Source organism: Pleurodeles waltl, chromosome 11, assembly GCF_031143425.1.
Source record: "Pleurodeles waltl isolate 20211129_DDA chromosome 11, aPleWal1.hap1.20221129, whole genome shotgun sequence".
Taxonomy (NCBI): Eukaryota; Metazoa; Chordata; class Amphibia; order Caudata; family Salamandridae; genus Pleurodeles; species Pleurodeles waltl.
In genome coordinates, this window is record NC_090450.1 from 924444035 (window position 1) to 925359450 (window position 915416).

At 44.4% G+C, this 915416-nt stretch overlaps 1 protein-coding gene across 8 annotated transcripts; it reads right to left on the reverse strand.

Annotated features, from left to right (window-relative positions):
- Positions 1 to 58231: 58231 nt before the first annotated feature.
- On the reverse strand, positions 58232 to 891165 carry PITPNM2 (phosphatidylinositol transfer protein membrane associated 2). 8 transcript variants are annotated; one of them, XM_069214969.1, is made up of 28 exons: positions 890631 to 890761; positions 749597 to 749702; positions 557247 to 557423; positions 408862 to 409076; positions 400115 to 400236; positions 384634 to 384867; positions 356980 to 357306; positions 335190 to 335285; positions 331030 to 331134; positions 316020 to 316090; positions 301955 to 302044; positions 283641 to 283885; positions 274291 to 274480; positions 265864 to 265983; positions 245790 to 246001; positions 182299 to 182474; positions 170666 to 170836; positions 166890 to 167039; positions 140797 to 140961; positions 127617 to 127817; positions 126134 to 126282; positions 124433 to 124549; positions 98361 to 98477; positions 96104 to 96252; positions 84745 to 84894; positions 84461 to 84644; positions 80606 to 80734; positions 58232 to 61940 (listed from the first exon to the last, which is right to left on the reverse strand). In XM_069214969.1, the coding sequence occupies exons 3-28, from the start codon at positions 557322 to 557324 to the stop codon at positions 61596 to 61598; spliced, it is 4308 nt and encodes a 1435-aa protein (XP_069071070.1). In that variant the 5' UTR covers positions 557325 to 557423; positions 749597 to 749702; positions 890631 to 890761; the 3' UTR covers positions 58232 to 61595. The 8 variants fall into 8 exon arrangements, with proteins under 8 accessions (XP_069071070.1, XP_069071072.1, XP_069071073.1 ...); XM_069214971.1 differs by lacking the exon at positions 301955 to 302044 and having other exon boundaries at positions 890631 to 891165; XM_069214972.1 differs by lacking the exon at positions 166890 to 167039.
- Positions 891166 to 915416: the final 24251 nt, after the last annotated feature.

Genomic DNA, 915416 nt, shown 5'->3' on the forward strand with positions numbered 1-915416 from the left:
TTTTCGCTCCGGGTTTCGGGACGGAAAGATAGTCAAAACTTCGGAAAACTACGTCGGTATTGTTGCGTTCGGGATCGGGTTAGATAGAATCGACACCGAATCGAATCGTGAAGAGCTCCGGTAGCCCTTCGGGGTAAGTTCGATCCCCCGTCGGGGCCTGGTCGGCCCGACCGCGTGTAACATCGAGGCTGATGGGAACGGACCCCATTCCGATTCTGTCCTAAATGCCACAACAAATACCCATATACAGACCAACATTTGGTCTGTAACCTGTGCCTGTCGCCCGAGCACAGGGAAGAAACTTGTGAGGCCTGTCGTGCGTTCCGATCCCGAAAAACGCTCCGTGACCGGCGAGCCAGAAGATTACAGATGGCGTCCACGCCGACAGGACACCGAGAGTTCGAGGAACAAGGAGAAGAAGAGGAAGCCTTCTCTATCCATGAATCGGACTCGGAGGAATTCGACGTCCAAGAAACAGTGAGTAAGACGTCGAAGCCAGCACACAAGAAAACAGACAAGGCCCAGGGGACGCCACTGCCAACAGGCCATGGCTCAACCCATAAAATCGGTGACCGCCCATCGGCACCGAAAAAGGCCGAACTAGTGCCGAGATCGTCCGACTCGGGTCGAGACACAGGCACGCAGCATTCTCGGGACCGAGAAAGTGCTGCCGACAAAGATCGACGCCGAGACAGCGGAGCCGAAGCTGCTCGACGCAGAGACAGCGGCACTGAGGAGGATCGGCGCCGAGAAGTTTCGACTCCAAAAAAGAGGAAAGTCGCCTCGGAGCCGAAAACGAGTAAGGACATAGTTTCGGTGCCGAAAGGACCGGCAACCGAGCCAACTACCAGCTCATATTCAGAGGAGCAGTCACTGTCCTCTCAATTGTGCAAACATAGATTCGAGGAAGAGTTACAGTCCACTGAAGTAGACCACACTCAAAAGCGGATCTTCATACAGAGTGGAACAGGGAAGATCAGCACCCTTCCCCCTATTAGGAGAAAAAGGAGACTTGAGTTCCAAACACAGGAACGAGCACCACAAACAAAAGTGGTGAAGAAGGTAACTCCGCCACCCTCTCCTCCACCTGTAACTCACATATCACCGGCACAGACTCCGTCCCACTCACCGGCTCACACCACCATGAGCCAAGATGACCAGGACGCTTGGGATCTATACGACGCCCCAGTGTCAGACAACAGTCCGGAGGCGTATCCTACCAAGCCCTCACCACCAGAGGACAGCACAGCGTATTCACAAGTGGTAGCTAGGGTAGCAGAGTTCCATAACGTGTCGCTACAATCGGAACCTGTCGAGGATGACTTCCTTTTCAACACCCTCTCCTCCACCCATAGCACCTACCAGAGCCTGCCTATGCTCCCAGGAATGCTACGGCACGCAAAGCAAATCTTCAAAGACCTGTCAAGAGTAGGGCAATAACACCAAGGGTGGAAAAAAAATATAAAGCACCGCCCACAGACCCTGCTTTCATCACCTCACAGCTGCCACCAGATTCGGTTGTAGTAGGGGCAGCTCGCAAGAGAGCCAACTCTCACACATCAGGCGATGCACCACCTCCGGATAAAGAAAGCCGCAAGTTCGACGCAGCCGGAAAAAGGGTCGCAGTACAAGCTGCAAACCAGTGGCGCATCGCTAACTCTCAAGCGCTCCTAGCGCGATATGACAGGGCCCATTGGGACGAGATGCAGCACCTCATCGAGCATCTACCCAAAGATTTACAAACAAGGGCGAAACAGGTGGTTGAGGAGGGACAAAACATCTCCTATAACCAAATAGGCTCCTCTATGGATGCAGCGGACACAGCTGCAAGAACAATTAACACAGCAGTAACCATAAGAAGGCACGCGTGGTTACGAACATCTGGCTTTAAACCGGAGATACAGCAAGCGGTGCTCAATATGCCATTCAATGAGCAACAATTGTTCGGACCTGAAGTGGACACGGCAATTGAGAAGCTAAAAAAGGACACTGACACTGCCAAGGCCATGGGCGCACTCTATTCCCCGCAGGGCAGAGGCACTTTCGGCACCTTCCGCAAAACAACCTTCAGAGGGGGGTTTCGGGGTCAAGCCACACAAGCCAGTGCCTCACATTCCACACCATCTACCTACCAGGGACAGTACCAAAGGGGAGGCTTTCGGGGCCAGTACAGAGGAGGACAATTCCCTAGAAACAGGGGAAAATTTCAAAGCCCAAAAACACCTGCAACCAAACAGTGACTCACAGGTCACTCATCCCCTCCACACAACACCAGTGGGGGGAAGAATAAGTCCGTATTACCAATCTTGGGTGAAAATAACAACAGACACTTGGGTCTTAGCAATTATCCAACATGGTTATTGCATAGAATTTCTCCAAATCCCTCCAAATATACCACCAAAAACACAGAATATCTCAAAACAGCATTCAGACCTTCTGGAAATAGAAGTTCAAGCATTACTGCAAAAGAACGCAATAGAACTGGTACCAGGTACACAAATAAACACAGGAGTTTACTCACTGTACTTTCTAATAACAAAAAAGGACAAAACACTGAGACCAATCCTAGATCTCAGAACACTAAACACCTACATCAAATCAGAACACTTTCACATGGTCACGCTACAAGAAGTGTTACCATTGCTAAAGCAACAAGACTACATGACAACCTTAGATCTCAAAGACGCGTATTTCCACATCCCGGTACATCCCTCGCACAGGAAATACCTAAGGTTCGTATTCAAAGGAATACATTACCAATTCAAAGTATTGCCGTTCGGTATAACAACCGCACCAAGAGTCTTTACAAAATGCCTAGCAGTAGTAGCTGCACACATCAGAAGGCAGCAAATACACGTATTCCTGTATCTAGACGATTGGCTAATCAAGACCAACTCACTGACAAAGTGTTCACACCACACAGATCAGGTCATACAAACCCTCTACAAACTCGGTTTCTCTGTCAACTATGCAAAATCACACATTCTGCCGTGCAAAGTACAGCAATACCTAGGAGCAACAATAGACACAACAAAGGGAATAGCCACTCCAAGTCCACAAAGGGTTCAAAATTTCCTAAAAGTTATACAAACCATGTATCCAACACAAAAAATACAGGCAAAGATGGTATTACAACTCCTAGGCATGATGTCCTCATGCATAGTCATTGTCCCGAACGCAAGACTGCACATGAGGCCCTTACAACAGTGCCTAGCATCACAATGGTCACAAGCACAGGGTCACCTTCTAGATCTGGTGTTGATAGACCGCCAAACATACATCTCGCTTCTATGGTGGAACAGTATAAATTTAAACAAAGGGCGGCCTTTCCAAGACCCAGTGCCACAATACGTGATAACAACAGATGCTTCCATGACAGGGTGGGGAGCACACCTCAATCAACACAGCATCCAAGGACAATGGGACGTACATCAAACAAAGCTGCATATAAATCACCTCGAACTGCTAGCAGTTTTCCTAGCGTTAAAAGCATTCCAACCCATCATAACCCACAAGTACATTCTTGTCAAAACAGACAACATGACGACAATGTATTATCTAAACAAACAGGGGGGGACACACTCGACACAGCTGTGCCTCCTGGCACAAAAAATATGGCAATGGGCAATTCACAACCACATTCGCCTAATAGCACAGTTTATTCCAGGGATCCAGAATCAACTTGCAGACAATCTCTCTCGAGATCACCAACAGGTCCACGAATGGGAAATTCACCCCCAAATTCTAACCACTTACTTCAAAATTTGGGGAACACCTCAAATAGACTTATTTGCAACAAAGGAGAACGCAAAATGCCAAAACTTCGCATCCAGATACCCACACAGGCAGTCTCAAGGCAATGCCCTATGGATGAACTGGTCAGGGATATTTGCGTACGCTTTTCCCCCTCTCCCTCTCCTTCCATATCTAGTAAACAAATTGAGTCAAAACAAACTCAAACTCATACTGATAGCACCAACATGGGCAAGGCAACCTTGGTACACAACACTGCTAGACCTATCAGTAGTACCCCACGTCAAGTTACCCAACAGGCCAGATCTGTTAACACAACACAAACAACAGATCAGGCATCCAAACCCAGCATCGCTGAATCTAGCAATCTGGCTCCTGAAATCCTAGAATTCAGACACTTAAACCTCACCCAAGAATGTATGGAAGTCATAAAGCAAGCTAGACGACCATCCACTAGACACTGCTATGCAAGCAAATGGAAAAGGTTTGTCTGCTACTGCCATAATAATCAAATTCAACCATTACACGCATCTCCAAAGGATGTAGTGGGTTACTTACTACACTTACAAAAATCGAACCTGGCCTTTTCTTCCATTAAAATACACCTCGCAGCAATATCTGCATACCTGCAGATTACCCATTCAACTTCACTATTTAGGATACCTGTCATTAAAGCGTTTATGGAAGGCCTCAAAAGAATTATACCACCAAGGACACCACCCGTTCCTTCATGGAACCTCAACATCGTCTTAACAAGACTCATGGGTCCACCTTTTGAACCCATGCATTCTTGCGAAATACAATTCCTAACCTGGAAGGTTGCATTTCTCATCGCCATCACATCTCTAAGGAGAGTAAGTGAAATTCAGGCGTTTACAATACAAGAACCTTTTATCCAAATACACAGAAATAAGGTAGTCCTAAGAACCAATCCTAAATTTCTACCAAAAGTTATTTCACCGTTCCACTTAAATCAAACGGTAGAACTACCAGTGTTCTTCCCACAGCCAGACTCGGTAGCTGAAAGGGCACTACATACATTAGACATCAGAAGAGCACTAATGTACTACATTGACAGAACAAAAGAAATCAGAAAAACAAAACAACTGTTTATTGCATTCCAAAAACCTCATACAGGAAACCCAATATCAAAACAGGGGATAGCCAGATGGATAGTTAAGTGCATCCAAATCTGCTACCTTAAAGCAAAAAGGGAGCTGCCCATTACACCAAGGGCACACTCAACCCGAAAGAAAGGCGCTAGCATGGCCTTCCTAGGGAATATTCCAATGCACGAGATATGTAAGGCAGCCACATGGTCTACGCCTCACACATTTACTAAGCACTACTGTGTAGACGTGCTATCCGCACAACAAGCCACAGTAGGTCAAGCCGTACTAAGAACTTTATTTCAGACTACTTCCACTCCTACAGGCTGAGCCACCGCTTTTGGGGAGATAACTGCTTACTAGTCTATGCACAACATGTGTATCTGCAGCTACACATGCCATCGAACTGAAAATGTCACTTACCCAGTGTACATCTGTTCGTGGCATTAGTCGCTGCAGATTCACATGTGCCCACCCGCCTCCCCGGGAGCCTGTAGCCGTTTGGAAGTTATCTTCAACTTTGTACATTTGTAAATATATTATTTAAACCTTAATTGGTACATACTTATTCACTCCATTGCATGGGCACTATTACTAACACACACAACTCCTACCTCACCCTCTGCGGGGAAAACAATCGAAGATGAAGTCGACGCCCATGCGCAATGGAAGCAAAAGAGGAGGAGTCCCTCGGTCTCGTGACTCGAAAGACTTCTTCGAAGAAAAACAACTTGTAACACTCTGACCCAACACCAGATGGCGGGCTAAGCACAACATGTGAATCTGCAGCGACTAATGCCACGAACAGATGTACACTGGGTAAGTGACATTTTCATTCTCAATCTAAAAAAAACTACCGCCCTTGCCCTCTGCCTGCATCTAACCTGCCTTTTAAAAAAAAGAAACCTAAACATTATGTTAATAAAAAAAAAATACTTACCTGTGTGGTAAAGTCCTGTGTATTGTTAAAGGTACAAATAGTTGCCTGTGCGGTACTTACATGCGTGGCAAAAGGTCATGAGAGGTAAACCATCCTTGGTAAAGGCAGTTTCCCCTTATTGCCACTCCCCGGTCCACTTGTGGCCCATGTTTATTGGATAGTCTTTGAAACAGTTCTCCTGATGTTCTTAACTAGTTGTCTTTGTAGTAGTTTCAGAGGTTGGCAAACTCCACTTCTTCCCAGGCTTGGGTGCCCTCAGTACATTGAGAGAAATCCTAACTCTTTTTTCATATCCATATGAAATTAAAAGCTCTTTTGAGACTGATTGAAAAGTCATGTTTACAGTCCTACTGACAATGCCTAAATGATTCATAAAATGTATATGTTATGCTGCCTAGGTAGATTTCCCTTGATTCCTTCTATAAGTGGGGTGATGTTGGCAGTAAACAATATGTATTTGGATTGTTCTTCTATAATGTTCAGTGGGACCTACACCAATCTGCTGCTTAGGTCTGTCATTCATAGTTTTTTATCTATATTCAACAGGCCTGTGGAAAGTGATCATGCCTCAAAGTCCCTTCCAGGTTCTGGGAGGAACACCACATCGTCACCGACATTAGGTTTGTTGTTTCTCTGATCCCACTGGAGGGGAACAGTCGTGTTAGTGTCAGAGTCCGGTGGGTGGTGAAATATTTATAGAATTCCCCTGATTAACCCATCAGATCCAGGTTAAACGTATGATTTGAATTTCTAAGTAGAGGAAAAGACCTCCACAATTGGTGCTGTGAGCTCTTCCCTCTCTATGTCTAATATTGTAGGAGTGTGCAACCCCTCTAGCAAACTATCTTGGATGTTTTCACGCTTGTGCCCTCTGAAATATAAGGCATGCACAGAAGTCTCTAAGTAATTCAGCTTTTTCCCCTAACTCCAAAAAGATTATTCCAAAAGTCTCTCTTAAAGCATTGACATTTGCCTCTAGTCTGTTTGTCGTTCAAGACATTTGCCAATAAAGTGTGTACTTTATTTCCCATTTCATATATTTTCATTTTAGTGCCCAAAGTGCAAAGTTTGCTTGGGTTGCATCAGTGAACTAACTACCTCGTCTCACACATTTTCCCTAAAGGGAACAAACACTTCTGCCCGTCATGTCTCCTGCGGATTGCTCAGACAAAATTCAGGAAGCCAGGCTTCCCTCATCCCATATCCCAAAACCACCCTGCTAAGAAGAAACACTCACCTCGGTATTCCTGGTATTCCACTCACTACACCAGTAATCTGCTGAGACAGAAACGGTTATGTGTTAGAGGGGATGCAATTAAGGGTAGCTCAATATGAAAACTCCTCCCATCAAAACAGGAATTTTCCAATAGTGTAGATGTGTCTACGGGGAACCGATCCTACTACGTGAACTAGGATAACCTATCACAACTGTTACCAGAGAAGAGAAAATAAAGAATTCAAACAAAAATACCTCCTTATGAAAAACACATTTCACAGTTTTCTCCTGGTGGCACCTCCATCACGGACTGCAAAACCTTAAAGTCCTCAGTTGCAGACTCAGGAGCCGATTTAGAGTTTGGCAGACAGAATTTACTCTGTCACAATGGCAGACGGAATTACCTCCGCCATCCAGAAGTACTATACCCCGCCAAATTTAGGGATTTGCGTCAGCCCCACAGACATCTCTGCATGTACAGAAACCACCATCAAAGAAATTCCTTTCGATTTAGGAAAAGTATGACCAATGGCACTTTCAGTCATAACAGCTGGCCGTCAAAGGCTCCAAAAGACATTTGCTTCGCAAAAGCAAACTCCCAAAGTGAAAGTTTGTTTTTGAATGGCACCAAGCTAATGTGTCCACAGCCTGGGAGGTTCCTTACAGGGAGTGGCTGTCATTTTTTTTTTTTTTTTGCTGTCCTTCACTGCCACTTTTTTCTTTCAGTGACATTATATCGTCCACCCAAAATAAGGCAGATGGTGTAATGGCCGTCCTCTAAGACCTCTCCTTTGAACTTCCGTTGGAGGGAGGAAGTATTCTGTTGACAGAGCCAATGAGGGCTCTGCTAGCTGTATATCTCTAAATGAGGTGGGCAGACCAATGGTTTGGCTGGCAAGGTGCTTTGTCGCATTTGTGATTGAGTACCATATCCGCCAAACTCTAAATTGTGCCCTCAGTACCTGTAGATGATTGCAAGCGATCATTCTTCCATCTTGATGTCCTTGTCACGCATCAGTCACTTGTGTTTTCACTGTCTGTAAAGTCTGTTAAATATTCTGGAGTTGTCACAGGGTTGTCATTGGTCTCTCGGCTCCAACAGGATGGGACCCCCATGTTAAGTCCTTATACTTTTCTGATAATCTCCCTCTCCTTCAAGATTTCTGTCTCTGCCAACAGCTCTTTCCATATTTGGAGACAGTAATTGTGTCCTATGGTGTTGCTGCCGCTCCTTCTCCTTCCCCTTCTAACTTCAGGGCCTCCAGGCCTTCTTTCAATTTGGTGATATGTAGTTGTCACTATAAGTTTGGAACTGGATTTGACTTGGAAACTTTCAGTGAAATCTGATGTTTGTTCTCATTAATTCTCCTATGACAGGGCAGGGTTTTCCTTCCTGACAAAGTTGACTGGACTAGATCCTGCAACAGTTTTTCATTGCCTTGGAACACCACTGGGATTTTGTGTCACCCCTTTTTGACTAGTTGTTTTTTCTGCTGGTACAGTGTCTTTTTTGCTACTATATGCCTTTGTCTTTTATCTTCATTTTGCTGCTGCATGCCAAGCCTGGATAGCCTTTGAATTTGCACTTCTCCTTCTTTGAGATTCAGCAACCCATCAAAAAAAGAGTTTGATCTAGTCCTTTATGTTGTCCCCTTCCATTTCATCTTCCCTGTTGCAAATCCTTATGTTGTCCCACCTTACATAGTGCTCTAAAACTTCATTACCTGTAATGCAATGAGGTGGTCATACATCATCTTTTTCCCCCTTTCTGTCTGTTAGCTATGGAGGTTTTTGTAGCCATATCTAAAACTAGCAATCACTGTCCCACTAGGTCACAGCTAGTCTAAGAGTTGTCATGATGACATCTGTTAGATTCTCTAAATTTCCAGCAGTTCCTGTTTTATATCTGTTTCAATATTTTCTTAAGGTCAGGAGAAGGGTTTGAACATCATCTTTGGTAAAATGAGGGTCTCCCTGCTGATGAAATGCCATCTCTGTGGTACCGGCAACTGATGTCTGTGATTTTTGCCTACAGTCAGGTTTAGAGTCTGGGTCAAGTAGATGCCAATATCCTGGTAGCCCGCATTTGCTTTAACTCATGTTTCCACTAACCTGTAGATATGAATGTTGCAGGAATGACATGGAACCCACCAATCCCCTTTCCTGCTAACAGGGCTGAATATGTCCAAGACTGCACTTAGCTCTGATGGCAAAGATGAGGAAGAGGGGATAGAGGTATGAGAGAAGTCACATCCTCAGTTTGTACAGCTCATCTGGTTATATGTTTCTCAGATCTTCTGCAGTCTCATGGGTGACTGTCTTTTTATGCAAAACAAAACACAAGACAACTGTTATTCTGTGTTCCGACATCAACTTAAAATATGCACCGTTTTTTCATTGACATGGATCCTATGAATGGTAACATTTGTATAGGAGTGGGAAGGACACAAAAATTCCTTTGTTAGTTGATGAGTTATTGTAAATGTATCAATGGCACAATACCTTTATCTTGTTGGAACCAAACTAATTACCATGGGACTGTTCTTGTTCTGATGTCCTATAGCGAGGGTTAATGCTGCACAACTCGATACTCTTATCAGAATCAAAGGTGTACACTGGATCTGCTTGTAACACAGCAGAGGCCCAAGAGAGAGTTGGTGCAGCACTACTTTGAGTGTGCAGGTGCAGTGGACAGTACAGGGGCCTCTCATGCAGCACAGACGACATCTTGAGTGGCAGTGCCTTGAGCAAGAGGTGGAATGGCCAGCCAGTAATGCCAAGGCCAGAGGTGGCTGGGAATGAGGGGTGAGCATATGCAACCAGCCATAACAGGTTCATTCAAGCCTCATAGGACCTGGGGAACCATACATCCCTGACACAATGGGCTAGAAAATCATATAGAACCAATGTGCCTTTCTCACTTCTCATCTGTGTGTCTTGGGTAATTGTCAGATAAGTATCCTTCACTCAATTGCCAATAAATAGTAAAAAGCTGAGCCCATGGTCTCTTGCCACAGCTGACACATCTTATTTTCTGCCTTTCATTCATTTCAGTGCACTTATTCCTCGTTACTTGAAGTGTGAGATGCCCAGGAGATCAGTGTTCTCTATAAGGGCAACACCTTTACGTTCACCTGCCCCCTATGGTGCACTGTTCGATTTCCCAGTACCCTTTCCCATTGTTATAGCCTCCACGGACTTTTATCCCACAGGCCAAGGGTGCCGCTTTCCTGTCTCTTGCTGTTCCTCCCAACTCAACCTATGGTCTTTCTCCCTGCTTTCGCCCCGCATACCTCAGGTCTACAGCACGCTGAGTCATCAACACCTTCTTTCCATAAAACCTCCCAATCAGTGTCCTGTATTTGGCATGGGTGGTTTATCCTAGGCTATAGATTTGAAGAGGCTGGACCAGGAGAGCAATGCATCTTCACTCGCTCAGAGTATTTTTTCCCGGGCTTTCGAGGTTCCCGAGTTCTCATCCATCTCCGCATGATCTTTATTTTGTCAGCTGAGTTATTTTGGAGAGCATCTTACTGTTATTTAGGGTGTCTACCCCATGGCAATTGAGGATTTCTGTGACTTACTGCCACCATCTTCTCAGTTCATCAAGATCATCATCTACAATATTTGAATGTGGCAATATTAACATGTAGTTCTATTAATAGCCACCCTTGGAGATTTCTAGATAGATTATGATGCCAGCTAGAGGATAGTTTGTTTCTCTTTGTTAAATCTCATCCTCATCGCATGAATCAGTACTAATGAGGAAGAATGCACAGCTTCAGACAATTAGGGGTTTCTTAATGGGAGTGGTGATGATTTTACTGTCAGGGTGTCAGAAACGGATGCATTAGTGTGAACTTGTATTTCAATATTGAATCAATGTGATTTGGTATATTAAATGATGCACATTTGTATTACCACCATCTTTAACCCAAGCTACTTTTTTTGAATGTCAAACCAATGATAAAAAATTAATTGAGTAATGTTCAGCCGTCTGCTGGGATGAGCTGCTTAAATATATGCACCAAACAAGTACTGATTCAATTATAATATTTCTTATTTATAAACTACATTACACCCTTGAAAGCAAGGCGCCAACTTTAATATCGCTAAGATACAGTGTTCCATAGTTTATTTACTCCTTTTGAGTTTCAATATTTATTTTGTACGAGGTTTCTCAGAAGGCCAGCAAAACAAATGCAATGTTTTTATAAGACATTATTACAAAATATTTCTGTCTAAAAGAAGCATCCATTTTCCTCAAAATCCATTCTTAAAACATTAAAAAAATATTTTGAAAGATTTTTGCACGGATATTTGAGAATTTGCTAAATCCAAGTAATTTTTCGTTTTCTAATGTTATTGTCTAAAGACATGTTGTAGAAAAGAGATTTAAAAAATGGAGAAGCAGATAATATGTACTCAAGATCTTTAACCATGTATAAGTGCGTTTTACATATTCTCTGTTCAAACACACCTTAAACAAGCTCCCAGAGTTATTTCTAGTAGAAGCCCTCAAGCACAAGTTGAGGAAGAATCTTTGGATATTACAGTTAACCAATAGCTGTAAATATGGTTGCGCAGTCCCAGTATAGGAAGATGGCCTAAATTCTGGAGATGATTTTTGAGCCAATGAGATATATTAGAATAATAACTGAACGTAAATTGCACACTTTAATCCCTTTTGAATGTGTTTTTAAAGGACTTAAAGATTTCCTTGTTAGAACCTAATTTTAATAGAGTGCTGGTAAAATTAAAATTAAATGCATACCTAGCTTGCTCATCATCACATAGTTATCTTGCTATTCCCATTGTAAAAGTTCATGGGCGTGCTCTTGTTAAGTGATACCACATTTCTTCATAACACCCATGCATGGATGCTAAACAGTCCGAATCCTAAAAGTATGAACTGAATGGACAAACCATTTCTCATGCCCAATGGGGTTTAATGTCTCATTTAATCTTGAATAATAATATTGCCCTGTATCATATACATTCAGCCTCATATATTTTTTTTAAAGCTTCAGTAAAAGTTTGCCAAAACCTTTTTGAATCGGTAAATGAGTTTAGTAAATTCAAAATTGTTTGTATGCCTTTGCAAAACTTCCGATTTAGGAAAAGGAATTGGTTTAAAAATAACAACACAATTCAGCACTGTAGGAAATTGTAAGGTTTCATTGTTGCTCTGTATGTTGATTTGTATTCAAATTCTTAGCAATAACCAGTCTTAGATGTGTATTCAGTAGCAATATTCAGCTGAACATGTACCACAGACCATTTAAAATTAATTGTTTTCATTTCTTTAGAAGGGATACATTGGGTTTCAACACATTTACAAATGATGAACAGCAAAATAAAACCATCTACTTAATCTTTTCTGTAGACTAACATAATGACACCATCCGTGTGCAATAATATTAAGTGGAACGTTTGCTATTAAAGAAGGATGTGTTCATGCTTCACTTACATATTTTGGTAAATCTGATCAATATATTGAAAATAAAACCCTTGATGCACCCCATTAACCATATCTGTCCTGGACTACAAGTCACAATCTGTGCTGTAAGTGTGGACACCCACTTTTCAATGTGTACCAAAATTAATTTAAGATCTCCTAACGCCTTCAGTTGCATACATTTATTCCACAAGGTAGCCTCCTACTCTGTCGGGCCGTCAGAGGAAGTATTCCATCACCAGTGCTTTGTCAACAGAATATTTATATCTGCCTCTCTCTAAATGAGCCGGATGGGCCAAGAGTTTGGCTGGCAGGGCTGTCAGTCACGTTTGTGACAAGTACCATGTTTGCCAAAATCTGAATCTTGCCCATAATCATTATGAAATGGAGTGAGTATTCATGTCCAAAATTGTGGCTATGAGTGTTTGATCCTTTCACACTTTGTATTAAGATAATTACATGTATAGTTGTGGGTTATCTATCCAAGATTATCAGAGTTGGCAAATTGTGTGATTTGTAAATCACTACATGAGTTCATTGGAGTGGTAAAGATCTAATAGGAAGATTATCAAAAAATGCTTTGAAACTGGGATACCCAGAGACTTTTTTGTGCAGTGGTTACTAAGTTGATTTCTCTCCAGAAATCTTTTGGATTCAGGGCTTGCATTGTCTGTTTTAGAGTGCACCGCAATTCACTCAAAAGCCTACAATTTTCACGTAGCCTGAACTTTGCTTATTTATTTTTTATTAATCAGAATGGTATTTTTTGTGTCAGTTGAAAACTTTAATATTTGTAGTCATGTCAAGTGGCTAATTTGTCTGCACATTAGCGGTTTTAGTAGGATCCCTCTTTCTCCTACTTGTCTACATATTATCATATTCGCCACCTATAACACAATTCTGTACCTGCTGCGTAAATGTGTGATACCCGTCTATAATATTGTCTACCTTTATTTTTCTGCAACAACTATAACCTGGCCTGCCAAACACTCTACATTATCACAAATTAGTCTTGTTTTTAATGTAGATTAGAGCTATTGTTAGTTTCACATATTTCACCTTTACTGGAATTCCAGTTGGATAGGGACTCATATACAGGTTTATTTTGGTTCAGAATATAAAAAGATTCACAATGGTGTTATCCACAGCATTGAGTGTCTGGGTTTTTCTACATCTGATTTAGGGATTTTACCTCACAATGTTATAACATTAGTAAATTGGACCCAGATAATCGAATACACCATTGCTGGTGATACAACTATTATGTCTATCATTTAAAATGTACATCTAGATCTAGACTTCAACAATTATAGTGATAGAATTGTTCCTTTTTTCTGATGTGTAATTTTATAACACAGACTCTGAAGTTTGCTACACACTTGCTTCATGTTTATCTTTAAATAAGCAAGTAGCACACTGACTTATTTTTGTTTAAAAATAGCGAATTAAAATATTTTCCTCTCTGTACCATAACCAAAAAAGAAATCTGTTAAAAGATTGTAATTAGTTCTGCATTGTGGAATAAACAATTAAGACTTAGAATATTTTCCTACTTCCATCAGGCATGCAAATTTTAAATCCCTGTCTAGATTTAGATGTTGGGATTTCCAGATAAAGTGCAAGTGTAATAGGATGGTTGATCATTATGTGCTCTTTACTGGTCATTTTGTTCATTGCTGGCTACCTAAGAATAGGGTAGTGTATATCTTTAAAAGATCCAGTTCTCTAGGCATTATGAAAACAACTTAAAGACGGGGCAGTTTGTTTATCTTAAGTCTTCCAATTTCTTGTCATTATTTTTTACATGAGAAAAACATACTGTTTTCTCCTAAGGCCTCAACCTACATGTGTGAAATAATGTAGTATTTAAGATTGCCTACTTCTTCTTTTCTGGCAAGATGGATTTGTTAAATGCTTATCTCTTACATCTTCAGTGGCCTGCAGGGCAGGTGTTTGAGCTCCTCCGTGGCCACCTCAACCGTCTAACCCTGTCAGGTCAGTAAATTAGGTTTTTACTGTTTTTAATTGCCATTGCTGTAAATAACTGATAATACTATTAACGAGTTCAATGGTATTGATGTTTTATATGTCAACCACCTAAAGATTAAAGGTTAGGCTGGCACTCCTTTGATTTAACTTTGTGGCCTACTTGGCACGTTGAATACCCGTGTTTAACATGTAGATCGGTTAGGGATATTGTCATGCAAACAGGACCTAACTACCATCATTTTACTTCAGTGCCCTCAAGTTTAAAAATGGACATATGAATCTTTGAGGGGATTTTTGACTTCATGATCAGGCACCTCCTGATGATTGTCTCGTATGACGTGAATCAAAAATTGAGGGGTAATAATTACCAAATATCCTTGATTGCCACTATACCGTAAATTAGGCTCTTTTAAATTATATATTTATTGTGTTGTGTATAAGTGTAACACAAAGATGAGACCTAAAACTGTGAGAAATTGCTTAGTTATGTATCAGAAGCTAAATACAATGTGTGCGTACACACACATTCAAAAGCACACACTTAGACGCCAGCCCTCCCAATCAGAATCATTGCGGAATACATGACCAAGTGGTTGACGGTCAACCAGTTGGCAAATGGCAAAGGCCTGGAAAGATGCATCTCCTCCAATATCGTTGAGCTTGAGGGCTTAATTAAATTTACCCACACATGTTGAGCAGTTAACACATTGGAGAAACTCAGTTGTTTACTTATACATGAGGTGCAGTAGCAACTGTTAATTATCTACTCCGAAATTATGAGCTTAAAGCAAAGGTTCTTAGACATAAAACATATAGTTTTATAGCTAAAACATTCTCCCCACTCCCTAATTGATATGTAGTTTATGATTAAATGTATTGAACCAGCAAAAGCAGTATTTTTAAATTATGGAAACATTTTTGGGACCTCAAAGGACTGAATTTGCAAGAACGTGAATTTACATCACTGAGAGGATGTGAGTTGGGACAGAGTAGAATAATTTGCGCAGGTTGGCCGAGCTGTTGTTTGTAAAGGTTTTCACAGTCAGCGGAATGCAAAGGTATTTTTCACCTGACTCACTCAGTGTTCAAGCTTCTTTTTCGGCATAAAGGGTGGTAATGTTGTCTTTTGGATTAGTATATATAGTATTTAATTTTCCAGTAGTATTTTATATTTAGTATCTGCTATGAAATGTTATGAATATTATTTAGGAATTCATTGTTTCACTTACTTTGCTAACTAATGTTTACTTGGTACATTGAAATGCTATTTAAAATAAATCCATTTGTGACTCCTGAAAGGAAACAGCATAGATTTCGATTCTGGGTGACTTGTCAGTAAGGGAATATTACTTTTAAGTGATTTTCCAATCTAAATAATTTAGCATCTTTTTTCTAATTTGAATGTAGATGAATCACAGTTTATAATACTTGTTCAAACATAAAACAACAATTTACAGGGTGCTGATGCATTGCCCAAATATAATTTATCTGAAACATAAAAAGCTAATCACACACATATTGGAGACTTATATTTTTATTAAAGTGTATGGTGATATTGCTATAATGACTGAAAGAATGCTCTAGCACATACAGCATGAGCTTGCAAAAAATATTGAATTTTATCTTCAGGTGTACTAACACACAGGTCACAAGAAGTGGTTGCAAACTGTGTATCAATCTTTTTGCAGCCTGTCACCCGTTTTGCAATGTAGTCTGTATCCTTATAGGCTGTGCCACAAATTATCCTATTATCGGGGTTTGCAAAATGACTTGCTTAATAAATAAAAATGAGGCAAGTTGCTATTTCTAACCCCCCTGTGATTTGTTACAAACACATGGATGATGGCAGCGTGCAAGGAACCGCAGATTACTTTCCCGGGGTCGGATTCATAGAGCTAAACTTACACTCTTGTGTAAGTTTAGGATTTTTTGCAATTCACAAAGAAATTCTACGAGTAGTATCTTTTTAACTGCAGAGTTCTTGTAGGTAGCCCTTCTCCTATATCATTCTACCACCCAACTCAATATTTGTACAGTGCCCAAAGGCTCCTCAGTCTCTCATTATTCATCAGTTATATCTGTCCTCTCGTACTCCTCATTAGATCATTTGACTGTATGGCTTCTTCCTATGCCAACAATGCTTTTTTTATCATTTGCCTAGACTGTTGCGCTACCAATTCTACAACCAGGTGTACTGCCTGCCTACTTCTGTCTACTAAAATTGCTGAGAAAGGCTCTTCCGTATTTATCCAACTAACTATCTTTGTGCTCATGTGGTGCCATCCTCTATTTGAGCAAGGCTTGATTATTGTAACATTCTTTGCCTGGGCCTCATCTTTAGCTAAATCTTAAACAATCCAGAATCGGGTAGTGTGTATCATCTATAAACTGTGGAACGTTGACCTCCTTACTCATACTCTTGGCTTCTTGTTTTTTTTGTCAGCCTGGCTATTTTAACCCCTTCTGTAGCCCATGTCACCTCTTGTTTGATCCGTAGCGCCATGATGCCCTTTTTAAGTCACATTTATGGTTCATTAATCCTGCACATAGGCATAGAATCCTACACATAGGCATAAACATAGGCTTGAATTAAAATCCACAAGACTTTTTACACATTAGAATAATTACCGTGGTCTCAAACTTTGTGATTGATGTCATAAATACTGTTCATCCTTCCTTGTGTGAAACACTCTTTCATTAGTGGATGTTCTCTTCGACTTCTGAGCCCCCGCCTTTGGAACAAATTTCGCCCTCACATCAAAAGCATTTCCTCTTATATTGCCTTTAGGAAAACATTGGGCATGGTACAGTTTACGTAGTTTCTACCCAAATTCTTCCTTTGAAGTGAGTGTATCTCTGTATGTAATGTTTCATAGCAGGAAGAGGACTGTGTTGGTAAATAAGTGCTTTATAAATTATGAATAAAAAAATGTGTGTTTAGACAATGCGGCACATATATTTAAACAAAACTTTGTCCATTAAGCCCATAGTTGCATCATTTTTCCTTATGAGCCTGAGCTGTTTTTCCTTGCTCAGTGAGCCTTTACTTTAACTTCCAGAGTTTTGTTTACTAACGACGAACAAATGTGAATTGTTAGAACAACCCACCTATCTTTGGACCCATTAACTACCACAGGCGGTACTACCTGAGATGTACGATCTGCAAAAATTTGCTTAGATTCTTGAATGTAGTGTGTTAGAGCAGTCTTGACCAAATTAGTTGGGATTTGACAAAATCAAACGAAATTGCAGTGTTTGGCTGGCATGACAAGACATTGAGAAAACCATATTTCATACAAATTGGGCATGAGTTCTCATCACTGCTTTATCTTTTACATACAAATTATAGTTGTTCTACTGATACCAAGAATGCTGTGTTTAGGGTTAGGGGTTCTAAAATGATATTACTTGTAGGTTTAAAGGGTGCCTTTATTACCCCTGCTCAAATTAATTCCAAATTCCACTTTGGTGATGGTACCCTGTGTGGTGGATACATTCACATTCTTGAATCATTCCCTATTTTCGAGGTGGGAGTTCCATGCGAACATCACAACAGCAGCATGCAACTTAACATGCATGAAAAGTCTTAGAACAGCTTTATTAGCACATTCATGTCACCTGAGGTTAGAATGCCCTGAGCCTGACCCATCCAAGAGGCCATCTCACCACAGATTTCAAGCCCCAGTCTGAAAACGTAATCATGATGATGTTGAAGAGAGCCTCTGTACTGAGAGGAGGGAGGTAAGGATGTAAATATATTGACAATACCAAAGCTGAAGAATTCAAATTACAGTCCGGAAACTTTTTTACTATCCCTGAATTTGATCTTTCAAAGATTAAACATGCTTGTATTTATTTATATAGAAAGTAGAGTGAGAAATATAGAATTAATATTGTGGGAAAAGGAAAAAAACTAGCAGAGCTCACATCATGTGAAGAGGTGGCAAAGAACTGCTTTTCCCACTGCAGTATGTCTCGTACCACAACCAAGCTGTAATGCTGTGAGAAGGTGTAATGATTCCCCAGTGTGACTTCATAGCAGATATCTGTAAGAGGCCCTCCAATATAGATCACTGTTGAAGCAGCCATTCTCCTCTTAGAATGTTGTGACTGTCCCTTGTCCTTTTGTGTGACATTCAGTGATTGCTGCTGCTACCTACCTGGAAATTTCTTATGTAGACAGCAGATATCCCCTGCTTAGGGTTGAATATGCATGTGGTAACTGATCTGATTTCCTAAAGTTTTTCATCTATTCTAGGCAGACCTTAAGGTATTTTTATATGTCAGAGAGTTCTCCTGCCCCTCCGCCACGACGAACACCATCAAGCCCTCTGCAACAACCTATCGGACTACTTCCACTAAGATCGCCAACATCTACAGCAACTCCAAACTCTACCACCCCCACATCTCAACCGACACCTCTGTCCCCCAGATATCGGAATGGAGGTAGCTCTCTACAGAAGACACCATCGCCATTATGACCTCCATCCACTCTGGATCTCCTATGGACCCTTGCCCACACCACCTATACAACCTATGAAAAGAAGTAATCAGAACAGTCCTCACGGAAATCCTCAACATCTCCACAGCCACTGTCCCCAATGACTTGTAACACACTGATGTCAAGCCACTTCTGAAGAAGCCACAAGCCGACCCCCAACAAACTAAAATATTACTGCCCAATCTTGTTCTCCCATTCCCCACTAAAGTACTGGAAAAAGCCATCAACTGCCAGGTCATGGACTACCTAGTACACAACAACCTACTTGACACAACCCAATCCGGTTTCCGATCGAATCACAGCACCAAGACCGCCTTGATCGCAGCAACAGACAACATTAGACACCTCGACCTTGGGGGAGCTGCGGCCCTCATCCTCCTTGACCTGTCTGTGGCTTTCAACACTGTCTTCCATCACACCCTGATCACCAGACTCCACAACATCGGTATCCGAGACAACGTGCTCAACTGGATCTCATTATTCCTCACTGGGCGAACACAGGGGGTCCTCCTCCCATCCTTCATCTCTGCCGCCAAAGATGAATCTGTGGCGCCCCCCACAGCTCCTTCTTCAGACCCACCCTCTTTAACACCAACATGATGCCACTAGCCAACATCACCTGTACCCACGGACTCAACATCGTCTAATACGCCGATGACACCCAACTCGACATCTCCCTCACGGACGACGCCACCCCCACACGAACCAGCTTCCAAAACACCATGACAGACATTGCCACATGGACGAAGTCAAACTGCCTGAAGCTAAACTGAGACAAAACAGAGATCCTCTTATTCAGAAACAAACCCTCCCCCTGGGACGACACTTGGTGACCCACCAGCCTCACCCCTCAGCCCGTGCCCACCAGCCACGCACGCAACCTCAGGATCATCCTAGACACCCATCTGTCCATGAAGCAACAGATCAACGCTGTCTCCTCTGCATGCTTCAACATCCTTCACATACTCGCAAGATCTTCTGCTGGTTTCCCATCTCCACCAGAAAAACAGTCACCCAGGCCCTCACCTTTAGCTGCCTCGACTGCGGCAGCGCACTATACGTCGGAACCACCAAACAGCTACTAAACTGCCTTCAGACAGCATCACTCCCCACCTCAGGTCCCTCCACTGGCTCCCCATACAGCAAAGATGCCTCTTCAAGCTCCTGATGCACACCTACAAGGCCCTCCATGACTCCGGACCGATCTTCATCAACAGCTGCCTCATGTTCCACTGACCAACCAGAGAGCTCCGCTCGGCCACCCTCACCCTGGCACACATCCTGTGCATCCGCCGCACGTTTCGCTCTTTCTGCCACCTCACTGCCAAGTCCTGGAACAACCTCCCTCTTCACCTTTGCACTTCCCCCTCCCTAAAGAACTTCAGAGAGAAGCTCAAGACCTGGCTTTTTGACTACCACCACCAACCGGACAAGCCCCACAGCACCAAGCCAGCGCCTGGGGACCAACGGGGTGACAAGCTTGCGCTCTACAAGACTTTGGCCATACTGGTCTCGAGGCACAGCAAAACCAGTGGTTCCCTCTGGCAAAGGCTAGTATCAGTCTTAGGCAACCAAACTACACTCCAACATCTCTCCCAGGTCCAGCACTCTCGAGTGCAACTTTTGAGTGTCGGGACTTGGTCTCACAGGCTGCATATTGGCAGTCAGTGGTGATCAGGTGATTATGCCTATTGACTAGCCAGGATGGGCTTTAGGGCTTTTATGGCCCTAGCGCTTTAACAGGAAGTCAGCCAGCTGACTCTTGGAGTTCCTCTTCTTTCTGGGTCTCGGGAGCGAATTTTCAGCAAGCCGGGCACCACAGGTGCACTCCTGTCTTTCTTAGCCCAAAGATCAGCTGTTGCAGTCCAGCCATTGGTGCAGCCTCTCTTGACCGGTCCAAGAAACACCAAGGCAATTCTTAGTTGGTCCTCTCTCCAGACCTAATATGATCTGAGGTCTGGGTGCCATATTTATTTCCAGAAAGTGTATGGAGGTGGCAGTTATTAGCCAAGGGGCTACCAGATCCCTCCCCATGTGGTGATGACTTCCTGCAGTGTGCGGCATGTAGCTATCCCAGAGTGCAATATTTTGCCTACTCCCAAGATGGCTGAACCCCTCTCTAGGTGTGGGGAGCTTGGAAGCCCACCCTACAGGTACGGCTGTCTGAGGGCTACACGGCCATGGAAAAAACAGTTTGGCAACTGCTCTCCCCTCTCCGTCTTTGCCACCAGCCCATCATCAGCTACTTCCCTTTTGAAGCACACCTTTTGGGCTCACACTCTGTGGGGCTTCTGCCAGGGAGAGATAACACCTCTTCCAGCAGCATACTTCAGTTGTTCCTGCTTTTGGGAGCTGTTCACACTTCTTTCCAAGAGGGCAGAAGGTTGTCTTGTGGCCAGCCTCTGTGAATGGGCACAGGAAGACTTGAGTAGCAGAGTGGCAACTTTCTAAAAGTTGCCTTTCTAATACAGTTACTGTAAATTTGACTTGGGGATCAAGCCATGTTTAATGCAATGTTTAATGTGATACCTTGAACTACCAATGTTAGTAGTTCCATTCAGGAGTTAGCACACTGAGGCTGCTAGCCTTTTCACAGTAAAAACGGCAGTTCAGGAGTTTCACTGATAGGACCTGTCAAAATACATGTGCCACTCATTGATGTGTGGCACCCGGCCTGCAGACTCATTAGGCCTGCTGTGGGGGTGACTTCCATATCCTAGAAAGGGAGGTTTAGGCTTTGCCATTAGTTTAAATGACAGCTCAACAATTTTTCCAGTACAAGCTCGAGTACCACGTGTCCAATAACATTTTGCCTCTTGATCATTATAAATATAGTATTTACACTGACAGCTCAGCTGAACCAGCTGTAGGTACCAAACATCAATACCCTGCGGCTTGTGCAGCTGTTTATGGAGTGATGAAGGATGGAGAATTCCACCCTCAACAAACTTTTATGCACTCCCTTGGAGATTGCAATGCACAGCTAGCCGAACTAAAAGCTTTGATTCTGGCACTGGAACATATGGATCCTAAATTCATCACTCCTACAGTGCACAATTCATATTACTGTGTCCAGTCTTTTAATGAGAATTTGCACTACTGGCACCTAAATGGATTCAGAGATTCTAAGGGAAATACTATTGAGCATAAAGTGCTTTGGGGACAGGTGGTAGAACTTAAAGACAGGCTGCCATGGCCTCATGTTTTACATACATTGGGTTATCAACGTGTTGGAATACATATTGTAGGGAATTCATTGGCTGATGAAGCTGCCAAATCTGCAATCATCACTGCAACTGTTGCTGCGATTACTTGTTATCATATGAGGGTGGATGTGAAAATACTGGCTGCCGGGAATGCTTCGGCTAACAACACACCCTTACCAAAAGAATATCCAGGAAAATATTCCTACCAGTTAAGTGCCCAAAACATTGTTTAGGTCACTATTCCAGGAGTGGGTGATCGGGTGATCCCCAACTAAGAACGCAGGCTAGAATTAATTAAAGCAGCACATGAGGGCATAGCATCTGCCCATGCTGGTGTGGTGGCTACAGTTTCATTGCTACAAAAACACTATTGGTGACATGGTTATTTGCCTTAAACGATCAGCAGCTTTTCAATGATTTTTGGACTGTTTCATTGATGTGGTATTCATGGTAGTAGTCACTCCAGGCCATCGCCGACAGGCTACTTATTGGCATTGACAGGCCAGCTGTAAACAGAGGCTTTGTTGATGTTTGCTTCTTCCTGTCTGCAGTTTCATTGATGATCTGTCGTTGTCGTTGACAGATGTGGACAACTATGAGAAGAGCCTCTTCTTTTCCATCAGCAAAGAAGCCGCCAATGATGGAATCAGCATTGCTTTCTTTACCTGTGGAGATGTAGGTGGTGGCATAGATAGAGAAGATTTTCTCCTTGATGCTTCACGCTTGGCTATCTTGAAGGTGCCTTTTTTGGAGCTCTGGGGGCTTCAAGTGGTGCTAATGTGCCTCCTGCACCGTAGGGGTTGCTATACACTACTTTGTACCCAAAAGAGCAGGTTTACGCAGCCTTTGATTTTTGTAGCCACCTCATGACTCTTCTCTAATGGTCACTGAGGGGTGTGGCTGAGAATGTTATGCAACTTTTACAGTTCTTTGGTTTGTGATCTGGAACCAGGCAGTAAATGCACATCTAATGTGGATAAACAGAAACTACTTTCATTTGCATCAAGTTGCATGTTTCGAAGAGGCTCAGTTTAGATGATTTTTCTGTGTCAGAAATTGTTTAAGGGCCTAATCCTAAGGAAATGGTGGAAGACCTAAACACACTCTAGATGGGGAAAGGTTAAAGTCAAGGTTTTTTAATTGAAATAGTAGTCTTAACTGCCTGAAGAGAGAGCAAAGCTCTGAGGCTCTCTTTCCACACAACATGTGGTAGAAATCTGAGGTCAGAGGGCCTCCAGGAAGGTTACATCTCCAGGCACGCTCACCTCTGCTTAAGTTCTGCACTTTTTAAATGATATGATGTTAAAACTGGGGTTTCTGGTTGTCAGAGTATGCACCCTCTACAAGCAGGAACCACCACTATAGTGAGGGTAAGCTATATACACACTTAGAGATAACCTGTGCTCACCATCTGGTAGCTTTGCACAGAGCAGCCAGGCGTAACCCAAGAGGCAATGTGTAACATTTTTGTGCAACACACACCCACACACACACACACTGAAAACCAAACACCACAAAAAGTGCTCTACCCATGGTTAGAAAAACAGATTATATTTTATGAGTAAAACAAGACCAAATCACCAAATATCCAATAAATAGAAGCAGAGGAATTAATTTGTAAAGAATAAGCAAAAAATAGTGCTTAGAAGTCAGTAGTGCTAAAAGGTTACTGGAGATCGTGCTAGACCAGCATAAATTGGTGGGACAACTGCGATGGAGGGCAGGCTGGCTACAAATCCAACGCAGGGTCTGCTGAGAAAGTACCTTGGATGGAAGAAGTGTTGACGTCAAGGACTTGATGCATGTAGCAGAAGAGGAGACGCATTGCTGTCGACAGAGGAGATGCAGGCAATGCTTTGGTTCCGAGCTGCGCAGCATCGAGGCTGCAGCGAAGATCAGGCAGTGTTAGGCATTGAGGTGGTGCATTGTCATCTAACTGCTAGGTTGGATTGTAGCTTCGACACTGAGCCACGCAAGGTCAAAGATGTTGAAATCTGGGGACAATGCATCCCGCAGTTGGCAATGCAGTGTCCATGACTCGGGCAGCAGCTGCAATGTTTCAAGAGGAAATGCACTAGTTCCGATATGCGCAACATTGGTGATGCGTTGATTTTCATGACTTGTAGCACAGATACTCTCTTCGAACGGCCCAGGACTAGATTGGCACCACTTGGAGTAGCAGGACTCACAGCAGACAGAGTCCTGTTAAAGATTGATGGCCCGGAAACTGCAGGAAAATAGGGGGCAAGCCAACAAGCCCTGGGAGCCACTCTGGGTTCAGATGAGATGAGTCCAGTCCTTCCTCAGCATGGCAGACATCAGCAGGTAGCAGGGTAATTCATTAAAGCAGAGAGCGGACCTTCTTGAAAGGCAGTCCAGCTGAGTGGCACTCCTTGTAGCACAGCAGTCCTCACTCCTGGCAGAATTCTTAACAGGTCCAGTAGTGAACCCATTTGATAGGGGCAGAGACCCAGTTGGTATACCCAAATGTGCCTTTGAAGTGGGTGTGACTTCAAAGAAAGGTCCTTGAAGTGTACAGAGGGGCTTTCATCCTCCGCCCTGGCTCCGGCCTATCAGTAGGGTATAAGCAGCCCTTTGTGGGAAGACTGGAGCTCCCTGTTCAAGTGTAAGTGTCAGCTCCCCTCCACCCTTTCTTCCCAGGAAGAACCATCAGAATGCAGATGAGTGCTCAGACAAATGTATTGGAGGGCAGACTGCAGGCACACAGATCTGTAAGAGCATTGGCATGCTCACGTTCTAAAAGTGGCATTTCTAAAATAATAATGTAAAATCTGACTTTACCAATGAAGAGGATTTATCATTAACATTACAATGATATGAAACACAATGCAGCTACTCCTTTCTGATCAGGAATTACAGCCTGAAAGTATATTAAGGAATTTCCAGTTCTGGTCTATGAGAGGAGAAGGCCTCACAGTAGTGAAAAATGACTTTGGGAGTTTTACACTGCCAGAACATGTAAAACCTAAACGTACATGCCCTACCTTTTAGTTACATAGCACCCTGCCCTATGGGCTACCTAGGGCCTGTCCGACGGACCACCTATATGTAATAAAAGGGGAGTTTAAGGCTTGGCAAGGGCTTTTAAATGCCAAATTGAAGTGGCAGTGAAACTGCACCCACAGGCTCTACAGTGGCAGACCTGAGACATGTTTAAAGGGCTACTTAAGTGAGTGGCACAATCAGTGCTGAAGGTCCACTAGTAGCATTTAATTTACCGGCCCTTGGTATATGATATACCAATTTACAAAGGACTTACAGGTAAATTAAGGCCAGATTTATACTTTTTGACGCTAAACTGCACAAACGCAGTTTTGCGTCAAAAAGCTTAGCGCTGGCTAGTGCCATTTTTTAGCACCATCTGAGCGTCAAATTTATACCATGACACAAGCCGGCGCTAAAAAATGGTTAGAGTCAAATTTTGTTACATTAACCATTGCGCCTTGTCGTAAGGCAAAATTATGTTAAGGCCGCAAAAATGACTCTAACCTGTTTTTGTCGCAAAACGGATATCACCATTTTTAACCGCATTAGAGTCAACTTCAGATGCTAATGGAGAAAACATTACAAAGGAGAGGCAAAATGGACCCAGAAAGCCAGGAGAGACCCCAGGGTGACCCCATTCAACCAGTAACCAGCCAGGAGTACACACACAACTCCCAGGGGAAGAAGGAGAAAAAGAGAAAGTGTAGAGGAGCATGAAATAATTGTGAGAGAGGTGACGGAGCACCAACAACAATCAACTCTTCATCACCTCCAAATTGCCAATTGGTAGTAGAGAGGCAATCTGGCAGCAGATAGTTGACAAGATCAACAGTGTGGCAGAGGTAAGGAGAACCGTAACTGAGTGCAAGAAACACTGGTATGATTGCAAGCTAAGGCCAAAAGAGAAAGTGGCAAGGAACAGGAAGGCAGCACTGCAAACTGGAGGTGATAGTCCATTACCACAAAAGGACCTGGACGAGATGGAGGAGATGGTTGCAACAGTCATCCCAGAGGAACTGGTCACTGGAATTGCAGGACAGGACAGCTCAGACTACCAGGAAACACCACAAAAGCAGGGTAATTTGCAGGGGGGGGGAGAATTAATGCTGAATTTCCAAGTGCAAGAAGGGGGAGGCACATAGGACACACTCAATGCATGTCAAAGGAGCACAGAGGGACACGTTGTACATGAAGCAAGTTGCACCATTTAAACGTAAACAACACATGTACATACACCTTGGTTGTGCCACGCACCATGACACATACACAACCTGGACATATATCAATTACCAGGGCTAAATACCTACATGTACCTATGCAGCATATAGGATGGAAGGCATGTCTGTGCCTTGGGTCGTGTCATCACAACATCCTTTGCATATAGTCAAACAAACCCTACCAACACGACCAAGACATCAGAGACTAGGAAGTCAGTCAATAAAATTCCTGAGGTTACATCATGGTGGTGTCCCTTGCAGTAACACCTTGCAACTGCCTTGTATCATTGCCAAAACACGTGTGCTGCATCCTACAGCACACAATTCATTGAAACCTTTCCCAACAGTACCCAGACATGTGCCCGTAGCACCACCACCCGCACATTAACAACACATCCACATAAGGCAGCCACCACTCCATCATGCGGTAAGCATGCCCCTCTGGGTGCAGGGAAAAGTAATCTAGGCATGCCCTGGGGGAATTGCAGGGTGGTCCTGTATCACTGGAAACATGCCACTACGCAGAGCAACTAAACTGGTGTAGTGAAGCCACACATATTGACGCTGATCAGAACTGTGCCACTACAGAAAATATGTACTACAGATTGCAAACTGTAGGTCACAACAAATACAGGCTGAGCACACAACTACTGTGACACACATAGGAATGGGGAAAAAAACACACACATACAGCACATGGTCTATGACTGTGAACATAATGGTGTACAATTTCACATTGACAGGCGGGGGTGGTGCATGGGCAAGTCTGGTGTTGGTAAGAATGCCAGGGCAGTGTACCCTTTGCAGTTTGCAATATGAGTCACACATTGGGCTGGCGGGTGGAAATCTGTCTGCTCATGGTAGCTCTGTGGGGCACTTACAACAACATTGGTGATTGATCAAATAGTCATTGCCAGTCTTGGTGTTCATTGGGTGTGATAGGACACGCTGCTCTTAGCCCTGCAAATCAAGCAGTGAAAAGGGCAAAGGGGCAGGGCATGGGTCCCCCTGCACTGCCATGCCAGGTGCCTGGGCTGTGCAGGGGCACACTGCACCACATCACTACCAACCTTTGCATGGAGGTTTCACCGCCATGCAAAGGCTGATGGAAAAGCAGAGCATACCTGGAGGGTAGCGCTGATCATAATACTGGTCTGGTGTCACAAGACAGGTTGCAGTGCCAGTCTGTAAGCTGCCGGCAACCTGCCAGTGCCAGGCCATTTGCCCATGGGCCATTCCCCATATACAACATATGCCACAACCACCTGCGCTGTTGGGGGTGGTCATATAAACAATGGCAGTCAGGTGGTCATAGGACAGCCGGACTTGTAATGAGGGTCCATATATGCACCAGTATGACTACCTGCAAAATCACCATCAAACTAGCTTGAGGCCCTGACCTAAGTTCAACTCCGGTTAACTGGCTATGTCCATAAACTAATAAATAAAGTAGTACACTGTTCCAAATTAAAGTAGGGAAGGACTCTATTAGCCAGGAGTGAGAACCCTCAAGCATCACATTGGATGTCTGGTTTCATCATTGGGAACACTCCTCGTTAGGCCGGTATTGCAATGCCTAACGGGCTCCCAAACGGGAGCTCTTAACCGTATTGCGGGTATATGATGAGTAGTTGATTTCAAATGCTCATGCAATTATGGAGAGACAAGAGTAAAATTGGTTATCCATCCTAGAACAATGATCATGTATTTTAATCAGAATGAATTAGATGGAGACCAAAATTAAAAACCAGGAGAGAGACAATGTGTGAGTGTGATGTTCACGTGCTCTCAACAATTAAAGTAAGGGGAACAGACCTGTTGTGGTTCCTCTTAGCACTGGGTCTACATGTTTCGCGTCCATTGGCCCACTCGGGTCCATTGACGCTTCATCAGGACCGGAAAAATAAAGACTTCTCCAAAAGAAAAATATGCGAAAATATACGTCCTAATTGGGACAGATAAATACAGCAGTCACTTACTTCAATGCTTGCTATGTCAAAAATAGGTCGCCCTACAAGAATAATAATAACATTATAAAAACCGTACAGAATTATATGTAATACACACAACATTGTGAACGATGTGATTACATGCACCATTCGTGTGAGAAGTGAAAAAATTATTTATGATGAGCTTACCATCCCCGATTTTAGGATAAAGCTCCTAGAGATCGCTAGTCAGTAGCTGGAACTAACAATCTAAGAGTAGGTAGTCATAAAAACGAAAATTATGTTATCAGAGTTGAACATACATATCTCACAACAGAAATAAACAGTGGACATCCACAATTTCTTTTATAATGAATGTATTGTAACATTGGAATTATATGCGTAAAGAACCTCAATTATATAATGTCGCATTAAGTTTGTTGCGAGATCCCTATCGTATCACAAGGGAAGTTTTTGGTTAAAAGGAGCTATATGTTTAAAGCCTGTTTAGACAAAGTCAATCCTATGTCAGTAATCCCTCATTAGCGGTTGCTCGGCGCCGGTCAAGAAACCAAGTTTACAGTGAAAGCGTTTCGTTAAAAATGCACGGAGCCGCTAGATCAATGATGTAATCTACATCGTAACATCATAGGAAAAAGCACTTACGATTCGATGTTAGCTCGTAGGTTGTTGCACCTACCCGACCGACCGCGTCCCAGCAACTGGGTACCGCGTTCGGACGCGTCAGTTATACGCGCGTATAGTGCTGCCATAAAAACTGAAGAAGGACTGACCGATATCTATTCTGTAGATATCGAAAACGGACTGTAACACTCCCGTCCGGATGAAAACCCGACTTTTTTTGTTTGTAGTCTTTAAGGTGTACACTATGGTGATAGTCTGTTACTTGTCATTCAAAAAATTGATGTTGATAAACAGAATAAATATTGTCATGAACCACCACTGGATGTCCAGGCTTAAAATAACTGGAATTGTGGTTATAGAATTAGACAACCAAATTAGATAGATCACTACTAGTAATCCCGGCAAAAATTAACTGGAATTCTTATTAAAAAAATTTAAAAAAAAATTTAGAAAATGTTTTCATATATCATGGACCAGTCAAGGAACTACAGATGATTAAAGGGAAACCAATTGGTTATGATTAAAGTGTAGTCCAAGGAATTTCGTCGTTCAGTCCCCGGACTGATGTCCCTAGTTTAAAGATCCAACGTTGTTCCAATCTAAACAGAAATTTGGAATCGTTAGGTCTGACTATGGGAGCTTCTAGTACCACCCACCACAAGTCATCTGGATTATGTGGGGTTTCTACGAAGTGCGTAGATAATTTAGTAGTTAATCTGCGACATCTGATGTTGCTTCTGTGTTCATTAATGCGTGCTTTGACAGGTCGTGTTGTCATCCCGATATAGCGAAGGCTACAAGGACATGTGATCATGTATATACAATTCTTGGAATTGCAGTTTGTATGTTTTTTCAAGTGCCACTTTCCAATAGGCTCAAGATCTAATGTCTGAGTCCGTCTAGTTAGTACACATACATTACAATGACCACAAGGGTAATGTCCTTCAATTGGAGGGAGGTCCCACAATGTTTTTTGTGTTGGATTATCATGTAAATGATGTGGACGTGTGTGTACCACCATGTCTTTGATGTTAGAAGTACGTTTGAAAGCAAATAATGGTTTTGATAAAGATAATCCTCCACTTTCCAAAATCGACCATCTTTTATTAATTAATTTTTTTATATCATTGGATAATGGAGTGAAGGTGGAGACACAGGTGATCCGTGTCTGGGGGTCTTTTCTTTTGGTGCTAAGAGCCATTCTCTCTGGTTGTTTTTGGCTCTTTTCCGTGCCAAATTCACAATCTTTGGTGGGTAGTGTCGCTCACAGAGTTTAGCTTGTAGGGTCTCCGCATGTTGGATAAAGTCAAGTAGAGAACTACAATTCCTCCTTAGACGTAAAAACTGACCTACTGGTAAGTTATCTCTGAGTGCTTTTGGATGGTGGCTTTCATACAGCAACAAGCTATTCCGATCTGTAGGCTTGTGGTATGTGCTAGTGGATAAAAAGCCATTCTCATTGACTGAAATCATCAAATCCAAAAACGGTAAATGGGTTGATGATACTGTAGCCGTGAATTTCAAAAAGGGATCAAGTGAGTTGACCCAAGTGGTAAAATCAGCAGCTGCAGATAGAGGTCCCTTCCATATAATCAAAATATCGTCTATGTACCGTTTCCATAACTGTATGTCATTAAAAAACGGGTTAGATGATGCCAAAATATATTTCTTTTCAAAGTCGAACATGTATAAACACGCCAGACTGGGAGCAAATGTACTACCCATTGATGTTCCTTGTATTTGATGGAAAAACTGTTCTTCAAACTCAAAGTAATTCTCTGTCAAGGCCAGTGTCGCACATTGCATAATAAAGGATATAGGTGTGGATGTGGGTGGGGAATCGTTCAAAAGAGCAGATTCCACCACCTGTAAAGTAGCCTCTTGAGGGATATTTGTATATAGGGCTTCCACATCCAAGGTGATCATACCTTGTATATTTCCAGACTGATTTATAGCGTCAATCAAATTCAGGACATCTTTTGTATCCTGTAGATAGGTGGAAGAATTTTTTACCAAAGGCTGTAGAAAATGATCGCAAAAAATGGATAGGGGTTCAAGAACCGAGCCTATACCTGACACTATTGGTCGTCCTGGAGGGGGATGAACACCCTTATGAATTTTTGGCAAACAATAAAAATAAGGGGTTCTGGGGTTCTTGGTATCAAGAAATTCAGCTTCCTTAAAGGAAATTCATGAATTACTCTTAGCTTCCTCCAGGAGGCACCTAATTTGAGTTTGTAGTCTGCTTGTGGGATCCTTAGTGATCCTAGTATAATGAGTAGTATCACTAAGAAGACGGTAACATTCGCGTCTATAATCAGCAGTATCCATAATCACAATCGCACCCCCTTTATCAGCTTGTTTTATCACAATGTCAGGGTCCGATGCTAAATGTTGTAGAGCTTGTTTTTCTCTTTTAGGAATATTAACAAAAGGTTGTTTTGGACGTAAATGGGACAAATCAGTTAAGACAGCTTTTTCAAATGTCAGTACTTCACTCGGCATCATAACTGATGCTGGTACAAAAGTAGAAGGTCTTTTTAGACCCGAGTCAGATCAGGATGTTTCAGCTGGTTTATCTTTAAAAAGTACATGGAGACGGATCTTCCGAAAAAACTGTGCCAGTTCTGTGTGCAGGCGGAAGAAATCCTCATTGGGAGTTGGTACGAAACCAAGACCCCTGTTTAGGACGTTAGATTCATCTACTGAGAGTTCCTTATTAGACAGATTGACGACTAAGTTCTCTGTATGGGATTCTTGGTTTGGCTCCTCGTCACCATTTGTGGTTCGGCTGTGGACCACTGTACTTGTCTGCCCCTTCCCCTTCCTCTTCTTCTGCCTCTTCCTCTGCCCCGGCCTAAAAAAGGACCAAAAGGCATCACAGGGCGAGGCTGAAAAAACGGATAAGGGGGTTGCCAAGGCATGGGATGATTTATAGGGTAGGGTGGATAATTATAAAAAGGCTGTGGTATGTTTTCATCGGTACTCCAGCCATCTGATGATGAGCCACTGCTGAATTTTCGTGGTTTCTTAAAAGAAAAAGTAGAATCATCAGAGGATCGGGACTGAGTATCAAGTTCGTAGTCTTCCTTAATATAAGGATATACTTTTTCCCTGCTGAACTTTGTTATATCCTTCTGAAGTTTGGATATCTTCTGCTGAGTTAGGAATTCTTTTGTTGTATTCAACTCAGCAGTTATTTCAGCAAGGCGTCTTTTGAATGTCGTCAAGGTAACCGTAGTTTTTAAGGTGTTTTCAATTATGTTGATTTGAACTGTTATTGAGTCAGCAATACGTTTGGAAGTATTGATGATAAGTACCAGCCAATCTCTGGTACACTTCCAAGCGATCTGAGCCCAATCTTTTCGGAAGGCCAGATCTTGTAGAAAAATCCTGGGTATGTTGGAAACTAATAACCCATTAGGAGCTATATTGGCACGTAGATACTCAGTCATGATGGTTCCATGCATCACTGTTTTTATAAGTTCTTTTTTCAAGGAGGATAGTTTGTTCCAATCTTCCTTTAGACTACCGGAAGAAGTTGCTCCATCATTTTCGAGGATGGACGGTGCCTGCAATATAGCTGACACCATATCATCATCATAACTCAAACCTTGGAAGTCTTCCATAATAGGGAAACAATACCAGGCTGAGATACAAAACACAATCTAATTCCTATTTAGAAACTATTTTAAGGGTCCCACAGCAAAGCTGCTGTACATTACCGATAATCATAGAAAGAGGGACCAGGAGTTTTTTATGGTCCAGTGTACAATCTCCCTAACGAAGTAATAAATAAAGTAGTACACTGTTCCAAATTAAAGTAGGGAAGGACTCTATTAGCCAGGAGTGAGAACCCTCAAGCATCACATTGGATGTCTGGTTTCATCATTGGGAACACTCCTCGTTAGGCCGGTATTGCAATGCCTAACGGGCTCCCAAACGGGAGCTCTTAACCGTATTGCGGGTATATGATGAGTAGTTGATTTCAAATGCTCATGCAATTATGGAGAGACGAGAGTAAAATTGGTTATCCATCCTGTTCTAGGATGTGGAAGCCCTATATACAAATATCCCTCAAGAGGCTACTTTACAGGTGGTGGAATCTGCTCTTTTGAACGATTCCCCACCCACATCCACACCTATATCCTTTATTATGCAATGTGCGACACTGGCCTTGACAGAGAATTACTTTGAGTTTGAAGAACAGTTTTTCCATCAAATACAAGGAACATCAATGGGTAGTACATTTGCTCCCAGTCTGGCGTGTTTATACATGTTCGACTATGAAAAGAAATATATTTTGGCATCATCCAACCCGTTTTTTAATGACGTACAGTTATGGAAACGGTACATAGACAATATTTTGATTATATGGAAGGGACCTCTATCTGCAGCTGCTGAGTTTACCACTTGGGTCAACTCACTTTATCCCTTTTTGAAATTCACGGCTACAGTATCATCAACCCATTTACCGTTTTTGGATTTGATGATTTCAGTCAATGAGAATGGCTTTTTATCCACTAGCACATACCACAAGCCTACAGATCGGAATAGCTTGTTGCTGTATGAAAGCCACCATCCAAAAGCACTCAGAGATAACTTACCAGTAGGTCAGTTTTTACGTCTAAGGAGGAATTGTAGTTCTCTACTTGACTTTAACCAACATGCGGAGACCCTACAAGCTAAACTCTGTGAGCGACACTACCCACCAAAGATTGTGAATTTGGCACGGAAAAGAGCCAAAAACAACCAGAGAGAATGGCTCTTAGCACCAAAAGAAAAGACCCCCCAGACACGGATCACCTGTGTCTCCACCTTCACTCCATTATCCAATGATATAAAAAAATTAATTAATAAAAGATGGTCGATTTTGGAAAGTGGAGGATTATCTTTATCAAAACCATTATTTGCTTTCAAACGTACTTCTAACATCAAAGACATGGTGGTACACACACGTCCACATCATTTACATGATAATCCAACACAAAAAACATTGTGGGACCTCCCTCCAATTGAAGGACATTACCCTTGTGGTCATTGTAATGTATGTGTACTAACTAGACGGACTCAGACATTAGATCTTGAGCCTATTGGAAAGTGGCACTTGAAAAAACATACAAACTGCAATTCCAAGAATTGTATATACATGATCACATGTCCTTGTAGCCTTCGCTATATCGGGATGACAACACGACCTGTCAAAGTACGCATTAATGAACACAGAAGCAACATCAAATGTCGCAGATTAACTACTAAATTATCTACGCACTTCGTAGAAACCCCACATAATCCAGATGACTTGTGGTGGGTGGTACTAGAAGCTCCCATAGTCAGACCTAACGATTCCAAATTTCTGTTTAGATTGGAACAACGTTGGATCTTTAAACTAGGGACATCAGTCCGGGGACTGAACGACGAAATTCCTTGGACTACACTTTAATCATAACCAATTGGTTTCCCTTTAATCATCTGTAGTTCCTTGACTGGTCCATGATATATGAAAACATTTTCTCAAATTTTTTTTAATTTTTTTTTAATAAGAATTCCAGTTAATTTTTGCCGGGATTACTAGTAGTGATCTATCTAATTTGGTTGTCTAATTCTATAACCACAATTCCAGTTATTTTAAGCCTGGACATCCAGTGGTGGTTCATGACAATATTTATTCTGTTTATCAACATCAATTTTTTGAATGACAAGTAACAGACTATCACCATAGTGTACACCTTAAAGACTACAAACAAAAAAGTCGGGTTTTCATCCGGACGGGAGTGTTACAGTCCGTTTTCGATATCTACAGAATAGATATCGGTCAGTCCTTCTTCAGTTTTTATGGCAGCACTATACGCGCGTATAACTGACGCGTCCGAACGCGGTACCCAGTTGCTGGGACGCGGTCGGTCGGGTAGGTGCAACAACCTACGAGCTAACATCGAATCGTAAGTGCTTTTTCCTATGATGTTACGATGTAGATTACATCATTGATCTAGCGGCTCCGTGCATTTTTAACGAAACGCTTTCACTGTAAACTTGGTTTCTTGACCGGCGCCGAGCAACCGCTAATGAGGGATTACTGACATAGGATTGACTTTGTCTAAACAGGCTTTAAACATATAGCTCCTTTTAACCAAAAACTTCCCTTGTGATACGATAGGGATCTCGCAACAAACTTAATGCGACATTATATAATTGAGGTTCTTTACGCATATAATTCCAATGTTACAATACATTCATTATAAAAGAAATTGTGGATGTCCACTGTTTATTTCTGTTGTGAGATATGTATGTTCAACTCTGATAACATAATTTTCGTTTTTATGACTACCTACACTTAGATTGTTAGTTCCAGCTACTGACTAGCGATCTCTAGGAGCTTTATCCTAAAATCGGGGATGGTAAGCTCATCATAAATAATTTTTTCACTTCTCACACGAATGGTGCATGTAATCACATCGTTCACAATGTTGTGTGTATTACATATAATTCTGTACGGTTTTTATAATGTTATTATTATTCTTGTAGGGCGACCTATTTTTGACATAGCAAGCATTGAAGTAAGTGACTGCTGTATTTATCTGTCCCAATTAGGACGTATATTTTCGCATATTTTTCTTTTGGAGAAGTCTTTATTTTTCCGGTCCTGATGAAGCGTCAATGGACCCGAGTGGGCCAATGGACGCGAAACATGTAGACCCAGTGCTAAGAGGAACCACAACAGGTCTGTTCCCCTTACTTTAATTGTTGAGAGCACGTGAACATCACACTCACACATTGTCTCTCTCCTGGTTTTTAATTTTGGTCTCCATCTAATTCATTCTGATTAAAATACATGATCATTGTTCTAGGATGGATAACCAATTTTACTCTCGACTCTCCATAATTGCATGAGCATTTGAAATCAACTACTCATCATATACCCGCAATACGGTTAAGAGCTCCCGTTTGGGAGCCCGTTAGGCATTGCAATACCGGCCTAACGAGGAGTGTTCCCAATGATGAAACCAGATATCCAATGTGATGCTTGAGGGTTGTCACTCCTGGCTAATAGAGTCCTTCCCTACTTTAATTTGGAACAGTGTACTACTTTATTTATTACTTCGTTAGGGAGATTGTACACTGGACCATAAAAAACTCCCGGTCCCTCTTTCTATGATTATCGGATATGTCCATAAACTAATCTACCATCAGGCACTGTCATGTAGCAAATGATGTACACAGCAACAAATGATACCCAGGCTGGCCATCACTGGGTCCAGCCCTGTGCCTGTGTCAGTATACCTGCACTGCCACAATGCAGCATCTCTTGCATCATAGTGCAAGGATAGCTGCATTAAGGGGGAGATCATAGTTGTATAGTAAGGAGCACCTTCCAGCACAGACAAAAGGTGAAATGGAAATCTGCGAGGTCCATGTGTGCTGTGCAATGTAGTACACATACACATACATCAACATGAGGAGCTACCAAAGGAAACAACAGCATAGTGTCTTGGCAATGCCATCTTTGGGGTGGTGTAAGGTTTCAGTACCGCCCGGGTGTATGTGCAACATGTAAGACTGGGACAGGGGCATATTGCGATGTGTGTTGCTGTGCCTTGATCACTGCAACACCCATTGTAAGGCCCTACCATGCAAATGGATGCATAGGGAGGGCTGACAATAACAAGATGGTGTCAAGCCAGCACAGGGATTTACTTCACACCTAGTAGATATGATGCAGCCAATTGCGCCACCTGAGCTTCCCCTCATGTGACACTCAGGTGGGGCAAAGGACTGATAGACTGCAACCATGATGTACAGGAAACATGTTTGGGAAGTAAGATGACAATAAGCCTCCAATAGCAAGTCAGTGACGTGACATGTCAACTGCCATAACACAGAAAGATTGATTTTACACCATCTCATTGCAGAGGATGATGGCTCTCCTGCTGATCTGCCTGTCCTGGAGTACCCCAATGACCTGGATGACCAGTTGACAACCATCAGCCAGGAGACCCTCCAAGAATTCCTGGTATCCCTCCAAACACCACCTCCAGTTGCAAGGAGGACAAATAATGTAGCAGCCATCCCAGATGCCCCACCCAACACCCCAATAGTTCAACCTGCCAGCAGCGACAAGCTGAGGACTCCGAGGACCCAGGGACCAGCTTTGAGAGGACAGTGGTAGGGAGTCTAGCAGGAGCTGGCCAAGCATGTGTGGGTGGGGATGGAGACCAGCAGCCAGCCTAGAGGGAATGCACATGTGCTTCGTTACGGCCAATGAACACACTGTAGCCAAATGAGGCACACACTCCCCACTCCATGGAGTCCAGCAGTGTCTGAGGGACATAGCTGCTGCCATGAGGGAGAGGCCACAACAACTGCCCTCCCAACTGGCAGCAGTGTGATTGAGAACAAGCTGGACTCCATGCACCAGGAAGTGGCATCCCTCAGGGCAGACATGGCCGCCTACCATCGGGTTGTTGCTGCTCTCCTGACAAATCAGCAGCTCCTCCTTGCTGCAGGATGCATATGTTGTTCCACAAATGGCAGCTGCCAGGAATTGGGATTCCACATCTTCAACCACTGAAGTGTGTGTGGCCCCCTCTACCACCATCAACGGCAGAGGAGACACCACACACATCGGAGGATGAAGATGTGGAACTGATCATCTTCACTTGTAAGAGTTCAAGTGTTCTCCTTTGTCCTGTGCCTGAGATCGTGCCAGTGTTAGCACAGTTGGATATGTGCCCTCTTCCTCTACACACTGTTGACCTGTCTGCTATGGACTATCACTGTCTCTCACTTACTGTTAGAAATGTTTTTTTTGGTTGGCAGTCCGGTTACCCTCTGTCCAAGCAAGAACCCTCACTCTAGTCCGGGTAAGTCACACACAATCCAAAATTAGCCTGTGCACACCCTCTGGTAGCTTGGCATGAGCAGTCAGGCTTAACTTAGAAGGCAATGTGTAAAGCATTTGTGCAATAAATCATACAATACCATAATATAACACCACAAAAATACACCACACAGTGTTTAGAAAAATATATAATATTTATCTGGGTATTTGCAGGTCAAAACGATCAAAGATGCAATATGAATTTGTAAAGATATCACTGAAAAGTGATATAAAGTGTCTTAAGTCTTTGAAAAGCAAACAAAGTCTCTTTCAAGCACAAAGTACCTGGTTTCTGGTGGAAAATCTCCGCAAAGGGCCGCAGAAGAAGAGATAGGAGGAAAAATAGTGTGTGCATCGATTTCGCCCCAGCACACACGGACTTGCGTCGTTATTTTTCACGCGGGGAAGTCATGCGTCGTTTTCCGACGCGCGGACAGTCTTTTTCTATGGGTCGCGGGGATTACCAGATGTCCCAGGTCTGTGCGTGGATTCTCCTGCTTGTTTTCCGGCTGCGTGTCATTCCGCGGTGCTGTGCGTCGAAGTTTCGCTCTCACGGCAGGTGTCGCGTCGATTTCTCCTCTGGAAGACGGGCGGCGTTGTCCTTGCGAGGCCGTGCGTCGAAATTCCGGTCGTCCCGAAGGCGTCGCGTCGATCAGCGTCGGTGTGCGGCGGTTTTTCTCGCCGCGGAACAAGCTGTGCGTCACAAATTTTGGCGCGCGAAGCGTCCAAGTCAAAGAGAGAAGTCTTTTTGGACCTGAGACTTCAGGGAACAGGAGGCAAGCTCTATCCAAGCCCTTGGAGAGCACTTTTACAGCCAGACAAGAGTTCAGCAAGGCAGCAGGCCAACAGCAAGGCAGCAGTCCTTTGTAGAAAAGCAGACAGGTGAGTCCTTTGAGCAGCCAGGCAGTTCAGCAAAGCAGCAGGCCAGCAGCAAGGCAGCAGTCCTTTGTAGAAAAGCAGACAGGTGAGTCCTTTGAGCAGCCAGGCAGTTCTTCTTGGCAGGATGTAGTTTCTGGTTCAGGTTTCTTCTCCAGCACGTGTCTGATGAGGTAGGGCAGAGGCCCTGTTTTATACTAAGTTGTGCCTTTGAAGTGGGGGTGACTTCAAAGAGTGTCTAAGAAATGCACCAAGCCCCCTTTCAGTTCAATCCTGTCTGCCAGAGTCCCAGTAGGGGGTGTGGCAGTCCTTTGTGTGAGGGCAGGCCCTCCACCCTCCCAGCCCAGGAAGACCCATTCAAAATGCAGATGTATGCAAGTGAGGCTGAGTATCCTGTGTTTGGGGTGTGTCTGAGTGAATGCACAAGGAGCTGTCAACTAAACCTAGCCAGATGTGGATTGAAGGGCACAGAAAGATTTAAGTGCAAAAAAATGCTCACTTTCTAAAAGTGGCATTTCTAAAATAGTAATATTAAATCTGACTTCACCAGTCAGCAGGATTTTATATTACCATTCTGGCCATACTAAATATGACCTTCCTGCTCCTTTCAGATCAGCAGCTGCGACTTCAACAGTGTATGAGGGCAGCCCCAATGTTAGCCTATGAAGGGAGCAGGCCTCACAGTAGTGTAAAAACGAATTTAGGAGTTTTACACTACCAGGACATATAACTACACTTGTACATGTCCTGCCTTTTACCCACACAGCACCCTGCTCTAGGGGTTACCTAGGGCACACAGTAGGGGTGACTTATATGTAGAAAAAGGGGAATTCTAGGCTTGGCAAGTACTTTTAAATGCCAAGTCGAAGTGGCAGTGAAACTGCACACACAGGCCTTGCAATGGCAGGCCTGAGACAAGGTTAAGGGGCTACTGAAGTGGGTGGCACAACCAGAGCTGCAGGCCCACTAGCAGCATTTAATCTACAGGCCCTAAGCACATATAGTGCACTCTACTAGGGACTTATAAGTAAATTAAATAGCCAATCCTGGATAAACCAATCAATAGTACAATTTACACAGAGAGCATATGCACTTTAGCACTGGTTAGCAGTGGTAAAGTGCCCAGAAAAAATAGGAGGAAGGAGGCAAAAAGTTTGGGGATGTCCCTGTCAAAAAGCCAGATCCAACACTTACCAATTGGCAATTCTAGTTCCTCTGCACTTAACAGCACTTGCCCAAGCATGTCCCATTACATGTCCCTCAACCCTGGACTTGTGTTGTGTCACAATTGTATGGATTTCACAAATGGTGTCACTGACCTGGACATTGTAAATATCATACTATGACACTTTTAAATAAACATCTTCTACACAACAGCATGTCTTTGTGTATTGTGATACATCTACTACGCTTATTAATCATGATGTGCGTATCCATGTCATTAGTCACAGAATATCAAGCGTGCAGGACTGTGGGGGCACGTAGCTACACACAAGCTTCCTAACATGACAAATGTTAATGCTGGTCTCATCCCTTACAAGCAATTCACTGAGTATGTCACAAAGGAAGAACACGTGTATGCTTCACTCACTACATACGTCAGGAATGGCCGTAAAACAGTTCTAGGGAATTGTCGTCAGCTGAGAGTACCAGCAGAACACATTGGTGTGATACAGAGGTACCTAATCTCATTAGTGATTGGCACCAGGCAGTTTTGCTTGATAGAGTTCCAATTTAGGCTGTTGTCAGATGTGCCACAGTTCCCGACATTCCTACACAGGACCCCAACACTGACAGCTGATGTACCACACCGACCTGTCAATACAAAGTAAACATAGTCACCTTGAGTGGTGGATACACTGGATGGCAGATGCATGGACAAGTCAATGAGTTGTTGCTGCCAATGTGACAGCCCAGTTGTCAATAGGTGATGCACATGTCAAAAGAGGTACTCTGAGTCAGGACGGAATCCCTAGGCCAACACACAATTTGCACTGTGCACTCATGGGAAGACCCTGAGACACAAGCATTTTACACAAAATGTATAGGAGTATAAAAAAAAAAATTATTAAAATTTCAACTAACATTAATCAAACCTACCCTATTCTAAACTAACCTATTCTAACTATACTTATCAAACAACTAAAGCTATCTACCCTATGCTAACACATTTAACACCACACTCTAAACATTGCCCCCCCTCCATCCCCTTATGTTACAAGGCACATGCAGGACAACATAAACTAATACTACACATACACTAACTAATTCTAAACAAATATATATATATATATATATTATTACATTTTATTATAGAAAACACATATATACCCAAACATGACCCCCCCCCACCCACCATTTAACACATAATAAGTATAAAAACAACCCCACAAATCCACTTACCCTATATCTACATACCTACACTAACCTAACACTAACCCCCTAAAACCCACAATAAAATATATTAGAAAGTCAGAAGGGAGGGGACAGAACATGGATGTGGCAGATCAGAGCACAGTCGTATTTTGGCCTCCTTTAGTTTTTTCTTGATGTATTTTAACATCTTGGTGTTGGCGGCCACTGCTCCCTCCAAGCTGTCCAAACATTTTAGTATGAGGGACACATCGTTTTGCAGATCCTGCAGCAATTGTATGTCCATGGCAGCAGGTGGTGTGGGCTGTTGCACTGATGTTGATGCAGTTGCAGCCAAGGATGTGGGTGTGGTGCCAGCTTTGTCCCCCTGCACTGCTAAAGAGCTAGGTGTCCGCTGAGCCTTCTTGGGCAGTGTGGGGACCCCTTGTGGAAATGCCCGCCATTCCCCTGTTGCCTTTTCTGCACATAGCAGTGAGCCATTCATCTGAAACCAGGCTCCACTGCCGGTACGGCATGGCGGTACCTCACTTCCCTCTTCTGAAATGCACGTAGCTCATCATTGGTCATGTTGGAAGCTGTTAAAAGGAGACAGGGAACCATCAGTGTCAGCATTGTGTGGAGTCTGTACAGATTAGCAGTTTACACTGCTACATCTAATTACACATGCACTCCAACTCACAATCCAGAAAAGACAATGGCCCTGATAAATGTAATGTCAATGCTGCTTTAGCATCAGACTCTTGACGCTAAAGTGGCTCAACCCTATAAAATGTACCAAACTTTTGGAAGTGTACATAAAAAGGAATAATGCAAAAGCAGCGCTAACTTTACATAGATCAGGCCCAAGCTTCCTCATCATCTGTGTCTATTTCCAACCATACATCACCAGTAACCTGGACATGTCATTGGGAGGATGGGATGCTGTTGGTAACCATAAGCAGGCAGAGCTGATAGGCACACATGCAATCCTGATCAATATGACTGTCACCTATCCTGTGAGCATCACATTTACCTACAAATGTGGTATTCCTCTCCCCCTGAGCCTAAGGGTGGATGGCCATGCAATCCATCATCTCAACTGTCCTGGTCACCCACCAAGGCCTGCCCACTCATACATGGAGTCAAGGAGTGGACCATATGTTAGGATAGTTGACAACTAGGAAGCTGGTATCCATAGGTCTATCACATCTACATTCATGTGTACAGGTGTAGACACCCCTCATTACCAGATCTGCCACTACTATTCCTTTCACACCCATTTCCATGCCAGCACATGTTTGGCCTTGACCTGCATGCAAGTCAATTACATTCCACATAAGTGTAACATACATAAAGTGCAAAAGATGGAGCGTCATGCCGGGGGACAATTGCCAGCCCAGTCCTCCATCTTCTTGACAATACAGGGATGCACCAAAATGGATTCAATATGGTGTATCCCTGTGTTGTGAGAATGATGGAGTGCGCCACTGCCAGTTTTCTCTCAACGTTTCATTCTTAGTCACATATGACCCTACATGTAGCTTGTCACCACCTTGTGTACACAATGCTGGGCCTTGTGCACCACGAGCCTCCCAAGATGTGACCCTCTGGTGGTGCTTGGGGTTCCTTTAAATGGGCCATAATGTCACCATCCAGCCTACTTTGATATCTGATCATTGGACAGCACATCGCATCTGGCATTGAATTCAACACACATGACTCACTCACACCAAACCCTGGATTACTTCACAGGACACACATTATCATACTTACTAGACACATCTGGGTCCTCAAATCGCCCCACTTCGCCAGTGGTGTAGGGGGCTGGACCACCTGTGAGACATGAATGGTAAACCATGCTTAGTGTCAAATCATTGTCACTGCCAGTGGGCAACAAATTTCAGTGTGAACTAGTTGAGAGGAGTGAGCTAGTTGTCCTAGTGGAAAACAGTGCAACAGACATACTACTTTGATCACACAATTACACCGACACTCAGGTGAGTTAGAGCCACACATCTGAACACTAGCACTGGGCCAGTGCTACACCCTGAAAAATCCATATGTGGCATTGTCATGCAGCTGTCTGTGGGCACGGCACCTCCATTGCCAAATGGGACTGTTTGATCATGTATTTTCCATCTGAGGGCCATGCTATGGTTGTAGCAGTGGCAGGATCCTTGTAACACCCATGGCATTTCTGCCTCCCACAGATGTAGGTAACAACTAAGGCATCATCATAGCTCTCAAACATGCTAATACACTGGGAGTGTGTGGCTATTGCAAGGTGTTGGGGATTTGCATTACACAACATGCAATGAACAGAGTTAAATGTGTGTGCCATCACAAGACAGACACACTTATGGAATTGCCATGGCTGTGGACTTGTGCAGTTGCTTTGTCTACCTGCACATTGACTCCAATGTGACACGTATGTATTGCAAATACTGGTTGGCCTGCCACTGTTGCCATTGCACACCATTGTCAGTCCAGTGAGGGAGAAGTAAATGGGCATAGGCAAAGCATTCAACACAGACACACTTGCTCTGTGGTCAGAGGACGCATCTGGAGTTGCAGGCTAGTGAGTGGTGTGGCAGAGATGGAGCTGATGCAGTGCAGCCTCATACTGTCAGTGAGGAGCTGTAGGCTAGTAGACCAGACTCTGCACATGTGTGTGATATGGGGGCGGTAGAGGCAGTCTGTGACAGAGCATGAACTGGAACATGGAACTGCCAGTAGTCTCTTCCCAATCATGTTGACTCCCTTATATGGCCTTGCCCAGTGACAGAAAGGGGCCAATAGGACAACACTGGCTCAGCACCTGGGACTTGAATAATGAAAAGTGTGCCTTATTCACCAACAGATATGCAACGCTAAATTACAAATTATGGGGGTCATTATGAACACAGAGGGAAACCCCACCATGTTCACGCTGGTGGTCTTTTCACAGACCGCCAGCCCCCTTGAAACCCCTCCGGCCGTATAATAGACATTCTGCTGGGCCGGGACATTGCAGACGCTTCCATATGGAGCTGTTGTCAATGCCGCTGTGCGGCGGGTGCAGCAGCACCCGTCGCACAGGTCACTGCCGTAAATCTCTAGAAGACGGCACAACATGTTATAAGGGGGAGTTGTGTAAAAATAACTACCCTGGCGCTTTGCAGGACTTATAACTCAGGTACTCAAGCTTGTCCTGCAAGGCACCCAGAGGCCCTTTGTGTTAGCAATGCAGCTCAATTGTAAGTGCAATTATCATGTGTTGATTAATTCATGATTGATGTGGGGAAGTTGTCTAATGGTATCAAATGCCCCATAATCATTGCCCCTAAGGCGGATAAACCCCTTTTGCTAACTTAATGGCTGGGGCAGGGAGTCACGTACGTGAAATGTTCACAAAGTTGCACTATGCATGCATTGCGCCAATTTGTTGACACAATCTAGGGAAATATGGTAGGCTGGCGGTGCCTTAGCGTTTCATACATGACACTATGCTGGTCATGTGCCTTTGTGATGGTTGTGCAGGACTCATCAGACATCTGACCTGCATTGGCATCATTGTTGGACATGTGAACTGCAGGCCTAGACTGGCGCAGATACTCTTCAGTCTGGTTGCATACAACTTGTCCACAAGCAGTGCATGCAGCACTCCAACTCATCTACTAATGTCCTTCAAGAGCAGTGAACAGTCAAAAGTATGTCAATGGGGGACTCACCAACAGGTCCACAGATCTCGATACCAAGGTGATCGATCAGATCCTGCTCCCTGACCACCAGATCTGCCCAGCGATGCTTTAGCTTGGTCTCATTCCTGCCGGTCCTGTAAATTCACTTCAGGTGGTGGAGCACCTTGCCCCACCGCAGCCGCCTGGCCTCGGTCCGGTATCCGAGGATCACCCGGCCACCCATGTCAAGCATCATTGGCAGGTAGTGGGATACCAGCCACACAAATCCACCAAGCTCATCATCTGACATTCTGGTCATCCTCCCCCTTCCAGACATGTTAAATAATGGTCAGAGTTGACCCCAAATTCTAAGAAGGAAAAATGGACGGAAACTTGACCCCACTAACTTATCCTAACTATCCCAAATGACACACTACCCCAGACATACTCCCCACAGTTTAAATACAAATCTAGACAAAACCACAACTACTGGGATAAAATACACACAAATACAACAGTACACGACAGAAGGGACACCACAAAATTCAAAACACAACCAACACTCAACCACCAGCTCCAAAACACAACCACACAGTCACAAAGGCACAGACTATAAAGAGAAAGTGAAACTACACTCACTGTACCATGCTTGTAGACAGGATTTCCTATTACATCACTTCCTGTTCCCGTGCCTCTCGTTTTTCTGTTATGCATGTTTTAATTTGACATTTGCGTAGGTTTTTTTAGACGCATAATGTATGTGCGTCGTTTACATTGATGCATGACGGTTATGCGTCGATTTCACAGAAGACTGCATTAAGAGGAGTGTGAAAGTACAATTTACGCTAAGGGCCCATGTGTCATTTTCTTTGCATTTGCGGATGTTTTAGACGCATTTGCGTCATATTTCTTTACTCATTTCCTGTTTGCGTGTTTTTTTGCATTGTCCTTAGATGGACCCAGCATCAATATACATATGACATGGACTGTGCTGCAGTGTGGCATATTGGGTATGGCCACATGTGTTAGTCCATGCAACAATGTGGTAAGGGTGTGTGTGATTGGTCTGTTCCACCAATGTGTGTGTTACGGAGTCAACAGCATGCAGATTTCTGCACGTCGTGCATATATATATGCTTGTGTGACAACAGTGTATCTACATATGTTTGGCATTCAGTACAAATCAGTACTTCTGATTTTAGATTGTGTATTGGTATGTGATGTTGTCATACAGAGCATACTATTTGAAGCTGCATACGCAGGTCAGGAAATGTGATCTGACATCTGCCTCTGTATTTGGATTCAGAGTTTATGGAGAGCTGTGTGAAGACAGCATATTTGCCTGACATGTGTACCTCTTTGGTACATAGTGTGTGTGACACACTGCCTACATTCTACCCAGATTATGGTAGGATCTCATATTTTGGATTTCACTCATTGCATTTACCATTGGTTGTTGCTTTCTGCATAGTGGGCCTTCAGCCCTAGCTGCAAATGTTCTCATCCATACTAATGTGCATACCACAGATGTGTCTGTGCAATGAGTAAGGTCATGTTTACCCTGTGTCAAGCTTGTGCCCCATGGCAGTGGCTGGACAGATTACCTTGGATAGACAGCACAAGCTCAACCTCTTCCATTGGTTAATATCCCTGGGCAAGTCATGACCACCATAGTTACCTATTATGTTCCCCCCTAGTCACACATGTTCCATGCAGCCATTGACACTCTCACACTGGGTTGTGACAGTGTTCAGTTCCAACATGACTTAATTTCTATTTTTCAACATCCCCAACCCTCAGGTGTGGGCCCCTTACATACATCCTATTGGGACATGATGTAGTTGGGTGCGATGAGCTATTGATTAGCAATTTGGCAACGTGCGTGTACAATATATGTTGTGGTCAATGGATTGTGTCCTTCAGGTGTCACATACCAGAGATCAGGCTGTAAGTGATGTGGGTGATGGTGGCAGTACAATGTTATACATCACATATGATGTAACGGCATCACTTGTCAGATCGGTAACTGTTACATACCCCCTGAGGTAAGACTCACATTCCTATGGTATATGTAGTGGAGATTGAATAGATCAAAGCAGGTTTGGTTGTATATGTGAAGTGTTTATTTACAGATTTGACATAGTGATTTCAGTGATTGTTATGTGCAAAAGTTGTCAACAATTTGCTGTCTGCGGCGTAGCCCAGCAGCTGTGTTGTGCTTTTCCCCCTCAATATCGTCAGCACCATCCTCCTCAGGCAGGTCAGCAACCTGGTCATACATTCACACGTTCATTCGCACACATATGCTGTGCAGGATAGCACATGTGAGGATCATTTTAAACACAATGGGTGGGGCGTAAAGGAGGCTGCCTCCTGTCAGGTCCAGGCATCTGAATCTAGATTTCAGGATGCCAAATGTCCTTTCCAACACATTGCATATCTGACGGTGTCCCTCATTGTAGGCACGCTCTGCTGCTGTGTTTGGATTTGCAAATGGGGTCATCACCCACGGCTGGATGCTATAACCCTAATCCACTGCAAAGGATGAAAGAAGTAAGTTGTTGTTAAAGCTTGCCACAGGTTTCGTATGTAGCATGGCAGTTGTCAGTTGGAGTTGGTTGTGACTCAGACATGTTTGTGGTATGGTGTGAGTTCCTGGCCTTGTGCTAAGTTTTCCTAGAACTGTGTTGTTGGACATGACAGTCTTGGGAATTGGCTCAAGGACCTGGGACGTATAATCAGGAGTCCTAACTGATGCTCAGTATGTATGTACCATGTGTTGTGTAGTGCCTCTTTGTAGCACAATGCTATCACTAGAGGGGACATGACATATCCTTGCAACACAATGGGGTCAGATGTGGTGACAACATGGTAGTGCCCTACAAAGCCTGGTCATCCCATCCATTTTGACATGCGTCAGTACAGATCAAGTGCAACACTTAGGCCCATTTTAATGAGTAAGTGACAGTGCACAACTCAGCTCCAAAATTGGCAGCGCTGTGCTGCATCATTTTCACTATGCAGGAATGCACCATGTGTAATATGTAACAAGGCAACCCTTTGTTGTCCCCTGCGCCTAATATGCAACCATGCTCCAACACTGCCATCCTTGCACCAGGGTGCCTGGCTGGCTGCCCTGTGGAGGTGGATTTCTGTGTGCAGGAACACCTTCCTATACATATACTATTTTCATGGGCAATTAGCTTTTTCTGTATGTGCAGCAGTATGCAGCATGCATAGGTGTCAAATACCAGTCCATTTCCTTATTGCATCCTGCAAACGCTACCCCTGGGGCGGTGTTTGATGGCACTGCCTCAGGTTTTAGGTGACACATCTGAGTCAGCGTCATCATGCTGTGTATCTTGTGGTGGCACACCTACGGCAACACACATTGCATGCCCCTTCCACGCAAAGTGCAACGTGGGAGGGGGCCCTATTTCCAATGTGGCTTCAAGTTACAAAAGAGTGGTCATCCCCCAACTTGTACAGACAGTGCAGGCCATGACAATGGTACTAGGAGCTCTCACATATGTCCCTTAGTGATCTTGAGTGGCAGCTGATGTTTGTGCCACCCCATCAGGTGTCCAAAGATATGTTTCCCATTGTTTCTGGATAATCTACATTACTACCAGTGTCTCTCATATCTTCCAATACATGAATCATCACTTATACTGTCAACACATGCACAGTGCAGGCTATCAGATGGAGCTCAATTACTTTGCAAATGTTTCCCTTAGCACGGTACATGTAAGGTCAGTAATGTCCTAAATACTGCTACAGAGTCCTACTATAGCATCCATGATCTGCACTGTCTAACAGTGACTCTGCCTCATGGTGGTCCATTTATTGTTTACGGTACAGCTATGATGGTGTTGTGGGTCAGTAAGTGGTGCATGTGAGGTGGCACTACAGTAGGTGTAGTGCCACTTCTTACAAATCTGGCACATGGTATGTGATGGCCGTTTTATTGTGTTCCTATGTGTGCGACCCAGTGCATCAGGCAGATGTATATACACGCTACAGGTGAGTCAGGTATGTGTTGGTGAGATGTAGTTGGATTTGGCACCAGTTGTCTATCATTGGATGTTTGTTGTGGCAGAGACTTGCATGGTATGAATTAAGGGGTCTGTGCCTATGTGTGACTTTTGTTACATGCGCCATTGACATTGCTGTGCTATTCCTTTTTTGGTATAATGTGTGTGTGTGTGATGCGTATGTAATGGCCAACCTTTGGGCACTTGTAGTGGTTTGTGGACATCTTCTGTTACCAAAGGGTACATATCTCCACCTGTCCTTCATGTGGTGTGCCTGTCAAGTTGTGGGTGTGTTACGTACATGTTGATGTATGTGCATATGTCATATCTGTGTAACCCTGATCATGTGTTTTTAGAGTGGTGTATATCTTGTGTGCCCCCGAGGGCTGGTGTGTTGTGTGTATATTGCTAGGTTTGTTGACTTACCCACATGTAGGCCATTGCTATATTGGCCATCCTGGAAGTGTTTGTTGATCCTGCTGTGCCTGAATGTGTAGGCATCCTGGACAGTACCAGGATACTTGGCTAAAATGTTTGTAAATAGTCCACGGTGGTGCACTATGGCCTGCACATTTATGGAATGCGTATGCTTCTGGTTTCTGTATAAAGGTTTTGTTTCTGCAGGTGTGACAAGTCGAACATGGGTGCAGTCCATTGCACCCAGCACATGCGGAAAGCCAGCAAATTGGTAAAATCCCTGTTTTATCTCCTGCTGCATTTGATATGTGTTAGGGAAGCAGATGTGGCAGGTGTCAGAGAAATGATTGCGTCTAACACTTTTGGAAGTAAGACCGAGAAAGATGGCTGTGACACACCACCAGTGCACCCGTTTATCTGGAATGAGCCACTTGCCAGCATATGCAGGACAGCTAGCAGCTTTGTTACAGGTGGTATATTATGTGGGATCTGCAGGCTGTCTGTGATCTGTGGCTCAATGTGGTGTAGCAGGCGTAGTATGGCTTGCCGGTTGAGTCGGTATGTCCTGGTAAGGTCTTGTTCCCTGAGTCCTAGGAAGGTTGTCATGTTCCTGAATATCCTCTCCTGCCTTCTGCATTGTCTTTGTGGGTGGAGTAGTGGTGTTTGTGGTTGCTGCAGTAGTGGTGGTGGTTGCTGTTGTGGTTGTTGTCCTCTGCGTCGTTTCCCGAGTTGGAGCAGTATCACTTCCATCTTGTCCTATGGGTTGCCTATGTTGCTTTTGTATGTTTTCCTTACGTAGTGGTGTGTGGGCCTCATTTTAACGCCTGGTCTCACCCAGGTGTTAAACTTTGACGCAAATCGGGCTTAACGTAATTTTTTGGGTCCCCCTCCTACCTGTGCATCATTTTTGCACGGGAGGATAATTATGGTACAGGGGGCTTGGAGTAATTTTTTTGACGAGAACGCCTCCCTTGCATCTCATTGACGCAAGGTGGTTTCACGCATTCAAAAAATTACGTTAACTCCAATATTTTGACGCTATATGGGTCTAGCGTCAAAATATAAATATGAAGTTAACTTTGCGCTGAATTAGCGTAAAACAAAAATGACACTATTTCAGCACAAACCAAGTATAAATATGGGCCTAAATATGCAAATTGTGCATACACCAATACCATGTTTAGGGGAGAAACACATGGACTTTAGCACTGGTCAGCAGTGGTAAAGTACTCTGAGTCCTAAGGCCAACAAAAAGATACAGCAAAAATGTGAGGGAAAAAGTTGGGGGGAAAACCACCCTAAGGCTGACAGGTTTCACACATGACTAAAAGGGCACTGTGTGTTTCATACTGCTGCTGTAAACCTGAGATTCCCATTTCAATGATGGGATAAGTATTAAAGCATGTGAATCTATGGAAGATCATATGCTGGACAATTAGCAGAAAAATGTATACAAACACCTTACTGATATAGCATTCCCTGTGATAGAATGTGCTGACTTTTGGTGAAGGGGAAGAGAAGCACACAAGAACATGCACTCTGTAAGTGCTTACATAAAAAGAAAAAAATAGGAATTCCCTAACGTCGAGCACAGCCACCAGGCAAACACACAGAGAAGCGGTGCTTCATTGGAGGGACAAACACAAGGTTGAAAAGCTTGGCCTCAAATAAGAAGCAGGCAAATGAATGACCAGGAAAACTAACCAATTGTAAGCAGTGGACGGGCTCCAAGCCCCTCTACGTTCATGGTAGGCCACAATATACCGTGCAACAGGCAGCGCATGCGATGTCTAGCAGGCTTCACCTAAAAAGTGTCCGGCTCTTTATCTAATTGTACTCCATCTGTTTCAGCTTTTGACTGCTGGATACACTGAAATGTTATCAGGTTGAGGTGACCTGCGTGGGCACAGGTCATGTGGCGAATCTACTGTAGGTTTACCGTATTATATCCTTGTCTTATTGAGTACTGTGCAATTTATCCTCACTATTACTAGGTGGTTGTGTGATGAGAACTTCATTGTGTTGTCTTCTTTTGCTGAGGAGTAGGTGTGTTTTGGCCTTGTAATCCCCACTAGGCTTGGAGTTTTATAAGAAGCAATAATTAAATAAAGCCTTTTTTTCAGCTTTGAAAACGCTTGATGACTTGGTAGACTCAATGGGTTTCAAAGGTTCTTCCGGTTTTCAAAGTTGATGACCCGATGCCTCCTTTCGACTGTGACCACCAGCAGAAGACAAGTTGATGCGTTTCAGAGCATCCTAGCCAGTGTTCATTAATTTGAATCTTGAAGAATGGATCTTCTTGGCATCCTCCTCAAGTGATACACGTTTTGAAATTGCAAAAGTGCCCTTGATAGCCTTTTCCCATTGAGGTTTTTCAGTATCCTATCTTTGTCAGCATATGCCTTTCCTTTTAGCTCCAGAAAGTGTTCTTGCTTGAGGGACTGTAGGGTTTTGTTTTTCTTAGTAAAATCTTTCTTAGAGCCGATTTTGAAGCATCAACACTATAAGTGGAGTGTTCATTGACCTTGGAATCACTATTATGTTACCCCTGAGCCTCCTGTTACAGAGACCTACTCATCTTCTGATCAACTCATATCCTGCACGGATGGTTTTTCTGGTGTTGATGTATGACATCCACATCTTTGCCTGGTGTGGCAAACTAATCTTGTCTCTGCGTCCTAGAGTCTTTGGTTGATAAAATGAAGATCAGTAACAGCCTTCTGGGCCCTTGGCAGACATAAGATACACACTGCATGCTCATCGTAAGGGAAATTTTCTGTGGCAATTTGGACAGAATTAAAATAGTGTGCTCTGCACAGTCTGTTCCAAAAGAGACCTAGGTAAATATAATCTGCAGCAAACATTCTCTGACTCTAAAAAAAAGACCACTGTAAAAACCTGTTCTCCTCAACCTCTTGTTGCCATTCCCAATTGCAGTCACCTTGTTCGGTTTCCATTGCAGCTCAATGTCTCTTGTGAAAATGTTAATGTCCTTGACAGACAAAAAAACACTCTCAAACCCGCAGACAGAAGAAAATAATCTAAAGTACAAGTCACTTACCTTTGGTAACAAAATATCTGGTAGAGACATATTCTAGTTGCAGATTCCTTACTGTAGAATTTCCCCCTGGTGTCAGACTGGATCCGGAGAGTTTTCTTCGAGCAATACCCTTGCGCGTCGGTCGACTCCGCAGGTCGTCGTTGACGTCATAGTCACCGTGATGATGTCGGGAGTAGTACATAGACGCCGCCCCAGCACAGTGATGTCAGATTCTTTTAACTTAACGACTTTCCACGCCAAAGCGCAGAGCCGCTAAGAACACGGAGATTGGTGCACCAGAGCGAAGGACCTGAAGGGGGAATCCCTGTCCCTAAAAATCAGTTCACAAGCGGGGAGAATGGGTGGTCGGTAAGGAATCTGCAACTAGAATATGTCTCTACCAGATTTTTTGTTACCGAAGATAAGTAACTTATACATCTGATAGAGACTTCTAGTTGCACGTTCCTCACTTTAGAATATATACCCAAGCAATGCCATCCTCTGAGGTGGGCTGCGAACCAAGATCATACTAGAAAGTCCTGCAGGACTGAACAACCAAAGTAGCCGTCTCAATGGACCTGACTGTCCAGGCAGTAGTGTTTAGCAAACATGTGCAGGGATGCCCACGTAGCTGCCTGGCAGATATCCAGGACAGGAACTCCGCATGCTAATGTAGTGGAAGCAGCATTCGCTCTGGTGGAATGAGCGACTAAGCCCTCAGGGTGTTGCTTCTTGGCTAAAGCGTAGCACATCTTGATGCAAAGAAGTACCCATCGAGAGGTGGTATGTTTTTGCACCGCCTTCTCTTTCTTCGCACCCACATACCTGACAAAGAGTTGATCGTCCACCCGGAAATCTTTAGTACGATTAAGATAGAACGCCAACACTCTTTTTGGGTCCAGGCGGTTGAGTCTTTCCTCCTCATAGGAAGGATGTAGGGGTGCATAAAAAGTAGGCAGTGTGATGGACTGGCCTACATGAAAAGGCGTAACAACCTTGGGACGTACGGAAGCCTTAGTGCACACCACTTTTTCAAGGTGCACAGAAAAGAATGGAGGTTTGGACGAAAGGGCCTGAAGCTCACTCCCCCTGCGAGCAGAAGTGATGGCAACAAGAAAGACAGTCTTGAAAGTGAGGAGCCGTAAGGGGCAATTGTGCAGCAGCTCAAAGGGAATACACATTAAATAAGAAAGGACAAGATTGAGGTCCCACTGAGGCATGATAAATGGAGTAAGAGAAAATAAATGGGTGAGACCTTTTAGGAATCTACTCACAATAGGAGATTTAAAGAGTGAGGTCTGATCAGGTAACCTAAGAAAGGCTGAAATGGCAGATAAATACCCTTTAAGGGTGCCCAAAGCAGAGCCATGCTGGGCCAAAGAAAGAATGAACAAAAGAACCTCAGACAGAGGGGCAGAGAGGGGATCAACAGATTTGTTGGTGCACCATGCCTCAAATTTATGCCAATGACAGGCGTATACCATTTTGGTGGAGGGACGCCTGGCTGCCAAGATAACATCACAGACTTCGGGTGGAATATCAAAAGTTGTCAACTATCGCTGCTCAATCTCCATGCGTGAAGGCGGAGATTGGACGGGTTTGGGTGGAGAACCGTCCCTTGCTGCTGCAACAGAAGATCCACCCGAACAGGCAGTCTGGGTGGAGGATTGATGGCCATACTCATTTTCTCTGGATACCATGCTCTCCGTGCCCAGTCTGGAGCCACCAAGATGACGAGGGCCCGGTCGTTCCTGATCTTAATGAGAACTCTGGGCAGAAGTGGTATAGGTGGAAAGGCGTAAAGGAGGCCGGAGTTCCACTCGAGACGAAAAGAGTCTCAGAGCGAGTGCCACCTTGGAAACTCCTCAGATCTAACCAAGGCTTGCCCCACTGCTGAAAGAGACCTTGCGCCGCCTCCGGATGGAGACGCTATTCGTGATCGGCTGTGCATCAATGGCTGAGTTCATCCGCTCTGGCGTTGAGAGAACCCGCCAGATGTTGAACTACCAGGGTAATGCCCTGATGTTCCAGCCATGTCCAGAGGCGTAGTGCCTCCTGACAAAGGGTCCAGGGCCCTACTCTGCCCTGTTTGTCGCAGTACCACATGGCCGTAGTATTGTCTGTGAACACCTGCACTACTTTCCCTTTCAGAGAGAGAAGAAATGCTTTCAACGCAAGCCTGATCGCCTGGGGCTCCAGAAGGTTTATATGGAGACCAGAGGCCTCTGATCTCCGCCTCTCCCATGTGGCCGCCCCAACTCAGAAGCAACGCATCTGTCACTATAGATAGATCTGGTTGGGGAAGGGAGAGGGATCTGCCATGGACCCAATGCGGATTCGAAAGCCACCACTGCAGGTCTTTTGCAGTCCCCTTCGAGATCTGGGCCATGCCGGAGAGATTCTACTGATGCTGTGCCCACTGGAACTCCAAGTCCCACTGCAGAGCCCACATATGCCATCTGGAATGTGTCACTAGCAGAATGCAGGAGGCCATGAGGCCCAGCAGCCTCAGAGTCAGTCTCACCAAAATCCAAGACAGAGGATAAAAGATCGGAATCATAGCCTGAATATCTTGGACTCGCTTTTCGGGAGGATAAGCCCGAAACTGCCCTGTGTCCAGAACAGCTCCGATGAAAGGGAGCGTCTGAGCGGGAGTCAGGTGTGACTTTGGCACATTGATAGTAAACCCCAGCGTGTGCAGGAGGCTCACTGTAGTCTAAAGGCGGGAGGAGACTTTCTGGGGCGAGTCCGCATTCAATAGCCAGTCGTCGAGGTAGGGAAAGACTGAGACCCCTAACCTGCGCAGATGAGCTGCAACCACCGCCATCCCTTTTGTGAACACCTGAAGGGCGCTGGTAAGGCCGAAGGGGAGCTCGGTAAACTGGTAGTGCTCGTGACCTACCACGAATCGTAGGGAACATCTGTGGCGATGTGGATGTGGAAATAAGCATCCTACAAGACTAACACTACCTTCCAGTCTCCTGGGTCCAATGCAGATAGAACCTGAGCCAGGGTGAGCATTTTGAATTTCTCCTTCTTGAGGAAGTAGTTGAGGTCCCAAAGGTCTAGGATAGGACGTAAGCCTTTGTCTTTTTTCTGCACCAGAAAGTAGTGGGAATAACAATCACAACCTACTTCTGGCACAGGGACCTACTTTATAGCTCCCTTGGCCAAGAGAGCTGCGACTTCCTGGCGGAGAAGTGCCAAATGATCCTCCGGAGTGATGGATGCATGGCCGGTAGAGCAGATTCGAAATGGAGGGAATAGCCCTTTCAAACTATTTGCAAAACCGAGCTGTCTGTAGTGATGGATTCCCAGTGAGGCAGGTGATGGCGAATCCTGCCGCCAACTGGATTGGAGTGAGGGGATGGACTAGGAGGGTTTGGAGGCTGCAGCAGGGGTGGACTGGGCAGACCTCTGGTTCCCTGTCCCATGTCCACATGGGATTCCGCGTCCCCGGCCTCGCAGCGGCTGAACAGCATGGGTGGCACGGTGGCTGGGTAGGGGACAAGACAGGGAGCCCCTTACGTGGCCGAGGGCGAGGGGCAGAGGAAAGACCAATAGATGGAGCCATAGCATGGGAATCCTTGTATCTCTCCAAGGCCAAGTCCGCCTTGTCTCCAAAGAGACAGCAGCCATCAAAGGGCATGTCTATGAGAGACTGTTGGACAACCCCCGAAAAAAAGAGAAGTACGCAATCAGGCGTGGCGTCTCAAGGCCACCGTCGTAGCAACTGATCTGCCCAGAGAGTCGGTCGTGTCCAGCCCACATCAGATCGTGAACTTTGCCACATCTCTCCCATCGTTGACAGCTTAGGAGACGATAACACAGGCCTCCTCCGGTATCTGCGGCAGAACTTGTGCAACTGTATCCCACAGAGATTGGGTATAGCGGCCCAAAAGGCCTGCGGTGTTCACGGACAGCAGCACGAGACTGGAGAAAGAAAACATCTTCCCAAATTGTTCCAGCCTTTTTGAGTCCCTATCCAGGGGTGTGGAAGGGAATGCGCCTGAGGAAGAGAAAGCATGAATGAGAAGACTCAGGCGTGGGGTGTTGGGACAGGAATTTAGGGTCATTTGGGGTGGGTCAATGGCGGCGTGCAATAGTCCTATTCACAGGCGCCCCTGTGTTGGGATTGGACCAAGTACCCAAAAGGACATCGGTGAGGGCTTCACTGAATGGCAAGAGGGGCTCAGATGTGGAAGCCCCTGGTTGAAGCAACACCGTCAGGAGATTGGACCAGACCTCTACAGTAGGTAGCTCAAGGCCAAGGACCTCAGCTGCCCTACTGACCACCATAGAGTAAGTCGCTCCCTCTGCCGTAGCCATGGTTGGAGGATACAGCATGCCAGCGTCTGGAGAAGTGTCCAGTCCACTGGCCTCGCCCAGTTCCTGTGCCCAGTCCAAAGATGGGTCATCCTGGTATTCATAAGGGTCCAGGGACCCCTCCAATCCTTCCCAGAATTCATACCCATAAGGAAAAGGGTCCAAATCCGACCTGGGGTGAGTAGGCCCCATCGAGGACAGAGACGGAGTCAGCAGACGCCACTCCGACTCCAAGTCGTCGGGGATAAGGATCGGGTCGACGTCCATAGTGAGCACTACCGACGTCGGGAGTGTCAGCAATCGAACCGGCACCGGGAAAGGTCTCAGTGGTACGACCGGTGTCGGTGCGGATCCGCGCGCGGATCCGGAGGGGACCTCAGTGGCCGGAGCCGAAGCTGCCGGCGCGGAACCCATAGGCCCCTCGACCAAACCCCTTGGGTCTGAAGGCACCGTATCGGGGTCAGTCTGCCAAAAATGAGGCGGATGGGGTCGCTCCAGATTCAAGAAATTCAGGGAAGCGCGGAGCGGACCCAGAAGCAGGCTCCGATGACGGAGGCCTTGAGCGTCGATGCTCCTCCTGCGTCGCATCAGCCGAGCGACAGGGCGAAGTCAAAGGGCGACGGGACTGCTTCAACTTCTTCTTACCTGTGCCCAAATATTTGGAGGAAGACGAATGGTGGTGGCTCCGCGAACGGTCTCAAGACCTTCCTCTCAAGCGAGACCCCGACCTACGCGGAGTTGAGCGCTGGGCCGCCATAAGCTTGAGAGAACGCTCTCTCAAGACCTTCGGGTGCATGGCCCGGCACTCGGACCACGACTTCGGTTCATGGCTGCACTCCAGGCACCACAAACAAACCCGATTTGGATCCGTCACCGAAGTCATGCGGTGACAATGCTCGCACGGCTTGAAACCGGTCTTCGGGGACTTCCTTGATGCACCAAAAAACTCACAGAATCTCGACAAAAGAGTTAAAGTCGGTCAAAAAAGAGACCAGGGTAGCTCTCTCCAGATCAGCGTGTGGCGCAGAAAGAAAAGAACTGACGTCACTGCGCTGAGGCGGCATCTATGTACTAGTCCTGACGTCATCACGGTGACTACGATGCCAATGACGCCCGTGGAGTCGACCGATCACCTACAGATGCGCAAGGGTATTGCTTGAAGAAAAATCTCCAGATCCAGTCTACCGCCTGGGAGAAATTCTAAGGTAAGGAATCTGCAACTAGAAGTCTCTAGCAGATTTGTAATTCATGTATTAGGACATTGTTGGCTTACTCAACATCACAGTGTGCTGTACTGACTCCACCTATGGCAGATGCTCAAAATTAAAGTTTTACATTAATGATCCACTTCCAGATTCAACCAACAGATGCTGGAATAATGCACAGCATGTACATCTAGAACAGGATCACCTAGCAAACCATAATTTTTATTTTCTCACATGCAGCCATTTGTATAACCTGAAAAAGTTTTATTCTTCATTTCTTTTTTTAAATCAATACTTTACAAACCGCCTTACACAAAAATATATAAAGAAACGCAGAACAAACAAAAAACAATCTGTGCAGTAAGCCTGCCATTGAACTGAGGAAGATTTTGCTGCCGCCAGATTAGCCAAAGATTCCTTTTGCTACTCATCTGTTACAACACTTGATTAACCATTGAAAGAAAACACACCAAGAGGAGACTTCCCAATTCTTTAATCTGTGTAACGTACAATGATACTGTACACAAAGCACACCCAGGCATTAAGACAATGCACTAACAGCAAGAAGGAGAAGCTCTAGGTATGGTTTGTTACATACAAGCAAAAGAGATCTTAACAGTATCGTACACACGTAAAAGTAATGCAAGAAATCAAAATCAGGAAGCTGCAATCTTATGTGTCAAAGTCCTTGGTGTGCTGGCCTTTCCCACGTTTGTTATACTCATCATCTGAGTATACTTTTATTTTTTTCAACTGTGTCCTTAAGTTACCACTCTTTATAAATAAAATATAACATCATTGAATATAAAATTGACAGTCAACGTTATCAATTTATCCAGCGATTTCATTCGAGAGTAGGAAAAAATATAAGGCTTCTAGAACTAATAGGAAAATGCAGCAAAGGTGAAAACACCATATCTACATGGGCTATGAACTGCAAGTTTAGTGCTTAGTGGGAATGCTGTAGTTTTAGAAGATGTGAGTCAGTGGTATACAACGAATACCATTTTGGTATCTTAAAAGAAACCTTTCCCCCGTAGAATGAATATTTTGCTGAGGCCATGTGACAATAAAGGGATTTGTAAGTGAAAGGGAGATGTTTTATTTGAGATGATTTTCATCAAATTTGGAATACTTGTGCTCAAATTCTGAACTAGCAGTTGAGATGACACGATAAACGTCTTTCATCAAACATGCAACCCTCGAAATACCATTAAACTAGCATTGCAAATGGAAACATTTCTATTGCTGTTGTTCAATAAAAGAAACATTTGTACATCAAAAAGCAATATAAATATAAAACCATTGGTTTGGGAAGTAAATTATAGCATAAGTGCATGGACTGGTCTTACAGTAAAAACTTCAGGCCTTGGTTTCACTGTAGCACTTCCACCCACACTGTAGAAAACAAATCTGCATAAACTCATATTATTGCGATCATGAAAAAATTAAATTCTGCTCCAGAAACCTTGGTTTCTCGATTATAATGAGAGACAGACAATGGACCTGAAAAATTCAAGAAGCTGCACAGAGATCTTTAAACCAAAAATGTTCACACGGGTGTGGATTGTCATTCTTAAATGCTTTCTTATAAACAAGGAACTGAATATAATATTGCGCGTTTGCATTTACATGTACATTGAACTTGGTCCATGAAAAAAAAAAACTTTGTACATAATGCCTGAACTGAAAAAAACTACGTGTATAAATATTAATGCAATCGGAAAGTTGTTTCTTTCAGATAATTTCTCTACATAAATAAATAACTTTCACTTTGTACATAACCAACTTCTCTGAACATTTACATTATCTTTTGTTTTACACTATCTACACATAATATTGTGTTAACATCCCTCATTGGAAAATGTACACACTTCCACTTCTTTTCCAGAAATTGCCTAGGTGTTTCTGTCAGGTTCACAACCATGAAAGGCCATACCCAAATTTGTTAGTGGGTTTGTGGATTTTTTATTTATTTGAAATTTAACATGGTTGACTTGCTTACTGAGGATGGCAAAACGATACTACACCCTTAACCTAACAACATACATAAAGAAATTCACATTATAGCCAGCAGCATCAGATGCACATTCAAGACAATTCTGCGCTATGAGAAAGGGAAGTATTTTTTTCATGTGTAAAAATCGATCTAGGTACTAGAGTATTGTAGCTAAAAGTAATTTAATATTGTAGCAGTTTGTCAAGTTTAAAAGTCAGGAGATGCATGGTGTACTTAGTCTCCATTAATGCTGGCTTTTGGAATAAGCCAGCACTTACAGCCACCGTGTTTTAAGACCACGTCAACATAGTATAAATGTGATTTTTCATGAGATTGTTGTTTTTTCATAAAGTTGTCTTCTCAGTCTGAAATGCACCCTGTTTACTTTTCTGGGATGACACGGTGAAGTAATGAGTTGCTCTTAGGCAGATTTCACAGTGCTGGGTATCTGAGTGCAGAAATGCTACACTCTGGATGGAGATAATGATTTATTAAAGCAACGTAGCCTCATCAAAAATCTCATTATAAATAGGATTATCAAGTAGAAAGCGTTATAAATGTGATATACTACAGTGGACGGTAAAGCTGCATTTTTGTTTCGCTCTGCCTATGTGTTGGGAGTAAAAAAAAAATCTCATCTCTCCTGTCTCAGATCCCCACCATGAGAGTTTTTAAAGGAGCCTTGCCATCTAGCTTGTGAGAAGGAAATTAAGATATGGCCTTTTCCAATGCGGTGTATGTTTTTGGCATGCTCCCTTTCATCCGTCTTGGTATTTAAAAGAATAACTGCACACAAGTATACCTCAGCAACATACTGTTGTCATGCACTACGGACAAATCATGTGTAGCTACATGAGATGGTAACAAGTCTCCATTCTAAAAAAAAAATATCAGTGCAAAAAACAATGAGGTTTTAAAGTTGAGGAACTACAGTTAAAAAAGCAAGTTTAACTCTTGTGACAGCTGCTACAGGGGGCTTTTTGACCCTTGAAACTATGAACCAGGATATTAAGGTTTGGACCTAGCCTTCTTCAGTTCCCATCATGAGAAATGGAGTGGTTCCTAATGCTCAATGATTGACCTGTCTGATAGTGTCCTAAAGGATGTGCAATGTGGTGTGCGCTACTGGCCAGAAACTAAAACTTGTTAAATTATCCAACAAAATGCATACAAATAGTTCTCTGCTTGTATGCACATTTCATCTGCGGTTGCTAAATCACCAATGGTCAGCAGAAGGGGAAAAAGAGGATCTTTAGTTGCAGATTATGAGAACCGATAACCATGCATTGTACGAGAAGCTCTGTTTGCTAGTGGTGTCCTTCTACCTGTAGAACAGGTTTTCACTGTGAAGAAAGGAAAAGGGTTATACCACAGTAACTGCGACTGGATGCAGAACAGGCTAAGTGAAAGATCCAAACCTTCTAACATTTACCCACATTCTGTGCAATATTCAGCTTGACACGTCCTTTTATCAATGGCTAAGTAGAGGAAGGAGGCACGTATTTACAGTTGTAGTCGCTCAACCTGGATAAGAAAGGACATTGGGCAGAATATGTTCTTAGCATAAAGCTGGTGTAGCACACAACTTCATTTCCCCTTTCTGAACCACCAACCCCAATCCTCATAGTAAAATGGAATTCTAGGTCCTACACGCCAACGATTGTTCCACGCCATCACATCCGCTATATTGAATGGCCGCACATCTTGTAGGTCATTAGACTGACTCTGTTCTTTCAGATCTGTTGATGTTTTGTAGCACCATAATCACCTCTGTCCTGCAACGTCCACCCTGCCATTCTGTTCTGTGTTGCTACAGCCAGCTTGTTCAAACTTTTGGTAAGTTACTTCTGACTTAAAACGCCAGATTCTAGTTTGGCAGCAGTGACTGCAGCACTCCGCCCCCAACATCCTGCAGCAATGCTCATGCTTCTTTGGCTGCGCTCCTTCTCTCGCTCCCTATCGCTCTCGGATTGGCTCTGCGTTCTTTCGGGTTTATGGTTTGTACTCCCTGCTGGCTGCGAGGAGATGGTGCGTAGCAAGTGGTTCCTCTTTCTTAAGAAGTCAGTCTGCCCCGGAAGGCAAAAGCTTCCCTTTCGAAGTGCCATTCTGGTGGAATTCTTAGCTGGTCTAGAGCGATGGTTATACTCCAGTTGGGCAAGATGTGCGGCATACCCTTCAGTAATAAACTAAGGACAAAAAATATTAACAACATAGTTATGATTCTGTTTATACACTGCACAACTAACATACTGTAAACTACATGCATTCAGTTCAATTACTTTCCCTTACTACCAGCTTGGAACCTATTCCACGATTAACTCAAAACAACCAGAGGACTTTGCCAGTCTCCAAAATTTATTGTAATGTTTATTATTGCTAGAGACTGGGATCCTGAGTGTCCCTCTCACTTAGAGGCTTGGTGCCACAGTCCTTCAGTATATGGAGGGAACCACAGAACGTGGAATGTGCTTTTGTTGACTTAAATTTGTACGAACTCTCTAACTCTCCAACAGTGGTAACTGAAATAAACAAATTCCAGTATCATCTTCAATGTACTTTCATATAGTCACCACAAGCCAGAATCTGGAACTGTAGTTCTCAAATGTTGCACAATCTTTAGAATAATCTGTTATATTGTTGGTTTAAATGTTCAAGTAAATAGATCCTTCTTAAACTCCTTTGTTGGTTTAAATGTTCAAGTAAATAGATCCTTCTTAAACTCCGCTGCCTTGCAATAGTAGCCTACTGGGATTGGTATTCTTGCGGTCTGGAGCTTGCAGTGCAATAGGATTTAAACTGCAACTAAATAATAGCCAACAAGTATGAAACACGTCTGGGGTGGTTTGTGTTCCCCCACGGAGGGATGAGACTATCAATTTAGGTTGGACTTTCCCCTATGGTACTCATTATGTGTGATGGCACAGTGGTCATAAAGCAATGGTCTGGAATGTGGCCAGAGTATTTACCAGTTACAGCGATTAACTGAAGCAATCCCACTCATCACTTCCTGTTCTTCCCAGTAAGTAACCCTAAATGGGATGGGTGTGTGCAGACATAGGTCCTGTAGCTTACTGTGCCTTATGGACAAAAGTTGTACCTCAGTGATGAGAACCATGAGTCACAACACTTGCTAGTTTGATGCATTGCTACAATATGTTTTTGTCTCAATCCTCAAGATATGATACTGGAGGCCTTGCTTTTTTGTACTTTCTCAAACTTTCCTTTCCAAACAAAATCTGTGAATGTTATAAATATGGGCCTTAGTGGCTAGATTGATATTTTTTTGCACTGCATTTGCATCATTTTGTGACGAAAAAACAGCACAAACTTGCAAAATACAGCTATATTTTGAAGTTTGCGCCGCTTTTGTGTCAAAAAATGACACAAATGCAGCGCAAAAAAGTATAAATATGGGCCTTAGTGCCTCACTTGCTAATTCAAAGCATTGCAACTACAGGTATTTGTTTGGAAGGGACATGACCAGCTGAACTCGCTTTCCACGCTATGCCAGGTCTGAATGTACATTGGATACAGAATGCACTGAAAGCACTTAAACTGAAACAACCACAGGAAACAAACAAGCATCAAATCACTTCCATTTATCCTGTAAGCTCTGTGGATGCCTGAAAAAGAATAGTCTGTGAGGTTAATCTCCCCCCCCAAAAAACAAGAGGCATTTAATTCTGGGAATGGCATGTACACTAATTTGGAGCTTTGACCTAAAATAGCAGGTCCTACCTGGAAATATTGTTGATATAAAATATACAAGCTGGGGTAAAGTAGTAGATTATTTCAAGAAAATTAGAAAAGTAAACTGTTAAACAAATGGTGTGCTTCTCAAACATCCGACACGGATAAGGCATGATTAATAAATACCAATAGAAACACACCTTACTACACTGAAGGAGGAGGGAGCTTACCGAAGACCAATACTGACTGCCATGTTGAAACTGATATGGAATTACATGTTATTGCATTACCATTATGTGGAATTGCAGAATCTCACTGTGAAAATGCTGAATCCAATTGTGAAAAAAATAAAATGAAAAAAGTGAACATGAAGAAATATTAAAATATAGATCTGTTTGTTAAAAGGATTAATGAGGAAAGTCCATTAAACATTGAAAGGAAAATGCCACCCTGTAGGCATCTGTTCATAGCATTTAGCACTGTAAATTCTGCTGTCATCTAGTGTTGGGCTGGTCTTAGCTATGTAATACATAAGCGCTCTTTGACATCTAATATGTGAAGAGTTAATTCTGCTACTGATTCTGGATGTGGGAAGAACACTGGGAGTTCTATGGTCTGAGTGAGGTGGAGGCTAGAAACCAACTTGGGTAGGAATTTGGAGTTTGCCCTGAGGACCACCCTAATGTGATGTACTTGGAAAAAAAAGTTCAAGTTAAGAGCCTGTATCACACTAACAAGCATGAGAATTGTGATGTTTAACTGAAAAGCCACCTCCAGGAAAGAAACTGTAAGGGACAGGAGTGTAGTGGTTCAAAAGGAGGACCCATTAGTCTAGAGAAAACAATGTTGAGATTCGACACAGAAGCAGGTGGCGCTTGTGGTGGAATAATAATTTTAAGCCCATCCATAAAGGCTTTGATAACAGGCACCCTGAAAAGTGAAGTGTGTTCTCTGTTTTGGAGATCAGCAGTGGTAGCATCCAAATGGAGTATGATAGGCCTGACTTCTGCAAGTGAAGCAGGCAACAAACAATGTCTTGGACTGTTGGTTTGAGAGGATCAATGTGTTTAGGGAGAGAGTAATGCACAAACTGTTTGCCGCATAGCAGGCTCTGGTTGTGGGCCTGCGTGCTTTTTTAAGAACGGTCATGCATTCTGCAGGCAGACTGAATGAAGTACTCAAATTCTAGGACTTCAAGAGCCCAATTGCAAGATTGAGTTGTTTGGGGTAGGCATGCCTGAGAGTGCCTTGGCTTTGGGAGAGAAGATCCATCCAGTTCGGCAGCTTCTTATGAGGCACTAGAGAGAAGTGGAGAAGGATGGTGAACCAAGGCTGGTCGTGGCTACTAAGATGCCAGTGAGGGGTGTTTGCCAAAGCTTCCAAACTGCGAATGGAAGAGGTGGGAAAACAGGTGAATATTCCTGACCAGTTCATCGATAGTGCATTGCCCATGGATTGTGGATGTGGAGCCTGGATGCAAATGATTGGTATTTTCCTTTTTCATCGGTGACAATCAGGTCTACGTGGGGGGAACTCTCAATGGTTGCAGAAAAGAAGTAGGACTTGGAAGTAGAGTTCCCACTCATGGTCTGCCAAGTTGTTGTCCACCCCGGCTATGTACTGTATGAGGATATGGACTCCATGATCTATCACCCATCGCCAAATGCTCTGAGTTAGAGCAGACAACTGCAAGGACTGTGTGCCGCCCTGTTTCTGTAAGTAAAAAATGGCAGTTGTGTTGTTCATCCTGAGTAGAACTGCCCTGTACTGAATGAGTGGAAGGAACACCTTGAGGGTTAGCTGGATTGATAACAACTCCAGGTGGCTTTCCACACACCTGGTATGGTCAGACCTTGCAAATGAGCATCGCAACCAGTAAGTGAGGCATTTGTGGTATTGGCTGCGTGCGGAACCGTGTCTAGAAAGCGCCTTCCCTGCAACAGGTTGCTGGCATTCCACCAGTGCTGAGAGAGATGAGTGTGACCCCAGATCAACATTAGATCCTCCCACTGACCCTCTGCCTGTGAGCTTTGTGCTGCTAGGTACTTCTGAAGTGGATGCGTGTGAGGCAATGGGAACTCAAGAAGCCATCATACTCATGACCTTCCTGACCATTACCTGGTGATCTGGCAAAAAAAAAAAATTGCAGCATTTGGAATGCTTGTACCCTTGCTGGGCTACAGTATGCTTTCCCTAGAGTCAAGTATGGCCCAGAGGAAAGGCTGTAGGGCTGGAGGTGGGATTTGGTTGCATTGATGGTGAAGCCAAGGCTATGCAAGAGATATATGGTGATTTGGGTGTGCGCTATTCATTGCTGCTCCGTGGCGCTCCTGATCAGTCAATCGTACAGGTAAGGAAGAGTTAGACAGTGCTCCTTCTGAAGTAAGTAGCTACCACTGTAGGATGCTTAGTAAACACCCTGGGAGCTGTGGTTACTTGAAAAAACCAGCTCAATGAATTAATGATGCTGCACACTTACCACAAAGCGTAGGAACTTTCAATGCACAGGGTCGATGGGTATGTAGAAGTAGGCGTTCTTAGGTTCAAGGCCGGTTAGTAAGTCGCCATGCTGTAGAATAGGAATAACATCCTGGATTATCACCATGTGGAAGTGTCTGACAGGATGTACTTGATAAGCATCAAGACATCAAGGAAGGGCCTTAGAGACTCATCCTCATTGGCAATCAAGAAGTATAACCCGTTGCTGCGGTATTGGGGCGGCATGGGCTTTATGGCCCCTTTGCTGAGTAGTATATGCATCTCCTCTTGGAGTAGAGGCTGATGTTCCGAGGAGAGTTTGTGTCTGCGGGGGCAGGGGTAAAGTTGAATAGTGGGGAAGGAATGTTTGGGGTCTATATGTGAGCTTTAGACCGTACCGCTCATCTGAGGTGATCTTTTCCCAACAGGGCAGAAACACCTTCAATCTCCCCTCAAAAGGCATTAGATTAACAAGGGTAAGGGAATCACTGCTTGGCAAGTGTGGCTCCTTTGGGAGCAGTGCCTTTTCCCCTGTCCCATTGCTGCCCTTCTAACCTCCCCTGTAATAATCCTGGGAGGGTGTTTGTTGCTGCTGCTGTCTGGGGAAGAATGTGGATGTTTTGGGGTTGGGGGGGTTGCCCCTCCCTCCTGATATTGTGTGTTGCAAAAGGAGACTTAAATTGATGCTGTCTGCGGGACTCCAATGGACTTGGCTGTCTCTGTCCTTCATAATTTTCTCTAACATTTCATCAACGCGTGTTCCAAAGAGGTGTTCGCCATCGAAAGGCAAGTTGAGGAGATGTTGTTGCACCTCCAATTTGAAACCAGACTTGTGCAGCCTGGTGCACCTGCGAAGGAGGACACTAGTATTGACGTTTCAAGCAGCAGTGTCTGCTTCATCCAAAGTGCTTTTGATGTTGGAAATTATTTTCCCTTCTGCCACCAACTCCTGACCTTGTTTCTTATATTGGTCTGGGAGATGCTGGAACAGGTCCTCCATCTCTTCCCAGTGGGCCCGGTCTTACCAAGAGAGAAGGCCCACTGAAATGGTGATATGCCAGTGCGTGACAGACTGGGCAGCCACACCACTTCAATCTTTTTGCTGTTTGTCAGAAGGGGGAGCATCTCATGTGCCCTGTGAATTAGCATGCTTCCATGCTGTATGTATGACCAGTGAGCCAGGTGGTAGTTGGCCCCTAATATATTGTGGGTCAGAGGAGAAAGCTTTATATTTCTTGCCCACCCTCAGAGTGATTACACACACCTTCAGTGGTTCCTTAAAGATGTCTTGAGGGGGTCTAAACATGCCCTTAAGCATTGGCAGATATTGCACCTTTGTATGGAGGAGAGGGTCTCCATAACAAAGTCCTCCTCCTCAGGCTGCTTGTGCATCTCCACCTTGTGAAACTTGGCTGCACGGTGGCCAAACCTCATAGTTGGAAATTGTCATCTGGTGAAGGCTTGGCTGGATAGAGGTCCAGATCAGTGTCAGTGGGGGCTCCACATTATAGTCATCCCAGGGGTCATCATGGGGATGTGTGCCATATGGCAGGTCACAGGGGCCATATGGAGACCTTGGATTTTCCCCCCACACCCAGAAAGAAGAGAACCCTGATGTGAATGGGGCATATGATCCACAGGCAGTAGTGGAGAGGTGGGTCTAGTGGTTAGTGGTACAGGAGGATGAGGAGGAATAGGTGGAGGAGACAGTGCAGGAGGTCGAGAGGTGTTTTTATCATGGCTTCGATGCTTCTTGGGCATTGTCTCCGAAGGTGAGTTTAAGGCCTCTTCAAAAGTCAGTTTCCTTTTGGGAGGAACAGGCTCCTTAGGTCTGTCTGGAAGCATGGCTAGGATCCTACTGGTGCCAGGCTGGATGTGGCTAAGCCACTGCCTGGCATAGAACTCCTCGTTGATCTACAGGAGAATCGAGTAGTTTAGTTGAAAGCGGAGGAGGAGGCAGACGTAAATGTCAGTGATTTTGGAGCCAAACGTTTTCGATGCACCAAGCTGGATTTCAGATCAGAGGCCTTCAGGCTCCCATGCGGGTCTCGAGAATGTGTTTGTGGCCAGAGCCGATGCAGCGGTCAAGGTGGTCGGGCAAGGCTTGGAGGAGGACTCGGGTACCAAAGTGTGTGTGGGCATCAAGTCCGATCCCTCTACTCGGTGCTGACCATGGCATTGCGGCAATGCAGATCGGAGCCTCATGAGTGGCCTGGGAGCTCGAAGCTCTAACCTCCCTGGAGTGCGAGTGATCGTGAGGAGCAGTCTGTGGGAAGGTAGTACTCACTGTGACCATTTCTTTTGGGCACTGTGCCAGTGGGGGGCTCAACCTCCTTGACATCGGAACCAGAACTCTAAACCAATGACAGCTCCTCTATCTCAGCACTGGAAGCTTCCAGCTGCTGGTTGCCCTCGATGTCTCGGTTCCCGAAGAGGTCGGAGGTGGTGTCCTGTTGATGGTGTGCCATTGAAGCTGATGCGCTATAACTGGCTTGGTGGTTTTGGAGCGTTTTTTTTGCGGAAGGGAGACATGTTGCGCAGGAGTCTTCCTGACAATCGGGGGACAAGCAGAGGTTACAGAGTTGATGGAGGTCTATTTTGAATTACACCATGGTAAAAACCGAAATGGAGTTCTTTCTATCACTGGGATATTCTCGTGCGTCGAGGAGGTGATGAGGCCTAATGGGCCAGGACCCAAATGGGGCAAAGAAATTGTCCAAACAGCGGAACCTAGTCAAAGAGGTTACTCAGGTGAAACCGGACACACAATTGTTATCTCTTCCGGCGAAACACCATGTAGTGTTGAACCAGCGCTCAAAGGGATAGGTCTGAACCCAACGGCAGAAAAAACAACAATCTAACAATGGTGCCGATGCCCATGCACATGCACATTTCCAGCATTAGGTAGGGTCATCATAACTTGTGACACGAAAAGACTACTTCGAAGAAAAATAACTTGCACACGTGTGAGTGCAACTCTGGGCGGGGAGAGGGGGAAAGCAGCATATAAGGTATGCGCAACATGGGGGCTGCGTGAAGAGCACACAAGCAGGGGAGAAAGTAGCACATGAGTGAGAGACAGCAACAAGGAGAGCAGTGGAGGAATGAAGCACACGGATGAGAGAATAGCATGCAGCACATGGAGGTGCAGATGAAACATACTAGGGAGACAGCTGGAAAACACATGCACTTTCATGAAGATTTTAAGGAAAAAGAAAAAAGTAGCTCCCTAAATTTGAACAGTGTAAAAATACAACTAAAGAGGACATGCTGCAGAGGAGGGCCAAGCACAAGATGGACAAGGCAAGCCATTGTATAAGAAGCAAGCAAATGAGAGTGACAATAAAGCCAACCAATGGTAAACAATGGGCAGGCATTAAGCCCACTGTAACTTCTTAGTAAGTAGACAATAGGGGCCTCATTTACAAGAGGGCTGCACTGCCGGAGCGTCACTTTATATGATGCTCTGGTGGCGCAGGCTTCTCAATCATATCTATGAGGCGAGGCAATGTCACCCTGCGTGCCTTTGCATGGCCTCAAAGATATGGTGTAAGGCAAGGCAGTGCAAAGCTCTGCCTGCCTTACTCTATGTCAAGGAGGCATTCCATGGGTGTTGCGTGCGTTTTCCCACACAGCACCCATGGGTTTTCACCCATTCCCAGATTTACAAGGATCTGTAAACCTGAGAATGCGTCAAAACTGTGCGCCTCCCCCAAGGAGGCGTAACAAAAGAGACCTAACTTTATTTTGCCTTGTTTGTTCTTCTTTCTGTCTCTGCAGCACACATAGAAAGAGAAAAACGCCTCCATTGATTGTTTTTGTGGAGGAAGGTGTCCCTTTCTGCACAAAAACAATCGCGCCAGCAATGGAGACACCCTTGCACCATGGTGCAAGGGTGCCTGCATTGGTGCTCAGCACCAATTTGTATGCCGACGCAGGCAGAAAGGACCGGAATGCTCCTTATTTCATTAATACAGCATTCGTGCCCTTTCGTTTTGATGCAGGGCAGCACAGCAAGAGGCCTTGCGGCGCTGCCCTGCTCCAAAATGTTGTAAATGAGGCCCTAGGTGTTTTTCAACTAGCCAGCTGTGCACTTAGATAGGCTCGACATAAAAAAGGGTGCAGATAGACTTCCACAGAAGAAATTCAAGTAAAGCAAGAAAAAAAAACACAGGAGCAGATTTAAGATCCCCTATCGCCTCCTTGAGCCGCATTAGTGTCATTTTTTTATGCTAATGTGGCCCAACAAGGCCAAAATCACTGCGCCAAATTTACAAGGTGGCGTAATGCATGCATTGTACCACTTGGTAACCCTTGCGCCTTTGGCACTTTTAACGCCTGCGCAGAGCAGGCTCCGGACTAAAGTCAAACCTTTGATGCTAGTTCCCTAACTAACACCATTGTGATATGGTGCTCACATGGTGGCATTAGGAGGGCCCTAAGGGCTGCAAGAAAAGTGGCGCTACACTGGGTGCTGCACCACTTTTCTTAAATCTGGCCCATAATGTGTAAGTGTAAATCATGGGTAGGAAAGATAACGCACTAAAATTTTATAAAGATAGAAAGAAAATTGTGTCTCCACAGAGAAGTATTTTCCCAAAAGATATAATAAAGGTAATGGCAAACGTTCTATTCTACCTACCCTAGGCATTGTAGGTAAGAAACATACGGCTGGAAAGTACAAATCGTAGGGCCAGATTTACAAGAAACTGGTGCAGTGCTGTGCTGTGCCAGAATTAGCAGTGCCATGCTGCACCAGTTTTTAAATGCAGGGATGCTCTGTATTTACAAGAATACAGCGCACTCCTGCGTTTCCCCGTGCACCGGCACTAAATTAAGCAGCCTGCGCCAATGCAGGCATCCTTGCACCATAATGCAATGGTGTTTGTGTTGAGGGGTGTGATTGTTTATGTGCAGGAAGGTGTCCCTTCTTCCACATAAACAATCATCCATGACATTTTGCTTCTTCGATGTATGCTGCAGAATGCATCACACATTGAAAAAGCAAAAAACGAGGAGGAATACTTTTATGCACCTTGTGCCATGCTGACGCTAAACCTGGGGTAGCGTTAGATTTTGGAGCTGCCTATGTTTTATGAATTCTTGTAAATCTGGGGCAGCATTAAGAGCAATGGGTGTTGCGATGGAACACCTACTGCAACACCCACTGCACACCCCTCTGACTCAGAAAACTGCATTGGAGGGGCCCATATTACAAGGAGGCGTAAAGCCACAAAAAGTGGCGTACACCTCCTTATAAATATGGAGAAGTGGTTTGCGCCACCAGAGCGTCGAAAAAAGTGATCTTCTAGTGGCACTAGGGCCTTGTGAATCTGAAAACAATGAAAATCGAAGATGGGATGAATTGGGAGTATCTGTTAACTCTGAACCCCAGTAATACTAGGGGATCATACAATGATTCCCTATAGCCAAGTATGGAATGGGGAATAACATGTAGGAAGTGTTTTTCCACATGAATTCCCAACATATGAACTGGTAATTCAAGGCTTTTTACGTGGATGTAGCCTTCCAACTATGACCAGGTGGATTTGCTCTCATTCAAATTTGCAGATTTCTACCAAAAGGATTACTGGATGCGGTAACAGTGTATACGTACCTACATAATACCTTCAACTGCTCTGTCAATTTACGTTGTTGAAGCTTACCTTTGATCCTCTTTTGAAATTTAATTAATAAACTTTCTAGGAATGCATACATTGTTACTGTAAAACATTCCTACATCGCTCATAACATGAGGGCTCCTTGACTGTATTAAAAATAAGATTAAGTGCGTTTAAAAAATGTTTTAATTTAAACCAGAAGTATCCAAAATAGGGCTACATTAGCCAGATACATCCATGATTTTAAGGGTAGCCAGATTATGCAAATGAATTCCATTCAAATTAATTGTACGAAATTTGTTTTGTGTCAACAGCCTGAAAAATGTGGTGTTTAAAGTCCTCACAGACCTAGGCTCCACATACCTTGTTGTATTGTTCTGCCTTGAACAATTTCACAAAAAGCCAATAATGCCTCCATGTTAACAAGAAGACAAGGAATTGTTGGGTTCTCCCACTGACCAAAGATTATTAGATGTGTTTCATTAAGAAACTGGTGCTTACCCGGGGTACCCATGGCGTCAAGCAGATGGCTTTCCCTTGGACAAATGTGTAAACACTACAAAACCAATACTAAAGTTAAGGAACAATCCGCAAACTTCCCAAACTAATTTAGTTAAAAGGAGAATTTAATAATTACAGCAAGATCAAAATTAAAAGAACTACCTTAAATAATTAAGAGATCGGATTTTTTTAAAGAAAATATAAAACAGTAATAAGAACTTCTGATGGATACAACTACCTGTGGATTCCTCACCTCATGAATACTCCCATGGCGCCAGCATTCTACGGAAATCTTCTTACTAGTCTCTGCACGTCGACGAGGACGTCACTGTCTCGCACGCGACGCCGTCTGACGTCATACAGGCAATAAGAGGTCCTCGACGACGTGCGGACGTCAGTTCCCTTTTTTCCGTGCATTCGAAACAGTTATCTTCGAGGGAGCAACTGTTACTCTTGCGGTTACAGTGTATATCTTGCTGCGTACTCTTTCTCTGTGGAAATAATGTCGCAGAGAAAGTCTGGATTTAAGCCTTGTCGTGAGTGTGGAGGCAAGATGTCGGTGACGGATCCTCATTCCGATTGCCTTTGGTGTTTGAGCTCCGACCACGACGTCTCGACTTGTGATTCGTGTCAGCACATGAATCCGAAGGCCATTAAAGAACGCGAGGCGAAGCTGTTTATGGCCAAGTCAAAGGAGAAGCATCACAAGAAAAAGTCTTCTCCAAGACATCGGCGTCATCGAGACTCCCGGCGCCGTAGAGAATCTCGGCGTCATTCAAGGGAGGCTCGTTCCAGGTCTCCGGATCGGCGCCGGAGGACATGGGAGGTCAGCCCCACGGTGACGCCGCATCCTTCGACGCCGTTGCTCTCTCCGACGTCTCCAACTTCGCCTGGACAGGCGTCGGTGATTGAGGTATTGGAGCCTCAGGTGTTTTCTCCGGCGCAGACGCCGAGGCCGGCGTCGGGGTCGCCTCCGAGTCAGGCACCCCAGTATCCGGCTTTTCCCACCCCTGGAGCCGATAGTTCCGCATTCTTGAATGCGATGTATGCCATCTTCCAACAGATGGCTCCAGGGGGTGCTCCGGCTGGGCCTTTGGCCTTTTCTTTGGGTGATCCTGCGCCTCTTCGGCCGGCACCCTTTATGCCCTTTCTCCCGTTTGGGAACGTGGGCTCGGCGCCAGTGTCGGCGCCGGTGGCCGCTCCGATGGCTTCGGAGGGATTGGCCCCAGGGATTTCCATCCCGTCGACGTCGAGATTTCGGCCTGTGACTCCGGTGGGTCCATCCGTTTCATCTGCTCTTCAGTCGGCGCCGAAGTTACCTGTGGCGCCGGATGCGGCGTCGGTGGCTTCGGAAGATCGGCGCCGATCTCCGACTTCGGCGGAGGTGTTGTCGACTCCGCGGATTGAGCAACGACTGCATTCAAGGAGGCGTGCTCTCCGGGTACTAGAGGAGCAGGAGTACCAACGAGCCCTAGAGGAAGGAGAGCTAGAGGACTCGGGTGATGGGCTGCGTGGACTGGAGTCGGCCAGTGGGCTGGACACTTCCCCTGAGTGGGACCTTTCGTCCCCGGGGGAATATACCGAGGAAGCTGCTTCCTTTCATACAGTGGTACGGAAGGCAGCTAGTTTTTTGGACCTGCCTTTGCCGGTGGTGGAGGCGAAACAAAACCTTTTGACAGAGGTGTTGCATCCGGCCTCAGCCGCGGCGGAGCCTCTATTACCTTTTAATGACGCTCTGCTGGATCCGGTTTTAGAGGTGTGGAAGAAGCCGGCATCTTCCCCAGCAGTTCACAGAGCCGTGGCCAGGAGGTATCGGACGGCTCCAACTGATCCTGGTTTCCTATCTAGGCACCCTACGCCGGAGAGCTTGGTTGTGCAGGCCTCCTGTTCGTCCAAATCAGCGCCTGGTTCTTTCCCGACGGTGCCTGGGGACAGAGACTCAAAAAAGCTAGAGGCGCAGTCGAAGAAGATTTTTTCGTCCTGCAGTCTGGCGTTAAAAGCCACTAATGCGACCTGTATCCTGGGGAGGTATATTCATGCTCTGATGGATGACATCTCCTCTTCGTTTACAGAGCTTCCCCAGGGTCTTTTGGATCTTGTCTCTGATGCCCAGGCTGCTGCGACCCAAATTATCCAGACGGGACTGGATACCACCGACTCGGTAGCCAGAGCAATGGGCACAACTGTGGTGGAAAGGAGACAGGCCTGGCTACGTAACTCGGGCTTTTCGGCAGATGTACAGTCCACATTGTTGGATCTCCCGTTTGATGGGGACAAACTGTTTGGGGCTAAGGCTGATTCGGCCTTGGAACGTTTTAAGGAAAGCAGGGCCACGGCTAAGTCGTTGGGACTCCAAGCTCCTTCTTCCACGGCCTCTTCCAGATTCTTCAGGAGGTTTCGTGGATTTGGGCGTGGCTCTTCCTCCTCTTCCTTTCGGGGAAGATATCAGCAACCTGCCTCTTCCCACCCCTATAGATCTTTTAGGGGGAGGGGTAGGGTCCGCACCAGGGGAGCCTCTCAGCAGCACTCTGCCTCTTCCTCATCCTCTGGCGGGGTGCAGCAGGGGAAGCAGCCTTAGGCTTCCACCATTTCCCACTCACTCCTCTCCTGTAGGGGGAAGATTACAGCATTTTCTCACCAAATGGGAGACTGTTACGTCGGACACTTGGGTTCTCAGTGTTGTGGGAAAAGGCTACACCCTTCCCTTTCGGGAGTTTCCGCCCCTCATCCCGCCCCGCCCTTCGTATTGTTCACAAGAACACCTCCTGTTGTTAGAACAGGAGGTGGAAGTCCTCCTTTTAAAGGGCGCGGTGGAGTTGGTCCCGGAGCAGGAAAGGGGTCAAGGAGTTTACTCAAGGTATTTCCTGATTCCCAAGAAGGATGGTCGTTTGAGACCAATTCTGGACCTGAGGATCTTGAATTGGTTCCTCAAGCAGGAAAAGTTCAAGATGCTGACCCTAGCACAGGTGCTTTTGGCGTTGAACATGGAAGACTGGATGGTGTCTGTCGACTTGCAGGATGCTTACTTTCATATCCCGATACTCAAGTCACACAGGAAGTATCTCCGGTTTGTGGTGGGATCGCAACACTACCAGTTTGCGGTCCTTCCGTTTGGTCTTACTTCAGCACCTCGAGTCTTCACGAAGGTGATGTCGGTGGTTGCGGCAGAGCTCAGAAGGAAGGGGATAGCAGTATTCCCTTACTTGGACGATTGGTTGATCAAAGCCAAGTCCCCGGAGCTTGTGTTGCGTCATCTGCAGTCAACAACCCAGTTGTTGTTCGACCTGGGCTTTTCGGTGAACGAGCCCAAATCTCACCTGGAGCCCTCTCAGCGCCTCCTGTTCATAGGGGCAGTACTGGATACGACATTGGGTCGGGCCTTTCCTCCGCCTCAGCGGATTCAAGATATTCAGGATTTGGTTCCAATGTTTCGAAACGGAGCGGTAGTTCCAGTCCTCAAGGTCCTTCGTCTGCTCGGTCTTTTTGCCTCCTGCATTCTGTTGGTCACGCATGCTCGCTGGCACATGAGGGCTCTTCAGTGGTGCCTCCGAAGGCAGTGGTCTCAACACAGAGGGGATCTAGAGGGTACTGTCAAGATCTCCAGAGATGCTGCTGTGGATTTGAAGTGGTGGATTGCAAGCAACAATCTTTCGCAAGGAAAACCGTTCCAGCAGTCGCCACCAGTGGCCACAGTCATAACGGATGCTTCCACTCTAGGGTGGGGAGCTCATCTGGGGGATCTGGAGATCAAAGGTCTTTGGTCTCCAGAGGAACAGATTTTTCACATCAATCTGTTAGAGTTACGGGCTGTACGTCTGGCTCTCAAGGCCTTCCTCCCTTCCCTTCGTGGTCAGTCGGTACAGGTCCTAACGGACAATACTACCACGATGTGGTACATAAACAAGCAGGGAGGAGTGGGGTCGTACCTTCTCTGCAGAGAAGCTCTTCGACTATGGTCCTGGGCAAAGGACCATCGGATTTGCTTGATAGCAAACCATCTGGCCGGAGTCTTGAACGTGCGTGCGGACAGTCTCAGTCGCCACTTCTCGGCAGACCACGAGTGGCGTCTCCATCCAGATCAAGTCCGTTTAATCTTCCAGAAGTGGGGGTTTCCTCGGGTAGATCTGTTCGCCACTCGAGAGAACGCGCATTGTCCGTTGTTCTGCAGCCTTCAGTATCCGATGCAGGAAGCATTGGGGGACGCGTTTCAAATGACCTGGTGCGGCCAGTTGCTTTACGCGTTTCCTCCCATACCCTTGATTCCTCGAGTATTGAGGAAGATTCGCCAAGACCGGGCTCTAGTAATCGTAATAGCTCCGGATTGGCCAAGGAGGGTGTGGTACTCCGACCTTCTCCAACTCTCAACGTGCCCGCCGCTCCGTCTCCCTTTCAGGGCAGACCTCCTCTCGCAGTCGCAGGGGCAGGTTCTACACCCCAACCTCCAGAGTCTGCACCTACATGCCTGGAGATTGAACGGGGCAACCTGAGTTCCTTCTCTCTCCCGCCTGAGGTAGTGGATGTTATATTAGCGGCCAGGCGACACTCCACTAAATCTATCTACGCTAATAGGTGGTCTAAATTTGTTGCGTGGTGTGGAGAGAGGCAGATTGATCCTTTACAAGCTCATCTATCGGACGTTTTGTCTTTTGCTCTATCTCTGGCGCAGAAAGGTTGTGCAGTGGCTACCATTAAAGGTTATTTATCGGCCTTGTCAGCCTTCATATGTCTTCCAGACCAACCATCTTTATTTAAATCCCCTATTGTTATCAGATTCTTGAAAGGTCTTCTAAATCAATATCCTCCAAAGCCATTCGTTATGCCGCAATGGGATTTGTCCTTAGTCCTGACTTTCCTTATGGGGTCCCCTTTTGAACCTATGCATTCTTGCCCCTTAAGGTATTTGTTTTTAAAAACAGTCTTCCTGATAGCTATAACATCAGCAAGGAGAGTGAGTGAGTTGCAGGCCTTATCAGTAAAACCCCCTTATACAACTTTTTATGGGGATAAGGTGGTGTTGAGGACCAAGGCTGCTTTCCTCCCGAAGGTTGTTTCACCCTTCCATTTGGCTCAGGCAATTACTTTGTCCACGTTCTATCCTCCGCCTCATCCTTCCAAAGAGGAAGAAAGACTGCACCGTCTGGATCCAAAGAGAGCGTTGAGCTTCTTTATCAATAGAACAAAGGATTTCAGGCTGGAGGATCAGCTGTTTATTGGATACGTGGGCAAGAGGAGAGGAAAGGCAGTCCACAAGAGAACACTATCCAGGTGGGTTGTTCTTTGCATTAAAATATGTTACTCTTTGGCAAAGAAGGATCCTCCTGAGGGCATTAGAGCTCATTCCACCAGAGCTAAGTCGGCCACTTCGGCCTTAGCCAGAGGTGTTCCTGTGGTCGACATCTGCAAGGCCGCAACTTGGTCGTCCCTTCACACTTTTGCAAAACATTACTGTTTAGATTCTGAGGTTAGAAGGGACGGCCATTTTGCACGGTCAGTGCTGCAGGATTTCTTGGTTTGACCATTTAGGCACCCACCGCCGGGCGTGGTACTGCTTTGGGACTCTATTCATGAGGTGAGGAATCCACAGGTAGTTGTATCCATCAGAAGAACGAGTTACTTACCTTCGGTAACGACTTTTCTGGTGGATACATTAGCTACCTGTGGATTCCTCACGGTCCCACCCGCCTCCCCGTTGCCTTTATGGTCTTGCCAAGTAATCCTTGAGTGCGCTCCTCTTGATCTTTGAGGGTGCAATAGATGTATATATATAATATTTTTATATATATATATATATGGGTATATGTGTATATATCTTTATGTATATACTTGGTGTGTGTATATATTTTTAAAAGAAAGAGTTTTATATATATATATATATATATATATATATATATATATATATATATATATATATATGTACATAAAAAAGATTTACAGTTATTCATACAATGTGGTGTATTTTTACAATATAATGGATGTTGCTTTGTTCTTTCATTGCATTGCCTGGTTGTTCTCATGCACGTAAAAAATGATTGGTACTGACGTCCGCACGTCGTCGAGGACCTCTTATTGCCTGTATGACGTCAGACGGCGTCGCGTGCGAGACAGTGACGTCCTCGTCGACGTGCAGAGACTAGTAAGAAGATTTCCGTAGAATGCTGGCGCCATGGGAGTATTCATGAGGTGAGGAATCCACAGGTAGCTAATGTATCCACCAGAAAAGTCGTTACCGAAGGTAAGTAACTCGTTCATTGGAAGTATAAAAGTGAAGGTTTGCCTATGTGATTACCTTCAGAGGCCACCTGAGGCCACTTCTGCATCAAATACAAAAAGCAGCTACCAGCACTGTTCATCTATGGAGGCCAGGAATAATGGGCAGAGCGGATACACTCAAACCACTCAGTTTCAGTCTTCCGGCCAATCTCCTGTGAGAATTCCGGCTACAGAGTCACCGGGAAGACATACCTGACAGCCAAAGTACAATCCCTCTGAAGCCTCATTTCCCTGTTTCTTTTTCTCTGAATGGGAATACGAAAGGAGTAGATTTGCTTCATTAGGGCTACACCCAAAAGTTTCACTTTTTGCACATTGTAGATACTTTCTTCCTGGTAGGTTCTAGAGCTCACAGAATGTATGAGGCAGCTTCCGGGGGACCAGGTATCAGACAGCTCAGAGAGATGGATTCAATCACTCACTCCAACTAGGGCTCAAGCACAGTTCAGACCACTGGTTAGCTGGTTCTTAATAGCAAATATCCTTACTGTTCTTGATATCCCTAGGAGCTACAAGAAGGCAGCTGGTTGGACCCTCAAAAAGCACTTCCAAAACCTACCTGCAGAGCAGACACATACAGCAGTTTCTCCTCTTATAATCTACGCCATGTTAATGTGTTCTGAGGTGCTGCCTTCTTACTAGTGGTCGGCTAGCACAGCAAGGTCTATTGTTCCCTCCCTGAAAAGTACCTCTGGAGAAGGGAGAACCGTACAGAATGAATTACTGTGAAGGATTCCAGACAGAGAAAAACACGTTTTAATAAAACTGTTCTAGTTCAGCACTGAATTACTGTTTTGATAAACAGAATGGTGTGTGGATTATTTCTGTAACTGATTCCTAAATCAACGTCTAAGAAATGTACTTATCACAATGATGCTCTTATCCTAGGAAAAAGCTATCACGTCGTATTCAGTGAAATACATCTTTGTAGCATCTTTTTCAGCTTGTTACTACAGGGACCTCTGATCTATAAATAATAGTCAGCCTTACTTTTGTACATGATTCACCACTACTTGTAGGCGACTTAACTCATGTCAAAGGTAAACATGTCAAAAACAGTTTCCTTTGACCTGTGTTTGCTGCCGCTTTGTTCACAGCAGATTGGCGTTGAGCTGGACGCCTGGTGCTCCTCCAGCACTACATTTCTGTTTTTTTTAGTTAAAAGTTCATATACCACTTCCGATTGGCCAATCTTTCATCATATTTAAGGATCAGAGCATGTTCACGAGGAACTTTAGCAGTTTCCCTAGTGCCCACAGTCAAACTACGTCAATAACTTCAATCCTATAAAAAGAAAACATTTGGGTAGACCACTCAAAAAGGTGAATTTTCTACATATGTATATCATAAAATGACCCTGCTGAGTGCTTTGTACATTTTGCTTGGTTGCGGCATGCATGCTGTGTGCCTTCCTTCTGCAAAAGGTTCATTAATGCTATTGAACTTGCAGTGATAAAGACAGAAGGACACGCCTGATGAGCTTATTTCACTTGGTGTAGAAATGCATTGCACTAAAGAATTTAAGAATGTCAGAATAAAATGCACGTATTTTTCCTCTAACACAGAACGTTAAGGGGCATATTTACAAGCCCCTTGCCCCGCCTTTGCGTCACTTTTTTGACGCTAGGGCCGATTGGGGACCGATGCACCACTTCCTCATAAATATGCCCCTAAGTTTGCTAGTGCCCCTTACAATGGTTAGTAAATCTCAGGCTGAGGACCAGTAACACGCCCTTAGGGGCATATTTACATGACCCTTGCGCTGCCATAGTGTTGTTTTTTTGCTAAGGTGGCCTTTCCCCCGCGCCAGATTTACAAAGTGGTGCCATGCATGCATTGACACTTTGCATCTCTTTGCGCCACATTATACCTGCCCCAGGCATAATGTATGCCAGGGGGGCATTCCGACGGACGGAGGCCCGAAAACATGGCGCGGTGAAATTTACTAGATTTCACTGCACCAATTTTTCCTTCATTTTTAACGCCTGCTCAAGGCAGGCGTTAAAATGACGCACCCATTGAAATCAATGGGTCTCTCCCTGAGCTTTGCTGCACTAGTGTCAACATTTTTTACGCTAGTGCAGCAAAGCACCACAACAGCGTAAAGAATTTGGACACTTGTGGTAACAACCGCCATGGTGTGCCATACTGGAAATACGGCGCAACCATGTTAGGTGAGGCAAGGGTGATGCAAGAGAAGTGGCGCATAAAGACCAATGCGCCACTCTCTCATAAATATGCCCCTTCGTTTCGAGCACCCAAGCACAACATAAAGGATAGTTAAAGGTTACCTGACACTGATGCTGTAATTTCTTGGTTGGGCGACCAACAATATAAATTTGTGCAGGCGGCAGACCGATGGTGCTGTATACCGAAATATCCTTGGTAGAGCCATACGCTGCATGAACTTTCATGTGCAACTGTGGAAAGGTATAAAATAAAAATCAGGTAAAGTTTTTGTTTTCACAAACTGGAAGCTATATGTTTTTTGCCACTACAGCTTTAATGAACCTGTAAGGTTTTTGTATCCTACAATAATTCACAAGGGCAGACCCATACCAGAGTTTGAGACTATCCACATGGGATACATTATCTTAGAAAACAAACCGGAATTATTTACAAAGTCTGTGATTATCCTTTAAATCGGACATGAAACTGCCCATGGTGTCCAACAGTGAACTTCGCTTCTATACAGTAACATCCTTGGTTTGGGCTAGAAGTCGCATTGCTGATACACCTTAGTTAGTTAAATGAGAAATTAACATGCATGAAAGGCAAAAGGAAAATAAATACTGTGTATTTCTACTACATCCGGTGTCTAAAGAAAGATATATGTCAATCTGCCCTACTAGGAAGGCTGTAAAATGCAGATTTTGATCTTCATAATATAATATTGATACATACGAGCTTGAACGGCCTCATGGATAATTGCTACTATAGGCAAAATAGGTGCACAAACATATCTATACAGTCCAGTGTACACTACAGATTAGGCACAAGGGTATCCACTGTACATCCACATGGTTCAGATAAATTCTAGATTTTTTGAAAATTTCTATACAGTAATCCAAGTCGACCTCAGTTATATAGTCAGTGGTTAGAATGACAAAATACAATGAATATTGTCTCCATGACCCTTCATGGTTCCCCAGGTTTGGTGCCTCATAAAAAGCAAATAAATGCAGTCATATTCCTATCACGGAAACCAACTACGGAAACTTTAAGATTTTTTGAGCAATTAAATATATTGGAACACAAAACACAATATTTGTCATCTATAAGGTTATGCAGTGGTGCAAACTTATTTTAAATTTTAGTGCTTGGGCTTTCATTTTAATTTCCATGAAGGAACAGATTGGATATTTTGATATTCTTCAAATATCAGCGGTGGACTGTCTTATAGAAACCATTCTATGATGAGGAGTTGACAGCTGTGGGTGGGAACGTGGACTGGGATGTTAACAGACAGCCAGTCCACTGCACAGATGTTTCTTCACATATTTTCATAACATATATTTGCAGTTTGAGGCATACGGAAATAAAAAGCTTTTTCCATTAATCACACATTTTCGGCCACAGCCGGGATTAGAACCCAGGCCTCCACCTATCAAATGTAAATTTAGCCACCAGTACATCGGGCTTGGGTTTTTAATTTGTCATACACCTCTGCTATGCAGGGGCTGGTAGCTTAATAGGCTAATGCATGCACTGCAGAGATCTGTATTGGACCGCACTGTCACAGGTTCATCCCCAAAGAGGTCCACTCTGTCTTTCATCCTTCTTAGGGTGACAAAATAAGTATGCTCACGTTTTCCACCAATGGACAGCGACTTCCATCAATGGTGCCAAAGGACTTGTTTGGATAAAACAAATTCCCGGGCTCTGTTTAGGTCAGTTAACTTTCATCGTACCATGCAGGGTGCAGAGTGAATGGGGAAAAAGAGAGTGCTTAGGGCAGGACTCCCGTCCCCAATGTTATCACTATTTCGGATGCAACACGAACAGATGACTGATTCTGCCCTGCTTGCCATGCAGATGTGATCTTGCCATGTGTCCTATCACTGGCCCGACTAAATCTGACATAAACTCGCGAGTCACACGGAGGCACATCTTTGAGGTGAGTCACTCTTAACCAGCCATACTAATCCTTCAGAGGTGGCCCTGGCACATAACCAGCTGCTGCCAGTGCCAACGCTGACATGTGACGGACCATGCTCCAGGTCTGCCCTTCTTTCGGAGATGATGCTGACCGGTGACTGCATTGCTGCCGAGTCCTCCCTTGTGACCTGACACCTTCAACCGGCAGCACGTCTGGACTTCCAGTTTTGCTTAGTTTCTGTCATACGTGTACACTCCCAGGTGTAGCATGTGAAGTACTGGCTGCTAAGAACCTAGAACTTGACATAGGGCCTGTGCACATATACGTGATGCCCAGCCCTACCAACCCTTTGGAGGCAGTTTAGCAGAAGCTAAATATTAGCAACACGGGTGAGAGAAGCATTACCTAAGGAAATGCACGAATTACTAACATTACACACAAAACACTAATGTAATTTAATCTAATGTGAGTTGGATCTGTAGAGAGGTGCATGTCTCCCGTGAGGGTATCCAGGCGCTTAATACATAGCATTTATCCAGGCGCTGGATACACAGCATTTCATGCTGTTCCATCCATGGAGTGATTTGATTCTGTCTCAAACGAATCAATGTCCTTGAGAGTTGGGTTAAGTAAAGACTTCAAACAAAGTCAACATTTCATAATTCTCCTCGTCGTTATGAGTGGCTGGGAGATACTTTCTACCTCATAGAGCCATCGACGGTACCATGTCATAGTGACAGTACATAAAACACATATATTACCGTGTATGATCTGGAATATTTCAGAAATTACAATCCTTGTTATCGGCATGTACATTGCTTGTACAAAAACAATGTAAGATAAGGTAGTACATTTCAAAGATCTTGGGCATGTATATTTGGCTCCTGGCACTCTTTGGTTCTTTTTAGGGGTTTCATCCGCTGGCGATGGTGGGCCGGTGTTAAAGGATGGAGGAAGAACAATGCTAAGTTAACTTGAGCTGAATAAAAAATGTATTCATCGACCTTCTTCGACAGAAGATCTGACACAGACTCCTGTTCCACACCCACTAATGCTGCACAGACCCAAGTGAAGATCTAAAGGTGGACATCTAACATGGTGGCATCTGTTTGCAAGTACACTGCCACCAATCACAGGTTCCAGAGGGATAGTCTTATGAAAGGACAGCCCTGGGTTGGATGAATATGACTGCGATTCCAAAAGACTACTCCAGGCCCACTTGTTCAGGGTTAACAATGTAAAATGTCCAAACTATACCCAAAGCTTCTAACCGGTCAAATTGAATGAGTCACTCATTCTTTTTTTCAACTAGGCATCCTTGACAACAGCTGATATTTTTCACATTTGCTCCTAAAAGGTCCTATTTTCAATGTGTCCATATATCTTCAAGATTGGACTACAGCAATGCTGCCCTTAGATCGCTGAAATTTTATACTGGTAGAATGCACCTAGTCCAAAGCAAGGCTACCTCACAATTTGTGATAGCTGAGATGCCTTGATCATGCCCGTCCTGCACTCGCATCCCTCCCTTGGCATGCAGTTCAATAGTGGATCGTGAACCAGATACACCCGGTTCACAGAGTACTCTAGAGAGCAAGGCTCCGGTTTCTACCATCTTGCATGCTTGCTCAAAGGCTTTCTCCCAGGGTTCTATGTTGCCATAAAGTCTTCCTTTCAGGGAGATCCATCTCTGTACAAACCACAAGAACCCTACAAAAACAATCTGTTGTACATAAGAATAATTCAGAGAAGCTTCATGGTATAACATCGGATGTCCACCACAAATACATAAGCTAGACAAAGGTAATCACTGTTCTTTAGCTGGACACACCATACTGCAGAGTTTCAGTTCAGAGACTGACACGTGCAGCACCACTAAACACAGCATTTGGGAGCTACAGAGGAGAAGAAATGAACAGAGGAGTACAAGTGGGTTAAGGATAAAAAATGGTCATCAAGGGAGCATCAGTGGAAATCAATAAAACAATGTGGGATTTCTCTGCTGTTTTTCCCTAAAATAAAAACTCTAATAGAACAAAGTACTTACATCTGTGATCAGACCTTTGAGGAAGTTGGCCTTATGCCGCAATGGGTCATGAACAAGGCCATCACAGAAGGAGACTATCCCATGGGGAAAGTTATGCTGTGCTAGCCACGCCACTACCCGCTGCTTCTGCATGTCGGGGCGACCTGTTACGTAGATTATGAGGTAGCCTAGGTCTTGCCAGTGCCTGCAAAAGAAATACGATGATGCAATTGACTGTTTGGCCCCAAATCTATAAATACAGATTTACTTTAAGTGTGGATTTATGTGTTTTTGTGCCCACTCACCTTACTACGTCAACTGCTCCAGCTCGAACTTTGGGGTCGCTCCCCATGATGGACACACTGGCCGCGAACGAGCCATCGATGCTAAACACTACAAATTCACTGCCTTTTGGGAGGACTGTCATGTAGCTGTCTGCATAGGTATGGTCCCCCCTGGAAAAAGGAAAGGTAAACCGGTTGAAGGAATGATACAGCGTAAGCCTACTAACAGCACAGCAATGCATTTACATTTTTCAGATTTCTTTCAAGCCAACTCTGTACAAGTAACACTTTGTCGACGCAGTGACCACAACAAACGTGTAAATGTAGTAGTGGGCTGACAGAGTGAATAGTGGCATCCGAACTAGATCAATAAAACACCTCACTCATGTTCACTAGTCAGAATTAGCTTTCCTTAAGTTTCTATAATCCTTCTTGCATTCCTTCTGATATGCAGCTATGAGCTTTGTAAGCCTGAGTCAAGGGTTCAGGCACACAGTGTTCCACAAATCTTTAACAAGCGCTTGGCAATTCAACAGACCAACTGGTGCAAATCGCTTTATCAGTCAATTTGAATACTGTCCATACAAATATATTTATGAACTGGTTCGTCAGTGCAAACACAAGTGCGAATTGCCTAGTCACCGGTGAAAAACTGCCCAGTCATCGATACAATGCATGAAAACCGGTCTCTCAGTGAGATGCACGGAAGTGGCAAAAAATACAAACTTCCATGCATATCTTTTCCACCAAAAGCTGTATGAGTGGACTACCATTCTAATTATTATTCTATTTATTATTATTACTATTATTACATTTGAAGAACTTCAATAACGATATAGTATGTTGTAGATTCACCCACACTGGGGTTTGATACCAGAAGGAATTGGAGGTTGGGGGGGGGGGGGGGGTGAGAGGGTCTTTGCTATGTCTTCTGCCAAAACACTGGTTGTTCTGTGAAGATTCCTTGTGGTTCTGTGGAATCATATAGAAAAGTGGTGGAACTGATAAGCTTCCAATGATGGAGTCTTAGCTGGCTCTGCCCTTGGAGTCCCATAGTGGCAGGCCAGCTGCAGCAAGGCCGTCAGATGAATGGCGTCAGAATGCCCAAGCTTATTGTTTTTTTTTATGCACAGCAAGGTAGTGCTAAACACGAACAACGAACTGAGCCCAGAATATCCCAGATGTCAGGACACTGGTTTTCATTGTTTTTAGATAAACCTCCTCCTCCCCCAGTGAGGGACTTTGTCTGTGAAGAAAGACGAGCATGCTGCCTAGGAATGGTGGGCTGGTCTGCAGTCGATATTTTAGCTGAAAGTTCTCCCAGATCATTGGCCTGGGCACTGTTGGTATGCAACCTTGAGTATGGCAAGGGGGTGGGCTGTGTTGGCGGAGGCAGTGCCCCATCACCACCATGGCCCACCCACTGACCGCTAAATGGGGTCCTTTGTCTTGTCCTCCTGGATGGATAGAGATCGTCAGTGGCTCCATGCACTTGCTGCCATGCAGGTTTATGCTGTGAACAGCAGGTATGCACGCCAGTTTAGCCAATGGTTTTGACAATATGGCTTGAAGGGAGAACTTGTAGGTGCATCATACTCGCTTGTATACATTTTTGGCTGGCTGGTGTCCGCCGAGGGAGTTGTTACAGACCAGTTGTCTAGAGTTTTGGGGACCTGGTGTGACCGCTCTGGAAGATGTAACAATGTATCTGCTAAAGGGCAACGTACGAAGCACATTTGATAAAGATGGGTGAGGAGGGAGGTAACATAAACAAACTGCACAATATGCACTCATGGTTACATCTGCATCTGCATTATAGTGTGTGCATGAGCCCACATGCAGGCTTGCATTTGCCTATAACGTGCTGAATGACAGACATGGAACAGTCCAGAGAGAAGGCAGTTGTCGCCTACCTATGCTTTACTTCACCTGAATCTATAGAGGTAGAATTTAGATCCCTTTTGGAACGGATGACTGAATCTTCATGTCTCACTGTCACCACGCTACTATAGCAGGTATGATTTGCAAAGGTATAGGCACATCAAGTTCCAAGTATGTCTAAGTATGTCTAATTTACAAACGTAAATCTTCAGTACCAGTGTGATCGAGCATCTCATCTTTCTGAAGTCCACTAAATGCTAAACAAATGTTTAACACAGAAGGGTAACTTGTTATTAATCCTTTTAAGTGGCCACTCTTTTGCTAATCACTGGGAGTGCTTTGACTCTTACAGGGTCAAGCAGGCTTCCACAGGGTGATTCAGGTGTGTGTTACCTTGTGTTAGGTGCCAGATGCATTTTCAAGGAGGTGTATTTGAAGCCAGATCAAACCAGTAGCAAGAGGTAAACCCAGGCGCGGCTCCTCTGCTAGGACGGAGGAGCATTGCGTGGCTGGGTGCTCCCAGCCAATCGTAACCCTTCTCTGAGCAGCGTCAGGACTGGCTGCAGGGCAGGCTGTGAGCCTGTGCCTGCAGGCTATCAGCAGAGAAGAGGAGCAGCGCGGTCGTGAAGGCGGCATAGGTATGTTTTTTTTTCTTTTTTTTTCTTCTTTTTTATGAATCCCCCGACCCCACCAGTGCAACGCCCGCCCCTTTTTAGTACCGCGAGCTGCTTCTGGGTAAACCTTGTTGTAGGTGACTAATGAACTTTCATGGAGGCGTATAAGAGGCCAGATCGAGTCAGTAGCAAGAGGGTAAAGTAAAAACTTGATATGGGTGTGCCGAAAAGGAATGAAAACCAAAATCATATTCCAGACTGTCCTCAATCATCATAATCAAAACAAAACGGTTAAGACTAAATCATTCTAGAAACATACTTATAGATACTATACATGCTTTATTATAACTAAACAAGAGGGGTTTTCTTGATAACAAAATCTACCCTAGCTGTGCTAGGGTGCAACAAACTTATTAAACTAGGAGGGAAAACGGGCATTGTTAATCTTGGTGTTTTGTGTGTTCTCTCAGCTCTGCATATTTATTTACAATTAAAATTAGACCTTCAAAATATTGTTTTTTAGGACTTCTTGAAACTTATCGCCAACCTAGGTGGAATACATACTCCAATTTACCCGTGACTAGTGGAAGGGTCTCACTTTCTGGCCATCATGCCTCTACATCTTATAAGCTCTTCTCACTTAATACGTCCTATCATATCTTAGAAGTGCAAAAGAATGATTCTCAGCTTGCCATGGGCCTACACCTATTTTCAGAAAATGAGTGAGGCCACCTCTCTATAACTATTCAAGATCACTATTACATTGCAGATAATTGTCAATCCACTGGGGTAACTGGTCACCAGAAACATTATTTAAGTTAAAGCTTTTATGTCAGGCAAGTGTGGGAAATATGAATTTAAAGGTGACATGTATCATGTGATGGATGAATATAGGTCTGTTTTCCCTACATGGTCTTGGATCCAATCAAACTTAACACATTACTGATACCTACATACATATACTTAGAAAGGATACAACCACCAACTCCTTAACCTGACCGCCTATTACTATATATCACAAAAATAATCTCACATGTTGAGAGAAATAAGTTACTTACCTTTAAATACAGTTCACCCGGGTATCTTTTATATTCCCATGTTTGAATCATTCAATCAATCCCATGGAGACGTGCTTGAGGCCAGATTGAACCAGTTGCAAAAGGCAAGGTAAAACTTGTTATGGTTGTGCTGACATGGGATGCAAACCAAAATCCTGACACCAGAAACATTTTCATTTGGCCTGATTAGTCTCAACAGTGAGAGAGGCCCTGGCTTGCATTAAGATATATCAGCAGTACTGTAGAAGATCTATGTGTTCAGGGATGTTGGATCATAGTGCAGGACTTGTCTTGTCTCTCGAAAGAAGATTGTGAAGTTTCCCTAGAGGGATGTGTGGAGCTTCTGAGAGATGAAGTGGATATGAGTACCAATATGGGTAAGGTGAGGTTGGGAAAATAAGGCTAATCGAGCAAAGTTCTCTCTTAATTTTGCTGAGAACCCTCTGTATGAGAGTGGAGGTCTGGCATTTGACTCCACCCCTACATGTCATAATGTAAAGTGTTGCCCTCGAATCCTACACTGAAGTGCATTCACAGTAGAACTAGAGATTCATATATCCTGTGTGCCTTAACCTTATTAAATAAAATGTATTTGTTAGAGATGTAATAAAACCATCCTCATGTTATTGAAATGTATTTACTTTAGAAACGAGTAAGGTTTTATGTAAACATGTGCACTAATTATTTCACAATTGAATTAAAATATAGTTCCTAGTTGCATTTACACGCATGCATTTCATAAACTGCATTGCATTTACTTAAACTGTAATATGAAGCTAGTTTGAACTTATGTACTGACATTTTCATTTATTGTCGTTGCATGTGCACAAATGGCATTTATTTAAATGTGCACTATTGGTCTATGCATTTACCTTGAGTAGGCCTGAATGTCTTTCGAATTTAAAAACTGTTTTGCATTTCTGCTTGCGTGTCTTTTTCTTTGCAGGAACGTTCACATGAAATGTTAGTTTAGAAATAGATGTAACACTGTTGTGATCTGATAGACACTATTAAGCAATGTTGCAGGTGCTCAAGGGCAATGTCTTTCTCAGGACTACTGTGGGAGAATCCATGGATGTTGCAACTTACAATGTGAGAATGGAAAGGACAAAGGAGCCCCTGATGGTGTGAATGAGGGTTGTTGCTTAGAAGGATTTGTGTGATATTAACTAATGCTGACACCGGTTGTTAGGCACTCAGTTTCCCTTGGACTTTAAGAGGGACCGAGCTCTATACTTTACCCTTCTTACTATCTCTTTGCTAAATGTGGCTTAGACCAACACTTATTTTCTGGTTCTAAGAAGATTCTTGACCGAGCTTCTGAAATGCTGACAACTTCCCTATAGGCATGAGCATATTTTCTTCCTTTTCTAGAAATGTTTTGACTTTTTGAGATTTTTCCCTAGACTTCGAAATTTTGATTGATTTAGGTCCCAAGCTAGATGACTTCAGACTTTACTCATGTTCAGGAGAGAAGATAGAAGACTCTTCTCTGAACGCTAGCTTCTATTGCTAATTTTCAGTATTGCTGTAACTGAACTTCTTGTATGCCTTATGCTGATGCACCTCAACGTTTTCAGGAGATTTTGTTTTCCTGTTGTAATCCTGTATCTTTACAGTACGTTTTTGAGATTGATTTATAATAACACTACTGTTAACTTGTATTACAATTCATTAAATTAATTCCTGATTCCTGATCTTATTGTGTAGCAAAGTGTGTTACACTGTTAATTGGAAATTGTTGGACTAATCCTAATTCCCTACATCTTTCAAGTCAATTTAAAAAGGTCCATGGGATGATCGATTTTAGGAGAGTAGCCCAACGCTCCAGCAAGAGGAAACTAAGTAAATGTGTACGCACAGATCTTGTACCATGATATCTAAAACACATTTCCGTTGGTCTCTAATGCAACTCCTAACTTGTGAAGTACTGACATTACTTGTTTGATGGAACCACAAACATAACCCAATTGAGGAAACTGTTGGATGTTGATCAAACTTCCATTCATGAGAGATGTTATTGGCCCTGTTGAGAGCATCCACTAAAGTTTTCTCAATCCTTTAGATGTATTTCATTCTCCGTGCAATCCCTTTCTTTATTGTCCAGTCCCAGTCCTAAACAACTAGTAAATTTTCCAACCTTAGGAGGAAAAATTGGAATTGCTTTTGAGCCACTAGAGCTACAGGACATTTATATGAATGAAGGTTCTTCTCCAAGATCATCCAAAGACCTTTTGCTTCCAGCCAATCAGTCTGGGTTCATGGCAAAATGAGGTATCTGAGGTTTAAAGTGTACATTTTTTGTGAGATTGGTATGTTCCAACCACTATAATGGAGTAGTTTTGGCACCGAGATCTTTTGAAAGATCTGATTATTTGGACACACTGTGCATCTAGTTCCTCTGAAGTGGGCACTTGCGCAGTTTGCAGGGAGAAATCAGCAGAATGCAAGATCACATCATGCCCAGCAACGACTTGAACAGTTAAACAACTTTTGGATCTGCCCAATGAGAGACTGAATATGCACAATTCTTTCCTCAAATGGGAATGCTTTACCTAACCTGAAGTATAGGATAGTATCAAAGAAATGGATTGAGGGTCGAGGTTGAGACTTGAAAGCGCTGATGGAAAGATCACAGTGGGTGAATAGTTTCATACGTTCCTTCGTGGATGATTTTTGCCTCTTGAAATATTTTGATCAGCTAGTTGTCTAAGTACTGAAATATTTGATGCCCTTGACGATGTGGGACTGCTGAGACTGGGGCCCTGAAATTTGGACCCAAGTAGGAGTCAGGAATACTCACAAAGGGGAGAACCTTTAACTAACATTAGAACCCTGCTACCTCGAATCTCTAAAATCTGCAATGTTTAGGGTGGATGGGAATATGAAAGTAGGAGGCCTGCGAATCTGGGGAAGTCATAAATTCCTACTTCTGCAGTTATTTAACATTTCCTGCAAGATTCACATCCTTAATGATTGCTTCTTTAGATATTTGTTGAGCTGCCAAGATCCAGAAAGGGATGCCATTAACATGTTTTTTTTTCTCTACCAGTAAAAACCTGAAGTAAAACCCCTTTTGTCGCTGGAATTGGGGTGGGCTCTGGGGCCTCTTTATGAAGCACAGACATGATCTCTGCCAGCATGATTTCCAGGTGATGGTTAGTAACCTTCTTCTGTGGAAAATGTGGGTTCTGGACAAGTTCAACAGAATGACTATTGTTTATCAGATCCACAGCACATCTGCCATATGTTACATCTTGCCATTACACACAGAAGGCAGAAAGCCTTCCACTAAAGGCCCCAGCAGGACATAAGGTGAAGACAAGGTAACTTGGGCTACCACAGAGTCACTGATGCTGTAAGGGGTTCTGCTACTTGCACTGGCCGGAGGACCTCCTCCTAGATGACTGCTTTTTATACAGAGATTAAAGTGTTGGGGGGGGAGGCGGGCTGGAAAACAAGCTCACCCATCGTACTGTGGCTGAGTTGACTGCTATTGTGGACAGTGATATGGAAAATATCTACCTCTGTTAGAAGGAACAACTCTGCCTCCGACCCTTTGAAAAGGGTGCTGACAATACTGAAGCACTCACAAGGAATATGTAGTATCTCTTTGATTTGAATGCCAGGCTTCCAAACAGATGGTCGCTATGCCTTCCAAAGAGATGGCTTATATTTAAAGTCAAGTCCAAGATTCTTTGCTGAAATTCAGGTCTGCATGAGGCACAATGCAGTCACCCCTGTGTTCGAAGAACAACAGCAACTGCCAGAAACTAGTGCTGGTCACATCCGTGGCCTAATCCTTTATGGCCGCAGAAGACTTCATACCTTCCCATAAAATACTGACTACTACTTCCTTTTTCCCCTCCGGCAGCAAATAAACACATGGAGCCATATCCGCCCATACATCATACCTATCGACAATAACTAATGAGTTTGCAGTCTTAACCAATGTCCCCACCAACGTGGAAATCCTTTTATGAAATTATCCATCTTCCTGCCTTCCCAGTCTTTAGGAATCAGAGCTGATTGGCTTGCATCGTTATTGGATTGTGTTTAGAATGTCCATGGAGACATGCAAAATATATCGAAGGACTAAACCCTAAAGGCAAAATTAGGAGCAACGGTTCAGTGAGGCTCTCTTCTAGTCATGAATCCAGTTTCTTCAACATAAATGATTTCATAGACACCTTTCTGAATGTAAAACAATTAAATTCTCCTTGTTTGGTATCACAATAACCAATAGTGAAAGGCGCTGTGCTCAAGTGAATGTGCAGTGATATGTATACAATGATACACATATGTACAATTAAGGGTGCCTCTTCATCTTAATATGAGTATACAAGATTAATGTATGTTTTGATCCTTGTCAATGTAATTTGTCTAAGGGCAACCCCTAAGAAAATGTTGACATTTCGACCCATATCTGAAGTTTCTCATCAGTATGAAGAAAGCACCCTCAATCGTGTCAACTTCGAGTGAGTGTCCAATGCCTAGATCAGACAAGGTGGAGCAGGAGAGCTCCAAACTTTACTCCAGCTTCTATTTCATACTTATATAATTTTCTATTAAGGACCCTGTCTTGGCAGAATGGCTTAATGATGTCAACATGTGGCCCCAAGATGTGCAGTGATGTACAGTCATGTGTCTGAACCCCAGCAAGGACACCTTGGCCTGCCATCCTTCTGAGGTCAGTAAATATAGTACTGTTAAAATCGAAGTGGTAACACCAGTGCCCTTACCATGCAGAGCAAAGAACCTCTGTTTCTGTGTCAAAAGTGTTTAAAGCACATAGGTTTAACCCAGAAATGTTCCCAGTCAGAGCATGAACTGCAGAAAACACAGCTTAGAAACTGTGAGTGGTGATTACTTCTTTCTGTTTCGGGGAAATGTTTAGAAAGTCGGAGTTAAATGTGTGATATGAAGTGCTAACTAAAACACAAGTTACTTGTATTGCTGTTTGTGGCTTGTTTGATATTCTGGTGGCTGCTGTGTTGCGAAATATAATTTATACATTTGTGTAGGCGGCTCTATCACATGCCAACAATACAATGTGTGCAGCAGAAAAGCACAACATCAAGTCTTTGTGAGTCAGAGCTTGCCATGCCAGGAGTTTCAGATATTAGGCCTACTGCATCCCTGCAGTGTCAGTCATAGCCTAATGATGCCAACCTGGCACCGAGAAGAGACATGGAATCCTTGTTCATGGCTGCCCTAAGACAAAACAATCTAAGGGCCTCATTACAAGGTTGGCGGTCCAAGGACCGCCAGCCTCGCGGTGACAGTCGGACTGCTGCAACTGTGGCAGACCGACTGCCACATTACGACTCTGGCCGTGGGACTGCCAGGGGACTGCCGTCCCCATCGGGAACATGGTTCCTGATAGTCAGACGGCAGTCTGAATTGTTCTCAGCCAGGGTGCCGCCGAGTTCAGCGCCTCTTGGCTGATTACAACTCTACCTAGCGCCATCCTTTCAATGCGGTCTGACCACCATGGCAAGGCTGGCGGTAAGCCAGTGCTAGGGGCCCCCCTGCCCAGCACCATCAGACTGCGTACTGCCTGCTTTGGTTTCCGCCGGTCAGCCCAGTGGAAACCTTGTAATGGGGCTGGTAGGGAGACCACCGCAAGTCTGGCATTCAGCTTGTCCGACCGCCAGACTTGTAATGGGGCCCTAAGTGCTAAAAATAAAACATTCATGCTTCTCCCATTCCAGATCTGCTAATCTGATGACTAAATAAATCTAGTCCCACTAAACCGTGTCAGGCAATATTTGAAAGGTCTTTTGTAGTGTAACGTTTCGTGACACAAACTTGAAATTCGTGCACACGGTATAATGCTTTCTACTTGGATCACTCAGGCATCCTCTGTAAAACTATGGCAGAGTAAGGTAATCTCTACAATCATACTAATGCCGTGGGTAAAATCTCCCAGCACATATTACATTTGTGTCACTTTTGGAGAAATAAAATTGGGCATAACCAGACAGTTTTACACCTATTTGGACTGACATTTCCTTCCTTTAGGTCTATGGATCGGGCCCATCCTACAGCTGGTGTTATCACTGTGACCTAAAGCAGAGCAGGCCTAACTACAGCACAATCCTTTATCAGCACTTGTGCAAAAATGTACACAGACATTCAGTTTGCTTGTTATCTGCACCAGCGCTGAGGCCCAACTGAGGTCTCAAGTGTTTCTGAATTGTACATGCTAACAAAGTCATGATACAAAATAATTATACAAAATTATTTTACTAAATATAACAGTGAGGGGATCTTAAGTTATGAAATGGAAGAGCCATACAGTATTTAGTGCTGCTGTCCACATATAACAGCCCAGAGAGGAAGAACAGACACATTTAAAGTAAATTAGTTCTTCGGCACATAAGTGGAGTCATCTTGCTGGACAATGGAACCAGGGGGTGATTAATCCAGGGGGCACCGAGTGAGTGGGATTGGATGTTGACAGGCGATGGGCTGAATCAGGAAAATCGCTTATTGCCTAGCAACCAAGAACCTGATGTTCATGGCGACTATAATAGTTTCATATTAAGCCAGTAACACACGAGCAGTGTATAAATACAGACAGATATGTATCCGAGTTCTGACTGAGCAGACATTACTTCACAGCAGTCTTACAGCTGGGGCATTTTGTTCAGCGAATTATACCTTCTCAAAGAAATTCAACAATGCCACACAATGGCCTATTTTTGCAAGGCTCTCTGCCACTTGCATCCGAGGCAGAAGAGACCCCCCCCCCTTCAAGCTCGTTATTTCAAGAGCTAACTAGGGGAGCTGGGGAAACCAACAGGTTGGCACAACACTAAGATGTCTTTCATAATAAGGACCCCAGTTGGAATCCCGCTAAAATCAACTGTTAAGAGTTTATTAGATTATTTTCTCGCTGCAAGGATTTAAACGCTCCAGCTGCTTTCCCGCTAGGTAGTGACCACCCAGATGCCGAATATTTGACATCTGCTCTTAGAGCATTTTTTTTGTAAAATAAGGCCACCAATCAGAGATAATGCAAAATATGTTGGTGCATTTGACAGCCCACATAGAGTAGCAGTTGTACTGTGGACAACATTCCAGGAACCACTTGCAAATTAGAATGGGGGTGAAAGTCCAGATCGCAAATGTGCTAAACAGTGCAACTTTGCAAACTGGGCAATGTTGGCAAAGTTTCTAGAAATGGCTAAAATCCTCTGAAAGTAGATTTTTCAGAACAAAATTCCTCCACAACCTTCTCTTCGCAGGATTCTTTTACCCCAAAAGTTTTTTTTGAGGAAGAATTCTAAAGCTAAAACGTTTTTTGCAGGAAAAGCTGCTTGCTGGTAAAGTTGTTAAAATATATAAACGTCTCGTAAATACTGTTCAACTCCTCATTGTAAACAGATCTGGACAGCCCTAATTAAAGTTTAATGATAATTCATCGCAGGAACAACAGAGATGCCAAGTCTGGGGCAAAGTAGCTGGATCAGTTTATATTCTTGTTAATCCACTACCAATCATACAAACATTACAACAATATATTTTCTATATTTAAATTCTAATAAAACAAAATAAAAATAGACAATGAACAAAAATTGTTGTGTGTGTGTATGCCACTCTATGGTTATTGCACTACATTTGAAATAATTAGTCACAAAATGAAAATGTCACTTACCCAGTGTACATCTGTTCGTGGCATCAGTCGTCGGTCCCGTGACTCGAAAGACTTCTTCGAACAAAAACAACTTGTAACACTCCGGCCCAACACCAGATGGCGAGCTATTGCAGAACATGCGTATCTACAGCGACAGATGCCATCGAACAAATAAATTACACTACCTGACCACCATTTTTATGGGATACACCCCGATCCCCAGACGCTTGTCCTCTGGAATGACGTAGGAGATCCTACCACTGCTGTTGCTTATCTCTGTGTCAAAGTAGACCCACTCCCCGGCTGGAGGCTGGGTCATGACATGAATGTCCACCTACAACAGAATAACCATTTCAAGAAAAAAACAGTTGTTATATGGTAGACTAGCGGAAACTGAGGCTTTTGTTCCTAGCACACTATTCAATCTGCGATGCAAGCAGCATCATTATACTTGATTTTGAATGCCTCAATTGCTTCAGCCAACAGAAGTCCTAAATAAAGAGGTATAGAGGTAATAATTGTGAGCGCACAGGAAGATAATGGTGCAGCTAGTCTTAGTCTTTATCAGATGTCAAGAAGTATGTTTCAAATTAATACTGAAACTCCCCTGGCTGCTTCTGAACTACAACCTGTCTGATCTCCACCCAATACCTTTTTAATTTTAGGGGTAGGGATGTGGTGTAGTGGTTATGTCGGTGGAAGGCAGAACAATGATCACAAAAATATTGTGGCACATGATAGGGTTGTCAAAATATTTATAAATAAAATATCAAGTTTCCATTCATATAATGTAAAGTACAAGAATATGGACTACAACAATATAATGGACCACAATATTTACATTACATTGGTAGGTGTATGTATTTAAAAGTAAATATAATACATTTAACATGTATCTAACATATAAACACAATTAGTTAACTTTACAAATATTGTATTCTTAAAAACATATACAACGAAAGTAATTTTAATAATCATTCAAATATTAACAACCAAATGAAATTGTGTTATTCATCTTCAATTTAACAAAGGTTGGGTAAAGTGCAGACATCAGAATTACTATTCTAACTCCAGTCCAACACACATTGGCGAAAGTACACATTTGGAGGTGTTATGATTTATTATTGTAACTCCAGTCTGACAGACACCGGGATAAGTGTAAACACTGGGTGGTGGGGTCAAATTAACTTCCCCTTCACATTAACTTAATCCTCACCGGATGTGTACATACATTATGGGGATCAGATGTATTATACTAATTCCCGTCTAACAAACAACTGAAGTGGAGGTGACATCACATATCCAATAAACACAATGGGGCATATTCATAATGCCCCAGGCCACCTTGTGCTACATTAACGTCATTATTTTTTACGCTAATGTGGCCCAACTAGGCCAAAATCTACAGTATTTACAAAGTGGCGTAATACATGCATTGCGCCTCTCTGTAACTCTTTGCACTACATTATCCCTGCACCAGGCATAATGTATGCAAAGGGGCTGTTCCCCCACTAGGGGAGGCGGAAAAATGGCGTAAGGAAATCTGATATTTCCTTGCACCATTTTTTACTGCACTTTTAACGCCTGCTTTAAAGCAGGCGTTAAAAGGGGGCTTCCATTCTTTAGAATGAGGCCCTATGTACTCTGCAGGAGTAGCACCAATATTTTGGTGCTACTCCTGCAGAGTACATCAATAGCATCATGAGAAATGACGCTATTGCCCCCTACCCTGCTCCATGGTGCGCCATATTTTAAATACCGCGCACAAATGGTGGTGGGAGGGGGGTGCTAAGGGGCGCTACGGAAAGTGGCGCTGCACTCGGTGCAGCCCCACTTCCCATAAATCTGCCCCAATGTTCTTATGGGAAGTGAAATCAGCCAGACATTGGGAAGTGAAACAGACACTGACTGTTCCTTGTAGGTACATTTTTAAAGGGTGGGCTACAGAGGTTTATAAAAAGCAGTTGGTACATACCCAAATAACTATCTGCTACTAAAGTAGAGCCTAAAGGCAGGCTTACTTTTAAGATATCAGTTGTCAGTTTTTTCACCATAGAGCTTTCAAAGTTATTTGTAGCAGTGGCAAGTAGCAATCTGAGAAGCAGTTTATTCCTAAGAATGTCACTTTTACCCCTTTCAAGTGGAATCACTCCAGACCCATAGAAATTCTCCCCAACACTACTTTCAAATGTTACAGCCACCATCTTAGTGAAAGCTAAGGACATTATTTTCAAACTCCCTCTGTGTTGTTGGCTGGCACTTCCATGTTGTGGAGTGAGCTCTTACATGGATGCAGAGCAATAGAGCAGCGCCCAGGAAGGATTTTGAGCAATTTATCATCTTTAGTAGGGTGTAATGTGAAGAAAATAGCACAGAGGACTTTATAAGTGCTGATGCGTGGGGAAATCATTTTATGTATGGAGTGCTATAAAGGAACCACACCTTTTCCCCAGTGAGGGTGACCATGTCCAGTGGGCCGTACATGAACCGCCCGGAGAGCATCTGCGGGCCGTCTTCATTCGCGACAGCATCATTGATCCTGTGGTTAGCCGCAACATTCTGGAAGAAAAACAACACACACCTGTTATGTTTCAATAACCACCTTGTTTGCAGCCTCCAGCATTGACATTTACAGGATATGAAATACAAGAGTGCGATATTGATTAATCAATACCACTGATGTTTATACCAAGCTATCTGGTCAGACTGACTCACATGAATTTTCTGTTTCTATGGGGACCGAAAGTAGAGGAAGTCGCTTATCTTTTGGTGAATGAGCAGTAGTCTAGAGTGACTTACATAAGACAGTGTTACAGTGCTAATGATTATGAGAAAATGCCTAGCAAATTCTAAGTGTAATAAGGATATTAAACGGTGGTATGTGTGACAGTAACAGGTGTTGCCATATCAGGGATATGATATCACCCAGCCCTGTTTCCTCCTCTGTGGTACAGCATATAATTTTGGATCTTTTTATTTATGAGATATCCAAGCACATTCTAAACTTGGCACTATATGGTGAATATGCTGACGTGTGAGGTTAAACCCGATAGTAGAACATGAAGTACCAGAATGCAAAGAAACCCCACTACTGAGTAAGGTACCCACATTGCTTATATGGGACAATTGGGGGCATCAGTAGTAACAGCAGTAGCAGCATTGCTAGAATCACTGTTTGGAGTACTAGTTGCAGCAGCAAGATTGTTATCTGTAGTACCACTAGCCTTTGACTCAGTGGCAGTGTAGAGAAGATGTGTGAGTGAACAGGCAAGGGGTGGTGTTCAACGCCAGAGAAGTACCCCAAATGTGAAAAAGATAGGAGCAGGTCGCGACTGTCTCATAATATCTGTTCCTTTTTTAAAACTGCAAGTTCTGCCAAATAAAGTACTGCATCCTCACTCTGATGTGCCTGAACAATATATTAAAATTTACTACAGTCCTACTAAACAGTGCTTGCACTGTCTTATTGAAAGTACTACAGACCTGCTGAGTTGGCACGGTCCCATTAAAAGTAGAACTGCTCTATGTGGCATGCAGGTCCTGTCCCAATAAAAGCTTCACTGCTCTGCTGGGAGATGCATGGTACTGTCCCATTAAACGTGTAGCTGTTTCGCTGTGGCACGCAGGCACTAAAACGTGCGTACTGTGACATTAAAATGATCACATCTCTGCTGAAAGGTTCATGCGTGGTGTCAGTTCTCATCTTTTGTCCTGCCCTTCGAGGCCGGGACGAACCAGACGAAGTGAAGAACAGCATAAACCCCCGCTCAACAGCCTCCCCTCACAAGCGGGAGCTGGGTAAATGGTGAGGAATCTGCAAGTAGAGTATCCACCAGAAAGATCTTTCCTAACTTATGTAACTCTATGTTCTGATGGATTCTAGTACTTTGAGGCTGGGTTGTGAAAATAAATGCGGCCAATGGGTCTAAATCACAAGTAGCCAACTCAGCTAGTGATAGAACAGCAAGTGCAATCTAGAGAATACAACTGAATACCTAAAGGACAGGTAGCGTCCCAATACCAGCAACGCCGAAAAAGGCAGATACAGAATTTGAGGACACTCTACTACCTGGCAGTAGATGACACCCGTAACATAGAGGCACAACAGACAGAAACAGAGACCCATGCAGACTGGCAGACAATAGGTTGGTCATGCTAACAAGAAGCAACTGAAGCAAAAACCACCAAAGGGCAGGAAAAGAAACGTAGTCCAGACCTGGAGCAGATGGTATTGACACACAAAACCACACAACAAGAAAGAAGAAGAGGAACCAGCTAATATACATACTCTATTATGCCTCAGCTGAAGTAACCTTCACATTTAGAACAAAAATTGTGCACGCTCTGAAGGTACAACGCACCATATCTCCACGAGGGAAGTTGATGTCATGCAGGCATAAAACCGTTAGAGGGGCTTTCCTTAAGCCTGAAGGCACCGCCCAAAAACAACATGCAACAGAACCAACCAGAAGTGCATCCGGTACATGCAGAACTGAGAGTCAGACTCAACACTGTTCTACCTAATGTTACGGCAAAACACTGCTACTGCATTCAAATACAGCTCCCCAAGCATGCCACTGACCAGTCGGCATTTGCACAGTGCACTTCTCTACCACATGCAGTGGAGACGCAAGCACCAGAGCCGCAGTTAAAGGGCTGTACAACAGAAATCACCCAACTAGATGCAGGCCTTGGCTATGAACAGGAGGCCCTCAAACAAGTCCCAAAGGAAGTCATCGCTATTGAATATCAAGACAACCAACATAGGGATACTATCAAAAGGGGCAGAGCTGTACCTCTCAAAAAGGAACCAAGTAAAAGGAGCAAGCCAGCACATGTTCCTCATGCCAGGTCAAGCAGGAAGGGCCCATGGCACACGCACTAAAACCAGGTGTCAGAAAGCAGATCTGGGGGTGCCACTTAAGGGCCCATGTGCGTGGAAGGACAGTGTCAAGTCTGCTCATGTCAGTTTTGCCTTCAAAAGAAGGTCAGCGGTCATGGCAGGGTGCTGCCAGTGGCATAACCAAGGCCCCCGCTGCCCCAGCAGAACAGGGTGGTCCCCAGAACTCCAGGGGCCCAACCACTGTGCACAGGTGGCAGGCCCCTGACTGGGTCCAGGTGGAAGGGGGCCTCCTACAGGTACTTTGCAGGGGAGCCCCCTTACATTTTGTTACGCCACTGGGTGCTTGAGCTGTCTGGACTGTAAGAACGTGGAGGATGAAGTGTGCAACATTGCAGTGCATATGAACTATGAGTCCCTGTACACTGAATTCTCGTGTATTCAAGTGAGATTGTAGCCATCTTGGGTTATTGGATACAACTTTCTTCGTGGGTCAGAGTCCTTGTTATGCATTTGTGCTACAGTGTGGTTGAAGCCATGCCCTCGCCCCCCTGAATACCAGATTCCCGTTATAAATAACCTTTGCCTACTGAGAATTGGTTATATCAACCAACAAACATTAACTTAAGCTGAAACTAAGGTTTCATTCAAGGAGTTACAGCAAATATTCCAAAATTTAACTTGACCTGAACTTGATGAAAACAACAACTTAAACTTGATTTGAGCCTTTGGTACTCAGGGGATGATTAAGAGTTAGGCGGACGGAAACACCTGTCCACCAAACTCCCGACGGGGTGGTCACAGCTGTGCTGGCGACCTCCCCGCCTGCCCCATTACAACTTTACCACTGGGCTGACCGGCTGAATCTCTGGTTCCCACCGGGCAGCCCAGTGGGAAAGGTGCGGCAGCATTGTCACCGGCTCACAATAGAGCTGGCGGCAATGCCACCGCACTCGGGGAGCACCGGCACCCTCGAAATGTGTACTGTCCGCACTGCAGACAGTTCGCATTTTGAGGGTGCTGGGCAGAGGGACCCCGGCACTGCCTATGCCCCGGCCATTAGCAGTGCAGGGGCCCTTCCGTGGCCCCTGCACTTGTTCCCCTCCAGCCCTTGAAAAGGCTGGCGGAGAACAAGGTTGTAACTAGCAGGGAGGCACTGAGTTCAGCGCTGCCGTGGCTGATTACAAAGTGCACCGCCGTCAGCCTGTCGGGATCGGAGATCCTGGCGGGGAGGGCAGTCACCAACATCCTGATGTGGCGGTCGGACTGCCACAGCCGCAGCGGTCTGACATCCACCTGGTGGTCTTCGGACCGCTAGCCTCGTAATCAGGCCCGTAATCTTCTATTTAGTCAAGTAAATATTTTTAATTCAAGTTTTTGTTAAAAACGAACCTGAACTATTCCAATGAATGCTTAGTGGATCACTTTATATATTTATTCACAAATATAATGAATTACTTATTAGAGTTTCTATAAGGTTACCTTTCAGTTTATTTACGCATCTTAAATAGAAATTATGATTAATCTCCACAAGAGTGTGTGCTGTAGTGTTCTTAAGGTTGTTATAATAGGCACAGAGAGACATATACAAGTGTTATTGTTGAGATACTTAGGCCCATATTTATGAAAAATAGTGTACAACTGTGCTAACGCAGTTGTGCGTCATTTTTCTTAACACGAGCTAACACCATTCCCTAAAGCCATCCGTGTGCCATATTTATGTAATGATGCACGATGGCACAAAGGAATTGCTAGCGTCCCAAAAAAAAACGCTAGCCGGGGGAAGGGGATGACGTTAGGGGAATGGTGCTAGTGGGACAGAAATGACATTAGGCTGGTTAGCAGCAAAATATCTGCAGCTAATCAGCCTAGCGTCATTTTCGGACACACATGCAGCCAAAATGACTCCTGTCTAAGTTTAGACAGGAGTCATGCCCCCCCACCCCAATGCCCACCACAGAGGACCGGTATCCCCTGGGCAAGCCCAAAATACCCAGTGCCAGGCAGAGGTCCCCGGTTAAGGGGACCCCAATGACACAAAATATAGCATATACTCACCTAAACTTACCTGGGATGGGTTCCCCCCTCCTGTAGTGTCCCTGTGGTGTGGGTGGTGGTGTTGCTGGAGCTTGGGGTGGGCATCTGTGTGCCCATTCCATGGTGTTCCACCATGGAAATGGGCCTATCTGCACCTTAACGCCTGGTCAGAGCCAGGCATTAAATAATGGCGCTAAGCGGGCTTAGCACCATTATTAAGGCCCGCCTCCGCCCTGTGTGTTGTTTCTGTGCCAGGAGATAAATATAGCGCTAGGAGGTTAGCGTTGTGTTCAGGACAGGAACGCCGACCTTGCATCTCATTGACTCAAGGTGGTTTTGCGCATCCTAAACATGGCGCTAACTCCAATATGTTGATGCTAGACAGGTCTAGCGTCGAAGTATAAATTTGGAGTTAGGTTAGCGCTGTTTTAGCATCAAACTAAATGGCACTAAAGCAACGCTAACCATCCATAAATATGGCCCTTAGGGCCTGATTTAAGAGTTCCTAGTGCCACCTTAGTGCTGCCATAGCCTCATTTATTTTTACACCAAGGTGGCGCTAAAGTGGCTTTTTAACACGCACCATATTTACAAAGTGACGCAATGAATGATTTGCACCACTTTGTAAACCCTTACGCCGCATTATGCCCACATCAGGCATAATGTATGGAAGGGGCGGTGGTCCCCCTTTAGGGTCGACCGAAAAAATGGCACAAGGAAATATAAGTGATTTCCTTGCCCTGCGCCGTATTTTAAATGCAGAGCACACATGGTGGCGGTAGGGGGGCGCAATAAAAAAGTGGTGCTGCACTGGATGTAGCACCACTTCTCTTAAATCAGCCCCTTATTGTTTGTATGTTTACTTTTCAGGAATTACCAGTTCCATATCGAACTAAAGAGAATTGATTACAGTGAGATGGAGTTCAGGTATAGCCATTTGCTCTGGTAGTTACATTTAGCCCTCTGTATAATAAGGCACTTAAGATACCTCTTTGCCTTCTATGAATGTTCTACATTCCACAAACCTCACTGACCTGCCGGGAGGCAGGCTAAAAGACCAGGTAAAAGTGGTGGTGTCATGTGCCTCTGTTATTTTTTTCTTATCCCACTCCCCTTTCCCTGCCTCTACCACTGGCCCGTATATTGCCATATATATGGTCACTGGTGGGTATGGTTGAGAGGTAAAAAAGTGAATTGCTGCTGATGGAACCTGCCCACAAGGTTAATACACCCAGACACTAGGGCATGATCCCCAAGAAAAATAAGAAAAAAATAGACAAAAACACTGCAGTGAACACCAGAAGAGAACTTTAATAACACACGATTGTGAAAGCATCACACTGGTGCAGATGGGAAGATGACAACCAGCAGGAAGGCCTCTGAGTCATGTCAAGAACCCCTAGCTTTAAGGAATGTGCATGGTTCATGCATGCATTTAACAAAGTAGCAATGTCTTTATAGGGTAGCCCAAGAACCAAAGTCAGTTTGCCCTTGCTGCCTCTAAAGTCTCTGTACAGCAGTAACCAACTACTTAAGCTAAGCAAGAAGATGGCACTGTCAGTGCATCTACTGGACCTTCTCTGCATCCACTTGAAAAGACAGAAATCATTATAAGGTAAGTCCAACAGGTCCACCTGTGCAGCCCGTGGGAAACTGGACGGACTCAATCAAGCACCACCACATAGGGGCACAACACAGCCCCTGGATCTCGACTGATTTCACTGTGGAAGGGCCAGGTCTAAGAAGCAGTTAAGGAGCTTTAAAACCATCACAAAGCACCTCAGCAAAACAGCCACTGACACAATCTGTATGGAGTGGATTAATCATCTGTGCCATCTCCCAAAGAGCCTGGGAGAAGACGGCCAACAAGCAAGCAGCATTAGAAGAGAGTAGGGCCCTACTACATAATGAGAACACTTTCTTGCCCATTGCATAAAATTGCTTCCATACAACATCCAGCAGGATGGATGAAGGCAAAGATACGGAGATACCATCATTAGGATCCAAAGAGCTTGCCATACAACACTGTCAGACTGAGGATTAGAATTGAAAAAGTCAGGGTCGCCATAAACCAAGCGATAACGCCATGCACCTTAACCAGTGTTGGTTGGAGTGTAGGGTGGTTGATTCCAAATTCAGTTACTGTGCTAAATCTGTGCCTCATCAAAGGGCCAATGAGGATTGGCAGCCCAAAGAAATTCAGTCAACATGTTAGTTTTATTCATTGTCATGGGTAGTGGAAATTCATTAGAAAATAGGAAATCTGGGTCACTAGGAGCAAAGTGATAAGACTTACAACTTAGCCACTGATGGCTGGAGTGGGAGATGGTTGGTTCCAAATACACCAACTGGCCTCCTTCAGCACCTCAATAAAGGGAAGCAGGGGCTCTGATGAAGGAGCAGTCTAAACAATTTAAATCAACATGGTGGTGTTAACTTCTGTCCTAGGTAGTAGATCATTCAAAATCTTTAAACAGAGTATCATTAAAGGAAAAATCTAATAAAAATGAAGTTTTGAGGCCCACTCATGCTCAACCTCAGACTGGTAATGAGATTGGCGGTCAGACGAGCCAGTCACCAAACTTGCAGAGATGAGACCACCGTTAACTCGGCGGCCTCTTCCCTCAGTCATATTACGTTGTTCCTACCGGGCTGTCTGGCAGGAATATCGTATTACAACGTTCCAACTGGTCAGCCCAGTGGGAACAGTGCTAGGGTATTGGTCTCGGCTTGAGGACAATACCGTAGTACAACAGCACCTTCGGAATACACACTGCCTGCAAAGCAGGAAGTGCGCATTCCGAGGGTGCTGGACAGGGGGTCCCTGCACTGCCCACGACGTGGTCAGTTACAACGCCCTGAAAAGGCTGGCAGAAAGAGGATTTATGATCAGCCAGGGGCCGTGGCTGACCACGAGTCAAGTCAGTCAGCGGTCCCCTGGTGGTCCAACTGCCAGGGTCGTAATGTGGCAGTCAGACAACCTGGAGTACGTCGGTCCGACGGCCACTGTGAGACTGGCAGTCTCAAGACCGCTAGCCTCGTAATGAGACCCTCCATTCCCAGTCACAGGCGTCATAAAAGGCACTATGGGGCTACTTATACTCAGTTTGCGCCGAATTTGCATCATTTTCTTAATGCATATTCGGCGCAAACTCAACTCCATATTTATATTTTGATGCTAGACACGTCTAGCGTCAAAATATAGGAGTTGGCACCATTTTTTGGATGCGTGAACCTACCTTGCGTCAATAAGATGCAAGGTAGGCGTTCCCATAAAAAAAAATGGCACTATCCCCATAGCGCCATATTTATTCCCAAGGTGCAAAAATGAGGCATGGGTGGGATGCGGCCCCAAATAATGGCGCTAAGCTTGCTTAGCGCCATTATTTAACTCCTGGGTCAGACCTGTGGACTCATTTCCATGGTCAAACACATTAGAATGGGCCCACAGGTGCCCACTCCAAGCTCCAGGAACACCTCCACCCACATCAGAGGGACACAACAGGATGGGGGACCTCATCCCAGGTAAGTAGGGTAAGTATAGTGAAGTATTAGGGGATTTGTTTCTTAAAGTGCAATTGGGGGCCCTAACAAGGCACTGGGGGCAATGGCCATGCCCAGGGGACACTGGTTCCCTGTCCCGGCCACTGGGGTGGTGGACATGACTCCTGTCTTTTCTAAGACAGGAGTCATGTATTAGGATGGTTGTGCACCTGGAAATGACACAAAGTTGGTTAGCTGCATTTTTTTGTTGTTGCTGCTAACCAGCCTAATGTCATTTTTTGGTGCTCAACCTCCTTACCCCATACCTCCACCCCCACCTAGCTAGCGTAATTTTTGATGACGCTAGCCCAATCTTAGCGCCATATGGCGCCCGGCTGGAACTGTGGAATGGCGCAAGCTGGCGCTAATATTTTTGCTGCAGTTTTGTGGCAAGAAGTTTAAATATGCCCCTTTAGCTATCTGCTAAGACTCAAATTAATATAAGGCACAAAATGCTTTCACCGGTGATTCATGATCACGCACACGTTACCTAAAGACATATGTAGGTAGTAGAGGACTCCTGTTGGGATGGGAATGTCTCCTGCATGGTGTACAGTTGTGACCCTTACCCTGTGTGGCCAACTGTGAGTATCCAGTATCCTTGTTTTCAGATTTTGGCCCCAGTCTCAAACTAATCTAGTGTGTGCTTCAAGTCCTAGGCCTGCCCTTGCCTTACGATGGTCCTGGTCCTGTCCTGCACCTAGAATGCACCAAATGGACCCTCTCAAGTGACTAAGACCAATTGGCTGTGTTACGGGTTCACATCCTGTAGCATGGTGGTGGCAGCATACTATATTTGTAGTGGGTATATTAAGACAAGGCCTTTTTACCAATGTTATGAGGATGGGAGCCTGCTGACCGTTTCACCTATGGTTCTGTTGGTAATGGTGAATGCAGAATCCTAGAGTCGAGATCCTGTGTGCTTGGATGCATGCAAGTGGAGTTTGATGTCCATTACTTGAGTGTTTGAGTAAACAAGAAGGACAAAGGTCTGTGGGCTCCATTTTGGAAGTCCCTGGCTTTTTCATGCGCAGAAGATAGTGATGAGGTTGCTTTCCCAGAGAGTAGAAGTGTATTGCTGACATTCCTTAGACTAAAGGGAGGGAACCTAGACACTGAAGGGGGGAAAGATGAGACAGGCTTCCTTTTAGAAATTTGATTAGATGATTTCTGATAGAGAGTGCTGTTGATTAGTCTTAGTGTTACGGCCATTTGGTAGATGTAAGGGGTGGGACTGCAGATTCTGTTGTCAGAATGCTAAAGGTCCTTTAGAAAGAAAGCAGCCTTTTGTATCTCTTCCTCATCACTATCAAATGGCGTTGTTTACAGTGAGGTGCTGACTGCTCACATCTCTGTTCCTCTTTTGTGGGTGCCCCAACCCTGAAGACAACCATGCTGTGAAGAACATCACTCAAGACAAAGGGTGGTGCTGGAAGATAGCCTGGAAAGGATACCTGAAAGGGGAATCAATCCAACCAATTTCTGAACAGACAAAGAATACACATCCCTGTTTGTCACCTCTTTATAAAGGTGGGAGCCGCTGACACACTTTTGGTTCCAAATCAAATCAAATCATTAGCATTTGTAAAGCGCGCTACTCACCCGTGCGGGTCTCAAGGCGCTAGGGGGGAAAGGGGGGGTTATCGCTGCTCGAACAGCCAAGTCTTTAGGAGTCTCCGGAAAGCGGAGTGGTCCTGGGTGGTCCTGAGGCTGGTGGGGAGGGAGTTCCAGGTCTTGGCCGCCAGGAAGGAGAAAGATCTCCCACCCGCCGTGGAGCGGCGGGTGCGAGGGACGGCAGCAAGTGCGAGGCCAGCGGAGCGGAGGGGGCGGGTGGGGACGTAGAAGCTGAGGCGTCTGTTGAGGTATTCCGGTCCCTTGTTGTGGAGGGCTTTGTGTGCGTGGGTGAGAAGACGGAAGGTGATCCTTTTGCTGACTGGGAGCCAATGCAGGTGTCTCAGGTGTGCGGAGATGTGGCTGTTGCGGGGTACGTCGAGGATGAGGCGGGCCGAGGCGTTTTGGATGCGTTGCAGGCGGTTTTGGAGTTTGGCGGTGGTCCCGGCGTAGAGGGTGTTGCCGTAGTCCAGGCGACTCGTGACAAGGGCGTGGGTCACGGTTTTTCTGGTGTCGGCGGGGATCCAGCGGAAGATCTTGCGGAGCATGCGGAGAGTGAGGAAGCAGGCGGAGGACACGGCGTTGACTTGCTTGGTCATGGTGAGAAGAGGGTCCAAGATGAAGCCGAGGTTGCGGGCGTGGTCTGCGGGGGTCGGTGCGGTGCCGAGGGCCGTGGGCCACCAGGAGTCGTCCCAGGCGGACGGGGTGTTGCCGAGGATGAGGACTTCCGTTTTTTCAGAGTTCAGCTTTAGGCGGCTGAGCCTCATCCAATCTGCGACGTCCTTCATACCCTCTTGTAGGTTGGTCTTGGCGCTGGCGGGGTCCTTGGTGAGGGAGAGTACAAGTTGGGTGTCGTCGGCGTAGGAGGTGATGATGATGTCGTGCTTGCGTACGATGTCGGCGAGGGGGCTCATGTAGACATTGAAGAGTGTCGGGCTGAGCGATGAGCCTTGAGGTACGCCGCAGATGATCTTGGTGGGTTCTGAGCGAAACGGAGGGAGGTAAACTCTTTGGGAGCGGTTAGCGAGGAAGGAGGCGATCCAGTCCAGGGCCTGGCCTTGGATCCCGGTGGAGCGTAGGCGGGTGATTAGGGTGCGGTGACAGACGGTGTCAAAGGCAGCCGAGAGGTCGAGGAGAATGAGGGCGACTGTTTCACCGTTGTCCATCAGGGTTCTGATGTCGTCTGTGACTGAGATGAGGGCGGTTTCCGTGCTGTGGTTGGTTCGGAATCCGGTTTGTGAAGGGTCGAGCAGGTTGTTGTCTTCCAGGAAGGTGGTCAGCTGTTTGTTGACGGTCTTTTCTATTACCTTGGCTGGGAAAGGTAGAAGAGAGATGGGGCGGAAGTTTTTCAGGTCGCTTGGGTCAGCCGTAGGTTTCTTTAGTAGGGCGTTGACTTCACCGTGCTTCCAGCATTCGGGGAAGGTAGCAGAAGAAAAAGAAGAGTTGATGACGGTCTGGAGGTGCGGGGCGATGATGTCGTCGGCTTTGTTAAAGATGAAGTGCGGGCAGGGGTCCGAAGGGGCGCCGGAGTGGATAGAGTTCATGATGGATTTGGTTTCTTCCGTGTTGATGTGGGTCCAGTTGTTGAGGGTGATGTCCGGGGAAGCGGGTTCAGTGGTGTATGGTTGGGTCTGGTGTCCGAAGCTGTCGTGGAGGTCGCTGATCTTGCGATGGAAGAAAGTGGCGAGGGATTCGCACAAATCCTGTGAGGGCGTGACGGCGTTGGCGCTGGCGCTGGGGTTGGAGAACTCTTTGACGATGCTGAAGAGTTCTCTGCTGTTGTGGCTGTTTTTGTCTAGTCTGTCGGTGAAAAAGTTCCTTTTGGCAGTGCGGATCAGGTGGTGGTGTTCGCGTGTAGCGTTCTTGAGGGCGGTCATGTTGTCAGCGGTGTGGTCCTTGCGCCAGGCCTTCTCAAGGGCACGACAAGTTTTCTTTGATTCTTTGAGGGTGTCAGAGAACCAGAGAGGTTTTTTGGTGTTGGTCTGTCGATGCGTGCGTTTGAGGGGAGCAAGGTTGTCAGCGCAGTTGGAGATCCAGTTTGTGAGGTTGAGAGCTGCGTCGTTGGGGTCGGTGGTGAGGGTGGGTTGGTTGGCGGCAAGAGCGGAGAAGAGTTGCTCTTCAGGGATCTTGTTCCACTGTCGACGAGGGATGGGTTCAGTGCGGAGGTGGGAGGTCTCGCGTCGGAATGTGAAGTGGACGCAGCTGTGGTCGGTCCAGTGCAGGGCAGAGGTGTGGCTGAAGAAGACGTGTTTGCTGGCGGAGAAGATAGGGTCGAGCGTGTGTCCGGCGATGTGGGTGGCGGTGTTCACCAGTTGTTTGAGGCCGAGGTTGGCGAGGTTGTCGAGCAGGGTGGTGGTGTTGGGGTCGTTGTTTTGTTCCAGATGGAAGTTGAGGTCGCCTAGGAGGATGTAGTCCGGTGAGGCGAGGGCGTGCGGGGAGATGAAGTCGGCGATGGCGTCGCTGAAAGAGGCGCGAGGTCCGGGAGGACGGTAGACGAGGGATCCTCTGAGGGTGGTCCTTGGGTCGGTGCGAATCTGAAAATGCAGGTGTTCAGCGGCGAGGGGGGGGTCTTCGGTGGAGGTGGTGACGCTGATGGAGTCTTTGAAGATGATGGCGACACCTCCTCCTACTTGGTTGGTGCGGTCTTTTCTGGAGATCTTGTAGCCTTCGGGGATGGCGGGTAGCGATGTCTGGAGCAGAGGAGGCGTTCATCCATGTCTCCGTGATGAAGGCGACGTCCGGGGCTGTGGAGTCCAGGAGGTCCCAAAGTTCAACGGCGTGCTTGTGGACGGAACGAGCGTTGACCAGGATGCACTTGAGGTGGTTGATGGCGCGTGGGCTTGTGGTCGTGGTAGTTGCGTGGTGGAAGATGCGTTTGCAGGAGTTGCAGGCGAAGGGTCCATGGGTGCGTTTGGGGTGAGCTAGGAAGCAGGTTTTGGAGCGCCCTGGGTTGAGGGCGTGGAGGGTGGTGGGGTCGTAGCGGATCAGCGGGGCTTGGGGGAGCTGGGGACCAGGGGTCGTGGCGCTGGGCGCGGGCCAGACGCGGACGGGCGCAGACGGGCTTGCCTCTGGCGCGCCTCCGGCACGCCAGCGGTGTGCCCGCTGCGCGCGCCCGCTGCACAGTCGCGCAGCGGCCGCCATAAGAGGTAGGAGGGGGGGGGGAGGGGTCAGCTGGGGGCGAATGGGAGCTGGGGGGCGGGGGCGTGCAGGAGGTCGCGGCGGGAAAGCGCGAGGGAGGGGGGGGGACAGGTAGAGTGAGAGGAGCTGGGGGAGGGGGTTTAGGGTGGAGGAGGGTGAGTGTTAGGAGGTTTGGAGATTAGGGAGAGAGATAGGAGTAGGGTTGTGAAGATAGGGGAGGGGGGGTTGTAGAGGTGGGTGAGGGAGAGAGGTAGAGTGAGAGGATAGGGAGATAGGTAGTAGAGGGGGTGGCGGGAGGGGGGGGAGAGATAGAGAAATAGATAGAGAAAATAGATAGAGAAGTCGATAGATAGGGAAATAGATAGATAGACAGATAGGTAGGTAGGAGGAGGTGGAGAGTGGGGGAGTTAGATAGTGAGATAGGGAGCTAGAGAGATAGGAAGATAGGAGGAGTGAGGGAGGTAGATAGCGAACGGGTTAGCTAGGGGTGAGAGAGGGGGAGGCGAGTGAGGGAGGGGGATGAGGAAGGAGCAGGAGGGCAGGCTCGGGGGAAGAAGACGGAGGATGTAGAAGAGCCGAAGACAGGAGAACAGAAGACAGGAGAACAGAAGACAGAAGAACAGAAGACAGAAGAACAGAAGACCGGAAGAGCAGAAGACAGAAGAACAGAAGACAGAAGAACAGAAGATCGGAAGAGCAGAAGAACAGAGAAGAACAGAGAAGAACAGAGAAGAACAGAGAAGAACAGAGAAGAACACAGAAGAACAGAGAAGAACACAGAAGAACACAGAAGAACACAGAAGAACCGAGAAGAAGAACACAGAAGCACAGAGAAGAACAGAGAAGAAGAACACAGAATACACATCCCTGTTTGTCACCTCTTTATAAAGGTGGGAGCCGCTGACACACTTTTGGTTCCAGTTCCAAGTTCTCTCTGACTAAGGAGGGTGTGCTTCACAGAGTATTATGAGGGCTATGGTGCAAACAGCAACCCGGCTGGTGTCTGCCTTACAGCCAGCTCCGCAGAGGTGGGGGGCGATACCTGGAGACCGATCTGGAGGGTAAACTGCCTGAATTGTGCTTGGAACCCAAGTAGTTCCGCCTGAGTAAAAAGTGCCATTTCTTGCTCTTTTGACGTTCATATGAAGCACCAAGGCATAAGATCATAGTCCCAAGTCTGCGGAAAGCAAACACTGGATCATATAAGGAGAGCTTGCGCTTTTTGTAGAGGCTGGGTAATGAAGAGGTGTGTTGGGCAACGTTGAATTTTATAAAACAATTGTTGGCCCTGGGAAAGAGATATGAATTGGTACCCTTGGGTTAATAGTCTAAGGACTGATTATTGCAGTGCTGCGGTTTTGAATGTTTTCTTTTAATCCTTTTATCTTTTTATCATTTTAATTCTGCAGTTACACATATGATGTTCTAATGTTGGAAATGTGTAATTGATCATTTTTCTTCATGTATACTTTTATGGATTTTCAAAAAAAGTCTGAATAAAGGTTTTTTATGATGATGATGATGAGTAAGAAGTGAAGGTGTGAGTCAGCCCTGAAGGAGCTGACCACTGGAACGAGCTTGAGGCAACTGACCCTGGTGAATGGTCTGTCCAGCAAAGACTATCACACAAAGCGTTGCAACCTGGGGGTTAAATTAACTATTTCCACTGCAACATTGGAGAAAGCATTGGATTCTGGAGGGTTCAGAATTAGGTTTCCCCATGATACTTAGCAAAATTGGGGAAAGTGTTGTAATCTGGTGTTGGGGGTGGAGTGAGGAGGAGGGTACCAGAGTAACTATTGCCACTCCCAATGAAGAAACATTGAGAAAAGTGTTGCACTCAAGACAGGTAAAATGTACTATTTCTAGTCCCAAAAAAAACCCCCACAAATAAAAAATAAAAAGTATTTAAATGTAAATTAAATAACAATAATATTTCAGTAATGATCAAAATAACTCATTTATAAACTTTAAATTAAAAAAGTGTTAAAAGTGTAATATATACACAATACACAATAAATTCAGAATCTTTATTTTTCTAACAAAATGTACAATTAAAATTGATGAATTTAATACAAATAATATGAATTCTTAAATAAAATGTTTTCACAATACTTCAATGATTTAAAAAATAAACATTAAAATAAATGTATACATTTTAAAACACTATGGGGGTCATTCCAAGTTTGGCCAAACTTCCCCCATCAAAAGACTGCTCCGCGGTCAGAAGACCGCGGGGGCCATTTCGACTTTCCCGCTGGGCCGGCTGGCGCCCGCCAAGGGAGCGCCCGCCGGCCCAGCGGGAAAGGCCCTGCAACACAGGAGCCGGCGGTGTTGCAGGGGTGCGACGGGTGCAGTTGCACCCGTCGCGATTTTCACTGTCTGCTAAGCAGACAGTGAAAATCATGCTGGGGCCCTGTTAGGGGGCCCCTGCACTGCCCATGCAGTGCCAGTGGCATGGGCAGTGCAGGGGCCCCCAGGTGCCCCCGACACCCGTTCCCGCCATCCTGTTCCTGGCGGTAAAAACCGCCAGAAACAGGATGGCGGGAAGGGGGTCAAAATCTCCATGGCGGCGCTGCAAGCAGCGCCGCCATGGAGATTCAGCCCAGCCAGGGGTAATCCGGCGGGAAAACGCCGGATCCCCTTTTCTGACCACGGCTTTACCACAAAACCCAAGAACCTTAAAAATAATAAATATTTTGTTAAATAAATAAATATTGTACTAATTTATAAAATGTAAACAAAATAAAATATTAAAACATTATTTTAAAACACATCCCACCCAATGCCTCTATAAATCCCTATATCCTTAAAAATACATAACAATAAATTTAAAAAAAAGTAAAAGTAATTTGAAACATAAAACAAAATATTATTTTTACGAAAATATAATAAATAAAAAAAAAAAAAAAACTCACACACCCCTATGAAACCCAGCAACCCAAAGAAATACAAAAAATAAAGTAATATGTTTTTAAATACCTAATTTAAAAATTAGAATAAAATATTACATTTTCAATAATTATTTTTAAATACTCCCCGTCCAACACATCTACACATTTTGACATCCTAGAAAAATAACATTGAACCGAAACCATATATTAAAAAAAAAAAAGAAAACAAATTCTAACTAAATTAGAATATACATATCATTTACAACACTTCCAACCCAAATTTATTTTTTACAATTGTTATTAAAATATTGTAACAAAAAATAATAAAAAAGACAATTAAAAAAAATCCCAAAGAACATTTTAGAGACATGCTGAAGGGGCCCCACTATAGCCCCCAACTCTGCCTTTCCATCAGCCTTTTCATGGCAGGGATTCCGCCATGAAAAGGCTGGTGGAAAGGAAAGTCGTCATCAGCACAGCAGTGGCTGACTATGACTTCGACCTCCACCAACCCGTCGGGATCCTTTATCCTGGTGGAGGAGGCAGTCTCCTGGTGGTCCAACTGCCAGGATCATAATCTGGCAGTTAGACCGCCCGGATTGTGGCGGTCCACCCGGAACAGCGAATTTAGCTCTCCTAGGACCGCCAAACTTGTAATGAGGCTCTTAGATCTTTGGAACCAAGCAAATTTGGCTGCCTTCCAGGAAAAACAGTAAACAGGCCCATCAAAAGGCTTTCTCCTATCATCAGGAGACCAGTGGCATTATCTTTTCTTCTAAAAGGCCATATGGTCCCACAAGTGCACCGCAGATTTTTTACCTGAATTTCCACGAGATCTTGACTCTATTGGAAACAATTTAATTAGGCGTGAAGGGGATTGAGCGACTAAAGAATGTGTCATCTTTCATTTGACTAGAGCTAATAGGTCACAAGCTAAAACTGCAAAACACAAAAACGAATAAATAAATAAAAACATGCACTACATTGGAAGCAGGTGATGATGACCTGAGTACGGAGGAACAAACTATTTGACACTGTCTTGTGAATGATCAAACTTGTTCTACTTCTCTCCATTGTGCGTGTTACCCATGCTACTTGTTCGCAATCCTATTATGGTCAATATTTACAGGACTTCTGAATTTTCAATATGGAAATGGGATTAAATCATCATCCCCAATACTTCCTGTGGCCACTCATTTACAACCACTTTTATATTTTGCACTGGTAAACGTCAAATCTACTGGAGTTCTGTTTTCCCTTTTGTGACCTTGCACAATTTGCTGAAGTACAAATAGCATTTCTCTGTACAAATTGCTTACTGCTTTGTCAACATTAAATAACCTTTTGAATTAGACGGAATATGAATAGGCAGGTTTAACAAAGGGCACTGTACTGTGACTGGTCAACATAAATAGCTGGCTTGTTTGAGGCTTCCTGAAGGGTGACATAGAACACTTTTGGAAGAAAAAATATTTAATCTGAGATCAAAATTCAAAGGCCCTTCTCATTTACAAATGCCTTGGAAGATGGATGACAAATTGGATGAAGGCTTGGAAGAAACAGCTGACCAAAGAGAGGAATCCAAGAGTTGATGGCTGATGCAAGGCTTGAAGACAATGAACAGGGGAAGCAATGGTAAACTTTAGCAACATAACATCTTGTAAATGAAACAAAAACACTTCCTGAACAAACTTACAATGTTGTCCTTGATAACATGGAGCATTCCCAGCCCCTTGAAATACACCATTATGGCTCGCCTTTTAAAGAAACCATTTGCTGGCACTAAAATCTTGAGGAAATAATCTCCAATCTTTAACCTATGCTACTCCAGTGAAATAATGGAAAGGGAGGCAATGGGACAGTTTCAAGATAGAAGAGACTGTACCATCTTGTTTACAATCATCAGTCAGAATGCAAGTCACTGAGAGACACTGAGGCCCATATTTATACTTTTTGACGCAAAACTGCGCTAACGCAGTTTTGCGTCAAAAAAATTAGCGCCGGTTAACACCATTCTGAAGCACCGTGCGGGCGCCGTATTTATTGAATGACGTTAGCCGGCGTTAGCCGCCGGCGCCGTCTGGTGTGCGTTAAAAAAAAACGACGTACACCAGGCAGCGCCGGCGTAGGGGAAAATGGAGCTTGGGCGTCAAGAAATGGGGCAAGTCAGGTTGAGGCAATTTTTGCGCCTCAACCCGATTTGCGCCATTTTTTTTTCACTCCCAAACCCCATAGAAATGACTCCTGTCTTAGCAAAGACAGGAGTCATGCCCCCTTGCCCAATGGCCATGCCCAGGGGACTCCTGTCCCCTGGGCATGGTCATTGGGCATAGTGGCATGTAGGGGGGCACAAATCAGGCCCCCCTATGCCACAAAAAAAAATAAAAAAAATACTTACCTGAACTTACCTTAATGTCCCTGGGATGGGTCCCTCCAGCCTTGGGTGTCCTCCTGGGGTGGGCAAGGGTGACAGGGGGTGTCCCTGGGGGCATGGCAGGGCACCTCTGGGCTCCTTCAGAGCCCACAGGTCCCTTAACGCCTGCCTTTTGCAGGCGCTAAAAAACGGCGCAAAAGCGGCCGTACGTCATTTTTTTTGACCCGCCTACTCCCGGGTGTGATTTTTGCCCAGGAGTATAAATCCGACGCACATGCCTCGGAGTCGATTTTTTAGACGGGAACGCCTACCTTGCATCTCATTAACGCAAAGTAGGTGTCCACGCTAAAAAATGACGCTAACTCCATGGACTTTGGCGCTAGACGCGTCTAATGCCAAAGTATAAATATGGAGTTAGTTTTGCGTCGAAATTGCGTCAAAAAAACGATGCAATTCCGGCGCAAACGGAGTATAAATATGCCCCTGAATATTTCCTAACTAGCATGAGAGACGAGGACCTCATCTTAATGGATAAAGGAGATCCTTGACTTCTCTGACACTATACAATATCCCATAGGATAATGCTGTTAAAACTGAAAGACTGGGCAGGAGTGTTTGCACCACCCCTGATGTGGATTTGAGTCTTCCTCCACAACTACATCCAAAAACATTCCGACTGGATCAGTGGAATTATTTTAAGCATTGTGTTGAACGGCAAGTTACAGAACTCATCCTTACCCTGCCTCCTGATAAACATCTATATACATGCTCTGAAGATGCTTGAAATGTTGCAGGTTAATTTCCAAATTTCAAACAACCTGCAAATCTACTTCCAAATTGAAAACAAGGACCAGAAAAAAACAAAATCTTGTCATGACTGAAAACATTTCATGGAATTCGATGGTCTCTTTTCCATGAATGAAGCAAAGACTGGTTTCCTCAATTAGCTTCCAAACCTGGGAAAGCCTCCATCCTCATTGCTGATAGCGAGGCACTTGGGAGTTATATTGCACTATGAGCACGTATTCGCTGTGCAAGTCAACAAAGTGATCAAGGTTGTCAACCTGCAATTCTCCCATTGTGCCAAAGTGACATCAGAATGGAACTGTCAAGAGCCTCAGGTTACTTCTTTGGCTATGGCTCTACAGAAGGCCCATAAAGAAACTCATCATCAGGTTGCAGAGGTTACAAAGCAGGCTGACAAAAGGTGCTTGAACCTACTAAGTGAAAATACAAACAAACAACATTTCAACCCCTTTACTGGCTCCTGGTGGATGTAAGACTTTCAACCACAGTTCATTTGATGGTACATAAAACATATTGGGCCAAAAGTCCAGGATAGCTGCAGAAAATGGCTCCTGACAATTAATCTGTTATATGTGCAAACATCTTTGATCAGCCGATGCACCCTGCAAACATCTTTGATCAGTCAATGCACCTTCAAGTTAACACACTACAAAGCAAAGCATACATGTACTGAGTGACCTAGGAATTCCTTGTAAGCAAGCCTAAATGGAACACATACAACTGAGAAAATATCCCTAAAGTGAATTACTTAATATTGCCTTTATCTGTTCTGCACACAGGTTAGGGAATCAAAGGAAGTCTCTTGGCTGTCTTTACCCCACTACCACAATTGCCTTATCAAAAAAGCAAACATGGTCAAAACCAATAGATGAATAGGCTGCTGTTCAGCATGGCTAAAAGTTAGTGTTGTAGAGTGGTGAGTTAAGTAGAGTATTGTAGAGCAGAGTGGAGGGTTGAGGAGTTGCATAGAGTGGATTGTAGTAGAGAGGAGTGTTGTTGTCCAGTGGGGAGTCGAATGGAGTGTCCTGGAGTAGAGTGGAATGTTGTGGAGTAGAGTGGTGAAGAATGGCGAGTCACAGAGTGGTCATAGAGAGTAGAAAAGTGGAGTGGGACAGAGTGCAGTGTTGCGGCACAGAGTGGAATAGAGTGAAGCGTTGTGGAGTGTCGCGGAGTAGAGTAGTGTGTCATAGAATGGAGTGTTGCGGAGTAGGGCAGAGTAGTGTGTTGTGGAGGGGCATAGATTTGAGTAGTTTGTTATAGAGTGAATGGCGTAGAGTGGAATATGCATGATGTGGTAGTGCACTGCCATTACAGACAACACATTTTCATTTGAAGTGACCATTGTATTTGCACAGACATACAGTTTTACCGCTAAAACTATACAGTTCACAAACAATGTGTGTAAATGGCATCACCTAGTGTATTGATTAGTTTTGATCGTTTTGCAATATTTGTTTTCTCCTCACTTCATAATTACAATATAAATTGCTTCTTTTGTGCTTTCCTAATTCTGATATATTCTGAAATAGTTGCACAATTCATTTCCAGACATTTCAATTTTGGTGTGTGCTACAAAAAAGCCTTTCCCCAACATTGTTAGATAAATCCTCTAAGTCAGAGAAACGCAAGTAAACACCAACATACCATGGAAGACAAAGCCTGACATTCGACCTCTGTCTTTGAATGCACAGCAAATGTGACAACATAAGAACAACATTTAAGGTCTGTGTACAGAAGGCGAATACTCGTGGAAGACTACAGTCTCCACGCGAGGGACAAAGACATGCTGGGCTGCCTAAAACAAATAAAGCCAGTAAATAGAAAGCAAGCAAATGTGAGTTACAAACTACAAAGCCAATGGTAAGCAAAGGGTGGAATGCATTGTTAGGTCAGCTTTCAGAATGTCACCAAGTCGTCTTTAGCAACCAGACACATGTGCTGCGATGCTTGGATTGTTCCTCTTCTTTACCATGTTTTCAATGCTGATTACCTTTCTTTGTTTCATCTATCTAATTATCCCAGCTGACTTTTTGTATTCTAGATTGCGATTGTGTCAATAAATGTATTGAGAACTTATCTTGTATCTTCTTCTCACACCGTGGTATGCATGAGGAAAAGTAGGAAAGGGGTACAATCTGTTTCCATGACTTTCCTTGGAAGTTGGAGTGTAATGTTCAAGTTGCCATAATCACCTTTTGCCCCGGTGGGTATGCCTGCAGCTACTAACTGTGTGCATAGTCTCCTATACTTTGCCGTTCTGCTGTCCTAAACATGTAGACTATTACCAAAGAAGGAACTGTATAACATGGTGCCACCAATTTATCAAGGTCAGGTTCTTATTTAATGGCTCTCCTGAGTAGTTTTCCCTTGTATGCCTATGGTGCCCTATTTACCTTTACACATAGATGTCTGCGGTGTTAGGGAACTATCCTCCTCAGCTGTATAAGTAGCACCTATATTTGTCTCTAGGTTGTTCAAGCTTGAACATTTACATCTTAATGGGCTACCTAATGAGCGTGGAGATGTTACATTCGTTGTTGAGGCACACAAAGCATACAGATCAGAAACATTTAATTAATGGGTCAGTTTCCTGCAGTTGATGCAAACTCAAATACATTTCACACATACATGGCAGCTAACACGTCAAAGCAATATATGGCATACCACTATTTATAAATACCTCTAACATATCAGGAACATCAAAACTGGTTCCAGGGTGGTCTACCACACGTTAGATTGGGTCCCCTGAGTAACGAAGGTGCCACATGGCCGGTTCTAGCTGCCAACACTCCACATCCAGATATTCAAAATTTACAGGCAGCAGGTCTGAGCCCACTTTATAATACAGTAAGTCTATATAGACACTTAACACAATTCGTAATGTGAACATTAAATACTGCCCCAGCAATTGCTGCTCCAGCTGTCCAACCGGGGATTAACCAGTGACTATTAATGCTATTATGGGTAAAGCACCCACCAAATGGGAGGAAATTCAGTTTTGGATTGCTTAAAAAACAAATCAGCTGGAAGCAGTGTTTCCCCATACGGGGCTCCAAGTAAAACACAATTCTCACAATGTACTTGCCACTTGAGATAGTACCCTCAACTGACGATTGTGCTACTTGGGGCACAGTTTCTGCTGCAATATATACCATAACTCATGTTACACCATGTCTTGCGGTTTTACCAGAGGTGTTAAAACAAATTCAAAATGAATACGGGGCTACCCCTGCCCTGGACTTGGGGATGAAATTTATTGGCTTTGCCACAGTATTCTCAATTATTTAAGAAATATGAAAGGGAAAGCAGTGGCATTGTCTGTACTCCAGCAGCTCTCACAGGTTCCTTTAATAGATCAGAAATATGAGCTACCAAAAATAATTGCCGAAACCTATACATGTATATGCCGGAATAATCTGGGGGCAGAACAAATAAGCCACTGTTTAAAAGTAATTCTGAAAAGAAATATTAAGCAAGCACAGGCGTCTTTTAAAAAACACTAGGACAAATAAAAATGTAATAACAACAAAGAAAATTACGGGGAGATTCTCCTCAGCCAGAGATCTCTGGAAAGCACTACAACCTGTGTAAACATGACATTATGAAACAGCCTGACTGGTATCAGCATACTGATACACACCCTTCTTGTTCTTTTCAGGACTCAGAGCGCCGAACGTGAGCGTACGTGAAACTGAAAAAGGACTCACATTGTTCATCACAGTAATAAAGAAAGAGAAACATCCTCAACAAAAACCCCAATTCAAAAAGAAGGCTGCTGAAATTTCAGAAAAATATGCCACACATACTGGGAATACTGCTGTGGATCAGGACGTGGGTGGTGACTCTGCTTGACAGTGCAGCAGTGGTCACAATAGTTTGCAAGAATCTTCAAGAGTTTCTGGCTGTGAGAACAAGTAATGACTATTTAGAAGCCGAAACCTCAGACAGGGGAGTCGCCCCTCCAGATCAAGTACAGAAATTGGAAATTCAAATTGAGCAGGACATAATGTGCACAATTAAAGTACATTTCTGGGAAAGTTTAACATTAAGCTATGACATTCTCTGGGCAGAAAAAAGATTACCCACCAGAATTTGTTAGAACCCTCCCACAAGGGGAAGATGTGATTCTACCATCGCTTTCAGTCCTTGTTCCAGACCAAGTAAAGCAAGCTTATGCTTTTGCAGAAGCCCTGGCATTATACCTCAACTATGTAGGCTGGGTTAGGGATTATCCCTATCACATAATACCCATAAGGTCCAGCTCATAAGTGCAACCACAATACCCCATAAATCATGAAGTAAAAGCTTCTGTAAGGGTGATTCTCTCACAGCTTAAGTACCAGGGAGTAGTTGAACCATGCGTACCACCTATGAACAACCCTTTGTTCCCCGTAGGTAAGTCGGACCGCTCATATAGAATGGTTTTAGTTTACAGGCATTTAAATAGTCACACATTGACTTTTGCAATACAAAGCACAGTAAAGCACTAATGAACGTAATTGTCCACAAAAATTACAAAACAAGTTTGGATATCTCCAGTGGGTTTTTCTGCAAAATATAGCACATAAAAGCAGTGATCTGACCGCTTTCTCCACGCTTGGCTCTCAGCGCTGATTTTGCTGACTTCCCCAGGGGTATAAGAACAGGCCAGGGCTGTACCCTGTCTGTGTGACAGCAATATTACATGATATTGATCCAGAGTCATTGTCCTATGTAGATGACACATACCTGATGGATGATGACTTAAAGACACAATTAGCCAGAGTAGATTGCATTGTTTTGGGGGTTTGCAGAATGTGGTTACAAATTACATTTTAAGAAAACAAAAATTGATTTTCTCATGGGCCTGTTTTTGGGATAGGAGCAATCAAAAGAAGGGAAAAGTCTGGCACCATACTTCTTCGATAAGTGGGCACAATTGCAACCACCAAATGCCATTACAAATTATGATCCCTGCTAGACCATATATACATGATTATGCACAACACATAAAACCACTTTATGATTTAATTTGTCCAGATTCCTCCCATAAACATTTAACACCAGAACACACACAAATACTCAGATCACTACAGACCGACATGCTTGACACTCAAACACACGTGAAAACAAAAAAACCTTGGTTATCCGGACAATTCCAGCTGCCATTGACTTTATTTATGTCACATTCAAAGAAGGTGACACAGTGCTGATTGCATATAAATCGTATTTATATTCCAATGCTGAAATGCATTTTGCATTCACTGAAAAAATACTGACTGCAGTTCAAATTGCTGTCATTAAGGAAAGTTATGGCTCAGGAGAAGCGCATCACTGTCATAATCCCGGTACCTGCCTTAGAGGCAGTTAAAAAGGCTAGCGCTACAAATGCAAAAGCCATCCATCCTAGTTAGATACAATGGGCCACTTCTTTGACTGCCATGGATGTAGACTATGCTTTTGACCCAACGTTGCAAAATCAAGAATTTCTCAATATGCACTGGAGTACCTCATGTCCACTAACATTATGCCTCTTGATCAGTATAAATACATTATTTACACTGGTGGTTCAGCTGAACCTGCTGTAGGTAGAAAACATCAATACTTCGTAGCTTGCGCAGCTGTTTATGGAGTCATGAGGGTTGGAGAATTCCACCCTCAATAGACCTTTACACACTCCTTAGGGGATTGCAGTGCACAACCAGCTGAACTAAAAGCACTGACTTTAGTGCTGGAATATACAGATCCTAAATTCCAGAGACTTCTTGTATGTGATTAGTACTACTGTGTCCAGTCTTTCAATGAAAATCTGGTGCCTTGATGGATTCAGAGACTCTAAAGGAAACACAATCAAGCACAAAATGCTCTGGCGGAAGGTGGCGGAGTTTAAAGACAAACTGCCACAGGCTCATTTAATACACACATTGGACTATCAACGTGTTGGAATACTTGTAGGGAATTAATTGGCTGATGAAGCAGTTGTTACTGCAATAGTAACTGCGATTACTTGTTCCCACACGAGGATGGATGATGAAATACCTGCTGCCGTGAATGCCTCAGCTGGTGGCACCCCCTTACCCAAAGCATATCCAGCAAAATATTCCTACCACTTAAGTGCCCAAAACATTCCTTATGTAACAATTTCAGGGGTGGGTGATTGTGCTATTCCCAACCAAGACTGTAGGCTACAATTAATTCAAGCAGCTCATGAGGTGTTGCTTCTGCCATGCTGATGTGGCGTCTACTGTTACATTATTACAAAAACGCTATTGATGGCATGGTCTGTACAAGCAGACAAAGCAATATGTCCTTAGTTGTGACATTTGCCACCAAATTAAAGGCTCCACCATAAAGCGCCTACCACAGACACCCCTCTTAGTCTCAAACAAGCCTATGCAATGTGTGTACCCGGACCACTGTGGTCCTTTAAATTCAGATGATGCATAGAAATACATTCTACTTGCTCCAAATTCCTCTGGATGTGGCCACAATTATCGGGTGATGCTTGCACTGTTATTAAAGAATTGCAAGTCTTTATTGGCACATATGCAATTGCTGCGTTCCACTCGGATCAGGGCCCTGCTTTTGCCTCAAAAGCTTACAGGGATACCATGGGAACCCTGGGTGTAGCAGTGCATTTTTCTTTCCTCCATCATTCCGAGGGAAATTGGATAGTGGAAAATAAAAACCAAGGCTTTCAGCAATCCTTAACAGCTAGAGTATTAGCTTCAGGTCATAGTTGGGTCCAATACCTATATGCGGTCCAGTGAGCATTAAATAATCTGCCTAGAATATCTCAGGGTGGCAGTACCCCATATGAAGTCCTCTTCGGCATTCCAATGTTTGTCCAAGACCTTAATGCTCCTGGCGCAGTGATGGCTGAAACTCTTTTTGACATACATGAACGTGTCACTGTTGTGCAGAAATTAAATTTCCTAGATGAACGTTCTACTACACGTGCTGCCACTTTGGGAATGAGGGATTCACCAACATCTACAGGCTGGATTCCAAAAGTTGGGGTAATAGTTTGCAAGAAGATTGCAGTGAAAAATGTGGCGTATCACACCGTGTACCGGTGCCAGTTCTGGCAGCTACAATCTGTGTGGCCTCAGTCTCCCTTACTTTGGCATTCTGCCCTTTTACCAAAATAGGAACTGCATAACAGTATAATGCTGCAGCTGCATGATTGGAAAATAAATATTTTCATATAAAACACTGCTACAATGAAAATACTTGCTGACAAAAAGGTTACATTTTATCATATCACTGTATGAATGAAGAATGTAATTACCCTCAGTTTAACGTGTGTCCTCTTCCGTAGCCATTTCTCCCTTGGTTTTGATGGACTGAACACTGAGACTTCTTTTCCAACTAGCTCCAGTATACTTGAACTCTCGTGTCTCATTACCTAAGCAAAGTAGGCAAGAAGTGACATTCAAAGAGTGAGTACAACACTGCCATAACCCTTATTAACTTTTTTATCTTTAGTGTACCTGACTTTATGTAAAATTGCTTTGCGGTATCAAAGACAGTCTTATGCGTATTGATCAACAAATTTAACATGAGTGAAGAAATACATGGAAAGGCCATCTGTTGCAAATGCCATGCATTCTGGACACAGTTGATGAACAAACAAAGAAAGTAATTGTATTTCTAAAGATGTACAATGGACACATAGGGCCAGAGTCACAAAAAGCCTTTGCAGTCGTGGCTGAGGCTCTGCAATGCAGTTTCTCATTGCGGAGACTCCCTCATAAGTGTGGAGATCCCGCCACAACTGTGAAGCCTCCGCCATGACTGCAGAGGCTCTTTGTGAATCGGGCCCATAGGTTTTATTAATGAAGAATAGCATGAGCTAACAAAAAATTATTCACAGAATGATCATAATTGCAAAGAGCTACATAGACACTGCAAACCAAATTGTACTGTGGGTTTTATGCTTCTGGGCGGATTAGGTTTTACTGTTCGCATCCACCCCTTTTTTGACTTGTAGCTTAGTTTTGTGTAGTGAAGCCAGTGCTGCAGATTCTGGCTGTTGAGGGAAAGGCAGGCCACCCTTAAGCAGCAAACAACAGTATGTCTAAGAGAAGGTCACACAACAAGGGGCAGCTGCACTAGCACCAGGCAAAACATGTATGGTGGTGCAAGAACCATATGACAAGAAGTCACAATTCAGATCACATTCCCTGCCTCTGAGCCAAAAAAGGCCCCACGGGTCCCACTGCTGTGACCATGGCACTCTAATCTTCTTCTAAGCACACTGATTCTTCACCGGTGTTCATACTGCGACAGGTGCCATATGTTAATGCAGCAGAATCACACTTTGCACTCTAGTTGCTTTTCCATCTCACTAACGAAGAAGGATCATTGACAACAATTCCAGTAGTCATGTCCTTGCTGTTTGTATTTCTGTTACTTTTCCTTGACCACTCCTCTGCTGTTGCTTTCTTACATAGGACACGTGGGTAACTGGGCTATCACTGCACCATCCCACGCAACTACAAACCCACATGTATGTGAAACAGCAGAGTATTGCTGGTGGCAGCCTAGTTTGCTTCTCCATTAACGCTTTGCAAGGTCAAGGTAGCTGCCATATGCTGTGCAATTTTCCATGCAATTTTCTCAAGTAACAACTCTGCATGCCAAAATACAATGAGCATGCTTTTGAGAATCAGGATCATATGTTTGGTTGTAGTATGTGATGTGTTTTCACAGTATGTCTATTGTACGCAAAGAAAAATGTCAGAAATGGACAATGTGTTCTTAAAGATGTTATAAGGGATTAGCCAGATCCTTCACTACCCCATGTATGTGAGGTCTCGAAAGCGCTTAAAGATCAATGTCTGCAGCTGGACTTCAGGTTATGTATTTGATTCTGATTATCAAACACTTCATGGAAGAAACAAGACAAAGACCATACTAAGAAGTTGTCTGCAACCTTGTTTAAGTATCTTAAAACAATAAGTATAATAAACATACAGGGTCGCGGTACCTGTCGTAACAAGAAGGAGACTACATCCGTTGACTCCCAGTAGCTGGCATGGAAGAGATGTGGTAAGGCAATGGTGGGGAAGGCAGTGAGAGCATCTGGGCAGTACAGGGCATAATCGATTCTTTTCGCACCCCACCATCGGGCAGCAACTATCAGAGCAAAATACTTTGTTAGGCAAATCGTACATTAGCAATGTTACTCTCTGTCTATTGACTGGATTCTAAATCAGTTTTTGAAGAAGATTTTCTAGATCGTGCTACTTTTGATTTTAAATTTGCATGAAATAAATTTTCCAACTAGCCAAATGACTTAAAAACTAACAAAACTGATTTAATAAACCTGAAGGTGACAGGCAGTCTAACTCCATGGTCCACGTACTGTAGGTCACGACAGAAAGTGTGACTAATCCGTGTTGAACGTGTCCCAGTTTAGGCGTGGCTACAGACCAAGTGCTACAAAAAGAGTAAAAGCTAAACCGAAACTGACAAAATAATGGGGACAAATCGCATGCAAAACATTTCTCATATCTCTATGTACATTTTGAGATCATTACTTCACAAAATAGAGAACTACTGACATAAGAAATAAAATGGCTTGTTACGTACGATCGAAATTAAAATACAAACAGTGTTAGTTTTAGTCAGCTTTATGTTCCATTGCCAGAAGCTGTAGGATGACTGAAATTCTGAGGAAAAAGGGATTAAAAATGAGTAAATATTAGTATGAGAAGGAATATGAAAACAGTCCCTTATGCACGTGAAAGCTGGGATTTGGAACAGAGAATTTTGAAAATTGTCTGGCTCCTTTTTTTTTGTCAGAATCTAATTTGCATTCAAAGAGTGACAATTCACACAATTACCAATTGCCATTTGGTCTAGGAAATTGAGTGAATTTATTAAAAATAATCGATTAAGCATGCATTATGAAAATCAGCTCAATTGATTCTACCTTTTAAGGAAGAAGACGGGGAAATGGTAGGGGAACTTAAGGTGAAACACCAAACTTTAGTGTGTCTGTGTGGGGCTTGTTTGAGCTTAGGTTGTTGCGTTGAAACAGACCTGAAGGGAAGACAATCAGTTTAGCTTCCAAGCCCCCTCTCACCGGCTTAGCCATGAAGTAAAATCCCAGCTTTGTGTGGCTCATGCAATCATCCACCCTGGTTAATTTCAGGCTGTTAGCAGGAAGCCCCAGACCGAGATACAGTGGATACAGCAGGCAACAGATGTCCTTTTCCCCCACAGAGGATACTTCAGCAGACGGGGCAAAGAAAACAAGCTTGCCTTAAACCGCTTTACTCTTAATGAGTAGAGAATTATACACAAAGCAAAAACAAGAATTTAATGAGCTCCAGTGCAGGATCTGCCGGACATAGCGGAAGCAATGAGAGGAAGATGGCAGAAGCCAGGCTTGTTGCTGGAGAAGGTTATTGGTGCTGAGCGATGTGGCTGATGCCTTGTTAATCAGAGGCGTATCTCAGCAATACCTTTCTTAATGTCCAGGTCTGCTTCTAGCACCAGCCTCCCCTGGCTAGGAGCTGCCTCGAACCGCCTCTTTTTGTAATTCTCGGTTAGGTCTGGCCTATGCTTTTTAGGTGCTGATCTTTTGGGGAGAGATTTGTTATGTGGGAGAGCGAGTTGGGATAGCAGGCTTAGCCTTTTTGAGTGATTGGAATGCATTTGTTTTTCTAAGGAACAAAGCAGACACACCACATTAGGAGAACAAACATGCAAATAAAAATCTGACAAATCTTTAAACATCAAAAAGGAAATAAGGTTATGGAGAAATGACTAAAACACAAGCAAAAACATCACACTTGGAATGATTATTTTGTACTGTAACTATGTTATCACTTTGCACAAGTCATGCTTTAATATCCATGTGAAGGAGGAATATGAAAAAAGCACAATCCTTGACAACATAACAACAATGCCAGGCTAAGACATGCTAAAACAGCCCTTTTGAAGTAGATTTTTGAAATTATTTAGAAGAATATATACTTGGAGGGAATCCCTGATCTAAGAGAAGCAGGGCACCAAAGCAACAAGGAAAATAAAGGCCTGTTCCAATTATTTTTTGCTGTAGTATATATTCCATTACCAACGCAAAACGTTTCCAAACCTAAATACATTTACTTTGGCAGGATAAAATGCTCTAATATGGATGTTCTCTTGTAGTAGATTTTAGGATTAAAGACATAAACATAGGAATTTCCCACTGAGGTGCAGAAAAGGAAACTGTCCACTAGAAAAGTGGTAAACACGTTTTAACACACCCATAACACCAACATTTAGTGTGTCGTCAAAAACTTTCCCCATACATACATATATATATATATATATATATCTCTCCCAGTGTTTGTCGCCACTGGGTAGTTATAGTTTAGTTAGAATTTCCATACAAAATGCATTTTTGTGTTGCTAATATGTTTGGCACTGTTTACCAAATCTTTACGACCCTTTCCAAAAAAGGGCTCTTTTTGGCTAGTTTGTGCATGAAAAATTGTGGGGTGATTCAGTTTGGCAGGAACCTAGATCTTGGTTCAGAAAGCACTCTTTTCGTGATTTGGTGTAAATCCGTTCAGCAGTTTTTGAGATGAGGTTTAAAAATATTTGAATATCTGGAGAGTGAGAGCTTTCTGATTAGCCCAGGAACCTTTTTTTCCCCTTAAGCCAATTTACACCGGCGGGAGTCAGACTCCCACGGGAGCAAGCGCTCTGACTGGCTGCCAGCAACATGAGGACAATGTTGCTGGCAGCCATTACAGGACTCGGGGACCAAGTGCCCTGTCCTGAAGTGCTTCTTAAAAAAATATATAAGGGCACGGGTAGGGATACCATGGCCCCCTAGGTCCCATGGGGTGGAAGTGGGGGACCCAGAGTGACCCCAGGTGGCAAAATAAAAAAATAAAAAAATAAAAAGCAGGACTCCAGTGGGATTGCGTAAAAAAAAAATGCAGCTGCCATTTTGATATATATATATATATATATGTATATATATATACATGTATATTTAAGTGGTGGGGGAGCACAGCCTCTCTCCCTGATTTTTGGCTCTCAGGGATCCCATCTCCCAGGACCCAATGCATTTTTTAAGGAGAGAGGGCGCACGCAGTCCCCCCGAACCATTTTCGGCCCCGGAAGCCCCATCGCCCGGAGCCGATTTAATGATTTAGGGGCAGGGGCACACACCCCCCCCTTCCCCAAGCCATATTCAGTCCCGGGGACCCCATCCCATGAGGATCAATGCATTTACTACAGGGAGGCCGTTACCTGCCTGAGCCTTTAATGGCCTTTTTTTCAATAGAATAGTGTCCCTGAGGGTTGGGTCCCCAGGGCCTATGGCTTCCTGGGTTCCTGGGGCCTAACAAGACTCGGGGGGGGGGGTCCCCCGGGCATAATAAGACTCCGGAGGGGGGCCTTGCAGACCCTCCCCTTTTTTATTATATTTGACCCCAGGGGACAGAGTCCCCAGGATCTATTATGGCACAGTGAGGGGGGCCACACAACCTCCTCCTTTTTTTTTTTAATTGTAATTGGCTCAGGGTGATGGGGCATTGGGCCTATTAGGGCTCAAGGAGAGGGGGCACATGACCGCCCTTTCCTTTTAAATTGTATTTGGCCCCAGGGGATGGGGTCCTCGCACCTGTTAGAGCTCGGGAGGGGGTCTGCATTCCCCTATCCTCTTAATATATATGTTTTAGCCTCCGGAGATGTGGTCTTCAGGGCCCGAAGGGCAACCCTACACCGCACACACCATAGGATGTGCATGGCATGGGGTTGGCAGCCTGCTGGGGGTTTAAATACAGGGCCTGGCGGCAGGCCAAGCCCTGTGGTCAACTCCCCGCTGTGCAAGGCCAAATGCTGTGTGCAGTGTGGGGTTGGCAACCTGCTGTGGATTTGGCCACAGGGCCTGGCAGCATGGGAAGCCCCATAGCCAACCCCCTCCTGCACACAGCCTTTGCCACGCTCACTGGATAATATCATCAGTGATGTCATCAATGATATCACTTGAGATGTCATAGTGATGTCTTAAATAATGTCACAGAACATGTCATGAATAATGTACTATGTGACGTCATAAGCCGTGCATGGCTCAGGAACAAGTTATAGATAGCTCTGCTAACTACAACTGATGAATTTCTGTGATTATTTTAGTTCAAAATGTTAACTTTACTGACATAAACTATATTGTCACATTAACCGTTGTTTTTTCAGCAAATTTCTAATGTTTTATATATATATATCTATATATGGAAAATGTCACTTACCCAGTGTACATCTGTTCGTGGCATGAGTCGCTGCAGATTCACATGCTGTGCACATCCCGCCATCTGGTGTTGGGCTCGGAGTGTTACAAGTTGTTTTTCTTTGAAGAAGTCTTTTCGAGTCACAAGATCGAGGGACTCCTCCCATTTCGGCTCCATTGCGCATGGGCGTCGACTCCATCTTAGATTGTTTTCACCGCATAGGGTGAGGTAGGAGTTGTGTATGCTAGTGATAGTGCCCATGCAATGGAGTGAATACGTATGTACATAATGTAGTTTAAAGTAATATATTTATAAATTAACAAATGTTCAAGATCAACTTCTAAACGGCTACAGGCTCCCGGGGAGGCGGGTGGGCGCATGTGAATCTGCAGCGACTCATGCCACGAACAGATGTACACTGGGTAAGTGACATTTTCCGTTCGATGGCATGTGTAGCTGCAGATACACATGCTGTGCATAGACTAATAAGCAGTTACCTCCCCAAAAGCGGTGGTTCAGCCTGTAGGAGTTGAAGTTGTTTGAAACAGTGTTCGTAGTACTGCTTGACCTACTGTGGCTTGTTGTGGCGTTAACACATCTACACAGTAGTGTTTGGTAAATGTATGAGGCGTAGACCATGTAGCTGCCTTACATATTTCGGTCATTGGAATATTTCCTAGAAAGGCCATGGTAGCGCCTTTCTTTCTAGTTGAGTGTGCCTTTGGTGTAATAGGCAGTTCTCTTTTTGCTTTAAGATAACAGGTTTGAATGCACTTAACTATCCATCTAGCAATGCCTTGTTTAGAAATTGGATTTCCTGTATGAGGTTTTTGGAAAGCAATAAATATTTGTTTTGTTTTTCGAATTAGTTTTGTTCTGTCAATGTAATACATTGACGCTCTTTTGATGTCTAACGTATGTAGTGCTCTTTCAGCTACAGAATCTGGCTGTGGGAAGAACACTGGTAATTCTACTGTTTGATTCAAGTGGAACGGTGATATGACTTTTGGTAAAAATTTAGGATTTGTCCGTAGAACTACTTTATGCTTGTGTATTTGTATAAATGGTTCTTGTATGGTAAATGCTTGAATCTCACTTACTCTTCTTAGAGATGTGATGGCAATTAAAAATGCAACTTTCCATGTTAAGTATTGCATTTGGCAAGAGTGCATTGGCTCAAAAGGTGGACCCATGAGTCGCGTTAAGACAATGTTGAGGTTCCATGAAGGAACTGGTGGTGTTCTTGGTGGTATAATTCTCTTTAGGCCTTCCATAAACGCTTTTGACTGGTATCCTAAACAGTGAAGTTGAGTGCGTAATTTGCAGGTAAGCTGAAATTGCGGTAAGATGTATTTTAATGGAAGAAAAAGCTAGCTTTGACTTTTGCAAATGTAATAAGTATTTTACGATATCTTTGGCAGATGCGTGTAAGGGTTGAATTTGATTATTATGGCAGTAATAAACAAATCTTTTCCACTTATTTGCATAGCAATGTCTAGCTTGTTTTATGACCTCCATACATTCTAGTGTAAGGTCGAAGTGTCCGAACTCAAGGACTTCAGGAGCCAAATTGCTAGATTCAACGATGCTGGATTTGGGTGTCTGATCTGTTGTCTGTGTTGCGTTAACAGATCTGGTCTGTTTGGTAGTTTGACATGAGGCACTACTGAGAGGTCTAGTAGTGTTGTGTACCAAGGTTGTCTTGCCCATGTTGGTGCTATTAGTATGAGCTTGAGTTTGTTTTGACTCAACTTGTTTACTAGATATGGAAGGAGTGGGAGAGGGGGAAAAGCGTAAGCAAATATCCCTGACCAACTCATCCATAACGCATTGCCCTGAGACTGATGTTGTGGGTACCTGGATGCGAAGTTTTGGCATTTCGCGTTTTCCTTTGTTGCAAATAGATCTATTTGTGGTGTTCCACAACTTTGGAAGTAAGTGTTCAGTATTTGGGGGTGAATTTCCCATTCGTGGATCTGTTGGTGATCCCGAGAGGGATTGTCTGCTAACTGATTCTGAATTCCTGGAATAAATTGTGCTATTAGGCGAATGTGGTTGTGATTCGCCCAATGCCATATTATCTGTGCCAGGAGACACAACTGTGTTGAGTGTGTCCCTCCCTGTTTGTTTAGGTAATACATCGTTGTCATGTTGTCTGTTTTGACAAGAATGTGTTTGTGTGTTATTATGGGTTGAAATGCTTTCAGCGCTAGAAATACTGCCAATAGTTCTAAGTGATTTATGTGAAACTGTTTTTGCTGACTGTCCCATTGTCCTTGGATGCTGTGTTGATTGAGGTGTGCTCCCCACCCTATCATGGAGGCATCTGTTGTTATCACATATTGTGGCACTGGGTCTTGGAAAGGCCGCCCTTGGTCTAAATTTATACTGTTCCACCATTGAAGCGAGGTGTATGTTTGGCGGTCTACCAACACCAGATCCAGAAGTTGACCCTGTGCCTGTGACCGTTGTGATGCTAGGCACTGTTGTAAGGGCCGCATGCATTTGGGACAATGGCTATGCATGAGGACATCATGCCTAGGAGTTTCATCACCATTTTTACTTGTATCTTTTGATTTGGATACATGGCATGTATTACATTGTGAAATGCCTGAACCCTTTGTGGACTTGGAGTGGCAATCCCTTTTGTTGTGTTGATTGTTGCCCCTAAGTATTGCTGTGTTTGACACGGCAGAAGGTGTGAATGTATGTAGTTGATTGAGAACCCTAGTTTGTGGAGGGTTTCTATGACATACTTTGTGTGTTGTGAACACCGTTGTAGCGTGTTGGTTTTGATTAACCAATCGTCTAGGTACGGGAACACATGTATTTTCTGCCTTCTGATATGTGCAGCTACGACTGCCAGGCATTTTGTAAAAACTCTTGGCGCAGTTGTTATTCCGAATGGCAACACCTTGAATTGGTAATGTACCCCTTGGAATACAAACCTTAAGTACTTTCTGTGTGAAGGATGTATCGGTATATGGAAATATGCATCTTTTAGGTCGAGTATTGTCATAAAATCTTGTTGTTTGAGCAGTGGAATTACGTCCTGTAATGTCACCATGTGAAAGTGATCTGATTTGATGTAGGTATTTAATGTTCTGAGATCTAATATAGGTCTCAGAGTTTTGTCTTTTTTGGGTATAAGAAAGTACAGAGAGTAAACTCCTGTTCCTTTCTGTTGGTTTGGTACTAATTCTATTGCTTCTTTCTGTAGCAATGCTTGAACTTCTAGTCCTAGAAGATCTATATGCTGTTTTGACATATTGTGTGTTTTCGGTGGAATGTTTGGAGGGAATTTGAGAAATTCTATGCAATAACCATGCTGGATAATTGCCAGTACCCAAGTGTCTGTTGTTATCTCCTCCCAATGTTTGTAAAATGTGCTTAGTCTCCCCCCACAGGTGTTATGTGTTGGGGATGTGTGACTTGGAAATCACTGTTTGTTTTGAGGAGTTTTGGGGCTCTGGAACTTACCTCTATTCTTTTGGAATTGTCCCCCTCTATATTGCCCCCGAAAACTTCCCCGCTGATATTGGCTTTGATAAGTGGGCCTTGCTTGTGAGGTTGTGGTCTCTGTAGGTTGACCTCGAAACCCTCCCCTAAATTGTGTTTTACGAAAAGTGCCTCTGCTCTGTGGGGAGTAGAGTGCGCCCATGGCTTTTGCCGTATCAGTATCCTTTTTGAGTTTTTCAATAGCAGTGTCGACTTCCGACCCAAACAACTGCTGTTCATTAAAAGGCATATTCAGCACGGCTTGTTGTATTTCCGGCTTGAATCCTGACGTACGCAACCATGCGTGTCTCCTTATCGTTATTGCAGTATTTACTGTCCTTGCAGCCGTATCTGCTGCATCCATTGCTGACCGTATCTGATTATTGGAGACACTTTGTCCTTCCTCTACCACTTGTTGTGCCCTTTTCTGGAACTCTTTGGGTAAGTGTTCTATGAAATGCTGCATTTCGTCCCAATGAGCTCTATCGTATCTTGCCAAAAGTGCTTGTGAGTTGGCAATGCGCCATTGGTTTGCTGCTTGTGCTGCAACCCTTTTACCCACAGCATCGAATGTGCGACTTTCCTTGTCTGGCGGTGGTGCGTCTCCCGAGGTATGAGAGTTTGCCCTCTTGCGAGCTGCCCCGACAACCACAGAGTCTGGTGTCAATTGCTGCGTAATATAAATAGGGTCTGTTGGCGGTGGCTTGTACTTTTTCTCCACCCTTGGGGTTATGGCTCTGCCTTTTACAGGATCCTGAAATATTTGTTTGGGATGTTTTAGCATTCCAGGGAGCATAGGTAAGCTTTGGTATTGGCTATGAGTGGAGGATAGTGTATTAAACAAAAAGTCATCCTCAATTGGATCAGCATGCAAGGTGACATTATGAAAAGCTGCTGCCCTTGAGACCACCTGCGTGTAGGATGTATTGTCTTCAGGTGGTGACGGCCTCGCAGGGTAACAGTCTGGGCTATTATCTGATACAGGAGCATCATAAAGGTCCCATGCGTCGGGATCATCTTGACTCATTGCAGTATGAGTCGGGGATTGCATCAGTGGTGGAGTGGCTACCGGTGATGTGTGCACTGATGGTGGTGGAGATGGTGGTGGACTTGTTTGTCTTGCCACCTTTGCCTGTGGCTGCTTGTCCTTTTCTTGAAAGGCAAGTCTTCTTTTCATCTTAATTGGGGGAAGAGTGCTTATCTTCCCTTTGTCTTTTTGAATGTGGAGCCTTCTTTGAGTGTAGTCTGGCTCTACTGATTCAAGTTCTTCTCCGAACTTATGTCCTTGCATCTGGGAGGACAATCCTTGTTCTTCTGTGTAAGAACCTGTTTTCGGTTCCGAGGCTGGCTGTTTCGGAATCGAAACCTTTTCGGTCGCCTTTTTGGGCTCCGAGGAAACCTTTTTTATTTTCGGCGTCGTGGGGTCTCGGTGCCGACCCATTTCGGTGCCACTGTCTCGGTGCCGAATCTGTTCGAAGCCGCTGTTTTGGGCCAGAGATTGCTGTGTGGCTGTATCTCGACCGGAGTCGGATGACTTCGCCACCAGCGTGCCCTTTATCGGTGCCGATGATCGGTCACCTATTTTTCGGGTTAAGTCATGGCCTGTTGGCGGTGGCGTCCCCTGGGCTTTTGTTGTCTTCTCGTGAGTTTTATGTTTCGACGTCTTACTCACGGTTTTTGGCGTTTCTTCGGGATCGAGCTCGTCTGAGTCTGATTCCTGGATGGAGAAGGTTTCTTCTTCGTCCTCGAAACGCCCTTGTCCTGTCGGCGCCGACGCCATCTGCAGTCTTCTTGCTCTTCGGTCTCTTAGTGTCTTCCTCGACCGAAACGCTCGACAGGCTTCACATGTATCCTCCTTGTGCTCTGGAGACAAACACAAGTTACAGACCAGATGCTGATCTGTATACGGATACTTGTTATGACATTTTGGGCAGAAGCGGAATGGGGTCCGTTCCATCAGCCTTGAAGAGACACGTGGCCGGGCCGACCAGGCCCCGACGGGGGATCGAAACCCCGAAGGGCCACCGGAGCTCTTCAAAAATCGGTGTCGATCTGTTGTAACTAACCCGATACCAAACGCAAACAATACCGACGATTTTTACGAGATTCTAACTAACTTTCCGACCCGAAACACGGAGCGAAAAGGAACACGTCCGAACCCGATTGGCGGAAAAAAACCAATCTAAGATGGAGTCGACGCCCATGCGCAATGGAGCTGAAATGGGAGGAGTCCCTCGATCTCGTGACTCGAAAAGACTTCTTCGAAGAAAAACAACTTGTAACACTCCGAGCCCAACACCAGATGGCGGGATGTGCACAGCATGTGAATCTGCAGCTACACATGCCATCAAACACACATATATATATATATATATATATATATATATATATATATATATATATATATATATATATACTATAAATTGCCAAAATCAATCTTCGCCACCCTGCCTCTGTCCACCTTGCTCTGACAGTCTGCAAGAGTTTCTAGGGGAAAGCTGTAGTTCTCCCTTTGACTCCAAAAACACTTCTAAAACTTTTGTGAATACGCAAAAAGTCATAAATATACACAAACCTTAGGAGGAAGTCTACAATAAAAAGATTTCTTTCTGTTATGATTCAAAATTTTTACTGGCCAACACAATCTGTTACCACAGGTACACTGAATCCCACTTCTCAAGAGCATAATAATCACCCTCCTCAAAATCTCACCATAACAGACTCATACCCGTAGCACATCACCCTACATATGCCTGTATTAATCCATAGCGGACATACTCTGTGAAAAATAACACCAAAGGGAAAGACGTCCATCGGATGGGGAAAGAGTGGTGACAAAGGAAGTAGAGAAAAAATGGGCAATGGGAAGAACAGAAGGGGAGACCATCATCTGGATATTCATACTATTATACAGTGGGTGTGTACCCTGAAAATCGACCCTAAAATATAGATGGGAGACAACAGTGAGGACAGAATATTTAGAGAAAACTTTTTGACTGATGGCTAAGTTTAAAATTTCTATACCTACCTCCACATATATGCACATACCCAGTACATATATTTTAATGGTATGTAGATGTGGAGTTAAGAATAGTAAATCTATTTGTCTCTATATGCACTTACCTTTCAATATTCTGTCCTCAATATTCTTGTCCCACAATATTCTGGGTGGTGATATTCAGTAGTACAATATATAAAGCACTGATCTGGAAACCGTCTCCTACCCCTTGCTACACTTTCTGCTGCACCTTTCAGAAGTTACAAGAAAATTTAACAGTGCAATGAAATCTCAATCCATACAGGCCACAAGCGGGTCGATGTCACACAGTGAAGTCAGATTGATACCTCAAGATTGTCAAAGAAGGGCTGTCCTACCTTCAGTCTAGGGAAAACGTGATTTGTCACCATGCCAAGCTTTCAACTTCACTGGGCTCCACACTCACGGTTTGATTTCCATATCACATAAATCCTTATAAAGGACCTGCAACAGCTGTCATCTACATTGAATTTGCTCACTATACTCAGGAAAAGCACTAAAGAGATTATTTCAGAATGGCAACCTTCCCCAAGACCTTGAGAGATTCTTTCAGAGTGGCTACCTTCCCCAAGTCAGTGCCCCGGAAGTCCGGATCTCACAGAACAGTAACCTTGCCCACACATCCTTGATGGAGGCAGGGAACACCTTCTTTACCTGATCTACTCCACCATTTTACAGAAGCAACTGATGTTTGTAGACAAAAGAACACACTCTCTCTGTGATAGATATCTCATGCAGCACTAGGGGAAACCCCTAGGCTCGGATGTTGGACCCTCTTCATGTGTTTTCTACCATTTCCAGCTGGCTTTCCAGAAAGATTACGACAGATGCCACTGAAACCTTGAAATCACTATGTTCCTGCAGCTGTTGCTCCAGATCCCCAATGTTATTCTCCAGTTGTGAGACTCTGGCATCCATTGTTTTTACTGCTGACTCGGTTACCTAAAGCCTCAACTCCATCACTCCCAGTCAGTTTTCTAAGCAATTAGCTAGCCTAACCTGGCCACCCCTATCACCAAAGGTCCCATTCTGTTCTACTGAAACTGCTTGGTTTTTAGTACATCTCTCTTCGTTGTAACCCACTCGCTGAGTCGATTTATGTAAAATCCATAAAACATCAAATCAAAATAAAATTCTGCTGATAATCCTCCTGGATGATTATGGACAAATTTGTTGAAATAATATAGCTAAATGTTACCTGGGCAGTACCCGAGTGTTTAACATGTTGACAACAGCCCGGGGTCATACACATTTAAAAAAAAAAGCTGCAATGACATATCCACTTAATGATAGTGAGGTTGAGGCATTGACCACCTGAAACAAAATATTATTGTCCAAATAACTGGTATGTTCTCAATTGTTAACAACATCTGGATGGCAGTACATTGGCGTTCATTCAGTGTGCTAGAATGAGCTAAAGGCTTAAAATTACCTTGTTAAACCTATGCTGTGGTCTAAACCTAGGGGCACTGAAGATCACCATACAAGGCTAGGTGTCCCGCCAACACCTCCTACAAAATGCACTATTCCGGCCTCACAGATGGGCTGCACTGGTCCTGCCCTCGTAGATGAGATCACAAATCACTTCAGTGATGGCATGTCTGTCCCTTTTACCATTTTCTATGCCTGCTATGTATAGGGATATAAGGCATGTATTGCACGGTCTTGGCGACAGGTACACACAAGGGCATAGGGGACACAAGCATGTGACGCACACAGGATAGGGCATTCAGCCACACCCTACACCTTCTACATGGAGGTCACTATCTTGCATGTTGGGGGGAAATCGCATGGCATGATGCCACTCCTGTGCTCACTACAATGATGTATTTGGCATGCCATATAGGATATCACATCATTTTATGTGTGAGGTGATAACAAGAGCAAGAGTTGTAAGAATTTTGATTCTACAGACAACTATTACTATTCAGTGCTTTTTAAGGTATTTATTTACAAGTATACAATTTCTTTAAATGGAGATTATTTCTGAGAATTCCCATTTTTTTACAACTAGGCTAGTGTGTCATTTTCGTACATAACCGGAGTTTTTTCAGTGAATGTGTTTAGTTTTGTAAAGATATACATAGTGCATAATCAGAGTTTTTCCCTGATTTTTGGGGTTTTGTAAATATATATACTTTCATCACATATTTGTAGAATATGTTCCGTGGCCTACAGCCATGCCCTACAGGCAGTGCCATTGTCAGAAATGACCATACCATGCATTCATGAGTAAAAACACATTGGTCTTCACCCCTGCCCTGTGCGCATTACTTTTGTCTGCGGTGCCTTAAGGCCATGTCGTTTGAGCCCTCCACACAGGTACCTTGGCCATGCTATATGTGCAATACAGCGGGGCATGCTCTATGGCCATGTCTAAGGGCACTGTGAAAAAGGGATGAACTAAGGCCCACGGTTAGAAGGGAATGACCCACACCCTTATGTAGTGGCCAGCTCCTTATACAGTAGCCAGACACACAGGTGCTGGGCTGACTGTTTGATGTTATAGAAAATAACTGTTGGTAAATCAATATTAGTCAGAGTGTCAGATTCAGATTCAATTTGCATTTTCAATAACGCATGCAGCCTCACTTCTCACACGACTTGAAGTTGTGTTTGGCTTCAGGTACCAAAGACAGTCACTATGTAGATATGAGATAAAATTATATCTGCTGCAGGAATGGCACCATTTAAAGCCTGATTTTTTTAGGGAAGACAGCCCTGAAACACTGCTTGGTAAAACAATTTGGAAAATGTTGAGGAGGGCTACTCTGGATCAGCGTTGAAGGATGGGAACAAAGAACTAACATCTGTGTGCCAGGGTGGTTGTGATGTTATACCCAGGGCAGATCCTGGAGCTGAGGGACCACCAAGCAGCACGGGAGAGCTACTTCAACTTTCCAGACCAAGTCCGGCACGTGGAGGAGATTCAAGGGTGAGGAATCTGCAGGCAGAGGTATCCACCAGAAAAAAACTTGTATTTATGTGGCAATGTTTGCACATGACACTGTGTAAGGGGCCTGGCTCCTTATTCTTTAATGTGAGACCTCTATGGACTACGCTCTTTGTATGTGTGTATATATATATAAAATATTTGGCCTCTGGGGCCTACGATCATAAGGTCACGTATTACTACACCCTGCTATCAAACAAATAATAAACATATGCCTCAAAAGTCATAGATTACACAACCCACAATATGATGATGGTAACATATGGAAGTAATCCTTATCCCTGTGTTAGTTTTTAGGAAACCATTTCCTTAGTTCGCTTCAGTGGGCTTTCTCCTTTAACGACCGTGTACAATGTGGTCTACTTATTCAAGAGGTAGAGTTGAAGAAACTCAAAACTCTATTTAACATAACTGAGGATCAATGCTTTGGGAAGGAGGACAAAGCTTTGGCTCACTCTACTATTGTCATGATAAAGGAACAAAACGCCTCAATTAAGACAAGAATTACACTTCCCTTGACTCATTAAAATATATTTTATATTTGGAATACAGGACTTTGAAGCATTTATGATTCAACCCGTGGGATCACTGAAAGGTGTTTGTTGAGCCAACTAATGACCTAGTCAAAGTGAAACAAGATGGACACCAAACATTAAAGATAAACAAGGAACACTTTGCAAGGGAGGTGGGGGTTCTGAAAAGAACTAGGAGGCAATGGTGGACATATAGGCGGGATAACTTTCCTCGACCCTTTACACAAAGTCCTAGCCTGGTTTATACAAATACATATATGCACACAAACAGGCACATACAAAATAATCAAGAGATGGATGAGTTATTCTTTTTCTTTTTGCTTTGTATGATGGCATGAATCTGGTGCGTGGCACTGGTCCCTGCAGCGAGTGACATGGAGGCTGTTAATCACTTACTGTTAGCTATGTTGGAAGCAGTATAACTGTCTGCCATTCCTGAGACCTGGCTGGCAATGCTGATCTCACTTGCCCTCCGGAATCCCCTGAAGTTGGGGGCAGTGATAGGGGAGGAGGGGGACGAGTTTTCCACGAAGAGTGCACCATGCGACTGAACAACATCCGCTATGAAGCCGAAACAGGGAAATCAAAAAATTAGACCAACAGGCAAGACAAAATGAAAGACAAATCTCAAGGAGAGAACGGAACAAGACTGCAGGCAAGCTCAGATGGAATGCTTTCAAACAGACTGACAGAAATGTATTTCATCTGAGTTCTTTTCAAATAAAACAGTTACATAAAATAACATTTTTTCATTCCTCTGGGATGGAAAAACGATGAGCAAAATTATAAACTGATTTGTTTTTTTAATGAAAAGAATACGTGCTGTGTATATACAAATATGAGCACACACATATCTATATATACCTAACAAAAACAGCAGGGTGAGTAAGAAAAACTATAGGAATTTGGGTATTTTTCTCATACGCGGAGTAGGAAAAAAGCTTATAAAACAAAAAAGCAAAATCCCAATTTAGAAAGAAATTGGAAGTCAAACAATAATAATAAGTCGCTTTGGTGATCATCTTTACTTACAAAATAATGGAATCTTTCCTCTCCATTGCTCTGATGCCCCCAATGTGAAATGACTAATTTAAGATCTAGAAAATGGTAGCAACAACCAGTGGGCTGCAATCTTGTCTGTTTCTACTGAAAGGTCACCCTGGCCTTTTCTTCCCTAAGGCCACAAACTATTTGGCAATGGTTACTATGGGATCCTTTGGTGCTCACTGAGCAGGATATAGAAGGGGAGAGTAGTTGGCATTAAGGGGATGAAAAACTATTTTTGGACCTAAAGTGGTGATGCTGCACTGTTAGCAGGTGCTGCTTCTTTTTTTCTATTTTCATCTCACATGACTGCAACCCTTAAGAACGTTTCTCCTAGCAGGGCATTTTTACAGTAGTGCTTATGTAAAAAAATTAATTAAAGAAGAATGAATTTGCCAGTTTTAATATATTAATTATGCATGGCTCTCGATGAACACCACTGTCATAATACCAGATTCTTAATCTGGTTATTCACTGAGATGACATAGCAACAGTGGGACAAGTTGTTCCCCCTTTTTCTATCTCATAAAACAATTAGAGGCTTCTCTCAGAGGGCTCTTTAAGAGCCTGTCGGTGCAGAGGCAGGTCTCTGCTCTTGTGGAAAGGAAACAGAAAAGCTCAGAGCAGTGGAAGAAAAAGCAGGGTGGAAGGGAGGAGGCCAGGATTTTTTTTCTACATTTGGAAGAGGGAGGAGAGGTCATTTGTATCCTTCCCCCTTACTCCTCTGTCCTGCACAGCAGGGGAAAGAAGGTGTAGATCAATTTGGGGGCCGAGCATAAAATATGTATAGGTGGCCAAAAAGTGAATAATTGAGGTGTTTGCTGTAGTTGTCTATTTGATGTCACTTCTAAACCAAGACCTACTATTTTGTATCAGTCGCTAACCATGTGCCAGTCCACTGCCATGTTAGAATTCAGAAATGTTTCCACTGCAGCTAACTGGTGTTACATGGATGACTTCTGTTCTACAGACAGCTATCCGCGACCAGGATTCTGCACTTGGATTAAATCCTTGCTGGCTGATATCAACCCAGGATTCCTAGCAAGTTCCTTAGTAAAAACCTATTGGAACATCAACCAGCATATCATTTTGCCTACTTCCCCTACTAGCTGACTGTGGAAATCAGAGTTCTAATAAAGAACTAAAGTCTTCATCTAACACACAGAATGTACCTGACATGGGTGGCAGGAAGCTCGATAAGAGACCTTTAAATCCATCCAGTTTACTGTGTAGAAGGGGGAATATGTGAGTATGTGTATCTTATCTCTCCTGCCATGGCCCCTTTAAATAAATTAAACGGACCGCTAAAATATCCCTTTCTATTTGTTTGAATGATATATTAAAGTGTTTCAAGTCTTTGAAAATTGTGTATTTTAATACAGTTTTCACTGTTTTAAAGTAATGGCATCACTTTTCTGTATGTTTTACAATGGTACTTATTTTAAAGATGTGTTTGTATCAATTAATCTTGAGCATTGGAACATTGGTGTTTGTTAGGTATCCTGTGAAAAATATTTTATACAATATATATACAATAAGATATATTTATATACACACACACATATGTATGTACATGTGTGTATGTATGTATATATACACACAAACACATATTTTATAGAATATATTTAGTAGAATATATATACGTGTATATATATGCATATGTATATAAATATATACACACACACATACATACATATATGTATATATAAAAAAAATTGTCATTTCCTTATATATAATTAATAAAGAATGATTTTGAAGCCAGTGCATAATTATACAGGGAGATGCAACTTCTGACAAAAAGAAAAATGATCTGCCTAAACAGTAACTCATTTAGGGGGGGTGAAGGGTCTCACTACCAATAGGATAAATCTATTCATTTTAAATATCAGCCCTATCTGCGAACAGCTTCCTGCACTTTAAAAAAATCTACTCCCATACCCTTAAATGGAAGTTTAAAAAACCTATGTCTGCAATAATTAAATAGTTCTTAAGCGACAAAGGTAGACTAGGGAAACACATATGGGAAGGGGATGCTGGACGTAGGTAGAGAGCTCTCTCGTTAACTACAGTATTTTTAAATCTTTACACACATATTATGCCATAAATGACTAAAGCCCATGCTTCCCGTAAGATCTTTACCCAGTTTTGAATCTGCAATAAAATCTGGATGCTCATTTATTTCGACCCACTCTTTAGGAAAGGCTTTAGGATCAACAGCTCATACTCATGCTAAACAGTGTTTAGGAGTACCTCATTCGTGTTTTTAATATAGAACGTTAGCTCTCTTGCTCGTTAGAACTCTGTGGTGAAGTTGTAGTAAAACTTTGGGAACCCAAATGACAGGCTGCTGTTGGAAGTACGTTTAACTCAGCATGTCAGACTTGTTGTATGTGGATGAGGAAGATATTTGGGACTGTATAGAAACTGTGTCCTAGTTTCAACTTCTGTATCAGTTTGCACAGTTTATCGTATCCCACCACAGATTCATCACACCATCAACAAATGATTTATATCATGAGTACAACAGTTATCAGCTTTTGTATATGCTCATTTTAATGAACGTCAAAACCAGGCATTAACTACAAAGCATTTCTATGGAATAAAAATGGCGGAGCCTTATCACCCAAAAATATCCAACAAGTATGCTTCCTCAAACCTTCCACTTAAAATATCCCCATGAAAAAGACACTGCCAAAGTATATTCCACCCCCAAATCTGAAGTGTACAATTCACAAGAGCAGTAATATCGAAGGGGGAGGACTCTCCCAGGTAAGTATGGCCCTTGGCTTAGCGTTGGGCCCTCAACCTATCCTTTGGCCCTTTGACTCCACTCCAGTTGATAATAGGTCAAAATGAGCTCTTTCTTGGATTATAGTGCCTAAGTATTACTGTCAACACTTTATTGGTCAGCAGAAAAAAGTATAACCACTAGCATTTTTAAACCTGTGATATTATAACATCAACAAAAGCTGTCACAATAAGAACAAGCATTTTGCAATGCAACGGGTCTCGAGTTTGCTCCTGTTAGAGCGGATAGCGTTGTAAACTCCTAACCCGACTTTTCACCTATCGGCAAAAGTGCATTTATGTACGTAACCCGAAAAAGTGCAATTAACTATGTAAAGCGCTCGACTTCTGCCAAGCGAAATCGCGCTAGTAAATTAGAGAAAAAGTAGTCGACGAGCCGGACAGAAAACAGTGAGCCTTGCATGTTTTCTGTACTTGGTCGGTGCGCTCGAGGAGGGCTAGCCACCGGAAAAGGCATGACGCATGCATGCCTTCGACTAATGAAAGCAAGCAGATTTTATTAGGCAAGCCCACGAACCAATGAAAAACACTGATGTGACATCCACAGGGCTCAGAGCCCTTTTCTAAACACTAAAGCGTCTCGCTGCGATACGCATGTGCGAGCGCATGCAATGCAGGCTTGACCCTAAAAAGCATAGGTGGCATGTTTTTGTTATGGTTCAGTTTGGAAATGCAAGCCAGATATTAGCTTTTGTTGATTTAGCATGTATGATTGCAATTGGTTTCCAGAATTGACATCTTGTTTTACAGACTGTGTCCCATATTTAAACTTTTTGGTGCAAAACTGCACTAACGCAGTTTTGCACCAAAAAGTTTAGTCCCGGCTTGTGCCATTCCTAAGCTCCAGCTTGGGCTAGCGTCAACTTAAATGACGCCAGCTGGGTTGGGATGGCGGAAGAGGTGATGGAGTTTGAGCATCACAAAAATACACTAGGCTGGTTAGAGGCAAAAAAAATGCCTCAAACCAGCCTAGCGCCATTTCCTGACGCACAACCATCCATAACACATGACTCCTGTCTTATAAAAGACAGGAGTCATGCCCACCACCCCAATGGCCAGCACAGGGGACCAGTGTCCCCTGTGCATGGCCACTGGACCCAGAGCCATGTAAGGGCAACGTGTTAGGGACCCCAATGGCACTTTAAAATAAAAACGAAAAAATACTTACCTATACTTACCTTGGATGGGGTCCCCTCATCCTCTGGTGTGGGTGGGGGAGTTCCTGGGGCTTGGGGAGGACACCTGTGGACCCATTCCATGGTGTTTAACCATGGAAATGCGTCTACAGGTCCCCTAACGCCTGGTCTGACCCAGTCGTTAAATAATGGTGCAAAGCATGCTTTGCACCATTATTTAGCCCCTCATCCCACCCATACGTCATTTTAGCACGAGGTGATAAATATGGGGCTAGGGGGATAGCACAATTTTTTAGATGGGAGCGCCTACCTCGAATCTCATTGACGCAAGGTAGGTGCACGCATCCAAAAATTGGTGCAAACTCTAATATTTTGACGCTAGATTTGTCTACCGTCAAAATATAAATATGGAATTAAGTTTGCGCCGAATTTGCATCAAAATTATGATGCAAATTTGGTGCAAACATAGTATAAATATACCCCTGTGTTTCCTACACAAGGGATTTCCTATATAGATCCAGGAAGGCTTGATTCATTCCAGAGTTTCAGGCTATCCTCTTAAATGGCTTTAAACACTATGTGGCAGATTTAATAGCCCCTTGCGCCACATTAGCGTCTTTTTTATTACGCTAATGTGGCGCAACAAGGCCAAAATCGCCGTGCCAGATTTACAAAGTGGCACAATGCATGCATTGCGCCACTTTGTAACCCTTTGCCCTTTGCCTAAGCCCTTTGCCTAAGCCAGGCATAATGTATGCAAAGGTGGTGTTCCCCCGTTAGGGGGGCTGAAAAAATGGCACAAAGAAATCTGAAAGATTTCTTTGCGCCATTTGTTTCGGCACTTTCAATGCCTGTTCAGAGGCGTTAAAAGGAAGCACACCATTGTTTACAATAGGCCTCAATGGGTTTTGCAGGATTAGCGTCAACATTTTTTACGCTAATCCTGCAAAGCTCCAAACTAGCGTAAACAATTCAGACGCTAGTTCCCTAACTACTGCCATAGTGCGCTGTATGTTAAATATGGCACACACATGGTGGTGTTAGGGGGCGCAAATGGGTGCAAGAAATGTGGTCCTGACTTTTCTTAAATCAGGGCCTATGAATCTAAATGGAACTCAATACACAGCCTACTGTTGTTTTTGAAACTGTGGTATGGATCTGGCAGTCCTGACCAACGTAGGACATCCCTGGCCTATTTCAACTTCTTGCATGATAGGTTCTGGTGTGATGCCTCTCTGAGGTATGTGACTGGTGAAATTACATCAGTGAGAACATTTTTGGAAAAGTACTATCATTAAACGAAAGCTCTTTGCCTCAAACTTTCTACTAAAGGGTGATCGTCAAGAAAAGAGCCTCTGGCTGTATAAGTATGTTATGTGTTGATTTTTATAGAATACAAACCAAGCTGCAAAGCAACAGAGGGCTGAACATAAGGTAGGAGCCCTAGGATACGATCCATGTTTGTTTACATGGGTCCTCCTACAGAACATTCTGTTGATCCAAGTACATAAGCGGCCTCTGGCCACATGTGTTTCGTGTACGAATCCTTCTCTTGGAGAGAAGAGAATTCCAACGCTTCACAACTATGTTGCTCGGTGAGGACTGGACTTGAGGGTAAGAGACAGAACACACTCAGGTACAAAAATAAGGGCCTCATTTACAAGGGCACTGCGTCACCGGAATGTCACTTTTTCTGACGCTGTGGTGGCACAATGCTCTGCCCCATATTTACAAAGTGGCGTTAAGCAACTTTTTGTGGCTTAACGCAGCCTTGCAAATACACCCCCTTTACACACATCACTTTACATGAAAGGGACGTGCAGTGGATGTTGCTGTGAGCCTTCCACAGCAACACCCACTGCATTTTGATGTTGTCCCAAATTTACGAGAAATCGTAAACCTGAGGCAGCGCCAAAAATTAACGCCACCCCAGGGGTGGCGTTAGAGTGGCACAACGAGGAGAAATACTTTTATTTCTCCATGTTTTTGCTTTTTCTATATGTTTGCTGCATCCTAAAGCACACATATAAAGAGGAAAACAACATTAATGATTGTTTATGTGCAGGAAGGTGTCCTGGCCATAAACAATCATTTAATCATGACGATTTGTTACTTCTATGTGTGCTGCATTATGAAGCACACATAGAAGTAACAAATCGCCACTAATAATTATTTATGTGCAGGAAGGGACACCTTCCAGCACATAAACAATAATTCCCTGCAACGCAGGCATCCTTGCACTATGGTGCAAGGGTGCCTGCGTTGGTGGCAGGCAGCTAATGTTAGCGCCAGCGCTAGGGAAAACACAGGGGTGTGCCGTATTGTAGTAAATACGGAGCGTTTCTGAAATAACATAGTGCTGCAAAACTTGCCGCAGCGCTGCGTCACTTTTTTGTAAATGAGGCTGTAAATGTATTTAATTACAAGACTACATGCTAGGACATACAGGCGCTAACCACCATGAACATAAACGTTTCCAGTTCAGCCTCCTCCAAAAACTGCCTCTCACTACCACCATTTCTACCCCTTTTGCCACATTCCAGCTTGCAAAGTCGAGTTCAAATTCTATGCTTGAAGAGGGAAGCCCCGTTTGTGTATCTTGAGCTGTGACTGTATTTTTGCTGCCTGTTTTCCTTACATTTAGACTTCCCCTTACTGGTTCTGCAGAGCTGCTCCTTTCTACTTTAGTTCTTGGGCAAGATGCCTCACTTGCTGGGGAAGTCATAGTCTTTCTCTACTCCGCAAGGGTAAGTCAAATTCCTGATGTCTGCTGTGTTTAAGTGTGTAGGTGCTAGAGGGTCCTCGCTTACTCTGTGCTCTCCTTAAGAGGAAAGCCAACACTGCATGTCTCTCCCCCGGCTGAAACAAGGGCCTAGGCAGATACAACACAACCCCCTCCTTACTAATAAAAAAACTAAATTCTGTTGTGTCCCTTCTTGACAAACCAGACACAGAACGAGACAACACATCTCCAGCTTTAAAAGAAAACTCAACAGTGCATGTGTCTCTCCCTGATAAAAACAAACACATACAAAGATATAACACATCTACCTCATTAGGAGAAAACTGAACACTGCTTGTCTTTCCCATGGAGGATGCACTGACAGAGAGAGGTACAATACATCTCCCTCCTTAACAGGAAAGCCAACAGGACATGCCTTGCCCCTGACCAAAACAAAAACATGGGAATGTACAACACATCTCGCTCCTTGGAGAAAACTCAGAACTTCATGTGTCTCCCTGTGACATACACGTCCAACTTTAAGACAAAAGTCGCTAGTGCATGTCTCTCCCCTTAATAATAACTAATGCATAGGAAGATACAACACATCTTCCTCCTTAAGAGAAAACCTCAAGAGTGCATGTCTCTCACCTTAACTAAGCAACAACCTGGGACAATGCAACACATCTCCACTCTTATGAAAAACTGAGCAGTGTATATCCCTCTCCTTAGTTAAATGTATCAGACGATACAGCAGATAGCTCCACTACGCCACAGAGAGAGAGGGTTCTGGGCAAGAAAAACTTTTAAAAACAGGTTAAACAGAAAAGGACCTCAGAACTACAAAACTGGAAAGCTTTCCCCCCCCTAGGGTAACCAATAAATTCCCTGAGAATTACTTTACTAAAGATTCTGAACAAGCTCAACAAACCCAGGATTTCATAGTCAAACCTGCTTAGAGCCTAAACTCAATGGATTACCAGACTTGGCACAATGGAGCATAAACACTGCACAATTTGAACAAAGACCTCAAAGTAGGAGCACATGGGCTCATTCAATAGAAGTGAGCACTTGCAGGCTTGAGCACTAAGAAACATCCAGTCTTGCACATATAAATAAAGTGCAAATATTCTGCACAAAAGCACAGGGCTGCCTAAAACCAAACAACCCATTAAATAAACTGTAGTACAGTGCAAAAAAGCCACCACAACTAAGACAAATAGGAATGCCACCTGAATAAAGGGATCTAACACCCACGCTAAAAGCAACTCACACCTCTACCAAACGTGTGCAGCACAGCTGCCAGTTGGCAACACTGCTCAACCATTCCTTGTGCAAGTGGAATTCCCTTATGAATAGGTGCTCCTGCTCAACATCCACCGTTCCCTTAAGTCTTTGCATCAAATCGGTCCGCTGATGGATTCTGCTCTTCAAGGCAAGAGGGACTCTCTTGCGTACTCAGTGAATATTCCTTTCATAAAAGGTACACAGAGCATATTCCTCCCTCATGGATCACGAGTCTACTGCATTAGTTCTTTCTGCTGATGTCTCCTTAAGTTCTCTGCTTCAAAATTCTTCAGATGAATCATTTCTCTTACAAACAGTGAACTGACAGTGTGAGAACTTTCTGCTCACAAGTTCTCTCTCTTGTCGACAGAGGGCTCCCTGCCTAGGAATCTCTTGCCAGACTGATTCATTTCTAACAAGGAATCTGCCTCACTATTTAGGTGTTTTGTGACAGCTCAGGTAAGCAAGAATGAGAAAAGGCAAAGGGCTGCATCCTCAGAGAGTGCTTGGAGAAAGAACTTCTCTTCTGGTTTTAAAACACAAATATTGAGGGAATGCTCTCAAAAGCCTCATTCAAATATCTATATATCCAAACAACTAAAGGATCTGCTGATGGGGGGAGAGTAGACTGGGTGTGAGAGACCACAGAGTGTAAGAGAAAAAAAGTGAGTATGGGCTACGAGAGACCACACATCAAGGAGGAAACAGAAGGGACGGGACAAGATGGAAAGAGGGAGTAGAGAAAGGAAGAGCTAGAGAACGACAGTGTGAAAAAAAGTGTGTATGTGACAGAGATAGCAGTCCCAGGGAAGCTTTATCCTCCATCCCTAAAGAATGGGTCTAGTTGTTCAACCAACTCTCCTGTCCACTCATCCCCATAAAGTGCTTCCGTCACAGGTTATGTTATGGAAGTCTTCTCACATCGCATCGGAGAGAAGGTAGAAAATGACGTTAAATCTTCTGGTCAACACAGACGTTTCGAGGGCACTTTGGCTGTGATGGCAGTGAAGCTCCAGGGTTGTGTGACTGGGGCAGTATGCATTGCCAGAATTCAAATGATAGAGTTTGTAGTTAGGAAACAGAACATTAGATGTATGTGTGAGCATGGGTGCCAGTATCCCACTCCTAGGTAACCAGAGGCTATGCAATTATGGCACATTGCCTATATTATTCAGAGGTTGGTTGCACCCACCCAAGAAATGCCTCTGTATGTTCTACGCTGTTCTGAGAGAAATTGCCTCAACATGGTCTTGCAAAGATGCTGTGTACTTGCAATGCAAAACTCTGATATTTTCATATGCCTGTGAAATATTAAAATTCATAGAAAACATGACTCAGAGGTCACAGATCTAGGATATATTTAGACTCCAACATGTTTTTCCATTCGCTGCCTGCATAAATCAGTCTATCGTGTGTAAAATGAAAAGGCCAAACCTCACATGAATTACAGATACCAGTGCTTATTCAGGTGGGCAGGGAGGAGGCGTTGACATCATATCACTAGAATAATAATGTGGCATGCTCTAAATTGAACCTGTTTTTGAGAATATCAGCAGGTCCTCACCACATGGCCACTGATGGGCAAGACACAAAGGGGGAATATCAATGGAGGAGAGAAAGGGTGCACAAATGTCATGACGAAAGGAAGTTATTGCAAATTGAATAATGTCCATTGGAAGAAGATAGGGTGAGTACTGGCAGCATGATGAGTTACGTACTAGAGCAATAAACAGTGTCAGCATATAGAGGTCTAATTCAGCTGCCCTCTCCTCTGCCAGTAGACGTGAGCATGTGTAATGGGAGACCAAGAGAGTACATGACCAGTGGCGTAACAAAGTCCCCTGCAGCCTCCATGGTGCAGTGGGCCCGAGCTCCAGGGCGCTCTCTCATCACAGCACATTAGCCTGAGAGTTCCTGAGTGAGCCTGAAGGGGAGCCCCTCCAGTTATGTTATGCCAGTGTACATGACAGTGCACAAGAAAGGTGGTGTGTGTGTGTGGGGGTGTGGCAGTAATAGATGTATTTGTCAACAAAAGAAGCCATATTCCAATGGGTCTTTTGCTTCACAGTAAAATACACAACTGTTTTCAACTTTATTTATCTGGTATTTAGGTTACTCATTTGGTCAGTTCGGTGAAACAAATCCTACACATGTTTTTTTCGATAATTGTGCTCACAGTTGAAAAGGACTGGCACTTTGAAGCAAAGTCTGCAAAATCCAGCACAGGAAGACGCCTCATGCTGCAGAAGCAAATATTGCAGTTTTACTGAGGAACATTTCTTACAGCGGAAAACACATGCAGTGTCTGTGACACTGTGGGATGAAGCACTTTTAGCATCAGGTTTCACAATAGGTCTGCAGATTCTGATCCGAGATTATGTACCGATAAAGAAGTCCTACCGATTGTTACCCATGCTGGCGCATGGTCTTTTGCTAATGCGGATAAATGGGGCAAACAGAGTAGGGAAGGACAAGGGTCTAGAGGGCATTGTTGGCACAAAATTACTATATTTTCCCAATTCTTACACTATAAGCGCATATTGAAAGTTCACAAGATGACTTCACAAGAATTTCCTCACCATTTAAACCAGGGGGAGATGCAGTATCCATACTTTTCTGACCTCTAGATAAGAAAATGAGGACAGAAGTTCTGATTTAGAGTTTGGGAGACAGGTTTCTCTGTCACCAATGCAATGGAATACCCTGACCACCAAACTCTCAGTCTACCCACATCATTTAGAGATAGGCAGACTGTACGATTTCTGTCGATGGAACCCCTCTTGGCTCTATCGATGGACAGCTTCTGCCGATGGAAAAGGGGCTGTCAGAGGAAGGGTATTACATTGCCCACCCTATATAGGGTAAAAAGTGGAATGCCTTTTTTTCAGCACTGGGTAAAACCTGACAGAGAGGGACAGAAAAAAATCAAATAAAGACCATCACTCCATGGGATAAAACACCAGGGTACGGGGGCCATTAGCTTTTTGTTTTTCAGAAATAACACCTGCCTTTAGGAGTTTGTTTCTGAAAAACAAAAAAAGCCTTTAAAGTGTGGTGAACCACAGTCAAAACTGACAGAGCCCATTCACCAAGTGTTTTGTATCCTTAAGGGAACCTTTCAAATTACAAGGATAACAGCTTGGTTGGCGTTATCTCTAAAATTGGTGGTAATGTTGTCCGCCGCCTTGATGGAGAGAGAATTGTCTGTCAAAGACTAAATTATGTTCTGAGTCTTTCTTCAAGACTGAAGAAGCATGTGAAAGACCACCGTGACTTTGGCCGCTAAAGTACTGAAGCATGAATTAGAACGTTTTGTTGCATATACACAGACAAACCACAATTAACAACAATTCCTCCTAGGTCACCCTTGAACGGCCCTGGTTTGTGTTTATTACTGGTTTTTGTTCAGGCTGTGAAACATCTAGCTTTACCCATAAGCTGCAGAAATGTGTCCCAATGACAATATAACATTAAGGACAAACAGACGCCTTGCAGATTTGTAAAATCAACTGATAGCCATAAAATCAGCTGAAGTGCACACTATTTTGCAAGCCTCTTCCAAAGACCCAGGACACAAAGAAAGGCTGAGAGGGGAAAGAATTGTTATTTCCTGGCGCTTAGGCCCCAAACACTTTCCTAAAGTTGGAGTTTGATAATTTATCTCTAAATAGAATGAGCTAGTGTGAGTTGTTATTTTAGAACAATGCATGTTGAAAAATCGGATGAACTTAAGGACTCATTTATTGTTATGTGTATGGACAATGTCTACTCAAACTGCAGATTGATAATATTTCACAACAACAACTAATGGCCTGATTTAGATGTCGGCAGATGGGTTACCCCATCACAACGGTGGCGGATAGCTCGTACGCCAAAATATAAATCACATAGGATACAATGGGATTTATATTTCGGCGGACGGGCTATCCACCATTGGTGTGACGAAGTAACCTGTCCACCAAAATCTAAATCAGGACCTAGGTGTGTACTCATTTTGTAGGTTAACTAAAAGCAACTACCAACAGCACACACAGACTAGTACGGTCAGAATGCTGCTGTAGCAATGGTTCGCCTCCTCCACCATGTGGGCAAAAAAGACAAGGATGAGTGGCTCAACGTGGTGAATCTGGGAGAGGGAGGATACCGCTACGTATCACGATTCCTGAAACATGAAGCAATGTAGTGGACACCGCTGCAGTTTCAGACAATGTATAGGCGTGCTCTCCCCTTCTTTGGTCGAGATCAGCAATGACGACTGATGGATGGGTACAAAAAAGGGAGGCGGTGCTGTAAAATGAAAAACAGTATGCATAGATAATCCAAAAGCACATCATGAGGCATACATTTATTAGTACTTGAGAATGTAGCAGTGCTTCTTAGTAAACAATGCAGGCATGCAGTCTGGCAACTGGTACACAAGCACAAAAGCAGATCACCATGTCTTCCCAAGCGCAAAGTGGCTGAGGAACCAATGCAAGCATAATGAACTTGAAACTGTTTGTGCACAGTATGCGGAGAGTAGAGTATGAATGTGCACTGACACAGGCTTGCTGTTCTAACTAATTACGTCCATCTTCAAATATGCCTATTGTGAGTGATGTGGATTGTAAGAAAGGCCCAATTCAAAAACAATACTGCTTCTGGCAGGCCTTTGTACACTCCTTGTTTCCTTAGGTGAGAGTGTGGTACCAGAATATGGCTGTATGAATATCAACTTATATCCTGTATTAAATCAGCAAAAACATTGCTCCACTGGGGCGGGGGAAGGAAATGGCCAAGAAGGGTTAAAAGGGAAGGGATGAAGAAGGAGGGTAGGTAATAAGCATCAATGGAACTCAGGAAAAAAAGATAAAAAGAAGGAAAAACAAAAGAATGAAAGAAAAAAGAAGAAAGGTAGAGAGGCAGGATGGGTTCAAAAAGGAAAACTGGAAGAAATGAAGACGAGAGGAGAGAAAACAAGAAAAAGGAAGAATAATGGAGAAAAGAGATGAGGGTAGGATGAAAGGTGGTTAGTAGAAAAGAAAGAAAGACAGGCAGGACAGTTTTGAAGGAAGGCTAATCACTGTGGAAATCAGGTGAGTGTGAAAGGAAAGCAGAACTGTGTGGCAGGACAGTGCAGGAGGCAGAAAGGACATTATGAATTGAAGGCAGGATGGCACAGGTGGCCAGTCATGGGCATTTAGAAGGCAGTGTGGAAGGAAGACAGGACAGTGTGGAAGTCAGGACACTGGAACAAAGCTCGTACAGCGGAAGGCAGACAAGACAGTGTGGTCGGTAGGACAGTGTGTAAGAAAGGCGGGCCAGTGTGGATAAGACAGTCTATGGAAGGCAGGACTGTGTCAATAGAAAGCAAGATAGCGTGGGAGGCAGGCGGTGCAGTGTGGAAGACAGATAGGACAGTGTGGATGGCAGGCAGGAAAGTGAGGGAGACATACTAACAAGAAGGGAAGGAAGGTGTGATCAGAAGAAAAGAAATGATGGAGGAAAAGAAGGAAGGAACATTATATAAACAGAGCAATAAATAGGAAAACATTAAACTACGCTTAAAAGTAGACAAAATGAAAATGTCACTTACCCAGTGTACATCTGTTCGTGGCATCAGTCGCAGTAGATTCGCATGTTCTGCAATAGCTCGCCATCTGGTGTTGGGCCGGAGTGTTACAAGTTGTTTTTCTTCGAAGAAGTCTTTCGAGTCACGGGACCGAGTGACTCCTCCTTTTGTCTCCATTGCGCATGGGCGTCGACTCCATCTTCGATTGTTTTTCCCCGCAGAGGGTGAGGTAGGAGTTGAATTGTAGTAATAGTGCCCATGCAATGGAGTGACTAAGTATGCACTTATTTAAGGTTGAGATGATACATATATAAATAATTGAAGGTAACTTCCAAACTGCTACAGGCTCCCGGGGAGGCGGGTGGGCACATGCGAATCTACTGCGACTGATGCCACGAACAGATGTACACTGGGTAAGTGACATTTTCAGTTCGATGGCATCTGTCGCTGTAGATACGCATGTTCTGCAATAGACTAGTAAGCAGTTATTTCCCCAAAAGCGGTGGATCAGCCTGTAGGAGTGGAAGTAGTCTGAAATAATGTCCTTAATACAGCTTGACCTACTGTGGCTTGTTGTGCGGATAACACGTCTACACAGTAGTGCTTGGTGAATGTGTGAGGCGTAGACCATGTGGCTGCCTTACATATTTCTTGCATTGGGATGTTTCCTAGAAAGGCCATGGTAGCACCTTTCTTTCTGGTTGAGTGTGCCTTTGGTGTAATGGGCAGCTGTCGTTTAGCTTTAAGGTAGCAGATTTGGATGCATTTAACTATCCATCTGGCTATACCTTGTTTTGAAATTGGGTTTCCTGCATGAGGTTTTTGAAATGCAATAAAGAGTTGTTTAGTCTTTCTGATGTTCTTTGTTCTGTCAATGTAATACATTAATGCTCTTTTGACATCTAATGTATGTAGTGCCCTTTCGGCTACGGTATCTGGCTGTGGAAAGAACACCGGAAGTTCCACTGTTTGATTTAGATGGAACGGTGAAATAACCTTTGGCAAAAATTTAGGATTGGTCCTTAGGACGACTTTATTTTTGTGTAGTTGTATAAAAGGTTCCTGTATAGTAAACGCCTGAATCTCGCTTACTCTTCTCAGGGAAGTAATGGCGATGAGAAATGCCACCTTCCAGGTTAGGAACTGTATGTCGCAGGAGTGCATGGGTTCAAATGGTGGACCCATAAGTCTAGTTAGGACAACATTTAGGTTCCATGAAGGAACAGGTAGTGTTCTTGGTGGTATAATTCTCCTAAGGCCCTCCATGAATGCTTTAATGACTGGTATTTTATATAGGGAAGTTGAATAGGTAGTCTGCAGGTATGCAGATATTGCTGCAAGGTGAATCTTAATGGAAGAGAAAGCTAGGTTAGATTTTTGTAAGTGAAGCAAGTAACCCACTACATGTTCTGGAGTTGTGTGTAATGGTTGTATTTGATTAATATGGCAGTAGCAAACAAACCTCTTCCATTTACTTGCATAGCAGTGCCTGGTGGATGGCCTTCTTGCTTGTTTTATGACTTCCATACATTCTTGGGTAAGTTGTAAGTGCCCGAATTCTAGGATTTCAGGAGCCAGATTGCTAGATTCAGCGATGCTGGATCTGGGTGTCTGATCTTTTGGTTGTGCTGTGTCAACAGATCTGGCCTGTTGGGCAATTTGATGCAGGGTACCACTGATAGGTCTAGCAGCGTTGTGTACCAGGGTTGCCTTGCCCAAGTTGGTGCTATCAATATGAGTTTGAGTTTGCTTTGACTGAGTTTGTTTACCAGGTAAGGAAGGAGAGGGAGAGGAGGAAAAGCGTAAGCAAATATCCCTGACCAGTTCATCCATAGGGCATTGCCTTGGGATTGTTTGTGTGGGTATCTGGATGCGAAGTTTTGGCATTTTGCGTTCTCCCTTGTCGCAAACAAGTCTATCTGAGGTGTTCCCCAGAGTTTGAAATAAGTGTTCAGTATTTGGGGGTGAATTTCCCATTCGTGGACCTGTTGGTGATCTCGAGAGAGATTGTCTGCGAGTTGATTTTGTATCCCTGGTATAAACTGTGCAATTAGGCGAATTTGGTTGTGAATTGCCCAATGCCAAATTTTTTGTGCTAACAGGCTTAACTGCGTGGAGTGCGTCCCTCCCTGCTTGTTTAGATAATACATTGTTGTTATGTTGTCTGTTTTGACGAGAATGTATTTGTGAACTATTATTGGTTGGAAAGCTTTTAGTGCTTGAAAAACTGCAAGAAGTTCTAGGTGATTGATATGCAGTTTTGTTTGATGTACGTTCCATTGTCCTTGTATGCTGTGTTGATCGAGGTGTGCTCCCCACCCTGTCATGGAAGCATCTGTTGTTATTACGTATTGTGGCACTGGGTCTTGGAAAGGCCGCCCCTTGTTTAAATTTATGTTGTTCCACCACAGAAGCGAGAGGTAAGTTTGGCGGTCTATTAACACCAGATCTAGAAGGTGACCCTGTGCTTGAGACCACTGTGATGCTAGGCATTGTTGTAAGGGCCTCATGTGCAGTCTTGCGTTTGGGACAATGGCTATGCATGATGACATCATGCCTAGGAGTTGTAATACCATCTTTGCTTGTATTTTTTGTGTTGGATACATGCGTTGTATGATGGTGTTGAAATTTTGAATTCTTTGTGGACTTGGAGTGGCTACTCCTTTTGATGTGTCTATTATGGCTCCCAGGTATTGTTGTACCTTGCGTGGCAGAATTTTTGATTTTGTGAAATTGACGGTGAACCCTAGTTTGAAGAGGGTTTGTATGATATGATTTGTGTGATTTGAGCACTCTATTAACGAATGGGCCTTGATTAGCCAGTCGTCTAGATATGGGAACACATGTATTTGCTGCCTTCTGATGTGTGCAGCGACTACCGCTAGACATTTGGTAAAGACTCTTGGTGCGGTTGTTAATCCGAAAGGCAGTACCTTGAATTGGTAATGTATTCCTTTGAATACAAACCTTAGGTATTTCCTGTGCGATGGGTGTATTGGTATATGGAAATAAGCATCCTTGAGGTCTAAAGTTGCCATGTAGTCGTGCAGCTTTAGCAATGGCAATACTTCTTGTAGTGTGACCATGTGGAAGTGGTCTGATTTGATGAAAGTGTTGACTACTCTGAGGTCTAGGATTGGTCTCAGTGTTTTGTCCTTCTTTGGTATCAGAAAGTACAGTGAGTAAACTCCTGTGTTTATTTGTGTGTTTGGCACTAATTCGATTGCATTCTTTTGCAATAGTGCCTGCACTTCTATCTCTAGGAGATTGGAATGGTGTGTTGTTAAATTTTGTGCTTTTGGTGGTATGTTTGGAGGGAACTGTAGAAATTCTATGCAGTAACCATGTTGGATAATTGCTAGAACCCAAGTGTCTGTAGTGATTTTCTCCCATGCTGTGTAATAATGACCTATTCGTCCCCCCACTGGTGTTGTGTGGAGGGGGTGAGTGACATGTGAGTCACTGTTTAGTAGTAGGGGTTTTGGGGCTTTGGAATCTTCCTCTATTTCTAGGGAATTGCCCTCCTCTATATTGTCCCCGAAAACCTCCTCTATACTGTCCTTGGTAACTGGACGGTGTGGCTTGTGAGGTGCTGGCTTGTGTGCTTTGACCCCGAAACCCCCCTCGAAAGGGCGTTTTACGGAATGAGCTGTAATTCCCTCTGCTCTGCGGGGAGTAGAGTGCGCCCATGGCTTTGGCAGTGTCCGTATCTTTTTTGAGTTTCTCAATCGCTGTGTCCACTTCTGGACCGAACAGTTCTTTTTCATTAAAAGGCATATTGAGAACTGCTTGTTGAATCTCTGGTTTAAATCCAGACGTTCGGAGCCATGCATGCCTTCTGATAGTTACAGATGTATTAATTGTCCGTGCAGCTGTATCTGCAGCGTCCATGGAGGAGCGGATCTGGTTGTTGGAGATGGCCTGTCCCTCCTCAACCACTTGTTTTGCCCTATTTTGGAAGTCTTTGGGCAGATGTTCAATGAGATGTTGCATCTCGTCCCAGTGGGCTCTGTCATAGCGCGCAAGTAGTGCCTGGGAGTTCGCGATGCGCCACTGGTTTGCAGCTTGTGCTGCGACTCGTTTACCAGCTGCATCAAACTTGCGGCTTTCTTTATCTGGGGGTGGTGCATCTCCAGATGTGTGAGAGTTGGCCCTTTTCCTAGCTGCTCCTACAACAACAGAGTCTGGTGGCAGCTGTGTTGTGATGAAAGCCGGGTCCGTAGGAGGCGGCTTATACTTTTTTTCCACCCTTGGTGTGATTGCCCTACTTTTGACCGGGTCCTTAAATATGTCTTTTGCGTGCTGGAGCATACCAGGGAGCATAGGCAGGCTTTGGTAGGAGCTGTGGGTGGAGGAGAGTGTGTTGAACAAGAAATCATCCTCGACCTGTTCTGAGTGGAGGCTTACGTTGTGAAATTGTGCTGCTCTAGCCACCACCTGAGAGTACGCGGTGCTGTCTTCTGGTGGAGATGGTTTTGTAGGGTATGCCTCTGGGCTGTTATCTGACACTGGGGCGTCGTATAGGTCCCATGCGTCCTGGTCTTGGTCACCCTGGCTCATGGTGGTGTGAGCTGGGGAGTGTGATGGCGTTTGTGCTGGTGAAACGTTAATCACGGGCGGAGGAGAGGGTGGTGGTGTAACTCTTTTCACCACTTTTGGTTGTGGTGCTTGTTCCGTCTGGAACTCCAACCTTCTCTTTCTCCTAATGGGGGGAAGGGTGCTTATTTTTCCTGTCCCCTGCTGAATGAAGATACGCTTTTGCGTATGGTCCGCATCAGTTGCTTGTAGCTCTTCCTCAAACCTATGCTTCTGCATTTGGGAGGTTAGCGAGTGCTCTTCTGTATAAGAGCCTGAAGCTGGGTCGCTTGCAGTTTGTTTCGGCGTGGAAACTTTGTCTGCGTGTTTTTTCGGCTCCGAGGTGACTTTTTTTCTTTTCGGGGCCGAAACCTCTCGGCGTCGATCTGTTTCGGTGCCGCTGTCTCGGCGTCGAGCCGTGTCCACACCGGCATCTCGGTGTCGAGGCTTGTCTCCAGCACTTTCTCGGTCCCGAGAAGGCTGCGTGCCGGTGTCTCGACCGGAGTCGGACGATCTCGGCACCGTTTGGGCCTTTTTCGGTGCCGACGGTCGGTCACCGATTTTATGGGTTGAGCCATGGCCTGGTGGCAGTGGCGTCCCCTGGGCCTTGTAAATGTTTCTTTGTGTGGTTTTCGACGTCTTACTCACGGTTTGTGTATCGTCGAATCCTTCGGAGTCTGAGTCTTGGATCGAGAAGGTACCTTCCTCTTCCTGTTCCTCGAACTCCCGTCGGGCTGTCGGTGCGGACGCCATTTGAAGTCTTCTGGCTCGACGGTCTCGGAGTGTTTTTCGGGACCGGAACGCACGACAGGCCTCGCAGGTGTCTTCGCTGTGCTCAGGTGACAGGCACAGGTTGCAGACCAAGTGTTGGTCTGTGTAGGGGTATTTATTGTGGCATTTGGGGCAGAAACGGAAAGGGGTCCGTTCCATCGGCGTTCCTCAGCACGCGGTCGGGCCGACTAGGCCCCGACGGAGGATCGAAAAACTACCCCGAAGGGCACCGGAGCTCTTCGATCTTCGATGCGGTGTTGAATGTAAGTACGCCGATCCCGAACGCAACAATACCGACGAAAATCTTCCGAAATTAACTATTTTTTCTGTTCCGAAACTCGGAGCGACAGGAACACGTCCGAACCCGATGGCGGAAAAAAAACAATCGAAGATGGAGTCGACGCCCATGCGCAATGGAGACAAAAGGAGGAGTCACTCGGTCCCGTGACTCGAAAGACTTCTTCGAAGAAAAACAACTTGTAACACTCCGGCCCAACACCAGATGGCGAGCTATTGCAGAACATGCGTATCTACAGCGACAGATGCCATCGAACATACAGTTATAAAAAAGAGCAAAATATAAAGTGGCAGAACAAATGGAGTGCAACGTATTGTCAAAAGAGAAAATCAGTAAGGACTGTAGGGAAAAAGTGAAAATTAGGTCAATGTGCATGTTAGGACTACACCCTCAATCTTGTTGAACAAGTTACTTACCTTCGGTAATGAATGATCTGGTAGACCCATATTCTAGTTGCAGATTCCTTACCTTATAATTTCCCCAGGTGTCAGAGTGGCTCTGGAGATTTTTCTTCAAGCAGTACCCTTGTGTGCTGTCAGGTGGCGTCGGTCAACTCCACGTGCATCGTTGACGTCATGTTTGCCGTGATGATGTCACGGTCCTTTATAGGCACCACCCGGTGCGCTGGCGTCAGTTTCTCTTCACAACTTTCCACGCCAGTAGCGCAGAGCCATGAAGAACACTGATATTGCTGTGCCAGAGCTAGGGCCCTGAAAAGGGAGTCCCTCTCCCTAGAAAACAGTTTGCAAAGTGGGGAGGATGGGTGGGTCAGTAAGGAATATGCAACTAGAATGTCTCTACCAGACAATTTGTTACCAAAGGTAAGTAACTTGTTCATCTGATAGAAACTTCTAGTTGCAGATTCCTTACCTTATAGATATCCATGCAATACCATCCTCGGAGGTAGGCTGCAAACCAAGATCAGACTAAAAAGTCCTGAAGGACCGAATGGCCAAAGTAGCCGTCTCTGCGGACCTGACTGTCCAGGCAGTAATGCTTTGTGCAGACGCCCACGTTGCTGCCTGGCAGATGTCTAGGACCTGAACGCCGCGTGCCAACTGTGTTTGCAGCAGTTGCTCTGGTAGAATGAGCATGCAAACCCTCAGGGGGTTGCTGCTTTGCCAAAGCGTAGCACATCTTGATGGAGAGGACAACCCTTTGAGAGATGGTCCGCTTCTGTACCAATTGTCCTTTCTTCTTACCCACATAACCTAAAAAGAGTTGATCGTCCACCAAAAAATATTTTGTATGTTTGAGGTAGAATGCAAACCTTCTTTTTGGATCCAGACAGTGGAATCTCTCCTCTTCATGAGAAGGATGTTAGAAGGTCTAAAAAGTAGGCAAAGTGATAGATTGGCCAATATGAAAGGGTGTGACCACTTTAGGGAGGAAGGAGGCCCTTGTCCGAAGCACACTTTGTCAAGATGGACAGATAGAAATGGTGGCTTCGAAGAAAGAGCGTGGAGCTCACTCACTCTGTGAGCAGAGGTGATGGCGATAAGGAAAGCGGTTTTCAGTGTGAGAAGCTGCAAAGGACAATTATGTAGTGACTAAAAAGGAGCACACATAAGGTATGTAAGTACCAGGATCAAATCCCACTGGGGCATCATGAACTGGCTTGGTGGTAGCATGTGGGTGAGTCGCTTAAGAAACCTCCCAACAATAGGAGATTTGAACAAGGAGGGTTAATCTGGCAGTCTTAGGAAGGTAGAGATGGCAGATAGGTAGCCTTGAAGGATGCCCAAAGCAGAGCTGTGCTGGGCAAAAGAGAGGATGAACAATAGAACCTCAGACAGAGGTGCAGAAAGGAGATCAACAGATTTAGGAGTACACCATGCCACAAATGTTTTCCAATGACAGGCGTATACCGTTTTGGTGGAGGGACGCCTGGCTAGCAAGATAACATTGCAGACTTTGGATGGAAGGTCGAAAGGTGTCAACTCCACATGGAGGTGGAGATTGGGCAGGTTTAGTTGGAGAGCCATTCAATGCTGCTGCATCAGAAGATCCTCCCATATGGGCAGTCTGACTGGAGGATCGATGGCCAAGCTTGGTATATTATACCCCTCGTACCCAGTCCAGAGCCATAAGGATTACTTGGGCTGGGTCATTCTTGATGTTCTTCAGAACTCTGGGCAGAAATGGTATTGGCGGGAAGGCGTAAAGGAGGCTGGGGTTCCACTCAAGATGAAAATCATTGCCAAGCGAGTGCCGCCTTGGAAACGCCAAAGCGCAAAACAGCTAACATTGCGTGTCCTCTGCAGAGGCAAACAGATCTAACCAAGACTCTCCCCACTTCTGAAACAGACCTTGATCCACCTCCGGATGGAGACGCCATTTGTGATCGACCATGCATTAACAGCTGAGTTTGTCTGCTCTGACGTTCAGAGAGCCCGCCAGATGTCGAACCACCAGGGATATGCCCTGGCATTCCAGCCTTCTCCAGAGGTGCAGAGCCTCTTGACAAAGGGTCCACGAGCTTACTCCGCCCTGTTTGTTGCAGTACCACATTGCAGTGATGTGTCTGTGAACACCTGCACCACTTTCCCTTAGAGAGAGGGAAGGAATGCTTTCAAAGCAAGCCTGATTGCCGTGCGCTCCAGAAAGTTGATGTAGAGCCTGGACTCCACCGGAGACTAGAGTCCTCTGATCTTCACCTCCCCCATGTGGCCGCCCCATCCCAGGAGTGACGCATCTGTCACTACTGTGAGATCTGCTTGGGGATGGGAGAGGGATCTGCCTCTAACCCAATCTCAATTTGAAAGCCACCACTGCAGATCTTGCCCAGTTCCCTCCGAGGTCTGGACTATGTCTGAGAGATTTCCCTGATGCTGCGCCCACTGGAACTTGAGGTCCCACTGCAGAGCTCTCATATGCCATGAGACCCAGCAGCCTTAAAGTCATTCTCACTGAAACCCAGGATAGAGGCAGAAACATCAGTATCATAGCCTGAATATCCTGGACTCGCTTTTCGGGAGGATAGGCCAGAAACTGCCCTGTGTCCAGAACCTCTCCAATGAAAGGGATCAGGAGCATCTAAGAGGGAGTCAGGTGTGACTTTGGCACGTTTATAGTGAACCCCAGCGAACGCAGGAGGTTCGCCTTAGTCTGAAGGTAGAAGATGACAGCCTGGGGTGAGCTTGCCTTCAACAGCCAGTCATCGAGGTAGGGGAAGCCCGAAACCCCTAGCCGGCGCAGATGAGCTGATACCACAACCATCACTTTTGTGAACACCTGAGGGGCGCTGGTAAGGCCTAAGGGGAGCACAGTAAATTAAAAGTGCTTGTGACCTATCACAAACTGCAAGTAACGTCTGTGGGCAGGCAGGACAGGAATGCAGAAGTAGGCATCTTGCAAGTCCAATGCTTCCATCCTGGGTCCATGGTCCAAGGCAGATAGGACATGAGCTACAGTGAGCATTTTGAACTTCTCCTTTCTGATGAAGAGATTGAGGACCCAGAGATCTAGAATAGGGCGGAGACCCTTGTATTTTTGGACACCAGGAAGTAGTGGGAATAACAACCACAAGCTACTTCTGGCACAGTGACCCTCTCTATGGCTCCCTTGGTTAAGACAGCCACAACTTCCTTGTGGAGAAGTGCTAAGTGATCCTCCGGTAGTTGATCATAAGATGGTGGCATGGCCAGAGGGTTAGTCTCCAAGGGAGGGAGTAGCCCCTTCGGACTATTTGCAAAACCCACCTGTCCATCATGATTGATTCCCAGTGGGGCAAGTGATGGCGAATCCTGCCTCCAACTGGTCTGGGGATGGAGTGACGGACTAGGAAGGTTTTGAGGCTGCAGTGGGGCGGTGGTGGACTCGGCGGAACGCTGGCTCCTTGATCCACGAGCACGTGAGATCATGTGTCCGCTGCCACACAGAGGATGACAAAGAGGGAATGGATGCAGTTGGGTGCCCCTTCCGTAGCCACGAAATGGGCGAAAAGCAGACTGTGGGGGTCAAGGAGCAGCTGTGAGGCATTCAAGCTCTAAGTCAGCTTTGTCTCCGAAGAGACAGTGCCATCGAAGGGCATGTCCATGACTGATTGCTGGACATCCCCCGAAAAGCCAGATGTCCTCAACCAGGCGTGGCGCCATGGGGCCATTGTTGACGCAACCGATCTGCCCAGTGAGTTGATTGAATCCAGCCCACAAAGTATTGTGAACTTGGCTGCATCCCTCCCATCAGCAATGGCTTGGGAGACAATGGCCCAGGCCTCCTGCAGGACCTGCGGCAGCAGCTGCATGACCGTATCTCATTGGGTATGGGAATAGCGTCTCAAAAGGCATGCAGTGTTCACAGACCGCAATGCCAAACTAGAGGAAGAGAACATTTTCTTCCCAAGTTGATCCAGTCTCTTGGATTCCCTATCCTAGGGTGCGGATGGGAATGCGCCCGATGAAGAAGCCTGTTTGGCAAGACTCTCAGGCGTAGAGTGTTGGGTTAGGAATTTAGTGTCATTCGGCGCAGGTCGATGGCGGCGGGCGATTGTCCTGTTCACAGGAGCCTCTGTGTTGGGACTGGACCAGGTACCTAGTAGCAGATCATTGAGTGGGTCATTAAAAGGTAAAAGGGGTTCTGAGTTGGAAATCCCAGGCTGAAGCACCTCAGTCAGGAGATTAGTCCTGACTGCCACAGAAGGTAGCTCAAGGACGAGGACCTCAACTGTCCTTCTCACCACCACAGAATACAACGCTCCCTCTTCCATAGCCACGGTAGGGTAAGCATGCCAGCGTCAAGAGAGGTACCCAGACCACTAATTTTGCCCAATTCCTGTGCCCAGTCCATTTCAGGGTCTTCCAGTTGGAATTCTAAATGGTTGAGTGTCCCCTCCACACTTACCCATATTCGTACCTATAAGGGTCAGGATCTAACCTGGGGAATGTAAGCCCTGTCAAAGGCGTAACTGGTGTTGAGCGACATCAGTCTGGCTCCGGGGCGGAGTCAGGTATAAGTATGGGGCCGACGTCGATCGTGGGCCCGACTGACGTCAGAAGCATCAATGTCTTTGCTGGCGCCGGGGATGGTTGCATCAGCACAGATCAGACAACGGATCCTGAGGGGCACTGTGGAGCTGGGGCCAAATCTGCCAGCGTGGAACCAGAGGGGGCCTCCTCAGACCCTGCTGGGCCCAAAGGGGTTGCAGGGGGATTGGTGTGCTCAAAAATGAGACGCACAGCTTTCATAGAACTCTCTGAGTTGGGCAGGGATGGCTCTGGCTCCCAGAAACTCAGTGAGACGCAGAGCCAACCCAGAAGCAGGTTCCAAGGACAGAGGCCTAGAGCACTGGGGCAAAGCCAAAAGTTTGCTCTTCTTTGACAACTTCTTCTTGTGACCCGAATGTCCTGAAGACTTCGAGTGGGACGAAGAAGAGTGGTGGAGGCCCCATGAGCGGTCTTGTGACCTTCCTCTTGATCGATATCAGGAGCGACGAAGAGTCGAGCGCCAGGCCGCCATGAGCTTTAGGGACAGCTCCCTCAAAGCTTTTGGGTTCATGGCCCGGTACTCGGAGCATGACTTCGGGTCATGGTCGCACTCCAGGCACCACAAACCCACGAGGTGCAGATCCATCACCGTCATCATGCGGTGACAGGAGTCACGTGGCTTGACACCAGTCTAACGCAAAACCCTTCACACATCAGAAAGTGTAAAAAAAAAAAAAAAAAAACCTCGACAAAACGGTTGAAGTCAGTCAAAAAATGACCGAGAGTAGCTCTTCTCCGTATCTGCGTGTAGGTTGGCGCGGAAAGAAAAGAACTGACGTCAGTGTGGCGGGCTGGTGCCTATATACGACCATAACATCATTACAGCCAACGTGACGCAAACTACCCACACGAAGTCGACCGACGCCACCTGAAGGCGCGCAAGGGAAATGCTCGAAGAAAAATCTGCGGATCCAGTCTGACGCCTGGGGAAATTCAAAGGTAAGAAATCTCCAAATAGAAGTCTCTGTCAGATGCAGTCTTCATGCTAGGAGAATGTTATCGCTCTTGTGTCAAAAGTAATAAGAAAACGCACGTGCATGAATGCTGGAGTGACTGTGTGTATGTGTATTCATGTGTGTATGTATGTGTGTGTGTTTGTAGCTGAAAGCACGTGCACAAAGGTGAAAACACTATGCCCTACAGGGCTCACAAAGACAGAAATAAGGGAATCGGAAGAGAGAGTGTGATTCAAATGTCATGCACGGTCATGACAAGAAAATTATCAATAACACTGCAATGGAATATTCCAGATCCATGCAAGCAGGGGTCAAGGCACATAAAGCAAGATGAAATAGAGGCACAGATTACACACACTCAGCAAACGCAGCCGTTCTACTGGAAACATCTTGCCAGTTAAGGACAGGAACGGGGATACTGGTTTCCATGACGCTATCCTGGCGCGTGAGAGCAACCAGGGGGCTGCTTTCCATGATGAGGGTAGGGTTGCCTTGGACAGTCTCAACTAGACGTGAGCAAGGGAGGAAACAAAAGGACAAAACAACAGACATGTAGCAACACAATGCAACTGACATACATTTACATTTCACAACCCCATACCCACAGCTCTAGGATTAAAATAATACACACTTTCTTGAAAATGAAGAGCTGCACTTGTGTTTCCAGAGTTAACGGAGGACCCACAACCTTCTATAAACAATCATATCATCAAAACTTTAATAATTGCTTACAATCTGCACTGAACTTTCTAGTAGAATCCAGTACAGCATGGGGCAAGGTGATAGACCACGATACAGGAAGGATGTTGCCCTCAGTGAAAGAAATAAGTCCCCCAATCCTTTATTAAGCTGTCCCTGAGAAAGACCCATATAAGTAATGTACTGACCCATCAATCAAATACACGTTCCATCAAAAGGTATCACAAAGGTCTCCAACAATCAAAATAAAAACCTTCCATTCTTAATACACATAGGATCCTATTTTGAGTTTGGAAGAAGTGTTACTCCATCACAAACGTGGCAGATGTACGGTCCGCCTTCTTACAAGTGCATTATAGCCTAGTGAATACAACACGTTTTAAAAAGGTTGTAGTTCCCCCTTAAATCAATATTTTTATGAAAACATATTCAATGTTTGAAGTGGAATAACACAGAACAGAGAAGCACAGGTTGGTGAAACTTTTCACAAAACAGTTCAGTATACTCTGGCCTTGACAATATGCAAATTTATGAGACTATATAAACATTTTGGAAATACTTGCATATGCACACAGACAAGGAAGATAGGAAAATCTTACATCCAATTCTCTAGCTACAAAGTCACATACTGCATGTATATGTACACCACCAACCATCACTAATTTTCTCTTGGTGGTTGCATGTGGCCATAGGCGCCGCACTTAAGGCTTGTAAAGTTTCTATCCTGACACTACAATAGCTTTGCCTCACCACAAATTAATTCTAACGTTGCCATTTTCACCAGTGACTTTAGTTCATCTCTTACCTCAGGTTTGTGGGATATTATGAAAATATGCAGCAGGAGCAGAATATAGAATAGAGTGATGTGCTGGAGAGCTAAACTATAGACCATGTATACTAACTCATTGATAAATCCAGCTGATTAGTCAGGATCTCCGCAATGAATCGCAAGATAAAATGTGCTCACCCTGGGGAGTCCGTCATTGGTTACACTGAAACCCCGAATTGGAGCAGTCCGGACAAACAACACATGCTTAGGCTCTACATACTTGTAGTCTTGCACGACAAAATAATGGCACCCTCTGTAAAATTGTTAGAAGGCCCCCTAACCTCTCATTTTGCTAGCTCCCTCAAGACATAGAGAGGGCTTGGGCCATGCAAGAGGTCACTATAGGGTTGTGAGTCCTGAAGAACTCCTATGGGTGCAAGGGTTAAAGTACACCCCTTTAAAGTTGCATTTCAAGATATGATTTTTTTAAATGTCCACATTTAAATGTAAATCGTTTATGTAGCCCCATCAATTAAACATACACATTTCACCCTTATGATACTCACTGATTCCAGCGCTAACTAAGAATGTAGGGTTATCACTGAGCCATTCATCTTTCATGCAGACTTCAGAACATCTATTTACATGAGCCACAAAGAATACCCTTACCAAATCAAACTATATAGGAAAGGCACCACTATTTTGCTGTGGGGAAAAAACACTACAACATAAAATGGCCTGCAAGGAATTTTGGGCATTACTCAAGAACCCACTTATTTTTGCATGGCGAGCACACTGTGACAAGGTGAAGCACACACTAGTAGTTTACAAGTGCAATGATGCGTCTCTCTCATGCCCATCCCCTTTGTGGCAACTAGGGAATGGGCATGAGAGACACATCATTGCATCGGGGCAGTAGCCGAAGCAAGCACTTGGGATCGGTGCTCATAATGAATGCGCTACTGGAGGCATAATGAATGTTCCTCTATCCGCTATCAGGCTTCTTCGCTTTATCAATTTTTAGAAACAGATTGCCCAAGACTTATTCACTAGAGGACCTCACAAAAGAGGACATGCCAGACGAAGCCTTGAAGGCCTTCCTACACACGTCTCTCCACTAAAAGTGACAAAGAGTCATGGGGTGTTAGTGAATTCCTTGATGCAGTCTTAAGAGTCACTAATTATAATTTTACTATTATTACTAAGAATTTCACATTTAGACCAGGCAATTTCCTCTGACGCACAAGGACTGACGGCAACCAGGGGCAGGTAGGGAGAACTTCTGGTCGGTATGGAAACCTGAAGTAATTTTAAGCTTAACGCACAGGTATGGAGGACTCTTTCTGGGAATCATCATGCTTTATTCTGAACTAGACAGAAACAGGAGGTCCATCTAAAGGTGATGCTCACTAGGAAGACAGTTTTTGTAAGGTTAATAATGATAATCCAAAGTATACGCTTGGCCCAGGCACCAATTTGCCAACATAACTAACGCAATATTCATATTCTATAAGAATATAGTAGTTATCATCATCTGGGAAGCAAATTCACACCCCTAATGTAATGTGTCTTGACTTGAATAGCCAAAGAAAACAGCTAATAAGTAGCTTTCGTAACAGCCGCAAAGTCTGTCACACAGCTCCTAATGGTGTCAACCATCATGACTGCACAAGCCTAGGTGAAGTGTTATTGGTACAACAGAATGATTAGGGCAACTGAGATGATTTATTATTGTCTCCCTGATGCCAAGATACATAACGTGAGCCACCAAATGTATCTCCTCAGAAAATGTCATCCCGTTTAAGCTCTAAAACTCAACACCTTTTCACATATGTCCTATTTTTGGTATTATGTTGATGGATGCATTTAAATGTGTTCCTCGTCCCATTTATATAGTGTACTATAATGTGTTCTTCTATACTGACAGCTGATGGAACCGAATAGTTTTAGAATTGTGCTGGATGATTTTGTTTGCATGTCACCAAGATGAGAGCATAATAAATATTTGTAGTAATACGTCTTTCACTCTTTAGTATCAGATAACGTGACTCTTGCAAGTGCTGGTGTTCCCTAGTGATTTTACAAATTCCACTAAATTTCCATCTACATGCATCCTTAGTGAATTTCTCTTTCATCTACATCACTAGGACCCTTTTACTCCTCTATAGATCTCCTTTCGAGTCTTGAATTTCCTTTTGACTTCTGATTTTTCTTTACTCACATTGCTCATCAAGAGAGGAACAATGACTTGAGGAAAGAAAGGCACATTGTTGTCAAAACAGGAGCAATAATTTAATAGTATTAATTCATAATTAAAGTGTATAACACAATTCCTGGTGCACTACTTCGGCCATGAGAAAAGGGGTAGCTCACAGAACTCACCACTGCCGGAGCAGAACTGGACGAGAGTGTCTAACACAGTGGTTCCCAACCTTTTGACTTCTGTGGACCCACACTTTATGATTACTGGAACCCGGTGACCCCCACTAACTCATTATTGGAGTCCAGGGACCCCCAACTAAGTCATTACTGAAAGCTGGGGGACCTAATCTGTTAATATTGTTTTATTTTCTAACCAGTTGCGGACCCCCTGAGGAGGCTTCGCAGACCCCCATTGGTCCCCGGGCCACAGGTTGCGAACCACTGGTCTAAGAGATGTCTTACCCAAAAGAGCTGAGGTGCCGTCACCTAACGGGAATCGCTGGTATCGTGGTACATTAAAGGGGGGCAACAAGTGAAACTTCTTTTCCAGCAGAGGTTCCACTCGCGACGCAGAAGGGTCTGCTGGGTGGAACAAATTGTACACCTGCTGGCATGCAGGCCTCAGCTGAAAGACTAGAAAGGAAGAAGATGGTTTAGTTACAAATCAGTCATTGAAAAGAATGTATACAGGTAATACAAGATAATACACTGTGTCTAACTTTGGTAGGCCAAGGGTATTGCGTATATTTCTTGCCCTCCATCTCGTATTAGAATGTCTTTAAAGTTGAACAATGGGAGTGCTAAGTTTGTCATCCTTCTACCTACTCCTATACAGATGCTATTCCCTTAGGCTGACTGCTTCCAGTGAGAGAAATAGCTAAGATGCTTGTTGTGGCCTTCCAGACTGTGCATGGTCATAAACTCAGGTATTTCTGAACAAGGACCAACCCCTTAAACTGAACTACCATATTGATAAGTAAATGCTTCATTTGTCATGCATCAATCAATGCTGAAATAACAATGTAATCAAGGCCACGCTTTTTTAAATATTCTGAGTTGCATTCATAGATTGGTAAAAACAAAACTCATTAAAGTGCTGACAGCGCAGTGCTCATCGTGGTGCAAGTATTTACATACAACTGAAAAAATCACATAAATGTCAGAGATTATAAAAACTGTTAAGTTACAGGACAACTTCATCATTTCCAGACATGTCCCAACGTGAATCTCTATTGCACAAGAAGAATGGCCTTGTTTACATTGCTATTTCAGCATTGATTGATGCGCCCCAAATGAGGGATTTAGCCATTTAGATACAATTACTATTTGGTAACATTTGATTGAATCCCAGAGGCATGTTGTGCATTTACTTAAGGGTCATAAACTGAGCATGGATAGCCAAGCGACACGGTGGCCTCAACACTAATCTTAAAATGTATCAATATCAAATGCACCTAAGGTGAACATTAAACAAGGGTGATTTGTTATTCTACCTTCAGCTCTAGCATATTTGAGGGCTACAGACAGATCGGTATTTTAATGGTAAAGTCAAGTAGAATTGAGACGAACAACTTACTTACCTTTGGTAATGCTCTTTCTGAGAGAAATTCTATTAAACCTCTGATTCAGCACCTTTTGTATATTTGCATACTTCCTCAGGCGCCAGACTGAATTCGGAAACCCTTGATATGTATTTCTGCGTGCCGGTATGTGGTGACGTCACTAGCTCCAGAAATTAGGTTTGGAACCAATATGGGTATCACTTCCATGCTTTTGAAGCAGTCCACATGCCCAGACGCGAAGCCCCAACAGTAAATTGGCATCGACCAGTGTGTAGATTCTTAAAATTGGGATCGTTTTAGTGGCACAGTCTGAGTCACAGGACGTGCCAGAAGGGAGGGTCGATGAGGAATCTGTGGTTAGAGTCAGAAAGAGTGTTCTGGAAGGTAAGTAAGTTGTTCTTCTAATAGAGACTTCGAACCTTAGAGTCCTCACCTGCTGAAGAGACACCAAAGCAATACCTACTCGGCGATGGGCCTGCAAATCTGCTAAACCAGCAAGTACTTTGCCCCTCTCGGCAAATCTTGCTGTTCAGACAGTAGTGCTTTGTAAACATGTGGAGAGAGGACCAGGTAGCCCCCTGGCATATGTCCAGACAGGAGCTCTATGTCGCAATGGAGTGTTAGAAGTCTTGGCTCTGGTGGAGTGAACCCCTACCCCTTCCAGAGACTACTTCTTGGATAGTGCATAGCAGACCTTTACGCGAGCATGATCCAACAAGAGATGGTCCTTTTCGGAACAGCTTTTCCTTTCTTTGCTCCTATGAACCACACAAAGAACTGATTGTCAACTCGGCGTTCTCTGGTATGATCACTGGAAAAGCTCAGTGCTTGTTTGGGGTCTAGACTATTGAGTATCTCCTCCTCCCTAGAGCGGTGAGTGGAGTACCAGGTTTTCTGGGAGGAAGTGGCATACGGCAGGCTCACCCACCTGCTTCGCTAATGACAAGGGAATGTGGAACACTGTCTTGAGGTTGAGAAGTTCCAAAGGACAGCTGTGTAAAGGTTCAAAGGGAGTACACATCAAATATGTGATGAGCACGTAAGATCGCACTGCAACATAACAAAGGGAGAAGTAGGAAACAAGTGTTGGAGTCCTCTCAAAAAACGAATCACAACAAAGATAGCTGGTCCAGCAAAGTCAGAAAAAGTAAAAAGTACCCTCTGACTATGCCCAAAGCAAAGCTTTGCCCGGCGAAGATGAGAACAAACAACAAAATATCAGGCAACTTAGCCTGCAGGCATACACCATCAGATTACAAATCTGTCCCAATGACAAGTGTATACAGTTTTTGATGAGGCACACGTGCTGCCAACATGCCATTAGCCACCTCCGGAGGAAGGTCAAAGATGTTCAGTTACCACCGCTCAATCTCCAAGCATGAAAGTGGAGATTGCGAAAGGCTGGGTGTAAAACCCTGCCCTGTGGCTCTGATAGCAGATCCTCCCTGAAGGAAAGACTGATTAGAGACAGTTGCTCTTGCCCTGGAGTTCTGAATACCATGCTCTCCATGGCCAACGTAGCAGAATGCATCTCAGAGAGAGTGAGAGAGAGCACGAGAGAGACGCCTTGGAAACTGCAACACCAGAACTGCTGACATTGAGCATTCTTGGGAGTGGTGACGAGATCGAACCAAGGTTTTCTCCATACATGAAAGGGACACTCCCCCCCCCCCCCCACCATCCGTCACGCGGTGCCAAGCTGAGTTTATTGAGTGGCAGCTCCAGACCATGTGGTAAAAGTCTGCTGCCGGAGTAGCGCATCTGGGGCATGACAGGTTTGTATTCGGGTATATTCTTTGGATACGGGCCGGGGATAGGTATGAGTGGTGAATATAATTGAATTGGGTGTATCGCAATCGAGGATTGCGAGATATTGACTTGATCGTTGTGAGAGCCGCGACCCAAGTTTTTTGTGGTAATGGAGAAGGGAGGACGGAATCTCAGCGTGCTTTAGCAAGCGGCAGGGCAGAGCAGACTTCAGCTAGCAGTTCTTTATATAATTTAGTTATGATGCCTTTTGTGCTACCTATGGTAAGGACAGAGGTAAGTAATTGGGATTCGGGTGGTTCGTTGTTGCCAGAACCCCAGAGGTTATTGAGTAGCCTTTTAATGGCGCTATACATCAAGAAGGCACCAGTGTGCATAACCCCAGCGGCCACTAGCTCTGCGAAGGTGCGTATTGTGGAGTTAGAGTAGTAATTGCCCACATTCAGTGTACTTATGTCCTGTGTATCATGGTGTGTTGAGAGTATTTGGGTGCCCGGCAGCTGAAACAGCGGTAACAGAGGGGAATAAGGAGGTATGGGGGTCTTGCTTTGAACGTATCTGCGCCAGCAGAAACGAGCTGCCTCCAACAATATGGGTTTTGAGGATAGGCAGTTAGGGCCGGATAAGAGCGAGGACAGTATCATTTGTGGGGCTGTGTATGCTTGCAGCATTGTGCATTCGGGAGGAGATGTTTCCCTGAGCCATGTGGATAACCACAATAGCTGGGCAGCTGCATAATATCTTTCGAAGTTAGGCATGCCCAGTCCGCCCGCTTCTTGCGGATATTGTGTTATAGCTAACGCTACTCTGCGTCTGTCTTTGCCCCAGAGCAGGTCGGTTAATAATGAGTGCAGTTTACTAAAAAACGAGCGTAATGGAAGGGCAGTGAAATAATATAAGAACCTGGGGAGGATGAGCATTTTGGCTATTGCTACCCGGCCCATGGGGGATAGAGGAAGTGAGCTCCAAAACGACAATGAGCTGCGGGTAGAACTGAGTGCTCTATCAATATTGCCCTCTTTCAAATCAGCAATGGAGAGATAAATTTGTATCCCAAGATATTTAAAGGTAGTGTGTGATCATGGCAGTTGATATTGCGGTAATACCATGTGAAGGTCGATTGGTATGGGGGTAAGGGGGAAAATACTCGACTTGGACCAGTTGCCACGTAGACCAGAGGCGAGAGTGAAGGAGTCGAGCACTAGCAACACATTTGCCATGGAGGTGGTGTGATTACATAGGTATATCAGGGCATCATCTGCATATAAGGATATAATATGGTGTGTATTAGATTCAGTGATGCCCCATATGTGTGCATAGCTATGTAGCTTAATTGCTAATGGTTCCATGGCTATGGCAAATAATAAAGGGGTTAATGGACAACCTTGTCTGGTGCCTCTGCCTATGGGGAATGCTTCAGAAATAGCACGTCCATTTTTAACTCAGGCTGTGGGTTTGGAGTAGAGCGTTTTGATCCAACTGATGAAACCGGGACCAAATCCAAACACTTTGAGTGTGCGTAGAAGATCATTCCAGCTCAGAGTATCAAACGCTTTTTCAATATCTAGGGAGAGGGCCACCGCTTCTAATTCTGTATTGCTGTGCATTATGTGGAGTAGTCTTCTAATATTTAAAAAGGTGCTTCTCCCTGGAATAAAGCCGGACTGATCAGAGTGTATTAAGCTTGATAAGTAAGGGAGTAGCCTGTTTGCCAATATTTTCCCTAATAGTTTGCAGTCTGTGTTGAGGAGAGAGAGCGTTCTGTATGATTTAACGTCGAGAGGATCACGGCCCGCCTTCGGAAGTACGACTATTAGAGCTTCGCGCATGGAGTCTGGCAGTTGTAATTCATTACGCGCTTCGTTAAATACCTCTATGAGTGGCTGTAGGAGGTGAGTAGCATGGGAGTTATAATACTCTACCGGTAGGCCATCTGAGCCAGGCGTTTTACTATGTGCCATTTGTGCCAGAGCTGAGCGCAGTTTTTCTATAGTAATGGGACCGTCTAAAGTGGCTGCATTGTCAGTGATATGTTGGTTTTGGGAGACGAGTGATAGTATGTCAATTAATTGCTACTCCGATGGGGGGGAAGGAGGCGTATATAGGGTGCGGTAGTATGTGGAGAAGGCTTCGTTAATTCCTGCTTGGGTGTTGATAATGACGTCGGAGTTCAGGCGTATCGCACCAATGAGTGATGATTCTGAGGGTTAACGGGTCAGCCACGCTAACAGCCTGCCTGATCTATCACCCTCAGCGTGTTGTCGTGTCATGTAGGGTCTGTAGTCGTGCTTACATAGTCTGGTGTCTACTTCTCTATGGGCAGCTCTCAGCAAGTGCAGAGCAGCTAGTGTAGACTCGTTACTGGAGACCTCAACCTCCAGACCTTGTAGTTCTTTGGTGAGTGTCCTTCTTACCCCCACTGTGGCCGCGAGGCATTGTCCGCGTATTACCGCCTTATGGGCATCCCACTCTGTAGCGCAAGATGAGGCTGTATTTTTATTCAGTGAGAGGTAATCAGCCAGTCGCTTGGACATTTCTGCGTGGAAGGGGGGGTCTGAGAGAGCGTCTGTCTGCAGTTGCCATGTTGGTATGCGAGTGTGCATGTGGCCCCAGGTCATTATTGCACAGAGCGGGTTATGGTCTGATATGGTGCGTGCTAGGTATTCAGTCGTACACACTTTTTGAATTACGGCTGCGGATACAAAAATCATGTCTATTCTGGTGTGTAGCTTATGTACAGAGGAGTAATAAGAGTATTTGCGGTGGGTGGGGTGGCCCACCCTCCAGATGTCATTCAAACCGTTATTGGAGGCCCAGCTTGCCAGTGCCTGCGAGGCGCGATTGGATGAAGCCGAGGCGAGTGGGGGAATGAGAGGTCTATTTGGGTATCCAGGACGCTGTTAAAGTCGCCCCTTCATATACACTGTAGTGAGGGGTCACTAAGATTGCCAGTGGAGAGCATACTCAGGAAATCGCGTTGATTTGAATTTGGGGAGTATAACGCTACTAGCGCTAAGGGGGACCAGTTAAGGACGCCTTCTAGTATCACGTGTCTACCGTTGGGGTCGCATTGTGTGCGAGATGTGGTAAATGGGACCCCAGGAGCAATCCAGATCGCCACCCCACGAGCGAAGGACAAGGAAGTGGTGCTGTGCAATTGTCCTTTCCATTTTGAGCGTGTGCTTTCCAACGTGGATTTAGAGAGGTGAGTCTCTTGTAGTAGGGCTATGTGTACCTATGTCTTTTAAGAAATGTGAGAATCCTTTGCCGCTTACTCTGTGTTGCCATACCTTTGATATTCCATGTGAGTATCTTATATTTCAAGATACCTTGCTGAGTTTGGGAAGCCATACGGCAATTTTAGATTTGATAAAACCGGAAAAGTGTGTGTCCTCCGTCCCCATTGTGGAAATATTGTGACGGTTACCCTCCACGGCTAGCCAGTTAATATCCTTAGTGATTTGAAATGTAAACCTATTAATATGGTAAATGTGACATGCACCTCTATTGCTATGTTTACGATTAATTAGCGTGTGACAAAACCAACAACCAAAAAAAAAGCACTCAAAAACAATGTATAACAACAACTGAAATAATGAAACATCAAGAAAGATTCCAGCGATTGCCGGGTTGAAAGAACAGTCCATATGGAGCAGGGGGGTGCCGAAGGACATTGAATCAAAGTCATGGAGTTACCCTGCCCGGGTTGCTAATGGTGCAAAGAACGCCGCCCAAGACCACAGGCGGGCAGCGCGCTACAACAAAGGATCCGTGGTGTCGCCAAGCCATTTCTGGACAGCTGGAGGAGGGAGGCCATATTATTGTATATAAGGAGCAGAAGTAGGTGGTGCTTAATTGGCTTAGCAAATATCATCTGCTGTGCGTGGCGTGAGAGTAGGACCCCTTGTAGATTCTGCCGAGTCAGAGTTTACGTTGTGATCTGGTTCCCCGTCAGTTTGAATGGACAGGACTGTCGGCGACGTGTTAACAAATCTGGATGTGGCCTGCAGGAAAAGGGAACGTTCAGTTTGTGACTGTTCAGGTGAGGGTTTAATGCCTTGTTTTTTGCGTTGCCTACGCCTTGTCTTGGGAGAAGACCAATTTTCACCCGGAGTGTTTATATCAATCGGGTCGGCGAGGCCCTTGGCATGCAGCCAGGTCCAGGCATCTTCCGGTGTAGTAAAGAAAAGTACACGAGTCATCTTGTACCCAGAGTCTGGCTTGGAACATCAGCGCGTATTTGATGTTATGTTTGCGAAGGCATACTTTAACACGATAGAAAGAGCTCCGCTTCCTCTGAACCTCTGCCGTGAAGTCAGGGTAGGCTGTAATCACAGCGTTTTCGAAGCGTACCGGGCCAGATTTGCGAAATAATTGCAGGATGAGGTCTCTATCACGGTAGTTGAGGAGTCTTGCAATCAACAGGCGAGGCTGTGCACCAGGTGCAGGGGGTCTGCCGGGGACCCTGTGGTCCCGTTCGACGGAGAAGAACTTCGGGATATTGTCTTTAAGAATTGTGTCCGTGAGCCATTGTTCTATGAATAATTCTGTGCTGGGGCCTTCGACACGCTCAGGAAACCCCACCAAGCGAATGTTGTTGCGCCGGGACCTGCCCTCTGCATCTTCAGCTCTGAGTTTTAAGAAGTCCACCTCTGTTGTTAAATGAGACAATTGTGATTTGAGATCTTTCACAGTCCGGGGGAGGGTTGCAGTGTCTTTTTCTAGTTTGGCCATCCTGTCAGCCAATGCGTGTTGATCAGTACGGAGTATGTTGAGGTCTTCTGTCACCGAGCCAATTTTGGCTTCTAGGGTGGATTTGGTGTCTAGAATGGCCTGCAATATCTTTTCAAACTGTGACGTGTGTGATTGTAAGGTAAGTTCCAACTTCTGCAAAGCCAGTTGCATGGTGGCGTGGGCCTCAGAGGAGGGGGGGGTGTTGGGGTCCATTCTACCCGGAGGTGCACGTGGGCTTTTTGGTTTGACCATTTGACCAGTGCGATTCTCAGTGGTCACTAACGAGGTGGGACCGGATGAAGGCAATGTGGGCAGAACGAACACAGAAGCCAGATGCGGCATAGTAAAGTCTTGGTTCCACAGGGCTATAAATAACTATTGAAGGCCAGGAGTGATATACTAGCGTCAGTAAAGTGGTGCCCAAGGTTTGGAAGACCGCTCCCCCGCCTCCGGGGCAAATGTACAGGTTCGTGATAGAGAAGTGAGCGGATTGGATCCTGGTGATTTAGCAAAATATTTTAGCGCTTTGTCGTATGCCTGCCACACCGCTTGACTCCAAACAGCAAAGGAAGCAAGCGTGTTACACCACTACCATCGCATAAAACGGCGAAGTCCAATAGCCACACAGGGGCAGCGGAGCAGCAGCTGAGCGAGAAGTGACATACGCAGCCGGGTCAAGAGGCGCACTTCAGCACAGCCCAGCGTGGGCTCCGAGATCAAACAAAGCGATGGAGGGTCAATGCAGGATGATAGATAATGGCTTAGTGTATTGGCAGCCACCTGCGCGGCTTGGGGGTGGTGGCGCTAATGGAAAGTTATATATAGGGCCTGGAGGGGTGGGGGCGGTACCTCGTGTGTCTTGTTGGGGCCATCAGCTGCTCAGTGTAGGTTGGTCCAGGGGGAGGTGGTCAACACATTTGCGCACTGCGACTCGATAAATGTCGCCGAAAGGTTCACCTTGCTTTTCACTTTGCTTCACCTTCCCTCTGCGCGCTTGACTTTCGGCTTCATTTCTTCTGCTACACCACTCCTGGGGTGTAGCTTAAACAAATGCTAGCCGAGGTCACAGGCCTGTGGAGTCCTTGGTGATAATTGAGGCCCAGGTGCTGATCAGTGTGTTTGCTGCATGTCTGTTGCTGGGCCACTTTGCTGAAAGGCCTCCTCCAGGCAGGCCACAGCAGCCCCAAGCCTCGGGGCACAGCAAGGCGTCAGGCGCGCCCCCTCCCAGCAAGCGAGGGAGCCGGGGTGCGGTCACCGGCGTCAAGAACCCCGCTCGAGGGCCAATAAACATACAAGCCCACTCCGGCAGGCATCGGCAGATGAGGCGCAGCGTCGCGGCGGGCCAGCCCCGCCCGGCGCCGCTGCACCGAAATGCGGCCAGAAGCGAGCGCACTCCTCCGGCGCTGGTCGAGGGGCCGGATCTCCTGCGACACGGCCTCTGGGTTGGCCGCAGATCCCTCCTCCGGCGCCTGATCCAGGGGGCGGTCAGCGGGCTCGCACAGTGAGTGCGCAGGCTGCCGCCGCGGACACTGCAACCCGGCGGGCCGCCCGCCGCCTCCAAAGCGGCCGCGAACCTTGATGTGCAGCTACGGCTGCCAGCACGGGTCCCAGGCAGCTGGATGGGCGACCTGACACCTTAAAAAGGAGGTGCAGGCGCCGCTGCAGGATGTTTACGCGGGCCGGGGATCGGAGCTGCAGTTTATGCTGCCGCTCCGGTCGCCATGTTGGCCACGCCCCCATCTATGGATCTTAATGATCCTAAAAGGTACTGCTCAAAGGTTTGCAGACCCAGTTTGACACCTGGGGAAATACTCAAAAGGTGAGGAGGAGTAAGCAGTTAGAAGTCTATTAGAATAATGCATGTTGATATTATAGTGCTGAGATTATGATTCTATATGTAGTGAGGTGATGGAGCCGCATGAGGAAGAAAGCAGCAAATACTGATACCTAGTCTATAGGCCTGATTATGAGTTGAGGAGTTATTTATCGTACTTGATAAATAACCTTACCGCAAGGTATAATATTTATCTGGTGCAATAAATGACACCTATTATAAGTTTATGGGAATAATTTGCATATTGTAGTGTTTAACGCATCAAAATGTGCATGATACAGTAAATACTGTATGTTTTCCTCTGTTAAATTTGGGCCTGTTTGACCTGCTGAAATTTAACAAATGGTGGAATATTTAACATATTCCGAAATTATTGGATGCGTTAAATAAAACCAAACTTGTAATTCCGTCACATGCATAAACAGGGGTTTACACAAGGGACGGAATTTAACCAGCCACTCATACTTAGGCCCTATGACTTGTGCTTTGTCCTGCAGTACACTCTACTGCATGGGATAAAAACACTATCTAGACTCATGGAAGAGCACTGTAAGGTGTGAACATGTTTAATAGCTGATATTCTTTGTTCATTGCCATAGAGAGTGCAGACAGTTCATTTAAAAAACACAAGAAGTTTCCTGAAAAGAATACATACGGGTTCTTATCTCAAGTTGGGGCTTGAGACATTTCAGTGTCTCCGGCCTTGAGTTTGCAAGGATCAGCCTCTGTTTTCATCCTCCTGAACGACCAATGCTGGATCAAGTTAGCAGCTGATGCGTGAAGGTTTCTGGATTACTACATCCTCTCTAGAGAAGTATGTGTCATGGAGGACAAGATGCGTAGGTCTTTGGGTATGCTTTGAGTATGGCTGGGTCCTAACTGAGGTGGCATGGTGTGCAAAATAACAGTGGACGTGGATGCGGCCCGAGTGATTACCAGTAGCTGATATTAATTCAAGGTTTCCATCCATCACTTTTTTGTATACTTTACCGAAAAAGGATGGTCACACAGAAACATGTCAAAGGAACGCACAGAAAATACCAGCACTAGCTTCCTCTTGTGAGTTACTAAAATTATCATAAACTGAACTGACAGAATGCAATGGGAAACTTTTGCTGAGATGCCAGCTCTGTGCTTCCTCCCTCATACAATTATAGGTTTTGACTTGTCTTTCACACTACTTAACAGGATCAACATATACAAACGAATCTGTGATGATCACATTCCAAAGGAGCAGCCAAGCTTGAGCTGCTAGGCCACCATCCCGCAGAAAGTCAGCCATGAGATTCATTCCTTATGGAATATATAGCCACATCAGAGACCATACAATGGCTTCCTCAAGGAGATAACCTTGAGATACACTTTGGACACTACAGCGTTGATCAATAAACAGTAGAAAAAAGTCATCTGATCAACCAAAGCAGGTAGGTAAGCAAACTGGTCATGACAAGTCCATCTATTGTTCAATTCCCGGAATGGTGTAGTATGTGCCTTCCAAATCCTATTGCGACACTACTGTTTCAACGGTTGGAAATATCTCAATACACTACTGATCCTCAGTTCAGCTGCAATTTAGTCATGAAGCTTAAACCCTTGTTTTGGGATCATTTTTATGGACGGCAGATACCTTTCCCACTGGCTGCATTTCTGAGACCTACAGGAAGAGGACGGACAGGGGAAGGCATAAGGAGGGATAGAGACTATCAGAAGAAGCTTTGAGTAAGAAATTGGAGGCAAGGAAATGTGAGTCATCAGTTGATCAAGTAGCTGATCCAGGGATAAGCAAAATAAAGAATGGTTCTGGTCATCAACGAAGCAAAAGGATAAGAAAGTGAGTCACAATGTTCACCTATTCCAAGTTTGTTTAATAGTGTCCCAGGAGGAATTTAGCTAGTACAGAGGTGCATACTATCCACAGTCCGACAAAAGTATTACTAAGGGGAACCATTTTAAACTCAATGCTTATCAAATCTGGCACAGTGTAAGCTATAATAGACCAGTGGTGGACATACATAGTATATGTAGTCTACCTCACATCCTTGCCTACAGGTACCTTAATATATCCCACCAAGAGGTTAAAGCTGCTTTACAGGGGAACACTCTGATGGTAAAAAAGGAATTAAAGGTTAGAAGTTGCTGCAACTGCAAATTGTCTTGCACAATCACATTCTGAATAAAACCATTTGGAGAAGACTTACTATCCAAAGCCGGAATCACTGTTTTTCGCAGAGCAAGAACTAGACCCAGAGGCGATCCACACAGGAAGAAATCCGAAATCTCAAATTCAAACTTCCCCACACTTCCTCCATCCAGCATGGTCGAACTGCTGGACCTCCTTGATCCTGGATCATTTCTCAGCACGCTAGAATGTAAACTAAAACAAAACAAACATTTGAACAGTTAGAATTTGGTTCACAGTGTTGACAGGAAAAGATATCTGTTTACAACAGGTTTTGTCAAGGCTCAGTCTATATTTTTAATGAGAAATGCAGAGTCAAAGTTGTTTTATGAGAGGCTGGAGGATTGGTTAGGACAGAGAAAATGACCGCTTTCTCTGATATGAGGAATTCAAAGGATTTAATTTAATTTTAAGAATATAAACACCAAGGGCTATGGTAATTATCATTTGGCCTTAAAACACCAAATTCTGTTGGCCACCGACCCCAGAGTGTCAACCACAAAAATGGCTGCCTCAATGCAGCACAGAGCCATATTACCATCAGTTGCTCCAAATTAAGTACTTCTTGTAGATCAACAAATCCCCATATACTGAGTTTGATTCTGACCACAGGCAGCCACTGGCATGTGTGGTTAAGTTTGCCATCAACTACACTTGCCAGATTCTGGCTATAGGCAGCCAGTGGAGTATGTAAAGGAATGTGTGTCATGGACCGACCTAAAAACTGACTTTGGGCCTGATTTTGATGTTGGCGGTAACAGTAACATTGACTTTTTGACTGGAAACGGGCCCGGCGCCACAACAGCGGTCCACCGGCCGTATTTAGATGTTGGCGGTCCCATAGATGAAAGATCGCATTCAAACCACCGTCTCCGCCAAGAAACACCACCTGCATCAATGGTGGGATAGGGAAAAGGGGATGCTGGTGGGACTGCTGCCAGGCTTCCCACCATACAGATTAAGATGTGCCTTACTACCAAGCAAAAAGTGGCAGTCCGACCTCCACTCCTTAGTCGGAGGATTGGAGGGGAAAGGGGCAGAAAACTCACCTTTTTTCCCAACCTCTTCTTCGACTGGTCCTGACTGGACAAAACCTCCCATTGTTGCTGCCACTGACCCATAGCAAAAACACAACCCTTTCCCCCAACAAACTATAAGGTAGGGATGCCACATTGCCAGTGTAAATTGGGTGAGCACTGCACAGGAGGTGGGGACCACTGGAGACATATAGATGTCACAGTAATTTTTTTATCACTGTGACATGCATATGTCGGGGACACAAGTGAGACAGACACAGATGGGGACACCTGGGTACACAACGCATAACACACACATGCATAACTGTCATTATGGTGCCAGTATTCATTGGCAAATGAATGCTGGCACCACAACGGTACATTCACACCTGCCAACTGTGTCCATGTGTGCACTTTGCCAGTGGACCTGTACCTGTCATGCTGTGCTGCGAGTTGTGTGTGTCAGTACGTGTCAGTATGTGTATGCGATGCGAATGGCTGGTTGAGGTGGGGGAAGTGGGTGTGTGTGAGTGTGTTTGTATAGCTGAGTGTATAGCTGTGTTGTTTGTTGTGGTCGTGTCGTGTGTGGGTGCAGTGTCAATGGTGGGTGTATGCTGTGTCATGGATGAATGCCAGTGTGTGTTTTTAGCATGTACGAGTTGTGTTGTGTCGGGATGAGAATGGTCAATTGTGTGCATGTGTTCTGTTGTATGGTGCGGGGGTACACCTAGGTCTAAGGGAGAGTGTGTGTGTGTCACACTTACATCTCTTCCATAGCCCCTGCCATTGAACGAAGTCCATAGAATCCATACACCACCTCCCACCATCAGTGAACCGCCGCCATTCAGACTGCCAGAAGAACTGTAAAATCTAAATACGGCATGCAGAAGACTGTCGCAGTGAAGGTATTTTCTGGTCCGTGCCCGACACGGCTTGGTGGTCCGACCATCAACATCTAAATCACGCCCTTAGTGACTAGCAAACCAGATTGTGTTTGAGTGCCACCTAACAAATTCCTTAAATAAATAAAAGACTATACAATCTACATGTACATGAGCAGTCTGGGATTGGAGACAAGGAATTGGTGATCGCAGACTGATGCGTTCAATAGGTTTATCCTTAAACATTATTCATGGCTTGCTACAGGGTGCTGAATACAAATTATTACTGTATATTCTCTGTCATGGCTGGCATACAGAAAAGGAGCACCCTGTGTGTCATAAAAGTGGTACATTGAGATAATGGTTGCGACTCTAAAGTTTTCACTGTACAGCCAATACACAATCCCATGGAGACATTTTAACAAATACTGAAGTAAGCATAACACACCAGCATCACTAAGTACAGACTAGTCCTGGTTGTCGGTGATGCTACAGGGATTAGGTGCAGGCTGCAGGGCACTCCCACATCTCATGAAGGTATATGCTGCGTGCAGAAACTGTTATGTTCTTCATAATAGTTTCTAAAAAGGTCAACGTTATTGTTAACATGTAAAATGTCCTGCGTTCATGTCCACAGTTGAAATGTGCAAATCTTGAACAGCAGCTGAGATGGAACAGTGCGAACAGGAATGGCACTTCACTTAGGAAAATCGAATGTACATATTCTCAATCAATATATTTTATGATCCTTTTACAATATTATTCCTTAAAATTTAAGAACTGGTAGTTCATTAATTCTGGCTTATTTTCATATGGTGTGTATATATATATATATATATATATATATATATATATATATATATATATATATATATGTGTATGTGTGTGTGTGTGTGTGTGTACCTGAGTTCTCCAGTCACGCAGGCTGTACAGCTGGGAACACTACACTTTAGGAATAAATATGAATGCGGATTCATTAGTATAATTGCTTCGAATGATGTTTTAGGCGGCCAAATGTATGTGTGCTATTATATCATATGGTATGTGAGTGTGTATCTCCAGATGTGCAGAGTGTAATATGGTACTTGTTCTAATTGTTCAGTATGGGGAAGGGACAGGCATCACGACAAGACAAGCAAAGCCTCGAATGGGCCATGATGTCCTCCACTGCCTCAACAATGGTTATAATAAGAACATTACTCTGCCCATCTGCAATTACAGTTTGTGCCATGATGTTCTTCCATGTGCATTAGTTATAAACACAGTTGTTTACGTAAATATAGATCACAAAATCATTGATCAGCCCATAGTATAAAAAGCAATGATGCAGGGTATAATCTAGGTCCAAAAGACCGAGAGGATGTGTCTCTGCTATGACAAAATATGGAATTTTCCTCCAGACTGCAAATTCAAAGAAAGTACTATGCTAACACTATCACGTCATGATACCCTTCCCCTTCCTCAACACTGGTGAGAAAGGGCATATTATACTCTGCACATCTGTATATATGGCTCATGCCACGTTTTAGCAAAATATATTTAACCAAAACCAGGATGCAAGGGGTTACATCCGTTCAGCAAGGTAAAATCACACTCAAGAGATATGGTAACTATTAGGACAGTTGTTTCCCTGTGTAAAGTAATTGTTCTAAGCGTTCTGCAAGGCAGTAAAAAGTGTTTTTCTCTTGTCAATTTCCTGTAGTGTGTAATAAACTCACATTTGACCGTTTCACTGTAGTAATCAATATGTGAATATTAGTACAGGTGCTTTAAATAAGGTATTACTGGGCCACATTAATTTTCACTGCCATGGTGCGCACGCGAGCACACACACCCACACACACACTTAAAATATATGTTGTAAAAAGTAGCAGGAAAATGAAATTCCATTTTGGCTAGCCAGAAAGATCAAGCACCTGGGGGCGTTTCATCCACACTTAACTCCACAGGATAAATAATGTCTAATGAATATGTGCCTTCCTCAGACTATTGCAAACCCCGCCATGGGGTGTATATTTGCGATCCTGTACACTATAACGCATGGCAAATCAAAAGTGATGAGGCTCTGTTGACCATACACCAAAGATATGCTGCTACTCTACAAGCTCAAACTAAAAAGAAGTAGAATTACAGAAGATAATCTCTCAAATTTATGTCTCAGTGGGAAGAGACCACCAGGGTACAAAGGCACAGAAGTCCCAATTAAAACCAAAGCCTGAGAATGGAACGACCTATGGGAAAAGAAACAGGATGCAAATCCATCCCAAGGAGAAGTGCGAAAACACATGGGTGGGTTCAGGAAATAGAAATAATACCATCATAAAAATGAAGCCCAGGGAAGGTAAAACTTCAGAGACAGACGCGAATTAGGCCTTCAGAGTGGTATCAGTCCTCTGAGGAACAGTATTCTCATTCTTCACAGGGTAGTGGAGATAAAAGCCTAGACTCTAAAGGACCCTATATTTCCCCAGGATCTGGCAAAGGACAGAGCTATCAGTAGGGGAGAGGAGACAGAAGGGGATCCGGTCCGGGACTAAAACAGCACTTATAAAAAACAGAAAGCAGCTGTGACCAGAAGACAGCATGCCTTACAGAAAGTGGGTCTGGCTCAGGAGCAAGGAGTGGGCAGTGACTGTCCCAGACAGTGCAGCAGACATCACAATAGCCGACCTCATGCTCAGAGCACTCATGATCATGGAGACAACTAATTACTTTGTTCAGGTAGAAACACCAGACGGGCATTTGGTTAAACCAGAATTGATCTACTAAACAAGTATTCAAATTGAGGGGGGGCTTCAAGAGGATAAACTTCATGGTTTTCTGTACTCAACTGACAGACTCTTATGAAATTATAATGGCTGAGGGGGACTGAGCTCTTCAAGTTATAATTGATGTTCCTACTTGAGAGAAAGTTATAATGGAAGCATTCTCTTCACTTGAGCCAACATTGTAAAACATATGCTGGACAAAATGCACACATACTGGATAAATTATTTAACTGACATGCAAAAAATACTACATTTGTATTTAAATCTAGTCGCCCCAAGTATAGCCCCAGAGTCCAACTATCTAACCTCATTACATGTGGCACAGTATTGATTTATGAGAATGCCTCAAGGGTATAAAAATAGTACAGAGGATTTCTCAGCCTACATCAATGAACTGTTGAAAGAGGATTTGAATGTAGTCTCTTATGCAGATGTCATTACTAAATATAATGATATTTGCGGAGACAGGTTATCTTCACAAAAAAACAAAATATGCTATTTGAATGTAATTGTCCTGGGATATGAACTGTCCAGTGAAGGAAAAGGACTCGCATCAGAATTCTTGAAGAAATGTGAGACACTGGAACACCTCAAACACTCTCAAAACGTTGCAAGAATTAGCAGGCTTTGTGAGTTTCAAATGAACACATCTCCCACAATATGCAGAGAGAGTAAAAGCATAATACCAGCTGTTCACCCCTAAATTTAAAAGAAAAGACCTGAGAGAAGAACACACATCTTCAGGGATTTGCAAAAAGAGTTGATTTCAAATGTACATTTACAGACATGAAATAATGCATTCAATGTCATAATAAGCATTTTTCCAGTCAGGCAGGATTCGTGTATATAATATACAACGAGGAGTAGACTACAGAAACTGCATACTAATGACATCTATATTCCACAGCAAGGAGCTTTCATTATGATACAGAAATGTTCTCACACACTTTATTGAAAAAAAAGACCCACCACGCACATGAAGATATTAATTATTGTGACACCCATATTGTCACTGGAGGCAGATACAAAAGTAGGCATACTGAATTCTAGAGCAGTACATGTGAGGTGGGTGCAATGGGCTGCAAGCTAGTGCGTGTGTGATGATCAATCTGAATATGACCGATCATTAAAAACTCAAGAATTCCTTAAATATTGCAGGCAGTTCCACACACCCTGTCTGTAAAGGCACAAGGCAAATATCACAAAGTTTTTTATACTGGCAGGTCGTAACGACCTGTAGTAGGCCCAAAACAGTGGAAATGCACTACCTGACCAGCAGAAGAGAGACTTTTCGATGATCCTGAATTTAAAATTAAGCATATACATGTGAAGCTCCTGGGTGACTCAACGCCACAAACAACTGAATTGAATGCACTCCACATGGCACTGTGGAAAGACAATGCTTCAGTGCTACCATTGAGCACGTTTGACTCCTCGTTTTGTATACAGGTGTACAATGTAGATTTAGAACATTTTAAATCAAGTGGTTTCAATGACTCACGAGGGACGGTGGAACGAGCAAAGCTGCTCTGGGTACTGATAGCACTCTTCAGAAGGCAGCGTTGACTGGTGGATGTTCTGCACACATCGGCCTGCCAAAGTGAGGGAATCCACTCAAATGTCAATTCAGCCGCTCATCAGGCTGTGCCGGTGCAGTAGGTAGCAGCAGTAACAGAGTTCCAGAATGAGTTTGACCGAGAAAAACTTTCAGCAACACAATCATCACACAAAAAGGCAGTCCTATTTTCAGGCTTTCCTGCAAAGTACAACTACAGGGAGTGCAGAATTATTAGGCAAATGAGTATTTTGACCACATCATCCTCTTTATGCATGTTGTCTTACTCCAAGCTGTATAGGCTCGAAAGCCTACTACCAATTAAGCATATTAGGTGATGTGCATCTCTGTAATGAGAAGGGGTGTGGTCTAATGACATCAACACCCTATATCAGGTGTGCATAATTATTAGGCAACTTCCTTTCCTTTGGCAAAATGGGTCAAAAGAAGGACTTGACAGGCTCAGAAAAGTAAAAAATAGTGAGATATCTTGCAGAGGGATGCAGCACTCTTAAAATTGCAAAGCTTCTGAAGCGTGATCATCGAACAATCAAGCGTTTCATTCAAAATAGTCAACAGGGTCGCAAGAAGCGTGTGGAAAAACCAAGGCGCAAAATAACTGCCCATGAACTGAGAAAAGTCAAGCGTGCAGCTGCCACGATGCCACTTGCCACCAGTTTGGCCATATTTCAGAGCTGCAACATCACTGGAGTGCCCAAAAGCACAAGGTGTGCAATACTCAGAGACATGGCCAAGGTAAGAAAGGCTGAAAGACGACCACCACTGAACAAGACACACAAGCTGAAACGTCAAGACTGGGCCAAGAAATATCTCAAGACTGATTTTTCTAAGGTTTTATGGACTGATGAAATGAGAGTGAGTCTTGATGGGCCAGATGGATGGGCCCGTGGCTGGATTGGTAAAGGGCAGAGAGCTCCAGTCCGACTCAGACGCCAGCAAGGTGGAGGTGGAGTACTGGTTTGGGCTGGTATCATCAAAGATGAGCTTGTGGGGCCTTTTCGGGTTGAGGATGGAGTCAAGCTCAACTCCCAGTCCTTCTGCCAGTTCCTGGAAGACACCTTCTTCAAGCAGTGGTACAGGAAGAAGTCTGCATCCTTCAAGTAAAACATGATTTTCATGCAGGACAATGCTCCATCACACGCGTCCAAGTACTCCACAGCGTGGCTGGCAAGAAAGGGTATAAAAGAAGGAAATCTAATGACATGGCCTCCTTGTTCACCTGATCTGAAACCCATTGAGAACCTGTGGTCCATCATCAAATGTGAGATTTACAAGGAGGGAAAACAGTACACCTCTCTGAACAGTGTCTGGGAGGCTGTGGTTGCTGCTGCACGCAATGTTGATGGTGAACAGATCAAAACACTGACAGAATCCATGGATGGCAGGCTTTTGAGTGTCCTTGCAAAGAAAGGTGGCTATATTGGTCACTGATTTGTTTTTGTTTTGTTTTTGAATGTCAGAAATGTATATTTGTGAATGTTGAGATGTTATATTGGTTTCACTGGTAATGATAAATAATTGAAATGGGTATATATTTTTTTTTGTTAAGTTGCCTAATAATTATGCACAGTGATAGTCACCTGCACACACAGATATCCCCCTAACATAGCTAAAACTAAAAACAAACTAAAAACTACTTCCAAAAATATTCAGTTTTGATATTAATGAGTTTTTTGGGTTCATTGAGAACATGGTTGTTGTTCAATAATAAAATTAATCCTCAAAAATTCAACTTGCCTAATAATTCTGCACTCCCTGTACTTCCTGGGGCAGGATGGAGTAGTTCCTAATGAATTTGCTAGATTAAGTTTAAAACTGCACGTGAGTGGATGTGTTTGGTGCATTGGTGGGGTCTCAACAACCGTGCGTATTACTGCAAGAGCCATATTGGTTGCGTTAGTGTCGATATCAACTAGGCAGGACATGCTACACCGCAAAATCTGTCAAAGGCTAAAACCCTTCATCATAGTAGGGCCATCACAAACTTCCATGTGAAAGTGACGAACCCTTTACAAACAGCTGATCTTAATCACATTGGTTAACATAAGACAATGAATACATATTAATATATATTGGTAGCACTCGATTCCCATTGTTGTTTTATATGGTACGGCCTAAGAGCCAAGTCATGGCTTGCGTAGTTGCAAGTTTTGTACTTAGTAGCAATGGGTGAACTGCATACTTTCGCTGAGATCAAGACCTAGCTTTTACCTCTAAGGTATTAGCAGAAGGGCTTACTGAGAAGGGGTAGACCTTCAGTACTCACATAATTTTGTAGGCCTAGTTGAAATGAGACCGTCACAGTGTGCTTACACGACCACTGGGTGTGAAGGTGCACCCAGCTAAACAACCTGTATAGCACACAAAGAGCTTTGTGTAATATGCCAAGACATGTACTGATGGCCTGAACATCTTATGAGATGGTGTTCAGGATTAAAATGTAGTTACTTGATGTGCTGGGAGGCTGGAATCTGCATGTTTAACCATGCCTTGACCTGTTACACGATTTGCAGCTTAGCCATTTGGGTTATGCACAAGAGGCTTCTCCCCCAATCAACATTGTCTGCTGTAATTTGTTGGCTTCTCAAGATAGGAGAACTTGTGGCAGAGAAGCTAGGACAAAAAGAAACAATGAATCCTGCCTACAGAGAGCAAGTGCCAGCTGCAGCAACAAAAGGAAAGTGAATGGTGGAGCTAGCACCGCTGCTCAGGGAGAAAAAGACGTATCCATCGACTTTGTAAATCCGTATCATGTCACCTATTAAGTACCAGGAACTGTCCAACCGATAAGAGTGTTGCACTGCGTGCTGTAGTCAAAACATCCACCTAAAGAGCAGTTCTGTGCGAGCACACACCAACAAGTACTAAGCACAATAATCTTTGAAAATGCAGTTACAACACCACCTCCATTTTGGATATATTTTGCAAATGGTCTCCAAAATGTGCCTAGGACATATGTGAAGGTGCATTACAGTCCATTGGAATGACCTGGGTTCCCAGATCCTAGAATCAGCAGAGAGAGCACGTGTGCCGCACACCTCTCTCACCAGGGCCCTCTGCCGGTGACTGCGAACACTACAAGGAACTTGCTTTTTGAAGGGCAGGCTGCTTTAGTGTAAGATGCTGATCCTTATCTCACCACGGTTTACCACCAAGACTTGCGCTGCTACAATTGATGCTAATTGGGCTTCACTCATTTTAAATGCTAACAAGATAGTGTTCCCGCGTAATCAGTGAGAACACTGCGCTAAACTGATGTGAGACAGCGAGCCTGAACGTGCCCTAAAATTCCCTTATGTTAACCCAACTTAGTAAAAAATAAAAATAAATATAAGGCACTGAAGAAAGAACAAAATGTGAGAGGGAATTTGTAATCTAGGTACTAGGGTGTTTATGCCAAATACATATGTGGGCAGTATCACAAATAAGGTGAAATTGAGGATACTTCAGGACTTCATGGCCATAAAAATAAAGACTTGGCTTATCCAATAGCAAAGCATTTCCTGGAATGCTGGCAATGCTGATGAACTATTGTGCTATGTAACTAAGAGCCAGATGTAAAAAAATCTTTTGCATCTTTTAACAGTCTGAATCGGTATTTCAGAATGTTAAGTAATGAAAAACGGTCTTTTCTTATGTACACAGGCCCTTAAGGTATCACAAATTGCGAACTGATCAATGATTTCCATCACACATGCTACAACTATGCAGATGACACACAAATACTACTTAAATTAGAAGACCCCAAAAACATTGAAAACTCACAAATCTTCAGTTGCCTCAGAGCCGTTGATCAGTGGATGACCTGGAGCCATCTCAAACTAAATACCTCCAAAACAGAAATACTCATATGTGGTGCCTGGAAAAATTATGACCCTCTGTGCGTCTGACCTGACGATCTCGGACCACCTCCTCAATTATCCAAGGAAGTTAAAAACCTAGGAATCACTATGGATTCCAAGCGAACTATGAATGCCCAAGTAGACAAATTAGCACACACAAGCTTCATCACCTTAAAGACTTTACGACGCATCTTCTCCCACCTCGGATTTCCACACAAGGTGCAAGCTACTATCTCACTTGTACTATCCAAACTGGATTATGCCAATAGCCTCTACCATGGATCATCTCTATCTGTTATGAAAAATCTACAACGTATCCAGAATTCCGCAGCCAGGCTACTACTACATATAAAGCCGCAAGCCCACATCTCCCCTGCCTTGAGAGCACTACACTGGTTACCCGTTGCCAGAAGAAGCACTTTCAAGCTGCTTTGTATCACCCACAAAGCTATACATGGAACAGGACCGCTTTTTATCAGAAAGAAAATTACCAAATACATCCAACAAAGAACCCTCCGCTCAAGACTGGCACCACGCCTTAGAACACCACCATACAAGAAAAAGACTGTAGGTGGTACATCCTTCTCCGTCCAAGCAGCCAAACTATGGATTTCATTAACCCCAACTATAAGAGCCACAGATAACTTTCTTGTCTTCAGAAAACTACCCAAGAGTTGGCTCTTTCCTTCATAACCACCTTTTTCAAACAACTATGAACTGCATATGCCTATGTGGATAAATATTTTTTCAGATTATATGTATATTTCTATTTATTTATAGTTTCTTTGGAAAATATGTATTGCTACTGTCATAACAATAAAATACACACACACTCTTTAAACCTGTCTGACTAAGTATTTTTTTACCCATGATTCTAATTATGTATTGTATGTGCATATGTGTGTGTATTCATGTGTGTGTGTGTGTGTGTGTGTATATATATATATATATATATATGTGTATGCATGTGTATATGTTGTTTCTGTGCTTGGCATGTTCGTGGATCATTGCATGGCTCCTGGTTTTGGGTTGTTATACTAGATATCTATGAATTCCTGCTCTCATCTTATCACACTTATCTACTCATCACTCTTATGTCATGTCTCTATCAAACTATCCTCCATTCTCACTCTGACTCTTCCCAAATCCCTTCTACCACTTTCATCTCCTAAATATCTCTGCCTAAGCTCTTCCCTCCACCTCCACATCTAACTCACCAAACCTCACTCTACCTCTGTGACCTCCCACACAACCCTACTAAATTCTCCTGCATTCATCTCACCCTGCTACTATGCTCTCCCTAACCCTTCCACATACTCTTCCCCCTCTGCCCCCCTTTATTCATCCCAAGCCTTTTGGGTTGAGTAAATGAAGGATATACTCCCAATTAACACTTCTGGATTTCTTTCCTCCTCCACCCCTCCATTACTCCAGTCAATCTAACTAACAAACTCTCATATCCGCGGCTCTAATTAACTCATAATAATACTAAAACTGTACTCATTATTAAACGATACTAATCCATCACTAATTCTTGTTGGGTTCCGGAGTAGCGTGCTACTCATCGAAAAGCGCTTCGACGCCTCGTCAGGGGTAGTAAGCGCTATATAAATACAATTACAATACAATACAATTTCTACCATGTAGAAATCGCAATTCGCGATTCCCAGAATAGGAAATGCTAATAGAGATTTCCTATTTGCATTTCCCATCCTGATGTATCATGCCTTATCAAAATACGATTTGGGCACATTGGAGATGCAATTACCATCGACTTGAAGTCGGTGATAAGCAGGTGCAATTCGAAAAAAAGCACCCCATGGTGCATTTTTAAAAAACTGCAATAGAGCACACACATGCCCCTTAGACATATGTGTGCTCTACAGGTGCACCCCTATTTTGGGGGTGCACCAAGGGGGGCCTTTTTCCCATTGCTATCCCTGGTTTTGCATTTCCTAAATAAGAAACACTATTTAGGAAATGCAAAACCGGCCAACTGATTAAAATGCAATGGGAGTTCTTAATACCGATTTCCTAATAGCGAAATCGGTATCTCTGTACATAGCCTTTTGCATTTCTTAAATAGCAATTTCTATGAAGTTGCTATTTAAAAAATGCAAAATTGCATTTTTGTACATCTGGCCCAAGCTGTGTTAAAAAAAAACCGAAAAAGGGCGAGATTAATGGACTGGACAGACCTGCCTTTCTTAAACAAAAGTTGTACAATTCATACAATGTCCCAATTACATTTTATTTAGATAAACTATATACTTCTACAATACTACAGTAGAGCAAATTGACTTGAGAAAAACACTGTTTGCTAGCACACAGACTGTGCCTTATAATTATTGTATAAAGGTAATCTAATAGTCATAAGACCGTTCAATGTGTTTTTACTTCACTGCAATAGTTTCACACCTTGCATGCTGCTTTTGCTTAAATATCTTTAAAAAACAAATAGGCATGACAAGAAGCCATGGAAATAACCATATATGCAGATGTGCAGTGTAGTATGCTATTTATTACCACTGTTTGCCAAGGGGCATCGCGGTCCATTGAAGGCTTTGCCTCTCGTGAGTTATAACCCCTCGCCACAATCAACAATGGTAATGAATAGCACATTACACTGTACATTGTACATGTACATATGAATATAATTACCTCTTTAGTTAATAACAATAAAAAGAAAAACAATGCGCAGAAATGTGAGTAGGTGGGCTATAAGCGACTACAGTATAATTATGGCTGTGGGAAGCATCTCTTACTGTAACATGACACCTTTTTGGTGGTTGTCGTCTGATTCTGTGTTTATGACCCACAGCAAAGTTTTTTTTTTGCAGTTTTATGTAGCGCAAACTCAACCCGAAGGTATTGGAAGGCTTCACATGAGCGCTAGCTAGATTACAAAAGGACACGTTCATTTTTGGAAGGCGTGGGGAGAGTAAGGGCCTGATTTAGACTTCAGCGGACAGGTTACTCTGTCACCACAGTGACAGATCTCCCGTCCGCCAAAATATAAATCCCATTATTTCCTATGGGATTTATATTTTGGCGGATGGGATATTCGTCACTGTTGTGACGGAGTAACCTGTTTGCTGTAACCTAATCAGGCCCTAAGGGCCAGATGTACCATCACGGCCAATTGCGATTCGGTAATAGCGATTTTTAAGAAATCGCTATTACCGACTCGCAAAGGGCCATGTATCACATTTGCGAATCAGTAATAGCGATTTCTTAAAAATCGCAAATGCTATTACCGAATCGCAAATTGCAATACCGGCCCCATTCGTAGATATCGGCCTGTTGGCCCATAGCTGCGAATTTTTAGCATTTACAAAATGACCCAGAAATCGCAATTTTGGAAATGCAAAAGGCCAGGGTGCAGGGGGCCTAAGGCCCCCTCACCTGCACCCCAATTTTTTTTTGGGGGGGGAACATGTAAGGTACACACATGCCAAAAGGGCATGTGTGCTTTACATGTTCAATTTAAAAATGCAGTCTTATTGCATTTTTAAATTTTGCACCAGGTTACCACCTGGTTGCATTTAATGGTATTTTGCAAGTGCAAATTTTTTTCCAGCATAGCCTTGCGACCTGGAAATTGCGAATCACAAATTGCAACTCGCAATTTCCAGGTCGCAACGCAAGAAATCACAATTTTAGCGATTTATTTGTGGTCTGCGAATGCATTTCATGCATCGCAGACCACTGTTTTGCACTCGCAAACGGCTGTTTGCGAGTGCAAAACTTTTTAATACATCTGGCCCCTAAGTGATTTGCCCAGAATCACAGGATGCTGAGCCATCGCCGAGACTCAAATCTGGTTCCCCAGCTCCAAAGCCGGCAGCTATGGCTGTTACGCCACATCCTCTCTGGTTGTTCTCGACTATGTTACTTTGAAGTCTGTGAATGGTGGCCACTAAGACACTATCTCACCACTGCCCATGGATCTTTCCAGTAAACGGTGCCAGACTATGAAACAACCAGAAAATACTGGTGAGCTGCAGACTGACTCCTCATATTTCACAAAACATGAAGCTCCATATTTAGTTACCCTTTACCTCAGAGCTCTCCAGAGAGTAGCTTGCGAACTACTGGTAGCTCCCCAGCTACCTGCGAGTAGCTCCCATATGTGCAGTCCAACCTAGTAAATTAAAAGCTTTTGTTTGGTTGAATTAGATTTGTTTCTAAAATTGAAAAGGATGTATTTAAAAGTAAAATGTTGGCATTTTCACAACTGATAAGCTGTTTGGGGAATTGATGCTACAATGGGAAGTCTTATGATTTGTGTTTCTTGCTAGGTGCCAGACTGCACCATCTATGACTGCTGTGGCATGCAGAGGCATTCAAAATCAAAACTTACAAATAAAGCTTTTACTTTACATTTTTGCATTACTGCTTGTGACTTTCCCTGGTGCACTGATGCGATCACTACTTGTAATCCTACATGCAATAGCTGCTAATGGGATCTTGTCTAAAGTGGTCACATTTATAAAACTGATAATTTGTGTTAGTAGCGCAGGATGATTTTTGATTAACATAAACAGCTCTTAATAAAGAAAAGGCTGGAGATCTCTACTTTAACACATGCACCTAGATGCTCTTGGAACAATCCTTGTTTTGAAAACTGAAATAAGAGGTTCAGCATTTAGTTTCTACATTGTTGGGTAACTTGTGTGGTATTCCACCGTACTTGGGCCCATATTTATACTTTTTTAGTGCCGCATTTGCGTCATTTTTTGACGCAAAAGCGTAGTTGTATTTTGTAAGTTTGCGCCGCTTCGCATCAAAAATTTATTTTTTTACCAACAGTGATAAAGTGCAAAAATGAGTACAGCGCATATTGTTGGCTGCTACTTTTACTATGCATTTATTGATATGTTCTGAACCCCCAATTTATCATTTTTGTGTTTTTTATGTTCTGTAGCATTAGAGAATGTAGGGAGTTTAGGGTGGTACAAGCATAGGTGCTCACGCAATTGAGTAGTTGCACTTAACTACTACAAATGATTCTTACAATTAAGACCAATTACGGCCTGTTTCTAATGAATGCCTAATAATGCAAACTGTAAGTCACCACAATTTTAGTTTCACAAACTTCTCTCTTTCTCCAGACTCTACTCATAAAACCCTCTGATGTGCGGATCAACTCTGCTATTCCTGGTGAAATAATAAATGGAGATAATGATCCGCATCAGGGGACCAAACAATGACACTTCTATGAGACAGATTGACAGCCCATTAATTTCTCTTCTAATGTGAAATATTTTCATTTTTCTGTCTTATAAAATGTAGATTTCAAAATGGCAGGGGCCAGGGGAGCAATTTACTTGACTTTTTAACTGTGATTTAATTGACAGAACACGATTCTCGAGAACTTGTCAATGTCATAATAATATTGGAATAGATTCCCCCTCCCCCAAACATAAAGGCCACTAATCAAATCCCAGGAAGCAAATTATACTGTCCCCAGGGCTCACAAAGTACATCCTAGCCACATACCATTTTTCCATCCCTGCATTTCATAACTACAAGAAGACATTTTGTGGCCAGCGTTTTAGTCTGGATAATGAAAGTGCTGCGGCTGCTGCAATCAGCAGCGCAGTTTTCTAGCGCATTCCTCAAAGAGGCGTGCGCTACCACACTAACGCGCCGGCCCAAATGTGTCTTATTGTGCTGCTCTCGGAACATACTTGATTTGTGCAGTCACATTTCTTTTTCTTTTGTTGGATGACCAATAGGAGAACAGGTGTAATAAAGAAAAATGAACAAGAAAAAAATTACAAAGATCACAATTTGCTCTATTCAACACCGGCCAGATTAATTATGTAAATTATACATGCATTTTGGATACAAAATGTGATGATTGCAAACTGAAATACAGTATCACGTTGTCCTAACAAATTTGTACGATACTGTTATTGAAAATATCAAGCACGTGGTCTCTTGGTCTTTTTATTCGGTAGTAATGAGACTCGTTGGTGATATTCAGAAGCCAGTACCCGCAGCACGTTAGACGCCCAGCGACTGACCCTGGTATCACTGTTACTGTTGATATGGATACCATGTGTTTCTACATCATTATGCCGCAACCAAACTGCAAACGCAATCCCTAGAATGCACTGATACGATAAGGAAAAGTCTTGGACTAGAAAGAAGTTGACATGCAACCATGTGGTAACCCTACTTCAGTAACCCATGCCGAGATGAAATAAACTTCCTGTTCTGTTTCGCCAAATTAACTCTCAGACACCTCCAAGATGATGGATAGTTATTTTCACAAATCACATACCACTGCTTCATTTTCGTGATCTATACTTTCTGCATGCTACAGATCCTATAAATGTGTACCTGTAATTTGAAAAAGCTATTGTTTTCATCCTTATAGTTTTTGTCTTAGAAGAGTATGGAAATGCGATCCAGTTTTATTTTCAAAAGAATTCAAATGTTATCACAATATTATGTTCTTCATATATAAAGTCTGAACTGAATCAATACATTGTGGCTTCGTATGCAAACATAGGGGGTTATTACAACTTTGGAGGAGGTGTTAATCCGTCCCAAAAGTGACGGTAAAGTGACGGATATACCACCAGCCGTATTACGAGTTCCATAGGATATAATGGACTCGTAATACGGCTGGTGGTATATCCGTCACTTTACCGTCACTTTTGGGACGGATTAACACCTCCTCCAAAGTTGTAATAACCCCCTTAGTCTCATTCACATATACTTTACACGTATACCATTGATAAAATAATCAATGAAAACATTTAGCCACACACACATTAGTCATCAGCATATAAACGCCGTTCATCACAAAACAATCCCGTAAAATCAAGGTGCAAAATTACAAAATCATTAGGCATACATAGTTTGCATTTATCGGAGGGTGACTATCATCAGAACTTAGCAACATTTATTTAATCAATGTGTAAGGCTAAGAGACTCTTGCACCCAATTACAAGTGTATGAGGACTGCTATTCAGCAATAATCTCATACCAAACACTATAAAGTCCTTCAACCAAACAGATCCGCTGGTGAGCTGTTCATGCATGAAGAGCCTTGTGCAAATAAATTCCCATTTGCTAAATGTATGAAGAATATCATCAGACACAGGCTTACTGAGTCAGTGTCAAAGAACTTCACCCAGACACAACCACATTTGGTCAATGCATGAAGAGACTGTTTTCCCTGCATGGACCTACTGGTCACCGGCTGAAGAATACAGTCTAATTACAGTTCAATTGAGTCAAAGCAAATACTTATCCACTCATAGGCCCTCATTACGAGTCTGGCGGTGGCGGAGCCGCCACGGTCGGACCACAGACACCGCCAGACTTCTGCAAGCGGCAGCCTGGTGGTCCCGGTGATTTTCATCCTCTAGTGCGGTGCTGCTTGCAGCGCCGCCCTGGGGATTAAGAGTCCCCATCCACCAGCCTTTCCATGGTGGTTTACACCGCCATGGAAAGGCTGGCAGAAAGGGGAACTCTGGGCGTCCCTGCAAAGCCCATGCACTTGGCATGGGCAGTGCAGGGGCCCCCATGGCAAGCCCTGTCACGCATTCCATTGCCCGAATTACGGGCAGTGCAATGTGTGACGGGTGCTGCTGCACCTGCCGCACCGCAACATTGTCACCAGCTCCATTAGGATCGGTGTCAATTGTTAAGGCCCTGTTCACTGCCAGGCCGGCCCTGCAGTGAAGTCCTATTAGGGTTGGCAGGGTTCAGGCTGCACAGGTGGTCTGAAGGCAGGAAGAGTTTGGCAGGCGGTCTCCGTTACCCACCAAACTCTTAATGAGGGCCATAGTCTCCTTGTTCCAATCCATGAACTTAATCCAAACACTGCCTCATATGGTCAACGTATAAAAACATCATGTATACACAACCTTGCTATGGCAATCAATGAGAAGCATGATCCAAACATTGTTTAATAAGGTCTAAAATGAAAGAACTTTGTTCAAACAGACTTGAGAGGTCAACAAATGATGAACATCTAAACACTGCATCACTGGTTAAATAACTAAAGAAACACACCCAAACGTAGCCTATTCCATCGATGCATGAAGAGACTCCTACAACACAGCCTCATTATGTAACTATTTGAAGAGCTTCATTCAAACAAAAGCCCAGTTGGTTAACACATAGGCAACTTCATTCAAAAGACTCCACTGGGGCACTCCATGAAGAGCTTTGTGCAAACAGAGCCCCAGTGGACCAATGAGTGACGAACAACATCCAGACGCAGTCTCATTGGGTTTACAGCTGAAGAACATCAAGCACTTTTCCACTTGTTCAGTGTCCGAAGAACCTCACCCAAATGCAGGCCAGTCCCCCAATGCATGAAGACTCCCTTACAAAACATCCCCACTGGGTCAATGAGGAAAGAATACTAACCTAACACCGTGTCAGCCAGTAAATGAGTGAACTACAGCCCACGAACATAGCCCCATGGCAACCAGTGTGAAAAAACATCAGCCCAAATACAGTTCCATTGAGTCAATAGATGTAAAATATGACACAAACAGAGTCACACTGGTTAACAGCATGAAGAACATCCACTCAATGCAACTCCATTCAGTTGATACAGGAAGAACCTTTTCCAAGCACAGCTTCATCTGTTCAATGAAAGAAGAACCTCATCTAGATACAGTCGCAATGAATAAAGAACCTCATCCAGGCACAGTCTCAATGAATAAAGCAAATTGTGAATACAGAGTGAATACATGAAGAGCTTGCACCAACCACAGCCTTGTGTATTTAAGGTCCTACACACAAATGGAAACAAGTACAAAAACACTAGGAGGGCACTGTCAACCAAAACTCATTCTAAATTCTTGAGGATTACTTCCTAAAACTGTTTCAAAACTATTGGTATGTACAGACCTTTATTGAAACACAGTGCCAACAAGTTAAGATCATGAAGACATGCAAATCAATGCACAAGACCATGATCTTGAAAATGCTGCAAAATATTGTAATAGGCATGAGCATATTTAATACTTAGGTTCCTCTAAATCAATACAAAAGTGTCTTCATTGTAACTCAGTCCTTATCAAATCCCATAGGATATTTAAAAACATATGAACCACCAGTACCCATACATCCCAAGCCCAAGAGAAGACAGCATTTATGCAAACACAGTTCCCACTGCACCAATGTCTGTGGACACCAGCAAACACAGATTCTTTTGAAAAGTGCTTGAAAGTCCTTTAGCATTCCATTTACAAAGACAGAAATGTATACATGTTATAGTTACCGATCCAAAAATGATTATGCATTTTAGTACTCATTCTGAAAAAAACAAATATGTGTCATTGCATAGGAGTAACCCTTCTGTCGCTGGCTGAATGTGATCACTGTTATTTTACCTGCCCTGTTGAAGGAAAGGACTACACCCTGACAATGAGTTTCACAGTTACAATTAGGTTTGATGAGCAGGTGTCTGAAGAAAGATGTTGCCAAAACTGTTAGAAAAAGCCCAAAGGCAGAACAAAACACTACACACCACATTTAGAATTCAAAGATCCTGTAAACAGGCACCTGAGTCTTGAGTAATCCACGGAAAGTCAGTAGAGACCACCAGAAGAGAAAGGACTCACAAGAAGTTGGCACAAACAACACTGAACAGAAAAACAACTGAAAGCACCACAAAGTTGGAGCATCAGAAAGGGACAAAATCCAAAACAAGCAGTGATGAACTGGTTGAAAAAATTGATCTTCGACTGCATTGCCATGCAAAGTATTGATGTTCGCTCCTCCCCTTACATTGAGTGACAAAAAGTTGAAAGAGGAAATTTGAGGGCCTTATTAGGTTGGGCATAAGTCAGGGCTTTCAGGTCAAGAAGCAGCCATCTTGAAATCAGATCTGTGTTTATATTGTTTTTTTACAATTATATTCTTTTGTTAATTTTGTTTTTATCCTAAATGAATTTCAGTGTCTTTCGTTATGTTATCTGCTATTGTGTTTTATTTATTAAATGATTTTATTTACCATGGAGGAAGGACACCACTGCCCTACCTAATTAGTTATATTTTATTTCAGTTCTTATTTATTTTATTGTGCATTTTTTTTTTTTTAATTGGGCGGGGGAGAGCGGGAATACCCCCATGACACTTCCCCTTAACCCTGTAAACAAACCACTCCCTTTTCTATCTCTGTTTCCATAATTTGTGTCCCAATGTATAATTTTCATTGTAACTATATCACCCTCTTCCAAGTGAAAGACATTCCTTGCATCCTCTCCAGCAAGTACGTCTACGAGTTTTGCTGAATTTGACAGCAAACTTGATGCTGGGCTTTTTGTACATCCTGTGGAGGTGTGATCAAAGAAGGTGTATGTTGCTCTTCTGCCCACAAGCCACACCAGGGACAAGCACTTGCATTTATTTTTAGCAACACTGAAAGTTCTGCAGGCCAGGACATATTTGTCACGGAGGAAGGAGCAGATGGCAAGGAATATGTAAAGACAGATGGACGGGGAGATGGAGGGTGCAGAGGAAAGATACATGCCACACTAATAAGCCATGTTCATGCAGCTCTGTCTGTGTTTAAACGCTGCCATATACCGGCGACTGCAAAGCAATACTTCACAGGAAACGGATGATCCTGCGCCCTCGAGTAACCTCCTGAGACTGGGAAAGAGCATTGATGTATCTTATGCCCATTAGATGGGAATTTATGATTCAACACAAATAATAGCCACAGATGGCTAGTATCTACCAAATGGCAACCACAAATGTGTATAAGCTCTAACACTGCTGAAAATAAACACTGCACCAATAGAGAGGCAGTTAGGGAGTTTTTGGGGGGTCCAATTTCATAAGCTTTTCTCTGGGACTAGATGTGCTGTGCTCCCATATAGTCAGGAGTAAGTCACTTAGAGAATAAACCAGGCGAACCAGATCCTAGATGACTACTGTCCACACAAGACTGTCATAAAAAACATTTTAGTATCTGCTGAATATAAACATCCTTTGCAGGAAATGGCACAGTGCAGGTTAGGGCAACATGGCAAAATGTACGAGACTGTAGTAGTCCCTGCAAGCTGTCCAACTAAAATAATGTAAAGCGGCGGTACTGCTCCTTCCCTTACAAACGCAAACATGTAGTCAAGTAGCACACCAACGCCATATTTGTCTATACAATACATTTTCTGTAAGTGAATAAAGCTTCCACACTATGGGGGTCATTCCGACCCTGGCGGTCCAAGACCGCCAGGGCCGGGGACCACGGAAGCACCGCCAACAGGCTGGCGGTGCTTCCCAGCCCATTCTGACCGCGGCGGTAAAGCCGCGGTCAGAAAAGGGAATCCGGCGGTTTCCCGCCGGATTTCCCCTGCATGGGCTGAATCTCCATGGTGGCGCTGCAAGCAGCGCCGCCATGAAGATTTCGATCCCCTTCCCGCCACCCTGTTTCTGGCGGTTTTTACCGCCAGGAACAGGATGGCGGGAACGGGTGTCGTGGGGCCCCTGGGGGCCCCTGCACTGCCCATGCCACTGGCATGGGCAGTGCAGGGGCCCCCTAACAGGGCCCCATAAAGATTTTCACTGTCTGCATTGCAGACAGTGAAAATCGTGACAGGTGCAACTGCACCCGTCGCACCCCTGCAACTCCGCCGGCTCCATTCGGAGCCGGCTTCATTGTTGCAGGGCCTTTCCCGCTGGGCCGGCGGGCGCTCCTTTGCCGGGCGCCCGCCGGCCCAGCGGGAAAGCCAGAATGGCCGCCGCGGTCTTTTGACCGCGGAGCGGTCTTTCGGCGGCCTGATTTTGGCAGGCGGCGACCGCCGCCCGCCAAAGTCAGAATGAGGGCCTATGTTGGGTGAGGAACTTTGGCCCATTGAAGTGAAGGTACCTTTTATTTGATCAAGCCCCGTGATAAATATCACTATAACAGATATCTGCATAGGCTTTTGGACCACAAAGAGCCCATCCTCAGTGACAAATACATTGAAATACCATCACAAAGGAAAGAAGGGAGAGGAAGACGTGTAAGGGTGATGTAAGTTGTTTCCATAAATGTTCACATATGATTGGGAATGCCAAAGTGTTTGTGGAAGTAATTAACAGTTCTTACAAATTAATCTATAGGGATTCTATATTTAACTGTGTTTTATGATAGTAACAGACAAATCCCTACTGACTTCAAAAATTAGCGATTGCATAGCTCCCTATCCATAAGTGGTAAAGTCTTTGATCATCAAATGCCTAAAGGATGGGCAGAATCCTGAATAATACAAAAGACAGCTTCACATGTCTACACGCAATACGTCATGAAGCCCTAATCCAATTTATGACCGTCATTTCTGTAGGTAAAGTTTTCATTTATCTGACCTGAAGGGTAATCTCTTTAGAGTCCGCCTCAAAGGCAAGTATCTGTCATCTTTGTACAGTTTATCTGATCCTAGCTTTTCCATTGTTGCAATGTTACTAAACACTTCTTGCGTATGAAGTGTACCACTATATGTGGCTAACCCAGCGCCATATAGGTACCTGTAATGAGTATATAAGCTTTTTTTACAGTTTGATCAGGCCACTGCACTAGGTCTTCCATGGGAGAAGTGAAATCTGCTGTAGGTGTGTTGTCGGGTTTATCTAGTGTGGAACTGTGACCGATAATCCTTGCTTTTTCTCAGCCAACAATTTCCCAGAAGGTAATTTCTTGCACGATCTTTTGATCTGCAGGTGAAAGATTTTTAACTTCGACAATTACATTTACAATCTTTAATGGAAGCCTAGCTACAAACTTTTACAGGTTCTGAATTTCTCGCTATCACGTGGGCTGGTATGTCTGTTACCCATGGCACGGTTGTTACTCATATATTGTCAGCAGGATGGTGTAAGAGGTTAGGAGTTTATCTCCATGCTAGTATGGGCTCGCCAAGAAATATTACGGTATATCCAGATTACTGCTTTCTTTAACCGTGTGTTACAAAATCTTTTCAATTTTCAATCCGGCTACTACTGTGCAGTGTAATGACTGGCGTCTGCATCACAGAAGATCTTTTCTGGGTTTTCAATTACTGTCTTTCGTCTGGCAGAGTGGCCTTGTTAGATGGAATTTCTGGGGAGGGAAGACAGATGATGATCTTTTATGTTTGCCTCAGAACAGATTATAAAATGGCCTGGTTTAAATTCACATATTTATTGTCTACGTGAAAGATAAACTGTTCTGTCTGCAAATACCATTGTCTCTTTGTGATACTCTTGCAAAAGAAGTTCTAACATTAATAAACACAGTTATGTCTAGGAAGTTGATCCTAACTGTTAAAAGCTTAAGAGAGCTCCCTGGAAGGGAGGATACTGTTGAAATCTGTTTGGAATAGCTCAAGTTAGTCAGGCACAGAAGTCCAGATAGTGAATATGTATCACTTTTACAAAAGAAATTTGGCAGTGATTCCTGTTACTTTTTAGTTAAAGTATTATCCAAGTCATACATGAGAAGTGTTGCATATTGTGGAGCTACTGGTCCTCCCATGTATCACCTCAAGGCCTACAGAGTGTATTTGCACGTACAAGGGATGTTGTGCGTGAGCATGGACTCAATGAGTTGGGTGACTGTGGTATCTGGACTAGCCTCTCTTTTTGCTCTTTTTGAGGGAATATTTGCTACTTAGCAATATCATCGTTGGAGGAGAGTATAGCAAACATAATTGAAAGGATGTCTTCATATGTCCTTTTACTTCTAGTTTGCTGAAGAACTCCATAGTTTTGTTGATTGAAGCTTTTGATATATGTATTCAGTAGATTTAAAGTGGTTTTGAAAGGTCAGAGATTTGTTATGAGGGATTGGACACCAGAAATTAATTGGTAGACCATAGCATTCTGGTTTGTTAATGTTGGGGAGTATGTGCCCCGCCATAAGAGGCCAGGGATCAAGTTGTGGAAACACTGGGCCTGGTTTAAAGGGGTGGAAAATCTGCTTGGCAAAATCATGTGCAGATCGGGCTGCATGGGAGAGCATAGCCCCCTGCCAGCCCTCAGCGTCACTTGCTCCCTGACACCCTCCCCACACTCGCCTCTTGCCTCCCACTCAACAAAGACTTGTCCACCTTCCTTTCACTAGCTGCTGAGGGCAGGTGGTAATTGAGAGCATATTTATTCCCCAAATAGGGACTCTGTGTAGAAATATGGCTTGGCAATTTGAAGTTTGCATGTTACTCCCCATTCTGGAGACAACAACTCAGAATAGCTGGATTTAGGTGTGGGTATACTAGTCAGAATCCTTATTTCTGGCCACAGAGTATCTCCATACCTAAATCTGACCACTTGTAATTTAAATGCTGGCACTGAACGTTGCTAGGAAAGGTTCAGTGCATCCCTGTAATATACATCAGCATCATCAAAATTTTACATCAGACATGTTGTATCTAATGTGTGAAACTGCCCTTGTCCAATGAAAGGGACATACAAAGATCAAGCATTAGCTAATGGGTAATTCTGATGAATCTAAAATCCAGTTAAATACTATAAGTAATGAGCCATCCTGCGAAGGCACAGTTTATGTCACACCTTGGGACTCGGCTGTAGAAGAACATTTAAAACTAGTTAGGCTGGTGAGGGTCACATTCATTTTTATGGTACCAGGCTAGCTTGTACCCTCAGAATGAGGGAGTCTCTGCAGGGCACACCTGAACAAAAAAGGATAGCAAGCCTTACCAAAAGAAATTAAAGCTCACTTCCACCTTGGCTTAAAGTCAACATCCAACTGCATGATTCTGAGGCTAGTTTCCTAGAAAGGTGAAAGCAAGTTGAAGTACTTCATTAAAAAAAAAAAAACATTATTCCCCTTTATAGTGCATTGTCTGGGCCAACTAAGCTATGTCTGAAGGACACCAGAAGGGAGATTGTGTAACTGGCTGGTGGAGGAGGGATCCCTTTCCATCGGCCTGTACCTTTTGGATAGAACCCGAGCTTCAATACAGAGCATCAAAAACCTTAATGTGATCTACCATGCTTTGTATCCTTCACCCCAAGTTAAATGTGGTGATTTGAAAACAAGATGAAGTTACACTGCACTACAAAGTGCTCCTACCCTTCAGATGGAGAGCTCAGTGGAACTAACAAGATTTATTTTTGTGTCTCCTCTGGGCTAGGGCGTTGGGACTGACAGCCAAAGAAGCCCATCCTGCGACTCCAAGAAATGTAAAACATGGCTGCAAGACTGACCATAATCGTAATAATGCAACCACCAGAAATCTGCCGTAAAAGCACTACATTGGTTCTTCGTGTATGCTTGAATTAAATTCATCCTGCTTAGTACCATGCAGATGGCCTTCTGAAAGAGGCTAGCTCTGCAATAAATGTTCATGAGGAACTTCAAATCAGTCATTATATCTTACCCTTTCTTCTGCCAGAAGGTCAACCAACAAAGACACAGAGCTGCAATTCTAATCCCGACTCACTCACTTGACCAAACGGTGCCTCAGCAAATCACTTTCTTGGCCTATACTGCAGGAAGCTTATATATTAAAATTCAAAACATTTCGATAGTGAGCAGCCTTTGCCCTCCACTGACCTTTTATAAAAGCTGGACATTATTATCACCATCGTGTAGAATTTATAGGCTTTTAATGCTGATGCTGCAAAGAGCAGTGTGCCTGAAAGTTTCTGTGGTGGGACTCGCCGGATTTATATTCCAGTACATTGCTCCTAAGGGTGTGCTTCTCCTTCAACTGACTAGGACAGGTTACCTGTGGCTTATTCCAAAGATTAATTAAACTGCATCTTCCTTCTCCCACAATTACAAGCCAGGTAGGAAATGGATTGGAGGAGACAATGCCTCTCAGTTGTGGATGTAATCCTGCACATTACAAAATACTCTATCCCTGTTTTTTGGCTCTGCTAACTAGGCCTGGGTGAAATTTTAATTTACGCTGGAGTAATCATAGTCAATTCAGTAATTTTCTGTTACTCTTTTGCAAAATTACATAAAATTACACAATTACGACCATTTGCATTAATATGAGTGATTTGGCACAAAAATCCTATCAGTGGAGCACAGGAACAACTAACCTAGCAAGAGCGAGCAGCTGCTGCTGTTTGCGTTCTGTTGCATTGTAAGCTATTTTCTTTGCACAAGATGCATTTTGAGGTCCATTTTGGATGCAAGGGTGCATACTGCGCTAAGAAAATAGTGCTAAACGATGGGTCACGTTACTCGCATAATTCTGTGTAATTTGCATGATTACACTACAGCAGATGAAGTGATTATGTCCCCCTCTACTGCTAACATCTGGAAATGTACCGCCTCATATAAATAGGATCTGAAGCCTGCTCATGAATTCCAAAAAAGGTGCAAGGAAAAATCAAGGGATGGTGGGTGTCCCTAAATGACATCCAAAAGGAGGACAGCAGGCAAGTCAACATTTAGCAAGTGTAATGTGTGCAGTTTGAAACTGCACGACTCTCTCCAGCCAAACCCCATGACTATTAAAAAAAAGCAGTGACTGCGTACTCTGAAACTCTTTGAGGTGTGAATCCTTGCACCATCGGCCGAGGACACTGCTGTTTTATGAATTTGGTGGGGAAGAAACTAGAGCTAAATGCTGTGATTAAGTTTGGGGGAAATCCTACACCAAGTGCACATTTAGAGAGGGAGAGCAAGAAAGTGAGCGGCTGTTCACTCTGTTATTTAAGTTCTATTGCATTTTTTTTAGCACACTATGTATCCTTGTTGGGGCATTTTTACAGTATAAAAATGGTGCGAAATGCAAAATTACGTTGGTCGTGGAATTCCGCATAATCCCTCAGACTTTTTAGTTTTGTTCCCCATGATTACGCTACACAGAATTACACAAGTTATGCCCACCCCTACAACTAATGGCCAACTTGGAATCCTGTTTCAGGTGCAAACCGATGTTTGCACCTGAATGGAATTACTCCTGTAGTTGTAATCAGAGCATAAGTGGAGAAATAAAGAGAATACACTAATGACACCCGCTATCCCACCAATTTTAAGCCCAGAGTTTACGTCTGCGGTGTCTCATTACTCTGCATCTCAGGTGGCATCGTCAGCCTCCTGAAGTCCTGCTTCATAGATGGAGTATATGGGCGTTCCTACAGTAAGGCGACACTGGGCAGCCGCGAAGGACAGCTCCCAGAGGAGAGCAGCGGATTGCTCCTAGGGCCCCACCCACTTGCGCCAGACCAAAGACCTCCTTACCTTCAGGAAACTTCTCAAGACTTGGCTGTTCGAGCAGTAGCAGCATCTCCCCCATCTCACCCCCCACCTCCTCCTCAGCGCCTGGAGGCCCTCACGGGTGAGTAGTGCGCTTTACAAATTCCTGATTGATTCATTGATTGATTGATTGATTTAAGGGTATGAAATGTGGTTTCACTGCCAGCAAAGAGGGAAGAATAGGTCACTGAATAGGTCCTGAACAGATGTGGACTGATCAAGAAAATGAAGACGTACCAACCAGCCAAAGCCACTGAAAGGCCGGGAGGGCTGGGACGCCCAGGGCAGTGCTCTTCAAGAGACACCGGCCTATTGCTGGATTTCTCCAAATGGCTGTGGACCAGTCTGCTCTGTTCTAAAAAAAATCCGAGTTCCCAAAAAAAAGCACTGAGCAGCATCTGCTCTGCTCCTTGAAAAATAAACAGTGGTTTTGGAACAAGGGCTGACCTCGGCCAGTGGAAAACAGCAACATCTGCAGAGCGAAAGAACTGCCAATTAGCTGTCTAAGGGAACAAATTGGCTTCTATGGCCTCCTATGACTGTCCTCTCTAAACACGGCTGAGTGCAAAGTGGCTCCACTGTGGCTGCGATAAACAATTTACGAGTACTCTTTTTTAATGGAGTCATAAAACTATTGCACCAGCCCCTATCAGTTCTTGCCCTTTCAGAGGCCAGGGCACTTGAGAAGCCATGAAGTGGGGTTTTCGGTGGGTAAGCACGTCATTATAATTACGAGAAAAATTATGAGTCATAGTTTTCAGTTTTTATTTTTTTTATAGATACAGACAGAAAAACGTGTTTTCCTGTCTGTATTTATTTTTAAATATGTAAAAATTTGGAAAAATAGGTTTTCCTTTAGACTATTCTCACTACTGTCAATCATGAGGCAGGGTCAATAGTTGTGCAGATTGACAGGAAGGGGGGTTAAAAAAAAAAAAGAAAAAAATATCCCCTAATGAAGGTTGAAAAACTAGCAGTACAGCTGTTTAAGTTATTCTACAATGCAAATAGTTTCCGATGAGTGTATTGTACAGCGAATGGCTAAAACCAATTAAACATGCAAACATGAGACGATATCTCAGTTAAATAAATGTGAGAATAGACGCAATGCCGCTTATTTTTTTCACACTAAGCACAAAATAAATATAAATAAATACAGATTAAATGAGCAGAAAATAAATACAGCCAGAAATGTCAAAAAATAAACACAAAAAAAAGGAGCTCTGAATATTATCGAAGGACAGAAGAGTTTTGGCACCCACTTGTGTGGAACTAGACAGTTTGAGCCTGGCTCCAACACCGGCAGCGTCTCCTATCGGAAACATACAGTTTTAAACAGTGAATGGCAGCAGAGTGGATAAAACTTGGGCCCTCATCACGACCCTCGCGGTCCTAAGACCGCCAGGGTGGCTGTGGCGGTGTCACTGCCGACGGGCTAGCGGTGAATACCGCCAAATTATGAGTATGGCGGTTTGGCCGAAGCCAAACCGCAGAGCCTCCACCCATCCCGCCACATTACCGCGTTCCGCCGGGCTGGAGGTGAGCACCTCCAGCACGGCGGAAGGCGTGATACCGCTAGTGGTATCACGAGGTGGGAGACCGTGAGCATTTTCTGCCGGTCGCACCGCCAGAAAAAGCTGGCAGTCTTGCACCCTTGTGACAGGAATCGCATTACTTTCACCAGGATACACTCAGACACACGTCCACATACATGCACACATGCACTCTCATACTCCCGCACACAAACACACCCCACTCATCCACGCACTTGCGTCATACACCCCCACTCACACTAACATGCATACGCAAACACCACACTCACGCACGCATTCACTCCCCCCATGACATTCACACATGCACTCACACGCCGACACACACACACACACACACACACACACACACACACACACACACACACACACACACACACACACACACACACACACACACACACACACACACACACACACACACACACCCTCCCCTGTCAGACAATCCACTTAACTCGTCCGTCAAGGAGGTCATCCGGGAGTGGACGGGTCCTGGTGCTTCCACTGCCGGCAGCGCCTCGCCATCTAGACACCGCCACACCATATTACGGGTTGTAATACGGTATGTGGTCTCTTTTTGGCGTGGCGGTACCGCCTCTATACCGCCGACCGCCAGCATGACTAGCCTCGGAATTCCACCCGATTTCGGGCAGAATTCAGGAATCAGTCGTATTAGGGCGGTATTTCGGCGCCGGCAGCTTCGGCAGTCTTTGGAAAAAACGTCAAAGTCATTAAATTTCAAGAGACATACATTGTTTTCAATGGAGTAAATCACTGAGCCAATACAATTTTTCCCCTATGTAATAACCAATGGAATAAATTAGGCGTGCTCACGCTCAAGGTTTTGCATCTCAGCAAAACACAGAGCAAACGGGTTTTGTGCATTTCTGCAATGTCTATAATAATGGTGCAAAAACCTTTTTTGTCAACTTTTCAAATGTTAAAAATAAAACGGAGGCAAAATCTGTTTCTATCATTGTTAATTATATAAATAGGAAAAAAACATTGCACATGTTATTTATTGATGAGCTTCATAAAGCCGGACACATAACCTCTCGACTACTTCTGGAAACTGCAGGTGTGCACAGAAGTCAACTCATCTGTTTAAATCAACAAAGGTGCCACTTAAAACAAACTCGTATGGGACATTATTTCCTTTCTTGTAAGGCATCCCCAGGTTTCATATGTCCCTGTTTTTGTTTATGCTCCACAACTCAGCACCCAAGCTACCTGCAATAGGTAAGGCACGCAAAAGCGAGAACAGACATCTGAAGAAACTTTCAGAATAATTTAGACCTGGGTGTGAATGTACAAGAACCTAAAAGTACTGTCAGGCCATAAGAACTGCAATACAGCAATAATCATATTTTTCTTAAAATAACATACCAAATTATCACGTATAAATTTATAAATGTAACCTTTGCTTGGACCTACTGGGCTGCAAAGGTAATGTAGTGAATCAATTTTTGCTGTTTATCTCAAAGGGATTGGAATAAATGTGGTTTTCTCAAAGTTTAGTCAGTATCACATTACATATAATTTTAAAGCAGGACAATCACTGAATCGAACTACTTTTGCATTTTTACTGTTAAATAAGTAAGGGACACATCAAATACACTTTGCTCCACTTTTCAATTGCTCATTTTTAATAAGCAAACCCAGCAATACCTTAACATTTTATACATTACCTGAACATCTAATGCGCTCAGAGTGATATACATATTCGTGTACATGGGATAACCCCTGTTACAGTGGGGGAATACAGACACACATAAAAGGTGTCACGTCTGATCAAACCTTTCTATTTTACTTTTACAGGTATTAATCATACTTTCTCTAGACTTTCACAATGACCTCTAACCATGTCTAACTCAATGGTCTTTTAACACACTCTCAGTTTAGAATAATTTTTCTCTCCAAACACGCCACATTTGTAGGATTAGGAATCGGCAAAGTTACAAACTTCATGAAGTGTGCTTCAGAACTGGTCTGCAATATTTGCAATGTTGCAAAGTTTAAACAGTGGAGAAAACTGAGCAAAAAACGTTTTTGTGTTGAGGAACCTCAGCAAAAACTCACCTGTAGTGAGATACGTCTCTTGTAAGAAAAAAAAGGGTTTGAACTGAAAAAGTTCTGAAAGTTTGTAAAACGTTGCCACATTCATGAAATAAAAAATGTGCACACTTTGCAGGCATTATATTTCACCCACTTCTACGTATGTAAAATATATCACGGAGTTTCTAAGGGGATCGTAAAATGCACAGCTGCCTTTCCGTCTTCAATGCACATTCAAGCTCTGAATCTATTCTTTCTGAAACCTACTTCAAGTAGTTACTAATCATTGGACAGGAACACATCATGTGCATTACACTTCCTTTTCCAGCCGTGCAGTTCCAAGCGGTCTTCTGTGGCCAGGAGAACCTGAAAACAGTTTCTTGTTACACCAAGTGAATTCTCAAACTACCAGTATAGCTGTTAAAACTTAACACTATATTATTCTGATATTTTACGGCTATGCAATATTACCCCTAGATATTCACATGAAACTTGCGTTGATTTTCTCGACACTTGTAATTTTTGTTATGCACTGAAAAGCCCAATAAATGGAAAGATGAGACGAAGACTGAGGCAAATTCAGTTTGCTCCATTTCTTATTACAGCAGGAACAAACAGATATGCTCATTTGTGTGCGAAAGTGAAAGATTTCTTTGAGTTACATGACCTATAGAAAAATATAATTGCTCCGTGGCTTTAAGAAGAAGCTTCAAAAACAAGGCACAATGGATTGTGCCTTCTTTGCTCCACCGCAAAGTTTGTATAACATGACGCTCTGTTCAATCCTTGCTACCTCTGATATCTTCTGTGCAGGGGTGGCCCCTCCACGTGAGAGGAGGTGTGTCGCCCGCTACAAAAATGCCCCAGAACTGGAAAATAAGATGGTAAGAAACTTTCTTTATTAGCATTTTATTTCTCAGTACCCCGTCCTGAACCGAGTGTCAGGACGCGGCAGGGCAATTGCCAAGTGTGCATGTCCCTTTGGCCGACCGTCTTGCGACGGCCAGCCTGACATGTGCACTTTAAACATCTCTAACCCATCAGAGAAAGCACAGACCTCCAGCCGTCTTGTGAGCGCTGACAGAGCCCTCACCCACCAACCCTGATGCTGCTTTTATACTGGTTACCAGCATGAAAGCAGCGTCAGGATTTGTTAGTGCTGTATCCTGGTACCTGTGGCCGCATTGGAGCTGCGACGATGAGCGGAGAAGAGGACGCCATGAGGAGAGGAAGATGCCTGCAGTAAGTGACCTTTTTTAAAAAAAAACTATTATCATTGATTCCCCTCCTAACTACAAGCCAGCCACCACTGCTTCTGCGGTTGTTCCAGTATCACATGTAGCATCTGTTGAATTCTCAAATAATATCCTGCAAGAGGAACTTGTGGCCAGAGTTGTGTATATACAATAAAACTGATTTGCAGTCTAACTTGAAGATATGATGAAAATGGTTAAGCACCACAGTTCAGCGTGTATGATGCAGAAATCCTGAGTCACATTAAGTCACATTAAGTCAGAATCAGTGTTTGTGACCAGATCTCTGTACCTGTGTCACTGGAGTGCAGACCTACTGGCCACTCATGTAAAGTTCAGCTTTTATGTGCTAACTCACCTTTTTAGCACTTACACCCCAAGTGTAAGCCATGTGTGTGAGTGTATGTGGCCTGTCTGGTACACACTCTGTGTGTGAGTGAACCAGAATAATGGAGACCTGCAGATTCTAATTTGGAAGCCCCTGGCCTGTCCCCGGGCACCAGATACAGATGAGGTTGTTTTCACCGGCACTCAAAGGTGTATTCCTGGCAATCCTGAAGCTGGAGGGAGGAGACATAGACACTGAAGAAAGAGGAGAGATGACTCCTTTAGAAATTCGATTAGGTCCTTTTGCTGCTAATTTATCTTCCTGAGCACTCTCATTTGGTAGATGGTGGAGGTGAAGGGTGGGACTGGCCAGATTTGTTGTTCAGGGCAAGAAGGGTATGTTAGGTGAGAACAGCCTTTTGATTCTTTCCTGAACACTGTTCCTGTTGCCGGTGCAGAAAGTTCACACACCTTTGTGCCTCTGTTGTGAGTACTCCAGTCTGGAGACTGTGCTGCTGTAAGGCACATCACCCAACATAAAGGATATGTCTGGAGAATAGCCTCAAAAGAAAAAACACCCTGAATCAGTTCTGGAAGTGCAGACAAAGAACCCAAATCCCCTGTCTGCTTTCAGTGTATAAAAGCAGGAGCCACTGACCCACTTGTTCAACTTCCAGGTTCCCTTTGACCAGGAAGGGGGTTGTTCAGGAGGGTACTTCTATGGACTGCTGTGCAACCAGAGCTGGTGTCTGTCTGACTGCCAGCATTCCAGAGGCGAGGGATATCAACGAGTGTCTTTTCTAGATGGAAGAAGCTGTTCCCCTGACCAGAAGTGCCCTGGAAGCAATCTGCCTCCTGAGAGAGGGACGGTGCCCGCCAACTGTGCCGAAGGTGCGACTATCCAAGCATACCAAGAGGCAGCTTCACCCCAGTGGTGTGAGGGCCCATTCGAACAGGAAAACAGCAGGGTGATCTGCATCGTCTAGGGAACATGAGCAAATTTTCTCCAAACAAGTGATTCTAGTCGGGAACCACAGTAGGAATGGCCTGTACCACTGCATCAACAGTGTGCTAGAGAGGACCGTGCCGGTGCAACAACAAACTGTGCCAGAGTGGACCGTGCTGCTGCATGAACATACTATGCCTGTGGCTGGGTTGCCCTGCCTCACAAACTGCACTGAGGTAGACTGTGACCTCTGACCTAGTGGCCCAAGGCCCCAGCTCACCAGAAGCAAGCTTGTCATCAGCCAGAGGCCTGCATCTATGCAAGAGGCCTGCCCGCCTGCACAGACTCTGGTTGGCGGCCACCACTGCTGCCTGCTGCAGTCGCTGCCCGAGTGCCAGAGAACTTCCAACTGGCACATCTCCTCCCAGAAGCGAGAGTGATCCAACTGCATTCTACAAGCCCTCAGTGGCAGCACAAGAAGGACTGAGCAACTCTGCTGTGGAGAGACGTAACACTGATGAGCAAACTGAGACCCAAACCTAGTAAAATGGTGTAATCAGCACCTGTGGCTTAATACCCCCCAGACAGAACTCAAACCCAGAAAGGGGGGAACCTGCCTAACCTACACAGGAGGGACACCCCCGGAAGAAAGTGAGAGAAAGGGGTAAACCCAGGACCGCAGATGCAGTTGCCCCAGCACCAGTGAAACACTTGCATCAGTAGCCTCTGGTGAAGTATCGTGTTTTCTGGGCGTATTAGTGTAGTTTTCGAATAAAAAAGAAAACAGTGGGATGGACAGTCTGTTTTGGCGCTGCTGGGTGGTTGTTGAATTCTGAGCACGAGCACACCCACAGTATCTCCTTGAGAAGCAAGAGGTTTCTTGCCATTACGACCACTGCCAGCCAAGTGTTGAAGGGCTTGTACTTTGCCCAGTTTTGCAAAGCCATTTCCCTTGACTAAAGCTTAGTTCATTTTGCGTAACCCATGGCCTCACAAATGGGGTCTGAGAATAAAAATCAATTTTTAGAATATATTATGAATAATCAATCAGAATTTAAAGTAGGAATAGCATATGCACATGAGATACTGCGCAACAATGAGAAGCTACAAAATTTGCAATTAGGGAAGCCGCCACGTGAATAATACATAAAGGCCATAGCTGCAATGCCCCTGGCACCAACGTAACATCATTAGTAATATGTAATGTGTCTCCTCAGTCTTGCATGATATATCCCTATACTATCTGTTTTATTGAAAATGTCACTTACCCAGTGTACATCTGTTCGTGGCATTAGTCGCTGCAGATTCACATGTGTGGCACAGTCCGCTGCCTGGTGTTGGGCTCGGAGTATTACAAGTTGTTTTTCTTCGAAGAAGTCTTTTTGGTCACGGGACCGAAGGACTCCTCCCTCTTCGGCTCCATTGCGCATGGGCGTCGACTCCATCTTAGATTGTTTTCCCCGCAGAGGGTGAGGATGGAGTTGTTTGGTATAAATAGTGCCCATGCAATGGAGTGAATATGTATGTACGTTAAGAGTTTCTAATAATTATTTACAAATGTTCAGATGTTTAAGATTTATGATCTACTTCTAAACGGCTACAGGCTTCCCGGGGAGGTGGGAGGGTACATGTGAATCTGCAGCGACTAATGCCACGAACAGATGTACACTGGGTAAGTGACATTTTCAGTTCGATGGCATATGTTGCTGCAGATACACATGTGTGGCATAGATTATAAAGCAGTTACCTCCCCTAAAAGCGGTGGTTTAGCCTGTAGGAGTTGAAGTAGTTTGGAATAATGTTCTTAGTACAGCTTGGCCCACTGTAGCTTGTTGTGCATTTAGTACGTCTACACAGTAGTGTTTAGTAAACGTGTGAGGCGTAGACCAGGTTGCAGCCTTACATATTTCGCTCATAGGAATATTTCCTAGAAAGGCCATTGTAGCACCTTTCTTTCTGGTTGAGTGTGCCTTTGGTGTAATAGGCAATTCTCTTTTGGCTTTAAGATAGCATGTTTGAATGCATCTGACTATCCATCTAGCAAAGCCTTGTTTAGAGATTGGATTTCCTGTGTGGTTTTTGAAAAGCTATGAACAGTTGTTTTGTTTTTCTGATTAGCTTTGTTCTGTCAATGTAATACATTAGTGCTCTTTTGATGTCTAATGTATGTAGTGCCCTTTCAGCCACAGAATTTGGTTGTGGGAAGAACACTGGCAATTCTACTGTTTGATTTAAATGGAATGGTGAGATTACTTTTGGCAGAAATTTTGGATTTGTTCTTAGAACTATTTTATTGTTGTGTATTTGAATAAATGGTTCTTGTATGGTAAATGCCTGTATTTCACTTACTCTTCTGAGGGATGTGATTGCAATGAGAAATGCGACCTTCCAGGTTAGATATTGCATTTCACAGGAATGCATGGGTTCGAAAGGTGGACCCATGAGTCTTGTTAAGACGATGTTAAGATTCCATGAAGGAACTGGTGGTGTTCTTGGTGGTATAATTCTTTTTAGCCCTTCCATGAATGCTTTAATAACTGGTATTCTAAATAGAGACGATGAATGAGTAGTTTGTAGGTAAGCAGATATTGCTGCGAGGTGTATTTTTATAGATGAAAAAGCGAGATTTGCTTTTTGCAAGTGTAGTAAGTATCCTACTATGTCTTTAGTAGAGGCATGTAATGGTTGTATTTGATTGGAATGGCAGTAGTAAACAAATCTTTTCCACTTAGATGCATAGCAGTGTCTAGTGGAAGGTTTTCTAGCTTGTTTTATGACCTCCATGCATTCTTGTGTGAGGTCTAAGTGTCCGAATTCTAGGACTTCAGGAGCCAAATTGCCAGATTCAATGATGCTGGGTTTGGATGCCTGATCTGTTGTTTGTGTTGTGTTAACAGATCTGGCCTGTTGGGTAGTTTGACATGCGGTACTAGTGAAAGGTCTAGTAGAGTTGTATACCAAGGTTGTCTTGCCCATGTGGGTGCTATCAGTATGAGTTTGAGTTGGTTTTGACTCAACTTGTTTACTAGATATGGAAGGAGAGGGAGAGGGGGAAAAGCGTACGCAAATATCCCTGACCAACTCATCCATAGAGCATTGCCTTGTGATTCGCGGTGTGGGTACCTGGATGCGAAGTTTTGGCATTTTGAGTTTTCTTTTGTTGCGAACAAATCTATCTGGGGTGTTCCCCAAATTTGAAAGTACTTGTTCAGAACTTAGGGGTGAATTTCCCATTCGTGGACTTGTTGGTGGTCTCGCGAAAGGTTGTCTGCTAGTTGGTTTTGTATTCCTGGAATAAATTGTGCTATTAGGCGAATGTTGTTGTGAATCGCCCACTGCCAAATTCTTTGTGTTAGGAGGCACAATTGTGTTGAGTGTGTTCCTCCTTGTTTGTTTAAATAATACATTGTTGTCATGTTGTCTGTTTTGACAAGAATGTATTTGTGTGTTATTATGGGTTGGAAGGCTTTTAACGCTAGAAATACTGCTAACAGTTCTAGGTAATTGATATGAAATTTTGTTTCGTGTATATCCCATTGTCCTTGAATGCTGTGGTGATTGAGGTGTGCTCCCCACCCTGTCATGGAAGCGTCTGTTGTTATAACGTATTGAGGCACTGGGTCCTGAAATGTCCGCCCTTTGTTTAAATTTTTGCTGTTCCACCATAGAAGCGAGAGGTATGTTTGGCGGTTTACCAACACCAGATTTTGAAGTTGACCCTGTGCCTGTGACCATTGTGATGCTAGACACTGTTGTAAGGGTCGCATGTGTAGTCTTGCGTTTGGGACAATGGCTATGCATGATGACATCATGCCTAGAAGTTTTAGCACATGTTTTGCTTGTATCTTTTGGTTTGGAAACATAGCACTTATTACCTTGTGGAATGCCTGCACTCTTTGTGGACTTGGAGTGGCAATTCCTTTTGATGTGTTGATGGTTGCTCCTAGATATTGTTGTGTTTGACACGGTTCTAGGTGTGATTTTGTATAGTTGATGGAAAACCCCAGTTTGTGAAGGGTTTGTATGACAAATGTGGTGTCGTTTGCGCATTTTTTTACTGTGTTGGTCTTGATTAGCCAATCGTCTAGGTAAGGGAACACATGTATCTGTTGTCTCCTGATGTGTGCTGCTACTACTGCTAGACATTTTGTGAACACTCTTGGTGCAGTTGTTATTCCGAATGGCAACACCTTGAATTGGTAATGTATTCCTTTGAATACGAACCGTAGGTACTTTCTGTGAGAAGGGTGTATTGGTATATGAAAGTACGCATCCTTTAGGTCTAATGTGGTCATGTAATCTTGCTGTTTGAGCAGTGGAATGATGTCTTGTAGTGTGACCATGTGAAAATGGTCCGATATGATGTAGGTATTTAGTGTCCTGAGATCTAATATTGGTCTTAATGTTTTGTCTTTTTTTGGAATTAGAAAGTACAGGGAGTAAACTCCTGTGTTTTTTTGTTGTACTGGTACTAACTCTATTGCATCCTTTTGCAGTAGTGCTTGAACTTCTAGTCCTAAAAGTTCTAAATGTTGTGGTGACATTTTGCATGTTTTGGGGGGGATGTTTGGTGGGAAGTTGTGGAATTCTATGCAATAGCCATGTTGGATTATTGCTAATACCCAATTGTCTGTTGTAATCTGTTGCCAAGATTGGTAGAATTGGCTTAGTCTTCCCCCCACTGGTGTTGAGTGAAGGGGTTGCGTGACTTGAAAGTCACTGTTTAGGTGGAGGTGTTTTTGGAGTCTGGAATCTTCCCCTACTCCTTGGGAATTGACCCCCCCGATATCCCCTGAAACCTCCCCTTTGGAAGGAACCCTGATATGGTGTGGTTCTTGTTTGTTGGCTGGTGGTGTCTGTGGGTTGGCCACGAAACCCCCCTTTAAATGGAGTTTTTCTGAAAGAGCCTCTGCTCTGCGGGGAGTAGAGTGCGCCCATGGCCTTGGCCGTGTCTGTGTCCTTTTTAAGTTTTTCAATGGCTGTATCCACTTCAGAGCCAAAAAGTTGTTTCTCGTTGAAGGGCATATTAAGGACAGCCTGCTGGATTTCAGGTTTGAAGCCTGAAGTGCGTAGCCAAGCGTGTCTCCTTATGGTGACAGCAGTGTTGACTGTTCTCGCTGCAGTATCGGCTGCGTCTAGTGAAGAGCGGATTTGATTGTTTGAGATCGTTTGTCCCTCTTCCACTATTTGCTGCGCCCTTTTTTGGTATTCCTGGGGGAGATGGTCTACGAGAAGTTGCATCTCGTCCCAGTGTGCTCGGTCATATCTGGCCAGCAGCGCTTGTGAATTTGCGATGCGCCACTGGTTGGCTGCCTGTGATGCTACTCTTTTCCCTGCCGCATAAAATTTTCGGCTTTCTTTGTCCGGAGGTGGGGCGTCGCCAGATGTATGTGAATTTGCTCTCTTGCGAGCTGCCCCTACTACCACGGAGTCAGGTGGTAACTGCGAAGTAATAAACGCTGGGTCTGTGGGTGGTGGTTTGTATTTCTTATCCACCCTTGGGGTGATGGCTCTTGATTTTACGGGCTCTTCAAAAATTTGTTTTGCGTGCCGTAACATCCCTGGTAGCATTGGGAGACATTGATATTGGCTGTATGTAGCCGAGAGGGTGTTAAATAAAAAATCATCCTCTATAGGATCGGAATGCAGTTGGACATTGTGGAATTCTGCTGCCCTAGCCACCAGTTGCGAGTATGAGGTATTGTCCTCTGGCGGTGACGGCTTTGTGGGGTATGACTCGGGATCATTGTCCGGCACTGGGGTGTCATACAGGTCCCAAGCGTCTTGATCCTGATCGTCATGACTTATGGTAGTTTGCGCTGGTGAGTGCATTTGTGGCGGTGTTTGTGCCGGCGATGCCTGTGGTGGAGAGGGCGGAGGCGTGACTTTTTTAACCACTTTGGCTTGTGGTTGTGCGTCATCCTTTGGAAGTTCGATCCTTCTTTTCCTCATGATTGGGGGAAGGGTTGATATCTTCCCTGTGTCGTGCTGGATGTACAGTCTCTTTTGTGTGTAGTCCGATTCTACACTTTGGAGCTCTTGTCCAAATCTGTGCATTTGGCCACTTATTCCTTGTTCCTCTGAGTAGGATGAAGGTGTGGTATTTTTCGGCGCCGAGAGAGAATCTTTTTTCGGTTTCGGCACCGACAGAATTTTTGTTCCTTTCGGCATGGATTCTCGGTGCCGATGTTTTTCGGTGCCGGTATCTTGTTTTTGTCTCTCGGAGCCGCTTTCTCGGCTCCGAGGTTGCTCCATGGCGGTCCCTCGACCGGAGTCGGGTGTCTTCGCTATGGGCGTGCCCTTTTTCGGCGCCTTCGACGGGTCGCCTGTTTTATGGGTCGAGCCATGGCCTGTTGGCAGTGGCGTCCCCTGGGCTTTCGGTTTGTCGATGGATTTACTTTTCGACGTCTTACTCACGGTTTGTTGCTGTTGTTCGACGTCGGAGTCTCCGGATTCTGATTCCGGAACCGAGAATGTTTCCTCTTCCTCGTCGAAACGTTGTTTTGTCGACGTGGACGCCATTTGTTGACGCCTGGCTCTTCGGTCCCGGAGTGTTTTTCTGGACCGGAAGGCTCGACAGGCTTCACAGGTATCCTCCTTGTGCTCGGGGGACAAGCACAAGTTACAGACCAAGTGCTGATCTGTATAAGGATACTTACTGTGACATTTTGGGCAGAAACGAAACAGGGTCCGTTCCATCGGCTTCGATGTCGCACGCGGTCGGGCCGACCAGGCCCCGATGGGGGATCGAAACTACCCCAAAGTCTTCCGATGATCGGTGTCGATGTACCTAACTATCCCGATACCGAACGGAACAATACCGACGCTTTCTTCCGAGATTCTGACTAACTTTCCGAACCGAAACACAGAGCGAAAAGGAATACGTCCGAACCCGACAGCGGAAAAAAACAATCTAAGATGGAGTCGACGCCCATGCGCAATGGAGCCGAAGAGGGAGGAGTCCTTCGGTCCCGTGACCAAAAAGACTTCTTCGAAGAAAAACAACTTGTAATACTCCGAGCCCAACACCAGGCAGCGGACTGTGCCACACATGTGTATCTGCAGCAACATATGCCATCGAACATATATTTTCGACATTCAACTATTTTTCTCCGATCATAAGCTTATGAGCTCTGAAAATACACACATTTTAGTTTTCAACGCACAGTTTTCAGCGTTGGTATGCATATATTAATTCAGTGAAGTAAAATCTTCCAATATAGGCTGGGCTGGGCTGCTCATAGGAGAGCTACTTACAGGGGGCTGGAGAGCTACCAGTAGCTCACAAGCTACTTGCTGGATAAACTTGGCATAACACATATATTTGACAACAGAAACAATGCGATATAGAAAGGTGATCTTCAAATGAACGCATAATATACTTAATTTACAGATACATTTTCCAAAATATTTGTATCAAGAAACAGGCACAACGAAAGTCAAGAAAACTACATAGGAAGTGGAATAAATAAAAGGTGATGCAAACTAAACACATTCTATAAAAACAGAGAGGTTAAGACAAAATGAATCATATTGAAAATGTCACTTACCCAGTGTACATCTGTTCGTGGCATTAGTCGCTGCAGATTCACATGTGTGGCACAGTCCGCTGCCTGGTGTTGGGCTCGGAGTATTACAAGTTGTTTTTCTTCGAAGAAGTCTTTTTGGTCACGGGACCGAAGGACTCCTCCCTCTTCGGCTCCATTGCGCATGGGCGTCGACTCCATCTTAGATTGTTTTCCCCGCAGAGGGTGAGGATGGAGTTGTTTGGTATAAATAATGCCCATGCAATGGAGTGAATATGTATGTACGTTAAGAGTTTCTAATAATTATTTACAAATGTTCAGATGTTTAAGATTTATGATCTACTTCTAAACGGCTACAGGCTTCCCGGGGAGGTGGGAGGGTACATGTGAATCTGCAGCGACTAATGCCACGAACAGATGTACACTGGGTAAGTGACATTTTCAGTTCGATGGCATATGTTGCTGCAGATACACATGTGTGGCATAGATTATAAAGCAGTTACCTCCCCTAAAAGCGGTGGTTTAGCCTGTAGGAGTTGAAGTAGTTTGGAATAATGTTCTTAGTACAGCTTGGCCCACTGTAGCTTGTTGTGCATTTAGTACGTCTACACAGTAGTGTTTAGTAAACGTGTGAGGCGTAGACCAGGTTGCAGCCTTACATATTTCGCTCATAGGAATGTTTCCTAGAAAGGCCATTGTAGCACCTTTCTTTCTGGTTGAGTGTGCCTTTGGTGTAATAGGCAATTCTCTTTTGGCTTTAAGATAGCATGTTTGAATGCATCTGACTATCCATCTAGCAATGCCTTGTTTAGAGATTGGATTTCCTATGTGTGGTTTTTGAAAAGCTATGAACAGTTGTTTTGTTTTTCTGATTAGCTTTGTTCTGTCAATGTAATACATTAGTGCTCTTTTGATGTCTAATGTATGTAGTGCCCTTTCAGCCACAGAATTTGGTTGTGGGAAGAACACTGGCAATTCCACTGTTTGATTTAAATGGAATGGTGAGATTACTTTTGGCAGAAATTTTGGATTTGTTCTTAGAACTATTTTATTGTTGTGTATTTGAATAAATGGTTCTTGTATGGTAAATGCCTGTATTTCACTTACTATTCTGAGGGATGTGATTGCAATGAGAAATGCGACCTTCCAGGTTAGATATTGCATTTCACAGGAATGCATGGGTTCGAAAGGTGGACCCATGAGTCTTGTTAAGACGATGTTAAGATTCCATGAAGGAACTGGTGGTGTTCTTGGTGGTATAATTCTTTTTAGCCCTTCCATGAATGCTTTAATAACTGGTATTCTAAATAGAGACGATGAATGAGTAGTTTGTAGGTAAGCAGATATTGCTGCGAGGTGTATTTTTATAGATGAAAAAGCGAGATTTGCTTTTTGCAAATGTAGTAAGTATCCTACTATGTCTTTAGTAGAGGCATGTAATGGTTGTATTTGATTGGAATGGCAGTAGTAAACAAATCTTCTCCACTTAGATGCATAGCAGTGTCTAGTGGAAGGTTTTCTAGCTTGTTTTATGACCTCCATGCATTCTTGTGTGAGGTCTAAGTGTCCGAATTCTAGGACTTCAGGAGCCAAATTGCCAGATTCAATGATGCTGGGTTTGGATGCCTGATCTGTTGTTTGTGTTGTGTTAACAGATCTGGCCTGTTGGGTAGTTTGACATGCGGTACTAGTGAAAGGTCTAGTAGAGTTGTATACCAAGGTTGTCTTGCCCATGTGGGTGCTATCAGTATGAGTTTGAGTTGGTTTTGACTCAACTTGTTTACTAGATATGGAAGGAGAGGGAGAGGGGGAAAAGCGTACGCAAATATCCCTGACCAACTCATCCATAGAGCATTGCCTTGTGATTCGCGGTGTGGGTACCTGGATGCGAAGTTTTGGCATTTTGAGTTTTCTTTTGTTGCGAACAAATCTATCTGGGGTGTTCCCCAAATTTTAAAGTACTTGTTCAGAACTTGGGGGTGAATTTCCCATTCGTGGACTTGTTGGTGGTCTCGCGAAAGGTTGTCTGCTAGTTGGTTTTGTATTCCTGGAATAAATTGTGCTATTAGGCGAATGTTGTTGTGAATCGCCCACTGCCAAATTCTTTGTGTTAGGAGGCACAATTGTGTTGAGTGTGTTCCTCCTTGTTTGTTTAAATAATACATTGTTGTCATGTTGTCTGTTTTGACAAGAATGTATTTGTGTGTTATTATGGGTTGGAAGGCTTTTAACGCTAGAAATACTGCTAACAGTTCTAGGTAATTGATATGAAATTTTGTTTCGTGTATATCCCATTGTCCTTGAATGCTGTGGTGATTGAGGTGTGCTCCCCACCCTGTCATGGAAGCGTCTGTTGTTATAACGTATTGAGGCACTGGGTCCTGAAATGTCCGCCCTTTGTTTAAATTTTTGCTGTTCCACCATAGAAGCGAGAGGTATGTTTGGCGGTTTACCAACACCAGATTTTGAAGTTGACCCTGTGCCTGTGACCATTGTGATGCTAGACACTGTTGTAAGGGTCGCATGTGTAGTCTTGCGTTTGGGACAATGGCTATGCATGATGACATCATGCCTAGAAGTTTTAGCACATGTTTTGCTTGTATCTTTTGGTTTGGAAACATAGCACTTATTACCTTGTGGAATGCCTGCACTCTTTGTGGACTTGGAGTGGCAATTCCTTTTGATGTGTTGATGGTTGCTCCTAGATATTGTTGTGTTTGACACGGTTCTAGGTGTGATTTTGTATAGTTGATGGAAAACCCCAGTTTGTGAAGGGTTTGTATGACAAATGTGGTGTCGTTTGCGCATTTTTTTACTGTGTTGGTCTTGATTAGCCAATCGTCTAGGTAAGGGAACACATGTATCTGTTGTCTCCTGATGTGTGCTGCTACTACTGCTAGACATTTTGTGAACACTCTTGGTGCAGTTGTTATTCCGAATGGCAACACCTTGAATTGGTAATGTATTCCTTTGAATACAAACCGTAGGTACTTTCTGTGAGAAGGGTGTATTGGTATATGAAAGTACGCATCCTTTAGGTCTAATGTGGTCATGTAATCTTGCTGTTTGAGCAGTGGAATGATGTCTTGTAGTGTGACCATGTGAAAATGGTCCGATATGATGTAGGTATTTAGTGTCCTGAGATCTAATATTGGTCTTAATGTTTTGTCTTTTTTTGGAATTAGAAAGTACAGGGAGTAAACTCCTGTGTTTTTTTGTTGTACTGGTACTAACTCTATTGCATCCTTTAGCAGTAGTGCTTGAACTTCTAGTCCTAAAAGTTCTAAATGTTGTGGTGACATTTTGCGTGTTTTGGGGGGGATGTTTGGTGGGAAGTTGTGGAATTCTATGCAATAGCCATGTTGGATTATTGCTAATACCCAATTGTCTGTTGTAATCTGTTGCCAAGATTGGTAGAATTGGCTTAGTCTTCCCCCCACTGGTGTTGAGTGAAGGGGTTGCGTGACTTGAAAGTCACTGTTTAGGTGGAGGTGTTTTTGGAGTCTGGAATCTTCCCCTACTCCTTGGGAATTGACCCCCCCGATATCCCCTGAAACCTCCCCTTTGGAAGGAACCCTGATATGGTGTGGTTCTTGTTTGTTGGCTGGTGGTGTCTGTGGGTTGGCCACGAAACCCCCCTTTAAATGGAGTTTTTCTGAAAGAGCCTCTGCTCTGCGGGGAGTAGAGTGCGCCCATGGCCTTGGCCGTGTCTGTGTCCTTTTTAAGTTTTTCAATGGCTGTATCCACTTCAGAGCCAAAAAGTTGTTTCTCGTTGAAGGGCATATTAAGGACAGCCTGCTGGATTTCAGGTTTGAAGCCTGAAGTGCGTAGCCAAGCGTGTCTCCTTATGGTGACAGCAGTGTTGACTGTTCTCGCTGCAGTATCGGCTGCGTCTAGTGAAGAGCGGATTTGATTGTTTGAGATCGTTTGTCCCTCTTCCACTATTTGCTGCGCCCTTTTTTGGTATTCCTGGGGGAGATGGTCTACGAGAAGTTGCATCTCGTCCCAGTGTGCTCGGTCATATCTGGCCAGCAGCGCTTGTGAATTTGCGATGCGCCACTGGTTGGCTGCCTGTGATGCTACTCTTTTCCCTGCCGCATCAAATTTTCGGCTTTCTTTGTCCGGAGGTGGGGCGTCGCCAGATGTATGTGAATTTGCTCTCTTGCGAGCTGCCCCTACTACCACGGAGTCAGGTGGTAACTGCGAAGTAATAAACGCTGGGTCTGTGGGTGGTGGTTTGTATTTCTTATCCACCCTTGGGGTGATGGCTCTTGATTTTACGGGCTCTTCAAAAATTTGTTTTGCGTGCCGTAACATCCCTGGTAGCATTGGGAGACATTGATATTGGCTGTGTGTAGCCGAGAGGGTGTTAAATAAAAAATCATCCTCTATAGGATCGGAATGCAGTTGGACATTGTGGAATTCTGCTGCCCTAGCCACCAGTTGCGAGTATGAGGTACTGTCCTCTGGCGGTGACGGCTTTGTGGGGTATGACTCGGGATCATTGTCCGGCACTGGGGTGTCATACAGGTCCCAAGCGTCTTGATCCTGATCGTCATGACTTATGGTAGTTTGCGCTGGTGAGTGCATTTGTGGCGGTGTTTGTGCCGGCGATGCCTGTGGTGGAGAGGGCGGAGGCGTGACTTTTTTAACCACTTTGGCTTGTGGTTGTGCGTCATCCTTTGGAAGTTCGATCCTTTTTTTCCTCATGAATGGGGGAAGGGTTGATATCTTCCCTGTGTCGTGCTGGATGTACAGTCTCTTTTGTGTGTAGTCCGATTCTACACTTTGGAGCTCTTGTCCAAATCTGTGCATTTGGCCACTTATTCCTTGTTCCTCTGAGTAGGATGAAGGTGTGGTATTTTTCGGCGCCGAGAGAGAATCTTTTTTCGGTTTCGGCACCGACAGAATTTTTGTTCCTTTCGGCATGGATTCTCGGTGCCGATGTTTTTCGGTGCCGGTATCTTGTTTTTGTCTCTCGGAGCCGCTTTCTCGGCTCCGAGGTTGCTCCATGGCGGTCCCTCGACCGGAGTCGGGTGTCTTCGCTATGGGCGTGCCCTTTTTCGGCGCCTTCGACGGGTCGCCTGTTTTATGGGTCGAGCCATGGCCTGTTGGCAGTGGCGTCCCCTGGGCTTTCGGTTTGTCGATGGATTTACTTTTCGACGTCTTACTCACGGTTTGTTGCTGTTGTTCGACGTCGGAGTCTCCGGATTCTGATTCCGGAACCGAGAATGTTTCCTCTTCCTCGTCGAAACGTTGTTTTGTCGACGTGGACGCCATTTGTTGACGCCTGGCTCTTCGGTCCCGGAGTGTTTTTCTGGACCGGAAGGCTCGACAGGCTTCACAGGTATCCTCCTTGTGCTCGGGGGACAAGCACAAGTTACAGACCAAGTGCTGATCTGTATAAGGATACTTACTGTGACATTTTGGGCAGAAACTAAACGGGGTCCGTTCCATCGGCTTCGATGTCGCACGCGGTCGGGCCGACCAGGCCCCGATGGGGGATCGAAACTACCCCAAAGTCTTCCGATGATCGGTGTCGATGTACCTAACTATCCCGATACCGAACGGAACAATACCGACGCTTTCTTCCGAGATTCTGACTAACTTTCCGAACCGAAACACGGAGCGAAAAGGAATACGTCCGAACCCGACAGCGGAAAAAAACAATCTAAGATGGAGTCGACGCACATGCGCAATGGAGCCGAAGAGGGAGGAGTCCTTCGGTCCCGTGACCAAAAAGACTTCTTCGAAGAAAAACAACTTGTAATACTCCGAGCCCAACACCAGGCAGCGGACTGTGCCACACATGTGTATCTGCAGCAACATATGCCATCGAACTTATAATTTCCATTTGTCATCGCAGCAGGCGAAAGGGGAAGGAAGAATTTCCAAAGGTAGAGAGTGGAGGTAAAAGGTAAGGCGATTTATGCAAACCGTTCAGCTGGAAAAGTTTGAGAGGTCATCATATTGTGAGCAGTGGGGGCAAATAAATTAAAGTGTCCAGACTTTTTTATGTATTTATCACAGTGGGTACTTGGAGAGATCTAGACCTACAGTTGGAGTCACAGAGTTGAACAGAAGACAATAACAGACAATATACATGTCAATAATGCAACAGAGGCAGTTAAGTAAAGTAATTACATTTAGGATAAATGTAGTTAGTCAAGTATGGTATGTGATCATGGCCCTGGAGTTCCTCTGGAGTCAGTATTTATGTATAGGTAGGGGAGCCTAGAGTGATAGAATGCACCATGGGACCATTTATGTGGTTTTTAGAACATCAGTGCTATTAAGCTGGTGATCCTTAAGAATTTTTTTTTAATTCACTTATGGAGCCAGCAAGATCACTTTGTGTTGTGGGAGATTTCCAGATCTTAGGGGCATTACCTCAGAAAGAGAACATCTAGGTGATTTTAGCTTAGATTCTGGATTTTCGAGGGAAGGAGAGATTTACTTCTTAAGACTCTGCTCCCAGTAGAGACAGTGAGGGTTTGCATAAAGTCTTTGGAGGTGGTCGTTTGTAAAACCATATGAAGCACGCCGCCTTACACATGCTGCAACTATGACTGCCTCCTGAAGGGTCACTGCCTGAAAGTGTTCATTCTGGTCCATATTTCACTGGAGACTAGTACAATGAAATTGGCTCATGCTTTTAATTCAAGGAAAATAAACATATTTGGGGTTTATCAGTACACACTCTTCGAATCGTCACAATGCAATCTCAGTACAGTCACACCATCACAGTTGCATTCATCCCGAATGCACCGGTACAATGCATTCAATTATGTGGGATGCAAAGTCAGTGTGTAGTCCCCACACAGAGCAGTTCAGATGTTGCCACTTAGTCCACAGCTGTAGCTGACAGAAGATACACTGCAAACATATATTTTTGGGGTCTTGATGCCACTTGCAGCTCCTCAGCATTTATATGTCTAACTAGTCCCTGCAGTATGCTATATCAATCAACCATTGATCGAATTTCAGGGCCGCTTTTGCCCCCCAATGCAGTGCCACCCTCCTTTTTGCCAACAATAAAGCTATAGCAACTAGTTTGTGATTAGATGGTTGCAGACCTTTGACAAAACCCAAAAGACAGACATGTGGAGTGCAGTCCACTGTCTCCAGTATCACATCAGACAGTGCCTGGGGGACTGTTGTCCAAAAGTGATTAATGAGGTCACAGGACCATGCTAAATGTATACAATATGCATAAAAAATGCAACAGCAGACACACTGGGCACCAGTATGCAGACCATATTTATGTAACTGAAGTGGATATAGCTGTTGTAGATATTTGAAGTGCATAATTCCCAAATTGCAGTTAGCTATAAGTCGACATGTAAGTGTACAGCAAACCCTCCAGTCTTCTTGAGACATCAGTGGATCTAACCCAGTATTCCACCTATCCAGCTGTTTGAACTGGTTGGTGGGGTCATCAGCCTGTGCGGCAGTGCATAACTTTGTTGTTGGTCTTTTATGCGAGTTCCAGGTAAGCAGTGTCTGCAACGCCTCTAACGTGGGTGGTGCCTCTGGAAAGCGAGGGTATAGAGCTCTCAACGCTTCCTGGAGTCGGTGGTAGATAAATACTAGCAACGGGGTGTTTTGTTGTGTTTGTGCAACAGCCTCCAGTGAAATGAACCTACCCTCTCGGTAGACATCCCCCATCGTGACCAGCCCAGCCTCTGATAGCATGGAGAGCGCTCTAGGTTCCTGGGTGCCTGAGATGGCCGGGTGGTGTATTAATGGTAGGTCAGATGCATACAATGGAGACTTCCGCGCTCTTGCGCTCAGTTCTAGCCAGGACCTAGTGGTGCTATATATTGTGTTTATTTCCAATCTAGAGATATCATTACGTACATGGGGCGAGACGGCCTTAAGGGTTACTGGATGTGGGTGGTTGTTTTCTATCGCTAGGAGTGGGAGATATGTAACAGGGAAGTACCAGTTGTGTGCAAATTGTGAGTGTGCACATAAATAATAGAGGTACAAATCTGGAGCGCCCAAGCCCCTCGCCAATAGGATTTAGTAAGTGTTTCCCAGCTACATCTGAGTTGGTTTCTTGCCCAGGTTAACTTTATCAAACAAGAACGGAGTGTTCGAAAAAAAGCTTTCAGTAGAATGACACGGATATTAATGAATAAATATAAGAACCATGGCAGTATGACCATCTTCATGATGGCTACTCTGTCAGCCAGGGACAGTGGGAGTCTTATTCAATGGGCCATCTGATCCTCTAATTTTGAGATGACGTTTCCATAGTTCTGGCGGATAATGATTTCAGGGTCTCTATGTATCCACACTCCTCCGTCCACCACTCAAGGGGGAAGTCTAGCGCGTGTGGCTCAGTGTTCTGTCTGAGAGGTAAAATGGTTGATCTCTCTCAATTTATGGTCAGTCCTAAGTACCTCTTGTACCGAATATATTTGCGAACAAGGTGTGCTAGTTGTGTATCTGGGTTTCAGACGTATAGAACCATGTCGTCCACGTAAACTGAAATGACAAGGGGGCGGCGTCAGAATCCCAGTGCTGCTCCAGAATGCCTCTGTCATATCCTGCATTCTAGGGGTTCTAACACAAAGGCGAATAACATTAGTGAAAAGGGGCAGCCCTGTCGCATGCCTCTACAGATCTTGATTTGGTTTGATACACTGCCGTTGGTGCACATCTGTGCTGTTGGGTCTGTGTATAACAGGCGTATCCACAATGTGAATGCCAGAGTCATGCCCAGTCGATGTAGTACTCAGAACATCTATTCCCACTGTATAGAGTTAAATGCTTTTGTGGCATATAAGAGTACAGCTGCTGCCTTGAGAGTGGGTCTAAGTGTACAATACTGCAAACACTGTGCGAAGGTTATGCGAGGAGGACCTGCCTGGGACAAATCCCGACGAGACTGGGTGTACCAATGCGGGAGGAGCGATGGAGCCGAGTAGCAATGATTTTAACTAGTATTTAAGATCTCCTCCCCACAGCAGCACTTTAAGTTCTAAAGTGTAAAGGAGGCTACTCAGGCATGTATATAATTCGGGCTCGTCTATATTAGGCCCGTAAGTATTGACAATAGTAACTGCTGTGCCACACAAATTCCCCTGTATTATTACGTAGGGTCCCTGGTCATCGTTTTCAGAGTGCATGATTGCAAATTGGAGATCTCTTTTAATTAAAAGGAGAACGCCCCTTGAGTATGACGAATAAGATGAGGCCACTTGGAATGCAGCCCATCTAGTTCCCACATGCAAGTCAGCAGACCGCGTGAGATGCGTTTCTTGCATTAATACTATCTGCACCTGGTGCCGATCCACATAAATAAGCACCTCCCTTCGTTTTTTGGAATTATTGAGCCCTGGAAAGTTCAATGTTAGCAGCCTGATGCGGCTCTGTGTGGACTTCATATTATCAAAATGTGTACTTGTATCATGTTACGTGGTGATGAGGTTCAGACAGTACGTGACACATGAGCATTCCTCATTATGCTGTAGTATATCAATTGCATACACACACAAAAAATACCCCCCACCCACTTCAGCGTCCCAATCATGCCAAAGCCATCCCATGTATAACCATAAAACAAACAAATTAACTAAAGAGACGCAAACAGTCATCCTAAATAACACAGTAGTCTGGTATAATAACATTTGGGGTGTACCCCTGCGGGGCAGGTATTGGTCCTAAGTCCCACCCGATGGAAGGGGTCATGTACTGACCTGTGAAAATTGGGGATGATCACTGCAGATTCAGTTGCAGTGGAGGCACTGGGATAAGTCGATATTCCATAATCGTGGGGTTGCAGTAGGGCATCTATATATCTATCTCAATAGCTGCGCCTGCAGTTCACGTGTCATGGTCAGGACACTACACGGAAGTCCATATGTACTCTACAAGAGATATCAGTAGGAGTCACTCTCTAGTCCCAGTACCACTTCTGCGTTTTTCCAGAAGCATATTAGCCACACAATATCACGTATGCACAGTTTGCCTCTGTTAGCAGTCGTGTTCATTAGGGATCTGGGGTCGATGAAGGAGATCTTGGCGGGGTTTTCTGGAAGCATTGTATAGATTTAATAAGTCCATGGCTGCTCTCGGCATGGTGAAGACTTTCTGTTTCCCGCCATTCTCAACTCAGAGGTGGGCAGGATACAGCATAGGGTAGGGTAGGTTAGCAGCTTGCAGTTTTTCCCCCACCTGGATGTACTCCCGTCATGCGGCCTGCACCACAATGGTGAAATTCGGGAAGAAGGCTACATCCTAACCTTGGTATTTTATATTCTTTTTCTCCCTAGACAGGCAGAGGATGGTCTCAGGAGTTGAATAACTTGGCTATAATGGGCCTTGGAGATGTTCCAGGCAATGGTTGCACCATCAGCGATCTGTGCGCCCTTTCCACTATCAATACTGCCGACAGCTGCTCTGCCCCAAAAATATCTTCCAACATGGCTTCCACATAGTTTTCAAGGTGGCCCGTATTCGTGAATTCCTTAAAGTACAGGGGTTTTTCCGCTGTGAGCGTGCAACTAGATCTTCGTTTTTTGCTTGGATCACTTTTTCCATACCTGAGCATTTGTCACCCATTGACCGTGACTCATCCTCTTTAGTTGATGTTCGCCATTCTGCTTCAGCAATGCACGTTGCCTGCTTATCAAATTTTGGTGCCATATGATCCATCCTCAAAGTCAATGTATCTATCTTCCCATCAATAGACTGTAGACTTTGCTGCATGGCCAATAGGCCAGTTTCAAGAGGTGTGGTTTCTTGTGGTTGTGACTTCTGCTCTGAGTGCAAAAGTGCAGGGTTCTGTGATCTAGGGGCAGGTTTAGCTTCAAACGTGAGACGGGACTGTTTCTTATATATTTTCCCCATTTTACCCAGTATTTCATCTCTATTCTGTGCCTGGAGGCGGAGGGGGGTTTTGTCGGCGTGTAAGAATGGTGCAATAAGTTCTTCACCAGTGTCCGGAAAGCCAGCGTGGCCCAGAAAGATCTGTCAAACCTTGTCTCCGCACCTCATCAGGCTGTCTGCTGACAAGCACCACTGAATTGGTCAGTGTACTCGCTGCCGATACCTATGTAGGTCACATAAGGAATGTTCACCGCTCGCTATTCACTACAATCAATGGGGGAGGATTATGTACGTTCTAGGGGGCGTGCTTATGTTAGATCACTGCAGCAGTTAATAGGGTTCACACAGGTCTGCTGAGCAAGATTCAAGCCACCTTGCGCATCTACAGTGCAATCTAGTTATCGCCAGGGGCAACTGTTCTCTTGCGCTATGGGTCCCTCTTCGCTCCTAATCCATCCCAGGCACTCCATTTCGCTACTGACGAGAAGATTCAAGTAGCGCGGTGTAGTCAAAAGTGTTCAATAAGGCCTCAGCAGCATCCAGTCGTATCATTTCGTCCCTCGCCAGGCATCCCTCACTCGTGCTAGGCACTGCAGCCCTCTGGGTCGTCAGTTGGCAGGTCGAGCGCAAAACGCTTTGACCTGTTGTTAGTATTGTGGGCTTTTAACCACGCCCCTGTCACGCCCATCAATTTCACTCGTTTGTGGGCTTGCCTTTCAAAAATCACTTGATGTCATTGTTAAATGCTTTACGTTTGTCCCGCCTTGAGGCTGTTTTTGTTACACCTTGCAGACTGCCCTTGTTACATGGATTATTGAACGACTGCTGTTATACTTCGGTGTGGGCCAACTATTTCTTTTGTCTCTCCCCTTCGTGCTGCATGGTGGCCATGGCGCTCACAGCATGAACAGACACAACAGCGCGAACTCGATCGGCGGAATTGAAGCGCAGGTCACATTGATCCCATTTGTCTAATCAGAGTCATTTCTTGTGACTCTCCCCTCAAAACACTTGAAATTGGTGAATGCTTCACGTTAAACAGAAATCCTCAAAGTGAAAGCGGCATTCCCGGAACAGATTATGCAGAAACAAAAGATTAAATGAAATGTCAACTATACGGACACATTTTTATTTCATTGTTTTCCAATAAAATGTACATCAGAAGATTCATCTAAAGAAAAACATGATAAGGAGGTCATAATATTTTTATAATTAACACTTGATTATCAATGTGACACGTTAGTTTTTACCTTAATAATGTAATTGGGTTATATGTACCACTGGTATTGTATGCTCAAAAGAAGTCCCGCTTTAAGATAAGCTTGGCTATGCTAAATAAAGAAATTAAAAGCAGGAGAACTCTAAAAATAAAGTGTTTTCACTTTTAGTGCTATAGTTTTGTGCATGCGTGCTTTTATATAAATCAAGATTCATTAAAATACATTTAAAAAGGGTAAACAAGTAATCATTATTGTGGGGGTAACCTTTGCCTATGAGCCATTGCGATTTTAATGATGGAAAGGGAAACAGAGAGGAAAAGGAGAATTATTTCCACTGTACAACTGGCACTGGAAAGCCGGTAACTCAGTTCTGGAAACGGATGTCTGCGGCGCCAGTGTCCAATAAACTGTGGAAATGCAGCTCCTATTTAGGAAACTGAAAAACAACCCCGGGCTCTGCTCCCCGAGAAGTGGCTTATGGACTCGGTGCTCACCGTGGTCGCCGCTCAGAGCTCCGCAGTCCCGGCTGCTTTACTTAGTCTGGGGGTGCAGACCTGCCAGAGCCCCGCCGAGGCCCAGAAATGTGTCCCGGCCGCACGCCGGTGCCGTAAACAGCGGCAAAAGTGCCCTTTTATTACCCAATAAGTGCTCTGCTAGAAGGCAAACGAGTACTTAGAGATACTGGCTGAACATAGCTAGCTTTGGACATCACCGCCTTGTAAAAAGGCTACTGCTTAAATATTGACATTTCAGCTGAAAACTAAGGTACACAGCTGACAAATGCTGCTGTGTAACCAGCAACTTTATAATGCACCTTGTTTTATAGTCCACTTATTGGGTGTATTACACATTGACATCTGACTTGCCCCTCCATGAACATCTTCAGCCCTGATCTGAAAGGGCACTCAACTTGGCTTAATGTATTCCACTGTCTGTGGAGGTCCAGCCACACTCAGCTGAAGATTCTCGCCCTTGCTATCCCGTAATTCTAAATACTGAAAAAATAAGTTACTTATCTTCGGTAAGGCTTTTTTCTGGCGACTAGTCTACCTGCAGATTCCTCACCTTTTGAATCTCTCTTGGTGCCACACTGCATGCAGAAGCTCTTCCAACAGCCTCTACGCACCGGTGGATGACGGCATCAGTCTACGCTATGACTCCGGCCCATCCCCGACATGTGGACACAGAGTCACACAAAGGCCCCACCTCTGCACACTCATGTGAGCTTACTCTTTTTTTAATACCCTCAGATGCGAAGAATGGTTGAGAAGGTTGAAATGAAGACCAGCAGTTAGCAACTTTGACATGGTATCTTGTTAAACTCATAATCAATCCATTCCACCAAATGAGGACAAGGATGGAATGTGAGGAATATCCTTGTCGGTCGAGTATCCACCAGAAGGAGAGTTATAAAAGTTTATGTAACTTATTCTTCTTATGGCTACTTCTACCTACAGATTCTGCATGTTTTGAATAAGAACCAAAGCAATGGTCCCTCAGGGGAGCTCTGTGAGTGGGCATACACAGGAAGTCCGATAGGACTGAAAGAGCAAACTGTCGCTCTCTGTGGACCTGAAGATTGATGCAGTCTAGGCTGCTGGGAAAATGGATGGCTGCCGACATAGTAGCTTGGCAGATACCTGGAGCTACAGCCGTATTCATGGGCTCTGCTGTAGTGCAATGGCCGTAAGGGCCTCAGGGGGATTTTACCAAAACATAACAGATTCATGCAGAGAACAATCCATCTGAATAAGGTTTACTTTTGAAATGCTTTTCCTTCTCTGCACAGGTGAAGCCAATGAATATTTGATTCCTCACATACAGCTCCTTAGTCCTATCACTATAGAAACTAATGGAAACTATAGGTCCAAATTTTGTGAGTATCCTCCTGGTTGGACGGATGAGGTGGAGTGAAGGAAGTGGGAAGCATAATGCACTGTCAAACATGGAAGGGTGACGTCACTTTCATACGAAAGGATGCATGTGCCCAAAAAAGACAGTTTGCCAGAAAAGAAGGTAGCATGTAGAGGTTGAACTGAAAGGGTCCAAAGTTCGCTCACACAACACATAGAAGTGATTGCAACAGGGAGTATGGTCTTTAAAGTAAGAGATACACTCATTACACACTGCCTAATGGCAGCTTGATTGCCAGTAGTCCAATTTTTAAAGTTCGAATCAAATACTCTCGAGTGATTGTACATTTGGGCAGCAACTCGTAGCTACAGTCCACAGTGGAATGAGTACGTTTGAGGAAGTATCGACTCCATTTAATACATTTGTTAAGAGGTGATGGATCTACAGGAAAGGAGCTGACCACAAATGCTATCTACAGTGATTTGATTGAATTTGCGTAGCATGAATAGAATCCATACAATCTTGTATCAATTCTTAAGATTAGTTCTACTCAAGTTGTGTTTATTTTCTGACCTCACATACTAGTAATAGCAGCTAATGATGAGTGTGTGTGCATCTATAATTGGATATAGATGCATATATGTAACTGAATATAGACAACAAACCTGTTGTGACAACATGTCCTCAATGTGCCAAACAATGCACAAATGAAGTTGTTAAACAACAAAATCTGCTGAGAGTGCAGCTCTGAAGTGACTCGAAAGGCACACACGTCAGGGAGGTCAAGACCAACTTGAGGTCCTACCGCAGCGTGATACAGGGAACAGAGGAAATACATGGCACAGCCCTGTTAGCAAAGACATCACAATAGGCGATTTGAATAATGAGGGCACGTTAGGCAAATGATTAAAGGCCTAAAGGGAGGATATGTAACTTATAACAGAGCCCATGGCAAATCATTGGTGGGCCACGGACAACCCAAATAAATTAACATCACACAATCTCACCTACAAAGAATGAACACACTCCTCTCTACACCAGGCAACAAAACGAGTCCAATGGGCATTGGTCAAAGGCAGCTACTACTTCGGCCAGAAGGTCGAAGCCACTAAGAAGGTTCCACTCAGTCTCCACACATAAAGGTGTAGATTGTGCAAGCTCTGAAGGAGTACCTTGCCTTGTAGCTGTGACAGAGATCTACTGAAGGGGAAGCTGATATGGAAGGAAATGCTCAGAGTCAGAAATTCAGAGTATCAGACCCTCTGAACCCAAGCTAGGCCACCAGAATTACCTGTACTCAGTCCGATAAGACTTTTCTCAGACAGACCATCCCAGATTAGAGGAGGAGTGGAAGTGTGTACAAAAGGCTGATGGGAAAACTCTAGAGTGCAAAATGCAGGAAATTAAGTGTTTTTATAGTCGTCAAAAGGTCCCCCAAGGGTGTACTCCACTGGGGGGAAATGTCTTGAGCTACCTCTGGGACTAGATGTCATTTGTGGTCAGCAAGATGAGACCAGCTGAGTTCTTTTGCCCGGATATTGAGAACCCCATTAGGTTATTCACCGTTGGCAAGATCCCATTAAACATTAACCAGCACAAATATGACCTTAATACTTCTAAAATGAGAGCTCGTAAGCTCACGTGATACTACCTTTTCCAGTCTAACATGATGGCCATGTTGTCTGTGAGCATCTGGATTGACCTGACTCAGACTGGTAATAACTACACATTGAGCTGCAGCAAGGTTATATGGTGACACTGCCCTGACAGTCGAATGGCTCAGGATCTTCATTTTGTGTAGAGAACTGGTTCTTAACCAGGGGCCAAGAACACCACAGGGGTCCGCAACAGGTAATCAGAGGGTCCTTGTCAGGTCATAAAACAAAATACTATTAGCAAAGTACATGAACACAAAAAAGCAAAAAAATGCATTTTAAAATGCTCTGTAAATGTTAAGGAATTGGAAACTGGAGGCTACAAATTATGTGTGTTGCCTTATTTTGATTAGTGGGAGTAGCACAAGTGCATCAGATGGAAGCTGAAATGGATGATTGATTACCTCAATTGAAGAACTGGCATGAAAAGGAACTTAGCAAGGCTAAGATTTGGTCTTTGCGCTGCAAGTGACAGCAGATAACAGTGGAGGTATGGACATGAATCGCAGAACTGCAGTTTCTTCTTATATTGGAAGAAATCACTTGCACGCCATCTGCTGCTGTCAGGGGTTCTTTTTTGGGCGCTCAAAACTTCTAGCTCCTTCTTTAAGATGACTGAACATAGGATCGACAGCATTAGCCATAAATGAGTGTTTGAATCCAACAAATATACAAACGGCAAGAATAAGAATGACTTGGCTAAAGTCAAAGCTATGAATTAATGCGACTAGCAAGTATGGAAACGATATGCACTCTATCACTTTACCTGTATGAATTGAAAACCGTACAGTGAACATCTGAAATTATTTGAACTGGTATGCGCTGACAAGACAAAAGCATTTGTTAGAAGCAAAATAGGTAAAGTGATGTGCTAAAATCTAGCTTATTGTTTCGCCTTTTTGGAAGTAAAACTACATTTTGTATAGATCCAAGGACCACATACTTTAAAATTTTTAATCCCTGCATATATTTTTGTTTCTAAATTAAATTTAATATTTCTTTGCTGTATACTTTTTTCTCTATTTTTGTGTATTGTGTTGATATACAAATCAAAGAAATTGCTTAGTTGGGGATCCCCGACCTACAACAGAGAGTTAGTGTTGGTTCACAGAAGTCAAAAGGTTAAGACCCATTGGTACAAGTAACCTCCCAACTGAGTGCCAATGCATCACTCATTATTATGGCTTTTGGCGTGAGAAAAGAGAACTGCCAACCACCTGTCAGGTTGGCATCTGTGATACACCTAGAAGCAGAGAAGACTGAGAAGCCTCCTCAGAGATGTGAATCTTGTCCAACAGACATCCCCAATGCAGGGCCCATCACATTCTTGTTCCACTGGAAGGTCCTTATGTAGGAAACATGCAGGAAGCAGCAAGTTTACAGGCCTACCAGCCTCAAACCATGATTAAGGCTGGACCAGCAGCTTTTATCCAAAACACTGGACTCAAGGTCCGAATGTCCTGGACTCTGATGATGTGAAAAGTTCTTGAAAGCTAACATGTGCACAATGACCTCTAAGAAGGGCCAAATTCAAGTGGTTTGCAAATGAGATTTGGCCTTGCTGATGGCGAATCCAGGGTTGAACAGCAATGACATTGTACTCTGTAGGTGAGGCGAGCCTGCCTTCAACAGGCTGTAGTAAAGGTTTGGAAGCTAATGTATTGCAACATCAAAAGCTGGACGATGAACACCAACGTAACCTTCGTAAAGAACTAAGAGGCCAAAGTAAAGGATAGGATGGTAAATTACAAGTGAGTGGATCCCATTACAAAACACAGGTATTGCCTGTGGAACTGCAGGACTTATACAACACCATCCAGTCCTGGTGGTCCAAGACCAACAGAACTATCACAAGTGTTATCATTTTGAACATCTCTTTCCAAAGGAATGAGTTGAAAATTCTGAGGTCCCGCATCAGCCTCATGCCTCTGTCCTTCCTGGGAATGAGAAAGTAACAGAAGTAACCCTGAAAACCCTGTTTTGTTTCGGACCCTATCTCGAATGTACCCTTTGCGAGCAACATGAACACGTCCCTAGAGCAGATGTCTGCATGATCTGCTGAAACTGGGGTGAGACCTAGGGACAATTGAGGGGGAGCATACAGAAAGGGTAGGATATAACTGACTTGGACAATTTGCTGGGCCCATTGGTCTGAAATTATCAAACACCAGTAGGACAGGAAATACTGAATTCGACCCACCCAAGGATGAAATAAAGTGATTTTATTGTGTTGCCAGTTGAAAAGGATGAGAATAAATGTTGTTGGAGCTTCCCGCTCCTTTTAGGACCACCTCTGCTCCAATTGGTCCAACAATTAGGCCTGGGCTACTGGATGGATTGTGAGGCCTGATGCTGGTGGAAAGCAAAGCCCCTTGAACAAACTCATAACGTCCAATACTATTGACGGAACTGGAGGGCTGGGAGAGTTAAGTCAGAGTACATGCTGTTGCATGACTGTTTGTAATGTAGGACTGGCTTATTTGCCAAAAAGTCAAATTCTATCAAAGGACATATCAATCAGTGAAGTCTGGAGGTTCCAACAAAATCTGGAGGAGTCTATTGATGATGACACTCGTTCCTCTAGTGCGAGCCACCAAGTCCACCAAATCTTATCAGTCTATTTGACTGTGTACTGACAATATGGAACTCAATGCAAAGGATGTGCAAGGTTCCTCTAGTAACACCAGTAGAATCTCACATGCCATTACCCAAAGCAAGTGGCAATTGCAAGCCAGAAGACAAAATGCATTTAACGAGTGCATCGCCCTGCTGTAGGAGAAGAAGTCTTTCATGCCCTTTGATTCAATACATTTCAACTCTATGTCTGAACAAGGAGAAGGGAAAGAGTTTGGGTTGACTTTACAAGTAGAGGTTTGAACCACAAAATGCTGTGTAAGGAACATCTGGTCCCCAGTTGTCAGTCTACGGCATCAAGCAATGGAACAGCTACTTGGCAAATCTGAAAAGGGCTTAGACAAAGGTGCAATGACAAGGTGAGTAAATACCCCACATTGAAAAACAAAAGGAGCTCAAAAGTAGAGGGTGAATGGTTTACGAAGGCAAATTATCTGTAGTTTCCTCAGTTAGCACTTTTAGTTAAAACACTTCCGAAGTTCTCCTTGTGACTACATCAATGGAAGCACTCTCCCCAGTAGGAGGATCATGTATTGAATCAAGGGCAGACATCAGGCAATGTGTCAAGGTCAGTGGTGTGCTGCAAGTCAAGACAGAAGCCAGCATTAACATAATGTGGAAGGAGTAAACTGGTCACCTCCTCATCATCCTCCTCATTTTGAGGTTCGTCAGGCATTTAAGTGACATAAGACTCATAGGAAAAATTGGTTTCCATCCTCTAAAAATACGGTGTCAAGAAAGAGGAGCCACAGGGGAGTCATCTTCAACACATGGCTGCCTTCAGTGACTGTACAATGTGATATAAGGCCAACACTTACATCTGAAGGATAAACATGCAAGACTAGTGCTGCATGACACAATACTGATGTCACTGGGGCCAGTAGTGGCGCATTTAGAGCAACAGTCAGCAAGGCCTTTGGCAGAGGAGTGGAATGACAATCTGGCATCGTTAGTGTACTGTGACAACTCCTAGTGAGGTGTGGCTTAAGTTCTAGATGGCTCTACAGGGCCGAGAGGCATGCCAGAGGGAGGACGCCCAAGCAAAGTTGGAAATCTGCAGCAAATCCCTTCAAAGACGTCTACCTGCCCTGGAGGTGACAATGGCCTGGGAAACTCAGGTCACATCAGGTCCAGAATTAGAATGGGCTCTTAAGAAGAAGAGGCAGACGGAGATGTGTTCTGTGAATAATGAATATGCATTTTCCCCCGGGGAACATGAGCACAGGTAAGCCAAAGAGCTTTACTTATGATCTGAAGAGGTTGACTAGACTCGAGACCAATGTAATGTCTTGGGTTTTTGGCCATGTAAAGTTTTGGTTCTCAGTCCCTGATCATTTTCAGGTACTTAGACCCTAGACACCACAGACAAATGTTTTGGAGGTCTATGATGGCATTTGTTTCCAACAAGAGGATGTTTGAATCCTATAGTCTTCAGTAGCGGCATCCTTGCTACACTCAGAACAATTTAGTAGCAAATGAAGCAAGCTTCTTCAAAGAAACAGCTGAAAGTAGTGGGGATGGAGTTCTGGACCGGTGTTGAAGGGAGCAGAGAAGAAGGACCTGCCATCAATGAACGGGGGCGACGCCTACATACAGTTCTGTGTCACATTAGGGGCAGGATGGAGCATCAAGCTTGTCTGAAAAACATGGACCGCTGTCCATGAGAGTCCCAGTCCTCATACTTGCTTTCTGAAAAGGCGTTAAATGAGAAACACATGCTGAGGAGACATAAGTGGAAAAAGGGTAACAGAAAAAAATTCAGGAGCAGTCAGTATGGGCAGGGTGAGTTGCAGCTCTTCGTATACTTGGACCATGTGATCTTTCTTAGCACAGTAAAAGAAAAGAAATACAAATGTAAGAAAAGTAAAGTATAGTGAGATACAGAATGGAAGGGGAACTGCATTCATGAGTAACCAAGCTCCAGGGTCGAAGGGGCAGGGATGAACCCTTGCACCAACCAGGAACTCGCAGAGAAGCAATGGACCCCAAGGAGCATTAACCACAGCAGCAAAGGGTATTCAGCAGCAATCACAAACCAAGAAAGGGCCCTCTCAGCCTCTAACTAGTGACCTGAAGCAATCAAAGGAGAAGGAAGCAGACAAACTGAACGCTGGGTGACGAGATAAAAGGCAAGTGGTGCAGCCATACAACAAATGAATCATTGGCAGGAAACTTCCTCACTGAGATGAGGAGTATAAATCCTATGGCTAACCCAGAAGTGAATATTTTTATGCTTGTTAACATTCTTGACAATCTTCCCAACCTCCGCTGTCAAGTGACGCAGGAGTTTCCCACTGCAGTCTGGTGCCTGGGAAGACTATCCAACAGAATTTAGTTTATTATATTAAATGCTGCTAATGGCATCTTGTTTATTCACTACACTACAACAGGGGTGGCTCCTCCATAAGGGCGGAGGAGCATCGCCCCCCGCCAGCAGCGACAGCTGCAAACCTTTTCCCCAAAAACGATAATAAATGTTGTTTATTATCGTTTCTGGGGAAAAGGGGCGGGCCACAGGGGTGACGAGCACCTCAGAGCGCATGTGTGTTTGGCTGGCCGTCTCGGGCCAGCCAAACACACATGCGCAGTAGGCTCTCTCCAGCCTAGCAACACTGTTGCTGGGCTGGAGAGAGCCGGCACAGGCTCCCAGTCTGCCTGGGAGCGCCCTGGCTCGGTGCTCCCAGCCAATCCTGACGCTGCTCTGAGCAGCGTCAATATTGGCGTAGGGCAGGCTGGGTTCCTGTGCCTGCACAGGAGCGGGAGGAGCGGATGGAGCGGCGTGCGACAGAGGAGGTAAATGTTTTTTAAAATCATTTTATAATTTTTAATTTATTCCCACCTCCTCCCTTTAAACCACCTCTCCCCCACGCGCCACCCCACCCCTTCTGCGTCGCACAAGCCGCAACAGCACTACAAGCAATTCTACATATGTACTCCTCACCTGTGCCTTTAGGGCCAGCCTGACATCTAATCCTGCTCATATGGCGCCTTCATCCTCTCACAGACATCCATGCACACATACCTGTAATGTATACACTTTTCTGCAGACTGCCTTTTGTATTAATGCTGAAGACAGCCATACCACTGAATTAAAAGTAAAATATTAATATTAAATACTGTTTATGCAAATCTTACACAAATGAACTGTAAAGGGCTGTCTCCTCCTGGTGTTTTGATAGTAAAAAGGCAACACGACTAAATAAATATGTTTTTACTATTTATTAATATTTATTTTAACCTTGACAACATATATTCCTATTTTGTAAAGTTATATCCTCTCTGTGTAGTAAACATTTAAGAGTCTGGAGAAATTAGGCTGGATTCAGTTTATGGATCTGAAATTCCCATTGACTGTAGACTAAGGTGCTCATTCTTAGTTTGGCGGGTGGCGGATGCCGCTCACCAAACTCAAACCGCCACCTGACCGCTGTGGTGAAGAGGGCCTTAACATTGACGTCGGCTCGGAATCGAGCTGGCGCCAATGTGGCGGTGCAGCGGGTGTAGCAGTATCCGTCGTGCATTTCACTGCCCGTAATTCGGGCAGTGAAATGGTGACGGGGCTGTGCATGGGGGCCCATGCACTGCCCATAAGAAGTGCATGGGCAGTGCAGGGGCCCCCAGAAGGCCCCCGGCACCCCCATTCCGCCAGCTTTTCCACAGCAGTGTGAACCGCCATGGAAAGGCTGGCAGAATAGAACTCGTAATCCGGCGGGCAGCGTTGCCCTGACGGATTACAACCGCTGGGACCGCCAGGCTGGAGGCCGTCTCCGGCGTGGCAGTGGCGGCGGTATTCCCGTGGCGTTTTGTCCGCGGTCAGAATGTGGCAGATCAGACTGCCACTACCACGGCGGTCCAATGGCAACCCCGAGTCTGGCGGTCTCAAGCCCGCCAGACTCAGAATGGGCACCTAAATATCCTACAGGTGGTCTCAATATTCAATGAGGGGATGCCAAGCACTGTTTACAACATCTTTGGGGCTGACAGATAAGTCACCTCAACCCCAGCTGATAGAATGAATTCAATTTACTCACAAAGGAAAAACAATCCTTGTTCAGCAGACACATCTGTATTTTATTTTAAACGTTTTCATCTCAGTACAGTCAATTACATTCATCAGCAGTCCATATTCAGTGAATTCCTGTTTTAAACTGCAACATCTCTCTGCATCCCTGGACTTTAAGGACCATAGCTATAATGGAAAAACCCCAGAATCCTAAATACTTTGGGTTAAAACAAAAAGCAGGAATGGCTGGAGATGACATGCAGGGTCTGGGGTTGGGGGCGTGGAGGTAATTGGTAGAAAAGTAAATTATTTATGTATGCCGCAAGCATTCCTGCAACCTTACTTCTATGACCTTGTATCAATTTGGGTATTTTTAGGAGCCTTACCTTGAAAGAAAGGCTTGGTGCTGTCTTATGGTGTCTAGCTCGTACGTGGACGAATCACTCCTCTTCCGCGGTAGCTGCCTCTTGGGATCGTCACCATTGCTGCGTGGGATGTCAATGTTGCTCCTGCTCAAGTGTCTGCTGCCTTCCAGGTTGGAGCCACTGCCACAGTAACTGTTATTCACAGTGATGCCCGGGGACAGAAGATCTGTGTCCTAGAATGGAAGACAAGTCAAAGATCAAGCAGCTCTTGGGGATGGCACTCAAAAATGCAATGCTCTTGTCCAAATAAGGAATGAAGGATACACTTGAAAATTATATTTGATGTAAAACCCATATATAATAAGGAGCCTAGCTAACTTCCACAACAAATTCATGATTACATATTCCCCTAACATTTTGCCTTCAGGAAAAAAAAACATACCAAAGCAGAATAGAGTGTAACAAATTAAAGCAAAAATGTTCAAACTATAAAAAATAAAATGTGCTTCTCTTCTCCATAAAAGTTGCAGTGTGGCAAGGTAACTATGAAAAAAAACAAAATTTGCCTGCTGACCTGGGAGAAGATAGAGAAAGCAGGTGGGAGAAATTATAGCTCTCTAGACAAAGGGGCACTTTTGGCTTTCCTCTCCTTTGGCATGGGGACAAACAGGATGGTTCTAGGGTCAATATGGTGGCACCTGCTTGCATCGTACGTGACAGCCCAATATGACAATAATGTAGATCCGGCCTGCACAAAGTACACTAAAAGGACTAGATTAAAAAAAGGATTAAAAGCCAAGGAGGGAGGTAGCCACAGACTAGAGAAAAAATAAATATGCAAGAGAAGAGAAAGGGTGACATGCATATCCCACATGGGCCAAAGGGGTATTGGAAAGCATCAGGTTATTAAGGTTACTAAAAACTCTCCTCATCCTCCAAAATATTCTCACAGGTGTATCTTAAAGATTGTGGAATATTATCCCTTCAAAGGAAATGGATGAAGTTAACATACCAACAATGCAACAGCCTGCCAAGTTGCCTCACTCCTATGATACATGGCATCCTGCAAATACATACTACTAAACGGAATACTGTTAATGAGACCTCTACAGCAGTGTCTTGAGTACCAATGGTCTCAAAGATAAGAAATTGGAACAATACCCTTCATCTGAATAACATCAGCATTAAAAACACTGGCATGGTGGTGAAATAGTCAAAATCTTTTATTAGGAATTCAATTCCAAAAGAAAACTCCCCAAACCACGGATTTGCCGCTAACTGGACGGGGAGCCTGTAGGAAACATCTGATGATCAGAGGACTCTCAAAAGACAAAGAGAAGATGTATCACATCAGCCTCCTAGAACTGAAAGTTGTATACTGGGCATTACAGGTTTTTCTCCCTAGACTCCGATCACAAGGAATGATTCAGACAGACAATATCACCACCATGCACTGTACCAATAAACAAGGTGGAACAAGATCAAAACAGTTATCTCTGCAACCCTAAGCCATGTGGCTCTGGGCCCTGGCCAGAAGAATCTTTCTGATAGCTATACATATCCTAGGGATTCAATCAAGAACATTTCCTTAGCTGACATCATGAGCGAAACTACTCATCGGGCAAAACAAAAATACATTCTCAGAGAATGGGGAGCTTCATCCTCAGACATATTCACCATGGCCCAAAACAAACCAAAAAATGCTGAGATTTCCCACCCAGGGCACCAGAACACAACTCAGAGGGCAATGCTCTTTTAATATAATGGTCGATGCTTTTTGTCTACGATTTTCCACTGATCCAAGTCATAACATCAATAATTGTGAAACTATGGCAATCGAGGATAAAAAGTGATTCTAATAACACAAGATTAGCCAAGATAGTGGTGAAACCTGGATCTTCTACAACTGTTTCTTTCAACACAGGTCTTGCAGACTGGATCTACTGACCAGACTTCATGGCCAAATCTAGTATCCAAGCCTTCAATCATAGACTCTGGCCCCATAAAGGTCCGTCTAACTGCCAGAACGACTTATAGAAAATCACTATAGCATGTGTCCTTCTTTAAGATCCCAGTGATTAAACACTTTTAGAAGGTCTCACATAGCTTTACCACCAGTGAAAAGATGATCCACTCCATGGGAGCCCAACTTAGTGTTGTCTAAACTATTGAGTCCACATTTTGAGCCTATACATAGAGCTACTTTCAACATCTTTCATGGAAAACAGCTTTTCTAATCGCAGTCACATCCGCAAAAAAAATTAGTAAATTACAACCCATATCAGCAGTAAAACTTCTTAATATTTCTCATATTAATAGGGTAGAATTGAGGATTCACTCTTCTTTCGTACCAAAAGTGATATCTGACATTCAGACTAACCAGACTATTACTCTACATAATTTCTTCCCAAATCTGTCAACGCCAGCAAGTTGGACTCTTCTGTCACTAGACTTTAGGAGATTCTTACAGTTTTGCTTAGACCAAGCCAGTGACAGTAGGGAAACAAAACAACTGTTTGTGAACTAAGATCACATTAGAGTAGATCTGGCTACTTCCAAACAATCAATTGCAAGATGGATAGTTGTGTGTATTTCTTTATGTTATCAATTGTATACCAGACCTCTCCCTGGTAGACCCAAGGTCCAGTCCACAAGAGTCAAAGCTGTAATAACTGCCTTGGTTCCACGTGCCCCCATTTTTGACGTGTAAGGCTGGAACAGTACATGCCTTTACTAGACATTACTAGAAATTATTTTCTAGATTCAGGTACTCAAGCAGATGCTAAAGTTGGAGACGAAATCCTCAGAAATCTTAAAGTAAAGTTGTAGTCTGTATAAAAGATTTCTAAAGAGTTTATTTATGGCTTACACCCCACACTGTATACTATTGGATAGCTGGCTATTCTATTCAAATGTTTATGACTATCGCTGAAGATTGCAGAAGATGTTATACACCTCTAGTCCTGGTTCTGTATGATAGGAATCTTCACTGAAGTCATAAACGCAATGACCCCTCAGAGGCTAGTCACTTTTCAGTATTAAATATTATTTATATACTCTGTTTACTCTCATACGTAAAAAAAAGAACTGGCTCGGTTTTAAAATACGGACGAAAGGAGAACGGAAATGCTTTCCCACTTAAAAGACTGAAGAGTAAAGGTTTAAGTGCTATCATTCGGTCCCTCTTTGAAAGAGAAATAAAGAAGTAAGGGACCACAGGAAGTGATCTGTGTCTGGGACTAGAGTGAAGTAAAGGACGCTTCCAGAATAAGAATGAGAACCGAAGGTGACTTGTTGTGTGCTATGTTGAAAGAATTGTAAAGGGAGGATATCGTACTGTCCTGAAGAGGGGTGGTGGAAGAAGTGTAAAGAGACCACCGAAACGCGTCGACACCTGTTGAATTGCTGGACCAATTGGAACTTCCCAAAATAGATTTGGAAATTGGAAATACAAATCAAGGGGACAGTATATACCAAAATTTGGATAGCATAAAACGATAGACTAGGAATTTGTTTTGTGTCTTGTCTCCCATTTTATGTGGTGTTTATTGACCGGTTTTAGTATCATTTTTAGTATTTGTTTCTTTATGAGGTATTTTAGATGGGATTAATTATTAATAAATATTTTCTTAGATATTTCCTTTATCAAGACTGATCATTGGTGGTTGTGCTTGACAGTGTAGTGTGTTGAGTGGTGGATAGGTTTGTGCTCCCTCCAGGGGTTGTTTATTTTCTTTTTTACTGTGTCACAGTACCCTGTCCCCTAAGGGTGGTAGGTTGTGGGACCCTCTCTCCCTTCTTTTTAAAGTTCTGGTAGGCAACTGCCAGTCCAATGCATTATGGTAACGGAGCATCCCACGTTATTAAAGGGTCAGGCCACTTTTTTCTCTATTCTTAAAGTAAGTCTATCAGGTTGCATTTTTACCTTCATGTATGCAATGTATTAAAAGGGTGTGCTCGTCAGATGCTACAGTTCAACTCTAAATAGACAATCTGAAGCAATTTTATGGATATCAATGGAGAAAATGACCCATCTGTTAGACTTCCACTATTCAATGATTATACATGAATTCATGGATAAGGACATTCTGCAATTTCATTTCCATGTAGGAAAACCTATACAGAAAGGTGTTTCGGGGAGCAACACTCATTAGGGAAATATGCAAGTGTCTAAAATATCAATGAAGATTCCTACGATGCAGAACCAGAAGTACAGGTTTGCAACCTTTTCTTTTTGCCAACACAATAAAAACCTTGGATCTGTGTGGGATATTTTTTCAGAAATGTATTTCAATAAACATCCTCCTGTAACCTATTACGAATGAAAGACCATTAAAGAAAATTAGTATGTATATCGAGAAAGCAATATTAGGGTATTTGGAAAGAAACCTTGAAAGCAATCAACCAACTTCATCAATAAAAATAAACAGCTATCTATAATGCACTCAGACCTCATGCAGTGCCACTAAAGCTAATGAGAAACAACCAACAGTGGGCTTTGACAGTGGTGCTGATATCACAACAGACTTAAATGAAAAAGCCAACCAATTTTCTTCCATCTTCTTTGTTTGACAAATCTAGAAATCAATTACATTTACAAAATCTATTGAGATTTTAGTCTGGACTACACTTCTTGAAGTTGTCAAGAACTCAGGTTCAGCATCTGCATGACTATTTACTAGGTTCCTCTGTATATTTTCTCTAAAGAAATTAAACAGCGATGCTGTACCGTGAACCGACACACATCTGAAAGCAGGGCTCATTGTTGTTTTTTTCAATGTTTCTCTACCACGGGAACTGAGTGCAAATATTACCCCATGCACTAAAACCAAAAGGCAGTTTTAATGAAAATGCTTTATTGAACGAGATATAGAACTGTTAATGCAATCTATTTTTAGCTTGAAAACCACGTGCTGTCTGTTCAGAGTTATGCAAGGAGCAGCCCTTAGTTCGTACTCCATGATGGTTGATAGCGTCTTGCTTGGTAGGGTTGTGTCAGCCATCACAGGCACCTTGGGGCACAGACACACAACACACTAACTCCACAGACTAACATTGGCACTACATAGGATGACTTTAAACCACTTTAGGTTGGTTGTGCCTTACCTAGTCAGATCCTCTATTGTCAAGAGGGAGCCAGGTAACTTCTACAGTTGGATCACTAAATGGAGCTATGTATTCACTCTAGCAGTAGCTGACATATCTTCATTTAGATATACCTCTCCCATTACAGAAGCCTTTGGGCAATTGGGACGCAGTATCCTCCGTGCAAACATTATGGTCCACCCAGGTGATTTTGATTCATGAAGACCACAGTTTAACAACAGTGGAGGCTACTCCGTCTCTCCCTTGGTCAAACATCTCGGACGGCTTCTCGGAGATTTGGCTATATGTCCTCCCACCTAATTTAGATGGGCAGACCCACAGCCATTTTTCAATACCTGTCACCACCAGGAAATATCTGGTGGTAAGGGGCATTGAAAAGTGGACAATGTCCACCCCACCATGGGAGAAAACTCCCAAGGTGAGGGACGGGGGCACTGTTTTTTTTATTTGCAGAAAGAAAATCCAGCTTTGGGATTTTCTTTTTGAAAATAAAAAAAAAATGTAACTTTGCTGTACTGCTCCATGATGTTTGACAGAGCCGTTTGGCAAAGTTGACGGCAGTTTCTGTTAATTAAACAAGGCCCTTAATCACATGTCTGACCTACTCTTTGGTACCGCTGGCACTGCCCCTGCTACCAATGGCCTCAAGGAAAACAGGACTGTTAGAGCCATATTTCCTTAATGCAATACCCACTCTTTGCCTCTCCCGAGCCCCTTATAGAAGGCTATAGAGGGATTAGGTTTGGGACAAAGGTCACAAATGTGATGTTATCAGTGATCACAGAGTGTGTGACGTCACTCTAATACCTTTGGCATTTTGATGAACTGACAACCATGCTTACTTATAAAACCATAATATAACCCCGATCCACAGAACTTGTGAGGGCATAGGCTCCACATAGTGGGTGTCGTCTAGGCTGGCAGGATCTGTAGGTATACAAGATGGAGCTTACAAATTCAGAAAATTTGTCAGGTGGCGAGATTTTGAGTTGCAGGATAGGGATGCTTACTGGCGGCTCTGAGGAAGGGTTAGAAGGTGGCCATTGGGAATGCTAAAAAAGTTCACATAGTGTAGTCAAATATATTCCTGATAGCCTTTTAAGGAGTTGTCAGAGAAATGGATTTCTTAATAAGCAAAAAATGTTTTCCTTAAAGAGAATAAAAAAAGGAAACATTGTGCAAACTCATATTTCTCCTAACCATACACTGAAGTGGGCTGCCTGAGAAAACCCGTAAGTAAATCTCTGCTTTTCATAGATTAATAGGGGTATTAGTGACGGTTTTTGTAAATCCTGAAAATGACTAAGTGTATTGCGTCATATGGTTGTTTATATAGCACTTTCTATATCCTTTTTGAGGACTAAACCACTTTCTCAAATTGTTGAGTAAGTTGCTATTCCATAGCTAAACCGTATGTAAAAGATAGAGTACTTCATAATCTTGGGATTTCACTGAAGTGCTCTGACTTTCATCATTTTCCTGGGTGGACTTGGTGCATGGTTAAAGGGTGTTGGTTGCTGTTAGACTTATATGGGAAACACTAGGCACAATGCATGTTGTTTGTAGGTATGGTAAAAGAGTTCAGTGAACTGTTGATCCCATGAAATCAATTGTTGTCTACAAAATAAGGACAGAAGTAGCCACACATGTGGGTACCTGCCATATTTTTGCAGTGAGTGTTGTTTGAAGACTGCCATTGATAATACTTATATGATCCACAGACTGGGTCCTTAAATGGATTATGAACTGGTCTTTCTGGCTCCACTTGTGTTGCTAGTTGGTTTGAAATATCAATAGTTCACTTTATGCCTTTAAGGTTTGGAAATCAGATGAGAGAGAATAATGTGCATTAAATACGTCATCTGTAAGAGTCTATGGGCCTGATTACAACTTTGAAGGAAGGTGTTAATCTGTCCCAAATGTGACGGATATAACATCAGCCGTATTACGAGTCCGTTATATCCTATGGAACTCGTAATATGGCTGGTGGTATATCCGTCACATTTGGGACGGATTAAAACCTCCTCCAAAGTTGTAATCAGGCCCTATGTTTGTTAAAACCTTCCTTGTCTATAGAACCCGATTTATTGCGTGATATACCTAACCATCATCAATTCTTACTGACTCATTTTAGGTTGAACATGATTAGTTTTTAATAGCTATTCCTAAGGGGAGAACAATGGATTTTAACTTTGTACCATGTCAATATGATCATGTCTCCACCCAGGACACTCTGTGATCCTATCACAATTCAGGATAATTTGTCATATTCTGCCCTTTCTTAAAAACTCTGAATGCTGAATGCTCTGAAGTCTTTAATGCTCCTTCTGCTAGTTGACAAGCACTTCAACCAAATGAGTCCTGCATTATTGTACTACAGTTATTGTATGAGGTGTAATAAATGTTACATGGCTTGTTTTCTATGGTGCCATTAGAATGAGGAAGCTCATGGGAAATGATTGACATACTGTTTTTTATGGATGTCTTTTATGGTTTTACTTTGTTTAAAACTGAATAAAGAATTTGTTGAATTGATTGATCACTTTATGCAAAGTTATTAGTCAGAGGCTGCGTCTAATTTCAGGAAATTACTGAAACCTTCCTGGAATCTGGATGGCGTTTGATTGTCTTTATTTCCCTAGGCCCGGTGCTCTGCAGTTTGCAAGGCTGTAGTGAGAACAAGATATCATATCTCTAGGTTCTTGTGAAAGGCGGGGTGATTGCTTATGGTGCCATTCTTGAGGGGAGGAATAACGTGTTCATGTTTATTCAGGCCAAGAACATTTAAAAATCACTCCATAAAATTACATGGGCACATAGGTTCGGAAAAGGACATTAGAAATCGTACAGTAGGTTTTAAAATTCCAGGCAGAAGAAGGGGGGGGGGGGGGGGGAGGGGAGTGTAACTGGATTTGTTGATTCCTAAACAGATTTACCTTAGTTTTCTTCCCCAAAAGTAAGCCAGGTCAAGGGCTAGGTGGTATCTGGGCAAAGAGTTCCAAATGTATACTTAGAAAATGGCCTCTGTAGTGTTGTTGTCATTTCTATATTTGACAGCATAAAATGCTCCTGCTGCATACTGTCTGAGGGCTACCCAAAATATGAAGCTTCTTTTTTTGGGGGTAGCTTTGGGAGCTTTCACATATGCTCTTGCAGGGCGAAAAGACTGCTTCAATGTCACATAGCCAGCCACGTGCAGTACTGCACTTGCAGGTATGAATTTGGGGAAGGCTTATGCTGCCGCCTTCTTAGACTCCCTATCAAGTGGAGCGGATGAAAAAAGTGGGTTAGTACAACTTGTAGAGGCCTAAGCTATTAACCTCTCTGGAGTTGGATGCTGAAGCAGAAAAGAGTAGTGCACACTTTACAAACATGAAAGCTACCGGAAGTGTGCTTGTGCTACAGGTGTTCTTAAAACAATGGGAAGAATTTAAACAACAAGCTTCAAGACCTGAAAACAAATAGTTCACTATTACTTTAATAATTACTTCCAAAACTTCTCTACTAGTGTCTGGGGAAGGAGATAGCATAAAAAGTTGGAAGTTCTTTACACTAAGAGAGAAAGAGTGCATGTTTTGTGAGAGCAGTCTTCTCAATACCCATTCATAAATACACACGCACCTGCACTTAAGCTCAGTTTTTTAAAATTCATTTTCAAGGCTGTACTAATATAACCAATAAAAAGAATCACAGAAAAAGCTGATGCAGACTTGGGTGGTAATGGACAATCCTCCAATATCTGGAGGAAATCTTCTCCACAATACTATCCCAAGGGTGGAGGAAATTCCACCAATAAATTGTCTTCTTTATCATGCGGTCTTTAAATAAGGCCTAAGAAATAAGTGAAACATTTTATGTGGAGCACCTCTTCAGCATGTTTACTACTATAGCAGATTCCTTGCACTAGTTGGGCCTCCAGCCTAAATGAAGTGAACTATACAGATATATGTAGCAGGCAAGACATCAAATTATTGGGGGGGGAACTGGTTAATCTCTTGGCTGCTAAGCCTTTCTTGGATGTTTAGGGTAGTTTGAGCTTAAACCTTCATCACTTTTTCCATAAAAGGCATGCACACCAAATTTGTGACCTTTTTTTCAACCTCCTCAGAGTCTAAAGATACTCAGGGATTGTAGATTCCTTAGAGGAAACAAGATAATAGCCAAAATATTATAAAATGTTGTTTTTGGGGGGGAGGAGGGCCTTGAGAAAAAGGTACTGTGCAACAAGCATGTTTTTTTCCCAAAAATGCCATCAACAAAGGGGTTATTGTGCTAAAATGACCATCTTCCCAGATTTAAGGAACAAGCAGAGTTGTATCAAAAAATAATATTTTTCCCACGGTTTTTGCACTTTTCTGTGAGGTAGTCTATTTGTCCTAAATCTTGTGGGTCCAGCCTATTTTCTGTTTGCGTTGGAAACAAGTGCGAACCCAGTGCATGGTCACAGAAAGCTGTACATTTCTGAAAAGCAGAAAAAAATCTGAATTTAGCAATGGGTATTTGTGTAGATCCCTGAATGGTTGTCCAAGGAAACTAATCACTGAAATAAAGCAATAATGAAAGTGTGTAGGAAAACATAGTAATTGCTAACTGTGTAATTTTTAGTCACAATGGCTGATTTACAAAAGCAATATACCATTGCATCCGATGGTCCCAGCTGGTCTCGTGGGTGAATAGGGTTTGTCGGTGCTCCAAAAACCAACACCCGAGTTGAAGCTTTAAATGATTTTTGATTGTGTACTGACTGTGCAGCAGTTCCTAATGTAAAATATAATGAATGAAATATTGAGTATTTCGGAAACGGGAGTAAGATACTAAGGGCCAGATGTAGGTAGCCTTTTGCGCCTCGCAAACGGCGAAAAACGCAGTTTGCGAGGCGCAAAAGGCCTTCCGCGATGCAGAGTCACATTTTGCGAGTCGGTACCGACTCGCAAAATGTGCTTCCGACTCGCAAATAGGAAGGGGTGTTCCCTTCCTATTTGCGACCGCATCGCGATGTAGAGTTGATTTGTGAACGCGAAAGCGGTCGCAAATCAACTCGCAGTTACCATCCACTTGAAGTGGATGGTAACTCATTCGCAAAAGGGATGGGGTCCCCATGGGACCCCTTCCCCTTTGTGAGTGCCACAAAAATATTTTTTCAGAGCAGGCAGTGGTCCTATGGACCACTGCCTACTCTGAAAAACCCGAAACCAAATGGTTTCGGAATTTTTTCTTTGTGCAGCTCGTTTTCCTTTAAGGAAAACGGGCTGCACAGAGAAAAAAAAACTGCTTTATTAAAAAGCAGTCACGGACATGGTGGTCTGCTGTCTCCAGCAGGCCAACATCCCCGTGAGTGCCTAGACTCGCTATGGGGTCGCAAACTGCGACCCACCTCATGAATATTCATGAGGTGGGTCTTTGCGACCCCATAGCCAGTCGCAGAAGGTGTCTGAGACACCTTTCTGCATTTCATATTGCGAATTGCAATTTGCGAGTCGCTATGACTTGCAAATTGCTAGTCGCAATATGAAACCTACCTACATCTGGCCCTATGTTTTGAAACAGTAGTTATTTGCACACCTCTAAATTTGGGATTACTCATACTATCATGTGAATCAGAGGGCATTTTGTACAATGTTTCTTCAAACATGCCTTGAAATCCATTTTGTAATAACAAATGTTCTACTCTTCTACGTTACAAATTTCATACCACTCTGTGTTTCCACACTTGTCCCATTATGAATGGTATCTGACTTGTATGGTTAGGCTCAACAGCTGCAAGGGGATAGGCCCACAAACGCATCATGGACACATCAAATTTTTCCACTTAAAACTGCAATGTGGGAAGCTGTGGGGTTTTGCGCCTAGACTCTCTCCACACCAAGAGAAACCTACCAAACCCAGACACTTTTGAAAACTGGACACCCAGGGGAAACCAAGGTTTGTGTGACTCGTGTGGATCTCACAACATTTTCTTATGCATTTTCTTTCTTCTGCAGAAGCCCTTGCAAACTTAAAACTGGCTAAAAAACACATTTATCTCATATTTATGTGATGGAAAGTTCTAGAAACTTTGAGAATCCACCCAGCATTCTCACGTCTCTTGAGTAAAATAGAGACCGCTTTTGTGGTGTGGCCTAGTAGCCGCAATAGGAACCCCCAAAAACATTAAACTATAGCTAGAAACAAACAATTTTCTCACATTTCTGTGACGGAGAGTTTCAGACTCTACAGGGATCCTCAAATTTCTTACAACACAAGACTCCCAAAGTGATAAAAATGGTAACCCCTAGCGTGGGTGAGCCCAGGGCTCATTATAGGAAAGGACACAAAACTCAAAATGGACAGATCACTTTTTCTACTCAAAACGAGCTGTGGATTTGAGCCTGGGTTTGGCCGCCACCCATGGAAAACTACCAACCCAGATATTCCTCAAAGCTAGACACCAAATGGAGTCCAGGGTGGTGTGACTGGTGAGGATGTTACAACAATATCTTATCCAGAAGCCCTTGTAAACCTAAAACTGCGGCTAAAAACATGCATTCTCCTCGCATTTCTATGTGGGAACATTCAGGAATCTGCAAAGATATAGAGATTTCGAATCCCCCTCCTTCCCACACGTCTCCCAATGAAAATGGTCTTGTGTGCAACCACAATATGAAAGGCCCCAAAACACAACATGAACAGACTGGATTTTTCCACTCAAAACAGATGCTTTTTTGTAATGCAAGCAGCTATGGATTTTGGGCTTGGGATCAGCTGCCACCCAGCGGAACCAATCAAATCTAGACATTTCTGAATAGTAGATACTTGGGGAGTCTAAGGTTGTGTAACTTGTGTGGCTCTCTAACCCAGAAGCGATGTTCCCTCTAAAGTACACCTGAGTGGATGAGCAGCTCTTTTTAATCCACAGCACATTTAAATTCCAGGAGCACGTATACCTTTGATTCAATTAGGAATGTATAGAACAGTCTGCCAGAGTCTGTGTCAGCTGTCCCTTTTAAGTGTGGGCTAGCCCAACCTTTTCCCCCTCCCATACATGGGGTAGGGTGCAACAAAGGGCAGCATTCACACTGATGACTTTGTGATCGTCCCCTACAGATAAATCCTTTATGTTTAAAACTGTGCTTTTCACCTTTCTGCTCTGCGAATCAAATGCTCACCTGGGAGCCCAGGGACAATATAAAACTATCTTTTTTGTTATGTGTTGGCAGAGCGCAGTGGAAATGTATGGGTTGTCCTGTTTAGCAGCTCTTCTGTGTATTTTGGGAGAGAGACGGAGGTGTGAACTGATAGCAGTCCAATTGCACATGCGTGTGTCTAGAAGCCCTCAGCGTCACACAGCAGGTAAACTTTCCCAGGCAGCCACAGTCCAATTGTTCAGTGACCTTGCAAACATCTGAACTGTCTGATGTGACCTTGACGGATTAAGAGCCCCCTGGAGGTCAGCATAGCAGTGGCAGTAAACTACAGGGGCAGTAAAGTCATGGAATCAAAGTACATCAAAAGAGGGGCTAGAGGGGAGAGAGGGGAGGGTGGAAGCTGAGAGAAGGAAAATGAGGGCCTGATTTAAGAAAAGTGGTGCTGCATCCAATGCAGTGCCATTTTTCTTGTGCCCCTTAGCTCCCCCCCTAACGCCACCACGTGTGCGCCAAGGGCTCAACAACCTGTGATTCTGGGCAAATCACTTAGGCAGTCATTATGAACATGGCGGTCTGGACCGTCATGCCGGCGGTGGCGGTAATTACTGCCACCGGCATGGTGGTCCGGACTGCCATATTATGTTCACTGGGAGACCGCCACAGGCAGAACTCTGACACTGCCAGGCTACCGCTGCCAGGCAGCCTGACGATGGCGGAGTTCCTTATCCGACAGGGCAGTGTTGCAAGCAGCGCTGGGCGTCGGATAAAGAACCTGTGTTCCACCAGCCTTCCCCTGGCGGTTTCCCCCACTAGTAACAGGCTGGCGGAATGGGGGACCCTGCACTGCCCATGCACTTGGCGTGCCATCCTCACTCCAATCTGCCTCCCGGTGACCAGAATACTACATTGCCTCCTTTTCAGGTAGGAACATAGCCCTATGCCATAGTGGGCCTTCACCCACTTGTTTTGTTTTGTAAATAAATCACAAGTGTATAGCAGGCTTTCAACCCACGAGCTGAGTCTTTTCAACAACCTCCACACTACGAGGGAAACCTAGAGGCAGTTTCCTTTGTGCCAGTCCTGCAACTGACGTTGTTGCATCTGTTGCAGGACATCTGTTCGGGATCACAGAAGGAAGGGGGTTGTGTTGGGGGCACCAAAGCAGCACACAACAGCTGCTACTCCAGTACCAGGCACTTTGATCTGGCCTCCATGTCAACAGATACCCATGGTGAGCACATTTGACGTGGAGATCACACCAATAGTGCCTAAAGGATTTTAATATCTAATGCAGTGTGTTCGCTCTAGCCTGTCCTACATCTCTAACAATCGCCAGCAATAAGCATTAAAGAATGTTGTGTTGTGTTGTTGGATAACACCTGTTTGGATTTTGAAATGTACAGTGGCATCATTCACCAGATGACCCCCTTAGGGCCTCAGATGGTGTGACAGTCAGCAATAACATTGTGTGCAAACCACAGCAAGGTCGGTATCAAAGAAGAGTGCAGTATGTTTGTTTCCCAAAGTTTGTGACAAGCAGGTCCGGCATCAAACACATCCCGTCAGGTACTGTTCTGCAACGTTCAGTAGTTTGTACAGTTTGACTCAGAAGCAAACAGCAAGATGCAATTCCCATCCAGACAATTTAGCAACTGACATTTCCTCCAGAAGTTCTCTGTTTTTCTGAGTTAGAGGCTTCAGAGTTGTGTATCTAGTATTCGTTGTTATGATAAGTCTGCAGTTAATATTTGCAAACATGTATTTCAGCCTGGCAAACAACAGGATACTTACCTGGAACAAATCATTTTGCCACTAGAGGCCACTCTAGATTCACCTGCATGTGCATCTTCCTGTCACCTACTGGACGAATTCAGAAGAGCATCTTGTTAAAATGCCTAAAGATTTTGGGCATCGACCATTGGTCATGCCGTGTGATTTATGAAGACATTGAGAAGACAATAATGCCCCATACAGCATACACCATCTTCATGTGGTTTTACTTATGGTACATTTTTAAATGGCGAGGACGGAAAGCAGATCTGTGAGTGTGAAACGAAAGAGAAGCCGAACACAGTGTCTATAAATGGTTTGCTTTGTCAGCATGTTTAGATGCACTTGTCTTGGTATGTGAATGTATGTTTGCATATACGCACACGCAAAGACCCTTGGGTGTGCAAAAGACATGGACTTTGTCAATATTTGTTAAATTGCAATATTATTCACAGTTTAAGAGAGGAAACTGTAAACTTGAGGACAGGAATGCACTATACAAATGCACAGGATATAAAATATATAATATAGCGTGTATTACTGCTTATATCTCTGCATTTGATACAGTGGTCTGTATGCAGCCTATGAAGAGAGGTCAGTACAGAGGACTCTGTTAGTGCCATCTAGCACCTCCCATAAGACAGATAGCAGCACTCCGTAAAAAAAGAACTTGGAATATACAATATGCCTCCTTCCCGAAATATATGGTCTTGCTATGACATGTGCCCCTCATGTATCCACAGCCCCTCTCACATGCATTTCATTTGTTTTATAGTGAACTCAAACGAGTATAGGGTGTCAGAGCACTATACATCACACACATTATATAGAGACAGTGAATCATACATGTGTGAATCAGTGTATAGGAAATATTACATAAGACAATGTGGATTACAAGGTTTATGAATCAAACTCCATCCATGCTAGTAGCCTGTGTATTTTAAGAGTGCTTGGTCCGGAGAAACCCAAACACAAGATCTCAAACTTACCATAGCGGTTGGGGTTGGCTTAAAAAACATAACCTTCTAACCTATACTTTGCAATCTGCATGAAGCTCTTTGATGGCAGTTCATAGGTTACTGTGCTATATTAGGAATGTAATTTATGAACTGCAAGTAAGAAAAACATCTCTGTGACAAAAGCAGTAACTCGCTGAGCTATCCACATAAAATACAGCTCTGTGGCCTGCATTGTACATGTTCTATGCAACAGGCATATTAACCCTATGAACTATTGTATGATGAGTCAAAAGTGCCAGAATGACGATCTCTATTTTGTTTGCTGCCCAAAAACTGTTGGACACACAAGGAAATCTACAGCAGGTGCTTTTAAACCCATACATTATTTCTAAACACACCCACCCGTAGGTCAGTGTGGCTGAACCAGTTGCAGCACCCTAAAGCCAGCCCTGCTCAAACTTGTGTTTAAGGAACAAAGCGCGCTCGCACGGCTACCCTCAGTGGAGCACAGTGCACTTCTGGCACGTCCACTGGAAGGAAGTTGGCCAAGTCAAGTCTTGAAAGAACAACTGTACAATGATCTTGAGGCACTGCTCTGCAAGAAAGTAGTTAATCCTCTGCAACAGTTTCAGTGAGAAAGTGCACTCTTACCAATAGTATAAATGCTCTGCAAGAAAGCAGTTAATTCTCTGCAACGGTTTCAGTGGGAAAGTGCACTCTTACCAATAGTATAAATGTGCGGCTGGAAGTTATATATATATTTTTATAAAGGCTAAAGATGAGGAGTTCTCAATTATTGCATGTTTAGAAGTCAGTGACGTTGCAGGAGCCATTCAATAAAAGATTTCTCTGGCATGTTCAAGTGTGTGGAAGAAGTAAGGCAAAACTCTGGGCCTGATTTAGAGTTTGGCGGGCAGGTTACTCCCTCACAACGGAGACGGATATCCCGTCCGTTGCAATATAAATCCCATTATAGCCAATGGGAATTAGATATCAGAAGACAGGTTACCCGTCATTGTTGTGACGGAGTAACCCGTCTGCAAAACTGGAAATCAGGCCCTCTGTTTTCAATAGTTAAGCTTCAAATTCTGAAATGTCATCCATTCTTGAATGATATTGAGGGTGTGGGTGTGGATAGGGTGTGAAATGTCATCAAGTGAAGAGACAATGAAGTACAGCTGTGTACCACCAGGGTACTGATTTGCTGAAGATGGCCCACTGCGTTTGAGATAACAATTAAAGAAGGTTGGATCCAGTTTGGAATCTTGAGGTACTTGTTACAATAAGTTAATAGGTGAAGGAAACAGGTTGACGATTTTGATCTGCTGAGACCAATTCGTCAAATATAATGCAAGCCACTTGTGGATGATGCCACTGATGCCCATACAATTTTTCAAGATGTTGTAGATAGTAATGGGGTGTGCTGGTCAATTAGGAGTAGAGATCAAGAAGGTTTGATGGATTTCATTTTTTCCTCAAAGGAATGGGTGAATTCTACACATTGCTTTCAAAAATGTAACTTTCAAAACATGTAGAGGGTAATTGACTACTTTTACACCCTCCACGATTTGCTTAGGTTGATTGCTTGTAGGATTAATTTGTTGTGTGGGAAGCCTTCACAATAAACATCTGCCATTTATTTGAGACTAGCAGGAGCATGGAGAGATGTGGCTGGACTCTGGGGGAGCAGGTCAACATCCCAAATCAATGCCTCTCCCCATTATAAATTGGTTATTTATTTGGGCATTCAACAATATATGCTACTAGACCTCCGTGCAAAACAAATTCAAAAAGTAAGGTACTGTAGACAGGGTTAAACACATTTATGACTAAGTGATGGGTGCCTCAAAAGGCACCAGCATGACACCAAGCCACCCTCTTCTGACCACCACATCCCTTGTTGGTACTTGCAATATCCTATATTTTGGAGTCAAGTATTAAGGAGGGAATTGGTGGATAAGAAGAATGTACTGAGCTCTACTGTGGCATTGTAGCGTAGGAGACATCATACGCTTGTTGGCATATAAATTTAGCTTGGTAATTTTAGTACTTGTCTTTTTGTTATCAATAACAAGTTTATTTTTTTAAATGTGCCTTTAAATACAGTCTTCGACATACCCTAATATTATTGAGGTTGGAAGTGTGAGCGAATGTCTCAATGTTTTCTTGATCACGTTTTAGAAATGTTCTTTTATCGTACAGCACTCTACAGAACCAGAACAGATGGTTTGGATCTCTAACTTTTTAGAGCTGCAAACTCGTCAACAAGTCCTTATTGTAGCCAATGACCTTCTGAGCTGACAAGTTAGGAAGAAGTGGCCAAGGTGTTGATGTTGGTATTTGTGGTGTAAGGAAACCAAATTATCGCCTTTTTAGACTGACCACACATTTTGTTATAAATGAACTCATAAGAGAAAGGTACTATGAAATGGTCTGATCAACCAACAAGTACTGGGTCATCCAAATCAATAAATATTTTTGAGAGATGGTTAAATCAAGACACCCACTTTTAATTAAGGCTGCTTTACAGAAGTGTTGAATACGTTTGTTGTCTGGTAAGAAAAGGTGCACAGACTGACTGCGGTGTCATTAGGTCACGTCAGTGTAAAATGAAGTCACCTAGGAAGACTTGAGATTTTGAGATTAGTTGATTCGTATAATATTGCGTGTATTTCTCAATAAATGATGAGCTAGGACAAGAAAGGTGGAAGATCACATTTGTTTTGACTTCTAGAATGCAAACACTAGAATGATAAGTAGCTGTTACTGTGTAGCTACTGGTAGAATAAAATTCTTGAGGAGAACTGCAACACCTCTAAAATACATGCCCTTAAGGCTGTAATGAATAATAAGGAAATGACTGGGAAGTAGTTGGCCAAAATAATATTTAGAGGTTGCACTGTGCCATGTTCAGTCAAGACTAAGAGGTCAAGGTTGACAATTGTCTCAGAAACCTCTGCTTTGTGTTTTACACCAAAGTGAGGAAATGGCCAGTTAAGTGGACGGTGTAAATATAGATTCAAGCATAATTGTTGTGGACAACGTTTTTTGAAGGGGAGTCATACAAAGAGATCTATGTTCAGAGACAAAGTTCAAATAGAGTTTTAGAGAGTTGTAGTCATCACGGAGTTCACAAATGTTTTTCTTGGAAAGAGACACTTATTCGGTGAAGAAGAGGGTCCCTAGCTACTCCTGAGACCAGTTTGCCTAGCATACGGACAAGGATGCAAAGGTAAAACTCACGATCTTACATGCATCAATGAGGTATGTGTGAGGGTGACAAAGGCAGATACCTTTGGAGTGCAAAAACATATTAAGGTTAAGCAATGTAGAAACAAATTAATTAATAATAAATACAAGACAAAAGTTTTGTGAAAGCTATCCAAAGGTAGTGGAGCTTGTCGTTGCAATCAACAGAGTAGTGAAGTAGTGAAGTAATGAAACCTGACCTGACCTTTATAACAGGATAGGGAATGCTGTGAGTGTCACAGGTGAGGTTCCACATAGGGCCCAGTTAGTATATATACAAGAAGCTCAGACTGAAGAAGTGAATTTGGAAGTGTCGGATACTCACTGATGTTAGTGCTGTTCCTGCTCATGAGAGAAATCGAGGTAGCTTAGAGGGTGAGTCTGAAGTAGCCAATGCACAGACAGGGAAACAGAAGATATATGTATAAATCTAATGGAGTTGGAAAGTTGAGGCCGGGGGCAGACAGGTAAAGGAGTAGCAGTTAGAGCACAGTCAGGCGAAAGTGTCAGAGGTAAAAAGGAAAGGACATCACAAGAGAAGCTTAAAAAGGTAGGACGGAACTTCTTAGGGTATAGGAAAAGAGAGAACAACTGAAGAGGGATATGTGGTGGAGGATGAGACGAAGCAGAAAAGGAGCTGCAGGTGAGAGAAACACTGATTATGGAAGGTGAGAGTAGACAACTATGGATAAAGAGGGTGAGTCTTGCAGGTTCAGTTGGAAAATATGCATGTGAGGTGAAAAGAAGTCAAAGGATAAGGTGCAGTGTTCCTAGGGGTTAATCGCCTTAGTGGCAGGAAAAGAGTCAAGTATTAAGGAGGGAATTGGTGGCTAACAACAGACTGACATAGAGGCAGTAAGAAAGGTGATGGGTGGGTGAAGCAAGTGAAGGAGAGTAGAGTTCTTAGGAGGATTGAGAGTCGATAAATGATGGCCAAATTATGGCAGCTTATCGTTTTCTTGCCATAATTAAAAACTGAAATAGAGAAATTTGGTGCGATGAGTGAGAACAAACAGACTGGCGCATTAGGGGCAAAGGGCTTTTTTTCAAAGTAGTAAAGAAATTCAAGCCTTCCAAGAAGATTTGAATCCAAAATAGCAGTGTTAGATGAGAAACTGTTGAAGTCAGTTTTTAGACTATCATATACAGTAATAACGGTCAGTGAAGGACATTTCTCTGTGCGTGCGCAATAATTTCACACCATTTCTGGAAAGACTTGATGGGTAAAGGATTTTTAAAAAGTCAGAACTGATTACCCTAGATGAATACAGAAGGAGGAGAGGCTGGTGTAGGAACAGTACCGATTCTCAAAGAGAAGGAAGAGTGAGTGGAACAAGAAAAACATTATAAACTTAATCAGGAATGGGCCTTTAAATAAAGAATATGTGGAACAATATATCAACCTATCTATCAAAATGGACCAGAGTGAAATTAAACACTAGAATACAGGTATGTAGAATCTTCTCTGAGGAATAAGGAATACGGCCTCACCTTCTGCAGTTTAAATTGAAACTGAAGGCCCTTGAATACCACAAATGAAATTAAAACCATCACCAATGAGCTCAGTGAGGAGCCTGGGGCTCCTATAGGGTTTCAGGAATTGCATGTAGTGGTATGAAGCACCACTGGCAATCTCAAAAGAAGGGGCAACACTTTTCTGGTTGAGATTGGGGTAGTAAGACAGAGAAACAGATCAAACGAGTAAGTAAGGGAGGGATCTCAATAGTTTATGGAGCATGCACCACAGAACGAAGTTCCTAGCGGGGCCAGAGTCTGACAAAAGCACAAAAACAGCATTTGATTTGGTAGCAGCTGTATTAATGGACAATGAAACCTTCATCAAACTGACTTAAAAATAAGCATGAAACCAAGGGCATTGTTTATTACCTGAACACTCACAATACTTCCTCTTCGACTGCTGTTTTGACTTTCGGAGACTGTTTGATTGCTGTAGCACAAAGCATCAAAGCCCAGGATCCCTCCGACACAGTCACCAATCAGACAAACCTAAAAGAAAGTTTACATGCGAGTGGATACATGTTTGTACTACACAAGACAATAGAGCAAGCACTTGCTGGACTCAACAACATAAAACCTCCTGTCCTCCAATACACTGCTTATTGAAATTGACAAAATTAGGTGGTATGTTTATTGAATGTTGGACAGTTTCGAACCAGATATGGGTTTAATCATGGCCTTCAGGTGGTCTCTTGGTTTCTTCTTCCTTTTGTTCACAGTGATTCTAGGCATCACATCATTATAGTCTGGCATAAGTAGGTTAGATGTAAATCCATGTGACGTGTGAAGGACAAACCAAGTCTAAGTTTGAGAGTTTGGCTGCAGAACAAAGGGGGACAAGGGGCAAAAGTAGTGGGAAAGAAAGCATGAGATTCAGAGCTAGATAAGCAGGAAGAATGAGATACATAGAGCGCAACCAGGAAAGTCTGAATGCTATGCAAGGAGAAAGTAAACAAGAGTGAAAGAGGGATGAGGGAGCAATATAGAGAGATTTTGAAAATACTTTATCACTTTCATATTATTAGCATTTAAACATTTATTATTATTAATCCTGAAGCAATTCCTTGATTTAGTATTGATATGTTTGAGCAAAATCAAGGAATACAATTCTAGGTTAAGTTGGATTATTCCGGTGCTGGTGGTTACAACTGAGGTGCTACTTTTGGCTACTTTGCTAGGCCTCAAATCCCCCTTCTATACCCTTGAGTTCACTTAGTGATCACTTCTATTTCAGTCGAGTCAAAAACGTATAGGCTGTAACAAACATGGGGTAATCCAGGCGCCAGCACGTATCCTTTAACAGAAATATAGGATTTCAAGATCTACCTAAATCTCTCTGAACATGTGACCTTCCTCAGCACCAAGAAGAGGGCCTTTCCTGCTAAGCTGTTCCTTTTAAACTTACAGGCTTTCAACCAATTCTAGTAGTGAGACCTCTTTTGAAGCCTAGGTACCCATTATGTCCAGTGATCTATACCAATATGATATTATTGTGAATCATAATCAGAGCATGGTATCTCATTTGGCATGCAACAGGAATCCAGTGGAATCTATGAATAGTCTGGATCCCAAATTCCTCTACGAAGGAGTATGTGATCCTTGAGCATGTGTCTATTAGAACCTGCCATAGTGGTCTCTAATCTGATGCATGAGTAGTGCCTCCAGTAGTCTCCCAGATGGGCCTTGGAGCCCGCTCGGCAAAGAAACAAAGGGGCATATTTATACTCTGTTTGCGCAGGAATTGCGTCGTTTTTTTTTACGCAAATCCGACGCAAAGCTAACTCCATATTTATACTTTGGCGTTAGACCCGTCTAGCGCCAAAGATCTTGAAGTTAACGTAATTTTTTTAGCGTGGACACCTACCTTGCGTTAATGATATGCAAGGTAGGCGTTCCCGTCTAAAAAATGACTCCAAGGCATGTGCGCCTTATTTAAACTCCCGTGCAAAAATGGCGCACGGGTGTGGGCGGGTCAAAAAAAATGACGTCCAGCTGCTTTTGCGTAATTTTTTAGCACCTGGTCAGGGCAGGCGTTAAGGGACCTCTGGGCTCGGAAGGAGCCCAGAGGTGCCCTCCCATGCCCCCAGGGACACCCCCTGCCACCCTTGCCCACCCCAGGAGGACATCCAAGGATGGAGGGATCCACCCCAGGGAACTTAAGGTAAGTTCAGGTAAGTAATTTTGTTTTTGGCGCAGTTGTGCGTCAAAAAGTATAAATATGGCCCAAAGAGTAAGGAAAGGGATATGAAAGGGAGAGAGGTGAGAGAGACAGAGATCAGTAGATATAGAAAGACATTTAGATGTAATAGACCAGAAAAAAGGAAAGGAAGAGGAAAGAAGAAGAACACAAGACAGAGAAACAAGAACGAGTGCTAGACAGACAAGAAATCGAGAACAGAGGATTGAGGAAATATGTATCAATGGTTTGTGACAACACAGAAAAATTACCAGCTCCTCAAAGGAGGTGGTATTCATTTGCAAAGGGGAATCTGTCCCCGTTGAACAGCTTCCCCATTGATAATGGTGTCGGGCACTCTTGGGGAGAGCGGGTGGTGGTCCAGAGGACCTCTCCCTAAAACCCTGATGTCTTCCCAAATGGGATTTCCTTTAAAGCAGCACCTGTTCCTTTACAGAACATGGGATGCTTTAAAAAAAAGTTTCCAGTTCAGGGTTGCAAACACTGGTGGTAAGTGGTATGCTGTTTCTTTCATGCCAGTCTCCCTGTTTGCAGTCAATCACAGGTGGTGGCAGACAGTGACCGGTCTAATAAGCATTCATTATACAACTCGTTCTGCAACCTCCTGTGACTACAGATTTTGTGATGCACCCAATTATTAAGTAGGTGGCATCCTAAAATTAAAGACTGGTAGCAAAATCTCAGTCCACAATTTTTAACCACTTTCTGAGATTAGTCTTTGCATACATCAGGCTGCAAAAGTACTGTTCAATTTATATTCTTTCCTTGGCTCTCCCTAACCACTCCGCACCAAACAGGGGCTGTTGAGAGGCTGTAAGTGATGCTGGGGATAAGGGTGCACCATGTCCCTTTCACTACTCAAAGAGTTTTGGTGACCCAAAGGCCTGAGTGGATGCGAAGTAAAGCAAAAGATAGTGAGGGAGAGATAGAGACTTCTCTGGCAAGAAATGAAAAAACAAACTAAAAATGGGAGAGGAAGGGAGTGAGACAGGAGATCAGTACATTTAGAATACTGATTCCTAGCTAACAAGAGCTGGACAGAGATAGGTAGATACAAAGAGGTGGATGGCCAGATGGATGGATAGCTGGGTGGATTTGTAGCCTTTGACAGATGTAAAGAGTGGGTGGTGGATAAATGAGAGGTAAACTGTAGAGAAACATCAGAGAGAAAACTGGGAAACAGAAGGTAACAGGAGGAACTTCATTAAAGTAAGCAGGAGTAGGGGTTCTGACAATAACGCTTTCCAGCCTGGACTGCAATAAATTTTACTGACTTAGGCTAGAAACACTACAAAGTGATGACATGTGTTTATGGGCTGTCCCTGATCCAAACAGCCTTGGGACTACTTGAGCCACTGTCAGATCCCTCAAAGCTGTAAAAAGGCTCAACATTTCAATTGCACATCATTATGCGCTAGTCGACAGCACAGCTGCACCAGATGCAAGCACATTAAGTGGGGGATAGAGGAGGGAGGTAGACTTCTGCCCCTTTATTAGCAACCCTTCCGCACAGTAACAGCTGGGAATGAGTATATGTTAATCAAACTAGCACAGTAGGTGAAAAGGGAAGAAAGAGGTATTGTTTACAGGGAAACACCCAAGTGTGCTTTATAAAATGGCTGCACCATGCAAAAGCAATATAGGAAACTGAATTGTAACAAACACATCACAACATGTTTGCATGTAAAATGCTAAGCCACTTTTCCCAGGACATATTGTATATTTACTATGTTAATGTCAGAGAAATGGTCTGTAATTCAGGTAGCACATGGCAATTTTTTTTAAATGATCAAGTCAAGTCTTGACTTGAGTAATAACATCTCTGTGTTTTTCTATTCTGGAGAATGCACCAGACAACTGATAAAAGGTTGGAACGAAAATGACAACTAAAGAAGACTCTGTATCAAACTGGAAGGAAACTTCAAGATCTCAATCTCTGGTTGAAGATTGCTTTTTGAATCACTTTGCAATGTAGAACGATGAAAAGTGGGTGATTCACGGTGGCGTGACTACTGATGGCACTACTATTTCAGGCTTCAAATGACTGTGTTTCCCCGAAACACTGAGTCAGTGACCTTTCATGGTCGAGCCAGCGCCACCCTGAGTTCAAACATGCTAATTCTAGAGACCATCAAATCATGGGAATCAAAAATACAGAAGCAAGCCTCCTCTTCGTTTGCCCTACCATTTAAAAACAATCTCGCCCCTACGCCTCATGTGACCATAGCCGTCATGCTCTTAACATTCGGTAAAGAACTTACGGCCACCTTTTTCTCCATCAATCTTTCTGCATCCTGTGCTGCTCACACAAGGGAATCAGCCATTTTATCATCAATATAGGGGGTGAATAGATCAACAGAATCTGCTGATCTGCCGCTCGACTCCTACAATGTATGTTGTTCTGGTTTTCTATGAATGTATGTCTCTACTGCTAATGATCAACCAATGACATTTGATATACTAAATTTAGTAGCCATGCCACATGGAATTGTAACCAGTTTGTGACAACATGCAATTCCGTGGCATTTCGAGGCGGGGTACACGCTAAAAACTAACCGTACTAAAATAAATAATAAATTGGTACAACATCAGTAAACCAATGTCACCTCAATTTACTGCACATCTAGTCAGATGTATAATAACCACATTTCAAGTTTTTGCCAAACGCTAAAAATGCACAAAAAATCCAGTTCCACACCACCTGATTCTGAGTATTTGCAGATATTTTTACCTGCAGATAAAACTCTGTAAAACCATTAAGCATGGGGAATTTTTCGTTGAAGTATGTTTAGGATTAGAGGTGGGATCATGGGTATTTCCACAGGAGGGGCATGGAGCTGCCCATATGGAGTGTAGGGAGTTCCCACACAGCCCTTGCTTTGGGAAACTAACACTCAAAAATCTTGCATTCTGATTTAGATTAAGGTGCATTTGCAGATTAACCTGGTATATTGTCCAGCTATAGCAAGTGTTCTGACTGAATGGGATCTGCGCAAAGAAAGCACCAATTTTAATACAGTGCAATGTGTAGCATCTAGGATTTTTGAGAAACTCCTAAAAAGTCAGAAAACTGATAATATTGTATCAATTAATCTACATGAAGTATATATATTTTTATGAAAACATTGAGACTCTACCCATAGACAAGAAGCCCGAAAACAATTTATTCTCACTTACTACATCAACTAAGTATAAATAAATATTAGGAATAAAAAAGTATAGGATATCTGGAAAAAATCTATTTTATATAAATATTCAACACAAAAGTAATGCTAAGACATTAGGGTGAACATAAATGGTTTACTCAAATATAAATCTTGAGAGAGTAAACTTCATCAGCATTAAAAAAAACATTTTAAATACTGCCCCCTCACATATCCTCTCTTCCATTCTTTTCCTCACCCCAATCTAAAAACTTTTCATTTGTCCTCCAAAAAATAAAATCTGCATAATACTCCATTATATTTCCAGCATTTAAATATTATTAAAATAATGTGCTGGGGATAGAGGCAAAGTAAATTTGGGCCTGCGCAAAGCTGAAGACCTTCAACTCTATGAAATCAACTGATCCCTGACTTAAGGCGTTTATTTAAGATTTGTGTAATCCTATATTTCAGTGGTGTCCAAAGAAGGTCCAGTAGGGTAAATAAATGTCGGGTTTTCTGGATATCGCCCCATGATACAGGTGGTTCAATTTAGATTGATGGTAAATGTATCCTATGGGGCTATGCTAAATATTTAGCAAAGATCCGTCTGTCCTAGAACTACCCTGGACACTCAAGTTCAATTTCACATGACATGGGAACAACCATTCTGCAGTCAGTGCTATGCAATTAAATGGGCATGGGTTTCAAGGGCACTTTGGTACCACTTTCAGAGTATTTGTAGAAGAGAAAAAAGTATAGACAGCAACATCTTCAGTGTGCTGACATTTGGACTAGCAAATAATTTTAGAGCATGCACATATATCTATAGGCTTCTTAGTACAGATTAAATATGTTTCACATTTTGAAAAAAAAACAGCCTCAATTTAATATATTATTATGGAGACATATTTATTGGTTGGTTATTTAACTGTCCAGCTTCCCATGGCCAGGAGAAATATAGCCACATTTCACTAAGTCCCATTTTAATGTATGCTACCTTAAAAGGCACATAAAATCATTGGCACTATTTATCATTGGCACTCTTCTTTTCTGAAAGAAATGCCTACATACATGCTCTAATGATTCGGCTTAGTTCTGTTAGTTAGTTGACAAACTTAATTATTTGTATTAGCAGGCCTACACGTTTGTCCATACATGTTGAATGTACAATATAGCAAAAGACATGTTGGCCCAAAACTACTATTTGCTACTGTGTAACACAAATATAATAACATGCATGTAATACAGATCATAGAGAATGATCTAACTGGAAAGTCACAGCAGATTAGGAAATGATTCATTAATCTTCCCCTTTATTTGCTCAGCAGCCAGCCAACAGCAACAACAATTAAACCAAGGGCCTCATTATGAACGTGGCGATCTGAGCACTGCCACACTTGCGGTCATGGTCGGACCGCCGCACTCCAGGTGGTCCGACTGGCACATTACAAAAGTGGGAGGCGGACCCGCCAAAAGACTGCCGTCACCACCAGGAACATGGTTCCTGACAGGCTGATGGTGGTTTGAGATGTACTCAGCCACGGTGGCGCGCAATGCAGTGTCGCCTGGCTGATTACAATTCAGCTTTCTGGCAGCCTTTCCATGGTGGGCTTTCTGGCAGCCTTTCCATGGTGGTCACCCCACCATGGAAAGGCTGGAGGAAAACCAGTGCCGGGGCCACAGGGGGGGCCTGCACAGTCCATGCCCATGGCAAGGGCTGTGCTGGGCCCCCCATGCCCAGCACCATCATAAAGCGCCCTGTCTGCTTTGGAGACAGTACTCATTCCAATGATGCTGGTGTGCCACGGTATTGGCCTCAGCTCCCTTAAGGGAGCCAAGACTAATATTGTAGCACTTGTCACACCCGTCAGCCCGGTGGGAACACGTAATACAATGTTCCCGCTGGGTAGCCCAGCAGGAAAATTGTAATACGCTTGGGGGGGACGCCACCAGTATGACAGTGGCGTCCTTCTCGCGAGTTTGGCGGTCGGCTCGTCCGACTGCCAAATTCGTAATCAGGCCCTATATTTCTCACAATTAGCTGGCCAGCAAAAACAGTCAATTAAATTGTTCCAGTCCACAACAGAAGTCCAGTGTAAGCCATTCCCTTCCTCTTTCTTCGCTGCTCAGCAGCTAGATATTTATCCTTCTGCTGTGGGTTACAGGCCTTGTAGCTCAATGAGTAATAAACTATTTGAAGCACTGACCCAAGGTATCCTATATGGAGGGCAGGCAACCTGGCTGGTAGGCACTCTGCAGGTGCAGAGTGGCCTGAGTGCTGAAACAGAGGGGAAGAAATAACTTCTGGACATAGCTATCTGACAGACCTGCAGTCCATCACCTGGGAGTTGGCTGGGAGAGGGAGGGGGCAGTGTACTCTTTTTATTTCCATTCTTCATGCCGCTCTTCAACGAAGGCTGCAATGTCATCCAGACGCTAAGTGATTGCAAACCGCAATGCCTCTGGGTTACGAATGGGTTTTGATCCCTGCTGATGGGTCTTTTTCTATAAGTTTTTGTCTGACCCCATCCCTGCCTATTAAGACACCAATGCAGCGGTTAGTATGACTGAGATGCAGACCCGTCAGTACTATCCTTTAATTAAGCCTATCAAAGGTTGACACTGACTACTGTAGGCCTGACTCACAAAGGTAAAACTTACACAAAGTGTAAGTTTATGATTTATTCCTAGTCACAAAGATGACAGTACAGTTCTTTCTTTTTATGTGTGGAATTTCCACTACGAGTGCAGTGACTCCGCACTTGTAAGGATACTACTCATAAAGTACCTTTGTGAATAGGACAAAAGTTGTAAAGTTACAGAAAAGTGTAAGTTTACCATTGTAAATCGGGCTCAGAAATAGGACGTTACTTTGAACAACAGATTTGGAAGACACTTGCTTTAAGTGTGAATAAGTGTAGGCCAATCGGGGATGGGGTGATGCAGATGAATTTTCTCAAACCCCTGAATAGTCCAACAGCAGCTTCAAGGAAGAATCTTAACTGGGATAAGGTAGAGCCTGGGATACTGGTAAGTAGAGTATTTATGTCATCTGGGTGAACTTGGACAGTGGCTCTGGCGCACTTGGATCCATATGAATAGTGTATCATAGGGAGATGGGTTATTGACATCCATTCAGTTGCATTGTTTCAAGCACCCAACATATCTCCATAAATGGTCAAATGCTGTCTGACAAGTGTCACCTTTTCAAAATCACCCAGAGATCTGCAAATATTCAGAATTATTTTTTAAGTTATAACATCAGAACAGAATATGCATTTGCCTTTGTAATTTATTCATCAGCGCTCCAAGTCGCATTTTATAACAAGTAACTAATTCAGGACAGTAGGACATGGTACAGTAGAAAGCTATGTAGGCGTAGGTTGGGGGAATAGGGAAGAGAATCAGGAAGAGGAAGTACAGTCACATCCTCAATGCATGTCATACACTCACCTGGCCGGCAAAAGATGTACCTTCCGGTGACTTTAGGAAGTCTGTGTAGACTTGGTTCGCTCTGTGGATGACTGCAGCTACGGCTTCATGATACTGCGGTGATGATGTTGCTAGCAGAGGGAGAGCTGCCAGTGGGATATGATCCTGGCTGTTGGACAGGCAGCCTTCATCATAACTATAAGGACTCAGGCTGTGTATCCAAAGAGATTAAAAGTAGTGAAAAGGCATGGGATGAAAATAAACATTCAAATACAATAACCCTAGGTTTCTCAAACGTATCACTGACTTGAACCCTAGTTTCCTCACGTTCACCAGTGTTGTGACCTCTGCTAACTCCATTTCGATATCACACAGCTAGTTGTGATCAATCGGTTATTTATTAGGCCCCACCCAACACGTCATCAGATTACCAGTTTCCAATATCACACCACTTGGGCCACGACATAGAAGTAGGAGACACACTGCAGCAGGCAAATACAGAACCAACAGTATGCAGAGAAATATTCAAAAAAATGCCCAGATTGCATGCAAAACACTTGTCCTCCTCTGAACTAAACTTTAATTCCAACAATATTGTCAAGACAATACTCAGTCGCCCTTTGTTCTTCCATTGTGAAATTTAGGTTGAATGCCTAGCTATGGACAGCACACCTTATGTTTGATATGGGAATTAGAGGCTCATTCTAGCTTCAAGAGGCACTGAGAACCCATTTGGTGAATCCTGGTTTCACTCGATGGAAGATCAATGAAGGGTTGATCACTCACTCTTTCTTTCAAGATGTACATTGATGTAATACAATTTGCAGAGCAGAGTACTTCTTTCCTGTAATTCAAATCACAACTGTATCTCCCCTTTAAAGCAACAATATCTATATCTAATGATTGTAACACAATTATTTAAGATCTTGTTTCAAGGGCAGTCAGCTTTCCATTATAATGTTCCAGAACACTTTTGTGTGTTTGTGTGCATGCAGGCATGGCTCCTCTGCTAAGGTGGAGAAGTGCTGACCCCCCCCCCGCCAGCAGCAGCAGCTGCCAAACTTTTACAATAAAACGATAATAAACTATGTTTATTATCATTTTATTGTAAAAGGGGCAGGGCCACCGGCTGTGACGAGCACTGGGGGGGGAAGGGGGGGGGGGGGGAGTGCAAAGCACTCCCTCTCATAGCGCATGTATGTTTGGCCTCGGGCCGGCCAAACGCACATGCGCACTAGGCTCTCTCCAAACCGGCACTGCGTTTCCGGATTGGAGACCACAGGCAGAGATTCACACTCTGCCTTGGAGCACCCTGGGTGGGCGCTCCGACCAATCCGAACGCTGCTGTCTTGCTGCCAGCAGCATGACAGCAGCTTTCAGATTGGCCGCAGGGCAAGCTGGGAGCCTGCAGCTGCAGCAAAGGCAAGAGGAGCGGTGGTGGTAGCGGTGATTCAGGTCAGTTTGTTTTTTAAAAACTAATTTATCTTCCCACCACCACAACACGCCGCAAGCCGCTCCTGTGTGCATGGATACTCTTTATGCATGCAAAGACATTAAAAGACGTTGGCTGCTGAGCAGAGAGACTAGCAGCGGCCTTGATTTTTTGCTATTGCCACTTTTAAGAGACAAGTTTAAAAAATGTACAACTTTGTTAGACAAATTGAATTAGATTATTTTAAGCCCCTTAAAGACTACTGGTAAATATTAAGTCCCTGGTGGGAAGACTACGCACTAGATGTGGTCCAGTGGGTTACTCGTGATACTTCATACGTAATCTTAGAATTACTTGACCTTAATATGCTTCGAAAACATGTTACATTCTGAAGCTGTGCAGGGAACACAACACAATAACACTTCCCAAGAAAACATAGGCGGTCATTCTGACCGCGGCGGGCGGCAGTCGCCGCCCGCCATGCGGTTACCGCCGAATGACCGCCCCGCGGTCAAAAGACCGCGGCGGCCATTCCAACTTTCACGCTGGGCCGGCGGGCGACCGCCAAAAGGCCGCCCGCCGGCCCAGAGGGAAAGCCCCTGCAACGAGGAAGCTGGCTCCGAATGGAGCCGGCGGAGTTGCAGGGGTGCGACGGGTGCAGTGGCACCCGTCGCGATTTTCACTGTCTGCAAAGCAGACAGTGAAAATCTGTATGGGGCCCTGTGAGGGGGCCCCTGCACTGCCCATGCCAGTGGCATGGGCAGTGCAGGGGCCCCCAGGGGCCCCACGACACCCGTTCCCTTCATCCTGGTTCTGGCGGTGAAAACCGCCAGAAACAGGCTGGCGGGAAGGGGGTCGGAATCCCCATGGCGGCGCTGCAAGCAGCGCCGCCATGGAGGATTCCCTGGGCCAGGGGAAAACCGTCGGGAAACCGCTGGTTCCCCTTTTCTGACCGCGGCTTTACCGCCGCGGTCAGAATAGTCCAGGAAGCACCGCCAGCCTGTTGGCGGTGCTTCCATGGTCCCCGGCCCTGGCGGTCATGGACCGCCAGGGTCGGAATGACCCCCATAGTCCACTGGACTTGCCCTCAGAATCACTGCCAGTCAGATGAGGACTAGTTTGACCCTGTGAAAACAGGAAACATGTTTTTTAATCACTGGCTGACTGATTTGCCCAAACTGTGTGCTCTTGGGAAATTGCTTTTAGAATTTATTCCTCTCCTTCCTAGTTAGCAAGATTGGGAATAATTAGAATAAATGTAAAAACTGCTAGTAGGTGTATGGTAAAAGAAAACTGTGCTGGATATTACCGGCAGAAGAGGGCTTCTACAAGGTACAATATGATGGTAAATATAAAGGCTTTGGAGCAAGTAGCAGTGTGCTGCTGTCTCACATCTCCTGCCGAAGCAACTGGTTGATACCAGACAAATCATACTTTTCCATGGTCACTGTCCACTAATCTCATAATATGCGAGCAGAAACAGGCTTAATGGAGGAAACAAACACCAAAAGCCTATTTCCATTAAAGGACCCCGGGCAGTTTAATGTCATGTGGTTGTATTTGCATCACTATAGTTGAACGGTCTCCTGAAGATGCATGCTGCAGCTCTTCCCTCCAAGCCACTGACAGGCACCACTTTCACAGCTCATAAAGACTGCAAAAGTAAGAGTTGGACACTCTCTTGAGCGTCCCACGTAGCAGCTCCAATCTCCTTTCTTGCTTGTTCTTTCAGATAGTGAAGAGTGGTAGGAACTAAAATCAGGAATCTGACTTCGTGCATTGCCTTCTGCGGGCAGCAGCATAGGAGACGCATTCATAGGATAAACCTGCAAAATGCACGAGAGTTGGTTGGCCTGTCTTGTTTTCTAGACCAATAGTTCTTAACCTGGTGTCCATGGACACTTGGGAGTTTGCAACACCTCAATGAGCACGGACCTTCAAACCCATTGTTCTCAAACAAAGGTTTCAAAACCAAGTTACTACGACGACTATCCATCAGCAAGTAAGAGCGACACTTGGCCTCCACTCGTTTTGTAAAGTGCACCAAGAACGTAACGAAGCCTAAGTTAATGGCTACATTTATTGGATTCAAGCAATCAACAACAGCAGGTCTGCAGGACTGAACCCCTAGGCTGATAAGTAACGTTCTTAAAAAACGTCTACATGGAACCAGGTGATCCGACAAATACATGTTATGTGCATGAGAGTTTCTACTCAGGGGGTCCACGGCTGTTTAGAAATTTAAATAATATTAGCAGATTAATAAAGTGCATATGCATCTCAAATTGAGTATTTGAAGATGTTCTATAAATATTTAGGAATGTGAAATCCGAGGCTAAAAATTAAGTTGGTATTCCTTAGCTTGATTAATTGGAGCAGTGCAAGTACAGCAAACAGATTCTAGTACGGATGACTGGTGGTCTCCACATAGGCAGTGTTACGCATGACAAAGCAAGAGCATGCATTAAGAGCAAAAAAGACAAAGGCAGTCATTACAACCCTGGCGGTCTTGGACCGCCAGGGCTGTTGTGACGGAAGCACCGCCAACAGGCTGGCAGTGCTTCCAAGGTCATTATGACCGCGGCGGTTGCGCCGCGTTCGCACCACCGGGGCCGACGGTTTCCCGCCACATTTGTCCCGGCGGTGATAATCCGCCTGGGCAGCGCTGCTTGCAGGGCTGCCCAGGGGATTATGAGTCCCCGACCGCCAGCCTTTAAAGGCTGGCGGTACGGGGAGTCACGGGGCCCCTGGGGGCCCCTGCACTGCCCATGCCAGTCCCTCACAGGGCCCCATGCAGCTTTTCACTGTCTGCTATGCAGACAGTGAAAAGTGCGACGGGTGCAACTGCACCCGTCGCACAGCAGCAACACCGCCGGCTCCATTTGGAGCCGGCTCCTGTGTTGCGGCCGAGATCCCTGCTGGGCCGGCGGGGATCTCAAAATGACTGCGGCAGGAGTGCGGCCGCATTGGCGGCCGCCCGGCGGTCAGGTCATAATGAAGGCCAAAGTGGTATGCTAGAGTCTAGTATATTGCTTCACTTTATAGAAATAAAACCAAATTGTGAAAAGCTCCAATCTTCCCATTAAAATTAAAATTTCTATTTTTCCATTTTTCAAATTGTGAATTAAATAGGATATTTCACTATTTGTTGTATCCTTGTTACTGTACCGTTGTTGGTTGTGCTGGGGTTCAAATGGTAGAAACTGCTTAAACGGGGATCCCCAGCTTCTAGTATTGATTCAATGGGGGTCAACAGGACTCAAAAGGCTAAAAAAAAAACTATCCTAGACTGCATTGAAAGACTCTGATCTGAAGACGTGTATCCCGTGTTTATGCTTGGGAAATTTTCTGCTCCAGGAAAGACAAGAGCTTGATTTACAAAACTGAAGTAACAAAATTGCTTAAAGTTATTTGCTCATCAAAATAAAAAAAAAAGTACCCCACCCCTAAAAACAACCCCAGCCCCACTTACCTCTCCTGACCCTTCTTCCTGCTTTCCCGCCCACCCAGACCGCTGCCTGAACCACGCATATGTCTCCTGCCTTAACCACGCATATGGGGGTTAAGGCATTTGCATAGTTCAGGCAGGCGTTGTTCAGCTTGTGGACAAACGGCATGTGTTGCTGTTCCCTCGTAGTTTAGGCCATTTCCCGCTCATCACAAAAAAGAACATTTTTTCAGCAAACAGGTCTCGATTTACAAAATAGGAACTGCGTGGAGGGGCTATGTCGGGATGTTAGCACAAGTGTTGCCCAGCCTGTCAATTTATTCATAAGTTTAGGTTTGAGTTTATTTATTTGTTAGTTAATTAAAACCATTGTACTTCTAAGACAGCATAGTACCTATAAAAACTCTTATTTCTTATAAAACACACATAGTTTACAACAAGCACCTGTGCCATGCTTGGTTCAATACAAAAAGACTACAATAACAATTCAAAAGTATACATAAAATTCATTAGATGTTAAATAACTAAAGTACTTTGTAACTCTTCCCGGCCCAGCATTGTTGGCGCCAAATAACATTGTTGCTGGAATTAAAGTGTGTGGGTCTCCGAGGCGACCTATTGGGGATCTGGAAGGCAAAGTGCTTTGAGTGCTGTGCAAAACACAAGGTCATGCTAAGCAGCGACAGGGGGTCATTTCAGGGGCTTTCCAGGGTCATTAAGATCGCCCCTTCCAACATGTTGTTGTCAAGTGAGGGTTTCAAAACCAAGTGATGCCACGACTATCCAGCAGGTGTAGTGCTCTACTGAGGAAATGGAAAATAAGGTGCTTTAAATGCTTTGTAAAGTAAAGCGCTATACTAAACAGAGTCAAAGGGTCGTATTCATGATTTACAAGGTCAGTGATAACGACCCTTCAAACACATTATTGTCAAACGACGAAGTTTTTTTAAACCAAGTTACTACAATGAGTATCCATCAGAAGTAGTACCTATCAGCGAGTAAGACCAACACTTGGCCTCCACCTGTTTTGTAAAGTGCATCAAGAACGTACCGAAGCCCAAGTCAAGGGCTACATTTAGTGGGTGCAAGCACTCAATAACAGCAGGTCTGCAGGACTGAACCCCTAGCCAGGGTTCTGCAAAGTCGGTCCTGGAGAGCCGGGTCCACGCTAGATTTTTAGCATATCCACATTTAGAAAAAAGATGTTTCAGAATTCTACAGTTTTCTAAATGTGGATATGCTAAAAATCTGGCATGGACCCGGCTCTCCAGGACCGACTTTGCAGAACCCTAAGCTGATGAGTAACTTTCTTTAAAAAACGTCTACGTGGCATCAGGTGACCCGACAAATATGTGCATGAGTGTTTATTCTGCCTTGCTGCACAGCCTGCAGACCAAAGAAATTGGCTTTCTGGATCACGGTGGTCTACGGCCCACTGTTGGCAATGCCCCAACAGGAAACGTCATAAGCCTTGTTTTCAGAAATTGGGAGAAGCATGAGAACCGGTAGTATTCAGCACCGAAGGAAGAGTAACTATTTATTATTTTCCACAAGCTTTTTTGCCAGTTTAATTTTATCCTCCAGGAATGACAGGGATTGAAGTTGTTCATTTAGAAGCTTCTTAAATTCATTCCCTAAGCACAACAGGACTAACAGGTCAGATGCCTTTAGTAACCATAGGAAGGACTCAGTATAGTCCCTGTGTGGGGAACAGTTCAAGGAAGTGCTTAGTTCTCACCAAATCAGATTATTCAGAGGGCCTAGTGCTGCAATCTTAACCAATGACAGCATGGGGTCAGCATTAGTTTCTTTGTGGGGTCAGCATTAAATAAGTCGAAAAGGAGAGGTGCCAGGACGCACCCCTGCTTCCAGCCAGAGGATGTATAGATTTTCCTCAATGGCTTACCACCATTGCCCAACCTCACGCACAGCCATGTTCGTGTATAGAACATTTGTATTGCCTTCAATAATTTGGACGAAATCCTCCATTCAACCAGTTTCTGCCATATAATGTCCCTTGGCACACTGTCAAATGCAGCTTTAAAAATCAACAAAGCATGTGTAAAGTATTGTTTTGGCCTTTAAGGGGCTTTCCATGCACATGGAGAGTGCGATAAGGTTTGATAGTGTCCCGGAACCAGTGCAGAAAATAGTCTGGTTCCACGGGATGATCTCCTTATCACTTATGATGCTTGTAGGTCTTGTAATAACAGGCTGGCAAAGTATGTGGCCTCGTTGTCCATGAGAGCTATTAAGCCCTTGATAACTTTTGTCACCTCCTTTGTAGACGGGGTGGGTGAGTGACCCCCTCCAAGATGCCGGAACTGAGCTTGAGGTTAGGGCCGCCTCATACACACCGCATAGCTTGTTTGCCCAAAAGCTGGCATTCATTTCAAAGAGGGTCTGGGGCAGACCACTTGGCCCTGCCGCTCTATCTGCATTCGCCTTCCTGATAACCTCCAGCAACTGTTCTTTAGTGTATATAAGATGGTTTGTCATTGTAATGTGGACTGGTTCCTCAGGGGATACAACTCTTCTACCTTTAGTGTGTTTATAAAGAAGCAAACGGTGCGAGGAAACACTTCATTATGTTTTGGTTTCTGTTGGTCATGTGGGAGAGGGTAAACGAAAGAGGCAAATTAAGGGACTCTAGTAGTGGATTCCCATGGCGGCCTGTGGCTAAATGGAAAGCCAGTCTAGAGAAATCTGAGAGGTGGCTTCAACCAAGCTGATTAGATGCCCCGTGTGCACTCAGATTGGCTTGAACACAGAGAATAATGTGACTGGTCATAAAAAGACCAACTACTTTTGGTGCAAAATGCTGAAGTTTTAAGTCAACCAATCTAATTGACCAACCTGCAACCAATCAAAATTAGCCACTGAGTTCAGACAAATCACTTAGTAATGGAGAGACCAACCAGCTTGTCTGATGCCACTGCAGGCTTCTAGACCTATGCCAATCCAATGAACTGCCCTACATCCAATCAAATTGGCACTGCACTCATGATAATCCTACTGGAGGGCTCAGCTTGCCTCACACTACAGGAGAGATCGCAGGCCGGCTTTCGGGAATAGACCAGGCTACTGGTGGGCACCACATTAAGGCAGAATAGAGTAATTTGTATTAGCACAAACACTTTGTGAACAAAGCCATGAGCAAAATGTACATTTTTTCGATCCTTTTTGTGAATCAGACCCTAAGTTTATAAACATCTGCCTGATGTTATGAAACTGGTTTGTGGGAATCAACATGCAGTTAAAAATATTTACCTCAGTTGCAGCTTCTTAGTGAAGGTTGTTAAAATTGCAGGTCTGTATATTTCATTTTGAGCAACATTCTCACAAGGCGACTTCCTGCTAGCTTTAAATGTACATAAAACACTGCTAACTTCTTTGCAGTGCGTAACAAACTGCCCGTATGTTTTAAGCAAAATAATGGCTAAAGGGTAATTTATAGTTTGCTGGAATATTTTTATAGTCAGCCCTAGAACACAATTGCTGATTCTGCCCTTCGGTGCAACGACAGCAGGTCACTCAATGGGATTTTGCGGTCCCTGAACCAAAAGCTTTCTAGAAGTTTGCAACCAGCTTCTAAAAACAATCTTGCTTATCTTAGCCCGTCCTCCTTGCCTTTTTTGTGGCAGAAAAACCTGAAACTCGCATGTGGTCAAAATCATGGAAAAATATTTTAATAGAAGCACATCTTTGACTAGGTAGGAAGTTAAATCTCCTTTTTTGGACTGCTTAGTATTGCTTCTTCGATAACGCCTGTATTGCTATGTCATACATGCCACCATTTTGGAAGAGAAAAGTGGGAGATTTCTAGAAAAAAATCGAGAGAATGTATTTCCCCCATTGACTTCTATTGGGGTCTGAATCAGGTTACTGTTATGTATAGGATTTGCAAGCCTTCTGCTGCAGGATCGGATATTAGATACGCAAATGCACGTTTTTTCCCCTTACCTGTCAGGAGCACGGAGAAAGCGCTACGGCGGGCAGAGAGTGATGGAAGCGCTGTGCACTGGCCCGCAGCAGCAGGTTACTGGCAGTGCATACTCCGAGTTACACCCTGTCAGCTGAAGCCCGCAGAGGAGTAGGGTTTTTACATACAGGAATCAGGAGGCTAGCCTTGAAATCGGTAGTCTCCCGCCAGAAATGGGAGGGTTGCATGTACGCTACGTATAAAGTCTGACAGCAGGCATAAGCAGTCCATTCATTTTGGCAGAGCATACCGTGAAAATACCTTCTGCGGATTCACATCTGATTAACGCTCATAAATCAAGTGCGCACTTTTCATGTCCCTCCCCAACAGCATCCCCCTCATTACTGCCAAAAAATGAGATTAAGACCTGATGAATTGTGCCTGGTTTCACAAAGCGCCTTATCTCGAAGCCAGGCTGGAGGTGTGGAAATATATCTTTCAGCAAATAAAGCAGAAACAAACCAGGTGCACAAACCCCGGGTGTCGACGAGAAACCACCCCCAACTCACTTGGAGACCAGGGAAAAGGCCTCGGAGCAGATGGCCGGGCAGGGCACCAGCTTGATGGCGATGCGCCCGAGGGCTGCCGGGTAGTGCACCCTCATCACCGTGTCAAACACGGACGTGATGGTGTTGACGTCGCCGTGCTTGGAGCTCTGGTCTCCACTTCCGGTGTCCAGGATGTTGCCTCCGTGCAGCACCAACACCAGTACGTGGATTTTACACGGCTGCAGGGATATCTGTGCCGATTCATCCTGCAGACAGAGAGGAAAACAAGAGTTTGTCACACTGGCCCTCTTTTCGACACAGTTTGACTAACAAAAGTATTTTCTTTCACTTTGGAATGGGTTGGAGAGGGTGAGTGGGCACATTTTTCCTGAATGTTAGTATCACCTTCATGGCCAAGATTTGGGAACAGATAAGAGCACAATTAAAACGAATGAAAATCGCATGAATTGTATGTGGTCATTAACTTACAATGACATTGTGAGGCTTTAAGTGAGGCTTTAAGTTTGTCCAACTTAAGACCGAGCCATTTTTGGCTGACGAAAACCATGAATCTCTGGCCTACCTCCTGGGTGTCGGTATGTAGGTATCAGAATTATCTAGACAAAAAATGCAGGTTCAATTTTGCAAGATTCGTTTAAAATGTAAAGGCCTTATTTTATTTTTCATTATGTATAATGCACTAAACTGTGCCAGGAATTATTATAAGCTATATGACAGATCCTATATAAATCACAAGTGATTGCGGGAAGGCGAGAAATAAAATGATGGCCGCCAGATAGGAAGGAAATTGCAACAAGGGTAGAGAGCAGAGAGTGTGTTTAATAAATGAGACCTTGGTGTAGTGTGAGGTGGCATGAACCAGGGAAAGTTCAGCAGCCAACATTTTTTAAACTGGACCATCCTGAGGATCTTTTGAGGGTCTTGAAATCAGGAGGTGTTCTCAGATTATTTAGTAGGTCATTCCGTAGTCTTTGTTACTTGCAAACACCACCTGAACTCCATGCATATTCCCCCAACAAGTGTGCGATTGAAAACAAGGTTCCACAGTAGTGATTATGTGGAAACCATGGGCAGGCATGGTTTCTACATGTAGAGATGCATGCACAGATATAAATCTGAAAAAAAGAAACACCTCAAGAAGTAGACCTATAGATACCTAAATTCCCCCCCAGCCCCCCTGCGCGGCAGAATAGGCTTGTTTGCTTAATCACGCAGCTCCACACCCTTATTACCTTGTAGGCGCCTGGAAGGTTAGATACAGTATAGAAATTCGTATTCAAGGGTAGAAGTCTTGTATGGTTGTATATAAGTTTTATTTGGTTTTAGAGGTTTCTCACCATTTCTTCTACAGTACACTGGACTGCTGACTCCATTTATTAATGTTCTTCTGTTCACTCTAATTGTAAGTGGAATTGTCTATGCTATTTATTGCAGTTCTCACCATTTGTTCAAGTGTATGCTCCAACTAAATACTTGACGATTCACCTTTTGGCGTTCATCGTTCATTCTCTTGTAACATGGTCAATATCCTACTGCTTTGAGCCACGAAAGTTTAAAGCCTATAAACGATTAGGATTCCCTTCAACAATTGCTATTTATGTAGCGCCTCTCTGTACTATATGTTGTAAAGCGCTCTGAAACTTGTCCAGCTTAGATCTGAGCTTTACAAGATAACTGTAAATAAATACAAATAAACGGGTACAAGTGTTCACCTATCCTTAGTATTTATTATGCTTCTTAAGTGTACTTAGTGCAACATGTGGGCACTGGCTGCTTCATAGCACTTATCACACACAACCGTCAAGTTATCGTAACATCCGTTTGTGAGCTAAATTCCCATGTTTCCATCACCTGTCATAGTTGTTATTTCACCTCCAAAGTTCAGTGTCAGCTACTCAGCCATGCCCACTGGTCACTTATACAATCATATGAGAAACAAAACACAAAGTGGTCAACCAAGAAGGAGTTTCTCTGACTTACAATCCGGCTTTCTATCCAGCGCACATTTATAAGGTGAGTGATACGCCCTTCTCTTCTAGAAAGCTTACATGGTCCTACTTGAGGGTGGATTGGGAACCTGGGCCCAGATTTATGAAAGGCCTAGCACCAACTATCGCCACATTAGAGTCATTTTTTTTACGCTAGTGTGGCAAAAATGCAGCGCCATATTTACAAAGTTGCGCAATGCACTCAATGTGCCACTTTGTAACCCCTTGCGCCACATTATGCCTGCACCGGGCATAATGTATGCAAGGGGGCGTTCCCTCGTTAGGGGGCCTGCAAAATGGCGCAGTGGAATCTCTGAGATTCCACTGCGCCATTTTTAGCAGCATTTTTAATGCCTGCACAGAGCAGGCGTTAAAAGGAGGCACACCATTATTTTTAATGGGCTGCTATGTACTTTGCAGGATTAGTGCCAACATTTGTGGCGCTAATCCTGCAAAGTACAACAACAGCATCAAAAATTATGACACTATTGTCCTTAACCTGCACCATGGTGCGCTGTATGTTAAATATGGTGCACATGTGGTGGCGTGGGGGGGGGGGCAAGAAAAGTCGTGTTTCATGACATGAAGCACCACTTTTCTTAAATCTGGGCCCTAGACTCTGGGGGAGGGGCGTGATATGTGCCTAGGCCAATAGGAGAAAGAGTCCCTCTTGTCAGCAGAATGACGGATGCTAGAACCAGTAAGGGCTGGAAGAGGGGAACAAACAACTAATGAATTCCTAGTAGTGCGGAAATAACACTAAAAAGTCAAATGAGAAGCTAAGCACCAGTTTGAGAATGAGACCTATGAATGTCTCCATTTATCTTGGTACACATTCATCTGAGAGGCTGCTGAAAACCTGTAAGAAGAAATATATTTGATTTTAGGCTGCTGAATGTAATAAATCTGGTTGTTTATTATTAGTGCGGAGCATACAACATCAGCATATAAAAGCTTCAAGGTTATTTAAGTGCATGTAGTTGCAATAGTAGTGGGGAGAATATCATTTTTAGTGTCAATTCATCAGACTGAAGTTCAATTCTGTGCTTTTAATAACAGTAAAGGAAGATAAGAAAGGCAGACAAATGGCTTCACAATGTTAGTAAAAAGGCAGTGGAAGATACACGACTACTCATCTGGAGGATACCAGAATTGCTGTTTTTGTGGCAATGATATATATATATACACACATATATAATGGGTAATTGTAATAGGGTACATTCCAAACATGTGCTGTGGCAAGCGCAGCAGATTAATGTAATTCTATGGCCTAAGCATTTATTGTGTTATTTTGGATTTAATGCATTTTTCAAATAATTTGCAAAAATAGCAGATTTCACCAAAATGTTTTTATCTCATATGGATGAAAATATTATTACCAGACAATCTGATGTATAACTTACATTTTGTGCTGCATTTTTTAGACAATCTTGCTGCATAATTTGGTTCTCCATGCCACATGATCATAGTAATCTTATGAATGTTATATCTCTGCATGGTGGCTTGATGGGTTGTCATTATGAGGATGACGTTCATGTTTTAGAGACAACTGTAAAATATTTCTACTATCTCCCTCTCTCTCTCTCTCTCTCTCTCTCTCTGTGTATGTATATATATATATATGTATATATATATATATATATATATATATATAAGCATTTCTTACCTAATGGTGTATAGTTAGGTCTGCTTTTCCATAGAAAGAGTGCTTTTCAGTTTGCTAATAACTTTGGTCATATTTGGTTCACCAAAATTTCCCCCCAAAATTAATTCACCTCAGTTACTTCCCGGAAAGTTTCAGGATGATCTTTCAAGTGGGGGCTGAGAAAAAAGGGGAGGGTCCCAAAATGAAAAATCCCCATGCATTTCTTATAGACTTCTTTACGATAGGCTACAGATACAGAAAAACCCGCTGAAGGGAATTACACCAAATTTGGCAAGAAGCTAGATCTTGGTCACCGATTGTGCTTTTTGTGATTTGATGTAGTTTTTGAGAAATTAAGGGACAAAAAGAATTGTATATCTGGACATTTGTGTCTGTGAGAGTTTCAAGAGACTCTCTTGAGAGTGGCAATGAAAAAATAGAGCATTCTGATTTGCCCAGGAAGTTTTATTTCCCTTGGACCATCTCGCTTCTGTGAGAGTCTAACTCCCTGGGAGGAGAACCAATAGCCCCCTTCCCCAAGCCTCCAGGGGACCTGGGGAGCCCAACACTGGGGCCAAATTTACTTTTTATGGGGATTAGGGTTACCCAGCCCCGCTTCTGAGTATCCAGCGGGAACCTACCAACAGGGCTGATATTCACTTATGTAGGGAGGTTGCCTTGTGGCCCCACTCCCCAATCCTCTAGAGGCCTCAGGGAGCCCACCCACAGGGCTGACATTTTTTTACATGGGGAGGGGAGCTGCACAACACCCATCCCCGAGCCTCTAATGGCCCCGGGTGAGTCCACCTCCGGGGCCAGAACTTTATAAAATGAGGAGGGGAGACACACTCCCCTCTGACTAAGCCTCTAAAGGCCCTAGGGCTGGCTCACATGCTATGCCCTGGGAAGCCCACCCTAGGACATAGAGATTTCCCTGACTGCATTCCCACATGCAGGGAAACTTGTGTTTGCTCTCGCTTGATGGGAGTATTTTCAAATCTCCTGCCAAGTAGAAGCAAAATACCAAGTCTGCTCCCAGCGGGCGGAAGCTTCAAAAATACTCCAGCCCGCTGGGAGCAGACTTTTGATATATTTGGGGAAACAAATCAAAATACTGCTTCCGCCAGCAGGGAGCAGCATTAGTAGCTGCTCCGTGCTGTCGAGAGCAATACGGAGAGTCAGCTGGGACCGCTGGGGCCTTGGGGCTACCCACACACCCCCCAACAAGATTATGGTGGGCTCCTGGGGCACCAGAGCACCCACCTTAATCAGTGTCATTTGATATGCCATCAGTGATGTAATAAATTATGTGATAGGACATGTCATGAGTGATGTCATACCTGATGTCATAAGCAGTGCCTGGTGGGGGTGCAAGTTATAGTTAGCACTGCTAACTATAACAGAGAATTTCTGTGTTTTTTTTGTTGTTGAAATCATTAATGTTGTCACTGACAAATTCACCTGGTTAAAACGTTACTTTAACCTTTGCTTTTCAATGAATATACAGAGATTGCTGCCAGACCTTTAACCTTTGATTTGTTCAGTGAATATAGCTCTTTAAACAATATATATATACATATATATATATATATATATATACACACACACACACTTTTTTCACTGAAAAAAAAAGTTACAAATCAAATCAAATCATTAACATTTATAAAGCGCGCTACTCACCCGTGCGGGTCTCAAGGCGCTAGGGGAAAAAAGGGGGGGTTAACGCTGCTCGAACAGCCAGGTCTTTAGGAGTCTCCGGAAAGCGGAGTGGTCCTGGGTGGTCCTGAGGCTGGTGGGGAGGGAGTTCCAGGTCTTGGCCGCCAGGAAGGAGAAAGATCTCCCACCCGCCGTGGAGCGGCGGATGCGAGGGACAGCAGCAAGTGCGAGGCCAGAGGAGCGCAGGTGGCGGGTGGGGACGTAGAAGCTGAGGCGTCTGTTGAGGTATTCCGGTCCCTTGTCGTGGAGGGCTTTGTGTGCGTGGGTGAGAAGTCGGAAGGTGATCCTTTTGCTGACTGGGAGCCAATGCAGGTGTCTCAGGTGTGCGGAGATGTGGCTGCTGCAGGGTACGTCTAGGATGAGGCGGGCCGAGGCGTTTTGAATGCGTTGCAGGCGATTTTGGAGTTTGGCTGTGGTCCCGGCGTAGAGGGTGTTGCCGTAGTCCAGGCGGCTCGTGACGAGGGCGTGGGTCACGGTTTTTCTGGTGTCGGCGGGGATCCAGCGGAAGATCTTACGGAGCATGCGGAGGGTGAGAAAGCAGGCGGAGGACACGGCGTTGACTTGCTTAGTCATGGTGAGAAGAGGGTCCAAGATGAAGCCGAGGTTGCGGGCATGGTCTGTGGGGGTCGGTGCGGTGCCGAGGGCCACCAGGAGTCATCCCAGGCGGACGGGGTGTTGCCGAGGATGAGGACTTCCGTTTTTTCAGAGTTCAGCTTTAGGCGGCTGAGCCTCATCCAATCTGCGACTCCTTCATACCCTCTTGTAGGTTGGTCTTGGCGCTGGCGGGGTCCTTGGTGAGGGAGAGTATAAGTTGGGTGTCGTCGGCGTAGGAGGTGATGATGATGTCGTGCTTGCGTACGATGTTGGCGAGGGGGCTCATGTAGACATTGAAGAGTGTCAGGCTGAGTGATGAGCCTTGAGGTACGCCGCAGATGATCTCGGTGGGTTCTGAGCGAAACGGAGGGAGGTAAACTCTGTGTGAACGGTTTGCGAGGAAGGAGGCGATGCAGTCTAGGGCCTGGCCTTGGATCCCGGTGGAGCGGAGGCGGGTGATTAGGGTGCGGTGACAGACGGTGTCAAAGGCAGCCGAGAGGTCGAGGAGAATGAGGGCGACTGTTTCACCATTGTCCATCAGGGTTCTGATGTCGTCTGTGACTGAGATGAGGGCGGTTTCAGTGCTGTGGTTGGTTCGGAATCCGGTTTGTGAGGGGTCGAGCAGGTTGTTGTCTTCCAGGAAGGTGGTCAGCTGTTTGTTGACGGTCTTCTCTATTACTTTGGCTGGGAAAGGCAGAAGAGAGATGGGGCGGAAGTTTTTCAGGTCGCTCGGGTCAGTCGTAGGTTTCTTTAGTAGGGCGTTGACTTCGGCGTGTTTCCAGCATTCGGGGAAGGTAGCAGAAGAAAAAGAAGAGTTGATGACGGTCTGGAGGTGCAGGGCGATGATATCGTCGGCTTTGTTAAAGATGAAGTGCGGGCAAGGGTCCGAAGGGGCGTCGGAGTGGATAGAGTTCATGATGGATTTGGTTTCTTCCGTGTTGATGTGGGTCCAGTTGTTGAGGGTGATGGCTGGGGGTGCGGGTTCGGTGGTGTTTGGTTGGGTCTGGTGTCCGAAGCTGTCGTGGAGGTCGCTGATCTTGCGATGGAAGAAAGTGGTGAGGGATTCGCACAGATCCTGTGAGGGCGTGACGGCGTTGGCGCTGGGGTTGGAGAACTCCTTGACGATGCTGAAGAGTTCTCTGCTGTTGTGGCTGTTTTTGTCCAGTCTGTCGGTGAAGAAGTTCCTTTTGGCAGCGCGGATCAGGTGGTGGTGTTCGCGGGTAGCGTTCTTGAGGGCGTTCATGTTGTCAGCGGTGTGGTCCTTGCGCCAGGCTTTCTCAAGGGTGCGACAAGTTTTCTTTGATTCTTTGAGGGTGTCAGAGAACCAGAGAGGTTTTTTGGTGTTGGTCTGTCGATGCGTGCGTTTGAGGGGAGCAAGGTTGTCTGCGCAGTTGGAGATCCAGTTTGTGAGTTTGAGGGCTGCGTCGTTGGGGTCGGTGGTGAGGGTGGGTTGGTTGGCGGCTAGTGCGGAGAAGAGTTGCTCTTCAGGGATCTTGTTCCACTGTCGATGAGGGATGGGTTGAGTGCGGAGGTGGCGGGTCTCGCGTCGGAATGTGAAGTGGACGCAGCTGTGGTCGGGCCAGTGTAGGGCGGAGGTGTGGCTGAAGAAGACGTGTTTGCTGGCGGAGAAGATAGGGTCGAGCGTGTGTCCGGCGATGTGGGTAGCGATGTTCACCAGTTGTTTGAGGCCGAGGTTGTCGAGCAGGGTGGTGGTGTTGGGGTCGTTGTTTTGTTCCAGATGGAAGTTGAGGTCGCCTAGGAGGATGTAGTCCGGTGAGGCGAGGGCGTGCGGGGAGATGAAGTCGCGATGGCGTCGCTGAAAGGGGCGCGTGGTCCGGGAGGACGGTAGACGAGGGATCCTCTGAGGGTGGTCCTCGGGTCGGTGCGAATCTGAAAATGCAGGTGTTCAGCGGCGAGAGGGGTGTCTTCGGTGGAGGTGGTGACACTGATGGAGTCTTTGAAGACGATGGCGATACCTCCTCCTGCTTGGTTGGTGCAGTCTTTCCTGGAGATCTTGTAGCCTTCGGGGATGGCGGTGGCGATGTCTGGCGCAGAGGAGGCGTTCATCCAGGTCTCCGTGATGAAGGCGACGTCCGGAGCTGTGGAATCCAGGAGGTCCCAGAGTTCGACGGCGTGTTTGTGGACGGAGCGAGCGTTGACTACGATGCACTTGAGGTGGTTGATGGCGCGTGGGCTTGTGGTCGTGGTAGTAGCGTGGTGGAAGATGCGTTTGCAGGAGTTGCAGGCGAAGGGTCCATGGGTGCGTTTGGGGTGAGCTTGGAAGCAGGTGTTGGAGCGTCCTGGGTTGAGGGCGTGGAGGGTGGTGGGGTCGTAGCGGATCAGCGGGGCTTGGGAGAGCTTGGGACCAGGGGTCGTGGCGCTGGGCGCGGGCCAGGCGCGGACGGGCGCGGACGGGCGCAGACGGGCTTGCCTCTGGCGTGCCTCTGGCGCGCCAGTGGCGCGGTCGCGCAGCGGCCGCCATATGAGGTAGGAGGGGGGGGAGGGCTCAGCTGGGGGCGAATGGGAGCTGGGAGGCGGGGGCGTGCAGGAGGTCGCGGCGGGAAAGCGCGAGGGAGGGGGGGACAGGTAGAGTGAGAAGAGTTGGGGGAGGGGGGTTTAAGGGTGGAGGGGGGTGAGTGTTAGGAGGTTTAGGAGATTAGGGAGAAAGATAGGAATAGGGTTGTGAAGATAGGGGAGGGGGGGTTGTAGAGGTGGGTGAGGGTGAGAGGTAGAGTGAGAGGATAGGAAGATAGGTAATAGAGGGGGTGGCGGGAAGGGGGGGAAAAATAGAGAAGTAGATAGAGAAAATAGATAGAGAAATCGATAGATAGGGAAATAGATTGAGAGATAGGAAGATAGGAGGAGGTGGAGAGTGAGGGAGATTAGATAGTGGGATAGAGAGATAGAGAGATAGGTACATAGGAGGAGTGAGGGAGGTAGATAGTGAACGGGTTAGATAGGGAAGATAGAGAGGGGGATGCAAGTGAGGGAGGGCGATGAGGTAGGAGCAGGAGGGCAGGCGCGGGGAGAAGAAGACGGAGGAAGCAGAAGAGCCAAAGGCAGAAGATAGAAGACCAGAGGACCGGAAGAACAGAAGAACAGAAGAACAGAAGACCGGAAGAACAGGGAACAGAAGACCGGAAGAACACAGAAGAACACAGAAGAACACAGAAGAAGATACAGAAAACGAAGAACAGAAGGCAGAAGACCACAGAAGAAGATGAGGAAGAAGAGAAGAAGAGAGAAGACGGGGAAAAGAAGAGTACAGCAGAAGATTACAGACGAGGAGCGAGGAGGAAGAGCAGAGAAGAAGAAAAGAAGAAAAGAAGCAGGAGCAGGAGAGAGGGTGAGTAGCGCGGGGCAGAGCGAGGGGCTGGGAGGTGGGGGGTACTTACTGTTAGGTGGGTCTCAGGAACTCAGGAACCTGGAGGAGCTGGAGGAGCTGCAGCGGCAGGGGGAGCGACCTACCCTTGGGTAAAGGGTTGCTACCACTGTCGCGCAGGGGCCGCCATATGAGGTAGGGGGGGGGAGGGGTCAGCTGGGGGCGAATGGGAGCTGGGGGCATGCAGGAGGTCGCGGCGGGAAAGCGCGAGGGAGGGGGGGACAGGTAGAGTGAGAAGAGCTGGGGGAGGGGGGTTTAAGGGTGGAGCGGTGTGAGTGTTAGGAGGTTTAGGAGATTAGGGAGAAAGATAGGAGTAGGGTTGTGAAGATAGGGGAGGGGGGGTTGTAGAGGTGGGTGAGGGTGAGAGGTAGAGTGAGAGGATAGGAAGATAGGTAATAGAGGGGGTGGCGGGAAGGGGGGAAAGATAGAGAAGTAGATAGAGAAAATAGATAGATAGAGAAATCGATAGGGAAATAGATAGAGAGATAGGAGGCGGTGGAGAGTGAGGGAGATTAGATAGTGGGATAGAGAGATAGGTAGATAGGAGGAGTGAGGGAGGTAGATAGTGAACGGGTTAGATAGGGGAGATAGAGAGTGGGATGCGAGTGAGGGAGGGGGATGAGGTAGGAGCAGGAGGGCAGGCGCGGGGAGAAGAAGACGGAGGAGGCAGAAGAGCCGAAGGCAGAAGATAGAAGACCAGAGGACCGGAAGAACAGAAGAACAGAAGACCGGAAGAACAGGGAACAGAAGACCGGAAGAACACAGAAGAACACAGAAGAAGATACAGAAAACGAAGAACAGAAGGCAGAAGACCACAGAAGAAGATGAGGAAGAAGAGAAGAAGAGAGAAGACGGGGAAAAGAAGAGTACAGCAGAAGATTACAGACGAGGAGCGAGGAGGAAGAGCAGAGAAGAAGAAAAGAAGAAAAGAAGCAGGAGAGAGGGTGAGTAGCGCGGGGCAGAGCGAGGGGCTGGGAGGTGGGGGGTACTTACTGTTAGGTGGGTCTCAGGAACTCAGGAACCTGGAGGAGCTGCAGCGGCAGGGGGAGCGACCTACCCTTGGGTCAAGGGTCGCTACCACTGTCGCGCAGCGGCTGCCATATGAGGTAGGAGGGGGGGGAGGGGTCAGCTGGGAGCGAATGGGAGCTGGGGGGCGAGGGCGTGCAGGAGGTCGCGGCGGGAAAGCGCGAGGGAGGGGGGGGACAGGTAGAGTGAGAAGAGCTGGGGGAGGGGGGTTTAAGGGTGGAGGGGGGTGAGTGTTAGGAGGTTTAGGAGATTAGGGAGAAAGATAGGAGTAGGGTTGTGAAGATAGGGGAGGGGGGGTTGTAGAGGTGGGTGAGGGTGAGAGGTAGAGTGAGAGGATAGGAAGATAGGTAATAGAGGGGGTGGCGGGAAGGGGGGGAAGATAGAGAAGTAGATAGAGAAAATAGATAGATAGAGAAATCGATAGATAGGGAAATAGATAGAGAGATAGGAAGATAGGAGGAGGTGGAGAGTGAGGGAGATTAGATAGTGGGATAGAGAGATAGAGAGATAGGTAGATAGGAGGAGTGAGGGAGGTAGATAGTGAACGGGTTAGATAGGGGAGATAGAGAGGGGGATGCGAGTGAGGGAGGGGGATGAGGTAGGAGCAGGAGGGCAGGCGCGGGGAGAAGAAGACGGAGGAGGCAGAAGAGCCGAAGGCAGAAGAACAGAAGACCAGAGGACCGGAAGAACAGAAGAACAGAAGACCGGAAGAACAGGGAACAGAAGACCGGAAGAACACAGAAGAACACAGAAGAAGATACAGAAAACGAAGAACAGAAGGCAGAAGACCACAGAAGAAGATGAGGAAGAAGAGAAGAAGAGAGAAGACGGGGAAAAGAAGAGTACAGCAGAAGATTACAGACGAGGAGCGAGGAGGAAGAGCAGAGAAGAAGAAAAGAAGAAAAGAAGCAGGAGCAGGAGAGAGGGTGAGTAGCGCGGGGCAGAGCGAGGGGCTGGGAGGTGGGGGGTACTTACTGTTAGGTGGGTCTCAGGAACTCAGGAACCTGGAGGAGCTGGAGGAGCTGCAGCGGCAGGGGGAGCGACCTACCCTTGGCCCTATAGTGTCACTATAGTTAGGTGTTGAATGAATGAAACATGAGCTAACATAAAAAAAATAAACTGTGAAATATATCAGTTATAATTTACTCAAAAAAACTACGCCCAACCCATATCCTGCCATTTTTTATGCATCATAAGTTATGTAAAATGAGAGCTCATAAGCAGTGAATGATAGGGCTACAAGTTATAATTTTTTGAATACACTATGACTGGTGTATTTCAGTGGCTTTTGTATTTTTGTAACATTAGCTCATGTCTCATTTCAACATTTAACTATAATGTCACTTTTCCTTTGTGTTTTTTTTTTATTTCTGGTTTTAAGGTCTTAGACTTAACCTCACTATAATGTCACATCAGTCTTTGGTTTTCTTAGTGAATTAGTTTTTTTTAATCATATTCTATATTGGGCCAACAGCCAACCCTCTGCATGCAGCCAACTCCAACTAATCACGGCCTTTGGCTGTGTTCAATAGGGATTGGCCGCAAGGCCAACTCCACTGCTGGGGGCCAACCCCCTCCTGTGCACAGCCTATGACCGTGCAAAGCAGGGCGCTTGCCGCATGGCGCGGCCTTCAGCTAGCACCTGTACCCATCTCTGGCTGGCAGCCACCTCACATCACGCCCAACTCACATTCTCTTTTCTTTAAAAAAAATAAATGTTTGGGTTCCTGCGATACTACTGTAACACTAGACACATAAACCTCCACCCCATGGTACCTCAGTGTAAGCTTCCGCAATGGAGTATGCATGGTCCTGCAGTGCCATCGGGTGCGAAGCTTGTGTGGTGTGTGTGTAAAATAGTATTGTAGTACCTCATGGTAGACACGAACTGGGTCCAGCGAGAGCACTGCAGTATCCATGGGTTGAATTTTTCAAAACATTTTAATAAGTAGGGGTGGGAGGGCAGTCCCTCTGTGTTCCCCACCATAAGTGGCTAAGGGTCAGGGAGTCCCTACCCTACCTCCTTATGCCTTTTTATAAAGTTTTCAGAGCACAGGGTGCGGGTCCAAGCCTGTTGTAATGGTAGCCACAACTTTTTATTGAACTGTTGCAGCTGGTCAATCAGATTGTGAGGTACTTTGGTGCCATCCCGGCTATTGTGGAGCCCGCTGGGAGTAAAGGAAGGAGCCGAAGTGAGTAAAAATGTTTTTGGGAAAAGATTTGTGCAGATTCCTTAAATGGTGCTAAGGTTATTAAAGAAACAAAAATGCCTTTTCTATGGAAAGTAAGACCTAGCTATAACTACAGTGGTGCAAGGGACGCCAGTGTAAACATATATATATATATATATATATATATATATATATATATATATATATATATATATATATATATATATATATATCAATATAATGCCTTTGAATTGGATTAACATTCTTAATAAAAGAGAAAGTAAAGAATTCAATGTAATTTACGAGCTAAGAAGTGATAGAAATTCTGAAACTTGTATAAATTATTCAGGAAGCCCCAGATATGCAATAACTGAATGATGAACTCTTAATAAGATTCTCCAGTACAACTCATAACATGGAAAGCTCTGGCGGAAGTTCACCCTGCCAAATTATGCAATGCCGTCAAGGCGGTTCCTGTGAATGCGTTTGAACTTTTCCATATAGCTCTATCAAACATGATTGAGACGTACTTCAAAGTTTCCTACGTTTTTTATTTTATTTTCACAAACAAATCCCCCAATGTGGTTTTTTTTTTACAAAAAAAAAAAAAACAATGTCCCCCTCGCCATTTGGAGTCATTCCCCAGGGGGGGGGGCATGTTCTGCTTTTTTACTGCCCCTTACCACCAGGGTTTTCCTGGTGGTGACAGGAAGCAGAAAATATGCATATGCCCGCCCATCCAAATTAGACATGCCCTTACTCCGTTAGGCCGTCAGAGAAGTTTGGCCACAGAGGAAACAGAGTAGTTTCCGCTATGGCCAAACTATAGTCTGCCCACTTCTAAATGCGGCAGGCGGACCATTCTTTTGACAGTAAGCATACTTCATTGCCACTGCTACAGAGCATGATCACTGTCAACATATAAATGCGGCCCTTGGTCTCCATGTACCAAATAATAGCCTCTTGTATTCTCCATATACTAAAAGACAGTTTGTTGTACTCCTTACCTACCAAACACAAATTAATTCTCCATAATGTAAACTATAGTAAGTTATACTTATCGTTTTCAAAATTAACATTTGGCGACATCTCCGTTTACCAAACTATTAGTTGTGTATTCCATTTATCATAGTTTAGTTTACTCTCCACTCATGGCAGCTATAGTGTGATGTATTCTCTGTTTGCTAGACTATAGTTTGTTATAGTTGCTTGATTTATCGAACATCAATTAGTTGCAATCCTTGTGCACCAAATGTTTTTTGTATTCTTCTCTGTGCTTATATTTAACTGCCTGATGTTAGTTAAGGTGCAGTGTAATTTTTGGTTTCCTTGACATGACTTTGATACAAGAAACGGAGGGGCTGAGTAAGTGGTTGATTTGTATTGTGGTGGTATGTATGCTCCTTTGAACACCAACACAGTAAACTTACCACCAAGATAAAGGCCTGCCTGTCTGATTTTGAAAATGTCCCCCCTTGCCATTGGAGCCATCTCCCATAGAGAGGGTGGAATGGCTCCTTTTTCTTGTTCCTTACCACCAGGGTTTACCTGGTGGTGACGAACAGTAGAAAAATAACTATATTTCTACCCATCCTAGTGGGTGGGCGGACATGTAGCCATTTCTCTGACCCCCCTTTACTCTGTCAGGCCGTCTGAGAAGCTCGGCAATGGTGGTGATGGAATAGTTATGGCCGTAGACAAACTTAGGATGCGCCTGCATAAAAATCGAGTGGGCAGACCTTTATCTTGTCGGTAGGTATACCTTGTCACTGACAGACTATACATACTGCTGAGATATAAATCAGTCCCCTTAATGCCTAGACTCTAAATTCATAAGCATAGCTGTACACCCTTAAATCATAAGTATTTGCAGTCAAGGGATTCTAAATGAGGGCATAAGTGGGTTCAAAAAGCTACAGCAAAACCTGACCAAACGACTACAAGTTCTCCTTGAATGGGGTACTTCACCTATTAAAATACCCATAACCAGACACAAGGATTGTATGCGAGTGCCACACACATAAAACACAAAGGAAGCCAGTAGAAGGGATTCAACCCATGAGTTTTGACTCTGCTGACTGCACTAAAACAATCAAAAAAATAGTAACACACACATGCTTGGGCAAAACATTCCCATGCACAGACCAACCATAATAATATGTGCACTCAAGTGCTTTGCATCAAACAGAGAAACAGGAAACAACCTACCAAGACCCTATTTCGAACTTTTATTGCTGTAGTTTATTTAATAAACAATATTGCAAACTGTATTGTTCTATTTCAAGATATTTCACTAACATATTTGAGCATTACGTGCACATTTTTATGCATAGTCAAAGCACATCGTCATAAGTATTCTATACATATATACAGCATTAAAGTAGTGTTTGTGGTATACTGAATGCTTGTTGAAAGCTTTCTTCGACTCATATGCCATAAACTAAGGTGGGGATCCCTTGATCGAGGCGAACCACGTCCCTCAGGGAAAGGAGACATCTCCATGTGTGCACTACCGGGGTAAAGGTCACAGGCAAAGGGTCTGATTTAGAGTTTAGTGGAGGGGGTTTCTCCGTCACAAACATGACGGATATCCCGTGTGCCGTATTACGATCCCATTTTATACTATGGGAATCGTAATGCGTCAGATAGGATATCCGTCGCGCTTGAGACGGATTCACCCATCCGACAAACTCTAAATCAGGCCAAAAGGCCTCCTGGAGCCAGCTATTGCTTCCTGTCAGTCCCCCTCAAATGCGTCTTGAAACCACTGGCTTTATATCCAGCTGCGGAGCTACCTACCTGCCCTTCACGGCTCCTTGTCATACTTTCCACACACAGAGTCCACCCTTCCCGTGCACCCTACATAAAAAATGGAGACTGGGTGGGGACGAGAATCGTTGCTTTTCACAGAATCCTGGTGGTGCGCAAGAAAGGCAGGGCCTGCTGTGGCTTATAAGATATATCCTGCTTCTAACCCCAAAGCACCCCATCACATGGCTCAGGTGCCCTACCGCCTGGAGTGATTGGAAACAGGGGGCTGTATTGGTGGGAAAAAGACATAGGTATTTCTGGTGGGGGAGCATTTTATGAATGACAACCCTCCCCCCTTCGACTACCTCCAAAAAACAGCAGTGTTTTTTTATGGGCTGACCCACAGCGACAGTGAGGGTGGCTCACGCTATGGTCACAATGAGAGTCCACTGCAAAATCCTCATTGCTTTATCAATAAAGATTTGAAGTAGAATATGCGATTGCTGCAAAGTTGGAACTATGCCAAAGGATTACGTGGGCTTTTCCTCACAAAAGACCTGAAAGCTCAAGAGAACAGCTGTAAAGAGAAGGACAATCCATGGGCCATGCCATGGATTTAAGTGATCCTTGATGTTTCGTTTATCTCTGTTCTTCTGAAAAGAAACGTTTCTTATCTCTATTGGTCTGATCTCACCAAAATGTCCTAAGTGTAAACCTATGTTCACAGAGAGCAAAACTAATCTTGAGTGAAAGATTTTATACTCTGTAATATCAAGTTTAAAGATTTATACTGAAGTAACTTGAACAGTAAGCCAAAAATGATGAATTATGCTGCTTGAGAACCCCTACCCCACACCTCCTTGTCTCCTGGTTGAAGCGATCCTGCACTCCGGCACTCCGGCACTCCTTCACTTGCAATGCCCTTCAAAACTCCCACTCACAGCACTCTGCCCTTTGCCCACCCCATATACTCCACTCCAAGCCCCTGATACTCTGACCCTCCGTCAATGCCTTCATTAACAGCCAATTCAATCCTTCTCCCCCAGGTGGATCCCACCACACTGCCCTTGCTCCACCCATTGCCCGCCAGATCTCTTTTTCTTGGTAATACAGTTTTGATTTATCTACTCAACTTTATTGGTAACACCCTATTTCTAGTGGTCAAGGTTGTTTGACTTCCAATCACAAATCCATCAAACGTTAAACAAATCCATTGCTTTGGAATGGCAAGCGAATCTGTGATGCTTTGTTACGGTCCATGTATACCGCCGCTGAAGGAATGTGGTGGGGTACTCACGAGCAGCAGTAGTATCCGCACAGGTACAGTCCTGACAATGTTATCGACGGTAACGTAGATGCAACATATCTCTTGCAGCTGATTCTCTGGCTCTAAATAATCACTTTTAGATTATTCATGGTTGATTACCTGCCCGATAAAAAAAATCTCAGTGCTCTTTTGTTCTTGTTTTTATAAAAATACCTGACTTTCTGTAGGTCGGAGGAAAAGTATATTTTTCTTTTTTTAAAACAGTTACATAGTATATCAGACATGAACCCATTTTTATTGGGAATTTTGAGTAACTTCTTGGCTTTTCTCTTTTAAATCAAGCCTACGAGACAGTGATGTTGTGAGACATGCTGTGCGTTTACCAAGAACATACAGGGGCTTGGAACCCGCCTATTGTGTACCATTGTTTGGCTTTCTTGTCACGCTCATCTCCCTGCTTTTTTTTTCATGTCCCAGCTTTTCAATCTTGTGTTTGTCCCTATCGTGGAACATTGCCTCTTTACCACCTCTTTTGATAGGCAGCTTTCTGTGATTCCACTGCTTACTTTTAAAGCACTATTTTTTTGTTTTTGGTTAAGCACTCAATCGAAGTTCATGTGTTTTCCAATTGTCTCCCCGTGTACTTCTCTCATTGTCCACTCTGTTTTGCTCTCTGTCACCAGTGTGGTTCTCCACAGCGCCCTCCATTTTGTGCTTATCCTTGTACCTCTCCCCCGCCCCAACCCCGCTGCTTCCTCGCCAGTGTGATTCCTTAGCCATGCTGCACAGCATTTAGGATGCTATGCAGCTTGATGATGCATTGCAGCTCGACTAAAAACCATTTGCAAAGCCAAAAGGTCTCAAAGGCGAAACCTGTTGGCTTTGCCAGTGCTTGTTTTAAAAAGGTGGAACACACTCAACCAATCCTCTTTACATTTCTGTAGTTCTTAACCTCCTACCTTACCTTTTATTCTCATGCTGCTCTTAACTCTCTCCCTTAGATGTACGCTAAGCTTAATCTTAGAAATACCACCAACACTCTACCCATAGCCTAGCAGTAACACTAACCGTACCACTAATGCGTGCCTGTATACATTTCAGAGATGTTTTACTCCTATGTTTTGAAACCATGATTCATTCAACCCAAGAGTCACAAATGCCCCCACCTCCCGTCAGCTGTGATTTCTGAAACCCAGCCCATATTGCATTCTCTTGTATCGGCTTTATTTTGGCCGCTATCTGATGAATGGGCAAAGCTCTAAGAACTGAGCAGCTCGTAACTAAAGTGAAATTGAAGGGCCATCAGTGTATACAGAGCCACTGGAATTAAGCCTCAGTGGAAGACCACTTTAAGTGGCAACGGTGAGTACAGTTCATACTCAAGCCAGAGAAGTTGCAGCATCCCATAATTTCAGTGTCTTCAGTCCACATTGCAGATCGATGGGAACAGGCACCGCTTGAACAACGGATGGAACAAGATAGATGAAACACAAGCTTTGGTGAGTAGGGCAGCAGCAAAACCACAATCGTGTTAGTCACAGTGTCTGCAAATTAGTTTTCACGCACCATGCAAAATTGAACTCGCTTAGAATGAGAGGTAGGAGGTTTTACTAGCATGGACGGAGCCATTACAGCCATGCAAGGACAACACTTCCTGAATCCTGGTACCTAAGTGTGCAGCAGGCAGACACTCTAATATTTGGTTAGTATCTGTGGAAATCATTAAGAACAGGTCAAGCGAACTAATCTAGTCACACTACAGCTAGCTACTTACTGGTGGTACACTGGCTGTGGCAGCTATTTCTTCAGTGGTGACCACATGAACACTGGAAGCCTCTTGGGTGTGCATCACAGCAGTGTGCAACTGCACAGGAAAGCAAGAAGCAGTCAGGAAACAAGGTTTAAAGTCAGAGGACTCACCAACACTTGGTCTGGGGATGGGAAATATCATTGCAATCCATCAAGCTAGAGCAACTTCAAATCTATCCTATTCGTTGCCTTTTCAAGGGTTCTCTCATCGTGATTCAATATTGTTTGCAAAGATAATAAATACAAGAGAGATGCTAAAACTAATATCAGATTTAAGAATTAATTGCACAAACAACATCTAGGAATTCCGTATTGTTCTCTTCTCAGAAGGTAAGAATCTAGCATTACAACACCACTCAAGTTTGGCCTTATTCTGAGTCATTCCTTCAATAGTTCCTCTATACATCCCCCAGCTCTTCCACTTCTCTTCTTTCTTGGCCAATAAAGTTTACAAGGCTACAGTTTGTGGCAGCATACAGATATCTCTCTCACTAGGTGTAATTTTGCCTTAAACCAAAATGGTTATTGCCACATCTTTGGCCAGTGCATGTGTAAAAGAGCAGTGAATGAAGAAACAAGCAGGGATATTGCTGTAATCGTAGCCACATACTGAGCAACTTGTACCCCAATATTATCAAACTGAATGCAGAGGCAGAGCTGCAGTCTCACCCTGCTGGAAAGCAGCCTTTACCACGGCGGCCGAACCACGCACCGCAGTCACAACGCGGCCATTACAGCGAATGCATCTTTACCACGCACTCCCTTACCACGCATGTTGTTACAATGGTATGCGTTAGGGAATGCGGCGCTGGACTTTAAAGTCAACGCTTTCCTTACAGCTGCGCACACTGGAGTTGGAATAGTAAATTATATCACTCTAAAGTCCGGTGCTTTCCCCTAAGGCATGCCGTTGTAACGATATGCGAGGTAAAGGAATGCATGGTAAAGGAGCATTTGTTGCAAAGACTGTGGCGTAATGGCATGCATGCTAAAGGCATGTGTTGTTCCAATGTACAACCCACCTGGCTTGTTGAGTCTAGCTATAGGTCTGGCAGACAGCTGCACTGTCAAGCGACTCCTAAAAAGCACTACATCGTGTACACAACGCGCTGATGAGCTAAATAATGAAATCTGCAAAGATACAGTGTATATTTCAAAAATAAAATAGTCCTTCGCGGATTCCAATGGAAGTGGAAGGATACAGTCAATAGAAACAAGACTAAAGATATGACTGATAATATCTCAAGCCAAAAGCTGATGGATCCTGAGACAAAGAACCCGGTGGCTGATGACAGCTAAACCAAGGCCCATTAGATTACGTACAGAATTCAATATGTTTGCATGGAATGGCACAAGCACCATTACTTGTGAAACTTAAATATGGAGTTCCCACTTGTGTGACACCCCAATAATCTCAAAGAAAACCCCACTAACCAGGCTCTACTTCTTAAAAGCTTCGGATGCTTCAACACAGCTGGACAAAGTGCCTACATCTGCATGAGCCCTGAATTAAGGAGCAGTTCTATTTCCTGCTATGATAAACCAAGAGTACCAATGCATTTCAAATGGCCAAAGTGCAAACCAGCAAACTAAAAATATGAAATGTCTTCACAGATTATTGCACAATTAACAACCAGAAGTGTGCAATTCAAAACACTTTCACTAAACATCTGACTTTATGGCTATTATTACCCTCAACAAAAAGAAAAAATTAGTTGTTGATAATAACTATGTAACAGACTTATATACAGCAAAAAGCGGTAGATATGCATCTGTGACAGTGAGGTTGTTTACTGAGGAGATCCTTGTGACATCATAGACCGCGACAACGAAGTTCCTGTTGTCTATGATGTCACTCAGGAACCTTCAGCAAAACACTCCTCGCATGAATTGACCGGTCATAGAGGTGATCGCCTTGAGTGCTCCATGGGCCTATGCATAGCCAGTCTATCTTTGGTACCACACTGATTATGTTTGGCTTGTTTAAAACCTCTGGGCATGACATTATCTTGGTCATGTGCCTGAAAGTGACCAACAGTTGCACCAATGATGCTGGCAAAGTGATCTAAGAAAACATTAAGCAGGGGGACAGGTTTCCTCACCGAGACGTCTAGCTCTGGAATTGATACTTTGTGTCTTGTTCCTCCCCGTTGAACTCCTGAAAGAGCTCATATACTCATCTGGTCAGTGACTCGTTTTAAATTATCAGAGCCAAGGGGCCTGGTGTGAAATGATGTATTATGGTTATTGGTGACTGTGTGTAATTGACAATTATTTCCATAGTCTAGTGGGGAACTCTGAGACTCTTCTTCTGGAGACACTGGGCTTCTGGAAGGAATACAGTCTGGCAGAATCAATATCAGGCTGCACCTGCAAACTTGGAGCTCCCTCCTAAAGGTGCTGTGGATAGCTGCTACACATGCATTGATTGAAAAAGACCTGAAGTGCCTCTAGTTTGAGAGACGTCGCTCACCTGTGTCCATCCTTAACATCAAGGTTTGTGACAAAGAGGTTTTGCTTGCATGCATTTCACCGCTCCTGTCACACCTTCTGACTTTAGTTATTCTATCCATGTTGATTTTTGTTTCAACATCAAATATACTCTTCATCAATGCACAAAAAAGGATAAAAGACCCTCCTTTCTATGGCTTGATCTATATTGTGCCGGAGGCAAATCAACCCCTTAACGTGGAAGCAGGGTCTCACCTGGGCCCCAGCTCACCCACAGGGTTTGGAAGTGCTGTACAAGTGACCCAGCAAGTCTCACCCACTCACTACCTCAGGGGAGTTCTGTAGATCTAGAACAGCGGTTCCCAACCTTTTGACTTTTATGGACCCCCATTTTATCACTACTAGAACCTGGGGACCCCCACTGAAACATTATTGGAATCCGGGGACCCCCCAGTGAGTCATTGGGGACCTAAACTGTTAATATTATTTAATTTTCAGAGCAGTTGCGGACCCCCTGAGTAGGCTTCACGGACCCCCAGGGGTCCCCGGACCACAGGTTGGGAACCACTGATCTAGAAGGTTTCTCTCCATCGGAATCCATACCGTCAGGGTTGGAACAGAACCAATAAACCAGCTGGAGCTGGCTAGAAGCAGTGTAGTGCTGGCACGCCAGGCTTTGGGTCCCCAAGGGTCCCATCCTGGCCAGTGTTTGCATCTCTGCTAGGACAGGGCTCCTCTAGAACCAATGCATCCCTGTCCCTTCCTGGGGATGCAGGGCCTAGACCCATCAGCCCAGGTCTGCCCTACATGCAGCTCCTTACAAAACAAATGACCCCAGCTCCTTCTGCGGCGCTCACTGCTCTGGCACACACAGCCACTCCCCGCAGACACAGAACCAATCACCTGCTGGTCTGTCATTTACACCGGCGCCTGCCCATGCTCAGGGCAGAATCTGCTCCTGTGTTACACACAGGAAGTGCTGTCTCGGCTCCTTGGAGCACACGAATCCAGAGACCTTTTAAGGCACGGGCAAAGGGGGCTCTGGCAAGTGCTTAATTTGTGCTTGTTGTTTCCGGTGCGGAGGCTCTTATTTTTGAGGGCCACGGCTTATTCTTCTGCCTCAAGTATTTGGTGCGAGCAAAAGACAACTATGGGAAGGATGGAGGAAAGAAAAAATGAAAAAGCGTCACAAAGGGAGAAATTAGAAAGCAGCAAGAGTGAGCTAAATGGGCAAGGAGTGGCTTTATATGGATTGAAGAGGCCCGAGATGGCTTCAGGATTACGCCGCCTCAGTATTCCGTGGTCACACATTTAATTGCAGCAGCTGCGTGTTTCAGGGCAGGGCTTTGGGCACCAGCACCTTTTTATCTACAAATTAAGCACTGGCTCTGGCCCAGGGCCCCAGCCTTTTCAGCCCCTCCCCCCCATAGAGCCAGCTCTGTTCTACAGAGTCTTTCCCCTATGACCTTGAATAGTTCTTGAACAGGTTGTTTTAAATACCGTTTTCCTTTATGTTTAATGTGGGTGATGTGCGAGATTCTATTACAGACATTTTGCAAAGAAATGTGTTTATTTTTCATTCAAAATCCATAAAAAAGGTTTCTTTTAGATCACAATAGGACCTCACAAATGAACATTGGGAGAGTGTCAGAGATATTATTTGCAGTAATGTTAGTAAACAGCTGAAGGGTTACGATATTGAAAACACTCGTCACTATCTCTGATTATTAGATGTAAACATTTACAATTTGAACAATTGTGCCTGAGCGCTGTCAGTGACCTGGGCAAGGAGGGCATGAAGAGCTGAAACAGAAGCCTTCAATTCAAGCCTGTTCTGAACAGGGGCCCCCAAAATAGGTTTGTCCCAGGGCCCCGCCAAATCCTTAATCTGTACCTGCACTAATCATGGTATTCCCATGTGAGGCTTTGGGGGAGGGGGTGACACTCACAGTCCATACACAAACACGACACCCCTAGTGCAATGAACAAACATGACACTCCCAACGCCACGCACAAACATCATCTCCCAGTGCCATGTAAAAACAACACACTTCCAGTGCCATGCACAAACATGGCACCTCTAGTGCCATGCACAAACATCTCACTCACAGTCCATGCACAAACACGACACCCCTAGTGCCATGCACAAACGCCACACTCCCAACGCCACGCACAAACATCACTCTCCCAGTTCCATGTACAAACATCACACTTCCAGGGCCATGCACAAACATGGCACCCCTAGTGCTATGAACAAACATGACACTCCCAACGCCACGCACAAACATTATCTCCCAGTTTCATGTAAAAACATCACTCTCCTAGTGCCATGCCCAAACATGGCACCTCTAGTGCCATACACAAACATTACACTCACAGTCCATGCACAAACACGACACCCCTAGTGCCATGCACAAACGCCACACTCGCAGTCCATGCACAAACACGACACCCCTAGTGCTATGCACAAACGCCACACTCGCAGTCCATGCACAAACACGACACCCCTAGTGCCATGCACAAACGCCACACTCCCAACGCCACGCACAAACATCACTCTCCCAGTTCCATGTACAAACATCACACTTCCAGGGCCATGCACAAACATGGCACCCCTAGTGCTATGAACAAACATGACACTCCCAACGCCACGCACAAACATTATCTCCCAGTTTCATGTAAAAACATCACTCTCCTAGTGCCATGCCCAAACATGGCACCTCTAGTGCCATACACAAACATTACACTCACAGTCCATGCACAAACACGACACCCCTAGTGCCATGCACAAACGCCACACTCGCAGTCCATGCACAAACACGACACCCCTAGTGCTATGCACAAACGCCACACTCGCAGTCCATGCACAAACACGACACCCCTAGTGCTATGCACAAACGCCACACTCGCAGTCCATGCACAAACACGACACCCCTAGTGCCATGAACAAACATGACACTCCCAACGCCATGCACAAACATCATCTTCCAGTTCCATGTAAAAACATCACACTTCCAGGGCCATGCACAAACATGGCACCTCTAGTGCCATACACAAACATTACACTCACAGTCCATGCACAAACACGACACCCCTAGTGCCATGCACAAACGCCACACTCGCAGTCCATGCACAAACACGACACCCCTAGTGCTATGCACAAACGCCACACTCGCAGTCCATGCACAAACATGGCACCTCTAGTGCCATACACAAACATTACACTCACAGTCCATGCACAAACACGACACCCCTAGTGCCATGCACAAACATCACACTCCCAACGCCGTGCACAAACATCACTCTCCCAGTTCCATGTACAAACATCACACTTCCAGGGCCATGCACAAACATGGCACCCCTAGTGCCATACACAAACATCACACTCACAGTCCATGCACAAACATGACACCCCTAGTGCCATGCACAAACATCACACTCCCAACGCCGTGCACAAACATCACTCTCCCAGTTCCATGTACAAACATCACACTTCCAGGGCCATGCACAAACATGGCACCCCTAGTGCTATGAACAAACATCACACTCACAGTCCATGCACAAACATGGCACCCCTAGTGCTATGAACAGACATCACACTCACAGTCCATGCACAAACATGACACCCCTAGTGCTCTGAACAAACATGATACTCCCAACGAACGCCACGCACAAACATCATCTCCCAGTTCCATGTAAAAACAAGCATTTGCAATGCAACGGGTCTCGCGTTTGCTCATGTTAGAGCTGATCGCGTTGTAAACTCCTAACCCGACTTTTCACCTATCGGGCAAAAGTGCATTTATGTACATAACCCGAAAAAGTGTAATCAAGTGTGTAAAGCGCTCGACTTCTGCCAAGCGAGATCGCGCTCGTAAATTAGAGAAAAAAAAGTCCCCGAGTCCGATGGAAAACAGCGAGCCTCGCATGTTTTCTGTACTTGGTCGCTGCGCTCGAGGAGGGCTAGCCACCGGAAAAGGCATGACATATGCGTGCCTTCGACTAATGAAAGCAAGCAGATTTTATTAGGGAAGCCCACGAACCAATAAAAAACACTGACGTGAAGTTGACAGGGCTCCGAGCCCTTTTCTAAATACAAAAGAGTCTCGCTGCGATACGCATGCGCGAGCGCATGCAACGCAGGCTCCACCCTAACAACACACTTCCAGGGCCATGCACAAACATGGCACCTCTAGTGCCATGCACAAACATGACACCCCTAGTGGTCTGAACAAACATCACACTCCCAACGCCACGCACAAACATCATCTCCCAGTGCCATGTAAAAACAACACACTTCCAGGGCCATGCACAAACATGGCACCTCTAGTGCCATACACAAACATTACACTCACAGTCCATGCACAAACATGGCACCCCTAGTGCCATACACAAACATGACACCCCTAATGCCAAGCACAAACATCACATTTGCAGACGATGCATAAACATGGCACTCCTAGTGCCTTGCACAGACATGACACCTTGCCTCTAGAACTTGTTTCTAGACACAGTCACTCTTGTATTTGTAGGACAACCCGCAGTACACGACCGCTAGGATCAAGTTCGTACACGTTGGAATGCTGTTTGCAATGCAACCGTTTTACAGCATAAGATTTCGACTCGTAAGTCTGGCTTGAGGTGCAATCTTCAGATAGAGATAGTCGGGGCAGCGAAGTCCCCCTCGCACCCCTGACTGGCACTTCATCGACTTCCACGGCCACTTTTATGTGCGGTGCGCTCTCGCCTGAGCTTGTCTCTGATTGCATCTCAGACGTTCAATAACACCCTGTGCCCCCTCTCGGCTAGACTCCCATCGAGGGTTTAATACTCGGCGCCACATCATTTTTGAGAGCTGCTACACTCAGTTCCACCCCAGCACTAAATTCTGGGAATAGTGGGCTGAGGAAATGAAGGTTGTTAATCTGCCAAGGTGATTGCACGTGGGCGAGAAGGAGGAAGATGAAAAATGGAGGAGGAGAGGAGGACAGATTGATAGTTGCAGTCCCAGATCAGCCACCGAAGCAGACACTCCCCGCCGCCCCCGGTGGGGCGAGCGGGCAGAGGAGCACGTACAGGAGGCAAGAACCACACACGGGTCACCACAGCGAGGGCCAGGCCCAAACTGTAGAGCGAGGGCATCGATCTGTAAAACCACGTACCAAGAGTCCCTCTAGATGTATCACGGGTTTAAAATGTGTGCCTAGGGGTTACACAAAGAATGCTCTTAGTCAGACACCTGTGATCGTCAGACACCTGCCAGTTTGGCATTGCACTAGCAGTCACAGCAGGATGTTGTTGTTTGAAGGGTTTGACCAGCTTACAGGGAAAATTCTTACCTACTGCTGGAACAGCTTAATCGAATGGGGGAAGGGGGTTAAAATTGTATTATAGGCAAAGCCACTGAAACTATGCGGCAAGGGAGGGCCCAATTATGCGGCAGGGTTTACCAATTTGTGCAGCATGAAAAGGCAAACTATGTGGCCGAATGCATGAAGCAGTATTACTACACTATTTTAGCATTTTTCTACACATGCTAACTCTGTATGGGCACACCTAAAGGCAGAAATGAGCAACTGAAAGCTGACCTGTCTCTGCGTGACAAGAAGCCTGCCACTGCACGGTGACACATATGGTAGTGTTTTTAGTGACTTCTGATCTGTTTGAGCTACAAACAACATTGTTTTGTTAAAATGTGCAATTATGCAGATGATGATGGATCACGTGGTAAGTGCGGCAACTCAATAATTATGCGGAAAACACCCCAACCTTGGAATAGCATAGTTCCAGTGACCCTGAGCATTCAGACCAGGATGAATAAGAGATGAAGCAAGAAGTATCTAACTGAAAAAGCTCTAGACAGAACACATACAAGTGTGTACTATCATAATAGGTATTTTTTATTTCATTACATATATTTAAAATTTGAGGCAACTGAAGGTAAAGTGATGTGCCCCGAATCAGAAGTGCTGTAATTAGAACCCTCGTCTCTAAGTTGCATATGGTAAACTTCTCTAACTCAGGTGTCTCAAGCCCAGAGCGCTGAGAGAGGCCGCCCCTCCAATCCTGACGTTTCTTTCATACTGGTCACCAGCATGAAAGCAGCAGCAGGAGTAGCTAGTGCACTTTCCTGTGTCCCGTCATCATACTGGTCACCAGCATGAAAGCAGCAGCAGGATTGCCTAGTGCACTTTCCTGTGTCCCGTCACCAGTATGAAAGCAGCAGCAGGATTGGCTAGTGCACTTTCCTGTGTCCCGTCATCATACTGGTCACCAGCATGAAAGCAGCAGCAGGATTGGCTAGTGCACTTTCCTGTGTCCCATCAGCAGCATGAACGCAGCAGCAGGATTGGCTAGTGCACTTTCCTGTGTCCCGTCATCATACTGGTCACCAGCATGAATGCAGCAGCAGGATTGGCTAGTGCACTTTCCTGTGTCCCGTCGTGTGTTGGAGCCAGGAGAGACGACGAGAGGAAAGGAGGACGACCTAAGGTAAGTGCCGTTTTTTAGAAATTTATTATTGTGCCCCCACTCCCACCCCACTATTGTGAATACAATTCGCCGCCACTAATACATAGGAAAAATAGCAGACGAACTTACATACATGAAAGCAATAGTTGTCCTGTGCGGATGCTTTTTAATGTATATAAGTGTTGGAACCCCTCCTCCAGGTGGGACTGAGGCGATGACTAGTGGTTTTACGCTAGGTCGGCCCGCCTTTCGCCTGTCTGTGTTTTAGGCTTTATCGCTGGGATACTTCTGATGGAGTGAGCTGTGTCCGCCCAATCAAGCGGCAATAATATAACAAAGTGTGAGTGGGGGAAGGATGAATGGACAGGAGGAATGATGGAGGAAAGGATAGGTGGATGGGATGGAGGATCGGAGAATAGGGAAAACTTGATGAACTAATAAACGGAAGCAAGGATGGGGAAGGAGAGAGTAATGATAGATAGGTAGGTGGAGGGAAGGTGTAAGGATGGAGAGAAGGATAGATGGAGAAAAGAAGGGAATGGTGGACAGGGAGTAGGAAGGGTGGATTATGGATGGAGAGAAGGAAAAGAGAGCGGGTGGATAAAGGTTATTTGGATGAAAGAAAATGTGCCAAGAAGGAAGGAGTGAAAGAGAATGGAAGGGTGAACAAAAGATAGAAATAGTGGATGGTTGGAGAGAAAGGAAGACTGGAAGGGCAGAAAAAGGGTAGGTGGTTGGATGGATGATTGATGGATGGAGAAAAGAGAGGAATGCTGATGAGTGGAAAAGACAAACAACGAAGGAACGATGGATGATGAAAAATAAAAGTGAAAAGAAGGAAAGCAGGAAGTAGAGAAAGGTAGAAAAAGAACAAGGTTGGAGAAAAGGAAGGAATGAATATTCAGAATGATGGAAAAAGGATGAAGAAAAGGAAGGAAGAAAGCAGGGGTAAGCCATGAAGGACAGAACAAAGGAAAAAAAGGTGAAATATTAAAAAGGGAAAAGAACAGAGTAGAGTAGAGAAAATGGAAAGAAGAACAGAAAAAGGTTGAAGACAAAGAGGGAATCAGAAGGAAATGAAGAGTGTATGTAGTAATAAGGACGACGAGCTGGAGACGGTGAAGGAACCAAAAAAAGGTAGAAAAAAGAACAGAAACTTGTGAAGGAACTAAGAAATAAGGCAGTAAAAGATGATCAGAAATTAAGAAGGAAAGTAAGTTTGAAAGATGAAAGGGACAGTAATACAGAAAGAAACAAAGAAAGATGTAAAGAAATATGTAAAGAAAGTTGGAAAGAATGAAAGAAAGATGGAAATACAAGGAAAAGAGAGAGAAAAGAAGATAGCAGAGCAGATCCGGGCTGCACTGTCCGGTGCCTCGCCCCCTCACCAGCCAAGCGGGCTCCCACGAGGACACGGGACGAGCGGGGCCGCCTCAGGGGCCTCCTTCGCGGGAAGAAAGTTTGTGTGGAGGCCGCACGTGTCCCAGGGCCCGCGCCCCCTGGCGGCTGGCGCGCGGCACGCCCAGCGCCTGATGCTCGGAAGTAATCACGCCGCACCCTCCTCTCCCGCTGCGCTTTCAGGCTATTTTAGTAAAAAGCCTGATATAAATTACATCGGTAATTACATTGCGTTGGAAATATCTGCCCATCAACAGTCTCCATGGTTCTCAGAAACAGAGAATCTCCCCGCTTTCTGGAAAAAAAAGTTAATTATACCCCCAAACCTGCTCTGCATCGTGCAGTGAAAACAGAATATTGGCAGATTATAGCTAAATGGGCGAAAGACTTGGGTTTCGTTTTACAACTGTGGTAAATGGGAAATAGCGAATGCGGTCTGCTCGCTGAAGGAGGAGAAAATACCGCCAGCCAGCAAATGCCTCCCTGCCGGAATACCGCTGGATTTGAGTCTGTGGTAAGTATAATACCACCGGTTTTACACTTTGAGGAAAGAGGTACATCCAAAGCCGATAGCATTAAACACAAACAAATATATGAGCTCCGTGCTGGTCGTAAGTAGCGTCAAAGCAGACGTAGCTCCCTGAAGTGTACGGCAGACATGTTGAGTGATGCGGGGATAGCGTCCGCACCTAGGTACGAGGCACTGGCCTGGTGCACACCGCTATGCCTGAGGTACCCTTTATCCAACGCGCAATTCACTCCTTTTTCTGTCACTAGTTGTGTCTGACTCCAGACCTGTTTTAGACAGTATACACCTACTACATGCCATGATTTATGTCGACCTACAATAATATCACGTCCTCTGCACTGACCTACCGCCACATATCATAGTGAGTATTTAATGACCGTTCTTAAGTCTACTTATACACGACTACCAAGGTAAGTAAGTACACGTGGTGTAAAGAATACTAAATACCTTGTGATATAGTGGCTAGGTTGTAAGTATTTAATTACTATTATTAAGTCTACTTGGACATAAGTACCAAGCTAAGTACACGTGGTGTTAAGAATACTAAATAAGTACCATGTGACTTTATGTAGTAGCTAGGTAGTATTTAATTACTATTCTTAAGTCTATTTACACATAGGTACCAAGGTGAGTACAGGCAGTGTTAAGAATAGTAAATATTTACCCTGTGATGTCGTGGCTAGGTAGGATTTAAGTCTATTTACACATAAGCACCAGGGTGAGTACTGGCGGTGTTAAGAATAGTAAATATTTACCTTGTAATGTGGTGGCTAGGCCACTGTGGTAGACACTATACTATCACCCTCAATACCTCAATATTGTGCTATAGAACCCCTGAACAAGGAACACTCACAAACACAAGTTTAGTATTATCCTGTAATTGGCAATATTGATAACATTAAAAAACGGAGAGAGGGGGTGATTGTTCTACACAAACGACTGCAGGACAGCAATACAACTCTGAATTAAAGCAGAAGTATTAGGAATCAACTATGCTCATAACAACAGTCCCCAGCCTTGATATGCCACCCACAAACATGCAACAGAATACAAAAGGGAGAACTCCTAACGCACACGCAACACAACCCAGATATGCTGCACAGTTGCTATGATGGTATTCAAAAGCAATCAACAGACATCCAACACATATATGTTTGTCTTCTGCCGGGCAGTGAGCATGTCTGCTAAACTATAAAATGCATAATTAGTAAAACCTTTCAGCCTCAGTTCTCAGACACCAAATCATCAACCCACGGCTCAGTCAATAATTCATAGCCGGTTTTTACAGTGTGTAAGTCGCGTGTGCGGCTCACGCAACAGTGGAGCACATCAACTGCCGAAGTTCACTCAAAACACTAAGTGCATGAGCAAAAATTACACGATCAGTGTAAAAAGAAAAAAATATGCAAAACCCATCAATCATGATTTACTACAGATTACACTGGCATTCAAAAAAAATCACCCACCATAATCCTCACAAACCCAATTCTGACTCTGGTCTTCAATGGAACCCAAAGAGCCATGTTGGAAACTCCACAAGACTGTTAATAACACCGCAAGGCCATACCAATGGCAGAATAAAACTATGCAAATACCCCCGGCGGTAACTTACACCATACGTGACTCGGCAGAGTTGATTTCAGTGACAGAAGGGGTGTATTGTCATCTTCTGTGGTATTAGTCATTTACCATTGTTGGTATGATTACCACCCACTTTGAAATGAGGCCTAACACATGTCCAAAATTCAGAGCAGGGGTGTAACACAGGCCCTGTAGCCCGCAGGGGGCCCCCAAGCCTTTGGGCCCTCCCAAAGCCTTCAGAGGAGTCCCATTCAGCCCAAGGTCAACAAATATCTCTGCTATATGGGAAACTCAGGGGCCCCTCTTCATATTTTGCAGGGCGGCCCATCTTTTTGCATTACGCCACTAATTCAGAGCAGCCCCCGAATACCATTCAAAGGCCTTTGTGGCAGCGTTGGCAGAATGCTTTCGGCTAATTCCACTCAGCCAACTAAATTCAAGCACACTGCTGCCTTTTTTGACTATTTTGACTATTAATCCTGTAAATAACTGAGAGCATTGCTGCTGGCTTTGCCCTTTTATGACTGGTACCATCCAATCAGGGAGGCAGCTCTTCTGGTCTAGCCAATCAGTGACAGGGGAAACAAGACCATAAACTAGATGAGGTACTTCTTTGCTGATTAATTCTTGATAAGCGCCTCCTGCCCACAAGCATGTCTCTTCTCATTATAAAATCAGTCCTTACAGCTGGCTCAACCAAAACTCTTCCTTTAATCCAAGTAGCCAGTCCACAAATGGGCATGATTTGGACGACATACATGCTCACAAGCCTGAGTCAGGAACAAAGTGGATGTTGGGGAGCATTGGGCAACATTTAGAATATTGGGAGATATTAACCAAAAATATAGAAAGAAAAGGTGGGGTGGGAGAGAAGGGAGTAACATGGGTTGCATGGGATGAGGGGCAGGCATCAAACAGAAAAGCTGCACAACAAGGAGAGAGGAAGTGGAGCGCGGGTATCAACACAGCACAAAAAGCATGTGTTTGGCGGGGAGAAGCAGCACAAGAGGGAGAGAGCTAGAAAACACACGTAATCTCATGCAGTGCTGAAAGACAAAGAAAAAAGTAGTTCCCAAAATGTGAGCAATGGAAAGATACAACTCTGTCAAAAAGATGGTAAAAAGGCTATACTCCAGTGGACCAACAAATACAAGAAAGATGAAGGCAAGACATTGAATGAGAAGCAACCAAATGTGAGCGGCAACAAAGTCAACCATAGGTAAGCAATGTGTAGGCTCTAAGCCCACTCTAAATTTCTGGTATGGTCCAAAAGAGGTTTTCGTCTACAGGCAGCTAAAAGCTGTCTGGCAGGCAAAGACCAAAAATACAGTAGAACAGTTGTTTTGGTGACTACAAAAAATACAGCAACATCAGTTATGGTAAAGTGACTCTGATCCATCCTTGTCGTTAGTAACACCTAATGGGGGGAATGCTGAATGTAAAGCTCAATAGAAAGATTCTTAAGCTCTGCATAACTTTTAAATATGTAAAATGTTGCTACATAAGCAGACACAAGAGTGTCAGATTACTTTAAAGAATAAAACTTACAGGACTCAGGAAATATTTTGCTCCAAAATTACATTTAATTTTGAGCACTTACCTCAATAATGCTTAGTCTCTCCACGCTGGCGCTCACAGCATAATCGGCTGACGTTTCATGATACAAATCATCTGGAAAAAATGTGAATATTTAAGAGAAAACTGCATAGATTGTGGAGAAGCAAATAACAGATATTGACACTGTTAGGGCCGTATTTATACTCCGTTTGCGCCGAATTTGCGTCGTTTTTTTCGACGCAAATTCGACGCTAAACTAACGCCAACTAACGCCATATTTATACTATGGCGTTAGAGGCGAATAGCGCCAAAGTTCCCGGAATGTGCGTCATTTTTTAGCGTGAACCCCTTCCTTGCGTTAATGATATGCAAGGGAGGCGTTCCCGTCTAAAAAATGACTCCCAGGCCTTTACGTGGTATTTATACTCCCGGGCAAAAGAGACGCCCGGGAGTGGGCGTGGCTAAAAACGGCGCATTTGCGCCGCTTTTTAACGCCTGGGTCAGGCATGGCGTTAAGGGACAAGTGGGCTCAAAATGAGCCCAGAGTGCCCTCCCCTGCCCCCAGGGACCCCCCCTGCCACCCTTGCCCACCCCAGGAGGACACCCAAGGCTGGAGGGACCCACCCCAGGGACATTCAGGTAAGTTCAGGTAAGTTTTTTTTTTTTTTTTTTTAATAATATTTTGTGGCATAGGGGGGCCTGATTTGTGCCCCCCTACATGCCACTATGCCCAATGACCATGCCCAGGGGACAGAAGTCCCCTGGGCATGGCCATTGGGCAAGGGGGCATGACTCCTATCTTTACAATGATAGGAGTCATGTTGATGGGGGATGGGCGTCGTTAAAAAATGGCGCAAGTCGGGTTAAGACGATTTTTTCGACGTAACCTGACTTGCCCCATTTTAAGACGCCCATGCGCCATTTTCCCCCTACGCCGGCGCTGTCTGGTCTACGTGGTTTTTTCCCACGCAAACCAGGCAGCGCCGGTCTGATTGCGCCGTCTAACGCCATTCCATAAATACGGCGCCCGCATGGCGCTTCAGAATGGCGTTAGACGGCGCAAAACTTTTTGACGCTAAACTGCGTTAGCGCAGTTTAGCGTCAAAAAGTATAAATATGGGCCTGTTAGTGTTCTGAAGAGTGCATGAGTGTACAGAGCACCAGACGGTGCTGGGCAGATCGTTTAGATGCTGCTTGCAACCACCCGGGCCCCACATTAAGAACATTATAACATTAATACAACAAAACACTGGTCCCCATAGGGGATGTGTAAGCCTAGACTTCTTTGGCAACTTGAAACGAACAATTAATTAACTGCCTCCTGAAAAAATAACGAATACATTGCATCACAAATGAAGGTGCTCCAGAAATATGACGCAGTGCAAATTAATAAATGAACTAAAGTGCACAGGTGAGGGGAACAGGATAAGTGAGTGTGACAATGCAGAACATGGTAATCCTCACATGTAAGTCCAAGATAGTCTGTCTCCATCAGGCAGGGGCCCCAACCAGGGCTGGTGTTTGGATCTGCTCAGTATGGTTGTAGTAGTAGCCACCGGCGGCTTTGCATTGATAGAGGGGTGGTTCTTGAGGATAGTTGGGGTGGTAAGTGTGTTCAGGTCAAGGGAGGAGAGAGTTCCATTGGAGAGCACATGGAAAGTAAGTGGGGGTGGTTGAACCTGTCTTTGGTGCAGTGAGGTGTTGCTGGTTTTGCAAACAGACACTGAGTTGAGGTGTAGATGGTGACAAGCTGGGATTGGAGAAGCAACAGGGTGGCAGACGTTGGTTACATTCTCCATGGGTGAGAAGTAACACTTTGAGTGGGGAAAGTGGCACCCATCCTCTCTGAACAGCATCACTACTGCAGTACCTGCTCCCTCCCTGACTTCTTGACAGCAATAGTAGGCCACAGAGTTGGCCTACTGCTGTGAACACATGTATTATTGATCTACAGCTGCATTCCTAAACAGAAGGGCGTCAATAGGACACCTCACTCCCTAGAGATCTGAAAAAGTCACTAAATGTCATCCCACCAGCCATGTGTCACCAATGAACTCTTACATGTGCGTAGCTCCACCCCTGCCACCCAACGGTGTTAGAGAGCAAGTTAATTAATACAATTTTGAAGAATTAAAGTACTAATTAAAGGAGTAGAATGAGTTTTAAAAGTCTGTTTTGAAATAAACGTGTGTTTAAAATGTGCAACGTGTAAAGTGGCAAAGATGGCGAACACCATAAACCGAAAATGTTTAATAATGAATAATAATGATTAATGTAGAAATGTTTCATAATATATTAATTGGGATTAACATGAACACTAATGTAAATGAATTAAATTATTATTTGGTTTAAATGTGGAATTACATGTTTTATTAAACGTGGGCCTACACAAAGAGGCCTAAAGCTAATTATACGTTTTAAAAGGCTTGTGTAATGTTTTTGTGTGTCAGTGGTTTCTAGAAGCTCACTGTTCATTGTTCACACTTGCTGACCTCACATAATATTTCAAATGTTTAGTGAATAGATTTTCAATATCCTGGGCAGATCGCATATTGTGGAAAAGTTATGTTCCTCTGCTGTAACTTTTGTTTAATCTTGTACTTCCTGGGATGAGATAATGTGTACACAGAGCAATGATTCTCATTTCTCATGTAAAACCTGCAACAATTGTATTCTTTTGTGGAAACTGGTGACTGCAGTGAGAGAAGATGGTCCAATCGTTAATGGAGAAAATGAAGAAAAGATACTTCTGAAACATGGAGAGAAGTTAATTGGTTCTGACCTAAACCATCCCATAGCATTCTAGTTAGTTGATTTCTATGGTTTTAATATAGCAAAGTCTAGATGATATAAGTTTAGAATTTTCAGATTCTTTCTAACTTTCAGTGAATACAGTTCTACGTTCTACTCTATTGTGTTATTAATGGTTCAGTTACAATAAGGCCAAACATTACTGAACTGTTTCTCTTGTTCATGTCCTGATTAAGTGAAGACTGAAGATGCTCTATTGAAGAAGACTATGCTGCTTCCTGATCCAATCCATTAAGGAGAGGTATAAAATGTGCATTTGTCTTTTGCAGGTCTTTATGTTTTCTCTCTTTTAGAAATCCAACCACTATTTTGGTTAGCCCCCTAGATAGATGTTTTCCAAATTAAATGTGTCTGCTTTTTCTTTTTGCATGTTAGTCTCAACATGTGTCTCTAAATAGCGGGATAGCTAAGAATGTCATGTCCTAATTTGAAATGAACTGTTGTTGCTTTGTCTGTGTTGACTAAATGTATTCAGTCTCAATATTGAAAATGTCACTTACCCAGTGTACATCTGTTCGTGGCATTAGTCGCTGCAGATTCACATGTTTGGCACAGTCCGCTGCCTGGTGTTGGGCTCGGAGTATTCCAAGTTGTTTTTCTTCGAAGAAGTCTTTTTGGTCACGGGACCGAAGGACTCCTCCCTCCTCGGCTCCATTGCGCATGGGCGTCGACTCCATCTTAGATTGTTTTCCCCGCAGAGGGTGAGGATGGAGTTGTTTGGTATAAATAGTGCCCATGCAATGGAGTGAATATGTATGTACGATAAGAGTTTCTAATAATTATTTACAAATGTTCAGATGTTTAAGATTTATGATCTACTTCTAAACGGCTACAGGCTTCCCGGGGAGGTGGGAGGGTACATGTGAATCTGCAGCGACTAATGCCACGAACAGATGTACACTGGGTAAGTGACATTTTCAGTTCGATGGCATATGTTGCTGCAGATACACATGTTTGGCATAGACTATAAAGCAGTTACCTCCCCTAAAAGCGGTGGTTTAGCCTGTAGGAGTTGAAGTAGTTTGGAATAATGTTCTTAGTACAGCTTGGCCCACTGTAGCTTGTTGTGCATTTAGTACGTCTACACAGTAGTGTTTAGTAAACGTATGAGGCGTAGACCAGGTTGCAGCCTTACATATTTCGCTCATAGGAATGTTTCCTAGAAAGGCCATTGTAGCACCTTTCTTTCTGGTTGAGTGTGCCTTTGGTGTAATAGGCAATTCTCTTTTGGCTTTAAGATAGCATGTTTGAATGCATCTGACTATCCATCTAGCAATGCCTTGTTTAGAGATTGGATTTCCTATGTGTGGTTTTTGAAAAGCTATGAACAGTTGTTTTGTTTTCCTGATTAGCTTTGTTCTGTCAATGTAATACATTAGTGCTCTTTTGATGTCTAATGTATGTAGTGCCCTTTCAGCCACAGAATTTGGTTGTGGGAAGAACACTGGCAATTCTACTGTTTGATTTAAATGGAATGGTGAGATTACTTTTGGCAGAAATTTTGGATTTGTTCTTAGAACTATTTTATTGTTGTGTATTTGAATAAATGGTTCTTGTATGGTAAATGCCTGTATTTCACTTACTCTTCTGAGGGATGTGATTGCAATGAGAAATGCGACCTTCCAGGTTAGATATTGCATTTCACAGGAATGCATGGGTTCGAAAGGTGGACCCATGAGTCTTGTTAAGACGATGTTAAGATTCCATGAAGGAACTGGTGGTGTTCTTGGTGGTATAATTCTTTTTAGCCCTTCCATGAATGCTTTAATAACTGGTATTCTAAATAGAGACGATGAATGAGTAGTTTGTAGGTAAGCAGATATTGCTGCGAGGTGTATTTTTATAGATGAAAAAGCGAGATTTGCTTTTTGCAAATGTAGTAAGTATCCTACTATGTCTTTAGTAGAGGCATGTAATGGTTGTATTTGATTGGCATGGCAGTAGTAAACAAATCTTTTCCACTTAGATGCATAGCAGTGTCTAGTGGAAGGTTTTCTAGCTTGTTTTATGACCTCCATGCATTCTTGTGTGAGGTCTAAGTGTCCGAATTCTAGGATTTCAGGAGCCAAATTGCCAGATTCAATGATGCTGGGTTTGGATGCCTGATCTGTTGTTTGTGTTGTGTTAACAGATCTGGCCTGTTGGGTAGTTTGACATGCGGTACTAGTGAAAGGTCTAGTAGAGTTGTATACCAAGGTTGTCTTGCCCATGTGGGTGCTATCAGTATGAGTTTGAGTTGGTTTTGACTCAACTTGTTTACTAGATATGGAAGGAGAGGGAGAGGGGGAAAAGCGTACGCAAATATCCCTGACCAACTCATCCATAGAGCATTGCCTTGTGATTCGCGGTGTGGGTACCTGGATGCGAAGTTTTGGCATTTTGAGTTTTCTTTTGTTGCGAACAAATCTATCTGGGGTGTTCCCCAAATTTGAAAGTACTTGTTCAGAACTTGGGGGTGAATTTCCCATTCGTGGACTTGTTGGTGGTCTCGCGAAAGGTTGTCTGCTAGTTGGTTTTGTATTCCTGGAATAAATTGTGCTATTAGGCGAATGTTGTTGTTAATCGCCCACTGCCAAATTTTTTGTGTTAGGAGGCACAATTGTGTTGAGTGTGTTCCTCCTTGTTTGTTTAAATAATACATTGTTGTCATGTTGTCTGTTTTGACAAGAATGTATTTGTGTGTTATTATGGGTTGGAAGGCTTTTAACGCTAGAAATACTGCTAACAGTTCTAGGTAATTGATATGAAATTTTGTTTCGTGTATATCCCATTGTCCTTGAATGCTGTGGTGATTGAGGTGTGCTCCCCACCCTGTCATGGAAGCATCTGTTGTTATAACGTATTGAGGCACTGGGTCCTGAAATGTCCGCCCTTTGTTTAAATTTTTGCTGTTCCACCATAGAAGCGAGAGGTATGTTTGGCGGTCTACCAACACCAGATTTTGAAGTTGACCCTGTGCCTGTGACCATTGTGATGCTAGACACTGTTGTAAGGGTCGCATGTGTAGTCTTGCGTTTGGGACAATGGCTATGCATGATGACATCATGCCTAGAAGTTTTAGCACAAATTTTGCTTGTATCTTTTGGTTTGGAAACATAGCACTTATTACCTTGTGGAATGCCTGCACTCTTTGTGGACTTGGAGTGGCAATTCCTTTTGATGTGTTGATGGTTGCTCCTAGATATTGTTGTGTTTGACACGGTTCTAGGTGTGATTTTGTATAGTTGATGGAAAACCCCAGTTTGTGAAGGGTTTGTATGACAAATGTGGTGTCGTTTGCGCATTTTTTTACTGTGTTGGTCTTGATTAGCCAATCGTCTAGGTAAGGGAACACATGTATCTGTTGTCTCCTGATGTGTGCTGCTACTACTGCTAGACATTTTGTGAACACTCTTGGTGCAGTTGTTATTCCGAATGGCAACACCTTGAATTGGTAATGTATTCCTTTGAATACGAACCGTAGGTACTTTCTGTGAGAAGGGTGTATTGGTATATGAAAGTACGCATCCTTTAGGTCTAATGTGGTCATGTAATCTTGCTGTTTGAGCAGTGGAATGATGTCTTGTAGTGTGACCATGTGAAAATGGTCCGATATGATGTAGGTATTTAGTGTCCTGAGATCTAATATTGGTCTTAATGTTTTGTCTTTTTTTGGAATTAGAAAGTACAGGGAGTAAACTCCTGTGTTTTTTTGTTGTACTGGTACTAACTCTATTGCATCCTTTTGCAGTAGTGCTTGAACTTCTAGTCCTAAAAGTTCTAAATGTTGTGGTGACATTTTGCGTGTTTTGGGGGGGATGTTTGGTGGGAAGTTGTGGAATTCTATGCAATAGCCATGTTGGATTATTGCTAATACCCAATTGTCTGTTGTAATCTGTTGCCAAGATTGGTAGAATTGGCTTAGTCTTCCCCCCACTGGTGTTGAGTGAAGGGGTTGCGTGACTTGAAAGTCACTGTTTAGGTGGAGGTGTTTTTGGAGTCTGGAATCTTCCCCTACTCCTTGGGAATTGACCCCCCGATATCCCCTGAAACCTCCCCTTTGGAAGGAACCCTGATATGGTGTGGTTCTTGTTTGTTGGCTGGTGGTGTCTGTGGGTTGGCCACGAAACCCCCCTCTAAATGGAGTTTTTCTGAAAGAGCCTCTGCTCTGCGGGGAGTAGAGTGCGCCCATGGCCTTGGCCGTGTCTGTGTCCTTTTTAAGTTTTTCAATGGCTGTATCCACTTCAGAGCCAAACAGTTGTTTCTCGTTGAAGGGCATATTAAGGACAGCCTGCTGGATTTCAGGTTTGAAGCCTGAAGTGCGTAGCCAAGCGTGTCTCCTTATGGTGACAGCAGTGTTGACTGTTCTTGCTGCAGTATCGGCTGCGTCTAGTGAAGAGCGGATTTGATTGTTTGAGATCGTTTGTCCCTCTTCCACTATTTGCTGCGCCCTTTTTTGGTATTCCTGGGGAAGATGGTCTACGAGAAGTTGCATCTCGTCCCAGTGTGCGCGGTCATATCTGGCCAGCAGCGCTTGTGAATTTGCGATGCGCCACTGGTTGGCTGCCTGTGATGCTACTCTTTTCCCTGCCGCATCAAATTTTCGGCTTTCTTTGTCCGGAGGTGGGGCGTCGCCAGATGTATGTGAATTTGCTCTCTTGCGAGCTGCCCCTACTACCACGGAGTCAGGTGGTAACTGCGAAGTAATAAACACTGGGTCTGTGGGTGGTGGTTTGTATTTCTTATCCACCCTTGGGGTGATGGCTCTTGATTTTACGGGCTCTTCAAAAATTTGTTTTGCGTGCCGTAACATCCCTGGTAGCATTGGGAGACATTGATATTGGCTGTGTGTAGCCGAGAGGGTGTTAAATAAAAAATCATCCTCTATAGGATCGGAATGCAGTTGGACATTGTGGAATTCTGCTGCCCTAGCCACCAGTTGCGAGTATGAGGTACTGTCCTCTGGCGGTGACGGCTTTGTGGGGTATGACTCGGGATCATTGTCCGGCACTGGGGTGTCATACAGGTCCCAAGCGTCTTGATCCTGATCGTCATGACTTATGGTAGTTTGCGCTGGTGAGTGCATTTGTGGCGGTGTTTGTGCCGGCGATGCCTGTGGTGGAGAGGGCGGAGGCGTGACTTTTTTAACCACTTTGGCTTGTGGTTGTGCGTCATCCTTTGGAAGTCCGATCCTTCTTTTCCTCATGATTGGGGGAAGGGTTGATATCTTCCCTGTGTCTTGCTGGATGTACAGTCTCTTTTGTGTGTAGTCCGATTCTACACTTTGGAGCTCTTGTCCAAATCTGTGCATTTGGCCACTCATTCCTTGTTCCTCTGAGTAGGATGAAGGTGTGGTATTTTTCGGCGCCGAGAGAGAATCTTTTTTCGGTTTCGGCACCGACAGAATTTTTGTTCCTTTCGGCATGGATTCTCGGTGCCGATGTTTTTCGGTGCCGGTATTTTGTTTTTGTCTCTCGGAGCCGCTTTCTCGGCTCCGAGGTTGCTCCATGGCGGTCCCTCGACCGGAGTCGGGTGTCTTCGCTATGGGCGTGCCCTTTTTCGGCGCCTTCGACGGGTCGCCTGCTTTATGGGTTGAGCCATGGCCTGTTGGCAGTTGCGTCCCCTGGGCTTTCGGTTTGTCGATGGATTTACTTTTCGACGTCTTACTCACAGTTTGTTGCTGTTGTTCGACGTCGGAGTCTCCGGATTCTGATTCCGGAACCGAGAATGTTTCCTCTTCCTCGTCGAAACGTTGTTTTGTCGACGTGGACGCCATTTGTTGACGCCTGGCTCTTCGGTCCCGGAGTGTTTTTCTGGACCGGAAGGCTCGACAGGCTTCACAGGTATCCTCCTTGTGCTCGGGGGACAAGCACAAGTTACAGACCAAGTGCTGATCTGTATAAGGATACTTACTGTGACATTTTGGGCAGAAACGAAACGGGGTCCGTTCCATCGGCTTCGATGTCGCACGCGGTCGGGCCGACCAGGCCCCGATGGGGGATCGAAACTACCCCAAAGTCTTCCGATGATCGGTGTCGATGTACCTAACTATCCCGATACCGAACGGAACAATACCGACGCTTTCTTCCGAGATTCTGACTAACTTTCCGAACCGAAACACGGAGCGAAAAGGAATACGTCCGAACCCGACAGCGGAAAAAAACAATCTAAGATGGAGTCGACGCCCATGCGCAATGGAGCCGAGGAGGGAGGAGTCCTTCGGTCCCGTGACCAAAAAGACTTCTTCGAAGAAAAACAACTTGGAATACTCCGAGCCCAACACCAGGCAGCGGACTGTGCCAAACATGTGTATCTGCAGCAACATATGCCATCGAACATAATATTCTCTTGCTGATATTCTGTATTGTTATTCTTGAATATTTAATTATACAATTATTGGGAAGAATAAGATTCTTTGTTCCTTTCGGTCAGCCAGTGTTGTTCTTATACTTGTACCGTTTGGTTCTTCATATGATTTACGTGACGTTAGTGTTGTTAATCTAGGGAAATAAATGTTTAAACTTTACAAAACTGGTGTGGTTATTCATGGCCACATGGGTCATGTTGTGTGAATAATTAATGCCTCCACATTCAAATGTTATTTGTTTAAAATTGGTTTTGGTTGTTCTTTAATGTTAATAAATACGTTATCACAATCCTATATGAGTTCAAAGATTTGTATCGACCTCTACGGGTGATTTGATGATTACCCTGTACGTGTCACCTTATACAATAAATATAAAATTATAAAAGGCTGAACACTCCCACAACGGCAAAGTAACATACATCGCAGGCATAAACGTACTGGTTTGATGTGTGAGTCCCTTCATCTCCAAAGTGCCTCTCATGCAACCCCAACTCCTACGAAGCAGACAGTACCAACAAGCTATATGCAAACATGTCACAGTGAACAAACAACATCAAACATGCCAAGAAGAAATACTGCACTGTGTTAAGGAAGTGTGCCTAATCCCATGAATTTTACAGCCGGGTGGAGACCAAGCACAGTGCCCCACTCCCTCCCTGAGTGGCATTTCTACCCGCTCAGGAAAATCGCTGCACTTCTTTCATGCTGTGTAACAGCATGAGAGAAGCATCGTGATTGGCTGAGGAGGGAAGCACACGAGACGAGGTGGCTGGAATGGAGCGGCGAATCACCGAGGGGCAGGTAAGTCTATTTATTTTTTAAACTGCCCACCGCACCACCCGCTCCATGCGCTGACTCCTCCCTCACCCCTTCCTGGCAGCAGCTGTGTCTGCTGTTCACTCTCATCAACCAGGGTTGCATCAGCACCATAAGTGCAGGTGAGGCGACTGTGCCAGATGGGACCAGGAGCTGGGGTGCTACAGTCCCCAAATCACAACAGGGCTGCCAGACCACTCTATGTTTCCATGTAGGGCTCTCCTTTTATAATGTATTTTTTTCAAGGGTTACACTGTGTTGAACATTTATTTGTAGTTTAAACTCAACAAACAACATTATGTATAAAAACATTTTCTGAAATAACTAAAAAAATGAAATTCCAGACTAACACATAATCTTAGAGTTGTTGCATCACTCGTTGTCATCATGGATGCTGTTTGGTCTTGGGCTGTTCGCCTACAAACCATTGCTATAAGATGTCTTAGTGAATTAGTTCAAATGACATAAACCAATGCTACAACATCCATAATGAATTTGATTGCCACAATAAAGCCCAGGGCAGGAAACAATGTCTTTTACGACAAAGGGCCTGATTTAGAGTTTGGTGGATGGGGTACTCTGTTACAAATGTGACGGATATCCCGTCCGATGTATTACAATTTCCATAGGAAACCACGGGATCATAACACGGTGGATGGAATATCTGTCATATTGTGATGCAGTAATCTCATCCGCAAAACTCTAAATCAGGCCAAAGTGTTGTGACCACCCTCCAAACGTTATTCAAATTTAGAAGAATGTTAATTCAGTCATAGTCATGGGGTGGTGCAAAAAATTACACTGTAAAGGACAAATGAGGTGCATCTGTACCAGCTTAGAGTGGCTTAAAAAAACACCATAAATTGATTGCCATACTCTGTATTAGCAGCAGGCGGTGGGTGGAGTGTAGGGGGTGCATACTTTGTTCATAAAAAGTGAGTGAGGAGCAGGAAAACAGGCACAAAGAACCCAAACTGTAGGGAAAAAAAACAGAGAGAGGGAGGGAAGAGGGAGAGAAAAATAGTGCCTCGTGCACTACAAATCAATGTCCTGACATGAGGAATAATAGGATACAACACGTCCCATCAAAGCATAATGAGATGGAAATGCTTCTGGGGCAGACAAACACAAGAATAGTGAGGAAAGCCTTCAAACCAAGAGCAGACAAATGAGATAGGCGAGAAAGGCATCAAACCACCAGCAAGAAGCAGACCCAAAGCCTACTCTATGTATATATTGGACAAAAAAGGTATTGGAACAAAGGCTAAAGTAGACTGTAAGCAAGACCTAAACCAATTTCTTTCAAGAAAAGGGAAGCACTGCAGTACCAGCATGACACCATCTAGTGATACAGCAAAGTTTAGCTGCCTCATTATTAATGAACAGACAGACTTTCTTTAAAACCCTACAACACAGTGCTCCAAACTACATGTAGCAACTGTGAGGACTCGTGTGGTCCAGAGAGGAATGGATAACATAGGGCAAAACGACTTATTGTACGAATATGTGCATGAACCTCGATTCACCAAAATGCCAGGGGTTGCGGAAGTGACACCACACGCCATTTGACCTTTACTTTCACTCACAGACACATGCTTACACATGCACACACATATGCAGCCTCCTCACATAAACACACATTCACTCACAAGCACACACACAACAGACATTTAAAAAAAAGTTTTACTTCTCAGCTGCCACGGGATCGTCATATTCCATCTAATTGTACTTCACTCTTTTTTACACTAATAGTGAATGATATAACATTATTCACTATTAGTGTAATAAAAAATTGACAGAAAACAAAGAAAGTGGAGCCCCCGACAGACGTCCATAAGGATGCGCTGCCCGTGTGTTCATGGCACTGATTTTGACACTTCTGGGGCCAGCGGTCGCAAAGGCAGTGCCAGGGTCGCAAGGGGCAAGCCAGGGGTCACAGTTGTGACCCCAAATGAAGTCTATGAACATGTGGTGGAAAATGCTTTTCTGCCCATGAGAGATGACTGTCCAGTCGAAATCTAAGGTTTTTGACTTTTTTCAGATGGCAGAGGTGAGGCTCTGTAGGTCAGCCAATGGAGAAGAAAGGTGGATTTAGTGTGGTTCAGGCCCTTGCTCACAGGGCTTGACACAATTGAGGCAGAGCATGATTTGGTTCAGACGGTTTTGGCTACTTGCTTACAGGGTCCAATTCTTGGCTAGTCACAGAAACCCGCCTGTGGCTTTGGTTGGTGAAGGGTGTCACCTGGGTACGGATGAAATCCAATGTTATGAGACTTGATTATGTGAGCCACTGGGGGCATGCTTTTGTCAATTAAGTTGTGGGCTGATCCATGTGGCACTTTGCTAGTGATGGGGAATGTTTTGGCAAATAAAGTACCAAGCTTGATCAGAAGAGTCTGGTTTGCCAGAAAGGAAGCAATTCAGGTGGGAGCTCTTCCTCTGCTCTAGGCATAAGTATCTTAGCGGTTAAGGATGACCTTGCAGTTACTGTGTCAAAAGCTGCAGAGACATCCAGAATGTTTGGTGCACAGGGATGGCGTTGTTACATGAATTGGTCTTGTTCCATGGGTGCCAGAAATTCTTCCCTGATATGAGTTCAGACAGTTTCTCTCTCTAGCCTGAGGCAGACGCAAAACTGACATTTTCTCATGATAGGGGGCCTGGAAGGGAGTTTCCTGGTGAAAGTCAACTCAACGTTGGCCAAGCAAGGAAAACCCCACATTGACCAAAAGGGTTCAAGTAGGGTTCTTGAAAAGCGCTGGGGCCAAGGGTGAATTTACGTTGGTAGTTTATGTAGCAACCCACATACAGATGAGTGAATCTGAATGACTGACCAGAAAAGCTTCTAGTTTTGATTGACCTCTCTAAAGTCTCATCTTCAAAACATCACGGGTAAAAGCTAGTGGTTCGCTCTCAAACTGAGCCAAGACCAAAAACAAAACACACAGAGCACAACACGTCTCTCTTTTTTCAGAACAGGAAAGGAGACACAAACACCACAAAAAAACAATGCAAGAAAAAACAGACACATGCAACACACCGAACAGAACGACAGCATATACTCCCAGTGCTTGATTTGTAAATAAAAATGTGCCGGTGCCCAAAGCCTTTAAACACGGGGCTGCTGCAATTAAATGTGCGAATACAGAATGCTGAGGCGGCGTAATCTCGGGCCTCTTCAATTCATAGAAAGCCACTCCCTGACCCTTCAGATCACTCTTGCAGCTTTCTACTTTCTCTCTTTGTGGCGGTTTTTCGTTTTTCCCTTTATCCATCTTTCCCATATGTGTATTTTGCTCGCAGCAAATGTTTGAGACCGAAGAATAAGCTCCGGCCCTCAAAAATAAGTGCCGGTGCTCAGCCCCGGAAACAACAGGCACAAATTAAGCACTGTATACTCCACACTATTGAAAATTACTTCGAAACTAGAGAAATGAAATAGTGTTTAATTCAGGCATCTTTGAGACCCACGTGGACCCGCACATATTTTTGAACGGGTAACCTCTTGTTGTGCACTTACTACAGAAATCTCTGCCACTATGAAATAACACTTCACTCCCCTTACCACATTCAATACCACCAAACACACTATCTTGACTAATCTTCCCAACTTTTTATGTGGTTTCACCACTTTCCTGGCTCAAGAAACACTCACCACCTAGACACTTTTCTCATAACTTTTTTCCAGTCCCTACTTTAGTTCTTCTTTCTTTAAACATTCTTATAATTTTATCTCAATTCAGTGACACTATATATGGTCCTACCAATACATGCTCTTCGCTTTCTCGTTGTAACTCTCTTGCAAACGTCCCTTTCCGTACATCCTTCACAGCTGCTGATAGATGCTCTCACGAGGTAACCAATCTGGACTAACACTAGTCATCTCTTTGCGCCCCATCCAACTATCGAACATGGTTAAATCTTAACAATCCTTGTTATCAAAACATCACAAGTACAACACCCTGATACTACAGAGAATGTTGGCTCTCTACATCACACAAGTCACACAAAACCCGGCTGTGTGACAATGTGTGTGTACTTGTGAGATCTAATTCCAGGCAAAGGACCAGCTGTGGGAGACAGGAAGCAGCTTCTCAGCACACACCAGCCTGGATTTCAGGTCGAATGAATGGTCTCCATTTTGTTGAGGAAGGGGGACAGGGGATCACTGCAGGGCACTTAGAAAGGGGGCGGAGAAGCAGGGAGTTGGGGGGACATACCTGCTCACTGCAGATCCTAACAGCTGCTTAGAATACTATCCACCTTATGTGCATTATGGACTGATATTGTGTGTTTTATTGTTCTGGGTAAGGCTTGCTTGTAACCTCTGTTGTGGATGCAGCCTGCAAACTTGTCAGGAAAAAAAGTTGCATTTTTAGCCATCTATGTACCCAAACAATAAAACTTTCTAACAACTCCCAGAATGCATTAGGTTGTCGAATGAAAAGCTCAGGACTGGATACAGTGTCCTGCTGACGTGGAAGGATTTAGCATCCGTAAAAAGCAAATAGGGAGCCTGGTAGTGTTTACAATAACTCAAAATGCAGGAAGAGCATCATGGGTTGCCTCACCTTGTGTTCAAGTTTGCAAAATGTCCCCTTCATTCTGTGCTAAACGTAGTTAATAGCCCACCCTCCGTTTGTCTGTGTCTTACAGGGAACGGTAACAGTGGTCCTGCATCCTTTGCAGTTCAAAGAAAAACAACATTTTACAAAGCAAAATCAAAAGGTATGTTTGTAGGTTCACACAAGAAAGCTCACAGGGAAATTTAGCAGACCACAGAAAGTGGGTGGTAGAGACTGACCTCCCAAACATCATCTGGAAGAGGCAGACACCCAAACACCATCTGGCAGAGGCAGACATCCCAAACACCATCTGGAAGAGGCAGACACCCAAACACCACCTAGATGAGACAGACATCCCAAATACCATCTGGAAAAGGCAGACACCCCATCACGATCTGGTAGTGGCAGACATCCCAAACACCATCTGAGAGAGTCACATCCCAAACACCATCTGAGAGATGCAGACACCCCAAGCACCCGTTGGAAGCATGTTTGAATACATTGGAAATGCTCACCCTGGATATCGTCACCTTCGGGTCTTCCAATTTTGTCCATCAATTCATTTGAACTCCATTTCGAGATTTCTTTAGGGAACACTTCTTCCGTGTCTGAGAGATCCTCTGCAGAAAGGAAACAGAACAAAGTGTAACCTGCTGTCGATTCTTTGATGGTGTGTCCGTAAATGGTCATCCGAAAATGATGGACACTTAAGAATCACTTAAATGTACAGACAGATATCTCAATTCTTTTCTCTCCTTGCTTCATTTAACCATAGGGACCAGAGAGGAGGCTCAAACTCTGTTTTTAATACCAAATACCTGTGTTATGGAAGCACTCCAACAAACTAGCGTTTGTGAAGTGCCCCTTGGCTGTGATAGTCTTTCCTCTCTTTCTATTTCCAAGGTAGGCCTCGCAGTATTTTCACAAAACTGAAAGCTATGGAAGACCACAGAGAGCGGAGGGGATGTGGAAGTTCAGATGCACACCTGAACATGATGACCTCTATTCACCCAACAACTGGCACAGCTGCACCAGGCTTCATTAATGCCACGAGCACTCATGGGTTACAGGTTTTTTTTTTTTACAGAACTAACATTGGTTACAGTGCAAACTAATGCAAACGGGGCTGTAAAGAAAATTCGCAGGAGAAACAAAACTGTCCAAAGGGCCATGTAATGGATATTCTGGGCAAATCTGGGGGAACAAATGGGCTCTATTGACTTCATAAAACCTCTTCTAATAAAAATAAGTGAAATAAACTAGAGAAGCAAAATATAAAATATATAATATGTATAACAATAACATCATCAAGATTAAATAAAACGATGTATTGGAACTCGTGGGTAATCATTCACCCCTGCTCAGCGGAGATGGCCGGACACACACACACACGCACGCACGCACACACTAAAAGAAACGGATAGGTGCACAAGTACCGACACGGGTGTGCACACAGACAGGTTTGTTCACACACTAAAACACACACATTCACACACAGTCTGTTTATTGGCTTTTAAGAAGTTGAACATCAGTTTGATGCATAATGACTTCCTAACCTCGTTTAACATGCAGATGTACACCATTACCTTACGATCAGTTTACAGTACAGTGTAAGTGACACAACATTAAAATGCAAACTCCACACCAATAAGGGGATATACCTCCACGCAGCCAATTGTGGTGTAATTCTCTCAGGTTGGAATCAATTGGCGTTGGTGTGGTCTAATTATAGTAAAATAATCCCAACAAGAGCCCCTATCTTTATGTGCTTATTTGGACATTCTCTGCAGTAGAGCAGCAATCATCCCTCTAATCCACTCGGAGAATGGGAGGTCCCTCTAGACCTCCGATAGCCTGCCATGTCACAAATGGCAAGGATACACCTGATGCCAAACAATGTCTTTTGACCCCGATGACCGTCCCACCTCGGTAACATCCCCCGTATTGCCATCTTGGGATCTTGCTACATTGGTATTTGATCACTACTTCCGGTGTGTTCAGGATGTGTGCCCAGTACTGCTGCATATCACGGCAGGACCAAATCATGTGCAATAAAGTGCCATACTGCCTGCATCTACAGAATTCCAGGATATAACCTTTCCCCATCCTCCACAATCTCTCAGGGATATAATATATCCTGTGAAAGTATTTACTCTGAGTACGGATCCATCAGGCAGGAGTTACCAGTCGTCTGGCTGCCATCTTCACTTCCACCCAGTCTTCGTCATCTACTTTCCCAAGATCCAACTCCCAATTCTCCTGTAATTTTACCCCAGGATCCAATACTTTAACCACCAGAGTCCTGTATTAGCCAAAAATTCCCTTCCCCACAATTTCAGTCATAGATAGTTTGGATTCCAGTGTACTGAAATTAGGAAGCAGGTTGGGGCAATCTTATAGGCAGTGCTTTAAATGGGCCGGTACTTTCCGGCACTGAGTACCGGCACTCTTTTATTTTGAGAGAGAGAGTACCTGCACTTCTCAAGAAAAACGTAATACTTTTCATTGGAGAGTACCGGCACTTCTCAGAAACAAGCAGGTACTCACATACAGAGTACCTGCACTTTTCCCTTTCAAGCACTGCCTATAGGCCTCCACCGCATGCATTAACTGCTAAAGGGAAATAATTGTGGCCGATGCAGCTCGTACTCCTTCGTTAGTTGTTCGCAGGAAAGTATCTGGTTGTGTGACCAGACTTCGCCCAGTTTAGAGATTACCGACCTGTCCCAGTACTTAAATCCCTTCAGTTGGGAAGTTTCTTTTAACCATGAGCCATGCCGCAGTGGTGTTTCTTTAGTAATCGTCTTGTGCAATCCCATCAACATCCTCCACCAACATTTTAATGGTACAGCTGTTACTGAAGGTATCAACACTGGGATCCTAGTTCCATATAACCATGACCAAAGGGCCACCCAGTCCACTGTGGCTCTCTGTAATCTTATAGCAGGGTCAACCAAGTCCCCGAAGATCCAATCATTGATTGGAAGCATGAGTGTTGCCCAGTAGCATAGCTGCATATCCACCAGCTTGTTCACCGTCATATGATGCTTGGATGCCTTTCTCATTCAACACTCTTGGAGGAAACCCATGCCACACATAGTTATTTATACTAGTCTGTAATTTAGGAATCCATTGCGGAGCTATCCGATATGGGGAATTTTGGAGAACATTTAGCATATGTGGTAAGGCTAATGTGAGACTAATTTGAAATGTGCATTCCTATGTACCCTTCTCGCATGGAATGGTGGTGGGGCCTGGGGGTGAATATAGGGGGGACTCCAGCACCGGATAACAGCCAATTTGCCACACTTTACAGAAAGGCCAGAAGTCGCTCTATAGACTTTCAAAATCTGTGTCCGCCTAGGAACTTACAATTCTGGCTGATGGACACATATTAGGACATCTTCCGCATATAGGGAGATGTGGTCTTCAATGTTGCCATCCACAGATCTGCACATCCCTCTGTATACATTCTGCCACAAGCTTGATATGAAGGGAAAAGTTAAGGGAGGGAAAGAGGGCAGCCCTGATGACTACCTCTTCGTAGCAAACATTTCCACGACACTATGCAATTAACAGAGAATTTTGCCCATGGGGACAGTATAACAGCACAAAACAATTTCATAAATATAAGCCAAAGTTCACCCTTTCAAATACTTTCTGAAGGAAAGGCCATTTGATGAAATAGAAGGCTTTCTCATGGGCTCTGACAATTTGTCTATTAGCGCCAGTGCTATGTGGAGTCTACGGATACTGTGTCTCAACCCTCTTGCCAGCATAAAGCTGTTTTGATCTACTTTAATAAGAGATTTCCCAACTCTAATTAGCCATTAGCAAGAGCCTTTTGCCACAATTTTGGCTTCAAGGATGATCAATGAAATTGGCCTGTAAGAGGCGCACTGGGTTAAGGGTTTATCAGATTTTGGTAAGACTACCATCATGGCCACACAGATGTACGGTGGCAATACTTACTCTGGAGCACCTCCCTGCTCATCAGAAGCACAAATGGGGTCAGACTTGCCACAAATTTTTAAAAATATTTAAAGGGGGCCCATTTGTGTCTTTTGCCTTCCCTTCGGTCACACTTTTCACATAAAATGGTAATTACAATTGGCACATATGTGACCACTGCCTGTGTGCTCTGCAGACATGCCAAGGACTGGATGAGAAGGAAGTCTGAACACATCTACTGCCTAGTGTCAGACGCGTGAGATGCTTGCTCTCGTCAGTGTCAACTCCAGAGCTCTCAAAGCCTGTCACAGATACCTACCGACAAGCTGAACTCGTCCAGATACCCAGAGGCTGATTGCATGCACTATAAAAGACCTACATGCTGCCAAAAAAATACAGAAACACAACATCTGGAGAGTAAATATTCTACGGTATGCACAATGAGGTTAGATGTGAAATGTAAAGACGGACTGAGTGCATCACTGAAGTGGATTACCTAGAGGGTTTTCAGAGTTACTACTGGGGAAGCGATCTAGGTGTTTGCCTGTAAAGTTGAGGACATAATGATAGGGCCCAGTAGGGACTCGTTTCAAAGTCAGTATTTAATTACTTCCTGGTCTGAGACCCGGCAGGACCTACCCCACTTAAAGCCTTGCCTGCCACTAATTTCTATCCTACTATGGAGAAACATAACCAGAAATGATGGCTGCGGTCCAACACTTACCATGTGCATCAAAGAACTCATCATCCGAGCTTTCATCTGAGTCCCGGGCGATGCTCTGCATTCTCCATTCAGATATACTATGACGTGAGGGGCTGGCTGCAATGCAAAAGGGCAAACAGGTCATACACGTGTGCTTTCATGTGTGCATACATGTGAGGAGTCCCGCAATGCCACTTAGGCTTATTGAGCACCATTCGACCCCAGTGACCTCAAAACATCACAGGAAAATGCACGACACAAAATGTGGAGTGATCTATTTATATTTACTAAAAATTCGAAGCTGCAGAACAGAACACTCTACATTAAGCTTATTACATTGTAGTTAAAATGAACACAAAACAACCTCAATAAATATTAAGTAGAAAGGATATATTTTGTGCGCTACCCTGCATGCCACCTGTGATAAATGGGCCCTACTATATTTTAGGCAGATTAGGTTGGGATATGTACATATATACATTTCCCATGCTCTGCTCCACAGTGAATGATAGCAAATAGCATTTACGGAAAAACTCACAGTTTTGCACTTTTTTTATTTGTATCTCTCACATACATACACGCGTGCGTACACACACACACACACACACACACACACATATATAGTAGTGCTGCAGGAGTCAAAGTTTCCATAGGAAACTGTTTTATTTTTGCTATTATTTTGGTGCTGTTTCACAGATCTTCACAAAACTTTACAACAAAAAAACTTCATCCACCTTGGCACCTTCCTGGAAGGTTTTGGGTGATCCATCAAAAGGAGACAGAGTAAAAGTAGGGGTAAAAAAGCACTTTTTTCCCCCCATGCACTTTCCATAGGAAAAATTAGACAATGATACAGAACAAATGGCTGAGCAGTTACACCATTTTTGACAGATAGCTAGATCTTTACTCAGAAAATTTGATTTTTGTGATCTGGTGTAATTCTGGCACAATATTAGAGGAATTAAGTTTACAAATTTGTAGGTATTTGTCCCATGGGAAAAAAACACAACAAAAAATGAATTCTGATTGGTCAGGTCTGTGGGAGTCCGAGCAATGTGACTGGCAGCCTCAACATGAAAAAATGTTGCAGCCGCTATTATAGGACTCGGGGGCTCGGTCACCGAGTCCTGGAAATATTTTAAAAACATATAGAAGGGGACAGAGTAGGAATACCATAACCCCCTAGCACTTGTGGGGGTTGGCCGCCTGCAGGAGGTAGTGTGCAGGACCTGGCCCCTGGCCCTTCAGCCAACCCTTCCGCCGCGCACCAACTTTGGCCAACAGCGACAGGTCATTTGGATGCAAAAGTATCGCAATATTACTTTACGTATAAAAAGACATACAAATTCACAAAAAACTTCAAAGATTAAAGGGAAGTTATACATGAGGAAGGCAGCAAGATTTTAATCTGTGTTAAAAAAAAAAACAGATATTCACTGAAAAGCACTATCGTTTAAAAAACAAAAATCAGTTACATTTGCCAATTATATGTAACTGACATAGGTATAACGTGCATCTCTGTGATGCACTGCTTATGACCTCAAATATTATATTGCTGATGACATCTGAAATCTACAGCGTTGCAAGTTATACTTATGGAGCCCTCTCCATCTGTTGCCAAGGGGACTGGCTCTTTTTTGCCAGTCACAAGTTGACATTGTTGGCAGCCGATGAGCAACTGCATATGGTCTTCAAGTCATCAGACATCTGCATGAGTCTGCAGATGTCACAGGAAGTTCTTAGTTCGTTGCTAGGTGCATGGTGTCCACAGCCTTGCACGATTGTCCACAGAGGCAGCACACTTTATAAAAAATTGTGTTTACTATCAGTGATCCCCCCTTTAATCCCTTTTTTTTTTTACTAATCCCAGGGGAAGTTAAGGGGACATTATTACTTGGTAAAACATTAGAGTTTTTATATAAATGGTCTGCATTTGTGTCAGAAGTACTCAGCCCTTTTTTTAGGCCACGCACTTAACACACCCAAAAACTGTGCTGGTGGTCCACAGCTGTGACAACTAGGCCGTAGACTCGACACACTAAAGTTGACACTCATGGGCCACGGTCTAGTTGTCGTGGACTACTGGTGTCATCCTAGAAGTGTGAAGTCATTGCCCTAGGTTTCGTAGCCACAGACTACCGGCGCCAATTTAGTTATATGTAGTTCTAAAAAACAGTGTGTGGACTACCGCACTTCAATACACTGTGGCCGGGTGGTCAGATTCTTCGTGTCTTTAGCCCCTTGCCTCTTCTTTTTATATACGGACCTGAAATTGACAACCCTACCTCACAAAAGCAGGTGTCCCCCAAGGATCAATCATCTCACCTTTGCTTTTCAACATCTACATGATATCTTTACCAGAACTGATCAATGATTTCCATCTCACATGCTACAACTATGCAGATGACACACAAATACTACTTAAATTAGAATGCCCCAAAAACATTGAAAACTCAGAAATCTTCAGTTGCCTCAGAGCCATTGATCAGTGGATGACCTGGAGCCATCTCAAACTAAATACCTCCAAAACAGAAATACTCATATGTGGTGTCTGGAAAAATGATGACGCTCTGTGCGTCTGGCCTGACGATCTCGGACCACCTCCTCAATTATCCAAGGAAGTTAAAAACCTAGGAATCACCATGGAGTCCAAGTTAACTATGAATGCCCAAGTGGACAAATTAGCACGAACAAGCTTCATCACCTTGAAGACTTTACGACGCATCTTCCCCCACCTCGGATTTCCACACAAGGTGCAAGCTACTATCTCACTTGTACTATCCAAACTGGATAATGCCAATGGCCTCTACCATGGATCATCTCGATCTATTATGAAAAAGCTACAACGTATCCAGAACTCCGCAGCCAGGCTACTATTACATGTAAAGCCGCAAGCCCACATCTCCCCTGCCTTGAGAGCACTACACTGGTTACCCGTTGCCAGAAGATGCACTTTCAAGCTGCTTTGTATCACCCGCAAAGCTATCCATGGAACAGGACCGCTTTTTATCAGAAACAAAATAACCAAATACATCCAACAAAGAAACCTCCACTCAAGATTGGCACCCGCCTTAGAACACCACCATACAAGAAAAAGACTATAAGTGGTACATCCTTCTCCGTTTAAGCAGCCAAACTATGGAATTCATTACCCCCAACTATAAGAGCCACAGATAACTTTATTGTCTTCAGAAAACTACTCAATAGTTGGCTCTTTCCTTCATAACCACCATATTCAAACAACTATGGACTGCATATGCCTATGTTGATAAATATTTTTTTCAGATTATGTGTATATTTCTACTTATGTATAATTCTTTAGAAAATATGTATCGCTACTATGTCATAACAATAAAATACACACACACTCTTTAAACCTGTTTGACTAAGTATATTTTACCCATGATTCTAATAATGTATGTGCGTATGTGTGTGTATTCATGTGTGTTTGTTTGTGTGTGTGTATGTATATATATATATATATGTGTATATATATATATATATATATATATGTATGTATGTGTATTTGTTGTTTCTGTGCTTGGCATGTTCGTGGGTCATTGCATGGCTCCTGGGTGGGTTGTTATACTAAATATCTATGAATTCCTGCTCTCATCTTATCACACTTATCTACCCATCATCATATGTCGTGTCTCCATCAAACTATCCTCCATTCTCACTCTGACTCATCCCAAATCCTTTCTACTACTTTCATCTCCTAAATAACTCTGCCTAAGCTCTTCCCTCCGCTTCCACATCTAACTCACCAAACCTCACTCTACTACTGTGACCTCCCACACAACCCTACTAAATTCTCCTGCATTTATCTCACCCTGCTACTATGCTCTCCCTAACCCTTCCACATACTCTTCCCTCCTCCATCCCCCTTTACTCATCCCAAGCCTTTGGGTTGAGTAAACAAAGGATATACTCCCAATTAACACTTCTGGATTTCTTTCCTCCTCCACCCCTCCATTACTCCGGTCAATCTAATTAACAAACTCTCATATCCGCGGCTCAAATTAACTCATAATAATACTAAAACTGTACTCATTATTTCCCAATACAAATACATCACTAATTCTTGTTGGGTTCCAGAGTAGCGTGCTACTCACCGAAAAGCGCTTTGACGCCTTGTCAGGGGTAGTAAGCGCTATATAAATAGGATTACAATACAATACAATGTGAGCAATAAGCTCCCTCATCCAACAGGCAAACTGTTTTTCTTTATTTAATTTCTGGTCCTCCAGAGGCAGAGATATATACAAAAGTGTTTACCCTTTCAAGCTCACCCAGCACTTTTTTCAAAAACCATTTGTTTCTTAAAAACTACTGAACTGATTTACAATGAACCAATAAAAGCAGGCTTCCTGAGTAAACTTCTACTTTCACACTAAGTTTTGAAAACATCTGTTCGCAACCTAGTACCACCCGCAAGCATCGAGAACTCATTTTTTTTATACAGCACTTTTTATAATACACTTTTGTCAGTGTTACTATACTCCAATGTAATTATAAGTTTATTGATCAGAGTAGGTAAGTTTGGCCAGCTAGGATTTGAACCCATGGGCTGCTACAGTTCACGACAGGTGTCAGCGGCGAGCAAAACACTCAAGCTTGCTTGCCAAAGTGGAAAGCACACGCTAGCAGCTTGAACAGGTGCGTATGCGCCTTTAATGTGTTGAGGACAAAAATGAACTAATGTTTAATGCTAGGTTTCATCCGTTGTGTTCGCCTCCGTTTTGAATGGCGCATGTGTTATTTTATGACTTCAAGCTTTGCATTTGTTCATTTTTACTGTCATATTAAACACTTGCATTTTTTTAAATGAAAGTCAGTCGCCAATTGCACAATGCAAAGTATACATGTGCGCTAAATGTAATAGCACTGGATCAAGTATTATAACCCTCTTTGAGGTCAGGCTGTTCGACATTTCAGAACATATTATTACACATAAATAGCACTGTGCTGTAAGGGTTTATCCGATTTCCAATTTTCACTGTAACTCGACAGAAATATAACGAGTCAAATTCCAGTTTCTATTTATAGCTCGGTCGTCAGTGCAGCGGCCCAGTGCTGAGACGACTAATTACAGCTCTGTGTCTGCGCCGCACGGCCTCGCGCACCCCGGGCTCTCCCTGGGAGCTGCGCGTGCGGCGCGCGCGCAGCGAGCGGGCTGGCACCCGGCAGTGACGTCGGCTCCCGTGCATAATAGGGTCTAAAAATAAACCGCGTAACATTATGCGGCTGGTGACGGGCGCCCAGGGACTCCAGCCGCCTGCAGGTTAAGTCGGCCCAACTCGTGCCAAAAGCGATAGTACTCTTGCCTCTCAAAAGGACGTAAAACAGGTTTTTTTTCAGCGCGAAATAAGTCTAACGTAGAGTTGCCACCTGTCCGGTTTTTCTACCAGCACCGACGGTGTGTTAATTTCGCGCCGGTATAAAAAATACACAAAATTACCTAAGTTAGGTATTTTTAGCTCTTATTTGTACATGCTTTGAAGGCAAATATAAATAGAAACAATTAAAGGCAGAAAAGTCATGTTAGAAATCAATGCATACAATTCTGTATAAAGCTCTATATTTCGTATCTTGTCCTGGCCTTTGTTGATTCTTAAAGCAACAACAAACGGCGGTTATTTTGCTCTTACAAAGGTGGCAACCCCAGGCCCAAGGCAGTGGCGTAACAAAATAATAGGTCCCCCTGCACAACGTGAAGTGGCCCCCTGAGTTTCCCATATCTTATGAACTATCATTGGCTTTGGGTGAATGGGGCCCCTCTAAAGAGGTTGGGGCCCGGAAGGGTGGGGTGGCCCTGCAAGGACTGCAGAGGGCTTTGGTACACCTTGGCTCAAGGGTGTGTTTAAATGAGCACCAAAATGCATTACACAAGGTTATATTAGTACATTTTATTTTTTAGGCACAGGGAGATTAATTGATTTGTTTACAATGTTAGAGCTTCACGTCTACTAGTATCAACACTCCAGGGCCATCATAAGGAGTTAAGGGGCAAATGGAGACAAATCCCTGCCCTAGCATACATGCCAATAGACCTCAGGTTGGAGACTCCTGATTAGTGACGCAAAAAAATAGCTTTATTTTGTCTGTCTCCTGTCTGAAATTGCCTCTGCTTCAATAGAAGTCAATAGGACAATACATTCTCCCGATTATTGTTTTAAAATCTCCCAGTTTCCTCGTAAAACTTTTTGGCGTTTATGCCCCAGGCATACATGCCAATATTTAGAAATGGGAAAGATAGAGTTCATTTATTTCCCCCATTGACTAACATTGAATCGGGCAAGCTTAGGCTGAAGACCGGTAAAACAACGCCATTTATATTTGCCTTTAAAAATCAGGAGTCTCCTGCTGAATCAGATCTGTTGGCATGGATGCCCAGGCTCTGCACCTTTCAGGGGGCCACACTCCTGATGCAAAATACAGATATTGGTCTCTAAACTAGGAACACTGTGAGACTGTTAAAGTAGTTTCTTACAAATGTACATTGTTTCTTTTCCGAACAAGATGGGTGTGCTGACAAAAAGCTAGAGCTGTCCCTGCCGGAAACTGATGACCTGGCATCCCAACATCTTTTCACAAGCATGCAGAATGCAACATGTTGGCAAAATGGTAAGGATTGAGCACAGGTGTCTTGCATGTTAATGGGCTACTTATCAGCTATGGTCATTTGGTTACAAGAAGGACTCCTGGTTTTAATGGTATTTATTTTTTTGACATTTCCTTCTGTATTTACCCATATTTATTTTTTGCTTAATGGAAAAAAATGAAGATGCAGTGGATATATTTCCACATTTATTTAACTGACAAAGATTACTCATGTTTGAATCTCCAAATGAGTTGAAGTAATTTGAAACAATTTACGACGTTTATAAAAATTTAGTTAGATATACCCAGTGGTCGAAATGGGTAGGATCGAAGGAACACGATGCACCAGTATTTTTTTAATTTATGAAAAACATTCCCCTACTTTTTATGAAAAGACAACCGTCCCAGGACAGTAAACTCCAGTCGTGCAAATGCTACAATTTAAGCTTCATTCAGGGAGTCTCCTGTGCTGTGAGACCAAGGGAAGGGCAGAGAGCTTAACAATGAACAGGCCTTCTTGCCAGGGTGCCTCCTCTCCTGAAAAAAATGCAAATGCACACAACTGCTTAATCTGCAAATGTAAAGGGGGCCTGGAAGCTGGTACTGGTTTATGTGATCGAATCACATGAAGCTTTGTGATGGCAAATATATATATTTTTTTCAACTGGTAGTGCAAGGGAGCTGAGCTGTGCAGTGTGTGCTTTTTAGGGCAGTTAAATAAAAATAAATAATTACGTACAGTCTGGGTTCTTACTAAAACCTACATTTTGGAAGCATTGTTTTATCTGAAAGCCTTTTGCACATTTGGTAGCAGTCTCTTTTACTGCATGAAATGCAAGTTTAACAAAATAATGTACACGTTTGCAGTGCGTTCTGTGGGTCTCGTAACACTAACAACACGTAAGCCACAATTCTCCATTGCACCAACCAAAGTTTTATTCTGTGGCTTTCAGGTTACACACAGACCTCTCAGTGCATTAACGATTAGAGGTTTCATAATACACAACAGTGCACCTCCCACTGATTAACATAACTTTTTTTTAATTTAATCCGTGAGTTATTATATATGTAGCTACCTGAAGGAGAATACTTTGTTTTTTTAACCACACATTTGACCCTGCCCCCACACTCATTGACCCCACTCCATTGCAAGCAGCATCACAGTTCCTATAGTATTTTTTAATGCACTTTGACCGCTGGATATAACACACCCCTTCCAAATACCGAATGGGTATCCAGTCGCAATACCATGTTAGTAGTCGGTATATGTTTACCAGCTTCTAACACTGGATTGGCAGATACATATGAAAATCCTTTTTTGCGGTCCCAACCTCTGATATGGATTTGGGGTATGTACATCTAGCCCAGAGATCTTTGTTCCTTAAACTGGGAAAATAAAATCAAGCTCGTATCAAAAGGCCCTTCCAAAATGCAGTAATGCAGTCACGTGCTCCATTTCTTTAAAGTCTCAGAAAGACAAAAGGAAGTGTCAGATTCGCTGTGGATAAGAAATTAACATATCTGCTCCCCGCAGAGCAAGCCAAGCAGCTGGCAGGAAATGGCTAAATCACCATACACCACAGTCGGGCTGAGAGCACCCCACCCTCGCCCCCCAAGCCCCCACTGAAAACAGCTTTGAGAGTAATGCGCTTTCTATTGACATCTGTGCGACCAGACTCTGCCTTTTCTCCTTCTGAGGTCGGTAAATTGAACATTAAACTTTTCCCCAGCCCTACTAGTCCTTCCGTAGCACCGGGGTCATATTATCTCCAGATTTCGCTGCAGCAAAGCCCACCTTTGGTTTTACCCTGCAGAAACGCAGGCCCTACTTACAAGTATGGGAGTTAAAATCCGATCCCCGTGCAAACAGGATTTGTGCAGGGATCAGAATTCTGAGTAATGCAGTAACTGTCACTAGGGATACTTATCCAGGGGCATTTACCACTAGCGATAATCACAGCATCCCATACAACGGTCCCCTGTTAACTTTCAGCAGCTCAAACCTGACGAAATTAATCAGGGTGGGGGAGGGGAGAAGAGACAAAAAAAGATGGCGTTTGTTGTGGTAAATACCGCACCTAAATGCTATGCCTTATTTCTAGAGCGATAACTTGGATTGTGTGGTATTTTCTGCACTCGGTAAATCCCGCATCCCAAGGTATCAGTATCTACCAGGTACAGCAATTGCTTATGCAGGCCGATCATCATCGGGCCGATGGAATCCTGAGGGAACACGTGCCACATGCAAAGCACCACGTTAAACCGATTCTGCAAAAAACTATCTGAACACAGTGCTTAGTTTGTGCTTGTTGTTTCCGGTGCCGAGCAATGGCATTTATTTTTGAGGGCCTGGGGCTTATTCTTCTGCCACAAGCATTTGCTGCGAGCAAAAAACACATATGGGAAAGGCGGAGGAAGGGAAAAACGAAAAAGCGTCACAAAGGGAGAAAGTAGACAGCTGCAAGAGTGAGCTGGAGGGGCAGGGAGTGGCTTCATATGGATTGAAAAGGCCCGAGATGGCTTCAGGTTTACGCCGCCTCAATATTCCGTGTTACCACATTTAATTGCAGCAGGCGCATGTTTAAGAGGATGGCTTTGGGCACTGGCACGTTTTTATTTACAAATTAAGCACTTCTGAAAAAGCTAGAAGTTGAGTGGGTACAAGGTCGAAAGGAAGGTTCTAGATCTGTGATGAGAATTACAAAAGGAGTATAAGTCAAGGAATCAACATATCTATCTGCTACCAGATATTTATCACTTTTACAAAAAATGGCAGCTAATTGATATAAGAGAGTTTTATAAAGTTTTCTTGCACTGTAATTCCTAAAATACATATTCAAAACATCTATACAGTTGTGTTGAGCTTTTTTTATTATTCAACCTACACTTAAATTAACTGAGCATTATTGGCAACCAACAATCACGGTAATTAAATTTGGTGTTAAGAATGGTAAATCTCTACTTCCCTAAATATGCTTACCTTGATATTATATTGGAAGTTGATATTCTGGAGTCAAAGTAAGTGGAAATTTGCATGATTGACCTTGACAGTTTGACTTACGCCTCAGCAATGACAGCATGTATGTAGTTAACCCATCTGACATCTGGTTCCCATCTCACGCACCACAGCTGAACGCACTGCCAATGACTCACTCTGATAAGAACAGAGCACACTGCCACTTCTATGGCCTCTGCGCGGCAACTGGCCACCCCAGCCCATTCTCTTCAAACGCTCCCTTCTGTAGGCAACCACCAAAGAGGGATGGCCAAGATCATGGCAATGTGTTAGTCTCAAGAGAATATCAAGTACCACTGCCATCGACCCGGCACATCCCGAGCCAAAACCAGACTCTCCGGAACCCTTTGTGCATGGATGTGACCTCCACTGAGGCAAAGCCCCCCGCGCAGAGGGAGGGGATGGAGCACAGCTGTCAGAGCGATAGCCTCGGGAGCTGGAGATCCGGATTCGAGCCTCCGCGTCAGTGCAACATCCTATGATTCTGGGCAAATCACTTAATCTCCTCGTGCCCACGGAGAGCGCCTTGAGACCCTCACGGCTGATACGCTGTGCTGTTTAAATAAAAAATCTGCTGGCAATGTGGTACTCTCAACAGAATATATACTAACTACCCTGCCATCAAGCGTACCTATCCCACCATACATTTACACAACCACCATTGGCAAAAGCCAACCATGTGACAACGTGCAACTCTCAACACTATATTTACACCAATGGCACACCAAACACACTCCCTCCTGCGGCAGTGCCACAGTTCTGAGAGATGTTCAACATGCCTTGTAAAGTCACATATGCATCATGCACTGAGGCACTCTACTGTGGTGCAAATCATTCTTGACCTTCCCAGGTTCATCCAAGGTAAGTTCAACAGCTCACAAAGAGTGGCGCGGCACCAACCACAAACACAAAGAGACCAAACGAATAGCAGATACTCAGTAAGCAAATACTAGTGACATAACAAAGCATAACTGAAAACAGGATTTCCATGATGGACGAAAACAATGCTTTCTCCCAAGGCCTTGTCTCCTCCCCACTACTTTTTTAAAGGGAGATGATTTTTCATGCATTACGATGCAGCTGGAGGCATTTATAATTCACTGTGTGTATAAGCTCCGTTCAGATAGTTTTAAGGTGTTATTACATTACTACTTGCATCATATTTGGAATTAAGATGCTAAATGCACAACTGTGTAGGCCTGCCCACCAAACGTGAGTTCATCTACTTACATATGCAGATATGCAGAATGATATATGCTAATTATTAGGAGTTCTAAGCGTGGGAAGGAGCAACAAAGCCCTACTCAACATTGGTAATAAACAGCATATTAGTAAGCAGTGACTTCTCAAGTTAGCTAAGCTGCTCGACAGTGGGATATGAAACCTGACCTCTGCACTGCACTGCAGTACTTCATGAGGGAATGACTCTCTCTGTGCTCCTGGAAGGGCAGAGGCATGAGGGCTGGCTCTTCCCAAGCTATCGCTCTCCAGTAGCAAAAACATGTTCCAGTTGCTGTTAACCAGTCAAGATGTAGCTCTTCCAGAACAACTCCCTGTTCTTAATTCCTAAAAAATAGACCAAGGGCCTGATTTAGAGTTTGTCTGATGAGGTTACTTCATCACAAATGTGACGGATATTCTGTCCGCCATGTTACGATCCCATTATATCCTTTGTGAATCGTCATACGGCGGATGGGATATTCGTCACGTTTGTGACGGAGTAAACCGTCCGCGAGCTATAAATCAGGCCTTAACTATGTTGAATTTAACAATACCTTTTATCTGAACTCACTGTTTAATTTCTAAGAATAAATTCTTAAAAGCAGGTGGCCAAAGTTTTTCTCTGAAGACTGCTCCCGAGGGAACGGCCTAAACGTCAGCTAAGCCACGCATAGTTTAGCACGCAAACAGAACAATGCTTGCCTTAACCACGACTGGCTGCATGTCTGCCTTAACCACGCATATGCCTAAACCACGCATGTGCGTGGTTAAGGCACAGAGCGGTCTAGTGGTGCAAAAGGGCGTGATCTAGCAGTGCGAATGGACAGAGCAGGAAGGATCGGGAGAGGGCGCAGTGAGGTAAGTAAAGCTGGAGCAGGGTTTGGGGGGTAGTTTTTAGGGGTGGGAGTGGATTTAGCACTTAGGGTGGGTAGCGGTGTCAGGGTAGTTTTTTTTTTTCCCCAAGTGGCAGGACTTTAGGGCCAGGTTTTGGGGGGGAGGTTTTAGTGGTGGGGGTAGATTTTAAGGCTAAAGGCGGTTGGGGGAATCAGGGTAATTTAGCTTTTAGGGGAGGGGAAGGTTTTAGGGCTCAGGGCATTTGGGGAGTCAGGTAGTTTTTTTGTAACAGGGGCCAGGGTTTTGTGGGGTGGGAGATTTTTTTTATTTTTTATAGTGGCAGGGTTTTAGGCCTCAGGGTGGGGAGGGGCAGGGGCCAGGTTTGTGGAGGGGGGCGGTTTTTAGGGGTGAGGATAGTTGTAGGCTTCAGGGCAGGTGCAGGGCAGGGTAGATTTTGTTGTTAAGAGGGGGGTTGCACATATTCCTTTACTAAGCATGCTTTTACAATGAAATTCCTGGTAAAAGCATGCATGGAAAAGGCATGCGTAATAAAGACGCGGTCATAGTTCCAACTGCACTGTTAAGGCATGCATGGTTCTGGCATGCATGGTTGTGTCAGACATCTCTGTTCCTGAACACTGAGGTTGCCGCATACCAACATTTAGTCGTCATTCCAACTCATGGTTCTTCCCCCTCAAACCCACCCCCCCTCTGGTTTTCCTGTCTCCATCTCATTTGCGCATATTTTTTTCATCCCTCATTCCTCCCTTTGCTATCGTTTACCCACCTTTTTCTCTGTCCTTTTTTCTCCGGTTTCCACAATTCTCTTTGTTGCTTTGGGTCAAAATCCGATGATAAAAAATAAGTCCTTGTTCCCAAAACTGAATGCCAGTACCCACCACCTGCAGCAACCAGTACAAATTAAGCACTATTCGAAATCATACATATGTATATATGACTGAGCTCCTCTGGCAATCCCGAGTTACACATGAAAAAGCCTAGACCAGTGTATTTTTTTTCTGCAGGAAAGTTGCCTTAAGTTGTGAATAGGTCATGAATAGTCATCATTTTGGGACTCCTTCCTGGAACAACACTTTTTAAGTCACAAGGCGGAATACTTATTTTAACAAGTAAAGCAATGATTGATTGCTCGTGCTCTTTTAAAACAATAAAACGATTTTGTTCTGTAACCTTTAACGATGATAAAAAAGAACATAAAATATAAATATATGGTGGAGCTTGAATGCCTTGGTAGTATTACTCTGTAGAGACTGCACATCAAGCCCTCTAGCAAGATCTCAGTGCATCCTGGCCATATAAGGTAATCCACAGCTTAGAACCTGATCGCACTAAGTAACAGAGCGATACCTTTGTCACAGGTTGTAGCACAGCAAAGGCTGCGCTCCAAGGGCGGGGGCCCCGCGTTAATTGTGGGAGCGTGGATCTAATTGGGGTTCTGGGTGAGCTCCGAGAATCTCCTGAGAAACGTGGAATTAAAAGAGGAATTGGTAATTTCAGGTCTGATTCTCATGGTAATTCCTTATGTCCCCCCTACAGTATCCACTGGAGGTTGTAGCTGCTTTCAGCAGTCAAGGTTTCCGGGACTAACATCACAGGTCCATGGTGTTTCAACAGACCCAGTACCCAATGGGAATGGTAACTCTGCTACCGGCCCCAGCAGGAGTTCCACAGCACTCGTAATGAGGCCCTAAATAGTTTTCTTTACACACTAGATGCACCAGCGTGGAGGCACTGATGACTTCTTCTATGCACGATAGACCACACTAGCTGGTAGATGGAGAACGTACGTCTGAGACTGGAAAGGGAGGAGGAAATGGGGCAGAAAATATCTGTAGATAGGAGTGCAGTGAGAACGACCATGCCTCACAAGTAACGCAGGAGTGCACAATAAGAGTTTTGGGCTTTGGATTGGGGCAGACTGTACATGCGTGCAGGGGCGGATCATCCGCAATGGCGAAGAAGCGTCGCCACCCTGGCCAAGAGCCAGGAGATGAAAAATGAAACAGTTGTTTCATTTTATATCTGCTGGCTCAGCCAGCAGTACAGGGAGGGGTGGGGCTAGGCCACAGGAAGTGGGAGGGGGAGGAGGGGAGAGTGCACTAAGTGCGCATGTGTGTTTGGCCAGCCGCCTGAGGCCGGCCAAACACACATGCACACTTAGGTTTCTCCAACCCAGCTGTGTACACAGCCATGCTGGAGAAACAGCACAGACTCCAGGCTTGTGTCTGACCAATACTGATGCTGATTACATGCTACGTTTAACATGTAAGTAGCGCCAGGATTGCTGGGGAGCCCGTGCTGGTGTCCCAGTGAATGCTGGGACACCACATGGAGGGAAGAGGAACGCGAGGCGGGCAGGAGACGCCGGTAAGGTAAGTTTAAAAAAAAAAAAAATTCCCCCCTCCGTCTCCGTCCCCTTCGGTCCTCCCCTGCCCCTCGCCTTGAGAATTGTGGCGGCCGCCGCTGCATGAGTGCCTTTACAACACAGAATGGGTGCTGCAAACAGCGGCAATCGTTTTTGCAAAATAGTGTCTCTGCTACGATGCACTGAAAATTATAAAGTATTTGAAGCCATGCAAGGGATGAGCCTCTTTGAGTGATTGCCGAATGAGCTGGAACAGGCTGCGTTATTTACCGCAACCAGCTTATACAAACACCGTAGGCACGCAATTTAGTGGGTGCAGTAATTACATCTTATCCTCTGTACACCCAAGAAAAAAGATAACTATATGCAGAATTCGCTCAGTATTTTCTCCCTGGAAAAATTCAGTGGGCACACTGTTTTATACACAAAACTAGATATACCAGTGCACACGTCTACAGTGAAACAAGCACACCCACAGGTGTGTTTAGCAGGCCCTGAGCCTGCATTTGGAAATTAGTACATTGTATGTATCAGAAGCAGGTACTCCCTGGCCCCCATTTTCATGCTATCCCTGGTATATTGTGACACTAACAAGGAAATAATGCTTGACTAGGACCTCATAGGGCAGAGGTATATATAGTAATGCAATTTTGTTTCTGTTTTGTTCAATCGTTTAAAAAAGTGCATAACGTGCTCCCATATTGGTTCCATGGCGGCAGATTTACATGAGGTTTCCAAAATGTCACCAAAAAAGTGGTAGAGACTGGTAACTGGGCAGAGAAACACCGGCTTTTACTGTATTTTTGAATAAGGCATGCTTTTTAATCTTGCGGAGGGGGGTCGAGATAGGGTTCCAGAGGGAGCCATGCAACACTGAAAACACTTGCCCTCCTCTGCTTCCCCCACAAATATGTGAGAATAATCAATCAATCAATCAATCATATGTTTTAAAGCTAACTACTCACCCATAGGGTCTCAAGGCGCTGAGGGCAAATGCTAATATCAAATGACCAGCATAACATAGCACACGTACCAGAATACTTCAATTGCAGCTTATGTAGTGAAGCTCTCTCTCTTCACCTAGAAGAAGGGCGCGTATCAGGTATGAGACGATGTACAGGATGGTGTATATTCGATTATTTTTAGGTCTCCAGTACAGGCGGGCTCAAATAAAGTTGATAACTATATATCTTTAAAGTTATCTACTCTATTTGTGATTGGCATCCGAGCAGTATAGCAGATTGAGTAGGTAAATGGACAGATAAATGCACATGTACAAAGTTTGCACATACTGATGAGTAACTGCTACATTATTACAATTTGCCACCTTTTTCTTTATTAACCTGGTTTGCGGATGTAGTACATTTCTAGAGGTGGAGTGAGTGTTGTAAATAGGGATAATCAAACAAGTTAAGAGGCCTTTACTTTTTACGGCGTGCAGAGTGCGAAGAGAATGAGGAAGGCCCAATGAGCCATTTCCAGATTGAAACATGTTAGACATTATGTACCAAGATAATGAATAGGAACTGGTGACAAATGAATGTCACAACAAAATGTTAGCACCTGATATTCAATTTTTCTAGACAGTCAAATTTTTCAATTGCCATATGTTCTCTATTTTTAATAAGCATTTTGCACACATGTTCCCATGCAATTTTACATAGGCTTTACCAACATACTTCTTTTGTGTACACACTTTGCACAGATTGTGTCATTTTGATGGGTTATTTGAAAGTAAAACTGACCTAAAACATATGTTTTATTTTTCAAAGTGTGACTACCTGCTTTTTGTTCACTATGGGCTTCATTCATGACAAAGGAGTAACTTTACAAATCTGAGCACCTTTTATTAGATTCACAAAAAAACCAAGGCACCAAAATCTCTAAAAATCGCATATTAATAAATTCTGAAATAGATGTAGATGCTTGAAGGTGAACAAGGAATAGCCCAGTGTTGAAAGAATACAGAATTTTGCAGAAATTAATCCTAGAACCTTTGACCCTGCTACTGCAGGCAGGTCGCTCCCCGCTCCGCCTTTCGCGCTCCATCCCGTTTCCTTGCTGCTGCCTTTTTTTCCTTTTTCCCGCCGCTGCGTCCCCTGTGGCCTCTCCCGCCTCCCCCCTCCTTCTCACCATTCCTTGCTGCTGCCCATTTTCTTTTTTCCCCCCGCTGCGGCCCCTGCGGCCCCTCCCGCCTCCCCCCTCCTTCTCACCGTTCCTTGCTGCTGCCTTTTTTCCTTTTTCCCGCCGCTGCGTCCCCTGCGGCCCCTTCCGCCTCCCCCCTCCTTCTCACCGTTCCTTGCTGCTGCCTTTTTGCCTTTTTCCTGCCGCTGCGTCCCCTGCGGCCCCTCCCGCCTCCCCCCTTCTTCTCACCGTTCATTGCTGCTGCTTTTTTTCCTTTTTCCCGCCGCTGCGTCCCCTGCGGCCCCTCCCGCCTCCCCCCTCCTCACCGTTCCTTGCTGCTGCCTTTTTGCCTTTTTGCCTTTTTCCCACTGCTGCGTCCCCTCCCGCCTCCCCAATCCTTCTCACCGTTCCTTGCTGCTGCCTTTTTTCCTTTTTCCCACCGCTGCGTCCCCTACGGCCCCACCCCCCAGCCCTCTCATTCGCCAGGACCTCCCGCCTCCCAGCTGCCACTCCCACCATCCCCTCCTCTTATGGCAGCCGCGGCGTGGCTGCGCCGCCGGCGCGCCGAAGGCGTGCCAGAGGCAAGCCCGTCTGCGCCCGTCCGCGCCTGGACCGCGCCCAGCAGCAGAACCCCTGGCCCCAGCAACAGCAACCCCGCCAGCATTCGCTACAACGCCGACACCCTCCGAGCACTCAACACCAGCCGAGACACCACCTGCTTCCAGGCCTCTCCAAAGAGCACGCACAGACCTTTCTCCTGCCACAACTGCAGCTTCACCTGCAACAGAGCCCACATACCTGCTAGGATCAAGACCAACCACCTCCGTTGCATACTCCTCAACACCCGCTCAGCACGCAAGCACGCCATCGAAGTCTGGGACCTGCTCGACTCCACCTCCCCGGACGTGGCCTTTCTAACCGAAACTTGGTGGAACGACTCCTCGGCACCCGACATCGCCATAGCCATCCCGAACAGATACAAAGTCGCGCGCCGAGACCGCACCAACAGAACCGGAGGAGGCATAGCCATCGTCCACAAAGCCACCCTCGAAATCAAAACCACCTTGGATGACTCCTTCAGCGCCGCCGAACTCCTTCACTTCCAAGTCCGCACCAACACCACGCTCAGAGGAACACTCATCTATAGACCCCCAGTACCCAGGGCATCTTTCTGCAACGCCATCGCCGACCTGGCCAGCGCCCACGCACTCGCCTCCACGGACTACATCCTCCTCGGGGACCTGAACTTTCACCTCGAAAACAACAATGACACCAACTCCACCACCCTGACCGAAAACCTCGCCAACCTCGGCTTCACACAGCTCGTCAACACACCCACCCACACAGCCCGTCTTACCCTTGACCCCATCTTCTCCACAAGCAACCACGTCACCTTCAACCATACCTCCGAACTCTACTGGACTGAGCACCACTGCATCCACTTCACCTTCAAGAAACAGACAGAACACCACCTCACCGAACAACTACCACGCCGTCGATGGGGCAAAGTCACAGAATTTCAACTAACCAACGTCCTCGCCCAGAATCCACCTATCTACACCACCGACCCCGACATCGTGGCACACAACCTCAAGCTATGGATCAACGACTGCGCCGACCGCCTTGCTCCACTCAGAAAACCCTCCAACAACCACATCAACAAAAAAGCCACCTGGTTCACCGACGACCTCCAAGCCTCCAAACGCCACTGCCGAAAACTCAAGCAAATATGGCTACTCGAACGCACTGTAGACAACCAAACGGCACTCAAGGATGCCACACGCAAACACCACCAACTCATCAGGCTAGCAAAAAGATCCTCCTTCAAAACCCGCCTAGAAAACAACACCCACGACTGCAAAGAACGTTTCAGCATCGTAAAAGAACTCTCCAACCCAAACACCACCGTCAACGACATCACCCCCTCCCAAGAACTATGCGATGCCCTAGCAACCGCCTTCCACCACAAATCACGGACATCCACGACAGCTTCAACTCCCCTCACACTCCGGATGCTCCTACCCCACCCACCATGAACTCCACCCGCTCCAGCCGACTGAACTCGACGACTATACCCGCAAGACCATGAACTCCATCCACTCCGGATCACCATCAGACCCCTGCCAACACCACATCTTCAACAAAGCAGACACAGCCATCGCACCACACCTACGGAAAGCCATCAACATCTCCTTCGAAACTGTAAGATTCCCGGAAAGCTGGAAACACGCCGAAATCAACACCCTTCTCAAGAAACCAAAGGCGGACCCCAAGGACCTGAAAAACTTCTAGCCCTTCTCTCTGCTCCCTTTCCGGGCGAAGGTCATTGAGAAAATCGTCAACAGTCAGCTCACTCGGTACCTCGAAGACAACAACATCCTCGACCTCTCCCAGTCCGGCTTCAGACGCAACCACAGCACCGAAACCACCCTCCTCGCCGCCACAGACGACATCAGAAGCCACCTCGACAATGGAGAAACATCAGCCCTCATCCTCCTAGACCTATCAGCCGCCTTTGACACCGTCTGTCACCACACCCTAAAATCCCGCCTCCACGCAGCAGGAATCCAGGACCAAGCCCTCGAATGGACCACATCCTTCCTCACCGGCAGAACCCAAAGAGTCCGCCTCCCCCGTACCAATCCAAAGCCTTCAACATCATCTGCGGCGTACCCCAGGGCTCATCCCTCAGCCCGACGCTGTTCAACATCTACATGGCCCGCCTCGCACAAGTGGCCCGCCAGCACAACCTCAACATCATCTCCTACGCCGACGACACCCAACTCATCCTCTCCCTCACCAAGGACCCGCACACCGCCAAAACCAACCTCCACGAGGGACTAAAAGCCATCGCCGACTGGATGAGAGGCAGCCGGCTAAAACTGAACTCTGACAAAACAGAGGTCCTCATCCTTGGGCGCATCCCCTCTGCCTCGGACAACTCATGGTGGCCGTCCACGCTGGGTCCCCCACCGACACCCACCGACAGCGCACAAAACCTCGGCTTCACCCTCGACTCCTCACTCTCCATGTCAAAGCAGGTCAGTGCCATCTCCTCCTCCTGCTACAACACCCTCCGCATGCTTTGCAGAGTTTACAAATGGATCCCAACAGTAACAAGAAAAACAGTAACCCAGGCCCTCATCAGCAGCAGACTCGACTACGGCAACGCCCTCTACAATGGTATCTCATCCAAACGCCTCCAACGCATCCAAAACGCCTCCGCCCGACTCATCCTCAACATCCCTCGCCACTGCCACATCACCCCCCACCTAAGAGACCTTCACTGGCTCCCTGTAAACAAGAGGATCACCTTCAAGCTCCACACCCACGCACACAAGGAACTCCACAACACCGGACCAACATACCTGAACAACAGATTAAGCTTCTACACCCCCACCCGGCATCTCCGCTCCGCTAACCTCGCCCTCGCCTCCATCCCCCGCATCCGACGCAAATCTTCCGGCGGCAGATCATTCTCGTACCTCGCCGCCAAGACCTGGAACACCCTCCCGCCAGATCTACGACAGACCCAGGACCTTCTTTCCTTCAGAAAACTCCTCAAGACCTGGCTCTTCGAGCAGTAGCAGCACCTCCCCCCAGCCCCCCTTCCCCAGCGCCTTGAAACCTTCACGAGTATGTAGCGTGCTTTACAAATTGTCTGATTGATTGATAGAATCAAGAAGTATGGTCATCATTAAACTTAGATTGCCAGGAAATAATACTGATAGGATCCATTTGAGCCTACGCAGTGAAAATGGATTTCCATAAGAACTGACCACACCTGGGTGGTTAGGATAATGGAGGCCTTGACGTCTAATCTGGGGGGTCTTCACATTCAGATGAGATGAAGATTTAGTTGAAAAGGATGAGCAGATATTAGATGGAGATTAATTTACCTTGCACCTAACGCAGATCACCTTGGCCTTCGCTCAGTTGAGCTGAAAGCATTATTCCCACTCCAGTCTTGAAAGACATTCTGGATTATGTGGGAACATGGGAGAGGTGTATATGACCTTCATTAGTAGAAGATCTTGTATGTGAGGCAATATTAATAAGACATCTTTCATTACATTGTATGCTCCACGATGCCTACTTGAATAAAAACCTGTCATACCTAAGAAAGCACGGCCCCTGTTAATCCCTGCCAAGACCTCCATTCAGCATCCATGCAACTGATCCCTCAGTGACAATTCAATCAACTGAAACATGCCAGTTGTCATTGGAAGTGCAAAGGCCTACACTCTGGATTACCCTGGATCCCTATTTCAAAGCAAAAGCTGACTACCTCTGATTCAGGCAACTTCTTTAAAACTGAAGTTTTGTGAAGTTGTATTTGCCTGAAGCCTGTCCCAGTAGCCGGTGATGAAATAATGTGGGACTGGGCCGCTCTCCTAATCATGTTGAACGCTAATGGTCACCAGAGCTCTGTTTTCTGTTTGTTTTCTCTCTTCTTCATGCTGTATATGCCAGAGCTCTGCAATAATTGTGAGATGATACCCAGAGGTTTATGAAATAAAGAAATTAGTAGCCTAGCTTGTGCCCCTACGTCTACAAATATGCTCTTCTTACAGTAACCTGAAGCACAAATGATGGAATTGCTGAACCTTCATCCTAAAGAAGGCATAATTACTCATATTTTCCACATAAAGCTTTGCCTACCAGCCTGCAATGTGCGCACATGTCTCCATAGAGACCACATTGGAAAAGGCGTTAGACAGCGGGGTAACGACGGGGGACCAGATCCTTCTACAAAGAAGAAGCTGCGTTTTCACACTAAGTTTAGTTGCTGCCAATGAACTCAATGACTGAAATAATTCCCTTCTAATTCAGTCTCACTCCACCCCCATGCTGACTACTGAATTGCATACTGTACGCATGCCGTCCTGCAATAGCAGTTTATCAAGAGCCTCAAGGCGCGGAGTGACCATAATGGCTGTGCCAAATTACACGACTGCTGAGAGACATAACTGAAGCTGTAACACCATCCACTCCAGAAGCAACAAACCAGGACTGTGCACATATGAATAGGCTCATCTAACCCCATCCTCCATATTCTAACTCCAAAAACTCTTGCAGAGGAAAGGAGCCTTATCCAGCAGAAAAGGGAACCTTCAAAACATGAACCCACACCTCGGTAATCCCATCTGCGGAATACAATTTATATGTGCAAACTTTGGAAGACCAAATGGCATGTTAGGCAACACACCCCGACCTTTTCCATCCATGCACTTGGCAATCAACACCAACCCTCCATGAAAAAGAGTATAGTTCAGCAATTTGGATCCATCGCTCCCAAATTATGCCCAATGCTTGTGGTTGATGCATCACACTTCACTGCAGTGTCCTGTTAATAAAACACCTTCCCAGACCACAACAACTACTAGAGTTTGGGTGAAATACAAACGTAAACAAGAAGGCCAAGTAGGGTGAACCAGCTTAGAAAAGAAAGAAAGGCAGAGGAAGGAGGGTACACGAATTGTATTAAATCACAATAGGGCTACTACAGCACTTCTAAAAACCCAATATGCCTTCTTTAAGTGGTTGGTAGTCCAGTGCCTTAGTAACAAGAGTTGACGTATGAAGCTCTGCAATAAGATACTGATTAATGTGCCAACATGTCCTACCTCCTCGTTTTGAAGATCGAGATGACCTGGAGGAAGTGGACCACTGCTTGGTTAAGCTTCTTCCTGAGTGCGACTCACTGATATTGCTGGGCGTGTCTATGGCTTCAATGGATGAAATGGCAGCATCAGCGTCAATCTCTCCAGGTGAGTCTTTGGCGCCGTGATGTTCAGCCTCACTTTCGGTCAAACTGTACTGGGCCATTTTCTGGGCCAGCATGAGCTGAGCCTCCTTCTCCAGCTGCCTGATGTCCTCAATGGTGAGGCCATACCATTCGTCCTGCCAGCACCACGCTTGCCGATGTGCTCGGACCATCACCTTCCTCAAGCCTGCAAAGAAACAACAGTCTTTTGAAGCAATAGTACAATAAAACAAATTACTAAATGTGAATATGTAGCATAGTTTATATTCAGAACGTATTGTTTCATTTTTAATTATCAGGTTATGCAACATGTATTATTTCTAGGGCATATGCACTCCCAAACCGGGATGTTTGCTCTGAGCCCTCTACAGAGACTGCAAACCAAAAAAAAAACGGAGTTAAAGATGTTAGAAAGCCACTTTTTTTAACTTTTGCAGAATTTAATGTGTTCGTAAGGAGAAGTTGAAAGGAGCAATAATGCCACATTGTGCAGACTAGCACCTAAAAACCCTGTTCGCCTTCATGTTTTCTATGGAATTTGAGACTGGCAACTTTACAGGTTCATCTGAACGAAGACTGCATCTAGGCACATATCTGTGTTTGCTTTCTTAAGAAGAAGAAAAATTCGTAGGCGGAAAATGTACTATTGGTGATACATGCAAATTCAACTGGTTTTTTTAATGGGTATCACTGCACACTGCAGAGTGTGAGTTTCATGTGCAAATCTTCTTACCCAAGAAATGAAATGGGCAGCTGCATACTGGACCACCAGGAGGCCCTGCACACATGTGGTCTTGAAAACCCACTTGCAACGAGTTGCAGCAGTGCCCATCAGGAAATACCAGGGCCCTGATTCCGACGTGTGTCTACAGTCTGTTGGTAACAGCATGAGGTTACCACCGCCGCAACCTGTGGAATCATGGTTAGGTGAGCATCAAGCTCGACCCCACATTCCTCGTCACTTTCACCCTAACAAGAAACTGTAGGACGCCTAATTCCAGACCGCTTCGAGCTACTATAACTTCTATTTTAAGCAGCGCTTAATTTGTAAATAGAAACGTACCGGTGCCCAAAGTTCTCCTCTGAAACACGCAGCTGCTGCAATTACAGGTGCGAGCACGGGATACTGAGGCAGTGTAATCCTGAAGCTATCGCGGGCCTCTTGAATTCATTTACAGCCACTCCCAGCCCCTTCAGCTCACTCTTGCAGCTTTCTGCTTTCCCCCTTTGTGACGCCTTTTCGTTTTTATCTTCCACCCTCTTTTTCATGCGTATTTCGCTCGCAGTAAATGGTTGAAGCAGAAAAATTACGGGCCCGTATTTATACTTTTTTAGCGCCACATTTGCGTAATTTTTTTATGCAAAAGCAGCGCAAAGTAGACAATTGTATTTTGTAAGTTTGTGCCGATTTTGCGTAAAGAAACGACGCAAATGCAGCGCTAAAAAAGAATAAATATGGGCCTAAGTGCCGGCACACAAAAATAAGTGCCGGTGCCCCGCATTAGAATCACCGACTCAAATCAAGCACTGATCTTAAGCATGTTTAGTTTGAGCCAGAAGCTATCCATCTAATCCCACACCCCTAGCATACTTTGTCGTACGCTGCACGATATGACACTTGCATCAGCATCCCAACAAAAGGTGCCACTGGGGTATGCATATTGATGTGTGTTTGGGTGAGGCAGCCATGTAGTACAACATACACAGTGGAGAGGGAGAACCACAGTGTGGAGCCCTAAACACCGCAAACATCATTTTAGCATTGTGCAAGAGGGATAGGAATGGTCTCTGGTGTCAAACTCTGCGAGCAGATCCGAAGAATCCAGGTGCTGACGCCGCTGCCTGTCTCCGATTGTCCAGAACGTCTATTAACACGCACTGAGTCCCTTCAAGGTCATCGGTATAAGTTATCGAAATAGGGCGACATATTTACCCCTTGTGGTAAATACCATAAACTCAGCATGGGGTATTTACCACGTGCGGTAAATATCTCATATTCCGAGTTTCCAACCAGACAATGAGGCATAATGTGTAGAATCAATTTTAATAATCAACATTTTGCATTTTTTGGCTTTTTTCATGCCTTTCTCCCCCTCCGAGAAGGCAGGGCAGTCCTCAGTTATGGGGTCAAAGCCAGGCTCGGATGTTAATGTACACAGGTTTCCTCTATAATTGTTCCACTTGCCCCACACTTTTATCCACTTACGAGGACATCTCCTCCCCTCATAAACCACCTTTTCCGCCAACATACACCAATCCATATCAGTTTTCCAGTCTTTAAGTTGTAGGGGTGACTCAGCCCCCCCCCCCAGAGCTGAACAATATTGCGCTTCACCGCCATCAGCCCTAGGGTGACCCAGATATGGTCCATGCAGCTCAGGTCGGACACATCCCAAATATTAAGGAGGCACTACTTAGCATCAAGGTCCGTATTCAGTCCAAACACAGCAGTAATACAATTAGGGCACACAGACCAATATCTCTGCAACACAGGGCAGCTCCATAAGATATAAAGGAAGGAGTCTATCTGGCCACAGCATCTACAACACTGATTGTGGACTACTCTGCCCATTTTTACCAACATAGTGCATGAAACATATGCCGTGTGTAGGATTTCAAGCTGCGCTAACCAGAATCTGGAGTGTATGGCCACTTCTCTGGGGGATGCCTGTGCTTCCCGACATTCATCGCCTTCTATGTTAACCAAGTCCCGCTCTCACTGCGCCCTCAAGTGAACCAGAGTATCAGGGGAATTATTGATTATTTTTTAGTAGGTGAGTGAGATCACCCTGCAGGGCATGTATGTGTCAAGGAGTCTATCCTCCAGCGAGGAAGCCTCTGGGGGCAGCTCACCCTTTGGCAGTGCAGTCAGCAATGCATTTGGGATTTGTAAGAAGCGATAATGTTTGGTTGGTGCTAGTTGATATTTTGTTTCTAAATCTTGGAAAGATATAACTCCCTCTTGTTCCCAATGGTCTCCCACTTTAGATAGGCCAATTAAAACCCATTTGGCGAAACCTGGCTGCGTATTATGAACAGCTAGGCTGGCAGTGTCCCAGAGCAGAATAGCCTGAGTAACCTCACCAGTCCACCCCAATACCCTGAGTGTCATGTGCCAAACATGTAGTGTCACAACAGTAAAGCCCTTGAAGGCTGTAGAGTGAGCCCCCCCATTGTAAGGCGCGCTGATAACCCTCGGGTTGCATGACTCGTTTATCCGTTCGGTAAGCAGGTTAAGTTGGTGAAAGCTGCATCCAGTAGTGCACCGCTGTCAGGTGCGCGGCCCAGTAGTATTTCCAGATGTCTGGAAGGGCGATGCCTCCATCATACTAGGATCATGTCTATCTATGGTACCCGATGCGGGGCAAGACCCCATTCCAGAGCAGCAATTGCACCCCGCATTCTATTTCTGTGAAATAGGAGTCTGGGACTGAATAAGGGGCATTGTGTAGCACATACAGGAAGTGAGGAAGTGCCATCATTTTAAGGAGGGCCACTCTGCCCAGTAGTGAGAGAGGCAATGCCCTCCAAAGCTGGACATCCTGTTTAAGGCATGGGAGCAATGGAGCGAGGTTGCAAACAGAACTGATTAGAATCCTCCGTGACACAGCTTCCCAAATACCTGAAACCTTCTCGAACCACCATGGCTTCACAACCATGAGGTAGCCGCAGCACATCTTGGAAAATATCTATTAAGGATTTTTCCAATTGATAGTGTAGCCAGAATAGGTACAAAATTGGGTGAGTATTGCATGATCTTGTTTAGGGTTAATGTGGTTTGGATACAAATAGCAAGACGTCATTTGTGTAAAGGAAGATCCTATCCTCCCAGTCTTCTGTCCACCTTAGACCGCAAACTAAGGGATCTTGTCAGATCCAAGTAGCTAGTGTTTCTAGAATGAGAGCAAATATTAAAGGCGAGAGTGGACAACCTTGACGGATGCTATGCCGGAGGTGATATATGGGGGACAGACCTCCATTAACTGCAACTTGGGCCAACAATTCAGTATATGGGAGCTTAACCCAGCTCAGGAATCGCGGGACAAATCCCAACTTGTTTACAACCTCAAATAAATATGGCCATTCCACATCCTACTGTCTAAAGAGAGCACCAAGGCATCTTCTTGCAGGAAGTCAGCCTGTCCCAGGACCCCATGAAGGTGTTGAAGGTTATGTGCTGTGTTTCATCCTGGAAAAAAAGCTGGATTGATCAGGGTGGATGAGGGTCATGAATGCTTGTAGTAGGCCAGTAGCCAGGAGATTAGCTAAAATCTTGACCTTCATGTTTAATAGTGAGATATGCCTATATGAGGCACAATCATCAAGTGGTTTGCCTTCCTTATGTATGACAAGTATATTAGCTAGTCGTTAATCCTTGGGAAGTATGCCTGAATCATTACATTTATTATACATTTTAAGCAGGTAAGGGGCAATTTTGGGTGCTGTAAGTTTGTAGAGTTCGATGGGGATCCCATTAGGGCCCGTTGCCTTCCCAAAGTTTAATTCTCATATTGCCATAACTACTTCCTCCTCCGTTAAGTCATCCTCAAGAAGATCTCTATCATCACTGGACAGTCTTGGGATTCTTATGTCAGCCAGAAATTTGCGCAAGTTTTCTGCTGTAGTAGTGGTGACTGATGTAAGCAGCCGTAGCAGTTAGCAAAAGCTGTTAGACCCTCCTGCCTACCACGCCCCTGCTCACCAGTTTCAGTAAGTACCTCTAACACCCAGCGGTTTGAAGTTTTGCATCTATCAAGCCAGGCTAGGAGCTTCCCGGCTATGTGGCCAACCTTGTAGACGCAGTGTTGTGTTGCACAATAGCTAGTCTTGGCTGCAATGAAAGCTATGTCTCTATATTCCCTTTGTTTGAGGCATATTGCATGCTGGGCATCTCTGTCTGACTGGCTAACAAGCTTGTCCTCTAGGTTTTTTATTTCGTGCTCCAGTTACGCCCTCTTGTCCTTTATATGGCCCGCAATCAACGAGAGGCCTTGTACCTTTATTACTGTTTTATATGCTTCACATGGAGTTCTCACTGAGTCGACGTATCCTTCATTTTTCTCAAAGTAGTGCTCTGTGGCTACACACAAGACCCTCTTTTATTTGGGGTATCTTAAAGTACCAGGGATTTAGGATTATGTGGCGTCTGGGTGGCCGACCTAGGAGATCATAAACAGCCGACACTGGCGAGTGGTCTGAAACTCCTCTGGCTAAGTGATGAGTTTCACAGACGTGGGAGATAAAAAGTGTGAGTTCTAAGACATAATCAATACGGGAGAGACTCCCATGTGCCCCGGAGTGGAATGTGTATTGTTTTGTTATTGGATTATGGAAGTGCCATACATCTAATAATCCCAGGGCGACTAAATGTCTGCTAGTGGGTGGCGGGAAGTCCCCATGCGTCTCGGGGGTAAATGATCGGTTTAATCGTCTAGTGCTAAATTAAATTCACCCCCACCAATAACAGACCTTCCGGAAGGCGGAGAAGTGGGGCACTCAATTGTGGAAATGTAATGTTGTGGAGCTGTGGAGGATTGTAAACTAATATTGTGTTAACCAGCTTATCTACCCACAATCCAGCTATCGCTACAGCTCGGCCTTGGGGATCCAACAAGGTATGTTGAACGGTTAATGGTAATGTTTTACATATAAGAATGCCGACCCCTCTGGATCCTGTAGTGTGTCCCGCATGAGCAGCCATTTTGCATCCCAATCTATTCAGGGCTTGATTAGTGTTCTCTTTGAGGTGGGTCTCCTGGAGTAGAACTAATTCGGGTAATGCCTCTTAATATAGTGCAGAACGGTCCTGCCTTTGTATGTATCTCCCAGTCCATTAACATTCCAGAACACCATTTCCATAGATGTTTCTGTCCAAGGTTTGGCCATTTGTACCTCTGGGCCTGTCACAGGCTATCTAGGTAACCAATCCTAGACAGTGTGGCTGCTGGTGGTGAAGTCTCAGATGGGAGTGGGTAATAGAACATTTACATCATATTATATAAGTACTGACATGTTAGACATAATGCAAACGCAACAATAAAAACCCCATAACTATTCCCCCTCACTGCCTCCCTGCATGGTGAGCCTCGAACTGTCCACTGTCCCCCCCAAAATTTGCAGTGTACCTGTCAGCTCAACACATTATATCAACAATGGGGGGCTGCTACCAACATCCGGCCTACATCCACCCGCCACTCCCAAAAGAACAGAGAAATGTTACTGAAACTGTGTTTCATTTACTGTCTCCACTTCATGTCCATGTCGTTTATACTGCAGTCGGAGAGGGATCGGGTCCTACTTGTAGTTGCGTCATAGTGTGGTCTCATTTAGACATGCGGTTGCATAGTAGCAAGAGGTGGTGCTCCTCAGGTCTCCCCCCATCAGAGCCCTCATTGTTTCATTTCAGGATCTCCACTTTGGTGAAGTGAGATGCTGTCTTTGCAAGGCATCCAATTTCTCTGATGCCTCAGGCTGGTCCATATCTCGCCATTCACTTCCGTCTCAGGTCCCTGATCTAGACTTGCCCACTGACCTCCAGCCATCCAGCCATTCCCAAGCATCTTTGGCCCTTTCAAAGTACCAGGTCTTGCCCTCTGCCACAACCCTCGGCTTCGCCAGGAAAGTCATAGAGTATTTTATTTCTCCTTCGTTCAAAGCTCTCTTGACCTCCAAGAAGCTGCGTCTAAGTCATTGAACCTTCAATGTAAAGTCTGGGAAGAAGGTTATGACCGAGTTTTCATAGGTAAGTGGTTGAGCAGTGCACACAGCCTGTAAAATGACATCTCGGTCACGGTAGTTAAAAAACCAAGCTATAATGTGTCAAGCGGGGTGCTATTGGCTTGGGGGGAGTACCCGGAACTCGTGGGCCCACTCCACTCTGAAGTAGTTGGAGAGGCGTCTTGGCTGCAGTTTTTTTGAGGATGAGCTTTTCGACAAAGAGGTCGACCGTCGAGCCCTCAGATCTCTCTGGGACACCTATAATCTGCATGTTGTTTCATTTGGAGCAGCCCTTGAAGTCTTCTATCTGGTCCTCGAGCACCCTTGTGACCTTCCTCAGTTCATGACCTGGGTCTTCAGGGTTGCATTTGCAGTCTGGAGGGTGGTGATGGTATCCTCAAAGTCTGTCAATCTAGCTACCATATTTCGGACATCAGCCCTGATCAATGTGACTTCAGTGGATACAGAATCGATTTTGCTTTCTAAGGATGTGTTCGTTCCCGTGATCGCTGCCATAATGTCTTGGAGCGTAAGGGGTCCCTTTTCCATGGAGGGCTGCATTTCAGGTGGCGGCTTTGAGTGGACCCTTATGTTGTCGGCAGTCTCTTTGGGTAGCGTGTATTTCTCCAGTTTAATTTGGTGGGTAGACCGGGCTCCGTTGCCGACTGTCATTATTATCTATGTTAAGAGCCATTCAGAGGCCTGTTGTGCAGTGTTATGCTTCTGGCATGAGGGAAGATATCCAGCACTCCCCACCGCCCACCAGAGGGGCAAGTAAAAGCCACCCTGCAGCCTGTCCACCACTATCTTTTCTGACTGCTTGTCAGCTGAAGGGCTCCAGGAATAGGCAGCTGCAGCACCCCCCACGTGTGAGAAAGGCCTGACCGCTAGCGGCCAGAGCGGGCCCCAACCACAGCCGGTGAAGGGTCCTTCGGGAGCCCGATGGTTGTCGTTGGAGCCGCTTTCCTTGCTAAGCGCTACTCACAGGTAGTGGTGCTCCAGGGTGTGGCAGACCACGTGGATGGTGCTGTGGCTTCATTGGGGGTACACCGATTCTCAAGGGTCACCCCAACAGGATTCTCTAAACAATATGGGGTGGTGGGACTCTGAATTTACCTCTTGTGAAGGGGAGCCAGGGCGCTTGCTGCTCAGTCCCTTCACTGCCACACGTCACCGTAAGATAGATGCACCGCCTCCTCCTGCCACACGGGGCCCACTGCAACTGTTGCATTTCTGCTCTTATATTTCGGTTCTATTTTTGATTGCTGGCACCTGAGCTGTGCTTTGCCCAACAGAGCTTTGAAGGGGGACTTACATGATTTCCACTAAGTGACATCCCAGGTTCTTTTTTTTTTAAGTCCTCCTGGAGGCTAAAATTACCTCTAATAGATCACTTGCCCTTTCTCATTGGTATTACCATCCTCCAGTGTTGAGACTTCCACATGCCGTCTCAGAAATCTCCTACCAAGACATTTCTATTACTTAAAGCACAACACCCCGAAGAAAATCTAATCAGTCTTCAAATATGGAGAAAAAAACCAATGCACCCATATACGTGTTTGGTGGTACCCAGGTACAACTACTCTGGATAGCCATTTAAAAAAATCGAAATGGGATAAAGAATTTGTAAAGAATAAAACAATATTCAAAATAAAATCTGTTGTCTTGAAATAGGTAACGAGATGCTTTGATTAGGATTACTCTTAAACCATTTTTAAATGTAAGGTAAGTTTGCCAAGCCGTCCTGGGTGGGATCCAGCTGGATTCACCTTTGTGGGAACCCCGATATCTCTTCCCTCCACCCGAAGAACAGAAGCAATTTATGGCCTGATTTAGAGTTTGGTGGACGGCATACTCGGTTACAAATGTAATGGATATCCCGTCCATGGTATTACTAGTGCCATAGGATATAATGCACTTGTAGTACAGTGGTAACCCACCCGCCTCACTCTCAATCAGGTCCTCGTCAATATATGGAGGAACACTTAGTCCAGAGGAGAAATGTTATGTTACTTCAAGAAACAAGACTGCATGAAGCTTATGCACCTGTTAATCTTATATTTTATTTATTTATTAACATTTTAATGTGCAGCAGACACTAGAGGACAAACCTTTAGGTGCAGTGTACAATCTTTTAAACAGTAAATAATCAATCTCATATGGAAGCAAGATAAAACGTTCTCATTTGTAAAAGTACAGTACACATGGATGAATGGAACAGGTTTGGGATGTGTCCTATGATGCAAAACATTAAGAGAGGCATGGCTTTATGAGCAACATGTTGACTACTTCCTAGTGGTATTCTAGGTGACAGTCTAGTATTACCTTAACATATCATCAGCCCTGGTATGGTCATCTCCTTATACATCATTTTCAAAGATGTCCTATAGGAGGCGACAATTCACGCAAAAAGGGTAGCTCCCATCCTTTCCAATCCTTATTACAATGTGGCACATATATGTACGCCTCAATTTATATATAAAATTCAAAACAGATCACATGAATGGAAGTTCTTACATCAAAATGCAGTCTATGCCGCTCCGAATGGTCTAATGTACTCCAGTACAACAGTGAACTAGCGCTAATCAGAGGCAGTCGATGTTTAATTACTTGCCTTTTAACCCAATAATTCAGTAAAGGAGGCTAAAATCAAATTATCTTTCACTGTTCAAGAGCATGTCAGCACCTTACTCCATTCGCTACCTACCAGCGCTGCTGACAGAGTGATGAAAGCGACGGCCCAGAGAGGAGGGAGTGGGTTAAATTAAGTGCCTGCTCTAAAGCATCCTGGTCAGTGCATGGAGCTAAATATATCTCAGCTAAATTGGGAGTAATTGAAAGTCGGTAGTAAATGGAAATTGTAAGTAACTGGAAGTACATTTCAAATAAAGACATACACCTTAGATCACTGAGTAAGCAGCCTAGTTCAGGATATTTCTGCACACACAGGCTTCACAGGTGCAGTAACTGGCCATATTTGTCATTTCTTTAGTCCCATGGCCTTCTTCCCAGTTCACTAATTCAATTTCTAGGAAACCGTGATGGACTCAGTAAGCGTCTCCAAGCGGGTACTACCTGAGCAATCGATTGGTTGAAATGGTAAAGTCTGATGGCCTTCTGGAGCAAGCAGCACATTATTATAGTCAATGAGCTGCACAGCACAGTTCTTCGGTGACGGATTACCACCTTGAGGCATGATCATATGGCCCCTGAGCACACAATGCTATCAAAACACCTAGTCATCTTCCAGTGCAGTAATCCAGCTTGTGAGCACATGGTGCTAGGATGATGAAAGTCAACTCACAGCACCACTCCAGCCCATGGGTCCGCCACACTATGGTGATGGAGAACTGATCTCAGATGTGGGCAGAGGCAAGCAGAAGAGGGTTTCTGAGCACCTGCACACAATATTGGTATGGCCTTTTTCATGCAGGTCAACACCTTTACCTGCCTACTTCCTGATAGGTCAACAACACCAACAGATAATCCTGAAGTTGGGTTTACTCAGGCAAGGTTTGGTGAATGATGCCCAGTTGGTAAAGCCAGTTTATACAATTAGTGAAGCTAAACCTTGTGCTCCTATTCTTTATTACAGCACACTTCGGCGTGCGGGATTAAGTAACCTCTAATTCTGAATCCATCAAGTTACACGAGGCAAGTAAAACCCTGGATTTAGTTAGTGTGAGGAGGAATGAACTCCAGAATCAGTTCTTTTTGAAGCAGCTTGCATTTCAATTCTAATGATTTGAACTGGATTATTCTGATTTAATAACGAGGAAAACTCAGGTTATATTCGAAATGCATATAATCCTAAAGCAGCCAAAAGTGATCTGCAAGAATCTTTTGGGGATCGTTGTTCTAGACACAAAAACATCAGCATGACATTTTTGCTGCTTCAGATGAGAGAATTCAGGAGCAGATTGAGACATCTTCCCAATAAAATGCACATCTGCAGACGTTGCTAAGATTTGCAGGAATAACTCCTGCATATTCAGTGTATCAGTCCGGCTCTTTTTGTCGCAGAAGGCATTAAAACATGTGAAGACGAAGTTGCATTCTTTTGTACGGTACTAACTCACAAGTGGTGTGCTGCATAGTTAATTTTATTGGTCCTGCGGACAGTGCTACTGTTTCCTAATGTTATAGTAATATAAAATCACTAAATATGTGAGTATGTGAATTCATTCACATACATGCCTTAATGATTGCTTATATACAATAAGAATGCAATTGAACCCTACGTGCCTTACCATGTGCTGATATATTTTATTAATCAGTTTCAATTTTGTTTTTGTAAATCCTTGAGGCTTAGTAAAGACTTAGCATAATTGCACATTTACACACATTTCAAACAAGTTTCTTTTTTTTAATTCTGTGTAGTAGATTGTGCATTTTAGCTAAACAGTTGTAGTAAGAGTAGCCTGGTCCTAAAATTGGCAGATCTAACTGAGGATTTCAGAAAGCAGTATAGTCAGTCTCTTGCTAATGAAGCATGCATCTTCTTCTCAGATCTTCTCAAGGCCTTCCTGCAGTCTTCCCAAGAGAAGAGCCTGGCAACCCCTCATTAGTGTCTATCTGTAGGTTTCAGTTTGTTACGAGCTCCTAGTTCCATTTACTTGCACTGAGCAAAGGTGTGCAAATGTAACTCTGAAATGTATGGACTTAAGCACTATATACTCCAACTAATCAGAGCCGAAGGGGTAATCCGTTGATTTGACAGCTGCCAGATTTGATTGCTTGCTGGCTATTTTTTCACATTAAACATATGTTAGTAGTCTTCTATGCGCTATCCCTGGTGTCTGTTTTCTTTTACACAAGTGCTTTACTAACCTAGCACATTATTGTTTTTTTTAACTTTCTGTGAATGAGGGGTCAGCATTTAGAATGTATGAATTTAAATTGTTATCAGATTCTAAATTAATACTGATGTATTTTAACATTGCAATGATTTTAATGTATTAGTTAAATTACTTATTGGTATATTACATTCAGAGATATTCAAGTTAGGTCTGGGTGGGCAAATTTTCAGGGTAAGCACTTACTATATTAATGATTCAAAACGCCTCGGCCCGCCTCATCCTCGACGTACCCCGCAGCAGCCACATCTCCGCACACCTGAGACACCTGCACTGGCTCCCAGTCAGCAAAAGGATCACCTTCCGACTTCTCACCCACGCACACAAAGCCCTCCACGACAAGGGACCGGAATACCTCAACAGACGCCTCAGCTTCTACGTCCCCACCCGCCTCCTCCGCTCCTCTGGCCTCGCACTCGCTGCTGTCCCTCGCATCCGCTGCTCCACAGCAGGTGGGAGATCCTTCTCCTTCCTGGCGGCCAAGACCTGGAACTCCCTCCCCACCAGCCTCAGGACCACCCAGGACCACTCCGCTTTCCGGAGACTCCTAAAGACCTGGCTGTTCGAGCAGCGATAACCCCCCCTTTTCCCCCTAGCGCCTTGAGACCCGCACGGGTGAGTAGAGCGCTTTATAAATGTTAATGATTTGATTTGATTTGATGATTTACATTTAAATCCATTGTATGTATTTGTTTCTTAAAGTGATAGTCTATAAAAGTGCCACCGTAGCTGCCCTGCCGCAGGTCAGGCGTCGAGACCCAGTCTAATTTTCTGTAGCGCGAACATGGTTGAAATGCATCAGATAACTATACAATTCCAACACTAATAATAAAATACAAGAAAACAATATGAAACAACCCTCAGTTTTCAACAGAGGAAAAATGTGAGGCAAGGCTTATATCAGAGTTCAAAATCAAAAGGGACTTGGTTTGAGCTGGTGATTAGGACTGGAGAAGCCAAATTGATCTCAGATATAATCCAAAGAAATGTCCTTTTAATATCTTTCTAAAGGCCAAATATTCATGGAGAGCTCCGAGATTAGATTGAGGAGGAATTCATAAGGATGCTATGGTCTTTGTGAAAGAATAAGATGTTTTTTTTTTTTTTTTTAAACATCACAAGCCAGGAAGCACACTGTGAACAATGATCTAAAGTCCATGCAAAGCATCATAGGAACACTCTTTATTTTTCGTTTTTTCATTGTTTGCTCTTAGTTTAAAAAACGCAAACAAATATTTACAACCAAGTTAAGATACATTTCTAAGTGATTTAAAAAAACATAAGTGTCAAATATTTACGCTGTAAGGAATAATTGAAACAGTAATCCAACAACACCACATTTACCTGCACACAAGAAATGTATGTTATATAGGCCTCACTTACGTTTCGGACCCCAAGGGGCATTAGAACAGAATGTGTCCAGCAGTTTCTATTTCTGCGTCACGCATTTGCAAAAACCTCTCCTCTTCCCACAACTGTGGCAAAGCTCCAGTGTCTACTTAAGGGTGCAGCTGATCCCAGCAAAACTGAAAAAACTCCTCCTTTCTCAAATCCATAGAAGAATCCCAAGTACATTAGAATTGCTTTGTATTAATGGTATTATACGATCTAAAGTGATTTGCCAGCGATATCAATTGATTCACAAGCTAAAAAAGCTGTGCCAGCTGCCAGGGAACAGGCTTCGACTTAATATTTGAGGATTCTATTCAATTCAGCCTTTGTGGTCCCCTCATCCTTAAACAGTTTGCTAAGGTATATCCCCCATCAGCTGTTCTTTATAACTCTGTACCGCAACTTCCATAGTACCCTAGAATGACCTAATATAACCCAAACTGATGCATGATAGGCCAAAAACAGGTGATATGCATGTATCTATGTAGGTATTTGTATATGTAGACCACAAAACTAGCTAATACTAGCTATAAACAGCTACAGTGCACAGTAGATCTCACACCACTTATTTGTCTCTACAAAAGTGCCTTGATCACATCTATGCTCTCCTTATAATACAGAAGCCAAATCAGAAACTGGCAAGTCAGATTTGGAAGAAATTTGGCACCATGAGCTGCAATAAAAGTAATTATAAACAGCCCCCCATATTTCTATTAAATCTTCAGAGGGTGGTCTGCAAGATGATACAATGATACACAACCTACCATTTTCTACCATCATAAAGTGTGGCTCACACTTAAGTAGATGGGAGTCTAAAGCACAGATTTCAGTGGGGCCACAGAAGTTTTGTGCACCACCACCGGAACAGAACCCCTTTTGTCTACTCGGGATATAGGAGTGGCTTGGATTATATCACATAAATGCATCGAAATGTCTTGGAGAAATTGCCTGACGCAGCAGTGCTAAGCAAAGGATAATAACCACGGTATATGTTCAGAGCTGGGTACAGACAGTGGTCCAGCAGGAGGCTGGGAGGGGTTTAGGCTAGGAAGTGTTTTGATAGTGAACCTGAAGAGTTTGTTTTTAGAAGAATGATCAAGAGCCCTGGAAACGGAAGGAAGTCCCAAAATGTCCCCAACCTCTTTACGTAGCTGTTTGCCAATGGATGTAGCCAAGCACACATGCTCTTGTTGCAAAGGCTGGAGACACAGTTTGGTCCACTGATAATGATGAAGGTTGTGAAGAGTACCATGAGCTTCCAACCCTTGCACCTGTGGTGTTCAACCCCATTTTTCTCACATCACTATCACCTAACAGGTGAACACAGCTCTCTGCTGGCCTAACTCTGGAAGACTTTTAGAATTTGGCTAATGCTGGATGTTAGGATAATCCTAGTCCCTCACACAGGGACAGGCATACCTCTTCTCTGATCATGGAAGACAGAGAAAGACTGAAAGTGAGAGAGAAAAAGAGAGACAACATTTGAGATGGAGAAAGAATGACAGTAGGGGGTTAAGAGGAAGCCTGTGAGTGACAGAAACAGATCATGGGTTAGGGTAAATTGAGAAAGGGATTGAGTGCTTAGTGTTTTGTACATCTGTGACTTCAACACAGATGAACGGTTTCCGTTTATGGTGGTTATCTCAGTGGGACTGAGCTGGCAAAGAAAGTAACAGTCCACAAATAGTGCAGCCCACTGTCAACTCCAGCTCTTGTAGTGGTTGTTTATATCAATGCCATCTGTGCCCTGGTGTGAGTAAGGTGAAAGCCCTAACGATGGGCCCATGACATCAGCCAGAAAAATTGCCACTTACAAAGCCAATATATCTGGCCTTTTGACTTTGCCCATACAGACCTTTGGTGATGATGCTCAGCATCAACAAAATAAAAAAATTATGTTTGCTGATGCTCAACAGCATCAATCATATAAATTACATGTCTGCAGGCATGAACCATCACAGAATGTAGTCGGGTGGATGCATCATCACGCATGAATGCAGATGCGACAGTGGCCCCAACATGGAGAAGTAGATACCTACATGCATCACCACACATGCGTGCATCATGATGTGGCTGCCATTTTTTTAAATTTACCATTCCAAAGTGGTGGACATCCACCTTGCAGCGATGAATTAAAAGAAATATATAAAATCTGTTTGTAAGCGCGTTTTCGGAAAGAAGTGTCCTGGCAGGACATTGCACAATAGGTCTTTCGAAAACAATCAAACAAAGCTGTTTGTAGGCAAGACCTCAAAATAAAAGACACCAGTGCAATGGGCTGGACAGGAACTGATTCTCTGCTTATTACAGTGAAGACTACTGTCCTAAATCACAAACCGGCCATTTAGAATAATTTGTGTTTTATACAGCACCCCACACCGCATTTCTGCCATTTCCTAACACTATAAGTAACAGCTTATGGTGCTCGACTTACTGACTTATGAAGAATGAAAGGCTGAGTCTGCCTTGCTGAGATTCGAACTCAAAAACTATGAGTTGACTTCCAACCACCCACTATTAAATGATGAAAAGGAGTCCCAGATTTTCTAGAACAGTCCCGGCTTTTCAGCATCTGTCCTATGAAACTTCGGCAAATTTGGCTCATGTCCCGGTTTTCAGAGAGTGTCTAAAGAAAAACAAGGAAGGCATGTTTTTATATGTTCCAAAGTAGGACTAGTTAGCAGCTGTTCTCAGAAAGAAATGTAATTAACAGGTGTGATAGTAGGTGTAAATATTGCACTTATTTCCTCGGTGCCCTGCCTGTTTTTCTAGATTGATGCCTGTTATTCTGTGCCCCTTGACTGATGAAAAAATGTAGTCCCTCCTCTATTTTAGTGAAATGTTCTGATTCTTCTTATTTTATATCTGGTCACCCTACACTATTACCATTACTGTCGAACAACCCATCCCCCACCAGTCCTCCTGCATGCACACCCCCCCCCGTCTTTCATCAAGGTTATCGTGGTTCACGGGCTCATCTGTAGTCAACAGAACTTTCACTACGGACCACTGCATCGGCTTTTTCGTTTCCCTCGTTATTTGATTGATATTAATGTGCTTGGTCTCAAGGGGTCATTCGTCAGGTCGGGTGTCCTAAGGAGAGAAGGGGACTCTTACGGTGCAGGTGGACGCCATCTCTCAGTGGCACCGCCTCTCTGCTCAATGCCGTGCAGGCCTGTGAGGTGGCCTGAATGCACACTCAGTGCTCGAGGTTGTGCAATTACAACAGGGTCAGTGGCTCACCCCTACATGTTGGTGCGGGTACATGCGCCATTCTGCGGTACCCCAGTGACTTGGCAACCAGACACATTGATCACTGTCTTACATCTTGGCAGCGACGGCGGGATACCAATCAATGGCATAACAAGTTGGAATTCTAATGCAAGAAAACATATGGGACCCCATGGCACCCGAGCTGGAAAGCAAAATACAGCTGTGATTGGAATGCAGGGGACCCCTTGGCACCAGTGCCACTCCATCTGGGTCACGGACCATACCCTGGGCCACAGAAGAAAACGCTACCCGCCTTTTGGCACCATTTTCTCTTCAGTGGCGAATATTGGAAAGCTGTTCCCTCTTACAAGCCCAGGGCCTCTAATCCCCATCCTTCGTTATCGGCCTTCGGGGGGGGGGGGGGGGGGGGCAACTGGTTTATGCCCACCCAGCACAAAGATATTTGGAGGCGGGTGAGCGCCCCCCCCGGGGGGAGAGCAGGCCATTCCGAAAATCCGTCTGCGCAATGAGATGTTGTCTGCTCGGCCCTGGTCTTACAGCGCCGAGACATGTGCAGGTAATGAGCCCTCGAAGAGTGATCTCTGACAGCCCAAGGCCCGCGCCGCGGGCAGGGTCAGGGGGAGGCGGGCGAGCTGCTGACAGCAATAGATTTAACAAGGTGAGGCACAAATAGAATGTCTGTCACCCGGAGAGAGCATCTCCTGAGAGAGATCTGAGCGGCCGAGAGCCGGGGGTGGCAGCAGGGGGTGGGAGGCTGAGCCGCTGTCAGCACCCCTTGTTACCGTCTAAATATAGAGTGCACTCTTACCCCCAATCTTCAAACTCAACACAGGCCTAGGAATTAGGTTTTGATAGAAGGGCGAAATGGCGCGAAGCCAATCAGAGAACGCCTGCTATGGAACAAGATAAAATTGTGATCGGTGGACTAGAAACTGGAGCGAGTTAAAAAAGGGAACTGAGGGGGGTAGGAAAATAATTTAAGGATGGAGGGGGATTGGCCAAGTGCACGAGAAAGGAAGATAAAGAGAGAGTATGTCTCCCTTCTGCCCTGCCTGTCATAAATTTGAATATCAACAGGGCCAACTCTGCCCTTCATCCCTACAGGATCAATGCATCGAGTACTATTATACTCAGTAACAGTATAAGCTGCGTTGCTTAATTTGCACAGATAGTGGCACTCCTTTTTGGGGACCATGGCTTTGATAATGAGATTAGCAGAGCAGGATTCCTGCATGAAATTCCAGCCCGGTCAATCATGAGTGAGCTGTTGTTCCCACACCTGGACTAATCGGGCTCAGAAACACCCAACCCAGTTTTGCCAGCCACAAAATCCATCTGGTAAAATAGCCCTGGGAAAGGACCTGTTCCTTGGACCCCGCCAGACCCTCAGACAACGTAAGGTGGACGCGGGCAGGGGAGCAATAATGCCCACCCTTCCCGTCAACATTTCCCCCTTCCCCATAATCCATCTCTCCGCCCCTCCACTCCTGCCTTACGCAGCCTCCTGCTCACAGCAGATGGTAGATATGTGCTGAAAAGGGAATGCCGTTTAGTTTTCTAGCCGGTAATTCCCATTCTGCAAGGTTTAACTCGTAACAGGAGTAACAAGCATTTGCAATGCAATGGGTCTCACATTTGCTCCAGTTAGAGCTATTGGCGTTGTAAATTCCTAACTGGACTTTTCTTGCCACATAAATTGAAAATGAAAAGTAAAACATTAGTTGACATAAGCGAGCTGATTCAAAACGCCATGGCGGCCATGAGCATGAGTGTGAAGGAGAGACACAAAAGGAAAAGGAAGTTCGCTCACAGTCAAACATATCCGCAATCATGCAAATATCCATGTAACAAGGTCAGTCTGTAAGGGGGTAACAAAACCTCCCCAAGGAAGGAAAAACGTCAGGCATTTACCAATGATTTACCAACAAAGGATTTTTGAAAGACAAGCCCAGGAACGAGTGAAAGTGATGGGCGTACGGTGGGCGTGGTTAAAAGGCCACACTACTTACAACAGGTCAAAGCGCTTGCGGTCTCTACCTAAAAATTTGCAGGATAGCGACCAGAAAACAGTAATTCCGGACACCCTCATCTTCCCACATATGTACTACTAACTCGTAATCGGGCCCCTGACTTATTTTTCATCAAACTTTGACCCAGAGCAAGGAAGAGAATGGCAGAAAGGAGAACGAGGAGAAACACAGGATAACACTTGCAGCAGGAGAAGGCATGGATGAGAAATAACCTGCAGGAGTGAGAGGAGGGAGGCGTAGGGTAGTGGAAGAGGCCTGAGACAGGTTCAAGACTCAGCAGCCCTAGTAGATGACTGGTTCTTAACCTGGGGCCCGCGGATCCCTGGGAGGGCCTGCAAAGCTTATTCAGGGGGTGCTGGACTGATTAGAACAGTGGTTCCCAACCTGTGGTCTGGGGACCCCTAGGGGTCAGCAAAGCCTTCTCAGGGGGTCCGCGACTGCTTAGAAAATTAAACAATATTAACAGATTAGGTCCCCAGATTTCAGTAATGACTCAGTGGGGGGCCCCTGGATTCCAATAATGATTAAGTGGGGGTCCCCGGGTTCCAGTAACGATAAAGTGGGGGTCCACTGAAGTCAAAAGGTTGGGAAACACAACATTAGAACATGAAATAACATTAGATTAATAAAGTATATGTAAAAAAAAGGAAAAACTGAAATTTTAAGAACGCTCTGTAAATGTTAAAGAATTTGAGACTGGAGGCTAAAAGTTAAGCGTGTTTTCTTATTTTGATTCATGTGAACAGCACAAGCACAACAAATTGAAGCTATTATGGATGATTGGTGACATCAATGCACTGGTCTGCCCTGACAAAAACAGACCATGCATTAGAGGCAAAAAATAAAAAGTGATGTGCTAGAATTTAGCACATCGCTTCGGTTTTTAGAACTAAAACTAGGCTTTAAAAAGATCTAACCTTCAAATTAAAATTTTGATCTCTGCATACCTTTTTGTTTGCGAATTGAATCTAATATTTAATTATTTGTCTATTTCTTTGATGTATACTGTTTCGTTATTTTGTGTATTGCTGTGAAATTGTCAAAGAAATTGCTTAGGAGGGGGTCCTCAGCTGCCAATAGTGAGTTAGTGATGGTCCACAGATGTCAAATGATTTGGAACCGCTGCACTAGAGCAAGACTGGCAGACCGCTGCCAACACGCATGCGGTCCAGCGCGTGCCTCTAATCACCACTGTGTGTCGTGTCCTCCTCACCCTAAAAATGACAGGCATCATGGCAGGTCATGCCATGTGGAGGCCGCAATCACGGTATTCTGAGGGGAGGGCCTCCATCGCCATCACTCCAGTATTTCTGCTAGGGTCTGCAGACATTAGCAAGTACCACTGCTTTAAAGCATCCTGGGCAGACTCCGTGTAGTGCTAACGACCAACCAATAAGTTTGTGAGCCCGAAAGCCACTCTTTGCTTCACTGGGTCAGATGTGGGCCCTGTCTGTTAGGGCAAAAATGTGCTCTGCACAGAAAGTGGGGGCAAGACTTTGCACTATGGCCCTTTCTACACAACTGGAAAAATATCAGCCAATGTAGAGGACGCTATCCTTTCCAAAAGGCAAGTCCTGCTAACTTTGTCAGACATCCGGTGTTCAAAATCGAATTTAAACCTCTTCCATCTTTTTCCAGCAGTTTCCATCAATTTCCATGCAGATGACAAACATTTTTCCGCCCCAAAAAACACTGAAAACCTTTCCCAGAAGCTTGATGGTGCCGGCGATTCCTTCAGGTCAAGTCTTAGATGGCTTAAGTAGTCTAAAGAATGCTTTTTATTCAGTGCACGGGGAGCCAAGCACTTGGCAAAATTCTACTTAACGTGGAGTGTTGAAATCTTCGAACCACTCTGTGCGGGGGTAGGGATGGGGGTGGGAGTTGGGGGTGATAAAAAAAAAAAAAACAAGAGTTGGTCCATTTCTCCAGAAAATAGATATGTCTACCAGTCATCGATTTCCACCTATGACTTTCACAGATGTAGCCATTTGTTGAATCTTGAAAATCCAAGCAGTATCCTCAAAAACCTACAACATTTGTAGCGTCCCAGGCATAACCCTACTTCTCTAACATCCATTCCTGTGGTTTGTCCGCAGGCGGGTAAATTACAAACTTTTTTTCCCGTTTTTTTCCCGGTACATAGAAACCATTTTCCACATGGACGGGACCTTTGTAACCTAAACACTGACTGACTATAACTCATTTTATAGTTGCTATAAGTTTTTTTTAGACTGGGAGGAGAACAGAGTAGAACGATCTGTGAATAGCCACAAGTTTCCAACTTTGATGCTATTTCCAACTTTCAAAACGGACGCATCCTTCACCACCCGGAGAACTAGCATTTTCCTACTTTTTCCTAACCTCACAACTGAGGAACAGGCAGCCATCTGGGTTACCTTTCTTTCTTCTAAGTGCCTCTAGCGACAGTGAATATTTGCATTTCTTTAGTTCATGACCCTGGATCTGTGATCAGCAGCCAAGGGTGGCATTTTGGTGCATGTAAGTGAAAATTAAACACACAAAATCAGTCTTTAATTCGAAAAAAAAAATCATAGTGCCAGGGCTCAAGGTATCTCACACGGATCCACTGCAACTGGCGCAACCCACATCACTTTAAATTGCGGATCTAAGTGTAAGTTTATTTATTTACTAGTTAAATGCTCCAGTAAGGAAAGTTCCTTAAAAACACCCAAAGCGCCACCATGTGGTGGCTTCTCATAAATACGTGCTGGGGTTTTGTATATTTCAGTTTACAAACAAGCACCGGCATAGAAAGGCAGAAATTAAGCACTCCACGGAATGTTCTCTGAATCGGTTTCATTCATGTAAATTGATGGGAAGGGGGCATTACAAGGGAGTTAATGAGACCCTGGTCTCAGTATGTCCAGCTCCCAGTTTCACTTGATGCCCACTGAACTCTTTGGGACACTAGTGAGGAGGGATATTTCATGTTTTAGACTGTTGGGTGTTACTGGTGCGACAATGTCTACGCCTTACTGCAGCAAGCTATGCTGTTTTACAAGCGTTTTCTTTTTGGCAGGTGTTTTTCCCCAAAAAATCTATCAATATCAAGTAATAATAATAACAGTAACAAAAATATTAATATTAATAAACAGTGCCAAATCTCAAGGCTGCCTAATCTTTACTTCACCCCAAGCCTCTTTCTTCCACCACCCTACACTTCCTGTGTCTTAATCTCAAACTTCAATGTTCTCTTTTAATCTCTGGGTTCTCTGTTTGTCTCTATTGTATTGTCCTACCGTCACTTTGTCTCTCTTGTCTGGCTTATTCTGTGTTGTTCTGGGTCAGAGTCTAATATTGAAAAAATAAGTCCCAATCCTCCTATACGAATGCCAGTGCTTACCACCAGCAAGCACCTGCTAAAATTAAGCTCTAGTATACACGTTATTAGTGCCACTGAACACTTTAACAATCTTATGCCCCGTGGAAGGGGGGCACTACTCAATGCTCTACGAGCTTCTACCCACCTTTCTGCCTTGCTCAAATCTGCTAGTTTTGAACCCAGAGACACCATAAAGTTGAACCAGTTAAACTAAGGTCTTCTTTTAACTTGGTCACATGCAAAGTTTTTTGTTGCCTGAGACAAAGCGCTTTAAGAGGTAAGTGCAGGTCCACCGAAATTATGCTGTTCTGCGGTCACAACATTTTTCACATCATTATGGATTTACCGCACTTGCCACTTAATCCATAATCTGCTGCTTAATCTGTAGATTTGAACAAAAACAGTGTTGTTTCTAGCTCAAACGGGTCACAAGTTATTAAATACATGGTGGTGTGTTGCTGTACAGGTGAAGGCCCTTCACAAAGGTTGACTGGTATCTTTCAATTGCTTATTGATATACGTTGGTGTTAAATTTGCAATAATAAAGTGATTTGTTTCCCAGAAAGTGTTACCATGTGTAAAAATGACAAAATAATGGAGTAATACTGTCACAACATGTGCCTCATTATGCAGCATAATCTGCCTTTTCTTGCTGAATAATTTAGTCAGCCTTGCCGCATAATCTGATGCTTCCTTGCTGCGTAACACCAGTGGCTGTGGGTAAGGGTTTCTAGTTCGGATAGGGTCAGGCCTGGGGTAATATTTAGGGCCATATCATTTGCGTAGTAGCTGCATGGCAGTGGAGTCCAGGGGTATGAGGGGTCCATCAGCACTTAATTTGTAAATAAAAACATGTGGTGCCCAAAACTGTTTTCTGAAACTCGCGGCTGCTGTAATTAAATGTGCGAGCACAGTATACTGAGGTAGTGTAATCCTGTAGCCATCTCAGGCCTCTTTAATCCATTTACAGCCACTCCCTGCCCTTTCAGCTCACTCTTGCAGCTTTCTGCTTTCTCCCTTTGTGCACTTTTCTGTCTTTCTCTTCCTCTGCTTTTCCCATATGTGTCTTTTAGTCACAGTAAATGCCTGATGCAGAAAAATAAGTGCTTGCGCCCCCCCTACCGGAAACCAGCGGCTCAAATTAAGCAGTGGGGCCTATGCACCTCAATCAATTATGATCCACCCACATTGCCCTTCTGCATTAAGATCCATTACGCATTCATTACGCCACTGGTTAATTATTCGATTTAAGTTAGCGTTAGTGACAGGCAAATGTTAGCATTTGGGTCAGGCATAAGTTAGGTTGGTGGTTGAAATGCTTTTTGCCCATAAAATAATTTGTTATATAAATTTAGTTATTGCACTCCATATGCTTCCTGGTGAACTTATGTTTTGGAGGATTCTTCCTAGTGGGTTTTTTGTAATGTATTTCATCACAAACGTGTTCCTTATTTGTACATAGATCCAGTGGGGTGCGCGGCTTTTGAGTATCCTCCCAGTAACGGCTGACATAAATTATAAGGAGTGGGGTGGGTGGAGGGGGGCACGGAGGATGGGGGAGTGTGGAGGGCAGCGCGAGGGGGAAGCGCGGGGGAGTTAATAAAAAAAAACTTACCTGGTGTTGCTGGCCGCCTCACATCTGCTTCCAAGTCCCAGCAGTCCCTGGGACAGCATGAAAGACTCCCTGTGCAATCCCCGTGCTGCTTGCATGCTATTAACTAGCATGAAAGCAGCGCGGGATTGGCCTGAGCGAGCTGGTTTGCCACTCGCTCAGGCACAGGGAGTCTGTGCTGTTTCTCCAACCCGGCTGTCAAATACAGCTGGGTTGGAGAAACCTAACTGCGCATGTCCGTTTGGCCAGCCGGCCAAACAGATATGCGCAGTTAAGGGCACACTACACTCCCCCCTACCATGGCCCAGCCCCAACCCTCCCTGTACTTCTCAGCCAGTAGCAGAAAAATAAAACAATATGAAATAATGTTTTTTTTTTCTGCTGCTGGCTCTGAGCCAGTGGGGTGACGCTCCTCCGCCATTGCGAAGGAGCCGCTCTGAACTTAACCGGGGAGGTGGTAAAGCCGCAGCAGGAGAGAAATTAAATGGTCTGTGCGGTTTGGTCCAAGGGTGAGGCCATCTGCAAACTTATTTATTTATTGGTCAAGAAACATTTTGATTAGGAAGGTTCCACACAAGAGCAATGCGGCATGTAGTATCAGGTTCCTGGGCAGGCTGGAACCCCTGGAGTGAGGGGCAGGAAGTAACGTCAGACTCTATGGATTACTTCTGGAGACAGATACCTGGGCATGAGTGGCTACCACGGTGCAAGCTCAGCACGGCCTCTGCCCTTGAGCAATGCCTTGACTATGGGGGAGATCTGCAAGCGTGCCCCCAGTGCGCGTCAAGCGAACATCAAAAGAGATAATTCCCTGCTCCTTACATTTTGCATCGTGAGTCACCCATGCATTATTGTTCGCTGACTCAGACGTGAATGATATGCGACATGAAATAGAAGGGAAACCTCCAGCTTTTGTATAAGCTGTACTTTCCTTTTGTTTACCTCACACGCAGCATTATATGGCACGACGGGGCACACGTGTAGGCACGGTGTACCCGGTGATTACCATCTAATTTTCCATCTCCCTTTGTGTATACTGTTCTTTCCCCAGGCATCCATCTACTTTATTTATTTATTTAACACTTTTCCTACAATGGACTGGGAGCTGTCAATGCCGCGTCAACGCCACCTGCCCGCAGTGTCGCCCTCAAAATTGCACAAGGTTACGCACTTTTGGAATAATAAGGTGTCTTGGAAGTTCTGATGGTTTTCTTTTTATTGAATAATAAAAAGTGCTATAGATTGGTAGTGCAGTGGTGAGGGCGCTGACACCGCTGGATGGGGACGCGCGGAGGACAGCGATGGATGGGGGTTGGTACAAGTTCTGTTTGGAACTGGCTGGGTTTGAGAAATTGTAGTGTAAAGGAAAGATCTGGGCAGAAGCCGACTACAGTGGACTTCAACTTAGAAAGATATAGAAAGAATACAGAAATGTTAATTTGTACCAAAACAAATGTTAGTAGATTATTCAGCATTGCATCTCATACTGGTGCTCTACAGCAGTGGTTCCCAACCTTTTGACTTCTGTGGACCCCCACTTTATCGTTACTGGAACCCGGGAACCCCCACTTAATCATTATTGGAATCCGGGGACCCCCACTGAGTCATTACTGAAATCTGGGGACCTAATCTGTTAATATTGTTTAATTTTCTAAGCAGTCGCGGACCCCCTGAGAAGGCTCCACGGACCCCCAGCGGTTCCCGGACCACAGGTTGGGAACCACTGCTCTCCAGAGGAGACCAGGATTCATTGCCAACAAAGGTGTCGACGTTAGACAGTGTCCGAGATCACATGGGGGTGGTGGAAGAAGTGTGGTTTGATGGAGGGGATGACTTTGGTTGCACTAGTTAGGAGGCACAAACATAGTTTCCGTATGTTATTTTATCCCCAGGTACATTTTGCAGGTTTTGTTTAGCAAAGCCTTTGCTAATTTCTTGACCTCTTCACACATTTGAGTTCTTAGGGGAAGACTTAGATGAGTGATTTGAGAGTTTTACCAACGAGTAAGGTAATTCCTCCTAACATCTCTTTGTCTAGCAAGCGTGGGTGATGTGGTTGCTGAGTGGGATTTTACCCCGCTGCAGGGCTGCGTCGGACCCAGGGGGGCTGTGTGGAGCATGTCTTGCAACCTTGAACCTAAGCCAAGTAAAGCAATGTCTTGGGTTATCCCAGCACGTGGACTGTGGAGGAATGGTTAGAGGTCTTGCAAAATGAAACTTGTGTCTTTCCATGCAACCAATCCAAATAAATGTTAGTGTTTGTGACTCTGATTCTCTGTCTTGGAGTATTTTATTTTTCTGACCTAGTTCTATAATTGCCTCTGTAAGTCTTCTGTGTCCCTGTCACGTTGTCCTGGGGTCTAATCTGTTCACATCTATCTCTTATTTATAATCCTCCAAGCACCATTATCTCAGTGTCCTTGTGTTTGAAATCCACTTAAAGATATCAAGAAAGCAGTTACCGTGCATCACCCTGACCATTAATAGACAACGATTGAAATGGGCTTTAAACCTTCATCCACATCCCAACAGCCCTTTAAACACAAGCCACCACAGCTATTATCATTCCACTGAGTACCATACTTGTTTGGACTCGACCACGAAAAGTTGCTGGATCGTTTTCGTATGACCCACAATGTACTACAAGAAATCTGGTATTTGCTTTTGAAATGTAGGCGGTTAGATGTTTTCTTTTTTTCTTTTTTTTTTTCTTTACGAGATTGCATTTGCCAATTTCTATCATTTCGATACTAGTATGGATTCATCTGCCTATTCTTTTATTGTCCCCTCTGTGATTTTGACAATTGTAAGTATTTTATTGTAACCACAAATTTCATATAAATACAGTTATTTTGAAACAGAAATATAAAACAAACATTAATATAATATAAACACACGGGAATACTTCCACAAGATATAATACAAATGAACGCCATATCCACATACAAATTCCTTTGAATGATGCCTAGCAACATTTTTCTTTATTTGAGCTTGTGAATGCTTCTAGTGTTTCAGGGTTGGCCTCACTCATAAATATATATATATATATATATATATATATATATATATATATATATATATATATATATATATGTATATATATATATATATATATATATAATGTATATACGTGGATGATAAGTATCCTCTAGCATGCTTTTAGTTATAATCTACACGGTTTGTCATCTCAACATTCCAGGTACTCTTCATCACCATTTCATCTATCAGTGAAATATCAAAGACGAGTGGTCCATACGCTGATCCAAGATTTATTTACCCACAATACAAATGCTCTATTCACTTTTCAGACTTTTCCCAAATCCCACAATATTCAGCCAGACCAATTTTCTGTCTTATCCTTGCTTCCCACCCTCTCTTGGAGATGCCACCTCTATGGGTGAAGTTAAAATGACCTGCATAGTCCTGTGTATAGCAACATATAGTGGATTCTTGCATACACAGCATCCTTTTAGGTGATGCCACCAACAACCCTCAAAACTTTCTTCTAGAAAATTGTTTAAAGCAGACTGATAGGGAGTTCCTCACAGTGCAGCATTATGTTTGAGATTAGAGGGTGAACTGATCCAACTTTCTGAGTCAATGCTAGGTCACGGGAGCACGTACATCACATTTGAAGTTATGAAATGAAGTGAATGGAAGCCCGTTTGGTCACTTTAGGTGCTTATAAAGTGCTCTGAAGTTATGAAATGGGACAATCAATCCAAGGCTACCCAGACCTTAGGGAGGAAGCTTCAGTTCTTAATCATGTGGCAGTCGTGCAGATACTTGGAAGGATTCTGAAAACCTCTTTTTAATTTCATAGGTGAGGATACATATAACAGGTGACCTTGTATCAGCTATGATCAGAGCGCACCTTTAATCATGCTAGGTGATGCACGAATTGCATGGCTGCTCAGTCATTTGTGCCAGCTTACCCTTCCAGAAGCCACCTTCTATTTGAACAGAACAAGATGGAGGCATCTTGTATCACGAGTCACCTATCACAGAGCATCCACGTGTATCTAAAGAGGGATGGTCTGTTACCTGGGAATATGGGCAGAGGGAAAATTGAAGAACAGGGCTTAGAGAGAGAGAGATCATGTCACGGTAGAGTGTCCCATTTAAACCCCAAATACATGCGCTCTCCTAAAGTACCTCGAGTAGCGAATTTGCTCTTCACAGTGGCTGCACATCACAAAATAGCATGAACAACCCCTCATTTCTGGATGGAATCTGTTTGATTTTGGCAGTGAAAACACATGCCCGAAAGGCTGGCTGCCATGCCCCAGAGTGGGTACGAGAAGCAGGAATTACAAGAGGACATTCTTACCAACATCGTGAATAAACCTTTCGATTTTGGACTGCATGCCCCAGTATCTGAACTCCACTTTGCAGAGCTTGTAGGCACACATGATGGGGCATTTGCCCAGGTTGTTCTGATGCTCCTCTATCCAGTCTTCTGTCAAGGGCCCTCTTTTCGTTTTCACTGACTTGTACAGCTTGGGGTCCTCTTCCGCCTTGTACTCGTGTGGAGGGATCAGATCTTTCACGATGTCGATGGGATCTGAGGAGAACAAGGCAGGCAGTCCAGTTTCTACAATGTACTCAAACCCACGCTCTGCGAAAATACTTGCTTTCTTTCAGGGGTGTCCAACGTTGGCCTATGGGTGCCAGATTTATATCATATCCCTAAAGGAATATTATTTCCATTATTATTTCATTGTATGTAAATTCATTCCTATGTACCTAACCTGAAATGTTTTCCTGGATCCAACCCTGGTGGACCAATGTTGGACACTCCTGCTCTATTTGTATTTCATCAGTCAAGCTATAGTTCATTTTTGTAATGAAAAAATTTCCATGCATAACTGTGACCATCCATCCCAGTGCTTCCTCCCACTAGATCTCCATACCAGCAGCAAACCACAACTTTCCGCTTTTATTTTAAGTCTTAATAGTTTTTAATCGACGGAGTAGGCCAGTGCAACATGTGCGCAAAGGGCCAGCAATAGTCAGCCCTGCCAAGTTTCCCAGTTCCATGCAAGATGTGCTGCTCCACTCCAGGTTTTGTTTTGTTATTTTGGACTTGTATTTTTGCTTATTCCATTATAAAACCTGACCACAAGTCCCAGAATTCAAAGAAAAAAGCCAGGGCTGGAGCAGCACATACGCATGGATCTGGGAAACTTGTCAGCTATGAATAGTTCATTGCTAAAAGTATAAATAATAAGAATGTCAGTATTTCTAATAAACAAAACAGAAAGCAGAGGTGCATAAAAAGGGTGGAAAAGCATTTCAGATTAAATGATCAAAGTAAACATCAGTTTGATATAGGGCTTTGCTGTTCTTGTATTTTTGTGTTTTCAACCAGAGCAAAAACTGCTTCAGGAGATTCCATAGGTTCCTGTGATAATGAAATGTATGTTGCTATTGCATAAAAACTGTCCCTATTTCACTTACAAATGACCGTCAAAGTTCCAAGGCATTCAAAGCCTGGACTTTTCTATAAATAGGCTTTGCACAAATCTGATTCACTAATTGTTGTTCGAAGACCCCTTTGCCACCTCGAACTATCCCAACCTGATTTTGATTGACTGCTAGTTGCCACTGATGCAACACTGTCCACCTGATCCATGCTCCCAGACCTTGCAAGTGATCAACAGTGGCTTCATCTCCAGTAGGGTCAGGAGGGCAGGAGATCTGAGCTCCAACCATCAACAAGAACTCTGCAATAAGATGATTACAACAGCCGTACAATGTAGAGGCAAACCGTGCCATCTGTCTGGCCTTGCATTGCTAGCAATCACTCACGATACACATTCTACAGTGTTCCTTGGTTTGATGTCGTCAGCTTGAGACCTACTGTGACATCATTGTTATGCTAATAATTTCTAGAGCGCGTGAATGCCAATTGGTGTCTTGGCACTGGTGTCCAAACAGGGTCCTAAGGAGAAAAAAGTCACTAAAGGCCTAATTAGCGGGGGGAGGTAGGTTTTTAGTTGTTTTCAGAATTTTAAGAGATGTGGCTGGGTCGTGAGATGTTCAGGGGGCGCATTCCACCATTTGCATGTGATATAGGAGAAACGTCTTCCTCCCCAGTGAACATTATTCATTTTGTAGATAACTACATTTCTCGCCACGGTAGACTGCGGGTGGCGAGTAGGTACATACCGTTTGGAAATCTTTTGGAAAAACAGAGGGCCAACCTTATGTAGAGCCTTTTGGGCCAAGCAAAAGGCTTTGGACTTGATCCGCTCCCTAATTGGTAGCCAATGCAGATCAAAAATGGTTGGTGGGATTGAGCTAAATTTGGGGAGGTTCATCAACAGTCAGGTTGCTGCATTTTGGAGACTCTGTAGCTTGTCTTGTAGGCGCTGCCGGGTACCCACTCTAGCTTGAATATATCCTACTAATAATGAAATGTGAAGTTGGGAGGCACATGAACTTGGAACAAGCACCAATTTTGCACTTTACATGTGCTCAATAAGGTCACTTAGATGGCTTGATATTTTTTAGTATTTGGCACCTGTACGCATATATAATGTACACTTCTGCATGCCATATGCCGAGACAGCATTTTATGAGCACTACACATTTTACTTTTAGGGCTAGCGTTAGTCAAGACCTTTTGATTTTACTGTTTAAATATATCAATAATACACATTTATAATGGCTTTCAGTCATCACTCTTCTTCTATTGGTCTGTTGCTGTGCTACTCACATATTTGATCTACCAGCCAAAGCATACAGCCTGAGGCAATGGGCCAGCCCACTTCAGCCATTGGCTACCTTCTTTGTGAATGACGGCTTCTCTATCACCAGGAGCCCACCCACACACAAAGTAGTTCCCTTCAGTGCCGGAGACTACCATGGCAATGTGTGTGTTTCTCAGAAAAAGCCATGTTTTTGATTTTAACCAATTTTTGTTTATATTGGCAAGCCGGGGCGGTTCCTCCTAACGAGCGGAGGAGCGTCGCCTAGCCTGCTGGGAGCATATCAGGCACACATAAATAAATAAAATGGCATAATAATACCATTTTGTTTTACCACCAGCTCGCACTATGTACAGCGCGAGCGTGAGGGCAGGGGGCGGGGTTGAAACCTGCAGCTACAGAATGACTGCTGCCCCTTTCAGACCGCATGTTGGGTTGGCCGCCTGTCTTGTTATGGCCAGCCTGACATGCGCACTGTATACCCAGCAATCCCAGGCCTGTCAAACAGCTGAGGAATTGCTGGCACAGGCCCCCAGCCTCAAAATGAGCGCTGGGTTAGCCTGCTCTCACTAATCCTGGAGCTGCTGTCATGCTGAAAACAGCAGGAGAGCAGCTCCAGGATGTGCTGGATTTGCGTTCCACTGAGCAGGAGGGAAGTTCGTCCATTCCTGCTCGTGGACGTGGGGAGAGACATACCGCACCAGGGGGAGCCACAAATATGGAGAGTTTGGCACCATCATGCTGCACCATATTTTAGTCCTGCAGGCAGCCACTGTTGGCAAGAGCCCAGCAGCTCCCCAAATATAAAGTGCTGCAAAAATGAAAACAAAATAAGCACTGACAAAGTCAAAAGGCTAGCACTCAGTGCCAGACGTATTGGCTTGGCCAATACTTGTTAAGATCACAGTAGGCCCACCTCAGCAAGACGAAAATAACTGATTACGTTGGAGGCAAAGGAGACTTTAATAGCCACCGCTCATCATTTTTATTAACCCTAAGACCGTTTTACAGATATATGAATGTTACTTTTATTCTTTCTTTTTTCAGCTCAATCACAGGAAAGCTTGTGGCTGAAAGTGCTTATTAGGGAATTGAACATGAACAGTTTCCTCTGAGTCACGGAAACAATTTTGCTTCCCTACTTGCACTATGTGCCAGTGCTACCCTGACTATGGGCACGATTCACAAAGATGTCTCTGTTAGAAGTTGCAGGTTACACCTCACATACTCCTGGACTTATATGCATACTCACACTTATACATGGAAAAAAACTTTCAAGCCTCATTCCTGTAGAACAGTGGTCTTCACACTATTTAATGCTGCTCCCAGTTAAAAAAAATTATCGGGCCCCCTCTGAATTTTTCACAACTATTCTATTAAATTGGCTGTGTTTAAATATGTCTAGACTTATTTAACCAGTGCAGTTAAGTTGTCACTGTTTTAAAAATGCAATCAAATACATGATGCCAAACATAATATCCTGGTCAGGCAGGCCTTACAAACATGTAAAAGTATCCACAGTGTGATTATTAGAAGTAGGGGTTTTGAAGAGTATTTGGAGTTCCTTCCTTTTGACACATACTCTCAGCTTTGATATAGATGACAAAACTTGTTAGTGATGGCCCATCACAGAGCAGATTACTGCTGCTCATTTTTCATCTTAAAACAAAGCCCTGTTATGAGCATAATGCATCTTTTGGCCAGAGCCTGCCACCACTCCTGGGATCACTCGGGGTCCCCCTACTGGGGCACACCTCCCAGTGTGAAGAGTAGCACTCTAGAAATTAATACATCTTCAGCTGGAGGTGGAGGTCCTTGCATGGATGTAGATTATTTTACAAAATTACAGTTTATGCTTGGAAACCTGTGAGAGGCGCAGTTCCGCTGGTTAATTGTGGACAACTGTTGTGAATTCCATCTTCACTTGTAAGAATATATACACGTCACAGGGCGCTGTGAACAAGCTGAGGGACATAATGTTGGGGCTAAACTGTAATACTTTGAATCCTCCAAAATGTGAAAACACGCACCGAGCAGTGCATGGGAGTGGGATGGGGGTAAATAATCACAGTTTGTTTGTTGTGTTTCAAATGGATGTAAAGGCATTTGGTATTGCGTGCTGTTGGCGCGGACGCTCAGATTACTCATAGAGTGTAAATGGCTATACTGTGGGGGGCTGAGCCACTGGGTACCATCCTAATGAGCAATGATACTGAGCATTACTTGGAAATGTATAATACTGAAATGCCCCCCAAAAAAAGAATATATACCAGAAGCGGCCGCCGCAAATGTCAAGAGAGCGTTGCAGGGGGAACGACAGGGGCGGGAGAGACAATAATAAATAAAAAAAACATACCTTTCCCGCCGTTCCCACTGACTCCTGCCGCCTCGCTCGTCGCTCTTCTTCTTGTGGTGTCCCAGCACTTGCTGGGACACCAGCACAGGCTCTCCAGCAATCCTGGTGCTGCTTTCATGCTAAACCTTGCATGAAAGCAGCGCCGGGATTGGTCTGAGTGGCTCGGACTGCTGCTCAGAGACAGCCCTGGGGTCTGTGCAGTTTCTCCAGCCTGGCTGTTCAACACAGCCGGGTTGGAGAAACCTAAGTGCTCATGTGTCTTTGGCTGGCCTAAGACGGCCGACCAAACATACATGCGCACTTAGGCGCACTCTCTCCTTCTCCCCATCCCACTTCACATGACCCAGCCCCACCCCTCCTTGCACTAGTCAACTATTGTTTTATTTTTCATCTCCTGGCTCTTGACCGGGGGGGCGACACCCCTGATATATACACACATACAGTATGTGCAAATCAATATAAAAAACAGAACAAGTACAAATGCACTAGTTAACTTTTGGGGGGGGGATCTTTTAGCTCCAAGAAGAAGCCCCTTCCCATAGACCCCCACTGAAATTTTGGTGGCGTGTTCCCTCTACCTCCAGAGAAAGAGACTGACACCTATCAGACCATTTTAGGTGGGGGGGGGGGAAGGGTAGTGAAATTGTTTGGAAAGGCCTAATAAGTTAAACGTTTGTGGGTGTGTACAAACTTCCAAGGCATTGTACTGTGTTGCACCTCAGCATTTGGAGAGCAGTTTTTACACCTGTATGTGGGAATTGTTTGTTGGTTGAGGCATGTGTGGGGCTCAGAAACCTGCTTTTAACATGATGCCACCTACTTCTTCGCACTTAAGCATGGAGTGTTACGAATAGTGTGAGAATGGATGCAGTCGCCATGGCGCTGGGAAACACCCAGTCTCCACCCACATGAATAGTTTACACTCAAGTCAGGGCCACTAGAATTATGCGATTCCTTTTCAACTGCAGCGTTCTCTGCAAATACTCCATCATCTGATCTATAATCTGCAGAATTTGAAAATTAGCTCAAAAGAACTGAAAGTTACTAAAAACGAGGCGGCCCGCATTGACCTGCAGTAGAAGGCCCTTGGCAAGGGTTTACTTTTCTGTTGCTTATCGGTTTATTTGCTTGTTAAATTGATACTAATACGGGTAAATATTTGCCCAGACAGTGTTAACCTGCGTGAAAATGTCAAAATATTAAAGTAATACTATCACAAAATGTGACGCATTACACCCCATAATATGACTTTCCTTGCTGAAGAATTTAGTCAACAATGCAGCATAATTTGGTCTAACCCTGCCGCTTCTTTTAGTGGTCCTGCCTCAGTGAGTCAATCCATTTATGGAAACCAAAATTCATGAATTGGAAAAGTGATTTTGTGGTTGTAAATAAGGCTGTTTGCACGTCCAAGTCATAATTACATGTGTATATAATTTTAAGAATGAGGCCCTGAGAAAGAGCAGGCCAGTAGGTAGAGACAACATGCAGCAGGCACTGCAGGTTACTATAACCAGCTGGTAAACTGAAAATGGAAAACTAGATAAACCCATGATCACTATCTTCATGAGTGGAGCCTTCCAGTGATGGTACCGTACACAACTGTCTAAGTGGCTTATACCTAGAAACGGGCATGCGGCACAATTTTACATGTCCATTTCAAAATCTTTCAGAAGTGAATGCTAACTGTTTTCATTGATTAGGTCGAATTTTTTTAATATAAAATGTACTTGTTGAAATGGGTTTTTTGAACTTGGGACTAACTCTCCATTTTTTGCCCTCACGTCCCTGCCACCCTTCTCTGTTCTTCTTCTGTGCTCTCTGACTGCTTCCGTGGTTTTGGATTTCCATTGTTTTGTTTATGTTACTCACCTCCGAGTGGACCTGAAAATATCACAGTAAAACTCACTCAGAGTTAAAGGCACCTCAGGCATTGGTAATGGGGGGAAGGGGCAGCTACTCACAGTTTAAAGTTGGACACTGTGAGTCCCCTGAGATAATTAGATTGATGGTGCTTTGAGCTTATGCTTTACAGAAACATTTACATTGATCATATCTTGTGCGATTTTCACGTCAAAGATGACCATGGTTAAAGTAGGGCTCAATTAAAAATGTCTCATGTTAGTTGAAATGTTTTCCTGTCTGCTGTGATTTTTCCCTTTCTCTTGTTTCCAAAGCTAAGCTGTAGCTGTCATGTTAAATAAAACATATCATATTGGTTTGGTTTCTGTAGAAATGTTTATCTGTGTACCTCGCATTGACTGAACTGTATCATCCTAATGCTGACATCCAGCCAAGGGCATGCAGCAGAGACTTCATTGTGTGGTAGCTGGGAAGAAGACCGAAATCTTTGATATTGCAGCCTGTTCGATTCTGCTTGGTTCTCTTCCAGGGGACAGCTGGGAGTGAACATGTGTTTTAATTATGCACTGCTGAGCTAGTTAGTTTCAGGTCCCCTTTCCACTTTCCTTAGAGGACTGAACTTCCCTTCGGTTGTCTGCACGAATTAGACTCCTGGGCAAATCCCTTTACACTTACTCAACTGAGTATTTATTTGATTCTGCCTTTAGAGGCTTTATTTTGCTGACATCTTCTGCTCTTCCCCAATTTTTCTAGCCTAGCAAAACAGGGAAATTTCCTTCACGGGAAATAAATCCTGCTTTGATTCATTCTATCGAGAACTCTAAGCACTGAGAGATGAACTCCAAGGTGGGAGATCTCATTGTATGCAGAACCTCTCCATAGGTTACCAAGGCAGCTGCATCTTTCGGAGTGATTGCAAACAGGTTCATGACCAGGAGTGAGATCTCCCCCAGTCTCCGCGTGTCAGCATTTTGGGATGAACTGTATTTTTGAAGACAATACTCTATGGAGGTCACACAGGCTCTCACCAGGTTTCTCCACTCTCACCAGATGCTGCCCTTGGCTTGGCCTGATATTTGAACCTTGCGTCAAACTAATGCTGTTATCGCTCTTGATCTATTTTTGTATGTTTCTGTTCTTAAATAAAGCTTCTGCCTGGGATGATGAGCTTGTGTTGTTCCTGTGGGTTTATTCTCGCGGCGCAGGGCTGTTGTTTTACCCTTTAGTGGACAAACAAGTGGATGTCTTCTTAGCCAAATCGCAGCTTGCAATCACCCACCTACTCTTGCATTTGGTAAACTGGTTCTCATGTGTGGAGGTGGGGAAGAGGATGGATGACGTTTGGTTTCATAGGTGGATCACAAGAAATGCCCCCCTGGATGGCTAAAAGCAGTCTTCAGGGTCCTAAGCCCAGGAAAACCGACTTCTAGCGAAGCAGGGGTGGGCGGGGGATATTTTTTGTGAATCAGCTAAGGAACCATGGTGAGTGTAGGTCATTTCTTGTGAATCAGCTTATTGCCATAAACATTATCCAGTCATTGTAGCAGTGAGTTTGGGCCCAGCCTGTTCCACCATAGGAAGATATACCCCTTTTGTCTGCATAGCTGGTACCATAGATAACCGTCCAGATGTTTCTATGTGATTTCAGTGCTCTATTCTTTCATCATGTACAGTGCTCTTCTTCTGTGGTATCTGTCTGAGCCAGCTGTGAGTTGCTTCAGTCTCAAAACCACTAGCAAAATCTGTGCTTTTTGTAAAGAGCAGAGAAGATAAGGAGGAAGCCTTGAAGAAATTACTTGAAGGTTGGCGGTGGGGCAACTAGATGAATTATTGTTGGTTAGTTGAGAGACACTTGTGTGTTAACTTCCAGTAAAAATTTGCAAGACAGTGAACAATCTTGTGGAATGTTTCATTCTACTACGTGTAAGTGGAAATGTAAGCTTGTAGAGCACCAAATTTGACATTTATTGCCTCAACTTTAACTACATTATAAATGCACCATCATTTGTTGTCCCGATAAGGAGTTGTAAATCCGCCTTATGTTTATTTGTAGAGAGCACTCACTCTAAGCTTCTTGGCGCTTAGCAGGTAACATAAGTTATATAACAAGCCTTAGAAATAGGGAAATAGAAGTTACTGGTTAAAAAGCCAGGTTTTGATTTCTTTCCTGAATTTGATTAAAGTAGGCCTGATCGATGACAGCTGGAGGAAGAGAGTTCCACAGTTTGGCTGCCACTAGAGAGAAGTGTTTGTATCCGTATCTGACCGCCCTGGCTTGTTGTACTGTTACTGGAAACTGATGGAGAAAGGTGAAGCTTTATTTATTTAGTTTCTGTCAGTAGGTTTACCCAAAGGAAAATATTAGTTTGATTAAATCTTTTTATGAGTCTCAAACCAACTTTTGTAAATTGTAAAACTTGCTTTAAACTATTGTCGAGTGTAAGCTAATTTTTGGTGGCAAACAGCTTTGTGAATCGGGCTCACTCCGCGAGTGCTCTACACGTAATGAGGCAGGGTGCACGTACGCACCATCACATCAGACCTGGAAGGCCCTCCTCGGGCTAAGATTTCCCTTCCTTGGAAGGTCAAGGGAGAAGTAGGTCTTAGAGTGTCCATTTCATCAGATGCACCATCTTACCAGCCACTCCTTTAGACCCCACACCAGAAACCCTGATGTTCCTAATCACACAACTCTCTTGAAAAGCTTTAGAAACAGTGATGAGTTCACACGAGGACAATTCTTCATCAGATGTGCTGTCTCTATTAAAAAAGGATGCACACTAGAAAATTAGCGCTTTTGGGTGCCAGCATCAAAACAGTTAAAAACTCATCCGTATTTTGCAAAGCATGACCTGTTTCAGACACTCAACTTGAATTAACTTATGTTTCGCAATCCAAGTTCTTATAGGAATTCAGAAATGCATAGAAAATGAACATCGGCAGTCTTATTAGACAACGTTAGGGATGACTGACTGACTGTGTAAGAATCATTGTTTTATTACGTTTTACAAGGAATGAATATGAAAATAGTGTGTGTGCAGGAAAAATAACAGAAGACCACATAACACATGTCTAAACAAAATAGCATGTTTTACTTTTCTTAATCCATCAGACCAAGATGACAGACGGCCATCTTGGAATGGTAAATTAAACAAAACAATAATAAAAGGTGCACAAATGTGCATTAAGGAAAAAAAGCACTCCAATAGCAAATTGCAGCTCCCGCGCCCTCCTAATTAGTTAAAAAATATGAGGAAAAAAAAACAGGGCACCGAGGTGTGGAGCAACAACGGAGGAGCCGAAAAGGGATTTTGGAAGAGGATGTCAATGGTGCTGGCAAGCGGTGGTGAGCAGGAAGGAGCAGGGCAGCGAAGGAGGAGGCAGGTACGGAGATGATAAAACCAAGATTGAGTAGGATGGCGAAAGATGGAGAAGCAATAATTGGGCTGAAGGTAGGAGAGCAACACAAGTAGCACTAGGGGAAACAGAGCATAGGGAAAAAGGGGTGAGAGCAAGAAAATATAGGCACTTCCAGGAAGTGTTGGGGGGGGGGGGAATAAAAGTAGTTCCCTCAATGTAAAAAGGGGAAGGATACAAGCCATCCAATCAAATGGATGGTAATGAATCTAAGCTCCAGGGAAGGGACAAAAACAAGTACAGCAAAGAAATTAATGAATTTGATTGAAGCAAATAGGTTTGAGAGGAAAGGCAACCAGCGGTAAGCAAAGAGCTGACACAAGAATCAACGGACAAAGATAAAGAGCACAAATAGCAAAATCTCCGATTCAGTATTCTCTCAGACTTCCAGGTACAGAAGAACATTTACCCATAGGTTTTCCTCGAAATGGTGGACTTTTTGACCCTATCCTTGGATGTATCATGTCTAGTAGTCCTCTGTCTTATTTGAAAATTATCAGTCAAAACACTAAATACACTGATAGGGCCCAGGCCCGGGACGTTGACCCAACTAGGAGTAGGTTTTGGGCAGGCACAATGTGACTTCCCACCAGATTCAAATTATTCCCCTGTAGTTTTAGCCCTACACACTGGAAAAGGGAGTAAAGTCTTTAGGTTTGTCACTAGGTTGTTTCTTTCCTATTTCCCAGTTATAGGACACCTCTTTATCCGCAGATACCCCCGAGGACACGAAGAGCTCTCCTGCAATAAGGGTAGTAACCCACATCGATACACACCTCGAACAATGGGCCGAGGAGCCCTAGGATGAAGCATGCCACCTTCTAGGGGGGCTGGGGCATTTCTTCTAATAAAGGAAAATGCCCTTTAGTTATTAGTGATTAGAAATAGGATAGGATGATAAGTTCCTCATATGACCCAAAATCTAGGGTATATTTTGGTGCACAGAAGATGTTGACGATTTTAACAATCAGCAAACAAGAAGCTATAACTGTGTAATTTCAGGAATCTGTTTTCAAATACTAAGGAATATGTTCAACGTTTCTAGTCATAATGTTAGCTTCAGACAGGACTAAACTGTGTTTCAATATTCAGATCTGGAGTGGTTAAGATGGCAATTAATTGTAGACTTATCACTTATTTTCAAAACAGCTCCTATATCCTAATTATGCATGAATAACAATCACACTGGAAGCCTGACCTGGAAAAATATCTTTGGTGCTCATTTACTTTAACGAGTATTTAACGAGTATTTCTCACTTAATGGTAGATAAGATAAGGGGCCAAAGGCCTAGCAAAAACTGATCTGCCCCAAATCAAATAAAATAGGAGGACCAGGACTCCAACCCAGGACTGCTTGATTCCAGAACTTAAAACTTTCCTACCTTCCCACATCATAGTGAGTTTGCTATGGGTCCCAAAGGGGTAATATTCAAAAACGTTTTGGGGTCGAGTTCAGTTTTTTTATTGCAACACTTACTACGAGTGTTTAGTCTCTTTAAATACTTCCAGCTTTTCTAATATAACTGAGCAGAGGAATATGTTAAAATGTGATTTGACCAGTTGAGGGGGCGGGGAATATAAACCATATCTTTGGTTCCACAATTTGCAGCTCCAGCATTACAACCTAACCTGGGTTCAGTGGTTCAAATACCATGACGCCTCAAATACCCTCCTGAGAAAAATGCTACTGTGTTGCAGGCAGTGTGCAGTATTTTTGTTTAATACACTGTTTACTTTCAGCATTTTTGTCGATGTTCTAAAGCCAGGATTACTTCTTAAATGGACCTCATCTACTGGAGGGATAGCGCGGGGTGTCTACCACCCTCATTAAATTGCCCAAATTGTTGGAGGTCCCATCCAGCACCATGCAATGGTCTCAGATAAGAAAATAAAGCGAGTGTAAGATTTCTAAGGCATTTCTTTTGGGTACTGAGGTAGTAGACGGTGACTGTGCAGTATCCGTGGGAAATTCTGTTATTGGCCGTCTCAGTGTTGGTAATTCAGATGGAGTGTCTTACCTGCAGTGTTAGTTCTTTGTTATTTGAGGTGGTAAAATTGAACAGAACCCATGTCCACACTCCAGAATGTAACCTATGCCTCAGAGCTACAAGCTAAACAGACCCACTCACTACTGAATTATGGCAGAGTGGATGGATTTGTTTCTAATGTTATTGACATTGCTGGGATGAGACATTTGAATTAGGAGTCTCTAGTTGCCTTGTGAGTAATTTATTGAGGGACAGTGGCTAATAAACATGATTTAAAATTAAAAAACATTGCTCACCTAGACTTAGGGGTAAAATAAATTCTTCCTTTGCATTAATTATCTTGATCACAAAAATAAAAACTTTACAATTTCCCTGTTAATAATCAATGTTTAACGCTCTTTTTACTACATCAGCCATCACACAAGTTTCAGATTGTCACTTTCTCTATGGGATGTAAAGGAAAGGATACGATTATCCCTTGGCTGCCTCTCATCATGTCCTTTGTGGAGAAAGGTTCTTCTCATGTGACCCTGCTCTGGGTGGGAATACACTCAAGTACTGAGGATTTAAAGGATACAGGATGCAAGGAGTACTTAGTAAGCCGCACAACAGGCACATGACCCGCCCAGAGGGACGTGCCAGAACAAAAATATCACTCGAAACCACAAACACCAAAGGATGCAGACACCGAACAGCCAGGCTCCTCCTAATATGATAGATTTGTTTATGCATAAATATATATATACTTATCTATGTTCAGAAGCAGACAAGAAGGACCAGGCTCCTCGCAGTATGATATGTTTGTGTATTTAGATATATCTAAATACATCTATATCCAGACAAATACTAGAACGGACAGGCGTCTCATAATATCATATGGTTGTACATCTAAATATATGTAAATACATCTAAACCGGATGCAGAGAAGGATGGCCAGGCTCTTCTTATTTTCATGTTTGTCTATCTAGACAGATCTAAATATATATATATATATATATATATATATATATATATATACACAGACAGGTCAGACAGGCTCCTCTTAACATCATATATTGAATACCTAAAGATATTTCAATACTATATAAAGACACATACAAGGGCGACCACACTGTTCCTAATATAATATATTTATATATCTCTCTGTATATCTATATCTATGTTAAGATGCAGATAAGGATTGATAGGCCTCTCTCAAAATAATGGGGCCTATTCCCAAAGACATTTTGGAGTATTGAAAGTAGCATTTGTCTATTACTCTATTAGGTACTCTCACAAGCCTTTGTGAATTTGCCCCAAAATAAATATTGAAAATGGGAATATTCCGGGAATAGTCACATCAGTTTGTATAGATAAAAACGACCATGCCCTCTTTGTAGTTTTACAAGTAGGAAGTTGGACATGTTGGGCTTGGTTCAATCAGGCATGTAAAAGTACGGAGTAAGTATTTTTGACATACTACTTCATGTACTCAAATGTTTTTCTGAATGGGTCTCATCATATTTGTATATGTAAATAGTCAGTCATACTTCTTTAATCAGCGAAAGCGCCATAAAAGCACACAAAAATACATTGATCAACATAAATACAAAAAAAATAAAAACCTAATCCTTTGAGAGCCTTCCAATGTATATTTATATATATGTCTAGATTCAGATGCAGACAAGAATGGCCAGGCTTCTCCACATGGTATATATTTGTTTATCTATAGTTGAATATATTCATGTGCAGATCACAAAGGTCAGGATCCTTTTAATGTAAAATACCTTGTTTAGTCTCTAGGAATAGATTACATTTGGGACACATACGCCTCCCATGTGATCTGGGTGCCTAATCTCCACTCCCCATCTCCATGCCTTATTCTAAACCACCTCCATCCACCATGCACCTCAGAATCTCTCCTTTCAAGTGATCTGTCTTGGTCAGTCTGCAGCCCCATGGGACATAAAGTGTGTTTTTGTGTATGTGTCTGTGTCCCCCCCTAAAAAGAAGTGCCCTAGAGGTGGATGATCCTCAAAACACAGTTGAATCCATTGCCACACAGGAAGATCCTGAAAATCAAGAACTGCTTTGACAGGCTTGATTCAATATTAATGAATGAAGTGGGATCTGGAAAGAGCCCTCTTACGTCGTGGTGCAGTAGCAAGGAAGTGGAAATTCATCATTCATTGGAGGGTAAATTGTAAATGTTGAATTATGAAATCAGAGCTTAGCTAAACATGAATGTATTGCTGCTGACGGTACCATTTAATTTTTTGAGCTCCCCTGCGTCAATGCTTTGCCGGTGGAGGTCAGCTGCAATTAAAATGTGGCTCCACGCGTAACGAAACAAAATGCGCGAGTCACTTTAAACACTGTGTGGACACTTAAGTCTCATTCAAGGGTTTGCACTATTTTTTCCAGCACTGAGGAAAAAAGTAGTGAATCTGCACCTGCAGGTGTAAGTCTAAGTGAAGTGCAGATTTACTGCTTTTTGGAATTCAGAAACATTCCCATAATTACGTGTGGGAAGCTGCACCAGGGACAGTTTTCAAGGTGTCCTTCTGGGACTGTCGTGTGAGTTCCTATTCCCTCTGTGCAAATACATGCTTTTCCTTCCTAAGTGTAAGCATTGTTTTCAGTAGACAAAGCCCTTCCCACAATCCCATCGAATGTGGGGGTGATCCCGTCTGCCTTCAACCCCGCAAGGGGGGTTACTCCGGCCCCTTTTGGGAACCGAACATGGTGTGAATTGAAGGCTAAATAAAGCATACAGTTCCTGTAAAATGTGTGGGTCCTTTAGACCAAAAGGTGGAAATTCTAGACCATTCCAATGGGCATACATTAAAGTAAACATAAAATAAGTACCCACCAGTGACTAATTTTTGGGCAGGGCTAGCAGGTGCTGGGCACCAACACTAGATTTCCAACAGCAAGATATAGAAAGGCAGAAAATGGAGCTAGAAGAGGGAAGCAAATGATATGAAAACAGTGACAAGGGAGGAAAGTAGGCATTAAAAAGAACCTGCAAGATTGAGATAAATAGTATAGGGTAGGGGAAGAGAGAAACATGAGGTGAGAATCAAGACTACGAACCCTTGGTATCCATCAACCCCAGCTTTCTGCAGCGCTGATGGCAGACTCCTAAGAAAAACTTTGGGACTCTGCACATATGTGATGATGATGAAGATAATGATGACAATGATTATTATTATTGTTGTTGTTAATGTTAGTTTTACAAATTAGGCACTGGTACCCACCGGTACGGCACAGTGCAAAGTTCCTGTTTCCACCGGGCAGCTCCATGTAAGGCTTCGCAGTCTCAGTTCTGCGTGAGAATCTATGAGGGTTGAGTCAAAAGATTAACTGCTCAAGCTCAGCTGGGGTTATTGATCAAATGCCACCTGGTAACATTTAGACAAACAGAGATGCTCTTTCTGAGATGACAGGCATATCCTAAGGAAAAATGCACAACAGCGATAACACGGTACTCACCGAGAGTCGTCTGTCTCTTTTCGGCGGGAGAAAGGTTGAAGACATTGACATGGTCTCCTGAGTCAGGCTTATAAAATGTTTCAATGTCAATAGAGAATTTCTCTACAAAAGGACACGTGTATCTATAAAAGAAAGAAGACACTGAGTGAAAGGAAATCATTAGTTTGAAATGCCAGATGAGGGTTATCGCAATGATTAGTCCTGGGACAACAATTTATTTTTAAAGGTTTGTGGGACCAGTTGAACCTCTAGGAAAGATGAGAGAGATGTGATGGGTGTCTTGTAAAGCAAGACAGTTAGAGGTTGAACCACCTCAAATTAAATTCTGTATATCGCAGAACATCATATATTATTCCGTTTTAGGTGACTCGAGGTAGGTCATCCTCAAAATTTGCCTTCTCAGCAGCAGATATATATATATATATATATATATATATATATATATACATTCACTTTAAAAAACAAAGTTTACAGGGACATTATAGTTAGCCTCACATTTTAAACGTACAAAGCCATAAAACTTCACCAGTTACCTCAAGTAACTATAACTCACACCCTCACCATGCACTGCTAATTGCCCCACAAATTACAGCACTCATGACATGACATGACTTAATTACATCATTGATAATATAAATGTAATATCTGCAGTAAAATTATTGATGAAAAAACTGTGCATGGCGGGGGCGCGAGTTATAGTTACCTTAGAGCAAAAGTTGTAGTTACTTGAGGTAACTCTAACTATAACTGGTGAAGTTCTATGGTTTTGTACGTTTAAAATGTGAGCCTAACCATAACGTTCCTGTAACCTTTGTTTTTTTAAGTGAATATATAGTCAGTACATCAGACTTATTACATATCGTCTTCACAGTCATGCATTGTTATGGAGCTAGGACCCTCAACTAGCAGCACTATCATTTTTTATCAGGTCCAGGCCTTTACGCAGGACCTTCCATTTAACGAAGTCATCTCCCATCTTGGGAACTGTTCGTACAGCAGTCATGCAAAGTTATTTTTTTATCACCCACTCATTCATATTATTTCTGCACCTTTCAAACCTCAGCCCCTTTTTGTGTTTCCAATGAACCACTATTCGGCTTACTTCCAGAGCCATTAGGCGAACTGTGTGCACTTCCACCATGGGCGAGCTTAAAGACCCAAGAGTACTCTTCTCTATAGGTACCTAAAGTGTGTCAGCCTAAGAAGGGTTGCTGTATACCTTCTGGACATACAGTAATGTTGCATTTCATTCTCTGCCAATAACTGGGGGTACCACAGTCTCTGTCCCATTTTTCCTGTATTCACAGACCTTACTTTGGTTGGGCATCACATACAGCCATGTAAAGTGTGGAGAGTAGGCGGCCCCTGTATCAGTATCATTGACATCCTCAATGCCTTAACTTGCAAAAACCCTTTAAGACAAATTTAAGGGTCAAACTATTTCAAATTCAATCCACAAAAAAAGTCTTAGTCTGATAAATCTCACATCATCCCAGAATTCAGGGAATTTGATTTCTGTCAGATTTGGATGGCCAGGACTGGTCATGATTTACCTTATAACTAATTCCATCAAATTGACATCGTTTTTCAGATGATCTAGATGCATGGGACAGAAAATCAGTTTTCCAAAGCCTCAATGATATTTCATGTTAGGGTTAGTCCCTTCAAATAAGTAATTGCTCCTTCCTTTATTTTTCAAGGGATGCCTTGCCTCTTAGTTGTTTAATGTTGGTCCACAAGGGCCAGAGATGTGCCAGACTTTTAGGGGTAAAATTACATACAATCAATCAAAACGGGAATCATTAACATAGTTTGTATGTATCCCGAAAACAAGTCTCTAGCCCTCATGGACCAATGAGGTACAAGGAGGATTGTTCCGACTTACTTTACTAGTAAGTGTTTTTACCAGTTCCCCTGCAATAACACAAGGTACCCAGAATGGGATTCTGTATCTCCACTTTGGACAATAAAATCAACTTGCTTAGTTTACATCCAAAATAATTAAACATCCACACTCCCAGCCAAAACCAAAGACCCGATGACTTCACCATCATTAACGTCCACCCAAACAAACTTCAGCAGATTGGCAGGTCTTGCCCATAGTGGGCAAAAGCATTTAACTCCTTTCTTGTCCATATCAGATGCACAGACATGCTTCCAAGCCATGGACAGACTATCAAGAGATGGCTTTACCATCAACCACATCCCACTCATAACAAATAACTCAAAGATACCACCACCACACTCTGAGCAGGACCCAATTCCTGGCCTCTTTGCCTCAGTCTCCAGTGTGTTTTCTGCTGGTTAGGAAATATTTCAGTGGTTGGTACCGGGATGAGGGTTTCACAATCTTGTTAGTGTGTTCAGTGGGCCATGTGTTTAAGTTATGGTGCCATCTTGTGCTATGTAGAGACTGGAGGTTGCCAGCAGTTAGATACAATACATAGGCACAGGTCTGTAAACCTGTACGTCCACTAGGGGTGTCCACTAGTCCTCTCTTTAAAATCTTGTCACTATAGCTGGTGCTCTCTAAGAGGATATACTACATGAAGATTTCCATTCCCTACAACAGACATTCTGGGCCTGATCATGAGTAAACCATCCGCCGAACTTCCGGCGGGGAGGTTGCCGCCATACTGGCTATCTCCTCGACAGGCCCATTAAGAGTTTCCCGCTAGGTCAGCTAGCAGGAAACAGCCTAAAGCATTGTGTCCAGCTTGTAATTGAGCCGGCGGCAATGCTGTAGCACCAGCACTCTCGCAATGTTCATTGTCTGCAAAGCAGGGGGCCCCTTCACTGTTCTCCGCCAGCCTTTTCATGGCAGTGCTACTGACGGGAATGAGGTCGTAATCCACTTGCAGCGCCGCCCTGGTGGATTAGGACCGCCACCTACCGGCAGACTGCAGGGATCTCTGATCCTGGCGGAGCTAGCGGTCCCCTGGTGGCCCGAACACCAGGGTTGAAATATGGCACTTGGACCGCCGCATTGGCGGCAATCCAAACTCCATCCAGCAGTCTGGCTGTGTAGTGAGCGCCAGACTCGTAATGAGGGCCTCTGTCTTTTCTGCCGCTTGGAGCAGCCCTTAGGGATGTGTGTTTGAAACTTAGGGTAGTTTAACCCTTTTTGGCTTGTGGTGTAAACCATATGCAGCCCTAGGCCCTTCCCTAGAACAAAGGACTTAGCATTAGCACAAAGACTTTCTTTGGGCAGCTCAGTCCACAGACCTGCTCAGTTACAACTCACACCTGCTTGGGATGCTCAAATGAAAGGTACTCAGAGTACATCCTGGTGGACACCTGGGTCATTTCACTTTTGTGCTGAGCTGTACGCTGTCTGGAAATAGGAGAGGACCCACTCAGGAAGTCAATAATGTGTTCTCTAATCCACACTCCTTTTGATCATATTGGTTTCCTTCCTCCCCTTCGTTGAGGAAGATGTGTCCTGCTCTGCTTTTGGTAGAAATATGACTTTTTATGGTCGCACTCACTAACATTACTTATAGTGCACTTTGAGGCAGCCCATTGCTTCCCATTGGTTAGTTCTCTTGGCAATCTCATTTGCTTGCTTCCGAGTCAATGACTTTTCTTTGACTTCTTGCATTTGCTTAGTTTTTTTTTACCATTCTTTTGATTAGATGACTTCTATCCTTCCATTTCTAATGTTCAGGGTACCTTTTCTTTTTCCTTCTGCACCACATTGGTAGGCATGTGATTTTTCCCCATTTCCTGGTGTACTTCTTTCTGCTCAAATCACCACCTTCGTGCTCTCCGTGATGCTTCCTCTCGGCTCCTCCATTGGTTCCCCTGATGGAGTAGAACTTCCCAGACCAAGAGGACAAGAGATATGCCCTGCTAAACTAAAGCTTGCATGATGGACAACTCAAGTGGAAGAGCCTGCCTGGGAGCCATAAAGACCTGCATGGCAACCAGGCTGTTCTAACAACTGTGACCGACTCCATCACCTCGAGGTCAAGGACGTGCTTCAACCATCAAAGAACTATGCCTGTTGGACATCCTGCTCTGCACCATGACCCACTTTACTGAGTGGAACCAGGTATTACCCTTCCCCCTGCACTAAAAGGACACATGATGTTACTTTCCCGTTTAGGTCCTTGGAGTGGGGCTTATTGGCTGAAGTTGATTGTTGATTCCGGAACCAATGGAGCAAGCTATCTAAAAATAGGGTTCTGGATATGTTGCAGTAAAACTGTGCAGTAGAAATTAGAACAGTGTTCTTCGAGTTTCAGGGGGTCCAATGGTGTCCATAGATTTTTGAATGTCTTCGACAAAGAAAAATACTGACCACCATCATAGGAGAGGCAATCCTTAAAATTTGGTACTTCGAGGAGCCTACGTTGAATGCTAATCCTATCCCAGCACCAGTACATCCCCCAATGGAACACTGATATTTTGGACTTGAAAGAATTATAAGTGGTCTCTCTGAACGGTGTCCTGTGCCACTGTTACCCTGGTAAATACATACTAGAAGTTTGAATTTGGGATCACTATCTTTTACTCTACAGAAACCTCAATTACTTGTGGGCTGGCAATGCCAGTTCTCATTTGGGTGGTCTGATTTTGTGTCTGACATTTTTTACATTTAGTGAGTCTCACTAACTTGGGACACTTGGACACAGAATAACTGAGAAACTATGACAAAGGGCAGGTGTACCATAGTACCCTTGAAAGATTTGTAATTTTGTGTCCGGCACCTATTGTCATTGAGATACACTGTCGATGGTAAAGCACTGAAACCTGAAGCTTTCCATAGGTTACCAAGGATGAGCTATATCCACCCCTAGAATAATACTGCACGTAGACTCCATTTGTGTTTCGGTTATAATGCCTTACCAGACAAGTTCAATAGATCTATTTGAGTAGTGGATGTACTGCTTTGCTAGAATAACCTTCTTTGCTTCTTGCAAAAAATGTTTTTCCAAAAAGGCCAGGGTCTGTGATGCCTTTGTATGATTCCCAAGAATATAAACTCATAATGATACACAATATTGTGTTACATACCATAGTGCATAAATAGTATATTGCACCGTCAATCAAATATAAGGGGTCGGAAACTACTGTAAGGTGACAGGTTCAGTTCTAAATCACCCACCTGGAATTATGAGTTCAATCAAAACTATAAAGGGCTTATTATAATGTGTCAATCTAACCAGAGATACACTAGAATCATTCTTATCCAAGCTAACCCTGAGCTCCATGAAATACTGTACTAGCTGTCTCCAAAGCGCCTCCGCACCTCATCCGCGATAGCAAGAGCTATATAAATCTACCCTTCAATACAGTACCTTATTGCAAATATCCTTACATATAAAGTTTTTGTTTTTTACTAAAAAATGAACAAAATATCAATAAAACAGTATATTACATTTTCTCTTAAGGAATGGCCTCCCACATCAAATATAAAGTAACACAGGTGCTATGTTCCAGGAAGCTCTTGTAGATAGCTTTAAATGTGATTGCTTGCACTGACTGAAATGAAATGTTCTCAGATGTCACCAGTTGGGTAAATTTCCCCTGGTCTCTGATAAGGGATTATTAAATAATGGAATCGATCCATATGCAGAGCGACCTCGTAGAGCACTAGGGAGTCTGGACTGGTTTATCCTGTGCTTAACAAAAGTACAAAATTGAAATCAAGATAAAAAAACGTGGTTTATATGAGTTCCAATTTAAGGATAACTGCTTATATGTTTATTAACCTGCTATCTGATTGTTTCTGGATGCAACTCCTATGCCCTATATGTCATGATGGAGTTTCCGTGTGTTCTGTTCCGCCTGGCCTCGGTTTTCTATTTCTGTTCTATTAAGTCTAATCTTAGGTCATGTCCTTTCAAGGGAAGATGCACGTGAAAATGCAGATCAGGGACGGAATGTTTTTGCAAAGCATGTTTTAATGGAGTGTTGAGAAAACATAAGCCTCTACGTGCTCACAGGAAAAAGTTTGCAAAGTGGGCCTTATAAAAGTCTGGTCAATTTCTGTATGAAGCCGTAAAACAACATCAAAATAGCAAGAGCATCTGCATGACATTACCCTTCGTGAACCATAGAACTGCTTTTATATGATATGATATCCATCTCCAGCCCGGCGGCAGTCACTGTACCGCCCGCAGGATTATGACCCCACCTACCGCCATGGTTTTCGTGGCTTCCTTAACGCCACGAAAACAATGGCGGTAGGCACTATCAGTGACAGAGAATTCCTTCCCTGTCACTGATAGGGGTCTCCCCCCCTCCCTCTCCAGTTAGCCTCCCCACCCTCCACCTCTCCAAAGCACCCCACCCTCCCCTACATTCACGCCCCCTTCACACACACACACACCCATTCCCACATGCATCCATGCATGCATACATTCATTCACACACATATCCGCACATACTTTCATACATACACGCAGACAAGCATTCACATAACACAACATACACGCACTCACACCTCCATGCATGCACACACGCATTCAACAAGTGACACACACCTGCATCCAGGCACACACAAACATTCACACACCCCCACTCACACATACACAACACACCCCACCCCTCCCCTCTCGGAGACCCGACTTACCTGTGTTCAGGGGGTCCTCTGGCAGGAGACGGGATGGGGCGCTGCTGCCACCAGCAGCGCCCGCCAGCAGAACACTGCCAGGCCGTATTATGGGTCATAATACGGCTGGCAGCGGTCTACTGGCGTGGCGCTGCTGGTGGCAGTAGTGCCACCCTACCGCCACCTGCCGGCATGGCCACAGCCAGATTTCCGCTATTCTTCTGGCGGAAATATCGTCTGTGGTCATAATACGGCGGACCCCAGTTAGCATCATAATGCCCTCGCAATGAATATGAAGCTGTTCACACAAGAGCCATGTCAACGTCTCCATTACGAATGATACAGTTAATCAGCATGACCCTTGTAGAAGGCGTCCCACCCTTCAATGCGTGGGTGCATGATACATAAATCAATATGAAATCACTTCCGTATCTTAATAAACTTATCTTCAGACTCTTTTTATTTAGTTTAGATGTCATTTCTGCCCTGTCACTGCTGGCCTAAACATAGATGAAGGCAGGGTCGGCTTTAGGGCTGTGCGACCGCACCGGGTGCTGACCTGGATAGGGGGGCGCTGACCTCATGGGGGCACTGTGTTTACCAATAACTTATGAAACTTGCAAAATAAAATCACCTACTGAAAAGTTCCTTATGTGTCCAGCCTTCAGGAAGCAATTAAAATGTCAAGATACCTCTGGTGATTAATGTTCCTGCTAGGGAGAAAGATGAGAGTTTTATCTAGTGGCAGCTTTGACTCGCCATAAAGTAGGTGGAGGGTTAATATGCCTGCTGCAAAAACAGAACTATATTTTATGTGGATTGCTGAGTGGTTTAGTAAAGCCAGCCTTTACAAGCGCTTTAAAACAAATGAATGTATGTGAACGGGGGCTATGGAGAGATGAAGGGCACATTTGCTGGGTGGTAGTGAGGAAATCCAAGGAGGTGGTCATGGGGTGTGGGGCGGCAAAAAAGACTGTCGCACAGGGTGTCACCAGCGCTAAAGCTGACCCTGGTCAAGGTACTCCTAACAACCCCCTGGAAGCTGTCCAAATGGAACAGGAAATGCTATCTTAAGCTCAAACTGCAAAAGGTGTGACCAAACAGGAAATGACATCACTTGAAGGGGGCAGAAACACAGATGGACAGAATTAAGCCTCAAAATGGAGCCTTTGGAAACACAGAGGCGCATCAGCAACAAACCAACCAGGAAGCAGCAGCGAATACATTAAGATCGCTGCATCGTTTTAGGCGCATATACTTCTGTTCGGAACAGCTAAACATTAAGTCAAATATAAGTACACAATAAAATTATATTTTAAAATACTAACTAGGAAACTGCAGCAAATATAACAAACTCATTGCATCATTTAAGTTGCAACTACAGACATTCAGAGCAGTTTAAAATGAGTGGGAAATTATAAATATATAGGTATATACACAATAAAATTATATTAAAAAAATTAAAACAATAGACATACTAGGAAGCTTTTATAGCAAACATGCAGGAAAGACGGACAAAGAAGCTTTTAAGGCAAACATGCAGGTGCCCAGCTATCAGTGGTGCACCATTAATAAAATGCAGTCTCAGGGGCCCTATGCGCCCCATTTTGGCTGTATTCTACTAACAATTAGATATCAGGTGGCCCATTTTCCTTGCATGTGTTATGGCCCATGGTACCCTTGCTACACCCTTGCAGCCAAGCACAAACAAGCACTTGCAATGCAATGGGTCTCATGTTTGCTCGAGTTACAGCTATTTGTGTTGAAAATTAATAACTGGACTTTTCTTACCACACAAACTGAAAATAAAAAGTAAAACAGTTGACATAAGCAAGCCAATTTAAAGCGCCGCTGTGAGCATGAAGGAGACACAAAAGGAAAAAGAAGCTCGCTCGCAGTCAAAGTTATCGGCAAAAGTGCAATTATCCATGTAACAGGGTCGATGGCCAAGGCGGTAACAAAACCGCCCTAAGGAGGGACAAACGTAAAGCAGTTGCCAACGAAAAGAAAGGATTTTTGAAAGGCAAGCCCATGAACGAGTCATAGTGATGGGTGTGCGGTGGGTGTGGTTAAAAGCCCAGATACATACCAATACGTTGGAAACGCAGCACTTGCACACTGTTATGCTCAACCTAAAAAACACAAAGCTGTACTACACATGACATGATAATGAGCCACAGAAGAATACCTTGTGCGCGTGTAAGGGTAGGCGTTCCAGGACTCCTCCTCCACTCTCAGAGCAGCTTTAGGCAGGATGGACCGGAACCAGCTGGGGATGTGCATTCCAATGTGGTACACTTTGTGGGTGTACTGCCCGGAGCCCCCGGGGCCGTCGACGTACGGTCTGTTCTCCATGATTTCCACCCCACTGCCCTCTCCGTGCGTTTCTTCTCTGCTCTTTTTCTGTAGAGACAAAAAATGAAAGATGTATTTTTCACAAGCAATAAATGCAATTATGGAGATGGTTTTATTTTAATCTCTTCAAACCTTTATGGATGTTTACAGATCATATTATCGAAATAATGCAAGAGAAATGTTCCCCTACTTACAGTTACTTCACATTAAGCATCTCGACAAACATAGTGCCAATGTGTTGACAGCAACATTCTTGTACCTGGACAAGCACATTTTTCCTCCAGTTACTTGAGTCTTTTGTTTTTTGGCAACAATGCAGGGGAGTAGTTTGGTCAGTAAAATTGGGTTGGTGTCGGGGTGAAGATTTTCCAACAATCACGGTGGCATATAATGTTAAAAGAAGTTATATGACAAGCATGGTGCTTGAAGGACCTGAGGGGCAGTGAAAAGGGAGAGGAATGTGGATTGGTTGGAGTATTAAGCAGTGGTGGCTTCTCCGCAATGGGGGAGGAGCATCGCCCCCCCTGGCTAAGAGCCAGCAGTTGCAGGGAGCGGCAGAGCTGGGCCACAGGAGCTGGGAGAGGGGAGGAGGAATTGAGTGCACTAAGTGCGCATGTGTGGTTGGCCGGCCGGCTAGGCTTAGCATTATAGCAGCGCCAGGACTGCATGGGGAGCCTGTGCTTGTGTCCCAGTGAAAGCTGGGGGGACACCATTAGAAGAGGAGCGAGGCGGCGGGAAAGGTAAGTGTTTTTGTTTTTTCCCCTTTGTTTCCCCTGTCCCCATCATTTCCCCCGTCCTCCCCATAACATTTCTGGCAGGCGCCGCAGGTATTACGTGAAAGAAAAGATAATATTTTTAAAAATAACAAGCTTTTTCGAGGACGTTCAAAACAGAAGGATGAGAAGGAGGCAGAGGAATGTACTTGGAATAGAACCGTACATTTAATTGTTACACATTTACATTACAAGTATTTACAAGTTGTAGCACAAGCTGGGACCAAGGACCTGATTCTCAAAAAAAAAAAACAGAAATGTAATTCTACATTTGGCCCTCATTATAACTGTTGCACAAATAGCAATGAGATATTCCAGCAGTTACCAACACCGCACGCAACACTTGCCTTCCCAAAAAATGAGGAATTACCACTGCATAACCATAGTTTTGCACCCAACTTTTGAGGTAATTCCCCATTTTTTACAGTTTACCATCCAAACATTTCAATACCATCTAGCTAGTGAAATCCATACACCAGGAATGTGGTATTCCCACAGCAGATGTAATTTGCTTGCTAATTCCTTCAGTCGCCAAATTGACAATTCCTTGATGCTCCGATTTAGAGCCTTCAAGAAAATGTCCGTCTTCTGAGTTCACAAAGTATTTCAGGAACATTCCTTGGAAGCTGTGGCGGTCCCAGTTTGCTCACATTTATCAAAGGATGGTGTTGCATGATGGGGAACACAAGGGTAGCATAATCCATAAATGAGATTTACTAAGCCATGCAAAACCACCTTGCATGCCCTGCATGACTTGGCAAATCTAGAATCACGCAAGGCATCACACGCCGCTGACTTGCGTTACTCTGCACCAGGGAGGCATTCATGGGTGGAATGTGGGTGTTACCACGCATCCACCCATGTATTTTGGCAAATCCCAGGTTTACCAAGACAGGTAAATCTGGGAATGCATCAAAATTAAATTTGTATGCCTCCCTGATAGGTGCGCAGCTAGGAGAAATATCTTAATTTCTCCTTGTTGGTTCCTCTTTCTACCTGTGCTGCATTCTGCAGCACACTTAGAAGGAAACACCTCTAATAACTGTTTTTTGCAGGAAGGTGTCCCTTCCTGCACAAAAACAATCCCGGCTGCAATGCAGGCATCCTTGCAGCATGGTGCAAGGGTGCCTGTGTTGGCGCTAGGCAGCACATACTGCTCCAGCACACCGAGAGAGCAGGAATGTGCCATATCTTGCCAGGTATGGTCCATTCCTGCTCTCTCCATTTGGTGCGATACAGCGTAGAAAGTTGTCTTGCTGCTTTGCAAGGTGTCAAATATTGGAAAACTTTGCCCCCAATTCTTCTTATGTGAATTCCAAGTTACTCAACGTTACTAAAGCATTTTTCTATGGCAACTGTATATGGTGTACAGTCATGCATGTATAATTACCTTTAAATAGTGCAATTTCACTTTGAAACCTTTTTCGCTACACAGGAAAAATATTGTGGCATATGTGCTGTATGACACTTCTCCAACTTCACCAACTTTGAAGATGTTCCATTACAAATTCCCTGTTGTGGATGTACTCCTTCCTTTGACAGGTGTACATGTTGGGCCGGCCATGAAAAACTTAATGAATCTACACAGACACGTAGGTTTGTGGCATGCCTGCCCTAGAATACCTAAACAACACCCAGGGGAGCACATTTATTAACAAATATAAATGTGTGGCAATACATCTTTTACTTGAATTTAGTCTCCTACAATTTGCCTTTTTGGGCACACAAGTTCAACTTTAGTTAAACACATTTGCTTCATGTGAGTACATAGAAAAACAAATTCTGTGAAAGGCGTTTTTATTTCGTAGCAACCTATTTATTTCATGGCCTTTTTACAGAAATGGGCTAACCAAAGGTCAAGTATTTGTATTGTACACAATAGGTCTTTCGACAACAAATGGCTAAGAGCTGTCTAGGTGACAACTACAAAAGCATGTAAATAGCCATTGCTTGTCATTGGTTGCCTTTCTTGTAAATCTCATTTGTTTGCTCCTTATTCAGTCGACTTCCTTCCATTTCTAGTGTGTATATCAACGTTTCCAAAAAATCTGACAAGACGTGATGCAGACCAACTGGATGCACTGAAAAAGAGGTTGAAACAGTGCAAAAACTAAGTTCTGGCACCACTGTATTTGTGGGACATCCACTTTTGTAAAACTAATGAAAAAGGTGAAGGACTGCAGGATGGGGGAGGAATAGATAAAGCCAGTGTGTTCAAAAAGTAGTCGTAAGTGGGACAGAACTGGTGGGTCTTCAGCACTCTTCTGAACTTCAAGAGGCCAGGCTCAAGGTGGAGGGCGCGAGTGGGACATCACAGTCCAGACCCTTGAGCGTGTCGAGTTCTTCACCTGATGCTTGCTCTTTGGTTGGTAGGACAACAGTACTTTAGGGAGGTATTAAGGTACAGATCATAAGTAGGTCTCAGTGTAAAAGGTCAGTCAATCAATCAAGCAATTTGTAAATCACATTACTCACTCGTGAGGGTCTCAAGGCACTGAGGGGGGGCCTGCTACTGCTCGAACAGCCAAGTCTTGAGATGTCTCCTGAAGGTAAGGAGGTCCTCGGTCTGACGCAGGTGGGTGGGAAGAGTGTTCCATGTCTTGGCGTGCAGCATGGTTCTGTACTCACTGTAGTTTGTGAAGTATTTTAGCCCGTAAAAGTGAATACATGTCAATCCAGTACTCAAGGGTTGGCATGACTACAGCAAGAATTGACCTTAGCCTGTAGGGGGTTGGTGAGAGGGACAGGATCACCAGCACCAGCACAAGCCTGAGATAGGAGAAGACAAATTTGGTGGGTCCACCAACTTGAGGCTCGACGGACCACTCAGCATTATAGGTAATGGCCAAGCTGTCAAGGACCTGCTTGGCGTGTAACGTGAGGAGTAGTGTACCTGGGTCAATGGTAACTGGTTGCTGAACTTCACTTTGTGGACTATGGACTTAGATACAGTTGTCATTTATCCTGGAAATGCATGAGGTGCCCGGAAGCCCTTTGGTGATTGGTAGCCAGAAGCCTGCTCAGTAGCTGTATAAATCACTGGTGAGGTAATGGGCTGGGATGCACAAGAATGTAGTTTCTGCAGGCAGTGATTCTTTCACTGAAATGCTTTACCCTAATTGATGGTGTGTTTGTAAGTTTCGATTTCAGCTTACAACAAATATCAGTAAGCAGTGGCAAAGCCAATAGGCTGGGTTTCAATGTGCTAATAGAGTACAGGAGACACAAGGGTGGAGCCAACAGGAGCAGAGAGAATATGGCTATAGTTGTAAAGCAGCCCCACGCGCAGTTCGATGCAAGCTCTTAAGTGAAAGTTGAAGGATGCCCTTAAACTTCCAACAACAATAGATGAAAGAAGAATACTGCCCTGGGCTGAACCAAGAAGTGATTGACAAGTCTCAAGCCAATGGCGGTAATACTGGTCAAAGAAAGCAAATGTTTGAAAGCGGAGGACCCCATGCCTGCTCCATCTCTATTGAAAGTGATTGCTCTGTTACAGCTGAGCTGTTAAAATCCAGACATAAAAAGGAGAACGTTGCCAGATAAAGTTAGAAAAAATCCATGTTTTCAAGCTAATTGATGTGTTGGCAGCCCTTAGATGGCTGATGCTAACTTTGTTCTTGGACTTGCTGAATGGCACAACTCTCAGATGCTGACCCCGCCCAGATGGTGAATTCCCAGAGGAAATCATTTCCATTAGCAGCGCTGTCTGAAGCCAACAACTTGGTGATAGGTCTGCATCAGAAATCTCATAAAAAGGACGGAAGAGGGAACGTGGGCGGGAGGATGAGCTATCAGAGACTGCGTTGTAAACATGGCGTTGGCAGTTTACCAAAAATTGTGTGACTCTGCGCAGATCTCATTACCTCTGTGACCAGTGCTTTAAATGGAAAAATAGAAGTGCAGGTACTCTCTATCAGAGTACCTGCTTGTTTCTGAGAAGTGCCGGTACTCTCCAATTAAAAGTATAACGTTTTTCTTGAGATATGCCGGTACTCTCCCTCTCAAAATAAAAAAGTGCCGGTACTCAGTACCGGAGAGTACCGGCCCATTTAAAGCACTGTCTGTGACGCTATTTGAAAATATGCGTAATTTAAATATGTGTAATTCTGTAATGTTAGAACAGACATACAACTGTGTCTAGATATTGTCCAAATTACATGGTTAACCCCTAGCCCTCTCCACTTGATCACATCCTAGTTTCAACAGGAAGAGGGAACACATGGTAGACATTACCATCCCAGGGGTTTAAAAAGATGGAGAGAAAAAAGCATATTGCAGCAGAGGTGTAGTCATAGTACAACTGGTCACGCGACAAAAATTCATGCCTAGTGGCTGCAAGTCAGGAACTTTCTGCTCACAAAAATGGCGGCACGTGCAAGCAATCACCTTTTAGTAGGGTGGAGCAAAATCAGCAATGCAACTCAGAAAGGCATTGTGAATGTCAGGACCTGGAAGTAAAGATGGTATAAGAGGAAAGACCACTCTGGAGACCACAGAATACCAGTAGTGTTACAGAAACAAGGAAGTGGGTAAAATAAGGTGGGCCTGACAGTCTGTATAGGCGATCTACATTTTGGCATCTACGCACCTGGCAAGCAATCACATCTTAAGGAATTTTGGTGCCCTTGGCAAGACTTATTTCGGGCTCCCATGTTTGGAACAACTTTACATTTATTATGCATTTCAGCCAATTTAAGTCACCTTGATGGCAACTGCCAAATTAAATTAAATTATGTAAGGAAAGTTTCAGAACCGGGAACACACAAACCCAGCTGAAAGCCCAAACTAACCGGCATCTGCCAAAGAAACAGCACCAAAAGAAAACTTGAGCAAGCACTGATGCAGCTGTTTCTTTCTGCTTTAAGATCCGTAGTTTTTATCCATCAACAACCGTATTTTAAGTGGAATTCACCGTCTACATAGCCCGCCCCTAACTTTGCAGAAAAGTCTCCATTAGTGCAAATTTCGGATTTTTTAGGATACTATTGCACTATATTTACATACAACATGAACATTACACAAAGTTGTAGCTTTAACTGCTATATATTCATAATCACAAATAAATACGACATCACAGTTTTATTCTGACCATTTACCAGGAAGCCCCTTGGAAAGAGGGACACACAGCAATTGCCCACTTTGCCCACGGCTTAAACGCCTCTGTTGCCATGGAAACAGAGCATCGTGGCCCAAATGGCTGTTGTACTGTGGCTTGGACGATACGAAGGACTTTCCAATTCAGAGAGTGTGGTAGCCTCTTTAACGAGAGTCAGGCTAGCCATATAGGTGGTCACTAAGTGTGCCAATTTAAAGTGAATGTAAAGTTGAAGGAAAAAATCCAATAAAAAATGAAAAAATAAAAAAGTGTTGTAGTTGCCACCAGCTTCATGGTTCATCTAGGGCACTTGTTGCTGATATCAAGTCTAAGGCCGCCTCTCATTTAACCAGTACTTTGTTGATTAAAAAACAAACATCTTCATTGCATTCTCACTACACATATGAAATGCACTACACACTAAAGAAACCCTCTGCGGACCCAAGGGATTTGAAGAGTTACAGACCCATCTCTCTGCTCCCCTTCCCACCCTTCCCAGCCAAGGTAACTGAAAAGGTAATCAAAATGCAACTCACGGAGTTCCTGGAAGCAAACCAGGTCCTAGATCCCTTCCAGTCTGGATTCAGAAGGAACCATGGCACCGAAACAGCCCTTCTCGCAGCCACCGACGACATTCGCGTCATACTGGACCACGGAGACATGGCCACCCTGGTGCTCCTCAACCTCTCCACCACGTTCAACACAGTCTCCCACTCCACCCTCTGCATTAGACTCCAGAACGCCAGCATCTGCGGTAAAGCATTGAATGGATTTGATCCTTCCTCACCGGAAGAACCCAAAGTGTCAGACTCCTGCAGTTCACCTCGGCACCCAAAGAAACATGCTGCGGAGTACCCCAGGGATTCTCACTAAGCCCAACCCTTTTCAACATTTACATGGCCCCACTCGCTAAAATCATCAGACAGCACAGCCTAAAGATCATATCCTAGGCTGACGATACCCAAATGATCCTCTTCTTGACCGACGACCCATCGACAGCCAAGAGAAATTTCCGTGACGGAATGAGAGCAGTTGCCACCTGGATGGAAACTAGCTGCCTCAAACTCAAATCGGACAAGACAGAGATCCTCGTAATCAGCTCCAGCCCCTCTGCCTGGGACGACTCCTGGTGGCCAACTGCCCTAGGAAACGCCCCACCCCCACCAACCATGGACACAACCTGGGCATCATCCTGGACTCCACGCTCTCCATTACCCACCAAGTCAACACCTTCTCTTCGTCCTGCCTCCACACTCTGTGCCTACTTTGAAAGATTTTCAAGTGGATCCCCACTGAGACAGAAGGACAGACACCCACACACTTGTCAGCAGTAAACTACACTGCGGCAACGCACTCTACGCCGGCATCACAAAGAAGCTTCAAACAAAACTACAGAGAATCCAGAACCATGCAGCCAGACTCATCCTGGACATCCCCCGCCACAGCCACATCTCCGCCCACTTCAGAGACCTGCACTGGCTCCGGTCGACAAATGTATCACCTACAAGCTACTGACGCTCACCTACAAGGCAATGCACATGATAGGACAGGCCTACCTCAACCACCGCCTAAGGTCAGACACCCCCACCAGGCAGCTCCGATCCTCCCAACTAGCCATTGCCGCCATCCCCAGAAACAGGAAGAGCACAGCTGGAGGGAGATCCTACTCTTATCTCGAAGCCCAGACATGGAACACACTCCCACTCAACCTCAGACCAGCCACCTGGCTGAAGCAGTTCAGGAAGGGTCTCAAGAACAGCGCCTTGAGACCCCATGGGTGATAAGTCGTGCTTTACAAGTGATTGATTGATTGATATGTTATTTTATGTTACGTTTATGTAGGGATACAATTAAGCAGCACAATCTTCCTCCCCAGCGCGTTTAGGTGACCTTATTATTGTATTAAACCACAATCCCAACGAGCAACATAACGTACTCAAAAGGCTGAAATATATAACATCTGTCCTCATGAATGTAACCAAACAAAAGAGACTGGTTCATCAAAAACGTAACTCGTTCTAATCTTTGCCGTTCCAAAACATGCATTTATTGTATAGTAAATGTGGTCCGATACGGGTGTCAGCCAATGAAGGCTTTTATGGCCTTAAACTCTCGCCAGTACATAGCTTGCCAGAGGCTTTCCCAGATGCCACCACTAGGCTATATTTGGGATGCTCTATTTAATTTTTCTGTTGGTCCTTAACATAAACAGTAAAGCAGGCACATTACACCTGCCCTATGTTATGAGTACAATGTATGTTGCGTTGGGTATTGTAACATCGCAGTACCGTCTGCCTGGTAGTGGGCAAGCCCTGCCATTATGCAGTGATTGACAGTGACTTCAGCCAGTGAGAGCTGCTGCAGGTGACCTCGTCAGCAGGATGGGCACACCCATGGTCACTGCTGATCACAAATACAAATTTAATATTACATACCTAACACTTAGGGTAAATATCGACCAGATTTAGACCATCCTTTTGTTGGTCAAAATGTGGGTGTCTGCAGGAAGACAACTTTAAGTCTCCCCAAGACCAACCACCATGTGGGGTGTTTTTGAAGACCAGTTCCATCTCATCACATTGCCCCCTCCTACTGAATTAATACATTTTGGATTTTACCTGTGGCAGATTGGTCATGGATTTTAAATTATTTACTGCATAGCATTGAAAATGTTTATCCATACATTGATTGATTCTGGGTGTATTCTTGTGGCCAGACCTCCGAACATGCCCGAACTAGTACAACTCTATTAAGGCAGTCCTTAAAAAAGACACCTTGGCCCGTATTTATACTTTTTGACGCTAAACTGCGCTAACGCAGTTTAGCGTCAAAAATGTTTGCGCCGGCTAACGCCATTCTGAAGCGCCATGAGGGCGCCGTATTTATTGAATGGCGTTAGCCGGCGCAAGCAGACCGGCGCTGCCTGGTGTGCGTGGAAAAAAACCACGTACACCAGGCAGCGCCGGCGTAGGGAAAAATGGCGTTAGGGCGTCTTAAAAATGGTGCAAGTCAGGTTGACGCTAAAAAATCGCCTCCACCCGATTTGCGCCATTTTTAACGACGCCCAGACGCCATTTACATGACTCCTGTCTTAGTAAAGACAGGAGTCATGCCCCCTTGCCCAATGGCCATGCCCAGGGGACTTCTGTCCCCTGGGCATGGTCATTGGGCATTGTGGCATGTAGGGGGGCACAAATCAGGCCCCCCTATGCCACAAAAAAAATATAAAAATAAAAATATTTATACTTACCTGAACTTACCTGAATGTCCCTGGGGTGGGTCCCTCCATCCTTGGGTGTCCTCCTGGGGTGGGCAAGGGTGGCAGGGGGGGTCCCTGGGGGCATGGGAGGGCAGCTGTGGGCTCATTTTGAGCCCACAGGTCCCTTAACGCCTGCCCTGACCCAGGCGTTAAAAAGCGGCGCAAATGCGGGTTTTTTTGACCCGCCCACTCCCGGGCGTGATTTTTGCCCGGGAGTATAAATACGACGCATTTGCGTCGCAGTCATTTTTTTGGACGGGAACGCCTACCTTGCATCTCATTAACGCAAGGAAGGCGTTCACGCCAAAAAATGACGCTCTTTCCTCATACTTTGGCGCTAGACGCGTCTAACGCCAAAGTATAAATATGGCATTGGTTTTGCGCCGAATTTGCGTCGAAAAAAACGACGCTAATTCGGCGCAAACGGAGTATAAATATGCCCCCTTGTACTTGACTGTTAGAGATTGTAACTCAGGACTTCGGATTTGCAGTCATTAAAGAGGATTTATACCTTTTAATGCAATTTTTAATCAAGGACTGTTGCTAAATTGCTTTACTTTGCTGCTCTGCCGGGTTTGCAGATGCCGAGCCTGAGAATTCTAATTTACTCTGAACATTGCAAAGCCTGAGAAGCAGCTTCCTGGCAAAGTCATTTTCTGTACATCTCCTGGATGCCGCCTGCGTGCCCCAGCCCCCGCCCGAAATGTTACTTTACAGAGAACAGCTGTTCAGATGTGTCAGTCTGACTGTGGAAAATGTCACAGAAACTGTAAGAAGTGACTTGAACATAATAGGCAAAACCAGGATACACGTTCAGGGACGTTAGTTCTCCCAGTGACATTTATATTCATTAACACACTTTGGCAGAAGGTACCAAGAAGAGGAAGCAATAAGGGGCATATTTATACTCTGTTTGCGCCGGAATTGCGTGTTTTTTTTTTACGCAAATCTTACGCAAAGCTAACTCCATATTTATACTTTGGCGTTAGACCCGTCTAGCGCCAAAGATCTTGGAGTTTGCGTCATTTTTTAGCGTGGACACCTACCTTGCGTTAATGATATGCAAGGTAGGCGTTCCCGTCTAAAAAATGACTCCAAGGCATGTGCGCCTTATTTAAACTCCCGTGCAAAAATGGCGCACAGGAGTGGGCGGGTCAAAAAAAATGACGTCCAGCCGCTTTTGCGTCATTTTTTAATGCCTGGTCAGGGCAGGCGTTAAGGGACCTGTGGGCTCGGAAGGAGCCCAGAGGTGCCCTCCCATGCCCCCAGGGACACCCCCTGCCACCCTTGCCCACCCCAGGAGGACGCCCAAGGATGGAGGGACCCATCCCAGGGAACTTAAGGTAAGTTCAGGTAAGTATTTTTATTTTTTATTTTTTGTGGCATAGGGGGCCCTGATTTGTGCCTCCCTACATGCCACTATGCCCAATGACCATGCCCAGGGGACACTAGTCCCCTGGGCATGGCCATTGGGCAAGGGGGCATGACTCCTGTCTGTGCTAAGACAGGAGTCATTTCAATGGGGGTTGGGAGACAAAAAAAATGGCGCAAATCGGGTTGAGGCCAATATTTTGCCTCAGACCTGACTTGCCCGATTTTTTGACGCCCAAGCTCCATTTTCCCCTACGCCGGCGCTGCCTGGTGTGGGTCATTTTTTTTTACGCACACCAGTCAGCTGCGCCGGCTAACGTCATTCCATAAATAAGGCGCCCGCATGGCGTTTGGAATGGCATTAAAATTTTTGACGCACAACTGCGTTGGCGCAGTTGTGCGTCAAAAAGTATAAATATGGCCCTAAATGTTCAGGACGGTAGGGCACATGCCCATGGGAATCTTAAACCGGGCTTAATGGTATGCAGTGATAGTTGTATTGTGCAAACCTAGCTAGAGACCAACAAAATGGCGAGCAGCTCACGGTTCAAAATAGTTTAGAAGAGGCAGGATATAGGTAGGTTCCCATTGTGGGGGACGGGGTAGTAATCATTCAACTCCCCTCTGTTATGTGGGAGGTGTCCGTTCTAAATTTGGGCTGGTGACTGCGGGTTGTGGGCATTGGCACTCATTTTTGGGGATTAGCACTTATTTTTCATCATCAGGCTTTGGCCCAGTACAAGAGTGAGAGGAAGGCAGAAAAGGTGAAAAGGGAGAAAGCAGGGACAAAAAAAGGAACTGGCAGGAGTGAAATAAAGAGACAGGAAGTGTAGGCCGAGAGAAAGAGGCGTGATCTGGGATCAAGGCTGAGCAGCCTTGGGATTGGTAGCCCTGGCATTCAAGAGTACCAGCAGAGGCTCAGAAGAAAATCTGCTCGTGCCAAGCTACCATGGGGGTGAGCAGGGGTTATCTGAGCGGTATCTCCCTTATCCTGACTAGAGTGAGGGTCCCTACTTGGACAGGGTGCAAACCAACTGCCAACTAGAGACCCCATTTCTAACACCCCTGCACTTTTTTTTAAAACAAATTTAACTCCGATGGGGTAATTCTGATTTTAATGGTGACCTGGGAGGTCATATAGTTAGCGTTAGCTCCACCTGATATTAGGGGCAGATGGGAGCTCACCGGGCGATGGAAGGACCACAGAGGGCCATCCTTAGTCTCTTGGTCATGCGAGTTAGAGAAATGGGCCAGGTGTGAGGGAACTCTTTTACAGAGAGAGGCCAGTAGGGAGGTTGGCCAGCCAGAGGTAGCACAGGCCTGGGAGTTGCTCACTGATAGCCTGAAAGAGCCGGATCCCCGGTCAGGGGGTACCTTACATACTAGTTCCCCTAACGCATAGCTATTATTCATGCTACGTGCCAGTCAGGCAGGGTACGGAAACCGCCCCGGACTGAAAGACCTCAGATTCAGAGGTCTCATGAGCAGAGGGGATTGTGGTTGCGTTTGAAAAAAGGCACGTGGAACTTGGCGGGTTTTTACAAATGCTGATACACAGACTCAAGGGGGGGGTTGAAGGCAGTTAACTGTAACTTGCATGCTGTCCAAGGTAGCTTGCATGAGGCCTGTACAATTGTTTCTGCAGGTGTTCTGGTCTCTAAGATGTAGATGTCATTTGCACTGCATTATTAGTTATTGTGGATGATGTTATATGGGAAAACCTCAATAAAATCTGTTTACAAAAAAAAAACATTAGGGGCAGATGGGCGACGCAAGGCTACAGCCCAGGGGTACTGCTGTCTATGTGGATGCATGCGTAAAGCACCTCCAGATTGTTACCAGCTAAATAACTCGTTTTTTTCTATAAAATGTCCACTTTGGATTCACCCACAGTGCACTGAATGCCACTTAGTGCATAGACGGAGGGTGAGAGGAGCTCAAGTACAATTGTCAAGCAAGGAGATCAAAAACAAATCCTTAGCATATTGGATTAGCGACCTAGAGTAGGTGTTAGCGACCACAGGTTGTGTGGAGAATAAACCATGTTACACTTCTACAGATCTCTGCATTTTGTTACAGTTGCCATTCTACTCCTCATATCCTCAGTAAACACTTCTCTTGCAGCACTTAACATAAAATGATGTACGCGCCAGCCTTTCGGTCGCAAGGGCCATAGGTCTAGGCTTTTAGCCTCCACGCATTTAGAAAAAACATTATTCTTTTATGGAAACCACAGTCTGAGGCAAACAAATTGTCAGAGCCCTATTCAAATACAGTGTATGAAGTTCCTTGGGTTAAGATACAGTAAGGCTCTGGGGAAAACCCAGGACATCATTATTTTCTAATATAATTGAAAATCTAACATCAACTCAAAGACAAAATGTGGATGAGTTGGGAGACTTACTTAGCTTTGGTGAAATCTGCTTTCAGAGCTCTCTAAGTCGAGGTTTTGAAGGTCACTGATTATTTCAGCTAAGTGTATACAAAGGAGGACTTGAATAGTCAAAGCAATACATGGCATTAGCTCTGAAGCAGGGACAAACAAAGCCGGGACTCAACAGAATCCTAGAAAGCTATTTCAGGGCTGCATTTTTAAAGACCCAGCAGATGCTCTTATACAATTTCCAAAGTAAAAGCATAGAGCTAGAAAGGTCCATTCCTGGATTTATTTTGGGGTTCAGATGATTTAAGTGCCATGAACTATGAGGTTATCAATCATTGTATAACTAAGGGTACTTTTGTAAATGTCTTCTTACATCATGTCATTTTAATATGGAAGAGATTCTGCCATCAGATTGTATAATGTTAGCCGGCACCTGGGCTTGGTGACTTAAACCCTCGCTTCAGGTCACAAGTACGAACCCCAGCTAAGTAAACCGAGTAGCAGTTGTTCAGGAAATTGAGCACCAATTACATGGGACAATTATAACACTGACACTTACGGTGCGAAGAAATGGAAGAAGTGTGGTATGAAGTGCTATATAAAACAGGCTGTTGTTGTTATGTTTCCTATGACTAGTCTACAACCAATATTAGGAAACAAAACACACCACATCCACCAGTGTTAGATGATTCCTCTCCTTAGAAGGTGGAACATAATATTTCAAGGACTGCTGTAAGACCTCTAGGAGAAGATCTGCCTGTGTGTGTACATCTAGGAGAAGATCAGTCTGTGTGTGTACCTCTAGGAGAAGATCTGACCATGTGTGTGTACATCTAGGAGAAGATCAGGCTGTGTGTGTACCTCTAGGAGAAGATCAGTCTGTGTGTGTACCTCTAGGAGAAGATCTGACCATGTGTGTGTACATCTAGGAGAAGATCAGGCTGTGTGTGTACCTCTAGGAGAAGATCAGGCTGTGTGTGTACATCTAGGAGAAGATCTGCCTGTGTGTGTACATCTAGGAGAAGATCAGGCTGTGTGTGTACCTCTAGGAGAAGATCAGGCTGTGTGTGTACATCTAGGAGAAGATCTGCCTGTGTGTGTACATCTAGGAGAAGATCAGGCTGTGTGTGTACCTCTAGGAGAAGATCAGGCTGTGTATGTACATCTAGGAGAAGATCTGACCATGCGTGTGTACATCTAGGAGAAGATCTGGCCATGTGTGTGTGTACATCTAGGAGAAGATCTGCCCATGTGTGTGTACATCTAGGAGAAGATCTGGCCATGTGCGTGTACATCTAGGAGAAGATCTGACCATGTGTGTGTACATCTAGGAGAAGATCAGGCTGTGTGTGTACATATAGGAGAAGATCTGGCCATGTTTGTATGTACATCTAGGAGAAGATCTGCCCATGTTTGTGTACATCTAGGAGAAAATCTGGCCGTGTGTGTGTACATCTAGGAGAAGATCTGGCGAAGTGTGCGTACATCTAGGAGAAGATCTGCCCATCTGTGTGTACATCTAGGAGAAGATCTGGCAGAGTGAGAGAGAGAGTGTGTATGGAGAACTTTGTTGGGCATGTCTGCTTTACAAGATAGTTTGCATCTATTGCTCCATAAATACAGAGATTTTATTCCACAATCTTTCAGTACAATGCAAAGCAACACTTCAAAGGCCAAGGGCCGAGTCACAAGGCGCTGTCGTGAAAAGTTGAAAACGTGCTGCAGTAGGTTCCCCTGGGCTTGGAGAAAAATTCTGATGTTTGAGGATTCACAGACAGGGACAGTCATGGATTTCCATTTGTACTCCTACTAAGCAAACTGTAGTCATGCAGATTACCAATTTGACTGAAAATCTGCACCAGTCACTAAATACCATGACATGAAGAAATCCCTCCCGAAATATACATATGCTCCCGTCTTTTTCCATTCCTGGAAAAACATGTACTCCTACCTTTCACAGTTTTAATCGTGAATTACTTCTGCCTCTGTTCCTTGGACAGGGCAGCATGATATGGTGATACCTCTTCTTAAAAAAACTATTTTAGAGCTTTTGAAGTTGGAAAATTATCATCCCATCTCACATCTACCACATCCAATTCTAGAAAAGCACATGAACGGGCAACTCTCCGAGTACCTTGTATTCCATAATCTCTTATACTTATCCCAATCTGTCTTTCGCCCAGGCCATAGCACAGAGTCTGTGCTACTTGAGGTAACAGAAGATCCTTAAGAGACCTTAGATAGAAGTGGGACTGCAACACTCATCATTTTGGACTTGAGTACTGTGTTTGACTATGTGACCCTCCAGCAGACTCTAGGACTGTGGTATCACCGGCAAGGCTCTCCATTGCTTTCCCTCTTTTTAGATAATCAATCCTTTTGGGATGCCTCTAAACCAATTACTTCCATGATCCATTCCATGGCTTGTGAAGTACACCAGGGCTCCTCATTGAAGTCCCTTTGCTCTATATTATTTATGTCCGTGTTCATGCGGATATTGTGAACACATTTGGCTTTCCATATTTTCTTATGCTGATGACACTCAGATCACTGTCGCTCTGTCTCCAGACTCAGGCAAGAGTCCCTTTCAACTCACACTTTGTTTGAAGGCTATTGCCCATTGGATGGGGATAAAATGCTTGGAACCTAACAGCAGCAAAACTGAGAACCTTATAATGGGGAACAAACCCAGCCTTTGGGGACATCCATGGTGGCTGGAGTCACTTGATTCTCTGTCAGTGGCCAAACAGGTGGTAAAAAACCTGTGAATTTGGCTGGAGAGTGAAACCAGGCTTGACCTTCAGAACAACAGGTTTGGTCTCCTAAGATGCCTTAGGAAGATCCTGAGGCTCTTGCCTAGCTCCACATAAAAGACCATAGTACAGGCTTTGATCACTTCAGACCTAGACTGCTGCAATGTGTGTATCAGGGACAACAAAGGCTTCCCTTATAAGACTCCAAATAACTCAAAACACGGCTGCGTCCCCACTAAGTCATACCCACAAGTGTTCTTGTGTCTCCTCCCAGCTAAGAGTTCTTCATTGATTGCCTACTGCGAAGCACATTCATTGTAAAGCCCTCTGCTTTATCATAGAGTGTTGCAAACAGGACCACAGTATCTTAGGCACTTTGTCACCCCTATTGTCCATCTAGAACCAACCGCTCTACTATTCTTAGACCGGCTCAGAGACCTTGGAAGTTCTGTCAAGCTAGATAGGGAGGGCACTTCTTCAGACGTCCAGCACTGAAACTATCGAACTCCCTACCCCTTCATCTACGCCTCAGCCACTCTGAAGCAATATTCTGCAAAAAACCTAAGACTTGGCTATTCTAATCTGCCTTTATCAATTTTAGTTTGTTGAGGGCTTCCGTAGAAACCAAAGTTGGGTACAAATTACTAAAACAGAAAAATGTGCGCCTCCAGAGTGGGGATGTTATATCCATAAACATATGACTGTGTTGGTGCTCTCTTCGGTTGCAGGGCCACATCTATATAGTCCTGCTTTAGCCCTGTGTTCACGAAGGTGCTGCCATACTGGTGGATTTTCCAAAACTATGAGTTAAAGCTTATGATCATAAAAATCCACAAATATGAGTAATTAGTTACTGTAAATTCATTATGTGTTTTACAACTGCTATTTTTTTTTTTTATACGGGCTCTTTGACCGCTGAAAACTGCTCCATATAGAACACCTTCCTCTTCATAAACCATGTCTTTCGTGAACCCTCTAGGTTGAGGGATTCTTCTTGGGGGTAGGTAGTCAATCCACTCAAGACCAGGGAGAACCATGCCACATGAATGTTAGCTTCTTTCTGGAGACAGCCAGATCCAAATTCTGTTGAAATATGTAGAATCTCGATTTCCTTCTGAATTTGGCATCTCTGGGTAGTTTGTTCAGCCCACTCGTCTGATGAAAAGGCTTTGCATCATTCTGACACAAATCTTTAAAAACGTCCAGGAGTTTTTAGACACTTGTTTGACTCCATTTTCTTTAGTAACCAGCTTTGGCACAACCTCAATTTTCAATATTACTAAATTCGCTGTTTTAAATTCTGGGCCACTGGAAATATGGGGTGTGGAGAACCACGTTAAGAGGACAATGGATAAACATCTGCTGCAATGAAAGCCAAATAATGCACAAGAGAAAGCAAATTATGCAAATATACTGTATAATTAAAGGCAAATTACAAGGCACGTTATGTGGCATTGTTATTTAGCTATTTTGGCATTTTAAGCCACTTTGATACAAAAGGGACCAGAGTGTTCTAGAAATGACATTAGAGGTTAGTTAAAGTTTTGGCCTAGTTAGAGTGTATATTGTATCTGGATTGCATACCGGGTAGGCACTCTAGAAGAGTGGACGTGACCGCTACCAATGTTTGGAGGATATCCATCACTCCCCACTCTAATCCCAATAGGTTTTTTTCCAGAAAGAAAAATAAACACGTTGAGCAGATCATATTATCTAGTACAAAGTGCAGGTGTGATCTTACACTTCTAGGTAAGCAGTAGTTATAACGTGATCAATTTGAACTAGAAACACATTTTAATATCTGACATTTGTGCAGCATAAGGGTAAGCCCAACAACTCACTGTGTTTATATAAGAACATCTGGCTGTGCAAAGCCGCAAAATTTCTGTGCCCTGCTAAAAATCGTCACATACTAAGTGACTCAACTGGGGCCTTACTATCTGTTTAAATGCATTTCTCTGAAATTTAAGGCATTCTGTTTTCTTTTTAGACTACCACATTCCAAACTTAAAAATATATATATGAATTTCTGCAAAATTTAAGACATTCAGTTTTCTTTTTAGACTACCACATTCTATATATAAATATATATACATATATATATATATATAGAGAGAGAGAGAGAGAGAGAGAGATCTAATATGGTGTCAGGCTGTGAGGCTTACACCCAGCACTGGTGATATCAAACAATATTGTACCCTCTACATTTCCACATTAATATGTTTTGCTTTTGACTCAAAGAGAGGGCTCAACGTTTATATTTGGCTTGTCATTGTTCTACATCCATGAATGTATACATTTTTAATTCCTTTATACTTAGGAGAGCCTGTTTATTCTTACCCATCATCTTCCACTGTGCTAACAAACACAAAAATCGTGAACATGTACTTTGTACAAAAAGAACATCACCTGGTATGGAAATTTAAGGATCCCTGAGGAAATCAGCAGAATGTGCATGCCAATTGGATACCCTAGTTTCAGAGTCCCTGCGGTGGGGAATATGGAAATTACCCGTACGCATGGACCTTACAAGGCCCTGTGATGAGATGCTAGTTCAGATGGAAGGAGGCTGAGGATAAACAAGGTCACACAATGAGTCAGAGGGATTTATTCTGAAATAGCAGCAGCCTCTTGGTTTATTCAGATCTCAGTCTGAGCATTCAAAGAGCAAAACAAACACGGAAAACCCTGAGGGTTCCCTACGGCTCAGAAGAGACTCAACTTTGCTGCATCTGAAAACCTACAGTTTTAACCTGGTTCAGGCTCTCATTTAATAACTGAGCTGTAATTAGAAAGGCTTGGGCTGCTAGCCAGGTGCCACGGGGGATGCAGCAGTTCATTCTCAAGCAAGGGTTTAATGACTTCTTCTTATTAGGGTGTTAAAAGACAGGACACGAGTGCTGTGCAGTAACAGGTAATAATAACTTGTGCTTTTATATTGTAGCTTCCTATTGCAATTTTATTTTTATTTTACAGTACTTACAGAAAGCACGATCTACCCTCTGAGGCAAAGCAGAAGCAATACTGGTTGTGCAATGAACACTTGTGAATTTACATAAATTATATATGATCATACTTGTCAGCATTTCCACTATTTGCATCAGGCCACAGACCTCTGATGTGAACAGAGATAAATCGCTTCTGTGTGTGTGTGTAAGTTTGTAATTTATATAGGAATTACAGTTCTGCTGCACTAATATGGGGTTGCAAAACAACCTGTGCAAATTGCACACACTGCTTTACGAACAGATATGCAATTTGTGCTGTAACCTACATACGTAGTGGTTGCATGGCAAACTGCCCCATTAGCAGGAGGCCGGAAAACCAGCTGCCTAATGCATTTTAACTTTGCAGGTCGCTATTCTGACCTTCCTGCAAATGATTCCGAAATTTGGCGTGCAACTGACAGCAGAACTCGAGCCCTGTGTTTACATCTCTAAATGAAAAACTGTTTTTTAGAAGCAGCAAAGACCAGTGCTACTTTTAAAAGAAAAAATATTTCTATTACAAAGACATCTTGGGGGTGGGGGCAGGGGTCGGAAGAAGCAACAACTGTCTAACCTCCCCTGCTCCTTAGGCTGTCAGACATGCTGCACAATGTGGAAGCTGCAGTGCTTAATTTGTAAATAAAAGGTGCCGGTGCCCAAAGCCCCTCTCTTAAACATGCGGCTGCTGCAATTAGTGCGAACACGGAATACTGAGGCAGCCTAATCCTGAAGCCATCTCGGGCCTCTTCAATCCATTTACAGCCACTCCCTGCCCCTTCAGCTCACTCTTGCAGCTTTCTGCTTTCTCCCTTTGTGACGCTTTTTCGTTTTTCTCTTTCTCCGTCTTTCCCATGTGTGTCTTTTGTTCGCAGTAAATGTTGAGGCTGAAAAATAAGCGCTGGTCCTCAAAAATAAGTGCCGGAGCTCAGCACCGGAAACAACAAGCACAAATTAAGCTCTGGGAAGCTGTCCTCTGGGGACATCTTCCCCCAGGGACAGATCTCTTCTGAAACAGGGAACTGTATAACAGAGATATATTTCCCTTTGGGAATCAGTCACCATCCCAAGTCAGGTTTTGGTATGTGACCACTGATTTGGAATTGCGGACTTGCAATTAGAAGGGTTTGCCCCCTTTCATTTTCCCTCCTAACTGCAATTCAGCATGAGTCCCAAAAACGATTAGCGTGGTTACACCAATGGCATAGCGAAACCTGAGGTGCCCCCCCCCACCGCAAAGCATCTTAAGGGGGCCCCTCCCCGCTGGACCCAGTCAGGGGCCTGCACCCATGCACGGTGTACTGTGTTGAGGGGGCCCTCCCGCACCCTGGGGCTGCAGGGGCCTTTGTTACGCCACTTGGTTACACTCATTTCATGCTCCCTCCTGAGTCAATCATCATGAGTGGCACAATTCTTCTTGCTAGGGTGACCAGATATTTAAAACCAAAAACCGAGACATTTAGCAAAAATAGAAGTAGGACTACAATTTGACATCAGCTGAGTTGACAGAATGATGGTGCGCATCAGCGTAGAATTACAGAAGGTGCACTAAGAGAATAAATACGCTGCAATTTTTAAAGCTACCATGCCTGTTAATTAAATTGCTTTCTTAAAACAGCTGATATCTAGCCCTGTTTAGGAACACATATAAATGCACCTCACACTCTTTTCAGCCCACCGTCTGTAAAAAAAAAAACCAGAACGAGCTACATTTCTCACAATGTGCCCAGACGGCTGGTGAAAAAACAGGACTGTCCCGGCAAATCCGGGACGCCTGGCCACTCGACTTTTTGCAAGGTGGAAAGGACCTTCTGACTGGAAAGCGGAGTTTACCACATCGCAAAATGCGGCTTGTAGACTTGAACCCTGTGATTTTGTGAATTGCAAGGTTTGCAACTAGAAAATAGATGGATAAACGTCAGGCCTTACGCTCCTGCAGAAGTTTGGGGAACTTCTCGACCTTTTATCCAATCACACACATCAGTGGGCCTCTGTTACCACTGAGCAAAAGCAGAGGCCTGTGGTGTGCCAGCTTCTGCAGAGTTACAAGGAGCGGATGCTGCCAGAGAGTTATGCCCGCGTTTATATGATTAACTCTTTTACTGGAGTGACTCAGAGGATTTTATTAGTGGAAATGACTATATGACATTTTGGTTTAGGGCTTACTGGGAAATCCATATATGTCAGACTTATTGTTTGGTTACATTATCTTTTATGAGCTTCCAGCCGCATATTGGTGCTTGTCTGCCTAGCCTTGAAAGAGCGTTTACTCTCTGCAAAATGACAACAAGTGTTCTGGATACCCAATGGATAAACAATCTAAGGATGGAGGGGACTGCATTTGGATGTATAAAGCTGCTGGAGGCAGACTTATTTATAGAGCAGTCTTTGGTTATCATTAACTTCTGCAAAACTGGAGTTTAAGCGCTAACAGCTTGGTAAATGAGAGGTGATTCTGATGTGCTCATTACAAAGGTTGTGCAACTAACTCCAGTTGCCTTCCTGGATCTTTTGTACAAAATTTCGAAAAATTAAATTTAAGAGGACTGTGCATTCTGTTAAACTATCATCTGCAATTTAAAAACCAAAACAGTACAGTAATTCCATCAAATGTTGAACTGACTGGTATGTGGTTACGACACCACGTCGCACACCGTGCGGATGAATACCCCACAGACCGTGAGCTGAGGTCACTTCCTCCACAGGCGCACTCAACTGGAGTCGTTCACCAGTGGCGACACCTCCCGCACAGGAAGTGACACAGGGTACGCGCTGCTGTGAATAGAGGTTGAACAACTGACTTGAGAAGACGAGGCGGCTCCACTGACCTGGAGGCGGTCTCAGGGTCTCACATTTCTCTCTCTGAAAGGGATGCCGCCTTTTCTTGAGTGTGTTGCGCAACCATTCTGAAACCACAAGAGAAGTTAGGCCAGCTGGTATGAGGCCGAGCTGTGTTGTACCCTTAAAAATACACAGATGCAAGAAGGGCAGAGCGGGAGCGATGTTTGGGGAATCCCTGCACTAAAAAAAATAAAACAAGCAGGCGCAGGCAATGTCCCCCGCAGAAAAGCTAGATTAAAAGGAGTCAACGTCCTGTTAGGAATACAGTGTGTGAAAGTCACCAGCATGGAAAATGAGCAGACTTAATTCCTGTGGTGCGGTGGTTAAAAATCGAGTGGCTCATTGCAGAGAATAATATCCCACTAGATATTTCGTCAGGGGTAGTAAGCGCTATATAAATACGATTACAATACAATACAATACAATAGTTCACCAAAAGGCAAAACACCAAAACATGGATTGCTGCCTTACTGTCAAACAAGAACCTAATGTCCAATGAGGAACCATTTAAAAAGGAATTATTCACAAAGTAGAATTTTTAGAATAACCGGGATAGATTTCATCTTTGGATTGTACCGTCAAAAGAGTGTATGTTGTGCCATAGTTCAGTGGTTCCCAGCCTGTGGCGCAGGGACCCATGAGGGTCAGTGAAGCCTCCTCAGGAGGTCTGCGACTGCTTAGAGATTTAAATAATATTAACAGATTAGGCCCCCAGCTTTTAGCTATTACTCAGTGGGGGGTCCCAGATTCCAATAATGATTCAGTGGGAGACCCTGGGTTCCAGTAATGATAAAGTAGGGGTCCACCGAAGTCAAAAGATTGGGACCCACTGCCATAGTTAACATATCAAGCAACACAGACTTGTTTTGTATTTCGATGGAGGTCTTTGTCTCTCCTGCATGTGGGCCCCAGACAGCCCTGGGACTGTTTTTGAAACCGCATGGAGATTAAAAAATGCCCCACTAAAGGCCAGATGTACAAAGCCATTTTGCAATCGCAAACCCTGCAGTTCACAAAATCACGAGGCTTTCAAATGCAAAATGGCATTTTGATAGTTATTAAACCAATTTTGCATGTTGGAAAAGCAACACATTGCATTACAAAATTAAAATATGTTCGCAAAATGTTGATACACAATTTGCAACCAATTTTTTTAACCATTCTTTTGGTACATCTCTTTAAGAATGCTTAGTTTTTTATCAAAAGACACTAGCATAATTTTAGGAAGAAACTTTCTGCATTACTTAGTCTACATTTCAGTACCCAAAAGCAGACATTCATCCTACCTCATTTATGAAAAGATAATGCAAAGGACTCCAAATGTTATTGGAACTTGAACACTCACAATTTTTGTCCACAAAAGGCACGTACAATTCAGCCTTGCATTGATTATAGAAACCTTAAAGCCATATATTTGGAGAATAAGTGGCAACAGCCTGGAATTAAACATTCCCGGTGACAATGGAGAAAATACAATCTCATCAGGAACATAACCTTGTAGATACCTAAAAGTTGGAACACAGAATTTTGTTTTCGCCACTGAGTATCTTACATTCATCTACATGTCATCTGGCATTTGCAGCACAGTCCAGTTACCTTTGAACATTTCATCACAATGTATTCAGTAACTTGGATATTTCTACAGTGAGTAATTTTGAAGTTGTTTGGCTTAGCCTTCAAGTGGAAAATGACAAACTACTAATGATGTAAAGGGCCTGATTTAGATATTGGCGGAGGGGTTACTCTGCCACCACGGTGATGGATATCCCATCCCCGAAATCTAAATCCTATTGGATATAATGGGATTTAGATTTCCGCGGACGTGATATCATATCCATCACCGTTGTGGTAGAGTAACCTCTCCTCCAATATCTAAATCAGGTCCAAATTTTGTGAATCTGGCCTTGTGCTGCTTCAGATCCTTTCATGGTACCAGGAGCTGCGACTTCCTCGGAAAGGAATGACAATAAATAAGAGATACAGACTCAGAATTCTCAAACATGCTGCAAAGGTGAGTGTGAGACCCTGGCTGTTGCTGGCTTCTTTGGGAATATAAGCATGCACCCTCCCTTACAAAAAGCATAAAACTGCACACGTTTGATGGACCACCGAGCTCACCGTGCATGTGGAGTTTGAATAATTTAAGGGTATCCAGTCAATAACCCACAGGGCCTAGACTGACCTTCAGCCCGCCTGAGGCTTTTTGCAATCAGTAAGCATATTTTCATATGGATATCTTGGTGTGTACTTGGAAGTATGTGGGTGAAAAGAGGATTCTAGCTTTTCTGCATCACATTGAACACAGTCCTCCTGGTGTTTTCTTGCAATGTAGCTGAGTACGCACGTGTGTGGATCTGTGCTTCCATTTCTATTGGGTAGCTCACTGACAACCCATCTCGTTGCGCTGTATAACCATCTCTGACTGACCCACTATCAAAATCCAGATCAAGAATCTAACGGAGCAAAGGGAACAGACTTGTATTCTTTTCATGTTGGCAGGACAGTCAGAAAGGGATGGCAACCAGGGCATTTTTCTCTGGCCCTGCAGGCCTAGAAGTATTTAGCAGAAAAGGATAGGCAGTGATTAACAGTAAAACAAACAAAAAAAGAAAAGTTGTTCGCAATACAGCTCTGAAAAGATTAATTTTGGAGTGTATAGTAGTATACGGCTCTATGGCAGATTTTCTCTGTGAGGCGAGCAGTAAGGCCCTGCATGGAACCTACAAGAATATTTAACACATACCCAGCAACATCTTCTGATGGGTCCAATTGATGGATCCACATTGTCAGTCTTTCCAGGTAGATTCTGAAAGAATGTTACATGCCAAGAGGCTTGAGAAGAACAGCTCACTGGTCAAGGCAAAAGGATCTTGGAGTCAGGAATGAAAGATGATTTTGCCAATATCAACTCTCTTCCAGGGGCACAGCAGGGCATACTGCCTTCTAGCTAGACGTTTCCAAAGATGGCATCAAGTGTTACCTAGTCCATCTTGAAAACAGTTCTCTTGGCTTAGGCTACTGCAGTGCTTCCTATGGTAAACGATTGGTAGGGGGAGCGCGGATGATTGAAAATGCGAATTAAATTTGAGACTGAGGAAATCAAGCATGACCCCGGGGATGTGAAAATGCTGCAGGCAGAAGTGAGCTGCAGTTGTGAATGTCTACACACAACCCTTATGCTACTTCTATACCCGGCTGCCCTCTCCTTGCCTCCTCAGGACTTGAAAAAGTATGTTCTTAGGGTACCAATGGGTGAGAGCACAGGTTACTTTTAGTCAATCTTGGGCTTTCAGCAATTACCGGGCAACAAAGTGGTGCCACTCTACAAAGGTGCCCATGGGATGTCAGTACTATGTCGCTGCTCGTGTAGGACACAATGACACATAGTAGGTGGGCGGCAGCGTAGTGCTGCGTTCCCATACTAAGGAACTTCCCTTCTTTTGGGTGCAGTGTAAATGGGGAGTGGGTTACTGGAAACAGGGAATTGTGCCTAATGTGTCATCTTCACATCTCCTTCCAATGAGGTCACTTCCGGAAAGGAGGGATGGGATTTAAATCCAGTTCCGTACTCAGTTCTTCCTCTTTTTTGGGTTGCAGGGAACGCCACCCCACCCTCCTCCCTTAATTAGCACTTGGTTGACGACCATGATCTTTATATGGTTTTGATGTGCTGATGTTGTTATTGCAAACACACCTTTTATGCATTGTAGGCAGAGTTACATGATACTCCAACAGCTTTGCTACTCTAAATCTTGCAAGGAGAGGTGCCCAGGTCATGGTAATACACCTGCAAATGTCCAGTGGGGGCCTTGATGAAAACGAAGGCGCCCCCGTATTCCATGAGCAGCTGGGGGCGGCCTGTGATGGCTTCACCTTGGGTGGGAGACAGGTTCTCCTGGTCTCTGGTCCCCAGATGAAGTACTGCATCTGTTGTTATGATGTAGACCTCATGTTTGTTGGTTAACACAGCTGGCAACCAGCTCAAGCGGTATATTCACTGACGCTTTTGGACTGCCTGCAATGTAACCCATAACCTTACTCAATACACATGCAACATAAATTTCTCCACTAAAACGGTGTGCTGCCTCATATTACGTTTGGTCTTCAGTGTTTACAGCACACATTACATGCACTTATGTTAACGAGTGAGTGTCGGCTGTTTGGCTATGAGATGTCAGTGCCAAGTGGCTGCAGACACGGGGCTGAAACAGACACCCTTTCCTTCCGAAGTAACGCAGATCTCTCCAGTTGTACATCTTGGCTGCAATCCTGGTTGCAGGCTACATCTAGTGAGTTAGTGAGTGAATGAGTGGACGAGAGTGATCAAAGGAAGTGTCACATGACCACTGGATGTTGCAAACAGGATGGTTCCTTCCGACGTTTGATTTTAAGGACCAGGTTGTTACATAACTGGGTGTGTCCATTTCAACCTAAAACGCACTTTCCTAAACAGGCCACTGATGTACTGCTCCTGACTGAAATAATAATATGAATAACTTGCTCTAACGTGGTGCTTCATTTCAAAAGCCTGTAATTAACGCGTGTTACTATTAGCCACCGGCCTCAGAAGCATGGAGGGCAGAATCAGCCTTTCTGGGATTCGAACTCGAGATCTAAACATTATACTGCATGAGTAAGTGGTGAACATTTAACTCACAGAGCTATCCTGCGATACAAGAAAAAGGCTTGGCCAGAATGAGCGTGCTTAAGAATAAAGGGCCATACGTAACAATGCATTTTCCAATAGACACAGAATGGGTAAAACCCTTTGATACATCTGGCCCAAAGTATCTTTAGCAAGTGCCTTAAGAAAAAAAACAGGTCCATATGTGTCTATACCTGCCAGCTTCATGTGCTATACCAGGGTTCTGCAAAGTCGGTCCTGGAGAGCAGGGTCCATGCCAGATTTTTAGCATGTCCACATTTAGAAAAAAGATGTTTCAGAAATCTACATTTTATAAATGTGGATTTGCTAAAAATCTGGCATGGACCCGGCTCTCCAGGACCAACTTTGCAGAACCCTGTTGAACATTGCACTGCGGTTTGCACTGGGATGAGTTATTGTTGTCAATCAAGAACCAACACATTATTGAATACGTCAGTCTGATACTCTTATCGCGTGCTGCTAACATACGAATGGAGTCCACACAATCCTTACCACAAGCCAGTATTATTTACCTCAGCAAAGGAATGTGATATTTTGTACTGCTTGTATTTGCTCCAAGGGGACAGTTCACTATTCAGCAGAGCGCACTAGGTGGACACATCACACATCATAGAGGCGGCAATAGACGGATATCACTTCGCACCCAACATTACTAACCCCGAAGAAACACCCAGCATTGTACATTAGATATAGCACCTTTCGTAAACCCAACATAGCCCTGATACGCCACATTGATGGCGATCGCGTGGCTCCCTACAGAACCTTTCACCAATGTGTGGCAGGCAGAAACTGACAAACACATTCGACAGAACCCTTTCATCCACCCAACAGAGCACACATATGCCTTGTGCAAGGCTACTCCTGTACTCATAGCAGTTCCTTCGAAATTGGTAGCAACAGAGAAACATCCAACAGAGAACAACTAGCAACTATCCAATGAACTCCAAATAAGACATACAGACCTAAGTGTGAGTGGCTGGATGGTTCTGAGACCTACACAACCCCCTGGTGGAGCTTGAGTCTGAATTACGAGTAGTGGGAAGTTTACAGCACCTAATATTTGCCGGCTGTGACAAAGTCTGCACTATTAGCTTTAGGCACTAATCACCAGATGAAACTCGCTGATGTTCACTTGGGGGGAAATCCTTGAAAATACTGGAGCATGCAGATTTTGATGGTGAAAGCACCTACATGTGCATGTTGTTCATCATACGCAATGGCTTCATTTACCACAGACATTCAATTCTTAACCCCGGGTGTGAGATTTTAACAGGGGTGATAGTCATCACATCTGTGGCAAAGCATTTGGCATTGAGGCCATAGCGGGTTATCACAGAGCTCAACAGTCGAAAGAAAGGCTACCCTGACACACATCTCAATTCTTTGGGTGATGAGCAGGTCTACCAACCTAGAAGATACATAAAATATTGGTAAAGCTCACAGATTTTAGGCTTCCACCTCCAGAAAGCAAAGCTATAACGTGATTCAGGGTAGAATACAATACCTGTAACATATCATTACACTTAGATTCAGAATCTGCTTTGCAATAGAAACTTTGTAACCTTGTAGAAGCCCCTAGATGGCGAAATCACTACGAGGCTGTATCAGTAGCATAACGTTTACTACACGATTCTCCATACCATAGCATGAGTGGGAAATACCTGAAAAGAGGAGTTATTGAACACTTAGCCTGCCTGAATAATCGCTGGAAATGTTATACCACTACCAAACATTGGCCCTCATTCTGACCCTGGCGGTTCTCTACCGCCAGGGCCAACGGGGGCGGGAGCACCGCCGACAGGCCGGCGGTGCCCCCTTGGGCATTCTGACCGCGGCGCTTTGGCCGCGGTCAGAACGGGAAAACCGGCGGTCTCCCGCCGGTTTTCCACTGCCCGTAAGAATCCTCCAAGGCGGCGCAGCTTGCTGCGCCGCCAAGGGGATTCTGACAATCCCTACCGCCATCCTGTTCCTGGCGGCTCGGCCGCCAGGAACAGGATGGCGGTAGGGATTGTTGTGGGGCCCCTGGGGGCCCCTGCAGTGCCCATGCCAATGGCATGGGCACTGCAGGGGCCCCCGTAAGAGGGCCCCGCTAGTATTTCACTGTCTGCATAGCAGACAGTGAAATACGCGACGGGTGCAGTAGCACCCGTCGCACCTTCCCACTCCGCCGGCTCGATTACGAGCCGGCATCCTCATGGGAAGGGAGTTTTTCCCTGGGCTGGCGGGCGGTCTTTTGGAGACCGCCCGCCAGCCCAGGGAAAAACTCATAATACCCTCCGCGGTCTTCTGACCGCGGAGCGGTATAATGGAGGGCGGAATCCTGGCGGGCGGCCTCCGCCGCCCGCCAGGGTCATAATGAGGCCCATTGTGTTGTGGATCAGAAATTGTCATTTAGTCAGCAACCGAACACAATTCTGAACAGATACAAATTAAAGCTCCGAGCTGGGTATGTGCACAGCCGAGCACTCACAGGAATGTAGTATTAAGTTTGCGAGGCTTGGGAGGGTTGTGACAAACTAGGATTGTCTACCCTCTTCAAGAGTGTATCTGTCATCTCTCGCAAATCCTGCACATCATCTGGCATCTTTACGTCTGTTCGCACCATCTTCATCTGGATTGCGTCCACTAAGGACCACTCAGAAATATCTTTATACAAAATGCAAGGAAGGGCCTGCCGGCTGTATCCAATGGATCATATTCATACATTTGGCAAGCACAACTAGGATGGATGCAAACTTAAAATAAATTATATCCTTTTTATGTAGGTGTGTAGCTCGAGTATGCATGTGTCAAAGAACAGCCTTCCTCTGCCTTTTCAGTCAGGAACAGAGCATCCAATGATTTTGCCTAATATTCACAGACCAGAGTGATTCCTATTTGAATTCACTGTGTGTAATTCGTATCCTCAGAATATCCTGAAAATCTGGCCTTCATCCAATCCAGTTTTATTTTACGATCGAAATCCTGCATATACAGTGAATTATTGACACCATAAAACATCTCCCTTGGACTACTTCATTTTATCACTCATCAGTGGGCCACAATCAATCTCCTGATGACACGCCCCATCCCACCTGACCCATCAATGGCTTTCCAGGACAGAAGTTGACTCATAGCCACTCTTGCTAAAATAATAAGTATTAACTTGCTCAACAAGGGGAAGCCAGGGAACAACTTTGCTGTGAGCAGCAACAAAATTAGTTTCTTGAAAAAAAGGTTGCATTTAATAGAATACCTTTGAGACCTCACGGTGAACACAGCACACAAAACCTGTTGTCACAAGAGCTGCCCCTTCCTTATTCATGAGTCTATTCAAATGTCATTAGACCAAAGGCGTTGGCAAAATGCACATCTGTGCTGCACCTGAATACTGCCATCCATTTGCATGTGGTGATATATTTCATTCTGGGAGGCACTAAAATCCTGGCTTAAAGAACCAGCATTACAAGTTAGTTTATGCAACTCAAACAACCTGAAGGGCAATTTAACAACCCCAAAGCTAAAACATACATAATTTATTCAGAAAGGAAAGTTTATAAATACTTCCCCTGCAAGCCAATGTTTGTAAAACGTACCCAAAAACTCAGGTTAAGGACTATTTTTAAGTTCACACGGATCGTGGGAACTAAAATTAAACGAGCAAGTCAAGTATGGGGATAGTGCACCCTGGTATGTATATATTTTGTACTGTAGTACTGTCACTAATGTAAACTTTTAGGACATCCCAAGTCTTACCTGTGTACCAGCTGTGGTTCTAATCAGAACCTGTTCTGGTATGCTTTGTGTAAAGCACCAAGAGGCAGTTCGGGTAAAGGTGTAACTTGGCCCTCATTCAACTACCATTTGAACAGGATCTGAAACGGATCTGGTACTTGAAATGAAGGATCCAATCCAGTTACTTTAAAAGGGAGCCATTTTTGCTCCATCTACATCCACAGGCAATAGCCCGAGCACAGTAGGGTGTTCTTGGCGCTAAGCCTATTATCCTATACTTGTCGCAGAGAACTGTCAGAAAGTACTGATCTTGTACTCTGGATCCAATGCACTCTTCCGCCACTCGCCACAACCACCACTGACCACAAAAAAATATAGAGGGTTATTACAACTTTGGAGGAGATGTTAATCCGTCCCAAAAGTGACGGTAAAGTGACGGATATACCACCAGCCGTATTACAAGTCCATTATATCCTATGGAACTCGTAATACGGCTGGTGGTATATCCGTCACTTTACCATCACTTTTGGGACAGATTAACACCTCCTCCAAAGTTGTAATAACCCCCATAATATGTTAGACAATTGCAGAAACGTGGAAAAGACAATGGAATAAGAGAGAAAGCAGAGGCACTATACATCTCTCCCCTGACTAGTCACTCTGCTGGGTGCTGATGTCTGCAGGTTGGAATGGGTATCTGAAGAGAACAAAAACCATGTCAGCAATTTGTCAAGAATATTCTGGACCTAACTTAGGGCCTTATTTAGAGTTTGGCAGAGAGGGTACTGCTTTGCAAATGTGGCGAAGTGTCCTGGCTGCCAAGCCAGCGGTCTACCCAACTCCTTTAGAAACGGCCAGACCTTAGGTATTCTGCCAACAGAGCCTCCGTTGGCTCTGACGGCTCAACATAGTAGAGGCCCTCAGAGGAAGGACATTACACTTTCTACCCTATTTAGGGGGTACAGTACAATATTTTTGTTTTCTAGTCATCACTACAAGGAAAAGCATGGAGTTGAGGGACAGGAAAAAACACACAATAACGACTTCCACACCCAGGGGTTGTGAGGATCATTATTTTTTTGTTTTTCAGATACAAAATCCCACTTTGGTAATTTGTTCCAAAAAAAATAAAAAAAACTGTAAAAAGTTAAGTGAACAGCTTGAAAGACATCTCTGTGACAGTGGTCCCCTTCAATGTACAGAGATGACAGATGGAGTGCAGTTATCTCTAAATTTAGCAGGCGGGGTACCATTGAAATGGTGGGGGTAATGTCCTCCGCCACCCCCAGGGACACTACTCCATCCGCCAAAAACTAGATCAGGGCCTTAAACAATAAAAGGATATAGCTTCAAGAAATCTCTGTGTAACCATCTCTGGGCCTCATTTAGAGTTTGTTGGGCCGCCTGGCTATTTAGATATCGCCACCGGCTTGGCAGAGATCTTTCTTCCTTCAAAGATGCCAACACCAGGGTATCTCTTCTAAAACAAAATACCAATGACCCTGACACCCTGTGAGCTCTCTGCTAGGGTGTTGGAGTATTTTCTTCTGTATCGACCTCCACGCTTTTCCTAGCAGTCCCAAAGAGTGAAAAAAGTAGATCAGACCACCCCCTCTAAATATAACAGACAGAGGGGGTCATTCTGACTTTGGCGGGCGGCGGAGGCCGCCCGCCAAAGTACCGCCGTCAGAATACCGCTGCGCGGTCAAAAGACCGCCGCGGTAATTCTGAGTTTCCCGCTGGGCGGGCGACCGCCAGAAGGCCGCCCGCCCGCCCAGCGGGAAACCCCCTTCCACGAGGATGCCGGCTCCGAATGGAGCCGGCGGAGTGGAAAGGGTGCGACGGGTGCAGTTGCACCCGTCGCGATTTTCAGTGTCTGCTATGCAGACACTGAAAATCTTGGTGGGGCCCTGTTAGGGGGCCCCTGCAGTGCCCATGCCATTGGCATGGGCACTGCAGGGGCCCCCAGGGGCCCCACGACACCCGTTACCGCCAACCAGGTTCTGGCGGTCAAAACCGCCAGAACCAGGCTGGCGGTAAGGGGGTCGGAATCCCCATGGCGGCGCTGCCTGCAGCGCCGCCATGGAGGATTCCTCAGACCAGGGGAAAACCGGCGGGAAACCGCCGGTTTCCCTTTTCTGACCGCGGCTTTACCGCCGCGGTCAGAATTGGCCTGGATGCACCCCCAGCCTGTTGGCGGTGCATCCGCGGTCCCCGGCCCTGGCGGTCCATGACCGCCAGGGTCGGAATGACCCCCAGAATGATGTGCTTACACCCGTCAGTGTAATATTTCTGCTGGCAGATCAGTCAGTGGCACTGCCAGCAGAAACACAGCGTTCCACCTGACTCTCAATAGAGCGGGCAGACCATCAGTTTGGCAGACAGGGCACTCTGCCATGTTTGTGACACAGTACCCAGTCCCCAAACACCAAATAGGGCCTTCTTTGTTCACAGTATAAAGTTGACTTCCTGAAACTGAAGCATAACAGGGTTTAACCAACAGAGGTTAAACAACTACCTTTAAGCTTACCAATGCTCCTTGTCTTCTAGCAAACTGACAACATCAAGCTTAATAGATAGTTGCCTGATAATTGAGATTGGCTCAGATTCTAACCTTTTCTCTTGTGCAACTGAAAAATAATTACCATCCACTAATATTTGGTGATGCCTATTCTTACCAACATATGCATCACTTACAAAACCCCATTTGTATCTTGCACCAAAAAAGTCTTAAACTACTAAAGTAAAGTGTCCAACAATTAGTTCAAACTTAGTTTTCAACACAACGTGATCTCCAGAATATTTCCAGAATACGTTTGTATTCGAACTGTCTTGAGTCCTTCAAAGTGCTAATTACCCACTTGGATGGGAAGAGTACAAACAACTGTTATTACCATGTAGGGTCGTTGGCTAAGTTAGCTGGGAATTACAGGAGACGTTTCTGAATATTTGCCCGATGTAGTATTCCTATTGACAAATCTAGGCCAGTATTACACATAGTGCCTCAGAGGTCCAAGATCATAAGCGCCCTCTTTTAAAACCCTGTAATACTATGGTATTACACAAGGGGGCGTTGACATTTGTGCAGTTCCTTATGGAATATGGACCTCACTGTAATAAATGTGAACTGGCGTGATCCCAATGGGGCATGCCCTTGTTTGCACAAGGCATGGCCTTATGATATTGAGGGTATAATGTTCCTTTGCCATATTATAGACCTAGGTGCAGATGCAAAAAGGCTGTCAGGAGGTACACTGACTGACTGAAATGGAGGTGGCACACAGGCCGCACATCTCCCTTGCCACTTGGGTACTTCTTGTGAGGGTACACAAGGATGCCAGGGACTCCCAGTCATCCCCTGTAGGTGGGTGCAGTTGCTCAGGGCAACCACCAGCATGGGGTATCTTTGCCACCTTATGAAATACAGGACAGTTCGCCATCTGCCATGAAATGCTGACTCAAAGAGTTGGTCTACCTTTCGCTAATGCTGTGTTCATAGCAAAGGTGTAAGTTCACACCTCACTCTCAACTGTGCATTAACTGGAATAGGCCACAAAGACCAGGTCTGCGCCCAGTGCACCCAGTTAAAGGTATGCTGAGATGCAGGATAGCCCAGTGCACCGTGTACATAATATGGCCTCAAGATGTGAAGAGTGCACACCAAATCGTTTGCAAACAGGGATGCAATTTGCAAAGTGAGTTATATGCTAAAACATTGCATCACAAAACACCTATCCTTAGAGGATCACATAATGACCCGCTTGATGAATAGTAATTAAGCAGATCGCTATTTGTGACCCATGAGATTGCCAACAAACGCAGAGATAGTAGCCTGCAAGGAGCAGCAGACCTCCATCCTTTTGCACTCCCAAAAGTCTTTTTTTTAAAGCAGAATGTGTTCTTTAAAGGGACAGGTGCTGTTTTTAAATGAAAAGGTTGCTCGTTTCTGAGGACATCGAGGCAGAGCATGCACCGAAGCCACCGGACAAAATTCCCAAAGGGGAAGTTCCCCATTTGCCAATGAGATATCATACCAACAAGGGTTTTGGTATCTGATCAATGGTTTGCGGCCACAATAGTCATAAATCATGGATTCATCACTTTGTGATGCACAATTAGGAGAGGCCACCTCGTTCACACACCATCCTAACTGAGATTTGGAAAAGGTTGCAGCACTCCTGGGACTAGTCGGAAACATGTTTCCATTTCACGTTAGGGGTCTACAACCACTAAACAGTATCGTACACCAGGCCCCTGCAGGGATCACATCAGTGTTACTGTGCAGTTTGGAAAAGTCCATGTTCTTACTTGTGTTTCAGAGAAGTCACCTGCAACCAACTCTCTGGGTAAGAACCGCAGCGCAGATATCTTTATTGCTGAGTTGGTAACAAAAAGGGACAGAGGCGGCATCCCTCAATGAAAGAACAAGTACATCTAGTATACTCAAGGAAGCTGTGTAGGCTTCTATGAGCCTGGGAATGAGGGTGGGAGTCTGACATCACACCTTGGCCAGACCCATTAGCACAAATGTCAATGTTATGTTTTTGGTGAAATCCCTTTTTTCTGTACTAATATTTGCCTTTTGAAAAAATAAATACGAGGTTTTGGACTCTGTGGATAAACCTGGATCCCCTTTTACATCAAATACCTGGTGTGCTCCCAGGTACAACATGCATATCTGAGTACTCTGCGAAGTCCACCCAGAGAGGTGCCACGTGCATAGGATGACAGCTGCCAGACTTCCCTGCCCTTCACTAGTAGGGTCAACCATTCAGGGACTACTTGTCACACAGCACACCCGCTTGTCATGAGCCTGTTCCAAGATGGCGTCACCCCCGCTGCGACGCCACTCGCATGCATCACCTCGGACATGGCATGGGCTTCCAGTACGACCTGGGCCAATTAATGTTAATACTTGGTATTTTGTAGCATGGCAGGTTGAGAACCACTGTACATAAGAACACGTCAGTCTACTACTGCCTAAGAATATTATCACGAGGAGACGGATGTAACTCGAATTTATGACTAACCAACTCTCTAACTGGAGCTAGGGAACAAGGTTCGAGCCTCGGATCAACATTCTGATTGTCATTTAATCTCCCCCTGCTTAACAAAAATGAACGTGTCTGTGTGTAATGTCATTGGTGCTCGTGTAAAGCGCTCCAATACCTTCGAGCCGAGCACGCGCAATATGAGACCGCAAAAAAAAATGAACTGGGTGGAAAGAGACCCTTTTGAGGGGTTGGGGCCCCCTTGCTCCGCAGTGGCTGGTACTGCAGACAGAATCACATATCGCCGGAGGGTTGAGTGCCTGATGAAGGATGTAGGACTGGTACCTACGTGACACTGGCCTTGCGGCCTCCTCGCGCCAGCCTCCGGGATGCAAGCCAATGGGATTTCTGGTCTCGGTAGGTGGTAGAGATGCCCTAACAGCGTTTGAGCCAAGAGACTCTTTGAGCGATAAGTATAAGAAGAAACCCATGCACCGGCATTAACTAACGCTGTTTAACGCCCTATTTTTCTTAGTATAGTTTCTGAATAATAAAAAAAAAACAATCTGCACCTTTTCAGCTACCTCCCATTCTCCTCATGTGCTGCAGCGTTCCTGAGCAGCGGGATTCCCGGTTGATTCTTGAAATACATTTTCTTCTTGATGGGGGATCAATATTTTCATTTCTTTGAAATGTCTCGCCTGAAAAACACCACGGTACCCTTAGGTGAAGGCTGCTGGCTCGGCAGACACCGCTGCACGGGCTTCTTTTACTGGATAGGCAGAAACATGGGCCTCTCCATGCGGTGGGAGAGCATCTCTGGACCTGGGTGACACTAAACCTGCTGCACTCGTGGTATCAACAGGGCCCCAAGTTCCCCCATTCTACCTCTCCATCTCTGTCCCTCTCTCCCTAGGTCGTTCACCTCCTCTCCTCCCGAATCCTTCCCCTCTCTTCCCTTCTCACTCATTCTCCCATATCCCCTTTCTCCCCTACACCCAATGTTTCTCTCCTCGCTCTCCTTAAACCCTCTCTTTTTCCCTTTCCTCTCTCCACCATTTCTCCCAAATGCTCTCTTTTCTCTGTGCTCCATCCTTACCCCCTCCAACTTCTTCCGAAATCTGCAAGCTCTCTCTAATCCCTTCCTTCTGTTCTTTCACATTTAAATCTTGTCTTCACTACTCTACCATCTCCACCCTCCACTTCTAATTTTTTGTCCTCTTCTTCTACTTTTTCTTCCCTTTTCTCTTATTTCCTCGTCTGTCACCTTTTCCTGTTTTTTTTCCTATCCCTCCTTGTCCTTTGTTTACTTTCCAACTTCTTCTTAATTTCTCCTTTATCCTCTCCCCCTTAATCCCTCCAACCCGCCCCTCCTCCCTGCCAGGCCACGGGCTCTTTTTTTTAAATCATTCAGTGTCTGATCTCTCTGTAAATGATACAGAACAGAATGGCACCCTCTCCACCACTGGACCCCGGTGCCGCTACACCATCTGCACTGCCGGTAGCTCTGCTTCCACTGACATTCCCATGGATATTAAACATTCACATTATCGTCGCTTGTGAGAAATAATATTACATGTTGTATCTCTTTAAATCTTTACTATTAATGTACTAAATTGCTTCACCAGAGAACCATTGACAGGGACTGATAAATCTGTCTGGTTATTCTATGTGATGTCACGGCGGTGAACAGGCTAAACTGTTCAGGACTTGGAGGTGATAAAAAGCATTCTATCTTTCCCCAACTGTTTCCATCTTAAGAGGTCCTTCGGTGGGAGGAGTGGTGCGGGCTGGGTATTACTTCCCGGGCCCCCACTCTTCCAAGGCCCTGCGCTCAGGTGTTTCTAGGTTTTGAAGCACGTCTGCCCTGTTTATTAGTGATGAAGGCGCTATCTCGGAAACACCGTTAGATGGCACCAGATGATGGCGCTGCGATGTTTTCTCTCCGCCTGGCTTTGGGACATTTTTAGGTCGAGCATAGCAGCGCGCTAGCGCTGCTTTTCCCACGTGGTGGTATGTATCTGGGGTTTTAACCACGCCCACCGCACGCCCATTGCTGTCAGTGGTTCATGGGCCGGCCATTGAAATCTCCTTTGTTTTTGATGGAAAGTGCTTTACCTTTGTCCCTCCTTAGGGCGGTTTTGTTCCTGCCTTGGACATCGACCCTGCTACATGGATAATTGCACTTTTGCCGATAACTTTGACTGCAAGCGCTTCTTTTTCCCTTTGTCTCTATCTTCGCGCTCAGGGCGGCACTTTGAATTGGCTCGCTTATGTCAAATTTTCAGTTTGCGTGGCAAGAAAGTTCCAGTTAGACATTTCCAACACTAATAGGTGTAACAGGAGCAAATGCGAGACTCATTGCATTGCAAATGCTTGTTTTAACTTACAAACTAGTGCTCGGGCTACGTAGGGGCTCCGTAAAACTTTTTTGACCTGTCCCTGCAAAAAGTGCTTACATGCCTGGGGTGACCACTGAATAATGGAGGCAGTACAATGCCATATGCTCATCACTGTCTTTTCTAAGGGCGGCGGCAGAATGACTGATGTTTTGGCATTCCCACCGGCCTGCTACCTTTGCTCCCATGTGTTTTGTACAGAACTAGGGCAGACGGTGCCCCCATGCCCATATGAGGCCGATCTCGACAGTGGCAGCTGCTCCCCGAATGGGAGCACCGCACAAGAGACTGCAGGGAAGAGGGATCAAAGACGGGCTTGGAGGGAGGATGGCAAGATATCAGATATGTCTTACAGATATGGGGATGGATTCCTAGAGGAGGGTGCTGTGGGCAGTGCTTAATTTGTGCCTGTTGTTTCTGGTGCTGAGCACCGGCACTTATTTTTGAGGGCCGGGGCTTATTCTTCTGCCTCAAGCATTTGCTGTGAGCAAAAGACACATATGGGAAAGACAGATGAGCGGAAAAACGAAAAAGCGTCACAAAGGGAGACAGTAGAAAGCTGCAAGAGTGAGATGAAGGGGCAAGGAGTGGCTTTATATGGATTCAAGAGGCCCGAGATGGCTTCAGGATTACGCCACCTCAGTATTCGGTGTTCCCACATTTAATTGCAGCAGCTGCGTGTTTAAGAGGAGTGTTTTGGGCACCAGCACCTTTTTATTTACAAATTAAGCACTGGCTATGGGTATGGTGCCAGGGCAACTGAATTTAAAAAATATATAGGAGGTTGAAGAGCAAGGGAAGGCCGGAAGGAGGTGGGGTTGCATGGCAAGATGTCAGCTATATTGTAAATACATCAGACATATAACTGTGAGGGAGGGACTGAGGGAAGTGGGGGAAGGTAGTAAGATAGAGGTATTTGTATTTAAAGCAAGCAAGAGTGCCTTAAAACAAATTAATGTATGTGAAAGGGGCGCTATGAAGAAATAAGGGGCACATTTGCTGAGTGGTAGTGAGTGAATCAGAGGAGGTGGTCATGGGGTGGGGGGAGCCAAAAAATACTGTCGCACAGGGCGCTACCAGCGCTAAAGCCGGCGCTGTTTGTATGTACACTCGCATACGTGTTTAAACTTGGCACAGCTCGTTCATGGGATCATCTTGGAGGCTGTTTCCTGGTGGGAGGGGCATGCACAGTAAGGAATGGGAGCTGACCAGGCACAACTTGGAATTCCAAGCACTACCGCCGACACCAGATACCTTGCAATTCTATTTATAATGCGTTCTAATACAAGCAAGGGAGTAGCCAGAAAAATAAAACACCCTCCGCTTTGACCCATATGTAGCACTAAATGTGCAAAGTAAACTCAGCAATCCCAACCCTTCCTATAACGTTCCATGGGAATTGTATCTCTGAGGAAAATTTGTCGAAAAAGTTGCAAAAAATAGCATGATTTTAAAGGAATTTGCCCAAAAACAACACATTTACCTGTATTGACTGATTACTCTTGGTCATTCTTCCCTCCTTCCTATCTTCTTACTTCCCTTCTATGCGTCTCGCCTTCAATATTTCCATCATCTTTCTTTTGTTTTTATGCATCTTTCATTCCTTCTTTCCATTTTTCTTTCGTTGTGTCTATTCTCTCATTTTATCTGTCCTTTCTTACAGCTTTTTCTCATTCTTCTTATCCCTTTATTCTTATCATGCTCCTGTCACTTAATTGCACCTTATTTGCATCTTTTCTTTTTGTAGTCCTTCAAATCATTAATCCTTTCTGTCTCTTCTTTTCTTCAATCCCCCTTCAGTTTGTCTCACATTTGCTCTTGGTTATTTCATTATATGTTTCTGCTTTCCTTCTTTCTCTCCGTCTAGTTTTTCTTTTTTAATTTCTTTTTTTTCTTCTTTTCATCCTTGGTCCTTTCTTTTCCGTTCCCCTTTTTACATCTTGACATATTTTTTCCTTATTTCTTTTGTACCTTCTTCCCTTCATGCTTCCTTTTTTCTTCTTCCTCTATTTTATTATATGAATATTACTTTCTTTACTTTTCTCTTTCTCACTCTATTTGCCTCTAACTTATTTTTTTCTCTGCAATTGTAATGATTTCTCTCTGTCACCCCAGTAGGCCGTTTAGGTTTTCTTTTGGTCTCCACCCCAAACCTGTGTTATTGCAGTTTATTCATGCACCTCTATTAGTTTTTCCTACTAACTTGTGATGACCTGCGAGCCAGAAATGAAAGTTAAGAAGGGCGATAAAACAGTTGGAATTTCTCTGTATAGCGCTTTGATACCCTTGCGCCATGTTCACGCTTTATAAAACTTTCTCAAAAACAAAAACTAAATCTAACCAGTGCTATCAAAATTGTGCAACAGTCATGGACTCCAGGATTATTGTTAGTTTAAAAATGTGCTTATCCACAAGTATTTTTTTTGCTTCTCCATGGGTAAAACTTGTTTCCCTCTGTCAGAACCCCTTCCCCACGCTCCCATGGAAAGTAAGGCTATTCCCTTCCATTCCATTAAAAGCCACCTACTCATGCCTCAAACAGGAGCCCATTTGCATAGGTTTTTAAGGTGGGAATATTTCAGCGTAGTGAATATCCACAAACATAAATGTATATGGAAATTCACTTGATCTTGCATTACTGAAGGTTTTCCCACTCTCGTAAATCCAATACAATTTCTAAATTAAAAGAAATATTGATTCTGTAAATCAGGTCATGGGATTAACTATCCAAATTGCTGATTTTGTGCATATGATTTCCACTTGGGTGTACAACAAGGTTTGCAAATCAGGTTCACGTGTGCTACAACATTTTTTTTTTTTTTATTACTGCCCATTACAGTCTGATCTGATGAGATACGCAGGCCGTTCTGTTGTGCTCATTTAGGCCTATTTTCAATGTTCTGCATTTGAGCCTATAATCCACTAGCATTGTCTGGCACAGACAAATTGTGCGTTATTAACCTTGAATGTGGCAGGATCAGATTATGATGTACAGCATAAATCCAATCAGCTGGGACATCCCGGATCTCAGAACCAGCTCCATTACTAAAGTCAAATGAGTCGCGGATCAAGCTGCGTCGGTGAAGGAGCACACTCCATCCCCGCAGCAGCCCAGTGATTACATATCAACAGGGAAGCGGGATTTTGGGAACAGGGCCCATTAACAAAGCAGACTTTAACCTTTAATGTTCTTTACTCACTGAGGGCGTACTTGCGTAGCCGCTTACGCAGGGTGAGGGATCAGCTGATGCATGCAAACTGAAATCCCTTGTTCATGCATGCCCTCCACCCTCAAAAAAGCTTCTGAATTTTGCCCCCCGTAGGACTCAGGGATGGCGGATGAATTTCTGAGATAATGTGGTTTAAAATGCAGCACCACGTTGGACAGAAGCAGTGAAGCAACCAGGCCCAACTTCCCTAACTAGGGTTTAGGCTCCCACCCCATCAAAAGTTTGAAAAAAAGTTTTTTTTTTTTTCAAAACACATTTTATTGAGACTTGAGAGTATAACAATGAGATATAACATATCAACACTGCAACAATGGTGCTGAATCACCTGGTTCCTCTCCTGCAATCCTTCCCCGCCATTCTCACCCCGGCCCCTACTGCCTTACCATATCCTAGTCGTAACTCATGGTTCTGAGCCCCTGTATGATCAGATTTCATTATCTAAAGTCATGCTGTGAGAATCTCACAGGTTGACAGGGATTCCCTATTCTTAGCCCATGCCCATATTTCTGGGGGCAGCTTCTCACCTCGTAAACTGGCTGTTCCCTATTTATGCACCAATCCAGTCCCTTCTTTCATTCTGTGATTGATGCTGCACCATCTGCTTTCCATTGTTGTGCAGTGTCCCCTTTAGCCACAGTTAGGCCCAGCCAGAGCAGCGCCGAATGATAGCAATCCATTTCAAAGTCAGTGGTGATATGAAAGAGGATCAGTTTAAGTTCATGAGATACTCGTTGCCCTGTTACTTGGCCCAGATGGGAGAGTACTCATTCCCAATAAGGGTCCAACTGTGCACACCCCCACGTGGTGTGTGGGAATCTCCTTTCTGTGCATTACAGCGTAGGCAAAGGGAAGAGGCGACGAACTCTATGTGTCAGAGCCAGTCTCTCGTGGGGTATGAACTATGAAGGTATTTTAACTGGAGGAAGCAGAACAGAGTTGCTACTGCTGAGTGTCTCTGGGATGCTCTAGCTTGTGCCTATTCGTCATCCAAAGAATGTCCAGGTCTCCCATCCCAACTTTATTGTCACCCAACTCAGGGCTGGCTTTAGCACTGGTGGTGCTCTGTGCGACAGTCTTTTTTGCTGCCCCCCCATGACCATCTCCTCGGATTCCCTCACTACCGCTCAGCAAATGTGCCCCTCATCTCTCCATAGCCCCCCCTTTCACATACATTCATTTGTTTTAAAGCGCTTGTAAAGGCTGGCTTTACTAATCCACTCAGCTATGCACATACAGTAAAGTTCTGTTATATGCAGCAGGCACATTAACCGTCTCTGCTACTTTATGGCAGTCAAAGCTGCCACTAGACAAAACTCCCATCTCTTTCCCTAGCAGGAACATTAATCACAAGAGGTGTCTTGATATTTTAATTGCTTACTGAAGGCTCGACGCAAAATAAACTTTTCAGGCGGTGTTTTTTAATTGCAAGATTCTTAGTTGTTGCTAAAGACAGCCCCCCCCCTGAGGTCAGCACCCGGTGCGCTCGCACTGCCCTAAAGCCGGTCCTGACCCAACACAATGGTACTCGATTTATCAAACTTGGAAAGATGAAAAACTGAATGGGCCTGCCAGGATTTGCACCTAAGACGACGAAGCCAAACACAGACCCCAAGAGTGGATCCCCTGGTACAATGAGCCACCAACTTGCTAGCGTTCTTACTAAGTTAGCTGTGGTGTAATGAACGGTCACGTGCCTCGCAGAAAAACTAACTTCTAGCCAGACAGAACGAGCAGGGGGGGCTTTCATCGAAAGACATTTGTTTGACAAGTTTATGGGGACTGCCCACGGCTGTAACATCATCAGAGCAGCCCACTTTCAACTGCTGCTTGGCGGCTAAAACGAGACGTGCAATTAGTGAAACACAACTTTTTGGAGGAGAATCAGAAACATATAAACAGGCCTACTATAACTACTCAATAATTCATGTAGCATACAATTATGGCACACACTATGGAATTTGTTTTAACATAGTAGTTCACATGAAGCAATTTATTCTGCAGCTAAATAACAACAGTTGCTTTCCATGTACTTAGCAAGAAAAATATACATTTTTGAAAATTAATGTTGATATTCACCTTTCAAAATCGCCATTTCAGACCTTGCGCTAAGTGAGCATGCTCACTAATTTAGTCCTTCTTTTGTTTCCATAATTGGCGAGCAATGGGGGACGAAAGAAGGGCAGCTGCCAGATGGCTCTATTAAACCCAAGCATCGTTGGCCTTTTCCGGATCCGTCCTTTTAACAAATCATTATCTGACTGTGGCTTAGTCTTGGTTTTCTTCATTAAATGGCATGCAATCTTCAGCTCCCATGATGTGCTGACTGTTTTGACATTATGGTCACTGGGTTGCATTTTGACAATATAGGCATAACTACATTTGTAGACGTTGCTCTGCATTTCTTCATTAAATCCCAGCATCCTCTTTAGGGTAACAATATTTCTAGCCTCTGCATTTAATGTACTAACACATGCACACCGCATAATGCTATATATGCTTTTATTTGTATGACCCCTGGGAAGGGAATACTGACCACGGTACATATAATGACTACCACAAAATCCTCGGTCCGAACGCTCACTTAGGAGCTGGGGGGGCCATTTTTAGGGGCGAGCACAAAGCGCACCGTCCCTCTTCTAATCTCTCTTTAGGGGGATTTTAACCACACCCATGTTACGTCAGTCACTTTCATTGGCTCGTGGACTTGCCTCTTAAAATCAGCTTGTTTTTATTCGGAAAAGGCATGCATACGTCATGCCTTTTTCGGTGTTTAGCCCTCCTGGAGAGGACCGGTAAACTACTGGAAACATACGAGGTTCCATGTTTTCCGTATGGTTTCTGGACTACTTTTCCTCTTTATTTCACAGAGTGATCGCACTCATTTAAAAAAAAAAATTAATGTGGCAAGAAAAGTCGGGTTAGGAGTTTACAACGCTAATACCTCTAACTCAATGTAATGCGAGACCTGTTGCATTGCAAATGCTTGTTTCTGATGGCAGTGTTCCCACGGACTCTACCTTCAGGCATCTTATTGTGACAGCCGGACGAGTGAGGACATCACACCGCCCACCCAATTTAGAGGGGACATTCAGATGTCCTTTTTTTCTGTCTACCACAAAACAGGACGTCAAAAACAAACAGCAAAAAAAAATGTTCCTCATACCCTGCAAGGAAACTCCCCGGATGTGGTGGTCATTGTGGTTTTTGTTTTTCAGGATCCAACTCCCACTTTGGGAGTTTGATTCTAAAAACAAAAAGAATGAGTGCGCAGGGAATCAGAACCATGGTAGACGTGCATGAAACTTTTTTATTCCTTCATAGAATCCACCAAGAGGTTCATGTGAAGGAACAGAGATCTCTTAATTTGGCAGACAACTGTCCGGTGAGAGTGGTGGAGGTCACCCTGATGGATGGGAAACTGTCCATCAGGGTATGAATCGGGCACTTATTTTTAATAGTGCTTCCTCCCTCAGATAGATAGCTTAGCAGTACAGTAAAGTTCCATTTATAATTACTAGCAGAGTGAATATACAAGACTAGCGCTTAAATCACAGAGCCATCATGCCATCTTTTTAATGGGTCTGCCTTATTGGTATGGAGTCGAGGGCTTCACATGCAGTGATGCAGACAATTTGCAGGGATAGGCTCAACCTGATTGGCAAATGGAAAACATTTGTTGGGCAATGGCTGATCCTGTCCAGTATTTACTCATACAGCAACAGAGAAAGGCCTGCTTCACAAACCGGTAGCATTCGCCTGTGACTGGGTTATAGTGCTATTGCATACACCTGGTTTTAAAGCGTGGTAACCAATTTTAGATACTTAAAAGACAATGATGCTTGGGGTGGAGTACTGTAGCATGCTGTGTCTTTAAATACCACTATTCCAGTCTTAAGGCTGTAGTTACCACTATATATATACTTATATATATATATACTCACATCCTTGTTGATAAAAGCTATTGAAGCCCTTCCCATGACCACTCCTGCTTCCAAGCCCTCTGTGATGTCAGTAGCTAAACAAGCCCTTCTCCCACTTTTTCTCTGCCCATGAATGTAACAAACTGGGGCTGGGGTAACATGAGCAATTAAAAACATACAACATTTAAAGTTTTACTTAAACTATGTGCATTTAAAATGTACAAGAAATATCAGCTCGAGTCCTGCTGGGGAAAAATGTAGATTCCCTCTCTATTTTTAGACCTGAATCGAGGTATTCTTAACACAAAATAGCACTGGTTTAAAGCCCTGCATAGTTGTAGATTTTTAAATTCACAAACGTATGCCAGGAAACTTACAACAAATGCAAGTTTTTACTCGCGCATGTATATTAGCTTATACGAAAATTTATTGTGCAAGTGCAAATGACTGGTTATTTTTTTTATTTTGTCTCCAAGAGGAAAAAAAATCCCGCCCACAGAAACCTTTTATACATTCCCCCAATTTTAAGTTTGTCACTTTCCCATTACACCATGGAAAGGGATTTACTATCGACATCTCCGACTGTTTGTAGGGCAGAAACTGCCAGGAGAAGAGGTAGTGAATTCCCACAATTAAGTTTGCGGGTGGTACAAATTAAACTACATTCCAATCTTGGAACGCCCACTTTACCATGAGCATCTTTGTGTGAGTAAATCCTTTTACAAGTTCAAAACCAACTTTTGTGAATTCAAAACCTTTTTTGCATTCAGATCAAAAGCTATTTCTACTTGTAATCAAACGTATATTCAGGACCAGGTTGGTGAACAGGGCACATTAAAAATGAAAGTCAACTGTGCCAATAATGTGGTTTCAAAGTCATGCTGGCAAGGAGGCTCCGTTTTAAAAATAGTCGGGGAATGTTGTGGAACCCCAAGAAGATAATATCCACTACTTTTTATGAAAGGAACAATACCTATGCCCACTTCTAACACATGCCTCAGGCAAGTGGATTGGTCAATAATTATTCACAACAAGCTGTGGATAAATGAACAGACAAGGGATTCTAGCAATTTATACAGACAGCATCATAATGTTCTCAGCTTTTGCAGTAAAGTGAGGAGAATTTACTGCTGGTGTACCAGATACCTTAGAGCTCCTCCATGCACCGCCGCAGCATATTAATGTAGCTACACTGACCTACATACATTTACACCATTATACTGGCCTATATTTCATGTTTCACGACAAATTCCGACCTCAGTCAGTTAACTCCACAATGAAAAAATTGATGGAACAACCTGGGAATAAATTATGGTTCAGGCACTGAATTATCTTCTCAGTTGAGCATCACTGCAAGGGCTACTTTTTGCATCATTACAACCACTTTGAGGTGTAGTGCAGATGCTCGGCTACTGCCATTCCCTATCCCTCGGAGTGGGCACTTCATCTCCATTTGATCTGAGGCACAACGCTAAATTCACATCCAAAACAGCAGAACATAGTTCACTCAGTAAATTTGATCTGGGCACAAACTCATTTCAGCCATTGTCTTCCTTGATTTTAAGGTGTTTCCATTTTGCAAAGCTTTATTATAAACAAAAATTTTAACTTATGCAGCATTTATAAAGTGCAGCATCTATTACTTACAACCCCCTTAATACTGGCAGCTGTCTAAATGTTGTCTTCTGCTGCAAGATTCCACACAGTGGGAGCAGTGCTTCATTTATAAAAGAAAAAGTGACCATGCCCAAAGCTCTACTAGAAAGCCTGCGGCCAGCACTATTAAATGTCAGTGTGCCGAATACCAAGGCTGTGTAGTGAATCCACCTCATGCCTCTTTAATCCGCTACCAGACACTCTCTGCTCCTTCATCTCACTCTTGCAAGTTCCTGCTTTCTCCCTTGCTGACTTTTTAAATTCTTTCAGTCCTTTCCTCTTTGTTTTTCCCCTCACCTGCTGTCAGACAATGTTTGATAAAGAAAGAGAAGGGAATGGTCCCCAAATATGAGTGCCAGTGCCCCCTCCCCCTCCGGAAACCACTGGCTCAAAGAAATCACTGATTGGGATCACACTAGATGAGAAGGGTCTTTAAGGTATCTAAACACCAATGCACACATGGACAAAAAGTGAGATGACCAGTATTTGTGAGTTGTCCAGGTATATTGACCACACAGATGAAGCACTCACCTGGTGTCTGAGTCTCTCTATCACAGTGTTACTAGGAAGTGGCCATAGATTTTGCCAGTAAGGAATAAACATGTACATGTTTCACTGTGTTCACAGTGCTCAGGAGGCAAAGGTCACCAGGGACCAGTTTGTCCGGCACTGCAAAGTGAAGCCTTTCCTATCAGAAGCAAACTTCAGATCAGTTGCACCCGCATTGGTCGTGTCCCACTTTGATGGAAGCAGCACCCTTCCAGCTGGCGCACCCGAGCCCCATCGGACACCCTTAAAGAGCATCAGTTTACCACATCTAAGGTCTGCATTACTGTAACCCTCAATGAAGGCTCTTTCTATGTGCTCTCATCACGTACAAAACATGCAAAAGTGTCACCCGGCCTCTAACCTCTGGCACCTCACCATACCCAGCGACTAAAATCAAGACCTACGGTGGACTACGCGAGACATGCGTGAAGCACTCGCAGGATGGAATCCAAAAGTTGAAAGAAGAAGACAAACCACCAGCTCTTGTCCTGCAATGGCAGTAACTCTCTCAAAGAGCAAGTCCGCCATTGGCCACCCCTCCCTCAATTCAGGAAGTAACTAAAGATGCACCTCAGGCAACACACATCCCTCTCCCACTTCACATGAGAAATGAAGGCCCCCTCCAACCTTCAAGAAACACCTCTTCACAGTATAATGCTTATAGTGTCTTAACCCTTCAAGCAAATTCCTCTGCCTCTTTAACCACTAATTCACACATTTCAACTGACCCTCTGAAACCCTTCCCAGCATGCAACGCTTCCCCCCTCTTCTTCTCTGCACCACTCCCTCAACTTCAGGCCATGCAAAAGGGGCAAACCCATCCTCTCTCTCATCATTCCTTCCCCTCCTCCTTCATCTGTACTCCCTAGCCCTTATCCCTCCTAACTCATCCTCTCCCCCTCCTCATCCCTTCCCCTCCTCCTTCATCTGTACTCACTCCCTAGCCCTTACCCCTCCTAACTCATCCTCTCCCCTTCCTCATCCCTTCCCCTCCTCCTTCATCTGTACTCACTCCCTAACCCTTACCCCTCCTAACTCATCCTCTCCCCCTCCTCATCCCTTCCCCTCTGCCACAGATTCTGTAACAGCTCACTCCTCACCCTTCCCTCTCCTCCCTCATCTGTACCCTCTTGTCCCCTATCCCTTCTCTTCCTCTCTTATCTCATCCCTTTCTCATCACTTCCACCCTCCTCTCTCATCTGTACCATCTCATTCCCCAACCCTTGCCCCCTCCTCCCTCGTCTGTACCTTCCTACGCCTCATCCCTCCTTCACCTCCCTCATGTGTACTCTCTCGCTCTCCATCCCTTGCCCCCTCCTTCTCCATCTGTACTCTCCTAATCCCTCCCCCTCCTCCCTCGCTTGTACCTTCTTATTCCTCATCCCTCCTCTTCCTCCCTCAGCTGTAGCCTCTCGCTCCACATCCCTTCATTCCCCCTACCTCATCTGTACTGTCTCACTCATCGCTCCCTCCCCTCCATTGTCTGCACCTTCTAACTTATCCCTTCCTTGTACTCTGTCGTGATTCCCCCATTGTACAATGTTCCATAATCTTTATAAGTGAATTATGGTCATGAATATATCTGTTTTGCCATCATCATACCATGCCATGAAGGGCCACATGTGGCTTTTGAATGAAAAGGAAAAGGTACACGCTCGCGTGTGGCCTGTCCACCTAAAAATCCAAGCCATTGCTACACCAGATAATTTCTCTGATCCCTTACTAAATTGTTTTTTTTGGTAAAATTTATGGTTCAATATTTCTGATATACTGCAACAGAGCCTAATTTCCCTTTTGGGTGAAAAACAACAGCCCTTTCGGGTGAAAATAAAAATAATGTCATCCTTGGTTGGCGCTGCAGACCCATTCAATGCATTTCCTCATTTCTCCAGTGGCGAGCTCCGCACTCGTAGCCTTGGACTCTTTTTTTTATTGTGTTATAAAAGAAATAAAGTGGCCTGACAGGTTTGACAGCTTTAAAGTCTTTAAATAGAACAGGTTTGGCTCTGCCCTGATGGTTCTATGGAGACCACACAGCTAATGAGAACAAACTAAAAGACAGGTCCTAAAAACATCCACCAGCGCAAAGCGAATCGCGACGAAATACTCAGGATCAGAAATTGAACAGTAAGACCTACAGGGTACAGTCTCTCGAAAGGAGGATTCTGTGCACAGATCCAGCAGGTATGCAATTGGTATCAAGAGAAGTCCCCTTTAGTATCTAGTGAGATTATTGTCCTCTGGTGCCACGCTTGACTTTTGGAATTTCATCCCAGTCAGGTCAGAACTGCAGAGTCCCTGAGGACCTTCAAAAAAGTATAAAAACCCTCTTTTCAACAGATATTTAAGTTAGCCACTGGTCCACACTGGTGCCTGCTACCTTCTCTGTACCCTGCTCAGTTCTTTCCCTTTGTCCTTTGCTATTTGTTCCCAATTTCAGACCTTTTACTCCTGATCCCCAATGTTCCTTGGTCCCCTTTTTAGGTCCAATTGTTTGAGTGGGCTCTGGGTTACCTCACTGGTTATCGTGTGTTATCCTTCTTGTCAATCTTGATGCGTGCTTCTTATTTGATGGCTTTCCTTCTTCTTCTTGTGTTTGCCCCTCACCTGGAGCTTAGCTGCTTTACACTCTTTCTGATTGGGTGAGTTGTATCCTTCCACTGCCTTTTCTTTTTCTTTAAGCATTCCATTACACTCCATGTGTTTTCCTCTCTCTCCATTGTGTGTTTGTTTTGTTTCACAAGTTTGCCCCCCACGGCTTTCATTGAAGTACATTGTAAGTTTATGAAGTACATTATTACCATTTAAGGAAACTAGCCCTGCCCACATGTTTCACAGCACCTTATATCCTTTAACAACACTGTCCCCTCCACAGCTTGCCCATTGCTCCCTTGCCCCTGTCCACCTCGACATATAAATACCCATATAATCCCCCCAACCGGAGTTTGCAGCTACCTATTGCTGCTTTACCACTTATTCCCCTCTCCCCCCCCGGTGCTCACTTGTCCCACTCCCCTATCCTGCTCCCTGCCCGAACTGCCCAATTTTATTTATTTTTCTATTTTTTTGTTGTGTGCCCTTCACCTGTGAAGTGATACCAGGACATTCACTTTAAAGTTTCATGCTCCAATGCATGTTGGAATGGCTTTTATCAAAAGACCCATTCGAAGACGGTCATAGTGTGGGTGTGAATGCATCATCAAGCCCTGATGGCCATTTTGAATTACCTTATGCCAGTGCCATTAAGAATTGCCAAAGCCAATAGCTCGGTCTTCCAAAAGCAAAACCTACTGGATTTGCCAATGCCTGTTTCATTTGTAGATTTTTTGTATCTTTCCCAATTCCCCTGCCTCTTTATTTTCTCTTTATACTGAGAATCCACTGTTCTTTTCTTGTGCCTGTAAGTTGGAAGGCAAAAAAAGGCCAGCATATGGGCCGGGTGCAGTGGTCTCCCATTCCATCATTGCCTGAATGTTTAGCCAGAGAAGTTGACCCTTCTCACTAGACACCAGGTGCCACATTTACAAAGTTTTGACACAAGGCAGCGCCGCAAGCCTTCTTGCAGGCTGCCTTGCGTCAAAACAAAAGGGTAGGAATGTGCTGTATCTACAAGATATGGCGCATTCCTGTCCTTTTTCCCTGAAATGGCACACAATGGGCTGCCGTGCGCCAACACAGGCACCCTTGCACCATGGTGCAAGGGTGTCTGCGTTGTGTGGATGATGTTTTTTGTGCAGGTAGGGGCACCTTCCTGCACAAAAACAATCAATGGAGGCGTTTTCCTCTTTCTATGTGGGATGCAGAATGCTGCACACATAGAAATAGGAAAGAATGAGGAGAAAATAATGGTATTTCTACTCGTTGCACCTCCCTTACAAATCCCCTGGGGAAAAGTAGGCTTTTGACTCATTCCCAGGTTTATCAAACCTTGTAAATCTGAGAATGTGTCAAATGCCAAGGGTGTTACGTGGGAACACCCTCCCTAACGTCCATGGCACAGTGTGTTACACCGCGGCGCTCGCCGCGGCCGCGGGCTCAGGTTGCCGCGGCGCAGCACGTTAATTTTGCCGCGGCCGACGCCCGGGCCGCGGTAGACGCCGAGGCAGACACCCAGGTCGCGGGGGTCGCCGCGGCTCCGGCGAGGGCCATGAAGGCTCCAGGGAGCCGGTCTGGGGGTCACGGCGCTCGCCGCTCCCCCTTTTTCAAGTTCTGCCTTAAAGGCAGACGCGGCAGAGCCTGAAACCCCGAGGGGGTTTCAGGCATGGCCGCACACAGCGCATTATGCGCTTAACATTTATTTTTCTTGCATGTATTCACCTGCCCACCACCACTTACCGATGTTCCTAGGACAAACCGAACCCTTACACTGGGGGTTCTTTATACTTGCCTTTTTTCTCTTCCCAGCATGCTTACCACTTCCTCTCTACCCAGCATGCATTGTTTAACACACATACCTAATTCATTACTGTTTTCTTTTCCCCAATCCAAGATGGCGGTGTTCTACTTCCTGTTTCCTGTTTCCTGTCCAGGGGTATTTAAGGGGATTCCAACTGCCTGTTCATTGCGTTGCAACACTCCTTGGTGATAGTCACGCTCCTATTTGATATCCTTCTGCGAATCCTGTCTGTTCCTGATTGCTTTGTTTTCCTGCCTTCCTGAACTGCGGCCCTAATACCCTGGTGTCCTCCTTTTCGTTTCAGGGAGTTCCTGTGGAGGTTTTTTACCCTACTGGGGTTTTTCCTCTGGGACTCCTTCTGGAGGGCACGGACTGTAGTGGTTCGCTCATACCAAACAGCACCGTGGCTACCGGAAGGGGTCGCCCCTACCTCGGCCAGAGCAGAACCCGTCGGAACAAGGACCGTTCCCCTACGCCTCTCCGCTGCGAGGGTAAGACCGTTGAGAACCGCGACACAGTGGCGTGACAAAGCCCCCTGCAGCCCCTGTGGTGCAGGGGGGCCCGAGCCCCAGTGGGCCCCCTTAGCACAGCACCAGGCTTGAGAGAGTCTGGAGGTGGTGACCCTGCATATTCATTGCAGGGGGGCCCCCTCCAGTTTTGTTACGCCACTGAATGGCACGCCTCCCTCTTGCAAGGTGAGGCAATGCAGCGACTTGCACTGTGTTGCCTCAGTCCATATTTATAAACCATGAAAAGCCACGCAGGGTGACTTTACGTGGCCTTGTAAGTATGGCCCTGCAGTGTGCGCCGCAAGACCGTCACTAAAAGTGACCTTCCGGCAGTGCAGTGGGCCTTGCAAATATGGCCCAAGGAGTCTTACCTGGCCCACTTAGCTCTGCCCAATCTAGCACTGGATAGCCTTGATTGTGAGGCTTGTTCTCTTCAGTTCCTGCAACACCTTTCTGAGGTGAACCAGGTGACATGCCTCAGTGTGCTTTTAACGACAGATTAAAAGGGAAGAGAACCTGTACCAGTACTAAAAGAGTAACATTATTTGCCCAACAAAATTGTTGTCCCACTGGTAGCCTACTCAGTGAGTCTAAACTCCTGACTCTACTCCAGTGGCAGGACACGGATAACACTCTAGAAAGATACGAACCAGAACGCATTACTGCACATGACTTCACCCTCGCCTGCATGGACGGCGGTGTAATACCAATTAGCGCAGCCTACACCCAGTTACTGCTTAGGCCGGTCAGGTGTAAAATGCAGACAGGCGTAACACTTTGGGTTCACGGAGAAGACCTAATTATATCACAAAAGAGTATCTATAGGGAGTTTGTTCTCACCTTCATTTAATGCTGTGTCAACATCCCACGCTGTGGAATATAATGAGCAACGGAGAAATAAAACAGAATCAAATACCTTACTTGGCACAGAGGGGTTTCTTGGGCAAAACTGATATCAAGGAATGACTTCCTGCAGTGAGGTATGATGGAGATTCCTTACTGCAGAATGAAACCACAGGTGGGTCTGAAGAAGGCCACCATGGAAGATCTAACCCAAACCAAACCAGCCCTAGATATATTCAAAGAGAGGCTTGAATATCAATGTATTCAATAATATGCCTCCTTGGAGAAGACGTGGAGACTTCTCAGCCCAACTCTTCACCAAGGTAACCAGGTGAAGGCAAAATTGTTAAGCCTTTAATATTGAGTTCTTGAAATTCCCTTTATAATGGAGATATATGATGATCAGGGAAACAAACAGTTAATAATTTACCATTATCATTGTCACTAAACAAGGATCTATAGGAATGGTGCCCACCAGCATGGCGAACATGGTGAACGCATGTCTATACAATGTCTACACGTTTCCTTTATCATCATCATTCATCTTCATCACCACCATGATCCTATCCCCTACACACACTGCACATAATGGGAACAGAAGTAAAATGTATAGGTTTTTAACCCGAACAATCCATTGAAAAGGTACTCTATAAGGACATGCTCCCTCTTGAACAATGCATGCATGCATTGCTTAATTTTTTGGCCTGGGTTTGGAAGCACAGCTGTGAAACAGACCAACTGTTAACAATATACAGAGTGTGGGTTTTCAATCATTGCCCTTCTTCATTTAGCCTCTTTCAGGATTTGGTTTGAGTTTTTGCCAGTCACACTTTGGCTCACCCCACTGTAGTATTTCTCTCTCACCTAATACTAGTGGCTGGTTGGATTTATCCTTCCGCCTCCATTTGAGTGCTTGCATTGAACTGCGTAAGGCTGTGGTACTCAAAGTACGGCCCACGGGCCACCAGTGGCCCCACGGACCTACCTTGGCGGCCCGCGGACACGTCCGACAAACGCCATATGATAACGGCCGCCGTACATAAACATAGAAGAGGGCCGCGGGAGCATGTGCAATAGTGGCTTCTTTGCGCATGCTCCTGCGGCCCTCTTCTATGTTTATGTACAGCGGCCATTATCCTATAGCGTTTCCATGACGATCCTGGCTAGTGGCGGCAGCATTGTTTAGCAATGTTTTGAAAAAGGGTGCGGGTGGTTGTGCCCCCTATAAGCCCCACCCCTCACCCCCACTGTCACTTCAGTGCGGCCCTCGGCCGCAAACCATACTGCAATTTTGGCCCCCGAGAAAAAGTTTGTGAGTACCCTTGGCGTAAGGGATTACTTTGCAACTGTAGCCTTCTCTGTCTGCTCCTGCTACTTCCCTCTTGTCTGTCTCACTGCAATGTGGTAATGCTGCAGGTGTTAGCACATTAAATCCAGACCTATTGGCTTTGCAAATGGTTGCTGTGAGTTGGCCCAGAGAGGGAATACTACAGATTCTAAAGAGTGAACAACTCAGAAGTGTATCTAAAATTCACGTGAGTCTTGGGTTTGCTAGCTTCATGGTTCTACTTCGGTCTTAACTCGGACAAAGCAGAATGTAACTGGATCACTGCATGGTCAATCAAACATTCCTCTAGCTTTCATGAAAACACAAACAGCAAATTCCTATTTGGTTATTTCTATAAAGCATCACTGTGATGTCAGTTTGTCTCAGAACCCTCGTGCATCAGAGGAGAGGAAATAATACCTCTGCAGGCAGAAATTTGACGCTCAGGTGATCAAGTTTGTGCATTTCCTTTCTTAGGGCAGTCCAAGGGTGACTCAACATATAGTCAATCACCTTACGATCAGCTCCACTGCATTCATAGCCACCACCACCTATGGAGAGGGTATGACACGGATGATTAATCGTATGGGCCTATTCTACCTGAGCCACAATGCGAGATCTGAGGAGTGATTCTGGATCATAATTCTGAATTTCGGTACCATGAGAAAAGCTGAGTCAGATGTAGAGGTCCTAGCTACTGGCAAGTGTGTGGTATCATGGATAGGGGTGTACATGAGTGAGTGACCTCCGAAACAACAAGGCAGATGTTGTGCATTAGGGTTGCCATCTTTCCAAAAGAAAAATACCACCTATTTGTTTAAATTTGACAAAGGTCCGGGCACTTAAAGATACTTGACTAAAACGTCACGTAAAATCATCTGTATTTATTTACAAAATGACTTTTCTGTTTTGATTACTTATCAGTCAGGGGTCATTAAGGGAGCTCTACGGCACATTTTAAAGTCCTTTCTTCTTACATTTACTGTTTGAAGTATGTAGTGATAAGGCAGGAAAATACTGGCTTTAGCTGATTTTCTTAATTTTTGTTAACAGCCTGGGCAATAAAATAACAGTCATGATAATAGAAAACTGGCCTGGTAGCAACACTAGTTGTGTTCCTGTGTTTGTTCTGGGGTGTGAAATCTCTAGGATGCTCTCTGCGTACCAAAAACGGGAACAGGGTAAAACCACTGACCAATTATTAATGCTGAAAGTTCTGTGTTAAACACGCAGACAAATTGGCAGCAGGTGGCATGGGATCTCCGCCACCTTGATTGTTTTTGAAGATTTGGAGGGTACAAGGGCAGAGGGGCAGCCGGCTGGCTTGCTCGTGTGGACAATACCCAGAAATTCAGTTAGTGATGTTTTTTTGAAGAAGCTTAGAGGCTGTGTTTGCCTTTAACTAGAGGATTTTGTAAGAAATGGGTTGGGGCTTTTTTGTTGTTTAAATAGGAATCCACCATGTTTGCTTCCGCTTTTTAATGATTTGCAGTTTGTTACAAAATTCTTGAGAAATGGGGTAGGTAGATTCTGTGCATTTTGGCTTACGAAATTCTGCGAGTATTTTTTTAAAAACAATGTATTAGCACACTTTGCATTGTGGATTTGTGGTTTCAGGCCATTTCAGTAGAAAATGTGCTGTCTGTAAATGACCATGTGCTACCACACACTGTTTTAGTGATATATTTGTGACACTCCGAAATGCACCACCAGCTAGACAGTATACCCTGATCGCTCTCCTGCTAAAAACATTTGCTGTTCTTATTTTTGGTGTAACACATGGATTTTCACAATCTCTATGACTTCAGTGATGGCAGCACCCCAACTCTGAAAAATGGTTCCAGTGACACTGAGCAGGCTTAGTTTTGGCAGATGTTATTCTGCCTTTTGTCTGTCAGGAAATATCTTCGTCAAACTTCCTTTTCATTCAAAACACGCACTAAAATGGAAACTGCATGAAAGTGCGCATGCGCGGCTTTTAATCTGCTCTCTTTACATACACGGTGCACTTCACCGTGGCGAGCTGTGGGCAAACAACATTACAAACATAAGAACACAAAGCATGTTTAAGTCTTCTTAATGTGCTTTCCATTTACGCAGAGAAATGATAAAAGCCCGCCCAGATAAGGCTGATGCTCAGTGTCCCAAAAACAAACAAAGCAATTGTACATCATTCACAGCCAGGTTTACTGGAAGAGGCTGGCCTCGGTCACTTAGGAGACTGCAGTCTGAACAGTGGTCTCAAATTAAATACTCCCTTTTCCGCTCAGCCCAGCTAAAAATAATCTGCCCCTAAAAGCAAATAAAGACGCGTTTAGAATAAATGTATACATGTCTGCAGTTTAATGTCCCAGTAACCACCGGCAGCGAGGCCCCATAGGAAACGTAAACTGGAGTCGGCGTAGCGCCTATAGGCGATATTGCATCTAGTCCATGATTCACAGGGCTGAGTCCGTACCTTGCAATGTCAGTTCGGTTAATAATATGTTTATTCACACCGCGGTCCATCTAACAATTAAAAAACAAAATTACATAAAAAATAAATATCTATATCTTTGTGATCAAGGCATGATGTCCACTACATCTCTCCAATCCTAAATAAATTACAAAACATGGAGCACTCCCAATAAAATTATGCACTTTCAGCATTTTGCAAACTTTACTTATTCGCTTTTAAGTAAACTTCTATAAGTTCTAAAAATTCCATCCTAGACCCAAATTTCTGAGTCTTTTGATGCTCCCTCACCCCACATTTCATTAAAACTGGTTTTAAAACATTTCGGCGCACAGATCTAAAAAATAAACAATCCATTAAAATGTGCACATTTGAGCATTTCATCCCTAATCCACAGCTACAAAATACTTAAAATTCCTTTAGTGATCTAGCTATTTCATGATAAGAATACAAAGGATTAACTCCAATTTAAAATTAAAAAATGTCCTGCTTTATTCCCGTATTTGCTCATGCCAAAAGATAGGGAAAGGAGACACAATTCTACCAGGACTCCCAACATGGGGCAGCGGACTTCTTTTTCTCAACATATATTTCTCTAGCTCTAGACATAGATTCAGTTTTGGCAAGTATATCCTTTTTGGACAGTTCAACAGGACAATCCCACCTGGATTGACCCAGTGAATACCGACTTTTGCATTTTTTTGGAAAAACAATTTTTATTGCATTTTCTGGTAAAGGTTCCATAACTTGGAGTTCACGTATACTATACAAATTACACATTTGACTCTGTGATGCGGTCAGATAAAAGAGAATACAGGTGGTTGACCACTTTCTTGCAGTGCGCAGTGTGGCATGTCACGGGGGGGGAAGGGCGGAATCACTGTGAACTACTATGTGTAACAATAAGAGTCTGTAACTCTCTGAATCAACTGACGGGATGGAGAAGAACTATTGTGAACTCGAGAGTAGGAGGGCGGTGGGATGGGAGAAGTCGAAAGGTGGTGGAAGGGAGGGGGATTCAGTTAAGGCGGGACACAGTCAGCAATAAAGGTTACATTGGCACACAAGGAGTTGCCATGTGTTGCGCCTCTTATTTGATTAGTGGATGTTGCGAGTCGGAGTAGTGGGACTAATCATATGCAATGGAGACTATAGCAGGGGACGCCGTCGCCTGACGGAAATGTGCCAACAGAGTGGCCCATGGAGGGGAGATTGGTCGCTTACGGAGACGCAGACTTCCTCATATCGGAGGGCATCCTCCTTGGCCGTCCCCCTTTACACACTGCGCCGTACCAGGCAGCCACTGGGGGAGCTGAGGGTGAGCGCCAGTGTTGGAGTGTAGCTTTTTGCACAGTTATGGTGCGTTTTGATAGAAGAGGTGCTAGTGATGCAAAGCGGGTTCGCACTTGCTGTTGCTTGTTGTGTCAGAATATGCCAAGGCAGCTCGCTTCCCATGTATGTAGTTCGACGAGTTCCGTGACCGTTCGTAGCGTGGTATGAATACCGACTTCTTACCTCTGATAGTGTACATTGTAAATTGACGGCCCATTTCCGTTCACTCTTCATAAGTTCATCCCTGCACAACAATGAAATCTTTACATTGCTTGCACCAATAGCTTATCCCAAAATTTCAATACAGCTCTTTCGGCCAGGCAGGACCATGATTTTAACCCTGTTTCTAGCCTTACGGCGTGAACCATAGAGGATCTGGGAAGATGCAATATCCTTTTCAGGCACTGCCCTTCAATTGTCTGCATAAAGCAGGCAGGCCACATGATGCCCACCTGCCTTAGCTGAGAAGGCCGCTACCTCAATAAAGGTCCTTGACAAATCCCTTAAATACAATGCAAATAAGGTTGGGGCTAAAACACATCCCTGTCACAACCCATTGCTTAACATGATCTTCTTTGTTTGGGCTCCGCCACTGTCAAGAATCTACCTGGGCCCAATTGCCACAATGCTATTTAAAAAAAAAAACTAAGCAGGCCACTCTGCATATCTAATCTTTCTGGATTTCCTCATAATATCTCTAGATTTATCAGATCAAATGCAGCTTGGAAGACAACAAAACAGTTTCCATTTCATATCCAGGGCCTTCCTTGCCAAAACCCACAGGCTAAAGCAGTGATCGAAGGTTGAGTGGCCCTCTTTGAAGCCACTCTGTTCAACTGGAATCGAAGCCTTCTCTTCAATCCCACTCTTTGAGTCGTTTCAAAACAAATTTCCTAAAAAGACATTCTCCCCACATCCATTGAGCTAATTAGCCTCTAGTTCTTAGGATCCTCGGTTAAGCCTTTTTTATGAATAGGTTTAAAAACTGCCCCCTTCCAGCTCTCTGGGGTAACACCTAAAATAGTTACCGCTCTAAACAATATTTCAAACATTTTACTCCACCAGTCTATAGTCACTTTCTCCAATGTGGCTGGAATATTATTATCAGGGCCTGCTGCTCTTGACGAAGACAAGGATTTTGTTACCTCCTTTATTTCATTCGCCATGAGGCATTGTAATAATTTCACATCTGCCGCACTGGCCCCCTTGCATGGGCCGGGTAGACTTTTGCACAATTCTCTTGTAAATTCTCTGACCAGGCCACTTCTGGAACCATACACTTGACCCTCTCTTGCATAACGCTCATTCCTTGGTGTACCAATTCCAAACATTTTCGAGTACCTTTCATTTGAATGACTTCTAACATTTCCTGCTAATTAGCACTATAGGAGTCCATTTTCTTAATGTTAACAGTAATTTTATATTGTTTGCATAATTTACTGATCCTCCCTACCTTTTCTGGCTTCTTCTTTCCCGCCTGCTTTTTAAGTTTTCTTAATTGTCTTTAAATTCTGTCAACTACGGTCATACCACCTTTTCCGTGTGGCTTCTCCCTGCCTTAGGGTGCCCCGCCCCTTGTCTTCCCCTGTTCAATCTTTATACAATCAGTTACTTTCCCCATTAACTCTGTATACCTTTTAATTACACCTGCTTCTAATGGTTTTTGGTCTTCTCCTTGAGATTCTAATTGCAGGTTGGATGACATCCCCATCTCTATTCTAATGGTTTTTGGTCTTCTCCTTGAGATTCTAATTGCAGGTTGGATGACATCCCCATCTCTGTTTTAATGGTTTTTGGTCTTCTCCTTGAGATTCTAATTGCAGGTTGGATGACATCCCCATCTCTGTTTTAATGGTTTTTGGTCTTCTCCTTGAGATTCTAATTGCAGGTTGGATGACATCCCCATCTCTATTCTAATGGTTTTTGGTCTTCTCCTTGAGATTCTAATTGCAGGTTGGATGACATCCCCATCTCTATTCTAATGGTTTTTGGTCTTCTCCTTGAGATTCTAATTGCAGGTTGGATGACATCCCCATCTCTGTTTTAATGGTTTTTGGTCTTCTCCTTGAGATTCTAATTGCAGGTTGGATGACATCCCCATCTCTATTCTAATGGTTTTTGGTCTTCTCCTTGAGATTCTAATTGCAGGTTGGATGACATCCCCATCTCTATTCTAATGGTTTTTGGTCTTCTCCTTGAGATTCTAATTGCAGGTTGGATGACATCCCCATCTCTGTTTTAATGGTTTTTGGTCTTCTCCTTGAGATTCTAATTGCAGGTTGGATGACATCCCCATCTCTATTCTAATGGTTTTTGGTCTTCTCCTTGAGATTCTAATTGCAGGTTGGATGACATCCCCATCTCTATTCTAATGGTTTTTGGTCTTCTCCTTGAGATTCTAATTGCAGGTTGGATGACATCCCCATCTCTGTTTTAATGGTTTTTGGTCTTCTCCTTGAGATTCTAATTGCAGGTTGGATGACATCCCCATCTCTGTTTTAATGGTTTTTGGTCTTCTCCTTGAGATTCTAATTGCAGGTTGGATGACATCCCCATCTCTGTTTCCTCTTGCCTGGCGTTTAACCTTCTGGGCAAGGCCATATTAGTAATTATCATATTCTCCTTTTCACTCACAGTACTCAATTGACATATTGTTTGGATCGTTAGATGGTCACTGCTGTCTTCCTCAAGTATCCTAAAATCCATGAACAAATAAAAATACCAAATTGGAACAAACATATAATCAATTGGGCTCTTCTGGGCACCAATCCAAAAGACTGGGCTGCTGGCATATCATTTATAAAACGCCCATTCAGACAAACAAAGCCCAAACTTTGAATAACTGTGGCCCACTTTTTATCACTTTTTGTACCCTTCTGGGTGGGAAACTTGCCTTGGGCACATTATTAGGAGACCAAGTGTAAGGAAATGCCTCCTTGGCATGGTTGCCCCCTGACTTTTTGCCTTTGCTGATGCTATGTTTACAATTGAAAGTGTGCTGAGGCCTGCTAACCAGGCCCCAGCACCAGTGTTCTTTCCCTAACCTGTACTTTTGTATCCACAATTGGCAGACCCTGGCATCCAGATAAGTCCCTTGTAACTGGTACTTCTAGTACCAAGGGCCCTGATGCCAAGGAAGGTCTCTAAGGGCTGCAGCATGTCTTATGCCACCCTGGAGACCTCTCACTCAGCACAGACACACTGCTTGCCAGCTTGTGTGTGCTAGTGAGGACAAAACAAGTAAGTCGACATGGCACTCCCCTCAGGGTGCCATGCCAGCCTCTCACTGCCTATGCAGTATAGGTAAGACACCCCTCTAGCAGGCCTTACAGCCCTAAGGCAGGGTGCACTATACCATAGGTGAGGGTACCAGTGCATGAGCATGGTACCCCTACAGTGTCTAAACAAAACCTTAGACATTGTAAGTGCAGGGTAGCCATAAGAGTATATGGTCTGGGAGTCTGTCAAACACGAACTCCACAGCACCATAATGGCTACACTGAAAACTGGGAAGTTTGGTATCAAACTTCTCAGCACAATAAATGCACACCGATGCCAGTGTACATTTTATTGCAAAATACACCCCAGAGGGCACCTTAGAGGTGCCCCCTGAAACTTAACCGACTGTCTGTGTAGGCTGACTAGTTCCAGCAGCCTGCCACACTAGAGACATGTTGCTGGCCCCATGGGGAGAGTGCCTTTGTCACTCTGAGGCCAGTAACAAAGCCTGCACTGGGTGGAGATGCTAACACCTCCCCCAGGCAGGAGCTGTAACACCTGGCGGTGAGCCTCAAAGGCTCACCCCTTTGTCACAGCCCAGCAGGGCACTCCAGCTTAGTGGAGTTGCCCGCCCCCTCCGGCCACGGCCCCCACTTTTGGCGGCAAGGCTGGAGGGAACAAAGAAAGCAACAAGGAGGAGTCACTGGCCAGTCAGGACAGCCCCTAAGGTGTCCTGAGCTGAAGTGACTCTAACTTTTAGAAATCCTCCATCTTGCAGATGGAGGATTCCCCCAATAGGGTTAGGATTGTGACCCCCTCCCCTTGGGAGGAGGCACAAAGAGGGTGTACCCACCCTCAGGGCTAGTAGCCATTGGCTACTAACCCCCCAGACCTAAACACGCCCTTAAATTTAGTATTTAAGGGCTACCCTGAACCCTAGAAAATTAGATTCCTGCAACTACAAGAAGAAGGACTGCCTAGCTGAAAACCCCTGCAGAGGAAGACCAGAAGACGACAACTGCCTTGGCTCCAGAAACTCACCGGCCTGTCTCCTGCCTTCCAAAGATCCTGCTCCAGCGACGCCTTCCAAAGGGACCAGCGACCTCGACATCCTCTGAGGACTGCCCCTGCTTCGAAAAGACAAGAAACTCCCGAGGACAGCGGACCTGCTCCAAGAAAGGCTGCAACTTTGTTTCCAGCAGCCTTGAAAGAACCCTGCAAGCTCCCCGCAAGAAGCGTGAGACTTGCAACACTGCACCCGGCGACCCCGACTCGGCTGGTGGAGATCCAACACCTCAGGAGGGACCCCAGGACTACTCTGATACTGTGAGTACCAAAACCTGTCCCCCCTGAGCCCCCACAGCGCCGCCTGCAGAGGGAATCCCGAGTCTTCCCCTGACCGCGACTCTTTGAATCCAAAGTCCCGACGCCTGGGAGAGACCCTGCACCCGCAGCCCCCAGGACCTGAAGGACCGGACTTTCACTGGAGAAGTGACCCCCAGGAGTCCCTCTCCCTTGCCCAAGTGGAGGTTTCCCCGAGGAATCCCCCCCTTGCCTGCCTGCAGCGCTGAAGAGATCCCGAGATCTCTCATAGACTAACATTGCGAACCCGACGCTTGTTTCTACACTGCACCCGGCCGCCCCCGTGCTGCTGAGGGTGAAATTTCTGTGTGGGCTTGTGTCCCCCCCGGTGCCCTACAAAACCCCCCTGGTCTGCCCTCCGAAGACGCGGGTACTTACCTGCAAGCAGACCGGAACCGGGGCACCCCCTTCTCTCCATTCTAGCCTATGTGTTTTGGGCACCACTTTGAACTCTGCACCTGACCGGCCCCGAGCTGCTGGTGTGGTGACTTTGGGGTTGCTCTGAACCCCCAATGGTGGGCTACCTTGGACCAAGAACTGAACCCTGTAAGTGTCTTACTTACCTGGTAAACCTAACAAAAACTTACCTCCCCTAGGAACTGTGAAAATTGCACTAAGTGTCCACTTTTAAAACAGCTATTTGTCAATAACTTGAAAAGTATACATGCAATTTTTATGATTTAAAGTTCCTAAAGTACTTACCTGCAATACCTTTCGAATGAGATATTGCATGTAGAATTTGAACCTGTGGTTCTTAAAATAAACTAAGAAAAGATATTTTTCTATACAAAAACCTATTGGCTGGATTTGTCTCTGAGTGTGTGTACCTCATTTATTGTCTATGTGTATGTACAACAAATGCTTAACACTACTCCTTGGATAAGCCTACTGCTCGACCACACTACCACAAAATAGAGCATTAGTATTATCTATTTTTACCACTATTTTACCTCTAAGGGGAACCCTTGGACTCTGTGCATGCTATTCCTTACTTTGAAATAGCACATACAGAGCCAACTTCCTACATTGGTGGATCAGCGGTGGGGTACAAGACTTTGCATTTGCTGGACTACTCAGCCAATACCTGATCACACGACAAATTCCAAAATTGTCATTAGAAATTGATTTTTGCAATTTGAAAAGTTTTCTAAATTCTTAAAAGACCTGCTAGGGCCTTGTGTTAGATCCTGTTTAGCATTTCTTTTAGAGTTTAAAAGTTTGTAAAAGTTTGAATTAGATTCTAGAACCAGTTGTAGATTCTTAAAAAGTATTCCAACTTTTAGAAGCAAAATGTCTAGCACAGATGTGACTGTGGTGGAACTCGACACCACACCTTACCTCCATCTTAAGATGAGGGAGCTAAGGTCACTCTGTAAAATAAAGAAAATAACAATGGGCCCCAAACCTACCAAAATACAGCTCCAGGACCTTTTGGCAGAGTTTGAAAAGGCCAACCCCTCTGAGGGTGGCAACTCAGAGGAAGAGGATAGTGACTTGGAGGAAAATTCCCCCCTACCAGTCCTATCTAGGGAGAACAGGGTCCCTCAAACCCTGACTCCAAAAATAATAGTCAGAGATGCTGGTTCCCTCACAGGAGAGACCAACACCTCTGAAATCACTGAGGATAACCCCAGTGAAGAGGACATCCAGTTAGCCAGGATGGCCAAAAGATTGGCTTTGGAAAGACAGATCCTAGCCATAGAGAGGGAAAGACAAGAGATGGGCCTAGGACCCATCAATGGTGGCAGCAACATAAATAGGGTCAGAGATTCTCCTGACATGTTGAAAATCCCTAAAGGGATTGTAACTAAATATGAAGATGGTGATGACATCACCAAATGGTTCACAGCTTTTGAGAGGGCTTGTGTAACCAGAAAAGTGAACAGATCTCACTGGGGTGCTCTCCTTTGGGAAATGTTCACAGGAAAGTGTAGGGATAGACTCCTCACACTCTCTGGACAAGATGCAGAATCTTATGACCTCATGAAGGGTACCCTGATTGAGGGCTTTGGATTCTCCACTGAGGAGTGTAGGATTAGATTCAGGGGGGCTCAAAAATCCTCGAGCCAGACCTGGGTTGACTTTGTAGACTACTCAGTGAAAACACTAGATGGTTGGATTCAAGGCAGTGGTGTAAGTAATTATGATGGGCTGTACAATTTATTTGTGAAAGAACACCTGTTAAGTAATTGTTTCAATGATAAACTGCATCAGCATCTGGTAGACCTAGGACCAATTTCTCCCCAAGAATTGGGAAAGAAGGCGGACCATTGGGTCAAGACAAGGGTGTCCAAGACTTCAACAGGGGGTGACCAAAAGAAAGGGGTCACAAAGACTCCCCAGGGGAAGGGTGATGAGACAACCAAAACTAAAAATAGTAAAGAGTCTTCTACAGGCCCCCAAAAACCTGCACAGGAGGGTGGGCCCAGAGCCTCTTCACAAAACAATGGGTACAAGGGTAAAAACTTTGATCCCAAAAAGGCCTGGTGTCATAGCTGTAAACAGCATGGACACCAAACTGGAGACAAGGCCTGTCCCAAGAAAGGTTCCACTCCAAACTCCCATCCAGGTAACACTGGTATGGCTAGTCTCCAAGTGGGATCAACAGTGTGCCCAGAGCAAATCAGGGTCCACACTGAAGCTACTCTAGTTTCTGAGGGTGGGGTGGATTTAGCCACACTAGCTGTCTGGCCGCCTAACATGCAAAAATACAGACAGCAACTCTTAATTAATGGGACTAGAATAGAGGGCCTGAGGGATACAGGTGCCAGTGTCACCATGGTGACAGAGAAACTGGTTTCCCCTGGCCAATACCTGACTGGAAAAACTTACACAGTCACCAACGCTGACAATCAGAGAAAAGTACATCCCATGGCAATGGTTACTTTAGAATGGGGAGGGGTCAATGGCCTGAAACAGGTGGTGGTCTCCTCAAATATCCCAGTGGACTGTCTGCTTGGAAATGACCTGGAGTCCTCAGCATGGGCTGAGGTAGAACTAAAAACCCATGCAGCAATGCTGGGTATCCCTGAACTGGTGTGTGTGAAAACAAGAGCACAATGCAAGGCACAGGGTGAAAAAGTAGAGCTGGAGTCTGGAAAAATGGCCCAGCCTACCAAGAGAACAGGAAAGTCAGTTGGGAAACCAACTGCAACACAGCAAAAGAAAGGGAACCTCTCTTCTCAGGAAGGAGTTCTGCCCTCTGAGGGAACTGAGCCTTTGGAGCTTGAACCTTATCAGGTTGAGCTCTTAGGCCCAGGGGGACCCTCAAGGGAGGAGCTGTGTAGGGGACAAGAAACCTGTCCCTCTCTTGAAGGCCTTAGGCAGCAAGCTGCTGAAGAGTCCAAGGGCAAGAAAAATGGAACACATAGGGTCTATTGGGAAGATGGACTCCTGTACACTGAGGCCAGAGACCCCAAACCTGGTGCCACTAGGAGAGTGGTAGTGCCTCAGCTGTTCAGAGAGTTCATCCTAACATTGGCCCATGACATTCCCCTTGCTGGACATTTGGGACAAACCAAGACGTGGGAGAGGTTAGTCAACCACTTCTACTGGCCCAATATGTCCAACATGGTTAAGGAGTTTTGCCTCTCCTGCCCCACCTGTCAAGCCAGTGGTAAGACAGGTGGGCACCCAAAGGCCCCCCTCATTCCACTTCCAGTGGTGGGGGTCCCCTTTGAAAGAGTGGGTGTGGACATAGTTGGTCCACTGGAACCTCCCACAGCCTCAGGAAATATGTATATCCTGGTAGTAGTGGATCATGCTACCAGGTATCCTGAAGCTATTCCCCTTAGGTCGACTACTGCCCCTGCGGTAGCCAAGGCCCTCATTGGTATCTTTACCAGAGTGGGTTTCCCTAAGGAGGTGGTGTCTGACAGAGGTACCAACTTCATGTCAGCATACCTAAAACACATGTGGAATGAGTGTGGAGTGACTTATAAATTCACTACACCTTACCATCCACAAACTAATGGCTTGGTTGAGAGATTCAACAAGACATTAAAAGGCATGATCATGGGGCTCCCAGAAAAACTCAAAAGGAGATGGGATGTCCTCTTGCCATGTCTGCTTTTCGCTTACAGAGAGGTGCCACAGAAGGGAGTAGGATTCTCACCCTTTGAACTTCTGTTTGGTCATCCTGTAAGGGGACCACTTGCTCTTGTTAAAGAAGGCTGGGAGAGACCTCTTCATGAGCCTAAACAAGACATAGTGGACTATGTACTTGGCCTTCGCTCTAGAATGGCAGAGTACATGGAAAAGGCAACCAAAAACCTTGAGGCCAGCCAACAGCTCCAGAAGTTTTGGTATGACCAAAAGGCTGCACTGGTTGAGTTCCAACCAGGGCAGAAAGTCTGGGTTCTGGAGCCTGTGGCTCCCAGGGCACTCCAGGACAAATGGAGTGGCCCTTACCCAGTGCTAGAAAGGAAGAGTCAGGTCACCTACCTGGTGGACCTGGGCACAAGCAGGAGCCCCAAGAGGGTGATCCATGTGAACCGCCTTAAGCTCTTCCATGACAGGGCTGATGTGAATCTGTTGATGGTAACAGATGAGGATCAGGAGGCAGAGAGTGAACCTCTCCCTGATCTTCTGTCATCAGACCCAAAAGATGGCACAGTAGATGGAGTGATCTACTCAGACACCCTCTCTGGCCAACAGCAAGCTGATTGTAGGAGAGTCCTACAACAGTTTCCTGAACTCTTCTCCTTAACCCCTGGTCAGACACACCTGTGTACCCATGATGTGGACACAGGAGACAGCATGCCTGTCAAAAACAAAATCTTTAGACAGTCTGACCATGTTAAGGAAAGCATCAAGGTGGAAGTCCACAAGATGCTGGAATTGGGAGTAATTGAGCGCTCTGACAGCCCCTGGGCTAGCCCAGTGGTCTTAGTCCCCAAACCTCACACCAAAGATGGAAAGAAAGAGATGAGGTTTTGTGTGGACTACAGAGGGCTCAATTCTGTCACCAAGACAGATGCTCATCCAATTCCAAGAGCTGATGAGCTCATAGATAAATTAGGTGCTGCCAAATTCTTAAGTACCTTTGACTTGACAGCAGGGTACTGGCAAATAAAAATGGCACCTGGAGCAAAAGAGAAAACAGCATTCTCCACACCTGATGGGCATTATCAGTTTACTGTTATGCCCTTTGGTTTAAAGAATGCCCCTGCCACCTTCCAAAGGTTGGTGAATCAAGTCCTTGCTGGCTTGGAGTCCTTTAGCACAGCTTATCTTGATGATATTGCTGTCTTTAGCTCCACCTGGCAGGATCACCTGGTCCACCTGAAGAAGGTTTTGAAGGCTCTGCAATCTGCAGGCCTCTCTATCAAGGCATCCAAATGCCAGATAGGGCAGGGAACTGTGGTTTACTTGGGCCACCTTGTAGGTGGAGGCCAAGTTCAGCCACTCCAACCCAAGATCCAGACTATTCTGGACTGGGTAGCTCCAAAAACCCAGACTCAAGTCAGGGCATTACTTGGCTTGACTGGGTATTACAGGAGGTTTGTGAAGGGATATGGATCCATTGTGACAGCCCTCACTGAACTCACCTCCAAGAAAATGCCCAAGAAAGTGAACTGGACTGTGGAATGCCAACAGGCCTTTGACACCCTGAAACAGGCAATGTGCTCAGCACCAGTTCTAAAAGCTCCAGATTATTCTAAGCAGTTCATTGTGCAGACTGATGCCTCTGAACATGGGATAGGGGCAGTTTTGTCCCAAACAAATGATGATGGCCTTGACCAGCCTGTTGCTTTCATTAGCAGGAGGTTACTCCCCAGGGAGCAGCGTTGGAGTGCCATTGAGAGGGAGGCCTTTGCTGTGGTTTGGTCCCTGAAGAAGCTGAGACCATACCTCTTTGGGACTCACTTCCTAGTTCAAACTGACCACAGACCTCTCAAATGGCTGATGCAAATGAAAGGTGAAAATCCTAAACTGTTGAGGTGGTCCATCTCCCTACAGGGAATGGACTTTATAGTGGAACACAGACCTGGGACTGCCCATGCCAATGCAGATGGCCTTTCCAGGTTCTTCCACTTAGAAAATGAAGACTCTCTTGGGAAAGGTTAGTCTCATCCTCTTTCGTTTGGGGGGGGTTGTGTAAGGAAATGCCTCCTTGGCATGGTTGCCCCCTGACTTTTTGCCTTTGCTGATGCTATGTTTACAATTGAAAGTGTGCTGAGGCCTGCTAACCAGGCCCCAGCACCAGTGTTCTTTCCCTAACCTGTACTTTTGTATCCACAATTGGCAGACCCTGGCATCCAGATAAGTCCCTTGTAAGTGGTACTTCTAGTACCAAGGGCCCTGATGCCAAGGAAGGTCTCTAAGGGCTGCAGCATGTCTTATGCCACCCTGGAGACCTCTCACTCAGCACAGACACACTGCTTGCCAGCTTGTGTGTGCTAGTGAGGACAAAACGAGTAAGTCGACATGGCACTCCCCTCAGGGTGCCATGCCAGCCTCTCACTGCCTATGCAGTATAGGTAAGACACCCCTCTAGCAGGCCTTACAGCCCTAAGGCAGGGTGCACTATACCATAGGTGAGGGTACCAGTGCATGAGCATGGTACCCCTACAGTGTCTAAACAAAACCTTAGACATTGTAAGTGCAGGGTAGCCATAAGAGTATATGGTCTGGGAGTCTGTCAAACACGAACTCCACAGCACCATAATGGCTACACTGAAAACTGGGAAGTTTGGTATCAAACGTCTCAGCACAATAAATGCACACCGATGCCAGTGTACATTTTATTGCAAAATACACCCCAGAGGGCACCTTAGAGGTGCCCCCTGAAACTTAACCGACTGTATGTGTAGGCTGACTAGTTCCAGCAGCCTGCCACACTAGAGACATGTTGCTGGCCCCATGGGGAGAGTGCCTTTGTCACTCTGAGGCCAGTAACAAAGCCTGCACTGGGTGGAGATGCTAACACCTCCCCCAGGCAGGAGCTGTAACACCTGGCGGTGAGCCTCAAAGGCTCACCCCTTTGTCACAGCCCAGCAGGGCACTCCAGCTTAGTGGAGTTGCCCGCCCCCTCCGGCCACGGCCCCCACTTTTGGCGGCAAGGCTGGAGGGAACAAAGAAAGCAACAAGGAGGAGTCACTGGCCAGTCAGGACAGCCCCTAAGGTGTCCTGAGCTGAAGTGACTCTAACTTTTAGAAATCCTCCATCTTGCAGATGGAGGATTCCCCCAATAGGGTTAGGATTGTGACCCCCTCCCCTTGGGAGGAGGCACAAAGAGGGTGTACCCACCCTCAGGGCTAGTAGCCATTGGCTACTAACCCCCCAGACATAGGTACACGCCCTTAAATTTAGTATTTAAGGGCTACCCTGAACCCTAGAAAATTAGATTCCTGCAACTACAAGAAGAAGGACTGCCTAGCTGAAAACCCCTGCAGAGGAAGACCAGAAGACGACAACTGCCTTGGCTCCAGAAACTCACCGGCCTGTCTCCTGCCTTCCAAAGATCCTGCTCCAGCGACGCCTTCCAAAGGGACCAGCGACCTCGACATCCTCTGAGGACTGCCCCTGCTTCGAAAAGACAAGAAACTCCCGAGGACAGCGGACCTGCTCCAAGAAAGGCTGCAACTTTGTTTCCAGCAGCCTTGAAAGAACCCTGCAAGCTCCCCGCAAGAAGCGTGAGACTTGCAACACTGCACCCGGCGACCCCGACTCGGCTGGTGGAGATCCAACACCTCAGGAGGGACCCCAGGACTACTCTGATACTGTGAGTACCAAAACCTGTCCCCCCTGAGCCCCCACAGCGCCGCCTGCAGAGGGAATCCCGAGGCTTCCCCTGACCGCGACTCTTTGAATCCAAAGTCCCGACGCCTGGGAGAGACCCTGCACCCGCAGCCCCCAGGACCTGAAGGACCGGACTTTCACTGGAGAAGTGACCCCCAGGAGTCCCTCTCCCTTGCCCAAGTGGAGGTTTCCCCGAGGAATCCCCCCCTTGCCTGCCTGCAGCGCTGAAGAGATCCCGAGATCTCTCATAGACTAACATTGCGAACCCGACGCTTGTTTCTACACTGCACCCGGCCGCCCCCGTGCTGCTGAGGGTGAAATTTCTGTGTGGGCTTGTGTCCCCCCCGGTGCCCTACAAAACCCCCCTGGTCTGCCCTCCGAAGACGCGGGTACTTACCTGCAAGCAGACCGGAACCGGGGCACCCCCTTCTCTCCATTCTAGCCTATGTGTTTTGGGCACCACTTTGAACTCTGCACCTGACCGGCCCCGAGCTGCTGGTATGGTGACTTTGGGGTTGCTCTGAACCCCCAACGGTGGGCTACCTTGGACCAAGAACTGAACCCTGTAAGTGTCTTACTTACCTGGTAAACCTAACAAAAACTTACCTCCCCTAGGAACTGTGAAAATTGCACTGTGTCCACTTTTAAAACAGCTATTTGTCAATAACTTGAAAAGTATACATGCAATTTTTATGATTTAAAGTTCCTAAAGTACTTACCTGCAATACCTTTCGAATGAGATATTGCATGTAGAATTTGAACCTGTGGTTCTTAAAATAAACTAAGAAAAGATATTTTTCTATACAAAAACCTATTGGCTGGATTTGTCTCTGAGTGTGTGTACCTCATTTATTGTCTATGTGTATGTACAACAAATGCTTAACACTACTCCTTGGATAAGCCTACTGCTCGACCACACTACCACAAAATAGAGCATTAGTATTATCTATTTTTACCACTATTTTACCTCTAAGGGGAACCCTTGGACTCTGTGCATGCTATTCCTTACTTTGAAATAGCACATACAGAGCCAACTTCCTACACCAAGGTTCAAAGATTTTATTCCAAATCCCTTTCGGATCAATGTTAGCATTGAAATCCCCTGCTATAAGCAGGATAGGTATTCAAACATGCCTGTACATCATCTTGGAATAATTTGAATTGCAATTCATTATTCCCCGGATCATCTGGCTGAACATAAACAATAATATTATGGCAAGACCGGAGGCTCCTATTATGCGTTCTTTTCTTGCTTTAATTTAAATAGCAGCAAGTGAATAAACTACAAATCCCATGGGCAAAGAGAACACGAGCCAATGGGAAACAATTTGAAGTCCATAAACAATAACCAATGACATTAGTGAAAGGGTATTATGACGTAACTGGACTGCGAACAGCCCTCTTTTCTTGCTGCTCACAGCCAGTTAAGTCATTTTCCTTTTTTCTCCGTGTTATTCTGTGAGATATTGTAAATATGGCTTAGTATTTTGCTTTGTTTATAGGCGCGCTACGTGAATTATTACTGCCTTTGTCCTCGTTACTCAGTCGGCAAGTTGCCGCACGTTTGTTTGTTTATTTTATTTAAATTTTGCCTCGCGCGTTGCTTCCTCGCGCGCGCTGCGTTCCGTCGCTGCGGCGGTTTACCTGACTCGCCGGGCGTTCAGCCGTTATTTCGGCTCGCGCCTGAGGAGATAGGAGTATTCTGCTGAAGCGCGCCTCAGTCAGCTCTTCTCAATGTGAAGTGTCTCCATTATCCAAGCTGCTCCTTCGTCCTGACGTGGTTCCCCTGCCTTCTCTCGTGTTCTTCTGAGACGTCCCAGGTTACACCCCGGGGCGGGGCTTATTGATTTATACAGCCCCAATCCTCGCATATTAACCCTCAAGCACCCATTCTGACTAGTTTATTCGAGTCTGCTTTGTCCTTTAGTTCTGCTCAGTAATAATGGAGTCTGGCAGTTCCACTTCACTTCAGGTTGACCAGGAGGAAGTGTCTGCCATTAAACAAGACATTAATATGTTTATTCAAAATTCGGTACAACAAGCTGTCAATACTTCTATGAATAAATTATAAAAAAAATCTGGAATGTTCGGTATTGAAGATGTTTAACAAGAATTTTTCCGCCCAGTTTGCAGGGGATTGCAGACAGCGCTTTTCTCCCAAGTCAAAAAATGTACAACAAACGGCGCAAAAGACTTGTGAGGTTCCCTCACCCATGGCAGAGGACGCGGTTCCTCAAAAGACTCCAATTAAGGAGAATAAAATTTCAGAAGGTGCAGCGCAAAAGCGCAAAGCCAAAACCAAGCATGTTATATCTCCCTTAATTATTTCTTCTATTCCTGATACCGATGATGACGTACCTGACGCAGATTCAGATGTTAATCCATCTGACCATGATGACGTCGATTCCTCGCCCATTCCTAAAAAGTCTAAACTTTCTTCTTCTGACGCAGGCACTTCAAACCCACTTCTAGATTGCGAAGGTGTGCCTATGTTTGACCCCTCCTTTATTTTACATCCCAATTCGACCGAATGGTATCCAGCAGCTCATGTTGGAGAATACGTGTCAGCCAAATTATTTAGTTCTTTGGACAAGCAGACTCGAGCCAAGCTCAAATCAGAGTGTCCTCGTCCCTCCTTGGTACACAAGTCCTCTACTACCCCTGTCATAGACCAACCCATTTTAACATTCTTCACTAGGTTTGGCAAAGATCCTAGAAAAGGGATTGATAAAGCCTGGTCCTCATGCCAGGACAAATTACTGGATACTATTGGTCCTCTCACGAGGATTTTTGACATGGCTGAATCGGCCAGGATTGATGGATCTTTTATTGATCCAGAGGAACTGTCTTTATGGGTCCAGAGGGCGTTTTGCCTTCTAGGAAACGCTAATTCGGCCATTTCCCAGGAAAGGCGCAAAGGCATCCTCCTCAAATTAGATCCCAAATTGGTCCACCTTGCCACTCTACAACCTCAGATAAAAACAGAGGGTTTTTTGTTCGGTGATAATTTTATTAAAGAAATAGGTAAATACGTTGCCACCTTCACATCGCTCGACAAGGCCCAACAGTCTCTGAAGAAAGTATTTCATCAACGGGTTTTTGTCAGGGCCGGCAGAGGCAGGAGCCGCTTTGCTGGCCGACCATACTACAATCAAGGCTCCCATGGCAATTTCAACACAGGATACCAAGATTTCAGACCCCAGTTTTACCTGCAAAGGACCAGAGGCTTTCGCTCCAGAGGCTTCAAAAATACCAGAAATACCAACCAAACAGGTAAATTTGTTCCGTTCTCATGTCTCCGTAGGCGGCCGTCTCTGCCATTTTCTACCAAATTGGTTGTTAATCACCTCAGACCCTTGGGTTTTAAACACCGTTCAGGGTTACATGATAGAATTCTATTCAATCCCAGTACAATGCATCGCTCCTCCGCTTCCTCATTTCTCTGCAGAAATGTCCGCTCTTATCTCCTCGGAGGTTCAATCCCTTCTCCAGAAGCAAGCCATCGCTCTCACCCACCCGGATCCTGCGGGCTTCACCAGCTCCATTTTCTTGGTTCAAAAGAAGAACAAGAAAATGCGACCGGTTATCAATCTCAAGTCTTTCAACCAGTTTGTTGTTTACCGCCACTTCAAGATGGAAACCATTCTCCATCTCAGAGATTCCCTTTTGCAGAACGATTGGATGGTTCGCTTGGATTTGCAGGACGCCTACTTGGTCGTCCCGATACATCCGGAACACAGGAAGTTTCTCCAATTTCAATGGCTCGATCAATTCTTCGACTTTACATCTCTACCTTTCCGTCTTTCCTCAGCGCCATGGTGTTTCACCAAACTCCTGAAGCCAGTGTTAGCACACCTCAGAGCTCGGGGTGTAAGACTCCTCATCTATCTAGACGATATTCTTCTCATGAGTCATTCGCCACAATTACTCATAACAAACCTCAATCTAACCTGTGCCCTCCTATCGGATTTGGGATTCATTATCAACAAGGAGAAATCTCTTCTTCACCCTACCCAAAGTATAGAATTCTTAGGTTTTCTAATAAACTCAGTTTCAGCCACCCTACTTCTCCCTCCGGCAAAAATAAAATCTATAAAGTCAGAGATTCTCCAAGTCTTACGTCATTCGTCCATTTCACTAAGAACTCTCGCTCGCAACGTCGGTCTCCTCTCATCTTCCATTCAGGCCATATTTCCAGGTCCCTTACATTACCGGGCGCTTCAGCGCCTAAAGATTCAACATTTACGCAAAGGGCTTTCTTATGCAGACGTTATTCCTCTAGACTACGATTCCCGTACAGAGCTGCAATGGTGGACAGACCATTTAGATGCCTGGAACGGGAGAACTATCTTTCCATCAGCCCCAGATCTTGTATTAGAGTCAGATGCAAGCCTAACCGGCTGGGGGGCCCGTTGTGGTCCAATCTCGACTGGAGGTTTATGGTCGTTAGAGGAGTCCAAGTTGCATATCAACTGTTTAGAGATGCTTGCAGGCTCCTTTGCAATCAGGAGCCTCGCAAAGCACAAGGTCTGTTGCGCTATCCTTCTCAGGATGGACAATATTTCAGCGGTCCGTTACATAAACCATCTCGGAGGTACGAGATCCAAACCCCTAGCAGAATTAGCAAAGAGCTTTTGGGAATTCTGCCTTACAAACCAAATTTCGGTTCATGCAGAATATCTTCCGGGAACTCTCAATTCTGTCGCCGATTGGCACTCTCGTCATCTCCACGACTCAAGCAATTGGATGCTACATCCCACGATCTTCCGTTTTCTTCAAAACAATTGGGGGCCCATGACGATCGACTTGTTCGCATCTCGTCTCAACACACAACTACCTCAATTTTTCAGTTGGCGTCCGGATCCTTTGGCCCTGACTGTCATGCCGCGGTGCTCGCCGCGGCCGCGGGCTCAGGTTGACGCGGCGCGGCACGTTAATTCTGCCGCAGCCGGCGCCCGGGTCGCGGTAGACGCCGCGGAGGACGCCCAGGTCACGGGGGTTGCCGCGGCTCTGGCGAGAGCCATGGAGGCTCCAGAGAGCCGGTCTGGGGGCCGCGGCGCTCGCCGCTTCCCTTCTTTCAAATTCTGCCATAAAGGCAGACGCGGCAGAGCCTGAAACCCCAAGGGGGTTTCAGGCATGGCCGCACACAGCGCATCATGCGCTTAACATTTATTTTTCCTGCATGTCATTCCTGCCCACCACTTACCGATGTTCCTAGGACAAACCGAACCCTTACACTTGGGGTTCTTTATACTCGCCTTTTTCTCTTCCCAGCATGCTTACCACTTCCTCTCTGCCCAGCATGCATTGTTAAACACACATACCTAATTCTTTATTGTTTTCTTTTTCCCAATCCAAGATGGTGGTGTTCTACTTCCTGTTTTCTATTTCCTGTCCAGGGGTATATAAGGGGATTCCAACTGCTTGTCCATTGCGTTGCAACACTTCTTGGTGGTAGTCACGCTCCTATTTGATTTCCTTCTGCGAATCTTGTCTGTTCCTGATCTGCCTTGTTTTCCTGCCTTCCTGATCTACGGTCCTAATACCCTGGTGTCCTCCTTTTCGTTTCAGGGAGTTCCTGTGGAGGTTTTTTACCCTACTGGGGTTTTTCCTCTGGGACTCCTTCTGGAGGGCACGGACTGTAGTGGTTCGCTCATACCAAACAGCACCGTGGCTACCGGAAGGGGTCGCCCCTACCTCGGCCGAGCAGAACCCGTCGGAACAAGGACCGTTCCCCTACACCTCTCAGCTGCGACGGTAAGACCATTGAAAACCCCGACAGATTGCAACGCCAAAAATTCCAGTTGCAGTCCGGAACTATGGATAACCCAGTGGCAAACACGGAACCTACTAACCAGGACCTACTGGCGACGATACAACAACAGGCTCAAGAACTCCAGCAATTACGTACTGAGAATACTGTTTATCGACAAGCCTTTGCCTCCAGGACCACAGATGTCCCTGCAGTAGCCGCCTCTACATCTCGATTTTCCGGGGATCCCACCACATTAAAAGAATTCCTGGATGCCTTGACGGTGTACTTTGCCTTTCGCCCCTCGCAATTTGTACAAGATAAGACCAAGGTGGGGTATTTGATTAGTGCCTTATCAGGACCAGCCTTGGCCTGGGCCACACCTCTAGTAACCAGAAACGATCCCTGTCTATCTAATTATTCCACCTTTATAACTACTTTTAAACAGATGTTTGAACGCCCTGGACTCGAGGCGTCAGCAGAAGAGGCTCTTTGTGAAGTCCAACAAGGGAGTCAAGATGTATTACAATACATCACCCGTTTCAGACAATTAGCTGCAGAAACAACCTGGGTGGAACGTACCTTAGTGACACTCTTCCGTAGAGGTCTCAGAGAGGACATCAAAGATGAACTAGTACATTCTGCCAGGATAGAAAACCTCAAAGGATTGATGGACCAGGCACTAACGATAGAATATCGGTTGAATGAACGAAGAATGGAGAAAAAGAAGAGTCGTTTGCCTTCTCACTCAGTACCATCTCGTCCCTTCGCCCATCGTACCGAGGAAGTCCGTCCTGAATCCAAAGGGAATACCGAGGAAGAGCCCATGCAGATTGACACAGCTCGCGGGCCTCTATCTGCCAGTGAAAGGGAACATAGACGAAGGAAGGGGCTTTGCCTATATTGTGGTGCAGCTGGTCACCTAATTCGTGCCTGCCCCATTCGTCCAACCAAGCCCTTGGGAAACGCCAACTCCCGTCCCCAGTAGGAAGGGTGAGGACGGGATATCGTGATATACCTTCTATTTGCTCTTCCAGGGAGGATGGAACTGCTCTTTTTCTCTTACCAGTTACCCTCTATTTAACTGATGGCCGCGAAGCAAGAACTTTGGCCTTATTGGACTGCGGAGCCAGTGGCCTCTATTTAGATGAAACCTGGGCCAAAGAACGACAGTTAACACAAATACCCAAAGAAGTACCAGAACAGGTACATACCGTTGATGGGTCACTCTTGGCCTCTGGACCTGTACAATACACCACCCCTACCTTCTGTTTACAGTTTGGTAAACATCAGGAAATTCTCTCGTTTGACTTAATCTCATCACCACACCATGTCATGATCCTGGGAATTCCATGGCTTACACGGCACAATCCTTACATCAACTGGGAAACAAAAACCATTTCGTTATCCTCCCATTTTTGTCAACACCACTGCTATCCGGCCGGGGATTACTGGTCCCCAAAAAGTCTCTCAACAGCACCTTCTCAAGTGGGAGGATCCATTAATGTCCTACAGGGAGTTCCCAGACATTATCAGGACTATATCGATGTATTCCAGAAGCCAGAAAGACCTGAACTGCCACCCCACAGAGAATACGACTGTGCCATTCCTTTAGAACCAGACACCGTAGTTCCTTTTCGGCGGATGAACTCCCTCCTCTTCACCCGCCGGGGCTCCTCTTTTCTTTGTACCAAAGAAAACCAAAGATCTGCGTCCCTGTATCGATTTCAGAGGGTTAAACAGGATCACTATCAAAGACCGGTATCCGTTACCCCTCATCAAGGACATCTTAGAAGCAGTCAGAGGAGCCAAGAGATTCACCAACCTGGATCTCCGAGGAGCCTATCATCTACTAAGAATCAGAGAAGGTGATGAGTGGAAGACCGCCTTTAGAACACCTTTTGGGCACTACGAATATAGAGTAATGCCCTTCGGACTCACTAATGCCCCGTCCATCTTTCAAAGATTCATGGATTCTATCTTTTCTGATCTTTTGCAACAAACCGTGGTAGTGTATCTTGACGATATCCTAATTTATTCGGTTCATCCAGAGGAACATTCCAAGCACGTTCGCCAAGTCTTAGAGAGACTCCGACAACATCATTTGTTCTGTAAGCCTGAAAAATGCGAGTTTGATCAGATAGAAGTAAAATACTTGGGATACTGTATAGACCAAACCGGAGTTGCCATGGACTCAGACAAAGTACAGGCTATATTGAATTGGCCATCTCCTTCTTCCATCAAGGAGACTCAATGTTTTCTGGGACTAGCCAACTTCTACCGACAGTTCATAGCAGACTTTGCCCAGAGAACCAGCTTCATTACTCAAACCCTCAAAAAGGAACAGCTAAAGAAAGGTTTTTGTTGGACACCAGGCGCTGAGTCAGCTTTTCAGGACTTAAAGAAAGCCTTTATTCAAGCCCCTATTCTTCGACACCCAGACACCAGCAAACAATTCATTGTTGTCACAGACGCCTCAGAAAGAGCCATTGGGGCTGCCTTGTTACAAAAACAAGACGATGATGACCTAGAACACCCTGTATTTTATCTATCACACATTCTATCTGATTCTGAGCGAAACTATTCCGTGCTAGAACGCGAATTACTCGCCTTAAAGGTTGCGTGCACCGAATGGAGACACTTTTTGATGGGATCAAAGGAGCCCTTTGAAGCCCGGACCGATCACAGAAATCTACAGTGCTTAAGAAATTTCCAGTGCCATAATAGCCGGCAGGCTCGATGGGCCTTCTTCTTCAGCCAATATGATTTCTATATCACCTACATCCCTGGTTCTCAGAACATCCTGGCGGATGCCCTGTCCCGACGTTATCCTGGGTGCAGTGATTCCGCGGTTCAAAATTTATTTGACAACAATAAAATCATAGGGGTAGCACAGACTTTTTTAGATCAAGTCAAGTCCGAATATGCCCGTCTACACGAAACAGAACTAAAAAAGTTACGTCCACAGCTGCACTTAGATCATGACTACTATTATCATGATAAGGCCCTGTTTTTACCCACTAAAACAGTGCAAATCGAAGCTTTACGCATGTGCCATGATTCCCCTATTGCTGGTCATCGAGGAATGAAAGCGACTCAAGATCTTTTGCTTCGCTCTTTCTGGTGGCCAACTCTCAAAGCTGACACTGAGGCATATGTGTTATCCTGTCCTACATGTGCTCAAGCCAAGACACCCCGAACCAGACCTGTGGGGTTACTCCGCCCATTACCTGTTCCCCCAGGCCCATGGCATACCATATCCACCGATTTTATGTGCGCATTACCTTCCTCAATGGGAAACCACGTCATAATGGTAACTGTGGACTCCTTCACCAAGATGGCCCACTTCACGGCCTTGAGAAAGTTACCTACGGCAAAGGAGTTAAGTCAGATCTTTACTCAAGAAATCTTCAGGCTACATGGGTTACCCCAAGTTATTATATCGGACAGGGGTCCTCAATATATCTCCCGTTTCTGGAATCAATTCTGCAAGACCTTGGGGATCCAGGTGGCCTTATCATCCGGGTTCCACCCTCAAACCAATGGACAAACGGAACGACTCAATCAGGGTCTCGAACAGTACTTACGTAGCTTCTGTAACGCTACACAAAGTAATTGGGCTTCCTACTTACCGCTTGCAGAATTTTCCTATAATAACTCTCTACACAGTGCCTCTAAAGTCTCTCCTTTCTATGGCTCTTATGGTTTCCATCCCAGGGCCTTCCCAACTCCCCTGAGAGACAACTCCAATCTTCCCGCCATCTCCTCCTTCGTTCGACAGCTACGGGGTATACAACGAATTATCCATTCCAACCTTGTGTCCACCAAGTCCCGCATGAAGAAGATAGCAGATAGGAGACGCTGTGCGGCTCCTTTGGTCCATGATAAGGTCTGGCTCTCCTCTAGATTCCTACCTCTCCGACTCACCCAAAACAAATTCAAACCCCGCTTTTATGGTCCCTTTCTCATTCTCAAGAAAATCAACCCAGTGTCTATGCGTCTTCGCCTACCCCGGACATGGAAGATCCACCCGGTATTCCATGTCTCACAACTGAAACCTTACCGTCCTGATCTTTTTCATAGGCAGTTGCCCGGTCCCCCTCCTCTGTTGGTTGACAATGTGCCTGAGTACGAAGTGCAGGAAGTCTGTGACTCTCGGTTTTTCCATGGTCACCTCCAATACCTTATTCATTGGAAGGGATACCCTTTGAGTGAGTGTTCCTGGGAGGATGCCTCTTCAGTCCATGCTCCTCTTTTGATCCGCCGCTTTTTTCGGCTCTTCCCTCACAAACCCGGGGCCTCAGGGGGGGCATACTGTCATGCCGCGGCGCTCGCCGCGGCCGCGGGCTCAGGTTGCCGTGGCGCGGCACGTTAATTCTGCCGCGGCCGGCACCCGGGTCGCGGTAGACGCCGAGGCGGACGCCCAGGTCGCGGGGGTTGCCGCGGCTCCGGCGAGAGCCATGGAGGCTCCAGAGAGCCGGTCTGGGGGCCGCGGCGCTCGCCGCTTCCCTTCTTTCAAATTCTGCCATAAAGGCAGACGCGGCAGAGCCTGAAACCCCGAGGGGGTTTCAGGCATGGCCGCACACAGCGCATCATGCGCTTAACATTTATTTTTCCTGCATGTCATTCCTGCCCACCACTTACCGATGTTCCTAGGACAAACCAAACCCTTACACTTGGGGTTCTTTATACTCGCCTTTTTCTCTTCCCAGCATGCTTACCACTTCCTCTCTGCCCAGCATGCATTGTTAAACACACATACCTAATTCTTTATTGTTTTCTTTTTCCCAATCCAAGATGGTGGTGTTCTACTTCCTGTTTTCTATTTCCTGTCCAGGGGTATATAAGGGGATTCCAACTGCTTGTCCATTGCGTTGCAACACTTCTTGGTGGTAGTCACGCTCCTATTTGATTTCCTTCTGCGAATCTTGTCTGTTCCTGATCTGCCTTGTTTTCCTGCCTTCCTGATCTACGGTCCTAATACCCTGGTGTCCTCCTTTTCGTTTCAGGGAGTTCCTGTGGAGGTTTTTTACCCTACTGGGGTTTTTCCTCTGGGACTCCTTCTGGAGGGCACGGACTGTAGTGGTTCGCTCATACCAAACAGCACCGTGGCTACCGGAAGGGGTCGCCCCTACCTCGGCCAGAGCAGAACCCGTCGGAACAAGGACCGTTCCCCTACACCTCTCAGCTGCGACGGTAAGACCATTGAAAACCCCGACACTGGCTTCCGATGCATTCCTCCAAGATTGGTCCAAGTTCCTCTCATACGCTTTTCCCCCCTTCGTTATGATCAGCAGAGTGTTAGCTCAGGTCCGTCGTCAGAAAGCTACTTTAATTCTTATCGCCCCTTTCTGGCAATCCCAGATTTGGTTTCCAACTCTTCTGGAGTTATCCATAGTTTTCCCTTTTCTCATCCCTTCTTTCCCAGACCTTCTCTTGGATCCCCTGCAACGCCCGCACAACCTCATTCTCGACAACGTCCTATCTCTTTCAGCATGGAAAATTTCGGGAGTTCCCAACACTTCCCTCTCATTTCGTCACAAGCTTCGGAATATATCAGACAGTCCTGGGCTCCTGGAACAACAAAGGCTTACAAATCAGCTTGGGCTTTATGGCATAGCTGGTGTCTGGGAAAACACATTGATTCCTTTTCAGCAGATGTCACCTTTATAGTGAATTTTCTTGCCGCTGAGGCCAGTAAGGGTAAAGCTTATCGTACTATTAATCTGTACAGGTCAGCTATTTCTTCTAATCACCAATTTGTCAACGGAAAACCGGTGGGTGAACACCCACTTATTTGTCGTCTTTTGAAGGGAGTAAAATTTGCCAATCCTCCGTTACCTAAGTACAGTTTTTTATGGGATGTTAATGTAGTTCTAAATTTTTTCCTAGCATGGCCTGACAATTCTTCTCTTTCTTTAAAGATGTTGTCGGCTAAACTCACCATGTTGTTGTGCCTTATTTCTATTAAACGAATTTCTGATGTCAAAGCTCTAGATATCTCTGCAAGACAGTTTACTCCGTCTGGTGTGCTTTTTACTGTGTCTCGAAGAACAAAATCAAATTTACACTCTGTTTTTTATCCATATTTTCCGGATCGTCCTAAATTATGTGTTGCTCAATGTTTAAAAGCTTATGAACTCATGACTGCTCATCTAAGAACGTCCTCCTCTACTCAATTGCTTATCTCTTTCAGGAAACCTTATAAGCCGGTGTCTTCGGCCACCTTGGCTCGCTGGGTTAAGTGGATTATGTCTTTGGCTGGGATTGACACTTCTACTTTTGGAGCTCACTCTTCCAGAGGTGCTATGGCTTCCAAAGCATTTTGGACGGGCTCCCGTCTTGAGGACATTCTTAAATCTGCAGATTGGTCTAATGATAATGTTTTTAGAGTATTTTATTGTAAACCAGTAGATAATGTTTCTTCGAATGTCATTAATTTGCTTTAAACTCGCATAATAGGAGCCTCCGGTCTTGCCATAAAATGTAGATTTTCCTAGTTTTAATGACAGAAAGTCTTAATTTTATTAAAGACACGGAGGCGAGTATTATCCCACCCTGGTTGTAGTAACTATTTCTGTTTTATTTTTTCCCATCCCTTTAGTGTCAACATCGGCGGTTCAACCTGCTACCTAATCCTTACAGTCATAGTGTGGATGCTCCATCAACATCTTCCATATACCCTTATCCTCTTCTCAGCCTGGCGGATCACCAGTGTGCTGCTCTCCACCATCAGTTTCCTGGACTTATGAATTTTTGCTCCGAGTTGTTATCTTTTATCATGGCTGTTCTCATTCTGGTTTCTATTTTTCCTTTATTTCGTACCAGCTGATTGTCAAGCGCAAGAAAAGAGGGCTGTTCGCAGTCCAGTTACGTCATAATACCCTTTCACTAATGTCATTGGTTATTGTTTATGGACTTCAAATTGTTTCCCATTGGCTCGTGTTCTCTTCGCCCATGGGATTTGTAGTTTATTCACTTGCTGCTATTTAAATTAAAGCAAGAAAAGAACGCATAATACTCGCCTCCGTGTCTTTAATAAAATTAAGACTTTCCGTCATTAAAACTAGGAAAATCTACATTACAATCAAATATTCCAAGTTTATAGAGCTGTGAAAAAAATCAACCTTACATATATGTAGCCATTCACACTCAGAGGGCAGGAGTTCCACATTTTTGGTGACACGCCACAACTAATAATAACAAGCCCCCTGAGGGGAGCCCCTGAGCAATTATTTTTGCATCAACACCTGCTTGGATAAACCCATCAAACGTAATTATCTCCCGATTCAGCCAAGTTTCAGGAAGACAAATCACATTATTCTCCAGTAAAAACAGTAAACTTTGTTCCATTTGTCCTGTTGAGTTTAGCCTTCTTAGTCCATCTCTGTTCCAACTTACTACTCTTAGGCCTTGTGGGCAGATTTCCTTCTCCTACTCTATTATGGGCTAGATGTAGGAAGAAATGGGATTGCGACTCGCAAATTGCAAGTCGCAATCCCATATGCAGGATGGTGTCCCTGATACCATCTGCGAATCGCAAGGGGGTCGCAAAGACCCACCTCATTAATATTAATGAGGTGGGTCGCAATTTGCGTTTCGTACATCTGGCCCTATATCACTTAAACCCCCTCCACATTTTCATCTACTCAATCATCCTTATCATCTTCCTGGCAATTCAACTTGTCCCTATGCTTTCTACAATTATTGTTGATCCTTACTAGCGATCTAACCTTCTGCTTTTTCGTACCTTCCTGTAGATCTCAACCTAGCCTGCCGTACTTCCCTCGCTTGGTCCTTCAATAATGCAGCATGGCAGTGGAGGAATGACGCCGCTTGAGGTCTCATACCTCTATTTCTGTGACCTATCTAATCCCTTTACTCTTCAACTCTTTTTCTTCCTTCATTTTAAGATCCTTAACCAACCATGATCTGCATCCTATCTTTGTAATTTCTTAAACTGCAAGAAACCTATTCTACTAATTTCTTCCAAGATAATGGCAGCAAGGGTTTTACAAATCTGGAATCCACTTAATATGCTACTTCTATTTAAGGGCTTTACGTCTGCCCCCTTTTTCCCTTTTTTATTTTCTCCAAAAATAAACACAACTTAGGGTTAGAAACCTGTGGCCCGGGTTAAGGGCTCTGCTTCTCCCGTCTCGCTTCATTCAACTGACCCTCTATTTGTCTCTCTTTCTCCCCCTCGTTCACAAACACCTTTGTGCCCTCAATACCTTGTTTGTTCCCATTTCTGTTCATTAGTCTTTCCTCTGTCTTGCCCAGTTAACCTTTCTGTTCCCTTCCCAACAAACCTTTCTTCCCTTTTTTCTACTTTTGGTATTTTTAGTGTCACGTTTCGATTTCCCGGCTTATTTGTTCCTTTAGGGAGACTGCTATTAGTGGTTTTATCTATCAATGGTTTCCACTTTTTATGGGGTTTTTACTCTTTTCTGGCCAGGGTTTAATTTTCCTTTCCTTCCTCAAACATCTGCCTGCACCATAACATCAACCTTTCTTAAAAAACCTAGTATCCCCTATTTTTTAGTCATCATAGGCACACGTGACACAAAGACGGAGGTCTGCTATTTTGCAAGCAAGGAGGCTAGCTCCGATTGAATTTCAAAGGCCTCACCAAAGAGGGCATACAACTATGCATTTCTTTCAGCTCTGTTGCTACAGGCTGTAACAATCCCACCTATTTTTTTATTGCTTCATTATTCAATAACACAGCTTTCAATATTCCGTGAAGAGTTTTCTGCATAAGAAAAATCACATCCAACATCGAGGAGGAGGCACCGGCCGAGATGTTGGGCGCAGCAAATCTCAATTTTCTTTTGTATGCAGTCCCTTAAAGTCCCTCGCCTCTCTCACCCTCCCCTCCCACTTTTCAACACGACTCATTTCTTCAATAGATATATTAATTGATGGATTGGTGCTCTTCATTAGTCCACTGGTATTTAGACCGTTTCCGGCTCCCATATTATAGTGCTCACACTATATACCATATTTCAAGTACGGCGAGGAGGACAGTCTGGGTTCAGGGAGCAACACCTCTGTAAATGCACACCTGCAGCCATGGAGGTCATCATGTACACATAATGAGCTAATTTGTAAGCACTCATTATGTAGTAGAATGGATGATGAGTGGTGTGTGGTGACATGGACTGTGAGCAATAAATTTAGCTTATATTGCAATGTATTAAAAGTTGGCATTCCACACTTAAGTGGGGTCCCTATTGACTCAAGCTAATTCCGCCTTACCCTACGCTTTTGTACCTTGCTCCTTTAAGTAACTACATTATTTAAAGAGCGATAGGTGTAAAAAGGCTACAAGCAGGAAATCTTGTATTTTAGGACCGATTTAAGATCCTAGTAAATTGATTGACAGCATTGGGATTAAATTACTTTTTATGGTTATGTTTGCATATTGATTTTAGGAGTATTAATGATATTTATGTAACTGTTTTTATTATTTATTTACAAGACTATTTTATGATGTTTTTACTGTAATATCCTTTTATGGCTTACAGCGGAATAAAGGTTTGTTATGTTTGTTGTTGTAAGCACTTATTAGACACACTGGGCACTCCCGCCTTAGATGCATCACCAGATTGGCCCGCCTTAAAATTTTTCCCCACAAATTGTTTAATTGATGTGGCCACGGTGAATACTCAGGGAGATGACGCCTTATCATCTCCCCTCTCTAAAGTTGATGTGCCCTTCCCATTCAATCCATGACCTGGCCCGCCCAATGATGTAGCAGCCAACATTGAATTCTCCGGTCCCCCTGGCTGGACAGGTCCAGTTACTCCCTGTCCTCCTCATTCCCTCTTTTGCGAAAGGCCTCCATTCTTTGTTACCTTAGGTTGTCTTGATAATTTCTTTATTGTCAACATCGTATCTAATTAAAATAGGTGGCTAAATTTTAAACCTTCGTTCCCCGGAAAAGACAGCTTATATGTCACTCCTCCTCAATTACTGGAATTTTGTCTTCGCAAGGTGGGGAAGTTTCAATTGGTGCCTATGACCGGCCACATGAAATTCCTCTACAGGCTTTCCAGACCTCAATGTCAAGAAACGACTCACTTCCTCCCGCGCCTCTTGTCTCGCTGCTGAAGCCTCCACCGTATCCTCCACATTCCGCCTGTGGTGACTCGCTTTCAGACTGGTAACTGGTCCAAATACAAAACTGTGCTTAAAAATATAATTAAACCCCGCAAATACAAGTTGCCATATCCAGTATCTACTGATGGCCTAGTAATCTGTTCATCCTTAAGTCTCCTACTTGCCATGGTTCATCTGGATGAAACTAAGCCCTGCCGCACGCCCAGCGTGGCGGCTCTCCACTGGGATTGGGCACAGTGGCTGTAGATCACTTCGCAAACCAATTATATATTATTCAGTCCTGTGACGGCCTGTAACATCCAAAGGAATCCCAGAGGAAACAACAGAAACTGATGGCAGGCCTGCCTAGACCCCAGGCTAAACTAGGCAAATGGCCCTCCCTCTTGGGTTCCACAATCCCACCAAGCACACCTGCACTACCTGAGGCTACCTTGAGTCCTTGGAATCCTTGAGTCCATACACCTCCTGTGACTATGCAGCAATGGAGGCGTTTAACTTTGTCGTTTTCTCTGCAAGGGTGTTCTCATGTAAGCAGCGATATCCGCTGCAATATCAGACGGCACTCCTCGCCGAACCGCGGTCTGTCAGCATCGGCCTGCGATGGCTGGCACGGAAGGGTTCACCTAGATTCAATTTGTGAAGACTCCTTTCTAATCTGTAAACCCGATAAGGCTCCTCAGCAGTGCTGATATGAATCCACCAAAGCTTCCTGCTCGTGTCATTTCAATGTAGTTTTGAAAGAATGTATTTCAAGAGTAGCAGCTTGGACTGGGACAGAAAATAGGCCTAGGCCCCAAAATAAAAGTAGCCCCCATTAGTGAATTAGATAGCTAAAAAAGTGGCCAACATTTGCAAATCGTGGCAGTTTTGAACTTGTAAATATAGGTGTTTTGCACGGTATGAGAGACTGTATGCATGTGAGCTTGCTGCAGGCAATGTTTGTGGTAATATCAGGGAAATCAACAGTAAACACCAGCCCGTCAGAATATAAAAGGGCCCCACAGACGGATAAAACAATGGACCAAAACTGACCTGTCAGACCAGACCTTATGGCACTGCCAGATTGCTGTATAGGCCCTGTTTCCATTTCAGGCAGGAGGCACTAGCCGGTCATGAAATCTACCGCTTTCCCAATAGGTCGTCTCATTCCTTGTCCCCATGGCCCACTTGCGTCCATAATGAGTCAGCCTTTCATTTTGCGATCCAGTTGGATCATTAGATCTGACATCTACTTCCTTAAAAGAAATCTGCTTTCAGCGATCTCTGTCTGCAGGCTGGATGGAGATAGCGATCAGGCCAGGTAACCATTACACAGTAGGGCTCACCTGGCAGCAGTGCTTAATTTGTGCTTGTTGTTTCCGGTGCAGAGCACTCGCATTTATTTTTGAGGGCCGCCGCTTATTTTTCTGCCTCAAGCATTTACTACGAGAAATAGAGACATATGGGAAAGACGGAGGAAGAGAAAAACGAAAAAGCGTCACAATGGGAGAAAGCAGAAAGCTGCAAGAGTGAGCTGAAGGGGCAGGGAGTGGCTGTAAATGGATTGAAGAGGCCCGAGATGGCTTCAGGATTACGGTGCCACAGTATTCTGTGTTCGCACATTTAACTGCAGCAGCTGCGTCTTTAAGAGGAGAGCTTTGAGCACCGGCACATTTTTATTAACAAATTAAGCACTGCCTGGCAGCACATGCCCGCGCACAAATTCATTATCAGTGAAAACACACTGCACCCAAGACAGTAAAGAACAAAACTTTTTTTAAATATGTTTTAGTTTCAGTCGTTTTTATTGGCATTTAAATTTCTATTCTATTCAGATAACAAGAAATGTATCCCCCACTACTTGGACCTGCTGCATTGATATGGTTATTACACACACTTAGCAATTGCCACCCGTTAGACCTGCCTAAATTAATGGGCGTCTACTTCCTCAGGAGTCATCTTTCCCTAAATTCGGATTGTGCTATAGAATAGCAAGGAGAGAATATCGAGGTCACACAATATTGAGACCAGAATATCGAGGACCGAAAAATTGCGAAGGTAAGTGCACAGAGGGTGGTAAATATTTACTATTCTTAACTCCACAGCTACATACCTTGAAGGTGTATGTATATCGTCAAGGTATGTGAAAGTGGAGATAGAGAGTATAAACATGCTGACATGTTGATATTTTGGTTCCTCTAAATTCTCGTCATGATATGATGTGACTTTGATACCCCCTCCTCAATATTCCAAAATCACCTCCGAACTTCAAGGTGTCAATGAAACTTAGCATTTTTAGTCTTTCAGAGCAGGTCACCCTTAGACAGTCCTGTGCCAGAAACTGGTCCCTAAAGTCTCTGACATTGCTTGCCCCTGTCCTGGGTCTCACAGGCTAGCTTCTCCTTCCACAATACAAGCCACAGCTTTGCATCCACGAGTTATATCCTGGCGCTTCGCCTTCCCCAGGCAGTAATAGAATAGGAACTTGTTTTTCTTAAATAGTAGACAGATCTCTACTAAAGGTGCACCCAACAGCACCCAGTACTTGTGAATACTGTTTAGGCCCTCATCCCAACAGGTGTGCATGCATGGACCGCTCTACAGGATATGGACCAGTATGCTCCGCGCCCTACAACCGCGGTATCAGAGTGCGTAGTTTCAAACTGGTGTAATTGAGGTCTTGTAAGGTGCCATCCAGAGAGAATTTAATACAATATCTAATTGCTGTGAGTGTGCTTTGCCACGTTGTGATGTTTCCTTAGGATATGTTCCCATTAATCCTCATCTAATGTGACTCACAGTCCTGTTTCCAACTTAAATGGGTACTGTGTTTTTTTCCTTTGTCTGGATCTGAATCTAATTTATCAAGGAGATAGCTCATGTCTGGGAGGTGTGTATTTTGAACACATTTTCAAATGTTGTGAATACCCTAGATCCGCCTCCTCTAATCTTGGATTGCATGACCCAGTTCCTCACTATCATGCTACAACACCCTTCCTCCTCCTGGAACCCAAACCCACCTCTAGACTGTTCGGACTTCTTGCCCTGATCCTTTAGAAAGTCTTGTTCAATAAACAAACATTTAAATTCACGCAAATGTTATTTTTGTCACCACATTACTAATCGAACTAAAAAATATTGCTTTAAGAAACTGAGTTTTTTTTCAAAATTGTTTATACGAACAGTGAACAATCACTTGTGGGGAGGGTCAGACTTAGTTGACACACCATGAAAGTAGACTGATGATTCAAGAGTGCACTTTCAGAGCCTTTGAGGGTTTAGGAAATATACTGAATGGAAATTGTTCTCAAATATTTACTAATTAATCGTCCCTTTTTCAAAATTTTCTTTGAAACATCCCTTGAGACAGTCAGGTTTGCTTTAGACAGCTGTTGCTTGCTGCAATTTTCAACAGGTAAAACGCCCCACAACTTTCAAAGATCAGCTGACACTACTAAAGTTAACCAGTTAAGAGACCTCAGGAAGAGGGAGAGCAGACCATCTCAAAGATGGGGGAGGAAACATAGAGCGAACTCCACTCAAAAGCAGGTTTCAGAGTGTTGTGCTAGAGGGTAGGCGTCTATAGTGGCAACAGTTTTATACAAGAATGTGTAGTGCAAACACAGGGAATGGCAGGACTGTAGTGGCCAAACCTACAAGAAAAGAAGGCAACAACGCAGTAATAGTCACAGGGAGCCGCAAAGCAGGGTGTCAGAATATTGTACAATATGAAATAAAATGCATAAGAGTAGGTTAAATAGCTGCAATATAAAATCATATAAGATCACACCTCCAAAAGAGTTATAATGCAGTCGGGACTGGTAACATCACAAGATAATCTGCAAGGAATTAAACAATAAAATACTCATAAATTGAACTTGATATTATAATGACAAGGAGTTGACCTAAAAGACAAGAATACGTGAGTCTAGTAGGGGTAAACAATAGTCTATGTTGAGAGAATAGTAGCATGAGGTTGGGGAGGTGGGAGTGTCAAGCAACAATAGGCATTGTAGGGGATTTAGAGCAGGACTTGCCACTCCAAAAGATCAACAAAGCAGCTGTAATACACAAGAAGGCAGAAACTTTAGAGTCAGATAAAGATGCATGGGGTGATAGATGAATATCAGGTGATTAAACCCACCCAGTGAGTTGGGAAACAAATAACAGGAAGGTGCAATTAACACAAGACATTGAAATTACATAATTAAGGATCCAAATGTAGATATTCCCCAAGGACCAGATTCTTTAAAAGACATTTAAAGATTTGGAAAGAGGTAGTATTCTTGATGTGAAGTGGGTGAGAATTCTATATTCCAGGAGAATTGCCAGAAAAGGATCTGTGAAGTGTAATCATCTTCTTGAAGGGGAGAAAGGGGCAGAGAGAGGGTGTTTTGAGGTTTAGGGGCTGGTATGTGAGATAGGCAGATCTCATGAATCCACATGTTTCAAGTGGGACCCATTTGAGGTAGGTAATAGTAGTGTTAACCTGATCACATTTATTTAGCGTTGGTAAGGAACCTGACAGCCTTCTAAAGAACAGCTCTTATGGCTGCAGGTCTTTGTTTCGGGAAGGTTAGTTAGGACAGCAAGGCCATAGTCAGGTCAAGAGACTGACATCCCCACAACTGCCAATTTCAGATCCTGAGAGGAGGGAATGTTTATTGAATTCTTAAGTTTGTGAGCATTGAGTCAGACTGACTTGGCTATAGTGTGGATGCATCTCCTTAGGTCTGGGTTTTCATCAAGATGGAAACTCGGGGATTTTTCGGTGGTAGAAACTTTGGGAGTAAATTTAGCAGACGTTTGAATTACAAGCGAGAAACATTTGGTAGCTGTGTGGGAACATGGGAACAGGTACCAGAATTCCATGTTTAAAACATCGCATTTTAGATGATTTTATGCTATGTTTTTGTGTTCAGAATGCAGGGATGATTTGAGCTTTGGTAGGGAATCAGGAGAGTCCAATTTAAGGCATACCTGGGTGTCAGTGTATTGATAAATGAGATGCAAAAATCTTTAAGATGTTTCCCCAGTGGTCCAGCATACTGATTGAAAGGGGTGGGTGCTAAGATCAAACCCTCAGGGACAACATAAGAGCCGGTATGGAATCGGACATGCAGTCACTAAATCTCAGCCATTCTGAGCACTTTGACAGATGTGGATGAAGCCATTTCAGGACAGTTACGTCCAGCCCACATTCTGTATTGAGAGACTCTAGAAGAATGCAATGGTCAATGGTTCTGAATGCTCCAATTAGATCCAAGAAGATATGAAGACAAGGAAGGCCTTAATCAGTCACTGATTTTCATTCATGTCACAGATTCTATACTGTGGCCTTCCCTGAAATCAGCATTGAAATGTTCCAAGGAAGTAATTCTTCCAGGATGTACTTAATTAATTGCATGGATACACATTTCCCAATGGCTTTAGCAAAAAACGGCGGAAGACATGAGATAGGACGATAGTTCTCGAATTTGGAGAGATCAAGGTTAGATTTTTTTAAGGAAGGGCTTGCAGCTTGAGACAGTTCAATATAACACTTTTTTTAAGGGAGGAAATGCGAGGGCTAACCAATGAGGATGATAGATTTTGGCAGTCAGAGGAGGGATCAGATCATTTGAGTAAGCGGATGCTTTCGTATAAGCGACAGCAGCGTAAAGGATTTCTTCATAGCTGCGAGTGAAAGAACTCCAAAGGTAGGTCTGCTTGCTGCAAGAGATCCCCTCTCCGTCATCTGTATACCTTTAGTCTGACATCACCTTCTAAATGGTGTTATAGGATCCCACTGTCTGAGGACGACAACTTCCCTGTAAAGGAAAGTGAGTGAGAGTCAGAGACTGGAAGTAAGTGAGACTTTGTGAGATTGAAGCCCGAATTTACTATTCTTTGACGCACAACAACACTGCACCAAAGTTGCTGTGCCGCCCTGCGTCAAAGGGGTAAGGAAAACACCCATCATGGTTAAAAAGATATGGTGCATATTTTCTCTCTCTGCGCTGTCGCACTATTGGCAGCCATGCGCCAACGCACCTGTGGAAGCTGTTCCTTCCAGTACAAAAATTATGTTATAAGGAATTTCCCGCTTTGCATGTGTGCTGTACAATACAGCACACATTCAAAGTTGGGAAAACGAGAAGAAATGAAAACATTTCTCCTTGCTACGCCTGTCTTTGGGAGCATAACCTTTGGTTCAAATTCCTTCCTACCAATGTTTGTAGACACCCATACACTACTGTTAAATGCCCACTTGATACAAATTATTGCAAAGCCGTCTGTTGTGCAACTTTTCATTACTTTGTGATGCTATCCAACGCAAGTCCTCAGGTGTAACATTCGGTTGTATGACACGCCTTCCTGGAAAAAATCTGGGTCAGAAGTCATATGGTGTCACTTCCTGTGATGTCATTGAGGTCAAAGCGTATGTGATGTCATTTCTGCTACCCCTGGCTTTTGGTGAATCGACACCCATGCCCTTACCGCCACCTGGCATGACAAGAATCAGTTCCCATACAGTCACATTAGCAGTGAATATAACTCCCAGGCTACAACTCATAAAGCTACACATACTAGTGTGATGACAAAGTGGGTCCTCAGTCACCTCTCCATTTTGGACGCCTCCTAAATCTGAGTGTGGCCTATAATTTAATATAGGAGCTAGCTGTAGCATCTTGAAGTTGAGGATGCAGATTTTATCTAGGACATTTGTTTAGCAGTGGTAATCTGGACTCAGGTGTTCCTGCTTTTCTCAGTCAGAGCAGTGTTCAAGGCAACATTTGTTTTACTTGCTGATTGGGAGTTCATCTTACCAGGGTGTACCTGTTTATTTGTATGCCATGTGTATGTGTGTTATGGATACAGAAGGTTCCAGTGTCAACTAGAGCTCAGCCACCTACAGATGTTATCACTGAAATGTTATTAGGAAGTGAGCCAGGCATGAATTGTGAGTGAGAAGTTGAAGAGATGAGTTAAGGTGGCCAGAAGCTGTATCTGTTTCAGTGACCCTATGAATGTCGTCACGCAAGTAATCGTTGTGGTACCTCTTTATTTAGATTGCTACCTGGGTCCTCCCTTTGACTTACCCTGAAATAGGCCTGAGTCTTCCAAGGCCATAAACTGTGTTTCTTAGACCTAAACTCCCTTCCTGGGTTTCAGAGCTACAGGTTGACAGGTGGACCCTTAGGTCACTAGTGCCCAGAGAGAACTCAGGTAGGACTGAGAACAGTGTAAAAGGATTGAACTGTGTGGAAATGTGTTCATGAGCAGTCAGGACAGTTCCCATCCAATTCAATAGATAATGTAGGAAAATACTGATTCAGAGAGAGAACTTATTTTGGGAACGGTGCTTACTTTAATAACAGGAATGCACTGAAAGGAATGCATTCACTATGGAATGAGGGATTCTTGCAAGGGTATACTGCATAATAATGCGTACTAGGCAGCAGTGCATGCACAGTGCATTACAATGGTACCCACATATTGAAAACATGTCTAGGCTTCTCCAAAATGGTCCTACATTGGTTCCAACCTCACCACCTGTCACCAAGTCATCCAGATGGGAACCTCAAGATCCCAAACAGTCATTATCTGCCACAGAGAACTGCATTGTTCTGTTCCGCCACCCTTCATCTCCAACCTCTACGTGGAATATCTTGGAAAAGCACTGACGTACACCAGAATTGAAATTCACTAAACAGATATGATACTAAACTCTACCTGAAAATCACCTCTGTTCATGACATTCAGCAGCATATAGCCTTTCTCAATCTCATTTGGAACTAGATGCCCTGCACTCAACGAAGACTCAACTTGACTTACACAGAATTCCTCTTATTCCCCAACAGCAACAAACACACATAAAAGACTGGCTCTCAATGAATCTTGGAGGTTCTCCCTAGGCTGACATATGATGCAAAATTTCTTGGATTTAGCCTTCACTTCTTCTTTCAAGAACACATAGAAGAGAAAACCAACATAGAATGATCTAGCTTGAGCTCCTGAAGAAAATTACAACTTTACACCCTTAAACCATCCTAGTCTTTGCCCTTTGGCAACTGAACAAAGGCAATGCCCAGCTCCTTGGTCTACCTGATACCACACTGACCCCACTGAAAGGCTTCGTATTAGCTACATCACGTCTCATCACAACCACACAAATACTACAGGACTAACACATTAAGCCCACATCATCTTCTAGATCTTGATAAGACTGGTCCCCTTGGTAGGCCTGTATACAGAGTCCTTTTTAGGTCAAGCATGCAAGTGCTCTGGTATGTTGTAATCTTTCTGTGGGCCTTTAAACACGCCCACTGCATGCCCATCACTATCACTCGTTTGTGAGCTTGCCTTTCAAAAATTATTTGTTATCATTGGTAAATGCTTTACATTGTCCCTCCTTGGGGCAGTTTTGTTACCGCCCTGGCCATCGACCCTATTACATGGAAGATTGCACTTTTGCCAATACGGCTGACTGTGAGCGAACTTCGTTTTCCTTTTGTGTCTCTCCTTCGCACTCATGGTGGTTGTAGCGCTTTGAATCGGCTTGCTTATGTCAACTGTTTTACTTTTCATTTTCAATTTATGTGACAAGAAAAGTCCAATTAGGAATTTACAATGCTAATAGCTCTAACTCAAGCAAACGCGAGACCCGTTCAATTACAAATGCTTGTTTCAAATGGAGTAGAACCTTTTAAAGTGATCCCTGATTCTTGGTGTGGCACAATTATCAGGCTGATTTATAAAAATGCAGTCGGAGTAAGCCAGAAAATTAGAGATTGATATTATGGCTAAGATTTATGCGAAAACCCATCTTAAACATCTTGAGAGGTGGAGGTTTGGCTCCAGTATCATACCAAGAGATCAAAACGGTTTTAGGGAAAAATTATTTTATAACTGACTGCTGTATGTTACTCTGGTTGGCGGCTAGGAGATCTTTCGCAACAGTTTGAAAATGATGCTGCTGTTTTGTAGATTTCTGGGCTGTTTTTGCCCTAGTTGGTAGTAACTTACTGTGGAACAAACTCCAGGGTTATAATATTACGTAAGACGTTCTATTTATGGTACAGCAGCTGCATTCTTGAAATGGAGTACAGGTGGATTTGAAGGGAAATTTTGTATGAAAAAAATCATAGTAGAAAACGGCTTATGGCAAGGGAGTAATTACTGTTGTGTATGTGATCGGAAAGTTAAGTACAGTATAATCCATCTTCATTTAGACTGCAGGCTCTTTCTGGAAGATAGGATAAAAACCCTCCAGCCTATATTTAGGAAATACTGCGTTCTAAATCGACCTGAACCACTAGTCACTTTATTTAAAACTAAATACTTAGACATCGGAATTGCCCTTGAAAGATATATTAAGCTGACACAGAAATTAATTATTTGCCTAATGTTTGTGCCTGTGAAGTTGTAACTGTACCTCATTATTTATTGAGTGTGGTACGCACATATTGGTCTTCGATTTAAAATGTAAGGAGCCACTGTGGTTAATTTGAGGTTAAGGATAAACCAAAAGGCTATTTTCTTGTCTGTCCGTATTGAGAAATGATACTGGAAAACCAGGCTTTATACCCTTGTAATACTTAATGTTTTATATTTTTGTAAGTTATAGATATCTTGGAAATAAACAATACTTTGAGCTTGAACTACAAAAGCATCTGTACCACATACAAAGTCACCAGGCACAGCATACCTGGCTGGGAAATTCACCATGGCAGGCAGACAGCGCCACCATAGAAGCCAAGACATTGCCATACTAGAAAAAAACTGCAAAGAACGGAAATCAAGCCTTTTCGAAAGCTCCAACCCCTGACAATTTAGAAAGGAACTGAAGACTCACTTCTTCAGCAATCAATACATCTGTAAAGTATAGGGCTCAGCAATAAAACAACCTGCCTCACAGTTAACCATACTGAATTGTAACGCTGGGCTCCCATTCCAGTTTTAGCACTGCGTTCCTACCTAGCTAGCTACGTACTCTACAAACACACAGACACACACAAATACATATATATACACACACAGTGGCAGCTGCCACTCAACAGGGTTGCGGGACGGGGGTTGGAAAAAAAAATATATTTTTTTTTTAAAGCTTACCTTCGGGGGAGACACGTTCGTCTCTCCTCCGTCCTCTTCCTCTTCCTGGCTGCACACAGGCTCCCAACCAATCATGACGCTGCTGTCACCAGCATGACAGCAGCATCGTGATTGTTCTGAGAGGTCTGCTTCACCGCTCTGACTGAGAGTGGGAGCATGGGCATGTTCTACACCTGGCTGTGCAATACAGCCGGGTAGAGAACACCCACAGTGCGCATGTCTGTTTGGCTGGCCCAACACAGCAGGCCAAAAAGACAAGCACACTTTATGCAGCAAAAGCCCTCCTCCAGCCCCCTACCTTCAATCCAGTCCTGGCCCACATCTTACTCCCAGGAAAACTAAAATGATAATAACATAATCGCGTTATTATCATTTTATTTTTCCTTTCCCCGCAATCCAGTGGGGCAATGCCTCAGCGGAGGAGCCGCCCTGTGTGTGTGTATATATATATATATATATTCAAACACAGACACAATGGATAGGCAGCACCTGGATAGCGAGAAGAGCAAGTTGTTAGGGGTGAAGAGTGATATGTCTTGAGCGAGATTGGGAGGAGGCAGACAGCAGAGAGCACTTGTTCCAGGGAGAGACAAAGAGACAATGCTATGTAGCCACCTATGCCAATGCTATTTTGGGCCTAGAAGCAGCAAATGTGTTCCACTTGCCAGGTGTGTCACTTACTCTAGGGAATTACCAGAATGCCCTGCTTTGAACACAGCACCTGTTGGTGCCTGTCTGAAGACAATGGTGGGCTCTGAAGCAGACTTGATTAAAGGTGGCAAAGTTAAGACATTTTTCAAGGAAGGAAATAAAGAGTAGCGGGGTAGTCCATCCAGCGTGCAGCAAAGGTGCTATGGGCCTAATGCAAACATCGAAAATTGGCCTCCCACTGCTGCAAAGGTACTGAAACACAGCAATAATTAGGGTAAAAGGGCCACTCAAGCCCCTGTGCCCTGGTGCCACTGAACCTGCTGCATTAGTGATAGAAACGCCTCTTTCTCTATGGACGAAGCACGCATGTTTGGTACCAGGGCTTTTGAGTCATGCAAATCAACCTTAGCAATGCGACTGTTTTGACTGTCTAAGCTTCTGACCATTCACCATAGTGCTTCCATGTCAACTGACTAAACTAAAACCGAGCAGTACACAGAGGTGGATCATTTTGCAGTGATCGTGGTGCAGGCCATTGGAGCAAAGGTGCCAAAGGTTGGCCAGGACAGCCGCAGCTGGGCAAGACTTTCATACTGACTACAAAAGATGAATTTACGTAGATTTAATGGAAATGGAAATCATTCACATTTAGACGTTATCTTCCTAGAGCTACGATGTCGTCTTTGTTGGAAGCTATTTAGCATCAAATGGTGTAACCTGTTGTAATCCGCATCCAATTAAACAAATTCATATTTACACAGTGGTGCTCTAACCAGCTGCATAAATGTAATTGTTAACAGCATGTTCGTACTGCCTATAGGGCCAGGTAGTGCCCGGTGGGCTGCTCTGGAATGGCAATATGTAGGCCAGTTTTTGGGCCGATAGCGGGCCTAGTTTATGGTCTGCTGGCCAGTTGTTATTGTTGATTTCCCTGTTATTAAAATAAGCACTGCCTGCAGCAAGCTCAAATCCAAGTACCCGTTTCAAAACACTTATACTGCGCTTCTCAAATTCAGACTTTCTCTAATTTTCACACATAGGCTTCATTTGGGTATTTGATTCACTAATGGGGGACACTTTCATTTCACTGCCGGAGCCTATTTTCTGCCCAAAACAAGGATATAACTACATAATAAATCTCCCAAACTCTGCAACAGTCCTGGTATTCCTGCACAAAAACCGCACTCGAACTCAAGGTATGAAAACAGCAAGAGCTCGCTTTACATGGAGCGCAGCAGAGCGGGGTACTACAGACATGACGGCTTCGCCGTGAACGGCTACGCAGCAGACGGCAGCTATTTCCGTGCGAGCAGCCAGCATCATGCTATGGATACTGGCAACTTTTAGCTGCAGCATCCGTTGCCACGGCGACATGACGGCACGGGCCGCGCGCTGGGCCGTCTTCGGCCAGGCTTCATTACTGCGCGCGTGATGTCACCGGTAACCATGGCGCCGGTCGCGCAGGCCCGCGCGCGCCCTTTCTGCTGTAAAGTGCATCCTTCACGCATGACACAAAATGATTTTAATCTCATTAGCACGGTGAAATAATACACAGGGCCCGAAGAGCCAGTTAATATGCACTCAGCCAGGCGAGGTTATTATTGTTCTTGGTTCTGGGAAGAAGAGGGGATTCGATGTGATGTATTTATGTCGGGTTCCTTAGCGATAATCATTCCAATCCTTTCAGGCGCGGCCGATCAAACTGCGATCGATCGATCGCCGCAGACGAGGAGCACGCTGGGATCCGCCGTGTTCGGCTGCTTTGAGGAGCGAGAGCGTGATTAACCGAGCATTAATTCTGAGGCGGGCCGCTTCTTATCAGTCAGCAGTGAACATACATAGCAACCGGCCAGCCGGGTTGCCTCTCCGGCCAAGCGTAACGATGAGATGGAAACACCGGTGAAATGGAAAAGTAAATAAACGGTGTTAATATCGTGCTTCGGGCAGATGTTTCACGCTTCTAACAGCTCCCGTTTTACAGCTTAAGACAACTTGGGCGCGCGGCACATAAAGTGCTCCATAGGGTGCACTCATTCCTCACACCACTTAGAAACTCCAGAACTGTGGTCTTTATTCTTTGTTTCATTTATTGACTTTTTTTTCTTGTTTGTTTTCTCTTTTATTTTTTTATTTGTATTCATTCTTTCGCCGTTTCTTTTTTTTCATTCTTTTTTCTTCTCTGAATTTGTAACAATGTATATCAATACCTAAACACTAGAAAAACAGATCACCTATCATTAACTATTTAATGGACGTACATTCCCACTGCTGCTACTCTTAGGATTGCAGCCTTTAAGATAGTTTCCCCGTCTATGATTTTTACACATTTTGCACCAAGACTTGCGCCCCCGCCCCCGCCATGACCCCTGAACCTACAACCCGGCACCAATACTTCTCTGAAGAGAATAAGAACCTCAGGTCTGAGGGTCGGAACCCCAGCTGCAACACCGCCTCGCCTCGTTCCACCAAGCTCCCCTTCTGCTGCCACAACTGCTGTTTCTTCTGCAACATTGGAACCACCGAATTCTCCACCCAGCAGACCCCCAGCCACAAACCTCAACTCCAATGCATACTTCTCAACGTCCGATTCCTCTGCAAGCACGCCACAGAAATCTGGGACACCATCACCACCCTCGCACCAAACATTATATTCATCACTGAAACCTGGCTCACCCCTACTTCGCAAGACATCGCCACCGCCATTCTACCGGATACAAGATGATCAACTGCGACCACTCCAACAGGCACGGTGGCTCACCTCCTCAACAAAGCTACACCAGTCCCCAAAGGCACCCTCAAATGCTGTTTGCAAAACTTCTCTGACTGGATCCCCTCAGCTGCTGACACCATCGCCCCGCCAAAGAGAACCACCAGCAGCAGGCCCACCAAGCAGGCCAAATGGTTCACCCTAGAACTTCTGAACCTCAAACAACATTGCAGAAAACTGGAAAGACACTGGCGCTCTAACAGGACCACCGCCAACCTCGACTCCTTCAGGGCTTCTCTCAAAAGATGCTACCACCGACTCAGAGAGACCAAGAAAAAAGCACTCACCACCTGCATAGAAGCAAGTTCCAACCACACCAGAGAACTCTTCAGCATAGTCAGAGAATTCTCCTGCCCCTCCACTTCAGAGGACATGATCCACCCCTCCCAAGCCCTCTGCGACATGCTATTGGACTACTTTCACCACAAAATCGCTGACATCTACAGCAACTTTGACCACTAACCCACTGATCACCGAATGGAAGCAGCTATCCACTAAAGACACCATCTCCATGGCTTCCTTCCACCCCGGGTCCCCCAGAGACCCCTGCCCGCAGTGCTTCTATAACCTAGGAGGAGAAACTATCGGAGCCTCCCTCACACAACTCCTCAACACCTCTGTCTCCACAGCCACTGTCCCGAGCGCCTGGAAGCATGCAGAGATCAAGCCCCTCCTGAAGAAATCCTCAGCCGACCCCAGCAAGCTCACAAACTTCCACCCCATCTTGCTCCTCTCTTTCCCCGCCAAAGTCTTGAAAAAGGCCTTTACCCGCCAGCTCATGGACTACCTCAAAAACAACAACATGCTCAACCCATCCCAATCCAGCTTCTGGCCCGATCACAGCACCAAAACCGCAATGATCGCTGCTACCGACAATATCAGGCGCCTTCTCCACCTAGGGACAACAGCAGCGCTCATCCTCCTCGACTTATCAGCAGCCTTCAGCACCATCTCACACCACACGCTCATCACCAGACTCCACAGCATTGGCATCCAAAACAACGCACTCAACTGGATCTCCTCTTTTCTTCTGGCCGATCACAGAGGATCCACCTCCCTCCCTACATCTCCACACCCAAAGACATCATCTGTGGTGTCCCCCAGGGCTCCTCCCTCAGCCCCACCCTCTTCAATATCTACATGACTCCACTGACAGACATCGCATGCACACACAAACTCAACATTGTCTCCTACGCAGAAGACACCCAGCTCGTCCTATCCCTCACAGACGACACCACCACCACACTAACTAACTTCCAAAACACTATGACCAACACTTCCTGGATGAGGACCAACTGCCTCAAGCTAAACTCAGACAAAACGAGATCCTCATCTTCGGGGACAAGCCCTCCCCCGGATGACACGTGGTGGCCAACCGCCCTCAGTCCCCCATCCACATCCACCGAACACGCAGGCAAACTCGGTATCATCCTAGACTTCAAACTGACCATGAAGCAACAGATCAACACCCTCCCATCTGCCTGCTTCCACATGCTCCACAAGATCTTCCAATGGATCCCCATCTCTACCACAAAAACGGTCACCCAGGCACTCATCTCCAGCCGATGTGACTACTGCAACACGCTCTATGCCGGAACCACAAAACAGCTCATGAACTGCCTACAGACCATCCAGAATGCAGCTGCAAGACTCTTCCTTGACCCCCCCTAGAAGAACCAGCATCACCCCCCACCTCAGGGCCCTCCACTGGCTCCCAGTCCAGCAAAGATACCTCTTCAAGCTACTCAGGCACACGTAGAAGGCCCTCCACAACGCTGGGCCCACCTACATCAACAACTGCCTCAGTCTCCACCAACCAACCAGAGACCTCCGCTCAGCCTTCCTCACCCTGGCCCACATCCTCCACATGCACCATAAACACTACGGTTGTCGCTCCTTCTCCCTCCTTGCCGTCAGATCCTGGAACAACCTCCCCCTCCACCTGCACACCTCCCCTTCCCTGAAGAACTTCAGAAATCAGCACAAGTCCTGGCTCTTTGACTGACGGCTCCAGCCAGACGAGGCCTGCAGCCCCCCCCAGCGCCTAGATGACTAGCTCGTGCTAAGTAAGACTCTGTGATTGACTGATTAATTTCATATGAAACTGACCAAGAATCTTTATGGGTTTCACTGAAAAAAAAAACTATTGGGGCAATACCAATGTTTAAATTGGGCTTTGGCTCAGCCCGTTGATTATCATTGGTTGGTTTACTTGTCAGCCACATGGGTTTGCTTCTTATTCAACATGTTTCCTTCCTTTTGCTTGTATTTCTCACTTCCCTGCAGCATAGCTTCTTTGCCATCTGTTTGACTGGAAGGCTTGTATCCATTCAATGCTCTTTTCAAGGAAACTCTTTTCTTTGGCTTTTAGCACACCAAGGGAGTGCATGTCTTTTCTTGCAGTCTCCCACTCTACCCTATGTTCTGTTTCCACCTTAACCCTCCTGGCCCCACACTCCCAAACTCCAGCTCATCTGCTGCTTCCCCGCCCCTCCGTGTCCTACTTACCTTTTATATTATATAATCTCACTTTTTAGTCTTCCTTTTTTTCACAATATTGTCAGCAGTGTTTCCTTGCTCCCTTAGCCCTGCTAGTTTATTGCTCTCCCACCCTTCTGTTTTTTAAATTATTTTTAAAAAACTTTTTATGGGGACCCTGATGTTGCAATTGATGACTGGGCTGCTCCTTTCAGCAAAATTACTTTTTCAAATTTTTTGTTTTCTGAATCTTTTAATTCACTGTTCGAAGATGGGTCTCTGACATCTTGGACCAGTAAATGAAAAATAAATGGGCACCATGTCATGACACATTCCTATGCATGCGTGGTGATGTATGTGTGGGTGCAGAACCCCAATATGTTAGTGCATCCCAACATTTGATCACCCCAAAATTTACCTGAGGCGGTTCTGCTCCAGCAAACTTTATCTTGTTATAAGAGTCACCACCCTCCCCAAGAAATTAAATTAGCAGCATAATAATCATAGAGACTTGGATCACTCAACAACTGAGTTCTATAACAATGAACAACTTAAAGGTTTTTATTACAAAAAACTCAAAACAACATTACAGAGAAACACAAAATATATGCCACAAAGGCTCAAATACAGAGTACATAGTCAGAAATCAGAGTTATTCTAAGTCCCAACAGGCAACAAAATGAGGAATAGACAGAAACCCTGGTACAAAAAGGAAATCATCTGGCTCACCCTCAAAAACAATGTTTTTTATTACACATTTTATGAATAGATAATAAGCCTAAAACTGCAAATTCAGCATGGCATGACGAATGATAAAACATATTGAGCAAATCAGAGTTAAGATTTTAAAGAAAATAAAAACTCCATCAGCTTCCACAACAACAGCACAGTCTGGATATGTAAAACACAATATGAAACATTTTTCAAACAAAGACTCCTACACCAGCATTTTCTAGCAAGCATACATCGGATCTTCCAGCGGAAGTGTCCTTCAATTTTTTACATTCAATACACTCAGAAAGTTTCATTCACAATACATGGAAAATAACCACTTGCATCACAGTGTCCTGTGCTTTGCAAAGAGTGTGGGGAGAGAAGACATGCAGGGGAACATTGGTAGGGAGGGGTAATGAGCAAGACCAACAGAACACCTAAACAACATCTATATTAATGAAGTGGTGTCTGCAGAAATGTGGCACACCTAAACTACGTTGATAAAAACACCTGAATCGTTTCAAGTGCAACATTAATGATTCATCATTTACGGCTAAATTCATCATCAACATCATTATTCATTAAAAATAGTCACCCAAAATTGCACATTTAGAAAAAGCGACCACATATCCATGCCTATACGTCATCACACTCGGGTTGCCATAGCATCATGATACAAAAGTGAGCTTGAGTAAAGGCACCTGGGCATGTTTATATCATCACATTTTACTTTTTTTTACAGAATATGTTCAGCGTTAGCGATGAGTTCTTTGTTTCTTTTAGCCAATGCTGGAAGGCATCGGTAGAAAACATTGACAAGCCAAAAGGCAAGACATATTGGCTTTGCCAATGCTCGCTATTAGAGGCAGAACATCTAGGACAGGAGGCAGTGTTTACTGAATCATGGCTCCAGATAATTTCTTTCATGGGAGTATTCCACTTCCTACTTTTGAAAGTTGGGAGTAAATGATTTCTAATGGCACAGCCTAGCAATTTTGATTCATTTGCTTTGCTTGTAAATAAAAATTTACCTACACAAAGAAATGCATTTTTCACTTTGGTGGCACTTTTCAGATCAACCGCCCACAGTGCCTTCATGTGACAGGTCTCTGGTATGGGGCAGCTTGTGAAATCTTTAATGCAGCTCTCTGTACATATTACTCCCTATTTTTAGGTCTGAATTGACAGTGTAGTTGTCCGCCACAACTTTTGTCACATGTCTACAATAATATAGATGCACAGAGAAAGACTACCCTCCCATCACATGCCATGTGCTATAGACTCTAGGGTGTATCTTCTTACCTCCTATGGAGTGATTTCATGAAATAAATGAGACTATTTTGCATTTTAAAAATACAAATGGTCATCAGATTACTCCATGGTTGGCAGGATGAAGCCATACTGGATGTGTGAGTATTCCTGACACTGCAACACGGACGGTAAGTCAAGGAAGCATTATCACTGACAGATTGCAGCATACTAATACCACAATGGAGATAGCACAAATACTATGTACACTACACTATTGGCCATAGTTAAAAGAAAGTGGCGCATCACTAGTAATGAGGCTAGAAATGGCGCAATAAAATCATGTAGATTCCATTGCGCCACTTTTAGCGACCCTCTAACGAGGAAGCGCCCCTTTGCATACATCATGCATATATTATGCATGATGTGGTGCAAAGGGTTTACAAGGTGGCGCAAAGTTAGGTTGCGCCACCTTGTAAATATGGCGCTATGGCAGTGGCCCGTTAGCGTCATATTTGTGGCAAAACGTTTGACATTAATGTGCTAATCTCTGCATACACGTGTTTTGTCACATTATGCCAGACCTATTGGTTTTACCAATCTCTGATTTTGTTTGGGAGTATTTGCCTGATCCTAGGAAGTAACATATGTGAGTATGACACTTATCTTGTGAACTGGAAAAAAAAGAACCAAGTGCCGGATGAGATGCTATTACAAAACCCAGGATTTGAAATTTGGAGGAGTGGTGTTGGAACACATAATTGGGCAGAACGAAAGAACCCAATGTACAGCTAATTTTTGTATATTTACAATTTGGAGTACAGGAAGATAAAATGGTTTGCTCAGATTCCGTCCATTTTAGTTAAGTGCAAACCTGGAATTAGGATTAGAACGCTGTTCTCAAGGCTATAGGGATAGGAAATGTGCTCTCCTGTCTAGGTGGCTGACACTGGAACCTGTGACATAGGTTAATTTTGTAGTATGGGCACTTGACCAATAGTTGTAGGCGAAACACTTTAAATCTCTGTGTTTCAAATTGCAAATAGGTGTATTGTAAAACCAACTGCACCAAGAGGGGGCGGGCTAGTACTGTTGTCGTTACATGTGCCTACCTTCCTTCCCATCACATCCTGGTCTAGAGTAGTCCCCAGCCCAGCCAGACCCCTTCATATCACACTGGTTTATGTCCTGCACCTCACATTACAATGCCTCTGCTAGGGCAAAAAAGGAAAACAGAAAACACTTCTCTGCGCTAGGTGCGCACAATATGAATTATCTAAAATAAAAGGTTTCCATGTAGCCACTAGACCCCACACCCTTGTCCATTTTCTGCATAAGCCTTAGGATGAACTACATATTTTACCATACAGATTTATGTAAAAGCAAGCTTCAGTCCCCACAGCTCTGTCCTAGATCTTGTATAGTGCTTAGATGAAGATTTGGCATCAGAGACATGTTTTTTTATTTAAACCAACATTAAATGGGCACATTTGGAAGACAGCATTGGAGATCTGCTCCAAGAGAACTCACAGCACTGCCCTAGATTTTATATAGTGCCTACGTCACCATTTGACATCAGAGATAGTGGTCTTTTTATTTAAACCATCTGTAAATTGGTGCGTTCGGTAGAGAGCATTGGAGAGCTGCCTCAAGAGAACATATAGTTACATCATCCTGCGGCAGCCATTTTGGTAGGCGTGGCTTGAAACTTTGTGTCTTCAGTTCTTTGATGAAAGTGCTGCGCTATGGGGGGAGATCCGGCAATGCTGATCCTGAGACTGAAGTATTTGGACTTTTAGGTATTTGTTACAGTGCAGACCCATGGAGCAGTGAAGTGTTATAAGGAGAACATTTTCATTGTTATAAGATGATGTGGTAGAAAGGTTCTGTACCTAGCACAATATAGAGCAGTGTTGTATGTGGTTTCGCAAGGAGACTGGATTAGAGAAACCTCGGTGTGACTGGGGGAGGGCGGCGTAAGTGGGGAGTGCTAGAAATCGCCCTGTACAATGGGACATTTATTTTATACATATTTACATCTTCAGGCACGGGCCTTGACATTTTTTTATCATTCATTAGTTTTTAGGTGTTATACTAGATGTAACATATGCAGTAACCCCTATGCACATGAGATGATTTGTAGAGAATCACATGATGTTTGTCCAAGTGCCAAAGCTGACACTAGAATCCAGGTTCTAAAGCCATCACATTAGCCCTAAGAATGCATCTCCTCCCATTTCAGATCAGATGCTATAACTACCAGAGAACTTTGGTGTGCAACCAAAAAATTTTAAAGGATGGTCTTGGACCAACAGGAACAGAATGCTTCTTTGTGAATTGATCCAGGACACTGACACACCTGTTAAGAGTAGAACTGTGAAGTGCTCATAGGTGTTGTTACCCATTTCAATGTCAATCATTAAGTCATCTTATGAAATATTAGATGCTGAGTAAGCCCACCAAGAATTAAACTTGTGAACTTCAGGTTATGCACAGGTCCATGGAATGGAAGGATTATTCCCATGTATTAATATACTGCTGATATAGCTGAGTAAGGCCTGCTTTCGATGGACCGGCTGTATTCTTTACCCATTCTAGCAGCTTGGCAGATAACAAGCTCTGGCGCAATGACTCCCCTCAACACAGCACGTGAACAGCTACCAATCTCTTCTGCTCCAAAAAGGGTCAGTCACTATGTCAGCCAGCTTCACACTTCTATTTTTTCTCCACTACACAAAGGTCCCTTTAAATATAGTATGTGAACAATACCCAACAATCTATTAAGAAGGGCAGGCAAGCTGCTCCCCTTTGTACCGCCCCCACACAGCACCATTCCCTGGATTATGCCAAAGACCTCCTCAGCAAAGTGGCCATTTTAGATGCTGGTGGCCATTCTCCAGATATGCTCTTGTTGGATCATACCAACTAACTGCGCTTTGGAGCGGCCATCTTAAATGATGTCGGCAATTCTACAGATATGCACTCACTGGATCACACCAAAAGATCCTCCACAAAACAGCCATATTAGGCAATGCAGGCCATTCTACAGAAATGCACTTTCAGGATCACACCAATTAGCTCCTCATTGGAAAAGCCATCTTAAATAATGTTGGCTATTCTGCAGATATAAATTCACTCGATCACACCAATGGGAGACTCTTGAGAGCAGCAATGTTAGATGCTGTTCTTCATTTTACATATACACTCTCCGTGGATCACGCCAAAAAGCTACTCCAGGGAATGGCCCATTCGACAGATCCTCACTCATTGGATCACAGAAAAGAGCTCCTTCACATTTGCATGCATAGGCACATACAATTAACTTTCTAATATGCAAGTGAGGAGTGTCTGCAGGCCAACACATACTTCATGAGACACCTTCACCACAGAACATATGTTTGCTATTTCGCATTAAATGAAAAAACATGCAACAGTGGGTCATGCATTGCATTTAGAATTGTTTTCACTGGCTTGATTTCACACTGGTAAAGGTAACACCTGCATTCGTACAGTCCTAGGAGACTAGAGAAGGGAACTAAACAACGTATTATTATGTTTTGCAGTCTGTTTCTATGCTGTTCTCTGATAATCAGTCAGTACATTGAGTGTAAAATGTCTTGGAGTGTCCATGGCATTAAGGCGGCAAGGTCAACGTGCCTTAGCGGTAGAGTATACAATTAATGCAATTTCTGAGGCAGGTACCTGTCCGCCTGGAGCACCAGGCCGGACACGGCGACCCAGCATGAGTCACTGTAGAGATTCAGGGTAAGATTCACGCAGCCATTTCCACGCCCAAGTGGAAAAAATCGTAACTGACACATGGAAAAATTGTAACTGACCCTTGAAGAGCTCTATAGCAATTCGTCGAGGAGTGAGAAGTAAAGCGTGCCTCTGTGGCTTCCCTGTGCATAGGGTAAGCAATGCTTCTGAAAATTATACACTGGCAAGTTTGGTAGATATGCAGTAGTGGGCATAGCAGACTAGGGCCAGAGAAACGGGCAGACAAAATGCAAAGGTTATCGAGGTTTTTTACAAGCTTTGAGGTTATTTACAAACATTTCCCACTTCAATTTCCACACTTCAGTATATATCAAGCCCCCACCTGTAGGGACCATGATCAAGCGGGCCATCAATGGTAGGACACTGCGATGTGTAGGAAGGAACGATGTCTCAAGGAAGTCTATAAACTTTGAAGAGCAAAAAGGATTCCACAAGAAATATGCTGAATTTCACAAATTTCCCATTCTTATCTATTAAATTATCAATGCACAAACTGAGCACCCATATTCTATGGGCAACAGGCTATGTTCGTGAATACCAGACCCTCACATGTGCAACTAATCGCAATCATATGTTAGGCACATACTTGACTGGTAGTTTTATGAATCGGTCACATGAGGTCCTGCCAGTATGGAGTGAGGTGGCGGTCAGCGGCATTGATTGCACCGGAGTGAGCCGGATTGATGGAGCTGTTTGTTTTCTGAGCCAAGAATCTCAAGCCCTCTCATGTGAGTCATAATCACTTGATAACAACATTAGGGAGTCAATTAGGGCTACACTTTGAATTGGGGACGAGTGACATTTCTGAGGACATGAACTCATGGAGATAATGCGTGCATTTAGCAGTAAGTTGAGGACGTGTTTCCTTGGGGCTTATTTCCCAGCAATGTTAGAATGAGTAATACAGCACTTAAGGCCATGCTAATAATTTATAAGGGAGTTGAAGGACAGGATGCGTTGTACTTTCAGAAGTCATTGGAAAAAACATGAACCGGACACCTTTTCGAGAAAGACAGCGCATGCGTAAGTTGCTTATCTATGTGCACTAAACCTTGGGTTCTCATCTCAGCTTCGGCACTTGATGAAAAACCTGTATACGTTTTTGGTCAAATAATTTTATCTCCTGTGTTTAAACTTGGAAATTTGTGTACAATAATAGGAATAATGAAAAAATGTATCATTTTAATGTAACATGAGTGATATATTAATAAAGCATTGTTGTTTTCAGGCGAAAGGTGACCTGACACAGACTACTGAGCAAAGATTTCTCTTTGAGGGCATCCTCTGTTATGATTCAGCTATCATGACTTTTAGAGGCTATATCACACAGCATTATCTATGGAATTTGGTGTGCAGATTGAAGGTGTCATTTTGTGATAGTAGTCAGTGTTCTAGTGCTCCTGTCTCTTCACTGTGAGTTGATTGGATGGTCATTCAGAACCATCAAGGTAATTAGACTATCATGTCTTATAAACAGAAGCAGTATAGAAACATATTAAGACCCACCTCATAATATAAAAGTAATCTATCTGGATAATCCCTACTGCTCGATTTCAATAAAATGAATTGGTCTTTACAGCTGTCATTTAAAAAAACAACCCGCCGATATGGCAACGCAATTAATAGCCAAAGCAAAAATAAAGCTCATTAATGCTTTTAATATTCTAACTGAATTTGCTTGGAATAGAGGGCATAAGATACTTTTATTTAACCTCAAAAAGTTGGAAGATAGAAGCAGTACATGAGCCAAACACAATATTCTAATATTTTCAGAATTACACTCATTATTCTTTCTAATTAGCCTGCTCCACCTGGCTTACAAGGGCACTATAGGAACCCGTAACCTAATTTTGAGTAACACTTGTGTGTTGGAGGGATCTGGGAGAAATAAATGTTATAAAACATGACTAGTAAAGATTTCGAATTTAGACACTAAAGTTAGAAAATTTGTACTCATAGCGTAGTTCTGATCATCTAAATCTGAGCTTGTAAATGCTGATTCTTTCAAGATATTCTTATTAAACCGTACCTCTAAAAAACATGGATCAGCGGTTAATATTATATTTGTATTTGCTCACAAGTTTTCTTAAATACGCCTTATAAGGTTTGGTCCAACTTAAGCCATAACTCCACATTTCCTGAAAACACTCATCTCCTACAGCCAGATGCACATGTGTGGCTCTAAAATAAAATAGTACGAACATGTGTTGTGGATTAAGTCTCTAGCCCAGACTCAGGTGGTAGCCATTGCACTCTCTTCAAGTTTGTTAAACTTAAAGACTACCACAAAACTGCTAAGTGATCACACCGTTGCAGAGTGCTCACACCGCGTCAAAGAGACAAACTTTCCTTTGAATATTTTCACCACTGAAATGATTCCATCCAATTATTTGACTAATGCAAAGCCAGCTATTACGATACATGATAGAGAGCTTGTAAATGTAGCACATATATATACTGTATATAAACCTGGATGGTTTAAAAATGTTCAGCATCCAAGAACAATTTAAGCATGGGTTTTGGACTCTTTGTAGTTTTACATCATCTCAGTCAATCATGAGGAACCTGGGGCACCAATACGCACCCCCTACTTGAGTCTCTTCCTAATGGCAACCCCTGATGTCAATTTGTCAGACTGATCTAATTTAACCTATTTTAACCTGGGTCCACGTGGCTGAGGGCAGTGTCCTGATCAAAGATAACAATCTTGGGATATTCCTGACCCCTTAAACTTGCTCGAAAATAATGACCTGCCTACAGTGTTAAATGCAGCGGTGGGGCCCACACTACAGGCAAACAGACTGCTGAATGCTATTGAGTCCAAGTCCGGTAGCATCGTGCACACACCTAACCTAATATGCTCATCCCACTGCTGAATCCAGTTTGCAATCAGGAAATTACTTCATTCTTGGTTGTGCAATCCTTAATTTCATATAAAATAAACAAGCAAATACCTTTCAGCCTATGTAAAAAAAAAAAACAGCAGCAATTGATATGACGCAGGATCTGATCAATCTACCTTTTCAATTTTCTTTCATTCAAGGATAATGGAAGGTCAGGACTATCTAATGAAAGCGAAGGCAATATAGTTCTGTCCACCATGACGGAGATTTTTTTGGCACCAGCACTTAGAATACTGTCACAATCTGGGGATCTGCTTAATTTCATTGCCACTTTTATCTCAACGATTTGCTCAAGAGTTCTGTCCTTCACAAAATATGTTCACGTGTCAAGCTCTTTAGATCAGGGGTCTCCTACGTTTTCTGAAATATTACTACTGTTGTGATGGTGACGGCATCAGAGCATGATTATACTTGTGGCCACCATACGCAAGCTTGTGAGCAGTGATCGTCTCAGTTCATTAGGCAGGGTTGCTTGCAACAATGTAAAAACAAGCCTTTGACAATGTGGAATCATTCTACATTGGTAATACATAACACCCATAACTGCAGTGCTCTTGGTATCAAAGCAATATTATTAGCAAGAAGCCTCCACAGCGCTGCATGATTGATCTGTCAATATCAGCTTTAAATGTATTTTGGAAAGTTAACTATTTTTATCCAAACCTCAGCTAATGAGTTCTGAAAATGCATACATTTTCACCTCAAGTACATTTCCGTTTTTGGTACAGATATGTTAATTCAACCAAGCAAAGCTTCTGGTTTACTAGACTGGCTAGAACACATGGGAGGTACTTACAGGTAGCTGGTGAGCTATCAGTAGCTCACAAGCTACACGTTGGAGAAGCCTACTTTAGAGGAACCTTGGAGAGATGTAAGATAATGAGCACAAATCTCCTCTGAGATCTTTAAATTAGGTGTTACTTTGAAATCTGTACTGCTCCTGACTACTAAAATCCCAAAGTACTCGGAAGTGTGCCACTTAATGGCAACTTCCCCTTTTAGCCATGACTATATCATGTCTTGGATCTGACAAGTATCTTGTAAGCCCAGTTCAGTTTTTTAAAACTCTTGACTGAATTTGTTGACAGTCAAAACATGGGGAGTGAAGAGAGAGGCTACCTTGATCCAGAGTCCCAGGCACTGAATTATGTCGTTTTCAGGCATTTCTGAGATGAAGCCTGTATTTTTAAAATGTGAGATTTCGTCGTACCCTTCCCCGGGCTCCTTACATGAAGTGCGCTTGAGTAATGCTGTTGTGTCATCAAAGTTACTGCCGCTGGTCGAGAGGTCCATGTCCACTCATTTAGACAGCAGGTAGGCTCTAGCATCCCACATAGGCACAGTAACCTTCACCGTGGCATTTGGCACACATGAAGACAGTTCTGGTAAGGAGATACTGACTGTCAGTGTGAAGTACAAATGAACCATTAAACTTTCCCACATTATGAACAAAGGTGGTCAAAGGAGGGTCAAGAAATCTAATACAGAGGGAGCTCTGTCAGCCAAGGAGAAACCACTTTCTGCTGTAGGTAACTGACCTTTCCCACAGTGGCCTTTCATGTTGTCACCAGCTCAATCCATGCATCATCCTTTCTTGAGGGATGTTTGAGAATTTAACTAAGTAATTCATGCAGGAGAAGTATAATGTAGTTTAACCAGTGCAATGATTGTCTGTACAATATTTCAAAACATCCATCTTCAATGCGGAAGGATCTTTTTTGTGTTGTTGTTCACTGAGCGTTCCACATACCAATAAGTACATTTAGAATTTCCCCCCAAAGGGGCACCTTCTTGGGCACCTTTTTTCATGGTGGCAGTGCAAACAGTTTCATAAAAGTGAGTTACTGAGGAAGAAAGGTGACTATGAAATGGGTAAATAACCAACTTAACTGAAATCGGGGCAGAACATGTACTGCATGTTGGGGAGATGCCATTACGTGCTCTCAGGTAACACATACGTAAAGTGTCACAGGTCTGAAGTGCACATAAGTTATCTGTAGAAAGAAACAAGCAATACCAAAAGTAGGACATATTAACAGTGTTGTCTTTATTTACTCTGTTGTAATGTGTCCCCTAAGGGGTGTCACTAACCACTGGCAGGGTTCAGGTGGACAGTATACTGAAAATGCATGGACCACAAACGAAAACCCTCTCTCGCCTTTTCGCAACTGCACAATCAACGAATTGGGTCTTAGATACACCTAGAATTACCTAAGCATTCAAATAATTCATTGAAAATTGAATTTAATAATGAAAAAGCAAACTGATGCTACTATACATGTCAATGTAAATAAGGTGGTTATAGGACACAGCAGCATTTCGGCTGCTCACACATACAGGGGAGTTTAAGGCCCTCCGCAGTGCACCAGCAGCAGTAAATGATTATATTAATGAGAGGGTAAAAAACTAACCTTTTATGGTTTTTGGTGTGCCAGGGATCTCCTGAAGGAACGAGTTTTGTTAACTAGATAGCACAAAGAATACTTGTTTTTACATTTTAGATTTGGAAAAGAAAATCATTGCTACAAATGACAAACACACAGACAGGTCAGCAAAATGCCTAGAAGTCCTGCATAAGTTAAAATGCCTACTCGCTTCTCCATCATAAGCCAGGTCCTACCACTTTCCTGTGCTACAGATCCAACTAGAAGATGGAACCTCGAACCAGGCTGGGTTATCCCATGGCCCGTCGTACAGAAGAGTTGCCTCAGACTAGTTAATTTTACCTGGGCCCTTAACTAAGGCCCAACTCAGTCCACAACTGCAAAAGTAAAGAATTGAGGAGACGGATCCTATTTGATTCTGGACTCTCTTTCATCCACCAAGTGGATGCACTGGCCACCAGCACCAATCAGAAGCTGTACCTGCTGTGGGAACTGCTGATGTTCTTTTACAAGGGCAATCGAGTTGAAATGACAAGAATCTTGGTGACAGTGGGCCTTGGCTATTGTAATATCACTTACATCAGCCTCCAGAAAAGCTCACCAATTGCCTGCAGAGGCTCCAGAACCGAGCTGCCACAATGTTCCTGAAGCTGAAGAGGAGGGGGTGACATCATTCCGACTTTGCAAGAGATGCACTGGATCTCAGTGGAAGCAACATTGAGTTCAGTGCTTCCTGCCTGCATTGTGCACAAAGCACTCGGGGCAAGGGTCCAGTTTACTTACAGAAATCTGCACTCCATCATTACCCTCACAGGTGCCTATGATCATCAGAAACACGCCTAATCTCATAAGGAACTTACCAGCAGATGAAACATGGAGGGATAATACCTGGGGTTCAGAGTCAAAGGTCATGACATGCTCTCAGACCAAGCCTGACATTGGAAGTGAACTACACATGCTTCAGAAATAATTCTGAAAACGTAACTTTTCCAGATCGTCGAGGACTGAGCCAATCATCAGGGGCGTAGCTACCAATAGTGCAGCATGTGCAGTGGCACCATGGCTCACAGCGCTGTGTGGTCCATAGAACCATGATAATCTCCGTACCATTCTACCCCACAGCAGTCATTGGGGGTATTCCCCTTGCTTGCACCAGGGCCCATAGTAGTCTTGGCACCCCATGACCATGGCATCCTAGCTGCTGTCCAATCTGTCAGGGGAGGGGTCTAACTTCCCCCTAGGGAGGGGTCTAACTTCCCTCTACTCCATTGAACCTTTTGACTTAACTTGTGTAGTGCTCGTGCACTGCTCTATAAAACTCATAGATTAATGCACAAATAAATACCTATGCAGTGCGTATCATCTTGACCCAGCAAAGGCAGTGGCGGCCTGTAATTTTAGGAAGGAGGGGGCGGGCGGGCAGCACACTCACACTCACACTTATTCATTCACACACGCACCCACATCCATTCACAACACTCATCAACATTCAAACATACACGCACGCACCAAACATTCATTTAAAAAACACACACACTTACCTTCAGCTCGGAGGTCCCAGGAGGGTTGGGACTGCTGCCTTCCTTCTCTGGCTGACCTTAGGTCAGCCAATGAGGGAAGGCAGCAGTCCCAACTTTGTCACAGAGTGGGGTGGGGTCAATGGGTGATTCAGGGCTTAAACCTGAAGCACCCAGGTCGAAGTCAATGGGTGACGCTTCCTCTCGTCACTGAGGGGAAGGGCCTTGAGGCACATTTGCTGAGCCGCGGAGGTCACGCCCGTAGGAGCTGTGTCCTCTTCAGCCCAGCAAAGTTCAACTCAGGCAGCCAGGAGTCTGCGCAATCGCGCATGTCTCCCTCCTGGCTGCCTGAGCTGGACATTAAGAGTGTCTATCAGGCTGACTTTTGCTCAGCGTGACAGACACTCTTCATGAGGGGCAAAAGGTGGGGGGGAGAGTGTCCCCTCTGCCCTAAAGGACAAGCTGTGGCTGAGCAAAGGACTATCATGCCTATTTAAATGTCCAGTATTAGAAAAATACACGCTTCCAGTGTTGACTGCCATTTCCAATGTAAGCAGATGCGGAACTGCGGCAAATGGAACACGCCCAGGATAACACAGTTCGGTCAGCGCGCGACTATGATAACAGAGCTCACGTCTTCTCCTTCCATATCCTACAGTTACCCACTCAAGTGCACTGCCCTCCGTGCACAGGGGCCCCTTACACCGGGAAGGATATTATTGCATTTGGAAAACAGAGAAAATCCGAGGCTCAGAAGTAATGCCTTGTTTAAATTGTAAAAGGTAATGCCCACCTGTTGGAGGGAGGCAGGGACCACCATAAACAAATAATGATATTTTAGAGAAGGCAGGATGTACATAGTGTACATAGATCGTCTAATTTCTATTTCTGGTGCGGAGCCCCCCTACCTCGTCACACATTAAAACACTTAAACAAGCAATTCAGCCCAAAAGGGTGGTTACTCGGGCCATTTATTCAAAGAGCAACACAATTCTGTCGAGCAGGATAATGCAAGGGAGATTGCACATGCGGGCCTCACCATATTCAATTAACAAAACATGCTATATCAATGTAGGTTGTTGCCCTTTACTGGTGACAATTGCCCGTCCTACAACTATGGGCCCAAGCTGAAGGTGCACAATGAGAGGAAAGGGCAATTAACAGCTGATCATGTCCAGCACTATGGGGCAATAAGGGTAAGGGCATTAATAGCTGATAACGCCCAGCTTCATATGGACAATAACAAGAAATGCAAATTAGCAGCTGCTAATGCCCAACATCATGGTACAATAAGGGGTACGGGCAATTAATGGCCGATAACGCCCAGCTTCATGTAGACAATAACACGAAAATGCAAATTAGCAGCTGCTAATGCCCAGCATCTGTATCCCGAGGCAGAACTTAGAACGCAGGCAAACAACAGTAGCGCATGTCGGAAGCGGAACCATTTGTTAGGCTTGGCTAAGTATTCGCAGAGGTGGTTAACAAGAAACCAGTACCAAACCAAAGTGAGTCAGAGCGGCACCCATAAACAGTCTGGTCCTGACAGATCTTTTCCCAGATACTTGGGAGGGGGGGGGGGGGGGAGTGCACGAATCACCTACAAGGTGAAACTACATGTCTTCACTATGACCCAGTTGTTTGATGCTGTGTCTGAGATGTTCTGGTCTAAAATTCTGCCCCCTTCCCTCTGCAAGACGCTGTCAGGGTCCTACAACTTCACTTACTCTAGCCGCCTGACAGCTACTCCAAGGCCCTGAGGCGAGCGATGCCCCCCTTCACACAAGGGGCTGCGGGGGCCTGCGTTACTCCCGGCTGAGGGGTTGGGAATCTGGGTCTCCAGATGGCCCTTTGGTCTCCTGGGTAGCTTATTCCAGTAGTCACAGTCCAGCTCACACGATGGGAAGGGCGAGACAGAATTCATATGATGAAATGCCTATGAAACGATATAAAGGGCCAATGTATTAAAATGAGAGTTGAGCACCTTACAAATATCTGGCGTTGCCCGAGTGATGCCTTAAATTAGGGCCAACGAGCAGGAGCGTAGCTTGGTCAGTATGATTGGGGGGTGTTAGCTTCAGATTTACGACAATCAGGCTGGCATATGATGTTAAAGTACATTATACACCAAGCAGGGAGCAAAAGAGGGTCTTAAGAGGGAGAGGAATGCGAATTGGCAGGTGAACTAAGTGAGAGAAAGCACATTAGTTTGTGAAATAACCAACATTTTTTAGGTCTTTCCAAGCAGAGAGAGGGAGGGACTGTATGTTCGTTTTTGTCTCTGTGTGTAAAAACTCCTGGTGAAATCCGACAGACACCTCACCATACCCGACTGAAAGCACCTGCACCCAACTATTTTTCACAAAATACATTTATTAACGGGTGTAACACCCCCACACCCTAAAGCTACGCCCCTGCCATCAAGAAATAGCAAATAGCGGCACTTTGTAGGTGGGAAATAAAAAAAAATAAAAAAAAATAGCCTGCAACAGTCGATACATGGACTTTTGGACTTTCTTTACTGTGGACATCTTATTGACACCCAAATAATAAGAGGCCATTGAAGTAGCCACAATAACAGCACACAGTCAAGGTTCACACTGCTGCAACAAAAATCAAGGTTCGCATAGCCACTTTAAGAAATCAAGGTTCGCACAGCTACAACAAAAAATTGAGAATTGCACAGACGGAACAAGAAATTGGGGTTAGCGTTGCTGCAATAAGAAATCAAGCTTCACATCGCCACAACAAGAAATCAAGGTTCACGTTGCTGTAACAAGAAATTAAGGTTTGCGTAGCTGCAACAAGGAATTAGGGTTTGCGTTGCTGCAACAAGAAATCAAGGATAGTGTAGCCGGAACAAGAAATCAAGGTTCATGTAGCCACAACAAGAAACCAAGGTTCACCTAGCCGCAACAAGAAATTAAGGTTTGCGTAGCCGCAACAAGAAATGAAGGTTTACGTAGCTGCAACAAGAAACCAAAGCTAGCATACCTGCAACAAAAAATCAAGGTTCACATAGCGGAAACAAGAAATCGAGGTGTAAGTAGCTGCAACAGGAAATCAAGGATTGCACAGCTGCAACAAGAAATCAGGGATTGCACAGCTGAAACAAGAAATCAAGGTTTGCATAGCCGCAACAAGAAACCAAGGCTAGCATGGCTGCAACAAAATATCAAGGTTCACATAGCGGCAACAAGAAATCGAGGTGTAAGTAGCTGCAACAGGAAATCAAGGATTGCACAGCTGCAACATGAAATCAGGGATTGCACAGCTGCAACAAGAAATCAAGGATTGTGCAGGTGCAACAAGAAATCAAGGATTGTGCAGGTGCAACAAGAAATCAAGGTTTGTGTAGCTGAAATGAGAAATTAATTACTGCACTGCTGCAACAAGAAATCAAAGGCAGCCTAGCCACAACAATACATCAAGGTTTGCACAGCTGCAAAAATAAATCAAAATTTGCATAGCTGCAACAGGGAAGCAATGTTGGTGCACCTGCAACAAGATATGAAGGTTCATGTAGCTGCAACAAAAAATAGGAATGGCCGAAAGGCCAGATGAATGGTCCTCTTTCTTAGTTATGAGAGAGGCCTGAAGAAGGCCAAGTTCAAATTCACTTACTTCGCGGCATTGCACAACAGGTACTACTTCCAGTTAAGCTAAGACTGGCAGGATTATACCCGAATGATTACTGTTGCAGTTGTTGAGCACCAGATCGCAATACGCTTCACCTCCTTTGGCCTTAGCCCTCTCTGCAGCTCAACAGACGTAATCTCTCTCCAGCTGGTATGTTTTTAAAGGTCAGTCAGCTAGTATTCTGCACGATCTCTTGGACATTGGAGGGGATACCTGGCACTTGCTGACTGCCACTGGACCAACCATTGCAAAGATCTACATCTCAGGACACTGGAGAACCCAGATCGTGCCCACCCAAAGACAATGCATGTCCCTCTGTGGCACACAATGGCATACACTTACTAGGGACAGGATGCTTTTTTGGCAGTACTATCAGCTTTTCGCGACCTTGTAATTTGTTATCTGTGGTCGGGTATAGATTTTCAGTTCTGGGAATGTTTCCTTGGGGTGGACATGGATTAGGATCCCTTTTATGATTGGCTGTTAATTTTTGCCTTTTGTCGGCCTCGCCTCGTTTATCTTAATGCATTTTATGTGGTTGTGCTAAAGGTATTGTTCTTCATTTTGGGTGAATATGAAATGCAAGGTGTACTCTGTGTGCTGCATAAGTTCCTCTCTATGTGTTAATCAAATTAAAAAAACTTTAACAGAAGCAAAACGTGTGCAGAGGCAAACTAGCACATTGGGAGAGCTAGGAGATTTCAGATGTCTTCTAAAGATAGCTAGCAAATGACCATCCCTAGTGGATTTTCTGCAGCATCGCTTGCCAGAAACTCAGCTAATTTCCCCACCGATTAGTGCACCGGTGATTCTCTTCGCTGATTCCTGCAAACATTTGGAACTCATCAAATCCAAGTGCATGGAGAATAGGTTTCCACAACTGGCCTACCTCTCTCCTGGGGACAATAGCTAAGAGCTCTTGTCCCGACCAGGCAAGAATAACACAGCAAATAACCTTTTGATAAAGGTCATTTTGGTCTGTAAGGGCGCAGAGCAGTGTAACGTGACTGTACGCTGACAGGCGTGAAGTTCAACACTGACAAGGAAAGGTTTCCTTGAGCTTTGGGAACTTATCCTCTTCTTTCCTGGGCAGAAAAGACATTGATTATTGGAAAGCCCAAATAAACTCTTTCAATACTATCAGATACACAACCCCAAGGTACTGCGGGCTTGTGATACTGAGCTCTTTGCTAGGTCCACGCTGTCTCATGCATACTTCACTTCTTCACAGATATACGAAGTTGTTTGCTCACCAATGAAAGATATCCAAATTCTCTAAAATGATTACCCTCAATTCTTCAGAGGCAAGTGACGAGGGATCAATCAAATGTACAGAAATAAGATTGGAAACAGCATTTTTCCCACTGTAGTGTGGACAGCACATTGGACTGATCCCAAGAAACACAGGTCATCCTGAACTAATGAATCTTTTTTTATTTGCATCCCATTTCCATAATCCTCGCATTGACCAAAATTCTCTCCAAGATGGAGCTCCTTTCTAAAGTACAAAAGTCCTGGGGCTTGAGGACTTGCTCAATATCTTCCAAAAATGCAAATGAATTTTGAAAATGACAGATGGACTGTGGGAGCGTGTAAATGGTACAGGGCCATCTTTAATATGCTGTAAACTTGGCTTGCCTACTTGATCATCAGGACAATACACATAGGCACAGATTTTGGTCATGGGAGGGAAAGTAAGCCTATCACTGACAGTAATTTGGAAAGGTCATTGATCTGAAGTAAACCTATTTATCTGTCAATAGATTGCTCTCCACTAGCAGACATCAAGAATACTTATTACTACCTAACCCCTGGAAAATCTAGATATATGTAAGGGGTACCTGGTACGTGTACTATCATTCCTCAGGGCAAGTGGAACATTTGCAGCTAAAAGCAGTCATTCTTTAAAATTACATTTAGACAGAAGACGATTTGTGGCCTATTACATCGACTACCAATTTGTCATACAACAGCACCTACAGATAAATGCATTTGTTTTATAACTCAGATGTTTGGGGTAAAACTAGGGCGAAAGGAGAACTATATCTGCCATCCACGCTGCAGGTTTAATTGGGTGTGGATAAGAATCTTCAAAGGGTCAGTGCAAGGACAGTGAAGTGGGGGCTATTCTCAAAGGTAACTCTACATGCGAGTAAAGGTATACATTTACTGTTACACTTTTACTAATACTTTATTACTTTTGGCAAGTCAAAATTTCCAAGCGTAAATTTACTCTGAAGTGTAGACTTACATGTCTACATCCAGTGAAATCAGAGGGTACAGCCAAATTTACAAGTGCATAGTTACTACTTGTAACTTTTCTCGCATAGGCTGAGATTTTTGCCACCTTGGTGGAGATCTCCACCGCCGTGGTGGAGACTACAGGCAAGGATAGCAAAAATGATTAAACTTTATTAACTTTTTTAAAAATATGTGTTATGTTATTAAAAAATCTAAATGTAAAATAAATTCAAATAATTATTTTACCCTTGAACTAATAAAACAAAATGTTACTGCACATTCCCTCTTTAAAATAAATGTTTATTCAATAAGTTAGTAATTTAAATAAATGAATTTATTATATAGATATGAATTTTAAAACAAAATTAAATAAAAACACCCTACCTATAAATCGTATTTGTAATTTATATTTAGTCAATATAAAGTTGTGTTTAATTAATTTAAATTTAATTAAATTTTTTAATAAATGTAAACAATTAATTAACTTTTAATATGTTAGTTATTCATTGTAAACTAATAAAATATGTAATTATTAACATTACAGATTTTTTCAGACAAAAAAAATGTGACTATGCTCATAATTTAAAAGTCAAAATATCTGAATTATTAACATTATTTACGAAGGGGTGTTATATTATGCCTCTGCCTCTATTATTTTCTATGGGATTTTGTTGCAGTTCCTGCGAGTGGCCATGTCTGGTGCTAGACTTACCCTATGGCTAAGGTACACTTTCTACTGTTAAGTTCACCTTTAGGTCGAAAGTAACTTTAGAAGTGTAGTTTGTAAATAGCAATGGTCTTACTCTTTTTTTTTTGGGGGGGGGCGTTAGTATTACTTTATCCCTCACTAGACTCCTTTTTACTTCTCCCTAAACCTTTCCTACTGCCCCCACGTCTCTCCCATGTAGTAGCAGATATTTCCCATTTTCCCACCACTTCCTCTACCCACCCTACATTTACTACTTAGTAGTAAACGTACATGCGCAGAGACCTTCCCATTGAAAATATATGAGAGGTTGAGGAGGTGATTTCCACCCGTACGTTTGTGAATTGCATTTGGTAGTAAGTAGTATTAGTGTAGTAATATTTGATGAGCAACAAATACTCAGTTTGTGAATTGGATCCTGGGTGTATAAGGTAAGACATGGGTCCGAACTAAAAATTGGACTCCGTGCTGGTGGCAATGTGCAATGCCCCCATAGGGGTGAAATCTCATCAGCGGTGTTAAGGAGCTTGCAAAATCATGTTATATCTTTGGCTGGATGTACAATCTCTTTAATGGGATGAGACCCCTACACGCATTTTTTCCATCACTGAGAACTCTACTCAGATGTCCCCTTATGATGAGAGGCACAGAGGGCTCTCTACCAAGGAATACATGAGGGGAACCCTACACTTAGAGGCAACAAGTGCACCCTAAGCTAAGAGGCACCGACCACATCCTGCTCTGGGAGGCACAGCTACGGACACCACACTATGTTTGGAGGCACAGATTGCTTACTACTATAAGGCACAAAGGGCACCCCATCACAGAAGAATAGAGGCCACCCCACCTATGGAAGTAAGGAGAGAACCCCGTGCTTAGTGGCGCAGGGGGCACCCCACCGTGGGAGGCACAGACAAGCAGGAAGGGCATTGTACACTGATAGAGATGGAGGGGACACTGCATTGCCTGACAGTGCAGGCACCCTTCATTGGCATGAATGGCATCAGGGACAATGGCATATAGGGACAGAAGGCAGTGTTCATTCAGAGGCAGAGAGGGCTCACTAGACACAGAGGAAGAGAGGATTTGCTAAACTTGGAGGGACAGAGGTTTCCCTACATTCAGAGGCACAGAGAGCAACCTACACTGAAAGGGACATTGAACACTCCGCACTCAAGCTCTGTACTCAGAGGCACAGGCTGCGCTCTACTGTCAGACACAGGCTGCGCTCTACACTCAGAGAGACAGGATGCGCTCTACACTCGGAGGCACAGGATGCACTCTACACTCAGAGAGACAGGATGCGATCTACACTCAGAGGCACAGGATGCACTCTACACTCAGAGGCACAGGATGCACTCTACACTCAGAGGCACAGACTGCGCTCTACTGTCAGGCACAGGCTGCACTCTACACACAGAGAGACAGGATGCACTCTACACTCAGAGGCACAGGATGCACTCTACACTCAGAGGAGCAGGATGCGCTCTACACTCAGAGGAGCAGGATGGGCTCTACACTCAGAGGCGCAGGATGCACTCTACACTCAAGGGCACAGGATGCACTCTACACTCAAGGGCACAGGATGCGCTCTACACTCAGAGGCACAGGATGCGCTCTACACTCAGAGGAGCAGGATGCGCTCTACACTCAGAGGCGCAGGATGCACTCTACACTCAAGGGCACAGGATGCGCTCAACACTCAGAGGCACAGGATGCACTCTACACTCAAGGGCACAGGATGCGCTCAACACTCAGAGGCACAGGATGCACTCTACACTCAAGGGCACAGGATGCCCTCTACACTCAGAGAGACAGGATGCACTCTACCCTCAGAGAGACAGGATGCACTCTACCCTCAGAGAGATAGGATGCGCTCTACACTCAGAGGAACAGGATGCACTCTACACTCAGAGGCGCAGGTTGCGCTCTACACTCAGAGGCGCAGGTTGCGCTCTACACTCAGAGGCGCAGGCTGCGCTCTACACTCAGAGGCGCAGGATGCGCTCTACACTCAGAGGCACAGGTTGCGCTTTACTCTCAGAGGTACAGGCTGCGCTCTACTCTAAGAGACACAGGCTGCGCTCTAACTCAGAGGCACAGGCTGCGCTCTACACTCAGAGGCACAAGCTGCGCTCTACACTAAGAGGCACAGGCTGCGCTCTACACTCAGAGGCACAGGCTGCGCTCTACTCTCAGAGGCACAGGCTGAACTCTACACACGGAGGCACAGAGGACAACTTACACTCAAAGGCAGAGAAAGCAGTTTACAATCAGTCATGCGGAGGGCCGTTTACAATCAGAACCACAGAGGCCAGCTTACAGTCAGAGACCAGCTTACAGTCAGCGGCACAGAGGGCAGCTTACACTGAGAGACCAGCTTACAGTCAGCGGCACAGAGGTCAGCTTACACTCAGAGACCAGCTTACAGTCAGCGGCACAGAGGACAGCTTACACTCAGAGACCAGCTTACAGTCAGCGGCACAGAGGGCAGCTTACACTCAGAGACCAGCTTACAGTCAGCGGCACAGAGGGCAGCTTACACTCAGAGACCAGCCTACAGTCAGCAGCACAGAGGGCTGCTTACACTCAGAGACCAGCTTACAGTCAGCGGCACAGAGGGAAGCTTACAGTCAGAGACCAGCTTACAGTCAGCGGCACAGAGGGCAGCTTACACTGAGAGACCAGCTTACAGTCAGCGGCACAGAGGGCAGATTACACTCAGAGACCAGCTTACAGTCAGCGGCACAGAGGACATCTTACACTCAGAGACCAGCTTACAGTCAGAGGCACAGAGGACAGCATACACTCAGAGACCAGCTTACAGTCAGCGGCACAGAGGGCAGCTTACACTCAGAGACCAGCTTACAGTCAGCGGCACAGAGGGCAGCTTACACTCAGAGACCAGCCTACAGTCAGCAGCACAGAGGGCTGCTTACACTCAGAGACCAGCTTACAGTCAGCGGCACAGAGGACAGCTTACACTCATAGACCAGCTTACAGTCAGCGGCACAGAGGACAGCATACACTCAGAGACCAGCTTACAGTCAGCGGCACAGAGGACAGCTTACACTCAGAGACCAGCTTACAGTCAGCGGCACAGAGGACAGCTTACACTCAGAGACCAGCTTACAGTCAGCGGCACAGAGGACAGCATACACTCAGAGACCAGCTTACAGTCAGCGGCACAGAGGACAGCTTACACTCAGAGACCAGCTTACAGTCAGCGGCACAGAGGACAGCTTACACTCAGAGACCAGCTTACAGTCAGCGGCACAGAGGACAGCTTACACTCAGAGACCAGCTTACAGTCAGCGGCACAGAGGGCAGCTTACACTCAGAGACCAGCTTACAGTCAGCGGCACAGAGGACAGCTTACACTCAGAGACCAGCTTACAGTCAGCGGCACAGAGGACAGCATACACTTAGAGACCAGCTTACAGTCAGCGGCACAGAGGACAGCTTACACTCAGAGACCAGCTTACAGTCAGCGGCACAGCGGGCAGCCTACACTCAGAGACCAGCTTACAGTCAGCGGCACAGCGGGCAGCTTACACTCAGAGACCAGCCTACAGTCAGCGGCACAGAGGACAGCTTACACTCAGAGACCAGCTTACAGTCAGCGGCACAGAGGGCAGCTTACACTCAGAGACCAGCTTACAGTCAGCGGCACAGAGGACAGCTTACTCTCAGAGACCAGCCTACAGTCAGCAGCACAGAGGGCAGCTTACACTCATAGACCAGCTTACAGTCAGTGGCACAGAGGACAGCTTACACTCAGAGACCAGCCTACAGTCAGCGGCACAGAGGGCAGCTTACACTCAGAGACCAGCTTACAGTCAGCGGCACAGAGGACAGCATACACTCAGAGACCAGCTTACAGTCAGCGGCACAGAGGACAGCTTACACTCAGAGACCAGCTTACAGTCAGCGGCACAGCGGGCAGCCTACACTCAGAGACCAGCTTACAGTCAGCGGCACAGCGGGCAGCTTACACTCAGAGACCAGCCTACAGTCAGCGGCACAGAGGACAGCATACACTCAGAGACCAGCCTACAGTCAGCGGCACAGAGGACAGCATACACTCAGAGACCAGCCTACAGTCAGCAGCACAGAGGGCAGCTTACACTCAGAGACCAGCCTACAGTCAGCGGCACAGAGGGCAGCTTACACTCAGAGACCAGCTTACAGTCAGCGGCACAGAGGGCAGCTTACAGTCAGCGGCACAGAGGGAAGCTTACACTCAGAGACCAGCCTACAGTCAGCGGCACAGAGGGCAGCTTACAGTCAGCGGCACAGAGGGAAGCTTACACTCAGAGACCAGCTTACAGTCAGCGGCACAGAGGGCAGCTTACACTCAGTTGCACAAAGGGCAGTCTACACTCTGAGGCACAGAGGACAGTCTACAATCAGCGCCACAGTGGCCAGCTTACAGTCTGAGGCACAGAGGGCAGTTTAAGTTCAAAGGTAGAGAAGGCAGGTTATACTCAGCAGCACAGAGGGCAGCTTACACTCAGAGACATACAGACGGGATTCCACAGATGCACTGGATGCAGCGTACCCTACCAGAGGGCAGCGTGCCCTCTAAGGCACAGAGGGCAGCATCTGCTCATAGGCACAAAGGGCGGCTTACACTCACAGACACACCGGAGCATACATAGAGGTACAGAGTGCTGCGTACCCTCAAAGGCACAGAGGGCAGCATACACTCAGAGACATGCAGACAAGATTCCATAGATGCACTGGGAGCAGCGTACCCTCACAGAGGGCAGCGTACCCTCACAGGCACAGAGGGCAGCATCTGCTCATAGGCACAAAGGGCGGCTTACACTCACAGACACACCGGAGCATACATAGAGGTACAGAGTGCTGCGTACCCTCAAAGGCACAGAGGGCAGCATACACTCAGAGACATGCAGACAAGATTCCACAGATGCACTGGGAGCAGCGTACCCTCACAGAGGGCAGCGTACCCTCACAGGCACAGAGGGCAGCATCTGCTCATAGGCACAAAGGGCGGCTTACACTCACAGACACACCGGAGCATACATAGAGGTACAGAGTGCTGCGTACCCTCAAAGGCACAGAGGGCAGCATACACTCTCAGGCAAAGATGCAATCTAACTTGCACGTAAAGGTACAAAGGTTAGCCTACACGCAGAGGCACAGAAGGGGCGTACCCTCAAGGGCACAGAGGACAGCGTGGAGGGCATACCCTCAAAGGCACAGAGGGCAGCGTACCCTCAAAGGCACAGAGGGCGGCTAACACTCGGAGGCAAAGATGCCATTGAACTCGTACGCAAAGGTGCAAAGGTTAGCCTACACGCAGAGGCACAGAGAGGGGTACCCTCAGAGGCACAGAGAGCGGCATGTACTCTCAGGCATAGATGCCATCTAACTCGCACGCAAAGGTACAAAGGTTAGCCTACACTCAGAGGCACAGAGAGGGGTACCCTTATAGGCACAGAGCGCAGCGTACCTTCAAAGGCACAGAGCGCAACGGCACAGAGGGCAGCATCTGCTCAAAGGCTCAAACAGCAGCTTACACTCAGGGACACAGAGGTAGCTTACACAGTCACACAGCGCAACGTACCCTCAAAGGCACAATGGGCAGCGTACCCTCAAAGGTACAAAGGCTAACCTACACTCAGAGGCACAGAGGGCAGCGTACCCTCAAAGGCACAGAGGGCAGCATATCCTCAAAGGCACAATGGGCAGCGTACCCTCAAAGGTATAAAGGCTAGCCTACACTCAGAGGCACAGAGAGAAGCGTACCCTCAAAGGCACAAAGGGCAGCGTACCCTCAAGGGTACAAAGGACGGCCTACACTCAAAGGCTCAGAGAGAGGCATACCCTCAAAGGAACAGAGGGCAGCGTACTCTAGAGGGTACAAAGGCTATCCTACACTCAGAGGCACAGAGAGAGGCATACCCTCAAAGACACAATGGGCAGCGTACCCTCACAGGTACAAAGGCTAACCTACACTCAGAGGCACAGAGAGAGGCGTACACTCAAAGGCACAAAGGGCGCGTACCCTCAAAGGCACAAAGGGCTGCGTACCCTCAAAGGCACAGAGGGCAGCGTACACTCAAAGGCACAGAGAGTGGCATGCACTCTCAGGCAAAGATGCCATCTAACTCGCATGCAAAGGTATAAAGGTTAGCCTACACTCAGAGGCACAGAGAGGGGTGTACCCTCAAGGGCACAGCATGCAGCGTACCCTCAAAGGCACAGAGGGCACTATCTGCTCAAAGGCTCAAACAGCAGCTTACACTCAGAGACACAGAGGTAGCTTACACAGTCACACAGCGCAACGTACCCTCAAAGGCACAATGGGCAGCGTACTCCCAAAGGTACAAAGGCTAACCTACACTCAGAGGCACAGAGGGCAGCGTACACTCAAAGGCACAGAGGGCAGCGTATCCTCAAAGGCACAAAGGGCAGCATACCCTAAAGGGTACAAAGGACGGCCTACACTCAAAGGCACAGAGAGAGGCGTACCCTCAAAGGCACAGAGTGCAGCGTACCCTCAAAGGCACAATGGGCAGCGTACCCTCAAAGGTACAAAGGCTAGTCTATACTCAGAGGCACAGAGAGAGGCGTACCCTCAAAGGCACAATGGGCGGCTTAGACTCAGAGGCAAGATGGCATCTCACTCACACGCAGAGGCACAGAGGGCAGCTTATGCTTGGTAAAGCGCTGATGAGAGCCAGCACCAGAAGAAACACAGAGACCTCTTTACGCCCCACGGCAGAGTGGAACAAGCTTTCCCCATGTGCCACCTGTTCTGTGAGTCAAAGAAGAAAGTAACTTCCCTGTACCTTCAGAACCAAATTCACTCACAAGCTATAGGTATGGGTGCAAACATCAACTATTGCCTCTGCTTCCGTCATCCTATAATGCCTAGGACGTTCTTGCTACTGTCTTGTAATTGCATTTGTATAGCGCTTACTTCCCCTAACAAGGCCAAGAAACCCAACTCCAGAACTCACGGCTGATCCAGGATTATTCGGTAATGGTTACTGGAATTAGTCAAGTGCTCTCAAGCAAACTAGCCCTGCACCCCCGGGGCCTTTCCTGTCTCACCCAGCTGCTGTCCTGGATCTTTGATACAGCCTGCATGAACTTCAGCCATGCATCTCCACATTCGATACTCAGTATTTTATCCTGGTGGATCAGGGCATCTCTCACCACCCTCTGCTCAAGTGCTCATCACATTAAAGTTCCTTTGAGTGCAGAGCAGGGGCAGACCCTCCACGAGAGTGGAGGAGTGTCGCGCCTCTAAAAAAGAGCCCCAGAACTGAAATATAAAATGGCAATAAGCTTTATTAATTACCATTTTACTTTTCAGCACCCCGTCATGAACCAAGTGTCATGACGGGTGGGGCAATTGCTGCTGACTGGCAGCAGGGAGCTGTGCACTTTGTTTAAAGTGCGTGTGTCCCTTTGGCCGGCTGTCTTGCGAAGGCCAGCCTGACATGCGCACTTTAAACTTCTCCAACCCAGCAGGGTTAGAGAAAGCACAGACCTCCAGTGCTCTTGTGAGTGCTGAGGCAGGCCGCTACCTCAAATCCTAATGCTATTTCATGCTGGCTACCAGCATGAAAGCGGCACCAGAATTAGTTAGTGCAGTTTCCTGGCTCCCGCGTTGGAGCCAGGAGAGACGACGAGAGGAGGACGCCGTAAGGTAAGTGCTGTTTAAAAAATATATATTATTGTACCCCCCACCGCCCTCCCACTGTAAATACGAGCCTGCTGTCAATGGTCCAGAGTCTCTTTTTTAATCTGAAAGTCCTTTTGAATCTGCTCCCAGTGCCCAATCCATAATATATGACCCAAATGCCCTATAATCCGAGCACAGCAAGGCTTCCAAATTAAAGAACATGTTATGGAATCCGTAAGTACCACCGCAAGGAAAGGCTGGTCCCAAGAGCGGCAGGGGTGCTGCGGTGAATGCCAATTGCATCCAATAGACTCAACCACCTGTGCGTGCAGCCTCCTTCACTCAAAAAGCCTTCTTACAGAGCCCCAAGAGAAGAGCTCCAGCCCAAAGCGCTATTCCATGAACCAATTAGCACTGACAGAGAGCTATAGTAGTCATCGAGACAAGCTGGTGGGTTCAAGTGCCTGCTGCTGACACCTGAGTGCAATCTGCAGGGTGCCGGTTCATCCACGAGGGGGGTAAAATGGGATTCTTCTCAGGCTGCTAAGACCATCCCATCATGATGTTCGCTCTGCTGAGGCTGTGACGGAAGTGACTCGTCTGTCAATCATGGCACTGGCGTAAAAAACATTGGCTGAGGTTTAGGAGCACTACATGAAAATGTTGTTAACTCAAGACCATGTGGCAGTATGCAAACATGAAAGCAAGTAGCAATATATAAGGTCGCAACTTAGGGGGTAATGCGTCAAGCATTGTAGGCGGGGTAAACATTTTAAGCATGTTAAGTCAGAGTTATTCTCAGAGCCAATGCAAGAAAATAGTGACAAGTTGTGCATTTTACACATGTTGGGCAAAGCCATACGATTAGAATATATTTTTGTATATTTTACACTGTTTATTGGCTTCTGAGAGGGAGGCAGGCTACTGAGTGTACTGAAAAGCAGTTTCTACAGATTTCAGTAAAAAACACATTATACGTTTTCACAGTTATTGCAAGCTGATGGCCCTTTTTGACAATCCCCTTTGAGGCAGGAAAGCCTGCTCATTAAATATGATCATTAGGTATCCACAAAGGCGCTCTTGCCTGAGTGTTGACTGGAGGGATGTTTTCAGTTTGCTGATCTGACATTGCAACATAGCATGTTTAAGGCTGCAGACATGAATAGGTCTCAACATACTCAGGTTAGTGGGTTAATGCACCTGCTTCGGATGTGTGAGAGGCAAGTCACAGGTTTGATTCTAGATGCATCTTTAAGTCCCTGAGATAGATTCTCAGCTAGCAGTATTATCACTTAGCAATTGCTCAGCCAAGAATATGCATTATTTTATAAACGCCGTAGTTGTTGTTAGCACCCCATATTGAGCCGTTTTCAGTGTATAATTGGCTACATCCATGCTGGAAGCCACCAAACCCTTAAAGAGCTGTACCAAAAGTTAGTCGGTTTGTACTAACTTTGCATAACATGGTTTCTAAGGTTTAAACTGTACAAACGGTTAAAGGATCACCTTGTATCTTCCAGTTGGGTCAAATTACAGTGATGCCCCAAATGTTTCCTAAGAGTCCCCGGACACCTGTTTGATTGTCGGTATGGGAAATCCTATTGTAGAGATTGTCTGGCTAAACTCACTTGACCACATTTAAAACACTTAATTCTAGCCCTTCACATTTGTATCAACAATTTCTTTCTTTCGCGTTTGATAGTATGTAGTATTCAAAATCACCAAGTTGCAAATAGTAAATAAATATATATAGTAGTGGTCAAAAGTGAAGTTACAGTTGGGACCGAGTTCCATAGGAAGAGCATTTTTTGTTTTACTAACACTTGAGCCCAGTTTGATGAATCTTCCCAAAACCTAAAAAAAAAGTTCATCCAACTCAGCTCTTTTATGAAAGGTTTAAGTGTGATCCGTCAAGCGGGTGCTGCGAAAAAGGAGCATTAAATGTGAGTTTTTCCAGGGAATTTCCTATATGAACTTTAGCAATGCTGCAGCCAAAACAGCTGAACGGAATTATACCATATTTGGCAGAAAACTAGATCTTTGCCCTTAAAGTGTGCTTTTTGTTATTTGGTGTAAATCTATTCAGTCGTTTAAGAGAAATTAAGGGTTGAAGCTTATACCTGTCTGCTGCAGAGGAAGTCCCAGCAGTGATGTCATCAATGATGTCATTGAACATGTCATGAGTGATGTGATATGGGAGGTCATAATCAGTGCATGGCAGAGGCGCAAGTTATAGTTAACTCAGTAAACTATAACTGGTGAATTTCAGTGTTTTAGATTGTATTTTTAACAGACATATTTATCTAACTATAACTTCACTTTAACCTTTGTTTTTCAGTGATTATTTATATATATGTTTAATACTTAAAGTATGCAACACCTTAATCCACTTAGCATCCCCGCAAGCCCTGACAGAAACAAATCCAACTTTCTAAACTTTCACAGCTAGCTTTTGAATAAACCAATATGGAATCAAAGTGGGAGTGGAGAGAAAATGGGAAGAATGATAACAGAATAGAACCACATCTCTCCCCAAAGATATCAGAGATACAGTTTGAAAACGGTAATATGATCAATAAAATTAATAATATAGACACCACAATTATTTGGGAGCCTCCAAACTGACATTTAGATTCTGCTGTGGTTCTTAACTCCGGAGACAGTAGTGTCGAGAAATTAATCCCTGTGGAACGACGGCACATCTGATAGAAGTACATCTTGAGTTTCTCCAGACCTCATCCTGAGGGGTTCACCACATGTACAGGTTCATTCTGTGATTGTACATTAAGTTCAAAGTTCTTGAAAAGTTGAGCGAACTTATTATGTAAAGTAATAGTATTACCACCCTCTTCTTCTGGTGAAGGAAACTCTTTTCAGCCCGTTAAGTGCATAGAAATCTCGTGTTTACTCCAACACTTTCCATCTTGAGTGATTACACTGCCTTTAGTCACCTTCACTACTTTAAAGGCGGGGAGAACTTAGCATCGGGTTGAGTCCCAAGCGAGGTAACTTAACCTTAACCTAAACCCCCACATTCAAATTGTGATGCTCTGTGCCTTATTACTCACATCAGAACGTTTTTTAACTGAATCTGTTTTGCTTGTACTCTTTGCTTTACTTTAGACATGTTGGGTGCCTGTCTATCATGGAATTTAATAGTCAATGTCGTAAGCCACCAAAAGCACACTTGTGAAGCAGACATCCTTCCCTTCATTCCCTTCAGCAGATCAAACAGACTTTCACCCATGATAGATTGTGGACAAATCCTGTACACTCACAATGGCTCGATAATGGTTCACATCCAAGGTTGCTTACTATGGGAGGCAAGAAGAAGACTTTCTTTGAGATAACGATTAAGCCATTTGACCTGACCATTATTTTGAGGAACATACAGAGCTGTGATCGTGTGTAACTCCATACAATCACATTTTGGAAATTTTCCATTTCAGTGGAGCATAACTGAATACCATTGCCTGTAACAATTAATTCTGGGAAACCTTCTTTACAGAAGACATTAAAAAGAAAGCAAAGCAACTAAGGTTTGGTATTGGGATGCTCTACAGATTTAATATCTGGCCATTTGAAACGGTAATCAACAATAATCAACAAGAACCATGATGTAGCTGAGTGTGTGGAGTAATGATTTGGTGGAACCTACAAAATCCAAATCTACAATACCCAGAGCTACTTTCTGCCATGCCGTCATGAGCCATTGGATTGCTGTAAAGGGAGGGGTGATCATCCTGGCATTTTTATAAGATGTAGATCAAAGCTTACAACTCCTTACCCCTTTAGCAGCATCAATGTCTATGCTCGGCCACAAAATGTGAGTGCAAAGGAAATTAAAGCTGACATACCCATATGTCCCTGATGCCCATTTTCAAGCTATTTCTGTTTGGTGCCCGAAGGAGAGGCACATTTACAGTTATAATAATATTCTGTAGTAAGAGTAGTAAAAGGGAGGCTTGAGTCTGCCATAACTTTCAAATCCTTTCCTCTCGTGTGTGCAATGCACATTGGGGCTCTGAATTTATCCTCATCTGCATTAATGGTAGCCACATTCTTCCCACTAAAATCATTTCCTTAAATTGAATACAGCCACCATCACATCGTTCTTTCAATAATACTTGCAGCACTGTTGCATTACACCCCCCTTTCCTGTCTCTATATACTTTTGAAAAATGGCCCCTTTTCCCACATGCACTGCAGGTCTAAATAAAAGCTGGACATCCTTTCAATAAAACAATGTGCAATTTACTACCACATCTAACATAGGAAATGATTCCTTCCCATTTCTTTTTTTTCTCTTTACCTTTTTAATTATGGGTCTCAACAGCACTAATCTCCAACTGGCTTGCCTCCATTCTGCCTTAATATTACTTCTTTAATCCAAGGCATAGATTGCACAAAAGCTTTGGATGTGGTGATCATTTCTTCCAGTTTGGGATACTCCATCACACACAATGCTTACTGGATTTGCCTAAAATTAGTGTGAAACAATAATTGATCCAAAATCTTTTTGTCAGTTGCCTTGCCAAAGTTAAATGTATAAGCTAACTTCATGAGAGTCATGAGAAATTCATCAATTGGTTCATTTGGTTTCTGTGTCCTGCTATAAACATGATATCTTTCCAAAGAAACACTAATTGTGGATTAAATATGAGAGTTAGGGTCTGATTACAAGTTTGGCAGTCGAACACGCCGACTGCCAAACTTGCTGGGAGGACGAAACCGTCAAGCCGGTTGCGTCCCCTCCAAGCGTATTACAATATAATCCAGCGGGGCTGACCAGCTGGAACATTGTGCCAGTGATTGGTAGTGAGATGTGAGAGGACTTTGGCAGCATTACCACCAACCCCAGAAAAAGCCTGCTGCTCTCTACTGATGTAGGGCTAAACCCAGAAGCGCGAATCTAGAGATATACAGCACTAGGGGCACCCACTAAGGTGAAAAACTACAGACCACAGATGAAGTAAGCACGAATTTGCACTACATTTACCACAATGCAATGGGGCAACCTGCATGCTGGTGCGTGAGGCAGTGTGCTCCTAACTGTTTCCTGTTTAAAAAGGCTCCTTTGAGCCAAAAAGCTGACAAGCTTTGGTTGATGCACCTGTGTGCCAGTGTGTGGTACTGAGACATGGGAGGACTTTGCCAGAATTGCCAGCAACCCCAGAAAAAAGCCAGCTGCTCTCTATTGAGGAAGTGCTGAACCCAGAAACACGAGTCTAGAGATACACAGCACTAGCTGCACCCGCTAAGGTGAGAATCTACAGACCACAGATGAAGCAAGCACATATTTACACTACAATTACCATAATGCAATGGGGCAAACTGCATGCTGGAGTGTGAGGCAGAGTGCTCCCAACTGTTTCCTATTCAAATATGCATTTACAGAAGTATATCAAAGTTAACAGTTACAAATGCATTCTCGCCACGTACGGTTTATCCATCACAGATAAATTTAATGCATTAGTACCATAAATAGTAAATACTAGTGCATGCGTATCGCAGATTGATGCCTAAGCACTGGTTTGTGACCGGCTTGTAAATTCAGTAATAGCAAACACAATTATGCACTCCTGCTTTGAAGCAGAAGCCTAACAGAAGATTGAAGCATTGTACTCATATCCTGATTACAGATGGCTGCTACAGTTTCTTCACGAACTTCCTGACTGGGAGAATGAGAAGAATGGTAATGAAGACTGCATAAGTGTACACATACACTAACAATATCTTAATAGGATGGCTTCTTGTCTTTTCTCCCAGAAGGCCCAGAAAGGGATTAGCTAAACCAAAGCTCCTGCTCTGGGCAGGAACTCTTGAAGGCGTACACCGCAACAAAGTTCCGTCCATGGATGGGAACTTTTGAAGGCATCTACCAAGGTGCTTCGTAAGACGTAGAGATCCTGATCTGGAAAAGAAAGCTTGATACCACATGGTAAGCTCCTTCACTTATACAACATCAATGGTAGATACGCCTCACACTGACTGAAGAGTCCTTCATTGGTGAGAAATACAGACCTGTGGCTTAGACTAAACTGAATAATAGTCATGTCAGAGGTGAGTGGTGTTTAACTGGAGTAATGATGTTTAAGAAGTAAACATTCACATAACCCGAGGAAAATAAAACTGAAGAACAGTTTAAGTAAAATGATGTAAACCGATGTTTTCTCAGATGTTTCCACTGTGTTGCTAGTTTCACATTACCAAATGCTGATAGAACTGAAAACACAGTATCCATAACACGACAGCGTGTTTCTCGTGGTGTAGGTGATGCTGGATGGGGTTCTTAGCGCGTGGTGTACAGCAACCGCATCATTGCCACTTGTAGTATTCAAAATAACTAAGTTACAATTTGTAGCTATAAATACACACACACGTACATATTATACAGTGGCCATCACCATTGTGTAGTTATAGTTAGATCATACTTTCCATAGAAAGAGCGTTTTTTCTTTAACTAAAAGGTTTGACTTGGTTTGGTGAATCTTCACAAAACATTCCAAAAAAAGTTCAGTTCATCCACCTCAGCTCCTTCCTGGAACTCTCCAGGGTGATCCATCAAGTGGGAGCCAAGAATAAAGGGGGTCCCTAAACACAATTTCCTTATGCAGTTTCCATAGGGAATTTTGAATGGCTCTACAGCCCAAACAAATTAACACAATTACATCAAATTTGGCAGAAAGCTAGATATTTACCCAGAATAAGGATCTTTGTGAAGTGCTATAACTCTGTTCAGTAGTGTTTGAGAAATTAGGGTTCAAGTTTTATACATACTTAGACAGTTTGGCATGCGGGACTTCAGCGGGGATCCTGTGGCCATGTAACTTTAAACAATAGAGTGGTCCAATTGACCGAGGGGTCTTTTTTCGCATTGTCCGACTCACTCCCACTGCAGCAAGAATTTCTCATTGTCAGGCTGAAATATGAACAGAAATGATGTGGCCACCATTACAGAACTCGGTTCCCATGTTCTGGAAAATAAAAATACTATTTTTGAAGATAGGGATCCCTGATCCCCTAGCCCTTGTGTGGGCTCCTAGAGGGTCAAAAGTAAAAACAGAAAATGAGGGAGTTCGCAATCCCATGGGCCACGTGGGCCACTCACAGGATCCAGCCCAGGTCCATTCCTCCATGCGTCCATGTTTTTCTGCGAAAGTCCCATGGGATCAGACTATTAAAAAAATGCCAACGGTGTTTCTGGGAGGTTAGTCATCTGCGTTAGGGATGAGCGCAGGGCCTGGCTGACCATATAGCTCGTGGCCAAAAGCTGTGCTCAACATAGGCTTGGCAGCCCGCAGGGGGTTAGATGCAGGGTCTGGTCACAGGGGGGTTGGCTCATGTGGAGGTGGAAATGGTAATACCATATTACTTTATGGTAAAAAAAAACTAGAAATGAATTACTAAAACAAAGGTTAAAGTGACATTATTGTTAGGTATGGTAATAATATCTTACTTTACCTTAACAAAACTCAGAAATTCACAAAAAAATGAATGTTAAAGAGGGGTTATCGTTAGGTGAAAATGTCAGTTAAAACATAATATTTTTAAACAAAAAAAAAACTGAAATTCACTAGTTATTGTTTACTGAAGTAATTAGAATTTGCCCACTTGGCATTCATTGGTTATGACTATACATATTACGTCACTCATGACATGTTCTATGACATCATTGATAATATCATTGATGATATCTTAAATTACATCACTGATGACAACCATCAAGTTTCCCTTCTGCTGTTATGGGGAAACTAGAAGTAGCCCTATACCATCTTGGACATGTTAGCAGGGCTTCCTCAGCAGACTAACTCGAGGATGCACATTTGCACCAGCTCGTAGACCTGGGATTCACAAGTACATCCACACTATGGGGAGGGACTCCCACATAAAATTATGTGGCATATGCATACACTGTACCAAATGGGTGTACACTGCTGTTGTGTCTCAGTCCCTGAGCACTCAGGTACTCCACAGCTCAGTGGTGATGCTCCCACACCACTGTTAGTTCGTATGGTCTGGTCCATTAAATCTGAACAAGTCACACACACACTGTTTCCATCTAGCCTCTTGGGGCTCTTGTTGGGACATAACTGGGAGCATCACAGCTGTTCAGGGGATGAAAGGGGATGGGGTGAATCAAGGAGCATTCTTGAGGCAGCTGAAAACAAACCCAACATTATTACAAATGATTCCCAGCACCTCAGCATTGGTTACGAGGGTGGACACCAGACATCTGCTTTTATGTGTATTTTCCTATATCTTAAAAATAACTTATTTTGAAGGAATTCAAGAACATTGTGATATGGAACCATAATCCCTGGGGTGGGCTGGCCAGGTGCCCACTTCAGCTGATGTGAGCTGCATTTTTTCTAAGTCGGATAAAAGCAACCACCGACCGACTAAATTGACCCATTTAACTGTTCTCAGGTCTGTGCGAGTTAGCCTATCATGACCTGGTCATCTTAAATTTGTACACAGATATGCTGATGTTTTTGGACATTTTCAGACTGTTCCAACAACATTAGACACTTTTGCCTCCATTATTTCATAGGGGGATTTTGGTTTAAGCCTTATCACTTTTTAACTTTTTAACCCCTCATCTATTTTTCACCAGTGTTGTTTTTTAGGGTTGAGCGTGCAAGAGCTCTGGCCTGTTGTAATCTCTCTGTGGGTTTTTAACCATGTCCACTCTTCTATTCATTCTTTGTTGTGCTTGTCTTAAATGCTTCATTTTTATTGGTGCATTTTGTGAAATGTCCCTCCTTTGTGTGCTGAGTTCCCTCCCAGGCGATTTCACTAAGTGAAACTTTTTGTTGGTCATCATACTACGACACGCTTCCTCCTGTTACAGCATGTGATGACCCTCCTCTGGTTTTGGCTTGTCTTTAATCCCAGCCGCGATCCTTTCTTGACATTCACGCAGGGAGCCAATAACTCTCACGCTCATGGCAGCCATGGCGCTTTGAATTGACTTGCTTCTGTCAACTGTTTTACTTTTAATTTTCAATTTATGTGGCAAGAAAAGTCCAGTAAGAATTTACAATGTTAATAGCTCTAACTTGAGCAAACGCAAGACCCACTGTCTTGCAAATGCTTGTTTTTCTTATTATAGTTTTAACTTTCTGTTTAAATATGGTATGCCCCCCCTGATTTCTTCATTTTGTTAGTTGTATTCATGTTTAGATTGCTTGTACATGCAATATATCACTCGTTTCCTCTAGGGCATGCCTTGCTGTTCTGGCTAACCGATCAAAGTTGAGTCAAGTTACCCAAAGTGAAACCCACTGAAAACGTTTGGTACAAATGTCCCAGGGTGGTGCAGGAGACCACAGTCCTGCAGTGCAAATACTGCTTACACCCTGAGAGTAGTTGTTTTTGAGGATTTACAAATATTAGAAATGCAACTGCTACATTTTGGGCCCTTCAATGGAGCTGCCCTATGTTGAGCAGAATGTGCAGAGATGTGCAGCAATGCACGCACATTTTACAAATGCACGTACAAGGGTGTATTGTGGGCGGATAAATTAATAAGAAATGGGGGGAAAATCTAACGTGGAAATACATTTGGAAATATTGCATTTACAGGTGTAAGGCGCTCAAAGCATACATTATAAAATCTTCTGTTTGCAAAAATGAGTATAAGTAATGAACATTCATAACTTGTAAACACCAAGGAGTCACACTGAAGTGTATGACTTAGTAAATAACATGAACATTTTGAACATGCATTAACAATGTAATGTATAACTTATTTCTGGAGCTTTGTGAATCAACCCTTTTCTCCTAAATACATTGATTTATCCTGGTATTTTTTAGGCAACTGAGTCTAATGTTCTTTACAAGCAAAATGCCAGCAACAAGTGGCACACAATTATCATTATTAATTTTACTACTGCTATTATTAGTACCATTCATGTTAAACATGTTGGGGTCTTTCACAAAGGTACATTTACATGAGTAAATTTACACATGTGAAAATCTACTCCTGTAGCTAGGTGTAAATCTACACTTTTGTGCTACTTACCCTTTCCAGGTGTAGATGTACACCTAGGATCAGGTGGTAGAGACATCTAAGACTTAATTTATGAGTGTAAAGTTACTACTACTAACTTTACCCTCGTAGGTGGAGATCTCCGGGACAATAGCAGAGGTATCCCTATGAGAAAATACTGGGGAAATCATTAACGTTTAAAAATCTTTAGACAGTTATTAAACACATTTTAAAATAAAATATAAATGTAAATTATTTTAAAATAGTTATTAATATAAAACTAATACAATAAAAATAACATTTTATAGCACATTAATATATTCAATTAAATGTGCATTAAATATATAAATATGTTATATTTGATAAATAAATAATATTTATTAAAGAATAACTAAAAAACGACTTACAGTAGCAAGTATGTGTGTATTTAATATGTATTCAATATTATTAAAAGTCGTGTTGAATTAATTAACATTATTTTACATTTTTTTTAAATGTCTAAAAATGTTATTTAAATTAAGTTTATTTAATTTTAAAATCATAAAATAATTATTTGATAATTATATATAATTGCAATATTAAACATATATATACAGTGCTTAATTTGTGCTTGTTGATTCCGGTGCTGAGCACCGGCACTTATTTGTGAGGGCCGGGGCTTATTCTTATCCCTCAAACATTTGCTGCGAGCAAAAGACACATATGTGAAAGACGGAAGAAGGAAAAACTAAAAAGGGTCATAAAGGGAGAAAGTTGCAGAATGAGCTGAAGGGGCAGGAGTGGCCGTAAATGGATTGAAGAGGCCCGAGATGGCTTCAGAATGACGCTGCCTCGGTATTAAGTGCTGGCAGATTTCATTACAACAGCCTTGTGTTTAAAAGAAGGGCTTTGAGCAACGGCACCTCTTAATTTACAAATTAAGCACTATATATATATATATATATATATATATACATATATATATATAAAAACAAATCCCTTTCGGGTTAGAGTGAGGCATAAATTATGGAAAGCAGAAGAGAGACCTCCAGGTAGTTCCCAGGTTTAGGTGGAGAGCAGCTCCAGTAAGGAGCACCCTGCAACACCAGCAACATTCTAGATTTGCTCACCTCAAATATCTGTTTTTCTAGCAAAGTTTTCAAGCACAGGATTGGTACAGTGCCATCCACGCCAAGCTAGAAAGTGGCAAAGTCTTTTGCCATTTGTACAGCAAAATCTTTAAGCATAGGATCGGCCCAGTGTCATCCTTGCTGTGCTATAAAATGACAAAAGTCTTTCAGCACGCCAGGCACAGTATTACAGCTTTGGACCGGTAAAATACCATCGAAGCCAACATGGAATGAGCAAAGGCAACCCCTGACACATGTTTCAATGTCATTACATCTCTTCAGAGCGGTTTAGCTTTGTCCAGACTGGAGTGATGAAAGGCTTTTGTCACTTTTCAGCTCGGCGAGGATGGCACTGGGCCAATCCTATGCTTACAGATTTTGCTGTACAAATGGCAAAAGACTTTGTCACTTTTTTAGCTCGGTATGGATGGCACTGTGCCAATCCTATGCTTAATAACTTTGCTGGAAAAACAGTCATTTAAGGTGAGCAAATCTAGAGTGTCGCTGGTGTTGCGGATGCTCCTTACAGGAGCTGCTCTCCACCTAAATTTGGGAACTACCCAGAGTTCTCTCTTCGGTTTTGCATTATGTATATATATAATAGTTAGGACCATGTTTTCATAGAAAAAGCGTCTTTGTGACTTGCCTATATCTTTAGCACCGTCTGACAAATCTTCACAACATTTTCCATAAAAAGTGACCTGGTGATTCTTGTTATGCATGGAAAGTTTCGGGATGATTCGTCAAGCAGGAGCCAAGAAAAAGGGGGCTCAAAAAATTGCATTTCCCATGTTAATTCTCATAGGACCTGTCAACACGTCAACAGCCAAAACGACTGGATGGAATTACACCAAATTTGGCAGAAGGCTAGCTGCCAGTATGCATATTGCGTTTTTTAAATTTTTTTATTTTGTTCAGTAGTTTAGGAGATATTTAAGAGCAAATAAATGTGTATATCTCTGGCTGCAAATATTTAGCGAAATTCGCTAATTTTCACAAACATGCAAGCAAAAACAAGCGTTGCAATTGGCTGACTGCAACCTAACTAGAAAGTTGCGAGCGCCATTTTATTTCACGGGACACAGTCCGCGGGGGTGAAAATATAAATTGAAATTGGCATAAGGGGTCAGGCCGAAGGTATCATAACCCCAGGAGTGTGATATAGGTGTGTTTTAGGGGCAAATAATAGGTTTCATTTATTTTTGCAGCACGGCACACAATATTCACAAAAAATCATGAATTTTCATGAATTTCCATGAATTATTTGAAAAATATTTGAGATTATGGGAAAATTTGAAAGAAAAACCACAGACTCATTCATTCACTAATTCATTCACCCATACATCCGCTCAGAGACTTATGCACCCACTCAGACCCACTCATTAACTCACACACCCACTTTCAGACCCACTCAGACACTCACACATCCACTGACAGAGACAGGCCCTGTAGCAAACCAGTGCTGCACATGGCCAAAGGCCAAGCGTGGTGCGGGGTTGGGTGGTTATAAGGGCGTGGCTGCAAGGCCTGGCTGCAAGGGTTGGAATAACGTATAGTAATTAAAATTACTTTACATTAAAAAAACATAGAAATTTACTGAAAAAAACAAAGATTACAGGGACGTTTTAGTTAAGGTCTGAATTTACTCATACAAAACCATAGAAATTCAGCAGTTATGGTTAGAGTTCTTTCAAGTAACTATAATTCGCGCCCTAAGGTAATTATAACTCCTGCCTTCGCCGTGTAGAGCTAATTACTCCACATATTAAGTCATTGATGACATCTTATATGGCATCTTTGATATCACTGCAACATTTACAATAACATTATTGATAAGAAAACTGTGCATGGCAAGGGCGTGAGTTATAGTTACTTGAAAGAACTCTCACCATAACTGCTGAATTTCTATGGTTTTGTACGAGTAATTTCAGAACCTAACTCTAACCCTGTAATCCCTGTAACCTTTGTTTTTTTCCAGTGAATATATATATTTAGTAAAAGTTGAATTGATTTTATTTGCAACTGAATTTTCATGGATTTTTGGGGGGTATTATTTTAAGGCCATGCCTCCATAATTTTGCATTAGAATATGTTGCAGTACCCATGAAGTGACGTTGTGTGGTGCTTGACTTATTTCAAAGCTGGGCTGTAGTACATTTACTACTGTGTTGTCCACCTTTAGGGCTATAAGAACTTTAGAAGTGTTGTTTGTGAAATGGAGTGAATTGTAACAGGCTCACTCTTTTGCAGGTCAGTGTTTGTAGTACGCTGTCCTTCCCTAAACATCTCCTTATTTTTTCGCTAAAACCCACCCAGTTTGTGGTACATATTCCCCACTTTCCCACCACTCCCCCTGTTAACCCACATTCCCACATTTGGGACTTAAGGACTCATTACAAGTTTGTTGGAATAGGGTGCGGTATTTACCACATGAGGTAAATACCATCACCCCACTCTGAGGTATTTACCACGGATGGTAAATGCCTCCTATTCCGAGTTTGGAGCAGGAAAACAAAGCCTAACATGCAGAATCAGTTATAACACACTGAGTTAAGCATGTTTCTTATTTTTTTCCCGGGCTTTTTTTCCCCTTGATAAATTTCAGCAGGTTTGACCTGCCAGATTTATCAAGGTAAACTAGGAGGGTGTGATAAACATCACAAAACTTGTAATGTGGATCCCTGTGCAAATACACCTTTGCACAATGATTGGAATTTAGCCCTGAACAAATAATGAGGACCTAAGCAGCGCTTAATTTGCGCTTGTTGTTTGAGGTGGGGCATCCCCTAATTTTTCTGCTGCAAGCATTTACTGCGAGCAAAAGACACATATGGGAAAGATGGAGGAAGAGAAAAGCGAAAAAGCATCATAGGTAGAAAGCAGAAAGCTGCAAAAGTGAGCTGAAGGAGCAGGGAGTGGCTGTAAATGGAACTAAGAGGCCAGAGGTGGCTTTAGGATTGCGCTGCCTCAGAATTCCATGTATGCACATTTAATTGCAGCAGCCGCATGTTTAAGAGGAGGGCTTTGGGCACCAGCACGTTTTTATTTACAAATTAAGCACTGGACTTAAGTAATAGATTTACATGTGTGGCCATCTCGCCATTGAAAACAATAGAAGTGATGGGGCCCGAGATCTCCATCCGTAGGTTTAGAATTACATTTTTTTTAAAATAAATTGTATTACCGCAGCACTACAGTACGTACTACAAAATGCAGTTTGCGAATCGGGCCCGTAATGTTATTAGCTTTTGTTATGGTTAATACTGGTACTCTTATTACACATTTAACGTGTATTGCGATTACCACACTCATTATGTCATGGCTCTTATTACTACATTATTAATAGCAATAGAGGCTCCACTAATAATGACAATAATAATATTAGAAAAGCGGTGAGTTCAAATATTCTACGCTTATTCGCCTAGAACTGGGTCACCTGATGACCCTCCGGAAGCACTCGACCGGAGGTCACGCGCGGTTGGCGCCCGCCAATCACATTGGTTTATTCACGGCGAGTTTACCCCGGACTCCGGAGTTCACTATTTTTAGCCAGAGTGAGCCCGAAATAGGCTCCGTGCTCGTCATTCCCTCGAAATCTCATAACAAAAGACAACTGTTTCCATTACTGTCGAGCGTGATCTAATTGTGCACGGGATTGTTTCCCGTTGAAACATCAGCTGTAAAAATAGTGGAAAATAGTCGGGGCATTAATATCGCAGGGAAAAAAAGAAGGGAAAAAATGGAACGAGTATGATCCTGACGGTGCGTAAACCAGGACGAAATGGGGGAAACGTGCAGAGAGGAAAGCGTGTGTGAGACTGGAATGGTACCCCCTCTGCTGGAGGTGTTAACAGCTGTTAATTGACCATCTGACCTGTTAGCAGCATGTGAACAATAAGGTGATTGGTGCTAATCCCCTGGGCCGCTCAACATTGGGGTTCAGGGGTGCAAGTGTAGGAAGTTGTGAACCCCCGGGGAGCAGACCATGCCCCCCATTGAAGGTTTGCACCTGTGTTGTTGCCTGAGTGTTCACCTGCCGTTCCTTGGGGCTAGAGGTGGGAAAACGCCTGAAATCTCAAGCCTGAAGCCTGGCTCGTCTCAGCTCGCGGTCCCTTTGGAACCTCGAGCCCATAACGAGCCGAGCTTTCATGTGGCTTCTGCATGCCAACCTTGCTCTACCTTCATGCACACACAAAAGCAGTAATATTTGAGATAAATAAGAGAGACCGATACCTGTTTTGTGGTTTTTCTGGTTTCACTTTGACTTGTACAAAGTGAAACCAAAAAAGCTGGATCAATCGCGACTTCCCAGCACAACGTATTGTGAGCATTCAGGCAAATATCTTATGTTACCCATTCTCTTTTTTCTTTCTTCACTGTCGCATAGGAAGACACATTCAAGTATGTACGTCTAGTATACCAGCTGTACAAAAACCCTTGTGTTTTATTTAATAGACTATAATATTGCTCTATAACAAACTGGGGCACATACATGGTTCACATAAAAACTGCCTCTTAGTGCATTTGCATCACTGTCACTAGGATGGGGACGTGGTCAGGAGTGGTCCTATTTTCATGTTTAAAAACCTTTAATAAGGACTTCTCAATGCAGCGCTGTAATGTGATATATTAATGTCAAAGCTTCCACATGTTAAAGAAATACACTTTTTTTTAATTTTGAAGAGACTTTGGGGGTCATTCTGACCTTGGCGGACGGCGGAGGCCGTCCGCCAAGGTACCGCCGACAAATGACCGCACCGCGGTCAAAAGACCGCGGCGGCCATTCAAACATTTCCGCTGGGCCGGCGGGCGCTCTCCAAAAGAGCGCCCGCCGGCCCAGCGGAAATGCCCCTGCAACGAGGTCGCCGGCTCAGAATTGAGCCGGCGTAGTTGCAGGGGTGCGACGGGTGCAGTTGCACCCGTCGCGTATTTCAGTGTCTGCAAAGCAGACACTGAAATACTTTGTGGGGCCCTCTTACGGGGGCCCCTGCAGTGCCCATGCCATTGGCATGGGCACTGCAGGGGCCCCCAGGGGCCCCACGGCACCCCCTACCGCCATCCTGTTCATGGCGGGTTTCCCGCCATGAACAGGATGGCGGTAGGGGGTGTCTGAAATCCGCCGCCATGGAGGATTCAATGGGGCAGCGGTAAACCGGCGGGAGACCGCCGGTTTACCCTTTCTGACCGCGGCTGAACCGCCACGGTCAGAATGCCCTTGGGAGCACCGCCAGCCTGTTGGCGGTGCTCCCGTGGTCGGTGACCCTGGCGGTCACCGGCCGCCAGGGTCAGAATGACCCCCAAAATCCTATTTTATGTGATGTTTGTTGTTTGATTTACATATCAAACATTTTCATGCCTCGGCTTGTGCACAGGCTCTCAGAGCAAGCCAGAACATTGGCTTGGCTCTGGCTAGGCTCCCCCTTTTCATTTGTTGGCTTACCCACCTCTACTTGCGTCCCCCAGTTTCTCCCACCCCCAAGAACTGCCCCTGATCGTCGCACCTTGTCATACGTAGATACACACCAATTGTCTGCTACATAATTCTTTACTGAACTGAATTTATATCATTATTGGTAAACATAGTTGCAAAACTCTAGAAAAGTGATAGCACAGATGCAAACAGTAGTTTTAGAGATGGCTTAATTTAGAGCTGAGTGCAAATTCTGAAAGTGTGAAAAATGGGGGAACTACAGTTTTCTTAAAAGATTTCTCTATTGGGTGACTATAAACCAAGAACAAAGTTAGAGCGCTTTACAAACCAGTGCTTAATTTGAGCGAAGGGTTTCCGGTGCAGAGCACCGGCACTTGTTTTTGAGGGCCAGCACTTAGTTTTCTGCTTCAGGCATTTACTGTGAGCACAAGATACATATGGGAAAGACGGAGGAAGAGAAAAACAAAAAAGTGCCAGAAAGGGAGAAAGCTGCAAGCGTGAGCTGAAGGGGCAGGGAGTGGCTGTTAATGGATTAAAGAGGCTCCAGATTGTTTTAGGCTTATGCTGCCTCAGTATTCTGTGCTTGCACATTTAACTGTAGCAGCCACATGTTTCAGAGGAGAGCTTTGGGCACTGGCACCTTTTTATTTACACATTAACCACTGTTACAAACACTACAGAAACACAGACACAACTGAGTTACATGATGAGCAATGGCAAGGACATAAATAGATAGTAGAATCTGTAAGACATTTAGAAAATACGAGCAAGTAAAGAGTAGAGGACTGTAGTAGCAAGTTGTTGACATCTAGATGAGTTTAGCAACATTGTGCGTAGTATGAAGTCTGAGGAAGACAATGAACACACAAGGGAGGTAATTATCTTAAATAAAAATGCTATTACAGAAGAATAGTTACAAAGCATAAGAAACTGGTGCATGTTGTCATACATGTGAAATTAAAATGCATTTGTGTAGCAAAACTACTCTTCTGAGACTTAAGTCACTGCAGTGTCTGAGGAGAAACTAAGGTGCACATATTGTATTTTGTGATAGAGGTGGGCAAGCCAACAAATTAACAGGGAAAGCCGAACCAGAGCCGAGCCAAGGGATCTGGCCCAGATCTTGGAGCCCATGCACAAGCCAGGCCCTGAAAATATTTGCTATGTATATCATATAACAAACATCACATAAACTATGATAAAGTCTCATCAAAATTCAAAAAAGTGTATTTTTTAACATGTGGAAGTTTTGACATTAACAGGGCACATTAAAGCACTGCATTGAGAGTACCTGTTAAAAGTGATAGTTTTGTGCAACTGGTAGTCTGAACTCACATATTCGAAAGCGCTTTCATACATGATAATGACGAAAAAAAGAGTTTTGTTGAAATAAAATATTTGCATAGGATCACAATATTTTAGCGGAGCGGCTGCAATTTATCCAGCTTTTCTGATTTCGCTTTGTACAAATCAGCCGGTAAATGGGTATCTTTTTTTCTTTCCATATGTTAAGGATTGTTTTTTACCTCTTAGTGCAGTTTTTAAATATAAAGCAAACTTGAAGGCTGAGTGCTTTACATGAGCATCAATTTCATTACACAAGGTCACATGCATTACTTATAGGCATGGGGGAGATTAAGTGATTTGCCCAGAATCATAGGATGTTGATTGAGCTGACGCCAGGACTTGAACCTGTTTCCCTAGTTCCACAGTCAGCTGCTGGCAAAAAAACTGCAGGTCAGTGCATAATTTGCGCAACCTGTAATGCCAAATAATGTAACCAGTGCCTCCTTCCCAAAATGGAAATCATATTTTCTAGTGGTTATTCTATAGAATATTAAACGCTGCAAGCAAGGTGAAGCGTTTTGGTAGAACTTCAGGCACACCCACTAATTGATGTGAAAAAATGCAAGTGACCTCCCCAGGCAGGGAAGAAATGGTCTGTTACATTTTTCCTTTAGTACATCCCAAATGCGAAATTAAAACTATACTGTAAGCAAATAAGCCATCATTTGTCAAGGACTTTACATGTCACCTAAGAAATGATATGAAAAAACAGTAATGTACCTTCTTCCCTTTTATTTTTTTCACATTATGGTGCCTAGCTGGCAATTTCCCTGTGTTGTGTTCAAAACCTTCAGCAAAGTCCTGCCATGTTGGGCGACAGCGCCTGGAGGGGTTGCTGAGCCATAGTTGGAATACTTACAATGTTAATAGAGAATCTACAAGTTCCAGAATGAAATGCAGCTATAAACATATTTAACATTTGGAACATTGCACTGATGTTCAGCTATCTCTTTTAAAAGCCTCCTCAAACACATGATTGCCAACACACTGTTTATTGGCAGACGTGTCTTGCCAAGCACGTCCACAGCGTGACATTTATTAAGACCTCAGGGGCAGGACGCAGGGGCTTATTTTGAAGCCCCTCTTTGACACCTCCTTCCAGCCGGGACATGACAGCTCATTACTGCGAGAATCACAATCCCTTTGTGTTCTTTCACTACATGCAGCACTTTTCAGGGTCAGACTGGCACAGAAAATAGGCAGCACACCGAAAACAAAAATTGCCCCCATCAGCGAATCAGACGGCTAAAAAGTGACCCACATTTGCAAATCAGGCAGCTTTGAACTTGTAAAGACATGCTGTAGAAGTGTTTTGCAAGGTATGGGAGACTGCATGCATTTCTTTTTTCTACAGGCAGTGTTTGTGGCAATATCACGAAAACCAACAGTGAACCTTGGGCCAGTAGACCATTAAACTGGCCCACAAACAGTAAAAAACAGCCACACACTGACCAATCAGATCAGCCCTTCTGGCACTACCAGATTGCCCTATGGGCCAGCCCGACCCTGATATTTATCTGAGTTGCCCACAGACTAGCTAAGAATTCTCTTGGCCAAAGCCTCAAACCCCCTTAACATTCCTTCTCGCCGCCAGGCCATGGCGGGGTGGAGGTTTGAGGGCTGCCCAAAAGTTTGCAGACCACTACTCTATACAGTATCACCCTTTCAAAGTTCATGATTTAGTGCAAATCTGTAGATCTTTGATATATATATATATATATATATATATATATATATATATATATATATGAATGTCATGCTTTATTTTTTAAACAAACTTGGTAACATTTGGTTTGTGGTTCAATGGATTGACACACCAAAATATTGCAGACACCACTATTAGCGCAATAAACAGATTTGTAGACAGTGCTGAAGTCAAGGACTTGGCATTGATGATCTTCTTTAAAAAAACAACCACTAACCTGGATCATGTAGAGCTGGGCGATGCGATACTCGTCCACCGTCATGGGAAGTGGGATGCGATATTCCTTAATGAGCATCTTGAGACCCCTGCTAATTCCTCCTGTTTAAAAACACAATCCAAGGGGGGCTCTAGCGACCACTCCTTAAATATCCGCACTGGATTTCATCGAGAACCCCTAAAATAATAATACAGAACACTGAAATGTTACTGTCAAGTACTGATAATCAATCCTAACAGTATAGTAAACAGTCAAGTCAACAACAATATAGCATAACAGCAGGCTGCCGAGGGCTAAACCAATCGTTAAAGTCCTTGTACCCAAGTTATAAGCCCAAACCACAGGCGAGGTCCTAAAAAGAAGAGAGCCTTTAACAACTGATATAGTCTGAGGCAGAAGGGCTATACTTCTGTTAGAACATTCCATCGTCACAGGGATACATTTTCTAAATGTAACTATGAAAAACAATAAGAAAAACAGTAGAATGTTGGAGGAGAATGGCTATGGCAGCCATTATTCCCCGCCCCACTCCACTGACTTCAATGGCGCTCCCAACATTCCATCCTTAAAGGGCTACATGTAACAATGAAAAACAATGGAACCAACCCGAAGGTCTATACCAACCATTATTCGCCACTTCCCACTCCATTGTCCGGAATAGAGCTCCAAACACTAAATCCATACAGGGCTACATTTATAAATGAAAAACAACAGGACAAACCAGAAGGTTTATCCTAGCCATTATTCGCGGCCTCCCACTCCATTGTCTTCAATGGAGCTCCCAAATTATTAATGTTCTAAAAAGAGAACGCACTTTGGTTGGGCGTCAAAGTGCCTCATCCAAGGTCGCTGCCAAACATTATTTATTTATAATTTTCAGGGTGTTGCCCACATTAGCTGGCTTTGCCATTATTAGTTACCAAGGTTTTCATGATCCAGCAGGCAGACATGCAGTTGACCCTCGTTGGAAACCCCCAGCAATTAAGTCAAGCACAGAGTTTTGGGCAGAGGAATTAGTCCAGTATCCTTTTTATAAAAGTGGAACACACACACACTGAGGCATACAAAGCTAGACAATATTACATGAAGGAACTCCGGAAGGCACCATCCATAGACATGTTCTAAATTTAGATCTCTCATCTCTTTATTTTTAGAAACTCTCCATGAGTTGATATTCTCGATAAGAAATAACGCCTTACTGCGGTAGTATATATATCAAATGCATCTGTAAGTGGCACCAAAGGTAAGCGATGGAAAGATAGATACAGTAGTGATCTGCTATAATTTATATATAACACTATCCAGAGAATTGGCAATACAAGCTTGTTTCAAATGATGGCAAGATGCCCACTCTCAAAGTTTTCAAAGCCGTCTAGATGGGACAGGCCTGTGTTGGTGGAAGAGAAATACACACAGAATAAACAGCTCTTCATAAAACGGATAAAATGTCTAATGTCTGACAACAATCATAGTACCAACATGCTGCCTTCAAAAGCCTGGCATCACTGTAATACATTGTAAACATGCAGCACTTAAAAAAATATATAGCCCGGGAAACATGGGTGGTCGTATAGAGGGTGTCTGCAGGGAGGTTTTCTCTTGGTTGATTATTACTGTTATGAAACTGGGAAATTAGGTATCCCTTCTTCTAAAAGGTTTTCCTTGCTGCCCCTTTTTAGGGTCGAGTGCACAAGTGCTCCATCCCTGTTATAATCTCTCTTTAGGCTTTTAACCATGCCCATGTCACATCTGTCACTTTCATTGGTTCGCAGGCTTGCCTTTTAAAATCCGCTTGGTTTCATTTGTAAAAGCCATGCATATGTCATGCCTTTTCCGGTATTTAGCCCTCTTTGAGTGCACCAGCCAACTACTGAAAACATACAAGGTTCCATGTTTTCAGTATGGCTTCTGGACTACTTTACAGTGGCGTAGCGTGGGTTGTCAGCACCCGGGGCAAGGCAAGTAATTTGCGCCCCCTAACCCGTGGATTTTAGCACTCGCGAGTGCGAGCGCGCCCCCCCCAGATATGGCGCCCGGTGCGGCCGGCCCCCCCTGCACCCCCCACGCTACGCCACTGCTACTTTATCTTTTTATTTTGCACGCAGTGCAATTGCGCTGAGTTTTACATAGTGCGACCGCGCTTGAGCCCATATTTATACTTTTTTAGCGCCGCATTTGCGCCATTTTTTTATGCAAAAGCGGCGCAAACTTACAAAATACAATTGTATTTTGTAAGTTTGCGCCGCTTTTGTGTCAAAAAGCGGCGCAAATGCGGCGCTAAAAAAGTATAAATATGGTCCTTGGTTTTTTAGTTTTCAATTTCAGCGCGATCACGCTGTGTTTTAAATAGCGCGATCGCGCTTCTTTTTTGCTTTCAATTTGTGTGGCAAGAAAACTCCGGCTAGGAGTTTGCAGCGTAAGTAGCTCTAACTCGAGCAAATGCAAGACCTGTTGCGTTGCAAATACTTGTTGTTGTTTGGTATAACTAGAAACACCCACAAACCCACTTCTACAACATAATGTGTGAAGTCCTTTATTAGTGGAAAAGTCTGCGAATCCTGCTTCCTTGAATCACTACTGGGAATTCCTATGCACAAAGCAAAGGCCTTTGGTGTGAGGTTTACATTGCCATCCAGGTCTTTAGTGTCTTGGCCTCAGTTTTAGGCCAGTGTTGGTTTATTGTTAATTTGGGGCTAGGGTCAGTATGGGTGTAGTTAGTGGCTCACCGGGAACTGTGTTTGTGTCAGTAATGTCTTGGGTCTGATTTAGAGTTGGGTGGAAAATGCTCTGATTTGTGGCCGAAGCAGTGTTTCGCCTGCTGGAATGTTCTCCAGTGTAAAATCCACCAGTCGAATTACCTATTCTTCGTGCTTAATTTGAGCCAGTGGTTGCAGTTAATGGGCACCGGCGCTCTTTGAGGACTTGCACTTATTTTTCCTCATCTGGCTTTGATCGGGAGCAAGAGAAAGAAAAACTCAAAAGGGGGGAAAAAAAGGGCATTAGAAAGAAAGAAAAACACTAACAAAGGTTGAAAGCAGGGACTTAAAATATAATGCAAGAGTGAGATTAAGGGGCCCGGAGTGTCTGGTGGTGGCGGAAAAGGCCTGAAGTGGAATGAAGACTAGGCAGTTTTGTAATCTGGCATCCCCTCCATTCTGTAGCGCCAGCCGTCGGCTACTAAGACGGGCCTGGACTCCAGCACTTACACTTTTACAAATTAAGCACTATCTGTGTGACTAGTAAGGCAGAGGTAATCGCACTGGACAATTTTCCACCTGTGGATACCCGTCCAATGGAGTATTTAAAAACCAATCATCTCTGAATCAGGCCCTGAATGTGTCGTTTTGTTGATGTTTGTATTGACTTGCTGTCAGTGCTGCTTTCCTGAAGGTGTTGGCTGAGTGGTTTGGTGACGCTAGTGGCACAGTGGCTGTGTTACAACAATCTCTCGATGTAGTGTCTTCGGGGGCCAGGATTAGCTTTGTGTCAGTATTCGCCTGGCTCTGGTATCAGCTTTAGTGTCTGTGTTGCATCTGTGTTTCGATGTCAGCACTGGCTTAGTGTTTCAATGTCGGTATTGGTTTAGGGCCATCCACAATGCATTTTCTGTGCACAAGCCAGACCTACACATGAAAAGAACTGACAGTCTGCATGAGAAATTGACAGCAGATTTACAAATCCGGTTTTGTCTGTGGAGGTGTCAGTCACTCATTCAGATAATGTTGCTGCAAGATGTGCGCTTGTTCCTCTGTGTGCTCAACCCTTAAACAGAAAGATAGGAAGATTGCCTGAAGATTTTCCATATTGTTAAATGCCCCTCAAAATAGCAGTGACTTGAAAGGGCGCGATTCACAAATCCACTTACACGTGTGACTTCACCTTACACACGCAAATGGCAGGGGTGTGGCTTCATGGGGGGTGCTTGGGGTATTACACTCCCTAATAAATGTATTTAGGGGTCGCAGGCCCCTTGTGACCCCTGGCACTTCCTTTGCGACCCCTGGCCTTAGAGGTCTCAAAATCACTACCAGGGGCACAGGGGCAGATCGTCCTCATGGAGGTTGCACTGGGTTCCACTTCCTTGCTTTCAGTTTTTTATTACAGTAATGATGAATAAGATGTTATCCACTATAGGTGTAATAAAAATGGAGTATAGTTAGCTGGAATATGACCCTCCTTGGTAGCTGAGGTAAGTAAAAAACACTTTTAAATGTATGTTGTGTGTATGTATGCTTGCAGGTAAGAGTGTGTTTATGTGAGAGAGTGTGTATGTGTGTGTATGTGTAAGCATGTGTCTATGAGTGAGACTGAAGGTCAAAGGGCGTGTGATGTCACTTCTGCTACCCCTGGCATTTTGGTGAGTTGACGTCCATGCAGACACACACAGATGAAACCGCACAGACGCTTTTCTTTAACATCGCTGTTTTGAAAGTCTTCAACAAGGTTGGGTATTCTACAAAATTACGTTTCTCTCTCTCTTACCCCTACCAATCCGCATTCGTCTCCCACTGCCCCTTTAGCCCCATTTATGCCAGTGCCATTGTTAGGAAACCTGAAGCTCCCCCCCCCTCCCCAGTCTTACTGACCAGGCTACACTCCTGGCAAATTGCTTGATTTAAGACTGCAAGTATGAACAAACTATGATCTTGCACTCGTAAATCAATTTACTCATGCACATTATTTCTCCCACAATGAGTTAATTCCATAACTGCATGGGTAAATCCTACTCTGGGGTCGTGGGGTATTGTACAAGGCGTAGATTACCACAAACACATGTTTTTGTGGGTAGTCATGTAAAGGGCAGGAGTAAATTCTCCAAAATTGGAAGGTTTGCAGGGTAAGAGGTTTCTCAACTGGGAAAAGTATTTCTCCCCAAAGAGAAAAAAATGTTTGGTGCACGAATGTACTGGCATAACCCCGTGCACAGTTTTACAGTGTGTACATTTGTGCAAGCAAAAAGCATATCACGCGGTCACAAGTGCAAACTCACCACATTTTTCAGGAGTACAACAGGAAACACACAACTGTCACAGGTTTCCAATCTTACTGTTCGAATCCTTTGTGAATTCAGAAATTTGCACACATACCATATGGAAAACTTCAAGTGCAGATGTCTACATTTTTTGTGACATGGGTCCAAAGCTTTCTCTATGAGTAACTATGACTTACTACTGAAAATCCAGGTTTGAGTCTCATGCATGTAAACCGCACTTATATTATGATATAATATTATGAAACAGGACATTGGTGTTCGAATCAGCTTCATATCTAGGTCTGAGAGGGTCAGATTTATAAGGAACTCCAGAGATTCAGGTCTTTCAGTTCTTCAATCCACTATTCACTTTGCTGATACACTGGATTTTACAAAAGGCTCAAGTAACTTAGTAAGCCATACCCCAGAGTTCATGGCACAGTTATAAACCCAGAATGTAAAGCTTCATTTATTCACTCATTTATTTAATTACTCACTTATTCTTTGACACACACGTTCACTAGCTTTGTTTGCTCATTCATTGATTCATTAATCCCACACTTTTTATTTCACCAACGACTAGCATCATTATTGCATTTACAATGTGGTTTTCATTGAAATATCTCTAAGCACCATACTGGAGGTCTGATTATGGTGGTCTGGACATTGCAACATGCCCATCATATACCCTCAGAGAAAGTTGAATTGACTGGTATGCAAGAACCAAGAAACTGACATAGAATGACTACTGCATTCCAACTCGGCCTTGAGAAAGTTTTCTGAGCGAAACACATGTCGGCTGAATTTGTGATATCTGGGATCAAATGACGGTCAAGCTAACTTCCTTTCAAATTAAACATACTAAGGGGTACGATGAATAAGCTTTCCCTACTCCAGTAGTTCTTAGGGTGATATTGGCTACCTAAATGGGATGAGGAGTCAATATCAGGCACTCGAGGCACAGTGCTACATGCTGGAAAATCGCCCTATTTCAGGAAGACTTGCACCATTTGCTTCACTGCATTGAGGTAAAGTCTGTACTCTGTCACAAGCGATATTGTACTTATCTGAAAAGCTCCTCATTGTAAAAAAAAATGAAACCAAGTTACCCATAAAAGACGTGCTTTCTCCAAAATATGTTTAAAGAGTTTCAGGTGCAAAGATGATGCACATAATAATCCATACACATAATTTTTTCTGATTGTTGTTGAGTAATGCAACTGAATATCTTTAAAAAATAGTCGATTCCCTGTTATGACTCCCTCTCCCCTTCCAGCAAAACAAAGTTCCAGTCAGGATCCATATAGTTCCCATACTGTTAGACACCTTGCCCATCACTGTACGCTTCAGAATCAGAAGCCGGATTCAGCCAGCGTAGACCTGATTCATAGAGCATCATTGACATGTGTTTCCGGCCTGCTTTGGGTTGACCAGCATTTTTACTGTAGGTGCGGAAGGCGGCTGAAGTTTGTTCAAATTTGCTCATTCTATCTCTTATCATAGCTGTTAATTTTTCCATGGCATAAACTAACCACAGTTTGGGCCACCATATGCGTAAGGGGGTAAAACCAACTGTGAAGTTTCTAAAAATGTGCTATGGGGAACTTTCCACCCCAGAGCTACTTCGTAAGATGTTTCCCACTCATAGTGTTGATTGAGTGTTCAAAGTCAGGGGTTCTAAGTTCATCTCAACCTCTGTTGCGCTTCTAATTTGATCTATTATGTTTGTTCAATATGCTTGGATGATGCTACATGACCCACCACTAAGTATGTGCTATCATTCCTCGCACTCAGCTCCCTCCAGCAGAGTTCATCTGGTCCAAACATTCATGTAAATAAACAGGGGTTAAGTATCACTGCAGTAAACATTTTATTACTATTCTCCATGAGTTGACTGCATATGGACACCCTAGCTGCCAAGGACCATATATTCAACCACAGTAAACTTTTATAGCTATTCTCCGTGCATTGACTGCACAAGGACGCCTTAGCAGCCATGGACCATATATTTAGCCCCAGTAAAATTGTACATCCTTTTTCCTTGCGTTGATTGCACAGAGACGTCTTAAGGCACCTGGACCACAGATTCAACCATGAGTCTTCCGTGACTTGTATTTCTAATTTTGTTTATCAGGTGGCTTAGTATGTAGGTTTGGTTGTTTGTTGTGATGAAAATACTTTTAGTTAACAGGTCTGCCTCCTGCAGTTTGCTGTTAACTGTCTTAAACCTACACTTATTTTAATACCCCCACAACAGCGTGCAATGGAACAGATAAGATTCATGACAGATTTTTGTTATACCTTCGGACTATTTAATGATTCCCATTTAGATTCATTAGGCCAGACTCTAAAACTAAAAAAATTTTATTGAAAAATTAACAGCCAGGACTGCAGGATTACAACCCTTACAAATTTGCTCAAGCAGAAAAGTTAGTAGCATGACGGAATTTACTTACGAGCAAATCTTCTGAGGGTGATGAGTTTCTGGCTTTTGGTGAACACTCACAGGTCCAGTTAGCAACATGTTCGTGATAGTCTGTCGTCATGATAATGCTTTCGGGATTACTCTTGACAATGTCAGGAGTAAATATGTTCTTAGGGTGGGGGTAGGGCGGAACTACCCCAAAAAATGATGAGGTGACGGCAAAAAGGTACCTCCACAGAGAAAAGAGGGGTGAAAAAGTCTTCAAGTTCAAACGCGTGTATGCACTAGTTTCTACCTGTAGAAAAGTACAGCTCTCGCATTTCCATACACCGTTATGCACCGGAATAGTCCTGAGAATCCGCAACTGTCACAGAATCTTAGAAATACTCCTGGAAGTTTTGGGGGGATTTCTACAAAATCAAACACCTACTGTAAACCTAGGAGTAACATTACAGGAGTAAATTGTCAACTTTTTTCTAGGTACTTTTGCACAGTCAGGCATTGCCTGTAAGACGTCACTCAGGTCTCATAGACCTATGTTGAACTTCCCGTGTGAAGGGCATGGCTTAGGCCCATTTTCCTCCAAGAAAGTGGCTCACAGACGGCCATGGACAGGTTCCATCAAGGCTCAAACGGCCATTCAGTATCCTGTGCTGTTCCAGCTGAAGACCGAGGGCCTGGGCGATTCCTAAACCCCCTAATACAGTGAATAGTGCTTTTAGAGGAACAATTTATCACCCATCGCCACCTGATTATGATGCTGTACTGATCGTGCCTACCAAAATGGTTGAACAGCTCTGATCTGCCTGAGCAAGTCTGCATAGATCAATTAGTCAGTCAAATGCACCATTACCTCTACTACGGTTAAGTAAAACACTGTTTCAACAAAACCCACAGGGCCCTTGCACAGCAAACAACTATTTAAGATCCTGTTCCCAGCTCAACTGGGTAAACGGAAAGCTATTAGAAGCCAATGAGCATTTGGATCAAAAGGAATTTTCTTTAACACAAGAAGTGAAACAATTAAGAGTATATAAAAAAGGAGGTAGTTCGCACATGCTGTTCTTCAGGCCGGCTGCTTATTTTTTTTTCACAAAAAATTTAGACAAACTTTTATTATCCAAAAATCAATTTCCTTTGGATCGGATAAGACACACATAAAGAAAACAAACATCTGCCAGAATACATTTGAATCAAACATATTGTGTAATGTCTGCACTTTTTTTACCGCTATTTAAAACTTCTCAAACAAAGTGTATTAATCGAGGCATGAGTGCCAAATGCATTAGTGATGAAGGAGGGAACATTGAATGCTAAATGTCTCAGGCTGGCGCAGTCCTTTTTCTGCAGTGGGGACTGTTGCCAAGGTCTTAGCATCATCGGTTAGTTCAGATTTGATGAACACTGGTTTTTTTCCCCAACATGCCGCTGAGTCACCACTTGCTGGGATGGTCTGCCAAGTGGTTTTCCTTCCCTCTGCACCCGACAATATCATGGTCAGACGAGGGGTACCTGGTCTGGGAGTTTACTCTCCAAGAGCAGTGATGTGGACTCGAGCACTGAGGGCGCATCCAGAAAACCTATAAAGATCCCTGATGGTAACCTATGATTGGTTACTGCCCACCAGTCAGAGCAAGGAGGACTCTGGGCTGAAATTTCAGAGCAAAAATGAGGACCAAGTGGAACAAAATTGATTCAAAACAATCCGCTCTATCTAATGTATGCCCAAATTTAAGAGTAGAAGACCTTGTGTCTGTCTGCTAGACTCTTTCTTATGCCTTTGTTAATTACTCTTTATTTGTTTGGAATATTTGGGGTTTTCCTAATAATACACTCTTTAAGTTTAATTAATGTGGTTGGTTTCTTTGTGTTTTTTCCCTTTTAGCCACAACAATGCACATTAATTAATTATAAACATTGCAAAGAGTAAAACTGAACATTAAATTTGTATGCATGCTTTGTGAATGTAAAGGAATTTGAAATTGGAATCTAAAAATGATGTTTGTAGTAGTACTGCAAACATGAGTATGGGTGATTGCTGGCCTCAAATTAAGCACCAGTTGCACTGACAAAAAGAAAGGGTGCCTTAGGAGCAAAAAAAAAGACAACGCAATATTCTACAGTCTTAGGCATATGGCTTTGTCTTTTAGAAATAAAACCAAATCTGAAACGCACCAACATTCCAATTAAAATTGCGATTTTGCATACATTTTCGTTTGTGAATTAAAGATAATATTTCATAATTGTGCATTTTGTGATGTATACTTGTTTCTGTGGTTGTGTGTATTATTCTGAGGCTCAAATTGTAGAAACTGTACCAGGGAAGTTACAGCAAACAAGGCATACGAGGCAATACATTTTTACAAGATACTGATTATGAAGCCGAGGAGAATCTCACCTGAAAATAAATTATAGCACAGTACTAGAGAGTATTTAAGCATGATATTTCAAAAAGCTTATCTTGCCAGTAATGCATGGGTGCTGCTCTTCAGAACCCTCAGCCCACCAAAGCAGTACTAACTTTAGTCATAACTTACAGGAGACCCAGAGGCGTGGCACCCACATCTAACAAACTAATAAACTTTTCAAGAGATTTAAAACAGCAGACTCATCATGCACAATACTCTGCAAGTTTTGGTAGAAGAAACAACCAGAGCATTATTTTCTACAAGCCACTCAAATAGATGTATTTTCGGAGTGCTTAATTTGTGGAAAAAAACGTGCCGGTGCCCAAAGTTCTTCTCTGAAATACAGGGCTGCTGAAATTAAATGTGTGAGTACAGAATACTGAGGCAGCGTAATCCTAAAGCCATCTCGGGCATCTTTAATCCATTTTCAGCCACTCCCTGCCCCTTCAGCTTACTTTTGCAGCTTTCTACTTTCTCCTTTTGTGAGGCTTATCCCTCTTTCTCTTCATCCCTCTTTCCCATATGTGTATTTTGCTGGCAGTAAATACCTGATGCAGAAAAATAAGTGCCTGCTCTTAAACGTAAGTGCAGGTCGCTGCACCGGAAACCACTGGCTCAAATTAAGCACTGGTATTTCACCACCTTGGCCAGGGGGTTGAGAATGTTTTTGTGTAAACTCTTCTTTTGGGCTCCAGAAGCTTAGCTACCATTGGTGCAGCAAATGCAGTGGCACCGTGCCCAGAGGACCCGGATAACTACTGTATTCTACTACCCCGACAGCAGTCAAAGGGGCCCTTTTCCTTGTCTGCACCAGGCCCAGTGCATCCTTGCCACGTCTCTGTTGATTTCCAGAAGCTGTGGGATCCCCACTGAACGATAGATCGGCATAATGTACCCTACTTCTCTGCCTTTTACTAAATATGGGGCCATATGTACCAGCGCATTTTCCCATAGACACAGAATGGGTAAAACCCTTTGATACATCTGGCCCATGGTTCCTAGCCTGTGATGGTGAAGCTTTGAGCCTGCGATGATGCTGGTCTCTGTTTTTGTCATAAAACAGCAACTTCTCAAGTAAGTGACGAGGAATGAAGACTTTGATGACTGGTGTTACACAGACCTTTTCCTCTGCTAATTGCAGATCATAAGCCCCTTTTGCCGTTCTGGGTGATTGCTGTTCTACTAACAAGAAATAAAATTAAAAGAAAACATGTTCACCTTTTTCTGATAGTTAGTCACCTAAGTTGGCTTTATTTTTTAAAGTTGTAGAACCTTTCAAAACTCAGTGCCACTATGGTATCTTGTGGACGCTTGCGTTCTGGATGTTGCTCTGCTGCCCTTAGAGAGTCCACCTGGTGTTTCGGCTGAGTACCTCGGCTTGAGGAAGCTCCTTGGGTGTCTGACGTCCGGTATGTCTGCTGTTGCTTCTTCTCATCTGATCCCGCTGCTCAATTTTTTCAGGAAGTCCCTTTACGATGTCTCACGATTAGTGGTGGTTACACTAAGAGATGCCCGTTTTAACATTAATAATCTTCAATTCTTGGTGACCAGTAAGACCGCAGTGTATTTTGGTACTTGTAGTCTAAAAAATCTCATTGCTTTAAGTGCTGAGGTGCTGGTTCCCCGAGTGACCCCGGTAATTGCAGTCTTTCGTATCACAATCTTTCATATTTTTTCTCAGTCTAAAGTCAGTATCACACTGTAAATGATCTCTTTCTGTACCCCTCACAGTTTTCAATGATCCTCGGTGAAGCTCGGTTAGGAAGCAGGGGCGGCTCCTCTGGGCAGCGTCGCCCTCTCTCCCCGCAGCAGCGGCAGCTACAAAACCTTTCAAAGAAAACAATAATAAAGTATGTTTATTATAATTTTCTTTGAAAGGGGCGGGGCCACAGGGGTGACGTGCACTGAGGAGGAGTGCACAGCACTCCCCCTAACTGTGCATGTATGGTTGGCCGGCCGTCTCGGGTTGGCCAAACCCACATGCACACAGGGCTCTCTCCAACCCAGCAACACAGTTGCCGGTCTGGAGAGAGCAGTCACAGGCTCCCAGTCTGCCTATGAGCGTCCTGGCTGGGCCCTCCCAGCCAATCCTGACGCTGCTCTGAGCAGCATCAGGATTGGCCGCAGGGCAGGCTGGGAGCCTGTGCCTGCACCAAGAAGAAGACAGAGGAGCAGAGCGGAGCAGCGCAACGGCGAGGAGGTATGTTTTTTTAATTTTCTTATTTAATTTAATTTTTATTCCCCCCCGCGCCACCCCACCCCTTCTGCGCCCCACAAACTGCCACTGTTAGGAAGCAATGGCTCTACAGTGAATCCTTTAATCTGCAATGGTCAAATACAGAAGTTCAGAAACAAGTCTGCATTCTCTCCAGCAAACAAGCCCCTGATGCCCAGGGACAAGTTTTAAAAAAAACAAGGGGTTGCGGTCAGACAAGGCAGTTCAGGATTTGTAATGTTCAGATGCTGCTGACCACTGAGAATCCGGTGTATTCTAGCACTTGCAACCCCTCACATCACCTCCATTTTTAATATTCAGCTGGCATCTTTATGGGCATCACAATTAGGGTGTTCTGAGTTTAAATATCTATGCTGCTTGGATTAGAATTGGAACGAGAACTGCAATGAGACTGGCTTTGGCATCCCAGTTTCCTTCTCATTTAGCCAGGGAAGTCACCAGTTTCATGTATTTGTAGATTTTTCTTTATTTTTTTGCTCGACCTTACCTAAACTCTCCTGTTTAATCTTGTGCATAAAGGCCAAAGGATAAATTAGTTAGTGAGGTAAAATCCTGAAGGGAGGTGTTTATTTGAGGGGTCTTTGTGCCTCTGTTTTAGATTCCCGTCTTGACTTCCATAGTTTTAGCCTCGATGTATGTTTCCATGTTGCCATGGTGACAAGCATTGGTTTGTTAAACTAAAACAGAAACCCCAGGTTTATGCCAACTACAGTTCATTGTATTACTGAAGTCAGTTCCCCATTTTGTAGGGGGTGCAGTAACCTCTGCTCAAGCCAGTAAATTTGTATCAGCCCTTCAGAGGAGGGAATTGCACTCTATGATGACTTCACAACTGATTTAAGGACCACGGTCCTTCATATTCCTGAAGGTGGCAATCAAAGTCCAACAGGCAGAAATCATACTCCAACTGGTAACAAGACACAAACAGATGGGGAGGCTAACCAGTAAGCCTTTCCATTAGAATTTTGATTGTTGTACATATTTTTCTTGGTGAATTAAACAAAATATGTTATGATTTGTGCCTTTGTTTGATGCATACTTGTTTCTGTAGTTGTGTATATTGTTTGAGGTTGAATTTGTAGAAATTGCTTGGGCGGGGGGTCCCTGGCTTTCTACAGTCACTCAATAGAGCTCCACCCATGTCAAAAGGTTAAGAACCGCTGCTGTAGAACACAATGCAACATAAAAAAAACCATTCATTACCTCTCACAAGGCCTGATCTGCTTGTAAAGCCATCCTCTGACATTATCACTCAGTTAAGTCTTGAATCAGACATTTTCAAAACAACTCAATGGAGCAAAAACAAAAGTTGCGGTGGTGGCATAAAGACATCCTGCCCTCGAGGCCTTGTTGCCAGGAAGGAACTGAGGACACTGCTGGAAGCTCAACTTCCAGTCACTCTCCCTGGGGGAGGACGAGAGAGAGGGCAGCGAATCATTGTGTCAGTGACGCTCTGCACTCCAACAGTGCAAGGGAATTACAGAGCGGGACTTGCTCATAGATACCTGGAGAATTCCCAACAGACCCAGCCCTCTGAAAGGCAGGAAGTCTGGGAGATGGGCAGAGATGTAAATCAATCAATCAATCATCTGGATTTGTATAGCGCTCTAATCAACCGGAGGGGTATCCAGGCGCTGGGTCCTTTCAGCTTGGGTACTCAGTCGAAGCGCCAGGTCTTGAGCCCATTTCTGAATTCCTGAAGGGAAGGGAATGTTCTCACGTGGATGGGGAGGTTCTTCCTGGATTTTGCAGCGATTTTCACGGTGAGGTAGGAGATGTTTAAGCTGCATTCTCACATCTGACTTCTGCTCCTGCCCTACATGACTCTGCCCAGCTCCTCTAGCCTTTCTCTGGCCCAAGACATTTTAGCAAGCATTTGCAATGCAATAAGTCTTGCATTTGCTGGAGTTAGAGCTATTGGCATTGTAAATGCATAACTGGACTTTTCTTGCCACATAAATTGGTCAACCCTGCCACATAATTTGGTCCTCTCTGGCACATAAATCTAGTTGCCCACATATAATTAAAGCACTTCAATTTATCTTCTTTCTCTATCTGCAGCAAAAAATGAAAATATTGCCATTATTTATTATATATTTTATATTATTTCTTTGGGGTCCCCCCCAACCTAGTGGGAGGACCAGAGATTACTAGACAGAAAGAGCAGGTCGTACAGTGAAATGTTTTGTAAAAGGAATGCACCACAAAGCATTATGGGGCGAGTTTCCGATTGCAGCAAATATTGTAGTATCTTCACTGTAATGCTCAGAACAGCCCCTGGAGGGCAACAATAGAAAAATAACATTTGTAAGAAACATTGTCATGTAACCATATAGTCAGCCCCTAGAGAGCATAACCACATTAAAACAGAATGGCAGAACGTAATGCAGTGTAACCATATATTTAGCCCCTAGAGGACATAGTGCATTGCAGATTTTCAGGCCTAGCAGGTCTACTAGCAGGCCTATTATAATAATATAATAAACAAGGCCTTTAAAACACAAACTACGTCCAGCTGCAAAACAAAAGTTCCACCCATGAAAGAACTTAAAAAGACACTGACTGGTGGGAGGGGTTATTATTTTGGGTCCCCCAACCTAGTGGGGACCCAGAGATGCCCTAGACAAAAAGAGTGTGTTGTGCTGAACATTTTGATGGTGATCCCATTGTCCTAGGACCACCACATGGTGAGTTATGGGCAAAAATGTTTTGTAAAAGGCATGCCCCGCAAAGCATTATGGGCCAATTTTCAGAGTGCAGTGAATATTGTAGTATCTTGAATGTAATGCTCAGAACAGCCCCTAGAGGACACCATAATCAAAATAGCATTTGTAAGAAACATGGTCATTTAACCATACAGCCAGCCCCTAGAGGGCATAACAACATGAAAACAGAATGGCAGAAAGTAATGCAGTGCAACCATTTATGTAGCCCCTAGAGGGCATAGTGCCCTACACATTTTTAGGCCTAGCACGCCTACTGCAATACTATTACAAACAAGGCTCTTAAAACACAACCTACTCCCAGCTGTAAAACAAAAGTTCCAGCCATGAGAGAGCTTAAAAAGACATTGAATGGTGGGAGAGGTTACTATTTTGGGGTCCTCCCAACCTAGTGTGGGGACCCACAGATGACCTGGACAGAAAGTGCATTGTGATGAATGTTTTGATGACAGTCACATTGTCCTTGGAACATCACATTGTGAGTTATGGGCAAAAATGTTTTCTGCAAAGCCTTATGGGGCAAGTTTCAGAGTGCAGCGAATTTTGTAGTGCCTAGACTGTAATGCTCAGAACAGCCCCTAGAGGACACCATAATGGTTTGGTGGTGGTCCCATTGTCGTAGGACCACCACAGTCTGAGTTATGGGCAAAAATGTTTTGAAAAAGAAATGCCCTGCAAAGCATTATGGAGCGAGTTTCCTGAATGCAGTGAATATTATAGTATCGGCTCTCCCATTGTTCTGGGCGAACCGCTTTGAGGATTTCTGTGTTTATTTCTGTTTTAAATCCTCCAGTTTGTATAGTTTTAAACTGCTAAACTTGTAGGTAAGTGGTACTCATGTAAAGTGCTCCTCAGATCGAGGTTGGGATATATAAAACTTCATCTAGTCATGTAAAATGTTTCTCCGATTGAGTTTGATGAAACTTTATCGCTCCTCCGATCAAGTTTGAGCTATGTGAACCTTTTTTTAAAAAATTATTAAATGAATAAAAAAAGAACCCCCTCCTGCTTGCAGCCTTTGTGCGCAGACACCAAAAAGAAACATCAGCAGGCCCAAAACAAGGAAGAGGAAGAAACAACATAAGGCCACTCAGTGCGAAGCGGTGAGGCAAAAGAATAAAGTAGTGCGCCACACTAGGGTTTATGGCTAATCGTGCAATAATCCATGTGACAGGGTCAATCTCCAAGGTGGTATCAAAGCAGCCTCAAGGCGGGACAAACCTAAAGCATTTACCTACGAAATCTAGGGAATTTTTAAAAGGCAGGCCCAGGAATGCATGAAAGTGATGTGCGTGAGATGGGCGTGGTGCAAGCCCACAGATGCAGATTACAACATGTCGAGAGACAGGGCTTGCGTGCTGCCTAGGCTCAATCTAAAAATATTTTGCTTTCTCTACAGAACAGTGCAACATCGCAGTCCCTGTAGGGACACTACTTCCTGTCACCTAGTCTCTCCCAGTTCTGTGCCCATTGGGTCTCATTGGTTATTTCTCTCATGTCTGTTTAGGTGCAGTCTCATCCTTAGTCTTTCCTCTATACAGTGAATTCAGTTGCTCTACTTGAACCCCATATCCTAGTATGAGGTACCCTTCCTTCAACTAAGAAGCATCTCCCTCTTGTGACCTGCCAGTGGGCTCTATATAGTTAATGAAGGGAAAATCCCAACATTTTGGAGGCTATCCTGAATTGCTTTTGCCTCCTCCGAAAGACCTCCTCTTCCGAAAGATGTTCAAGTGGATCCCAACCGGGGCAAGAAGGATGGTCACCCACGCAATTGTCAGCAGCAAACTCGACAACATCAAAGCTCTCTATGCCGGAATCACGAAGATGCTCCAAGCAAGACTCTAAATAATTCAGAACGCAGCAGCCAGACTCATCCTAGACATCCCTGCCACAGCCACATCTCCGCCCACCTCAGAGACCTGCACTGCCCCTTCATCACCTTCAAGCTCCTGACACACACCTCCAGGGCTCTGCACAACATCGGGCCGGCCTACCTTACCCACCACCTATCTTTCTACACCCCTGCCAGACAGATTTGATCTTCTCATCTTACCCTCGCCGCCACACCTAGAATCAGGAAGAGCACTGTGGGAGGCAGATCTTTCTCCTACCTCGCAGCACGGACCTGGAACACGCTACCCTTCCACCTTAGGCAGGCCCCTCACTGAATCAGCTCAAGAAGGACCTCAAGACCTGGTTCTTTGACTGGCCGTCTCCCCCTTAACAGTGCCTTGAGGCTCCATGGGTGATAAGCAGCGCTATACAAATTGCTGATTGATTGACTGACTGACCTAATGATGTAGCCTTGTGGTGCCTGAAGAGGGCAAGTTAAATTGAAAGGCTGCTGATTAGTTTTCATCCTAAAAAAGGAAGGAAGAAGAATGTTCAACGTTTTAATTCTCCCTTTTATCAAGTATATTTTTAGATTCTGAGGAATGCGCTTCTTGTGGTTTTAAATGTGCTGACTCCTATTGGGCCCAAACAAATCTAAAATGGGGATGTTCAATTCTGCCTCTCCCTGTGCCACCTTAATGTCTGATGTAAGCTGCCACACGAAACTGCGACCAGCTGTAGGCATTTTTCATAACAAAATGTACAAAAATATCATCATTAATTAGCTGTAATCACAGAATGATCATTTTAAAGCTGCTTTAATAAGACATTGAATAATAAAAATCAGCCTACATTCATTTCTTTTTTACATGTGGTGACAGCGGGCTTTGACTGTCTGGAGGGCTTTATCTCATCAGTTTTTCAAAAAGGTACAATGAAAAGAGATATTGAGAGTGCGTAGGCTATGGATCAACCCACTTCAGTCATTGAATTCAATGTGTTTTTCATGGGCACCATTGCTTGAGTGGGCTATCCCTCGAGGCCCTGGCATTTCGTGGGTAGTTGCATTATCCCATCGGTGTTACCACTGGGTTTACTGAAGGGCCATCAGGAAGTCTTTTTGTGATACAAGGGCCAGCATGTCATTCTTCATGTTCATAGTTAATTTTCTGATGCAACAAAATTTGAATTGTAGGTTTATGGATTATTTTTGTTCAGGAAGTGCTTGCTGTTTATATGCCTTCGCCTGTAATAAAAACTGAGCACTATCAACTGATCACCTTTGCTTGTTAATTTGTTTTACTTTGCTGTCATGATAACATATTGTTGAATTGAAATATTTTGTAAAGCATAAAGTAAAGACATTTGCCCACAAAGGCTTTCTTAATGATGCAACAAAATTACAGACCCTTTGTCAAAAGTATCTATTGTGCATGATTGTGGCTGTGTATGCCTTGGAAGTTAACTACTCACAATGTGAACTTCATCTCCTGAGTCTATTTCGTTAACACTCTTTGAGGACACAGATAACTCTGCTAATACAGTGTGATCAGGAAGTGGTCCAGTTACTATGTTATTGTAGCCCAAGATATTGCTTCATTATAGGATTTCCTTTCTAGGACATTAGGAGCTGGACACAGAGTTGCCCCTACAACTACCAAACAATCTGCCTAACAAAGCACAAGACATATTTCTTTAACAATGCTCGTACAGATAGTGTTTAACACAGGCACTCAGTCCAATTTCTAAAAGCCCTACCAGTTATTGCAGAGAGCAGTGCTTTAAATGGGCCGGTACTCTCCGGTACTGAGTACCGGCACTTTTTTATTTTGAGAGTGAGAGTACCGGCACATCTCAAGAAAAACGTAATACTTTTAATTGGAGAGTACCGGCACTTCTCAAAAACAAGCAGGTACTCACATACAGAGTACCTGCACTTCTATTTTTCCATTTAAAGCACTGGCAGAGAGGGTGAGGCTCAGTGACCTAAGAGCTTAATCCAAAAACAGTTTTTAAAAAGAAGCGCTGGGAATCTACTCATTGTATACTTCTTCCTGCATTTTGAGTAGATTTCTGTTTTTTATTGGATGCACAAACATCTCACGGAGTGTGCAATCGGAAGGTCTGATATTTTTATGTAGTGGGACCACCAGGTGGGCAAGGCACTAGAGTGAGTGTGCTGTAGCGCGTAACAGAGGCCCCTGCAGGCTCTGCGGTGCGGGGGCGGGTCCCCAAGCTTAGGCATATTGGAAGGGGCTTCCTCAGCCCCTACTGATGCGTGCGGGGCCTCCTTCAGCATATCGTGCCTCCGCCCCTCACCTTACCACAGAGAGCGGTGAATGCGAATTTTCGGGTCTATTTTTCCTTCTTTCTACTCAGTGAAAAACTTTTCCCATGGGAAAATCAGGCACCCCTTTCTTTCACTTTTTCCCTCCTTGACACAGTTTTCTGAAGCAGAAGGTGTACCTTTTCACACGAGTATGTGAATTTGCATTTGCGAAAATCTACAAGTATTGACGTCATTGATGCAGGTATGGCTTTTGTCACGCCTGGAACACGGCTCCTCGTTCTAATATGGGAACTCTGCATCTGTGTTTTCATACCTGGAGTTACCAATACCTCGAGGCTCAGTAATTTCAGGATCGTGGTTTACCAGATTCATTGAATGAGGGCCTAAGTAGTGCAGAATGTATATTGAATCAAACCCAAAGTGGCTTGCCCACGATCACACAATTTGATCAGGTAGGGAAGCTGGGATGCGAAGCCTGTCAGTGCATTGAACAAATTATAATGTTTGGGATGTGAAAATAAACATCATTAATCTGGTCATCCTCTTCGTTTATTTTTATTGTGCTGGATGTTAAATGTAAAATGAATTTAGACTGAAACATTCAGTTATTACTGTGAAAGAAATACCATTTGGTCTTAACCTGGGGTGAATATCTTGCCTAATACTATAAAAATGGTTGCTGTTCGTATATCGAACAAATAAATATGCATTTTACTAAAATTAATATTAAGTAATATTTTTACAATTTGTATTCATTTTAAGGGAGGGCCTTTACAGGCATGCCCGACCTTCGGGATATGGAGATGTGGCTATAAAAAAAATACAAACATATTTTCTTCTACTCATTCTCAGATATTTTATCTCAGGAAAGCAAGTCCTTGTTACAGATTTACAGAGATATCCAGACATCCGCACAGCAATCTCCAGGGAGTGGAGGCTAAACAGGTCAGGGTGACGTCAGAGTGAACTCTTATCACAGGAAGTGAATCACTAACGCTTATGAACGATGTTTTTTTTCTTACTACTGGAACTGTGGGGCTGGTGATTCCGAGGAAGCCTGTAGCAGAAGGAGTCTGAGTCAGCACTGTCCCAGAGACAGGCTGCCCTTAGGCCTCAAAGGGCTCCATGTGTTCAGTGGTGCTTTTCAATTTAACAACGTGGTGCATTCTGGGAAAAGCACTGTAGATTGACTTCAATGAAAGTACTTGTGTCAGAATGTAACAGGCTTGAACATGGCGTCCTAATGACGCCCACACTTTGTTCTGAAATTTCCAGAGGGTCATAGGAAACATTAAGCGAGGAGCGTCCCTGATAAACCGATGCTGTAGTTACAATGGGGTGAACTGTCTAATGTTAGTCACAGTATGGATGCTAGAGGCACGTGCCCACTCTCTCCACTAATGCACGAACCCGCACACTGCCCCATGAAACCGAACCCCCTTTACTACTTCTTTCATATGTAAACTGACTTTGTTGTTAAAATGTGATGTGAAACAAAGTTGAAGTGGACTGCCCTTCCTAAGGGAAGAGGTACCACTCTTTAAAAACCTATGTATCGCCTACTTAAAGGATGCACAAACTTTCCCTTTGCTCCAGGTTATTAACCTGGCAAAAGTGTGCATTTCTGAGTTAGTGATATATTACATTACACCATACAATGGGGAATAACTTAGAACTCAAAAATATTCAGTTACTCTGTGATGAGAAGCTAATGTTTGTTGTCATTAGGAGAAATAAGGGATTTATTGGGCTAGAAATAGAGGCCAATCTCAACACTCCGACACACACAAAATACATATGTGTGTATATATATATATATATATATATATATATATATATATATATATATATGATACAGAATAGCTTAAGGAAGCAGATAACCCTTTTGTTTCTAGGACACCACAAAATATAGTCTAAAATCTCACCTACTCATACTTAGAGCTCAGGAGCCTATCAGAAGAGTCTTCAAATACTAACCTGTGGAGGGACATATGCTGCGCCTTCCAAGGTAGAGAGTTTCCTATCAGAATACTGAGGTTTTAACATCATCCTGCAAGGATATCGACTACCAGATGTCGAGTACCGTTATATTGTCAAGGTAAGCATATGTCGATCAGCCTTATGCATTTATGCACCCAGAATCTGTAACAAAGTCCCTGCGTTCATCAGGACATTCCCAACAATGACCAATTTAGGAAAGAGTTGAAGGCTCACCTCTTTAAAGAACACTACATCATGATGCACTAACCACCCACAACCCGGCTACCTCTCCTATCACTCACTGGCGTTACGCTCTTCTTTCTTCCTGTACAGCGCTTTGCTGACGTTTGGCTAGGTTGGCGATATAGAAATACCATATACATACATAAACAGTAGTGTAGATTAACTACAAACGATACTACTTAGCCAGACGATGTAAATGTCTTCAAGTTAAGCATATGTGGAGGTCAGAATAGTAAATTTACCCTCACCAGTATGTCCTTAAATTCACAATATTGTGGTATATGATATTCTGCAGTCGTTATTCCTGCAGGACAATATTGTGATACTTGATATTCTCACATACCACTTGTTCAAAGGGTCGTCACACTTGCATTTACTCTGACAGATTCCAATTGCAAACAGTTATATAAGGTGCAAAAATAGGGTCATCAAGTAGGTACTATGTGGAGCAATTAGCTAAACCCACACAGAGGCCTGTTTTCAGGAGTAGCCATTACACCCTTACGTCCTCATGGATATCCATAAATGATGCAAAAAAAAAATAACGAACGGAAACATGCGAGAAACTGCTTCTTAACTAACAGGTGTCCATGAGGCAGAAAAGGGGAGAAAACATCTGATTATTAGTCATTCCACAATAAAAGGGCAAACGACAAGGATGTTCAGCAGAAGTTCAGTGGTGCCATATATGTTGATGTTTTCATTTGGGCAATAGGAGTTGATGGCAGGTGTCAAGAAGACAAAGAGAAATAGGCCCTCATTACAACTTTGGTAGTTTTTTCAAAAGACCACCGAAGCTGCGGGTGCCAGTATCTCTGGCTCCCTATTTTGATTTTTCCGCTGGGCCTGCGGACAGTAACAGTGTTTCCGTCCGCAGGCCCAGTGGAATAGTCACATCAACATTGCTGCCGGCTCGTAACAGAGCCAGCGGCAATGTTGATGTGCAGCGGGTGCAGTAGCACCCGTCGCGCATTTTACTGCCCGAAATTCGGGCAGTCAAAAGCGCAATGGGGCTGTGCCTGGGGGTCCCTGCACTGCCCATGCCAAGTGCATGGGCAGTGCAGGGGCCCCCAGGTGCACCCCGAGTCCCCCATACTGCCAGCCTTTCCATGGCGGTGTTTACCGCCGTGGACAGGCTGGTGGTCGGGGACTCATAATCCCCAGGGCAGGGGTGCTTGCACCGCTGCCCTGGGGATTGGAGGGGCCAGCGGTATGGCCATGGCTAATGCGCCACGGTAATAATAGCCGGCGGAACACTGCTAGCCTGTTGACGGTGTTACCGCCAGTTTACCGCCGGCCACCAGGGTCGCAATGAGGCCGATAAATTGAACTCCTGTCAGTTTAAGACTATGTCTATGGCTCCACTTCCTCAAGGCATAGTTCAAACACAGAGCAATCTTGTAATTGCAACTACAATCAAAGCAGTAGGGTCTCTCCTTCGGTCGAGCGTGGGGTTTCGTGAGTGATGTTTACAGTGACTTAATTTCCAAGTGCGCATTGGAGTGATTTGATATTGAAGTATGCTTTCCACATCACTCAGAATTAACATATATGCCAGGGCCATTGGATACTTTGAGCCTCATTATGAATTTGGCAGTCAGAGGAGCCAAATACAAACTTGCGAGGAGGATGCTTTCTTCATTCCGGCTGCATCCCCTCCCCACGTATTACAATGTTCCTGCTGGGCTTGCCGTGGGAACAGTGCTACGGTATTGGTCCTGGCTCCCATAAGGGAACCGAGGCCAATACCATAGCACACCAGCCCTCTCGGAATGTGCATTGTCTGCAAAGCAGACAGTGCGCATTCCCAGGGTGCTAGGCAAGGGGTGCCCTGCACTGCCCATGCTTCTGGAATGCCATGGGCAGTCAAGGGCCCCCCTGTGGCCCCCTGCACTGGCTTTCCGCCAGCCTTTTCATGGCGGGATCCCCGCCATGAAAAGGCTGGTGGAAAGTTGAGTTGTAATCACATGGCGGCGCTGAGGGCAACGCTGCTGTGGCTGACCACAACTCCCGCCCTCAGCCTGTTGGGAACCATGTTCCTGGCAGGGATGGTCGTAATGTGGTGGTCGGACCGCCTGGAGTGAGGCGGTCCAACCGTCATCACGAGGCTGGCGGTCTCATGACCGCGAGCCTTGTAATGAGACCCTTAGTGTTCCAGTGTGAGAGGGAGTGAGCTGATTGGTAAAAGACAGTCAGTCACAATCCCCATCACCCGACCTAACTTCCTCATGGATAATTCAATATCGGGCTTCAGCCTTACAATTCAACAGCTTGAAGTTAGTCCAAGGACCCACATTTTGAGTGCAAGACTTCACAGGGAGAACTTCAGGAGTAAGCTGGAGTACTCCTGGAATTCAGGAGTTCTACAAGGGTAATGCACAGCAAATTCTTTGTGAATCAGGGCCATTATTTTTTAAAGGACGACAACACAAATACTGTATGTTCCCACCTTTACTCGGATGTCCTGTTTTGACATCGTACACACACTACATTAACATTACGGGGGGGGGGGGGGGGGGGGTTAGGGGGATGCATTACATTTTATACAATGCAAAGCAGGAACAACCTACAGGAGGCAAGGCGTCCTCTGACACTAACATCTCACAGCAGCATCTGCTGGGCAAGCTTTTGAAGTTATTTGCTAGGTCCGCTGCTTTTCGTCTTCTTTTCTACTTTCGACATGACAAATATATTTTTCGTCAGTCATGTACATTTTGCTACAGTTGAATGAAGAGAATTTTCCATTTAAATATGAATCATCCATATTACAATATCCAAATGTCAAGAATTTAAATCCACGTAATTCAAATGACAAGTTCCTCCCGCCTCTTTCCTCCCTCGTGGGTCTTCTGAGACCGAGGTTCGTGCACTGTCATTTAATTCAGTTTATTCTCCCGCAAACAACCACAGCGCGGAAACAAACATCGGCTGTGCTATAAGCAGCCCTACTACGCACCCGCCACAAAAAGTGACCTTTTTCTTAGTTTCCCTGAGTACGGGTTTAGTCTTGAACAATAGCTCAGAAAACCTGCATGAGTGCGCGCGCAGGTATAGGTGCTACTGAATTATGCATCATCGGGCCCATTTAATATTTATCATGTTGTGTCGTTGTGCTAAATACACATTTTGATCTTCAGATGCCTTGCTGCCTCCATCACATCAAATGTTTTTGTCGCCTGTATTTTCGGAGGCATGTACATCGACTTTCCCAGCTGGTCTTAAGCGTTCCAGTAAAAAAAACATATTTTTAGTTTGTAATTTCGTGTCTATGGGCTACTAGGAATGCTCTGATGTGTGCAGGCGTTGCTCGGTTCGCTCGTTTATGAGAAAACAAGTTGTGTTGCGAAATAACACAAATATTGGCCGCATTTGTAATTGCTTTACTCAGATAAATACAACTGAAGCACACATTTGCACTTATAGGTAATGGTATGTCCGGTAGCGGATATTACCTACAGGGCTATATACCACTGGGCGTCTCTTAGTGCTGCAACAATCCATATTAATACAAAATGCAATCCAGAGCATGAAAGGTGGCCATGTCAAGCCACACAAATTTGACTTTTATCAATCGTAAGTAAACAAATAAACAGTGCCATTAAAGCATGTGTGTGACCCTTGGGGAAACTAAGTCCCTAGAACAGTGGTTCCCAACCTTTTGACTTCTGTGGACCCCCTCTTTATCATTACTGGAACCCGGGGACCCCCACTGAATATTATTGGAATCTGGGGACCCCCTACTGAGTCATTACTGAAAGATGGGGACCTAATCCATAATATTGTTTAATTTTCTAAGCAGTCGTGGACCCCCTGAGGAGGCTTCTCGGACCCCCCCAGGAGTCCTCGGACCACAGGTTAGAAACCACTGCTTTTAGAACACCAAGCTGCCTCACACATGAAATGCCATACTACGGAAGCCCAGCAGGGCCACATCTAGTGGTGCAGTGACCTGCACTTGTAGCAGTTGTACCTAGGTGGTTGCTGTGAGGGAGGTCGGCCTTAGGGGTCTGGTTGGAAATGGTTAATGCCCCCCATGTTCCAGCAAGGAACTACTCAGTCATAATTTGTAAAAACAATAAGTAGAGTGCCTCAAAGTTCTATTAGGAGCATGCATCTGGATTACCAAGGCTGCCTTGTCTTGACTCCACCCCACACATCTTTCTTCAACCACACGACACTTCCTGCCTCTTTATCTCACACTTCTAGGTTCGTTTTCACCCCTTTGTCCCTGTTTTCCAACTGTTCCCCCTCATATCTCAATGTTCTGCCTTCTTCTCCTTTGCTTTGGGTCAGAGACCAGCGATGAAACGTACGTTCTGGTCCCCAAGAATGAGTGCCCCCCCCTTCCCCCTTTACCCCACCCCACACGGGCACAAATTAAGCGCCGGCACCGCACTGCTAACGGAGACAATCAGTAACCATATGAAAAATGTTTCTAACAGTGGCAGTTAATGGCATTTTCCATTTCAGATATCATCTGACGTCACATGCGGAAGTCAGTGGTTCTGCCCTGTGAAGCCTCCGTTTGTTACAGCAGAAGCGACGGAAGGAGCTGTCCAGAGACGGGGCCGCTCAGCTGTAGCTATTAAATCCGATACAGTTCACTGGGCGGCCAAATGCAAGCTCCACACACAAAGGAGTCACAAAAGGTTTTAAAATAGAAGCGCAGCAGCTTCTCAGGCGCGCTTCATTCAGCAGCCGCTGATGAGAAGGCGCTAGGCTCGTTCCACCACATTTCTCGGTGAAAGGGCGACAGAGAATTGTCATTCTCATTTAAAGAGACGGGACAGTGTGAATCCACACTTGTGACGTGCCTCTGAGCGCAGCAAAGACTTCAAAGGTCCTAATGCACGATAGGTCGCTGTCCCAATTCATATTTGGGTAGTGAGATAGGGCCCTAATTGGGGTTTAGTGGGCCCTTAACACCTATGAGGGGTGTAACGCAGGCCCATCCTGTGCAAGGGCACCCCCCAATGCTTCAGGCTCCCCAATTCTCGAGGAGCCCCCATTCACCCCCAAGACCAATGAATATCCATGAGATATGGGAGACTCCGGGACCCCCATCACATTTTGCAGGGGGCCACTATCATTTTGTTTTAGGCCTCTGACAGCTATGGACCCGGTGCCACTGTACCTTCTGAACTACAACACTTTGCAGCCTTAAAACAAGCATTTGCAAAGCAATGGGTCTCACGTTTGCTGGAGTTAGAGCTATTAGCGTTCTATATTCCTAACTGGACTTTTCTTGCCACATAAATTGAAATTGAAAAGTAAAACAGTTGACAGAAGCGTGCCGATTCAAAGCGCCACGGTCGCCATGAGCGTGAGCACGAAGGAGAGACACAAAAGGAAAAAGAAGTTTGCTCGCAGTCACACATATCATCATCGTGCAATTATCCATGTAACAGGGTTGAGGGCCAAGGCGGGGACAAAACCGCCTGAAGGAGGGACACTCGTAAAGCATTTACCAATGATAACAAAGGATTTTTGAAAGACAAGCCCTTGAACGAGTGATTGTGATGGGTGTGCGATGGGCGTGGTTAGATGCTCCAAGATAGATTACAACAGGCCAGATCACTTGCTCACTCGACCTAAAAAAATGTCACTCTGTTGGAGCATAGAGGGTGCCTTTGAGGGAGTGGGTCCCTGAGTCCATTATTATCTGAGTAAAAACAGAGAGTAAATGGAGTAGGTGGGACTATGTGGAAGGGATTGAAGCCAGTACTGCTGGAGCAACAACTCCCAACCCACAGAAAAAACAAGGTATCTAATGCTGCCTTTCCTGTCATTAGGAGTCTGGAAATCCCGTAACTGATTTCAATTGGTCAGAACTTCCACCAATGGACTGGAAACCCACTCTATGCAGGGTTTCTAGCTCACCCTAGGCTCACCTTGTGACATTGGCTCTTTACCCGATGACTGTATGAAGAGTTCCGATATTATGTGACACACAGTGATGTCGTTAGAGTTGTCAAGTCTGTACTATTGATAGCTACATCCTTAAAACAAGCAAATCAGATTTTATTCTAGTTAACCGTTAGAGTAATTCTTTTAGATATATTAACAATTTTGGTTCCTTGATCCTACTGAGTAAAAACAAGATTCATAACTAGTGTGTTACTTCACCACTTGAAATGCCTGATTCATCATCACATACATGGCCTCTGTACAAGCTATTTATGGAGAACTGTGGATATGGAACTCCCGAAAAACGTAAAAACAGTGGAATACAACCACTGAGTGTGTCTAAGCCAGCAATGAACTACTGAGAATGGCTCAGCCAATTACAATTCATACAACGTGGAAATGAACTGCTTATTTCTGCTTTCTAAAGTCTCACGAGTTGAGTGAAGTACAGAACAAGGACATCAAGAAGATGGGGGCTGTAAGAATGTGTAGGTGGCTGAAGAGTTTGGTGGAAGGAATATCAACAAACTTTCTGCCAATATACTGCTGGTCAATAAATGCTGTTAATTGCTCCATTCCCTTCTCAGGCTCCCTGCCTTGAGCCCATAATCGTGAACAAGGCAATCATCAACTGTTATCGATCCCAAGTTTGCAGATATATATATATATATATATATATATATATATATATAGAATATAGAGGTGGGTAGCAATAACTGCGTTGGATGGACAGAGAAATTACTATATATGTTTGTAATTCAGTTATGACGTGTGGCACGACTAATGCTTCGTATGTTTGTTTTTTATCTTTTCTGCCTGTCAGTTGAAAAATGTAAAGCTTTAAAAAACACATTAAGCTGAAAACAATATTACTTAATTAAGATAATACACGGAGATCATGCACACTCCCTCTTCTACTGACATTTCGCATCCATAATTTTGAATCTTTATTTTGGAATGACTGTGAAGATTAATGGAGTATGTTGATACATTAAAAGAAACACAAGAGAACAAAAGATTCCAAGACTTCTAACTACAACCTATGAGCTGGTTGTACAGCTTCCTCTCTTCAGCCCACTTCAAAGAAATGAAGAATCTTTTGATGTTACTCTCTCCTCATGAATTAAACCTGTACCCTAAGGCTGACCTGCAGCAACACAAGTCCTACTTTTTATCACAGAGCATCCGGGGGACCTTTTGAAGTCTCTGCACCAGTTCCAGGTGACTACAAAGATTGCCTTCAAAACATGCTGAATCTGCTACCCCAATACATACCTGCCAAGCAAACGAGTATGTAGTCAGGAGTGTGCCTGAAAGTGAAGACTTGTACATGTAGCCATCAATACTCGAGTATGTCTTTTTGAAAGAGGGTGATGTCTGAGGGGAAGGTGGAAGTGGTGTTAGGCAGGTGACCACACCCCATCTTTAAAATGTTGCATGAATACTCTAAAAAGTACTGTCAGATCTTGTCTTTCCAACGTCGGCATTGGTACTTTAAGAAGTATTGTGAAACCTGGTCTTTCCAATGTTGGCATCAATACTCTTAGAAGTACTGTCAGATCTCGTCTTTCCAGTATTGGCATGAATACTCTGTGACTAGTAGTGTCAGATCTCGCCTTTCCAAAATTGCCATGAATACTCTATGAAGTACTATCAAATCTCATCTTTCCAATGTGGGCATGAATACTCTAAGTAGTACTATCATATCTTGTCTTTCCAATGTCGGCATGAATACTCCAAAAAGTACTGTGAGACCTGGTCTTTCCAATGTTGGCATAAAAACTGTACGAACTACATTCAGATGTCATCTTTCAAATGTTGGCATGATTACTCTACGAAGTACTGTCAGGTCTTGTCTTTCCAGTGTCTGCAAAAATAGTCTAAGTACTGTCAGATCTAGTCTTTCCATGTTGGCATGAATACTATAAGACATACTCTGAAATCTTGTTTTTCCAGCGTTGGCATAAATACTCTAAAAAGTACTGTGAGGCCTGGCTTGTTCCAATCTTGGCTTGAATAGAGTACAGTGAGAACTTGTCTTCCCAATGTTGGCATAAATACTCTAAAAAGTACTGTGAGACCTGGGCTTTCCAATGTCAGCATGAATACTCTGAGAAGTACTGTCAAATCTCGTCTTTCCAATGTCAGCATGAATACTGCAAGAAGTACTGTGAGATCTTCTCTTTCCAATGTTGGCATGAATACTCTAAGAAATACAATCAGATTTTGTATTTCTAGTATCTGCATGGATACTTTAAGTACTATTGTGAGCTTGCACGCTACCAAAATGATATTTAGAGGCTAAAACTCAAACCATGGTTGTGGAACGTGTCATTTCAAAACATGTAAGCGTTCGTGGGTAGCCTGCCATGCAAATGTTAAATGCTGTCTACCAATCGTGTGCAAGGCAGCACACTGCAATTTTCCATATCAAACAGCTTGGAAATTGAGTCAGATATGCCCTATCACAAGACACCCGAAATATTCTAAGAGCCACACACTAAAGTCAATTAATTATTGAAATGACAAGTTTAGTCATGAGTCAAGCATCTTGCACTGTTGGGAATGTTAATCTCAAATTTAACGTCCAGCAAAAATGGAAAAAGTCACCCTTTTCAATCACTGATGTCGTGCTTACGGCTGAAAACAACTAACCCTCGTGGTTCACAAAATATTTTATGTAGGATTTTGAAATTAGAGACAACCACATACGATATAGCTTTCTCACTGCAGTTAAGGAAAAGCTTAAAGCTATCTGCCCAGAAAGGAGACTGTACTGATGAACTGGATCAATTCCAAATCATATGGCCACCAAGTCAAACACATGGCATAGAACTTAAATAGAGTTGCACTTCAAACTGACTTGTCTCCTGGCACTTCCATTTTAAGGACAATGAAGGCAGTGGTAGAATACATACAATTAGACATTTACTAACTGTTAATAGTTTTGAATATACATTTTTTAACAGTTTAAGCATTGTTTCTTTGTCCAGGATCTAAAATTCTGCCTACCAGTTAAAAATCTATCCAGGCTGGTTCTCTTCATCTCCAGTACAAATGTTACGGCAAACCACCATGATTTTTATCTGAAAAATATTAAAGCTATGACGTAAATTTAACAGATGGTCCTCAAATGGTTACCTTAAAAAGGAGATTACAACAAATGTAGGAGGGATAGACTAGTGAGAATGCCCTTTTTATGTGTCACATCTTGCTGCAACTTCAAAAATACTCCTAGGGCCAGGTCCACGTGAATTGTCGCACAAGGTAAGGAGATGTATTTATGAATGTCCTTTAGTCGCCCAAGGTAAAATGGCGGCCCACCTCTCCGTTTTTCGGTTCCTAAGTATGGTGGATGACGAACAGCAAAGGCGGCCACGAATATTGTGCGGTTTGAAGACACACAACATACACGCCATATGCTTTCTTCTCAATTTAAATTACTTCCATAATTTATGATTCTGAAATAATGTTACTGTAGACACAGCTCCATCTGTCACACTTGATTATTTTCCCCAATTAACCATAATTAGCACGAAGCTGATGATTCATTCGCACATTGTAGCTCACTGCGACTCTCCCCTTCCCGCTTCCCAGTGGAGATTGCCAGGCACTGCCTACGAGTGCTGTTTTGGGCTGCTTTCGGGCGAGAGCTGTCAGCGTTATGCAAGGGCCTCGAGCCGCGCCCAAAACAGATACGAGCTTCTGTGCGCATGCGCAAGGGAGGGATGGCACGCGCTGGGGCTGCCTGACCTCCTTAATCAGGTCGGCCCTGTCAGTGTTCAGAGAGGTCGGGGGCATGCTGTGCAGCTGCAACGCTGACGCTGGGGTTACAGGTGGGTCCCCTCACCCCGGGGCACTAACCTATTGGCTACTGTACTCAGTCAAACCTAATGAGGTAAGAATCCTTCTCCAGCAATGCATAGCAGCGAAATGAAGCTTGTCTTTAAACGTAATAATGTGATGGAGAGGCGCTTTGGTTCTGCGCTTTGAATGAAAACAAATACACTAGATGTAACTGAAAACATCGCTTTTACAAAGGGTGAAAATAATGGTTCATTTCTTTTGAAGGTCAACAATAAATCTAACTAGCTGGTTGAAGCATATATACTAATAAATACATAGTTACCTAACTATTATTACAGTGCAAAAGTCAAAGTTTATGTTAGTACCGCGGTATAGCTCAACTCACCAGATAAATGGCTCCTTAATGCTGCAGAGATTCCAAGTTACTTCCACTTTAAAAATAAAAACAACTAAAAAACGGCTGGGCGAATAGTCACAAAGGCCTATTTAATGTGAGTTAAATACCTGTTTCTAATGTTACACATGAAAAACAACCATTGTCCAAGGTGAAAGACATCATGACCTACTCAAGGCTTGTCTCTTGTGAGTCATACAGCCACACTTAACAATGCTAAAGATACATACATCTCTCTCTTTGCCCCTTACATGTAGCACCAGCTGTTTTAATCTTATTTTTTACCTACAGAGGTCATTCCTGCAAAAGGATAGAATGCATGTCGATGCAGGCAGATACCTAAGTCGATATTGGCTGAAAATGAAGAGCATCTGCATCCTGCCTATCTGAGAACTAATTTGTGCGCCAAAAACCCAGTCCGCGGGCCAGATGGCCTCTTTACGCCTCTTTGTAAGAGCTATGCCGCTGGGAAGCTGGAACTGAACCTACGTGACGGTCTTCAATGGGTAGAAAGCTTTTAGTGTTTAATGTAACTATTATAGTTTTGGTATTTACATAGCGCTTTACAGAGTAACAGGCTGCATGGACTGGGCACGTGCTTACTGTCTGTGCAGAAGGTGGTTCATGGCCAGCAAGTCCTACCATACAGGGCTGTAGGATGCTGTAGGAAGAGGGTGATGGCATCTACAGTGTTGCTATTTGTTCTGGGCTTAGGCCAGGGACGGATTGGTCAGATAAGAAATGAAAGATTTTCTGAAATGAAAAGCTGGTAAATCGGGGGTAGAGTCGACCAACCAGGGCCGGCACTTTTAAAGGGTGATGTCAGACCACAACATTTCTGCATCACAACAAAAGTCACCAAATTACACATTTTCAGGAAAAAAAAAAAATCAGGGCTCAGGGAGCGCACCAACCCAATGGCAAAATGTAATTTAGCCTGGAGAACCGACATTTCCTGCACTGCTTCTGCGGCCAAACTTCTCCAAGTTTCTCAAGGGCACTGACCTGATTGGAAATTTTAATGTCCCTGCAGGCTGCTAATCTGCCGCTGCATACTGTTCAGACACATTGATAGATCTTGGCTATCGATTTGCAATTTCTGTATAGAGTAGTCTCCAAACTTTGTTGCAAGGAGATTGAGTCATCGAGGGATACCCATCTCATCCTGTTTAAGTCATCAACACACCTTATCTCCACAGATAAAGCTTGGATTCTGGATCCAGACACAATCCAAGAATAGTTATGAAAGCAAGGTATACTATTTACATTTCTATAGCGCCAACGTCCATCACAACTAGCATCAAAGTACAGTCTCCATCTGGATGACTTGTTAAAGAGGCGATAAATCGGACTGAAAGGACCATTATTTGGTAATCTTTTTTTGTTGGTGTTGTGAGCAGGTCTTACTTTATTTTGTCTGTTTAAATTTTAATTCACAAGGGGACGCGTTAGAGGCTCGATTAACCTGTTGACCATGCTTAGCGTGATCCCATCACAGGTCTCATTAACATCATATTTACAGCATCATAATCAATAAACATCATCAATTCTATAAAAAGGAGTCAATAAGTATTATGCACCATGACCTATTTGGTCATGAATAACCACACCTTATATAAAAGTTAAAATATTTATTTCCCTATATTAACAAAGCTAGTATCACGTAAATTAATCTCATAACTAATTGATACACATACATGAATAACACCAGTTGACCAAACCTTCCAAAGAATCTCAATTTAGCTAACGCATGAATCACTAAACATTCCAGAGCTAAAGTACTAATCAATAATATGAGTAACTGCGCAATAGAATTATCATACATTTAAGTTTCAGCAACTGAACAAACATCAGTTCTATTAATAGCAACCTGTGAACTTGTCAGAATCTCCCTGACTGACCCTCTGATTAGAATAGCATGTTGGGCTTCATGCAAAAACAATTTTGTCAACATAAATTTGGAAAACATCTATCTGGGGCCTTATCAAAATAGAGGTTGGTACCTAGAAACAAAAGACAAATTTACAAACATGGACAATTAGCATTTCTGTTATACCTCTCCTCATATGAATCAGCAAGCTGGAGAGCTGGAGTTATCTTCATGAACAGGACATCTGTTCGGTCAGCAACAGGCAATGGAAGGGAAATAGTTCAGAAAACGAAGACTCTAACTATCTGAATCATTAAGAAGCAAAATGTCTAAGGATCAGCATTCGGCATCAAATCAGGAACTCGTCAGTGCCTCAAAAGAATAGAAAGTGACCCCTTTCTCAGCTGTGCACTTAGGCTAAATTAGAATTGCCTAAAAAGTTTCCCACGTTGTTATTGGTCAGAAAATCATACGTTTATACTTAATCCAATAAGGATTTTACATCATATCTAAGATATAACTAAATTGTCTTTCACATGTCGATGATTGGTTCCTCTTCTGTTCCGCTCGTCCGGTTTTGTCAGGTAACATTTTTGTAACTGTCCATACTCCAGTCAGTGCATCCATTGTTAGCTCCTGGGAGCATCCGTAGTCTTACGTACTAAGCCATACAATGTAAGCAGTTCTCAAGGGGAAGTTAAGAATACGTTGCTAATGTTTGGTCAACCCAGTGTAAAACGATATGATCTCATTTTGCTGAACAAACATTTCCAAGGTTTAATTTAGACAGTACAGTTAATATGAGACTGAGCACGCTAGACCCAAACCTCGCTAACTTAAACTTTTGATTAATAAAGCAAATACATATCATATAATCATTACTATAACATACTAATACATTTACTGTAAAACAGGAACATTAATTAGTAATATTAAGCATTTAATAAAGACATTTAATAAAATAACGGCCACTCAAGTGGGCACATTTTCAAGACGTACAATATTATTATTATTTTTATTAACCAAATACTATGCAAATTCATAATCCAAAGTACATAATTTATTAGTGATAAAATTCAGCATTCACAGTGTCCAGTTCTACACTGTGAGACGATAATGTGTTCAGTGAAAAGATAGAGATATTTAGAAAGAAGAAGCAAGTTATTTTCTTACTAGATTTACCAAGTTCATGCTTTTTGAAACCAACACCTTTAAGTACAATTTACTTTAATTCAATTAAAAAAAGCTAAACCATCTGTTATTTAACAACGTGATAACAAATACATCTCACTGACATGAGCACTTGGGTTTTATCAGCACTCTGGAGAGAAGAGGGTTGGGAAGCGTTTCTTAGCACCATGATGAGCTCCCCAAGGGGCCTCGAAGGCACCCTAAAAAAGGGACCTCATACCTCTTTTGGTTCTGTAATAATCACCAATGATCAAAGATTCAGTCAGCAATAAAGTATGACAAAAGTAACAATGAAGACAGAGGTAAGGCCACCCCCTAGTAGGAATGTTATGTGGTCATTATTATTACCTCCTGTCCCTCCCTCGCCTTCCTTTAAACCAATGAGGCTCCCTCTAGACCCTCCCTTCCCCTTTTAAACCCTCCCCCACCCCTACCACCTCCTGTTTTTTTGTCTAGCCCACGCTAGGCTTACCTGTTCTCCTTTCCTCCATGGCGGGGCCTGAGGGACATCGATTTCGGCACTCCTCGGGGCGCGGGGTCCCTCGAGTTGTGCTCTGGCTGGTCGCATCTTCAGCAGGCAGGCGGGGCTGTTCGGAGGACGCGCCCTGGGAGTCGGCTGACGAGGTCAGTCGGCTCTTTGCGGCTGGAGCATCTATTTCCGGTTCCTTAGCCCGCGGAGCCGCGCGGAGGTGCCGGCTGACGTTTCTGACTTCAGGGAACCGGTAGGACGGGCGTTCTGCCCGCGTTTTTAACTACTAGTGTTCCTTTTTGTTGGTTACAGGATTTTTTATGGGAAGGTCCTGTATCATATATATTTGGTAGATGGGGTCAGTGTGTTGGTAGTTGTTATTAGGTTTACCATGCCGAAGGTTCAGGCTAAATGTCGCAGGATTGTTTCTTCCTCCTCCTCGGGGGAGGAAAGTGCTGCTCCCATGTCGACTCCTGGGGGTCACCAGGTGCTGGAAGGTGCTGCACCACTCATGTCCAGAGAGGAGGTGCAGGACATGATAGAGGTGGCTGTTTCTAGGGCTCTCCAGGCAGGGATGGCCAGACCTACTAGGTCTAAAGCATCACTTACTTCTGCTGCTGCAGAGAGGTCTTCTTCGGGATGATGAGGAAGGGGAGGCTCCATCTACTTCTTCGGGGGAAAATATGTCTCCAGGGAAGAGATGTGGGAGGTGATGGCACATGTGCGGGACAATTTAGGCTTTCCAGTTTTTCAGCCTACGAGCACTGACCCTCACTTATTCCCTCAGTATCAGACGCCTTCTAAGTTTGCCATGCCTTTTCAGGGTCCGGTGAAGGATATGGTGTTTCGTGAATGGAAGGATGTGGATAAAGCTCAGGTTCCACGTTTCCTTCAGAAACTTTATTTGCTAGAAGGGGAATATGTTCTGCCTTCCTCTGTTCGCCTGGATTCAATTTTGGCTACCCTGATTGGCAAGACGGCGGTCAATCCGGAGGATTGTGTGCCTACTGATGCCACGGACCGTAAGGTGGATTCGGGGCTCAAGAGGGCTTTTGCGGCTGAGAATCTGGCCCTGAGAGCAGGTATATATTCTGCTTTTGCGGCCCAGTCGTTGGTACAAGACTTTGATAAGCTGGCAGTGGCTGTTCAGGAAGGTGCGGAGTGCTCTGAACTCCTGGCTGGTATGGAGCTGCAGGCCAGGTTGCTGGCGGATGTATCATCAGATGTGGTCCGTACTTCGGCTCTGGCATCTGGGGCTTTGATTGGGGCCCAGAGGTCTCTCTGGTTGCAGTCCTGGAAGGCGGATCCTGGGGAGAAGTCTGCCCTCCTGAGACTGCCCTTTGAAGGTCGTAGCTTGTTTGGAGATCAATTGCCTTCAATGCTGTCCAAGGCGTTTAAGGAAAGGAAGCATGCATATCCTTATAAAGGGGGATCTGCTTCTGGCAAAGGGTGGAAGAAGCATTCTCGTTCTTCTCCCAAGATGGATGCAAAATCTTTTTCTTTCAGGAAATGTCGTTTTCAGCCACGTTTTTCCCCTAAGAGGGCTGCTCCTTCGAACCAGGGGGGGTTCAAGAAGGGGTCCTGACAATCACTGTGGGCCTGGCATAGGGCAGGTTGGGGGACGGCTGAGACACTTTCTTTCAGCTTGGCAGGCGAGGGTCAGCGATTATTGGGTACTGGACATTGTGGCCAATGGTTACGTCATCGATTTCGTTGTGGGGCCTCCAGATTCGGGGGTACGTCCCACTCCTCTGCCTGCGGTCGGGGCAAGGAGGGAGGCATTATTGGACGTAGTCCGGGACTTGCTTTTAAAAGGGGCCATTTACTGCGTTCCTCTAGAAGAAAGGGGTCAGGACATTTATTCTGTCTTGTTTCTAGTTCAGAAGGTGTCAGGGGGTTTTCGGCCTGTGCTCAATCTAAAAGGGGTGAATGCTTGGATCAGGACGGTACATTTCCGCATGCTGTCAATTCAGACTATTTTTCCAATGGTCAGTCAGGGGGACTTTCTGGTGTCTCTGGATCTGCAGGATGCATACCTACATGTGCCTGTGGCAAGGATTTCTCAGCGGTTCCTGAGGTTTGCTGTGGGCCAGGATCGTTATCAGTTTTGTGTCCTGCCTTTCGGCCTCAAGTCTTCTCCCCGGATTTTTACGAAGGTGCTGGCCCCGCTGGTGGCTTTGCTACATTCAGAAGGGGTGTTTATTCATCCGTATCTAGACGACATCTTGATACATGCTCCTTCGCAGGTCCTGTTACAGAGGCAGGTGGCCCGGGTGCTGGTGGTCCTGCAAAACCATGGGTTTTTGATCAACTGGGAGAAGTCACATTTGCTCCCGTCCCAAGATCTGTTTTTTCTAGGGGCTCGGTTTCGGACTCTTCTCGGTTTGGTGATGGTGTCGGAAAAGAGGTTAGGTGCGCTTCAGTCCATGGTGGAGGAGGTCGTGTGGCAGCCTGCCCCCCGGGCGCTTCTGTGGTTACGTCTGCAAGGTCATTTGGCGTCGGTGATATTTCTGATCCCTTGGGCGCGATTTCATCTTCTTTGCTGGATGAACTGGTTCCTGAAAAGGTGGACACCAGGGTCGGGTTCTCTGATGACCAGGATTCCGGGGTCAGGATTAATTCGCAGGGAGTTGAGATGGTGGTTGGGGTCCGATCATCTTCGGGTAGGGGTGTCTTTGTCTCCTCTGAGCCCAGTGGTGGTAACAACGGATGCCAGCCTCTCAGGATGGGGGGCGTGGATGGGGTCAGCACAGATTCAGGGATTTTGGTCCCCGCTGGAAGCCAATCGGTCGTCGAATTGGCGCGAGTTAAAAGCAATATTGTTGGCTCTGATTCATTTCCAGGTGTCCCTGAAGGGGGTTGCGGTTCTTATTCGGACAGACAACTTAGTAGCCAAGGCTTATGTCAACCGACAGGGGGGGACCAGGTCGAGGGCCTTGATCAGTCTGGCCAGGGAGATTTTTTTGTGGGCTCAGGAATGGGTTCCTTCTCTCAGAGCTACGTACATTCGGGGGGTGATCAATGGCCGGGCGGATCTGCTCAGCAGGGTGATTCCTTCCTCACAGCTTTTCTCCCTCCGGAGGTCGCTGTTTCTTCATCTTGTTCGTCTCTGGGGTCTTCCGGTGTTGGATGTGTTTGCATCCCCAGAGAATGCGAAACTCAGTCGCTTCTGCTCCCGGTTTCGGTGTCCTCAGGCTTGGGAGGTGGACAGGATGTCGTGTCCTTGGCCACGGGGCCTGTTGTACGCCTTCCCGCCGTTTCAGCTGATCCGATGTTTTCTTTTGAGGGTGAGGCATCTGGGGGCCAGGGTTATCTTGATTGCGCCCCATTGGCCGAGGGCGAATTGGTTTCTGTTGCTGCAGCTGATGGCATCCGCCCGGATGTGGCCTCTTCCTCTTTGTCCGTCTCCCCTGGAGTTTCCTTCCCTCTTGATGGGGTCATTGAGGAGGTTACACTTGACGGCCTGGAAGTTGAACGCCGGGGTTTGACGGGTCAGGGGGTACCAGTGGCTTTGAGTTCTACTTTGCTGGCTTCCAGACGGCGTTCCACTTTACTTTCATATGGTAGGCAGTGGAAGGTGTTTTCTTCTTGGTGCTTCAGGCATGATTTGGATCCTACCTGCTCGTCTATATTGGAGGTGATGCAGTTTTTACAGGATGGTGCACAATTGGGATTGTCGGTGGCTTCTCTGCGGGTGAAGTGGGCGGCTATTCAGACGTTTAGGGGTCCTTGGCATAATCTACAAGATGAGGGTCATTTGATGCCTAGATTTTTTCAGGGGCTTCTTAATTTGTTTCCTCGCCCTGTACGTTCTTTTCCTTCCTGTGATCTGTCTTTAGTTTTGGATGCGTTGACTGCTGCCCCTTTTGAACCGCTGGGGGACTGTGATTTGCGCCATCTGTCTTTGAAAACGTTCTTTTTGGTGGCCATTACTTCGGCCCGCCGTTTAGGGGAATTGGGGGCCTTGGCCTGTTCTTTTCCTTTTTGTAGAGTTTTTCAGGATCGGGTGGTTCTTGTTCCGGTTCCTTCTTTTGTGCCGAAAGTTAATTCTTCTTTCCATGCTTGACAGGAGGTCATCCTTCCATCATTTTGTCCAAATCCCTCCTCGGATGAGGAGGTTCGTTTACATTCTTTAGATGTGTGCAGGGCATTGTTGCAGTATCTGAGTGTGGTGGCTCCTTTCCGTAAGGGTGATGCGCTGTTTGTAAATTTCGGTCCAGCCCGTAAGGGGGAAAAGCCTTCAACGGCGTCATTGAGTCAGTGGGTGAGGTCTTTGATTCTGTTGGCATATTCCTTGAAAGGGGTGGTTCCCCCTCCGGGGATTCAGGGCCGTTCCACCAGGGGTATGGCGGCTACGTGGCTGAGCTTCAGGGGACTTCAGTGGTGGAGATTTGCAGGGCCGCCACTTGGGCCTCTCCCTCAACGTTTGTTCGGTATTATAGGCTGGCGGACTTGGGTGGTTTGGAGTCGGTGTTGGGTCACGGGGTCTTATCCTCTATGAGGTAATGGGGTAGGATCTTGGTGGTCTGTGTGCATTCTAATAAATTGTTTGCAACTCAATGTCCGTCTCCTGTGTGTTTCTTGCTATGTCTCATTGGTTTAAAGGAAGGCGAGGGAGGGACGGGAGGTAATGCGTCCATTTTCTTTCGATAATGGCATTACTCCTAGTCCTACTCCCTCGCCTTCCTTTCCGTTCCCTCCTGCCCCCCCTGTACGGACAGTCTGAGTTGCTCCGTGGGCTTGGTTTTTGTACAGGAGGTGGTAGGGGTGGGGGGGGGTTTAAAAGGGGAAGGGAGGGTCTAGAGGGAAGCAGGAAGCCTCATTGGTTTAAAGGAAGGCGAGGGAGTAGGAGTAGGAGTAATGCCATTATCAAAAGAAAATGGACGCATTACAAGCAAACAGAATAAATGAACATGTAAACAAAATTCATCAATCTGTAAAAATATCATATTTCTTATTCTATTGGATTCAGATACAGCAATCAGCCCCTCATTACCAGTTGCCTTGCAAAATAGCACAATATTGCTGCTGGTATTACCAATACCATGGGGTGTTACTGCAACTTTACCAGGCAAGTTTTGAGCCAGGAAAGAGAAATAGCATAGGGAACTCAATCATCTGGTTATCAAGATGTCCCAGTGAATTCAACTCTCGCCCAAAACACGTGCTGTGATCTGCAGTTTATGAGTTTGAATCTCATTAAGATAACCCCAGCCTTCCATCCTTAAGGAGTAGATAATGGAGTATCAGTAGAATCCGTTAAACACTCCCCGCTGAGAAACGCAGCTATTTGAAAGTCATGACCGTGAACCCCTGCAAGGCAGGCTCAGCCTTTCATCCTTCTGGGGTTGTTACATTGATCGCCATTAAACCGGGCAATAGTAACACCTGCTGTTTGCAGCGCCGAGAGACATTCGTGTAGGATGAAAGCTATATACATTACGACCTATGAATATTATATTTGTCAAGTACACTTCTCACAAGACGCAGTCCTTGCAGACTCCTGTTTATCACACACCTGCATGGTGTATACACACACAGGCCAAGGGCCCAGGTGGGCCCAGGTGAGCCTAGGCTGATGTATACAGCCCAACCACAATCTCAGCGTGGGGGAGGAGGCCGCCAGCTGCACCAGTCTGCTTGTTTAACACGTACAGCCCGTTCCCACCCAGCGCGCCCTCGTGCAGTATTAATAAACCCCTGACGAGATTAAACTCCGCGGTTTTTACAAGCCCGTATATTTGTTTTCTCGCGTGGACGTGACATGCATGGCTTCCGGGCTGCGCTTCGTGGAATCGTTTGTTAAGCTGCCAGGGCTTGGCTCCGAGGACGGCGCATTGCCGCGTGAGAGAGGGAGATGCCATTCAGCGGCGGTCCCAGGGGCGTAGCTTCCTTTGGTGCAGCAGGTGCAGTAGCACCGGGGACCAGAAGCATGAGAGCCCTGGTTATTGTTGGGTTTCACGATTCAAACTGCGGCCGGGGGCCCATTCCCTTCCTTGCACTATGGCCTATGGCAGACTGAGTGGTACAGGCAGAGGTTGAAAGCAGCAGGTGCCCCAGACCCCTATACTAAAGTTTCTCAATAGACACTAGGAAGCGGGCAAAGGGTAAATGTCCCATCTTGAAGGCAGGATACACGTCACAGTTTTGCATTCTTCGCTCATCAGGCCACATTAATGTGCCCCTAAAAGCATACTAATAAATAGATCTCAAGTTCTGTAACGATATGCTTCATAAACAAATCAACAACCCCCCTCCCATCAGCTCAAAGGCTTGCTCCCCTTTTTCCCAACTTGCGCCCTTCAGCCGTACTTCTGGGTCTACTGTTCAGATATGGCAGGCCTACTGCCCCTTTGTCAACATTTCTGGGCTTACCAGTCGTATCCAGCAGGCCTACTCATCCCTCACTAGCATTTTTAGGCCCTAACCTTCCTATACGCCCGGCCCACCAGCTCCCTGATCAGCATTTCTCTGCAAACCGGACCTCAGCCCCAGCCAATTGGCCTTTTCTTGGCCTACTGGTACCATATGCTAGACTTACTGGCCCTCTGGTCAGCATTTGTGGGTCTACTGTTTCTGTACGCCAGGCTTACCGGCCCTCGTGTTAATATTTCTGGGTCTACTGGTAATATACGTCAGGCCTTGCAGCCCTGCTGTCAGGATGTCTGGGCCTGCTGCTCCTATCCACCAGCCTCAAAAGTCTGAGCCTAGCAGTTATGTACGCCAGGCTTACTGGCCCTCTTGTCAGATTTCTGGGACCATTTGTACTCTCATGAATATTATGTCATTTTCCCTTCTGGGTATCCCCCCTCTTGAATTGCATGTGCTAATCAATCAATCTAAAGTTAGTATGTGTGATCAATAGAATGCACAGTTTGCTTATATTAGTATGTTCTGGAACCTTATAATTAAGTTTGCTTGAATATGTTGTTACTATTTTACCTAAATGCTGACTATTCTGTTTTAAATGATTTGTTACTGATTTCTAAAGAGTTTCTAGAAGGTTGATAACCTTGTTTCTTGTATATTATTGTGGTTCAAAAGAGCACATCCTCGCAGAATGAAAATAAATTAAAGGACATCACACAATTGTTTATTCGGAAAGTTTTAACAACAGTGAAATAAGGTTGTAAAAGCCAAACAAATGATGTAGGGGTTACAGAAGAGACCATCGAGCTAAGCACCAGCAGGAAAGGTAATTCTGAATCATATCCTGCATTCCAATTGAAGGTTACTGGGGGGGGGGGGGAGGGGGGAAGGGCACTTAGCCTTCCCCTCTTCACTGGCTGAACTTATCGGAGCAGCTGGCCTCACACTACAAGAATAGAAGGCCTTGTTATTATAGCGAACACAATTGTTCTAACAGGTATATAGGTGTGAATCATCTCTGAAACTCAAAATACGTTTTTATTTTCTGCAGTGCTAAGATTAGCTTAGCACTTAGAAGTTGCACAACGGGGTAGAGTTGCTATAAATATATACCAGCAGCCACTCTGAGGTATTTCCTGTTGCTAATGCTTTTCTTAAATGCTGTTGCTGCCATTTTATTTGTCTTCATTGTAGTTACAATTCATACTGTGTGCACTACACTAAAGTTATGATTTTAAAATAGGTCTTTAAAATGCATCCCAGTTTTCTAAAGTTCTTAAGTGCGTTACTCCTTAATGAAAGCGGGCTTGAGGTTCTAATATCGCTGTAGTGTCTCATGGGATTGATCGTTACCTGAAACATATCTCACTCAACTATTGCTCAGTGGTTGTGGAGTGGCTGCAGCACAACTAGATTTCCTGATTTGTGTTGCCACATTGACTGAGTCCTTGGTGCCAAGAGGTCTACAAAGCTGTGCTTTGTATTTCTAGAAACTCTAGAATATTAATCAGTACTATATACAGGCCTGTTAAAGCCCCATCAGCTTTATAGGGACTAGCAGTCAGGATCACAAGGCCTTTATATCTTAATGAGCTGCCGGTCTGACGGTGAGCCTGTTAGCTCTTGGACCAGGGGCATAGATCTCCAGTAGCCCTCCTTTTAATAAGAACTTCACTTAACATAGTATCTTATGGGAAGGTTCATTCTCCTGTCACTTTTTCTGCCAGAACACAAACCCTCCCCAGATGGTGTTTTTCTGTCCCCATCTAGGCATTCATTACTCTGCTCTGCATCTGTTCCTTTAACACTATCGAGATTAATTTGTCCAGCTTCATAGAAGTGATAAAAACTGTTCCCCATTGTGTCTGAGTAGCTATGTAGTTTCTTAAACTATTTCAAGTCAATCTACCCAACTATTGCAGAAGATCCTCACCCCTATAATAACCTCCCTCTTGTCCCAGTTAATGGCTGGCGGCTTACAGGTCCCTCTACACCCCAAGCCAGTCACAAAAACTTACACAATGGTACGGCTGTATTTCAGTAAATGGGCACTGCTGTGTAATGTTATTTGTCTTCCTTCCACCATCCTAGACTTTGGGATGACAGAAGAAATGCTAGGTGCATTAAATTCAGGCAGCCCTGTGGTGAAACCTTTCCCTCAGTGCTTAATTTGTAAATAAAACAGTGCCGGTGCCCAAAGCTCTCCTCTGAAACATGCGGCTGCTGCAATTAAATACACAGAATACTGAGGCAGCGTAATCCTGAAGCCATCTCTGGCCTCTTTAATCCATTTACAGCCACTCCCTGCCCCTTAGGCTCCCTCTTGCAGCTTTATACTTTTGTCATTTGTGACGCTTTTTCTTTTTTCTCTTCCTCAGTCTTTCCCATATATGTCTTTTGCTCGCAGTTAATGGTTGAGGCAGAAAAATAAGTGCTGGTCCACAAAAAATAAGTGCTGGTGCCCTGCACCGGGAACCACCGCCTCAAATTAAGCATCGCTTCCACTGTCCCCTACCCGGCGCTCATCTTGACATGTGAATGACTCTAGTGCCTCAACCAGTCCTGCCTCTCTAAGAAGGGCCAGCTTTTTCCGAATGGTCTTTTGGCACCACCTGGTGGTGTCAATTTACTACAAAAGGACAGAAAAATAACCTGTTTGTCACAGCATGGGCAGTGCTCCAGCAGGCGAAATGCAATTTTGTCTGGAGTGCTGATAATACACTTTTATTGAATGCACTTGTTTGTTTCAGTTATCGCCCACAGGCACAACCCACACCCAGAGACCTATTTAGGAACAGATTTAGAGATACATATCATTTAGCAGCGCTGACATCCATCCCTCCTGACTGAAATGGCTGTCCACGTCACGCGCAGGCGTAAATCAGGCCTAACGCTAGGCATGAGCAGCGGAATGTAATTCCACACCGCAAACCTGTTCTTTAAGAACTCCAGGCATCTTGCAGGGACAGTCTGCTTTGTTGGGAAAGGCTGGGGGCAAGGCACAGGAAACAAGGGGAAACAAGGGTGTCCGCGTACAGGCACGCAGTTCCTGGAAGGGCGGAGCGCAGAAGCCTTGAGAGATGGATGGAAACACGCCGCATGCCTACATGCCCCGCATTCTCGTTAATGCAGTAAAAGGAGGCTTCGCTTCGAGCAGAAGGGGCCCCTAATTCTCCCACGCTCCGAAACTACGTCAGTGTTTGAGGTATGTAAATGTGCAGTTATTTAGATACAGCTTCATAAATACATCGACTCTGTCACTAAACCCTCCCAATTCTGGCATCTATAGGAGCGATGTCACTGTGCCAAGATGCCAATCTTTGGTGCGCTCTTCATTCATCACCAATACCCCAACCGAACCCCGCTTTCTTTCAGGTGAAAACGTGTCGACCTGAGCTAATCCCGAAGTCATAAGTCAGTCCGTTTCCCACATTTTACCATAATAAGCATTATGTCTTTTTTTTAAATTAGCAAATAAATAAAATTTACACATATGCCCAGGATCGCACCACGTGGTTTTGCGAGGAAACGGGTATTAGACCACATCTTTCACCCGAAGCAAGCTATGTTACATTTCATATGTGCACGCATGTGACGCCCCCGTGCCCGGAGCAGCCTGTCTGCCCTTCGCGCGCCACGGAGGGCAGGGACCGCCCAGTGTCCTTTGTTGATGCTCAATACATGTAGTGACGCAGAGATCTGGGGTCTGCATGTAGATATGTTCACTATAAAACTATACACTAAAACCGCGTCTGCATGTTATGCTACTTTCTGGTGGAATAACTCGTAATTGCACTATGCAGGGGGGTATTACCACCCAGGAGAGAAGTCCAGCCTCGGGTATTTCAGCCCTCCTACCACACCCGGCTCGGAATCAGGCCCTTCCCGAAAAAAAAGGAAACTTGCGCGCCAGTTGGTGACCCAACTCTAAAACTGGAAGACCAGAAAAAAGGCATAATACTAAACGATCAAAGGGGCTTCGGTGAAACATTAAAAAGTCTATAAAACAACTTACAATTACTCTTGATTCGAAAACAACCTTAAATCCACACCTGGCCCTTACACCCCAATATCCATCTCCGCTGATAGGCGTTGCTGTTTATTTGTTGCAAAGGGCCCGGATGGTTCAGGACGCTGCAGCTTGGACTGAAGGGATGACGTCTGTTTCTAGGCACCTGGGCAGCTCCACTGGGTATTTGTTTCTGAAAGAAGCGTATCCGAGGGCTCGTGCCCGTGTCACGAGACCCTCTACATTCCGACACAAGGAAGCTGCGTGTTCTCGTTCTCCTGGTACTTTCCTGTGTTTCTCTTGGTTCCACATCACATCACACCATCCATGGTAGTTCCAGATTCAGAAAACCTAGGATTGGAGGCTGCTCACTCGTAGTGGTGACAGCCAGGGATTGGAATTCACCCCCCTGTCCCTCTGGCCCAGTGCTTAATTTGTAAATAAAAAGGTGCCGGTGCCCAAAGCCCTCCTCAAACACGCGGCTGCTGCAATTAAATGTGCGAACACGGAATACTCAGGCAGCGTGATCCTGAAGCCATCTCGGGCCGCTTCAATCCATATAAAGCCACTCCCTGCCCCTTCAGCCGAATCTGGCAGCTTTCTACTTTCTTCCTTTGTGACGCTTTTTCGTTTTTCCCTTCCTCCGTCTTTCTCATGTGTCTTTTGCTTGCAGCAAATGCTTGAGGCCGAACAATAAGCCCCGGCCCTCAAAAATAAGTGCCGGTGCTCAGCACCGGAAACAACATGCACAAATTAAGCACTGCTCTGGCCTGAACCCATCCCCATCACAGTCAGAATACAGCTACAGACCCACCTATTCACAACCCCTAAATAGTGTCTATTTTCCACTGGTTTTTTATTACCTCTCTAGGGCCAGGACCTTTTTTCTGAGGTTTTGTGCTCTACAAAAAAAGCTAAATTAAGCTAATTGAATGCAAGCTTTTTAAGGATCTTTATTCATCACTGTGGTAGGATGGGGGGTCACCTACGTAGTTTCTCAGTAGACAAAGCTTCACAAGCAGGGAGAGGGAAGAGGGGGGAACCTACCGGGAGTAGGAGAGAGTCCAACTGGCAGGAGCAGGCAATGGGACCGTGAGCTCAGACTGGGCTTGGAAGCTCAGCCCTTGAGGCCTACTGCCCTGTGGGTGGGGACAGGGAAGGGTTAATCTGTGGTGTACTGCGCCACCAGACCTGTGCAGCTACAATGTGTTTCATCCATGAGTACTGCGATTTAAACCTGTGTGCAAGTAACTATGCAGGGGGTACTCAAGAGGGTGTGAGAAGCTCTTGTGTACAGCATCCATTTTAGGACATTCTCACTGCTCACTCCTCATCCCTACTTCTCATCCCTACTTCTCATCCATCATCCCTAATTCTCATCCATCATCCCTACTTCTCTTACATCATCCCTACTTCTCATCCCTGTGCCTCATCCCTGCTTTTCATCCATCATCCCTACTTCTCATCCATGCTTCTCATCCATCATCCACACTTCTCATCCATCATACATCATCCCTATTTCTCATTCATCATCCCTGCTTCTCTTCCATCATCCCTACTTCTCATCCATCACCCCTGCTTATCATTCCTGCTATTCATCCATCATCCCTACTTGTCATCCATCATACATCATACCCACTTGTCATCCATCATCCCTACTTCTCACCCATCATCCCTACTTCTCATCCATCATCATTATCCATCATACATCATCCCTACTTCTCATCCATCATCCCTACATCTCATCCATCATTCCTACTTCTCGTCCATCACACATCATCCCTAGTTGTCATCCATCATCCCTACTTCTCATCCATCATACATCATTCCTACTTCTCTTCCATCATCCCTACTTCTCATCCCTCATCCCTGCTTCTCATCCATCATCCCTACTCCTCATTCCTAATCCCTCAATCATACCCACACATTTTAAGTTTTGTGAAACACACCTTCACACTGATTGGTTGGCAATAGCCAATCAGAGTTATAAGAGAGGCCTGCACTCAATTTAACTGAAAAGCAGACTTCTCATTGCATGTGCTGCATAAAGATGAGGAGAGGAAATGCAACTGTGTGTTTGTTTCCAGTGAATTCAAGGCTGTACAACATTTCATTTTATTTAACTAAGTGCTTTTCTGTTTACACAGGCCTCTGCAGAAAGCTCTGCTGGTTTGGGAAATGCAAGGAGCCCACATCTTGGGCCATAAATCAGCTCTTGGAGAAAAGGTTATAGAGTTCATCCAGCACATGCAATGAGAAGGCTGATTTTCAGTGAAATAGAATGCAGGCCTCTCTCATAACTCTGATTGGCTGTTGCCAGCCAATCAGTGTGAAGTTGTGTTTCACAAAACTGAAAATGTGTTGGTATGACTGAGGGATTAGGAATGAGGAGTAGGGATGATGGCTGAGGCATGAGAAGTAGGACTGAAGGATGATGGATGAGAAGTAGGGATGAGAAGCAGGGATGAGAAGTAGGAATGATGGAAGAGAAGTAGGGATGACGGAAAAGAAGAATGGATGAGAAGCAAGGATGAGAAGTGGGGATGATGGAAGAGAAGTAAGTATGATGGATGAGAAGTAGGGATGATGTCTGATGAATACGAAGTAGGGATGATTGATGAGAAGCAGGGATGATGGATGAGAAGTTGGGATGATGTATGATGGATGAGAAGTAGGGATGATGGATGAGAAGCAGGGATGAGAAGTAGGGATGATGGATGAGAAGTAGAGATGATGGAAGAGAAGCAGGGATGATGGATGAGAAATAGGGATGATGGATGTGAAGCAGGGATGATGGATGAGAAACAGGGATGATGGATGAGAAGCAGGGAGATATATGATGGATGAGAAGTAGGGATGATGGATGAGAAGCAGGGATGATTGATGAGAAGTAGGGATGATGGATGAGAAGTAGGGATGATGTATGATGGATAAGAAGTAGGGATGATGGATGAGAAGCAGGGATGATGGATGTGAAGTAGGGATGATGGATGATGGATGAGAAGCAGGGATGATTGATGAGAAGTAGGGATGATGGATGAGAAGTAGGGATGATGGATGAGATGTAGGGATGATGAAAGAGAAGTAGGGATGATGAAAGAGAAGCAGAGTTGATGGATGAGAAGCAGGGTTGATGGATGAGAAGTATGGATGATGTATGATGGATGAGAAGTAGGGATGATGGAAGAGAAATAGGGATGATGGATGAGTAGCAGGGATGAGAGGGAGGGATGAGAAGGCTGGATGAGGAGTGAGGAATGAGGATGTCCTAAAATGGATGCTGTAATTATGTGATGTGTCCATTGCACACCTGTGTGATCGGATATTCATGTGACCACAAAAAGATGTGTAGAGAAAGCAAGATGCCACTGGGCAGGTCTCCCTCCTATATCTGGCAACAAGGCACTGGGAATATTACAGAAGCATGCACAGGTCTATACAGATGGAGAAGAAATAGAACTCCTGGTGTAGTATTAGGGGCTAGATCTGGGGGTCGTTATAGCAAATAACTAAGGGGGAGGGGGCCGTGAGGGCAAGTGGCATTCAGGAACAACTGCACAACCTTTTCCCACATGTGTTGCTTCAAGCGTACTGTCTGAGAGAGGAGAGATGTCAGAGGTAAGAGGTGTGGGAACTGATTTAGATCTTTTCTGTAGGACACATTTTAAAAAACAAGCATCTGCAATGCAATGGGTCTTATGTTTGCTCCAGTTAAATCTATTAGCATTGTAAACTCCTAACCTGACTCTTCTTGCCAAATAAACTGAAAATGAAAAGTAAAGCAGTTTCACATAAGCAAGCCGACGGCTGCCATGAGTGCAAAGCAGACACACAAAAGGAAACGAGTTCGCTAGTAGTGAAACGTATCAGCAAAAGTCCAATCATCCATATAACTGGCAAAAGTGCAATTATACATGTAACTGGCAAAAGTGCAAATATCCATGTAACAGGGTAGATGTCATGCAAAGCGCTTGACGACTGCCCAGCGAGATCGTGCTGCGTAGGTAATAAAGAAAAAAAGTAGTCCGGAAAACATATTCAAAACATGGAGCCTCATGTTTTCAGTAGTTGGCTGGTGTGCTCGAGATGCTAAACACCAGAAAAGGCATGACATATGCATGCCTTTCACTAATTAAATCAAGCAAATTTTAAAAGGCAAGCCCACTAACCAACCAAACTGATGGGCGTGACATGGTCGTGGTTAAAAGCCCAAGGAGAGATTACATCAGGTACAGAGCGCTTTGCGCTCAACCCTAATAAAAGGGACAATCACAGCCAGAAATGTTTTTAGGCCCAATTGTGAGAATTTAAAATCCCTTTTAGAAGTTAAAGATTGGATTAAAATGTATATATTAATTCCTGCCGAGCTGCGGGCTACTGAAAAAGTAACAGTAATCAAGCTAGTTTAGGTTGGCTTTTTGTAGGAAGAGGTGACCACCCAAAAGGTTGGATTCTAGCAAAGATCCTGCAAAGTGAAGCTTCCTGCTAGTTGTTCTGGTTTCTTATTTGGTGTTCGCAACACCGGCTCATTCGCGGAATTAGATCTCTTGTCTGTCTGGGACATTTAGAGTCAATGAGCAATTCTATATTATGAACTTGTTATTTATGCATTCATGTCAAGGTTGTTGCTATTTTTTTTTTACAACCCAGGGTTTCCCAACATGGAATGAGCGAGATTAATGAAATCTTATGTGGAAGAAGGAAAGCCCTCCAGTTCTCTGGATCCCTGTTACTGCGGATGGTGACCAGTGCTTGCAACTCCTGCTTGATTACCAGAATATGTGTGGACGTGTGAGGCTTCAAAGAGGATCTGAAATTAAAAAGAATGTTTAAACCTCGCTCAAGAATCCTCTTCACACTGAAAATGTCCTTTATGGCCGAGTTACATCAAAATAAGGCTCAGAATATATTTTCTTGCTCTTTTATTAATATTAAAAAGGCACCTCTGGGGTTCTTAAATTCTTAAGTGAATTTGCAAGCTGCGGCGTACTAGGACGGGTGCCAATTAAGAAAAAATTTATAATGGCCACCAGTTTTCTGCACCCAGGACTAGTGCTCGCTAAATTATGCATAGCTATGAGATGACCATCTGGCATGGCGCCGATGAGATCAGATGAGATGAGACCTGTGGGCATAGCCACGCGCAGAGAATGACATTTGGGCCTTTTCACAATCTACAGAACACGGTGAACTGTCTTGTTTTACTGTGTTTAGCATTTCTGCTTTGTGCCCATTTTTCTTTTTGCTCCGTTTTTGCTCAGTTTGCTGTTTTGCCCATTTTCCTTCCTTCCGGTTCCTACTGGCTTCCCCGTCCCCGCATCCCCTGTGGCCCCGCCCCCTTCGAGCCCCCATTCGATACACCCTTCTGTCTCCCAGCTGCTCCTCCCTCCCACCTCCCCTTCTTAATGGCGGCCGCGCCGCTGGCGCGCTGGAGGCACACCGGAGGCGCACCAGAGGCAAGCCCGTCTGCGCCTGGACCACGCCCAGCACCCGTCCCCCTGGACCACCCACATCTCCAAACGCCTCTACTCCACCGCAGAGCTCCACGCTCTCAACCCCAGCCGGCATCCGCCTGTGCCCAAGCTGACCCCAGACACACCCATGGACCTTTCGCATGTCACTCATGCCGTTTGTCCTGCAATCAAGCGAACAAGCACCACAACACCAAACACCCCAATCTTCTCAGCTGCATCCTCCTCAACACCCGCTCCGTCCTCAAGCATGCCATCGAGCTCTGGGACCTACTCATGACAGCCTTACCCGACATTGCCTTCCTCAATGAAACATGGATGAACCCCTCATCTGAACCCGACATCGCCATAGCCATCTTGGAGGGTTACAAAATCACCCGAAGAGACCGTATCAACCAACCAGGAGGAGGAATTGCCATAGTACACAGAAGTTCCATAAGGATTTCCACTAACACCAACGACACCCTGGATGCCACAGAGCACCAACACTTTCAGATACACATCAACGCCAACACCACCTTGAGAGGAACCCTTGTCTACAGACCGCCAGGCCCCGCCCCCAATTCTGTGACGCCATCGCTGACGCTATCAGCTCCCATGCCCTCGCATCCCTGGACTACCTGCTCCTCGGCGACCTAAATTTCCACATGGAGAGCGCCAGCGACTGCAACTCCACTGCCCTGCTGGACAACCTTGCAAACCTCTGCCTCAAGCAACTGGTCACCTCGCCCACCCACTCAGCCGGACACACGCTTGACGCCATATTCTCCTCCAGCAGCCACACCACCTTCACTCACACCACCAAACTCCATTGGACTGACCACCACTGCGTTCACTTCTCCTTCCTGAAGCCCACCACCCACCACCAACATCCAATCCCTCACCGCAAGTGGAACAAGCTCTCCAAGGAACAGCTGATCTCCAACCTCGCCCAATCTACTCCACCCATTACCAACGACCCCAACACCGCCGCCCTCAACCTCAAACGATGGCTCGACGACTGTGCAAACACCCTCGCTCCACCCAAAAAAACAACAACGCCCGCATCAACAAGATAGCTCCCTGGTTCACCGCAGAACTCCAGGCTTCCAACCGAGAATGCCCGAAAACTCAGAAAGCCTGTCGCCAAGAACAATCAGTGAGCAACTTCACTGCCCTCAAATCAGCCATGCGCAAACACCACCAGCTCATCCAGACCACCAAAAGATCCTTCTACAAAGAGCGAATAGACAACAACGCACACCACAGCAAGGAACTATTCAGCATCATCAAGGAACTCACCAAACCCAAATCCTGCGGCATCGACTCTCCCCACTCGCAAGACCTCTGCGACTCCCTCTCCAGATACTTCCACCGCAAGATTGCAGACATACATAAAAGCTTCATAACCCCGTCCCCCACCACCACCACCACCGACACGGTCAACCCCTCCACACCCTGCCGCACCAACGTACTGAGCATCTAGAACCCCGCCAACGATGAAGAAACCACCAAAACCGTGAGCACCATCCACTCAGGCTCTCCAACAGACCACTGCCCCCACCACGTCTTCAACAAGGCCAGCCAAATCATCGCTCCCCAGCTACGGTCCGTCATCAACAGCTCCAGCCACCTTTCCGGATATTTGGAAACACGCCAAAATCAACGCCTTGCTCAAAAAACCCAAAGCAGACCCTGAAGACTTCACAAACTACCGACCTATCTCTCTGCTCCCCTTCCCCGCAAAGGTCATAGAGAAGATAGTCAACAACCAACTTTACCGCTTCCTGGAGAGCACCGAGACCGCCCTCATCGCCTGCACCGATGACTTCAGGACCAGACTTGACAAGGGTAAAACTGTTGCTCTCATCCTTCTCGACCTTTCCGCAGCCTTCAACACCGTATGCCACCAAACCCTTCACACACGCCTCTTCGAAGCCAGATTTCACCACAAAGCCCTGAACTGGCTCACCTTCTTCCTCTCCGAAAGAACCCAAAGAGTTTGCCTCCCCATTCCAGTCTGAAGCCACTAAGACCATATGTGGAGTCCCCCAGGGATCCTCACTCAGCCCCACCCTCTTCAGTATTTACATGACTCCACTCGCCAGCATCGTCCAACCTCACGGCCCCAACATCATTTCCTACGCCGACAACACCCGGCTCATCCTCTCCCTCACGAAGTACCCCTCAACCGCCAAGAACAACCTCCACACTGGACTTCTCACCATCACTAATTGGATGACAGCAAGCCACCTCAAGCTGAACTCAGGAAAAACCGAGATCATCATCTTCGGACCCAACAAGTTAGCATGGAACGACTCATGGTGGCCGGCCAACCTGGGACCACCACCGACACCCACCACCCACGCACGCAATCTCAGCTTCATACTAGACTCGTTTCTCTCCATGACCCAGCAGGTCAACGCCATATCGTCCTCATGCTTCAACACCCTCCGTATGCTCCACAAGACCTTCAAGTGGATTCCAGTAGAAACCAGAAGAACGGTCACCCACACACTTGTCAGCAGCAGACTGGACTACGGCAATGCCCTCTATGCGGGGACCACGGCCAAGCTCCAGAGAAAACTCCAGTGCATCCAGAACGCCTCAGCACATCTCATCCTCAACCTCCCTCGCCATGAGCGCATCTCCGCCCACGTCAGAACCCTACACTGGCTATCCATCAACAAAAGGATTGTCTTCAAAATCCTAATCCACGCTCACAAAGCCCTCCACGACACTGGACCGGCCTACCTCAATGAACGACTTAACTTCAACATCCTGACATGACAGCTCCGCTCCGCCGACCTCACCCTCGCAACAGTCCCTCACATTCAAAGCACCACATCCGACGGCAGGTCATTCTCCCACCTCGCCGCCAAAACCTGGAACTCCCTCTCAACCAACCTACGCAAGACTCAGGACCTCCCAGCCTTCAGAAAGCACCTCAAAACATGGCTCTTCAAGCAGCAGCACCCACCCCTCCCCACCCCAGCGCCTTGAGACCCTACCGGCTGAGTAGCGCGCTTAATAAATTATTGATTGATTGATTGAAGAGGCTTTAACTATATGGTCTGTAACACGGTCCTCTTTGGAGTATCCACTGGGCAGGCTACCTCCAGGAGGTAGTGTTTGGGACAGAGATCGAGTCATGCCATGATGTGCTGTCTGTCTTTCTGAGACCGTATTGATGGTGTAAGATATAACTTGTACTGTCTCTTCCCCCCCTCCCAGCTTTAACTATGCTGGGATTTGTAGTGAGTTGTGTTGTGGCCACTTTGCTTTAACTTTTGTAAGATATAACTTCAAAGTGATATAATAACGTAACAAATGTACCTCAGGGATTGAATCTCAAAACTCAAAGGCAATTTATGATATTTCAGTGTGCAATTTGAAGCTTCTCTTTGTGTGTGACATACTCAAAATCATATGGGGATGCCTATCCCAGAAATATTGAGGAGAGAAAAAAGACTCCCACAAAAGAAGGAATGGTAGCAACCAAATTGACTCTTATCGAGCTAGGATTAGCATTCGTCTGGATTTGACATAACTTGGGATTCAGAGAGAAGACCTGCCCTTAAGGACGGGCCTCAGCAAATTGTTGCCGGGAGTTAAAGAAGACCAGTCCCAAGGCTATCCGCAGGGATCTACATAGTGTTAAGTTTCAATTAAATCTTTGTTTGAGCCTGAAAGGACACCTGTCACTCAGGAACATACATTGTGTTCAGTTGAAGTAAAATCTTTGTTTGGGAAGAGAAAACATTGGCCGCCATAGTCACTTACATTGCCTTCAAGCATCGCAAAATCTTTATTTGGGACAGAGGAAGGACCCACCTCATAGGAAAGTGTGCTGTTTTAAGTTGTGAAATCTTTGTTTAGGACAACCACCTCAAAGGGAACTACATTGTGTTCACTTGCAGGAAAATCGTAGTTTGGGACAGATACAAGGTCTGCCCCGTAGAGAAATACGTTCTGTTCAGTTACTGTAAAATCTTTATTTCGGATAGAGAGAACACTCGCACAAAGGGACTTGCGTTTTGTTTAGTCCTATCAAAATATTGGGCCCCATGTTTAAACCTTTTTGCTGGTCGCAAACAGGCCGATTTTCAGAATCGGCCTGTGTGCGAACGCAAAAAGGCTCTTTAGGATATAGAAAGCCCTATTTGCAATTCTGTAACCTATTAATGAACCGCAAATTGGGTTTGCGATTCGGTATTAGGAAGGGGCGTGTTCAAGAAGTCCCTTTCTGATACCAAATGTCAGTAGTATGTGTGAATTAATTTTTTGCGACCACATGTTTACAATATACCACCAACTTCAAGTTGGTGCTAACCTATTGGCAAATGGGAAGGAGTCCCTAGGGGACCCATTCCCCAATGTGAATGTTTGTAAAAGCATTTTTTAAGAGCACACAGTAGTCCTACGGACTGCTGCCTACTCCTAAAAAATTAAAAGAAAACTTTTCTTTTCTTTTTTAATTGCATACTGTTTTCCTTTAAGGAAAACAGGCTGTATTTAAAAAAGATTGTTTTATTTAAGAGCAATTACAGACATGGTGGTTTGCTGACCATGGGTGTCAATTCACCAAAATGCCAGGGGTAGTGGAAGTGACATCACGCACCCTTTGACCACCACTTTCACTCACAGACACATACTTATACATGCACACAAATTCACACTTACACACACTCCCCCACATAAACACACTCTCACCCGCAAGCACGCACACAACATTCATTTAAATGCATTTTACTCGCCTCAGCAGCCATGGAAGTGCATATTGACATTTTTATTACACTTATAGTGAATAATATTGTATTATTTACTATTAGTGTTATATAAAATTGACAGAAAACAAAGAGAGCGAGTCCCAAATGATGTCCATAAGGAGGAGCTGCCACTGTGTTCCTGGCACTGAATTTGCCACCTCCGAAACCACGGGTCGCAAAGGCAGTGCCAGGGATCACCAAGGCCAAGCTAGGGGTCGCAGCTGCAACCCCTGGTGACCCCTAAACGACATCCATGCTGCTGACCCAGCAGGCCACCTTCCCTGTGATTTTTAGCGATTCCAAATGGGTCACAAACCAAGACATACCTCATTAATATTCATGAAGTTGGTCTATCTGCGACCGACTGGGAATGATAAAATTTGTGTAAAAGAAACATTTGTATTGGTGTTTGCGATTAGCAAATAGCGAATCACTCAGATTTGGTAGTCGGAAACTACTACCTGGACAGGTGGCCCATTGTTTGGATTAGGGAAACACCTGCTCTCTTGGGGCTCGTAAAGCGTGTTCTGGTCGGAAGAAGCTTTATCATAGCATTGTCGATGCTGTGTTGCGCAAACAGTAGGAATTGTGAAACAAACACCAGGAAAAATAAAACCAAAATAGGAAACTGGTTTTATCTCCCAGGCAATTTATTTACACTGGACAATGTGATCCACAGAGAAGGCCAGGGTGTCCCAGGAAACAGAACGTTCACCTGTGTGCTGTTTTTGGTTAGACTCACAACAGATGGTTTGAAACCATTCACAAAGCACTGCCAGCAACACATCCACATAAAGCCAGTCGTGACACATGTGCCTCAACAATTACATTGTACAAACATGCTCTATCGGGAAACAACACAGTATGCCTTATAGACTTCCATATTATGCTGTTTATCTGTATACATGCCAAAGGACCCAATCCAGGTGGGAGACTCCCGATTTTTTAAAGCAAAAAAAATGACTTTAATTTAGCTGACTTCTGCCTAAATTGCCTTTTCTCAACAGAATTCAGTAGGGGAAATACATTTGCCCAATTATGTTAAAAAATCTCCCACTTTCCTGTTCGAAAAGGTCAACATGTTTGTTATCTGCCATGATATGGATCCTCGCTATACCTAATTGTAGCCTTTTTCAGACCTCCTGTAAGGGCCCTGAAAGGACCTGGTAGTGGCACCTATATATGTGGTATTTATATAATGCAAACCTAGTCAGAAGACGGACTAGAGCAGCAGAGGGTTAAAGGAAAAGATGCTGTCAACACGTAAGGGGTAGCTGTATTCTAAAAGAACAAGAATGTATGGATTAATACAGTGATTCTCAACCTGTGGTCCGGGGACCCCTGGGGGTCCGTGAAACCTCTTCAAGGGGGCCATGACTGCATGGAAAATTAAATAATATTAACAGATTAGGTTCCCAGCTTCCAGTAATGACTCAGTGGGGGGTCCACGGATTCCAGTAATGATTCAGTGGAGTTCCCCAAGCTCCAGTATTGATAAAGTGGGGGACCGCAGAAGTCAAAAGGTTGGGAACCACTGGATTAATGAATAAAGAACCAGTACTTTAGCTCCAACCAGTCTTCAGACTGAAGAAAGGCATGGTTACCATCAGGACAGGGACAACCGTTGTGGCATACATCCGCCCTCCTTGTCCCACACCCACAAGTACATCCATGCACAGTAGAACAATAATTAGGACATACCGCATAGCTTGGAGGTATAAAACTGCAACCATGAGGAATAATGCTCTCTGGCCACGGATGGAAAGAAATTCTTGTGGTGTACACAGCCTGAAAGAGCCACATTGATATACCACAATGGGTGGTGGATTAGGACATCGTGTCCTGAGTCTTGATATCAGGATGCCAGGGCCCGCATCCTAAAGCCAGGAGACACAGCTGGAAGAAGTACTGGACACTGAGAGCATCACACACCACTGCCATTTTGCAATGCATATAACAACCGCTTGGTGGCCGGGGTAGCACAGTCAAGGCACGAGTGTCAAATTCTGTCCTTTATGTGCCCTATCCTACGACCACATTGGAGGCTCTTGATTCGAGTAGGACAAACTATCACCAGAGTTATTCATGTGCCCAGAGGAGCCCTGTCCATGAAATAATATTTAAAGAAGATTTGCATCTGCCTCATCAGAACAGCAAAGGTTGGATCTCAACCTACCACGCTATGTATCTCTTAACAATTTGGGCCTGGTGGTACTCCTGTGGCCATCTCTCTTTGCGGTCCCAGTTAGTCCACCTTTTCTTCGCCAATCAGGATCTCGAGCAGAGAACCTCACTGTTGTGTCACTGTAGCAAGAAGCCCTATGAACCTTGGTCCCACTAGCAGGGTAGAGCTCCTTTGCCCAAAGCTGGTCTTAAAAGTTGCAGAGATGTTGACTAGTCTACTACTTACATGGAAAGGGAAAAGCTATCAATGGCACCAATAAGGGCCAACGTGGCGAGCTTGGTCCTTGCAGCAGGGACCAGACCTCTAGCAAAGGGCATTAGTCTGTGCAGGATCCACTTTATGGCATTTGCATTCCTTACCCTGGCCTCCTCATTCATGAGCTCTCACTCCTTCCTCACTCATTATGCCTCATTTCTCATGCATCACTCCTCATCTGTCACTCCTCATCCATCGGTCCTCATCCCTCACCTCTCGTTCCCCACACTCCTTATGCCTCAATCCTCATTCCTCACCCCTCACTTCTTATCCTCCATTCTGCGTGCATCCTTCCTGATCGCTCGTTCCTGACCTCTGCACCCCAACCCTCCCACCTGCTCTCCATCTCACTCCTTATCTGTCACTCCTCGCCCATCTGTCCTCATCCCTAGCCTCTCATCGCCCACATTCCATGGTCCTCAGTCCTTCCTCCTCAGTCTGTATTCCTTATCTCCCCCTTCTCGCCCCTCAATCTTCATGCATCTCTCTTCCCTAACCTCTGTACCCCAACCCTTACTCCTGCTCTCCATCTCACTCCTCATCCACCAGCCTCACCCCTTACTGTTTAACCCTCACGCCTCCTCCCTAATTCCACACTCATCACCCCTTCCTACTCAAAGGATATTACTCATTCCTCATTCCCACTCCTTCTCCCTGTCTCCTCATGCATCGGTTATCACTCATCATCTCTAATTTTCCTTCACTCACTCCTCATTTTGTCTTCATATTTAATCCTTGCTCCTCGGTCCTAACCAGTCACTTCTTTTTCATCCCTCCTCGTCCCTCACCTCTTGCTCTTCATCCGTCAACCCTCAGTCCTCCTCCTAATTCCGCTCTACCTCGCTTATAATAGATGTTCCTCATTTCTCTCCCCATCCCTCACTCCTTATCCATCAGTTACCACTCCTCATCCCTCCTCCTCATTTTTCTGTCTTCATTTATCACCCCTCATCTCTCAGCCTTCATCCTTCCTCCTCAGTCCTCAACAGTCACTTCTCACTCATCTCTTCTCATCCGTCACACCTCTTCCCTAACCCCTCAGCACTCGCCCCCTCATTGTCACTCCTTGTCCCTTATCCCCATCCTGCCACCTCGGTGTTCTGACGTTCCCACTACAGCCGCCTCTTTTCTTCTTAATCCCTCCCCAACCAATCCCAACGCTTCTCTCATGCTGTTGCACAGCATGAAAAATGTGCAGGGATCGGCCTGAGCAGGCAGAAATGCCACTCAGGGAGGGAGTGGGACTCTGTGCTTGCTCTCCACCCGACTGTGCAACACAGCCGGGTGGAGAGTTCTAAGTGGCCATGCCGGTTTGGCTGGCCTCGGATGGCCGGCCAAACTGACAGTTAGAAGCGCACCAACACTCCTCCTCCACTTGTCGATGTGGAAGATGGTGGGACCGACCAGCCCTACGAAAGCAGAACAAAAGGGATAATAAAAGTGTTTTATCCCTTTATTTTTGTGTTTTCAGCAGTGGGGTGACGCTCCGTCGCCATAGCAGAGGGGCCGCCCCTGCCCCCAGTCCTCATCCCTGATCCTTCAGTTATCACTCCTCACCCATCAGTTATCACCCATGCCTCATTCCCCTCTTCATTCTTCACCCGCCACCCCTCATACTTCGTCCTCACTGATGAGGACGCCCTCTCTCTGTAAGAGCGAGAAGTGAAATGGACAGACGGCGCGTGCGTGCGTCTTGCGTGCAGGGTATGGCTGGACGCTCAAGGTCAGAACCCTGACCCGGCGCACTCCAAAGATAAAACAGGCAGGCAGGGGACTTTTCCAAGGATGGGAGATCCTGCCAAACCTTTCCAGGCCTTTGATCAGACAGACCACACCACGGAGTACCCTCTTAGGGGGGCAGATGGGGCTCTTGAATACCAGGGGCAGGATGTTACATTCGAAAATAAGGGACGAAAAATGTATTCATGAAGAGGCATAAAGACTGAAACAAGCTAGCAACAATTCTTAGGAATGTCCCCCACCCCTTTTTAAATAACTAGAATTACCCATTTAGAAGTTACAGACTTACAAGCGTATATTTAAGGTGAACTCAGAGTAATGTAGCAGAGTTATCAATGACATGTCACTGGATTGACCCCAACCATCCTGCTCGTTCACAAAATCTCCCAAACTCTCATTATCAGCATTTCTAAAACCTGTGGGTTGGGGACACCGCGCCATTGGAACCAGGTGTGATGGGGCTCGCCTCCTGCGGTTAACTGAGTTCTAAAAATACAGGGAGATGGGCCACAAAGTGCTTAACTAGGCAGGTACTGCCAGGGACTGAGTACCAGCACTTCTTCTGTTTGAAAGGCAAAGTACCTGCACCTCTCAATAACACACAGGTACCCTGGGGTAGTGAGAACCTGCACCTATCAACAGCGCACAGATACTGTGGGGTTGTGAGAAACTGCACCTCTCAACAGCGCACAGATACTGTGGGGTAGTGAGAAACTGCACCTTTTCGGTTGGAGAGGCAGAGTACCTGCACTTCTCAACAGTACCCAGGTTAAGTGGGACAGTGAGAACCTGCACTTCTTTGATCTGAAAGGCAGAGTACCTGCACTTCTCGATCGCACACAGGTAAGGTGGGACAGTGAGAACCTGCACTTTTTTGAAAACTGAAATAGGCAAACCCTGCACTTCTTAGTAGCTAACAGGTACCCCTGGGGTACCGAGAATCTGGAATTTCATAGCTCCATTTCGAGCACTTAGCAGGAGGTGCTCGAATTTCGGCCTTTGGAGTAACTTGAGGGCATCCTTTCTGTAGCCAAGACAACCTGAACATCTCCCTGGGACATGGGGGCTGCCGGGCAGATATAACAAGCAGGAGTCGCGTTGCAATATTTACAGGAACATTTATTATTTTACTGCCTTTTGTGTAGCTCATTTCTACCATCTGTGTGGTCTCAAGGCGCTTTCAGAATGTGGGTGCCCTTTCCTGCCGGCTCTGTGATTCCTCATCGACAGAAGACGTGGCATTCTTAAACATTTCTGCAGCCCCGTCCTCCACAAGTGTGTTTATGATTTCGACTGGAATCCTAACGCGGGGTCAGGTTCAGTGGTACTTCAAAACACCGATCTCGTGTACCCAGAAGCATTCAGGGAATGCTATTTCCGAGGAGGAATAATATCAAAAGGGACAAAATGTCCCAGCGTATTTTTAGAGAAGTCAGAATATTGAAATACTAAATGCATTTCCAGCAGTCGCGCAGTCTCCTAATTAGTCTGAACCTCGCTAATTTCTTCGGTAATTAAAGGGCATTAGGGGAAGTATGCTAGATCTATGATGATTAGAAATATTTTGCAAACAGGTCCTTGTAGGGAGATGTCTACAACACAACAGGAATGTCTGGAGGGGATGGGGGTGGCGAACTCGAGCAACCACAAACATCTTTCCGCAGAGGTAGGTAATTACAAAGCGCTCTCCGGCCATCTGGGTGATACAGGAATACTTTCACCATCCCCGTCCCAGGCTTTGCATCCTAGCTTTGGGTCCTCCACGCTTCTGCCTTCTCCAATGCACACTTCACCATAGCCTCGTACAGCACACTATCCATGGTTTCTGATATCCAATGCCAAATTGCCAACCCCTCCTGTGCCCTCTGTTGCCTTCTGACCTTACATTTCAAACCTCCCTCCCTTACACATCCACATCTCTCGTTTAAGACACGTCAACTGGTCACCTGCTAGCATCTCAGACTGCTGTCGTGCAACAAGATCTGAAAAGAACATGGCTGACCCCTTCCCTCCCTTCCCCTGACTACCTGTCTCTCGACTGCCTTTCCTTTGTAAAGTCCTCGAACACCTAGAATTCAATAGACACACTCTGTACCTGTCTCCTAATTACCTATTTGATGCTCTTCGGCCTGCCTTCCATGCTGTTGCCTTAAAAAGCCTGCTTTCTCCCCACCTGTGTCATTTCATCATACCATAACCTCCCAACAACAAGTTCCTTCCCCAACTGGTGGGCCAGCTTCGACAATCTCGACCAGGTGAACTTAACTCAACATCCTTATGTCTCTCTGCATCACTTGTATCACCCATGAATGGTCTTGGTTTTACCTTTCTAATCCCTCAATCTCTGTCTTGCGCTGCTCTCCCAGTCTTTGTTAACTCTTCTTCAAGTCGCCACCAACTCTCAGTCGTAGGCCCTTTGCTAAGCTCATTGCACTCCTCCTCTTTTGGTGTTTCCAACCAGCTCTATGCTGATAATTATCAAATAGTTTTCTATTTTTGCTCACTTATACCTCATCTCTAAATTAAAATTTCCAAATGTCTCACCGCTGTTAGGCACTGGATGGCTTACGATACTTAGTGCTCAATTCAACCACAAGAGAAAATATGTATTGTATGGTCTGCTTTAACCAAACCCCATCGTCTCCACTGATCTATTTACCTGTAGGCAACCTCACTCCATCCCCCACAGCCTGAAACCGAGATGTACTGTTCAACCGAAAAACATGGCACCACTACTTCTCCAGTGTAGTCACTTCAACCAAACATGGGCTCATCAACATAAAACAAAAAAATCACACAAACCACCCATTCCATCCATAAACACACTTCTCAAAAATATGTTAAATTATCATAACAAACTTCTGAAGGGCCTCCCAAAGTATGCCTGATCTCCCGTAGACACGGTTATTAACGTTGCAACCCACTTATTTACCTCCCTTCCTCAGCACCAGGCCACTTCCTCAAAAAGCTGCATGTCATCCAGCTTTCTACCAAAACCATGGTCCGCCTGGATGGAGGCCATCTGCCTCAAGTTCAGCTCAGACAAGGCAGAGATCCTCGTGATCGACTACACCCCTTCTGCCAGGAACAACTCCTTGTGGACCACCGCACTGGGTAACGCCCCCGCCCCCAGGGACTATGGCGCAACCTGGGCATCATCCTGGACTCGACTCTATCGATGACCCGTCAAGCTAACGCTGTCTCCTCATCAAGCTTCCATACCCTCCGTCGCCTGCAGAAGATCTTCAAATGGATTCCCCCTGACATGAGGAAGACAGTCAACCATGCATTCATCACCAGCAAACTGGACTATGGCAACGGATTATATGCCGGAATCACCAAGAAACTTCAATCAAGACTACAACTAGTCCAGAATGCAGCAGCCAGACTCATCCTGGGCCTCCCTGGACACAGCCAAATCTCCTCCCACCTCAGAGACCTACACTGGCTCCCAGTCAACACGTGCATCCCATGCAAACTCCTGATCCACACCTTCAAGGCACTGCAAAACATAGGACAAGCATACCCCAACCACCGCCTCATCTTCTTCGTACCCAACAGACATCTCCGTTCCTCCCAGCTCGCCCTTGCAGCTGTCCCCAAGATTCGGAAAAGTACAGCAGGAGGAAGATCCTTCTCCTACCTCGCAGCCCGGACATTGCTTATCTCCACCCATTAACAGCCCCCTGCTAATCTTCACCTCCTCACTGTTCCCAACCCCTGTGTGCACAATCCACCTTTCGGCCAATCCATCTGCGTGGTCCACTAGATTGGTATACCCTCACATTTTAGGACTACACCCGCGCTTTGGTTTTCAATATCCTCGTCAAACTTATCTCCTCAATATGGAGTTCCTCCAACGCCGATACACCTAACCATCAATCATGTCAAGATACAAATGTAACTATGTGCATATGTGTGATTACCTTTTTCTCACTCGCCTCTTAGTGTACATTGTCTACTGTCTCCCACATCATCTTATCACCATCCCCTTCAATTTCATAATTCACCCAAGTTGTTCACTTATCCTATACTGTGGCTTGTTCTTATAGAAGTTGTATCTGTTCATAAAGCTCTGGCTCTTAAGGGCAGAGGTGCCTGAACAAATTAATTACTAAACACCTTTGAAAGAGTGAGTGAAATCACTGGAAGACACTAAATAATGAGTACATCTCTATGAATGATCAAACCTTCTAGACTACCATCCGGCTCCCTTGCGCTCTTTTTCATCAGTGGTTGTATAGCACCATAGATGGGCCATAGGCAGGTCAGTGCATATACTTCACTTTGCTTAACGTCCCCCGCAGAGTGGTGGACCAGCTTTTACTAAGAAATGTACCCCACATCCCTCAAAAGGTTTGAGAAAAGCTCCAGGGAGGGCAGGAGAGGTTGTGTTCATTCAACATTTAGGTGAGTTTTCTGGTTCTAGTTAACTCCTGAATACTCAGTCATCTAAACAGCCATAATGTCACTTTTGTGCTGGGAGCAAACTCCCTTCAAACTTCTTTTGGTAACTTGACTCAGAAAAAAACTTTCAATATTGTACTTCCTTATTCCCCACTTTCAAGCTGCAATGCTCAGAACAGTTATCCTTTGTTCACTGAGACCAAGAATACCATTGTTCATTTCTTCCAGCTGGAGATGCCCTTGAAGAGTCGACCAGTCATAATGTTGGTAGGCTACGCCTTGTTTTTTATATTCGTCGTATTTCTAAAATTCATTACAAACAATTTTTAATCGTCTATGGACCCGATTCAAAAATAAATTCACAAATCTGTATGCATAGGATTCCAGACTCGTATGAATGGAGATTTCCAGCTTCTTGAAACACAAAAGATTTCTAGGTTCCAGCTGGAAACCTGAGACAGTCACAGATTCCCAGGTGCACTCATGGAAAACTTTTGTGAACTCCATTTTCTTATCCATAAGTGTTCACTCATATATTTTCACAAGAGAAAATATGCAGCACAGCATAAATTTACTCTGTTTTTATTCTCCACTGTGAAAAATAGCCCTTTAGGGGAAACCTCCTTCTTTGCATCTCACCACTTTTGGAGTGTTATTTCCCACCCTGGAAAGGTATTTACTGCTGTTAGGGTAAGTCCCATATGTACTAAAGCATTTTCCCATTGACACAAAATGGGTAAAACACTTTGATACATCTCACCATAAATCTCTACCTTCGCCAGTGTGTAAAGGAGTCGAAGATAATTGTTTCAGTTTTCTCAAAAACACAGGCCATTCCCACCCTATAAAGCCCACTGCCTGCCCATTTTGCATGAGATTGATTCCTTTTATGAGTGTGAAACGTACTTTACCGAATGAGAAAAGTGTTCTTGCATTGGTTAATAAGATTATTTGGGAGTGTAAGTCAGACTTACATGCGAAGAATCACTTTCACAATTAAGGTCTCTACTTTTTCAGTGCAGCGAAAAGACCTCCAGTGATGATCACCAAAGTGGCTGAGGTCGTGCCTTTACAAGGAGTACGTCTGTCTGTGTGTCTGCCGATGAATGTGGTAGAGAAAGGACTGACAGTAGGAAAAGCCTGCTACTACCCTTCCAAGCCATTGATTGACAGCGCTGTCCGTTCTAAAGGGAAGAGACTACACACACAGCAGGAAGCCATGGACCTCCAAGAGTTCATGGTCCAGCTCATGGTGACTCATGAAGATGCTACTTTTAAATGGTCAGAATTCAGGTGACAGCCAGAGGTGTACAGGAGTAAAATGGTACCAGTAAAGGTGTGCGGCCTTGTCAACTCTGCAACTTTGTGAAGTTGCATAATGTCTTAACTTTGCCTATGAGTCAAACTCATTGCAGAAACAATGTTTTGTGGGAGATTCTGCTCTTACATTTGTTGTATCAGACTTTTTCTAACAAAAGTAGGTTTTCTGTGGTGTATGGAGAGCGCCCCGGAGGATAGATTCTGTGCAGTGTATACGAAGTTAGTGTTAGAAAAAGTAAATATGGTGCCTAGAGCAGTCCATGCCAGGGAAACATTCTATGCAAGGGATACAGAGATAGTGTAAAGTCAAGTTAACATGGGGTCTGGAGGGCACTCCTAGAGATTGGTGCAATCTATAGAGAGACAGAGTCAGGAAAAGTTAATATGGTGTCTAGAGGAGTCCCTGCATACCACGCAAAGGAAACAGAGATAATGTAAGGAAAAGTTAACATGTAGTCTGGAGGGCCCTCCTAAAGATGTGTGGAATCTATGGAGAATTAGTTTTAGGAAAAGTAAGCATGGTTTCCGGAGAGCAGACCATACCAGGGAATCCATTCCATTGAGTTAATGCAAAGATCCTTTTAGTGTGGAAGGCACTCCTGGAAACGACATTAATTCTGAGCAGCGGAAGCAAAGATATTGCAAGGAGAAGCAAACATGGTATCCAGAAAGCACTCCAGACCAAGAGATTAATTCTGTGCTACGGAAGCAAAGATGTTGCAAGGAGAAGAAAACATGGAGTCTGGAGCACACTTCTCGCCAGGGAATGTGATTATCGGCATGCTTCTACAATGAGTGCTGAGAAGATGAGCCTGCTCCATGTAGCGCTGGATACATCGCCTGGTTAGGTAAAGAAGGGGCTATTTGATGATACAATCATTTGAGCTGTGGGGGAGTTCGCTGCCAGCAGCGGGTGGACATTTTGTATCAGTATCAGGAGCGCGGGGAGTAGGGGACCGTAAAGTCTGAATTCCACGAGCAATCGGAGATGAAACGACTGTGGTTCGGTCTAAGGAAGCAAAGAAGCTTGGTAGGTAACCCAGTAAATAAAGCTTAAGAGAAGGCATTGCGCATGTCAGAAGATAAGAAATGTGTGTACAACACACATTAATGGTAGTCCTGTGCCGTTTTCTTCACTTGTTCGAATCCCCTCTCGAACCAACATCCACTCACTCAATGACTAACTACACTTTTTAAGTTTTAGGTGTGGTGAGGAGTAGCTGTGATTAGGGCCATTGGAAACAAGCAACAATGCAGGACTGGGTTATGAACCATAACTAGCTGAAGTATACAACAAGAAAAGTAAAATTATAACGTTTATTATCTGCTTTAAAGCAAATTATGGCACATTCTGTGTTCTTATTTTCTAGCAGTTGTGATTTTTTAATATCAATAGGTATGGATAAAACATGAATGCCAATGGTGTTAAGGTTTATGGAGTATGAAAATTATTAAATCCTAGGAGATACTATTCAAAATGTTAATAAACAGCAATTAATCATGTTTTCTTGCATGAAAGACAGAAAGCACCATTTCCTCAATATTGTTTACTTTATCCCTGAGTAAAATAGTTCATGAAAACTGATACAACTACTGCTCAGCAGAACATAAGCATACATGTAAATACTTCTTATAGTTAAATAAAGTTTACACTTACTTTCTGGTCATGAGAGCTATATGTCAAAAACTCCTATGGTGCTCAATGCCAGGATTATTATGTTCACACCCTAGGAATTTTAGAAACACCCTTTCCTTTAAGAAGCAGACAAGTCTCAAGAGTTGACACGGTATGATCCAAGGCATCCAACCTTCAAAAGAGATGCAAATAGTTTGGGACCTATAAATTCCTGTTGAACTCTTAAAGTAACTAAAGATTTGAGTAGACTGTTATGATAGTAAGAATAGGAGTAAATTGTGAAAATGATTGGCATGTTAAACAGTTAATCACTCTAACTAATTAAAATGTGCAGGACATGTCTTTCCTGCTGTAAACAAAAACATCTGTCCCAATCCATCCATTAAGAGTATTAACGCTGTCTGGGCATAGTTCACACCCTACAGTATATGAATACTGAATACAGCAATTAACAGTTATAATGCGGTGACATTATGAATAGTGTCAGGGGGTGGTCGAATCTGATATGCAATGATCATAGTATTTCTTGATATTTGGATACCAATCATGTAGCATTGGAATTTGCAGATTACATTGCGGAAAGTGAATTATTTAGTAAGCATGACAAATCCATAATTAATTAGAAAACACAGTAGTTCCACAACCTTTTATTGGCCCTGCTAGAAACATGCTATATATGTTTCATTGATTGGTGTTGTCAGTGTGAAGCCCTAAGCTCATGTATATCAAGGCGCAAGCCGGATAAATAGAAAAATGTTCATACTAGGGAATTGCAGTACTGTTGTACAACAGCCATTAGGTACTAGCACACACTTGATTAAAGAGATGGCAGAATATGCAGCATTTGCAGCAGATAAACTATAATTAATCAATAACCTCTCCAACAACACTAATATCATCCCTCAATGTGTTAATACTGACGCCTTTTGTAATGAATTAGCTGGCTTCTTTCTAAACAAGATTATTTAAATGTGTGCATCGAAATAAATCAAACCCTCTGTTTACCTCAACATCCACTGCTAAGAAAAAACAACTCTCTTCATTCTTTCGAGCAGTTCTCCAACCTTTCATTAGACTCTTTATAATAATTAGTGAGGAACTGCAAAGCTGGCTGTCACCTTGACCCTAATCCTATTAAAAAACTACATAAGGAAATCCCAAAACTAACATGGGCTATGGACCATATTGTCAATCTCTCCTTGAACTCCTGAACTAAAATAGGGAATAGTCAGGCCCCATGTTACAAAAATCCTACCTAAATCCAGAAGTCATGGCTAATCATAAATCTATCACTCTTCTTTAAGAGATAGCAAAGATTTTCGAAAAACTGGTAGCTAAGCAACCATCATCTTTTCTGGAAGAGCAATAAATCTTAGATGATGCTCTGGTTGGCTTTCATTCAAACAGAAGCACTGAGCCCACTGATGGCTGCCCTAAATGATCTTCGTCTGGCTGCCAACGGCAACAATACTAGTGTTTTGATCATATTAAATTTGTCGGCCGGTTTTGATACAGTTGACCATAAGATTCTGACCATGAAACCTGCTAGTTGTGGGATCCAGAGGAATTATGTATCCCAGTGCACATCTTTTTTTAAATACAAGTCCCAGAGTGTAATGCTCAACAAGTGTATGTGTCTTTGTATCATAAACTATGGAACTTCACATGGATCCATACTCCCCAACTATCTGGTTAATATATTATTTTTACCTCACTCACAGCTAATCAAAGGTTTTGGATGTGAGTTCTACACATATGCAAATGGCACCAAACTTATATTTTGTCTGAATGGCCCTAACATGCATCGGGATATGCTAGCCGATTGCCCTCTCAGCTTATAAAGATAGATGGTCAACAACTAGCTGAAGCTCAATATGGACAAATTGGGGATAATGTTGGTGGAAAATAAACTTCTGGCTTGGACCACCTCACTAGGGCCATCCATGCTTGGCCCCTTGCCCTAACCATGACCAAATGTTAGAATGTACAGTGTCAAATTGCATATCTAACTTAAAATGGATATCCTGGTCTCTGCTGTTGTCTTTGCTTGTTCTTTACGTCTACATAAGCGGAAATCTTTACCATCCCATCTCTCTGAATAAGGTATAAAACAATGTAGTGATGATCATCATTAGTTCCAGATACGACTAGTGCAACACGCTTTACCTTGAAACCTCTAATCAGCAGTTACATTGACTTCACATCTTTCTAAATCAAGTTGTGAGAACAGTAACTTAAGCTTCCTACTACAAGTCAATTAAACCTATTCTGCCTAAAGTCCACTTTTTCCCACCCACACAAAAATCCATTTCAAAACTCTGTGGTACATGAATGTTTGTATGATGCGCTCCTGATATTGGTAAAACGAAGGCAATCTAATATACCCATTCAAGGACCTTCTGCTCAGCTTACTCACATCTACTTGCTTTTCCTTGGTTCAATAAGTCCTCTTTCAACAGCAAATCATTAACCATCCTGGCTCCTCAGCTATGGAGCAGGCTGGGCTGAAATCCATCTCTTCACATTTCCTTTTTAAGAATAAATCCAAAACCTTCCTCTTTTCCCATTGGCCACTGCTACAGGCATCTGGTTCCCCTTAACATTATAGCAGCAAGAGACCTAGGGGGTTATTCCAACTTTGGAGGAAGTGGTAATCCGTCCCAAAAGTGACAGTAAAGTGGCGGATATACCACCAGCCGTATTACGAGTCCATTATATCCTATGGAACTCGTAATACGGCTGGTGGTAAATCCGTCACATTTGGGACGGATTACCACCTCCTCCAAAGTTGGAATAACCCCCCTAATGTTGTATGTTTATGCTCTATAAATGCTTCCCCTAAACTAAACCCAATAATCTGTCCAATTTCATTCTGCTGTGAACATCTTCATGACCTTCGTGCCTCGCTTGGAGCTACTTTTCCCTGGCATTAGCCCTTGGTTGGATATATATCTGTGCTACATCTGCAAGAAGACCTTGCGAATTTAAGAATCTCCAGAAGGTTAGACCCTTGGAAGTCTTGGGTAGGCAGTGGATGAGGTAAGGAAGTCTGGGTGAAAAGTGAGGTGAAGAAAACAGACGGTATGCTAGGGTTTGAGAGCAGTTGAGCCTACACGGTCTTTGTTATACAGCAGTCCACTGCTGGCATATATCATGGGGCTAGTTTAGACTGACCAGCTCGCTTTATCGACCATTTTGAAGATCTGGTGTTGTAATTCTGCTTTAAAGGAAGAGTTGAAGGCGCTGCGGAGTATGAAGCCTTGCACTCTGGGATGTTTGATCCTAGGCGGTGCTACTGGATTCCAGCCCACAGATTGTCAGGGAGTTGGGGAGCAGCTGATGCTGCATCTGTCCTGGGCCCAGTTTCCACAGAGCCTTGTGTCTGGTCCTTAGGACTGTGAATGTAATTCCCACCTCGAATGAGTGCCAGAGAATTGTTTACAAGATGTCTTTTATGTGCTCGCCTCTTGTCCTATTCAGACCTAATTTTGTATTATAGGCTGTAAAATTCTAACTGTAGGATTGGGTGTACCTCTTGGTTCATGGCCTCCATTATGAAGACTGGAAGATTTCACTAGGCATGTGCCTGTGAATCCTATTTTAGTCTGATGGATGCTTGGAACGCAGTGCTTAATTTGTGCTTGTTGTTTCCGGTGCGGAGCAACTGCACTTATTTTTTAGAGCTGGCGCTTATTCTTCTGCCCCAGGCATTTGCTGTGAGCAAATGGCACATACGGGAAAGGTGAAGGAAGAGAAAAACGAAAAATGTCACAAAGGGAGAAAGCAGAAAGCTGCAAGAGTGAGGAGAAGGGGCAGGGGGTGGATGTAAATGGATCGAAGAGGCCCAGGATGGCTTCAGGATTACTCTGCCTCAGTATTCCGTGTTCCTACGTTTAATTGCAGCAGTGTCATGTTTAAGAGGAGGGCTTTGAGCACCGGCAAGTTTTTATTTACAAATTAAGCACTGTTGGAACGTGATCATGGAAGAGAACTACCGTAAGCAGCCAGCTGAGTCGCTAGCCGTGATGAACCTACAAATGAAAATTAATTCACGATGTAAGTAATCAGTGACACCAGCGCACACACGTCAAGCCATGATAAATGCACCGGTAAGGATCCGAAGAACATAAAAGACTAACCAAGGATTCGTTCTGAACAAATTTGCATCCTACTGTTGCAAACTAAGTGTCACCACTCGTGGTGTTGCATTGTGTGCAATACGCGTTTCTCAGATCCAAAGGCCCCTCAACGATACACTCTGAGGGAGCTTGTTGCCTGGCAAGGAGAACCTTCTTAACAAACCATCAAAAATAAATGATGAGGGCAACCATTTTAGCCATCAAGACCCTCTTGTTGGAAATTTTCTTGGTCTCCCTTCTTCCTGCTCACTCTCTCCAGGCTTCATTTGCTGACTTTGCAAGACTATCGGAGGGGGCTGGATCATTTCTGTCAGTGGAGCCCCACTGCGGAATTCCCTTACATTACCTCCATGGTGGTAACATGATGAATGCCCAACAAAAAAGGGCAGTAAAAGCCTGTTTTCCCCCAAAGTGAGAACGTTTATGTACATTATTCACAATTTTGCATAATTAGTTACTTGGCCGTGGCAGCACTGGGGACATAAGCATTAGTTCTTGAAAGCCTACATTTTAAAGTAATCTGCTATAGGGGGCAGTACATTATTCATCACGACGTTAGGAAAAGGCGAGCCAAGGACATCTCAGACTGTACAGACACCATAGTTCTTTGTACCATTGCAGAGGCACGGGGACTGGTTAGCTGATGAAGGTGGCAGTAAGCTGGGGGATGGGTTGGTAAATTAAATGTTTGCCACTGAAGCATGCTGCGGTCTGTAGATCACGAGTGTTTATTTCCGCAAGGTTGGTAGGCCTGTCCTTTTTTTATGTGTGGAGTTCTCCACCCTGAGAGCGGAGTATCTGCACTCAAACTTACTATTAAAATGCTGTTTTGTGAATACTGAAAAAAGCGTAAACTTGCACAACCGTGTAACTTTACCTTTGTGAATCAGGCCCCAAACCTCTAGTGACTGTAGTACTATGCTTTGTCATGCTACAGTAGAAATGTCCTATTGCTGTCAGTTTCTACTGCCATGTGAACTGTATTAAGGCCACAAAAGCACTGTTACCCTATTGCTGGCATACACATATCTTCGTTTTCACTAGGCACTAGACCATATGCGCCAGCAGTGCTCATTTGTGCTTGTTTTTCCCCGTGCTGAGCACCGGCACTTATTTTTGAGGGCCGGGGCTTACTCTTCTGCCTCAAGCATTTGCTGCGAGCAAAAGACACATATGGGGAAAACGGAGGACGGGAAAAACGAAAAAGCGTCACAAAGGAAGAAAGTAGAAAGCTGCAGGAGTGAGCGGAAGGGGCAGGGAGTGGCTTTTTATGGATTGAAGAGGCCCGAGATGGCTTCAGGATTAGGGCGCCTCAGTATTCTGTGTTCACATATTTAATTGCAGCAGCCGCATGTTTAAGAGGACTTTGGGCACCAGCACCTTTTTATTTACAAATTAAGCACTGTGCGCCAGTGGTAGACTTGCAATTTCAACCATTGCAGCGAATCTGAAAGCTCCTTCAAGTAACATTAGGCAGCCTCCAGCCACTCAGGCAATATCTATATTTCGACTGTCAGACAATCTACCTAGTTTAGAGTTAGAGGTATCACCCGTTGCTGAAGGAATTATGTCGTCGAGGGTTCCATCTACGACACAGGGGTACAGGGGCCCGACTGGAACCATACCTGCACGCACAGAGTTATTCTTCACTCAGCATATCCCCCATTTCCTCCACCAGGGTCCCGCTCCCCTGTGAACTCACATTGGAACATTCCAATTTCTCCACGCCTCTTCGGAATTCTGACCAATCAGCTGCCCACTGCTGATGAACAGAGATCAACAGCCAATCACACACAGACCAAGCGCTTCTTTCATAACACAACATAGATGATCATTCTGTGGTTACAAAACATGCAAGACTGACATGTTTTCACACAAAAGCGAAGAGCTACTGGTCTATATTTACATTTATTACCCACTTCCACATATACTGAAACATGTACTTGCCCCTCTATGCCTCTGTTTTTCTTTATATGAAAATGGTCTATATTGCTATGGAACACCACAGATCCTGAGAATCCAGTTAAAGTGTAAGGCCACTGGTTAATTTGTGCCGGTCCTTGCAGGTGGTTAGACTCTGACACTCATATTTGGGGACCGGGACATTTTTCATCATCAGACTTTGTCCCATCAAGAGAGAGCAATGCAGATGAGGGAGAAAAAAGACAGAAAAAAGTGACAAAGGGAAAGACAGAAATTATAATCTGCAGGAGTGAAATAAACGGGCTGTCGGTGGTGGGAGAAAGAAACAGGAGGTGAAATCAACACCAGGCATTCTTGGGATTCAGTAAACCCAGCATTCTGCAGAACTAGCAGTGGGCCCAGGAAAAGAACATTGGGCATTTCACTTATTATATCATCGAGTTAAGCACGAACCACGTAACCAGAAGGGAAGCCACGCCCAGGACAGGGCGCACATTTTAATGAGGGTTGAGGGGAAGCCACCAGTGGCACTTTACTCAGTGCTTAATTTGTGCTTGCTACTTCCGGTGGGGAGCAACGGCGCTTATTGTTCTGCCTCAAGCATTTACTGCTAGCAAATGACTCGAATGGGAAAGACGAAGGAAGAGAAAAACGAAAAAGCGTCACAATTGGAGAAAACACAAAGCTGCAAGAGTGAACTGAAGGGGCAGGGAGAGGCTTTAAATGAAATGAAGTGGCCTGAGATGGCTTCAAGATTATGCTACCTCAGTATTCCGTGCTCGCACATTTTAATTGCAGCAGCCGCGTGTTTAAGAGGAGGGCTCTGGGTACCGGCACGTTATTTACAAATTAAGCACTGACTTTACTTTGAAATGAAAAACAGGAGCAAGAATGTGTTTTCCATCTGGAAATTAAAAAAATAAAAACTGAAACAGATGATTAAAAGCTAATAATTGAAATAATCCATATTTTGAAAATATTACATGGGAAATCCGTTATTTCTGATTGTCACTTTAAAATCAATATACTGAGAATTGGCTGTGAATACGTTCCTACATTTTAATAAAGAACCTCCTAGAAGGCAAGTAAATTGCATTGGTACTGCCTTTAGTATCCGATTGCAGCCTCATTGGGGACTTAAATTATATCTGTGGCACGTATTACGTCAAATGAGGGGTCCTATAAATGCATTTCCACCGACGGATGGCGCCTCCATTCAAGGCAAAAGAGACCAGCAGAGGCCGAATCGTTGCTATTTTTAGAGGCCGTTCTTTAGAAGGGCCTACGTATTAGATTTCATGAATTATATATTTCTCCCTTTAGCAATTTAATACCTAATCTCGCAAGCATGTTTATTCAGCTCCGAGGATTAATTTATTACAGAATGAACGCATTACACCCCCGTCAGCATAATCTAGTAGGCATTAGCAGGCTAAAGCCAGGCCTTCTCTCATCGACGGTGTAATTAAAAGCGGGGTGGGAGGGGAGGTTGGAACAGTCGTGGGTGGGCCTTAGAAAACTAACTATGTAAATGAAGGCAGACAACTGACCACGATAACATAAGGGTCGTAAAAGGAAAGCTTTAGAACTCAGAAATGACACAGTTAAGAATGCAACAGCAAACATTAGTCAGGCTCGACTTCCCGGACTTGTACTGTACAAGTACTATTAGAAACAAGCACTGGCAAGACCAATGGGCCTGGCTTTAGATAGCGGACTTTTAGCTTTAGCAATGATTTTGTTTTGTGAGGCCTTTTGTAAAATTGTTAATTGAGCTCGTATTCCCTTGCCAATATTAAAAAAAATAATCAGTGGCGATAAGAAAAACATCTTTATGGTCTCAAAAACATATGTGTTGCTGCAGTAGTCAGTGACACTGAAGAGAACTAGGTTGTCTATGACCGGGCGCCTTGTGAAAGGGAAGAGCTGTCACTCATGGTGAGGTTGACCAATGGCTGAAGTGGGCTGACCCACTTCTCCATGCCATGTTGCAATAAGCAGAAAAGGAATGGAATGAAACAAAAATAGACCAAGGGATGAAGAGTGCTGGCAGAAAGTCCCTAAAAGTAAATATTTTACATATATAATTTTAGTAACGCCAGACCTGACAATAGTAAAAAATCATCTTTGCAAATTTAAAAAGAAACAGTGTTGCTCGAAAAAAGTCTTTTATAATCAATAAAGTGAAATTGATTAATTTCACCACCCCAAGTCCTCAGATTCCGAGAAGGCTGACCTGAGGTTGATACATCTTTGAACCTAGACGGAAACTTAGCAGTTGTGTGGGACGTTGCTCCCACACACATCCTTCTTTACATGTAAATATTGTGGATGGCCGCTGACATTTTACATTCTTTTAGATGCACTTTTTTGTCAGTTAGGAGCCTGGATGTTCTTATGGTTAATAAAGCATGTAAGGCACTCTTAGCCCAAACCTGGCATCTAAGATACCTCCTTGATACTCGCACTTCACAACATTGTGTGATGAATGCTTTTATCTCCTCATGCCTGGACTTTGGTGACCTCATTTCCTTGGGCCTCTGGAACAAGTTGATCACTCTAGGTAGAATTATCCAACTAGCACTTATGAATGTCTTCGGGCTTGGATTTGGGATTGGGTTTGCAAACTCCAAACCTGATAATTCTGGTTCTGGACATACAGACCTGTCATCACTGCCGCAGGGGCTGTGGGCAGTTGGTCAGTACGGACCGCGCCCATCTCCTCCAGCAGCATGGGCGGGCAGAAAATGCTCCCCCAGACAGGATTAAGTTTATCCTGACCCCCCGAAACTCCTTTCCACCCATATCCCTATCAGCTATATTCCTCATACTTTCTGTCAACACAGAGCAGGTGGAAAATGTCTGCGGCTTTCTCCCTGGGATCGGGAAAAAACTCAGTAAAGCACCAGTACCAAGGAGTCAAGGTGGCCAATCTGAGGGCTTTAAGTGGGTCTCAGGCCTGGCAGAAATTAAAAAACACCTCAATAGGCTCAATATTCATGCCCACAACTTTACTGGCAAAACAAGAAGTCATTCTATGTCACCAATGCAATCCCTGATTAAGTATTATGTTTTACTTCTTCTTGCATTCCGTAACAGGATTCTCTTTTTCCGGATGTCTCCTACTTTGTAGCTTGCTTCCATAGGACTTTTGATAGTGCATATTGTTAACTGCATCTTTTCCAGGTATTTACCCGAGTTCAGGTTCTGGGTGGGTATTTATGATGGCGAACAATTGAAAACTCTGATGTTGAGTCCTGAAGGCAGTACACGTTTTCTCACAGTGTCTGTCAGTAGGTCATAAAGGGATGCAGAATAGATGCCGATCTAATTCTTGGTCTCTTTGCAGAACACACAGAACAATGGGTTTGGGGCAAAATCAGTCTCACCCACCGACAGAGGGAGACACAGGGGCTGGGGGCACATAATGTAATGAAAGAAACAGTCCATTTCCCTATCATGCAAATATAACAGGCTAAGGCTGGTATTTTAAATGCAATTTAAAAAACATATGTCTGAAACCGACTTTTCCTGTAGTTTTCAGCCAAATGATGAAACTAAACAGGCAATCCCAGCCACAAATTTATTTCATTTAAAATGCACGATAGGGGGTGGTTCCCTTCATTGAGGTACCAGTTGTTAAAACCGGGCATAGATAGACACTGTCTTTCCAAAAAGCATTTGATTTAAAGGTTATTTGAAGTTGAAAAAGGAAGGAACTAGGGTGTCGTGCACCTCACCTTTAGAAATACATTAATTTTAAAAACATATTGCAGCAAAAGTGTAAAAATGCAAAGTCTCTTCAAAATTCAAAAAGGTCAAAAAGTGCATTTCATTAACATGCAGAACAGTTTCACCTTAGTACATCAGATTATTTCAGTGCATTAAGAAGGGTTTTTAAGTGATATTTTTCTGTGACTTTAGAAACATTCATTCTTCCCCCTACCCTGACAACATTGCAGATAGTAAACTAAAAGGCAAGTCAGTTGTTTATGTGCACTCTTTTAGTGGCCTGGTTTCCTGTTCCACAGCATAGGTTATTAAATCAAACACAGGAGAACGTTTTGTACAGCGCTGCACAGGCTGCAAGTGCAGCACAATGCGCGTGCAGACAGTGCTGACCACAGACCTCCCATCAGTGATGAGCTAAGCCTTTAATAGCAGGTGCAGTTGGCTGAACCGCTTCAAGGCACCATTGGGACTACTCAATAGGGCCACCAAGTCATGATGAGAATCAGGTCTTGTTTGCAATGGGCAGCACCTCAAGCCTGTATTTATCGAGCGACACGGACCGAAACGTTTCGAGCTAGCTTCCACGGTGTGCTCTGCAGTCAATACGCAACCGTAGCCCACGTATCACATTGAGCACGCCGCAGCCAACTCCAATGTGCAGACACTGTCTCCAGGACTGCACTTTCCACTCACAAATCACTGATTTCAAGTGTATTAGTTTAACTGGTTTAATGGAAACAAGACTACAACACCCATAATGCATTGGGCTATGACACAAAAGGCCAGGAATGGAAACAGTGTCAATGACGTGGAGGGTGGTGGTCATTCTAAATGTGCCACATGTCTGAAATCTCTATATTGATGAAAGAGCACAGGTGTGGCATTTTCTGTGATTACATACAAATTATACCCCAGTAGTCCAACATTGTCTCACAAAGGCCGGATCTATGCCAAGTTTTGATTATATTCACATGAGAGACATTTAAACATAATGAATATATATGGAAACCATTTTCATATGCGATGGTTATCTGGAAAATCAGGCCTGTACCCTGCTTTCGGCTACCAACATTCTACTTGCCTGACGTACGAAGACTTACGTGGTACTTATATGTGGGCAGAACACAGAGAAAAGTTCATGTGCCTTGAGTTTAAAGCAACAATCATTTTATAAAGGGCAGAGTTTGCCACTGCTGTGTTAGGTTGGTCATTTTCTGTGGCCGCCTGGCACCTCACTGGGTTTACATTCAAGACACACAATAGGTGTTTAAGATCTGCTTGGGGTAAATCCTATAAAAGGGAAAAAAGGGATCTCAGCGATTGACTGACCAAGGCCTACATATGCCACAGTGTGGAGGCCTGAATGGAGAAGGAGCAGCCACCTGTGGAATCAGTGCTTAATTTGTGCTTGTTGTTTCCGGTGCTGAGCACCAGCACTTATTTTTTAGGGCCGGGGCTTATTCTTCTGCCTCAAGCATTTGCTGCGAGCAAAAGACACATATGGAAAAGACAGAGGAAGAGAAAAACTAAAAAGCGTCACAAAGGGAGAAAGTATAAAGCTGCAAGAATGAGCTGAAGGGGCAGGGAGTGGCTGTAAATGGATTGGAGAGGCCCGAGATGGCTTCAGGATTACGCTGCCTCTTCAGTATTCCGTGCTCACACATTTAATTTCAGCAGCCGCGTGTTTAAGAGCAGGGCTTTGGGAACCAGCACTTTTTAAATTGCAAATTAAGCACTGCGTGCAATGGTACGGTACCACCAGAAGTACTGATTTAAAGAATTTGAGCTCCACTGATAGACTACAGAGGCTGATCCATGAAAAACAGAGTTCTCTGGTTAGGAATGTTATGTTACATACAGTTTCTGATTAATGCAGTGGTGATGGTTTGTGAAAAAAAGAAAACGCCTCAGTTCCTCTATATCTCTATTGGTCAGGAATAGGGGTGATTTTCCGTGATTTCATGAAATTTTTGCAAAATTACGTGCTTTGGGCCAGATGTAGCAAGGCATTAGCGCCTCGCAAACGGCGAAAAACACCGTTTGCAAGGCGCTAATGCCCGCCCGCGATGCAGAAATGCATTTTGCGAGTCGGAACCGACTCGCAAAATGCGTTTCCGACTCGCAAATAGAAAGGGGTGTTCCCTTCCTATTTGCGACTCGCACCACGATGTAAGTTGATTTGCGACCGCGAAAGCGGTTGCAAATCAACTCGCAGTTACCATCCACTTGAAGTGGATGGTAACTCATTCGCAAACGGGAAGGGGTCCCCATGGGACACCTTCCCCTTTGTTAATGATCACAAAATTATTTTTTCAGAGCAGGCAGTGGTCCAATGGACCACTGCCTACTCTGAAAAAAAAACGAAACAAAAGGTTTCGGGAATTTTTCTATGTGCAGCTCGTTTTCCTTTAAGGAAAACGGGCTGCAGATAGAAAAAAAATAACTGCTTTATTTAAAAGCAGTGACAGACATGGAGGTCTGCTGTCTCCAGCAGGCCACCATCCCCGTGAGTGCCCAAACTCGCTATGGGGTCGCAAACTGCGACCCACCTCATTAATATTAATGAGGTGGGTCTTTGCGACCCCATAGCGAGTCGCAGAAGGTGTCTGAGACACCTTTCTGCATAGCAAATTGCGAGTCGCAATCTCGGACCTACCTACATCTGGCCCTTTATTACATGCAATACAAAACTGCCATTTGGAGCTGTATTTTAGCACGAAATGCGTCCCAGTGCCTACTGGGGACCACGAGGATCAATTTCGCACTACACAAATAGTGCAAAAAACAAAGGCACTATGAACACCAGCAGCTGGTATTCTGTCATTCATATTGTTCCCGCGCATTTGCGGCAAATTACACGATATAGAGTAATAGCGCAATGTCTCGCTTTTCACGTAAGAAGAGCAATGCAAAATTACCAAAATGACATGAACTATGCCGGAATAACACCAATTTTGCCCAGGCCTTGTCACGAACAGGTTCTCAAGTGGTTACATGTTTGACAAGTATGGTTTGGGTATTTATATAGTGCTTTCTACCCCTGACGAAGCACTGAACCATGACGTGTTTAACCACTTCTGTTTTATCTAAATGAGGTATTAAGTAAATGCCAGGAATGGCTGAAAATCTTCTCCATCCGTGGATTACGGGGTATTTTAAAGAGCCTGAAGCCAACAGTACTGTCATCCCTTGGTAAAGCTGAGTACTCGTGTGGGTGGCATTATTAGGATGAGGCGCGGAATGGCCATGCAGTTAGGACTGGCCTTTTTCTAGCAGATCCTTGTGGCTGAGGATGCAGGAGTGTCCACCTTCACTGCACAATGCATCTCTGCACTTGTGGCTGAGGATGCAGGAGTGTCCACCTTCACTGCACAATGCATCTCTGCACTTGTGGCTGAGGATGCAGGAGTGTCCACCTTCACTGCACAATGCATCTCTGCACAGGCCTCGAAGATGCTTCATGTTGCACAGAATTACTGCAGCGGCTCTAAGACTCTGAGCACTGAACATCTCAGCTCATCACATCACCCTGACGGGCCTTCTCTCGGAGGCTGCCGAGGCCTCTCCTGCAGGCGCACACCGAACCTCCAGCCACCTGTACAGAGGTACATAAGGAAGAAGCCAGCCGACGCGCTGCAGATAACTCAAGAGCTTTGCTTGTAGTTCTTGAAATCATACTGCGTGGACGCAGCGTGGGGGGCAGCACATCAACACCCGCCAGAGCTGGGCTTCGACTGGTGCAGCTCAGAACACTCCACACGGTGTACACACCAGCGGGAGCTACAGGGAGTAGGTGAAACCGCTTCAGACAGAAGTCTGGTGACCTGTGGCCAGGCAGGGGTCTCCCCACCCTGTACGGCTCTGGCCAGGTTTCCCCCACCCTGTACGGCTCTGTCCAGGTTTACCCCACCCTGTTTGGCTCTGTCCAGGTTTCCCCACCCTGTACGGCTCTGTCCAGGTTTCCCCACCCTGGATGGCTCTGTCCAGGTTTCCCCACCCTGTACGGCTCTGGCCAGGTTTCCCCCACCCTGTACGGCTCTGTCCAGGTTTCCCCCACCCTGTACGGCTCTGTCCAGGTTTCCCCCATCCTGTACGGCTCTGTCCAGGTTTCCCCCATCCTGTACGGCTCTGTCCAGGTTTCATTCTCCCTGTATGGCGCTGTTCAGGTTCCCCCACCCTGCTTGGCTCTGTCCTGGTTTTCTTCACCCTGTTTGGCTCTGTCTCGGTTTCATTCTCCCTGTATAGCTATGTGCAGGTTTCCCTCACCCTGTGTGGCTCTTTCTCGGTTTCATTCTCCCTGTATGGCGCTGTTCAGGTTCCCCCACCCTTTTTGGCTCTGTCCTGGTTTTCTTCACCCTGTTTGGCTCTGTCTCGGTTTCATTCTCCCTGTATAGCTATGTGCAGGTTTCCCTCACCCTGTGTGGCTCTGTCCCAGTGCTTGAAATGGAAAGACAGAAATGCAGGTACTCCTTGCACCTGAGTACCTCTTTGCTGCTCAGAAGTGCCGGTAGTACCCCTTCCGCATGAAAGAGATGCAGGTACTGGGTACCTTGGGGTTAGTGGGGACTCGAAGTGATATTTCCAGGCAGTGGGAGAGTTCAAAATGGTGCACCTACGTGGACTACTGCACGAAGGCCGAGCAATAGGCATACACGGACCCAGGGTGCCCAAGAAAGCCCCAGAAAGATGCTCCCCCGGTCAGACCATTGAGATCTTGGGTAGAGGAACCAATCCAGGGATGATAGGGGAGTCGAGGGCAGAAGAAGGGGGAGCAGGCCTCGGTGAGACTAGGAAAACGTGTCCAGTGAGCCCACCATCTGAGCACCACCACCAATACTGTTTCACTAAACCCCGCTACGGTCACCGTGGAGAGGGTACCTTTATACTTTTAGACCTCGTTGAATCTTGATTATGTATGAAAACAATATATTTTTTTTTATTTCTTTTTTAAATCATACCTCAGTGGAAACAGAAAAGCACGTCTCCTTGCAGAGGGAGAAGAAGCCTGGAATTGTGGAGACTCACCTAGCAATCTCATATGGACCTGAGATCAGGGTGTATGTGGTTGAGGAAAGCGCCTGGAGTCTGAGGTCAAGTGCTACACGCATGTCAGCATTATCTGAATGAGAGAGGTGAGTGATGAAAACCACAGACAGGTGTGAAATGCACAGGAGACAGGATGAAGGAAGAGAGTATGTGACTAGAGGGGAGAGAGGACTGGAGTATGGAAGACCGGGAATGGAGGAACATGGGAGAAAGATCATGGGAGAAAAAAATGAAGAATTGGGGCGAGAGCAAGGGAAAAGAGCTGACCAATGAGGAAGAGGATAGCACATGAGACCGAAGAAAAGGGGCCGGGCATGGTAGAAGTGATAATGGAGGGGTAGAGGCGATGGAAGAAAAGGCAGATAAAACAGGCGAGAAGCGGAGAAAGGGGTTATAGAAAAAAGATACAGGGTTAGGGAAGTGTGGAGACAATCATGAAGATGCAACAAGAGATGGAACAGGAAAGGGGCAGAAAAAGAGGGAGAGAAGTTGACAGATCAGAGTTGATGAAAAGAGCAACTAAGTGACAGCTGGGTTCCCCTTCAGTTTATAATGCACTTATATTTACACTTGTAGACATAGAGATTCATTTGCCCTCAACAAACAATGTTCCACGAGAGGAAATGTGGGTCACTTTTGGGGTGCCTGGGGCTGCTTTTTATCCCAATCCAGACCTGAATTACCTTGCATCACTACATAGACCACCACCATCGTGGGTCACTACATCCCACAAGATACACTGCAGCCAATTCTTCGGTTAAGGGATTTCGGGGTAGTTTTCAGACCCTAAAATCCGCAATAAATAAACAATACTCAGAACTATTCCTAAACTTGCTAATAGGCTTTTGTCCCTATTTGAGTCACTCCCTGAGTCCCTCTTTCCACCGGCTCAGCTCAGAATGCAACCAGGGGCATAGGTTGCACTGGTGCAGCAGGTGCAGTGGCACCGGGGACTAGAGACTCGAGGGCCCATCAAATCCTAATTATTACTGTATTTTACGATTCGAACAGCAGCCAAAATGCTGGCATTTCCTTCCTTGCTCTAGGGCCCACGTCACTGAAGAAATTTTTATAAATCCGATTTGATGCTTAGAGCCTGATCATTAGGTGGTGAGTGTATTCCGACTTGTGCATACATGCCCTGTGTATGTATGGGTTGGAATTATGAGTTTGAAGGTATTTAAGACATCTGATAATTATAGGATGCGTTAAATAACTCAACCTCTGTTAAATTTGGGCAGCTCAAACATGCCGAAATTTAACAGCAGATAAGCATACAGTATTTACTGTATCATGTGGCTTTCCGTACATTAAGCACCAAAATCTTGCATGTTATTCCCAACCAACTTGTAATAGCTGCTATTTATTGCACCCGCTCAATAATGTACCCCAAAGTATCGTTATTTATCAGGTGAGATAAATAGCAGCTAAACCAGTAATCTGGACCTTAGACTTCACATGGTTCCCAGACTTGGGATAACAGAAGAAAGGAGCACTCTACATGGCACCTAGCCTCGCCCCTGGAGCATGGATGCATTACTGTGTTCTTCCACTATTCGCTTTTTCAGAAAACACCTACTCCTAATACATCAACAAAGGCACATTAGTAAAACCATCTGCAGTTTCACAGACTTGGGTTGCCTATATTGCTCGACTTTCTCCTCAGGTTGAACCTTGAGATGGACAGATCTTTAGAAATATCTGGGAGGTCCTCCAAAGACCTGGGGTGGATTTCCAAAATTATTTGGCAGATTTGGGATGAGTTAAAGACATTCTGTTGGCAGCAGCGCAAGACCAACAATCTGATATTTTTTAGCTTTTATTTGAAAATCATTTGCACGTTCAAGAAGGTACCTTTGCAGTTTGACATTAAACCGGGTTCTGTCTGTATCTGCGGGAGGCACGTGAGTGTCTGGGTTTTTAAGTGACGTCACTTCCGCACAGAGGAAGGAAACCAGGTGTTCTGCTGTCTGACAAAGGCCTTTGGCCTTAAAATAATAAACTTTATCTCGGTGCATTTGCCTTTTTACAGAGATGTCAATTTATGACAAGAATGAAAAGGACGTCTGACGCAGTGGACAGCACTACTGGCAATAGAGAATTCACATAACACTATATAGACAGACTTAATTGTGTTCAGGTGATTAAATAATGTGTTATCAATTCGCAAACATTGTACTGTCCTCGAAGATGAATGTATGCATGAATATGCGAACTTTTACAATTGAATACACCTTTCTGAGACTCTTGCATCCACAGTAGCTACATCATGTTCGCACACATCCTCTGGCACAGGACAGCTTTCAGGCCTCTTTGTGTTGCCTGGTGATACCTAGTAGTGGAGTACAAAACCACAAAATCTGCATAGCATAGTAACCAAAGTATTTGGAAGAACTGCGAATAACTATACAAAATGCAAACCAAGTATGTAGCACTATATTTTAGTGCAAAATGCAAAATCACCAAAAATATGCGAGATTATGCCCTCTTAACATTGCACAGTTCCCACCAGAAAACTGTGCAGATAATTTCAGGAAGTTCAGAGAGAGGTCCAGACAATGGAAGAGCTGGTATGATTTCTACACATGTAGAACAGGAAGTGGTGGAAGTTACAACTCATCCTTCTGTAACACAACAGCTCAAACTCATCACGCTCAAACTCTTGTTGGAGATGTACGGATGCGGGTTCAAACTGCACTGAAAAGGGGCACAAGGAATCAGACAAAGGAAATGTAGCCAAAGACCTCAAACCTGGCATTGGCAAAGCCAATCAGCCAAGCAGTTCTCGTCTTTTCGACCTATTGTATTCGCCTATGGTTTTTCAGATGCTCTCAAGCATCTGCAAAAGAAATGCTTTTACAGGTGCTCTGCAGCATCAGCAAAATAAAAACAAGCATTTCTAATGCAATGGGTCTCGCATTTGCTGCTCGTTAGAGCAATTGGTGCTGCAAACTCCTAACTGGACTTTTCTTGCCACATAAATTGAAAATTAAAAGTAAAAGTGTTTCACATAAGCGAGCTGATTCACTGCGCCACGGCCGCCATGAGCATCAGCTCTAAGGAAAGACACAAAAGGAAAAAGAAGTTCGCTCGCAGTCAACCTTATTGGCAAAAAGTGCAATTAGCCATGTAACAGGGGCGATGGCCGAGGCGGGTAACAAAACCTCCCCATGGAGGGACAAACGTAAACCATTTACCAATGTCATCAAACGAGTTTTGAAGGGGAAGCCCACAAACAAGTGGTAGTGATGGGCGTGAGGTGGGAGTTGTTAAAAGCCCAGATACATACCAACACGCTGGAAAAGCAACGCTGGCGCGCTGTTATGCTCAACCCAATGAGTGCCTGCTGCATGTGTCATCAAGCATAAGAGCTTACAGGGCTTGATGCTGCGGCAATCCAGCGTGGTGACACATATGCGTCACTATGTATGCATGTGCATATGGCATGACAGGGCCCAGTTTTGCTTACTATTTTTATTTACAGTTCTAAGATGACAAGTGCCGATCTTGGAACAGTAAAGAAAAAAAGATTTAAACGTATGTAAAATAGCATTTTGTTGCTGGGCACTCGCAAAAATGTTAAAAGTAACTTTTCTTTAAACAACCAAAATAGGATGGGCGGAGGAACAACAGCCAAACGCTTAGGGCAGAAGATACAGCACAAGGAAAGTATGTGGAGAGGTTGGGGTTGAGAAAAAATACATTTAAAAGCAGCAAGGACGGGGGAGGCAATAGAAGAGCTTTGAGGGGGAAGCAGGGAGTAATACAGAGCATGTGGAGAGCTTATATTTGAGGGGGAAGCAGCACACAAAAGAGAGAGAGGAAACAAGCATTTTCATGCCACTTAAATTGAAAATTAAAAGTAAAACATTTGACATATGCAAGACGATTCAAAGCGCCTCGGCCGCCATGAGCGCGAAAGAGAAACACAAAAAGAAAAGGAACTTCGCTCACAGACAAACGTATCGGCAATCGTGCAATTATCTATGTGACGGGGTCGATGTCCAAGGTGTTAACCAAACCGCCCTAAGGAAGGACAAACGTAAAGCATTTACCAATGATAACAAAAGATTTTTGAAAGGCAAGCCCACAAACGAGTGCTAGTGATGGGTGAGTGGTGGGCGTGGTTTAAAGCCAACAGATAGATTACACCAGTCCAGAGCACTTGCGTGCTCGATCTAAAAATGCAAGCCCTTCCATTGAGTGCTAGAGGAAAAAGAAAAAATAGCTCTCAGAATGTGATGTCTGGAAGGAGGAAGGATACACATCATCCAATCAAAAGGGTGGTAAAGAAACTCTGGTCCAGGTGAGGGATAAACACAAAAAGCCAACCAGTCATAAGCAATGGGCTGGCCCAAAGTCCATTATAGGTTTGTGGTATTGTTCACAGTAGATGCATCTGTAGGCTAGGCCTAAGCAGGTGGTAAAACTCCTAATTTAACCTCCAGAGCAGGTGTCTCCAACCAGTCCATCAGGAGCTCCCACATACCTTCAGAGTAGCTCTCAGCCTTGAGTTAATTTTTAAATAAGCATGGCTCACATTTTTCTTTTAGAGTTCAGGGAAGGCTGTGTTTACTTTACATTATTACCATCAGGCTGCAGAGAGAACAGCCTGATAATGAGCAGTGCTCAGATAGATTTCTGGACCAGGCTGGGGCACCGGAGGTGAAGAACTGAAGCACTGACTTAAATAAAAGCCTTGGCAACTCAATACTGGAGCATGAGAATGAATTCTTTTAAATGGGAGAAAATTAAAATTAAAAGTTATCTTAATGATTAAATCTCAATTTTAATTTTCTCCCATTTCGAGGTGTCACCTTTACAAGCAGCAAGTCTTTTGCTCCTAGTGACCAGTAGACCCTGTGCCCTATTTATCACTGAAAAATAGTCATTTTTTAAAAATGAGAGAAATTTAAAGTGAAGAAAACTTTTTCAATGAAACATTATGGGCCCAATTATGAGTGTGGCAGTCTGGACCCCAGCCAATGCAGCAGTCCGACTGCTACTTTACAACCCTGGTGGTCGGGCCACCAGAGAACCACCAGCATCTCAGATCCCGGCGGTCTGGAGGTTGGTGGCGGTCCTAATCTGCCAGAGCAGTGGCTGCACTGCACAGCCCTGATTATTATTACCCCCTTCTCCACCAGCCATGAAAAGGCTGGTGGAGAAGGGGTGCATCTGGCATGGGCAGTGCAGGGGCCCACATGGCCAGCACTGTCGCAATGTTCACCGTCTGCTTTGCAGACATTGAACATTGCACAGGTGCTGGTGCACCCTCCAGGCTACAGCATTGCTGCCTGCTCGATTACGAGCCAAGACAATGCTGTAGCCTGTTTCCCGCTAGGCCAGCAAGTGGAAACTCAGGTTTCCACTTGCCAACCTAGCAGGAAACTCTTAATAACACTGGCGGGGAGGTCACCGCGTAGGTGGCGACCCCCCTGTCGGGAGTCTGGCAGACGGTCTTTACCATACGCCAAACTCATAATAGGGTCCTAAGTCTTAATGTCTTTCTCTCCACTTTCAGTTAAGCTAATTTCCTCTTAATGTTTTATGAAACATGTTTCTTCACTTAAAATTTCTCCCATTGGAACAAATGTATTTTTCTGTTATAAATATGGCACCATGTCTACAGGCCACTGGGTGCAAGATGCTTGGTGTTGTAAAAGTGGCATTTGGAAACGGGAGAAAATTTAAATGATGAATTGTATGGAATCCATATAAACAAAGTTAACACCTCAGTTTAAATTTCTCAACCCAGTGCCATATTTATAAGTTACAAATACAGTTATTGTTTTAAGTGGAAGAAATGTAAAGTGCAGAAAATTGTTCCATACTCTGAACACTGCACAACATTTTTCTATACTTTAAATGTCTGCCATTTGTGTTATACATGTAACAGTGATACATATTGCGAAAGGTATGTGCTGTGCCACAAGTACATATAACACAGTCTCTCAGTCACCCGTACACACATATCTCAATCAAACACACAAATGTTCATACATCCCCAAAGACCACACTCTCACTGACACATATGACGGGCCTAACATAGTGCCCCTAGTCAAAGTACTTTGTTTAAACCATAGTATCTGGCTCTGTGGGCCGTAGGCTTAAAGTCAATAAAGCTGGGCCTGGGGGCATGTTGTACCAATGTGCATGTTGCTTAGCCTTCAGTAGCTTACGATGATTTTCACTGGTCAGAAGTAGCTCTCACTACAAAAAAGGTTGGAGACCCGTGCTGTAGAAGAAGCCGATGTGGGCTCTATTAGACGGTGAACAGAAACACAGTTTCACTTCATGAGACCATTTAAGGATGAAGGGCCAAGGCAACGTCCCATGCTTTTCACTTATTCTAAAAGGGAGAACAGCTGACGTGATTTATTTTTTTCTAAACAGCTTCATTTTGTAAGAGTACTGAACGGCTATATAAAAGATATTACAAAACGAATGCATAAAATTGCTTTTAGTGGCCGAAAAGAATGAAATATTTTAGAAATGCTGGGCCTGTTCAATTCAGTTACAGCTGCAACAGCTCGCTTGAGTTTATTTCAGTAATAGTACCTTTCTTAACGTCAAACATGTGTCAACCTTTTGCTTTAAGTTAGCTAGGTACTGGAGTTAAGTTACACCGAGAGAATGATACATAAAGCCACAGAGGCCAAACAATGTATTCAGATCAACTTCTGCGACCCTAGTACTAACTGCACTGCAGGCTTGGCTTTCACCGTAGTTGTCTTAATTTTCAGAGTCTCGAAGAAAGGAATGTGTGCTGTTTTCCTCAATATGATTATCAGTGTATCCCACCTTGTTTCCCATATGTATTAGTATGAGATATGTTTTGTAAAGTACAAGTGTTTTGTAAAGTGGCCACATCATCATACAGTTACTCTGTAAACAAAGCAGCCATCTTTGACTAGTGACTGCTGTTGCTAATGCACTCTCAGTGGATTACCATATATATCAGTAGTACTATATTATATCAGTCTCCGTCTCCTAACTTTACACACATTCATTTATTAATCTATTAGAAATGTGGGTTCTGGGGAATTTCTTTCTTTTTTTGCAATTGCAATTCATAAACCCCTGAATTATCCTTGAAATAACCCAAAACCAAACATGGCAGGGAAAGGATGCCTACTCCACTTTATTTCTTAAAATATTAACAATGCTTTAATTTAAATACATTTTTGTGTTGCTCTTTTTAGATAGTGGATTTAACCCTTGTCCTCGCGGAATCATCATCACTTAGGACGCGCAGGGAATATTCTTAATGGGTGGGGGGTACACGATCATCTCTGGTGAGATATACTCCTGAAGGCTCGGCGGAAGGGACTCTTTCACAGATCGAAAAGTAGCACAATGATGAGCCTCCTAGCTCTACATCTAGGAATAGGAGGAACTAAGCGCTTCTCCCCTTTTACGGTTTACTCAGATATCAAGGAAACTGTAAATGCATAACAACTTGAAATCGAGCACACAACATTTAAATGGGTATGAAACTAGGTATGAAAGTGATGAAAATGGGAACGAAAATGATGAAAATATACCCAATTAATTAAAAGTGATGAAAATATTCCCAATTAATTAAAAGTGATGGAAAGATACCTAATAATGTATTTATATTTCATTTATCTCTGTTTTTGTACAGTTGTACCTATGGGGAATCACCTTAGCATTTATTCCCTATTTATTCTCTGTTTTAGCAGAAAATTCCCAGTAGGGCCAACTGTATTCCTAATTAACACAAGTTGAATATTTGTAGAAGTGTTGCAGCGTCACAAGTTATGATATTGTGCTAATTCGGTGATTTGTAGGCCCTTGAAGGCCCAGCAGGCACACCACCGCTGTCAGTAGTAGGCACAACTTTGAGTGGGCACACACTATATGCTTCCGTATAGAGTGGAAGCCTTCACTGTGCAGAGCCAACACACTCCTAATATTATTAGAATATATTTGCATCTCTATACTCACGCATAACGTTCTGGACAATTCAAAGACCTATGCTCCTAAATTTACAAATTTAAGGGCTTTAACTGGGAAAACCTCTATGGTTTGCCAGATACAGTGAAACTGCATGCTGATCTCTATGGAGAACTATGAAGATTCCAAAATGCTGGGTATCCTCCCCTGTGTTTTGAACAATAGATCCTTTCAGTTGGTGTACTGTACTCTCATTTCATCAGTGAAGTTTCAAAATGTGCATATTGTCACTAAAGTAGCCCTTAATGATCACAGTCTCCCCAGATGGTGTCTGCTCAAGAAAAATGCATGTCTCTCTAGAATACTATTTTTCTTTGGGCTGTAATGCTCATCTACAATTGTAAGTGTTGTCTCAGATTAATTGTTGTTCTTCTCCCTCTTGGTACAGTGAGTGATGACCAGAGACATGCTCATATCGTGTCATGTGTAGTTGAACTTGAGCGTGACGGAAAGTGAAGACCTAGTCCTGATGAGCCGCGGGGGTCTCATTTTCGATGACGTGAGAGCTCACTGGGAGAAATATGGACTTTGAGTCACCAATCCAGTCAATGTGTTAAATTTGTCAGTTCTAAACTCTTCTCCAAACAGCATAGTGAACAAAAATTAGGTTTTGTGGCTATCAGCCATTGGTTGAAAAAACCCACCCGAACTTTACTGTGTGGCTGGTCCTCCTGCTCAACCATCATTTTATAGTAGGCAATTCTGAAAGGCACAATTCAGAGCCTCTTTACCTCAAATGCAGAATTCGTACCTTTAAATATATACAGACAATCCCTAGACATTCTTTTTGAATTATCACTCCCCTTGTGTGCTGAAAAGAACCTGACGCGTGCCTGTGATTTAGTCATTTGGGGAGGGTACACTTAATCAATGGCAGCTTAAAAAAGAATTTTCCAGTATGGCTTCTCCCAAAATATCAGGGGTTCAGAACTTTCCTCTCTCCGCTCTTCTATGGAAAATCCTCATCATAGTAAGACTACTATAGCTTCCAGGGATCAGAGATAAGTTAAAAGGTATAAACCTTACACCTCCTGGGCATATCTTTCAACGGAAAAGAAAGTAGGGCTCCTAGAATACCAAGGATGCTGCTGTCGCCCACACACTGGGGCGCCCTTTCTTCAGGTGCAGTGGCATACCTCAGAAGACATCAAATGATGCACACCGTGAGAGAAGGCCTGGTGAGTCACAACCGATGATCTATCTTTTGGTCCTGCCCAGTCAAATAGAACGCTGTGAATCTGCAGCATTTTCGAGACAATTGTGAATTGGCCACACTTCCCACATAATCTTCCATCTGCTGCCTAATCTGCATGAAAGGTTACTGTAAAAAACGTCACAGGTGGTAATGCGTGGTGGCAGACCACTGTTGCATAATTTTAGTCCACCCGCTTAAGTGTAATGGATCTGTTGAGCCACCATAGGGTTTCAGTCACCACAGTGTCAGCCTTCAGTACCTAGAATTCACTGGGGCCTGCCCAGAACTTGGCTGGGACTCAGGAATGGAGAACTAGAATCCGTCCGGTCCCCACCATTTTCAAGCATAGGATAGAAGAGATTCTAAGGAACCACTGGAATTACATCTTTCCCCTGTGAAATGGCAACAGGAATGGAAGGTTCTCCTCCGGAAAGATTTTTTTTCCCCATAAAGACAAGGCAATGTAATGAAAACGTCATCAATCTGGTTTCGACAGGCTGACATTTCACCAAATAGCAATGGATCCTCAAAAATGTACTAGTGCATGTATCTTAGTAGCAGAATGATTCCCGTCTGGTGTTAGCAAAGGCCTTTTAATGTAATTAAACTTCTATGTATAATATACATACCTATAGGGATTTTCAGCTAGCCCTCTTCATCTATTGGACTGTTATTGTGTCATTGACATTTATAGTCCACCAAGTGCAGCACAGAGCTGTGGGTTAGTGCACATCAACCTTTGCCTAGCTTCACTGTGAGTGATTGTGTTCTTCCCTTTCACGAGAAAGATGTCAACACACAAAGTAGTTCCCTTATTTGCCAGGGACTTCTACGAGGTGGTCAGAGTCAGTGCTCAGCACTGGCACTTAAGAAGTTACCCAGCTGTTGGTAGGTATCAGACAGATCCCTCACAATCTTATGCATGGCACAATGCCATTAGGTGTGGGCTATGGCAGTGCAGCTGTCAAACTGATCTGCTGCTAACAATATACAAATAGTGGGCCCCACTATTTACACCCATTTCCACCACTGGCTTTCTTTAACCAGCCTCCTTCATCCATTGGCTCAACACGTTGTTAATCATGTCTTGGCTCAGTCCACTGAAGTATTGCTCTTTCACCTAATGCTATTGGCTGTTTGGCTATATCCTTCCGCCTCCATTTGAGTGCTTGCAATGAACTACATGAGTAACTAATTTACAACTACAGTCCTCTCTACTTGCTCCTCCTTGCTCCCGGTGTGTTTTGCTTTCATGTGCTAAAGACACATGTTTTAACACATCAAAATAGGACATATTGGCTTTTGTGTTAAACCTGTAGGTGTTTCTTTGGGAGAGTTACTACCACTGTAAATCTAGTGAAACCAATGTCATTAAAGTGCTGAGAGACAATTGATTTTAAAGTATATTGTACGAATAGTATATTTAGGGTATCCAGTTCTCAGCTGAAACTGATTATAACCGATAAAACTCGGGATGAAATATTTGCTTTTCAGTAGAAACTTGATAACAAAGGACTTTGCTGCCCTTTCAGTACTTGTGCACGCACCCTCCGGTGTCAAACCGTGCAACTGATACCCCTACCCCTAAGATGTCTTCTGTGATGGATCCTTCAGCTATGACCTGCTTGGTGGTAAGCCACCTAATATGCCCATGTGTTCTGCCTTACTCCTGTTTTTAGGAGCCTGGCTCACGTGATATAGCTTTGGCTCACTTATAGTGCATGGAGGCTCTGTAGTGGCCACCATGTTTGCACAGAACTCTGAGGCGCGTGGCCGTCCCGGGCAAGCAGCACCTCCAGGACATCGTCCTCCTTCGCTGAGAGTGTCAAAGGGCTTTGCTTTTTCAAAGCTCAGGTATAAGGGTTGTGGAAATAGAAATCACTGCTTACAGATGCCCCCAGAATCAATGTCCTCCAATAAAACATTGCACTCAACACTACAGTTCTTAGGTTTGCTTTTTAACATGAGCCCTGTTCTCTAATACAGAAGGATATACACCACATAATCACATCTTCAGTGCGACGAGCAGGCCCAGAAGAGATTTGTGTGCCAGTTTTGCTGGAATTGTGCTACTTTTAGCACACACTCAAACTCGGAAAACCTATTAGTGTATGAGATGCAGACAGTACAGCTTAGAAACATGAAGAGGCAGTCACTTTTGTGTGTTGTGTCGCCTAGAACGTGTTACAGGCAGTGCTTAATTTGTAAACAAAGAGGTGCCGGTTCCCAAAGCCCTCCTCTTGAACACGCGGCTGTTGCAATTAAATTTGGGAACACGGAATACTGAGGCAGCATAATCCTGAAGCCATCTCGGGACTCTTCAATCCATTTACAGCCACTCCCTGCCCATTCAGCTCACTCTTGCAGCTTTCTGTTTTCTCCCTTTGTGACGCTTTTTCGTTTTTCCCTTCCTCCGTCTTTCTCATATGTGTCTTTTGCTCGCAGCAAATGCTTGAGGCAGAAGAGCAAGCCCCAGGCCCTCAAAAATAAGTGCAGGTGCTCCACACCGGAAACAACAAGCACAAATTAAGCACTTGTTACAGGCAACGTAATTTCTGGCAAAACAGGCACATAGACGTGTTCTTATCCTCCACACTAAAGTAGGCCACATTCGTGATAAAGCCCCAGGATCACCAGGTTCAACTTTCATTCCAGTTTCGTCCATGTCAGAATGAAGCTTGGAACGTAGGATGCTGAAACCAGGCTTGACATTTAGCAACAATACTTGTATAAACTCCTGTGACTCCACTTAATGGAAACATATTGGGCTGTGTTTGTTCTTTCCCCCAAGATAGAAGGTGCACCAGAACAGTGCATGCCGCACAGAACTCGAAAGTAAAGGGCATTGTGCAATTCTCACACATGCCCAGCAGGAAATCAGTCCCACACTGCTTTCAATTAAACAAAGGCCCACATGATTGGCAAAAATCAATGTGAAGAGTTCCTTCTGCTGGCTTTCAAATAAACTTCAAATGAGCACAGGATCCCATCAAAATGGACTAACAAAGTAAAATAAAGTTCATTCATGGTGTGAACTGAGCAGCCAAATGACTCAAGGCATCCTGCAGATTACATAATGTCATTACTTCCTCAGGTTTATCTTCATACAGAAAAACACTTTGAGGCCACCAAAGTCCCGATAGCCAACAGTATGCATAATAGTTCCTTAGCAGGCTTCTCCCCGTGATCCAGTGGAGTAACAAAGGGGCTGAGCTCCAGGGGGCCCCTTCAACACAGTACACTGTGCAGGGGCGGCAGACCCCTAACTAGGTCCAGGGGTGAGGGCTCCTCTTCAGGGTACCTTACGGGGGGGGGGGGGGGGGGGGTGGGGGGGGGGGGGGGGTTGGGCGTTCAAGTTTTGTTACACCACTGCCATGACCAGGAAAAGACAAGGAACAGGGCTGCATGGTACTGGCTTGTAATGCAGAGCCCCGAGCCCCCACAACATATATCTCACTCCGTAAGTAGAACATCCTCATTCAGCTGATCCTTGGCATTTGTTTAAAGATCAGAGCAGCAGGAAAGTATGTTATGTGCCCATCATTAATCTTTTATTTACCACGAAATTGCCCTAAACGAGGGGCCACCATAGCTGCAGCCGTGCGCATGCGCATGCTCGACACTGGGCAGGACTGGATGGCTGGAGGGGGGCATCAGCAGACAGTGGGTGGAATAAAGAAGTGACTTGAAAAAGTGAACTCAGTGAAGGAGACGAAAGAAGGGAGTTAGAAGCAAGAACGAAGGGAGGGAACATTGACAATATGAATCAATTAACCACCGATCTCGCACTTTTTTAAAACAGTGTTCACAACGAATACAAACTGAACACAGGAAAGCCTAAATACGTGCACATTCCATTACTTGATCAAAGCACAATACTAACAGTAGGAGGAGCTATGCCAGAATTGTCCATCGAACGCCATTAGGGTCATTTCGATGCCAGGTTTTCAGGCTGTACATATTAGATAAGTCTTCATTCAACTAATCTAACTGGAATTAATTTACAAAATCAGTGGTTAGCCTGAAAATCAGGCAGGAAACCAGCATTCCTCAGTCTCTGTTGGATGACGGCCTTTCTCTGCTTATCCTGCCCCTGTATCGAGCAACATTACATCGAGGACTCTACGTCATGGTGATAACTACATCATGTGATAGGACATTGACTGCGGTAAAGCTCATCAACAAAAACATTTAATCGTATTCATTTTTGAACTATTTTAAAATAGTTCACTTTTTTAAATCTATATGTAACAGCACACATGATCTTTAATTGTTTTCATTATCTTATCTAGTTTAGGAACCAAATGCACTAGCAAACTTGTTAATACATAGTACATAAATATCACTTGGGTATAAATAATACCACTCCAGACATCCCGTCTACATTTTTGAGTAGCTTATTTGAGGTTTTGCTGAGCATTCTGGTACTTGTAGTCTAGAGTTTTCAATGGGAACGGTGCACTGCAAGTACCAGAACGTAAAGAACAAGTCCAGGTCTGTATAAACTAGCATCGCCAGACATGGGCCACCATAAGAGCTCTGCCTGCTGTGATAAACGCACAGTTCATGCAGACACTAAAACAGGAAAAACACAGCAGTGCATCTTTTATCATTTACACAATGAAGTTCGCTTCAAAATAATTTCTCTCACTTCCACTCACTTGAATTAGAGCTCCTAAAAGTTTTTATGCCAAGTATCTCAGCCGATTGAGAAAAATAATTTGGCCGGAGACTCTCTAAATGAGAAAATAGCTAATACTTTCTCACAATTATTATGAAATATTACACATTGTGAAGAAGCTAAAAACTGTTGTGAGAATAAAGTATCTGGGATGAAACGAGTAGGCTAAAACTTATATAACACATACATGTATTTTAAGCACTGCAAGCAAGCCAATGTTTGAAAGAGGGCCTTTGTGGCATCTTGAAAAGAAACGGCAAAAAATGCAATTAGTGATATTGTTTTCTCACGATAAAATATGTTCCAGTCCTATTGAAGCGGTACAGGCACTTCTCGGCAAGGCTCCTACACTTGTATCAGAGACATACAGGCACTTCTGGGCAAGGCTGCTATTCTTGTATCAAAGACGTACAGGCACTTCTCGGCAAGGCTCCTACACTTGTATCAAAGACGTACAGGCACTTCTCGGCAAGGCTGCTATACTTGTATCAAAGACGTACAGGCACTTCTCGGCAAGGCTGCTATACTTGTATCAGACGTACAGGCACTTCTCGGCAAGGCTCCTACACTTGTATCAAAGACGTACAGGCACTTCTCGGCAAGGCTCCTACACTTGTATCAGAGACGTACAGGCACTTCTCGGCAAGGCTGCTATACTTGTATCAAAGACGTACAGGCACTTCTCGGCAAGGCTCCTACACTTGTATCAAAGACGTACAGGCACTGCTCGGCAAGGCTCCTACACTTGTATCAAAGACGTACAGGCACTTCTCGGCAAGGCTGCTATACTTGTATCAAAGACGTACAGGCACTTCTCGGCAAGGCTCCTACACTTGTATCAAAGACGTACAGGCACTTCTCGGCAAGGCTCCTACACTTGTATCAAAGACGTACAGGCACTTCTCGGCAAGGCTGCTATACTTGTATCAAAGACGTACAGGCACTTCTCGGCAAGGCTCCTACACTTGTATCAAAGACGTACAGGCACTTCTCGGCAAGGCTCCTACACTTGTATCAAAGACGTACAGGCACTTCTCGGCAAGGCTGCTATACTTGTATCAAAGACGTACAGGCACTTCTCGGCAAGGCTCCTACACTTGTATCAAAGACGTACAGGCACTTCTCGGCAAGGCTCCTACACTTGTATCAAAGACGTACAGGCACTTCTCGGCAAGGCTCCTACACTTGTATCAGAGACGTACAGGCACTTCTCGGCAAGGCTCCTACACTTGTATCAAAGACATACAGGCACTTCTCGGCAAGGCTCCTACACTTGTATCAGAGACGTACAGGCACTTCTCGGCAAGGCTCCTACACTTGTATCAAAGACGTACAGGCACTTCTCGGCAAGGCTCCTACACTTGTATCAAAGACGTACAGGCACTTCTCGGCAAGGCTGCTATACTTGTATCAGACGTACAGGCACTTCTCGGCAAGGCTCCTACACTTGTATCAAAGACGTACAGGCACTTCTCGGCAAGGCTGCTATACTTGTATCAGACGTACAGGCACTTCTCGGCAAGGCTCCTACACTTGTATCAAAGACGTACAGGCACTTCTCGGCAAGGCTCCTACACTTGTATCAAAGACGTACAGGCACTTCTCGGCAAGGCTCCTACACTTGTATCAAAGACGTACAGGCACTTCTCGGCAAGGCTCCTACACTTGTATCAAAGACGTACAGGCACTTCTCGGCAAGGCTGCTATACTTGTATCAGACGTACAGGCACTTCTCGGCAAGGCTCCTACACTTGTATCAAAGACGTACAGGCACTTCTCGGCAAGGCTGCTATACTTGTATCAGACGTACAGGCACTTCTCGGCAAGGCTGCTATACTTGTATCAAAGACGTACAGGCACTTCTCGGCCAGGCTCCTACACTTGTATCAAAGACGTACAGGCACTTCTCGGCAAGGCTGCTATACTTGTATCAGACGTACAGGCACTTCTCGGCAAGGCTCCTACACTTGTATCAAAGACGTACAGGCACTTCTCGGCAAGGCTGCTATACTTGTATCAGAGACATACAGGCACTTCTCGGCAAGGCTGCTATTCTTGTATCAGAGACGTACAGGCACTTCTCGGCAAGGCTGCTATACTTGTATCAGACGTACAGGCACTTCTCGGCAAGGCTGCTATTCTTGTATCAGACGTACAGGCACTTCTCGGCAAGGCTCCTACACTTGTATCAAAGACGTACAGGCACTTCTCGGCAAGGCTGCTATACTTGTATCAGACGTACAGGCACTTCTCGGCAAGGCTGCTATACTTGTATCAAAGACGTACAGGCACTTCTCGGCCAGGCTCCTACACTTGTATCAAAGACGTACAGGCACTTCTCGGCAAGGCTGCTATACTTGTATCAGACGTACAGGCACTTCTCGGCAAGGCTCCTACACTTGTATCAAAGACGTACAGGCACTTCTCGGCAAGGCTGCTATACTTGTATCAGAGACATACAGGCACTTCTCGGCAAGGCTGCTATTCTTGTATCAGAGACGTACAGGCACTTCTCGGCAAGGCTGCTATACTTGTATCAGACGTACAGGCACTTCTCGGCAAGGCTGCTATTCTTGTATCAGATGTACAGGCACTTCTCGGCAAGGCTGCTATTCTTGTATCAGACGTACAGGCACTTCTCGGCAAGGCTGCTATACTTGTATCAAAGACGTACAGGCACTTCTCGGCAAGGCTGCTACACTTGTATCAAAGACGTACAGGCACTTCTCGGCAAGGCTGCTATACTTGTATCAGAGAAGTACAGGCACTTCTCAGCAAGGCTGCTATTCTTGTATCAGAGACGTACAGGCACTTCTCGGCAAGGCTGCTATTCTTGTATCAGAGACGTACAGGCACTTCTGGGCAAGGCTGCTATACCTGTATCAGAGACGTACAGGCACTTCTCGGCAAGGCTGCTATACTTGTATCAGACGTACAGGCACTTCTCGGCAAGGCTCCTACACTTGTATCAAAGACGTACAGGCACTTCTCGGCAAGGCTGCTACACTTGTATCAAAGACATACAGGCACTTCTCGGCAAGGCTGCTATTCTTGTATCAGATGTACAGGCACTTCTCGGCAAGGCTGCTATACTTGTATCAAAGACATACAGGCACTTCTCGGCAAGGCTGCTATTCTTGTATCAGATGTACAGGCACTTCTCGGCAAGGCTGCTATTCTTGTATCAGACGTACAGGCACTTCTCGGCAAGGCTGCTATACTTGTATCAAAGACGTACAGGCACTTCTCGGCAAGGCTGCTACACTTGTATCAAAGACGTACAGGCACTTCTCGGCAAGGCTGCTATACTTGTATCAGAGAAGTACAGGCACTTCTCAGCAAGGCTGCTATTCTTGTATCAGAGACGTACAGGCACTTCTCGGCAAGGCTGCTATTCTTGTATCAGACGTACAGGCACTTCTCGGCAAGGCTCCTACACTTGTATCAAAGACGTACAGGCACTTCTCGGCAAGGCTGCTACACTTGTATCAAAGACGTACAGGCACTTCTCGGCAAGGCTGCTATACTTGTATCAGAGAAGTACAGGCACTTCTCAGCAAGGCTGCTATTCTTGTATCAGAGACGTACAGGCACTTCTCGGCAAGGCTGCTATTCTTGTATCAGACGTACAGGCACTTCTCGGCCAGGCTGCTATTCTTGTATCAGAGACGTACAGGCACTTCTCGGCAAGGCTGCTATACTTGTATCAGAGACATACAGGCACTTCTCGGCAAGGCTGCTATTCTTGTATCAGACGTACAGGCACTTCTCGGCCAGGCTGCTATTCTTGTATCAGAGACGTACAGGCACTTCTCGGCAAGGCTGCTATTCTTGTATCAGAGACGTACAGGCACTTCTCGGCCAGGCTGCTATTCTTGTATCAGATGTACAGGCACTTCTTGGCAGGGCTACTATACTTGTATTAGAGAAGTACAGACACTTTTCGGCAAGGCTCCTACACTTGTGTCACAGAAGTACAGGCACTTCTCAGCAAGGCTGCAATACTTGTATCAGATTTACAGGCACTTCTCGGCAAGGCTGCTATACTTGTATCAGAGACGTACAGGCACTTCTCGGCAAGGCTCCTACACTTGTATCAAAGACGTACAGGCACTTCTCGGCAAGGCTCCTACACTTGTATCAAAGACGTACAGGCACTTCTCGGCAAGGCTGCTATACTTGTATCAGAGACATACAGGCACTTCTCGGCAAGGCTGCTATTCTTGTATCAGAGACGTACAGGCACTTCTCGGCCAGGCTGCTATTCTTGTATCAGATGTACAGGCACTTCTTGGCAGGGCTACTATACTTGTATTAGAGAAGTACAGACACTTTTCGGCAAGGCTCCTACACTTGTGTCACAGAAGTACAGGCACTTCTCAGCAAGGCTGCAATACTTGTATCAGATGTACAGGCACTTCTCGGCAAGGCTGCTATACTTGTATCAGAGACGTACAGGCACATCTTGGCAAGGCTGCTGTACTTGTATCAGATGTACAGGCACTTCTTGGCAAGGCTGCTATACTTGTATTAGAGAAGTGCAGGCACTTTTCGGCAAGGCTCCTACACTTGTATCACAGAAGTACAGGCACTTCTCAGCAAGGCTGCTATACTTGTACCAGAGACGTACAAGCACTTCTCGGCAAGGCTGCTATACTTGTATCAGATGTACAGGCACTTCTTGGCCAGGCTGCTATACTTGCATCAGAGACGTACAGGTACTTCTCGGCAAGGCTGCTATACCTGTATCAGAGACATACATGTACTTCTTGGCCAGGCTGCTATACTTGTATCAGAGACGTACAGGCACTTCTTGGCAAGGCTGCTATACTTGTTTTAGAGATGTACAGATACTTCTGGGCAAGGCTGCTATACTTGTTTGAGAGATGTACAGATACTTCTGGGCAAGGCTGCTATACTTGTATCAGAGACGTACAGGCACTTCTCGGCAAGGCTGCTATACTTGTTTTAGAGATGTACAGATACTTCTGGGCAAGGCTGCTATACTTGTTTTAGAGATGTACAGATACTTCTGGGCAAGGCTGCTATACTTGTATCAGAGACGTACAGGCACTTCTCGGCAAGGCTGTTGTACTTGTATTAGAGATGTACAGGCACTTCTTGGCCAGGCTGCTATACTTGTACCAGAGACGTACAGGTACTTCTCAGCATGGCTGCTTCACTTAAAGCAGATAAGCACAGGCACTTATCGGCAAGGCTACTATACATGTATCAGAGAAGTACAGGCACTTCTCAGCAAGGTTGCTATACGTGTATTGGAAAAGTACAGGCATTTCTCAGCAAGGCTGCTATATTTGTATTGGAGAAGTACAGACACTTTTCAATAACATTGCTATACGTGTATTAGAGAAGTACAGGCATTTCTCTGCAAGGCTGCTATACTTGTATCAGAGAAGTATTGACACTTTTCAATAAGGCAGCTATACATGTACCAGAGAAGTGCAGGCACTGTTCAGGAAGGGTGCTAAACTTGTATCGGAGAAGTGCAGGCACGTTTCAGCGAGGCTGTTCTTGTATTGGCATTTCTCTGCAAGACTCCCAAGCCTTTATTCGAAATGCACAAGCACTTTTCGGCAGGGCTGGTATGCTGTCACTGAAACTGTCCAGGGACTTCTCTGCTGGGATGTGATACTTTCAGTCAAAGGGCACAGGCACGACTGACCAGTGCTCCTGTGTGTTTGTTGGAACTGTTTACAATTGTCTGTAAATCCACTACTTATTTAATGGGCAACTACTGGCAATTCACACCAACATCCAGTTTCTAAATGAGTTAGTGCATGAGCCTCCAATACCTGGGCTGTCTAGTCTTGATTCACCATCAGCTCTCTGTCTCTTTCTCTTGTAGGATCTGGTTACTTCTCAACAGAGCATGAACTAGAAATATAGATGTGCAGGCACTCCTGCCCCAGAGTACTTGTTTGCTACTGAGGAGTGTTGGTACTCTCTCATTAACATTACTGCTTGTCAGCTGAGAAGTGCAGGTACTCTCCCATTAAAAGTAATGCACTACAGCTGAAAAGGGCTGGTGCTCTCATATTAAAGGTATTGCACTTCAGCTGAGAAGTGCTGGGACTCGCCCATTAAAAGTATTGCACTACAGCTAAAAAGTGCTGGCATTCTCCAGTTAAAGGTACTGCACTTCAGCTTAGCAGTGCTGGTACTCTCCCTTTAAAAGTACTGCACTTACCTGAGAAGAACTGGTACTCTCTCATTAAAAGTACTGCACTTCACCTGAAAAGTGCCACTATTCTCCCTTTCAAAATAAGGAAGTGTACCCACCCATGTAAGCACTGTTACTCAACATAAATCATTTAGGCGCTAAAATTACATTAGCGAGGCGGAAGGCTATGCGTGGTGGGGGGTGGAATATGCCTCTTAGGAATGGGTGCCCTAATATGTTTCTGCACATCACAAGACGAGGGATGGAAAAGCGATAAAATGCATTTTACTGCAACTCCCTCAGAAGACAAAGTACAAATCCGTCTTGTATGTGTTGCCCTAGGTGCCAGGTGTACAGTGCCACCACGTAATCTTCGATTTCTATTTGTGGTGCCTAAAGCTATGCGTGCGCTGATTGGAGGGCATTATTTCAGTCTTTGGACATAAGCTGTGGAAGACCATTCTGCTATCATTGAAACTGACCGAAACCCATTGTTGTTCATATTTAAGACCTGGCTTCTTGAACAACAGAACATGTTTTCATATGTTGACTATCCTTTACCTGCCAACCAGATGTGTTAGGCAGGCTCCCTACATACTTTACAGCCCAATTCTAGCTGTGAAATGCTGGCATTTTACTAACAAGCTTTTGCAATGCAATGGATCGCAGTTTGATCGAGTTAGAGCTATTGGCGTTGTAAATTCCTAGCTGGACTTTTCTTGTCAAATAAATTAAAAATTAAAAGTAAAACAATTGGCATAAGCGAGCGGATTCAAAGTGCCACGGCTGCCGTGAGCGCGAAGGAGAGACACAAAAGGAAAAAGAAGTTTGCTCGCAATCAAACGTATCGGCAAAAGTGCAACTGTCCTTGTAACAGGGTCGATGGCCAAGGCTGGAACAAAACCACCCCAAGGAGGGGCAAAGGTAAAGCATTTACCAATGATAAAGGATTTTTGAAAGGCAAGCCCATGAACGCGTGACAGTGATGGGCGTGTGGTTGGACGTGGTTAAAAGCCCACAGATAGATTACAACAGGCCGGACCGCTTGCACGCTCAACCTAAAAACAAATAATGGTAATGGAATCTTCCTCGCCCATCACCCTTTCGTCTCTTGTGGCCAAACGTCAACAACAGTGAATAAGTGTGTGACTAAACGTACACGAGTTGATCGTAGCCTTGCACGGGCAGGACGGTGCAGGCTACTCCACAGGGAATCCTGGAGGTTACCCACAGGCATCATGAATGCTGGCTGGGCTGGGGCACTGTCAGGCTCATGCTCGGTGGACTAACAAAAACTAGCTCCTGGAAGCCATAAGAAAGAACGAACCCGACGACTAGCCTGCAGGCGTCCGTGGGCTGTGGCAGTCAGTTCAAAGCCAGCCTCTGCCGCACATGTGACTGACTCTGCCCTACCCGCCTTCTGGGAGCCCGAGCTGACCATTTCTATGCGTTAACTGAAGTCTGTAGGGATGAATTTCAAACGTGCCCCTACCTACCCTGCCTGGGTTTACATTTTTTCCCCTCATAGTGCGGTATGAGTGTCATTCACAGCGCTTTACAACTCTGCATTATCAAATAAAGCTCTGCAAGGTTTACTTAGGCTGCCACGCATCGGGCTTAACGTGTGTGAGTCTGTCCCAGCCCTACTGGCTTTGTAGTATACAGACAAGAGGAAACCCTGTAACACTAACCTGACCTGGGTTAAACTACAATAAACACAAACAATACGGTCAACAGGTAGGGATAAATTCAATCAATATTTTTAAAGACCAGTGCTCAATACTGTCCTTATGGATCAATTACTTCCCATTATTTATTCCAACTAGTTTTATACAAGGCCGGCAGTGACTCATCAGTGAATTATATACACAACACAATTATTTACAAGACAACAACATTACCTACTTACACATACAATAACAATTTCTTTTGCCTACAACTGAGGCATCCTTATAAATTATACAGGATCTCAACACTGGCAAAATGCCAGAAGAGGGTTGTGCCCAGCAATGTTTCTTTAATGGTGGTTACCATTACAAGATTGTGATTGTCATCCACTCGGTTGCGATGAAAGAAGGTTCAAATATCAGCAACTAACAAATACCTATTTATTTTTTAAGGATATTTTGCAGTGCATATTAAGTTTTTTCTTGTCAAAATAACTCGACTTAGAGAACACAATCTCGCCAAAATATGTGTCATCGCGTTTCGGCCTCTTCAGTCAGGGCCTCATCAGGACTATCAGAGGGCAACTGAGCCTCTTTTTATGTTACTATCAATATTGCTTAAGAGCCACCGCGTTCTTTTCAATATTTGTTATACAAGATAACAAAATCCCTCAATACCGGTTAACTCAGTGAGGCACGGCTAGACCTTGTTTGTGCACCGTTGAGGTTGAAACGTTCGAACCAGCTTGTGAGCTAACGAGCGCCTGCAAATAGACAACCTAAAGCCGTCTTGGCGGTTCGGATTCTGCCTTAATGAGACGCTTACTCGCAACTCCTCGCGTCTCCACTGAACCGTTGTGAACCGTCATATGACAGAGCAGGCGGCCTATCCTATCAGGTGTCACCCCAGACTCTACCTCGCACACACGTGACTGACCCTGTCCCGGGTCTACTGTCCTCGCAGAGGCCCCGGTCCGCGCTCCAATGTTACCTGTGAAAGCCGTGGTGCAGGCCCCCGTGCTGCAAACACCGGGTATTTGTGCTGCTTTCACAGAGCCAGAGGATAGCAGGAGGGCAGCCTCGCACCGGAGCCTGACCTTCACTAAGGCAAATCCCATTTTCCATCCGCGGCCTATTATTGTTTGCACGCGCACAGAAATACACTTGTACTGTGGCGGAGGATGACCGGGGCAACCAATGGGATCTATTTTAGAGGCTGCAGGACCCCTGCGCCCCTCCCAGGGCTCTAAGAGGGAGGCTCACTGGGCTCTCCCGCTGTAGACGAGGGTTTAAGAGCCTGCTTGTGGGCGGGACCGGGAAAGGGCAAAGTTCACAGCAAAGCCTGACTCAAGGTCACAGCTACTGTAAGGATGGCAATACCCAGTGCTCTCTGTCCAGTTCTGTTTTACTGACAGGAGCCAAGGGTCTAGCCCTTGAACATAGAATCAAGAACATCAATAGGACCGAATATCGAAATGTAACTAAGTCTATATTATATGTAACTACGTGGTACATTTATCTTCAAAGTATGTAGATGTGGAGTTCGGAATAGTAAATCTATACTTCCCTATATGCACTTGCCTTTCCATCTTTTGTACTGCAATATTCTGTACTCAATAAAAGTATGCCACAATATTGATGGTGTGGTACATTCCAGAATGTCAATTTCTCTGATGAAGTCTGATTGGGTTTTGGATTCTGAATATCTGTTTATCTGAGGATGCCTGCTGGTTTGGGTTTAGATTCTAGAATGTCCCTTTGTTTGATGATGCCAGCTTGGATTTTGGACTCCAGATTATCTTTTTTGTCTCACAATGTCTGTTTGGGTTTTGGATTCTAGAATGATTGTTTCTCTAGTATTACATTCCAGAAAGTCCATTTGTCTGATGATGCCAGACTGGGTATTGGATTGAGGAATTCCCTGCTGTTTGATATTGCCTCACTGGATTTTGGATTCCAGAATGTCCTTATATCTGATGGCATATGTTTGTGTTGTAGATTTCGAAAATCTCTTTAACTAATGATGCCTGCAGGTTTGAGTTTAGATTCTAAAAAGTCTCTTTGCCTGATAATGCCAGGCTGAGTATTGGATTGCAGAATGCCCTGATGTCTGATGATGGATTCCGGAATGTCTTTTTCTCTGATGACACCTGGTTCAGTTTTTGAGTTTGAATATCTCTTTACCTGATGATGCCTGCTAGTTCGGGTTTAAATTCTAGAATGCCCCTTTGTCTGACAATGCCTGTTTGGATTTTGGGCTTCAGAATATCCTTCTGTCTCACAAATGTCTGTTTGGGTTTCTGATTCTAGAATGCCCTTTTATCCAACGTGCCTGAATGGGGTATGGAGTCCAGAATGAACCCTTTCACAATGTCTTCCAGGGTTTTGACTTCCAGAATGTCCACTTGCCTCGTAATGCATTTATACTCCAGGATGTTTCTTTGTTTCACAATGTCATGTTCGACTTTGTATTCTAGAGTGTCAGTAAGTTTGATGGTGTCTGTGGAATTTGGACCACGGGTTATGTCTTTGTCTGACATGTCTTCATGGAATTTCAATGTCAGAATGTTCCTTTGTTCACTGATGTCTGGTTCAGTGCTCTGTGGTCAGTTTGTCTCATGTTGTCTACTTTGTTTTTCCAAATTATCTCTGTGCCATATTGTGTGTGCTTGGGTTTTGAATACCAGACTACCCTTATATTTGATGATGTCTGACTGGGTATTGGATTCAAAAGTTCACTTTATTCGATAATGTTAACTTAACATCAGAAGCTGACAGCAATAAACGTATTCACTATCCCAGGAGAGGCCTCGTATGTGAGGTCCCTCAGGGCTCTTCTCTGTCACTCTTTTTTAGAAATGCTGTCTCCCCACAGGTTATCAAGTGCAATAATTTGGGTTTGCAATCTTTATCTAAGCAGATGACACCCAAACATCCTGGTCATGGATGATTCACTGGCATGCTTCATTTCCTTTTTACAATTTGCTGTTTAGCATATTTGTGTTTCTCTCCATTTTCTGCAAGAGTTTCATCATCAATCTTGCTTTCAAAGGTAGGAATAAATAAAGTGACTCCTCACTATGCCTCCTCTTCCCTTTCTTTGGTGTAAACAAATACAAGCAACTGTCTGTTCGTTTAGGGACTTTGGACTTCCTTCTTGCCCAAGATTAGAAACTGTCCTTCAGTCTAACCCTGGATCATCCGCAATGTTTTAGGCGACAGACGTTCATCTCTGCAGCTCAGATTGCATTGGTTGATCAGTTTCAGTTATATAACGTTATATTCATAGTGATTTATTGAGTGTTTATTATGCAACCCTAAGACCATTTTAAAGAGCAGAGCATAGTGCTTTGAAACTACCCATCTGGTGACCACCCAGGCTTCAGCTCTCCTAAACAGCAGAACCTTGAGAGATCTCCTGAACTGTAGATTATCACATGCAATTTTTAAATTGGGCTATGATAAAATTATGCCATACACCTCATCTACACATCTCCTCTGTGTCCATTGTGCACGTTTGAGAGTCTTACTCACACACTCCGATTTGTGCTACTCGCCCTATTTGCTTGTCGTGACATGTACTGCTCAAGTTCTATTGTAGGACATATCCTCTAAAAATGTTATGCAGCTCAAATCAACCTTTTAAAATATCCAGCACATCCCTCTGTTGGAGCAGAGATTTGCAAGAAATTAAACTTTATGACTGAACTCAGATTTCAAGCACTCTCTGCATTCCTATCACCCCCCAGGACTGTCAGCATCCTGCAGCAGAAACTACTTACCCTGTAAACAGAGCCTTTGGAATTATGTGACAGGGAAGGACCACGTTTCGCGGCAGTGTTTAACAAATTATGCAGCAGCAAAGGCAAATTATGTGGTGTAATGCAGCACATCTTGTGATAGTATTGCTTCAATATTTGGTCATTTTAACACATGTTCACGCTGCCTGGGCACCTCTCAGTACAGTTTAACGCTGAAATACAGCAATAAGCAGCTGAAAGGTTACCAACAGCCTTTGTGAAGGGCCCTCCACAGCGCAGCAACATGTGTCACTGTGTTTTTAGTAACTTTTGACCCTTTCAGCTACAAACAGATTTGTTTCTGATACAATCTGCAACTATGCAGCAGATGATGGCTTATGTGGCATATGGGACAAATCCATACTTATGTGGAAAATGCTGCAATCACAGAATCACATAACTTTAGTGGTCCTACCTATAAAATGATTAGCAAAGTCTGATGTAACCCTCTTCACCCTGTTCCCAATATGAGCTTTCCTCTCCTGAACCCGCCTTGTCATTCTCCCAATCGGATACATTTATAGCGACATTCCACTGATGCATTAAATCTACTGGTGCAGCACCCGCCCCCCTCCCCCCCCATGCGATCTGACAGTGGGCCTCTAAAGGAAGGGATGGCACTCATTCACTATATGTTGTGGTAGAGAAGGAATAATGACCCTGAATGAAAACTTCTCTCTTTTGGAGTGTGATCTTTAATTATTTCAGACTCAGTAAGATTTCCCAATAGGAATAGAAAATGTGTAGCAGATAATAAGCGATACATGTTTCGCTTGTGAGCCCATGAGCTTTTTTCAAAATTGTTATTGATAAACAATAAAAGACATATAGAAGATATAATAAAGGCTGTGAAATTAGCCTCCACGACATCAGGGATGGGTCGCAAAGATAAAATCTTAAAAACTTGGTTACAGACAACAATATTGGTGTCTATGAGGAGATGCTAAATCTGAGTTGAGGAAATACAGTGGGAAGCAGATTTTGTTCCATTGCAAACAAAAGGAAATCAAAACAACTTTGCAGTAAAAGTTCTCCATCGTCGAAATTTTAACAAAATCGACATGAATAGAAACTTTGAAAAAAAATCTGGGCATGTGCAATTGCGTCATTTAGACTTCTGTAAGAGCTTCTGTTATATAATGTTAAGAGACTTCTTATGGCCATCAAACACCTTGGAAGTCCAGGTTTGTTATGTCACAAAGAAGGGGACACTATATTTGTACTACAGCAAAACATGCAGCAAAGAGATCGCGCACTAAATTGGTCTGCATTTACACAAGAAGGAAACAGAGAAAATAAGAAAATACATTTAGTTCAGCTTTCAAATGTGCAATATGTTTCTATGATTGAAACAAACTCTGTTATTTTCATTTTGATTACTATTCAGGGCCAGGGATGTACTTGCTAAGATCCCTGTTATACAAGTAAAATGATTTGCAAGCAATTAGCTTTTTTCATATACATTTGGAAATGGTCTCGCTGTCCAATTCCCAATTAACGAACTCGTGCAGAAAAAACATTCTTCTGGTAGAGACTGGAGTGGTATTTCTGTTTGCTGAATTACATTTATGCAAGTAGTAAAACTGGGGGAAATGGACTTGAGCTCTTTTTGTACCAGTGCCAAATATCTATGTTAGGGCTCTCAGAGAGTCTTTGTAAATTGATTTACAGTCTCACTGAAATTGTATTAAGTACTTTTAGAATTTCCCACAGTGATTACAATAAAGCAGAAATGCAAATGGAGGTTGCTGGAAAAGAATAGATGTTTAACCGGCCAGAATAGGTTCCTGGCCAGAGCTGGGCGTGCTTTGCATGTCAGATTTACACCCTCCTTTGAACTACAAATACCAGACTGCATTGCAGCAGAACAAAGTGCATCAGAGTGACACTGTGGTTATAAACAGCACAAGGACCCCAGAGGGAACGGCATCTTCCATTTCATCACCGCAAAGAAAGGTTTTTTTTGAAAAACAAACTATTTATATCCACTTGTTGAGACTTCCAAGTGCACAGAGCAACTCCTACAACACGAGAACAGGGCCGGATGAAACCACAGGAGTTTCTGCTGCCGAAACCAATGTAATGTGTGTAAACAAACTAACAGAATGCACACTGTTACTAATACATGGAATTAATTCACACTGCTTGATTGAATAACATGGATGTACATATCTAGTGGATGTACATATCTATATGCATACATACATGTTCTCACATATTCATAGAGAACTTTATGTGAGTGCACATATACCAAAAAGAACAGATGATGGACGGAATGCGGAACAAATCAAACATTCACTCCCAGTCACAGATCTGGGTTTAATCCATAGTTTTTTGTTTTTTTTTTGCTCATCATCCGATTCCAGTTTGGACCCAGCCATATGCAAAACAGTCTTGACCCTGCTCCCCATGGGAACAGTCCAGCTCGAACCGCCAGGCCAGGTACTCCCTGGCAAATAAAGAGAAGGGATCGGAGGATTTTATGGTCCAGTGTACACCCTCCAGTTAACCTGATAATATAATATAATACACTGTTCCAAAATGAGCGAAAGGAAGAGGGGAAAGAGTCCTGATAATCAGGAGCACAAGTCCTCACACACCATATTTGGTGTCATGCTTCATCATCGGACAGCTCCTCGTCAGGCCCGCACTGCAATGCCTGACGGGCACCCCCCGAAGGGGGGCTCTTTGCCGGAGATCTTTTTGTTAATGATGAAAAGAGGGAGGACAGAACAAGAAAAAAGGTAAAATTGGCTCAAAACCCTCACTAAATCATTTATTGCTTGCTGTTGGGAATTGGTCAAGATTAAAAAAATAAACAAGGGAGTGAAACAAGAGATAATGCTCAAACACTCGTACAAAAAAATTTAAGGGCAGAGGGAGACGGTGCTTATCCGCAATCCCTCAATATATGGTCATATGGTCGACATGTTTCGCGTCTCTTATGGTCCAACAGGATCCCCTGACTCTTCTTCAGGACCTAATTTATCATTGGACTTCTCCAATTGAAAACAGAGGAAAAAGGAAAAAATCATTAGCTCCTGCAATCTAACGCTCACAGTCAAGACGTCTTCAGTCACTTACTGGAGGTAAACTGGACTGGCTTTCCTTTCCTATCAGTCACCCTACGTACAGGGAGAAAACTGTGGTTAGTAAATGGCGTGACTACTTCATCTGCACTCGGAGAGTAGTACGTTTAAGTGAAAAGTAAAACATAGTGACAAACTGTGCAACTCATAGTGATAAGGTGGATGATAGCAACCCATGCTCATAATATATAGGAGGGCTTACCATCTCCATTAAAGAAAGGGTATCATGGGATCACGCAGGCCTGTTGCCCGGTTCACAATGAATCTAGTTATGAGATAAACATAGATACATGACAATGGAACAAGATGTCTCTGTTACCAAATCATCCGTTAAACCTATAACATGGTCACTGGAAGTAAACAAAAATTATGTATAGTTGGAAGTACAGACTGGGTACAAATAAAGTGTAGTATGCATCAACACGCACACAATAGGACCCATAACACACCAGTATAACTTCATAGGTTACATGATGATAATATTCGACAACCTGGTATATAATATATGCACTTGAAGTCTGTAAAATGCCAGCCTTCAGGATGAAGAATACAACAAGGTAAGCATACACTTAAGTTAGTTAGAGTCAAATACTGAGTATATAAAAAATGATACTCAGCAATAAATGAAAGAAGTAATGAAGGGGGGGACTAGGGTGTTCTATACACATTAGTTCAACTCCATTTTAAGCAGAATCACATATACATGTGGGTAACATATAGCCCAAATAATGGGAAGATATTTGTGCCATCATTGCGTTTTCAGGTCGATTGCTAATGAGGGCCGCTAAACGCGCAGCGTATACAGTCCAGGTAGCCAAGGAGAATATATAGGGAGACAAGCGATCTAAGTATCGTGTCCCAAACAGCGGTCTTAGCGGGCCGGGAGCACTTACTTTCGTGATTTCCGGCGTTCACTGGAGCACCTACCCCCGCGGCTACGTTCCCGGATACAAGACGAGCCGGGAACTACGAGTATAAATAGTCCGCGTGTAGAGCGCGCGTGATGTAATTAATCACTTAGTTGCCAAGCAACTCCATTAGGCTTGGTCAACGTGGTCTGAAAGGGAGAAGGGACTTCACCCACAAGGTCGCGACTGTGCATATCACTACGGCGGCCATCTTGGGCTGGTTAATAGTTACCAGAACAATGGGTGAAAAAGTAAATAAAAACTCCAGTCGCAGTTTTGAAATAAGATGGTGGTTATCCACCCACGTGATTTCTGAAAAAAACGGTCATCAACTACTTGTGTTAATAAAAGGAAATACGTTTTGTAGAAAGAGTGGTAAAATAAAAATGTGGTATTGTCAGAGACCCTGTCAGTGGCATATTAAAGCAGTCGGAAATGGGTCCTGACTAAGGGTGAGTAATCACAACGCCACCAACCATCTATATTGAGAGATTGAACCAAGGTATGTCATCATTCAATCCTCGACGGTGGGTATTAAGTCTATATACCCAACGTTGTTCAAGCTCAAAGAGAGGGCGAGTACCTGTCAGGGCACAGGTCTGTAATACTACCCACCACATGTCATCTGGTGTATGATTAGATTCAATAAAATGGATACTAAGTTTTGTCGTGGCACGTCCACAGCGAATGTTGCTGCGGTGTTCGTTTATCCTAACTTTTACAGGTCGTGTGGTCATCCCTACGTATCGCAGATTACATGGACATGGGATCAGATAAATGCAGTTGCGAGTATTGCAATTGGTATGTTTCATCAATCGCCATGTTAGTAAGGGTTCTAGTTCAAGGGTGTCTACCCGTTTAGTGAGCGAACAAACATTACAGTTTCCACAGGGGAAGTGGCCCTTAACTGGAGGGAGGTCCCAAAGTGACCTTTGCTTGGTCGGGGTCATGGTGGGTCTTGGTCGAGTATGTACCAGCATATCTTTAATGTTGGAAGTTCTCTTAAAGGCAAAAACAGGCTTGGGAATACTCTCACCCCCACTACAGAGGACTGACCATCTTTTGTTAACTATTTTTTTGACTGCATTAGAGAGTGGTGTAAATGTAGATACACAGGTAAGTTTAGTTTCCGTGGATTTAGGAGTCAACTGAAGTAGTGATTCTCTGTCACTGTATTTAGCTCGCTTGTAGGCTGTATTAATAACCCTGTTCGGATAGTGACGGTTGTGTAGTCTGGTCTGTAAATCAGAGGCTTGGGTGTTAAATAGCTGCAGATTGCTGCAGTTCCGTCGGAGGCGTAAAAACTGCCCATACGGTAAATTGTCTCTTAGTGCCTTGGGATGGTAGCTGTCATATAATAACAAGCTGTTCCGATCCGTCACTTTATGGAAGGTTCGAGTTCTCAATTTGCCTTCCTCAATACTGATCAACAGGTCTAAGAAGGAGATCTCTGTAGTAGAGATAGAGGATGTAAAGTTCAGAAAAGGATCCAGACCATTTATCCAAGTGGTGAACGAGTCTACTTCAAATATGGGGCCGTGCCATATGACAAGAATGTCATCTATATACCGACGCCATAATTTTATGTTGTCAAAAAAAGGGTTAGATTCAGGTAAGATAAAACGTTGCTCAAAATCGTACATATACATGCAGGCTAGGCTCGGGGCAAAGGTGCTCCCCATCGAAGTGCCGTGAATCTGGTGGAAGAGTTTGTCCTCAAACTGAAAAAAGTTCTTAGTCATGGCTAAGCTAGCGCAATGCATGATGAAGTGAACAGGAGTCATTGAATGTAAACTAGCAGACAGAAGGGATGTCTCAACTACCTTCAGTGTAGCTGCCTGTGGAATATTGGTGTATAACGCCTCAACGTCAAGGGTGATGAGGGCATTGACATGGACTGTTGAGTTGATGGACTCAATGAGATTAAGGACATCTTTAGTGTCCCTGAGGTAAGTGGAAGATTGTTGTACAAGCGGTCGTAAAAAATGGTCACAGAATATGGATAATGGTTCGAGGATGGACCCAATCCCTGAGACTATCGGGCGTCCAGGAGGGGGAGATCTGCCCTTATGGATCTTCGGGAGACAGTAAAAGTACGGAATACGAGGATCCTCAGTGTCTAGAAATTCTGCTTCTTTCTGAGATATCCAAGTATTGCAATAGGCCTCCTCTATCATACCACGGATCTCTGTTTGCAGGCTAGCTGTAGGATCCTGATCAATCTGAGCATAGTAGGTGGGGTCACCTAAAAGGCGGAGACATTCCTGTCTGTAGTCCTCTGTGTTCATCACAACAATCGCACCTCCCTTGTCCGCTGGTTTGATGGTGATATTAGTATCAGCGGATAGATCTCGGAGTGCCTCATTCTCAGCTTTAGGTATATTGATGAATCTATGTTCTGGTCGTATTTTCATAACGTCAGAGGTAACCGCTTTTTCAAAAGCCAGAACCTCACAGGGCATGGAGGAAGTTGGAGGCATGAACTTTGAAGGTCGTCTAAGACCCGAGTCCAGAGGGGAGTCATCAGTAGGTCTATCTTTGAAAAAGAATTGGAGACGAATTTTTCTGAAGAACCATGAAAGTTCACATTGTAACCGAAAGGGGTCAGTTTTAGGAGTAGGAACGTACCCCAATCCTTTATTCAATACCCTTGTTTCATAAAGGGAGAGAGGCCTAGAGGACAAATTTACCACTAGATCTTGGTTGGGGGGGTCTTGCCCTGGCTCCTTGTGACCATCTGTGGTTCCTCCTGAGACCAATGAACTCTCCTGCCTCTTCCTCGTCTTCTGCCTCTTCCTCTGCCCCTGCCCTGGCCTAAAAAAGGCATGTATGGTGGCATTGGGCGTGGTTGATAAAAGGGGAAGGGTTGGTGCCATGCCATCGGGTGACCTGGATGGTATTGAGGAAAGTTGTAATAAGGTTGTGGTCTCTCATCTTCAGTGCTCCATCCGTCAGAGGATGAGCTATGGCTATATTTGCGAGGTCTTCTACCAGGTGAAGATTTGTCTGATGAGACAGATGGCGTATCTGTAGTGTAGTCATCCTTGATATAAGGGTAGACTTTCTCTCTGTTGAACTTGGTAATATCTTTCTGTAACTTTGTTATCTTCTGTTGTGTTAGAAACTCTTTTGTTTCATTTAGATCAGTATTGATTTCTGCTAATCGGCTCTTAAATGCTGCTAAAGAGATCGTGGTTTTTAGTGTATTCTCCATAAAAGTTATCTGTATAGCCATGGACTCTGCTAGTCGTCTGGATGTATTAATAATTAGGACTAACCAGTCCCGAGTGCACTTCCATGCAATCTGCGCCCAGTCCTTCCTAAAGACGAGGTCCTGTAGGAAGATCCTGGGCATGTTGGACACAAGTAGTCCATTGGGGGCTATGTTGGCTCTGAGGTATTCGGTCATGATGGTCCCATGTAAAACTGTTTTTACCAAATCACGTTTAAGTGAAGACAGTTTGTCCCATTCTTCCTTGGTAGGACCGGATGGTCCCGCACCATCATTGGTAAGAATGGAAGGAGTCTGCAAAATAGCGGACACAATATCATCATCGAAGCTGAGACCTTGAAAATTATCCATATTGAGGGTCTCAGAGAAATTATCTAGTCAGTAATCCCACAGCAAACCTGCTGTACTGAATATGTCAAATAAAGAGAAGGGATCGGAGGATTTTATGGTCCAGTGTACACCCTCCAGTTAACCTGATAATATAATATAATACACTGTTCCAAAATGAGCGAAAGGAAGAGGGGAAAGAGTCCTGATAATCAGGAGCACAAGTCCTCACACACCATATTTGGTGTCATGCTTCATCATCGGACAGCTCCTCGTCAGGCCGGCACTGCAGATCACTTTTATGGAGAATACACTAAAAACCACGATCTCTTTAGCAGCATTTAAGAGCCGATTAGCAGAAATCAATACTGATCTAAATGAAACAAAAGAGTTTCTAACACAACAGAAGATAACAAAGTTACAGAAAGATATTACCAAGTTCAACAGAGAGAAAGTCTACCCTTATATCAAGGATGACTACACTACAGATACGCCATCTGTCTCATCAGACGAATCTTCACCTGGTAGAAGACCTCGCAAATATAGCCATAGCTCATCCTCTGACGGATGGAGCACTGAAGATGAGAGACCACAACCTTATTACAACTTTCCTCAATACCATCCAGGTCACCCGATGGCATGGCACCAACCCTTCCACTTTTATCAACCACGCCCAATGTCACCATACATGCCTTTTTTAGGCCAGGGCAGGGGCAGAGGAAGAGGCAGAAGACGAGGAAGAGGCAGGAGAGTTCATTGGTCTCAGGAGGAACCACAGATGGTCACAAGGAGCCAGGGCAAGACCCCCCCAACCAAGATCTAGTGGTAAATTTGTCCTCTAGGCCTCTCTCCCTTTATGAAACAAGGGTATTGAATAAAGGATTGGGGTACGTTCCTACTCCTAAAACTGACCCCTTTCGGTTACAATGTGAACTTTCACGGTTCTTCAGAAAAATTCGTCTCCAATTCTTTTTCAAAGATAGACCTACTGATGACTCCCCTCTGGACTCGGGTCTTAGACGACCTTCAAAGTTCATGTCTCCAACTTCCTCCATGCCCCGTGAGGTTCTGGCTTTTGAAAAAGCGGTTACCTCTGACGTTATGAAAATACGACCAGAACATAGATTCATCAATATACCTAAAGCTGAGAATGAGGCACTCCGAGATCTATCCGCTGATACTAATATCACCATCAAACCAGCGGACAAGGGAGGTGCGATTGTTGTGATGAACACAGAGGACTACAGACAGGAATGTCTCTGCCTTTTAGGTGACCCCACCTACTATGCTCAGATTGATCAGTGTATTATATTATATTATCAGGTACTCCCTGGACCAGAAACAAGCATCCTGGGACCGGTTTCGTGGTATCACCCCTCATCAACCAGGCCAGCTTGAATCTGGTGGCATAGCGAGCATGGGATCCATGCCTGGACATACTCACCCATTTAAGGTGACGAATGCAAAAAGAACAGATGATGGACGGAATGTGAAACAAATCAAACATTCACCCCAAGTCACAGATCTGGATTAAACCCAGATCTGTGACTGGGGGTGAGTGTTTGAAAAGTTTCAACACTCCGTCCATCATTTTATTTTGTGATGTTGCTATGTGTGCCCCAAGTGGCTAGAGTATGCCCAGATGTGGGTGCTCGCTGCACCACTGGATTCCAGCTAGTCTGGCTGATGAGGGGTGATACTCCAAAACTTGTCCCAGGATGCTTGTTTCCGGTCCAGGGAGGCCCTTGCTTGGCAGTTCGGGCTGAACTGTTCCCTTGGGCGAATAAAATAATGATGGATTAAACCCAGATGTGTGACTGGGAGTGAGTGAAAAGTTTCAACACTCCATCCATCATTTTATTTTGTGATGTTGCTCAGTACACATACACCTTCTATATTTGATACTGTATATACACTCGTACTACGTGTGCTAATGCGTTGTGTATACATTACAGTTAGCTGATCTTCCTGAATGGTTTGTCAGTGTATTTTATGTGAAGTGGTTGTAGGCAAAGGGATATAAAAAGATCACAAGTGATTTAATGTGCACAAAGCAAGGACAATTAATTAAACAGGACCTGCTGTGAGTGTGAACCCTGTTGAATCTGTGAAGAAGTCAGCACTGACTTCTCAGGTTGGAGATGCCTACTATGTAAATAACGCGTAATGTTGCCTTTACTCCGGAGAGGATGCAGGCATCTACACCGCTGCCCCCAATAAGACATTCATTGATGCTCATGTATCCTGACACGTAGACATCGATGTGCATTTACATACAGTCATAGAAACATATTCGCCGATACATGTAATTGATATGCACATTGTAATAAACACAAAGTGGTAGACAGAGGCGCACACATGGAACCAGCCTGCTGCTCCCGGAATACATTATCTTCTGACAAACACCAAATAAATAGATGGTGGTCGTTGTGCGTGTCATGGTTCTGAGCATCCAGCTGTCACAATTAAAACGAGAGCCTGCCCTGCTGCCTTCATCTCCTCGTGACCCCCCCCCCCCCCCCCCCCCCGAAGCCCTGGATGCTGAGGCACCCCTCCCCTAACACCCCCCCCCCCCCCCCCCGTTCCTCCGCCCCCCCCAAAAAAAAAACACCCCGCAGGCTCGTGGGTTACCTGACGGGGGCTCTGCACGCCCTTGCTGGAGCCCACAGCGCACCTGACCCGGAGGGGGCACACAGCGCAGGTGAGCCCCCCCTCCTCGCCATGGGTCCGGCATCCTGGGCAGCCCTGGAGTCACCGGGGCGGGCGAGCCATGTTCGGGGGAGAGGAGCGCGCGGTCCTCCCTCCTCCGGGGGAGCCAAGTTGCTATGGAGAAGAGGGAGATGCTCCGGAAGCCCCAGGAACGGGGGACCCGGGCCAGAGAGGGCAGTGCAGCTAGTGCCGGGCAGCACGGGGCCGTGGTGGGCAGGGCAGTACAGGTAGGGCAGCACAGAGCTGAGGTGGACAGGGCAGTACAGGTAGGGCAGCTCGGAGCTGTGGTGGGCAAAGCAGCACAGGTAGGGCAGCACAGAGCTGAGGTGGACAGGGCAGTACAGGTAGGGCAGCACAGAGCTGAGGTGGACAGGGCAGTACAGGTAGGGCAGCACGGAGCTGAGGTGGACAGGGCAGTACAGGTAGGGCAGCACAGAGCTGAGGTGGACAGGGCAGTACAGGTAGGGCAGCACGGAGCTGAGGTGGACAGGGCAGTACAGGTAGGGCAGCTCGGAGCTGTGGCAGGTAGGACAGGGCAGTACAGGTAGGGCAGCACGGAGCCGTGGTGGGCAGAGCAGCACAGGTAGGGCAGCACGGAACTGTGGCAGGTAGGAGAGAGCAAGGCAGCACAGGCAGGGCAGAACGGAGCTGAGGTGGACAGGGCAGTACAGGTAGGGCAGCACGGAGCCGTGGTGGGCAGAGCAGCACAGGTAGGGCAGCACAGAGCTGAGGTGGACAGGGCAGTACAGGTAGGGCAGCTCGGAGCTGTGGCAGGTAGGACAGGGCAGTACAGGTAGGGCAGCACGGAGCCGTGGTGGGCAGAGCAGCACAGGTAGGGCAGCACGGAACTGTGGCAGGTAGGAGAGAGCAAGGCAGCACAGGCAGGGCAGAACGGAGCTGAGGTGGACAGGGCAGTACAGGTAGGGCAGCACGGAGCCGTGGTGGTCAGAGCAGCACAGGTAGGACAGCACAGAGCTGAGGTGGACAGGGCAGTACAGGTAGGGCAGCACGGAGCCGTGGTGGGCAGAGCAGCACAGGTAGGGCAGCTCGGAGCTGTGGTGGGCAGAGCAGCACAGGTAGGGCAGCACAGAGCTGAGGTGGACAGGGCAGTACAGGTAGGGCAGCACGGAGCTGAGGTGGGCAGAGCAGCACAGGTAGGGCAGCACGGAACTGTGGCAGGTAGGAGAGAGCAAGGCAGCACAGGCAGGGCAGAACGGAGCTGAGGTGGACAGGGCAGTACAGGTAGGGCAGCACGGAGCCGTGGTGGGCAGAGCAGCACAGGTAGGGCAGCACAGAGCTGAGGTGGACAGGGCAGTACAGGTAGGGCAGCTCGGAGCTGTGGCAGGTAGGACAGGGCAGTACAGGTAGGGCAGCACGGAGCCGTGGTGGGCAGAGCAGCACAGGTAGGGCAGCACGGAACTGTGGCAGGTAGGAGAGAGCAAGGCAGCACAGGCAGGGCAGAACGGAGCTGAGGTGGACAGGGCAGTACAGGTAGGGCAGCACGGAGCCGTGGTGGTCAGAGCAGCACAGGTAGGACAGCACAGAGCTGAGGTGGACAGGGCAGTACAGGTAGGGCAGCACGGAGCCGTGGTGGGCAGAGCAGCACAGGTAGGGCAGCTCGGAGCTGTGGTGGGCAGAGCAGCACAGGTAGGGCAGCACAGAGCTGAGGTGGACAGGGCAGTACAGGTAGGGCAGCTCGGAGCTGTGGCAGGTAGGACAGGGCTGCTCACAGTGCTTGAAATGGAAAAATAGAAGTGCAGGTACTCTGTACGTGAGTACCTGTTTGTTTCTGAGAAGTGCCGGTAGGACAGGACTGCACCGGTAGGGCAGCACGGAAATGGGGCAGGTAGGGCGGCACAGAGCTGGGACACTGAGCAGCATAGAGCAGTGACACTGAGCAGCACAGAGCAGTGACACTGAGCAGCACAGAGCTGTGATACTGAGCAGCACAGAAGTTTGATAGGGCACCGAGGAGCAGCACAGTGCTGTGACAGTGAGCTGCACAAAGCTGTGAAAGGGCAGCGAGGAGCAGCACAGAGCTATGATAGTCCCTGATAGGGCAGCGAGGAGCAGCACAGAGCTGTGATAGGGCAGCGAGGAGCAGCACAGAGCTATGATAGTCCCTGATAGGGCAGCGAGGAGAAGCACAGAGCTGTGATAGGGCAGCGAGGAGCAGCACTGAGCTGTGATAGGGCAGCGAGGAGCAGCACAGAGCTGTGATAGGGCAGCGAGGAGCAGCACAGAGTTGTGACAGACTGAGCAGCTCAGAGCTGTTACAGGCGGCGCAGCAAGGAGCAGCACAGAGCTGTGACTGGCGGGGCAGCAGTGCATGGTACAAGCGCTTTATACGAACAGAAGCAAAAACAACAAGGTTTAATACTTGAATTAATCTCAGCCACTGGCAATCACTAGGGGTCGCAAACCAATCCATCGTTGGAACTAAAGGTATAGGCCTGACGAGCCCTAAGTAGGTTGAAACAGGGCCTACCTTGCTTGTATTCCAGTTCAAGGAAGGCCTGGCTTGGTAGTTCCGCTAGACTGTTCCCATGAGGGGCAGGGCAAAGACTGATTTGCATATGGCTAGGTCCAAACTGAGGAGTCATAGGGGTAAAAAAAAAATAGATTGGGATGTGGCCAGAGTAAATTTCCAGTGGTTGAGATTAATTCAAGCATTCCATCCATCACATGGTTGCTGTATTACACGAACGGAAGGCAGCCTAAAATAGCATAACTCTAGGGTCATGGGCTGGAGGCTGGTATGGTAACAAACCCTGGTTCTAGGGACTGTCTGTAAGCAAAAAGAGGCTGACAGCAGCTTCCGGCGATGATCAATCAAGATGGGTCGAGGACCATCCTCTGTAGTGTTCGAGACTGGGGGCAGAGGAAGAGGGGAATATACAAACTTTGAACTACTACAAAAAAGAGCAATACGTTTATTGCCTAGTGCTTCTTACTTACATAACAAGGGAGGAAGTAAATATAAAGTACTCTAATCTATATGGCTATTAATCGAGAAGCAAAAACAGGGGAAAAGGAAATCACAACTTAAAAGAACAACAAATAGAGGGGCATTGGGTAAGCCCATTTCAGCCACTGGCTGTAGAACTGCACGTGATGGCACTTTTCTTAATCTCAGGTATCATCCTCCTAAATAGACGTATAGTTCAATCATTGTACTACTGGATATCGCCCCCTAGAATATCGTGGGGGAAGAATATCAAAGGCAGAATATTGAGGGACAAAATATCAAAAGGTAAATGCAGAAGGGGAAATATACATTTAGTATTCCTAACTCCACATACTGTGAAGATAAATGTACCACATAGGTTAATCCATGTGGAGATAGGTGTAGAAAATCAAGACTTAGGGCGTGATTTAGATCTTGGCAAATGGAATACTCCATCAGAAGTGTGACGGATATCACGTCTGCCGTATTTCCATCTCCATAGAATATAATGGGATCGCAATACGGCAGACGGGATATCCGTCACATTTTGAAGAAGTATTCCCCTCCGCCAAGATCAAAATCAGGCCCTAAGTAACTTGTTGGTGTATTTTATTTTTTTTAAATATTTTGCCTTCAATATTGTGCCTCTTTAATATTCTGGGGCTGATATTCCGGGTGCACCCCCAACACAATGCTAGGGCTGGTGGGTCAATACTGTTACTTTACCATTTTTTTCCCATTCTTCATCATTCTTTTTTTGTAGTCATCCTTGTGTAATTAAACTGTCTTCAGGTTTCAAACATTCAAGCCAAAAGCACATTTTCTTTGCACCAATAAGAATCATACTTTCCTGTGATATCCATTAAAACCAAAACTATACCTATTTAAAGTACACCTGCCTTGTAGTAAGCACCACAATGTTCTTTTAAAATGTTCCAAGCATATTGTTGCCATGTTTAGGCAGTAGCATGTTCTTCCTTTCTTTTTATGGAGTTGGCTTGCAGCTACTTGCAGCTTATTGGCTTTGATAATGCTTCTTGGTTTCTAGCTTTCTGTGCTATGCAGGGCCATCCCCCTCACACAGAAGCACTGCCTGACACTGACAGGAGCATGTGATGTACGCTAAACGCTTTCAACACACGGCAATGACGTGACACCGGACAGGCACCTTGAAAGGTACATGAGAGGAAAAGAGGTGTTAATTTCCGGAAGCAGCTGTCAGCAGCTGTTCAAAGCCAGGAGCCCGAAGACAGCAGCAGTACAGACACCATCTGTGGCCAAATAAACACATTGCCAATTGCCAAACGCACTGTTAACAAACTATATTATTACAAAAGGACAGAAACGATAGTGATAACAAACCAGGGAAGTTCAGATTGATATAGTTGTGAACATGAAGAAACTGTAAACTTCGTACTTGTATAGCGCACTACTCACCTGTTAGGGTCTCAAGGCGCTGTAAGCATACCGCTGTGGAACCCCTCCTGGCTTTTCCCTGTGAGGTGCCCACTCCTGGGAAACCTCCAAGGTGAAGCCAGGCATCCCAGCGCTGTTGTGGAGATTAAGCAAGCTATTGCCCAGAGTTACAGAGTGGGACCCATGAATTAGATTAGGCACCGATGCAGAAATTGAGCCCAAGACCCGCCGAGGCAGGAATTGAACCCTGGTCCCGGGCCAGATTGCTGCATCAGGGTCTGTCGCTCTAACCATTGAGCCAAATTTTTCCACTGGTTTGAATGGTTTACTATCAAAATCAGTGGCATACATTTTATCATCCCCCAAAGGATGAAAGGCTGAGTCGGCAATTGGGTGCACCATTTTGCAGCAGATAGATGAACCCACTGAGGTATCTTTCCGTATAACATGGTAACTCTCTGATCTGGTGTCCAACTGGACTTCGGGCAAGGTGGCCGAGAGCCTGACCTTGCTAATTAGGAATTTGATAATTGGGAAGGAAACGGCAAGTAAATGGACGAATGGGTGTATGAATAAACGCACAATTTCTAAGGCATTCTGCGCTAAAAGAAGCAAGCTTCTAAGCGCTCGCACTGTATGCAAAAAATGATAGTGGCAAAATCGCACAAGGTGTACCATGTAAACTTAACAACTGGAAGCTGAACTCACCAAATCCTCAGGTTAAATCGACGGACTACGAACATTAAGGTAGAGAGAAGTTCTTGGCATCCTCCTCCAGTGCACTCAACTGAAGCAGCCACCCAGCACCTGCCATGTGCTTTAATCCAGGCCTGGCTGCATTTAATGCGCTCAATGACTTACTCACATGATGCAAATTTAAACGAGAAGGGTGTATCTATACATCCATTTCATGCTGCTTTTTTCATATAGAAAAATACGTTCTGGTTCAAATGAGACCCTGGTCCCTGGCAACTTTACTCTCCTGCCCTCAAATGATGCCAGCGGAAGAGGAAGCCCCAACTCCCCCCCATACACCCCCCCCTCCCCAGCCCCCCCCACACACACACCTGCTATTTCAATGCAGATAGAAATTACAAGCTGAGATTCCCTGGGCTGTTTCAAAGGCATAAGTTAGAAAACCAATAAATGTTATGTGGTCGAAAAGTTTGGGAAAGTTTATTTAAGGTCCTTGAAACGGACCACCCAGGTATCTGTATAGGTCACTTGCTGTCCCTGGGCTCCCTATACACACTCAGTGACCTTTATAACACGCTTAATTACCCCGCTGGAAACACGTATCAGGCAACACCCCTGGTACCCGGACTGACATTCTGACTTTAATGAAGCAGCGTTATTAATGGGTTGGCACAGGGCCTGTGCCAACGCTGCGTGCGGAATGTGGCTCCTCCAGGGACTGTTCCAGAGGGCAGGCCCACACCTGTCAGGCCTTCCACCCCTGGGGCAAGAGCTCTGCCGAAATCCCGAGGACGTGCCACGCCGCGGCAGGCAGAATGCGCCACACCTGACAGCAATGCCCTTCTAAAGTAATGCAGCGCCTCCCTGGCGTGTCCGCCACCCTGCACGGCTGTGGGGAGGGAAGTCCCATTCATAACGTAGCACACAAAAATGTAGGGCGATAAATGTTGCAACAAAAAGTTGTGATTTACACGGGTGCCAATTAGAAATTCAACAAGCATGGGTAAAAAAACAATAGGTCGGTATTTAATATGTCAACATGTGTATACATGTATATGCATTGCCAAATATTTCTTAGATGTGCTGCAAATATGCCCTATTTTTGCAATATTTTGGGGAATAGTGGCGAAAAGGGATGGCTTTCGCGGTATAAAAGATAAGTGATGGACTGTGGCAAAGAGTGTGATGATAAAGTGTGCTTTACAGATGTAAAATATTCCCTCATACTTTGCAAAGGAAGTGCCTCCTAGAAGGTGGAATGATACACCAAACAACCAATAGCATGATGTGAGGGATACGTGCTCCTCTGAGTGGAGTAACAATGTGTAATGGAGACACCTGCACTGTCCAGCCAGACCTAAAATGTAGAGGTAAAGAAATTAATGCTTTTATCATTTTTCAACCAGTTGTATAGTGCTCTTGCCTCAACATTGCTTAGCCTGCCTCAAGTAGAACAACATTGAATACATTATCTTAACCCTATACTTCTAACCCTGATTCCATCTCTTACATTTACGCTAAAGCTAACGCCAACCATAACCCAATCCCTTACATGTCCATTACTCTGACCCTAATCCCGCTGTGTAACCAACGCGTAAATATATATGTATAAGGTATTTGTATAGGGTGAACCTAGCCAAAATGCAGTGGAGTGCTGTTCAGGGTCAAAGGCAACAATAAAGTTAACGAGCAATAGGGGAGGTAGCCAGGTAATGGATGGTTGATACACTGTGTAACCATAATCCTAAACCTCGCTCTAGCCCCATCACTCATCCCAATTCCAACCCCATCTCCATTCCTTACTCCAACCCTTACCTTAAATACTAGCCGTAACTCTGGGGAGAGGATGTGGCATTGCGGCCAGAGCGGCCAACTTTGGACTGAAACAGGTTCGCGTTTCTGCGTCGCCCCAACATTTTGGGATTCTGGGAAAATCACTTAATCTCCCTGAGCCTAAAATAATTAATGTCACCTAGTGAAATGCAGCTGGTGCTCGTGTAAAGCGCTCCAGTATCATTTGGTCGAATTTGTGCATGAAAAATGCAACAACAAAAAAACAACCCTCAAACATCTAAACCATATTGTCCTAAACCCAGGGCCACTGGACTCACGCTATTCTGTGGCCACAGCCTTTTATGCATCAATATGGACTTCGCCGCAGTTGACACAATCCATCATCTGCTGCATAATATGCAGACTTAAAAAAAAAGTTTCTATCTCAAACAGATCCAAATTACTAAAAACCTGGTAACATGTTTACACGAAGTGGAAGGCCCCCTCGTAAAGGTTAACTGGTCATCTTTCAGTTGTCATTTATGTATTTGGTTGAGAAACTGGTACCAAATGAAGTGAAATTCTTGACCAGGCAGTATTATCATGTGCAAAAATTACAAAATGAGGTAATACTATATGCCGCATAATTTGCTTTTTCTTGCCGCATTATTTAGTGATCCCTGCCACAATGGCCCTGCCTAAACCTTAGCTGAAACCTAACCCCATCATTTACTCTAACCCTTGCGCCTTACTGTAACTGTAATGTAAGATTACTTTTTTTTTTAATGAATATTGTTTGCTTACTACATTGATGACACAACTTGTACATACCACAACTTTTTCACCAGTACATTTTTACTGCAAACTGTATTCACAACATCCCTAGAGCACCTCTGATTTTCATCATAGCCTATTTGAACAATTAGATTGGATCTCACTAAAAATGTTTTAACTCCCTCCTAATCTGGGTTTACACTTTAAGGCTCATTTACCGGCGCTGTACATTGCCTCAAATGCAATACATTTGTTTCCTCAAATTAGTCCCGTGCCTTCTATTCAGCACTTTTGCAGAACAGGAAAATGACACAGAAATTCACAATAATTCCGTGTTTGAAGAAAAAGCCACCGTGCACCAGAAAGTTTCACCATAATCTTTGCTTTTTACTTTATATCTTCTCGGAAAATGCAGCTGCGTTTCAAACAACTCTGGCCTTGAGTCTATCCTAAAACGTACAATGATTCTGAAACCCTTGTATATGAACAACATGTAACACTTGGCATTTATTTATTTAATTATTAAAACACATAATCCCAAAATTTAGAACCATCCCCATGCAAAAAGAAATTCAATATTTTGTTAAAAAAAATTACACATATGAAAACCAAAAATTACATTAACAATATTTTTTAAATACTGTCATATTTGTATGTCATTTTTGTTTTTCATATATGTTGTCACAGATAGTATTTTTTTTTAATAGCACCGTTGTATTTCTGTTTGCATGGAGATTGTTATAAATCGTGGGATTCTGTGTTTTAATCTATATGTGGGATATGTGATCTAATCACAGAATTACGAAGGAGTATGATTAGTTGATCAATATGCGACATGCTTTTTAATATTTATGACTGCATGTAAAATATACAAATTGACTGTATAAAATAAATGCAGATATTTCTCTACATAAGGTAGTATAGAGTGGATGTTTTTAAATGAGTGGATATGTATGGCTTTTAATTGTATAAATTAGTGTTTTTGGTGCATTGTCATTTGCTCTGGGTGTGTAAACTGAATCCCATTTTAGTTAGATGCACAAAAGGGTACCATTTGTAATTTGGATATATATTTGACCCTGTCCCTTTTGGTAGTTGAGAGTGCCTCTCCCGGTTTGTGGGGACCCTTTTTCCCCCACTGTTCCTGTGAACTCTAGATTGCCCTGAGTTTGCCTTCACAGGCTATCTCATGACTGACCCTGTGGCAGAAACTCCTAAAGGGGCCCTGGAATTATGTGGTAGGATTGATCCAAATGATCCAGCAGGGTTTAGTAAATTACATGAAAGGAAAGGACAAACTATGGGGTGTAATGCAGCACATCCTATAGGATTACTTCAGTATTTGGTCATTTTGAAACATTACAGTGTATGGGCAAATGTTTAACCTCATTAAGTACTTATTCAACATCCAGATACAGCAATGAACAACCGAGGGGTGACCAGTCAAATTTTGCAAAGGGCCTTATACTGGACAATAAACCATGCTACAGTGATTTTAGTAACTTTTGATCCATTTAAGATAGATTTTTTGTTTGTTACAATCTGCAGATTTTGCAGAAGATGATGGGTTATATTGTAAATGCGCAAATCCATACTTATGTGGAAAATGCCACAGCGGCAGAATGACATAATTCCAGTGGCCCTGCTCATGGGGCATCGAGTGAGGCTCCTTGACCAGAAACTAAATAATTGTACTGAAGCAATAGGGACCTGAAGTCTCGTGCCATGAGCAGCATACTGCCCTCTGCAGTTCCAGAGGGGTATTGGACTTTCAACGCTTTACCTGCCCCAAAAAATAAGGATTAGGCAATTTACAGAAATACTCGGAGACTTTAATAACCTAAGATATAAAGTACCAACAATAAAACATTTAAACGAACAAGATTGGTGGGAGCATATAGGTGTTGGAAAGTGTCAGTGTTCAATGCAAACAGGGGGTAAAGGTTAGAAGCTTGTAGCTCCAAGGCACCCCTTCCAGTGTAACAGCCAGTGCTTTATCAAATAAATACATTCTAGAGAAATACTCAGTCCTCTACGGATATTGCACTGGAAGCTGGGGTGATGCACTTCCAAACAACCATCAAAGAATATAGGGATGCTCAATATAAGTCAAGGAGGGCTGGATCTATGTCTGATTTGAGACTAATGCACATGATTTCACAGTGCTCTAGGACAACTAGTTATGACAGAGAACACATTATTGAATGCAAGCTTCCCATTCAGCAGCAAATCACACAGGACACTGTCATGCATGGGGAATTATAACTGAAATCTCTGCATCCATTAACAAGTTACAATTAACAACTCCTAGACTATATATAGCATGAAACAAATCGGACTAGCAACCTCTAGTGTCGCTTAACATACGACGAACTTACAACCAGCACTAGAAACTAACTCTGGGCTCCATGGATTAGTGTATTTCCTGTAAATAAAGCTCTCTAATGCCTTTGCAAAGCACTTAAATGCATCTTCATTGTGAGATAATGTTGAATATGAAGAGTCCATGTGCAACTCACATACAAATTCAGTAATTATCCTGAAAATATGGCATCATCCGGCCCTCCTGGTCTAACTTTGTACACCCCTGGCACAATACAACTCCGACCTATCGCTGATCGCTCCCTCCATAAAGTCCAGAAAAAGAGAATAGAACACAGACAAAAGTCTTCTGCCCACTGCAGGAGCTCAACAAAAGAAAGTACTGCAATAATGCCTAGAAGATAGTAAGCTGAAATAAAACTTCCAAATTCCTACTGTCCCCTCAAACCATTGTTGAAGACATCAATTTCTGGGCCTAAGGAATCTGAAGCGGCCTTGAAGGCATGCAGGTGGCACAGGACCAGATGTCCTAACTTTCTACAATAACTCTTGTATAATATGGGCAGGACTCCTGGGTTGGTTCTTGTGTAATGTGGACAGGATTCCTCTTTTGGCTCTTGTATAACATAGGCAGAATTCCCGTGCTGGCTCTTGTGTAATATGGACAGGACTCCTGGGTTGGTTCTTGTGTAATATGGACAGGATTCCTCTTTTTGCTCTTGTATAGCATAGGCAGAATTCCCGTGCTGGCTCTTGTATAATATAGGCAGGACTCCTGGGTTGGTTCTTGTGTAATATGGACAGGATTCCTCTTTTGGCTCTTGTATAACATAGTATAAGGCAACAAGGCAATACCCTCTAACCCTTTTGACCAGGGTGATGAACAAAAGTAAATATTATATGGTCAAAACCATGGGGAAGTATTCCTAGACTTCCACGGTAAAATAATAATTAGATAATTATGTATGTCCAATCTATGTTGCTTTAGTTGTGCTTTATTTCTTTTTACTTCTTTATGAAAGATTTTCAGCAGCATGTATTATACAGCTTTTGGAACAATAAATAATTTTTACTTGTAGTGGTAGGTGCTCCTAATAATAAAAACACAGTGAAAGTGAATATTGTGAGGAAAAGTGATAGTGATATATACAATATGTACAGAAGGTGGTTTAAGAACAATATGGGCTTCTAATGGCTCCGTCAATCCAGGAAGCCCTGAAGTCACATAAAATTTCTTTACAATTTAATCCACATTCAAAATCATGTCGACGTTTCGACCCCATATGTAGACATCAATCAATAGTGGGTCATCTCCAGGACTGGAGATATTCTGTTCGGTAGCACCTATGGTATCCAGTGAAGGATCAAGGTCTTCTAATCAGGTACGTCATTCATGCATGAATTTTCGGAAATCCTTGATCCCGGCGACACGAGTATACGCCCACAGACCAATAAGTCAAATACCGTGAGCCTCCAGCCCACATTAGTGCACGGCTTGGTTATGATTGATTCACATAGACAGTATCTTACTGAGAACTGCACTTCCTGATTAAAGAGCCTTAGATCAGGCTTCAGCAAATCAACGACGATTTATATTGAACCCTTGACTATGAAGACGTACCTGACTAGAAGACCTTGATCCTTCACTGGATACCATAGGTGCTACCGAACAGAATATCCCCAGTCCTGATGATGACACACTATTGATTTATTTCTACATATGGGGTCGAAACGTCGACATGATTTTGAATGTGGATTAAATTGTAAAGAAATTTGATGTGACTTCAGGGCTTCCTGGATTGACGGAGCCGTTAGAAGTCCATATTGTTCTTAAACCACCTTCTGTACATATTGTATATATCACTATCACTTTTCCTCACAATATTCACTTTCACTGTGTTTTTATTATTAGGAGCACCTACCACTGCAAGTAAAAATTATTTCTCGTTCCAAAAGCTGTATAATACATGCTGCTGAAAATCTTTCATAAAGAAGTAAAAAGAAATAAAACACAACTAAAGCAACATAGATTGGACATACATAATTATCTAATCATTATTTTACAGTGGAAGTCTAGGAATACTTCCCCCTGGTTTTGACCATATAATATTTACTTTACTTGTATAACATAGGCAGGATTCCCGTGCTGGCTCTTGTATAATATGGGAAGGACTCCTGGATTGGCCCTCGTATAATATGGACAGGATTCATGTTTTGGCTCTTGGATAATATAGACTTGATTTCCCTGTTGGTTCTTGTATGCAGGACTCCTGGACTGGCCCTTGTATAATATGGACAAGATTTCCGCTTAGACTCTTGTATAATATGGACAGGATTCCCGTGTAGACTCTTGTATAATATAGGCAGTATTACCTAACTGGCTGTAGAACCATTTGAGCGGATTCCCATGTTGGCTCTAGAATAACATGCACATATATAACAGAGTGCCCAGGGGAATATTCCAAAGAGAACTGAATACGAATGTCCCAAGCCTAAGTGACCTATGTTCCATGGTCAAAATCCTTATAGGCCGAAAGCCCTCACCCATCCAGAGGTGCCATGCTTCATCACAGGGCCCTCCTCCTTATTACATCAGTAGAGGGATTCTACCTTTTTGGCTAAAACCCCTAGAACCATGGGAGCGCTTCAGATGTACAAACAGGTACAGCCTGCATCCCTTAATCCCCCTTTAGTGAGGTACATCTACAATAATATGGACAGGATTCTCATATGTGCTAAGGTATTATTACCAGCAGAGACTCCTCCGCTATTGTGGAGGAGCGTCGCCCCCCCATCTCCAATTAGCAGCAACAGCTGCAAACTTGAAAAATAACACGATAATAAACTATGTATTTTTGTTTTGTTTTTTCGGGGGCGGGGCCAGCACCAAGAGGAGTGGTAAGTGTACTCCCCTCAGTATGCATGTATGTTTGGCCGGCGGGCTCAGAATGGCCCAACACACATGCGCACTGAGCTGTTTCCAACCTGGCAGTGTGTTGATGGGTCGGAGAGAGCGGGCACAGTCTCCCAGTCTGCCTGGGAAGGCAAATCGAGAGTGATCATACCAATCCTGATGCCGCTCTCATGCTGCAAGCAGCATGAGAGCGGCATTAGGATTGTCCGAAGGATGGGAGCCTGTGCCTTCAATGAGAGACACAGAAGAGCGGCAAACTGGTGGCGATGCGGCAGGCAAGTTTTTTTTGGTGTGTCTTTTATGTTATGTGCCCCACCACTTTGCCCCGACTCCAGCCGCCATTTATTAGTACAGGACTCCAGCACCAACTCTAGTATAATATGGATAGGATTCCTGTGGTGGCTCTCGCACAGTTTGGGCAGGATTCCCATTTAGCCTCTGGAACAGAATAGGAATAAATCCTGGGCCGACTCAATGTTGGCTCTAGTATGGTACTGGAAAGATTTATACACTGAGCCTCGCATAACAAGGGCAGGATTTTAATATTAGCAGTTTTCCCATGTTGATCTCGTATAATATGGGCAGAATTCCTGTGTTCGCTGTAGTAAATATGGGCAAGATTCCCATGCTGGCTGTAGTATAAAGTGGGATTCCTTTATTGATCTAGTTAAATATGGACAGGATTCCAGTGTTGGTTTAGTATAATATGGGCAGGACTCTGGTGCTGGTTCTTGTATAATATGGGCAGCATTCTCATGTTGGCTGAAGTATAAAGCAGGATTTCTGTGTTGGTCTAGTTAAATATGGGCAGGATTCCCATGTTGGTTTAGTATTACAGGGGCAGTATTCCTGTATTGGTCTTGTATATTATGGACAGGACTCGTGTATTGGCTGTAGTATAATATGGGCAGGATTCCTGTGCTGGTTCTAGTATAATGTGGGCAGAATTCTAGTGTTGGCTGAAGTATAAAGCAGGATTCCTGTGTTGGTCTAGTTAAATATAAGCAGAATTCCCACGTTGGTGCAGTATAATATGGGCAGCATTCTTATGTTGGTTTTGTATAATATGGGCAGGATTCCATATTGGTCTTGCATAATATGGGCAGGATTCTTGTGCTGGTCCTATATAATTTGGGCAGCATTCTTGTGTTGTTTTTGAACAATATGGAAGGGATTCCTATGTTGGTCTAGTATAATACGGGCAGGATTCCTGTGTTGGCCTTGTACAATTTGGTAGAATTTGGGCAGGATTCGCGTGTTGGCTCTAGTATAATGTGGGCAGGATTCCAGTGTTGGTCTAGTATAATATGGACAGCATTCCTGTGTTGGCTGAAGTATGAAGCAGGATTCATGTGTTGGCTGTTTATAAAGCAGGATTCCTGTGCTGGTTCTAGTATAATGTGGGCAGGATTCTCGTGTTGGTTGAAATATAAAGCAAGATTCCTGTGTTGGCCTAGTTAAATATAAGCAGAATTCCCATGTTGGTCCAATATAATATGGGCAGGATACCAGTGATGGTATGGTATAATATGGGCAGGATTCCATATTGGTCTTGAATGACATGGCCAGGATTCTTGTGCTGTTCCTTTATAATTTGGGCAGCATTCTTGTGTTCGCTCTAGTATAATATGGGCCGAATTCCTGTGTTGACTCTAGTTGAATTTGGGCAGGATTCCCGTGTTGGCTCTAGTATAATGTGGGCAGGATTCTCGTGTTGGTTGAAATATAAAGCAGGATTCCTGTGTTGGTCTAGTTAAATATAAGCAGAATTCCTATGTTGGTCCAATATAATATGGGCAGGATTCCTGTGTTGGTCTTATATAATATTGGCAGGATTCTTGGTTTGATCTAGTATAATATGGACAGCGTTCTTATGTTGGTTTTGTATAATATGGGCAGAATTCCAGTGTTGGTCTAGTATAATATGGGCAGGATTCCTGTGCTGGTTGTAGTTTAATATGGGCAGGATTCTTGTGTTGGCTGAAGTATAAAGCAGGAGTCCTGTGGTGGTCTAGTTAAATATAAGCAGAATTCCCATGTTGGTCCAGTATAATATGGGCAGGATTCCTGTGCTGGTTCTAGTATAATATGGGCAGGATTCCATGTTGGTCTTGCATAATATGGGCAGGAGTCTTGTGCTGGTCCTGTATAATATGGGCAGCATTCTTGTGTTGGTTTTGTACAACATGGAAGGGATCCCTATGTTGGTCTAGTATAATATGGGCAGGATTCCATATTGGTCTTCCATAATATGGGCTGGATTCCTGTGTTGGCTGAAGTATGAAGCAGGATTCATGTGCTGGCTGTTTATAAAGCAGGATTCCTGTGTTGGCTGTCTATAAAGCAGGATTTCTGTGTTGGTCTAATTAAATATGGGCAGGATTACCATGTTGGTCTAGTATACCAGAGGCAGGATTCCCGTTTGGTCTTGTATATTATGGGCAGGACTCGTGTGTTGGCTGTAGTCTAATATGGGCAGGATTCCTGTGCTGGTTCTAGTATAATATGGGCACGATTCTCGTGTTGGCTGAAGTATAAATCAGGATTCCTGTGTTGGGCTAGTTAAATATAGGCAGACTTCCCATGTTGGTCCAGTATAATATGGGCAGGTTTCCTGTGCTGGTCTTATATAATATTGGCAGGATTCTCGGTTTGGTCTTTTATAATATGGGCAGCACTCTTGTGTTGGTTTTGTGTAAAATGGGCGGAATTCCTGTGTTGGTCTAGTATAATATGGGCAGGATTCCATATTGGTCTTCCATAACATGGGCAGGATTCCTGTGTAGGTCTTGTATAATTTGGGCAGGATTCCTGTGTTGGCTCTAGTATAATATGGGCGGAATTCCTGTGTTGACTCTAGTTGAATTTGGGCAGGATTCCCGTGTTGGCTCTAGTATAATGTGGGCAGGATTCCAGTGTTGGTCTAGTATACTATGGACAGCATTCCTGTGTTGGCTGAAGTATGAAGCAGGATTCATGTGTTGGCTGTTTATAAAGCAGGATTCCTGTGTTGGCTGTATATAAAGCAGGATTTCTGTGTTGGTCTAGTTAAATATGGGCAGAATTCCCATGTTGGTCTAGTATAACAGGGGCAGGATTCCTGTATTGGTCTTGTATATTACGGACAGGACTCGTGTATTGGCTGTAGTCTAATATGGGCAGGATTCCTGTGCTGTTTCTAGTATAATGTGGGCAGAATTCCTGTGCTGGTCTTATATAATATTGGCAGGATTCTCGGTTTGGTCTGGGATAATATGGGCAGCATTCTTGTGTTGGTTTTGCACAATATGGGTGGAATTCCTGTGCTGGTCTAGTATAATATGGGCAGGATTCCATATTGGTCTTCCATAACATGGGCAGGATTCCTGTGCTGGTCTTGTATAATTTGGGCAGTATTCCTGTGTTGACTCTAGTAGAATTTGGGCAGGATTCTCGTGTGGGTGCTGGTATAACGTGGGCAGGATTCCTGTGTTGGTCTAGTTAAATATAGGCAGACTTCCCATGTTGGTCCAGTATAATATGGGCAGGATTCCTGTGCTGGTCTTATATAATATTGGCAGGATTCCCGGTCTGTCTGGTCTGGTATAATATGGGCAGCACTCTTGTGTTGGTTTTGTATAGTATGGATGGAATTCCTGTGCTGAACTAGTATAATACGGGCAGGGTTCCATATTGGTCTTGCATAACATGGGCAGGATTCCTGTTCTGGTTTTGTATAATTTGGACAGCATTCTTGTGTTGGTTCTGTACAATATGGGTAGGATTCCCATGTTAGTCTAGTATAATACGGGTAGGATTCCATATTGGTCTTGCATAATATGGGAGGATTCCTGTGCTGGTCTTGTATAATTTGGGCAGGAATCCTGTGTTGACTGTAGTAGAATATGGTCAGGATTCCTGTGTTGACTGTAGTAGAATTTGGGCAGGATTCCTGTGTGGGCGCAAGTATAATGTGGGCAGGATTCCTGTGTTGGTCTAGTATTCCTGTGTTGGTCTAGTATTCCTCTATTTGTCTAGTATGATGTGGGCAGGATTCTTGTGTTAGTCTTGTATAATATGGGCAGGGTTTCTTGTTGGTCTAGTATAATATGGGCAGGATTCCTGTGTTGGTCTAGTATCCCTGTATTGGTCTAGTATTCCTCTATTTGTCTAGTATAATGTGGGCAGGATTCCTTGTTGGTCTAGTATAATGTGGACAGGATTCCTGTGTTGGCCTTGTATAATATGGGCAGTATTCCTTGTTGGTCTAGTATAATATGGGAAGGATTCCTATGTTGGTCTAGTATTCATGTGCTGGTCTAGTATTCCTCTGTTTGTCTAGTATAATGTGGGTAGGATTCCTGTGTTGGTCTAGTATTCCTGTGTTGGTCTAGTATTCCTCTGTTTGTCTAGTATAATATGGGAAGGATTCCTGTGTTGGTCTACTATTCCTGGGTTGGTCTAGTATTCCTCTGTTTGTCTAGTATAATGTGGGTAGGATTCCTGTGTTGGTCTAGTATTCCTGTGTTGTTCTAGTATTCCTCTGTTTGTCTAGTATAATGTGGGCAGGATTCCTGTGTTGGTCTTGTATAATATTGGCAGTATTCCTTGTTGGTCTAGTATAATATGGGAAGGATTCCTATGTTGGTCTAGTATTCATGTGCTGGTCTAGTATTCCTCTGTTTGTCTAGTATAATGTGGGTAGGATTCCTGTGTTGGTCTAGTATTCCTGTGTTGGTCTAGTATTCCTCTGTTTGTCTAGTATAATATGGGAAGGATTCCTGTGTTGGTCTACTATTCCTGGGTTGGTCTAGTATTCCTCTGTTTGTCTAGTATAATGTGGGTAGGATTCCTGTGTTGGTCTAGTATTCCTGTGTTGGTCTAGTATTCCTCTGTTTGTCTAATATAATATGGGAAGGATTCCTGTGTTGGTCTAGTATTCCTGGGTTGGTCTAGTATTCCCCTGTTTGTCCAGTATAATGTGGGTAGGATTCCTGTGTTGGTCTAGTATTCCTGTGTTTGTCTAGTATAATATGGCAAGGATTCCTGTGTTGGTCTAGTATTCCTGTGTTTGTCTAGTATACCGTGGTTGGGATTCCTGTGTTGGTCTAGTATTCCTGTGCTGGTCTAGTATTCCTCTGTTTGTCTAGTATAACGTGGGTAGGATTCCTGTGTTGGTCTAGTATTCCTGTGTTGGTCTAGTATTCCTCTGTTTGTCTAGTATAACGTGGGTAAGATTCTTGTGTTGGTCTAGTATTCCTCTATTTGTCTAGTATAATGTGGGCAGGATTCCTTGTTGGTCTAGTATAATGTGGACAGGATTCCTGTGTTGGCCTTGTATAATATGGGCAGGATTCCTATGTTGGTCTAGTATTCCTGTGCTGGTCTAGTATTCCTCTGTTTGTCTAGTATAATGTGGGTAGGATTCCTGTGTTGGTCTAGTATTCCTGTGTTGGTCTAGTATTCCTCTGTTTGTCTAGTATAATATGGGAGGAATTCCTGTGTTGGTCTACTATTCCTGGGTTGGTCTAATATTCCTCTGTTTGTCTAGTATAATGTGGGTAGGATTCCTGTGTTGGTCTAGTATTCCTGTGTTGGTCTAGTATTCCTCTGTTTGTCTAATATAATATGGGAAGGATTCCTGTGTTGGTCTAGTATTCCTGGGTTGGTCTAGTATTCCCCTGTTTGTCCAGTATAATGTGGGTAGGATTCCTGTGTTGGTCTAGTATTCCTGTGTTTGTCTAGTATAATATGGCAAGGATTCCTGTGTTGGTCTAGTATTCCTGGGTTGGTCTAGTATTCCTGTGTTTGTCTAGTATAATATGGGAAGGATTCCTGTGTTGGTCTAGTATTCCTGTGTTGGTCTAGTATTCCTCTGTTTGTCTAGTATAACGTGGGTAGGATTCCTGTGTTGATCTAGTATTCCTGTGTTGGTCTAGTATTCCTTTGTTTGTCTAGTATAACGTGGATAGGATTCTTGTGTTGGTCTAGTATCCCTGTATTGGTCTAGTATTCCTCTATTTGTCTAGTATAATGTGGGCAGGATTCCTTGTTGGTCTAGTATAATGTGGACAGGATTCCTGTGTTGGCCTTGTATAATATAGGCAGGATTCCTATGTTGGTCTAGTATTCCTGTGCTGGTCTAGTATTCCTCTGTTTGTCTAGTATAATATGGGAAGGATTCCTGTGTTGGTCTACTATTCCTGGGTTGGTCTAGTATTCCTCTGTTTGTCTAGTATAATGTGGGTAGGATTCATGTGTTGGTCTAGTATTCCTGTGTTGGTCTAGTATTCCTCTGTTTGTCTAATATAATATGGGAAGGATTCCTGTGTTGGTCTAGTATTCCTGGGTTGGTCTAGTATTCCCCTGTTTGTCCAGTATAATGTGGGTAGGATTCCTGTGTTGGTCTAGTATTCCTGTGTTTGTCTAGTATAATATGGGAAGGATTCCTGTGTTGGTCTAGTATTCCTGTGTTTGTCTAGTATAACGTGGGTAGGATTCCTGTGTTGGTTTAGTATTCCTGTGCTGGTCTAGTATTCCTCTGTTTGTCTAGTATAATATGGGAAGGATTCCTGTGTTGGTCTAGTATTCCTGGGTTGGTCTAGTATTCCTCTGTTTGTCTAGTATAACGCGGGTAGGATTCCTGTGTTGATCTAGTATTCCTGTGTTGGTCTAGTATTCCTCTGTTTGTCTAGTATAACGTGGGTAGGATTCTTGTGTTGGTCTAGTATTCCTGTGTTGGTCTAGTATTCCTCTGTTTGTCTAGTATAATATGGGAAGGATTCCTGTGTTGGTCTAGTATTCCTCTGTTTGTCTAGTATATTGTGGGTAGGATTCCTGTGTTGGTCTAATATTCCTGTGTTGGTCTAGTATTCCTCTGTTTGTCTAGTATAATATGGGAAGTATTCCTGTGTTGGTCTAGCATTGCTATGGTGGTCTAGTATTCATCTGTTTGTCTAGTATAACGTGGGTAGGGTTCCTGTGTTGATCTAGTATTCCTCTGTTTGTCTAGTATAATATGGGAAGGATTCCTGTGTTGGTCTAGTATTCCTCTGTTTATCTAGTATATTGTGGGTAGGATTCCTGTGTTGGTCTAGTATTCCTGTGTTGGTCTAGTATTCCTCTGTTTGTCTAGTATAATATGGGAAGTATTCCTGTGTTGGTCTAGTATTCCTATGTAGGTCAGTATTCCTCTGTTTGTCTAGTATAACGTGGGTAGGGTTCCTGTGTTGGTCTAGTATTCCTCTGTTTGTCTAGTATAATATGGGAAGGATTCCTGTGTTGGTCTACTATTCCTGGGTTGGTCTAGTATTCCTCTGTTTGTCTAGTATAATGTGGGTAGGATTCCTGTGTTGGTCTAGTATTCCTGTGTTGGTCTAGTATTCCTCTGTTTGTCTAATATAATATGGGAAGGATTCCTGTGTTGGTCTAGTAATACTGGGTTGGTCTAGTATTCCCCTGTTTGTCCAGTATAATGTGGGTAGGATTCCTGTGTTGGTCTAGTATTCCTGTGTTTGTCTAGTATAAGATGGGAAGGATTCCTGTGTTGGTCTAGTATTCCTGGGTTGGTCTAGTATTCCTGTGTTTGTCTAGTATACCGTGGGTAGGATTCCTGTGTTGGTCTAGTATTCCTGTGCTGGTCTAGTATTCCTCTGTTTGTCTAGTATAACGTGGGTAGGATTCCTGTGTTGATCTAGTATTCCTGTGTTGGTCTAGTATTCCTCTGTTTGTCTAGTATAACGTGGGTAGGGTTCCTGTGTTGGTCTAGTATTCCTCTGTTTGTCTAGTATAATATGGGAAGGATTCCTGTGTTGGTCTAGTATTCCTCTGTTTGTCTAGTATATTGAGGGTAGGATTCCTGTGTTGGTCTAGTATTCCTGTGTTGGTCTAGTATTCCTCTGTTTGTCTAGTATAATATGGGAAGTATTCCTGTGTTGGTCTAGTATTCCTATGGTGGTCTAGTATTCCTCTGTTTGTCTAGTATAACGTGGGTAGGGTTCCTGTGTTGGTCTAGTATTCCTCTGTTTGTCTAGTATAATATGGGAAGTATTCCTGTGTTGGTCTAGTATTCCTATGGTGGTCTAGTATTCCTCTGTTTGTCTAGTATAACGTGGGTAGGGTTCCTGTGTTGGTCTAGTATTCCTCTGTTTGTCTAGTATATTGTGGGTAGGATTCCTGTGTTGGTCTAATATTCCTCTGTTTGTCTAGTATAATATGGGAAGTATTCCTGTGTTGGTCTAGTATTCCTGTGTTGGTCTAGTATTCCTCTGTTTGTCTAGTATAACGTGGGTAGGGTTCCTGTGTTGGTCTAGTATTCCTCTGTTTGTCTAGTATATTGTGGGTAGGATTCCTGTGTTGGTCTAATATTCCTCTGTTTGTCTAGTATAATATGGGAAGTATTCCTGTGTTGGTCTAGTATTCCTGTGTTGGTCTAGTATTCCTCTGTTTGTCTAGTATAACGTGGGTAGGGTTCCTGTGTTGGTCTAGTATTCCTCTGTTTGTCTAGTATAATTTGGGCAGGATTCCTGTGTTGGTTCTAGTGTAATTTGGGCAGGATTCCTATATTGGTTCTGGCGCAGTATGGACAGGCCTTCTGTGTTGACACAAGCAAAAGTCACACAACATTCACAAACATTGTTAAAGGACACAGTGCTTTTTCTAAAGAACTGGTCGCTTCGATCATCTCCTGCACTTTGCAGAGGGAACCGGCGCTGGTTTCGTTTAATGGCCAGAAATAGCTGCACAAATCGATGTACATCACTTGAGAAAGCAGGTTTTTTTCAATCGAACCACAGCTCCAGAAAACCGCACCGCTGTCTATCACCCCCTTATCAGGCGGACACCTACCTTCTCCAGAGCCAAGAGACATTCATCACTGCAGACACATGCTTCCACTGCGGAGTCCCCACTGTCGTGGAGTGGGGGGACCTCCCCTAAAGCCTGACGAGCTTCAATGTTCTTTAATTCAATGGAGTCCAACGTTGTTCAGTTTGATGGACCCATGACAGAATTTCAGGATATTCTGTAAATGGTAGCCTTTAACAATCGTTCTATGTGAATGTGTCATTCATTTGGTATATATATATATATACATACATACATATATATGTATATATACATACATATATATATATATAGATATATATATATATATATATACACACACACATATATATATATACACACATATATACCCATATATATAAAAATACACACACAAACACACATATATATGTAACAATTGCTTTAAATAATCCCTTCATATGAAAGAAAAAAATATGGGTGTAACTATATCTCCACTGCCATGACCTGCTCTGTCTATACTATCTAGTTGGATCAGTTGAAAGAAGATGAAAAACTCAGTTATTACCAGCAGTGACGTTGGATCATAAGAACTATGACAACATGCAGTGCTTAATTTGTGCTGGTGGTTGCAAGCAGAGGGCATAGGGGCTTAATTTTCATCATCGGACTTTGGCCTAATGTAAGAGAGAAAAAAGGAGGAAATGGAAACGGGGAGGAAGAGAAAGACAGGAAAAAGACAGGATGAAAAAGAACCTTCAAGAGTGAGATAATGAGACAGGAAGCCCATGATGATGGAAGAAAGAGGAGAGTCGGAATCAGGACCCTTGGTATGCAGCAACCTGAGCATTTGGCAACTTTGGGCAGTAACATTGGGATGCAGGGGCATAAAGACTAGTGGGCGTAACCTGGCTATTGCCCCTTGACCCGTGTCCATCATCACAGTTTTTACACCTAATAATCAAGCGTTGGTCTTCAACTCTCTGTTATGTTATGTTATCAGTGTTTTTATAGTGTGTTAATCATCCAGGAGGGTATCCAGAGGGTCTGTAGCAGGTGTTTGAGGCCAGCCCTGGGAGCTTACTCGAAAATCCAGGTCTTCAGCGTCTTGCGAAAGTCAGGAAGGGAGGAGGTGGCTCTGATGTGTTGTGGGAGATCGTGCTAGCCTTTTGGGCTTTTTTTTTAGCTTTTTGCTTTGATGACACAAATGGCAGACCGGAGACAAACAAAATGATCTTGGAGGTGAGGTGAAGAGGGGTGAGGTGAAGAGATAGTTATTTTCTAGGAGGGAAGCCCTCAAATTTAAGAAAATGATGGCTGGATTAAGCAGCAAGCTGGTGGACGTGGGCTCATCTCATGAAGTAAAGACTGCGACGAGGAGGTGACAATCAGGTGAGCCATCTTAGAATCGGTCCATATCGCCATTATGTTCCCAACACCTGTGTAGCATGTTCATGCCATTTGTATGTCCTTGTTGTGCTCTCAGTAGTCCAAAGTATGCACTTTTGGGTTTTGTCGCTTGATATAATTGTGTTATGACTGGTCTCTGTAACAACAGGCCAGTTTTGAGTAGTGTTTAGTGACAGTTTCTATTGGTTTAACAGAGAGCCACTGTAAGGCCCAATTATGTCTGAGCTTGCTTGGATTCTGTGTATGTTTTTGTGACCGCGCCAGTGAGCCATATCAAGTGTCTTTGACAAATATCTTGCTCCATAAGGGTGAACGATTACCCATTGCCTAGCCAACTGTGTTAGGTTGTTTTGTCAGTTGGCATTCCTTTGCCAGCTACATAACTGTTTGCGCCAACTTTTTAAGTTCTCTGAAACCATTTGGCAAAGTTCTTTAAACAATAATACAAGCATCTGGCGCCTTAGTAATGAGAGCCCTCATCAATATTTGCTCCTCTCTCTACATATTTATTTCAGGTGGGAGGGATATGGTTGAAGTGGCTATGGATCACTTTGAAGCAAATTCTTTACAATTACAGTTTCCTCTGAAAACCTGTATTGAATATTTTCTTTCAGTCCCCAGAAGAGAAGATTGTGGCGCAAAGCCAGGACTGTACAGCGGCTTCAACGACAGCGGCATGGGGTGCATGTAAAATAGAAAGATGGCGCTTTAAAGAACTGCCAGATGCATTAGTAGTCTATTAAAAACCATTAAGCTATGTGCGTGTATTTGGTTGCCTGGGGTTACTGTAATTCCTAAACAGTGAGCATTGTAATATATATCAGCACAACCTTTGCTTAAATTGCAGATGAAGTACTGTATATTATATTATAATATATTATATTAAAAAGCCTGCTGTCCCACTATAAAACCCTGTCTCTAATTTCCATTTTACAGTAAAGTTGCGACATCTCTACTCATCTCTACTCATCCACAACAAACAAGCATTGGCAACACCAATTGTTCTGCATTACCTAAAAGACTATTGGCTTTGGCAATGCCTGTTTTGCTCATTACTGCTTTTGTGAAATGATCTTGTTGGGGAAGCTGCCAGGGAATGCGATATATAAAAAAAAATGTCTAAACGCAAAAATTGCTTTGTTTCAAAAAGCACACATTGAAATAGTGCCCTATGGCACACAGGGAACTACTTTGTTTGTGCTACAGGTGAAACTACACAATGCTGTCACTCACATGAAGTTAGCCAATGGCTGAAGTGGGCTGACTAGTGTACCAATGCAGTTTGCTTTAGTGAGCAGGTGAAAACTGTGACTGACACAACTACTGAAAGCCCTGATAAGTAAGTATACTATATATATCTAATTTTAGTAAAAATTGAATGGTCTGTGCTAACGAGAAATCTAAAAAATGACGTAACTGTAATAACTTACTACAGTTGACTTCATAATACCTGTTGTGAAACCTAGCAGTCAAGGTGAAAGGCAGGTCAGAGAACATCATTACAGCTGCAGTCCTAATACTTTTTGTTCTTATGATCTGTGTTTCTAAAATAAATAGTCATTAGTACAAGAAAGAGATTTGTTTCAGCATTTTAGATTTGAGTATGCTGTGGCTTATCATAGGAAAGAAAGACTCTTTACATGTTACTATTAATTCTTAGCTACGTGTTTTTTAATCTGAGCTACAATAAACCGATTCTAACACTTTTTCAACCAATTACTAACTGCTTTCTGTTGTGTTTGATTTCACATTACAGATTCCACTTTTAATCATTGTGTCTGAAACCATACTATCTCTTTCATTTAAAGAAGAAAGTTGCCAAGGATTTAAGCGTTTTGTGGAATGGGTGAAAGTGTGACTATCTATTATGTGGAATAAAATACCCTCTGGTGTACATTAAAAGAATATTGCAAGTCACCTTGGAGATTTATGACCTTATTAAGGATATCGGCTTAAGTTCTCACCACATCCAATAGACAATCTTCAACCATAATCATCTTCCTTGATTTCCAATGTCTGAGCACCTGTGCCTACACTACCATCTAGGGTAAAGTTATCTTATTTATAATTTACAGGGGCCATCCAGTGTACAGACAACACAACAATTATCTTTACACACTCTTCTATCTCTAACAATCACCAACAATAGGTATTCCAGAATGTTCCTCTGTTGAATGATGTTTGTTTAGGTTTTGAGAGCTATTATCACATCATTCACCATATGCCCCCTTTAATATTGCAGCAACCAGCGACAGGGGAATATATTAAAAATAATTAAACTCACTCAATCAAAACATGTCTAAAAAAATATGTCAATTCCAACGCATCAATGCTTCAAATGACAGGGGCTAGCAAGTAGCTCTTGGATGCAGGTGACTGAAGGGTCATTGTTAAGTGAAGTGGGTTAACCAGACTTTGGATCTGATTTAGAGATGGGTGGCATTGAAAATCCTTGTATTTATGACGAAAGTACTAACTCCAGATGAGAATCCAATGGAGTAAATTTCTCTATGAACAAGTTAGCATGATGAAGGAAATCAGGTCAACCATCATACGTTACTTGTTTAACCGAAGATCGGGGCTTATAGCTGTTTTTTCAAGCAAAATTACATATTTGTAAAAAACACTGCAATAATATAAAACGGCCCTAGAAAATAGGAGATCAGGAAAACACATCCATTGTTGGAAACTGATATAGACAAAACAAATACTTACCATGTGCATTTTGAGGCCTAATTGCTATACACATTTCAATAAATGAAATGAGAATCAATGGCATGGGCCTGCATACTTCCTCTGCTAATTGTGCCTGTCCATGGTCAACGGAAGACCTGTACTATAGTAATCACAAAACACATTTACTCATGGAAGTATATCAATCATCCTAAGTGCAACACCAAAGAAGCCCGTCTTCCAGTAAACACTTCCCGGTGTTTTGTAAGATGTGTGCATGCAGGCATTCTTGGCATTTCAGGCTGGACTGTTCCTATGGGTTGCAGGGTCAAGACTGATTTACATATAGCTGGGTCCTAACTGGGGTGGCATGGTGGGCAATAAAACAATGGATTAAACTCACACCTTTGTGACTGGGGTGAATGTTTGCATTGTTCAGCATTCCATTCATTATCTGTCCTTTTTATTCTTGCAAGCCTAGGCACTTTTGGAAGCAGGTGCTGATGCATAGGTACTCTGAAGGTGATGAAATTGCACTCAGACTGTACTTGAGTAGCTGTTTTGATGTATATCTTTGTTTACAGCTTCAGACTGCACATACGCAAGCTATCACCATTAGTAAAATGAATATTCATCGGAGAGATGTGGACACTTGCAAGGAGTTATCTTTTCCAGCTAAGTAGAGTGCAAAAAGAAGATGTGCTACATAGCACAAAACACCAAGAGATAGGACAGGCAAGCCATGTGTGTTACATTTAGAAAGAAGAGAAGACAGCAAGCAATCATACATCAGAGACAATGCTATTCATCACCTCAACCCACCAGTGGCCCAAGATCAGAGAGGGAAGGTCTTCATCCAATGTAGAATATAATAATGCTAATAGTAGCACGGTAGACGGTGACAGCCCGAGTGTCGTACTACATACTTTTCTGTGCCTCTTCTCAAATCCTATGGCTAGCCTACCTCCAGTAGCCATCTCTCATTGATGCTGGTGATCTGGCTTTGGATGAGCCCCCAAGCTCATACGGGTGGGTGCCCAAAAGTCACACCACATCCATTTCCAAGTCTCCTATTATGAGACTGTGGCGGGCTTGTTCTTTTTATGTCTGTTGTCAACCTATTCTATGATGTACTTTGAAATGTTATATTGCACAATCCAGTATTTGAAAGTACTGGAACACATTTTTACAATCTGTAGTCAACTCATTAAGCAAAGGCAAAAATATGAAGTGTTTCAAAGCTTTCTTTGAAGTCCTTTAGGTTACAAAGCAGAAGAGATTTTGTAAAATCAGCTTATGAAGGGTGTAGACTGGCGCTTGCTGATTATTTCCCATGAGCACTGACTGAGAACACTGTGAGCTTCCCCAAAGAACATATGCACAATGTGTCCTCAGTATTTTCCCTTCACTATGCGGGAGATGCTTCAGTGACCCTGAAGCGTGAATTGTTGATTTGTGTATGCTTTGTTTGGATACAATAGTGGAATCCATCAACCTAAAACAACGCAATCCCAAAGCAACAATATACGTTGTAATTGAACAGACACACCTCCCCATAGGTCTCCCCAGGTTCTCAACTGACTTGCAACAATTCTTAACAAATATTGATACAAAAAAGATCTCAATGATTTTAGAAATACTTTGATTAAATAATGTATTGCACAGCACAACCTATTCCAAATGATGTTCATCAACAATGAATGACTCTGTCTTCCACAGTAGCACAAAAATGCAATTGTATTATTGCTGTTCTATTTACACCCCAACCCCCTAGTAAAATAGGTTATGTAAAACATATAGAAACCAGGCCGACAAACCATTAGTGGCTTTTGAATTATTACTGATCTGTCATTATAATCCATATGAGCGCCCCTCGACCTGATTCATTAGTCACTGACCATGATTATTTACATATTTCCTGGTCAAAACATGTACTCTGTTGACTGCCATTAATTTTGTTTCACACAACACTTTTTCCCTGAGTTAAAGTACTGCATCATTATCTAGGGTGACCAGACGTCCTGGATTTCACCGGACAATCCCGGTTTTTAGAGGACTGTCCCGGTGTCCCGGCGTTTCTCTTAATTTTAAATAAATGTCCTGGTTTTTGGGACAAAGGTCAGATCATTAAATAATTGTCCCGGTTTTTGGGACAAAGTTCAGATCATCTAGGAAAGCATGTTAAAGGTATGCTCTCCTATAAAAGACGTATACAGAGAATTAAATAATTAAAGTCATTTATATGTTACTGTCAGGCAACACAGTTTCCTGTCTGCACCCAGCAGAGAGTCGGCGTGGGGAACAGAGAGAGGTGGGTGGGGGCGGGTTGGGGGTGCAAGGTAGGATGTCAAGCCATAGCTAATTTTATATATGTAGTCTTGTAAATGTGTGTGTGTGTGTATATGAACACCCGCGTATAGGCACACATTCGAAAAGCTACGGAAAAAAAACGGGACAGGAAACATATAAAAGTGAGAGTAAGATCATTAGTCCTTCTTTTAAGTCTGACCTGGCCCGGTTTTTGCTCCTCAAAATCTGGTCATCCTATCATTACCCTATTTAATTTGCTTTAACTTAATACGCATCTAATCATATTTCACGTTTTTTTTTATTCAATGGTGGATGGTGTGGCTTCAGTTATTGCAAGTATTTTGCGAGGGCCTACTGTTGGTTTATACTTTTAAATGGGCTCTTTGCTTGACGTCCTTCTAAGTAAAGGCGGCGGCCATCTTGAATGGACAAGGCGCGTGCGGAGCCGCCGGGAGAGATGCAGATAAAGCATGTCCCAATACAGCGGTGACAGCACACACTGAAATTGGCGTTTCTTCCCATTCATGTGAGGAATGCGCCGTCATCTATCATGGATCGCTGCTCTAAGAAGTGTGCTTTGGCACGGTAATAACTTGAATATCAGTTTCTTTGCCATCAATCACGGCGCCAGCCACATTTTAGCGCGAGCCTTCTGGGCACAGTGTGCAGCTGGCGCGCGCAGCTCCCCCTCGCTCTCTGCGGCTACGGTGCAGGTGGGTTATCGGGTCTGTTTCTTATCAATGGATGTAATTAGGTCGTGGAAGAGCGCACCACTGCGAGAAGGCGGTGAAAGGAAGATAAAGGAAATTAAACCGAAGGGCTCAAACTATCAGTGGCCAAGCTGGTGTTGATTTAGGCGATGACTTAAATGGGCAATGCTGTCATTTAATTAAAGGGACCATCCGGGGTATGATGTCACAACAGATCTCAACACCGAGCCGACAAACTCCATCATATAAACCAAAAAAACATTCCAGAATGCATATTGTTGGTGCATTTTTAAGAAGCCAGCCAGCATAGAGAAGTGTTTTTCTCTCCAAGGACCCTTTGAAGTTTAATGTTTTTTGGTTATTTACCGTATAGGTTATAGATATAAAGACATTAATCCTAAAATGTAGAGAAAATCTCAATGCAAAACAACCGTGAATAGCTTTATTGGTCCATGCCAGAACAAATAGGTATTAACACTGTTGTCCAAGTGTCCCCCACTCCCCTGCCAGGGTGACACCCATTCCACATTAACCTCCCACTACTCGTACAATGAAATAGATGGGCAACTTTACAACCTAGGTAGATATAGTGAAAATGAATGAAAATCAATAATTGATTAGAAAAACTACCCAAATAATGGAAAAAACTGTTTTCTCAGTCTATCCCCAAGAATTGTGGAATGCCTTCCCTACACTGTTCCTTGGAGTAACAATTCAGGAAGGTATTGGCTTAGGCCCAATATATTCACCTACTGATTGGCATATGCCCTAACTCCCATCGTTGCCCGTTCTCAGGCTACTTGGAGCCTGTACCCTTACAGATATACAGAAATAATGTATCATTAATAGAACAAGAGTTGTAAACACATCTACATGCACTCTCTAGAGCCACACACAACTGGCTTAAAGATCCTGCATAGGCGATGCCCATCAGGTGTTTTCCATTCCCGCCAGGACAAGGGGATTAGCATCACTAGCATTTGTGTTGTTTCCAGGGGGAGGTATGAGGATCTGCTCATGTGAGTGCAGGGCTCCAAATCCTGCCTCTCTTCTTCCCCTCCCCTTATCTAAGGCCCACCGTGGCTATCAGATATTTATGATTACAAAATCGCTTAAAAAGGACATTTTTGTTCAGTAAGGATGTGTATCACAACTCCATAACAACATTCAACATATGCACATTATGGTGGCCATTGACTGCTAATGCGGCTGTCCGAGCACCACATTATGACCATAGCAGTCGTGCCACGGTCGGACCGCCAGCACCAGCAGGATTAGTTGTCCCAGTGGTCTGACAGTTGTGGTGGTCCTAATCCGCCAGGGCAACGCTGCAAATACCACTGCCATGGGGATTACGACCTCCTTCTCCGCAAGTGAATTCACGGCGGTAACACTGCCATGAAAAGGCTGGCAGAGAACTTGGGATGGGCAGTGCAGGGGCCCCCTGACCAGCACCATCGCAATGCTCACTGTCTGCGTTGCAGACAGTGACCATTGCAAGAGTGCTGGTGCACCCTGCATCCTACAGCATTGCCACCGGCTCGATTACGAGCCAGAGACAATGCTGAGGGGGTTTCCCGCTAGGCCACCGGGCGGAAACTCAGTTTTCCATCCCCAGACTTAGCGGAAAACTCGTAATGGGCCCGGTGGGGAGGTAGCAACTATGGCGGCAACCTCCCTGTCGGAAGTTTGGCAGATGGCAAAAAACGTCTGCTGAACTCGTAATCAGGCCCGTTGTGTGTTGTGGTGGTATACAATAATAGTTTTTTATTTTCTCAGTGTTCGATATGTGCTTCCTGAAACATTAATTCGAATCGACTTTTCATTCTGTATCTCACCAGAACAGCTGGGCAGGCAGGGCGGACAGAGCAGAGGGGTGCAGGGCGTTTCATAGCGTTCCGCTTGTATATGTTTTAGCCACTAGGCTCTTTTAGCTTGCCTATTTAGGTGATTGATCCTTCATCTGCTAGTGGCTTTCATTTGTTTCTCATGGGGTTTAGTTATGGGCAGCTATAATTGTTTAAAAACATCCCAAACTTGAGTGAGCTCCCCTTTTCCTTACAATTGTCCATAAGAAGCACTTTGGCTTCTACATCTGCCAAGTGGATCTTTAGGGGGTTTCCATGTTTGTGTCATACATCTTTTTGCTAGATCTATGGTAATAAAAAATAAACCTATTTCCCACTCTTTTTATCTTTAAGTTCCTCGTCTAAAGGAAAACCGTGTGGTGGCAGGGCTTCCCGTCACCTGGGCCCCAAAAACTGGAACAAACACCCCATCTATTAGTTATCTATTACAGATCAGTTGGTGTTGGGATGAGCTCTGAAGGCAAACCTCTTTTGATTGTTTTTTCTTGTAGTATGTTTTATTCATATCGGTTTTCTCAGCTTGGTCTGTCTTGATTTCTGGAGTCGAAATGCCTACAATTATGCGTTTTCATGCTCTACAGCTAAATGATACAAATAAATAATCAGTTGTTGATTGTCTTTCTTGGTATCATTTAGTTAAAGCACCGGAGGTTGGTACTGAGAAGAGGTCAACACGTAAAAGACATTGAAAAGGGCAGGATTCTGGGCGACTTAAAAGTAATTGCTAAGACAGTACATTTATTTGTTTCATTTATATATATAGCTGGCGATCTATGCACTCCCACTGGCTGGGAATACTGGCGGAGGAGAGATTACTGGCCTCTAAAAGTAGGTTATTATGGTATTTTTATGATTTAAAAATGAAGAGAGGAGAAGCGTGGGATTATCCGCTCAACTTTAAAATAGAACACAAATTAGATGCCTCAAGTATCCAGCATGGAAAATAAGCGCTGCTCTAATAAATACTCGTCTTGTTCCAGAGCCTGAAGGTTGTGTGGCAGTAATTAAAGCTTTGTTCTTTCTTAATTCTAACTAATCTACAAAGAAGGTATTGATCAGGTTGACATAACAACAGCACTGTTGTCTCATGTTGGCAATTGATGTTACCTATTCAAGGCAGCCACTTGGCCACCAGGTAAGAAATGTGTGCACTGAACGCTAAAAATGCACATACTCTTCTCTAACCCTTACACTCGTTACCTTATTAAAATGTAAGGGTTCAACTTTTCTTACTGGAACCACTGCATATTTTTACAGTCATTTTTCGTGTTTGAACACTAATTTACTGTAGAGGTACTAAATGCACTGTTCATGTAATTAATATATTTTCCTCCCATTGGTTGCAATCCATATTTCACAAATGTGTCTGATTTTCACAAATAATCAAAATAATCCATGGAACATAATTCCTCTGGACATGTAATACATTCAGTCTCTGTTTAGATGTATTAATAAAATGGCTGCATCAAGGAGGGCTGGATGGGAAACATATTTTCACATCTTTGTAACTTTTTGCCTCTAAATTGACATTAATTCAAGGGAGGTTAGATACAGTTTTGCAAGACTTGATTCGGATTATGGATTGGATGAGAAAAGCCATAGGTCGTCGTCAGCCAAAAATGGCCTTTGCATGAAGCTTAAATAATATATGACCTGGAGATGCTGGTTATATATATGCAATCTCTGTATAAAAACACATCTTACATTTCCTTAGTAAATTCAGGTGCTGACATTTTTAGCTACCTATAATATGAAACTTATTTAGCTGTTCAACTGTAATAAATTATTGCAGTTGAGTTGCAGCATTATAATTGCTGCTGATAGAGCCAACAAGTAAGATGGAAAGCAGGCCCTGGGCCAAGATTACAGCTGAAGTTTAAAAGAAGGGAGAGAGCTGGCTTTTTAGGTCGAACGCGCAAGTGCTCTGGCTTGTTGTAATCTATCTGTGGACTTTTAACCACGTCCAACCACACGCCCATCGCGGTCACTCGTTCATGGGCTTTTTGTTCTTCTGATCTGTTTTTCTACAACGACAGGTGAGGAGAAGAAAAGAGAAATCCATGGCAACATGTTTACTTTTGCATGTTATAGGTCAAAAGAAAAATAGAGAACCTCTCAAAGTTTTGACACCTTCTTAGCTACAGTGTTTTTTAATCTGATTTATATTAAACTGATACTAATGTATTTTTGCAACAAATTACTAACTGCTTTTGGGTTTGTCTATTTTCACCCTGTATATTGTGCTTTTATTCTTCAGGTCAGCAAACACACTATTTCTTTAATATGTAGGAGAAAGACACCAAGAATTTAAGTGGTTTGTGGGAAGGGCGATTGTGTAACCATTTGTTACACTGAATAAATTACCCTCAGGCATGCACTTAAACCTCACCTCACACTCACAGTTCCATGATATTATAAAGGAACTCCACCTTTGGCCTTGTTCCACTACGGCCGTAAAACCAATGTATGAAGAGAATAGTTCATACCATATATACGTATATAAATATAACACATTAGCTAAACAAAGGGAATTTGTAATTTACATTTTATTTTGGAATATATCCTTTTTAACAGGTAAATTAGGAAGGTTAAATGTTCAGTAGTTAAATGTGTTTCCTTACCTGCATTCCCCTGGGGGTTCTGCACATCTGCATTTTGAATATGGTCTCTGGGGGTGAGTTGGTCACATCTGCTGTGAGATCTCACAGTCGCTTTGTAAACATGCTAAGGCCTCACCAACATTTCCAATGTTTAAATGCTACGTCTATGTGTGAACTCGTCATCCCTCATTATGAATAAGAAATACAGATGCCCCGGTGCTCTCCAGCCGCTAACCAGCATAGCGACTCCTTTTGCAGGGCCCCGGTGGGCTTGTTGACATGCAGGTGACCACGGCAGGATATTTCCAGTGCATTGAATGAAAGGTGGACCCAGCTCGTTATCAGCATAATCCAGATCAGACAGATGCTCCTTTTATTTGGACGGACAAGGGTGACTCACTTTTTCAGCATGGCGGAAATTATTTATGAGACTCTCGCTTTCATTGAGCGTGAGGAAGAGAAGCTTACCGGCAGCAGTATGGCTGTTCTCGTAAGAGGTGCACTGTGTTTGAAAGTTGGGGCAGATTTTAACAAATGAGGCCATGAATTCAGCAAAGATGGGGCGCACCTACAGCGGTCCGCGCCCTAGCTTCTCCAGCCATCTTTAGTGGGGCAGGGTGAAAGTTCAGATGTTTCCCCAATTCCCACTATACAGGGCCGGCTTCAGCATTGGTATCTCCTGGTGTGACAATCTTTATTAGCACCCCTTCCTACAGGTTTTTTTAATGTTAGCAGTGCCACGCCTGAAAAATTAAGGTGTGAAAAATTGAACCTTTTTTTAAAGGCCTTGCGTATGTAAATATACTGTTTTTTTCAGAAATCCACACAGAAAGACATCTTAAAGCATTTCAAATGTGCATATTGGGCATAGTTTACCCTTCTTTGTAATTTTTCTGCGGCAGCATCTTAAGAAGTCTGTAGCTGAATCACCTTCTGAAATATGGCCTTAGAAGGAAGGTAGAAAAAAACAGTACCTGCTTACCATTACAGTTCTACAAATGTGACAGTTCGGGTGACACTAGGTGACCCAAAACTGTAAGAGTGGCCTGACCACCCTCGTATTACTATTTTTGTAATGGTACATTGAATTGTTAAACACTTTACTCGTGTGCTTTTTTAAAAAGAGACTGACTGCGCCACCTTGTGGTGGACTGGAATGTCTGAGCACTGACAAACACTGACACAAATTAAGCACTTCTCTACCACAACCCTCCAAAAAAGAAAACACAACCTAAACATTCAGAGGCTGGCACTAATGCCACGAGGAGGCTGCAAAATCCCCAATGACCTTCTGAAGGGTTACAGCTCTTCCTTATCACCAAAACTCTCCAGCACTGGCATCACACACAACAGACCGATAAGCACGTTCACAACCACCTAGCATAACAACAGACACCAGCGAGGGCAGGAGGTGCTACAAACAGGCTCAAAGATCAGTGCTGTGAAGTGACAAGAAGGTGACATTTAGCGCTTTACAAATTACCAAAATGTAAGATAAACAAAGATGGAGGCACAGCCAGCTTGGGAATCATGAGGAGCCATACAGTAGCCAAATGTTTTCTCCCATAACCTCAGATTTGTTTCTGTCTCACCCTGTCTGACCAACACAATCTTGCACACATATACAAAAATACTCCTTCCTCACACTTGCCCAGACACATAATTGTAAGAACGTGTGATAATACAACAGTCCTACAGAAGCCAAAAATGTCATCCTCTAATGTCCACCAGAATGGCCCCACATCTTTCAAAAGGGACTGGGGATGAAAAGAAAGAAATCACATTTTCAAAAAGCCAAAGGGTAGCAATCCATCTCATTTCGGGGTACCACATTCTGAAAGGTTTTCAGCCCCTGACATACTGAAGATATGTCAACAATGGGGGCGCCACTAAAACGCTTCTCCTGCAACAAGCCTGCTCATTAAAACATCTAAGGCAGTGGTTCCCAAGCTTTTGACTTCTGTGGACCCCCAATTTATCATTACTGGAATCTAGGGACCCCCAATAAATCATTATTGGAATCTGGGTCCCCCCCACTGAGTCATCGCTGGAAGCCGGGGTCCCAGGCCTAAACATTGTAGATGATTTAAACCGCAAAACATTGCACAGAAAATACAGAAACATGCATTCCATCAACCACATACAAAAATGATAACACATTTTATTAAATTTGTAAAAAAATAAAATAAAATAATAATTTTAACAGGAATGTTGTAACTTTTCTAAATTCATTCGAAGCCACACTTCGTCCATACTGTATTCTGTTTGATGCCCCTTCACTGCTCCCACAAATCAATCTGAAGATATTAATTTCATTTTTAGCCTCCAATTTTACATTTCTTGGCATTTACAGTGCATTTAAAAATTTTAAACTGCACATTTAGCCACTTTATTTATATACACTTAAAAAATCTGTTAACAGTAGTTAATTTTCTAAGCAGTCACGGACCCTCTGAGGAGGCTTTGCGGAGCCCCAGGGGTCCCCGGACCACAGGTTTAGAACTACTGATCTAAGGTATCATTACATAAAATACCCTTACCAGGGTGGTTATAGGGAGGATCCTCACCTCTCAGGGATACCTTCTTAGGCCACTCACATCCTCCCAGTACCAGCATAATGTGTATTTTTAAAGAGCACGTTCAATCCAAAGGGCGTCTTGGAGATGAAAAATATACGTTTATTTTTACCCCACCATGGACTAATTTTTTCCACCACAGAAAGATGAAAGGCAGAGTGGACTCACTGGCATTCAAACCTGAACTCAGATCCCTGAAGTAGAATAATTATTCTACTGATCTACCAGACCCAGGACCACTGACAGGTGAAACAACATGACTTGTATTTTTTGAATGGTCAGATAAGGATCCTCAGCCTATTTACGGTGGCTGTCTGCAGGTGTGGTTTCTCATTTTTGTAGTGCCCTGAATCCATCAGAAAGACACCACCAGACCATCAAGGGCAGGCACCAAGCACAGTCATTAGTGGAGGCATTGAATTTATGTCAGAGAGTGAAAAACAGACTACACCAACCCCGGGCAGGTCCAAGCCAAAGCAATTTTCAGCAGAAGCAACACTAAATCACATGTTTGCCCATTGACTCCTAAACACAGAAGATTCTTCGTACAGACGCTCTCGTCTATGCAATTATTTTATACTTAGATCTGGAAATCCTGCAAAGCTAACTTGCGTTTAGGTTCTGCAGCAAAACAAAATCACACACCTCTGGAGAGTCCATAGTCCAGTGTCAGGAAAGGACTTTATGTTAGAGGCAATAGACAAAGCTAACCCAGAACCAAAATTCACCATTTTAGGAATTACCTATTCAGACAAAACTACAAAGTCCCAATGGGCTTGAAATTCATAATGTAAAAAGAAATAATGTCTCCTATTTAATGAAACCCACTGAGGTTGATATAAGGCATAATGTCCAACTATAAACGTTTACAAAGATTATACAAATCTATTGCAGTGAATGTAGAAAAAAACTCTGAATATGTAAGGCTCGATTCCACACATATTTCTCATACTGAGATACTGGCCCAATCTGCCACTAGAGAGACTTTCTGGTGTTGACAATGCTCTCTTATCTGCATCTTAAAGGCTAAGGATTGGGTATGAGCACACCTGTGACTAGTAGGTGCTAGCTAGTCCTCACCTTAAGCTCGCAGTCATCAGTGACCTCATTTAAAGCTTCGTTTTGACCGACCCTTTGTTTCAATAGTACACAAATTCTATTTGCTGCAGTAACTCCTTGTATTCTAGGGTAGCACTGTTACAGTACTTCCTTGTTCTCCCAAGCTAGCACTGCCAATGCTTTCAGTAATTTTCCTTAGTTTTCTATCCCCATTTCCTTATTTTCCAGTTTGCACCTGGGGGTGTATGCTTGCTTATTACCTAATGTTTGTCAATGTTTCTTGCTCCTTCCTACAATGTCTGCATATTAAACGGGCTGTAGAAAAATAACCCTTTTTCCAGGGTTACCCTCATTTTTGCTAGATTCTGTTGCTGGTTTTTTGACTCTTCAACTTTGTAAACTATAAATCCCTATTTTATGGTACAATATGTACCCAGGGCCAGTGAGTTAAAAGTCACTAATGGACTACAGCACTCATTGTGCCGCCACTAAAGTGACAATGCAAAACATGGCTGTAGGCATGCCACCAGTAACTTGGCTGTGCAGGTTTTAACTGCAAAATCAACCTGTCAGAAAAACCATTTTGACAAGCCTAACCCCTTCTTTCAAATATGAAGTCACCCTTAAATAGGCCTTAAATGCCCGTAAAACAAGGTGCATGATATGTAAAAGTAGGACATGTAAATGTTTAATGTTAAACATGTCCTCACAGCGACAATACTCTTAAAGTTATTTTCACTGTAGCAGAGTAGCGTATCCCTAGCAAAGCATTAACATACGTTATTAAAGTTAATAAAGGCACCTCAGTCTAGGAATCAGATAAAAAGTTGTTTTCAATTTTTTTCAATTTTTTAGTACAAATCCAATTCATTGGAAAGTTTGGATTGTAATAAATATTTAACAAAAGGTGTTTTAAAAAAGTTACCTTTTGCCTGCCTACAGCCCCTAGAAGCTCATTTGCCTGAACTTCCAGTTGTCACCCAAGAGCTGAATAGCTCCTTGATTAGGTGTGGATTGGCTTTCAAAGCTGAGAAAAAGGGCTTGGGTCAGGGAAGGTAGGAAGGTGTCCTGTTCCTCTGAGAGGATGACCATCTGGGCAGTGCCCAGAAAGCTAATTATCTTCAAAGGGACCTGCTCTGTCATATGTGTAGGTCACACCTGGGCCAGCCTCCTCTTTTGTCCTTCTAGCCAGCCAGGCACCAATTTTAGTATGAGAGGAGAAGCCCCCAGAACTGGGTTTGGGAGACCAGAAGAGAGGGTTTGTTCACTTCCCTGGCCACACCTGTAGGGTGGGAAAAGGAGCTCTTCATAGGGAAACATAGGTTCTACCTTCTTCGTTTTAGGCAGAGGGGAACACTGGGGGATTGTTTGCAGGAGCTACTGCTAAAGTGGGTAAGGTTTTCACTATTGGTTAGGGAGGGGGCAGGAATCACCCCTCCCACAGGCCAGTGGCAGGTATAACTGTAGTACCTCTGGGCGCCCTCTTCAGAACACTGATGGACATGCGAAAGACAGAAGAAGAGTTGTTACGACCTGTGAAGAGAATGCTAAAAGTTGTACCTGCTCCCACTTGCATCCAGGGCTAAGAAGTGGACTCCAAGGGTCAGTTGGCCGACCTACTGTTAATCTACAGTGGCTAAAAAGCTGTCAGAAGTCTGCTTTCATGGAAAAGAACAGCTGACCTGTTCCACCTGGACTTGCCAAGGACTCTAAGTTGTTGTGGCTTCTTTTATAGCGAGGCCTGACCTGTTGTGGGACTTTTAAATGCTTTACACATTTTCTTAAGTTAACCCTTTCTGCTCTGTGCTATAGATACCAAGGGTTGAGCTCAGGTTTATATTACTATGGCTTTACTGGACCTATCAAGAACAGTGACACTGTTTCTCGTGGTTAATTACAATGCACCCAAACTATTCACCCACTTTCTCACACAGGACATCCAGTGAAAACCAAAGCGGACGTCATTAAACTATGTTCAATAAACATTATGGTTGGTGATTGTTTCTACTGAGAGGACTGGGTAAAGAGACTTGCTCTTGTTTCTTCTTCACACAAAGGCCCCTTTACGTTCTTCACTCATGTTTACAGTCTTCTGAGCACTTGTGTAATCAGTAGGTTATCCACGTGCAATTGTTAACTTGCGTGGTTTTTCTCATCCAGGGTGAGTGTTGCCTTGAAGTTACCATTCCTAACACCTCCAGAGTTATGGGCTCCACTGAGCCTGCCCTTGCACGTACGTCCTAACCCAGGATATTTTGCAAGCAATCCCTGGGGGTTGAATGCAGAACGTTTACGAATGTGTCAAAGAGGGTTGATTCACTTTGTAATTGATGCATGAGCAGCTTACAGTTGATTTGCGAAGCCAGAAGTGTGTAATTACAAAAAAGGGAATATTTTAGGAGAGTCACCATGAAAGGGGGCGTGAGAGAAGAGATCAGGTTGAAGAAATGTAAGTTTTGGAAACATGGTCAAAGTAAACTTCAGAGTAATTCAATTAAACTTTGAAATGTACCTACAACCATTTTTTGTAGCACCTGAGTTATGCCTAAATTCGCCTGCAAGCTGGGTGTACATAAGATCAAGCTCATCGATCAATTTGAAATAAAAATGGTGTGTGAAATAAGTGATGGCATGTATAGGTGCAATGATTTACGATGAAAAAAATAAACAAGAATAAAATGTAAAAGGTTGAGTAAAGTAGTCGTTCATTTGGTTTAGGTTACCTTCTGCGTTAAGAACAATAATGTTTTACCATTACTCAGTGCATCATTTATGCATGCCTATGTTGGGGCTGATGGGAATTTTTATGAAGGATGAATCACTTGCCACTGCCAAATTAACATGATCGTCCCATAGTACATCAACATACATTTTAGAACCACTCAATGAAGCTAGCATATACACACCACCCTCTTGTGCACTACAGAGCAACATGTCCATCGCCCTTGAGTGCAATGCCTGTCAAGAAACCACCCTGTGTTGGCCTAGCAATGGAACTCAACTCCAGAGAATCCACCGCGGCTTTGTGGCAAGGCCCAGCCATACACTGAAGACCCCACAAATATCTTTGCACAGATGAAACCTAACAGTAGGCTTGAATTTGCCAAAAGGCATTCTTTCAACACTTTCGCCCAGCTATAAAGCATGTGTTCCTGCTTTTATTCAGGAACTTCCCCTGAGGTTTTTCTGTAGCTTGAAATGCGGTCCCTTTAACTACAAAACAGCATTAGGGAAGGCAACATTGTGCAAGATAGTTAGACACGTGCAGCGTTTTTGTGGTTATTCAGAGTCATTTTGCGAGTGTGCTGCTGGCAGCCATCTGCCTGAGGCCCTTATAAGTGAAGGACAAAACACTGCATCTTAGGTTCCCTTTCTAATTGGAGGTAAGCAAATTTGCATACCCACCATCCTTTGCATAACATATCCAACTGGGTTAGCATTTGTACAAGGGAGATTACACCACTGTTGTGTTTTCTGTCGCGCTACATGTGAAGAGTTTGTTCTGTTTCACAATTAACTTAACTTTTCTCTGTAAACTGTTGTCACTCTCATATTGTTGTGTGAACATCGAGACATAAGTGCTTTGCTTGGTAACTTTTATTAAGTCACATTTCTGTGTTTTTATCAGCTGGACAAGACAGGCTTGAAAATAATGACTTTTTTCTACACTAACTGACTTTGGAATACACAAACAGGTGCAAAAGTTGGCCTGTGCAAATGTTGTTTTTGCACTGGTCCTTATCTGTGACAGGTGCCAACTTAGGTTATCCTATCCCTTGCGCGACCTGTCAGGAATTCTCCCAGCTTCCCTATTACTCCACCGCTGCCAACTGGGATTACCAGATCATTTCAAGTTGCCAGGACACCACATTTACAGTCCTGGGCCTTCCTTTTAAAAATTGTTACTATCAGATGAGGTAGGTCAATTGGTTTAATACAAGGATCGGATGACTCAATTTCCTACAATACACTGAACTCCTGAATACATTCCCATGACTAGAAACATGGTGCCTCCTGACTGCACCTGCTTAGTAAACCATTTGTTAAATCAGCCACACCCAATTATACAGTCCTTTGGCACAATCACTCTTAAAAGCAGCAATATCAAAACCTTTCCAACAATACAGTTGAGTTTCTATTGTCTGCTTATGACTTATTTAATTGTAATAATTCCTAGAAACTTGTTTTTCTAACCATTTTATTAATATTACTTTTTTTAATGAATGTAAAAAATAGATTTTCGATTGTAGACTTGTCACGTGGGGCTAGAATGCAGTATTCTCCTTCCCCATGCACAGACAGGGCTGAGGTTACCTTAAAGCCATTGTGGGCAATTGCCTTAAAGTACCACCAGAAATGGCCACAAAAGGGCAATAAATTGCAGTGTTGCTAGTGTTAACAGTCCTGGTGCTTAAATTGCACGACGTAATTTTTCCTGGAGCTTTGAAGATCTCTGGACCAAAGCTGCATGCACACCATTCACATTTCTGTGCATTGTTCATTCTTTAGGTTATGTCACTGAATAGTTGTAGTTAATCAGTGTTAACCAAGATGTCGGAATAATTATGCTACACTAACGAACACAAAAGACGTCGGATCTAGAATGATCTAGGACCTCATTCTTGTGGTAACAACTGGAATTTGCAGCCAAATTGAAAATTAACATACTGCAAATTTTGCACGTTTCCCCGAACAAATTATGCCAGGCAACAACTGGTTCAATTTGTAAAAAATATAAAACACTATATTAGGAGGCAATAGAGTTTTGGAGTTTGGAACAGCGGAAAATGTTTGTATTACCTCAATAACCAGACCCAGCAGCTGTAGCACCTTCAAGCCCTCCTAATCCTTGCCACCCACCCACACTGGCCTCCCACTTTCATGTACCTCCTTCTTGGATGGTTGAATAGAGGCCTAGATGTTCCTGCATTTGGCACAGTGCACGCGGATTTAGAGCCAACAATTCCAAGTCCACCTGTATTTGGTATCCCAGGGACAAATCTTGGTGATATCCGGATTTATGTGCAGGGATATTTGCTGAAAGTGATACACCCGTAAATAAATTTGACTAACTTTTAATCAAAGCCTAAGTGTAGTATTGCCCCCCTAAGTAATGGGGCAATCTTAAAGTGGCCCTTAGAGATTCCTTTAAACTCCCCAGCTGTTTTAAAATCATGACATTTAACCACAATAGTGCTTAGAGGCCAATAGTGCCATAGAATAACAGCAAAGCCAAAACAAATGTAGGTGCTGGACCATTTCTATGCTGAAAAAACAGCCTTGTGGGTTTTATCCGAAGCACGTCCACTGAGCTTTCACAGCATGGAAAGGATGAGAAAATAAGACTGAAATGTGTTGTATTTAAATTGCACTTTTCTAGTGTTGTGGGTCTCTCGAGAGTTGCTTCTTGGGCCAAATATTGCACTTGACCTCAATAAGGCACCCTCAGCGAGCTGAGGAGACAAGCAATTATGTGGCAGCAGGCAGCAGAGCCTGTTAGGGAAAGGGCTATTATGTGCAGTGTCAGTCACTTTGTGAAAAGCAGCGCCTCGTATCCACAGATGCAGCTGCTTTGCAACTTCAAGGTCAGCGCCATCTTAGCCTTCAGTTCAAAGGTCGTTTCATTCGGCTTCCGTGATTTAGCCATATTGTGGCAGCACCCAGTGACCAGGAGACGTTTTTAGGGTACACCAGTGGGAGAATGAAAAACCTCCAAATTGTAACTCCAAAACTATTGTATGGATTTACACTTGATAAAAAAAGCGCTCTTTCTAGACCAAGAACTGTCTCTGCCAAATCTGGTGTAATTCCATCCAGCGGTTCAGGCTGTAGTCATGCCTAAAATCCTTAAGGGAAATTGCATGGGGGAAACATGTTTTGGGACCCCCCTTTTTCTCGCCCCCGCTTGACGCATCACCCCAAAAATTTCCACACAGCAGCTAAAGTGACTACAGTACTAGTTTTGAAAATTTCAAGAAGATTCGTCAGACGGCCGACGTATAGGCAAAACAGTCGCAACTGGGTAGTAAAAAACATGGAAAATCACTGAAAAAAACAAACGTTGCAGGACGCTATAGTTAGGGAATCGAATTTTTTAAAACCATAGAAATTCGATTAATAAAAACAAGGGTTTCAAGAATGCTGGGGTTACAGGAACGCTGGGGATACATGGACGATGGGGTTGACTGTGGCCAGTCCCTGCGGCCAACCCCCATAACCACCCAACATTGCGTGGCTCCACTCCTGGGCCTGCTATTGGCCCTGGTAATCCCATCCCCAGGCGCCTTGAACTAAACATTTAATTTTTGGGGGGCTTTAGGGGTGCGCGGCCAACCTCCCCAGGCTGATCTCGGCCCCAGGGACGCCATCCCCTGAGGCCTGGCCTAATTTTTTTGAGGTGGGGGGCAGTGGTCCCCCTCCCTAGGCCGATCTGGGTCATGGGGACCAGATCCATCGAGGCACTGCCTAATTGTTTTTTTTTTAGGGGGGAGGTGCATGCCCCCTCCCCAGGGCCGATCTCGGCCTCAGGGACCCCCTCCCCCAGGGCCCGGCCACATTCCTAGCTGGCTCCCCCCTCCTGTGGGAGCCAGCATTGCAGTCACAGATAGCAGTTTTCTCTGTGTGCTTGCCTGCATCTCCGCGGGCAGGCAGGCAGAGGAAACTCTGCTCCGATGACAGGAGAGCTGTTTGACAGCTCTCTCTTCATTGGACCGGAGTGTTTGCTATGTCCCGGGGTTGGGCCCTCTAGGACATGGCAGGAGCCGGCCCTGGGAGTGGCGGTCCCCAGGGTCATCAGTGGCTCCCTTCAACATAGAATAGCCCCGGTGAGGTGGTAGTCCCCGGTGCTGCGGGGGTCCACTACAGACCCCCTTTGTATTTTTGACACTTTGCCCCGGGCAGGTGGTGGTTTCCAGGTCTACAGGAGGGGCCGCGCGCACCGCATATAATTATATTAAAGCTCTGGGGAGATGGAGGTCCCAGGGGCTGCGGGACGGCCACCCCACATGAAAATAACAATAACACCCTGGGACATGGCCCACCCGGGGGCTTATTAAAAAAACAAGCACAGGAGCCAGCGCATTTTGTTTTAAAATTTTTGGTGGATCCTCCACGACATCTGCTGAAATGTTTAAAAAAATGCTTTTTTGCCCTGGAGGGGTCTCTCTGGGACCCCACCACCAGAGCTAAGGGGTCAGGGTGTTTGTACCCTGGCCCCTTTTCTTATTTTTTACATTTTGTTTGGGACTCGGCTTCAGCATGGCTGCCAACACTCCCATGTTGAAGTGCTGGCAGCCAATCAGATCTCTGCACAGGATCAGGAGGAGTTGTGAATCCTTCACGTCCCCCTATGTACAAATTTGGATTTTCTTTAATACCTAAAAAACTACCGTACTGTGCCAAATTTGGTGTAATTCCATTGAGTGGTTTTGGTGGTATCGCTGTTCAAAATTTCCTAAGGGAATTAACATTGGAAACGCTGTAGTTCCCCCCACCCCCAGGCCCTTTATCTCGGCCCACACTTGATGGATCACCCCTAAACTTTCCAGACAGCAGCTCACGTGTCTGTCGAATTTATTTGGTAAATTTTGTGAAGATTCGTTAAGTGGCTTTTTTTTTGTAAAATAGAAAGTAGGTCCTAACAAGTGCCACTAGGTTTTATATAAATATATATATATATCTCAGCATAGAAAGAACACTTAAGGCACTTAAGTCAAGTGCTGGCGATGGGCTGTACCCCCAAGCGCCACTGTTCTTTACCTTTGAGATAAACGTTTAGCCACAAAATTGATAATCAACAGTTACATTCGGTCGTAGCAAACACGTTTCGCGGCACCTTGTGTGACATGTCCACTGCATCCCAATCATGGCTCTCTTTTATTACTTAACAAGCAGAGTGCGATAAATTTTCCTTGCTTCCATCATGACCCTCGCTAGGTACGCTACTGTAGTTACAAGTTCATTCAAGGTGCCTAAATTAGCATAAATATCTCTCAAGTCCGTCCGAAGACAAATCACAGTTCATTAAACAAATGACAGATTTCCTGTTAAATAATTGAGGCTGGGTTCTGCACCCTGGCCCTCTGCTCTCTAGAGAGGCGCACTGACCCGGAAGGGCTTGCAGCTACAGGGAAACTAAGGCCTGGCTCCCTCCCATCTGAGCCTGGCCCCGGGAGAGGGGCTCTCAGTGGCCCCGGGAGAGGGGCTCTCAGTGGCCCCGGCCGTCCTTACAAAGGCCCCATCAAAAAAAGCACACAGCGGAGGCATCAGTGGGAAGGGTTTTGTTTTCAGAGTAGCGATCATCATTATGGTTCGCTAAAGCCCCTGATGTATGAGACTTAGATTAAATTCAGATCTCGGCGGCTCGCGCAGCGGATCATGAATATTGATGCCCTCATTTCAGCGGGAATGAGAGGCCCGCTGCTGGGGAAGCTTGAAATCTTTCAGGACTGTCAGCTTCACCGGGAGTGCTGACGGGTGCCAAGAGTGATGAGAACACAATGCACCCACACAGCACCTTTCATCCAAAATATATGCCGGAGAGACGGCTTCCTTAGGAATGGAAGCTACTGTGGAACCTCGCCATAAGAGCCACACACTTAGAGGCTGTGGTGATGAGGTTTGCACACATCTTACACCAGGCCTCCTTGAGATTAAAAAAATAGTGACTATTGCATTTGAGTGATAACATATTTTAATTGTAGGTTCTGAATGTCTCACACCTGGGATCAAGGTCCTATACTTAACATATTCATTTATCAGCATTAAGAAAACTACCTCATGAGAAGTACATACATTGAAGATCAAAATGAAGAATGAAAACAGATGCTTTCTCAGGTATTGGTGTAGTAGGTGTTTATTTAATAGTTCAGTTTTCTATAGCATCAGAGACATTACAGAAGATCACCTTAAGAATCACATGATATGGAGCAGACATGACAGCTCTGTCCCTAACGTCACATCCTCTCCCAATTTGCTTGTCTTTTCTTTCTTTCCTTTATTAGGAGATTTTCATTTATAATGGGGATCTTTTCACTGACAACAGATGTTTCTTCCCTTCGTGGCAGGCTGGGCTGGGGCTTTTTCAAGGCTGCAAGGTCAGTTCATTTTCAGTACAAAGCCTTCGACTTTTCATATCAGCTCATGAACAAGCACACACGTGTAGAATCGCAAGTGCATGGAGTGTACTTTTACCATCTAGGAGTGTGTAAGTGAGACGCATCCACTAGCTGCACAATTTGAGATCAAACATACGCTTTGTACTGTGCAAAAGGTTAGTTCATTACCTATAACTTTCTTAAGTGTTATAATGATTTATTTAATTGCTTTGTAAAGCGCTGGCTTGTGACAGATATGTGCTTTGTACTGCTGCAGACAGCATTGACTACAATTATTAGGTTAAACCAATCACCTCCTGGACGATGTAAAATCTGAAGCTGCTGGTATTTGGAAATAATGTTCCTTTCGTCTTAGATCCAATGTTGTTGGCCATAAAGGACTCTTTTACGAGTGCTAGAAGGTGTTGTGATTCTTCTGACTTTGGCTAACAGGGATCCACTGCTGAGCTCCAGGTACGAGATAAACCTGCCTGTGTGGGTCTTGTGTGTGTATGCAAAAGTGTTTGTATACCACAAACCTAAGTAGGGAACAACTGAGAGCTGGACAGTGCGTATAAGCGTAGGGATGCGAATCAAGGTCAGTTACATAGAGGCTGGTTAGAGCTGAGTTCCCTGTCATATGGGGGGGTAGTGTGCCTTGAAAAGATGAGTCTCCAGCTTCCTGCAGACTTGCAAGTGGGTTGGGGCAGTCCTGATGTCAATGGGGAAGCTGTTTCATCTTCTGAGAGTGCAGACAGGGAAGGCCTGTGTTTTGCCTTCATGCACATTTTTTTCTCCAGTTTAGCAATTTATTGGCTCCTGGCATGGCTCGGCACCTGAGAAGGTTAGTCTTTCGGCCATGTTAGTTAACTTGGTGTATTATTTCTGATGGCCTTGTAGGTGATGAAGCCGACCTTGAAGCTGTCGCAAGCATGTAGTTACTTCAGCAAGGGGGTGATGTGGTTAAATGTCTTCAAGCCCTTGAAAAGTTGTATCATGGCTGGAGGATGCCTTGCAATGATATCTAGCCTGGATGAACAGGTGTAGGGCCTACTTTGAAACAGATGTCTAGTTACCTACAAAGATTGGAGATATTTGGGGCCCGTCTTTGAAAATGGTGCAGAGAAGTTTGAACTTCATTTTCTGAGCCAGCAAAAGTAAATTCAGGTGTTTGAAGCTGGTGTGATATGAGAAGTGAAAACACAAATCTAGCCGCTGATTCTGCAATCTCTCGATTTTCTAGCTCTCCTTCTTTGAGGCTTTGGAAAAACAATGCCTAATCCAGTCTGGGTAAAATAAGCCCCACTGTGTATTCTCAGTATATTGCAAGGAATTTACAACGTCTTGGAACGCCAAAGCAATTGGAATATCCTCATTTTGCACATTTGGGGATACTTTATCTGATATAATTCATTAGCCTATATACATGAGCTACATTGAGCAACAGAAATATATTAAAAAAATACAAGAAGTCTGTATATTCAGAACTTTAAACACAGTGTGATTTGCTTATAACAGCGTTTTAAACGAGGACAATATTTATCTTTATTAGTTTGTCACAAGCTAAAAAATATTTCATCACATACAAATCAAGTAATGAAAAAATGCAATGAAATAAAACGATTCAAACAGCGCGTAATGAAAAAAAAATCAAAATCGATAGCTTGACAGACAGACGCTGTGGGTAGACACATTTTAAACTCCTATCAAGGCAATTAATTTAAATGACCACAAACGAAAACAGAACTGTCAAGGGCGACATATTAATCCACAGTACAACTTTTACCCTAATCAGTACTGTCCAGCACGCCACTCCAGAATTTTGTCAACTTTCTGTAGTACTATAGTACAACATGGTAATGTCGAATTGCTGTTATTGGGTGTTAAAGCCATTCTGCAATTATGTTTTAGAGATTAAAAAAAGCAGGTGGAGTTTCACTGCTTGAAAAACATTGCAATTGGGAATCCACATTTATAACACTGAACATTAGAAGGGCAGAGAAGGCTTGTAGACAGGGATGTCATATGGAAATAAATGACTTTAGGGAACAAAAGCATGGTAGCTGATTAAAGCTGCTGTGTGGTTCAGCAGCCCAGATGTCCTTATGCAAGGCCATTATGTTACCAATATATTATTCTCCTTTCAGGAAGCAGTACTGCATGAGACGCTGTGTGTTAACAGTGCTTAGCAGAGCTGCCAGTCAAGAGGCAGAGGGAGGCGGGTGCTAAGGATGGCCCGTGCCTGCCTGGCATTGTGGTGTCATTGCCCTTTTGTGATGTGATCCGTAGGTCCAGACTGAAACCAAATTCAGCCCTGGCAGAAATGTTTAAACCAGTCCCACACTGCAGGAGGCCGCGACTAAGAAGGGTGCATGGTTGGGTCATTGGAGCCCATCAAACCGCGAAAGGACCCATTATAGATGCTAAACTGGCACAATGGGCAGTCAAGCCCTGGTAGGCAGGAATGTTCAGCATTCAAGGTAAAAACTGTGGGTCGGAGACACAAAGGTAAACTTACACTTTTTTGTAAATTTACGACTTTTTGTAATTCGCAAAGCAATTTTATAAGTAGTATCTTTACAACTGTGGAGTCTACGCACTCATGGCTGAGACTCCACACATAAAAAGATAGGCAGTCGTAAAGATACTACTCGGGAATTTGTTTTGTGAATTGCAAAAAATCATAAACACACACTTCTGTAAGTTTACCTTTGTGAATCAGGCCCTGTACTTTTACACTGGAGTGCTACTAAAACAAACTGTTTCAAACCTTTCTTTGTATTTGCCACCACCTACTGATGGGCACCCAAGGCTGATGCTTCACCTTGTCTACCGGAGTATCCGGAAACATTTTTTTTTTTTGATGATGTTGAAAATCGTTCAAAATAAGAAAATACTTTTAAATGCCATTCAGTTGAGATTGCCCTCTAGCTAAGTAAGTAACTGACCATATTCATTATTGCTGGAATTATTTTCATTGTGGAGTTGCAAATAGTAAGCCACAGATAACTGCCCTAAATTACTTTTGGAGTCTGGTGCCCTGTTCTGTGCTTTATACGAGAGGACAGCTTGCACAGAGTCAGATTCTACTGTGGGTGTGTATGTGTGTGAGTCTTGCTGTGTGTGAATGTGAGGGTGTGTGTGGGTGTGTGTGTGTTTGTGTTGCTGTGTGTGTGTGAGAATGTATGTGTGTGTGTGTGAGAGAGAGTGTGTGTGTGTTGCTGTGTGTGTGAATGAATGGGTGTGTGTGTGTGTGAGGGTGAGTGTGCGTGTGTGTGTGCATGTGTGTTGCTGTGTGTGTGTGTGAATGTATGTGTGTGTGTGAGAGTGAGTGTGTGTGTGTGGGTGAATTTATGGGTGTGAGAGTGTGTGTGTGTTGCTGTGTGTGTGTGTGTGTGTGTGAGGGTGAGTGTGCGTGTGTGTGTGTGCATGTGTGTTGCTGTGTGTGTGTGTGTGTGAATGTATGTGTGTGTGTGAGAGTGAGTGTGTGTGTGTGTGAATTTATGGGTGTGAGAGTGTGTGGGTGGGTGTGCTTTTTGTGTGTCTCTCTGTTTGTAGAAGTGAGTGTGTGTGTCTCTATGTGCCTTTAACTTTGGTACTGCCCATGATACTGTTCATGCTATAATGGCCTTCCGTCACACAAAAAGCTGCACTGGAACTATACGTGCTGTGTCCAAAATATTTGGAGGAATTTCCATCTGTAATAAAATGCAGGGCAAAGTAATCCAATCAAGCCCCTTACTTCAATGCAGAGTAAATCAATCACGGTAATCCCCTTCTGTAATCCACTAAAGGGCAAAGGCGTTACAGTCATTTGCCGCTGTAATCTAACGCAGGGTCGGCGATTTTCCAATAATCCAGCTAAGGGCAGCGCAGCAGGAGTGACCTCCTGCTATAAAGTATTTCAGTGCTCAGTGATGAGCTAACGCAGAGTCAAACAAGAACATTAATCCCCTGCAGTAATCAATTAAAGCGCATACTGATAACAGTAATAGTAAGGAATTGAAGTACTCTTCACTGCCATCAGATTCAGTGCAAAGTAATCAGATTAATTTAATTCTGTAAATCAGTACTGGGCAAAGTAGTTAAAGTAATTTTCTGTATACTCAAATGCAAGGTGAAGTGATCAAACAATGACCAGTTATGTAATTCAGAGCAATGTTATATGGTCATGCTAAATTTTATTCCAATAAAGGGCAAAATAATCAGAGTAAAGTAATCTAACTAACCTCCTGTAATCAAAGAAGAGTAAAGTGATTAGCATAATCCCACGTTACCTAATACAGGGTACAGTAATCAGACTGTTTTTTTGTAATGAGACAGCATACATAGTCATGTTCTGTAATCTAATGCAAGGTTACACAATCAAAGTGACATATTTATGCGCTTTCTGCAAGCATTACATGTTTATTCGGATTGCACAAAACAAACCATCAGGCATTAGACTCTTAACACATAGCATCACAAATCGTCTAAAACACGACTACAAAATGAAAATCTTAGGTCAAAGAAAAAACGTATTATCTTAACTACAGTGGTTTCTCTGTAGTCGCTCTAAATGAATGGTACACAAATATTTCTAGAGGGTAAACCATTGTACACTAACACAGAATACAAATATGGTGCCTCCACAGTGAAACCCCTGTGCCCCTAAAGAGGCAGCAAGGATCTGTTCCTAACATTTCGGGGAAGGGCAAAAAATCAAGTGTATCTGTGTCTCCAGTTTCATATTATCACAACAGCATGATGTGAGCTCACTCCAATCTGACCAGCATTCTGTATTTAAAATTAAACAATTAAAATGGAATAGAATTAATAACTGGCACAAGTGACACGTTTCAAAGACAGCAAGATAATATTCATTCCCAGGACTTAATTAGATTAGAAGATACTTTGACTGTGGGGTTTCTACGTTAATGAATTTCTCCTACCACAGATAAATGTTTGGTTTGTCTTTTCTCAAGCAGCAATTTGGTCCCTCCAGGGATCAGGCGTGGAGTCGGGGGGGGGGGGATGGGTTAGGAGTATCGTTGGGAGCAGTTGCCAGACTGATGCAAAAGTTGTTTATTCTTCAGTTGGTTTCATACATGATTGAAGCAGGGGAGTCACGCCTGAGAGGGACCATCCTTATGCAAATCAGCTCACTGGTTTTGCTTCAGTAGAAAGAGCCCAGCCTGAAGTGCCAGGCTGTGTCCCTTCTGAGCAACAAAAAAAAAGGCTAGGATACAGTCTAGAGCAGTGGTACCCAACCTGTGGTCCAGGGACCCCTGGTGGTCCGCAAAGCCTCCTTAGGGGGTCCGTAACTGCTTAGAAAATTAAATAATATTAACAGATTTGGTCCCCAGCTTTCAATAATGGATCAGTGAGGGGTCCCCGGATTCCAATAATGATTCATTGGGGGTCCCCAGGTTCCAGTAATGATAATTTGGGGTCCACAGAAGTCAAAAGGTTGGGAACCACTGGTCTAGAGTAAATACCACTAGGTGAAATTACTTCAAACGTTCCACCCATCATTGTTTTGTCATGCTGAAATTTTGTACATCAGTCAGGTGATTTTTTGTTTGGCTGCACTTTGGTGAATCTATGTGTTGTTGTTAATAAAAGATCGTGCAAAGTTATGTAAAAGAGGACACTGCCCCAAGGTACACAATCTATACCAGCATAGCCCAGTTGGCTATATAATGTGGGGCTAATGATATGCATTACTTTAGGTTTTACTGTTGACGTGCAGCATAAAAATTGCAACACGCTTTACTAGCCACTGCGGGCCAATTGACAGAGACGTTTTAAGGCATGGACACCTGCCAAGGGAACCCTGGGAATTTTTTTTTTTTTTATCTCACTTCTGTTTATTCTTTTCACCCTTTAATTAAAAAAATTGTTTGCCATCATCGGTCTTGTATTAGCAGAAAAGGGGTAATAAAATTAAAACGTTGGTCTGGGCAGGGACCCCTAAATTGTCTTGCCTGGGGCCACCAAATTCCTTAAGCTAACACTTAAGCTAGCCAATTACAGTTCCAAACTAGAGGGCGTAGTCAGTTTGGCAATTTGTGGAGCAAAAAGCAAATTAGATCTAATGATGTAGGAGTTACACACAAATTAAAAAGAAAGGCATTCAGCACACGCCCCTCTCAGACTCCACTTGTCGTGGAAAACTGTTGGACCACTTTGCCTACTGAAATACAGTGGACTGTTGTGCAGCAGTCCTCATAAAGGCAAAAACATAATCTGAAACAGAGTAGACTCTATATCCATGAAGTCTATAAATTCCAAAAGGACAGTGCTATTATAAAATAAAATAATTAACACCTGCGAATAGTGCCAGACAGATGGTTGTATGTAAGTGTAATAATTATTATTGTTAATAATATTATTTACACTGTAAGATTGACTTTAGATCAATAAAAACCAAGGAGATTGGATCTTTTTTCCTTATTACATACCTATTAACCGGTGGAGGTTAAAACATTGGCTTAGCAGCAGGGTAAAGTGGCGGGAGGTGGAGGTAACATAACAAACAAAAAAATAAAAAAAATAAACTTACCTGAATCTCGCCGCATCTGCATTGCAGCTGTTCTGGCTCCATAAAGCACAGACTTCCAGACTGCCCGGTGTCCAATCCTAACACCACTTTAATGCTGCTGGCAGCATGAGAGCAGCATTAAGATTGGCCTGAGCCCCTTCACTTTGTGCTCCCAGATAGACTGGGAGCCTGTGCCTGCTGTCTCCAACCCGGCAACGCAGCTCAGGTTGTAGAGAGCTCAGTGTGCATGTGTGTTTGGCCGCTCTGAGACTTACGGCCAAACGCACATGCGCACTGAGGGGAGTGCACACCACTCCTCCTCCCTGCTTGTCACCCCTCATGGCCCCACCCCCTTGAAAAATAAAATGATAATAAACATGAAGTTTTGCAGCTGTTGCTGCTGACGAGGGTGGCAACACTCCTCTGCCACAGTGGAGAAGCCGTCCCTGGAGGTTAACAATCCTTTGTCGTCAGCCCTCATTTGTAGTTTATTGAGGACTGATTTTCCAAAGTGCTTTGAAGAAGAGATCCATTTCTTTTACATAGTTTAACAAGTCACCCCTGCGTCATTACATAATTCCGTAACACCTCAAACTAGCATCCGGAGAAGTCTGTCCCAAAATAGAATGCGCCTACAATCAGCTGACTCTATTGCTGGCAACTATGTTGAATGCTGAAAAATCTTTTTAATACTGTGAGGGTTCACTGTTCTCTGAGACGTATATGTTGCAATTTTCCTCATTCTTCTATATTTTTCTCATATTTAGTGAGACACATTGGCCCTGTTTCTGTGACAACACAGCCTTAATATTAGTCTATTACCACTCATTGAGTACCCCGCGTTTGAGAGCAGTGGCACCTGGAAAGAGCCACTGGACCTAACTCGCACGCTGTGCATTCTGGGGATATCAGAGGACCAGGCCCCATCTCAACATGCCTTGTTCCTTTGTAATGTGGCCCTTATTGTAGCCATACGGGACATTGTCCGTGCGTGGGACAGGGCTGGGGTGCCCAAAGTCTCCCAGTGGCAACAGAGGATGGATTCGTGCATGCAGGCTGAGCGCAAGACACATAAGAGTAGGGGGTGCCTGAGGAAATCCAACAAGATATGTGGTCCTTGGAGGTAATTCCAAGACTTCAATTAAACCTACCCACTGCTTTGTGTCAGGTCACCGTATTTGAACTGTGTGTCACACAGGTATCAAGCAGTTGTTGGTTGTATTTGTTATAACAAAAATTCAATATGGCCATATGGAATTATCTCTATTTTTTAAATAGATCGTACATACTTGAAATTCAAATTAAACTGCACTGAGTTAAGGCACTGCTTTGCCTGCAGCAGTAAGTCACCATTTTAAATACTAGCATCCTCTTACATCATAAGTAGCTATCAATGCTGGTATGTTTCTTCTTGACAAAGTTATTTTTTTTCACTTTATACAGTCATCCTTAGACTAGTAAAATATTTTCTCATTGATGCGATGGGACCTATTCACAAGCTGCATTTACTAGTACTACAACAGAACTACCCACTTACTACAAAATGCTAGTCACAAACCTACACGCAGAGGTTTAGGCTTCTGCCATTCTTACCTTTTTCTGCATAGATCTCTACATTTGAGTAGTAAATAGCTATAAGGGAAACAGCTGGAAAATGGGGAATATTTACAACTAAATGAGAGGAGTTTAAGGAGCAGTAAGAAGGGATTAAGGGACAGCTACGGAGGCCCATGCACCCACCCACAAAGAGTAAACCCATTCTTGTTTACAAAGTGCACTTCTAATTTAACTACAGCCAAAAATGACCCAAAACAGCTATAAATGTACAGCACCACACATGACCTACGGCTGGTACTAACATACCTCTCATAGAAAATAATGAGGGCAAGGACTTACAATAAAACACCATAGGTAATCTTGTCAAAATTAATTTATTTATTTCGACTTTTTAAAAATATAAATGTATTTAATTTAATATTTCACTTATATATAAATAAAACGTATATACCATTTCATTGTAAAATATTGTAATGTTTTACATTGAAGATAAACATACCTTTATGTAACTATATTTAAAAAATAATTAAATTCATTTGAATAAATTCTATACATAAGATATCAGCAATTTCTTATACATAATAAATATAAATATTGTACTTTAGGTGTTTTTTTAACTAGATCATTTTAAATAACTTTAATTTAAACCGTTATGTATAAATAAGATATTTCTATATTTAATTAATGTAACATTTATTTCACAATTAAATTAACAGTGCTGTAGCATTTATTTTTGTTTTGTTCTACATTTACAATTAATATATACAATTAATTTACATAAGTATTTACTATTACATTATTTTTACTACTTTTCCTCAAAGTTGAATAAACATTTTTACTTTTCCCTACACTTTACCATAGAGAGTGCTCTGCCCTGATAGCAGAACTCTCCATACATGTGAAAAGTTACTAATAACAAATTTACATTTCATGAATTTAGCTTCACACCCTGAATTCGGAGGGTGGGGACATGTAAGTGTGCACTTTGTAGCACATTCAAAATTGAAAATTGTGAATAAACAACAAAAGCAGTACATTTACTAAAACAGGTAAGAGTAAATTGACCCTTGTAGATTTATTCACAAGAATGAGTACTGATCAGATGAGATATACATACCAGTTGGGCAACCATGGTTAATTTTTATATTTGTATTTACCAAGGTTTTTAGTTAGAAATTAAGGGGATCCCTTGTATTCTTTCACATTGCAGCAAAGTTTTGAAGTAATATTCATTGGTAAATGGCTGGTCGTATGTATTTCCCTTCATGAAACAATTGCCCATACTGCCTACCTGCTTGTCTATGGTATTAATACTCCAGGAAGAATTACTTGTAAAAACAATGTTAGCAATGCCCCCCACAGCCCTAGTCACTACTTGTACAAACCTCCGGGTACCCCCTTCGGCCAGGTGTCTTTGAAGACAATGCTGGTCCATGGTGTTTGATACATCAAGGTGAGCAATAGGGTTTATTATATATATTAGTTAGCCTATGCAAAATAACTTCACCTCTTTTGAATGGTTTTCCTGTAGATAGTTAGAATTTTGCTTTTGTGATCTAAGATGATGTAAACAGTTCTGTATACTAATTCAGGTGCAGTAATCACAATAATTTACTTTTGTATTCTAGTGCAGAGAAAAGTAGGCAAAGCAGTCTCTTTCTGTAACCTAACGCCCAGTAAACCATCCAAGACTTGGACTTCTACATTTATAGAGGTAAAAACAGGACTGCAAGCACCAGAGGGGATAGGACGCAGCTGGACCGACAAGCTACTCATGCGTGGAATCAAACACTTGTGAACCCTGGTTTCTCTGTTCATTCTGTAACTCGTAGTCCTGGTTCCCTTCCATGGAACCAAGTGCTCCAACATGAATCCAAACAAAGAACTTCAATAGGAAATCCAGTGCCTAGTTTGAGCTGGTGGTTGCCAGTGGGGGCTCACCAGTACTCATTTTGGGGGACTGACATTTATTTTTCCGCATCAGATATTTACCAAGAGAGGGAAAAATACACAAAAAACATTGAAAAAGGGGGCGGGCTAACCAGGACAGCTCACTCAAGTATCACCCCTCTATGACCTGGAGGTTTGTTGTGTGGCTCCTGCTAGAGGAAGCTTCTTGTTGACATCAGGAACCATTTTCTGCAACTCTATCACCTGGAGGAACAAGCTCCAATTGTTGGACACCACAACAAAAGGCCACATTTATTAAATTCTCACAAGTTTATGTTTTTTCTTCATTCGCTGTGTGAGAGGAGGAGCAGCAGCTCGCCCCACCCCTGAGGCAGCAACACTGTCTGTGTCTGACAAACTCTGATACCCGGCTAGGCGCCTGCTCCCTAGCTCACGTGTCACACCTGGTACAAGCACATCCAAAGGCCCAGCCCAGGCTCCAGGCACTTCTCATGTGGTACCTACCTCCCACGGCTCAATTACTTTACCGAAATGGCTGCACCGTTGTTTGTTGTTCCCCTAAAATCTACAAGCACTACTGATTTACACACCTATGGAGTGGGGCGGAAAATGTTTTACATAGCAAGGGGCTAAGGACCTTGCCTGATGGACAAGTCAGTCAGTTTACAAAATATACATATGTATTTTGCATAATGGAAACACCAAAGAAACAGGATGGGGAGGGGAACTGAAAAGAACAAGAGATAGGTGTGCAACTTTATCCTGGGCCTGGTGTCTAAGGGTTGGAAATTAAGCGGAGGTCATACATTGGTTTTTAACAGACCCTCGCCAAGAAATAAAAAGAGTTTTCTGAAGTTAGAAAACATTCATGCAGCACTAGGAATAGGACTGAAAATGCAATGCTCACACAGTCAAAAAGAACATACATCAACTTTCAAAATAGTAGAATATGGAGCAGCCAGCCCCACCCACTGTGCTATGACCTTCGAATCTGATCCAAAATGTGACACCAAGCTTCTGTTCTCTCACAAATAGAGGGAGGGGCGGGGCAATAACATGACCAGGGACGGCGGTAGAAGGGGGGGCAAGCTACACCACAGATGGCGGGAGGAGAGATAAGGAGCAGGTAACAGCACGAACAGCAGGAGGAGGGTGAGAGGGGGTTAAGGGAAAGCGCTGACCGGGGGTGGGATGGAGAAAGCCACAACAGAGACAGTGGGAAAAGGAAAACACTTGCACTTTCATGGAGTGCAGAAGAAATTAAAGAAAGTACCTCCAGGAGCTTGTGGCCAGTGGAAGGACTCTGGCAGCAGATAATTCATGCTGCACAGAACAGACAAACACAGGAAGAGAAAGTGAAAGCAGGAGGTGCTGACCAATGAGAAGCAAGAAAATGGGATTGGCATCAAAGGCAACCAAAGGTAAATAATGGGCTGGTTTTAAGCCCTTTTAAAGCTTTTTTTTTATCTTCAAGAGACTCGCAAGCAACAGCGCATGCCCTGCATCAAGATAGACCTAAAAATTATCCATAATCAACCCTGAGCCATGAACATCTGCCCAGATCCATTCGCTCTTCTAAATTTGGCGCCCTGTGATTTCGCACATCTGGTGAATGATATCACAATATGTCTCAAAACCCCAGCAGACATCATCAAAAAAATATAACAAGAATGCTTTTAGGGGTGCAATACTGGGTATAGATATATTTTCTCTCTACTGGATGACCTCTTTAACAGCTGTACAGGTAAAGTGTAGTTTGATAGGGAACCAATATAGCGCATTGAATCGTGAACTGGGCACTACAGGGCTGAAGAATCTTCTCTCTGGCTTGTCAGTGTCCGCAAGTAAATGTATTTATTAAAACCCAATGCAATAACTAAACATGTTTGTCAGTTAATATTTTGCCTTCTCGGATTATTTCAAGCACTACTTATCACTCCTATCAGTTCATGCAAAACAGGCTGATCTACAGCGGGCGACAGATCACATGATATAGGTAGCTACAGTGGACCCATTAAGTGCCAAGAGAGTTAGTTATTGTTAGTTATTGCATGTGATTGTCGAGATTATAGACCAAGATCCACATTATAAATGTAAAAAGTTATCTGCGTGTTCATATTGAAAAAGAGCCACCAAAACTGGGGAAGTTTTGACCCTGGAATGGGAAATAATATGCAAGAGGTGGTAATACCGCACTTCACTTTTCCTATACGTTTTACTGATTACTACGTACTCGACTGTGTACATATTCCAGCTGCTTTATGGTGGAACATATGCCCAGAAACAGAAGTAATATCATATCACCTGGAATTCTGACTAGGGCAAAACCCCCTAATTTAGAACTGAAATTAAAGGTCTGGTTGTAACGATGGACCTTGTGTGCCATTGTTGCCCAAGCTCACTATTGGTGGTTTCCCACCAACATTTGTTATCTGGGGGAAATTTGTGTTATTTTTTCATCCACGACACCTCAGGGTACAATAGGGGATACAAAAGAAAAAAAAGGTTACAATCACATGACCAGCAATGATTTGTTTACACCAAGAGATATTCTTTCTACAATTTTTTTAATGTAGATACGGTGGATCTACATCATATATATAATGAATTTAGTCCCATAGTATTGGTGAAAGAAGAATGAAGGAATGAAATTGAGATAAGGCACAAAGTGGAACAGAGGAATAAAAAGAGAAACCTAAGAGGGACCAGAGAGTGATCACATTTAAAGACAAAACACAGAAAGCAAAATCTAGGGACTGATTCAGATCTCGGAGGACGGGTTACTCTATCACAAAGGTGAAGGATATTCCATCCACCGAAATCTAAATTGCATTTGATATAATGAGATTTAGATTGTGGCGGACGGGATATCCATCACTCATATTGTGAGTACATTATAAAAGAGGAAAGATAGGATGGTCTGACCAAGGACAACAGAGGCCATTGCCCGTCCGTTCCAACACAACAATTGAAAGTTGTACTTGTGGGGGTGTCTTGTAAAACATCCATTGTAATATACTGTGTTTACATAGTCTCAGGTTCACCACTCAATGACCTCTTGGTGCTGTTGGGAGCCACAGCAGTGCTGATGAATGTTGGAGATTTGGCCCGGGGAGGGCAATACATAGGGGGGTAGATGACCTTCTGTCTTATTCATGCTTGTGTAGAGATGGTGTGCTCTGGTTCCTTTTAGTGGTGCTCTTTCAGAGGCAAAGGTCTTCCAATTTCCATCAATGTTGCATGAGTGCGAACGTAGTTGTTCATTGCAGAGCTGCTGTGGCACCTAGAAAAAACGGATTTCAGTGTGCTATATACATAATTTATTAATTAATTCATACAATCAGTGTGTTTTTTCCTGTGGCGGTGTTCTATATCTGGTCTTATGACCTTACTTGTGTGAGATAGGTCAAGTCACCAGTGGCTGCTGGTGTGCCAGGGGAGGACTTCACAAGGGTAACTTTGGTTTAACCTGAAAAACTCATATAGTGCATCCTTCTTACGTCATTGCAAGTGCCCTTCATGCTTTATGGACTCCAGCTCCTTCGTTGTTGCATCCTAACAGCGTATCCTGTGTTGGTCGAGGTGGCCTTTCTCCACGCTGCGCCATGTGACTCGGTGGCAGGTTCATGGGCTCCTGGGGACAGTGAGTTCACTTTATAGCTCTTGGCCACACTTCAACACATCAGACTGTGGCCTTGCCTCCTCTCATTTGACTTCTGAGAGTCCAGCTCTGATCCTCTGCGATCCGAATCCAGCTTCAGGGTCTCCAACTCTAGGGGCATTTGCTTGGAGTCATAAAGGCTTCCTAATATACATCATATAATTACCAATTTCTTCTGTGAAGATGGAGGATGGGCCTGCCTCGAAGGGTACAGCAAAGTTTGTACTGAGAGATGTACTGGAGATATATATATATATATATATATATATATATATATATGTATGTATGTATGTATGTATTAAGTATTTATAAAGCGCGTTCCGGCCCAAGGGCATCGAAGCGCTAACTGGGTGAGGCGAAGTGACTAACCAAGAAACTCCCGAGCTTATTGAGGAAAAAGCCAAGTCTTGACCAATTTCCTAAATGTTAAATAGTTATGTTCTTGCCGTATGTTCAATGGTAGAGAGTTCCAAATTTTTGCCGCCGCATTGGTAAATGCTCTGTCTCCCCACTTTACTTTCTTCGTGCGGGATGTTTGAATTTGATAGGCATAGGCCGAGCGCAGCAGTCGCTTCGGCCTGTGCCATTGCAACTTTGTGGTTAGATCTATAGGCCCAATCCCATGGACAGCCTTATGGGTGATGCAGAGAGCTTTAAAAGAAAGCCGCTGGATTACCGGAAGCCAGTGTAAATCTTTAAGGCGCTTCTTAACAGAGGCCCCGCGAGGCAAGTTTAATAGTAGCCTGGCAGCAGTATTCTGGATCAACTGCATTTTATGCAAAGATTGCTTGTCCAGATTGAGTAAAAGCGCATTTCCATAGTCCAATCTGGAAATGACTAAAGCCAAAATGACAGTAGTTCTACAGGTTTGAGGAATAAAAGGAAATATTTTTTTAAATTTCTTCATAGTCCATAGACAGGTCTTAATTATCGAATTAACTTGAGGTTTAAATGACAATTGCTCATCAAATACTATTCCTAAATTTCTTGAAGTAGACCGTGGAACAGGAAGCGTCCCACATTCTTCAGGCCACCAGCTAGAAGACCAATGTATCCTTCCAATACCAAAACACAGAATCTCAGTTTTTTCACGGTTGAGTTTCAACCAGTTGGTCTGCATCCAGTGATTCACTGCTGTCATGCAGGCGTTGAAGCGGCAAGCCACTTCTTCAAGATCTTTGTCAATGGGAATAATAATTTGAGTATCGTCTGCGTAAGAAGTAGGAATAAAACCAAAAGAGCGAACCAGATCAGCCAGCGGAGCTACATACACGTTAAATAGTGTCGGGCTTAAAGAGGAGCCCTGCGGAACCCCACACGGCAAGAGGTATGCAGGGGATCTAAAGTCACCACTGCTAACTGTGGCCCACCTGTCAGAAAGAAAAGATTCGATCAATTTCAGAGCCTGGTCTCTAATACCTGCCTGATATAAGCGGTCTAACAGGATGTGGGGAGCAATGGTGTCAAAAGCTGCCGACAGGTCCAGTAGCACCAGAACAGCTCCCTGCCCCTTATCCACCAGTCTACGTATGGTGTCTGATGATGCAATGAGAGCTGATTCAGTGCCATGTGACCTCCGAAAGCCATGTTGCGAGCTATCCAAGCCCTTAGAGACAGACAGGAAATCAACCAATTCTTTATTAAGATGTTTTTCTAAGAGTTTGGCCACATAAGGAAGAAGGGCTATTGGGCGTAGGTTCGTCAGGTCATCGGGTTTGCCGGCTACCTTCTTTTTTAACGGAATGATAGTGGTTTCCTTCCATTCCCTAGGATAAAAGCCTGTTACAAGCACTTCCTGAAAAATAGGGGCAAGCATAGAAACCACTAGTTCTGGTGCTAATTGGAGGATAGCAGGGGGGCAAGGATCCATAGGGGAGCCCGATTTAACTTCCAAGAGCAGTTTACACAAAACTTCATGAGAGGGCATCTTGAACTTTGAGAGTAAAATAAATATATATATATATATCTCTTCAGCACAGCTCTCAGTATAAACTTCAGTATATATCCCTCCCTCCCCCCCCCCTCCCAGATCCCCCCACCCCCCCCCATCCAGACATCTACATCAGCAGCTCCCAGGATTGGGCGCCTCTAAAAGAGGTCACTTCCTGTTAACAACAAACACTGCCAAGACCCTGCTCACCGCGCATAACATGGTACTGGCCAGGACCTTCATTGAGTGAATCTTTAGAAGCAGAACTCCACTGAATCGAGTCTTTCAGAAGCTCAGGTGATACATGCAGACCTCGCCCTCACATCAAGCATGCAAAGACTCATCCAGGAGAGACAGCTTCAGTTGTCTTTTTTTGGTGCCTCACAACAGTCTGGATATAAACAGGGCATTTGTTGTACTGTGTCCAACTGCCCCCTCCTAGACAGAAACAGGAGATGCAGACATTAGAAACATCCATAGAAAACTAGACACAAACCTGAAGAGAAAGATAAATAGACACCAGGAGTGACAGAAAGACACTGTAGAGACCTAGACAGACACCTGGAGGTGCACAGCTGAGACCGACAGCTAGAGAGGCACATGGAGAAACAGGCAGGTAACGTTAGCAAAGGCTAGGCAGGGTCTGAGAGAAAGCCAGACAAAAAACCAGAAGCTCCACCCACATGAAGAGAAAAAGATGCACCTGGAGAGACAGAAGGACAACTAGAAGGAACGCTAGATAGATATGTATGGAGGCAAACTGGACAGTCCGGTAAATTGAAATCAGAGAATTTAGACAGACAACGACAGAGGAGAGTAAGCCACTGTCCATTTTGATGGATAGGTAGAAAACTGTCAGGAGAGTAAACTGAAATTTACCCTGAGTGGATGGCTAGACAGACACCTGCATTATAAACTAGAGTCTACCCTGGATTGACAGCTAGCCAGCTGCCTGGAGTGTAAGCTAAAGTCTGCTCTGGACAGACAGCTCTACAGACACCTACAGAATAACCTAGACAGACACCTGGTGCATAAGCTAAAGTCTATCCTGGATGGACAGCTAGACAGACACCCGCAGCGTAACCTAGACAGACACCTGGGGCATAAGCTAAGTGTATCCTCCACGGACAGCTACACAGACACCTGGAGCAAAAGCTAAAGTCTATCCTGGATGGACAGCTAGACAGACACCTGCATGGTAACCCAGGCAGACACCTGGGGCATAAGCTAGAGTCTACCTTGGCGGGACAGCTAGGTAGACACCTGGAGAGTAATCTAGACAGACACCTGGAGCATAAGCTAGAGTCTACTCTGGATGGACAGCTAGACAGATGCCTGCAGAGTGACCTAGACAGACACTTGGAGCACAAGCTAGAGTCTACCCTGGATGGACACCTAGACAGATGCCTGCAGAGTAACCTCTATGGAAATCTGGAGCATAAGCTAAAGTGTATCCTCGATGGACAGCTAGACAGACACCTGGAGGATAAGCTAATATCTATCCTGGATGGACAGCTAGACAGACACCTGCAGGGTAACCCAGACAGACACCTGGAGCATAAGCTAGAGTCTACGTTGGCGGGACAGCTAGGTAGACACATGCAGAGTAATCTATACAGACACCTGGAGCATAAGCTAGAGTCTACCCTGGACGGACACCTAGACAGACGCCTGCAGAGTAACCTAGACAGACACCTGGAGTATAAACTAAAGTCTATCCTCGATGGTCAGCTAAATAGACACCTGTCGAGTAATCTATACAGACTCCTGGAGCAATAGCTAGAGTCTGCTCCGGATGGACAGCTAGACAGATGCCTGAAGATTATCATAGACGAACACCAAGAGCATAAACTAGAGATTATCCTGGATGAACAACTAGATAGACACCTGCCCAGTAATCTAGACAGACACCTGGAGCAAAATCTAGAGTCTACCCTGGATGGACAGCTGGACAGACACCCGGAGAGTGTGCTAGCCACATAGACTAAACTAAACAAAGAGATATAGGGGACTTTATAAAAGGACAGAATCTAAACAGAGGGAGACAGCGTTCTTCAACATATAGTGGAATTCGCAACATTTTGAAAAGACAAGCCATGTTAAAGCTCTGCCCTTAAACTATGTAACTTCGTGCATATTCTTTGACTTTTTACGTGGACCTAGATATTTTAAAAACTGATTGTGTAAAATATGTATTTCACTAAGCTAGCAAGCTCTTCTAACCAACTTCGATATACCGATTCAGAAAGCACTTTATTTTAAATTGTGCTTAGGAGGAACTGGGTAAATTGTAATACCTGTACACAAACCAAGGTGCATCCCTGGATCTGAATGTTTGTTTCAGAGGTAGAGCTACTGTTCTGTAAACCAGAAGAACTGGGACTATGGATTTCTGGTTGGATACAAAGAGTAGTAGGGTGGCAGTGGAATTCAACAGATAGCCGTGCCACTTTCCTTTATGAACCTGAAGAGGCAAGCAGTGAGATGAATAGGTCTTAATGAATATTTGTTGATGTCTCTTCACAAGGTCCTGAGTTCACCGCAGAGTGTACAGAGAAATTGGTATAGGCTGCTGAGAAAAAGATGCTGCCCTGGTCCAAATACTGTGGTCCGCTCAAGACCGGCAAATGCTAGGGGTGGAAAGAATGAGCTCCTCTACCAATGGGAATTTGGAAAAATACTATGCAACTTGGTAGCCAGTTGCAGAATTTGTGAATCCAAGCAGAAAAAGGATTGCCCAACCAGTGTAAATCTTTAACCATATTTGAATGGGTCAAGATGCGGCCAGGGCATGCCACACAAAATTCCAGAAATTATGCTATTACACCACATCACGTAATTTCATGCAGTTTGCAGTAAAAATTAAGTGTGAACGCACGTGAACAACACAAATGACCAGAACGTGAGTGGCTGCTGTTTGTGGCTCTGATGTGTTTTGGGCTACTTTTTAGCATGAAACGCGTCCTTGCATCCAAAATAGACTTGAGGGCACATTTTGCACTAAAATATAGCTCCAAATGCTGGTTTTGCATAATTGCATGTCATTTTCCTGAAATTTAGCATAATTGCGCAAATACAAATTATGCAAATTTCTCACTCCCTAGACAAGATGTTTCGGATAGGAATGGATATGGGTCTGAAGAAACATTGCCCCCCAGCGGGCCCACAAACCACTAAAGTGAAGACACTGAGCGGCAAATAAATGTATTTGATGATTATGTATCAAGGATGGGGGGAGTGAAGTCAAGAATATTAGGTAACCAAGATGATGTAAAGATGGAAATGCAATTCAAATGCTAATTCTTGCTTTCCTTAATGACTACTAAAATCTCTTACACAAGAAAACAAAACTACATATGAAGAAAAGTGTGTTTGCCCTATTCTCAAACTAGTTTCCAAACGTCGAACAACTACTCATGGTGTGTTTACTCTGATGGCTAGGTACATTTCCACCTTTTTTTAGGGATTCACAAAAAAAAAAAAATCTGACAATACTGCCAATCCGCAGGAGAATGTCTAGTTTAAATTGTGTTCCCTTTGCCACCCAAGTGACCTGCTTGTTCACAAGCAGCATATTTTAAGGCCTGGAGGTGGGATGTGCAAGACCCCCCCAACAATGGCACATCCGGCACAGCTCAGAACAGCAGACCCATGTTGGTGGATCAGGCCCTATGTACCTATTTCAGACCAAGCACTGCTCCTTGAGCAGTAGTGCACAAGAGCTGTCTGAAGGAGGAAACTGCACAATTGTGGGGTTGCAGCTAATTGTGCACCGCACAGGCCAAGTGTCCTATCTATGACAGCAAAGAGCAGCATACAAGGGCCAATTGTGGACCATGTAAGGTCCTTTGTAAAATGGCCGCTCACCCACCCGAACCATGGCCAGGAACTGACAAGTGTATCCATTTATTGTACCAACGCATGTGACATTAATAGACCAGATGAGGTCCCACTAATCCTCTTAACCGTATGTAAAATAATAAAGTATGGTCGCTAGCCCGCTACCAATGTAATTACTATAGACAGGCCTAGCAGCAAACCTCGTTAGAAATGGCTTCCAAGGATTCGGCCACCAATCAATGGCCTAATTTACTAACCCTTAATCAGAGGACGAGTTGTGTAAAAAAGAGAATGGAAGAGAGGAAGCGCGAGCCAGCCAAAGCAGAAGGGCCGCCCTAGAGCCTGCACGCATCACCAAAGCATCAGAGGAAGAAAACTAAAAAAATAGAGAATTTGCAAAGCTTATAGGTCTCTTCTGTGACACCTGGGGAGAGCAGATCTTTACATAAATAAATGGGGGGGGGGTGAAAAAGTGGGGCGTACGCAGGCAGAGCAAAAAGAGAGGAGAGAGGAGAGAAAATAGTCCCTAGTGCACCGCAAGGTACTGACATCATCAATGAAAGGATACAACTCATCCAATCAAAACACAGTGAATCCAAAATGCTCCTGTGATGGGACAATATATAAGAATAGGGAGAAAAGTATAATAAGTTAGGAGCAGATAATGGAGACAGATAAGTTAGTCACTGAATCCTGGACCAAAAGCTCACTTTAAGTGTATATTGGATGCAACTGATCTCTTGCAAGAAGGCGAGAGCTAAGAAGACCTGTTAACACCACATCACAAAGGGGTTGATTCTACTCTGTGAAACTTTGACTCGTGATGGAATCTAGGAAGTGCATTTCTCTCTTCGGTCCAGTTTGTGTCACAAGAACAAGAAGCCACACCTGGATCTTAAAAGGTAAGGAGTACTTACCTGATGTTAATGGCCGGTTTTTGCACAGCACCTAGTACTAGGGATTGTCGAGTTGCTAATGTGCGACGTGACTTGAAAAAAAGTTCACAAACACACAAAAAACGTACAGGTTTGTGCAGTAACTTTGCTGTGTCCCCTTCCTACAAATGCCCCTGTCCAGTGGTTGAAATGGAATTCAAGAAGTGCAGGCACCTCATTTCCCCAGAGTACCTGTGTGCTACTGAGAAGTGCTGATGCTCTCTCATTACAAGTATTTAAGCCCCAGTGAGAAGAGCTGTTGCTGTCCCATTAAAATGTTGAACCCCCCCCACTAAGAAGTGCAAGTACTCTCCCTTTAATATTAAACAAGTGTAGGCACTCATTGCACTGGAGTACTAGTGTGCTACTGAGAAGTGCTGATACTCTCTCATTACAAGTATTTAAGCCCTAATGAGAAGCACTGTTGCTATCCTATTAAAATATCGAACCCCACTGGAAAGTGCAGGTACTCTCCCTTTAAAATTTAACAAGTGCAGGCACTCATTACCCCAGAGTACTTGTGTGCTACTGAGAAGTGCCGATACTCTCATTAAAAGTAGTTAAGCTCCCAATGAGAAGTGATGGCTCTATCCCATTAAAACTTCGAGCCCCACTGAGAAGTGCAGGTACTCTCCCTTTAAAGTTGAAATGGGGCAGGTACGCCCCCGCCCCACCCCTAGTCAACAGAATTACTAGAGCAGACAATAAGCCGCACTCACATATTGCCCCTTTAATACTTTCGACCTGCGAGCAGACGTGTCCCCTGACTCTGGTATCGTGGAGCAGGAAATTTCCATGGCAAAGCAAGCCAATTACGTGCACAAAAAAACTTTGTGAATCGGGGCCCTGGTGCGTCTGCATCGTATGAGATGTCCTCATTTAGAACTTTTGGAGGGGAGCCATCACAGCGCTGCTTCCGCCTCAGTGTGTGACCTCACGCGGGCTCCTCTTCTCACAACACTAGAGACTTGTTTATCCATAAATTTCAAATTCCATCCAAAACATTTATACTGAAATAAACCGGGGCGCTGCGTTTCCTCGCCCAGCAACGGGGCCTGCCTTGGCTTCGGTACAAGGTTAATTTGTTTATTGTGGTCAGGCGGCCGGTGCTGTGGTTAGCAGGCTCTGCGTCACACAAGCTCCCGACCCGTGTCCGCAAGCAGTCTCTCTCACACCATCTAAAATAGATAATTTCAATCTTACTCACGTCTCCATGTTTAGTATTTTAATAAATGAGGTTTCACTCAGATAGAAGAGAGAGATCGGCACAGCATTAGAACAACACCAGAACATGGCCTCTTCAAACTTCCAAGGTTGTACCAATAGCGAGGGGAGTGGGGGGAAATGGGCGGGGACAGAGTGGGAACGGAGAAGAGGAACGTATGACCACACTGAAAGATATAACAATAAAGGCCAGCCCTAAATCATATTGACTGCGACAGCGCCCTGGCCAAAAAAAGCATGTTATTTTCTGTGGGGATGGGTGGTCGTCGCGGTGTGACGGCAGGAGGTCCGAGAAAGATGGGAGAAGGGCAGGTGGTTGATGGGGTGCTAACAATTTTGCTGAGGTGCTTTAAGGGCTGATTACAAACGTTTTAACAGGACCCAATTCAGACTTGTCTGTGTTGTTTGAAGCTCAACACGGCCACGGCTGAAGTTCTGATCTTTGGCAGCCATCCCTCCCTCTGGAACGATACCTGGTGGCCTGCTGAATTCAGACCCAACCCCACGCCAAAAGAGCACGTCCACAACCGGGGCATCATCCTGCACAGCAAACTTACCATGAAACGACAGAACAACGCAGTCTCCGCTGCCCGCTTCCATACTCTCCCCATGCTCCGGAGAATCTTCAAATGGCTCCCCATAATCACAAGAAAAATAGTCACGCAAGCCCTAATCACCAGTCGTCTCGACTACAGCCACGCACTGTATGCAGAAACCAACCACGATCTCATGATAAGGCTCTAGACGATACAGAATTCGGCAGCCAGATTGATCGTCAACCTGCCCAAACAGACCCACATCACCCAACACCGGAGGAACCTCCAATGGCTCCCAGTCCAGAAAAGATGCCAATTCAAACTACTGCCGTGCCTAGAAATTCCTCCACGACCCAGGACAAGCATACATGAACCACCACCTGAACTTCCAACTACCTCCAGAAACCTTCGCTCTGCCTCCCTCACCCTTGTACAGACAACGCGCATCCGGTGTAGCCACAGCGGAGGCCTCTCCCTCCCCCACCTCACCAAGTCCTGGAACGCCATCCCTCTCAGCTCCAAACATCACCCTCACTGACGGAGTTCAGGAAGAGACTCAAGACCCAGCTCTTTGACCAAGCCCAGCCACCCAGCGCCTGGATACCCCCACGGGTGATTAGCCATGCTCTACAAGTACTGATTGGTTGATTGACCAGGTGGGTTGGGCACGCTGCGGTTTACATGATATTAAGTCAGGCAGCTCCCTGCTTCGCCCCTCCGAATATTGGCGCCCCGGTCCTGGGCCCAGCTCGCCCATTCAAAAGGCAGGCCCTGATAAGAATGTTCATTGGTTATATCAAACATACATAAAAGGTTTACATGATGTACGTCACAATTAATACATTTGATCATCTTTAGGTCTCTGACCTCCAGCCCTTCCACCTCGGATTCCGACCACATGCTGAAGACCTCTTACCCACAATGCACTATTCTTCTGCAAAGTGTATTACTAGTGAATTGGAGAAGGTGTTTTCTACTATATCATTCCTTATCCATTCTCTCTAGCTTGTTCCTCAATTTCCTTCTCATGGTTCCACTTTCCCACCTCTCCTCGGGACTGAGAGTAAACATTAGAGTAGTATAAAGCACTACAAAACGACCAACATACAATAACTCTGTGGAGAATAATGTTTAGCACTGGAGCAAGTGTTATGCTTCCAAAACTAATGCGTAATGTGTGCCAGTGGTTGCAGGTGGTGGGCACCAGCAGTCATTTGTGGGGACCAGGACTTATTTTTCATCATCAGACTTAGATCCAAAGCAAAAGGGAAAAAAAGAGAGTCGGGAGGAGGAAGAGAAAATTAACAGTTACAAAGGGAGGCCGCAGGAATTAAAAGAACCTGCCAAACTGAGATAGGGAGGCCAACAGTGTAGGCGGTGGAGAAAGAGATAGGAGGTGGAATTGAGACTTGGCAGTCTTGTTATTAGGCAATCCCGGCTGTCAGAAGCACCAGTGGCAAACCTCTAAGAAAACATTTGGGACCCTGCACCTACTGGTTTACAAATTAAGCACTGCCCATACCCCCAGATAAAATTAACAAAAACATCCAGAGTAATTCAGGCAACTGCTATGTTTTAAAAACCTTTTAACAAGTCTGGACAGGCTTCTGGGCATTTTGGTGGGCTGGCAGGGTGAGGCAGGTTTCACAGCCCTGGTGGACAGTTTTGTTGCAGGGGACCTGTCAGCAGTTCTAAATAAGCAATACAAAATAAAAGTTTTTTAATCATACTTTAAAACCATTTGTTTTTGCTAGTACTTTAAGTGGACCAGGTCCCTTTGGAACTCAGACTCGTTAGCAATTAAAACAGACATTGAAACAGGTCCCTATTGAGCCCTCTGTTTATGTCCTTAACTGTAATGGCAAAAAAACAAGGATCAACTTCTGAAAAATGAAAAATGAATGTAAAACATGTTTAGGTAATCCAAGTCAGCAATTTAGTTTCTGGTCCTATTTCACATTTTACGTAATATTACATTCCCTAAGAGTATTAGCTTTTCCAGGATGCAGGTTTCTGGATTTTTGTTCGTGAAACATAAAATTGTTCTATAGTGCACACTCTGAACAGAGTCATCTCCAGGGGCCATATAACACAACTGCTCTAGGGGTGCAATGGCGTGTCCACCCGCTTTGTGCCTTCAGGGCACTTTGCTATTACAGAAGGGGCAACAGACGCTTGTTCAGTTCCTACTCTGATACTAATAGCACTGGCACACGTAGCCTGAGCGTTATCTCAAGTGGGCATTCCCTCATTCGCAAGGGGACGTGGCCTCATGCAAATGTGGCAATCTCTTTACTTTTGTGCCCACACCATATTATGGACGTGGACACAAAGAGGCCGTTAGGAGGTTCACTGGGACCACTTGGGAGGGGATGAAGTGGGTCCCATGGACCCTCCAGGCATCCCGCTGCCACTGGGTGCAGTCACTCAATGCACCCACCTGCAAGGGGATTTCTGTTCCCTCTCTAAAGTGCCATCAGTTGCGGACTTTACAGTAAAACATGGAGTGTCCGATTAAAGCAGCCACTCGGTGATGTACTGAATGCATTGCCCCAGGGCAGCTAAGGTAATGGCTGCCCTGAGGGCGAAGCATTTATTGTAATCTGGCGCACTGTTCATGTTTGTGCCTGGCGCACCAGTTTAAAGTCGCACCATGGCGCAAACATGAACCTTGCACCTGATATGTAATACGGGCAAAGGTGTTTACTCCGGGCCACGATGGAGAAGTCTGGAGTTGAGAGCGAGTTTCTCACAGTGCCTGTCAGTGGGTCAAAAAGGTGTTCAGAATTCATTGTCATCCAGTCCTTGGCCTCTCTGCAGAGAGCGGAACAACTGGCACATATTCCAATTGCAACTATTATTCTGCACAAATAAGTGTGAGTGAGGTACACATCTGTCAAAATATTTACAAGGTGAAAGCTTCATGTTCGGGGGTGCAGTGAAGGATGTGCATGGACGTGCATTCAGGACAGAGTACAGTGAGGGCTGGAGGGGAAAGAGATGAGGTGTGAGGTATGCAGCCGGAGAAGGCGTGGAGAGAGAGTGTGTACATCTAACATCAAGTGAACATAACAGGAGCCACTGAGACACTCTGTACACCCCTTCCACAGGCCTCAGTAATGCTTTATCCGTGGTCTCATTGTTTCAAAACTGAAACATTTTCAATATTAATTATTTTAAAAAATCATTGTTGTTACTCATTCAGCTGCAACAGCTAACAACCTTTGACAAAGTCAATAGTTCTGACTAGGTTTAGGTGTATGCCAGCTGTTGCATTACATATCTGGGTGCAATAACACAAAACACAGCGAGAAACCAAAGTATTGGTTGGGTTGCACACTATGCGAATCACAGAAATGTAGCTTACATGTTTAAGCCACGCCCTTAATTATATAGGCCATGCCCCTTTTAGAAACCTCCACTTTTTTCATTCCACTTTTTTATCCTACTTAAAGTCCTAGTTTTTGCATGGTTTATTTGGAAACGACATGTAGTTAGTCGGCACCTAACAGTTTATAATATCTCTAGTTGCATGTGAATTCTGTTTTTATAAAGCACTTCCTGATTTAAATACCACAAGAAGCATGTCTTAAAAATGCAAAACACATCTCTTACAAACATATTTATTTTTAAATTGCACTGAACATTTCAGCTTGGATCCAGCCTGTTCCATCCAGCACCAAAATAAAAGACTGGAGTTTGCTTCATATCCCACTGAAAGCATATGCATGTCCCCAGCAAGCCCAAAGGCAATGTTAGTGACTGTTGTTACCAAGAGCAGATGGCGGTACCGAGGCAGCTGCTAGCCCACATCTCAAGTTTGCATAAGTTTGCAAAAAGCCATGGGTATCATTCAAACAGCTTTCTCCAACCGAGAGGGCGGTTGAAAATTAAAAATAAGTATTAGAAAAGCCAACAGGTCAGAGTTAGCACATTAGAGCGAAATATATGGATGGCAGCCAGTAGGAGTGGACACACAGGGCAGCTGTTGTAATGAAGTCCTTCTTTCAGTTCAGCGCAAGATACTGGAGTGTAGGCGGAAGGATACCTCCAAAACAGCCAATAGCGTTAGATGAGCGATGCCTCCAGCCTATAATGGCAGTAAATTCCCTGCCTGAGGCACTTGTGAAGTAAGTGCTGCCAATAAACTGAGCGGAAGCGCGGAACGCAGTGCAACATATCTTTCACAAGTCTATGTCAATATGCTGGAGCAGATAACAGCTCTTATCTGGGCTCACTTATCACCAAAGTCAACCCACAGTAGCCAGGGCTGTTGTTCCCAGGCATCGAGCTCAAGCATAAAAGTTTCCTGAGTTTGGAAAGAGATTTTCGAAAGCCCTGTCCCTGCACGCCTGGCACTGCTGAGACAAGCCAAGCAGCAAGTGCAGAGCCCTGGCATCAGTACAAAGCAGCCTTCTGAGTGCCAGCCGTCTCAGGGAGTGACACTCCAGGCTGAAAAATACTACGAGGACTATTCGCAAAGGCATTTTAGAGTATGTAAACTACAACTTCCGCAGTACTCTTACGCGCATTCGAAATTCGGCCCTATAATATATTAAATGGGGAAATTCAGGGAACTTTCCTACACAGTTAATACAATCAGAAAGGACTGCACCCTCTTTGCTGGGCTGATTCATAAAGCATGTGAGGGTTGCTCTAGAGTGGACTCCTGTACTGCAACTTCCCGTAGCCACAAGTGCTTTTGTGAAACTAAGACATTGAGAGAAGCTGCAACATTGTTTAATTAATCAAAGTTAAGATATGTCAGTGGACTAATGCATCCACTGTAGAGAGCTTTGTATAAACTAGAGGTGACAGGTTTCAATCAAAGCAGATGCACTTCGTTTTTCATCCTTCTGAGGTTGATAAGATTATAGTACATTGATTTGGGTTGTAATCTACGTTCTCACTGCCATGAGGCTGGATACATGGTATATGTTCACTATATACGTGTAGTAGTTATTATGATCTATTAATGTTTTATATTTAATTCCATGTATATTTATGATTATATGATGGATTTTAACGAATTATTAATTATTGTTTAAGAAACACGGTTTCAAAAAACACACAGACTGCAGCTCTGGCCTCCACATTGTCTCTCCTCAACTCCTAGCCCCAGCCTTCTCACTGTTTAACTATCTCCCTCACGCCAGCACTAGGTCAACCTTCCAATGATGACGTCACAGGAGGCTTCAGCTCTGGCTCACCCTGGCACATTCTGCACAAGAGACACATTGAAGCATGTCACAAGGATAAATAAAGAGTTAACACCCTGGTCAAATGTCGCTTCATGGAACGTAAACAGATATTGTTTCATCCTGCCTGGACTAAGGGGCACTAGAAACACTGTACTGCCACCAGCATCACATGAGATAGGCATTCGTCCCAGGGCCCAGGTAGGCACTTGAAATGTCCACCTCGTGAGCAATGATGTACGAACCAACCCTGATTGACAGCACTGGGCATGGAAAAATGTAGTTTGCACATGTGCCCTGTTACATAAGTGGGATGCTTGATATTTTTTAATAGCCCTATTGTTTCCAAATGTTCACACTAAGGGGCTAGGGGAGCCTGGCTAGATGCAAGATCAGCACTGAGCGCAAACAATTTACCCGAATCCCAGGAAAGAGAAACACTGGAGTTTACAGAGAGGGCTCAGGTATTGATGGAGGTTCTTAAAACTTCTGGTAAATTTAAAGGGCTATTTCGGTCTCCTGTTTCACATATATGGACATTATGGATGTGATGAAGAAAAGGTCCAAACTTGCCATGTAGTATTAATGACCAAGCAGTCAGTCAATAATGTTAGTTATTGGGCCTCATCCCACGTGTAGAATGGGACACATGAAGAAGATCCAACAGTGACCTCCCTCATCTACCATCACGGAAGGAGATTTTGTCCCTGGGTCCAACAGATATTGTTTAACAGTAATTGGCCAGATTTGGAAAGAACGCAACGACTGGCTTTATTCTATCAGTTGTGCATAAAGTGTGGAGTCTGGTAAGGTGGTTTTTATGACATTGACAGTACATCATGCTCATATCATATATCTCTATCACCAAGTATCTTTCTGCTCTAAAACTCTACACATTAGGTGGCAGGATTGCTTCTCAAAACAACATAAAAATACTGAATTGTAAAATTAAGATTAACAAATCCAATTCATAGAGACCTCCCAAAGGAGGGTAAGGCTTTCTCCTTCCAAGGCCCCTGTCTCTGGCATACACTTGACGATTACTTTATTCAGGTGTTATATTGATATAAACGAGACGAAACTTTGACCAGAAGGGGTTAATTTGTAAAAAATTACAAAAAACACAAATAATACTGCCACCGACTGTGCTATAGTTTGCCACATAATGTGCCTTTTCTTGCCACATAATTCAGTCCTCAACAGCCTTATAGTTCCAGTAGTGTTGTACCCAAGGACGTTTACTTGGTGCTAAACCTTTTTTTTGGGGAGGACTGAATATAGCTGCCACATTTCCTTCGGCGCACACTATGCGTCTGGCTCCAATTACACTGTCTCCGCACTGAACAATATTGTGTCAGGCTTTCTTAAAATAAACCATGCAACAATGGGAAATGATATTCTTTGCAAGAAGCAGGTATGGCACATGGAGAAAGAGAGGTGCAACTGAAGTTATTCTGGGTACCGCTAGCACTCATTCGCTGTAAGGCGAGTTAGCAGCAGGTACCCAGGGGACACACACACCTTCACAGTTGCAGCATCGTTTCTACTGGTGTTTCCAGCACATCCAAGCCACAAACCAGATCACGGACTGATCGGCGTGTCAGCACTTACCTCATGTAAACAGCATGTTGGTAGGTGGGAGGGCGAAGCGTGACATCAGAAGGGCACACGTCGATGGCAAAGCCATTGCCAGGCATGGACCAGCATTTTGGAAGAGCTGTGAGAATACAGAACAGGACACTTGGTTGGTACACTTGTCAGTACAGGCACGTGCTTACATAGAGATAGAAACACACTGAAACTCAGGCAGGCTTTTTAAAGGGCATCTCTGCCCTGGCACAACTGGATTAGCCGTATGGCACGATCAGTCTGTCCAGGATGTTTTTGACCTGAGAATCACTTATAAACCTTATGAAGCCCACCACCGGACTAAGCCGACACTCTGTGGTGGGATGAAAAGAGATAGCTGTGTTCTGCCTTCTGAATGCAATGCATACAGAGCTGACGGTGGCTGGAGTTTTCTGTAAAGTTAAACATGTTTGGCAACTATAAGTAAACACTTTCCAAAATCATCTATTAAAACTGTGCATGGAATCCATGCCCCATCCTTTTATATGTACATGCACTACAAGGACTGGAAGATTCCTATAATTTAATCCAAATGGTCATGGTCTTGTGAGTCAGTAGACTAATGCATCTACTCTAGCGATCCGCATTAGGCCTCATGGTCACAGCTTTCAAACTCTGCAGGGCTACTCAGCCTTTTATCATTTCATGTTAAATAAAACGAGTACCATTAAGTTGGAACACACACAGTTTTAAGGGAGCACTTTGTTAAAAGCAGAAGAGCACTTCCTGGTTGAAAACAAAGGCCCTCATTATGAGGCTGGCGGTCAGTAGACCGCCAGACTCGTGGATGGCGGTCGGACCGCCACATTAGAACCCTGGCAGTTGGGCCACCAGGGAATCGTCAGCTCCGCCATGATCGGAGATCCCGACGGTCTGGTGGTTGCGGCACTCCTAATATGTCAGGGCAGCGCTGCCCTGGGGATTACAACCCCCTTCGCCACCAGCGGTTTCATGGCGGTAGCACCGCCATGAAAATGCTGGCAGGGAACGGGTGCTGGCTGCCCCAGGGGGCCCATGCACTGCCCATGCACTTGGCATAGGCAGTGCAGGGGCCCCCCAGGCCAGCACCCTCACACTGTTTACTGTCTGGTTTGCCGCCGGCTCGATTACAAGCCGAAGACAATGCTGTAGGCTGTTTCCCGCGAAGCCAGTGGGTGGAAACTCAGGTTTCTGCCCCCAGACCTAACAGGAAACTCTTAATGAGGCTAGCAGGGAGGTAGCCACTATGGCGGCAATCTCCCTGTCGGAAGTTTGGCGGACGGTGTAAACCACCCGCTGAGGTCATAATCAGCTCTATAGTCTGGAGCCCACGATGCTTACATTTTTTTTTTAATTAAGTACTAGGGCCCAAGGTATTTCACATGGGTCCACTGTATTTGGGGCAATACATGTTGCTGTAAAATTCAGTTTAAATTAGTCAGAGTTTTATAATTTTTTAAACTATATTAAAAAGTTAAATGCTCAACTAATGAACTTTGCTTAAAAATTACCCACCAAGCGACACCATGTGGTAGATTCTCATTAATTAGTGCTAGTGTTGACAAATAGGTTCCGGTGCCGGGCACAGGAAAACACAAGCACAAATTAAGCACCGGGAGCCCATCTGGCTCCCCTCATTGGGGCATGTCCTTAAGCACTCAGGACCAGGCTCACAAAGTGTTTCTTCATTGTGGGTGTGACATACAGTGGGACAGTGCCATGTAGTATGCAACCTTGTGGATTGCTAGAATAGCACACATGCAAAGGTTGCATTGGAATTTGCGCAGTATGTATGCATTATGCACCGACAAGTTCCACGCGGATGTGTCGCACTGGATGAGCCTGGTGGAGAGTCAGACGAGTGACCAATGACCTTAATGCAAAACGGTGGTGAGAATGTGGGAAGTTGTACCTGTAGGTGAGTTCCAGCACTGTAGCCGTGCATTCACTGCACACATCTGAGCACCGAGGTTACCCCCAGGTGGACCTGGCCAAGTGCTGCTGGCAGTGCAGTAAAGTGCAGGAATTGTGCACCAAGGGGCGGCATGTCTGCCAAAATGAATTATCTTCTGGAGGAAATGCCTTGGAGAACCCTAAAAGTAGTAATTTATGCACATGCTTAAACTACAGATGTTGTAATTAACGACTGTTTTGTGCACATGGGAGGACAGAGAGAAAGCACAGTGTTTGACAAAAGCAGAGTAGGGCATCCGAGCTACCAAGGGTGTCATTTTGTAGGCTGTGCATGTAAGGGCCAGCATTAAAGGCAGTATTACCCAAACATTTAATAATCCGCTTCTCGATTTGCATTTATTACATCTGTTGAGCACTGATTACATATTGTGATATTTTTATTGATGATGTTAAATCATTGAACAGCTGATGAAGCATGCAATAATTCCATAGGGCTGTTTCCAACCTCAGATAAGTAGTAAATGAAACAAGCATTTGCAATGCAACGGGTCTCGCATTACATCGAGTTAGAGCTATTAGCGTTGTAAACTCCTAACCGGACTTTTCTTGCCACATTAAATGAAAAAAAAAAAAAAATGAGCGCGATTGCGCTGTGTAAAACACAGCGCGATCGTGCTGCGAAATAAAGAGAAAAAGTAGTCCAGAAACCATACGGGAAACATGGAGCCTCTTTCCAGTAGTTTACCAGTACTCTTGAGGAGGGCTAAACACCGGAAAAGGCATGACGTATGCATGCCTTTCACGAATTAAAACAAGCGGATTTTAAAAGGCAAGCCTACGAACCAATGAAAGTGACTGACGTAACATGGGCGTGGTTAAAATCCCTCTAAAGAGAGATTAGAAGAAGGACTGAGCGCTTTGCGCTCACCCCTAAAAAGAGTAGCTGAGAGTACATGAAAAGATCTCCCTCCCATCCTCTCCTGGCAGCTATGGAAGAGTTGCGTCCATTAGTGGCCATTTTCCTTCTATAATAATGCGCACATGCAGGGCGTACTTTTGACCCTGGTTGTGACTGGGTTGTAATCAGGGCTGTCTTTTTCGCTTGTGGCGCCCTGTGTGACAGTCTTTTTTGCACTCCCCACCCTATGACCACCTCCTCGAATTCCCTCACTACCATAGGGCAAATGTGCCCCTCATCTCTCCACAGCCCCCCGTTCACATACATTCATTTCTTTTAAAGTGCTTGTATAGGCTGGCTTTACTAATTCACTCAGCTATCCACACAAAGTATCATTCTATTCTTTGCAGCAGGCACATTAACCCTTTACACTACTTCATGGCAAGTCAAAGCTGCCCCTCGAGAAAACTCCCATCTCCCTCCCTAGCAGGAACATTAATCACAAGAGCTATCTTGAAATTGTAATTGCTTCCTAAGGCTGGATGCACAAGGAACTTTTCAGCAGGTGTGCATGTTTCTTAACTTAAACACAGTGCCCCCAATTCAGGCCAGTACCCCGTGCCGCCGTACCACTCGCACCGCCCTAAAGCCGGCCCTGGTTGTAACACGCTTGGCAGTGTTCTGAAAAGCAGTTTTAATTCACATATAGTTAAGGGTGTGCTGACGGGTGATGTTTTTAGGGCGGGCTTGACAGTGGCCTGTCTGCTCGACATATTACTAAAAAGTCTTTAAAATATACATAGAGGGGGCTCTGGCTCTGCCCAAAGGAGAATGTCTCTCTCACCTCATGCTACTGGCTGTTCCATCATTCTGCTCCTACGAAGAGCTTACATTGCAATGCATGAGGAACTATTTTACACCTCAAAAGTACACCGAACCATCACATCATAATTCTCTATCTCATACACACAGTGTACACAGGTGGTGATACTTTTTAATTTTTTCAAAGTAGCAGACTTTTTAAAATGGTTTAGTCAGAAATCAAGTGCAAGTCATACATACATGTACACATAAATGTTTACATACAGACACACAAACACATATGCGTGAATGATCCAACTGTTAAAACAAAGTCATCCTTGCCAAAGCCAATAGGTCTAACTTTATTGTGGTGATGCTGGGAGACAAAGGCATGCACAAATGCAGTTTGGATGCATTAGCAAATTGAAGCCAGACCTAATGGCTTTGCCAGCACTCATTCTAATTAGGCACCAAGGCCATTAGACGTGGATGGCTGGCTCCAGCTTACAGATGTGGTTTCGCCTTTAAAAGGGCATTCATTGGCCCAAAAGCTGCACGGGAAGGAAAGAAGCACTCCTTAATAGAAAAAAAATCTCTCTCTATGCATGAGTAGCTCACCCAGTCCAATTTTCTTTTTCTGGGATTTGCACTCCATAATTAGGACTGCAAGTCTCAAAATGCTATTAAAACCTGCACTAGTTATGATATGTAGTTTTGTGTGTTATACAATCCACAAACATATTTCAAATGGTTACCATTGAGTTCTGTTGTCTTGGTTCCTTTCAACCTTAAAACAGCACCAATTGGACCAGCACATCTGAAAAGGATGTGTAAAAGGACCGTCTTGGACTAGAATATTCTGGTCCTGATGACATGGATTTTTCTGGTAGCCTTAAAACATATGCAAGGCCTCAAGAAAACCAGAAAAGCAATAAGGGAAAACTGAAACATACCCAGGAAAAAGGTCATCGTGAGGCTTAATTTCATGGAGCTTAAGAGCTCAGCGATACAATGTAAAAGAAAGTCACCTGCCCATTGTGGTCAGACCTATAACATGGGTGTCCATCGTAGGTCCAGGAAAGCCAGGTCCGTGATAGACTTTAGGACTAGCTGTTGTGTATGCTTCCTGCCTAATAAACCCGAAGTACTTTTAAAAATGAAAGTTCGTCCACCAAGTTCTGTAACGTTTACACTTAAACACTTAAATTCGGAGAGGCCAGGGATTCTCAGCGGGCACTTTTAAAATAGCATTCTAAAACTGTTTTCGCTTTGTTTTTAAACCGGATAAACTGAGACTGATTGAAATGACGACTACATCAGTCGCCTGAGTTCTCCTCCACTTCATGACGTCAGCAGCACCTCTGTTGCATTAGCATCTGGAAATAAGAGGTGGTGATCAGTTCTCCTTACAGTCCTGGAAGGGGACTTGCAGCCCTTCCAGGGTGGGTGAGGGGTCTGATTTCAGTTTGTGAATGCTCACAGACCAACATGTCTTTGGGTGTTTACAAACTTACAAGGCAAGACACGTCTTGTGACACCCATTTCCCACCCTTGCATGGGGTCTGGTACCGTCACTTTCTCTGCACTTGTGATGGAGAAATCTAAACTAGTAAATCCATGTACACCTTCCAGGAATCCTTTTGGGAATCTATGAGTAAATTATTATGTTTACAGCCTTTGGGAATAAGGCCAAAGAGTTTTAAGCTGCAGGGAACCTCTGCCTTACAATAAGGTCTTGAAGATATCTCCATGTTCCCATTAACCAGTAGGCCTCTGTTCAGTGTTTAATTTGTGCTGGTGGCTTCCGGTGCTGAGTATCAGTTGTTTTTGAGGGCGGCACTAATTTTCTGCCTCAAGCCTTTACTGCGAGCAAAAGACACATGGGAAAGCTAGCGGAAGAGAAAAACGAAAAAGCGTCACAAAGGGAGAAAGCTGCATAAGTGAGCTGAAGGGACAGGGGGTGGCTGTAAATGGATTAAAGAGGCCCGAGATGGCTTTACGGTTACACTGCCTCAGTTTTCCGTGTTCGCACATTTAACTGCAGCAGCCGCGTTTTCAGAGGAGAGCTTTGAGCACTGGCACCTTCTTATTTACAAATTAAGCATTGCCTCTGTGATAGGTGCAACACAGCAACCAACACTTGTCCCTTATCCATGCACCACACGATTGGCTGTCTATCTAACCGAACAGTTGAAGAGTGCTTTGGGGCCTCGACACGATGTAAGAAAGCGCTATAAAAGTGCAGTACAATACAGTGACTACGGCCTTTCCCCTTCTAATGTTCTAGTCAGCAAAGGGCAGACCCTCAGCACAGAGGATGCTGGTATTTTGATGTGATCAGGAAGATGGGGGCGCCTTGAAACAGCCCATTCTCCTCCATCAGCATGGGCATTAGTATGCCTGTTTAGAAACACTAATGTTTTTCTCTGAAAGCTTTTACACTAATGAAAGGAAGGGATTTTAAAACACGGAAATTATTCCCCACTGGAGTTCCACTTTGATATTTCCTAACCATAATGTATTTACAGTGACCATTTGAAAGCCACTTTTCTTTGTGCTCATTTCCTTTGAGCCTTGCTTGCATTAGAGATGGTGCCCAGTGGTTCAGTTTCTTTCTCTCTGGTCTCTTGTTGCTCGTAGGCCTCCTTGGGTCACCAGAGAACACTGGAAGAGAACCTCTATGAAAGGGAGTGAGTCTCAGGGCGATCTTCTGTTTCCTTCTGTACCTGAGGGGTTCCCAGTTTCACTGCAAGTCTATTCTATGGTGCAAATCTTTTTATTGCCTTTCGGTATAAACAAACCAACGAACATATTGCAATATAAATGCCACCAAGTCTCCCCACACTCCTTCGCCTTCCCCCCAGAATACTCACAGCCAATTGCCTCGCAAAGCTAACGCACTAAATACAATTTGTGGGTTCACCCTGATCAGTCCTCTCAGTCCATGTGGGGGTGTCAGCATCATTCAAGCACAGCAAGGGTAAATATCTAGGGCATGTCAGTTCTCGAAATTCTGTGGACAGGAGAACTAAGTATGGATGCTGCAAGTCTATTCTAGGGGTGTCCAACATTGGTCCTGGAGGGCTTGATATATGCATCATTTTCAGGGTAGACCCTATGGAAAGCATTCCCTTTTAGATTCATTGTATATCTCCTGTGGCTATCCTAAGCAACCAGCATGAGTCAAACCTATGTTGGCCGAAGTAGATCTTGTAGTTTGCAGCATTCACAGCTTCTTTAATTATTTGCCCCTCTTTTTCTTTGCCAGGCTGGGAAGGCCAGGGGGCAGAGGATGGTGTCAACTTTTGTCCAGAACCTCTGATTGTGGTATATTTGCTTCAGTGATGTCTTGAGCTTAGTCTGAGCTCCTACGCCAGTTGACTTTATGGTTTTATCACTATAGCCCTTCATGGTGGACAGTGCTTTGGTGACTTTTTGCCAGTAGCTGATCTCAGGCTATGGGGTGGTTTGCAGTGGTTGGTCAGCTTCACCAAGTCCTTAAGCCATACGTAGCAGTACATTTTGTGACTATAGGTATCCGATGCATGAAGCCATTTTGCAAATGCAAAATCTGTGATGCAATAATCTCAAAGAAAATCTGCGATGCAATAATCTCAAAGCAGCAAACAGAGAAACTGCAAAAAGTCAAGTTGCCATGTACCGAGAACACACTGCGATTTGGAAATGACTTGTACTCGAAAAGTGCACTTCGTGACTATTAGCGTTTCAGAAGGAGGAGATGGTGTGAGAGGAGCACCCCGTTTGCTTTTAGCCAGTTCTCTTATTAGCGAGGGCCCTGTGGCGCCCCTAACAATAAAGTTTTACAAAAACCATGACAAAACAAGCATTGACAAATCAAAACGGCTGGCAGCACACATCAGATCCAAGAAAGGTTGTTCGGACGAAGGATTCCATTATCATTACTTTGGTAGTACACACCAGATGGAGGGCTATAGCCCGGGGGGGGGGGGGGGTTGACAACAGCTATTAAAGGCTGTCACCACCAATCCCTGGGGACAAAATGGCCACTCATCATAAGTGTGCAGGTACCATGCGTTGGCAAGGAGAAGCAGTGCACACCTGATCCGTGCGTTTACAATGGGCGCAGGTGTCCCAATGTGTGGACAACGTGCACCTGGTCTTCTCAGGTGTGGTTTGCCTCTTGGCAAGGAACTCCATCAAGAAAGAACAGGGTCGGAAGGGCAGAAGCGAAGAGGACACGAACGAGGAAGAATAAGAAAAGAAGACCAAAAGAAAGGAAGACTTGTACCTGCCAACAGAGACAGTGATTGCTGTGGACTTCAAGCAAAATGGAGATTTTCAAGACCAATCATTAGAAACCAAACATTAACCAGATACTAAATTGGAGTTTTCTGGTTTGAAATCCAGACCAGTGGCAAATAAGGCACTTTTGGGCAAAACTCCTAATGGGCCGCGGTTGGGTAGGATCATGACTCCAGAGGTAAATGTGTGTGTGTATTTGTCAAGTGTATATTCACCCTAAAGCTATGGTTCTTAATCTTTTGACTTCTGTGGACCCCCACTTCATGATTACTGGAACCCAGGGACCCCCAATGAATCATTATTGGAAGTCGGGGTCTCCCACTGAGTCATAGTTGGAAACCAGGGACCCCCCCAGCCTAAGCAATTTCGATAATTTGAACTGCAAAACAATACGTAAACAAGCATTCATCAAACAAATACAAAATTGACAAAAAATAATTCATAAGGAAATATAAGAGACCTACATTTTAATTTTAATGGGAATGTTGGAGCTTTTCTACATTCGGTTGCAGCAACCCATTGCCCATCCTATTTTCTGTTTGATACCCTTGCACTGCTACCACCAATCAATCTGAAGAAACAAATTAAATTTTTAGCCCCCAATTTCAAATTTCTTCACATTTACATAACATGTTAACATTTTACATTTTTATTTTTCTTCTTTATTTTATATACTTTATTAAATCTGTTACTACTATTATTTTCTAAGCAGTCGAGGGCCCTCTAGGTAGGCGTTGCGGACTCCCACGGGTCCCCGGGTGAAAGGTTAAGAACCGCTGCCCTGAAGATGTAGTCCTGAAATAATGTATTATTTGTTGTTACCAAATTTAATGGTACTCCTTTTAGTGACCTCAGAAGAATGAAAAGCAGAGCGGAACTGCTAAGTTCCAAATCAGTGACCATGAGGTGAAGCAGAGATGCCTGGGGTGGATGCATTAGTTCACTGAGACAACAAACTAGCCACGTAAAGAAGAACACCCTGACTGGACCGCGTGGCAGTTCTTCATGGTCTGGTCTTTTTGGGCCCATTGCCCTTGTAATTTGTTAGGATTTTTAATATTTTCGTTGACAAGGAGCACTACAGCTAGGTTTTAGTATGCAGGTGTATCTCACGCAGACCACAGTATACATTTTTTAGGCAGGAGTATAAAGGTGTTGAAGTTGGGTCAATGCATTTTCATTTTTGAGGATTCCAATTGTTTTTATTTACATTCTGAAAGACTGAAGAAGCAAAGGGACAAAAGGTATAACACGACCACCTGTGAGTGAAGAGGATAGGGTGTGGCCTGCAGGAGAGAGCATGAGGCATTACATCCCTGCTGGCTGACTTGGACCTTGGGACTCCATCAGTGATTCAGATAGTCGGGTAACAGGTTAGTGTTTGATGGTCGGTACCCGGAGTGGCTGGGGTTAAGGGGTGACAGTACTCGTTGGAAGCAAGGGGCGCTAATTGTTAGACCATTTAGCCACCTGGGTGCCCAAAGTATCTAATTCCATAGGGACTGTGGCAAGAATACAGACTCAAGCTGTAGGAGGACCTTAGAATACCAGAGGGTTCAGTGACATCACTTTTTATATTGAGTTGGGTCTGGGAAAAGGTCTCTACAGCACAATGACCTCAATCCCATCGCGAAAGGCCTTGATTTCACATAAGCTACCCCTACCCACACTGTGCCTGGGAACTGGGTAGGATTTCTCACACAACCCAAAGGTACAAAAGTCGCAGGTGGATTCCTTTATAGGAAGGCGCTCAGATGGTACAGTGAAGATGCAATAGAAATAATTTAAAAAACATGGTAGCCCTAGTGATGGTGTCTCAGGCTTGCAAATCACAGCTACTTACTTGGCTAGTGCTCAACACTGCCAACTGTAGAGGTTGCTCAACAAATACATTGCTCAAGCTGTTCATACTATGAGGCTCTGAAGTATGATGGAGGGGCCCATTAATACAGCCATTTTTCTACATTATCTTGATTAACGAGTTGAACATCTAGATCTTCCTTTTATAAAGGTGAAACTGTTGGAGTATTGAAAACTGCAATTGTGATGTAACAGATTAAGGGGGTTATTCTAACTTTGGAGGAGGTGTTAATCCGTCCCAAAAGTGACGGAAAAGTGACGGATTTACCACCAGCCGTATTACGAGTCCATTATATCCTATGGAACTCGTAATACGGCTGGTGGTATATCCGTCACTTTACCGTCACTTTTGGGACGGATTAACACTCCTCCAAAGTTAGAATAACCCCCTAAGTGTCAATCAACAACTGAACTGGAGACCAGAAAGAGAGGAAAGACTATTAAAGGCACGGTACACAGTTCAACAACATTGATGCTCGTTTGTTGGAGTACAACCACCAAATCAGGTTTCAGTTTCATGAATCAAGAACAATTAAGAAACAGTTAACGCATCAGTGCGAAGCCAGAAGTTTCTCCCAAGCAGACTCCGCTGTCGCCTCTCACACGACATTATGCATCTCTAGCCATCCATGCAGGGATTTAACACCCATTTTACAAGCATCTTTTATATGGTTGGCATTGCTGTGCTTGAACACCAGAAGCTGCTGGCGCACGTCATTGATATTAAAGAAGAACAGCAGTAAAAGTAAAAGTACTTAGGTTTTATTTGCCCTTACGAGCTTGTGCTACCTCTAGGAGGCAAGTTAAATGGACAAAGGATCAGAGTCTGGTATTTGTGAAAACTTCTCAAACTGTGATCACTGGTCACCAGGGTTGTCGAACGCTGGTTAACAATGACCGGATCCATGTAAGACTTTAAAGGTGTTCACATGAGATAAATTTACAAACAGTTAATCTAAATGGGAATCATTTACATTGTCAGAAGTTATCCTGAAAATGTGGCCTGCATCCCATCCTTCTGACCAAAGATGGGAAACTCCTGCTGAACATGTTTTCAGGAGTCATTCAACAATCTCACACCTGCCAACTTTTAGCATCTGTTCTCTGTGTGAGAGGAGAAGCGGGGGTTGGGGGAAGCAGGGATTTGTGCACAGAATTGACTAAGAAGCCCTTCTTCCCTCGCCCCACCACTGCCCCCACAAGAAACTCAAAAACGTTTCTGAAGCAGCCGCCTATGTCCTTGGGTGGAGGGGGTTCAAAACCTTTAGGGGACATCAGCTGTGGGATATGTCCTTGGGGAGGGATGTTCAAAGCCTGTAAGGGACATCAGCTGTGGGAACCTCCATTCACACGTTGGAAACCTTTCTCTGTAGGGGGTTCCAGCTCACCATGCAATTCACCGTATGATTCACTGGGCGACCACTGCGTAAAAGGAGCCAATACTGCAGTGCTTAATTTGTGCTTGTTCTTTCCGGTGCGGAGCACCTGCATTTATTTTTGAGGGCCGGCGCTTATTTTTCTGCCTCAAGCATTTACTGCAAGCAAAAGACAAATGTGGGGACACACAGAGGAAGAGAAAAACGAAAAAGCGTCACAAAGGGAGAAAGCAGAAAGCTGCAGAGTGAGCTGAAGGGGCAGGGAGTGGCTTTATATAAATCAAAAAGTCCGGCGATGGCTTCAGGATTACACTGCCTCAGTATTCACATGTTCGCACATTTGATTGCAGCAGCCTCGTGTTTAAGGGGAGGGCTTTGGGCACCGGCACGTTTTTATTTACAAATTAAGCACTGAAATACTGTGTGACCTACGGTGGTAATGTGTGATTTTGAAGGTCTGCATCTATCTGAAGAGGTTGTCACTGTGTGGCTGGCAGTTTTCTGAAATAGCAACAGCTGAGGCTTTGAAATAGAAGCAACATACCCCTCGACCGTCCAGTCTTAGGTGCTAGGAACTGCCATTTTATGCCTTTTTCACTAAGAATGTTTGGCATCTTTAACAAATTTGCACCACACGTTGCATTGTTTTTTTCTATTCACTCCTGATTTTGTTCTTTTTAAAAACGGGTGCAAATTGGTTAACTGGGTCAAATGTCATTTAGGGAATGCATTTCTTAGGCGCAGGCAAAAATAACCCCCATTCTAATCTTTGCTGACTTTACAGAGAAACCAGCTCGGCACAACTGGATTCCAAATGAGGTTTGCATCAAAAGAAGATCTTTTGTGGTTTAGTGTAAATCTTCTCCATAGTCCCCGAGTTATTTGAAAAGTAAATAAAAATGCATAGTCGACAAATATAAGTATTGGCTGGTAAGTCATATATTTGAAATGTTTCACGTTTGTGAATACATCTTTTTCGTAATATCGCATTGTTTATGGCTTGGAGATTTTTTGTCGTACCTTTAATAAGGGTGGGATACTTTTTACAGCAGTTGTGGCGTTGTCATCTTATTACATAGTAGATGGTAAGGTAAGTATATTGTGTGTATTAGTGCATGGCATCAATGGTAATCAGTGAACAGAAATAAACATACAGATGTCACTGGTAGCTAGACAGAATGACAATGCTGTGTTATTCTGTGTTTCTTTTTAATGCTTTCTGTTTCTGACGTGCACATACACAGTGATTCCGGTGGTGAGGTTTCTTCTGCTTTTTCTGGAGGCTAATTTGTCCCCTTCCTTTTATCTTGTGCAATGATGAAACTGTCAGGAAACTCGGAGTTTGATTCTCAATGCTCCAGTGGCGACTCGTTGGGCGGTGGAGCGTCGCCTCTCCGCTAGCAGCGGCAGCTGCAAAACCTCTACCAGAAAACCACCATAAACTTTGTTTATGATGGTTTTCTGGTAAAGGGGTGCGGGGCCACGGGGGTGACGTGCAATGAGGGGAAGTGCACGGCACTCCCCCTCAGAGCGCATGCGTGTTTGTCTGGCCGACTAATGCCGGCCAAACACACATGCACACAGCGCTCCCAGTATATATATTTTATATATACACACACAAAACCCACCCCTGAGGAACCAACTATGCGTTAAAGCACAAGCCTTGATCATATATATATATATATCAAAAAGAGTTGTCCTGAACGAAAGCACACTCAGAACAGGTCATTATAGAATGTAGCAAAGTCAGCAACTTACAGAGTATTCTTTGGCATTTTCATTATATATTTCAGGCCTTATGTTTTCAAGCATTTCTGGACACGTGTTTCTGGGTTCATCCCTTCATCAGCAGAGAACAAACATTTCTTTCCTTTTTCAAAGGCCAACTGCCTGGCTGCTCAGCAGATTTAATTGCAGGCCCCTGATATCAATTGAATACCAGTCCTGTCCCTGTGGACCTCGAGTGAGCTGCAGAGTCCATCCTGGTAAGGGTAAGGGTAGTCCTGCACATTGAAAACACATTTTGTACAATTTTTTTTATTTTTTTTTATAATCACATTTTTATTGTTTTGTAAAAGGTACAAATTAGGACCAACAAATAACTAGCAAAACTTGATCTCTTTCACACCGGTTGGACAATAAATTCTGATCTGATCTTTCAATGCTTCAGACAACTGTAAGAAATCACTTCATCACATTTTGCCAGGGTAAAAACAAGGAAGGAAGAACGAGGGTACACATATATTCTAAGCCCCATATCTTAGCTTAGGAGTCCCACCCATTTCCCCCATATTCTTTCATACTTGTGAGGGCATCCCCTTGATTCATATACCACTTTTTCTTGGGCTGCGCACCAGTCCACCCCGTCCTCCATTTCTGAAGAGAAGGGCCTTTGATAGTCTTCCATGCGGCTGCTATATCTCTCTTTGCTACCGCAGTCGCTATACCGACCAATGTTTTATCTGCTCTAGTTCCCTCCATATCATTCATCAACCCTAGTAGTATCGTTTTGGGAGTCAGTACCTGTGGTGATCCCAAGGCTTTATTCAGCTCTTGATTTATCCCCTTCCAGAACCTCTGGATCACTGGGCAGGACCATGTCATGTGATAAAAGTCAGCTTTGTCTTCCTTGCATCTTGGGCATCGACCAGAGTCAAGGGCACCCATTTTGTACATTCTGTCTGGAGTTAGGTATGCTTTGTGTAGATAGAAGAATTGTGTCACCCTTAACCTCGTCGACATTACCAGCATTCGGGGGGCCATCAGTGCCTCCACCCAGTCTTCTTCTTCAAGTGGACCCACCCATTTCTCCCAGCCTTTCTTAAGATGACCCAGATCCCCTGGAGCGTTTGAGATCAGCATTTTGTAGATTTGAGAGACCCCCTTCCTCCCCAGATTGCCCATTATTGTTTTGGCTTCTACCGGATTGAACTCTGGTATATGGGATAATTCTTTCAAGTGCTTAGTGAGGGCATGTCGGAGTTGGAGATATTTAAAGAATTGTTTCGGGGATAGTTGGAATTCTTGCTGCATTTCATCAAAGGATTTCATCAGGCTTCCTTTCCATACGTCCCCAACTAAGGATATTCCCAATGTGTCCCAATTCCCGAACCCCTCCAACCCGGCCGTCTCTCTCAACCATCTGCCATGCCACAGCGGTGTTTGCCGAGTGACCACTTTGCTCCAACCGGTATGTCTCAGAGCCGCTCTCCATGCCAAAAATACCGCTCTGGTGATGGGCTCTAGATTCAAGGGGATTGGAGCCCCATATAGCACATCCAGGATATGGGGAAATCCCAAGGCGTCTAATTCCACCTGATATGCTGGATCTGACCAGCCTCCGTTGAACCAATCATGTACCACCAGGAGCTGTGTTGCCAGGTAATACAGGTATGGGTCAACCATGCCCAACCCCGTCATATATGTCTCTTGGCAGTTCCGGGTTGCTACTTTATGTCTCGCTCCCCCCCATGTAAAGGAGGTGGTGATTTCGTCCAGTTTTTTAAACCACGCGCGTGGAATGTTAAATGGTAAGTTCTGGACCACGTATAAGAGGCGAGGTAGGATCATCATCTTGTACAAGGCAATACGGCCCAGAATATTCAGCGGTAGAGACTGCCAATGCCTAAGGTCTTCCCGTATACGAGACATCAGTGGATTTAGATTCAGGGACCAGGACAACTCAGGGAGCAGTGCAACCCATATCCCCAAGTATTTAAAACTTAGCCGATGCAGAGGAACCGTCTCCTGCCAGTCAAAGCAGTCTCTCGACTGCGTCAATGGGACCAGCACCGATTTGGACGGGTTCATTTTGAGCCCCGAGATCTCTTCGAAGTGTCGCAATAACTGGAAGCTCCGGGGTCCGGTCACTCCCGGGTTGGCCATGTACAGCAGGACATCATCCGCGTATAAGGCCACTCGATCTTCATAAGAGGGGCCCCATCTCCAACCCTGGTAAATCGGATCCTCTCTCAGCACTCTCGCCAAAGGCTCAATGGCCAGAGCAAAAAGGAGAGGGGATAGGGGGCAGCCCTGTCTCGTTCCCCGTTGTATCGGAAAGGCCGAGGACAAAACTCCATTGACCTGCACCCGCGCCATGGGTCTGGTGTACAGGGCCCGGACCAGTCTGCGAAATCGTGGCCCAAAGCCTGCCCGCCGGAGTACTGCGAAAAGGAATTCCCAGTTCACTGAGTCAAATGCCTTTTCAAAATCGATGAATAGGAGAGCTAGTTGCTGGGGTAAACGGTGACGTCCTGCAAGAGCCACTTGGAGCCTTCGAATACAATGGCGTGTGCTACGTCCGGTCATGAAGCCGCATTGGTCTGGGTGCACCAGTAAGGGCATCACCCTTTTAAGGCGGGAGGCCAACATTGTGGCATAGATCTTTATTTCACTATTTCTAAGAGATATGGGTCTGTAGCCTGCGCAGGAGAGGGAGGGGGGTTTGGTCTTAGGCAACACAACAATGGTGGCAATGTCTAGACCATCTGGAAAGAAGCCCTTTTGGTCCACCTCAGCATAGAGATTCATTAGATGGGGGACCAGCTCTTCCCTAAATCTTTTATAGTATTCTGGGGGAAACCCATCAGGTCCTGGAGTTTTCCCCACCCCCATTGCCGCTATGGCCTCGCTAATTTCCGCTTCCGTGAACTGTTCCTCCAGAGCCCGTATGTCCACCGTAGGCAGAGTCGGGAATGACCCAACCCCCAAGGATCCGTCTGGAGAGTCCCCAACCTCTGAACTTGTGGCTCGGTATAGGGTCGTATAGTATTTGGCGAATGTTTCGGCCACCTCCTGGAGCTCCACCACTCGTTCTCCCCGTTCATTGTCTATCTCAGGGACGATTCGGGAAGCCTGTTGTTGGGAAACCAACCAATACAGTAATTTCCCTGTTTTATTACCCCAACCGTATACTCGAGCCGTAGAGGCCCGCCACATGTGTTTTGCAGTTTCTAGGGATAGGCTGCGTATTTCTTCTTGAATCAACAAGAGGTTTCTGGTTATTTGTTCGTCTGAGTGAGATTCCTGTTCTCTCTCCAGAAGAGTGGCACGGGCCTCCAGTTGTGTGATTCTGGAGTTGCAGGCGTGTTCCCGAGCACGGATCAGACCTTTGGCTATCCCTCTCATTACTACCTTACTTGCAGCCCATAGGATTCCTGGTGATCTCACCGAGCCCTCATTAGTGATGAAGTAGTCACTTAACGACACCTTTAAACTATCTACCACTTCCTCATCTTGCAAATGCCATGCGTTTAGTCTCCATATGGGGCGGATCAGCGGTTCAGCCAGGCCCATCTTAAGCCGAACCGGCGCGTGGTCTGAGATCCCGCGCGGTAGGATCTCGATGTGAGTGACGTGTCCACAATCCCTGACTGATACCAATACCAAGTCTATTCTGGACTGTGTGTTGTGTGCTGCTGACCTATGCGTGAATTGTTTGCTTCTCGGGTGCCACACCCTCCAAGCATCGCAGAGCCCTGTTGATGCCATCCATCCTTCCAGACTATTGGACAGTGCCTGTCTATGTGTCGAAGGTCCCCGCTTGTATCTAGATCTGGGTTTGGGACTGCGTTGAAATCGCCCCCTATTACCGTTTTCCCGGGGGGTAATTCTGCTAGTAACCTTGTCAAATCTTCTAGAGTTTTGCGCACCAAGTTCGGGGGAGCATAAGCGCTCACGATATTCATTGTCTGGCCTTCTACCAAACCTGAGATTGCCATGTACCTCCCCAACGGGTCTCTCCATTCTTGTCTCACCACCAAGGGTAGGGAGTGATGTAGCAGTACAGCAACCCCCCTTGAGCCTCTTGTAAACCCTGCATGGAATACCCTGTCAAATCCCTTGCGGGCTAAGAAGGAGCACTGGTTCCCCAAGAGGTGTGTTTCCTGCATCAGAAGTATGTTAGGTTTGTGTCTATGAATGTAGGTGAGTACTGCTGATCTCTTAATCTTGTCAAGGAGCCCGTTGACGTTCCACGATATTATGTGAGTCATCCCCATTCTTTCCCTCTCATCCATCCCCGCGCCAGCCCCCGCCTCTCCCCTGGATCCTTCCAGGCCTTTCTGTGTCTGAGTGTCCTATCACTATTGTTCCCTGCCGGTATTAGAGACCCTAAACCTACATTGACTATTTCGCACAATAACAACAGCCTGCTGGCTGGAAAGAACCAAACATGCCCCCCAACTCCCAACCCACCCCATACTTCCCCCCAGAAGCATCTGTCGCCCAATACCAACAGCCTGTTCCCAAATATAACAAGCTGCTAACTGCTTGTGTCTGAGCTTTGGTGGACCCCTCCATTTTTTCGGATTAAGAAGTGCTTAAGTGTGTAATGCTTGACTCCAAGCCTGATGACCTTCTCCTTGGTCTCTGGCCTTTCAAGTCTATCTTTCCTTTCTCCCCCTCTCCGGAGGAGGACTCAGATCACTGGACTCTGTGAGAGATCTGTGTCATCTACAGTTCCGGGGAGCAGTTCTCTAGGATCCGGGGGGGTCTGGTTCATTTCTATGTCTCTCGGTCTCACTTCTACCCCCTGTCTTTGGGTTGATTCCTCAGCGGATCCTCGAGGGGAGCCCGAGATCGTTCCCCCCCCCTCCCTGCGCCTCCTGGAACGAGTTCTTTGGCGAGACCTCCTTGGCTGTCGCTGCCGATTGCTCCCTTGCTGGCACGAGAGTGCCAGTCGTCGTTCTCCCTCATTAGGGCCCATCGGGACCTCTTTGGTCAACCACCTCCAGGCCTGATCTGGGGATTCAAAGAAGTGAGTCTTGTTGCTGTGAACCACCCTTAGTTTGGCCGGGAAGAGGAGACGGTACGGAACTTCCATCGCCCTTAGTTTTTGTTTTATTTCTATAAACGAACGGCGTTGCATTTGAACGTCTTTAGTGTAATCAGGAAACACCATAACTTTGGACCCATCACAATACAGCTCTCCTTTTGTTCTTGCCGCCTGGAGAATCGCATCCCTGTCTCTAAAGTTAAAGAGTCTAAGGATCACTGGCCTCGGTGGAGAGCCTGGTGGGGGTCTGGCTTGTAGGGCCCGATGGGCACGTTCGATCGCAAACCAGGGTGTCAGAAGATCCCGGGGCAGCCAAGACCGGAACCAGTCCTCCAGGAATATGGTCAGAGAGGACGCGGCTGTGTTTTCGGGCAGTCCCACAATTCTGAGGTTGTTGCGGCGGGATCTATTTTCGGCATCCTCTGCCCTTCGATATAGTTCCGCTGTCCGGGTTGTTAAAGTTGATACCTGTGCTTTAAGGGTCGTCAGCTCGTCTTCCACCGTAGAGATCCTGGACTCCGCTTCTGCAATCCTCGCTGTCGCATTGCGAAGGTCCTGGCGCACCAGGGCCACGTCCACCCTTACTTCCCCAATTTTGCCCTCCACCGCCTCTTGGGAGGAGTGTATTGCTTGAAGAATAGTTTCCAGATCGCTGTTCCCGGTTTGATTCTCGTCATTACTGCTGGTCTTTCGGTCTTCTTTCGAGGCTGCGTTGGGCCCCGCTGCGAATTGATCAATGCGCGTCTGCGCCGCGGCGGGGCGGGTTTGCCTATCTTTGCCCATTTAACTACCTTGTTGGGCCTGCTTGCGGGGTATTTCCTTGCCGCTTCTTCTTCAGTTTCTCCCGGAGTTCCCGTTTCTGCCCATGTGCTCACTTCTGCTGGTGTGTCAAAGTTCGTCCTTTCGTCCCTTGGGCCTCAGCCTTTCTTTATGTCAGCCTTGCCGAAAGGCTCCATTCATCACCTTGTCCACCTCGGATCTTTTTTTCCTCGTGGTCGAGGATTGTTAATCACGAGAAAAAGGGGGGGGGGGGGGGGCGGCGAGGAAACGATAACTCACTCTCCCCCTGTCCTCAGACACAAAAGGGGGGGCGATGAGGAAGCGATGAAAAGGTCCCCGCCATCCACCCCTGTCCTTCAGGGTGTTCCCAGCACTCTCGGGATCTCCAGGCCTGTTTCAGTCCCTCTGATTCAGCGCCACTTCCCGCCGTCCATGGGGGATCGGGCCCTCCCCAGCCGAGGCCTCCCGGCTTCACTTCTTTCTGTCTTCTCCGTACCTGTCAGTTGGGCGCGGGGCATCCAAATCCGAGGACCTCCTCTCTCCTCCCCAGCCTGCCCGTTATCGTCAGGTCTATGAGCCGTCTTTGGATTTTTCCCCCTTCAGGCCGGTCGCCTCCGGTCGCCGCCGCTTCACCGGTGGCGATTATGCGATCTGAGCGCCCGCCATTTTGCGTGCGGGCCGCTCCGTTCGTTCTTCGCTCCTCCCGGGCCCTCGAGCACCGGACCACAACTCCTCTGCTCCAGAGGTTGCCCCGATCTTTCTCCGTCTCGTCCCTCCTCCGGGTGGGGCCGATTCGTGCGCGATTCCCGAGCGGATGACGGAGGGGTCCGGAGCACCTTTAAGGTGCAGCCGCCATCTTGACGCTCAGGCCACGCCCCTGTCAATTTTGTACAAATTTAACGGACTGTCCAGCCGTGAAGGCAGCACCACTGCATGAAGGAGCAGGGCTGTGTGACTTTATGGATTGTCACTTTCAGAACAGCAGGTTGGAACATTGGCAGCAAACTCGGTTTTCTTACTTTGAAATTGCCCACTGGGGTGATGAACTGTGTTTTATTACTTTTGTTTGGCTTCAGCAACCCACTTGGGATATAATTTAAAATGTGCAGGACTACCTTTACCAGGATGCACCTTCCAGCTCACTTAAGAGTTCACTGTGAAAGAACTGGTATTTAACTGAATGGCCAGGTGCCTGCAATTAAATCAGCTGAGCAGCCAGGCAGTTGGCCTTTGAAAAAGGAAGGAAATGTTTGAAATGTTTGCTCTCTGCTGTTTAAGGGATGAACCCAGAACCACGATGTTTGAAAGTACAAGGCAAGAAATAATGAAAATGCCAAAGAATTCCTTGTAAGTTGCTGACTTTGTTACATTACGTTATGACCTGTTGGGAGTGCGCTTTCGTCTGAGGACAACTCTTTTTGTGTGTATATATATATATATATATATACATATATATATATATATATATATATATATATTGGGAGAAAGAGAGAGAACTCACAAGAGAGAGAGATAACTCGTAAAGTGCACCTGTGTGAAACAGTCTAATATTACCATTGAAGGGTTCTGGTGACATCATAACCCACGAGACCTGGGGCCAGATGTAGCAAAGGTTTTTACCCATTCTGTGTCTATGGAAAAAAGTGTTTGTACATATGACCCCATGGTGGTTTGTGATTGTTAGCAGGACCCCGAGATAGCAATATAGGACCATACATAGGTCACCCTTTATGTATTTTTTATATTACATGTTTATTTTGGGGGATTTAGCTTGAAAAAAGCTGGTATCTTCGAAGTGCAGCTAACAATGGAATTAGAATATATTTATATATTTTTATCTTTCATGAATGCATTGTTGATAAGGGAGTGGTTAAGGGCCAGGGGGTTTATGTGATTTGGTGCTGGTGTATTTACCACATGATTATTGATTTACAGAATTTAAGGTATAATTTGCCACATTATTTACTTAATTTCCAGATTTCACAAAACATGTTGTTTACAGTTTAAACAGATGAAATTATTGCTGCCAGAGAATTTGCTATATAATTTAGATAACCGTGCCACATAATCCTAGTAGCTCCAGGGTGTGGAATTGAATAAAATATCTACTTGTCCATGGGACAGGTTGCTTCTTAAATCTACTTGTCCTATAAAAAAATCTGCTTGTCCCTTTGGTGCCATGTAGTGCAGTGACAAATTATGGCAGCAATCTCATTATGTAAGAGCTCTGATAATAGCCTCTTTGATTATGCCAGGGCTACTACTATAGTAGGGCTTGAATACTTGCAATTTCAATCCCTGCTATAGAAATTTCCTTATTTTTCCATCTTTCCGCAGATCTACATACTGGAGCTGGAGGAAGCAGTAAGCAATAGTTCCAGGGCTGGAATGCCTTTGAGTTTGCAAACCTACTAACTTGCATGTTTTAAGGATTTTCACCAGCTCTTCTCTAATCTTTTCCCATAATGAGAAAGGTTGGACATTTACTCCTGACAATGGCAGAAGTAGAAGTCCTTCCAGGGTAGGGAAAAAGTGGTTAGAGAGAAAGTGAACTTGTAAACACTCCATAGATTTTCACATGAGCAAATCTACACATGCATATTTGCTTGTGCTTATATACAGTTCACAAATATTTTCTAGGAGTACGATTTCCTGGTCTACTTCTGTACGTTCTTGTGAACTCATGAAAAACACTATTTCAAAGACATATACCATGGATGCACTTTTGTGACTTTCTTTAAGAATTGGGTCCCTAATTAGGTCTGGTGTTAACCAAGACATTTTGTTTTTATTACACTTCTATTTCTCTCTCTATCTATCAGCTGGCGTTACTGTGAGTGATTGCATTCTGCTCTTCCACAAGGAGCATTTTGGCACACAAAGTATTTTTGTTCAGTGCCAGGAACTACTGTGACAATCAGTGGTGTAACAAAACTGGAGGGGGGCCCCCCTGCAAAGAACATGGCACCCCCTGACTCACTCAGGGCAGGCGCTGTGCTGAGGGGGCCCCCGAAGAGGGGCTGAGGGGTCTTTGTTATGCCACTGGTGGCAATGTGTACTTTTTGAGACCAAAAACATTTTTTTCTTTTTGCCAGTGTTTGTTACAATGGTGAAGGCCTGGCAGCTCCCACAACAATAAAGTGTTACAAAAGCCATGTCAAAACAAGATACGCATTGACGAAACCAAGAAACTCACAAAAAGTGTCGGTTCAGTTGGCTTTGCCAGTGCTTGTTTATTTCCATGCTTCCCATAATCTTGTTGAAAATGGTTACTCTGATTTTCCACTAAGAATATTTTTTGGAAATACTAGCATGCATCAATACATTTTACTAAATGATGCGTCAAAGAAATAGAGGCTAAAATTTCATAGTAGCGAAACTTTTTTTCCTACCTTCGTTTTTTCGGAACATTTTTTTTTTAAAGCAAGAAATCATCACTCTCGCTTACAAGCTTTTGCAAACATTTGCATTTAATTAGACAGCATTCTGGAAGCATTATACTTAACCTCATATTGTTAAACGTTTCAAACATATGTGTACACTTTTTTTTAATTTAATTTTTTTACTGGAACTACTGTCAGTAGTGCAGTGTGACCTTAAAAAGTTTATTTACGGCGCTCGCACGAAAAAGGAAGGCTTTTCATTAATGAACCATAAATACAAGTTTGAACAGAATTACCCTATGGACCCACATATTACCTCAACTTCAGACTGTCCCCTTTGGAAGGCAAATTGGAAGGCAAAGGGTTTGTGCTGCAGGGGGTTGGGCATACTTGTCCCAAGGACAAAATAAACATGAAAACTTGTTGCCCTTGTCCCCAAACAATATGTCCCATGCGTTCGGCAATAGGAATTCCACATCCCTGAGCTCTAACAATAGTAAATCTCTGTAGAGTGTTTTGAAGCCAGTTATTACGGAGATAAAACCTGCATTTCCCAAAGAAATATGAAATATTTTCAATATTTAATTGTTCTCTGTAAACTATGGATTTTTATGCCACTGCATTTTGTGCAATAATGTAGACAAATATGTGATAAATAGTTATAGACTTACACACACACATTTTTAAAGTTGCGCTCACATTTCTTAACGTTCACCTTAAACTGGAGCAGTATGCTTTGCTCTTGTCCCCACCCAGCAATGAATGAAGAAGTTCTCTCCCATTTAATGAACATCTGTTGTGCACAATATTGAACACATAAGTATGTTACGCACTCCAGGGTTTTGTATTTGATATGTTTGCTCCAGAGTATGAGGGTAAGCAGCCGGCCATCTGCCTGGCTCTCCAGATTGATCAACTGGCTCAATCCCACGGGTCACCACAGGGAGACTAAATTGATGACAGCTGCCTTTGGGAAATTCACTTGTGCGTCAAGACGAGCTCACAAATCCATCGCAAGTCATGAAACCTCAGAATTATTTTCTAATTCTTTCAGTCAGATGTTTCTGAATCTTGAGATAAAAATAATTAAAAACTTGAGCACCCTATCTGTGTTTTCTGATGTGCGCCTTTTCCGGCACCCAAGGTGGATGGTTATTATACATTTGAATGGAACAGTTTGCTTGCCACATGTGTTTTGGGATGTTTTTAGTTCAATTCTGGTTCCAGTTATGGATAGCACAAAGAGTGAAGAAGCTCTTCAGAAATCAATGTCCGCTTGGATGCTGCAACCATCTACTCTACAGTAGAAGCTTCAACGGTCTCAGCGTCCATCAGTGAAGCACCCATAAAAAGTGGCAGATTTTTTTTAAAGTGACAAATTTAATTTTTCTAGCATAAAAGGAGCATTGCCTCTCACATCATCAGATTGAATTACCGGCAACACACAGCAGAGGTATTTAGGTGAGTTTACGTCAGTGTTGATGTTCCACAGTAAATTTCCCCTGCTCACTACACTGTAGAGTGCATAAAAGCCATATTTCTTGTAATAGGAGATTTCCTGTGTCCTCTCCTCCCACACCTGACTCTTCACATCCCGCTCCACAGTGGCTGGAGTCGGTGATGATGTTCACAATTCCTCAACGTACCCAGCTTGCCATGTGGCTCTCTCAAGAAGACTCCCTACTATGTTTGTGGGGATGAGTGCAGGCCACTCGGCTTGTCAGAGCTGCAAGCGGTATGTTCTTCTTTCTGACTCCTTACAGCAGAGTTCTCTGCAGGGAATACACAACAACAAATTTCTAGCTGCGAGCTGACCTCTGATGAACTTAGGAGAGAAAGTTCATCAAATTCTTGTGAACAAGAAGACATGAGTGGTTAATAACAACTTCAAACTTAGGTTGCAACTCAGGTGACAGTTTACTTCATCCCAAATCTCCTATACCTATATAGGTTGTCTAGATTACTGGTTCAGTATCTTCTGGTTATGAACATACGACAAGATGAAGTTGGCCAATATCCTCTATATCCACTTTATGAACTCCTTGAAATCTGCATATATTTTTTTTTTATTTTAGTGAAAAACATGCGAATCCCACTTTTAACAGGAGAATTTTGCTGCAAATAAAGAATTTTGCAGAAACTTTCTTCTGTAAAATATTTGATTTGCAATTGTGTAAAGTCCACAAGCTTCTCAGCTTTGCAAAGTTTCAAGTTTGAACTGCACACAGCAGCCTGACTTGTATTTGAAACCATCAGTTTCTTAAACGTATCCCTCTATGTTACAGGAAGTGACATATATCAGCCAATCACAACATCACAGAGCTCTCTCTCCCCATCATCATCTTGCCAGCCAAAATTACCAGAGATGAAGACGATTGCACAGCAACAAAGACCCGCGTGATAACACACAAGACGTCTACCACGTACTAACCATAGACTTCACTTTCATCCAGAATGCAAACATTTTGGTACACTCACTCCCAGGACAGAAGAAGTACATTATCATTCTCTTTAAGGTATCAGGCCGTGAACTTCAGTACTTCAAATCTATGTGTCTGAAGAGATGCATATGAATATCCATTAACAAATTTGGATGGATCAATATGTAACTTTCAGATCCTTCTAACAGTCATTGTGCCCCACATCACATCAGAAAACACTCACAACTCCTGTGAATGGGTGGCACATCTGAATGGCACAAATGCCTTCCATGACACTGATGAAGATGTTGCTGAAAGTCAATGGAAGGTATTTATTTATTAAATGGAACGTCTAGAGCACTTAAACCAACGTGCATTACAAAAAATAATGAAACAATACAATAAAGGTTGAAATGGTTAAGCACCAGTGAAAAGAACAAGCAAAATCAGGCCCAACAAGAGATCCCATGGTAGTAGAAAGGAACACACACTTGTACAGAGTAAAACTGTAGAAGGCGTAACTACAAAAGCAGACAATTCAGCAATTTACAAGATTTTAACTGTTTACACCACCATCATGTGCTCTGAAATGGCCAATGCTAAATAAAACTCCCTAAATAAATAAATACATGCATAAATAAATAATAACTTCTTGTCTATTCATAGGAGGACACAGACCAGGGTCCAGCAGGTAGGAGGCCAGTGTAAATGTTTTAGAATGCTCAATTCTCACTGCAGATTTATATTTTATATATTATATATTAAAGACACTGCTAACAGATCTGGAAAGGGAAGGAATTTACTCTGGGAACTCTCCGTCTGCAGAGAGTTAATTGCAGAGGGTAACATCCCCGTGGCAGAACTAGGGTAAATCTAATATCCATCTTACACCAGCAAGGGGCAATATAGGGTACCAGATCTAAGCAGGGATCTCCAAATAGGCCTTTTGGGGTTGGTTTAAGGTGAAAAAATGACAAAATGCTGTTTTTGCCTGGGGCACCAAAAATCTTTGCACCATTCCTCGCCCTATGAGTCAATTTTCTGTAGACAGCATTGCATAACTATGGCAGCTACTCAGAGCTGGTCTTTGTGAATCGTAGCAGCAACGGAGAAAGACTATCTTTATTGTGACATTCCTTAAAAAAGACCTGGCAGTTTGGTTATTTTAAGGAAGTAGCCCTGGAGTCTTCTAAGCACTCTATCATTAGCACTTATGGCCTTTGAAAAATCGCTTATTTCGCTGTCCAAGTATACAATGGAATAGCTTGCGTCTGGATAGAAAAATACAACCTGCAACGGTAATGGCCACCAAATTACTGTACCTCCTTTTGTGTCTGTTCTAGATTACAAATGATTCTTAGCAAGTAGGACACCCCAAAATGTATTTGTTTTCATACGCTCGGTCTTTCATTCACAGTGATCAATTAGGACATCTATCACATGTTTCGCAACCATTGTTCCTTTTTCAGGGCTTAGTAAAACTTATCGTAATTAAATGCAGATACTGAGATCACTTTTATTTATTTTTTTAATTGCTAATTTGCCAAATAAACTACAATTCATCATAAAAGAAAACACATATTGCACATACAGTGATTATCTTAAAAAACATGTCATGATTGTTTTATTTTAACATGTACACATTTCACAATAACTCAGTATCTCATTTTATATCATTTGTTTTCTGAGAAAATAACCAGAAACCCCATTTGATGACGAAATGAATGGTCGATCAGCATTCTTTTAGAAGCGTTCCACCAAAATATAGTGTAAGACTACAAAGCCGATCACTAGAGTAACTAGAAAGTAATTAATACAAAAGGAAAATATTTTAGGTATTGCCAAAAGGTTAATACATGTATTGTTCAGAACCAACTAGAGTCACAAAACATGTAACCCCGATCCTAGGAAATTCATGTGAATAAAAGACCGAATTAATACAAAGTGAAACTCCTGGAGTATCATAACTGGTCATCTACAGTTAAATCCCAAACCATGTAGTATCTGCAGCTTCCTATAAATAACGTCCAATAATTTAATAAGAGACAGCTTGTTTTTTGGGAATTAGTGAATACAGAGAAGACACTGTGCAGGTTCCTTGCATCCTAGGGCCCTGAATGCTCTACTATGTAGTGACAACTGCTTTGGCTGTCGCTAGGATGTTGGACTGACTTTGGCTCCCATTCGCTGTCTAAGAAGTGGTACCCCACACTTGTCTGCTTCCTAAGCAGTAAAGGTTTTTACAAAGTTGGGACCAAGTGGCATCTAACATCACATTTACTTAACGTATTACCAGTGTTTGTAGAGATGGCTGCCCTTAATGAGTGGTTATCGGTACCTTTATGTAAAACACAAAAGGACAGAAACCAGGGGTGGCTCCTCCGCAGTGGCGGAGGGGCGTCGCCCCCCAGCTGAGCCAGCAGATGAAAATTGATGATTTTAATCATCCTTTTTAAAATTATTTATCTGATGGCTCAGCCAGCAGGTGCATGGAGGGGCAGGGCTGGGCTAGGGGGAGGTGGGAGGGGGAAGAAGGGGAGAGTGCACTACGTACGCATGTGTGTTAGGCAGGCTGTCTGAGGCCGGCCAAACACACATGCGCACTTAGGTTTCTCCAACCCAGCTGTACTGCACAGACTCCAGGCTTGTGCCGCTCAGACCAATCCTGACACTGATTATGTGCTTTGTTTAGCATGTAAGCAGCGCCAGGATTGCTGGGAGCCTGTGCTGGTGTCCCAGCAGTAAATGCTGGGACACCACAGGAGCACCGAGGCAGGAGAAGACGGCAGCAGTAGACAGGCGGCGGAGGTGTTTCCTTTTTTTTATTTTTATGTTTCACCTGACGTCCCCCATTGTCCATCCCCCACCCCCTCTTGATATATGTGGCAGCCACTGCTGACAGAAACACATGACCACAGTCTACATTCCTTCCAAGTCTCTCTCACTGAAACATACACAGAGCTTTGGTCAAAAAAAGAGAGCCATACAACTTTGGGCCATGGGGTCAGACCTTCAGGCTATCTACATGAGCTAAATTTACATACAGGCATTCTAAATAAGAATCATGGTGGTTGTCCTGAAAAAGCAATAGTGATCCAGACCACCCGGACAAGGACTTGACAATCTATGATCATATGATATGGTAGATACTTTCTGAATACTTGTTTTGACTGGAAAGTTGTCAGCTCACCTGAGGGATGTGAAAGTGTTTACCATCAAAACGTCTGCTATGTTGTATCAACAGCATAGCAAACCCTTTGCCATGCACATGAGTGCCACGCAGGACAAATGCAAAAAATATTAATTTGCCTTTAGTGACCTTGGCAAAGAGTTAGGAGAATCAAAGCAATGAGTAGGCTTTCTCTACTTGCCTAGATTTTCTGACAATGTAATTTAGGTTTCTTCTATCCGTCTAGGTCCTGCTCAGGAAAGCCCAAGCAGCAGGTTTTAATAGCTATATTTTCAACATTTTGCTAGGTTTAAGTTAAGATAGGTATGAAAGAAGGTGTGTATATTACCTTCAACTTGATATAGTGGCTCGTGGCCAATATTCTTACGATGTAACAAAGCACATGAGATGTTGTTTGTGTATCATAGAAACAATGAATGTTAAACAGAGTACTCTGGTGCCACAGAGTTCTCTAATGAAACTTTGTAGCACTTCAGACATAAGTAGAGAGTGTGCTTGAAGAACTAGCATCCTTCAGAAATACTTTGTTATGCAAACTGACTGTTATAGATTGTGTCAAAATATAGAATACCAATACTATGCCGCAGGAAAGGCATAAGACGTATCTGTGCCTCAAAATGAATATGTCTACTAGACGGGACAATGGTAGAGATGTCATGACAATAATATGTCTGTGGCTTAGATTTTATGTCATTTACTAATTCATACTGTAGAGCTACCCATCACTTGTCCTGGGCCACAGATGTCCACCAAAAATCTCAGTATGAGGGATGTCCACCAGTGACTCTTTTGCAAGAATTATTCTATACATCAGAAGTTATTTTTTTATTTTTTTATTTTGTACCACTAACTTTGGGGCGAGGGGTGGAAGAAGGGAAACCTATGTGAGGAAAAAGGATCTGGGATATGTAGCTACTTTTGGAAGATTTCATTGAGATCTGACAGCTCAGTGGACTAATGCATCCACTTAAAGGGCCTTAGCCATTTAACCTTCCAAAATCAATAAAATGAGTAACACTATGCTGGTAACAATAAACATTTGTTATTAGGTGCCCCAGGGGGCACATGCGTGCTTTAAAAACACATGTGTTAAGGGTTGGAGCACTCCTAGAGGCATGGCCTTGTGGACAATATGCCTAGTTTTGAGCTGTTCTTGCTGTTGTAGAGGAAACCAGTGCATGCATGCAATGTTGTGGTGATATGGTCAAATTAGTGTATATTCATGATGGGGGGGGACTGATTAGAGTCCTTTGTAGCAAACCACTTGTTTTAGCAACCAGACAGGTTTTCATAGTTTTGTAGTAATCCAGTCTAGATGTTGGCACCACAAGTACAAGAGCATTACAGTGCTGTAGAGTCAAATAAGGGAGGATGCAGGTGAAAGTGATTTAAATAATGTTTGACTCATTTGTTAACTGGAGGAACAACAGACAGATCACAGTCAAATGTGATCTAGAGTTTTGTACCTTATCTGAAAGCTAAGGTGGTCGTTCCCAGAAGATCAGCCAGATGACCACGGAGAAGGGTCCTCAGATTTTGATACATTAAAGGAAACCTTCTTTTGATACATCCAGGCTTGATTCTTCATCAGGCAAGGACTGTTTTACTGTTGGTCACCAGAATCAACATGCTGTATCATAAGTGACTGAGCATCAACATCCTACACATGACTAATTCGAATTACATGTGCTAGATGTAATTGTATTTATATAGAACTTATCACCCCTGACGAGGCATTGAAGCGCTTTACGGTGAGTAGTACACTACTCCTGTGCCCAAGGTAATTGCGCAATTCTTGGCTACTGCGATTAGTCCTGTGCTTTAAAAAAAATTGCATGTATGTACTCTGGTTACTAGTTCCAGGTAAGTGTGATCATTAGTGAAGGCTATGTGAATGGTTGGTGAGATAGATAGGCCGGCGGAGATTAGGTGATGTTAGATTACAGGGGTAGGGTACTGAAGAGGAGAGGTTATGATCTCTGAAATGAGGTATCAGTCACTTGCAGAAGTACAGTGAGAAGGACTGAAGCAGGCTATCAGGCATGAGACAGAGATGGCTATACCCAGAAAAACAAGGTATGCAGTGGATGGAAACTAAGAAGAGGTCACCCTTAAGAAAGAACATAAATCAAGGTCAATTTTTCATGCAGGGTTTTAGGAGTATAGTGAGGGAAGTCTTCCTGAGATAGCAGAGATAGCAAGAAATCAGATAATGTAAACTGTAGAAACAAACTACATCATCATAGTGCTTCATATCCGGGGCAGATATTTTACCCAACATGTGGTTCGAAGTGCACAACTCATTTAAATAGTAGGAGCCTTAGTCTTTAGGAGCCCCAGCCTATTGGGTGGCAAGCCTCAGACAGCTATTTTAAACACAGTCTGGCGAATCCCAACCTTGGTATTTGGTTTATACACTGCACAATGGGAGGTGGAGCGGAAATAAGAAAGGGTCTCATTTAAAGATCTTCCCTCACAATTCTATAATTAAAGTTTTTTCATTCACTCACTAAAATGAGTTACTTGACACTTGCTTAGAGTGTCTCACCAATGCCCAGCTGGATGTATACCCCGTTTTGTCATATAATCCCATCCAAGTGTACGTTGTGCGTGTTATACCCTATTTTGTCATATAATCCCATCCAAGTGTATGTTATGCGTGTTAGTATATGTGGCTATTCTAGTATACACTTTGCTTGTATAAGCGATAAAGAGTGATGAAGGCCTGGGGGCTTCATTTTCGATGTCCCAGGCCCGCTCTTGAGCACAAGTTGGGGTGAGGTTTTTCCAGACAACGGAAGTTTATCAGGAAGCAGGAGGGACAGTTAAGTGAGGACACTGAAGACAAGACCCTATAGAACTTCCTGTGGCACTGCCACTTGGTAGCTGCTGAGGGTGGAGGGGGCTGCAGTCTGTTGTTAAGAGTGACAAGTGTCCTTTGGGTAAACCCACTCTTTTGCCTCTTTCCTGATCACTGTCCTTGTGGGTGTTCATAGCCAGGTGCAGATAGTTCACACCTCGTTGTGCCTCTGTTGTGGGTGCTCCTAACTGGAGATGACCCTGCTGCATCACACTACACAAAGAGTGTGTCTACAGAACTGCACAGAGAAGTGCTCGAACAGGAAGCCACTCCAAACCAGTTCTCCTGCTGGCAGATTTCCGCCTGCATCTCTGTCTTTTCACACCTCACTTAGGAGCCTTGCTGTGCAACACTACAGTAAAAATACCCACTTGTGACCCTTGAGCAACCTGTTTTTCCACCTGCATCTTTAAGTCAAATGCAAACTGCGAATGTGTGTTCGACCTTGAGAACTGTTGCTCTGTTAAGCAGAATAATGCATTAAGTAGGTTAGCAGAAACCAATATGCGTACAGAACTTATGTATCAGACTGCTTTATGCGTGTCAAAAAGTGTAAACAACAATACGGTTAAATTGGGATGGCATATATTATTATACAAAGAAATATTACATTGTAAGAATTAGACACAAATTTAGAGCTTTGTAAACAAGATATTCAATGTTGAATTCGGAGTAAACATTTCACCATCTCTGTTCTCACTCAATTAGAAGCACACAAACTCATTCACTGAAGTACCCTGGGCGATTCATTAACTGCTCTCCGCCTTTCAGTGGGCACTCGCCACTTTTCCTTCATCATTAACTTTCGGAACAGAGATTTTACACCCTCTATAAATTCCTGTGTGTTAGAAATGGGGTTTTTGGTTGGCAGATAGGTTGCCCTCTGTCCAAGCAAGAACCCTCACTCTAGTCAGGGTAAGTCACACACAATCCAAAATCAGCCTGTGCTCACCCTCCGGTAGCTTGGCACGAGCAGTCAGGCTTAACTTAGAAGGCAATGTGTAAAGCATTTGTGCAATAAATCATACAACACCATAGTATAACACCACAAAAATACACCACACAGTGTTTAGAAAAATATAGAATATTTATCTGGATAATTGTAGGTCAAAACGATCAAAGATGCAATACGAATTTGTAAAGATATCACTGAAAAGTGATATTAAGAGTCTTGAAGTCTTTAAAAAGCAATAAAGTGTCTTTCAAGCACAGAGTACCTGGTTTCTGGTGGGAAATCTCCTCAGAGGGCCACAGGAGAAGAGATGCGTGGAAAAAGGTGTGTGTGCGTCGTTTTCCGCTCAGCACACACAGACTTGCGTCGTTCTTTTCCACGCGGGGAAGTCGGGCGTCGTTTTCCGGCGCGCAGACAGTCTCTTTTTGTGGATCGCGAGGATTACCAGATGTCCCGGGTCTGTGCGTGGATTCTCCTGCTTATTTTCCGGCTGCGCGTCGTTCTGCGGGGCTGCGCGTCGAAGTTTCGATCTCACGGTAGGCGTCGCGTCGATTTCTCCTTGGAAGTCGGGCGGCGTTGTCCTTGCGAGGCCGTGCGTCGAAATTTTGGTCTCACGGCAGGCGTCGCGTCGATTTCTCCTTGGAAGTCGGGCGGCGTTGTCCTTGCGAGGCCGTGCGTCAAAGTTTCGCACTCACGGTAGGCGTCGCGTCGATTTCTCCTTGGAAGTCGGGCGGCTTTGTCCTTGCGAGGTTGTGCGTCGAAGTCTCGATCGTCCCGAGGGCGTCGCGTTGATCAGCGTCAGTGTGCGGCGTTTTTCTCGCCGCGAAACAAGCTGTGCGTCGAAATTTTCGGCGCACGGAGCGTCCACGTGAAAGGAAGAAGTCTTTTTGGTCCTGAGACTTCAAGGAACAGGAGGCAAGCTCTATCCAAGCCCTTGGAGAGCACTTTCACAGCCAGACAAGAGTTCAGCAAGGCAGCAGGGCAACAGCAAGACAGCAGTCCTTTGGAGAAAGCAGACAGGTGAGTCCTTTGAGCAGCCAGGCAGTTCTTCTTGGCAGGATGTAGTTTCTGGTTCAGGTTTCTTCTCCAGCAAGTGTCTGATGAGGTAGGGCAGAGGCCCTGTTTTATACTAAGTTGTGCCTTTGAAGTGGGGGTGACTTCAAAGAGTCTCTAAGAAATGCACCCGGTTCCCTTTCAGCTCAATCCTGTCTGCCAGAGTCCCAGTAGGGGGTGTGGCAGTCCTTTGTGTGAGGGCAGGCCCTCCACCCTCCCAGCCCAGGAAGACCCATTCAAAATGCAGATGTATGCAAGTGAGGCTGAGTACCCTGTGTTTGGGGTGTGTCTGAGTGAATGCACAAGGAGCTGTCAACTAAACCTAGCCAGACGTGGATTGAAGGGCACAACAAGATTTTAGTGCAAAGAACTGCTCACTTTCTAAAAGTGGCATTTCTAGAATAGTAATATTAAATCCGACTTCACCAGTCAGCAGGATTTTGTATTACCATTCTGGCCATACTAAATATGACCTTCCTGCTCCTTTCAGATCAGCAGCTGCCGCTTCAACAGTGTATGAGGGCAGCCCCAATGTTAGCCTATGAAGGGAGCAGGCCTCACAGTAGTGTAAAAACGAATTTAGGAGTTTTACACTACCAGGACACATAACTACACAGGTACATGTCCTGCCTTTTACCTACACAGCACCCTGCTCTAGGGGATACCTAGGGCACACATTAGGGATGACTTATATGTAGAAAAAGGGGAGTTCTAGGCTTGGCAAGTACTTTTAAATGCCAAGTCGAAGTGGCAGTGAAACTGCACACACAGGCCTTGCAATGGCAGGCCTGAGACAAGGTTAAGGGGCTACTGAGGTGGGTGGCACAACCAGTGCTGCAGGCCCACTAGTAGCATTTAATCTACAGGCCCTAGGCACATGTAGTGCACTCTAATAGGGACTTACAGGTAGATTAAATAGTCAATCATGGATAAACCAATCAATAGTACAATTTACACAGAGAGCATATGCACTTTAGCACTGGTTAGCAGTGGTAAAGTGCTCAGAGGTCAAAAGCCAACAACAGCAGGTCAGAAAAAATAGGAGGAAGGAGGCAAAAAGTTTGGGGATGTCCCTGTCAAAAAGCCAGGTCCAACATGACCCCCCACCAGCCTAAAGCCAGGGGAGAACAATCACAATCCTGATGTACTTCCCTGTTTGAGGCGACAGAACAAGGACCCAGGCCCACAACAGCAGGGGCATGCTCCAGTTCTTCGCCTTCCTGACTCCAATTGGATCCCTCTGTCCATACTCTCAGGGCCCACTAAGCCCATCCATGGGGAACCTTTCTCCTTTCCTGCGGATCCCATCTGTGCAGCACCTAACCTTACTTTGCTCACAGATGTATCCCAGGAGCAGGATAGTACCCCCATGACCAACATAGTGGTGTTGCCCACTCTACCCCTGGGGTGTGACACTTGTCCCCTCCCCAGGGATAACTCTGTCCACCCGGACAGCAAGCCACAGTGATTACTGACAGCTGCCAGGGATGAGAGCCAGGCCCCAGGCCTCTCAAAGCTCTCCAACCACTGTGGCTGTGGAGAGTGGGGGGCGGTAGCCCCAGGTGCTGGGCACCCTTTAACCACTCTCCCTTCCACCAGGTCAGGGATGACAGCCTGAACCTGGTCCTCCCCTCTGGGGCTTTGTACCCTCCTTCCTGGAGCGGTACCCCCAGAGTCCAACATGGCCAGGGGGCTTACAGAAGTCGCCCTGTACCATTCCTCCACCAGTGCAGGGCTGTTAACCTGCCACTGGCCCTCCAACCTGGGGTCTGTACCCTCAGGTGGGACTAGGGCCCGGGGTGAGGCTTCCCTCCCCCTGCCCTCCCTTCTGGGGTCCAGCACCCTCCAACTAGGAGTGGCCTCCTCAGAAGACAACATGGTAGGGGCACTGTTATCAGTAGCCCCTCCCTCCAGGTCCAGGGGGACACCCTGAACCTGGTCTTCCAGCCCAGGGTCTGTACCCTCAGACTGGATCACCGCCTGGCAAACCAGGACTTCCTGGTGGGCACGCCTACCCCCCACCAGGTCAGAGTTTAACCTCTGCACCTGCCCATTCAACTCAGAGTCACCACCCTGAAGTTGAACAATTGCCTGGCACGCCAGGACTTCCTGGAGGGCACACTGACCCTCCACCAGGTCAGAGTTTAACCTCTGCACCTGACCATTCAACTCAGAGTCACCACCCTGAAGTTGAACAATTGCCTGGCACACCAGGACTTCCTGGAGGGCACACTGACCCTCCACCAGGTCAGAGTTTAACCTCTGCACCTGACCATTCGACTCAGAGTCACCACCCTGAAGTTGAACAGTTGCCTGGCGCACCAGGACTTTCTGGGAGGCACACCTACCTCCCACCAGGTCAGAGTTTAACCTCTGAGCCTGGTTCCCCAACCCAGGGTCACCACCCTGAGGTTGGGCAATTGCCTGGCACGCCAGGACTTTCTGGGGGGCACACCTACCCCCCACCAGGTCAGAGTTTAACCTCTGAACCTGGTCATCCAACCCAGAGTCAACACCCTGAGGTTGGACAATTGCCTGGCACAGCAGGGCTTCTTGGGAGGCACACCTACCTCCCACCAGGTCAGAGTTTAACCTCTGAACCTGGGTATCCAACCCAGAGTCAGCACTCTGAGGTTGAACAATTGCCTGGCACGCCAGGACTTTCTGGAGGGCACACTGACCCTCCACCAGGTCAGAGTTTAACCTCTGAACTGGGCCATTCAACTCAGAGTTACCACCCTGAAGTAGAACAATCGCCTGGCACGCCAGGACTTCCTGGAGGGCACACTGACCCTCCACCAGGTCAGAGTTTAACCTCTGAACCTGGTTCTCCAACCTAGGGTCACCATCCTGAGGTTGGACAACTGCCTGGTACACCAGGGCTTTCTGGGGGGCACACCTACCCCCCACCAGGTCAGAGGTTAACCTCTGAACCTGGATATCCAACCCAGAGTCACCACCCTGAGGTTGAACCATTGCCTGGCAGGCCAGGACTTTCAGGGAGGCACACCTACCTCCCACCAGGTCAGAGTTTAACCTCTGAGCCTGGTTCTCCAACCCAGGGTCACCACCCTGAGGTTGAACCATTGCCTGGTATACCAGGACTTTCTGGGGGGCACACCTACCCCCCACCAGGTCAGAGTTTGACCTCTGAACCGGGTTAGCCAACCCAGAGTCACCACCCTGAGGTTGAACCATTGCCTGGCAGGCCAGGACTTTCAGGGAGGCACACCTACCTCCCACCAGGTCAGAGTTTAACCTCTGAGCCTGGTTCTCCAACCCAGGGTCACCACCCTGAGGTTGAACCATTGCCTGGTATACCAGGACTTTCTGGGGGGCACACCTACCCCCCACCAGGTCAGAGTTTGACCTCTGAACCGGGTTAGCCAACCCAGAGTCACCACCCTGAGGTTGAGCCATTGCCTGGCATCCCAGGACTTTCTGGGGGGCACATCTACCCCCCACCAGGTCAAAGTTTAACCTCTGAACCCGGTTATCCAACCCAGAGTCACCACCCTGAGGTTGAATCTTTGCCTGGCATGCCAGGACTTCCTGGGGGGCACTCTCACCCCCCACAAGGGACACGCCGTCCCCAAGGGCCACACAAGAGTCTGGTTGGCGCAGGTCTCCCGACCTCTGCCCATCCGGCAGAGTCTGGGTTTCCCCCAAACCAGAAACGGTCTCACCTGGGTCATTCCTGGGGGGCTCTGCTCTCAGAGCTGACCCCTGACTTTCAAGATCCTCCACTGGGGTCTGCCACCCCCTCTCAACCCTATGTCTGGACTTCTGCACCCCCCCACTAGGAGTGGTACTGCCAGACACCAGAACTGTTGGGATGCTGTCTACAGTCATCCCCCCAAGTTCTTCTGACACTGCGGGGCTTCCCTCAACAGGTGGCCCTACGGTACAGGTTAGGCTCTGAGACCTACCTGGGACACTACAATCCTCTCCCACCTCACTTGGTCGGGAATCACCTAGACCACTCCCTTCAGGAGCACCCCCAAATGCCTCTTCAGACTCTCTGGTACTCACCCAAAAGTCTGCCTCCACTGTAAGTTCCCTGGGGTCAGAGAACTCACACTCCACCTGGTGTTGGCGTAGCTCTGGAAAATAAGGACCAGACATATGCTCTCCAGCAATTACATCACTCTGCCCTTCACATGTATTAACCACAGTACCCTTCACCCAACCACCTAGTAACTCAGCCTTGGAAAAGCACTCTATATCACCCTCTGGAGACTGGTGAGACAGTTTCTGTCTGTCCCTGACACTCAACCCAAACTCTTCTGGGATGTCTCGACACTCTATATCCAGGACGTCCACCAGGGGGGAACCCTTTTCTCTGTCACTCTCTGCTAGAGTCAGTAAAGTGTCCCTCCCCCCAGTAGGAATATGACTCCCTGTGCCAGTTCCCCAATCCTTCTCAGGGACCCTGTGCATAACGGGAACTACCTCATACCCTTGAACCGCCTGGGGTGTGTCAACTCTCTTCTTCAAGTTGGGTACCACATCTCTGGGCTTGTGCCCTTCTTCAGCAGTACTAGATGCAAGATTTTTGCTGCCACCATCTGAACTAGACTCAGCCCTTCCGGCCTCCAGTTTCAGCTCTTTACAGCTCAGCTCTTGAGCTGCAATCTTTTCTTCTTCCAGGGCTAAGAGACTTGCTGCCTCAGCCCTTTCAAGCTGCTCATCTAGCTCTTCAAAACACCGCTCTAGAGCCATGAGCCATTCTTTTTTCACTGGGTCTCTTTCCTCATCTGAGTCGTCCTCCTCCTCCTCTGAGGGGTACTTAGTCATTTGGTTTCTTGCTGCCTCTCTCTCTGCCCATCTGTCTTCCTCCCAGACTATGTAGGCATGTAGCATCTCTGCTTTAGTAGATCTCTTTGCTACAGGAAGGCCACATTCTCTGCAAAGCTTCCTTAGGTCAGCCTTAGTGAGGTGGTCAGTAGGCAAAAAGAATAAGTAGGTAAGCGATCCCATTCTGATAGGATCTTACCAGCAAAAACCAAAGTCCAAAGTCCAAAATATCAATAGTATATCCAGGAGGACATCAGAGACCAAAAGTCAAAAAAGAGATAAAAAATCAAGTTGACCTTCAACTGTGGGTAGGTAGTGAAATACTTAGCTACTGTATGTCACTGCACAAACACAAGTCCTATCCTCACCGCTGATCACCAATGTTAGAAATGGGGTTTTTGGTTGGCAGATAGGTTGCCCTCTGTCCAAGCAAGAACCCTCACTCTAGTCAGGGTAAGTCACACACAATCCAAAATCAGCCTGTGCTCACCCTCCGGTAGCTTGGCACGAGCAGTCAGGCTTAACTTAGAAGGCAATGTGTAAAGCATTTGTGCAATAAATCATACAACACCATAGTATAACACCACAAAAATACACCACACAGTGTTTAGAAAAATATAGAATATTTATCTGGATAATTGTAGGTCAAAACGATCAAAGATGCAATACGAATTTGTAAAGATATCACTGAAAAGTGATATTAAGAGTCTTGAAGTCTTTAAAAAGCAATAAAGTGTCTTTCAAGCACAGAGTACCTGGTTTCTGGTGGGAAATCTCCTCAGAGGGCCACAGGAGAAGAGATGCGTGGAAAAAGGGGTGTGTGCGTCGTTTTCCGCTCAGCACACACAGACTTGCGTCGTTCTTTTCCACGCGGGGAAGTCGGGCGTCGTTTTCCGGCGCGCAGACAGTCTCTTTTTGTGGATCGCGAGGATTACCAGATGTCCCGGGTCTGTGCGTGGATTCTCCTGCTTATTTTCCGGCTGCGCGTCGTTCTGCGGGGCTGCGCGTCGAAGTTTCGATCTCACGGTAGGCGTCGCGTCGATTTCTCCTTGGAAGTCGGGCGGCGTTGTCCTTGCGAGGCCGTGCGTCGAAATTTTGGTCTCACGGCAGGCGTCGCGTCGATTTCTCCTTGGAAGTCGGGCGGCGTTGTCCTTGCGAGGCCGTGCGTCAAAGTTTCGCACTCACGGTAGGCGTCGCGTCGATTTCTCCTTGGAAGTCGGGCGGCTTTGTCCTTGCGAGGTTGTGCGTCGAAGTCTCGATCGTCCCGAGGGCGTCGCGTTGATCAGCGTCAGTGTGCGGCGTTTTTCTCGCCGCGAAACAAGCTGTGCGTCGAAATTTTCGGCGCACGGAGCGTCCACGTGAAAGGAAGAAGTCTTTTTGGTCCTGAGACTTCAAGGAACAGGAGGCAAGCTCTATCCAAGCCCTTGGAGAGCACTTTCACAGCCAGACAAGAGTTCAGCAAGGCAGCAGGGCAACAGCAAGACAGCAGTCCTTTGGAGAAAGCAGACAGGTGAGTCCTTTGAGCAGCCAGGCAGTTCTTCTTGGCAGGATGTAGTTTCTGGTTCAGGTTTCTTCTCCAGCAAGTGTCTGATGAGGTAGGGCAGAGGCCCTGTTTTATACTAAGTTGTGCCTTTGAAGTGGGGGTGACTTCAAAGAGTCTCTAAGAAATGCACCCGGTTCCCTTTCAGCTCAATCCTGTCTGCCAGAGTCCCAGTAGGGGGTGTGGCAGTCCTTTGTGTGAGGGCAGGCCCTCCACCCTCCCAGCCCAGGAAGACCCATTCAAAATGCAGATGTATGCAAGTGAGGCTGAGTACCCTGTGTTTGGGGTGTGTCTGAGTGAATGCACAAGGAGCTGTCAACTAAACCTAGCCAGACGTGGATTGAAGGGCACAACAAGATTTTAGTGCAAAGAACTGCTCACTTTCTAAAAGTGGCATTTCTAGAATAGTAATATTAAATCCGACTTCACCAGTCAGCAGGATTTTGTATTACCATTCTGGCCATACTAAATATGACCTTCCTGCTCCTTTCAGATCAGCAGCTGCCGCTTCAACAGTGTATGAGGGCAGCCCCAATGTTAGCCTATGAAGGGAGCAGGCCTCACAGTAGTGTAAAAACGAATTTAGGAGTTTTACACTACCAGGACACATAACTACACAGGTACATGTCCTGCCTTTTACCTACACAGCACCCTGCTCTAGGGGATACCTAGGGCACACATTAGGGATGACTTATATGTAGAAAAAGGGGAGTTCTAGGCTTGGCAAGTACTTTTAAATGCCAAGTCGAAGTGGCAGTGAAACTGCACACACAGGCCTTGCAATGGCAGGCCTGAGACAAGGTTAAGGGGCTACTGAGGTGGGTGGCACAACCAGTGCTGCAGGCCCACTAGTAGCATTTAATCTACAGGCCCTAGGCACATGTAGTGCACTCTAATAGGGACTTACAGGTAGATTAAATAGTCAATCATGGATAAACCAATCAATAGTACAATTTACACAGAGAGCATATGCACTTTAGCACTGGTTAGCAGTGGTAAAGTGCTCAGAGGTCAAAAGCCAACAACAGCAGGTCAGAAAAAATAGGAGGAAGGAGGCAAAAAGTTTGGGGATGTCCCTGTCAAAAAGCCAGGTCCAACACTGTGCCATAGATTTTATGTTGAGGAGACCTTCCTTTAGCAGAAATGTAACAGATACAAGAAATGTGGTTTCCAGATGTGTTCCTCCTTAAAGATTCTGGTCTGACAGATTTGATAACCTCCAGAAATGCACATGCCAGAGGATACATCTAAAGTTTACCTGAAGGCATCTCCCACCAGAAGGTGGGATTTAGCAAGGGTTATTATGAATCCTGCATCACTTTACTGCTGCTGTTGTGCCTTCACTCCAAGCGATGATCCATATCCCTTATGAATGTCGGGGGTACTCTACTCAACACTTTCCCTGAGTCATGATATTTTAACCATTCTGATTCCCAGCCCTGCAAACACCCTTTGTCAAAATACTATTTAATATCAAATTACACCCATTTGTGGTACATTTTTCCCATTCCATCCCACTGAGGGCAAAGGTAATCACTAAATCCACCTTCCATTCATGTCAGAGTATCTGTCCACCCATCTTTCCATTATCTCCTGTATGCATGCCCCATCCTCTGCCCATTAGTGCCAGGTTGTTTGCCAGGGTACTCTCTAAACAATATCCTCCATCCTGCCTGGATACATTCTCAACCCATGCCACACCGTACCAGATCACTGACTGTACTCAAATCTATCTCTACACAATGTGGCTCTTCCAAAAAATGGAACAATCCATAACACAAGATCCCCATGTGCTTTATCCTAAAATTGCAGACCTAGAAGAAAGTTGCACTCACTACACAGACCATTTAATACTACCCATAAAGAAAAAATGACAAATTTGCAAATTAGAAAGTAGAATTCTTTATTTAATCTATTGCGTTTACATATATAATTTTAAAATAATATATATGAACATTGAAAATAGAAAAATATAGTAAGATATAAGTTCAAATTTAGGGTGAAGGGTAAGGTCAGGTTTTAGTGTAAGGACAAAGGTTAAGGTCAAGATTAAGTTTAGGGCCAGGTAGTAGTTGGGTCAAGGTTGGGGATCTGTTTTAGAAACAAGGTTAAGGTTAGAATAAGGGTCAACATTAGGTTTAAGAACAGGGGTTGGGTTATATTAGAGTAATAGTAATGATTAGATTCAAGGTTAGGACTAGCAGAGGGCAGGGATGGGGTTATGTTCTCATCGGGGCAAGTGGTAGATGGCTCTAAAGGTTGGGGTTCGGAGTGGGATCAGATTTCGGGTATTTCTAAAACCATTTAAAATAAAAAATAAAAAATAATTCTATTTCAAGGGAAAAGCAATACAATAATTGAGCATGTTTTGAATCAAATACTTAAAAAAAAATCTTTATTCATTTACTAGCGCTACACAGTGCAAGGTATAAATCACTAAGAACAACAAAACTGGAGGAGTGATGCAGCGGGCTACGGTAGGAAAATTCCTTCCAGCGCATCAACAACGGTCATAATCTTGTCTGTTTACAAAACACCAGTTGGTGTAGATACCAACATAACCGTAGAAGTGGGTAATTAAAACAATCCATAAGGGAGAGCACATTAACAGGCCCCACCCCACAGAGCTATACATGCCAAACATGATAGCCGTAAGCAAACTGCTGAAGTGCGAAGGGCAAATCTGCCAAGTACAAGTGGCACGCGACCCCCCGCAGTTATTGACTTGTAAGGGGAACAGGAGCAGTCAGTTGGGATTGGGGGTTGGTGGTTCGGGTCAGGAGATGTGGAGTCTAAAGTTAGTACATTTAGTCCTCCCAGTAAGATAGCACAAAATACAACTGGTAGGCCCCGTGCTCAATTTGAGATGGTGGTGGCTGGTGGGGGCCTTTGTATTTGGCAAACCAATATTTAATCGCACTGGCTGCGGGTACCTGAGCAGCGCTTTGGGCACGGGCACTCATTCTATAAAAAATTAAGCTCTGGGCAGGAGTGAGATAAGTCCCATGTTCTCCTCAAATCTGGAGGTTTCAAAAGGCGAGGGCGGAAATGTCAATTTTCATGCAGGATTTCATAAAATGCAATCTCTTCATTTAAACTATTCTCAGGGAAAACTTTTCAATGAAACAGAGTTTTCTGAAGTGTACTTGAATGAAATGACAGATCCAATCATCGTTAATGATAAAGACATTTTAAATAGGAGAATAGATCACAATAATTCTGTACCATTAACCCAGCACCCCAGGTTTAGGCCCTTCTGTAAGCACAGAAGAGGTAATGATTGGAGAATACAGAGGATGGGATCCTAGAGGAGAGGTGACCCTCACTTCTGAGGTGTGAGTGGGACTTAAAGCTCAGGGCCTATATAAGCTCAGTGCAGACACTGGGTCACTTCCTGGGAACATCTACCAGTATTTTCAGCTGACTTCACTCTTGGTCATCAGATGGCTCTTGAATACCCTTACATTGGTTGTGTTCCCCTCTCTAATCCTGCTACCTAATCCCACCATACTTTATCCATTCATTTTCGCCCCTTTAGCTTTTCGTTCTTTCCTGTGTTTAGTTCCGCTCATTCCTGTGTGTCTAGGGACTATGGCTGGTGCTACTTCTCAGGCATTCTGGTAGCACTCTGTTGTTCATCACCCATCAGCAACTTTGGCTTAATTCCATCGGCTTCTCCGGAAAGCAGCCTTCTCTGTCACGGCAATCCCAGAGCCTCTCCTCGGCTATTCAGCTCCAAGTTGGATTGATCATGTTACTGGAGCTAGTTACACCTTTTCCCCATTGAGGAAGCGGTACGTCTCAGCACCAGTGGCAGTACATGGCATTCACTCCAAAAGTCTCACAGTAGATGTTGTGTCTGCCTCTTTAAGGCTATCCTACCAGAGGTTCTGAAAGGATGCTCGGTTGCTATGAGCTCCATTCTGAACCAATGTCTTAGACGTCTTCCCCTGTCTCGCCCATTCGTCCCTGAGTTGCTATCCTATGTATTATGATTGCATACCTGGGTTGGAACAGATGGAGGATTGGGATGGACGGCTATACTTCAGGTGAGCATTACACTATTATCCCTATAACCCTGAAAGGATATACCACGAAATAAGTGTTGGTGCCCATCTTTAGGCAAGTACTGCAACATAACCAAAACAGTACAGGTGACCTGCTGTTTCGTCAATGAAGTGTTTATGTTGCCACTCTGTCTCCCTTACATAAGAGTTTGGCCAATTTTACCTGAGTTCAATTTACGTACATTAAATATATAGAACCTAATACAATCCCTTACACAGTTTTGAAGGACTTCCTAGTGTATTTTATCTTCGCGAAGGGGCATGAGTGTCTACAGGGAGGCACACACTCGGATTATTAAATTAATTTGTGGCAATTAAGCAAATAGATTGTAGTACTTGTGGATGGACTGCACTCCATTTATTTTCTCCCTGTTTTTCCCCTCCTCATGATTTTTCTCCTTAATCACACATGACAAATCCTTGTGGGAAACACCGGAGCGGGTCAGTCTTGCTCCCTTCGCAGTTTATCCTGGCCGGGCTGAAGTGGGTCCCAGGTCTGGCTGCCAAAACGGATTACCAATTGACATTTCACAAAACCACTCAATTTTCTCTACACGGAGCAGAGGCACGTGGTCATTTATTTGAGCGATTTGCTGTAATAGCAGCAAATTAGGAGTCTCGCTGTTAATGCCACTCACAAGGCATTCGGTGATGAGGCGACCGAACCAAGGGCACTAATAATTTCAGTAAAGTAATAGGAAGCGGAGACAGGTCATCCGCAAGTAGGACCTTCCGGCGTTGACAGGAGCAGTCATTTCTCTTGTACAACCATGCAATGTTCTATTTAAACTCAAGATAATTTGGAAAAGTAATGAGGCACATTTTCAAATATTATAAATGAGGTGCTATATGGCTAAGTACTTTGGTGCTGGGCGGAGGAGTATTTCTCCAATGAAAGATGCATTGAACTCTAGCTTGAGGGAGAGCCATATGGTGGACGGTAGGAAGCAAAAGCCAAGATCCCCAGAAAGGCAGCACGGGGAAACTAGGAAGAGAGTTCTGGTGCTTGGGAGCCGAAAGACAGAGGAGCAGACAAGGGATCAAACGTAAGGGGAAGATGTGGACAGAGGACATCAATAGGCTGAAAAAAACTGAGGGTGCAAGACAATACCCAGATGATGGGTGTAGAAGAAAGAGTTAGAGGATGGTGAAAAGCAATAGAGAAGAAAGGACAGCCATAAGAGAAGGGGTCAGAAATAACTATACAAAAATATTCAAAGTTATAAAGTTGAAAAAGAAATACCCGACAAAAATATTGGCATACACCTAAAGACACTATCAAGAATCTTTCTCGGAATTCTGACAACAGGATTAGTAGGTAGGGTGACCAGGCGTCCCGGATTTGCCAGGACAGCCCCGGTTTTTCACAAGCTGATTTCGGCAAATTTGGCTTCTGTCCCGATTTTTGGACGGGGCGACAGAAAATAGTGAAAGGCACTTTTTCAGGTGTTCTAAAACTGTGCTAAATAGCAGCTGTTATAAGTAAGAAATTTAATTAACAGGTATGATGGTGGTTTTAAAAATTACAATTTATTTCCTTTCATAGTGCCTCTTCTGTGTTTCTATGTTGACTACAGCTGTCATTCTGCGCCTCTCTGTTGATGTATAATTGTAGTCCTTCTTCTATTTTTGCAAAATTTCCTCTTTTTGCTTCTCAAGATCTGGTCACCCTGTTAGTAGGTCAATTCAGTCCTGCAAGAAGAAGGGAGTGAGTATGACTGGATTTGGGTGATTTTTGTTACAGATCTGTAATTCTGTCACCTAGTTTTCTTTTTGTAAGGGCTTTATTTTTGCAGACTGAGTTTAGTAGTCTTTACCTTTGTGAGCTAAGATTTTGAAACTATAATCCCTGTATCACGTAAATGTCATGCTACAAATATATTGCATCTCGAAGATTGAAGACAAACTATAATGAAGGCAAGCATATATAGGTCAAGTATAGATTTACTGTAGTAAACTCACCATTTATGCACTTTAGCAACATATCTTATCTCATATCTTAAAAGTGCATGAATGTTTAATTAAATTTAGTAAATCGGTACTTAGCTGTATTCACTTACCGTGACAATATTGCGTTAGCTGATATTTACGCTACAATATTTTGCTAGTGTGGTATTCAGTGCTGGATATTAATTCTTTTATTTTTTTGCAGTTTTTTTAATAGCTTGATCTTGGCCCAAGGGCATTGGAGTGCTTTATATGGGAACCAAATTACATTACACAAGGTCAGACTCCATTTTTAAGGCACAAGGGATCAAGTGAGGCTACTGTGCTTGATGTATTGGGATACAACAGTTGCTGCAGGACAGGGTGCAGGCATTTTAAGGGTCCTCTCTACCATGCATGCTCCATGGGGAGGAAGGAGGAGACTGCACGCGTGCTCTCCTGCATTAATAATGCAGTGGTGCAGAGTTCTGTTTTAGAGAAAGTGTTGAATGAATCTTTCCACAAATTGAGCTTAATGAAATACTTTGCTCATCAGGCTTCACAAAGGCTCTATATCTAATTTACAATGAAAGAAGCACACACATCAATGGTGGCTTTTGAAATTTAGCCCTCAAAAAGTATATATTTCAAAAATCAAAAAGTGCTTGGTCATGGATGAGCAGCACTTAATGTGTGTATTCATGTAGTGCAAACTTAGACATGGACGTCATTTAGGGGTCGCCATTTCTGTCAATTTTTTACTACGCTAAAAGTGGAAAATAAAATATTATTCACTATAAGTGTAATGAAAATGTGAATATGCCCTTCAATGGCAGCTGAGGTAAGTAAAAATGCTTTTAAATGTATGTTGTGTGCGTGCTTTCGGGTGACAGTGTGTTTATGTGAGAGTGTGTGTGTGTGTAAGTGTGAATTTGTGTGTATGTGTAAGTATGTGTCTGTGAATGAAAGTGGAGGTCAAAGGGTGAGTGATGTCACTTCCGCTACCCCTGGCATTTTGGTGAATTGACACCCATGAACTTAGATAAGAAGCAACAGCGCTGCACATTATTAGAGGGCCTGGTAGACAATTTAAGACTACGTACATCATGTGGGGATTGTATTTTTGAATTACACGATTGTTTTACACATTTACAACTGCAGTGCATTTCTTTTCAATAATAGAATTTTAGGCACAGAGTGATACAGTGGTTTGCCCAGTTTCACACTGTTTTCTATTAAGGCCCAGAGCCGGGACTAAGGGCCAGATGTATCAAAGGATTTTGCATTCGCAAACAGTGAGAATCAGTAAATTCTACAGTTTGAGAATGCAAAATAGCCTTTCACGATGTATGAAAGGCATTCACAGTGCTTTCTTAAGGAATCGCTAAAATATCGATTCCGTAAAAATGCGACTAGAATGTGTGGATCGCAATCTGCAATTCGCAAATAAGGAATCGCAATGCAATGTATAAAGCAGTCGCAAATTGCGATTAGTCACAAAATGGGTTTTTGCATGTACAATTTACCACGAATTGAAATCAGGCGGTAAACAGGTGCAACCTAAATAAAGAGGCCCTAAATAAAGAGGCTGCACTCTACGTCATGGCAAGGAGGATGAGGATCCTGGCAGGTTTGAGGAGAGGGAGGAGGAGATGAGCGCATTTTCAGAGACATTACCTTATTTGGACAGACAGAGGACAGAGGAGGAGATTTTTGACAAGTACAGGTTGAACTGTGCAATAATAGTTGACTTGATAGCTGATTTACAACCCCTACTGCAGTGACACACACACAGAACCAATGTCATACTCACTCATGTGCAGGTATTATGCTCCCTGCACCTCTTAGCCTCAGGGAGCTATCAAGGGGTCATAGCAGCAGCTGGAGGTGTGTCACAAAGTGCGCTCTCACGCTTCTTTAATACATTCCCCAGTGCCATGTTAACTAAACTTCATCTGCACATAAAATTCCCCAACACCCCACTGGATTTGCAGCTGACTAAATCAGAATTCTACCAGGAAGCCCAATTTCCACATGGCATTGACTGCATTGATTGGACACATGTAGGAATCTGTCCACCATCTGCAACAGAGTATTTATATAGGAATAGAAAAAATAGCCATTCTATGAACATCCACGTCATATGCAATGCCTCCAACATCATAACTGATTTTGTGGATAGATACCCTGGTAGCACTCATGATTCCTCCATCTTTAGCCACAGTGGAATACACACAAGACTTCTTGCAGGGGAGTTTCGCGAAGGATACCGACTGGTAATGTAACAGAGAACAATGCTGCATAACGTGTATGTGATGTCACACATAACAATAACTCATTTTACACTCCTATCATTCTAGGAGACAGTGCATATGCAGTGCGGTCCTTCATCCTGACACCGTACCTGAATCCTACCACGCCAAGTGAACGGAGATACAATGCGGCACATAGGAGGACACAAAGCGTGATTGAGAGGACCTTTGGCCTGCTGAAGAGTCGTTTCCGATGCCTGCATAAAGGTGGGGGCGCACTGCAATACAGTCCGGAAATCACCTGCAAGATCGTGGCCACATGTGCAATGTTGCATAACATGACAACAACAAGAGGCATACCAGTCAAATCCACAGAGACGGACTCCGATGAGGATGATGACCCCTTGTCGCCCCTTCACCCAGCAGACAGAACCAGAGCAGCAGAGGAGAGGCAAAGACGTGCTGAGATTACACGCAACTATCACGTCTTGTTTCACTTTTTTGCTGCAGGTATCACATTTATTGCCTTAACTTCAGGACAAGTATGTCTGAATAGGACACATGTATTCAAAAGACACAATCAGGTCCCAATTACAGTGTCATACTATTGACATCATAGTTTCAATGCATTGCTACAAACTATGCAAGGCCCTGAACTTCTCCACATTACTTTTTATGTCCATGCACTCCGCTTGAACGCTCAGTAGGCTCAGTGGCACCTTTTGTTGCAGGTCCAGAGACACAACTGTGTCTGGAACTGCGATGCCTAGGATCCATCACAGGGGCTGAGACACTGCTGAGGCTAGAGGGCACCTCCCTATCCCCACCACTCAGATCGCTGTTTGCAGCACTCCGGGCTGTCTACATTGTCTCCAATACATTGGTGATTTGCACCAATCCCCATGCAATGTCCCGCCTGCAATGTGTCATTTCCACTTGCATGCCCACAGCACGTCGTGACAGCCAAGCAGTTGTGGCCGTGAGTCGATTGACAGATCTGCTGAACCCATCCAACCTACCCATCAATTGGTGATGGCGCCTGCGGTGGGTGGCATGGTCCTGCTGCATTACAGTGCAGAGTTCCTTAATGGCATTTGTCATCTCCCTTACGTGTTCTGCTGTAGCTTACTGTCCCTCATGCAGCTTGCACATTTTGTGACTGAGAGACACCAACTGCCTGTGCATTGCTCTCATGTGTTTACATTGGAGGTGCTGCACTTTCAGCATGGATGCCTCAAGACCACCGAACACTGATGGGCCCTCACCTTCCTCTGTGCTCTGTCTGCCTTCTTCACAACGTGTCCTGAGGGGAGTAGACTGATGCCGGAACAGGGACTGCTGTCTGCGGGTGCGTCTACCCGCTAAAGGTGGTGTGGGTACATTTTCCTGTAATTCATCAGCGTCCTCAGTAAACTCAGGGAGTGGTCCCACTTTTACCCAGCGTCTGGTTGGTGCTGGTATGATGGGCTCAAGGGTGTTTGAATCAGACTGTGACTGACTTTCGTCATTCCCCCCTGTTACAGTTTCTGCTGTGTGAGGGCCCGGGACATCTGCAACAACAATGCGCACCATGTCATTCATGATGTTCTCCTTGCATGTGTAATTTCACAGTTACTTTCATGATAAACATTTTCCCGGCATAGTGTCTCTAATTGCCTGTTGTGCTGTTTCTCGGTTTGGTTTTTACACAATACTGCTTTTTATGTAGTAGATGCACTTTTGGGGTATGGACTTCCAGTCCCATAAGGCATTGTTGTGTTGAATGGAAAATGTGGCATGGACTATTTATCACAGTGCATGGTGCCATTACAATGTTCTAGGGGACATTTGTACATGCACATATGGTGATTCAAATCATTACTGCCCTTACCTTTGCTGGTGCCTGGTGTGCCTGAGGTGTCTACGTCACTGACACCACTTGCTGCTTCAGGCAGCAGCGTTGACTCCACCATGTCTTCTAAGGGTGTGGACAGTGTCTGGATGGGTGGTCCACCACCAGTGCTCCTTTCTTCCTTTAGCGTGCTTGCTACCCTCTCCTTGGCAGGTGATCGAAGTTGTACCAGTGCTTGCATTTCTACTGTACGCTGTGCAACACCCACTGCGCAAATTTTGGTCTGGATGTCAGTCCACATTTTCCTTTTCTCACTTTCTGGGACATGTAGTGAATGTTTGCCAAATAACTGGTCATGGTTTCTGACCACCTCTTCCGTGAGCACCTCCAATTCCTGCTCACTGAATTTCAGTTTTCTCTTTCACCCTCCTGTGTCCTTGCCATTTCCATCAGTGGCCATTGTGTTTACCTGGTCCTGGCTGGCTCTCCTAAGTGCCTCCCTGAGGCTGTGCTGGGTCTCTCTGCCTGCCCCTGTGGCTCAGGCATCAGGAAACAGCAAGCACTGACTTTCTTCCTGTTTGTGATGTCATCATGCTGCTGCAGAATACAAAATCACAATTTGCGATTTTCAAATACCGATTCGCTATTTTACCGAATCTTTATTTGGTACTCGCTATTTGTGATTGCGAATTTTAAAAAATCACAAAAAATTCTGTGATCGTCTTGTTACATCACATTTTGCAAATCCCAGTTAGCGATTCGGTAAAAATCGCTATTTGGTATTCGCAAATGCGAACCTTCATACATCTTGCCCTAAAACCCTAATCCCCGGATTTGCAGATCAGTCACTAGACCACATTTCCTCTCTTTGCAAGCCTCCAAAGATATAATACAAACGAAGGGTCTGAGACACAAAAACATTTTTATCATGAATTACAAAAGGAAAGAATTCCGTGCTGGAAATAGGTGGGAGACCCAAAACATAGCGACTTTATGATCGACATATGCACGAGCCTTTGACTAGTAATTGTATTCTGCACCTTCTGAATTGGGCTCAAAACGTTCTGGCGCATAAAAGAGGTGGTATTCCCTTAAACATAATCCATGAGCTGCACAGCACAATTCAGCCACCAGCAATGCAAATAATGAGTCGAAGTCCTAAAAATGAACACTCAAAGGTTACCAAGAGTATTCCTTGGAAACCTTTGACGAATTCCTACATACTACTCATTTGGGTAATTCCTATTCTCAGGTGTGGAATTGCATTTTTTCCATTCTTCATTTTTTCTTTAAAAAGCCACTATTTCTCCTCTTGGACAAACCCTGTAGCCAGCATAACCATCAACTGTGAGGATGTTTTCTTCAGATCTCCACCCTGGAGAGAGATTGACTTCTGAGTTAAAAGAAATATGGTGAAGTGGAAATGCATGAAAGAACAGGTTGGGATGGCTCAGGAATACATACATTTGTAGTATGCACAAATATTTAGGGCTTTTGGTCCTAAAACACCGACTTTCTGTGCCTGGCAAAAGATGTATTTATCCAAAAATTTTGTGTGAGCACTTCTTTTCACAATTGTGTAAAAGCCCATTTTGAAAGTTGCAGAAGTGGTTGCACACCCGCAAAGAGGCTAATTGGACTTGTAAGCTAAACATACACTCCTAATTATCCCAATACATTTATTTATCATAATCATTTTACTTACAAATTAAATGGAAACACTTCCAAGGTAGAGAACAGGTCTATTCTGAAACTGGGGTGATTTTCTTAAGGCAGTGCCTCTGGAAGGGTGGTATGGGGCAGGGAAATCAGGGACTGGGGAGAGTGGCAGGCGACCAACTTACCACTACAAGGCAAGGTGGACGCTGGAGGGACTATGTGACCTCGGTCACATCCATCCTGCTGGACATGGTGTCTGTTCTGTGGGAGCGCTCTTCAGGTGGACGTGGGGGACAGCACCTTCAGAAGCAGGTATTGAATGGGTCACATAAGCATACAATTAATGTTGATTGCTTCTATGTGTTTATCCGCTGCCTTGTTATATTTGAGGTTGGCGGGTGTTATACGTAACATGTTTATATGTGTAGTTTATGTATGGTGTAAAATGGTTTCCATGAAACGCAGCAATACTTTACAGTATTCAACATACTGCTGTAGTAGGTAGTAGGTTTGAGAGTATTGCTTGCAGTGCATACAGTGGGGCGATGGCAGTACTGCTAAATTGTAACTACGGGTACTGGGATGTTCAATGTAGCACTTCTTTACAGCTGATGATAAAGGGGTCTCAGTAAACCTGCTTCTTGCACTGATATGAGTATCTGACACTTTCCTTTGGAGCAAAATGTAAAACAGTTCCTTTACACAGGTTTACATCCACATTTTGCAAGTTGTTGCAAAAAAACTACATGCTATATTCCTGAAACTCCTGCATGACCGTGAATTACTATTTCCGTCCTTCATTTTGAATGCACGTCTGCGTACCTTACATGCCTCTTCTTTATAAAAATTACTCTTCAGTCTCACACCTGTCTCTTTTCAAGCTTTTTTTAAAATCATTTGCTTCTCACATATCCCCTTCTAATGATCACACCTAAGTCACTAATGTACCACAAAGAAACTGATGCATAGAATGGTTTACTTTAGCATGCATGACCACTAACTTTGGGCTCCCAAGTAGTGTGCTACTCACCGTAAATCACCTCAACGCCTCATCAGGGGTGGTAAGTGCTATACAATGTCATTTCTATTATTGCAGGAGCTCCTGTCCCGCCAAGCTCTAAATAACACCCTATGTAACCAAATTAGCACAAGGATGAGTCTGTGAAAAGATTCTGGCACAAAGGGAGAGGTGGTCCACACATACACTAGACACCTGTTGGTCCTTCCCTGTCCTGATTAGTGTTAATTAGTGTTAATTTCCAGCGAGCGGATGCATCACCTTCCCGGGTATTAGGCTGCATCACTCATATCATTTCTCGATCTTCAACAGAAAAATTACACCCATGCACAGGTGGCGATCTCAAGCCAAAGCCATGAACCTGACATGTCAACTTTCTCTGAAATCTTATCCTTCTATGTGGATCATTAAACGGTTTTCAAGCAAAGAGAACATATGGCATTTGATAAAAACCTTCTGCTATTATTATACATTTTCTCCATGGATGACTGTCATTTTATTTCTCCTCCTGTTGGCCTAACAGAGGCCATTGTCCATGATTCACAAGAAAAGTTTCAAGCAGCTTTAGCCGCCACTATGAGTTGGGGATTGAAGGGGATGTAGTTTGAAGGGTTAACGAAGGAACCTTTTACAAGTGTTCTCTGGAACATCTTTTGTGCTCCACGTGACCCTTACAGACTACAGGAGCTCCTATATTGTACTCGTGAAAAAGGATAGAAGTTTTTAACAACCATTAAATATTCTGTATTTAGATGTGATCCTAAAACTCACAGTAACTGTTGAATTAGCTACACTAGCTTGTGCTGTTCTGGCAAAGACTGTCCATTTTTATGAATTGGATTGACAGCCCAGCTGTTGCAAGACAATTATGTGAGCATCACTAGAGAGGGGCTTTCGCTCTACCCACATGTTGGGTGCCAGGAGGACATGTTTTGATTGAGCAGTCGTTGTGTACATCCACAAAAAAGTGCTTACTCTCCAAACAGCTGTAATTTTTGTGTTTATTTATCCAGCTGCAGAAGCTTGACTTTTCAGGGGCACACACACACATAACATTGTAAAGCTAATAAAAGGAGTCATTTTGACTTCGGGGACAGAAGTCCCGCGGTCAGGTTGTCGCCAGTACGGCCACCTTCCTGCAGGCCCCATTAAGAGTTTCCCGCTGGGTCAGTGGGAAACAGCCTACAACATTGATGCCGGCTCATATTGAGCCGGTGGCAATACTGCATTGTGTAAGGTGCACACTGCGCTGTTCACTGTCTGCAAAGAAGACAGTGAACAGCGTGACAGGGCTGGCCATGGGGGTCCCTGCAGTGCAGGCCCCCCGGGGCACCCTGCACCACCTCTCCGCCAGCCTTTACATGGCAGTGCTCTAGCTACACCAATATTATTCTACAGTTCTTTTCTTTCACACAAATACATATCCATTTGAACGCTATCTACTTGCAATACTCCACATTACCAAGTAACATTTCCTTAAAGCCAGGCCTATTGGAATTGTCAATGATGAGTTTTGCAGGCAAGATGGCTCAGTGAGGCAAATGTTCAATGCTGACCTCTACTGTGATTTGCAGGTCCCGGGTCAGCCTATTACCTATGGGTGGTTGGGAAACTGAATGGCATTTTGGCTTTCATTATGAATCTCGCTGTGGCGGTCCCACAGCCGACGGGCCGGCGGTGAAGACCACCATATTACAAGTGAGGCGGTTTGGCCTGTGCCAAACCACCACTTTCCCATTCCTACCGCCAGGGCGGCTGGACCGCCAGGACTGGAAATAAGCATCTCCGACCCAGCGGTCCACCAAAGACCACTGGCAGTATTACGAGTCCCCTTTCCACCAGGATTTTGTGGCAAAATCCCTTGTGGAAGGGCTACCGGTGACAGGAATTTGCATTCCTGTCACCTGTGGATGACTCCCCCATCTACCCAAGAGCCCCCCCCTTCCCTTACAACATTCCCACACCCCACCCCCAAACCCCCCGTAACTCTCCACCCCCCCACTCTCAGTAGTAGCCCCACCATCCCCGCATACCCCCACCCGATCCCCGTTCTAACCCCTCACATACACACAGGCTCTCACACACACCCCTCAGACACACACACCCTGACACTCACTCTCACAACACCCTTACACTCATGCGCACACACTCACAACACCCTTACACTCACGTGCACACACACGTAACACCCCCAATTCGTACACAAACACCCCCACTCACACACGCACTCACTACATTCACCCCATTGACACGCATACACACTCCATCCCCCCACCCCTTCCTTTCATCAACATACCTACATACACAACCCCCATCCCTGTCTACATGCATGCACACATGCTCCCCGACCCAGCATTCACATTCACCTACACATGCATCGCCATCACAACATTTACACACAGACACACACGAACAAACACTCCCCCTCCTTCCCCCACATTCATGACACAAATACACTCACTCACACACATCCATTCACACACCCCACCCCCTCCTCTTGCGGAGGACACTTGCCTCGTCCAACGAGGTGCTCCTCCCTGAGAGGATGGGACCCGGCGCACCCACCGCCGGCAACACCCCACCTTCAGGACTCCGCCAGGCCATATTACAGGTCGTAATATGGCTGCAAAGTCTTTTTGGTGTGGTGGGGCCGGCGGTGGAACGCCTCTGCACCACCGACCGCCAGCACGACTGCTGGCGGCTTTCCCTCTAAAGAATGGCAGAAAGCTGCCAGCTGTCATAATATGGCGGTCTGCAGACTGTCAGCACTGGTGGTCTAATAGCGGCTTTGGCTTTGGAGGTCTTGGAAAAAGATCACCAAAGTCATAATGAGGGCCTAAGAGACAAAAAAGAAAGGCTTGGTATGAACTATATCTTCAGGGCTGAAGAGTCTCCCCTTTTTTAGATGACTCGCTTCTTCATGCTCTGTCAGTGAAAGAGGCAGTTAGTTCTGCTCAGAGGTTTGGTGAGTTGGGAGCCTTTTTGTGCAAGTCTCCTTGCTTATGGATTTTGTAGGAGGGAGTTATATTTAAACATAATCTGGCTTTCCTTCTTAAGGTGGCATCCAAGGTGTACAGGTAACAAGAAGTATTGCTCCCTGTGTTTTATTCTTTCTTCCAGTTAGGAAGAGATTTTTCATTGTTAGGTGTCAAAAGAGCAGTAGCAATATACCTCAGGGTTATAGAAGATCTAAACAATTCTCTGTCACCTTTCGTGTATCCAATTAAGGTCAGAAGGCTTCTAGTGTTACTTTGGGTAGATGGATTAGATCTATAACTGTGCTGGCTTATTCTTTGTCTAATCTACCACTACCTGAAAGAATTCAGGGTAGATCTATTGGAAGAGCTGGAGATTCTTGGGCTGATGTTCAAGGGGTTCCACTTGCAGAAATCTGCAGAGCAGACTTGGACCACTGCTCATACTTTTGCAAAACACTACAGCGTTGAAAACATTTTAGAAGACAATAATTTGTGCGAAAATGTTGTGTAAGTTGTATTTTCTGTATTTTCATTGTGTCTGTTATTACACTGATTAAATTTTTTCAGAATGTGATGTGGTCAGTTTTCTTTATTCTTTTGGTTGGTCATGAAGGCAAGAGTTTTGCTTGGGCACACCTCAAAAGTAAGGACTGGGATGATGACATAAGTGTAGGGATAATGCCCAGTTACTTACCAGTAAATCCAATTATACATAATCCCTAATGTCCTTGTCAAAGTCCTTACGACCCACTCTGATAGCTAACCCTCATGAGGCTTGGTATGATCAAGAAGTGATATAGGTGAGGGGATGTATATCATCCCTTATGTGGGTGGGGTTACCATACCACTTGCTGTTGCATTAGGGACTAATGATAACAGAATTTACTGGTAAATAACCAAGCATTATTCTGGTACGCTTTCCAGTGTATTCTTTTTAGCTCAGTATGCTACTACCAGCCTTATATAAATGAGTCTTGGCCCTGCACCAAAAAGAGATGGTACAGGGAGTGTGGCTTCTGCGCAGATCAAGATGGCAGCAGAGTGCTGAGCTCCGCGTCAACGTGGAGCTGTTGTTCTATTTTAAGCCTCAGTACTCGTGCCCCGACCTGACAGGGGCATTTTGTTACGTCCCACTTTGCTCTGTCTATGATTTGAGCAAGTGGTGAGGCTTTTCTGAGCCCTTTCTTCATCCCGGAGCCGTGGCAGTGAGTTCATGTCAGATGAGAGCGGCCGCCATTTTGTTGATGCACTGCTCACATACCGTTATTACAAACCCAGCTTTTCTCTACTCATCACGCTTCAAACAAAGTGTTGGCCATGCTTCAATAAATATTCTGGTGCCATAAAAAATCTGGTGACATTCCTGACTTTCTCATTTTATCAACAACATATGTGGATATAATATATACTGCAGCAATGAATTAGCCTATAATGCTGACTGAAACAATTCTACTTGTATGCCACTTAATATGAAGTGATTCTTCCTCCCTGCATATTTCTTATTTTATGAGTGCAACAAACAAAAAACTTCAACAAATCAAAGACCAATGGATTACAATGGAAAATAAGATGTTTAAGATGAAAGAACGAGTTAGCGATCTTCAAGATGAACTTACCAAGATCCTGCTGCTAGAAGAAGAAATGCAAAAACTCAAAATACATACTGGAGACCTTGAAAACAGAAATAGAAGGAATAATATTTGCCTATGGTCTACCTGAAAATCTTGTGAGCCACGATCTCCTCACCTTAGTGAAGAATTTCTTACCTGATCTTCTGGGTATTCAAAATACTCAACCCCTGAATATTTAAAGGGTACATCGCCGTGGCCGCCCTCAAAACCCCTTATCTAAATCAAGAGGCATCATAATGCTATTTTGGGAATTCACTGACTGTTACGCTTCTTGAAAGCTACTAAAGAAAAACGTCATTTTATTTGGTCTGGTAATAACATTTTTATTTCTCAAGATGTCTCCAATGCTGCAAACACCAAAAGAAAATAATTTCTTGCCCTCTGACCTCAAATGAGACAATTGAATATACATTATGGCATTCTACATCCCTGAATATGTCACGTTACCTACGAGGACACTTCAAAATCTTTTGATTGCCCTGTAAAGCTAAAGACATTTATTCAGAACATCTCATCTCATATTTCGATTACCAATGCTTAATGTTCTCAATATAATTTTGTTATGCGCGTGTATTTATAAGTCGCTGTGTATCCTTTAAAATATATGGTTTTCTTTTATATATTGCATCCCTTACTATTTTTCCACTGATTTTCTTGTTCAGGTGCCAACACATCTGATGCTCACTTCTCATGCTCATTGCCTCAGACCTGGATCTCTATCTTTGATCTGTATACTCATCTTTGTATCCATATCCTATCTCTCCTTTCTATTCTTTCTCTATTTTCTGTGGTTTTATGCAACTGCTTTCCTATCTCATTTTTTCCTCTTTTTTTATGTATCATTCTCATAACTATAGCGCAGTTCATTTTATGTTTTATGCAGTTCGTCATCCATGTTCCCGTCTCCCTCCTCCACCTAATCCTCAGTATGTTAAATGTTGTTTTGTGGAACGTTCTTTCATTAAAGGTTTGTTGTCTGGGACATCCAATTAAAAGACAGAAAGTATTGTCTCATTTGTCTAAATTGAATCCCCATGTTACCTTTTTACAGGAAACCCATTGTAACAATGTGAAATCACTTAAACTAAAACGGCAAGGAGTTGGACAGGTTGCTTTGTCTCCTGCCATTAAATGTAAAGATGGTGTTCCTATCCAGTTTCATAAATCCCTTAATGTACAGATTGTATCAACTCAATGTGACAATGATGGACGATGGGTATTGGCCAATGTTATCATTTATAATAAACAGGTCTCTCTTTTAAATATATATTGTCCTGCAAAACTGGATCCCGAGTTTTGGAAATTCATTAAAATAAAATTGGCTACCATTGATAATCCCAACATCATTATAGCAGGAAATTTTAACCAATGGCTAGACCCTTTTACGGATAGGGAATATAATTTCAAATTTAAACCCAATAAATCTCACAAAGCATTCCAATTGGCTATTGCCTCTCGTCCATTGTTTGATGTTTGGAGGACCTTCTGAATTTAGTTTTTTTTTACATGTTCATCATACTATGTCAAGAATTTGTTATATCCTTGTTACTAAAACCCTACTTCCCTCCATTCGATCCTCAGAAATTGATTTCATTTTTATTTCAGATCATCCCCCTGTTTTGTCCTCTTTTGATTTATCTCTTAATAACTCTAAAACTGGAAGCTGGAAATGTAATAATTCTCTCTTATCAGACAAAAATGTCATCACTGATGCAACTGCCTTTATTAATGAATTTTCTTAAATGTATTCAGCCCAACCCTACCTCCATTTAAAATAATTGTGATGCTTTTAAAGCATTCTTTCAAGATTTTACCATACCTTACTCGGCTAACAAGAAACAATTATAAATTCTCAATATCTTACTTTGCTACAACAAATTAAAACACTTGAACACTCTTACTACACTTCCAAACCCTCCTCTGCTTCACATGAGCTGAATTTAGCCAAGTCTGCCCTTAGTAAACTTGCCACTATTGATGCATGTAATATCCTGCTCAAGGTTAAATCAAAATATCATGGAGGCCAAAACTTACTAATAATATGGCAATCGCTGATATTTCTGATGTTTTCCAAAATTACTACAAACCCTTATAAACTGAAGACAACAATCCTTCAGAACATTACTTTTTTTTTTTAAAGTAATCTTCCTACACCTCCTACTTCTGATCGTTTTGAAACCCTTGAAGCTGACATACCCCTTCAACAAATCATTGATAATCCGTAAAAATAGCTAAAGCCCCGGGCCCAGATGGTTTTTCTATTGAATTGCTCTCCTGCTTCTCTTGTATATCTTAGTTCTCAAACTACTCTAACTTTTCAATTCCTTTCTTTAAAGTCAAAAGCTGAAGGCTCCTTTATGGAAACACTAATTATTATAATAAAAAAAACAGATAAAGATTGTACCCTCTGTAAAATTTATCATCCCATTTCATTGCTTAACTATGACTGCAAAATGTTTGCCAAGATTTTAGCATCACGTCTTGAAAATGTTATCCTCTTTCTTGTTAAATCCAATCAGTCTGGTTTTATTAAGGGTAGACTTGCTGCTGACAATGCCAGGTTGTTTTCTAACATTCTGCCATTTGGTAAAAAATATCAATCCCCCCGAAGCCTTGTCTCTTCACGCCAAAAAGGCTTTTGATAGCATTAATTGGCAATGTATGTTTACCACTCTTCAGTCGTTCGTTTTTGGTCCTAACTTTATTTAATTTATCAAACTATTATACTCCGATCCTTGCGTTAGTGTATTTGCTAATGGACATTTTCTCATTATTTTATTTTACACACAGGTACCAGACATGGCTGCCCTCTCTCACCTTTGTTTTTTATTCTCTGTTTTTGAACATATTCACACTAATAAGCTTATCACTGGGTTCAATCACAGCTCTCTTTAAATCAAATTGTTGGCTTATGCTGAAGACATTTTAATATACATGTCTAACCCCCAATCCTCCATAAAACCTTTTTTACAGGAGATTAATTTATACTCTATTATATCTGGTTATAAATTAAACTTCTCCAAAACAGACGTGTTACCATTGAATTCCTTGTGTTATCAATACATGTTTACCAATACTAATTTTACTTGGTATCCCTCTAAAATTAAAAACCTAGGTGTCTGGTTTTCTCCTAATATTTCCAGCATAATTAGTCACAATGTTAATCTTTTGAAAAGTAAAATTAAAAAAATAGTCTCCTCCTGGTCTCCCCCTTCATTTATCATGGTGGGGACGACTTGCTACCCTCAAAACGTTGATTGTACCTCATGTCTTTTACACACTTTCTATGATACCTTTCAAAATACCAAATTATTATTTCGCCCAGATTAATTCTATTTGTACCAAATTCCTATGGAGCTACAAACATCCCAGTATAGATTTGTCTAAACCTAAACGTCCTAAAATGAAGGTGGTGTACGTTTTTCTGATTTTAAACTATACCATTCTTCATTTTCAATCTGACACTATTATGCCTTAATCAATACCTTTCATAATTCTCCTACACCCTGTTTGATTGTACTTGAAAGATACTTACTCAAAGATTTCTCTTTTAAGGGTGTAATTTTCATGTCTAATTCTAATTTTATTTCTAAATGTTGGATTTTAAAGTACTCCCAACATTTACTGCACACAACATTTTTAGAAGGTTTAGATTTTCATCAATGTTTTCTTTCCCTATTTAGTATACGTTCAATACATTTTTCTGCAAATAATTGTATTTTAAACATTGGAAAGGGACGAGTATTGTGTTTGTTTATCAAGTGATAAGACATAATTCTGTTACACCTTTTACTCAGCTGCAAGCACAATACAACCTACTAAGCTCTTTTTTTCAACAATATCAGCTGATTTCCTCTACTCTCCAATCTTTCTTAGATACTAATAATTTTTCTACTAACCTTGCAACACTTACACCCCCATCACCACTATATAATATTAGCCATGACTCCATTCCTAAAGCTGCTTCCATTTATAAAGTTGTATTGCCTCCTAACATTCTACGTTTAAAAAATCTTACTTAACTGATGTGGGAAAAGGACCTTTCAGTAACATTTCCTGTTCAGCTGTTGGATAAAATATAGTTACAACTGTTCAGTACCTCCAGAGCTGCTCGTAATACACAGTCCTTATTTTCTGTTTATAATAGAGCTGTTATTACTCCTGAATGCATCTTAAAATTTGTTCCGACTTCCTCCTCATTATGTTGGACTTACTCTATCTCCAGTGGTACTTTAACAGATTTACTTTACTATTCCCCTCATGTATTTGATTTTTGGAGTGTTATCTGGTCTAAATGCACAAGCATAGTCAAATGTAATATTTAATTATCTATTTAAAATGTTTTCTTGGATACTAAGTCACCTGATTTTATGCATGTTTCACCTAAACCTAGGTTGTTGGACCTTTTCATTGCTCTTGCTTTTAAAGTTATACTGTCATGCTGGAAAGACACCTCTAAGCTATCTGTATCAACATGGTGGAATTTTATTTATGACAAACATAGAATATCTAATGTTACTTCATTAACTACTTACTAGAAGATTAAATCTGACCTATATTGGTTACCTTTCACTACATACATAGATTTTCACTTATCTATACTTTAATATCTCATATGATTTCCTTTAATTCTTTCTTTATTGGTCTTTTTTCACTATTTTTCTTCTTCTTTCCTCTCTCTTGCTTTTCTCCTTTTTTATACCAAATGATATGATTGTGTTTTACCGACTAAGTTTTGTTTATGGACTTTATTATTTCCTGTTATTTTATAAGTACATGTTTAAAAAAAAAACATTATTGTCTTACTCTTAATAAGCATATTATTTATTGCCGAATCTTCCAATAAAAAATATTTAATAAAAAAAGAGAGATGGTACATATAACTAGCTAGGACACGCCAACTCTGCACCAGAACCCAAACTTTTTAGACCATCGCTAGCACCTTCAGTTGCTCTCGGTCTTGAATCTTCACACTTTGTATCACGTGCTCTGTATGCACCAAATCAGAGATGAGTCTGTGGTAGCGGCGGCCAGACCGACGCAACTGCGTTGAAATGAAGAAGCCAGCACCGCTGTTTTCAGGAAGAATGCTCAGCAGGTGTCCGTCCACACTGCTAACTCTATTTCTCTCTGACCTTGAGCCCGGCATGAGGATGTGTGTGCTCGCGTGTCGTCATGTGGCATACACTATGATGCGTATCATAGGTTTTCAAAGGGTATTAACACGTTCCACTTTGCCAGCTCTTCGCACATTCTGAAGTCAACAAAGTATCAATCGCCCAATGGCTGTCCTGTTTCAAATGAAAAATAGCGACCCGGAAGTGAATGCCTCTTGACACTGGTGTCAACCTACAATGGACTGAATCAAGCATGAAGTTATTGAGAGTGCAAATACGGACGGAATGCGCCAACACACCACCAATCAGTTTACATGGGGCTTACGCAGCGAGTGATCACAGCTCTACTCTTCCAGTTTTAAAGGCAGAGTGCATTTATTTGATTGGGCTTCTATTCCCCAGCAGCCAGGGACTGGGAGTGCTACCAACACAGCAGGCAGAACCCCCGGGGAAGGAATTACTAGAGATCATGTTTCTGCCAGGGATAGGCAGCAGCACTACTGTTTTTTTTAGCCTACGGAATTAAGCTGTTTCTCTAACACACTGAGCTACCTGTGAAACATACTGGGCTCACACAGCACCCAACACCCAGGCTCTGAGGGCAGAGAGATCTGATAAACAAATTGGTGCCAGTCAAAGCTATTTATAAAATACTTTCCATGCCCATGTTGCAGTAGTACAACGGAAAATTATGTTGATGGCAAACCTGAATTTAATGTTAATTTTTTCACTCTCAATGCAATGCGTTATGGAATTAAATGCAATAAGGATTGATACTGTACAAGTGTGCCTTCCAACCTAGCCTGATCGATCAGTCGGAAACAAGAGTTAGGAAGAGTTATGAGACTGTGTTCACTTCCAAAAAATGAATGTGCATCGGATAAAAATGGAAGTTCTAACATTAGTGTGCACCTCATGATAGTCTATAGGGCTTGGTGGGGCCGATTGAGGGCAGGTAGACCTGGTAAACTGATGTGTGATGCACCTTTGTACCAAAATAACCTTCACTATTTTGAAAAGTGTCCAAGCCACCTGCCCCGTGGTTGAGGAGAACATGACGTCGATGGTGTGACCCAAGGTAAGAGTACACGCTTGATGTCTGTCTATGACCAAACAGAAGCTTTGTTGCTTGTTCAGGGTTAGTGCCTTAGAGGTGTTAGATCATCCTAACGCTTATACCTCCATATGAAGAGAGGATACCAGGCACACATACAGAACCACTCAGGCAATTGTCAGAGCATGCTGAGTTGAAGGGTGTAAGCACATGAGGAGATGACTTGCCTCCTGGTGGTGAGGTCCCAGAAGTGGCTGAGTCGGGAGCCGTGCTAGTGACCGACAAGAACCAGACGAGGGTTAGATCATGTGGAGCACTTCAAAAGAGTGTGGTTCACATCAACCTGTTTCTGTTCGTTCCAACAGAGCCCAGTGATTTAGAAGGGAGTCAGAGGGCCAGTGAAGAACAGTGGAGTGTGCACCGAGAGTGTGTGCTGCTTAGACACTGTCAATAACAATACACTTCCTGTCTGAACAATAGATTTCAACCCCCCCCCACATCATTAAACAAACAAGCATTCTAGAATGCCTATTGTTGGCGACTGCTAGACATACAGGAGTAGCTAAAGCGGACTTATTTTCTTTACCCAGGATGGCTCCTTGATGACCAGCTCAGAAGTTTAATTGACAGCAGACTGTCAAAGAGGCAGAACCTTTGCAGGCATGGTAACTGGGTGTAAGGCAACTCCTTAGGACCATCACAGAAATTCCCTTTGTTGATCATAGATCATGATTTGCATTATTGACATGGTTTTGAGATACGGGACGAGTATTGTGTTTGTTTATCAAGTGATAAGACATAATTCTGTTACACCTTTTACTCAGCTGCAAGCACAATACAACCTACTAAGCTCTTTTTTTCAACAATATCAGCTGATTTCCTCTACTCTCCAATCTTTCTTAGATACTAATAATTTTTCTACTAACCTTGCAACACTTACACCCCCATCACCACTATATAATATTAGCCATGACTCCATTCCTAAAGCTGCTTCCATTTATAAAGTTGTATTGCCTCCTAACATTCTACGTTTAAAAAATCTTACTTAACTGATGTGGGAAAAGGACCTTTCAGTAACATTTCCTGTTCAGCTGTTGGATAAAATATAGTTACAACTGTTCAGTACCTCCAGAGCTGCTCGTAATACACAGTCCTTATTTTCTGTTTATAATAGAGCTGTTATTACTCCTGAATGCATCTTAAAATTTGTTCCGACTTCCTCCTCATTATGTTGGACTTACTCTATCTCCAGTGGTACTTTAACAGATTTACTTTACTATTCCCCTCATGTATTTGATTTTTGGAGTGTTATCTGGTCTAAATGCACAAGCATAGTCAAATGTAATATTTAATTATCTATTTAAAATGTTTTCTTGGATACTAAGTCACCTGATTTTATGCATGTTTCACCTAAACCTAGGTTGTTGGACCTTTTCATTGCTCTTGCTTTTAAAGTTATACTGTCATGCTGGAAAGACACCTCTAAGCTATCTGTATCAACATGGTGGAATTTTATTTATGACAAACATAGAATATCTAATGTTACTTCATTAACTACTTACTAGAAGATTAAATCTGACCTATATTGGTTACCTTTCACTACATACATATATTTTCACTTATCTATACTTTAATATCTCATATGATTTCCTTTAATTCTTTCTTTATTGGTCTTTTTTCACTATTTTTCTTCTTCTTTCCTCTCTCTTGCTTTTCTCCTTTTTTATACCAAATGATATGATTGTGTTTTACCGACTAAGTTTTGTTTATGGACTTTATTATTTCCTGTTATTTTATAAGTACATGTTTAAAAAAAAAACATTATTGTCTTACTCTTAATAAGCATATTATTTATTGCCGAATCTTCCAATAAAAAATATTTAATAAAAAAAGAGAGATGGTACATATAACTAGCTAGGACACGCCAACTCTGCACCAGAACCCAAACTTTTTAGACCATCGCTAGCACCTTCAGTTGCTCTCGGTCTTGAATCTTCACACTTTGTATCACGTGCTCTGTATGCACCAAATCAGAGATGAGTCTGTGGTAGCGGCGGCCAGACCGACGCAACTGCGTTGAAATGAAGAAGCCAGCACCGCTGTTTTCAGGAAGAATGCTCAGCAGGTGTCCGTCCACACTGCTAACTCTATTTCTCTCTGACCTTGCGCCCGGCATGAGGATGTGTGTGCTCGCGTGTCGTCATGTGGCATACACTATGATGCGTATCATAGGTTTTCAAAGGGTATTAACACGTTCCACTTTGCCAGCTCTTCGCACATTCTGAAGTCAACAAAGTATCAATCGCCCAATGGCTGTCCTGTTTCAAATGAAAAATAGCGACCCGGAAGTGAATGCCTCTTGACACTGGTGTCAACCTACAATGGACTGAATCAAGCATGAAGTTATTGAGAGTGCAAATACGGACGGAATGCGCCAACACACCACCAATCAGTTTACATGGGGCTTACGCAGCGAGTGATCACAGCTCTACTCTTCCAGTTTTAAAGGCAGAGTGCATTTATTTGATTGGGCTTCTATTCCCCAGCAGCCAGGGACTGGGAGTGCTACCAACACAGCAGGCAGAACCCCCGGGGAAGGAATTACTAGAGATCATGTTTCTGCCAGGGATAGGCAGCAGCACTACTGTTTTTTTTAGCCTACGGAATTAAGCTGTTTCTCTAACACACTGAGCTACCTGTGAAACATACTGGGCTCACACAGCACCCAACACCCAGGCTCTGAGGGCAGAGAGATCTGATAAACAAATTGGTGCCAGTCAAAGCTATTTATAAAATACTTTCCATGCCCATGTTGCAGTAGTACAACGGAAAATTATGTTGATGGCAAACCTGAATTTAATGTTAATTTTTTCACTCTCAATGCAATGCGTTATGGAATTAAATGCAATAAGGATTGATACTGTACAAGTGTGCCTTCCAACCTAGCCTGATCGATCAGTCGGAAACAAGAGTTAGGAAGAGTTATGAGACTGTGTTCACTTCCAAAAAATGAATGTGCATCGGATAAAAATGGAAGTTCTAACATTAGTGTGCACCTCATGATAGTCTATAGGGCTTGGTGGGGCCGATTGAGGGCAGGTAGACCTGGTAAACTGATGTGTGATGCACCTTTGTACCAAAATAACCTTCACTATTTTGAAAAGTGTCCAAGCCACCTGCCCCGTGGTTGAGGAGAACATGACGTCGATGGTGTGACCCAAGGTAAGAGTACACGCTTGATGTCTGTCTATGACCAAACAGAAGCTTTGTTGCTTGTTCAGGGTTAGTGCCTTAGAGGTGTTAGATCATCCTAACGCTTATACCTCCATATGAAGAGAGGATACCAGGCACACATACAGAACCACTCAGGCAATTGTCAGAGCATGCTGAGTTGAAGGGTGTAAGCACATGAGGAGATGACTTGCCTCCTGGTGGTGAGGTCCCAGAAGTGGCTGAGGAGTCGGGAGCCGTGCTAGTGACCGACAAGAACCAGACGAGGGTTAGATCATGTGGAGCACTTCAAAAGAGTGTGGTTCACATCAACCTGTTTCTGTTCGTTCCAACAGAGCCCAGTGATTTAGAAGGGAGTCAGAGGGCCAGTGAAGAACAGTGGAGTGTGCACCGAGAGTGTGTGCTGCTTAGACACTGTCAATAACAATACACTTCCTGTCTGAACAATAGATTTCAACCCCCCCCCACAAGCATTCTAGAATGCCTATTGTTGGCGACTGCTAGACATACAGGAGTAGCTAAAGCGGACTTATTTTCTTTACCCAGGATGGCTCCTTGATGACCAGCTCAGAAGTTTAATTGACAGCAGACTGTCAAAGAGGCAGAACCTTTGCAGGCATGGTAACTGGGTGTAAGGCAACTCCTTAGGACCATCACAGAAATTCCCTTTGTTGATCATAGATCATGATTTGCATTATTGACATGGTTTTGAGATACAAGCTAGTATCTACATACTTTTTTGTCTTGCATAGAGAAGCCCTTCCAGGCGCGGGTATTTCCACATCACACCACGGCAACACCCCTGGCTGGGAATCTGCTCGGCAGAAGGTCCTACTTGGAACTGTCAGTGATCAATCGGCTGCTGTGGGCCTCTTGTCCCTTGTACCATTGGTGGACATTGTAAATTTCGCAGTCTTTGCTTTATGCTTGTAAATCATAAGGGGGTATAAATGTTGTTTTCTGGAGAAAAAATGCATTGCTGCTGAATTATGCCCGGATCATCTTTTCCATGTGGCTCGCCTGATTCACAGGATCCACACACAATGATGTGCAGGGGCTCAACGCTCACTCATCAGAACTGACTGACTTATAAAAACGAATAATGGTGGAAAAAATATCGCCACATGGCTGAATCAGCACAAATGTTTTGGATCAAACGCATGCCAGACATGCCTACTGTAAATTGTTTGACATGTCTATCCTGCAGAAATATTTGCTAGATTGTGTTTACAACCGGACCTGCAGAGCCATGCAGTTTTGCTCCTGACTGTTTCGTAATCATGGTTGTGTCGTGTTTCTAATGCCGTGGGAAAGCGATGAACAAAAGCGCTATGATATGTAGCTTAAGCATATAAATGTTCTGTAGAGAAAACAGATCCCAGAACAAAGATACAATGAGATGTGTCACAGCTTTGTCAATCCTGACCTCAGCAGAGATCTTCAGTTACTGAAAGTAACCTTTCATTGGTCCCTTTCAAGGTCTTGTTTCCTGGCTTCTGACAGTAAATCTTCCCTCTCTGTCACACCAAACACAGAACGGGGCTAACAAGAGCCTTGGTGATGGCACATTCTCATAGACCTGTCCAGGAAACATACACAATGATTCCAGGGAGAGGAGAATCAGGCTGCTAGACAGCACATCAATCTCAGGAAATTAGACCATGTACAACTGGCACAAACCCCCTTCCCTGGCTCCAAGTGAAAGCAAGAATTACGGGTAAACTCTTATGCCTAGCGGGGAGCCAGCCAAGTAAAGTTATATCCCAGCCAGGGACCTTTGGTCAGCCGTCTGTGACCTAATTTAGTAAAGAAGACTTCCCACCAAAGTCTTCAACACAGAGGCAACCCCTGGGAGTACAGAGACCTATGCTCTGGGACAAACTGAATCCCCTACTTGGGGGAGGACCAGCTGCATGAATTCCGGAAAACATCTAAGAACGGAGCTGTTAAGGCTGATATTCAGCTATACACATTTACAAAAGTAGGTGTTTCAAGAATACCCAAAAAAGTATCCCTCACATCCGGTTAGGGACTATCCTACATCACACATACTCATTCCGCAGGTCTATCTATTAACTGATTATGCTCTTCCAGCCCACCGAGGTGACCACACGATGCTACTGTTGTGCTGAACAGAAGTCTATAAATAAATAAATATTGCATGGTGGCACGAGTCAGCAAGAGGGCCGGCGGGGAGTATGGGTGGAGGGGAGTCGGTGGAGGGTTTGGGGTGCAGGACAGGCCTGGACCTGTAGTGGGGAGCATTGCCTGATACTCTAGGGCTGCACCAGGGGGTTGGTCAATGCTGCTGTTTGCAGACCTGGCCCCTGAAGCATCTGAAAGGCTCTAGTGTCTCGGAGCCCGGAATAACTAGGTCCAGAACTTATCTTTTTAGGCCCGGGGATACTGAAGATATTGTTTTTTTGTGTGAAATACCAAAACTCGTAATATGGACATAAACTAAATAGTATGAAACTAAAGCAAAAAAACACACCGTGTATAACTGTATTTTGTGCACAACCAACTAAGGCTTTGGAATGCATGTTTCACTGTATAGTACAGATCTATGCTCATTAAATATTTGCTATACATCAGCATCTAGGAGCTTTGCGCAATAGAAAATATTAAGTCTTCCTGGCGAGCAATTAGGTTGCAGAAGGCATGTAAAGGTGTACTTATATGCATGGACCTCACATAAGGGGTGCTTGAGTCCATAGCACTGATGGACGTGGAGAAAAGGGCACTTGTGTGGAACACCAATGCCAAGGTTAAACCTTGTCGATTGACGGGCCATCCGTTCTGTAGCAAAGTATCTGCTGAACTTTGGTTCTGTTCTTGCGGCCAGGGGTTACATCAATTTCTCCTTGCTAATGGCATAGTCCAGCAACGAGCATGGCTGTAAGCAGAAAGCTTCAGTTCAACCTACTTTTGTAAAAGTTTGTCCTAAGATGGCCCTGATCACAAACTCCATTCCGATATGGCCAATAAACACAAACTCCATTCCAAGATGGCCACTAAACACAAACTTCATTCCAAGATTTGAGAATGACCAGCGCCTTTCGGTCAGGAAATTCCTTATCTGGGTCCAGCCCTGGAGTTTACTCGCTTGAGCCTTGCGATCCTATACCTCTCTGAATCTGCTTCTGCTGAATCTGACATTCCCCATTTATCACTACCATTTGAATTGCATTAATCCAGTTCCAGAAATGTGATCAGTATCATACGTTGTGTTATGGCATATTGTGTGAAGTCATTGGGTTCATTATTCAAGTAATGTTGCTTCCTGTCATGCAATCAGTGGTGCTGGGGGAACTTATGATATCTTTTGCTGAAATTACTTTTACCGGACACCTGTACTCCAAAGAACCAGGGGGCAGCTCCCTCAAATGTGCACAGACTAAACATGCAAGGGAATCTTAAATGCGCCCCTAGTCAATGGTGTCTCCACGCAACAAAGAGCCAAGATCACCATGCCTTTGACTTTTAGGCAAAAGCCCCGTCTTTTGACTTTTGATCCATTTGTCTACGGATCACTCTCATGAGTCCAGGATATCAGGCCGAGAGGCCAGCATCATATACCTTCTCAAGCAGCCCCCCGCCTCTTTGATCACTGTTGTCTTGTCTCCGTTCTAAGTCATCTAAGTCAACTTCGCCTGCTTCAGCTGTGTAGCACATCAATTTGTCCTGCAGTTTCCTTAAACTATCTATTCATCCATGTATTTGTAGATGCTTATAACGTCACGAATCCCCGGTGTCCCACAGGAAACAGGAGCAGGGGGCAACAGAAAGTCAATAGACCAGGGTCTCATCTTTGTCTGCACATGAGCCCCCTTGAAAGAACTAAGATGGCTTCGCTCTCGGCTTACAGAGGCAGGATTCCTATATCCACCCTAAGGGTAAAAAGCCCAGAACCGGAGCGTTGGTTCATTAGACGCTGAAGCTTCACACCAGGGATGTGCGGTGTAGCACAATGCAGGTTCAGAAATGTGCCTGTGCTTAGGATTGTGGTTGGTGTAAGGTGGACACTTATAGAGCCAAAGCGCTAAAACAGTAGATCAGCTCCAGAAGAAATCAAGGCAGCGCAGCGAGCGAAAGTTTTAATGTAATAAAGTCAACACACACATACAATTATCATGAATGTATGAATGTATTAACCACAAATCACTGACAACCTGCAGACTGCATCCTAGTGTGCTACATGGCACAAGCATTACCAGAGCTTGAAGTGCTAAAATATTACACTTGAAAGAAGACGAGCCAAGACTTTAAAGTTCAGGTGGCGTGAACTGGTGCTTAGGGCCAGATGTAGGAAGATTCCAAATTGCGAGTTGCAATTTGCGAGTCCCAGCGACTCGCAAATTGCAACTCGCAATTTGGAATGCAGAAAGATGTCTCAGACACCTTCTGCGAGTCGCTATGGGGTCGCAAAGACCCACCTCATTAATATTAATAAGGTGGGTCGCAATTTGCGACCCCATAGCGAGTCAGGGCACTCACGGGGATGGTGGCCTGCTGGAGACAGCAGACCACCATGTCCGTGACTGTTTTTAAATAAAACAGTCTTTTTTTTTCAAAGTGTAGCCCGTTTTCCTTAAAACCTTTAGTTTCTGTATTTTTCAGGGCAGGTAGTGGTCCCTTGGACCACTGCCTGCTCTGAAAAATGATTTTTGTTTCCAGACACAAAGGGGAAGGGGTCCCATAGGGACCCCTTCCCGTTTGCGCCTGGGTTACCATCCACTTCAAGTGGATGGTAACTGCGCTTTCATTTGCGACCGCAATCGCGGTCGCAAATGAAAATGCAAAGCATTGCGAGTCGCAAATAGGAAGGGAACACCCGTTCCTATTTGCGAGTCGGAAATGCATTTTGCGAGCCGGAGCCGACTCGCAAAATGCATTTCTACCTAGCAAAGTGGCTTCTGGGACTCGCAAACTGTGTTTTTGTCCGTTTGCGAGTCGCAAAACCCTTGCTCCATCTGGCCCTAAGACACTGACACCGACCCCCTCTGAGGTGTTACATTTATCCACCTTTACAGACCAGGGAGATCCCCTCTCTGTCCCATTTTTTCACAGAAAAGCATCTCCAACGGGGTAACATTGGTCATAACTCATTTATTTTGGTGGTGGCGTTTTTAATCCTTTTTTTCCAATGTGTGATACCTTTTTCCTTGGATGGTGAATAAAACACACCCTGAGTCTGACTGACTAGGACTTCTTTACTAGCAGGCACGTTACATGCTTCTTTAAACACAGGATCATTAAAGAAATTTATCTTATAGACTGCCCAAACGCCTGCCATTCAAAAGGGTGGCTGAGACCTGGTTATTATAACAATCCACGCATGTCCATTCTCTGCTGCAGACAGATACCTTCCAGGAGCCACTAAGATCAAGGAAGTGTTAAATCAGCACAACCCCTTTACCAACAAACCTTATTATTGGGGAGAATCACATCCAGTTAGAAACATAGCTATGTAAAACAAGCATTGGCAAAGCCAACAGGGCTCATCTATGAGAGATCTTTTGGCTTTGTCAATGTTTTTTACCATATTGTTTAGCAGCAGAGCTGCTCTGCAGCATGGCTAAAGGCAACGAGGGGGGCAGGATACTAGATGGGGGAGGGTAGATGGATCTGGTGCTAGAGGCAGAGCTGCCGCTCTCGCAACTGGAGGATCAGGTCTGACCAACATCCTCTGATTCTGGGCAAATCACTTAATCTCCCTTTCCTTCACAAAATTTAGAATGTGAAGTTGTGGAATGTAACTGGTGCTCGTGTAAAGCGCTGAAGTGTTTGGGTAGAGTTTGTGCTATAAATAAAATGCCAAAAGAGAATAAATAGAAGCTCAATCACTGCCCCAGCAGTGGATGGACACTAATTATCATTAATGGATCTGTACTTGGCCCATGCTCTCGCAAACAAAAGGAAGTGACGTCTCGCATAGTCTGCTGCATTAGATGACAGCTAAGAAGAGTGATAAGGATGCTAACGAATGGTAAGTAATGGGTGGTCTAAAAGCCCCTTTTTAAAGATTGTTTTTAGGCACAAGAGATCGTCACCATAGCATCAGTGCATGTGAGCTGCCTGGTGGCAAGACCTAACAAGCATTTGCAATGCAACGGGTCTTGCATTTCTCCGAGTTAGAGCTATTAGCAGTTGTAAACTCCCAACCGGACTTTTCTTGGCTCATTAAATAAAAAAAAAAACAAGCACGATCACGCAGCTACACAAGCGAGATCGTGCTGCGAACAAAGAGAAAAAGTAGTCCACAAACCGGACGGAAAACAGTGAGCCTCATATGTTTTTAGTACTTGCCCGCTGTGCTCGAGAAGGGCTAACCACCAGAAAAATCATGAGGTATGCATGCCTTCCACAAATGAAAGCAAGCAAGGCAAGCCCACGAACTAATGAAAGACACTGACGTGACATGGGCGGGGCTCCAAGCCCTTTTCTAACTACTAGAGCGTTTCGCAAGCGATATGCATGCGCAAGCGCATGCTAAACAGGCTCAACCCTAAAAATGGACAGACTGTATCAGCCAAAAGGAACAACCAAAGATGCAACAACCCTTATCACCTGCCCACATGTACTTTCCGTCTCCTAATCTGCCCTAATACTTCCCCAGATTGCATCCCAACTCAATATTTAAAAAAAAAAAAAAACCCTGCCTGACAACCTGATCAGACTCTCCTTATACCCCTCCTCTGCATGTCTCAATGCCTTTGGGTGTACCCTACTCTGTCACAAGCCTGCTGCCTTACTCTCTACTAAACTAAAGGTATCACCTGTTAAACTCACCTGAGTAACTATTACTGCAGTACCTAACTTTTTTAACCTGTCTACGTATCCCACTCCCATAAACCACACATTCACCTTCTGTGTAACCTATCCATGCAATCCCACAATATCCTACATCCTTCACCCTAATTTCTTATCCCTTTGTTTTCCACGTTCATGAACTCACTCTAATAATCACAACTAGCGCCTCTTAACTTATTAAAACACTAGAAACTGAAGGAAATGCGTCAGTTTTCTCAGATCACAAGCCAGTAACCGGAAAACCACTGATTACACCATATCAGTCGGATTCACTCTTGACAAGAACGTGACTGCAATCGCACATTAACGCCTCCCCTAAAAATGGACAATATTAGCTCAAAATCCTTAAAACCATCAAACCTATCAATCTGGAACCAAACTTTCAAAACGTAGCGCAATCTCTGGTCATCTCCAGATTGGATTATGAAACGCGCTATTCGAAAGCCTTGCTCAGCAGTGCACCATGACTGGTATCAGGAATCTGGCATTTCGACCACATTACGCCTGTACTCATCCCACCAAACTGGATCCCTACAGGAGCACAACGCTTCTACAAACTGGTATGTATCAGACACAAAGCTCTGTACCAAAATATACTGCACAAAAACCATCGGGGGGGCAGTCAGTACTCCAGAGGTACTGAATCCCTGCTCCTTGAAACTCCAACATTTGAGGGAGAAAAAACTGAACTTTCTCCCCTTTCAGAAAATGCTCCTAGTCTGAAATTTGATGTCACGAGAGATACACACAGATCCTCCTTTTGAGACTTTAAAGAAGAACTTAAAACAGCTGCTAATCAGCAGATACGAACTACACTAATCCTCTTTAGTCCCCGACCAGTTGCTTTACTTCACAGACCTTCCCAGGTAGTGCCAGGCTGCTACTGAACACCTCCCGTGGCTCACCGGGTAGTGCCAGGCTGCTACTGAGCACCTCCCGTGGCTCACCGGGTAGTGCCAGGCTGCTACTGAACACCTCCCGTGGCTCACCGGGTAGTGCCAGGCTGCTACTGAACACCTCCCGTGGCTCACTGTAAATTCCCTTGCCGTTAGTAGCACCCGCTGGTTCCTTGCTGTGTTGCTCATTGCAAGGTACCTTGCTGTGATTATTTCGCTGAATATTCACTGTAACCGCTCTGATGCCTCTAGGACTTGTATGCGCTATATAAAACTACAAATAAATAGGACTAAACTAACAAACAACAAATTATTAACAATAATTAATAACCACTGCGTTAGACACTAACTTTGGGTTATGGAGTAGCGTGCTACCTGCCATAAAGTGCTGCACCACCTCATTAGGGATAGTAAGCGCTATATAAATCTAATTACAATAAAATACTTTTCTGTAGAGCCCTGAATAAAGAGTTTGACTATTAACCAAATCATTGGTACTCATATTATCAACCGCTATAGGGTGAAGGGCTAGAAGATGTGATGTGCAGATTGTCTATCGATTTAATCAGTGATTACTTGACTCAGTTATTTTACTGGCTTCACATCATCCATAAGGATAACACGGTGCACCCTTGCTTGGATTTCTGTCTCTCAGCTTCCGCAAGAGTTAGTCCTTCATTGGCACTGTTAAGTATCACCTCTTTAAAAGGCAGGATCCTTCAAGGAAATTAATCTGGGGTACTTACGGGCAGCATTCGGTGAAAGCCTGTCAATGACAGGAGTAAAACGTGGAGTCTGCGGGTGTGAGAATACATCTCATTGGGTAACCCAAGGAATATATAAATATGAGAGGTAGATGTAGACATTTTAAAAACAAGCAATGATATCCTCAACCAGTGCTTAATTTGTAAAGAAATTAAAATAAGAGCCTTTGCCAGGTGGCCGCTGCACAATGCACCATCCATTGCTCCTGCTAATGACAGTACCTACACAACTACTAACCATCACACTCCTACAAGTGTGACAATTATTCCAGACCCCCAAAGCTGTAAGGATATCAGCACATATTAGCCTTTTAAATATATATTGGGTTAATAAACAACTATTGTTGTGATCATTGCTAAATTAGATAAACAGCACCACCATGTGGCAGACTGTCATAGGTGCCGGTATTGACTATTAAGTGCTGGTGCACAGCACCGGAAACCACTGGCTAAAATTAAGCAATGTCCTCAACAGAAATCTAAGGCTTGGGACAGGAGGGTGTAGGTTACTATTTGAACAATTTATCACAAAGAGGTAAATGCAGAAGAGCTTGTTTGAGGGTGAAGACAAGCTGGTCTGCTCACCCAATAAGTCCTCCAACAACCTTGTGCTATTGGTTGGTGCAGAGGTTTTTTGATGGAGACAGATATTAGTGGGAGGAGGAGCCTCTCAGACTTGAACCTGCCTGTGAATATGAAACAAAGTAACGGGTGTTTAGTGCATATAGGCAAATAACATAGATAGGTAGACAGATAGATAGGTAAATAGTGAGGTGGATAAATACATTTCAATCGCTCACTACACCACAAAATTCTATAATTCAATACATTTAGAAAGAGATAGCGAGAAAATTTCTATAGCATATGACACAGCAGAATACTGTAATTCAATTTGTGTGCATCTGAGGAAGAGAAGTTCAAGATCCCAATACCTCCTCAGACCCTTAAAATGAAAGTGATTATCATCACCAGTGAGTGAGTTTTTTGCTGGACCAAACGGCATTGAAACTTGGTTGCTAATATAGACCATTAGGCATCAAGATGGCGGTATTAGCCAACTCATTCAGCTTGTGGAGTCCAAGCTGATGAGCCTTGGCAGACGAAGGCCAATCCGAATTCTCTTCCCTGCTTCTGTTCTTGTCAATGAAAGAGGAGGACAAGCAGTGGGCTTGAGCTGGCAATGGCCATTTTCTCAAGAATAGTTCTCATTTTTTGAAGACCTGAAGCATTAAAACTCAAGTTCACTTTGGCCTCAGATTTAGGGGTATGTTGGGCAGAGCAGGCTTGACAGACCAAGAGTAAACTATTTTTTAGAATCTCCAAACACAGAGCCTGATTTAGGATTTGGCAGACCGGTTGCTCCATCACAAATGTGACATATTCCGTCTACCTTATTACAAGTGTGTTATAGCCAATGGCACTTGTAATAAGGCAGACAGGAAATTTGTCATGTTTGTGATAGAGTAACCCACCCGCAAAACTCTAGATCAGACCAACAGACAAGTATGAGGGATGGATTATCAGATTGGAAACATCCTAACTATGCTACATTATGTATCCTGTCACAGAGAAATACAGAACTTGATGCCGCCAAGGACTGGTAGGCCCATTCAGTCTGCCCAGCCCCATGCCTACTCATGGCACCAGTGCTTAATTGGTAGAGAAAAACGTGCCGGTGCCCAAAGCTCTCCCTGAAACTTGCGGCTGCTGCAATTAATTGTGCGAGCACAGAATACTGAGGCAGTGTAATCATAAAGCCACCTCGGGCCTCTTTAAACCAAATTTTACAGCCACTCCCTGCCCCTTCAGCTCTCTTGCTTTCTACTTTCTCCCTTTGTGATGCTTTTTTCCCCTTTTTTCTCTTCCTCCATCTTTCACGTATGTGTCTTTTTCTGGCAGTAAATGCTTGAGGTAGAAAAATAAGTGCTGGCCCGCAAAAATACGTGCTGGTGCCCCACACCGGAAACCACCGGCTCAAAATAAGCACTGCATGGCACACAGCTTTAGTCTGATCACAAGCACGACCTGCAGTGATGAAGGATCAACAATTTGCTCCCAGAAGACAGAGAAATTCTTAAGGACCCACTTCTAAGCTACAGTAGAGGCTAACAGAGGGCTCACTGGAAAATTATTTATGGCCCCTCAGCTTTGATCTTTTACCCCCGGGTCTCTGCTGAGAAGCTAATAAAAGCAAGGGGATACAGTGGCAGAGTTGTGATGTGGCAGCAGCGATGGCGTTAGATGAATTAAGCACAATGTAGAGAGAATGAGAATCTATGAAACTGGCAAAGAAAAAAGTCAGAGAGGCAAATGGAATGAGCGCGCGAAAGAACATGGGGAAGGAGATGAAAATTACACTCTGAAGGGAGAATTAGCTGCAGGAAAGATGTAAGGACAGGAGGATGGAACAAACAAGATAAAAGGAAGTATGAAAGTATGAGACAAGAATAAAGGAAGGGAGGAAATGAAAACAACATTGAAGGAGATGAAATAAAAGATGAAAGATAAAAAGAAATATGGAAGGATAGACTAAACCATAGAAGAAAAAATGGAAGAGTGAAAGGGGGGAAGTCACAATTGAATAATGGGAAGAAAGGAAGTATTCAAAAACAAAAGGAGGGTAGGAGGATGGGGCAGAAGGGTTGGAGAAAAGATTGATGGAAAGACGGAAAGATGGATCTAAGAATAGATTAAGGGAATGTGGAAGGAAAGATGTAAGAAGAATGTAGGCATATAAAATACTATGAAGTGCACTATATGGCATCTTTTTCCCCAAACATTTCGTTTACGGTGGCCTACACACTGTCCTACAAGGGTTGACGCTTGCTCACTTCCAGCAGCTGCTCCTCTATGGCTGAGGAGCGTCGTCCGTCCTGCCAGCAGCAGCAGCTGCTGCAAAACTTGAAAAATAAAACAATAATAAAGCTAGTTTATTGTAATTTGATTTTTCTCCATAGTATCGAGTCTGGGGGGATGACAGGCACAAGGGGAAGTGGTACGTGCACGGTTGTCAGTGCGTATGTGGGTTTGGCCGGCCATCTCAGGACAGCCAAACCGACTTACGCACTGAGCTGTCTCTAACCCGAGCTGCGTTGCCAGGTTGGAGACAGTTGGCACAGGCTACCAGTCTGTCTGCGAGTGCAAATCGAGGGAACTCAGGCCAATCCTAAAGCTGCTCTCATGCTGCCGGCCTCAGGCCCTTAGGGCAGGCTGGGAGCCTGTGCCTGCAGTGGAGCCAGAAGAGTGGCGATGCAGCGGGCATTAAGGTAAGTTTTTTTTTGTTTGTTTTTTTTTTTGTCCCCGCCACTTTGCCCAGACACCACTTCGCTCTCTTACTGCCATTCAAGATATGATTGTGGAGGGTAATTCATTTATCTGGTTAGTTCTTTGCTTAAGGAACTATGGAGTGGAGTATCAATGTATGTCGTGTAAAGGCTAATGACATTAATTGATAAAGACAACAGGATGCTCCTGGGAGATTTGGAGCTGGCAAGGTTTATTGAGGAAAGAACTGGAGATGCCTATGGGGGCAGGTACATTAACACAAGAATACCACCATGTTGCAAGTTGTGTCCTAGATGAAGGAATACAGAGAGTATGGAAAGGTGGGGGACGAAACTTTGGAGAAAGGACTTCTCTGTATGAGGGTGCTAATTGGCACAGTTATGATCTCAGCAGAGATGTGAAGGCACCCACAGATGGCATGTTGGTGAAAGATAAGAAACCACAGTGGGTGGCATAAGGTGAAGTAGAGCTGATAGGCTGAAGGTTTATGGTAAGAAGGTTTTATGTGGTTTTTGAGGGAGTTGAACATTTGAATATGAGCAGATAGTTGTTTTGCTGTTGTTTGTCGGAGAGGAGGGTGTGTGTGTGTGTGAGGATGTGTATGTTTGTGTGCACCCATCTGTAAGTCTTTATATTGTGTGGAATGAGGGGAGATTTCTGTCAGAATGGGATCTATGTGGTGTTTAGGGGCGTGGAACAGAGCTGCCATAGAGCATAAGAATACCCTGTGACTGTCTCAGTCTAGCATCCTGTGCAGAGGGCACATGACCTAGAAGTTCGAACTGGACTTCTCCTTTTGAAGCAAGGTCCATATGACTTGCATAAGGTTGGTGCTCCTTCTGCAATGACACAAACACGAATTAAAAACAATGGAATTTAACGTTAAAAGCTGCAAATTCCAAATGTAATTCATGTCAGCCCTACATTTGCTCTTTATACAGCACTACCGGTTAATTCCACGCCCCCCACACGACGTACCTCCTGCTTGGTGTAATTTGTGGACCTTACATCTCATTCGATACGCTTAATTTGGGGTGTTGGAAAAAAATACATAAAGCTGCAGTTGCCGGCTGCAGTCATCCTATGGTAATCTGACTGCTCCTGGACCACTCTGCCCGCTGCCCCAGAGGCTTTCCTTTCCGCACTCCTTCTGAGGGATCAGACCTGCTAATGCACCACATGAAAAAGGAAAGTCGTGTAGCTCAACTTATACTTTCACAATCAATTAATGCTCAACATTGGAAAGTATAAGTAATGCTCTTAAAATATGAAATATAAATAAGGGATAAGTGGTTCTAAGTAGCTTCAGTTATCAATAAGTTATGAGTCCCTGAGAGCACCCAAGCAGATGTCTGCAGGAAGTGCCAGGTGCATCTGCGCTTTCAAGATGCGAAGGCAGGAAGTGAGCCCTCTGTGAGACAGATGCAGACCCGAGGCTTGCAGGAAGTGACCCCATTCCGAGACATGTGCACACCCCAGGCTGGCAGGAAGTGAGCCCTCTCTGAGACATGTGCAAACCCGAGGCTTGCAGGAAGTGAGCCCTCAGTGAGACATATGCAAACCCGGGGCTTGCAGGAAGTGAGCCCTCTGTGAGACATATGCAAACCCGAGGTTGGCAGGAAGTGAGCCCTCTCTGAGACATATGCAAACCCGACGTTTTCAGGAAGTGAGCCCTCTGTGAGACATATGCAAACCCGATGCTTGCAGGAAGTGAGCCCTCTGTGAGACATATGCAGACCCGAGGCTTGCAGGAAGTGAGCCCTCTGTGAGACATATGCAAACCCGGGGCTTGCAGGAAGTGAGCCCTCTGTGAGACATATGCAAACCCGAGGCTGGCAGGAAGTGAGCCCTCTCTGAGACATATGCAAACCCGACGTTTTCAGGAAGTGAGCCCTCTGTGAGACATATGCAAACCCGATGCTTGCAGGAAGTGAGCCCTCTGTGAGACATATGCAGACCCGAGGCTTGCAGGAAGTGAGCCCTCTGTGAAACATATGCAAACCCGAGGCTTGCAGGAAGTGAGCCCTCTGTGAGACATATGCAAACCCGAGGCTTGCAGGAAGTGAGCCCATTCCGAGACATGTGCACACCCCAGGCTGGCAGGAAGTGAGCCCTCTCTGAGACATATGCAAACCCGACGTTTGCAGGAAGTGAGCCCTCTGTGAGACATATGCAAACCCGAGGCTTGCAGGAAGTGAGCCCTCTGTGAGACATATGCAAACCCGAGGCTTGCAGGAAGTGAGCCCTCTGTGAGACATATGCAAACCCGAGGCTTGCAGGAAGTGAGCCCATTCTGAGACATGTGCACACCCCAGGCTGGCAGGAAGTGAGCCCTCTCTGAGACATATGCAAACCCGACGTTTGCAGGAAGTGAGCCCTCTGTGAGACATATGCAAAACCGAGGCTTGCAGGAAGTGAGCCCATTCCGAGACATGTGCACACCCCAGGCTGGCAGGAAGTGAGCCCTCTCTGAGACATATGCAAACCCGACGTTTGCAGGAAGTGAGCCCTCTGTGAGACATATGCAAACCCAAGGCTTGCAGGAAGTGAGCCCTCTGTGAGACATATGCAAACCCGAGGCTTGCAGCAAGTGAGCCCTCTGTGAGACATATGCAAACCCGAGGCTTGCAGCAAGTGAGCCCTCTGTGAGACATATGCAAACCCGAGGCTGGCAGGAAGTGAGCCCTCTGTGAGACATATGCAAACCCGAGGCTTGCAGCAAGTGAGCCCTCTGTGAGACATATGCAAACCCGAGGCTGGCAGGAAGTGAGCCCTCTGTGAGACATATGCAAACCCGAGGCTTGCAGGAAGTGAGCCCTCTGTGAGACATATGCAAACCCGAGGCTTGCAGGAAGTGAGCCCCCTGTGAGATATATGCAAACCCGAGGCTTGCAGGAAGTGAGCCCTCTGTGAGACATATGCAAACCCGAGGCTTGCAGGAAGTGAGCTCCTGTGAGACATATGCAAACCCGAGGCTGGCAGGAAGTGAGCCCTCTGTGAGACATATGCAAACCCGAGGTTTGCAGGAAGTGAGCCCATTCCGAGACATATGCAAACCCGAGGCTTGCAGGAAGTGAGCCCTCTGTGAGACATATGCAAACCCGAGGCTTGCAGGAAGTGAGCCCTCTGTGAGACATGTGCAAACCCGAGGCTTGCAGGAAGTGAGCCCTCTGTGAGACATGTGCAAACCCGAGGCTTGCAGGAAGTGAGCCCTCTGTGAAACATATGCAGACCGAGGCTTGCAGGAAGTGAGCCCTCTGTGAGACATATGCAAACCCGAGGGTGGCAGGAAGTGAGCCGTCTGTGAGACATATGCAAACCTAAGGGTGGCAGGAAGTGAGCCCTCTGTCAGACATCTGCAAACCTGAGGGCTGCAGGAAGTGAGCCCTCTGTGAGACATATGCAAACCCGAGGCTTGCAGGAAGTGAGCCCTCTGTGAGACATGTGCAAACCCGAGGCTTGCAGGAAGTGAGCCCTCTGTGAGACATATGCAAACCCGAGGGTGGTAGGAAGTGAGCCCTCTGTCAGACATCTGCAAACCCGAGGCTAGCAGGAAATGAGCCCTCTGTGAGACATATGCAAACCAGAGGGTGGCAGGAAGTGAATATGCAAACCCGAGGCTTGCAGGAAGAGAGCCCTCTGTGAGACATATCCAAGCCCGAGGCTTGCAGGAAGTGAGCCCTCTGTGAGACATATGCAAACCCGAGGCTTGCTGGAAGTGAGCCCTTTCTGAGACATGTGCACACCCCAGGCTTGTCGGAAGTGAGCCCTTTCTGAGACATGTGCAAACCTAAGGCTTGCAGGAAGTGAGCCCTTTTTTAGACATGTGCAAACCTGAGGCTTGCAGGAAGTGAGCCCTTTCCGACACATGTGCAAACCCGAGGGTGGCAGGAAGTGAGCCCTCTGTGAGATGTGCAAACCAGAGGTTTGCAAGAAGTGAGCCCTCTGTGAGATATATGCAAACCCGAGGCTTGCTGGAAGTGAGCCATTTCTGAGACATATGCAAACCCGAGGCTTTCAGGAAGTGAGCCCTTTCTGAGACATGTGCACACCCCAGGCTGGCAGGAAGTGAGCCCTCTCAGAGACATGTGCAAACCCGAGGCTTGCAGGAAGTGAGCCCTCTGTGAGACATTTGCAAACCCGAGGCTTGCAGGAAGTGAGCCCTCTGTGAGACATATGCAAACCCGTGGGTGGCATGAAGTGAGCCCTCTGTGACACATATGCAAGCCTGAGGGTGGCAGGAAGGGAGCCCTCTCCGAGACATGTGCGCACCCCAGTCTGGTAGGAAATGATCCCTTTCTGAGACATGTGCACACCTCAGGCTGTCAGGAAGTGAGCCCTCTCTGAGACTTGTGCAAACCCGGGGCTCGCAGGAAGTGAGCCCTCTCTGGGACATGTGCAAACCTGAGGTTTGCAGGAAGTGAGCCCACTGTGAGGCATATGCAAACCGGAGGCTTGCAGGAAGTGAGCCCTCTGTGAGACATATGCAAACCCGAGGGTGGCAGGAAGTGAGCCCTCTGTGAGACATATGCAAACCCGAGGGCGGCAGGAAGTGAGCCCTCTCTGAGACATATGCAAACCCGAGGCTTGCAGGAAGTGAGCCCTCTGTGAGACATATGCAAACCCGAGGCATGCAGGAAGTGAGCCCATTCCGAGACATGTGCACACCCCAGGGTGGCAGGAAGTGAGCCCTTTCTGAGACATGTGCAAACCCGAGGGTGGCAGGAAGTGAGCCCTCTGTGAGACATGTGCAAACCCAAGTTTTGCAAGAAGTGAGCCCTCTGTGAGATATATACAAACCCAAGGCTTGCTGGAAGTGAGCCATTTCTGAGACATATGCAAACCTGAGGCTTGCAGGAAGTGAGCCCTTTCTGAGACATGTGCACACCCCAGGCTGGCAGGAAGTGAGCCCTCTCTGAGACGTGTGCAAACTCGAGGCTTGCAGGAAGTGAGCCCTTTCTGAGACATGTGCAAACCTGAGGCTTGCAGGAAGTGAGCCCTCTCTGAGACATATGCAAACCAGAGGGTAGCAGGAAGTGAGCCCTCTCTGAAACATGTGCAAACCCGAGGCTTGCAGGAAGTGAGCGCTCTCTGAGACATGTGCAAACCTGAGGCTTGCAGGAAGTGAGCCCTCTCTGAGACATGTGCAAACCCGAGGCTTGCAGGAATTGATCCTTTTCTGAGACATATGCAAACCTGAGGCTTGCAGGAACTGAAACCCGGCTGAGACATATGCAAACCTGAGGGTGGCAGGAAGTGAGCCCTCTCAGAGACATATGCAAACCTGAGGCATGCAGGAAGTGAGCCCTTTCTGAGACATGTGCACACCCCAGGCTGGCAGGACGTAAGCCCTCTCTGAGACATATGCAAACCCGAGGGTGGCAGAAAGTGAGCCCTCTCCAAGACATGTGCAAACCCGAGGCTTGCAGGAATTGATCCCTTTCTGAGACATATGCAAATCTGAGGCTTGCAGGAAGTGAGCCCTTTCTGAGACATATGCAAATCCGAGGGTGCCAGAAAAGGAGCCCTCTCTGAGAGATATACAAACCCGAGGCTTGCAGGAAGTGAGCCCTTTCTGAGACCTATTCAAACCCCAGGCTGGCAGGAAGTGAGCCCTCTCTGAGACATGTGCAAACCCGAGGCTTGCAGGAAGTGAGCCCTTTCTGAGACATGTGCACACCCCAGGCTGGCAGGAAGTGAGCCCTCTCTGAGATGTGTGCAAACTCGAGGCTTCCAGGAAGTGAGCCCTTTCTGAGACATGTGCAAACCTGTGGCTTGCAGGAAGCGAGCCCTCTCTGAGACATATGCAAACCAGAGGGTAGCAGGAAGTGAGCCCTCTCTGAAACATGTGCAAACCCGAGGCTTGCAGGAAGTGAGCGCTCTCTGAGACATGTGCAAACGTGAGGCTTGCAGGAAGTGAGCCCTCTCCGAGACATGTGCAAACCCGAGGCTTGCAGGAATTGATCCCTTTCTGAGACATATGCAAACCTGAGGCTTGCAGGAACTGAGCCCTGTCTGAGACATATGCAAACCGAAGGGTGGCAGGAAGTGAGCCCTCTCTGAGACATATGCAAACCCGAGGCCTGCAGGAAGTGTGCCCTTTCTGAGACATGTGCACACCCCAGGCTGGCAGGACGTAAGCCCTTTCTGAGACATATGCAAACCCGAGGGTGGCAGAAAGTGAGCCCTCTCCGAGACGTGCAAACCCGAGGCTTGCAGGAATTGATCCCTTTCTGAGACATATGCAAATCTGAGGCTTGCAGGAAGTCAGCCCTTTCTGAGACATATGCAAATCCGAGGGTGCTAGAAAAACAGCCCTCTCTGAGACATATGCAAACCCGAGGGTGGCAGGAAGTGAGCCCTCTCTGCGACATATGCAAACCCGAGGCCTGCAGGAAGTGAGTCCTTTCTGAGACATGTGCACAACCCCGGCTACCAGGAAGTGAGTCCTTTCTGAGACATGTGCACAACCCCGGCTACCAGATGTGAGCCTTCTCCGAGACATATGCAAACCCGAAGGTGGCAGCAAGTGAGCCCTCTCCGAGACATGTGCAAACCTGAGGCTTGCAGGAACTGATCCCTTTCTGAGACATATGCAAACCCGAGGCTTGCAGGAAGTGAGTCCTTTCTGAGACATGTGCACAACCCCAGTTACCAGGAAGTGAGTCCTTTCTGAGACATGTGCACAACCCCGGCTACCAGGCGTGAGCCCTCTCTGAGACATATGCAAACCAGAAGGTGGCAGGAAGTGAGCCCTCTCCAAGACATGTGCAAACCCGAGGCTTGCAGGAACTGATCCCTTTCTGAGACATATGCAAACCCGAAGGTGGCAGGAAGTGAGCCCTCTCCGAGACATGTGCAAACCCGAGGGTTGCAGGAACTGATCCCTTTCTGAGACATATGCAAACCCGAGGCTTGCAGGAAGTGAGCCGTTTCTGAGGAATATGCAAACCCAAGGGTGGCAGGAAGTGAGCCCTCTTTGAGACATATGCAAACCTGAGGCTTGCAGAAAGTGAGCCCCTTCTGAGACATGTGCACACCCCAGGCTGGCAGGAAGTGAGCCCTCTCTGAGACATGTGCAAGCCTGAGGCTTGCAGGAAGTGGGCCCTTTCTGAGACATATGCAAACCCGAGGCTTGCGGAAAGTGAGCCCCTTCTGAGACATGTGCACACCCCAGGCTGGCAGGAAGTGAGCCCTCTCTGAGACATGTGCAAGCCCGAGGCTTGCAGGAAATGGGCCCTTTCTGAGACATATGCAAACCTGAGGCTTTCAGGAAGTGAGCCCTGAGACATATGCAATTCTGATGCCAACAGGAAGTGAGCCCTCTCTGAGACATGTGCAAACCCGAGGCTTGCAGGAAGTGAGCCCTTTCTGAGACATGTGCACACCCCAGGCTTGCAGGAAGTGAGCCCTTTCTGACACATGTGCACACCACAGGCTTGCAGGAAATGAGCCCTTTCTGACACATCTGCAATCCTGATACCATCAGGAAGTGAACCATCTTAGAGACATGTGCAAACTCGAGGCTTGCAGGAAGTGAGCCCTGTCGGAGACATGTGCAAACCCAATGCCGAAATAAAGTGAGCCCTTTCTGAGACATGTGCAAAATCGATGCCCGCCGGAAGTGAGCCCTCTCCGAGTCGTGCAAACCAAATGCAAACAGAAAGTGAGTCCTCTCTGAGATGTGCAAATCAAATGCCAATAGGCAGTGAGCACTCTCTGCGATGCACATACATCAAAGGCATGCATTTAGTTATCATAGCCCAGAGAGACCCTAGCAGAAGCAGCAGCAACTCAGTATGTTGTCAAAGGGGTGTGTGTGTGGGGAGGGGTGTATGTTGGTGTGGGGGGGGTCTCACTGTGTCAACAGCATTGCAATGAGTAGACATAAACTCAGAACACTCATAAAGTCCCATCACTTCAACAGAGACACTGAATTCCATACTTAATGACCAGTCCATGTAGCCTTGTGGCTGAGTTGCTGACCAGAGACCCTCCAGCTTCCACTTTCTATGTATTTGGGCAAAAAGGAGTTTCTAAAACTGAGTCTATCTTCCTGACAACCCATGTGAATGAAATCCACAACTGAAAGAATACAAGCTGATTGTCAGCCACTGCAAGGAATCCCGAACTGTTGATAGTATGTACAAAATTTATTACTAGAGCTGCAGTAAAGAACTTCATTGAGACCTCGAATTTGTTGGAGCTTTGTGACACAGATACTGGTCTGCATAGCACAAAGACTACCTTAGTGCTAGTTTTTTAATACGACTTATCCCTGGAGGGGACGGTCAATCAGTTTACAAAGAAGTGCTGTTCCCACGTACGTCTGATGATCAGGATCATAATGTGGGTGTCCGAGGGCAAGAAACAACTTTGAGTGCCATATAGCATCCAGGTAGGATTGCTTCAGCACTGTATTTGTAGGAGCATCAGAAGAAGTCCAGGGATTTATCAATGACACATACTGGGTGGTTACAAATTCTAAATTGCTATCAGTAAATAAACCTTGAGATATTACCTTTATGTACTCTACCTGTTCAATGAGCTATATTCGAAATTATCCTATTGTCCTCAACAATCACAAAGTGATTTAAACACACAATTCCAAATCTTCTCAATTTAAAATCTTGTAAGAGTTCAAAGATACTCGCCTTACACCGGAAACTAAGAGTCTGCAAAATCAAACCTCATTAATGGTGTCTTGGTATGCCATATATTCACCCTCAAAGTTGAGTGTTTTCCTTTTTTCAGTTGATCTAAGGATATTCCTACTATATTAAAGATACTAGAGAATTTATGACATTACATCTTGTCTTCCTATCACCTTCTACAGACGTTTAGTTTTATGTCAACAGTTGAGGTATATGTAATGTGTGCAAAATCTTATTCAATACATACATATTTTTATGATGTATGTAAGCTAAGTCATAGGGTTGCTTTTGGTTTCTTTTCCATGTTTTATCTTTCCGTAGGTATACGCAAGACTTCGTATGACACCTCCATTTACAAGGGACAGTGAGTATGTAGGGTCATGACAGTAATAAAACATTTTACTTGTGCAAGTGGGTTATGATATTGCAAAGAAGTGGACTCGACAGGGCAATACGTTGTGACAATGGGCCTTCTTATCCTACGCTGCATTCCTTCTTTTCTAGTGGACGAACACCTGGGAAGTTCCATATGCCTCCAATGGTGTTGAGAATGTGTGAAATAGATATTGGTGTTGCTTTGTACCGCACTTTTTCATTCTTGCTTGTGGGTGTACTCCCCAACTGTATTGAAAAGGCAAATACATTTTTTTATAAATGAAAACACAGATATAACTTGTCCTGCTGAATCTGCAATAAAATATGCTGTGCATTGAAACATGTCGACTTTCTTTATATAAACTCTCACAGGTAGTCCTTTATGTTTTTTTTAATTTAACAAAGTGCTGGCATTCAAATAATAGATACAATATAATAAATCAAATACTGAGCCAATGCGGACACATTTTGTAACTTTCAACACATTGCACCTTAGTTATTCCTTTTTTAGACTCTATATTCACTTTGCATCCTGAGGATATGTAATTTAGAGATACCGGTGTTGAGGTGGTGCACCAGCGACACCATGCACTTTCCTTCAGGCTAGCAACAAGATTTAGTGGCAGGCAGAGTTGAGGTAAGTTTTCCCCTTTCATCACACATCCTAGACTCTGTGTGTGAAGGATGCAAATACTAAAACCATAATGCAGACCAGCTAGCAACCATAATGCACAGCAGACAGCAACAAATGTAACTTTAACTTTTAAATTCACATAACACGCTGTGTCCCATAACATGATAACCGCTTTTCGGTGGCAATCGTGCATGACATGGAAACACTTCCTACATAGGATCAAAACGAAAACAATATTCTTCCAATTAAACACCCTACGTGTGTAGCGTGGTCCGCATGCCATGCTTCAGCGTCCCACATAGGGGTAGTAAGCGCTATATAAATACTGCAATACCATGAAATACAGTACATGCAGGCACACATATGCATCATGCCATTATCGAGACCCATCATGATGATGTATGAGAATACATATGTCAGCACACATGTGGTAAGATGCAGTAACTACTTTTTTATTTACCATTCAAAGATGGCAGTCACCTCTTTTGGAGCAGTAAATAAAATTAGCAATAGCAAAGTCAAAAGGTCTCACATTTTGGCTACCAATGTAGACTCACTGGCTTTGCTAATGCTTTTTGCCAGTGCTATGCAGCATTGGCAAACAAAAGGAAAATATGACGCGCATGCATCATGAAGCTGAAGACGCCTAATGTGATGAGTATATACATACACTTGTCACCAAGCATGTGCACATGTGGCATGACGCAGCCACCAGATCTGGAGTGGTGAAGACATAAAATTATGTTTTATGTGTGTAAAGGAGCATTTTCAAGGAGGAGCAGCCTAACAGCAAATTTCAGCTGCCTGGCCCTAAAAATGTTTATTAAAAAAGCACCCAGTGGGAGTTTGGCCACAGTTTTGCATAATTTACTTCAAACTTAGAATACGTTCCTGCTAAAGAAATGCAGTTATTCGGGTAAGTGACATCTCTGCCCTCTGGGGGCCGTAAAATATCAACCTCTCCTCTTGAGCCTTTTGCAAGAAACCTGTTTTCTGACGTTCTTGTAAAAAAAAAAAAGTTCCCGTGGGCTTCTTTGGAATGTCTGGAAATATTTTAAGTCAGGGAGGGGCCAGTAACAGAGACTTTAAACATCTGCTAAACTTCTACCTTGCAGTAGGTGCGTGGCCCATGCCCTTTCTGGGAGGGGGTAAAAGGGGTTGGTGAAACAGAACATAACTAGACGAGTTCATTTTTACTTCAGAAAGAGTCCTTAATTGAGGCCATCAGGATTTTGCATCTCTGAGCAATTAAAGTCAACAACTCTGTGTTCAATTCATTAACATACGTAAAAAAATACATGAAAGTGGAATCAGAATTTTTTGATTTTTGTGAAAAACAAAGAAGATAAAACACAGGTCGGGTAGTTTAAGAATGGTTTCAATATGTGCTACAATCAATCAATCAGGGATTTGTAAAGCGCACTACACACCCATGAGGGTCTCAAGGCACTGAGGAGGGGAGGGGGGAGATGGCGGGGGGGAGGTGCTAAAACTGCTCAAACAGCCAGGTCTTGAGAAGTTTCCTGAAGGTAAGGAGGTCTTTGGTCTGGGGCAGGTGGGTGGGAAGAGTGTTCCACGTTTTGGTGGCGAGGTGCGAGAATGATCTACTGCCGGATGTAGTTCTGCGGACGTGTGGGGCGGTTGCGAGGTCAGCGGAGCCGGGTCAGGGTGTAGAAGGAGAGTCGTCTGTTGAGGTATTCTGGTCCGGTGTTGTGCAGTGCTTTGTGAGTGTGGGTGAAGAGTTTGAAGGTCTCTTGTTGACTGGGAGCCAGTGCAAGTTTTTCAGGTGGTCTGTGAGGTGGCAGTGGCGGGGAATGTCCAGGATGAGGCGTGTGGAGGCGTTCTGGATGTGTTGCAGCCTCTTCTGGAGTTTGCCCATGGTTCCTGCGTAGAGGGCATTGCAGTAGTCCAGCTTGCTGCTTACGAGGGATTGGGTGACTGTTCTTCTGGTTTCGGTGGGTATCCATTTGTAGATCTGTCGGAGCCTGTGGAGGGTGTTGAAGCAGGAGGAAGAGATGGCGTTGACTTGCTGGGTCATGGATAGTGAGGGGTCCAAGATGTATCCTAGGCTGCGTGCGTGGTCTGTGGGAGTAGGAGTGGTTCTGAGAGTGGCAGGCCACCAGGAGTCATCCCATGTGGAGGGGGTGAAGCCAAAGATGAGGACTTCCGTCTTGTCGGAATTGAGTTTGAGGCAGCTGCTCTTCATCCATTCGGCGATGGCCTTCGTTCCTTCGTGGGGATAGGTCTTGGCAGAGTCCTTGGTGAGGGAGAGGATCAGCTGGGTGTCATAGGCGTATGAGATGATGTTGAGGTTGTGGGATCGGGCATTGTTAGCGAGGGGGGCCATGTAGACGTTGAAGAGGGTCGGGCTGATGGACGAATCCTGGGGTACGCCGCAGATGATTTTGATGGCCTCTGAGCGGAATGGGGGAGGCTGACTCTCTGGGTTCTGCCGGTGAGAAAGGAGGTGACCCAGTCCTGGGCTCTGTCATGGATTCCAGCATTGCTGAGGCGTGAGCATAGGGTGTGGTGGCAGATGGTGCCAAATGCGGCCGAGAGGTCCAGGAGGATGAGGGCTGCGGTTTTGCTGCTGTCCAGTATGGTTCTGATGTCATCGGTGGTAGCGATGAGGGTGGTTTCGGTGCCGTGGTTGCTGCGGAATCCGGATAGGGAAGGGTCCAGGGTGCGGTTCTCCTCTAGGAAGCGGGTTAGTTGTTTGTTGATGGCCTTCTCAATTACTTTTGCCGGGAAGGGGAGCAGAGAGATAGTCCGGAATTTCTTGAGGTCCTTTGGGGCCGCCTTGGGTTTTTTGAGGAGGGCGTTGATCTTGGTATGTTTCCAGCCCTCCGGGAAGGTGGCGGACTCGAACGAGCTGTTGATGATGTTCTGTAGTTGGGGTGCAATGACAGAGCTTGCTTTGTTGAGGATGTGGTGAGGGCAGGGGTCAGATGGAGAGTGGATGGTGTTCATGATTTCAATGGTGTCGTCGTTGTTGACGGGGTCCAGGAGAGCAGGAGGTTGGTCGGAGGTGAATCTATGGTTCTTGGTGGTTGCCGGGGGGGTCCACTTTCAGATTAGTGGATCATGACATCACAGCAGGTTTCAATAGCGTCAGATGCCCCCACTACATCATTTGAATCTAAAGGTCTATTTTTTTTTTTTTTTTTAATCTTCACATCTTTGTATTGGAAAAATCATACAACTCAGTAGGTGTCGATGTATAACACATTTACTTTCCTTGCATAATAGCCACATAATTGGATTGTTCTTCTCCAGTTACACTAGCCCCACCCACTACCGCTGGACTGCAAAACCATGCGCGGCTCAAGAAAATGGCTGCTTTACAGTCTGTCCCTTTTTCATCAGCTCAAACACTCGTGTAACTGAACATCAAACTCCAAACAGATGTCAGAAAAATGTTAATATATGTGACTGAATCTTTATTAACATATCAAGGTTCACAAATGGAAGTCTGTGTACATGGCACGCGAGAGACTGAGTCCACCGTTATTAATCCCTTTCTGCATGTCTACTGATTAGCCTCAGCAGGCTCGCATTCAGTAGGCCGCAGCAGCTTGGGCTATGTGATTATTTGACTTAAGACAGCTTTGCGGGTTGAGAGTCCGCAAAGTGTGTAGTGTTAGTAGATTTCAGGTAATAATTCACCAGGTGGATGTGGCACTCCCTTACAGAAGAAAACAACAACAAAAAGTGCTAGTGAGTGCTAGTTAGTGGCGGGGGTAGTTTAGATAAGTTTTGATCTCTCATCACTCATCCTAGACTGTGTGTGTGAAGGAAACACCAGCAATGAAAAACCCAGGAGGTGCTTTGAGGTTGTCTCCAAATCCCCTCGCCCCCAAGTGTTCCTCTGAGGTGTCTCCATTTAATTTGTCACTTCCTCTTAGTACTTAGAACTGACTTCGAATAACTAAATAGGAATTTCATTAATGAATTCACTATATTGTTTCAGCAAACCTCAACTGTTAGGTGTGTATGGTTCCCCTTTATTTAAAGGTAAATCCACTATTACAATTATATCGAGGTGCTGCTTCATACTGGGTGCCGTTTTAAAGACTGTTGTTGTTGAGGGTGTACTCTTGTAAACATACGCATGGTTTTATGCCTTTAAGAGGACCTATTAGCCATGCTCTTATTATAAAACTGGTTTTCTTATGACTCCTATATGCCTAGGACTTCTCATCTGCCGCAGTTTTCTTTTCACCGTGGCATGAAAGATAGGTTCTTGTTAGGTCAGCAGAGAAGCCTCTGCTGCACACCTCTTACTCAGGGCCTTTCAAACATTTCTCGCGAGAACCACGGACACCGTGCCATAGCTACTGTGGTCTGGTTTCACTCTTAACCATGTGACCTCTCCTTTGTCTAGGTGAAGAAGTATCAAAGCAATGTGTGTTCCAGACATAATTGCACTATGTGTTCCATGACACTGTGAAGGTTTGTTTCGCAAGGACTTTACTCTTGTTGATATAAATGTTCCAGACTTCACGTGGGCTGAAGAGGGTGATTTTGCCTTTAGCACCTACTTGCTCCCTGGTACCCTTAGCTCTTTTTTAATGTGTTATTTAAGGTAACCTGAACACATAGTTTTTAATTTGAAATGATGAATATAAAAGCAGTCGCGGCTCGCGGGGGTTACAAGAGGCGGGCGGCGCGTGGGGGGGAGAGGAGAATATTAGTAATATTTTTAAAAAATTAAAAACTTACCGCCACTGATCTTCCATCTCCTCAGCAAGCAGCACAGGCTCCCAGCCTGCCCTGTGGCCAATCCTGACGCTCCTCTGAACAGCGTTAGGATTGCATGGGAGCACTCGGCAAGGGCGTTCCCGGGCAGACTGGGAGCCTGTTTCTGCTCTCTCCAGCCCGGCAACACAGTGCCGGGCTGAAGAGAGCACAGTGCGCATGTGTGTTTGGCCGGCTCGAGACGAAAGGATAATAAACTGAGTTTATTATCCTTTCCTTGTTAAAGGATTTGCAGCGGTTGTTGCTGCCGGGGGGTGGGGGGCGACGCTCCTCCGCCATAGTGGAGGAGCAGCCGCTGTATAAAACGAAAACAAATGGAAAGAAAAAAGCATCAGCATGGTAAAGTGTTGACCAATCAGCACTGGTAACGACCTGCACTTCTTTATAAGCAGATGTGCACATGTGATGAGGCTTTGCATAAGCTCTCGCTGTGCAAGAGAGCCAGTAGCTGAAGTGGGCTGACCCTAAGTCCCTCTGTGCACTATGTCGGTTTTATGATTTATTTTTTTTATTACAAGGGAATGCTGAGGCAACAAAGCTACCTCTAGGCCAGACTTAAAAATAAAACCGTAGGTGCCATACAAGACGAGTTATTATGACTTTATTAGTTCGATCGATAATGCAGAGGATAAAACAGACATATTATGTTTGCTACGCTGCGAGCAACACAACGCACGTGATAGGGAAGAAAGTAAACAAAATACGGCTTAAGAAATCTCTGTGAACAGAATTGATCCGTCCGTGCGCCCAACACTAATCAGAATTTCCGGTTTCCACTTCAGCAACCAATTCTTTTTAGGTCTGCTGGTCAAAAAACACCAAAACAAAAGGCATTCTCGACAGAAAAAACATCTCTCTCCTAGCTATTAATGAAGCAACTGATGGCAGGCCTCTGCCTGGCTGCAGGCACACTCCCAGCTCCAGGGAACAGTCCATCGATCCGCATGTGTTGCTATCGGCTCCGAGGCAAATACGAAATACTTTTTCTCGGTTCTGTATTCATCGATTTGAATTCAAGGGCCCGGGCCCAAAGGTAACAAATGCATTGTTTAATGATGGCGTGTGTCACCACCTGCGGTCTCTTTACCAGCTTTTGTTTGCCAGCAGAGCTTGTGGATTTTGTAATGACGATAGTGTGGGACGGGATGCAGGCAGGTCAGGAGATCTGTCGACAGACCAGATAGTCTAAAAGGTTGGTAGTGCTTCCAAACAGATCCCTAACAGGCCATTTCAGTGGGATCTGTAGTCTGCAGGGTTCATCGGTTTTGCCAAGAATTACAATGTGTTTTACTTCCGGGTCACCAGCTCTAACCTGGCAACCTGTAGTGACACAAATCACTTGAAATAACCATAATGAGAATGCCTCACTGGTCAGTTGCTATCATGTAGTTCAGAGTGACAGACTCTTCAGAAAAGCTAATGTCTGGTTGGCCAAGGTGTATTAACTAGCAAGCCATCCGCGATGTTCAGGTCACTTCCGTCCTGCACAACCGCAAGCACGCCTAGGCCTCCAGTATTCCAACCCCAGATCGCTCAGAGGCGTTAAAAACCCACCTGCTTCTCGATGCAATCCAATTCACAGCCTGTGCCACATGCAACAGCCAGCGGTACGCAACCTGGCGCGCAACATGAATACAGATGCTCGTCTTTTAATCGATTCCCGCCACAAACCCTTCCGTATACACAGCCCCCGCTGGCTTCCCTTTGTCAGCCAGTCATAGAATGGACTCATTTTAATGGCCAATTTCTTTTCTGAATATATGCTTGTCAAAAGGAGCATTTCTGTTCTTTTTAATGTCTTTCTTTGACAAATCGCTTATTAGATGCAGCGCTTCCTACCGCGAACAGACTTCAAGTCGATGGTAACCATATGCAATTTAAAAAAAGCACCCCAAAAGTGTTTTTTAAAATTGCATTAGAGCACACACACCCTTGGGATTATGTGTGCTCTACATGTGCACGTCTAATTTTGGGGTGCATTTCGGGGGGCCTTTTTCCCATGGCCAGCCTTCGTTTTGCATTTCCCAAACGGCAATTTCCTAATAGGGAATCACTATTTGGGAAATGCAAAACCGGCCCTTTGTCACAAATGACATAGAATTTCTTATTTGCGATTTCCTAATAGTGACTCCCTGTAGGATTCACTATTAGGAAATCAGTGTCTTTGCACATGGCATTTTGGCAATTCCTAAATAGTGATTTCTATGAAGTCGCTATTAAGGAAATGCAAAATTGCATTTTAGTACACCTGGCCCTATGTCCAGAATATGTGGAAGCCTTTCACTCCTGTAGACTGCCGTGCATCTGGCACAACTACAGACTCAGAGAGAGCAAGAGAGAGAGACGAAGAGAGGGTGAACAAGAGGGGGAGAGGGAGGGGGAGAGAGAGAGTTAGAGAGAGAGACTAAGAGAGGGTGAAAGAGAGAGGGGAGGGGGAGATAGAGAGAGAGAGAGAGTTAGAGAGAGACGAAGAGAGGGTGAAAGAGAGAGGGGAGGGGGAAAGAGAGAGAGAGAGAGAGAGTTAGAGAGAGAGACGAAGAGAGGGTGAAAGAGAGAGGGGAGGGGGAGATAGAGAGAGAGAGAGAGAGAGTTAGAGAGAGAGACGAAGAGAGGGTGAAAGAGAGGGGGGAGGGGAGAGAGAGAGAGAGAGACGAAGAGAGGGTGAAAGAGAGAGGGGGGGTTAGAGAGAGAGTTAGAGAGAGAGACGAAGAGAGGGTGAAAGAGAGGGGGGAGGGGAGAGAGAGAGAGAGAGACGAAGAGAGGGTGAAAGAGAGAGGGGGGGAGAGAGAGAGAGTTAGAGAGAGAGACGAAGAGAGGGTGAAAGAGAGAGGGGAGGGGGAGATAGAGAGATAGAGAGAGAGTTAGAGAGAGAGACGAAGAGAGGGTGAAAGAGAGGGGGGAGGGTGAGAGAGAGAGAGACGAAGAGAGGGAGAAAGAGGGGGGAGAGGGAAGAAAGAGAGTCATTTTTTAAAACCCCATCTGTTTAGCAGAAGCCTTCACTCAAGACCAGAATAACAACATGACTCACCCTTGCCATTCTGATATTTAGGGGGCGGTCTGGAGATATGAAGGTGCACACATTATAAGACCAAAAGTGCCACATCACCTGGGCGCACTGAGAGCAGGTCTCCAAGGCGCTGAACGCTGCGACGACTACTCTAAATATTCAGATTTGCAAGCGAGAAATTTACCATAACCACATGGCGAAATAATATTGGGCATCTTGCATTATTGAGCACATCCTTAATAATAAATAGCTATATTTTTCAACATGCCTTACATTTAGACTTGACCAAAAAGCCACTCATAATCTATCACTTTTCGCAAATGCACAAGTTTTTGCCTGCAAGGTTGTCCAGTTTAGGTCCAGAAGGGCTGAATTCTTGCCAGATTTTCAGGATACCCTAGAAAGGGGTTTCACTCACATAGGCAAACCAGACAATATGGCATCCACCCTACCCTCCTGGATCTACAGTGGACACTGCGGCATACACCCTCTCCAGCTTGCCTCCTTACTTTCTAGCACTTTGGGTATTGGTCAAATGTTTGCAGCAACAAGACATGCAGTATTTTCACATATAGGATGTAAAGGTTGTAATATGAAATCAACACGCGGTCTTAGAACTATGACGCGCTTGCATCATGAAGCTGAAGACGCCTAGGGCCGTATTTATACCTTTTGGCGCACAACTGCGCCAACGCAGTTGTGCGTCAAAAAATTTAACGCCGGCTAACGCCATTCCAAAGCGCCATGCGGGCACCTTATTTATGGAATGACGTTAGCCGGCGGAGCTGCCTGGTGTGCGTAAAAAAAAATGACTTACACCAGGCAGCGCCGGCGTAGGGGAAAATGGAGCTTGGGCGCCAAAAAATGGGGCAAGTCAGGCTGAGGCAAAATGTTCGCCTCAACCCGATTAGCGCCATTTTTTTTACTCCCAACCCCCATTGAAATGACTCCTGTCTTAGCAAAGACAGGAGTCATGCCCCCTTGCCCAATGGCCATGCCCAGGGGACTTATGTCCCCTGGGCATGGTCATTGGGCATAGTGGCATGTAGGGGGGCACAAATCAGGCCCCCCTATGCCACCCAAAAAAAAAATATATATACTTACCTGAACTTACCTTAAGTTCCCTGGGATGGGTCCCTCCATCCTTGGGCGTCCTCCTGGGGTGGGCAAGGGTGGCAGGGGGTGTCCCTGGGGGCATGGGAGGGCACCTCTGGGCTCCTTCCGAGCCCACAGGTCCCTTAACGCCTGCCCTGACCAGGCGTTAAAAAATGACGCTAAAGCGGCTGGACGTAATTTTTTTTGACCCGCCCACTCCCGGGCGTCATTTTTGCCCGGGAGTGTAAATACGGCGCACATGCCTCGGAGTCATTTTTTAGACGGGAACGCCTACCTTGCATATCATTAACGCAAGGAAGGTGTCCACGCTAAAAAATGACGCAAACTCCAAGATCTTTGGTGCTAGACGGGTCTAACGCCAAAGTATAAATATGGAGTTAGTTTTGCGTCGGATTTGCGTAAAAAAAAACGACGCAAATCCGGCGCAAACAGGGTATAAATATGCCCTCTAATGTGATGAGTATATGCATACACTTGTCACCAAGCATGTGCACATGTGGCATGACGCAGCCACCAGCTCTGGAGTGGTGAAGACATAAAATGATGTTTTATGTGTGAAAAGGAGCATTTTCAAGGAGGAGCAGCCTAACAGCAAATTTCAGCTGCCTGGCCCTAAAATGTATTAAAAAAGCACCCAGTGGGAGTTTGGCCACAGTTTTGCATAATTTACTTCAAACTTAGAATACGTTCCTGCTAAAGAAATGCAGTTATTCGGGTAAGTGACATTCTCTGCCCTCTGGGGGCCGTAAAATATCAACCTCTCCTCTTGAGCCTTTTGCAAGAAACCTGTTTTCTGACGTTCTTGTAAAAAAAAAAAAAATTCCCGTGGGCTTCTTTGGAATGTCTGGTAATATTTCAAGTCAGGGAGGGGCCAGTAACAGAGACTTTAAACATCTGCTAAACTTCTACCTTGCAGTAGGTGCGTGGCCCATGCCCCTTCTGGGAGGGGGTAAAAGGGGTAAATCAGAACATAACTAGACGAGTTCATTTTTACTTCAGAAAGAGTCCTTAATTGAGGCCATCGGGATTTTGCATCTCAAACACCGCAAGGAGGTCAGATTTTTTTCTTCTAATTTAATTATATTTCTTAAAAATTATATATTATTACGCAAAACAATGTTAAAGAAGAACACCAAAAAAATTGAGCAATTAAAGTCAACAACTCTGTGTTCAATTCGTTAACATACGTAAAAAAATACATGAAAGTGGAATCAGAATTTTTAGATTTTTGAGAAAAACAAGATAAAACACAGGTCAGGTAGTTTAAGAATGGTTTCAGTGTGTGCTACAATCAATCAATCAATCAGGGATTTGTAAAACACACTACTCACCCGTGAGGGTCTCAAGGCACTGAGGAGGGGAGGGGGGAGATGGTGAGGGGGATGCTGCTACTGCTCAAACAGCCAGGTCTTGAGAAGTTACCTGAAGGTAAGGAGGTCTTTGGTCTGGGGCAGGTGAGTGGGAAGAGTGTTCCACGTTTTGGTGGCGAGGTCCGAGGATGATATACTGCCGGTTGTAGTTCTGCGGACGCGTGGTACGGTTGCGAGGTGAAAAAGATTTCTCACCTCGGGGCCAAGATCATGGAGAGAAAATACTCTAGCAGCTCACCACCTTCGGCAGCGTGTCCTTTGAATCCTAGCAGGTTCTAACCAATGTTAATGGCCCGCTGTGCTTACAAACAGCAGCGTCTGCCACTGGACTTACCCTTAAATCCTCCTGCGCAAGCTCACCAGGCCCACCTGCAGCCGTCACTGAGTGCGCCGGGCATGCCCAGATATCGGTCTTGGGTTCACTGCGCCACTGGATTCAAGCGAGCCTGGCTGATGAGGGGTGATACCCTGAAACCGGTCCCAGGATGCTTGTTTCCGGTCCAGGGAGGACCTGGCCTGGCAGTTCGGGCTGGACTGTTCCAATGGGGAGCAAGGTCAAGACTAATTTGCAAATGGCTGGGTCCAAACTGGGGTGGTGTGGTGAGAAAAAGAATCTATGACTGGGGGTGAAAGTTTGATTGGGTCCACATTTCATCCATCATTTGTGTTTTTTTGCTTTTGTCCCCCCATGAGGTATGAGCATTTATATCTCAATACACATGCACGCGCATATACCAGGATGCAGTCGCTGTTTTTTTTATCATTCAAGGATGGCAGATACTTATTTTGAAGCGGTAAATACATATTTAAATAGCAAAGCCAATTGATCTCACCTTTTGGCTGCAATGCAGACCTACTGGCTTTGCCAATGCTTTTTGGCGATGCTGTGGGGAATTGGCAAACAAAAGAAAAATAATACAATGACTTATGCGCGCATGTGTCATTACGTATGCAGAGGGTGACGCTACAGAAGCCCAGTGTGATAAGCACATGCATACACATGTCACCACACAAGTGCACATATGGCATGACATATCTACCAGTCTTGGAGTGCTGAATAAATACAATTATGCTAAATGTGTGCAAACGCACATTTACAAAGAGGAGCAGCCTGACAGCAAATTAAAGCTGCTGGCCCACCAAAAAAAAATATATAGTTGAAAAAAAAGACCACAGTGGAAGTTGGCCAAAGTTTGCATAATTTACTTATTTACTTCAAACTCCGATAAGTTCCTGCTTAAGAAATGTAGTTATTCGATTAGGTGGACATTCATTAAAATTCAAGTCTCCTATTAACCATCTTAACAAAAAAAACTTGTCTTCTGAAGTTCTTTTAAAAACAAAAATAAAAAAAAAGGTGCTCTGGGCTTGTTTGGAATGTCTGCTAATATTTTAGTCAGGGAGGGGCCAACAGTAAAGATATTTCACATCTGCAAAACGTCTCCCTTGCTGTAGGTCCTTAGCCCACGCCCCTTCCAGAGGGGCTGCAAGGGGTAAAACAGAACATAACTAGACGAGTTCATTTTTATACTTCAGGAAGAGTCCTCTTTTGAGGCTATCTGGATTTTGCATATCAAACACCACAAGAAGGGCCATATTTTTCTTGTGATTCCCTTTGTATTTTTTAAAATAATATCGTAATATGCAAAGTAATGCTGCATAGGAACACCGCAACAAAACTGAGAATTTATTATCTCGCTACTCTGTTCAATTCTATAACGTAGTTTAAAAATACATATAAGTTAAATTAAAAGTTTCAGCTTTTCAGAAAAACAAAAACAAAAAGAACGCAGCCTACCAATTGAAGTGGTTCGCACTGTGTGCACTGTGTGCTACAGAGATCCATTTTCAGTTTAGTGGATCATGCCATCACATCAGGATTAGATTGAATCAAACAAACGTTCCGACTACGTCATTTGAAACTAAAGGCCAGATTTAAGAAGCCCCTGTGCCACCTTGTGCCACATTAGTGTCATTTTCAGAAGCTAATGTGGCGTTAGGTTAGCAAAAATGCTGTGCCATATTTACAAAGTGGCGCAATGCACGCATCGCGCCACTTTGTAAATCCTTGCGCCAGACATAATGTATGCAAGGGGGGCGTTCCGGCGTTAGGAGGCCCAGAAAAATGGTGCAGTGGGAGCTATGAGATTTCACTTTGCCATTTTTAGCTCCATTTTTAACACCTGCCTAAGGCGACCGTTAAAATGAGGCTCCCATTGTTTTCAACGGGCCTCCTTTCACTTTGCAGGATTATCGTCAACATTTTTTGCTCTAATCCTGCAAAGCGCCAAACTAGCATCAACATTTTTAATGCTTGTTCCCTAACGTGCGTTGTGGAGCACCGTATCATAAATACGGTGCCCACATGGTGGCATTAGGGGGGGTGCAATGGGGCACAAGAAAAGTGATGCATCATAACATGATGTGCCACTTTTCGTAAATCTGGCATTAAAGGTCTTATTTTTTATTCTTTATATTTTTGAATTGGAAATATTAATTTAATTTGCAATATAGTTTATACAACTCACTAGGTGTTCATGTATAACACATTTACTTTTCTTGTGTAGTAGCCACATAATTTGAGCGTTTTTCTTTAGCTACACTAACCCAACCAAAAACCGCCAGGCCTCATAACCACGAGGGTTGCAGGAAATGGCTGCTTTTCCTGCAGCCCACGGTCTGTCCCTTTTCCCTCCTCGCAAACACTTGCGTAACTGACGGTCAAACACCAAAAAAGTGTCTTTATGCTTGTGAAATGTTGATGTACTTAGAAATTGGCATAGGGGTTTCTCTGTCACCACGGTGACGGATATCCCATCCGCCAAAATCTAAATCCCATTATGTTCTATGGGATTTAGATTTCAGCGGACAGGATATTCGTCACCATTGTGATGGAATAACCCCTCCGCCAAGATTCTAAATCAGGCCCTTAATCTCTATTAACAGATCAAGGTTCACGAATGGAAGTCTTTGTATGTAGCACACGAGATATTAAAGGAGCCCACGGTCAGTAATTATTTTGTGCATGTCTATTGATCAACCTTACCATGCTCGATTGCATTAGACTGCAGTTGCCTAGGCTATGTGATTTGCGGGTTGAGAGTCCACAATGTGTGTAGTGTCAGTAGATTTCAGGTAATAATTCAATCAGGTGGATGTGTCTCTTCCTTAAAAAAGGAAATATCAACAAAAACTTCCAGTGAACATAGAAGGCCAAGCCTTAACAACAGAAATAATAAGGAGGCTCTGTTTATAGCTCTTTGACTGGGTGCACTGACCAGCAGACAACTACTGTCTTCAATGGGAAGGCCACGTGTCTCTTCACTGATACTCAGTCGTGTGTAGTCCTGTCTGGAACTCATCACCTGATGCATGATCCTCTACTGAGCGTTTCTGGCGGAAGGTGAAAGTACTGCCCTCTCCCAGCGCTGGGGGCTCAGTTATCTACTGAATACTCCAGGCTGTCTATGACAAACTGCCCACAACTGGGATTAGATGTCCGTTCCTCTACCGGGCATCACTGACTGACCATGAGACTAGTGACCTCACCTAGTATTGGGTGTACCATCATCTACTGAGAACTCCTAGCTGTCTATGAGAGACTGCCCTCAACCAGGAATTGATTTCTATTCCTCCATGAGCATCCCGGACTGACTGTTAGCCTTGTGCTTTCGCTTAGTACTGGATGCACGATCATCTACCAAGCACTCCTGGCAGACTTTAAAAGTACTGCCCATTCTCAGTATTAGGTACTGAGCCCCTCTACCTTTCCATGAGAAACTGCCCACAGCTGAGGCTACATGTCTAATTCTCTATTGACCATCCACAACTGACCGTCATGAGCCCAAAGTCCTCACCTAGCACTGGGTGTACGTTCATCTACTGAGAACTCCGGGATGTCCATGAGAAACTGCACACAACTGGGGTCAGATGTCTCTTCCTCTACTAAGTATTCCTGAATGACTGTGAGATTATTGTGCTCAGCTAGCATTAATTGTCCAATCACCTGCTGAGTGCTTCTTGTCACCTGTGTATGAGGAACTGCCCACAACACTGAACACTGAATAGATGTCTGTTGCTCTACTAAGCATCCCTTACTGACTTGAGACTACTGCCCTGACCTAGCACTGAATGTATGATCATCTACTCGGTCTATTAGAAACTGCCTATTGAGTGTCCCTGGCTGACGCTGAGAATACTGCCTTCACCCAGCATGAGATCTATACTTCTCTGCTGATCACTCCTCACCGACCATGAGAAACTTGATGTACAATCCTGTATTGAGCATACCTAGGTGACCAAGAGAATACGGCTCTCCCCCAGCATTGCACGCTTGATCCTCTGCCCAGCGCTCTTGGCTGACTGTGAGAATACTGCCCTCACCCGGTGCTAGATGCACAATTCTCTCCAGAGCATTGCTGGTAGATCCTGAGAGTACTTTCCCCGCCCAGCAGTGGTGCACAACCCTCTACTGAGCATTCCCAGTTGACCTGTGACACTAATGTACTGACCTAGCACTGGATGCATGATTCTCTACCCAGTGCCCTTGGCTGTCTGGGTGATTTCTGCCCACATTCAGCATTCCATTCATCATCCCCTACTGAGCGCCCCTGGTAGGCAGTAGGACTTCTTCCTTCAACCAGCAATGGATGCGCAATTCTCCTGGAGGGTACTAAGGATCCGAGAAGGCTGCTCATAACCAGCATGGGGTGGAAGGTTCTATGCAGACAGGCAGTAGGCTCACGCCCAGGTCAGGGCCCTGCTCTCCCCAAACTGGCTCTTTTATCCAGGTTAAAGGACATCAAGGAAGTGGACCGGCTCGAGAAGACGATCACTCTGCTAATGGTTCTAAGTTATTTTAGATATTGGTGAATGTCTTAACTATCAAATTCTATACACAGATCTCAAGATTTTAACCTAGTCCTTGCTTTAAAGAGGTAGTAGGCTCGTGGGGTCATGTGTGTGGGAGATCTAAGCTGTGGGAGAATTCTCTGCTTTATACGGTAGTGCACAAGGAATTCCTGACAGGGGCTTCCAGCCTGAATACACTGCAACGCATCTGCCCTCTTACTGTACCTATCTAGGGGACACCTCATCTTCTAGGAGTAGGGTTGGCTTAGGGATAAGTTAAAAGTAAAGACTGGGCTTACATTTATGATGAGGCGTGTGGCTGGGTTTGAATATGGGTTGTGTTTAGAGTTGAAATTGTTCAAAGGGTTATTTTTAGGGTTTAGACTTAGGGCGGTGACACCTGTAAGAGTTAAGGCTGTGCTTGTGGTTAGGGTTGGATTATGGCTACAACTGTTTGAGTGTATGTTAGGGTTTGGATTTAAACTTCTTGTGGTGTTAGGCAGAGGTTAAAGGTAAGGGTTAGGCATGTATTTAGGGAAATGGCTATTGTTCATGTTTAGATTAGCATAAGCGTTATGTTAAGTTGGAATTGCGCACACGGTTATAGTTAGAGTTTATAGTTAGGGCCCTGGTTAATTTAGGGGTTAGCAAGGTACTCGTGGTTAGAGTTAAGTTTTGGCTTAGGGCTACAACTGTTAGTGTGAGTTTTAGGGCACTGTTTATGGTTTGGTTTTGGGTTAGGTCTATATTCTGTGTTAGAAGTAGGGCTAGAGATTTTCTTTTATTCTAGCGTTATTGATAATGGTGTATTCAAAATTGTGAATGCAGTGTAAACATTGTTTCTTCAGAATGGTTCATTCTTCACTTTGTAATTTTGTTATGACGCGAAAGCAAATAAAACGGTTATACATGTTGTGACTAGAAACATGACAAAGAAGACTGACGTAAAAATATTCACTGGGAGATCTTTTTTAGAAGAAGTGTGGAAATTAATAAATAATGGAGTAGTCCAGTAACTATTAGTAACATCATAGTTGTGAGGATTAAGATTAGCCTTCTCCATCAATAATGCTCTATCATGCTATATTTTAGGGGCTACAGCAGCCCTAGTGAAAATAGTCTTCATCCAAGTCTGAATCTATGAGCCTTGAAAAAGTCCACTAGGACGAAACACGTGTTGGCTGTTGTCTGTTCTTGGATTAAACACTTCTTGCAACTCTACTCATCTTGGACTATATATTTATTATAGAGACTCAGAGTGCCCTGGTCCCTGTTTCTTTCTCACAATGCTCTATCAGTGGCGGCCTGTGCCCGCTTAGATACAACAGTCCCTTTTCGAACAACAGCATCTTACGGGAGATGACACGATGCGACACGTAGTACAACAAGCATTTGCAATGCAACAGGTCTCGCGTTTGCTCGCGTTAGAGCTATTAGTGTTGTAAATTCATAACTGGACTTTTCTTGCCACACAAAATGAAAATAAAAAAATAAAACAGTTGACATAAGTGAGCCGATTCAAAGCGCCACCATGAGCGTAAAGAGAGAGACAAAAGGAAAAAGAAGTTTGCTCGCAGTCAAAGTAATTGGCAAAAGTGCAATTATCCATGTAACAGGGTTGATGGACAAAGAGGTAACAAAACCGCCCTAAGGAGGGACAAAGGTAAAGCATTTACCAACGAAAACAAAGGATTTTTGAATGGCAAACCCACAAACCAGTGATAGTGATGGGCGTGCGGTGGGCGTGGTTAAAAGCCCGTCACATACCGACACCTCAGGAAAGCAGCACTTGCGCGCTGCTATGCCCAACCTAAAAAGTGTGTTCTCCACGTTGTAAGTGTCTGCTTCCATCAAGCGCGTGGCATCCCGAAGGGACAAAAGCTGAACATTACCCAGCTCGCAAGAGGTCATAACCACAGGCTGAGGTCTGACTTCAGCTCCAAAAAAAGCAACTTACAATTACTTCACGTATAACCGACTATTTTACTGTTCTCTCCCTAGCAATACTGCACTTAGATAATCCTCCTGCCAGGGACTTCCTGTCTTCCTGTCCAATTAAGACATCATTACTGTACAAATCAGCACAAGTTCTACAGAGCAACTGTTCAAACAGAATAAACCCTACACTGCCTCCTGGGCAGTATTTCACAGTAAAAAAAGGGGCGAGGGTAAGGATTGCTTTGATTTAATTTTGCAATCACACAGGAGCATTCACAAGCCAGAATTGTAATTCAAAATGCAAAAAAAGAGAGTATTAATTGGGAAGATTATTTTTAGCTAGGAGAGCTCGCTGTTCCAAGCCAGGTTATTAAAATACCTGAGCCCTGAGATTGGAATAGCAGTCGATGGGTGCCAGGACGGAAGTGGATACAGCTCATCGAAGGATGAACACATGGAGAAAGTAAAAAGTGGGAAAACTCTACGGTGGGATGTGGAGAGGCGAGAAGCAATCAAGAGGTGCGGAGAGATAGCAACCGAGTCTTGATGGAAAGGAGTTCTTCGTCAGACAAGGCGCTTTGATTCAGCTTCTTTCAATATCTTGTCAACCATATGTATGCTAAGAGAGGGAGAAGACGACAGAACCAACAGGACTGGTCCCCTTCACAGAACAAAAGATATCCTCCTCCAAGTTTCCGCCCTCACAGGGATGTTAATATCCGAGCTTTTGGAATTCATAAACGTTTACCTGGAAACCTGCGAAGGCCACACGTTTCCAGACATACTCCTACAAAACGTTTGTCAACCCCAATTTACCATGTGAAAATATACACATGTACCTGTTCACACGAGAAAACTGCTAACTCCATTGCAGGTGGACTTTCAAACTGTTTTAGGGAGGGGCTTTGCTCCAAAGGAAAATATTTGTACCTGTGGGTGCCCCCATTCCACCGCACTACTTTTCGTGGAGTTTACTCCACGCCACACCCTGGAAAGGGATTCATTCCACTCTTTCAGAGGAGTAAATCTCTCATCCTTTCCAGGGTCAGAGTAGGTTGAAGACAAGTTAATAAAAACGCATAAGTATGTAAGTTTGGGAGTGATCATAAAACTCACAGGACATTATTACCCTGTAGCACACAAGCCACGAAGACTCCCCACCCCTGCTCGTAGCTTTGCTCAGAGAAACGTCTTTTGTATGAGAAAATCCATTTAGGAGCATGAAACCAGCTTTTGTGAATTAGAAATGCGGATTCATACTCACAAACAAGGCTGTGTGTGCATGTAACTTACACGCCCGTCTATCCTTGAGTAGTAGGCCCTGTGTGTGATGTCTTGTCTGATCACTACGGAAGGGGTACACACATCTGTGAGAGTTTCTATGCCAAGGTGTACTGGATAAAACGACCGTAAAACACACACTCCAGCAAAGAATGGAAGGGCATAAGGGGGCTGTGTCAGTGTTTTCATTCTGAAAGTCCTCAACTCCCACGTGTAGCTCCTCGGGCCTGCCTTGGGGCGGGCTCGTAAATCTGACAACCAGTAAACAAGCCACGGTGAAATATTAATAGCCCCAGTCCCGGTGGCATTATATTTCCACGTTGATGGCTCTGCAGTAATCCCTCGTTCCAATTAAAATACTGAAGTATCCATTACCCTCCAGCCACAATCAGAGTTTTACCGGGCCACGTCTTTAAATCTGGGGTTCCTGTGTGTTTTTTTGCTGGATTTGACACTTTCCTTTGAAACCCTGCAGGTACGGACTCCATCTGGTGCAAGTAAAAGAAAATTAAATAACAGGGTGAGGAGTCACCTAAAGGTCGGGGGCTTCTTCCTCCTGGGTGATGATTTCCCACCAGGCAGCCCTGCTGTCACCCTGCCACTGTTTTGTGCCAGATTCCCCATTACTGCTCTCCTGTAAATCCGGCTCAGTTTCTGTTTTCCCTTCCAAAATGCAGCTGTTGGATTTGAGCTTAATTGGTGCCTGTGCTTACAGGTTATGGACACAGGCACTCATTTATGGGCACTGGGATTTAGTCTTCAGACTCTGACCTAGAGCAAGAGAGTGAGAGAGAAAGAGAGAGCGAGCGAGAGAGAGAAAGGAAATCAAAGGAGGAAGAGAAATATAGGAAAACTGTGACAAAGGGAGAAATGGGGGATGGAAAATACCGAAAGAGACACAGGAAGTCTAGGGGGGTGGAAGATGGAGGTGAAATCAAAGGTAAGCAGCATTGGTTGCCAGCAGCCTTGGAATTTAGCAACATAGGTCTTCTAGTAAAACTTTGGGCCACCGCACTCTGCTATTTTTTATTCTTGTTTTTTTTTTTACATGTTAAACACTGACACTATTGCTTCTGAAGCCTAACAATCGTTCTACATCTCCGTGATCTTTACACAGATTGCCAAGCTTTTCAACTCTTAAGCTTTTTTTTGCAGAGTTCTTTTTTCTCAATTAAAGTTGTGCACCCTCTGCAGGCTTTTGCAGTTATCAAAGCTTTGAAAACCTATGCATCCTTCACACAACCCCTACTGGGGGAGGAGGTGTTGTCCAGGGATGGCCATGACAACCACCCACTTCTTCTCTCGAAGTCAGGCTTCTCCAACAAGTACCTCGTGAGCTACTGGTAGCTCTCCAGCTGCCTGTGAGTAGCTCTTCTGCGTGAAGCCCAGCATACCAAATTGGAAACATTTGCTTGGTTGAATTAATATGTGTATAACAAAATTGAAACGTGTATTTGAGGTGAAAATGTGTGCATTTTTAGAGCTCATAATTTCAATAATATATTTAAAGCTGATATTTGAATAATAAATCACGCAGCATTGAGTGACTTTTTACTAACATTATTCCCTTCTGCCAGGGGGCTCTGCAGCTGTGGCTGTTATGTATCATCCTTGTGGAGGTATTCCAAACTCTCTCATTAGTGACGAGAGTGGAGACCCCTGCTCTCCCCACACGGCAGCTGTGGTGCTGCTCAGGATTTGGGTGTAGCATTTCCTGCCATCATGCCAGCTCGCACCCTACATAGCTCTCGGGCCATTTTCTGAAATCAGCCAATTTAATGGCATTGGTGCAGTGAATGCAGCCAGGGGCTCTCTGCATGGGTCAACCTGTTATTGTAGTTACAGACTGACTATGGCCTGTAATAAAAAGAAATCATTTGTGCAGTCAACATGTTTTTTGAGGGATAAGGAAGAGTGGACTTCATAGGATCGCATGCTAGGTACACTGCTGCCCTTTTCCCCTTTATTTCCGCTCCTCTTACTTTAATGACAATCAATGCAAGTGTCCTCTCTACATGTGAGGGAGACGGGTAATTCTTGCAGCTTAATGTTCTCCAACTATCGAAACGAGCACTGCAAAGTCAATAGGTATTGGTTTCATGTACTAAAGCACAGTGTGAGCACACTGAAGTCAACAGAAGCAAAGGGATAGCTGTAAAGTAGTCCCTTCAGCAGTTCAATCCAATCATTTGAGTGGAGGCAGAAGAATACACCCAAACAGCCAATGGCATCAAGTGAGAGATAAAAACTCCACTAAGCATAGCCAAGAAGTGATTGACACAGCATCAGGCTAATGGCTGAAAGAGGCTGGTTAAATAAGCCAATGGTTGAAAGGGGCGGACCCAAAGTCCACTGTGTATTTACTGTAAGGAATAGGTCTAGCAGCTCAGCTGTCAAAACCCAGGCCTACAAAGATGAAGGAATTGAACTGTCACAAGTAATGTAATAAATGGCACCAAGGCTTGAAAGGAGAAGGGAATCAGTGAATACCATGGCTGGGTGCAAACGAGAAATAACAACAAAAGCGCCTCCAGAGAGTAGTGAAACAGGAAAAACTGGGCGCAACGGGGATGGATGAGCTCAGGAGAATGCTGTTTGCGCCAGAGGTCTGTAGAGAGGGCGGCGAGCTCATGGCTGAGCTGTGGAGGACGCAGAGGTACGGAGTGTTCTTTTAGGAAGCCTTCAAAAACAGGAATTGGAGGTTAAATAATTAATGACATTGGCTGGATCTGTGTGCTGAGCATGAGCGAGGGGTGGTGGGAGTTGTGCAGAACAGAGGGTCAGGTTCACAGTGTGAATACACATCATGAGAGATGTTTACCCATATAGGATCCAATAGATCAACACACAGGGGCCAGGAGAGTCCAAGCCACGAGACTAATACCTGCCAGGCAAACCCTTCATGCATTTCCTTCTTACTGGGACGCCTCAGGTTGTAGCAATCAGTGCTCTCCAAGCCTGCTACCCCCACCTTTGAGCAAAAGACAGATTTTTCTACTCCCCCAGCAACCAATCACCAAACTGCTAAGGTTTTTGTTTTAACACACACAATTTGTCAAATGTTACATGCCTATGCCTTGCTTGTGCCACAAGCCCCCTTGGACAGGAATGGTGCACGGATTTACAGTGCTCCAGGCGAAAATTAATTTTGCCTCTTGGAGTGCTCCAGATTCACTGAAGAAAGGACAATTTAATGCTTTTTTCACGAATCTGCCAACACCACTAACTAGCACCATAAGGTCCCTGCTTTACAATGTCTTATGGAAGTGCTGCCCTGCCTCTGGACAACTGCAGGCCTGAAGGGAGACAACATCAACATTTGAAACCTCTGTTGTGGGAATATAACAACACTACTGACAAAAAATGAGTACAACTACACGACAATTTTAGAGCAAAAACGCCTATTAGGAAGACATACTTCAAATAAAGATAAGCATTAGCAAAGCTAATATGTCTCACCTTTATTATGTGAGTGCTGAGCTGTTGGGCTTTGCCAATTTTTGTTTCTAAAGCATTGTTTAAAAAAAAGTAAAATAATTTTTCTTTCAAAAACCTGAAGAGAAAGCAAGCACATATCTTATGGTATCCCAAAACTGTACATTGCATTCAATATTTTCAATCTTTATAAATGGCGTGGTTTGGGTTTCAAATTACTTTTCACTCAGGAAACTCTGAAAAGAACTGAAAAACTAAAGAATAAAATAGAATAAGGATGTGTCATAATGTCTAGGGAAATGCTTGCCATGGCATAGTTTACTTCCTACTTGTTCAGTCACTTGCTCATCTGCAGTAGACAAGGGAGCAGATTTGCCCCCAGAAGAAGTGTCATGCCAAGTGCATCCTCACCCTCAGAGGCCGTCTGAGTGAGTGCAGCAGTTGGCCCTTCCACCACTTTCTGTGCCAGAGCTTGTGCTTCCATGCAGTATGTGGAATGCAGGAGATAAAAAAATAACCTGCCTCGCAGTCAGCAGTGAGCACAGCTTGTCAGCTTGGGATGACCTGTTTCATAGCATGGACTATGATTACAATGACCATCACTGTGAAACATGCCACAAGTGCCAAAAAACCTGCTCACAGGGCGCTGCAAGGCCTATTCAGGGAGTGGGCATGGGGAAACTGCCCCACCCGCCCCCTTCTAATGGTGGTGGCTAACTTCAGCTAACAATTTGATGCTAGCACAGCAAGGAGTAGCTCACTAGTTAACTATCCAGGTAGACAGCACAGAAGATGAAGGCAAAGGTTAGTATGCGGGTTTAGAAAATGTTAGATATTGTTTGAGAAATTAAACTTCAGGTTTTGCTAAATTCACCTTCAAGGAACCCACATATCTCATGCTCTCTTGACTACCTATTAAAACACAATATTGTGTATATAGGTCTCCCTCACCCTCAGGGCTGCCCCACTGAAGTGTCCCAACTATATAAAAGGCACCCATTACCAGGAAAGAGTGGGTCCCCTTCACAGGCAGTGAAACAGGATCACTATACCACGCTCACACTAGCAGGTAAAACTGAGGGATTCACAGCGGTGGCAAAAACTGCAAATAATCAGTCAAAGTGACGCTTCCTCGAAAATCTTTCTTAAGAGCTAGTTTCCCTTTTTATTCAAAATCAATAGTTTATCTCTAGTGATGCTAAAGGGCAGAAGCCCCGACATATACAAACACTGTTTAGTCCAAATTCTCTGCTCCAGTGAAATTATGTCAATTCTCACTCCCTGGTTTCATCAATTGACAGCACCTGAAAGGAATTTGTCTGTAATGCTTACCCTGACCATCGAAGAATGCTCTACAGGAAGTTTGTAAAAAGGCTGACCACTTGACATAGAGAGCATGTATGACATCCTGCATCTCTGCATGCTTTATCAATCTCCTCTACTGCTCGGCCACGGCAGAAGGCTCAGTAGCGCCCCAAATGCACTTGCACCATTAGGAAGATTTGCTGAGTCTAGACTAGAGATCCAGATCCCTACACAAGGCTCTGCTTCCGATCATGCAGTGTGCGCTGGTTCTCAGCGGGCTTATGTGATTTGCGTTGTTTGTAACAGCATTAAAGGTCTGCATGGTCTTGGGGTACATCATTTGCAAGGTATGCTCAGACCTGCAAGGTAGAGTGGTTTGTAGGTGGGGGGGGTCCTTTTCATGATAAACACAGTCCAGGCTGCACAGAACATGTGGTACATGTACAACCTACCCATTTTAGTGACAGCAGTGATCTATGTACAACTTATGTGACTACATCAGCCTATGCTTCAAACACTTATTTGATCTTTGAAAATCAATATAAGTATTGTCCCATTTGTAACATATGCTTCTCCTTTGTAAACAACACATCCTGGACCTATGCACCGAGCTACAATACAGCTTTTGATCCAGGCTACAAAGTTCTTGAATAAAATCAGAAATCCAAGGATGTGATAGTCCTTAGAACTAGGGCTTTCTACATTTTTTTCGTCCCATGGTAAGAGAAAGCAGATGTGTCACGAACCAGCAAAATGTTGCCAATTTGCTATTGAGGGAAAAAGTAAAAAAGCAGCTGTGGAAGCAGAACCTATGTACCCCCCCCAAAAAAAAATAATCAGGACTGTACCCCTATAATTGTGACACCCCAAAATGTCAAGATCTCAACATTTGCCCCAAGAGGCTCTGCTTCCAATCTGATCTAGCGTAAGAGAACACCCACCACCAGCAGTTTAGCAGATAACAGAATGTCATGAGGAGCACTCAAAAACCTTGTTCTAGACAAGAGAAAGTTCAATAGGTTTTATTACAAAAATCGTGCAATCAGGCAGTACAGAATAAATGCCATGAAGTCTTAGTTTGCACAGTTATACAGAATAATCAGAAAATCAATAAATCATTAAAGTCTCAAATGAGCAACAAAAATCAATACAATTAGATAGCATCCCTACTAGCACTAAGGAAAGCTTGAAATACACCTCTGTCAGATTCACAAGGAAAACAGACACCGTGTCTAGTGGAAAAAGGAGAATCTCTGGCTCACTCTCAAAATCAAGCGGTTCCTTTACAATTTCACATAACAAATTAGCTAAAAACACAGATTCAACATGGCATGATCGCTATTGGGGAAACCAGAAGCGTTGACGTCACACGGATAATGTTAACACTTACCCATTCCTAGATAAGCCTCTAATCATCACTGGAAGTTCAGTATAAATGCAACATTCAGAAAACAGTGGTCCACGCGCCAGTTCAGGGTGGGAACCCATCAGCCGAATTATAGCAGCAGAGTCCTTGGACAGCATTTGTATTTCAACACCAAAAAGTTCATTCACGATAAAAGCCCATTTTAGAAAAACACTAAATTATATCTTTAGTTTCTGTTTGGGAAAACTCGTGCGGAGAGAAGGGATGCAAGGAATCGTGATGGGAGCATAGGTGCACAAGCAAAGACAAGAGAAACAGCATCCATGTTACCAATATGCAGTTTCACTCAAATGTGGCCTAAGTAAAACACGTTAATACACACACACATCCAAGTCATATGTACAACTCGTATTCACAGCAAACGTTTTAAGTGTTTCTGACAACAATTCATGATATAAATCAATAATACTCAATATTATTTGCAACTTGAAATTATACACCAAAAATAACTCCTACACAGCCAATTAGCTTCCCATGAACCACAAGCTCACCAGTGTCAGTGGTCGCGGGTTTGTGTGGTCCTCCCTGGATCATGACTGCTGGCCAGAGATAACCCCCTGAAATCAATCTCCCCAACTTTCTGTTTTACCTGCAGTGCAAATGTGTGCTGTTTCTGTAGCCTAATTTTACTTGCAGCTGGGTTAAGTAACAGGATGTATTGTGGAGCACTTTTGAAAAAAAAATCTTAAAGTTCTTTTTCGATCTGCATTCTTTGTTGGCAGGTAACTATGCAGACTAATCATCCTTAGCATTTATTTTCAACACTGAAATACACCCCTCCGTAGCCATGAAGCATCTGTATACCTCACAAAGCATGACATATGTATGCAGAGAAAATATACGGATAGACAGACGGATAGACAGCTAGATAGATAGACGGACAGACAGATAGATAGATCGATAGATAGATAGACAGATAGACAGATAGATAGATAGACAGCTAGATAGATAGATAGATAGATAGATAGATAGATAGATAGATAGATAGATAGATAGATAGATAGATAGACAGACAGACAGACAGCTAGATAGATAGACGGATAGACAGACAAATAGATAGATAGACAGATAGATAGATAGATAGATAGATAGATAGATAGATAGATAGATAGATAGATAGATAGATAGATAGATAGATAGATAGATAGATAGATAGATTAGATAGATAGATAGATAGATAGATAGATAGATAGATAGATATAGATAGACAGCTAGATAGATAGATAGATAGATAGATAGATAGATAGATAGATAGACGGATAGATGGATAGATAGATAGATAGATAGACAGATACAGATAGATAGATAGATAGATAGATAGATAGATAGATAGAGAGCTGGCTAGATAGATAGATAGATAGATAGATAGATAGATAGATAGATAGATAGACAGATAGATAGATAGATAGATAGATAGATAGATAGATAGATAGATAGATAGATAGATAGATAGATAGATAGATAGATAGATAGATAGATAGATAGATAGATAGATAGATAGATAGATAGATAGGACAGTTTTTCTTTTCTTCAACACTTAATTTTGATTTTAGGGAACCCATATACAAAAGAGAGAAAAATAACTATTGTAAGAAAGTGCAGCTAGTATTACATCACAGGACTATATATTAGCATATACTACTGAAATTTGAAAACAGGGACAAGATACTACATATCATGAATCCATATGGTGAAATGTACCTGTGAGCCTACACCAAGTGCACTCTGAAATATTTACAGAACTCATCTGTGGATTGTGGCAGTTACACGTTACTACTAAACTCCTACTACTACTACCCCCATCACTCAACCACAATTACCATTCGTATTACTGCTACTATTGCCACAGAATCTACCACTGATGTTACCACCTCTGCTGCTACTAATACCACGATCACTTCTACTACTACCATTTTTATTACTGCTAGTACTAGTACTACCACAGCTGCTACCACTGCTACTACTGACATCACTTCTGCCACTACTACCACTCTTATTACTGCTACAACTGCCACTACTGCTACTATTACCACCTCCACTGTTACTACCACCATCCCTTCCACCACTAATGCCACTCTAATTACTGCTAGCACTAATACAGCAGCTGCTGCCACTACTGTTGCCACCCCATGGCTACTACTAACATCATCACGTCTACCACTACTACCATTCTTATTACTGTTATTATCACAGAAGCTACCACTACTGTAACCACTGCTACTACCGTAATCATTTCTACCACTACTACCACTATCAGTGCTACTACTACCACAACTGATACCAGTACTATCACCACCTCCATCACTACTACTACCACAATCATCACGTCTAACACTACTACCTTATTACAGCTACTACTACCACAGCTGATACCACTAGTATCACCACCTCCACCGCTACCATCATCACTTTTGCCACTTTTATCACTGCTACTTCTACCGTTGCTGATACCCTTACTATCACCAGTACTACTACCAGCATGACTTCTACCACTCTTATCAATGATACTACTATCGCAGATGATACCAGTACTATCACCACCTCCACCGCTACTACTACTGTCTTCACTTCGACCACTGCTAGCTCTCATATTACTGCTGCTACGACTACTTTTACCACCCCCACTGCTACCACTGTTACCATCACCCCACTATTACACTTACATTGCACCTTACAACTGATGGCTTCAAGGCGCTGGGCATTAGTGGTAAGGTCTTCATCCCCCACAGCTGTATTATCCCACTGGCAACAAGCATAAGAAGCAGGCCCTGTATGTGCAGGTACACGGGGCGCTGTTTGTTGGTTATTTGTAAAACAGTCTAACGCACAAGCCACAAACCAGGGGAGGGAGTAACTCATGAGAGGACTACAGGGGCAACAATCACAAGCTTCTTCCAACTCTCTTAAGGCCAGTCTTGTCGCGAGGCAGGGTCGCTCACCAGCTCCTGGATGAAGATGGAAGCTAAACCACAGCTGAGAAGAACTGGTGGAATACTAGGTGTTACAAATTGGGATTGTTGCCACAGCTGAGTGAGAAGGGTGAGCATATATACTTTTAATGATAGTTACCATTTTGGGGATAAAAGAACACGTTCCTACCTTTATTAATGTGTTTTCTAATTGAAACTCTATCTAAGCACAGATTACTCACCTTCTTAATACCTCCAAGCGCCAGACTGGATCCGGAAACCTTTCGAAAAGCAATTTTACCGCACCGACAGGTGGCGTCGTGCAACGTCACAGCTCCACTTACAACTCCATCTCGTGCTTTCATGACATCAGCCTCAATTCACATACGCCACCTGCTCAGCCGTCAGTTTCTTTCTGTCGTTCTATCAACAGATTGTCATGAGACTACTCCACAGAAGTGGGAGGACTTGTGAGGAATCCGCGATCAGATATAGGTTGTACCAGAAAAGGTGTTAATGAAGGGGGGTAACTTGCTCTTCTGAAAGAGACTTAAAACCACAGATTCCTCACATTTTGAATAGGTACCAGAGCAGTACCTCCAAGGTGGTGGATCTGTGGCATGGTTGAAACTAGAAAATCCTGTAGAACAGACCAGGCAAAATGCACTTCCCCCTGACTTGCTTATCTAGGCAATAATGTTTTGTGAATGTATGCAAGGTTGCTCACGTCACAGCCTTACAAATATCCAAAACCGGTATGCCCGAGCTAATGCCATATCAACAGTTTGTGACCTAGTAAATTGTGCACACAACCATTCCAGCAGTTGTTTCTGAGCTAGTCTATAGCAGATCCTAATACATAAGTCACTCGATATATAATTCTCTTTTGCATTACCGCAGCTTTTTTAACTCCAGAAAAAAAGGTAAAAAAGTTGTTCATCCTGTCGGAATTCCTTAGATCTCTCCAGACAAACACTGAGTGCACTCTTAGGATCTAGACGATGTAATCACTCTTCCTCTTTTGAGGGATGAGGTGCTGCATAAAAAGATGACAAAGTGATTGATTGTCCTACATCAAAAAGCATAACCATTTTACAGAGGAATGCCATCCTTGTTCGAAGGACTAACATCAGAAAAAAATGAAACATATGGAAGCACTGATGACAAAGCCTGAATCTCACTTACTTGCCTAGGGGACATGAGGAACACAGTTATCTGTGTCAATAACCTTACATAACTATGCATAGGCTCAAAAGGCAAACAAATTAAAGGAGTCAACACTAAATTTAAGTCCCACTGTGGCATTATAAATGGAACAGGGAAAAACATATGGCTCAAACTGTTAAAAAAACAGGTGATTTAAAAAATGATGGTTGTTCTGGCAAACATAAGAAAAAGAAATGGGCTGCTAAAAAACCTTTAATTGTGGACAAAGCAAAGCTTTGTTGTGCCAGAGATAAACAAAATAAAAGAATATCAGAAAGGGAAGCTTGTAAGGGCTGGATCCTACGTAAGGAACACCACACCACAAGTTTCTATAAGTGACCATCATAAACAGTTTTTGTAAATGGATTCCTGGCTGCCAAAATCACTCTGAGAATTTCTGGAGGATGATCTCATGCCAACAACTGCTGCCACTCAATCGCCATTGCATGGAGGTGTAAACTGCTTGAGAACTCAACCCTGCTGCTGCGACAGGAGATCCTCCCAAAGAGGCAGCCAATTTGGAGGACTGATGCTCATGGGCAGAAGATCTGGGTGCCACACTCTCCTTGCCCAGTCTGGAACCACTAGGATGACTTGGGCCTGGTCTCTCTTGAGCTTCTTGAGCACTCTGGGCAGGAGAGTAAGAGGCAGCTGGGCATACAAAGTTCTAAACCCCAAGGCGGGTGGAAGGCATCCCATAGGGAGGACTGCCTTGGGTACTCTAATGCGCAAAATCTTGGACAATGTGTGTTCTCTACGGTGTGAATAGATCGAGCCAGGGCTCTCCCCATCAGTGGAGGATATCCTGTACCACCTCTGAGTTTAAATGCCATTCGTAATCCTCTAGGTATTGCCAACTGAGTTTGTCTGCTCTGATATTTAAAGATCCCCCAAGATATTGGACAACCAGTAAAATGCCATGATCACTCCGCCACTTCCAAAGTGGAAGAGCTTTCAAGCACAGACCCCACAACTCTACTCCACCCAGTTTGTTGCAATACCACGTGGCGGTCATATTGTCTGTGAGTATCTGTACTTGCTCCCCCTTGATCATAGGAAGGAAAGCTTTTAAAACCAAAAGAGATTGCTGGAAGCTCCAACAGGTTTAGCTGAAGCCTGGCTCCCGCCAGAGACCAGAGTACTCTGATCCCTGCCTCCCCCAGATGCCCTCTCCTTCCCGATAACAATGCATCGGTCTCAACGGTCAGCTCTGGGTGGGACAGGGAAAGGGGTCTACTGCTGGTCCAGTTGCAATTAAGTAGCCGCCACTTCAGGTGTTTTGCAGTCTTCTCTGACAACTGAAAGAAATTTGACAGATTTACTTGGTGGTGACCCACTTGAGACGTCAAATTCCACTTCAGAGCCCGCATGTGCCACCTGGCATGGTCAACAAGTAGGATGCGGGAGGCCAAGAGACCCAGAAGTTTCAAAAACACCCTCAAAGAGTCCCAGGCTGCAGGCTGAATCATCAGGATCACAGGCCAGCCCAAAGGGAATGAAGGAGAACTTAAACATGCTCCTATCCTACTTGAAAATGCAGGTAACGTCAGTGAGATTTCAGGATGGGAATGTGAAAATCCACAGCCCGCAGATCTAGTGCTACGATCCAGATGTTGTGGTGGTGGAGGAGAGTCCAAAAGAAACAATGGAAAAGGTAGGTAATAGCCTTGGGCCACGATCTGGAGCACCCATTGGTCTGACGTTATGCTCCTTCATGTCAGGATGTACTAGATGAGGTGACCCCACAACTGGCTGATCGTGTGGCACCAAGATCAACTTAGAGAGTTTGAAACTGCTGGAACATGGGGGCTGGAGGTTGGGCAAAACATTGCATTTGAGTGTGTTTGAAAGCGGTGTGCCTGTTCCAAGACCACATCCTCTAAATTCCTGAATGGTCTGCTCTGCTGAAGGCAGGGGAGAGGATGTAGCACAGCAGTCAGAGTGACTGCATTGGGAGCTAGAGATCTGGGTTCGAGCCTCCGCGTCGGTGCAACGTCCTATGATTCTGGGCAAATCACTTAATCTACCCATGCCCATGGACAGCGCCTTGAGACCCTCGTGGGTGATAAGCAGCGCTAAATAAGTCTACATTACAATACATAGCATATCTGTCTTTGAAGATAGCCTCTCCCAAAACTTTGAAAGGTGCCCTGATGTTGTGTTAGCTAGCAAGCCTAAGGATCGAGCAATGGCCTTGCTCTCCTCAATCTTTCAAGGGCTGTATCTGCTTTCTCCACAAATAATCTAGAACCATCAAATGGCATGTCTGTTAAAGAATGTTGCCCATCTGCACAAAAAACAGTTGAGCGGATCCAAGTATGGCATCTTATCACCACACTAGTCTCCAATGCTCTACCTAAACAATCTGTAGTATCCAGACCAGATCGTATTGAAAATTCTGTGGCATCTTGTCCATCTGCAAATAAAATCTGCAGACCTTACGAGTATCCTCAGGGACCGTTGGTAAAACATCAACTATTCGATCCCACAAAGCATGGGACTATCTCCCTAACAGAGATGAATTATTCACCGACCTTAAAGCCAAACTGGCAGAAGAAAATACCCTTTTAGCACAATTCTCCATCTTTTTAGACTCCCTGTCAAGAGGAGTGGTAGGAAATGTATTAGGATTAGTACAACTTGTAGAAGCCTGTATTATCAGACTTTCCAGAGCTGGATGTTGAAGAAGAAAATCTGCCTCTCCTAGGGCTGGACAGTGTCTTCTCCCTATCTGACTATTATTAAGGTGAAATGATCCTGGAGTGCCCTATGAGTCCTTAAAGACCTCAGTCAGAGGCCCATTAACAGGTAACAAGGGTTCTTGAGAAGCAAGAGCTGAGGCTAGCCTTCTAGTCAATAAGGTAGTCTTATTTTTTTCCATTGGCAGTAAAGGATCAAGAGTTTCAGCTGTTCGACAAATAACTGTAGCAAATAATTTTGCCTCCTCTGTTGCTATAACCGGTGGAGGGGATAATAAACCTACATCTGCACCTTGTAAGTATTGTAAAATGTCATCTTGAGGACAATCAACATCAAATAGATACTACTCCCTAGTTAAATCTGGTTCAATTTGAGCATACACTAAATTAGATGGTAAATGTGCTTTTGTATCTGAAAGAACAATCGAATCCTCACTGGCATTGGTGGGGTTGACCCTGACTTCATCTTCAGCCTGGTGCAAAGAAGTTGCGGCATCAGGCATAGCACAAAAAGAAGAGAAGTTGTGAGGTCCACACTCAAAGGGACTGTCATTGTTAGTTTTAAAACTATTGGAAGTGGAATGGCTGGCATTGAGGATGGATACGTCAACGTCTGAGCAGCCTGAGGTCTCCTGGGCTCCTCTGAGGGATCTGGTCCAACACCAAAGATTGAGTCCAATGCTTCTTTAGCTGTTGGAGCCGGTCTGGCATTGCTACCTTATCTGCTAGAAGCCAGAATGGAAAAGACATCGAAGGTGCATCCACCACAGAGAAACAACTTCATCTAGAGGGTTTCAGGAACCTCATGCATCTTCAAATGGCTGGAATGACACGAAGTAAGAGAGCCATGCTTGGATTTCATATGTTTCTTTTGGCTCTTAGTAGACTTACTTGACTTTGACAAACTTCTGTCCTCTGAATAACCCCTGGAAGGAGAGCAAGACCATCTTCTGGATCTCAGCCAAGATCTTCTTGCAGTTTACATTGAGTGAGAATGAGTCTCCAACTTCCTCAACTCCATTCCTGCAAGTTTTGTTTCCCGGTCACTAATTGCCTTCTTGTTCATCTTGGCACATGATGAGCAGGACTTCAAGATGTGGCCTGAACCAAGGCACCATAAACACACATTGTGTGATACATGACCAACATCTGTCAGTTACAAATCATACATGACTTAAAACATGATGTTTTGATGACATTCTGCACACAAAGATAACATTTCCAAATAGAAATGAAAAAAAAAGTAAAATGACAGTAGAAGCTCCGGATTTGCGATGGTTGGTGTGGAAAGAAGGGAATTGGAGTGAGCAGGTGATGTATATACAGAGGCTGACATCACAAATGCCCGAGACGGAGTGGTAAGAGGAGCCGTGATGTTGCAGGATGCCACCTGTCTGCGATGGGGGACATTGCTTTGCAAGAGCTTTTCAGATCCACTCTGATCCAGAGGTATTCAAAAGGTGAGGAACTTGTGATTAGAAGTCTCTAATCAGAAACTGTCTCACTATTTAAAAGTTACTATCACTCCAACCGAATGACAGTTACTTCATAAACCAGTGAAAGATGAGAAACATCAACATCGTTTTACCAAAATGTCAGGGGCAGCTGACGTGAGATCATGCACCCATTGACCCATGATCCCATCAGAGGGTTGACCCACCGTCCAAACCCAAGAGAACTGGTCTTCTGAGGTCTGTTTACTTTCTAGAACTGGCCCTGCTTGCATGGTCTCCCCAGCTGGGGTGTGAAGGGTAGTGTCAAGGGTAGATCTACCCTTAAATTTTGGCCAGGAGAAGATACTGAGTCAACCATCACGGATTCTAACCTGTGGCCTAGCTTCTACAAAGTTATATGTGCGAGTGCTGTACGCATACAGAGAATAAAACAAATAAATATTCTGATTATTTAGATGCCAAAGATTTTCTGTCAATATTTTTCTCTACTGAAACACAAAGCACTGTGTCAACATCATAAAATGTATGTGGTCCAAAAAGTACAAAGCGCCATTACAACTCAAGGCAAGATTGATAGAACATTTAAAATCAGTACTTAAAAGAGATGCAAGATTATTTATGCATTATTATAGCAATCCTTTTCGGTAAATATCACATCACTGAACAAGTAGTTGAAATTAGGTTCTGGGCACTGCACGTATACGGAGAGAAATGCAGCCATGTTGTCATATAGTGCGTCATCTCTGTATCAATCCTCAGAAGGTATATAGATATTCTATAGGATTTCTAATAGTCCTCTCTGCACCTCCTAATTCATGACTTCCTAGATATTAGCTTGGGAATAACGTATTACAATAAACATCGTTCAGAAAAGAGTTTAAACCACATTAGATCCATTTAAATAAATGTTGCTTATATATACACATATAATATACATTTGTATGTGGGTCCTGTCAGTGCCAAATTATAATGAAAATAACTAATAAAAAGTCTCCAATGAGTTGGTGGAAAAGAATATTGCCTGAAATACTGATGATGTAATCTGGATAACACTGTAGGAAGACACGGACATCCACAGAATGTAAGAAATTCAGAGTCAGGAACCATATCAAGCACATAACGATGTGATCTGGTTAATGAACCAAGGTGGTTTTGAAGCAAGAGGCTCTGTTCGAGCTATACTTCAAATGCAGCTGGTGAATGTATATTTAAGTTTTCAGACAATACGTAAAGCAAACAATTAATATACAAGACTAGAATCTGTTTTTCTGTTCTACAGATCTAATGATAGCACTTTCTATGTGCAAGGATTTGACAAAATATCTATACATAGGATCCCAAGATTGGAAAAATAAAAATAGTTATGCATATTAAAGGTTGCAGTTTATCATTTTCAGTTAAAATGGATACAGATGTAAGAACTACATTGTTACTAAATAAAGGAGACTATTAAGTTGGTTCAACCGGAATGCTGTGCTATTTTACAACAGAAAAGACGAACTAAATGTAATAGGTTTGTTTCTAAAAACAATGGATAAAACTGTAATGACAAAAGTACTTCGATGAATGGTGCAGATTGACTACTTGTTTGCAATTGACTAGCACTGCTAAGAGTGTCCCTTGAAAACAGCACCATTTGCAGGGTTCAAGTCGAAATACTGGCAATGTCATGTAACATTTTCACACGTTGCAAATTCCCCAACCTCGAATTGTAGCACAACACAGCTCCTCATTGGATAAGGCAGTATCCATTTACGAGTGCATATTTTCTTTTATATTGTGTTTTTCCTTCATGTGAAAAACAGACTTCCAGGTGGAGAGCTCCCTACCTCTATAACCCATGCAGGTGGGTGGTGCTCCAGTCCCTTGCCCCGCATGTAGGGGGTTTACTTCAGTCCTTAGCCGGACAAAACTGTGTTCAGAGTGCAAAAGGATGAGAGCGGAGCATGTGAATACAAATTTACGATTCTGTGGATGTTCGCTACCTCCCTAGGCAAACCACGTCTGGACGTGCCCATTCCCCCATCCCTCCATGGTTGGAGCTTACTACTGACTAATTTACCAGCCATGGTGTCAGACCTGGCATCACTGGCGCGGTTCTCCCCTAACCTTTTGTCTTCTAGTCTCCAGTTTTGCTGACTTCATTTTTGTTGCCTTTAGGACTCTGCGCACTTTAAACTGGTGTTAACGTGTTCGTGCTCTCTCCTTAAAACACGGTGGAATTGGCTCATATCCAATTGCCATATTTAATTACTAGTACGTCCTAGTAAAGTGGCACTACTGGTGCACAGGGCTTGTAAATTAAATGCTACTAGTGTCTCTGGAGCACTGATCGTGCCACCCACTTAAGTAGCCCTTTTAGATATACTACAGTTCTGCCGTTGCAGCCTCGGAGTGCAGTTTCAAACTGCCATTGCAACCTGGCAAAACAAACTGTTTTCCAGGCTCCAAACCTTTCAATTTAATACATATAGATCACCCCTAGGGTAGGTCCTGCACAGCCCAGAGGGCAAGGTGCAGTGTATTTAAAAAGTTGGACACAATACTTTTCAGTTTTAGATGTCTTCGTAGTGAAAAAACTCTTAAAGTCGTTTTTTCACTACTGCAAGACGTACATATCCCACAGGATAATGATGGAGTTACCTTATTACATTTAATAAGTGATAGTGACAGGTAACCAGCTCATGTATGCTGACCTTGGAATTGTAATGAAAAGTCCACTCTCATGGTGCAATCGGATTTTAAATTACAATTATAAAAATGTACTTTTAGAAAGTTGGCATTTTCCTGTCGTAGACATTTAGGGCCAGATGTACGACCCAGAGTTTTGTGACTCGCAATTTGCAACTCATTTGCAAGTCGCAAAACCATATGTACAGCAGTGTACCTTACACTGTTTGCGATTCCCAATAGGGTCACAAATGACCTACCTCATTAATATTCATGAGGTAGGCCGCAATTTGCAACCTCACTGGGAATGGCTGCACTCACAGCTTAGGTGGCCTGCTGGGAAGAGCAGACCACCATGTCTGTGACTGCTTTTAAATAAAGCAGTTTTTTTAGAAATTTAGCCCATGTTCCTTCAAGGAACATGGGATGCATTTCAAAAAGAAAATTGAAAAGTTTCTTTTCATTTTTTCAGAGCAGGTAGTGGTCCCTGGGACCACAGTCTGCTCCGAAAAATTATTTTCACTACCGTTCAAAAAGGGGAAGGGGTCCTTTTTGCGAATGGGTTGGCACCAATTTGAAATTGATGTTTAACTGCAATCGTTTTGTGACCTCATTCACAGTCACAAAACAATCATACATCGCACTGAGACTCGCAATTAGGAAGGGACCACCCCTTCCTAATTGCGACTCGCAACCCTATTAGTGATTCGGTAAATAGATTACCGAATCGCAAAATAGGGTTTGTAATTACCAAAATACTTTTTTCTTGTCGCAAAACGGCCCGATTCTGCAAATCGGGGCATTTGTTACAAGGAAAAAGCTACATACATCTGGCCCTTAGTACCTATAGCCTGTCTCTAGGACACATGACTAGGTGTAAGTGACAGGCTTTGTGTATTCCTCCTAGACAGCCGCACACAATAGAGAGCTTAGGTGTGCCTGGATGGGCCATTATTGGCAGAATGGGAGGGCGGAGCTGGGCACAGCCCTACTTATACTTGAATAGGCTGTGTCCTACTTCCACACAAACGTTTGCCTACAACCCTGTGGTTAGTCTGGACCCAATACAGGGAAGGCAGGAAACCCCTGGTCTTCAAAGGGAAACGTCTAAAAGCTTCTCGCACTTCAAAGAAAGGCCCAGGTATAAATATTGGACCCCAACAATAACGCTTCATTAAACTTCTAGACCTGTTAATACTCTGCCAGGAAGAAGAACTAATGTGCTGCTAAAAGGCTGCCATTCTGTTGGACAGCTGCTTAGAAGGACTGCTGCCCTCCTGTGCTGGCCTGCTGCCCTCTTGCTTGGATGATAAGGACTGGACCTGCGTTTGTTAAACTCAGGACGCCGGAGTGACTCCAATGGCAAGTTGGCTGCCCTCCTAACTAGAACCTCAGGGACAGATGGCTCCAACAACCATAACCCCAGCACCTGGATTCTGCCATCTGTGACTCTTACCCTGCCAAGTAGTGCCACCCCAGTCCTGGACCCTTGGAAGTGGGTCTGACGGTGCTCTGCCAGCCCATCTGTGGACCCATCAGAACTGACACATCTCCTCTGCTGCGCAGTGCAATCCTGAGCAGATCCAATGCATCGTCTCTGCTGCGAAGGTTCTCTCAGCTCAAGGACTCCACATCAATCTCACACACCCGCATCGGAACCAACTCTGTGCGAAGCTTCACTGACGCAGACCCTAGCATCCCAAATCTCTTGTTGACAGCAGCCCTGACAACGACGCAGGACCTCAAATCACAGCTTCTCAGGATTGACACATCTCCTTGGCTGCGTGACACACTCTTGACGCAGGACCTCGCAAAGCTCCACCCTTGCTCAGCTGGCCTAAACGGGTAACTGTAGCTGGCCCGTGCTCCAACGCAGCCGGCCTGAACTTATGTACGACCTGACCAGATATCCCAGGTTGGAGTTTTGTACTTTTTGGTGTTGTATTTACTGAAATCTTTAAAATTGCAAGTCTCCCATTTTACTGATTGGATTTTTTGTCATTTTTATGTTGTTTTATTTATTAATATGTATTCATTTTTTCTAAATCGGTGTGGGATTTCTCTTGTGTTGTGTTTTCACTTTATTACTTTTTAAAGTGCTTCCTAAATACTTTACACGTTGCCTCTAAGTTAAGCCTCACTTCTCTGTGCAAAGCAACCAGAGTGTTGAGCGCAGATTAATTGTGGCCTTGCTTGTGCCTCACCCTGACAAGGATTGTGGTTTCTGAAATTCGGTTACCCCCCTCAACCAGTAACCCAATTTCTTACGCATGGCATACAATTATGCCTATTTTTCCTATATAATTAGGGCCACTCTTTGTTCATGCTGCAGTGTCACAACTTGCATTTCTAGTGCAAGGTCTACGGTAGAACATGGACCCATCAGCATTGTTGCTACCAGTATCTACTCATGCTCTAGTTTCAGTGGTAGTCGAGCTACAATGCAAATATTTTCATTTCTTGGTCACATGGTATTGTCTAAGGGCAGATATAAAGGTTAGCCTTATCGGCTTGGTTTCCCAGAGAATTGTGGAAGGAGCACCGTACAGGATACGTTTTGGTAATGTACTCGCCTCTTTCAGAAACCCAGTAACTCCTATGGAACAAGCACAGTTTTCCTAGTTGCATTACGCTTGTCTGGTTCTCCCTTGTATAAGTCTGAAAGTCATTCCCCATAATGCCATCTGCTTCCCACTCATTACACCATCGGGTTGGGATTGACCGTTCCATTAGTCCAGTACTCCAGTGATGTCATTTAACATTGAGGTCAATGCACCTGGGGCCAAACGTACTAAGGGGAAGGCTGATAAAAACAGCTGCAAGTTGTGCACCGACTTTTTGCATCCTCTCTCTGGTTTTGTGAGTTGGCCTATATAACAGGTCACACAGCAAAATCTCCAGTTGCAATTTGACGCAGAACAACCTACCTAATGAAAATTAATTAGGCAGGTCGCTAACAGTGACCTCCCATGGTTGGTTAAAAACAGAGGAGGGTGGGTTTCCAGGGAGCCCAGACCATCATCCCTGTGTTTGTATTTCCAAACGGGAAAGTTTTTTTTTTTTTAATCAAACCAGGTTCCTTAAAGGATGGGGGGATCTTGCAGTGGTCTCCCTAAGGATGCAGACAGCATTCCTACGGGGACACCTTCCCCTTTGCAAATCAGCTACCAACTCCTTTGTGGTGTCAGTAACTGATCAGTGGGTTGCAACCTCAACTGCAGTCACAAAACATTGATACATACCATTATGACTCACAATTCAGAAGGGACACCCCTCTCACATACCCTCATAAAATGTGATTGTGAATAAATCACAAAACGCATTTTGCAAGCTGCAAAGGCTTTTCCGACTCACAGAAAAGGTTTAATAAATAGTAAAACACACTTTTGTAGTTGCAAACCCAGCAATTTTGCAAATTACAGGGTATGAGACCACAAAATGGCTTTGTACATGAAGTGCTGGATCCTTTGGCCAGGACTGGAATGAGACACTACCCTCTAGGGTCTTAGATGTTAAGGATACTCACTTAGCTCTTGCAGAATTTGTCACAACATAGGCACTGCAGAACACGACCACAAATCGCGAGCATGCAATTGATGAACAGTCCCCAGGACAGCGATTTTAACCAAAGAGCAGCACCAGATGGAAAGATGGGAAATTCGTTCCAGGCAGTAATTAGCGACCATATCATAATTAATTTAGAATTTAGATCACTCAGTGGAAAAATAGGAATAGTCAACAAGAAAGAAAAATTATAGCTTTTGAGAAAAATGGCTTTGTTAGTGATGATGAAACCAATAATTCAAGCCATTGGCATCTTGGGTCTAAATTTCTGTGTTGCTGAAAATTCCCACATGGATCCCTGTCCACGTAGGTATACATGCCACGTCATGTGAAGCAGATGTCACACAACGTCCTTATGTGAAAGAGGATGAAAAAGAACAACAATAAACGGAATGCTTACAGGCTTTTTTTCATTTTCTCTTGCACATACAGATATTGCGCAGACATACAGCACGTTATCAAGGGAAGCTGGCTTCTGACATACAGCTGTTTTTGCAGCCAACTGACCAGTGGTACCACACTAGTCTATGCCAGCGCTGGACTAAGGAGATGTGCTCCTGCTGAGCTCGAGCGAGCGATCGATTCGCTGATGCTTCAAAAAACTGCAGCGTGACTCATCTCTGGCCGTAGGATATCAGACCATGTTACATCAGCCTTGAGATGGCTGCCTGTGGTGCCTAGGATTGACTTAAAGATATCTGTGCTAATCTTAGAAGCTTTCAAATTTCTACTCTTCACACCTTCATCCGGAATGGAGAGAAGAACACCATGTACAAGCCAACGAGTGCGCTCGGGTAAATGGGATCTTAGATCCTCAATCCATATATTTGGAAGGCTATCCCTGATGTTCCCTTGCATGCTTCAAGCAGTACTTTTGCATTCTCGATTAGTGGGTTTAAGACCCTGGACCACCATGCCTCCTGTGTCAGCAGTCCCTAGCAATGATATAGTCAGAAGATGTTTCCTTTTCCAGAAGGTCTCCTAGTCCTTGCAATAAATTAGAAACATTTGGGAACTTGGCAGGGATTTTTGTAAAGGTTCCTGCTTGACCTACTCGTAGGTTTCAGTGCTTACCATTTGCGAGGGATTGCACTGCCACATTAGGTGCAAAGCCAGACTTCATGAGTAGCACGCCAGAAGTATTGGAGCTAAGATTTATGATGATTGTATATCATGATTGTGGAGTACCACTCAAAGTCAGATATTTAATGAAAATTGAATGAAATGTTGAATAGTTTTTACTCCACATATCTTGTACTTGCTTTATAATGTGTGTACCAAGACAATACATTTTCATTGACGCCCTTGCCCAAATTATTGGTTACCGTAGCTAGCAATAAATTCGACATGTAGCCCAGATGGTGGGCTACTCCCACCTGTAACTACGACTGTACTTTTTGGTACACAGCATCTCTTTCAGAAATGTAGGTTTCAATGAGATTTGCACAGCTTTCATCTCCTGATAAGCACGTAAGAAAGCCAGAATTTTAATGCAAATAGTATTTATTGCACTGCTCAATTGATTAAGCATCAGGTTTTTGGGCATACATGTTATGCCAATTGCAAATTTTTCTAGGGAGGAAAAATGTCTTTACTTTTAAACAGGTGCCACAAACTCATTATAACCAAGATTTACGAAGGTTTTGCGTCAGGTTTGCATTCAATCTATTTGGGGATTTGCAAACCAACGCAAATGAAGATTTGCGTTTAATGCACTGCAGTGGCTCCACAGGTTAGCATGCGGAGGAAATGGACCAGGTGATTTTATATAAGATAGATTAAAGATGCATAGCGCCTTACAGCAGTACCTTGATCATAAAATCTGCAGTCCCAGGGAGGCTTAAATGGCAGCCGGGTTAAGGATGCAAGTGACCCCAGCCACTGAATAAGCACCCCCAGGAGTGACTGTGGTACTCGTGAGGGGATGAGACCAAATGTCAAACAGCATTTGCGTCAGATACCTAAAGGTCACTAGGCGGTCAGTGCTTTCCAGGTGCAATGGACCACGAGCTGCATGAAGCAAGAAAAACGGCTCTTTGCATGGACCAGCGCAGAAGTCCCCAAAGGGAACCTCCAGTGTTTCAGCACTGCTTTGTTTCTCTTTTACAGATTATTTTCCCCTCCTACTTTCTTCAGTACTCACTACTGTCCTATCTTTCTCTTCCTCCATCTTTCTCCCTTTTGTTACTTTCTCATGGTTGAAGTGCAATGATGAAAAATAAGTCCCTGTCCCCAGGAACCAGTATCCGTGCCCACCACCTGCAAGCACTGGCACAAATTACGCATTGCTCATACCCTCCCTCCCCACTTGTGTTACATGCAGTGGCAGCTGGTTCATATATACAATGATGGTGTGGGAGGAGGGGGGTACAATAATAACATATTAAAACAGGCACTTACCTTAGGACGATCTCTTCTCTCGTCATCTCTCCTGGCTCCAAAGTGTGACGGAGCCAGTAAACTGCGCTAGCCAATACTAGTGCTGCTTTCATGCTGGTAACTAGCATGAAAGAAGTGTCAGGATTGGAGGGAGCAGCCTCTCTCGGGGCTCACAAGACCACTAGAGGCCTGTGTTTTCTCTGACCCAGCTCTCTTAAGTTAGCTAGGTTAGAGAAATTGAAAGTGCGCATGTCATGCTGGCCATCGCAAGTCAGCCGGCCTAGGGGTCATACACACTTCAAACAGGGGCACAGCTCCCTGCTGCCACTCAGCAGCTATTGCCCCACCCCGTCCTGACACTCGGTTCTGGACGGGGTGCTGAAAAATAAAATGATAATAAAGAAAATTTATTACAATTTAATTTTTCCGTTCTGGGGATATTTTTTATTAACGGGCGACGCTCCTCCGCTCTTGTGGAGGGGCCACCCTTGGTTACATGTATTTATGAAGGTTGTGATAAATCATATCTGCTTAGTGACTCACAGCAATAAGGGGGGGCAGGCCCAGCCCTTATAAGAACACACAGCAGCGTCACCAGATGTTTTGTGATAAACTGCTCATGTACATGAGAATTGCTTGCAGCAGAATTCTAATTATCGGCGCATCCTCTCAACTGCTGTAATCTAATACGGACTGGGAAATGTCAGCCATAATAAACAGAATAACATACGAAATGGAAACCAATAATCCAGCCTCTCACCAGTTTAGGAGACTTCCATTAGAAGGACATTTAAACTGTGCATAAAATACAATATATATGTTTACATCTGCAGAAGAAATCAACCTCGGTTATCAAAAATATATGGAATTATATAGAAATGTGAATAGCAGGGACATTTTTCCGCAAGGAGTTGCCAGTAGCATCAAACAATGAGCGCGGAGCTCGAGCTGTCTGTGATGTCACTCAGGACCCCAAGGTGAAAAGCATCCATTATTCACATTTAAGCCATCTATAATTCATCGTTATGTAAGGCATTAAAATCATTGGTCCCTGCTTTTAACTGCTAAGTAGGGGCATAGGAGTAATGGCGAAGCCTTTCATAACATCCACTCTCCCTACCTGTCCAAAATGAAGAAGAAGAAAATCTGACCTCCTGCCACCCACGTCTACCACGTGCCTTTCCCACGCCCTCTCAGAGAGGCCTATCAAAGCAGCCGGGAATTCCTTTATGACGTAGCACCAGTGATAACAACTTCCTGGCTGTTGTGTATCACTGCGGTGAGTAACAAGATTTAGAACCTGGAGTTCAAGACAGTGGCCTTCGGTAAGAGACGCACATAACATACGACAACGCTCACCGGGCCATCAATGCTTCAACCCGTAAGCATTCTACAGAATAAAACATGTTAGCAATAAATATAAGCAGTGCTTAATTTCTAAATCAAAAGGTGCCGGTGCCCAAAGCCCTCCTCTTAAACAAGCGGCTGCTGCAACCAAATGTGCGAACACTGAATACTGAGGCAGCGGAGTCCTGAAGCCATCTCGGGCCTCTTCAATCCATTTAAAGCCACTCCCTGCTTCTTCAGCTCATTCTTGCAGCTTTCTACTTTCTCCCTTTGTGACGCTTTTCCGTTTTTCCCTTCCTCCGTCTTTCCCATATGTGTCTTTTCCTCTCAGCAAATGCTTGGGGCAGAAGAATAAGCACCTGCCCTCAAAAATAAGTGCTGGTGGTTAGCACCGGAAACAACAAGCACAAATTCAGCACTGGAAATAAAGACATACAATGCACCTCCATGTTAGCCCAGTTCATGCGAAGGGAACTCTACGACCACAATGCATTTCTGCTGCCGACCTGACACCGACTGCTCGCACTACGAAGGATGGTAATTGGCTCGTGTTAGTTTCTGAGTCCATGGGGACATAATATCGACCTCGCCCCGACCTAATGTTTCCTGAGCAGTAACAGCCCTCGGGAGCTCAGTGGATGACTGTGCTACTCTGCCTCTCGGTCTGAGTCAGTCACAAAGCGTGAGCACCAGTGTAGTCGTGAAAACGGTGACCAGGGCCCCTCTGCGGACCTCAACAGGGGCCAAAGCCTGGATTGAAAGCCCCAGCTCTCCCATCAGTCCCTACCCCAAGCTTCCCACTGGACACCCTGCTCCTAGAGATAATAACAAACCTCTGTGCCAGGATGGCTCTGAGAGCTAACACTCGCCCCGGGACCAGGCAGCCACCAGTCAGGGGTAGAGTTTCGCGCTCAGAAATGAAAATTGCGGTATAAAACCAAATTATTTTTCTGTCTCTGCTGACGTTCTGATAAAGATGCCCCCTATACAGAAAGTTATAGGGGGCCCTGGAATCCCCCCTATCTCACAGATATGCACTGGGCTGAATAAAGGCCCCCTGACATGTTGGATACCCCCCCCGAAGTGTAGGGGCCTCGCTACATCACGGGGGCATACGCCCCTGCTTGCATCCAATCTGCCCTTGCAGCCAGCACATGGATATCCAGGGTCAGTTTATGGATTTTGGGCCAAACCTATTTTGGGGCCCCCTTTTGGAACAGCTTTGAATTTGTGATCCAATTTGAGCTCTTCATGCCCTCCTTGCCCAGGTCACTGACAGTGCACACGCACACTGGTCCAAATTGTAAATTTGTTTACATCTAACATTCAGGGACTGATGTGTGTTTTCAATATTGTAACACAGCAGCAGCTCACTAATATTATTGCAAATAACCTCAGTAACACCTCCCATTTCTCATATGTGAAGTCCTGTTTTGAACTAAAATAAACTTTTTATGGATTTTGCATGAAACATAAACACATTTCTCTGCAAAATGTCTGTAATAGACTCTCACACGTGGCCCACATTAAAAATAAAGGCACACAGAGTTTAAAACGATATATTTAAGAATTATTAAAGGTCATAAGGGCAAGACTGCAGAACCAAGCTGGCTCTATCAGGGGCTCCCTGAAGGGCTGGAGCCCTCGGCCAGTGTCCACTTGGCCCATGCCTTAAAACAGTCTCAGTGAAGATCGCTTCCATAACCCGCATTATATGCATGCTACCCTCGATCTATAGAACACGTGCGTTTGTCTAATTTTAGTAGGTGCTGATTAAAGCAATCAACCATAAAGTGCTGCGTCAACACAACCTCATGTATACTCTATAACATCCCCATAATCCATGGGTGCTACATATATAACAGTTACAGTCTTGGAGTCGCTGCCCTGTTAAAATGCAACAAAAGCAGTAATATCCTACTCAACATACACATGTTGGGCCCGATTCACAAAGGTAAACTTAGACCAAAAGTCTAAGTTTAGACCAAAAGTATAACTTAGACCAAAAGTCTAACTTTACTCTGAGTAAAGTTAGACTTTTGGTCTAAACTTAGACTCTTTGTCTAAGTTTACCTTTGTGACCCAGGCCCGTAGATATTAACCACTCCTCAAACCAAGAGAACTCTGACACTACCAAATAACCCTTTCTGGCATACTCGAGCGTACATTTCACAAAGCAGCCAAACATAGCTGGTAAGATTGGATTAAACAAGCTTCAGTAAAGCCAATAGGTCAGGTGTTTGCTGGCAGCCTTCTGGCTTGGTCAATGCTCATTTTGTTTTGTCATAGTTTGTGGAAAAATTTATTGTGGAGAAGCTGCAGAGCTTCGTCACAGTAAAAAAAAAAAAAAGTGTCTAAAAGCAAAAATATTTCTTGGTCTCTAAAAGCACCAATTGCCACAGTGGTCCCTGGCACTGAAGAAAAGTACCTGGTCTGTAGATGTGCTCTTTGTGAAAGAACAGAATGCTGTCGCTCACAATGAAGTTGGCAGATGGCTGAAGTGGGCTGGCCCACTGCTTTATACTACATGCTGTAGTGGGCGGAAACAAATGTGAATGACACAGTAACAGCCCAATGGATGAAGAGAACTGGCTAATTCTCCCAATAATTATACTACACATACAATTTTAGTAAAATCAAAAGGTCTTGCCTCACATCCAACCTAAAAAAAGGCACATGCGTTGTTTATGCTAGGTCGAGATCCAAACACAAAGTACAGATCCCTGTCCCATAACTACTCAAGTGCATGTAATATTTGGCTCGTTTCATTCCTGTTCAACAGCCTAATGCTTGGTGCCATTGCTCTATCCAGTTGTTTGTGTGTGGGTTGGTGGGTCTGTGTGTGGTTGGTGTGTAAGCGCGTGTATGTCTTTGTGTGCATGTCTGTGTTTGCATTTTGGTGCTTCACAGACAGTAACTGTGCGGGAGAGGGGAAGAAAAAAAGGAGCCAGTTCAAGAGAATAGGATAAGCAAAAAATTAAGAAATGAAGGCCCATATTTATACTTTTTGACGCAAAACTGCGCTAATGCAGTTTTGCGTCAAATAAATTAGCGCCGGCTAACGCCATTCTGAAGCGCCATGCGGGCGCCGTATTTATTGAATGACGTTAGCCGCCGTCGCCGTCTGGTGTGCGTTAAAAAAAACGACGTACACCAGGCAGCGCCGGCGTAGGGGAAAATGGAGCTTGGGCGTCAAGAAATGGGGCAAGTCAGGTTGAGGCAATTTTTGCGCCTCAACCCGATTTGCGCCATTTTTTTTTCACTCCCAACCCCCATTGAAATGACTCCTGTCTTAGCAAAGACAGGAGTCATGCCCCCTTGCCCAATGGCCATGCCCAGGGGACTTCTGTCCCCTGGGCATGGTCATTGGGCATAGTGGCATGTAGGGGGGCACAAATCAGGCCCCCCATGCCACAAAAAAAAATAAAAAAAATACTTACCTGAACTTACCTTAATGTCCCTGGGATGGGTCCCTCCATCCTTGGGTGTCCTCCTGGGGTGGGCAAGGGTGACAGGGGGGGTCCCTGGGGGCATGGGAGGGCACCTCTGGGCTCCTTCAGAGCCCACAGGTCCCTTAACGCCTGCCTTTTGCAGGCGCTAAAAAACGGCGCAAAAGCGGCCGTACGTCATTTTTTTTGACCCGCCCACTCCCGGGCGTGATTTTTGCCCGAGAGTATAAATCCGACGCACATGCCTCGGAGTCGATTTTTTAGACGTGAACGCCTACCTTGCATCTCATTAACGCAAAGTAGGTGTCCACGCTAAAAAATTACGCTAACTCCATGGACTTTGGCGCTAGACGCGTCTAACGCCAAAGTATAAATATGGAGTTAGTTTTGCGTCTAAATTGCGTAAAAAAAAACGATGCAATTCCGGCGCAAACGGAGTATAAATATGCCCCGAAATCTCTCACTATATCTGTGGTAATTTTTTTTATTTAAATGCAAGTTAAAATATGTAAAGAATTTGTTGTTTTGACAACACAAAGCCCTTGCTATCTCACCATCCAGCACAGAGAGTTTCATAAACTTTCCAGCCAACTGACCAGGCAGTTAGATGGTAAGATAGGCCCATTGTTTAAGGCACTGACTCATTCTGACATCTTCACAAAGCTAGTTCAAACTGGTGCCATCAAGCTGCAACATAACAACACCTTTCAGCAACAACAGGAAGTCCAGTCTGTGATTCTGGCATAAACAAGCCAAATGTAAATATCAATTGCCTTGTAGCAAACCCAAACTACTTGGAAATTTAGAATGAAGTATACATTAGGCTAAAGAGAAAGAGGAATAATGAGTAGTCTCCAGTTTTACCTGGAATTAGGTCTGTCCAGGCAATCAGAAAGCCTGGAGTGGGCACCACTACCAATCATTTTCTACTGCCAGACCACACTGTGGTAATCTGCCTAATATTGTGTAATGGGTGGAACTTACCAGTGTATATATATATATATGTATATATATATATATATATACACACACACACACACACACACACACAGTGACTGCGATCATTACTGACCTGCAAAAAATCATATGGCCTTTCAACAACAGGCAAATAAATTGAACTCTGATTTTCCAAGGGTTGTTTTGTATGTCTACCAGCAAGGGCCCTGCAGCGGTGTATGTGGGCTTTATAAATTCCCTTACCCCAAACTGTGGGACCGCGTTACCCAACTAGTGCAGAGCTTGCCCAAAGGTAAAGATGGTGTCCAAACAAACATGATGAGTTGGAGTCCAACAACACACAGGTTTTATCATCAACACCTACTACATCATACAAGAGAGGACAATCTGGAAGCTCTCACACAATCACCCCCATACCAAAGAGCTGGGGTCCATACTCCGGGTCGTTTGGTGTGTCAGTTTCAGGAGCAGCATCATTTAAGTGGCCCACACTTAACGCTCCAGCTATTATCCCAGCGTGTGCACAACTTTTGTGACTTTTTGAGGTTGGACATGACTGGTACATGGGATTTGGAGAAGAAAGAATAAAAAAAAAAGAGTAAAATAGTGAAAAAGATAGAAAGCAGGGATGAGAAAGGACCTGCAAGACTAAGATAAACATACACCAAGTGTAGGGCGGTGAAAGAAGGGACCGTGCGGCGGTATCAAGACTAGACAGCCTTGGGATTCGCGTCCATGGACTGCGGCAGAGGCAGCAGCAGCTCCTCAGAAGAACTTCAGGCCCCGGAATTTATTATGTTTTTATTGTTTATAATCTAAGCCCTGCGCGCTAGTCACAAGTGTCCTACAATGATCCAATTGAAAATAATTCTGATTCCTTTGTGACATTAAGTTCATTCATTACCACTTCCAGGTCAGCCCTAGCAATCAGTCACGCTGCAGGAAATGTCCAGCTGAAACTAAACGTATAGGGTCCAGCTTTAGTGCATGATGCCCCTCGACTGTTTTGACCCCAACGTAGACCCCTATTTTTACCTGAGCGCTTCCATACCACAGTTCACAAGTAGCTCCATGAAACATGGGACAGCTTTAGATAGTGCAGACTGTGTTTTTTGTTGTTGCTGTAAACAGAACTGCATGTCTCAAACTTAACTGTTGCTTGCTATATAAAAACCCTTGGGCTTGCTGAAGGTGTGCCACATTACATGGTGCCACTTGATGACTATGAGAAACTATCGCTAGGTGGTGTATCCTCTCTAAAACCGCTATATAAAAAGTGCAAAAATAACAAACTAGATGCTGCTTACTTCTTAACTCCAGGTAAATCCCCCACCCCCAATTAGAGGCCTGCATAGCCAAATATTAGCAAATGAATCCATGTCAGCAATACCTTGATCTGGATTTAGAATCCAGATTTTCTGTCTATAAACCATAGTAATCATGAACTTTGTTCTGAATGGTTAAACACAGAAGATATAAGATGATGATGATATACGTCTACGTGAAATCTCCTACATCCCAGAAACTATGTATTAAACAATGCAAGCTCCTCGTCTAGACCTACATTTTGAGCACCTGCCTGAACATTAACCCCAGCTAGATAGAATTCCTGCTATTTGCCTGAAAAACAACCAACTAGTCCAAACCTGTCTTAAAGTCAACGGCCTGGAAGAATTGAAAGCACATACTTCACACACTATGAAGTCACTTGGACTCAACCTGACACCCATCTCACCCGCACATTGGCAAGAAAACAAAGACAGGCTGGTACCAGCTCTCTCTTCTAAAGAAAGTGCAACTGTTCCCTCAGAAAGCAACTTCAAACTGCAGTTCAAAGCCGTATACTCTCGCACCCAGGTGTTGTTACCACTGTGCCCTCAGGCTCTGCAAGGCTCCCCTTTAAAGGCATCATACATGCTGCAGAACCCCTCATCAGGGGTCTTGAGGAATACGACCACATTATTCCCAACCTGATGGAACTCCACAGGCTCTCCTTGCCGGCCCACACCACCCTCAAAACCATCTGCTTAATTTACAAAGCCATCGCAACCACCCAGAGCTTAATTTGTAAATAAAAAGGTGCCGGTGCCCAAACCCATCTTCAAACTCACGGCTGCTGCAATTAAATGTGTGAGCACAGAACAGTGAGGCAGCGTAATCCTGAAGCCATCTCGGGCCTCTTTAATCCATTTAAAGCCACTCCCTGCACCTTCAGCTCCCTCTTGCAGCTTTCTATTTTCTCTCTTTGTGACACTTTTTCGTTTTTCTCTTCATCCTTCTTTCCCATATGTGTCTTTTGCTCGCAGCAAATGCTTGTGCAGAAGAATAAGCCCCGCCCTCAAAAATAAGTGCTGGTGCTCTGCACCGGAAACAACAAGCACAAATTAAGCACTGCAACCACCCCTCCCTAGCCAAATCTGACTGACAAGATCACAAACGAGTTGTACTCTCTGCAGAACAGGACATCACCAGACTGGAGATGGAGAAGTGCAAAGCAACCACAATGAAGAAAACAGGCCTTCTCCATCTATGCATCCCGGATTAGGATCAACAACCCTGTACCCAACAGGAGTGCCCCAAACCTTCTCCAATTTAGGAAGCTGAAGACGCGCCTTTTTAAAGAACACCACAACATGATGCCCTAAGTCCACAAACCAGTCACCTCTCCTATCACTCAGTGACGTCTTTGCCCCTGATACTGTACAGTCGTCACGCCTTTTGGCTAGGTTCATCACATGTGTACATATAAGTAGACCCAGGACAAGAGAAACGGTGTCGTGGTAACATTACCACCGCCATCATCAACCCTAAATATGGCGCCTGTAGACGGACAGGCACTTGATGGGAAATATAGGTGTTTATGGGTTTGGAGCCCCGGGCGACCACGTTAGCTTGATGGGAGTCCAAATAATGGTTCATCGTCGAAAGAACGCGTCCTAGCCAGCTGTCTGAGTTATCGACAGCTACACCTGGAAGAAAAAGCTAAACACATTTTCCTTGTAAAAGGTGAAACATCAACTTTTAAATGGCAATGGAAGCCTTTCGGATCGTTCTTCTCGGTGCCGAGCCATTCATGAGCAGATTTCAACAAATGTGCCTTTTTAAACGACAAGCTACTAGCTCACTCCGTCGGAAGTTATAACCACTCAAGAAGCCAGAGAGACCAGTGGAGTCACATTTGCAATGGAAAATCAAATCTACAAGTCTAAAATGCAAATTACTTCTGGGTGTAAAGGGGATCACTGGCTGCAGGTGTCACGCACGAGCAATGCCCTGCTTGTCCTGTTTTTAGGAAACAATGCTTTCTGTTTTGGGACTTGCAGTTTCACTGTCGTCATTGTAAGTCTAAAACTCCCAACATCAACACTGCTTTCAAATGAAGAACAGGTCTAGCATCCGTTTACAGAGGATGACTGTTTCCAAGGTGGGTCGAGAGAAGGTGGATTAAAAAAGGCACTCTAGCTCTTTTAGGAAGGGGCTCATTTATTTAGTGGACAGAGGTGGCCAATGGCTCCATATCGGCAGGCACCAATGAAAGCGAGGCCCCTTCATTTAAGAAAAGAGTCTCTGCTGGGAGCGGCAATCTGGGTCTGTCAATAACACAGATTGCAGTAACGCACCTGTTGGCAATGATTTGCATACGGAAAGCCAAGAATCGAAAGGTGGTGGAAAGGATGTTAAAATGTAAGCTACGGCTAAATACAGACAACAAAAATAAAAATTAAAAATGTAATCCACAAAAATAAAGACCATGGAACGATGTCTGTCTGTGAAAAAAATGTAACATGCGTTAAATCCCTCCATCAAGCACTTGGCCCCAAACACGCGAGGCTGTAATTAGAATACTACCTTAAACCGGTTCTGTAATAGACGGGAGGAGTGTTTGGGACGTTTTAAATGGTTGACATTTTTGTAGGTAGATATTTTTGAAAGGCCTTATCTTTTGCAGTCTAGATTTTATACCCTCTGTACTGTAGTCTACATTTTTGCAATCTATATTTCGTGCGGAACTAACATAGGGGTCTTGCAGTCCAGTCCCTCCCAGCATTTCTCTAGAAAGGCAAATATCTGGTAATTATCCGGTAATGAAGATAGTGGACATCTTTCCCACCCTGAAGCAGTGCACATGTTTGCGGTAGGCGATGGGAAGTTCCAGGGTAATAGGCGAGATGGCCATTTAATAGGATACACCCCCAATAGTCATTGTTGACAATGTCTCTGGGTGTCTGTTACTGCCAGAAACCTGCAATAATGACCCTCAGAAGCAATGCCCCAGCCCGTTATTCCTCAAACCCAGACATTTTTCTGCATTTTGTGGAAATGGCTGCCAGGCTTGTTAGTACCGGCTCCGCTATTTCCATAATATTGTGTTGATATATGCTAAATCGGGGCCCTGGTGTCATGCCGACATGACTCATCATGGGCTTATCTACTGGAAAATTGAATACTTTATTGGGTAGTGTCCCCGCTATATCGAAAAAACAGAACTCCAGTATTCACTAGTCCCTTGACCTAGTGGGCACACATCTTGCAAATATCCACTAGCCCAGGGCTACCAAAAGAATGCACCAAGGCAGGACCTGTTTTAATTACAGCCAATACATTTCAGGCAGGTGACCTGGTCTGCCATCCTACGGATCAGGTTATTCGTGTTTCTGGGACAGTCACCTGTGGTCAGGGTTTCTGCCTGACTCCTTGTTGCCACAACACCAGGTCCTAGTTCTTACTTTTATTTGAAAACCTTTGATATTGTAAGTGTTAAATTTTTAAAAGAGCATGTGCTGCAGTTCAAAGTTCTGCTCTCAAGCCTATGGCCTAAGTCACCCGAATGTGGGGATTCCTGAACCCCACATCTCCTCAGTCTTGATTCCACCCTCTGCCCCTCTCATCCACCACCACACACTCCTGCCTCCTTATCTCACTTTCACAGGTTCTTTTTCATCACTGCATTTCCCCTTTGTCACGGTTTTTCCATTTTTCTCTTCCTTCTTCCAGGTGTGTATAGCTTTCTTTCTCTTGCTTTCGGTCTAAGTCTTTTTTTTTTAAATAAGAGCTGGGTTCCAAAAATGAGTGCCGATGGGCCCCACCTGTACGCGCCCCTCAAATTAAGCACTGGCTATTCTGGGAGTTGTAGTTGTGGGACCCACACACCTGGAAATGATGGACTGTCCGGAAATCCCAGGTGTCCTGGCGACCTGGAGCTAGGGGACCACTCTGTGCTCTGAAGTAACCAAAAGGGGACACATAACACTCGTAAATCTTCACAAATATAGAAATATGTTGTGTAGGTATTTATTTATGCCCAGAGTCCTGAACATAAACACTGAACGCATGATTACGCCAAACAGTAAAAAAGTACATATGGGTGGATGGTTAGAGAAAGACAAAGATTGGGGAATATGCGGAGCGGTAAAACATTACAATTATTATTTGAGTTCTGAGGTAGCTTGCTACCTTCCTGGAAGCTTTTTTTTAGAGATATTATGGGCTCAGTGTAAATATTTTGAGGTGCAGTTGTAAAGATGAGGACAGGATACACAATGCAAAAATGTTTCTAAAATGAAGAGTCTGCCCTTTGTAATCAGGTCCAGGGGGCTACACTAACAAGGGGTGATCATTGGGGCCACTGCCCAACTGATAGCACTGAGCAGGAGGGCAAGAGGAGGTTAGTTCAGGCACTTGTTATGCTTTTGTTATGCAAAGACCTCGAGTTTCCCAGAGATGGTTACACATTGCTGCTATAAATTAAGTGTGTTTCCTTTGCATTCTGGTACTTGCAGTCCTGGATTTAAACGGAAAAATAAAACGTAGAATGTGAAGAAAAACTGGACTGGGTGAACGACTCCTAGCAGACAGGGAACTATTTCAAATATCCGTTGTTCAAAGGCTCAAAGTTTTGAATGTATTGTTATTGATTGAAATGACATCTTCTCTGACAAAAACATATCATGCCAGAACAAATGAAGGGAATGCAAATATAGCTTTATGCCATGGCGCATAATTTGCATTCGTGCAAAATCTACTCATTCCAAACCCATATACTCTGGAGCTCAGAAGGCAGTTTTGAAATACATTCGGGGTTTGGCGTATATGCAAGTGACCAAAACACGAAACAAGCAACAGATGTTCAGCGCCCTGGGCAACGATTCCGTGGCTGAAAATGATGGCATACACTGGTCGAAACTGCAGCCCCTGCCCTATCACCAACCACAATTAAGAGTGGATTTAGAGGAAACTCTATCTAAATAGGGATTAAAATCCATGGCTGAATTTCAACAGCAGTGATAGCCATCGGATGGAGGAAATTCAGCCAGTGCAAACTACTCCGTATTTAGAGTTTCGTCTTGAAACCGGGGGATTTTTAGCTCCTTCCAAACTCTAAATAATTCTGAAAATAACCAATATTTCACACTTGAACGATTATGCCTAACGAAGCACACAGAACAGAAACTGCCTGGCTACATACTGAAAACAGAGCTGCCGGTCTGTCCTGTCGTCTTGGTGCAAGCATCTCTCGGTTTTGGAAAGAAAGCCAGCCTTTTAAAACCACAAATGTTTCAGTTTCCCCTCCACAACGTGCAGTACACACAGCGCGCGCCCCTCTCTGAAAATACTGCAGTGTCAAGAGCCGGGCGTGCAGGGTGACAGCTGCTTCTCCAACTGCAGAAAGGCACATTGCATTTTTCCAATGTTTACTCAGAGACAATGCTAATTAGACTTTCATGTGCATAAACGGGGGCGCTGCCAGGCCTGGTGGGGAGACTGTTTCTTAGCAACGGCGACAAGCAAACTCACTACATTCCTGGGTTGCGGAGAGGTGGAGGAGTGAAGTAGAAGCGTGTACTCACCCAAAAACGGCAGAGGAAAGGTGCATGCCTCCCGGCTGCAGTGCAGACAGGCCTGCACCGGCAGGAGGGGTGCGGGCCCCCTCCCTCGGAGCTGCACAACCGCCCAGAGGCGCTCAGATTTGCATTGGCAACCTGCACGTCTTCAGCACTGCCAAGCCCAGGAAGCGGCGCCTCGCCAGCTGGGGGACCCCCGCGCAGCACCCCCCCAGGCGGCCGAGGGGTCAGGGGCGTCGCAGGGAACCCCGCAGTCCATGCCCAGCTGCTGCGTCCCCCCCGACCAGGGTTACAAGTTCAGCTCCCGCATCCTGTGCGTGAGGCGGGGAGGAAATCACGCACAGTGTCTGGAGCAGCGCAGAGGGGTTCCGCTGCTGGCCGCAGGAAGACCTCCCTCCCGAGCCGGACGTGTGCAGACTTCCCCGGGACCGGCAGCTTTACTGCCGGAAAGCAAGAGTCGGTGCTCTCCGGTCTCAAACACCAGCTTTTGACAGCTTGGAAGCCTTGCCCACTGCAGAGCAGTCACTTCCCTGACTAGAATGCATTCCCGCACTCCAGGCTGCGCCAACGCTGGGCGGCGGCGCCACCTTGAGGGAACCGTGGGGTACTACAAGTACTGGTAATCAGACGTGGCTTGAGAAATCTTTCATCTTCCGCCTGCCCACTGGGTACCATAGTAAACTGAAATAGTTCTAATATCCCCGTTCATCATCCTTGGCGGAATGTCCTCCTCTCTCATTCCACAGTGCAGCCTGCAGTACACCATCCATGCACATTTTGAGCTGACAGAAGACGCAATCGCTTCATTCAATAATGCATTTGGCATATTAAATGGCAAACAGATTGAAAGAAAGCACTATGAAGGACTCTGGGGCGTATATCCCTGAAGAATTACAACCAGCAGTAAACCACCACTCTTCCCACACTAGTCCTCGGACGAATAGAAATAAGTGTGTGTACTACTATTTCAAATTACCACCAAATGTACGGCTTTATTACAGGTGACAAATGCTGGTGGTGGTAATTATCACTAGTGCTAAAAACACCTTTGTCATAACACATATTAGTTTCCTTTTCTGTCGCTGGCACTGAGGCATTTTTTTTTATCCCGGCGATAGATTTTCCACTCAGTGATAAATGAAAATTCGAAATATGCAACTAAAAGTTTCAATGAGGTAGTGAACCCTTGTGTCTAAACGCGCTATTGTCATTACACCAGAGGGCAATTACCCTGCATTAATGGCATTTCCCTGTACCCATTTTGCGCCTGGTGTTGCCGAGTTAGGAACACAGCCTGCACGGCAGCTAGTGGCACGTGGCTTTGGGGTTGACACTAATATCAGTTTAATGCTAATGTTATTTTCAATTATACATGTTACAGTTTGTATATGGGTTACTTCCCTATAATCGGAAAGTCAGTGGTATTATAATTACCACCAGTGGTAATTTTATGATTGACAATCAACAGCAGAGGCTGCTTTGCTGGCGAGCAGTATTTTAACCTCTTGAAATGGGAGGTTTCCTACTTCCAGCAGTGTTTTCCACTGATCACTGCTATATCCCAATTACCAATTTTATGTGTTAGACCTCAGCGTGCATACATTAGTAAATGAATCCACGTCACCGGATTTTCACATTGCCAGTCTAGTGTTAACCTTCTGCAATTCATTTTTAAAATGATTTCTGTGGTTTATGTATGGCGCCAACACGCGTCAGCTCAACACTTTAGGAGTGTAAAGTAGTGTTCGATGTGAGGCTACAAAATCCAGGTAGTTGGCAAGTTAAACGTGCAGTAAATTCAAAGGCAGTTGTATCTCGGGGGGGGGGGGGGGGGGGGGGAGAAGTGAGCAGCGGTGCTTTGTTTATATCTTGAAACAGTTTGAAAACATCACCCCAGAAAGATTCAGGTTGCTTGTATCAAATCCGCGTGGTTATCTGAATAATGCAACTGAAATGTGTAACACCCTATTTGATGTGCATTATCCCAACTAGGGATCCTCCTTGTGCTAGTCCTAACACACGAGGTTTGATACCTCACTGACAGCAGTAGCACAGAAGTCCCTTCTTTATTTTAACATTTTATTTTTATAAAACGACTTCCCCTCACCACCCATCCCTCCCTCCCCCCCGGCCTATTCCTGTATGTTTCCAAGTAGTGCCCAACAAGGAGCAACCGGGAGGGAGGGAGGCAACCGGACTGGGATGAGGAGGATCCTTAATCAGGGTAATGAAGATTACCAGTAAGTAACTGAGCATTACCCCTCATGTGATCCTCCTCGTCCCAGTCCTAACAAACAAGGAACTAACCAAGCACAAACAAACAAGCGAGCACCAAAAAGGTGGTCTGCATACAAAGTTTATTCATCGAAAAACAACAACTTCGTTTAGAAGCAGCGGATAAGACAGCAGAACCAAAATGCCTATTAAGATTGTCACAAACTGAGATATGGTAGTGGGAAAGGAAAGTATGAGCGGATGACCTAGTGGCCGCCCTGCAAATTTCCTAAAGGTAAACACCTCTCGCTTACACTCAGGAAGTGGACACTGCCCCAGTAGACCTCCCCTGTACATCCTATGGGAGACTCCCCCACCACAGCATAAGCTTTGGAAATAGCCTCCCACACCCACCTACTAAGAGTCTGGGTAGAGACTTTCTGTCCCCTGGAAACCGAACCATAGGCCACAAATAAGGATTGTGAAACTCAAAATAACTTAGTGTGATCCAAATAAATCAGAAGAGACTTCTTGACACCCAGGGTAGAAGGAAGGGAAGAGGAGGAATCAAGAAAAATGCCATAACCACCTCCTGAGAGAAATGAAAGGAGGAAGAAATCTTACAGACAAATTTAGGGTCCAGCCTGAGAACCTCAGATCTGGGAAAAACATCAGGTAGGGAAAGACAGCCAACAAAGCCCTCAACTCACCCAAACATCTGGCCGAGGTTATAGCTACCAGGAAAACCGCATTGGCAGACAACCAGACCAAATCTGCCTCCTTCAAAGGCTCAAGAAGGACCCCTGTAATCACCTCAGGACAACAGACAAATTCCAAAAAAGGAACCATCTTGTGGAAAGGGGTCTTAAGCAACCTTAAAAGCAGGGGAGACAAGGTAGAAAAAGAATCTGAAAAAGAACGACAGGTTCGAATCACAGCCTACTGAGCTGAAAGGGTGCTAGGAGTCAACCCCTTCAAAAACCCAACCCTTCAAAAATCCAGGATTTTAAACGGATCAATACGAGTAGGATCCTCTTACTGGACCTTACCCCAAGTAGAGAAAGACCTCCAATGCTTACAGTAAGACCTCAGGGTAGATTGCTTCTGAGAAGACTGAATCTACTGAGCAATGTGTGAGGAACAACCCACGTTCAATAGCCAGGCTGTTAGACACAACTGAGACGTCAGCTGGCGAGACAGCAGCAGAAACTGAAGGGGAGAGGAGCTGCGAGGAAGAACCAAAAACCGACCCCTGGCCGGAATGAGAAGGAGAGGAAACCAATGACAGTGGGCCCAGTAAATGGCAATGAGAATCACCTTCACCTGTTCCGCCCAGACCTTCTGCAGCACCTCCTGCACGAGAGGAATCAGAGGAAAGGCATACAACAACCCTCAAGGCCAAGGAATTGAAAGAGCATCCACCGCCCAAGCCTGCAGAGGCGGAAGTTCCATGCAAAAGTGAAGGCAATGGACATTACCCGGAGAGGCAAGCTGATCCAGCCAAGGCACCCAAACCTGTGGCACACTCCAAGGAATAGAGGACGAGCCAAGTAATACATCACAGAGGATGGCAGGTTCCGGCCGATACTGTCCACCCAAAACATCTTCTTCCCTCTGATGTACACTGCCTTCAGATCCAGAGCAAACCTTTCTGCCCATGCACAAATCTGAGACGCAACCAGATTCAGGGATACTCAATATGTGGCCCCTTGCCTGTTGAGGTAAGCCCTGACAACTTGGTTGTCCGTCCTGACATCACATTCAGACCCTTCAGATTCTCCTGAAAATCAAGCAAAGCTCTCAAAACTGCCATGAGTTCCCTCCAATTCATGGATTATTGACTCTCCCAAGGAGACCAAGGCGCACTTTGTTTCAGGGGACCCAACACCGCCCCCCAGCATCACTCGCTGGCATCGGTTGTCAAAAGAACTGGGGGAGGGAGCTGAAACAGAAACCCTCTTTCTAGAGTGTCCCTGACCAACCACCATGACAGAGCTGGACAAACCGGAGCTGAAAGAGGAATAATGACCCCGTAGTCCCTGCAGCTGGGATCCCAATGCCTGGGAATGTGAGTCACAATTGGCTTTAAATTAAACCTCACCCAAGGAACCACCACAGTGGAGGCTGCCAACAGCCCTTGTACCCTCAACCAACATCTGACAGACCTTTGTGAGCGAGAGAGCAAGTCTATCACTGCCCCCTGGAGAGACAGAACATAGTCCTACGGAAGAAATGGCGCCCCCAGTCGAGTGTCTCGGCGTGCGCCGACATACATCTTCATCTGGGAAGGAGCTAGGTGAGACTTCGGAAGGTTCACCAGCAGGTTGAAATCACCCGATGCCTCAAGCACCAGCTCCACATCCTGCTGAGCCTTCAAAAGAGATGGAGCAGTCAATAACCAGTCATCCAAATATGGATGAACCAAAACAACTTTCAAATGCAAAAAAGCAACAAAAGGGGCCAATACCTTTGTGAAGATTCTGGGCAAGGTGGCAAGGGCCGAAAGGAAGGACCTGAATCTGAAAATGCTGTCCGGGGACCATGAACCTCAGGAATGACTGACTCTCCACATATACTGGCACATGAAAGTAGGCATCTTGAAAGCCCAGGGTTGCCAGACAGTCTCCCTCCATGAGGAGAGAAATGATTGACTGTAAGGAGACCATTCAACCAACATAAACTTGTTCAGAGACCTGAGATTGAGAACTGGACGAAAAGACCCGTCTGGCTTTGGGACCAAAAACATAGTCGAGTAAAACCCCAAACCCTGTTAGTGTCCGTCACTGGAATAATTGCCCTTTTCTGCAAGAGTAAATCTATTCCCACCTGGAGACTCTGCAACTGTCTGGGATCATTTGAAGAAAGCATAGGTCTGAAAAATGGAGGAGGAGACTGACCTTTGAATGGAATCTGATAGCCATGTTCCTCTACGAAAAGGACCAGGCATCTGTCACAGCAAGATTCATTTGGGGAAAAAAGTCTCTGAGGCAACCTCCACCTGCCATATAGTCATTTTGGCTGCTAGATAGAAGGGGCACTGAAGGAAAAGGGCTAGGATTTACTGTTGAAGGCAGCCCTCAACCACGGGCCCCACCTCGAAAGGGACAGCGTTCATTGCCCTGAAATATACCCTTATGGAAACCAAACTGCTTCTTATAAGTCACAGGTTCAAAAGGCAGCAGGGTTTTTTTCCTCCACCTCTATTTTATTGAGTTCTGGACCAAACAAATTTTGGCCCAAAAAAGTCAATTTACAAATCATGGAACGTTGACCAGCATCCAACTTCCAGGACTTTAACCATAATGACCTCCTACCCGCAATGGAAGCACCAGCTGCAGAAGTCCAGGCCCAAAGACCGTCAAAGACAGCATCAGACAAAAACTGTGACAACAATTCCATACGTGCCAATATTTCAGTGAGATCATCTTGAGCCTGCCGGTGGTCAAACAAAGAATGGCCTTCAAAAGAGCCTGAGTGGCATATGCCGCATAAGTGATAGTACGAATACCATAATTAGAAGCAACATAGGCTAGTTTCAAGGCCGATTCCACTTTCTTGTCCACAGGTTCCATAAGGCCAGCATCCTCTGAGGCCAAAGAGGAAGAAGACAACATGGACACTAATATTGCACTATCCTTAAGCACCTGAAGAAAGTGGTTGTCAAAACCTTCCAGCAAATATTTTTTATGGCAAAAGTGAGGAAACATAGACTTGTCCACATCCTTCCATTCCTTAAGGAGCAGATTTTTAATTACCTCATGAAAAGGTAAATAGTCCACCTTAACAGTGTTATTCTGTACCAGAAACTCATCTCTTCAAGAGCTGGGGCCCCAAACCCCAGTTGGTCCCTGATATGAGACAAGACCTCCCTTAATTGTTCAGACTGAATGTATCCGCCCTTACAGTCAGTTTCATTGGCCTCATCATCCAACCTCTGATGCTGTGCAGGGACCTCCTTTTTCCTGCAGAGCCGAATCCACAGCTTCCTAATCAAGGACTGCAAGTCTGCACAAGAAATGTGCAGCAATTCCTCAGACTCCTGCTGCTCAGGAGACTGAACATGCTTTGTCTTCTCCAAACGCTTTGCCATTGTAACAAAACTGTCACCAGGAAGCACAGCAATGCACTACAGCGGCATGTGCGCTTCCTCTTTATAGGCATCAATAAGCAACCGGGTCACATCTTGCGAGAACCCGTTTGTCACAAGAAGATACAATTAAGCCCTCCCACCAGCATCTAAAACAGACACGCGCAGCGCTACCAAGGAGCTGCCACGCTGGCCCCTGATAACCTCTCCTGAATGCGACTGCAGACCTCTGCCCCAACTCAACACATGAGCAGGGGACGCGTTCAAAGAGTGGGGAAAACTCACTGCCACCTGCTCCAGCATAAGGCAGCCCGACACACACGAACCGCATGCAGGAAACAAGTAAGAGTAAAACTGTAAACAGCGAGAAATCACAAAACAAAGAGGACTATTGCGCTTATCTGCATCCAGCGACAGGAGACATAATAGGAGAAGGCGGGGGGAGAAGTCGTTTTATTAGAAAAAAATATACATATAAAGAAGGGACTTCTGTGCTTCTGCTATCAGTGAGGTATCAAACCTCATTTGTTAGGACTGGGACGAGGAGGATCCCCTGAGGGGGTAATGTACATTTTGTCCACTTAAGTCAACTTACCTAAATTATGTCATGTTTTGTCTTTAGTACTCATGAGCTCAAGGTTTCCAATTTTTTTTCCATCTGGAAGCTTGCAGTGATCAAAGTGTCAGGCAGTAAAATGAAAAACCAAGCATTGGAAATGTATTACATAAGGAGTCACAAATAACTTTGCAACTCCTAACATCAATATTGCGATTCCTGATGAATTTCAAGGAAAAGAGAGGAAAATTGTGCTCCCCCTTTCTTGCAATAAGCAAAGATATTTATCAATGGTTTGCATTTGCAAATTTCTCGTAGGCCAGTCACAAATATGATGATAGAGGTCTGCTAGCCCTTCTGTAACAAAATCACTTCCATATACAGCAACTTGTCGTAGTTGGACTCTTGCTCTAGGCAAGACTGTTGGTTTAAGGATGACAGTACTTACATCTGTAGGTAACTATGCCAGTCCTACAAGTCGCTACTGTCGTCCAAACCCTCCCAGCTCACAAGCAGCACCTCACCAGAAACCCAAACAGTAAAAGGTGATTTGTGGCAGCCTTTACGCACGGACTCAAAACTGTGACATCTCAGGGAGTGTCGTGGTTAAATGGAGATTCCCTCTTTCTCACATAAACGGCATGTCTCAATCAAACACAGGCAATGAAGAAGCATGACAGTCCTAACCCCTAACCTAAAAGAGAGCTAGGTATGTTAAATCTAATTTGCCTATGCCATGTCCATAAGAAGAGCCCCAACCCTTGTTACCTTGGAATGAGGTCTCTAGCTCAGACTCCTTAAGGACACGAAGACTGGGTCAGCGTCAAGGCGACATACAGCATCGATAGCAGCAATGGCATCTAGTCAGTCGGAATCCCTTTGACTATCTGTTTAAGTGAGGAATATTTATACAGATCTACTTGGACCCCTGACATAGGTTTGTTCCCAAACAATAGATAACAAGGCATGCTTGGGACAGTAATTTATATAAACAATTCCCTCGAAAGCGTGAAGAGGGAAAGTACCTAAAGTGAACACCTGCAGTTTGTTTATCTTTGTCGCTTGATATTGACGCCATAGCGCAGTGGCACTGATAACACAAACTAAAACATGGGCCTAACTAAAAACAAGGCAGCCATCTTAAAAGATTTATTTAAATAAATGTGCTAAAACAGAGCAAGCTATGTAGGGCAAAAGTCACTAGGTGACGGGGGCACAAGTCTGCAAGCCAAAGGTTGAGCTTACTCCTGTAACCCATTAAAACAAACTAGGATTCACTACAAACTTTGATCCTCGACCACACCCAGCCACTGTTGCAACTCAACTTCTCATCACGCCTGAAGAATGAACTGTGACCTCATGGCCTGCATCACCACAGTCAAAACCACTGCTACCATGAAGAACATTCCCTTGGGGGGCCCCATCTGCCCCACCACAAACTAACCAAAGGACTCCTACTGATCAGCGAAGCACTAACCCCCATCTTCAATGCCTCCATCGATTCAGCCACATTCCTGAACATCCTGAAACACGGCATTGTCACACCCGTATTCAAGAAACCATCTGCTGACCCAGCCATGCTTTCTAACTACAGATCAATATCCCTCTTACTATACCTATCCAAAGTCTAACAGAAACTAACAACTAATGCCTCACCAACCACCAGCTACATGACGCCACACTAATTTGGATTCAAGCCCAACCACATAACAGAAACTTATAACAGTACTCATCATTGCCACAGATGACATCCACATCAACCTTGACAGAGGAGACACAACAGCCCTCATTCTCCTGGACCTCTCTGCACCATTTGACATGGTCTCACACCTCATCAGGACAACATTGATATTGTGGGTACAGCAAACAGCCTTTTTTCCAGTTGTGAATAACAGGTTGGCTGTCTGAATGTGAGGACTAACCTCACGTATGTAAGAACTGTGATAAGGAAAACTAGTATTCAGTATAATGAAGATTACCACTAGTAACTGACTCATTCCTTCAAATTATGTTACCAACTTCTAGCTGAAGGTAGCAGGGTAATGCCAAACTCTTAATGGAGGAATCAGGAAACAGTGGAACAAACTATATGTAAAGGGACGAGAAATGAACAGTATATACTAGAAGTTCAACATGCAATCTGACATTTATTTATTTAGTTAAAACCTTTGTTTGCAATGAACCAGGCCAGGTGCATCAGGACACTTTACATATACAAAATAATTGAAGTATAAACATAATCACCAGTTAATTACATCATGGAACAAAATCAGCAGGTGCATTACACCATGGAACAAATTAATACATTTTGACAGTCACATATGGCAGGGGAGCAAACAGTGAGCGGAGGGAAAGAGGAGAGAAAGCTGAGGAGCATGGTGGAAGGAAGAGGAGAGAGACAGCAAGGAGTTCATAGTTTACGACAAACGCCTCCCACTTCGCATGTTACGCGCTGGGGATTTTAACATCCGTTTGCGTAAATATAATGGCCAGCCTATCTGTGGATTAGAAGATTCTGATGGTGTTGCGGGGTCACCCATTTTAAACACACTCCTTAAGGGGACACAGCCTAAATAGGTTGATAATTTTAAATTAAATGCTTTTTTTATCACACTTTTCTAAGGTATTTGAATCAGACACCCCTACCCATGCTTTTTAGGAGAAGTGAGAAACATAATAGTCGATCTTGAGGCTGCCTTTGAGTTAAGTAGTTCATTTGAGGTTGAGAAAATCGTAACAGCTATCAAAATAAAAATACCCTGGGAAAAGGCCCCGGTACCTGGCTGCGTCCAGGTGGACATCTCTAAAGAAAACATTGAGTTTTGGGCCCTTATGCTCACAAATGTGGGCCTATTAATTCCATCCTGGCAAGAGGCATCAATTGTACTATTTCAAAAAAAAAAGGAAATAGGAACCTGCCAAGTTGCTAGTGATCAATATCCTCATTGGATTCCACTTTAAAATGTTGGGGTCGGGTCCTTCTTTCTAGACAGGAGGCATGGGCAGAGATTAATAGCAATTTGTCAGACGCCCAGTGTGGTTTCAGACCGGGTATTGGTACTATGGATCAACGTTAAAATTTGTCTCTACTGGTTGGAAAGCATGTTCTCACAAAGAAAGGAGCCTTACGTTGAGCGTTTGTGGACCTTTCAAGAGCATTTGATAATGTTAATTGATCCAAACTAAGGCCCGTGTTGGAAAGGATTGAGGGTAGGAAAGGCTTTAGGCACTTTATTGAGCACTGGGACACCTCGGTCAGGATCCGATGTGGCCCCAACGAAGAGGGTTCTCAGTAGATAAGCTGGAAGCGGGGCATCTGCCAAGGTTGTATTTTGGCCCCGTTCTTGTTTTTAATTTATATTAATGGTCTGGATAATTATTTATTGCTACACTGGAAAGAAGTGCAAAAAGTGGTGCATCGTCCTATCCTATCTTATTATACGCGGACGGTGCAGTCCTCATAGCGAGGACAGCAAACGGCCTGATTGACGCCTTCTGTGCCTTAGACTTGAAGGTTAACCGTACTAAGGGCCTAATTTAATAGAAACTGGTGCAACGGCATCGATGCACCAGTTTTTTTATCACCAGCCCCGGACGCCTTACCGACGCCATGGTAGTGCTGTATTTATGATATTGCGTTCTGTGGCGTACGATTCCACAGATGCACCAGAAATTCTGGTGTCTCTGTTGGTGCACAAGTGGAGTGGAGTAGTGCTGGAGTGGCGTCAGTAATCTGACGCTACTCCAACAATGAGAAGGGGGTCTGAGAAGGCGTTAAAAAAAAAAAGATGCTGTGAAGGCGCAGAATGACGCAGTTAAATGTAGTAAATTTCACTGTGCCAGTTCTGCGTGACTCTTAATGTTGGATCGCCCACCTTTGCGTACATTTTACCTGGCACAGGTGTAATGTGGCGCAGTGTAGGGGACTGTTTGTGCTGCTGCAGCATCAGAAAAAGTAACGCTACAGCAGTGCAAGGGGCTTGTAAATAAGCCCTAAATTCCTTTACTAGGATTAAGAGACCTAAACATACAGACACTAAAGTTCATGCCATGGCTGAAGTACCTGTTGTCAAAGTGGAACATTTTTAGTATCTATGAATTCCCCTCAACTCAGATCAGAATTGGGCTTTCTTATTGACTCTGGGATCCCAGCAATTATGTATAGGGGCGGAAGCACTCTTTTGTTTTGCTACCAAGTTGGGACATTAGCCTGCTAGAGAGGTGCTGCTCCTTTACAAGTCTAAATGTCTTTCTGTGATTGTTTATGGGGCAGGAGTATGGAGTTCATCCATTTCCACAGGTCCTCCGGAGACTTTTTGCTGCTCCCTCAGGTACTCCTACATTTATTTGGCACTGTTTTGGACTGAAGCTGCATGTGCAAAGATGCGCTGAACAGCAGTGTGCTGGCAATGAACTTGGATTCCCTTTAGGCCACATACTCCTGTGCGTCTCAGAGAGACAGCGACCATCTTGGAATATTGGGTACAATTATCCTCCTGGCTCACAGCATCATTTGCTAGGCAGTCATGCTACAATGTTGCTGCAGCCAGGATTTAAGTACAAGGATTCCAGTTTGTGTCACGAGGACTCATTGGTCTCCAAATGATTATTTTGAATGGTCAGTTGGATTGCAGAGAAGTGCCCAGGATTTGGGTTGTTGATGAAAAAAACATTGATTCATTTTCTTGAACATTTGTTGGAACTGTTTAGTCTTGGGTTATTTGGTAGGTTACCATGTGAAGACAGAGGGAGGAATCTTGACGTGAATTAATACACATGTATTTGTGAATGCCATATAAAGGGGTCAGAGTTTAGGTAAGCTTATGCTAGTACCAAGATTAGAGAACAAAAGGTTATTAATGGCAATGGCTATTTTGCAGGGCTACAGAAAGCAAGTACAAACTATAACTCATCCTTCATCAAAGTGTGCTTCAAGGAAGCTTGAGATACTTATCTTAAACATAGTGAGAAGTACTAATGCACATATATATTAACAACACTTATTTTTTGTATGTTTAATTGGATTTACGCAGAGATAGTCTCAGATGTATCTATTCACAATAGCAGTTACACTTAGTTATATGAATTAGACTCTTAAGCTAAATTTTGTTATGAAGGGTTTCCCTACTTTCCACAGACCTCAATGACCAGGCAAGTGAGAGGCATCAGATGTGGAGTCTCGCGCCTCTGTTTTCTTCGGTTATCACATTCCTCTTTCCCCATCTCTACCACTGTCTGTCATGTTTCTATCTATATGGTCATTGGTGGGGGCAGTGAGAGAGCATTGCTTCTGTTCAATGCTGCACACAGGGTACATACTACCTGACAGATAAGTTTGAGCCATGGAAGTATTTTCAAATAGTAGTAGTGACAAAGGCAATATTTAGATAGATGAACGAACAGTAACAAATAAGAGAAAGAATAGTTGAAATTAAATGTTTAGAAAAACATTGGTGTATTGAACCTTTCTATTCACCTGTTTCCATGACATTTGCTACTACAACACACGTGCAACAGATTCATCTTCTAGACATTGTACCTGCCTATCTAACCTTCGTTGGAGAAGTCGACTTGACGCAGAACAACCATTTAAAGCAGACGATAACACCATTTGAGAAATTTCAAGAACAAGGTGCCCTATTGTAGTGCGGGGTTAGACCCTCCAATGATCCCATTTGGTGTCCACATAGTATCAATCTCACCTTCCAGCCAATGCTTCAGTTCTACTCTCTGTCCTGATGTTTTGGTGAACTTGCTGATTTCCAGGCTCATACAGTTTGTGCTTTGGCTATCAGTACAAGATCTAAGAATCTGCATCCCATAGTCTTTGATGGAGGGCGTGGCATGAGTCCCTACAAAGATGCCTCAGGGTTATTGGAACCAGTTTCACCTGTCAGTTCAAGTAAGATCTGTGTCAAAGTTTTCCAGTAGTCTCATTTCTGAGCAGCCCCATACCCCATGTAAGAAGCCTGCGTCTTCCTCCCTGCATATAGGACAGATACCAGACACTGCCGTAGATTCCATGTGGCTGTTTAGGGGTGAGGCATGTACAATGTAAGTATTTTAATTGAATACATTTGAAAGAAATTTCGAGGCACATTAGCTGCAAATCCTTATGCTCTGTCAGAAAGCACTAACCTGGTACTCACGATCCAAAGGGAGCAACGCACTATTGCACCCATCACCTCAGCCACCATTGACACTCACAACACCTTTGCCAACAGCAGAAATGGGAAAGGGTTAACTACCTCAAGTATCAAATACTGATTTACTTGGTTCTGAAGTGTTTCTTGTGCAACTAGAAATTAATAATAGTTATTACGCTGTACTTTCTATTCTTAGCAATACAGTATCACTTACAAACTACCACTTGCACACTAATGGACATGCACATAAATGTGTTGTAATCAATATACTGGTGTAAGAAATGTTCAGATCCTTCATGAATAAACCCCAGTGTCCCAAAAAATATATACATTCCTAATAACTATTTAAGCCAAATGATCAAACGAATACTTCAAAGGCTGTTTTCCAACCCAACTTGATTTGCTGAATACTTCATTTTATTCAAAATACTCTTCTGCAGACTCCAAAGGAAGTAACTGTTTTCCAACACAAATAATGAATTCAAAAGCAAAGGCCTGGGCAGTAGGACAATCACCTGGCAAAGATTCAGTGAGGCACGGGAAATGTTGTACTTGATAATTTGAGGTGGCTACCACCATAGTCATAGTGAGAATTCAGAGGTTCCTGGGAAATGTAGTTCTGTTGTTGGGCATTGTTTTTGGGTATAGCTATTCTCCAGGCTGTGCAGCCACACTGCGAGTACCCCCAGCCTCTCTGCGGATGAAATAAACTCTGCACAGATGGGCTAACGCGCCCTTGCACCCATCGAGTCACCACTGGTAAACCCTGTCTTAGGATCATCCTCCTGACATTCTCAAACCCAGTTCTTTTCATTAAGTATCAAACGTAAGAATTTCCCATTAGGCCTTGACGTCATCTTCACACCTTTGTCTGGGGCCCATTATGTTCCAGTATCTTTGACCGTGGGGGGGGGGGGGGGGGGGGGGGGGGGGCATGATGACTGTTTTCATTGGAAACAAATTCATACAAAGTCCTTATAGTGTCCATATTTATAAAATATGTGCAAATTAACTTGGAGGTCTTGTTGTGGGTCAGATAACTACGAAAGGCTGTCATTAGTGTATATTGATATTTTAGGTTTTGTGCGATTAAATGTTATGCCCTTACGTCTCAGTCCTAATGGGGTGGGTGTTAGTGATTGGGAGGTTAATGAGCAAGGGGAGGGTGAAAGTGATGGGAAGGGTGACAGGAATAGGTTCTGGCTATGAAGTACTTGGACGGTGACAGACACAGGATGCATGTAGAGGCGTAAGAGTGTGACAGAGAGCATCAGGTGTATGGCGCATGTCCGGTGGAAGTCAAAGTGATGTTGCTGTGTGGGTGGGTGTGGGGGTACAAAGATGGAGGGTGGCAGTGGTTAGGATGGTGCCAGAATGTGATAGTGATAAGATCTGGAAAAGTGACAGGTTTTCACATAGTGAAAGAGTTTGGTAAAGTGTCAGACTGGACTATACCCCTTCCCTCACCTCCTCTACACCTGCTCCACATGTCATTACCTTCCTGACGTAAAGCCCCTAAGGTCTGACTCAACTGACTATTCTAGATAAGCCCCGTCACCATTTTAGATCATGGAGGCTGCCATCTTTCTCCATTTATAGAGAATCATCGTCCTGCATGCTATTTGGTGCAGATGTTGTCTAACCTGAATCTTTCTAAGAACTGTGAGTGTCAGGTTGGTGGACTGCGGACATAAATATAACAACTGGTGTGGCACAGGTCTGGATCAAGGGTCTACATGTCACCATGTCTAGGTCATATATACGATCTAGTCTAGTAGTTAAAATAATGAGGTCTGACAATTAATTGATGTCTTCTTGTGTCAGATATTCCAATCCCTGATAAGATTCAATTTATAAGGACTGCTATTTGATCATTTAGATGAGAGGTCCTTCACTTAAATTACCGCCCAAGATTCTGTCAGAAGACCGTCTCACCTACTGTTTGAAGATGCAACATCTCGCTCAGTGCTGATAGAGCCAAGCCCTGGAGGAAGGCTATTACTGCAGCGCATGTGTAGCCCTTGACGGGAAAACTGCCTTATCTCCTCTGCTGATAATAGCTTTAGCAGTCAACAAGGTATGCAGTGCGTCTCTTCTCCCTAAGACACTCTAGACTGCAGGTTGCTCTGCTTTCCATACACTGTCAGTGAAGCACATTGAAGTAGGCTTCTGGGTGATATGTTTGAGATAACATTTTAACCGTTAGAAATGTCCATTTAATTTTCACTACTCACAACATGCTGTCTTGCTGTTTTAATGATATCTTGTGTAGCTGTTTTATATGTACTAAGAAATAGGCTATTCCTGACATCATAAATTATTTTATTTGTTTGTTTATTCTTCTTAGTGCAGTGTGTGTGTGTGTGTGCCATTGTAAATAACAAAATAGGTTTGTTTCAGTTACCACTGTTCCCCCGATTCCTTTATAGGGATTGTTAGTAACCTAAAAGCAATGACTTTCAACAATGCATTGGATAGGGTTGTGCAGAGCAACAATAAACGGTCTTTCACATTCAACTTTGGTGAATTGAACTAAGTGCATCAGTGCCACCCGTGGGTGAGAAACAAACCTTGTGGTACTGCCCATCGTAGTTTATGCAACATACCTATCCATACAACCCTATCCCAGCCTGAATTTCATACCTGACAATACCCCTGCCCCCATCCCACAAACTGCCTGATCCACACTTCATCAACACCTCATTCACTACTCCTACCCTTATACACCAACCTAACCCCGCTTTAGTCACTACCCACCTGATTCCATGTCCTTGCCTCACCCATCACGACCTGCCCGCCTGGCTTCAGACTCCTGCCCTTCGTCAGTCACAAACCATCTGCCCCCACCTCAGTCATTAACCACCAAGCCACTTGCTAGTACACACCTCTCCCGTCACCACACAGCTGAAAGCCACACCCCTGCCCCATGATATTATTATCTACATGGAACCTGCCCTCACCATAACCCCCATATCTTCGCCCTCAACTCAGTCATTACCCACATACCCCTGCTCTACGTGTTACCCAGATCCCCAAAACCCTGCCCCAATTGAGCTAGGCAAACGCCCACTGCCCTCGCTACAATGTACCTGCACCAGACCTCTAGCAAGACAAATTTGAATGAATCAGCCTGAACGCTGCCATCGCCAAGGATACTGCGCGTCAGGACCACATACCACACTCCTCTCCCTAACTGTGCTACACAGTGCCATGGTCACCAGATATTTGTATTCCTCAGTCCTGCACTCTCACACTTGTACTCTGAAACCCCATTCTTCAGCATGAGTTCTAGGTCTCTGAGCATCCATGACCACCTTACCCAGATGTGCTCTGTTTATATTAAAATGTGAATTAAAATATAAGTACTTGACATCTCTCCTGAAAGTCTCTTCCCTTCCAGCAGCAGCCGGGCCAGAGACATTGCACCGGTTACACTCTAGGCTTCGTCATGACTCTGCCGCTCCATCCTTGCCCATTCCATGACCCTAATCAAGCCCTGTAGGAAATGGGGAATCATTATATATAGAATGCATAGCAATGTGCTAAATTAAAATGCATGTCGTTTAATTTGTTTAAACTGTCAGCAGCACTCTGGCCCATTCTCAAGAGGCGTACCGGGAAATTTCTGATTTAAAAAACAAGCCAGGGAGTCCTTGTGCCTTCACCCCCTTATTAGATCCACCACTGGCTGGTGGCCAATGTCACCTCGCTTCTTTTGAAGACGGACAAATCCACCTTGTACCATTTGATCAGGCAGGGATGGGTAAAGTCCAGAAGGCTCTCTGAGGAAGCTCAGATAATTTAGCAATGGATGATGGTGACGGGTATTCGGCTGACAGAGTTTCATCTTCCAGGGATCCAGAACACAAGGGCAGAGGAGCTGATCCACCATTTGTTAGAAGACAAATGGGTTTTATATGACACATTGTTGGCAGGTATCTTTTCTTGTTGGGGGCACTGGACTGGAAATAGACTTGTATGACAAAGAAGGAAAGTTATGCCTGTAGCTTTCCAGAGCCTCAGTCCCTGGTGGAATGCATTTTTGATAAACCTTCAAGAGGATTTTGACACTTTTCCTCCAATCTCACTTCTTCACAGAATAATCCAATTCAGACAAGAAAGTGAAGACTGGCCACAGACTGGCTTTGTAAATGGTAGTACTTGGACCTTCTTCAGATGTAACTTCTGCCATGCAAGAGACTGTCCAACAAGTTGGGTTAGCTTGCAGGATGTTCGGCCGAATGACCTATTCCAGTCTTACAGCCCTGTACTTGACTGTCTTATTCCAGCAGTATGGTCACTTCAAGCTCCATGATGAGTGCCTGGTCATCCTCAGAGAGGTGGTGCACCCTTCCATAAAATCCTCACATTCTGATACACCATAAGGTGTTCACATATGGTGCACCAAGAAGCAGGCTTACCAAAGAATATGCCAGGAATTGACAGAACCACCTTGTCTTCTTTTACCTGGCATTTCTGACCTGGTGTACTGTTTTCTCGTGTGCATTGGCTGCCATCACTGTTTATCGCACCATCTCCATCCAAGGGATGTTTATTCAGTACTTTAATGATGAAGGACTTTCTTCTGTGTTTTTTCATCTTATGAAGGTGTCATTATGAACTCACTCTTTTCTTCCTAAATTTTCAGATGTACACATTGAGTTTTTTTTGCAAAACTACAAACTCCTAGAGCATCAGAGCTCCTCACATAATACTATACAGTTAATGCAGGAGTAAAATTGTGCAAATAGGGGTAACAAACAGCTTTGGCACATACATCACTCACTTGCGCAGACACAAGCTACTGACCATGGTTTGATTGTACAGCTTAAGTGCAGATTATCAGTGAGGGGGGCAGACATTCAAAAATGTTCATGAAAAGGCACCCACTGACAGAAATATTTAGGGATAATCTGTGGGCCATCACCATAATGCTTTAATGAGAGTACACTCTCTGCAAAGCATATCCTAGAGCAGCAGAACCCTGTATGCAAACATATTGACATGACCACCTATGCCCTCGGTACCAGTTACTGGGGGCTTACAAGGGGGTGAAGTTTTGCCAATCAGGGAATTGCCATGTTGATAAATAATTTAGTGAGGGAACACATACACAGGCCTGATTGCAATGAGTCCCCCCAGCTAGCCCTCATCTGGGAGGTAGTATGGTCAAGACAGGACACTGGAAATAATGATTGAAGAGGTAGTCTTCTCGCTGAGTTTTGAGAAGGGGTAAGGAGGTAGTTTTGTGAATTTCCTTCTGAATGGAGTTTCATATTTTTGGAGTATCAAGAAAAGAACTGGCTCACGTTGCATTTTTGAAAGCTGGGGTTTCAAGCAGTAGAAAGTCAGAGCTGTGATGATGGTTTGAACTGCCAAAGATCTCCAGTTACTTTACTTGGTAATCTGAGTGGTCAGAGTGTGAGAGCTTATTAAGTATACAGGCCAAGTTTGAAAGTGGACCTGCCCTCACTTGGCAGCCAGCTCAAAGATCATAGTATATGTGTGATATGTTCAAGGCGACCAACATCAGGGCTGCTGCATGCAGGGTTCTTTGACGGGTGCTGTATGAGTTTTGGGATCTTCTAGAGAATGACTTTCAGTAGACTAGTCTTGATAAGGCTAGTTGGGTGACTTTTTAAAGTCTTGTTCAGGTGTGAATAGTTGACGAATAGCATTTTGACCAAATAATTTTTATGTTTATGCAGATTAAGTTTGCAGTCTAAAATACATCCTAGTGATTTCCAATGTTGGATAATGACTGGAGAGCAGGTGAGTACATCAGTAGAACCTAGTGATCTTTGATCTGTCTGAGCAAGGGGGGGCCTAGTTGTATTCGCGAGCCTTATCTGGGTGTAGGTCAGTCATAAGCATGGCCGTCTCCGATGGCAGTAAGAGGGTTCCTGGGGGAACACTGTTTCCATACATGCTTTGGGCCGAACTCCTGTTTCACAACGGAGCTGTGTATCACTGGGACAGTGGGAGGCAGTGGGGTTGGTTGGGGGTTTTGTGCTGTTCGTCTAAAAGCAAAAAACATGTGTCATTTATAATGCAGCCCAAGCTACGGGCGAGACAGCCGATTATGATAACATATCGATATACCAGGAACCTGGAGATATGCACAATGTTTTCATATGTATGCCACTAAAAAATGTTAAAAACATCTTTGAACTATCTTACAACAATCTTGTGAAGAAATCAAAAGGAAATGTAGATGAACTATTTGCCAAACAAGGCTAATCCAGTGTGAAGAAACAAATGTGATAGATTAACTCATTTTAAAGATGGGTATACACATTTTACTGTCATGAGGTTTCCTCACTATTCTAAGGACAACCCCAAACCACCAAGATGTGAATAAGGTGCTGTATAGTGACCATAGCTAAAAGTTCCTACTATACTTTAAGCTGTACTATTACTGTATGTAAGAACACTGGACTCTTTGCAGGTGGCCCCCCACACACACTTTTCGCCCCCATTTAGACCCCTAGATGCTGTGTTTATGATTTTGATAGTACACTGGGACCTGCTAACCAGGCCCCAATGTATGTGTTCTCTCCCTAAATTATTTGTCGACATGGTAATTTTCTGATTGGCAAAACTCTACCCCCTTGTAAGCTCCTAGTAAATGGTACACAAGCTACCCAGGACATAGATGATGAAGGTTGTTCCCAGGGCTGCAGCACGAGGTTGCGCCACACTAGGAGACCCATGCAAACTACTGATGGCAGGCCTGCCACTGCAGACTGTCAGAGTGGTGTAAACTGCTCGAGTTCGACTATGCCCTCACCATGAGTGGCACTTTCCCAAGCAGTGTCTTACATATATGTCAAGCACCCCTAAGAAAGGTCTCCTCAGCCCAGGAGGCAGGGTGCATTATATTTAAGTGTAGGCATATAAACACAAGCTTATAGGTCTATATAACGTCTTACCATTAAGGTACACTGTAAATGCAGGTCGGTCCATAGGATAACATGGGACTAAAGCCCAGGCAGGCCTAGGTTGCTAGCTCCATTATGATACAGCTAGATTTAGGGATTTTGTGTCTAACAACTTGCTTTCTCTCCCCCTACACAAATCTGGTGTAGAGGGACAGCTGGCATGCACCCAGGTGGCACAATAGAGGTTCCCAACGTGTTTGCCACCCTTCTTTGTGCTCTAGCTGGTCACCCTGTGCTTTTTACATGCTTGCTGCCACCAAGACAGGTTTCTGACCTCCTGCTAGGCAGTGTGGATGCTCCTAGAGGCCAGGAACAAAGGCTGAGACAGGAAGGGGATCACACCTCCTCCCCCCCCCCCCAACCAGGCTAGTGCATAGAGCCATCAGGGAGGTGAGCTTCAAAGTCTTCACCACCCCTGATAGTCATCTGTGCTGTCCCCCAGTAAAGAAAACAGTCCTTGCTCCTGCCCCAGGTACATCTGCTTGCGGACAGGCTGGAAATTAGATCTGCAGAACTGTGCACACCCCCAGCAGGCTGACCACCCCTCTAGGGTGAGCAGCCATGTCTGCACTCTAGACTTTGATTTTGTCATCACAGTAGTGGCAAAATAGTGTGTTCGGGTAGCTAACTGTGACCTGTCCCATTGGATGTTGTCACCTCAGGGGTGGATTAGCTGCAGGAGGTAGCTGTCCATTGGCCACTAGCCTCCACGTCCCTAACTCCCCTAAATCCACTATTTAAGGGACAACCCTCACATCAGAACCTCAGATTTGATGGACTAACTTCAAAGAAGGACAGAGAGGAGCTCTGCATCACCAACAACCGGACTCTGCCCACTGCACCAAGGCAAAAGAGGGATACTCTGTCCTTGAAGCAACAGACTGGCAACTGCGTACATGACCCTCACCCTTGGCTGAAACTCATCACTCCTGACTAGAGGGACCCCTGTGGAAGCCAGAAGCACCCTCAGTCTCCCTTGGACTAGTGGCACTAGTCCCCTGCAAACTGCAGGTAAAAAGATACTCAGGAACCAAAGAATCGCAGGCCATTAGGCCCTCTGAGGTATCAACTGGATCCAGTTCATGAAGTGCATTGTGAGAATCATAGTCTAGCCTTTTATAAAGTTACAGGCCGCTACTATACTCCCCTGGACCTCCAGATGTCTTTAAAGCATTTTGCTATGCTTTACGCTGCAAGGCTTGTTGGTCACCAGCATGGTAATCAACCCCTTAACTCGATGCTGTAACCGGAGTGCACTGCCCAGCACTTGAGACAAACGTCAGCAATGTCCCCACAGCTGAGTTTTTGCATCCCCTTTGTTGTAGCACCGTGTGCACAATAAAATCAGCACCAGCTAAAGTCCTGTCCAGCACCACGGATAGCCAGGACAACTCTGCACCAGGACCCCCAGAGAGCAGGTAGAAGTGAAATGACAGCTTTGGCCTAGTCCCAGGACCCGCACAACCTTAACCCTGCAACTCGAGCTCCAAGTCGTCGTTTTGTCACCAGTGGCCTCCTGCCATTGACTTCAATGTGAGTCCCATTCAGCACTACGTACAGCCAGAACAACTCTGCACCCAGACGCTACGGGCCAGGTAAAACTGCACTGACTGTTGTGATCTGGTCCTAGGGACTGCACAATCTTAACCCTCTAAGGGTTCCACGCCACTTACTTCCAAAGTAAGTTTTTGCAACCAGTGATATTTTGCCCCCATAGACTTAAATGCAACCTTTAACTGCCAGTTAAGCTGTAATTTAATATTGTTTCTAAAATCTATAATTCCGGTTATACTGACTCAACTCTGTTTGTTTTGGTGTCATAATTAAGATAAGAATAAGCTCTATTTTTATAAATTGGTCTCTGATTTCTTTTGAGTCTTGTTAATTAGTTATCGTCCATGTTGATACTATGAAATGCTTAACAAACCATGTTCCTCTAAGTAAAGCCTAATTGATCTTTGCCACACCACCAGGACTGAGCTAAGGATTTACTAGTGTCAATCCAAGGACCATCTCAGGAGTATTGTGAGCATATCACATAGCAAGGACTAACTCCCACACCACTTAATACTCCACTTTCCTACACTGTACCAGTAGCTTTCTGATGCCAGGACTTGCTGTGGGAGTGCTTGGAGCCCTGGAGAGTTCAAATGCTGTGAAAATGTCAGCAACCCTCAAGACTTACAATGACTGCAAAACAGGCATGACACCAAGTATACATCAAGCACAGACTAAGCTGCTAAGATACTGGACCAGAAAGACATCACCTTGGGTGTCATCTGAACATCTCAAGCAGCCACTGAACAAATATCTTCCATTGCTGACATGCAATCTACGTCCCGATGAATGACAATCAGATTCAGAAAACAACAAAAAGGAAGAGATTAACATTATGTTTGAGGGTATTAATAAAGACTCTGTCAACAACACATGGGGGGCAGATTGCAATCCGTGGTGTAGGAACACTAGTAATGAGACACATGATGACTAACGAATCCATGGTGCATTTTATAGGTCAGTGTTTAAAAGTAAGGAGGTGTGTAGTACTCTGATGGGAGGTATGATGTTATTGTACTGTAATTGTAATTTTAATGCATGCAAAGTTTTTTCACCTGCACTGATATGTTTGTAACAACTACACTGGCCTTTGTCTGTTAATCTTTTGCCGATGTTAAAATTAAGGACATGTGCAAATATGCTGTAAGGTAGTATTGTAGTAAAGTACTAATTGACATTTTTAATGCACGGTACCTAATGGGAAAAAAAGATTTTAGTTGAAATGTTGTAGCTTTTTTAACTTGTATTTTAAGGGGAATGAGCACCTAAAGTCGAGAATGAATTATAATGTATGATCGTGATTTTATCTGTGCTTTTATGCTACAGAAGTGTAGCGAAAAAAGTTGTTTTGACTAATAAATCCATCTTGGTACTAATAGATTCCTGAGCAACAAATTCTAGAAATAACCATGCAACCCATTTACACAATAGTGGTCACTTCTTCTCGAAGGGGCAGAATTGCCCCCCACCCGCTGTGAGCCATGCAAGAAAAAATGAAATGACAATGAAGAGATTTTACTGGCATTTTAATTTTTGACAGCGCAGTGCGCACTGCAGCAGCACCAATCCCGCGGCCCAGAGACATGATGGGCATGTCGAAGCAGGCCTGAATGGACGCTCCAAAGTGCACTCCACTTTGGTTGGCTGTTTTGCGTCGGCAAAAGTGAGATGCGCACTTTGAAGCTCTCCAACCAGCTGTTTTAGGACAGTTGGGTGGATGCCAAGCTCAGGCCTCTAGGGCCTGAGAGTCTCTCCAGCCAGCCTGCTCCATCCAATTCAGGCACTTTTCTCCTGCTGGTTAACATATGGCAACCATTTTGTGCTTACTTATTGACTCTGTATGACCCTAACCTTGTGGAGACTCAGGACCATGGCTGTCCCACAGACCAGGCTCGGCCTCTGCAAGTGGGAGACGTCCAATCACGCACCTCCTCCTCGTGGCAGAGAACATGGGCATATTAATGTTCTGCACTCCCATGCTGGCCCGGCCGATTGCCATTGTTAGCCAATGTTGGTTACATGGGTATACCTTTTCATGTCTTTCTGTGTCAGAATCATCATGTTACTTGTCCTGTACGGTCTTGTTATTCTTTTTATGTGGCACATGATTTTTTATGGTTGAAAACCAATAAAGAAAGTGTTTTTTTTTTTTTTTAAGTGGTCTGGTGGATTTACTCGCAGTAGATCTGATATCTAAAGTGAAGCACTGCAAGGTAGAGAAGGCCACCTTTCTGAGGTTTAATAAGTTGTGTAGCAAAGGAAGATCATCACAGAATTCTTCTTTCCTGCCCAGACATATAACGTAGTCTTGTGGACGCAGGATGTCGAGACTGGGGTTGGAGGTTTCACTGAAACAACTTGTCATGATATTCAGGTCCAAATCCACAATCGAGTCATAAATCCCAATCCAGTGCTTGACTGCTGGTCTATAGTAATGAAGTAAGCATCGTAAATTGGTGGTGGAAGTGTATTCAAAGGGTATAGATTCTATTGGGATCTCACTGAGATTATTATATGCAGCTATTCTCAGTGGGGACTGATTGCGAGAAGGTTCCGCCAGGAATGTGCAGCCCCTACACAATCCCTCACCTCGATTTAAGACAGGATCTGCAGGAATGGGAGGGGACTACTCATGGGCAGCAGGCATCTCCCCTCCTAAGTATCCGCCAGTGTCCGCAATCAATGGATCACCCAGAATGACCCACCATCTAGTATGACATCACTGTTGCTCTTAGGCTACTCACAGCTGAGAGGGTGGTTTCCACCATAGCCCTCTACAGGTAACCAATTCTCCAAATTGAGCAGCAGTGTACACAAAAAATCCACACAAAGATGGGTTGTGAAGTCAGCGAGTCATCTGAGAAAAGCCACATGAAGTTGATCCCCTCGGTCAGAGGAACCCAGAAAGGACTTGTTTCAATGTTGGTCATCTTGCCTCTTTAATATAGCTTTAGAACCCGCCGTAGCGGGCTCTACCGGCTATTAAAGGCCCGCTCCCCGCGTTAAATGCCCGAGCCGAAGGCGAGGGCATTTAACAAGGGAGAGGGACTTTAATAGCCGGTAGAGCCCGCTACGGCGGGTTCTAAGGCTATTAGAACATTCTGCCACTCAGGGCAGAATGTTCTATTAAAAAAAAAAAAAATCACGGAGCCCGAGGGGATTAAAATCCCCTCTGGCTCCATGAGGCTTTGTTCACAGCTGTTGCTGTGAACAAAGCGAACATTGGAATGTTGGCGCTGCGGGCTTTTACCAGCCAGTAAAAGCCCGCAGCACTCCATTGTTTTCAATGGA

Bases quoted from the DNA above. Each gene is read 5' to 3' on its own strand.
- PITPNM2 (XM_069214969.1), bottom strand. From the start codon at position 557,324: ATGCTCATTAAGGAATATCGCATCCCACTTCCCATGACGGTGGACGAG. The intron at 316,091-331,029 runs GTGAGCATTTCC...CATTTTTTCCAG, and splicing joins CGAAGGTGACGATATCCAGG to ATGATTTGTATCATGAAACG. The intron at 283,886-301,954 runs GTAAGTAGCTAG...CTCTGTCTGCAG, and splicing joins CCACAGCCAGTGTACCACCA to GATGAATCGGCACAGATATC.